We start from the raw sequence: 912,350 nt of genomic DNA on the forward strand, positions 1-912,350 counted from the left end.
TTTCAATGTACTTGACTTTTTTTTTTTTTACCTTACAAAATAGTAGATTGGATTTTCTAGTTCTGTTTAACCCAAGCTCTGGTCAGCATTCAGCAGAACCCTTAATGTCTGCTGTGGTTGGCAGCGGGCCAGGCCAAAGGGGAGTGACAGGGACACCATGCAGATTAAGGGGGCCTGGTGATGTGAAAGGAGAGCCCCTGGGCCAAATCCTGGGTAAAGAGCGTAAGCCAGACCTGCCCTGGGGATTATGGTAGGAAGGTCACAGAAAAGCCACCAGTTCCTCTCCCCTTATATATGTCCTACCTTGCCCTATAAGTTTGCGGTGGCCTCCTCTTGGTCCTACCCTTGGACTGAGAGTTGCTTTGGTCAATGGGATGTTAGCAAATATGGCTCAAAAAGATGCTGGAACGGGGCCTGTCCACTCATGCTTCGGCAGTTGCCCTGAGGAGAACATCCCCAGACCAGCCTCTTGAGGGTGAGTCAGAGCTGAATGGTCTCTGACGCCCAGGCTGAGGCCAGCCGCTATCCGCCACCAGCTGGTCCCCAGATACCTGCGCTGGCCTCGCCGCGATCAGCAGTGACCTAGCTAACCCCTAGCTGACCTTAGACTTGTGAGCCATAAATGAAAGAATAGGCGGTTGGTTGGACGGAAGGGAAGCTGGAGGCAAAGGCGGTGACAAACAGGTGACACGTTAGAAGCCCGAGGGCACAACTTCCCGACTTCTTGGCGTTTCACATCCTGGCCTGACTGCTTCCAGCTCCCCAGGGCTGACAGACCAGGAGCCACAGGGGCAGGGCAGGGCTCTCCTCTTCAACGTGGCCCCCAGGGTAACCCGTAGCTTCCTCAGAACGTATTTACATTGTGGCTTCACCACCCCACACCCGCCCGAGGGGGAAGGTGGCCTTGACAGTTCCTGCGAGCACCTTGTAGGGCCCAAAACGCCCCCTCCCGACCGGTGGGAGGACTCCCTCAGATGATTGGAAACAACCTCGGGTTGGAGACCGCCCTGGCTGTGACCCATGACCTCTGCAAACATAAGAAGAAAAGACCCCCTGGTCCCGGTGCAGTGGCCACGCTCTCCCAGCTGCTTTGTGTCTGGCAGCTTCCTTCCGACTGTCTTTGTTTGAGCCTGGATCCTCACGTAAGTCTTTCATGGGGAATCCAAGCACCCGAGCCTCCGCTGACACAGCACAGACTCTCCCACCCACAACACGAACATGTACGGTTATGGTTTTGTGGTTGTTTGTCACCCAGGAAATGCTCATTGACACAGCCTCTACCCCTCCACCCCAGTGTTTCTACCTGGTTCCCAAACTTAGTGGCCGTGGTGATTGGGGCAACTAATTGGGAGCTTATCGAGGATGCTAATTAGTGGTCCTGGAATTATTTATTTACTTATTTATTTATTTTTAATGTTTACTTTTGAGAGAGAGAGAGACAGAGTGTGAGCGGGCAAAGGGTAGAGAGAGAGGGAGACCCAGAATCCGAAGCAGGCTCCAGGCTGCATGCTGTCAGCACAGAGCCCGACGTGGGGCTGGAACTCGCAAACTGCGAGATCGTGACCTGAGCCAAAGTTGGCCCCTTAACCAACTGAGCCACCCACGTGCCCCTTGGAATTTATAATTTAGACAGGATGGTTCCCAGGGGACCAATGGAGAGTTGACCACACTACTATTCTCAATTTCTGTTTACTTTTTAAAAATTTAATTAATTAATTAGAGCATGAGCAGGAGAGGGGCAGAGAGGAAAAGGAACAGAGGATCCGAAGTGGGGTCTGCACTGACCGCAGCAAGCCCACGGTGGGGCTCGAATTCACCAACCACGGGATCACTACCTGAGCGGAAGTCAGACGCTCAACAGACTGAGCCACCCAGGCGCCCCTCAATTTCTGTTTCTATCAGGTGACTGAGAAAGATTCTTTCTCCTCATCCCCAAGACTCTTCTTCCCTTTCTAATTTGCCGAAACGAAGAAACAAACTCAGGAGCCCCAGGGGAGGCGGGCGTTTGTGTTGCTTCATGTGAGGACCACCGTGTATCCGTGTCCCCAGATCTTTCCCGCTGGCTTGTGTCTCAGAAAGCCTGTCCACTCCTTTAAGGGAAAGCACAGTTCTCAACAAGAACAAAAAAGGATTACAGCGCTAGAGTGCTCACCGAAAGGCGGCTCATTGGGTCATCAATCCTGCCACATGGGTTGGAATCAAGTCTGCGGTTAGAAACATAATCCCGAGGGTCGTCTGGGTGGCTCCATCGGTTAAGCGTCTGACTTCAGATCAGGTCCTGATCTCATGTCCATGAGTTCGAGCCTCCGCGTCGGGATCTGTGCTGACAACTCAGAGCCTGGATCCTGCTTCTGATTCTGTCTCTGTCTCTCTCTCTCTCTCTCTCCCTCTCCCTCAAAAATAAACATTAAAAAAAAAAAAAAAAAACGATTTCAATAAACAGCAAAGGAGGATTCCATGAATAAAATCAGCAGTCTCAAAGTCCTATTTCCCTGCCTCTCACCCTGTATAGCTCCCACATGTGGCTGCCCCGTTCTCACCTCCCTCTTTTCAGACTCTCCCCTCCTTCCTGTCCATGCCTTCCACCTCTCCTTCCTCCTTCGGATATGTTCCTTTCCCAGGGACTCCGGTCCTTTCCAAGGTGAACCAAATGGTCTTGGTTCTGTCTCTCCCTAATACCCTTATTATGCACACCGGAGTCTAGGGAATAAGCCATAGAGTCTAGTGTAGAAGCCGTAGAGGTGGGCAGAACTTTGTGTCCCTGATGCTGCTGCCTGCTCATCACCCAGAGAGTGCTGGGGTGTGGGATTTGCTGAATACAGAAGTGCCCCACGTGTAAGGAAGCGCACAGGAGGCACAAAAGAACAGAGTCACAGAGTCACGTGGAGACCGTCATAGCCAAGTGGCTAGTGTCGAGGAGGGAATCTTACAATCCAGCAAAACGTGTCAAAGAGCAGACGTCAATCCTGTTGATTCCAAGTGATGAAGCAACATGAGGAGTGAAGGAGCGTATTTTCACCTCCGTGAGGTTTTCCTGGAACTAGGTGGGCACAAGAGGGCAGGTGGGCCATTCATTGTCGCTCTTTTTACGGTGGGTGTGAGAAGAACACGGGCCCTTGACTGTAATCTGGGGTGTTGGGTATTTCATGCTCTAACAAGTGAATGAATACAGCTATGGAAGGAAGCATGCAAGGTGCAGCTAGACGTTTCTGGAAATGACTTCCACTGTTGCAATATCGTCTTCATTTTCACACACAGGAAAAAAGTTGAGAAAGTGTTTAAAGATAATTAGATTCCAGGAAAGCCGATTAGGCAAGCACTAATTCTATTGTAAGAGGAAGATAATGGACAGATTTTTATGACAAAGTAGGGGGTGGGGGAAATCACAGCAGAGGAAATGCCATAAATGCTTTTGCTTTCTTGAAGGCCAGCCCGCCCCACTGTCTCAGGCCTCCACAGGGAGGTGGGGGGTTTTCCTGGTAAAGTCGACATCCCAGAATAGAGTCAGGACAGATTTATCTCTCTTGTCTAAAGAATGTCTGTAAGTTACTGAAATGCTGCCTCTAAAAGGTTGAATAATCTGATTTCTGCTTTGGGTACATTTCCCAATTCATTCCAGTCCATTTCTAGCAATCCCCTGTTTACATTCTCCGTGATCTTTGTACATTTTTTAAAGTTGTGGAATCCTAATTGTTCCCTCATTTTCTGGAGGAAAAGTGTTCTCTTCCTTCTCTCTTCTTCTGGCAGGAAAAAACAGAATGAACACTGAACAAACTTTTAACCATAAAGGCATTTTCTGAGATGATTATGAAATATATGAAAGACTGAGACAGTTCTTTGAAGAGTCTAGGTTTTCAAATAAAATCTTTACATAAAAATTTCATTTTTAAAAAAGATTTAAATAAAAATGAAGTGCTACAAAGCTTAGAACAGATGTCAGAAGTTTAAAAAACATTCTTAATTATCAAGTCTTACGTTGCCAATCAATCAGTTAACATACTAGATCGATAGCATTAGGACTAGAACAGACTTAAAGGTCATCAAAGAAAGCATCTCGTTTTTTCTTAGGACATACTCATCACTGTGTAATATGAAAATATTCCACATTACAGATGCAGCATTGACTTAATCACATCCTTACCATTAATATTTTTGTTACTAGATGTTATCTGTTATAATTAACACTACAGGGACTATCCTTTAATATTAATTTTTGACCAAATCTCTGACCACTTCTAAGGTTTAGATTTTTAAAAATCAGTTTCTGTGCTAGTATTTGTCTATTCCACAATTTCCTTTTGGATTTACTTTTTCTTTGGCTCTCAGATACATCCTTCCCTGGCTTCGGTAAGAATTGATGGGGGACAGTGGTAAAGACTTCTTAATGGTTGCATATCAGAAATGTTATTTGACTGCAATTTGGAATGATAGTTTAGCTAGGTAACGTATTTTAGCTTGATGGTTTATTTCCCCTCATTCCTTCGAAATGCTCCGTTGTCTTTTGGCATGTAGTGTTGCCGACAAACATCCACTGACAATCTAATTATCAGTGTTTAATAGATATTTCCCTCATTTTTCTTGATGGCTTTTGAGATTTTTTTTTTTTGAGATTTTTCTCCACTTTTATTTTTGACAGTTCTGACGGCAGTTGTCTGGTAGGACGTTATTACATTTAGCCTTCAGTGTATGGGGGTGGGGGTTGGAATTGTTATAGACATATGCTGTGGACTCTGATTACAGCCCCATCTTTCCAAACTTCTTTTTCACTTTCGTTATACCTCAGTATGTCTCCATGTGGCTTTCTGTGAGTTATCTGCCTTTTTCCAACTGTGACTGGCCAAACGTTATTTCTTGCACAGATACTGTTCAATGATCATACATTTTATTTTCAGGTTTTTAGTGGGTTCTTACTTATATCCACCAGCTTCCATTTTGTTTCTGCTTTTCTTTTTTTAATAATTGATAGTTCTTTTTAAAAGGGTGTTCTTATTTCTTTACTATATAAATTTGTTTGAATAGCTGATGTGTTCATATGGTTCAAAATTCAAAAGAAACAAAGTATATTCAGTGAAGCCTCCTTCCCACCCCATCCGTAGCCACCTGGTTGCTTTTCCTTGAGGCAAATGAATTACAAATTTCCTTCCAGAAATGAGCCACACATCTTTAAGCAGATACAAACATACTTATTTTAGAGCTATTTTCAGGTGGCCCTATTATTTTTATTTTATTATTTTATTCCCTAAGTGTTGATTTTTATCGTAGTCCATTTGGGCTATTTAAAAACAATGTTTTTTCAATGTTCATTTATTTTTCAGAGACAGAGAGAGTCAGAGCATGAGCAGTGGAGGGCAGAGAGATAGGGAGACACAGAATCTGAAGCAGGCTCCAGGCTCTGAGCTGTCAGCACAGAGCCTGACGTGGGGCTTGAACCCACAAACCAGGGGGCTCATGACCTGAGCCAAAGTCGGATGCTTAACCCACTGAGCCACTCAGACGGCCCTGGGCTGCTTTAACAAAAAATACCATAGGCTTGGTGGCTTATAAACAACAGAAATTTATTTCTCACAGTTCTGGAGATTGGAAGATCGGGTTTCCAGAATGATCACACTCTGGTGAGGGCCCTCTTCAGGGTTGCAGCTGTCAGCTTGTCTTTGTGTTCTCATGTGGTGGAGCCAGAGAGAGAGAGAGAGAGAGACGAAGGAGGAGAAAGAAGAGGAGAAGGGGGGGGGGGGAGGAGGAGGAGGAGGAAGAAGAAGGAAGAAGGAGGAGGGAGGGGGAGGGGAGAAGGAGGGGGAGGAGGGAGAAGAAGGAAGGAGGCGCAGGGGGAGGAGAGGAAGCAGCAAGTTCTCTTGTGACTTTTATTAGGGCACCGATCCTATTTAAGCCCTAAATACCACATTTAATTCTACTGACCTCCCAAAGGTCACGCTGGGGGCGGTAGGGTTTTCATATACGAATTGATGGGGGACACAAACATTCAGTCCATAATAATCTTGTAACAGTCTCTCTTGGCACTCGTTTTGCTGGTGAATTTTGGAATTAAAGTTTGCAGGCTTATGTGTGTAAGACCACCCTCCCGTCCCCCAGCCTCTCTGTTTCTCCGTCTTTCTGTCTGTCTCAGTTCAGACTTCCCCTTCTCCATCGGCTTTGTGCCTGCATCAGACTGGCCATAGCTCAGAATGGTTACATGGGTGGCCCGTGACCCCTTTCCTCTGAAAATACTGGGGATCGAAAGCTGCATGATGGGGCAGTGGGCGGCCTGGCACAGGTCCAGGCTGTGAAGTTGGGTCTCCTTCCTCCAAGCTCCCTAGATACGAGCCACCCATAAGCCTTGGGCCCGAAACACCTTGCAGCCTACCGGCCTCTTTTTACGGGCTGGAAAGTCCTTCCCCGTCCTGGACAGAAAGGTTTTATCTGCCAGATCGTGATTGCTTGTTTGATAGTTGGAAACGCGTATTGTCCTAAAAGCCTCATAGACATACCCATGGCTCTAAGTATCGTCACCCAAATAAAACAAACATACGCTATTGCTTTTGGGAAAACTTTCAGGACTTCGACAAATAAGCAACCAACAAGCAGAAGTAAAGCTGATGAGGCTGATAGTACAGCCTCTGAAGCCATATTTATGCCAAGTCTTGACTGGGTGTGGTCGGAAAAGCTGTTACTTGTGTGACGATTTAGTCCATTCAAGCTGCTGGGGTTTATAGGATTTGGGGACGCATTGATCAGATATTGCAATATCAGGAGATAAAGTGAAGCGCAATCAGTTGTACTGAAATTTTACAAAAATGAATGATTGAAATCGATCACTCAACTGTTTGAAGCTTTACTATATAGCAAATTTGATTACCTTTTTTTCCTTTAGTATCGTATGGTAGACACAATATACCAAGAGAATATATCAAGCACTGCCTCACCCCCAACTGTGGCTCTAGGAGACTGGGCAGAGGGGTGTGAAAAGGAAAGGTCAGATGAGAAAATGTGTAGAGATTCTCAGACCACCACCACCACCACCAGTTGTCAACAGCAACAGTCTTGCCCACGGCTAAGATTCTAGATACACCGAGGATCATCGGACCAGCCCTCGATATCGGTCATTTCATAATCCATTTGGGAAAAAAGAAGAGCCATAAATAAAACACTGCCTAGAGGCAGAGGTGTCAAACGAGTGGTGCAGTAACTGGGATCCTAATTCAGGAGAGGGAGTGGGGTCTGAGGGTCTGACCAATTGAAGATTTCATTCATTCTTAGTGGTTTCCCCCTAGCTTTATTAGGATGTAATTGGCATATAACATTGTGTAAGTTTAAGGTGGTATAAGCTGTTGATCCGATACGCTTGTGTGTTGCCAAATGATCACCACCGTATTCACTAACACCTCCATCCCGTAATTACCATTTGAGACCTGCTCTCAGCAACTTTCAAGTATATAATACAATATCTCTAACTCCGTCACATGCTGTACTCTAGATCCCCAGACTTACTCATCTTATAACTGGACGTTTGTGCTCTTCGACTGACCTCTCCCCATTTCCCTCACCCCTCAGCCTCAGCCCCTGTCAACCATGATTCTGCTCTCTGGTTCTGTGAGTTCAGCTTTTGTAGATTCCACGTGCAAGTGAGATCGTACAATATTTGTCTTTCTGACTTATTTCACTTAGCAGAATGCCCTCAAGCTCCATCCATGTTGTCCCAAGCGGCAAGATTTCCTTCTTTCTCGTAGCTGAATAATTTTTCATCACACATATATAGATACACACACACACACACACACACACACACACACACACACTATTGGGTATTGTGATTAATGCTGCAAAGAGCATGGGAGTGCATATACCTCTTTGATACCCTGATTTCATTTCCTGTGGATATATATACACAGAAGCAGATGACAGTTCTGTGTTTAATTCCGAGAACCCTCCATACTGTTTTCCATAGTAGTCATACCTATTCGCGTTCCCAACAGTGCATGCAGAAAGGTTTTATCTGCCAGATTTTCCACATCCTCACCAACACTTATCTTATCTTTTTGGTAATGACCATTCTAACAGGTGTGAGGTGATACCAGAGTGTAGTCTTGATTTGCGTTTCCCTGACGATGAGTGATGTTGAGCATCTTTTCATGTGTCTGTTAGCCATCCGGATGTCTTCTTTGGAAAAATGTCTGTTCAGGTCTTCTGCCCATTTTTTTTTTTAACCAGACTGCTGTTTTTTGCTATTGAGTTTTATGAGTTCCTTATATAGTCTGGATGTTAGCCCCTTATCAGCCAAGTGGTCTGCAGATATTTTCTCTCTTTCCGTACATCGCTGTGCATTTCGCTACTTGCTTGCTCTGTTATTGCAGAAGCTTTGTGGTTTGATGTAGTCCCACTTACTGATTTTTGCTTTCATTGCTTGGCTTTTGATATCATATCCAAAAGAAGAGTTGCCAAGAGCAATGGCATGGAGCTTTTTCCTTGTTGTTTTTGTCTTCCCAGTTTTATGGTTTCAGGTCTTATGTGTAAGTCTATAGTTCATTTCAAATCAATTTTTGTGAGTGTTGTAAGATCAGGATCTGATTTCATGCCAGTGTGTGTCCCTATCCAGTTTCCCAAACACCATTGTTGAAGAGACAATCTTATCCTCATTGAATATTTTTAGTTCCCTTGTCAAATGTTAGTTGACTGTGTATGTAAAGGTTTATTGCCAGGCTTTCTGTTCTGTTCCACTAATCTTTGTGTCTGTTTTTATGCCAGTTCCACACTGTTTTGATTACTGTAGCTTTGTAGCATAGCTTGAAATCAGGAAGTGTGATGCTTCTGGCTTTGTTCTTTCTCAGCTAATTGCTTTAGCTATTTAGGGTCTTGTGTGGTTCCATAGGACTTTTAGCACTGTTTTTGGTATTTCAATGAAAAATGCCATTGGAATTTTGATAAGGATTGCATTGATTCTGTACATTTCCTTGGGTAATATGGACATTTTAACAATATTAATTCTTCTAATGCATGAACACTGAATATCTTTCCATTTATTTGTGTCTTCTTCAATTTCTTGTATCAGTCTTACACTTTTCAGTGTACAGATCTTTCACCTCTTTGGTTAAATTTTTATTCCTAAGTGTTTCATTGTTTTTGACTCTGTGGTAAATGAGATTCTTTTATTTATTTCTTTTTCAGATATTTCGTTGTTAGCGTATAGAAACACAACTGATTTCCACATATTGATTTTGTATCCTGCAACTTTACTGACTTCGTTTTCAGTTCTAACACTTTTGGGGTGGGTGTTTAGGATTCTCTGTCTATAAGAGCTTGTCATCTAGAGACAATTTTACTTCTTCATTTTTGATTTGGAATGAATGAACAAACATCTTGGGAAAGGAGCACAGCCCTCAGGGGCACTGTCTACCATAGCTTTCCCCCTCTCATTAAATCCAGATAGCATGGCTCTGAGAAGAGACCTCTGCCCTTTTGGCAGCCCCTTCTCAGCACCCCATTCCCATTGATTTCCCAACAGAGGTCTAAGGCCATTTATCTTCCTTGGCCATTGCTATGGACTGAATTTTTGTGTTCCTCCAAAATTCGTATATTAAACTTAATCCCCAAGGTGTTGGTATATGGAGGTGGGGCCTTTGGCAGGAGATTAAGTCCTAGGGCAGAGCCCCCGTGAATGGGATTAGTGCCCTTATAAAAGTGACCCCAGAGAACTCCCTCACCCCCTCCACCATGCGAGGACACAGTGAAAAGAGAGCCATCTATGAATCAGGAAGTGGGCCAGACATCAAATCTGCTGGGGCCTTGGTCCTGGATTTCCCATCCTGTAGTACTGTCAGAAATCAATGTTTTTTGTTTAAATCACCCAGTCTATGGTACTTTTGTTATAGTAACCCAAACACATTCAGACAGCCATCCACCAACGAACCCATCAGTACCTACATTACAGTATATGAGACCCTAACTTTAATAGAAGGTTTTTGAGTGAACTCATCCCTTGAGTGGAATAAACGCACCATCTTTCCAGAGATCTCCACCAGCCCTTTCTTTAGATGTTTGGAAAGGTCTTTACCAGCTTCAGGTTACGACTGAGCAGGAAGCCTGGGAGATTCTGGTAGATTCTTAGCCATATGCTGTGACTAAAAGCTTGTTGGTGTTCAGGGTGAGTAGCTGCCCTCAGTGGATCTGAAAAAATAACACTTAAAAGAATAGACTTGGAGCGATGTCCTACCAGTGGCTGCGGTGGATCCCACAGTGAGACCCAACCTATGGGGAGGGGCCAAGGTGCATGAAATCGGCCGTAATTAACTCCCTGACTCCCCGCTTCCGGGATGCTTGAGCCCGGACAGGTTGCTTACCTTCTATCTGCCTCAGTTTCTTCATCTCTAAGATTGGTATCATGATTATACCTACCTCCCAGGATTTTGGTAAGGAGTAAATTACTTAAAGTATGGAACAAACACCCAGAAGAACTTGGCACATAGAAAGCACTTGGTGGTAGTTGTTGATATTATCTATATGTTTGAGGGAAGGGATACCTGAGGGGGAGGAACCAGGTTAGGGCCGGGGCCTGCCATTGAGGGGAACCCCGAGACCGATGGAATTTCTTGGGTTATGAATGGCTCGGAATACACCATTCTACGCTACAATTTTTCTGAATTACTTAGAGCATTAAACTTGAAGTTCCTCTACGATCTGGCATGAGGTAGGGATGTTTTAGAGAATAAAGTGGGGCCTGCCTCACGTGAGGCTCTCCATACCTGCCCCAGGTGAAGCAGCCCCCTCTCATGGGGAGTGTGTCAGAGCCCCAGGAGTGAAGGATCAGGGGCCCGAGGGGGGCCCTGCAACCTGCAGAGGGGCCCAGACCCTCAGGGGCATAGAGCGGGACTTGGGGATCAAAGATTCTCTGGAGGGCACTGTTGGAAGGGGAAGGGACGGGGTGGGGAACAGAGGCTTGCATTACCTGGGAACATTTTCTCCAGATTTCTGTCTTCTCCCTTCTGCCCACGTAAGATTTCAGAGCACTTAAGAGCAAAAGCTGGCCCAGGTGCAGTGTTCTGGTCTTCTCCACGCAATGAATAAAAAGTGATCACTGGCCACTCCTACGTTCGTGCAAACTCAGCCGCCAGGGCATCCGAGGACTATGGAAGGAAGCTGGCAGAGACTCCACTGGGATCCCGCCCTTCTCTCTCTTCCTCACCACACCCACCCCAAGTTAGAGACGTGACCGGTCTGTCGGACCATCCGGTCCAGCATTTCGAAGGTCACAACGCCAACACAATGACCCGTGCATCTTTGTTTCCAGCTACAGGTTTATTTCCACGACAGAACTGATTTGTAGAAAATCACAGGACCAACACAGACGCCACTCACCACTCAGAAAGCCCACAGGGGGAGCACAGGTATCGGATGGACTCCGCCTCCCCTGAGCCCCTGGGGCCTGAGGGAGGCCACGCAGGAGCGGATTCAGCAGGTGGTTAGCTGACTCTCTGGGGGGACAGGAAAGCCCAGGTTGGGGGGGCGGGAATAACACAGACACTGCAGGGGGTTCTCAGTGAGGCAGGAGAACACCATGGCCTTAGAAAGAAGGCCCTAGGACCCCCCCTCTTGCCCTAAAACACCACACCATTTGTTACAAAGCTTGCCCCGGTGTCCCCAACAGCAAAGCACAGATACAATTTTCCCAGCAGGAGCTCAGCAACATCCTAAGAGCAAAAGACAAAGCATTCGGGGCTTATGGGTTGATTTTCAGCCCAAGACACAAGGCGAGCTCGGACTTCTGAATTTTTCCATCCTTGTTCACATCACAGTGGCGCAGAAGAATCTCCCGGAACTTATCGAGGTCCGCTCCACTGATGCTGGGCTGAGGACAGCAAAGGGAGCCTGTCAGGAGAGGGGCTGACGGTGGCCCCACCCTTGAATGCCGCCCCCTCCCCGCCCCATGCTCACTATGCTCAGGGGACAGCCTGCCTTCTAGGGAGGCTCCGTGCAGACAGGCCGTGGGGGTGGTCCCATCTCGTAGGCCCACCGAGTGTTGTCAAGGGTCCCGCCAACACGTTTACCTCCCAGCATGGCTATTTGGGCGAGGGAACCAGCCCCACATCACTTCTCTACGGCTCTAGGGAGAGCCTGCCTATTTAGGCCATGACAAAGATATTTTGCCTTGGAGCAGACAGTTGTCACCACGGATGCTGTCTTGCCGCATGATGAGAGAAGACACATTTCACTATCTCCCCGTGGGAGGATTTTGTGCCTCTGATTTTAAAAAGGGTTATAACAAACGAAAGACTGACTAAAACAGGATGCCACCGAGCTGCGGACATAGGATTTATTCCAAGGCGTATTTGGGGGCTAAGAAAACACTGTGATACGCACCAGACAGGAAAATAATTTCAAACTCAAAAGGCCCGCATGGGGCTCCCGGGTGGCTCAGTCAGTTGGGCGGCCGACTTCGGCTCAGGTCATGATCTCACAGTTCGTGGGTTCGAGCCCCGCGTCAGGCTCCGTGCTGACAGCTCAGAGCCTGGAGCCCGCTTTGGATTCTGTGTCTCCCTCTCTCTCTGCCCCTCCCCTGCTCGAGCTCTGTCTCTCAAAAATAAATAAACATTAAAAAAAAAAAAAAAAAGGCTGATATGGAACACATTGTCAACACGTTCTCCTTGTCGGGGCTCACTCGGGATACTTCCCTGGGTGTCTGTGACAGGCAGGTAGAGGTGTGGCCCAGGAGATGGCCTAGAAGTCCTGAAAACAGCAAGCTACACTCCGTGGCTCCATACTGGGAGCTCCTTTCTTATGCAAAGTGGGGACTTTTTGGTTTTTGGCATCCTCAACCTCTCCTGCCCCAGGATCCTCTTAGCAAATTCCCATGCTTAGAAAAGACTTGGGCGGTAGTCATTCACACATTAGCATGAATTAATCTCCAACTAGTGGCCCTCTGCCCCAGGATCCTTTTAGCAAATTCCCATGCTTAGAAAAAAGTTGGGTGTGGGGCGCCTGGGTGGCTCAGTTGGTCAAGCAGCCAACTCTTGGTTTCGGCTCAGGTCACGATCCCATAGTTCATGAGTTCGGCTCTGTGCTGACAGTGCAGAATCTGCTTGGGAATCTCTCTCTCCCTCTCTCTTCCTCTCTCTCTGCCCACTCCCACTCATGCGCCATCTCTCTCAAAATAAATTTACAAAAAAAAGAGAGAGAGAGAAAAGACTCGGGTGGTAGTCATTCACACATTAGCATGAATTAATTTGCCAATGTATTTACCTCATTCAAGCTATTCTAAGCTCTCTTTTACTAATTTGTTTACTGCAAAAGGAATTATTTCCTTAAAGGGAGTGGAAATATTTTGTGAGGGTGTGAATGTGTGTTTGGGGGTGAGGGTATGAATGTGGGTGTAGGTAAGGGAAGTTTCTTTCGACCTTTTGAGTTATGCTTTTGTTTTTTCTTTTTTTTTTTTTTTTGTTAATTTATTTATTTTGAGAGAGAGAGCACACAAGCAGGGGAGGGACAGAGAGAGAGGGAGAGAGAGAGAGAATCCCAAGCAGGCTTAGTGCGGAGCTCTGTGCTCCTTGGGGCTTGATCTCAAGACTGTGAGGTCATGACCTGAGCTGAAATCGAGTCACTTAACCCACTGAGCCACCCAGGCACCCTTTGAGTTACGCTTTTAATGTTTGACAACTCACTAGGAGTCAGGAGACCCAGATGCCACTGTTCAAAAATGTTTGGATCATGGAAGACAAATCACCGGAAGTCACCGGGGGCCTCAGCTTGAATAATAAGTCACCAGTATAAGCACACACGGGGTCTGGGTCTAACGGTTCTACACAGAATGATTCTAACCTTCAGAACAACCCTATGAGGTTGTATTTACTATCAACTTTAAAAAAAAAATTTTTTTTAACATTTATTTATTTTTGAGAGACAGAGACAGAGCGTGGGCAGGGGAGGGGCAGAGAGAGAAGGAGACACAGAATCCGAAGCAGGCTCCAGGCTCTGAGCGGTCAGCACGGAGCCCGACGTGGGGCTCGAACCCATACACTGTGAGATCATGACCTGAGCCAAAGCCGGACTGAGCCACCCAGGTGCCCCTACTATCAACTTCTAATTTACAGATGAGAAAACTAAAGCACAGAGAGGTTAACTAACCTTCCCACCGCCACACAGCGGGTACATGTCCGAACCAGATACGAACTCGGGCAGGCGGTCCCGGAGCTCATCTCTTTACCACACACCCTGCCGCAGCCTCCGTGTAAAAATGCATTGTTTTAGTTTCTTACCCACCTCCTGGGAAAGTGTGCAAGTGGATCTGGAGTATTTGGCTGAACAATGCTTATCGGTCCCCCTTGAATCCTGGGCCCTAGGGGAACCTTTAGGGCTGGATCTGTCTCCTCGTGCCTGCCCGTGATAAGTGCTCCATTACAGCCGTGGAATCCGTGAGGGACTGTCTGCACACGCCGTCTTCCTGTTCCCGCGTGTGCCCTCCCTTCCCTGTACGCCCCGGGTCTCCTGAAGCAGTGAAAGGGGAGGCCCGAACCCTGTCTTCCCCGGTCCCCACGCTGGAGTCAGCATCAGGACGCCAGGCCCGGCCTGCGCCCCTTATGGCCCCTAACAGAATTATGGCTTTGATCGTGGCAAGTGCTTACTGGAAACCGCTTATGATAGTGCTTCCGATCGGAATATTTCATTAGCAAGCGCCTCACTCTCCAACCGTGCAGTGATAACGTGTTCCCTGTCGCCACTCTGTTTGTCGGCCGTGCTGCTGTCTGAAAACACCGAGGCGACGGGTAGAGGCCAAGGCCTCACCGCCTAAGACCTCGGCCAGGCCCTTGCCAGCCAGGCTCGGATTGTCTGGAAGAGGTCAGGGTAATAAAGGCCACCTCCAGCACCAGTCCTGTCCCACGTGTCTTCGAATTATCACCCGCCATTGCATGTTTTACGATGGAAAGGGGGGACTGGTTGGTGTCCTTTCAGGGTCATTTTGCAGGCAGCCAGAGGTGCCCCGTCCGACAGTGTGAAGTCCCCTGGAGGGCGGCGATCACAGGGGACCGCGCTGTGACGGGAGGAGCTTAGGAAGCACATCACCGGGTCCCACAGCCCCAACACTGGTTGTTGGGGATGACAGTGCCTTTCCCTTGCCTCCTGTTGTCTTTTCTTAGAAGTCTGTCACTCGGGATGGCAGCACGTTAAGTCACTAACATCCCAGTGAGAAAAATACATACATATTCCTGCCTGCCCTCTTCCTTGATAGAAAGCCTGGCTCAAAATGAAGCCATTGGCTTTCTGGTGGGGTGGGGAGAAAGGACCCGAAGAAGGGAATGGGTGAACGCACACGGCTCTTTCTAAAATGTGACAGTAGGGGGCGCCTGGGGGGCTCAGTCAGTTAAGCATCAGACTTCAGCTCAGGTCATGATCTCACGGTTTGTGCTTTCGAGCCCCGCATCGGGTCTGTGCTGACAGCTTCAGATTCTGGAAGCTGACAGCTTCAGAGCCTGCTTCAGATTCTGTGCCTCCCTCTTTCTCTGCCCCTCCCCTGCTCGCACTCTGTCTCTGTCTCTTTCTCAAAAATAAACAAACATTAAACAAATTAATTAATTAATTAATTAATGTGACCGTGAGTGCCACCAGTTTTAAAGTATGCAAATCCCTCGATTCCACGCCTGAGATAAAGCCTAAAACCCAGACAAGATGCACCTACCAAAATACTAAGTTTTACTTTGAGTCACAAACAGGGTAAACAGTCTAAATTCCTAAGAGGAGCCCCATGTTGGGTGTAGACATTACTTAAAAAAAAATCAAATGAAATATTTAAAAAATAAAAAAATAATAAATTACTAGTAAAAGAGGAATGTGTAGGTAAGTTCTATCTAACCACAGGTAAAATCTTCTACAGACACTAAAACAGTGACTGTAAATGAGAAATGCTTATCCGTGGAGCTCAACCCATGCAGAATATACCCAGAAATGAAGTCTGTTAATGGAAGGTCTACTCAAGTGTACAGATCATGCTTCTGTCTTTTCTCTACTTTCAGATTTCTCTCTGTATCATTTTTATCATTTAAAAAATGAAAAGAAATGAGAACATGTGTGCTACGGGCTAATAGCTCTTTGGAGGGGCATATATTAGATTCAATCTCTTGGGTTAAGTATTGTCCTCCCCTTGCTAATCATCTTGTCAACAACAGAGAAAAGCAGAAGCAGTGTCTAGCAGGATAAAGAAGGAACTTTGGGGACCCCAGGGCAGGACCTCTCCTCCCCTTCAGGCAGACCTCCTGGTCACCTCTGGCATCCCTGTATGTTTGGCTTCTAACGTTACCATTCACACTTCTACTCCTTGGTATAAGCTGAGCGTCTTGAATGTCTTGCCTTTCTACTTTCTAGCTTAAGGTATAGATTCTCCCGTTGATTTTCATGCCATGCTGAGGGACCTACAGACTCTTCAGAAATCTTGTGCAGAAATTATTGGGTCATATCCCCCAGGACCTTGCCGTCTCATCATACTGACAGAGGACAGCCCTGAGCGCCATTTTCCAGAGGTCAGGGAAAGTGGTGTTCTGGTAACCAGATAGTCTTGTTAATACAAATTCAATATATGTATCATACGTGGTTGAAAGAAAACAAGAATGAGAGGCTATGCAATAAGCTTACGTCAGGGTCATTATCGCAAACATCAACGATCCTGACCAAGACTCTACACATAGAACCTGAGCCAGCTCAAGACCTCCATGGCGTGCTCGGATAGTTGCTTTTAAAACAAATTCCAGATATTGTTTGTTTGCTTGTCCTGTGGTCCTTGATGAGAAATATCAGATTTATCCAAAGATTCTCCCTTGACAACATACTTCAAATTATACGGTGAATAGTTTTTAAGCAACGCAGAAGTTCTACTGGGAAAGACCCAATATAGATATGTACCTCAGTTATCTGGCTTCAGAGGAGAACTTTAATAATTAACTACTTTGTCCCCACTTTTTAGCTCAACAAATCAGCCCTTGTCAACTGCTTTTGTACTACTGACCATGGTCTCACTCAGTCCTTGAAAACCCACTCTCTTAACTTGGCTGGTACTTATACAAGAGGAACCGTTTTGTTGCACCAGAAATAGAAGGGCAAGGACAAGAGTGATGGGGATCCTCTGGTTTCCCATGGAGGCGATTCGAATCTATCAATGAGTGAGGCAAATGCATGTTTTGGGATGGTCTACGATTTTCCCCTTCTCTTTGATTTTCTCTGGAAAAACGTCTTCCCTACTCTGTTGCTAGGTTAGGTTTTACTTCTGTGTCTCCCAGTAACCTTTGGAAGTCATTGCCAAACGCCGTGCCAATCACAAGGGTCTGTAGGCATGTGAAGCCCCTGAACTGTGCACTTAGGTGGCCTGGCTTCACTGCTCAGAGGAGGCCATGTAGCTGAGAAGCAGGCTCAGCACCCGTGCATCTATCAAAAGCAAATTAAAACCGCGGTTTGGCAAAGCCTACTGCCGTGCGACTTTAATGTCCCATAGATAATTGCTCAGTTTCTATTACAGGAATCATTCTGGCATTAAAGAGGTAATAAGTACAGTGGGATTTTTCTTTAGCAATCAATGTAAAAGGCACTACCACACCAATACCCATGCACCATTTGGCTGGGCAGGTGCCCGTGGAATCTCCCAGCGGGGCCAGCACGCGAAGGGAGTGTGGAAGAGGCAAGGGGCAGCGGGATGGGGACATCAAGACTCAGGAGGTCAACAACACACCTCTGTCATCCTGATTAGAGATCAGAAAAAGATCTCATTCACTCCTGCTCCCTCACAGTACGTGGACTTCCTGGAGGTTTACGCAAAAATTGGTAAATTTTTAGGAAATTTTCTGCTGTGAAACTCCACAGTTTTAATCAGGTTTTTAAACAGGTCTGGGAATCCAAAACCAGTTAACAATTGCTTCCATCTGGACCAATCGGGGCAGAAACACTGTGTCCTGTATTAACCTCAAAATATCTCTAAGGCTAGGAGAGTGTGAAATTCGGTGGCTACAGGGTCCCATAGAAGAGCTGCAAAGTATCTGCTTAACTAGATCAGGCAGCCAGTCAAATACAGTTCACAGGGATCTCAACGGAGATTGCTTGTTTTAAACAGTCTACACTATATAAAACAGCTTTGTGATGTAGATTATAATCTAAATCCTATCCGTCTGAACCAGGACAATGTCTTGATAGATAAGTAGCCAAAATTTTAGGCTGGGCGTTAGAACAGCCCTGGGAAGATGGGGTGGGGGTGGGGGAGGGGAGGAATCCCAAATATGGGATTTATTTCATGAAATTAAATTAAAAGGTTTTAGGTATTCTAACAACCAAGTCCAGGGGAAAAAGCCCTTCTGTAATAAAGCGTAAAGCCATAATGTATACACTGGCACCGTGTTTCCATGGTGAAATAGATGGCTTTTTAGTGATGTTATTAACAAGAAACTTCTATGGGGGTTTTACTTCATTGAAGCTACAGATGATCTTAAGAGAGAAAGGGAGACTTGTCAGGTCTCACAGAAGCTCAGAGTTGATAAATAGACTATGTCCCTAGACCTTCTCTGTAGCATTAATCGTCAGCCCCACTGATGCTCAAAAATAAACAGTGGAATCCATCAGAATGGCAACCCCAACCCACGATGGATCTCTACGGCCTCGTGAAATCACCTGGACCAGCTCCATCATGTCTTTGACAAACCCGTCCACTTCCGGGCCTTCCAGAGCTCCAGTTTTACTCTGAAAGATAAAAGATCCAATCAATCCAATATCATTTACTTAAGTCCAAAAGCTAAAGAATAAATTAGGCGAATCGTCCAGATCAGTATTCTTTTGTGACTGCAAATAGGTTCAGAAATGGCACATTCCAGGTAGTTTCTCTGTGCAGGATGTGAAATGTTCCACAGAGATTAAAAGAATGAATTGTAGGGGCACCTGGGCGGCTCTGTCAGTTAAGTATCCGACACTTGATTTGGGCTCAGGTCACGATCTCGTGGTCGTGAGTTCGAGCCCCCCATCAGGTGCTTGGGATTCTCTCTCTCTCCCACTCTTTCCTCCCTCACTTCCCCCTGCTTGCCCTCTCTCTCTCGCGCGTGCAGGATAAATAAATAAACTTTAAAAAAATAATTAATTGTCAGTAACTACCCCCACATAAACAAATGGGAAGCAGTAGTTTTGAGGTCCTTGGCTCTTACAAATAGCATTAACGTGATATATACTCACTTCATATGCTTCCCAAATATTAAGCTTCAGTTCGGACTAAATTTTCACATCATACCCATCTTGATAGGCTGAAATATTTTTTATTTTGCTTTATAATTTAGCGAGGGCTTGATGATTATTAAAATGTAGATTTTATTTTTTTATTTTTATTTTTGTAACCTATTTTAGAGAGAGGGTGAGCACGTGAGTTGGGGAGAGGGGCAGAGGAAGAGAGAGAATCTCAAGTAGGCTCTATGTTCAGTGTGGAGCCTGACGTTGGGCTCAATCCCATGACCGAGAGATCAGGACCTGAGCCAAAATCAAGAGACGCTCAACTGACCGAGCCACCCAGGCACCCCCAAAATATATATTTTAAATCAAGAATGACTAGACTAAAATTATTTGGTCTGTACGTAAACTCTTAGTTTTTCTACTCACTATATAAAAAGGTCTATGAAGTATAATACATACTAAAATATTTCCATTTCTTCTCTAAAGTCCCAGTTATGACAACCCATCCATTCTTTTCAAGTTTGCTTCACCTTGAACCTTTAGCATATCATTTAAAAAATCTATTCCCTTAGTGTATTTGCCAAATACAAACATAATACTAGCTACCTGCCAGGCACCCTTCTAAGAGCTTTACAAATGTGAAATCACTGAATCCTTGTAACAATCCCGTGGAGTAGGCAGTATTATTATCCTCGTCACCCTAACTTTACAGAAAAGGGCAACGAGGCACGGGGTGGGTGGGGAGGGGCAAGGAAACTACCCAAGGTCACGTGGCTAACAAACCATGGTTCACACCCAGCTGATGGTCACAGAGCCTATACCCTTAAACACCCGGCTGCACTGCCTCTTCTGGGTGATGCTCCCTCCTGCTCAGAATGTGACACACAGATGTCCAGTCTGCTTAGTTTCAGGACGGCGTCTCCTTTGACTTTGCCTAACGTTCTCATTTCTCTTCCTTCTTGCATTACCCTACCTTGTCAAGAAATGTGATCTCTTTGTCACACTTTGTGCTTTAGAATTATTATTTATTTCTTCTCTAAAGAAGGACTGCAGAATCAATCCTACAAGAGAAGTAGCGATTATGTCAACCAGGGCTCGCTTTGCCTGTACTTCTTTGGGTTAAATGTGGTTTTGAACTTGATTCTTTATGTTTCACTCTCGAGCATGCTATTCCAGATGGAGATTAAAGAAGGAGAAGCCTTCTCCCAGTTTGGATCCAAAGAGGGAAAAAAAGTGATTTTATTCTCTTCTCAACCATAAATACTCCTTTTGTCCATTTTAATGTAGTTTTCAGAAGTTTGCATAGAGAAGCTGAGGGGTGACATACATGTAGGACTGCTATTCGTCATATAAGTTCAAGGTCTGATGGGTAGGATGGGTGGGTAGGACAGACAGGATGACCCCATATAGGGCCAGACAGGCTTGCTACCTCAAAAGGGCCAGCACAACACAAAGGGGCACACTTACAACGTCATAGTGGGCAAAGATTTTCTCAAAGTCCCTCTTTCTTTCCTCAGTGGAACAAGCCTGTGTGTGGAGAAAACGGTGTGTTAGTCCGGCAACAGGAAGCTTCCATTGGACAATTCTTCCGGGGTCATAGGCAACTTCTATAAACTTTGAGTCAATGACCCCTTAATCCCTTGATTTCAACAGTAAGCCTTTTTTGTCTCTAGATAACTTAAAGTAAGACAAACAGAGGCCTTCCTTTCTTCCCTCCCTCTCACATGGACGACACAAGCCCACCCAGAAACATGTCACTACTTACATCCATTTTAAATTGGAGAAGGAAGTTTTCCTGAAGAGCCAGAATCCTAAATGGAAAAGAAAAAAAGAAATTAGTCCGCGTGAAAATCTGTCCGCTCTCAGTTACAAGCAAATCCATAACTCTGGGATGAGGAAAGGGCAGGCAATTTCCAGATTATTCTGCAGAATAGGGGAGGTGCTTGAAAAACAAGAATTTATACGTTATAAAAACAAATTAAAAAATTCACTGGGAGAGACGTTCACAGGGATTAGTAGTCGCCAGAGAGAGATTTTTGAGAAGGCATCTTGGTGGACAATGGCAGAGTAAGTGCTTAGGAAGACTCCCTCCTCCATAACCACAATGAGAAAACTGCTCGCCCTCTCCCCCCAAAAAAAGTCAAAATACCTTTTTCACAATTCTAGATGTTAAAGTCTTGTAGAAATCTGAGGAGTGTTTATCTTGGAAAAATGGCTAAATCTCGGTAAGAACAGTGGATTTTGTGCATTTTCACTTCCTTCAGCCCTCCACCCTTCTCCACTCCACTGTAAATGAAGAGCCCACAGTCCCAGGGAAAAAGAGCATTCTAGCAGCAGCTAATGCGAGCAGAATGGAGTTGGGGCTCTTTCAAAGCCCAGTTTCCAAAGAATTACCAGTATGTGACTTCTCCGATGTTCTCGAAAAGACCCCACTTGCAAGATGCACTTATTTGACCTGATTTTGAACTCACCCAGTGAAAAAGCCTTTTACCTGGGAGGATTTGTCAAAAGCAGTGAATTAGAAGCAATTGTTTGAGGTCAGAGCTGACGGCAGTGGTAGACAAGAGTCTGGGTAAACAACAGGCTAACTAAAAGATTAAAAGGAAAAGCTGGAGGAATGAGATGTCTATAGGGTCTTCTACAAATTCTGACATATTTCTGGGAATCTAGAGAGCTTCACACATGCATGGGGCCACATCTATGCCCAGGACTGGGTGTCTGTGCAGGAAAGACCAGAGAAGGCCCTAAGCTCTCGCCTGTGGCTTATCGTCAGGCTGTATGCAAGCAGGAAGTGAAGGCTAAGGCAGAGTTGTAAGCTGCCTGGTTGAGTGTAGATGTGCCCCAACCTGTACACAGGGACCCTCAAAAAACAGTGGGAGACATCTAAGGAATCTTTGTGCAATCGTGAGCTAGCCAAGCAGAGACTTAAGTGTCTACACATAACAAAGACACAGATTTTACAGGATTCGTTCAAAAAAGTCACTGGACAAAAAGGACAATTAACAACAATAAATGTGACCCATAAGAAATACTAAAGGGAATTCTTCAAGCTGAAGTGAAAAGAAACCAGACAGTCGCTTGAATCCACATGAAGAAAGAAAGAACCTCAGTCAGACATGAAAGGCCACATATTGTATGATTCCATGTATATGAAATGCTCAGAATAAGCAAATCCATAGAAACAAAGTAGGTTACCGGGGGTTGGCAGGTGAGGGGAGGAGAGTGTGATTCCTGGTCTGGGGTATTTTTCTGGATTTATGCTGCATTCAAAAATCATGCATTCACCGTACAGGGAAAGGTAGAAACAAAGTATCTTACAACAATTTGGAAAATATTGCTCTTCTGGATGCTCAGGGGAGAGAGAATTAATTTGAGCCAAGTAGAGGCTAGAATATTCTGGAACTCTCTAAGGAATCGTGTTCTCATCTGTTGGTTGGCACCAAGCGGCCTAAGTTATGTTGCCAGTCAGAGGACATATACTTGAGAGGTGCTTGTATGTAGAGTAACAGCGGTGCCTTCTAGGGCTGGGAGTAGAGAGAAGAGTCCCGCGTATAAATTAAAGGACCTTGTTATTACAGGGGGCCCACCTGGGTAATCCAGAATAACCCCCGTAAGGTCTGTTAGTCAGCAACTTTAATTCTGTCTGCAACCGTGGTTCATCCTTGCCACGTCACATCAAACGTTCACTGGTTCTGGGAGTTCGGACACAGACGTCTGTATTTTGCCTACCCCGGTTGTCGCTGTCGAGTCCCTTATCAAATTGGTTTTGAAACAATGCAGTAACTGTTTTGTTGCTTCGCATCTCCGTTCGGCACTACTTTGGTCCTTCCTTCAGTCCACAGCTACCCATCGAATCCTCCTCTATACGTAGCACCGGGCCACGAGAGCAGCTATTCAAGGGACGAAGGCGTACTTCCTGCCTCCTGGGTAGGACCATAGGAGGGGACGGTTGGCTCGCTGCAGGGGAGGGCTCTGGTTATGATCGTGACAGAGGGACTCTGACCTCCACAGTGGGAGGTCAGGGATGCCAGATGCCCTGCATTGCATGGAAAATCCCACAGAAGGGTGAATCAGCCCATATCTCACCTGACTTGGGAATGTCCAGGGAGCATTCATGTGTGTACCAATCCTGCTTATAATTATGTTTGAACCTAGAGCGGAATTACTATTTATGTGAAAATCCAGACTATTTTTCTCAAGGCATGCATAGTTTACTAACTGTGTAAATGATCCAGATAGCATACTGAGTCAGGTAAATTGAGGGCTGACTACACTTTGTCCCATCTGGAACTCTATCAGGACTTATTTATTATTTATGTCATTGTATTAGCAGCAACTGAGTTCCTGACGCACGAGTTGCCAAAAGGTCGTACTTGTATCCGTCAACATCTGAACTGACATATTCTTGCTACTTCTACACCAAAAGGTATAAGCAACCACCACTCTGTCATGCCTGCCCTGTGGTTGTATCTCCCCACCTACACTTGAAATATACCTTATTTTATTTTAGGTGTTTCACCTTATTTCCCCTTTCTGTGTTATAGTGTACGCATTATATTGTTTTAGCATTTCGGGCCGAGGTAGTTAATATTTTCTGCGGATTTTATTTCGGGAGTAAACAGTATCATAACCAATAGGGTAGAGAGCAGCTTTAGAGTAGTGGCACACTCCAGCCTCCAGAGGGCGCTCAGGGCTCCTAGACTCGCCACCTCTGAGACCTGCATTGAGAAAAGTGGGTGGGTGCTTTTGGTGAAGGGAACAATGAAATTAAAAGCTCTTGTTTTCACCCAGATTGTCATGTTTGGGGTCTTCCGGTTAGGATTCCGGTTAGCAGCTCTCAGAGTAGCTAGACTGACCTCCACTTGAGAGGAAGCCTTGCCTCCCTTGGCCAAGATAGCTTCAAGGAGTAAGGGGGACGCCGGGGATAAAGCCAAGGCCGCAGGGCTGAGATCCCTCAGTCCTCAGCCTTTGGGAGAGGCTCTGGTCTGGCTGGTATCTCCATGCCTCTTCTCCACAAAAGTGGCCAAAATTAGGATAACGATTCTGGGGAAAGGAGCCGAGGAGGACACAAAGGCTGTCTCACAGCTCCTACGAGGCCCGGAATAGAAGACCGTATAGAGTTTTGGGCTCGGTGTCCTGGTCATGACTAAGAAGAAATCCTTCCCAGTGCGTTCCCTTTTGCAGACCCCCTGCAAGAACTAACAGATGGACTGGCCAAGAGAGGCGGTAGCTGGTACAGGGTTTTGTCATTCTGAACTCAAGTTAATATCTGCTTGTGACCTTGCCAAGTTAACTCTGTCATTGAAATCACCCTCAGCCCTTGGACTTCCTCTCTCCCAGCCATACATGCTTCTGCCTTGAAGCCTATGACTGCTAAACCCTCTATCATTGTCCAGTCTACAACTCCATCCACCACCCCCCACCCCCACCCCGAGGCACCTGGTATCATAACTGCTCCTTCATCCGGGTTATATCCATGTGTTCTGGATCCAATGATTTCAACTCTGTCCATCTATTCAAAATATTTTTTTTTTTCGTTCTGTGGACAACCATAGCTTGTTTTGGGGTCGGTTAGCCTTGAGACAACATGCTGACATGCCCATCATGTACAACCCCGGACTTACAGATAGCAATTCTCAGGTACTGGGCTGCTTCTGCTGGCCCCTCCTCCTCTGCTCTGGTCTTCAGGTGCTGGGTGCCCGTGGAGGCTGCACCCACGCTGGAAAGCCGGCCAGCACAGCTGGAGTGTGGTTCAGCTGTCCTCTGTCCTGAGCTAACTTCTCAGCCTTCCCAGAGCCAGTGAATGGGGTCCCAGATGTATTTTTTCATGGAGTCCTCATGTGGGACCAGGAAGGCAAGGCTGGCCCATGACCCATCAATAAAATTTGATGAAAACCTTGTGTATTGTGCATTTGGGTGGGGGGAAGAGGTTTTATTATCCTTTTTTTAAATTTATTTTTGAGAGAGAGAGAGCTCATGTGCGCAAGCAGGGGAGGGGCAGGGAGAGAGGGAGACAGAATCCCAAGCAGGCTCCGCACTGTCAGCTCAGAGCCCGACGTGGGACTTGAACTCATGCACCGTAAGATCGTGATTTGAGCCAATATCAAGAGTTAGCTACTTAACCAACTGAGCCACCCAGGAGCCCCAAGAGCTTTTATTACCTTCACAAAGGGATCTATTACCCCAGAAGATTCAGAACCACTGCTGCTTACTTGGTAAGATGAGACTCTTCTTCAGGGTTTCAGGCAGGACCTGACCTCTGCCTTTCAGAGAGAAGTATGCATCATCACGAACCCTAGGAAGGTGTTTCCGAGTCTGACTCCATTCCTGTGCCACTCACCTTGCCAAGTCATTAAGATCCAACCGGCCATCCTTGTTTTTGTCAAAGATCTTCATCTGGAAGGCAGAAGGGGAAAAGATTGTATGAAGTACTTGTAACAGGAATCCATTCTGGAAGTTCCCGAAGCACTTTGATATCTTGCCCTTCTGGGCCCACAGCTGTCTAAACTGGCCACGGCCGTCTCACAGAGTACTCCCTACAGAGGACAGAGGAGATACCATTTTTCCACTGAAGGCAGAAGTAGTTGAGGATGTGATCTAGGGGAAAGTCTGCCTGTCCAGGCTTCCAGGATTGTAGGAAGGAAGAGAGGGAGAGGGAGAGGTAGAGACAGGACAGTCAAGTGCACAGATGTGTGACCAGATGTGCTGGAAGGGGGATCCTGGAGGGAGGAGGGCACCAGCTAAGGAAGGACAACACTGAGTGGAGAGAGTTGCTGTGGGTTGGCTTTCCAGAGATGCTCTGAACACCCAAGTGTTTGGATGCTGGGTTGAGATCCAGTGGACTGTGATGGGATGAGATGATGCTGGATCAGAGGGTGGGGAAGACCCCAGAGCCATGGGCTGATAAGAGGATGTACGTTAGGGAGATATTTAGCATGTCTGACTCCGTGTGGCTTCTGTTTCCCTCACTGCTGTGACCTGTCGCTGAGAGAAAACCTCTCTGCTCAGCCCTGCAGGTTACAGCTAAGATGTGCAAAAACCACGCTTTACCCAAAACCCACTTCACCCAAGGGGAGAAGGAAGTACGTAAATAATAACGCTATGTTTAAGATTTATGGGAATGCCATGACCAGATTCCTGTACACAAAGGTCAAGTGACCAAGGACAGAACAGTTTCACAACCTTCCTTGGACCCTTGTGGGCTTCTGAATGCCTACAGGCATCCATCACCTCTTGACTCCAACCTCCTCCCCTTCTCCCTCTTCCTAACATAAAGGAAGCTCACATTTCATGCTGAGAGGAGATGTGCTTTGAGACAACAGCCGCCATCTTGCCTCTCGACTTACTGGTCTGTCCTGTAGCAAGAACATGTGGACTTTGATACAGATGTGGCAGAGGATTAATGGCCCACATCCAGCAAGAGGTAAAGGATGGCTGCTGGACTAGCCTGTACTTCCCAATGGGCTAGCCAAAGCTAAGAGAACGGACTATGAGTTCACCACACACTTCCACTGTGAATACCAGCAAGGTAGCAGCAACCAAGTGGCCAAGAGGCCCCAGTCCGAGGACCAGAGGAGTCAGAGAGCCTTGTGCCCAGGGACCTCGGCTCCTCCCCTCCCCCACTTGGGCCCAAAGCCATTCTTTTTAACCTGATGCCATTTTTGCAGAAGAGTCCGGGTTGGATGAAGGTGACTAAGAAATCTGAGAGGCTCAGCTTTTCCTTTTGTAGAAAAGACTTAACATGATCCAAAGAGGATCCTATTTAAATCATAGGATCAGATGAGGTTTTAAACAAGATAGGATTAAAAGTTAAAATCAAGAAGATCGGATTAGGTTAATCAAGATGGAGGAGAGACATTTCACTGCATATTTGAGTCCTAGTGTGAGTGAACTTTGTGACTTCGCCACATTTAGCACAGCAGCTCTAAATGTATTTGTAAGAAGAGGCTATACACGGGGAGAGATGGGGTGAAGAAATCTGAGAGTATATGTAACCGATTTTTGCATTAAAAAACATATCAGTCCATCCTTCCTCCCTCCCTAAATCCAGTTTAGTTTTAATATTTGAAATGAATTTGAAAACCCATTTCTCTAAAACTTTAGCACCAAAAGTGTATGTTGCAGAACCTATTAAAATGCAGGTTATATTTTTATACATTTGGATATATTACACGTCCCTTTGTGTCCCTTAAGCATAAATTCTCTATCCCGTAAAAGTCTGACGGCAATACACTTGGCTAAAGACTGAGCCATGATTTTCCATGACACCACCATTACGAGACGTTCTATTAATAGAGAGCTAGATTATGTTGAGCTTGAAGCAAGTAGTAACTCACCTTGAAAGATGTGGGCCCATCTCCATAGCTGTACAAATTACTCAAAGGGGGAAAATACCTACCTTTTGCTCAAAACTGGCTTGAGGAACAACTGACCACCAATGTGGTAAATTATGCTTCTACCCATCAGAAAATTGGCCACGTGGTTCACCTGAGAAGTTCCGAGAAGTGGTCTGAGTCAGAGCTATGAATTGAGGGCCATCACCATTAGCTCGTATTTCAAACCACGAGGCTGGTTGAGGTCACCAGCAGAGGGAGGGTGGGCACAGAAGCGAAGAACTCTCGAGACTGGGTCCAGACATGTTTCACATCAGCGTGGATCAGAGAGCTGAGTGCCTACACCACAGGAGGAAGCCAGCTACTTGGATCCAATCCCGAAGGACAGGAGCCGGGACCAGGGTAGAGGATGGCACAAGTTTAACCTCATGTCTCTTTGTCTGCCATCGTCTGCAGATTTTAATCTGCAGGTTTACAATAGCTCAAGCTCCATGCTCTAATTAGGTATGTGAGCTTAACATCTCCCACATGTATTCACTTACATTTTTAAAAGCTCAATATTATCTAATGCTATTCTATTCAGACAGCGAGTCTTTCCTCCCGCCAGGTATTGGCAGAACCTCTCAATTAGATGTCATAATTGGATTTTGTTAATAGGTTGTTTCCTCCCTTGTCCAGAACGTTAATTAGGAGTTAGAATAAGATTAGGTCTGCAGACCTCAACTTTTCTCCTGTGATCGGGTGCTCTGCCGTGACTCATTCATTGTTCAGGCTTCAGACAGCTTTCAAAGGTGCCAGCCCTCGTGTGGCTCCATTTGAATTCATTTAGCAGGTTATAAATGAAGGAAGGCATTTAATGCCAAACCTTGGAACCAAATCTGTCATGCAGGGCTGCTCCGACTATATCTGTCGCTCAATAAAAAGCCATTACAGCGGCAGTAAGGTGATTTCACACTAGGTGGATCACTCAGGGCTAAGGTTCTAAAATCTCTTCTGAGAATATTGAATTTCTGAAAGTTAGTTCACCCACAGATCACTAGGGAAATGTAAAAAGTCTAAAAAAAAAAACAAAAACACTACAGTCCAGTTCCCAAGTCTGTTCATTGGAAAAGTGTAAGTTGCCTCTATAATTTCAGGAAGGAACATGAAATAGATTGGCCATAATCTCATTACGCTCATTCTAGTCTTCTGGTCAGAGTAGGTCTTTGGGTGAAAACTCTTACCTGGTTCCTCAACACTTACCTATCACCTCAGGGCAGAAAGAACCAGTGAGGGGCCACTCAGAGTTTGATTGATCACGAGCCTATCTTCACGGGACAGTTTGGATCGAAAAATGAGTGCTTAACCACAGCACAACCGGAAGAACCACAAGTTTTTGGCAATGAGACAGACACAGGATAACAGCGCAGTCTTGGTCAATGGACGGTCCTCCACCCAGAGACTCACAAGTTGGGTGAGACCCCTCCGATCCTCCTCAGCTGCTGTACAGGATTCCATGCTTCCAGGGCTGAGCTCGGAGCCATCAAAAACTGCACGTTGCCAGATTTTCTGCCTGCCTTGGGTTTTGTCAAACTGAAAGCCAAAGGCTGTGTGTGAAGAGAATCGCTCTGGGCGGGCAGCGTGGCCGGGCTGATGGGTGATGTGCATGGTCTCTTCAGCCAAGTGTTGGCGTTCCGAGCCATCCACGTGTTTCCTGCAGGCCCGGTCCCCTCCCTGACAGTGGGTTGTTTGAATGAGCCGACCCTGGGGCTCTCTGCGGTCACAGGCCACTCTCCTCCCTGGCTCCCTGCATCGGCTTATCTGCAGTCTCTTTCCCAGAGCAACTTTGTAGAACCCTTTCCTGTTCCCGTGGTCTCTCGTTAATTTGCTTCCTATTTTGTGTTTAATAAGATGTCAGCTCTTAGGATCCTTTCTGGACTTCAGGAGGAGAAAGATCCATTTTCCTAGGTAACGAATTCTGGTGCCACTTGATAGCATGAGCTCCCGCATTATCTTATCTTTAAAAATATTAAGAGAATCCTAATCTCTTCACGTGGCTTTGTCCTCACCTTGATCGTCTCTTCCTTCAGGAATTGTCCTCGCTTCTTGATCTCTCCATAGAGTTCACTCTTCCCCTTTTGAAAGTTTTCTTTTTAATGACTTAGTATTTAAACTTCTGGACGTGGGTACTGTGGTGGAAAATACGGGCTTCGGAGGTAGATGTGGGTAGGCATTTCCACCCCGCTGCATCCCGACTGTATTTGACCTGTTAAAGTCTGTAACCCTCAGTTTCTTCATTTATAAAATGAGAGGCAAAACATACTTATTTTATATGGTTGCTGTGAGAATCAAATGTTTGCCAAGCGCTTTGCACGGAGCTCGGCACAGAGCGGACGCGCAGTTATTACAATTAAAGCACCCAGTACGCGAGTAAATGCTGGCCGTGTCGCGGTGAAAATAAAGTGCCACGTGCACTCAGCTGAGACGGCATCTTGAAACAACTCAGCTTGAACTCTGTCCATCTACCTTTTCTTGTCCTGCCTTTGCTGAAGGTCTAGAACGGTGGCTTCATTGTAACCTACCTTATTTTCGAAAAGTCAGGAGAACCGGATCTCGAGATGGTCGATGGTCGATGGCAGTGACGTGCGCAGTGGGGATGAAAGGGAGCGGCCAGAGTGAATTTTTGCTTTTTTCCCTCCTCTACCAATTTTTCCCTCATCAGAAGACTCCAGAAGGTCAGGGACCATATCTTTCTTGGTAAGTTCTCCCTGAATGAACTCACATCTTCATTTCAACCAGTTAACCGGTCATATTCTGACCTGGAAGAGGGGCATGAAGAAGGTGCCGGCTCTGGTGACAGAGGGGGTGCTGTGGGTCACTTTGAGACCCCACTCCTCAGCCCAGAAAAAGCATGTCAGATTCAACTTCAGGAAGTTAGGGGTGTGAACTCGGAGTCCACTGGGACACATCCCGGGCCTGCCTTACTCGGATTGTCTTTTTCTATTTGCATTTCTCTTCCTCCACACCCTCCGCTCTCACCCCCCACTCCTGCCTTCCTGCCCCTCCTACCTCTCGTCATCAGCATGGGGCTCCAGCCGCCCTGTTGGGTCTGCCCCTGGGCTCAGCACAGCCCATACCCTGCCTGGCGGGGACCCCTGTGGATGAGTCTCTGGGACGAAGGACCCCAGGGAGAGCCCTAAGGGATCAAGCCCAGTACTCCCGAGCACTCCTTCTGGCTCTGTCCTAGAGGGTCTGGTGTACAAAGAGGAAGAAATCAAAGGAGAGTTCCAGGACACCAAACATAGCTTGAGGAAGGGCGGATCTGTGCGATGGGCCATCTACGAGGCTCCCCGAGGGGGAGCATGAGCCTTACTGGAGGTGGAGGCTCTCAAGGAGGGTCCCCAGAGCAAACCTTGCTTTTGTTGTCCTCGTTTCTTCTGAGCTGGCTGTTAGGTAACGACTCCAAATTCAGTGCTGACAATGGGCACGGAGTAGCCTACCGTGTGCCAGGCCCTGCCGCCTGCCCTTGCCCTAGAGGAGTCACTGGCTAGTAAAGAACAAGTGGTGAACAAGTGATGTCCGTGCTGCCCTTGACTCCAGCTGACTCATCGGCAATCCTGTTGATTTCCCCTTCACAATGCTTCTCATCTCCTGTGCTGCCCCACCCCCTCCCAGCTGCCACCCTCTCTCACCCAGATGGCAGTGGTGGCCTCTTCACAGGTCTTCCTGATTCCCTCCTTGCCCCTCTGGTGGCTCTCTATCTCACTCATCGTCACACGTTCTCACAATGGCTAAGAAGCCCCACGGGGTCTGGCCTCCGTTAAGTCTCGCCCTTGAATTCTGTGCTCCAGCCACACTCGTGTCTCCCTGTCCTTGAAGGCCGCAGGCAGGCTACTGCCCCAGGGTCTCTGTGCTTTGCTGTACCCTCGGTCCTTCCTCAAGCCTCACCTTCTCTAAGGGTGAAAATTACACTCCCCAGCCCCCGATCCTAGCTACCTTGCTGGCATGGCCATCCTTCGCCCTGTTCTACTTTTTCATCTTTCCCATGACACTCGTTACCCCTGTCATGCGATATCATTTATTATTTATTATGTTTATGGTTATTGTCAGTCTCTCCTTTGTCTGGTTCGCTCGCTGCTGGATCCCCAGTGACTCGAGGAGTGCCAGGGGCATGGCAGATATTTAGTGGATATTTGCGGCCTGGGTTAAATGGGTGACCGATGTGAAGACAATGATATGGGACCCCCAGGGGAGAGGCACCTGCATCCACTACAGAAGAAGGTTATGGAAGGTTTTCTAGGCCAAGATGATGTCTCACTGAATCCTGAAGGACAAGCAAGAACCGGGAGAATAAAAGTAGGGAAGAGAATTGAGCCATGTTACGTGAGAACGTAGCCGTTTAGTATTGTAGTTGGAGGCGGAGGGCCTCGGATTCAAAGGCAATCAAAGAAATATTAGAAACATCCTGGCGATTCTAAGTGAGAGTATTTCATCTTGTAGTGCATGTTTTGGAAGTTAATAAAATCAAGGTTACAAACAACCGGTGCTGACGCTGGGTTGGATCAAGGATGGAAAGTGCTCATCTGGAAACCTAACCTGCTTGTTATTCTCAGGCAGTTACGGTGACCTCCCCCTTTCCATGGTATTTACCGTGCTGGCAGGTGCTGCTGGAAATCAGGTGGGAAGAAACCTCGAGATTTCCCTGCGGCCGGGAAACTGCTTCCTGCTTCTAGATTTCCCACTTTGCTCTTTCGTGCTGAGTGTGTACTCACTCAGGATCTCGAACACCATATGTCTGTTATTAAAAGAGGTCCAACATACCAAGAAGCCGAATTATTTCCTTGATTGAGATCCTGGCCTGGGGTTTGATTCTGCCCTTGGCATCAGCTTCACTTCTGCCTAGGCCATTTACAAGCCATCACGGTCAAGAGCGCCCTTCTCCTTCCCTCCTCCCCAGGGCAGGCGCCTGGGTCTGGGGGTCATCGTCAGACAGGGTGCAGAGTAAGAGGCTGGAAACCAAGAGAGCTTAGCTTCCAGTTTAACTGATGCCTTTGGCCGGGTAACTCAACCTCTCCCGGTCACCTGATCTTCAAAGCAAGTTTAAGAATTCAACTTGGTGGTGACGCGGTCACTTAGCCTTTCTAAGCCTTTAGCATCAGATATACAAAATGGCATGAACAATGCCAACCCTGCAGAGATGGCATCAGAAATAATACCGTATTTATTTATACCAGAAATAATACCAAATCAGCTCGAGGCCTCCAGAGGGCAACCTAGTGGCACACATTTTACGAGAATTCACCGACTCTTCTCGGTGGTACGTGCTCCCGACTGCTCACCAGGAAGCCCAGTAACGTGAATCTGTGCTGGAAGTCTTCCTGTGCGTAACAATCCTATGAGCAAGTAAGCCTTCACCAGCAATTTCTTGGCTTCTTGATTGAGAAAACGACAGCGTCCGATTGGCCTGAAGCACTTGTCTGGGGGAAGGAAGGGGGGTGGGGGGCGGACACGAACGGCAGGGAAGTCAGACTGTTGATTGGTGGCTGGAGAAATGCATCGTGTTAGATGAGGATGCGTTTGCCAGAGGCAGCTCTCCCATGCCATCATTTTTCACCGAAATGATCTCAGGGTCATTCTGGTCGCGGACGCCTAATGACAACAAGGACCACAACAGCTGCCACAGTAAGAGCTAACAGGTACGGACACCTATTATGTCCCAGACGCTCTGCAAAGTGCTTCGGAGACATCGGCTCGCTCTGCCCTCACAGCAGGTAGGTACCATTAACCCCCATTTTACGGATGAACTAGTAAGATGGACAGGTTGACAGTCTCCCAAGGTCGCAGCTTATAAGTGGGAGACGCGGGACGCACGTCTCCCATCTGTCCGACTCTCAGCTGCCCTCGATCAACATGCCACGTGAATAGACTCGTGGCAAGAAGTGGCTTCCCCCGTGCCTGGGACTGATTGTCCATGTTTACCCGTTTCTGTGTGACTTCGAGTGGCTTCGAGGTTATTGGCCTGGTGCCTGGTAACCGATGTTCACTGCACTTTCCGGGTCTCCCCAGGGACAGGTGAACACCTTTCCTCTCAAATACACGCGGTCCTGTCCTCAGAGAGAGGCTAGAACAGCTCAGCTTCAGCCGACGTTTCCCAGACTTGAGGTTTCTCTTGTACTCATTCAGTCTGCAGGTGCTCCCGGGTACCGACTCTGGGCCCCGGGGAGGCATCAGGGGGGCTGCCCTCGTGAGATCACACTGCCCAGCTACTTACCATGGTGCCGGTGTATTCGTCCAGCTTAGCCTCAGGGACGGCCTTTTTGTGGTGGCGGAAGAGGTCTCGGAGGAAGTTCTGTGACATCGAGAGAAGAGTCACATCTTATATGGGGAGCAAATAAACCACAAAGATCTCGGGACGCCTTATTTTAGGCATTGTGGGTTTTTTTTTTTATTTTTAAGAGAAAACAAACTGCTTTTAGGAAGCAATAAATCCAAGAATGGAGGGCTCTCGCTGTTTAAACGGAGCTCACAGGGGCACCGGAGTGGCTCAGTCGGGTGAGCGTCCAACTCTTGATTTTGGCTTGGGTCATGATCTCATGGTTTGTGAACTCCAGTCCCACATCAGGCTCTGTACTGACAGCGAAGCCTGCTTGGCATTCTTGGTCTCTCTCTCTCTCTCTCTCTCTCTTTTATTCCCCTTCCCCTGCTCACTGTCTCTCAAAATAAATAAATAAAAACTTTAAAATAAAGGGAGCTCACAGAATTCAGAGGATGGCTCCAGGCATGGAAAAAGTGTCAAAAATTCCTTAATTATGTCTCTTTCCCAGAGAGAGCGATGTTATTTGCATGTCCTAAACTTTTTAAATACAAATACTTTTTTTTTTTTCAGTAACAAATTCAAACGCATGCTTCTCGGGCCCATAGAAATTAAATTCATGGTCCATACATCATGGTCCATACATCAAGATGAGCAAGGCCACCTCCACCCAGCGAGGGTCCTCACACTTACCCGCAGCTCAACAGCTGATATAAAGCCACTGCTGTCAGCATCATATTTGCGCCAAATCTGAAATACACAAAAGCCGTACGTCCATTTACTGGTCCAGTGACCGTGTAAGCAAGCACAAACCCAGAGAGGTCGTGGAGGACTGAAACCAGAGTCTGTCCCTGGTACATCTGGTGACTGACAATTTAGCCTGCAGCGTTATCAGGAAATTGCACACAAAGTCAACAAGAGACAAATCCTGGGGCCCAGGAGGTAGTCAAACCGAGGCACCTGCATAGAACTAAAAGCCCCAGTAGCAGTAAGCTTAACAAAAGGGTGAACCCCTCCCAAATACACTGCTGCCAGAAGGCCATAAAGAAGCTTGGCTGGGTGGCCTTGGCTCTGGGTAAAGGGAATGAAACATCTCGGCTGATTCCCAGTGACAACACTTTCATTGCTTTAAGGGTAGCATTCATCCAGCCGAAGATACAGTCGCTACACTGGAAGATGGGCTGAACATTCTCAGACACTGAACCGCTTTCTTTACTGCGTGGGGTGGTTTGGGCCGCTTCTGATTATTCCATGTGTGAGCGTCACAGGTTGGCAAGTTTTCTAAGTCCTATGCAGAATGGAAAAGGAGCACTAAGTTGTTTCTAATCGACAAGATCTCCTGTAGATGTAGAGTGGGTCAGCTGACTAACCGACTGCAGGGACCTTAATTCTCGACACCAGTCCACCAGCCCGGCCTGAGCACCCCACGGGGACAGTCGGGATACCGAGGGGTCGCGGGAAGGTTGGGAAGCGTCACGCCTTGCGGTCCCTGATGGCAACACGTCTGCCTGAATTCAGCCAGACTTACAAAATCAACTCGCTAAATGTAAATTATATTCTGACTTTACCAAATATACCAAAACGGAGAATGAGAATTTCAAATCATGAACAACGCCGTTTTACATGCTTTTTTTCCCATGTTATTCCATCCAGTTTTATAATTTTACTACAACTGAGCCATTGGAGGGCTAAAGATTTTTTTGTGATCACGTGCATGCCTGTCTTTAAAGAATGAAAGCAAAACGAGGAGATTTCTGGGCAAACAAAACAGAGTTTTTGCCAACAGACTTTGCATGAAGGATATACTCCAGGAAGGAGGAACACAAAGAAGGAGAATCTGAGTCACAGACAGGAATGGTGCACAAAGACGCTGGGAAACAAATCTTCACTGCGTCACGTTTGTAAGAATTAAGGAAAGCAAGACGGAACTGATACCCTGGGCAGTCATGGCACAGGAGCTCCGAGCAGTGTGTCCGGGTTAAAGGGTTTTCAGGTCTTGGGGCTCAGGGAGAACATAAATGCATTAACTTAGAATTTTTAAAAATATATAGGATACTAATAGGTTATAACAAACTTAATTAAAATAATCAAGAGTTGGGGCGCCTGGGTGGCTCAGTCAGTTAAGCATCCGACTGCGGCTCAGGTCATGATCCCGTGGTTCGTGGGTTCGAGCCCCGCGTCGGGCTCTGTGCTGACAGCTCGGAACCTGGAGCCTGCTTCCAATTCTGCATCTCTCCATCTCTTGGCCCCTCCCCTGCTCGTGCTCTGTGTCTCTGTGTCTCTCAATAAATAAACGTTAAAAAAAAATAAAAAATAATAATCAAGAGTCTGAAGTGATATCTATATCCATATCTCTATCTATCTATTTTTTTAATTGGGTAGAGGAAGGAAAACTTCTTTGTTAGAAACAGTTGACAAGCTAGGAGGGGGGAGGCAGATGGTAAAAGAAAAACTAAAAGAGGACAGTGCTGTTGTGCTATTTCCTTTTTCCCATTCCTTGACATTATTCGGTACAACGCACGCCCTAACATTTTAATACTGTTTTTCTGATTATAAGAGTAAATCAGATTCACTGTACAAACTTAACGAACTACAAGAAGAAGACAAGTATAATCTCCGAAATTACTTACCCCAGAGATGGTCCCTTAGGATTTTTGTGTGTTTCCTTTCCATCATATTTCTATGATACACCTGACAAGACTAACTTGGAGGCCGTATACTTGGGCCATCTATTGATTATTTTCATTTAAAATGTTCTTTGAAGCACTTTTAAGCACAATTAAAATTTCGAAAATGCCACTTAAAATAATTTGTAAATAATTATGATTCTGTGCACAACTGGAAAATATAAAAGTGCAAAGAACATGAAAATCATTTGAAATCTTAATTGCTTAAGAGCAATCAGTATCTATATTGTGTGTATTTCCCTATGGTCTAATTTACGTATGTGTTAGGATGAACGATTTTTAAAATAATGTTAAGATCATAACGCATGTACGATTTTGGTCCTTAACGTTATAATATATTTCCTCCGAATATGAACATTTCTGATTATACCCTTCAGATAGATGCTTGGAGCAGTAGAAGTTTATTAAGTCAGAGGGTAAAGATATTTTTAACTTTGGGTAATGACATTTTAAAGGATCCTGGGGCGCCCGGGTGACTCAGTCGGTTAAGCATCCAGCTCTTGGTTTTGGCTCATGATTTCACAGTTCATGAGTTCGAATCCCACATCGGGCTCTCTGCTGTCGGCACCGAGCCTGCTTTGGATCTTCTGTCCTCCTCTTTCACAGTATTATACCTTCAAAACTAGGATTAATTGCCAACATTTGAAAACAAGTAGTTTCACACAGAGTCTACATGGCCAGAGGGCATTCGTATAAGGCAGCCATTCTCTGGAGCTGCCCGGGGGAGGCACCTGATCTCTGGGCTCCCCGGTCCCCAGCAAACCCCCGTTACCTTCCTCTGTGTGCACCTGCCTGGATGTTGTCTAGGCCTCCCCTAGCCCAGGCTGAAGGACTGTGTCTGCTCGGGAGCAGTCTGGTTCCCACGGAGCACACGGGGGCACACGGGGACTTGGGGCCAAAACTGTGGCTTGTCACCAAGGGCTTCTTTTGCTCGATCTTGTCCTCCATGGGCAGCTCTCCCTTGGGGACTGGGGAGATGTGGTGGCCACCACAGTAGGTGGCTGGGGCCCTGGTCTCTTCTCAACCCTCATCAACCATAGAGATACAGTCAAACGCTTACCTGCATAAATTCCACGCTGCTGTCCAAGGGGGTTTCCTGACGAAAGAGCAGAAGGAAGTTTTCATCCTCAGACAAGAACATAGTGGCAAGCTACAGAAATGGAGAGACATAGCAGTCGGTGACACTGGCCAGTGCCCCCTGGGAAAAAGCCACGGTGGGCCCTGTTATAGGGCAGAAGGGCTTGGGTTCCTCAAGAGTGAGAGCTCAGATTGCAGTTCTGTGCCCTGGATTGCCATGTTTGATTCACTGATTCTTTCAAACAGTATTGCACCCGTACTGGGAATGAAACACTGTGGCTATCTGCCTTCTGCAAGCTTCCGATCCAGGATAATAATCCTAATTTTAATAATAAATTTGTCAGTGTTTACTATGTCCCAGGCACTATCTTACGCCTCTCTCGTATTAAAATAATTTCACTCTGTAATAGAAAAGAAAATTAAACTAGCAAATAATTCTCATGTGTGCCATGAATTATTCTAAATTCTTACGTCTGCTTATTCACTGAAACCTAACAACGACCTATAGAGTAGACAACACACCATTATTATTTGTTAGTTAAAGCAACTGGAACTTGCTTTAGCTATGTGGTGACTAAGCAGTGGCACCAGGACTATGGCCATACTTTTAACCTTTCTGCTGTGCTGGCGAGATGCTACATATACGTTCACTTCTGTGCCACAGTTACAGGCAGGAGTGTTGAGAGTTGGCTAATTTATTCTTTTATGTTACTAGTTTATTAGTGTCTCTATGATGTTGCAATACTTGGACCACGATGGTAAATTCGGTCATCCAACTTTGCATTTGAGCTCCAGCTCTACTGATTTACGTCACGTCTCCCACGAGTAGAGGTGACATTTTCGTCTCCTGTGTGATTGTTACTCTTACATCAGCACGTAGGCATGTTCGGCTGGCCTCGTCTGTCACCCGCGGTCTAGCAGTGTTATTGTCTTCTCTCTGAGCTGTCCGCCGTAAACAATGGCCATTCCTCCCATCACCGGGCGCTTCTCTCAGCATCTGGTGCACTGCCAGAGAGTGAGCCCAGATGGATGCTGTTGGTGGCTGTAGGTGTGATGAGCCCACACTCCTGCGCACATTCTCTAGTTGGATGAAGGTCTGCTCGTGGACACGGTGTGGGCATAATAACGATCGGATTCTGAATATCCTATGTTGAGTAGCTCGTCCATGGCAGGCACTGGAAAATGTGCTTTTCATTTAGTATCTCATTAAATTCTCACACCAGTCCTTCTGGGGGGCATAAATGCCCCCTTACTATGGGAGCGGGACAGCGCCGTGTGTCAGTGATAACAGACCCTGATTCCTTCTCCATCGCTCGCCTGTTATTTGCTACGGCACAATTTAATTGATATCTCTGTGCCTCAATTTCTTCATTTGTAAAATGGGATAATAATGTTTTCATGCTAGTGTTTATGTCAAGACTGAAAGTAAAACGAGGCACCATTAATAAGCTGTTCAGTAAAATTCCTGGTACATATGAAACATTCAATACATGGTAACTGCCGTGTTGATGAAGATGATAAAACGGAGGTGCAGGGAGCAGTGAATTGGCCAAGGTCTCACATTCACGGTGTGGACCTGGCCCTTTCCCTGCCCCACCCCTCGGGCCCCCGGCCGAGGCTCCAAGGTCAACTGGATATGGCAACTGGTCTTTAGGACTGAGTTCTTTTTCACACGGGGTACCATAGGCCAAGGAACCGAATTAAAATGTAATTCGCTGGTCCTCAGTCTCTAGAACCCAGTCTGTCTTTAGCTTTGACTGGAGGGCACAGAGGAGCCCTGGACAAATCCGGTGTACAGATCATCTCCCCAAACCTGGCTGCGGCTCGGTTGGGACTTCTTCCCCATCTTAACTGTGCCAGAATACCTAACATGTACCAGGTGCGCTGATTTTTATGTCTCACCACCTGTGACTGGAGTCAGTGACCTAGTCAGGGGCACGGCACAGGTCGGGGAGACGCTGTTCCTCCTTAAGCTCACAGACGGCAGGTTAGGGACCTCGGACCGTTGAACTGGGTACCATCGGCTTGTCTACAAACAGCCCCTCAGTTATGTCATTTGCAGGACTCCATGACTAAATGGTTGGCGTAAGCTATTCCCAAGTTCCCAAGTGCTTCGAGAAGGCCTGCCTGTTGTTAGCAGGGGTTAACCGTGTTTCATCTATTCATTGTTAAGTTAGTACATATTTGTTGAGCACCACGAATGTTACCCTCTGTTCTGTGGGCTGGGGAATGCAACAGTGGACATGTAGTCACGAATACTTTGGTATTTCTAGCGTGAGGCCTGCACTTCCTTCTTTGACGGATACGCAGGTACGTTTCCATCCATTATACTACAAATACTCGTTATATATATAATTTTGCCTTGTAGGGAAAATTTTGGAAACGACTATGTTCATACATCTGGATTTAGTTTATTGCTTTTCTGAAAAGGCTGCATCCTGGTGAACACATCTACTTTTTGTAAGGAGGCGTTGTCTTGCCCTATTATCATAACCTTCTGAAGCAAAACAGTCCTGTTTTCATGAATAATACCGTCTGTCCAAGTATGGCGACATCGAGACTCGCTCTACAGGTTTCCGGTAATCTGTGTCGCAGGCAATTTTGACTATAAAATAAATACCTTAGTTTTAAGTAGCTCATTTTTAGGTACAGACTGATAACTATATAGCATGAACCCATCGAGTGATATCTTTAAGTGGGGTTACACTTAAACCAGTGCCACTAATTGGCCACGTAATGCACATGAAATAGGGGTAATGTCCCACTCCTATCTCCTTGCACTATTGTGGGGGATAAGGTATCAACATATGTGTGGAAATCCTTTCTAAACTCTAAACCTTTTTGTAACTGGAAGGAAAAACAATGAGGTTAAAGAGACACTGAGGTTAAAGAGACACTACCCGAGGCACTGCGTGCTTAACACCTTGCTTTTGTAGACTCAGTAAATGTGGGCTGAACTGCAGACAGCTGCTGTCTGTTTTGCTTTTAACGATCTTCAGGGATAGATCTTTCCAGCCTCCGCTGGCCGATACGGAAGTTTAAACTCATTTATTGTCGCTAAAGTTTTCCTTATACCAAGGTTGAATTTGAACAGCGCATTGCAAAGAGACAAATATTGGATCAGCTAACTGAAAGGCCTCCAGCATATCAATTCCCCAGTTATCAAGTAAGCATAAATATTGATTGACCTAACTAAAACGATGGAACTATTTGTTGCTAAGCGGATGAGAAAGGAGAGGTGATTACTTCAAAATACCGTGTAGGCCACCTGCCTTGTAGAGAGTTCTGATTTCCCAACCAGATGTAAGATTTGCATTATCTTTCAGAGAAAACGGTAGCTCTAAAAAGGCTAACGGTACCTCTTTCATTGGTACGCGACCAGCTCTAGAGACGTCCTGGGGAGCCATAATTCTCTGTTTCAGTCTCCGCACATTTTCTTCTACCACCGCTGCCTATAATAGGCCAGACAGAACCACATTAAAGCCACTGGGATTCCAAAAACGTAGCTGGGGTATCAAATATTCAGAGCAGATAGCCTGATAATCATGTTACTCTAACCTGGGAAGCAGGTCACTTAGCCATTTAGAGCAAGCCTACCGTGTTGAACAGGGGGAAGAGTGCCAGAGATTTCTTGAGCAAACCATCACTGATCGGCACCCTGACAAGGTGAAACCTACAGCAGGTGAATTCCTAAAACATGAATGAAGGGACGCTGAGAGACTAGAGTATTAAAGTATGGTTTCGAACATCATTAAATGTTTTGTTGTGACAAAAGACTGTATAATAACATACTTTCTTTCCCAAGAACTTTCTTCCCAAGAACTCAGAGATTTTGTTCTATTTTTTTTTCTATTCTTTTTTCTTTTTTTTGAGTAAGAGAGAGACCACACATGAATAGTAGGGGAGGGGCAGAGAGAGAGGGAGAGAGAGAATCCCAAGCAGACTCCATGCCGTCAGTGCAGAGTTGAGGCGGGGCTTGATCTCGCAAACCATGAGATCATGACCCGAGCTGAGATCAAGAGTCAGAAGCCCAACTGAGCCACCCAGGTGCCCCAATTTTGTTCTGTTTCTTTTTTAAAGGTATTTTTTAAAGTTTATTTATTTATTTTGAGAAAGAGAGTGTATGCACGTGCGTGAGTGGGGGAGGGGCAGAGAGAGAGAATCCCAAGCAGGCTCTGTGCTGTCAGCGCAGAGCCCGATGTGGGGCTTGATCTCACGAACCATGAGATCATTACCTAAGACAAAATCAAACGTTAGACATTTAACCAGCAGAGCTACCCACGCACCCCTATTCTATTTCTAAGTGAAAAGCCTGGCCCTTCTAGGTTGCCAGTTTGACATAGCTCATTCCCTTCCTCTTCTCCTTGGATTTGTTGAGGAAAAGGTCATTAGAAGGGAGGAAAAGTAATAAAGTGTTGAATACCAAAGATGCCACATCTCCTTTCACGTACAACTTTTTCTACACACTAACTTGTTCCTCATCGGTGGACTGCAGGATTGGTACAAAGAAATATGACATATATAATCAACAATGGAGAACGAATTCTGATGCGGGAGTTGAGAAGCAGAACCACTCCCCAGCAGTGCCTGATTCCAAGACTGCAGACTCCATCAGCCGTGCTAAATTCATTCTCCTCAGTGCTGTCCCTAATACTCTCCCTGCCAGTCAACCCCCTCATCAGTGGGTCCACTACATATAGAGGGATCAGCATCTTTAGTCTTGGCACCTTGGATCGTGTGCGTGTGAGTTTGTGTGTGTGGGTCGTGTACGTGCAATCACACAGAAAAGAAACTGATGATCACTCAACAAGGTGGGTCTTCACTCTGGGTTTCAGGTGACTTTCTAGATTAAGAGATCTGTAGGATGGCAGTGATTTCTGTAGCTCTCAAATACAGTATCTGCGGAATGAATAAATGATTCTTTATGATGGACTGGGCCTTCCCAAAGGAAGTTAACTAACATGGGCCATGTTGGTGGAAAATTAAATTTCAAAATAAACAAATGTGAAGCCAAAGAAGCTGTAGCCAGATTCTCTGTGCTGCCTTTAGTTTGAAGCCACAGAACCTTGACTTCTGTCCTTCCAGACCTCCCACCCCAGAGCCCATGCCTAGTCGTTGGACCCAACACACCAGGACCTAGGGACTGCTTCCGTTCCCCATCAGCACCCCCTGCCCTCCTTCTGTGAGACTCCGGGCCCCCGCAGGGTACTCGTCATCCCTGAAGCATTGAGGGAGACCCGGGATGTGCCACAGTCTGGACGGGAAGGATGTGCACACGGCCCCAGACAATGATGTTCTGCAGGGCACTGGCTGTATCCAGACCTAGTTCAGAGGCCGGTTCTGCGCATGTGAAGAGAAAAGGCAGAGAGCTGAGGGCAGGGGTGAGTAACAGAAACAGCGGCAAAAACGGCTGATGGTCCCATTAAGTCTGTCCCCTCAGAGGCTCTGAGAACCAGGTAATTACACACAGGCTGCCCGCTCTCCAAGGTTGACTACCAGGCACCTTACTGTCAGAAACCTTAAGATTCCTCTTTCCGCGATCTCTGTGCCCTGCTAATGAGGGAAGAAAATAGAGCTATTCAGGCCTTCGAAGAACCGCTTGCACCCCTAAACCCCAGGCCAAGGGGCTGCCCAACGGTGGAGTCTTCCCTGCGGCTGGTTCCATAGGCACTGGGGCATCACTGATGAAAAGTAAGGGTCACAAGTGGTGATTGTTGCTCAGTTTAAAGGGCTTCCACTTGGGAAGTCCTGTCCTCTTCTTAAAGACATGTGTAGGGGCTGCTCATTTCTCAGCAGGGAAAAACACCCCAGAATTAGGAATAGTTTCCTTAATCACAGTTGTCCAGGTAGCGTGGAGGGTGCAGCGCAGGCCTCTATAACCCTACGCCCCAGGGTAACGCCTCAGCATTTTGAAACAGGATAATGGCCGGCGACGACATCTGGATAACAGCTGGCACCAAAGGCCCCTCCCCAGCCAAGTGCTGAGAAGAGGTGGCCGGGGCCACTGCCAGAGCCTGATGCTACTAGAACCCTCCTTCTGACGGGCAGTTGCTGTTCCTGGAGGGACAGAGGCTAGAAGAGATACAAACCGACTTGGGGTGATTTAAAACTACGAGATCTTAGGCAGACCCCGAATGTACCGAAATGCCTAGGGGGTGGAACTTGGGGTCTACATCTTAACAAATACAGAGAATTCTGAAGCGTGCCCCAGTTTTACCTCCACTACCCTAAGGATTCCGCAGCCTTCCAACCCCTTTGCCTCCGGCCTCAGGAAGGCCTACACTGAGCACAGGGGCACAGGATGCTGGTGACTCATTTGTCTCCTTTCCTGGGGGGACTGGACCTGCCCCGGTGTGAGAGGCTGAGTCCACAGGCTGGCTCTGAGGGAGGGTGAGGAAAGAACCGCCCCTCTGCTGTGTCACTAGAGGCAACAGTGCCTCCGACATTAGCCAAAGCCCCAGAAGGAGATGGCTCATGGGATGGCTTGCGGTGCCCTTGGCTTAGGGCAGACCTTGTGCTCTGTAGCCCCACCCCCACCTCATGACTGAAGAGAGGACAGTTCCAGTTTCAGCCCTGACAGCAACTTTTCTCCCCCTGTCCTATCAACCACTAAAGCAAGGAGCTTCTGAAAAGGTGGGAAGTTCCAAGTCTCTGGGAATTTGGGTTTTTTGACCGTCCAGTGTATTCTAAGATGTTGAAAGGCTCTGCCTTCATCTATTTGTTTTCCTCGAATACTCCTGTCATGCGTGACACAACAGCGCCTGACTCATAGGCTCTGGGATGCCACGAGCCTTCGCATTTACAGCAGTAAGTAGGAGCAAGGCAGACACAGAGAGAGAGACCGAGAGAGGGAGACAGAGTGAGGTAAGGGAAGGAAGGAGAAGAAAGGAGAAGAGAAACTGATAGAAGACAAGAAATGAGAGGCAAAAAAGATGAGACCGCTAAGAAAGGGAAAGGAAAAGAAAGGGAGAGGAGGGACAAGAGAGCTCTGAGAAACAGACTGGAGGTAGAAGGGAAACAAGGAGGCAGGAGAGACAGTGAGACATGGAGAGACACGTAGGACATAGAGAAGAGAGACAGAGAGGTCAGAGAGAAAGTCAAGAGATGATGGAAGACGGGGGCCAGGTATCAGAATAAGAAACAGAAATGGGCAGAAAAATGAGACAGATGCACACAAAAAGAAAGGATAGGAGAGGCAGAGAGAAGTCCATATATTCAAAGAGACAGAGACAAGGTCTGCGTGGCTGTCGGAGGCAGATGGCAGCCTCTTTTGTTCTGAGCTGCTGCCCACCCCCCCCCAACCCCTACGCACCCTCCTCCCCAAGCCCTTCTTGATGTACAGGGAGTCTGTTCCCCTCATTGGGTTCCTCCATGAAAGCGCAAGGCACTTTATTCTTCCGTCTAAACAGTTATATCTGAGCATAAGTGAGCTTCACAATTCATTTTAAATGCTCCTGTCTCCAGAGCTATTCCTCTTACCTGGCATCTCCTGATGGAGTTTTACTGGGCTCTCCCCCACCTAGGCTGGTGTGGCTCGGTGTGAGTTTTTCCTCTGCTTTAGTAGAGGGATCTTTAAAAGTTAATCTCCATCTCTCAAGGCCAGATTTACCATCAGGGTAAATGATGGACTCGATAGATTTGTTTACATTTATTATACCTGGGCTCTGGGCATATTGATTATTTTCTGGTTGGTTATTCCCCAAGAAATCTATACCTATATGAAAAGATTTTTCTATAAGAAAAATCATTTCTGTTAAAATGAACAAGGGAAAGTGATTTTAAGTGGTTGTTTGCAGTTTGCTATCAAAGGAGTATCAAATGCACTAAACACACAGAACCTCAAAGCTCTTAACCTCTCTTCCACCTTTTTGAACAAAGTGAGCTGCCTTATCTCCAAGTTGAAATCCATTAGCAGAGACATAACCAAGGAAACGTTCAAAACAGAGGTGTTCGAATTTATAGTTAAGGTCTCTGAGCGGATGACAGATGTTACACTGAAAGTCAGTGACCAGCACACCCAATGCTCCAGTTGTACCTTTTATAAAACCTGCCTCAATTCCTCCATGTTGCTAGGAGATGGAGAAAATCACACGCAGGCAAAGAAGAAAAGAGGTCAGATGGGATTAATGGGCTCAAATCGACATAAGACTTGGATGCTCCTTGCATGTTGCGAAAGGCACATAAATTAATGCTTAGTGGCACAAGTACTTACATCAGTACCCAGTGTCGTCAAGACGTGGTGAAAGAAAGCATCAAGCTCCTTCTCTTCTATGTATCCTTTCTCTAAATGCAACAAGAGATGCACAAATGGTGGTCACTTCCACAAAATACCACGTGACATTTAGGATTTACCTAAATTGTCTTTAATCTCACACTCTGTAAAATCCCCATGGATACGTTCTTCACTGTTCCAACAACTAAGTGCCAATATCTGACGTCTAGAAGTCATGGATTTGAAAAGTAAACGCACATTCAGGAGCTAATGCTCTGTGCTGGGTTTGTAGGAACATTTCGAAAAGGAGAGCTATTAAATACATACATTTGAATCCACAGATAAACATGAGTTTTAGAAGAAAAGTCCAACCCAAGGATTTGGAAGCTTGGAAAAGTTTAACAGATGTAATTATCAAATCTTGGTTTGCAGAGTCAAAACACATGTTAGGCATTTTCTTTAGGGTTGTTTGAATTATTAATAAAGACAAATCACACATTTAAGAGTTCCATTTTCTTTTCAGGTAGTTCTTTTGCGGGGTGGGTGTGGGTAGTGTCTTTTTGGAAGTTGGTAAAATTCATCCTCCCTTTGAAGAGCACAATAAGGGAGGGCAGACTTCAGATAGCTGCATGTCAGTCTCAAGCCTCAAATACATGTAATGATCTTTGTCATTATACATGACATATCATTTTAGATATACACACACAGGGGGGGGCAAACCTGAGCTTCAGACACACACACACACACACACACACACACACACACACACACCACACACACAGATTGGGAAGGGGACCGAGTCCCTCCCTCCACCCTGAACTTCACACACACACACACACACACACACACACACACACACACAGATTGGGAAGGGGCCGAGTCCAGAACTTACACAGACATCCAGATCTGTAATTCCAGTATACCTAACATCTGTGAGGCTTGAACAATGCTGGAAGACAACTTCCCCTGCGAGGAAAAATGTGTGGGAAGGGGAAACTCTGGGTCCTTTCAGAGGGGCTGGAGCCACGTCTACACCTGCGTGTGCAGATGGCTTGTTCGACTCACCATCTCCGTCAAAGCGCTGCCAGACCTGCCAGAAGCCCGCGGCATCCAAGCGTCCCTGAAGCTGTTCGCGGGCGCTGTCCATGGTGCTGACGCGAGGCTTGGGCACCTGCCGCCGAGGAACACCGGGTGATAGCCGCTCCTTCCTGACTCCCGCGCCTGAGCGGGTGCTCTCCGGTTTGCTTTGAATACCTGTCTTCCGGGCGGTTGCGAGGGCGGCTGGCGACGAGGGCGCCTTCGTGTCGCTACAGTCCCTAAGCCCCGACTGTGGAGCCCGCCCCACTGCTGGCGCGTTGGTCCCCGCCCCGCCCCGCGCGTAGTTCCAGGCACCCTAAGAGGGCCCTTGTCTGCCTCCGCTGGGGGACAGGAGAGAAGGGCGCTGTCCTGGGGGCGTGCACGGCTAACTGCCTTTGCCTTTAACTTATTTGCCAAACTCAGAGAAAACAATCCCCGTACATTTGACTTAGCATCCAAACTTGTGCCTTGAAGGGTTTTCTAGAGAGAGCTCCCAAAATTAGTGTTGGAAGAGGTGTCTGTGTTAAGACTCTTTGGACCTGGTAACTTAGGAACATAGTGTGTGGGGAGGGTGGGGATGAGGTGCAGAGGGGTGATGGTGTAGTGGTAGGAAATTACCAGAAAGCAAGGAGACTGACAGCAATGATTGATGCCGGAGTGTTTAGGGCACGCTCATTGTTGTGCTAGAATGCACTATAAGGATTTGCTACTAAACGGAGATTCTGCAAGGAACCATGGTTTGAAGCAGGATATGAGGATGTTGGGGAAGTCTAAACCATGCCGTGCTCTGCCGGGAAAGAGAGTCAGGGAAGGCACGGTGGCCATCTGCAGAGGTTTTAGGTAGAAGACTTAGATGATTATGTTCGGCTCCTACGTCTCTCAGTAAAACCAAATGACAAATCATTCGGAGGAACACAGAGCTCTAAGGATCAGAACTGTTCAAAACCTGACGGGTTGCTTTGTGACGTAGTGAACTGACGGGCGCTGATGGCTTCCGACCATGGGCTTTGAACCATTTGTTGAGGAAAGGAGCTCAGGTATTAAAAGAGTTAGACAAGAGTTATGACAACTCACCCTGATATTAGCACTCGAGTTCAGTTTTGAAAAGCACATATATGTAAGCCATCTAAACTACAGTAGGAAAAAGAACATGATGCTCCTGGATGGATAGTACTGAGTTAGGATTCCACCTCCATCATTTGTTGGCTTTGTGACCTGGGCTGTTACTTTTCATCTCTCTGAGATGCTCTTTGTTCCTCTATAAAATGAGGATTATAATATCTGCTTTGGGGTGTTGCTGTGAGGGTCAGAGTCGCTCATAGGAATATACAATATATTATAACTGCTATAGTCTTATTAGAGACTAAGAGGTGACTATCTTATTTTTTTTTAATGGTTGGGGGAGACACCTGGGTGGCTCAGTCGGTTGGTTAAACGTCCGGCTTTTGGTTTTGGCTCAGGTCATGATCTCACGGTTCATGGGTTCAAGCCCCAAGTTGGCCTCTGTGCTGACGGTGCAAAGCCTGCTTGGAATTCTTTCTTTCTCTGCCCCTCCCCTGTTCTCTCTCTCTCTCTCTCTCTCTCTCTCTCTCAAAATAAACAAACTTTAAAAAATAAAGAAAGAAAATGGTTTGGAGAAAAAGGAAAATAAGAAACTGTCACAGCCAAGGGGAGCCTAAGAAGAGATCATAATTAACCACAATATTGTATCCTGGATACGATCCTGGGACAGAAAAAAAAAAGGACGTTAAGCAAAAACTAAGAAAATTTGAACAAATATGGATGTTAGTTAATAATAATGAAAAAAATAGTTTAGAAGCAAACACTCTGGGTTTAGGGTCCAGCCTTGCCTCTTACTAGCTGTGACATTGGGCAAGTTACCCAAAAGAAACCTCACTTTCTTTGCTTGTAAAATGAGGATAGTTGAAGCATTTGCCTTGTTGTCCTAAAGGTAAAATGAAAAAAATGAATACATATAAATATCTTACCACAGTAAACACTCCATGCAGTTAGATACTAAAATGATAAAACCCCATACATACACATTTAGATGATGCTGAAATAAATGTCAGGATTTTTAGTAATGTGGCTTAGGTTAAAAGAGGAAGAGCAATATCATCACTCCTGGGGAAAGTGTTGGGCACAAATATCGGAGAACGTAGCAGGAAGAGACGGCAGGGGCTCAGTAGTTATCATCAGTGGTCCTGGGTAGTTATGGATACAGTGTCCAGACACCTGGGTGGCTCACTCGGTGAAGCATCCGACTTCAGCTCAGGTCATGATCTCACAGTTCATGAGTTCAAGTCCTGCGTCAGGCTCTGTGCCAACAGCTCAGAGCCTGGAGCATGCTTCAGATTCTGTGTCTTCCTCTCTCTCTGCCTCTCCCCTTTTTGTGTGCTCTCTCTCTCTCTCAAAAATAAACGTAAAAAAATATTTTTAAATTATCAGTGGTTCACACAATTTAAATTAAAATCTCTGTGAAAGAGGCTACATTAATCCATAAGTTATTTTATTTCGGGTTATAACTTATTTTGGGTCAATTCTAGCTACTTTGTATTTGCTTTACTCTGAGTTTTCTGCTTGGACAGTGAGGGTCTCAGGTAAATCACCCTTGGTTTTTCCACCACAGATCTCTTCCTCCATCTCTAGGTGGGGGAACCTCTGAGGTGAGACAGTCTTATAGATGATGTCTGCTGATCCAGTATTTCTTTCTTTTTTTAAATATGAAATTTATTGTCAGATTGGTTTCCATACAACACCCAGTGCTTATCCCAACAGATGCCCTCCTCAATACCCATCACCTACCCTCCCCTCCCTCCCACCCCCCATCAACCCTCAGTTTGTTCTCAGTTTTTAAGAGTCTCTTATGGTTTGCCTCCTTCCCTCTCTAACTTTTTTTCCCTTCCCCTCCCCCATGGTCTTCTGTTAAGTTTCTCAGGATCTACGTAAGAGTGAAAACATATAGTATCTGTCTTTCTCTGTATGGCTTATTTCACTTAGCATCACACTCTCCAGTTCCATCCATGTTGCTACAAAGGGCCATATTTCATTCTTTCTCATTGCCACGTAGTACTCCATTGTGTATATAAACCACAATTTCTTTATCCATACATCAGTTGATGGACATTTAGGCTTTTTCCATAATTTGGCTATTATTGAGAGTGCTGCTATAAACATTGGGGTACAAGTGCCCCTATACATCAGCACTCTTGTATCCCTTGGATAAATTCCTAGCAGTGCTATTGTTGGGTCATAGGATAGATCTGTTTTTAATTTTCTGAGGAACCTTCACACTGTTTTCCAGAGTGGCTGTGCCAGTTCGCATTCCCACCAACAGTGCAAGAGGGTTCCTGTTCCTCCACATCCTCTCAAGCATTTATAGTCTCCTGATTTGTTCATTTTAGCCACTCTGGTGTGAGGTGGTATCTGTGTGTGGTTTTGATTTGTATTTCCCTGATGAGGAGCGATGTTGAGCATCTTTTCATGTGCCTGTTGGCCATCTGGATGTCTTCTTTAGAGAAGTGTCTATTCATGCCTTCTGCCCATTTCTTCACTGGATTATTTGTTTTTCGGGTGTGGAGTTTGGTGAGTTCTTTATAGATTTTGGATACTAGCCCTTTGTCCGATATGTCATTTGCAAATATCTTTTCCCATTCCATCAGTTGCCTTTTAGTTTTGTTGATGGTTTCCTTTACAGTGCAGAAGCTTTTTATCTTCATGAGGTTCCAATAGTTCATTTTTGCTTTTAATTCCCTTGCCTTTGGAGACGAGTCAAGTGAGAAATTGCTGCGGCTGAGGTCAGAGAGGTTTTTTTCCTGCTTTCTCCTCTAGGGTTTTGATGGCTTCCTGTCTCACATTCAGGTCCTTCATCCATTTTGAGTTTATTTTTGTGAATGGTGTAAGAGAGTGGTCTAGTCTCATTCTTCTGCATGTTGCTGTCCAGTTCTCCCAGCACCATTTGTTAAAGAGACTGTCTTTTTTCCATTGGATATTCTTTCCTGCTTTGTCAAAGATTAGTTGGCCATACTTTTGTGGGTACAATTGTGGAGTCTCTGTTCTATTCCATTGGTCTCTGTGTCTGTTTTTGTGCCAATACCATGCTCTCTTGATGATTACAGCTTTGTAATAGAGGCTAAAGTCTTCGATTGTGATGCCTCCCACTTTGGTCTTCTTCTTCAAAATTACTTTGGCTAATCGGGGCCTTTTGTGGTTCCATATGAATTTTAGGATTGCTTGTTCTAGCTTCAAGAAGAATGCTGGTGCAGTTTTGATTGGGATTGCATTGAATGTGTAGATAGCTTTGGGTAGTATTGACATTTTAACAATATTTATTCTTCCAATCCATGAGCATAGAATGTTTTTCCATTTCTTTATATCTTCTTCAATTTCCTTCATAACCTTTCTATAGTTTTCAGCATACAGATCTTTTACATCTTTGGTTAGATTTATTCCCGGGCATTTTATGATTCTTGATGCAATTGTGAATGGGATCAGTTTCTTTATTTGTCTTTCTGTTGCTTCATTATTAGTGTATAAGAATGCAACTGATTTCTGTACATTAATTTTGCATCCTGCAACCTTTCTGAATTCATGTATCAGTTCTAGCAGACTTTTGGTGGAGTCTATCAGGTTTTCCATGTATAATATCATGTCATCTGCAAAAAGTGAAAACTTGACTTCATCTTTGCCAGTTTTGATGCCTTTGGTTTCCTTCTGTTGTCTGATTGCTGATGCTAGAAGTTCCAACACTATGTTAAACAACAGCGGTGAGAGTGGACATCCCTATCGTGTTCCTGATCTTGGGGGGAAAGCTCTCAGTTTTTCCCCATTGAGGATGATATTAGCTGTGGGATTTTCATAAATGGCTTTTATGATGTTTAAGTATATTCCTTCTATCCTGACTTTCTCAAGGGTTTTTATTAAGAAAGGATGCTGAATTTTGTCAAATGCTTTTTCTGCATCAATTGACAGGATCATATGGTTATCTTTTTTTTTTATTAATATGATGTATCACATTGATTGATTTTGCAAGTATTGAACCAGCCCTGCAGCCCGGGAATGAATCCCACTTGATCATGGTGAATAATTTTTTTTATATGCTGTTGAATTTGATTTGGTAGTATCTTGTTGAGAATTTTTGCATCCATATTCATCATATTGGCCTGTAGTTCTCTTTTTTTGCTGGGTCTCTGTCTGGTTTGGGAATCAAAGTAATGCTGCTTCATAGAATGAGTCTGGAAGTTTTCCTTCCCTTTCTATTTTTTGGAACAGCTTGAGAAGGATAGGTATGAACTCTGCTTTAAATGTCTGGTACAATTCCCCAGGGAAGCCATCTGGTCCTGGACTCTTATTTGTTGGGAGATTTTTGATATTTTTGATAACTGATTCAATTTCTTAGCTGGTTATGGGTCTGTTCAAATTTTCTATTTCTTCCTGTTTGGGTTTTGGAAGCGTGTGGGTGCTTAGGAATTTGTCCATTTCTTCCAGGTTGTCCAGTTTGTTGGCATATAATTTTTCATAGTATTCCCTGATAATTGCTTGTATTTCTGAGGGATTGGTTGTAATGATTCCATTTTACATTTATGGTTTTATCTATTTGGGTCCTCTCCCTTTTCTTTTTGAGAAGCCTGGCTAGAGGTTTATCAATTTTATTTTTTCAAAAAACCAACTCTTGGTTTCATTGATCTGCTCTACAGTTTTTTTTAGATTCTATATTGTTTATTTCTGCTCTGATCTTTATTATTTCTCTTCTTCTTCTGGGTTTGGGGTGTTTTTGCTGTTCTGCTTCTATTTCCTTTAGGTGTGCTGTGAGATTTTGAATTTGGGATTTTTCTTGTTTCTTGAGATAGGCCTGTATCGCAATGTATTTTCCTTTCAGGACTGCCTTTGCTGCATCCCAAAGCGTTTGGATTGTATTTTCATTTTCATTTGTTTCCATATATTTTTAAATTTCTTCTCCAATTGCCTGGTTGACCCATTCATTCTTTAGTAGGGTGTGCTTTAACCTCCATGCTTTTGGAGGTTTTCCAGACTTTTTCCTGTGGTTGATTTCAAGCTTCATAGCATTGTGGTCTGAAAGTGTGTATGGTATGATCTCAATTCTTTTATACTTATAAAGGGCTGTTTTGTGACCCAGTATGTGATCTATCTTAGAGAATGTTCCATGTACACTTGAGAAGAAAGTATATTCTGTTGCTTTGGGATGCAGAGTTCTAAATATATCTGTCAAGTCCATCTGATCCAATGTATCATTCAGGACCCTTGTTTCTTTATTGATCTTGTGTCTAGATGATCTATCCATTGTTGTAAGTGGAGTATTAAAGTCCCCTGCAATTACCAAATTCTTATCAACAAGGTTGCTTATGTTTGTGATTAATTGTTTTATATATTTGGGGGCTCTCGTATTCAATGCATAGACATTTATAATTGTTAGCTCTTCCTGATGGATAGACCCCGTAATTATTATGTAATGCCCTTCTTCATCCCTTGTTACAGCCTTTAACTTAAAGTCTAGTTTGTCTGATATAAGTATGGCTACTCCAGCTTTCTTTTGACTTCCAGTAGCATGATAGATAGGATGGAGAACTATCCCCTCACTTTCAATCTGAAGGTGTCCTCAGGTCTAAAATGAGTCTCTTGTAGACAGCAAATAGATGGGTCTTGTTTTTTTTTATCCATTCTGATACCCTATGTCTTTTGGTTGGAGCATTTAGTCCATTTACGTTAGGTGTTATTATTGAAAGATATGGGTTTAGAGTCATTGTGATGTCTGTAGGTTTCATGCTTGTAGTGATGTCTCTGGTACTTTGTGGTCCTTGCAACATTTCACTCACAGAGTCCCCTTTAGGATCTCTTCTAGGGCTGGTTTAGTGGTGATGAATTCCTTCAGTTTTTGTTTGTTTGGGAAAACCTTTATCTCTCCTTCTATTCTGAATGACAGACTTGCTGGATAAAGGATTCTTGGCTACATGTTTTTTTTGTTCATCACATTGAAAATTTCTTGCCATGCCTTTCTAGCCTGCCAAGTTTCAGTAGATAGGTCTGCTACTACCCTTATGTGTCTACCTTTGTATGTTAGGGACTGTTTATCCCTGGCTGCTTTCAGAATTCTCTCTTTATCCTTGTATTTTGCCAGTTTCACTATGATATGTTGTGCAGATCAATGCAAGTTACATCTGAAGGGAATTTTCTGTGCCTCCTGGATTTCGGTGTTTGTTTCCTTCCCCAGATCAGGGAAGTTCTCAGCTATGATTTGTTCAAGTACACCTTTGGCCAGCCCCTTTCTCTCTCTATTCTTCTTCTGGAATTCCTATGATAAGGTTATTGTTCTGTTTGATTGCATCGCTTAGTTCTCTAATTCTCCCCTCATACTCCTGGATTTTTTTATCTTTCTTTTTCTCAGCTTCCTCTTTTTCCATAATTTTATCTTCTAATTCACCTATTCTTGCCTCTGCCTCTTCAGTCTGTGCTATGGCCACCTCCATTTTATTTTGCACCTCATTTACAGCATTTTTTAGCTCCTCCTGACTGTTTCTCAGTCCCTTGATCTCTGTAGTAATAGATTCTCTGCTGTCCTCTATACTTTTTTCAAGCCCAGTGATTAATTTTATGACTATTATTCTAAATTCTTGTTTCGTTATGTTACTTAGTTTTTGATCAATTCTCTAGCTGTCGCTACTTCCTGGAGTTTCTTTTGAGGAGAATTCTTCCATTTCGTCATTTTGGATAGTCCCTGGAGTGGCGAGGCACTTACCCTGTGCTGTCCGGAGTAACTTGTGTTGGTGGGTGGGGCCACAGTCAGACCCAGTGTCTGTCTCCAGCCCACCGCTGGGGCCACAGTCAGACTGGTGTGTACCTCCTCTTCCCCTCTCCCAGGGGCAGGACTCACTGTGGAGTGGTGTGGCCTCTGTCTGGGCTACTTGCACACTGCCAGGCTTGTGGTGCTGCCTCGATGGGATCTGGCGTTTTAGCCAGGGTGGATCCGCAAGGTGCACAGGCGTGGGAGGGGTAGGCTCAGCTCACTTTGCCATCAGTGGTCCCCTGTGGGAGGGGCCCTGCAGCACTGGGAGGGAGGCAGGCAGACCCATTGGAGGGATGGATTCACAGAAGCACAGCGTTGGGTGTTTGCCCGGTGCAAGCAAGTTCACTGACAGGAACTGGTTCCCTTTGGGATTTTGGCTGGGGGATGGGTGAGGGAGATGGCGCTGGCGAGAACCTTTGTTCCGCACCGAGCTGAGCTCTGTCCTCTGGGGCTCAACAACTCTCCCTCCTGTTGTCCTCTTGCGCTCCCCGCTCTCCGAGCAGAGCTGTTGACTTTTAACATTCTAGATGTTAAGTCACACTGGCTGTCAGAACACACTCCTCCAGGCCCCTCCACTTTTGCAAGCCAGACTCGGGGATTCCACCTTGCCAGGCGGGCTGCCCCTCCACTGCCCTGGCTCCCTCCTACCAGTCCGTGTAGTGCGCACGGCCTCTCCACCCTTCCTACCCTCTTCCGTGGGCCTCTTGTCTACACTCGGCTCCGGAGAGTCCGTTCTGCTAGTCTTCTGGCGGTTTTCTCTGATCCAGTATTCTCAAATACTTTCTCAATGGCTCTCTTCCTTCCTTGTCAAGAGTTGGGATGGTCCCCCCCAACCCTGCCCAAGGAAATCTCTGTTTGAGAGAATGCAAGTTATGTGAATATTATCTACCTAGCATTCATGACAGAAAATGAAAAGTTATCATTTGGAAATTACAACTCTCACCGAGTGCCACATGCCAGGCTCCTGGAAATTGTTTCTATAGAGTTCCATTTGGTCTCCAGTTCTGAGAACAGCAGTCCTTGTAGCTGTATTTCTTTCCTCCTTCCTTTAGGTGTGAAAATCCTTAAAGATTAAAAAACTTTAACAATTGTAATAGTTTGCATTATTATGCTTGCTGTAGAAAGTTTTAAAATAGAATTATAAATAGCAAAATGAAAACCACCCATGAGTCTCCCTCTTCCCCATTCCAGAGATAAACATCATTCACATCATTAGTGAATATCCTTCTAATTTTCCCTATGTGTAGAACATAGGACAGTAGAACAATGTGTTTTTCATTACAGAATTGGGTCATCCTATATGCATGCTTTTGTAACTTGCCCTTATGTTCTGAGCACTGTGTGTGTGTGTGTGTGTGTGAGAGAGAGAGAGAGAGAGGGAGGGATAGATCAGGCTTCAAAATCAAGATTTCTGTGTATGCAGCAAAGCCCATCATAGAGACTTACCATAATTATTTAACAACCTTACATTAGACCTTATTACTTCTGGCATTTGCCTTATTTTCCCCTTTTCCACTATTTATCAGAAAACAAGATCAGTCACCAAGTTGGTGAATTCACACAGATTACTCTTCCTGACTGATTTTGACACTATATCCAAAATTTAAAAAAAAATTTTTTTTAATGTTTATATTTGAGAGAGAGAGAGAACAAGCAGAGGAGGGGCAGAGAGAGAAGGAGACACAGAATCCAAAGCAGGCTCCAGGCTCTCAGCTGTCAGCACAGAGCCCAATGTGGGGCTGGAACCCATGAACCACAAGATCATGACCTGAGCTGAAGTTGGACGCTTAACCAACTGAACCACCCAGGCGCCCCCGCACTGATAATATTTTTAAAGCTCCCCTAGGAATTAAATTAGGACCACTGACTATCCCTTTGTCTATTATATATTTTGGTCATTTTATGATTTGGATATGGCTCCTCTGAAGGACAATATGAAAAAGGAAAAAACTTCTTAGAATTCATACTTATAAGTCGCTCTGGTAAGTTTTAACTGGTGGCTGAGACTAAGGTTTGTGTGCATTGTTCTTTTTTATCCCTGCTGATTTCACTTTTTCCTTGCAGTCATTTCCTGCTTTTCTCATCAGCATAGCTAATTGATGGTTAGTTGTACAAGAAACATCGGTGGCCTATAATTTGAAGCATTGCTAATGAACCCTGACGCATGCATTCAACTCTGAGTTAGAATCTCTGCATCTTTTTATAAACTCAAAGTGAAATTTCTCGCTGGAAATATAAACAGGGCCTTCTTTAGCATTATCTTCTGATATTTATTGAACATTCAAACGTGGCGAGCCTCTCACAGACTCTATAGTAAACCTTAGGATTTAAAGAGATTGCTTTGATTTAGTGACAGCTCCAAAGGGCAAAGGAAAGAAACAGGCACGAGGGCCATTTTAAGGGTGACGGAGTGTTAAAAACCTGGATTGTGGCAGTGCCTTACCACCACATACATGTAATAAATGTCATCAAAGTCTACACTTGAGGTAGGTGACTTTTAGTTGATTAGACCACAGTACAGCTGTTTAAGAAGTCATTCTAGAAGTGGACTTGGCTCCAGTCTATAAATATTTGTTGACCACCCACCAAATGCCAGGGACTGAGCAAGACTTCCAAGGGCAGCCTGGGATAGTGGCCGGAGGCGGGGGGTCGGCCCCAAACCGAAGCAGGCAACGTGAAGTTCGGGACCCGGGAAGCAGGAGCTCGAGGAGGAGTACCCGAGAGAAATACACATGGAGTGTGGGACGTACTCACTGATGAATTCTCGGCAGAAACATGAATTCTTGCAATTTAATAGCATGTGTGGTCAGTGATTTTTTTTTTTTTGCTTATAAATGGCATGTATACAAGTGAACTTTCATATAATAAAGCATAAGATCCAAGTTAATTATTTGAAACCATAAACCTTTCTGTGATGACACGGTGATGATTGAAACTCTTCTTTGTCCTTCTGGGTCCCTTAGAACTCACTTTCAGCTCGGGCTGCTTGTTGCCAGCTGTTTCTCTTGTCACCACTGCAAAAGCCACGCCCTCTGTTCCATCTACGGCCCCCTTCGAGGGTGACACTGAGCGCCCCGGAATCTGCCTTGGCGCTCACCCAAGGGAAAGCTGGCAGTGGGGGGTATAGCCTGTCTCTCCATCCGAACCGTGACCTCTCCATGAGGGTCTGTTGCTAGGTAACAAACCACTCCCAAACGCAGAGAACAGTGGTCATGGACTTGCGTAGAGTTCTGCAGTTTGGCCTTGGGCTTGGCAAAGGAGCTTCACTGCTGCTTCCATCGACATCACCAGAATGGTCCAAAGAAGGGCGTCCCTTACGTGGCTGCCACTTGGTGCTGTCTGGTGGCCAGGAGCTCAGCTGGGGCTCTCTATGGGGAAGCTTCAAGTCCTCCTCCATGCCGCTCACTTGGGGTTGTCACAGCACAGAAGCTAGGTTCCAAGAGGGAGCGGCCTAAGAAACGAAGACAGCAGCCACATGTCTCTGAAAGCCCGGCCTCAGAAGTTATGCCCTGTCACTATTGCCACATTCTGTGTCAAAGCCGGTGTGGACCTTGCCTGCCAAACGAGGCCTTGTAAAACTTTAGACGCCACCTCTAATCCTCTGCGATGCTCTTTCTGACTCTCGAAAAAAAGCTTGTTCTTTTAAAAATAAGTTCCTGCTTTTGTCTTGTGGATTCTCTTTGTTTTTAAATATTTACATGTGTCCGCCGTCCTAAAATCCCCACCGGACTCCTTCATTACCACGGGCGGTGAGTTTTCTCGTTGTTCTGTAATTTTTGCCTGGGAGCTCATCTCCGGGGAATCCCGTGCAGGCCGCAGGTTGGCGGAGGCAGTCCTAAGGGATTTACAGCCTGGCCTCTCTCAGCCACTCGCAGCTTCTTTTCAGATTTACAATCGGACCTGAACGCTGCAGTGAGTAATTTGAAAAGTTAACGATGACGTCTTCTCAGGTTGGAAGAAGGTCACTCCATTAGGATGAGGAAAACGGTGACGAACTATTTTGTTAAATAATGTTGCAGGGGCGCCTGGGGGGGCTCAGTCGGTTATGCGACTGACCCTTGATTTCGGCTCAGGTCACAGTCTCACAGTCGTGAGATCAAGCCCTGCATCAGGCTCTGTGCTCACTGTGGAGCCTGCTTGGAATTCTCTCCCTCCCTCTCTCTCCCCCTCTCTCTGTCTTCTCTGCCCCTCCCTTACTCTTTCTGTCTCTCTCAAAAATAAATACAATTAAACATTGCAAACAAATAATGTTGCAGCCCCTGTCTGTGATAAAAGTGGCAGACATTTTTCCCAGCTTGCCATTTATCTTTTGACTGTCCTCATGGTCATACATGACACACACATGTTTTTATGTTATTAAGAGTTGGAGTGGTCAGAATTGTCTTTCGTGTCTTCCGGTTCGCTGAGAAAGGGCGATTTTAATCATCCCGATTATTCTCATCGGGGGCTTGGCTATCACACCCCCCGCCAGTTAGATTCTACATAACTTCGTGATTTTGTTACTTCTTCCTCTTTTGTTCTGCCACGGCTGTTCCTATACTGCCTGACGTAAATCAGAGTTATGCATTTCCCAAGTAGAGGCTCCATGAACACATACCTTTTCTTCCAGAAAGGAACCAAATCAGGAGACCAGGGATGCCGCTCTCCAGAAGGGCACTTCAGCGGACTGACGATACACCCACGTTCCCTTCAGTTGCTTCCTGCAGGTTCCTCACCAGATGACAGCAAAGGGGGGGCCGTGGGAGGGAGGGAGCCTGTGCTAGAAGTCCCCCTAGGGCTCCTGCTGTGCCCCTGGGGAAGGGACATGGTCTGCCTTGTCTGGGATTTAGGCTAGAGGACAAATGTGGTCTTTTTCACGCAGATGTAGACCAGCACAGCTCATCGGGATCAGAGGATCGAGTTAGAAGCCATAGGTCCAGAGAAACAAGCACCTTTCATTGCCTTTCGCTGTGCTCTGAGCTCAACCCCTTCTGGGATTCATCAAGGGGCGGCAACGTATGCCGGGGACCTTAATGGGTCTGTAGTCTTGCAGCCACAAGGTAGGCCCTCTGGCCGGCTTGGGATTCACTCACTCCTGTCTCTGAGCACAGTTTGCTCTGTTCTGAATGCAGATGGCCCTCCAGCCCCCTCACGGTGGTCCCCCTCGTCTCTCTGACCTTCTCTTTCAGGAGCCAGAAAACTTGGTAAAGGACAGTAAATATTTTAGGCTTTCTGGACCCACAGATCTCTGTTGCAGCCACGGCGCGTCGCAGACGGTGGGCAACAGTGTGCCGACCCCTTTCCTAAATTATTTGGAGAAAGAATCTGACGGGTTCTGTGGGTCAGAGGTTCACTCCTGATCCAGTCCTTCAGGAAAGAGGATTTAGAGTTTGCCCATTGGATGCCTAAGGCTTGGAGGAGAGAGGGACTTTTCTAGCAGAGTAGTGCAATTTTGTTATCTGGGACCGGGGGCAGAGGGAGTCTGCAGGTCTGTCTTCCAGACGTCAGTACGACTAGGGATGAGGAAAATCTCTGAAATGCTGGGCATGCTGGGCCCATATTAAACTCCACAGGAAAACTGAGCGGTCCCACTTCTGAAATGCCCGGATCCCCACGACAGGGGCCCAGACCCAGGCTTTCATGTGTCCTCAGATGGGGACGGGACCACTGCACCCCTCCACGGACCTGCCAGGCTGCAGCGAGGCTCTGAGCCCCTTCCTGGTTCGCGCCTCCAGCTGTGCAGCCTCAGGGACAAGGTCTCTGTTGTGGGAGCGGTGTCTTGTTTTCATGTGTCACACCTTCCGGTGTCCCCTCCCGACTGAGCCTGGTGCTCCCTGGGTGGCCTCACGTGGCACATGGTGTGTCCCCTCCTGCGAGTGACCAACTATCTTCTCAGTGGCGGGCATCTCCTAATCTGTAGACCTCTTCATGCCTGAACAAGCATAAAACCTACCATTCGGCCCTAAAAAAGAATGAAATGTTGCCGTTTGCCACAACACGAATGGACTCTGAAGGCATTACGCTAAGTGAAATGTCAAAGACAAATACCGCATGGTCTCACTTTTGTGTGGAACCCAAGAAACAAACACAAAAACCAACCAACAGAACCCAACGCCCAAGCTCTCGATCCCCGCGGTTACCCCCGTGGCTGAGGACACCCCTCCAGCGGGGAACCCACATGCCATTCAGGTCTAGATTCTCTGCAGGGACTCAACGTCTAGGAGCTCAAGGCGCTCCTTCCGGCAGGGCTGTTTCTGCGTCCGGGCCCCTCGGACCACACAGAAACCACTTAGAGGGTCAACCTTCCTTTCAGAGCTTCTGTCTGGGAAGGACATGGCTCCTTCCCTCTTACCTTCAGAAACGAAGGTTAAAAACAGGCTTTCCTTTTCAAAAGTCCTCACGATCACGGCGCGTCAAGGGAGGTGCAGCGTTGGGCCCGATCCCAGAGTGCCGGGCTGGGCCTGGATACATAGACAGGTGCACGGTCTACGTGGGCATACAGGGTAGGTGACAGCCTCTTTGAGTTAAAGCTAACACCAGCTGCCACTAGACAGTGTGGACGCGTTGCCCCGGTTCTGTTCGATCTTGCCTCCATCCGACAGCGGTGTGGACAGAGCCCTTGGAGAACACACATCTCACCACTGTGGATTTGGAGAAACCTCTGACTGGGGAGAGCGTCTAATTCACGAGAAATTTTCAGCTGTGGCTTGGAGACTTAATCCATGTGTAAATTGTCCTTACAGGGGAAGCTCCAAATTCAAGGTGGGGCGCATCTGACCCCAGACTCAGAAATCCTGAGATGCAATTCGTCAGTCCCAGATGCTCTGTTCTGCATTGTGGACCTGGGCCATGTCGGTGACGGTGGCCGACCGTGACCCACATTCCGGACCCGCGCACCTCCCTGGCTCCAGGCCGATGTTGCCTGATGCTCAGAAGCAAACTGGCTGCTCTCCCACGTCCCTGTGTGAGGCACGCAAGCGTAGATCTCAGCTCATGAGAATTACGGCACCAGGCAGGTGAGAGTTACGGGTCGTGCGGTGACTCTGTCCTGCTCTCGGCTCAGTGTGAGTTGAGAGCCAGGGGGCTGGGATGTTCACATAGAGCAGCTCGGGGAGCAGACAGCTTGCCTGGCGCCTGGCCCACCCTGGGAGGAGGCAAAGAGCTAGGCGGGCCGCCTCACGATGCGCTTTTTTAAAAAAATTTATTTTTTGAATTTATTGCCAAGTTGGCTAACATACAGGGTGTCCAGTGTGCCCTTGTCAAAACACGCTTTTATAGTTCTGCTTCATCCAGTCCACCCGCGGGAGAGACCAACGAAAAACCAAAACACAAGAAGAAGAAAAGTACATCCCTTGTTTTCAACCTTCCCCGTGCCTCTGTCCTCCCTGCCCTGGTTTCCAGCAGTTTGGCCACGGAGCTGGGCTCCGGGCTAAGGAAGTTCAAGTCAGGAGGGGAGCGTGTCAGGGCAGGACACTGAACGTGGCAGTGGTAACAGTGAGGGCCCGACCCCTCCGCGAGTCCCTTAGCACCTCACGAAGAGGGGGAAAGGAGGGTCAGGCCCACGGTCCGCGGCCGCGTCTGCCTGGTCTGCCAGCCTGCTCCCCGGACAGGCCGTCCAGGGCATCGGCCACCGTTCCTGCTCCGGGGGAAAAGCAGAGAGGGACAGAACGAGCACACCACGCGGTCTCTGCACGGCAGGGCCACACTCGGGCGCCGCTTTCAGTCTAGCAAGCGGAAGCCGTGAAGCAAAGAATCGTCTCGAGGCCATCTCAGTTTAGCATTTTCACACGGGACTGGAGCCAGGCACAGCTTCTCCGATGAAAAGTCGGGGCTCTCCTGCCCTCTGAGAGTAATTCCGTTGTAATTTTTCACTTTGCACAAGAAAATGGATCATTTGTTTTCCCTTCGCGTTTGCACGGTTATTTTCTCTGGGAAGACTGTTTTGCAAACGGCGAGTTAAAACGATGGTCAACGCAAGCCAGCGCACAAGGAGGGGGGAATGAGGCGGCAGGGGCCTGAGCTCAGCTTTCCTCCTGCCCGCACTCCTCCCGTCCTCCTAAACCAGGTGTGACGCTTCTCTTCCTGAACGGTCAGCAGCCAGTTTTTAGTTGCAACTGAACTTCTCTGCGACACCTGACGCCAGCCTGACCGTTGCTGGCCAGTGCCATGTGCCAAGTACATCCCAACTGACCGACGTTAAACTAAGGGAAAGCAACATTGGAAGGTCGGCCTGCAGGGTCCAGCCACACCCTGTGAGCAAGCAGCCGTGGTTCCTGGATTATCCAGCCCCTGCTTGGTGTACCTGGGGTGGGCCGGGAACCAGCCGCATCCTCGGTTCCGGGCTGGCACGTGACCCCAACAGGAACGTCGTCACTGTCGTTTAGCTTTATGGGAAGATTCCAGACCCTTCCTGGTAGTCCGCTTCTCTCTCAGTCTTGGGATTTTCTGGGAGTCCAGAGGACTCTCTGGGACAGGGAGCTCCTGATCTGCTCCCTTGCGGTCCCAGCACCTGGCTTCACTGGTCCCCGAACGTGTGCACCTGACGGGGACCCAGAATCGAGGTGCGGGTCCTAGACGACCTGAGACGTCAGTCTGCTCTCCGCCCCCAAGGCATCTTTCTTTTAGGGACGTGTGATAAATGGCAGACCGTTTGTGTCCCACCCCCCCAAATTGTTATGGCAAAGCCCCAACCCCCAACGCGGTGGTACGTAGAGGTGAGGCATCCGGGAGCTGATTAGGTCATAAGGGCCGCGCCCTCATGAACGGGATCCCTGCCCTTCAGAGAGTCACCAGAGACCTCCCTTGTCCCTTCCACTGTGTGAGGACACAGCAAAAAGCCATTTACAAACCAGGAGGCAGGACATCGCCAGACACCGAATCTGCCAGCCCCTTGATCTTGGACTTTGGGCCTCCAGGGCTGTGAGAAAATGTTGAAGCACCATCCTCCCCCACCCCCCCCCCCCCCCCCACAACAAGTCTATGGTGCTTTTGTTACAGCAGCGTTCAGGGACTAAGACAGAAATCCTATCTTCATATGTATTCGTGAACATATTCACAAAACAAACACCAAAGCCCACGTGCCCTGAGGGAAATGCACTGGCCTTCAGCTCAGCAGATACCCCGTGTTCCTGAACTTGGTTAAGGGACCCAGGATGCGGAGAGTGTGGGGGCTCGGTTTCTCCAGGAAGCAGAGGCCGAGGTGGGACTAGACCGTGGGGATTTTTGTGCCGGGGAAGCGTCTGTGGGGGACGCGTGCGTGGGAGCAGCGGGTGAGGCCGGCACCCACAGACCAGGCTGCTGGCGACCACCCGGGGAAGGCGAGGGAGAGGCGGCCTGGATGGAAGGGGCTTCTGCTGCTCTCAGCCCCGGTCAGGCCAAGGGAAGGCTGCCCAGCAGAGGCCGGGGGCGAGGGTGTCACGGTTCTGGCACGAGGGCCGTGCTGGGCCCGCAGGGGTAGCAGGTGCAGGCAGCCAGACCCCCACGGCGCTTTCCCTTGAAGGGGCATCTCAACGGGTACGTCCTGATCGTCAGCACGAGGGGAAATGGAGTCTCGCTCAGCCGCTCGCCTCCCTGGGCCACAGGGCTTATCGGTATACACTCCACGTCTTACAGTATTGCTCGAAAACACGCACTGGCTCCTGCCACATACCGTCGAGTTCCAACTCCAAGGCCAGTGACCGTGCGGCCTTCTCCCGATGCAAGAATCCAGAGAGAGATCTCAGGTGGGGTCCTCACCACATGCTGCTCCAGGTGAAAGGGACCTTGCTCGCTCGGAGATGAGCACGTTCTGCCGTCTCCCCACTGACGCCTATGGCCTGACGTGGGTCACATCACACATTTATGGGGGACGCTACTACGAACCAGACCAAGTCCCTGTACTTGCGAAGGTATCGCTTCAAGGCCCTGCACGAACGTCCCCTCCTCTGAGGCCTCAGCGTCACAGACAGAACTAATGCCCCCCTCCCACTGCAATCCGCTGACCACGAACGCAGGCTCTATCGTGCCGCGTATGGTGTTAACTCACCGAGTCCCGTCTCTGCCCGCGTGTTTCTCCAGCTTACGCATCCAGCAGAGGCGTCTGTTCCGATGGGCGTGTATGGCATTATGACATTTATGTGGAAGGAACAATCTGTGTCTTCATAGACTCTCACGCAATGGCAACAAACCACTCAGTCCACATTTACTGGCACTCCGTCTGTGTAGCGGTGTGTGTGTGTGTGTGTGTGTGCATGTGTGTGTGTGTGCACGTGTGTGTGGTGGGGAAGAGTCATGTCACACACGCCCCGACTCCTATAATTCTTCTTTCCGTCAACCGCACTGCTTGTGAATTCCAAACACCATTCACGCTTGCACCCCTTTTAGGGCCCTTGATCTGAGGGAACGGGGAATGCATCAAACTCACAGACTTTTGATTAATTTCCTCTTCTTCGCAAACGTGAGAGCGGACAATGGATTAGCGAGTTACATCTATTTTGAATATAACAGGTTTGATTATCTGGGGTCTGTGATCATTCTGGATTTTAGAAACACGAAGTTCATGACCACGAGCCGATCCTACATTTACGAAAGAACCAGAGAAGGCCAAAATTCCACTTGTAAAATCATTTTATTGGTATAAATATACATATGAATAAAATACCTCAGCCTGTAATGTAAGTGAATATTTGTGAAATGTCTTAAAAAGAGTAGTGTTTTGATTTTTTTTACAGGTGTCAAAGTATTCTTAAAATCATACATTAAAAGCTAATATGCAGACAGAAATTATAGGCCTTCAAAAAACATGAATATTCATAAAACCTCATTCCGATCAACTATGTACATGAATCCGGGCACATGGTAAGATCAGCCGTGGGCCTCTTTCACCCTGTTCTTAACTGGGCTCCTGGATGCTATCGCAAAGGTCACCGACCAAATTTACGTGGACAGTTCCACATCAGGAAGGAAGAAGTTCCCCAGGGGAGAACGTAAAAACCATAGCCAAGATCTAATATATATAATTTATACAAATTATTCATTAGTGTGCTCTGTTAATATACTTACAATGTGCAATTGCATACATCAAGAATAAATTGCTCTCTCGAGTCAAGTGCAGATCTGACACGGGTCCATGCAGCGGTACCCCACCGTCAGCCGATGGTGATACTCGTGTGAGGACGTGTCCAGGTACTTGGATTACCTCCCAAAACTCCTCTCGCGGGGCACACTGTCGCTGCCTCCGAGAAATTCCAGTAGGGCCCATGGAATAATTGCTGGCTTTCACTAAAGGCATATGGAGAAATGCTTCGGAATCAAATGCCGAGGGTCGGGAGAAGACGAAACAAATGTACTTTGATTACCAAAAAACCCAAATGGGTCCGTTTCTGTTTTCAAAAGGCAAGTAAAGAAAAGAAGGGAAAGGAAAAGAGCACCGAGAGAAGAACTCAGGAGGAAGCGTTGCCCTTGACTGCTCTCTAACGGCTAACAAAGCACCCCTGCACTGAGACTTGTGCACCGGGGACCTTTACACAAAAATAAACTCTCTCTCCGCTTCTTCCCCAGAGTCGCTAGATTTGCCGCCTTGGTGGCCGTCTCTACTGGAGGACCACGGCTTCTGTTCTGGATACTCCTGGGCCTGCTGGCCCCAGCTTCTCCTTGAAACTGGAATGGAAAGGGGAAGATGTCATTACGGTTGGTAGGGTACAATCAACGGCCTGACCGATAGTGGGGGGAGATGCAGGGGCCCCGAGGGGCGGGAGGAACTTGCTCAGAAACGACTTACCAGCTACGTTTAGAGACTCGAGGCAGAAATGAGAAACAAACCAACGAAAACAGAAGCAAATCATAATGAGAAAACACAAAAACAGGCCATGAGAGGGCAAAGCTCTCACGGCCGTGGTTGAGATCTGGGGGTGCTACGGACAGGGGAACTGATGGGGGGCCCTCCGACCCCTCACGCACAGCCGCCCCTCGTGCGGCCAAGGCAACAGGACAGACAGAGCCTGGCAGAGGCGCCGCTGGACAGATGTCTCACCTGATGCCTTCTGCCACCATCTAGACCTGGCTTTCTCTGCTCTGGGGCCACGACACAAGGAAGGACCCAGCAAACCTCAGTTCCTCGCGCTAGGAAGTGAACGGTTCAAAGCCTTGTGAGAACAAATGAATACTGCCTCGGATGCGGTCAGTCCTCTTGGAACCAGCCTCCAGGTGACAGAACTGTCATCATGGGTGCCCGCTCTGATCCCATAGAAATATGAAGGACCCCCCTGCGACTTCGCACAGCCCTGATGGGAGGGGTGGAGAATTACTGGGCTGGAGCCTTTGTTACGTGTCCCGTCGGGCATGCGTGCTTCAGGACTGATACACCTCACAACGCCCCGGCGGGGAGGTCTTGTAAAACGTGGAATTTGGATTTAAACGAGACCTCTCCCTGCAGAGTGCATGTTCTTGACAACTAGATCAGAGCTTCGCGGGTACCGTACCTCAGGGCGATTAAGGCTTATTACATATTAATCACCAAATCTTTTGTACACATACCACTTAAGCCAAAAATACCAAGCCCCACACTTTGTGTGGCTTGAAAGCAGACAAAAGCTACCTCGTCACTCAGAAGTTCAAATGATCCAACCAGGAACACAGGCCTGGAAAGCGACAGGATCCCGCTGATGCTTCTAATGACCTTGACTTTGGCAATTATGCTAAAAACTCCTCTGGCCAGGAACTGGCTATTCAAATGCTTAATCCATTAAAGAGCGGTTCAGGAAGTAAAAGCTCCTGAAACCTGATAGTTAAAATGCAAACATAATAAAGTATTTCTCTTGCCAATCTGGTTGTGGGGCCAGATTCTGATCTCTAGACAATAAAAATTTAAATGTAGTTAATTACATTAAATGGAAACCATCCATCCTTCTCAAGAGGATAAACTTCTCAAATCTCATCGTAAAAATAAGTAATTTTTTAAAAGCCTGACCTCTTTTTGCCTAACGCCATGGAGCAAATTCTCAGATGGAAGGGAAAAGCAAAAAATATTACAACTGATTTTATTTTTTCGCTTGAGTCGTGTAAAAAAATAATAAACGTCCTTTGAAAGTTGTCAACCAATCAGGTTTGGGGGCAAAGGTAAATAATTTTCTAAAAATGGCTTGTTCTTTAACACAAAATCCATTTGAGAGTAATCCACAAAGAACTCTCTAAGTTTTCAGCTTCTGCATGTGCTACAACCAGGAGGAAGGACAGCAGATTTCTCATCATCTCCAAGCCACTTTGCAATAATCTGACCTCAAAGTAGAGCACTGCTAGTGAAATCTTGCTAGAAAAATTTATTCATTCCCTTTTAAAACCAACATGAGCTGTTCCTGTGTATCAAGTGACTCAAAAACAAATTTCCGACGCTACAGGTTCAGAAGAAGAACCCAAAATGGTGACATACTGCTTATTTCACTTCAGAGCAACCACGTTGGCTCTAATTCTTAGATTCAAAAGCTTTCCATTCCGCCAGTATTTTAGCTTCCTCAAAATCCCAGGGCCTCATTCATGGTCTGTGAAATCAGAGTACTCTCTAAAAATGGACACATTCATGCCATCCAAAATGTTTACGTCGCAGGTAAAAAACAAAAGCACCCTGGATGGACCCAGGTCGCTGGAGCGCAGCTAACTGAAATTCAGAGAGATCTCCCATAGCGGTCTTCCTGCAGAAAGCAGACCGTCCTTCAATCTGCATCGTTAACAAGTTAACAGACTGGTTTCTGGGTCGGTGACATACACCCAATACGAGTCACGAAGGCACAAATTTTAATGCGTCCAACATAGTCACTGAGAGGAATAATATGGCCTTTCTAGAGGCCCCACAAAGCAGTTCACTAAGGCACTGACGCTATTTAAAAATTCACTGATTAAACTCTTGTGGATGTGAGCGGGATCCCGAGACTAGTCCCAGGCTGGCCTTTCCTTAGCGTTACAAGGAGGTGCGTGAGTGGACAGGAGACCGAGGCAGGTGAGATCAGGGACCTAAAATCACACCAGTGGCCAATGCACTCGCTCTCCCAGCCTCCCACCTTCTCATTAGTCCAGATCGCTGGTAGGAACAACTTTGTAGGGGGAATGTTCTTTGTTAAGTTAGTTTTCCAGTCCTTAGGCAGCATCTATTCGACTGCATATAATTAGGATGCTAATTACAATTATATTGAAGTAGGTTTGGTCAAGCTCCCACTGACGAATAGTCCCAATAAGATTATGTCTGCTTGAAACTTAAAACTCTAGAAGTTATTCTAAAATATAAGATTCAGGGGGCGCCTGTGTGGCTCAGTTGGTTCAGCATCCGACTCTTGATTTCTGCTCAGGTCACGATCTCACAGTTTGTGGATTTGAGCTCCATGTCAGGCTCTGTGTTGACTGCACAGAGCCTGCTTGGGATTCTCTCTCTTCCTCTCTCTCTGCCCCTCCCCTGCTGGTACGCTCTTTCTCTCTCAAAATAAACAAACAAACATTTACAAAATAAATAAGTGGAATATAAAATTCAGGCTTTTTACTAATTCAGATGAACCTTCTCCTGAGCAGCCTGACTTCATGCTTGACTTTATACAGGATAAAGAAAGTCAGGTTGCCTTACTACACGTCCTCAATGCAAGAATTCACACCGTTAACGTGCTGGGGCGTCTCTGTGTGTCTGTAGACGTGTTTGGTGCCATCCCACAAACCATTAAAATGATAAAAAAAAAAAGTGCTTAAGTCAACAGGCTATTCAACATAAACACTGTGTGTATACTCACATCCCGTCTACGGTGGCAATGATTGGTGCAGGAAGGATTAAACGTGAAATCTGTCATTCTGGAAGATGATTTGACTTTGCATATATACATGAAAAAATATATACATGTATCATATACACACAGACACACGTGCTAATTTTAAAGCTTCCGAAATGTGCACATGAATTCGGAATTAGAGATGCATTTGAAAATTTGAGCTCTTCTCCATTTTAAGTCCCACCGACATCCATCTTTCCCACGAGGAAAACGTGAGGACCTTAAAAATAATATTCGGTAGCCAGCCCTGATGTTTTTATACTTGCTGGCAGGAGCCAAAACTGCTGACCAATGGTTAAATTTCTTTTGAAGAACTCATACCGGGGTAGCAGAATCCAGATCTGGTGAAAAAAAGTAGGATACAGCACTGGCTGACAGACCGTAAGCCACAGCCAGATATTTTGCTGGTTATAGGCTGGATTATGGAAGAAGCAAGTGACATATAAAAGACATCTCAGAGTAAGATGGCCCGAACAAACAGGGTACATCATAATATATACAAAGCCAAACCAACTATTTTCTTCAAGAAAACAGGACATACTCTAATGAAAACATCACAGCTTATAATTAAATGCAAGACGGGAAAGGACACGAGATTCAGAAGTTACAGATATTTCCAGTAAAAGAAAGCAAGCATTTTACCTGTCCAGTCAATACTAAAATAGCCACACAATTAAAACAACAACCAGGATAAAAATATGCAGCATGCTTTGAGAACAACAGCTTCTGTTTGTCACACGGATACACGATTTAGGAAAATAAGAAAGCTGTTTTAGCTTACACGAAGCCGCTCCTGAAAGATTTAAAGGGAAGTACACAGCACGGGCTAACAGAATTGCTCTGCTAAATGCCGTTTGTTAACCAGGAACTATTCAGAAAGCAGACTGCTTTGGAATTCTCAAGGATGAAGACAGGCAGGTGGGGGAATCGGCACTAACAAAACAGTATTAAAATATGTGACATAAAATTACTTTAATTGAAGCTCCTGTAAAAACTACTTTTTTGGTTCCTGTTGCTATTTCTAGAAATCAGGGCAGAAAAGCAAACACAAGATGGTCCTGTTTAATTCCATCACACTGATACAGCCCATCGGAGGGAGTAAGTCCAAGAGGTCGTGGAAAAATCTGAGCCAGGCACAGAACTTCTTGCCTTCCTACGATCTGGCTTATTCCTGTGGCCAACCTTTTTGTCCTATCTCAAAGCCTTCCTGCAGGACTGGTGCGGTCCTGGGGGTGGTCTCCTTGTGTGTTACATGAAGTGCTTTCAGTGGCTTCTGGGAAGAAGGAACACTGTGCTCCATCAAGGTGCTTTGTTAAGTAACCAAGTGATAGAAGTCGACCGACACGATAGTTCAAATGTAAATCTCCCAAATCTAGAAACATCTATGTGACCTTCTCAAAAGGGGCAATATAGAGATAGGGCTTCTGATTTAATACGCTCTACAAATAACCCGGCCTCTCTTCAGAAAACAAATGTCTTAGGTGTTCGTTTATGTGACTTTTCTGTCACTTGAAGATAACAGGTTTTTCTAAAAATGTCAGAGAAAATCTCTTAGGAGACTTATTGTAAGCACGTGTCTGTAAACGAGTCTACCACGCAGGAAATCCGGGTGCGTGTGTTCCAACCAAACTTTATTTACAAAACCCACAGTGGGTCATCGCGTTCGTTTGTTTCTTACAGGGTCAAACATAGGATTCCTCGGTAGTGTCCGTGACATCACTGGTATTTATTGATTTTAAATTTTTAATTGAAGTCTGGTTGCCATATAACATTACGTTTGTTTCAGGGAGTCCTTTAAAAAAGTGAAAGACCAAGTCAGTTGTTTTTTCTCGGGCAGGCGCTACCTGGCCCAACCAGAATGTTCATCTGTGATCTATAGACTTCACTCTGTGCTGTGGGGCGTGTCCTTAACCCCACCAGCTCCACCCCGTTAGCTAGCAAGGTGGGAGGGGGGTGGGGCCAGATCGACAGGCAGGTCAGAGTGCACAACTCATCCAACGGTACCGGCCAAGAAAGCTGGCCCCAAGTGTTGCTCGAGGGAGACAGCAGATGCCTTCTGGCTGCTGTTTTGGTTTGTAAACCTCTGTCCGGGAAAGTCCTCAAAGACAACAGTTCCCACCGGAGGCGCCGTAATGCAGCCGGTTGTGAAGCCGTAAGGTGGGTCTCGTAGGAGGTGTGTTATACATAACAAGGTGCGGAAGTTTCAGAATGCTTTATCCTTTTGCAAGAAAGAGAAGTTATTCCTATAATCGGGTCACTTCCATTAACTTGCCGTGTGGGGCGCTTTCTCAGAAGGCCGTGACGGGCACGGAGTTGCAGCTAGAATTCTGGGCCACATACTTCATCCTTGGGAGCCTAAATACACTCATGTGTCAACCCCCGACAGAGGTTTACCGGAAGAAAAGTGCCCTGTTTCAAGGGAAAAAGGACTTTAAAGCCATCTCACATATCAGAATATTCTACCTCTTTTTTTTTTCCTTTTATGATACTAAGACTTCCTTTCAAAGATTTTCAAGTCAGATTTATAAAGAAAGTTATTAACCAGCAAGATCAGAAGTGCGGAGTCACAGGAAAGACATTTCCTCTCTGAATCAGCGAGGCTTGCTCTAACATTTCCCACTGGAGTTCAAAGCCAATTTGAAATTAACAGTTTGAAATTGACAAAGCCTTTTTTGTCTCCTGGGACTGTCTTCACCTGAACGGAACACGACAGAACTCACCACCGTGTCTCATGGAAGGCAGGTGGCAAAAAGCAACAGCCGTAAAATAGAATCAACTGTCCTTAGAGGTTGAGACTGTTAATTGGTACTTTTCCTTTCTCACTGAAGGGTCATAAAAAGTCCAATGAAAGGTGGCGGGCATTTCACTGATCCTTTCCTAAAACAGCGTCAGGTAAGGTGTTAGGCCAATACCTTCTAAAGGCAGAAACTGTACTCTAAGAATTTCTTCCCCAATCCCAATTACAGTCGAACAGAAGAGTATAGCGAGACCAAGAGAATGGGAGGCATGACCCACATGTAAACCCACATGATCACGAAAACTGGAGAGGAAAAATCACCCCACTCCAGAGTAACTCGATCCTCCTTGGTTGAGTTTGAAAGTTTAGATTTTGAAGTCGATACTTTTTGCCCCAAAGGGAAGGACCATCCTGTTGCCATTTAGAAAACCAACATGGGTTGTAGGAATAATCCCCGAGCCAGTCCCGGGATAGAAGTTACTCAATTAAAGCTTGTTTTTGTTAGTGCCAATTCATAAGCTTTGGGTCAGTGAAGGGATGATAAGCGAAGGCTCTAACCATTTGTTGGCTGTGACTTCCTGTGCCCAACTGCCTTCACCTCCTCTTCTGCAATCGTGGAGTACAGTTTTGAAGATCTTTTCCCTCCACTGGAAGGCTTGCCAGTGTCATGATCTGAATGTCTTTTGTAATAATCTCCTCTTTGCACTACTGAGGAAAAGGGATTCATTTTACCCTTTACATTAGCAAATACATCGATGTGTTGACATTAATATTAAAGACTGTTAAGAATTAAATATCCGAGAACCCGCCCCACTTAGGCTTTCGGGAACCTACAGCATTGGTCCCGCACACACCATCATCTACAGAATTCAACAGCCAACATTATGGAAATGTGGTGCAAAATGAGGTGAGCTCCGAGTCTGCCCCAAAAAGGTGCTAACAAAAGGCCCCCGCGGTATCACTTTGATTCCAGGATGGATTAACGAAAATCACATTCACTATGGAATAATCCAGAAGAATCAGAGCCATTTACCTGTTTCAGAAATGAGTTGGGCACGCTAGTCCAAAGGGAGGCACAGAACAAGGAAATGAAGTAACCAGCATGAATAACGTACAAGAAAATAGGAAGGAGCACATCAGGAACGTTTTCTAAAGAAAAAGACAGGGCTCACAAGTGGCTGTCATCCCCGGGCCGGCGCTGCCGATGAGCTAATAAACTGAAGTCAGAGTCTTAGCACCTTGGACATTTACAGGCTGTTCTCAGACGGCATGTATATTTCAACTCCATTTCAATACCAAGTGACACCACCAGGATGATCTCTGTGCTTAACTTACTGTGGATCCCAGGGGCAAGCTCTACAGTCCCCACCTAGAAAGATGGGGGCACGAATCATCCATGGTGTTTGCTCTCAAGGGGGAACGAGGAAAGGAGTCACACATCTACCCCAGAGCTCGGAAATGTCTGAGGAGCAACTTAGTTTCTCAGGAAAGAACACAGGACTTTTCCAAAGCAGCTAAGGGTATGCCAGTGGCGTCCACTCTTCACCCTCCGTGGCACCCCTTCGTACTCAGGGGGCTGGTGGGTTACTCGAGCCCTTGTTTGTAATCATATAGGCGTCTAGAAAACATCGCTTTTCATAGACGTTAAGGAATCTTCAAAACCTCCTTGTAAGTAAAGACACAAAGTCAGCAGTTGCAGAAAGAAGGGGAAATGAAGGCAGAGTGGGGGAGGGGCTGGCTCAAGTCGGTCTGACTCGGAGGTTCCTTTTTCTACACCAAGACTCGCGGAGGCTGTGGCTCTAACGCCAGACCCTCTATTTACTCATTCCGTGTAAAGTAACTGTAGGCGCTAGCTACCTTTCATGGCTTTGCTACTCAGTTTGACATGAGTGGTTTATCAGCTTTGGTCAAATCCCTACCTCCTTTTATTTATAGCTAATAGGTGAGGGAAGCTTGTACCCACCAAATGAATCTGCAGGATGGAGACGAGAAAGCAGGCAGTGTTATCTTTTTGTTGCTAATCATTTATTTTTATTATTCTCCTAAGTCACAAAGATAGTAGTCAGAAGTATTCTCCATTAACTTCAACACAAGACTGCCATTAATAAAACAGGCCAGTGGAGGAAGATGTCAAAGCCAGAAAGGTCAAGGAATTCTAAAAGCATCAAACATCTAAAATAAAACAAAGGCAGCCTCAAACCATAATGAGAGCCATCTGGTCATGGGTAATGACTCGTGGGGCTCCGGAATTTCTTCATCAGCAGGGCTTAGAGATGGCAATTATACTTTATGGAGGGTAGAACCCAAAAGTCAACAGTGTATTTAACAGAGCGTGGGAGGTGGGTGACAGAAATGCAGGGGTGCTGAGGCCACCCTCCACTCATAACTCTTGATCTGATTCTGGGAGATGGGCACCCACGTCCCAGGATTATCTTGCTCTGGTCCCAGCAGATTAAGAGGAGCAAAGCTGGCCCAATGATGCCCTGAAAGCGTCCAGGCAGGTGCCTGGGGAATAAGGCATGTCTGACTTCATGACTAAGCGAGTGTAATGAGCTACAAGTCTCCCCCCCAACCCCCCCAGCCTGAGGGGGCTGCTTATGAAGCACAGTGATGGTAATTCACAACCGGGGGAAGAGTTCTGGGAAATAATGAGACCTAGAAGCCTGTAAGCGGCACCCAATGAGTCACAATATATTTAAGGCACTCCGTACCTGCTGGGAGCCAGTTCAGGAGCGCCTAGTGATTACAAAGAAGGTAAACCTTGGGTTGGGATGTCTGCTAAGCGTTCATTCTGTGTATACGGTCCTCTGTGAAGATCCAATGTCATCGATAAGGTTGAATCAAGCTTCTGAACTAGGAAACTGCTCTGGCCCCAAAAGTTTAGTCCAAGGAATGCTGATTTAAACTCTAGGATACTCGTCAAGACCAGGGTTAATTCCCTTCTCTTGAAAGGACTCTCCTTGGAGAAAGCTAACAGAGAGAAAACATTTCTTACCTTCCTGGGAAAGTGTCCTGGGACTGGGCTGGGGGCTAATCTGCCCATCTCTCTCCTTGTCCGAAGGAACTTTTTTCAGGACAGGTGGGAGAAGAGCAATTTTCGACGAGCCAGGGCTGGATGGGGAGTCCGGGATGTCCTCTAGGGAGACACAAACACATGAGTCAAGCAGTTGCACAAGCTGGATTCCTAAAACATAAGCCAGGTTAATCTTGAAATACGAACGGCCAATCGCTTTTAAAAAGTATCCTAGAATTTTTCTGGCCAAGACGGAATGTCATGTCTCTGCAAGTAACAGCTATATACAGTAGGGAGAAAAATAACTGAAATTTATAAAAGGTTACAATCTCTAAAACTCACAGACAGATGTGAATTTATGTCGCTGACACGGAATTTCGGTGAGCTGATATTTGAAAAGGACACTGCCAGTAAGTCAATGTTCCTTTGCCTCAGACACAGAGGCTGTCTGATTTTCTTAAAATACGTGATATTTATAACCCACTGCCTTTACCTGTTGTCCAGTACAGTGGTCACGTCACACGTACACACGTGGACACGTAGGAACACGGGCACACGTACCTATATACCCATACTGAGGCCACTAAGAATAACCTGGAATCAATGGGCTTTTTTTTTATTTAAAAAAAACTTCTTTTTCTTAATGTTTTTATTTATTTTTGAGACAGAGAAAGACAGAGCATGAGCAGGGAAGGGGCAGAGAGAGAGGGAGACACAGAATCGGAAGCAGGCTCCAGGCTCTGAGCCATCAGCACAGAGCCCGATGCGGGACCGAACTCACAGACCGTGAGATCATGACCTGAGCTGAAGTTGGACGCTCAACCGACTAAGCCACCCAGGCGCCCCTCAATTGGCTTTTAGAACCAGAAGGACGTTGGTGACCACTGTACAAATGAAGAGATTAAATGACCCGCTGAGGGAAAATGACAAAACTTCTAGGGTTAGAACTCTAGTCTCTTAATTCTAAAAGCTACTTCACTCTCTCTGAAAGGATTTACTGAACTGCGTCCTTTTCTCCGCCCTATTGCCTGCAAGGTTATTTGAGCTTGGTGTGTGTAAGTGTGCATGCACGCGCGTGTGTGTGTGTGTACAAAGGGTTCTCTTCAGCCTTCGCCTTCCAATTCAACTCTCCTCCCTGCGTCACTATACACACATGCTGTCACCTAACACCGCGGAAGACCTCTCCCTGCTTGGGGCGGTCTCTCAGAGCCGAGGAAGGGAAAGGAGGTGGCGTATTTGAAAATGCCTGAATTCTCAAGCGCTACGAAAACAAACGAGTGTGTCAACATAATTCTCGACAGACTAAGTGCCGAGAAATGAACGGACACATTTAACAAATAGAAAACAGAAGCTCCTTGCAACAGAGTATTGGGAATCCGGCTGGTTTTGCATTTGGAATTGGCCGCTGGGGAGCTAAAGTACAAACGAGATCAGGTTCGTTTTAGAACTGTTTCCTTACCGCAGACGAGGGATACACCTTGCTGATGTTTTATTTTATGCCTTCCCTCTCCCCACTCTATCATGAAGGTATTTTGTGTTGCACCAAGAAATTTTTTGTTCCCTATCGTAACTTTGGTCTGCAAAGAGGTTTGAGCAGAATGAGGCAGTCTTAAGTGATCTGCTTCAAGGGTCGGCTGCTGGGGGGTGACCGCAGGGTGTCTCTCTGTGGCTGCTCTTTGGAGACTGTGCACCGGGTTTCTTGAGGGACCAATGGGCTGTGAAGACCAGAGGGCATTAACCAGCTGGCCGCTTGGTGAATGAGAGGCATGTTTGTGGGAAAATGGGAAAGACCCACAAGCGGAATGAGTTTGGATGCCTGTGACCTTATCTTTTCTCATTCTACCCAATCCTCTGCATGTTGGCGAAGGACTACGATGAGGCGTACGTCTTACTTTCTAGTGTGCACGCCCGTGGGAGTGGTCACCCCTACAGCTAGGGGTCCTAGGGTCCGGCTGCCGCTCACCAGCCATGTGGCATGACAAACTTGAGTGTCCCTGGGCCTCACACTCCACATCTGTGGAACGGAGCTGTGGTGAGGACATTAGGAGTTTATCCACATAAAGCACTTAGCACACGGCCTGGCACAGAGTTAAGATTAGCAGAGATGGGGCGCCTGGGCGGCTTGGCCGGTGAAGCGGCTGACTCTTGATTTCAGCTCAGGTCACGATCTCACGGTTCGTGAGTTCGAGCCCTCCATTGGGCTCTGCGCTGACAGTCCAGAGCCTGCTTGGGATTCTCTCTCTGCCCTGTTTGCACTCTCTCTCAAAATAAAAAATAAACATTTTTTAAAAAAGCATTAGCCGTGATGATGATGGGCATAATCTGACTGTATATCTCTACCTTATTTGCCTAATCATTATGGGGGAAAAAAGTGAAGATGTGATATGGGGTTCAATATATTATCCACTCTATTTTTGCAAATGTTTAAAAATTTTTTTTAAATGGACTGTTGGAGAAAAACAAAGAAAAAAAAAATCGTACAGGGAAGAACTAATACAGGAGAGAATAAGGCAGAGGCCCATCCATTTCTAATATTTTTAAGCTTCTTCTATCATTAGGTTTTCTAAACCGAGAGTCAGCAAGCTTTTTCTGTAAAGGGCCAAACCTAAGTATTTCAGGGTCTGCAGGCCAACGGCCTCTGTCACAACTACTCAACTCTGCCATTTAAGTGCAAAAGCTAATACAAACGGCATGGCTGTGTGCCGGTGACATTTTATTGACAAAAACAGGCCCGTGGTCTGCCAAGCCCTGTTCTAAACCCTCAATATTTCACAGAATCTGGGGCAAAAGGAGAGGAACTTACGCTTCCTTATTTGTGTAGACCCTGGAGACGGATCTCAGAAAGCTCAATCAAGCGATTGGGTCAACACAAGACTGTTTCCTCTTGTGGCCCTCCCACCTGCCACCTGTATGCAGGGGCAGTCTCAGAAACTCTTCAGCCTTTGCCCCTTTGGAAGCCCTTCCCGCGGACCCCCTGCGCCCACGTTTGCCAGTAGCCCCTGGAACCATCTGTGAGTCCCGATCCAGCACCCTCCAGAGGCCAGCCGGGCACGGGGCCACTCGCTGCCCCGTAAAACCCTTACCAGGCCGCGAGGCGGCTCTTGGTTTCTGCGGGATGGTGGGGCGTGCCGCCAGGCTGGGTTTGGGGGCCTGCGGCAGGGGCTTCGGGCTGGTGGGCGTGTTGGACGAGCTCCGGGGCCTGGAACCCGCGTCCACTTTGGGCTCCGCTTTGGCGTTCTTTTCTGGTGTTCCCAAACCGAAGCGGTTCTCCGGAACACCTGGGTGCGGCTTAGGCACTAAAATAAAAACAGGTACAGAGAGCACACTTTACGAGCAAAATCAGAGGCAGAAGAAGCTGATCACTGGGAGCGAGGAGGGGTCCTGCGCTCGACTGCCACGCCCACTTCTCACGTCTCCTCGCAGGTATTTCAGAACAGAACATGTTGTTCTAGCATGCTCTTCGAGTCCCCTCACGCTGGCAGAAGACGACAATGCTTTGCAGGAAAGCAGTGCACTTGGTGGTACCCTTCCCATCACTCCTGACCACCCCCCAGATGCAAGCCTAAGTTCAAGTGTGTCCACGTCCCTACTAACGTCCAGAGGGGACGCGGTGCTCAGTGCACTAGATCTTTCTCAGGTCTGGCACGAGGTAGATACAGGTATGACCGCCTGTAGGTGCCTCGGTTCTGGACAAGCATCAGCAGGTAGGGGTCTGGCTGCAAGCCCTCAGTGACGAGGGCTACGCGACATCCATCACCTCGCATTTAGCGAGAACCGTGACGATGTCACCTCATCTCGCACCCCTGCCCTGTTGCTGCCTGAAGCGTCTAGACCACAGGCGGAAACAAGCTGGTTAAATAACGAGCTACATTCCAGCTCTCACGGCATAAAGATTCTGGGGCTCAACCCAGGAATCTCAAACAGCAAAGTGAGGTTCCTGACACGCAATTTGTAAGTTACTCTCCGTTTCCACCAGAGGAGCCTTATGATTTTGCTACACCTTCCAAGGATATTGGTGCAGAAAGGAAAGAACGTGAGAACCTATTCTCACGCCCCGTTTTGATTTTTCTCCGGCGAATGACGTGAGGCTCCTGGAACCGGAAGCTGAGCGCCTTTCCTGACGGGGTGACGGCAATCGCCGGACTTACCTGCCCCACCTGCATCCAACCGCTCTGTGCTGCCCAGGCCGGAAGAATCCTGAGACGCTGCATCATTCCCAAGCTTCTAGAAAAGTCAAGCACACGGCCCCCCAAAAGTGCATTTTTGTTTAAAATGTAAGAAAAAGAACAAAGCAGATAATAAACGACAACAAATAGCGGCCCCTTTACCACTGTCACATCGACCGTGTCCGGCCTGTCGCCCTGAGGGCCTCCTCCTAGGACACAGTTCTGAGGAGTAAGTTATTTTTCTGGGTTTGCAGTCAGGCCTCCGGGGTCCCAAGTGTGGCCAGTTCCCATGGGTAACAGGTGTGTGGGTTCCGGGAAAGCCAGTGGGCTTGGTGATGTCTCCTGTTTCCTGTGGGTTTTTTGTGGAACACCTACGTGTTCTCTGCAGCCCGATGCTCCCAGCAATGGGGCACAGATACTCTGTAAGGTGACAGGACCCTCTCCAAGCTGGGTTCCAACAATCAAGTGTTAAAAGCAGCGGAAACCTTTTCACTCCGACGTACAAAACAGGTGAAAAGGGGCCCAACACGGGCAGGGTCTTCCTTGTCACGGAGCCAGAACCACAGGGACACAGACCGACAGTTCAGGAGGCAGCGGAGGGACAGGCCGGAATTAATTTTAAAAAAACCCAAGAACTTCGGGCAAAGGGGTTTGTGACGGCAAAGGTGGGGAAGGTTGTCTCAGCCGGAGCTGTGACTTGTGAGGCTGGGAATCAGCCTCGTGTGGTGCAGAAAGTCCCCCTGAGACCGAGGCATTTAGACACAAAAAGTCCCATGTAAAGAAAAGTCTAGTGTTTGCTACCAAGAATCCTACTGACAACGATAATCTGCCTCTCCTGTCTAAAAACACAAATAAGGTGGGCGGGTGGAAGGGGGGCAGGGCGGGGTGGGGGGCTGAGGATTCCCAGGGCGGCCTGACCTTGGACTGCCCCTTCCTGCTCCACTCACGTGCCCGACAAGCCTGGAGAGCAGGTGTCTGCCGGGTTTGGCACCTCTACGGAAAAGTGATCCTGAGCACAGGAAGCCCCGTGCCAGGGCTGCAGGAGAGCCCTGGACGTGTCTGCAAGGTGAACACTAGCCGAGAAGTCCCCCGCCTGGACCAGCAAGGGCGCCTGAGCCTTTGAACGGAGCGGTCAGGAGGCGGGGCTTAACCAGTCCCAAAAGCCTAGTGCCTCTCCTCGAATCTTATAGCCTCTGAAAGGCGCGTCTGTCTGGGCTCAAAAATAAGAAGGCGGGCTATTTAAAGTGGCCAGGACGGAGGACACATTGAAGGAGACACCGCCTCTCAGGCCATGAGTGCCCAGCGCCCCGCGTGCCTAGAGTTAAAATATAATTCTAGGGGGTGTGCCGGGGTGGCTCAGTCGGTTAAGCGTCCCATTTCAGCTCGGGTCACGATCTCGTGGTTCGTGAGTTCAAACCCGTGTTGGGCTTTGCGCTGACAGCTCGGAGCCTGGAGCCTGCTTCGGATTCTGTGTCTCCCTCTCTCTGCCCCTCCCCTGCTCATGCTCTTTCTGTCTCTCTTCTCTCTCTCTCTCAAAAGTAAACATTAAAAAAATGAAAAAGATAAAATATAATCCTAGGGGTGGCTCTTACTGTTTCCTTCCCGGCTTTCTCAGGTAGTCAACAAATAGCAAAAATGACTGCATGGAACAAGGAGGAAATACAGAGCAGACAGCTGACCAGGCGGCCCCAGGAGAAAGCGCGTGGCCTCTAAGCAGACACCGCTTGGTACTCTGCTTTGCTAATGAACGAGAAGTGCGCTCTCCTCATTTTCAGGTTCTTTCTCTTTAAATACATGCATTAAATGTGAACAGTGTCAAGAAAATTATTCAAGAGAAGAGTGAGGACACCATACTTTTTTTTTTTTTTAATCAACCGTCTATTGACCACTGGCGTTTATGCTGCTGACTTCCTCAAGAACACAGTCATGGAATTTTAGGGGAGAATATTCTTACACTCATGTTCGCAACACTTCTTTATTATCATTCTGAGAGAATATGCCTGACTGGTTTGAACTGTAAGTACAGCCATACCTCATCTTATTGCGCTTTGCAGATACTGTTCCGGTTTTTGCAGATTTAAGGTTTGTGGTGTCACCGCACGTACAAGTCTCTCGGCACCGCTGTTCCAACAGCACTTGCTCACTTCGTGTCCCTGTGCCGCGTTTTTTTTTTTTTTTTACGATATGCCAAACTCTTCCGTTGTTGTTATATCTGCCGTGGCGACGTGTGCTCAGTGATGCCGCTCTTGTAACTGTCTGCGGTGCCGTGAGCTGCGTCCACGTAAGGCAGTGAACTTAACTGATAAACGTACGTGTTCTGACCGTTCCACCGACCGGCCGTCCCCCTGTCTCTCCCCCGTTCCTCAGGTCTCCTTAGTCCCCGAGACACAACGATATTGAAATCAGGCCACTCGATAGTCCTACGACGGCCTCTAAGCGTTCAAGGGGAGGAAGAGCGGGGCATCTCACTTTAAACCGAAAGCTAGACGTGATTAAGCTCAGCGAGAAAGGCACGTTGAGAGCCAGGGCAGGCCGAAAGCTAGGCCTCTTGTGCCAAACAGCTGCCAAGTTGTGAATGCAAAGAAGTGAAAAATGTAACCCCAGGGGTGCCTGGGGAGCTCAGGGAGTTAAGCGTCTGACTCTTTTGGTTTCGGCTCAGGTCATGATCTCAATGGTTCGTGGGTTCGAGCCCTGCACTGGGTTCGGCGCTAACAGCAGAGAGTCTGCTTGGGATTCTCTCTCTGCCCCTTCCCCTGCTTTCTCAAAATAAATAAGTAAACTTGAAAAAAAAAAAGGTTAACTCCAGTGAACACACGAATGATAAATCAAACAGCCTTATTGCTGATAAGGAGAGGGTTTGAGTGGTCAGCATAGAAGATCAAACCAGCCCCAACATTCCCTTAAGCCAAAGCCTCATCCAGGGCAAGCCCCTGACTCTCTTCAGTTCTATGAAGGCTGAGAGGGATGAGGCAGCCGCAGAAGCAAAGCCTGAAGCCAATCGCGGTCGGATCATGAGGTCGAAGGAGCCGTCTCCACAACAGAAAAGTGCAGAATGAAGCAGCACGTGCCGACGTGGGAGCTGCAGCGAGTTCTCCAGAAGATCCAGCTGAGAGAGTTAGTGAAGGCGGTTACACCAGAAAACAGATGATCGGTGTAGACCAACAGCCTTCTTCTGGAAGATGCTGCCATGTGGGACTTCTGTGGCTGGAGAGGAGACGTCCATGTCCGGCTTCAAAGCTTCAAAGGACAGGCTGACTCTTGTCAGGGGCCGGTGCGGCTGCTGACTTGAAGTTGACGCCAATGTTACCATTCCAAAAATCCTAAGGCCGTAAGATTGAGGCTGGCCCTACTCTGCCTGTGCTCTAGAAATGAACAACAGAGCCGGGATGACGGTGCGCCTGTTTACGACGTGGTTTCCTGAACACTTTAGGTCCCCTGTTGAGACCTTCTGCTCAGGAAAAAAAGATTGCTTTCCAAACGGCACTGCTCATTGACAATGAGCCTGGTCACCCAAGAGCCCCGGTGGAGACGCTGTTTTCATGCCTGCCGACACAACACCCATTCTCTGTAGCCCACGGATCAAGGCGTGATTTCAACTTTCACGCCTGATTCACGGGAAGAGGTCGAAACATCAACGCGAACGGGACTCTGGAAGCAGTGGCTTCCAACCCTCAGGGACGACTCTGAGGGCCCATCATGACCCCAGCGGGGGAGGTCAGTGCGGGTGTGGTAGAAAGAGCTAGAGAGCTGTGGAGTTAGAGGTGGCGCCTGAAGACGGGACTGAACGGCTGCCGTCTCGTGATCAGACGGACACAGTTGTTGCTTCTGACGGAGGAGCAAAGGAAGTGGCTTGCTGAGCTGGAATCTACTCCCAGTGAACGTGCGGTCAGGACGGTTGAAGTGACAACAGGTTTAGAATAGGACATCGACTTGGTCGCTAAAGCAGCGGCCGGGTTTGAGAGGGCTGACTTCAATTTGAAAGCAGTTGTACTGCCGGTAAGATGTTATCAAACAGCATCGCCTGCCACAGACAGATCATTTGTGAAAGGGAGAGTCCATCGATGTGGCAAACCTGACTGTTGTCCTATTTTACGAAATCGCCACCCTGATCCGCCAGCAGCCCTCAGCATGGAGGCAAGACCCCGCACCAGCAAGCTTGGATGACGGTCGGCATGTTTTATCAATAGGCTATTTTAAAATGAAGACGTGTCCGTTGTGATTTTAGACATAACTCTAGTACACGCCGCATAGCCTACAGTATCGTGTAAACATAACCTTCTATGTACTGGGAAACCCAAAACCTCACTTGACTCGCTTTACTGCGATATTCGCTTCATCGTGTCGGTCCGGAACCGAACCCTCGATATCCCTGGGGTCCACTGTATGAAGGATTCTTATTATTGGTGGTGTTTAAAAAGACACTAGATGGCGCTACGAGGTCATTACTATAAGCCTCCAACAACTAAGACTTCTAAAACCATAGGAATTTTGTCGCTCTGAGTCAATTTATGCATCAAATCCAAAGCACATGGAAAAAACCCTCTAGCATCTCCCCATCTTTCTACCAAAAAGCAGCTGTTCATCAATGAAAAACAGTGATAAAATAAACAGCTCGTTAGTGAAAACAGCATGTTCATCGTTGTAAGGAAATTCTATGAAACAGATTGCAATTTAAACATTTCCTTGGGCGTCTGACTTGCCAAAGATGCGGTCACAGAATTCTGACTAGTGCCTGCCTTGCTGAATTAGCAGAATGCAGTCCCATGGTCCCCTCTGCAGCCCTCTCCACCTTCTGTAAGGGGCAGTGAGCGAGGTGGGAGAGATCCATCACTAGGAAACGGCGGGATAACCACAGTGCCGGTGGAGGGCTATGGTGAACAGGTGTAAGATCCCGTGCGATGCAGGATTTAATGAAAACAAAAAATCAGTCAAGTAATATAAAACGGCCTCCGCACTCTGGTACATAATACAGTTGGAAGAACTTTCTAAAACTCAGTGGTTCGTTGGGGCGAACTGTTTCATTCTGACACTTCAAGGAAAACAGATGTGCGATTTTCCTTTCTTGGGGAAACCCAGTTACATCAAAGAAAGAGCTCGGGATAATGCACAAAACCCAGAACCCGGGTTCACGTGGGCATGTGCATCTCCGTGACCACAATAAACCTGCAATCTTTCCAGTAGCTGCAGGAGAAAAGAGAGAGAAGAGGGGAAGAAAAAAACCCACAATGTATATTTTAAGTAAATGATGCTCTGAGCCAGAGTTTGGGGGGTCCTGGCCATTTTTAAACGATCAAGTTTTTCTCCAGAGCAAACGGCAACATATCTCAATGGTCAAGTACCCAATCAAAACTAACAGAATACGTTGCCTTTCTTTTCTTCTGGCTTGCAAATCTGGAGTACAGCGGGGAATTTTAGGCTTGGAAAAGGGAACGAATCATGAAAAAAACTGAAAAGCAGATCTACCTTTATATAATTAGAATCTGGTTTCAGTATTTAAAACTTTTTTTTTTTTTTTTTTTTTTTTTTTTTTTGAGAGAAAGAAACACAGTGTGAGTTGGGGAGGGGCAGAGAGAGAGGGAGACACAGATTCCAAAGCAGGCTCCGGGCTCCGGGCCGTCAGCACAGAGCCCGACGTGGGTCTCGAACCCGGGACCGGCGAGATCATGACCTAGGCTGAAGTTGAACACTTAATGACAGCCACCCAAGTGCCCTAGATGCTTTTTTTATTTTTAAGTAGTCTCTACACCTGACATGGGGCTTGAACTCACAACCCTGAGATCAGGAGTTGCACGTTCGGCCGACTGAGCCAGTCAGGCACCACCCCCGGTTTCAGTCTTTTTATCTGCTTCTGTCAGTTCTACTCTGGTCACCCTGGGGTCTCTGTCTGGACTCAACAGACTCCGTCTTCTCCCCAGATTTGAGCATTTTCCCGGAACAGGGGTCCATGCTTCTGACTTGCACAGGAAGCACCTCGGCAGGGGGAGGAAAGGCCGCAGACTCTCGGCCAAGGACTTCCCTCCAAGCACTGTGGCCTCAGGAGAGACGGCCCCTGTCCCCGAGGGGAGCACGGCCATGCCTCGGCGCCCTGTGCTCTTTTGGAAAAAGCCTTTTGTTCTGGGATCTGTATGCAACCGGACAGGCTAGTTCTGCACCCCCCTCGCCCATAAACGCCGAGTGGGGCACCACCCCGGAGACGCCCCCGCGGAAGGAACGCGCCCTCACCTTCTGCGCCCAGGCGGCTCTCCTCTCCTGTTTGGCCTTCATCTCCGCCAGCAGACCGCTGCCCATCACCTGCACCCCGTACCTCCGCCCGGCCTGTGGGCTGCCCTTGCTGTCACTCCGGTCCGCCTTCCCCACGTCTTCCCCTGGACTTTCCTCGACGGGGTCGGGTGTTTTCATCTCCTCCAGCCGCTCGGAACTGCCATTGTGCTCCGCTGGCTTCGCGTCCTTCCTGGGTGTGTCCGAGGCCGGACTCCGGATGGCCCCTTTGGGCGACGAGGGCTCGTCCGTCATCAGGACCGTCGGGGGCCGCTCCGTTTTGGACCGGGATTTGATTAAATTGAGAAAGCCGCTTTTCCGAGAATCTCGCTTTTTCTTTTCGTCTCCTCCTTCGCCAAGCTCATGGGACTCGGAGCCTCTTGCCGATCGCCTGCGGTTCAAAAGAACAAATCCTGTGGGTTCTGCTGTAATTACAGTTCTAGCAAGAATCCGTCAAGACACAAATATGGAGCTTGCGGCCTATAGGGCGACCATCATGAAGCATTTCAAAATTTTCATTTGAGTCACTGCCCTTGGTAAACAGAAGTGTGGAATGTTATCATCTTGGGTCACAGGGGAGGGGACTGAGGTTCCACCAAAGAAGAAGGTGTAGGTGGTGGGATTATTAGCAGAATGAGGTCTTCCAGCACGAGCAGGGGAGGGGCAGAGAGAGAGGGAGACACGATCTGAAGTAGGTTCCAGGCTCTGAGCTGTCAGCACAGAGCTCGACGCGGGGCTTGAACTCATGAACTGTGAGATCATGACCTGAGCCAAAGTCGGATGCTCAACCAGCTGAGTCACCCAGGTGCCCCTAGGTATTTCTGTATTTAAATGCTCTGCTCACTTGCCTATTTATTCTACTTGTAAGAACTTTCAGAAGCTGGCTCCTCAAAGACTGAGGTGGGCAACAGCCTTATTTAATTTGACTGATGCCAGAAAGGTCAAGATTCCCCCCAGAAGCACCCGAAATCCTTGCACAATCACTAGATAACACTTGAGATCCCACCCTCAGTGCTCCACCCAAAGATGCGGGTCCTTTCTTAAATGGAATACCACCAAAAGAGGTTAAGAGAGACCGTGAGCTTTGGGAGAGAGTTGTAACCAAGAGAACATTCAGCACCGGGGGACTGGATGGGAAAAGAGTGAGTGAGATGGGCCAACGGGGAGGTCTCACTGCCGCCTTTCGCTTACAGCTGGCAGACCCAATCCCCCTTAGCTCCTCTGAGTCCCCAGCGATCACAGCCAAAGGTTTAAAGAAAAGAAAAAGAAAAAAAAAAAAAAAAAAGGCAAAAGCCCCAGAGGGGAGGAAAGGCAAAACCAACAAACTTTGGAAGCCAAGAGAGTTGTGAGTGACAAGGGACGTAAGAGACTTGGGGCAGCTGACCTCTGGAGCAACGAGAGGGGTGACGAGAGGTGGAGGGTTTGCGCGGGGCTCCAAGCACCTCTGGGAACAGAAGGAAGGGGAGGCCCCGGAGAGGGAGAGACACAGAAGCCCGCTCGCCAAACCCTCAGACCCTCCCCCCACACCAGAGACCAGAAGGGCCCCTTGGCGCCCAAGTTTCCCCGCCGGGGAGGGTGAGGGACGGACAGCAGGACGGCTGAAGAACGCGTGCTGTCGTGAGAACACGAGGCTCGGGTAGAGGGTGGCGGACCGTGGCACCCAAGACCTGTATCTCTGGCACACGGATCACTTCAGGCTGATTAAGAAATAGCAGATGCTGCAGAGGCTCTGAAAACTGAGTAGAAGTTGCCCTTTCAGAAGAAGCATTTATACTTATGGGAGAAATCTCCCTTGTCAGGGTGTCTCCTCTCGGGAGCAGGCAGAGGGGGAGAGCCGCATCTCTAGAAACTTCCCAGTGGAGAAGGTATAGACTTCAGCGTATACAACAGCCTCACCCTGTTCACAGGCCTCTTCCTGGTGAGCTCCAAAACCCGTTCCCCAGCCCCCATCCCAACGTTTTTTCTTTGGTCTTTAACTGAAAATGGTATTTAACGTGGCGGCTTGGGCCATTCTGGAGAGCTACTCAGTTTTTCTGGGTCGGTCTCTCCCATGTGGATAGGAGGTATACATGTTTTTGAAATTCTTTCCTTTTTTTAGGGGTGGGGAGAGGGACACAGAGAGAGAGAATCCCAAGCTAGGCATGGAGCCTGACACAGGGCTCAATCTCGATCCCATGACCCTGGGATCATGACCTGAGCTGAAATCAAGATTCAAACGCTCAAATGACTGAACCACACAGGCGCCCCATGTTCTTGAACTTCCGTTAGGTTTTTCTTCTGTTCATCTGTCTTGTATTACAGGTCTCAGCCTAGCTAGGCCTATCTCAGCCAAGAACCGAGAAGGGTATAGAGAAAATTATTTTTCCTCCCATACAATCCCAGGAAAGCCTGCATATTGGGACAGTGATACTCTCAGCTCCTTTCTCTCATTCTGGATCCTAGAATGGGGTGGCCAGGTTCATAGCCTCCAGGCAGAAGATCAAATTTCCTAACAAGCCCAAGAGAAAAGACCTGAAGATTCTGATAATCAGGGAGACTCCCGTCCAGCAAAATGGCCCAAGACGGGTACCCTACATTGAAGTCCCCCAGTAGACAGGCTCTACTTGTTGCCAGATGAACTGGGGAGACCCTGGACCCTTGACCCAGCCTGTCCCAAAGATGTCACCGAATGCTCCTGCTCTCCTCATGAGAAAGAATTCAAGGGCAGACACAACACAGCAGATGAGTGACACAAGCAGGAAAGTTTATTGGAGCCAAAGTACACTCTCGAGGGGCGCCTGGCTGGCTGTCGGTAGAGTGTGCAACTCTTGATCTCGGGGTTGTGAGTTCGAGCCCCACATTGGGTGTAGAGATTACTTAAAAATAAAATCTTTAAAAAAACAAAACAAAGCAAGTACGCTCTCAAAACGTGAGAGTAGGTGAGCTCAAGTGAGAGAGGTGTGCACTGGGGTTTGGGACTCTATCTTTTAACTGCAGTTGATAACAAGAGAGTAGAATATTCACTAATTGCAAGGGGTAGCAGGGTTTTGTGCCTTTTCTTCCTTATTTGGTAAGCGCTTCCTGTCATGCCGGCTGCCATGTTGGGCCCCTCCTGTGTGAGGGGGCTTCTCAGGGACAGCCGCCCTCCAGGCGTCCTCTTAGACCCTAACTGCCTCCAACACACTCACCAACTTCCAAGCTCACTAGTGCCCTATCTTATTTCAAATGAAAGAGAAAAAAGTTGCTGTGCTCATCAAACAAGCATAACAGAAAAATGTGATAGCAGAGGTATAAAACTCAAGACTGGAAGATACAGCTGAGGAAATTTTTCAGACAGTGAGGAAAAGCGGGGCAGGGAATAGAAAGAATGAGAAAATGAGAGAGAAGAGGGAACACAAAAAACTAGTGGATTAATAGAAGAAATGCATAATTTGAATCATGGATGTTTTAAGAAAAAGGATACAGAGAAAAAAGGAAGAAATCATGAAAAAAAAAAAAAAGTCAAGAAAAATTCCAGAACCAAAGGACATGAATTTCCAGATTAAAATGGTTCATTGGTGCCTAGCAAATGCGTCAAAACAAAACGAAAAAACCCTACCCAGGGCCAAACATCATACATTTCTGGGAACAAAGAAAAAATCCCAAATGCTTCCACAAAAGAGTAAAAAGAAAAATAAGTCACACAGAATCAGGGCTCGTGATGACACTGGATCTGGAGGAGGCAGGCTGCCTCGAGATGGGCCACCTTGGCATGAAGATTATTTTGAGTTAAAAAGCCATTAAAACCCAACAGATTCAGGAAAAGCGCTTTGGGTCCCCCCTCAACTGCCTAGAAGAAGTTAGATAGGGGACCTGCTCCCGGAAAAGAGCGGTCACCACGGACAAGTACACTACTATGAATGAGGGGTGGCTGATGGGGAGGGAAGGCCACTGAGTGGCCCAGCAGACATTTGTTTACCAAACATTTACTCTTCCTGAGAACTGCCTTCCTTCCCTTTGAAGTCCCAGATCCCTGCTCCTTCTTGGTTCAGAATGACATACGTGCCTCCCGTTGCCTGCCTGTCTTCAGAATTTCGTGTCTGTGCGGATTCCCTGTACATACTGGACTCTCTCCTGTCAATCTTTCTCATGTCAATTTGATTCTTAGTCCATCTAGAAGGAGCCTGAAGGGGACAGGGTTTTCTTGCTCCCCGGAAAGGCAGATTCTTGGAGCAACACTAGAAGCCAGGAGGCAATGGGGCCAGGGTGTCAAGATTCTAAGGTGAAATGGATTCCAATCTAGAATTCTATACAGAGTCACAGTGTTAACCAACATGGAGGACTTTGAGGAGTCTCAGAAACTCCCCTCCCAAGCCCCCCTTCTCAGGAGGAACGCGGAGGCGGCCAGGCACCAAAATGAGGGAGCGAAAGAAAGAAGGAGGAGACACAGGGCAGGGAGGGCAGCAGGAAGACAGCAGGGGAATGGCCCCTCGTGCCACATGGAGTCGGTCAGGCAGCGGGGAAGGGCTGGAGGGGAGATTTATACCTTTCTTGGAGATGCGTGGGATAGGGCAGTGACAGCAACAGGGAAGACCAAGCAAATGCAAAGGGGATAATTATTCACCGCAGGGAAAATAAAAAGCCGTAAAGGAGAGGAAACACGACGATGGTGTAACTCAGCCATGAATATTTACATGGTCACGATGAAGTGAACACACTGATCTAACCAACAATTATGATAAACCACATAAGATGGGAGACGAAAAGAGCGTGTGTGGTGGGCAGAAGGGTCACAGTGTGTCAGAGATAAATTATCCTGTACGGTGAGAAGTTAACAGTCATACTTACTATCTAAAACTGAAAAACAGGAAACAGCAAAAAATGTTATTGAAGAATATGGAAGCAAAAATAAAAAAGAAACAGCTAAAGGCATAGGAATTGATTGCCTCTGGGGAATAAGGAGTGGGGAAAGAAACAATGGAGGTGTGTGTGTGTGTGTGTGTGTGTGTGTCTTTTGGTAAAAAGCCTTGTACAACATCTGGCATCTTAAACTATGAGCATTTATAACTCTGATTTCCAAACTTTGTTCATACAGCTTACAGATTTACCTATGCCTAGCCCTTTACGTATCAAATTGACAGACATAAAACGAAATGAAATGAAAAACATAAATAAAAACTTCTAGTAGATTCCATCACTATTTGGTGAAAACTGATGTCTAATTCTGTTTGCGTACTAGAACATACTCCCAGAGCAGAATCTTTGTAGAGAGTGGATTGTGCACCGTGTAAAATCTGCCCCAACTTTCATTCAAAGCCTGTTACAGAAGGCATCCTACAGACACAGGGAATCACACGGAAGCAGGTATAACACAAATGGTTCAGATCAAACTTGCATAAACCTCTCCACTGATGACATATCAACTTCTGAACTTTAGGAGGAGGGTCTGCGGTTTGCAGAGATACAGGCCAAGACGGTCCAAATTCATTCAACCAGCTGTGTACAGACCACAGACTGTCAGACGCTGATGTTATCACAAACAGTAAGACCTAGGTGTTGCTTCTGAAGAGAGCAGCATTCTAGGGGGAAAAAAGACTGGAAAGCACGTCATGAAAAGGGACTTTCCAGTTGGCTCTGTTTATGTTGGTCTCACTTGAATCTTTTACATTGAAAATACATCTGTCCATTCCTCACACTGTAAAAAAATTTAAAGCCGAAGAAACGCTCAAAGGGTGACGTGTGCTCTAGCAGAAAAAAAAAAAAAAAAAAAAGCGGGGGAACCTGGGTGGCTCAGTCGCTTGAGCGTCAGGTCATGATCTCACGGTTCGTGGGTTCAGGCCCCATGTCGGGCTCTGTGCTGACAGCTCAGAGCCTGGAGCCTGAATCGGATTCTGTGTCTCCCTCTCTCTCTGCCCCTCCCCCGCTCATGCTCTGTCTCTCTCTCTGTCAAAAATAAATAAACATTAAAAAAAATTCTAGAAAAAAAAAGCTTTGGGTCAGCAGGAGAGAAAGAACAATTAATCTAGGGGGTGGGAGAGGAGCCATCGTGAGACAGCTTCAAAGACTGAGTGATATTTGAGCTGGTTCTTGAAGAATGGGGGCACAGCACCCTTCCTAGCATGTCAGGCTTCAAGGCCAGTGTCCAAGAAGACAAATAATTGGGCCCTGAAGCTTAGAACGTGCAGTTAAGTTATACTGTTACAGATTTAAAAACTTCACTTCTTTCCAACTCACCACCCTGCTGAAGCAAGATAAGGCACGTCCGTCTACAGAAGGGACCAGCTTCTTCCCTACCTGTGCCCAGCTGGCCCACCCTCGGTTTATCAGGATGGTTTCAATTCATTCCTGGATCTGAGACCTCAAGGTGGAGAACACTTCACAGACACAAATGCGTGTTAAGAGCGTATCTGGGGACAGATCTGCATTTCAGTCGGGGATTAAATAACTGGCTACAAATGATGCTGAACGCCTAGAATGTCCCGGGTTAAATGACTGTTAATAAAAGTTCAGAGAAGAATTGTCTTTTAAGGAAACGCGACTCAGGAATAAGAAAATGAAGAAACATCTCGGAAGCTGCCCCTGACGCCTCTTCGCTATTTCTGTTGTCATTCTGATGCTACTGAGGCCGTGCCATTTAGCAATGCTACGGGGCCCCCCACGGACCTCAAATGATGAACAAGGAGACTTTAGAAATAAGTAATGTCAGCTGTCAAAGTTCGCCACCCTGCCATGAAGGGGTCGTGACAGTGATAAAGCCCTAAACAGATACCTTGCTATGTTCTGTGCTCTATTTTGGAACAGCACAATGGTTCGCAAACTGAAGCATGCCTCAGTGTGCCCTGGGGGCTTAATAAAGTACAGACTGCCTGGTCCCACGTCCAGAGTTTCTGATTCAGTGGGTCTAGGGCAGTGGCTTCGGAATTTGCATTTTCAGTAAGTTCCCAGTTGACAGTGAGGATTGCTGGTCTGGAGATCACATTTTGCAAACCATGCGAAGAGCAAATCCCATGTAATGTATATAAATAAAACAAACAAACCTTGGAACAGTAAGTTGAGTTGCAACTTAAGAACTTACAGGTGAATCCAACAGTATTATTAGTGACAGGACCCCGAACTCACTTGGAATCCAGCTTGGTCACCTTCTTGGTGAAAAATTCATCCACACCTTCGTCCACTCTCCCCATGAGGCCGTTCTGTTCCCCGTCTTGGGAGACTATGCTGGAAGCGCAGACCTGCAGACCAAACGGGTGAAATGGCAATTTACGGTCAACGCCACTCGGCAAACATGACCGTCGCGTTCGAGGCACCGCGACAGGGACCCCGGGAAGGACAGGACTGGCTGAGCAGGGCCCTCACGTGCTACGGGAATGCAAATCGCGTGTACAACTGTCGCAAGGGCAGGAGGCAACAAAAGTGAGGAATGCACCAGGACCGCAGAGCCTGGTGCGGGGTTGACGCTGGTGGGCGCGTCAGAGGCGGTGGCCGGGAACAGCCCAGCTTCCTACAGGCGGAGAGAGCATTGCAGGTGATCTGAGGGAAAAGGGAATGCACGGAAAAAAGGCGACAGGTGCTAGGGTCTGACTGGAGATGACCCCAGGGGCCGGGGGCCAGCGGAGTGTGGGTGGGTTCGGCTGCTAAGCACAAACCCTGGCAGACGCGAACAGTGGCCACTCGGGTCCCCTCCCCTGCTTCCTTGCTTTCTTGCGGGAAGAAGCCTGACTCTGAGGAGTGAGTACTTATTTGTAGAAGCCGAACCCCATAACTGTATCGCCTGTGACTGGTAGGCATGGTGTAGGATATGATGCTGGTGAGACAGAAGGGAAATCTGCCAGGGGCTCGGGAGCATGGTTTGCTGCAGACAGAGTGTATTTTTTCTGCCTGGTTATACGTGGGAGGACCTGACGTGTGAGCTGCAGCGGCCACCTGGGGCTCGAGGGGGTACAAGCCTGAGGACAAAAGCCAACATGTGGAGGACGACCGAGCAGATGGCAGAAAACATCCAGGTGCTGGAGCTTTGCTGCTGAATAAGCCAGTCCTTGATCCTGAGACTTCTGGGTTTCTTGTTGAGAAAATCAGGATTTCTCATTGTTGAAGCCACTTTAGTCGCATATCGTTATCTCTAGCTGAACGAATGCTTTCCAACTAATGATACAAGGACCAATGGTGAGCAGCCTTGAATCTCGCACGAAAGAGTGTGGAATTCACTCCGTAGGCGATAGGGACCCCACAGAAGCGTGGCACGGCCCAACCTGTATTTTGCTTAGATAATTCTAGAGCAGCATGAAGTTGGAGAAGCCAGGGACTGTAAGTAGGGAAATCTGATTTTTTTTTTTAACATTTATTCATTTTTTGAGAGACAGAGACTGAGTGAGAACGCACAGGGGGAGACAGGGAGACACAGAACCCGAAGGAGACTCCAAGCTCTGAACTGTCAGCACAGAGCCCGACGCGGGGCTCGAACCCATGAACCGTGAGATCACGACCTGAGCCGAAGTCGGACGCTTAACCGACCGAGCCCCCCGGACACCTCTGTAAGTAGGGGAATCTGTTCAGGAACACAAAAGAGAGATTCCTGTAATAGTCTAGTCTAGTCTGGAGGAGGTGAGGAGCAAATTAAGGCCTGGAGAAACGAGAGTACCAAGAAAGGAGCTGCCTCAGATGATGTCGAAGTTTCTAGGCTGGGTGAATGGGAGCATGATTCTAGGGAACATAGGTCAAAAGGCCAGATTTGGGGAAGACGATGATGCGTGCAATTTCTGACAAGCATTTGAGGTGCTGTGGGAAACCCAGGGTCAGGGGTCCAGGAGACACTTCAAAGCTTGGGTCTCAGGAGAGGAAATCACTTACCAAGTTAGCAACTGTCTTTGAATGGAAATCTCGCAGTGAGCTCAGCAATATGTCTGATTTGCGTCTGCAATGGTGTATTAGGTTAATATTTTATACCTAGCGGTTGTAGGCCCTTGAGAAAGAGGGCTTGTCTTGCCCATTCCTTTGGGCACAAGGGCAAATTCTCCTGTGGCTGGGCTATCTGGTCTGGAGGTCTTGCCACAGAGTGGTGGGGAAGTGGCTTTCTGTAATCCTGGTGTGCAAATGTGAAGTTGCCTCTAGGGGAACTTGGCTGAGGTCTGCAAAGACCTCTGTGTGCGCTGTTTAAAGAAACAACCGATCATTTGCTTTAGGCAGTTATATCCATTTCACTCGCTGGGAAATCCCCATTATGAATGTGAGCCGTGTGTTTGAGCTCATGTTTGCCAACCGCTGAACATGAGCAGATGATAGATACGGGATAAAGGACGCGGTGAATAAAAACAATTCTATTTCTCCTCGGGATGGTGCTTTGTATTGGTGCAAGGCTTTCCCGTGTCTTCTAACGGAGCAAACGATCAGCCGAGTTGTAGAATTCAGCTATGGCCAGAGAGCTCACCAGTAACTTCTACCACAAAAGGGAAAGCAGCACCGAACTGGCTCAGGGTTAGCACTTTTCCTCTTGTAAAACAGTGGAGAGCGGGCTCTCCACAGTAAAAATGGTTCCCTGTGTTTGTACAATGCTTCACGGTTTACACGTGTCTTGCACCGTACGACTTCATTTTCATTTGTACCTTCTGCACTGAAAAGGAAAGACAGTTTTACCGTAGTATTTGGTTAGTCACAGCAAACAGGGGGCTCAGAGGGCGAGGGGGACCCACGCAGGTCACCTGAATGATGGATGGGAAGGGCAGGAGCCCAGGACGTACGGTCCTAACCCGGGCCTTCGGTCCAGGGCGCCCACGCTTCCCCTCCGAGGCTTCCTCTCAAATTCCCTTTCCCATTCTGAGAAAAAAAAAATTACTTTCTACTAGCATCAATTTCTCCTCTAAGCCCTTTCCTTGCTTCCTGCTTTGACATGGAATTCACGGCTGGCACAGCAAGTTCTCTGGGGTCAGGGAGGAAGGACATCGATGGGTTTCAGTCATGGAGGTCCACGGGCCCAACAAGCAGCTCTGCTCTCCTGCAGGACGAGCGCTTTCAGGGCCGGGTGGACCACAGAGGTGATCCCCCAGGCCGACCGGGTCACGTTAGACACGAAGACACTGCGAGCAGAGAGGTTATGGGAAGTCCGGGATCACCGGGAGACCTTCCAGGGGATGTGGTTTAAAATGCATCGGTTAAGATAGGAAGTGGCGATGTCGGCAGGTTGTACGAAGAGCGGCACAAAAACCGAACGCAAAAACGAAATACGGTTTGTCAAAACGGTTCGAGGTCAAACACACACGCCGTTTCAGCTCAATTTCGAGCAAAAGGAAAGGAAAGGGACATACAGACATCAGAAGTTCTCCGAATCCCATTTGACTTTGGTCTTTCTATCAAGGAGAATATATTTCAGACTAAAAAGTGTGGCACGGGGACGCCTGGGTGGCTCAGTCGGTTAAGCGTCCAACTCTTGACTTTGGCTCAGGTCACGGTCTTCATGGTCTGTGAGTTCGAGCCCCGCATTGGGCTCCGTGCTGACAGTGCTGAGCCTGCTTGGATTCTCTTTCTCCTCTCTCTCTCTGCCCCTCCCTGCCTCTGTTTCTCAAAATAAATAAACTGAAAAAAATTTCTTTTTCATTTAAAAAATTAAATAAAAAAAATAAGTAAAAAGCGTCGTGCAGTTACTGGGAAAGGGGAGCAGAAGCCCCCTCCCCAGCCAGTCGGAACAGATTGCATCTGTACTCACAGAAAGGCTTCTGCAAACAGAACAGGGCATTGGAATGGCTGCTTAGAGGATAAGCCGGTGATTATGAGCACTAATGACAATTCAGACCACCCTCCGCCAGGATTATGAAGATGAACGTGACAGGGAGACACCGTGGGTGGTGCACCTGGCTTCTGACAGGAGCTGTCAGACCTCTAGTAATGTCTCTACAGGCCGCACGGAGAGAGATGGGCAGAAAGGAAGGACAATTAGTGTATTATTAGTAACTCTGAACACACACACACACAGACCGCTAATTAGCGAGCTGAACAGTCCTGGAATCTTACATGCATACATTAGGCAGTAAGAAACAGGCAGCAGTGAGAGCTAAGCGGTCAGATCAGGAAATAAGGGACCCAAAAGACGTAAAATGAAGCAACTATAATAAGAATCTAAGGCAAAAATTAATGAACTTAAGAGGACTAATAAAACTAAAAGATAATTCTCCAAAAAAAGACTAATAAAAGAGCGAGCCTCACAAAATTAGGAGAGAAGCATGAAAATATATCAGAAATGAAAAAAAAACATGGGGCACAGAAACACGATACAGGAGAGATTAAAAAGTTATAAGAATTCTATACACAACTAAATGAACGATTAGACTAAGTGGCCAAAATCCTAGAAAAATATGAATGGCCAAAATGGTCTCAAAGAGAATTAGGTAATCTGATTAGATCTATAATGAAAGGCATCAAATCCTTACGAAAGGAATTCTGCACAGAAGTATCACCTGCGCACACACAACGCATCGGGCCCAGATGGCTCCCCAGGAGAGGAACAGAAAATCTCTGCTGTGTACAAACTGTCCCAGAGAATAGGAAAGGAGAACTTCTGAACTAATTTTATGAAGATGGTATAATTCTGAAACCCAAAGCAGGTGGACGGTCTAGACGAGAATAAGAAAACTATAGATCTCTCTTCTTTACGCACATAGATTAAAAAATCCCAATAAAATATGGTAAACAAAGCCCAGCAGTATATTAAAACAAAGCAAGAATATACACCTGAAACGAATATAACACTGTATGTTAATTATACTAGGATTAAACAAAAAAGCAAGAGTATCATGATTATTAAGAATGATATACAACATTAGAAAGGTGGGTCAGTGCAATTCACCACGACTGCAAAACAAAAGAGAAAAATAAATGATCAATTTCCAGAACTACTGAAGAAAAAGCCAGTCAAATTAAACTACTATTCATTGAAAACAAATGTAGCAAACTAGGAAGGAAACTTTCTCAACTGATTAAATAACCACAGAAATGGCTACATGCGCCTACCCAGTTTGTATGCTCTCCTCTACTCAGTATCAAAACCCGTCCGAGTGAAACACATTCTCTTCCCAGATGTTCTTGCACCTGAGGCTCGAAATACGGCTCATTACATGCCTGAGAGTAAAACCAATACCAGTCACTGAGGTGGTTACAGCTATTAAAAAACTCACTCTCCCACGTTTACTCAACACAGTACTGAAAGTCCTGGCCACAGCAATTGGACAACAAAAAGAAATAAAAGGCATCCAAATTGGTAAGGAAGAAATACAGCTTTCACTAGACATGATACTATACATAGAAAAATTGCTAAAGATTCCACCAAACAATTATTAGAACTGATAAATGAATTCAGTAAGGTTGCAGGATACCAAATCAATATACAGAAATCTACTGCATTTCCATACGCTAATAATAATGCAGCAGAAAGAGAAATTAAAAAAAAAAAAACAATCCCAGGGCGCCTGGGTGGCTCAGTCGGCTAAGCGGCCAACTTCGGCTCAGGTCATGATCTCGTAGTTTGTGAGTTCAAGCCCCAGGTCGGGCTCTGTGCTGACAGCTCAGAGCCCAGAGCCTGCTTTGGATTCTGTGTCTCCCTCTCTCTCTCTCCCCCTCCCCTGCCCATGCTCTGTCTCTCTCAAAAATAATTAAACATTAAAAAAATTGAAATAAGAATCCCATGTACCAATGCATCAAAAAGAGTAAAACATCTAGTGATAAACTTAACCACGATGGTGAAACATCCTTACTCAAAAGACTATAGAACACAGAGGAAAAAACTTAAAATGAGAACACAAATGGAAAGAAGGTCCATGCTCATGGATTGGAAAAACAAATATTGTAGGATGTCCATACTATTCAAAGCAATCTACAGATTTAATGCATTCCCTATGAAAATACCAACAGCATTTTTCTAAAAACTAGAACAAATACTAAAATTTGTATGGATTGCAAAAGACCCCAAATAGCCACAGCACTCCTGAAAAAGAACAAAACTGGAGGTATCACCACCCCAGATTTCAAGACATATGACAAAAGTATAATAATCAAAACAGTATGGTCCTGGCACAAAAACAGACACACAGATCAACGGAACAGAACAGAGAGCCCAGAAATAAACCCACAATTATACGGTCAATTAATCCTCAACAAAGGAGGCAAGAATATGCAGTGAGAAAAAGACAGTCTCTTCAACAAATTGTGTTGGGACAACAGGACAGCAACATGCAAAAGAATGAAACGGGACCAGTTTCTCACATCATATACAAAAGTAAACTCGAAATGGATTAAGGACCTAAATGTGAGGCTTGAAATCATAAAAATTCTAGGAGAGAACAGACAATAATTTTATGACCATCGGCCAGAGCAACAATTTCCTAGATATGTCTTCTGAGGTAAAGGAAACAAAAGCAAAAATAAAACTCTTGGGACTACATCAAAATAAAAAACTTCTGTAGGCAAAGGAAACAATCAACAAAATTTAGAAACAACCTACTGAATGGGAGAAAATATTTGCAAATGACATATCCCGTATAGGGTTAGTGACAAAGATATATAAAGAACATCTACAACTCAACACACAAACACACACACACACACACACACACACACACACCCCAAATAATCCAGAACACACGAACAGACACTTCTCCAGAGAAGACATCCAGGTGGCCAACAGACACATGACTACATGCTCAACATCACTCATCATCAGGGGAATGCAAAACAAAACCACAATGGGGTATCGCCTCACACCTGTCAAATCAAACTCAAAAAACAACGAGTGTTGGTGAGGATGTGAATAAAAAGGAACCCTCATGTGCTGCTGGTGGGAATGCAAACTGGTGCAGTCGCCGTGGAGAACAGTATGGAGGTTCCTCAAAAAACTAAAAAAAGAATTACCACATAATCCAGTAATTTCACTACTGGGTAGTCACCCAAAGAAGACGGAAACCCTAATTCAGAAAGCTATCGCACCCTTGTGTTTACTGCAGCCTTATTCACAACAGCCAAATGACGGAAGCAGCCCAAGTGTCCACCTATAAATGAGTGTATAAAGAAGATATGGCATACATAAGGTATGGAACATTGCTCAGTCATTGAAAAGAATGTAATCTTGCCAAATCTTGCCAGAGACATGGATGGAGCTCGAGTGTATTATGCTGGTGAAATAAGTCAGAGAAAGACAAATACCATATGACTTCACCCGTATGTGGAATATAACAGACAGGAAAAAAAAGAGACAAACCAAAAAACCAATTCTTAACTACGGAGAATACACCGATGGTTCCCAGAGGGAGGCAGGGGGGAGGAATGGGGGAAATAAATGAAGGGAATTAAGAGCACACTTACCACCCACCCCAATTAGCACTGATTAATGCACAGAATTGCCGAATCGCTATACTGTATACCTGAAACTAATGGAACGCTGTATGTTAACTATACTAGAATTATTATTTTTTGTGTGACTACAATCTGCGGATGAATAAATAGAAGTATAGTAGTTAGAAGGACGGAGGCGATATAGCCAGATCCTGCTAAAGTACTCTCTTTTGTTTCGGGTGCCGCCCTGCAGCTTATTCAGAAAAGAGTAACAAAGAACCGTAAAAACAGATTGCAGGAAGTGTCAGAGGAGGACCATCAAAAGAGCTGAGGAAATTTAGATCAGTGAAGGAAAGAGCTAGTAATCACACAGACATCTGGAAGTGTGCTGAGTAAAGGAGACTTAAATGACATGAGCCACACGAGACGACAGGAACGAGATGGCTAGGTTACTATCAGTAAGAGAGATTTTAGCAACACGTACAAACTAATGCTAACACCTGGAACGTTCAGCAAACGGCTGCTCCTGAGAGAGGTCACTACAGACAGAACGGTCGACTACGGACGGCTGTGCGTAGAGATTAAGTACTTGATGAGGGACCGGACAAGACGACATTGAAATTCCTTCCAGCCTTGTGGTACCGTCATTCGAAGCACGTGGGAGATGACGGCTTACTGGGATTTGGTCGCTTTTAATTAGAGTTGGCTAGCTTCGTCCCTGGGCTGAGCAGTGTGGGGCCGCGCCAGAAACGGGGCCGGCTAACGCTGAGGTGTCAGGTAGAGCAAAGCCACTGCATGATGTACGGTAATAACTCAGAGGATGACCACAGGCAGGTCGGTTACTTGCCCTGGGCGTCCCACTCCCTTGAACCAGGAGTAGATCGTCCGTAGAGTTCCTTCCAGTGGAGACGCGGCTAGTTAGCGGCCCGCGCAGCTAGAACCTGGCTTCTGAATCTCATTCTGCTGTGCAGATTTTTTTTAACACGCTTATTTTTGAGAGAGTGAGCGAGAGAGCAGGGGAGGGGCAGAGGGGGAGGGAGAGAGAGGATCCAAAGCAGGCTCTGTGCTGAGAGCAGCGAGCCCGACGCGGGGCTCAAACCCACCCGCCGCGAGATCATGACTTGAGCCAAAGTCAGACGCTTAACCCCTGAGCCACCCAGGCGCCCCTCAACGGTTTTTCCTTTAGGGGATGCTTTTCCCCTGTGGGGGTGCCAGGCGAGGGCAGCAGAGGCGGTAGCTAACGGGCAGTGGATGGGTACGAAGCCCGGGCGAGCACGCTGGCACCGGCCCGTTGGGCGTCATGGTCAGATTCTCAGGCTCCCGAGGGGCAGCGACCCGGCCAAGCTCTGGCTAACGGTATCACTGTCAGACCGGCCTATCGAACCTCCTGGTGTGAACCTGAGTGCCTCCTGTCATCCTCCAGCTGAGCGGACAGGACTCCAAGGACCAAAGACGAGGTAGAACCGTAAACGAAAGCAGCCTGGGTCCCCGAACGACCTCTGTGGGGTCCCCCGGCCAGACATGCGCACGTTGGACTATGATGTAAGCAAGAAGCACATTCTAAAATACCAGGGACTTGTCCTAATATCCACCCCCACTACCCTTCCCTCTCCCACCTGTCGTGCCCTTCCACAGGTACGCGGGCACACCCTGGTGCTTGGAAAATGGCATCGCCACTCTTCGTTTACCCACGTGAAGCTCCCAGTCCCGAGGCAGACTTTCTAAAAGTCATTTCGACTAGGGGCGTAATTTTTGAACGTGAATTTTTATAAAATAGTTCGCTTGCTCCTTAATGAAATCATTAAAAAATTCACCAAAGTAGAGTAGCTAAGGGTGATATGCATCCATTTCTAGGGACATTCTTCTCTTCTCCTCCACTATAGTGTCAGGGAAGGGGAATAGGAGACAAAGGGGAAAGCAAATATTAATATAGTAAAGAGAGTTAATATTAATAAAACGGGAATACTAGCTCCGAGGAACAATATTTACATTTAATAAAGGACTGTATACTTTTATTCCATTTTTTCTCATGACAGCTCAATAATGTGGGCAGGATTTTATTATTTTTTAATGTGTATTTATTTGAGTGTGAGCAGGGAAGGGGAGAGAGGAGGAGAGAGAGAGAGAAAAAGAGAGAGAGAATATGAATCCCAAGCAGACTCCACACTGCCAGCCCAGACCCCGATGTGGGGCTCGAACCCATGAGCCATGAGATTATGACCTGAGCCGAAATCAAGAGTTGGGCACTGAACTGACCGAGCCCCCCAGGCGCCCCAGTGCTGGTATTTTAGAAGCAAGCTTAGAAAGATCCCATGTCCAGACACACATTGCCAGGGAAAGAGAGAACCTGCCAGAGCTCCAGCTCACGTCTGTCTCTCACAACTACACTCTGAGATTCAAGTCTACAGACGAAGCAGCCACAGTGTAATGTTGAAGTGTTCTTACATACACATTAATGAAATGAAAAAAAAGAAGAAACTGGTATATTTTATCTCGTCATTAAAATCAGTTGGGGTTTTTTTTGGTTTGTTTTTAGAGAGGTTCAGTAAAGACTTAAAAGGTACAGGTAAAATGTCTAGATCAATTCTTCCTAAGATGTCTGGTAGTTTAGAAGCACTGTAGTTTGACCGAAGATTGAACTTTTACTTATTTTTTTAAAAATAGTTGTCTACTCTTCATATCTATGTAGATATTTATTTGTATATTTTTGGCACAGGAACCAAAGTTATGACACAGTAATCCAAGTTTGGCCCTGCAGAAACGGACACGTTGGCATTTAACTTAGCCTTGTGGGCTATCAGAGTGCATATGTGGCCTTTGTCCTGGTTCCTGACACAGAGTTTCCAAAATCCTTGCCATCTCCTGAGTGACAGAGCTAATGGCGGCATCTTTTGATACTTAGAGCAAGCCCTTTCCAACCGTTTCTGAGTTTACGATAAAAAGCTTGGGGGCCCCTAGGCAGCTTCAGGATAAGGGCTGGTTGTCAGAGAAACCAGCCACATAACAGGACAGCTGGAACTTCCAGCCCGATCCCTGACCCCGGGGAGGGATGAGGGCCTGGTGACGGAGCTGGTCACCAACGACCAACGATTTCATCGTGCCCAAGCCTACTTAACGGAACCTCCACGAACACCCCCAGGTGATGAGGTTGGCAGAGCCCCCGGGACACACGGAGGTGTGTGTGGGGGTGACCTGCCCAGAGAGGGGCTTCTCTCACCTCAGCCTACACATCTCACCCCTGTGGCTGTCCTTGAGCTGCGTCCTTTACAATCAACCGGTAGTAGTCAGTAAAGTGTCTTCTTGAATTCTTCTAGCAAATTATCATACCTGGGGAGCAGCGTGTGGGACCCTCTCTAGAATTTACAGTCAGCTGCTCAGAAGTACAGATGACATGCTGGGACTGGTGTCTCAGGTGGGGGTGCCCCTGAGCCCCTAACCTGTGGGGTCCAGCTTAACTCCAGGTAATGCCAGAGCTGAACTGTAGGATACTCGGTGTCCAGAGTCGAAGAATTAGTTGGGGAAGGGGGTGCCGGGTGGGGGAGCCCACACATTTGGTGTCAGAAATGCTAAAAGTAAAAAGAAAAGGAAAGCCACACCTTGGTTCTGAGCATTCTGATACTTAGGAAGGCTCGTAGGGGCATCCGAGGTCAAGGGCAAGCGCTAGAAAGTTAAAACAGACTTAGGACGGACGGAGTCTCCTCGGTCCCAGCAAAAGCAAACCAAGCAGCAACAGAAGTGACCGTCGCTATGGAACGCTAGTGAGGAAGACAAACCGTCAGCCCCTCATCCTCACGTCTCAGCCTCGAGACACGGAAGATACTTTGAAAACCGCAAACGCTGTGGCATCCGAGGTTCGTCCAGTTTCGCTGCGAGCCCAAAGGGAAGCGAGCCGCGCCAGTTTCTCACCTGCCAGACCTCTGGGAAGAAGCCAGATGGCCTCGGAGCCACGGCCACGGCCCTCCGCTTCAGGACACAGCCCGGGTCCCGGCAGGGCTCCCAGGATGGGGCAGCCCAAGCCCACGTGGCCCGGCCCCGCCGTGGCCGAAGCTAAACCCTCCGTGGCGTATGCCTGGTGCGTCCGTCCACGAGGACCCTATCTCAGCCGTCTTCCCTCCCCTTCTTGGTTTTTAAATACGTCCACAATATTCTCTTTCTGTGGGTCACTGACTTCATCAAGGAAACGCTTCCGCCGCAATTTTGCATACAAGTTACGCTGCTAATGACTCTCTATGCAGAGAGAGCCACAGAGGGGCTGTTTATTCAGTGACCACCTCGAATCCAGAGTCGGGGAGGTCATCTTTTCCCCTATCTAAAAAAGCCTCATTTAAAAAAAGTTCGGGGCGCCTGGGTGGTTCAGTCGGTTAAGCGTCGGACTTCGACTCAGGTCATGACCTCACGGTTCATGGGTTCGAGCCCCGCGTCGGGCTCCGTGCTGACAGCTCAGAGCCTGTGGAGCCTGCTTCGGATTCTGTGTCTCCCTCTCTCTCTGCCCTCCCCCACTTGCACTCTGTCTCCCTCTCAAAGATAAACAAACACTTAAGAAATTAAAAAAAAAAAAAAGATTTATAAAAGTGTATTCTTCTAAGAATATGTAACAGTGGACTAAAAAGTTAAAGTCAAGTAAATCAGAAAACAAAGCACTAAAGCTGTTTCCTTGTTTTTTTTGGAAACCATGTCATGCTTTTCAGATTCAAATGAGAAATTAACCAACACAACAAGCCTGAGCAGGGCTGAATAAATGATTGACCACGCACATAATTATTGTGACCTTTACCCATCTACGCCTCCAGTCATCCACAAGGCATCCTCTAAGTACCGCTGACCCTCCACCCTATTCTGAAACCATACTCACCACTGAGCATAAATCCAAGGGTAAAAAACTACCTGCCTTCCTACATGAGGCTTAGAGACAAGGAGGAGAGAGTGCTTCGAAAACACTATGACAAGAGCTATAAAGGCAGCTATAACAGTTACGAACAGCAGGCACTGGAAGAGCCATGGCCTCCATGGCAGGTTGTTCAGGCGGGGCACTGTGCACATCCGGTCTGTGAGAATGGCCTCCCCTGGAGTCCTCCAAGCACAGCCTTATGGGAGCACAGACGTAGAGACCGAGAGGGCTTCCTGGCACACTGAGGCAAGTGGAGATCTGAAAGATGAGTGGTTGTCAGCCCAGGAGGTGTGTGGGGCAGGGAGGGGAAGTGACGAGGAAAAGGCTACAGCTCTGGAGGACTGAGACACTGGGTGGGAAGCAGCAAAGGCAGGGATGACAAGGAGGAAGGTAGAGGAGGTCTGGGTTGGGACCGGGACCTGGGGTCTCATGAGGATCATATCCTGACTCGTCACCTGTGATGCGCCATGGCGGTCAGGGATGTGAGTGGAAGGCGGGTTCACAGGGAGAGACGCGCCCAGTTTTCAACGGCCTGAGCCCGAGGTGCTCTGGGACGCTGATGTTGAGGAGGCAGGTGACTATTTGACTCTAGAGCAGACAGGGCAGCGTCAGCCACGGACTGTAACCCCGGGTTCTGCCCACACGGCCCAGGCAGCAAGTAACACAGTCCAAGGCGTCACCGGAATGGGGAGGGGGGTTGAAAAGGAAGCCCGTGGCGACACCAAGCCCACGGGAAGTGGTTTCGGGAAGGATGCAGTTTTCTTTGTCAAGTAACCACTGAGACCCGGCGGAAGGGGATTAGGTCAGCGGAGACAGGGCGGCCGCAGAGGCGGGTGGGGACACGGCAGAGATTCCGGGGGACCGCAGGGGAAGGGAGATGGGGACAGAGACCCCGGGGCCAACCTTGGAAAGGAGAGGGGAGACGTGCGCCCGGGAGGGGCACGGGGTAAGCTACGTGAAGGCCGCACGGCACAAACCGTCCCACCCTGTCCCGCAGGGGACACGGGGTGTGGTCTCCGCGCTGCCCCGGGAACCCCGCTTCGCCACCAGGGCTGGGCAGGTGAGCGGGGAGGAGGCAGGCGCGGCCGGGGTGGGGGGGGCAGAGGTGGGCACCCTCGAGTCAGTCACACACCAGTTCTTCGGCGCCTCCTTGCCCCCCCCCCCGTCCACATCAGACGTCGCAGGCTGCTGGACGGAGCCCACTGGGCTCCCGCACGGGACCGCGACTTTTCTAAGGATTTCTTCCAAGGGCCACTCCGCTCCGAGGCCCTGGGCGCTCGACCGCATGATCTTTTCCCCAACCGCCGAGCACCCGGCGGAGACACGGGCTTGGAGGTCGTGCGGGGGGTCCGTCCCCCGCGCTCCCCCTGGGTCGGGAGGGGTGGGGGGTGGGGGGCCCGGTCCACCTACCGCCGCCTGGGTGGGCTGCTGCTTCTTATTCCGCTTCGGCCTTAACTTGGTGAAGTGTTCCAGCTTCTTCCCTTCTTCAGAAGGCAGCTCGGAGATGAGCCCCGAGCTCCGCTTCTCCTGCCGGGCGGGCGGGAGGGGCGGGTCTTCGATGTGGATGGGCACCTCCTCCAGAGCTTTGTCGAGGTCAAACTCCATCTCTGAAACGAAGCAGAGCCCCGGGCCCAAGCTGAGTGCCTCCAGATGGGCTGCGGAATTCCTAAAGGTCACGTCAGGCCCCTCACCCAGTCGCACACGCACGCGTTCACAAACCACACGACTGCCCTTCTGAGCGCTGGCTCCCACAGAGCATCCCCGGGAAACGGCCCCGAAGCGGCCCGAGGTCCCCGCTGAGGGTGTTTCACGGACACAGAAATAACTCACCGAAGGCCCTGGAAACAGGCCGCAGCATCCGGCTATGGATACTCTTCCGTTTGGATTTGGGCGTCATCTAGCAACGAAATAAAGGAAGCCCTTAGGCGTCCACGCAAAACTCGCCTTCCAAACTTCAGTTAACGGTTCAGGAGGGGCGGGGCTGAGGGAGCATCTGGGATCAAATGTTTAAACTCAGTATCTGTTTCGCCTCTTTCCAGGATGGCTGGTCACATCTGATGGCCTCCCTGCGGAGACCCAGCCCCCACGTTTCCAAAGGGTGACGATGTTCTCGACTCGTACGGCCCCTTCTGCCTCCTCTCCCTTCCCCGCCCCCAGCTTTCATCGCTTACACTGTATTTACATGGCAGAAAGGAACAGTGAATGATACAGAATGTAATTCCCAGCTGCACCTGACGATACTAAAATGGATATAAAGGGGCGCCTGGGTGGCTCAGTCGGTTAAGCATCCGACTTCGGCTCAGATCATGATCTCACGGTCCGTGAGTTCGAGCCCCGCGTCGGGCTCTGTGCTGACAGCTCACAGCCTGGAGCCTATTTCAGATTCTATGTCTTCCTCTCTCTCTGACCCTCCCCCGTTCATGCTGTCTCTCCCTGTCTCAAAAATAAATAAACATTAAAAAAAAATGGATATAAAAAATACGATTAAAGGATGGTAAAACATCAGCCGCTACAAGCGGACAGTGCAATTATTCACTGCTCGTGACCACGGTCGCAACTCTTGTCACCGGACTCTTTGTCACCTCGGTATTTCAAGTAACTGTCCCATCTCCCACTTCTGCCACCAAGATTCTGACCCTTAGATTATGGGCAAAGACTAACTAGGAAACGGTTGCCATAGTTTCCAAGTCTGTATCTGCTGTCGCTTCTCGTTGAGTCTTTCAAATATGGGACCAACACCCGAACCACCAGAACTTAAGCCTTGGTGCCGACTGCTGATTACATAAAGCCAAGCCCAAGGAAGGTGCTAGCTTCTCCCTCAACAGGACCACAGTGAAAGTAAGAGGAGGCCTCTGTCATCCCCTCTCAAATCTGAAGGAAGAAACTGACTCACAGAGATGACAAAGGCCACCATTCAAAGTGTCATTAGGAACAGCACCAGGGACAGATCCTCACGAGGCTGGCCCAGCATCCCTTATAACCACACCCTTTGCCATTGCTATACCGATGAATGGATGTGAGGGACGTTTTAATCGGTTTGATCCTGGAGACCAGCCTTTGTGTGAAGTAAGAGATAACAGAACTTACTTTGTAGTCTTTTTAATAGGCCGTCATCTAAGGCTCTCCCCAAAAACAGCCACAAGGGTGAGAAACTCTCTTTGGTTCAAAGAATGAACTGGCTCATATTGACCTCTGAAACAAACAACTTCACAGTTCTAACAATTTTATGCCGGCTTTAATAACAATATCCTTCTGCCAGTATTTATTATTGGGAGAAAAGGGAGAGAAGAGATGAGCAATTATATTCAAAGCCAGACAGGTCGGCCTGAAATACACTGGGAAAACTTGCCAATTTGGTTCTTTCTAGGTCAAAGGCAGACAGTCTCAGGAATATCTACCTGTAAAGCAAGCGTCAATCCGAGGCAGCTGGAAAGGGAGCCAGCTTCCGGGTTGCTCTCCCCCGAAACTGACCTTGACCTCGCGGTTGACTGAAGCAGAGAGCGGCCTGACTGGTCTATTCATAAGGGAAACCTCTAAGAATAAATAATCCTCAGGAGAACCCAACTACCAAAATATCTGCTATGTTTCACGAAAAATGTCTTTAGTACTCCCTCCACTTTGCATACAACCGTGACAGGTAAAGGGATCGAGCAGCAGCTTGGGACTAATTTCCGGCCAATTCATTTGGACAGCCACAAATAAAATGCTTGGAATGGCGATGTCGTCCAACGTTTTTTTCCTGCGACTCTTGATTTTACAGAAAAAATGTTCATGGGCAAAAAGAATCTGGCTCAAGTCTCCCTCTTTAACCTTTAGAACAGATACCAAATGTGTGTAACACATACGACCATGATGACATTTCAAGTATATTACAATTCTGAATAGCTGAAAAGGAATGACCACAGAGCTATATGTAAAAGAATACAGATGATCTATAACATTTATACATAATATAAAAGACAGGTAGAGAGAGACCCATTTACACACTGACGCCTACCTGTAAATCGGTCATTCAGCTCGAGCTAACTATACAGACACTGAGGGGTTCATACGGCAACCATCCGGGTTCTCCATAGCTGCCATCCACCAAATGGGACCTACTTTTCTCTTCTTGGTTTGACTTTCTAATGCCTCAAAGCTTTCCTTCATCTCACATGCTCTTTACAGCTGCATTTCAAACGCAACTCTTTCACTCTGACACATCTGTGAAGTCTGCCACGTTCACGCGGGGACGAGGGGCTTTTGCGACAATAGTCAGGGCTCGAAATCAGGCGAGTTTCGACCGCTGGTGTTGAGAATGCAACCCAATTTTAAACACTGAGCCACTGCTGACGGATGAACTGTTTCATGATTTCTTTCTCGTGGTTTACGTATAACGACGAAGAGGGAAAAAAGAAACAGCGGATTTTATGTCTCTCTTATTTTTCGTTCTTTTCTTTAGAATTTTTTCTTCATTAACAGTTTTATAGAAAAAGAAAACTCTTTAGTAGCTCAGTCCTATGATCCCACTACATACACATCGTGAGCAAGAGGGAACATAAGAATGAGCTATGCTTAGGCACCCAAGGATACATTTAAGAACAAATATTCTATGTTTTTCCAGAAATCTCGTCTATATGCTCTCTTAGTCTTCCCCTTCTCACACCTGCTGGTTAGAGGACTTGTACCCTAGAAAAGAGATCTAGCTTTACCTTGTCTTTAGAACTGTTAACGCTCCTGTATCCAAATGACAAGGGTTAATTTTCTCGGACTGTTTGGCCTTCGTTTCCTGCCCTGGACATTTGTCGATGCGTAAATATTTGCTGGGAGGAGAAATCACGAAGTGCCTCTCAGATGAAAGGGGGGATGTCAGCAACAGAAGAAAGGGAGATATACTGACCAAATGGACTCTTCATGAAGCAACTCGTGGCCAGCACTGTCTACTATTTAAGCCTAGATGAAATTACTTTATCTTTAAAGATGCATTTTGCGAGTCCTAAGTACTTTTCACTATTCACGTACTCAGGAAACATGGGGCACAGGGTGTTGAAGTCTTTAAAACGTAACTTTAGAAGGAGAGCCCTAAACACAAGACTCCTTCCACATCCTGACATCCCAAACCATCACTAGACGCCCACCTTGGCAGACAGTGTGAACGAAACCATGGCCACTATTCCTATTCTACAGGAATCTAAAGGGAGCACAGTGTTACCGCTCCGAAACCTTACTCCTTTGATCCAGTTCCTATGATGGAATTCAAACTCCTCTCATGTAGCCCAAGGGGTATGTCAATTTTACCACCAGTTAAGGACTAAGGTTGGAGCCTGACAAACACAGCCAGTTTTTCCTGCTAAACTCACTCTTAACCTATACTTCCTAGACACACTGATTTTTTTCTAAAATGAGAGTTCCATTGTTTCTCTCACCACAAAAATAGGATGGAGAAGTTTCCTTGTTCGTTTTACCGAGTTTGTGCAAAGGATAAACAACAACATTCTCATGTCAAGCTCGAGAATGCCTAATTTCTTTTCCCCGAGGTTAAAACAAACAAGGAACAAAATAAAACCCGGTTGGTTAGGGGCACCTGGGTGGCTCAGTCGGTTGAGCATCTGACTTTGGCTCAGGTCATGATCTCACAGTTCGTGAGTTCTATAGAGCCCCGTGTTTGGCTCTGTGCTGACAGCTCAGAGCCTGGAGCCTGCTTTGGATTCTGTGTCTCCCTCGCTCTCTCTACCCCTCTTTGCTCACGCTCTCTCTCTCTCTCTCTCTCGCAAAAATAAACATTAAGAAAATTACATTTAAAAAAAAAACGGTTGGTTAAAAAAAAAGTTGGGAAACAGATTAGGAAAATTCTCCTAATCCAAGAAGGAAATCATGATGCCAAATTTCTACAACCCTGGGAAACAAGAATCAGGAAAAAAAAAAAAAAATCAAAAAACCCCAAACAAAACCTGAACGTTTAAGGAATCATGTCTTTTTTTTTTTTTTTTTTTTTTTTAAACAGGAATGGAAAAGGCCGTTTTCCCCTCTTGAAAGTTGGTGCCCTCTTCATCAACACTCTGCTTGCTTTCAGGCACAGCCAGGATACTTTAAATTCAGCGCCTGTTTTCTAGCTGAAGCACCTTGTAAAATGCAATCTTGCCTCTAAATTGCTGCCTGTTTCATGCAGGATCCGCAGCCGGGGGACGACACTCGGTCTCCTGGGAGACCAGCCAGGCAGCACAAGCAGATGGAACACGAGACTGTAAACGAGCCCAGCCAGAAACTGCAGAGCCACCCAAATACTTACACTTGTACAGCAGAGAGTCTCCATGCAGCACAAAGGAAGGAAAAAAATATGAATGGGAGAGAGATAAAGCATTACATGAACAGCACTACAAGAAAAGGGGAGGGAGAGACACGGCTCACAGACAGACAGAAAAGCTCCATCAAAAGCCTTCATAGCAAAGGAAAAAGGCAAGAAGGAGGCCAAGGTATAATTGGCGGAAGGCATCCAACCCAGCTCTTTATAAGCAGAAGCACAATCGTAGCTCGAAAACGGCGGGAACTCCTAGAGATGTCACCTCTTTTGTTAGGTGCGTGCAGAATGCCATCTATAAACCGCAGAAGGTCCTGGCCTCATTGGGGGAATGGAGACGTCACCAGCTCCAAAGGCACGTGGCGGACACAACACTGGATGGACACTGGAAAGCCCCATGCAGGTTTTGGTTCTTGGGCCAAAAGGCGACTCCCAGCAATAAAATGGGGACAGCGTATCTCCAGGCACGTATAGGCATCCCTTCCGGGAGCTTTTACGTCATTCTGTACTTTGGGATGAAGTAGCTTTGAATCCATTCTCTCTCCCCATCAGTCACCAAATCTTTTCAGGAAAAGAGCTGATGCCAGATTCTAGAACAGTTACCTACCCACAGTGTTACCAATGTTGATGATACCTTATGGCTTATATTTCACACTAAATCTCTGATTAAATAATTTTTTTTAAACCTCATAGATCATCAACAGTTATTAGGTCATCTTAATACTCTGAAAATTCATAATAGTTTTTTAAAACATAACAACAAAAAAAGTTCAGTCGTAGAAGGTCAGGCTTTGTGAAAGCAAAGTTTTGGAGGGTTGGGGAGGGGGGAGGGGGAGGTCCTTTCCAAATTTCTTGAAAACACATCCTGAGGCAGCCTACCTAATCCATTTTCTAGCAAGTTTTCTAGCATTTTCTAGCATTTTCTTTCAAGTTCCTTATTTTTTGTGTGCCAATTTTTCTCAATACACAACAGGATAAAGTAATGGGGGTGGCTCAATTTGAGAACGTAGGTAGTCTGGGTCTGTTCAGAAAAAAGCTGACACATCAGTCAAAGGCATTCCCCATCACCATCACCACCATCACCGCCACCACCATCATCATCATCATTGTATATCTGCTTATCAGAAAGGCTGCCATCAGCAACGTGCCAAAAATTCTCAGTCTCCAGACTAACTTCATACTTTATTAGGTAATTTTCTTCAAATAGATCTCATTTGAGGACTCATTAAATTAGATTGAAAACAGCCTTGCAGAATGAAAGGCAAAAAAGTAAAAATACATTTTCAAATATTCTGGAATTGCCTGAAATAACGACTCTGGTCCCCCGCAGCCCCCCTCCCCCGCCTTTAACACACATCCCTTAGAAAGCTTCCTTAAAGAGATAACTAGGGATACATACAGAAGTGAGTTACAGCCAATGGTTACGTCTCATGAATAATTTTAGACTTCCCTTCTTTTCGTGAAGGGTTAATTCAACAAGACAAGTGCGCTGCCCCAATTATCCACCTGAAGACCATTAGAAGTGAAGGTGAGGAAACTTTCAATTGGTTCAACCCCTAAAACGACAGGCAGGCCAAAAAAACCTTCCTATCACGAGGGAAACATGCAACAGACAACTCAATTTTTCAGTGGAACAAAGACCATCAGTTCATTCCTCTACTCCCCCTGCACACTTTTTGGAACTTGGCTAACTATATTGACTCAACATCTCCCATTACGACAAGAGAAGGTCCAGCGAGTGAAAATGGGTCATCCTCCCTCGAAAGTATGCTCACACCAAGGCTTCGGTATCCAAGAACTGAGCTCAAATCCTGAGTCTGCCGCTTAGGGGGTTGTGGAGGTTGGCCAATGTTTCTGTAACGTCAGACTAGTCTTCCAGTTTGTAAAACAACCTGCTGTATTAAATAAGACAAAGCGAATATATGAAACGCTCAGCACAGAGCCCGACACGTAGTGCCATTCCGTGGCCTCACAGTGCTTCTATAACTCGTAGCGATTAGAGACATTAGAAATACTATCACTTTTCCATTTTCCTATGCCCACGACGAAGACTGGGGGTGGTGAGGACGCACGCGTAGGTAACAGACTTCTGCCGAGCTGGGAACAATCTAAAAGTCTATCAAGCAGGGACACTGATGACGAAAATGAATATAGTTAAAATGAGGGAATAGCAGCTAAAAGGGGAAAAAAGCAAGAAGCATGAACAAGTCTCAAAAGATGGTATCGAAGGAAAGATGCGAGTTTCAGGAAGATACTTACGGCCTGATGCCATTTATGTAAATCGTAAACCATAAAATAAAACCGTATGTTGCTTGTGGGTACATGGATGTTTGAACATACAAAATAAACAGGAAGCGTCCAAACTCAGGACAGTGGTGCCTCTGACGAAGGCGGGAGGAGGGAGAGACTGTCGGTAGGGGTCAAATGCGGCTACAACTTTATCGGGGACGTTTTTATATTACTTAAAATTCAACAAAGGTTTCCTGAGCACCCACTGTGTACCAGGCACTCTTAAGAAAGGATGGGCAGAGCAGTAAATAAGGAATCGGTCTCCGGGCTCCCAGAGTTTATATGCTGGTGTCAAAAAACTACACTGGCAAAAGGAAGGTGCTAATGTGTTCAAAGCTATCTGTTCAGGTTGTTGGGGACGTGAGAGTTTGGCATTTTGGGGGGTACTTTTCTGCAATTTCTTAGGAGTTCTTCAAAAAGCTGATTTAGGAACATATCAAAAGTCACTGATCACTTGGTGTTTATGGATTATCTGAACTTATTTGGCAGACGCCCTAACAGAGGCTCGTCTGGGTGGCCAGATACAACCACCGTGGCCACCTCCTACAGGGACAATGACAAAGGGACCGAGCCCATCATAATACTTTGAAGGCGGGAACTGATCTACTATGACACATGTCTAGAAACTTGAAAGATTCTTAAAACAGCTCGAGTTGTTTTGCACATGCGAGTGTTTTAATAAGCGTTATGACTGCTCTACCGGGTTTCGATTTCTGCGATCTCGACGTTCAGGAGCCCCCAAAAGCCACATTAAAACAAAAACTTGCCACCACGTCTACCTTCTTCATTTTCTTTTACCATGAAACTCACACATGAGGGATTAAAAAAAATTAACATGAGCCTTGATGGGGTTTACTCTATTTATAAAAAAATACACAAATGTTTCTGGCAGTCATTTTAGTATTTCCTCCAAACGGCAGCACAGAGATGGGGACTTGATGCTCAGGAACTGGCCTGAAGAAAACAAACCATTTAGTCAGAAAAATAAGGAAATGAGGGGGTTTACGTCCAAGCACAGCAATTCAGGCCCATCTGTCCAAAGACCACAGAGGGGACTTTGGCCGCCACCTTGTCAGCCCCCAACACGTCTACAAGGATTTCAACTACAGAAAGTCACGTGGTCAAGTATATTTATTTCTTAAAAGAAGTTTAGACCAGGAACAGGAGGGGCTCCGGCAGAAATAAACCCTGTTTACAAGTTAAATCTGGCTCATGTTTCTTTCTGGTGTCCCCTCCCCACCCTGTGTCCCCAGCATCCCCAGGGGAGACAAGGTGAACATCTTTGGATGGAAAGGATAAGCCGGGATCCGTTTTTGTTCACCTCTAGAGAACGTGACACACAGTGGGCATTCAGTAACTATTTGGTCAATGAATGACGGAACTGAACCCCTGCGTGAACCCAGTACCCCTCCCCTACAACTTAAGATTTTTACAGACTAGGTGCAAAGACGAGAGAGAAGGAAGTAATCTATTATAAAGAAGAGTCTTGAAATTTGATAATCTTTCATGAAAAAATTTCCTGCCTGAATACCTTCTCCTACGTAACCACACATGACGGTCACACCTACCAGCAATTCCATAGTGTCCCATGTATGCACGATGGCCCGTATGCAGATTGTATGTATGCAGATGCCCGCCCCCCACCTGCCTGGGGCGCCCCTGCCCTGCTGGATGCAGTATCTAGGGAAGAACTCACCACGATGTGTGCTTAGGTCTCCTCAGTGTGTCTTCGTACCCCGTCCTCCTCTCCCTGCCGCCAATCCTGCCTTTCTTACCCATGATTCTCTCTCGAGGAATTCAGGCCAATTGTTTCACAGACTTCCCCACATTCTCCACTTGCCTGAAGGCTTCCTGGGAAACTGATTACGGTCGGCCACTTCCAGCCTGAATGCCACATGGGTGATGTGGTGAACTAATGGCTCAACCACTGCTGGTGGCACCCAGGTCAGCTCGTTCTGCTCTTTGTCACCTAAATTTGGCCACTTCGTGAGGAGAGGACCTCCCAACCTCTCCATTAAAAGGGTACCTTTGTCCTGGGTGATTAATAAGTCTATGGGGTGATACTTTTGTTTCATGTGGATGACCCCATTTTCAAACCACCATCAACAATCCTTAACTGACTGAATGAACACAGCGAGGACTCCAAAACTGTACTCTCCTACTGCCATCATCATTCCTACATTTGCAAGGTGTCGTTTCCCTGCAAAGACCAACTATTCCTTTAAAAAGTCCTTTGTATCCTCCCCTTTCATTTTCTTAGTACTACTGCAGACTTGTGCATGTTTGAAAATTAATTCTATGTGTCATAAGCTATGACTCTCAGTATTCTTTTTGGTGCTTGGGGTGTTCCAAGGGGGGCCATTTCAATCTGGATTTTGTAGCCTTGGAAATGATCCCATTGGATTTGGAGCCGGTCTTTGCTTTGTGATACAAGATACCCTAGGCTCACCTTGTGCTTTTTGGTGTATTTTTAAAGCGGATATGGGTAATCCCTGTTTAATGAACAAGGTTACAAAAATTAAATATTTTCTACCAGATTTTCAGCTGAGTCAATGGCCAAGGGGAGACAAACTTTAGTCATTCTTAGATGACTTATGCCCCCAAATATCTAAATAAATAGTAGTCTCGCATTTGTGGTTTAAAAAGTAATTTTTATGCATTTCCATTTTTAAGAGGTTGAGATGGTGTAGATCTCAATGAGAAAAAAAGAGATGCTTAAACCTTTCTATACTGATGGTTTAGACAGTAACAGTGTTTAAACTCTAGGGAGAGCGGGGGTATATGAGCCATAGTCCTGAGAGATCTGTAATAAATCTGTGTGCAAAGGGGGAAACAATATGCAGGGGTTTAGTGAGGCGCTATTTCCTAGTGAACACAACATTAAATCCAGCCATCGACACCACACTTACTAACTTTGATATCCAGAGTCTCATTTCATATTAAAGTTAAAATGGCATCACGGTGTTAAAACAAAAGCATTCAGGGAGCAGCACTGGTGAGAGGCTATTGTGAAAATCACAGTACAGGACTCTTTATACGTTTACATGGTTTGTTTCCTTGTTTTCAAGACCTGCACGGTTGTTCTTTTTGTTTTGTTTTATTTTTGTGGTTTTTTTTTTTTTTTGATGTGAGAAAATTAAAAATCCTTATCTTCCTAACTTGGTCGTGACTTCTCCAGGAAACGGTCAATGGCTCACTTTTCATTCATTCTAACTCATCCTGCAACTGATGCCAAGGTGAAGTTTCATATTTGAATGTTTTCTTTAAAAAACAGCTAATAATGTAATACCTTTTTGTTAAGAGCCATCCAAAGAATGCAAGCACTTGGTACTAATTTCAAGCAAGTACCTGACCCTAAGAGCTGGTGTCAGTGCGGCTGGGCCAAGAAGCACGATGCTTATTCACACAAGCACCCACTACGTGCCCCTTGTAGCATTATTATAAAAAAGAAGAGTACTTTATTGCACTATTAAGCACAATGTTATTCTAATCGTCATGAAAAGTTGAGTAACATGTTAACTTTTTTAACTGTAAAAGAATGAATAAATAATGAGGGAAAACCCCACCAAGTATTACACTTGAGAGAGCTATTTAAGTCTGGATCTTTGGAAAATCCATGTAAAAATGGAAGGTAAGAAGGACGTGGTCAGGGGATTTGAATACTCGCCTTTGGAATGGACATTATGGTTCAGTGACATCAAAATGAATAATTAAAATTGGCCTTGGGGCGCCTGGGTGGCTCGGTTGGTTAAGCGTCCGACTTCAGCTCAGGTCATGATCTCGCGGTCCGTGAGTTTGAGCCCCGCATCGGGCTCTGTGCTGACCGCTCAGAGCCTGGAGCCTGTTTCGGATTCTGTGTCTCCCTCTCTCTCTGACCCTCCCCCATTCATGCTCTGTCTCTCTCTGTCTCAAAAATAAATAAGCGTTAAAAAAATTTTTTTTAATTGGCCAAAAAAGCTGAATGTAACACATCTACTCTGTCCACAGAATATTAACTCTACGAAGATGACAAAAACCAACAGTTAATACCACCACCATCCCCACCACCAAAAACCACATTAAATTCTGTAACAATTTACTGGTTAAAAAAACTTGAGTCAAGTCAGCTTCAGGGGTGCTAATTCAAAGGAATCGGTGATGGTTGGAGGGCCTGGTGCCTTAGGATTCTAGCTCGAGGCCTGCAGTGATCCATCAGCAATCAGGAGATCTGGTTCTTACTGGATCTCGTGGATCTCCAAGCTCTTCTAAGACTGAGTCTTAAAACTCCTTGTCCTAACTCTTCAAACCTCAAGCAGAACTTCAAGTAAAGATGGCTTACCAGCAAACTCTGTAAAAACCTGACCTAGCTCAGAAACCAAGGTCTTTGTCATGTTCAACTCTGTTTGATTAACCTCCCTTCTGAATGGATTCTGCAGTGAGATTCTCAAAAGAGAATGGATTCTCAAGACCTCTCTCTCTCTAAATTACAGATCGATTCGTTTGGTAGTTATCGGCTTGCAACTTTTGATCACCATTATTAACACACTCTGCTTCCTCTATGAGGAGATCTGTCAGAAGGAAATACTGTTTGCCACTTGGGATTTTTTATTGGCTTTGCCTGCATTTTAAAAGTGAATTGAGTATTTGCAACGCAAACTATGGTGAACGGTTAGATAAACTGTCTATCAAACACGCATCTTATATGCCGCTCGTGCTGTATTATAAACAAAGATGACTGGCTTTCGAAAGCACACGGGTACAGTCTATGCCTGTTGTCCTGACTTAATGTTAACTGTAAAGCAAACCTACATGAATGCCTTTCATTAACATTCTCCAACATTTCAGGGTTCAGTATCAAATAACTGCATACAGGTGGCCAATTTATTCAGTTTCCCTGGGGAGCAGAGGCCACCTAGTGTACGACTAGAAGCATCTCTGAGGTTTTGCTATGGCCATGAGAGAGGATGCTCTCAAGCCTTTTCTCGGAAAGACCTTTGGCCAGGCTGCATTGATCTGTAATTTAGAGAGAGAGAGGTCTTGAGAATCCATTCTCTTTTGAGAATCTCACTGCAGAATCCATTCAGAAGGGAGGTTAATCAAACAGAGTTGAACACGACAAAGACCTTGGTTTCTGAGCTAGACCAGGTTTTTACAGAGTTCGGCATTTGGGGATTTCAATGGAGTACTTGCTCAAGGGCTGAAATAGGTCTGAAGCTGCTTCCAGAGGAAAACTCTGGCTTGGCGGCAGATGTCGACCCTATCACTCAGCTCTGCTTGGGCGACCCTCTGTGTGAGCAAGAGAAATGGTCACAAAGCTCAATTCTGATCATCCGATGTTGTCTGAAGCTTGCAGCCATAGCTCCCGAGGCGAAGGCTCCACCCTTTACCCAGCAAGCAGAACAGCTCGGCGGGCAAGCCTCGCTGGGGACTGATCCTCAACTTTGCTAGAACTTTCTTATGTGTTTTTTTTGTACCCCCCTTAACTCTGTTCACTCACTTTACCTTTGGATTTCTATTTTACTAACTACTAAACGTGGCACCGAAAGTAGTTTCTGAAGGAAGGCAGAACATTTATAAATCCAAGAAGCAAATATACGTATCAGGGCACACATTCTAAAGTAAAACATATAGAAGAAATGCAATGCTATCTGGAGCATGGAAGTAATTTTATTGCGTCTAGTTTTCAAGCGTGATTTTCAGCAGAAATATCAATAGGATCGTCGTCAAAAAATTACCAACGGCCAAAGCTAAAAACCATTTGCTTTAAATTTTCATCTTGCTAAGGAATAGACTTGCAAGAGACGTTTGACTCCAGCCCTGGCAGATGGGAAATCCTTAAATACCAAATTCCAGCAGCGACGGTCTCCTCTGGGGCACGTTTGGGAAACCAAGAATTTGGAAAGGCCCACTTTACTCTGAATTTCCACACGAGAGCTGAAGAATGAAGACGCACTCTAGTATGCCCCCACTATCCCTCCCGTATCCCAGATTCACATCTAAACACCGAGGCCTTCAAGTGCAGCCTCCGTTCACTTAGATGGTCCAAAGCACCAGGCAGAGCTCTGCACTGGTGTCCTTTCCTCAGTCCACCGACAGGAAGAACGAAATCCTGTGAGGACAGAAATGCCAGTCATGGAGACACTGCCCACCAAGCTGCTGGTGTGAAACCCTTGTGCATGGGCTCTTCCTCACCCCAACCTCTCTAGCCTCACCTGCCAGTGACCTGGGCCAGCCCGAAGACCAGGGATCCAGCAGAGAGGGCACGGACTTGGGAATCAATGCTCAGAAGAAAAATTGGATAATGCGGTGGAGGGGCTGGAGGGCTTCCTAGGCTAAGAGGGTCAAGGAAAATGTCTAAGAAACAGGCGGTTGGGTTGAGACCTGGACGGTGGGAAGAAAGTAGCTGTGGGAAGATGTGGTGAGGGGTGTTCCAATCGAACAGCAGCTGAGACGGGAAGCCAGGCGAGTTCTAGAGAAAAGCAGTAAGGACCACACTGGCTGGAGGGAAGTGAACAAAGGGGGAGAGAGCAGAACCAGGTGGAGAGAGAGAGAGGCAGGGGTCTTGCAGACCATGAGGAAACTATATCTATTCTGGGTGCAGTGGGAAACCATCAGAGGGTGTCACCTAAGACACCAGAAAGGTCCTGGGAGGAGGGGCAGGGGCTGGCGGGTAAGGTTGATGTCTCGCATCAGGACGAGGCACGCATGGGGTGGGGGTGGGGGGTGCGAAGGCTCTGTTTTGGACTCACTGAGACATCAGATGGCAAGTAAGAGGTTGAACACACAAGCCTATACAGTTCAGGGTAAAATGAGATACATGTCATGAACGTAGGAAGGAAAGGGGTCAGAGCCGGGGATCCTGTAAGCATGTCTACACCGCAGCTGCGCACGTGGGCCACCAGCTCACCTGGCTGCTGAGCCCAGTCACATCCACAGTCCCAACTGGACAGCTCAGTCGGGGCCTTGCTGGCACCTCAACTCAGCACATCCACTTCTGTCAAGACCTGCCGTTCTCACGTATTCCCCAGCTTCAGAGACTCCTTGCTACCTTAAAAATAAATTGGGGCGCCCAGGTGGCTCAGTCGGTTGAGCGTCCGACTTCAGCTCAGGTCACGATCCCCCAGTCTGTGAGATCAAGCCCCGTGTCCGGCTCTCTGCTGTCAGCGCGGAGCCCGCTTTGGATCTTCCGTTCCCCTCTATCCCTCCCCTGCCCCCACTTGTGCTCTCTCTCTCAAAAGTAAAATATATTTAAAAAATTTTTTTAGAGAAAGAAAAAAATATATGTAAACAAGCCATCCCTTCGCAGGACCCACAAGACTCTGTGATGAGGGCTCCAGCCTCCTCAGCCCCTACCCCTTGTCCCCACTATACCCAAACACTACATAGGTCCTCAGTCTACGACGTTCTGTCCCCGCTCTGAACCTGTGTGCTGCTCTCTCTGCTAAATTTACTTGCTCACTTTCCTCCCAGTCAGCTTCTCTCTCAGATGCCATCTCTCTCCGTAGCAACAGTTCCGAGGGCCTACGTGCCAGGCGTGATGCTCAGAACCTTCCTCCGGGACGCCTTCCTTGGCAACACCCCTCCCCCGGGCTGGGCTGGGCCCCCCTTCTCTGCACCTTCCACAGCAAGTTGCACGCTCCGTCAATGCCCCCTCCCACCATACCTAATATTTCACTGCATTAATGCACAGCCACCTCAAGCCAAAAACGAGCTGAGACCCATTTAGAACGGCAAGATGCAGGGGGGAAAAAACAGAGTGAATCAGGACTAAGAAGAAAATAATAAAGCTCGATTGAAGGCTGAAAACAACCAACTATATTTCTTCAGCCCCCGAACCCTTTTTTTTTTTAGGTCAAGTGTACATGGAGCTCTGAGGCCCTCAACCAGAGTTAGGCATAAGCCACGGAGCACCTGATGGTGTTCCTGAGACCCACAGCACACCCCGGTGGTGTTCCAGAGACCCACAGCAAATCAGCGGCTCAGGATTTTCACGATCCTTGATAAAGACCTGCATTTTCTTCTGCACGTACGTACTCGTCACGAAGGCATCTGGGGATGAGGTGAACAGGGACCTCGACGTGTACGGGGGACACGTCCAACACGCATGTGGTAACAAGGTTTACCGGGCTAGTTACGAAGGTGGCCCTTGTGACACAGTACAGAAGCACGCGTCAGGAAGAACCATTGTACAGAGGCCCACAACAGAGGAAGGAAGGGGGCGAGCCTGTTTGGTGGAGACCCTCCAGGGCACCGTATCTTCTCCCACCCGTGCATCTCTGACCCTCGGCGTGCAGGGAGGCAAGGCTAGGTCAGGGCGTTCGCGCCGGGGGCGCGTTGAAACAGCGGACAGCGAGGCTTCTGTACATGAATGCTGCTCCAACTTCTTTGTGAGCCATCTTTTCTTTTCTTGTTAAGTTTTATTTATGTATTTTTAGTAATCTCTGCACCCTACATGAGGCATGAACTCACGACCCCGCGATCAAGAGTCACGTGATCTTTGGACTGAGCCAGCCAGGCGCCCCAGACTGTGACCCGCTTTATATATTGAAATGTATTTTATGTCACGAGCTGACGTATGGGTCCACGTGTGTGTAACTGAAACACGCACTTGGTGCGATCTGACACTTTGCCTTCATTCTTTATACTTCATTTCTGAGGAGCTTTCTTTTTTTTTAACTCCTGGTCAAATCATTACATTGATTTCATGAGTCAGTCGGTCGCAAGATGCACTCGGTACTGATTCAAGTCTTTCCAGATGGCCTCGTTTCTGTGGCAGGCTCCCATCCTTCCGCACCCAAGCAAACGCGTGTGGGGTTTACAGCGGGGGTGGCTCTGAGATGGCCGGAACCAGCTCGGCCACTTTGGCCTTTCAGGGTAGCAAACATGCGGGGGACAGATTGGTTCCTTCACCTTCCGAGCCGAGAATACCATACACAACGGAGGAACGATAAGTGTTTTTTGAATGACTGGGTGGCCCTCTAGTCTACATGTTTAGTTCAGGCACTCATCACTACCTAAGACTTCATCGATGAGAAATACTTCCATCTCCTCCCTGGGCACTTCTGGCACCAGCCACCTTGTTCTAGCATTTTCCTGCCCTCCATTCCTGGGTTGGCAAGCCCCCTTTAAGGACTGCTCACCTTCTTCTTCTTTGCACAGACACACACACACACACACACACACACACACACACACACAGACACACAGAGTATCTGAAGACACTGTTTTCTACGAATCGAATGTTGTTTCCTTCATCCTGCAGGGATTTGGTCTTTGTTTTCCACTGGCAAGCAGTGATCGTTTGGAGCTTTCCGACAGGAGAGACGTTGTTGAAACAAACGTCCACACTCACTGTGTACTCTGCAAACATGAGATTTCTAAGGGCTTCAAAGTGGGACCGATCCTAGAGCAATTATTTTATCTAATACCGGTTCTACTGTACTATCCCCAGGAGCTCCTAAATCTGTGATTGCTTGTAAGGGACTTAACTAGTTAGGACTTTACTTAAAAAAATGTCCTGTTTAAGGGAAGTATAAATTCACATCTCTATCATCCACAAACACACACAAACATGTGAACAATGCAAGGTTTTTGTTTGTCTCATCAATCCGCAGGCTATCAGAGTCATTTGCTTAATTTCACTCATGAGGGAAACCGAAATTATCTTTTCTAATCATCACCGCACGTCAGAGTTAAGCTCGTAAGAATCATCGTATCCACTCTGCAAGTCAGATGCCCAGCAAGTGGATGCTGATTTTGGAATGCCCTGACTCGTCACAACTAGTTAATGTTCTAAGCCGTTTTATGGGGGGGATTCATTAAGTCCTCCCCATTTTTTCCCCCAGGAGTTCGGTTCATCCTGGGAGCTGTGGGGCTTTTCTCTTAGCTACAGGGAGAAGTAGGGGGTCCTCGTCGTCCCAGGAATGGCCGTAGACAGGAGGGGTGTCACAGGGATTTCCCACGGGTCTCCTTTGTCTCTTGGGGGTTCCTGAGGGTGGTCGGTGTTGTGTGTTGGGCTTTTTAAAAAAGGTGTATGGGGGGCGCCTGGGTGGCTCAGTCGGTTAAGCGTCCGACTTCGGCTCAGGTCACGATCTCGCGGTCGGTGGGTTCGAGCCCCGCATCCGGCTCTGTGCTGACAGCTCAGAGCCTGGAGCCTGTTTCAGATTCTGTGTCTCCCTCTCTCTGACCCTCCCCCGTTCATGCTCTGTCTCTCTCTGTCTCAAAAATAAATAAACGTTAAAAAAAATTTTAAAAAGGTGTATGGGGCAGATCTCTAGGAAGCTTCCTGGGATACGGCCTCTGCAAATAGTATTCCTACCAGTTAAAAATGAAAAGATTAAGAGATCCCTGTGGATGCCCAGGGAGCAGTGACCTCTCTGGGGATTTGCGGGGTGCCTCTGGCATTTCCACAAAGGCCCACCACACAAATTACTAGACACTCTGAGGAACCTTCAACACCCATTCTGGCTGAGCTATGCAGGCTGTACTTAGTTCTGCAAGCCACAATTTGGAAATCAAGAGGTTTTCGTAGGTTGCATTCTAGTGATTAAAAGGTTAAATCTCCACTTTCCAAAGCGATATCATTAAGAAAATGACATTACAGAATACATAAAATTATAAGAGGAAACTGACAACTAGCACTTGAACAACTTCCTGCACATACTTAACATGAGCGCAACTAATTTAAATGAGATAGGGACTCGGTAACCTGCCTTTGGCAGTAAGAGATGACTTCCAACTAATAACTGCTGGTACTTGACGGTGAGGTGATCTGCTTTTAAAAAGTAGTATTTTGACCAAGACAAATGGATCTTTGCTACATTTTAATCCGCATTTAAAAGCTTAAAAATCGTATGTTAGAATTCAAGGCTGAATTTGTTAAGGGAAGATAATGTGTTTTGTCATTGAAAAAAAGGATTCACAAGATGTACTCCATAATAATTCAAGCCTTTTAAAACTCTTTTCCTAGGAAATAGCAGTCAGGAGATGAACTGCTCCCCTGCATGAGTATCTTTTGATTTAAAACTGGTATGACGCTGATTAGAATAATTGAAAGAATTATATACAATTAGTGAGCGAGTTACGCCAAGGAGCAGACACTGGCTCTCTACCCACTTGGCACACTATCCTGAACCCTGAGCTTCCACGGTTTTTATAAAGGTAGCAGACTATAGACAGGGACAGATCTTGAGAAATAACTGATCAATAGAATGCGAACTACATCCTTCAATATCCCAAAGGCCGATGACAAAGTGAAATGGAAAGAGACAGCTGGGAATAGGGATTTCCTAGGAGCACCTGATTGCAGGGAAAAAACAGATGGTCTATGGACACTAAAGAGGCTAAATAAATACACATTTCAGCATGACATGGAAGCCGTGTGCACAGGGATGATAAGCATCTAGGAAAGCTAATTAATCACTGTCACCAACAAAATAAAGCATGGAAAGGCAAGGGATATTCCAGGTAAGTCCAAAGTGGGCAGACTCATTTCCAACAATTGACTGTATCAGCTTTTTCTTTTAACGTTTATTTATTTTTGAGAGGCACAGAGAGACAGAGAGCAAGCTGGGGAGGGGCAGAGAGAGAGGGAGACACAGAGTCGGAAGCAGGCTCCAGGCTCCGAGCTGTCGGCACAGAGCCTGACGCGGGGCTCGAACTCATGAACCGAGAGATCATGGCCTGAGCCCAAGCCAGACGCTTAACCGACTGAGCCACCCAGGTACCTCTTGACACAGCTGTTTTCATTAATGGTTAAAAACTGTACAGGGTGCCTGGGTGGCTCAGTCGCTTAAGCATCTGGCTTGGGCTCAGGCCATGATCCTTCCGTTCGTGAGTTCGAGCCCCACGTCGGGCTCTGTGCCGACAGCTCGGAGCCTGGAGCCTGCTTCCGACTCTGTGTCTCCCTCTCTCTCTGCCCCTCCCCTGCTTGCTGTCTCTCAAAAATAAAAAAACATTAAAAAAAAAATTAAAAGAGGGGCGCCTGGGTGGCTCAGTCGGTTAAGCGTCCGACTTCGGCTCAGGTCATGATCTCACAGCTCGTGACTTTGAGCCCCGTGCTGGGCTCTGTGCTGACAGCTTGGAGCCTGGAGCCTGCTTCGGATTCTGTGTCTCCCTCTCTCTCTCTCTGCCCCTCCCGTACTCACACTTTGTCTCTCTCTCTCTCTCTCTCTCTCAAAAATAAACATTAAAAAATTTTAAAAGAAAAACTGTAAGCTTACATTATGGTCATACAGCACACGTCTTTCATTTGTGTTTTTTTCTGTTCACATACTAATTTAATCTGGAGTTAGTAAGCAGATATTTTACATCAAGCAATCTCACTTAGGATTTGATTTTGGATATAAGACATATACCGTATATGACATCCATATACCGATTCTAGTAGACTGGTTAAACACGCAGACTATGATACCCAAATCTGCCTTTGGGTGGCCTCAGGTAACTTGGACAAGGTGCTTAACTCTTCCGTGCCTCAGTTTCCCCACTTGTTAAACACAAGCTATTCATGATATTTATCATTCACAGCTTGCTGTGAGGACCAAACTAGTTACTATTCACAGAGAGCTTAGAATAATAGCACCTAGCACATTTTAAGTACGACATACACCTGAGTGTTAAACAAATGAAGACGATGACTTTTTAAGCCATCTGATTTTGTCTGAAGTAAAGCAACATCAGATCCCTGGGGCTATGAGAGTGGACACCGGCTGGAAAAAGTCAGCAGGTTATTCTAGTAATTCTTGTTCCACCCGGGCCCTCCCCATCCCCCATGACACCCGTGACTTGAACGAGATCACTTACTACTTTCTTTCTAGCTAAAAGAAAAAGAAAAAAAAGATGAGTATTTGATTGAACACGGTTTTCTAACTCTGCCCTTTTATTTAAAGAAAACTGCCTTTTCCTTCAACAACTGCTAAGTTAAGGCTGATTAGCAGGTCTCAGGCATTCCCCCAGCAGCCAAGGGGCCTCTCAATCCATTCACTCACCCTTATTTCAACCCTCACTTAGTCAAAGAGTAAGTTGAAGAAATCAATCATTTACATTATCGTTTCCATCTCCAAAAAGGCAATCCTTCAACTAATATAAATTTCTACCTCTAATTTATGGTGCTAAACCTTCCCTAGTGGGATTATAACTAGTGATTCTTTAAAGAGACGTAAGCACTGAAATGGAACTGACTCCTGGACCAGGGAGAAATGGAAGAAAACAGGATGATAAGATATCTGGAGATGGGGTTTGACAAAAAGAGATGCCCAGATTTTCGACTAAGTTTTGTTAAAGAAATGTTCAAAAATAGATTTAGCAGATGTCACGAGCATCACAGGCCAAAATATGCCAGGATCCTGAATCTGGAAGTAGAATCTCTCTAAGTAGAAGGTCGGTGAGTCGTCCAAGTCACTTTGGAATGTCCTAGGGAAAGTGTCCCCGGGTGCTGGGCTATCAACAGACATTTTAGGCGATAGTAAAGTGCCACTCGACAGCACAGCCCTCCAGCTCTGCGTGTGGCACAGATTCCACCCGCCAGGGGCTGACGATCCCACGTGGGAAACGCTGTAGGCAGACACGGATGCACTCGTCCTTCTGGGAACTTTCCACACCACGGTTAACCCCATGTCCTATCTTCCTGGATCGTGTAAGCCAGAAATGCTGCCAAGGCACAGGCCCAGGCTCATTTAGAAAACCAAAACCTGGGTGCCTGGGAAGCTCAGTCGGTTGAGCATCCGACTTCAGCTCAGGTCATGATCTCAGGGTTTGTGAGTTCGAGCCCCACCTCGGGCTCTGTGCTGAGAGCTCGGAGCCTGGAGCCCGCTTCGGATTCTGGGTCTCCCTCTCTCTCTGCCCCTCCCCTGCTCACATGCTGTCTCTCTCAAAAAATAAACATTAAAAAAAAAAAAAAAAAAAAAAAAAAGAACACCAAAACCAAGTAAAGTTCTCTCCCTTGGAAATTCGTACTTGAAACCTTTTAAAATGGCACCACATGAGGACCACAACGTGAATGTTTGGAAATGGATGTCAGTGAGAAAATGATTTGCCGCTCTGATTACGACAGGTGGCATGGCAGGTAATTTTCAAAGGTGAAACGAATCCTCTTTTGCTTGTAAATTAGCCCTGGATTTGTGCCACGGGCTTAGGGTAAAGAGCCCAAAAGCTCAGAAAATTGACTTTCTTTAGGAGAGGGATCCCGGCGGTAGAGGAGCAGCGTGTACTGCTATCCGTGGCTTTGAATCGAGGGTGAGGGTGAGGCTGTGCGTATCGAGACACTCGTTGCAGCACAAATGTGATGTGCACCTTCTCCACACACGTTCTCTCTCATTAAACCACCAGCGAACTCAGCCCGGGTTTCCCGCTACTTGACAAGTCATTAGCTCAGTTAAAACAATGATTAAACGCATTAGTCGGAGCAGGGAAAAAATGCCATTTTCACGACTTAAAAAAATTCTGCCCACGTATTTGCCTTTTTATAGAAAGCTCCATCCTGCATTTCTGTCACACGCTCAACACCGAACGCCCGGCTCCGTCCCACGATTCAACAGGGGCTCACGTCAGCAACGGCCCTCAATGCTTGCTGGCGGTGGGAACCAGGAGGAGACCACCCTTCCAACTGGGGTCATCCTCGGACGAGGTTCTGCGAGACCTCCACCTACTCCTGCTTCCTGTGTGTCACGGCAACAGGAACGGTTTTTGTAAAACAGAAGCCACTCCGTGCCGGGTACGCCTGCGGTGTGGTTTGCCCTTTCGTCCCGATGGTGGTCTTGCATGTCTGTTTTAAAATATAATCGGCATCTGCATCTTTAAAAGAGGGTATGTCGGGCTCCTGGGTGGCTCTGTCGGTTGAGCGTCTGACTTCGGCTCAGGTCATGATCTCTCGGCTTGTGGGTTTGAGCCCCGCATCAGGCTCTGTGCTGATGGCTCAGAGCCTGAAGCCTGCTTTAGATTCTCTCTCTCCCTCTCTCCCTCTCTCTCTCTCTCTGCCACTCCCCTGCTCATGCTGTCTCTGCCTCTCTCAAAAATAAATAAACTTTGGGGCGCCTGCGTGGCTCAGTCGGTTGAGCGTCCGACTTTGGCTTGGGTCACGATCTCTCGGCTTGCGGGTTTGAGCCCCGCATCGGGCTCTGTGCTGATGGCTCAGAATCTGGAGCCTGCTTTGGATTCTGTGTCTCCCTCTCTCTCTGCCCCTCCCCTGCTCATGCTCTGTCTCTGTCTCCCTCAAAAATAAATAAACACTGGGGCACCTGGGTGGCTCAGTCGGTTAAGCATCCGACTTTGGCTCAGGTCATGATCTCGCGGTCTGTGGGTTCAGGCCTCGCGTCGGGCTCTGTGCTGACAGCTCAGAGCCTGGAGCCTGTTTCCGATTCTGTGTCTCCCTCTTTCTCTGACCCTCCCCTGTTCATGCTCTCTCTCTCTCTCTCTCTCTGTCTCAAAAATAAATAAACGTTAAAAAAAAATTTTTTTTTAAATAAACATTAAAAAAAAAACCCAAAATTAAAAAAGGTACAAACTTCTAGTCATCAGATAAACAAGTCCTAGGAATGGAATATACCTAATACACTGTAATACCATAATATACTGTAAGTACTGTTAATACCCACTGCACATTTGAAAATTGCTAAGAGTACCTGGTAACAGTTATCACAGGGAACAAAAAATGTATAACCACAGGGGCACCTGGGTGGCTGAGACAGGTAAGCGACTGACTCCTGATTCCAGTTCAGGTCACGATCTCACAGTCATGGGATCGGGCCCCGCATCGAGCCCCACATCAAGCCCTGTGTCAGGCTCTGTGCTGTCAGCTTGGAACCTTCTTGGGATTGTCTCTCTCTCTCTCTCTCTTTCTGCCCCTCCCCGGCACTCACTCGCACAGTCTCTCTCAAAAATAAATAAGCTAAAAAAAATTCATAAATGTTGTGATGGAAGTTAACTGAACTTCTTGTGGCCACAATTTTACAACATATACATGTGTTCAATCATCATGTTGTACACCCCCAAAAGTAAAACAATGTCGGGACGCCTGGCAGTCTCAGTACAGCACGCGACCCTTGATCTCAGGGGTCATGAGTTCGAGCCTCACATCGGGTGCAGAGTTACTTTAAAACTAAGTAAGTGAACAACACTAAAACAGTGTTACATGTCAATTACATCTCAATAAAAAATAAATTGAAAGAAAGATTCTTCTCCTCTACTCTTATCCCACCCCCTTTACTTAAGGAGACCCAAACCCCCTTTTTCTTTCTTTCCCATGACAAAACCAAATCAATCAACCAAAAACAAAGTTTATACAATGAAACAGTAGCTAAGCCCGTCTTTCTTAGCCAACACGCCTTCATCCTAAACCACTTATCAGTGCAACCAAATATATCTTACTAGCTAATGTTTTCTTTACTCCTTCCCAACCCAGACAGGACCAAATAATTCTGGCAGGAAATGTGATATGTAGAGATAATTTTGAATTTTGAATTCAAATCTATTTCCTATTACAAAGTTATTTTCTTTTAGGGTTAGCCTAAGAGCTTTCTGGAATAATTACCCAATGTAAACTTCCATTGCCTATGCAAACAAAATAAAAAATACTTACTAGAGATACATTTTGCAATATACTAGCCAAGCAACTTTTTAAAAACCCGATAATGCCCTCGACATAGACCAAATACACTTACAAACACTTACATAGCAAATTATTCGTCATCTATAGTTATACTAGAATGCTATTTGGAATCTGGATTCTATTTTAGGCTTTCTTCGCTAGCCTTCCTGTACACGATAGGGTTTCACCTGGAGGATACTCAACTATTTTACTCATCGGCTTTAACAGATAACAATGGTCTATAAATAAGGAACTACTTAAAGCATTATATTTTCCCCTGGGCTAGAAAAATAATAGCGGCCATGTCAGATCCTTGGTTCTAGAAGCCAGAAACAACTATCATTCCTGACAATCGTTGAATACAAAAAATTACTAGAGTTATCAGCTGATGCAGAAACCTTTGGGCAGAGAGGTAGCCCGGGTACTCCCAGGAGCATTCTCTCAGATTACAAGGAATTCCTACAAAATGAATTATTTTAGTGAAACATAAAAATATTGAATACAGAGGCACATACAACTGTTTTTATGCTAAAGTAGGAAGCAACTGAACTAATAATACACATTTTAAAATAATGACATAGAAACTTAAGTAAAACTGTCCTCAGAGGAAAAAACAGTATCAACAGGCTGAACACTCTGGTTATGTGGCCAGACGGACACCACACACGAGGTTCTGGAAGTGAAGAAGGAATCAAGACCTACGGCTACGTATACACCGTGTGCACAATCCACCTTCTAAAGCACATGGGCTCAACGGAATTAAACAGAATAGAAACTAAATAGGAAGTGCAAATTTAAGAGTATACCCCCCCAAATTATGCACATTAAAACCAGGAAGAAGCAACAGAGAAAAAAAAAAGTCTAGGACCAAGAAAGAACTATCATCCTACTATTTTGTTTTGGAAACAGTCCTCCCCGCTTTTTTTCATGGCATTTATTTAAAAATGTTTTCCTGTCACAAATGAGCTTCCAAAGTTAAATAGTCAACTTCTCCTAAGTAACTTAGGAATTTTTCCACTGTGGCTAGAGGGACAGATCCAAGATTTATGCTCACTGAGACTTCTACAACTTTTTCTTGAAAGGGGTACGGATGCCGTACTCTTTAAGGAAAGTTGTAAGAAACAAAATACAAGCAAAGGGAAAAAAAAGAGAGAGAGAAAGACACACACACAAACCAAGAAACAGACTCTTAACTACAGAGAACAAACTAATGGTGACCGGTGGGGAGGTGGGTAGGGGATGGGTGACACAGGGGATGGGGATTAAGGAGGGCACTTGCTGTGATGAGCAGCGGGTGTTATACGTAAGTGCTAAATCACTAAATTCTACTCCTGAAACTAGTATTGCACGGCATGTTAACTATACTCGAATATAAAACAGAATAGAATAGGCCAGAATAGAACAGAACAGAATAGAACAGAACAGAATAAAATAGAATAGAACAGAATAGAATAGAACAGAATAGAACAGAACAGAATAGAACAGAATAAAATAGAATAGAACAGAACAGAACAGAAAACAACAGAACAGAATAGAACAGAACAGAACAGAAAACAACAGAATAGAATAGAATAGAACAGAAAACAATAGAATAGAATAGAATAGAACAGAATAAAACAGAATAGAACAGAACATAACAGAAAACAATAGAATAGAATAGAACAGAAAACAATAGAATAGAATAGAACAGAATAAAACAGAATAGAACAGAATAGAACAGAATATAACAGAACAGAACAGAAAACAACAGAACAGAATAGAACAGAACAGAACAGAAAACAATAGAATAGAACAGAATAGAATAGAATAGAACAGAAAACAATAGAATAGAATAGAATAGAATAGAACAGAATGAAACAGAATAGAACAGAATAGAACAGAACAGAAAACAATAGAATAGAATAGAATAGAATAGAACAGAAAACAATAGAATAGAATAGAATAGAACAGAATGAAACAGAATAGAACAGAATAGAACAGAACAGAAAACAACAGAATAGAATAGAATAGAACAGAATAGAACAGAATAGAATAGAACAGAATATAACAGAACAGAACAGAAAACAACAGAACAGAATAGAACAGAACAGAAAACAATAGAATAGAACAGAATAGAATAGAATAGAACAGAAAACAATAGAATAGAATAGAATAGAATAGAATAGAATAGAATAGAATAGAATAGAATACCAAAGTAAGGTACAGGGCCTCAGCGGGGCCCGAAGCTTCAGCCTTACGGACTGCATTAACAGTCTCCGTGAGCAACAAGTTTCCGAAAGGATGGCTTCCGGGAGGGAGTTTTACTGGGTCTGGTTTGCAAAGGTGGGAGTTTTCCAACCGTCGGATTGGTGGCGAGAGCCCAGTGGCGGTGGGATGACGGCATCACCCAAGGGTGCGTCTTACCATACAAGCATCCAGATCTTCCAAATGATCCATGTCTGTGAGCTCCTCCACCGTGAGGACGGAGCGTTTGGCTGGCTTCTCCTCGGCCGGCTCAATCTCTGAGGACTCCGGCTGGGGAGGGGTCTTGCCCCGTCTGCTGAAATGGTCGGCCTAAGAGAGTCAGGACGGGTACGGAGAGGGAAAAGCACAGAGGCAAGGGGAGAGCAGGTGAGCCGAATCCTGGAAGATACCGTCCACAAGGCGGCGCAGTGACTGTGCTTAATCCACTCACACCTGAATGACTTACCTCTTACTATCTTTCTTTGGAGGGTGAACGGTTTGAGGCAAGAGATACCAAAGCTGCCTTAATAAATGAGAATACGTAGTCGAGAAGAAAAAAAGGCGTGTCCTTTTTATAAACTTTATTTCATATTTCCTCTGAAATAATTTCTTGCTCTAGTCAGTGTTTTAAAAGTATCTAATGAGGGGAAACAAAATGATTCCAACCTTCACTATTTTTAAAGGCTGAGAGGAAGGAAATTGCTGACAAAACTAATTGCTGGTGGCTTTTTTCACGTAATGAATACCGTATCAGATAGGATTTACTAATTTCCCATGTTATGCTTTAAGTAACCCTAAAAAATCTAATGGTAAGAGGCAGAATAAACCGGGCTGAAACTAATGAACTCTAGGGTTGAGCTGGTTCATCACCAGCAACTTTGATTCAATTCTTTTGAAATGACGAGAACCACGGGGCGCCTGGGTGGCTCAGCCGGTGAAGCATCCAACTTCCGCTCAGGTCAGGATCTCACGGTTTGGGAGTTCGAGCCCCGCGTCGGGCTCTGTGCTGACAGCTCAGCCTGGAGCCTGCTTCGAATTCTGTGTCTCCCTCTCTCTCTGCCCCTCCCCTGCTCGTGCTCTTTCTCTCTCAAAGATAAATAAACATAAAAAAAAAATTTTTTTTGAAACGTTGAGGACCAGTTGACAATACGACAGAAGCTCTGGGTATACTCTAAACTTCAATTGGAGAAAGTATTAAGTACTTGGAATGCCTTTGAAAACAAAATTTCATCTTTTAGATACGATTTCTTTCACACAGCAGTTAAGCTCTCTTCTTATAATCTAAATTAGCAGAGTATTAAAATACAGCTCAATACAAAAGAACACCCACACAACTCTTTTTTTAACTGTGAAAAGCAAATGTCAATATTTTCCGAGTAAATGCTTCAAAGGAAGACAAATTCAAAAAAAAAAAGTGAAAAATTCCACCTTTCAGTGTGGGTGCTCGCATACGGTCATGTTGACACAATATCAAGTGGGCATTTCGAGACCGTCCCTGCAGCCGTGGGTTATAAACTGTTTCTGTAAAGGACGCTCCATGGATTTTTTTTTTGCTTTTGCTTATTTAAGAAAGAAAAAGTCTCGGGGTGTCTGGGTGGCTCAGCTGGTTAAGTGACCGCCTCTTGATTTGGGCTCAGGTCACGATCTCACTGTTTGTGGGGTCGGGCCCCGTGTTGGGCTCTGTGCTGAGAGAGCCCAGCCTACTTGGGATTCTCTCCCTCCCTCTCCCTCTTTCTCTGCCCATTCCTACTGCATGCACACTCTCTTTCTCTCTCTCTCTCAAAATAAATAAACTTAAAAAAAAAAAAGAAAGAAAGAAAAAGTCTGGTTTGGGAGCTCTAAACAATAACTGTGCCATAAACTAGAAACTAGTGTTTCCTAAATTCTCTGTGGTGATGAACCAGTTTTTTGTATTTCCAATTTGCCACAAACCAGTTTACTGATAAAAAACAATAAAAATAAAACAATGGGGCGTCTGGGTGGTTCAGTTAAGCATCTGACTTCAACTCAGGTCACGATCTCACGGCTCGTGAGTTCGAGCCCCGCGTCGGGCTCTGTGCTGACAGCTCGGAGCCTGGGGCCTGCTTCAGATTCTGTGTCTCCCTCTCTCTCTGTCCCCCCTCCACTCGTGTTGTCTCACTCTCTCAAAAATAAATAAACATTAAAAGAAAATTAAAAAACAATAACACACTGGAAAAATAACATGTTTGCGTATTATGGCCATTTCAAATTGCTCTAGAAGTTTCTCCGTGTTTCCTCGTGGTTGAACCTCGTCAGGGACTGGTGCCCATTGGTTGGTGGGCCAGCTCTAGTCCACATCACCGCTGGAGATGTCTGTTCTACCTTTCATTTTTAGAGGACAGCCTCATGCCTTTTTCTGAAATGAGTTTTTCAAAATATTCACATCGTCTGCCTTGCGGAGAAGCAGCGGTTACCGTTGCCGTTCCTGTGGCGTTCTCTGGTGTCACCAACAATTCAATGCCCTAAGACTGGGTGTCTCCAGCCTGCACAGTTAACCTGAAACGCTTCACTGGGGAAATGTCAGAACTCACTTCAGAGATCCGCACCGCATCACGTTGCTATTGTGTTTGAGACACAAGATATAACAGTAACAGAACCTTCCTCTGTGCCTCAGAGGACTTCCTAAAGTTCAAAACACCTGAAGGTGCCGATCTATTTTTTATACGCACCGATATTGGAAGTAAAGTCTTCCACCTTGGTAAAACCAGTCTCTAGATAAAGAAAATTGATTTCTTTACCTCAGTTATATCCAAGAGGCCTGGCTGGACGCTCAGCGGCTATCAATCCCTAGAATGTGTCCATTTCACTCTTGCCTTTCTTTGGTCTCCAAACATTTCATTTCCCTAGCCTCATGTTCTCAAGAATATTCCATTGTCAAATTATCATAGCAGAGACCAACAAAATAAGCACATAAAGATGAAATAATCTAAAATATCTTCAGATCCCAGTCTCCGCGTTATTTCCTAACAAAACCCTTGACCTGCATTATAAGTGGATGAGAAAATTTCTGGATACCATCACTTCTGCTTCTCTCCCTGCCATGCCTTCTGGAGAAATTCTAGCATGCTCTAGAATGTCCGGAAGAAACGTAGGAGCAAAGGTAGGGTCTTGGCCCACAGGGCTGCGAAGGAGTAAAACGTAGAAAGGAAGCCATATCCCCAAACTGGAGCCTGCCCTGCATCATGGCAGACGACAACGGAAGTCCCACTCAAGACGTCCATGGCACTCACCAGTTTATGATGGCAGTGTGAGAGCGCATCCAGAATTTCGTCCACAATCCGATCAGACAGGAAGGAGGCCACTGTCAACTTCACTTCACTGTGTGGACATCAAAAGCACATGGTAGCATTTTCATCCATGCGAGGGGAAAACATCACCCACCCCGACGCTCTGTTGGTAAGGTCAACTGTGATTCTGTTTCCGTCTTTGGAAACGGGATATAAGGAGGTGTGAACGGGGCCAAGGATTCCCAAAAATAAGCCTTAAACACTGCCATAAACACACAGGTAACAGACTTTCTTTACCAATTTCAACCTGCCTCTGTAATTTCAAAACTCAAGATTTAGTGGGAGAAATGGAAAACATCTGGATCAAGACAAACTTAATGGGAACCATGTGCCATGTGGAAGGAACAATTCATCCATTGACATAAATGCAAACAAACCCGGGCTGGAGTAAATTAAGAAAGTCTGATTGTTGAACTCTGGTTATTACTTTATTTATTTTTTTCCTCTTTGAGATCTTTATTTTATTTTATTTTATTTTATTTTATTTTATTTTATTTTATTTTATTTACTTATTTTATTTTATTTAAATTCACATCAGTTAACATCCGGTGTAGTATTGGTTTCAGGAGTAGAACCTGGGGATTCCTCACTTACATATAACACCGAGTGCTCATCCCAACAGGTGCCCCCCTCAATGCCCATCCCCCCGTTAGCCCATCCCCGCCCCCCTCCAGCAACCCTCAGTTTGTTATCTGTGTTTAAGAGTCTCTTATGGTTTGCCTCCCTCTCTGTTTCTACCTGAATTTTGTTATTACTTTAATATGCATTTCCCCCACCTTGAAAAAAAACTTTTTGCCAACCAAATGGGACCACATTGAACTGCTTTTGCCTTCAAACTATTATAAACTCACTGTTCTCTTGCCTTTGATGAACAGAAGTTACCATAATGTTCAGTTTTAGTGTCTCTTGCCTGACCTTACGCAGGAGTCCAGACAACAGAAAGTAACACACTAGTTAATTTTGGAGTTTTCACTAATAAATCGGCCACCAAGCTGTCAGTCGGATAGCTGGTATTTTAGTCAGAATTTTACCTATGTGGTATTCCCAAGAATTCAAACTCCATTCGTGTGTCTTCAGTCTGACTAGTCCTACCTAAATGCACATACGCACAAATGTACATAAATGCACAATACATTTCAAGATGAATGTGCTAAAGAGATACATACCCACACTCCCACATCGACTCATGTGTTCCGTCTGCTCTTGAAGTCAAGAATTGTAAAGTTTTGACAGCAGGGAAAGGAGTTATCAAAATAAAATTATTTAATCACAAAGCTAAGTTTGAAAGTATATTTGTGTAACAGGGAAAAACCTTTCTAACCTAAAGGCAGTAATTGGCATTGGGAGTTTTCTGCCAAGGAAGATTTCGGATGGCAGGGTGGGAAAATGGAGGCACTAACTCTCTGATGCCTCCATTAAAAATTTTCCTAGGCTGAAGATAAAAGGACGTTTCATTAATTCCTGTCTCCGAAACAAGGTCCCAGTAGCTACTTGGTTTATCTAATACTTTATTATTCCCCAGAGGCATCCACTGACAAAATTCACCTGGGTCTCATTAAAAATACAGATTACTGGGTCCCACCCAAACCTCTGGGGGAGGAGCTGGGGGGCTGGGAATCTCATTATAACAAGCATTTCCTCTCCTTTTTTCAGCCATGTTTGGAAAATTTACTCCCTCATAAAACTATAGAATCAGTAGTCTATTTCTCAGGTTCTCTCCGCCCCACCCTGAACTGGGGAGGGGTGGTTTATCTGTCTCAAGTTGTAGCACCAAAAATGATCCTTTAAATACAATGCACTTAAAAAAAAAAAAAGTCTCAGGATGGTTCTATCATTTTGTTACTGGATATTACACTTCCTTATTGAACTTCCAAACTGCAAACTTTGTAGGGGGAATGATTCCACTTAAGCCCCATTGCACAGATGTACCTGAATGTCTACACAGGTGTGGATGTGCAATTTTCATCCCACCAGTGCTCAGGGCGATACGTTATAAAAAGCCAGGCAGGGACTTAATGAACACAGAGGCGAGTCACTGATGTAAAGCGTTCTATACTGCTGTTCACTTTTCAGAATCTGCCCCTTTTCAAAAGAAGTGACCATATTTGACAGAATTTGGTGCAATAAAGGCATCAGAGTATGGTCCAATGGCAGTTCAACCCATTATGACGGAAGAATGGCGGCCAATACATTTTTTCCTTCTTTGTACATAAGGGGCCTCAACAAAAATCCCAAAACTCTAGGTTCAAGAAATATGAAAGCATACCTCGTAAGGGCTAGCTAGAGTTGATAAAATCACTAATCTGCGGGGTCCTGTAAATCCTCTTCATGTCTTTTCATTTCTCAGTTCCTTCAAACTGTATCATTCAGCTGAGTCGGCACCAGAATCTTTTATTTTTAGAAACCCCAACACACACACGGCTGCGTCTGAGACCCGAGACTGTCCCATTACTGCAAAAATCCTCAACCCTCAAAGTCCCAAGATCGAGCTTCAGTATCTAGATTGTGTAACATTTTTGGCTTCTTTTAATTCTTTTTCTCAAAGGCTGCCATTCAGTTACGCATCATTCGCTATGTGTTGACACAACTCCTAATTCTTCAGAGGAGAGCTGGGGTTTTTTACAGTTTTTTAAATTTAAAATTTTTTTTTTGGCTACATCTAAATACTCTTATCAATAAGAAACGGTTAAAATGGAAAAAATGGGGAAGTTCAAATATTTCTGAACCTGGACTTGGTTTCTAGTCCACTGATTCCCCAACTGAGACGAAATGAGAACTCGTGGAGTATCACTCGGACTGGGAACCACCTGAGTTTCTACGTGGAAACTGAGGAAACTGTTGGTGATCCCACCCTCTCGGTATTTGTATTTTGGCCTGTTTTCCAAATGTGACGAAGCACAGATCCAGGTAAACACTCCAGGACAGCGTTAGCCCATACACAGTATCACAGACCCAGCAAAAGAACACAGAAGGAAAATACGGTAAGGGCACGGTGGGCCTGCCTATTTATAGGTTGTGTCTTGGCTCAGAATAGGACAGTGGCAGGAAGCCAACTTCAAGTTAGTGCTTTCTAAAGGTGGAAGATAAGCTTCAGAGGCAGCAAAAAAGGGATTACAGACAGGTACCCCCTGTTAAAAATAAAACCCGTAAAAAGAGCAGTTAGCTGTATGCTCTTTAGTAATGCACGCGTTCTTGTGGAAATGTGTAAACCTATGCATTTATGCACAGCTCTATTTATATACAGTCGGCGCCTATCAGACATGCCTCACGCGTTATATACGGAGACAGCCAACAGTAACGGTCTTCGCGGCTGCTCCCACGGCATTCACAGAAACCACAGAACCTCGGTTTATTAACATCGTAAACCTACCTAATTTTGTTAAGGATGTCAATTCCAGACTGTTCCAACAGGACATTTTTAACAAAGGTACGTGGGATGGAGATCTTTTCAGTGCTGGCATGAATCAAGTCTTGTCGGATGTGGGCTTTCTTCATCACGTTGGGACACAGATCCTCGGCAGCGTCGACCATGGACTCGAGCAGCACCTGCAGAGTGGCACGAGCGCAGGGGAGAGGTGATGGCGGGGCACAGGACGCACCTGCCATAAGCCTGAAAGGTGGTTATAGCATGACGCTGAGCCCTTGGACGGCGGGGCCCAAGAGGGAGCGCAGAGCACGGTTAAGGATTCTGAGCCGCCCTGGGGTGACCTGTGACCGTTGATGAGCACTGATCTCAGGTAATCACTTTAAATACCCGGCAGGCCGGCATCGGAAGTGGCTGGCTGTGCCAGGTGCACTTACCGCCAGGCATTCGTGAAAAGATGTCAAAGGACACACGTCGAGCCTTTACTCGCCACCTTACCACACCAGCTAGTTCCCCCTGCTGCCAGAAAATAAAGCAACAGATGCCCTTTGAAACTATATCGAACTTGACCTCTTGCGTGATTTTGTAAATCACAGAAACCCCAAATCAGGGCGAACCATTCAAGAGCTCTATCAAAACATCAGTAGCAAAAAAAAAAAAAAAAAAAAAAAAGAATTCTACAGATTTATTCTTTTAAAAGAAAAGTTTTAGTGCTGAGTCGAACTGTAATTGTTACAACAACAAGAAACAACATGGATGACGGACACAAACATTTACGGGGCACTTTACAAACAACACTCAAAACATGCTTAAGGAGCACTCTAGAGTTTGTCAAATCTTTCTCCACATTTGACACTGGGTGGCGATGGGGGGCGGGGCAGGGGTTCACACGATCACCATTTTGTAGTTGAAGAATGTGAGCTAGAGAAAGTTAAATAACTTGCCTGACATGGACGAGACGGCTTGTAGTGTGTGAAAATGGCACCAGTATTCGTGTCAGACCTAAATCTGAACTGTAGCTGAGTGATAGCGGGCTGTTACGGCTTTCCTAATTTTACTTTGCTCGTGTATAAAATGGCAAATAAAAAAGTCCTTGCCTCCCAGGATCATTGAAGATAAAAGGACATTACACACGTAAAGTACGTAGTATAATGCCCAGTGTGCAGTGAAAGTTTCGTCAGGGTGCCTGGATGGCTCAGTCGGTTGAGCTCAGGTCACGATCTTGTGGTCTGTGAGTTCGAGCCCCACATTGGGCTCTGTGCTGACAGCTCAGAGCCTAGAGCCTGCTTCGGATTCCATGTCTCCCTCTCTCTCTGCCCCTCCCCTGCTCACACTCTGTCTCTGTCTCTCTCAAAAATAAATATTAAAAAAAGTTTTTTAAAAAGTTAGTCTATCACAGACCATATTATGAATCTGTTTCCACAGATACTACTTTTAACGATAAGATCTGGAAGCCAGCGTGATGCCATTACTATTCTGGTGTGAACAAGGACAAAGTGGCATTATCCTGGACAGATGGGTACAGGCTCTGTCCGCTCACATATTCACATCCAAGCCCAATCCCACTAGTGACATCTCTCGTTCTGCTGCTGGCTGGGAAGTAGAACGGCAGGATCTTGTGAAACACAGAGAGGGGGGGGAAAGGCAGCCACCTGAGAAGTTTCCAAAAGCAACTCCTATTTTGACAGCACTCTACCCCTATTATAACTCTAATTACTGGTTTTGCACATTACTCTAAGAAAGCTACAAGCAATGCAAATAAGATCGTGTAAAACAGATTATTTTCCTCGTTGGCATGAAAAGAAACACACTCCGGTCCAGACTGCATAGCAGTCCAGCCTTTCCGATAAGAATCTATACTCCTCCACATTCAGCTTAGTTCAAGCATTACCTCTTTGAGGTGACCTTCTTGATCTTACTGTCTCTATGGCCTTTACACCCCAAGCTGTGTTTCATGACATTCTTTGGTAACACCTAGCATCTGGTGGGGATCTCAGAAATTAAATGCGTCATAAAATGGTCAAGAATGCAGTACCTTTTAGCCACTTGGGTGTGAAAGAACCCCTTTGAGAATCTGATGAACACTCAACTCAGAATAGTATAAAATTTTGCATGTAACTTTAGAAGTTCATGGAGAATTAGAGGCACCAGACTCCAGACGTACAACTTGCACCTGACGGCAACCGCGAACTCCTACCCTTTATCGTCAGGACCTAGCACACCTCTTGGGACATCTCTAAAAACATAAAAAAAGTGTTACAAGCCCAGGGACTCACCGAATGTGGGTACTGAACAGTACATCTTTTCTCGGCTAGTCTTCTCTCTCTCTGTTGCATTGGTTTGTCTACCTCTGCTCACTGTCCTAATTATGATACATCCTAATATATTGTTAAGCAAGACTACCAACCATCTTGCTCTTCGTAAGCATCTGAGCTATTTCGAGCACTGCTTTTCCATATACTCAGAATTAGCTTTGTCAAGGTCTGTTAAAAATCTGTTGGAATTTTCACTGAATTGTGTCCAATAATAGATGAGTTTTGGAAAAACTGGCATCATGGGATCCCGTCTCTTCTACTCAGAAACACGACACACATTTTACTGATTTAGACTTTCTTTTAATGGTTATTCATTTTTTTTAAGATTTTTTTAATGTTTATTTTAGAGACAAAGAGAGCACGCACAAGATGTGGAGGGGCGGAGAGAGACAGGGACAGAGGATCCAAAGTGGGCTCTGCACTGACTGCAAATGGCAATATCTCATTCCTTTTTTGTTGTTGAGTAATATTCCACTGTGTGTGTGTGTGTGTGTGTGTGTGTGTGTGTCCGTCCATTCATCTACTGTTGGACAATGGGCTACTTCCGTATCTCGGCTATCGTACATAATGCTGCAATAAACATACAGGCGGATACATCTTTTCGAATTTGTGTTTCTGTTTTCTTTGGGTAAATACTCAGTATTGGAATTATTGGATCATATGGTAATTCCATTTTTCATTTTTGAGGAGCCTGCATACTGTTTCCCACAGTGGCTGTCCCAGTTTGCATTCTCCACATCCTCACCAATACATACTTCTGGTCTTCTTGATTTTAGCCACTGTGTCAGGATATCTCCTTGTAGGTTTGATTTGCATTTCCCTGATGATTAGTGATGTTGAACATCTTTTCATGTGTCTGTTGGCCATTTGTCTGCCTTCTTTGAAAAAATGTCTATTCAGGTCCTTTGCCTATTTTAATTGGATTATTTGGGGGGTTTTTTTGGTATTGGTATTGACTTGTAGACAAGTTCCTTACATATTTTGAATAGTCACCCCTTATCAGCTATATTATTTAAAAATATCTTTTCTTATTCAGTAAACTGCCTTTTTGTTTTGTTGGTGGTTTCCTTTGCTGTGCAAAACCTTTTTATTTTGGTGTAAACCCCAGAATTTAATTTTGGTTTTGTTTTTCTTGCCTGAGGAAACCTATTTAGAAAAATGTTTCTTTGGCTGATCAAAGAAATTACTGCCTATGCTTCCTTGTAAGAGTTTTATGGTTTCAGGTCTCACATTTAGGTCTTTAATCACATTTTCAGTTGATTTTTTATGGTGTAATCAAATGGTCCGGTTTCATTCTTCTGCATGAAGCTCTCCAGTTTTCTCAGCACTATTTGTGGAAGAGACTGCTTCCCTGTTGTATATTCTTGCCTCCACTGTGGTAGATTAATTGACCATACAAGCTTGGGTTCACTTCTGAGCTCTCTATCCGGTTCCACTGATCTGTGTGTCTATTTTTGTGTCGGTACCATACTGTTTTCATCACTACAAATCTGTAATATATCTTGAAATCTGGAATTGTAATACCCCTGGCTTTGTTCTTCTTTCTGAAGGCTGCTTTGGCTGTCTGGGGTCTTTTGAGGTTCCATACAAATTTTAGTATTATTTGGTCTAGCTCTGTGAAAAATATAGTTGGCATTTTTGTGGGGACTGCATTAAATTTGTAAGTTGCTTTGGGTAGTATGGACATGTTAACAATATTGATTCTTCTAATCCATGAGCATGGGATATCTTTCCATTTGTCCGTGTCATCCAATATTCTCTACTATTACTTTTTAAAATTACTTGATCAATTACTGGTAGTCGTATTCAGAGTTTTCTACCGCAATGAATTTGTTGATTTCTTTTCGTAATTGTGTCCACTTGTTCTTATATACACGAAGCCCTAGGACGAGACGCATACACATTTGAAATTATGTGTTTCTGGGAAACTGGGTCATCCAATGACCTATTTTATTTCCAGTGAGGCCTCTTCTATTGTATCACTAGGTTTGGGTGGGAGCATTCCCCTGGTGTGGAGCTGAACCTTGTACTGCAGAATGGTTAGGTTCATTGTCACCTGGCTAAGCCAGTGGCTCTGAGAACCCCAAATAATCTCAAACACTTCCTAATGACCTTCTAGGCAGGCAGTGAAACCCCTGGTTTAGTGTCTCGGCTTCAGTTGTTATATGAGAAATCGTAACATGGATATTTTACTTCCTGTCTGAAGCAGCACTGACCAATGGACCTTCCTGAGATGATCAGTGCCGTCCAATAAGGGAGCCACTAGTCACGCATGGCTATGGAGCATTTCAAACATGGCGAGTGCAACTGAGAAACTGAATTCTAAGTTTTTAAAAGTTAATGTTAAATTAAGTTTAAATGACATGTGGGTAACAGATAATACACTGGAGAATGTAGGTCTAGCACTGATGTCCTAAACCTTTTCCCGAATAAAACTAGGATGTTAGATTGCTCTTCCTCATTCCCTATTGACTTAAATACTGGGTTCCGATATTTTATTTATATGTACTCCTAATTTCACAGCACAGACTAGGTATTCTACGATAAACTATACACTGTTGTTTATAGTCAATGTTTGTCTTTACCCACATCTGGTATTTTCCCTTATTATTCTTCCTTGCATCTCAGACCCTCTCTCTTTGGAAATTTCTCCTTTGCCCCAAAGTATATTCTTTAGATGTTTATTTAGTGTAGTCTAGTTACAGTAAGCTATTTCAGTTTTTGTTTCGATGCAAATGCTTTCATTTCATCCTTATTCTTAAAAATTAGGTGTGTTGGGTATAGAATTCTTGGTTTACACTATGTGTTCTGTATGTTCTCTCGGGAGCATGAAGATATTCTTTCATCATCTTTGGCTTCCACTGACTACTGATTTGAGAGCCGTCTTATCAGTCCTAATACTGGTCTTTTTAAAGCAAAGACGGCTTTGCCCTCCCTGTGGCTCCTTGCAATATCTTTTCTTTGCTCTCAATGTTTTTCACTTTTCGTTATGTGATTGTAGACGCGGATTTGCTCTTATCTGACATGGGTTATCGCTGGACTCCATGAACTGAAAGACTCTGGTCTTTCAACAATCCCTGAAATTCTCAGCTACCACCTCTTCAGTTGTTCCTTTTACTGTTCTCTCTTCCCTTCTGGAGATATAAATTAGATATAAACTTCCTCACTCCTTACAGTCTCCATTTTGTTAGGCCATGTTACGCTACCTTCAGACAATTTGCAGTAAGTGACCCTGTATTTGAAATGTGATAATCAGATTTTACTTTGCATGTATCTCCCCAATGACAGTTATGAGGGTCTCTTATTTCTTAACTGTAAAAACAACTAACACTACTCTGAAATCCTGCACAGTATTTGTAAAATAAATTGGGTGAATAGCCTTAACATGGCGGCTACACTCCCATATTCTTGCAGTGGGCCAAAGACTTGCTGTAATTCACTACCAGCCAATACAATGTCCACACTAAAGGGCCCTGAAATCTTTCTTTTGCTTTAGAAAATAAGTATAGGGAAATAAGAAAACTCAGAGAACTCTTTTAGCCAAATGGAGTTAATACCTGCGAAAATGCCATCGACACCCCTCAGGCCTCATTTCCTTCATAAATCTGAAATTTACCAGTGATGTATTTCACAGGTTACACTGGGAGTGAATAAGAATTTCCAAAGCCAAAACAAGCACTCTGAAATTTAAGACCAGAAGGGAAAAATGAAGGTTTCTTTTATGTTAAAACATTCAAATCCCGTTTATCCATCCACTATTACTGCTCTTACTCTGGGAATCAATGTTAGGATCAAAAAAAGGGAAAACAGGAGGAGAGTTGTCCTTTTAAAATACCTAAAACAGCCTAGTCCAGAGAAAATAGCACCTCGTTTCAAAGAGATTTCTCCAAACTTAATGGCTTTCTTCTCTTCAGGAAGTCTGCTAAGAAGGCGGCTCACCTGGACATTTCTTTTGCTTTTCTTAAAGGATATTTTTTTGAAAGATGGCTCGGAGAGCTAGTGGAACTTATTCTTACCCAATGTTCAAAATGTCTACCGTTGGCCCTGGTGTAGGACAACGCTTAGACACAGGGACACCGCTGACCTGCTTAGAGCACGGAGCTAGGAGCAAGCCCGGGGCACAACCCCAGCCCTACTTGTCCCATTATTTGAAAATTCACTGCAATAAAAACTTAATTCTACAAAACCATCCATCCATATTAGCTTTTGCTAGTGCAACACATGAATTTGAAAGAGTTTGGCAGATAGAGAAAGGACTTCTTTTAAAAACAAAGTTGATATTAGTAGCGAAATAAAGAAGGACCACTGTAGTTTAGTAAAAAAGTTAATATGGATTCGAATAAGACACATTTTTCCGACATAATTTTAAGAAAATCAAGACACTGAAAGGCTGTATAAATAGACAAATGGGGATTTTTTAAAAATAGTGAAACGATGTCCATTTGTCAGTAAACTAGAAGGAAACAGAGAGGAAGTAAACTGCCTGCAGTCTATTGAAAGTAGTCTACTGTACACAGTTAAAAGGAAACTCATGAGCAACTTTTAAGTCAGAGGTCGCGATTGAAGATTTGCTCTGATTCATGCCAGACGTTCCCAAAGGGAAAGGAACTTGCAAGGGGACTGAAGAGTGAAGAAAACAAGCAAGTGGGGAATATCAAACACGGGCCACTGAGGAGCTGGGACCTCGGGGACCCGAGAGCAGAGAAAGGCATTCTCTGGCACACGCAAATAAGAAAGCCGTGATGGAGGCCCCCAGTGGGACTGGCCAGCATCAGAAGATGCGGGAAACGTCTATTTACAAAAAAATAGTTTGGGTCCTAAATATATTGCCATTTTTTTCAGGCTTTTAAAAATTCAAAAGCTTTCTACTTCAGACCTCTGCCTTCTACTCCCTCCCAAGAACGAGAGGTGAGTCCATGGCAACCGCTCAGTGCACAGAGAAGGAAATGAGACAGAGGCAAGGCAGACGGCTTGTGGTTTCCACCAGCTGAGACAAACACAGTCAGCAGCTGTTCGACAAGGAAGGTCCTGTTGCCGTGTCTGACTTGGATTTAGATGCCAGCCAATTTTTGGCACGTAAGGAGTTCTCGCACATACATTAAAGGGAAAAATTAGACAGTAGATACAAATATTCAATGTATAAAAGAAATACAAATGGCTAATAAAATTATTTGACTTATACTGCCTACTAAAAAGAATCCAAGGGACAGGGGTGCCTGGGCGGCTCAGTCGGCCAAGCGTCGACTCTTGATCTCGGTTCAGGTCACGGTCTCACGGTTTGTGAGTTCGAGCCCCACGTCGGGCTCTCTGCTGATGGCACAGAGCCTGCTTGGGATTCTCTCACTCCCTCTCTCTCTCTGCCCCTCCCCTGATCGTTCTCCCTCAAAATAAATAAACATTTAAAAAAAATCCAAAGGACAAAATGAACTTTTTGTAACCCTTTATATTGACGAATATTAAAAGATTACTACACAAATACTGAAAGAGGGTGCAGCAAATGCAAGCAGTTGCACATCAAGGTATAAAAGACCACTGGACCTACGAGTGGGTCAGCTATCGGCATTGACCCTAACTGGACTCATCAGAAATTAGACAATAAACAGGCTGGCTGCGAGATAACAGAAAATACGTACTGGTCTCTGGCCCCAGTTCCTGGCACAGAGCTCCGAAAACCCTTGTAATTTCCTGGATACCAGGAGCGTCTTTTGTTCTAATGGGGTGACGCTGGGTGGGCTTCTGAATGGTTCCGGATGAGGGCTGGTCATTGGAAAAGACCGAACCACGATTAGGAGGTAGGAGTTTTCAGCCCTGCTACACCTTCTCTTGAGAAGGGAGCATAAAAAATCCAAAAAGTACAGGGCGCCTGGATGGCTCAGTCGGTTAAGCATCTGACTCTTGGTCTTGGCTCCGGTCATGATCTCACAACTTGCGAGTTCGAGCCTTGCGTCGGGTTCTGCGCTGACAGCGCGGAGCTTGCTTGGGATTCTCTCTTTCCCTCTCTCTCTGCTCTCTCTGGCTCACGTAGTCTCTCTCTCAAAATAAATTTTAAAAACTTTAAAAAATTTCCAGAAAGTACACGTTCAGAGAACTTCCAGACTGGTGAGCACGTGGAGGCACGGGGTGGGGGGGGGGGGGTGGCTCTGTGACAAGGTGTGGCAGGTTTGTGCCTCCCCACGGACCTGCCCTGGGCCTGTCTTTCATCTGAGTGTTCATCTGTACCGTTCATCACATCCTTGAATAGACTGGTAGACGTGTTTCCTTGACTTCTGTGAGTCGCTCTAGCAAATTAACCCCACCTGAGGGGGGTGATGGGGGAACCTCTGATTTAATTATAGCCAATCGGTCAGAAGCACAGGTGACAACCTAGACTTCCTGTTGGCATCTGAATTAGGGGTGAGGAACAGTCTTGTGAGACTGAACTCCTAACCTGTGGGGTCTGAACCTTCTCTGGGTAGACAGAGTCAGAACTGAGTTAAGTTGTAGGGCACTCAGTTGGTGTCACAGAGAATTGCTTGGTGGGGGGAAATTCCCACACATCTGGCGACCAGAAGTGTCAGGAGTGAAGCTTTCGGTGTGAAAGTGAAGGACAGACAGGGGGACAGAGGTTTCTGAATGCACTGGTACATCCATGTCATGAGATACTGTGTCGCCATTAAAATGATGGCGATCATTCACTTTCCTTGAATTGTATTCATGACCTGGTACCGAATATAAAAAGTATTCTAGCATAATCATGTAGATGTAAAATTGTGCGCAGAGACACGGAGTGTTTGGAAAATTCACTAAAACATGAAGAAGGACGCCACTCTGGGATCTCAAGTGGTTTTTACTTTCATTTCTTTTACACTTATTAGTACTGTTTCAACGTTTCACAGACTGAGCTTCCTTTCTTAAGTAAGAAATAAATAAACAACAAAGATAGCATCCTTACATATCTTATCCTTCGTGGAGGACAAAACATTAGCTAACAAATGATCTGGCAGGACTCTACCAACCAGCTAGTGGTCCTTTTTCCGCCCCTTTGTCTTTATTCAGAATGGATTCAAAATAACCACGTTAAAAAAATTAAATAAAGGCAATACACAAACAAGAGCCTCTCTACGTCATACGCACAGGGAGACAACAGAGGCTTAAACTCCTAAATAATCCACATTTTCTTCCTCATTAAGTTAATTTACAAGCATAGTAATTAGCCTGTTGTGAAATTATTACTGAGTCCCACATCAAATCCCTATGAACCATAGCAATTTTGTTCTCAGAAGAAACCAAATAATTATAGAAATGCAGACACGGTTTTTTAAGGCATCCTTGAGCAGGCAGGTTAGAAATGATGAAAACTTTTTGAAGGTAACATTTCTCTGTGTAGCTGTTTTTTGAAGCTACCTTAAGAAAAATCTAGTCTTGGGGCACCTGGGTGACTCAGTCGGTTAGGCGTCCGACTTCGGCTCACGTCATGATCTCACAGTTTGTGAGTTTGAGCCCCGCGTCGGGCTCTGTGCTGACGGCTCGGAGCCTGGAGCCTGCTTCGGATTCTGTGTCTCCCTCTCTCTCTGCCCCTCCCCTGCTTGTGCTCTCGCTCTCTCTCTCTCTTTCTCTCTCTCTCAAAAATTAAAAAAAAAAACAAAACACTAAAAAAAACTGTAAAAAGAAAAAAGAAAAATCTAGTCTTTGGTTACTCTACTCCCTTACATTTCAGAGGCTTTTTTCAGCTGGGGAGCCTGGGGACAAGTCTCTGCCACTTTGGGTGCCTTGTGACTTCATCTAAATCCCTATCTTTGTCTTTTAAGCTTCTTATAAGGACTGTTACCTCCTCGCCTAGCGGGAGTCTCCAAAGCAGCAGCACGTAGGCACTGTAAACAGAGCTCCCATCCTCCTTCCTGTTCTCTAAATCAAATGTAGTCACACAAGTTATTTTTTCCCTAAAGCAGTCTTCTCTTTCTGCCTCGTACGTAGAAATCCATCGTTCCCTTATCAGTGGTGATGGTAAAGTACATTTAGAGGTTTACCACCAAAAATAAAATGGCATTCTCTAGGTTTCACTTGATCTCATGATGTAAGAAGTTATTCCAAAACTTAGAAACGAAGCTAGAAAAGCACAGCATTCGCTCTCTACCACATGCACGTGTGGGCAGGTGCACGCGCACACACACGGACACACAGGTCTAGAAAACGTCAGTAGCTATGGCATGAAATACATAGCGAGGTCACAACGATTTCATTTTCCAAAATAACAGAAACCACAAACCTTTAGTTGTTCATCTACGACTCTCGTGACTTCTCCAGCCATTGATTCCAGGGTCTCTTGAATTGGACCGGATAACGAGCCACTGGCCCCCGCCCAAGATGCACCACCAACGTGGTATAAGTTTGGTAACAACTGTAATAAAAGTACAAATCACCTCTCTGTAATTAAATAAGCACCAAAGTCACTGCAGAGTTAGTAAAAAAGGATGAAGAAATATTATTAGAGATTATGTATTCTTGATCAAAGGCTCTTTAATACAGATTTAGAAACAGGGGTCCAGCTTTGAGACCATAACCGTACGTTAGCTCTGTGCCCCTTGATGTCCTCATCTGGGGTACGAATGCCCAAGGACTTCCTACTCCTAACACTCCGTGATCGTGTGAGTCCAAGAGCAGAGCCAGGACAGGGCTCCAGGTTTTCTGACCCCATTAGTCAAGTCACACTTGGGGAACCAAATTCTACTTAGAAAGAAGCTTTCTTTAAGGTGCCAGAGGGGAGTTTCACGCCATCAGCTTGGAAGCAGAATGACTGAAGAAGGAGTTGTTCCTCATTTAAACGACAACCCTACCTCCCATTTATTCAGGGCTTGATTGCACTTTTTATCCTACTCAACTTTTTATTCTGTGTGTCGATGGCCGGTGATTCGGGTGAATCACAGAGAGGAAGCAAAGCTGAACTCCGTTCACTCTGCCCCTTGTTAATAACCTCGAAATCGGGTAGAAAGATTAACAAAAGGTGGAACTGTTTTCTAAAATGGAAATTAAAACAAACTTTTTTATTACACAAGTTTCTCACGTAGCCTGACGTGCTACTCACCGTTTTAGAATTCTTGGCATCACGCATGAGCCTTTCTGCTGATTTTAAATCTTCCTGGACGGCGTCTCCCGCACAGTTTCGTAACGAGTTGAGATGGTCCTGTACTTTCACACATATTCTGTCAATCATCTGTTCCATGCGGTCAAAATGGCAGCCGGCACCCAAGTCAGCACAGCCGGTGTTACGACGGAAGGAAACACAGAACGAATGAGCGGAACATTCGAGGAGGCAGCCTCCAGCCACTTATTTATTTATCTGTTCACATAAGGAGGCTTTGGCAACATTAACGCCGGTACCACATCTCAGGGACTGGAGTCCCTTTTCCTGCCTTAGGAAATGCAACACGTAGAACAAAAGTGCATCCTTCTGGATGATTCAGAATGTCACGGGTACTCGGTGACATTTAGCTAGGCAGTAACTCTCCTTCATTAACTTTTATTGAGTACCCTCTGTGTCAGACATAGTGCTAGGTACTTAGGAAACAGAGAAACAGAGTGTGCAATTTGGAGACGGCTGAAATGACTGCAAAACGGTGCCCAGGGCCAGCTGGTCTCCATGTTACAGAATCACAACATCACTGGAAATGAACATTTTTAAAGCTAATTCAATTCTATCAGGTACTTTTCCATATAAATTAAAAGGCACCCCTCCCCCGAAAAAGCCAAGTTGAGGGTTTATCATATTAACATAGGCGACGATGATGTTTAGTTTCTATTCCATTGAAGCCCCTCTCCCAGGTTAACTGCATCTGAGCTATTTTCAGTTACTCCATGGACTTCAACGTGAAACCCATAGGGAGGTGATAGATCACTAGTGCGGACAAAAAATACTACAGAAGGGCAAGGTTATGTCCGTTCGTATTTGTATTTATAGAGAAAGCATGAAGAGAGCTAAGAATCCTAAAGAAAGAGATAAACAGCGTGGTCTGCAAAGTTCCTTCAGCATTTTGATCAGAACTGCAGGCTATTTCGTGTCCTTACAAAAGAATTAATTCTCCCAGAGACCGAACATATCCAGAGTCTCATCCCATCTGATAATTCATTTGGCAGAGGTGACAATCTAGCATTATTTTTATTTAAATTCCTGCTTGCTCTATTTTCAATGATCTCCTGTAACAACTATAGGAAGCCAACGTCGGCTCTCCTTCCCCCATAAATTCTGCCATAATAAAAACTTCACTGCGCTGCTCAGAAGACTTAAGGTCTGATTACATCTCGCCCGCCTTCCTCTTCTAGAAAGTCAGGTTCGTGACATCTACCCCATCTTCCTTTCTGGTGTATTACGAAGACAACCAGTAAAATAACACCACTCAAAGCAGCTACTCCCTTGACAAAGGGTCACTAATGTCAACATTAATGTACATTAAGAAGAGCTCCCATTACTATACAACGTACCGAGGTTACAGAAGGGAGGTATCTGGAACTCCCCACAGGAAAAAGCGGTTCTATGAATAATGCTTCTAACTAAAATCTAAGCTGCAGGCAGCGATATCTTCACCTTCTGCATTTTCACGATGCCCTGCAGAGAACTAACTATATATTTTTCAAAATCTTCTTAATTGATGTAAATTCTAACTCTTCCAACTGTTGTATTGATCTGTGCTTCCCGAGGCAAAGAAGGTCATCTATAATTCATATCTTCCCGAGAAGGAATACTTAATTTCACAAGACAAACCACATACTAAAAACGGAAGTGATATATGTCTGAGGCCACCCAAGACTAATTCAAGAGGCATGTGGATGAGGCACTACAAAGGTGGTCGTCCTTACTAATCAGGAGACCAGAGAAACTTCTGGAAGGTATGCCACCAGGCAGTCGCCAAGGAGACAAGTTTCCAGTGAACCCAACACACCACGGTCTTTAGGCGGAACTTTAAAAATTACGTCCAAAAGAAACATGAAAAGTTAGTTCCATTCAAATAAGACACAAAACCTCACAAGACTCAAAGAGTCCTCTGAACACATCCGCGCTAAGGTTTAGAACAAACAGCCCAACAGATCGCGTCCAGATGCTTTACAACCAAAGAGCTCAAGGCCCAGAAAAGTTAGCCTACAGAAGATGACACAGAATGATTACATGGAGAGCAAACTTAGAATCAAGGATTTTGACTACCAGTTCAAATTCAAGTGCCTAAGGTACACAAATGTGAAAAAGAATAGAGACTAGAAGCTGAAAAACGATCATCCCTTGGGTTGGCCCATCAAAGGCCTCATAGTGGATGGCGGCACCGAGGCTCTTATCTTAACCACCCCAGTGCTCCTCTCTTCTCAAGCAGCCGGGGAAAGCTGTGGACCACCGCCATTTGAGAAGCTCACTTCCTTCTCAGGAAATGGATTCCGTCATTCGTGGACACGGTCTCCTTTGAGTCCCAATCCGCCTTCCCGTGTCCTTCCTACAGGCCCCGTGCCTTGCCCTGGAGAACACCCTGAACGATCATCACACACTCTCTTCCACGGGACTGTCATGCATATGTTTCAACACAGCTATCTTTTCTTCCCTAATTCTGGTTGTCTTCGGGCTTCACGTTCCTGGTTCCTCCTGCCATTCTACTACGGTGACAGTTTTACAGTCCCCAACCCTCTGCCCATGCCCGGCCCCTTGTCTGAATTTTCGCTTCCATTTACACACTCATGAAATACACATGCTCAGTGTGTGTATTTCCTTACTATAGAAAGTATTCTTTAATGTAGCACAAGTCACCTTGGCTCGTCTGGCAGCTGAATCATACCATGAACTCATATTTCTGGTAACTATTCAGGCTTTTTCAGATATATTGGGCTGTAGAACCCAAGTTCAGGACTTAGAACTATTAGTAATAAATGCTATCTTTGACTGCTCTCCACCTGTTACAAGTGTTCTCAGTTCTAGCAAATACTGTGTCTGCAGAAAATTCTATCCCCCTCCACGTTAATTTCTTTATTCACTTTAAGAGAAATATACTGAACACCTAAAACAGAAAGAGATTCAGTCCTGAATGAGATGCGTCTTTTGCCAGCAAGCAGCTTAAAAGTCTGGAAGTGGAAAAATATTCACAAGTAACAAGACATAAAGGGCTACGTACAAGGGCACCCACATTCTGTTCACTGCCCAGAAGTTTCACTTCCTACAGTAGTGCCTGCCACGTGACAGACCGTAAACACGTATTCAGTGAACGGAGGAAGGATACAAAGTTGTGCAAGGTTGGAGCCAAGGGAGGGATCACGTCTAGTTGAGGTTGAAGGTGGCTTTTCAACTGGGTCCCGAAAGATGTGCCCAGATTGAGAAAGCAGAAAGGAATTCTAAGCAAAAGACAAAACATAAGCAACGGCACACCCAGATACCTGTTTCCTGCTTAGGAACAGAGGCACTCTACTGGGAGAGATGAGACTAGCAAGTTGATGGGCAAGATAGTGCGAGACTCAGGCACGGGCTAAGGAGACCGAACACAGTGTACAAGGCAGGGGGCATCTGTCCCCTCCTCCTCCCACAACTGTGAACGTGTAAAAATCCTCACCCGTAACACTCTTCGGGACTCAGCTTCCCTGCCTGAGGCACAGGACATGGGCTGTAGACCGCAGAGGGTGGACGCACCAGTTCTCACAGTACTTGCAAAAGAAGAGGCAGGCGTGAGCCGATAAAATACCCAAGAGCCGCCAATGGAATTGGAAAGGAAAGAACAGCTGGGCAGACACGTGGGCACAGCGACCACTGGGTCGGTTCGTCAAAGGAGACAGCCAAGATGACCCCAAGGGTGGTATCCTCAGTGACTGGTGATGCCACTGAGATAAATGATAAAATCAAGAGTTCCAAGGGACAAGTTTCATCTCAGTGACCCTGTATCTCAGAGATGCCGCTCAAGTGGATGAAAAGATATGACTTTCTGGAAAGAAACAGGGAGACACCCAGGAGTCCTCCACAGATGAGAGCATTGAAACGGTAAGAGTGGATGAAAGAGCTAAAGGAAATGAGCACTAAGGACAAAACGTAGACAAAGGACTGCATTTGGAAGATGAAAGGGTAAAGAGTCTTGTAGAAAGGAGACAGATAAGAACCAAGAGAGGCAGAAAGATACGCAAAACAGCACGCTGTCAATGAACCGGGCGGCAAGTCTTAGGAAAGATGAGGCAGCCAACAGTGACGACGATCATCGTGACAGTAAGAATAACGGCAGCAAAATACGTGAACGGTTCACTGCTGGGGAGCCAAGTACTTCGCAAGCTTTATCTCAGTGAATACTCTCACCACCTTCAGAATGGTCTCCCCATTTCACAGATGAAGAAAGCAAGGGTTAAACAGGTTTAAGTACCTAACATCAGTTCACACCCACAGGGAAAGCAGACACTGTCCTTAAATCCGGGTGGTCTACACTATCCTGCCTCCTCTCGACAACGGATGAAGAGGGAGAAAAAGCTCGGGGACTCGGTGACCGAGACCCCTGAGAGGGTCATTTCAGTACACAGATGGGGACACATGTGGAAAGGTTACAAAGGGACATAGTAGGAAAGGAGTCCAGAAAGGGAGTATAAAAACCGTACAGGAGAGGCCGGAAGAGGCTGTTTTGAGTAAATGGCTGTAGGCGATAGAACTGCCCTCCCCGCTTTTTTCCAACGGTCAGAAAACTTTAAGGGTGAGAAGAGCTGAGTTTTGGCAATCTACCGGTAATTCTGGGCCTGTTTTTATAAATAAAGTTTTATTGGAAGAGCCACCGCATTCACGGTCGTCCTGCTCCCCCACGGCAGAGTTGAGTAGACGCAGGGAGACCTTCCAGGCTGCAAGGCCGAAAATATTAACTATTTGATTTCTTTTTTTTACAGAAAAGGTCTGCTGAGTCCTGATGAAGAGAGTTTATGAGGAGGAAAAGAAGAGATTGCAAGCGGAGGTGGGGTGAGATGTCGTAGGGGTCTTTCCTAAACAAAGAAAGACCATAGCAGTTATGAGATGCCATGGTTTCATGACAACATTTTAATCCCTTCCGTGTCACCCGGGAATGATGACTGGCCACGCGGCCGGCAGGGACATTCATCGCAGAGGGTCTATTCTTTCTGTATTCAGACTTCTGGAAACTTGGAGAAGAAGTTTCAACAGGAAGGAGGTAAATCTCTCCTCAAGTGACCGAAACGATGATCATGTCTCAAAATGTGCTAATCATAATGTCCTCAGAAATCCCCAGAGAGAAAAGGTGGCAATATACCTACAACATAATGACTCAAATAATTCAGACCGATGCCACGCACACAGAATTAAACATCTGCATGACGCCTCCCGTGTACAATTTCCTCTAGGTTGAGAAGACGAAACTTACTTTTAAGAATCAGCATTAAAGGCTGCTGCAGTCATTTTTTCAGATGGGCAAAATCCCCTGTGAATGACGGGGAGGTCGGAAGGATATTGTAGTAAGGAAAGCCTGCGTTAAGACAGCTCATAAAGGAACCCAAGGCAAAGGTTCAACATAAGATTTTAGTGCTCTCGTCGCTTTTAATATTCACCACTAAAACCAGGAAGGAACGGTAAACCATAAAGTACTAAGCTAATATTAGTCCCTTGCAGGAAAAAAAAATTAGATTTTTAAGGCATGGGTAAAGGCAAATTATTGTTTCCTTTCTCAAAACTCCACCAGTATTCATAATCACTATTTTTCTTTTTTTTCAACACGCATCACTTTACTTTTTCTTATACCAAGAATGTAGGTTTACTGTAAAGGTTTCAAAGAACACTGTGATGTAAGACAATAAAACTCACCTAATCACACTCCCTGAGAACACATGAACATTCTGAGAACACATGAACATTCTGGTGAACACGCTTTCATAGACCTCTAAGCAGACCTAAGCAATCTTCCCTATAATTCTACCTACTTGGAATATTAGACACGATGCTTTTATTATGGACACTTTGCTTTCATTCTCTTTTAAGAGAAAGCAACAGCAAAAAATTAAAATGACAGCTGCTCTCTCTAAAAATAAATAAACTTTTTTAAAAATTAAAAAAAAAAAAGACGGGCGCCTGGGTGACTCTGTCGGTTAACCATCCAACTCTTGGTTTCGGCTCAGGTCATGATCTCACAGTTTCATGAGTTCAAGCCCCGTGCCGGGCTCTGCATTGACGTCACGGAGCCTGCTTGGGATTCTGTGCCTCTGACTCTCTGTCTGCCCCTCTCCCCACTTGCACTGTCTCTGTCTCTCTCAAAATAAATAAACTTAAAAAATTTTTTTTAAATGACATTTGCACAAGGTAAGAAAATAGTGCAAACCATTAAAAAATGGTCTCAAACAACCAACTTTGCCTGTCAGCCCCTCTCACCCGCCCAGACACTTTTGGAAACCTGCTGCTTCTTAAACTCTTCTGGTGGCTTCCATTTTTAATTTAAATAGTAGACTTACATTGGTATTTTCCTAATTATTTTATTTAAACTCCAATAGAGTTAACTCTATTTGTATTTTTGATTTAAGAAGGACAGATGGGGCAGCTGGGTGGCTCGGTCGGGTAAGCGTCCGACTTCAGTTCAGGTCATGATCTCACAGGCTGTGGGTTTGAGACCCACGTCGGGCTCTGTGCTGACAGCTCAGAGCCTGGAGCCTGCTTCGGATTCTGTGTCTCCCCCTCTCTCTGCCCCTCCCCAACTCATGCTCTGTCTCCCTCTCTCCCAAAAACAAACATCAAAAAAAATTAAAACAACAAAAAGAATGATAGAAAAGAGGCTGATTCCATGAAATAAAAACTAAAATTTCAGCCTACCTACATTCCAACCCAACTTTCTCTCTCTCCAATTCCCAATTTTAGTTAGTATCAGTACTTTTACATTAAGATTCACAACAGTCACATTTCTTTTTTTTTTAATTAATGTCTATTTATTTTTGAGAGAGAGAGACACAGAGTGCAAGCCCCGACGCTGGGCTCGAGCCCAGAAACCACAAGATCGTGACTAGAGCTGACGTCGGACGCTCAACCAACCGAGCCACCCGGGCGCCCCCAGCATTCACATTTCTTAATGGAACAATGCTTAGGCTTTCCCTTCTTGTCTGGGTTGATGTTAAAATTTTGAACCCGCTAAAATGCACTTACAGAATTATGGAATCATGGAATACAAAGAGAAAGAAATGTAATCCTGTCTTTTAACCCTGCAGCTCCAAGTGGATTGTCCAAAGTGGCAATTTTGCAAAGCTTTCCCTCAGCTTTTGTGACTTTAGGGCTTTCATTTCTGCTGCAGTTTCTTCCTTATACTTCATCTTGTGCACTCTGATTTTTATTGTTATGCTGGAGAATTTCCTCAACGAACTTTTTTGTTTGTTTTTTTTTGCATAGGGAATACTGGGGGTAAAATTTCCGAGTCCGTGTCCAAATACATTTTAATTCTGTCCTCATAGCTATTCGACAGAATGGCTAGGTGTAGAGTTCATGGTCCAAAATAAATCCCCCTCTGAACTTTGATGACATCACCTCATTTGCTTCTAGTAATTGGGATGGACACTAAGAAATGGTTCTAGTTCCCTTGTAAGACAGCCTTTTGATTCTCTCTGGCACCTGTTGTTTGTTTTTTTTTTTTATGTATTTATTTTGAGAGAGAGAGAGACAGACAGACAGACAGAGCAGGCGAGTGGGGAAGGGGCAGAGAGAGAGGGAGAGACAGAATCCCAAGAGGAAATCCAAAATACACTTTACCGACAAAAGGCACAAAATCATCAGCGATTAAAAGTGCATTTCTAGCATTGGAATCAGCCTACATTTTCCTCCCTCTGTATATTCCCCTAAACTCCACTTCAGTTTCTTGTCATTTTCAGAAACCAGCTCTCATTGTCCCACTGGGGATGACTCCAGCGACAGAAATCCTGTGCCCCCCGCTGAATGTCTGTCACGGGCGAGTAGGAGAAACCGGTGTCCTCTTACCTGCTGCGTGGTGCTGGTGACAATGCCCTGCTGCAGGCGGTAGGCCTGCTCTTGAAGGTATTTCCTGGTCTCGTGATTCCGGAGCAGATAGTTTTCTATCTGAAAATCAAGCACACGCACCTCTCAAGAACACGTGTGGACTCGGCAGACAGAGAAGTTACAAGCGAAACAGCCCAGGTGCTGAACTTGAAACCAAAGCACGGATTCCCAATGCCGCCTGTGCCTTGACCCCAGACACAACCCAGGACACGGGAAACTGGCTGTGCATTCTCGGTGTCTGAGTTCGAAATGTAACTTGCAGGGAATGGGAGTGTTTTCACGTGACTCGGTAGCCGACGGAGATCGGCAAGGGTTTCGGCGCTCACACGGTTCGAGGCCCCGTCCCTGCTTTCTCGCACACAATCACGGTCTCTCCCTCACGAGTCTTTAACCACTCAACCGTTCCAAAGCTACAGAAATAACCCCACGGTGTGTGGATGGTACCCACTGAACCTCTCAGCCTTTATGTGGCAGAACCTGCCAGCACTGAGAAAACTATTTTCAGGGAAGAAAAGGAGAAAATAGGCACAAGTTTGAAGGATACAGGCTGGCACAACTCAAAGACATACACCGGTTTCATCAGTCCATGGGGTTTTCATATGATCTCAAAAAAGGGACTGATTTTAGCACAAGTTGAGAAAATAAGAAAATGAATTTCCACAGAAAAGAAGAACGCTTGAAGCCGCTTGACCATCTGTGTTTTTATACACAATCTCCTATTAAAAATTCAAACGTACAAACGATAACTAGACTGAAATGAAGTGTTTAAGAACAACACGCAAAGCTGAACAAGAACTGCAGGGACTGAGGGACACCTCTGAAGATGTCTGTAAAGAATGATGTGAGATGGGTAATCGCACCATCTGGTTTTTTTTTCACAGTTGTTGTTTTCGTGTGTTTTTAATAACAACACTTAGCCATTTGGCTTTTAATTTGTCACTGTAGTTCCCTGGTTAAGAACTTGTAACAACTGTGAGGCTCTCAGTATTATTACACTTTCATTTTAATTTTCCATATGCTTAAATGACTACTACTTAATACCAATTAGGGACAATTAAAATACAGACTATAATTACCATCACCCCTGGAAACCATAAAGCAGAAGAAAATGTACCTTTCTACTAAACATAAATGAAGGAATTAAAAAAACGAAAAGATCCCTGAAATGAAACATCATTAAAGTGACACATTAAGACCATGACATTTTATTACATTAATTTTCTCTTGCTGCTTCCCAAAGAGTCATCTCTTTCCAAGGTGACATGATCATCGATGGCAAATGTTTCTGCTAAAAAACAAGATTCTTGGCTGAAGTATGACAGGCACACACGTTGCCACCCAGCTTTGGACGCTTTTGCTTTGTTATTTGTTCTTTTTATGTGGCCTCGTGAAGCACTGGCCGGGGGCCGGTTGTGGGAACAGCTTGTTTATTTAGGACGCTCAGCTCACGCACAAGCCGTGCACCCAAGGCTGTCCCATGTGTTTCCAGGGCCTTCCCTAGGGCCACCAAGGGTGCTGCACAGACTAAGCTCAAAGGGAATTTTGTTTTAGAAAAAAATAATATTCAAAGCTCATTTCCAAAAGCCAGTACAAGGAGAAGGAAGAGTAACACTGTTTCAGTCACTTTAATATCAACCACACACACATCACCACTGAGAGTATTCACCATCTTGGATTAGCAGGGCAAACCTTCCTTCCCTGCGACGTTCCAGACCGAGGACAGAGAACCCGCCTCCCAGAGGCTGAGGACAGAGGGCCTGACTGAGGTCAAGTGCGGGGGGCGGGGGGTAGGGTCCAAAGTGTCATTATCGTGTTTGCCAGTCCCCTGGGCAGCAGTGACCCGGAAGACCGTCTACAGCCTACTGATGCCTCATCTCACTGCTGAAAACAGCTGAAAATAGCAGTGACACAAAAGGCAAAAAGACCTGTATTCAATGTAGCAATCTTACAGTAAAACAAAAAACAAAAAACAAAAAACCCAAACCCAACTTCGAAAGATTGAGTTCCAGGATCACAATGTTGTTCTTTAGCAGAGTAAAATTAAAGAGCATATTTCTTCTAGGGGACAGACTTCTGTTAAAATGAAAACTTGAATATATAAGAGTATAGTAAGCATTATAGGGGAAAAAAATGAGAAATACAGATTTGTCTTTAAAGAAAACACACAATTGTTTATTTTTTTAGTGTTTATTTTTGAGAGAGACAGAGAGAACACGCGTGCACAAGCGGGGGAGGGGCAGGAGGGGGAGACAGAGGATCTGAAGGGGGCTCTGTGCTGACAGCAGCGAGCCCGATGTGAGGCTCGAATTCATGAACTGTGAGATCATTACCCAAACCACAGCCGGATGCTCATCCGTCTGAGCCACCGAGGCGCCCCAAAGTCCACTTTCTTCTTGTTTGCATGATGTCTGACCCAAGTCTGATATAACGTTGATCCTTATTTCTCAATACGTGAGGTGTTTTTCTACTCTATCTGGCTTCTTTCAAGATTGTCTCTTTGTCTGTGGTTTCTTTGCAGTTTAAACGTGACATGCCCATAAGTAGATTTTTTTGGTATTTATCCTCCTTGGTGTTCTCTGAGATTCCTTGATCTGTGGTTTGGTGTCGATCACTGATGTTGGAAAATTCTCGGCCATTATTACTTCCATGATTTCTTCTGTTCCCTTGTCTTCTTCTTCCTCTGGCAGTCCCCTTCTACGGATGTAACTGTCCCATAGTTCGGGAATATTCTGTTCTGGTGTTTCCCCCCATTCCTTTTTTCTCTCTGCTTTTCAGTTTCGCCAAGTTTCTACATATCTGCAGGCTCCATGATTCTTTCCTTAGCTGTGTCCTGTCCACTAATGACCTCGTAGAAGGCATTTCTCATTTCTGTTACAGTGGTTTTGATCTCTAGTTATTTCCCATTCGTTTTTTTCTTAGAGTCTCTATCTCTCTGCCTACTCTTTCCATTACAGCCGTCAACATGCTAGTCAGTTATTTTCAATGCTCTGATTATTCCAAAATCTGTGTATATTGACACTGGTTCTGATGTTTGCTTTGCCTCTTCATCATACTGTGTTTCTTCTTGCCTTTTACCATGTCTTGTAATTTTCTTTTTGGCAAAAACTGGATACGATGTATGTGGTAATAGGCACTGAGACAATCAGACTTTTAATGTGCTATTTGATGTTCTTCTGGCTAGAAGCTGGGCTGTGCTCAATGCCTGCTGTAGCTGTATGTGCAAGAGACTTAATTTCCTCCCATGTCCTTGTTTCTATCTCCCTAGTTGTCTGGGGATTTCCCTAGAGACCCCTTCTTAAACAGAGTGCCTCACAGCTTTGCTCAGTTGTAATCCACTCTGTCACTATACCTGATGTGGTGGTAAGGTGTTAGGGAGGGGAATCATTCTGTAATCCTATGATTAAATTTAGGGTTTCTTTTAGTGGGCCCGAGTCCCTGGGCTGGGACCTGCCAAAATGTTTCTTGGCCATGTTTTTTTCTTCCCTTATGTGAAACGGGAAGGCTAGAGGGGCTGGGCGTACCTAACTGTCTTCCACTAGGGCAGGTAAGCGTAAGCCTTTGTGACAGACAACGGCACCCTCCGGGGGGGATTTCAAAATGGTTAACCTGCCCCCTTCTCCCTGCCAGAAACAGGAGGGGATTTCTCTCCTGTGATAACCTGGTGGGGCTCCTAGCGGTGAAGCCCGTGAGAGGTTCAGGGCCTAAGACTGGGCCCCTAGGAGTTGTGAACCTCTCAACCGGTCTATACTGGGCCTCCAGCAATCCCTCAGCTGCTGTTTAAGCATTCCTCTGAGTTCCTGGCTCTGTCACCTTCGGCCCCTGGTGAGCTGCCCTCGGCTGGGAGTCACAGACATCGTCTGTATTCCCATCCATCCGGCTTCTGGGGTGACCGTTCACTTTGCAGCTCGATTCTCTGAGGGATCGAACGAGTGCCCGATCTCCTGTCTGCTCAGCTTTTCTTCTTGTTGTGAAGGCACAAGTGAAGAGTGCCAAGCTCCCGGCCTGCCGGGTCTCAGGCCGGAAACCTGGTGTCTCCAGGACGGGCCTTTTGTTACAAGCTGCCGACATCTTCTGGGAAAATACAAAGACAGCTACCATTTCGAAGTTGCCCTGTGGTTTATAAAGTGCTTTTTCACATACACTACCTGGCTCGGTCCCCGTCGGCACCACAGGCAAATTATTTGGTCGTCCTGCCTTTCGGTTTTCTTATGTGCAAAATGGGGCTACAGCAAACCCATCTCATGGACTTATTTTATACTTTACCGGTGTTAATTTATGGAGAGCATTTATAACAGTGTCAGACACGCAGCATGAACTGTATGTTAAATGTCAGCTAAACATAGTTCCTGTCTAGCTGTATGTTTTATACAGATGAAGAAACCAAAGTTCAGAAACATTAAGTAACTTAAGGAAGTCACAAAACTGAAAAGAATTTGATTGAGTCAGAGCTTCTGAACACGACTCTTGGATGATTTCTGTGGCCGCATCACAGCTTTCCCTGCCCCCACCCCCTACCTTATTCTCTTTTATTCAACAGAGTCTAAGGAGCAACCAACACGCATGCCAGGCACTGCGCTAGCTGCTGAAAAATCTAAAAAGATGAAAAATATAGAAGCTCTGCCTTCAACGAGTTCATGGTCACCGAGAAGGAAAAAAAAAAAAACCACGGAGGCCGGTAACTTACGTGACGGCACAAGGCCAGGGACAGAGACAAGCACGGGAAATTCTGAGGAACCCCCCACACGGAGGAGGAAGAGGCTCTGAGAAGTGCTCCCGATGAGCGGACACCGGCCTTCAATCTCGACAGACAGGCACAGCAGTGGGGAAGCATGCGGGTCATTGAGATCAGAGCAGTGATTCTGAGATTTGCAGCCACGAGGAGAGCTTGTAAAAATGCAGGCTGGGGAGTCCCACCCTCGTTTCTGAGACCCACGAGTCTGTACCTCTAACAAGTTCCCTGAAGCAGAGCAAAGCGAAGAGGCAGGGCTGGTAAGAAATGAAGGTGGCAGAGGACAGGAGGCAGATCGCGGGCAGAACTGTATGCCAATTCAAGGAGAGCAGGCTTTATTCTAAAAGCCACTGGGGAGGGCTGGGCTGGAGACGTTGGTCTGTTCCCATGTGTCGTGAGTAAGGTGGCTTTCCTTGACCGAAAGCGGAGGTAACGATCCTGCTGAGAAACGATGAGGCCTGAACACATGCATCCATAACAGGAAGAGAGAGGAACAGAGCTAATCAAGAGACTGATGCTACAGAATCTGTCAATATGATGATCGTGCGTGTTTACGGCAGACGCAGGAAAGAAAAGGCAAGCTTGGGAGGCTGGACGGTCCCACCCACCATGAGGACAGAGAGGGAGGAAAAAGATTTCAAAGAGTCCCATCTACCACCACAATACAGGCTTCTACAGATGGGACATCCTGGAGTATATCTAAACATCGAGAAAGGTGACCATAACCACAGAAAGAGAAGGATGGGGATACGGCACAGCAAGAGAGTGACCCGCAGGGCAAGTTCCCCATGCAGGCAGAGACGGCGGGGTCACGGGCACCAGGGACGGCTGGACTTGGAAGGCGGAGATGCCCATCGTCCTCCGGGGTTGCCAGAAAGGAGCCGGGAATGTGTGTGGAATCAGAGACGTTTATAAACGAAGATGGTAAAAAGAGATCTCATTCGTATCCTACGTTCTTAATAAGGAGGGAAGGCTCCAGCAGCTGAGGATAAAGGTTGCACTAGCTGACATTCAGTTCCACACGTTCTCTGAGGACGCACAAGTTCTCTGTGCATAAGCTCCGGCCTGCTGATGCGGTAGGAATGTCAGTCCACTTACATTTCATGACCAATTTTCGTCTTACGTCATTCCTCCCTCAGTCATGCATTACGCCGGTTACGGCCGCAAGAACACAAGCTAATGTGAAAAAAGCTTTGTGAAACACAAAGTACCGTTCATATGTTCAGAATCATTACTACCAACTCCATTCAAATGCGAATTTATTACAATTAAGCCATCAAACCTCCAGTACCTTTTGCAGAGCCTCTTCTGTTTTCTCAGGGTTTGTTTTTAGGGCTTGAGACGCATCATACATGGGAATTGGCATAAATCTCAACGTGTAGTTCCTAGAAAAAGGAGAAAGTCACGTTTATTTAGAAATAACATCCTGCCACCTTAATTCAGCACTCCTTTTTAAAACCCAGAGACAGTTGCCAGAGTGTCTTAGAAAATTCTAAGCTCACAGACTATCTCAGGGCCCCTGATTACAGGTCAGGCTTCTGTGCGCGGTTCCATGGGCAACCTCGTCGGCTGGCACCGTTTTTATAAAACGCATGAATGCCAGGCATCTGGTTTTGTTGGTTTCAAAACCTGATTTTCAGCCTGGCACTGCAAAGATGGACCGAGAGGAAGGCCAGGAAATAAGTCTGCCAGCAATGTGCCACGTGGGTTTTCGTCACGAACGGCTCTGAACGTACCCGGATCACTGCAGTGACGTGTGACGGCCAGACCCAAACCGACGGAGGAAAAATTCAAAACGAAACCAAAGCATCTGTTTGCAAAGCAAGGACATTAGCAGCCACAAAAATAGTCTGATTGGGCTCTGGGCCCCTTTAAACAAGAGCAGCGGCTGTCCTTAGAAAAGCTGCTTCGCAGGACCTCCCACCCGGCTCCACCCCCCTCCCCGACCTCTGCAGGTCCGGGGGGTCTGGTTCACACACGGCCACGGCCACCGGGCTCTCGACTCCAAATGAAACCGCTGGTGGAAAATTGTGTCCACATATTATCCCCCCGCTGCTGACCAGCCGGAGAGGGACAGGAGTGCAAGACAGAGTCGTCGTCGTGTGAGCAAACAACACGGACCTCTGAGTCTGCACCCTGACCCTTGGCCCTGACGCCCCTACAAGCTGCTCTGTGTACCCACTCCCAGACCACCAGCTGGCCCTGGAGAGGCCTCCTCTCTCCCACCCCAAACCCGCCTACCCACTTCTGTTACAGGACACTCAGGTAGAACGACCTTTGGGGTCACGTGGTGACAAGCGGGGTGTTCTCCCGGAGCACTGGGACTGCACAGTCACAACTGCCTTGTCCCAGGTCTCGAAACACAATGTGATTCCCGCGGATGTTCAGATGACTAACTAACATACTAACATAAGGTAGCAATCATGAAGAATAGAGAAAATAAGCAACGATCTTACTAACAGCAGTCATCTATATGGCTTTATCTGATCGAAAAGATGTGCTTCAGTCCAACTTAGGATGGCTTAACGTAAAAGAACCAGCAAAGAAAAAGGCTGTTACTGGGGTGCCTGGGTGGCCCCCAGGTCGGATAAGCATCCGACTCTTGATTTCAGCTCTGGTCATGATCTCACGCTTTGCTGGGATCAAGCCCCATGTTGGACTTGATCTCATGCTTTGTGAGATCAAGCCCCATGTTGGGCTCTGTGCTGGCAGTGTGGAGCCTGCTTGGGATTCTCTCTCTCTCTCTCTCTCTCTCTCTCTGCCTCCCCTGGTCTCTCTCTCAAAATAAATAAATAAACTAAAAAAAAAAGAAATTATTAAAAAAAAAAAAAGGCTATTATTTCTATTACTTCAATTTTTACCTTAACTTTAACAAGACTGTTTTTTGTTTAAGAGGAGCTAGCCAAAAGAAACGAAGAGACAATGCATCTTTTTTGCAGCCTTGAAGATTTTCCTTTCCCTCATCCAGCCGCGATTATGCTCCAGAGCCCGGGTACTTTATTTAGACCAAATGTGATATGGAGGCACTCGCATCCTGGACCACAGCGGACGTACCGGACTGTGATCCAGGGAGCCCTTGCCTCATCTGGAGACGCTGAGTGCTGGGCGTGCGTGCTTCTGGCTTCTCACAAACACCAGCGTGGGCTGGCAGTCTCCCGCGGGCCGCAACCATGTTGTTAGCACCCAAATGTGGCTATTTGTAAATACACGTTTCCATGTGAAGGTTTTGCGGTGCAACAGGAGTAATTGTAGGTGGTTCTGCAGTCCCGGAGGGCTCCCGGGAGCCGTGGGACAAGCTGTCTCGTCCGGATTTAGGGACGCTGTGGGGGCGGCAATTCTGACCTCCGGGCGAAATCGGATCTAGACCCTGGGATCTAGAACTGGAAGGCACGCAGGGCTAACTGACTCTGCCTTCCCCACTTTCCACAGAAGAATCAATCAGAAAGGTGCAATGCTCTGCTCAGGACTGGCTCGTTGATGACAGAGCCACCGACTGACTGGACGGCTCTTCACCCCAGGCCCAGGGTTTTATCCATGACACCATGCTGGCCGTGAGAGCCCCACCTAGGAGGCCTCCTGCACGAAGGGAAATGTGGGGAAAAAACACGAATAATGCGGACCCCCGCCTCTTCCCCAGGGGACTGGCTTCTATGGTACTAGCTCCTTATTTCCACACCCGCGTTTTGTCACCTCTCATTTTTAATGCTGTAAATCCGCTTTGATCATGTCTGCTTTCAGAATATAATATGAGGGCTGAAGAGCTTGGGAAGAACCAGATTTCTAGAATTTCTTCCAGCCATCTTTGTATTATTGCCTCATTTCATTTACCGGGAAAGCAACCTTGACAATTAATAATAATTGCAGACTTTAGTTACTACAGTAATAAAGCCTTTTACAGTAATGAGACAAATGAGCCTGCCATTCCCCAATTTCATTTAAAAAAAATTTTTTTATTAATTTTTTTTAATGTTTATTTCTTTTCAAATAAAACAGAGACAGAGACAGAGAAACAGAGCGAGAGTGGAGGAGGGGCAGAAAGAGGGGAGACACAGAATCCGAAGCAGGCTCCAGGCTCTGAGCTGTCCGCACAGAGCCCGACGTGGGGCTCGAGCTCACGAACCACGAGATAATGACCTGAGCCGGACGCTCAACCAACTGAGACATCCAGGCGCCCCACCCCAATTTCATTTTTATTTTCTGGACCTTAGCTTTTTTTCTCTTCACTGGATTCAGAGTTGTCATAATGGGCAAGAAAAAAAAAAAAAGCAAAACCCGATGGAAATAGAACGTGAAACCACAAAAGAACACAAGCTGACTGTCCTGTGGCCCTTCCACTGTGAAATCGTTTAATCCTCACGATGGTGCGTCTCTGGCCTCATTAAACACATGAAGAAATTCGCACCGGAAGAAAGTCCACGTTTTCCCAGCTCTCGTGGCTGGTTAGGAATTTGGCTAAACTCAGACCTGGACCTTCCCATTCCCAGTCCAGTGTTACTTTTATCACACCACGGCAAAAGCAAACAAACGAACAAACACCACTGGCTCCTTTGTGTTTTTCCAGAAAGAAGGCCTGATTAACACTTACTTTTCCATGGCAACAGCTATATCCTGAAAGCCTTGTGCGGTGATGTTGTTCTTGTCCCATATCACGGTCCTGTTTGAAAACCAAATCCCAGAAATGACCGGACATTTAGGCACGGAGGAAATAATTCTGCAGTGAAGATGAATACTTAAAGACAACACTAACTCGGTATCTTAGCACAATAAGCAAGGAATAACATCCAACTTAGTTGTAAGCAGAGCACGGATGAGCATTTCTTCCATTACGCATTACGTTCTTAACTCATTTGCTGCTCACGTAGCATGAGAAAAAACCATGCTTGAAAGCAACAGCATACTCATTAACGTACCATTAGGTTGCCTGATGCTTTGTAACCAGAAAACTCTACAGAACCTGATTTCTTGGACACTCTCCCCATATTCTGCAAGTTGTAATATTCTCGTATTCACATCCTGAGCTGCTTATAAAAGATGTTCAGGAGTCCCTTGTCCAAAACAAAGAATTTCAGGTACTGAGACTTTTTTCCATTCTAAACGACTAGGAGGAATCCTGTCATATTGGTCTTATGTTTTCATCATGGCCCTGACGTCCCAAGCACCGGGCTCATGCTGCCGGTAAAGCCTCCGTTTCTACAAATAGGAGGTTGTTTACTTTTCAGACACAAAATCTATTTTGGAAGAGAAGTGCCATTTTACTTCCAGAATGTGAATACTTCAGAGGTATTTTGGTGTCTGTCAATTCCCCTGACACGTGAAACAGCGTTTAGTCGTCTGATCCAAGAATCACACCTCTAACTGCTTCCCTTCCTGATCCCCAATGGCCTTCTTTACACACACCCTGACCTTCAGGGAAAGTGCTGCAGTATTTGGCTTCTGGCTTCAGTGCAGACAGAAGGTTCAGGAGAGCAAGGGAAGCGTCCAGAAACATCAAGAAAGAGCCCCTGAAGCACGCTGCGAATGAACTCTTCCTTAACCAGACTGCCGGGTTAGGTAGCAGTTGGATCTCTCTGCAGGACGGATGGCACCGTGGTCCTTAATAAAGTGGTTACCACGCAGCCAGTCCTTAAGAAGAGCCACACTTGGGAAACACTCCAAGTGGAGGAAAACCACTAAACAGAATCGTTAGCACCCATCATGAACTTGCCTTTGAACCGACAAACCTCCTGCGTCCCTTGGCTTTTAAGCCTCTATATGGGCAGCGGTGGGCAGGGGGAGGCAGCGTGTTGGGCTCACAGCCAAGTACAGGGAAGCCCCTCATGTGGTTCCTTCGGTCTCTCTAGCTCCGCTCACTGGCACCGGCTGCAAAGCCCTCCCGTACCGCTCCGCCGTGCGCACACAACAGTCTACCCCGACGTGAAAGAGGACACGGTACCATTTCTCTTCAGGTCAGGTTTCAGGTCACGGTGGAAATCTTTAAGACGACAGTTTGTGGGACTCACCGTGTCTAAAGTGGGGACACTCCTCCCTCTACACTAGGACAAAAAGACTTGACATCATTACTCCTCCTTCCCAGTTGGCCCGATGGGAAACTCAGCCCCCACTGGGACACAGTCAGCTCTCCAATGCTTGAGGGCCAGAATCTTCTCCAGGGCCATCTAGGGCCCTCCAGAGGGCAAGCCTCCGTACCCGGGGCCGGGTACCAGACCCGCGTACCTGAGCTTGGTGTTGATCTGCAGCGCCTTGGCCAGCATCTTTGCTCCCATGTCCCCCATTCCGTTCCCGCTGATGTCCACCTTGGTCAGGGAGGTGTTGCTTCCCAGGGCATTGATGATGATGGTGACCTCGGTCTTGAGTTTCGAGTCGGCCAGGGACAAGGACTGCAGAGGCTGCGAGGGAACAACAGGCGGGGCTCACGCGGTCTCGTGGAGGCAGCCACCGTGTGCAGTGACCCCTTTCACGGAGAGCCCCCGGGGAAGGTGCCCAACACGCACACTCCAAGTGTCTCCTGTTGAAACTTCTGGCTACAAGACACTGACGGATGGGCCCCCGACGGTTCGAGATAAAATGGACCTTTGCAGTCAAACGTGGAGGGCTCGTGTTTCAGAGCTGGACAGTGGCCACTGCTCTCCTAAGGGAAGCGTGCGGAGATACCCAGAGTGGCCAGCTCTTTTGAAGCGCGGGATGGGACGAAGCAAATAAAAATAGTACGAGAAGAGTTCTGAGCTTCTGTACGGCTACGTTATCCCTTTTTACCCATTTTATTTTTATGTAAGGTGAAATGACATCTTAAAATGCTAGCAGAGGACAAATGCAAAATAAAAACCAGCCAAGATTATTAATAGCTGACATTTACCGAACGTGCACTATCCTTAACTACTGTCCCAGGATCCTCCCAGCAACCCAGCACTTACGGGTTCGATATTCCGTACTGTTATCCCCATTTCCCAAATGAGACACAGAAAGGTTGAGTGACTCAACCGAGGCCGCACAGTTAGAAAGTAGCTGGACGAGGGCTGGGTGGCTCAATCAACTTCCGCTCAGGTCGTGATCTCGCGGTTCGTGAGTTCGAGCCCCGCGTTGGGCTCCGTGCCGACGGCTCGGAGCCCGCAGCCTGCTTCAGATTCTGTGCCTCCCCCGCTCTCTCCCCTCTCCCACTGGTGCTCTCTCAAAAATAAATAAACATTAAAAAAAAAAAAAAAAAGCTGAACAGAACCAGAAAGTCTGGTTCCACACTTGTGCTCTGAGCTCCTACACAATGTTGCCCCTCGTGGCTTATCTTTTCGATGATCATCCTTAGCTTTATGAGTACCAGTCAGAAGACACAGAAGTTTTTTAAAACAGAGAAGAAGTCAAACATCTGCAAGTTTTTATTAGCATAAGCTGTATGGTGAATCCAAACTAGCCCACTCAATGTCCATTTAAGCTGAAGACTGAAAGCCACGTGGTCCAGAGGCAGGCCAAACCAATGAAGAGGGCTCCCTGCCGAGTTCCCTTTTCTTGTTTATGGTACCTCCCTAGCCACGTAGGCATCTGAATTTGCAAGCCCTGAATTCAGCCATGACTGAAAGAATAAAGTGGTGGAAATTCCAGGGCTTGAACCAATGTGGCCCTGAGAGCCAGAACTCGGACTTCCCTGGGGGACGTGGATGTCTTCCGGGTTGCTTAAGGCAGTCTACCCAGGCCCAGCCGTACTAAACAGTTCTAGGAGCTTACTCCGTTAAGTCTGACATTACGGGAAGGTGGGATACCGGGAACAGCTTCCAGGGTCACCCACGTTCCACCGTGGCCCATGCGAGCGGCGTTCTCAAGATGCGCCCGGTGGTCCGTGTGACCCGCACACACAGCGTGGCCACTCCACCACTGGCCACTGACTTGTTCACGGTGCATCTGTCTCAAGGCTGCAGGAAGCGGGGCGACGGTACCGAGGGTTTCGAGACTCAGACATCCACAAAGTGGCATTATGCGTTTGACTCCAGTTTTACTAAGTGACCGTAGTTATTGTCCTCATTGTCCAAATTTGACCATGTTTTCTAAACTTACTAGAGCCATGGTAAAATCAAAAGGTAACGTAGTAATTTGATGCATTTTTTTTTTTAACTTGAATACAATTTTTTAAAGTTAATGGCATGGTAAGTGCTAAGGCAATTAAAACCTGAAAGCCTGCATGTGTTAGACTCGGGCAGGTTTCGCGAGGTTGTTTTGGTTTTCCTGAGATCTTACGCTCAAGGAAATGGAAAAAACTGAACCAAAATGCTTCAGACTCGGGAAACTTAATGTTTTAAATGAAAACAAATGCAGTGTTCCTTTAATAAAAAGCTGTAATCGCATCTCTCATCATTTCAATGGTGTCTATGCGACTACCACAAAAATGATATATTGCGGCTTCTTCCTAATACTGGAAAGTTGCCAAGTCTTCGAGCTAGCAAGCACCAATTCCAGGACTGTATTCAAACTCTAATACACCCCAGTTAGCACTTAAAAATAATGGGCAGAGTCATTAATACGAACAGAACAGCCTGAATTGTGTGCGTATTTATAAGGTCATCCCTTACCTGATCTATTGCACTTGCGTGTAACGTGACTATTTTCTTGTTTCTTTTCATAGCCGAACACGCTTCATCTGAGAATCTGTCTCCTCGCAGCCCGCACTCCCAGGGGAAGCCCGTTCGCTTCGGCCGGTTACGGCACGAGTTGGCGTGGAATACTTCAAAACAAGCTCCCCTGTCGTCGGGGCCCCTCAGCGTTACTGTCCCGGGGCTCTGGGCTCAGTCACCTGACACCCACTGTCTCTAGCCGAGGCGACACTGGAGCCCACGGGCGTCTAGGTTTTCTAGCCAAACGTAACACGCAACACAGGGTGAACAGAGTGTTCCCTGGGCTGTCGGAGAACAGGCTGTAGGAGCCCAAGGTCATAACGTAGGAAGCAAGAGATAACTGCACAATTATCTTAAAAACTAAAATAATGCGCCAGGCATCGGTGGAAGTTTTAGAGTCCTAAGACTCAGCTCCTAATCGTCCCGAACTGTGCACATTACCGATTCAGGAGAAAAAATCAGAAGGTGGTTGCCTTTTGAAAAAGCCACCCACGCTTCAATGACACCAACATAAGGAGCCTTCCACTGTATATTATTAGCGGCCCACTTCTCAGACTCGTAACCTGACGGGATCCACACCGACACGGCAAACTTTACCGCCGGCAAACATGTTCTGAGGGGTGTTTTAAATATCAAGATTGTTTTTAAGGGAGAGACTTCGGAAATAACAGAAACGAAAGAGCCTCATGTGATAAGCAAAAACACGAAATTTTAAGACATGTTTTTCAAAAAATAGAAATTTTCCTAAAACATGTGCTAAGAAACAAGTATTTGGGGATGAATATTAAATGTGATTCTGCAGAATTCGCTTCCTCAATCTTTTAAAACTGGGCCAACACTAGGAAATCAGAAACTCAAAGCAGGGTGGTAGAAAGTCAAATGGAATCACGTGAAACTAACTGCATAAATTCTGATTTATGCCCCTAATTTTAATAGCCCCGTATAAAAGTGACACAATATGGAGTCTGTTAGCAAATGAGGACAAAGAAAAGTGCTCAAAATCGTTAAATAATAATGAGTTTCATTTCCAGCCCTTAGGTTGGAAATCATATCCACACAATAAAGGGGCAGGACCACAGAATTTTCTCCCACCCTCCAGCTTAGAGCCAGGCAGAGAGGGAGAAAAGTTCCAGGCTTCATTTCTCCTGGCCCCTCAGCTTTTTCTCACAAAGTCAGCATCCAGTCATAAAAGAACTTGCTACTACCGTGTATGCATTCAAAAGGGAATATGACACTTTTTAAAAATGTGTCATATCTCACATGATTCACATAGGAAATCACTCTCACGACCTACAAGTAGCTATCACAAAACATGAATAATGTGAGTCTTCACTGTAGGAATACAAATCGATTTGGATTTTAGGAACCATGAAAAGCTGGCTGGTGGCCAAATAGGACTAAAATAAGACATGGACCAAATCTTAAAGAGCATCAGTAAAATATAAGGTACAAAACTTAAGACACACTGGTTTAAGTTAAAGGAATTCATAGTAGAGTGTTTTTTGCTTTGTCCATATACTGTCTTTTTTTTTTTTCTTTTTTCTAATACATTTTAAAAGGCAGCAAAAATTTAAAATTAAATTTCTTGGGCACCTGGATGGCTCAGTCATTTAAGTGTCCGACTTTGGTTCAGGTCACGATCTCACGGTTCGTGGGTTCGAGCCCCGCGTCGGGCTCTGCGCTGACAGCTCACAGCCTGGAGCCTGCTTCAGATTCTGTGTCTCCCTCTCTCTCTGCCCCTCCCCCACTCGTGCTCTGTCTCTCTCTCTCTCAAAAATAAAATAAAACACTAGAAAATTAAAATTACATTTCTTTCCTCTGAACCAAGTCTTGGCCAGGAACAGCCAAAGGGAATAAAAAGATAAGAAGGACCACTAGAGCTCTCGAAGCAATTTAAGACGGGCAACAACTTTCTTAGTCTCTTGTAACTCTACATAATTACTAGACGAAATTCAAATTAGCAGTATGATGTTTCCCAGCATGATATAAGGTCATAGAGTCCACTAGATTGAAGAAATTCATGCTCGCAGGTTAGTGCATTAACCAAAGTGAGGAAGGAGTAAGTCTTATTAAAAGAGAGGCTTAGGAGTCAATTTATACTTCCTTTAATCTTTTAGTTACAATCTTCCTTTAATTAGTAATGAGGTCAAGTGAAGAGTAAGCGATTCTAAGTACATTCTCTAACTATACTAAAGCACATGTATTTATTTCATTAAAAAACAGAAACTGTGCATAGAGATAAAATCATCTGAAAGTATAGCAGCGTTAACCCCGTCGACGTAATTAGGAAGCGTGGTGACAAACAAAAGATTTTCGGCAGAAGGTCTTTAAAATACTACTCACCGATTCTTCGTCTTGAATCATCTGTACTAAGTTGTCCAACACAGGTGTCAGATTTCTAAAGAGTTTAAAGATACGGACAGTAGAATCAAATAACAAGCTTTCAGGAGGCTGATTGTCTTCATCATTGTCATATAAAAAAAATCAAAGTTCTTACTTGGATTTCATATTATTAAAATTTTTGCCTAACGCCAGGTGCTGTATTGATCTGTTTTTACCGAGCCACACTATTAAGGTGGAGAGGTCAGATTCTAAACCTGGAAAGAATGAGAGTAAGCAGAGAATCAAAACACGTGTGTATAAATAAATTCTCAGCTGGAACACAATTGAGCAAAGGTGACTTTGGGTCACTTGGGTGACTTTCTCTACCGTCCCGAGGGCCCCGGGATTCTAGTTTTTTATTTTCAAAGGAACGTTCTGCTCCCTTTTCGTGTCCTATTATTTCACAGGGATCAACTCGCTCTCTGCTAAGACTTACCTAAATCTCTTATACAGTCAGTGGCTAAGTCAAGGCAGGCAAGGAATGGGAAAGCGGAAGCCTCCTCTCTGCCCATGATTTTCTAAAAGAAGACCCAACATCCTGTTCGCTGGGAGGTAACTACTGCTGTCTATGCAAATTTAATAGGTTCAAACTCACACGCTACTATAACTGGCAGAAATGAAGCTAAATAAACAAGTTCCTGAGTAAATAAACAAGGACTCAATTTTATTATCACCGTGAATGCAAAAGGTTGGATCAAGATCATCATCAATGTTCTGATGACAATTTTTTTTTAATTGTTTTATTACATGCCTGGCATTTTTGGCCGTGGTATCAACTCACGAAGACTTTGGCACAGATTTCTTCCATAGTAAATTTTGTTAGATTTAAAAGCCCTATTAATTAGTCAAGAAGTAAAATAACACGTTTGTCAAGGCGTTGTCTAGGTTGGGCTTTCTCTTTTCCCTTTACTAACTTGCTTCAAACGATATTTCCACGTCTTTTCTGGTTTCCAGCTTACCATTATCGGAGATGTCTAAGCTGGTGATATTGTGGATTTCGGCGATGCAGCCTTCTAGCACTTGTGCACCTGCAGACCTCAGCTGGAGAAACACAAACCAAACACAAGGTCAAGTAGTCACCAACTCGAGGCGTAACCCCCAAAATGAATGAGTGAATGAATGAATGAAGATATGGTCTCAAACTTAGTGCCAAAGAAAAAGTGAAAGCTTCTCAACTCCAGAAGAGCTATCAACAATGGGTAAAGAGCCAATCACTGATTGTTGCTAAGGTTTCCCACATGACATAAATCTGGAAATCACTAGAAAAAGAAAGAGAAAGACGGAGACCATACTCTCTGTCAACCCACAGGAATTTTCTTCATTTCTGACATTTGGAAACCTAACTGATCCTTCTTGTACCTGAGAAACAGTTACGGTTTTGTCTGATTGTTCCAGATTTCAGGGCATAACTCCACCAAGCAGCAGCAAAACCACCAAAGGAGACAATGAAGAACACCTCTTGTTGACTGTCAACTACTTCAGGAAGGACCCATCCCCAGTCACCCAACACAAAGGGTGTGAGGTCTACCACAAAGTAAACAGCTGACAGGGATTACAAAACGATTTGCATAAACTCTTTGAGCCATAGAAGAAAAACACGTTAGATTAATTTAAAATATTACTATGGTTGGCTTACAGCAAAATTAATTTCCTTTCCTATCATTACCTAATTTATTTTAAAGAGAAAGGCAACCTATAAAACTCAATTTGCATCTTTTCGACAAAACCAAAAGCCTGTTTCTAGAGGTCAGAGTATCTTTTGTGTTCCATTCAGCAACTATTTGAGTTCCTACTACCTTGTAAAGGATGCAGATTTCCCGAGCTGTGGCCCCTCTGCTCGGCAAACTTACTATTTAATAAGGGAAAGAAGCTATCCTTTATTGGGAACCTACTATATACCAAGGGAACAGGGTGGTTTCTCTCTTGATGTAAGAAAATTAAAATTTATCTAAACTTCTATACCATAATGCAAAAATGCTACTCGTTCAGGTTTAGAGGTAAGAATTGAGAGAATCCTTTCTTCACTATTTTAGATGCAGTAGTCTTACGGTACCCGGAACCAAACCCTGGCCAATTTTCCCGGCTACCTGGGTGTCAAACAGAGCTTTGCACGGACTTCGGGGATCGCCTCTTCATTCACAAGTATTTCGGTCGAGGTGTTTAAATTCAGCCTTCCCTGCCTTCTGCAGTGACAGCAGATTACTCTGGGGGGCCTGACGTGAACTGCAAAGGGGAGCGTCACAGACAGGCAGACCTCCCCAGGAGGCTGGTCTACACACTCCGGGGAGACAAACACCAACCAAGTCCACAGCTGAGGGCCTTAGAACCCAGAGTGTAGAGCAAGTGCCAAGGGTCAGCAGGCCCATTTCACTACCCCCGGCTGCATTCCTAGGTGCTCTCGAGCTTCCCCAACTGCCCCGAGCCCATTTTTAGCACATCAGCTCTATGCTGACCCCAGCAGCCTGCTACGACTCAAAGTGTGGTCCCCGGACCGGTGGGAGTCTGCAAAGTTCTTGCCACTGGTCTTAGGCAAAGTGCGGGCAGAAACTGACAACAAATATTTTAGGAACCTTAGTAATAAGAATTTTAGGCCTGTTGCATCAACTGGTAAAACTTGAGGGCTTGTATTTTTTTGTCTTGTCACGTGTCTCTTTTCGACATTAAATTTTTACGACATTGCTGCAAAAGTATCGGTTTCTGATTTTACGACATTGTTGCAAAAGTATCGGTTTCTGATAGCACGGAAACGTAAAAACCACCACCACCAGGAAGCTCTCCACCACGACGAGTTTTGAGAAGCACCACTCCAGATCACAGCGTGTTCATGCTCGAAGAAGTGAATGTATATTCAGACTGCGTCAAAGTTAAAGCAAAAAAGTACCTCAGGCCAACACTTCAAAGAAACATAATTTCATTTTCAGAGCATGAAAAAATTATGCTTTTGAGAAGATAAACATAAGTGCCTAAGTCTGCACAGTTTTATTATTTGCTGTTAGTGACGTCTCTGTTGAGAAGTAAAATTTCTACAAGAAAATCTCTGCTGGTTATTATTATAAAGTATGGTAAAAATATTCCATTTACGGGTCTGGAAAATATAGGTGACACTTAAGTGCTCAATTCTGTTTACTTCTGGAACTTGACTGATAATGTTTGTAGCATACACCCGTAAAACATTTTCCAATAGTTCAAGAACAATCAAATATATCACCCGACCCTAATTTATTGATCGATGAAGTACTTACACAGTGGCCAAGCTAAGGAAAGCCCAAGGAGAAAAAAATAAAAACATGTTATCAGCAGTTAGCACAACAGAGAAGCTGAAGCCTCTATGGACACACAATGTAAAGAAGCAAAAGAGAAAAACACTTCCAACTAAATTCTCCCAAAACAAAGATCAAAAATTTAACTAAGAGTATAACTGATCTTCAGTTACCAAAAACATTTGATCGAATTCATAGGTTATTAGACGCCTAAAACTCCCCCAAAGCGAAAGCTTTCCCAAAACAGTAAAAGCTTTTCCATTACTGTAAATGAAAATCCTTTTAAATGAATTTGCATAATCAGAGGCTGTGTCTGCATGTGTGCACGTAAAACTCGTTTTTAAATTACCCTCATTCGGATCCCACACACTAGCGTTATTTAAAAGAAAGCAAGATCAAAGAGGAGTAAATGGGACTGAATCACGGAATACTTTTGGAAATGTTAAAAATAAACTCAGGCTTCTTTCAAGAGAGAAGTGCCCTCTCACTCAAGGAAGGTGAACATTTCAGATATTACTCTAAGTAAACAGTTCTATCTGATACCCAAACAACCATAAACGGGCATAATCGAGGACAACTGAAATCTGGAGAGAACTTTGAATAATTCATTGCCCTTCCTCAAGATCGCTTGCCATTTAAAAAGATGCAGCAAATATTACAGATTTAAATATAAAATAACCCCTCCCCGAAATTACCACTTTTTCTTCTACAGGGGGGTCTCAATGTGTCAATTAAAAAAATAATTTTTAGCCTGGGAAATCTTCTCTCGTAAAACTGCGTAGCATAGGTTTTCTCCGAGGACAAAAAGTGGTTTGACAAGATCGGGTTCGAAATGTCCTCTCTGCTAAGCGGGGTTGGATGCCAAAAGGCAATGTAGAACCTAAAGAAGATACATCTAAATAGTCATTTCCAAGGTGCAAACAGTTGCGTGTTTCATATATGCTTCCTGCCCTGAGACACTTTCTGCTTTGCAGCCCGCACCCCACCCGATAGGAAACGGATCCGCGCGGGGGGTGGGGGTGGGGGTGGGGTGCAGGGATTGCCACACGCACAGCAAACCTGCCTGTCACCTCCAAGCTGGGTGAACCGCTATCAGCTTGGATGCCCTTGCCTCCAAAGTGTCTATTCCCTTGCGGCTGTTAGGATTACAATGTTAGGATCTGGTGCGTGTTTCTCGAACGCATCCTCAAAGCATCTTGCCAGGAATTGTGGGATAACGTGCAGGAAAGTTTCTCCTTGGAAGAGCTAGTTCTACGCCGAGCCCTACGACTAATTCGCAGCCATCGTAATCAGCCTTCGCGTCTCCTCTGAAGTCTCGGACACTGGTCTCTCTCACTCGGAAGGAGATGAAGCTTCCAGGATTCAGGGCCAGCACTCACCCTTTCTTCTGAAGCAGGGCGATGAGGCAGTCGGATTTCTCAACGCAGGCCAGAAAGACAGACCGGCTTTCAGGGAGACAGGTACGTGGGGAGAATACGTACGGAAACCAGTTTCACCGCTGCCATGTAAAGCGGTTCTGAAACACCTCTTTCGGAACCGACCTTGCGTGCAATGGAACACATTTCTTTGAACATCCACACGGATGCTGAATCCTCACCCGTGGAGAGTGAGTGAATGGGGGTCAGCCGCAGGCCGTCCAGAGGCAAGTCGGGCTGTCGAGGGGGACACGGTTTTGTGTCAGAAATCGGGTGTGACTAGAAATTGATGAGACTAAACCCTTCTCGAAAGCTTTGAGACAGCTTTGAAGGCGACTCCAAAAAAGGTTTCAGGAAAGACAGAATATTTATAAAGCTTCTAAGTAAAACCTCTTAGAAAGGCAATACTGACCCATGCTGTAAATTCTGGCATGCAAAATAAGGCTTTGCTATAGTAATCCCCTTCCTCCCCAGATAATGGCTCACGGCCGGGCCAGGCACTGTGCCAAATACTGTCCCTGTCCCCCAAACTATTATAATCTCCATCCCACAGGTGAGAGACAAAGGCTGAATGAAAGAAGGCAAGACCAGCGGCTGAGCCAGATATCAAAGGGGACCTTCTTGAGTCCAAAGTACCCACCCTTTGTTTTGACCCTCTTTTGCCTTCCCTAACTACTTGGATTCCCTCTCTGATAGAAAAAGATGACTCCTTTTTGGTACTGATAAGACCAAATGGACTGATAACATAATTCGAGAGTAACGCCTGAAGAAACACAGATTTTTTTTTTTTTTCTGTAGGTTGAGAAGTTATCTGTAAATGAAAGGTTAATTTCAGTACTTATTAGCTTAGCCCCCACCAAGCAAAAGGTTACAGCCTCAACGTTTGGATTTAAGTCTCCAAATGACCACGTTTGTGTCGAAGGAAAGCAACTCCGTAATTTCTAAGTACCTGCGTGCTACTTTTATTTTTAACAGCAGTAAGTAGAAATCGCCTCTCTCGTTCGAACCGATGACTGTGAAACACCTCCTTCAGGGAAATACAGAAACACTGTAGGAACCACAAGGACAACCCACGGGGAAAGGAGAGCACGAACAGGGAAGGAACCCGCAGGGGTAAAATCAAAACTCACTTGCTTAAGCGGAAGCTATTCTAAGCTTTCTGTGTAGACACTTTTAAAAAACGACCCAAGTGTAGTCGACACACAGTGTTTTATACTCGTTTCAGGTATACAACATAATGGTTCTACAACTATGTGAAATGCTCACAATAGTAAGTGTGGTCGCCATCTGATACCATACAACGTTATTACGGTATCACGGACTATATTCCCTTTTCATCTGCGGAGACACTTTAAAAAAATTTTTTTAACATTTATTTTTGAGAGAGAGAGACAGAGAGACAGAGAATGAGTGGGGGAGGGGCAGAGAGAGAGGGAGACACAGAATCCGAAGCGGGCTCCAGGCTCTGAGCTGTCAGCACAGAGCCTGACTCGGGGCTCGAACTCACGAACTGTGAGATCATGACCTGAGCCGAAGTGGGACACTTAACCGACAGAGCCACCCAGGCGCCCCGTCTGTGTAGACACTTTTAATTCTGACTTCAAAGTTCCTCTCCTCTCTCCTCCCAATAAACTCAGCCACCATCTTACATGATGGTCATTTATTTTTCTGTAACACCCATACAAACATCACTTAAAAATTCATCAGTGCAAAGTAGCTGTTTCACAATAAAATTATTTACTTGTAAATATACAACGACTTCAAGGTATTTGATATTTGTTCTTTGCTTCCGTGGCTTGGGAAGGCGGTAGCATTAGAGGCATCATCAGGGGATGATGAATTTGTTCAGTGCCCACATCAGAAACCGTCCAGTATTACAGCTCAGACAGGTCTATCAGCCCCTCATCTTGAGTGAGTCATCTCTGTGGAAATGACTTCCAAGACGGCATGGTGCTAGAAGTTTCACTGCTCACCACCACAGGTGGAGAATTTATCTGATCATAAGGGAATGTTAAGTGCTGGATTCTTGCATGATTTTGACTGGCATGCTAACTAACAGAAAAGGGGTCTGTGTCACTGGCTAGAGAGGGCATGAACAGAAAACAGATACACATGTGTCATTTTTTTTAAGTTTATTCATTTATTTTGAGAGAGAAGAAGAGCACGCACAAGTTGGGGAGAGGCAGAGAGAAAGAGAGAGAGAGAGAGAGAGAGAGAGAGAGAGAGAGAGAGAGAGAGAGAATCCCAAGCAGGCTCAACACTGTCAGCACAGAGCCCGATGTGATGCACGAACTCACAAACATGGTCTGAAGTGCATAATTTTAAACTTCCAAGTTGGTGAAAAACTTTTTCTGAGAGCACTACATAAACCCTGAAGTACTAAATAATTAAAGGGTAGCAATGAATGCCAAACTGCCAAGCCTTCTACGCAGATAATACCATAACCCCTAACGCCTTTACAGGACAGATTTACTGGACCACGGAGAGGAGTAAGGTGAAATATCGTTAGATTTGGACACCTGTCTGTAAGAAGAAAAATGTGATAAGACACCTTAATTTAGAAAAATAATTTTGTGCTTCACCAACTTCCACGAGCAGCACTATAACATGTGACTTTATCAAAATGGCCACCAGGACTGTGATTCAAGGATTAAGACAGTGGGAGATCGTGGTACCAGGGTAGTTTTAAGGGCTCCCATCTCAGCACTGCTGCTGTTATCATATAATCCGTAAACGAGTGGCCAAAATGAAGTTGTAATTGTCATCACCATAATGGCCAGCCCTACCATCAGAGAGCAATCACTTGATCTGGATTCCTGGCTTAATAAGAGGAAACTTATAAAGGGAAAAGTCTACAAGCCATTTGGTAGAACCATTTAAAATCGCCAAGAGTCTGCCATTTTTGACCTACAAAAATGTTGACTTTACATGGTTCACCAAATACAACCGTCTTTGAAAGTTATTCCCAGTGGGATTATGATGGAGTTTACAGAACGAGCCACAGAGCAAGGTGTGTTCTTTGGGCATATGGTACCGAACAACTTACTTGAGAAGAAGATGTCTAATCATACATAATGCTCTAATAATTACCTATGTAATTAACAAGAATCGGGCAGGCATACTTTCATTATGATTCTGCCATTAGTAAACTGGATTATTTCGGCTTCTTTAGACCTCAGTTTCTTCATCCTTTTTTTTTTTTTAATTTTTTTTTAATGTTTTTTATTTATTTTTGAGACAGAGAGAGACAGAGCATGAACAGGGGAAGGGCAGAGAGAGAGGGAGACACAGAACCGGAAGCAGGCTCCAGGCTCCGAGCCATCAGCCCAGAGCCCGACGCGGGGCTCGAACTCACGGACTGCGAGATCGTGACCTGAGCCGAAGTCGGACGCTTAACCGACTGAGCCACCCAGACGCCCCAGTTTCTTCATCCTTCAGTATGGGAACCAGATGATCATTTATGTCCATTCCAGTTTTGATCAGATAATTAAATGGAAGATGGTATATTGATAGCAATCACTGTATTTCATCAGGATAGTAAAACGTTTGGGTCATTGCTAATTTAGTAGTGTGAGCTAACAGAGCAATTAAGGTGACACCCACTGGCTTTTTTTGTCTTTTGATAGCGTAGCCCTACCTATCTCTGTTCTTCTCCACCCCCCCCGCCATACAAAAATTTTTATTACTGCCACATCCCTTAAGAAAGTACTGGTGAACAATGAATTCATACCACCAGACTTGGTTTCTATTATATAGTCTGTCTTTATAAATATAAGAACACCGATTTACACATTAAAATTTGACGATGCAGGTTTTTAGGGGTTTTGTGGGTTTTGTTTGTTTTTTCTGGCTTTTCTTTTTTCCCCAAACAAAATGACTAGTAAATTGCACACAGTCGGTGTCCGCACCAGCTCAGAATTAGAAAAAAAAAATCCTGCACTAACAATTTTCCTGGTATCATTTCATCCTTGCCAGTTTCTAGAATTTTCAGAGAGGTACAACATGCTCTGCAACATTCAGCGTTGGCTTGGCACCTGGCATTTTGTTAGGAGCTGAGGGAAACACAAAATGAACAGGACGCAGGAGTATCCTCGGGAAGTGACAGCCTCGCTGGGAGAGCATGCGCGCGCTAACTGAACAGTTATGCAGGACGCCATATGGGTCAGCGTCCAAAGGCACGTCGCCATCATTAAACAGCAGACGATCAGAAGAGAACAAGATCACGAAGGGCTGAAGCATTCAGGGGAGAAATTCGAAAGACAGATAAACGACGAGCGCAAACAACCCACGTATGTCCCAGATGCCCCAGGAAGCACTTTGCAAAGGGCTCCTTTGAACCCCATAACAAGCCACCGGAAGAGGCACTGATGTTTGTCTCCATTTTGCGGATGCAGACACTGAGGTTTCACGCTATCATCTAACTCATCCGGGACCGCAGGGCTAGTAAAGGCCAAACTCCGATCGAACCCCAGGAGCCTGATGCAGGCATAAAGGAGACTGGATTTGAGCTAGATCCTCGGAGAGGGAGGCCTCGGGGAAGAAGAGGCACACGGCACGCCAGAAGGAGAGAACAGTGGGCCCAGAACAGGAACGAAGGGACCCCACCTCCAGCCCAGACAAGAAGCAACCAAGTCTGATGTGCTGGGTCAAGTTGGGCCCCAAAGGGACCACACAGTTTGTACCTGGGCGTTTTCTTACTGATCTCCGCACAAACTAAGAGTCTCAAGACTGAAAACGCTCAGGCACTCTCTAAAATGTAAAGGCTTTTAGTCGCAATTCGTCTTTGTGTTCTTTGATAGGAAGTGTTTGGAACTGCTGTAATAAAGGTCCTGTTTTAAGTCAAGATATTAAGAAATAAAAATAACACGACAGCCGTTCTCTTGGACGCTCTCTGAGTACAAGTTACATTACACGCGTCTGTCCCTTGCAAGGGATGTCGTATGTTACATTTTTCATAACGGTAAAGCTAGTTTATGGCTTTTGTTTTTTTTTTTTTTTTGTTTGTTTTTTTTTAATTTTTTTTTTTCAACGTTTTTTTATTTATTTTTGGGACAGAGAGAGACAGAGCATGAACGGGGGAGGGGCAGAGAGAGAGGGAGACACAGAATCGGAAACAGGCTCCAGGCTCCGAGCCATCAGCCCAGAGCCTGACGCGGAGCTCGAACTCACGGACCGCGAGATCGTGACCTGGCTGAAGTCGGACGCTTAACCGACTGCGCCACCCAGGCGCCCCTAGTTTATGGCTTTTGTATCTCAAGGCTTCGTCATAAAATACTGAAGCAACTGGCACTAATAATAAGTAAAAAACAAACAAAAGACAACCGAGTCGTTAAAAACACACTTGAACGCTTTCTGAATGGTGTTCCGTGGCTGTTTGTAAATAAAACTTGCAAAATACAAAACATCAGAAACATCTAGAACGTGTGTTTCTCTGCTTCACTTACACCTTCAGGAATCACAGTATCGCACTTTCTCCGGGAAAAAGACAAAGCCAATTTTGAGGCCATTATAATCTCTTCCAGTGCACAGTCTAAATGGGCTCTTACCTCACAGTTGCTGAGATCAAGGGAGACCCCCTTCAAGTTATGATTGGAAGCCAGGCCCAACAACAGTGCTCTGAGGGGAGAAAACACGAAAACACACGTTAGACGCGAGTTAGACACAGTTTGCACCAAAATATGTACACGTGTCGAATAAGAGAAGAAGGGACACGTTTCTGAGTTACAGGCCAAGCACCAAGCACCGAGCACCATCTCAGTTTTGAAAAGGCCGACTGTTGGGGCGCCTGGGTGGCTCAGTCGGTTGAGCGTCTGGCTTCGGCTCAGGTCATGATCTCGCAGTTTGTGGGTTCGAGCCCCGCGTCGGGTTCCGTGCTGACAGCTCAGAGCCTGGAGCCTGTTTCGGATTCTGTGTCTCCCTCTCTCTGACCCTCCCCCACTCATGCTCTGTCTCTCTCTGTCTCAGAAATAAATAAACATTAAAAAAATTAAAAAAAAAAAAAAGGCCGACTGCACGTCTGACTCCCAAGCCCAGGGAGGAAACGATGCTGTAACATTCCTCCTTGTGACGCGGTGCGGGCCCATTACGAATACGAGTCCGGCAGGCCCACCATCCCTATGCACGTACACCCACGGTACACCTAACTGCACACTGAAGTTAAACTGTGTTCATCACAGATCAATTCCCACCTGCATCTGCTTGAGCACACCTTTAATATTGTTTAGAAAATTATTAGGCAATTGTCAGTAGAGTAGGAAAGCATCTGCTGATTTGTCCCTAAGGGAGAGGTTATGAGGGAGTTAAGCTCCACGGTATCCAGGGTGGGAAATTACCATCTGTAGAGAGGGGTTTTATTTTAAGCACCTACAGCAGGAGGTGAGACGAGCACTGGACATGAGGCACAGGTCTGGAGAGAGCCCAGGATCCTGCCTGTCTGTCCGGCTACTACTAGCTGCTCTCGGGGCAAACCACAAGGGCGCTGTGAAAAGGGATTTATCTGTCTGCACGCTCAGGAGGCCGGACGAATCACGCAGATCTCGTCTCTAAGAGAATGCACCGGCCCTACTCTCACAAGTCAGTCCTGTAACATCGAACAGCCTCCCTCCAACAGGCCTGATGCAAAAACTTCCCACATGCACACACATCCCTAAGTCGCACTGAAGGGACACAGGGCCTCAACCTGGCCCTGGGGGACACACAGGTGAGCCCCAGAGGCCTCTCACTCTCCAGCAAGGGAAACGGGCATGTGGGCACATCACTGTAAGAGGCAGACAGGAGAAAGCGACAGGGGGTGGGACCAAGACATTTGCTCGGCAGGCATATCCACCTGTTCTCAATGTTCCCAGGAAAAGGACCTCCACCCGGTATGCTCCAAAAATACCCTGGGGCACGAGCCAGGTGGGAAGGCACCTCTTTCACCCCAGCCTCTGCGATCCCCTCTCTGGTGACCCTCTGGCCTCATCCACTGAGCAATGCTACCGCAGTGCATGGAACCCACCGGTTCGGCAGCTTCTGGTGAGAACAACCCATCAGGAAGGAGGCTGGAGGGGAGCACCTTTCTTCTCCTCTCCTGATGCCAGTTGACCAGCCCCTCGTTCTAAACACGGGCCGACGAGAGGACGAGAGGGGCTGGGCAGATATCTGCACGCATGTTCCTGGTCGATTATTAAATAGCCTCTCTTTCCCTAAAAAGTGCCTTCCCCTCTTTTCTTCTTGGGGGTGGTATTGAGCAGCTGAAGGCACTTGGGACCTAGAACCACATGGCCCGTCCAGAGGTCCCGCCTCTGTACTGACAGTGGGGTGGCTTTAAGGACATCACAGGTCCCTCCCTGTCCTCTCCTGTCTCAGGTGCTCATCAGCAAAATGGGAGTGTCAGCCTATTACCAAAGAGGTCCCTTTGAGTTCTACCGTTTACGAAGTTTCCAGAACCTAGCCACGTATTTGAACACCATGGTTTTACAATGCTTAGGCGGAAGGGAGATTCTTCCTACTTTTCCCGTCTGTAGATTAAGGCCGAGGAACCAATGATGCGCTTTAAGATACTTAACTACAGTACAGAAGGCCCGTGATGAGGAAGGACATAACGGCTCCCGAGACTGGTAAATACAAACCAGCAACAGCAACCGCCCTCAGTTGAACAAAACGAAACTCAACAACGAACGGCAAAGCCCAGCACGCACTGGGGAAAACCCTACAGCGGGAAGTGTGATTACTTTTAACCCAGGGATGGAAAAACCGCCTTCACCGTTACCGTCTTCAATCCTCCATCGTTAGTGCAACACTGGCTAAGACAGGAATTTGTATTTGACCTCACCCGCCCGGGAGATGAGGTGCTAGTTATGAGTTCTCAGGGGCACACATAATGGGTTTATTAGAAGTCCACAGTCGGGGAGATGGGAGAAGGGCACGATGTGATGCGGGGCGAAGAAGGGCACAGACACACGGGGACCAGGGGGAAGAAAGCGCAAGCGCGAGCGGCAAACAGGAACTCGGGCCTCGCTCTGAGCGAGGAGCGTGCTTGGGGTGCACGTGAACCTCGCTATTCTGAAGATTTTAGCAAACGCGAGGAAGGGCGCCCCCACGTTCCTTATCGAAGGCCCCAAGTGCTTCACCGTGGCTGACCAGTCTGAGAGCGAGGGCGCAACTAGGACATAAGCAGTCCTCTTCTGGGTGTCGCTTCTGAAGAACCCCCAAATGGTGGGACCCGCCTGCAGAACACTGTTCTGTCCCAACTGGGAGGGCTTCTCTCAGAAAACGGTGCGTCCCTGTAGCATAGCCTCTTAGGGCTGCTGACCCCCGGTCCTTCAACACACCAGGGTCTCCGTCCCCCCGCTCCTGGCACAGTGGACCGAGACGGGGACAGGAACGTACGGAGCCGGTGGCAACAGGGGGCTCTGCGATGCGCCTCCCAGAACCCCCTCTGCGGTCACTTCTCAGGGGTGGCCTTGACTGAAGACAAGTGCCTCACCCGGGGCCACATCTCCTTCCAGACGTGGACTACCCCAAGGGCTGGTCAACACGGGAACAGAAAGGCCCGGCCTGTGTTTCCTACGTGCTATGTTCCATCCCCAAGTCGGCTCCTCTGGAAACCCGACCTGCGACCGTGACTTTGGGCAAATTACTGAGCTTCCTGGGCCTCTGCTTCCTCAGCAGCAAACCAGGAATCGGAACACGGTCTCCCAAGTGCCATCGACACTGCAGGTGCCGGCCCACATTCAAGCAGCCGGTTCAGGGTCTAGTTCAGGGTCACGCTCTGCAAGCTCTCTGCCATCCCGCCCCCTCACAGGGAACCCCGAACACCTCGGTTCTATCTTTCCCAGTGTCAGCATCCCATTAAATGTACGTACAGAATTTTGCCTACAGAATCTTCAGCCACGAAGCCTTTTCCCTCACACGGAAATTTTCAGTAGTAAAACACAGAGTGGACGAGGCTACCGACAGAACACGATTAAATGCTCACATAAATAACAACAGGTCACAAGATTTAACAATTACAAATTAACGTTGAAGTATAATATTTAGAAGTCTCTACAACAAACGGTATAGGAAATCCATGGCTGTGGTGTGGAATGTTCTATAAAATCAATTACACTAATCAAGAAAGAGCTACTCTGTACTTCACAGGGATCAAGAACACGGAAAGAACGAGAATACTGTGCACCTGTCACCAAAACGGTTTTGAATAAGCGGTTCTCCAGTTGGTATACTGCGGGCAAGGATCACGACCGGATTCACTTTCTACCCAGTGCCCTCCTTGCATCTGGGACACTGAATGCTCCATAAATAGCAGTGGAATGAATATGTAACTGAGTGTGAGTAAAGTATAACGGTTCCCCCTTTAGAATATTGATCGTGCTAGTTTTGTTAATATCCACACAAAGAGCCTCATCGTGAGACTTTTTTAGCTTACGTTTATGGACCTCTAATATATTAATTCAATGTGGAAAAAAAAAAAAAGGCCTGCCATACTGTCGGTTTTTTGTCTTTGCACTTGCCTGGATCTACTGTTCTTAGGGGCATCCCTTGTTTGAGTCTTAAGGTGCCATGTGAGATGCCACAACCAGGACTCTCACACCTCTCAAAAAGAAAAAGAAAAAGGGCACCTTACGACTTAGATAAAGATTAATTTGCTAGTAAGATGAAGAGCAGACATCAATCGTAACATTTCATACAAATGACAGGGGAAGAATTAAATGCTCATTGACACGCCGGCTGGGGAAAGGAGAAATCTGTGCGTGCACTTGAGCGTACGTGACAAAGTACGTACTCGTAACTACTTGAAAATATGTTCTTTAGGCTCAAAGAGAATTTGATTTCATAGCCCTTTTCATTAATTGCTGGCAATGCAGAACAGAGATTTCAAGGATGTCAAATTAGCCTCGAGCCTTATTTTACCTCAAGAGTTTAACTTCACCACCAGGCCCCCCACGAGGGTATTACCCATAACCTAAGATGGCCGCTAAGTAAAAACATGAAACAGCCTATACCGACCTGGGTAATTCAGGAACCACAGCACCTAAAACCTGACTCTGTTGCATACACACTGTGTATAGAGATTACTATGGTTAGTTGAGATATGTAGAATAAATATTAACTGAAACACATATATACACACATGAATATACATCAAACGGGCCCAACAGAGGTTAATATAAAGGCAATGGTACCTGGGAACACAACTTGCAAGAAAGTCACTGACAACTGCCAAGGTCACAAACCAAAGGAAGATTTTTTTTTTTTTTAACGTTTATTTATTTTTGAGACAGGGAGAGACAGAGCATGAACACGGGAGGGTCAGAGAGAGGGAGACACAGAATCTGAAGCAGGTTCCAGGCTCTGAGCTGTCAGCACAGAGCCCGACACGGGGCTCGAACTCACGGACTGCGAGATCATGACCTGAGCTGAAGTCAGCCGCTTAACTGACTGAGCCACCCAGGCGCCCCAGACTTTTTTTTTCATAGAAGATGCAAATAATATCAACAGTGCACGATGTAGGCAAAAAGAATGTAATTTCTTTTTGTGCCCCGAAGTGAAAAAGGGATTTTCATCTGCCTTGTCTGTCTTAGGATTTTGTGTCTTCTTCCCTTCCCTCAAGCACATTCATAATAACAAACAACTTGAAACGCTATGGGATGGGGGAAAAAAAGAGAGAGAGAGAGAGAGGAAAACAAACCACGAGAGATGCTTAACTATAGGGAACAAAGTGAGGGTTGGTGGAGGGAGGCGGGTGGGGGATGGGCTGGATGGGCACCTGTGATGAGCACTGGGTGTTGTAGGTAAGGATGACTCACTGAATTCTACTCCTGAACCCAATACTGCATGGTATGCCCACTGACTAGGATTTAAATAAAAACCTGAAAAGGAAAAAAAAAAAACCCAAAAGCCAAAAACCAAGAAGAGCTGTGGAAAACATGAACTAAGCACTCACTTTAAGGGCTCAGGAGACAGTTTGGTGCCGGAAAGGTTCAGCTGCATCAGAGACAAGGAGCTACTAAAAAACTGCTTGAAGGAGGGGGGCACTTCTTTTCCTTTCCTGAAAAACAAAACGGGAGGGTCACAGGAGCAGGGATGCTTCCGGCCCGGTAGCCCGCTTCCGGCTTGGCAAAATTCCCCGTTGGTTATTCGGACTCTGTGAAATAACCTGGGAATCCATTATATTTTCGGGAGAAAATCAAAGGTAAGAAGAAACAAAATGTCTCAAAGCCAAACAAAGCCAACCCCATCAAAGGAGTGATGTCAGAGAAGCTAAGACACTTCATAAAGTCCTTAAAGCTACCGCTATATTCTTTGTAGCCAATGGGCTCATTGTGTTTTACCCACAGATCTCCACTTGTACAAATTCGAACACATTCATCTGGGGATGGCTATACTCGTTGTTCATACTTGCTTCCAAGTTCATTGTTGAGAAGTACCTTCTAGAAGAGTTTATACTGTGGACGCCTGGGTGGCTCAGTCGGTTAAGCGTTTGACTTCGGCTCGGGTCATGACCTCACGGTTTGTGAGTTCGAGCCCCGCATCGGGCTCTGTGCTGACCACTCAGAGCCTGGAGCCTGCTTCGGATTCTGTGCCTCTGTCGCTCTCTGCCCCTCCCCGGCTCACACTCTTTTCTTTCTCTCTCTCTCAAAAATAAATATTAAAAAAAATTTTAAAGAGTTTGTACTCTATTAAGGGACAGTGCCCGTCCACATAAGAGCAGCAGTTATCAGACAGTTCTCACAGGCAGACTGGGGTCACCGAGAACATCAGACTACCGTGAGAAAAGATACAAAGACTTGCACTTTTAAGGCTCATATTCATAGATGATGGTTTAAGGTCACCTTCCTTCACGCACAACCAACACGCATCCTTCATCCCTCCATTTCCACCTCGCTACAACCTTCTCTGAGAGGAAGGCAGTCCTAGGTGACAGCGATGGAGGTACAAACCCATACCGGTGAGAAAAGACAGCTCTGGAGAGGTTGAGCACAGCTAAATATTGAAGGCATCCTCGGAGAAGAGCTGTACAGACCTGAAAAAGAAAGAAGGCACTCTTAGTTCCAAGTATTTCTAGATCTAGGGGAATATTTTGTCAGAGACAAAGCCCTCCGTATCCCGCCCAAACGGCTGTTCTGAGACCGCCAGAGCAATATCAAAAAATATTACCATGTCCAGGGAACATTCGGTATTGGATAAATCCAGGTGAGCAATGGCATTTGGCTGGGCCAAAAAATTGTACATGGACTTGAAAGAAAAAAACAACAAAAAAAAAACCACATTAGGATCTGGAAACACACACACACAGTCAATATTTTAAAATGAAGTTGCCCAAATCCTCCCGTATTCATTCTCTACTCTTCCCAAGAGGATTAGCAGAATTTAATGTCATTCCATTGCCTTCCCCAAGAGCAGTGTTGCCAAGAATATTTAAAATAAAATTGTGTTTGGGGCGCCTGGGTGGCTCAGTCGGTTGGGTGGCCGACTTCGGCTCTGGTCCTGATCTCACAGCTCGTGAGTTCGAGCCCTGTGTCGGGCTCTGTGCTGACAGCTCGGAGCCTGGGGCCTGCTTCCCATTCTGCGTCTCCCTCTCTCTCTGTCCCTCCCCTGCTCACGCTCTGTCTCTCTCTCTCTCCAAAGTGAATAAACACAAAAAAACGCACTTTTTTTAAAATAAAATTACGTTTGAGTTTAAAAAAAAAAAAAAGGCCAAAGGAACTCTTGGCCACCAGCCCCCTTTTTGTTACACATGACTTAGTTTTCCTGATTAACTCCATTTTCATCATTTTGGAGCGATGCTAATTAATTTTAACTGCTGAGATTAAAACATCACCTGCATAGCACTCGCCCTATCAAAATGCTAATCACTTTTGAAAGTGTTTAAAGGTCCACCAACTTCAGTTTGCACCCTAAGATGGTCTCAGGCTGTTCTCTCTTCTGTCCAACACCGTGAGTTTTCTATCCTTAGTTACTTCCAAAATCTAACAAGAAAGGGTCTGACGGCACTATTCGCTTAGGTTCAATCTCACATAGAGCTAAGACACGTCAGCTTTCAAGGGGTCACAGTGCCTAAAGTCTCTCCTTAATCCCGTGCAAGACCATCAAACAAGTTTAAGAGCCCTGTTCTTCTCTAATCACCCTGTGTTGAGTAGAAACTGCCAGAGTCCACAGTAACCAACCAAGTGCAAGCTCCCAACACCAGGCAAATAGCTAACGGTCCCGTGCCTCACTGGATGACACCAGGTCCTTGCAAAAACAAACAAGCTTACGCTGAGATGCCCTCGTCCTTAGCAAAGACTCTCAGTGCAGCAGCTTGGCTATATGATGCCTGAGAAAACTCCTCTCTACCAAGGAACTCAGAAAAGCAAGTGATTAGCCTGTAAGTACTTTCACTAGACACACACACACACACACACACACACACACACACACACACACACACAGCAGACTGCATTATGAGAAGTTCCGATTCAGAAAAATAATTTGCTCTCGCTTCCCTAAAGATCTCTGCTTCTCTCAGGCTCTGCCTGTGGTTTTACTCCCGGCCACCAGCTGGGGGAGCTCTAATCACCCTCCGTTGGTGACAAGACCCTACTTGGCCAACACTAAGAGACAGGTCCTGCTAGGCTGCTGGCCCTGAAGGCTCGGGGTTGGGTAAGCCCCTCCCTGCACCTGCTGCAGGGATCCCAGAACATCAGCCTGTCTAGGGCTGAGGCCCACTCACCCAGGCCTCATCATTCTACTTCTTCCCCAGAGGCAAGCTGGGGGACAAGACCCACTCCTGGCCAGAGAAAAAGTCCTGAGCTACTTTGCTCTCTTGAGTGACTACTAATGCCCCTATGTTAGCAGAGTCTTACATTTAATCTTCAGGCTCTCTTTTATTGCTCTCTCTAGTCCTCTACTTTGTCACTGTAATGTGTTAGTGGTTCCACACTGGACTCCTTGTTTCATCTTGGGAAGGAGCACATTTACGAATCATCACTGAAGGTGACAACTAAAATGGGGCAACGCGTGGAAAAAGTCGTGGCCCCTCAGGGGAGGCGACTGAGTGGCTCAGCTGGTTAAGCGTCTGGCTTCAGCTCTGGTCATGATCTCACGGTCCATGAGTTCAAGCCCCCGCGCTGGGCTCGCTGCTGTCAGCCCAGAACCTGCCTCGGACCCTCTGTCCCCGTCTCTCTCTGTCCCTCCCCGGCTCACACTCTCAAAAATAAACAAACATTAAAAAAAAAAAAAGTCACAGCATCCCAGGAAAAAGAATTGCTTAAAATGATTTCGAGTATCAGGCAGAGGGGAAAAAATCCTACAAAATGGACAGTGGCAATCTTCCTTGCCTTACAGGGAAAGCCACACATGAGACACGTAAGAAGGCACGCTCCTTAAAGAGTGGCCCCAATTTATTGTCAACTCTCCACTCACCCTACTATGTTTGTGGAATATAGGAGAGGACTTTATGCCCATATCCTCCTCCAACTAACTATTAAAAAACTCACCTGTCTCAACAGTATTATCTAATGACAAAATCATTCAGTTTACATTTCCAACCTCTCTTATCAACTTTCATAGGCGCAATAATGGTTCAAAGGAAGAGAAAAGAGGTCCGTCAGAAAAAGTATATCCAAAAAGAATTCGTAGTTCAGCAACATTAAGTGAAGGGGGTAAAAATACCTATGCGTTAGACTACATTTAATTAAGGAAGGCTCTGGAATTTTTCTCTAAAACAGCTCGTAAGCTCATAACTAAATGATGTGAAAGTGTTATAAGGGGAGATGAGGAAAGCCACGTTTGGAAATTATTCCAGGCTTATGGAATACAGCGTCTTTGAACCTGCCCGTGGGGAAGGAAAACGTACCGAGAGGTCATCTCCGCGGAGGACGTTCCCTGAGAGGTCGAGATGGGTAAGGGTGGTGGCGGTCAACGGGTTGGCACTGAGGAACTGAGAAAGGCTATTCACCCCTGCAACATGGAGAAGATCCAGGCTCAATATCCATTCCAGGGGACACAATGAGGTTTGGGAGTTTCCATACATGACCCGGCAGCCACATCAAATGGCAGGACTGAGGTTACCCACAAGTACCGTCCCCAAAAGGTAGGAGTATCTTCTTTTGACATCCCCTCAGAAAGAACAGGTTATTCACAGACACAGCCCTCCCACTGAGTAGGGGAAAGAGACAGAATTGGCTTCGTTCAGCTCTTCTTCTGATGTGGACGGGAAGGATTTGACTTTGAAGTCTTAATATGATGCACACAAGTCTGACTGGTCATTTCTATCTTTCTCTTAATTCTGCTAGGTGTTCCTGACTTAGCGCACAGGATTTAAGCGAGGTGGGTACATATTTCACCACTTCAGCCTATTTAAAGTACTTAGAAGCTGGGAGGGAGGAACCAAGATGGCGGAACAGCATGGAAGTTTTTTGTGTGTCTCATATCCACGAAATACGGCCAGACTAACACTAAACCACCCTACACTCCTAGAAAACTGACTGGAGGATCAACACAACAGTCTGCACAACCTGAACCACAGAATTCAGCAGGTACGCGGCACGGAGAAGTGACCGTGGGGAGAGAGACGGCGCAGGAAGGGAGGTGCTTTTGTGAGTGGAGAGAGGATGGAGACTGGGAGAGGGAGAATACGGGAAAAGCACCCCTCCCCAAAAGCCGCTGGAGAGGACGTGGAAAATTGGAAACAGCTGCAGGGACTAAACTAAAGTACTTAGAAGCTAATACTGGATGTAGATCACTGGTCTACCTAATATATCGTATACGTACTCAGGGCAAAATTCAGAGGGCAATGAATTTTTACAAAGAGCGAAAAAAATGATCTGTATACAACGTAGGAAAGAAGCGGAAAGAAAAATGGATAATTAACACTCCATACACTGTTTACACATGAAACGTAAATGGCTCAAGTCAAAGTCAACTGAGCTGAACCGAACGGGTATTACCAACCTCCAAAAACAAAGAATAAATACACAAGGAGGGCAAGAATGTTCCGTGAGGACACGGCCACGTTCTTTTCTGTGTGGGTAACAGTCATGGCCTGTTGGTCAAGGCCTTGCAGTAGGCAGCTCTTCATCAGGCCGCTTCTCTCCAAGAGGGAAGAGAGGCTCTGGGAGGTTCCCACTGCATACAGAATGGGGGCGCAGACAGTCTGGTGGCTCACTGGGCTTCAAAGAGGTCAACACACACATCAGCACCGATGCTCATTCTCAAGGTAACGGGGACATGGGATACGGCAAAACTCCCCACGTTTCTACAGTTCACGGTTCCAATCTATATATCTTGGAAATATGGCTATTTCTAAATTGGATGCACATTTGTAACTCTTTTTCCAGTAACATTCTCCTTGAAAACCCCAGCCTGTCTCAACCACCCTACAGGGAGACAGGGAAGGGGGTGTTGGTCCACCTCACACAGAGTCTTCCTCAGGAGAAAGGACGAGGGTGGGGCCTCCCAACGACAGCCAGAACTGGTCACAGCGGCAGGCTGCAGCCAGGCGCTCCAAGAAAGAAGCAGAGGGTTCCAAATACAGCCCCAGCCCGGAGCAGTCCTCTGCTCTAACTTTAGAATGCCTGGTGTATCGTACTGATGAAGGGGTTATTATCTTCTCTTTTAGGTAAGACCAGGTAGTTACAAGAACCCACCGCAGGACGTGCCTGATAAAGGCGAGTGAGCCACTTCTCAAGGGTGAGGATGCACTTGGGTACGCAGAGGGAGAAGACGCAGAGGTGTGGAGGGAAAACATCCCAGTTAAGTCCTGGGGGCGGGGGAGAAATTCTTGGCTGTCAATTCAAGATTTATTTAGCACTCGTAAAACGTTTATAACTGCTGGGGATTGGGAAATAAACATAAATAAGATCCATTCATCACTCTCAAAAACTTCCAAAGACCATCAAGAAGGAAAAGGAATAAATTCCAGCATGAAACATCAGACTACACAAGAAATACTGCTTCACTGCCACAGAACTTTATCGAAAGCCTACTGCCGACCAGGCATGGGCTCCGGAGGCCCAGGGGGTCCTATCTTACCCTCTAGAAGCCAGCGCGGTGGGAGACACAGTCAAGTAATCACAATCCGGGGAGGTCAGTACCGTCAAAGAGGTTAAGAAACAGGTGCAGGGCAGTGAAGAAGCTGGAGATTTGATTAATTACGCGAGATAAAAGGAACTGGTAATGGACTCTAGAAGGTGAATTTCTGAAGGTAACGCCCACGATTCTTTAAGTGACCAACTTCCTTCAGTCTGCGCTATCCCGCAGCGTTAGCGTGCCTTGCAACGGCGTAACCTGGAGAATACCAGACTCTCTCTCGTCAACAAAACCATGTGTAAAACCGCTTCCTTAGGGAGGTGATACCAAAACTTGAGAAATAAATTCCGAAATCAGAAGGTCAAATTAGTCTCGACAGCAAAACGCTCCTTGATGAGCGCGGGCGCTTGGCAGCGGGCCAACATCTGAACGGAATCAGGAGAGAATTACGTCCTCCGCTCGGCTTCGTGCTCCCGAAACAGAACGAAGGGCTTCCTCTCCCACCCTAAGCACACTAAGAGCAGGAAATTACAAAAATATAGGATGGAAACAATCAGGGCTCTTACAGCCCAAACTAAACACAGATTTACACGCCGTTCTCGATTCTGGCCATCTAGTGATCGTGACCGTTCTTTGTATTTATTATTGGAGTGTTTACAGCTGGAAAAAAGGTGGTACCAGATGGCCCTGCCTTGACATAATCTGGCAACCAGCAGGACATTTACTAGAAATCCAGAAAACTCTCATTGAGCTAACATCTGAGGAAGAGAAAGGGTATTTGGAGACAGTGGGGATGTCATGGGGAGATTTAAAAAAAAAAAAATCTGTCTTGAATTACGGAGCCATGAACATAAATGTTTTCATAGAATTAAAATACAAACGTTAGTCAATTTCAGCAAAAGATTAAAACTGCAATGGAATCTGAGTTATTGTGAATCTGCAAACCTTTCAGATACAATGGGAAAAGTCTGCAAGAATAATGAAATCCTTTTAAGAAATCCATTAAAAACAAAATCCCCAGTATTTCAAGATATCCATCTTAGGAAGGGCAGCGTAAAATCATTTGGGCCAGAGTATCATTAAACAATATTAATTCTCAAAACACGCATTTTATTGCAGAGAAGAGAGAAACATGGTGTGGTGACCTTTACTTGTGAAGGAAGGTCACCCACAAGGAAGAGGACGGGGCCCCACCCACTCTCACGACGCCTGAGACACAGGAACACAGTGAGTGGTGGCATGGAGGCACCCCAGACCCCACACTTGTCCTTGGGACGATAAATGATCTCCACATCCCCCTATCTGGTTCACAGTAATGGACACATACATTAAAATAAATAAATTCAAGTTGTTTTTTAAGAGTACCTCTATTCTAAAAAAAGAGACCACACAGCATGATGATTATAGTTAATACCGTACTGTGTACTTGAAAGCTGCTAAGAGTAGAATCTTAAAAGTTCCCATCACCTGGGGAAAAAAAAAATACAACTATGTGTGTTGACAGACGTTAGCTCGACTTACTACGGTGATTGTTTCTTCACAATAAATACAGATATCAAATCATTACGTTGGACGCCAGAAACTAGTATCATGTTATATGTCAATTATACCTCAACAAAAAATAAATAAATTTTAAAAAGTTATGGGGCATCTGGGTGGCTTAGTCATGTAAATGGCCGACTCTGGATTTTGGCTCAGGTCACGATCTCACAGTTTACTGGGTTTGAGCCCTGCGTCGGGCTTTGCACACTGACCTCACAGAGGCTGCTTGGGATCCTCCCTCTCTCTCTGCCCCTCGCCTGCTCTCTCTCTCTCTCTCTCAAAATAAATAAATAAACTTTAAAAAAAATTTTTAAGTGACACCTATGGACACATGATGAATGATTAATACTTTTAACATGTAGGGAATTCACATAAATTAAGAAAAAAGGTTAATGCGGCAAACAGAGGCAACGATGGATGGAAACTAGCAACTTCCTTCAAAAGAAAGACACATGACTAAGATATGGGGGTGGGTTAAGGGGGGGAGAGAATACACCTAAGCACTAAGAGAAGAAAGTAAAATTAAAGTATCAAAACACTTTGGCCGATATGATTGACAAACAACGAAGGAGAACAGCATCGAGTGGCGGTGGGAACGTGGAGATTGGTACAAATAACTCAGAGGACAGCTTGACAATAAACATCAAAAGAAAGCTTTACAAAAATGCACACCCTTTTTGAGCCAGCAGTTCTATGTAATTTCTCCTAAATAAGAAAGTAACAAATGATCGATAATAACACAGGGAAGTCACGTGAGCACCGTGTGCATTACTGAAGAATTAGAAACCACGTAAACGTATGGTCACAGATCATTTATGTAAAGTAGGGAACGTCTTCCACGCACTGGAACGGCATGGAGCCCCCGAGAGTAATCATGGGTTTGCGGTCATAGCGGATCACAATACACTCCTGGGTGGGAAGAAAAGTTTATGAAATGGTAAGTGCAGTGGAATACCATACGCGCACATGCGTCTGCACGTAGGCACAGAGATAAACTACGTACAGACAGAACAGTATAGAAGCATGGGCGCCGAGCTGTCAATAGTGACAGTCTCGTCATGGTTTGGTGATGGCATTGCGAGGAATTGTGACCTTTTTATTCATGCTTTGCGGTATCTTCTAAGTCTCTGCCGTAAACTGACAGTGCGTTGATGATCATCAGAAGGTTTCTACGAAACGGATTAGAAGCAGAGAGTGGTAACATCGTGGGCCCGCACTCTGCTTGATGATCTCTGGACAGCTTCAGGCATCGGCACAGGAAACAGGGACTCCTGGAAAAATGTTCCCCTTTGAAAAGTCACCTTGGCGCCTAAATCTAAATGTCTGCACGTGAAATCACGGGGCTTGCACAAACCACCCCAATTTGAAATCATTCTTAGAGTAACTGTGTGGTCAGCATGGGTATGACATCACCAAGGGACCACTGCGCTCTACCCGTGACATATTCGGTAAGAACCCGCAATGGCCCAGCGCCAGGGACACGGCAACGCATGAGGCAAAGCCCTGACCTTCCAGAAGCTCCGGGCTAGGACACAATCAACACACCGTGGGAAACATGCTAAAACAGGAATTTGCCAAGGGCTATGGGACAGAGAGGGAGGAGAATCTGACTGCGTGGGGTGTGACTGAGAGAAGGCTTCAAGGAGAAAGTGAGACACAAGCTCAATCTTGAGCGGGAGCAGGAATTCACCAGCTCTGTGGGTGCGGACACCGGGGTTGAAAGCACGTGACAACATGTGACACAGCAAGATGCTGCGGATGATGCCGATGATGGTGGTACAGGCCCCTGTGCCCTCTGTATGTGTATTAACTTACTTGGTGTCCCCGCCTCTGATGAGGTAGCTACGCTTAATTCCATCTCACAAAAGACGTAAGTGAGGAACCAGGCCCTTCGAAGACCTGTTCGTGTTAAGTGAAAAAATCAGGCCCCCCAGGCCCCCTGCTTGAGAACTGACACTCAGGCCCTCCGCATACTGCCCTCGAAAGACAGTGATACGTTCAAGAAACGCCAAGTTTTTTGGGGCGCCTGGGTGGCTCAGTCGGTTAAGCGTCCAGCTTCGGCTCAGGTCATGATCGCACGGTTCGTGAGTTCGAGCCCCGTGTCGGGCTCTGTCCTATCCCTGTGGAACCCACTTCGGATCCCCTGTCCCATTCTCTCTGCCCCTCCCCTGCTCATGCTCTCTCTCTCTCAACAATAAACATTAAAAAATATATATGTTAAAAAAAAAGAAATGGCACATTGTTCAATTCAAGAAACTGTCATTAAACACGACCGTGGCCCAGGCACTGTGCCAGGCGCCGGAGACATGGAGATAAGAGGGGACAGGGTAGCCCCTTTCTAGGAGGGGAACACAGCATTTATATAGTAATGTCGGATGCAGAAGTAATAACGCGATCAATCGTGTGTTGTAGAAGTAACACAAAGGAAAGAGCAATTCTACTGAGGTCACGGGAATAGGGATACGTCTCAGAAGAGACAGTCACAAATGAGTGTTTTATTAAAAAAAAAAAAAAAAAAAAAAAGCTGAAGCTCTCCAAGAATTTAAGGTGATGTGTGAGAGAATAGAAAATACACATATATTGGTCTCTGCCCCATTCCTGGCACAGAGCCCCCTAAACCCTTGGAATTTCCTAAGTCATAAGAGCACCGGGGACATCTTTTGTTCTAATGGGGTGACCCTGGGTGGGATCCTGGACGGGGCTGGTCCCCACAGTGACCAAACCATGATTAGAAGCTTGAAATTTTTAAGTTCCTCCACCTCCCACCTCCAGGAAGAGCGCTGGAGACAGAGTTAGTCATTGATCACGTCAGTTCGAGGAAGCCTCCCTACAATGTCGACAGCACAGGTTCTGGGGACTTTCCAGGCTGGCGAACACATCCACACCAGGAGGGGGGAGCACCCCAGCTCCACAGACGCTCCTGGCTCAGGACCCTGTCAGACCTCGCCCAGTGTATCTCCTCACCGGGTTGCTCCTCTGTGTCCTTCATCATATCCTCTAAGAGACGAGTAAACATGAGTGCTTCCCTGAGTTCTGTGAGCCGCTCTAGCCAAGGAGTCAACCCCAAGGTGAGGTCTTTGGAACTTCCAGTAACCTAGGCTCGCAAATGGCGTCTGGAGGGGAATGGGAGCAATCTTGTGGGACTGAGCCCTTAATGTGCGGGCTCTGATGCAACCTCTGGGTAGATAGTGTCAGAACGCAGTTAAATTGTGGGTCCCCCAGCTGGTGTCACAGAGAATCGCTTGGTGTGACTGAAAACCTCCACGCATCTGGTGACCAGAAGCGTCAGAAGGGAAGTGCTTGGTGCGAGTGGTCAAGGAGGCAAACGGGAAAGAGAGATACGAGATACGAAGGAGGGCAAAGGCAGGTTTCCCTGTATAGGAAGAGAGAGAGACTTTGCAAGCAGAAGACAAAGCAGGTACAAAGGCACAACGCCTGCAGCAGTATTTCGAGTATTACAGGGGTGCTAATGTGGAAACGTTAAGAGAACGGGCAGGATTTGCTGAGCAACTGGATCCCCGAGAGGACGGTAAGTGGGGTCAGAAGAGAACCCGGCAAAGGAAAGGCAATTTCCAGAGCAGGGGAGAGGGGGTAGAGTTACAGTGTGACTGGGCGGAGACCATCCATCTGACAGCAGGTTTTTAAGGGGGCGGGGGCAGGGGAAGCAGAGGGGAAGGCTGAAGTTCTCCCAAGGATGAATCGAGAAAACACAACCAGCCGCCTCTGGGAATGTGAGGCCGGAGGCAGCCCAGGAAGCAGCACTCCCTGGCTGAAAGTGAAGAAGTTATAAAGACCGTATTTCAAAATGATTCTCTACTCTGAAAGCATTTCGCCTTAGACAATGAGCACTCCAATTACACAATTTCTTTATCTTGTAACAGAGAACTGCGATACCTATGCGGGTACATAACTGAGTAAGAGTTCTAACTTTGGAAAGGTAGCATGGTGTAGCAGAAATATCACAGACATACAACAAATAAGATATACTGTACCTTTAGGTGACAATGAGGTTTTAGATAAATTTAAATGCTTTAATCCCTTTGGGAGTTTGGCAAATTGAATACTTAAAGAGGATACACCTGAGAAAGGAAAAAAAAAGATTATTAACATTTTCAAGTTCTCAGAATTGCACTCGTTTTATAAGGACTAAAAATTAACCTAAACTTGATTCCAATTTAAGTGGAATCATTCTTTCTAACATCAGACTTTATTTTCCAATTATCTACTATCACACATCCTTTTTTTTTTTCATCCTACCGAAAGGATAGGAAAAAAGGAAGACCGTTTAATTAAGCATAACAATATCAAAACTTTACCATTAGAGATGTGTTTCTTTGAACTGAAGTGTTACCCTCTTCTCTATAGTCCTATTTCAAATGCAAATACTCAGGAAGAGTGATATAATTGCTTCTTTTTAACCTGTGTCTTAATGAGTTGATCACTCCTCTGGGTGAGCACATGCGTGCTACTTAATTATTGTCAAGAAAATGGTATAATGTTAACTATTCAGATAACAGCTTCACTTTTAGCACACGGATTCCAATACTTAATTAGCTTCTAGCTAACAACCGCAGACAAAGCATCTGAGTGTGTTTATCTTCTTAAAGGTGGGCTTTGTAACTTGAAAATTCACAGTATTAAAAACCAGATAGCCTCTAAATTGAAAGACCAGACCGGGAAATGGTGAACGCTAGTTCATCCATTCAAGGATTGCAATGACGACAGACTTTCCCTGGGAGGAGTAAGTGATACGTGACTCTATGTCCTTCCTATAGATCTTTCAACCAACTTCCTGCTACATGTGAGTTATCACCTTCCCAGGGGCATGTCCCTGGGAAGGTTCCTGAAACAATATTAACCATACGGTCTCCTAGACTAATTCTCAAATTCCATGCGCTGATAAGGAAATACCAGGCTCGTGGCTGCCCTATTATATAACCCCAAATTCTCTACACATTTTATCAAAGTTTATCAAGAAATAACTACTGTAGAAATAATCTAAAGGTCATGCAGCTTGACTAAGCGTCTAGACAGGTGTCTCGCCAAGGATGGTGGGAGTTCTGAGAGCCCGAATTTACCTCCCCATAGCATTTCCCAAATAAGTTTGAAAATCACTGGATTGGGGTGCCTGGGTGGCTCAGTCAGTTAAGCGGCCGACTTCGGCTCAGGTCATGATCTCTCGCTCCGTGAGTTCGAGCCCCGCGTCGGGGTCTGTGCTGATGGCTCAGAGCCTGGAGCCTGTTTCAGATTCTGTGTCTCCCTCTCTCTGACCCTCCCCCGTTCATGCTCTGTCTCGGTCTCAAAAATAAATAAACATTAAAAAAAAAATTAAAAAAAAAAGAAAATCACTGGATTAAATTATGTCAAACAGGTCTTTTTTTTTAATGTGAATATTTTTAGAGATTTGAATATGCTAATTCATATTGTTAATTACAAAGAGGGAGCAGGCTATTTAGTTGACACTTTCTTGTAAAAGAATGTATCACTTATAAGTTAACTGGGATAGAGGGAAAAGGGAATCATTTTATTATTTTTTTAAAGTTTGAGCGAGACAAAAACAGCATGAGCAGGGGAGGGGCAGAGAGGGAGAAAGACAGAGAATCCCAAGCAAGTTCCACACTGTCAGTGAGCCAAAAGCAAGAGTCTGACACTTAACCAACTGAGCCACCCAAGTGCCCCACGGGAGTCACTTTAAAAGTGTAATTAATCCAAAGGAAGAAAAGGAGAAAAAAATAACAAAGATAAAAAGGGGAAAAAAGAAAACAGACATATTATAGATTGCCATACAGAAAAATCAATAATTACAATCAATGTAAATGTACTAAATACGCAAAACAAGCAAAAAATTGATTATCTAAATAAAAATATCAGATGCTTTTTTAAAAAAAATTGTTTTAATGTTTATTTTTGAGAGAGAGAAAGACAGAGAGAGAGAGAGAGAGAGTGCAAGCAGGGGAGGGGCAGAGAGAGAGGGAGACACAGAAACCGAAGCAGGCTCTAGGCTCTGAGCTGTCAGCACAGAGCCCGACGCAGGGCTTGAACTCATGAACCATGAGATCATGACCTGAGCCAAAGTCGGACACTTAACCGACTGAGCAACCCAGGCACCGCTCAGATGCCTTCAAGAAACAGAAATACAGTACGTGTATTCAGAAGTGAACCTAGAAGCATATAAAATGATATATGCTGCAAATGCTAACCAAAAGAAAACTAGTATATCTGCAATAATAAAAGGCAAATTAGATTTGAAGAGGCATAGACACAATTGAAACATTTCACTAATAAAGAAGATGTAATAATTTCAAATCTGTACGGTCTGAAGAACACAGTCTCAAAACGTATAAAGTAAATCTAATGGTAACAACAGGAGAATACATAATCATAAACACGCATATATGTGTGTGTGTGCCATACCTCACAACAACGGGAGAGTTTTAAACACATCTCTGTAGATGATAAAATGGACACAAAAAGGGTTTATAAAGACACAGATGGTGTCGAGAACACAATCAAAAAAGACGTATATTTAAAACACTGCACCTAACAACGGTAGGATACATTTCTTCAAAGTCCACGTGGAGCCTTTATTTACCAAAAGTGACAATATCCTGAGCTCAACAAATAATACAGAGGATGTTCCTTAACTACTGTGAAATCACAAAGCATATTCTCCAAGTGCTACCACTATTGGGAATTAACATAGGAATTACAGCAAAAAGATAATTAGAAAAATCCCCAAATAATTAGACCTTAAGCAATATATTTCCAAATAACAAACGAGCGTCCCCCCCCAAAAAAGATTTCCAAATTCTTTTCCAAAAATGGAAATCTTAAAAATATTTTGATTTAAAATTTTTAAAACTATGATATCAACATTTTAGGGATACAATTAAAGCCATGCTTAGAGTAAAACTTATACTCCTAAATACTTATGTTAATAATAATAATAATAATAATAATAAAGCTGGAAACTAATTATCTAAGTATCCCTCTCAAGATATTTGGATTAAAAAAAAGCAAACTAATCCCCATTTCATCCCCAAAAACAGGACAAAAAAGGGTAGGAAAGGGAAGAAATCTATTAAATAGAAAGCAGACATAAAATAAGTGAATTTAACAAATCCTGTTCTTCAAAAAAAACCAATAACATTAATAAGCCCCATCAAGACTGGTTTAAAAAAAAAAAAAGGAGAAAGAGAAGGATCAAACCATCAAACTGAGAAATGGAAAAAAGAAAAAAAATACCAGTAGAGATTCTACAGACATTGCAAATATAACTAAAGGATGTTAAATTTTTTCTGTAGGTCAAAAATGTATTGTTTTAGAAGAAATGGACAAATTTGTCACGAAAAAAACAATTTACCAAAACTTACATAAGGCGAAATACTCTCAATACTCTTTATCGATTCAAAAAAATAAATGCATGATTAAAAACCTCTCCATAGGGGCGCCTGGGTGGCTCAGTCGGTTAAGCGGCCGACTTCGGCTCAGGTCATGATCTCGTGATCCGTGAGTTCCAGCCCCACGTCAGGCTCTGTGCTGACAGCTCAGAGCCTGGAGCCTGCTTCGGATTCTGTGTCTCCCTCTCTCTCTGACCCTCCCCCGTTCATGCTCTGTCTCTGTCTCAAAAATAAATAAACATTAAAAAAAAAAATTTAAAAAAAAATTTAAAAACCTCTCCACAAAGAAAAGCAAAAGTTGCCAAATATAAAAAAAATGTATATTATATAATGCTATATTTATGAAGTTCAAGAAGAAATAAAGCGAACCTATCCTATCATAACAGAAGTCAGAATCAGAGCCATCTTTTCCGGGTGGTAGAGGGCAAAACACCAGGGAAGCTTGTGAAGCACGAGTAACGTTCCACGTCTCATTCTTGGTAGTGGTTCCTGCAGAGTGCTCACTTTGTAAAAACTCATTAAGATGTAAACTTGTGATCTGTGGACTTCTGTGAACGTACGTTAGGCGTCAGTGAAAAAATTTACTTCAAAATTTAGGCATGGAAGGTAAGAAGGGAGGAGAAAACGTAGATGACCACGGGTATGGCAATGTCTCTTTAGATACGACCCCAACGGCACATTCCATGAAAGACCTAACTGACAAGCTAGACTTCGTTAAAATTAAGAAGTTCTGTCCTGCAAAAGGCAATGCCAAGAGAATGAGAAGGCAAGCCACAGAATGGGAGCAAATGTTTGCAAGGACCGTTATCCAAAATACACAGAGCTCTCAAAAGTCAACAATGATAAACAAACCACTTACAAATGCGCCAGAGACCCGAACGGAACCCTCACCAAAGAAGTTACAGAAATGGCAAATAAGCATATGAAGAGACGCTCCACACGCTAAGTCATCAAGGAAATGCAGAGTAAAGTAACAATGAGATACCACTACCCAACTATTAGAACGGATTAAAATCCTTAGAGGCTCATCGACTGTCACAACTGTGCCACTCTGACGGGACGCTGATAACTAGGGAAGCTATGCATGTGCAGCCAGCGGGGGGGGGGGGGGGGGGGGGGGTGGTGGAGGGGCGCAGGAAGGATATGGGAAATCTCTGTACCTTCCTCTCAATTCTGCTGAGAACCTAAAACTGCTCTAAAAACAAAAAATCTTTTTGAAAAATTAGGTATGGAATCCGGAAAGATACCAGATACTCACTTTTAAATTATGATAAGACTTATCACTGCCCTACCCATGACCAATTCTCTTATATACTTTTGTAAGCAGGTGCTACCCAGCAAAGCATATGCTAGGACAATGGTTTAAAAAGAAAACAACCCAAACCCATATCCCATGTCTTCAAATTAGGCTGAAAAATATGTTAGATCAATGTTAAAACCTACCATTCAGCTTCCAATTTGCGGTGCTCAGGTTGACTTTTGAGTTGTTTTCCTTTGCTGAGAAAATGACCATTTTCTACATTTTCACTAATTTCTTTTGTGTCAGACATGCCTGCTACATCACAGAAAACCACACATGCATGTAACTAGACACAAGGCCGGAATAGAGCAATTATTTTACACCACTGGTGACACCACCCATGTGTTCATTCCTTAATCAACAACTATCTTCCAAAAAGGAAAGAAGAAAAAAAGGAGTAAACAGCCCAGCCATATCTTTCTCTGGAAATTGAACGACCACACCGTAAGTAACGGAAGTAATAAAAAGTGAAGCTCCTGAATTAGAATAAAGGTGAGTAAAAGTCATGCTTGATAATTTACTTAAAAGAAAAAAGCAGGACGAGAAACCTGGGTGGCTCAGTCGGTTAAGCGTCCGACTTTGCCCCGTGTCGGGCTCTGTGCTGACAGCTCGGAGCTGGAGCCTGCTCTGGATTCTGTGTCTCTGTCTCTCTCTCTCTGCCCCTCCCCAGCTCACACTCTGTCTTTCTCAAGAATAAATAAAACATCAAAAAAAATTTTTTTTTAATTTTTTTAATTAAAAAAAAAAGAAAAGAAAGCAGGAAAAAGGTGAATAGGAAAACAAGTGGACTAACGATGCAGAAACAGGACAGTCTGTTTCAAGTAGTTTTTATCAAATTTCAGACTAAGCTACCAGCTTCTTTCTTTCTCGACAAAATATTTTGTTTTAATGTGCTAGGCATCCGTAAGTCATAAATATGTTACATCTCTTCTTTAAAGAAATGCCCTTGCTAACTGCAAACGGAATAAAAGGTATAAATGGGGTCAGTACTGTTCATTTTTGTTTAAATACAAGAATGAAATTGAGTTTTTATTGCAGGAGAACTGACATACATACAACACACAACATCCTATCGGTCCCGGGTATACATCATAGAGATTCAATACTTTTACCGATCTTTGAGAAAAGGTAACAACAGATTATCACACGAAGGATCCTCTTTCTTCCCGGCAGGCTTCAGAAACAGTCTCGGCAACATGAATAAAATGAGGGTGGCTGGCGGCCAAAATCTCAAGAAAAACAAAAAAATTAACCTGCCTGGTACTTTTCTGAAGCCGCTTATTCAACAGTGCCAGGGAACAAACTGATCATCGAGAAAACATTTCCCCACAAACAAAGGAGAGAAAAGACGTTTCAATTTTTGGCCAGAACTATTCCATCCTCTCCCCAAAATAAAGCAAAACACAGCGTTCAGAGCTGTGAATTAAAACAGAATTTATCTCTAAAAGCTTTTTATTTGGAGACTTCATGAAATGGATTGCCCTTCTTGTGATTTTTTTTTTTTTAAGCACGTGTCAAATTTAGAAAGAAAAACGGTCTAATTTTTATGGATTACCCTTCTCGTGACTTTTTTTTAAGTGTGTGTCAGATTTAGAAGGAAAAACGGTCTAATTTTTACTTCTCCTTTCCAAACAAAACTATTTTGGCTTCCTCCGCTTCAAAATATGTATGCCTAATAAAAAAAGTAATTATGAAATGTTCAGTGTTATCATCTGCCATCTGATGTTATTAACTTACAAAGACAGGAAATTAAATGTGACGCGACACATTTAACCTATTAATCACGCATGAATTTAAAAACCTATGACAAGGCCATACAGAATTCTAACACTTGGATATCCTAGAATCCGAAGGGTGCACCTGGTAGACGAAAAGGTTGAAGGAGGTCCTTGTTAAATGAAAACACCAATAGGAGCAGTTTAACAAAATCCCCCACGTGGAGTTCTAGCAAAGGATATGGATAAACAGAAGACCTCGTTCTTGTCTGTCAGAAAGCATGTAGATTTGAACGCTGGAGACCAGAAACACTAAGATAAGTGAATAAGCAAAATACAGGCCAACATTTCCATTTCAAAAATAAGGCGGAGGAAAAGAAAAGTTCAAGAACTAGGAATACAGGAAGAAAAGACCAGTGGGAAAAATGGAGTCAGTGTACTGAACTTTCGAACACCCGAAAATCCAAAGGTGGGCGGTGTTTAAAACCTTGCTTCACCTTGTGTAACCTTAAAAATATCAACTAAATATGGCTGACATCACGAATCTCAAGAAAAGTCCCTTCTGCTGGGTAGGTGTTGCACACAAACCTGATATCTTGAAATATTAGCGTGATTCAGAAAATTTACTGCCATGCTATGGAATAAGCCAATGTTTTCCAAGAAGCACACATAAAATTCTTTCCTTCCGCTTCCCAGGGAAATCACCTGGACGGCCACATCAGAAAATCACCATCACGGGATTAGAGACTGACTGGCCGCTTGCTCGGCTGATATTCTGGAAATCCTAGACCAGAGCCTCGCCGACTAGTATCAGGTATGACTCCACGAGCTTTGTCCAAACCATGTAAACACAAGATTTCCTCATTTATAAAAAGAGGCTAATAATATTTGTACGATTTTACTCCACGAGGCTATTTTATGAATCAAAGGAGGCAGGGAGGGCAAACATTTATTGAGTGCCCAGTATGTAACAGGCCATCCTTCTCCCTTTGTGTGGATTATCTCACTTAATCCTGAGAACACCTTTAAGTGGTAGGTACTGTTAATATTTTCAAGATGAAGACACTAAAGATATGTGTATCATGACGAGCACTAAGGGACAGAATTCCTGAATCACTATACTGTGCCCCTGAAACTAACAGAACACTGTACGTTAGCTATACTAGAATTAAAATTTCAAAAAAATAAAACAAAGACGAGGAACCTGAGACACGGCAGTTAAGTAACTTGTCCAAGGAAACTCGGCTAGGAAGTGGCAAAGCCCAGAAATGAACCCATGTATTTTGATTCCAGAACCCACTGGTACACACTGAGAGATATGCAAGATGGAAAGCACCAAAAAATAGAAGCGGCGATTCTAGAATCTGTATGCGAAAGATCAAACCAGGGCCACCACCAGATGGTCAGAGAGGGGGGAAAAAAAATCTGGGTACTTCAGGTCAACATTTCCAAAAGAAAAACATTCTGAGACAGGATTCAAGATCATCTTTAAACAAAATAATCCAATTTAGAACAAAGTGAGGGGAGGAAAGGGATAGACATTCCTGACGAGGCGGAGACCATAAAAACGAGGGTTGCTGGGAGGGACAAGCAGGAAGAACAGAACACGGAGTCTGTAACAACTAAGGAAGTCAGGCGTGTGGAATGAGCCAAGAGAGGAGAGCTGCATTCTCCAAAACTACTCAACTTTGATCCAAAGAGTAATGTCAGATCCAAAGGGTTAGTCACGAGGAAATGACCCAGGACACCGTGGCTCAGACGCTGGGTCAGCCCCGGGACTTATCAGGCAAAGTTGATCAAGTTGAGCCGGGGCACAGATTCTTCAGCCTTTTCTACCATGACTCACATAAAGGAACAGATCTGACATCTCAAGGAAGGAACCTCATACAAAAATAAACACACACACATGTAGTAGAAAACTAAAACAGAAGTTTCTCCGGACGAATGCACTCTGATATTTTCTATTCTGTTCTAGTCCTTCCTCTTCTTTTTTTCAAACGCAGGTCATGAGCTATCGGGTTGATTTCATGGCCTGCTAGCGGGTCTTGACCTCCAGTCTGCAAACACACCGGGACAGAAGGTCAAGAGCAAAGCTGGGGAACCGCCCCGACCCTGCATCCACAGTAAGAGCTCGTACACGTGCGTGTGGTCTGCTCACTGCTGTGTGTGTCCTCCACACAGAGAGACAGCACGGGACCCAGCACCCAAAAAGCAATGCACATACACACACACACCCCAGCTTACTGATTCATACCCTACCCTCCTCCGCCACAAGCCCCTTAACAAGAGAAGTCCGTCTGTCCTTCATACATAAGTATGACCCAAGGAGACTGAGCAGTAAATAACAGGAATTTGTAGCATCCACATTCATATCACAAAGCGAAGAGCCGAACTTTCTGAGAGTTTCCAAATGAGTCCCGGAGTGGATGGCCCAGGTACCAAATCAAATTCCATTTGGTGTTAAAATTCCTCAGACTTCTGGGCCGCTAAACTGTCTTTTCTTTGTGTTTCCTTGGTCTCTTGTATACACTACACACTCCAATTATAAATTCCTCCCCCCCCCCACGCTTTTTATTGTTTTCGAACATAAAATACCATCACTGAACAGCTCAGAAACAAAAAAGCCGGAAATATTTTGCCTGGACGGAAGCTCGTATAAATATTTGACACTTAGTTGGATTCCTGGTGGGATTTCCATCCGTGAGCAGAAAAACTACCCATCATCTTCAGATACTTAGCCTGAATAAAGAGAAAAGTACACGGAATTTGTGTTCAGGAGGCTCCGCCCCCAGAGTGGAGGCAGGAAATATAGATGCTGGCCGTTGTCCAAGAACACTGGCAAGTACATCAGTGAATGAATCTAGAACGGGCCAAAACAAGGGACGTCTCAGCTTGAGAGAACATTCTCAAGAGTGTCAAAAACTGAGCCTACGTGAGCAGAAACCATGCTGGCGAGTCAGTACGTGTGCACAAAGTTGAGGGGAACATCCTTGGAATGACGTGTGACTTGAGCTCCTGTGAATGAACCGCAGGTAGATGGAAAGACCCAGAAATCAGGGCTCAGAGGTAGGAATGTGGCGGACAGAAGCCCAGAAACATCATCTTTGAGCGTGTGGTCTGGTAGAAAAGAAGTCTCTGCGAACATGGCCACGATTTTTCAAAGCAACTGAAAAACTGCAGAAGAGAATTAAGATGAAATGAAATCAAATGCAATTTAAAGGAAGGGCTAATCGACAGAGGTTGTCCAAGGTCTTCAGAGGACAAGGGGCAGGGACGAGAAGGAAGCAGGTGGAGGAGAAGTGTCCGCGTGTAATTAGGATGTGCCACAATGACTGAGCGCTACCGGAAAAGTTGAAACCGAAGACGGGGGTCCGATGGGTAAAATCGTAGCTGAGGGGTAAGCCGTCCAGGAGGGTTCGCGGCAGCAAAGGAGACCCTGGGCCTCCCTGGCATTCTTCCTCCGAAGCCCGCAGCTCACTGTATGTGGTCTTTTGGGTCCGGCTCCTTTCACCCGACGTAAGGTTTCTGAGGTTCAACCACACGGGAGCAGGAATCAGCCCCTCACCCGCCTCCACCGCTGGGCCGCGTGCCACGGTCCAGACGCCCACGATGTGTCCACCTGCTTGTCCACGGCGGGCACGAGGGCGGCCTCCACCGTTGGGCTCGCACGGGGAACGTGGCGACAAGCGCTCCCGAGTCTGGGCGTGAACACGGGCTCCGTCTCTCTTCGGTGAGATCCAGGAGGGGAGTTGCCGGGTCATGTGGCCAATCTGTGTTTAGCGGTTTAAGAGACCGTCCGACCAGCGTGCCAAGGGGCTGCACCGTTTTACGTTCCCGCCCGTAAAGCGGGTTCTCCCGTTTCCCACGTCCTCTCCAACCCCCACTCTCATCAGAGTCCTTCTACTGGTTATGAAGTGCGGTCTCACTGTGGTTTGAACTGCATTTCCCCGGCACTAAGGGGTGTCCCTTCCCGGCCGACTGCGCTGTGGATTCACATCCTTAAGGACCTGCCCCCCGTCAACAACCTCCCTCCACTGACTTCCTCTTATCCCTGGATAAATATGGTTGGGTCCCACCCTCTCAAAAGCCAAACCAAAACAGCCATAACGGTCTATAAACGGTAACCGACACGTAAATTTACATCCACGTTTCCATTTCGTCATATTCATCATTTTCTAGCATTTCACTAACAGAGACAACATCTGTTTCTTCCTAAAGAAATTCCTATGCCCCAAAGAAACCCCTACTCCAGGGATACGCATCCATTATTTTCAGCTGTGGTTTACTCCATGAGGATGATTTCCATGTGATCTCGTTTTCTAATTCAGCCTCAAACTGCCTTTAGACGGACTACTTTAAATGCTAGGAAGTTACTCTTTATTTTTGGCTTGAATACCACATGAGTGGGTGTCCTTTTCAAGGAAGAACGATGTCTATATCGGGACCACAGGGCAGAATTGAGTGTCTAGATCCGTACTGTCAGCTCCGTTTAATAATTAATCCTCATCAAATATATAACATTACAAGATGAAAGGCTTTCATTCAGCAATGCTGGAAAACATTTGCAGCAGCTAATGAAAACAAAATACTCCCTCTAGAGATAAAGCTAATTCTTTTTAAACCCCACCCACCAATGTTCTCCTGCTGAGAATTCAAATACTTAAGTTTCACATTCTAAACCTGCCAAGTCTTCCCTCTGCCCACACAAACACTTCTAAAGAAGGCCAGTCCTTCATTTTCTTCCTGTCCTCACATTCAAGCCTGGTTAAATATTCAAAGATGTTTGTGGTAGACAGGATAGTAAGATGGTCCTCAAGATTCCTGTCCCCTGCTATGCATGCCCTGTACAATTTCCTCCAGTGTGTGGGGCAGACTAATGATATGACTGGGCCACTGATCAGTTGACTTTGAATTCATCGGAAGGGAGACTGTCCTGGGTGGGCCTGACCCAAGCAGGTGCTCCATGTACATTTTTTTTTTTGTACATTTTTTTATTTTTGAAAGACAGAGAGAGAGCACGAGTAGGGGAGGGACAGAGCGAAGGAGACACAGAATCGTAAGCAGGCTCCAGGCTCTGAGCCGTCAGCACAGAGCCTGATGCGGGGCTCGAACCCACAAACCGTGAGATCATGACCTGAGCCGAAGTCGGACGCCCAACCGACTGAGCCACCCAGACGCCCCTCAGATGCTCTGTTTAAAAGAAAGGCAGGCATCAAAGACATGTGCTCCCTACTGCCTCGAGCGCAAAGCAAACTGGCATGTTTTAAGAGAAGGCGTCGTGTAGCAAGGTTCCGGGTGCTGGGAGCGGTCCCCAATGAGAGCTAGCAAAAAAACAGTGACCTCTGTCCTCCCAACCCAAGAACGTTAATTCTGCCAACAACCAGTAAGCTTGGGCCCGTAAGGTCACGATCACAGCCGCACCTGACCACTTGATCTCAGCCTGTGATGCTGAGTGGACAGCCCAGCACACCTCTGCCCAGACTAGAACCCAAGGAAACTGTCAGGTAATACATCCGTGTCATTTTAAGCTGCCATGTTGCTGGCAATTTGTTATGTAGCCACAAAAAACTAATACAACAGTTTAAAAACAATAGCCTCCTTTCTGTCTGTGTCCCTTCAAAAGAAGTTAATCAGATAGTGGATTTTAGCACCAGTATCTTCATCAAAGGGTAGAGAAAATCTAGAAGCCGAACAAAGCCATCAGTAGAATCTGTTATGTAATTACAGCTGAGCTTGACCGCGTTCTTACGGTGTGGCTATTCAAACTCCCTAATTCTCTTACAATTCTGGCATCAGTGATCACAGGAATGCTACAGTACCTCGGTCTTCCAGCGGGTTGCCAGCAAGGTTAACTGTGTGGAGTCCTGAGTTGGGATTATGGGCTAAAGCGCTGGCCAGTTTTTGTGCAAAATCTCTGCAAGGAAACAAAACAGTTAGCTTACATAACACAAAATGTAAACCTGCTCAAATAAAACACTTAAAAGCTAGAAAAGTTAGAGTGAAATCTAAGAAAAGGAAATCCTTCTTTGCAATATTAACCTATAGACCATCTATGTGTTAACACCCGATCTATGTTACACAGGTCTATATTCCTCAATAGCGTATCTATAAAGCCATGGCCAAAATCTGGTTCATTCTGATTAGCCACAACCTCCTTCAAGAGCAAAAAGAAAAGAGGTAACTGCCCCCTTTAAAGACACATTCCAGGATGCTATGAATAGGACTACTCAGAGTCCCTTCATAACTTAAAAAAAAATCCTGAATTGGACCTACATTCCACGAAAGTTGCAACAGGCTATTCACTAGACCTTAATTCTCATTTCATGTAATGCTCACAATGCAAAACTGACTGCCCTGATTATTGAGTTGAAAGGCTACAGTTGCTAACACTATGTTGTAACAAAAATCAAAATCACTATTTTAGGTACGTCGTACTCAAAGTAACACACTAAGTGCCGTGAATATGAAACCTTCAGCCCTCCTCACTGAGGAGCAGTGGAGTCTTTGTTCTAGCTGATTCGAACTTCACATAAGCAGGCGTACTGACTAGTGAACCCCCACCTACTACTGAACAAGGCAAGTACGAATTTGGAAAGAGAGAGAAATGGCTAAAACACATCAAAGCAAAGCCATAAAATTATATTAAAGGTGTTACATAAAATTATACCACGAGTGATACTCATAAAAGCTGACACGTAGCATCCGTAACAGGAAAGATACTTTTCTAAGGACTTTACATGTATTAATTCATTTATCGTCACAACCGTAATTCTGTAAGGTAGACGCTATTGTTTTCTCCGTCTTAAAGATGAAGAAACTGAGGCAGAGAAGTGAGGCAATTCGCCCAAGGCCACGAGGCACCTGGCTCAGGGTCCCTCCTCTCACCCACCACACCGGGCTCCCTCCAGCGACACAACAATAAAAGAGGTTATAAAACCCTTGACCTTCGTGATGATGGGGAACACAGGGATGTGTTTGTTTGTTTGTTTGTTTGTTTGTTTTTAGAAGGGAAAGCACTACACTGTATATGTGAGCGGCCCAACCTTTTTTTAAAATCCAAGTATTAATTTTAAGGAAACAGCAGAAAGATTTTAAGCAATATACTCACATATTCTGGAAGATACTCACGTTCTAAGTCCAGCGTTTTCCAACACCAATTCTTCCAGCCGATTGGACCTACTCACCACCCTCAGTATCTGTTCACAGACATCAGTGGACTGAAACAGAAAGCATTCTTTGACCACGTCACGAAATCTAAGGGCAACCTCACTTTGCTGTGACACACCCACACAGATGCCAAGTTCTAATTAAATGAGCCATTTATTCGTGCGCCCGTTCACGCAACAAAACCTGACTGACCGTCTATTCCCACGCACCGTCACGTTCGAGGTCCAGGGGATTCAATGATATAAAGGACAAAAAGTTGCCGCCTTTCAGAGTGTACCATCCGGCAGGGCAATCAGACAAGAACACAGACAATTACGACAGACTAATTAAAAGGCCACTTGAGGGGCCCCTGGGTGGCTCAGTCGGTTGAGCGTCCCGACTTCGTCTCCGGTCACGATCTCCGGTTTGTGAGTTCGAGCCCCACGTCGGGCTCTGTGCTGACAGCTCGCTGGGAGCCTGGAGTCTGCTTCGGATTCTGTGTCTCCCTCTCTCTCTGCTCCCCCCCCCCCATGCCTGCTCGCTCTCTCTCTCTCTCTCGCAAAAAAAATAAATAAATGAACATTTAAAAATTTTTTTAAATAAAATAAAAGGTCATTTTAGTTGTGCTGGGGCCACTCAGAGGCGCATCCCAATTTTGGGACAACCAAAAGTAATTCCCAAAGAAAGTGATCTCCAGAAAGGATAACAAAAGACTATGTGGTGGCCATGATGGTAACAATATGATGTTCCCTTTACTGAGCTCTTGTCTTGTGCCAGGCCCTGAGCTAACCCTTTATGTGTGTGTCATTATAAAACTGTTAAGTCTCGTTATTCCCTTTTTACAGATAAGAAAGTTAAGGTTTAAAGGCATCATGTCCTTTAAAAGGGTGGCTGAATGAGCACTTGATAAACGTTTACTATTACGATGTTCCCACTAGCATTCTCTAAAATAAAGGGGGACACAACCCAATGAGAGTTTAGTAAATACTCCCTCGTGTAAATAAACATTAGATTTTTTAAAATTATGTAGTTGTGTTATGTATTTCTGTCAAAATATTTTAAGCGCTCAGATATAATATTAAATGAAATGCGGAATTATTATGAAATGTCTAATAAAGATCACAACCACTGAAACGGCTAATGTAAGCAGCACAGGGCTTGAAGGTGTCATGAAAAAATGAAAAGTTGTGTCCTGGCTGCAGAATTGTACCACATTTTTTTTCTTTTAAATTTTCACATGCTAATGTTTTTATATTTGTTTACGTTTAAGGCAGCTCCTGACTTTAAAATTATTTATACATTAAAAAGTCATTTTAAAATCTCCTTACAAGTTAGGGTCTATTTAAATCCCTTATGATGAAAGGAAGGAAGGAAGGAAGGAAGGAAGGAAGGAAGGAAGGAAGGAAGGAAGGAAGAAAAAGAAAAAGAGAAAAAGGAAGGGAGGGAGGGGGAGAGAGAGAAAGAGAGAGGGAGGGAGGGACTGAGGAAAGGAGTGGGAGGGAGGAAGGAGGGAGGGAGGGAAGGAGGCAGTTCTATGTGCTGTGGCATACTATAATCAAAGCAGTTTCTTTACCTCAAATATCACACAAATTTACAATTCTTTGATTTATCAGATCATATACATCCAAATGGATTAAGCATCACTAGAACAGTCTGAAATATAACAAAACTCACTAGTGAGCACCCTTTAGAAAACCCCACTTGGAAACACGCAAGTCCCACAGCATCTGAGGCATTTATAATTCTTCTGTGGTGTTTGAATCCATTGTGTCTACAATGTTACTTTCACATGGTCCCCGAGTTACTGATGTGTCCCACAGATTGACAAAGGAAGAGGAAAATTAATTCCCATTGACCGAATGCCTGCAATGTACATTATGCTGACGGTGGTGATTTTCAAAACGGTGGCCCCCCCGATCAGTGTAATTCTGTATCTTACAATATACAACCAGGTGAACAGATCTTACTTTGTGTTGGCATGATAAAAAGTGATTGCTTCGACAATGTTTTTGCAGGAATTATCCTAATTTCCAAAAACAATCTATGGTACCATTACCTTTCCAGGGCGACCTCACGAAGCATCCAGAAAAGCAATTTCCCAAAGCAGAGCTTTCATTTACCCATTGGGTATAATTACTGTAATAAAAATTTATTACAGAAAATGTACAAAAAGTATGCCCAACTTTTCTTTAGAATGCCAGTAGGGGAGAGGCATAACAAGTCATTTACGTCTACGTTAATTTTGTTACTTTTTACTAAGTGCCAAGTACGTGAAAAGAATTGTTTTCTATACTAAGAATATATGGGATGAAGTTTTTAAAGCGATACGCACATACACCCAAACCTAGATGGCAAGTAACATGTGACCATACTGCAGTGCTCTCCAGACGTCAACTGTCTGTTCAACCCTATGTTCACCGGTTTAGGGAGACAAAATTCTTAACAAATTAAGACAATGCCTCTCCAAGAGCTTGCATTTAGTTAAAACTCGAAAGTATACAGTAAGGGGCGCCTGGGTGGCTCAGTTAAGCGTCTGACTCTTGATTTCAGCCTAGGTCATGATCTCACAGTGGTGGGATCGAGCCCCACGTGGGGCTCCATGCTGAGCACAGAGCCTGCTGAAGATTCTCTCTTTCTCTCCCTCTCTCTCTTTCAAAAAAAAAAGAAAGGTATATAATAAAAACTAGGGCAATTGCTGTCGGGAACAATGGAACTAATGAGACATAAAAGGCATATGGAATTTTTATATCTAAAAGGAACTACGTACAACTGGCCCAACCACGCCATCTTTAAAAGATTTTAAAAGACCCCATGATGCTCGCCGACTTGCCTAAATTACAAAATCGGGCCTTGAGCAAGACCGCCAATCTACTGCGGTTTTAATCAGTGGAGAATGAGACAGAAACTTGGTCCTAATCGCAAATTTGGCGTATTAAAAAAAAAAATCCCTCCATCCTCCTGTTTAACTTAGGGAGAGGGATTACTACTGGAGTCATAAGATGAGCAGAAAGCGAATGTGACGTGTTTCTCTTGTGGTGCCCTGGCATAAGGGGCTTTTAGTGACCCAGGAGCAATCTTAACAACCCGGAGAATGTATACAACTTGAGAGAAAGTCACTCTTTTTTCCCAAGCATTTCCCGTTTTAAAAAGCCCAGGGGTTGGGGCGCCTGGATGTCTCAGTCGGTTGAGCGTCCGGCTCAGGTCATGATCTCGTAGTTCATGAGTTCGAGCCCCACGTCGGGCTCTGTGCTAACAGCTCAGAGCCTGGAGCCTGCTTTGGATTCTGTGTCTCCCTCTCTCTCTGCCCCTCCTCCACTCATGCTCTGTCTCTCTCTCAAAAATAAAAAAAAATTAAAAAATTAAAAAGAAATAAAATAAAAAGTCCAGAGGTGCTTGGGTGGTTCAGTGGGGTAAGCGTCCAGCTTCGGCTCAGGTCACGATCTTACGGTTCGTGAGGTCGAGCCCCACATCGGGCTCTGTGCTGGCGGTGTGGAGCCTGCTTGGTATTCTAGCTCTCTCCTCTCTCTCTGCCCCTTCTCCACTCACGCTTTCTCTCTTTCTCACAAAATAAATAAATAAACTTAAAAAAAAAAAAAGTCCAAAGAAAGTGGAATACTGTCGTCTCCTCCAATAAGCCACATATTAGAAAATGTTCTGAGACTGCATATCGCAAGACCCATCATAGGGGCAAGTGTCCGTTCTTTTTAACTTCGGGTGAAAAATCATGAAGAATTGCCATTCCTTTTGAAGACGGAAGGCTGATATCCCCAAGACCACTTTTCGTTTTAAAATACCGAATGTTAAAAATATACACATGTGTGTTTTTGCGCTTCAATCTTCATTAACGGAAAAGCCGTAAAGGGCAGCCCTCGCCTCCCTTCGCCATCCTTCCTTTCACCCCAGCACACCGGGGAGAAATCGTGACAGAAGGGCAGCACCACTGACCGGGACACATCCCTGTAACAGCGGGCTGGGACGATTTCCCAAAGTGGGTCTGCATCACCTCCTCAGAGCTCTCCTGTGCCCCATTCACCAACTTACAGGAATGTTTTCATGAGCCAGGTGAACTGACTCGGTAGAGAAGCATTGCTCTCACTGATCCCACAATCCCTGAACTAATCCGCTTCTCATTTCCCGATCGGCTCCCCTCACCGGTCTGTCACCGCCGCTGGCTCGGTCCTACGAATGGTCCCCATCCCAGCAAGCAGCAAGCAAGGAGAGGCTTCTGTCCCCCAGATCTGCCCTCCATCACGGCCTCTGGTCTGTTTCCCTGGGAGTTCAGCTGCCCCCCCCGCCCCCACCATCGCTAGCTCCATCACCACTGACCTCAGAATCTCCCCCTATTTAGCTGATACAGTTTCCAGAATTCACAGCCCCACACTCGTTCATTTCTCAGCCTCTTCGCTAGTCTGTGACAGCAGTAACAACAGTTAACAGTTTAAAAATGCCTGCAACAGGTCAGGTACTGTGTTCACATCTCTGTCCACGTTATTTACTCCTCTGAATAATCTGCAAATTAGCTACACACGTATGGCTACGCCCATTCATTCGTGGTCCAACCTAATTTGACATCTGTTCATTAAATCAATTTTTATGGGATAGCTATTAGGAGCCATATACTCTGATAAGCTCTGGATAGAGACGAATGAGACACGAGGTCCAAATAACTCTCAATAATAGGTACGCAGGAAGCTGAGGCCCTGGAACGTCCAGTGACTTAGCTAAGGTCACATGGCCTTGTCATGAGTCAGAATCTGAGACCCAGGTTTGTTTCTCAGCCCACACTCTTTCTATACCACGCCGGCTCTCCATGGACCCCAAATGAGTTCAGCCCAAGCTCGTGCTAATAATGCCTTTCAGCCCCTCACTCCCCAGGAAATTCAGAGAACAAGCAGCCTGTCCACCAGCAAATCTCAACCCTCCACTTTCTACAGATCCACGTCTCAATCAAAATCCTACCTCTTCACTATGAAAATCTTAAGCCCCCAGTTTCCACGCTCCCTGAAGGCCAGAGGCTTGAAGGTAAGAGTCACCGATAAAACACCCTGTACATGACTTCCTGTCCTAAAATGAAGTAGCAGAAAGCTAACCGGTGGATAAGCCTCTGTCCATACGGCTGCTTTGAACGTGCAGACAATCCCCAACAGGGCGTCTTTTTCCACTGGTAAAAGAGACCAAAAATATGGCTCCCACATACCTTCCGAAAACCAACACTGCCCTTTGATTTCGTTTCCCTTACATATAAATCTGCCCCAGAGCTCATCCAGAAAATTAATGTTAACGACCATAACTCAACCAGACCAACTCAACCTGGTAACATTTCCCCAAATTCTTAGGAAGGGAGGCTTCGTGGAGACGGAAGGCAGGATAGAAACGTAAAATCTGCCGTCGGCAGCTGTGCAGACGTAACTTTGTTTTTGCCGACAGAATGAGTGTGTGTGCTGAAGGCTACGCTAAATTGTGTCTTTCTGTTCATTATCTAAAATTGCCTGAAGCAGCTGGAAACGTGAGGAGGTACTTCTCCGGAGCATCTCACACGACAAACTGGGGGCAGCGGCATGCAGAGCATTCACGGGAAAAATATCTGCTCAAGAAAGAAGCATGTGCGCAGCTCTCCAGATCAGTAGGAAAACAAACGTGTTTCTGAAAACGATCGGGCTTTTGAAACTCAGCGCAGCTAAGCGACCTTTGCAAGAGCTCCACTTTCTTACCAGTTTCAGATCCTTGGAAGACAACTTCGTGAACCACTGGTTGTACTCCAGAGCAGCAATGATGGGTATCAGGTCCCTGGAGGCAGAAATAACAAGACACGTGAAAGCACTTTTAGGACAGCCATATTGGCACTGGATTTTCAACCTGTGACATCCAAGTTTACTTGTTCGTTTCTATCATTCACAAGCACAGCCTCCAGCTGCAACGACTTCCACTGCTAGACAACGGTTAAAGTCTCCAGGACAGATCTTCACGTCTGTAAGCAGAATTCCTAAAGGCTGGCGTCAAATCACTTCGAGGGACTTTGATGGCTGTATCCGCAGGAAAAGAGACCTGTAGTAGCGTGTGCTCGGAGACCTTCCTTGCTCTAAGAGAAACTGTACGTCTAGTTCTCTGTTAGCAAGTCTCTACCTTTAACCATCAAGAATGTCATATACAGTTCACCTCTGACCAGTATGGCTTCGAACTGCATGGATTTATTTAATTAAAAAAATACAGTATTCTAAAGGTATCTTCTCTTCTTCATGACTTCCTTAATAACATTTTCTTTCCTCTAGCTTACTTTATGGTAAGAACATATAATACATACACGAAAATATGTGTTAAATACTTAGGTTATTGGTAGGGCTGTCGGTCAACACTAAACTATTAGTGCTTAAGCTCTGGGGGAGTCGAAAGCTTGGGATTTTCTACTGCGTGGGAGAATCGGTGCCCCAGCCCCCACTCTCCCACCACTGTTAAGAGTCAACTGAACTCTCCCGGTGAGTTTATAATTCAAGCAAGGACACTGTCTAGCCTTGTAGATAATAAGTGACCCTGATGGATCCCCGATGCTTAGCAAGCATCCTACAACCATTTGGAACTTTCCCGTAGTTCCTGATGCTGATGACACACATGAGACAGCCCAGGTGCATTTTTGTCTCATGCTTCCCACAAACTCTTCAGCCACTGAAGGAACTATGTGCTTCAGAGAGCCACCTGCATCGTGTTTTTCCAGCTTGCTCTCTGCTACAACATGAGCCCCTAACTCACGCACAAGCCAAGAAGCAGACAATTTGCCACTCATCAAACACACCATACAATTTCACGGTCCGCAGCATCTTTCAGTGCTGTGTTCACCTAGGAAAATCCCTGCACCCTTCGACGCATATATCACACACCTCCTGTCTGGGTTCCCCTGGGCCACCCCAGCCAGCACGCTGTCCGAATCTCTATTTAGCATTAATTTTATTCTGCCTCTGTATTCAACATTTGTTGCCCACCACCCCCAGGCTGTAAGTTCTTTGAAAACCAACTCTCTCCCTTCCAGTTTCAGCCAGACCATAATCAGTTTCATCCTCCTGGCGTGACACATGGCAAACACTCAAACTGTTGCTGAAACGGAAAAGAAAGGCAGAAGGTGGAGAGAGTGGCAAAATCCACATTATTTCATAGCCTCTGCATACCGGGCCCTGTGGCAGGCACACTACTCAGACTATCTCATTTAACCACACGTCTGGCTTCGTCAGACATGCTTTAAAAAGGAGGGGCGCCTGGGTAGGGCTCAGTCAGTTGAACATCTGACTTCCACTGAGGTCGTGATCGCACAGTTCATGGGTTTGAGCCTCACGTCGGGCTCTGTGCTGACAGTTAGGAGCCTGGAGCCTGCTTTGGATTCTGGGTCTCCCCCTCTCTCTCTGCCCCTCCTGAGCTTGCTTGCTTGCTCTCTCTCTCTCTCTCTCTAATTAAAAAAAAATAAATAATAAAGGAGAAACAAGTCCCTGCAGGTAGGCGAGAGAAACAATGCAAAACAAAACAAAGCAAAACAAAACTCTCAGTCACGTGGTTCCATGTGCCATCTGTCCAACGGAAGAGCCTCTTTATCAATTTTTGCTTAAGTTTCAGATTTAAAACCATGAACAGCAACCCTTCCCACAGGTCTTCACTCCCGTCCCTGCTCCCCACGGACCGCGTGCCAGAGTCAACGCCATTTGCTCCCCCTGCGATCTGGGGACAGTCGCTTCTCTGAGGGCAAATGCCGGCTTATCACACACTTGGTTCAGGGGTTCTCCCTGTACTTCTCCATTCAGGAGCCACGGCGGCTCCTCCTCATCTTATTTCCTTGTGTGGATTTAATGTCAAGCAGGGATGACACTTTAGAACCTCTTTATTGTGTGTGCTAGTCTGTCACTTGATTTGAAGGACAGCTGGCTTTTGTCATAACGAAGTCGTTTTCAGGAACCGAAGAGCACATCATTTATAGAAGCAGGTTTTATATTGTCACAGGGGGCAGGACAGCATCAGCTCTAAAACGACATGCAAAAATCCTGAAAAGGCAGATTGAAGTCCACAAGCAAAGGGAGAAGAATCCAGGCAGAGGAAATGGTCGACAGAGCAAGGTACGGCTTAGCCAGAGATTTTAGATCCGACACCAAAAGCATGATCCACAAAAGGAAAAATTGATAAATTGGACTTCACCTGGTAAAGTGGAAAAATCGGTTTTTCCTTGGCAAATATTTGCACATCACGTTTCTAACGAAGAACTTGATATCAGAATGTATAAAGAAGTTAATGATAAGAAACAACCGAGTTTTTAAAAATAAGCAAAAGAGGCGAGCCTGGGGGGCTCAGTCGGTTAAGCGTCCGACTTCAGCTCAGGTTATGATCTCACGGTTCTGTGGGTTCGAGCCCCGCGTCGGGCTCTGTGCTGATGGCTCGGAGCCTGGAGTCTGTTTCAGATTCTGTGTCTCCCTCTCTCTGCCCCTCCCCCACTCATGCTCTGTCTCTGACTCTCAAAAATAATAATAATTTTAAAGAGTTAAAAATAAGCAAAAGATCTAAACAGATACTTCACCAAAGAAGATATATCAATGGCAAAGACGTACATAAAAAGATGTCTGAAATTATTAACCATTAAAGAAATGCAATTTAAAGCCAAAACAAGATGCCACTCCAAACTTAGTGAATTGCTAAGTTTGAAAACGAAAAATTGCCAAGCGACTGGAACCTCATACGTTGCTGATGGGAATCCGACTGGCATACTCGGTGTGGAAAACAGTCTGACAGTGTCTATGATATTCAATACACGCTGACCGTAAGAGCCAGCAACCTCAATCCTAGGTACTCAACCAAGAGAAGTAAAAACGTGTACTTCCACAAAAACTTATATGTTACTGTTTATAACGGCTGTATCCATAATGGTCAGACACTGGAGACAACATGGGTATCTTCCACCGATGCGGGGGGACTTCCAAGGCGAGGTAAGAAAAGGCAATAATATGGCGTCTGCTTACTTCCTTCTCCTGATAGGCTCACCCATGGAATCCAGCCGCCCTGCTCTGAGAAAGGCCAGGCCACGTGGAAGTGTCCCAGCAGACAGCCAGCATCAACTACCAGACCCGTGAATAAGGAAGCCTTCAAGACAGTTCCAGACCCAGCCCATATCTGACTGTAACAGCTGGAAAGAGCCCAAGCAAAAACCACCTAGCGGAGCCTAATCAAGCCCAGAGCTGTGACAGACAATTAACAAGGGACGGCTCTTGCTGTAGTCCATTAAGTTTGGAATGGTTCGTATATAGCAACAGATAACCAGAACACTTAGTATCTAGAAATAAGGCTTGAAAGCGAAGGGAACGGGACTGTTGACAGGGTGACCATTACAAAGCTTTTAAGCAGAGAAATGTTTCAGGAAGTTAACAATTTCAGCAATGTCGTCAGGATGTATCAGAGGAAGGTAACAATTTTCATTATGCAGGCAAGACGTACTGGAGAGAAGAGAGAAGCCTGAGGCAGAAAGCAGGTACAGAGGCTAGCTAGAACAAGAGCCAAGGCAAAATAATATTTTTTTCCGAAATTGATTAAAGACTTAATACAACCCCAGGGGCACCTGGGTGGCTCAGTCGGTTGAGCGTCTGACTTCGGCTCAGGTCATGATCTCACGTTCGTGGGTTCGAGCCCCGCATCAGGCTCTGTGCTGACAGCTCAGAGCCTGGAGCCCGCTTCAGACTCTGTGTCTCCCTCTCTCTCTGCCCCTCCCCCGCTCATGCTTTGTCTCACTCTGTTTCTCAAAAATAAATAAATGTAAAAAAAATATTTTTTTTAATTAAAAAAAAAAAAAAAGACTTAATACAACCCCAAATGAAACATGCACACTTTTGTAACGCAACTACAAAGAAACACAAGGACTGTTAGAATAATTGTTCCATCAGGTAAGGTAGGAGTGCAGGGGGAACCGTGATTGAAAATTGACTTATTAAAGTCTTCTTCGAAGAGGCAATAGACTGTTTCTCGACCTCAATGGCGGACACAATGGTTGACTTTACCATTATTTGCATTCTGGTACACGGAACGGCAAACTTCTCTCTAAGTAAACAACTGTAAGAATGGCCTTAACAGCATTACTCAACCTAGTCATTAAGCTAACCCAAATATCCAATTAACCGTAGAATGGATAACTTGTAGAATGGTCACACATCAGAATACAAAACGGAAACAAAAGTAAATAAACTATAGCTACATACAACACTATGTAAAGCCTCGATTTCTCAGGTCCAAAGCTTCTCTCAACCTGCCAGGACCGTGCACAGAATGGGGAGCTTCAAGTCTGAGAAGCAAGCATCCAGGAACCACTTCAGCAAACACAGAGAAGTCAAGGTCTGAACTGAGTGACACTCGGGATTCCTAGAGTCTGTCACTCTCAGAACATCTAAGCAGTCGCGCCAGCCAAACAGAGGCCAAGGCTCCAGGAGACTCGGTCTACATATGACAATCTATCACCAATAATGATCAAAACTGGTGCATCTCACCTCCACAGAAAAATACACAAGACAAGATGTAAATAATTTCATTCCCAAGAGTTCATTTTCCTGGATGGTTTTCTCAGAACACAGTAATAAGCGATCAGATAAGCAAACAGGATAACTCCTGATTCACGCGGGCCTCCCTCCCAACCCCTGTGCCGGTAACACCTCACTGCCGAGAGCTCCCTGGACCTTCCCCGGTGGGGTCTGTGCCAGTCAGAACCAACCCCTTCCTCGTGTTTTCACTAAGGCACCCCGGGGGTTACACTACATGATGTAGAAAGGTTTCCAAACACCAATGCTTGTCATCTCAACTGATTTTCTCATGGTGACAGCTTTTTACTATCAGTCCATGGCACGGATTCTGCCTCCCAATGTGTTTTGCCTTGATCTCCTAAGACACTCTTAACTACCACTTGACTCTGATCTGAAAAGTAAAGTCACCCTTGAAGAGTTACAGCAGTTTAGGTAATGCCCCCCTGAGTCTTGGTAACATGGGAACATAATATTCTCTTGTCATTTCCACAGGACATTTCTACTGCTTCCTGAAAATGGGAACAAAGACATCTTAAGACTCCAAACCCTGAGAAGGAAGATCCAATGTTAATACCCTTTAGAGTCACATAGCAGAATCTTTTCCTACACTCTGCTGAAGACAGAGGAGACAATTAACATTCTCTAACCTTTTCCCTGCTATAAATGTATTACACGTAGAGTTGTTCATTGCTGTGGTGGTTGTTAATCCAGCCGTGGGCTGGGGTTTGTAATACAAATTGAGATCATTAGTTCTCATCTCAGTTGGCAGCTCTGAATGATCCAAACCTTCCCTTAAAACTCAAATGTACCTAGGGGCGCCTAGGTGGCTCAGTCGGTTGAGTGTCCGACTTCGGCTCGGGTCATGATTTCACTGTTTGTGGGTTCGAGCCCCTGTCGGGCTCTGTGCTGACAGCTCAGAGCCTGGAGCTGCTTGGGATTCTGTGTCTCCCTGTCCCTCCGCCCCTCCCCTGCTCACACTCTGTTTCTCTTTCAAAAATAAAGAATTTAAAAAAAAAGGCAAAACACAAACATACCGAGTTTTTCACTTATTTCCAGAAAAGAAAAAACATGCCATGATAAAACTGAAAATAAGGGCAGCATCACAGAAAAGATCATGAACTGGGATGAGTTAAGATGGTGGAATAGTAAGGGTACCCTGGGCTTGTCCCTAAAACACAGCTAGATCAGCATCAAACCATTTTGAACACGTAGGAAATCAATCTGAAGATTAACAGAACAATCTGCATAATCTCAGGGACAGAATGTGGCAGCTTCTCTGAACAAGGACACCAAAACACACCTCAGATCTAGCTTCCTTACCTAATTTCTTTAATTGTTAATTTTTTGATTTCATTCTATTATTATAGCTGTTGTTTTTTCTTCCTCCAAAATGACAAGAGGGTGGAATTTACCTCAAAAGAAAGAAGAGGAAATAAATGAAGGCCAGGGATTTAATGAATGCAGATATGAGTAAGATGCCTGAACTAGATTTTAAAACAAGGATTATAAGGATACTAGCTGGGCTTGAAAAAAGCATAGAAGACACCAGAGAATCCCTTTCTGCAGAGATAAAAGAACTAAAATCTAGTCAGGCCAAAATTAAAAATGCTATAACCAAGTTTCAAACCCAAATGAAGGCCATAAAAACAAGGGTGGATGAGGCAGAAGAGTGAATCAATGATATCTAGAAGATGAAATTATGGAAAATAATGAAGCTGAAAAGAAGAAGGAAACAAAGGTAACAGATCACAAAGGCAAACTTAGGGAACTCAGTGATTGATTAAAACATAATAACATTCGTATCATAGGGGTTCCAGAAGATGAAGAGAGAGAGAAGGGGGCAGAAGGTTTATGTGAGCAAATTATAGCTGAAAACTCCCCTTATCTAGGGAGGACACAGACATCAAAATCCAAGAAGCACAGAGAACTCCCATTAAATTCACCAAAAGCCAGCCATCGCCAAGACATATCATAGTCAAATTCACGAAACACACAGAAAAGGGAAGAATTCTGAAAGTGGCAAGGGGGAAAAGAAGTCCCTAACCTACAAGGGAAGACAGATCAGGTTCACAGCAGATCTGTCCACAGACACTTGGCAGGCCAGAAAGGGATGGCAGGATATATTCAATGTGCTGAATCGGAAAAACATGCAGCCAAGAATACTCTATCCAGCAAGATTGTCATTCAAAACAGAAGGAGAGATAGTTTCCCAGGCAAAGAAAAAAACTGAAGGTGTTTGTGACCACTAAACCAGCCCTACATGAAATTTTAAGGGAGACTCTTTGAGTGCAAAGAAAAAGGAAAAAAAAAAAAAAAAAAAAAAAGACCAAAAGCAACAAAGACTAGAAAGGACCAGAGAGTATCACCAGAAACACCAACTCTAAGGCAAAACAATGGCACTGAATTCATATCTTTTACAATAATCACTCTGAATACAAATGGACTAAATGCTCCAATCAAAAGACACAGGGTATCAAAATGGATAAAAACACAAGATCCATCTATATGCTGCCTACAAGAGATTCATTTTAGATCTAAAGACACCTGCAAATTGAAAGTGAGAGGATAGAGAACTGTCTATCATGCTAATGGACACCAAAAGAAAGCCAGAGTAGCCAAATTGTATCAGACAAACTAGACTTTGAAACAAACGCTATCGGGGCACCTGGGTGGCTCAGTCAGTTAAGTGTCCACCTTCAGCTCAGGTCATGATCTCACAGTTCATGAGTTCAAGGTCGACACTGGGCACGCTGCCGTAAGCACAGAGCCCACTTCGGATCCTCTGTCCCCCTCTCTCTCTGCCCCTCCCCCCCACGCTCGCTCGCGCGCACTCTCTGTCAAATAAACATTAAAACAAAGACTGTAACAAGAGATGAAGAAGGGCATTATATCATAATTAAGAAGTCTGTCGATCAAGAATATCTAACAATTGTAAATATATATGCCCCCAATACGGAACCACTCAAATATAAAAGGAGGCGGATAGGGGATGGGCTAGATGGTGATGGGTATTAAGGAGGGCACTTGTTGGGATGAGCACTGGGTATTTACTGTAAGTGATGATCACCGAAGTCTACCCCTGAAACCAATATTGCACTGCATGTTAACTAACTAAAATTTAAAGAAAAGGAATGAAAAGAAAATAAAAGAGAAAAGAGAAAAAAGAAAAAAGAAAAGATCATGAACTAGCCTCTGGAAATGCAAAATTTTCTGTAATGTAGGGATTTTGTGTGTCTCTTTTCCTTTCAATTAAGAAAACTGGCCACTTTATATGATTGTTCATTTTAAAAGGAGTCTTTTTAAAGTCATCAAGAATCTTCAAACTACTCTACGGTGAACCCAGGGAGGTACACCCGTAGGATTTTAGATCGAAGACTCCAAACCCTTCCCATCACATTCAACCAGCCACTTATTTGGAAAGCCAACAATCACATGTTTCCTGAAGCAATTCCTCAAATAATGAGAGCACTCTTGTTGTTTTGGGTATTAAAAATAAACTGCTAATAGTGGGGGAGGGGGCTATTTCAAAAAGTTAAAATGCAAAAACAAACAAGTTGGCAAGTGATTCAGGGTCTAAGTCACTTGCCTTAGTCACAGAGCCCATCTGACCCAGACCGGAAACCACGCGTACGGAATTGTTCACAGACATTTTGAAAAGGAAAACAGAAGCCAGCGCTGCTCTTCATACCTGATTTCACACTCCAAACAGCATTTCTTCCTTTTGAAATGAGAGCGAGAATAAAGAGAGACAGCCTAGATTAGGAAAGAATTACACCAATGCCCTCGGGACAACCTTGACAAACATTAACCCACACGCAAAACTCTTCTGGAAGCATCAGGCTCAAGATTGTCACTCTGATGAGTAAGAAATATGAAAACACAAACACACGAGTCTGAAGGGAATGAGCTGCCAGCTGGGCTCTCATGAGCCAGGTTTAAACTCAATGATGCATGTCATTGAGCCTTTAGAGGATTGACGAGATTAGCTCGTCTTGCAAATCTACCAGGAGCAAGAAAAAAAAAAAAATCGATGTATCCAAAGCGGTATATTCTCTTCGCCTCGGCACCACTCCCCCTCCACCCCATCATTCCCACCCCTGCAAATTACAGCGTAATTACACTTTTTAACATGTCGGCTCACAGACCTTGGAGAGGTCCCGTGAGAAATGTGCAGCAAAGCCTTTTCCAGCTATGACTCTTTTTGGCCCATCGGTACCTAAAGCAGCGCATGCTTCAAGAATATACTTAAATAAAATTTTGGAAGCTATAGAGAACAAGTCGGTGGGCATTTTTCCAAGTACAATGCTTCCTAACTGCTCTTCTCCAGGGAGGAAGTGGATGGCTCTAGCATGCACACGGTCATCCCCATCCGCGAATGCTTACCCCTCATTCAGTTCTGATACAGCCTTTTAGCTAGTCAGTTTTCCGTGACAGCATTCAAGTTGCTCGCGATCTACCTTGAAGCTCCGGGACAGACCCTCAAGACTGAAGGGAGGTGGCTGAAGACGCACACGCGTGGAGGCAGTCCCCAGGGAAGACAAAAGAGCACACTGGAGGCTTCATAAGCGGCCTCAGGACGACGTCCACGTTTCCCCATTTCTCAGTTCCTGAGGCCGTGTGCTATAAGGGTCACGGTGTCCTAACAATGGGTATGTCTCTGCAGGAGAGCAGATCCCGGGCAAATGAGAGGGGAGAGGACATTAGGAGGGTGTGTCTGATGAGAACGATGACGGGGGCACTTCCCAGTCCCTAGACCTGCAAACTCTCAATCTATATTCTCTTCGATGAGAATTATCGATGGGGAGCACACGCGTGCAGACTGTTTCCTCCATGCCTGTGCTCCACGTGAGAAAAGCCGCCCAAACCACGTGTAGCCTCCCTGTTCTCAGACCTGCAACATTAACACCAATGCCCCACGCATGACCCAAACCTCCCGATTTGGATAAGCTGAAAAAAACGGTCGTTACAAACCCCTAGATGCAAAAGATGCCGGCCTGGGGTGAGTGAACTGAAAGAAACACACAGAATTGATAGAAATCCGGAGAGGATTCAGCCATGGATTGGAGCAGGTAACAAAGAGCAAAATCGGGTTAAGAACGTGAATAGTCTAACGACCGCCAACCTGCCTATGGGGGAGAGTATTTGAGTAGTCCAGGAAGCCTTTAAAAAAGAATCCCCTCACCCTCCCAGGGTTCTGGTCTGTTTCCCTAGAGCAGCTCAGTTGCCCTTGAACATCCTTTATTCTGTGGCACTGGTTTGACGCTACAGCATCACGTCGTACAGCCTGAACAAGACAGACACAACCCGGCCCTCACAGAACTTCCATCCCAGGACCACTAATGAGTTTAGAGACCCTAGAGGCTCTTAAGAAAGGAAGTGTCTAAGTATGGGGACTACAGACAAGGAAGAATGGAATGAAAAAATAAAGCTTTGAATGGTGGCCAATTGGGAATTATGTTCCAACAGAGCTTCTGGGAGCCAACTGCCACCATGGGAAAATTCACCAACGCGTATGAGAATTACTGCCCCGTTTGCTAACAAACTCCAGCTCAACTGGGGCCCGTCGACCTCTCCTCTTGATCCTCCAATGCGTCTCATTCCTCCCTTCTTTTCTCCACAATTCATACCCAAACGAGAAAGTAACATTTTTGTAAAACCTCTCAAATTCAGACAATGACCCCTATCCCCCTCAAACTGGGCCACTCTGGATCCTTCCAAACTACTGTGCCGCTTAAGTACAGACTGTCCCTTCACGGACAAGCGTGCTCAAGATTCTAACATACAGAAATGTCCATCCAGTGTACTCCGTTCTAATTTGATTGGCAAAATATTATTAATACAGGCTATCTAAAAGCACTGACCGTAAGTAGCCTCTTTATATGGAAGCTGGCACTAATCGTAATAGTAAGAATCATGGGGGGAAAATTAAATCCTCAACAACGAGGGGATATACTGAAGATTAGGGCAAAAGAGTTCTGGAAAAAGTCCAAGTATTTAGGCATTAGTAGGAAAGGGGACGTCTATAGCAATGACCCCTGCTGTTATTAAGCCCACTGCAATAAAAAAAACAAAAAAAAAAAAAAATTGAAAAAAAAGAAAAAAAATTGAGAACTAATTTTTTAGTAGTTACTACATGCAAAATACAGCAATAGTAATATGTTGTATATTATAAAACAAAGATTGAAATTTTTTTTTTTAACGTTTATTTATTTTTGAGACAGAGAGAGACAGAGCATGAACAGGGGAGGAGCAGAGAGAGAGGGAGACACAGAATCTGAAACAGGCTCCAGGCTCCGAGCTGTTAGCACAGAGCCCGACGCGGGGCTCGAACCCACGGACCGTGAGATCATGACCTGAGCCGAAGTCGGACGCTTAACCGACCAAGCCACCCAGGCGCCCCGAAGATTGAAATTTTAAAATGAGTCAGCAATAAGCATAAATAGAAGCTCTAATTTTTTTTTGTAGCTCATCTTGCCTTTTTCTTTGGGGAGATACAGCCCGCAGAGCGTATGTTTGTAAATAAAGTTTTATTGGAACACTCCAATCGCACGTTGTCTAGAGTGCGAACGTTCAATCGCACGTTGTCTAGAGTTGCTTTTGAGCTGCCACGGTGGCTGCCTGCCCCATAAAGCCTAAAATATTTACTATCTGGCCCTTGACAGGAAAAGTTTTCCGCCTTCTGATCTCAGTAATGACAAAAGTGCTTCTAGCCCTTTACCAAGTAGGAAAAGTAAATGATCATGAATGCAGTGTTTACTGACAAAATGAAAATTCTCCAGCTAAGGAATCAGGAAAAACTCTGTTTGTGGGGAAATTCTAAGTTTCGACAAGGTTCCTCAATGGTGGACAGCATTCCACGTATTTCTATGTATGTCAAGTAACTGTATTTAGCAGCTTCCCTAGATATGGTTTCCCTCTGTGGCCAGATTAATCACCAAATTGATTAATCACCAAATTGAGCACAGTGGATATGCTGGAAAACAGCACTGACATTACACATAGCCTGTTAATGGTGTAAAGACTGTTGAAGGTGTGACAGAGGAAGCCAGAACAACACCTCAAGCCGCCATACACGGTGTCTTCACTCCAAGTATGGTCCATGGACCCCTGGGGAACCCCGGGACTCCCTCAAGGGCCTCACAAGTTCAAAACTACTTTCATAATAACACTGAAACAAATTGTCCTTTACGCCGTGTAGACGTCTGCACGGATGGTATAAAAATGACAGCAGGGAAAACCACCGGCGCCTTAGCAGGAATCAACACGGCCATGCCAGGCCTGGACGCCGGTCACTGTGTTCGTTACCGCCACACATGCGGTTTCTTCCAACAAATGCCCATGTCATTTAAGAACGCCCTTGGGGCGCCCCGGGTGGCGCAGTCAGCCGTCCGACTCTTGATCTGGGCTCGGGTCACCATCTCACGGGTTCGTGAGTTCGAGCCCCGTGTCAGGCTCTGCACTGATGGCACGGAGCCTGCCTGGATTCTGTCTCTCTCCCTTTCTGCACCTCCCCTGCACATGCACTCTAGCTCTCTAAAAATAAATGAATAAACTTAAAAAAAGAAAAAGCTGGGGGCGCCTGGGTGGCTCAGTCAGTTAAGCCTCCGATTCTTGCTTTCAGCTCAGGTCATGATCTCAAGGTTGGGGAGTTCAAGTCCCACGCTGGGCTCTGCACGAACAGTGTGGAGCCTGCTTGGGATTCTCTCTCCCTCCCTCTCTCCGCCCCTCCCTCCCTCATGCTGTCTTTCTTTGTCAAAAAAAAAAAAGGAAAGACAGAAAGAAAAGAAAGAAAGAAAGAAAGAAAGAAAGAAAGAAAGAAAGAAAGAAAGAAAGAAAGAAAGAGGAATGCCCTTGATGAAGTAGAAAATACTTCTTTTATTAAATCTCAGCCCTCGAGTACCTGCCTGTGCGACAAAACAGAAACAGGCACAAAATGCTTCCTCTTTATACAAAGGGCTCATCTTCTCAATGCAAAGTATCTTTGTGATAGAGTTCTAAGCAGAACTCGCTCTCTCATGGAACACCATGAAAAAAATGACAAAGTACAGTCAATTCAGACTTGGGATTTAGCAGATGTTTTCTCTACAGCGTAAAAAGTTGTTAGCCCGTCACTTCGAGGAACTTTTTTCCAACAGTAAAGTTATAACTTTAAAAAAAAAAAAAAAAAAAAACACTCGAATCTGGGGAAACTTTTATCGGCCACTAGGAGACTGACAGTTTTGCCACGCTTAAAAAGACTTTTTTGAGAGGATCAGCGGTGTTAACACATGTCCTCTTTTCTCCCTATTGTACAACAGCAAAATATCTGCACACTATTATGCATAACCCAGTGAACCAGTATTTTCTAAATGAACGATGCAGAATGCTTGCTACAAAACCATCCGGGGGTAAGATTAGTTCAAAGTACAAGATGGACCAAATGGATTTGCTTTTTAAGTTTATTTATTTTTGAGAGAGAGAGAGAGCGCACACACTCAAGCGGGGGAGGGGCAGGGAGAGAGGGGGAGAGAAGAGTCTCGACGTGGGGCTCAACCTCACAAACGGTGAGATCATGACCTGAGCCGAAATCAAGAGCCAGGCGCTCAACCGACTGAGTCACCCAAGGGCCCCAGTGGGATTTAAAGTAAAATAAAAAAAAGTTCGTTGATACGGTTTCCGACTCCACACAGCAACTGAACTTTGGAAAACCATCGCTTTACTAGTCATGGTGGAGTATGAAAGAGGAGTATCCACAGTCATGTGACAAGGCTATTAACAACGCTGCCTTTTCCAAGTACGCATCTGCTTAAGCCTGGATGTTCTAAATGTACTTCGGTCAATGCCACGCATCACGAGAGCGTGAACAGGAGCGGACACGGGAACCCAGCTGCCTTCTGTGAAGTCAGAAGTTACAGGGATCAGCACACAGGTGAAGGGAAGCCACTCTTCCGGCGGACTTAGGTTTGTCTCGGAAAATGGTTATTGTTCACGACAACGGTACCTACGTTAGCATGTAATGGGTTTATTAACATGTTTAAAGGCATTAGTAAGTGTTTAATTTTAGTTTCGGCTTCTAATACGGTGAGTCCCAAAAGATATAACCCACGTAACCCAAAAGCTCAATCACTGCCAAGACCTGTAAAGGGTTCCGGGGGCCGCACACATTGAGCCCTAATGCTGCAGGGCGACCCAGTCCTCTTACTCTACGTACAATTTCCTGCTGCGTTTATTGGAGAAAAACCTGCAGACTAAGATTCTTCCTTGTTTCTCAGTTCACTTTTTCACAAGCTACGCAGGACAGACACCCAGGGAAGCCGGAGCGGGAGTACGACGTCCCCTCGTGTGCAGGAAGAGGGGGAACGGCTCCAGGCGGGAGAAAACCACCCTGCTCCACAAGCAGGAAGCAAATCCACGCTTGAGAACCAGGGGCTTCAGGCACTTGGCTTCGGCCACGAGCACAGACCAGGCCTCGCCGCCCTCTGCAGCCCCCAGCGCCGCAGAGAGGGCTCCCGTCCGTGTTCTCTGCTCCGTTCCGTTGGCTAGGACTCTTCGGGAACCCTGTACAGCTCTGGATTTTCCCGCCAGGTAGGTGGGAAAATAATTTGAAATGGCATTTTTCAGGCCACGACGCCGTATTCCAGCTGTGCGCGTAGCGCGAAAGGTAGGGCCGGATGCCAGGATTCTCTCTCTCGATGCCAGAGAGGACGGACTGACTGGGCTGAGGTTCACGGCGGTGGGACTAGCGTCTGCTGCTTAAAATAAGCAGCGTTTCCAGGGAGGAGGCTGGGATACCCAGCAAAGACGCAGGGGCACCACCCAACGCTGCCTAACCCTGAACGAAGCTTCTTCCCTGGGGCCTGACCCCGCTAGCCACGGCCCTAAACATATGAACGTCAAGATCTTAAAACTTGCAGGTTTCTCAAAAAACGTGTAACGGGATTCACAGCCGTGTTATTGTTATCGCAAGGCAGATAACGGCAAACCCGTTCCCACCACCGTGTGCGCATCTATACCCTAGCAGCGAATCCCCAACTCATAAAGAAATTGTAAACCAAAAGTCATTTCTTAGGATTACAGCATAAAATTGCCTCCTAGAAAAAATGTTCTAAGGCAATTAGGCAAAATAATACTATATTACATAGTATTATATACACAGGGCAGATGATTAAATAGACTTTCGTAAGCCACTATAAGAACCTCAGAATTATATTATTTCCATAGTTCCTAACTATGAACTCTGGATTTCAAGTACACACAGGCACCTCCATCCCAAATGAACACATCTGAGACTATTACTTGAAAGGCAAAATTCAGAGAGTCTTAGATTCTCCAGATTCCCCTTATAACGGGATTTCCTGGAGATCGCCTGTGTCTATAAGCACCAGCCGAGAAGTATGGTTCCAGAAGCAAAAATCAGTTGCAAACGGAAGGAAAGAAAGCAGTGGCTTACCTGTGGTCAAGATGGCTGAAGTCTTGCAAATTCAATTCCCTGGTGTCCTGTGTCAGATAAATTGTATCCACATCCTGTTTAAATATAATTAAATCATGTAAATAGTCCACACAGATGATCAGGAAAGAGGGATGCAGAGAGAGAATTAGACAATGATACAGACAGATTTTCAAATACTGGAATATTCTCCAGGCGGCGGGGGGCGCACACACAAGCCTGCACACAAACACACTTACCCACTGTACTTCTTCTCTGTATGAAAATCCAAGCCAGTCACACACACAGGCGTACATCTGAGAAAATCCACCTGAAACACACACAACAGAAACACACAACAGAAACGTGACAGGTTTTTGGCTAAATGATTTTTAAGTTAAAGTTTAAAAGTTTAAATATGGCCGATGTTGACAATGCTGATTATTTCTTTCTGTCTGGGAAAACGGCAAAGATTCTCCCCCTTGTTCTATAGTAAGTACACAGCAGGACGCAATACGGCTTAAATACAGGACTTTTATCCACCAGTCTAAAGTCTGTGCAGTGGTAATTACACCTTAAAACTAATTGTACCTTTACAGAAGCATACTAGGAATAGACGTAACTTCCTGGCACGGGGACATCCATGCGGCCATTTATAATTTGGTTTTAAAATGCATGCTCACCGCAGGGCCCCTGCTCGGCCACGGTCTGGCTGTCCCACAGAGCCTGGAGACTGGCCAGTCGCTCAGAGGGCTCCATGGAGACTTTTTTCATGATTCTCCTGCAAGATCAAAATAACAATAAATTTCAAAAATCGAGTGGTTGGCACCGCACGTAGAAATCTGTTTTGTGGTACGCCTTTTTTTAGACCAAAGATGGCTGCCACTTTGATTTCGGTAAACGTAAATTCCACTTTCTGAGCATCAAGAAGCTGGAAACCTCAGAAACTTAATCGCCTTTCTTTAGCCCCCTTTTATAGGCCCAAGGAATTATCCAGGGATGTGGACAGTCTCTATGTTATTTCGTTGTTTCGTGACAGTAGATTGCACTAGAATAATTAGAAGGCAGCGTGTTCTACTTGATGAATTATTAGCTTATGTGTATGCTAAATTTGAATCACGAGCTTTCAAAAACTTAAAACACACATCTCTTCCTCTGTGCTTCCATAGTACCCCTTACAAACGTCCGCCAAGAAAGAGTATATCATGTCGGAAGAAGTGTTCCTTTTACTGTGGTTCAGAGCCCGGCCGACCACTTCCAAATTTCACTATTCACAGATCTGGCGAAGTAAGAGGACCTACCCCGTGGGGTAATCGCGAGAAAGAAAGAAATTAATACCTGTGAAGTTATCAAAACAACCCGCGTGGCCTGGTGAAGTCTCGATAAACATTAGCCGATGCTCTCAGAGTTATCACATACTAATCGTTTCAATTTTTTTTTTAACATTTATTCACTTTTGAGAGACAGAGACAGAACACGAGCAGGGTAGGGGCAGAGCAAAGGAGACACAGAATCCGAGGCAGGCTCCGGGCTCTGAGCTGTCAGCACAGAGCCCGACATGGGGCTCAAACCCACAAACCGCGAGATCATGACCTGAGCCGAAGTCGAATGCTTAACCAACTGAGCCACCCAGGCGCCCCTCACGTAGTAATCATTTAATGGGTAATTTATGAATCCATTAACTCACCCCCGAATTTTTATTAAATGTCTACAGCATGGCAAGACCAGCTGTCAGATACTAGATACACAACCATGAACAAAACCGACACCATCCCTGCCCTCCAAATGGACAGCCTATCGTGAGAAGCAGACAAACAGGAGGTATAAAAGGAGAAGTAGAGGGTATAGTGGGGCGGGGGGTGCAGAAAAAGGGCACTTAACTTCTCCTCTGGTGGGGGGAGGGCAGCGGAGCGTGGGGAATGTGGACGGTGCTCTCCAGTCCCTACCACGTCTATGCTAAAACCTGAAGAGGAATAAAGACGTCATCGGGGCGGGGGTGGGGGGAGGAGATGGGGAACCAGGAGCTGGGGAGACCGCTCCAGACGAAGGGACAGCAAGTTCACGGCCGTGAGAAGGCTCGTGCTCACCACCAGAAATGGCACACGGTTCAAAGCGGGCCAGCAAACACCGCGTGATGGGGAGGGGGTAACGGAAGAGTCTGGGGAGCTCGCAGGAACCAGGTCGCGGACAGCCTTCGAGGTCCGATTACGGGGTTTGGATTTTATTCGTAGGGCACGGAGGAGCCACGAAAAGCCTGAACAGGGTGCACCGGCTGGTGAGAAGGGCGCCGTCCACAAAATCTGCAGGGCGGGGGTCGGGGCAAACTTTGGACCCAGATAAAGAACTTGAGAGATTAAATAGAAAAGCCCAGCGAGAGTGAAGGTCATGAGCTTCTGCAGGCAGCAGGTGGACCAGCCGTGAGACTTCCTCGGGCTCCCGCCCGCCACAGCCCAGACGTGTGCAGGAAGGGGCAGCGGGCACGCTGTGGGGCTGCTGGCTTTCCAAGCAGGTGGCCAGATGGACTTGAGGGTACTGCTGGGGTGACGGACACTGTGGGCTGGGCGCTCAGGAGAGGGAGGGGAAGATCCAAGGGATCTACGGCCCAGAGGCCCTGAAAAAGTTCGAGCGCTGGTCCTTCCGAGGGAGAGAGGGCCGAACGGCCGTGGTCACAGCGAGACGAGTGAATTGTGACTTGACCCCGGCACACGCTGTTCCAGGAGCTGACGAGGTCTTGGGTGTGGCCCTCGAGAGTCAAGTGGGGAGGAGGGGAGGAGGTCACAGGCTGTGAGGAAGGGTATTGGGTCAGAAGCACCGGGATCAAGGTAGGACTTGGGTGCGAAATGGTGTAAATAAAGACGCTAAGTTATACTGAACATATTTTAATCTTTCTTTAATGACTTAAAAGCACTTCTGCCACATATAATGTTCTCAGTCATCGTGACGGATCTCAATCACCTCGTAGAGTATTGGAGGAAAATAGTTGTCTCCATTTTCCCACGGGATGGATTCCAGAGAAAATGTGCTACCTCCTGGCAAGTTGCCCTGTTCTACTCCTAGAGAAACCCTGCGATACACAACAAAGCATTTAAACACCCTGAACGTTCTGCTTGCCCTGAAAACATTCCCACACATCCTTGCGGTTTTTACGACTGAAGCATAATCAGGTATAACCAACTAGGCCAAACATCATTAATTCCTTCAAATTCTTGTGTAAATGCACGAGGTCTGCGAGTGCAGCATGATTTTTCTCAATCTCACCTGAAAACACCTATGATTAAATCCCATCATCTTAAAACTCCTGAACTGGGGTAGGTAACTGTGGGTTTAACAAGACATTCGCAAACGGACGTGATATTACAGAATCTTCCAGATCTTACAGAATGATTCATCTCGGTTCCATACCATCATCGGGCATTTTAGTGGCATTGTTTTCTGGCGACCAGACAGCAAAACCAGATATTACGCAAAGCAACAGCAGACCTGTCAGAAACAGCCCCCAGCGTTTACACGGCTCGGTTAAGTGAACCTTGGACACATCAAACTAGACATAGGTCTGACTTCATCTGAGATCACATCTGACTTCTAGAATTCTTGCTTCACTTCAGCAGGACTGTGGGGCATGCTGTTTCAATGACACACAGGACGAAGTTAAGCTAGTCAAAAGCAGGAAGAAAATAGGGTAAAAAAATCTTTGGCAGGAAGCTGGTAGGATCAAGAATAGGAAGGTGGCAGTCTAGGATTAGAGGGAGAAACAGATGACTTCTCATGGCAGATTCAGAAACTAAAGCCTCAATTTTATTCCAAAAACAACACTGGACATTCCTGCTCAGGGGGTAAGGGCAAGTCAACTGGAAAATGAGAAGCAGTGGCTAGCAGTAGACGTCTGTGTGCAGAGGCTGCCCCTTGACCTTCAAAACCACTCTTTGACGGGATCAGTCTGAGGTTTTCTAAGCAGCCCCGCTCTGTGACACTTCTCTTTCTTTTGCAAGGAACTGCAAAGCACTTCGATTTCAGGAACCGAAGACGTCTCATGAAACAGGTGCATTGACTTGCATAAGAGATAAAGTTCTAAGGAGTAAACTTCCAGGAGATGGCCAGTGTCTACGTGCTCTAACTCAATGCACAGAAACAATGAGAGGGGACCCCCCCTCAATGGCCCATATTGTTTTTCCCTGTAGTTCAACGGCAGCAAAGAGCCCATGTGCGTGCACCACAGGACACAGCTCACACCTACACACACAGGGAGAGGGGGTGTGTTGTACAGACAGACCAACAGACAGAAAGGATTTGCTGGCAGGATAAGTGCCGCGATAGGTAAACCAAAATCCTAGCAGACGCACAAAGCCTGCCTCTCGCTTGCAGGCGGGACTGTGGAGCTGGACCAAGTACGTGTGCATCACAGGCGTTTACCTTACACAAGCCTCAGAAGGACAGTAAACGTCACCAGCACGCCAGCTCTCTGTGCGAATCTCATGCCTCAATTGTCGACACGAAAAAAATCCGTAAACTCTTTCACTCCACCGAATTGATCTATTTAAAATTCAGTTCCAAAGCCTCTCCCACTCGAGGGCGGTAGTCACCAGCACCGTGCACGTTTCCCTGACCCAAACCACATCCCAACCAAATACTGCGTCTGCTTTAGAAAAATGAACGGGCTACACAGCACCCTTCTTTTGTTTGCACATCAACTCCTATTCTGCCACTTTTCTTCACGAGAACCTCACCTTTGCATACTTTAATTGGCTTTGACTTCAGAAACAGATCTGCGGTATCTTTTTTTTTTTTTTAATTTTTTTTTTGGTAATGTTTATTTTTGAGACAGAGAGCATGAACAGGGGAGGGGCAGAGAGAGAGGGAGACACAGAATCTGAAACAGGCTCCAGGCTCTGAGCTGTCGGCACAGAGCCCGACGTGGGGCTGGAACCCACGAACTGTGAGATCATGACCTGAGCCAAAGTCAGATGCTTAACCAACTGAGCCACCCAGGTGCCCCTGCGGTATCTTTTTTATTACGGTAGCAAAGAACCTTTGTCTTAATATGCTGCTACTCAGCCAACTTTCCCGAATGTGTCACATACAGGACGGAATAGTCAAGTATTCCGTAAGTTATTCCCAGGAAAAACAATCCTGTCAGGAGGTTACTGTTCAGGGCGCCCAGGTGGCTAAGTCGGTTAAGCAACCAGCTCTTGACTTCGGCTCAGGTCATGCGTGATCTCACGGTTTATGGGTTCGAGCCCTGTGTTGGGACGTGCACTGACGGTGCAGAGCCTGCTTGAGACTCTCTCTCCCTCTCTCTCTCTCAAAAAATAAAATCATAAACTTCGAAGATATTCCCTACAAACATTGCCAATTTCCTTTCTGATGGGGCGGGCTTTTTTCCGACGCTGCTGGGTACCCGAGTGCACTGAAGTCTGTGCCACAGCTACAACTCCTGTAGCATCACGGAAGCAGTTTACACGGGCTAATTGAATCCTCATCTCCATTCACAGCATGATTCCCCTTTTACAGATGAGGACACCGAGGCACTGAGAAGGGAGTTAACTTGCCAGAGTCTTACCCCCCTGAAGCATCCCACCAAGCTGACACCTTCCAATTCCTACCTCAAGGCTCTCTCCACACACGCTTCTAAAGCAGCCCAAAGGGGTGCGTAACTCCCATCTTATCCTAACATTCAAAAGCCTTCCATGGCTCCCTAGTGCCCATCCCGGAGGCTTGTCCTCTGGCCCCCTCCTCACAGTGACATCTGCAGGCTCCCAATTCCAGCTACGCCAGGCAGGTGGCTATCCTCCCAGGGGCACCTGCTCCCCTCGGCCTCCAGCCTCTGCCATCTCCCCACAGAAGTCCGGTCAGCACACCCTCGACAACCACCCCCCCCAAACAAGGAGGAGAGCAAATACACATCCTACGTTATTTCGCTGGCATCCCAAGTCAAATGTGACTTCTCTTTCTCGGAAACCTGAGGGTTTTCTCTCTCTCCTAGAACAATTGGAGGAACTTGCCTACACCACCTCTGAACTACAAACTCTTGGAGAACAGGGCACGGTTCACTCATGCATGTGTGCCCGCTCGAGGAAGTGCTTTAGTGAACACTTTCTAGATGAATTCTTCCATGTCCTGATGACTTAATTTAACAATTCAAAAACAAAAAACAAAAAACAAAAAACTAGCATGGTTTTGGAGAATAGCCAAGGTTCTCAATATTAGAAAAGCCGAAGGCCATAACACAAAACAGCTTCCTGAAGAGAAATGCCATTATGGACACCTCTGGGAAAACAGATTAAACGACACTTAGGCTGCAAATATTTCCCTAGCTTTCCCTCACCGTCACGGTCTCAGGGGCCAGGCCCGAGTGAGAGTGGTCACAAAACGATGCTAATGGCAATCTGATTTTTAAATTTAACTTAAATTTTCTTCTTGAATCTTTAACTTTTGTCCATATTTTGAAATAGCCTTTCCTGGGGCGCCTGGGTGGCTCAGTCGGTTGAGCGTCCGACTTTAGCTCAGGTCACGATCTTGCGGTCCGTGAGTTTGAGCCCCGCGTCAGGCTCTGGGCTGATGGCCCAGAGCCTGGAGCCTGCTTCCGATTCTGTGTCTCCCTCTCTCTCTCTGCCCCTCCCCTGTTCATGCTCTGTCTCTCTCTGTCTCAAAAACAAATAAATGTTAAAAAAAAAAAGTTTAAAAAAAAAGAAATAGCCTTTCCTTATCTTTAAGTTTATTTATTCATTTTGAGAGAGGGGCAGAAAAAGAGGGAGAGAGACTCCCAAGCAGGCTACCTGCTGTCAGTGCAGAGCCTGATGCGGGGCTCAAACTCACAAACCATGAGATCATGACCTGAGCCGAAATCAAGAGTCAGACACTTAACCAACTGAGCCACCCAGGTGCCCCGAAACTTTCCTTATTTAATGAGAGGACGGAAACATCTTTTTGTAAGAAAAGGAGAGAGGAAGAGATAAATATATATGTACAGAGGGGAGGTGAAGAGAGGATACTGGGGTGAATATTAATTTTAATTGAAATTCTTCATTTTTTTCCTACCTGTGTTTTCTTGACTATACACAAGAGGGCTGATTATTTGTAGATAATTTATATATTGTTTTTATATATTTGATTCTGACCATGGATGTAATTTTCAAAATTTGTATTTGGGTAAAACCAGAAACTCAGATCTTTACAGACACAGCTTCATGCGTACAGTTGAACTTGGGCTGTGCAAGAACTAATTATCTGAACTGAGGGCAGTCCTGGCTGTTTGTGCTCCAGACCCTCCAGGTTCCTGACATCTGCTCATCAGATATTTTATTGTCCATCCGTCTCTACCACAGGCGCCCTGAGCAAGTAAGGAGAGGAGGGCTGGGGACCCAAGGTCCCCACCACAGACTCAGGTAATACATCTGATGAGACAAATGACTCAAATAAGGTTGAGGATCCCATATACGGTTCCTTTCTGAAGTTTTTACTCTAATTCCAGTTATTAACATACCGCGTGATATCAAATACAGTTTCATATTCTTCAACTTATTGTTGAGTGGGATGTATGACATTTACTAGGGACATATTTTGTTTTGCATGTTCTCTGTTATTTACGTAAAGGAAATGTTTCCTTTACTGACCACTTTAACTAAAGCACGCGACAGATGCACCAGAAAGGGTATGATGACCTACCTCTCCACCCTCGCTAGTCAATAACCAGCACCCACGTAATTAGCCATTTCCCCTGCCAAAACCGTGCCATGCGATGTAAGCAAAGGAGCTTCAAGATTAAAGGCCGAATGTGCAAGTCACGAAATATTACAGGTTTAATTCTCACGCCCTAACCGTGCATGGTGGGTACGAAAGCAAAACAAAAGCCAAGTACATTCACATTATTTATTTTCTGCCAAGTCAAGTTCTAAATTATAATCCGTGCCTTCTTCCACACTGGTGGCTTCATCTAAATTCCCTCTGCCTTCCTGCCCTCCTCTCTAAACCCTCTCCCTGCTTCTCGGGGTGGGGGGGGCGCTCCGCACAGCCAGCCTGCATCCAGCCACCTCCCACATATGCCCAGCCACCCTCTGTCTCCTCTAGATCAGACGCCTTTTCTTGCAGCTCCTCACGTAGGTTCTCAAGAACTGCTATGTTAGCGAGAGCAGACGTGGGTGGAAAGATGCACTCTCCCCCGTGTCGGTTCACAGAGGTGAGCATATGGGCCCTTCCCGGCTCTTCTTCTTGCACTTGTCCTCGTTCTGAAGATGCTCTCTCTTCTAGGTGCACACGCCTCTCTGGCCGATCTCAGAAAAGTCACGCGTGCAAGACTGTCTATGCTCACGCCTCCCACGTCCGCTACGTCTCCAGACCCGGACCTTTCCTCCAAGCTCCGACCCCACGTACATAACCACCCATCTGATATCCCCACCTACACGTCCTAGACCTCAAGCTTAGCATATGCTTACAGCAGAGCGGTTGGGGTGTTTTCCCCCCAAAATAAAACTTGCCCCCGCACCTACCCTGGGCCCTCTCCACCTCACTGAAAAGGAGCACTGGTCACTGAGTCCTTAATCCAGAAACCCTAGAGCCGTCCTCGGTCCTCTCTTTCCTCACTGCCGTCACCCACACACCAAATCTATCAGCCACTCCTGTGCCCACAATAAATCTTCCGTGTCCCATCCTCTATCCTTACCTCCAACGTCACTGCCCTACCCCTGGCCGCGGCCACCCTTCCCCTGGGTCACCGCCGGTGTCCCAACCTGCTCTTCTCCTTCCCACGCCATTCTGTCTCCAGCGGCACAATTTTCATAAACTACAAAGGGAACCGTGCCCCATCCCTTCATGCATGCGACACTGGCTTCCTCATGAGCTGCCGCTAAACTGCAGACTCTTTACTCTCTCCATAAAATGACCAGCGCCTACGTTTCCAGCCTGATCTCATACACCAGTCTCCATCCCTCCCGTCTGCACCCTCCTCTTCCACACCCTCCAGCCACAGCGCATCTCTCAGCGACGCCAATCCCGGTCCAGGCAGGTGCCGCGGCAGGAGCAGAGGCCGGAGAAGGAAACATTCCCCGCCCTCTTCGGACTCCTTCTTCTCCATGACGGTCTGTTCAAAGCATCATGGCCACAGGGAGGCCCTTGCAGACAGAATTTTATTCTTTGTGTTAGCCCTGCAGGGAGGATCAGTTGCAAGCATTCAGTCAAATTTATACTTACTTACTTCATTTATTTATTTCCCTTTCTCGGGGGGTCTGCTTCCCAGTGGAAATTCCATGTGGGTCGTGCACCCCAACACTTAGCACCCTGCCGTCGGTAGTAGAAACTCAACACTCACCGAGGGATGAGTGTGTAAAGAAACAATTATAACACAGCGAGACAGGTGCTAGTCTGGGAAGTGATCGCAAAGTTCTATGGAAACGGAAAGAAACTCTTTCGAGATCTGGGCTACGTCTTTTGCAGCGGAAGCTTGTCTGGAAGAGCAGCCTGAAGGAAAGCACTGAGAACACAAGAGGAGGATGTGCTCAGGCGCAGGTGGATCACGGGGCCAGACGGCAGTGGGCTGCTAGGCCAGGCTCACAGCACAGACGCTACTGGGGTATAGAAGCGTAACTCTGGGGACGGTGCGGAAGGAAGACAAGGAAGACAAGGAAGAGGACTGGAGACGGAGACGCTATAGCTAGGACGATGTCACCCTGGCAAGCGAGACCCTCTGGACTCAGGCAGTGGGCATGAGAAGACAGGCAAAGGCCCAGACCAGAAACTCCGCATGAAAAGGGTTTGGCAAGTAATGAGACGCGCAAGTTAGGGACAAATGACTTTTTAAATGACGAGGCCGCTGGGGCGCCCGGGTGGCTCAGCCGGTTAAGCGTCCGACTTCGGCTCAGGTCATGATCTCACAGTTTGTGAGTTCGAGCCTCTGTCCCGACAGCTCAGAGCCTGGAGCCTGCTTTGGATTCCGTGTGTGTGTGTGTGTGTGTGTGTGTGTGTGTGTGTGTGTGTGTGTGTCTGCCCCTCCCCCGATCTCTCTCTCTCTCTCAAAAATAAAACATTAAAAAAAATTGAATGGTGAGGCCACTAACTGAGATTCACTACCAAATACAGGCAGGTTTTCAGGAAGAAACTTGCTAAGTCTATGGGCTGCACCATGTGTGACGTCCTTGGGGACATCCTTGGGCCTTGGGCGGCTGGGGGACAGAAGGGAAGATGAGGGTGAGGTGGAGGTCATGGATTTAGAAACTAACACGCATGTGGTGACGGCCTCTCTGGAAATGGGGCGCATCATTGAATCGTTGCCCGAACCTTTCAAGAAGTTGTTAAATGGCAGCGAAAAGTGAAAACGCTTTTCTTCTACGATGTTCTCTGGGAAGGAAAAATGGAAGAATCAAAAGCGAAAATAAAACTGCTAATTCCCTCAAAATTCCTAGGATATTAGGCAAATAAAACTGCGTTTTACAGAAAGCAGAGATTCTAAACATTGCTCGCAGGGTCAAACCAGCCCTTGCTAAATAAACAAGGCTGTGCTTGACCACGTCCTTCTTTCGCCGGGGCTCGTGGGGACGGAGAGCGAGGGCGTTCTCAGGAAGCTCGCGTACAAAGCCCCATGACCGAGTGCAGCTGAGGGGAAAGGGGCTGTAGTGACTGCCAACGCACGATCGCCCCCAGAGAGTTCTCTGGGGGCCTGAAGGATGTTTCGCTTCTGGGTATTTCCCGGTCACCACTACTCACGGCTCCTCACTGCATCCCACACCCCTGCCCGCCCGCGCCTCTCCTGCACACACACAAGTGTGTGGCTGGACACCTGCAACAGCCTGGCTTTAACAGACCTCCTACACGGAAATTCCAGCCTGGCAGGAGTCGAGGGACAGCCCCCCGCTCACCACCTCCGTTCCCTCGACGATCGGCCAGCCAGAGAGTCAGAGGAAGGCAAGGAGTCGGACAGGAGGAGGCCCCGGGTGAACAGCCAGAAGCACAGGGCCGGGTCCCCCAGGCCTGGGGGACCGAGGAAACGAGACAGTCCAGCGCAGAGCCGTCAGAAGAACCCAGCGGGTGTCGGAAAGTCAGAGGCAGACAGGAAGCCCCTGTCTCTCCCGAGCCACCTGCAGGCGCCCAAAAGGCTTGAAAGACACAAGGCTCGGTTCTCCTGCGTCGCGTCAATTTACAAGCAGAGCACCTGGGAGCGCGTCCCGTGAAGGGCAAGTCCCCGAAATTTCCCTCCCGCTCCCCGCCAGCAAGGTGCCCAGCGAACCATCCTAGACCTGTCCCCACGAGGCCTTCCGGCCTGCGCACAGAGCAAGCACCGGGAGGGGTATTTTCCAGAACTTCTGAACCAGCTCTTCCAACTGGAAGGCATCTTCATTATGGGTTATCACTTTAGGGAGCTTTCTGGCACAAGGATCCTTCTGCCTTTTTTTTTTTAATGTTTTTATTTATTTTTGAGACCGCGAGAGGCAGAGCATGAGCAGGAGAGGGGCAGAGAGAGAGGGAGACATAGAATCTGAAACAGGCTCCAGGCTCCGAGCTGTCAGCACAGAGCCCGACGTGGGGCTCGAACCCACGGACCGTGAGATCATGACCTGAGCCGAAGCCGGACGCTCAACCGACTGAGCCACCCAGGCGCCCCTCTGCCTTTTGACCTCAGCCGTTCCAACCTCCCTTCCAACACCCCACACGCTCCCTCAGGACAGACTCTGTCACCCGGGCGCATAGCCCCGATGAAAAGCGCGTGAACAAAGAAGCGTGAGGCTGTGCAGAGACGCAAGCACATCACTAACTTCCCTGACGTGGGCTTCCGGAAACTGAGAGGAAAATGAAAAAGAGGCTAATTTTTGTTTCTTTTCTTTCTTAAGTTTTGTCTTACTGATCAGGCAAAAAAAATAATAAGTTAATTAATAAAACAAGGAAAATGAAGGCTCTCACACTCTTCGTTAATACTAGACTCGAGGCCTTTCTGCGAAGCACTCAGCAGCCCACCCCAACCGTTGGGGTAAATCTCACTGACCCCGTTGGGGTAAATCTCAAGTTCTACGAGACAGGTTTCTGCTTTAGCCTCAGGAGCAGAGGTTAAAGGGTGGCCACACCCTCTGTCACCCAAGCTCTTGAAAGTAGGGAACCTTGGAGAACCTCAGACACAAAACACAGCGGCTTGAGTTAGCATCATGTCCGCCATTTAACGGTGAAGAGAAGAGGGAGGCTGAGGGGAGGCCCCGAGGGCAGGGGCGACAGGGAGCCCCGCTGTCATTCCCGGCTCAGACAGGAGGTCCTCGCTCTCCCCGCCCCCCTCCACCCCACCCCTCCCGGCCCCGGGGAACTCACACTGGAGAGAGGCCAGGAAATATCCTCCGCAGGCAGGTGCCGATGTGAGCCAACACTTCGCTCACGTCGTCGGGCGATGCCATCCTCATGGAGATGCTGTGCTTGTCAGTCTCCACGACCATCTGCAAGAAGCGGGCGGACGCTGCTTAACACCGAGTCCCAGGCCGCGAGTCTGTAGCTTTAAACCAGATAAACCGCGTATTCCCACCGACACGTACCCACGAGGTACCAGCCTCTTCGGAAGCGCTTCCCTAAAATAACACCCTCAGTGAAGACCCAAGGAAGTGCCTGGGTAGACGGTGGAAAGGTCCAGAAACATCCAGAAACTGAAGCACGTGTTTCTAAAGGCGAAACTACAGATGCAAACAGACCCCCGCCCCACACGCACACACACGAGGGAGACGGGCCATTCGCACTCACACACAACTTCTCCTAAGTTTCCCAAGGTTTTGTCTTGAGACGCAGCCTTCCAAAGTCTGCTCCATCCCTACCGCCCAGTGTAAGGAGGTATGCCTCCGCCAGTGAGCAGGTGAGGGCAAGCTGATCGTTACCTTTTTCTTTTTAAACATTTTTTAAAATTAGACCCCTTCCGAGATGTTTAAATGAAATGCTAAAACCTTTTGCCTGGTAGCGAAAGAAAAATCAAACGCTTGGGAACATTTCAACTTTTCTTTTTTTGTTTTTTAATTTTTTTTAACATTTAATTATTTTTGAGACAGAGAGAGACAGAGCAGGAGCAGGGGAGGGGCAGAGAGAGGGAGACACAGAATCCAAAACAGGTTCCAGGCTCTGAGCCGTCAGCACGGAGCCCGACGCGGGGCTCAAACCCACAAACTGTGAGATCATGACCTGAGCCAAAGTCGGACGCTTAACCGACTGAGCCACCCAGGCATCCCAAACATTTCAACTTTTCTAAGAAGAGAGAATGTTGGAAAGGATTATGTGACGGGAACAAGGTAATCATGTTCGGGGTGAGGCAAAGAATCATTCCAGTGAACTGCTGGGAGATGTCCAAAGCTTACACCAAAAATGTTGACGCTGAGGTCATACAGCTAGGTAAATAAATATAAATCAACCTGAAAACATGGGCAGGTCGCAAAGGGCAACAGGTTGTTTATGGACATATTTCAGATAAAAAGAATCAACTTCAATCACTTTTTAAAAAATACCATTATCTTGGATCTCAAAAAAACATTCATGTTAAACGCAATCCCTTTGGATCAAAATACCCTCACATATTTACTTCCTGCTGGTACTTACCTTGTGCAAAAATACGATGAGGGAACACTACACTTAATGTGCAACTAGCCCATGAGATTAACAAAGCAGTTTTTAGATTTGTTTGGGGCTGTCCTAAAATTAACTAAATTAAAAGTAATCACGTGGGGGCACGTGGATGACTCAGCCGGTTGAGCGTCCAACTATTGATTTCGGCTCAGGTCAAGGTGAGATCGAGCCCCGCGTTTTGAGCGGGAGAAAGAGAGCATGAGTGGGGGAGGGACAGAGAGAGAGAAAGAGAGAATCCCAAGCAGCCTCTGCGCTCTCGCACAGAGCCCGATGCGGAGCTCGAACCCATGAACCGTAAGATCGTGACCTGAGCCGAAACCAGGAGTCAGATGCTTAACCAACTGAGCCACCCAGGCATCCCAAATAAATAAGCTTTTAAAAAAATAAAGGAAAAGTAGTGCAATTTATGTGTCCAAATGCTGAGACCAAAGAGAAAGACTTAAGTGACCTCAGACCTTCAAATGTCACTTTTCCACAAGCACCCCAGAGGAATCTGTCAATACGTACCGCCTCCGTGGCAGTGAGTTGGCTCCCCACATAAAAAAACAAACAAACCAACCTTTTTTATCCTAATTTTCATGCATCGGTCTTCTAGAAGGTGACCCAAGGAAGATTTCTCCCCAAAAGGGCGGCCAGCTTTGCTATCCCTGCCGGGTCCTTATTGTTCAGCCCCAGGACACCTCAAGGAAGCATCTGAAGCAAACCGCCTTGTGCAGTTAGGCTCAGATGTCCCACGTGCACGTATCTGTGCGTACGCGTGGTTTACAAAGCCAGACACCCTGGGACGCAGCCACGGGGTCCACGCTCTGCAGCCCACCCCCAACACCCCACCACCGTGGGTAATGAGATTTTCCACGACAAGGCGTTTCTGCTTTCTTCCCATCTAGTGCAGCCATTCAGTGCACAGTTCGGGGGTGAGCAATCAGTAATTAGCGTCTTCTAACTCCGCTTACTCTTAATGCCTAATCATCCTTAATTGCACGGGACTGAACAGAATGACAGGGAAGAAAAGAAGGTGACAGGTCTGGAGGGGAAGAAAGGAGGCTTTCACATCCACCCCGATATAAAAGCTGTGCACGGCCCTGCGTAATAGGTCGCCACCTTTGGATCACGTAAAGACTGACACAGAGGGACAGAGGTGATGCTAACACAGCCAATCGTTTCACCAGGACAAAGGACTCCCTTTCAAATACCTCTGTCCCTCCGATTTCGGCTGCAGAAAAAAAAAAAAAAATCAAGCCTTTGAAACAGTTCTGGCTTAGATACCCAGCAGGACATAATCCACGACCTCCAATGCATGTTTAAGATAATAATGTAACTGCTAATATCTTACTTGGGAGAGTTTCCAACCCCACCCACCTCCTTTTTTAAGTAGAACAACCTGGATATATCTGAAGCACTTTTTTTTTTTTGAGGGAGGGAGAGAGAGAAAGAGAGAGAGAGAGAGAGAGAGAGAGAGAAAGCGCACAGGGGAGGGGCAGAGAGAGAGGGGCACAGAGGATCTGAAGCAGGCTCCACACTGGCAGCACAGAGCCTGATACGGGGCTCGAACTCATGAATTGCAAGATCATGACCTGAGCCAAAGCCAGAAGCTTAACTGACTGTGCCACCCAGATGCCCCGACCTTAAGCACTTTTTCATAAAAGCCAGCAACGCGTCTGTGACGAGTTCTTCGTTCTTCTAACAGAAACAGCCATGAGTGGTTTGCCAACATCATCCTATGACACAGCAAACAATTAACTTTACAATTTTTAAAAAATCCTAAGTGTTTCAGTCGTACAACAACTAGTCCCCAAATTCCATACCTATGAAGCTACCTAACTGCGGGTCTCAGTGTATTGACCACGAACAGAAAACAGAATTTCAACAAAACTTAAACACAGAGAAAGTGCTCCGACAACGAGATGGGGAAAACGGGATAAAAGTCTCGCATATTCTCGCAAAGGCCAGGAAAAGAACAGCAAATGTCACATTTCAGTCCCCCAGTAACACGTACTCCCCCTGTGACACGCGCTCTGCCTCACTCACACACGATGAAATGTGAACGTCCGGGCATTTAATCTGAATTGACAAACTATAACTAAATAATGATAAAAAGCTAACCAATCCCAAAGAACGTTAAAAAGAACGGAAAAAAAAAAAAGAGAAAAAAGAAAAGCTCATCCTAACCCAGGGTACGGTGTGAGTGCCACATCCAGTTGTAAAACCTACGGTTTTACATTACAGAGCACTAGAGAAACCAGACGTTGAGGTTCCTGAGGTGACACGGGGTACATCTTTCATCCTCTGCGACACAAGGCAATCAAATGTCCACCCCTGATACCGAGTCCCAATAGTCGTGTGTGTGTGTGTGTGTGCGCGCGCGCGTGTGTGTGTGCGCGCGTGTGTGTGCGTGTGTGTGCATAAGCGTGTGCATAAGTGTGTGCATGTGTGTGCATAAGCGTGTGCATGTGTGTGCATAAGCGTGTGCATAAGTGTGTGCATGTGTGCATAAGTGTGTGTGCATGTGTGCATAAGCGTGTGCATAAGTGTGTGAATGCACGCGTATGTGTGCATGTGTATGTTAAGTGTGTGCGTATGTGTATACGTGCATAAGTGTGTGCGGGTGCACTGCATAAGCGTGTGCACACGTGTGTGCATGCACAAGTGTGTGAGTACGCATGTGCGCGTGTGAGTATACATGTGGGCGCATGTGCGTGCACATGGATACGGGTGTGTGTGTGCATATGCGTGCATGCATGTGTACACAGAGGAGCGTGACAGGGAGAGAGGTAATGCTGGAGGCATCAGTATTTACGTCTCAACAGAACCACAGAAATTTCCGAAAGCTGAGATTCTGAGGACCGGCAAGCATCATGAGCCCCTCGGTTCCGCTATGCCGTCGTCTGCAAGGCCCACACAGAACGGGAGCTAGGTGGCAGGGCTCCTCCGCTGGCACTCGCAGTGACGACGGCTCCACGGGCCCAAGGTGACCACCGTCTACCCCGTGCCTCTTTGAATGCCAGACACACTGGAGGGAAGCGACTTCCTGCGTCCCCAGGCCAGACCAGTGCCGGCAGCTGCACAGGGAAATCGGCCTTGCTGTATCCACATCCTTTCTCATAATTAAGTCCCACAGGCACATCATACTCTGAATATGACCTTGGCATTAACATTTCAGTTAATGCCCTTCTGCTCCCATCAGAACCCCGACACCATAAACATAAACATCCCTGAATTAGGAACGTCAGGAAGGCCCTGCTTATGTCATCATTCGTGAGCAATCGTTCACTCCTGCATATGGCTGCCATTTGGGCAAACATATGGTGCTGTAATTCTTCTTCCCAACTCCAGTTTCTAGAGAATGCTAAACACACAGGATAACACACTGCTCTCAGATGAACCATGGAAAAGTTCCAAGGATTTGTATGTAATCTCGATCAACGTAAAGTGACAATTCTGACCATTTTTTCTAGGAGTTGTTGTCAATAACTACACACACATGCGTGGGCGCACGCAAACACGCATGCATTTTCTTTATAGTTTTAAAAACTAAAGCAAAAAGTAGAACGAAGGAAACAATAAAGATCAGAGTAGGCATCGATGAAATAGGAAACAAACTCAATAGAGAAAATCAACAAAACCAAAAGCAAGTTCTTTGAGAAGATCTATAGAATTGATAAACCTCTAGCCAAGGAGCCAGGGAGCCAGGGGTCAGAAGGGAGGGGAGGAGAATCAAACGGTCAACAGGAACGATATTCCACGATATTCCACGGATACTGACAGCATAACAAAGGGATACTACGAACAGACAACGGAGATGAAATGGATACATTTCTTAGAAAAGTCAAACCACCACAGCTCCCTTAAGAAGAAAACATATGAATGCATCTATATCTATTAAAGAAACAGAATTTGTAGTTAAAAAAACTTCCCCAAGGAAAAAACTCCAGGCTCGGATAACATCACTAGTACTTTCAGCCAAACATTTAAAGAGTTGGTTATTCTCAATTTTTCTAAAAGTCCAAAGAGAAGGGACTAGTTCTGAGTCCATGATCACTCTAATACAGAAAGCAGACAAAAACTTGGTTTTAAAAAGAGAAAACTACAGTCACTGTCATTAACATAGATGCAAAGATTCCTTGCAAAATTTTAATAAATAGAACCCATCAAAATACAAAATGGATAATACATCATAAGCAAGTAGGGTTAATCCCAGGAATGAAAGGTTGAATGAATATCCGGAAAATCAATCAATATAATTCACCACATAAACAAACTAAAAAGAAAAAGAAAAACACAATCATAGAGAAAAAAACATTTTTTTTTTTGACAAAACACAAAACTAATTTCTGATAAAAACCCTCGGCCACCTTGGGGTCACCTGGGTGGCTCGGTTAAGCCATCCGACTTCAGCCGGAGTCATGATCTCGCAGTCCGTGGGTTTGAGCCCCTCGTCGGGCTCCGTGATGACAGCTCGGAGCCTGGAGTCTGCTTCTGATTCTGTGCCTCCCTCTCTCTGTCCCTCCTCCACACACTCTGCGTCTGTCTGTCTCTCTCTCAAAAATAAATAAACATTTAAAAAAACTTGAAAAAAAAAGGAAAAAGAAAGTCTCAGCCACCTTGGAACAGAAGAGAAACTTCTCAACCAGAAAAAGGGCATCTATGAAAAACCTACAGCTAACATCACACTTAGTGGAAGAAGGACGCTTTCCCTCCAAGGTTGGGAAGAGAACAAGGATGTCTGTTCTCAGCACTTGTGCTCAGCACTGATCTGGAGGTATCAGCGGGGCCAGTTAGCAGGGGCCGAGATTTTATTTTACCCCACCTGGAACCCAGTAAGTTAGCCTGCTGCTATTTGGTGAACGTCAGCAGGAGACAGGAGACCTCTGGGTGAGACAGAAGCGACTTTCTTATTCACGGCATAGCACACGGCGTGAGTCCCACATGCGCACAGATTCTCCCTGACCCCAAAGCCCCACAGGGCGACACAGAGGGCTCAGGGAGATGCCCGCACACACACAGCGATGCTTACAGGGAAGGAACCTCTGAACTTGGGTAACCTACGCTTCTCAGAGTGAACGGTAAGCGAGCCTGCTGTTTGTCCATAAGGGAAACATGCCACCATGTCACACGGGTGCTTGCAGGGGACACAATCCTGAGATGCAGCCCGGGTGGAGAGCAAGTCACAGCAACGAATCCCCGGCATACCCAGCGAGACAGGCAGGAGCACAAGAGACCCACAAGGAAGGCCTCCCAACAGCAGTAAGGCAAGAAAAAGAAAGAAAAGGCATCGATACTGCAAGAGGAAGAAGCGAAATTGTCTTTATTCTCAAACAACACCATCATCTATGGGGAAAATGATCAAACCCATTTTTAAGAGCTACAAGAATGGAGGTGCCTGGGTGGCTCAGTCGGTTAAGCATCCGACTCTTGATCTCAGCTCAGGTCTTGATCTCAGGGACGTGAGTCCAAAGCCCCACACTGGGCTCTGTGCTGGGCATAGAGCCTACTTAAAAAAAACCCAAAGCTACTAGAGCCAACAGGTGAGTGCAAAAAGGTGGCAGGACAGAAGATCGTGGTATGTCAATACACTGGCAAGAAGCAATTAGGAATCAGAATTTAAAACAATACTATTTATAATAGCATCAAAAAATACAAAATACTTGCGAATAAATCTGACAAAAGATGTGTAAGACCTGTAACACTGAAATCTATGTAAAACACTGTTGATGGAAATCAAAGATGACCTAAATACGTGTAGAAATACATAGTTTTCTTGGGTCAGGGACTCCGTACTGTTAAGATGTCAATTCTCCCAAACTTGATTATAATATCAATCAAAATCTCAGCAGCCTTTTCTGTAGAAAGTGAGCTGAGTCTCAAATTCACAGGGAATTGCAAAGGACCCAGAATCACTACACAACTTTGATAAAGAAGAACCATCTTGGAGGACTGACACCCTCTGAGCGAGTCTTACTATAGAGCTATAGTAATCAAGACCGTGTGGCAGTGGCACAAAGACAGACCAACAGACCAGAGGGGTGGGATTCAGAGTCCAGAAACAGACCAACACTTACATGAACAACAAAAGTGAAAGCCAGTTCAGTGCAGAAATAACGATCTTTCAGACAAGCGAATATCCTACAGGTAGGATGAAAGAAAGGAAAGAAGGAAGGAAGGAAGGAAGGAAGGAAGGAAGGAAGGGAGGAAGGGAGGAAGGGAGGAAGGAAAGAAAGAAGGAATGAATGAGAAAGAAAGAAAGAAAGAAAGAAAGAAAGAAAGAAAGAAAGAGAAAGAGCAAGAAGGAAAGAAAGAAAAAGAAGGAAGGGAGGAAGGAAGGAAGGGAGGGAGGAAGGGAGGAAGGAAGGAAGGAAGGAAGGAAGGAAGGAAGGAGAAAGAAAGGAAGGAAGGAGAAAGAAAGGAAGGAAGGAGAAAGAAAGAAAGAGAAAAAAAGAAAAAGAAAGCAAGAAGGAAAGAAAGAAAAGAAGAAAGGAAAGAAAGAAAGAAAGAAAGAAAGAAAGAAAGAAAGAAAGAGAAAAAGAAAGAAAAAAGAGAAAGAAAGCAAGAAGGAAAGAAAGAAAAGAAAGGAAAGAAAGAAAGAGAAAAAAAGAAAAAGAAAGCAAGAAGGAAGGAAGGAAGGAAGGAAGGAAAGAAAGAAAGAGAAAAAAAGAAAGAAAGAGGAAGAAAGAAAGGTCGGTCTATATGTTGCTTTATATACAGAAACTATCTCAAAGTGGACCATAGACCTAAATGTATAACATAAAGCTATAACACTTCCAAAAAACATGGAACATTCTGTGACCTCGGTTTGAGCAAAGACTTATTCAATGACACCAGCACAATCCATAAAAGAGAATACTGGCAAATTGGGCATCATCAAAATTTAAAACTTGTGCCCTTTGAAAAGTACTGCAAAGAAAATGAAACGCCAGGGCTCAGACTAAGAAAAAATATGTATAAATCAGGTATCTGATAAGGGATGTGTATTCAGAATGCAGAAAAGGAATCTTCATCAGAAAACAAACAACTCAATTTTAAAAGACGGCCAAACATTTAAACGGACACTGGGACAGGAAGACGGATGATGGGCAAACGGGCAGATCAAAAGATGTTCAGTATCTGTAGGCGTTAGAAAAACGTAAGTTAAAACTACGATCCGAAAGCACCACGTACTTTCCGGAATGGCGAAAATGAAACACACGGACCGTGCCAGGGCCAGGAGGGGGTGGAGGGGCTGGAAGTCCCACGCTCTGTCGGTGACACTGTCAAATGGCGCAGCCACCTTGGGAAACAGTTCAGCAGCTTCTTAGAAAGGGAAACAGGCACCCAGCCTCCAGTTCGGCCGCCCCGTTCCTAAGTACCTACCCGGGGGGAAGGAAAAGCCTACGCCCAATCAGAGCTGTACGCATAGAGGTTCACGGCAGCTTGACTTGGCCAACGACGTCAACAACCCAACTGTCCCTCACCGGGAGAACGGGGACAGGGCCGCAATACAGCCACACGATGGAACACACTGCAACAATACGAAGGAAGTACGGAGGCACGCAACAAAGTATAATCCATCCCCAAATAATTATACAGGCAGAGAGAAGGTGGTCAATGAAGAGTACACACACTAGGATGCCATTCAGACAAAGTGTTAGAAAATGCGAACTCTTCTCCGGCGGCAAGGGGCAGGTGCCCGCAGACAGGTGGGGGGCGGGGGGCAGGAGTGAGTGTTTATGGGGGGAGGGTACGAGGAGCCCGCGGGGTGAGGACTAAGTCGGCTGTCTTGATTGTGGTTAACGGGTTCCTGGGTACGCATATGTCAGAACTTACCAAATCGTACACTTCAGTTCCCTGCTTATTACTTATTATAGCTCGACAAAGCTGTTTTTAAAAACCTACATTTTATTAGGACCCCAAGAATTCCTAGATCGCTATATTCCCAGAAAGACCTCAGACAGTGCCATATAAGAGCTGTGGGATTTTAACACTAAACCGTGTCGTACAGAATCTCTAAGAACAGTACTCTGACGTTTCCACTGTCAGCTCACATAAAAGCTAATTAGTTCTTCTCAGACCGAGTTACGGAGAAAGCGTTTTCCTTACCAGAACAAAATCCCAGACCCTCCCCACACGGCCCCCTGTGCGATCAATCGTTCAGAAACTTCCATTTTCCCCCGTCTTGTTTTTCTACGTCATCTCAAGAGAATCTCAACACCGGAACCAAAACAGGGGGTTCCCGGTTTCGGGAACTCGAGACAGGTCACCGCCGTGCAGTCACGGCGACCAGGGAGCCGTTGTGGCACTCACCTGAGCGGGCCTGCCGCAGCTGACACCATGAATCTCCAAGTAGCTGAAGGTTAACTCGAGCTGCAATTGAAATAAAGACCCGTAATGAATGAGGGGTGCAAAACCTGTAATTCAAGGTACAAATGCTCCAATTAGAAAGTCCAAAAACAAAACAAGGCACTGGACATCTTGTGAAGGCAGGCTGGTTTCAGATCTCCATTTATGAATTAAGACATGACCTTGGGGCACCTGGGTGGCTCAATGAGCGAAGCGTCCGACTCTCGGTTTCAGCTCAGGTCATGATCTCACGGCTCATGGGATCAAGCCCCACGTCGGGCTCTGTGCTGACAGCACAGAGCCTGCTTGGGATTCTTTTTCTCTCTTTCTATCCCCGCCTTCCCTCACTCGTGGTCTCTCTCTCTCTCTCTTACTCTCTCAAAATAAATAAACTTAAAAAAAAAAACAAACAAACAAAAGATATGACCTTGATTTATCCTAATTCAGAATAAGTATTGGTCACTTTACTGAAAGGCTGAAAGGAAGGTCCAAGTCTGACTTTTTAAATTTCATCCAGGGACAAAGTCAAGGGGAAGTTCTCACACTTGCACTCCAGCATTTCTTCACTGGGAAATGAATGTATAAAGCGAGCCATCTAAACATACACTTTTCTCCTAGTTCAAAATTTTGCTTCAGAAAGTCCCATCGAGATAAAGACAACGTTGGTTTTCTTTTCCCTCTAAACCCTTTCCCCTCTGGGTTATACTCCCTCTACCGTCTCTCATAGAAATTCATATTTTGAGCGGACTTAGAAAAACACAGTATGTAGGAATTTTAAACCACGGTTCAATGAAACACACAGAGTTGAGTCAAAATCTACGTCTCTCTGTGCGCAGATAAACAATGATTTATTTCCTTCCCAAGTAACAGGTGACCCTTTCTCTCTTCTCCTGTAACCAGCATTTCTTTTTTCTTCAATATATCTCCAGTCCCACATTTTTCCTATTTTTCCTGGACAACAGGAAAAATCTCTCCCCCCCGTTTTGCAGCCTTCCATCTGACTACGGCAGTCGCACGGCACCCGATGACAGGACTGCATTAGATCCGTTTGCTTGACCTCTTCCCCTTAAAACCAGAAATGCCAGGGGGGGAAGCATCCGCCCATAACCAAGCCCACAAGACCCTGAGTTCTGCCCCCTGGTGCCGTACCATACCTTATTGCATCTGGCAGGATGAACCTGAGAACACAGAACCCCTGAATCTCCCGTTAAATGTCTTGACGTACGGTGTTGAGGACCAGAGGTAGAAAAGGTATTCTTTCATTATTCACTCAGTCAACCAACAGACGTGAATGGAAGACCTGCTATGTGCCAGGATTGGAACTGGAAAGAGGAACGAGACATTTCTCTTGTCCTCCAAGAGTCAAATGTGGCATTGGAGGCACATTTGAAACATTCTATTCAGAGGGCACCTGGGTGGCTCAGTCAGTTGAGCATCCAAGTCAATTTCGGCTCAGGTCATCATCTCGCGGTTCGTGAGATCGAGCCCTGAGTTGGGCTCTGTGCTGACAGCATGGAGCCTGCTTAAGATTCTCTCTCCCTCTCTCTCTCTGTTGCACGTGTGCACCTACATTTCCCCTCCCTAAAATACCTACATACACACATTCTATTCGAGTACAAGTCTTCTTACCTATAATTATCAGGATCGATACTTGGTTGGGTTTTGAAAAGTCATTTCAAGCAGGGAATGATTTTCTAAAAAGTACACACACCTACCTTCAGTTATTTCAAATTAAAACTTATAAACATCGTCTCATTTCCTAGCCTTCGATACAACATTCAAGTTTCTTCCTGGGGTAAAGCCCACTGGCTGGTGCTATAATGGCATTTCCTCTGGGGGCCACACCCTTAAATGTAGGGTACCCAACGTCCACTTCAAGTCTCAGTCAGTTAAGCGTCCAACTTGGGCTCAGGTCATGACCTCACAATTCATGGGTTCGAGCCCCACGCCTGGCTCTGTGCTGACAGTGCAGAGCCCGCTTCAGATTCTTTCTCCCTCTCTCTCTGCCCTCCCCGACTCACACTTTCTCTCCCTTCCAAAATAAGAGAGTAAATAATTAAAAAATAAAAAAATAAATTAAACTAAATTAAATTAAATTAAATTAAATTTTAAAATGGCGAGAGAACTTGAAGACACTGGCAAAGCAATCTGAAGGCATACATTTGCTGAATTGTTATCTGCTCCCCATCACCCCAGCCTTTAACCATTGTCTGGTCCTTACCAAGACCCTAATTTTTTTTTTTTTTTAATAATTCACCTTTATCAATACTCAGTATTTCACAGATGCTCTCTCCTTTTGCAGCCTTTTTCATTACTATGTGAAACATCTTTAATTAAATAAACTTACTATGGTAACCCTAAGCAAGAATAGGTTTAGAAGCAAACCACCTTGGCTCGGTGGGAGCCTGGCACCCTGGCATCTCCTGGCACCCTGGCGTCTCCTCCAGCTGGAGGGAGCAGGTGTGAACAGGTGCACTCCCTCACAAGCCAGCAGACATAAAGTGCAGCTGGCCTCGGTCGGCACCACCTGGGATGGCCCGGGCAGCTTTGATCAGCTCGGCCGAGTGAGGTCAATTGAGATGTTCCCGCCGCCCCCAAAGGACTGTCACCCGGAGAAGCTACATGTCAGGGAGCCAGGAAAGCATGGAGATGGTTCCGCGAAGCCCGGAGGAATGACTTCAAGGGTGTCAAGCAAAGAAGGGGTAAAACGGGGACTCCCGGCCAAAGAAAAAGGATTTGCAACGGCACGGAGGCACGCGAAGAGCGAGGACAAGGCGGAAACAACAAGGAGAGCCTGTAGGGTCCCCAATCCCTATGTGAGGACAAGCTGCGTCCAGGATTCGGCAAGCGTCCCGCCAACGACACCTAACAGTGAGGACGCCGTGTCTAGGACGTACTGGGAGACGCAACAAGGCTCAGATCACTGTCTCCAAGCTGGTCCTCACAGCGTAACAGTGCCTCACCTCGCCCACCCCACCCAGCCCACCCCGCACAGTGTGAGGAATGGCACCCAGCAGCGGGCGGGAGGAGCCGGGACGCGTGTGAGACAGAACCACACAGGTTAGCCCCTGGGTAGACAGGAGGAAGGAGTTGGCATGGCCTATCAGCAGCCTCCACCACTCACCTCCCCCAGCCCCAGAGCAAGTCCCCTCCCACAGCCAATAAGCAAACGTACAAGTGATCACGTGACCACGCGACTGCCCTGCAGGACCGCCCCCCACTCCATGGGCAGCAGCTCAAGCCACGCCCACACACCTTTCCCGCCTGTTGCCTTCTCCCCTGCTCCCCAAAGCCCTCTCCTAAACAGCCTGGCTCCCCAAAGCCCTCCCCCAAATACCCCGGCTCCCCAAAGCCCTCCTCCCCACACCCTGCTCCCCAAAGCCCTCCTCCAACTACCCCCACTCCCCAAAGCATAGCCCCTACGCCCCCGCTCCCCAAAGCCCTCCTCCAACCACCCCCACTCCCCAAAGCACCCCACTCCACACCCCTCTCCCCATAGCACTTCTCCTAGCACCCCTGCTTCCCAAAGCACTCCCCCCCAAACCCCTATACCCCAAAACAGCCCCCACAGCCCTGCCCCCCAAAGCACTGTGCTCTTCCGTACCGCTAAGCACTGACCAGGAGACCCCTTCATCTGCCTGGTTCACGTGGGGCAATCCTTCAACCCAGCTTCTCTGAGGGTCTGTCCGTGATCTGACAATGACCCAACTCCCATCCCCGAAAGCAGAGCTGGGGCTATCTCGGGTGATAGCAAAGTTTTATTTCTTCATTGAGGTACCTGCTTTGTGATTCATTTCTATTTTGTCCACTTGACTGCTTATGTGGTACATTTCACAGAAAGACAAAAGAAAACAAATGTCTGATCGGCCCCCAGAGAGAAGAGATCTATGTCATAACCAGTACCTATTATGCAGCACTGTTCTGAATGTAATTATTTCCCCAGAAAGTTAATGTCACTGACATAGGTTTTGCTTCTCAGCCCAGGCCACTTCCTGGGGCACCAGAAACCAGCCTTGTCTAAGGGGGAGTCCTCAACACACATCACTTTGGACGAAAAACTGCTTTTCTGTATTTGCGATGCGGACAATATCAGACAAAGTTGTGTCCACTGAAGAGGGAGTGTGTGTGTGTGTGTGTGTGTGTGTGTTGGAGGAGATGCATCGCCACTTACCTTGGTGGGGATTCGTGCCGTCACGAGGAAGGCTCGGCATGACGTAAGCACCTGCAGAATAGGAAGACAGCATCAGTATAAGTACCACCAAGTGGGACTGATGGGTTTGGGCTTTACCCACAGGACAGAATGGCACAGGAGCCTCGAGAGGCCACGGGGCTGGGTTCCTGGCCTGTAAGAAGAATCGGTGAATCAGGACAGCCTCCTGGCCACGTAGAACTCGTTTTCCTCAAGAGTCACCGCGTGAAGGTCCACACTGAACAAATCACTTGTGAAATCTCAAGATGAGCAGTCCAATCAACAGCCCAAGGGACCAAGAGATTACTTCTGCTGAGTGAGCGCGACAGGTCTCTGGGATGTTAACACACAGAGACCCTGCATACAGTCGTGAGCCCCGCCCCCCCCCCCCATATCAGCAGCAGACTGAATGAAGAAGCCTAGGGCTCTGTGACACCTTCCTCACCACCGCCACCCACATTTGCCCGCTTCCACTCCCTGTGCACGAGCGGAGAACATTCACACAGTGCACAGACAGCGTATCAGGGGATGCTTCCAAGGTGTCCCCAGCTGTGTTTCTCAGCTGGGCCTCCCCCAGTCCTCGAGAGAACATTTATGGAGGTTTCGATTCCAATACTCCACTAAGAACATCTATGCAGTCCACAGGGCCCCACATGCTTCTAGGACCCCTCTTAGCCAGCAGGAGCCCTTGTGAATACAAAGAGGTTGGAAATGGTTTGAACTCATCCCCGGAGCAGGGATCCCAGTCCACAACCGCCAAGGTCAGAATATGGTGCCACTCTGCAGCTTGGAGGCCTGGGCAGGCCCCAGGGCCTTTGCACTGAAGAAAGGAGTCTCCAGTACTTAAGTTCTGATGGGAGGACTGGCTTCTTCATTTCTCAAAGAACTTCCTCATCGCTAAATTTATTATTTACAACACAGCCCACACATTTCTCTCTTCCAGGGGTTCTTGTAGGAGCAATCCCCGGTCTCTTCGAGAATCTTCGGCCCACAAAATTCTCTGCACAGGGCCAGATCACAGAGCTCACGTGCCAGAAAGGACTCAGCATCACCTGGTCAATGACCGGAAACCCCGCTGCTTACCACCATCTCCGCTTCCAATCTGAGAGCAGGTTCCACAGAAACTCGTCTTTGCTGGGTTCACGCCAGAGCTGGAGACGGAAGCTGGAGCTCCGGACCCCCCGTCGAGAATCTTTTCAGACGAGCAAGAAGCTCAACGGCACAAGCCCCAGACAGCAACATGCAACCTTTTCAGTATTTCGATAAACGTATCAAGCTCCGTGAACGTTCCTTCCAACAGACGTTGGTCCCACGACACCCAGGATCACGTTAGAAGGACAGGAGCAACCACGGCCAATACTGCCGGGTACGCTGTTCTAACAGGCTTGTGCGCCCCATCTCCTTGAGTCCTCTCAGCACCCTAAGAGCTAGCCTGGACACCGTTATCACCCCCATTGTAAGAAGAGGAGACTAAGACGCACAGAGATGATGGAACTCGCCCGGGTGACCCAGCAAGCGGGTGGCCGAGCTGAGACTCGAACCTAGCACGCTCTGGGTCCAGAGACCGGGCTGCTAATTCCTTACGCGGACTCTCGAAACTCCAGGACCCAGTTCCAGGTGGTCCTCACCCATGCAAACACGGAGGAGCCACAGAGCTTTAAAGTCGGAAGGAAGCAGAGAGGTAAGAGCGCCATCAACAGGATGAGGGATGTTGGAGGTGCTGAGGAAAAGAGCCAGTCCCTACTGGTCTGCCTGCCTGTCCGTGCGTCTGTCTTCTAGGTGCCTCCCTGATCCCGTCTGTGCAGCTCTCAGTCTGTCTGCGTCCCTCCCCTCCCCTCACTCCTCGCTCCGCTGTGGCTGCCACTGTCCCCAGCACACTCCCCTCCCCCCTTTCTCACCCTCTCCTCCTCCTCCAGCACCCGCCCCTGCCTCAGCTCCGCCCTCACTTCCCGGGGCTTCCCAGATGCTAATCTGCTAATCGGTGAGCCTGCAATTTATTCAAGCCTACTGCCAAGCAGCAGACGCCAACCACGGAAGGAACACCGCATTCTGGAAGGATAGTTCATCTGTAACACAGTCACAGAGAAACTTGCACAGAACGCGAATAAAGGTGACAAGGCACCTTTGACATGGCGAAACAAGGAACGCATGGGTAATTACAAGGCCCCCTGTGGGGATCTAATTCAGAAGTCTCAGAGACCGGTCTCCCACAAGCATCCCAACCACTGATGTGAGCACGAGGTGCGGGCCGGCCTTCCGCCCTTCTGTAAGTGGTGTACTTTGGGGACTAAAGTCTCCCACAAGCGGCCAAGGTATCACATGACCTGCCTGCCCTCTCCTGACCAGCCCCTTCCGGATCAGTCAGCACAGGGCGCTTCTAGGGGCCACTGGGAGAGTATTAACTGGGTCACTACTTTGTAAGTTTATTTATTTATTTTGAGAGAGAGAGAGAAAGCACGCATGGGGAAGGGGCAGAGAGAGAGGGTCCCAAGCAGGCTCCACGCTGTCAGTGCAGAGCCCAACATGGGGCTTGAACCCACAAACCATGAGATCATGACCTGAGCCGAAATCAAGAGTCGGATGCTCAACCGACGGAGCCACCCGGGTGCCCCGGGGTCAGTACATTTCTTTAAAAGAGAGGGAAAGAAACTCAGAATGTTCGTGTGCATCCACCTTTTGAATGACGAGCAATCAATCTCTTGGCCACAGGTAGACATACGAGGTTTTCACGATCACTTCTGCCTCCCCTCAGGCAAAAACCCCGTTCGCGATCTGCGGTCCTATGTGCCAACTCGCCTTCTTGAAAAATAGTTTCTGAGTACGCAGCGTCCTCCGGAATTTGGACACAGCCCAAAAGAATTTGTTTGAAAAGAGACGCATCCACGTGGGAGCCCAGGCTTTGAAGGAAGCAGCTTTGTGCCGCCTGGTCCCCATTTCTGGTGGTCACCTAGGGTCTCCGGAGGCATGAGGACCCGTCTTAGAAAGTTTGGGAAGGGAGGGGATGGAGTGGGTGAAATCCTCCAAAGCTGACCCAGCCTTTCCCGAGACTATGCCCACTTGTAAGCACAAGAGTGTAGCAGTCATTTGAAACAAGAGTGAAAAACTACACGCACTGCTCCTCCCAGAATCGTGCCTCTTGCTCCGTTGGTGCAAACTGGGCCAGTAAATGGGGCTACGCTCATGCTGGAATCCCCAAAGAACTCAGTCTCCTAGCTTTCCTACTTGGCTCCAAGAGGGTCCTGGGGTGTGCGGCCTTGGAGGTCTTACGGGCACACATACGGCTTCTAGCAGCTGAGGGGCGATCACACAGGAAAACCCCCCTTCGATTTATCCTATAATAAGCACCACCTCGGTGCTGAGGTCACCAGCATCTTGTTCGCAGGGTGACCAAAATCTTCCCATTTGCCCAAGACGTTTCTGGGCTTAAGCACGGACAATCCCAGGGTCCCAGAAACCCAGGACTCCTGCTCACCCTCCTTGCAGGGGTTTGGAATCAGGAAGGCGGATTTAAAGTCTGGCTACACCACTCACTAGCTGCCTAACCCTGACAGAGTCAGTCGAATGCCCGATGCCTCAGTTTCCCCCTCTGTAAAACAAGAAGAATATTCCTCTGCAGGACAAATACTGTCGTTTTAAAGTAAGATACAAGTGTAGATAAAGCCCGAGCCCAGCACCGAGGAGGTCTCAGTCAAATACCAGCTCTTCTATCGTTATAGCGGGTGGGAACACGTCTTCAATTTAGGTGCCCAAATTAGGACGAAGTAATCACACTTACTGATTTTCAAATGATAGCTTCTGGCATCAGAAGGAGCCCACCAGGGTTCCAAGACGTCATCTAGGCTGAAATTTTCAGTTCAGTATATTTTCTTGCAAAAAAAAAAAAAAAAAAAGCGAGGGGGTGGGGGGATCCGAAGAAGCATTTGTGCTTCACCAAGGAACCTCAGTCACTAAGGGCAAGCTATTACCCCTGCCCCCCTCCTCCGGGAGGCCCATTCTTCCACAGAGGTCTTAGCATGCAAACCACATTTTCAACCTCCATAATGCATTTCCTCTCCCTTTCATTGAAATGCAGGCAGCAGCCTGGTTCCCTCTGAGGCTTCTGGGTTCAACTTTTAACTTCAACATTTCACTTGGAAACACTTATAAAACTCCTCCCCACCGCGGAGACTCACAGCTTAGCAGAGAAGCCTAAATTTTCTTATGGAAATGATAATGAGGTCGACTACAGAACCCTCTCACTGCTTGCAATGCACGCTTATTAAAAACTGAAATAAATACCCGTTTCATCCTCTTTAATAACTCCATTTGCCTACAGCCTACCGCTGCACAGGCAATCCATAAACCCATCCCTCCTCAATCCACTCTCTCGTGCAGATTACCAAGAATGCCCCTCCTTTAAGATTGGGCTCCACATGGCAAACATTCAAAAACTGGTCTCGCACCCCCAGAGTACTCTCTAATTTGCAAGCAAATGAAATGATGAAGGCCATTTAATACATTTACCCTCTTCCAGAGGCTCCAAGTGAATCACAGACAAGACCTCATTCATCCAAGATACACACTTCAGGGAGAAAGAGGGGCAGGTGGCAAGGACCATCATCACCACTGTGGAGGTGCTGAGAGTCTTGTGAAAGACCGCCCAGAAAGTTGAGCTAAAATAAAAAGTCTCTCCCGGCCCCGAGCCTCTTAACGTCCACTGTGCACAGCCATGGGGCCCGTCACCCTCCCCGGCCAAAGCAAGAGGACACTTCACCCAAAAGGAATACAAACAATACATCCTTTTCATGCAACTTCTGGCCCCAAATCCCTTATAAAACTGGATCGCCATACTTTCCAGTATCTGTCTCTCTCTGTCATTAATAGATGTTCCCTGACAAGGCAGTAGAGTCTAGTACGGGATCTGAAAACTACAGCCTGTGGGCCAAATCCAGCACCCTACCCATTTTTATGAATAAAGCTTTATTGGGACACAGCCACACCATTTGTTTAACGTATTGTCTCTGGCTGCTTTCACGCTACAAAGGCAGAGCTGAATAGAAGCAACAGAGATTTTTACGGCACACAACACCTAAAATACTTACTATCTGATCCTATACGGAAAACGTTTGCCAACCCCTGGCCTCGCGGTTTAACGGAGAAACTCTGGGGCCGGGTTGTGTGCATTTCAGTCCAAGCTTCACTGCTTACTATCTGTGTGACTTAGGCAAATGACTTAACCTTCTCCGTGGCTCAGTTTCCTCTTCTGTAAAATGGGGGCAGCGATCGTACCGCCACCCACGAAGCCGTTGAGGGTTAAACGGGCTCATCATTTAGCGCTCAGAGGAGTACTGGCAGATGTAAGAGCTACGATAGCATGTTATTATTTGTATGTTGACATTATGATGACACTACAAATGCCCATGACAGTATTAAACTAAGACAGTTACCCACACTTAGCCTGGATTTAGCTCAACTAGCCAAGCGACTAACAGAACGAGTCGCGATCTTCGCGGACGTAAACGTACCCGAACTGAGAACAAGGGCATTGGAACAGGTCCCCGTGTCACCTTCCTATCTCGGGGTCCGTGACTGAGGCCCCTGCTCCAGGACCCCGCTCCTCTTGGGTCTGTGTAGACGACTGGGAATGCCAAGTCCCCACTAAATGTTTGCAAAGAAGAATGAATTCCTTCTTGGGGCCCTACTCCCTGGAATGACAGATGTTCCATCAACAGGGGAGCAAGGCTTTTGTTCTCTAACACCTGGGCAAACCCATTTCTTTGTCACCTGGTTATTTGTGCCATTGTGCAGAAATGGAGTGTTTTCACACAGCTCGTCAGACAATCGCTTCCTTCCCTCTGCCGCCCCACGACCGCAAGCTGTAGGGCATTATCAAAGCATGAAAGAAAACAGAGTTAATGCTTCCCCACAGATGAACGTGTGGCTGCTTCAAAACATCAATTCTCCTTAATGTCACTCCCTATCACATCTTCTTCTCAAAGCGCCAGCTGACACAAATCTCTGGAATGGGCCACACTGATTCTATGAGGACACATTTTTCAAGGCAGAATGATCCCCTAGAAAAGGGGCCACCTCCTCGGCTATGAGTAAGAGTCTGATACCCCTCAGGGTGCCGGGGGGCTCGTGTCAGGCCCTGGGGTGTGGAGGGTTCCTGCCCAGAGCTCTCGGCCCCCGGTGGGCGGTGAACTGGGGGCTCCCAGGTCTGCCTGTGGCATGTGCACTTAGGAAGGGATCAGCCACCGGTGTCCTCGCTATGTTCTAGATGAACTCACCAATGGTAAAGACACAGTCGTGCGAGGAGCACAGAAAACATGCCAGGTGGAGGTAAAGCTCATACGAACCCAATGAATTCACAAAACTTCTCCTGCTTCCCCAGTACAGGCCCAGCCAGCCTCTCCTTGACCATGAGAGTCACTAGAACCCAAGTGTAGCTACAAGTCACAGAGCTACAAGAGTCCTGGGGAAGGATGCATCCAATTCCTTTATTTTACAAAAGGGGAAGCAGACCAGGAAGGGTTAAATGGCTGAATGATCGATCAGCATCCAGGAGAGTTCCTCTGTGTTCCAAGTGACAGAACGTTAAGCACAAATATAGTTTTTAACGGACAGCTCTCATAATCCTCCCCCCCCAAAAAAAAAACCTCCCCAAAAATACAGTAAAGCAAGAAAACACTCAGAGCTCAAGAGGGACAGAAAGCAGACGGTCCCTCTGGCTGCCCTTACCGGGTGGATGGACTTTTCTTCCATGCGTGACCCCTCTCAAAATTCAAACCCCAGGGATGGGGACCTCCCAGGCATGGCATCCAACAGAGACCACAAAGAGTCGCTTGAAAGAAAAGACCAGTGACAAAGAGTGCTGGATCCAGAGGCAGTGAGCCCGGGTGTGAATTCCCGCTAGACCTCTTCCTACCAGCTTCCTACCTGACCGTCGGCAGGTTACTTACCTCTCTCTGCCCCTCCTCTGCGCACGCTTTCTCTCTCTCTCAAAATAAATAAACATTAACAAAAAATTAAGACCTAAGAGGCAGGCGCAAAGTTGGTAGAGACGAAGCCAAGCCCAGCTGTCCTGCCAGGAAGAGCCAAGCCCAGATGGGCATCCCCTGGGCTCAGCTTCCTTCACAACACCTCACACTCCAGGAAGCAGAGCCAGCCCAGGGGAGAGCACCCCCAGGGTAACTGCAGCCTCCCAGGGAATTAGAAGAGAATTTGCATTCCTGCATGGAAACCTGATACAGAGGAGGAATGGACTTGGGACCCGGGCCACTGTGAATTCACTTGAACGCTCTCCCACTTACTAATTACCAGTCCCTCCGAACCTTATTCTTCTAACCTGGAAAATGGGTAGAGCACCGCGCCTGCAGGAGAGTCGTGAGGCCTCCAAAGTAGTTGTGAAACGCCAGCACTCTCTTAGACACGCTTAACCTCCTTCACACCTGAGGCCAACGCCTGGCCCAAACTCTCCACGCCCCCTTCCTGCACGCCTGTCCTCGGGGGTCACTCACGCACCCATTTGCTTCAGGGCACTGGGCTCCGGAGAGGCAGCGCCCACGTGGAGTCCGCACTCCAGGCGCCCAGAACAGCTCGCGGAGAGTAAGCGTTAGCGAGCCTCGCCGTCACGTGTCCTGAGTGACTCAGGTGGCCCTCTCGTTCCTTGACCTTCCGGTCTGCTCAGTCACTTCCAGGCCATGGTACCCATTGCCTAAAGCCGTGCCACCTCTGGATTTCTAATTCGGGCCGCCCTCTAGAATGACAACCTGCCAGCTTCTCCTCAAAGTGCGACCCGCGGGGCCCAGGGCCTGGCATCACACGGGAGCTTGTTCAAAGGCAGAGACTGAGGTCCCGTCCCACGCTCGCTGCATCGCATCTGCATTTACTAAGATTCCCCGGGTGACTTCGGGGCACATCACAGCTCGCCAAGCACCCATATCTCTCCCCCCACCCAGCTACCCCACTGGGTTCCTAACCCCGGCCTGCGGGGCCCCTGAGCATCCCACAGCCTCTCTTCCCATCAGCCCCGGCCCCTTGACCCCACCGAAACCGCACTGAAACCTTGTGCCACCGCCCACACCTTCCTGGTGCCTTCATTCCGCCCACAGACAGAGACCTCAACTCTGGATGAACCCCCCGGCGGCTGGTCCCGCCACCCAGTCCGCACGCTGACCCCACTTCCTGCAGCTGTGGACACGCTGTGCCTCCGGCTCCACTGCGAAAACAGAACTGATCAGACGGCGTCGCCGAGGACATCCCACTGCAAACCTACACGCCGGCACCTGCCCGCCCTCCTCCTCGGCCTCCGAAGAGCCGGAAGGAAAGCCCCATCCCTCCACCGGGGCTCCCGACGACCCCCCACCGACCTGTGCTGGGACCTGCCCGTGCCTAACATCCACGGACAGGGCGCCCGGCTGGCTCAGTCTGCTAGGCCTCCAACTTCGGCTCAGGTCACCATCTCGCGGTTCGTGGGTTCGAGCCCCGCGTGGGGCTCTGGGCTGACAGCTCAGAGCCTGGAGCCTGCCTCGGATTCTGGGTCTCCCTCTCTCTCTGCCCCTCCCCTGCTCGTGCTCTGTCTCTCCGTCTCTCAAAAATAAATGAACGTTAAAAAAACTTTAAAGCCCACAGACAGAAGTATGTAGAGCGAGAAGGAGACCGTGGACCCTACACCCCTCGGCTAACTCCCTCCCTCTGCTGAGCCCAACTTCTCAGTCAAGGGTCTGCACCCGATGTCTTCCTCTTCCGGCCCCCAAGTCCCCTCTGCTGTTCAAACTGGGCTTCTGTCCCCAGAGCCCCGCGGGAACTGCTCCTGCTGAGGTCCCGAAACCTGTCTGTGACACCAGTCTGCAGCGACACCCAGCATATGGTCTCCAGCATATGCTCACTAGATTACTCCTCAGCACGGGCACAGCCTGATGCCTGGGCTTCTCTTTACCCCTCTCAGGTCACGGCCAGCTGTGTGCCCGCTCCCGCTGCCTGCCTCCCATGGTCTCCCACGACCACGCTCATCCCCGGCCGCGTCACACCCGGACCTCTCTGGGGTCAGATCTACCCATCCCGCCCCACCTGGATGCCCCTCCGACCGGAGAGCTCAGCACATCCTCCCCTACACTTGTGGTCTTCCTTCCAGGATCTGCTCCCCGTCCGGCAGTCTGCACGCAGGGGTGCGCCCGGCCAGCCACAGTTCCCCAGCCGGAGCCCCCGGCATCGCCGCCTTTCGTCCCTACTCATCCTTCGCCCAGTTCAATGCCGTCCAAACGTCCCGTAACCCGTTCACTTCTGTCCATCTCCGCCGCGCGGACTCTGCTCAGGCCGCCAGCATCGTGCTCCTGTTCCAGGAGCGCCGGCCTCCTAACACTCTCGCCCCAGCCACTGCCTGTGTCGGGTCCCGGATGCTCAGGGACCCACGTGTTACCGTATCCCCTCTCTGGGTGGCCCTGCAGGAAGACGCTGGTCCCTGCCTCCACCTGGGCGTCACCTGACTGCCTCTGCTCCCCATCTAGCCACGCTGGCCTTCCGCTGGCCTCCCGAGGGGGCGGTCCCACCACCCCCCCTGCTCCAGATGCTCCTGCCCCGACCCCCTCCTTTCTCTACCTCCACCTTGTTCGCACCTACTCACCCTTCGGATCCCAACCCTTTAAAGGACTTCCCGAAGGAAGTTCATTCTACCCTCAGAAAGGTCTCCCTGTCACATGCTCTCACAGTGGTGCCACATTCCCTACCAACACCTGTCACAGCTTTAATTATTGCTCAGATTACACACTCTTGGGGCACCCGGGTGGCTCAGTCGGTTGGGCGTCCGACTTCGGCTCAGGTCACGATCTTATACTTCCTGGGTTCGAGCCCAGCGTCGGGCTCTGTGCTGACGGCTCAGAGCCTAGAACTTGCTTCAGATTCCTCATCTCCCTCTCTCTCTGCCCTTCCCCTGCTCGCACGCTGTCTCTCCCTGTCTCAAAAATAAATAAATGTTAAAAAAAAAATTCAAATTACACACTCTCACCAGCCCCACCAGACTGTGAGGGGCCTGGGAGCAGGGACCACATCTGTCCTATTCACAGCCACATTTCCCAGTGCCTGGCGCAAAGCAGGGGTTCAAGTATCTGCTGAGTAATGACGGCAGGAAGCACAGCCCTCCCCCACCCCCTCTCCGGATGGGAAAATTCAGGAGTTTAGGAGGCAAAAGGCTGCTGCTACAGTCTATAAAACTGGTTCTAAAAATTCACGTCTGCCTCTTTATTCCTGCGCCCGGTCACGTAACTGACACATCCTTCCCATTGAACCGTCATATCCTGGAAGGAAAGTACCTGAAAACCTGTTGTCTGCATTTCACCTCGACCCATTTCAAACACATCTGCTAGTTCATTCCCAACTTACCTGTCAAAACAAAGACAAGCAAGAAGAGAGAAGCTCGCAGTGGAACAGTTTAGAAGCGCCGACATCCTGCCTCCCGCCTACTGTGTTCAAAGAACTTCTTCACTCACTAATTCGCCGCAGACAGTGGGTTCCAGATCTGATAACCACCCCCTCCCCCCGGCAGGCGGGGAGTGTCAGCACCTCCAGCAACGGAGGCAGGGTAAGCAAAATCCGCTTTCATAAATGACTTCAGCTCTCCCATGGCTTTCTGGATCTTGAGTCTGCCCTTGATCGGATGCCAACAAGGCAACAGAGTTCGAGCCACTAAACCAAACAATTTAGAAAGAGTGGGTCGGGGGACTGTTGAGGCAGACTTTATACAAAACACACAAGTAACCTCATGTTATTATTTTAGTGACAATTAATAGAAAATTTAAACATAAGGGAACCTATCTTCTAAAGCAAAGGCATAGAGGGGCGCCTGGGTGGCTCAGTCGGTTAAGCGACTAACTTCGGCTCAGGTCACGATGTCGCAGTCTGTGAGTTCAAGCCCCACGTTGGGCTCTGTGCTGACAGCTCAGAGCCTGGAGCCTGCTTCAGATTCTGTGTCTCCCTCTCTCTCACTCCCACTCACGCTCTCTCTCTCTCAAAAATAAATAAAAAATTTTAAAATTAAAAAAAAAAATAATAGAGGCACCTGGGTGGCTCAGTTGGTTCAGTGTCCAACTCTTGATTTCAGCTCAGGTCATGATCTCACAGATCGTGACTTCGAGCCCCTCGACAGGCTCTGTGCTGACTATATGGAACCTGCTTGAGATTCTCTCTCTCTCTCTCTCTCTCTCTCTCTCTTTCTCTGTCTCTGTCTCAAAATAAATAAACATTAAAAAAAAAAACCCAAGGCATAATCAAAGGTCAAGTCAAAGAGAGGAAACTTTTTCCTTCTTTAAATAAAAAAAAAATAGCTTGTTTTTCTTTCTTGAAATTTCAGATCAAATGAGATTTGCTTTTGGAGAAGTGCAGGCTCAGCAGACACAGAGGCATCACCCATCTATGAAAGAACCCCACGCAGCATTTTGCCAAACGGCTCAGAGTTTCAGGATAAAGCGAAACCCCGGGGACGGAGCCTTTCCAGCCAAAATCAGCTTTGGCACAAAAGCAGGAAGTGAGAAGTCCACGTGCTCAGGCACAAACACCTGCCACCCGGCCACCACTTCCACAGCAAGCCCAGGCTCTGTGAGCAGCGCCGCGGCCCCCGGGCCTCGGGGAGGACGAGCAAACCGTAAGTGCCCCCCAGCCTCACTGCTCCCGGCCACTCCCGAGCTCTCCCCCGTCCCCCCTGTGCCAGGAACAGGTAGGGCGCCCCAGTCTGGCATCACCACTTGGCGGCGTGGGGAAGGGCCTCCCCGTCTTATTTCCAAAACTCATCAACTCCCCCCCACCCTCAAGGCAGCAAACCACGGTCAAGGCCCACGCACGTGGCCCCTGCCACCTTAGAACAGACACAGAGCAGCGGCAGCCCGGCCCCCAAAGCCAGGGCGTCCTCTTCCGCCTCGTGCCGGGGGGCTGGCGTGCCCGCACAGGGCTGGCTGCTCTGCGGACGGGCCCGCCACCGTCCCAGTCCCTCGTCCTCCCCCTTCCCCCAGTGGTCCACGTCCGGCCCCCGGGGCCCCGGTTCAAACGCCCCCCGTGCGGCCCCTCAAGAGCGGGAAGGAGGGGGACTGATGCACTTTTAGAGCAAGCCGGAAAGCAGAGCCTGAAACCAGAGTAAGCCCAGGGAGGAAGGGGTGAGGCAGGCTCACGCTGCAAGATGCGTGTTTGGGTTTCTGTTGCGAAACGAATTTCCATTATGTTAGCACTCCTCGCTTCCAGAAAACAGATTTCTCTTGTAAATGCACCACCCGATCCCATTCTGTGTGTGTGTGTGTGTGTTTGTGTGTGTAGCATTTACCATGATTATCGTTAACTACTGGAGTATTTTTTTCACTCATTCCTGAAACAATTGTCGAGTGCCTACCTTGTACGAGATGCCAAGATCAAAAAGGCAGAAAGCCCTGCCTTCAGGCAGCTTCTATTGCACTGAGAGGGAGCAGACTATACAGAAATAAATGTGTAAAACATAGGGACAGAACGCCAGATGACGATAAGCATCATGGAGAAAAAGACAGGAAAGGGAACAGAGATTGCCGTGTGGGGACTGGGGAGTGGGGGTGGCAGGTGGCATTTGTAAACAGTTTGGTGACACCTCCTTCTGAAGTGACAGAGAATAGGTCTAGAGGAAGTGAAGCGATGAGCCACATTGTTGTCTCCCGCAAGAGTGGTCCAGGCACGGGGCGCCTGGGTGGCTCAGTCGGTTAAGCATCCGACTTTGGCTCAGGTCATGATCTCGTGGTTCGTGGGTTCGAGCCCCGCGTCGGGCTCTGTGCTGACCGCTCAAACGCTGGAGCCTGCTTCGGATTCTGTGTCTCCTCCTCTCTCTGCCCCTCCCCTGCTCATGCTCTGTCTCTGTCTCTCAATTATAAACGTTAAAAAAATTTTAAAACAAATTTGGGTGAGGGGCGCCTGGGTGGCTCAGCTGGCTGAGCGTCCGACTTTGGCTCAGGTCATGATCTCACGGTCCGTGAGTTTGAGCCCCGCATCGGGCTCTGTGCTGACAGCTCAGGGCCTGGAGCCTGCTTTGGATTCTGTGTCTCCCTCTCTCTCTGCCCCTCCCCTGCTCATTCTCTCTCAAAATTAAATAAATATTTTAAAAATTTAAAAAAAAAACAAAAAGAGTAGTCCAGGCAGAGGAAACAGCAAAAGCAAAGGCCCTGAGGCGAGAATATGCCTACGGGAGAAGAAGGATAAAGAGCCCACTGTGCCCTGCAGAGAGTAAGCATGCGTGAGGTCAGAGGGGTAACAAGGAGGGGTGAGGGGCCACGAGAGCTGAGAGGCCTTGCAGGCCACCACCACATGTTATCTTTTACTTGGAATAGAAACCACTGGAGGGTTTGGAGCACAAGACCAACATGACCAGACACTGAAAGTGAGCTCTCTGACTTCTATGTCGAGAAGAGACGGGGAAGCGAGTAAGAGGGCCAGAGGGGAGGCAGGAAACCCGGTCAGGATGCGACTGCAGGAAATCACGAGGGATGATCGTGGTTGGGACCACCACTCCCTGGGAGTGGTGGCTGACAAGTGGCTGGATTCTGAACATCCTTTGATGGTAGAGCCCAAGTGGACTTGTGGATAAGTGAAATTGGAATATAAGGGGTTAGTTACTTTGCTAAAGGTAAGAGTTCGGTTTATACCCATGAAATAATTACATAACAACTCGGGGCGGTCCATGACGAAGTGACTACTAGATTGGTCCAGGTAATACGTTACCTAGTAAAGAAAAAAATATTTACGGAAGACGTGCAACTGGGGAGCCAAGAACTGGTTCCAGGATTTTCCAAGTAGAGAAACGAATCCATGATGTTTTGGAGTGAGCTGTGCCTTCTTCAATAATTTCAAGCGTACAGTTAAAATGGAATAACATTAAGCCAAAGATTCTATTTGAATTCTAAAACACAGCTTCGGGAAGGAGGAGGATGGGGATGTTTTTCTGCCATTGCTCACGGCTTCTCTAAGATAGCTCACGCTGTCTCATAGAACCTTCTAGAAATGCTTTACATGTGGCCTCTCCAACACAGTAACCACGTGTGGCTGCTAAGCACTTAAAATGTGACTAATGTGACTGAGTCACTGAAATTTTATGCAATTCTCATTAATTTTAAATAAAATAGCTACTTGTGGCTAGTGGCCATACGGATTAGCTACATCGCTGAAGAAAAAAAAAATCACTCTACATCCATAAACTATACGTTACACTTTTTCCCTTGTGATTAAATTAAAAGGATATGTACAACTCCGATTTGTAAGATCGTACTTTTCATTATGCCCCAGAGCGAGCGTCTACTTCTACTTCTGCACATATTTGAAAACAAACAGTGAACGGCTTGCTCTTCACAGTTTCCAAACATAATTTCTTAGTTTTTGTTTGCAATTCTTTAATATCTTCTAGGCCATCACTCTGTCAATGACATTCAAAATGAGATCTCCCCCCCCCCCCCCGCCCCGAAGCATATTCAATGCGGGCATTTCAAAGGCCACAGAAAAATAAAGACAGGACGTTCTTATTATAACTGAACTACTACTCTCCCGCCCTCGGATCGAGGCACTTGACGGCATCCGTCAGCCCATTCTTCCTCCCAAGATCACAGTGGGGAGGGAAGGGGCTGCTGTGAGTTAACACCATTTTTCAGATGACGAAATCAAGGCAGAGAGAGATTAACGGCAGTCCTAAATTTTACAGTGTAAATCTTTTTTTTTTTAAGTTTTTATTTATTTATCTTGAGAGTGGGGGGAAGGGAGAGAGAGAGAGCGAGAGAGAAGATCCATCCCAAGCAGGCTCCATACTGTCTGCACGGAACCCGATGGGGGGCTTGAACGCATGACAGTGAGATCACGACCTGAGCTGAAATCAAGACTCAGATGCTTCCCTGAGCCGCCCAGGAGCCCCTTACAGTGTATCTTTATAGGTTGGTTGGGAAAGGAGACCAAGAATTGGGAAGACATATAACAGGGAAAGCAGTTGGGGGAGGGAAAGAAAACAAAACAAAAAAAAAACTAGACACAAATCCTTCGTTCCCAAATCCTAGTTGAGCTGGCAGAACCGTTCTGGAAAATGCCGTCTACACGAGCACAGTACTGCTCTTGGAGCCGTGTCTCAGACCTTCCACGTGCCCCAACAAGGCCCCCCGAGGTCTGGCCAGAGCCTGGCCCCCCATCTGGACGGTGACAGCCACGCACCGGCTAGGCTGGGGCTCGATGAGCGAGGTGGCCCCCGCGCATGTGAGGGGGTTCCCTTATCCGCCAGCAAACAGACCCAAATGACAGGGCCACATTCCTGACTAATCTCCTCAGCCAACAGCTGGAGAATGAGCTCTCAGTTAATCTTGCTTTTGAAACACTCACGCTAACCCCCAGTGATACCACTAAACTGCAGGGCCCAGGAGATTAACATGGCAATTCAATCAGTTTAGAGCTGACCTTCGAAGCTGTCAGTGAAATTCCTTCATTTTGAGAATGAGGAAACGAAGTCCCAGGAACACTGATACTTTCAAAAGAACGCAATTCTGTTCATTTTCCAAGCCAGCAAGCCTGAGTGCCCGCGTTACCCAAAACTGACCGATGGTGCCGTGTCTCTTTACCTTTTAACTACGGTGTGTTTCTAGAAACTATAGGATTAGAGAATCACTGACTTTATATATACGTGTATGTGTGTGCATATACGTGAAATACTGCATGACGAACCATAGGACGCTGTTATATTTATGGAACACAATTATATATATACATTACACATATAATTTAATACAGTGTAATTTCCCCCATAGGAAGGACATTAAAATCCGTGACGACATCCCTCAACACTATTAAATCAGAGCTGAGGCCCAACAACATAAAAGCAAAGATAAAAACCAACATGAGCCGTTAAGATAATTTAAAATTGAGTACGTGTCGGTTCCTGTGAACGAGGCAAAAATATACCAATTATATTTGGGGCCAAGAGTATAGTCGCTATTTGGGAAATGTATAAAATGAGAACCGTATCATCAATTGTGGAATTCATGCTTCTTGCAAATTTAGAAGGGCTTCCTAAGGATGGCTCAGTCAGCGTGGTCTTTGAAAACGCATTCTGGGCAAGTCTGAGCTGCTGGGCTCTGTTAGTGAGCAGGCACATTTAACCACTGCCCAACCTGAGCGATAACTCAACATGCCATACACAGGCGGGGGCATTTTACACGCCGCCTGAGGACGACGACGATGCAGTTTTCTTTTTTCTCTTTCATGTTTATTTATTTTTGAGAGAGAGTGAGAGAGCGCGCACGCACACGGGAGGGGCAGAGAGAGAGGGAGAGACAGAATCTCAAGCAGCTTCTGTGCTATCAGCAAAGAGCCTGATGCGGGGCTCGAACTCACGAACCGAGAGATCGAGACCTGAGCCCAAGTCAAGAGTCGGACGCTCAACTGACTGAGACCCCCAGGCGCCAGCTGCGTGGGGATTTTAAGGGACAGACAGAGAGGAAGAGAGGAACGGAAACGGGAGCTGCAGGGACGTTCCGCGGACGTTGTGCAAGCCGACCACTGTCGCAGACGTAACGGAGGGCCGAAGGTGCGGTGCTTCTCAGGACGCCCCCGCCGCGGGCTAACCGGGTCTTGGGCAAATCACCTGGTCCCCACCCCCGCCCTGGCCTCCCCTCCCCGGCTGTAAGTGGACACAGAGCTGTATCTAGTCCTAACAAGTGTGGAGATTTAACGAGAGGATGTGGGTGAAAAAGCTCCTTGGCACGGAGCCCAGCCGACGACGACAATGTCGCACACTGGCTGGCTGATGACAGTAAGGGTCACGGTTCAAACGGGAGCAGTGGCTGTCTCAAAGGCAGGACTAAATATTGAATTCCCTTGTCCCACCAATAAATCAACTGAAATCAGAAGTGAAACATCCTCCAGGCAGAATGGGATGTTCGAGCTCTCGAACAAAGTGCATGAAGGACCCTCCCAGAACAGGGTCCGTCCAGACCACCTCTTCACGGTTCGTTAGTACCATTCTCAAATTTCGAAAGTTAACAGAATGTGCGTTCTCTACTCATTGGAAGCCAGCTCCTTAGGCCGCCCGAATGTTCGAGGGCTGGTTCGATACCTGAGTCGGTACCTGTGACATGACTACAAACCTCTGCCCGTCTACAGTGCTTTCCAGGAACCTGACTCACACCCCGTCAACACACACACACACACACACACACACACACACACCGTCCCCCCTCAGAAGGCCCCTGGGGTCCCCTATCGGCCTCCCTGGCCAGAGGGACTCTGCAGCAGACCGACACCCACACTCCAGCAGACGGGAAGCCGGGACCGTTCGTGAGCAGGTACACTCGGAACGAATACCCAGCCGGGAGACCCAGGCCCTTCTCCAGCCTCGAGCGCCGGCCTCGCGTCCTGAGCTGTTCAAAGAACTATCAGAGGCATGCCTTCTCTCCACACGCCCCTTCCCAGTCCTCCTCCTCTGATACGCTGCCTGTGAGGAGGGAAGCGAGGCAGGGACACATTTCTGAAGTCCGCCATCAGCCAGGAACGGGGAGGCACGTACCTTACCGCGCTCGAGCCGGTGACAAAGGTACCATCGCGCTCAGGCTGCAGGTGAGGAAACCAAGACCTACTTGCCCCGACGACCCGGACCGGAGTGGGACTCTGAACCCGCATCCCTCCGTTTCTAAACCCACGTGCCCGCCAGCAGCCAACGGGGCGAGCCTCCCACGGCCGACCCCTCCAGCCACCACCCCAGACCAAGCTGCGGGGCTCACGCCACCGATCACCTGATTTGTTCCTCAAAGTCTCCTCATGTCGAGCAACAATTTGTACGCGCCTCCAAGGGCCTGTCCGCGTCATGTTTCCCTCAGCGCACTGTCCGGCGGGAAAGAGAGACAACTGCCTGGTGTAAATCTTCCCTCTCGTCACCAGGATGCAGCAAGCCCGGGTCCTCCGCTTGTGATCGACACAGAAAGGGGCCCCGGCAACATGGAGCTTTCAGTAAGAAGCCTCTGTCCACGAAGCAACAGCCTAGTCAGTAATTAAAAGACGCACCGGTCTATCATCCCAAGCACTTCACCTGAACTCAAATCAAAGGCCCGGCTGATACTTCCTATGTGAGGAGATCTTGGGGGGGGAGGAGAGAAATCACCTTAACACATAAGCCGACCATTTCACTATTTGTGAGTTTTCGTGACGAAAGATGCTCCTTTGCCACTGGGTCATCAAAGCAGCACATACCGTGGCTGGGAATTCTAAGCACAAACAAATGAATCACCCCTACTTGAGAACTCGCGGAGGTCCTGATTATGAGTATCGCTGGCTCTTGCCATTGGAGACACAAAGTCCCACGCGTATCAGAATAAGATCGGGGGCGCCTGGGGGGATCAGTCGGTTGGGTGTCCGACTTCGGCTCAGGTCACGATCTCGCGGTTCACAAGTTCGAGCCCCGCGTCGGGCTGTGTGCTGACAGCTCAGAGCCTGGAGCCTGCTTCAGATTCTGTGTCTCCCTCTCTCTCTGCCCCTCCCCTGCTCACGCTCTGTCTCCCTCTCTCTCTCTCTCAAAAATAAACATTAAAAAAATTTTTTTAAAGAGTATCATTGTTTTGTTCGTTGATTTGTACACAGTTCTTCCTCCAGAGACTCCCCTCTTGCAGTAACCCAGCATTTGGAGACGGGACCTCTTTTCTGACCGCTTACAAAATATACCTCCCCACCCCCATTCTTCTATCATCCAAGTGTCCGCTAAACGACAGCAGCAGGAAATAAACCTGAACCCAGCACAGGAATCTGGATGGCTTGGGTCAATGGCGGCAGACGGAGCGTGGGAGGTTAGCAGTTACAGCAAGGGGGGCGCGTTGAGCGTGGTCTGGGGCAGACGAGGAGTTTGAGGAGGCAGAGGGCGAGCGATGGAATCGGCAGTGGTCACCGCCAACCACAGAAAGGGTGGTTTCCACGCGCGCTTTCGCCACTGGCTGTCACGGAGGCACCGGCCATCGCGGTGCACGTGGAGAGGTCATTTCTCGGCGGGCTGTGCTTTTGCGTCAAGTGCACAGCGTGGTGGTATTTGCTGGGCTGCTCAGGGAGTTGCTGAGCGAAGGGCGGAAGGACGAAGGACGTCTGGGTTAAGGGCGGCTGCACGGCTGGCTTTTCTGGAGCCTCCCTTCCCTAGGCACTCTCTCTCTTTTCCACCAAAAGCGTTCTCAGGCCTAACCTCACTCGGCTGTGGTCCTCCCGGAGGGGCCCTGAAATGTGCATCTTAGCTTTAGGCGCCTCAGACTAGGCACACGTACCGGCTTCAAACCCACACACCCACGCGGGAGCACGACACAGAAACGCGTCCACACCCTCCCAGGGAGACGCGCTACGTGGCTGGGCACGTGGCCCTCCATCGAGGTCATATTTTGTACTTTTTGCTGGTAAACCGCGACAAAAATGTTGAAAAAGTTTAAAAAGGAAAAAATACTGAAAGAACAACGTATTTTTCGTTTTAATGATACGATGCCTTGGGAGATGGAATGAGACACATTTGGCCCTAAATCACCTAAGAACTACCATTAATCAGAATGCATTTTATGGTTGGGGCGCCTGGGTGGTTCAGTCAGTTAAGCATCCAACTCTTGGCTTCAGCTCGTCCTGATCTCACAGTCGTGGGATCGAGCCCCACGTCACGTTCCTCAGAGAGCGTGGAGCCTGCTGCAGATTCTCTCTCTCCCTCTCTCCTACTCATGCTCTTTCTCTCTCTCAATTGCTCTATCAAAAAAAAAAATTAAAAAGAATTTTTCTTATTTTTTTTAATGTTTTATTTATTTTTGAGGGAGGGGCAGAGAGAGAGGAAGACACAGAATCCGAAACAGGCTCCAGGCTCCGAGCCATCAGCACAGAGCCCGATGCGGGGCTCGAACTCACCAACCGCAAGATCATGACCTGGGACAAAGTCAGACGCTTTGTCTGAGTCACCCGGGAGCCCCATTAAAAAGAATTTTTTAAAAAAGAATATATTTTGTGGTTACAGTAAATAATCCTCAATACCTTTCCCCCAAACTACTTGCTGCTAAGGCAAAAGGAAATAAATCGGCAAATGATAAGACGCTCGCTCCCAAAGAGTTGATGTTTGTTTGCCAGAGTCACTTAGCTTGTCACAAACGCCCTAAAAAAGCAACTGTTTTCTGCAGCAAAATTAGGTACGTAATATCACTTTTCTTCACGGAAACTCTTCATTTCTAACTATTCCAGTAAAACCATTTATATTATAGCATCAGTTCGTGAGAGGAGATCCGCAGAAACCCAGCTCTGGGCACACTGGCTGCCACAGTAGCGGCTTCAGTCAAACGCGGAGGTTATGTTTCGTACGCACAAGCGGTCCCTCGGCATCTCCTTTCTATTAGTTCTACAGTCTAAAAAAAAAAAAAAACAAAAAACAAAAACGAAAAACCTCACCTAACCAGAGTGATTACCAGTTCTCTGACTTTGCCCCTCACCAGCTGTGGGATACCGAGCAGATCTTTTCCGCTCTGTGCCTCAGTTTCCTCTTCTGTAAGGTGGAGATTCATCACGGCACCGGGCGCCTAGCATCGTTACAAACGTTAACTGAGTTAGCAGCGCAGCACTTGGTGCAGAACAGTGTGCCATCACCACAACCATCAGGCCTCTTTCTCTGTGAATACAAGTTCATAACGCTGAATCGATGAGGAAGGGTCATGGTCTTTACAGAAATCTCTCTCACCTTTGTGTTCACACATTTTAAACTTTACACAAATCCTGTAAGAAACCTACTCCAAACACCACTCCCACGGCAGCAATTCAAAGGCAAGAGCAGGGGCGCCTGGGTGGCTCAGTCGGTTGAGCTTCTGACTTCGGCTCAGGTCATGATCTCACGGTCGGTGAGTTCAAGCCCCGCGTCGGGCTCTGTGCTGACGGCTCAGAGCCTGGAGCCTGCTTCGGATTCTGCGTCTCCCTCTATCTCTGACCCTCCCCTGTTCATGCTCTGTTTGTCTCTGTCTCGAAAATATATAAACATTAAAAAAATAAATAAAGAAAAAACAAAGGCAAGAGCAGACTCAAAGATGTGCTGAGGGTCGCACAGTTGACAGGTGTCGTCACGGGGAGTTAAATATGGCTCTACTGCATTGTTCTCACTGCTGGGAACGTGATTTTTTTGTTGCATTCACTACATCCAAATTCTACCCCAATATAGTGATGGTAAAGAGAAGCTTTACTGCTATTAAAATTATGTAATATTTTCTGATTACAGAAGTCATAAATACATCTTTATTACAGACAACCCTATTACTTCTTTCCAAAGACACTAAGTCAATAGATTTCCTACATGTGGATAAGAGTAGACTTTTTTTTTTTCCGCTCAAGAGAGACTTGAGATTTTCCAAATGTATCTAGCCAAGACCTCCATTCAGATGGACAGTGGAATTTCCCAACACAGCTCTGAGCCCTGCCCCGGAGTCAGTCCAACAGAAGCAAACAGAGCGGTGAGAGGATTGCAAAATAGGTCCCATAAGGAAGGGTTGAAGGAACCAGGTCTCCCTAGCACATAGGTGAGAAGACACAGACTGACAGGAGAAGGCTTCAGATATTCACAAGGCTGCACATGTCAGAGGGGGCAAGCTTTTTCTGTGAGCTAACGAGGACCCATGTGTCAAAATCAAAGGCAAGAACCTTTTGGCTTGAAACAAAGAAAACCCCAGATGGATCAGAAGCTGTGGGAAGAAGTGAACTCATTAATGAAGAAGCTCTCTCAAAATCAACAGCCTTGCCGAGAATATTGTACACGTGTGTGCAGAATTGAACTAGGTACCTTCAAAAGTCCCGTCCAACTCCTCTACCTGGGATCCCAGATCCCCACGCAGACCCACGTGACGGGCACACCGGGGTTCGCAAGGTACAGCACGCGTGGCAAACTACCGCCACACCGCACGCGATGTCCCCGCGCATTCACGCAAAACCGCTTAACACGAATCACAAATATTTGTAAAACTAGGATTACGTACTAAGAAATAACTTCTAACTCTAGTTACTGAGTCTCTCCCAGAGACTTTGGGAGAAGGATGTGGATACTCCAAGGACGAACGTGTTAGTTGAAGCTGTGATGCCCGAAATTGAAGGACTACGTGGGCTAGGAAAAAAAAAAAAAATGGGGCAACGAGTCCAAACAGCGGATTCTGCACTGACTGGCTGTGTGGCCTGGGGCATGTCACTGCATCTCTCCAGAGGTCAGCGTCTGAACTTGCAGTGTTATTCAACATGTAGCCACTAGCCACGTGTGCCTTCTCGAGCCTTTGCGATGTGGCTTTAAATATAATTTGTAATTTTATCTCATTATCATTAATGTATTGAATTTAAAGAGCCACGTGTGGCTACTGGCTATCCTACCGAACAGGAAAACTCTAATGGTTCCTAAAAAGACCGGGAAGAGTCAAATTCCAGACCAACTTCAACCCATCGTCTTGTGTGAGAGCTCCATGCCTCGTGGACAGCTGTGCGAGAAGGGAAGCGAGGAGATCTGAGGTCCCACAAGGGAAGGTCCCCTGGGCTGCGGCCAGCTCTTGCCTATCCGGTCCCTCGTCACTCCGACAACCTGGGACGGACAGCACAGTGGTCCTTTGTCCTTTAATGTCCAGAGCTGGGCTCTGCACTCAGGCATGGCAGTGTCATCATCAAAGGTCTCCGGAAAGATGGCCTGGGAAGTATAGCGCCCTATGGGCAACACCCCTAATGTGAAGCCAGTTAGGGAATTATTAGTGGCCAACAGTGAACACTTGGTGAACAATCCTGAAACACAGTGTTCCCTGCAGAGAACAGCTACCTATAAAGGAATTAAAACATCTCTTATAAAGTATACCATCAGATTTATGTCAGGTCTATGCGTTTACTTCAAATCCAATTACACCACCCCAAAATCTCTTTCACAAGTTGGAAAACACGCAAATAATGAAAGCCAGAACACGTGACTTGAAAGAACAATTTTTTTTCATGTTTATTTATTTTTGAGAGAGACCGAGTGTGAGCTGGGGAGGGGCAGAGAGACAGGCAGGCTCCAGGCTCCGAGCCGTCAGCACAGAGGCAGACGCGGGGCTTGAACCCACAAGCCTTGAGGTCATGACCGGAGCCGAAGTCAGACGCTTAACCAACTGAGCCAGCCAGGCGTCCCTAGAAAACGTGACTTTTGAAAGAGTCATCCGGGTTGTTTCTTTTATAAATGTAAAGAGCCTAGAAAAACTCCCTTTTAAAAAAGCTGCCAAAGTTAATAACAGGCATATGCTGGAGATTTACAAGAAACCGGGAGACGAACCTACTAACGTGCCCTGACGGTATCTATCATTACAGAAGGAGACTTCAAGATGACAAATGTAGCAAGGCCAGTAAGCCTAATCATAATGACCAGTTTAGGGAAAAGTTCATAGCAGAGCTAGGGAATTACTATTTTTGCAGTGCTCCCCTTCTGCAATATTTTTAAGCCCGTTTTGTTGAAAGGAGGCACTGGCCACCGGAAAAATCTTACAAATCTGTTTATAACAACCGCGTGGAAAGCTGGCTAGTCTCACGGAGGAGCTCTCCCTGTGCAGAAAACTCAGACGTTTGCCTGCTCGCCGATTCCCAGTCCCCCAGCTGCATTCCGCTGATAATGCACCACCTCTCATAACGAGCACCAGTCCTGCGTCCTGAGAACAAGGCAGACGAAAGCGTCACCGCTGCTGCCCACGCCGGCGCTGGCTTGCCTTTCCCTGCTTAATTGGCTCTGATCACCGGGCAGACACTGAACTCACTGCCTTTTTCCCTTCACCTGCTGACTCAAGTATTCCCAGCACCGTGATTCATGTTTCAGAGCGTCTAGAATAAAAAAGACTGATATTCACCTCCAGCAACGACTCCATTCTAGACTTCAAAGAAAAGTGATCGAGGGCCTCCCGGCTGACCTCGGTCTCCAGCAGCTAACACTTTTTAAAGACTCGAGAATGATGGGAAGTTACGAAAACCATGTGATGGACAGCAGCACAGCTCTTAAACATTTAAGGGAAGACCGAAGGGCAGATGCCTTTCCTGTCGGCCTACAGATCCTATCTTACCTCCGGCTGCAGTGACAAATACCACGGAGTGGGTGGCTTCAACAACAAACACGTATTTCTCAAAATTCCGGAGGCTGGGATGTCCAAGGTCAAGGTGCTGGCCAAATCAGTTCCTGACAAGGGCCCTTCCGCCTGGCTTGCGGAGGGACGCCTTCTCGCCCCCTCTCACACAGCAAAGGGGGAGAGCAAGCTAGCTCTCCGGGCTCTTCTTAGAAGGGCACTGATCCCATCACGAAATGGTTGCCGATGGCTGGATTGTCAACACAGCCTGTGGGGTTGCCCAGCAGTGGAAGGAACAAGAACCCAGCAATAAGCAGGAGAGGCTGAATTCCCATCTAGCTAGTTGTGGCCACGTGGGTAGCAATGCCTGCCATCAGTAAGCAGAGTATCCCCATCTAAAGGTGATAAAATAACACCATTATCTGGACCCAGTACCTCGGAAAGCGACAGCGTTAATATAAATGAAGCCGTCAGCCCTATCACGGGACTTGAGCTGTGTTGCCGGGGACAGACGACACCAGAAGAAACACTGGCCTTTCTTTTTTAAATTAAAAAAAAAACCTTTTTTTTCAATATTTAGTTCTGAGAGAGAGACACACGGAGTGTGAGCAGGGGAGGGGCAGAGTGAGAGGAAGTCACGGAATCCGAATCTGAGCTGTCAGCACAGAGCCTGATGCAGGGCTCGAACTCACCAACCGTGAGATCACGACCCGAGCCGAAGTCAGACGCTCAACTGACTGAGCCACCCAGGTGCCCCAGAAACACTGGCCCTTCAATCCTGTGCTGCCTCAACTCTTCTGGAGGTTTAGAGAACACTGCCAAATACAAAGAACGTTTACCAGCTCAGGGACATCAGTAAGGCTCCAGGACACAACCTAAGCGTGATGCTGCAATCACGACTCAGGGAGGGCTCGGGGCCCCACACACCTGCGACTTGTTCCACCTGCCTATCAGCTCAACACTCTGCCTTCTCTCTTTCTTCGGAGCCGCTTCACTCACAGTTCCCGCTGTTTCCTTTTCATTCTTCCAAGAGACAACCAGGATGGCGGAGTCCATTTGTCAACTCCTAGCCAGAGGCAAGGCAGTCATGACCCACCAGGAAAGGCTTCCACAGTCCCATCTGGTGATTAGTCTCCCTTTCATACAATACATATGTTGACAGCTTTCCCCCCAGGCCTCATTCTTGTACTAAAAATATTTTAATTGTAATTATAAAGTCATCACCATCCACAGGCAGAGCTGTCTCGTTTTGATGAGAAGTCACGGCAGCCCAGAAGCACGGACTTTGGGTTCTATCCCTCACCCACATCTAGAGCTCTGGATCTCGTCGGCTGAATCTCATGCATGGCTTGCTGAATTGAACACCATGCCCCCAAGTAGGAATTCTAAATTCTGCATTCTCAAATCCAAAAGTGGTTATAAAAATCATAGCTTGAAAAGCTGCTGAATTGCGGAATATATATTGCTATTCGAGAGCTTATATATCCCCTATTTAAGGAAGTTGAGACCCCTTAGAAAATTCTAAGAGGACAATTTACATTAATGTTTCATTTATCTCGAAACAGAGACGGGAACACAGTGCTCGATAGACTGAGCTATCTACTTGGTCATAGACTTTTATGCCTCTGCACAGCCTCTTCACAATGATTACTTTGGGGACTGAGGGAAAAAGAGTCACAGCCCCAAAGCTGTATTTGCCTATTCCCTAGTTCATACCAAGCATTTCTCGAACTTAAGTCTACAACTATAAACATTTAACTTTCCTAGAATCTAAGCATTTAAAACTTGCTAGTCTGCCCATTAAATGTGTTGCCAGTGAAGTTAAAAGGGGCTGTAATATTGGGTCATCTAGTCTATCATGTTGTACTGTCTTGTATTATCCAAACATTGTATTGGCCACTATTACCGTGATGCTCACCTGTTGTTAGTTTCATGCAAAACTAGATCACTAATAAGGGCCAGTATTTACGTAACGCTTACTACGTGTAGGGACCTTAAGCTTTGCTTTTATTAAGTCATAAGATCTTCATAATAACCCTAATATGATGATGGGGACACTTAGTACCTCTCCAGGGCCCCGGTGACTTTCCCTTACTATTTATTTATTTATTTATTTTATGTTTACTGATTTGTCTCGAGAGAGAGTGAGAGAGCACGAGAGCGCATGGGGGAGGGGGCAGAGAGAGAATCCCAAGCAGGCTCCATGCTGTCAGCGCAAAGCCCAAGCCAGGGCGTGAACCCAAAAACCATGAGATGATGATCTGAGACAAAATCAGGAGTCAGTCATCTAACTGACTGAGCCACCCAGGTGCCCCATTATTTGAAGGTCCTACTTTTAAAACTATACCAGCAAAGATCAAGTAAACACACATACCAATTGTAAATAACAAAATAAGTTCCATGTCTTTATGTCAGACCAGGGCAACTTCTTTGGTACTGCCAGTAATTACCGTGATTGGTAAAATAATTAAGTGTATTCGCTATTGGGCTATTAGCCTACACCAGATTTCCAAGGTTAATCTCATCCAGCAGGTACATTCGGACATTGAGTTACCCACGCTTAGGAGAAAATCACAAGTATGGGCTAGAACAAGCCCACAATTTGTAACCCAATTTCAACAATGAAATATTAATTTCATCCTCTTCTTTACCAAATCTGCTAAGAAATTCAGTCAGCCTGAAGTTTCACTCCCTCTCTCTCTGGGTCAGGCACCCGCCGGGCCCCACTCTCACCCTTCAGGCTTTGCCCGCAAACTGTGCAGTGGGACGATCAGCCTTCACTTCGTAAAAACAAACAGTCCAAACTTCTGTATCTTAAAAACGAAAGGTAGATGGGAAGTCCACGATGCTCCATATTAAGGGAGCTTAATATGCTTCCATATTAAGTTCTTTTAATGTTTATGTATTTTCAAGAGAGCGAGAGAGAGCATACAGGAGCAGGGGAGGGGCAGAGAGAGAGGGAGAGAGAGTATCCTAAGCAGGCTCCACGCTGAAAGCAGCAAGCCCAGCGCGGGGCTCGAACTCACAAACTGGGAGATCACGACCTGAGCTGAGGTCCGACGCTTAACCGACTGAGCCACCCAGGTGCCCCAACACAATAAATAAGTTCTAAAAATCCATAAGCCAGGGTGCCTGGGTGGCTCAGTCGATTAAGCTCAGGTCACGATCTCCTGGTTCGCGAGTTCGAGCCCCTCACTGGGCTTGCTGCTGTCAGTGCAGGGTCGGCTTGGGATCTCTGTCTCCCTCTCTCTCTGGCCCTCCACCACTCAGGCTGTCCCTGTCCCTCTCAAAAACAAATAAATAAACTTGAAAAAAAATACATAACCCACAGTTTTCTATTTTAGGACTTTCATTCCAAGGTAATCAGGACACAAAAAGTTAAGAGAGGGAGGATGCCAAGGTTATCTTGTTGAAGAGAAAATACCGCAGTGCTGACAACAAAACAGACTTGAATGCGGACTGCATCCCACCCGGTACACAGGGACCCCATCAGTGTCACCAGATGCAGATGACACTCTTCTCTATGAACTGTGACGTATTTGCAGAAGTCACTCGCACCTTTGGAATTTATTTTTCTTTTTCATTTCCGAAATACTTCAGATAGGCGTGATGCCATTCCTGTGCGCCTGTGCAGGTTTAAAACCTTATGCAGACACTTCTTGGTGCTTCAAATACTGTAAGTCAAGCCCATCTTACTACCACCAGCTGCCTCTTCAAGACCCCAAAGGGACAAACTAGAATTTCCCTTCTCTTTCAAAACAAGCTGCTACTTCAGAAGAAACAAGGAAAAATAAAAAGGCCTTTCCTCTGTATTTTTTACAGAGGAATATACAAATATATAAATGACTGCTATTTATATAACTTTATATTCATTCCCTCCTCACATGCTCAGCACTCCCAACTGTGATTGTAAAAACGTACCTTTTTCTCAAATTTTCGTCCCTCATCTCAACCCAAAGTACTTCCTCTCACCCCAGGAAACTACCAGAGCAGTTCTTCTGGCAATTTTTTTTATAATTATGCGGAGAAAAAGAAGGTGAAAGCCCCCCTCTCCCAAAGGTTTCTGCATACCACCTGAGCCCAAATCTTTCCCATCTCCTCTCTCCCTCCCTTCCTCCCTCCCTCTCCCTACCACCTTGCATTTGGCTAATAGAAGGACCGATCCCTCCAAAGCCCCACTTTCCCATGGCATTCTTCTACTTAGGGATCAACTTCCTATCTCTGCTATGTCCCATCCCAGGAAATGTCAGTCTGGCTTCCAAGGTCCCCCCTCTGTCAGAGTCCCCGCCCCGCCATCTGGGCTGGGAGAGCTCGCATCCCACACCCATTCACACTATCCAGCTTCCTCCTCCAGGAATGGCCTCCCTCTAGGCTACTCAACATTTCCACCCAATCTGCAAGGGCCTAGTGGCTCTGGTCCAGAGAGCACCACTCTGGGAGCACTGTAGACACACAAGAATCCTGGATACCTGTGTTTCAATACTTCTAGAAAAGCATCCTCTGCAGTCTGGTGGGGCTGGCCCATAATTTGGTAGGGAGAACTTAGTAAAAATTCAAAAAGTGAATTAGGGTGACTAAGTAAAAACTACAAAGGGCAGGAAAACACATAACTTTTTGAATCATCAAGACTGAGATTTTTGGCAACTGAGTTACTAAAATAAATATTTTCGCCACTTGTAAATTCCTCAAGCAGGCTTTCTCCAACAATACACAAATCAAAAGAAACAAAAATACTCAAGTCCCAAATGCACATGAAGCAGACAGAGGAAAGATAAGCGGAGCCCCCAAAAGGCCCTTTTGGAATACAGGTTCCTTGGGACCGTGGGCCACATACGTGCTGTGGTCCAAGGCATGAGCCAACATTTGGCAACAATGAGTGCACAGTCTAGACTGTGGCTTCCAAGAGGAAAGGTGTGTGCCTAAGTTATTTGTGAATTTCCAATGACTTGCACAGTGCCTGACACAAGAAAAACATTTAATAAATGGTTACTTAATAAAGATAGGCTTGTTTTGAACCTTAGATCCTAGCTTTAAAAAAAAAAAAAAAAGCAAACCCTATAAATGATATTTAAGGCTTATTTATAAACTCAATATGAAACATGAAATTTAATTCAAACAACAGAAGAAAAACCTTTTTTAAGCTTTTGGTGGAGCTAATTATCTGGAAATGTTGTCATTTATCTACTTTTAAATGTCTCCTTACCGTCCCAATCTAACAAAATCTGTTTCCTTTAGAGTAGGGGTTAGCAGACTACTTCAGAGAGCCAAATCTGGCCCACCATCTATTTTCACAAATAAAATTTGTTTATTGCAAAACAGCCACATGCATCTATTATCTATATCTGCTTTCACACCACAAAGGCAGAATTGAGTATTTATGACAGAGAACTGACCCAGAAGCCTAAAATAATGGCTCTCTGGCCCTTTTACGGAGAGTTTGCTGACCCCTGCTTTAGAGCATCAGGTAACACCGAATAGCCAATAAAGCGTGTTTTATAAAATAACTCAGATGATTCATTGACCTCAAGTTACTCACAAGTTAATTGAATACACTTTTTTACTTTTTGCTCATTATGGTTTTATTGACATCCTCAAAGCCAAAATCTACCAAAGACATGCCTCAAAAACTAATGGAAGTCAGATCATAAGGAATAGGGTTTCTTGCCACCTCGTGTATGTCACGATATCCTTAAAGCATGTCAGGGCCCTTAAAGATCAGAATAAATCCCATACAGTGAAGAAAAGAAAAAAAAGTTAAAAAGAAGTTAAAAAGACACCAAAGCTATACAGATTGACCCAGGGAAGGCGGCCACACACAGCATCGTCATCTCGCCACAGACTGAGTCCGCGTGGTTTTTAACAAAAGGAGGTCTGAGAGACATGAATGAAATAGAACAAACCCTGGCAGACAGAGCAAGGGAACCTTCTGGGTCACTCACCCAGACCCAAGGGCGATCAGAGAGAAGTGCCCTTTAGGAAATACAGCAAGCCCAGCCCTACACGAAGGAGGCCGGACTGAAGAAAATACAAAGAGACGAGGCCCTTCCCCGTGATGAGTACCCATCACACCAGAAGGTCCACTCCACCCAGCTTAGGTAACTGGAAAGCAGCAAAACCCTGGAGCCCCCTGCACCCTCACAGCCTCCTCATTCTCAGGGCAAACGTCCCTCCTGCCAGCTGGGAGGTCTCCCCTTCCTCTGAAAGAAGCTGGTTTACTCCTACCGGCTCTATCGTCAGCATTCTTCCATCTACCCAAATTCCACCTGTCCTTCATGGTCACAGCCAAAATCCCGACCTCGGCGACCACTGCACCATCCACAAAGACCACCAGGTGGCCCACACCCTCGGAGCTGGCACGGGGGCCCCCGTGTTACATGATGTCTCCGTCAAGTGTCTCCCGTCCACATCACAGCGAGGCAACATCCCCTCTCTCCTTCCTAAATCCGTGCGTGCGTCCCACAGCCCCGGCGGGACCGTAAGCTTCTAGAAGGCAGCTATATGTTTTTCCAATACAGAAGCCAATGATGACGCTACCAGCAAGTGGCATTTAGCCGGTCAGGCCCCGTCCTCAATGCTTTGTAGTCATGATCTGATTTCATTCTCAACATAAGCCTGTGGGTGGCTGGGCATGATCGGCATTCTCCAGTGCTACATACGAGTGAAGAAGCTGAGACCAAACGAGTTACATTTGCTGGAGGCAAAAAGGCTAGCAGGTGGCTGCGCCAGGATTCCGGCTGGAGCCCGCCTAGTCCCCGGCGAATGCCCTGAAGCTGTATCCTAACGCTCACCCAGGAGCTACTCGATGAGACTTTATCGAAGAGCGCCAGATGCCAAACTCTGGTTCAACTGCTGGCGGGCCCTTCAGTCTTTCTGCTTCCTCCCTCAGGGCAGCCCGCAGGACGGCAGGCCCAGGAGGCCGGCCAATCTAGTGTCCCTTCACCCCACAAACACAGAGACTGCACAAGTCCGTCAACGGTGCAGAGAACAACACAGTCTTGCTTTCCGCTCCGCCGGGCCAGCGGATTGTACAGTTCCCAATTACTTTCCGTGCTTCCTTTTAAGAGCCAGGCCATCCGTGTCGCCCTGTGTGACGACGAAACTCATCATCAGGCTACCGACACATCCTCAACAAGAAACACATGGCGACGGAAGAGTAGGGCAGTTCCACTCTCACAGACGTGTGCAAGAAGGACTTTTCCAGAACCTCGGAGCTCCGGTCAATGGGGACACGCCTCTTTCCCTCCGCCCTCCCACCCTCATAGAGACAAAGGATTAGGGAAAACAGAGGCGCCCAGGTTCCCGTGCAGAAATGGGAGCTGCACACTTAGAAAAGCATGAAGAAGGTCCCCTACTGAGCTGGCTTCAAATGTCTAATCGCATGCATGATGTAATGGCATGCATACGTGCTCTACCCCTGGTTTCTAATGAGGTTGGCAGGGAGACAGAAACTTGGCACTTTATTCTTCGTGTGATGTGCTTGTTTTTATGCTTACTGTAACAGCTTGCCGGGGGAGCACTGCAGAGAGAGTCTGACAGGCTTTAAAAGACGTGACGAGGAAGAACCGCTCCCCGTGGATGTTACGCACGTGGAAAAAGGCCAGGACCAGAAACTCCGTTAGGAAGAAGGGTTATCCAAGGTAAGCGGCGCCCTCCGTAAGGGGGAACCCTTGACGGCAGCCTTCCCGCCTTCGGAGTAAGATTGCGAGCTTGAACACCGGGGAGGTGGATGGGACAGGGGGGAGCCACAGCTATGGGATCTATCTGAAAGCAGCTTTCAGCTTCCTTGCAAAAGTTTCCCCAGCCAGGGGAAGGATGCACGCCTAACAAACAAAGCGAGTGCTTCGGAGTCCCAGGCGAGAAAAATTCTCCCGATGAAAGAAACTTCGGTGAATCTCAGGCCCAGACCCTGGGAGGGCGGGACGTCAGCAGCTTATTTGAGAACGTGCCGCCTCCAAGCACAGCAGTGAGGAAGCAGTGAGAGGCGGCAGATGGGAAGGGGTGAGGGTGGGGACAGAAGCGCCACCCAGGCAGCTGTGGTGTCATAAACACGTAGCAGCCGATGGTGTAGACACGGGAGTCTCGAGCATCTGATTAACCGAGAAGCAGCTGTGGTCATTTGTGAACTAACTTTAAAAAAAGATCCATCGCTTCTCGGCCTTTTGGCTGAGATCGAGTGTAAAAACAGATCCCAATACAGCATTATATTCAACTGTTGGGTAGGCTGCGACAACAGTCAATGGGCTAGGGAGGCCACCGGAGCGGAGACGCTCAGCCTTGGCCTGCTGGCGTGGGAGCACAGGGCCACGCTAGAGGCAGAACCGGATTATAATGAGGCCCTACCTGAGACTTCCAAGAAACATTCCCTACAACCGGGTCCAAGACAGATCCACCCAATATTTAAGTCCGGCCTTAACGAAGGCCTGTATAGACCCAGACTTAGTAATTTGAGTCTAAGAAGAGACTCCTAAAACTCCCAATGAACTTGTTTGCTTGAACTCTCCCATTACAGCCCAAATAGAAAGGATATGCCGTCTAATCACGTGGGCTTTTCAACTCAGCCCAAATATGTGGCAGATAAGGACCAGACGAAATTTCCCTTGCTAGCATCACATAAAGGAATCCCTCCGACCAGAATCGCTTCATTATAATTCCTTCCTGTCAACCGATAATTGTACCATTCTACACAACATATATCATTCTGCGTCCGGTGTCCTGTAAGATTCTCAAGAAGTCATGGCTGCTTTGTCTCCCTAAATTGAGGGCCCACCTTTGGTCTCATTTGAAAACATTGATCTGTATGTAGCTGGTGCTTATGAAGAGGTGTTGGCTGTCTGTTCAATGAGTGCTAAGTGTAATGTAACCCAAACGGCTTTGGAATTCTGTCTCAGCCTCCTCTCTGCAGCCGCCTACTTTTTCTAGGGCAGGGTAATGGAAATTAGTTCAAGAAACGGAAAAAGTGTGATTTCAGTAACTCCACTGAGCTGGTTTCCCTCGGGAAAAGGACAGCTAAACTGACTATTGCCAGAAAATAAACAAGTGCTGTGTGCCCTCTATTAGTCATTTAAATTTAGTAATACCTTCGCGGACAAACAGAAGGTGCTCGGTCAGCTCCGGGGAGCACCAGCATACAAATGACCCAACTGTGTCTCAACTGCCTTCACACTTGTACTCAGAATTCTCTTTACGGCTCAGCTGACATGGGAAAGTCTGAATCCAGTACAGACGGGGGTCTAGGGGTGTCTGTGGACAATGAGGGAAAGTGTGAGTTCTCTAGAAGACATGTGTTCACACTTGGGGGCCTTCTCAAAATACACGTTCCTTGCTTGGTGCACGACGTTCTCCCTGAACTCTTTCCTTTACACGCTTTATCTTCCTGGCTTTTGTAACTCACCTAAGACCGCTAACGAGGTGCCCACGCAGCCGCCTTACCAATATCGGGGAGTCCAGCGGGCATTGAGGGGAGAAGGGGTGCTAGTCCTTCCCTGGGAGCCACAGCCGCAGCCCCCCCACCCTCCACACCACTCCCAAACCACCACATCTGTCCCCAGGACACCGGACCCTCACCTGGCCTGGGGGCTCCCATCCCAACCCCGTGACGTCATACAGGCAACACTGCATTTTTTTCGACCAGGGTATATATTACCTAAAGTATCCCTAGAGCGAGAGTTCTTTCTTTTTCCACCCCCAGCCCTAACAGAAATAGCTCAGAAAAGAAAAACTGAAACCAAACGTTTATGGACACATCACAGAATCTCCCTCCACCAAGGAAACCAAGGTCTACAGTGCTAGACCACAGCTCTTAAATCAAAGCATTGGTACAAGCTTCCCGAATGGATGAGGGAAACCAATTTTCACAGTAGCAGCGAACATGCAAAAATAGCGTTCTTGCAAAATTGAAGAATGTAGCCCGGCCCACACGCGCTAGAATACTAATGTGAGTAATTACACAGGTGGTTATGCAGACGCGGAATTCGTGCTTCAATCTGGCAGAAGGCTAAACATTTCCAGGATAGTTTGCGAGGTTCGATTACCGCGACCTGCTGGCTAATTTCCTTTATCTCTGAAAGAACTCCCCCCAAGTCAATCACTGTCCAAGGGGAAAGTCACTTCTAGAAACGTGTTCTACACAGGCAAGAATAAAGTACATTTACAATCCAGTGCCTCGACATTTGTAAGTCAGGAGCTGACCTGTCCAGCCGTGATTATTCTGTTGTGTCCTATAACTTCATTCGAACAAATCTTTCCTCTTCCAAACACTCATTTATTTGAAAAATCTCCATTATCCAACATGTGCCAAGCCCTAGTCTGACATGCTGAGGCTACAGCAGTTAACTACATAGGCAACAGTCCTTGCTCTAAGGAGGGTTACATTCTACCAAGGGGAAAACAATGCAGGATCACATAAGTAAGACACAGGGCACGGCAGATGCCAATCAGAGTGTGATGGAGGAAAATAAAGCAAGTAAAGAGAATGGGGTAGGGGGGTACAATTTTTAAAATATCAGGGAAAACTACAGGGAAAAGGTAACATTGCACAAACTACTTAGGAAGGTGAGGGAATGAGCCATGCCAGATGGACATCTTGGCAAAGGGGAACAGCGACCTAGTTCAAAGATCCTGAGAGAGAGAGGCAAGTCTGGGGGGTGGGGGTGGGGGGGTGCTGTGATCAACAAAAACCAACATTCTGCTAACTGCTTCATAAACTTGCTAAAAACTGCATCCCACGCAGAGATATGAAAAGACTTCATTCTGGCATTCGAGTTTTCTCTCAACTGACATCTGATGCTCCTGTGAGTCAGAGACATGCGTGTTTTGCCTTCCCGCCATCCCTGCGTGCACTGACAGCTCCTTGTTTGCATGGAGTCAAGTCCCAAGGGCCAAGGGCTCCAGGAGTATGTTTAGCCCCCTGCCCCCGAGTCAGAGATGCCCATATATGGATTCAAGACCCAGTGTACAGAAAGCTCTACCTTTACCCATCCCCCATAAACCATTCTCGCCATCGGTGTTCACGTCAGCTCCAGAAAAGGCTCAAAAGAGAGCTGAAAGGAAAAAATACCCAGCCTCTGCAACTTTTTTTAAAGTAATAGTGTGATCCAACCTTCTCCCTTAAAAGTTACAATTTTTTCAAAAAGGAAAATGCAAACAAGCCCTTATTTTTGAACATGGGAAGAGAAAAAGGAAAGCCGTGCATGTAAACAGAGTGTGAATCCCTAGAACCCAGAGGAAGGTCAGGCCAGAGTGAAAAGTGGCAAGGACCTCTCTGGTCCACTATGTGCAGCCTGGATGTGCTCCCTTTCCCTTCAAAAGCTTCACTTCCTCGTTTACAAAAGAGAGTGCATAATCCCTATGGTGTAAAATTGTTGCAAAGACTAGAAACAGCAGACTAAAAGTGGCCAGGCTGTAAAAAGGTCAATTTTAAAAGGTTACTCCCGGGTGACTCCATTTATAGAACATGCTTGAAATGGCAAAATTAGACAGATGGAGAACAGATTAGTGCTTGTGAGGAGCGGGGGGCAGGGGACTGGGAGAGCGCTGGCTATGACTGTAACAGAGTACCGGGAAGGGTCCTTGTTCTGTACCTTGACTATGGTGGCAGTCACGTGTGATAAAACCCACATAGCAGGCTCATACATACGCACGTGCGCGCGCACACGCACACACACACACACACACACACACACACACACACACAGGAGTACACGTAAAGCCTATGACATTTACGTAAGGCTGATCATTGTATCAATGTTCATTTCTTGACTTCATAGTATAATACTATCATGCAGCACTGGTTATCAATGGAGAAAACAGCGTCAAGGGATCTATAATTATCTAAATAAGTGTTTTTTAAAGCTCATCACTTTTTTAAAAAGTGCCCTGCTCTATAAGTGGCCTATTGGACAAGTAATGGTCTTACCTATAAACCAGAACTGTGAATCCCTACTTCTGGCTTTAGATTAGAGAGGAGACATTGAGCGCAGTGCCTGAGTCAGGACACTCCGTGGAGGGTGGGGGGGTGCTGCGGGGGGCAGGGCAATGCTGGCTATCACCGCCATCGTCTTTGGACCCCAGCCCCTCAAAACCTCACCGATATCCACGCAAAATACAAATACTCTTTATATAACCAATGGAGAAACTTACAGGAATGCATTTACCACAATAGGCAAAGAACGGTTATTCTGTCTCTGAATAACAAACACATATACAATATATACGTAAGAGTCCTATGGAAAGAGACAGAAGAATACTTTCGTGATCTAAAGCAGCATGTTCCAAAGTGTTACCCAAGAAACACTAGTCCCCGAGATGCTCCCCCCCGCAAAAGAAAAACTCAATCAGTCAATCCATCATCCATGGTCAAATAAATTTGGTAAATGCAGCATACAATGTCTCCCTCTGAAGTTTCAGTTAAAAAGAAAATCCCTATCCGACTTCATTTAATCTGTTTTTCCCCAAATTTACTTGTTCACAAAATCATTTTTATTATACCCACTGGCGTCCTGAGAAACACTCCCAAGATCTAGGATTTCAAGTGTCATTCTACATCGTTCGGCTACTCAATTTCTTCAGCCATCACGTACTTTGGGAGAGACACGGATGGTTTCTCTCCAGCCTGTGCAGTGTGGTCTTACTGTGCACAGCTGGACTTCAGTAAACGTTTGCTGAATTTGATTCAACGCAAGCACGCTTCCAGGATGACAAGTCCGGGGACGGGAGAAGCGATCACTCCTGGTTTCTTTGAAACACCTCACTTAGTTGAGAACACAAAAGTGCTCCTTTTCTGGAAGGCTCTGGAAGTTTCTCCAACTTTCAGACGCCAAGGATTTCCACTATGCCAGTGTCTCTTCCCGAGGGGCAGCCACTCACAGCTGAAACGGCGGTTTACGTCGTGAGCTGATAAGACATAAGCTTATGGGAATAGGCTCATGACCGAAAAGATCATGACTCAAAACTACAGACCTTGAAATTCCTTTAGCAGGAACACACAGTGTTTCATACCAAAAATAAGGAAAGGGCTCTAATTATACTTTCCTGGAAGAGGTAATGAGTTAAAAGTCTTACCATTGCAGGGGTTGGGGGGTGGGGGGAGGTGGTGCCTGGGTGGCTCAGTCAGTTGAGCTTTTGAGTCTGGATTTCAGCTCAGGTCATGATCCCAGGGTCGTGGGACTGAGCCCAGCGTTGGTTCCCCACTGAACACGGAGCCTGCTTAGGATTCTCCCTCTCTCCCTCTGCCCCTCTCCCCTGCTCTCACTCTTGCTCTGTCAAAAGTCATATCATGAAGATGACTTAAGCTTGAATTTATATAAACGAATTTCAAATGTCAGCGTTTGCTGAGCTCAGGCTTGGATGGGGGAGGGGACAAAGGGGAAATTCTGCATCCTAGGAAGGAACGGACCAAGAAACAGAAACAAGGGGAGGGAGAACTTATCCACCATCAAGCTTCCCTTAATCCACATTTGACCAGAGCCAAAACCCCTGCTTTACAAGAACACATTTCCATTGACAGGAGTAACCCCACACTCCAACTTGCAGAACGATGAACTGGAAAACTGAGAAGAAATTAATCACAACAATTTTAAGACAATGAAATTAATCTGAATAATCAATAAGGGGAAAAAAACATTAGGGATTTTTTTAAAGCTCACAACGTATTTGAAGAATAGACACTGCAAAATTAGCTCATTTCCATCCATCTCCTCTGTAAAGATGTAGAGAGAAGCGTTTATCATGAACCCCTGACATACTGAAAACAATGTCTCAATCACTAAAGGATAATAAAGCAAACGCACCGAGTGTTCCGCTTGGAAGGCACAATCATGCATTTTGGGAACCTTTCCAACTTGTCTGAAAACGAAAGGGCTTCAGATAAAACCTCAGTGTAACCCAAGCGTTCCAGTCCTTCAAGGTCACTATATAAAACTGAGCGATGGCTTAGATTCTCCATTTCCATCAATCAAGCTAATATTGCATGAATATGCCTGGCAGACTGATCCATTCTCAGTTAAGACTGGGTCTAATCCTAACACTTCAAGTGAACTCCGATGCCCACGGACAGACATCAGTCCGTCCCTCCGCTCTGTGTTCTCGGTGGCCCTCTCCTGCGGTGTCACAGGACCGGATCTGTCCTCGCGGCCACAATAATGGGAGCACCTTGTGCCCTGGCTGTCCCAGCCTTCTCTCGTTGGCCCAAAAAATAAGATGGAGGAAAAAATTAACTATTTTGCGAAAAAAAATATTTTTTTCTGGCAACTGAGCTGAATTTGACACAACAACAAAAACGTGCCTACGGTTCAGCAGAGATCCCAGCGAGCTTCCAGAACTTGGGGGCCCCCCCAGACTGAACAAGTCAGAGAAAAGAAAGTCAACAGAAAAATTCTAAACATGAGCCAAATAACAAAACCCCCTCATGGTCTATGAAAGTTTTCCTACAAGAAACTCAGTATCTTTTATATTCTCACTCCTTGCTGCCAGATGTTTTGTTCCCTATTTCAAAGGGAGAGAGCTAGTCGGTCTCTTTCCTTCCCTCCCACCCTCCCTCTGCACACAGGAAACAGGGACTTGCCTAAATTCCTTTTCACACTCATGGAAGAGGGGAAAGCTTAGGTACTCTGATTCCTAACCCAATGTCCTATTAATAGAATTTTAAATACTGTGCCATTTTTAAAACAACCAAAGTGGAAGACAGTGAACAATGACTCCTTTGTGGCACTCCGGTCCCCTCACCCCTCAGGGAGGCTGATGCTGTCTTACCTAGAGGGCCCCGTTGGACACGGAAGTACCTGCAAAGTGACAGACCCCGCCTGACTGCAGGGAAAAAAAAATCTCTTTTTCAGTCCTTCAACATGCCTAATTAGGTCAATAAAGCCATGCTCAAAAACAAGTTAAACTTTTTCACTTAAAAAAAAAATAGAGCGGTGTTTTAAACCATTCGGCCGGCTTGGCCAACCCTTTCATTTACACGGTGGGAAAATGCCAAGCAACTGGCCCAAATACCCCCAGGGGGAAAGGCAGAGTCAGGGCCTCAGAAAGGAGGGGAGAGCAAAGCCTTGGGCTGGCTTCCCGGGCCCCTCCCTGTGCCCAGCAGGGCGCACAGGCAAGGATCCCCTCCCGGGGCTGCTTCTCTGCGGCAGGAGGAGCGGCAGGAGGAGGGGAGGGAAGGCAACCCCAGGATCAGGGAGAAATGCATTAGTATGCCACCGGAGCCCAAAGCCAGTGGGATGGTCAGAGCTCCTGCTCTCAAATTCCAGACCCGAACCCACACGCCCGAAGGTCCGGGCTGAGCTGACAGGCTGAGCTCGGTCTCGCTCGGCTGATCAGCATGTTTCTGTTGATCGCCAGGCTGCCTGATGGCTGAGGCCTCCCCTGTCCTGCCACGTGGTGGTGAAACCCCAGCTCTCGGCACCTTAAAGGCTTTGAGCACCGGCCCCGAGTGGTGTCAACACAGATCACAGAGCCCACGTCCTTCAGGCTTCCCCTTGTTGGCCTGCACGGGAGGGTCCCAGCCACAGCAGCATTCGCAGACTGCAGCCCCGCAGGAGCGAGCCAGGAGGGAGCCCTCTCTCTGTGACACCCAGTTAAGCCGGAGACCAAGGTGGCCAACCCTCACCCTGGCAGAAAGGGACAAACCAAGATCCCAATCATAAGTGCACGCACGGCACAGAACAAATCATACGGGGCATGATTATACGTTCACATTTAGTTTCCAAACTGGGTGCCGCACACACTAATCCTGGCAAAGATGATATAACAAAACTGTCCTCTTAAGAGAGTTCCACAGCACAGTGCCTGTCCACATGAACTGCATGTGACTGACACGTGATCGCGGTTCCCATCGGTGGGGCCCCTCCTTGCACTAGAGCTTATATACTATATTCCGCGGTTTTGCAACGCATTTCCTGGCATTATCTCTCAGAAATACACGGTGCACGCCGCCAATGGTTTGCTAGGGGACCAGCCTTGAACAAGCTATCGATTCCCGTATAATCATCGAGTGACTACACTACCTTAGAGATAAATCACATCCTAACCTTATAGGGTCTATGGCAGGCTTTGTAAATATTTTAATGTCGCAGCGTCATAGGTAATATGCTGATTCATTAATTTCCTAATTTTTACTCTTATTTATGTATATAGTATGTGCTCTAACCCCTAGAAAATAGAAAACCTATGTGTTTTTTACACATTCACAACGAAGTAACACGTCTTCTACGTTCATGTTCTTACTTTGTTTCTGTCTATCCAATATGACCAAAAATGCAAGTATCAGGGGCACCTGGGTGGCTCAGTCGGTTGGGCGTCCGACTTCGGCTCAGGTCATATCTCGCGGTTTGTGGGTTCGAGCCCCACATCGGGCTCTGGTGCTGACGGCCCGGAGCCTGGAGCCTGCCTCGAATTCTGTGTCTACCTCTCTCTCTGCCCCTCCCCTGCTCGCGCTAGGTCTCTCTATCAAGAATAAATAAACATTAAAAAAGGTTTAAAAAAAAAATGAAAGTATCAGATAACTACAGTGCTTCACCCAAAAATGAAACCCATCAAAAAATGACAGTCATTATAATACCGTTTGTTGATGTGTTTTAAGGCCACAGGCAAAACACAACCTAAGCTGTGCTCACAATTTAGTTCAGAAATAGTTCATTCACCTACCTATCGGATTAGCTAAGTTTTCTTCAATTGATATTAATTTTTATTGACAAAAGTGGTTTTTTATTTTTTTTTTTAATTTTTTTTCAACGTTTTTTATTTATTTTTGGGACAGAGAGAGACAGAGCATGAACGGGGGAGGGGCAGAGAGAGAGGGAGACACAGAATCGGAAACAGGCTCCAGGCTCCGAGCCATCAGCCCAGAGCCTGACGCGGGGCTCGAACTCACGGACCGCGAGATCGTGACCTGGCTGAAGACGGACGCTTAACCGACTGCGCCACCCAGGCGCCCCAAAAGTGGTTTTTTAAATGCATGTAAGACACATCTCTAACACTCCTTATATGGACAAAATCAGTGACTAGGACAAGTCAGTCCAAGTGTTGGGGCTGAAAAGCTTACAATCAATTCAGTTTAACTGAAAAAAAAAATTCATCCTGAATTGGTATATACCTCATAAAGTGTACGATTTCCAAGTCTGAGATGATCACACCTAGAAATCTGAAGTGTCCATAACCTTCCACCAAAAGCAACGTGCCCATTATCCTACATCAGCCCATCTGTAGCAAGCCAAGTTCAAATATTTGAAATGTTACTTCTATTACCACCTACTTGTTAGAAAGTCAATCCAAACTTAAGGAAGTACTTGGAGCTTCTATTTCATTAACCACATAATTACAGGTTGTTTACCCCGAGCTGGGGGAACCCACCCCTGCTCAGGATGAATAGGAAACAGAAGCTTCTTCTCCAGGCTTATGAAACATTAAATAATTAGAATAGTAACACCACAAACGTCTATGTTCTTTTAGAAGGCCGTGAGCTCGGCGGTACCTATTTGTGAACTTGAAATCTCAAAAGCACTTTCTCAACTGTAAAAAAGAAACAGACCCTGACAATATCCCCTCAACTAGGAAATCCCAATTATCCAATTCGATTTCGTTTATTCTAGAGGTTAGTCCTCCTGGGGAAAAGTCATCCGGTAACTGACTTTCCTCCACTCTTAATGGGCTGCTTGAGCCTCTGCGGTATGAAGACACAGCCTCCACCCCAGTCCGATAAAAAATCCCACTAAAACATTCCAAAGGGAGGCGCAAACCCACCTGCACAGGTGAGAGCTGGAAGTAAAGAAAAGCCTGCAAAGGGTCCCTGGAAAGAAGTCAGTCTTTCCCACCATGGTTGACTACAGCCTGCACGATCAGCATCGTTCTAAAGAAAGGTCAGCTGGACATACCACAGATTGCCAGGGTGCCTGCCTGGTAAACACAACTTAATGACTAATTCATGAATTCAAGAAACCACATAAAGTCTGGTAGCAGAAAGTCCGATTAACGCAAAATGAAACAACACCCGACACCTGTGATTCAGCCCCAGCAAGACAAGGAGGTGGCTGTCCGGCGATGCTGGGGATCAAGGGAGCCACCATATGGGATATTTGGGAGGGAGAAGCGCCAGGAAAAACAACCTTGCACGTCTTTCCATGTAGGACCTTGTATTAAACTGAGAGTCTTTTCAGCTCAGTTTCTGGGGAGGTTTATATCCCACCAACTGAGAGGACCGCTGCCCCCGCGCCCAGCACACCCTCCCTTTAAACCAAATCTCTGGCTTTTCAAACCCCAGGTCTACTCAGACTCCCAGCTGGTGGGCTTGTCAAAACTAGGACTGCTTGCACTCACTCACTGAATGGCTGGCCCAGAAGTCTTACAGGGGGACGTCTGACCAAAAGAGCCTCTTTCCTGTCCCAGAAGCCTCAGGAGAAGCATTCTGTAGGAGGGAGCAAGCATCAGGGCAAACAGGAAACAGTGTCTCAATCTACCCCACCAGGAAAGATAGTCCGCAAACAAAAAAAGAAGTTCTAGAAACTTCTAGAAGAAGTTCTAGAGACCTATTGTGCAACAATGTGAATATACTTACCATTGGACTATACCGTTAAAAATGGTTAGCATGGTAAATTATATGTTTTTACTATAATTTTTTAAAAATAATAAAAAAAAGGCTATTCAGCCGATGCAGCATCCAACACCGCACAGAAAGCCAAGGAGAAAAAGACAAGTCAAGATGGCAGCAGGCATCTACTCAGAAAGGTTTTGAGGTGCTTACTTACTCGCTGATTGGACAGAAAACAAAGGTCGTGAAGAGGAAGGCAGTTCTCCTGGCACCTTGTCCGTAAGACGAACAACAGGAGAGGCGCATTCAAGCCATTGACAGTTCCTTCCTTGGCCCATCTATGTGGTCCTAACATCATAAGCATCTAGGACATCAGCGCTGATTCTGACGTCTACATAGGAGGCTAAAGGGCTCAGGGCCCTAGAGGTGACATCCTCGTACTGAGAGTTTTGCCACTGGGACTCTGGCTCTGAAGAGGGTATCAGGGTCCAGATCTACACCCCTCCAGAATATTGGTAGGAGGGTGCCTGTCAAGCAGACTTGCCAACCTGATCAAGGTGGCTTCCCGCGGAAATCGATGAAAACGTCGGAGAGTCGGCTGAGGCAAATGCCAGCCGAGCATAAAACTAGGTCCATGAGTAGAAACGTCAGGGGTCAGATTTCAAAGTAAGGGAGAGCTTTAAAATGACTGAAAATCTGCAACAGTATTAGACTCTCCTCCCTAGGCAGTGAATGTCGTCTCTGAAAATGTTGCAGTAGAAGCTTTTGATTAGCTGAGATGCTGGGTTTGTTAGGTCCTTCCTAAATCAAGCTTCTGGGGTACGTGAGTTGGGAATGGGTCTGGCTACAAGCAAGAGAAAACCCAATCACTTCTTATGTTTTTATTCCACCGTCCGTAGCGTGTTGACTTTTATCTTCACGTGTGTTACCTTCTGGCCACAAGATAGACACCCTACCTCCCAGCTGAAGCCCATGGCGAAGGCAAAAAAATCTGAAAATGGGAAGGGACGGCTCCTGAATCAGAAAGACACGACCTTCTCAGAAAGCCTCAGTGTACTTTCCCTTTTATTTAATTGGCCAGAATGTATCACACGGACATCTCTGGGCCAGGGTTTCTCAGCCTCAGCCCTAGTGAGAGTGCGGCCAGATCATTCTTAGTTGTAGAGTGCCGTCCCGTGACTTACAGGACGTTTACCAGCAGCCCTGGCCTCTACCCCACAGATGCCAACGGCACCCCACCCGCAGCAGTGATGATCGAAAACGTCTCTAGACACTGCCGAATGCATCGTGGAGAACAGAATCACCCCTGGTTAAGAACCACTCGTAAACTAACCTCCACTCCATAGGATAAGACAAGGAGGGTGGTGAATGGGGTAGTCAGCCAACCAAGGGTTTCTGTCCCTAATGCTTTATACCTATTTCTTCAATGTTTTCAGATGAGCTGCCTTGCTACCGTGCCAAGTATTTTGAAAAATTTGAGAGAAACATACAAAATGCTTCCACATTAAAAGTACTGACAGGAGCGCCTGGGCGGCTCAGTTGGTTAAGCGTCCGACTCTTGGTTTCATTTCAGATCGTGATCTCGCACAGTTCATAGGATCGAGCCTCGCACTGTCAGTTCCGTGCAGAACCTGCTTGGGATTCTCTCTCTCTCTCCCTCTCTCTCTGCCCCTGGCCTGCTTGCACGCACTCCCCCCTCTCAAAATAAATAAATAAACTTAGAGAAAAAAAAAAAACAAGTACTGACAAAGTTTGAGAAATCGAGATTGAGGCACAGGAAACAATCAGGAAAAAATACACAGTAAAGGGCTAAACCGTAGAGGCAGGCGAGACATCTTTCAGTTGGCTCAGATCAGGAGAGAGAAAAGCCCACAGGAGAGTGGCCTGGAGTCCTTAATGAAAATGTCACTTCAGAGGCAGAACCTGCATCTGAAGACTAGAAATGCGTTGACAAGTGGCTGGTGGAGAGGAAAACAAGAGCAGGGCTCACAAAGGGAGCACGTTAACAGTTCAGGAGCTACTCTCCGACAGACCCAGGTTCTTACAGCTTCTATAGCTGAGGATCAAAGAGAACAAATTAACTACAAGAGTATCTAGCACATGTTAAGCATTCAACTGTTAGTTTTCATTATTATTGTGTTTATTATAAAGTTATAATACAATATATCACTTAGCATAAGAAGCACACCTCAGGAAGAGAGGCCACCTGTGGTAAATCAGAGGGTTCCTCTTATCCTGAGCAGAACAACTAGGGCACGTACTTGGGGGGCAAAGTCAGGCTCCTGATGGCCGTGAGATAGAGGCTGGCTGAGACCCAGGCAGGGCAGTGGACGAGAACCACTACAAAAGCTGGGATCCCTGGGGGATTTCTAGCAAACTTCGTGGCCAGTGGCTGTGGTCAGGTTAGTCATAAGGCTTTCCATGTTATAAAGGAGTTTTAGCTTGCAAAGCATTTCTGAGTAATCTGCATGTAACAAGCCTGTCCACAGCCACTAGTGATCTTCTCGAGCGACAAGGGTTCTATTAACCATTTGAAAAGTCACCGCCAAGCCAAGTCAAACTGCGGAAAGATGGGGGAGGTGCAAAACTTGCCTTCTAGTTGTAACACAGGGGACACGGATGTCAGCTACAGAATAATTCATACAGGATCTCTGACAGATTTAGGGGGAAAATAGATCAGCCTTAACACACGCAATTACACACACACACACACACACACACACACACACACACACACACACTTCCAATCTACGCATTCTTATCTGCAGGGTGGCCCCCAATGGGTCTTGCGATTCCCAAACTCCTAGCTTCTGGGTTGTGATTCCTTTATGACCAAAGGCAAAGGAAGAAAAACACATTAAACTAATTCTTCCCAGAAGCCTGTCTTCACTCAGGGTTTCGCCAGCAGCTAACTTGTACACATGCTCCCAAGGGTTACGTACATGAATCAGCTACGGAGTTTAGTAAGTTTCATAAGGCATATGTAATGGTTTGAAGACATTACACGTATGTGAAAACACGTGGCCACATATAGAAACATATCTCTATATCTACAGAGATATAGATACAGCTCACAAAGCACCCCTGTGTGTGCCTGAAAACCACAAAGGGAAGGGCGAGGTCACTCGCAGGTCAGCGTTTCCCAGTGCACGGTGCGGGGAACTGTACCGGTCCTCACCCCGCCAGCGCCCGCTGCCTGAGATCATTTCTGCAGAATCACACAGACGACGTCACACTGTCTCCATGACACAGGCTTCCAGCGCCTGTAAACACTCAAGGTGTCGAGCACTTTCCGAAACGGCACATCTGTCATTTCATCCGCTGCTGGGCTTTACCAATTATTGAGCGTCAACAACAGAAAAGGCTAATGTGTTTAGAATAAGAATCCATGTCACGTATTCACAAGCAGTGAACAAGAAAAAGCCCATTTATAAAAGGTATTCTAGTAGAAGAAACATCGTGTCACAAAGCAAAAAGGTGCCTTTTTGTGATATTTTGGGGCAGTCTTACTCTTAGCACGCAGAGGCGGTAAGTGAGATTTTCCCCTCCTACCAGGAATAATTAAAATTAAACACCATTTACTGTATCGATAGTGTGTTCTCAAATAGAACACGGGACATTTTACATGGTATTTTCCCCAACCTTCACGCAGTAGCACAGACTGTCCCTATGTCACAGGGCAGGGCTCTGAGGCTCAGGGAGGAAAATTAATTGACTCAAAGTCCAGCCCTGGAGCCTGAATTACAGCGCCCCACCACTAAAACAACTAACCGAGAAAGCAATTTTGTATCCATCTAAACGCACCGAACACACAGCACAATACTATATATACATTAACGAAGCATAAATTTTATCACAGCCAAGAGTTGTAAAGACAAGTCCCCATTCACAGTCTGTCCACATTTGTTCTCTGTAGTCTACTCGGGCCAGACCTGGAAAACAGGCCGCATGCCCTTTCCGTCTAGAGCCTCTCCGTCCAACAGAAACAAAGTGTGACCTGTGTGTGTAAGTTTGAGTTTTCTCGCGGCCCCATTTTTTAAAAGTTAAAAAAGAAAGATGAAAGCTATTTTTTTTTTTTTTTTTTTTTTTTAGTGTTTATTTTTGAGAGAGACAGAGGACGAGCAGGGGAGGGGCAGAGAGAGAAGGAGACACGGAATCCGAAGCGGGCTCCAGGCTCTGGGCCCGACACGGGGCTCGAACTCACAAACCGCGAGATCATGTCCTGAGCCAAAGTCGCTCAACCGACTGAGCCCCCCACGCGCCCTTGGAAGCAATTTTAATAAGTTATTTAACCAAATATCTCATACTGGATATTAGGTTATATATCCAAATATTATTAGCACTCAAGCCTGTAATCGGCACGAAAACTATTAGTGAGACATTTAAGATTCTTTGGTAGCAAGCCTCTGAAACCCAGCGTGGATGTTACGCTTGGAACACACAACAGCTCTCACCAGCGCATTTCAAGAGCTCAGCAGCTGTTTACGACTGGCGGCTACCATACCGGCCACACACATCTAGACCGTTAGCGCCCCGCACACGTACAACAGCCCTTTAATAACCTGTCCCGTGTTCCTGCACTGATCCGAAAAGGGAATGCTCTCCTTGTGCCTAGACTTACAGACTCCTGGGGTGAGATCACAGGAATCCCAATCTGGAAGCGCCCTCCGCGATCCACCCTGTGACTTCCACTTAACCCTTTAAATACAGTGCTTTGAGCCGTGTTCAAACACAAATGGTCCCCCAAAGGAGCTGCACGCTGGGCTCCACCTGTCCCTGCCCCTGAGGTCACACGGAAGGGACAGACCGTGCGGCCAGCAGGTGAGGACGGGGCACAGAGGACCAAATGAGATGGTGGGCTTTCGGCACCCCCTACCCTCCGATCCCGTCACAAGCCCTGGTCCCAGAGACCCTTGTCCTCAATCATCTAGAGGTGTCATTTCAGGGCCCCCTGATTTCCCACCTGACAACCTAAGGCAGCACTGCAAACTCAAATGCCCCCAGGGACCGGCCCCACAAATGGGCCTGGGGGGCCAGAGGAGCCCGTGCGGGCCCAAGGGGACAGGCTTGTCCCAGCCCAGCCCAGGAGACCGTGCCAGGTGGGACAGCGGCCCCAGTATTGCCAGATTATCGGATTTCTCAAGAGTTGCAAATCTGGCTTGTCGGGTTAATCACCTGACTTTTAAGTGCTGGCCGCCCCTACTACTGTAGGGAAGCATGGACATTTGCGCGGGCAGTCGCTGCAGAGCAGACGCTATCTGGGGGACTGTGCCGCACCCCGGCATTCGTGGGGCACAGTAAAGCCACAGGAAGACAAGGAGGGGACGAGAGTTGGGGGGCTTCTCCCGCACCTTCTGTCTGCCCCGCGGAGGAGGCTACTCACGCCATGCCGTGGGAGTCCTCCCCGAGACAGAGGACAAGGAGGGCGGAGACGAGGCAGGCTGGCCGCAGCAACATTCTAGAAAGTGCGTGGTGTGACAGGAACGGGAAGACACTTGCCCACAGAGAAGGGACAGCACCTCCTGGGGCCCCGTGATCGTCCCAGGCGGTGAGCAGACCTGGGGCAGCAGGGCCTAGCAATTTCTTTAAAAAGGAGCCCAAGGTATAGATTTTTCTGGAACATCTAATTGTTACACTTTGAGAGCCAACTCAAATCCCATTTCTAACACGGTGTAGGCCAAACTCAGCCTCCAGGGTCACCCCGCTGTGGCCCCCAGAGCAGAACATCTCCAGAGTCCCACCGACAGCCCCGACAGCCCAGCGCCTTTCAACCCGCCGACGCTCACGATGTCACTACAGCATTAACTTAACCCCTTTTCTCCATCCACGACAGCTTTGAAAGAGGTGCTGTTGATTACATGGAGACTAGGAGACAAATGGCCATATGACACATGGTACCCTGGACTGGATCTTGGATTTCAAAAAAGGACAGCAGGGAAAAAACTAGTAAAAATCCAAATAAAGTCTGGTCTCATCAACAGTATTGTATCAATGCTAATGTCTTCATTTTGGTAAATTTAGCACAATTAAGTAAGCTGTTAACACTGGGGACAGCTGGGAAAGGGTATGTGAGAATGCTCTGAGGGACCTTGGCCTCGCTTCCACAAACCCAAAATAATTGCCAAGTAAGATGTTTAAAAAAAAAATCATTGAACTGTACCCCCCCAAAAAATGTTAATTTTATAGTATGTGAATTTCTAAAATTAAATTTTTTAAAGGCTTTATTTGTAAGTAATCTCTACACCCAACGTGGGGCTTGAACACACAGCCCTGAGGTCAAGAGTCACATGCTCCACCGAGGGAGCCAGCCAGGCGCCCCGTGACATGTTCTTTAAAACTTGCCCCGAATCTTCACACTGGTACACTGGGTGACCAAGAAAAACCAGAAGAGACTCTGTCCTTTGCTTTATAGTTTATGTGCAATAAAGCAGTCGGGCACAGAATCAATGGACTTTTAATAAAATATCAAATGACTGAATTTAGGTAATTATGATTAATTCGGCTTGCATAGGGAAAGTCGCCAAACACTCCATAGCTTTTTGGATTTAGAATATAAATTAGCTCACAACTGGACGACTGGGGACACGATTCCCCAAACAAAAGAGGCAGAACTGAAGCAATAAATACAAACGCTCTGGCACAGAATGACACAATCTGTACAACAATAGACAGATATCAGCACCCCTTAGAAATGAGAATATTAACGTAAGTAACGTACGGTCTATTCGAAGCGCCCAGCACCAACGATAGCACATCAGGGTCCAACACCCCTATATCATCACGTTTCAATTAGTCCCTCCAAATCTTGTTTTTGCTCTTGGAATAAGGTGGGAAACGTCTAAATAAATAAACTGACACCATTCCGAATGCAGGTGGAGAGCATTGTGCCATGAATGGAGGCAATTCCCTTAAACGAAACAGCATTAAAACCCGTACGCACTCCTTTCTATTTGCACTGTGTCTGCCTTTCCTATTGTTACGGTCTTAAATCAGTTTGACGTATATAGTAAATATACCTAATAGAAAACAGGAAATAAAATAATTTGCTTCATTAGTACTTTGTGGCAAACAGACTCACGATAACTTTAGGCCAAAAGAATGCCCAGAGCAAGAAAGGATCATTCTTCTCCTTAACAAATATTTATGAGGCTCTCCCATGAAGCAACCTATGCTCGGGTCCTGGGCATAAGCAGTGAGCAGGAGGGAGACCTCTGAGCTCTGGGAACTTACACCCCGGCAGGAGGGAGAAGACACAAGGAATGAGATAAGCAGACAGTCCGTTAGATGACGCTAAACGCTAAGGAATAATCGAGTCGAAAGAGGAGGTGGCAAGGAGGGGTGTTCCCCGTGAAGATGGGGGGGATCAGTGGAGCCCACCCAAAGAGGTGACATTTGAGGAAAGACCCGGAGGAAGTGAGGGAGCCAGCCAGGCGGTGTTACGGCTGGAAACGAGACGAGTTCCAGGCGGAAGGAACCGCAGATGCCTAAGGGTGGAGACGGCAGCCACCTAGACTGTCTGGAGAAAGAACAAGGAGGAAAGTGGAGGAAGCAAGTAAGAAGGGGGGGGGGCGTGAAGTCACAAGGTAACGGAGGGTGAGATCACACACCACATTGCGAGTCAGAAGAAGGACTTGGCTTGGAGTCTGAATGAGACGGGGAAGGGGGTGACCAGGCTGGAAGATGATGGCAGCCTGGACCAAGGCTATAGAGGACAGGTGACAGGAAATGGATTCTGACCCCAAGGAAAGTAGCGCCTATAGGATTTGCTAACAGGGTGTGAGAAGAAGGCAACTTAACGACGACTCAGGAAGTGGGAGAAGGGAATGATGCTAACAAAGACAGATGGGGTGCATGGGTGGCTCAGTCAGTTAAGCACCCAGCTCTCGGTTCCGGCTCGGGTCATGATCTCCCGGTTCATGAGTTCGAGCCCTGTGTCGGGTTCTGCACTGGCAGTGTGGGGTCTGCTTGGGATTCCTTCTCCCCCTCTCTCTCAAAATACATAAACGTTTAAAAAAATTTTTAAAAAGGGGCACCTGGGTGGCTCACTCAGGTAAGCATCTGACTTCGGCTCAGGTCATGACCTCGCGGTTTGTCAGCCGCCCCACATCAGGCTTTCTGCTGTCAGTGCAGAGCCCGGTTCGGATCTTCTGTCTCTCTCTCTCTATACCTTCCCTGCTCGTGCTCTCTCTAGTTCAAAAATAAATAAAAATTTTTTAAAAATTAAAAAAAAAAAGAACGAGTGTGGAGGCTAGCAGATTGGAGATAAAAGGACAATAAGGATTTCCCTTTTGAATATGTTATGGTTGGCTTTTTTGTTTGTTTTTGGTTGGTTGGTTGGTTTTGTTGTTATTTTAAATTCAAGCAGTTGATTCTTACTTCCGGTATTCCCGAATTTACAATCAAAGAACTGACAGGATACAGTCTCAAGATCCATTCGGAAAAGGCATCATCGGCTCTTGGTTTTGCCACTGACCTGCCTTTTCCAAAGCCCATCCCACCCCACACCCTACACCGCTCTCCCCTTCCCCACAAAATCATGAGGACTCTTCGGCAATATTAAATTTTGATTACGATCAGGTAATTATCCAGGCAATTTTGGCCCCAGACTGCCTTCCTTGCCTCTAGAAGCTCCTTTACACCCATACCTCCTTGTGCAACCCCCGGAAGCAGTCTTCTACAAAGGGTCCCCTAGAAACAACCGCCCAGGGAAACAGACACTTGAGCAGCCTCGAGGGAGACCGCAGGCAGGTTATGTTTGAAATGCCTATTAGACACATCAACTAGAGATGTCTAGCAAGCAGTCAGGTGCAGGAGTCTGGAATTTACGGGAGCGATCCAGCCAAGAGATATAAAGGAAGATGTCTTCGTCACACAGAGAGAGTTCGCAGTCTGAGCAGAGATAGAGAAGAGCGACAAGCACCCTCAGGCACTCCACTCGTGTGTGGGGAGATGAGAAACCAGCAGAGCGGACCGAGAAAGACCAGCCAGAGAGGGAAAAGGAAAACCAGGAGGGGTGTGCCCATGCAGTACAGTGGAGAATCTATTTCGAGGAGGAGAAAACGTAACGTGTTAAACGTTGCCAGCAGGTGAAGAGAAGATGGGGCCCCTGACCGTGGGCTGTGGCAGGGAAATGTCACTGAGCAGAGACAGCAGAGGCTGAGCAAGGGTAAACGCCCCACTGTCACAGGTCCAGCACAGAACAGGAGGGGAGGTCTTAGCCATAACGAATACGGACAACTCACCCAAACCTGCTGCTGCGCGAGGCAGAAAAGAAATTGGCTGGTGGCTGGCTGGAGGGGAAATCAGAGTTCAGAGAGGATGTTCTCATTTAATAGGAAAAATAATAACTTGTATGCCGGTGGGAATTCAGGAAGGAAAACGGATACGGGAAGAGAGGGGCAATTCTGCGTGACAACGTCCTTGAGGAGGTAGATGGAGACAGAGGCGGGGTGCCGCGTGCAAGGAGCTGGGAGCTCGGGCACAGACGTGGGTGGGCAGCTGGTGCACCGGCAGGAGCACGTGGACGTTCTCTTCTGATTGCTCCTGTTTTGTTAGTGAAGAAGGAAGTGGCTGAAAGCAAGGAGGCCATGGGCATCTGGAGACCCGGTACAAAGTGTGCAACATTTGTGCAAGAGCACAGGGGGATGAGTGGATGGCAGAAACAGGGACTGCTGGGCAGCGTCAAGGGTCGACTGGGGATTTAGGATCATTAACTTGGTGAGATGATCGGTTTGGTGGCGGTGGCTTTGTGCCGGCACAACAGGCTACAGGGGCGCAAGCACCCAGCAGCTGGAGAGAGACGGTTTTCACCGGAAGTGTGCGCGGGTCAGGGGTGAGAGGGACAAGGATGCACAGTGCAGTAGTGACTCGAGAGGCTGATCCTGGCACTCCAGCTGGGGAGGACGGGAGTCAGGAGCCGGGGAAAAGGGTGCCGCGTTCAGTGACCCAAGGATCCTGGTGGTGCGTGCAGGCGTGACGTTGAAGGGACTGCAGGGCAAGCCCACAGAGGATGCAGTGATGCGAGCAGGATGCCCCGGGTGAGCTGTGGAGGCAGCGAGGTCACCAGTGACCGCATCGAACCAGACTTGGTGGCTGAGAGCAGCGGGAGACAAGTTCACGGGAGGGGAAACCAATCAGCCTGAATGCTGGCATCCTGGAGACCAGGGATGTGAACCAGAAACAGGAGGCTTCAACAAGCCAGGGGAGGGACTCTGTGGAGGAGGGGACGACAGCCACAGGGGGTCAGGGGGCCACGCAGGAGACCCCAGACTCAGAGCACAGGCTCTCGGGAGGAAGGGGACTGGTAGGGACACCGCATGGAGGGCACGACCCCGCCCCCAACCGCAGCCACAAGATAGGATTGCTGCTTCTCTCCAAAAAGGCAAGAAGGGGCAGGGGACACTCACAGACGGTTCAGGAAGCAGAGAATTTCTCTGACAACTAACTGTATGGGCTCCATGAGTTCCAGGGGGAGGGGCAGGGACAGCACTGGAAGTGGCCCGTGAGGACTGGGACACAGGCATGACAGATGCCTTGGGAGTCCAGGCTGCCTACGGTGACTGGCACAGGCAGGAGGAACAGGTGTGGTGACACCAGGCCTCGAGGGCAAGGCAGACAGTGCTGAACAGGCTGGCAGCGTGGACCTGTCCCAGGTGAGCCCTGCCGGGGAAGCGGCGGGCGCTGAGGAGGTGCAAACCTCCCCCTCGCTCCTGCACCAGCAAGACAGGTCTTGTAAACTTGGCCTCTTCAAAAAAAAAAAAAAAAAAAAAAAAAAAAAAAAAAAAAGCAGAAACACGGACTTGATCTATTCCTTGCAACTACCCAGCATGGATGCGTTCCGTCCAAGATAAACGCAAAGCCTCCAGAGACCACAATTCTGAGCTTTTGTCAATTACAATTCAGAATATTCCAAATTTCCTCCAGGGCTGGAGAAGGAGCACGACAGCACGGGAGCCTTCGCGGCGACACACAGGCCACTGGGGGCTGCAAACGCTCTAAGTTACGGAAACACCCCGCCAAGGGCACCGGGCCGGGAGCACAATCCTAGAGGACATCAGGAGGAGGGGGAAGAGCGCTCGGCACCTGACGGCTCGAGAAGATTTCTTAGAAGGGAGCTGCGTGCGCTTGTTTTACGTCTGGAAAATAAGATTAGACACATCGTTACATCATATTTCCTGACAGGATTATTAGAGTACGGTTACCACGGCAACCGGCGGCCGCACGCCCCGCAGCTGGAGGAGGAGGAAAGTTAGAAGGCATCTTCCTCAAGAAGAATAGAGCCCACGATTTCCCTCCGAGCTGGAGAGGGTTGCTAAGGGCTCTGCTGGAGGATCCCACACCCACAGGCCGCAGCAGATGCAAAGCCTTCACGTCCAGAGACACCAGAACGAAAAACACCCCTGTAAAATTTCACATCATCGCAAGGGAAAGAGGAGGCAAAAATGCCACTGCTTCGTGTTGCGTTGAGAGACGCTGGGAAAGTTATCCGTTTGGTGGCGGTGGCTTTGTGCCGGCACAACGGGCTACAGGGGCGCAAGCACCGAGCAGCTGGAGAGAGACGGTTTTCACCGGAAGTGTGCACGGGTACCGACGGTCAGTACGGTAACGACAGATGTCCACACTAATCACACAGCCTCGGTACTTCCTAGACACCCGGTCCTCACAACAACCTCACCGTGTCTTCGGGGGGGCACTCAACACAGCCACCGAGAGCTGCGGCGCACAGGGCAGAGGCGGGACGTGGACCTGGGTGAGCCTCAGCCCTGATCTGCCTCCTGGAGGCACTGGCCAGCACACGTGGGCCGCGGTCAGACGGGCGCCCAGCCGAGCGGCCCCGCTTGCCTCTGTCCACCACACAGCGGACCGCACGTGGGAATCCCACTCTCCCCTCTTCCCTGAACTTGAGTCTCCTCATCCGCAGAGAAGGTTCAATGACCTCTTCACAGATGGAAAAAGCCAAGGGCCAAAGAAGTCTCTGGTCTGGTCTCCTACACAGCAGGTTGCGTTCTTAGAAACAGGTTGGAGGAAACCTTGATGGCCTGCTCACCCCCTGGGTGTGCGCCCCAGCTGCGGGGTCCAGGGACCAAAGCCCCACCCATATCCCCGAGCTCCTCCAAATGCGGGTCCTTCACTAAGCAGCAAGAAAACTTAAACGTCAGAGAATTAAACTCTGTCCCCATTTAACATCCTTTCTTGGACTCTAGTTTTATAGTACGGGCTCACTTAGAACAAGTCTGGAAACACGGTGCGCTCTGAATGTTTAAAGAAATATTTAAAGATATACTAAGCTCTTTTAAACAGAGCTCCCCCACTTGGTCCACACCCAAGGCACGCACCTGTCCCCGCCCCACCTTCCCAGCATTATTTCTCTTCCGGGCGCTTCTCCCAAGACCATGAAGATGGTGGAACCCTACATCTATCCAAGTGTTCCTGGGGCCCCCGGAAGGAATTCCATTAGGCGACGGACCTTCAATTCATTTAGAAAAACCAGATCTTCCTTAACGCTTCTCCAACATACGTTTAATGTTCTGGGTTTTTTAACGTGTATGTAAGAGACAGCCAGCTCTTGAGAGCTCACGCTCTGGCGCTCTCCACACCTTCCATCTTGGCCATTCGGACGTAGCGACTTCCCTTCCTTCTGGCTCGGAACACTTCCGTTTGCTTATCTGTGGAGTGGTAATAATGGCACCCATCACATAAAGTTATAGTGAGGTCACACAAGAGGGCTGAGAACAGAGCCCGACACAAGAGTAGGTAACTGGGAACCACGATTACCGCCGCGTCCCCGGACTGTCCACCCTCTGTCTTCGGTGCGATTCCTTCCAAGTCCTAAGTCTCTGGCAAAGTGCCACACTGCCGTGCTCCTTCCTTTGGGTACCTTCCCTTTGTCTTCCGTGGTGGAATCCTTCACGAATGTATGGTCAGAACTAAAGTATCTGAGAATTTCCTCACTTCCCTGACTTCTGGACTCGAATGTCACCTAGCAATTCTTATTCAGCATCCTCAGAGCTTCCTGGACAGTCTTCTCCAGCATGCACTGTCTTAGCTTGATTCGAACGACCCACCATCCTGCTCCCAGGAGGTGCCTCAATCTCTCCCCCTAGTAAACGGTCCACGGTCTTCGGCTGATGCATCCAGACTTTGACCGTTGCGATCAATGTCCCCCCGTGGCCAACGGCATATGTTTTAAAAGACAGATGGCCGGGGTCTGAGGTTCAACCTGATCTCCTAGAACACAGTTACACTAATTGGCCTATGTGGGAATTAAACCCCTGGTCTTTGGCCTCTTTAAAGATCACACCCTAAATGAATGAGCCAATACTCTTGGCCTCCAGCCAAAAGCAATCCATTCTAATGGATTGTTCTCCGTTATCTGTGAAGTCCTCCAAGAGGAGGATTTGCCAGGTAATGCGTATTCTATACTCAAAATGTTGTGACATACACACCAGTTCAGAAATCGCGATCGTTTCAAAAGACATTAAGCGACACGCTAAACACTTAAGATTTTAATGGAAATGGACTTTAGAAGGAAACAGAAACTCCGCTCCGTCACCGTTCGGCTCGTGAAATAAATGACAGTCCTGAAGGTCTGCCCACCTGGGTTGACTGGGCAGCGTCGGCCTCCAATCCTCAAATTTCCATTTTGGTTCTAGTTCGAAAACGGTCTCTGACTAGGATCGGGACAAAATGGGCAGGATGCTAGAACCCCGGAAGGTGGGAAGGAGAGTCCGAGGTCACTTCTTCCTTCACGAAATCACCATCGCTTCCGCTGTTTACTGGTCACCCGCCAGGAGATGCCCGTGCTGGGAGTGCTCTCCACACCTGGCCTTTATAAAAACCCCCAGGGCGGAAGTTATCGAGGCAGGACACGCACGAGGTCCAAAGTCGTTCCACGCCCACAATGCCTGCCCTCCGCCTACACCGGCCCCCCTGCCCCTGGCCACCTACCTCCCAGCCCAGGACAGACCTAGCTCCGGGGACAAGGAAAAGCTCCATTTGGTGGTTCTGCCGGCATTGGACACCACCGTCACAGAGGCCACAAACCTGCTGCCGGGAGGTGCCCTTCCACTCGAGGAAGAAGATCTGAAAACTGAAAGACCCCCTACTGCACGTCCACCACTCGAGGCAGAGTGCTGGCAACTGGACAGACTCCAGGACAAAACGCAAAGGGAGCCCAGAAAGGGAAGAGGCAGGATTCATCAAAGGGAAAGGGTTTCCCTCCCCTCCGCTACATGAAGAGAATCACCGCGCGGCAGGGAAGACTCTCGTTGGCCCCCCCCACAAATCCCACCGAAGGGCAGGAGAGGGAGGTGAAGGTGGGGAAAACCTAGCCCCACCCTCAGAAGCCAGCTAGAAGCCGGCTAGTCACAGGCTCCAGACTTCCCAAGAGGGTTCAGATGCATGAGGAGGGGAAAACAGGGTCCCCTCCCTGAGCCCAGCCAGGCTCACGCCCTCGTGCGTGGGGACGCGGGACCCCCTCCTAGGACACAAGTAGCAGTTTCTTGATGCTCACCTCCATCGGTCTGCTGTGCTAGTTTTAGTCTATTTTACATTGTTGAGGGAATACACGAAAACTTGGCTGGGGGGGGTGGGAATCACAAAAGATGACTTCTACGGTTTGGTGGGTTTTTTTGCATTCATGGAATAGACAAATTCAACCAAAACTCATATACCCTTTTAGGGACCCTCCACGGGAGGGTCAAGGCTGGTGGAGACTCCAGTTCTGAAAGAATGGGATCATTCTTGAATTTTCAGCCTCTAACGCTTAGGTGCTGATTCTTTTCGTTTTAAGTAACTTTCAGAAGACAAAAATAGCACAACCCAAGAAGCAAACTAAGTGTGAAATCCTTTCATAACAGAGCAACTCATTCATCAAAACAGCTGTTAAAACCCAGTCAATGGCCCACTTATGGGAAAAGTGCTAAATACAAAGGTTTCATTAGAAAGAAAGTTTCTGAACTGGTCCCCTAAAATAAGCAATTTCTACTCGCTCAGAGGCAATGACATAATGGCAGAACTGCTGCCATTAAGTACAGGCTCCCCTAATAAACCCAGGCGACAAACAGAGAAGGACCATCTTTTTTTCAGTAAAACTAATACATAAAGACACGAGCAAAGTCAGTGGAAGACGCGGTCCACACGCTCTTCCATCAGACGCACGGAAAATGAGACTCATCTGACGGGTAACCGTGCAAGAGAGAGTCTATCGTGGAACAAAATTCTGGGGACAGACCTTAGCCATGCAGTCGCAGCAAAGAGAAACGCTCTCCTGCCACATTAACATTGCTGAGCGTGGCTACGGGATCCTTCTTTACATTCTAAGGCCTTGTGGGTCAAGAAGTGTCTTCTGAGTATCTTCACGGAGTCAAAATATTAGTCACTAAATGCGAGTTTTCAAAAACTCTTCACTCCATCGTGTCCACTCTGGCCAAACAACACTCTTTGTTACAAGAACGTTCTCTAGGATTTCACTTCGGCGGGTAACAAAAGCATCATTCACGGTGTCGTCCCCATTCCCGGCTGGCCTCATTCAGTTCATTCGAAGCCAGCACGGCCACCACCACCCCTCACGCCACGCTTTCTCTATGGCACCTTTCAGAGAAGAACTCCATACAGTTCAGATGTCAATGATGCCATTGTGGCCGCGGGAGCTTCAGAGGATGTGGGCTGGCTATACCATTGTAGGATTAGACAATGAACTCGACATCCCATTCGTCAGAGCTGGTCTGGAGCTCAGCTTCCTTCCAACCTCCTTACAGTAGAGGTGAGATCATCAAGGTCAGAAGAAACGTACCCAACTACTGTAACACGAATAAATGTGAAAATAAAGACACTAAGTCTCTCAGCTCGTCAGTGTCATCTGGGCTTTAAATAGTTCTTGAGAAATGACACCGAGCGCAAATATATCGGAGCAGGTCCCGGAAACTGAACCACCAACGCGTGAACTTTGAACAGAGGCAGGGTTGACCCGCACCCAGACATTCATTAACTCAGCAGTGGTGATGTATGATGAGGAAGCGGAGAAACGTATTTGGATTATCTCCATACATCCTTCTTAAGCACAGCGTTGATAAGCATGTGACTCCTTAAGCCTGACATCATAATGCAGCGTAATGACTGCTGGTTCAAGGAAGCACTTCACTTATTACAACAGACGTATCATTTATTTAAACATGGTGTTTTAATGCTTATTTTGAGACTGAGCACACACAGGTGTGCGTGCACAAGGGAAGGGGCAGAGCGGGGGGGAGAGGATCCCAAGCAGGCTCCACGCTCAGTGCAGAGCCCGACACAGGGCTCGATCCCACGACCCTGGGATAGTGACCTGAGCCGAAACCAAGAGTCGGATGCTCAACCGACCGAGGCACCCAGACACCCCTAAACATGGTGTTTTTACATCTGATCCACACACTGTCTTTTACTTTTTTTTTTTTAATTTTTTTCTTAATGTTTTTATTTATTTTTGAGACAGAGAGAGACAGAGCATGTGCAGGGAAGGGGCAGAGAGAGAGGGAGACACAGAATCGGAAGCAGGCTCCAGGCTCTGAGCCATCAGCACAGAGCCCGATGCAGGGCTCGAACTCACAGACTGTGAGATCATGACCTGAGCCGAAGTCAGATGCTCAACCAGCTGAGCCACCCAGGCGCCCCCACACACTGTCTTTTAAAGGACAGCCATGCCCAAGCCGTAATTGCCCCTGAAAGAGCAGAATTTTAATTTTTTTTTTAACGTTTATTTATTTTTGAGAGAGAGAGAGACAGAGCATGAACGGGGGAGGGGCAGAGAGAGAGGGAGACACAGAATCCGAAGCAGGCTCCAGGCTCTGAGCCGTCAGCCCAGAGCCCGACGCGGGGCTCGAACCCACGGACCGCGAGATCGTGACCTGAGCCGAAGTCGGACGCTTAACCGACGGAGCCACCCAGGTGCCCCTGAAAGAGCAGAATTTTAAAATGAAATTCTGAATGGCTCCTGAGTTTGAAATGGGAGATAAATATTAGTTTATATCTCTACTTTGTTCCTAAAAGGGCATCTCTACAATGGTGAAGATAAATCCTTTTCTGTAACGGGGCAGGGCATAACCCGACAAACACCGAGTACTCCGTGTTTACTGGTTATTTCAGTTCGCTCATTTATGGAAGCAGTACTGAGTGCCTACAGTATACAATACACTCTGAAAGGAGCTTGAGAATATAGAAACGGAGTTGGACTAGTTTTTTAATCCTTAATAAAAACTACTAAGATTCAAAATATAAATAATAATTAATAGGACTCACAGGCCCTCTCATGACTGACTTACCTGTGTTCACTCATTTCATCCTTACAGTAACCCTAGAAGATAAATTAATTCCATTTTATAGAGCTGAGGCACAGAGAGGTTAAGCGACTTGTCCAAAGTCACACAGCACCGAGCTGGTAGAGCAGGGGTCTGAAGGCCGGCAGATCACAGCCCACACCCTTCACTATCATGTGATATTTAGCTGTTCACAGGCTGGGGGGAGGGTGGTAAGGAGAGCCTGTGTCTGGAAGGGCTTCCTAAAGAAACGCAAGGAGCGGAGTCCAGAAGGATGAACTGGACGAACGGGGCAGAGCGGGGTATTCCAGTCATCGGTAGGGCACGACCTGGGAACAGGCTGGCTTGAAACCTCTTATCCCCCACCGAGCAGGTAGTTCCTAAATCTGGACCACAGGATGCGTGCAACACGGGGCAGGAAATGCGGCCGGAAAGGGGGGCAGAGGCCAGAAACCACCACCGGGGAGCTGGCGGGGGGCTGGGGGGGGGGGGAGGGCGTCCATGAAGGGTTTTTCCTCCCGGGAAGGCGGAGAGTGGAAGGAGGGGTGATGCGGCAAGCAAGGAGGCAAGCTGGGCAGTGATTATCACAACTCCGGAGAGGGTGTATCCGGACCCGGCTGGTGGCGTGGTCACGTGACTGTGATTACATGGGACCCACGACTACAGCAACAGCAGAACGGGGCATCCGCCAGTAACACGTCTTCATACGAAAGGTGTGCATTTTCCACACGGAACGACGTTCATGGCCCGCAGGTGACGCGGAAACCTGGGCATGATAAGTAAAAATACAGATGCCAGCAAAGGAGAGAGAAAGTGCGTGTGGCACGGCCCCCTGGAGCGCGGCTTTCACGGCCACCGTGCCACTCGACGGCAGGTGACCCGGGAGAGCCCACGTGGCCACTCGCGTGCTCAGTTCTTCATCAGGCTAGAAGTGAACTGTAAGTCTCCTTGCCAGATAACCGTCTGAATACCATTTCTCAGCGGGGGGCGTGTCAGAATCCGTAAAATGCTCCTTTCTCTCCTTTCTTCATTTATCTCAAACAGTTGTTCACAACCAAGCAAACTTCAGAAAAACATTACAAAGATCAAGAAGCAGCAACACCACACTCTTGCAAAACACATCTTTTTTTAAATAGGCATTGCATCAAAATGGAGATTCTTGGTTTAAACATTACTTATAGTTTTTTTAACGTTTAGTTTTGAGAGAGAGAGAGAGAGAACACATGAGCAGGGGAGGGGCAGAGAAAGAGGGAGACACAGAACCTGAAGCAGGCTCCAGGCTCTGAGCCATCAGCACAGAGCCCGACGCGGGGCTCGAACTCACGGACCGCGAGATCATGACCTGAGCCGAAGTCGGACGCCCAACCGACTGAGCCACCCAGGCGCCCCTCAAAATGGAAATTCTTTTTTTTTTAATTTATTTTTTAATATATGAAATTTACTGTCAAATTGGTTTCCATACAACACCCAGTGCTCATCCCAAAAGGTGCCCTCCTCAATACCCATCACCCACCCTCCCCTCCCTCCCACCCCCCATCAACCCTCAGTTTGTTCTCAGTTTTTAACAGTCTCTTATGTTTTGGCTCTCTCCCACTCTAACCTCTTTTTTTTTTTTTTTCCTTCCCCTCCCCCATGGGTTTCCGTTAAGTTTCTCAGGATCCACATAAGAGTGAAACCATATGGTATCTGTCTTTCTCTGTATGGCTTATTTCACTTAGCATCACACTCTCCAGTTCCATCCACGTTGCTACAAAGGGCCGTATTTCATTCTTTCTCATTGCCACGTAGTACTCCATTGTGTATATAAACCACAATTTCTTTATCCATTCATCAGTTGATGGACATTTAGGCTCTTTCCATCATTTGGCTATTGTTGAGAGTGCTGCTATAAACATTGGGGTACAAGTGCCCCTATGCATCAGTACTCCTGTATCCCTTGGATAAATTCCTAGCAGTGCTATTGCTGGGTCATAGGGTAGGTCTATTTTTAATTTTCTGAGGAACCTCCACACTGCTTTCCAGAGCGGCTGCACCAATTTGCATTCCCACCAACAGTGCAAGAGGGTTCCCGTTTCTCCACATCCTCTCCAGCATCTATAGTCTCCTGATTTCTTCATTTTGGCCACTCTGACTGGCGTCAAAATGGAAATTCTTAATGACACTTTCCAGAACACAGAATCTTCAGAGACCTCGTATCATTTTCATAATTTAACACATCCCTATAATTTAAAGCCCGAAACCCAGACTGATTATCAATGTCGTATCTTATAAGGAAATCACGTCAACAGAACAGCATGTTTTCCGGTGCTCTCACGGGTTAACTGCCCACCTCTAGCGGATGCCTCAGCAACAAAAGAACCAGAATGACAAGCTGCAACACAAAATACAGTTTAGAACAGAAACACGCATACGGACCAATGCATGTGATTACAGAGAGACAGGCCTTCCCATGTGTCAAAGAAAGAAAGAAGCATAAACCCACACAGGGACAGTGAAATGCACGGAAAAGACACAGGCACCCGAGTTTATGATCTTCCGGACCAGCTCTCGTTTGTGTGACTCTAGGAAGTATCTTCACCTCCGCGGAACCTGGTTTCCTCGTTTGCAAAGACGGGATACTTATAGGTGTCCCGTCTCTTTTACTAAATCCACATGCACATAAATTTGGGAAATACCGGATACTAGTCCTCGTCCTGAAGAGGCACAAAGCATGTTCACCATTAAAGGTTCTGACAAGTTCTGCTGTCAAGAACTTCTCTTTCTTTCTACTTGTTTGGCCAAACAAGCCTTTTCCATTTAACACCTCGGAACCTTGGCGTTCCAAGGGGCAGGTGGCAGGGAAGCGAGCTGTCCACGGCCGCCTCATCTCTGCCTTTCTGGGCGAGGGCACTGTTTTCTCCCGTCCACAGCAGCTTCCTCCACGCAGCAGGCCTCGTGGCACAGGAAGCTTTGGGCCACCATCCGAAAGAGACGGCCTCTCTCTCTCCAGGGCAGTATTTCCAATAAAGGACCCCTGCTTGGGTCGAACGTCCACCCCCCCGGGGTAATCACTGTGGTCGAGGGACTGGGGCTCAGCGCCCAGCAGGCACAGAACCGTCAGGCTCCAGTGAGCAAGACAGATCCCCTAAAAGGGAGCGGTGTGTACACATGTGTGTGGGGGAGACAGACAGAGAGGAGGAGGGGAGAATCTCTCCTGAGCACCAGCCCACCTAAAGGTCACCTCCTCCTGGACGTCCAGCGGGCACTTCCACGAACAAGTCCAGCAGGGTTTCTGCTCCCACCCCCTCCCCAACCCGGTCCACCACGTGGCCTCCCACCCACCCCCAAAGCCGGGGGGCACCTCTGACTGCACCCAGCCTTCTGCCACCTCCCTGCCTCCCGCGGGACAAGTACATCTACCCACTGGCATCTTGGCCCCCCCCGGCCCCGCCCCCCACCGAGGCCTCAGCCTCCACACAGGACAACCACTCAATAAATATTCGAGAACAGACAGATCGATCAGGAAAAGGCTGCTGGGCCGGGCAGACACCACCAGCAGATGCCCCCGTTCAGCGGCTACCCAGAATCCTGCCATGATTAGGACCGAAAATGTTGGTGCTGGGGCTCCTGGTGACAAAGGCAAAACACAAACACAGGATGATTTTCATTGGTTGTTTTTAAAAGGACACATGTAGGTTTTTTAAATGAGAACAGCTCGGGGTTTTTTTTTCCCTGGCACTAAATGCTAACAGCAATTTGGGCATATGAGCTATTCCTGCCACAAACGCTCAGGGGTCCTTACGTACAAAAACTCAGGGGTCCCTATGTAAAACGCAGTAAGAAAATGAACCGGTAATTCCTCTAACGTGGCCACGTCCTTCGCACGAGGCTTCTCGCATCAACATGAAAATTTAAAGTAGTGAAGAAGTGCTTCTTCGGGGGAGGGGGACAGCCAGGTGGCCGTGTAGGGGCCTAACGACAAGAAGGGGCAGGGGGACACGGGGGACGCAGGCTGTGAGGCCCAGTGGGAAGCACACAGCTGCAGGGCCGGACAGAAGAGTGTGCTTGGCCTCGGGCCTCCCCGGATTAGCCCTGGGGACCTGCTGAAGGATGTGAGGCAGGAATGACACACGGGATCTGAGCTCAGACAACCAACCCCTCCAGGAGCTGTGCAGACAGTGGGTCCGAGCGGGGCCGCAGCCCACGGGGCTGGTTAGCAGGCCGCTCAAGTCTTCCTGGAGAGCGAGGACGACAGCCTGAAGGGCACCGCTGCGCCTGCTGCTGAGAGGCTGCCCGGGGAACACGCGATCCCTACCCAGAATATTCCGTGGGGGGCCGTTCCTCACCCACTGCCGAGAGCCCTGCCTACAGCCCAGAACACCGGACCCCTTGCATGAAAAGCAGCTGCAAAGAGCTGCCGTGACGGCAGGAGGGTGGCGGGGCCCAGCTACCCCGTCGCCGAGGGGGAGGGACAGCACTGCTCCATGCCTTGGGGTCCTCCGCTGCCCGATCCTCCCCGGAAGTCTGCTTTCTTGTTGAGTGATTTCCCACAGAAACGACGTGATAACCAAACAAACTTCTCGAGCAAATTTATCTCGGCAAAACGTGATTCACTTCCGCAAGAGTTTTAGCAAAATTACAAGTTCCCTCCCCTCAAAAACACAAAAACAAAACAAAACTCAAAACCTAAAATATAATCTAAGAGCTCGGCAAAACGATACAGCCGACGGGCCCCGCTCAGTCTCCGCAGGTCTATGGGGCGCGCCTGGGCCAGGCCTCGAAGTGGCACAGGGCCAGCGCCTGTGGGGAGGGTCTCACCCGCGGTGGCAGGGAAATCGCGGCCCAGGCCGTTCCAGGTCCCCCTCCCCGCTTCTGCAAACCAAAAAGGACTTTTCGACCCGGTGCCAACTTCCTCCCTGGCACCCCTGCCGTCCTGGACTCCAGTGTCCACACTGCGGTCAAACGTAAATCTTGCCTACGCTCCCCGGGCTCCCCGGGCATCAGCATAGCCCTCGCTGATGCAGAAACTCCATCCCCCCCACTGCACTTCACGCCACGAATTCGTCCCCACTTGTTCCTGCCTGGCCACCGGCGGCTCGGCCTTCAAGGCTCCACGAGGCATCACCCTCCTGGGGGCGCCTCCCTGCAACCCAGGATTAAGGCCGAGGGCCAGGCTGTGATGGCAGCCCCATCACGTGACCCTGAGACGCTCTGTGAGCGTCGGGCACCTTCCGTCTTCCTCACACCCCAGCAGCAGCACGGGCTGGACGCATCTCCCACGTTCCATCAGCAGCTCGGAACTAACTGCAGAACGAAACTCTCTGCTTCTCCTCTGCCGCTGACCTGCCCCAGGACCTCGACGTGCACGAATGGGTTATTTTTGCCATCACGTCCCCACGCTCAAAAGCATCACATGCTCCTCACGAGTCTGTCATTAAGCAACTCCTACCGATGACCGTCTGCTTCGATTAATATTAAACGAATGATGGGGCGCATGGGTGGCTCAGTCAGGTAAGCGTCCGACTTCAGTTCAGGTCATGATCTCACGGTCCGCGGGTTCCAGCCCCGCACTGGGCTCTGTGCTGATGGCTCAGAGCCTGGAGCCTGCTTCACATTCTGTGTCTTCCTCTCTCTGTCCCTCTCCCGCTTTCTCACTCCCTCTCTCTCTCTCTCTCTCTCTCTCAAAAAATGAGTAAACATTAAAAAAAGAATATTCAAAATAATAATAATAATAATAATAATAATAATGAATGAGCGCCAGACTAGAGACTGAAACTTCCCAAATATCTCTGACAGCCTGAACGGCCTGAACAACTCTGGGGTACAGACATCCCTGTTTCTCGTCTCGGTGTTTTCCTCAGCCCCGTCTTCCAACACACACATACAATCGCTGAGACACTTTCAGTACCTTTGAAGAATTCTGTCTGAAACAAGAAGGAATCTGCACTTCAGGCACGGCTGAAGAGGTAATCCAATCTCTCGCTCGACTTCTCTAGAAGATCCCTTCTGTGTTCCATTTCCCCTTCCTCACCTCCGAACACCAGCAATGCCTCTCAGGAGAGAAGACGACTTCCCTCATCTCTGCTTCTGTGAGGAAAACACAAGCTTCTAAATGTGTCATGTCCTGGCCATTTAGGTCAACAGAGGCCACGGAGTAAAGGGCAAAGCAGGCTAGACAGAAGACCAAGAACCTAGAGGACACCAAAAATGGCGGCCAACGCTGAGCCTCAGGGGCAGTTAGCACTAAGGTGGCTTCACCTCCCCTGAAAAGCCGTTCCTGGCTCTTCCGGCTCATTCGGCACAAACGTAGGCCTAACGCGCCAACATCTAAGTCTCCAAGAGAGGCTGGAGTCGAGACTTGGGACGGAAATATCCGAATCTGGAAATGTTGGCAACCGACCGTCATTGTTCTAAACACTGTATACTGAAACCACATTAGAACAGACTGCAAGCCACTCGCCTGTGACATCTGCTTTAGGTCCAAGCCACCCATTGTCGTCTCAAACGGCCCAACGGTTCTTTCGAACTTGTGTCTTCTTCCACAGGACAGAAAGGTCTTTTGTGACTGGAAGTTGACATGAGCCTCCTAAGGCTGGCACCAACTGTAGCGCCCAAGACTCGAGGCCCGTGCTCAACAACAGCTGGGGAAGTGTCCTGGAACTCACAGCTCTGTCGGGGTCATCAATCCGGGAGCCTTCTTTCCTCATCAGTGTCATCACCTCAGCCACCGTCTCCACAGGGACCGGGTGAAGGCAGATGGGGTCCCTGAGGCAGCGCTCCAAAGGCCCACACAAGCTAAGGAACCCGACAGAAAAGTGGAGAAGACGGGGTGGCAGGTGACTCAGAGACACACAGCTTCTACGGGAAAGAAACACGTCTGCCAGGTGCACAGGGGAAAGAGGTAAATAAATTAAATATGCAGATGAGGACAGAAATGACATCAAATAGAGAGGAAGCCTTCAATGGCAAGCCCGAAGGGGCTTTTCTGTAAGACTCACCGCACTATCTAGAAAACCCACAGCTCAGTCCTGAGGGACCACGCCCCACGCCGGGCATCTGAAGAGCCCCTTCTGTTTAGTGCAATTCTTGTCCATAGAACTAAATTTACGTGCCTTGTGGTGGTTCGGTCCCCTTCAAAGTCTCTCATTAGTTCTTTTTTTTTTTTTTTTTTAATGTTTACTTATTTTTGAGACAGAGAGAGAGAGAGAGAGAAAGCAAGCGAGCATGAGCGGGGGAGGGGCAGAGAGAAAGGGAGACACAGAATCCAAAAAGCAGGTTCCAGGCTCCGAGCGGTCAGCACAGAGCCCGACGCAGGGCTCGAACTCACGAACTGTGAGATCATGACCTGAGCCGAAGTCGGACGCTTAACCGAAGGAGCCACCCAGGCGCCCCTTGTTAGTTCTTTATCCCTTTCATACGCCTCTGACTTATCCGGATGCCGTTCTGTGAGCCCCGTCCCCACAAATCCAGCCCCACGCAAGTCCACCCCGTGGCCGGGGCACAGAACAAAGTCTCACTTTACAGATTTGGGTTTAAACGGGAGTTTTCTTTATTGGCTCATTCCCTTACCTACAAATGGGGAAACACCACCTCCCTCAGAGTGGGGACAAGATGAAATAAACGTAAAGACCCAAGCTCAAGGGTCCAAACATAAATGGTGCTCCAACGGGCACTCCTGCCCCCGAGCCCCCGTCACCCGCACAAGCCCCACCACTTTACAGCCTGGGACCCCAAACGTCAAGAGCAGAAAATTCTCAAGTCCTGACCATACCACACAGAAGCTCAAAGAGATACACACGTTCTAAATCTTTTTCTTCTTCATACTCATGGACGTGAATTTGCTGAGTGACAGATGACAAAATGTGGGACTCAAAAGCACAACATGAGACACCCAGTAACCCGTATCAACAGCCGGTAATAATTTTTACCGCAGCCTGTTATGTTAGTTGCCAGGACGTTTTCTTTCCAAATCGTAGAAGTGGTTTTAAATATAGTAATAAAAGAAAATATGACCGGCTGTGAAAGCCTGTCTGCTGCTCCTTTCCAGGACTACAAGATGCTCATTCAGAGTTTCTTTGTGTACACCCAGAGGCCGCCAGAGGGGAACCAGGGGAGCCAGAGGAAAACCCTGGTTGGAAAGTCAGTAAACGGAAATCCCCGGAGCCAATCAACTTGATGCTGGAACTTTTAGTTCCATTTCACTGAAGACCCAAATCGAATGCTCGTTAAGGCTTTCTGTGCTCCAAGCCCTGGCTTCATTGCAGGGAACCCAGAACTGTAAACACAGTTGGCCGCTTGACCCCCAAAATATCCCTGGTTCTCTCTTCCCACCAGGCTGCTCTCCCTGCTCCCTGCCCCTTTGCTGCCTCATGCTCCTCTGAATGCCTTCCTCCCGGCTTGGTCGTTTGTCGCTCTCTCTCTCTTTCTCCCCACTGCGTGGGACCCCACCTATTCCAACAGCTTTATGTACTTCCTGTATTCTGGGGCAAGTACGGAGTCTTTCCTGAAACTAAACCTTTCTCCTGGGCTGTGCGTTCACGTTGCCATTAGCAACAGCTCAGCATCTGCACGGGACCCTGACATTGCAAAGGCATCTCAAACCCAGTGCATCCAAAAGTTATGTCGTTGCCCCGCACTGCTCTCCTCCTGCATTCTCTACACCATCGGGTTTTCCGTGAGTCAGGTCATCGGGAGGGCTTACTACAACACAGACTGCCGGGCCCCAGCCCCAGAGTTTCTGAAACAGCAGCCCCAGGGCTGAGAAGGTGCGTCACTAACCAGTGCAGGGGTGACCCAGAGCCGCCGATCCTGAGACCTCACTCTGAAAACCCCTGCCCTACACCAAGCCCTTCTCTCTCACGTCCGTTGCACAGCAACACCTAATTACAGGCTCTCCCGAGGCCACATTTCCCTCTAACTAATTCTCTCCTGAAGAAGACTTGGCAGTCATTTTATTTAAGCCTATTGGGTTATGTTACTTCTCCACTTAAAAATAAAACCCAAACTCCTTAGTTCCTGCAATGTATGTGGTCCAGCATGACATCTCCGATCCACCATGCTCTGGCCTCATTGTCCTTTGAGCTCCCCCAAAGGACAGTGTCCTCAGGGCCTTGGCACATTCTGTCCCATCTGCTTAGAAGCCCCTTCCCTGCACCCTTCACTTTTCCTTCAGGCCTCATCTTAAAAGTCAACATCACAAAAACATCTCATCTGACTACCCCACATAGACCCCTCACCCCACTCCAAGTTCCCTACCATTATACCCTTCTCGAGAATTTCTAGCTTTGCCACAATTGGTGCGTATATGTGGGTACACATTTGCTCTGTGTCCCTCACCGCCTAGAAGGCTAGACCAGCCGAGTACGTCCTACTTGTCCCATCCCAGCACGGTGTCTGTGACACAGCACCGTTTCCGTTTGTATAAACGGATGGACAAACGAATGAATAAATATGAACCTGGCAACAGAAGCATTCAGTGGCTTCACATTTCTAGCTCACAGAAACAAACTTCCCAAATTAGTTGAATCAGTCTATTTAAGATAAGTAAATTATTTTCCAAACGAGTCAAAACAATACCATATGAGAGCGGTGGGGGGGGGGGTGGAAATGCTGCTGAACACAAATCATTTCCACAAAAACAAACCCACAGCAGAACCCTGAAATCTGGAAGCGGATTGTCTTTTCCAGTACTTTTTTTTTTTAAGATAATTAAATATCAGCTTTCCCACCAGATGACACTTCTACAAATACTTCCAGATTAAACAGCTCATGGTATATGACAATATGTCAACACCCTCTCACAGAACATATATTCCTGCCTCACACAATGGCAAATATTCAAGTTCCAACTAATTTTCCCCCACAGGGATGTTGGAAACCTCATCCCGGGGCTCGGCTCAGGGGACTGGTCTGCACAGAGACTCAGCAATAAATCAAACAAATTAACACAGCGCTCAGAGGAACCTGTACCTCCCGCCCCCAAAATAGTGTCCGCCCTTCTCTGATCCCTGAGAAAGGAACTGCTCTGTGCTGGCTCATTAAGCAAATATTTACTGAGCAAGGAATAAGTAAAATAGAACATGCTGGGCGTTTGCAGCGATATTCTATCATCACAGAGCTGCTAGTATATTTCTCCTAAAAATTCAGCCCGTTATCACTTTTCCTGCTGAAAACTCCCCAGGACCTCCCAGAGGCCTTCCAGAAAAACTCCATGTTCTTTGGTCTGGCCCATGAGACCCTATTATCTGCTTTTCCCGGCTGCTGCTTTGGCTTCCGACTACATTTCTTGCCACCCCTCACATTCCTGCCTCCTGCGACTCTGTAACCAGACCTGTTTGCCCTCCGTCGAAGCCCCCTTCCCCAGCAAACCCAGCCCCGACCATCTCATCCTTAACTAACTAGTTCTAGACTGTCCTCTAGAATTTTCACTCAGTGTAGGGGCGCCTGGGTGGCTCAGTCGGTTGAGCATCCGACTTCGGCTCAGGTCATGATCTCACGGTTCGTGGGTTCGAGCCCCGCGTCGGGCTCTGTGCTGACACCTTGGAGCCTGGAGCCTGCTTCCGATTCTGTGTCTCCCTTGCTCTCTGCCCCTTCCCTGCTCGTGCTCTGACTGTCTCTCTCACAAAAATAAATAAACATTAAAAAACTTAAAAAAGAAAAAAAGAAGAAGAAGTAATGTGGCCACAAAAGGCCTAAGAGTCCAACACGTACCCGGAGGAGACCACTGGACACGCTGTGTGCCTACAAGGCACCGTATGGCCTGGCCGCGGTCCAGCCCTCCCCTCCGCGGCCTCCTCGGGGCTCACGTGGGCTTCTGCCCTTGATCGGGCCAAGCGCACGTCACTTCACGGCCTACAGGCACACTTGCGCCCCGGCCGGGCAGACTGCACCCTCACTTCAGGGGCTCCCCCAGACATCCTCTACCCTGCTGGCTAGCGCACCTACACCAGCATCCGCAACCCCCTCCCGGGTCTGACGGCTACTAGGGTCCTCACCTGTGTGGGAGCAGTGGGTCACTGGCCATCGCCCCCTCTGGAGTCCAGGGTTTGGGAACGCGTGCTGCTTGCTGCCATATTCCCAACGCCTAGAACGTCCTTTGTCCCAGGAAGCACTAAACTACAGAACACGAGCAACCAGGACCCTTGACGCTCAGGACCGCTGTGCCTACTTACACGTTCTGCAGAAACCGGCCTCCACTTCTCGACGCCAGGAACTTACTTTCTTCTGACCACGGCGTTTACGATCCAAGAGAGCGCTGTTCCCAGTGGACGTACGTGTTTGAGCCAAAATGACGTTTTGCATCCTGAAGAATCAGACTCCTCAACGTAAATAGTACCTCGCGTCAGGAATGCTAGGACGCTGGCCAGGGTGTCCCCCGCCCCACGGTGACCAAATTCTCCACGCTGCCCAGCATGGGGTTCACTTCTCGCTGTGGCCGCTGCAGACGAAAGCGTCCCCACGGCCGGGCCCCGTGCAGGGCCTTAGAAGGCCTGACTACCAGGACTCGCGATTCCCTGGCTTATCCGAGCCACCGGGGCCCAAACTGCTCACTCGAAGCCTTGCAAAGCCAGCCTGATAGTCGTGTCTTTTGTCCCGTTCTTCTGTTCCTTCCTTTCCTTCTGCCAAGACAGTTTCTGCATCCGGTCTCTGCTCTTCCTGGTCCGGGCTTCAAAACCAAAATGCCCAAAATCCTGAGCCATCCTCTGACCTCTTGAAATGTGACCACTAACGGGAGTGGGACAGCTGAGAGGAAAAAACCGACGCGGTACTCAGGGGGAAATGTTAAGATCCACGCGACAGGCCCAATCCCCCAGGTTTCACGCAGCAACGTGAGATGAGCCGTCAGTAACACCAGAACGAGTCCCACTCTCAGAAACCTCCTCAACCATCTACAAAGCCCTAAAGGGCAGCTTCGACTGAGATGGCCGACCGACTTCAGTGCACGTTTCTCTAGCCATCCTTCCCCCTCGTCACGGAGAACGTTTTCTTTCTTTTTTTTTTTTTAATTATTTTTTTTAACGTTTATTTATTTTTGGGACAGAGACAGAGCATGAACGGGGGAGGGTCAGAGAAAGAGGGAGACACAGAATCTGAAACAGGCTCCAGGCTCTGAGCTGTCAGCACAGAGCCTGACGCAGGGCTTGAACTCACGGACCGTGAGTTTGAATTTGGACCTGAGCCAAAGTCGGACGCTCAACCTACTGAGCCACCCAGGCGCCCCGAGAACGTTTTCTTTCTACCGATGCTTTTCCAAATGCCAGTCCAGGTCAGATGCCCAGGTGGCAGTCGTTTTTGATCCCCTCCACCCGGCCGATTTCCACGTCTCTGCTTCCCACCGGTTGGAATTCAAGAGCCACCTAGCCAGCGGGCTACAGGGAGAGAGTCCTTCCGGACACAGTTGGAATCGCTTGGAATGTCGACAGGTGACCAAAGGGACAGAAGGAAAGGGTGCCCCGGGGACTGATCCAGCCACCACAATTTCAGCCCTCCCCGGGGTCTCCTCCCTGGGTACACGTGGACCACGGGTCATTGTGTCGTCTCCAAAACGGAACGGAGCGACCCGGCCAGACACACTGGCCTTGGAAGGTGTGCGAGGCTGATCTGTGGCAAGACAGATCCTGGCTTTAAGCTCAGCAGACAGGCCTTGAGAACCTTCTCCACGTGGATGAGGAGGGCAGAGACGGGAAAACGGGGCCTGCGGGACACCGACAAATCACCCGAGCTTAACGGAAACTCTTTAGAGAGCTTCAGTCTAAGCTTCTCCACCAGGTGACTCCAAATGTAGCTGGAGCAAGGAATGTGCCCCTACAGCAAGCAGGTGGTTATGTTGTGGAGACTGGGTCAGCAAAGCAGAGGGTGTGAGATCACGGAAAACGGAAGATTGCGACCACCAAGGGCACCAAAGGGAGCACCTGGGTGGGGCTGAGGAAGGAGTTAAAGGAGACTGAAGGCAGCTTCATTGTACTTCTGGCGTTTTCCTGTGTTCGTTTTCAGGGAGAGAATAAGCTGATTGTCTCTTTCCTCTGCTGGTAACTGAAACGGAAGTGCCCTCTGGTAGCAGAAGCAGAGGGAAGCCCGTCCCTCGAGTGCTCACCACAGGACGCCGGACCGTATGGCGTGCTGAGTGCAGGGTGCGACGGCTCCCACCTCTGGGACGTCCACAGGCCTGGGGACCAACCCAGCTCGCCCGGGAATCCCCTTCCCCTGAGACCGGGTGGCAGGACCACTCACCGCCGCCAACCCCTTTCGTGGAAACGGCTACTTTCTGGAGAAGAAACACCCCTCCGTACGCGCCGACCTGAGGCCGGCGTTGCAAGTAAAACAAGTAACAGGAGCTTCTCGGTGCCCGTGGAAGCCACCGGACGTGGCATGCCCGTGGAATGGGCACGTGGATGCCCGTGGCAGCATCGGTTTTACTCCAATAACCGCACCGGCCAAACCCGAAAAAGACTGTCTATCTCGCGCTTCTTCCTCACGGGCTCTTGCTGCTCTGGAATATACCCGACATTTACAAAAGTCACATAGAGACGGTAAAAGCACTTCGACTCCTAATGACATACAACCCACCCCCAGCAGGCCGGGAGGATGAGAATCGCGCGTAGCATCGCTGACACGCACACGTCCGTGCGGCCTGAGCGGGGTGCGTGTGTGCAGTCCCGAGGGCTTTACCCACCAGCCTATCTGCTTCTGTCTTCCAAGTTAACCACAAGAAACAGTATCAAACACTTAAACTTCTTTTCCAACGATGTAACACGACACAACGTAACCTAATACAGCGCTCTGTCGAGGACCCCGTTATCCCCATTTTTACAAGGCATTTTGGTTTCTATTTGGAAAATCACTTCAACCTTTCCCATTTGCGTAAAGCGTTACAGGAGGCACGGTCCCTGGGGCTTCGGCGACAGCACGCGTCTCCGTTCATTCGCTCATTCGTTCGAATGCCACCTTGCGCCCCTCCCCCGGTCTGCCCTGTTTTGTATCCAGCCTGACTCAGACCCTCTCGAGGTGCTCTGCCCATTCTGCGTGCCCACGCAGTACCCGTGTCTCGCCACCAGAGCACCTAGGTGACCTGTCTGTCCTGCGGGCCTGGGAACAAATGAGCACAAACACCTTTTAAAAGCCTTGTGTGGCCACAAAATCTCCTCAGTACCTGCAACCCAGGGGGCGGGGGCCCAATAAAAGTTGAAAGCAGGTTTGATGACCACATTTTGAGTGACCAACTGCTCCATAATACGTCATGACGTGCCGTAAATCCTCGGACAGCCTCGGAGAGGTTCAATTCTAGACCCCACAGGAAAGACGGGCACTGGCCAGGCCACCAGTCTGCGTAGTCGGTGCTGGGCGTGGGCAGAGGCAGGCAGGTGCAGTGATCAGGAAGGTCTAGATGGTCTGTAAGGTTCCTCCCTTTCCTGAGGGTCCTGAAAAGGGAGTACCCACCCCCCACACTGCATGCCAGGGCCCAATCCACCACTTTGCCCACGAATGCCTAACAGTCTCGGGCAGGAACGTTACCCCAAACAGCCGACTGGCGTGCAGGAAGAGATCACCCACTCCATGGCTTTGTTTCATTTCTGAACAAGACCTAGACAAACTATGCAATTTTGGGGGTTGGGGGGGGGAATCATATATTATATATAAAAAGCCTAAAAACAGTTCCCGGCAATTTTGATACATAAAAAGCTTAGAAACAGTTCCTGGCAATCGGCGAACACTTGGTACTCGCTGGCTACTAACATTATGTGTTTTCTATCTAGCGGGAACAAAGTAAACCGTGACATCTCGTGACAGTTATTCTCCCTGTCCTCTGAAGCGTCCGCTGTTTCGTTATTCAGGAGCAGGTGCAAATGAATCGATCTGAGAAATCACAGCCCTAAAACAAACACAGAACACCCTCCTCTGTAAGTTTAAGGCAATGCCTTTGCTTATAAGGTCGATGTGGCAAATCCACCCCGCTAGAAATCACCCAGGGGTGCCCACCCCGCCTCCAAAAATCTACCTGTAACCAGGGAGAGGGGTTGGCAGGAGGGAGAATATGTTCCCATTTAACCTAATCCGAGCACTTTTTCTCTTTAGAAACAATGATGTAAGTGTATAGAAACAATATCATATTCCAGGTACATTTTGGGTCTTTATTTATTTATTTAGAAACAAAGAGCAGGCCAGGGGCAGAGAGAGACAGAGAGAGAGAGAATCCCAAGCAGGCTCTGCACTGACAGCGTAAAGCCCGACACGGGGCTCTAACTCATGAATCGTGAGATCACGACCCGAGCTGAGATCAAGAGTCAGATGCTTCAGCTGCTGAGCCACCCAGGCGCCCCTCACTTTGGGTCTTTGAAGCAGGATGGCCTGTGCTCACCACCCGAGCCTCACTGATTAATCTTCTTACACGAGTGTTTGAACATAACATGTATGGGGGGGTTTGCTGCTAGACAAGCAGGAATCAACTGACCTGCTCTCAGAGAGCCTTAGCAATGAGACTCAATAGTTCTCAAACGTGTAACGGTGTTGTCTCCCTCAAGGAAACATTTTGCAGGGGCGCCTGGGTGGCTCAGTCAGTTAAGCGTCCGACTTCGGCTCACAGTTCGTGAGTTCGAGCCCCGCGTCGAGCTCTCTGCTGACAGCTCGGAGCCCAGAGCCTGCTTCGGGGTCTGTGTCTGCCTCTCTCTCTGCCTCTCCCCTGCTCTCTCTCTCAAAAAATAAATAAACATTAAAGAAAAAGAAGAAAACATTTTGCACAGATTCCAGTTCTTCAGGGGTTATGTCCTCCCATGGAAATCTAACGAAAGGTATGGGCCCCAGGAAGATGAATACGAAATGAAGTCTTGCAAGCACTTTCCAGAACGTTAATGGGCCCTGGAGTAGGAAAGTCAGCGCAGATACAACCTAAAGGCACCCGCAGGTTGCCAAGGGACCACCGTCCTCCCTTAATGGAGCTCTCCCATTTGGCTCCATTCATTTTAAGGAACTCTAGCTCTTTGAAATTAGCATAACGTTTAGCATCAATGAGCACAGATTAGAAGTACGCATGTTACCATACACAACAAAACCTTACCTAAATTTTCAGGCTCAGGTTTTTCTTTTCTTTTTTTTTAAACGTTTATTTCTTTTTGAGAGAGACAGAGACAGAGTGCAAGCGGGGAAAGGACAGAGAGAGAGGGAGACACAGAATCGGAAGCAGGCTCCAGGCTCTGAGCCGTCAGCACAGAGCCCCACGAGGGGCTCGAACTCAGGAACCGCGAGATCACCACCTGAGCTGAAGTCAGACTGAGCCGCCCAGGCGCCCCAGGCTCAGTTTTTAAGGCCAGAATTCTAAAAAGTCATTTTATTCCTCGCAAATATTCACAGAAGTCACAACAAGAAGCCCAGGACAGGCTGCAAAGCAGAGGCCACCTCTGATGAATAAATCAGAAGGATACATAATTAATCTAATTAGTTTACTCGCCCTGTAAACCAAGGCTTCCGGTTCCGCCCTGTAAACCAAGGATACAGGTGTCCTAGAGCAGGACCCTTTCAAAGGAGCCTGCGGTCTGCCCTGCTTCAAGCACAGCAACCCCTTCCCATTTGACTTACCCCCTGTGACAGCATCATGCGGCCTCGTGAGGAAAGAGCTAATGGGAATCAAGGAGTCCAACCTCAGAGGAACACAATTTTCAAATTTGGGTATTCACCGAGGAAGCCTTTCCTAAGTGTGGGTGTGACCAGACCGCACTTCAAGTCAAAAGAAAAAGCATTTCAACCTCCCCTGTGAGGGCACCGGTGTCCCTCTTGGGCACCTCACAAACCCGGGTAAACAACAGCCTTCGGGGGACAGGAGGGTGTTCTGGGCCATCGGGCTGGGCTGACATCCGGGCACCACAGGACTGCCATCTGCTATAACCTCCACCTGCCTAACTGAACTCCCAGAAGCTTCCCCACAGGAGAGGGGACACGGCCCCCCACGCAGAACACCCTGGGCGACTGCCTCGGAGACACTGCCTGATGCTTCGTGTGCAACACTTACCTGCGGGTCGGATTAGTCATATTAGAAAAGGGGGCTCCCAAGGAATGAGACAGGTGTGGCTCAGGAAGTCACCCCATCCCACTGCCAAGTGCTGGAGGACCGGAGGTCTGGGGCAGAAAAAGGGAACAGACAAGGCTAGGTAGGTGCCCTCTGCAGCCACTTTTCACTTCCACAGGACTTATGACAAGAAGGATTAAAAAACAACAAAAACAAAACTTCGGTTGGCCCAAGACTTCGTTTATCAGTTTCCCCTAAGGACATCACGATCTGGAGAGGCTCTTCTCAAGGCAAAGGCAAAGCCTGATAAACACAGGCACACAAACTGTTCCCTTCTCCTTACTCTCTGCACCTAAGGATGGCCCAGATCAGTCTGTGTCCCCGGAAGGTCTCAGCCATCTCCCCTCCCCCAACTCCCAATCTCACTGCAGATGCAGAAGCCTGAGACCACCCACGCGGCCACCCAAGCGACAGCCCCCACCCCGCTTCCCTTCCAACCCATGCAACTGCCTGAGGTCCTCCCAGGCGACCCCTCTCCCTGCCCAGAGCCACACAGCCCCCTCAGTTCACACAGAACAAAATCAGAGAGTCCGACACAGACCCAGCCCAGAGTGCGGCATTCGGGACACAGGGTAGCCAGGTGAAGTTAGGGAGCCCGAGACATAACCCGCTAGGCTCCCAGGCTTTCATCTGTTTCGTGTAGTTGCTCTGAGTAGATGTTTATTCCCTCGCTACTCCCAGAAGGAATGAGACGACTTCAAGTAAAATGCTGATTCTAAAAAACAAACTCAGTTATTAAGACAAGAATTAAAATACAGGAGGAAAAGACAGAAGGAGAATCAGAAGCCCCAATAAGTACAGGGGTGCTCCCAGTACAGAGTAAACGCAGGGGCTTCTGGAAGACCAGACTGTGAGTTATGGCCCCTTTATTATCATTATCTCATAAAAGGAAGTATGTAGAAAAAAAGTTCCTGATAAACTCTGAGAGGAACTTGCCCTAGGGGCAACATGCATCAGAGAATAAGACGGTCAGTGTCCTCAAAGACAGATTTTAGTTTTTATTTTTTTTTTTTAACAAAACCAAAATCCGTCTTGTTACCATGTGAACTTAGAGTTTCACTATCAGGACCATAATGCTGCTATTTCAATTTCAGGGTGTAGTGAGGGGCCTGGCAGCATTAGCACCCCCTGGGACTGGCTGGAAAGGCAAATTCTTGGACCCCGTTTTCAGTTATTACATTGTGGAAACAGTCGTCAAGCCTCTCCCCTCCACTCAACTTTCTGATGAAAAACTAAGGACTGGGGGCGCCTGGGTGGCTCAGTCGGTCGACCATCTGACTTCAGCTCAGGTCAGGATCTCATAGTTCGTGATTTTGAGCCCTGCATCAGGCTCTGTGCTGATGGCTCAGAGCCTGGAACCTGCTTCGGATTCTGTGTCTCACTCTCTCTCTGCCCCTCCCCCACTGTGCTCTGTGTCTCTCTCTCTCTCTCTCTCTCTCAAAAATAAAAACACATTAAAAAAAAAAAAAACACCTAAGGACCTACTGATAAATGTGACCTCAGGAAAGGAGTAACCTAACTGGATTCGAGGATAGCAGCACAAAGATTCACGAAAGACCATTCAGAACTGAGCCCTTGCGGGACCCGGGGGACAGGTGTGCACCAGGCCGGAGGACAAGGAGGGCCACACCTCCTGACCAGTCCTCCTGGCCCTGCGCAAAGCCACGCCAGGCAGCGGGCACTCCCTGCGAGTGTCACTGTTTGCCTGTCATCCCTTACTAATTAATTAAGGCTGCTTTCAATGCTATCTTCCTTCCATCATAAGCTCTCCACTTACGTCAAGAAATACGTCTCAACCCAATGTCCGCCACAAATCTCACTGGTCCCGGGCGACAAGGACACTGGAGGCTTCCGGCCAAGACAGTCTTAACAGTTAGCCCTACACGGAAAGGAAAGACAACAGAGCCGACTCACGGGGTCTCCTCAGTGCTCCTTGCTCACCATACCTGTGCACCTTGCTACGAACGCGGGCTCCATCCAGGGCTCTGCCCTGGGCTCCCAGGGGCCGCCGCTGGCCCGGGGACCACAACTGGAGTAGCAAGGGCTAGACATAGAGTCTGTTCCTTTGAATTCTGTTGTATCCTATGACCAGCACAGTGACGGGGAAATACACGTTACAATAATAAAGGACGACAGAACTCCGAATGCTGATTCAGGTCCCAGCGATCCCAGCGTATGGGAAGGGCTACCTTCCTTCCTGTGTCAGAGGTGGGAGACGAAGGATGCATTTTGCCACAGCAGCAGGCATGACCAGCGATGGAATGAAATAATCTGCTTAAGGAAGACAGAGAGTGGAGGATGGGGGAAGAGAGGTAAGGCAGCAGGTAGAACTGAGGACGCTGTGTGCAGTCGTGGCCCGCTCAGGCTGCAGGCTGGCTCTGGCCGCCACGGGGCGGGTCACCAGGGAGCCCTCGGGGTGCGTGGCGGAGAGGCCAACAGCGTGCAAACTGCTGTGGCCACACGGGGGATGTTCAGAACTCAAGAGCGCCGATCAATCTCACGCGGTGAGCTGTGAACCACAAGAGGGAGGTATCGCACCCCCCCCCCCCGCCCCCCGAACAAAGGATCAAGGCTGAGGCTGCAACCAGCGTGCAGGGAAAACCTCACGACCTCACTGGGTTCCTAGGACCAGACCGAGCAGACTAGAAAACTCTCCTTCAGGCATGGAAAGCGAGCACTGTCCTCAGAGTCTGCGACACATGGGGCTCGTCCACCTTCTGTCTCCACCGCGGGCCTGGGAGACCATCTAAAGTCCTTGGTTTTTCCACCGGCGGGTCGGAGATAATCACGGAGCCCACCTCAGTCACCGAGAGGACTAAAGTAGCCACTGCACAGAGCAGTGGGACACAGGGAGCCTTTAATGAATGGGAGGTGCTTCCAGTTGGCTTTCTTCTCCATTCAACAGAGCAGTGATGCCCGCTACCTCTGAAGACCCTTCCCTCCAGGGGCGCCTGGTGGCTCAGTCTGTTGGGCGTCTGATTTCGGCTCGGGTCATGATCTCAGGGTCCGTGGGTTCGAGTCCCGCGTCGGGCTCTGTGCTGACAGCTCGGAGCCTGGAGCCCGCTTCGGATTCTGCGTCTCCCTCTCTGCCCCTCCCCTGGTCATGCTCTGTCTCTCTCTGTCTCAAAAATAAATAAACACTAAAAAAAAAAAAATTGAAGACCCTTCCCTCCAAACACTCTATGATTCAGTGGTACTTTTCAGTCCCGTCCAAGACGTTGCTGCTATTTTCCCGACTCTAAAGCAAACCAGTTCACAGAGCAAAACCTTAAATACATAGGCAAAAAATCTAACTGCCATAAAAATAAAAGCTATTTGGGGATATTTATATATAGTGCATCTGTCTGTAGCACAGCCGGTCCCTGCAGTAAAGCCAAGTATGTGCTTAACTGTCAGTAAATAGCTAAAAGAAGAATGGAGCAGTTTCCACGAAGGAAATGGCTGGATATACCAGGAAAACAGCACGGATAGATCAGAGATGCTGACAGAGAGGGACAGCAAAAATTAGGTTGACTGTAATAGTGAACATATATGCTCACATTAAATTCGTACAGAAGCTGGCTTTAAAACCAGGCAGAAAAAGGGGCACCTGGGTGGCTCAGTGGGTTAAGCGTGCAACTCTTGACTTTGGCTCAGGTCATGATCTCATGGTTCGTGGAACTGAGCCCCATGTCGGGTTCCATGTTGCCGGTATGGAGCCTGCTTAGGATTCTCTCTCTCTCTCTCTCTGTCTCTCTGCCCCTCCACCGCTCATGCTCATGCTCACTTGCTCTCTCTCTCTCTCAAAATAAATAAATGAAAGAAACATTAAAAAAAAAAAAATAAGGGGCACCTGGGTGGCTCAGTTATTTAAGCATCCAACTTCAGCTCGGGTCATGATCTCAGTCCGTGGGTTTCAGCCCTGCGTGGGGCTCTGTGCTGACGGCTCAGAGCCTGGAACCTGCTTCAGATTCTGTGTCTCCATCTCTCTCTGCCCCTCCCCTTCACATGTTCTGTCTCTCTCAAAAATAAATATAGAACAAATTTTATAAATGAATAAATAAATTAATTAATTAATTAATTAAATCAGGCAGAAAAAGACCTAATGCTTTAGCTTCCCTCTAAGATCTGTTACAGCCTTTGACCTGGAATAGTCTTCCCTACGTTCCAATGTCTGAACCACTGTAAATGGGAAAAGATCGGGTGGAAAGAAACCACAGAATAACTGAACACGTGATTTTTACATCTCACCGGACCCAAAGCTTCAGGATCTCTTCCCCTCCAACTTTCGCTGGGACTTATTTGAGCAAAATTCAGTCCATGTTTTACAACCTTCGGTTCCTGACGCCCGCTCCGAGGGGTGAAAGGAATCGTTGAAAAGAAGTCAGAGTAGGACTGGCCAACCTCCAAATCAGGGAGTCCCAAAACACATTTATTTGAAAGTTCAAAGCCTCTATTAAAAAAAAAAAATGCGCACACACACACACGCGCACACACACACACACACACACACACACTACTCTGGTTTCTCCCAAATAACCTTCAAAAGACAGAAGTGCTTTCCCTGGGTGAAGATCTAAAGATCTGAGAAATGCCAACACTGTTGGGGAGCACAAGCAGCTCTTTGTCCTGACCCTTCATGGGGCCACTAACGAGCTGGAGGTGGGCCCGTGGGCAGAGAGCCCTGCCCCTCGTGGGCAGGCTGCGACACTCTCCTTCCCAGCCCCTGTGGTTCCAGCCCTCTCCCATCCAGGCAGGCCTCAGGCCGAGTGCCCACACCCCCGCACCCTGTGTCCACTGCACCTGCAGCCGTGGACCCCCCTACACTGCACACTGGCACTAAAAATAGAAAATGATCAGAGAAGCCACTTGACCCGGCAAAGAAGCCAGTCTGTGGGAGCCAGGCCCGTGGGCCAGCCGGGCAGGGGAGGCGGCCGTCCCGTCCCTGGGGAAGACATCCCGGTCCCAAAACAGCGCTGGCACAGGAAGGGCGGTGGAGGGGAGGAAAAGGACCCTTCTCTCCCTCCCGGCAAAGTTTGAGATCGCTCACTTTGCAAATCTGAGCACAGTTTGTTTTCCTCTGAAATTAATCATCCCCACGCCTTGCAAGAGAGAACTTTGATCATTAATTGAAAAAGAAAAATGTTTCCCCAAAACTTGTGGGAGGCAAGGCCAGCTCACACACGGAGCTCTGGCAGGCCGGTCTGGGAGGAGGGTTTCTCTGCGTTCATCACACGCTGCGATCCTGCGATCCGCTGAAGGAAGCAGGCGCAAGTAAATGAAAACCTTCATAAAAGCCCTTGCAACTCAAAAGGAAATCAGGGTTTCTTCTCCCCTCCGCTCCTTCCCCTCCCCTGGCCTTCTCTTACTGAGTCACGCAAGGGCAATTTCAGAGGTGGGACACTGCAGGGAATTGCTAGCTATTTGCTCAAATGATGCAAATCTCCTTCCAGCCCAACATTTCCAACAACTGTCTTCAGTAATTTCTTAGAGAAGACAAAAGTAATTTGCAAAAGGGGGGTGGGGATGGGAATCACGAATGCTACCCCAATAATAAGACTATCCCCCTGGAAAAAAAGACCTAAACTCCAAACAGAATGTTTCCATATCAGGGGCGCCTGGGTGGTTCAGTCAGTGAAGCATCTGACTTCAGCGCAGGTCGGGTCACGATGACCTGGTTCGTGAACTCGAGCCCCGCAGCGGGCTCTGTGCCGACAGCTCAGAGCCTGGAGCCTGCTTCTGATTCTGTGTCTCCCTCTCTCTCCGCCCCTGCCCTACTTGTGCGCTCTCTCTAAAATTAACAAACATTTTTTAAAAATTTAAAAAAAAAAGAAAGTTTCCATATCAGAATATTAATGTCCCGAGCAAGAAAGCATCCTCCGTTAAAGAGGCTTATCACACCTTTGAGGGGCAAAAACACATGTTAGGAATTAAAATTTAAATTCCAGATTTATTACGGGTGTGGCCATCAATGTACATTCTTACATTCATGAAGTTTTGTCTTTTTAAACGCTTATGTTTTGCAATCATCTTGGCTGTTTTCCCAGGAGGAAAAAAAAAATGGACAGAATGAGGAGAAGGAGGCCTAAAATCTGGAAGTCAGGCTTGGTATCCTAACCACTGAAAAACTGGCTCTCAGGCCCTTGTCTTGGGGGACAGATATCCTTGTACTAAAGCAGTCTAACAACATTTCAACACTTTTTTTTTTTTTTTTTACAAACAGGAAGTGAGCCCTTGGTGAGGCAGCTATAGGGGCGCTGTAAATCTTCGGTGCTATAAAACTGGTTTGGGCACACCCGAAAGGAAAGGGGGTGGGAGGAGGTGTGGACAGGATGGGGCACAGAGAAGGGTTTTTACCCTTCACCTTGACAAGACTCGTCTTCAGAGTCTGTAACTTAGAATGTATTTAATCACTTGGGGGTAGATTTTAAGTTCTCTGGGGCATGGCCGGTTCTCGTCATGTCCTCCCACAAGACACAGCACATGCACAGCCAGACAACACAACACACACACAACGGACGTTCACACTCCTCCCGCCGACCCAGAGGAAAATAACGCGCCTGTAGTCTGACGGGCAGCGAAGGTCTCCTGGAAGAAAAGCCGCGACTGGGAAGCGAGGGGAGGGTGGGACAGTGGTGTCTTCAGAATCACCTTGGAGAAACTTTCCAAACAACACATGCCCTGCCCTCTGAAATTATGAGGAACCCACAGGGGTCTGGCTGCCTTCCCTCCTCCCCTCTCCCCAACCCCAGCCCAGAATCACTGCCTAAGGGTGCCATCGTTTCTGGTGGGTGTGAGTCTCACATCCTTCGTGTGCCTTTGGGGGGCGTGGTGGCTAATGGTTTACAGCCTCACCATAGAAACCTGGCACCTTCTTTGGGATGAGGGGAGGGACCCGACTGCGACAGGTGGGGGGTGCAGCTGGGGTTTAACCGCTTTCATAGACCTTCACTGAAAGCCCTTCTTCTCGGCTCCAGACCTATTGCCCTGGCTACAGGTCCCGGGCCTGTCTGGGGTTCCGTGGTGCTAACTGACTCACTTCTCACTGGCACTGCTCTTTGAGACCCCAGAGGCCCCCCCGCCTCTGCTCAGCCAAGTTAGCGACCCTCCTTCCAGAAAACCTGGGGATGCTCTTACCTGCTGGGGTCCCCCTCCTACTCTCCTATCTTTGCAGGGCCTGTATCTTCTGTATCCCTTTATTTTCTCATTTTAGAGGTGTTTCGGAAGGACCAGGATGTGCACTGGATTTTACCAGGAGTCACTGTGATTGCTTCTCTCCCTGCAGGTCCCCCCTGCCAGATTCTCCAGTCCCAAAAGACAGGGATCCTACAAACCGTGTTTCCTCACAAAACCTAGCACAGTCCCGTCATGAATACTTGTTGAGTGCATGAGTAATTTTAAAGCATAAAGATCACAGATCCTTAAGCTTTTAAAGAACCTTCACACCTCTAGGTTACCCTCTTTTCTAGCCGTTTCCCTGCCTGTTCTAGTGACAGTGTACGTAAACCACCAGATGACTAATCCGATCCCCCTTTCGAAAATCCTTAGGGTGGAGGCTTTCTTACTTTTCTGCCTGCAACCTACAGAGTCCAGAATACATTTTACACTGAAGTCACTCTAGGTTCACATGGAGCTAACAAAAATAAACTTCCCACGACGCAGAATGCGTACACGTTTTCCCAGATCGACTATTCTATTTTCGGTCGGGTCTTAAAAATGATGCACTAGACCGATTTCACAGCCGACTCGTGGGTCACGGCCTCCCGTCTGAAGACGCTGTTATTCATCCTTTCAAGTCTCAGCCTGGACACCGTGTCCTCAGGGGAAGGCTCCCCGCCTCCCTAAGTCAGCGTTGCCCCTTCTCCCCTATGCTCCCATGATACCCAGCTCTTCTGCTTTAACCTGTGGGACGACAGCCTCGGTCCGTGGGGCCGGCAGGAGACCCAGCAGATCTGAGACCAGTGAACATGTATGTCCACGTAAAATATGCACACACGGGGCGCCTGGGTGGCTCAGTCAGTTGAGCGTCTGACCCTCGATTTTGGCTCAGGGTCATGGGATGGAACCCCACACTGGGCTCTACCCTGAACGCAGAGAATCCTGGAGCCTGCTTCAGATTCTCTCTCTCTGCCCCTCTCCCTTGCTCACACGCTCTTTCTCTCTCTCAAAAAAAAAAAAAAAAAAAAGTACACACACATGTTCACAGTGACAGGACTCACGACAGCCAAAAGGCAGAAACGACTCCCATGTCCACCGATGGATGACTGGACACACAAAACGTGGCACATCCACACGGTGGAATACTATCCAGCCACGGAAAGGAATGGTGTGCTGATGCACGTTTCGACACAAATGAACCCTGCAAACACGTGAAACCAAATAAGCCAGATGCGAAAGGTCCTGCAGAATTCCTTTTATATGAAAATACCCAGAATAGGTCAATCCACAGAGACAGAAAAGTAGATCGCCGATCGCCAGGAGCTGAGGAGGATGGGAGGTTTGGGGGTGTCATGGCGCGGTGGGGGGGGACGAAGAATAAGCAGTTGATCGTGGCGATAGATGCACCCGTCCGCCAATAACCACGGAGTTGTGCACTGCCGGTGAGTGTACTGCATGCTCACGTGAAACAGATCTCTAACGAAATGGTTTAAAAAAGAGGACTCCAGGGGCGCCTGGGTGGCGCAGTCGGTTAAGCGTCCGACTTCAGCCAGGTCACGATCTCACGGTCCGTGAGTTCGAGCCCCACGTCAGGCTCTGGGCGGATGGCTCAGAGCCTGGAGCCTGTTTCCGATTCTGTGTCTCCCTCTCTCTCTGTCCCTCCCCCGTTCATGCTCTGTCTCTCTCTGTCCCAAAAATAAATAAACGTTGAAAGAAAAAAAAATAAAATAAAATAAAATAAAATAAAAAAAGAGGACTCCAGGGGCGCCTGGCTGGCTCGGCCGGTGGAGCGTATGACTCTTGATCTCGGGGTTGTAAGTTCAAGCCCCATGTTGGGTGTAGAGATCACTTAAAAATAAAATCTTTACAAAAATAAATAATAAAAAAATGGAATCTAGTCATGAGCACTGGGGATTGTATGTAAGCGATGAATCCTCCCGAAGCCAAGAGCCCCCTGTACGTTAGCCGACTTGACGATAAATTACACGTAATTTAAAAAAAGGAGGAACCTAGGCCTGGGAATTGGCCCCCGTTGCACACGCAGGAGTAAAATCTGCCTCGGTCTCCCTTTACCCCCTTGCTTCTAGCACAAGACCGGGGTGTGACAGAGGGAAGGCTCCACGTGCATTTGTTGAATTGATAATGGACTCCACGACCGTGATCGGACGGGCTCTCTCAGTGAGGGAGCCGCTTCCTTCCCGAGGCAGCGGGAGGCCAACCGCTCCGAGAAGGACACGGGCCTCATTCCTGTTAACTGACCTCCACTTTCACTTACAAGACAATCCAAAGTCCAACATCCTTTACGATTGACTATAAACGAAAGGGGTGTTCCTGAGAGAGAAAAACATTTTCTCCTGTTCCAATGTTCCCACAAGAAAAAGGTGTGCAACAGTCTGTCGCACAGAACCTCCCACGAAATCCTGCTGATAAAAGCGTTCTCGGTTAAAAATATTTTTTAAAAAATTTTTTAAAAGGCAAGGGGGTGCAGCGCCTGGGTGGCTCGGTCAGATAAGCGTCTGACTTCGGCTCAGGTCGTGATCTCAGGGCTTGTGAGTTCAAGCCCCGCGTCAGGCTCTGTGCCGACAGCTCAGAGGCTGGAGCCCGCTTCGGATTCTGTGTCTCCCTCTCTCTCTGCCCCTCCCCTGGTCGTGCTCTGTCTCTCAAAAATAAATAAACATTAAAAAATAAAAAAATATATATAACAAGCATTCTCGGGCTCAGGGAGAGAAGGGGGCTGTGGGGCACCGGCCGCTCAGAGGCACTGGCAGTCCCCCGTGACCTCGACCTGCCTGTTTCAGTGAACCCTGAAGGTACACGTGCAGCTCAGCCATGGACAACGGCTAACGGCCAGAAGAGATCTGGGATAAAGGCTCAGGGAAACTAAAACTCACAAAAGCAGTGCCCTGGTCTTTCGTTAATAAAAATAAAAGTTTTACGTTAGCGTTAAATAACGTAGCTTGATCCACACGCAGCCATTTTTCTCAGCCTGAGCATAGCTGGACGGCTACCTCATTTCAGGTCTTATCAGGGTCTGTTTAAGCGCCCACGTCCACGGCCACACCTGCCAGGACACCGCCAGCTTGCTGTAAATAAGAAGTGGGCAACCACATTCAGACCCAAGAGGTGAACCTTCTGGTTGTCTATTAAAACTAAAACCAATAATCACAAAAACCCACATTTCACCCCGCTCCCCAGAGCCCCCCAAAAAGGCTTCAAACTTCAGATTTAGATGCCTCTAGAGTGGCCAAAGGAAACGCAGTCTCTAAACAAAATAACATGATAGAGGACTACCCCCCAATGGTATTTTCTCTCCACACTAGTCTGGCCCTCCGTGGGAGCTGTTCCCCAGTATCTAAATACTTTTCTGTTTGACCATCTTCTTCTTTAACATTTATTATTATTTTTTTCTTTTTTAATATGATTTACTGTCACATTGGCTAACACACAGTGTGTAAAAAATGTGCTCTCCAGGGGCGCCTGGGTGGCTCAGTTGGTTGGGCGTCCGACGTCGGCTCAGGTCATGATCTCGCGGTCCGTGAGTTCGAGCCCCGCGTCGGGCTCTGTGCTGACAGCTCGGAGCCTGGAGCCTGATTCAGATTCTGTGTCTCCCTCTCTCTCTGACCCTTCCCCGTTCATGCTCTGTCTCTCTCTGTCTCAAGGATAAATAAACGTTTAAAAAAAAAAATGTGCTCTCGGTTTTGGGGGTAGATTCCCGCAGTTCATCGCTTACATATAACACCCAGTGCTCATCCCAACAAGTGCCCTCCTCAGTGCCCCTCACCCATTTATTTTTCACAGCAGGAATACTTCCCACTCGGCAACCAAGCGAACCTGACAAATAATATCAGATCTTAACTTTGGTACAACAAAACCCGGAAATAATTCGAATGTATTTCTCGTAAACCGATCTTTTTTACAGTGACGGTTTAGAATATGCTGCACCTCTAACCAAGGTATCCACCAACAACGATTGCTGTATAAAGTTCAAAAAAGATGGCCATAGACGGAAAAGATGCAGATCGGGTCAGGGAATGTCTAATGAAGGGAGGAACACGGGTCCCCAGTCAAGGAAGACGAATAATAAATCCCATGACACGATCAAAGTGCTAACGAATACACTCTCAAATACACTCAAGTACAAACACTTGAGAACTCTTCTTACCAGCACAGGTATGACTGTCCAGTGTTTTAACGGCCAGGACACTACAGACAACAGCTTGGTGTCTCCTCAAGAAGTTAAATATAAAACTACCAGCAATCTCCGCGGGGTATATATCCCCAAAGAACTGAAAACAGAGACTAGTAGGTCAGTGTTCACAGCACGACAGCCAAAACGTGGAAATAACCGAGTATCCAACGACTAATGAATGGACAACCAAAATGTGGTATATCCACGCAATGGAACAGTACTCAGAAAAAGGGAAAAAGTCCAATACAGTTTACGATGGGGACGAACCTTGAAAAAATTGTTACGAAATAAACCAGACACTGAAGGGAAAATACTGTACGATTCTACCTGTCGGAGCTACCTAAACCAGGCAAGTTTGGGGACACAGAAAGCAGAATGGTGGTTTCCAGGGCAGAGGGAAGGGAGGGATGGGGAGTTACTGCTTAGTATGTTCAGAATGTCTGTTTGGGATGATGAGAAAGTTCTAGAAATGGGCAGTGGTGTTGGCGGCACTGTGAATATACTTCACACTGAACTGTCCAATGAAAATGGTTGTTTTAGGTCACGTGTATTGGAGCATAATTTTTTCCTTTTTAATGTTTATTCATCTTTGAGAGACAGAGACAGAGCATGAGCAGGGGAAGGGGCAGAGAGGGAGACACAGAATGGGAAGCAGGCTCCAGGCTCTGAGCCGTCAGCACAGGGCCCGCCGCGGGGCTCGGACCCACGGACCGCGAGATCACGACCCGAGCCGAAGTCAGGCGCTCAACCGACTGAGCCACCCGGGCGCCCCTGAGCATAATTCTTTTTAAGTAAAAAAGAAAAAACTGAATGGCTGGGCAGACAGCTAACAGCTCAGTGAGCATGATGGCATCGGGGCAGAGACAGGCACCAGCCTCCCTCCTGACGGTCCTGCAGCAGACAGTCCTGGGTCCTTAACCTACACAATGGCTCAGTATTCACAAAGGATGGCAACGACTTTCCACGTTCCCCTGAGAGAAACACTGTATTCCTTTATTCTGCACACTATCAGCCAAGGGCCAGGCACTACCTACAGAAAACAACTTCGGAATAAAAAACTATCCACGGCCTCCACTGGATACAACTCACTAAGCAAATTGAGAGGTCCAAAGCTGAGCCTAAGAGCAACAATTCTTACAGCGGCAGCCAGGTCCTAGAAACAAGAGTCACTGCTCCTCAACTGCCACTTGCCTCAACCACTCAACAAAATTCAAGTCCGTGAAGACAACGCTAATACTCAGGGGAAGCTCCCCGATCCACCTGAGGTTGGGAGGGAGGACCCAGTGAATTATCTCACCTTTGGAAATGCGAAGAAACGAGACTCTCCAACTATCCCTGGTTGAACTGGCTGGGCCCTACGCGCCTGGCGGCTCAGGTGGTTAGCTGTCTGACTTGACTCGGTCGCGATCTCATGGTTCACGAGTTCGCGCCCCACATCACATCGGGCTCTGTCAAAGTACGTGAATACACTTAGGGGCCCCTGGAGGGGAGCCTGCTTCGGATTCTGCGTCTCCTTCTCTCTCTGCCCCTTCCCTGCTCACGCTCTCTCTTTTTCTCTTTCTCTCTCTCTCAAAAATAAACATTAAAAATAAATTAAATAAGGGGCGCCTGGGTGGCTCAGTCGGTTGAGCATCCCGACTTTGGCTCAGGTCGTGATCTCACGGTTTGTGAGTTCGAGCCCCGCGGCGGGCTCTGTGCTGATGGCTCGGAGCCTGGAGCCTGCTTCGGATTCTGTGTCTCCCTCTCTCTCTGCCCTTCCCCTACTCACAGTGTCTCTCTCTCTCTCTCAAAAATAAATAAACATTAAAATTTAAAAGAAAGAGAGGAAGGAAGGAAGGAAGGAAGGAAGGAAAAAGAAAAGAAAAGAAAGTACAGAACAGTTCTGCTTCCCACCAGCTCTCACAACACTCTGTAAGGAGCTCCTACCATCCCCACATCAAAAACTGAAAGAACAGAGCTGTGGGGGGAGCACTAACCCTCAGGTGTCCTGATTCCCAATTTTTCAAAAACAAAACGGCTGTCTGCAGGCCCGTGCACCCTTCCCCATCTAGACAGACAGACGATGTCCTTTGTTTTCTGCCACGAGGGCAGCACGCAGAGAACTCTGCTCACGGTAAGATTCGGAAGTGTTAAGATGTGTCAAAATCTACCCCTGAAAAACCTGTTTCAAAAAGCCTCTCACGTCTCTACTGGAACTCAAAGCAGCAAACCCACCAGAGGCCGAAGGGCCCGCCTTCCCAGTGTGCTTTTAACCTCATCAAAGCCACGGAGCGCATTCACTGCTGAAACACAGAGCCAATCCCCACAGTCCCTGCGAGACTCCCTGGTTCTCGGCAACCGCCGTGTCCCAAGTTCGTAACAGCAAAGTAGTGATGTTTAGTACGCTCTAACATAAATTACTTGACATATAAGCAGTGAAAACAGCATCCTGGGACCTTAGATCAAGGGATACACTTTCCTACTTAAATGTCCTCTGGGGCATCCTAGTCAAGAGGTCGAGCCACCTACACCTGAACTTGTCCAGCTCCGAGGAACTCAGTCCCGTCCTCTGCACTGCACACGCATCAGCATATTTATTACTGCACCACTCTTGGCAGCTGGGGAGATTTTCTGAGTTTCAAGACACCCTCTGTCCCCGGTAGATTTTCTCCATTGCTCTCAGTTCAGGAACCTACACAATAAATCTACATTCTGTCCTCTTCTCCCATCCGTGCGGGCGGCTCAGCCCTGAGGAGAAGGCAGCCGCCTAATACAAACTGCACACGATCCGGGAGACTCATGTATTTAAGGAACCTTTCCTTGCCCCATGTCGCAATGCTCTTCTTAAAGCACAGTGTTCTGAAATTACCCTAAACATTTTTTTTTATGTTTTATTTATTCTTGAGAGAGAGAGAGAGCAAGAGCTCGAGTGGGAAAGGGACAGAGAGAGAACGGGCAGAGGATGTGAAGCAGGCTCCAAGCCGTCAGCACAGTGTGCCATTTGGGGCTCGAACCCACGAACCGTGAGATGATGACCTGAGCCTAAGTCAGATGCTCAACCGACTGAGCCACCCAGGCGCCCCCCCCCCAAACACTTCTAAGAAGCAGACTGAATGTCTTCTCAAACCAAGCCCAATGGAGGAGATCCCTGGCGAAAGGGCTTCTTCCTTGACTTCACTCCACTCAATTCCCAGGCCACTGCTTCCTTCAAAACACAGCTCCTGGCCAGGGACACAACAACTATTTGGTAAATGAAACATCTCCATAGTCTCCCTAAAGGGAGGAGGGATCACTGTGTCTCTTCGTGACGTATTTTTTGTTCCAACTGGCTAATCTATAAAGCGTCAGAAGCAGACGCAACGATAGTCTTAAAGGGATACGTGAATTCTAGTAACAGTTCCTTTGCGTCAAAGAAAAAAAAAAAACTGGAATAGATAAGTTGTCGCCTTCTCCCTGAGTTCCACAGGACACTCGTGCCCTATGAAACGTGCAATGTATATTAAGTAAGAATGCCAAAGGTTCCGAGAAAGGAGAAATGGAGAAACACGCTCAAGTTTGGGAAGTGCAGAGTCCAAGTTCCCAGGCAGGGTCACTTCCCTCCCAGCACAGCTCTTCCTACCCATGCTATGGGCTGTTCCTCAGTGTGAGAAACAGAGGCCCAGAGCTACACAAGATGTCTTCTGGTTTATGTGACAAAACGGATGACTAGTGGGGCCGACCCGAAACCAGGCGTTTTCTTGGGCTATTTCCGACAACCGTCGGTGAAAATTTAGGTGACGGCTTCGCTTGTTTAAAAGTAAGAAAATCACGCATTAGAATTTTATCACACAAAAGAAACGACGTGTCACCTCTGAGAGCCTAAGGAATCTCTCCATTGAACCGTCAAGAACAACTCTCACGATGGAAAGGAGGATTATCTTCCCCCGGGAAGGGAAGAGCCGGCAGCCAGTTGAACGTTGGAAGGGCACGCCGTCTCTGTGCCACGGACGCGACGAAACCAAGCCTAGGCCGCCAGCAGAGGACTCGCTCTCTCCGAAATGGCGTGCAGAAGCACAAAGAAGAAAAGCAAGTCATCTGCACAAGGGCTCGCCCACGCCGCCCAGCACCACAGGGTGGGATTTGCAGCAGCTTTTCTCCTTGAGCGTCCCGGGGGCCCCGGGTCAGGCACCCGTTGAGCAGGAGCTCAAACGAAGTAGTCAGGGAGCGTCTACTGGCTTTCTCCACGGCTCTCATCACCGACCAGAGCACAGAGCCCAATTCAAGTATGCGTAGCTGCCCACGCCACTGTCACCGGTCCCCGCGCCCTGCAGGACGCTGAATTAGAGACGGGCGATGTCAGACAAGGCCGCTGAACAAAGGGACCCTGAGAAGACCGGTTCGGGCTTGAGATCTGTACTCCGGGCCTGGCCTGTCTATTAGGCAAATATACCCACAACCCACGAGAAGATCACTAGGGGGTGGGGCTGCGTGACACAGAGAGACAACAAGGAAGCGGTCCTGGGCTCTCGAGCAGCGTTCAGTGTCCCCGAGGATACTAGTTTGGTAAGAGGAGAATCCTGATTATGCGGAGTCGGGCCCCAGATCTTTTCAACTGGACTTGAAGACGAGCAGTGGCCTCAATTCCCGGAATCTGACCCCCATGTGAGCAACCGGAAACAGAACCTTCGTCTCTGCTCATTCCTCCTCTGGACTCATTTGTGGGACAGAATCCAGTGAATGAGCTTGAGGATACTTGCATTCTGGTCCAGGTTTTAATGGGAAAGACAGGGAGCGAGGCAGGGATGAGCAGAATAATAAGAGAGGGACTAACCAACCGAGCAGGGCCTGGCCACTAATTCGAGCTGCAAAGACATTTCTTTACGTCCACTGAACTTTTAGAAAACGATTCACAAGGCTGATTTCAACACTCGACTGCCTGTATTTCCAATGATTTTTTTTTTAAGGCTCTAACTCTCCCTCAAAAGAGAAAGCACTGAGAGTCCTTAAGCAGGAAACGTTAAGAGGAAATGGTATGAAAGTGAAACCAATGGATCATTGGTCTGATTGAAGGAAGTGGACCCAGGTCCAAGGTTTTCTGAAACACGCCCTGCGCAGGTTTCTTCGGGGCAAGTTTCCTGCAGCGTTGACTCGGACGACACGTGAGGCTCTCACGAAGAGACTGTGTTCAAGCAACGAGGCAGGGCTGCCCCGAAGCTTCTGCACAGCCAGGCCGGGAGTCCCCGCCTGACACAAGAAGCAAGCCAGGCACCTGCCTGCACAACCCACTCAGCCCTCCAACAGAAGGTCTCTACTGCTGGCCTCCCGCAGGCGACAAAAAGTAGACATATACCGAGGATGTCTCAGTTCCCGATGGTCTAACATGAGGGTATTTAGAGAAGGAAGACAGGAAACCCTATCCGCAGCTGCCCAGTAGGGTCTCGTAGAAAACGAAAAACTACTGTTCCTAGCTATGTCAGTTTCAAGAGTTCAATGCACTCAACTTCAGGCTCGCTCTTTCCAAAGCAGCCATCTCAGGCTCCGTCACCCTCGTCCCGCTCTCTCTCTTCTCACCACACACAACTGGCTCATTAACAGCCAGGGATTCTGTTATACAAGGGCTTTTACTGCCTCGTGCCTTACGCTCTCTTCTCCCTCCTCTGTCTTTGTCTGTCTGTCTGCCTCTCTCTCTCTCTTTCTCTCTCTCTCTCTCTCCTCCAACAAGAAGAATTTCTGTCCAATACAGATCAGCCCTGTCGGGTGGACACACCTGCGAGGCACAGGCTGACGGCTGACTACAGACGCTGGCCTTGGGGGTCAGGCACAACCACCCCTCATTCGATCGGCTGCGGCCAAGGTGCGGGGCTTCCTGTGCCAAGCACAGGGCTGCTGAGGAAAGGAAACCCTCAAAAGGAAACCGGAGGCATGGCAGGGTCTCAGAGGCAGCCGACACCTCGCACCTAAGTGCCTCGTCTGAGTCGTTTCCCTAAGCAGACTCTAAAATTCTGTGTACGATAGGTTATGATGATTTCTCGCGAAGACTTATTCCATAGGTCTCTACCTGGGGCTTAGGAATCTAATCCAGTGTTTCTCAAGTTTCGTCCGGATCAAAATCATCCTAAGGGCTTGGGAAAACAGACTGTTGGGCTGCACTCCCAGGGTGTGCGATTCAATAGCTTTGGACGGGACCCCCGGGAGTTTGCACCTCTAACAAGTTCCCAGGTGATGCTACAATGTGCAGTTCTTGGAGCCACCCACTGAAAACCACCTAGTAGGTGTCTTAAGACAAACTTCCACTCGGTGCAACCTGTTATTTTGTTTTACGCATATTTAAGTATGGGGGCGCCTGGGTGGCTCAGCCAGTTAAGCGTGCAACTTCGGCCCACGTCATTGTCTTGCGGTTCGGGGGTTCAAGCCCCGCGTCCGGCTCTCTGCTGTCGGCACAGAGCCCACTTTGGATCCTCTGTCTCTCTCTCTCTCTCTTTCTCTCTCAAAAAAAAAACAAACGTTAAAAGACTGTACAGATTTAAACATCTAAATACTTAAAAAAAAATGTTTTTTAATGCTTATGGGTTTGTAGGTAAGTCAATCATAATTATATTATACGACCGTACGTTTTCTGACTCTGATATAGCTCTATAAACTAAGTAAGACTAGGGACTGATCGAAACCAGTGGGTCTCAACTCGGTGGCAATGCTGATGCCCAGAGAACATCTGACAATGTCTGAAGACATTCTAATTGTCCTAACTGGGAGAAGGAGGTGATGCCTCCAGCAGCTAGTGGCTAGAGGCCAGGGACGCTGCTCAACACCTGTGATGCACAGGCAGCCCCCTTGAACATGGAACTACTTGGTCTCGAACATCTAGTGCTGAGGCTGATTCGCCCCAGCACAGGGGTCGCCTGTGCCCCAGCACAGGTGGCTGAGGAGGTAAGAATCCCGCAGGGCCCGGAGATTCTGAAACCAGCATGCCCAGAGATGCTCTAAGGTGGAAAAGCAGAGCCGCTCAAGCCAAGGAGTCCAAATAACACCCCTTGCCATAAAACAAAGAGCAATCCTGACTGGCACCCAGGAGGAAGCAATCTGAGTCAGGCACCGAGAACAGGCGGGAGTGCCCCAAGCGGGCCGACAAAGCCCTATGCGGACGAGCGAGAGCCAACCACTGACGTTTGCGAGCTGTTGTCCTGTTTGCAACCTGACTCACGTGGAAGAGAAAAAAGGGCTGAAGCCCATTTCTGAACACATCCAGGTTTGCAGCAAAAAGAAGGGGAGAAAAGAAACCCACAGAAAAGGCACACAACTGCCTTCAGAGACATGTTCCTTAAACCCTTTCTTAGAGGAAAAAAGTCTCAAAAAACGGTGCACCTTCCTTAAGAGCAGCAGAGTGAAAAACTCCTAAACCCGTTTCTGTAGAGACACCAATACCGGCTTAAAACAGCTCTGAGCAGAGGAAACATCAAGACAAGTATCTTGCACAGGACCAGGAGAAGATACAGAGTAGAGATCCTTCTTTTAGAGTATTTACATAAAATCTAGCAGAGCGGGGCGCCTGGGTGGCCCAGTAGGTTAAGTGTCTGACTCCGGCTCAGGTCATGATCTCACAGTTCGTGAGTTCGAGCCCCGTGCTGATGGCTCAGAACCTGGAGCCCGCTTCGGATTCTGTGTCTCCCTCTCTCTCTGTCCCTGCCCTGCTCGCACTTCTGTCTCTCTCTCTCTCAAAAATAAATAATAAAAACATTAAAAAAAAAAAGCCACCCCTGGAGTTAAGGCTAAGTACACCGCAAGCATGCCTCTCCAGAACATCAAAAAGCAGAGCCCTCCTCTGATGGACAGAGAGGCTGGCTAGTCCCAGAGAGCCAGACAGAAAGGGACTGAGCACAGAAGGCTTCCTGCACTCACGTCAGATATAAAGACGGATGTCACCTTCAGTAAACCTCTGCAGCGAGAACAATGCCTCAGAAACTCTAGGTGACAAGGTGCTCGTGGCCTCTCCTTTGGGCTGGCCCACCCTCTCCCACCCGGCCACACTGAAGACATGGGACATGAGAGGGTGCCTCAGCAAACTGCTGAAAAGAAAACGGCTGCCAGCGGCTCCCGGTCCGGTCACACACGATGGCCTGTGAGGGGACAGACGCTCTGGGAAGGAGCGGGCCGCCCCAGAGTGGAAGCATCCACACGAGCCGGGTCACCGTCCGCAGCCAGTGTGGGTTTTCGGCCGCACCAGCCATGCCTGGGAGGCAGTGAGCAGAAAGCTGCCCGGCTGCAGCCCTTCTGCTACCCCGAGGCTGCGGGCGAAGAAGGGGAACGGGGCCCCCAGGACCGAAAAGGGAAGCTGCTGGCCGCCCCCGGAGCCAAACCCAGCTGTCCCAGAGGCAGCAGGAAAGCAGGCACCGGGGGCTCCTCTCCGGGTCTCAGTTCCTTCTCTTCCCGTGGGATAAGTCTTGTCTGGTTGCCAGCGACGAGCAATCTAGAACCAATGGAGTCAGGAAATCAAAAACACCACCGCTGGGCCTCACCAAGCAGCCGGGGCCTCCACTGGCCGCGCCCTGAGCTCACCCGCAACAAGACGACCGCCGGGCCGGAGGGCAGAGGGCAGGCCTCAGGGGGTGGGCGTCAATCAGGTGCATAAAGATGTCCTACAGGCGCCCGCATTGCTCCCGAAATCTCCACAATGGCCTGGCGTCGGGCGCTCGTGCTCCCGTCTGCTAAGAACGCAGCCCTGAAGGTGGAGGGGGTCTTGCGTGCCTGCTCTCTACGGGGTTCCCCGGGGAACCTCAGGGTGCCACAAGCAAAGTGGAAGCCGGCGAGCAGCTATGAAAGGAGACACATGCAGGCTGAACCTTGAGGGGCTGAGAGGCTCCTGGGGGGAGCTCACAGGGCCTTACCCGGATGGGCCCCGGCTGGGGGGGGGGGGGCGCGGGGGTCAGGAGAGGGGTGACGAAGCAGGGAAGGGAAGTGGAACAGAAGGGAAGACCCCTCTGAAGCCACAGACGGAGCAGCGAACGGCCGTGCAACTCAAGAGAGTCCGTGTGAGCTCCGCAGGTGACGTAAATAAACTGCCTTCACCGCCGTCGGGGAGAAGAAGCGATGTGTCCTCTCGTTTCGATACTAGAAGAATCCTCTAAGACACAGGACCAGCTGTACGTGCCCATTAGCCTGGGACTCCTCTCATCTGCGCTTGGTCTCGTGAACGTGCCTGGGCCTTATCACTCGCAGATCTGCAGAACCACCATTCATAAAGAGCATTCGGGGACCCGAGGTAAGAAAGTCCCATGACTGGGACAAAGATCAAAGGTCTAAATCCTGCAGTCCGGCCTCACACGAGCTCGGGTCCAGCTCGGGAAAAGACTGCGGCTGATTCAGCAGAAGCCGGCACGGGGACAGTCCAGGGCCGTGATTCTGGCTGGGAACCACACTCACCCCAGTGAGCACGGCATAAGGTTCGGGACCGTGGAACCGCACTGTGTCACACCCCGGCCACTAGGGTAACGGCGTATGCCATCTGCGCTTCAGTAAAAACGTTTGTAAAAACCTAAAGGAGGGGCGCCTGGCTGGCTCAGTCGGCGAAGCATCCGACTTTAGCTCAGGTCACGATCTCGCGGTCCGTGGGTTCGAGCCCCGTGCCAGGCTCCGTGCCGCAGCAGCTCGGAGCCTGGAGCCTGCTTTGGAGTCTGTGTCTCCCTCTCTGACCCTCCCCTGCTTGTCCTCTGTCTCTCTCAAAACATAAACATTAAAAAAAAATTTTTTTAACAAAAACCAAAAATATAAAGCTAAAGGAAAAAAAAAAAAAAAAGCTGTGACCCTGGAAACCCATTTGCAGGCACCAGAAAAGACAAGAACCACAGGACCCCAGGCCTGCAAATATACCACAGAAGACAACGCATCCCACGGGTGGACCTGAAAGGGCCTTAAATTGACAAACAAATAATTAAATAATTAAATTAAATTAAAAGTTTGCCCCAGGAGCTGGAGTCCAAGGGGCACTGGCCTAAGAAATACAAGAACTTGAACAAAGAGAAGGAGCCAGGCTGCTAAATAGATTTTTTTTTTGAAGACAACAAAATTGATGCGGTAGGGGAATTACTCTCCATTGAGACTTCCTGAATAACAATCAGGTGAGAAACGCATCCTTTAAAAAGCCTGTCAGGCGGCAGTTTCACTTCCAGGAATTCATCCAAGAGAAATAAATATGGGGATGTACTCATTTATAAGGCAAAATATTGGAAGCAACCTAAATATCTCACAAAAAGTGCCAGATAAATGACAGCCGTTAATGAAGTGCCATGTAGAAGTCCAAAACGTAGATATGTGTTATTCAATATATACGCTATACATATACAGTATTAATACGTATGTAATATATCACGCTATTGTCATGGAAAACTTTGACCTTAAATACTAAATTTTTTAAGTACAGTACAAAATAGTATTCATAATTCCACTTTTAAAATGTCATACACTTCTATGTACATTAGTGTAGAAAAATACAGAAGAATACTTAACTATTTTTCCAATGGTCCCTATTATTTTTTTAATATTTATTTTTGAAAGAGAGAGAGAGCACAGTGAGGAAGGGGCAGAGAGAGAGAGGGAAGCAGAGGACAGGCGCTGCACTGAGAGCAGAGAGTCTGATACAGGGCTCAAACCGTGAGATCAGGACCTGAGCCAAAGTTGATGCTTAACCAACTGAGGCACCCAGGTGCCCCCTCAGGGGTCACTGCTGAATTGATCGCCTAGATGAGAGTTTTACTTTCCCATGTAACATCTTAGTAATACAAATAACACAGACGCTTTCAAAATTAAAAACAACAAAAAAAGAGAAATCGTTTTCAGCGCCCCAGCAATGCGTAGCCAGTGTTCTCCACTCGTCACACTGCGGTACCTGGATGTTTCCCACATGGCCTGGAGGGACAATTCTGTGATGACACTCTACATCCTCCCTTCAAGAGGCGCAATCCACAGGAGCCCACTGTTGAAGGCTCTGAGACATGCTGTTTAATTCAGCTTCAGAGTGTGCCAAACTCTGGTGCTCCCCAAACACCAACCAGTTCAATCGCCAAACGTCGACAGTTCAATCGCCAAACACTGACCAGTTCAATCCCCAAACACTGACCAGTTCAATCTCCAAACGTCTACAGTTCAACCGCCAAACATCGATGGTTCAACCACCAAACATCGACAGTTCGATCGCCAAACGTCGACGGTTCAATCGCCAAACATCAACGGTTCAATAGCCAAACGTCGACGGTTCAATCGCCAAACACCGACGGTTCAATCGCCAAACGTCGACGGTTCAACCGCCAAACACCGACAGTTCAATCACCAAACGTCGACAGTTCAATCGCCAAACGTCAACAACTCAATCCCCAAACACCAACAGCTCAATCGCCAAACATAGTTCAATCGCCAAACGCCGACGGTTCAATCGCCAAACACCGACGGTTCAATCCGCAAACACCAACCAGTTCAATCTCCAAACGTCTACAGTTCAACCGCCAAACACCAACAGTTTAATCGCCAAACGTCGACGGTTCAATCGCCAAAGGTCGATGGTTCAATCGCCAAACGCCGATGGTTCAATCGCCAAACACCAACGGTTCAATCGCCAAACATCAACGGTTCAATCCCCAAACGTCGACGGTTCAATCGCCAAATGTCGATGGTTCAATCACCAAAGGTCGACGGTTCAATCCCCAAACATCGACAGTTCAATCACCAAACGTCAACAGCTCAATCCCCAAACACCAACAGTTCTATCGCCAAAGGTCTACAGTTCAATCGCCAAACGTTGACGGTTCAATTGCCAAAGGTCGACGGTTCAATCCCCAAACATCGACAGTTCAATCGCCAAACGTCAACAGCTCAATCCCCAAACACCAACAGTTCTATCGCCAAAGGTCTACAGTTTAATCGCCAAACGCCGACGGTTCAATCGCTAAACACCGACCAGTTCAATCCCCGAACATCTACAGTTCAATCCCCGAACGTCTACAGTTCAAAAGGCTCATGGACTAAGAAGAATGACTCCAAAACAGGTGAGCAGGTCTGGGACCGTTGTGAAAGCAGCATCCTCCTCCAGGCAGACTGCAGGAAGGGAGCATAGTTAGCCTGAGGGCTGAAAGATGACGACTGCCTTCAAATGCCTGAACAGCACTGAGGCAAGGAGGGGGTTCTGTGAGGTCCCAGCAGACCCGGCAGGAACAGACACAGACAAGTTACGGAGCAGATTCCAGCCCAAACTAACAAAGGGCTTTCTGGGGACTCTCATTTTTCCCGTCTCTGGAAGTACTGAAGCACAAAGTGGACACCTGGCTTGTGTACGGACACCCAGGGATGTCACAGAAGAAACTTCTCACAGGCTAGGGCCCGTGGTTAGACGGCCACTAAGAGTCCTCCAAGCCCAAGACCCCCTGGGCAGCGATCAAGGACGCCAAGATCCAAGCAGACTTCCCCAGAGTCGGCTGGGGTCGGGTCCTCCGGACCTGCTGGCATTTGGAAGACCAGGAAGACCACTAACCCCACTCGATCCCCACAATGTCTCCTGAGACCCCCAAGGCCCAGGAATCAGCAGGCAAAGACACATTTGCCTCCTTAGCGGGACTAAGCACGTTCATCGCTAGCTCTCGCCACAGGCTGGAAATGCTCCAAGTACAGTTCAGGAGACGCGTCCACCCCGCCCCAACCTCTCAGAGGACCTGCCCTACACCCACCATAGCTAAAGAGAACAAGACACCTGCATGCCCAGATTCACCAAGACATAATGTTTTCGAGAGAGAAAAACTCTCTCCCAAAAAACAAGTACGAGGAACAGGACTCAGTGGGTGAAAGTGAACAGACTATTCACACACACACACACACACACACACACACACACACCCCAGAAGCATCCTTCTTTTCCCGCCTTTACCTCTCTTTTCTCAAAGACTTGGGGGACGTGATCTATTGAGAGAGAGAGAGAGAGAGAGAGAAATAGGGCAGAGTAACAGATCCAGACAATATGCCCCACATAGAGCAGCCCAAATTCTTACACTCTCTTCAAAGACAACAAGCATTTTAGAAAGGGAGGATGATGGGGGTGGGGCGGTGGAATCTTCTGCCCTTCGCCACATTCTATAAAGTTGCATTTCTCAATCTGTTTTAACAACAGACACTAACAGTGTTTCCAATGAAACGAAACGGTGTTACGGGAACTCTTCACTGAAGGCTTTGTTTTCTCTGGAACTCTGAAAAACAGGGTTCTCCCTATTCATTCCATATTTTGTACAGATCTCCTGGCTCCTGCATTTCCACAATGCCCCTTTCACGCGGCTCACATACACCCCTGCCTCCCCGCGCCCCGGGGTGTGCCTGAGCGCCCAGCTCCCAGGGTGGTGAAATCCCAGAGGCTGGAAAAGAGTGTCTTTTTAAGAACAAAGTTCCCGCACGCCTGGTATACATTCGAGGGCTCCTGCCCCAGGTCACCGGACTCTCCTCTCCTAACTTCAGAAGGAACTGGGGCAGCGGCAGAGGAGACCGGAGAACGTGGAAGCGGCTCGGGTAACAGGTTCACACTGGCCAGAGCTGGCTTCTGGAAACACATGCCCAGAGCCAGCGCCTGCCTCCGACCCCCGGGGCCCCGAGACGAGTGGGGGGCCGCCTCCAGCTTTGAGCGGGGGGCATTCGGAAGCACTGCAATGCGGGTTTACTCTGAAGGTCCCAGAACTTCGGCCAGGCCCCCTGGCAACAACGCGTGCCCTCCGATACCCCCTCCTGAAGGTGGTTTCGGTGTGCCCGCTGCTTTCTACGGCTCGAGTTCCTCGGGTCGTGTAACTTCACCCAGGTGCTCTGAAAATTACCCACGCGCTGAACGGTAAGCGATCCTGAAAAGTCGACACTCCTCGTGGTGCCACAGGGACCGGCGTTCAAATTCCCCCAACAAACGGGCACAGAGCCTCCTGCGAGGGGGGCACGCCAGAGGCCTGGCACAACGGCTGTCCCCGGCAGGGCTCCTCGGAAGCCGCCGCGGTCTACAGACCTCGGACGTGAACTCCGTCCCTCCGTCTGTTTTAACTACTGGAATAAGGCACAAGCACGGGCCCCGAAGCGTCAGGCCAAGTTCAGCCTGTTAGAGATCAATGCTGAGGTACGCTGTGCGGTCAGCATACACCGCGTTCCAGAAGAACAAAGCTTCTCCTGCTGTCTCCCTCGGAAAGCACCCTGAGACCGTGGCTGTGGCTGTTTTAGACACCGTGACAGCTGTCCCACTTAGCTGGTGAATGCGGAGTCCCTCTGAAATGTGCAGCCAGAACAGAATCCAATCTCCCCTTCTATTTCTAATTTACGTTCATCAAAACCACTCCCCGAGATCGCTGATCGGGTTTATGCTATTTCGGACTGAACTACGAACCAGCAAAAAAAAAAAAAAAAAAAAAAAAAAAAAAAATACTCCTAAGGTGTCTCGACTTTACAAGCTCTTTGGAAAATTACATGTTTTGAAAAGGTGCCACTGGTTTAAAAAAGAAAAGTCTGGACACCATCGGCCGAGGCTGCTGTCGCCTAAAAGTAGCCGCAAAACACAAATTCCAGAGTGGATGTTTGAGAAGTGACCGTGCCACAGACCGTGCTGAATCAAGTCAGCCGTTAGAGACTGGGGAGTGAGGGAAAGAGTACACGGTCTGGCCGTGCAAAATGGACACGGCCTAGTCTCAAGGAACATTGCTTCCCGTATCAGAGAATACCTGACATTGAAAAGAATTAACGTGGGCCGGACGCTTACAAAATTTTCAGGGGAGAGCGAGGCCCCCTTTGAAAGTATTTTTAAAAGAAACAGGTAGCAGTCGAGGATGTTTTGAGTTACTGAAAGACAGCCTGCCAGCAAAATATCTTAGGGGTACACGTTACCCAAAAGAACATCCTCACGCTTTTCAACATGCTCAAGGTTAACGCAGGCTTATTCCAAGCAAGCCTAACTAAGATGCTCAGAAGTTATACAGAAAAAGTCAAAAAGAAAATATATTCAAGAGATTCCGGGTTGACTCTTCAAAAGAACGTAAGAGAACGAGGGATGAATTGTTCCAGAGGGAACAGGTGACATACGGGGAAGCTGACATTTGCAGACACGCTTTTTCCCGCCTGCCCCGCTTCTTCCGGCCCGTGTGGTGAGGGTTGTGGAAGAACAGTGGGCTGGCAGAGGTGACAGAATTCCAAAACGAAACAGAAAAGGCAAGGCTGAGACCAGCGGTGAACCTTCCACACGCTTCAGAGTCACCACCAGGGAGATGGGAGACCACCTTCCTCTTCCGAGGCAAGTGGCATCAGGGACGTGGACGGAAAGAGGTCACCAAGGACCCTGCTTCCTCCTGACAATGTTTTTCTTTCAACCATCAGCCCTGAAGGGAAAGAAAAGAAAAGAAGAGAAAAGAAAGGAAAAGAGAAAAAAAGAAAAGAAAGGAGAAGAGAAAAAGATGAGAGGAAAAAGGAGAGGGAGGGGAGGGGAGGGGAGGGGAGGGGAGAGGCTGAGGCAATACCAAATGCTGTCAAAGACTTGGGGCCGCTGGCTCACTGACTCTTCGCTGACAGGACTCCACAGTGTCCCACAGCCACTGGGACAACAGCTGACAGCTTCTTGTAAAATTAAGCAGGCAATGCCAGTATGAGCCTGCACTTGTGCTCCCTGGCATTTACCGGGGACACATGAAGACTTGTGTTCACACGGAAGTCTGTAACCCAGTGTTTACCTCCATTTTATTCCCCAAATAACAACCCCAAAACAGAAAATAACCCCCAGGTCCTTCAACAGGTGAGGGGACATCCATAGCATGGAACAGTCCCTGGAGGGGGGGGGGGGGGCGCGGGGAGGCACAGTGGCTATGCTGTTCAACAACCTTGGTAAATGTCTAGGGAATTATCCAAAGTGGAAAAAAAAAAAAAACAAACAAGAATAAAACAACCCCCAAAAGGCATATACCACACGATTACGTATGTATAATATTTTCGAAGTAACAAAATTATAAAAACGGAGAACGCCTTAGCGGCTACCAGGGCCACAGAAGTGCATACACGGGTGTGGCTCTGAAAGGCAATATGAGGGATCCCTGAGGTGACAGCAATGTTCTGCCCTTTGCAGCATCAATGGCAATATCCTGAATGTGATGTCGCAGCTATAATTCTGCAACAGACGACAAACTGGATGAAGGGTACCAGGGACCTGACTTCTGACAACTGTTAAAATCTACAACCATCTACAATCAATGAAAAGTTTAATTTAAAATGCATAAATTGGGGCGCCTGGGTGGCTCCGTCGGTTAAGTGTCCGACTTAGGCTCAGGTCACGATCTCACGGTTCTCGAGTTCGAGCCCCGTGTCAGGCTCTGTGCTGACAGCTCGGAGCCTGGAGCCTGCTTCGGATTCTGTGTCTCCCTCCCTCTCTGCCCCTCCCCCACTCACGCTCTGTCTTCCTCTCTCTCTCTCTCTCTCTCTCTCTCTCTCTAAAATAAACACTCAATTGGGGCGCCTGGGTGGCTCAGTTGGTTAAGCGGCCGACTTCAGCTCAGGTCATGATCTCACAGTCCGTGAGTTCGAGCCCCGCATCGGGCTCTGTGCTGACAGCTCAGAGCCTGGAGCCTGTTTCAGATTCTGTGTCTCCCTCTCTCTGACCCTCCCCCGTTCATGCTCTGTCTCTCTCTGTCTCAAAAATAAACAAACGTTAAAAAAAAAATGTTTTTTAAATAAATAAATAAAATAAACACTCAAAAATTTTAAATAAACAAATAAAAATTAAAACTACACAAATTAAAACACATTTTTAAAAGTCCAGGTATTGCAAAAATCGGGTGAAGATTCAATTAGCAAATGAGAAAATGAAATAACAGCGTAAGACAGAATGACTTCCTAATGGCATGTCCTACAGACAAGAGAGAAAGGTATTAATTACGGCAACAGATGACACGTGCCAGCATGTGGCCTTCAGGGGACCTGCCCACCATGTAAAAAGTACGGGGCGTGAGGACCTGACCGCAGACAGCACTCCTCAGGATGGACAGCCCGTTCCTCTGACTGCCCAAGAGGCACCAGCTTGGACTGGTTTCCTAACCTGTGGTCCGTAGGCTCTCTGGCCCGTGGTCCGTAGGGCCTCTGGCCCTGTTTGGTAGGGCCTCTGGCCCGTGGTTAGTAGGCTCTCTGGCCCGTGTTCGGAAGGGTCTCTGGCCCGTGGTCCGTAGGGCCTCTGGCCTGTGGTCGGTAGGGCCTCTGGCCCGTGGTTAGTAGGCTCTCTGGCCCGTGTTCGGTAGGGTCTCTGGCCCGTGGTCCGTAGGGCCTCTGCCCGTGGTCGGTAGGGCCTCTGGCCCGTGTTCGGTAGGGTCTCTGGCCCGAGGTCCGTAGGGCCTCTGGCCCTGTTCGGTAGGGTCTCTGGCCCGTGGTCGGTAGGGCCTCTGGCCCTGTTTGGTAGGGCCTCTGGCCCGTGGTTAGTAGGCTCTCTGGCCCGTGTTCGATAGGGTCTCTGGCCCGTGGTCGGTAGGCTCTCTGGCCAAAGAAGTCTGAGAAAGACCACACACTTCATCTCTTTCTCAGGCCTCTACGGCACCCACTGATGTATCAGTGGCTCTGGTAGCCGTGCAGGAAAGACACTGGTTTGTCCTTAACGCCCCAACTGCCAAGCGCATCTGACCACCAAGCGCCCTTCCTCCTGCACTCCCAACACTTCTGCTTCCACGTGAGCAGAGCCTGCTCAGCAATCTGGGATCTGGTCAGCACTCCATCCTGCTGGAAAGGGGACACAGACCAGAAACAACTCTCCCGGGCCTCCCGGCGAACAGGGAACACAACCTCTCAACAAAGGCAGTGGACACGCGGGCACCAGAAGGGGTGGCATCGTCCGGGCCACCGAGAAGACAATGTAGCACCCCTTGGCTCCACTCCTTTGATCCCTGGTCGGGTGTGTATCACGTGCTGGGCATGGCACCAAGCAGCACTGGGACATATCCTGGTTAATCTTCAAAGCAGCCATTTACAAACAGATACTGTGAGAACACCTGTTTCATGGGAGAAAGGAACTGAGCTTAACAACGTTATAAAGTGGCTGGGCTGCCGTCTGAACCAGGTGTGACTCCAGGGGCCAGGTCCTTATCCACTGAGCCCTATGCCTCCCTGGAGACAGGAGGATAAAGTTCAGGTACAGGTCATTAGAAACAGGTGGTGAGAAGAGACCTACTTAAGCGGTCCGGCTTTACCTGATATCCCCATCTCAAGGGAAGGAGTCAACTCACTGCCTGGCCGCTCTCCACCCCGTACGTGCTCCAGCCGCACTTTGGATGCTTCTCTGGCACGTAAACACCTCCGGCTTCCAGGCATCGTTCTGTCCCCTTTGTCCAGAACGTGTCTCTACTCTCCTCCCTTGGCAACTCCTACTCAGACATCAAGAGTCGGCTTAGGCTTCCACACCTTCTAGTCCGAGTCTGGGGTCCCTCTGATGTGCCGTGACAGTCCCCCATCCCGGTCATCCCGCTCCTAGCTCAAAGCACTGCCCACTGACACATTTACCTCCCCAGCTGGACGGTGAGGCCTGGCTACGTGAAGTCCGGTACATACAATGCGTCTGGCATACCGACGTGCTCGGTAAGTCAGGAAATTACGTGCAACTCAGCCCGTCCACCAGATAAACGCAAGAGTCCCGATCTTTCTGACCATTGGGCGAAAGGGTGCAATCATTCAACAAGCCAGAAGATGTTTTCTGTTTATTTTGATAATAATGGTGAAGCAGACAGGCTTTGAGGGAGGCGGATCTGGGTTCAAACCGCGGCTCTGTCGTTAACTAGCCGCACGATCCGAAGCCGCGTACGGAGCCTCTACGAATGTGAAGGGAGATGTAAGGAGTGCCCACCTCTCGGGGCTGCGACGGCTGATGCACCATGAAATGTTCAGCAGAGAGCCCAGCACCTGGTCAGTGTTCGGTGAATAGCAGCCATCACGACCGTGAGAAGAAAGATCAAGATAAACCTTCTCCAGAAAACAAGCTACAGAGAGCATAAAGTCTCCAAGGGTAAAAAGAGGGAACTAAGGAACGTAGAACGTAGAACTCCCAGCCTTGAGGAAGGACACTAAGAACAAGAAACAAAACTCGAGATACATTGAAGCTACGAAGCCAACTCACTGGTTACCGATGTTAGCGGACTGACCGCCAGACAAAAGTCAGAAATGAAAACGATAAAGAGATTCCCCCCAGTGTTTTCGTGTACGTAACTGAATTTCTCTAAATTCAGACACTCCAAAGTCAACCACGTCAAGGTCTGTCGCTGACCATCTTGCTCAAACTTGAATATTTCCATTAAGATTGTCAGACTCTATTTCTATTAATAATTCCTGCCCATGCATGTAAGGAACAGCTAAAACAAGTCTATACCAAGCTACCAGAAAGTATTTAACTTCCTGACTTGGGGAGATAAATGCTTACAAAGACGTGTAATTTGGCTAGAATCTTAACCAGCTTATGTTAAGATCGGGGGGGGGGGGGTCTCCACATCAGGTACTTAATCATAACTGCTTGTAAAGGTCCCAATCTTGTCATACTGGACACTTAAATTTGTCTTTGAAATTTTCACTTTGTAGATCTCCCTCACGGCGTGCACTCGTTCTCAACATGAACGGTATCCACACCCAATAATGCCAGACCTTTGTAGCAAGGACCACTGGACGACTACCCCTCAAATCCTATAAAGGGGGATCCGTCTTGTAAAGATGTACTTTAAACGTATAAAACAACAAAGAGCAGAAACAAAATTTCTTCTCTCCACACTCCCACCCCGCAAAGTACCACTATCCTACGACATCAGATAAAATACACTCTGAGAAAATGTACTCTTTTACTCTTGTTTTTAAAGGATTTTCTTCAGTTTCTTTACATAAGCAATCTCTACACCCAACGTGGGGCTTGAACTCATGACCCCAAGGTCAAAAGCCCCATGCTCTACCACCTGAGCCAGCCAGGCGCCCCCAAAAATTACTCTTTATTAAAGCAAAATAAGTCAGAATAACGGCCCCAATCATTTCTGCTATGGGTAACTCTAATTATGCAGGTTACATGAACACACTGGGTACCAGGGCCAAAGCCACTCAATCAAGTTTTCCCCCTTCAGTTTCTCTGCCATCCCAACTCATACACGTAGCCCACAGAGAAAGAGTAGTCATCCATCAAGAGCATAATCCTTCCATCTACAGGGAAGGTAGTTAGATATTCGAGAAGATTCTCAAGACAGATGTTATCAGAAAGACACTTCACGTTCTTTCTGTGGCAACTTCAACTAATGAAACAGAATATTAAAAGTATTCTCTTTCCAATGACACATGGTTGGGATTTGTTTTAAGATACTCCAAGAGGTGTGGGGGGAACTGTGGTCGATAAACAAGACGGGGCTGGAGAATTTCCTACGATAAAAAGAGAAACAGAATATTCTCTCCGACAAAAACACAAACAACATGTATTCCCCCAAGGCTAAATCAAGGTTCCCCACAGTCTCAACCTAGAAGCCACTAGAATACCACAAAGGGCTCTTCGCTTCTCTAAAGGTACAGCCCAGTCACTGACAATGACCTCCCCACTCTGACCAGCACACGGTCCAATCCCCGGGTCCCCGGCAGCAACCCCACACGCTGGGGGGACCCCAAGTTCAGTCTCAGTGCTGGCGGATACTGCCTGCCACAAGCAGCTCCCTTCGAAATACCAAACATCCATGTGAAATGACAGGTGTTTTCTTTCCAGTAACAGTGACTCACACGTCACATCTGAGAACACTTACGTAGTTCAACTAACATGACACAAATTTTTTAAACGCTTCCCTAAGTCCTCACAAATAAAATCACGCAATCTGCCACAGCAAGGATAACTTTAAATAAGCTTCAGTTCACATCAAACTGAGTAACTGGAAAACAGGCTGTAGATGACCTCAACGTGGGTGACTGTGATAATTTTAACAAATACAATTGTCAACACTGCAATCTCGAAACTGTAAATGCCCTACCGTTCACTTTCAATGGCCAGATATTCCAATTAACCCAAGACAAAATGGCCCTCAGAACTTTCGAACTAAATGTGAATCACAGCACTTGAGTTGCCTGGAAATTAAGCAATCAAAACAATGAAGAGGAAAAACACTTTCACTTCCAAACGTTTTAAGAAACGAGAATACTTACCAGCACTTTGTTTTCAACTCTGTCTCCCTTAACTTCCAACTTGACTTTCTTCTTCACTGCAATTTTTATCTTTCTGCCAATAACGTCCTTTATGCTTTCTGAAAGGAGAGAATCGTTCCGTTACAGTCTTTTATTGGTAAGAAAAAAAAGGCACTGGGGAGGAGAGAGCATTCGAAGGAGTATTTTTGTTTGTTCTTATTGTTGTTGTTGTTCAGCTTATTGTAACAAGGCTGATAGCTATCAGTCACCACGTATTTAATGAACACCTGCTATGTGCTTCATACTGGGTGCTCAGATGCTGAGCAAAGAGGATGAACTGAGAGAGGAGGGGAGACTTCAAAATGGGCACGGTGGCAGGAAGGTCTTCCTGGGACTCCAGGGAGTACTCCAAATGGAACAGGTGCCAAATCACACTCGTTCTCTTCCCCCACCCCTCCTCTGGCCACTGATGAAGCTAGAAATCTCTTAGCAACCCGACTGTCCATCCCTATCGTCTCCATGTTGCACGCCCTTAGGATTTTGTAGGTATTATTCCCTTTCCTGAGATGCCCTTTCCCTCCTCTCCCGGTTAGTGTACCTCAAAATATAGCAACCTCCTAGTCTATACTCCCATAGCTCTGTGTTCTACAGTATAATCGTATAGGCTTATTCATATATTCAATCCAAAATATATGTCCACAGGAATAGCTCCCGCGTGCCAAATGTTCTGTAGATGCAGGGATAGAGAGGGCCCTGCCTTCCACAGGTGCTTAGAGTCTAGAGGCCGCAGACAGACGCCTCTAGAAAAATCTGCACTTGCTATCATGAGATCACAGACAAGGAGGTTCATGAAGGTTTCAGGGAGAAGGGGACTCCTGAGCTGAATCTTGAAAGAGTAGGAAAGACACCACTGGTCTAAAGCAGGGTGTCCAGGGGCGCCTGGATGGTGCAGTCGGTTAAGCATCCGACTCTGGATCTCAGCTCGAGTCATGATCTCACAGTTCGTGGATTCGAGCCCCGCGTCAGGCTCTGTGCTGACAGCTCAGAGCCCGCAGCCTGCCTCGAGTTCTGGGTCTCCCTCTCTCTCTCTGCTCCTCCCCGGCTTGTGTGCGTGCACTCTCTCTCTCTCTCTCTCTCTCTCAAAAAATAAATAAAAACGTTAAAAAAAAGAATTTAAAAAAATGCAATGTATAATTCACCGAGGTGCAGTAAGAACACAGAAGTTTTATTTATCTTTGCAATGTTTCAGTTTATGTTTTTAAATTATACATGCTGGGGGTGCCTGGGTGGCTCACTCGGGTAAGCGTCGGACTCTTGGTTTTGACTCAGGTCATGATCTGCAGTTTCATGAGTTAAAGGCCCAAGTCGGGCTCTGCACTGGCAGCAAGGACCTGACTAGGATTCTCTCCTGCACTCTCTGCCCCTCCCCCACTCATGCTATCTCTCTCTCTCTCTCTCTCTCAAAATAAATAAACTTTAAATTATACATGCTAAATGAAGTATGTATGTAGCTTAATAAATACGTGTTTATGAAGGGGTAATCAAATATCCTTATTGGAAACCCACCACAAAAGTTTAGAGCCACCAAGTTAGATAGGAGCAAAGAAGGGGACCAGTTGCCTGGGTGGCTCAGTCGGTTGAGCATCTGACTTTGACTCAGGTCATGATCTTGAGGTTCATGGGTTCAAGCCCCATATCAGGCTCTCTGCTGTCTGTGCAGAGCCCATCTCGGGTCCTCTGTCCCCCCTGTCTCTGCCCCTCCCTGGCTTGCACTCTCTCAAAAATAAATAAATCTTTTTTTTAATTATTTTTTTTTTTAAAAAAGAGCAAAAAAGAGGAGGGAGGAGCTGTGCCCACAGCAAGAAGGGCAGGAAACAAGGGAAAATGCAGCTTGTTCAGGGACTGACAAGGAGGAGCTGGGATGTTAGGGAGGAAAGGGGACAAGTGGGGAACCTCTCTGCCCTGGGAGCTCTCCAGCCAGCTCTGGGTATGATCAGACTTCTTCCCCCCCCCCCCACCCCCCCACAAGAGGCCTGTGGGAGAGGAGTGTCAGAAATGGACTTCAGAACAGAAGGAGACTGGAAAGTTAGATTCCAAAAGGTCAGAAGCAACCACCTCGGAGAGGCACCACGGCCGAGGACAGTCTTCTCATCCTCGTCAGCGTTTAAATTTTTTTATAACAAGCCCGTATTTCTTTCATAATCAGAGAGATACACAGTACATTTTTTAAACACCTTCGGGGATTAGCTTAAGGGAATAAGCTGAGGTTTTCACACAGTTGCCATTTTGATTCGATGGCAACGGAAGTCTCAGCACTTGCAATGAGAGGAAAGCAGTGCTTCTTCCTAGGAATTTCCCCCATCCCAGACGAATCGGGCCGTATACAGGCCCAGAAAAATCATACTGGGCATGTCACAAAAGTATGTGTCACTTGGTTGAAAGACATGTGAGCTGGGCAAGACTCAATAAGCACACATTCCATTTCTAGATAAGGATTAAATCAACTTTTAAAACATACCAAAGGATTTATTTTGAGAACCATCAACATAAACCAGGTATCTTATTTCCATCCCTTCCTCTCTCTCTCTCTCTCTCTCTCTCTCTCTCTCTCTCTCTAAGTAACTACCTAACCTTTTCATTACCAGGCTCAAGGACAACTAACTCACAAATCCACCAACGTCTTTAGCTGCCCTGGTCCCCTGGCCAAGGAGGCCAGCCCTCCCCCAAACTTTCTCAGGACCTCTGCAGGCATCTTCAGAGACTGTGGGCATTGGTTTTCTCCTCCCAGAAGGGTACTGGGAAGATCTCAGCCTCCCAGAACCGGATGGGCCACTCGCTCCAGCAAAGGCAGCTGATGCTTTATCTCAGGAGCCGACTCCACAGGGTTGGGGAGACAGGAGAGGCCAGAGTGGGGGAAGGGCCCGGTAACTTCAGGTCCTAAGTTTGGGTAAAAAATTACGTTTGCGTTTTGAGGTTTGTTTGGTTTTTTTTTTTCTAATTCAACAAAAGCAGAAGCATCCATACAAACCTAGCAACAGCTCCTTCACATCAAGTTTCACCTGCTGAGTTAAGTGAGCAATGGAAAAGCACAGAAACTCCTCCGAAGCATTCCGGCTAAAAGGAGTCACAGAGGGGCGAGTTTCTCAAGTGCACATGAACAGGCAGGCACAACTTCCTCCTGCTGTCAGCACCCGTTAAACAGCATCCTTCCCTGCAGTGCGCCAAGGATCCTACAGTCAGGAGCACAGGCCACAGGGGCTCAAAACGCGCAGACACACATACCTGGTTAAAACACAACACGCTACACACACACACACACACACACACACACACACACACGCTTAAACGGTGGGTTTTCAAAAACACTCTGTCTCACCTCAGTTTAGTTCTGCCATTTTAACCCTCCACATAATTAAGTTAAACCCCAAGAGGTGGAACCCAGCCCAAAGCCCCCCCACCCCCTCGCCGATCAAAAAAAAAAAAAAAAAAAAAAACACTCAAGGGACCCAAACAATAGGTCACCTTGCACAGGGCACTACACACAGGTTCCCAGGGCTCCGGGATGGGCAGAATCGGTAGGTTAACTATTATGAAAATAAGCTGGAGTCATTAACCCTCAGTTTCCCGGCCCGTGTTTGCGTCAGTCCTGTAACCCCTTCGCCGCCGCTGGGCTGGGCGAAGCCACGCCTCGCCGGGCTCGGGGCGCACCCCAGAGCAGCGCCCCCTCCCCGCGTGTGCGTGTGGCGGGGGGTGGGGGGGTGCTCCAGTGGGGGGTGCCCGGCAGGTGCGGGAGGTGACCCCGCCGTGCGCTCGCCCCCCGCCCCCCGTGCTGGCCGTTCCCGGACTTCCCCGAGTTTGGGGCAGTGGGCTGGTGGCCGTCAGGGGTGCTCCTCGCTTCCAGGACTCCCCAGCCCGCGCGGCCCGCCCCCGCCGCGCTTCCGCCGACCTCGACCCCCACCCCCACCGGCCGCGGCTGGGGAGGCGCCCCGGGGCTCCGGGGGCCCCCGCCGCTGCCCACGGCCGCCCTCCCCGGACTCGGCTTCCCGGGCGGCGAGACGCGAGCAAAGTTGCCGGCGCCCCGCCCGGCACGGCGGCGACCTGAGGGGGCGCCGCGACTTCGCGGGACCCGCGGGCCGGCGGCGGAGGTGAGGGGCGCGCGGCGGCCGGCGGCCGGCGGCCGCGCCGCTCTTACCTGTCAGCTCCCCGGGGACCTCGGCGCTCTCGTCGGTCATGGTGGCCCTCCGGGCGCGGGGGCAGAGCCGGTCCCACGCCGATCCGCGGCCCCCCGCCCTCCCCGAGCCCCTCAATTTTTAGAGGCGGATGCAGCCTGCACCCGGGGGAGGCGAGAGAGCGAGGGCGGAGATACAATTTGGCCGCGCCCCCCGCCCCTCCAGAAAGAGAGAGAGAGAGAGACAGAGTTGCAAATCCGAGGTGGGTCCGCCGCTACATGACGCCCCCCCGCAGCTGCCGGCGGCGGAACGGAGACCCGCGGGCTTCGGGGCGGGCGCGCGGCTCCGGCTGCGGCTGCGGCTGCGGCTCCCGGCGCCGCTCCTGCCGCTCGGCCCCGCGCCGCACCTACGGCCCTAGGTGAAGGCGGAAGGCGTGCGGAGGGGGTGGGCGGAGCGGCGCCGCGGCGGGGCCGGGGTTTCCTCGGCTCCCGCCGGGCTGGGCGGGGGCGGCTCCGGCCCTCCCCCTGCTCCCCCTCCTCCTGCTGCTCCTCCCCCGGCGCCTCTCCCTCCTCCTGCGGCCGCACCTCCTCCGTCCCCCTCCCGCTCCTGCTCCTCCCCCTCCTCCTGCTCCTCCTCCTTTGCTCCTCCTGCTCCTGCGCCGCCTCCTCCTACCGCTCCTGCTCTTCGCCCTCCTCCTGCTCCTCCTGCTCCTGCTCCTCCCGCCTCTCCTCCACCGCCTCCGCCGGCGCTCCTCCTCACCTCGCGAGAGCCGGCCTCCGCACGCGTCCCGGGCCGGCCTCCTGCGCGGAGCGCCCGGGGGAGGAGGCCGCTGCGCGGGGCTGCGGGGCTGCGGGGCCGCGGGGCCGCGGGGCCGCGGGGCCGCGGGGCTGCGGGCGGGCGCCCCTCCCTGCGGCCTCCCTCCCCGACCGCCCCGGCCCTGCGTCTGGAGAGGGGGCGACGGAGCGGGGGGGAGCGCGGGCCCGGGAGCCATCTGCTGGCTGCGCGGAAGGCGAGCCGGGGGTGCCTGGGCCCCCGGGTCCCCTGTCCCCACCTCCCGGCGGGCTCCGGAGAACGCGAGACTGCGGGTGCGCGCAGATTCCGCAGAGCCGTCTGCGCGGACAGCTTGCTCTCTGGGCCCCCTTTGCGCACTTTCCCTTCCCAGCCCTCCCTGAGCCCCGCTGTCGGTTCTTCGGCGTGATTAATTTTCTATTTCTGGTGAGCAGGAGCTAGACGAAACCTGGAAGCGCTAACCATATGGGGAGAAGACACGTGTGTGTGTGTGTGTGTGTGTGTGTGTGTGTGTGTGTGTGTGTGTGTGTGTGAGAGAGAGAGAGAGAGAGAGAGAGCGAGAGAGAGCGCTCGGCGGGCGCCCCGTAGCGCCGTCGGCAATCTCAGCACCCTGGAATCCAGGGGGGCGCTTTGGAAAAAGCCTTTCACCTGCTGCGGAACCTCCTTTCACCCTGGGCAGAGTCGCCAAAGCCCGAGTGAGGCTGCGTTGAGCTGTGATCCTACCTGACCCCTCCGACCTCTCGGGGCTCCACCCCCAGAGAGACCACTTTGGGGCCAGGAACGTTCTTGAGCCCCTCCGTTGCCGCTTTCTTTCCTGGCAGCTGGGAATGCCTGTGTCAAATCAGGCTCTGTTTTTAAAGGTCAGAGAGAGGAGGGGGAGGAAGGGGAACCCCCTAGCCTTAAATCCTGCTGTGGACCTTGGGTCCGCGAGAGTAATCTTCGGCCTCTCAGCCTGGCATCACCGTGAAGGCATTTCCCAGGGCGGTCTTCGCCACGTTTCTTAGCCTCTGTCCTCCCCAAGCTGACTCTGTCCAAGGCTACTTGCTTTCCCCTTCCCCTTAAGGTTATCTGATTTGTACCTACGTTCTCGATTCCAGCCCAATGTGTACCTTCCTTGTGACGATTTTCAGGGTTTTTCAGAGCACTGTGATCCCTCCATTCAAAACCACTAGAACATATTACCCGAAACACTTTTGTAAGCCCAGCCATACGGTGCCTTCGTTCATGGCTTGTGTATTTGTCCAGACTTGTGCTTTCACTCTTGGATTGTTCCCCGAGCTTGGGTTTGTCTGTCCAACTAGACTGTGGGCAGTTTGAGGGCAGGACTTCATCTCAGACCTTTAGACCTCCTTAACACGTTTGTGCAAAATAAGTGTTTTGTGCAAAATTGGTTTTAAAGCTTGTGGCCTCACGCTCGTTGATGTTTGTCTCAAAAGTTGGAACTTGCTTTAAGTTAGACATTGCCTTTATGCAGTATCTTTTTTATGTAATAAATGTAAATTAACATCTCAAAACTATCTTCCATTCAACTGTGTGTGCTCAAGAGGATTTTTCTGGCAGGCACCAATGGAGCTTCAGAAATAGCCCTGAAGGTTCCAAACCAGGTGGTAACTTGTGAAAATAAAGACAAAAGATTCTCCTCCCCCGCCGGGGCCTGGGGTGGTGGAAAGAATAAAAGAAAGGCTGTATCACAGTCCTCCAATTCCGCGTTCCTCAGCATCTTGTAAAGAAAGCTGGGATTTCAGGAAAAGAATCAGGTTTTGTTTTTTGTTTTTGTTTTTGTTTTTTCACTGCAGAAGGGTGTCGATTGGCTCCCACGTCTTTAAAGGCATGAATTCAAATGAATCTCTTCTCTCGCTACTCAGAAATGACTGGCTGATTTTGGAGATCATTTACTTCTTAGGTATAAAACTCAAATATGTGTCAGAATAGCAAGCGGAGAACTCCAAGGAGCCTGGTTTATAATGCTGCGTAAGCCGGCGAGCAGCAAATGTCCCCTGCCAGCTTAGAGAATGCATGTCTGATTCTGGAGTGGGTGCCTGTTGACCAAACTCTACCCGCCCCTCCGATGCTGCAAACTCAGCAAAACTGTCCTTTGACTTCTGTTCATCCCCGCCTATACCCTCTCGATTAAGAGAAGGTTGCTGGAGCGGTGATGGGGAGGGGGACAGGCTAAATGGGTGACGGGCATTAAGGAGGGCACTTGCTGGGAGGTGCCTGGGTGGCTCAGTCAGTTGAGTGTCTGCCTCTTGGTTTTGGCTCAGGTCATGATCTCGCGGTTCATGAGATCGAGCCCCGAGTCAGGCTCTGTGCTGACAGTGTGGAGCCTGCTTGGGATTCTGTCTCTCTCTCTCCCTCTCTCTCTGCCCCCCCCCCCCCCCCGCTCATGCTATCTCTCTCTCTCTCTCAAAATAAATAAATAAACTTTTAAAAAGTATCTGTAAATGATAGGCTTGAAGAAACAATCCTAGGGGGTGTTGGCAGGGCGGGGTGGAGAACTAAATAGGGCTACAGATGAAACAAGTGTGCATTTGTACTGATTTTTGTTGCATCTGGGTAACGGGTACAGGGGAGCTCATTGCTCTCACTTTTATGTATGCTTGAAATTTTAATAATGATCCCAGCAAATCCTTCACAGGTAAGACTGAGCAAGCAAGAAGGAAAAAGCAACTCAGCCATTAATTCAGAAAATACCTCTTTAGCGTGCCATAGTCAGAGCTCACAGGTACACAGTGGTTTTCCATATTCAGAACACCTGATCGCTTCCGTGGACCTACTATTGCCTGGATTCAAAGAAGCACTTTTGCTCATTTTAATGTTCGTGAAATCCGAATGCATTTTATAATTGGTGTAGACAGTGAACATCGCGCTTCTCACACACACACACCCCCACCCACCCAACACAAGCACAAAATCTGCTCTGGAATCCATGGTGCGTCTAACAACTGATGACCTCCGACAGGTTAGAAACTGTAATGACTGTGTCTTTATCGCAACGAGGAAATAAGTTCAGGTTTGTGGGGTGACTTGCTCGAGGTCACAGAGCTTGTAAGAGTCAAAGGTCGAACCTAGAATTTGAGATTTGCAGGCCAGGGTTGGTTTCACTCCACCACTTGACCAGGCTCTTGGTCTGTGTGCCGTTGGCAGTTCACAGATAGTCAGGGCTTGTCCCCACCCGCCCACAAGGTGCCCGCTTTCCAGGAGGAAGGTTACGGTGACCTTTGATTGCCCTGCAAGGAGTCTGGTGCCAGCCACATAGCAGGTCTGAATTCATTGACTCTAATAGAATTGAACAATTTTAGAAAATACTAAAAATAAATGCAAAACGTGTTAAGTGCCAGATGATGGGTCCAGTAAAGTGCCATAGAAATTCATAGAGGTGAGGGTGGGGGAGGAGAGCCCTACAGGGAGGAGAGGAGCCTCGGCAAATTCAACAAATGTGAGTTGAGCACTTTCTGTTTGTCAGAGGATATAATAGTGAATTATGTGGGTGCTTCGTGGAACCCTCATGAAGCAGTCTGTATTCCCCTGGCCACTTGGATCAGTGGATGGATCCAGGTCAGTGAGGGAAGCGACTTCACTGTGTGATATCAAGGGCAGGGATCGGTAGGAACATCTCAGAAAATGGCTAGCGGAGAGCCAGGGAAGTAGCAACCAGCAGACAGAACTAGCCGGAGACCAGAAAGCGAGAAGACGTGATAAAATAATATTTCAAGCAAGGGGCGAGGGGGAACAGTGTCCTGTGCTGTGAACAGTCCAGTGTGATAAGGGATAACGCGTATTACCTGCATTTAGCAGTAAGGGAAGAATTGTTTTCTTTGGAGAGATCGATTTCAGTAAACTAATGAGGGAAGAAGATCAATGACGGCGGGCTGAAGAATGAGTAAGAATCGGTAAAGAAGGGGTAGTAAGCAGGATGCAGGGAACTCCAGAACTGGGGTAGCCAGAAGGCTAGAGAGAGGACTTTCTGTGGAACACAAGAGAATTTAACTCTTGTGTTTATAGACTGCTGCTTCTTCCCAGCGCCTTGGAAGAGAAGCAAACCAAACAAACAAACATGGGTCCTTAATGTAAACTGTGGACTTTGGTTAATCATACGGTATCGATATTGGCTCGTCCGTTGTAGCAAATGTACCAAACTAATGTGAGATGTTAACAGTAGGGGAAATTACGTGGGTGGAGAGTGAGGGGGTGTGAGAGAATAGAAAATGTGTAAGTTGGTCTCTCCCCCCAGTTCCTGGCACTAAACTCCTAGAACTCCAGCGATCTCCTAGAGTGATAAGTGATAAGAAGCCAGGAGAATCTATTGTTCTACTATTTGGTCTTTGACCCTGTCCGTCAGGCAGAGCTCCTAAAACCCTCATAAATTCCTAAGTGATAAGAACGCCAGGAGCATCTATTGTTCTAATGAGGCGACTCTGGGCAGGTTCCTGGTGGCTCCTTGATGGGGCCGATCACCTGAAAGACAGCCATGCTTAGAAGCCTGGACTTTCCAGCCTCACCCCAACCCCATCCTCCAGAGAAGGAAGAGGGGCTGGAAAGGGAGTTAATCATTGATCATACTTACGTGAGGAAGCCTCCATAAAATCCCACTAGTATGGAGTTTGGAACATACCCACACCAGGAGGGGGACGCGCCCCAACTCCACGGAGACAGAAGGTCCTGTTCCCTGGAGCCTCCCAGACCCCACCCCGTGTATCTCTTCACCTGTATGTGCACCTGTGTCCTTTATCACACCCTTTAATAAACTAGTGAATGTAAGTGTTTCTGTGAGAGCTCTGTGAGATGCTCTGGCAAATTCATTGAACACGAGAAGGGGATCATGGGAATCTCTGATTTGTAGCCAAACTGGACAGCAGTCATAGGTAACGTGGGAACCTACTAGTGATTGGCATCCGAAGTGGGACGGGAATCGTCTTAAGGGACTGAGCCCTTAACCTGTGGGATCCAAACGATCTCCAGGTAGACAGGTCAGAATTGAATTACGTCGTAGGACACCCAGGAATTGCTTGCTGTAGGGAGAATCCTATGCATTCGGTGACCGGTGGTGTCAGAAATGAAATGTCCCTGTAAAAATAAGAAAGACCCAGTAGAGAAGAACCGGGTTTTTCCCTTGCACAAAAAGAGGAAAGCCATTTTTTTTTCCTTCACAGGGAGTATATGGGAACTCTGTACTTTCTAGTCAGTTTTTCTGCAAATCTAAAACCGCTCTTAAAAATAGTCTCTGAATTTACGTAAAAATGCATAAAACCCCAAGGACAAAGAAATAAGAGTTGGTAGCAAATAAGAACATTCAACATTTTGCAAAGTGGGGAAGCCAATGGGGGAATGGTAACTGACTTAACAGACCAAAGAAAGATAAATTCTAAACCAGCAGAGAGAAAGCAAATAAAAAGCAAGGTAATATCTATAGCAGACCCCGAGAAAAATCTCAGGAACCAGAAACAAATTATGTGTGCATGCAGAAACTGCAGAATGAGAAAGCAAGAAAAACCAGGAGGGTTGATACTCAACACTCAGATTCCCTCCTCCAAACTCACACAGCAGGTCAACTACCACCCCCACCAACCCCTCCAGCTGCCCAAGACTGGAGGCTCACTCTTTGGAGAGTGAAACAAAAGGATTGTCTTGGGGTGTCTGGGTGGCTCAGTTGGTTGAGCGTCCAACTCTTGGTTTCCGCTCAGGTCATGATTTCATGGTCGGTGGGTTCGAGCCCCATGTTTCGCTTCACCCTGATGGTGTAGAGCCTGCTTGGGATTCTCCCTCTCCCTCTCCCTCTCTCTCCCTCTCAAAATAAATAAGTAAACTTAAAAAAAAAAAAAAGAACTGAGTCTTGGGACAGTGGAGGGTAAAAGTGAGAAGTCATACCATACTGAAAAGAGGGAAACTTACAGAAAATCTACTTCCTAAGTCTAGCAGCAGCAAGGCTTATAATTTCAGACAGAAGATTGGAGAATTCGTCGCCTACGTTATTGACGATCTTTAAAAGAAACCGCCGTGCATTACTGATACATGGGGATTTGCCAATGAAAAAGTCGGGTTCCCATCCATCACCCTAAATTGAGCACCATCAGCCCTGCTCGTCCATGCAGAGCTTCAGATCAGTTTTGTCACGCTTCATTGTTGACTATGGACACCCAAGGAACACTGATATGTGGGGAAAGCCCCTACCATAAAGGCAAGAGACCCCAACAAACGAAGGGTGCGTGGACAAGAGAAAACTTAAGGATCTATAGTGAAGGAAGTTTTGCGTCTGGTCGGCGTGGAAAAACAAGGATTGGTCCTTCCTTCTCATCAAAAACTAGAACATTGTACAAAATATAAGAAACGACTATTTTTCAGATATCGGGCATCAGATAGGACAGGCGTGAAATCCTAGAAAGAAACAAAGAAAGAGACCTCTATGATTGCCCGTTATCTGCCTGGGAATAACTGGATGGCAGGTGCAAAGAGGGGGATCCTGTGCAGAGTCTGGCGAAGATGAAGTTTAGAGAGCCAGAGGCAGCGGATGTTGGAAGGTAGAAGTCTAAGGAGGGGGAGGTTGGATTGAAGAAGGCTCCAGAAATCCACAGAGGGGATCCCTCAAGACTTGGCTGAGCCCTAGGTCAGACTCACATCCGGTGAAGCTCTACAAGGCCAGGTGATAGACAATGGGGGTGTTCAAACCCAGCTTCCCCTAGGCCTCACACAACACAAAGTGGTATTTGAGCTCTCAGACCAGCTAAAATGGGGGAGCTGAGTGTTCTCATCCCAGACATTCAGTGAAGACTTTAAGAGGCTATTAGAAAAAAAAAAAAAAAGGAAGCCCAGAGTAAGTAGAAGGAAGGAAATCACACAGATTGGAGCAGAAATCATTGAAATCGAAAATGGACAAATAATTTTTAAAAGTTGATAAAACCTAATCACCATAGATATGGTAGTTAAAACCGTATTAGATACCACCACGTCCACTAGAATGGCTAAAATAAAAAGGCTTAGGGGCGGCTGAGGGCTCAGTCCGTTAAGCATCCAACTTCAGCTCGGGCCACGATCTCACGGTTTGTGAGTTCGAGCCCCGTGTCAGGCTCTGTGCTGACAGCTCGGAGCTTGGAGCCTGCTTCAGATTCTGTCTCTCTCTCTCTCTCTCTCTCTCTCTCTCTGCCCCTCCCCTGCTTACACTCTGTCTCTCTCTCAAAATAAATAAATAAATAAACACTAAAAAAAAAAAAGGCAGACAATACTGTTAGTGAAGATACAAAGTAACTAAACGCTGATAGGTTGTTGGTAGGAATGTAAAATTATACAATTACTTTGGAAAATACTTGGGCAGTTTCTTACAAAGCTAACCATATGCTGGATATACAACCCTGCAACTCCTCTACGTTCACCTAAGTTGAAATGAAGATATATGTCCACGCAAACACTTACCCAAGAATGTTTATAGCAGGGGCGCCTGGGTGTCTCGGTCAGTTAAGCGTCTGACTCTTGATCTCAGCTCAGGTGTTGACCTCAGGGTCATGAGTTCAAGCCCCTGGCGGGCTGTGCACTGGGCGTGAAGCCTACTTTAACAAAAAAGAATGTTCTTCTTACAAAAAGAAAGCTGTTTGTAGCAGCTTTATTCATAACAGCCCCAAACTGAAATAAGACAAAAGGTATACAACGGAATAGACAAATGTAGGTATTCACACAGAGGAAGAGTGCTCAGAATAGGAAGCAGTGAGCTCATGTTACGTGCAGCAAGGGAAGAATGGATCTCAAAAGCGTTAGGCTGAGCAGCGTAATTACAACACGAACACATAAGAGTAGAGGCTGACCGACGCCGTTCATGTAAGACTCTGGGAAAGGCAAAACTGATCTACGGCGACAAAAAGCAGATCGGCTGCTCCCTGGGGCCTGGGGCTGGCAGGTGTTTGGAAAGAAGCACAGAGAACAATTTGTACTGATGAGAGTGTTCAATACCTCGACTGTGGCTGAAGGAACAGAGTGTATGTACTTGTCAAACTTCATTGAACCGCACGCCTAAAACGGATGCACGTTACTGTGGGGAGTTTATGGCACGATAAGGTTGGTTTTAAAAATCTATAATTATACCATCAGACAGATAAAAAAACAAACAAACAATTATTGCATCCGTGAAAACTAAAGAATCCCTGGGGATTCTATCTTAGAAATCAGAGAAGACAGAAGAACTCTCAGAGTTTTAAAATATATTATTAGGAATTTTCATTTCTAGAGACTCTTGAGAAGAATCTGATTCCAAGCACACTCAGGATGTTGACAGAATTTAATTCTTTCTAGGACCAAGGTCTCCATTTCTGGGGAAATAGCTGTCAGCCGTACCTCATTCTCAGCTCCTAGAGGCTGTTCTCATTTCTTAGCACATGGCCCCCTCCATTTCAGGGCCAGCAAAAGTCTCTCTTGCATCAAATCCCTTTCATGTTTCAAGTCCTTTAAGAGTTCACCCAGTTAGGTCAGGCCCACCAAGTACAGTCTCCCTTTCTTAAAGTCAACTATGCTGTGTAACATAACCCAATCGTGGTAGTGATGTGGCATCGGATTCACGGGTGGTTCCACACACCGCAGGAGGGAGTAGACGAGGCAGGGGTCATTGGGGCTGATGCTAGAATTCTGCTACCCTAATAAAGTGGGCATAAAACTTAGAGAAAAATAATTAAGAGGGAATTTCAGCAAATTATTGTGTCGTGGTTGCTGACAAAAACACTTGTTTTTGTTTTATTTTGTTTTGCTTTGCTTTGCTTTACTGAACTTCAGGGTATGTGTGTGTGTGTGTGTGTTTAGCATAATGATACATCACAAAATCAAGTAAGGATACCAAACTTTTTATTAATGAATGTAAGTAGTTTTCACACTCTTTTTCTTTTTGACTAATATCTATGCACTCAGGATTAACCTTTATTTTGCTTATCACATCTGGAACCTGACACTGGAAACCGTTTCAAGAAGGGGCCTTGACATGGGGTGCCTGGGTGGCTCAGTTGGTTAGGCGTCCGACTTCAGCTCAGGTCATGATCCCGCGGTCTGTGAGTTCGAGCCCGGCATCGGGCTCTGTGCGGACAGCTCAGATCCTGGAGCCTGTTTCAGATTCTGTGTCTCTGGTTCTCTCTGCCCCTCCCCTGCTCATACTCTGTCTCTGTCAAAAATAAATAAACATTAGGGGCGCCTGGGTGGCTCAGTCAGTTAAGGGTCCGACTTCAGCTCAGGTCATGATCTCGTGGTCTGTGAGTTCGAGCCCCTAGTCGGGCTCTGGGCTGATGGCTCAGAGCCTGGAGCCTGCTTCCGATTCTGTGTCTCCCTCTCTCTCTGTCCCTCCCCCGTTCATGCTCTGTCTCTCTCTGTCTCAAAAATAAATAAATGTTAAAAAAAAATTATAAAAAAATAAACATTAAAAAAAATTAAAAAAAAAAAAAGAAGGGGCCTTGACCCGGGAGTTAGGCATAAGTTAAGTCAAAAGAGAAGATAGCAGTTCATGAAATTTTTTCAAATTCTCTAATTTAAGACTCTACCGACCAAGATGTCCTTCAGGACATGAACGGATACATAAAGTGTGGTCCATCCGCACAATGGAAGGTTATTCAGGGCTAAAAAGAAGTGAGCCCTCAAACCGTGAAAAGACGTGGAGGGACCTTAAATGCATATTGCTAAGTGAAAAGGGCCAATTTGAAAAGGTGACATTGACATACTGTATGATTTCAATTCTGTAACATTCTGGAAGAGGCAAAACTGTGGAGAGGGTAAAAGGATGGGTGGCTTCCAGGGACCGGAGGGGCGCGGGGAGTGGCCAGGTGGAGCACAGAGGATTTTTAGGCCAATAAAACCACTCTGTGGGGTAGTAGAATGGGAGGTACGTGTCACTGCACGTTTGTGCAAACCCTTAGAATGTGCAACACCAAGTGTGACCCCTGAGGTACACTGGGGACTTTGAGTGCCAGTGAGGTGCCAGTGAGCGTGGGTTCATCAAACGTAGCCAAGGTCTCGCCCCGGGCGCAGGATGCTGATAACCGGAGAGGTCGTGCGCGTGTGAGGGCTCGGAGCGTGTAGGAAACCCCTGTACCTTCCACGCGATTTTGCCGTGAACCAAAAACTGCCGTGAAAAGTCAAGACCGCCTCGGAAACGTCTGGTCATCTGAGACGTAAGAACAGCGACGACGCCTGCCATCCGATCCGCCGAGCCCTTGACATTCGTCAGGACGCTGCTCACCTCCGTCTTCTATTTCTCCCTCGTCCAGTCTCAGCACATGAACGTTTAGCAAAGTGAGAACAGGGCGGCTCAGCTGCTCGTCGGTTCAGTTCGGGGCTCTCCCCGGAGGGTAGGGCTCCTTGTGACACGCCGCTGTCTGTTACCAGAGAAAAGCGTGGATGTTCCGGAATGCCAACGGAAACCCGGTTGGCATCTCTAACTGAACTCTTGAGACTGCGCTGAAATCATCTACGCCCCGAAGCACCTTAGTCATTCCCGAATAAATGAATGTATTCAATAAATACCTATATTTGCACATCTAGATTATCTTTAGAAGTAGCTGTTTCCCGGAAGCTGGGCTGTGTGAGCCATGCCGGAAGGCCTATAAAAGGATCCTCGACCTGCTCACCCCTCAACCCCACCTCCGTTCCCCAGTTTTGCCTCTCCATGTCTTTTCTAGAAGCAAGCTAAGCTGACCCTGAGGCTTTTCAATCTGAATTCTGGAGCATTATAACTGAGGCATCCTGGAGGTCTGCTTTCTGCTGCAAACAATAAGCTTGTTAAAAACTGTTCCCATCTACTGGCCCCGCACCTCCCTTGGCTATCGAGCTAGGAACTCTATCCGCAAGCCAACGGCTCCTCTGCTGGGGAGGAAATCCACAGATAATTCACCCTGACTTTGAGCTAGTACAACCGGGAAGTCACCAGACAACCAAGATATTCTAACCATGGGAAAACCAGCAATTTGAAACCCCGCCCAATGTCCTGCTCTCTTTCCAATGATTACCATGAGCTTGTATTGCGTCCCATGTTACATTTCACTTATGTACATCTCCTTCTTTTCTTTCAATACTGTCACTGCTCTGGAAGAAATACTACTTTGGGCCATCCGATTTTATTCCTACTTTGCTCAGGGGACATGCTGTCAGGTACCCTGAGAACAGTATCAACCCTACGGAAACCAACATTCCAGAGACCTTCCTTGACGTTGAGCACTTGAAGTGCCTTTCCTCCTTTAATGCTCCAGACAATTTAAGAAGCAGGTGTTTTATGATCTCCATGATTCGGACAGGGGAACTTCGCTCCGGAGGGGCGGAACAGCTGTCCCGAGGTCACACAGTAACACCAGAGTAGCGTTGTTGTTGTTGGTTTTAATATAATTTATTGTGAAGTTGGCCAACATACAGTGAATATACAGTGTGCTCTTGGCTTGAGGAATAGATTCCCACGATTCGTCGCTTCCGGACGACGCCCGGTGCTCATCCCAACAAGTGCCCTCCTCAATACCCATCACCCATTTTCCCCTCTCCCCTGCCCCCATCAACCCTCAGTTTGTTCTCCGTATTCGAGAGTCTGTTACGGTTTGTCTCCCTCTCTGTTTGAAACTGTTTTGGTTTTTTTTTTTTCCCTTCCCTTCCCCCACGGTCTTCTGTTAAGTTTCTCAGATTCCACATAGGAGTGAAAACATGATATCTGTCTTTCTGCGACTGACTCATTTCACTTAGCATGATACCCTCCAGAGTAGTTCTGATCGTAGATTCACTTGGATTTTTTCCTGTATCCGTTATGCTGCTTACGAAGTGGTTACTACTGCCACCTGCTGGTGGAAAGCGGAGGCAACCGGCTCTTGATCTGGTTACACCACGCTTTGGAGCGATTTTAGGGCCGTGTGTCGAGCTGGCGTCTGGAGCGGAGCTGGACACAGAGTAGGCGCTCAGAAGTTGTGAAATGCGTGAATGGAAGATCCCAGGGGAATTTTTGGTGGTACGAGCTCCCAAGCAGTTCTCTAACTCTCGCAAAGAACCGACTCCAGAAATATTACGGAGGATACCTCTACACAAGGCGATATGTTTCTGGCACACATTTCACATTTCGTTGCTTTAGCCCGGTTGAGAAGCTGAGACTCACCCCGGTGTTTACATCCACCTCTGTCATTTGCACTGTATCGGTTTCAGAAAGAATCTTAGTTTCAGAGGTGCCTGGGTGGCTCTGTCGCTTAAGTGTCTGACTTGGGATTTTGGCTCGGGTCATGATCTCACGGTTTGTGGGATCGAGCCCCACGTCAGGCTCTGTGCTGACAGCGTGGAGCCTGCTCGGGATTCTCTCTCTCCCTCTCTCTCTATTCCTCTTCCACTCGCTTGCGTGTTCCCTCTCTTTTCCAAAAATAAACTTTAAAATTCTTTTTATGTTTATTTATTTTTGAGAGAAAGAGACAGAGTGTGAGCAGGGGAGGGGCAGAGAGAGAGGGAGACACAGAATCCGAAGCAGGTCCCAGGCTCTGAGCTGTCAGCACAGAGCCTGACACGGAGCTCGAACTCACGAGCCGGGAGATCGTGATCCGGGCCGAAGTCAGACGCTTAACCGACTGAGCCACCCAGGCGCCCCCAAAATAAATAAACTTTAAAGAAAGAATCTCAGTTTTAGAACCCGAAGGACCTGAGAAATCCTGGCTAGTGTTTCCCAAGTCCTATTTCAAAAGAGGGCGATAAAACAGTGTCTCGTGGACAAATAAGTTTCAGAAAACAACGCAATAAATAAAGTTCCACCGGTTTCTTCACGATGGAGCTCGTCAGAGCATCGAACACGCGGCCGTGCATTAGGGGGTGTTGGAGGATGTGGCATTTCCCAACGTTCTCTGACCCCACAATTCCTTTTCGGTGAGCCCCTATCAGCACCTCCAAGAGCGCTTGTGTTTCGTGGAACTCAGCTTGGAAAGCTCCAGTATCCCCAACTACAGCAGAGCATAACGCGCCCAATATCATTCAGCTGGCTATTGGCAGAGCTAAACTTCTCACTTCCAGTGTTCTTTTCACAATATCATGCCTGTTCTATTTAATTTCTCCATATGGAAAACAAACGCTCGTGCTACCTTGCGCAGAACCCTCCAGTTATAAAAGGGACGTGAGCCAACGTTGAGTGAGGGCTAGTCTGCCCTCGTACCCCGCCCCCCACCCCCGCTCCCATCCCTGCTCTGAATGCCCTAAGCAGACAGCTGTTGTATCTCACAGCATGATTTAATAACTGGGCATTTTTGTTTAAACAACTGCCTCTGTTGGATTGACCGGCGAGAGTCTGCCCTGAGAGACACATCTTGCTGATTTTCTTTTCTTTTTTTTTTTTTTTTTTAAGCAGACTCCAGCTGGGGCTTGAACTCAAGGCCCGAGTGTTCTACTGACTGAGCCAGGCAGGTGCCCCAACATCTTGCCGATTTTCTATGTGTCGGCCACACTGGCCCTTTTTCATCTTCTAGAAGTTTCAAATTCTAGAAAGTTACTCTCCATATACGCTGTATTCCTTTTGACTCCTCCCCTTCACCCCCCCTGCCCTGACTTCAAGTGCATAGAATTAAGTCAATGATAACCTTTGGCTGGTGATATGTTATCATCATTGGTCCACTCACAGCATCCTTTACTTTTTTTTTTTTTAATTTTTTAATGTTTATTTATTTTTGAGAGACAAAGCGCATGAGTAGGGGAGGGGTAGAGAGAGAGAGAGGGAGACACGGAATTCAAAGCAGGCTCCAGGCTCCAAGCTGTCAGCACAGAGCCCGCCCGACGCGGGGCTCAGACCCACGAACTGTTAGGTCATGACCTGAGTCAAAGTCGGACGCTTAACCCACTGAGCCACCCAGGTGCCCCGGTAAGATCTTTCTATTCTGCTTGGTCAGAAATAGAGGATTACTCAGCATCCTGGGAGGTGTTCAGCTTCCTTGTAACTGTTCTCACTAGGATTCATTCACATGATTACATACAGTTTGTATTAATTCACTGTGTGATGTTCTTTACATGATTTTTCTTGAGATATTATTATTATCATTTATTTTAGAGAGACAGCACAAGCACGAGTAGGAGAGAACGGCAGAGGGAGAGAGGGACAGAATGGGAGAGACAGAATCTCAAGCAGGCTCCACACTCAGTGCGGAGCCCGACATGGGGCTCGAGCCCACAACCCTGGGATCACGACCTGCGCTGAAATCAAGAGTCAGACGATCCACTGACTGAGCCATCCAGGCGCCCCCTTGCCATAGTATCATTATCACTCATTGTAGAGAAAGACAAACTGAGGTGCAGAGAGATAAAGGAAATAATTCAAGATCAGGATTTCCATCTGCTTCTGTGTCTGTCATTATACCATGTGAGCTCTGGGCCCCATCAGGCAAGTTGTCCCACACCTCGTGCTGTGGGATACTTGCCTGGTGCCAAGAACAGGATGCATCTCCGTAAATGACGTCACTAAAGGTAAAAGTGGACAAAGGCACAAAAAAAGAAAAAAGAAAGAAAGAAAGAAAGAAAGAAAGAGAGAAAGAATGAATTTGAAAGCAAAGAAAACCCGATTGGGAATTAGTCAGGAACGTACTATTGACTTGAGAGTCAGTGGGTATGTTCTAGGCCTTACCCTGTTGATAACTAGTGATGTTACTTTTAGACAATGTTTCCTCCACGTGTCCTCAGTGACCCCTCAAAAACCCTGCTGAGTTTGCCTCGGCAGAATTTTACGGGAAGTTCACAACACTTCCCCGAGGTCTGAGTCTCAATTTCCCCATCTTGTTGAAACCTAAAATAAGTCTCGATTGATGATGACATGTCACATTGTAGGTTTGGGACGCCGTGATAATCTATGAGATAATCCAAATAATACATGCAAAAATTTGTTAAACATGACAATACTTCGAGTGCCATATTACTCACAATTTATTAATATAAACCCAAAAGATCACCACTAGTTTTCTACCTTAAAAAACAAAAAACAGGACACTTCTCTATTTAATTCAAGTCTTCAGGATTAATTTCCTTTTTTTTTTTTTTTTTTTAACAATGTGGGGCTTGAACTCATGACTCTGAGATCATGACCTGAGCTGAGATCAAGAGTCAGAGGCTTAACCGACTAAGCCACCCAGGTGCCCCACGATTAATTTACTTCTTTAAAAAAATTTTTTTAAACGTTTATTTATTTTTGAGAGAGAGAGAGATAGAATGTGAGTGGCGGAAGGGCAGAGAGAGAGAGGGAGACACAGAATCTGAAACAGGCTCCAGGCTCTGAGCTGTCAGCACAGAGCCCGACGTGGGACTTGAACCCATGAACCACGAGATCATGACCTGAGCCAAAGTCGGATGCTTCACCGACTGAGCCACCCAGGCACCCCCAATTAGTTTACTTCTAAGAAGGAAACAAGAAAGTCTTCCCAATATCATACTGGGGATTTTGGTAGAGGGCTCAAGCACGGGGGCAGACAGGAGACCCCAAAGCCATTCCCTCCACGTGGGGTACGCTCGCAGCCCCAGTCCACCAAGACCGAGGGATGTAGTCCATAAATGTCAAGGCTGGTGGAGTTTGGCGATTTCACCCAGGTTGTTTAAGTTTTTGGTTAGGTTAAAATAACCTCTTGAAGGTTTCATTTTCTTCTGAAAAATGTCCGCATTTCCTAAACGAGACCTGGGTGGATTCCACTTTTCCCTCTTGTGTTGTCCAGCTCTAGCACAATCGTAAGGTCACGTAAATGACACCTCCGAGCAGATAGAGACATTGCCAGGAACCTCGTTGTTCATTTACAGATGCTCCGGGCCTTGGACATCCCACGTTTAGGAAAGGCAGCGCCGTCTGTGGGAAAAGCACAAATCATTTAAAGCAACAAAGAGAAAAAGCTAGAAAAAGAGCCAATGAAACGTCAAGACCAGCGTAAGAAGTTTGTTACTGATGTGAACAAGGGATCTACAACGAGACCAGCGTTCACTGCAGGGCTCCCTGTCCCCTTTTTACGTGTCCAGCACACTGGCATAAACAGAAAAGGCAGCTCTCAATCAGACTGGGTCTCCCTGAAGGCCCCGGCACATCCCCGGGCCTTGCCTGGCTGCCCCGAGGGCCGAGGGGCGTCAAGATGTCAACACACCTGATATGTATTCACTGTGTGGCACTTGAGACGCTCTAGGCTGAAGGTTCCTGTAATTTGACACATGCTGTTCAAGAAAGGAATGCGGTAAGGAATCCACACCTTCCATGACCGCAGAGATTTAGAGTCAGCAGTTGCTGAGATGTTTACGATCGGGGGCTGGCTCACAGTGAAGCTGAACAAGCATATGTCCTCGACAACCAATTTGTACAGCCATCATTGTATTACTAAAGTCTTGGATATGCACACACTAATGTACACACACAACCACACGCGCATTTTACGTCATTAGAGCACTTCAGAATTTACATCAGGGAGCGCTTTGGGGGTTAAAAAAAACCAACACCACCAAAATTCATGATCACATTTCAAAAATGCATCCTCATTAGGGTCCTTATGCACTTTTACAAATAAATACCAAGAAGTGAGGTTCTTGTTTTATTGTGGTTGACAAAAGGTACGCACCTAGTGAGTGAAAGGGCTAGTCCCCAAACCCCGGTTCTTAACTATGCAATATTAGTACGCGTGTTAAGGTCGAGGCAAACGTCTTCAACCATCCTGGTAGGTAAGTTTTTTGAACTAAAGAGACGTCCCTGGACAACAGAATGGGTTCCAAAAGAATACGACCTTGGATGTTTGATTTATTTGTTTATGTTGCCCAAATGCAGCTCAAGTTTCCAGAACGTGAAAGGAAAGTGGGAACTTGGTGACGTTCCAGAAGACAGCCATGAAGAGTTGATTTCTTTTAATCACATAAGGAAAGCTGAATAACACCTGTTTACTCAGCTCGGAACTGAGAAGGGCCCTCAAAGACAAGTACGGCCACGGCCCTGGTCTAATCCTATGTGGGACTTTTTTTGTACTTTCAGTTTTAAAATGATGAGTTCCAGAAGGAGTCCAGATAACAATCACAGAATTTTAGAAATTAAAGCACACATCCATCGGATCCCTGCATAACCAGCCAGTGGTCCAACAAGTATTGGGTTAAACATATCTGTATTTATAGTTTAAACCTCCTGTTCCACACACACCTGCATGCAACCTCTAGGGAAAACAAGGACTGAAAAAAAAGCCTAATGTGGAATTCTAGTGCTCTTGGCCAAAATAACAGAGGATGGAAATTATAATTTTTACAGGAGAGCAGGAGAAACTATACTTATGCCACAGCATGAGAATTGCAGTTTGGATTTAAGGAAGATTTTACTGACCCTTAAGTTTATGACTTCACTGGAGCAAGAAATAGGAGAAGATACTTCCTTTCTTTCTCTGAAGGCCATATTTTGCATATTTTACTTATCAAATATGACCACAACATAAAATATTTGGGATACAGAAAATGTTTTTAAGGTAATTTTACAATGCTATATTTCTAACAAAGCCACTGTCATCATTTTGAGTGTATCTTTGGTTTCTCTTTTTGAAATATGTGCACTGATCACATGTGCTATGGATTTGTATGTGCTATAACCCAATAAAACTTCATATTTTACAATTTTTGTTTCTTTGACACTCTCCAAGAATTTTTCTAGATGCTATGGATTTTATAGTCGTTCCTTTTTTTTTTCAATTTTTTTGTAACTTTTATTTATTTTTGAGACAGACAGAGCACAAGTGGGGAAGGGGCAGAAAGAGAGAGAGGGAGACACAGAATCCGAAGCAGGTTCCGGGCTCTGAGCTGTCAGCACAGAGCCCAACATGGGGCTTGAACCCACGAACCGCAAGATCATGATCTGAGCTGAAGTCGGATGCTTAGCCGACTGAGCCACCCCCGTGCCCCTATAGTCATTCTTGAAATCAACATTCCATAGAAGAGCTATACTATACTTCTTTAAACGTTGTGGTATTGACACTTCTCATTTTTCTTCCAGTATGTACCATGCTGCAATTGACATGTTTTCGTGCATATAGCTTTTGTTCAGATTTGGACAAGTTTCTCGGGATAAAATTCTAGAAGTTGGATCAGAGGCTAGGAACTTTTTTGTGGCTTCCCAGATTGCTTTCCAGAAAGGCATCATTTTTGCGGCTGTCAGCAGTGCCCAAGAATGCCAGCTTTACTGAAGACCATTGGCATCATAGCTTTCCACATTTTTGTTAAATCAATACGCAGTGACTAGTCCCTCGCTCCTGGCTTTGGTTTTCAGCCACCGGACAACACAGTAATTAGCAAGGTATCTAATTTGCCACTTGATCAGTTCACTGCATGGGATGTTTGGCAAACTACTTAAAGCGATCTTCTGAACAGGTGATGACTCCCCTTTGGAATGTTGGTCCATCATTCCATTATTTCAGCGCAGAAGCCTGTCTTTTCCAAATGCCAGTCTATAGTTTAAATTTTGTAGCTTGGTTTAAACACTGTTTCTATTTTAAATGCTTGAAATTGAAGAGGACCAAATTTGGGTGAGAGGTATTCATAGGTGAGAATATTTAGGAGGAATTTGGTTCTAAATATGCCCAACTGCATCCAAACCTTCGCACATAATTAGCAAGCTTTATAACCGGTGGAAATGACCCCAGCCTTGCAAGAAATCAGTTTGTGCTGGTGAGTGACTTCCAGCTACAAAAAGGCACAAGAATCACTTTTTTTCAATCAAAAGAGGAGAACCAAAGTATTTCTTCTTCCTGCCCTCAAACATACAGCACCGATCAGTTCAATTCAACTCACGGTTATGTAGCACTTACTGAATTCATGGTGTCTACTCTGATCTACAAAGGCGACGGAGGTGAATCAAGCATGATCTTTCCCTCAAGTCACACACAGCTTTATGTTATAGATCAGTGAGCATTTTTCATTTGACAGATATTTCAGAAATTACTTCCAAGACTGCAAAATAACATGTTGCATCTGGAAGACTATCAGACTCAGAGGCAGCTTGCTCTAAGGCATACTTGTCTTGGATCCCTTCCAAGACAGCATCAAACATTTTTTTTTTATGGTAGCCTCATCTAGGAATGGGCCCCCAGCATAGTCCTATAAGGTAGCCTGGGCCCCAGGTGTTTACAAATCAAAAATCAATAGGCTTTCTTAAATGCCTCTTTGTCTTACCAGAGGGGATGCTTTCAAACGTTGCTTTACAGTGTGTATTGATTTGAATGGTTCAGAGCTCTATGTTTTTACGGGATATTGGAAATTACTTTGCTCGAACTACAAAATGTAACAGCCACTGCCAGGTTTTCTGAACAGAGTGTATCGATAGCCAATTGATACTGATAAACACCTGTCTAACCATCCACCCCAATTACGCCTGGCTGAAAGGCTGGTTAGCCACGCACACTGGCGATTACCCATCACTAGAGTTTAGGCGTACGTGATCTCTATCAAAGACCGGGCATTGTCTTCTGGTGAGCATGGAGTCTTCTGGAGGAGCGTGTAATATCCAGAGAGAATCACCATCTTGATAATACTACCTGGCAGGCAGGAGTGTGTTGGGAACAAAGGTAATGGTAATCATATGTGGGCGTGCACTGACATTCATCAAGTGCCTCCCCTATATTAAGCCCTGGGTCAATCACTTGATATGTATTCAGTCTTGAAATTTTCCTAAGAAGCACAGGGAAGAGTTGTTTTTTTTTTTAACTTGTTTTATTTTTTATTTTTTTAAATTTACATCCAAATTAGTTAGCATCTAGTGCAACAATGATTTCAGGAGTAGATTCCTTAGTGCCCCTTCCCCATTTAGCCCATCCCCCCTCCCATAACCCCTCCAGCAACCCTCAGTTTGTTCTCCGTATTTATGAGTCTCTTCTGTTTTGTCCCCCTCCCTGTTTTTATATTATTTTTGTTTCCCTTCCCTTGTGTTCATCTGTTTTGTCTCTTAAAGTCCTCATATGAGTGAAGTCGTATGATTTTTGTCTTTCTCTGGGTGACTAATTTCACTTAGCATAATACCCTCCAGTTCCATCCACATAGTTGCAAATGGGAAGATTTCATTCTTTTTGATTGCCGAGTAACACTCCATTGTGTGTGTGTGTGTGTGTGTGTGTGTGTGTATATATATATATATATATATATATATATATATATATATATACCACATCTTAATCCGTTCATCCATCGATGGACATTTGGGCTCTTTCCATGCTTTGGCTATTGTTGCTAGTGCTGCTATAAACATGGGGGTGCATGTGTCCCTTCGAAACAGCACACCTGTATCCGTGGATAAATGCCTAGTAGTGCAATTCCTGGGTCGTAGGGTAGTTCTATTTTTAGTTTTTTGAGGAACCTCCATACTGTTTTCCAGAGTGGCTGCACCAGCTTGCATTCCCACCAACAATGCAAAAGAGATCCTCTCTCTCTGTGTCCTCGCCAACATCTGTTGTTGCCTGAGTTGTTAATGTTAGCCATTCTGACCGGTGTGAGGTGGTATCTCATTGTGGTTTTGATTTGTATTTCCCTGATAATGAGTGATGTTGAGCATTTTTTCACATGTCGGTTGGCCATCTGGATGTCTTCTTTGGAGAAGTTTCTATTCCTGTCTTTAGCCCATTTCTTCACTGGATTATTTGATTTTTGGGTGTTGAGTTTGCTAAGTTCTTTGTAGATTTTGGATACTAACCCTTTGTCTGATATGTCATTTGCAAATATCTTCTCCCATTCTGTCGGTTGCCTCTTAGTTTTGCTGATTGTTTTCTTCGCTGTGCAGAAGCCTTTAATTTTGATGAGGTCCCAGTAGTTCATTTTTGCTTTTGTTTCCCTTGCCTCCAGAGATGTGTTGAGAAGGAAGTTGCTGCGGCCAAAGTCAGAGCTTGGATCTTTTTTTTTTTTTTTTTTTGCCTGCTTTCTCCTCGAGGAGTTTGATGGCTTCCTGTCTTACGTTTAGGTCTTTCATCCATTTTGAGTTCATTTTTGTGTCTGGTGTAAGAAAGTGGTCCAGGTTCATTCCTCTGCATGTCACTGTCCACTTTTCCCAGCACCACTTGTGGAAGAGACCGTCTTTATTCCATTGTATATTCTTTCCTGCTTTGTCAAAGATGAGTTGGCCATACGTTTGCGGGTCCATTTCTGGGTTCTCTATTCTGTTCCATTGCTCTGAGTGTCTGTTCTTATGCCACCACCATTCTGTCTTGATGATTACAGCTTTGTAGTATAGCTTGAAGTCTAGGATTGTAATGCCTCCTGCTTTGGTTTTCTTTTTCAAGATCGCTTTGGCTATTCGGGGTCTTTTCTGGTTCCACACAAATTTTAGGATTATTTGTTATAGCTCTGTGAAGAATGCTGGTGTTATTTTGATAGGGATTGAATTGAATATATAGATTGCTTTGGGTAGTATCGACATTTTAACAATATTTGTCCTTCCTATCCAGGAGCATGGAATCTTTTTCCATTTTTTGGTGTCTTCTTCCATTTCTTTCATAAGCTTTCTATAGTTCTCAATGTATAGATTTTTCACCTCTTTGGTTAGATTTATTCCTAGGTATTTTATGGTTTTTTGTGCAACTGTAAATGGGATCGATTCCTTGATTTCTCTTTCTGTCACTTCATTGTTGGTGTATAGGAATGCAACCAATTTCTGTGCATTGATTTTATATCCTGCAACCTTGCTGAATTCATGAATCAATTCTAGCAGTTTTTTGGTGGCATCTTTTGGGTTTTCCATATAGAGTATCATGTCATCTGCGAAGAGTGAAAGTTTGACCTCCTCGTGGCCACTTTGGATGCCTTTTATTTCTTTGTGTTGTCTGATTGCAGAGGCTAAGACTGCCAATACTATGTTGAATAACAGTGGCGAGAGTGGACATCCCTGTCTTGTTCCTGACCTTAGGGGGAAAGCTCTCAGTTTTTCCCCATTGAGGATGATGTTAGGGTTGGGTCGTTTATATATGGCTTTTATGATCTCGAGGTATGATCCTTCTGTCCCTACTTTCTTGAGGGTTTTCATCAAGAAAGGGTGCTGTATTTTGTCAAATGCTTTCTCTGCATCTATTGAGAGGATCATGTGGTTCTTGTCCTTTCTTTTAGTGATGTGATGAATCACGTTAATTGTTTTCTGGATATTGAACCAGCCCTGCATCCCAGGAATAAATCCCACTTGGTGGTGGTGAATAACTTTTTGAATGTATTGTTGGATCCGGTTGGCTAATATCTTGTTGAGAATTTTTGCATCCGTGTCCATCAGGGAAATTGGTCTATAGTTCTCCTTTTTAGTGGGGTCTCTGTCTGGTTTTGGAATCAAGGTAATGCTGGCTTCATAGAAACAGTTTGGAAGTTTCCCTTCCATTTCTATTTTTTGGAACAGCTTCAAGAGAATAGGTGTTAACTCTTCCTTAAATGTTTGTAGAATTCCCCTGGAAAGCCATCTGGCCCTGGACTCTTGTTTTTTGGCAGATTTTTGATTACTAAATTGATTTCCTTACTGGTTATGGGTCTGTTCAAATTTTCTATTTCTTCCTGTTTCAGTTTTCGTAGTGTATATGTTTCTAGGAATTTGTCCATTTCTTCCAGATTGCCCATTTTATTGGCATATAATTGCTCATAATATTCTCTTATTAGTGTTTTTATTTCTGCTGTGTTGGTTGTGATCTCTCCTCTTTCATTCTTGATTTTAATTATTTGGGTCCTTTTCTTTTTCTTTTTGATCAAACTGGCTAGTGGTTTATCAATTTTGTTAATTCTTTCAAAGAACCAGCTTCTGGTTTCATTGATCTGTTCTACTGTTTTTTTGGTTTCGATAGCATTAATTTCTGCACCAATCTTTGTTGTTTCTGGTCTTCTGCTAGTTTTGGGTCTTATTTGCTGTTCTTTTTCCAGCTGTTTAAGACATAAGGTTAGGTTGTGTATCTGAGATCTTTCTTCCTTCTTTAGGAAGGCCTGGATTGCTATATACTTTCCTCTTATGACTACCTTTGCTACATCCCAGAGGTTTGGGGTTGTGGTGTTATTATTTTCATTGACTTCCATATACTTTTTAATTTCCTCTTTAACTTCTTGGTTAGCCCATTCATTCTTTAGTAGGATTTTCTTTACTCTCCAAGTATTTGTTACCTTTGCACATTTTTTCTTGTGGTTGATTTCGAGTTTCATAGCATTGTGGTCTGAAAATAGGCACAGTATGATCTCGATCTTTTTGTACTTATTTAGGGCTAATTTGTGTCCCCATATATAGTCTATTCTGGAGAATGTTCCATGTGCCCTGGAGAAGAATGTATATTCTGCTGCTTTAGGATGAGATGTTCTGAATATATCTGTTAAGTCCATCGGGTCCAATGTGTCATGCAAAGCCATTGTTTCCTTGTTGATTTTTTGATTAGATGATCTGTCCCTTGCTGTGAGTGGGGTGTTAAAGTCTCCTACTACTATGGTATTACTATCGATGAGTTTCTTTATATTTGTGATTAATTGATTTATATATTTGGGTGCCGCCACATTTGGCACATAAATGTTTAAAATTGTTAGGTCTTCTTGGTGGATAGACCCCTTGATTATGATAGAATTCCCTTCTGCATCTCTGATACAGTCTTTATTTTAAAGTCTAGATTGTCTGATATAAGTATGGCTACTCTGACTTTCTTTTGTTGACCATTAGCATGGTAGATGGTTCTCCATCCCCTTATTTTCAATCTGAAGGTGTCTTTAGGTCTAAAGTGGGTCTCTTGTTCTTAAAAACTGGGAACAAACTGAGGGTTGATGGGGGGTGGGTGGAAGGGGAGGGTGGGTGATGGGTATTGAGGAGGGCACCTTTTGGGATGAATACTGGGTGTTGTATGGAAACCAATTTGACAATAAATTTCATATATTGAAAAAATAAATAAATAAAGTGGGTCTCTTGTAAACAGCATATAGATGGATCTTGTTTTCTTATCCATTCTGTTACCCTATGTCTTTTGATTGGAGTATTGAGTCCATTGATGTTTAGAGTGAGTACTGAAAGATATGAACTTATTGCCATTATGATGCTTGTAGAGTTGGAGTTTCCGGTGGTGTTCTCTGGTTCTTGCTAATCTTTGTTGGTTTTGATTATATATATACATATATAATTTTTTCTTGTGGTTGATCAATTGATCTATATCTATATATATATATTGATCAATATATATAAATATAAATTATATATAAATATATAAAATATATTTAAATATATATAAATATACAAATGTATATGATATATAATATAATTATATATTAATATATAAATACATATGATATATATAAATATAAATTTATAAATATATATTATATATAGTATACATAAATATATATAAACATATAAATATAAATATAAATTTATAAATATATTATATTATATATAATATAAATTTATAAATATATAAATATATAAATGTATAAAAATATATAAATATATATTGATCAATCTATATATATATATAGATCAATTGATCAACCACAAGAAAAAATTATATATATATTTATATATATGTTTTATATATATTTATATATATTGATCAATCTATATATATAAATATATCTATTGATTAATCTATATATATAGATATATATATTGATTAACCTATATATATATATATATATAAATTTTTTTTCATCTTTTCTCCCCTCAGAGAGTCCCCCTTAAAATTTCTTGCAGGGCTCATTTAGTGGTCACTAACTCCTTTAGTTTTTGTTTGTCTGGGAAACTTTTTATCTCTCCTTCCATTCTGAACGACAGCCTTGCTGGATAAAGAATTCTTGGCTGCATATTTTTCTGATTCAGCACACTGAATATATCCCGCGACTCCTTTCTGGCCTGCCAAGTTTCTGTGGATAGGTCTTCTGCAAACCTGATCTGTCTTCCCTTGTAGGTTAGGGACTTTTTTCCCTTGCTGTTTTCATGATTCCCTCCTTGCCTGAATATTTTGTGAATTTCACTATGATACGCCTTGTTGATGGTCGGTTTTTGTTGAATCTAATGGGGGTCCTCTGTGCTTCCTGGATTTTGATGTCTGTGTCTTACCCCAGGTTAGGAAAGTTTTCTGCTGTGATTTGCTCACATAACCCTTCTACCCCTATTTCTCTCTCTTCCTCTTCTGGGACCCCTATGATTGTGATGTTGTGCCTTTTTAATGAGTCACTGATTTCTCCAGTTCTTAAATCGTGTTCTTTTGCCCTAATCTCCCTCTTTTTTTCTGCTTCATTATTCTCTATAAGTTTGTCCTCTATATCGCTGATTCTCTGTTCTGCCTCATCCATCCTTGCCGCTGCTGCATCCATTTGTGATTGCAGCTCAGTTATAGCATTTTAAATTTCATTCTGGCTATTTTTTACTTCTTTTATCTCTGTAGAAAGGGATTCTAATCTATTTTTGACTCCAGCTAGTATTCTTATTATCGTGAATCTAAATTCTGGTTCAGACATCTTGCTTGTATCTGTGTTGGTTAAATCCCTGGCTGTCGTTTCTTTGTGCTCTTTCTTTTGGAGTGAATTCCCTCATTTTGTCATTTTGAAGGGAGAAAAGGAATTAATGAAGTAGAAAAATTAAAATAAAAAAATAAAATTAAAAAAATATTAAAATTAAAAAATTTAAAAAACACTCACACATGCAAAATCTAATAAATGATGCTAGATCCTAGGGGTGTTTTGGTCTGGGTGTTGAAAGTGGTTTGAGAGATGAGAGAAAAAAAAGGGGGAGGGAAGGAAATCATTTGGGAATTGGAAAAAATGAAAACACTGAAGTACACTAAAATGACATGATGGGAGTAAAATAGAATTTGAAAAAAATTACACAAGAGTAAAGAATATAGTAGAAAAAATTAAAGAAAAATATTTTTATAAAAGTTAAAAATAAAAATGAATTTTTTTCTATTTCTGTATTGAAGAAAAGGAAAAAAGAGAAAAAAAAGAAATAGGTTGAAAATTTGAAAAAGTGAATACACTGTAGCAAACTAAAATGATGCAAGTAAAACAGAATTTGAAAAAATTTACATAAACGCAAAAACTATAGTAAAAAAATTAACGAAAAATATTTTAAAAGAAATTGAAAGTAAAAATGAAGTTTTTCACTTTCTTCATTCAAGAAAAAGAAAAGAAACTAAAAAGGGAAAAAAGAAAAAGAAAAAAGAAAACAAGGAAATCATTTGAAAATTTGAAAAGGTGAATACACTGAAGTAGACTAAAATAGAATGGTGGAAGTAAGATAGAATCTGAAAAAATTTACACAAAAGTAAAAAATACAGTAAAAAATTTAAAGAAAAATATTTTTAATAAAAATTGAAAATGAAAATGAATTTCTTCTCTTTCTGTATTCAAGAAAAAGAATAGTGTAAAAGAGAAAAAAAAAAAGAAAGAAAGAAAATTGAGTAGATGGACCTGCTGACAGATTGAAATAGGACTGAAATTATTTCCTTTTCCTCTAGAAGTCAGACTATGTAGTACTTTATGGTCCATAAACTAAGTAGGCGGTGAGACTTGCGTTCTTGAAGAGAGAGGTTGGCCCAGTTGGGCGGGGCTCAGTGTAATGGCTCCACTCTCCACTAGATGGCGCTGCTAGCCTACTAGGGTGGAGTGTTGTCATGCTCGTAGGTGTGTATGCGCATGCGCGGGAGCGGTCAAAATGGCACCGCCCAGCCACCCAGTCTGTTCTCCCGGATCAGCAATCGCGCACCCGTCCTCTGTCCTCAGCTCTCGTCCACTCCCCGCTTTTTCACTCTCCGTGACCAGGCCCCGGGCAGCACCTCTCTCCCGAGTTTTGTCTAAGATGTGGCTGTTTTCCCCGGCCCCTTACTTCCGAAGGACTGCGGCTTTGACCCGATCCACCCCCTGTGGGAGGGTCTCACCGAGCAATGGCGGAATGTCGGCTGCACCCAGGAACGCCCGCTGGACCCTACTGCTGCCGGTGCCCCGAGACTGCAGCTAGGTGCCTGCCCGTCCCAGAAAAAGTTCACAAGACAGTGTAGCAGCAGCGTTTTAGGGATTATGGAAAACCACAACACACATCTGGCACCCGGCTTCACCCCCAAAGACCTTGTTCCGGTAGCAGCGAATGTGGCCGTTCTCTGGGGTCTGCTGGGACCAAGTGGCCTCACAGCCTCTACCAAATGTCCTTCCAGCAGTGGAACCACTTTTCCCTGTGTGGCCTCAGAACCTCCTGGACCCCACTCTGCTCCCGGGGATTCGCCCTTCCCACCAGAGCACCGCCAGGTATGGAGCTGCGGAGTTGCAGACTTTGCGCTCCCTTTGTTTACAGTCTTAATGGAATTTAAACCCTTCTCCTTTTCCCCTTTTTAGTTTAGTCCCTGCGGCCGTTTCCAATTTTCCCCTTTCTCTCCAGCTGCTTTTGGGGAGGGGGGCTTTTCCCGTATTCTCCCCCCGCCACCAGTCCCGTCCTCTCTCCACCTGCAAAGGTGGCTCCCCGTCCACCGCCAGCTTCTCCCTCCCCAAGTTCACCTCTCCGCGCCACATACCTGCTGAATTCTGTGGTTCAGATCGTGCAGATTGTTGTGCAAATCCTCCAATCAGTTTTCTAGGTGTGCGGGATGGTTTAGGGTTGGTCTGGCTGTACTTCATGGACGGGAGACACACAAAAAAACTTCCATGCTGTTCCGCCATCTTGGTTCCTCCCCTGCAGGGGAAGAGTTTTATCCCAACTTTGAAACTGTAGAAACTAAGGCTCAGAAAAATTAAACAATGATATCAAGCTCACATAACCAGTAAATAGTGTCAGCATTCGAACCCAGAACAACCCGACACCAGAGCCAATGTGGTCTCTTCCATACCATCCTGTTCAAGGAAAGATGCTTGCAAGACACGTGTTCAATGGGGTCAGAGGGAAGGCCAGCTGGGGGGAAAGAGCCATCTCGAGCATTTGGGACTGTTTGAACAAGTCAACCAGCCCTGTATTTGAGGTTATTTGGGCTTTGTGGACACTCTTCCTAAGTTATTTGGAGTTCCCAATCATTCAATACAGCAAAGCAGCAAATGTGGTGAATTGTAATTGTATTTGGTTTTGTCCAAGGGGAACTTGAAGCAAGTGATGAACAAAGTTAGGAAGACGTTAAAATGGTCTTATTTTAAACTTAAAACTTTTCCTTCAATCTAAGAAAAATATTACCGAAACCTAGATGTACAGTAGGAGCACTAAAACGTACTGGAAAAGAGGGTGGGGTCACTTATTAAAAAACTGGACTGACATATTGTTTTAAATGATGAGTTTACTTATTAGAGCTGATGCATCTAAATTCTCTCTCTTGCCTGACTCTCTCTGGCTCCTGTAACTTTGGCCGCTTAGATGGCTCTTCTCTCTGTTGTGGATTATCTACTGCTGGCGGCTGTCAAATCATGCGAGTGGACAGCAAAATTAGTGGGCGTTCGACACACAGTGACAAGGTCAAGACAACTCTTCTAAAAGCTATTTGTGTAACTTCACACAAGTAAAGAATCTGTGGTCATCCAAGGGCAAGCCACAGGAGGTGGGGCTTGGGTGGAAGAAATAGTATCTAAAAAGCTTCGAGTACAACCTGTGACTCTTTTTTTATTTTTTTTATTTTTAATGTTTATTTATTCTTGAGAGAAAGAGAGCGTGAAGGGGAGAGAGCCAGAGAGAGAGAGGGAGACACGGAATTGGAATCGAGCCTGTGACTCTTAATCTCAAGGTTCAAGCCCCAACGTGGGCGTGGAGCCTACTTAAAATTAAAAAACAAACATTAAAGGGGCGCCTGGGTGGCTCAGTCGGTTAAGCCTCCAACTTCGGCTCAGGTCACGATCTCACGGTCCGTGAGTTCGAGCCCCACGTCGGGCTCTGGGCTGATGGCTCAGAGCGTGGAGCCTGCTTCCGATTCTGTGTCTCCCTCTCTCTCTGCCCCTCCCCCATTCATGCTCTTTAGGTCTCAAAAATAAATAAACATTTAAAAAAACAAACAAACAAAAACATCAAAAAGCTTTGAAAAGGTGTCAGTTCTCCACAAGAGTGAAAAAGAAAAACAAGGGGCGCCTGGGTGGCTCAGTCAGTTAAGCCCCTGACTATTGATTTTGGCTCAGGTCATGATCCCAGGGCTGGGCAGAGCTCTGCATCGGACTCCGTGCTGAGCCTGGAGCCTGCTTGGGATTCTCTGTCTCTCACTCCCTAAAAATAAGAAAAAAAGAAAAGCGAGAAAGATTAAGAACTATTAGAGACACAAAGGACAATTACCCTGTGCCCACCTACCTTCTTTCCTCACCACAGAAGGTGAGCTTAGGACTGGGGCAGTGCTTTGGCTCCTACAGTTTTATCGGCAATCACCTCACCTCTCTGGGGGGGCCATCTCCCCACCTGTAAAAGAAAGACGATGACCTATGAACCCTGCAGGGCAGGTAATGGGATTGAATAGGATAAAAGATAAAGCACAGCCAGCTGCCCCTGCAGCTCCCTCCCTCCTGCTCCTCAAGCATCAGGACACCACGTGTTTCCTGTCCCCGTTCCCTTGCTGAGTTGATGTAAGGTCAAGTTTCATCTCAAACCTCTCCTCCCTTCCTTTGGTTTTTCCCTCCTCTCTTCCTCCTTCCCCCTTTCTTCCTTCCTTCCTTCCTTCCTTCCTATGTATATTGCTTTTCTAAAGTTATATTCATTCCTGTACACTTGAAAACATCCATGTTTATTGCAGACAACACAGGTAAGCAAAAAGAATATAAAATCTCCCATAATCCACATCACGGGGGATCTACTGTGCGTGTGCGTGCCTGTGAGATAATGCAAGAGTACACCAGTGTGTGTGTGTGTGTGTGTGTGTGCGCGTGCGCGTGTATTTCTAAACCAGTGGTTCTTAACCTTGACTGTAGTGAGAATCACCTGGGGAGCTTTTGAAGTAAAAGCCTGGGATTCCCCACCCAGAGTTTCTGATTTAGTGGAAATGAGGTCGGAGGTGGGGTTTGATCATTGGAGTTTTAAAATCTCCCCAGGTGAGAGGCACCTGGGTGGCTCAGTCGGTTAAGCGGTACACTTCAGCTCTGGTCTTGTTCCTGGGTTAGAGCCGCTGTGGGCTCTCTACTGTCAGCATTGAACCCGTGTGGGATCCTCTGTCTCTCTCTCTCTCTCTCTCTCCCCATTCTGCTGCTTGCACGCACACTCTCAAAAATGAACATTAAGAAAATAAATTAAATAAATAAAATCTCCCCAGGTGATCCTGCTGTGCAAGCAGTATCTGTTCCAGTTTCCTTTTCTGTACTTCCACAATATATTTTACGAAAATAGCTCATAGAGGCACCTGGGTGGCTCAGTTGGTTAAGTGTCTGAGTTCAGCTCAGGTCACGATCTTGTGGTCCGTGAGTTTGAGCTCCATGTCGGGCTCTGTGCTGGCAGCTCGGAACCTGGAGTCTGCTTCGGATTCTGTGTCTCCTTCTCTCTCTGCTCCTCCCTCACTCACACTCTGTCTCTCTCAGAAATAAACATTAAAAAAAATTTAAGATGAAACATAAGCTCATACAGTAATGTTTCCCCTTCATAAACTGTGAAGATCTTCCTGTGTGTAAATAAATACACAATTTCTAGAGAGATTACTGTACCTCTGACGAAGATTTGGAAAAGGATGATAAACTGTCTGTGATTCCTGTGCTAGGCTTGGTCACTTAAAATGTTTTTCTGCTCCCAGGACTAGGGTCCACAGTTCTTTTATTCACCCATGACTGCCTGGCCAGCCAGGAACTCTCACTTCAAGTGGCATCTCTTAGGCCTCTACTAATCATTTTAAATGATGGAATATTATTTATGTTCAGATTTATTTAACCCAGTAACCTAAAGGATATAAATTACTTTCTATTCTGGTTTACATAAATTATAACTTAACAACTCTAAATGTATTCCCATATGCTGAAAAATAATTCTTTAAAATGAATGCCTATAAGTCAATTGCTAAGATATATATTTATTATATACATAATATATAATCATATACATTATATATAATGAAATCAGTTGATAAGCAAGACAGCATCTGATTAGTTTTAGTCGAAGGGTTTTTTTTTTTTTTGCAGGTTCTTAATTGCTAGTAAGTCTGTTTGAATGTTTCCATGTGTTTATTGCATATCTATTTTTTCCTTCATAAATTGCCTATTCGTGATTTTTGCCCATTTTCGATCTGGCTTATCATTTTCTTACTGACTTTAAAAGTATTTCTTCAAGGCAATTGGGTATGGTACAGCTGAGATAGTATAACAAAAAGTTTCCAAAATAAAATGGCTTAAAGAAAACAAGTTCTTTTTTCCCTCACATGAGAGTTATGAGGTGAGCACTCCAAGTTAGTGGGATGGCTGGGTTGCACGTGATCATTCAGGGACCTGGGTTCCTTCCATCTTGTTGCTCAGCCATTTCATACATTGCTGTCCTTGTCTGCGTGGCTAAATTGGATGTAGGAATACCTGTGCTCAGGCTCTCAGACAGAGGGAAGAAGCATGGGGTATACTGTCTACAAAGTTTTAAGGCCAAGAGGCATACATGACAATTGTTACTTATTTTCAACTCAATGAGAACTTAGACACAGCCATATCACACCTAGGTGCAAAGGAGGCTTGACTGTGTTCTCCAGCTATGTAGCTTTTTCTCCAACTATGACTCTCTTTTGTGGGACAGATGGATAATGGGCTCATGTGGACAGCTTGTAATCTCTACAGCAATGGGTTAATTTTCACTTGTAAGTCACTCACTGTCTTTGAGAAATCTTCCATAACTTATCTACCCTATCAAAGGAATTAATTATTCCTTTCTCTATGCTATTTTACCATCTGCCTATCATAATTATAGAACAGATTTCTCTTAATGAATTATGTATTTCCCACTAGAATGGTGAGCTCCTCGTGAGACCATGTCTCCAAGTCTTATTCATTCATTTTCCCCAACTACCTTCTAGCAAAGTGTCTGGTATATATTAAGTGTTCAATGAATGTCTTTGAATGGATAAAGAAATCAGGAAAAAAATAGACTGCCTTTTATTTAAAGCACTTAATAACTTAAAAGTGCTTCACATAAATAGTATTTCGCTTGATCCATATAAGAACCCAAAGAAGTAGCCATTATTATCCCTAAAGGATATTAAGTGAATTTTCCATGGTCAAATAGCTAGTAAGGTAGAATTCTAAGACCACTTCTTGGAGCTACCACACAAAATACCAGTTGGGCTAAGAGGTTGCACACAAGAGCTCTTCCACTTTTGAAGAGAATAACATAGGTTATGTCAGCACAATTCTCCCATGCAACAATCAGAAAAACTGGACAAATTACATCAGCACATTTTTTAGTCACCAGAGACGTCTAAGAGCAATGCAGACCAGGTGACCAGAATTCCGGAGAAGGAGGAGCCCTCCTGGAATAAGCTGATGATCACTTTCTGTTTTCTTCCTTAAGGCATTTGCTGAATCTAGGCAGGGAGTGTGGACCAGGCTTAGCCTATGCAGTGGGGCTCTGCTGGAAGAAAGAGAAACAAGTGAAGTTTTGTGCATGGCTGGCATGGCAGATTGGAAATTTGAGGAGCTACAAACATGGCTGGTTTGGGCATGAGACATTTCTTGAGTTCTGGGCTATGTAAAGGAATCTGAGAGGCTGGATTCAGAAAAGCAGAATAAAATCTAAAATTCTGCATTGCTCAGGAGGCAAACCCTAGCCAGAAGGAAGGAGTCTGCCTTAGATATAGAGCTGGTCTCCCCCTTAAGGCATCTGCCACATTTGAATGTACAGAGAGGAGGCTAATAGCTCAGTATCTTCAAAGAGCAGAACAGAATGCACTCTCTTGGAGCTAACGAAGACTGCTAGGTTCACAATTAAAAGGCTTGGAGGACCATGCCTAAGAAACAAAGATGAACCAGAGAAGATTTAGTTTAGTGAAAGCACTATCTAACCCAGCCCAATCTCTGGTTGGACTGAGGTAATCAGTCTCACACTATCTACTGAAGAAGATGGAAACTCTTCAGAGGAAGGTGTCATTTGGAGCCTCTATACACATCATCCAGAATACAATAAATTTACTAGACATGTGAAAAGGCAGAAGAATGTGACTTCAAATCAAGAGAAAAACAAACACGCATAAGTCTCATGTTGGAGTTAGCAGACATTGATTTTTTCAACCACAATTAGTGTGTTAAAAATGGATGAAAATGGATAAAAAGAATAAAAAGTTGAAGAATAAAAATAGAAGAGAACTGAAATTTATAATAGAGGAATCAAATGGACATTCTATAAGAGAAGAAAATAATATACAAAATTAAGAACTTGGGGCACCTGAGTGGCTCAGTCGGTTGAGTGTTAGACTCTTGATTTTGGCTCAGGTCATGATACCAGGGTTGTGGGATCAAGCCCTGTGTTGGAGTTCAGCATGGAACCTGACTGAGATCCATTCTCTCTCTCTCTCTCTCTCTCTCTCTCTCTCTCTCTCTCTCTCTGTCCTTCTCCCCTACTCACTCACACACTCTCTCTGATAACTTTTTTTAATTAAAAAAAAATAACTCATTGGATGGGTTTACCAGCTATATCACGCATGCCTGGAGGAGACACAGAGAACATAGGGAAAAAGTAGGCAGAGACTGCTTTAGGTGTATATAATAACATCATTACCTAGTAACCATGTAAACATTGCAGCACATCTAGTTCTTATAATAGGACCAAGAGTCACTGCAATGCTATAGAGGTAAGTAATGATTTAATAAAACATGTACAGTGTTAACTGTTTCCTTGAAACATTAAATGTAACTGGACTGAACACTCCAATCAAAAGGTAGAGATTGTGAGACTGGATAAAAAAAATCAAGAACCAATTGTAAATTGCCTACAAAAGATGCACTTTAAATGCAAAGAGGTACTAGAGATTAGTACAATGTACTAATAAAAATATACTAATAAAATGTACTAATCATACTAATAAAAATGTCAGTACATGAGCAAAATATAGCAATTATACATATATATGTGCCTAATAACAGAGCTTCAAAATACATGAAGCAAAAATCTGATGGAACTAAAAGCAGAAATAGACAAATCCACAATCAATGTTAGAGAGGTAAATATATCTCCCCCAGTAACTGATAGAACAACTAAGCAAAACAATAGTAATGATAAATGAAACTAAAATATGTGGGTATATTAGGGTTCTCCAGAGAAACAGAACCAATGGTGTGTGTGTGTGTGTGTGTGTGTGTGTGTGTGTGTATAATCCATTTTCATCCATTTTTAACATATATTTATATATATCTCATATGCAAACTGGAGAACCAGGAAAGTTGGTGACATTCAGGCTGAGTCAAAGGCCTGAGAACCAGGGAAGCCAATTATATAAAGGCCAAGGGGGGGTCTAAAGGCCCAACAATTGGGTGCATTAGTGGGGGTCAATGGTGTAAGTCCTGTCCACATCTGAAGGTCTGAAATCCGAAGTGTTCATATCTGAGGACAGGGCAAGATGGATGTCCCACCTCAAACAAAGAGGAGATGTCCTTTACCTTTTGTTCTATTCAGGCTTTCAACAAATTGGATGATATGCCAACTTGCATTGGTGAAGACAATCTTTACTCAGTCTACCAATTCAAATGCTGATCTTTTGCAGAAACACCCTCACAGACACACCCAGAAATAATGTTTTACCGTCCACCTGGGGATTCCTTACCCTAATTAGCTTGTCACGTGAGATTAACCATGTGACTAACCCAGCTGTCTGCTCTCCAGGAGACAGCTTCTCTCTCCACACTTCCTCTCCATCTCTTCTTTAACAGACATTGATCTAGAGAAGAACATTCTAGAGAAGAACATCCTTCCTCTAGAAGGCATTATTCCTGAAGAAGGCCAGAACCATGTGGCTTTCTCCATACTTCCCAAGGCCTAACCACTTCTGAGATTCTGTATCAGTTAAGACACTTCCAAATGCAAGTAACAGAAAGTTTAATTTAAACTGTGTTACCCAACAAAGGGAATTTTTTTCCAGGTGTGGATTAATCCGGGTTGAATTTCTCTTTAATTTTCCATTTTCCCTTCTTTGTGTGTTGGATTGATTCATTCTGAGGTTAGCATCCTCTGTGGTGGCAAAGTAACAGTAACAGTTCTACCCTACTATTCCATTACCACGCAGGAAGAAAAAGAAACGTGTTCCAGGAGGGCCACCAAAAGTCCTGAAATCCATTGTTGGCCTGGACCATAGGCCCAGCTCTGACCTCAGCTCTGACCAATGCAAAAAGATGTCTTCTTTAGTCCAATGCATGTCATGAGTTCCATTTCTGAGGTGGGAGAGTTGGGGGTAGGATAGCAGTGGGTCTCCAAATGGAAGTGGGGTAGAGATATCAGGGGTCAACCCACAGGTAACCATTACACTGCTCAGCATAGATACACACACACACACACACACACACACACACACACACCCCAGCAGGAACAAAAGCTTAATCAAGCCAGTGAACATAAATCATTTACACAGTATGTTAGAGCTATAAACTCATATAGAAAACAAGAATTTTGTTAAACTATAAAACTATATAGTTCAGTGAACCAGAGAGGATACATAGTGTGTAACATTGTGATGATTTTCCTTTCATCTTTCTGCAGAAGGTTTTGTGTTAAAAACACAAAAAAGCACTGTTTTTCCTTTGCGCTTTAAAGCCTAAGCATTTGAGAATTTTCTTGTACTCTCAAGCATAATCATATTAGAACAGATTGGAAACCAAGACTTTAAAATTTCTGTTATTGCTCTAAGAATGTTCCATGCTTATGACTGTCTAAGCATTACTGAAATTGGCCTTGCCCCGCTTTGTCTCCTGCATTTCTAGACTAACGTTAATGTAAAACCACTGCCATAATTATGACCATGGAGGGCTGGCAGACACCCTCTGGGACGATAAAAGGAAAATTGAAGCACAAAGAAAACGTGTGGTAAAGAGGACAGGGCTTGGTTGAGCAGTGGGTGATAGTTCTCCTAGTTAGAGCTCATTGAAGACACAAGTTGGATTTGCTGAGCTGAAACCTACCCAGAGGGTCATCTGGTCAGTCTCTGACGTTCAGGTGACGGCATACAAAACATTATTCGAGACCAAGCTTTCATTGTATTCTGCGTAGCACTTTTTTTTTTTTTTTTTTGCTTTTAAAAAATTGATCAAACAGTAGGGAAAAGAAAAGCCCAATTAATACTTAATTCACAGCTTATTGTATTTTGTGGTTCTGAAACATTTTTGAGAAGATTTTAAAATTCCAAATCCCTTCCAGAGAGAAGGCACATAATCCAAAATAAATATTTCACTGTTAGCTCTGCCAGTGAGATATGAGGCAATAATTTCTTTATTACCACAAAAGCCAAGGGAAGTTCTTGGAACAGGATCAAACTAGCAATCCTGCTTTTTTAAGATGATTGGGAGATAGTTCGTTCTTTGATTTTCCCAGGGATTATTAGGCACACAGTCCAAGCAATATGCTAAATAGTGTATCAGTTGTGTTTATAAACAACTGTCGGGGCACCTGGGTGGCTCACTCAGTTAAGTGACTGACTTCAGCTCAGGTCATGATCTCACAGTTCATGAGTTCGAACCCCGTGTCAGGCTTTGTGCTGACAGCTCAGATCCTGGAAGCTGCTTCGGATTCCGTGTCTCCCTCTTTCTCTGCCCCCACCCCTGCCCCTACTCACACTCTCTCTTTCCTTCAAAAATAAATAAACACCCCCAAAATTTTTTTTGTATTTTATTCATTTTTGAGAGACACAGAGAGAGAGACAGAGCACAAGTCGGGGACGGGCAGGGAGAGAGGGAGATACAGATTCCAAAGCAGGCTCCAGGCTCCAAGCTGTCACCACAGAGCCCCACACGGGGCTCGAACCCACGAACCGTGAGATCATGACCTGAGCCAAAGTCATTTGCCCAACTGACTGAGCCACGCAGGCACCCCCACCAAAAAAATTTTTTTAAACAACTGTCACGTACTTCAGGAAAGTATATTACTCCTTTTTGCATATCCTATTGATTTACATATTTATGGGGAGCCTGAGTGGCTCGGTCAGTTAAGCGTCTGACTTCAGCTCAGGTCATGATCTCATAGTCCAGTGAATTTGAGCCCCGCATCAGGCTCTGTGCTGACAGCTCGAAGCCTGGAGCCTGCTTCGGATTCTGTGTCTCCCTCTTTCTCTGCCCCTCCCCTGCTCATGCTCTGTCTCTCTCTGTCTCAAAAATAAATAAAAAAATAAAAAATAATTTTTAATAAGATCTCATTTTTAAAAACAAGCAAACAATATGATCTAAAGAAAGCATACCAAAATATTGAATTAAATCTGAGAGCTGAGTATCTGTGGTTGTTCATTTTTCTTTTGTGCTCTATTGTATTTCTTTCTTTTTTTTTTTTTTTAAAGTTTATTTTGAGAGAGACAGAGCACAATCAGGGGAGGGGTCCCAAGCAGGCTCCATGCTGTCAGCAAAGAACCTGATGCAGGACTCAAACTCACAGATCTGTGAGATCATGACCTGAGCCAAAATCAAGAGTCAGATGCTTAACCAACTGAGCTACCCAGGCGCCACCCCCCCCATTATATTTTCTTTTAAGTTTATTTATTTATTTTGAGAGAGAGAGAGAGAGAGAGCTCACATGAGTGGGGGAAGGGCAGAGAGAGAGAGGGAGAGAGAGAATCCTAAGCAGGCTCTGCACTGCCAGCACAGAGCCTGAAGCAGGGCTCGAACTCATGAAGCATGAGATCATGCCCTGAGCCAAAATCAAGAGTTAGATGATTAATCGACTGAGTCACCCAGGCGCCCCTACTATATTTTTCTATAGTGAATATAGGTCACTTTGATAGCCAGAGGAAAACCTCTTAACTAGTATTTTTAATGCTGTATCTCCTAGTTTAAGTTAGTATATGTTAAAATATTCACAGGTTCCCTGCATTTTGGGGAACCGCATATCTTGCTTGGTCTATGTATATGCTGGGCAACCACAGCCAGAACTATTATATCCATTATCCTGAAATGGTTGCAGGTTTTGACACTGCATTTTGAATTCTTCTTTCTGATATCTTTCCACCTGACTAATGCCTTCCATATTTCAGTGGTGCTTTGAGACTGTTTATGTTTTTTTCTATTAGAGATGCTGTTGCCTCACACTGCAATTCACTCGGGAGAAGGAATACTTTCTACCCAAATGCTCCACGATATTACAGGCCTTTTTGGCGAGATTCGTCCATCTTTACTCGGATTTGAACTCTCAGGTCATTTTAGGATATGATATTGAAAAAAGCACTTTAGATACCAAACATAGTGTTGACTTCAATAAACAGAGAAGATCTCTTTTTACAAAGCCACGTATCATTGAAAATGAATATTCTGGTTCACAGTGACCCTCCCGATGAAGGCCTCCTCTTGCAAATTGGGAGTATATCCTTGTACACCAAGAGCAAGCACCCTCTTGCAAGGCGCTCACCTGACTCCACTATAGGTAGACAGCATGAAATAGTGAAGAGCCTTTGAGGCTGTCCTAAAAAGCTATAAATCAGGTCTGCTTATGCTCCAAGTTGTCTCAAAGATATTTTAATTGATTCATGCCTACCTGCTTGCCCGACTTCCTGAATGCAGTCCAAAGTCATGTCGAAGTGCAGGATGAGGTAGGCCTCTGTGCAGGGGTGGAGGGAGCAAAGCATCCCTGTCTAGGTGATGGGGTCCGCAGCAACCCAGTGCGGAACATTGGAGCTGACTTAGAGGAAGGAAAACACCTGCATGGGGGTCGGTGGCAGTGGGCTCGTGTAGGGTTTTGGAACCCAAGTGGGTTTAGGAGTTTGCCGTGTCACGTGACATCGGGGGATTGTAGCGGCAGCACCAATGGGAGATTAATAGTGTATCGGGTGGTTGGTGGTGATGAGCCAACAAGTCAATATATTGAGGACAACGGGAGCCAAGTTTCTCACTGTGGGAGAAGGGAGTTATCAACATGAAAAAGGAAAAAACTGGAACAAATCTGTGCTGTGGGTGGGATTGGAGTTAGTGTCGACACAAGGTTTTCAAAATATATTTGAGCATATAGATATAGAAATAGACGTCAACATGCATCCGTGTAACATGTAGATACATGCGTATATTCCTTAGCTTTGTGTACTGATGGGGCCTAGAAGCAGCCGCAACATCCCAACAGCCATGAGCACACCTAGTGCCCACATTTGGTATTTAAATACCACTCTTCACTAAAATGAACCAGGGCTTTATACAGAAATGGTTGACTCCACAGCTGGGGAAGGGAAAGTACAAGATGATCCCGGGACATCTTGCGCCAGGAAGTAAGGAAATGCTCCAAGAATTGTGGGAACGTATCAAAAAGGACACTAGAGTTAGTTTAAATGGAGCTTTTACTGGTGAAATCTGGGACAATTTGATCTTCAAAATAAATGAAAGTAACAAATTGTAACTCATTGCATAAACTAGCAATCCTTGAGTCTACACTGCTATAAATAAATAAATAAATAAATAAATAAATTTTTTAGATTATTTTGTTTTACAGAATTCCAAATAATAAACAGAAGGAATGTTAGAATTTGAAAAGCACTATTTGGCAACCACGGACGTAATAATGAATTGAGCCAAGAAACATCAATGAATGCTAAAACTAGGAGGTAAAAAATTGGATACTTACATAGCCTCAAGGTATTTTCCTATAAAATATTTGGGCTTCTGCCCATTATATGTCAGGGTATTCCTTGCGTGCAAGTCAATAAGGAAAAGTCAGGCATCACCAAAGACACCGGTCTTGAAAATCCCAGTCTCGGCCTCTATATTCTACCACTGAGAGTGAATTGCTGGGGTACACCGTGGCTAACAATGAAAGTGTACCTGAATGTCACCAACGATTGCTACTCAGTCCCAGGGTTTATGGTCATAGCATGAGCACTGGTAATTCCCATTGTTTTAGTCTATTTGGGTTCCTGTAACAAGAATACCATAATCTGAGTCGCTTATTAAAAATAGAAATTTATTTCTCAGAGTTCTGGAGTCTGGGAAGTCCAGGATCAAGGCCCTGGCAGATTGGGTGTCTGATGAGAGCCTAATTCCTCCTAGACAACTGCCTTTCTCTATCTCTTCACGTGGTGGGAGGGGGGAGGGAGTTCTGTGGGCTCAGTCTCACAAGAGTACTATTCCCATGCATGAGGGCTCTACCCTCATGACCTATGCCCCCCCCAAAGGCCTAACCTCCTGACACCATCGCACAGGACATCAGGTTTCAACAGATAAATTTTGGTGGGCCACAAATATTCAATCCATAGCATTCATTAAGGGACCACGTACTAACCAAGTAAAAGTATATTCCAGATCTTAGAGCCTTTGCCTCACCTAAGAAGTTCCAGGTATCTGGGCTGGTTCTTCAGTATGAAACAGCAGTTCACAGGCATCTTATAAAAAAGGAATCTCCACAAGGTTAAAACCAGCCTTCAAGGGAGACGCCATGAGATTCTAAAGCAGCGCAGGCCGATAGAAACATAACGCAGGCCTAAATCCGAGGAGCAAGTGTAATAAATAGGAAGCTTCCCGGTAGCCACACTAAAAAAGTAAAAAGAAATAGGTGAAATTAACATTAATAATGTGTTTTGTTTAACCCAATATATCCCAAAGATCATCGTTTCAACATGCATTCAATATAAAAACCATTAATGAAATATTTATATTCCTTGTTTACACCGTATTAAGTACTCAGAAGCTGGTGCTGTTTTACACTTAGAGCGCATCTCAACTTGGACCGGCGACATTTCAAGTGCTCAATAGCCACGTGTGGCTACCTTCTTGGACGGCATAGTCCCAGGGTCTTCCGGCCCTGTTCACGGTGGCGAAGCGGTTCTTGGCACCTCTCTTGTGGGTAGAGTCAGGCCATTTCTTGTGCATTCACGTGATTTTTTTCCTACACTCTGCTGGCTGATAGCAGACTTCCCTAGTGGTCTTTCTTAAGCTCCTTTCCGCCGGGATCGTCTCCCTAAGGGCTTCAGGGACACATTCACTGGCGTTCCCTTACCTTAAGGGAAGCCACCAGAAACATTCTCTAATACTGAGGGAAAGTGGTGATGGCCCATCCTGGTGGGTTAGTGCAACCGCTCTGCCGGTCAGATTTTGGCGACCACGAGATTAACCAAAATAACTTGGTTGAGCAGCGGTAGCAAAATAAAAAAGAATTCCATGATAGGAAAAACAAGACACAGAAGAGAGCATCATGCAAGAGAGAGCTTGTTAGTTTCCAAAACACAGCTGGGTTCCAGAGAAGGGCTTCTCGACCCCCTGAGATTATAAGCAATTGCATTTACATGCACGTTGGGGGAGACAGATACTCACAGGGGTGCATTAACCACAGAAGGCTGAGAATCGTGTTTTGTGAGGATATAGTGTCACTAGATAGAGATTTAGAGTGAGCACTGTCACTTATTCAAAGCCAGGAGGGAGCTTCGGGCTTCTAAATCCTACCTGCCACTTTCCAGGGAGAAAATCGAGACACAGAGATATTGAGTTACTTGGCCAAGCAAGGATTTTCACCAGCTACTTATTGGCTAAAATATAGAACTACAATATTTGGGGACTCTGGATGATCTCTAAGACTCAAGGGAAATGAGTCTTAGAGACTCATGGGAAAATGAGGAGCCCTGAGCCACAGAAAAGCCCACTTGAAAGATTACTGAAATCTCTGATTATCTCAAATGGGTGTGATCTTTCCTTCTTTGCTCTTCTGGTACACCTGACTCGTATCACATATACACCACTATACTAATGACATTACAAGGCTTTCTCAGCCATGAAGAAAACTCAAAGAGTTGCTCAACTTTGGCACTATTGACATTTTGGGCTGCATGCCTCCTGTTGGATTTTCCTCGTTGGGCCGTCCTGTGCATTGTAGGGCATTTAACAGCATCCCATGGCCTCTACCCACTAGAGGCCTGTGGTGGCATTCCCTGTTCCCACCTGCGGTTGTGACATCCAACATTGCCTCCAGATGCTGCAAAATGACCCCAGCTTAGAATCACTGCCTCCTAATGAAGGCATCGTAACATCTGTCGTAATTCTACACTGAGTGTAGTTTAGGTAGGAGCCATGCATTGACCGCTTGAGGCAAGCCGAGCGCTTCATATATCGGATAAATAAAAGGTCAGCTTTGGCGGTCCTGGATTCGGCAGGCCACATCCAGGGGTTCCGAATAAACAATGGGTTAACAGTTTTGAAAGGAGAACGTAAAAAGGAAACGTTTCATTCCTTTTTTTTTTTTTTTGGAGCCCCTGAGTTCTGAATCGGGAACAAGTTAAGCCTTTTATTAATTTTTTTGAGCAGCAAAATATAGGTTGTCAGCTTCTCCAGCACAAGAAAGAAGAATACAATTCGAATCTTACCCAAATGAAGTTTTTGTCTGGCTTCACACAATGCGCTCCATTCAGAGTTCTTCACAAAGAGAACACTTCCCCGGCTTCCCTCACATTCTTTTAACTGGGAGTTTTCAAAGGGCCCAACGCTCAGTGTAAAAAATTTTTTAATTGTCCCTCCCAATAGTTACCTCTGCAAATAAGCATGGTGGCCCACAATTTCAATGCTCCGAAAAAAACTGTGCCTTTATGAAGTATTCCAAGTAAAGTTGATAAGCCCCCACCCCCCCAATTTTTTGCTCTTTCTCACCCCTACCGCAGTGCCTGGTAGGAGTCTCAACCAGCTACATATGCAAAAAATAGGAAATACATTTCAAGCCAAATCTTAGAGGTAGGCAAATTAATTCCACACCATTCAATATTATGGTCTTAACTAGATGGAATTAGGGGTGGGGCTGCGGGTTGGCAGGGACAGGAGGAAGCAGCCTGCGTGGCTTGGGTGGGTTGTCGAAAAAGATTAAGTAGAGGTTGCAAATGAAAAATGTCACCCCGGCAGGAAGGGAAAGCTGCTGCTGAGACACCATCCTAAGGGATGCGGAAATGAGACAATCTCCAAGTCATGGAAGCTGAGATTCTGCTAGAGAGGCTGGGGCTTGAAGGAAGGTAGGGTCTGAGATATACCCACCTGTGCTCCCCCCAACACCAAATCCCCACCCCCCCAGGCTCCAGCAGGTGGTTTTCTTGTGCTTATTTACTTTTAATGAGCTTTATTTTAAAATAATTCCAGATTTAAAATTGCAAAAAGAAAAGAGTTTGCATATACCTCTCACCCATTTCCCTCACTGGTAACCTCCTACATCACCGTGGAGTATTTGTCAAAACTAAGAAACTGACATCGATATATTATTTTTTAACATTCAACACATTTGCTTGGGGAGTCAGCTGGTGTGCAGGCTAGTGGTTCCATCACAGACACAGGAAAGGCCAATCTTTAATTTCCACATAATAATTAGGCGTTCCTGTTACATCCGTTCTAAAAAACAAACCCCAGAGCGAGACATATCCTCCAGTATTTGAAGTATTCCTTCCGTCCCCAGACATCTTCAGGTATAAATCTGTAGGGGTGCTTGGGGTCCCGGAGGGAGTTCCAATCCTGCAGGACGGTGGGGTGGATGGTGAGTGATCAGGACAATTTGTGTAGCATTCTGCCTGTGGAGTCCCTTGGGGGCGGGGGTTAAAATCTGAAGAATGGAGCTCTTGGGGCCTCCATCTGGCCATCTGGTGGTGGAGGCCCTTTTTCCCACCTAGTTGAGAAAATCCACGTCTGGCTCAAGAGCGTAGGCATCATGTGGTCCTCAAAGGTCAGTTCTGGAGCTCTTAGACCCCACAGGGGCAGGATCCAGGACAGAGGCTCCTGCCCCACCCATTTTAGAAAGGTCAGAAGTCTTGGATCTTTCATAGAGGGGATGTCCTCGTTTACTTGTTTTGAAATGTAAGCTCTGCCCGTGGTCGACCGTCTCACAACCATCTGGGGAAGGTGCTGACAGGCAGATCCCTAAACCCAGATTCAGTGGCTCTGGAATGGGTCTTAAAGATTTGTGTTTCTAACAAGCACCCCAGATGGTTCTGATTCAAGTAGCCTGTGCTTGTGTGGGTCTATGCTGTTCAACTGGTCTGCCCATTCTAAGCACTAGAATCTGAGATGCTGACAGCTGAAGGTGTCATTTTTATAGCATTCCCCAGAAGGGCTCCTTAATTCAGGATTTTATGAATTTTATTTTATTGTCACGCGCTGCCAGTAACTGAACACACAAGGAGGTACAATTTGCTCCACACTCATCTGAAGCATGAATGTATATATCACAAACTATACACACCCCTCTTCCAGTGATTAGTGCCCACTCACTGTATGTGGCCCAGGGAATTGCTCTGCTCTGGCTCCCAGATTCCTGTTGGTTGTCCAGGATCTGTGTTGGCTACTTATTCTCTCACATACAGCAGATGCGTCTGTCCTAGAATGATGACGCGGTCTTTGGGATTTCTAATAACAACTGTACATGTGATCTACGTCCTCGTGTGTTCAGGCTTTCCAAAGCCACTCTCAGGACGCGGGGATCTAGGCGCCCACATTCTGAATAACAAGCACTTGTACAAATTCCCCAGGAATATACTTTCCATTCTCACCTCATGTGGCTGCACCCAGCTTCTCCTGGGCTCCCTTTCTGGATAAATAGAAAAGATGGACTCTATTCTAAGGGGCCTAAGCAACACATACAGCAAGCTTTAATTTCCACTTAACAAGTGTTTTTGAACTTATGAACATTTCTCTAAGTGAATTGTAGGTCACGCCATGTGTGTTCTGTCTTCTAAAGTCTTCCTACAATGACTTTTATCCAGATGCATTTTGTCTATAGATTAGCTTCCTCTGATACTGATTTCCTTAAGTTCCGAAACACAATTTAAATGTCAACAACCACTAGCTCAATCGCCGACTGACTTTTCTTGTGTTTCCTGTGCAATATACAGGCTCAGCTGGGTGAGTGTCATCCAGTCTTCCAGTTATTCTTAATATGCTGGCCTGTGGACACTGAGGACCTTAAACATGCTTCAAGTCACATCAATCTGACATTTGATGTTTCTCATGTTCTCACTTTTCAAACGCCATGTAATTGTGCATTTAGAATGTGATTTTATTTATTTTTCTTTAAATGTTTTATTTATTTTTGAGAGAGCGTGAGTGGGGGACAGGCAGAGAGAGAGAGAGAGAGAGAGAGAGAGAGAGAGAGAGAAAGATCCCAAGCGGGTTCTGTGCTGACAACAGCGAGCCCGACGTGGGGCTAGAACTCACCAATCCTGAAATCATGACCTGGGGCGAAGTCAGATGTTTAACCTAATGAGCCACCCAGGAGCCCCTAGAATCGGATTTTAGACACCAGCTATTATAGCCCATTCTATCTGGTAAATCCCAGGAATTTCTTTTTCTATTTGGCTACCTCTTCCTTCACTCCAGAGCTTGGCGGGCCCAGGTGTCTAACGACCACGGTTGGGGGGGCGGGGGGGTGGGGGGGGGAGGGTGTTGGCTTTGCCATCAGCTCCGGTCTCTGCACGAGCTCAGGGGCCTGCGGGATTTGCCATCTCGATCACTGGCCAGGGCGCTCCTGCCTGGAACAGTATCAAGATATTTTGCTTTTATTTTCACATTTATCTGGGGATGAAGCAACTGCTTCCTTCATTATTACGGCTTTCTCCGGGCCAGTTCGTCCCTCTTCCGGTGGCCAGGCCCCCTCCTCACGCCCCCAAAGAGGCGCCTTAGGACATAAGGTCCCTTTCCCGAGGACTTGAACCTACGCGGCAAGAGCCACGTGCCCGGGTCGGCTCTCAGGTGCACGGCTCCCGCCGCCTCCCAGGCGCGCCCTCTCCGGAGAGCCATCTCTGTCCCCCCACCCACCCCCACCTGCCCCTACTCCCCGCCCGCATCCCACGCGGGACCCCGAGCTCCTGGGTCCGCTCTCCTGCGGCGCCCGGCCTCCGCTCGGCTCGACCCGGGGTCCTCAGGCCCATCGCTCCCGCCGCGCGAGAATCCCAGTGAACCTCGCGAGACCGTCTTCCAGCCGCAGCCTGGGAACTCGGGTGAGCCAGAGAAGTCCTCGCCGAGGCGGACCTGGGAAAGGAGCCTCCGGAAAACTCGGTCGCACGAGGCACACTATTTTAAGGCAGTATTTAAAGGATCATAAGTAATGCAGAAGTCCATGATGAACAAAGCACCGGAAGCTCCAATAAAGACAGGCCGTGTGTTGCATGACTTCGCGTCGTTGTGCAAGAGGGACGGCGGGTGCCGATCAGCCGGGGGGTCCTGGCCTCACGGAGCAGGTGGGTGCTTGAGGGGTGACCGTGGCGTGTGAACGGATGGGGCAGTGCTGGGCTCACGTATGGCCGTATTTTAAAACTGTAGCGCTTTTATTAATTCCTGCCAATGGGTCAGGATACCGGAGGGTACGTTAGGCGTGTCTTAGGGGCGCACATTTTCCCTTCAGCCCCAGGCCCCGGCAGGGCGCTGCTCAGCAGTGTCCACCCACCACGAAAAGAGGTTTCTGTATTATCCTCAGAGCAGGGCTGGGCCCTGATGTGCATGATTAAGGCCTCTCCGTGCCCCCCTCCTCCTGAAAATAGAAGAGCTGCGTCCCTCCCGAAGTGACGTCTGCCAGCCGATGGTAGTAAGCATAGATCACAGGCAGCTTTTTACAATCACAAAATCACATCCTCACAAAATACACCGCACTACCGATTATTTGTGAATCGGGTCTCTGCTCTGCATTCTTTGCAGGAAGAGGTGGGGTTTTCTGCAAGCCTCCGGTCCTGTGGTGGAAAAAGCTATCTAGATCGAGGTGCAGAAGTCGTTAAAATTTTTCGCGCCTACCTGACTTGCCATCATGGGTGGTTAATGTTAATAATTCCTTGCTCATGTCTGTGCAGTCTACACTTTTCCATGCACTATCTCATTAAATCTTTACCCCAAAATCTGGACTCTTAGAAGTCTCTTTGTGCAACCAATGAAACTGAGCCTCAGGACCGTTATGTGACTTCCGTACTGGCATACGCTTGGGAGCCGTCACTTAAGGATCTAGTAAGTGCAAATATACTAGCAATCTGTTTACAGATTGTACGTTTTGCTCAGTGTATCAGTCTTTCATTTGAACGAAATCCATGCCCCAATTCATAACTATGTCCCTCCTTCCAGGAGGGGCAGTATCCAAATTATTTTTTACTTAAGGATATAACATTTCTTAGTAACTAATTCAGTGATTGACCACTGAGGGGGAAAATCTTTATATATATTTATTTATATATATATATATATATATATATATATATATATATATTTTTTTTTTTTTTTTTTTTAACGTTTATTTGTTTTTGAGACAGAGAGAGACAGAACATGAACAGGGGAGGGTCAGAGAGAGGGAGACACAGAATCTGAAACAGGCTCCAGGCTCTGAGCTGTCAGCAGAGAGCCTGACACGGGGCTCGAACTCACGAACTGTGAGATGGTGACCTGAGCTGAAGTCGGATGTTTAACCAGCTGAGCCACCCAGGCACCCCGAGGGGGAAAATCTTAATAGCATATATTAATTTAATAAGAAAATCTGATAATCAAATTAATTAAACAAGGGAATAAATGCCAAAGTTTGGTATATGGAATTGAAACCTTTTTTTAAAATATAATTTATTGTTAAGTTGGCTAACATACAGTGTATACAGTGTGCTCTTGGTTTTGGGGGTAGATTCCCGTGATTCATCGCTCACATACAACACGCAGTGCTCATCCCAACAAGTGCCCTCCTCAATGCCCATCACCCATTTTCCCCTCTCCCCTGCACCCCACCCCCATCAACCCTCAGTTTGTTCTCTGTATTTAAGAGTCTCTTATGGTTTGCCTCCCTCCCTCTCTGTTTGTAACTATTTTTTCCCCTTCCCTTCCCCCATGGTCTTCTGTTAAGTTTCTCAAGATCCACATAAGAGTGAAAACATATGGTATCTTTCTCTGACTTATTTCAGCATAACACCCTCCAGTTCCATCCACCTTGCTGCAAATGGCAGGATTTCATTCTTTCCCATTGCCAAGTAGTATTCCATTGTATATATAAGCCACATCTTCTTTATCCATTCATCAGTTGATGGACATTTAAGCTCTTCCCATAATTTGGCTATTGTTGAAAGCGCTGCTATAAACACTGGGATACATGTGCCCCTACAAATCCGCACTCTTGTATCCTTTGGAAAAATTCCTAGTAGTGCTATTGCTGGGTTGTAGAGTAATTCTATTTTTAATTTTTTGAGGAGCCTCTACACTGTTTTCCAGAGAGGCTGCACCAGTTTGCATTCCCACCAACAGTGCAAGAGGGTTCCCGTTTCCACATCCTCACCAGCATCTATAATCTTTTGACTTGTTCATTTTAGCCACTCTGACTGGTGTGAGGTGGTATCTGAGTGTGGTTTTGATTTGTATTTCCCTGACGAGGAGTGATATTGAGCAATGTTTCATGTGTCTGTTGCCCATCTGGATGTCCTTTTTGGAAAAGTGTCTATTCATGTCTTCTGCCCATTTCTTCACCGGATTAGTTGTTTTTCGGGTGTGGGGTTTCGTGAGTTCTTTATAGATTTTGCATACTAGCCCTTTGTCTGATATGTCATTTGCAAATATCTTTTCCCATTCCGTTGGTTGCCTTTTAGTTTTGTTGATTGTTTCCTTTGCAGTGCAGAAGCTTTTTATCTTCATGAGGTCCCAATAGTTCATTTTTGCTTTTAATTCCCTTGCCTTTGGAGACGTGTCGAGCAAGAAATTACTGTGGCTGAGGTCAAAGAGGTTGTTGCCTGTTTTCTCCTCTAGGGTTTTGATGGTTTCCTGTCTCACATCGAGGTCTTTCATCCATTTCAAGTTTATTTTTATGTCTGGTGTAAGAAAGTGGTTCAGTTTCATTCTTCTGCACGTTGGTATCCAGTTCCCCCAGCACCATTCACTAAAGAGACTGTATTTTTTCCATTGGATATTCTTTCCTGCTTTGTCAAAGATTAGTTGGCCATGCTTTTGTGGGTCCAGTTCTGGGTTCTCTATTCTATTCCATTGGTCCATGTCTGTTTTTGTGCCAATATAGTACTGTCCTGATGATTACAGCTTTGTAGTAGAGGCTAAAGTCTGGGATTGTGATGCCTCCCACTTTTTCTTTTTCAACATTACTTTGGCTATTTGGGGTCTTTTGTGGTTCCATGCAAATTTTAGGATTGTTTGGTCTAGCTTTGAGAAGAATATGGCATTGAAACTTGAATTCTCTTACCTGGGTCCTTGACTGATGAGTGTGTGTGTGTGTGTGTGTGTGTGTGTGTGTGTGTCTAAGACAATGCTGCCCAGTAGAATTTTATGCAGTGATGGAAATGCTGTATGTTTGTACTTCCCAATGACGTGGCTGCATGTGACTACTGAGCTCTTGAAGGGTGGCTGGTATAACTGGGGAACTGAAATTTTCATTTTATTTAATTTTAATGAATTTACGTTTAAATTTATGGCCACTGTGTTGGACATCATGGGACTACAGAACAAGTGTGTCAATGTTGTAGATCAGTTCTTCTGGCGGTTCCTCTGATTTATCTTCTTTCTTTCTCCTGCCAGCATTGCTTTATTTTTAAAATTTGACTATTTCTTTATTGAAGTAGAATAGACATGCAATATCCTATTTAGTTTCAAGTGTGCATGATACACGATTCAATATTTTTATACATTGCGAATGACCCCCATGGTAAGTCTAGTCACCATAGAAAGTTATTACAATGTTGACTGTATTTCCTACACCGTACATTACAAGTCCGTGGATTATTTATTTTAAAACTGGAAGTGTGAACTTATTAATCCCCTTCACATATTTCACCTTTACCCGTTTTTACGTCTGTACTCCTTTATCCTCCCCTCCTCTGGTAAACAACAATTTGTTTCCCATATCTATGCGTCTGCTTTGTTTTGTTTTGTTTTTAAGATTCTACATGTAATTGAAATCTTATGTTATTTGTCTTCCTTTGTCTGACGTATTTTACTTAACACGATACCCTCTAGGTCCATCTATGTTGTCACAAATGGCAAGATTTCATTCTTTGTTATGACTGAGGAATATTCCATTGGGTGAGTGTGTGTGTGTGTGTGTGTGTGTGTGTGTGCGCGCGCACCACATCTTCTTTGTCCATTCAACTATGGATGGCCACTTAGGATGCCTCCATACGTTGGCTATTGTAAATAATGCTGCTGTAAACATAAAGGGGCATATATTTCTTTGGATTAGTCTTTTTGGTTTTTTTTAGCTCTATACCCAGACATGGAGTTGCTGGACTGTATGGAAGTTCTGTTTTTAATTTTTGGAAGAACCTCCATGCGGTTTTCAGAGTGGCTGCAATAATTTACATTCCCACCAACAGTGCACCAGGGTTCCCTTTTCTCCACATCCTGATCAACGCTTAATTATTTTGTCTTCTTGATAATAGCCAATCTGACCCATGTGAAGTGATATCTTGTGCTTTTGATTTGCATTTCCCTGATGATTAGTGATGCTGAGCACTTTTTCATGTGCCTGTTGGCCATCTGTATATCTTGTTTGGGAAAAAAAAAATGTCTTTTCAAGTCTTCTGTCCATGTTTAATCAAATTGTTTGGTTTTTTGATATCAAATTGTGTAAGTTCTTTATATATTTTGGATCTAACCCCTCATTGGATGTATGATTTGCAAATATCTTGTCAGCATCAGCAAGTTGCCTTTTCAATTTGTTGATGGTTTCCTTTGCTGTGCAAGAGCTTTTTAGTTTGATGTAGCCTCATTTGTTTATTTTAGCTTTTTGTTGCCCTTGCTTTGGGAGACTGGGCCAAAAAAATACTACTAAGACTAACGTCCTATGTTTTCTTCTAGGAGTTTTATGGTTCCAGGTCTTATATTTAAGTCTGTAACACACTTTGGGGGCACTAGGGTGGCTCAGTCAGTTGAGTGTCCAACTCTTGATTTCTACTCAGGTCATGATCCCAGGGTTGTGGAATTGAGCCCAGTGTCCCGCTCAGTGCTGAGTGTGGACCCTGCTTAAAATTCTCCCTCCCCCACTGCCCCTCTCTCCTACTCACTTGCTCTCTCAAATAAATACATAAAAAACAAATAAGTAAAACAATACACTTTGAGTTTATTTTTGTGTATGGTGTAAGAAAGTCGATATAATGTATATCGTATACAATATATACATTGTATATTTGTGCGATTTATTTTTATTTTTTTAAGTTTATTTATTTCTTTTGAGAGAGAAAGTGAGGGAGAGCAAAAGGGGCAGAGAGAGAGAGAGAGAGAGAGAGAGAGAGAGAGGATCCCAAGCAGGCTCCACACTGTCAGCGCAGAGCCTGTTGCAGGGTCTAAACCCACGAACTGTGAGATCACGACCTGAGCCAAAATCAGGAGTCAGACGCTTAACTGGCTGAGCCACCGAGGGGCCCCTAATAGAAGGGACCATAGTTCCTTAACATGAAGAAAGAATGGGAAGCACTGTCTACATAAATTCTGCTTGGTGTGTGTTATGCAGCCATTTATCACAACCCATCTGGATCTGTGAAATATGAGTGGCGTTCTTTTTATTAGCTGTGCTAGTCTTCATTGTCAAAAAGCATTCGGATTATGTTTGCATGACATTCTAATGGGAAAATCAGTCAGCATTAGATGAACATCAGCAATAAAACACAACAGAGCCTTCCACTATTCTATTTACCCGGTTTGTTGGACCAGATTTTCCTCCCTTTTAGGCATATGACCCTTCTTTGGAAAGGCTTGTCCTCACTCAGATGTCACTCGCGTGACTCTGCTAGAGTTTCACTGTAATTCTACCGGTCCTATTTTAGAATTCAGGGTAAAAAAGTTTCATTCTGGAATATATTCAAGAAAATGAATCATGTTTCTTATTTTAATAAGAATAAGAAATTTTGTGCAATCCAGCAACTCTGCTTCTGGGTATTTATCCAAAGAAAACAAGAACACTAATGTGAAGAAATACATGCACCCATATGTTTATCGCAGCATTGTTTAAAATATCCAAGATACAGAAGCAGCCCGAGTGCCCACTGATAGACGTATGGATATGGTATATATATATGTGTGTGTGTGTATATATATCTATATCTATATCTATATATCTATATCTATATATCTATATCATATATATATATAATCCACATATATGTGTATATATATATACACACAAATATATATATATATATATTACTCAGCCATAAAAAAATGGAATCTTGCCATTTATGATAACATGTATAAGCCTAGAGGGTATGCAAACTAAGTCACATGGAAGAATTAATATTATTAAAATATGCATACTACCCCAAGCCATCTATGGATTCAAACCCTCATCAAAATACCAAAGGCATTTTTCACAGAACCAGAACAAAGAATCCTAAAATTTGTAGGGAACCATGAAAGACCCCAAAGAGCCAAAGCAACCTTGAGAAAGAACAAAGCTGGAGGTATCACACTCCCTGATACCAAACTCTACCAGAAAAGCTCTAGTGATCAAAACAACATGGCCCTGGCCCCAGAACAGACACATAGATCGGTGGAGTGGAACGCAGAGCCCAGGAATAAACCCTCACTTATGTGATCAGTGAGTTTATGACAAAGGAGGCAAGGGTATACAAGGGGGGAAAGACCGTCTTTTCAATAAGCGGTGCTGGGACAACTGGACAGCTACCGCGTGGAGAACAAAAGTGGACCACTTTCTTACACCGCACACCAAAATCAACTCAGAGTGGGTTAAAGACTTGAGTGTAAGACCTGAAATGATAAAACTCCAGGAAAAGACACCAGGAACGTTACCGATGGTGCCTCATGTGGAAGGGACGTCCTGTACACTGAGGACGGACAGTGCTCTCCATGAGGTTGTTCCCTCTGACCTCGGTGAGAGTCGTTGGCCGATGGGAGAAGGCACTGAAGCCGCCACCACGAGTGTAGACCATACTTTCAAGAAGGAGAACACGAGAAGGAGCTACAAAGGGCTGAAGAGGCTTTTGTTGAGGATGGGAGACACCTGCCTCTCAGACACGCAGGTGAACTTGGTCCAAAGCCACGTGAGGGGCTCCCTGCGCTGATTTCAAGTGACTTCCTGAGAACTTACTCGCGCATGCTTCTGTCCACTGGCACGTCCACACCTGGGTCTCAGGCTCATGTCACCTCGGCGCGACTCTCAGCCCTTTCACCGGTTTCTACACGAACGCACACGCTCGTGTTAATAGTAAGCCATTTTGTCACAGGTGGCAGAAGTGAAGAAACTTTAGGGTCTGAAAGTGCTCCTGGCGAGGGCTCACCCTGCAAACCACGTTGCCCTCTGTCACCCGTTGGCTCCCGTTCACTCTCCCCAGGTCCCTCCTGCTTTCCTTAGAGGGAGGAACTCCTTTCAGTACTTTCCTTGTCCAGAGCTGAGGCACCTCCCACAGGCCCCTGCAAGGTGTCACCTTCAACCTCTACAGGCTTCTCAGTTTTTCTGACAGTCATTACAGGAACTGCCATGCCACTTGCTAAGAGAATTCAATTTTTCTCCGGGTGGTTTCGCTGGCAACCTGGGGATTAAGGGTTTATAGAGATACGGAGATGGCTTCCTCAGGCGGAGTGCTGGGAGAGACTCGGGGCGGACCAGAGGATGGCTGTCTCAGTCCCTCCCACCGGTGGGGCAGGAGGTAAGCATGGGCGAGAAGGAAGAGAAGACCGGACGGCAGTGTATTTGTGGGGGGCGGGCGGGGTTCACGGACTCAGTGTCCTCTCTGCGGGTGGGGTGGGATCAGTGGCGGGGACAGAGCTGAGGGGATGGGATTCCAGGCCAAGGCAGAGGGAGGGGAGAGGAAGAGTGAAAGGGGCGGGAGGACGGAGTGAGACACACAGACCTCCTGGAAGGGGCAAAGGCTCGACAGGCTAAGCAGAGGATCCTTTGGAGATGAAAGGTGATGCATTTGTGCGACAGCACTAAGTGCCGTGGCTGTGCTTTCCTCCGGCGAGGCCGTCTCAGCTACAGCAGGTGCAGGACTGATCCGGGGACAGGGTGCTGCGGAGCGGAGGTTGGGGGGGGGGGGTGGTGACAGGCCGTCCTAGGGATTTATCTGCAGTCCTGGGAACGGTGGGCAGATCAGTGCTGGAGCCTCCCCCGCAGCGCAGGGTCGCCTTTGGCCAACATTCTGCTCACTGTGGACCCTGTTACCTTGGTGATAAGAACATTTGTAGCAATTTTACTTAAGCACCTTGGGCAATTTTTCAAATTTGTGGTGGCCCCTTCATTTCTTCTGACTCTTGCTATGCTCTCTTTCCCCTACGTTGGCTGAAAATGGGTGATCTTTGAGGACTTTGTTATCTCCTCAAACGTTACTTCCTCCTCATTCTCCAGTTTGCTCCTTTCCTGGTTTGCTTTTTCCTACAACGTGGCTCGGGGCTGACACCCGGTGGCCTGTTAGTGAAGAGCCCCCAGAGATGCTGGCTTTTCTTCGGCTCAGTCCCTGGACGCTTGCTTGGCGAGGACGAGGGAGGCAGAAACTAGTGCTTGGGGCACTCAGGCCAGCAGGGCGGCCCCTGGGGAACCCAGGGGACCCACAGAAAATAGGAAAGCCCAGACCTCAGAAATAGACGTGCTTCTTTGAGAGCTATTTACTCAGAAGCTATACTAAACTGGGAATTAAAACAGATCAAGATTTTGAAGAAAAAGAAACAAAAGAGAGGAAAGAAAAGTCCTCTAGATTGGGGAGAATTAAGCAAAAGAGAATCTGAATGCAAAGACTTTTGGGGAAGATGTGGGCTTTTGGATAAATCTCCCCCCCTCCCCCCAGCAAATATGTATTGAGGATTTATTATAGTGGCTTATTAAATAGTCTTGCTTCCATGGAGAATGTAAGTGTGAAAGAATTTTATTTTTTCCCCATCATGGCTTCTGGTCACCCTCTGTCAAAATACCCCTTTCTTGATCCTTGATGAAATCTTGGACATATTTAGTAACTCTTGGTTCCTAAAGGTCCATTTGGTTTAAAACTTCAGTAGTACCATGCGGCGCCTGGGTGGCTCAGTCAGTTGAGTGTCTGACTTCGGCTCAGGTCATGATCTCATGGTTCATGAGTTCGAGCCCCATGTCGGGCTCTGTGCTGACAGCTCAGAGCCTAGAGCCTGCTTCAGATTCTGTGATTCCCTCTCTCTGCGCCTCCCCGACTCTCACTCTCTCTGTCTCAAAAAATAAATAGATGTTAAAAAATATTGGAACAAAACTTCAATCATACCCAATTCAACTCTCAAATATTACCACACTCTCTTCCACTCTATGCACGTGGTCATAAAGGAAGTCTTCACTTCAAAGAAGTCATCATTTTTAAAATGGAGATATAATTGACATACAATATATTAGTTTTAGGTGTACAACATAACTTGATATATTTGATATATGAATTGCCGGGGGGCAAGAATTCCTGTCCCCTTCCAGGTCCTTCTAGCTGGACTAAGAATCCCATTGACATGAGACCGATTAACGGGAGAAAATAAAACTTAATAGTGTGCATGTGGGGAATCCACGCACGTAAAATCCAGACAGCCCAGCAAAACCAGGTAGCAATGTCATCCCGAACTAGAGAGAAGGGGGTAAGGGTGTGGGAGTTTGAAGAGAAGGGATGCACTTCACAGGGCAGGTGTTTGGTAATTAGACATTTGCCCTGCCGTACAGACAGGTCATCCAGATAAAATTTATCCCTGCTAATTACTCTTATTCTGGGAAAGACCCCCAGTTTAGATTCTTATGTAGTGAAGGGAGGAGCCAAAGTTTCTCTTGAGCCCGCGGGGTCTCAGTTGCCTTCAGCTCAAAATAATCTTCATGCCTAAGTGCTGCATCGTGGAGCCTGCCCTCGGCTCCAATAGCATACGTTGCAAGATGATTATCACAATAAGTTTAGCTAATATCCATCACGCATGTAATTTTCATATCTTTTTCCCTTGGATGAGAACTTTTAGGATTCACTCCCTTAACAACTTTCAAATAGACAGCAGAGTATTGTTAAATATAGTCACCACGCCATACAATACATCTCCAGGACTAATTTATACTGTAGCAAAGAAGTCGTAATTTGTAGGAATCGAAGTTAGATACACCATATTATCTGACCGTATTGCAATAATCACATCAGAAATAAGTGGTAAAAGCGCCGACAAGAATCTGAATGTTTGGAAACTTACAAATACCTTCCCCCATAGTTGTGGGTTCGAGGGTAACCACAGTGGAAATGACAGAATGTATACCTGAAGGGCTGCAAAGGTTCTGCTGATCTGAACTTGTGAGATTAAGTCAAAGGAACATTCATAAATTTATATACATTTTTTAAAAATAACAAAATCTGGAAGTAAAGAAACAAAGGTTTTCACTCCTGAAGCTATTGAAAGATGAAAGGGTAAACTTAGAGTAGAAGGAAAAGAGGTGCCCCGCTGGTGCAGTTGACGAAGCCTGTGACTCTTGATCTCGGAGTTGTGAGTTCAAGCCCCACCTGGGGATGGAGGTTACTCAAAAATAAAATTATAGGGGCGCCTGGGTAGCTCAGTTGATTAAGCATCAGACTCTTAGTTTCGGTTCAGGTCGTGATCTCATGGTTGGTGAGTTTGAGCCCCACGTTGGGCTGTCTGCTGTCAGTGTGGAGCCTGCTTTGGATCCTCTGTCTTCCTCTCTCTCTGTCCCTCCCCTGCTCTCTCTCTCTCAAAAATAAATAAAAGTACAAAAACCTTTAAAAATAAAATTCTAAAAAAAATAACAAAATTTGAAAAAAGAAAGAAGTAATAAAGAGTAGAAAATAAATAATTAGAAAACCAAACAATAAAGATGATCAAAAATTGAATATTTTCTTTGTAGACAGAAAATGATAAAATAAGCCATTTCCTAATAAGATGAGTAAAGGAGAGAGGCCCAAATAAACAATATTAGGGATGAAAAATGGGTGTAACTACAAATACAGTCACACTTGCAAAACCATGAGGCCACTGTCCCATCATTTTGTCAATAAATCTGAAAACTTGCACAAAAGGCAGTGTCATTTAGAAAAATATAAAACGAATCCATTTTAATCAGTTTAAGATTAATGTTAAACTAATTCAAGAAGAATGAGACAACCTGGAAAGAACTACAGTTGATATTTAAACTTCCTTCTTCCGTAAGCCGTTCTGTGTTTTCTTTTATTCTCAGCTGTGACCTCAGCTTGCCCGGATCCTTCACCGGACAGGGTGACCCCAACCTTTATTTTGGAAGGTTTCCATCCTCAGCAACCTTGCCTTTCCTTGTTGGATGCAGTTTTTCCACCAACCTTTCTGCTGATGGCAGCTGAACAATGGTTGCATTTAACAGCCAAGTTTTTATCTGTTGCACAAACTTAAAAATATATCCAAGGTTCTGTTCAATTATCAGCACAAAGGTCTTCATAGAGGTAAAAATTCTTCTGAAAATACTTATGGAAGTTAAGTGCTACTGTCTTCATATTTATGTAAATAATAAGAAATAATTAGGAAAAAATTATCCTTCGCCTTCCAAAAATCTTTGTCATTCCAAGGCATATAATGTTAAAATCTACTGCAGCACCTGGGTAGCTCAGTTGGTTAAGCACCTGACATCAGCTCAGGTCATGATCTCACAGCTCATGAGTTCGAGCCCCACGTCGGGCTCTGTGCCGCCAGCTTGGAGCCTGGAGCCTGCTTCGGATTCTGTCTCCCTCCCTCGCTGCCCCTCCCCCACTCTCACTCTGAGTCTCTCCTTCTCAAAAATAAGCATTAAAAATTTTTTAGGAGACATTAGACTCTGTAGTACTTAACTTTCCAGTAATTACTTACCTTTCACCTTGTATTACCTGAATAAAGCAGGTGAAAAGTACAGTTATAACACACCAGAAACGATCAAAACGACTGGATTTAGGAAATAACGTATTTGTGGGCAGAAAAGATGTCATTCATTTAATTTAATGAGAAAAATGGCACACTTTATAAAAACGACAAATCCCACACTGTTGTAGGCTAAAAAAGTTGTGAGGTACTTAGAGTAACAGTGAAGGAGAATCTCAGAAGCACTGAGATTTTCATTGTATCAAAACTATTTATTGTAACACCTGTCATAAAAACAGAGCTAAAAAACACAGGGCAATAGTTTTCATTTTTTAGTTTTGTGTTTGATTTACTAGTAACAGTCCAGAAATGCAAATCCTATGTGTTTCATTTTTAATTAATTAATTAATTATTATTTTTTTATTTGTTGTCAAATTGGTTTCCGTACAACATCCAGTGCTCATCCCAACAGGTGCCTCCTCAATGCCCATCACCCACCCACTCCTCCCTCCCACCCCCCATCAACCCTCAGTCTGTTCTCAGTTTTTAAGAGTCTCTTATGCTTTGGCTCTCTCCCTCTCTAACCTCTTTTTTTTTTCCTTCCCCTCTGCCATGGGTTTCCGTTAAGTTTCTCAGGATCCACGTAAGAGTGAAAACATATGGTATCTGTCTTTCTCTGTATGGCTTATTTCACTTAGCATCACACTCTCCAGTTCCATCCACGTTGCTACAAAGGGCCATATTTCATTCTTTCTCATTGCCACATAGTATTCCATTGTGTATATAAACCACAATTTCTTTATCCATTCATCAGTTGATGGACATTTAGGCTCTTTCCATAATTTGGCTATTGTTGAGAGTGCTGCTATAAACATTGGGGTACAAGTGCCCCTATGCATCAGTACTCCTGTATCCCTTGGGTAAATTCCTAGCAGTGCTATTGCTGGGTCATAGGGTAGGTCTATTTTTAATTATTTGAGGAACCTCCACACTGTTTTCCAGAGTGGCTGCACCAGTTTGCATTCCCACCAACAGTGCAAGAGGGTTCTCTTTCTCCATATCCTCTCCAACATCTATAGTCTCCTGATTTGTTCATTTTGGCCACTCTGACTGACGTGAGGTGATATCTGAGTGTGGTTTTGATTTGTATTTCCCTGATGATGAGTGACGTTGAGCATCTTTTCATGTGCCTGTTGGCCATCCGGATGTCTTCTTTAGAGAAGTGTCTATTCATGTTTTCTGCCCATTTCTTCACTGGGTTATTTGTTTTTCGGGTGTGGAGTTTGGTGCGTTCTTTATAGATTTTGGATACTAGCCCTTTGTCCGATATGTCATTTGCAAATATTTTTTCCCATTCTGCTGGTTGCCTTTTAGTTTTGTTGGTTGTTTCCTTTGCTGTGCAGAAGCTTTTTATCTTCATAAGGTCCCAGTAGTTCATTTTTGCTTTTAATTCCCTTGCCTTTGGGGATGTGTCAAGTAAGAAATTGCTATGACTGAGGTCAGAGAGGTCTTTTCCTGCTTTCTCCTCTAGGGTTTTGATGGTTTCCTGTCTCACATTCAGGTCCTTTATCCATTTTGAGTTTATTTTTGTGAATGGTGTGAGAAAGTGGTCTAGTTTCAACCTTCTGCATGTTGCTGTCCAGTTCTCCCAGCACCATTTGTTAAGGAGACTGTCTTTTTTCCATTGGATGTTCTTTCCTGCTTTGTCAAAGATTAGTTGGCCATACGTTTGTGGGTCTAGTTCTGGGGTTTCTATTCTATTCCATTGGTCTATGTGTCTGTTTTTGTGCCAATACCATGCTGTCTTGATGATTACAGCTTTGTAGTCGAGGCTAAAGTCTGGGATTGTGATGCCTCCTGCTTTGGTCTTCTTCAAAATTACTTTGGCTATTCGGGGCTTTTTGTGGTTCCATATGAATTTTAGGATTGCTTATTCTAGCTTTGAAAAGAATGATGGTGCAGTTTTGATTGGGATTGCATTAAATGTGTAGATAGCTTTGGGTAGTATTGACATTTTGACAATATTTATTCTTCCAGCCCATGAGCACGGAATGTTTTTCCATTTCTTTATATCTTCTTCAATTTCCTTCATAAGCTTTCTATAGTTTTCAGCATACAGATCTTTTACATCTTTGGTTAGATTTATCCCTAGGTATTTTATGCTTCTTGGTGCAATTGTGAATGGGATCAGTTTCTTTATTTGTCTTTCTGTTGCTTCATTATTAGTGTATAAGAATGCAACTGATTTCTGTACATTGATTTTGTATCCTGCAACTTTGCTAAATTCATGTATCAGTTCTAGCAGACTTTTGGTGGAGTCTGTTGGATTTTCCATGTATAATATCATGTTATCTGCAAAAAGTGAAAGCTTAACTTCCTCTTTGCCAATTTTGATGCCTTTGATTTCCTTTTGTTGTCTGATTGCTGATGCTAGAACTTCCAACACTATGTTAAATAACAGCGGTGAGAGTGGACATCCCTGTCGTGTTCCTGATCTCAGGGAAAAAGCTCTCAGTTTTTCCCCATTGAGGATGATGTTAGCTGTGGGCTTTTCATAAATGGCTTTTATGATGTTTAAGTATGTTCCTTCTATCACGACTTTCTCGAGGGTTTTTATTGAGAAAGGTTGCTGAATTTTGTCAAATGCCTTTTCTGCATCGATTGACAGGATCATATGGTTCTTATCTTTTCTTTTATTAATGTGATGTATCACATTAATTGATTTGCGAATGTTGAACCAGCCCTGCATCCCAGGAATGAATCCCACTTGATCATGGTGTATAATTCTTTTTATATGCTGTTGAATTCGATTTCCTAGTATCTTATTGAGAATTTTTGCATCCATATTCATCAGGGATATTGGCCTGTAGTTCTCTTTTTTTACTGGGTCTCTGTCTGGTTTAGGAATCAAAGTAATACTGGCTTCATAGAATGAGTCTGGACGTTTTCCTTCCCTTTCTATTTTTTGGAATAGCTTGAGAAGGATAGGTATTATCTCTGCTTTAAATGTCTGGTAGAACTCCCCTGGGAAGCCATCTGGTCCTGGACTCTTATTTGTTGGGGGATTTTTGATAACTGATTCAATTTCTTTGCTGGTTATGGGTCTGTTCAAGCTTTCTATTTCCTCCTGATTGAGTTTTGGAAGTATGTGGGTGTTTAGGAATTTGTCCATTTCTTCCAGGTTGTCCAGTTTGTTGGCATATAATTTTTCATAGTATTCCCTGATAATGGCTTGTATCTCTGAGGGATTGGTTGTAATAATTCCATTTTCATTCATGATTTTATCTATTTGGGTCATCTCCCTTTTCTTTTTGAGAAGCCTGGCTAGAAGTTTATCAATTTTGTTTATTTTTTCAAAAAACCAACTCTTGGTTTCATTGATCTGCTCTACAGTTTTTTTAGATTCTATATTGTTTATTTCTGCTCTGATCTTTATTATTTCTCTTCTTCGCTGTGTTTAAGCTGTCTTTGCTATTCTGATTCTATTTCCTTTAGGTGTGCTGTTAGATTTTGTATTTGGGATTTTTCTTGTTTCTTGAGATAGGCCTGGATTGCAATGTATTTTCTTCTCAGGACTGCCTTTGCTGCATCGCAAAGCGTTTGGATTGTTGTATTTTCATTTTCGTTTGTTTCCATATATTTTTTTAATTTCTTCTGTAATTGCCTGGTTGACCCACTCATTCTTTAGTAGGGTGTTCTTTAACCTCCGTGGTTTTGGAGGTTTTGCAGACTTTTTCCTGTGGTTGATTTCAAGCTTCACAGCATTGTGGTCTGAAAGTATGCATGGTATGATTTCAATTCTTGTGTATTTATGAAGGGCTGTTTTGTGACCCAGTATGTGATCTATCTTGGAGAATGTTCCATGTGCACTCAAGAAGAAAGTATATTCTGTTGCTTTTGGATGGAGAGTTCTAAATATGTCTGTCAAGTCCATCTGATCCACTGTATCATTCAGGGCCCTTGTTTCTTTATTGACCGTGTGTCTAGATGATCTCTCCATTTCTGTAGATGGGGTGTTAAAGTCCCCTGCAATTACCACATTCTTATCAGTAAGGTTGCTTATGTTTGTGAGTAATTGTTTTATATATTTGGGGGCTCCCATATTCGGCGCATAGACATTTATAATTGTTAGCTCTTCCTGATGGATAGACCCTGTGATTATTATATAATGCTCTTCTTCATCTCTTGTTACAGCCTTTAATTTTAAAGTCTAGTTTGTCTGATATAAGTATGGCTACTCCAGCTTTCTTTTGACTTCCAGTGGCATGATAAATAGTTCTCCATCCCCTCACTCTCAATCTGAAGGTGCCTTCAGGTCTAAAATGAGTCTCTTGTAGACAGCAAATAGATGGGTCTTGTTTTTTTATCCATTCTGATACCCTATGTGTTTTGGTTGGTGCATTTAGTCCATTTACGTTCAGTGTTATTATAGAAAGATATGGGTTTAGAGTCATTGTGATGTCTGTAGGTTTCATGCTTGTAGCAATGTCTCTGGTACTTTGTCTCACAGGATCCCCCTTAGGATCTCTTGCAGGGCTGGTTTAGTGGTGACAAATTCCTTCAGTTTTTGTTTGTTTGGGACGACCTTTATCTCTCCTTCTGTTCTAAATGACAGACTTGCTGGATAAAGGATTCTCGGCTGCATATTTTTTTCTGTTCATCACATTGAAGATCTCCTGCCATTCCTTTCTGGCCTGCCAAGTTTCAGTAGAGAGATCGGTCACGAGTCTCATAGGTCTCCCTCTATATGTTAGAGCACGTTTATCCCTAGCTGCTTTCAGAAGTTTCTTTTTATCCTTGTATTTTGCTGGTTTCACTGTGATATGTCATGCAGAAGATCGATTCAAGTTACGTCTGAAGGGAGTTCTCTGTGCCTCTTGGATTTCAATGCCTTTTTCCTTCCTCAGCTCAGGGAAGTTCTCAGCTATTATTTCTTCAAGTACACCTTCAGCACCTTTCCCTCTCTCTTCCTCCTCTGGGATACCAGTTATGTGTAGATTATTTCTCTTTAGTGCATCACTTAGTTCTCTAATTTTCCCCTCATACTCCTAGATTTTTTTTATCTCTCTTTTTCTCAGCTTCCTCTTTTTCCATAATTTTATCTTCTAGTTCACCTATTCTCTCCTCTGCCTCTTCAATTGGAGCCGTGGTCATCTCCATTTTATTTTGCAGTTCATTTATAGCATTTTTTAGCTCCTCCTGACTGTCCCTTAGTCCCTTGGTCTCTGTAGCAATAGATTCTCTGCTGTCCTCTATACTGTTTTCAAGCCCAGCGATTAATTTTATGACTATTATTCTAAATGGACTTTCTGTTATATTGTTTAAATCCTTTTTGATCAGTTCGTTAGCTGTCGTTATTTCCTGGAGATTCTTTTGAGGGGAATTCTTCCATTTCGTCATTTTGGATAGTCCCTGGAGTAGTGCCCAACTGAGAGGCACTTCCCCTGTGCTGTCTTGAATACCTTGCATTGGTGGGCAGGGCCGCAGTCCGACCTGATGTCTGCCCTCAGCCCACTGCTGGGGCCACAGTCAGACTGGTGTGTGCCTTCTCTTCCCCCCTCCTAGGGGCAGGATTCACTGTGGAGTGGCGTGGCCCGTCTGGGCTACTTGCACACTGCCAGGCTTGTGGTGCTGGAGATCTGGCGTGTTAGCTGGGGTGGATCGGCAAGGTGCACAGGGGCAGGAGGGGCCGGCTCAGCTCGCTTTTCCTTCAGAGATCCACTTCGGGAGGGGCCCTGTGGCAGCGGGAGGGAGTCAGACCCGCCGCCACAGGGATGGATCCGCAGAAGCACAGCGTTGGGTGTTTGTGCGGAGCAAGCAAGTTCCCTGGCAGGAACCAGTTCCCTTTGGGATTTTGGCTGGGGGATGGGCGAGGGAGATGGCGCTGGTGAGCGCCTTTGTTCCCTGCCAAGCTGCGCTCTGTCATCCAGGGCTCCACAACTCTCCCTCCCGTTGTCCTCCAGCCCTCCCACTCTCTGAGCAGAGCTGTTAACTTATAACCTTCCGTATGTTAAGTCCCACTGGCTGTCAGAACCCACGCAGTCCGGCCCCTCCGCTTTTGCCAGCCAGACTCGGGGGCTCTGCTTGGCCAGCGGGCCGCCCCTCGGCCCGGCTCCCTCCCGCCAGTCCGTGGAGCGTGCACCGCCTCGCCACCCTTCCTACCCTCTTCCGTGGGCCTCTCGTCTGCGCTTGGCTCTGGAGACTCCGTTCTGCTGGTTTTCTGGGTTACTTAGGCAGAGGTGGGTGGAATCTAAGTGACCAGCAGGATGCGGTGAGCCCAGCATCCTCCTATGCTTCCATCTTCCCCTAAATTCTCTCTATGTGTTTCATTTTTATTCCAATATGATAAATTTAAATTGGGAAAATTCTGTCTTATCAAAAAAAGCATCTGAAATGCTCATTTCTGCTCTCAAATATTTCCTATAAAGTGGTGCTCAAAGTAAGGTGAAATGTATATTACTATTTGTGGTGGCACAATTTCTATTTTCTTGCTGATGTATGCCTATTTCAATTTTATTTTTTAAATTGTCTTCTTGGGCGTTTGGGCAGCTCAGTCAGTTAAGCGTCCAACTCTCGGTTTGGGCCCAGGGCATGATCTCGCGGTTTGTGAGTTCGAGCCCCACACCTCTCTCTCTCTACCCCTCCCCTGCTCGTGCTCCCTCTCTCTCAAAGTCAATAATAAACTTAAAAAAATTGTCTTCTAAGATCAAAAGTTACAATTTGGTGTAGAATAACAGTACAAACAACGTGCCTTCAGACTCCATTTGAACTGGCTGGCATCAGACATCCCCCAGCTTTCTCCCTCTGCAGTCTTACCTTAAGCAGCATGCAAAACCAAGGTGAAAATCAGGTGTGGAGTTAGAGACATTCACTGGATGCCATTCATTTTCTTTTTTTTTACTAAAGATTTCACACCCAACATGGGGCTCAGACTCACAACCGCTGAGATCAAGAGTCACATGCTCTACCAACTGAGTCAGCGGGGGCCATTGGATGTCATTCTGCGAAAGGTCCGGTTTCTGATGGGTGACGAGAAGGCAGCGGGTTGCGATAGTCTGAGCATTATGTATGCTGTGTAATTCGGCTGTGTATGTTCCATTGAAAACTCTTCTCTTCTGAAACTTGCTTTACAGCATCTGTGAGCCTGGAGCTGGGTTTCTGCCTGGCACTGATACAGTGATGCACCCCCCCACCGTGGGGCATGCCTGAGAACTTACATTCGGCTGTGCATTTCCTCATCTTGTTAGTTTTCAGAAACTTTCAGAAGCAACTGACCACATCTTGTAAGTTATAAGTCAGGTGTCGAGAGGTCTCAAAACTTCCTCCGGCAAAGTCCAGCTGAATAACTCCATGCTGGGGTAGAGGGCAGGAGCCTACACTCAGATCCGTAGGGGACCTCTGAAAAGAACTCACACGGTGGTAGGTCTTGCTGCGGACAAGTGAAAAGGCACGGCTGGGTCAGAATTGCGATCTGCAAGCCTCCGGGGAGCCTGCACAAGCCTCACCTTCCGACTCCTTTCTGGCTGCCCTACCTCGTGCTTCTGTTATCACTGCACCTGCCGCTGTGGTGGGTTGTAACCAGCTCGAGTTGAGGACCAGAGATTGTCACTGCTGGTGACCTGAAATCATGAAGGTACACTCAGAAAAAGAATCTGGGACATAAGTCAGGATTTCATCTGTTGTGCCAACAGGTAAAATCCTCATCGGAAGTCAGATCTGAAAAATTCTCATTCTGCTGCATTTGTTGAATAGTTCCAAAATCAATGTCTAAGTGTTTCCTAGTCCTGTATAAGCCACTACTGATGTTATTTGGAAAGAACCTTGAATAGTATTCAGAAAGCATCACATTTATTTCCTGAGATAACCAGTGGACTCACTGGTGTCTTGGGTCACCATCATTTCCTAATTGTCACAGTATTATCTTGCCGATGACTGCCTTTGTGCGTAGATTTTTCTAAAAAGCTTCTTTCCGAGGCTGCGGTATTTGAAACAGGGTAGAGAAACTCACACTCTTTTTGTTGCATCATAGAGCTCAGAAGGAGACCAGGATTAAGGGATCCTTATTTAAAGTTAATTTGGCAGCGGATTTTTTTTCCAGTTGTGCTGCTTTTAGTCCTTATTAGTACAAGATCGTCTATGGCTGGGGAAGGACGTACGTCACACAACACAGCTGCTCCAGTGGTCGGCATGAAAGGGGACTTCCATTTTGTCTTTGTAAATGCTCTGTTCCTTCTTCGTTTGGGAGAGGTCTCGAGTACGGTGAGAATTATCTAGCCTGCCATGTTTAAGAACTAAGAGTGCATTCGATCAAGCCCAGGTCTGTTGCGTTTCCTTGGTGAGAAGCCCGTGAGCCATCCTGCCCCTGTCTTCAGGTTCAATTGTCTGCATGTGGTCCTTGACCCAACAAAGCAGCCCGGTCCTGCCACGCACAATTCCGAACATTCTTTTTCCTTTGACACCCTAGACCAATAGGTGTAAAGTCCAGTTTGTGGTTAGGTCTCAAGATGCATTTCTTGGGTTCAGATTTCAAGTACGAAATGGAGGTTGGAGTATGGCTGGCGTAACTGCTGAATCGAAGCAGCAGTTGAATGAAGGTAGAGTAGAGATCCCCCTTTCCCTTTCTCATTGTTCAGGGTAATACACCTGATGTGTATTTAACCTCTCTTGGAAATCGGTGCTGGGAATCTGGAAGAATCATCCAGCAGATTCCTTAATTGGCAGATGAACCACATGCCCATAAAAGAAGAGTTTGTAAGGGAAGCCGGTGCGGGTTAGGACAGATTCTTGGGGGGGGGGGGGCGGGCGGAGGCCATCAACTCCATCAATTTTTTAGGGAGGTGGTGCCCAGGCAGAGTTTCAGTGCCCCTGCGGCTGATGCTGAAGATCAGCTGTGCCTCCATTAAGGTGAAGTTCATATCCCCTCTCACGTATAACACCTGAAACGGAAACCCTAGGGAATCTTCCACAGGCGGGGAAGCGGGAAAGACCAACACGTCTACAGCGACAACCAATACAAAGCCATCCGGAGCCTGAACTGTGACTTCCCTTATGCCTTTCTGGCTTCTCTGAGTTTTCCTCCGTGGCTGCTGTGCATCTCTGTTAGCTGAGGAGGATTTTAAGGCAACACCCAAAAACCTCTTCCCAGGTAGGTGATCCTGAGCCTATAAACTGCCAGTTTGTCCTGCCTTATGAATAAGATCTTGTGGAAGAGGTGCCAGGCTATCCGACTGGGGCGACTCTGTACGAGGCGAGTGTCTCCGTCGCTTGGAAAGGTTCAATCTGATTCCTCTAGCTGGATGTGGTTGCCTGTGTTTCCCGTGTGAATTTCTGTGGCAGGGGTGGGGGGCAGGTGGTGGTGGGGCCTGGGCTGCCCCAGCCCTGCCCCCAGGGCTCTCCCCATGGAGCTTTGATGCCGCTAGCGTTGCGTCTGTGGGCAGGTCCCTGACCCTGGAGGGGATGGGAAGGGTGGTCCCGGGCAGGCTCTGTAGGGCCTTCCCAAGCCACCCCACACCTTCCATCAGCTGCGAGTACTGGGCTTGGAGGAGTGAAGAAGCGCCCAGGGAATCCCCTGGGTTTCTGACCTGGATTTCGCTGGCCCCCTGGCCACCACCCACATGGTATCAGGATCCGTCACCCCGGCCACAGAGCACTCCCCTTCCGTGACCTTTTTTCAGGGGCGGGAGGAACCCAAAAGGTCAAGTGCTTGCTTCAGATTCCAATTAAAAGGAGTCATTGTTCTTGGCATTGAGACCCCCAAACCTACATGGCTCAGAGCTGTGAGGATGGGAAGCAAATGTCTCGCAGCTGAGTTGTTAGAGGTAAGAATGTTGTGGGAGAAACAGCCCCGTGTATCCATTACTATGTATCTGATAGACTCTTTCGTGTTCTCAACTGGCACCATTCATAGCTGCATTTTTAGTAAGCCTGTTACCTTGACCTTGCAAGGCTTGTCACCGTGACCTGTTTTCCAGACATCTTTGAGTTACCTGGTAAAACCAGTGGATTCTGTGGGCAAGAGTCCACTGTGCTGCTTCTTTTTTTTTCCACCGTGGAATGAACAGATGAGGAGCAGTGCTGTGCGGAATGGTATGCTGGTGGGTAAGGGTTTCCGCATTTTCACAGCTGATGGTGCTGGCCACTACAAGTTCTGGAAGGAAAATCTAACCCATATTGAGAATAGTGTCTGTTGTGACGAGGACAGATCACTTGCGTTTGTAAGACGGAAGGGGTCCAGTATAATCCGTCTGGTGGGTGGCTTCTCCCTGGGAAATGGTGCAGTATTGGAGAGTCGGTGTTGGTCTCAGCTATTGGCAAATTAGACATCCGGTAATGGTGGTAGTCAGTGTTGGAGAAGAGAAACCCGTGTCGTTGACCCCATCATGGGCCCTCTTTGTCTGGGAGAAGAGGCTAACGCAAGGAACGTTATCTTGTCCATCTACAGTGCTTGCCCACTGGTGAGCATTTGCCTGGGGTACAAATAGCCACATTTTGTGCCTCTTTGACAAGAGCCATTCACAGCCCTCCTTGACCGGAAGCATTCCTGCCAGTCAGAAACAACCCAAGCATGCCTTCTATCACCCCTCAGTCAACCCTGTAGAGAGAATTTAAGCAGTGAGACTTTAAAAAGAAATAGGAAGTGTCGGCCACAGTAACAGATTGCTTGATCTCACAGGACTTTCTCAGAACCCTCATGAAATGCATCTTAGAACTATCTAGGGGGTGGGGGAAGGGGCACGGAGGAAGCACTTATTCAATGACCTCTGTTCTGCACCCTTCAAGGATTTCCTCCGGAGCGTTGACTCTGCCACACGTTGGGTTTGTGTGTGTGATGTGAGTGCTTTTGAGCAAATTCCCAGGGCGGGGAAAATTCCTAGTCACAGGGAGGTGCCGTCGGGTTGTATCTGCGTGAAAATGGGCAAAGAGGTCAGAAGTGGTGAATTTATAGGATGTGTGCGAATTGGGAAGAGAACTGATTGCCTAATTTGCACACATATGATTATGTAGAAAATCCCTGGGAAATTACAGAAAAGTAATAGAATCAGTAAGAGACTTCAATAGCATTTCTGGATAGATCAATGTACAAAAATCTGGTGTTTTTATATAACAATTAGAGAAGGTGTTCACTGCAAAATCAGTCTCTGTGGCAGGGGAATCCATTGCACTGATTCGCCCACATCTGGACTATCTGAACCAATCAAGAAGGCAAGAGGGATGGGACTATTCTGATTGGCTGAGGGGGCTGTCAGTTGTATCAAACCCTTTAGCTGTTGTCCAGGGTAACAGGTGGAATGAATGTCGGGAGACGGTGATTATGTACATCAGTATGAATTGTTTTTTACACATGCATTTGGGACCATGCTGTATGTCAAGCTAAACTATGTTTACATATATTTTGCAAGAGTAGCCTTATTTATATTAACAAAAAATCTTGACGCAAGCCAAATACTCAACAAGAGGGGAATAGCAAAATGGGATATTATATAGCTACTAATAAAGACAAATTATAGCCTGAAGTTTCCACAGCTTGGAAATACCTGGGAGTGAAGCAGATGGTAAGAAGTCATGTTTATACGGTGCTTTTTTCTATCTAATTCAAAGCCATCTCTAGTTATGTCTTTCCTGATGCAGAGATCGTGAACTTTGGGCAAGAACAAGGTGTTCTCGGAAACACTATTCAACACTGCACAGTCAGGTCTAACAACAACTTCATCATTCCCCTTCACGGTTTTCAGATTTCCAACACGATGAATGTGCTTGCGAAGGGCTTTTTTTTTTGTATTTTTGGTAAGTCCTATTGTATTCATCCTCCTAGTCCTATTCTGTTTCCTCCAAAAGAGCATTAGAATACATCAGAATCGGCAGACTAGACTGGTAAGCAGCCTCAATGAGGTGAAATAAGAGTGGAAGAAAGTCGTGTGCCGATGATGTGGGGAAGGAGTTAATTCGGTAACATTCAAGGTCCCGTTCTTGACCTCCTCTCTCCCCTCCCTTCAGTCCCTGGTAAGCACTAGTCCACCTTCTTTATGGACTTGCTTCTTCTAGAAGCCTCTTAAAAATGGAACCACACAATGTTTGTCTTCTTGTGTCTGGCATATTTCACTTTGCATAAAATTTTCAAGGTCCATCCATGTTCAGAATTCAAGGTTGAGCGTGTATTGGAATTTCATATCTTTTTAAAGGCTGCATAGTATTCCATTACATGGGTATACCCCATTTTGTTTACCCATTGATTCATTGTTAAATATTTGGGTTGTTTCTTCCTTTTGGGCATTGTGAGTAATGCTGCTGTGAACATTGGTATATAAATAGTTGTTTGGGTCCCTGCTTTCAGTTCTTTTGGATAGATGTCTTTGGACGAGAAGCAGAATTGCTGGGTCATGTGGGGATTCTATGTTTAAGTTTTGAGGAACCACAATACTATCTTCCATATTAGTTGCACCATTTTATATTTCCAGCAGCAATACATAATGACTGCAATTTCTCACATCTTCCCAACATTTGTTATTTCTGGTGGGGTTTTGTGTGTGTGTGTGTGGGGGGGGGGGCTTTTGCATTTCCCTAATGATGAGTGATGATATGTGGTCTTCCGTGGGAGGTTTCTTTCAGTCAACAAGTGGAATCTGGGGACTCATCCACATTGTTAAACACATTAGTGGTTCCTCCCTTCTTGCAGCTGGGTGGTTTTCTACTGTGTGAATGCGGACCGTTCAACTATTCCCTTAGATTCTCATGGATGCCATCTGAGCTACTTCCTGTTTGAGGCTCTCATGAACAAAGATAAAGATAGAATGAGCAGTTTTATATGTTCTTTTCTGTGGATCTGTGCTTTCGTTTCTCTTGGATAAATATCCAGGAGGAGAATTGCTGGTTTATAGTGTGAGCATCTGTTTAGTTTTATAAGAAACTGCCAGACCTTTTAGAGAGTGGCAATGGATTTCACTCCCGCCAGTAATGTAGGAGAACTGTGGTGGATCTATATCTTTGCCAGCATTTGGTGTTAGAGTCTTTAAATGTAACCATTTTGATGAGTTGTAGTGGCATCTTAGTGTGATTTTAATTTGTGTTTCTCTGTGACCGTGATCATTAATCCCTGATGATCAATGATATTGAACATCTTTTCGTGTGTTTATTTCCCATTGATAAATCTTCCTTTGTAAAACATGTGTTCTAATATTTTGCCTGTTAATTAATTGGATTGTTTGACCTTTTATTGAGTTGTAGGAATTCTTCATCTATTCTAATTATCAGTCCTATGTAAAATCTTAGTTTTTTTTTTTTGTTTTTTGTTTTTTTAATTTTTTTAACGTTTATTTATTTTTGGGACAGAGAGAGACAGAGCATGAACGGGGGAGGGTCAGAGAGAGAGGGAGACACAGAATCTGGAACAGGCTCCAGGCTCTGAGCGGTCAGCACAGAGCCCGACGCGGGGCTCAAACTCACGGACCACGAGATCATGACCTGAGCCGAAGTCGGATGCTTAACTGACTGAGCCACCCAGGCGCCCCTATAAAATCTTAGTTTTGAGAATATCTTCTCTTGGTCTGTCATTTGTCTATTAATTTTTTAATACTGTCTTTTGATGGACAGAGTTTTAAATTCTGGTGAGGTCTAATTTATCAATTTTTCTTTTATAGCTATGGCTTCCTTTGTCATTTCCAAGAAACATTTCTTTGCTCCCAAGCCACAAATGTATTGTTTTGTTTTCCTGGATAAGCTTTATAGTTTTATTCTTTATGCTTAGACCTATGGTCTACTTCGTATTAGCGTTTGTGCAAATGTGGGGTAAAGGTCAATGTTTCTTTTTCTTTCCATATGGATGTTCAGTTATTCTGGCACCATTTATGGGAAAGACTTTTCCCATTGGACTGCCTTGGAAATTTTGTTGTTGAAAATCAGTTCATCGATATAAGTATGGCCTTGCGTCTAAGCTCTGCTTCATCAGTGTGTTCTTATGCTTGCACATTGTTTTGATCCCATGCTTTATAGTAAATCATGGAGACACCTAGTACTAGCCCTCCAAGCTTTGTTCTTTTTTCAGTTATTTGGCTATTTTAAGTCCTTTTCATTTACATGTAAAGTTTGGGATCAACTTGTGAGTTTTCCTGAAAGAACCCACTAGGATTATGATTGGGATTACACTGGATCCAAATTTGGGGGAGAATTGACACCTTAACAATATGGAGTCTTCCTTTTATATGAACAGGTAGGTTTCTCTATTTATGTAGGTCTTTTTAATTGCTCTCAGTAATATTTTTGAGTTTTTTGATGTTGAGGTCTTGCATATCTTTTGTTAAATTTGTCCCCAAGCATTTCATTTTTTTAAAAAAAGTTTATTTATTTATTTTGAGAGAGAGAGAGAGAGAGAGAGAGAGAGAGAGAGAGAGAGCACAAGCAGGGGAGGGGCAGGGAAAGAGGGAGAGAGAGAATCCCAAGCAGGCTTTGACTGTCAGTGCAGAGTCTGATGCGGGGCTCGGACTCACAAACTGCAAGATCATGACCTGAGTTGAAACCAAGAGCCAGGCACTTAACCTACCAGGTCACCCAGGTGCCATGCAAGCATTTCATTTTTTGATGCTATTGACAATGGAATTTAAAAAACGTATTTCAAATTGTTTGCAACTGGTATGTAAAAATACAATTGCTTCTTATGTATTGACCTTGTAGCTTACAGTTTTGCTAAATTCGTTTATTCTAGTAGTTGTTTTGCAGATGACTTAGGATTTTTTCACATTGATGATTGTGTCATTTGCAAATAGGAATAGTTTTATACATTCCTTCCTGATTCTTATGTTTCTATTTGTTTTTCTTACTTAATTGCACAAGGGCCTCCAATACAACATTGAATAGAAGCAGAGAGTAGACAGTCTTGCCATTTTGGTATCTTAGTGGAAAACATTTACTACTTCATCTTTAAGTATGATGTTAACTGTAGGTATTTTGCAGATGCCTTTCTTGAATTGAAGAAGGTCCTTTCTAATCCTAACTTGCTGAAATTTTATCATGAATAATATTGAATTTTGTCAAATGCTTTTTTTTGCATCTACTAAAATGATCATATGATTTTTCTCCTTAATTCAGTTGACACAGTAAATTACATTGTTTGATTTTCAAATATCCTTGGGTAAACTCCAGTTGGTCATGACGTACTATCTTCTTACAAATTGATCGATTCGACTTGCTAAAATGCTAAGAGCTTTCTTTCATCTATTTTCTAGCAATTTTATGTTATTTTTATTTAAAAATTTATTTTATTTTTGAGAGAGAGAGACAGAGACAGAGTGTGAGCGGGGGAGGGGCAGAAGGAGAGGGAGACACAGAATCCGAAACAGGCTCCAGGCTCTGAGCCATCAGCACAGAGCCCGATGCGGGGCTCGAACTCACAAGCCATGAGATCGTGAACTGAGCCGAAGTCTGATGCTTAATCAACTGAGCTACCCAGGCACCCCATCTAGCAATTTGATTTTAAAATTCAAAAGCAGTGTATGTTTGTTGAAAAAAATAGAATAAAATACAATCCTCAACCAATACTGAAAGCATGTGAAGTAAAAAATGGAAGTTGCTTCTTTCTGACCACTCACCCTCTTGCAAGATGTAACCATAATTAAGAATTAGGTGTGTATCCTTCCCCACTTTTTTCTATGCATGTACAAATACATTACATGTAGTTTATTTATTTATTTTTTTAATGTTTATTTACTTTTGAGACAGAGACAGAGCATGAACGGGGGAGGGTCAGAGAGAGAGGGAGACACAGAATCTGAAACAGGCTCCAGGCTCTGAGCTGTCGGCACAGAACCTGATGCGGGGCTGGAACCCATGAACCGTGAGATCATGACCTGAGCCGAAGTCGGACGCTCAACCGACTGAGCCACCCGGGCGCCCCTACGTGTAGTTTAAATTCTGTTTTTTTTCACCTCACGCTTCCTCATGACATTAAATATTCTCTAAAACCATGGTTGTTGTTTTTAAATCAAACTATGGAGTAGTGTTATAGAGCATTGGTTATATTTTAATTTATCTATTTTCATATTGTCTGATAAACAGGTTGCATATATTACTTTATGTGGAATGAAAGAGAACCCTTATAATGATGTACGGCAGGATTATCATGGAGATATCTACCAGCTTCTGAAAAGGCTGCCCAGATTAGGTGGCTGGGCTTGAACTGAGTTCTGATGATAAGAGAGTGCCGAGTTTCTTCATTAAGAAAGGAAGGGAGAAAGGGAGGGAGGAAGACAGGAAAAGGAAAGAAAGACAGGTAGAAGAGGGAGGGAGGGAAGGAGGTGGGAAGGAAGAGAGAAAGGAAGAAGAGGAAGAAGGAAATGGTCATCCACACCATGCTCGTATCTGGTTGACATATACTATGTTCTGGTCCATTTTCCAATCCAGTGGTAAAACACTTAAAAAAAGAATCTCTTCCCAATATAGTTCATTCTTTCCTTGCAACATTTTTCTCATTATTTGACTTCAACTCTTTTCTCCTTGTTTGACTTTTATTATTTTTAGCTGACGAAAAGCCAAACAACTCACTGCAAACTTGCCACGAGGTAATGGGAGGAGCCACGGGGAGCAGCATTCCAAATGTCTTATGGCGAGTTGATTACATGTCACGTCTATGTTTCTCCTCTGCTTGGCCCTTGGATGATGAGAAACATACACAGACATGTGTGCTGTCACATCTCCAGCTCCTCTTGTGGATTCAATTGCGGTGTGTCCTCTAAAGTCTCACCAAACACACTTGGCAGGGGACTGTTGCCTCGTTTGGCCTTTCTCCTTTGAATGGCCTACAGCAGAATATTTCCATTTCCTAAATTCTTCACTCGTATGCCACTATCTTACTACTGAGTGGTATTTAAGAATGAAAGATTGGGGGCGCACCTGGGTGGCTCAATTGGTTAAGCGTCCGACTCTTGATTTCAGGTCAGGTCATGATCTCATGGTTCATGAGTTCGAGCCCCATGTTGGGCTCTGCGCTGACGGTGCAGAGCCTGCTTGGGATTCTCTCTCTCCTCTCTCTCTGTCCCTCTCCTGCTCATTATCAAATCATCTAGGTAAAAGTGATTTACGCGTTCACAAGTGGTGGATGCCTTATGTGAATAAGTGCCCCTCATGAGTAATGACGGCTGTCACTGAGCCACGTCCCAGATACGTGGTAGGTCTCACACTGAGCGCTTTATTGACGCGATCTCATTGTAGTCTCACAATCCCGTTCTTCACATTTCAGAGACGAGGAGCGTAAGTAGGTCACCTAGCAGCACACGGAGGCATCTTCAACGTCCTACTGTATGCCTCCCCCTATTTATCGAGTGTGCGGTGTCAGATGTGATGATGTCACTTGGATGGTCTCCAAATAGAAGAATGTCTGTGATTACTTAGGTGCCCCCCCATTGGTTTAGCTACAGCCTAAATGTAACTTGTGTGTAGGACTTACTGCGTGCACACTCACACCACCTCACTGAATCCCAGCAGCACTGCGCTGACCAGAGCAGAGGTTAACCTCACTTGATTCGTAGCGAGGCCGTGCCTCTCACAGGGGCGGACGGTCCCCACCACGTGCCACGTGTCCATCTTTCCATCTTTTCTTAACTGGGTGTTGGGTCTCTTCCTATGTGCTTGCTGACCTATAGTGTGTCTCGGGGAATGGAAATGAGCCGTCAATCACTCTTCTTAAATATCTAACCGTCCCAGAGCAGAATTCTCTTGTCAGCCATCCTTCAAAGGATCATGGGTGTATTTTTGGCGGTATTTCTCCCACACTGATGGTTCTCATCCCTGGGGGCCATCTTAACCTTCTACGGTTGCCGTAACGGATGACCACAACCATAGGACAACGCATGTACTACTTGGCAGTTTTGTAGGCTAGAGTCCAGCGTGGGTCTCCCTGGAATAAAATCAAGGCGTGGGCAGGGCCGCGTTCCTTGCCAGAGGCTCTGGGGGAGAGTCTGTTCCCTTGCGTCTTGTAGCTCTAGGGGCTGCCCACATCTCTTGATCGGTGGCTCCTTCCTCATCATCACATCAGCAGCAGCAGTGGGGGGGTGCCTCTTACGTGGGGTCAGTCTGACCTGCCTCCTGCCTCCCTCTTCCACCTTTATGGACCCCATGACTCCGCTGTGCCCAACTGGACAGTCTAGGATAATCTCTCTATCTTAAGGTCAGCTGATTAGCAATTTCATCTGCAAGCTGATTCTCCCTTGCCACCCAACCTAATGCATTAATAGTTTCCAGGGGTCGGAACGTAAATATCCGTGGGGGCCATCGTTCTACCAAATGAGCCTACCACCAGGGCTCATTTATGTCTCAAATGAAGGATGGCATCCATTTGCATAAGTCATCGGAGTGACGTTACTCTGTGGTCTGCAGATCTGTTTCCACCATGGGAAAGGGGAGCGTTGCCCGTTGGCTTTCAGTTAAGTGGGCGGGGGCATGCTCGCTTGCTCTCTCTCGCGCCCTCTCTCTCTCTCTCTCTCGCGCGCACACACACACACACACACACACACACACACACGATCACACATCCACTCACTCACACTGCTCCTTAAGGAAAGGAGCAAGGACATGAGCTAGGGTACTCCCTGCTGGCCAAAGGAAGGGGGGCTTTGCTTTGCAGAGGCCCTGGGGAGTCATTGTGTTGGGCACGGCTGCTGTTCCTTTTTGTTTCCTCTGTGTTGGTTGAGAAAGTCCTGAGATAATTCAGGCTTCCCTCCCACTGTGTCCGCGGCCCCTCACTTCCTTTTCACATTTAATATATAGTGGCTCCCCTTTGCACGCAAAATAAATTTCAAACGCCCACGCATGGCCAACCAGGTTGTTCATAATATCGTTCCTGCCCTCTTTTAAAACCTCAATGGGTTATAATTTCCAGATTGAGTTAGATACCAAATCGAATACCCAGGATGAGGTAGAGACATCAGTCAAGGGATTTAGTTGCAAAAGCAATAAATGCAGACCTACTTTAGTTCGTGCAAGCAAATAAGGACATTTGTTAAAGGCTACCCAAGGGTCAAAATCCTAGAGGATGAGGGTCCAGGACCAGAACTGTATAGTACTGAATGCTTCAGTGCCTGGACAGAGACCTGGACAAGGGATATAACTGCCAGGTGGGCCAGAGCTGCCTCTGCACCCTGAAAGCCTCCCCATGACCCTTTCCAGAAAGTTCTTCTTGGCACCTCCTATTTTTGTGATTCTCCTGAACTGATGAATGCCCTGAGTACTGCTAACGGACAGGGTCCAGGTCCCATATTTTACCCCAGCCACACCAAGGAGGTTGGAAAGTGGCTTTCTGTCTTCTGTACTGGGAAGGCAGGGACTCAACTAGGGTGAAATTCCCCAAATATCCAGGGTGTTAAAAAGTTGGCAGAAATGTTTGCTGTAGTCGGTAGTCAATACGGAGTGCCTCTTTTCCCCAGAGAAAATAACATATTAGAATGGGCACATGCATAAACATCCATAAGCAGAAACCACTCTATCACCTGTGAAATCCCCTGTGAGGCTATGTGATGAACACTTTCAAACATACACTCCGCTTCACCTCAATCAACCTCCTGGCTGATCCTGTGTGGGCTGTGCTTGTATTTGTTTCTTCAACTCCCTCCTCAGTTCTTTCGAAGCAAATCTCACACACTAAGTCTTTCCATTCATAAATATTTTGGCATGTATCTCTAAGAGATGAGAATTACTTGTGAATTTTTGATTGTGGGGAAGCAACATGGCAGAGCCACATGTCCAATTTTTGCCTGAGTTCTCAGAGTCTCCTTTAGCAAAACCAGCATTTCTCTAGCAGAGATACTGAAATAGATGACTCACATTCCTCAGGAGCCTATGAGCCATTCATTCACTCATCTGTTCACCCATTCAGCCAAAGGCTAGTAAGTAGTAGTGACTTTTCCCACACTGGGCTTGACACAGAGGTGAATAAAAACAAAGTCATTGCTTTTGTGGAGCTTTAAGAGAGCAGAGAAAGGCCTGAGGTATAAAAGAACAAAGCTGATGTGAACTAATAGTCCAAAAATGATGAAGAGACATCATAAGGCAGTAGGCAGGGTATCACAAAATGAATCAAGAAAACAGTAGACAAAATCCTCTGTTTTTATGAAAGATTTTTGCTATGCCGTCTCACAGTCACTCGTGGGTAGAAATTACATACCCATTTAAGGTAATTGAGTATCTTTGTGGATTATTCAATCCGAGCACAGAAATTTGAAAAAAATTTTAAAACAGAGAAAGAGAACACTGCCCAACCTATTTGCTACAATTTCCACGCAGGGGAAATCATAAGATGGCAGAAGCCCCCCAGTGTATTGTTTATTTGTATGCAAATTTTGTATGTTGCTCTGAGTTGTATCATTCCATGGGGGTATGCTTGTGGGTGTGCAATCGCACTGATTTCCAAACCCAAAGAGGGAAGATGTCTGACTCATGGCTATAACAAGTTGGTGTGGCTCTGGGGAGAGAAATACAAGCTTTCAGGTTTATAAGTAAAACATGTAAAAATAGTCCCAGGGGTGCCTGGGTGGCTCAGTCGGTTGAGCATCTGACTCTTGATTTTTGGCTCAAGTCCTGATCCCAGGGTCGTGGGATTTGGCCTTGCGTTGGGCTCTGCGCTAAGTGTGGAGCCTGCTTGGGATTCTCTCTCTTCCTCTGTCCCTCCCCGCCCTGCTCGCGTGCACATGCTCTTTCTCTTTCTCTCTCTCTCTCTCAAAAAAAAAAAAAATTAAAAAAAAAAGTAGTCCCGGAACTAAGCTGAATTTTACAATTTTTATTCAGATTTTGTAAGTGCAACAAGTGATGTTCAAACCCTCCACTTCTATCATTTTCAGTAGAGATTGAATTGCCAACAGTGAAAGAAATCCATGCAGACGAGATAAGTCGGTCTAGTGTTTTGGACGATCCTCAAATTGCTGAACTGTGCCTCTGAACATAGCATGACATACATCAGAGGGCATATCCTAACCCAACACTGTCCAAGGTATCTTGAGTGCGGATGCTTGGATGTACAGAGCGCAACATTTTACATAAAAAGAAAGGGCAAAAGTTATGCCCCCCTAAGCAAAGTTTGCCCAAGTTTCCCATTGTTCGGACAAGCATAGCAAGTCAGGCGGGAATGAATGGCCAGTCCCTCCGAGTGATCAGGCCCTTGGCCAGGTTCTTCCTTAAACGAGTCATCTGATTTGGAAATTACTATCAAAGACAAGACCGTGGGAGTGACCAAGGAGCTCAAAATCAAATCTGGATTTTAAAGACCTTAGACCAACGCATCAAAACCCTTCCTGACACCGGGCATTTGAATGTGACCTGCTGGAGTGCCAGCGAAAACCGGGCTGTTTCGTGCTGGCCCTACGCTTTCTTGGAAGATGCTGTGACAAGTGAAGGAAGGGACAGGAAGGGCGGTGCCTTTGTCCACGGAGAGGGGATGTCAAACGGCCGTCTGGCCTGAAGTGTGACACTTCAGTGTGACTGCTGTGCACTGTATACCCGGGGCTCTGGAAGGAAACCGTCATTTCCGGGAAAGAGATACAATTCACTGGCTCCACCCTCTTCACCATGAAAACAGACTGGAAGCTGCTGATATTATTTTATTTTATTTATTTATTTTTAATTAATGAATTTTTTTTTTTTAATTTTTTTTTTTCAACGTTTTTTATTTATTTTTGGGACAGAGAAAGACAGAGCATGAACGGGGGAGGGGCAGAGAGAGAGGGAGACACAGAATCGGAAACAGGCTCCAGGCTCCGAGCCATCAGCCCAGAGCCTGACGCGGGGCTCGAACTCACAGACCGCGAGATCGTGACCTGGCTGAAGTCGGACGCTTAACCGACTGTGCCACCCAGGCGCCCCTAATTAATGAATTTTTTTATAGATAGCACGTGTGCACAGGGGAGGGGCGGAGTGAGAGAATCCCAAGCAGGCTCTGCACTGTCGGCGCAGAGCCCGATGCAGAGCTCGAACTCACGGAGCGTGAGATCATGACCTGCTCTGAAATCAGGAGTTGGGTGCTGAACGGACTGAGCTATCTAGGCGGCCCAAATTTTATGTTTGTTGTACACCTGACTCCTGTTTCCTGGCTGGGTCGGAAAGAGTTAACCTAGCAGGAATGAACTGTATCCTCTGACAGGCCTGCTTAGGAGGGAGGTCGGCCCTGGGCTAGCAACTGGGAGCCTAGATTTGGGGAGGGTGCCCACTCACTGTGCTTAAGCCTTTTGTGCAGACAGTATCCTTTATCCTGAATGCCTGCTTTTCTTCCGTGAGTCTGGAATCTGGGTGTATGCCAAACGGCTTATTCTTTCAGATTTCTTTAGGCAAACGTGGATCCCACTACTCGTATTGTTCCTGTTCGTGCACAAATATATCTTGGCATTTGGTATTTTGTATCACATATAGAGCAACCTCATTGTTTTAAAGAGTGGCTTGGGGGCACCTGGGTGATTCGGTCAGTCAGGCGTCCAACTCTCGGTTTTGGCTCAGGTCGTGATTTCACGGTCCGTGGGGTTGAGTCCCACATCCGGCGTCAAGCCTGCTTGGGATTCTCTTTCTCCCTCTCTCTCTGCTTCTCCCTGTCTCGCTCTCTCTGCCTCTCTCTGCCTCTCTCTCAAGAAACAAAACAAGAAAAAAAATTAAAAAGTGGCTCGGTTTCCCATTGTTCGGACGTAACGTGTCCTGCTGAGCCAAGCCCTGACCGATGGACATCTGGCTTGGTTCTAAATTGAAGTTATCCTAACAAGGCCGCCATAAGTAAACTCTACATTTTAAAGAACAGTTGCTGATTTCTCCACCTCTTTAGGAGAAGTACTAAAAGCACTTTGTTTTTAAAGGCCTAGTTAATTCCTCTTAGCTGACTTCAAGATAGGCCTACTTAACCTGGAGATGTGGGCTGAGAGACCCTGAGTCATGTCACACGTGCAGACGAGGGCAGCTTCCGGGCCCAGACAAGTGTGGACTACCAGCCAGCCAGAATCTAATTTCTAAAAAAAAATATTGAAACGAAAAAGCTGTGTCCCAACAAAATCGAGAGTGTGAAAGTGTGGGCATTTGTATGTGTCTCCTTAAAAATTTGGCTGTAATGTCTGAACCCAGGTTTGGATCCTGATTTGATCCAGAATATACATAAGACAACTGGGGGAATTTGACTGCTGACTGGATATTTGGCAATATTAAGGCAGTTTTACTAAATGTGTTAGATTCGGTGATGGTGTTGTAGTTATATTTACTAGAACCCTTATATTTTAGAGATACATAGTGAAATATGAGAAGATGAAATCACGATGCCTGGGGTTGGCTTTAGAATCCCTGATCAGTGGGGAGGATGGTGTGTGTGAGCTTGAGTGTGTGGGTGTGTCAGGGTGTGTGTGAGTGTGGGTATGCAGGTGGGGCGGGTGTGAAGGGGTGTGTGAGTGTGCGCAAGAGTTTGTGTGAAGGTGTGAGGGTGTGTGTGACTGTCGTTGTGCATGATGGGGGTGGGTGTGAGGGGGTGTTAAGCGTGTGTAACAGTTTGTATGAGGGTGTGAGGGTGTGTGTGAATGCATGCGTGTGTGTGAGGGTAGGTACGGGTGTGAGAGTGTATGAGGGGGTGTGAGTGTATATGAGTGTGTATAAAAGTGTGAGAGTGTGTGACTTTGTGAGGGTATGAGGGTGTGCATGGCTGTGTGAGAGTGTGAGGGGTGGGTGTGAGTGTGTATGAGGGTGCGCTGGTGGGGGTAGAGACGAGTTGTTGAGATTGGGTCACGGAAGTTGACTCTATTGTTGTCTGCAGCATTGCCCGGGCGGACACGATTTTGTATTTTGCATATCGTGTATGTTATGTGAATAAGCACGTTACCTTAGTAAGTCGAAAGTTAGGCTTTGATGACTGGCTATTCCTGGTGGGGTGGAGAGAACTTGAAGAGAACGCAGGGGTGGGAAGAAGACCCAGCTCCAGGTCGGCTGATTTTAATAAAAGAATTTTCCTCCTGGCCTTCATCCAGGGGTGAGGGGTTTTTTGTTGTTGTTCAAGTCGCTGACTCATGGGAGGAGACGAAACCAAAACCAGACACTTTAATTTGATTTAAAAGTTTTTTTTTAATAAGCAAAAAGCATTGACTTTAAACGTCCAAGAAAGACATCACAAAATTTGAATCGGTAAGTGGGTGTGATGATCATAATAATGAGTGAGAAAGAAACATGCCCAAATCAATGTTGCAAAGCATGATAAATAAAGTGGTGTCAAAAGTGATGTTAGAGTTGAGAGAGAAGTTAATGCAATCAGTGGGGGGTGGGGGGGGGCTGGGGGGGTGAGAGGCAGTGTGGGACGATGGTTTGTGGAAGCCAGTAGACCTCGATCCAGATCCACCTGTGCTGTGTCTGGCTGTGACCTTGCACTCTGACCTCTTGCTGTACAAACTGGATCCACTGACTGAGTTACAGACCTCTCCATGTACTGATCAAAGCAGCGCGTTTATGGTTACCATATTTTCTAGCACTGTGTTTGCATGTTCACGCATTCATTTCTCAAAGAAATAAGAAGTAATATCTTTGAGTAAAAAAAAAAAAACCCAAACAAACCCCTTTTTTGGCTGACCAGCATTCATTCCCTCTTCCTGACAACTCTGCCAATTTTGAATGCAGTAAAACCGTGCTTTGTGAGCATAATTCGTCCCAGAAACGTGCTCGTAATCCAAAGCACTTGTATCTCAAAGTGAATTTTCCCATAAGAAATAATGGCGGGGCACTTGGGTGGTTCAGTGGGTTAAGCATCCGACTTTGGCTCAAGTCACGATCTCACGGTTTGTGAGTTCAAGCCCCGCATGGGCTCTGTGCAGACGCGCGGAACCTTCTTGAGATTCTCCCTCTTTCTCTGCCCCTCCCCTGCTCACAGTCTGTTTCTCTCTAGATAAGTAAATAAACTTAAAAAAAAGGGTGGGGGGACTCAGATGATTTGTTCCACAACCCAAAAATATTCATATAAAAATGATTACAATGCTGTAATATACTGTAAAATAGTAAAACGCAAAATATAAAGAAAAGTAAACAAATTAACCTGAACTTACCTTTGAAAACCTTCGTGGCAGATGTGAGGGAGACAAGAGAGAGGAGGGTTATTGTGTAGGACGACTTTCACTATGCTAACAGGATCACTGCCATCTGTTGGCTCAATGGAATCTTTCTCTGCATGGGGGCCATTGTATACGCTCTCATGGATGTTGACTACAGCACAGTATTAATAAACTCTCATCATAGACGGTATTTAATGTAACTGGCAATAAGGCAGTGGAGGAAAGGGTCTATATCCACCGGCAGCCTGATCTAGAATGAAGCAAAGCGTTCCTAAGCTCACTCTTTCTGGAAAAGCAAAAGACTGTCCATAGGTGCTTGGAAGTGACAAAAAATACACTAGTGCCTATTGTGAGCGCCTTCCAACATTCTGAAAAGTCACTGATCTCTGTCAAACACCACGGCCTGAGACCAAGCTTCCAAGCACGGGAGAGGATCACCCACAACCCCCGAGAGAGAGAGAGAGAGAGAGAGAGAGAGAGAGAGAGAGAGAGAGAGACAAGAGACAGAGAGAGAGAACCATTGGCTCCGTTGTGATCAGGTGATGTTCGGCTTCATGTATGACTTGTAATGCAAGACATCGCTCGTTTATCAAGTTAAAGTGTATTAGAAAAGTTTGCTTGTCTTGCGGAACACTCAGAACAAGTTACTGGCGGTCCAAGGTTCTACTGTACTTGGCTCTGTTTCACGTAGTGTGGGTGGGAGAGGAAATCCAGTGGGCTGCCTTTCACTCCAGAAGCTTCCTCCCGGGACCTGGGCGGAGCAAGCTCTCTGAGGTTCTGACAAGTGGCTGATCCCAACGGCAACATCCCAGACAAAGCCGTGCCTGCCAGGAATGCGGTCCGATCCGATCCGTTAGCTCCTGATCCCAGCTCCCACTGGGAAATCAGTGCTGCCGATTTCCCAGGCTGCTTCTCCTAGGTGCCTCCCGGTTTACAGAGAGCCAGCTGTTTCCTCGTGTGTTGGAGGTAACCAGGGTCGGGTGTTCCCCGTTAGCAAGCAGAAACCCTCATGGTCTGGTCCACCGTGTGGCCAGTTAAGGGCTCCCAAGAAAGAAGCCAGCGGCCAGAAAGAGAGACAGAAAGCGCTGTAAGCGAGCCCCTGTTCCAGGAGCAGGATGGGCTTACCTGAGCCAAGGTCAGCTGGGAGTTAGATGCCGACATCCTGGGGAGACAGAGGAAGAAAGGCCTAGTTTTTACACCCAACCATTCCCCGCCCCCCACAACGGCCGCATCCACCTCTGTCACCTTATTGGCCTTCCTGCCGGGGCCTCTGCTTCAGGTCCTACCCTTTCCATTCAAAGGCTCTGAACTGTGGGAGGTCAATCTGCAACTTGTTCATTGTGTGCTTCCCCATCTACTAAGCAGAGGCCTCCTATCTCCCAACCAACCTGCCACCCGTGCCCGCCCCGCCCGCCCGATGCCCTTCGCCGACAGGGAGGGACGGGCTCTCCTTCCTTTGGGTCCTGGGGACACACACATCAGCCCTTACCTCAGCCCTGATTGTCTCCACTGGACAATGATCTCAGGCTCAAATGCTCGGGTCAGGAGGAACTGAAACAGAAATTAAGACCTGGCATATTTTCATGGCATTGCTCTTTTTAAACTAGTGAATACTCTGTAAGGCACTGATTCTTTTATAGGAATATACATGGACTTAACCATCCAAGCAAATCTGAACCTGTTCAAGTCATGACCCCAGCGGCTATGGAGCGATTCTAATTATGCTGCCATTTCTCCTCATAGTTCTGAAACTCATTTTTGGTAGTTTCTTTCAGCCTCTAAAGCCTGATTTTTCTCACTCACTGAATATATTCTGAGTACCTAGCATGCTACAGATTTTGAGTCAGGGACCAGTGAAGAAGGGGTTATGATTCTCAAACTCCTGGCCTCAGAAAGGACACAGATGGACAATTAGAAGAAGAGATCCGGATAATCCAATCTTAAGTAATCAAGTGTGTTTAGGACTGTTTATAGTTTGCAAATATTTCTTACACCATCCAAACGCTGTGAGCAAATTGGCATCTTTTCAGAGTAGTCGTATCTCTAGCACCCTGACTGTGGCTTCCAGACACGCTCTCAACAAAAGAAACCAAGGCTTTTTTAGGAAAAATAGCTGATTGGGAGTCTGGAGCAGGAAAGTGCAATGTGAATGTGGAATGTGTTGTCCTAGAAGAGGCAAGGAACTCTCAAATGCCATTGGGATCATCGCAAAATGACTCGCGAAGGCCAATATGAAGAGATTCCCACTGGCCAAATGGGTCAATTTGAGCATTAGTAAGAATAGTAACTGGAAAAAAGAAGGATTGTTATTGGAGATGGTGGCTACACTCATCACGGTATTTTGTGATGTATGTAATCGCCAGACCACTATGTTGTACCCTTGAAACAAATATAAAATTTGTTGTCAACTATACTTCCGTTTAAAAAAAAAAGAATGGTAATTGATTGGATTCAAAGTCATCAAATATGTGTAACTCACTGAGTTCAAAATGACACTAAAAAAAAAATTGGAGGCTAGGGGAAAATGATGCCACCACCCCCCCTTTCCTTGATAAACTGCACAACTGAGTAAGTGGTACAGAAAGGGAAATTTAACTTACGAAAGGATTCCAATTAATGCATGAAACGGGAATGGTAGAATCAGTCCATCTTGCAAGCCCCTAATGAAATAATGGGTCATAGTGTTGAGCATCAGTGGTTTTAAACATCACAAACAAGAGAGAAAGTCTGACTTTTCTGTAGGGTGAAAATCTTTCATCAATTAATATAGGACAGCATGTCTCAAAGCAGGTTATGCTAAATATTGTCTATTAAATATCCTGCCAAAAAACTATTTTGATCTTAAGTAAGTTTGGGGAATGTGGAACACCCTATCCCTTCCTTCTTGATGATTCATCATGTACATTAGTATATTAAATTCTTATAAAAATTAGTATATTAAATTCCTTTAAAAAATATGAAGAGAAGAACACTAATGCTCGACATCACAGTCCTCCTGATAGAAGAAACTAAACATTACAAGCAAAGCTCTTGTAAAAGAGATTGAATCTGAATCTGAACAAGCCTCTAAAGACATCTAAAGGAAGTAAGTGCAAGGGACATATTCAATCATACCACAGGGATGCGATCTGCAAAATCCAGACAGTGAAAAATTTGGAGGGTCAAGCCACTTGGTTTCTTCTACCAATAAATTGTTAAGGGGAAAAAGAGAGACTGAAGGGAGTCTATTCATGGAGAGACCTTAAAGTTCTAGCAACCAGTCGTAAGGTGGGAAGCTTGTTTAGATGGTGAACTTTTTAATGCTAACTAAACCTCCATTTATGACAGGAGACAAGTAAAAATTGGAATACTGGATATTTAATAATAAGTAATGTTTTGGATGTGATACTGGCATATGGCTTCATCTAAAAAAAGGCCATTCCTTACAGAGATGCAGAGGTAAACGCAAGTGTGTGATGTAAGGGATTTGCTTCCAAATAGTGGACGGAGGGAAGCGGATGGGAGTCTGGATGGAGCGTGGGTTGGCTGTGGGTTGATGGTTGTTGGGCTGAGTGATGGGTGTATGGGATGCCATTATATTGTTTTATTTACTTTGGTGTGTGTTTGAGTTTCTACATAGTAGAAAATTAAAAAAATTTTTTTTTAATGTTTATTTATTTTTGAGAGAGAGAGACAGAGCATGATTGGGGGAGGGGCAGAGAGAGAGGGAGACCTAGAAGCAGGCTCCAGACTCTGAGCTGTCCGCACAGAGCCCGATGTGGGGCTCGAACTCACGAACCGTGAGATCATGACCTGAGTCGAAGTCGGATGCTCAACCGACTGAGCCACCCAGGCACCCCTCTGTAGTAGAAAACTTAAAAAAAGAGAGTGGCTATAATTTTCAGTTGGCTATGTACGTCAAACTGATAAGGGGGTAGATCAAATTAAGTCTGTTTCTCATAAGAGAAATACCACACTGCCATCAGTGACTGCCCCTGGGGGTTAGGGTGATAGGGATAAAGCATGCTTACGTGCTCCTGTAGACTTTTCCTTTTATGATGAATATGTATGTGCTTTTATAATATAGAAATCTTCAAGAAAAGATTTTTTTCCCTTTGTGTCTAATAACCTTGCTCGCGTGATCACAAACACCAAATTTCTTTCCTTTTTTTTGTACTTTTTATATATTTTTAAATGTTTACTTATTATTGAGAGACAGAGGCAGAGTATGAGCATGGGAGGGGCAGAGAGAGAGGGAGTCACAGAATCCGAAGCAGGCTCCAGGCTCTGAGCTGTCAGCACAGAGCCCGACATGGGGCCTGAACCCACAAACCGCGAGATCATGACCTGAGCTGAAGTCAGATACTCAACCAACTGAGCCACCCAGGCGCCCCACAAATACCCAATTTCTTAAGGTAATGAAAGGATTTTTGCAATTAGGGTTCCTAAATTGAAGAGTATTACATGTTTTGACATCTAAAATTCTGAGGGTTTTTTTGTTTTTAAAGTCTCATGATCTACTGAGTCATACACACAGTAATATAGGTCATGCTGATTAGACATAAATCAATTTTGGAAAATGGATTTGGAGTCAAGGACTAGAGCCGGAGACGCCCCACCCACTCCAAGGCTCTGTAATTTAGTCAGCTGTATGGCCAGACCCAACGGGGATCTGGGACACTGTATAAAATACTTAAGAAAAATGTGATCACGTTGCTTACTCTTTCTTGAGTGTCTAAGACATTCCATTTTTTTTGCTCATAGAAGTCAGGGTAGAAAGCACACGAAGTAATTTATGATAAGTTTTTAATAAGAGGTCCTCTTTGTTTTGGGGACCTGTGTCTTGAAATATTTTACCCCAGCAAGGAGGGGATTTATTCAGTTTACCTGAGGTCAGAGACAGTATGGTGTGATGGTAAATGTTTTAGCTTCTTAAATTTTTTTAAACATTTATTATTGAGAGACAGAGACAGAGCATGAGCATGGGAAGGACAGAGAGCGGGGAGACACAGAATCCGAAGCAGGCTCCAGGCTCCGAGCTGTCAGCACAGAGCCCGACGCGGGGCTCGAACTCACAAACCGCGAGATCATGACCTGAGCCGAAGTCGGACACCTAACCGACTGAGCCACCCAGGCGCCCCTAAATGTTTTAGTTTCTATGTGCCACAAACCACATAGCAAACATTTGTAGGGCAACCACTAGGTTTGCTGGGAGGTGGTATAGAGATAATTATGGCCATAACAACCATTTACTCAACAAATGTGATGTGTGACTATGTAGAGTGAGCATTATTATTTTGCTCACAGATGTGTAAAGTGAAACTCAGACATGAAGCTCATTTACTGCGTAAGGGAAGGAGGCAGATTTGAACCAGCTCTCTTCCCCACCCGCCGCCCCCCCAGTTCTAAACCTTGGGATCTTAACCATCATGATGGAGGCACAGTGGAAAGATGGACAGTCATGTTAATGCATAAAGAATGACCTCACTCTTAGCAACAGTGGCTGTGTCATATGCTCTGTGTCTCACTTTTCTCATCTGTAAAGCAAACCTACTAACACCTGCTACCTAGAGTTGCTTTTAGGATTACATGATAAAATACATGTAAACTGTAAGAACACACCTGGCTTATCAAAAGTCCTCAATACATGTTATCTTTTCAAATATAATTGATAGGCAGGGGTTGATAAGTTGGTGGATTATGGCGTGGTTTCTCGGGGGAGCAGGTGCCCCATGATGACACAAGCCATAGGCTTATGTCTGGTTGCAGTGGTTGTGCGACCGAAAGATAGAAATGACACAGTGGTTCGTTCAGATGGGTTGCATGGGGATAGACGGGTGGGGACGGAAGGGTGGGCTGGGGTGGGAGAGGGTAGGAAGACTGCTAACAGGGTCTCTGCACACCTCCCCGTGCCCAGGGGAGAGGAAATAGTCAACGCGGGAGATTACACGTGTGTGTGTTTCAAGAAAGACGTTTCCAGGAGCAGCTGTGGTTGACGGTCATCGTGTGGCCGGGTCTGGCCTGGTTTTAAGAACATCCCAGGGTGAGTGTGGAAGGGCTCAAAAGTGGGCTCTGCCCGGGGCAAGGACAGTTGCGCAGGGGGCCGGGGGTGCAGCAGGGGCCTGGGCCTCCCAGCAGCCTCCTGGCCGCACCACGGGCAGGTGCACGGCTTCCCTAGCAAGGGCCCCCAAAGAACAAAACAGAACAAAACAAAAAGCAACCAAAAAAATCAAACCACTGAACGGAAGATCATTTAATTAAAACAGGTGTGTTTTTAGAGCTGTTCGCATTAAATATAATACTTTTATTCTACTTAGGTTTCCTAAAAGTCAAATAAGCTCGTGTTATCCCTGTCATAGAATTTGTCAGCCGGGAAGAGAACTTAGAGATGATGGTCAGCTATTTAGCGTCTCATGAAATTTTCATGACTGATCTAAACATAATGATGAAGAGCAAGTGAATTAATGAAGTAAGATAAAAGTTTATAATTGAACTTTTCAATAATATTTATGTCTACTTAGTTTCCCCAATTTTTTTTTGGAGGGGTAGGTAACTTAAAACCTTTGTTTTGCTCATTTAAATAAAGTGACAGATAGTCATTTTAGATCTAATGACAGATAGTCATTAGATCTTTCCAAATAAGATAAAATACAGAAACATTAATTAATAGCCATAGATTTATCTGCTTTTGACTTCCTCTTAGAAACGAAAGATTTGGGAATCTGTTAGTAAATAGGTTCTGTGCCATGATGAGAAATTTGCTATGAGGAGTCATATGTTTTTTAAAAATATTCAGCGTATTCATATATTTGCCATCTAAAGAACACTGGTATGGGACGCCTGGGTGGCTCAGTCAGTTAAGCATCCGACTTCAGCTCAGGTCATGATCTCACGGTCCATGAGTTCGAGCCCCACATTGGGCTTTGTGCTGACAGCTCAGAGCCTGGAGCCTGCTTCGGATTCTGTGTCTCCCTCTCTCTCTGCCTCTCCCCCTCTTGCGTGCTGTCTCTCCCCAAAATGAATAAACATTAAAAAAATTTGTTTTAAAAACCTTCTGATATTTTTGACAAGCTTCCCCCAATTGAAATTCTAAATGAAGTCTGTTTGACTAATGAGACTCATTTACTTGGTATGTTCAATTACAAGGGAAGTATTGTCATTAGTGATAATAAACTTTCTTAGGCTATATTGTTAGGAGGGAATGTTACTAATATAACTATTCCAGAAATTATATGAAGTTCCTAAAGTTTTGATATGTCCCGGCATAATGTTATCACTTGTAATTCTACTTACGGAACTGTTGTGTGTCGCAGAAATAACCAAATTTCCTTTGTCAATTGCATTGTAATAAACTCTCATCAGATCTTTAGCCATAGCCAGGTTTTAGTCTTTTGTCATTTACAGCTGTTATTTTACTTTGATGCTCTTACAAATGTATTTCATCTTAAGGGGATTCATGGAGAGGACTTTTGACAAATGCAGGTTTCTGACACCCTTAAGGTTATAAAATTAAACTGGGTAAGAGTTTCTGGGCCTGGAGGGAAGACTGGATTCCAACAGAATAAGCATTAATGATATGGGGCTGAATGAATTGAGGAAGGTGATTATAGTTTTTATGACCCTTATTTGAAACATTCTGTTCCCTAATGTTTGTTCTTCCAGATTTAAGAAAACTTTTTCTCTTAAAGTATCTATGGCTTTTAGAAATTTGGTAAAATGGGGGTGCCTGGGTGGCTCAGTCAGTTAAGCGTCTGATTGTTGATTTCAGTTCAGGTCATGATCTCACGGTCTCTGGAATCAAGCCCTGCGTCAGACTCTGCGTTGACAATGCAGAGCCTGCTTGGGATTCCCTGTCTCCCTCTCTCTCCGCCCTTCCCCTACTTGCACAGGCACCTGAGTTCTCTCTCTCTCTCTCTCTCTCTCTCTCTCTCTCTCTCTCTCTCTCTCTCTCTCTCTCAAAATAAACGTTAAAAAATTTTTTTAACATATCTTTATAAATAAATATGAAACATATTTTTCTCCCTGGTTCCTCCAGAATGGGGAAACTCTCAGTGAGTACTTATATTTTCATGCAAATTGGAGTTATTTGCATAAGCTTCTCCTCCTAACAGGATAGGATTGGAAACAAGGTTATACCAGCAAGGCTTTGACTGGAAGGTTATATTTGAGAAGACATCCATAGACTCAGACACCAACAGACAGATTTAAGGAACTAGGGTTGACTTGATGGGGCCAATAAAGCCCCTTTGAAAAAAAAATCAGCCCTGTCCCCTAATTTACAGGGTTCCCAGCAGCCTTACCAGGGGAGCAAGGAAGGTCACTTCCTGGCAGGCCCAGGAAACTCAGGATCTTTGGGGGACGTTGAGAAGAGAGGAGGAAGTAACCCAGATCTGTGGGTATTTCAGGCAAATCTGTTGGCAAGAATCTGGCTTGGCTTCTGGCCTTGAGAGGCTATTAAAAGTTCAATCTAGAGATTCTTTATGAAAAGTTCCAGTAAGGCAGATTTTAAAGAGTCTATGTGGTCAACGCCTATTCTTGCTGTCCTTATGTAAATAATTAGGCCAAGTTTGGCTAAAACTGGACTTATTTTACAAACAAATTCATCTTACTTTAGTTCTCCTTGCTGGAGACCAGGGTGATTTTAGAGAAAAAAAGCATTGTTTCTGTAACACAGTGTTGTGGATGTTAGCTTCTAGTTCTGACGGTCTCTGAGTGTTTGCTGTTTGCCTATAAAACTGGGCTGGATCCCGAATTCTTCTGGTTTCCTCGAATATCTGACTGTGATTCTCCAAACAAAGGTTTCTCATTTTCATCTCTTGGAATCACCGGGAACCGAAACTGCCTTTTTTCCCCCTGAAAAGCCCTGCAAACTGAGGCTGGATGACTTGACATAAACCTCAGAGAAATGGCCACAACAGCGCTCGTTGAGACACAGGATCCCCAGAGACCTTCAAACTGGAGACCAGGAAACCCCATCAGATTGTCACTGCCGGCCCTCACTCCATCAGAGGTGCCTTGAGCCTGGCTGGCGCCTAGAAACTCCACTCGGCCGGAAGCAGCAATTGTTACGACAAACATTGCTCATAAAATTTCACCGACAGAGCATATGAGGACAGGAAACGTAATTATCTAGCAGGAATCATGTCGCTTGATAGCACCGATCAGTAATCAATAAGATAGTCACCATCGGTTCAACTGGTCAGCACTAAATTAGCAGGGTTTTTTCCCCTCTCTTCTTTATCTCAATCTTGTAATTACCTCTTCCTTCTTTCTCATAAAAACTCTTGGCTTTCCCTGCACAAGTGGGTCGCTTTTCTGGTTATTCTGGAATCTGTGCTCTCCCCCGAATTGCAGTCCTGGGACCCCAAATAAAGACCTGTGTTCCTTTTCAGTTTTGTCTCCTTTCTCAGTTGACAAACTCTTAACTACCTCAAACTCTCCAGCCCCTCGGTGATTTCCTCAACTGGGAGAGACTTCTGGAAGCATGTGTCTTCCTCACTCTGAGGCCTGGAAACTCCAAACACTAAACTGGGGGCAGTCATTCTGCTCACCTCATTTGTTTACTTGTTTCTTTCTTTTTTCCTTTCTTTCTTTTTTAATGTTTTATTTATTTTTCAGAGAACACGAGTGGGGGAGGGGCAGAAAGACAGAGGGAGCCAGAGGATCTGAAGTGGGCGGTGCACTGAGGGGCTCGAACCCATGAACTGTGAGATCATGACCTGTGCTAAAGTCGGATGTTTAACCGACTGGGCCACCCAGGCGCCCCTGTTCACTTGTCGCTTGGAGATCTTTGGTTTTTGTTATCTCATTTGTCTGAGCACTGTTCTTTCATTTATTTCATTCCCGCCCCCCTTTTTTTGGGTTGTTTCAACAGAGGGGGTAGATCTTGTCCCTCCTTCTCCATCTTGGCGAGAAGTAGAAATACAGGAGTCATTTTTGGTGCTTTTGTTTCCTACTTTTTTTCGGTTTTAATTTACATGTCCTCATCTAGTGATGATTCGGGGCACTTTTTCACGTGCTCATTGGCGTGTGTTTATCTCTTTGATGAAACGTTCAAAACTTTTGCCTTTGTAAAAAATTGGGTTGTCCACCTTTTTGTGCTTGAGTTACAGGAATTCTTGCCTTGTGTATTTGTGGGCAGGAGTTTTCCATCAGATGTGTGATTTGCAAATCTTTTCTCCCCGTCCTTAGTATGCCTGTTCATTTTCTCGACGATGTCTTTTGTTAAGCAGAAGTTTAACAAAATTTTGGTGCCGCCTAGTTTCTTAATGTCTTTTTTAGGGTAATGCTTTCTGTATCAATTTTAAGAAATCCTGTATACCTCCGAGTCATGCGTTTGCTCTTCACGCTTTCCTCCAAAAGCTTTATAGTTTTGTGCTTAAGTTTATCTCAGATTAATTGTTGTGTATCGTGCGATGTAGAGATTAATTTCTTTCCCATATGAACATCCAGTTGTTCTAGCACCATTGTTGAAAAGCAACAAAGGGCTTCTGTTCTTTGTTTCGTTTTCATTGTTCCATCTTAAAAATATTTTTCTTTTTTATTCATTTAAAAAAATTGTAATTCCAGCATAGTTAACATACAGTGTTATATTGGTTTCAGAAGTACAATGTAGTGATTCAACAATTCGTGTATTACCCGGTGCACATCATGGTCAGGAGATGCTTAATCCCCATCCACCATTTCACCCATCCCCCCACCCACCTCCCCTCTGGTGACTGTCAGCTTATTCTATTTAGTTAAGAGTTTGGTTTTTGGTCTTTTTTTTTTTTTTTTCCTTTGTTCATTTATTTTGCTCCTTAAATGCCACGTATGAATGAAATCATATGGTATTTGCCTTTCGTTGCCTGGCTTATTTAGCTTAGCATAATATACCCTAGCTTCGTCCACGTCGTGGCCAATGGCAGGATTTCATTCTTTCCTGTGGCTGAATAATACTGCCTTGTGCATATATCCACACCTTTATTCATTCATCAGTCAGTGGACACTTGGGCTGCTTCCATAGTTTGGCTATTGTAGATAATGCCGCTAGAAACAGAGGGCTGCATGTATCCCACTGAATGACTGTTTTCGTATTCTTTGGGTGATTGCCCAGTAGTGTGATTACTGGGTTACAGGGTTGTCCTACTTTCAACTTTAACTTTTTGAGGAACCTCCACTCTGTTGTACAGAGTGACTGCACCAGTTTGCATTCCCACCAACAGTGCCTGAGGGTTCCTTTTTATCCACATCCTTGCCAACACTGGTTGTTTTCTGAGGGCTTGATTTTAGCCATTCTGACAGGGGTGAGGTGGTATCTCATCATGGTTTATGTTTTCGAACGGGTTGTATTCTACCGCAATCTAATTTTTCAATCCTTTGCCAATACCGCATTATCTTCGTTCTGTAGTTTTATAATAAGCTTTGAAGTCAGGTAGTCGAAGTCTTCCAACTTTCTTCTTTTTCAAGATTTCTTTGGCTGTTTAGGTCCTTTGTATTTCCATACGAGTCCCAGAATAAACTTGTCAATTTCTCCACAAAACTTCTAGTGAGATTGATTGGTGGAAATGCACTGAATCTGTTGCGTCAAGAAATCAACGTGGGGAGAAATGACATGTTAACAACAGAGACTTCCGACCCGGGATATTTTAGGGTTGCTATTTATGCAGGGTTTTGATTGATATTATATAATTGAATTTTGATGGGATATACTGGAGTTGATACTCTTCTAGTATTTTATCCATTTCATCTACATATTTATGTTTATTGGCACAAAGATTTTAGTACTCTTATTTTATTTTAATGTCTGCAGGACTACAGTACAGTCTCTTCTTCCTGACAGTGGTGACTCACGGGCTTTCTCTTTATTTTTTCCTTGGCCAGTAATATCACTAGAGGTATTTTTATTTTGTTTTGGCCTTTTCAAAGAACTACCTTTTGAATAGATGATTTTGAATAGGTCTCTATTGTATGTTTTCTTTTTTATAAAATCCCACTCTTTCTTATTTCCTTTTTCTTTATTTTATTTTGCCGTTCTTTTCTAAGTACAGTACTTGGAATTAATATTTGGCTCATTAAATTTCAGATTTCCTCCTTTTCTAATGTCTGTGTTTCCCTCTAAATACTGCTTCAAAAGAATCCCTCAAGTTTGATATGTATGTTTTCGTTAGTATTTAGTTTTAATTTCTGATTTGATTTATTTTTGACCCAATATATTATATTAATATATGTTGCTTAATTTTCAATGATGAATTTTAGTAGTTACCATTTTGTTTTTGATTCTGAGTTTAGTTTTATTGTGATATATACAATCTTGTATCTCTACATTATTCCTTTGAAATTTGAGATTAAGCTTATGTATGAACAGTTATTGTAACTGTTACATATGTGCAGGAAAAAAAAAACAGGTATATTCTGCAGTTGTTGAATGGTATGTTGTGATTCCTGTATCTCTCTCTCTCTCTCTCTTTTTTTTTTTTTTTTTTGGTTATTTCAAACAGGAAGGTAAATTTGGTCCCTGTTATTGGAACTTGGCCAGAAGTAGAAATACATGAGTCATTCTTAATGCTTTTGCTTCCTACTCATTTTTTTGTTTTTAATTTCTATCTCTCTGCTGACTAATGATAACGTTGGGCACTTTTTCATGCGTTCATTGGCCATTTGTGTGCGTGTAAAAAAATCTCCGATAGGTCAGGTTTGGTAACTGTGATATTCAAACCCTCTTCATCCTTACTAATTTATCTGCTTTTGACATATCCCAACATGCATTGGTACCTTTGGGGGCTACCGTTTCCCTGACAATGGCTCAAGTCAGTCTGGAAGCAGGACACATCTCGCTACAACATTCTCTCTCTCTCTCTAAGGGAGGGTACTGCCCTTTCCGGGGCAGAGTGGGGCCAGTGGAGGGCAGGCACGGGTAAGGGGGTGGGGGCGCGCGCAGGGGCGCAGGGTGAGGGGAGCAAGGGAGCAAGGGGAGAAGGGTATGTGGGGACGGGGCGGGGCACAGGGTGCTGGGGGAGGCAGGAGGCCAAAACAGCGCGGCGCCCTTCCCAGGCGCGTGGGGCGCTCGACTCCAGGACTGGCGGGCCTCGGAGGGGGTGACGAGGGGGTGCCGGGCGGGCTCCCAGCTGCCTCCAGGCCGCCCACAGTGTGAGCCACGGTGGGAAGATTGGAGGGGGGGGGGGCGGCGAGCCTTATCCCCAGGAAATGGGACGCGGAGGAAGCTTCTCGAGTTCGAGTTGTCCCTGCTCACCCCCAGGGCAGGTGACTCCCCTTCCCACGTGGTTCCCCGCCCGGCTCCTCCGGTGGATGCTCCTTTGGGTTCCCTTGACTCTGGCGCCTCTCCCTGGAGCCCCTCCGTCCGCAGCCTCCCTCCTGCAGCCCTGCGTCCCCCGGTGGAGTCCGGAGACCTCCCTGGGCCTCCGGAAACCCTCCCCGAGTCCCCAGGAGTCCCCACAGGTGAGCCGGCATCACTTGTTGGCGTGCCTGCTGCGCCTGCGCCCTCCGGACGAATTAAAATACATTTTTATCTGCTTCTTCAATCAGTTACTGAGAGTATTTAAAAATCTGGGGTTTTGAATTCGCCTGTGACTCCTTATAGTTTTGGCAGTATATCCTGAGGCTCTTAGTGCATGTAAATTTAAAAGTATGGTTTCTGACTAATTGGTCCTCTTATCTTTATGAAATGACTCACTTTGGCAATATTTGTTGCTTAGCACATGCTTTATTGCTTATACGGCTATGTCAGTGTTCTCTTGGTTAGAGTTTGAGATCTCCTTTATACAGACATTACGTGGGCATAAGTATACAAAGACATATTTCAAGCCTCAGGCACAGAGAATGGAACTAACTGTAAGATTATGGAATTTCTGAATTTCTCATGCTGTGAGCTGCTGATGCTTTGGAACTTTGCCTGCACAAATTACCATTAGCTGAGCTAGAAGTGGAGCCTTCCAGACGGGATCAGCATTTGCTTTTTCCAGGTTTATGGGAGCTACTCAACTAAATGTTTGGCAAGAGGTTTGTCCAGTGCCCCTCGCTAGTGTGAATTCAGGCTGAAAACACTCATGGTGGCCAGGTTGTCCTTTTTTTCTCCCATCCACTTAACACTAAGATTTGAACTAATAGATTTTCCTGTCTCCTGGAACTGGGCTTGGGATGGGAGGAGTGGGGGATTGAGGAGAAAGCAGTTTATTTCTACATTCATTCTTTTTTTAATGTAATTTTTTAATGTGTATTTTTAAATTAAAAAAAATTTTTTTTAACGTTTATTTTTTTGAGAGAGAGCATGAGTGGGGAAGGGGCAGAGAGAGAGGGAGACACAGAATTGGAAGCAGGCTCTGGGCTGTGAGATCATGACCTGCTGAGCCACCCAGGTGCCCCTACATTCATTGTTAAATTGATTGTTTCACCCACTGGGATCACTTTTGGGGGGAAGATCCCAATTAGACTCACCAACTTGACAGGCTCTTTGGGCTGTGTCTCTGGAGCCATTGGAGCCCATGAATGCAAACCTCTATGTGTTCCCTCCCCCACCCTGCCTCCTTATTTGGGGGAAATGGCTGGCTACAGTCTTGTCTGCAATCAGTGTCTGATTTGAGAATTCCTTACATCCATGACAGCTCATTGACTCTCTTAAGATGGTCAGATTTTTAGTTGTTTTTAACAAGAGGATTCATTCAGGTGGTTAGCCCGTCACCTTACTGGAAACAGAATCTAAATTTAGTACATGGTACCTCAAACTCTGTTAGGCTCCTTATTTATGCTTTTGTCTCTCACGTAATTATATATGTCCATACGTGACAATTGAGAGTATTTGTTTTAAATTCCATGGGAAGAAATTGGGAAGGTGATCAGCTTTAGTGATTAAGTATGTGCTGACCATTTCAGCGATGTTCCTGGCTTGGGTCAGTTTTTAAAGAGGCTGCCAGAAAGTGTTGACGATGATACCACAAGCCACTTACATCTGCTGGTTTGAAACTGCCCAGGAAACTTTACATTTTTTATTTTTAGCTTTTACTTCCCTTCGGTTTATATTTCCGTTGTTGTAGCCTTCTTCCAATGCCAAAACCGCACGAGCAAGCTATGGGAGGTTGGCAGTTGCCCTGCCCCCACGAGATATGTCTATCTGGAGCCTCCAAATGTGACCTAATATAGGAAGAGGACCTTTTGGATATTATTAGGGATTTTTTTTAAGTTTATTTATTTATTTTGAGAGAGAGAGCATGAGTGGAGAAGGAACAGAGAGAGAGAGAGATAGGGAGAGAATCCCAAGGAGGCTCTGCTCTGTCAGAGTGGAGCCCAACATGGGGCTCGAACTCACAAACCTTGACATTATGACCTTAGCTGATACCGAGTTGGATGCTTAACCCATGGAGCCACCCAGACGCCCTGATATAATTAAGGATCTTAAGAGGAGATCACCCTGGATTATGTAGGTAGACCCTAATCCAATAGCAGGTGCCTTTACAGCAAGAGGAAAAGACAAAGGCAGAGCCACAGGAAAAGACACAGAGGAGAGACACGGAACGAAGGTGACCACAGAGCAGGAGCCCGAGGTGATGCATCTGCAGAAGCTAGGAGAAAGGCATGTACGCTCCTTCACACTCCCAGCAGGAAGCAGCTCTGCAGGCACCTTGATTTCAGACTCCTGGCCTCTAGAACCATGAGGGATTACATTTCTGTAATTTTAAACCACCCGGTTAAACTTGAACTTGTTTGGGCAGCTCTGGGAAACTAACAACTGGTACTCACACTCTCTCTGCTTCAATGAGATTGAAAGCCTAGTTTCCCATCAATTGTGATCAAGGTCAGGGACCAGAATGGAACTTCTCTGGAGCCACTCTCAACTTCAGCAGTTTCCTGCTTGTGTTCTTTCTCCAATCAAGTGTTTCCAGGAGTTTCCTGTTAGTGTACATGCTCAAAGCTTTTAAAAGTATAACGCCCTTCCTATTACTGTTACTTTTTTTTCTGTTACCTTTTTAAAAATTTTATTTTAGAGACAGCATGCACACCCATGTGTGGGGGCGGGCAGAGAGAGAGAGAGAGAGAGAGAGAGAGAAGGAGAGAGAATCCCAAGCAGGCTCCCCCGCTTGGGATTGGGCAGAGCCCAATGCAGGGCGTGAACCCATGAATGGTGAGATCATGACCTGAGCTCATGACATGAGCTGAAGCCGGACGCTTAACCCACTGAGCCACCCAGGCACCCGCTATTACCATTACTTTTGACCATGCCTCACGTCTGGGCTTGGCTCTTGCCATCATCCCCCTCTTCACCCTCATCTATGGTAGTATTTTTAATGTTTGACCCTCTCTCCCGTCCCCTCCTTCACACCTCCCCCCGCCTCCTCCAAACACATTGAAAAAATCTCTCTGAAACATCTAGTGTGTCTCTGAACTTGACAGAAAAGTCATTTTTATCCAGTGAAGTCCGACAATACAACAGTTGCTAGGATTTGTCGTCGCAGCAGCGCTGTGAGGTGGGCATTGTCGTCACCATTTTATTTAAAAGGACAGTGTTCCTCCATTTAGAATCAAAGAACTAGAACCAGAAGGAGCCTTGGAGCTGCTAGCCTGTTTTATTAATTTATTAAACAGTGCTGAGTAGCTATGATGTCCTAGATTCTAGATTCTAAGCTGCTCTGGGGATTCCAATGTAATTGATCTATTCTGAGCCTCACCGGCTGGCAAATGACTATATATCACTATCTGCATGTAGTGCAATTTTGGAGCATTAAGAAGTTTGATGCTGGGGTGCCTGGGTGGCTCAGTCAGTTAAGCATCTGACCTGATTTCGGCTCGGGTCATGATCATGATCTCACAGTTCATGGTATCGAGCCCCATGTTGGGCTCTGTGCCGACAGCATGGAGCCTATTTGGGATTCTCTCTCTCCCTCTCTCTCTGCCCCTCCCCTACTCACGTTCTCTCTCTCTTTCTCTCTCTCTCTCTCAAAATAAATAAATAAACTAAAAAAAAAGATTAAAAGAAACTTGATGTTAATTTTAAACCAAGGTAATTATAAGTAGGCATTTTTTTACACACTCCAAAACAACGTCAATGGACAAAACTATGTTGTAGAACCCTATTGATATTGGCACTTATAAATCTACTTTATTCATAACTGTTGTATAGTATTTCATAGAAGAATATGCCAAAATTTACTTATTCCTCCATTGGTATTTCCAGTATTTTGTTGCAATAGACATCTCTTTGTACCCGTGCTAAAGTATTGCTTTAAAAACAAACTTAAACTGAAATAGAAGTAGAGTTGCTCAGCCAGAGGATAGTTATATTGTGATTTGATAGACACTCAAATTTCCCTGCCGAGCTACTGTTTTATACTCCTGTGTTTGTTATGAGCATACACCTCTCCCAGGGGGCCCACCAACACTGAATACTACTCATCTTTAAAATTCTGCCAGGGGCACCTGGGTGGCTCAGTTGGTTAAGCGTCTGCCTTAGGCTCAGGTCATGATCTCACGGTTCGTGGGTTCAAGCCCCGCATTGGGCTCTGTGCTACCAGCGCGGAGCCTGGACCTGCTTCAGATTCTGTGTCTCCCTCTCTCTCTGCCTCTCTCTCTCTCTCTCTCTCTCTCTCTCTCTCTCTCTCAAAAATGAATAAACATTAAAAAAGTTTTTTTTTTTTAAATTCTGCCAACGTGAAGGGTGCAAGTGACCATCTTGTTTTGATGGGAGGAGGGCAGAAGAGAAGGTTAGGGAAGATTCTCACTGTGTTCCCTTTGTGTCTGATGGGAGACACGTCTGACGGGACTGGGCTCCTCTCTCCTTCTGCCAGGCTGAGCTGGCCTGAGCTAGTCTGCAGAGGGGCAGCAGGGCTTTCGGTGGATGTTAACGTTCTGGATATGCAGAGGCTCTTCTGGATTGTTCCAGGGTGCTCTGTCTGCAACCTTTGACCTTCAGTGTAGATTGGGCCCTCCGTATGCATTTTCCCTACTCTTCTCTCTGGGCCCAGAGATGCCACCTTCTACTTCTCGTGACCTAGAGAACCTAAGTGTTCCATAGGCCAACGTAAGCGTGTAGCAGCCTAAATGTGTAATGTGGTGTGAGATCAGGTCCTTTTTTTGTGTGCACCCAGATTACCGTAAGAGGCTGGCCATGCTCTACTGGACTTTGGCCTTGGTGCAGATGGACCATCGATGGCTGGCCCATGCTGGGAGATGAGAGTTTGGGGAACTCTACGTGCTCTCTTACTTTTCTCTAATAGACCGTGTGCCACACTGTGTTAATACCGTTGGTGCTAGGGCTGTATGTCGGTGACCGACCCTTTAAGCGTCACAATATGCTTTGTCATGCTCTCATTTTATACTAACGGAAACTTAATTTAAGCATGACTTGAGCGATTTTTTTTTCAGCGATAAAAACAACCATTCATTATGTCCACAGAGTCTGTGGGTCAGGCATTCTCAGACAGGGCACGCCAGGGACAGCTTGTGTCTGCTCCGTGCTGTCTGGAGCCTCACCGGACGGCTGGAGCAGCTGGGGATAGAATCTTTGGAAAGCTTGCTCCCTCACACGCCTGGGAATGATGGCGGCTTAGCCCTTGGCTGGACTTGCCAGACGCCTCCACGGGGTTCTTTCATTTGTCCCAGCTTCCTCATAAATGGGGACTGGCTTCTGAGGACAGGCCCAAAAGAGAGAAGGCCAGGTGGTGTCTTAGACCAAGCTTCAGAAGCCACGTAGCATCTGTTGTCTGGGGCAGTCGCAGGCTCCCGCCCAGATACAAGGGGAGGAGCATGGATGCCACACACCTCCGTGGGAGGAAGGTCAGTCACGCTGTGAGAACAGCCTGTGGGAAGCTGTGGCCGTCTTTGGAAAATACCATCCGCCACTTTCCCTAGGCCCTATGAATGCATTCTCTTCGTTTCCAGACTGGAAGACATTTGGCCAGATATCTCCCACCAGAAAAATGTAACTGAAGATCAAAACTGCCAGAATCATAGAGGGTAACACATTTGTCTCTGCAAACGAGTCTGGTTCTAGGGACTCTTCAGTTACATACCCTTTGTTTATTGTAGCTTCCCCGGAAGGAAATATGCTATGCAAAATCGTTTCCCTTATATTTATCACGACCTTCGAAACTGCCGACCCAAAATTGGCCCCCCCAAAAGTTAGTATGTTCTTCTTAATGTCTTCTCAGTCCTTGGGAAGATCAGTAGGAAGGTGAGTGGCTAGAAATGCCTTTACTGCATCATAGGCTAGAACCTCTGGATGTATAACCAGGACACAAAACCTGGCCATTTGAACAGGAGACCCACATTCCTGGCCGGTGGCACCTTACGTCTTTGAAACTAAAAAAAATCCTGCTTCCCCGTGTTACATAATTGAGTTCTAGTCTCGTTAAGTTCTCGGTAGTTTGGAAACTAGAAATGGAACAGGCCTCATAAGGAAAGAAGGTAATGGCCAGAGCCACAGTCCTTTTTTTTTTTTTTTTTTAATTTTTTTCTTAACATTTATTTATTTTTGAGAGACAGAGCATGAATGGGGGAGAAGCAGAGAGAGAAGGAGACACAGAATCCGAAGCAGGCTCCAGGCTTTGAGCTGTCAGCACAGAGCCCAGCACGGGGCTCGAACCCACGAACCATGAGGTCATGACCTGAGCCGAAGTCCGATGCTTTAACTGACTGGGCCACCCAGGCACCCCACCAGAGCCACAGTCTTGAAGGCACAAATGAGGAGGGTGGTGGGTGGCCAAAAAGTTCTCAGGCCTGAGAAACGCTTTTCTCATTCAGATGCTAGATGGTTCCTCGTCTTATGCATCAGATCAGGGTGTCAGTTCAAGAAACTGTTCCTGAATTCGAATGGGAAACCAAGAGAACTCGCCTTTCCCTGCTGCTTCTTGGGGCAGAATGTAGTTCTACAACTTAATTAAAATTCTTCCCCTGCCCCCTTCCTCAGTCCATAGAAAGCAGGGCCGGTCTGTACCGTGACCTTCCTGTCAGCCCCTGCCGAGAACACACGAGAGTGGGGCCCATCCTAGCCTGACCGTGGCCACCAAGACCGGCATCCTGCACAGTGCATTCGACGTCACCACCACTGTCTGCTTCCTGAACTCTTTCATCATCCCAAGCAGAGACTGTACCCATTAAGCAGGGACTGCCCGTTTCTCTGTCCCTCCAGTCCTGGTAGCTGTCCTACATACTGTCTCAATTTGCCTATTCTGAGTATCTCCCAGAAGTGGAATTCTACGGTATGTGTTCTTTTGTGTCAGCTTTATTTCACTCAGCACACTATTTTCCTGTTATATCCATGTTGTAGCACCTATCAGAATGTCTTTCTATTATTTGGCCAAATAATATTCCATTGTGTATATAGACACCACATTTTGTTATCAGCTCCTCTGTTGATGGCCACCTGGGTCATTTCCACCTTCTGACTCTTGTGAATAACGCTGCACTGGACGTTGATGTACGAGTATCCGTTTGAGTCCCTCCTTGCTTTAAATTCTTTTGGATGTATACACAGGAATGGAATTGCCAGATCATCCTGAGTGATTTTTTTGGAAACACAGAAGTTTCCAAAATATTCTATGACAGCAGGGAGACTGATTTTCTCAGGGCTTAGAAGGGACAAAAGGGCACTAGGTTACGTAATGCCTCAGGACAGAATATTATGTCAAGGCGTTATTCAAAGTTCTTCAGCGACTACTATTATTATATCCTAAGCCTTTGAGCAGTGTAAGTGGAAAGGGGAAGGTGTTATTGGGGTCAGCAGCACCTAAAGACTTTGTTTTATTCAGGATATTCTCTTTAGTGGATCAGGATTAGAGACTAGAGGAGAATAAGAGTTTCTGGAAAACCATTTCTTCGGGCCATGGTTTGGAGAAGGCTTATAAGTTCCATAAAATTAGAGTTTATGGAATCAAGAAGAGGAAAGCATTCAGTTCCACTGGCATAGACATCTGGTTTTTATTACCCAATTTGCTGCTAACAGGACATTAACCTTAGGGAAGTGACTTAAACTCTTAGGGCCTCTGCTTCCTGTATTCCACAACATGGATGGAGGAGGGGTTGGAGGACAGGGTGGGAGGCTTGGGCTGGATAATGTCGGGTCCGTTTCTGCTCTATACATCTATGATTTTAAAAAGCTTGATTACTTTCTTATCCAGATCAAATTTTTATTTTTAGAAAGCCTTGATCCCTAGGTCCTGGCCACGTTGATTTATGACATGAGCTCATTGTAACTACCTCATCACAGAAGCTACTGTTTGTTTCTATCATGCCTTTACTCAACTGAAAATGTGCGACGTGAATTTAAGATAACAAATATTTCCTCAGAGTATGAACCATATCATGGGCAGAGTTATTGGATACTGTCACACCCTAGATCTTGTATTTGGTACTGTAAAACTTTAGAATAACAGTGGTTCTCTTAAAAGCCATTATGCTCTCTTAACTACTTTCCATAAACACACCTGCCCTTTACAAACATCTCGCCCTTTCTATGAACCCACCATCTGGTTTCGACTACATTTCCTCTAGAAATCATAGTAGTATAGTTTGGGAAAAGGCCTGACCTGCGATGACTGCGTAGTTGTTTTTATAGCATCTAGTGCATTTCTCATTCATGCGTGCATTCATTCAAAAATATGCCCCATGCTAGGTGTTGGGGATACAGCAGGAAACAAGACAGCCTCCCTCCCCCATTTAGGTTAATGTTCAAACGTGAAGACAGGCAGTGAATAAGTAATAACGGGTGTGCTGGATGTTAAGCTGGAGAAATGAAAAGTTCTCCGTGCCACGGAAGCTTATAGTGGGATCGAACCAAAACTTTGGGTATCAAAGATTTCCAGGTGAAGTGGCATTTCAAGTGAAATCTGAGGAGTGGGAGGGAGTTAGCCAGGCAAAGATGGGGAGGGGGAATGTTGAAGTAGGGGGAACAACTGAAGTGCACAGGTCCACAGAACAGCAGGAAAACTAAGAGTGTCACGCTGGCCAGACCGGGGTGAGCAGTGGGAGATAAGGGCAGGAGAGGGAGGCACACGCCAGGATGAGCATGATAGGCCACGCTAAGGATTTTGGACTTTATCCCCAAAGAAGTGGGGAATCATTGGGAGCTGCAAGCAGGGAAGAGATATGGTTACATCTGACATTTTTAAGACTCGTCTAGCTGTAACATACTGCATAGGTTGGAGGTGGGCTGGCAGGAGGAGAGTAGGAGGCTCTTCCTGAAGTTCACACGAGAAGGCCAGGGATGTGGCTGAGGCCCTGGGTCCCCCTGGAGGGACAGGCACGGTGTTTGGTAGGAGCTGGGGGGCTGCAGGTGGACCTAGGGTCAAGAAGGCTTCCACGGAGGCCACAGGAAAGAGTTTTCCAGAAGGGGGAGCGTTGTCCAGGGTGCCAGTGGAGCTGAGATGTCCAGTAAGTGGATGACTGAGAAGCATCGTTTGGATTTCACGATGTAGAAGATACTGCTGGTCTTAGAACATTCCTGGTGGAGGATGAGGGCAACACTCATCTCGAGTAGCTTGAGGGGTCAGTGGAAAGTAAGAAGAGAGGAGAGAGAGAGACAGAGGGACAGACAAAGAGTGATACTCTTCCGGAAGTAAAGAGAAAGGACCATTGCTGGGGGGGACAATAGTGAGTTTAGAAAGAATTATAGTTTTAAAAACTGGAGAGGCTTGCACACGTTTAAATGCCAAAGGGAAGGAGCTGGGTAGAGAGGAGAGACTGAAGAATTAGGAGAGAAAGGGACAATAGCCTGGGGCTCCTGAGACTATGCGCTGAAGAAGGAAGTCTAGAACCCAGGTGGAGGAATTGGTCACTTGGCACATTTCACGGGCATTTTCCAACAAGACGTCTGCCTTTCTCACTAGACCGTAAGCTCCTGTATCTTATTCGATTCTGTATCCCTAGCACTGAGGCTAAGACCTGACACGGAAAGTGCCCTGTGAGCATTTAACTGAACTCATGTGTCCTTGGTGCTGGAAGTCCTCCCTTGGGCAGAGAGACCAAATGCCTTGACATGTAGTGGGCTTCTGGCGTAGACTTTAAAAATGAGAGCTATGGGTGACAGAGTCGCCTGGCCAATGATTAGGCTGGTACCTTTGGTCATTTATACTTGATGGGAAGGTAGTGGCTGAAATCTGTCACGATGGAGATGGAGAGAAACACACGGTATGCAAGTCAAGAATGACTAGAGAAGTATTTCCCTCCCTCTTGGCTTTCTTCTTGGCCCAGAAAGGAAAAGGAACAATCCAACAGTCTCCACAGGAAAAGGAACAATGCTCCCACTTGGTGGGTCCATTTCTGTCGACGGGAGGCAGCTATTAGCACAGGCCTCAAACAGAACAAAAAGCTGGTTGCCAGCCTTTTTCCATCCAGTTGATCATAAATCTTATATAAATGTACAAATTAAACTAACTCAATGAAACAATTCCATTAGATTTTTTTTTTCCTTACTGGCAAAGGGCACCATTAATCTTGAGGAGCAAACATTGTTCCATATCTGTTTTGTTTTCCCCAAATCTCAAAATGCTTAAAGACTGACACTTATGCGTGAGATTCTTCCAGGAGGGAGGGAATGAGTTGGAAATGGCCTCTGGGGTTTGTAGGAAGGGAAGATTGAAGCCGGGTGAAGAGGATGTGTGTCGGTTCCAGAAGCAGACTGGTTAATACTTCCAAGAAAGGAACATGCTACGGAGGTGTTCGTTGAGCCAGTATTTATTAACCGTTGACCTTGTGCCTCTGGCCCAGGCTCTTTGCCAGACACAGGCAATGAAGAGAAGGCAGCAGAGTGCTGGCCTTTGGGAGCTCATCATTGCGCACCGTCCTAGAATGAATTCAGTGTCCACTAGAGCTGCTTAGGGAAAGAGTCTTCTAGGTTCTGGTAAATTGGGCACGCACACGAAGATCCACTTGTGGATGCATGGAAATAATGATTCTATTAGTCAGTGCAGTACCCTAGAAACCCCAGCGCAGGCTTCTTTGATAAAAGTCATATTACAGAGCATGACTGAAGAAGGCATGAGGCCCTCAATCCCCTGTCCTGGACCTCTGTTCGGGGACTGGTCATGTGCTGTTGTGCCTACAGAGATACGACCGGGCTTGCGGGGGAAATTCCGAGTCCAACCAGTAGCCTAAAAAAGAACCCAAGCCTTCCCCCTTCGCTACCCCCACTCCCGTGGCTCGACCCACTGAAGCACGTGACCCTGTGAATGTGTGCCTGGCCATTCAGATTTGTCTTTCTATTCCCGCATGCCCTGGAAACACAGGCAGAAGGGGGATAAGTGTTCTCCAAGCAGGGACAAAAAGCAAGGGATTCCAGACCTGCATGAGACCACAGGGGTTCCTGTGCTTGGGTTTTTTGAGATACCCCTGGAGCCTTCTCACAAACCCCTCTTTTTACTCGAGAAGGTTCTGATTCCCCGAAACAAATGAGCGAGGCGGACACAGTCTCTGAAAAGAGCAACGAGGGAAGGAAGCCTGGGGAACAGGAACATTTAAGGTCAGGCAGAGGGGAAAGGAGGAAACAAAACCAAAACAAAACGGAGCAAACGGCTCTGGAGGCCCGGGAATGAATGCATTCCATTCACCGATTTCTAGCAAGCAGAAAGTTTCAAGGAGAAGGTGGGCGGTCCTACTGAGTGTAACAGTGAGGCCAGTACGGTAAGGAAGGGCAGATGCTATCACACCTTCCTGGAGAAGCCAGAGGGCACTGGGGAGGGAGAGTCAGGAAGTGGAGAGGAGGAATAAGAGTAACAAGAAATGTGGCAGATGAAAGAGAGAGAGAGAGAGAGAGAGAGAGACAGAGAGAGAGAGAGAGAGAGGGAGGATAGTTGCCGGAAGAGGCCATCATCCGAGGGAGGTTTAGTAGGACAGTGTTGAGAGATCTAGAGAACTTTTCTCTAGGGTACAGTGTGGGTGAGAGTGGGCGGGATACAAACCTTCCCCTGGAGAAGGCTGGCACACTTCTTTGGGAGGTGCGGTGTTCTGTTACAGTGGTTTCTCCCCAGAGTTCGAGACAGAGAGGATGAGGGGACTGGGGAAGGGACTCTCAGGGGAGCACAGCTGACCCGTGTGCATTCTGAGTCAGGCAAGTCTGAAGAGATCTTCTTTTTATAGCCTCGCTTGAGTCACCACCAGGCTGTAGAATGCTCCCCCCCGCCCCCCCCCCCCACTTCTTTTGTCATCCCCCTAGCATTTTATTTGCAAATGAGAGGGCTGATATCAGCAGGTTTCTTTTCTGTGGCCAGGTGCTGTTTGGGGGACTTCTCTGGGCGGAGGGAGTACAGTGGGTAGGGGAGTGGTCTGGAAGCTTGTAGGATTTTTTTTTGGTCACTTGTAAGTGTCATCAGATTATCTGTAGTTTGTCTTTTTTCAGCATTCCTGCCCAACAATCATTAGATCCTTTAACTATGGAATCTGGTTTTTCTTCAGCTGGAAAAAAAAAAAGTTCTCTTTTTATTTCTTTGACTGTTCCTTTTCAATTTGGGTTTTTTTCCCCTTTGGAAGACAAATTCTTATTTATTCTCATATTTTCTTCCTGTTTATTTTGTGTTTCATAATTTCTCTCTCTTCTATGTTCTTTTTTCTTTTTTAATTTTTTTCTGAGCTGGTGGGGGGTGGGGGGAGGGGGATGAGACTCCTTAAATTGGTTTCCTAGTTCACAGATTCTAAATGTGGTTTTGGTATATCTTGCTACTTAAGGCCTCTTCTGACTATGCGTTGCTGTGGCACTCACGGTTCTGTTTCATACGGCTGTTCCCTCGCTGCTCCCTGTTCATACTTCCTTTTCCATCTCTGCAACATCTTCCTGCATGTCACTTTGTCCTTTGAGACTTAAACGTCTAACTCCCAATCCCATCCCCGATGGGAGCTTTAATGCCCCTCCTAGGTTTTTTTTTGTTTCTTTTTGATTCCAGCAGGTTTTGTATAAATGGTCCCTTCAAGGTCCAATTTTCTTTGGCCAATCATCTCCTGACCTCACTCCTCCTTATAGCCAGCCCATCCTGGCCCGGACAAAGGCCACATCTTTCCCTGTGTTTCCCAAGCGCCATTCACCTTGTGTGGGGCTCTCTTTGCTGGAGGTGTAAGGAGGGGTGGTATCACTGCCCTCCAGAGAGCACACACTGTCCTTGAAAGTCCTTCCCCCTCCCCATCTTGGGAGCCTGCGTGCACCTGCTTCCCCAGGTGCCTTCCCCCCACCTCCTACTGGCTCGTGCTCATTCAAGAGCCCCCTTCTCCAGAATCCTAGTTTCTTTTTCTGTCAGCACTTAAACAGGCAGACAAGCCATCACCAGACCTGTTTTCTCCTCAAGAGAGTCTGGGCTCCCGCTATTAAAATGACAATGTTTATAACTCAGTGCACTAATGAGAAAGGTGTTTTTTTAAGTTCTGCCTTGTGTACTCAGTCCATCTTGGGGAGAGAGATCTTCTTATTTCCAATTCCCAATTTCCTCCACATATGTAGTGGTCCATATACCCCCTTTGATTTCTCTTAGGTTTCTCAGTGCTGGCATGCAATGCGGGTTCCCACGGCAATTGTGCCAGTTTCTTCTGGCAGTTTCCTGCCTCCTTTCCTTAAGTGAGGCTTGTGTGGGATGTATGCAACATGTAACACATGTACAGCCACCAGCAATAACGTACAGACCCCAGAGAGTGTGGCTCACCATTAGCCAGGAGTAAATAACAGACTCGTTGTCATTCTCCTTTGTCTACCTGATTTAGACTCACTTTTGTGACGCATCTGGTCCCCATACCATACTCTTGGGTGCTGGTCCCCTTACGCTGTCCGTATGCTTGTGTTAGGGCTGGTCAACCAATCACAAAGGTTTATAGCTGCTTAGCATGCAACTGGCCATGTCCAGTTGACTAATTACACACTGAAAAACACTGCGAAAATGGTGCAAAAAGCCTGTGATATCACCACACAACTCTTACACTTGCTGTTGTGAGTGCAAATTGGTAGAGTCTCTTTGGACAATTGTTTGAACCTGTCAAAGTTGGATGTTTATATACCATTTGACTCAGAAATGCCATCCCTGGGTATATTGCCAACAGAAATGAGCACTTATGTCCACCAAAAGTTATGTGCAAGAATATTCATAGCATGTTTAGTCATAATAGGCAAAAACAAGGAACAGACCAAATAGCTAACAATAGTAGGATAAAGAAAATGTAGCATATTTACACAGTGGAATACTAGGCAGCAATGAAAAGGAACACCCCACTGCTGTGTATAATACAGATAAATGTCAGGGCACCTGGGTGGCTCAGTTGGTTGAGTGGCCGACTTCGGCTCAGGTCACGATCTTGCTGCTCGAAGGCTTGTGAGTTCGAGCCCCACGTTGGGCTCTCTGCTGACAGCTCAGAGCCTGGAGCCTGCTTTGGATTCTGTGTCTCCCTCTCTCTCTGCCCCTCCCCTGCTCACGCTCTGTCTCTCTCTCCCCAAAATAAATAAACATTAAAAAAAATTTAGAAACAAATAATAATATGGATAAATGTCATAATGGTGGGAGAAAGAGCCCAGGTATGTAACTGTACGATTCCATTTATATGAAATTCAAGAGTAGGCATAACTAACCTGTAGTGATAGAGGTCAGAAGAGTGGTTGGTATTGGAGTGGGTATTGGCAGGGCAGGAGTTTGCTGGGGAACTACAAATGTTCTGTACTTTGATGTGGGAGGCATTTGCATAGGTGTATATCTATGTAAGAGATCATAGGGGCACCTGGATGGCTCAGTCGGTTAAGCATCCGACTCTTGATCTCGGCTCAGATCTTGATCTCAGGGTTATGAGTTCAAGTCCCATGTTGGGCTCTGCACTGGGTGTGAAGCGTACTTGAATTAAAAAAATCACAAAGCTGTACATTCAAGATTAGTGCACCTTACTATATGTTATACTTGAGTTTTTAAAAAGTATGATGCAATATGTTGTAACACTAGGGAAGGAAGAATTGAGAGACTTTCTCGATTTGGGAAGGAGAAGAACACTTTCAGGGGCCAGGGGTTACCTCAAATTGCCTTATGTAGAAATCCTTCCTTTATCCTATTAACAGACATGTCTCCTCCTAGAACAGTTGAAGCTGATTTGCTACTCCACTGATGATTTGCCATTGAGTTGGTCCCTCCACACCATCATAAGCATCCTTGGGGATACAAGTCCTTTGTCACACTTCCTGTGCTCCAGAAGCTTACAGTCTTACTAGCAGAAATAACATATTTAGAGAATTTAGTATTATTCCTTTTTCCTCAAGTACAATTTGTGAGGTGCAGAATTCTCCAGGAATTCAGGAGAAAGAAAAGTCAGTTAGAAAAGGCGGTGAGTGAGGAACACCTGGCTGGCTCATTCGGTTAAGTGTCCAACGCTTGGTTTCCGCTCAGGTGGTGATCTCACGGTCCGTGGGTTCGAGCCCCGCACCGGGCTCTGCGCTGACAGTGCGGAGCCTGCTTGGGATTTTGTCTTCTCTCTCTCTCTCTCTGCCCCTCCCCTGTGCGCATGATCTCTCTCTCTCTCAAAAATCAGTAAAATTTAAAAGGAAAAAAAATGGAGTGATTTCAATGAAGGAGGAAGAACTTGAGGGTTTTTAACCTGATGGGAAAACTGTCTGATAGTCTTTTATTGTTTACTTTCTTGTCCTTGTTTGACGGACCGCCGAAGACCTGCCAGCAAGTGCCGGGATAGTGACCAGCCGAGAGACAGCGAATTTGTCACATAGGGGAAATCAACCGTGGAGAAGATCCCAGACTTGCCAGGAGATCTGGGTTTGGACCCTGAGCTGGCACCGGCCTGGGCTCCAGGGACTGGGAAGACAGAATCGCAGTCAGAGGGGTGTAGGAATCAGGGACGACCTGGGGCCAGAGCTAAACTCTACACCTCGATGGAAAATAGTCTGCAGATACCCTTTGTTCGCTAGGAAAGCAGTTATTGTTAGTGCATTAAATACGGGGTATATGTGTGTAGGTGACGAGCTGACTCGAAGAGGCAGAATTAACAGAGAGTTAATTCCTCCTTGGTACTTTCTCCTCTGTCACCTCATTCATGTGCCTGCGCGCGCGCGCACACACACACACACACACACACACACACACATATACACACACACACACACACGCACATTGTCACACACCCACACATCTCTACCCCCCTGCATGTACCCACCACCCCCCCACACACCCATAACACTCCCTACCCCCACACCCACACACACCCATACACACCCCAAGCTCTGGTGCTGGCAGGGAATTAGAAGGTTATCTAAAATCACCCTCCACTTGCCAGGCTGTAATGGGTGGAGCCATGTGGGTGAGTGAAGGTTAGCAGGTATCTGAAGACAACAGAAACTCACATCAGCTGGCTGAATGTCTGTGCCTCCACAAGTCCCCTCACCCCCTGTGCTCTCATAATTGCTTTTGAAAAGGTTTTCTGGCTTCAAAGAAATCAAATCAAATTCGTTACCACGCAAATTGAAATTTACAGGCTGGAGTCATCCTAGAAGTTGTAAACATCATTTAAAAGAAGATTTCAGTCTCCTTCTGTTTCTGCTTTCTCTAAGGAGCTGTTTTGTGCTGTTTGACCCCTTCCTACCTGGAATGGAACAAAGGTATGGTTTCTAGTTTGCTTTTTTTTTTTCTTCCTACCGAATTTGGGATTGATATGTTTGCTAACTTGTATTTACTGCTTCCAATGAAAAGGTACAAGGAATTGAAAGCTCTTGGTGGAGGATAGGGAGGATCTCGTGAAGCTAAGATGATTTGGGGATATATGTCCCATTTTAGGAGCATGGGAGTCACAACTCAGTCAGTTATTTGGGTTCTGAGCTTGCCTCCTGCACACCCTGGCTGTCCTGAAATCCTCCCTGCCAGAGCTCTCTCTCTCCCATGCCATGTCCACTGTGCCCAGCCCTTCACTCGTGACCTCTTCTTTTCTGCAGGTTTTCATTACTATTGTCTCTGGCTACCAGCAGATCTTCTTGATTTTGGAACTTGCTTCTGTGTATACATTGCCTCCTGCTTTGCTTAGGGCTCAAAAAGCTTTAGGGCCATGAGAAAGACTAAAGGGTCAGGGCTGAAGGAGCCATGGGGGTTCAAGCCCTGAAGGGCTTGGAGTTGAGGGGTGCTCTGGACTGAGAGGTTCCCTGAATTCTTGGTTCAGAAGTGCAGTCAGCCTTAACGTTCTTACAGTAAGATGCTGACTCCATCGAGAGATAGGTAAGATTTTGAGGGCTGGGTTGGAGCTTACTCACCATTCGCAAATTGTTTCTGGGGGGGGAAGGTCACGTGCAGTACAAATAAATTTGTAGACTGCTGCCTAGTCATGTTGGGGATACTGTCTGTAGGACATTTCATTTTAAACATGTCAGTGTACCATTTGGGTACATGCCTAGTTCTCAAGCAAACATGCAGCTGTTCTAAAGATATTCTAGGAATGCTCCCACGTTTAAATCCCAGGTTCGTGTAAAAGGTTTTGTAAGAATCACTGTGGTGGGCCGTTAGGTGCAATATTCATTTCTTCTTTCAGTAAATATTAATTGGGATCCTCGTGTGTGCTAGGTTCTTGGAGGTGCAGCAGCAAACTTACACACACACGGTTCCTTCCCTGTGTGGTTTTCAGTTTTTTAGGGGGTACAGGTAATTGATCAGTCTCATAATTAAACATGCGATTATAGGTTTAGTATCTCACATGAAAGAAAGGAACACGGTGCTGTGAGACTGTTATAGCAGGAGTTGACCTTCTCTGGAGACTCAGGGAAGGTTTCCCAGTGGAGATGATTGAGGGTAGGAGAGTAAAATACGTGAGAAGGGATCAAAGCAATATATTCTGGGTACAGGGTTGTACTTTGAGGAAATGAAAAAAGGCCAGGTGTTGTTAGGAGAAACAGCTTAGATAAAAACGAGCTGGAGGAAGTGATTAGGGGTCACTGTGGTCCAGGCCATATTAGGTCTTCTGGAAACAATGGCAGGAGATTGACGGATATTTGAGAGGCAAGAGAAGGACTGGCAGGATGAGATTATCTTAAAATGTCCATCTTAAATGTTATTCTGGCCATAGTGGAAAGAATGACTTAGTGATGGCAGGGTGATCGGTTAGGGAGTCTGACAGTGGTCCAGAAGGGAGATAATGGTAGTTTGGGTGAGGTGGGAGAGGAGGATGGTCGTGAAAATGCACTTTCTGGGTAAAATGGATGGACTTGAATTGAATATGTGATAGCGAGAGGAAAGGGGGTGTCCGCTAACAGGGTCATGGCGGACGTATGAAGGTTTGGGAGGGTGAGATGTGCCAAGTTGAATTTTGGACATGCTAAGTTTCAGGTGTGCTTAAGATATTCTGAAGGATATGTCCAAAAGGCAGTTCGTTTACAGCAATGGCTTTGTGGCTCCAGTGTGTGTGTGTGTGTGTGTGTGTGTGTGTGTGTGTGTGTGTGTATCTGTGTGTGTGTGTGTGTGTGTGTTTGAGTTTGAGTCATGAGTGTTCTGGGGCCATGGGTATGGATGAGATCCCTTAGGAAGAAGTGTCAAAAGAAGAAAATGTAGAACAGAGCCTTGAGTAACTACAACATTTAATGACCGGGTAGCGGAAGGATGAGTCAACAGCGGAAACAGAAAGTATGAGCAGAAATGTAGGATAGAAACCAGTGAGCTGTTAGGTGTATAGAAACAGCAATCCCCAAAAGCATGGTGGACTCTGAGGGTGAGGAGAAAAACAAGTAGCTGGAGACTATGTGGGGCTGAGACTTTTTTTTCCCTTTAATGAGAGAGATCTCGACAGTTTAAAAGTCAATCTAATGCCGTATGATTCCATTTATATGGCACTTGCAAAATGGCATTAAGGGTAGAGAACAAATAAATCAGTGGTTGCCAGAGGATAGGCACAGTGGGGGCGCCATATAAAGGGGAGTTCCTTGGGAGTTCACCGAGCAAGGTCCTTGGTGACAATGGAAGAGTTATGTTATCTTGATTGAGTGGTAGCTATCCACGTCTATACATGGACTAAAATCTCATAGAACACACACACACCCGCCCACCCACACACACACCCACACATGTGCATGAAAATGGGTGAAAATGGTGCATGTATAACGTGACTGTGGGATAAAGTGTGTACCCGACAGTGTTGTAGCAACGTCAGTTTCCTGGTTTGGGTGTTATAACACGGTAGTAACAGTCATCTAAAATGTCACTAGTAGAAGTTAGTTGAAGGAGACACAGGACCTGTGACTATTTTTGCAAATTTCTGTGAGTCCGTTTCAAAAATAGACCCAACCCAGGTCTATTTTATTTTTTTTAAATTTGTTTACGTTATTTTATTATTTTATTTTATTTTGAGAGAGAGAGAGAGACAGAGCATGAGCGGGGGAGGGGCAGAGAGAGAGGGAGACACAGAATCCGAAGCAGGCTCCAGGCTCCGAGCTGTCAGCCCAGAGCCCGACACGGGGCTCGAACTCACGAACCACGAGATCATGACCTGAGCCAGAGCCGGATGCCCAACCGACTGAGCCACCCAGATGCCCCTATTTTATTTTTATTTTAAGCTTTATTTCCAAAGGAAAAGTTGTAACACGTCGGTGACAGAGAAAGATAGGAAATTGACAGTGGAAAGATGTCCTGGAAGAATGTCTTTTTCTCTTTTTCTTTAGTATTTTGTCCTCTAGGTGAGGCTCAATTATTACTCTCATCATTATTACTCATGCATCACACACAGGAAGCACTTATCATTAAAATATAACTCAAATGGGGTGGCTGGCTGGCTCGGTTGGTTAGAGCATGTGACTCTTGATCTCATGGTCATGACTTTGAGCCCCGTGTTGGGCTTAGAGATCACTTAAAAGAAACACAATTAGAAAAAACTTTGGGCTTCCTGGGATGGCTCAGTCAATTAAGCATCTGACTCTTGATTTCAGCTCAGGTCATGATCTGACAGTTTTTGGGATCGAGCCTCGAGTTAGAGACTGTGACCGACAGTGTGGAGCCTGCTTGGGATTCTCTCTCTCCCCCTCTTTGTCTGCCTCTCTCCCATTTACTTTCTCTCTCTCACAAAGATAAATAAATATACTTAAAAATTTTTTAAAAATAACTCAAACCCCCTCCAGTTCTTGTCCCTAGAAGACAATCCGGAGACAGCTTGGGGAACTAAGGCAAATGCATTGGTGTTTGACCTTGTGCATTGATTTTACCTGGTGTCAGAGGTGGTCTGCCCCCTCCTGGAAGGGCGGGCTTTATTTACAGTTACATTTCAGAGTAAGTGAGGAGTGCATATGCTTTGAAAAGCCTTCTTTATGTATGCATGTATTTTTCTTTCCAAGTTTTTATTTAAATTCTGGTTAGTTAACATACAATGCAAGATTGGTTTCAGGAGTAGAATCCTGTGATTCATCACTTACATATAACACCCAGTGCTCATCCCAACAAGTGCCCTCCTTAATGCCCATCACCCCTTTAATCCACTCCCCCCACCGCACCCCCATCAACGCTCGGTTTGTTCTGTATTTAAGAGTCTCTCATGGTTTGTTTCCCCTCTCTAACCGCCCCCCCATATGTTCGTCTGTCTTGTTTCTTAAATTCCACATACGAATGAAATCATATGGTATTTGTCTTTCTCTGACTGACTTATTTTGTTGAAAAGCCGTATTTAAGATACGAATTTCCCCGCTATTTTTGTTGTGCGTTATAAGGTGTATACAGAGAAGTTCATAAAACATAAAGTTTAACACCTATAAATACCAGTTTAACCCAAGTCAGTAACTGTAGCAATACCTATTAGCATGCCAGAAGTCTCTTATGTGCCCCCTTTCCCTTTTTTGAAAATAGCTTTTTTGACATAGGATTTAAATGCTATAAAATTGATCTAAGTGTCTCAGTCAATAGTCTTTGGTGTATTTACAGAGATATGCAGCTATCGTCACAATGATTTTAGACTCTTTCTGTCACCCCAGAAAGAAACCTCATGCCCATCCCTGGTCATTCCGTATTCCCCAGCCACGTCTCCACTCTCACCCTTGGCAGCCACTACTCTCCTTTCTGTTTCTATAGATCTGCCAACTCTGGGCATTTTATATAAATGAGATTCTACAATATGTGGCATTTTATGGCTTCCTTCACTTAGCTCGGTATTTGGAGGTTCATCTATGTTGTAGCTCGCACTGGTACATCCTTCCTTTTTATTGTCAAATAGTATTCTGTCGTGCAGACATGCGTGTTATGTTCACCCACGAATCAATTGATGGCCATTCAGGTTGTTTTCATAATAGCCAAATGAACATTCGTGTACAAATTCTTGTGTGGACATATGTTTCCAGTGCTTTGGGGTAGAGACCTAGGAGTGGAATTGCTCAATCATACAGAAACTCTGCGTTTAACACATTGAGAACCTGCCAAATTGTTTCCAGAAGTCCCACCAGCAAGTGCATGTTGGTTCCCATTTGTCAACATCCTCACCAAAGCCTGCTATTATTTGTATTTATTATAATAGCCATTCTAATGGATGTGAAGTGCTATCTCATTGTGGTTTTGATTTGAGTCTCTCTCTCAACTAATGATATTAAGCTCCTATTCATGTGTGTTACTGACCGTTCATGTATCTTTTTTGGAGAAATGTGTATTCAAATCCTTTGTTTTTTAGTTGGGTTATTTGCTTTGTTAGTGAGTTTTAAGAGTTTTTTTATACATTCTTGATACGAAATTTTTATCAGGTATTCAATTTGCAAACATTTGCGTGTTGTCTTTTCACTTTCCTGATGGTATCATTTGAAGTGTGAGAGTTTTTTATTTTAATGGCCAAATTTATCAAGTTTGTCTTTTTTCTTTTGTACTTTAGAGAGAGAGAGAGAGAGAACTTGCATGCTGTTGCGAGCAGGGGAGGGGCAGAGGGAGAGAGAGAGAATCGTAAGCAGGTGCCACACTCAGTGCAGAGTCTAACTTAGGGCTTATTCCCACAACCCTGCGATCATGAGCTGAGCTGAAATCAAGCATTGGATGCTCAACTGACTAAGGCACTCAGGCACCCCAATTTTGCCTTTTTTTTCACTTGGTGTGGTATCTAAGAAATCATTGCCTGATCTAAAGTCACAAAGATTTATTACTTTTTTAAAGTGTAAGTGAGCCCAAGATGGCCCTGTTACATTCTTCTCTAGGCAATTTATTTTTATTTAATTTTTTAGTGTTTTTAAAAACATTTTTAAATGTCTGTTTATTTTTGAGAGAGACAGAGTACAGTGGGAGAGGGACAGAGAGAGAGGGAGACACAGAATCCGAAGCAGGCTCCAGGCTCCGAGCTGTCAGCCCGGAGCCTGACACGGGGCTCGAACTCGTGAACCGCGATACCATGACATGAGCTGAAGTCGGACGTTTAACCGACTGAGCCACCCAGGCACCACGGTTGTTTATTTTTCAAGAGCAAGCAGAGACCCATTAGCTGAAAAGCTGGTGGTGCTAAACTCAAATTCTTGTACACTCAGTGGTTTTAAGCATCGCCCAAATGAGCAGAATTGAGTCCTGTAAAGACTGCTTTGCCTACCTTGTGAAGCTGACAACGTTTGTTAGCCGTAGACAGAACAAGCCGCGGTGCTGTAAAGATCCCAAGCTCGGTGACCCTTTGAACTCTCTGGCACAAGTGCTCTACTGTGTGGCCAAGCTGACACCACGTAGACACATCGGCCTCTCTCCTTTGGAATTTCCCCTGCTCTTCTCCCCTGAGGTCGGTGGCCCTGCTGAACAATGGACAGTCCCTGGCATGGTGTGATAAGCCTCTCCCTCAACCTACCCTCTGTGTCTCCCACACAAGGCATGCGCACATTACTGCCATCTTGTGTCTGTATCGTGTCTTTTTCTTTCATCAGCCCTCCAGTCCTCCAACTCACTCCCTACAGTTGGCTTCTAAAAGTTGTATAGTTTCAACCAGTAATTTTTAGGTCTGTGATTCACTTTGAGTTGCTTTTTTTATGTGGTGTGGGACAGGGGTACGGTTTCATCCTTTCGGACGTGGCTATTCAGTTGTCCCGCCAGCATTTTGTTAAAAATACTATCCTTTCAACTCTTACGATCTTGGTGCCTTTGTTGAAAATCAGCTGGTCACACACACACACACACACACACACACACACACACGCAGATTTATTTCTGGACTCTCAGTTCTTTTCCATTGGTATCTGTGTCTATCCTTATGTCAGCACCACACTGTCTCGATGGCTGTAGATTTGCAGTAAATTTGAAATTGGGAAATGTGTGTCCTCCTACTTGGTTCTTTTAAAAATTGCTTTGACTATTCTGGGTCTTTTGCAATTCCATGAAGATTTTAGAATCAGCTCGTCAGTTTCTGAGTTTTGGATAGGGGTTGCATGAAACCTGTAGATCAATTTAGGGGGAATTTCCATCTTAACATTTTAAGTATTCTGATCCATTAACATGGGATGTCTTTCTCTTTATTTAGAGCTTTATTTTCCTTCAACGTGTTGTAGTTTTTGGCGTACAAGTCTTGCACTCCTTTTGTTGAATTTATTCCTAGGTGTTTTCTTCTTTTTGATGGTATTCTGAATGGAATTATTTTTATAATTTCTTCTTTGGTTTGTTGCTAGCATATAGAAATGCAATTGACTTTTGTTATTATTCTTGTATCTGTACCTTCGCTGAACTTGTCTGTTAACTCTTGGAACTTTTTAGTAAATCTCTTTGGATTTTCAATTAGAAGGTCATGTTTTCTGCACATAGTTTTACTTTTCCTTTCCAATTTTGATGGCTTGTATGTCTTTATTTAGCTTAATTTGCCTGAGTAGAGCCTCCAGTATAGTGTTGAACAGAAGTGGTAAGAAAAGACATCCTTGTCTTATTCCTGATCTTAGGGGAAAGCAACCAGTCTTTCATCAAGTATAATGTTAGCTGTGGGTTTTCTGCAGATTAGATTGAAGACATTCCCATCTGTTCTTAGTTTTTTGTTTTTGATTTGTTTTAATTATCAAGACATGTTGGATTTTTGTCAAATGCTCTTTGTGTAACTTTTGAGATGACCATGTGGTTTTTATCTCTTTATCAATATGGTATATAGTATATTAATTGATTTTTAATGTTAAATCAATCTTGTATTCCTATGATAAATCCCAGTTGGTGTGTAACTGTTTATGAAGGATTGATATTAGTTTTTCTCGAAATATTCAGTAGAATTCATCAATGAAGCCATCTGGGCTTTCCTTGTGGAAGTATTGATTGTAATTACTAATTCAATCTCTTTACCTGTCACAGGCTTATTCAGGTTTTCTGTTTCTTCATGAATCACTTTTGGCAATTCATGTTCCTCCAGGAATTGGTCCACATCACCTCTGTTACCGTATTTGTTGGCTTGTAGTTGTTTAAAGTATCACCTTACAATCCTCTTAATATGTGTAGGATTGATGATAATGTCTCTTTTTTCATTCCTGATTCTTGTGACAGATGTTTTCTCTCTTTCTCTCGGTCCATCTGCCTAAAGGTTTGTCAATTTGATGATCTTTTCAAAGAGCCATCTTTTGGAATCTTTTCTTTTGGAATCTTTTGAAATTTGAAATTTGGAATCCAAATTTCTTTTGGAATCTTTTGATTCCTCTAGTGTTTTGTGTTCTGCTTCATTGAGTTTCTAATGTAATGGTTATTCTTTTCTTTCTTCTCTTTGCCTTGGGTTTAGCTTGCTCTCCTTTTTCTGGATCTAGAGTTGAGGGTTTTGGTTATTGATTTATGATTTCCTCTTTTCTAAAGAATAAATTTCCCTTTATGTCCTGTTTTAGCTGCAGAGCATGTCTTCTTTCTGATTTTAGTTCTCTCCCCACCAAAGGCATGGAGTACTCTACTTCTCAAATATCTTTCTCACTTTCCTAAACAGTATACTTTAGTTGCCTATTTGGGAATGTTAATTTTTAAAAATATTTTTAATTTGAGAGAGAGCACATGAGTGGGGTAGAGGGCAGGGAGAGAGACACAGACAGACAGACTCTTAAGTGGGCTCCATGCTCAGCACGGAACCTGACGTGGGGCTTGATCTCAAGACCCTGGGATGGTGACCTGAGCTGGAATCAAGAGTCAGATGCTCAACGGCTGAGCCATCTAGGTGCCTCTGTCTGGGAATGTTATTTGAATGAAGTCACATTGTATATATTTGCATACACGTGTGTGTGTGTGTGTGTGTGTGTGTGTGTGTGTGTGTGTGTGTGTGTTGTCCCTTAATATACTGGTATTATGTTTTTACAAGTAGTCTTACTTGGTTCATTTGCACTTGGTCTTATTTTCCATGGCATGATATTGTACCATTATAATTTATTTACGTAATACATACATGTGTAATTAACATTTTATTTTTGACGAACATTTGGGTTTCCATTTTGAAGCAATTATGAATACTGTGATGTACATCCTTGTACATGTATCTTGGAGAATATATGCACACATTTCTCTAATGTTGAGACTTAATTAGAAGTAGGACCGGTAAGTCACAATGTGTGTGTATTTTCTATTTCATTAGCAAATGCCGCTGTTTTCCAGTGTGACCGAACCATTAGTAATATGAGAGTTTCCATTACTGCCCATAAACACTTGGTATTTTCAGTTGTTTTAATTTTAGTCATTCTGGTGGGTGTAGTGGTATGTTAGTGTAGTTTTAATTTTCATTTCCCCAATTGCTAGGTTGAGCCTTCTTTTTGTGTTTATTGACCATCCGAATATTCTCTTTTGTGAAGTGTTGTTGAAACCTTTGTCCATTTTTCTTGTATATTGCAGTCTTTTTATTACTGATCTCTAGAAGTTCTTATATATTCTGCAAAGAAAGCCTTTGTTATAAGGGTATTACATATATCCCATTTGATGGTTTGTCTTTTCATTATTTATGGTGCCTTTGGACAAGCATGTTCTGTGTTTTAAATTTTTTTAAGTTTATTTATTTATTTTGAGAGAGACAGAGACAGCATGAGTGGTGGAGGTGTAAAGAGAGAAGGGGAGAGAGAGAGAATCCCAAGCCGGCTCTGCACTGTCAGCGCGGAGCCTGACACGAGGCTCAAACTCACGAACCATGAGATCATGACCTGAGCCAAGATCAAGAGTTGGACGCCTGACCGACTGAGCCACCCACACGCCCCTAATTTTTAATATAGTATAAAATAACACTAATTTTTTTTTTGGGTGGTGCCTTTTGTGTTTTGTTGAAAAAAATCCACACTACCCCAAGATCATGAAAATTTTTTCCTATGTTATCTTTCAAAAAACTTGATTGCTTGCCTTTTTTTTAAGATTTTATTTTTAAGTAATCTCTCAACCCAACATGGGGCTCGAACTCAACCTGGAAATCAAGAGTCACATGCTGTACTGACTGAGCCAGCCAGGTGCCCCCTCCTATTTTTTTTTAAAGACACACTTACATTTATTCAGCACCATGATCAGACTCTTACACTTAACAATCGACAGCATGGGTGCAAAAAAAAAAAAAAAGCCTACATTAACACCCTTTGTGGGAATATTTTGCCCTTTCCACTGAACAGAAACTATAATAACCTGTTGTACAATTAGTCACAAATACAGTCCATGAAGTTTTTGCTCTTACACGTGAGTGTTGTTTAAAACATGTCTTTGGTGTTTTTTTTTAAGTTTTAATTTAAATTCCAGTTGGCTAACATACAGTATAATGTTAGTTTCAGGTGTACAATACAGTGACTCAACTATTCCATTCAACATCTGGTGCTCATCGCAACAAGTGCCCTCCATAGTCCCCATCACCTATGTCCTCCCTCCCCCCTGCCCGCCTCCCCTCTGGTCACCGTCCGTGTGTTCTTTATGCTTAAGAGTCTGTTTCTTGGTTTGTCTCTTTTTTAACTTAGGCTTGTTTATTTCGTTTCTTAAATTCCACACATGAGTGAAATCATATGCTATTTGTCTTTCTCTGAGTAACTCATTTTGCTTTAGCATAATGACACGGATAGAGCTAAAATATACCTCAGTATCAGCTAGGTCCTGCCACCACTGTGTGGCCAAGTTCACAAATCTGTTGTAATCTGTAGCTTCCCTGTCACTTCTCTGGCTCTCCTCTCCCACTAAGCTTTGTTTCCAGTTGAACGGTGTGGAATCAAGTCGTTAGTCTAAACAAAATAGTAAGAATCAAGGCTACAATCTGCAAAACTAGAAGGCAACCGACAGAATGGGAGAAGATACTTGCAAACAACATATCAGATAAAGGGTTAGTATCCAAAATCTACAAAGGACTTAGCAAACTCAACACCCAAAATACAAATAATCCAGTGAAGAAATGGGCAAAAGACATGAATAGACACTTCTCCAAAGAAGACGTCCAGATGTTCAACCGACACATGAAAAAATGCTCGACATCACTCATCATCAGGGAAATACAAATCAAAACCACAATGAGATACCACCTCACACCTGTCAAGATGGCTAACATTAACAAATCAGACAACAACAGATGTTGGCGAGGATGTGGAGAAAGAGGATCCCTTTTGCATTGTTGGTGGGAATGCAAGCTGGTGCAGCCACTCTGGAAAAGAGTATGGAGGTTCCTCAAAAAACTAAAAATAGAACTACCCTACGACCCAGGAATTGCACTACTAGGCATTTATCCACAGGATACAGGTGTGCTGTTTCAAAGGGACACATGCACCCCCATGTTTATGGCAGCACTAGCAACAATAGCCAAAGCATGGAAAGAGCCCAAATGTCCATCGATGGATGAATGGGTAAAGAAGATGTGGTATATATATACAATGGAGTATTACTCAGCAATCATAAAGAATGAAATCTTGCCATTTGCAACTACGTGGATGGAACTGGAGGGTATTATGCTAAGCAAAATTAGTCAGAGAAAGACAAAAATCATATGACTTCACTCCTATGAGGACTTTAAGAGACAAAACAGATGAACATAAGGGAAGGGAAACAAAAATAATATAAAAACGCGGGGGGGGGGAACAGAAGAGACTCATAAATATGGAGAACAAACTGAGGGTTACGGGAGGGATCGTGGGAGGGGGGATGGGCTAAATGGGTAAGGAGCATTATGAAATCTCCTGAAATCATTGCTTCACTATATGCTAACTAATTTGGATATAAATTTTAAAAACTAAAAAATAAAGTTAAAAAAGGCTACAATCCAATAGAAAATTTTGTTTCCTACAAATTTTACTGACCTGCATACTAATATCAACAATTTTACTGCAATTATCATGTTAATCATGTTGCACTGCTCAGCTATTTTAAGGTTACTGGGTTCATTATCCATTGCAAAAATGAACTCAAAACATAAGAAAGTGTTTACTTACATTGTTTGCCTTTTAAATACATCTTTAATCTGCCTGGAATTGATTTTTGTCTATACTATAGGCAGAAGGCCAATTTATATTTACAGTATGGCTCCAAATTATCCCAGTAACACATATGGAAAAGTTTGTCCTTCCCCTACTGATTTACAATGTCATTTTTTTTTTTGTTTTTAGGTTTTATTTATTTTTGAGAGAGAGAGCAAGCAGGGGAGGAGCAGGGAGAGAAAATCCCAAGCAGTGCAGAGCCCAACGTGGGGCTCAAACTCATGAACCCATGAGATCATGACCTGAGCCGAAATCAAGAGTCAGATGCTTAACTGACTGAGCCACCCAGGCACCTATACAATGTCACTTTTCAAGTGTTATTGTATGTGTTTGTTTGTTTCCAGCCCTCTATCCTTTTACTGATGTATTTTTTCTGTCACTGAGTCAACACCACACTGTCTTAATAATTATAACTTTGCGGGCCACCTGGGTGGCTCTGTCCATTGAGCATCCGACCTTGGCTCAGGTCATGATCTCACAGTTTCTGAGTTGGAACCCCACATCAGGCTCACTGCTGTCAGCTCAGAGTCTGCTTCAGATCCTCTGTCCCCCTCTCTCTCTGCCCCTCCCCCGCTCATGCTGTCTCTCTAAAAAAATAATAACAATAATTATAACTTTGCAATAAGTCTAGATATTTGTTAGGACAAATCTTCCCTTATCTTATTCCTCTTCAAGAATATTTTATCTCTTTTTGGCCTTTTGTAGTTCCAAATAAATTTTAGAATACATTTTTTGATGTAAACAAAACAAAACAAACACAAACTCCCTCCGAAAGAACATTGAGAATTTGATTTGGATTGTATTATGTCTATGAATTAATTTGGAGTGCATTGACATCTTTATAATATTCAGCTTCTGACCAGGGAACAAAATATTAACTCTCTTGTAGATCTACTTAATGTCTCTCAATAGAGTTCTATAATGTTCTCCATAGATAATCACCACATCTTTGGTTAGATTTATTCCTAGATATTTCGTATGTTATGTAATTGTAAGTTTTTATCTTTACAAAATTTCAATAGTCTTTTTTTTTTTTTTTTTTGCTGGTATGGGAATAAATGCCTTTTCTTAAAAGTTTATTATTTTGAGGGTAGGGAGGGCATAGACAGAGAGAGAGAGAGAGAGAGAGAGAGAGAGAGAGAGAGGAAGAGCGAGAATCCTAAGCTGGCTCTGAGCTGTTAGCACAGAGCCCCACTCAAGTCTCAATCCCACGAACCATGAGATCAAGACCTGAGCTGAAGTCAAGAGCCGGACACTCAACTGACTGAGCCCCCGTGCCCCGAGAATAAATGACTTTTAAAATGATTGATTAGGTATCCAGCAATTCTGTTTAACTTTCATAGATTCTTATAATTTATCTGTGTGTTCTCTTGAATGTTTTATATATACAATGTACCTTCAAAGAATGAAAGCATTTTCTCTCTTTTTTTTTTTTTTGCAGCTGTTATATTTTTTTTATTTCCTTTTCTTGCCTCAGTGTCCTAGGGAGGTCCTTCAGTACAGTGTTGAGTAGAAGTGTAATTGGAGGCCTCTTCATCTTATTTCCAGTACCAAAGAAAAGTGTTCAGTGTTTCACCATTATGGATATTTGCTGTAGGTTTTGTTTTGGTTTGTTTTGGCTGGTTTGGTTTACATACTCTTTCTCAGCTAAGAGAGATAATTTTTCCTATTTTGCTATGAGTTTTTGTTATGAATGGATGAAATTTTCTTACACTGTTGTGTCTATTGAGGTGATGATATGATTTTTCTCACTGATTCTCTCTTGGTGGAGAGTTATCTTAATTTTCTTAATGTTAAATTGACTTTGCATTTCTGGAATGAAGACTAGTTGATTATGATGTTTTATCTTTTTTATATATTGCTGGTTTGGGTTTGTGAATATTTTTATTAGGATTTTTCCATCCATGTTCATTAGTAAAATTGGCCTATAAATAATCTTTCTCAGGGTGTTTGGGTGGCTCAGTTGGTTGAGCAACAGACTTCAGCCCAGGTCATGATGTCATGGTTTGTGGGTTCAAGCCCCACGTTGGGCTTTGCACTGACAGTGCAGAGCCTGTTTCTGATTCCCTGTCTTCCTCTCTCTCTGCTTCTCCTCCACTCGCACTCTCTTTCTCAAAAATAAATAAACATTTTTTTAAAATCTTTTAAAAAATGCCTGGGTGGCTCATTTGGTTAAATGTCAGAATTTGCCTCAGGTCATGATCTCACAGCTCATGAGTTCGAGCTCTGCATCAGGCTCTGTGCTGACAGCTCAAGAGCCTGGAGCCTGCTTCAGGTTCCGTGTCTCCCTATCTCTCTCTGCCCCTTCTCTGCTCACACTCTGTCTGTCTCTCTCAAAAACAACTAAACATTAAATTTTTTTTTAATGAAAAAAAACTTCAATCTTTCTCATACCGTCCCAAAGATTAAGGTAGCCTCAGGGTGGGCTCCTGAGTGACTCAGTCAGTAGAGCATGCAACTCTTGATCTTGGGGTTGTGAGTTTGAGACCCACATTGGGTGTAGAGATTACTTCAAAAAGAAAGATTAAAGTAGCCTTACACAATGAGTTGGGGGAATGGATTATTCCATTTCAGTTATCTGAAAATTTTTTGTAAGTTTAAAATGATTTCTCCATTGACTTTAGTAGAACTTGTGTGAAGCCATCTGGGCCTGGAGTTTTCCTTGTGAGAAGAGTTTAGACCACCAACCATTATCTTTGGTGGTTGAAGAGTATTCAGGTTTGCTATTTCTTCTTAAATTCTTCTGATGTATTTTTCTAGGAATTCATCCATGTCATCTGAATTTTCAGAATATTGAAATAAAGTTAATAATGTCCACTTAATGTATTTTTTATGCTTGTAGAATCTGTAATTCTTCTTCAATCCTAATCTTGGCATTTGTATTTTTCTCTTATTTTTCTGACAAATTACACTAGAAATTTGTCAGTTCTATTAGTCTTATCAAAGAAATACCTTTGTTAAGGGAGGGGCCAAGATGGCGGAGCAGCATGGAAGTTTTTTTTGCCTGTCTCATGCCTGAAATGCAGCTAGATCAACAATAAACCATTCTGCACATCTAGAAAACTGATGTGAGGATCAACACAACAATCTGCACAACCTGAACCACAGAACTCGGCAGGTACACAGCGCGGAGAGGTGAACTGGGGGAGAGAGAAGCCGCGGAGGGCAGGGAGCTGTGTTTGCTTGTGGAGACAGGACGGAGACAGGACGAGAGTATGGGAAAACAATCCCCCCAAAATCAGCTGGAGAGAAAAGAAAGAGTGGAAACACCGGCAAAGGACTGCACACAAAAGGAAGAAAGGAGAGGGTTTAACTTCCATTAAGACTATAAACCAGGGGAGCACAGAGTCTGAAACTCTGCAGCTTGTTACCTGGTGGTGCTCTGGTGGGAATCCCCAGGAGGAGAGTGGGATCCAGGGGGTCCTTGGGACACATGAGGAGAGGCAGTTCACTGCTGGGAGGACATTGGGTAGAGGCTGTGTGGCCTCTCCCCACAGACAAAGGTCCCAGTGGACCCTGGAGAACAACGGCATTCGCTGGTGCTGGAACAAGGTCATTAAGTGTGAAGCCTGGTGCCAGATGTGTGTTGTGATTTTCCATAATCCCTGAAAGGCTGTTGCTATATGATTGCATGAACTTTTTCTGGGGTGGCTGGTACCTGGCCATGGTCTCTGGGCATCGGTAGAGGCACGGTCGTGTGAACATTCCTGGGGACGGGCCAGCACCTGGCCATTGCTCAGTGAAACCCACCCCCCCCGCCCTGAGAGGGTCTAAGCAGGTCAAAGCTACACAGCCCTCAGAAGTGAAGGGTTTGGAAATATAGACCCATTTGAGATAAAAGTCGGGAGGGAGGTGCTGCCTGGCAGGCTGACAGCTTGGTCACAAACAGTGTAGAAGCTGGGAGTGACGGAAGCTGGAGACAAAGGAGGGATGCTTGATTGCCAGTTGGGGAAAGCACAGAGTTCTGAAACTGGAGACTGGGTAGCTGGGTGATGCCATTCTCACCCCTCCTGCACGTGCACGAACACACCTACATGCACCGCCAACAATCCATCCAAGTAAGCTAAGCAGTGCCATCTAGTGGAGAATGGAGCTGTTACACCAAGCACTGTCCAGCTGGGTCAATTGTGCTTTAGAGGAACACCACAAGTCTGTCTGCCTGCTTCGTTTACGGACTATAAGGGGCTTCATAGCTTGACTTCTAGGGGAAACCGATGTAATTTCAATTGTATTTCATTCTGTTCATTGGTCCATCTATTCAATTTTTTTCTTTTTCTGTTCTGATTCTTGAATATAGAAAGAGAAAAAATTTATTTTTATTTTTCATTTGTATAAAAAAGATTTTTTATTTTTTACTATATTTCTTACTTTTTTGTAAATTTTTAAAATTCTATTTTACTTTCATCATTTCGGTTTATTCTATTTTATTGTATTGATTTCTAAAATTTTCAGACATTTGCCTTTTTTTGTCTTTTTTTTCTTTTCTTCCCTTTTTTCCTCTATTCTATCAAGCTTCTTTCAACAACAAGACCACAACACACCTAGGATCTAGCATTATTTATTTGGATTTTTTGTCTTGTTTTTAATTTTTAATTTTATTTATTTATTTTTATTTTATGAATTCTTTTTCTCCCATCAAAATGGTGAAACAAAGGAATTCATCCCCAAAGAAAGATCAGGAAGAGATGACAGCCGGGGACTTAACCAACACAGATACAAGCAAGATGTCTGAACCAGCATTTAGAATCATGATAATAAGATTACTAGCTGGGGTTGAAAAAAACATAGAATCCCTTTCTGCAGAGATAAAAGAAGTAAAATCTAGTCAGGACGAAATTAAAAATGCGATAACTGAGATGCAATCTCAAATTGATGCCACGGCAGCAAGGATGGATGATGCAGAGCAGTGAATCAGCGATATAGAGGACAAACTTATGGAGGACAATGAAGCAGAAAAAAGAGGGAAACTAAGGCAAAAGAGCACGATATAGGAATTAGAGAACTCAGTGATTCATTAAAAAGGAATAACATCCAAATCATAGGGGTCCCAGAAGATGAAGCAAGAGAAAAAGGGGTAGAAGGTTTATGAGAGCAAATCATACCAGAAAACTTTCCTAACCTGGGGAAAGACACAGACATCAAAATCCAGGAAGCACAGAGAACTCCCATTAGATTTAACAAAAACTGACCATCAACAAGGCATATCATAGTCAACTTCACAAAACTCAGGAAAGAATTGTGAAAGCAGCAAGGGAAAAAAAAGTCCTTAACCTATAAGGGAAGACAGATCAGGTTTGCAGCAGACCTACCCACAGAAACTTGGCAGGCCAGAAAGGAGTGGCAGGATATATTCAATGTGCTGAATCGGAAAAATATGCAGCCAAGAATTCTTTATCTAGCAAGGCTTCATTCAAAATAGGAGGAGAGATAAAAAGTTTCCCCCAAACTAAAGGAGTTTGTGACCACTAAACTAGCCCTGCAAGAAATTTTAAGGCAGTTTCTCTGAGGGGAGAAAAGATGAAACAAAAAAAAAAAGACCAAAAGCGACAAAGACTAGAAGGGACCAGAGGACACCACCAGAAACTCCAACTCTACAGGCAACATAATGGCAATAAATTCATATCTTTAAGTACTCACTCTAAATGTCAACATACTAAATGCTCCAATGAAAAGACAGAAGGTAACATAATGGATAAGAAAACAAGATCCGTCTATATGCTGTTTACAAGACACCAAACTCATTCTACAAGGCCAACATTACCTTGATTCCAAAACCAAAGACCCCACTAGAAAGGAAAACTCTAGACCATTTTCCCTGATGAACATGGATGCAGAAATCCTCAACAAGATACTAGTCAACCAGATCCAACAATATGATGAAAGAATAATTCACCACAACCAAGTGGGATTTATGCCTGGGATGCATGGCTGGTTAAACATCCCCAAAACAATCAATGTGATACATCACGTCAATAAAAGAAAGGACAAGAACCACATGATCCTCTCAATAGATGCAGAGAAAGCATTTGACAAAATATAGCATCCTTTCTTGATAAAAACCATCAAGAAAGTAGGGAAAGAAGTATTATTCCTCAAGATCATAAAAGCCATGTATGAAAGACCCACCACTAATATCATCCTCAATGGGAAAAACTGAGAGCTTTCCTAAGGTCAGGAACATGACAGGGATGTCCACTCTTGCCACTGTTATTCAACATAGTATCGGAAGTCCTAGCCTCAGCAATCAGACAACACAAAGGAAAAAAAGACATCCAAATCGGCCAGGAGTAAGTCAAACTTTCACTCTTCACAGACGACATGGTACTCTATGTGGAAAACCCAAAAGATTCCACCAAAAACACCTGTTAGAACTGATCCATGAATTCAGCAAAGTTGTAGGATATAAAACCAACACACAGAAATTGGATGCATTCCTATACACCAAGTGTATACCATAGTATACCATAGTATAGCTTATGAAAGAAATTGAAGAAGACACGAAAAGTGGAAAAATATTCCATGCTCATGGATTGGAAGAACAAATATTGTTAAAATGTCGATACTACCCAAAGTAATCTTGTATACTCAATGCAATCCCTATCAAGATAACACCAGCATTCTTCACAGAACTAGAAAAAAACAATCCCAAAATTTGTATGAAACCACAAAAGACCCTGAAAAGCCAAAGCAACCCTGAAAAAGAAAACCAAAGGTAGAGGCATCACGATCCTGGACTTCAAGATGTATTACAAAGCTGTAATCATCAAGACAATATGGTACTGGCACAAAAACAGACACTCAGATCAGTGGAACAGAATAGAGAAGCCAAAAATGGACCCACAAGTGTATGGCCAACTAATCTTGGACAAAGCAGGAAAGAATATCCAATGAAATAGACAGTCTCTTCAGCAAATGGTGCTGGGAAAACTGGATAGTGACATACAGAAAAATGAACCTGGACCACTTTCTTACATCATACACAAAAATAAACTCAAAATGGATGAAAGACCTAAATGTAAGACAGGAAGCCATCAAAATCCTAGAGGAGAAAGCAGGCAAAAACTTCTTTGACCTTGGCCACAGCAACTTTTTTCTCAACCTGTCTCTGGAGGCAAGGGAAACAAAAGCAAAAATGAACTATTGGGACCTCATCAAAATAAAATGCTTCTGCACAGCAAAGGAAACAATCAGCAAAACTGAAAGGCAACCGATGGAATGGGAGAAGATATTTGCAAACGACATGTCAGATACAGGGTTAGTATCCAAAATCTATAAAGAACTTATCAAAGTCAACACCCAAAAGACAAATAATCCAGTGAAGAAATGGGCAAATGACATAGACACTTCTCCAAAGAAGACATCCAGATGGCCAACTGACACATAGAAAGATGCTCAACGTCACTCATCATCAGGGAAATAGAAGTCCAAACCACAACGAGATACCCCCTCATAACTGTGAGAATGGCTAGAATTAACAACTCAGGCAACAACAAATGTTGGCAAGGATGTGGAGAAAGGGGAACTCTTTTGCACTGTCGGTGGGAATGCAAACTGGTGCAGCCATTCTGGGAAACAGTATGGAGGTTCTTCAAAAATTATAAATAGAACTACCCTATGACCCAGCAATTGCACTACTCAGTATTTATCCAGGGGATACAGGTGTGCTGTTTCAAAGAGGCACATGCACCCCAATGTTTATAGCAACACTGTTGCTAATAGCCAAAGTATGGAAAGAGCCCAGATGTCCATCAATGGATGAATGGAAAAAGATGTGGTGTGTGTATATATATATGTGTGTGTGTGTATGTGTGTGTGTATATATATATGTGTGTGTATATATATGTATATCTGTATGTACATATGTGTATATATATATATACATACATATATATGTATATGTATATATACATACATATATATGTGTATATATATATACATACATATATATGTATGTATATATATATATATAAAATGGAGTATTATCATCGATGGAAAAGAATAAAATCTTGCCACTTGCAACTATGTGGATGGAACTAGAGGGTATTATGCTAAGCGAAATCAGTCAGAGAAAGATAAGTATATGACTTCACTCATATGAGGAATTTAAGATACGAAACAGATGAGCATAGGGAAGGGAAGCAAATATAATATAAAAATGGAGGGAGACAAAACATAAGAGACTCTTAAATATAGAGAACAAACTGAGGGTTGCTGGAGGGATTGTGGGAGGGGGGATGGGCTAAATGGGGAAGGGGTATTAAGGAAGACACTTGCTGGGATGAGCACTGGGTGTTCTACATAGGGGATGAATCACTGGAATCTACTCCTGAAGTCATTATTGCACTTTATGCTAACCAACTTGGATGTAAATTTAATTAATTAATTAAGTTAAAACAAAAAACAAAAGACAAAAAAAATACCTTTGTCTTTGTTGATCCTATATAATACATGGAAGGTTTCTATTTTATTAATATTTGTTCTTCTATTCTTTCTACTTTCTTGGATTATTTGATTGTTCTTTAATGGTCTTGGATGCTTAGCTCATTATTTTCAGCCTTTTTAAAATATTCATATCTCGGGCTAAATACTTTTCTCTAAGCACTGCCTTCTTTCCTGCTGCACATTTTGATATGTCAATTCTCATCATATTCAACATAAAATATTATTTAATTTCCATTATTATTTATTTTTTACCTAAATATATAAATTGTATACATTTTTTTTTGATTTCTAACTTAATTGCATTGTCAGATAACATGTACTGTATGATTTCAGTTCCTTGAAACTTGGTAAGATTTGCTTTATGGCTCAATATACATGGTCAAATTTTGTAAATGTGTTTGTGTGCTCTTGAAAAGATGTGCCTTCTGTGGTTGTTGGGCAAATGGTTTTTTATATATGGTTATACATATATGGTGCAGTTTGTTAAATGTGTGGTTTGCATCTTTGATGTTATTTTGTATTATCATTTACTATTTTATCATTACTCTCTTGTAAAAACAAACATTTATTTTTTTAATGTTTGTTTATTTTGAGAGAATGAGACCATGATTGGGGCAGTGGCAGAGAGAGAGAGAGAGAGGAAGACAGAATTCCAAGCAATCTCCACGCTGTCAGCACAGAGCCCAATGTGGGGTTTGAACTCATGATCCGAGGCAATGTTGAGATTTGGATGCTTAACCAACGGAGCCACCCAGGTGTCCCCAAAGCCATTTGTTTTTGTAAAAATACTCTCCTCAAGGGTTTAGGTTGATGATTGGTGAGATTCTGATTAAATAAGACTTAGAAAACCATAAAGTTCTGTGTGAATGTAGAATATGCCCTGATATCCCCATGGAGGACCTCATGTTTTTTTGAAGGTTATATAATGGTAAGAGTAGGAACAGTGGCTCTGTGTAATAGATCAAACCGTCTGAAACTGCCATTTTTGCAAAAACCGTTGACTCTTGGCAATGTCCTGTCATTCAACAAAACACTTTGAAGATAGAAAATGTCCCGTACAATTGCCATAATAACAATGCCTTTTACGTGTTTAGTGGATTAAATGAGTATTTTATTCTCTCCCCAAAGCACCAGGCTTTGGCACCAGGAAAAAAGAAAACTATGACTCGTTGTGACCAGAAGAAGCAGCCTGCTTCGTATGACATTCTTCTTGGGACTTCTCTCCTGTCCCTCACGGTTTCCACCTTCCTCGCCCTGCTTCCCGCTTTCTGTCTATGTCTGCTTTGTTTTCCTATCACTGCTGTAAGTAGCTCACGCTTCTCCTTTTTCTTTAGATCAGCAAACATTGCCTGGCAGTGTGCTAAGCACTTCTTTGAAAATTTGTGGTAAAATACGTATAACACAAACTATACCATCTGAACTATGTCAGCATACAGTTGGGTGGCATTAAGCACACTCACGTTGCCGTGCACCAATCGCTGCCACCCATCTCCAGAACTCTCTTCATCCTGCAAAGTTGAAACCGTACCATTAAATGGTATTGCCCCATTCTGTCTCCCCCCAGCCCCAGCAGACTGTTCTTCTGTCCGCGTCTACGGATTTGACTACTCTTGGTCCTTCCTGTAAACGCCATCAGGCAGCACTGAGTGCTCGTCTCTTATTTCATTTAATCCTCCCAATAAACCAGCGGAGAAGGATTATCCTTAAAAAACCTGTTTTAACTGAAGTATAGCTGACACACAGTGGTACATTAGTTTCAGGTGACCAGCATGGTGATTCAACGTCTCTGTACGTTATGCCGTGCTCACCACAAGTGTAGCCGCCACCTGTCGCCACACAAGTCTCCTACACTGCCATTTGTCTTTTAGTCCTGGGACTTACTCATGCCATAACTGGAAGCCTGTATCTCCCCTTCCCTCTCACCCATTTTGCCCACCGCCTTCCCAACCTCTTTTCTCTGGCAGCCCTCAGTTTGTTCTCTGTATTTATGGGTCTATTTCTGCTTTCGATTGTTTTGTTTTTTAGATTCCAAGTGAAATCATATTGTGTTTGTCTTTCTTTATTTTACTTAGCATAATACCCTCTAGGTCCTTCCATGTCGTCACATATGGCAAGAGCTCCTTCTTTTTTATGGCTGAGTAATATTCCATTGTGTGTGTGTGTGTGTGTGTGTGTGTGTGTGTGTGTGTGTGTGTGTGCGCGCGCGCGCGCACACACGCACACCACATCTTCTTTATCCATTCATCTATCAGTGGACACTTTGGGTGCTTTCCTATCTGGCTATTGTAAATAAAGCAGTAATAAACAGGGGTGCATGCGTCTTGAAAAGTAGTATTTTCATTTTCTTTGGGTAATTCTACCCATTAGTAGAATTCCTGGATTGTGCGGTATTTCTATTTTTAATTTTCTGTTTTCTAGAGTGTCTGCACCAGTTTACATTCCCACCAAAAGGGCACGAGTGTTCCTTTTTTCGTCCACATCCTCCCCCACACTTGTTATTTCATTTTTTTTCTTTTTAAATTTCTATTTCAATTCTAGTTAGTTAGCATACAGTACAATATTGGTTTCAGGAGTAGAATTCAGTGGTTCAACACTTACGTACAATGCCCAGTGCTCATCACAACAACTGCCCTCCTTGATCCCCAACCCCCACCTAGCCCATTCCCTCCCGCCCCCCCCCCCACCCTCCCTCTGTCAACCCTCAGTTTGTTCTGTATCGTTAAGAGTCTCTTAGGATTTGTTTCCCTCTCTCTTTTTTCTACCCCCCCCCCCCTCATATGTTCATCTGTTTTGTTTCTTAAATTCCACATATGAGTGAACTCATATGGTATTTGTCTTTCTCTGACTGGTGTATTTCACTCAGCATAATATGCTCTAGCTCCACCCACATCGTTGCAAATGGCAACACTTGTTATTACTCGTCTTTTTGATATTAACAATTGTGACAGGTGTAAGGGGATAGGTCACTGTGGTTTTCATTCACTTTTCCCTGGTGATTGGTGATGTTGAGCATCTTTTCATGTATCTTTTGGCCATCTGTACATCTTCTTTGGAAAAATGTCTATGCAAGTTCTCTTCCCATTTTCAAATTAGACTGGAGGTTTTTTGAGTGTTGAGTTGTAGAAGTTCTTTATATTTTGGACACTAACCGCTTGTTGGGTATATCATTTGCAAATATCTTCCTCTATTTTGTAGGTTGCCTTTCCATTTTGTTGACGGTTTCCTTGGCTGGGCAAAAGCTTATTTTACTGTAGTCCCAATAGCTTCTTTTTGCTTTAGTTCCTTTTGCCTGAAGAGACATATCTAGAAAAATGTTGCTAAGGCCAATATCAAAGAGATCACTGCCTGTGTTTTCTTCTTGGTCACTCTTCTATTTTGAATGTCCTTTATTCTTTGCCTCATTGCTCTGGCCGTACTTTAAAACATAAAATTTTATATGTTTTTCGTTCTATAATAAATTAACTATTACAAATTTTAAAATGAGGTAACTTAATATTTATTTTTAAATATACTTTGTTTGGAAATTTACAATTACAATTTACAGAAACATTGAGAGGCTAGCAGATAGTTTTCTTAAGTATCACACCCAGTTTTCCCCCATTACTAACATTTACGCTAACATGAGATATTTGTTGCAGTTAATGAACCACTGTTGATACATTATTGTTAACCAAAGTTCCTAGTTTATTTGCGTCTCCTGGGTTTTACCTAATGTCTTTTTCTGTCCCAGGGTCACATCTCAGATACCACCACATTGTATTTAGTCATCATGTCTTCCTGGGCATTTCTTGGCTGGGACAGTTTCTCAGCCTTTCCTTGTTTTTGATGATCTTGATAATTTTAAGGAGTACTGCTGATCAAATATTTTGTAGACACCTCTCTGTTGGAGTTTGTCTGATGCTTTTCTCAAGACTGGACTAGGGTTATGGGTTTTGGGTTGGAAGATTACAGAGGTAAAGTGCCATTTCATTACATCACCTCAAGGTTACCTAACAACATAATTTATCACTGTTGATATTGACCTTGAGCTCCTGAATGAGGTCATGTTTGTCCCATTTCTCATTGTGAAGTTGTTCTCTCCTTCCTTCCCATGATGCACTCTTTGAAAGGAAGTCACTATGTGTGGCCCATATTTAAGGGGTCAGAATTTATGTCCCCTTCCTTGAGTCAGGCTGAGTATACATATAAATTCTTTGAAATTATTCTGCAAGGAGATTTGTCTCTTTCCCCCCATATTTGATTGGTCATTTATTTATACCAGTATGGTCTCATGGATATGTATTTTACACTCTGAGTTATAATTTAGTACCACTTTGTTTTTTTCCAGTATGTTCTAGCTTTGGCCACTGGGAGGTCTTTCAGTTTTCACCTTTGTCTCTTTGACATAACCCGGTCAGGATAGTTGTTTGGGGTGTTTTGTTTTGTTTTGTTTTGTTTTGTTTTGGTGTGTGTGTGTGTGTGTGTGTGTGTGTGTGTGTGCGTGCATGCATGTGCCCTTTCTTATTTTCCGGCACTACAGGATGCCCCAGGCTTACCTTGTGTATTTCCTTTCCTAGTCCTAGAATCAGCCATTTCTCTCTAAGGAGCCCTGGTTTCTTTTGTTGAGGATGATACAAGACACCCAGATCTGGCTGCCAGTGTTCTTGTTGCCATGGGATATTGTTGCTTCTTGTTCCTCTCAGCTGACTGAGCTGGGACATAAATGTGTGGTCCTGATTAGTATATACACACATCTCCATCAATGTTTCCACATGTATCCATTTGTATCTACATCAAACTAAACACGAGTTCATAGATGTCTCCAGCTCTGATCCATTGCCACCCCAGCCCTTCTAGCCTCTTTCCCTTGCTTATCTGTAGAGTCCCTATCCAGCAAGGATAAACCCGGCTCCTGCCGTTGCCATCCATTTATTTAATTGTGCAGTTACAACACCACACGTGTATAGAAGTGTCACAATTGGTAAACACACCCCTCTGCAAGACAGCATTGTCAACTAGAGTATAACAGTTACGTGCACTTCCTTTTGCCTTTAGTCTTACAGACTCCATTCATTTCCATAGGTTATTAGCCAGCACCTTTCCCCTCGCCCACTTCAGGTTGTTTCATACCTTTGTAATACATTCTCTTGTCAGCCTACATTCTTTCCTGGGATCCCTCAATCTTCTAAACCTTTTTTTTTTTTTTAATTTGCCTGTGTTGAGGCTCACTCTGTTCTACAGAGTGCTGTGGGTTTTGACAAATGTGTAATGTCATATCCACCATGGCAGTATCCTACAGACTAGTTTTGCCACCCTAAAAATTTCCTGTGCCTCATCTATTTAACCCTCCCTCCACTCCTGAACCTCTGGTCATCACTGATCTTTCTACTGTCTCTGTAGTTTTGCCTTTTCCAGAATGCCATGTAAGTAGAATCATAGTATTTCATCTAATCAGACTGGATTGATTACTCACTTAATAATACATATTTAAGGTTCACCCATGTCTTTTTTTTTTGGATTGATAGCTAATTTCTTTTATTTAAAAAATATTTTTAACGTTAATTTATTATTGAGAGACAGAGAGAGAGAGAGACAGAGCATGAGCATGGGAGGGGCAGAGAGAGGGGCAGACACAGAATCAGAAGCTCTGAGCTGTCAGCACAGAGCCTGAAGCGGGTCTCAAACCCACGAACCGCAAGATCATGACCTGAGCTGAAGTCGGACGCTTAACTGACTGAGCCGCCCAGGCGCCCCTTTTTTTATTTTACGTAGACTTTATATTTTAGAGATGCTTTAGGTTGATGGCAACATCGTGCAGAAATGACCTAGAATTGCCACATATATCCTTGCTCCATACATGCGCAGCCTCCCTCGTTATGAACAAACTACACCACATTGTTACAGTTGATGAGCCGGCATCATTATCACCCTAAGTCTATAGTTTATGTTAGTGTTCATTCTTAGTGGTGTTCTGTCAGCTTGTGTACATTCTATGGGTTTTGATAAATACATAATGACAAGTGTCCAAGTGTCTGCCATTGTAGCATACACAATAATTTCATTCACTTCTGTGCTCTCTGCCTCTTCATTTGTCCTTTACCCCCAACCCCTGGGATCCACTCACTGTGTCTTTAGTTTTGCCTTTTTCTAGGATGTCATATAGTTGGAATTAGACCGTATATAGCCATTTCATATGGCTTCTTGCATTTAGTCACAGACATTTAAGTTTTCCCTATGTCTTCGTGACTTCCTAGCGCATTTGTTTTTTAACACTGAGGAATATTCCATTGTCTGGATGGACCACAGTTTATTTGTCCACCCACCTACTGAAGCATCTCTTGGTTGCTTCCAGATTTTGACAGTTGTGAATAAAGCTTCTATAAACATCCGTGTGCAAGATTTTGTGTGGCCATAAGTTTTCAACTCCCGTGGGTAATAAACACCAAGGAGCATAGTTGCTGGATTGTATATTGTAAGAGTATGTTTAGTTTTGTGAAAAACCACCAAACTGCTGTGGCTGTACCATTTCGCATTCCTACCAGCAATGGATGGGAGTTCCTGTTACTCCACGTCCTTGTCAGCATCTGGTGTTGTCAGTGTTCTGGATTTGGGCCATTGCAATAGGTGTGTGGTGATACCCATTGTCATTTTAATTGGCAATTCCCTAATGATATTTGATGTTGAGTGTCTTTTCGTATGATCATTTGCCACCAGTATGTTTTCTGTGAGGTGTGTGTTCAGATCTTTGGCCCATTTTTTGATCAGGCTGTATGTTTTCACATTGTTAAGTTTAAGAGTTCTTTGTATATTTTAGATGATCGTCTTCTACTGGATATATATTTTGCAAGTATTTTCTCCCTGTCTGTGGCTTGTATTCTCATTCTCTTGATAGTGTCTTTTGCAGAATTGAAGATTTTACTTTTAATGAAGCCCAGCTTATCAATAATTCTTTCATGTGTGAAGTCTTGTGTTATATCTAAAAAGTCACCACCAAACCCAAAGTCATCTAGATTTTCTTCTGTGTAATCTTCCAAGAGTTTAATAGTCTTGCATTTTGCATTGAGGTATATGAGCCATTTTGGATTGACTTTTGTAAAAAGTGTACGGCCTAGGTTTATCCTTTTGGATGTGGATGTCCAATTGTTCCTGCACCATCTGTTGAAAAGACTCTTTTTTTCGTTGCATGGCCTTTGCTCCTTTGTCAAAGATCAGTTGACTGTATTTGAGTAAGTCTATTTCTGGGCTCTACTCTGTTTCATTGACCTATTTGTCTATCATGTGCAAGTCTCCTCTGTCTTGATTTATAGATTTTTGTAGCTTTGTAGTAAGTGTTGAAGTCTGGTAGTTTAAATCTTCTGACTTCATTTTTCTCCTTCAATATTACATTGGCTATTCTGGGCCTTTTGCCTCTTCATCTAAATTTTAGGATCAGTTTGTTGATATCCACAAAATAGCATGAAAGGACCCTGATGGAAATTGTGTTGATTCTGTAGATCAAGCTGAAAAGAATTAACATCTTGACAATATTGTGTTCCTTCCTATCCATGAACATGGAATCTTCCATTTATTTAATTCTTTGATTTTTTTAAATCAGAGTTTTATAGTTTTCCTAATGTAGATCTGATATATATTTTGTTAGATTTATACTTGAGTATTTCATTTTTTTAGGTGTTAATGTAAATGGTATTGTATTTTTTATCTCAAAGTCTCCTTGTTTATTGTTGATAGATAGGAAAGTGATTGACTTTTGTATATTAACCTTGGATCCTGCAACCTTGCTATAATTGCTTGTTAGTTTCAACATTTTGTTCTTGATTCTGAGATTTTCGCCAGAGACAACCACATCGTCTGCAAAGATGGTTTTATTTTTTCTTTTTCAATCTGTATATCCTTATGTCCTTTTTTTATTGTCTTATGTAGTACTTCCAGTACAGTGTTGAAAAGAAGTAGTGAGAGGGAACATTTTCGCTTTGTTCCTGATCTTAGCAGGAAAGCTTCTAGTTTCTCACCATTAAGTCTGATGTTAGCTTTTGAGTTTCTTTTGGAGATGTTCTTTATTAAGTTCAGAAAGTTCTCCTCCATTCCTAGTTTATGGAGTTGTTACCATGCATGGGTGCTAGGTTTTGTCAAATGCTTCTTCTGTATCTATTCATATGATTATGTTATTTTTCTTCTTTAGGTGGTTGATGTGGTCGATTACATTAATTGATTTTTAAATGTTGAACCAGCTTTGCATTATGTGGAATACATCCTACCTCTTTGTGGTGTATAATTATTTTTACTTATCACTGGGTTCAATTTCCTATTATTTTACTAAAGATATTTGTATCTATGTTCATGGGAGGTATTGGTCTATAATATTCTTGGAATGTCTTTGTCTGGTTTTGATATTAGTGTAATGGTGGCCTCATAGAATGAATTAGGAAGTATTCCCTCTGCTTCTACATTCTGGGTGAGATTGTAGAGAATTGGCATAATTTTTTCCTTAAATGTTTGGTAGATTTCACCAGTAAACTCTGCCAAACCTAATGCTCTTTTGTTTTGGAAGGTTATTTGTTGTTGACTCAATCTATTTAATAGACATCAGCTTATGCAGATTGTCTGTTTTTCTTGTGTGAGTTTTGGCAAGTTGTTTTTCAAGGAATTGGTCTATTTCATCTAGCTTATCAAATTTGTGAGCATAGAACAGTTCATAGTAATCCTTTATTTTCCTTTAAATGTCCACAGGATCTGTAGTGTTGTCCCCTTTTCCATTTCTGAAAGAAGTAATTTGTGTTTTATCTCTTTTCTTAGTTAACCTGGCTAAAAACTTATTGACTTGATTTATCCACTCAAAGAAGCAGCTTTTGGTGCACCTGGTGGCTCAGTCAGTTAAGCGTCTGGCTTCAGTTCAGGTCATGACCTCACCATTTGTGAGTTTGAGTCCCATGTCAGGCTCTGTGCTGACAGCTCAGAGCCTGAAGCCTGCTTCAGATTCTGTGTCTCCCTCTATCTCTGCTCCTTCTCCTTCCCCTTTCTTTTTTATTGCCTAATTGCTGTGGCTAGGACTTCCAATACTATGTTGAATAAAAGTTGCAAAAGTGGGAATACCTGTCTTTTTTCTGATATTAAAGGAAAATCCGTCAAATTTTTACCATTGAATATGATGCTAGCTATGATTTGTCATATATGGCCTTCATTCTGTTGACGTACATTGTTTCTATACCCATTTTATTGAGAATTTTTATCATAAATGGATATTGAATTTGTCAAACGCTTTTTCTGCTTCTACTGAAATGATCACATGATTTTTATCCTTTGTTTTGTTAATATTGTATATCACATTGATTGATTTGTGGATATTGAACCACTCTTATGTCATTGGAATAAATCCCACTTGACCATGGTGTAGGATCCTTTTAATTTGTTGTTGACTTTGGTTCGCTATTATTTTGTTGAAGATTTTTGCATCTCTTCTCATCAGGGATATTGGCCTATAATTTTCTTTTTTTGTAGTGTCTTTAGATATCAGGGTAATGCTGGTCTTGTGGAATGACTTTGGAAGCATTTTCTCCTCTTCAATTTTTTGGAATAGTTTGAAAAGTGTAGGTGTTAACTCCTTTTTAAATGTTGGGTAGAATTCACGGTCTTGTCCTGACTTTTGTTTGTTGGGTTTTTTTTTGTATTATTACTGATTAAATTTCATTACTAGTAATCAATCTTTTCAGATTTTCTATTTCTTCCTGATTCAGTCTTGGAAGATTGTATGTATTTATCCATTTCTTCTAGGTTGTCTAATTCTTTTAATATAATTTATTGTCAAATTGGTTTCCATACAACACCCAGTGCTCATCCCAACAAGTGCCCTCCTCAATGCCCATCACACATTTTCCCCTCTTCCCCCTCTCCGTCATCTCCCCCCACATCAACCCTCAGTTTGTTCTCTGAATTTAAGAGTCTCTTGTGGTTTGCCACCCTCCCTCTCTGTTTGTAACCCTTTTTTCCCCTTTCCCTTCCCCCATGGTCTTCTGTTAAGCTTCTCAAGATCCACATATGACTGAAAACATATGGTACCTGTCTTTCTCTGACTGACTTATTTCACTTAGCATAATACCCTCCAGTTCCATCCACATCGCTGCAAATGACAGGATTTCATTCTTTCTCATTGCCAAGTAGTATCCCATTGTATATATAAATCCATTTGTATATATATATATCTCCACTTGTTAATTGATGGACAGTTAGTCTCTTTCCATAATTTGGCTATTGTTGAAAGCACTGTTATAAACATTGGAGTACATGTGCCTCTATGCATAAGCACTCCTGTATCCTTTGTATAAATTCCTAGCAGTGCTATTGCTGGGTCACAGGGTAGTTCTATTTTTAATTTCTTGAGGAACCCCCACACTTTTTCTAGAGCAGCTGCACCAGTTTGCATTCCCACCAATAGTGCAAGAGGGTTCCTGTTTCTCCACATCCTCACCAGCATCTATAGTCTCTTGATTTGTTCATTTTAGCCACTCTGACTGGCGTGAGGTGGTTTCTCATTGTGGCTTTGATTTGTATTTCCCTGATGATGAGTGATGTTGAGCATCGTTTCGTGTGTCTGTTGGCCATCTGGATGTCTTCTTTGGAAAAAGGTCTATTCATGTCTTCTGCCCGTTTCTTCACTGGATTATTTATTTTTTGGGTGTGGAGTTTGGTGACTTCTTCATAGATTTTCGATACTAGCCCTTATCAGATATGTCATTTCCAAATATCTTTTCCCATTCCATCGGTTGCCTTTTAGTTTTGTTGATTGTTTCCTTTGCAGTGCAGAAGCTTTTTATCTTCTGCACTGCAGAATGAGGTCCCAATAGCTCATTTTTGCTTTTAATTCTCTTGCCTTTGGAGATGTGTCAAGTAAGAAATTGCTGCAGCTGAGGTCAAACAGGTTGTTGCCTGTTTTCTCCTCTAGGGTTTTGATGGTTTCCTGTCTCATATTCAGGTCTTTCATCCATTTTGAGTTTACTTTTGTGTATGGTGTAAGAAAGTGGTCTAGTCTAGGTTGTCTAATTTAATGGCATACAATTGTTTGTAGTAGTCTCTTACGATCCTTTGTATTTCTGTGGTATCCATTGTAACTTCTCTCTTTTATTTTGATTTTATTTGGGCTTCCTCCCTTTTTTTCTTGATGAATGTGGCTAAAGATTTATCAATTCTGTTGACCTTTCAAAGAACTAGCTCTTAGTTTCATTGATTCTTTCTTTCTTTCTTTCTTTCTTTCTTTCTTTCTTTCTTTTTCTATTTCATTGATTTCCATTGTGATCTTTATTCTTTCCTCCTACTAACTTTAGGCTTTCCTCTTTTTTTAGTTCCTTTAGTTCCTGTGAACTTTCATTGTTTATTTGTTACTTTCCTTGTTTCTTGAGGTGGGCCTGAATCACTATAACTTCTCTTTTGGAACTGCTTTTGCTGAATCATACAGATTTTGGAACATTGTGTTTTCATTTTAATTCATTTCAAGGTACTTTCATTTCTTCTTTGATTTCTTAATTAATCAGTTGTTGAGTTTCCAAGTGTCTGTGTTTTCTTCCAGTTTTCCTCTTGTAATTGATTTCTAGTTTCATACTGTTGTGGTCAGAAAAGATGCCTGCTATGATTTCAGTCTTCTTAAATTTATTGAGGCTTGTTTTGTGGCTTAACATGTGACCTATCCTGGAGAATGTTCCATGTGCACTTGAGAAGAATGTGTATTTTCTGTTTTCGGATAGAATATTCTGTATATATCTCTTAAGCACCTCTAGTCTAAAGTGTCATTTAAGGGGCACCTGAGTCGCACAGTCTTTATGCCTCCAGCTCTTAATTTCAACTCAGGTCATGATCTCATGGTTCGTGAGTTCGAGCCAAGTGTCAGGCTCCACACTGACAGTGTAGAGCCTGCTTGGGGTTCTCTCTTTCCCTCTCTCTCTGCCCTTCCCCCACTCACACATATGCTCTCTCTCATGCTCCCTCTCTCTCCCTGACTCAAAATAAATAAGTAAACTTAAAAAAGATAAAATGTCATTTAAAACCAATGTTTTCTCATTAATTTTGTACCTGGATGATCTATCCATTGACGTAAGGTGGGATGTTAAAGTCCCCTACCGTTGTATTACTGTCAGTTTCTCCTTTTGTGTCTCTTAACATTTGCTTTTTATATTTAGGTTCTTCTATGTTGGGTGCATAGATATTTAGAAGTGTCAATACTTCTTGTTTAACTGGTCCCTTTATCATTATGTAATGCCCTTCTTCATCTCCCGGTACAGCCTTTGTTTTAAAGTCTGTTTTGTGTGAAAGCCTAAGAACCCAGGTGTTCAGAAAAGATTTTCACACTGGTATTTCTGGCTAGTGATATCTTCTTCCACTTACCTGCTGAAGCACATGTGTCTATTTCTTTCTGGCAAAACCAACAAAAATTTTAGCTGCAGTCTGCCTGATATTACCATAGCACCTCAACATCAAGGGCGGGGATTCCGATTTCTGAATTATTAGTTGACCTACCACATTAAGACAAATTAGCAGATCAGCAATAGCGTGCTAACCTGACTGTGCATCAAGATACTCTGCGGCTTATGGGAAAGTATTTTTAAAATGTAACTGGTGGAGACAAATCATATGACAGTGGCTTTCAGAGGAGACTGTCTGAAGCTGTACCTGACTTGACAGCTGACAGAACATCACAGCCCAGAAAGCCATGCATGGAGATTTATCCTGAGGGAGAAAGGGGTTCATCTTGGCAGATGACCTAAAGCAGTTCCTGTGTGAAACATTACCAAGTGTTGAAGGGCTCTATGCTCTTGTTGGGTCAGATAGAGATGCAGTGCCTGTTACTAAAGTGGCCAGTGACGGGGCGCCTGGGGGCTCAGTCGGTTGGGCGTCCGACTTCAGCTCAGGTCGTGATCTCGCGGTTCGCGGGTTCAAACGTCGCATTGGGCTCTGTGCTGACAGCTCGGAGCCTGGAGCCTGCCTCAGATTCTGTGTGTGTGTGTGTGTGTGTGTGTGTGTGTGTGTGTGTGTGTGTATGTGTGTGTGTGTCTCTCTCTGCCCCTCCTCTGCTCACATGTGTTCTCTTTCTCTCTGTCTCTCAAAAATAAACAAACATTAAAAAAATTTTTTTTCAAGTGGCCAGTGACAGTGCTCTGGAGCATGCTTTCAGACCTGGCTTCTTAACTACTTTTTCCTTTGCAAACAGAGGAAGAGAAAAAACTTGGACTTTCAAAAAAACAAAACTGTCATTTGTTACTATAACACCTACCAAGTGGTTCGATACATTCGTTTACCTTTGGGGGTGAGTTTCATAGCCAGCAGCAGTGCCAATCAATACAGGAGTAATTATTAGACTGGAAAAGAAACTTACTCCATTATTTGAGGAATTGAGACAAGTTGTGGAAGTTTCTTTATCTGGCAGTGGCTTTGATTTACATCTTATTTTCATTATAACAGATACAATATCAATCCAGCAACCTTTAGACCACAACAAATACTTGTGTCCATGTACTCAAGAAAGGGCCCCTTTGTCTACCTTACGCTAAAGAAAGAGCCTATAGATATAGTTCACGGACAGATTGTTATCTTTTCTTGTGTAGGGTCTTTTCGTATTTAGTGAGATCTGGGGATGCCTCAGAAGCGCTTCAGTAAGTACATCCCAGTTCCCGTGGACTTGGTCTAGTCACCAAGTACCTATGAGATTCTATTCAGTGGGTCAGAATCAAAATGGTACTTTGATCCACTTGTACCATTAAATGCTCCCTGTTACATGCCCAGGCCTGCAGAATGAAGCAGACCCTTTTTATTGTGAATAATGATGAGAACATGTTTTTTTAGGTTTTCTTTCTTTGCTTTGGGTGTGAGGAAGATAGAATGGCTCAGTAAAAGTGGTAAAATCAGTCCCGTCACTGACTTTTGTCTGTGTACGTTCTGTTGTGGCACAGATGAATATTGCTAATTGGTTTGATTCTTCTCAGAGTGCTGCTCTTTAATGGCAATGAAAGTGCTGGCTGATGGTTTTGTTCTCCACTCTGCTTTCTGTAAGCGATCAGTGTTTTAATGTTTGCGTGTTCTTCATGAAATTTAGAGGTGATTCCTTATTGAATTCTGTTTCCACCTTTGATATGTATGGAAACACAGTAGTGCAGCCATTTCTTTTCATACGTGAGTATAAATAAAACAGAATTGTTTGAAGTAAAAAAATAATAAAATGTAATAGGCAGAAAATTACACTGTGCTTAATGACTGATTTTTATTTTTAAACCGTTAGTCCCTTAAGGTCACATCTGTCAAGTGTGTGTTCACATATTTACTTAAGTCAATGATTGCTTTACTTTAACCACCTTTTGTTATTATTATTGTTAATCTTTATTTATTTTTGAGGGAGAGAGAGACAGAGTGCAAGCAGGGGAGGGGCAGACAGAGAGGAAGACACAGAATCCGAAGCAGGCTCCAGGCTCCGAGCTGTCAACACAGAGCCCGACGCGGGGCTCGAACCCACAAACCGCGAGATCGTGACCTGAGCCAAAGTCGGACGCTTCACCGACTGAGCCACCCAGGCGACCCTATTATTATTATTTTTATTTTTTTAAGTTTATTTATTTGTTTTGAGCGAGAAAGCATGAGTGGGGCGGGGCAGAGAAAGAGGAGAGAACCTCAAGCAGGCTCTGTGCTGTCAGTGAAGAGCCTGTCATGGGGCTCGATCTCACAAATCGTGAGATCATGACCTGAGCCAAAATCAAGACTCAGATGCTTAACGGACTGAGCCACCCAGGCACCCCATCTTTTGTTATTTTTTGAAGGAAGCTAGCTAGCTTTAGTGGTTTGCCCTATGTGCACTTTTCTTTTTGCTCTAAATATGCCATTGGACTTGTGTGTGTGCGTGTGCGTGCGTGTGTGTGTGACGAGTTTGCAAAATTCACCATGACTTGAAGTGCAATGACAGATCTAGATGTTCATTTACCATGCCGTGTGACTTTTCCCAAAGGATCTGAACTTTATTTCCTTACACCAGCTTGAAACCTGTTGTTTTAAATCTTTGAATCACTGTGTCCTATCATGTTCACATGGTGTGACATAGGTACTTACTCATGGGCCAGGAGAGCACCTTCAGTTTTGGACAACTACTCTAATGACGTTCTTAGGAAGAATGGAAGGTGCCAGGGGTAATAATGGCCAGTCAATAATCATACCACGGACTTCAAATACTATAGCTGTCGATGGATTTGCTCTGTAATCACGTGTAGAACTTCGTGTGGGTGTCTTCAACCCTTTCTCTTCCACTAGCAACCCGAATAACACCTGACCTTTTGGTTGGCTAGAGCGAGTGGCTGGCTACCTTTCTTTCTTGCTGCGGTGTGATTGGCTGAACCGTCTTTTATTAAAAGTTGAAATGTAGATTGAAATCACATGAAAAATCACCTTTGGTTATAAACCTCCAACATTTTGATCCTCCATCCATGTTTTTGTCACATGAGGGGTAAAAAGCACCTCGCAATGCCAAAATTGGACAGTACTTATGTTCCCAAGTAGCGTCCTCATCTTCTGGGTAGAAATTACATTGTGCTAGGAATATGCAGAAAAATGGACCTCAGAAGTGGATTTCCCGCTCATCTGTTAAGTCCTTAACTATAGTTTTGTTTTGTTTTGTTTTGTTTTTAACGTTTTTATTTTTGAGACAGAGAGAGACAGAGCGTGAACAGGGGAGGGGCAGAGAGAGAGGGAGACACAGAATCCGAAACAGGCTCCAGGCTCTGAGCAGTCAGCACAGAGCCCGACGCGGGGCTCGAACTCACGGACCGTGAGATCATGACCTGAGCCGCAGTCGGACGCTTAACCGACCAAGCCACCTAGGCGCCCCTCCTTAACTACAGTTTTAACAAGCATGACATTGCTAAGTATACGACATGTACATCATTTCAAAAAAATACTGCCATGACTATCTTTTATGCATATTTTAGCTTCAAATTTTGAAGCATCTTTTTTTTTCTTTCCTTTCCCCTTCTTCTCATTTTGCTTCATTTTCATTATTGATATTAAACAGTGTTATCTTTGCAAGCATATATCAAAGGTTGTTCTGGAGCATTTATTGCCTTTCTGGAAACGTTCGTAAGAAATGTTCTTTAAATGGGAACCCTCTTGCACTCTTGGTGGGGATGCAAACTGGAGAACAGTATGGAGGTTCGTCAAAAACTAAAAATGGAATTACCCTACAATCCAGCAATTGCACTACTAGGTATTTACCTAAAGGATACAGAAATGCAGATTCAAAGCGGGTACATGCTCCCCAATGTTTATAGCAGTGCTATCAACAATAGCTCACCTATGGAGAGAACCCAAATATCCATCGACTGATAAATGGACAAAGAAGATATAGATACAGATACACACACACATATCTCCATACATACACACACACACTGAAATATTACTCGGCAATGAAAAAGAATGAAATCTTGCCATTTGCAATGGCATGGTTGGAGCTAGAATGTACCATGCTAAGTGAAATAAGTCAGTCAGAGAAAGACGAATACCATATGATTTCTTCACTCATATGTGGAATTTAAGAAACAAAACAGATGAACATATGGGAAGTGGGGGGAAGAGGAGAGAGGGGAACAAACCACAAGAGACTCTAACAATGGAGAACAAACTGAGGGATGATGGAGGGAGGTGGGTGGGTGATGGGTACTAAGGAGGGCACTTGTTGGAATGAGCACTGGGTGTTGTATGTAAGTGATGAACCACTGAAGTCTACTCCTGAAACTGATATTGCACTGTATGTTAACTAACTAAAATTTAAATTCAAAAAAGAAAGAAATGTTCTTTGGAGTAGAAAGGTAGACTTGAGTTTCTGTACTTCAATAAGAGCTCTTTGTTCCTGAGGGCAGGGCGGGGGGGGGGGGTGAATTTTACTTTCATCTCAATGTATTAAAAATCCACAACTGAAATACATCTTATTTCAAAGATCAGCAATTTTAAAATTTCAGATAGTACTTTCTCAGGAGTACGTGCTACTCAAAATAGTAAGAGAATAACAAAATATGTAGACCTACTGTGGAATCAGAGTCTATGTGCTTGAACAGATGTGTGAATCTTAAATATCTCAAAGGAAAAGAAAAGTGTTCTAAAATGCTGTTGCTTTTTTGAAAAGCACTAAAGGTTAGACCAAGACAGGCAGTTTTGTTCTAACGGACAATTAGGTTAATTGTAAAGATAAGGAATGCATTATGGGTCGAAATCAAATATTCCTGTCACATATATTTTGTTCCTGGCTTACTGGCTTTATTTTCAAAATTGAAGTTTGTAGTTTCCTTTTATTGGTATTCTTGCATATACTGTTCATTCAATAAATGAGTTATGACTTTCAAAAATAGTCTATTATGTCTTATATAAATATGGCCACCCCTACTTTTCTTTCTCATTTTCATGGAATATCTTTTTTCTATGCTTTTACTTTCAGTCTTTGTGTGTCTAAAATCTGAAATGAACCTTTTGTAGGCAGCATATAGGTGGGGGTTTTTTGTTTGTTTTTTTTGAGAGAGAGAGAGAGAGCGCATAGGGGAGAGAGGCAGAGAGAGAGAGAGAGAGAGAGAGACAGAGAGAGACAGAGAGACAGAGAGAGAATCTTATAGCAACAACGTGGAGCTTGATCCCATGACCCTGGGATCATGACCTGAGCAGAAACCAAGAGTCGGAGGCTCAGCCAACTGAGCCACCCAGGAGCCCCAGGATGGTCTTGTTTTTTTAATCCGTTCAGCCACACTCTGTATTTTGACTGGGGCATTTAATCCATTTACATTTAAGTATCAATAGGTATGTATTTGTTGCCATTTTGTTCATTGTTTTCTGGCTGTTTTGTAGTTCTTCTGTATTTCTCCTTCTCTTGCTCCCTTCCCATGTGATTTGATGACTTTATTTAGTGTTATACTTGGATTCCTCTCTTACTACCTTTCGTGTATCTATTTTTAGGTTTTTGGTTTGTGGTTACCATGAGGTTTGTGTATGGTAACCCATGTATGTAGCCGTCTATTTTTAGTTTCTTATATTCCTTTTTTTTTAGGTTGAGGTTCTCGCTGTGTTCGCCCATTCTTCTCCCAAGTTTTGTAAGCACATTTATGACCATTACTTTGAATTCTTTGTTGGATAGATTGTCTATCTCCATTTTGTTTAGTTCTTACTCAGAAGTTTTGTCTTACTCTTTTGTTGGGAGCACAATCCTCTGTCTCCTCATTTTGCCTAACTCTCTCTGTTGGTCTCTACGTATGAGGTAGTCCAGCTTTGGCTCCCACTTTTGCGGGCACGGCTTTAAGTAGGCGATGTCCTGTGGGGCCCATGCGTGCAGTGTCCCCTGACAGCGGAGACCGGGGCTTTAGTGGCACCCCAGATGGGCTACTCACGCTCCCCTGTTGTTGGAGGGTCGTGACTTGTCTGGGTGTGCCTGTGGCTGGCCGTGAACCTGGCCAGGACCGCGGCTGGTGGGAAGGGCTGGTTTCCAGCCCAGCGGACTGCCAGGCCCAGGGAGGGTTGCTGTGGGTGTGCTGGTGGGTGGTGCTGTTGTACTGTTGGCTCGAGGTCTGCCAAGGTGCAGGGCCGCGTGGTCCCCTCAGCACGGTGTCACCAGCCCAGAGGGAGGATTGCAGAACAGAACCCGCCAGGGGTGGGGTCAGCATGGCAGAACGAGGGCAAAAACTGCCGCCGTCTGTGTGTGTCGGTCCCCAGCGAGAGGCCCAGCTGCCTCCCGCGTCTCTGGCAGGTGCTCCAAGGTTACTAAGCGGGTGTCCTTCACCTGTGGCACGTGCACTTTTAAATCGGATGTGAGCCCTTTCAGAGTGTTCCCCTCCCTACAGTTTTGTCGTTGTCCTGGATGTATTGCCCGTGAGCGTTTAAAGCCAGGCGTTCAGGGGGCTCATGTCTCCTGTGCAGGATCGGGACAGTGCCAATCTGGAGCTTGAATCTCTTACTCCTCAGGGAAACTCCCAAACCTGAGCCACCCCAGATCTCCGCCTCTTTTGCCTCATCTCAGTGCCGATGGAGGCTGTGTCCTCCCAGTCCCCAGGCCCCCTTCGGAGGGAATTCTTCCATATACAGGTGCGGATTTGTTGTGTCCACAGGAGGAGGTGAGCTCCGGACGTGCGTCTGCCACCACCTCCAACCCTCGACCATCACGTGTTTTCTTTTGCCTTCTGTGCCACCGTGACCTCGCACAGAACTGATAAACACAGACATAGCTGGTTCAGCCTGCTTTACACGGTGCACGGAAAGCCTTCGAATCCAACACAGAACTTTGGCTAAGTGAGTCATTCAATGAAGTAAAACAACAGATTTCGAGGGGTTCTCTCTCTTTTTTTTTCTTTTTTTACTTTTAGGCCAATTATTCTGGGAACTGTGGCCGTGTTTACTGGGCTTAGTGTCATATTGGGACTCCTAAGAACAAAGTTGAAAGAAATGCATGAGGCATAGAATGGATTCCATCCTATCAAATACATTTAAAAAACAGTTTGGGAAATATTGAAATCTGTTGCGCACAGACTTACTAGCCATTTGGGACAGAAGTGACGGCCGGAACCTTCTTGGAAGAAGAGAATTATACTGGATTAGACTCAATTACGGAGCTCTGCCTCGTCAGCTCAGACTTGAAGTAGATTTCCTTTCTTGTCACTATCTTGGTGTGATTTTTAAAATGATTTTTGGGGTCGCCTGGGTGGCTCAGTCGGTTAAGTGTCCGACCGGCTCAGGTCACGATCTCGCGGTATGTGAGTTCGAGCCCCGCGTCGGGCTCTGTGCTGACAGCTCAGAGCCTGGAGCCTGTTTCAGATTCTGTGTCTTCCTCTCTCTCTGACCCTCCCCCATTCATGCTCTGTCTCTCTCTGTCTCAAAAATAAATAAACGTTAAAAAAAAATTTTAAATGATTTTTGGCTCTTAAAAACTGAGAGCAAACTGAGGGTTGATGGGGGGAGGGTGGGTGATGGGTATTGAGGAGGGCACCTGTTGGGATGAGCACTGGGTGTTGTATAGAAACCAATTTGACAATAAATTTCATGTTTAAAAAAATAAAATGATTTTTATTTCCCATTTTAAGAAATTTTCAGGACTTCTAAACTGAAAGTGAAAATGCCACGAATGTAGTTGAGCTACACCCATTCTAAGTCAACACATGGAGAGAATTTTGACCACGTTGGCTTTGGAAGGGGATGTAAAGTTAAGCGACATGCACCCAGATCGCATCCCGGGCAGATCCATGCAATGTGTGCCAAAAGATCTCTTGAAACGTCTCTTGGCAAAAATTGTAACCTGTTAGGCTTCAGAGTTGCATCATAAAGACTGTTTCTTCAGCAACTGAGGTCTAGAAAGTGTAACCTCTGTGGTTTCCTTAAAATAATACACAAGATCAACTGTTTCCTTTGCTGCTGGAGTGTTATTTTTATATATATATATTCGTACAAATTATTCAGACGGAGGTTCTGTGGGAAAGTTAACTCACAAAGTAGCTAGCTGGTAGAGATACACCGCGTGACAGGCCGTCTGCTCGGCGACGGGGAGGGAGAATGTTTGGAAAAGCGTCCATATGTAAACAAACGGGGCACTGTGCCGGGTGTAAGGTTCTCATGTTCTGCAGAATGGTAGTGCGCATTAGCACGTGTAGGCTGGTCCCGGGGGTGGCTTTGGAGGCTTGACCCAGGCTGGGGTAGGACGACTGAGTTATATTTGAGCCTGGAGGGTGGTAAACATGACTAGTGGTGAAAGTTGAACCGTGCTTGTGAGCCAAAGGATCAGATCTAAACGCAGAAGTGTGCAGGTGGGAGCGGGCAGGGTGGGCGCCTGGAGCCCAATAGGATCCTGCGTCTGAAGCAAAACGGCAGAGGAAGTGGTGCAACGGAATCAGTAGTGAGCCGCGTGCATATGCATCCTCTGTCTCATACTTTGTGGGAGCAAACGAGCCACCGAAGCTGAACGAGCCACCGCCGTCCTTTCAGAATTCCCAGGGAGAGGCAGCTGCGGACCATGGGCAGGCAAGTGACAGGGGCATTGGTTCGGGGGGAACCCGAGACCAACACTGAGCAAGCAGAGCGTGCATTTCCAGGGGAGCGGCCAAGCCTGGGTCCTGCGAGGGAGGGGCCTGAGCCTGTCGCGGTGAGAAGAGGCTTTGAGCCGCGAGTTTCAAAAGATTCTCTCCTAAGTCTTAACGTTAGTAACCTTTCCTCCCCCAAACGTCTGCCTTTTCGTAGCATTGAACAGACAACGGAGGTCTTGTTGTGTCTGTCACCCGGAGAAGCTGCTGACCTGAAGGAAGGAATCAATTTCTTGAGAAATAAGAAGACCGGCAAAGATTTCATCCTGTACAAGAGTAAGAATCGCGTGAGGGCGTGCAAGAACATGTGCAAGCATCAAGGAGGCCTGTTCATAAAAGACATCGAGGATTTAGACGGAAGGTACCGAGGGTTCTTTGCCTTCTCACGGGCGGCCCCCCTCCCGGTGAGACTTGGGCAGGGAGGGGTGTGCTCACTGAGAAATTTTGAACAACTCCGTCAGCAGATTACGTCCCCGAGCAAGTTCATAATCTTCACGTGTGCTCACTTAGGCCCTCTCTCCGATCTCGAGAGTTTATGATCTCTACTTAGGTTTCCTCTCTCTCAGGGGAACTCTCCGACTCCTCTCTGGCTTGGTAACAGCTTCCAGTCCTTGTGCGAGGGAGTGTTTGGGCGCGTGTTTGCCTGGAAGTGTGTGTGTTGGTCGGTGGGCTTTTCCAGACCCCGCCTGAGAGCGGACAGAATCCCCCTTCTCTCCCGGCCAGGCTCGTTGTAACTAATAAACAAAAAAGACGGCGTCCCAACTCTCCCTGCCTGGAACTGTGACTCTTCTGGGCCCTTCCCAGAAGAACTCACGCTGGTGTTCCCGGCCCTGCGATGAAAGCTTCACCTTGAACTTGCGCCTCCCAGGCACGGGAGCGGTGCCAGAAGAGGGTGGTTTTGTTTTGTCTCCTGTGGCTGCCGGAGAGCTAACAGCCCGTGCCTGGTGGAGCCAGGGGGAGTTCTGAGCGGGGGCAAAGTGTTATCAGCCAGCTTCTCGGCTCCAGCAGTGCCTGAGAGAGAGACCCGCCTTCAAGCTCTGCTCCAGCCCAACCTGCCCTGTGTGGTTTTCCCATAGTGGGCGTTCTGCTTCCACCGTGCTGTCAGTCCTCTTTATCAGGTCATTTGTGACCAGCGTGCTCAGAGCGAGCTGGGCGGCTGTTGAGAAGCTCCCTCGGTGACCGGGCGCAAGACCACCGCCAGGGGTGGGGCTGGGATGTTCTCGCGCTTGCAGATGCATTTGCTTGTGAACGGTTAGTTTCAGGGCCCAGCCTACATACTATTAGACTTTTACATCTTAGAAAGACCACCGTCGGACCTGTGGCTTGATGGGCTCCTCCGATAAAGTCGCCAGCTTGGGAAAATTAAAATACAGGGCACCCTCTTAAATTTGCCTTGCAGATAGACAACGGGTACATTTTTAGTACAAACACGTCCGAGTACTGCACGGAACGTACTTTCACGGACAGCTGTGCCCTGGAGAACCTCTTGATAATTTGCTGACAGCCCAATCTTGACTCCCTGCCCTTTGCCCACGGGGTGCAGTTAGGAGGCCCTGAGACAGGGGTGGTCCTGTCCCGAGTGGACTTTTGACAGCGCTCACGGCTGTCCGGGTCCTCTGATGGTTCGGAGACTTGCTTGTCTTCTCTTCGGGTCTCTGCTGATCCCTTTCACTCGGTGCCCACCTAACCAGTCGTTTAAGGAAGTGTTGCGGCTTGGTGGTTGAGGGCACGGTCTTTCCCGTGGCCCGATTCAGAAGCCCCACCGCTTAGCAGCTCAGTGACCTGGACCAGTTTCTTAGCCCGTCTGGGCCTCCGTTCTCCCCTCCCAGTTCCGCCCCTGTCCTGTCGACGGGTCTCCTCCACACGGGGAGCCAGAATCTCTCACCGTTACTCCCAGACACAGCTCCCCGAGCATTTCTTTGCTGAAACCGAATCCCCGGAGTAACTTCTGCACTGCCCTCCCTCACCCTCCTCTCCCCATCTGGCCGCCCCGTTCAGGTTCTCCTCCAGCCATTCCCCCCGAAGACTCTCTTTCGTCCAGGATCCGGTCAAGAACGATGACCTGCCTCTCCTCCCCTCCCCACTGCAGCCATTTTCTCTTCTTCAGCCACAACCCAGGTCAGCAACTCCTTGAAGCTGTGCTTCTCGGATCTCAAGTCCAACGGTTTCTCACAATCTCTCCTGCATGTGAAGCTGTTGTTGCCTTCTGCCCGCCCACCTCCGCGTGAGGATTTATGTTCCTTCTCCGATGGCCCAGGATGCTGAGGAGCTAATTTGGAACGTTTTCTCTTAGTTTTCAGAGAGCTGTTGTTGGCTACTTGCTGATGATTAAAGGAGATGGCACAAAAGAGTCCTCTGTAAACCAAAGTGTGGAGCATGCTTTATGCCTTCTTCGTAGAAAAGAATATTTTAAAAGTCTAGATATAACGAAGCTTGAAAAAAAAAATCAGCAGAGTTCCCTTATATGTCAAAAACGTATTTTTAGGGGCCCCCAGGTGGCTCAGTCGGTTGAGTGTCTGACTTCGGCTCAAGTCATGTTCTCACGGTTCGTGGGTTCGGGCCCCGCATCGGGCTCTGTGCTGACAGCTCGGAGCCTGGAGCCTGCTTCGGATTCTGTGTCTCCCTCTCTCTCTGCCCCTCCCCCACTCATTCTCTCTCTCTCTCTCTCTCTCTCTCTCTCTCTCTCTCAAAAATAAATAAACATTAAAAAATGTAAAAAAACTCATAAAACACATTTTTAGTTTACAACCTCTCATGTTTCTGGTCTGAGACATACTTGGTTTTGTTTTTAAATTCTTTAACTGTCCAAGGAAAAGACTTCGCTGCAAACACTAGCAAAATAAAGAAGAAAAAGTTGAACTGTTTGTGTCCCATCCCCAACCCCCACACGCCTTTCAACGCTCCGGTAAGAATGGAAAGAAAAAATCAGTACACATCCTGTTTTTGTTACAGTCTGATTCTCCTTCGGGAGTAGGGCTACCAAAGTGAGCAAATGAAAGTACAGAAATCTTAGTTAAATTTGAATTACAGATCAACAAAAGATTCTCAGCATATCTCAAATACTGTGTGAGATGTAGATACATTTTTTAAATGTTCTCTATTTATCTGATATTCGTATTAACTGGGGGCATTGTTCTCTCTGGCAACCAGGCCCTGAAATTTTGAGCTATAAGGAAATCCTTCCTCTTCGAAACATGAACACTTTAGCTGAAGTTTGGTTTGGTACACTGTGGCAGAGGTCGAGTGTTGTCGATCAGAAACATATATTTATTTTAAGTAGGCTGTACGCCCAACATGGGGCTTGAACTTAAGACCCTGAGATCAAGAGTCACATGCTTTACTGACTGAGCCAGCCAGGGGCCCCAAAAACATATATTTAGCAGTACGTTCTTTCCTTGTGTTGGCTCCCATTTGGATCTTCTCCAGCGAACCATCCCTGAAGACCACTTTATTCTCTTGGTTCTGTTGATCTGTCTAGACACGTGTCGTCTTAGGACATGGAACGTAACGTCACTATTCATTTATTCATTTATTTTTTTTAGCTTCATTTTTTTAAAATCACCTACTGAGGATGGTTACATATTTCCTTGGGTACTGAGTATTCATCTATTAGTGATTTTCCTTTTATATAGTTGGCGCTCAAGCCCCTCATTTAATTTGATCGCCAAGCAATGCACTTAAACTTAGTGAGATTAATTTTAATTTCACCATTTCGCAAACCTAAGTACAGTGTCTTTTCCACGTAGGTCTGTCAGATGCACAAAGCACAACTGGAGGTTGGATGTGAGCACCATGAAATACGTCAATCCCCCAGGCAGCTTCTGTCAAGACGAACTAGGTAAATGCCATCAGTGATGAGAAATATATTCTGCTGTGATCGTTACTGGCGTCCTTTTTTGTCAGCTTGTGTCTCTACTCTCACTTGAAGCTTTGGTGAGACGGGTGAGAGAGCGCCAGGTCCAACGAGAGGACATTTCCACGAGGTGGTGCCTAGGACAAGACTGTGACCAGCTAGGGTCGGGGGTGGGGGGCTATGACAGGTCTTTTGGAGGCCGTGTTTGTGAAGATACGCAAGATAGATGTTCGTGCACATGACACTCCGAACGATGATGATGAAACCTCACCTTTTGGGCTGGGAAAGAAAGTACTTCAAACCCCACAGCCCTTTCTGGCACCGATAAGAGGCTGCAGTGTGTGCGACTCTCAGTACACCCCCCTTCTACTTTCTGCTTCCCCTTCTGGAGCAGAAGGGCTTGTCTAAATATGAGTCACAAGGGCTTCAGTGGACTCATAAATGCGTTTCTGTTCTAACTTACTAACGCTGGGTTTTAACAGTAGAAACGTTACATGTTAGATAGGCTGTTTCAGAATGACTGCTGCGGGAATAACGTATAGTTGTGATCGGGTGGGGAGATCACAGAAAGCTTCATGCTCTCTCCTGTGTCATCAGTTTTGGCCTTGCCTGTTAGCCCCCCGTGCGCGCATGCTCACACATGCACACGCACACGCACACACACACACACACACACACACACAGAGTCTGGCACCTGTTAGCTCCCCATGTGTGCATGCTCACACACACACGCACAGACACACACGCAGTCTGGTGTTCATACAGACCCTTCCTAGACCTTCATCGCCTGCTTAAATTATGCCCCCATTCCTCTGAACCCTAAAACAAGGAACCCCCTTGAAGCGGGTGTCCACACTTGCTGTCTGCCCCTCCCCTTCCCACTGTGGTGGAGCTGCGGCCCCACCACGGCATGGACACGGCTCCTATCTAGGTCACCAGCCCCTTCCATGTTGCTCAATTCACTGGTCCCTTTTGTTGTCACGGTACCCAAAGCCAGCGGCATATAGCCCGGTGGCACAGTCCTTTCCCTCCTATCTGGGGAGCAGCGGTTTCTGCATTCTTTCCTATGTGCTACCTTACAGCTCTGTGGGTCACAGGGGCAGCACACGTCTCAGCGGCTAACACTATAGTGTCAGCAGAGCTGTGTCCCTTTCTGGAAGCTCTGGGGAAGGATCCATGTCCTTGCCTTTTCTAGCTTCTAGAGGCCCTCTTTGTCCGTCATCAGAGCCTTGCATCTCTGTGGCTTGTTTCTTTTTTTTTTTTTTTTTTTTAATTTTTTTTTTTTAATTTTTTTTTTAACGTTTATTTATTTTGGGGACAGAGAGAGACAGAGCATGAACGGGGGAGGGGCAGAGAGAGAGGGAGACACAGAATTGGAAGCAGGCTCCAGGCTCTGAGCCATCAGCCCAGAGCCTGACGCGGGGCTCGAACTTATGGACCGCGAGATTGTGACCTGAGCTGAAGTCGGACGCTTAAACGAATGAGCCACCCAGGCGCCCCTGGCTTATTTCTATAGTCACATCTCCCTCTGACTCTTCTGCCTCCTGCTTACAGGTTTTAGGATCCTTGGGATATATTGGGCACACCCAGATAATTCAGGATATTCTCCCTAGTTTAGGGTCAGCTGATTAGCAACCTTAATTTTGTTGGCAACTTTAATTCCCTTTTGCCATAGAAAACCTAATTTACCCATCGTTCCTGGGCATTAGAATGTGGACATGTTTGGAGGCCATAGTGCTGTCCTGTCCTTGTCCAGGTTGTCAGCTCCCACCTAGAATCCTTAGTTCTACAACCTTCCAAGTCTCATCTGCTGTACTATCCCTTAAGGAGGAGGAGGAGGAGTCAGAAGAGGCTTCCAAGGGGGCCTCTGAGGAAACCACCCAGAAAGGGGGCATTTTGAAGAAATACTGGAGGACCCAAGAATATCTGCCAAGAAAACCGAGAAATCAAACATAGAAGAAAGTACCACATCAAACAAACAAACAAATAAAAACTAAAATTCTGTTGCTTAAGAGGGGATAGCATGCATTGAAATCGTTAAAGAGCCTATTCTGAACCCAGACACCTGTCACCACTATAAAATGTCTTCAAGGCTTAAACAAAAACAAAAATCAAAACACTCTCCTGATTTTTATTCCGACCACACTAACTACTTTTCTCAGGCTTCTCTGCTGACTCATCCCCGGCCAGACTTTTGAATGTTGGAACGCCCTGGGACTGGGCTTACATCTCCCTACCTATAAGCTTCCCCTAAGGGATCCCATCTAACCCCGTCTTTACTCGGATGAGTCCAAGATCGTTCCCTCCAGATTTGAGCTCCTCCCTGAGCTGGCCACCTGCCCATCCGTATTTCCACACGGACCTGAGGTCGGGATCCCAAGCCAGCACAGCCAGGATAGCACTCTCCATGCCCGCCTCCCGCACAGCCTTCCCCATCTCCGTAAATAACGCCACACCAGCCCAGTTGAACAAAGCCTGGAAGTCGCTCTTGACTTTCCTGTTTCCGTAAACTCCCACATCCAGACCGTTAATCGGTTGCTTCTATGCCAGAGCATCTCAGAACCTCTGTACACCGTGTCCCTCTGAGCGCAAGTCTGTGCCCTCTGCCGTGTGGGCGGCCGCTCTGCTTCCTTGCTTGCCTTCTGCTGTCTGTCCATTCTGCTTACAGCACCCAGCCTGATGTCGTAAATATCCAGGTCGATTCACTTCGCTCCCCTGCTCAAAACTCTCCAGACAGCTTCCTCTCACACTTAAGAATGTGAACACCTTTGACCCAGCGATTTCACACCCAAGGCTGTATCCTCAGATACACTGATGTGTAATGTGTATCTTAATCACTGATGTGTTGAAAGCTATGGCTATAAGAATGTTCATTTACAGTACTTACAAAAAAAATTGGAAACAACTTAAACATTAGCAACAATTCTAGTATATCTAAGAGTGATACGAGTGAAAAACTGAAAGAATAGTACTGATTATAAAGCAAAATAGGGGGTGCGTGGGTGGCTCAGTCAATTGAGTGTCTGATTCAGTTTCAGCTCAGGTGGTGATCCCAGGGATCATGTGGGATCGAGCCCTGCGTCAGGCTCGACACTGAGGGTGGAGCTTGCTTGGGAGTCTGTCTCTGTCTCTCTCTCAATTAAAAAAAAAATTTAATTTCTTGAAATTAAAATTCTTTTAAATTTTTTGAAATTAAAAATTTTTTTAATTTTTTAAAATAAAAAGATTTAATTTTTTAAAATTAAAAAATTTTTAAATATTTTTTTATAAAGCTGAGTAAAGGTCATCAACATTACATATAGTAGGACCCAATTATGAAAAAGGACCATGTACCTAAGCGCATGCCGGCAGTATGGGTGGGGGCTGACTTACCACTGGTTACCTGTGGAGGGAGCTGAGCTGGGGGGCTTCCCACATGTGCCTCCAGACTGGGGGCTTTGAGTATGCTACCTCTATATCCTTTTTAGGCTCAGATGACTGTGACCCTAGCAGATAACATAGAATATCGGGGCCACTCTTGCTCATGTGTCTTAACGAGACCAACTCCAAATCACTTTTGAAAGAGTCTGACCTATATGGCCAGGTTCCCCCACGAGCAGAGGGGTCACTGACTAGGGTACGTACTTCTTTCCATTCACCGCCAACCGGACAGGATGTTGTTCTGGGCAGAGTTGCTGATTGCTTTGACTGGAAATGTTTCCTCCCGTGCCCCTCGAAGGGACGTCTGCACCCCTAACTTCTTTTGCCAGTAAACTCCCCACTCGTGTGTTGACCTGGCCCAGGAGGCCTGCAGATCGCTGTTATCAGGAACTGGTTACAAGTGCTGTACAAATACGGTGAGGTGAATTTGGCAGAAAACTGATAAACAAAAGTTTGCGCCTAATAAAGCGTTTGCCTAAGTGAAAGACCGGTAGACCGTTGCCCCTCGTGAGTCCGTAACCCACAAATCTAGAGCCGCTTAGGGTCTTATTCCAAACCTCTAACTCTTTTGGACAAGACCTGTGGAGAGACAGGATAGCAAAATGGTTAAGGGTGGAGGCAGTGGGGCCTGACAGCCTGGGTTCAGATCCTGACGCGCAAACACACAATTAAGTGACTTTGGGCGTATTTTCCATCTCTTGTGCTTTAGTTCCCTCAAATGGAGATGGTATCAGTGGTAGCTGCTTTCCCGGGTTGTTGTAAGGATTTTCAGGGTGAACATCTGTTAGATTCCCTCGGTACACGGGGCCTAATGATTTATCTGTACACGTATATCTGGGGTAATCTGCACGTGTCCCGCAGCCGGGGACCACAGGAGCAGGGAGGAGGGATTTCCCAGCAGCGGGAAGTTGGGTCCACTGGAAAACAGAACGATGATCTAGGAATTAACATGAGGGCTGATGTTCGCTGCCCGGCGGCCGGCAGGGTAGTGGAGGACTGGAGGCAGCGAGCCCCAGGCGGGTTCAGCCTTTGCTCAAAGGGACGAGACTGTGCGAGAATGGAAAGAGTGTTGACTGAGCCCACTCTTGGGCCCAGGGCTACCAGGGCAGTAGTGACATACGTCCTATGTATGCATTCCTGCTTGATAGATTTGGGTTGTTCCCACTTTTGGCCATGATGAAGGATGCTGCTCTGAACATTGCTGTACACATCTTTGTGTGGACATGTTTTCAGTTCTCTCGTTTATGCTTTGGAAAACAATGGCTGGGTCCTATGCTAACTCTGTGTTTGACTTTTTGAGAAAATGCTGAACTGTTTTCCAAAGCGCCGTGCCGTTCTGCGTTCCCGCCAGTGACATAGGAGGACTTTGATTTCTCCACATCCTCGCCAATACTTGCCATTGTCCATATTTTTTATTATAGCCATCCTAGTGGGTATGAAATGGTATTTCATTGTGATTTCGATTTGCATTTCCCTGATAACTAATGATGCTGAGCATCTTGTTATGTGTTCATTGGCCATTTTATATTTATATTATTTATATTTAAATCTTCTTTGGAGGAATCTATTCAGATCTGTTGCCCATTTGTAAATTGGGTTTTTGTCCTTTGATTATTAAGATATTAGGATGCTTTGTGTATTAGAGGTACAAGTCTCTTATCAGATAAATGATTTGCAATTATTTTTTGCCATATGTATATAATATATTTTTGTTTTGAGACAGAGAGAGTGAGCAGGGGAGAGGGACAGAGGGGGAGAGAGAGAGAGAGAGAGAAAGAGAGAGAATCTCCATGCTCAATGTGGAACCCGACACGGGACTTGATCCCACAACCCTGGGATCATGACCTGAGCCAAAATCAAGAGTCAGATGCTCAACTGACTGAGCCACCTGGGCGCCCCTGAAACACAAAATTTTTAATTTTGTTTAAAGTTTATTTATATATTTTGAGAGAGACAGAGACAGCGTGAGCAGCGGAAGGGCAGAGAGAGCAAGAGCGAGAGCGAGAGCGAGAGCGAGAGAGAGAGAGAGAGAGAGAGAGAGAATCCCAGGCAGGCTCCTCACCATCAGTGCAGAGCCTGATGCAGGACTCAAACTCATGAAACAGTGAGATCGTGACCAGAGCCAAAACTGAGAGGTAAACGCTTAATTCATTGAGAAGATCATATGGTTTTCCCCCTATGTTCTATTAATGTAGTGTATTATACTGATTGATTTTCAAATATTAAACCAGCCTTACATCTTTTGAATATTGAACCAGCCTAACATAAACCCCACTTGGTCATGGTTTTAATTCTTTTTTATGTTACTAAATTGGATTTGCTAATATATTTTTAAGGATTTTCAAGTCTATATTCATGAGGAATATTGGTCTGTATTTTGTGTGTGTGTGTGTGTGTGTGTGTGTGTGATATCTTTGGTTTTGGTATCAGGGTAATATTTCTCTCATAGGATGAGCTGGGAAGTGTTCCCTTCTCTTTATTGGAAGAGTTTGTGAATTATTGGTGTTGCCGCTTCTTAGACATTTGGTCAAATTCACCAAGGAGGCCATCTGGGCCTGAGCTGATCTTTGTGGGAATTTTTTTGATTACTGACCCAATTTTGTTGTTTGTTATGAGTCTCCTTAGATATTTTATTTTTTCCTGACCTGGTTTTGTTATTTGTGTCTTTCTGAAAATTTCTCCATTTTATCTGGGTTATCTAATTTGTTGATATAAAATGTTCATAGTCTTCCTTTTTGTTTTATTTCTGTAAGATCAGTCTCCTTTTTCATGCCTGGTTTTAGTAATTTGAGTCTTCTCTCTTCTTTCTTGGTCAGTCTAGCTAAAGGTTTGTAAATTTTGTTAATTATTTTAAAGAGCTAACTTTTGTTTTCATTGATTTTTCTCTTGGTTTCCTCTTTTCAATTTCACTTGTTTTGGCTCTAATTTTTTTTATTATTGCCTTCCTTCTGCTTGCTTTGGGTTTAGTTTGTTCTTCTTTTTTTAGTTTTTTAAGGTAAAAGGTCTTTCTCGTTTTTTACTATACGCTTGGACAGGTATAAATTTCCTTTTATGTACTGTTTTAGCTACGTTATGTTTTTGGTGCGTTATGTTTTTGTTTTTATTTATCTCAAAGTATTTTCTAATTTTTCTTGTGATTTCTTCCTTAAACCATTTATAAGTTTGTTGTTTGATTTCTACATATTTGGGAATTTCCCACCTTTCTTCCTTCATTTCATTGTAGTCAGAGAACATGCTCTGTGTGACTTTGATCCTTTTAAACTTATTGAAAGTTGTTTTATGGCCTAACATGTGGTCTATCCTAGAGAATATTCCACATGTAGTTGAGTTTTAGTTGGGCGGGGGTGTTCTGTATACGTCTGTTAGGTCTCGTAGGTTTGTAGTGCTGTTCAGGTGTTTGGTCTGTTGATCGTCTATCTCATCGTCCTATCTTCCAGTAATCTCTTTAGGCATACTTTTTTTTTTTTTTAAATCTTTATTTATTTTTGAGAGAGAGACAGAGTGCAAGAGGGGGAGGAACAGAGAGAGAGAGGGAGACACAGAATCCAAAACAGGCTCCAGGCTCCGAGCTGTCAGCACAGAGCCCAATGTGGGGCTTGAACTCACGAACTATGAGATCATGACCTGAGCTGAATACGGCTGCTCAACCGACTGAACCACCCAGGTGCCCCTAGGCATGCTTTTATAAAGAATTGTAATCATTCTGTATATTATTTTGTGTATTGTTCTTTTATTAATACTATGATTATTTAATAACTATGATTAGTTATCTTATGTCAGATTCTATACATACGTAATTTGAAAGCATGTTTACATCAAATATTAACTTATGTTCATTTATTTAGCCATTTCTCCATTGTTGGGATTTAGGCTGTTCATAGATTTACTTTTTGCCATTTAAATAAAACTATGGGCACAAAAACAGACACGCATGTCCATAGAACAGAAGAGGAAATTCAGAAACGAACCCACAACTAGATGGTCAACTAATCTTCAACAAGGCAGGAAAGAATACCCAATGGGAAAAGGACAGTGTCTTCAACAGGTGGTGTTGGGAAAAGCGGGCAGCAACATGGAAAAGAATGAAACTGGACCACTTACACCAGACACAAAAATAAATTTAAAATGGATTAAAGACCTTCATGTGAGACCTAAAATCATAAAAACCCTTGAAGAGAACACAGACAGTAGCCTTTTTGACATCAGCTATAGTAACATTTTTCAAATAGATGTGTCTCCTGAGGCAAGAGAAACAAAAGCAAAAATAAACTATTGGGACCACATCAAAATTAAAAGCTTCTGCACAGGAAAGGAAATAATCAACAAAATTAAAAGGCAGCCTATGGAATGGGAGACGGTATTATATACTACATACTTTTAATTTTGTTGCTAGTATATATATATATATATATATATATATATATATATATATACACACACACACATATATAACATACATATACATATATATATATACATATATAGTATATAATACCGTCTCCCATTCCATAGGCTGCCTTTTAATTTTGTTGATTATTTCCTTTCCTGTGCAGAAGCTTTTAATTTATAGTATATATATACATATAACTCAACACCCCAAAAACAAATAATCCAATTAAAAATGGGCAGAAGACATGAGCAGACATTTCTCCAAAGAAGACATACAATGGTCAACAGACACATGAAAAGATGCTCATCAACCCTTATCATCAGGGAAATGCAAATCAAAACTGCAATAAGGTATCATCGCACACCTGTCAGAAAGGCTAAAGTGAAAGATACAAGAAGCAACAGGTGTGGGAGAGGATGTGGAGAAAAAGGAACTCTTGTGCACTGTTGGTGGGAATACAAACTGGTGCAGCCTCCCCGGAGAACAGTATGGAGGGTCTTCAAAAAGTTAAAAATAGGGGCGCCTGGGTGGCGCAGTCGGTTAAGCGTCCGACTTCAGCCAGGTCACGATCTCACGGTCCGTGAGTTCGAGCCCCGCGTCAGGCTCTGGGCTGATGGCTCGGAGCCTGGAGCCTGTTTCCGAGTCTGTGTCTCCCCTCTCTCTCTGCCCCTCCCCCGTTCATGCTCTGTCTCTCTCTGTCCCAAAAATAAATAAAAAAACGTTGAAAAAAAATTAAAAAAAAAAACAAAAAGTTAAAAATAGAAGTATTCTATGATCCAGCAGTCACACTCCTGGGTATCTACCGAAAGAATACAAAAACACTGATCCAAAGGGATACATACACCCCTGTGTTTATAGCGGCATTATTGACAGTAGCCAAATAAGGAAGCAGCCCAAGTGTCCACCGATTGATGAATGAATAAAGAAGAGGTAGCATATATCTGCATACATGAATATTATTTAGCATAAAGAGAATGAAGTCTTTCCATTTACAACACCGTGGATGCAGCTAGAGAGTATAATGCTAAGCAAAATAAGTCAGCCAGAGAAAGACAAATACCATATGATTTTACTCATATGTGGCATTTAAGAAACAAGAGAAATGAGCAAAGGGGAAGAAATAAGAGAGAAAGAGAGAAACAAATCAAGAAACAGACTTAATTATAGAGAACCAACTGATGGTTGCCAGAAGGGAGGTGGGTGGGAGGAAGGGGTGAAACAGGTGATGGGGATTAAGGAGGGCACTTGTGATGAGCGCTGGGTGATCCATGACAGTGTTGAATCACTATATTATACACCTGAAACTAATATGATGCTGTATGTTAACTGGAATTAAAATAAAAACTTAAAAAACACAAATAGACAAAATTATAAATAAAACTATGATGTTTGTGCTTCAGAGCACCTTCTTGTATTTAGAGTCATTTCCATAAGATAGTTGAATTATTGACTGGCAAAAGGGTCTGGCTAACATTCATATATGTATATATACATATTTACCTGTGTCTAAGATCTCATACACCTCAGCATAAAGATAGGCTTTACATAGCCTAATAGCCTAAATGAAAAAGATAACATTATAAAAGTGACAGAAGAAATGTGGTGCCCTAGAGATTTTTGGCACTTTCTGACTCTTCAAACAACACTTCAAAAGTGTGTCTTAAAGGGAAAAAAATTGGGGAATCTGATTTTATCCACTGAAATGTTAAATATTTCTGCTGAATGAAGGACCCCATGGACAAAGTTAAAAGACATATAACAATTTGGGAGATTATTTTGCAATATTTATAACCAATAAGGGAATATTATCAAGCAAAGAGGAGGAAATTGACAAAGACAAAGATAGAAAACCCAATACAAAGTGAAGAAAGGATATGAACTAGCATTTTACAGAAGAAGAATTCCCAGTAAGGCTACTAAGCATGTGAAGATTTACTCAAACTCATTATCAGAAAGCTACAAAATAAAGCAATGAGGTGTTACTTTACATCTTTTGACTGTTAAAAAGTTAAAACCAAGATGACGTCAAAGGTCAGAGACACAGGGAGGTAGAAATCCATACATTGGGGGGCGTGTGGCTGGTGTAGCCATTCTGGAGAGTAATGTGACTCTGATTAGCCCATGGAGGTTTCTGAATACACTACCAGCCATCAATCCCATTCTTATTTCTATAAGGAAATCTCATTGTGTGAGAGTCTAGGGGTCAACCATCTGGAAAGGGAATTGCTAAAATGTGGTGGACCATGGAATATCAAACTGCAATTAGAAAAGTGGACTAGTTGTACACGTGGCAACATGAATGAATCCTAAAAACATGGTGCTGAGTGAGAAAGAGACTGGAGACCCAATGCCATTTATATAAATTAAGGATGCATACAAACAATAGAATGAACTTTCGCTTCAATGCTCAAATAGTGGCCTGTAGAAAAGGAAAGGGCAATGAGAGTGGGAAATAGAGAAACAGGGAATAAATAAATAAGAGCGGAGCTTTATCTAGACCAAATATAATGAATGTATCAGGAAATAAAAAGTATGATTAACACGTTTCTCTTCACTTGAGATCCTGACTAATGAATGGGTCCATCCTCTTTCCATCCATTCTTTAATATGCGTCGCACGTCCATCAACTTTTTGGAATGGACCAGTTTTTGTTCCTGCCAACCAGATGCCTTTTCTCCTCATACCTGAACAGCTCAGGGTTTTCTTAGTCTTTCTGACTTTTCTCATTGGAGGCAAAAGTAGCATCATTGTCTTAAATTGCATTTGTCTCTCAGATACGGTATTTTCCAAATGTGTTTGCTAATTTTCTTTGGTGTTAGAACTTGTTCATTCCACACTTCTGTCTATTCAGATTTTCCACCGGAATTGTTCCCATTGCTGTTAAACTTTACAGCCCTCCCTCTGATACTCTATCATACTTTCTCACCACTTGATTGCTTTCCTCTGTGTCTTTAATCGATTGGAATACTTAGCTAACCAATTGTCACAACACCCTTTGTTAGATAACCCTCTGTCTCCCTCCAGTTTATGATCCTTCCTTTTAAATATATTAAACACTTAATTAAGAGCCTCTTCTTGGCTGTTCTTATGTCAATGATTTAATTATTATACTTTTCTAATATGTTTTTGTTTTAATTCTTCATTATTCTTCCTTTTAAAAAGATTTTAGTGAATTCCATTTGTTTGTTCTTCTGGAGAAGTATTAAGTTATAACCCAAGTGACCTAGTTTTTATCAGTTTGTGGAGTCAGAAAGAGGATACCACCGCCCCACTGATAGATGAGGGGGTTGGCAGGTGTGGACATCTTCTTTCGGAGCCCATATGCAATCTGTCTTTGTGCAAGAGGCAGAGAGACCCTTACAGCACTTGCTTTGGGATCATAGTTAAGGGTTGTAGACTTTTAGTTTCTTCTGTTTCTCTTGGGGGGAAACATTCTGAAGGAGAATCCTTCAGAGTGGGTATCAATGCGGTTTTCTGAGAGACTCTCATAATACTGTGGTATTTTCTACCTGATATTTGCTAATACGTTTTGTTTGTCCAGTGCTGAGCTCTCGTTTTAACTCTTCATTCCTTGAAGGTACATTAATTATCATGATAATACTGTTATTCATAAGATGCCTTCTCTGTGCCAGGCATAATGCTAGACACATTGGGACCTATGATCTCATTTAATCCCCACAACTGTATGACGGGTGTATCGCATTTGTATTATACAGATCAGGAAGGAAGCCTACCATACTGACAATAAGCAGCAGAGTCAGGATTCCACCATTCTCTTTATTTCATGACACCATCTTCCAGCAATCACATAACCTGGAAATAATAATAAGATGTACCTTTATTATACCACGCACATTTTCATGAACATAGTATAATCATAATGGTGCTCTCAGGCATCCTTTGTGCATTCCTGATTTTATTAAGAAAGCCAGTTGTCTTTCACTATTAAATAAATTGATTATTATTAAGATATTAATAGTCTTTCATTAAATTCTTAAGCAGTATTTTAAAGGTATGAAAATAATAGAGTGGACACCCATGTATTTTAAAGGTATGAAAATAATAGAGTGGACACCCATGTGCCCAACATCCAGCATAAGACCCAGAACATTACCAACAGAAGACCTGTATATACCTTTCCTTGGTCAGATCACATGTACCCCCATCCCCCAGAGGCAATCACTCCTCTGAATTTGGGGTTTCAGCATAGCTGATTTTTTTATGTTTATTTATTTATTTGGACAGAGATAAAGAGTGTGGAAGCAGGGGAGGGGCAGAGAGAGAGGGAAAGAGAGAATCCCAAGCAGGTTCCATGCTGTCGGTGCAGAGACCGACGTGGAGCTTGATCCCACAAGATCCCATGATCCCGTGAGATCATAACCCGAGCCATAATCATAAGTCAGATGCTTAACTGACTGAGCCACCCAGGCACCCCTCAATGTAGCCGTTTTTAATTATTGTATTAGTTAGACTCACAAAAGGAAAACCAGTGCCATCCCCAAATTAGGATAATTTGATGAGAGTGTATTCACAAAGGACTTTCTTTGTAAGTTGTGGATGTGGGAGAGACACAGAGAAAGTGGAGTAACCTAGCATTGATAGCAACCAAGTTATCCGTCTTTAGGCCCAAAGGGATGAGGAAGGGAGCAGTTTCCAGAATCTGGAAGAGGAGAGAGTCATAAAGGATTGACTGGCAAGAGAGGAGCAGCGACCTCTGTCAATGCCCAGAGCTATGTCTGTGGCCACTCATAATTGCAACGGGGGCATGGGAAAACATGATTTTTAGATAGGCATAGCATCACTCCTAAGGAAAATTAGGATGCTAATAGGAAGAAGGAGGGAACAGATTTTGTGCAGACCACCAACCATGTCTGCAACAAAATCACCTTACTGGGAAGGAGCCAGAGGAATAAAAAACCCAACCTCACTGAGTCCTGTCACTGTCTCATCCTGGGGCTTGGCAGTGGCCAAACTCATCTGGAAGGCGAGTGATCCAAATAAGTCAGCTTCCTGAGGTGGAGAGCAGGTGGATGAGGGAGAAGAAAGGTAGAGAAGAGGAGTCTATAAGGATGAACGGAAGCCATCTGGTGCATTCATGTTTCTGGTTTCTAAAGTGCTCTTTTAAAAATGAAGAAGCAGCACAGGTGCCTGGGTGGCTCAGTCCGTTGAGCGTCTGACTCTTGATGTCGGCTCAGGTCATGATCTCACAGTCGTGAGTTCAAGCCCCGCACTGTGCTCCGCACTGATGGTGCAGAGCCTGCTTGGGATTCTCTATCTCCCTCTCCCTCTGCCCCCCCCCCCCCACTCATTCTCTCTCCCTCTCTCCCTCAAAATAAAAATAAAAATAAAAATGAAGAAATAGTAAATTTTATCTTTGGCTTATCTTGAGATAATTCTATATTTCAGGTTCCCAATTTGAGGTGCCACGTCTGGGCAGGAGCAGTGCCTAGGTTGAGAGAAAGTTGTGTAGCCTCAAGAGAGTCTTGGGAGACATGCGATTAAGATCATTAACTAAACAGTTTACTCAACAGGTATTTAAGGAATGCCTGTCAGTGATCAATGTGAGTCAGGCATTGTTCCTGGCACGCTACTGATATCGCAGAGAACAAACTCCAGCTCTCGTGGAGTCAGTAATCTTGTAGGGGAGGCAGGCCAGAAGCAAACAAGATAAGAGTATGTGCAGTGACGCCAAGGGGTAGGAAGAAAAATAATGAGAGGTAGGGGGTTGGATAGTGCTCTTTGAGATAGAGTGGTCAGAAAGGCTTCTCTGATAAGGTGACGGGTGAGCCCCAACGAAGCCAGGTGTGGGCAGTGCTGATACTGGGAGAGCCTTCCAGGGAGACCATCTACACAAGACATCAGTCTGTCAGGGGCAGGGAGGGAGACTACCAGTACCTGGCCATGAGGATAAAGCCATGAGTGAGAAAAACAGACTTTGGGGAGGTAATTCTTTAGGTTTCCAACTTCCTTTTTATTATGGTCACTCGGGATGACCTTGAAAATTGAAGTTGGACAGCATGTCTAAGTCTTTGTTCACACCCCTGAGGAAAATCCTAAAATGCATCCTTTTTCATTTTATGGGTAATTTTTGCCTCAGTTTTTTCCATAAGCAGGTGTCTTAAAGTGAGTGTAATTAATATTCATTTGGAAGGTGTGGAAAAGATTTTTTTTTTCTGTATACTTTGAAGAAAGTGGGGAAAATGCTTGACTTTGAGGAGAGAGCAGTGTCACCATTTCCACAGGGACCGCATTGGTCTAGGACCTCATTTGCTTTCATTTAGCAATTAATATACTTGCTACCATTTGTTGGGATGCCTCCGTCCTTGGAGGCAGCTAGGGTTGACAAGGAAAACACTGAAGAATGGAGTAGTCAAGTGAACTTGCTCGAGGTCACCCAGCTATGAAGCTAACAAGTGGGGAGAGTGAGGGTTCCAACCAAACAAGGCCATCTGTCTTCGGAGACCATGCCCGTCAGCAGTTTGCCACTGGCCTCCGAGACCACGGTGAGGGCCCTCAGATATAGTCCTCCCTTCCTCCGGTGGATTCTCCCCATGTGTCTCACAGTGTGGCCTCTCTAAAATTGAGTTCTGATATTAATACTCCCTTGCCATAGCGGTTAGGTATTGCTTTCAGCTGTTGTAACAGAAAACCCAAGTCAGAGTGGCCTGGTCACACCGGGGGTTGTTTTCCTTATTCCGCAAGAAGCTGGAAAGCAGACAGTCCTGGGTATCATGGCCGTTTCAGAAGTTTGTCAAGGAGCTAAGTTCCTTCTGTCTTCCTACTCTGCCATCCTTAGGATCTGGCTCTTTCCCTCAGCATCCCAAGATGGCTCCTGTTCCCTCAGGTGAAGCAACCACTTTCCAAACAAGAGAAGGGAAAGATGAAGGGCAACTAGCGTGCTTCCTTTGACTTTGTCCCTCTTTGTCAGGAAAATCAAAGTGTTTCCGGAAGCCCACTTGGGGACTTCTACTCACATCGCACTGGCCAGAGCTATAGACAGCGTACGTAGCACTATGTCAATGGCCACTCATAATTGCAAGGGGCCCTGGGAAATCATGATCTTTAGATGGGCATATCACCACTCCTAAAAAAAAAAAAAATTAGGATGCCAACAGTAAGAAAGAAGGGTGTAGGTCACCGGTAGAGTGTGCCACAATGGCTTAAAATTCGTCATTGACCTCTCATTGCTGCCACATAATAAAATCCAGATTCCTCCTTAGCATGCTGTCTAGGGTCCTCGATGATGTACCCTGGCCTTCCTGTCCATCCTGCCTGCCTCAGACACTGTGTTCCTGGGGCATAAACCACCAGTCCCTTTGTGAATATCAAGCTCACCCCTCCTCCACACCTTTGTGTGTGCTGTTCAGTCACCCCTTTTCCTTCACATAATCCTATTTCTTTTGTCTACACCAAGTACCCAATCTCTCAAGTCTAGCTGGAGCACGATTTCCTATTTGAAATCTGCTTTGAGTCTTAACAACCAGATTAGGTCCTCCCTCTTGCACATTCCCATGGCACCTTGAACTCATCTGTATCATTCATTCATTTAATTGTAATGAAGTTGTTTGTGTGCATTTCTGTGACTCAACTGAGGTCTCATGAGTCCCTTAAATGCAATACGAACGAGGCAATGAATTGGCGTTGTCTGTCTCCAGCCCTTGTCTGGGCAGATATTGTTTGACACAAATGACTGTTGTGTCTTGTTTTGATTTCCCTTTGATGTTTGGTACTCTGTGTACCCGGGCCACGCATTTCTATTTGAGCGATTGTTTTGTACAGTCGTGTTTGTTGTGAATACGTGTCTCTTCCCTTTTGGTTCCAGTTGTTGAAATGGATGAAGAAAATGGACTTTTACTTCTAGAACTGAATCCTCCCAATCCCTGGGATTCAGAACCCAGATCTCCTGAACATTTGGCATTTGGAGAAGTGCAGGTAAGGAAACATTAAAATTGTTATGTTCTTAAGAACAAAAATAAAACTAAGATGTCCATTTATGTGTGTGTGTGTATTATATATGTATATATATACACATATATATAATAAAACTAAAATATATAAATATGTATATATATCTATATATACATATTTATATATTTTAGTTTATTTATATATTTTAGTATATTTAGTATATATATATATATATATATATATATATATATATATATTTACATCCTATATTACCTCGAATATTCTGAGGGAGCTATTTAGGACATGAAATAAAGTTCTTCTGAACTCTTGAGCAAATGTTTTTAGGAACCTCCACAACTTGGTAGGAATCGCAAGGAAATATATTCAGAAAAAAACCCAACGAAACAACAACAACAAAAATCCATGAGCGAACGAAGTTCCAAAGGAGAGTCATGCCAAACTATTGGAGAAAGTTCGGAAGTTACCTCTGATGCCAGATTGCTGTCGGATAAGATGGCCAGCTGCATATTTTTGTATTTTTCCCTTTTACGAACCTTCCTGTGTACTCTCCTAGCTTTAAAAGAGAGTTTCCTCCAGAGGAAACACTTTGACAGTTTGGGAGAGGTAATCAAACATTTGTTTTTCTGGAATATTTGGGAAGCGTGTACTTATTTGAGGGAAAGGGAAACCTGTCGAGAGTAGGCCCAGTAAAATGGAATGTGATCGCTTGCCTCCCCTCCCACCCCGCGCTGGCTTTCCACACCTTCTCTCTGCTTCTGGGTGTGCTTCCTATTTGCCGTGGATGTGCCGGACCGTGGGAAAGGACTGAGGAATTGAGCTGGAATCTTCCAGTCAATGCCTGTTTCTCTGTCATTGTTTGTAGCTGTTCTCAGAAGACCTCGACATCTTGAGTGTGGTAGCAGGTGATTTAGAAGAGGAATTCTTGCAAGCCACATGGCAAGCCACCCACCCAACCTCACCGGAATCATTCATTCCTGTACCTCTCCACAGCCACTCTGGCATGTAAATCCCCAAGTGTCTGTCGCATCACCTCTAACTGCCTTTCCTTGTAAATTGTGCCCTGAAGGACTCGGCACAGAGGGCAGTCTGCGGCGCTGATGATAAGTGAGCACTTAGGAGCTAATTTAAATAGCGTAAAACTAGGTAGGTCAGTTGCTTTGCCACCTAAAACCAACCGGGAGAGTTTCTATTCTAACGAAGCAGCGACCGGTCACTGCGAGCTATATTCCATCTGAAGCCTCTTGCTGAGTCTCCCTTGGGTCCTCTGTCCTGTTCACGCTCGGGACAGGGTTCTCCGGCCAAGGGGTGTCGGCCAAGCGGCACAGACCTTTCGGCTCCCTGTTGCTGGCCGGGAAGGATTCCACCACCTGAATCTCACTGTCTTCCAACAGATCACGTACCTCACCCACGCCTGCATGGACCTCAAGCTGGGAGACAAGAGGATGGTGTTTGACCCCTGGTTAACGGGTCCTGCGTTCGCCCGAGGCTGGTGGCTGCTGCACGAGCCTCCGTCTGATTGGCTGGAGAGGCTGTGCCAGGCAGACCTGATTTACATCAGTCACATGCACTCAGACCACCTGAGGTAATGAAGGGAGCGAGTGCGGCGGTAAAGGCCTAGCGCGGTTTCAGGTGCTTTTGCAATTTTGGAGGTAGGTGCAGCTGGGATGAGAAAAAGCGGACTCGGGTCAGGTGAATGCCGACATTGGCGTGGCCTGATTTTAGCAGCGCGTGCACACTTCATACTGCCGGGAGTGAGGAAGGCGCCGTGGTGGGGAGGGGAGGGGAGGGGAGGGGAGGGGAGGGGAGGGGAGGGGAGGGGAGGGGAGGGGGGCGCTGACAACCCTCTCTGCTTCTCACTTCCCCCTCTCGGGCCACTTGGTAGAAGTCTGCATCGAAGGATCACCAAAGCTGACTTCCTTTTTCAGTTCAACATTTATAGCAGGAATCGGCACACACTTTCTGTACGGGCCAGAGTGTCGATGGTTTCGGCTGTACGAGCCGTGTGGTCCCGGTCGCATCTGCTCACCTCTGTGGCTGTGGCTGTGGTTCCAATGAAATCCCATTCATAGACAAGGACATGCGAATATCATGCAGTTTTCATGTGTCACAAAGCATCATTGTCCTTGGGATGATCCCTTCGGCTATTTTCAAAAGGTCAAAACCATTCTTAGCTTGCGGGAACAGGTTGCTGCAGTTGGCCACCTCCTGATTTGTAGCGCCCCGATAACCCCGAGCTCCCGGCTTTTTGCCCCCGAGTCAACCCGATCCAACACTTCATTGAAACCAGAGCAGCATCACACTGAAAATGGGAACTGAAACTCCCCTCCCCCAGGAAATCAAAAAGGAAGAGAATTGTCGCTTATAAGGCCACACACATTTGCAAACGAACCATTTAGGAAAGAGGGAAGGACATGGTCCCAATCTCTTGGTTAATTACAGGGTCATTTTTGTTCTTCCTTGTTTTGAAGTTTGTATCACTGCTGCTGGGTCGCCCATCTAAACACGCAGCAGTGCCCACAATGTTATAAAATGAAGCAACTTCAGCCTTTTTTCTCCTGCGAACCTCCGTGACAAAGTTCACGTGCAGGACACGCTTTGGTAGAAACGTCCATGGTTAGGGACGATATGTTGTTTGCTGGTTGACCGGCCCCTGGATTTTCTACTCTAAGACATGAATATGCGCTCAGTTATTTATTTAGTTCTTTCAGGAAATGCTTTATAAATGTAATTAACTGGCTGAATAACAAGTTACCTGCCGGTCACTTACGAACTGGTGACAACCCAGTATGCGGGTGCGGTGATGAAAAATCTCCGTGTCCACTGCATGGCGCCTTTGTCCCACACCATGTGCGGAAGCTGCGACCGCACACCTCCGAGTTTCTGAGAGCCCTGGGTTCACGCACCCTGTAACTGCCGTGCTGCGTGCGAGTTCTTTTGTGTGGCCTCTCCAGAAAGAGCAGGGTTACCTACATGAGGTGATGGCTGCCCAGTGCCCATTCCAAGGCGCACTTGGCCTTCCTAAAACCTGGTTGGCGGTTTATTCAGGGTGTGGAGCACACGGAATTTGAGGGAGGGGAGAAGTTTTCATGTCATGTCGTCCAGCTGTGCCCCAACCACAGTCCTAAAAAGCAATTTAGTTTTCATTTCAGGGGCTTGTGTAGGTGAACTTGTCAGGCGTTATGACACCAGTTCTCATCTAGAGTGTCACAGCATGTATGGCCATGAGGTCTACTGCAGGCAGGTGATCGCCGAAGAGTTACTGAAGCTCGTCGGGGTCACTCCGCGAAGGCTGGTTCCTTGATAACCCCTTCCATTTTGACTCTCGCCTAGTCAGCTCATAATTTTTTTTTAATGTTCATTTATTTCTGAGACAGAGAGAGACAGAGCACGAGCCGGGGAGGGGCAGAGAGAGAGGGAGACACAGAATCCGAAGCAGGCTCCAGGCTCCGAGCCGTCAGCACAGAGTCCGATGCGGGGCTCGAACTCAAAAACCGTGAGATCGTGACCTGAGCTGAAGTCGGTCGCTCAATCGACTGAGCCACCCAGGCGCCCCTCGCCTAGTCAACTCATAAACATGGGGGCCGTTTTCTCCCATTTTTTGTCTCACCTTTACTTGCTGAATAAAATCTCCTGATGTCTATCAATATAGTGTCATTAGGAATATGGCACTAGGTCAGATACCTGTGGGTTTTTTCTACACTATCCAGTTATGTTTTCCAGGTTAAATTTTAGGTGAGGAAGTCACTTCCAGATTAAAGAAACAATGACTTATTTTGTCTGTACATACCGTTCCGTAAATATAATTTTTATTTGAGCTAAAAACAGAAACAAGGGGAAAAGGCCAGTGCACTTTAGAGAGTAGTCTTTAGTCAAAGAAATGTGATTTCACTGTGTAAAGGTAGGGAGTATTGTAATAGATCATATTATTAATGGATGCCACTAAAAATTGTGAACAATCAAAAAAAATCAGAAAACAATAAAACATCCATTTTAGACTAATTTGTCCTAACCCCCAAAGTCCTTTAAAATAGAAGATTTGGGTGCTGAACCCAAAGATTGAAGGCACAAAGAATCTTTCACTTTTCAAATCCTTTGTTTTTAAGGAAGAAAATTTTCTGATTTCCCCCACCCACGGATTCTGCTTTTTTGACTATCTTTTAACACAGTGCTGGAACTTAAATATTAGTACAGTTATGCAGATTTTGCTTCTGCTTTTCCTGTGATTAAATAACCTATTTCCCCTGACATTGTACTCTGTACAAGGGTAATTAAAAAAAAAAAAATTTTTTGGTATTTGTTTTTGAGAGAGAGAGCACAAGTTGGAGAGGGGCAGAGAGAGAAGGAGACACAGAATCCGAAGCAGGCTCCAGGCTCCAAGCTGTCAGCATGGAGCCCAACGGGACTCGAACTCAGGAACTGTGAGATCATGGCCTGAGCCAAAGTCGGACGCTTAATCGACTGAGCCACCCAGGCACCCCCGTACAAGGGTGATTCTTAAACCAGACAGTACATTCATTAGAGTCTCGGATTGCCTTCCATTAGAGGAAGAGCTAGGCCTAGAATCTGAAAATGTGAACTTGAATACCAGTTTGCTGTTTCTTAGTTGAGTATGTCTGGCTGTGTTTCCTCGCTTATCAAAGCAAACGAAAAATTCAGAGGGTTTTTGGTAAGCATTAAACTACCATGTGAAAGTGCCTGACACCGTGTTTGACATGTAGATACCTTGCCACTTATTTGTTTATTATTCGTGTTTCTGCCACACCCCACAGAATTTTTTTTAATATAATGATTGCTCAGTAAATGAAACTTGACTTAATCTATGTAGGTGTTCGAAAGCTACTTGGACGGTTCGTGGTGCACTGAGTCGGGATTACCACCAATGTTGAATGTCGTTTTCCTCTACTCTAAATTTGACTCTCTTGTCCAACTGGAAACGGACTCCCTGTGAGGACAAAGAACTTGTTCTATATACTGAGGTGTGGCTAACAACCTTTGAAAGTTGAAAAACTGCCCCAGGGTCTCCTTGTCTTGTGGCCCAGGCCTTTCTCTTACTGGGAGCTGCCACGTGGGGAATGAGAAAAAAAAGAAAATCACAGAGGTCTTCCCCTACCAGCAACCTCTTCAGCATGACTTTTTCCACCTTCTACCTTCAGTTAGAACTACCCACAGCATTCATGTAGCAGATAGAATTTGCCCGCCTGGTTGATACACGTGCCATGGGGTATGGTCTGTTCTGACCAGGAAAATGGAATCTTGTAGGAAATGACCCTCACCTTTATACTCAGCTTTGAGGGAAAAAAGCCCTTCTTTTGGACTCTGATGAGAGTCTGTGTTTTCAATTTCTTTTTAAAAAAATTTTTTTAAAATGTTTATTTCTGAGAGACAGAGACAGAGCATGAGCAGGGGAAAGGCAGAGATAAAGGAAGACACAGAATCGGAAGCAGGCTCCAGGCTCTGAGGTGTCAGCACAGAGCCCGACATGAGGCTCGAACTCACGAACCGTGAGATCATGACCTGAGCTGAAGTCAGGAGCTTAACCGACCGAGCCACCCAGGCGCCCCTCAGTTTCTTCTTGATCAACATGTTGGTATAAGGAGTAAACTCTCTCTTCTACTAGGTGATCTTGTTCTGTCACCTTTCAACCTTTCCATCCTTCTGATCCTAGTTACCCCACACTGAAGGAGCTGGCTGGGAGAAGACCGGATATTCCCATTTATGTTGGAAACACGGAAAGACCTGTATTTTGGAATCTGAATCAGAGCGGTGTCCAGTTGACCAATATCAATATAGTGCCATTCGGAATATGGCAGCAGGTCAGATATCTGCGTTTTTTTCTATACTTCCCGGTTATGCTTTCTGGGTTGAATTTGAGGTGAGGAGGTCACTTGAAGATTAAAGAAACAATAGCCGATTTTTGTCTGTGCATAGCGTTCTGTAAATACCACCTTTATTTGAGCTAAGACATTTTTCCCCCCTTTACCAATGGTGTAACTCCATAGTACAGGATAATAATCTAGTTTTGGACGAAGGAGATTTCTTTCCAGAGGAGGTGACAGCTTTCTCGAATACTGAATTAGAAGCCAAACTGGCATACACAGTTGTTGCTTTTATTGTTAAATTCCAGGTAGACAAAAATCTTCGATTCATGATCTTGATGGATGGCGTTCATCCTGAGATGGACACTTGCATTATTGTGGAGTATAAAGGTACTTTCTTGCCCTCATCAATAACGAAAGAGAAAAATGCTCCTGGAAGGACGAGTGATAACCATCTTCTGCTATCTTCATTTCCCATGGAATAAAATGTATTCTGTCCTTGCCTTAGAACAGTGTGCTATCGCTCAGATAATCTTTCCAAAGAACGTATTACCAGTAATGTTGTCTATGTAGTGAGAGGTGCAAAGCTTTTTCAGAAGGCAACAGATATTCTGTATATTGCATATAGTAATTTCTTCAAACTGCCTTTATTGAATGTCTTACGTTTTGAGATTTTAATTCCAGTGCAGTTAATATACAGTGTTTTATTAGCTTCAGGCGCAGAATTTAGTGATTCAACACTTCCATACATCACCCTATACTCAACACAGGTGCGCTCCTTAATTCCCATCACCCATTTCACCCATCCTCCCACCCATCTCCCCTCTGGTAACCAGGTTTGTTCTCTGTAGTTAAGAGTCTGTTTCTTGGTTTCTCTCTCTCTCTCTTCTCCTTTGCTCATTTGTTCTGTTTCTTAAATTCCACGTATGAGTTAAGTCATATGGTATTTGTCTTTCTCTGATTGACTTATTTTGCCTAGCATTATACTCTCTAGCTCCATCCATCATTGCAAATGGCAAGATTTCATTCTTTTTTTATGGCTGAATAATATTCCACTGTATGTTACACATTCATGAGTCGATGGACATTTGGGCTGCTTCCATAGTTTGGCTATTGCAGATAATGCTGCAATAAACATAGGGGTGCATGTATCCCTTTGAATTAGTGTCTTTTTGTATTTTGGGGGTACATACCCAGTAGTGCTGTTACTGGATAATAAAGTAATTCTATTTTTAGCTTTTTAAGGAGCCCTTGTACTGTTTTTCACAATGGCTACACTAGTTTGCATTCCCACCAACAGCACAGGAGGGTTCCCCTTTCTCCAAATCCTCGCCAACACTTATGGTTTCGTGTGTAAGTGTGTGTGTGTGTGTGTGTGTGTGTGTGTGTGTGTGTTTAAGTTTATTCATTTATATAAACTTACATGTTATAAGTTTATAATCTCTCCACTTGGCATGGGGCTTGAACTCGTAACACCAAGATCATGAGCCACATGCTTCTCCAACTGAGCCAGCCAGGCACCCCTCTTGTGTTTTTTATTTTAGCCATTCTGATAAATGTCTTATTATCTGTTGAAATATTATCATGTAATCTAATCATGCACTTCTGCCTTTCATGTGGGAAGATGGCTTTACTGCCCTAACAATCATTGAATGGAATTTGTGGAAGGTTGAAATTTCTGTTGATCCCGTCACGCTTCCTCTGCATTCTTTGGGCTCAACGTCTAGAGATAATTGACTGAGGAAGTAATCTGTCTGTGATCCTGGAGTGAAATCAAGCTAATTGTCCTCATGGGACATCCAGAACCCACCAAATAAAATCAAATAGGATGAATTTATTCGCTTGAAACTTAAAAACAAAAATGCTGTTGAAGATTTTAGGTTTTCAAATCTTCCTCACCTTTTTCCTTGGATAGAAGTAATTCTTCTCTGATCAGATGAGTCACATTAAACAGACATACATGGGAGACTTCGTTGGCTTGGGAATTCAAACTGTATGATGTTCAAGATTTCACCCTGAAAACCCATCCCACTTTATTTTTCCACAGGTCATAAGATACTTAACACAGTGGACTGCACCAGACCCAATGGGGGAAGGTTGCCTGAGAAGGTTGCTCTAATGATGAGTGATTTTGCTGGAGGAGCATCAGGCTTTCCAATGACTTTCAGTGGTGGAAAATTTACCGGTAATATTTTACATCAGAGCGATGCCAAAGAGAGGCATGGTGCTTTGTTAAATGCTGTGAGAATAAACACAAAGATAATTAAGATATGGTTAAACTCCCCACAAGAAGTTTACAGTCTTACTGGGAAACCAGACTTGCAAAGCACAGACAGACAAACTAACGTTTCCAGCTCGAAATATGATGATGGAGCATGAAAGAAACATTAAGGCTATTAGGGTACATCTGAGGAATAGTCAAGAAAAAAAATCATTTGCATCATTTTGATTCATGGTGTAGACCATAGAGCCGAGCAGGAAAGGTCCAACATTGGTGATCCAGACTTCAATGTTCTTGGAAGGTAGTTCAGAGCAGAGTGTGTGCCACTTGACGTAGGCGTGTCCCCTAGGCCCCACGGAACGCTCATACACGGGAGGAGTGCCGTCACTACAGGTGACGCTGCGGGGGTTAGGGAGCAGGGGCCATGGGGAGACGTCGGTCAAAGGTCCACACTTCCAGTTATAAGAGGAGTGAATTCTGAGGATGTAGCGTGCGGCGTGGTGATGATAGTTAACAGTGTTGTTTTATACACTGAAGAGTTGCTGGGAGAAAAGGTCCCAAAGGTTTTCACCGAACACACAAAATGGTAATTATGTGAGGTGATGGAGGTGTTAACTAACCTCCTTGTGATCATCATTTTGCAATACAGACGCGTATCAGATCCTCACGTTGCATACCTTAAACGTCTACAATGTTATATGTCAACTCTGTCTCAAACCTAGGGGGAGAAAAGCGTAGGGTCCAAGGCAAGGCCTCTTCTGCTCTGAGTCTAGGGGTGGTACTGGGTTGGGATGGGAGAAAGTGTGTAAGTGGTATCCTCAATGCTGACGCTGTAAGTGTGCAATATATGTCTACTTAGTAAATTAACGTTTGGTACATGATCTCTAGCAATGCGGCAGAAATATTACTTGCAGTCTGAAGCAAGCTTCTGTTCGGTTCCTTCCTTTCTTCTATAGGTCTGTATTCATTGCCCACCAGGGTGCAAAACCGCGTGAGAGAGGAAGGTGCCTGTCTTAGGGAGTTAACTGGGGAGGCAAAATATGCCCATTAAAGGTTAGCTAGAATGATCCCATTCCCGTGTGAACATGTGTATGTGTATGTGAATGAATACATGCACCCATTTCTAAAAAGGTCTGGAGTATACGAGTGCTGGTACGGCTGGGTTCTGGGTAACTCATTTCTCTGTGTCCTTATCTGTGTTTATCAAATTCAGTAGTGATAACAATAGGAACAACTCCCTGATGCGGTGCCCTGCATGCTCTGGCCCTGCCTGATTCCCCCGCTTCCTTTCCTGCCTGTCTCCCGTTGCTTGCTATAGATCAGTCCACACCGACCTGTCATTCATTCCCCAGTCTCGATACACCAAGTGCGTTCCTGCCCTGGGCCTTTGTATTTGCCCTTTCGACCCTCTGGAGTTCTTTTGCCCCTGATCACGTGGTCAGCGCCTTCTATGTCTGTGTCTGGGTTTTATGACTCCAATGTCACCTTTGCCAACGGCTCTGTCTGACGATGCCCCTCTACCCCAGCCACTCTGCCCCTTGTCCTGGTTTACTTTCTTCCTAGCTCATCGCCCTTTGAAATGACCTTATTTATGTCCTTGTTCATTATTTGCTTCTCTCACTAGAATAAATACTCCATGAGAGCAGGGGCCTGCTTTATCTTTTCACCACTGGACTCTCAGCACCTAGAACTGTCTGGCACGCAGTAGGTTCTCATTAAAAAAATTGGATGGGTGAGTGAGCGAGTGAACAGAGAAACAACCTGTGGGGTAGGGGTGACGACCCACTCGCAGAAGAGGGAATAGACTTAATGCACCTGGGGGAGCTGCGTTTTCATCCTCAGTCTTAACTGACTCCAGCATTCATGCTGTCAACCGCTGTGCACCTGCCGGAGTATGAGGGACACACGCTGCTTTTATAATCTACCAAAATGATAAAGTCATGTCCATGTTAGAAAAGGGTTAACGCGTACAGGAATTACAGCACCCTTAGAATGCGCATGCACACAAAGGACAGCCATGCGTGCTGCCCTTTGTCTTCAGCTAGGGTCCCAGTGAGTTGCCATAGACAAGGAGAGAGTTCAGTGTCTTTGGCCGGTTTGGTAACATTTTCCTAGTAATAAATTGAAATTTTCAAAGTAAAGCGTTTGGGGGCAGAGAGCACTTTTCAGTCATGACACAGAGCTTTGTTCTGTTCCGTGTTAGTCTATCAATTTTATCTCCGGAAATAGTTACCAGAACTTCTGTTTTTCTGTGATTTCTGAACTGGGGAGATTCTAACCCAAGCCCTGTCATTGCAGAGGAATGGAAAGCCCAATTCATTAAAGCAGAGAGGAAGAAGCTCTTGAACTACAAGGCCCGGCTGGTGAAGGACCTACAACCCCGAATCTATTGCCCCTTTGCTGGGTATTTTGTGGAATCTCACCCATCAGACAAGTATGGCTGGACGTTTGGTACCACATTTTTATGCCTAAGTTAATGTATGCTGGATGAGTTGTTTAGCTGGGAATCAACACGGAATGGGAATGAGTGAGGAGAAGCAGTCTAGAACTTGCTTCATAGGCTGCCTGAGAACACAGAGCATGAATAAAAGCCGTGCTTGGCAGCTAGAATCCATTCAGAGAGATTGTCTCTGAAAGGATCCTGGAAAGGGTGAAGGCGACGGCTGTGGGCTGAGTACATGCCAGGAACTAACCTAGGACTTTTAGCCACGCCATTCGAATCCATCTTCCCAGGGATGCTGTGGGGTCGGTACTATTACACCATTTTTGCGATAGGGAATCCAACTCAGAGAGGCATGGGACTTGCACAGCCGGGCTGTTGGAAACGCTGGAGTTGAGAAGTGAACTCTGGCGCGCCTGGTGCCAAAGCTGTCTTCTCTTCACCACGCGGCGGCCCAGAGTAGACAATCGTGTCCCCATCACATTGAAGCTCCCTTCTCATTCTGGGGTATGCGAAATGGTTGGCGACTATAACTCTTGGTCTGGTTTTTCAATTGTGTTTTTGGAGGTTGGTGGAGTTTCTTTGAGAATGTTATTTAAATGTTGTTTTTAATGTTAAATGTTAAAATGTTATTTAAATGTCTTCAGTTTAACGGTGCAAGAATGATAGTCATTCGTGTCAGTACTGGGTCTTGCGCAAAATTCACTTGTTATAGTCACTTTGATACCAGGTCATCTTTGAAAGAGTCAGCAGCTGACTTTTAATAAACTTTCTCTCAAATAGGAATATCTATCCCAGGGGGCTTTCAGATTTAAGGAACATTGTTTTTCGTGCGTCTTAACCACTGTCTTTAGATCGGATTGTCCTTCCTGGGGACTTGACTACTACCAGATGCCTGAGCTGGAGAAATGCTTTTTCTTTTCTCTCAAAACATAGACCCTTTGATAAGAAGGAAACGTCCAGAATTTCCTATGAATTCCTAAAAGTTCAACTAAACATTTGCAAGATCATTAATGTCCTTTGAGACATCGATTGGAGCTGCTAGGGCTGAGTTGTCCAATATAGTAACTACCCGCCACGCGTGGCTATGAGCACTTTTAAAGTGGCCTTAGTGCAGTTGAGGATTACAGAAGTTGGCGTCGGTGGATCGACTGGGTTGGAATTATGTTTTCCATGCACCGATACGGTGTTGTAATGTGTTTTGTTGACTATGTTACGTAGAGAGCTCGTTTCACAGCGGTAGTTGTGTTCATTGTACTTGGAAATTCGATTGAACTAGTTACTATGTTAAAATATATTTAACGTATTTTTCTAGCTTAAGGAAAAGATCTTAAGGAAAATAGGGACACATTTGAACACAAGTTCAAGCCTCACGTTGAGCGTGAAGCCTACTTAAAAAAAAAGTGCAAATTTTTCCTGAAAGAAAAAGAATGCTTACCAAACGTTCAGGAATCATAGAAAGAATCTGGCATCGTGACTAACATTTCTCTGATATTATACTGCATACGAACAAGCTACATTTAAAGCTCCAGGGAGAGGAAACATGTATTTGTGACTTAGTCATACAGGTTGAATGTTATATTGAAATTGAATCTTTTTCTAATACAATTCAATAATGATTTTACACATTTTCTAACATGAATCAATATGCAGAAGACGTTATTTGTAATTGGCAGGAGTATATAAACTGCAAAAATTACAAACCAGATTTGAACAATGCTTTGTTACTGTTTATAATTTGCCACTGCTTTTCAACTTATGCATTGCCCTCTTTGAATTCAGTGTCAATACTAATGAGTTTACCCAAGAGTTACTGAATTTACTAAACTTGGGCAGTAAACTTGGGTAGTTTGAAAACAAATCCATTTTGCTTCAAAGTCAAATCAGTTCTTCCCAAGAAAGATGAAGCAGTTTTATCAACGTACAGGTGAGTACTACATGAAAAAATATTTTTGGTGCTTGATTCACTTACTGAAAAACTTTTAAGCATGTTTGGAATAACTTGAACAAGTGAATCTACTCTTTCAACTGTAAGTATTATGAAATTTAAATGTTGATAAAGTTTCTTGATGAAAAGTTAGTATTTGAATTGAGATGTACTCTGATCAAGATGTGTCCCATTGAGAAGTACTGTAATTACTGTGGCTAGAGAAATACTGTTTATTTTTTCAGTCCTCAATTGTGTTTTCTATAAGGAAGGTCCATGTACTTGAAATGTTACTGTGCTTCCCCACTAAGCAGCTATATCAGTTACATTTTTAAACTTAAAAAGAAACCCAGATGTACTTTTTTCCCTAAGAACTTCTTACTTTGAAGGAGCATAGCCCTTATTAGAAACCTTTTGGAATTGCTGGATAAGCCTAGATATAAATTCAAAGAATGTGTTCATGTATAAACATACACACCTTTTAAAAATGCGTATGTCAAAAGCAATCTTATCACAAGAAACAGCGCCAAAGTAGGAATGAAATTTTGGAGCCTTTGGTAACACAGGAGACATGCCCATCTATTAACCCTATTGATGCATGTTTAATCTGAGGGACAGAGGATAGACATGAGTTGAATTAACGGAGGTAGACAGCAAATGAAGGACTTAGGGAACCAGAGAAGGGTTGTCGGTGTCGAGTGAAACTTACACAGAACCAAGGGAATGAGCATCTCCAATACTGCTGGCAGTTGATGGCCCTCAGAAACTCCCCTCAGGTTTTCCCTAAATTCTTTAGTTTTCTAAAGAAAATAGAGTTATCAGTAGATGACTCTGTCTCACACTCAATCTTGGTATAGAGCTACATGGCCATCAGTTAATGTAACCAAAACAAACTTTCCAGTGCCTGCTATGGTAGACATAGCACAGAGATTTCACTTGAATGGCGCTAAGATTCAATGTAGTTACGAACCAGGATAGCCATCAGAACACACACCAGTTAATGCTGGATCAGGTCCTGAAGGCTCCGCTCCCACAAGCTTTAATCTTCTAATTGATGGAACTGAGAGAGAGAGCCAGGAGGTCTCAGGGTAGCAAAGGAGACACTCAGGAACTCAGAGAAGCAGCTTTTAACCGGCTGACACAGAACTACGTCAACAGTTTCACAACCGCTATGCCTGCCAGCTAAAGGTTATCTGTTCCTTAAGGTAATGGAGAAAGGAGTGGGGAAGAGAACCCGCTGTCATCCACAGCTGTCACGCCACATGGAAATAGCTGAGGACTGAGAGACTGGACTGTGGTAATGCTTTTGCCATATTGTCACATAGCTCACTGTCTTGGACAACGGTGGACCTAGGTTCAGAGATACAAAGAGAAAGCATTTCTAAGTCCAAGAGAGTCTGTTGAAGAAGATTAAAACAGGTGATTCTATTGCTTACATATTCTTAGTTACAGTATCACCTCAGCAACAATATTTGCCACATGACACCGTGGAAAGTTGTGAAAGCCAGGCCAGCGATGAAGTATTGTAGAAGCTTCAGTTAAAAAAGAAGAAGGAGAAGAACAGAGCATTTCCTTATTTGGCTTAAATAAACATGTTTCATGTCAAAGCTTGTGGCCTGAATGCAGATAAATGGCATCCTTTCAGCTGATCTTGTAGTCTAAGGTGTGACCACAGAAGGGGACCCAGACAAGGTAATGGACGTTTTAAGTGTCTTAATCTTTAAGCTAAATTTGAGAAGGAAAGACTTTTCCTGATGGCACCCACAAAGGCATCCCTACCTGAGAAGTTAAGAATGGAGTTTCCCTCCAGACTTAGGTTGGATCAGAAGGGGAAGGAGATGGTCTGTACCTGTGGAAAAACAGAAGTTCAGGCAGAGAAAAATAATGCTTTAAACATAGAGGAAAATTCAAGTAACTGTGGGTTCCTAATCATAAACCACAGAAACCAGCAGGTAGTAGAAAAGCATTTTTTTTAAATCTTTTTTTTTTTAGAAAAGCATTTTTAAGGTGCTTAAAGAAAAGAACTGTCAACCCAGACTATATCCAGTGAAAATACCCTTCAGAAATGAAGGTAAAATAAAGACATTTTCAGATGATCCAAAATGAAGACAATTCATTACCGGCAGACCTACTTTAAAAGAAATGCTAAAGAGGGGCACCTGGGTGGCTCAGTCGGTTGAGCGTCCGACTTTGGCTCAAGTCATGATCTCCAAGTTCCTGGGTTTGAGCCCCACATGGGGCTCTGTGCTGACAGCTCAGAGCCTGGAGCCTGCTTCGGATTCTGTGTCTCCCACTCTGTCTGTCCCTCTCCTGCTCACACTATCTATCTCTCTCTATGAAAAAATGAATAAACATGAAAAGAAAATGCTACAGAAAGTTCTTTAGAGGAAAGGAAGATGGTACTAAAGAGAAACTTGGAATTTCAAGGATGAGAGAGAGAGCTACAGAAATGGTAATAACTGTCTACGCATTAAGACATTTTTTCCTAAGTTCTTTAAAAAAATGTTAAACAGTTGAAAGCAACAATTATAACATGGTCTGATGGGATTTTCAATGTATGCAGGTGTGATACGTAAGACAACATTAACATAAAGGGCCCTGTGTAGTGGAAAGTTTTTGACATTCTACCATAAGTGCTACAACATTTTTAAGTAGACTGGAAAGTTAAGTATGTTAATTGCAATCCCCAGAGCAGCAACTATAAAAATCACACAGGGGCTCCTGGGTGGCTCAGTCAGTTGAGCATCCAACTTCGGCTCAGGTCATGATCTCACAGTTTGTGAGTTGGAGCCCCATGTCAGGCTCTGTGCTGACAGCTCAGAGCCTGGAGTCTGCTTCGGATTCTGTGTCCCCCTCTCTCTCTCTCTCTGCCCCTTCCTCGCTCATGCTGTCTCTCAAGAATAAATAAAACATTTAAAAAATTTTTAAGTCATACAAAGAAATGTCATCAAAAACTCAATGGGATCCACAAATTCAGTTAAGCTGCAGGATACAAAATGAACATACAAAATCAGGGTTTTTGTATACTAATGACAAATTATCTGAAAAAGACATTAAACAATAATATCAATAGCACTGAAAATAATAAAATATTTAAGAGTAAATTTAGGCAAGGAGGTGAAAGATCTCTACACTGAAAATATAACACGTTGATGAAAGAAATCAAAGAAGATACAAATAAATGGAAAGATAATCTGTGTTCATGGATTGGAGGAATTAATATTGTCAAAGTGTCCATACTACCCAGTGTCATCCCTATCAAGATTCCACAGGCATTTTTTACAGACATAGAAAAAATAATCCTAATATTTGTATGGACCCACAAAAGACCCCAAATATCCAAAGCAGCCCTTAAAAAGAAGAACAAAGCAAGAGACATCATACTTCCTGATTCCAAGCTATATTATAAAGCTACAGTAATCAAAACAGTATGGTATTGGCATTAAAAACAGACACATAGGCCAGTGGAACAGAATCAAGACCTGAGAAATAAACATTTTGACAAGGGAGCTAAGAATATTCACTGGGGAAAAGACACTTCATTAAACGGTCCTGGTAAAATTGGATAGTCACATGTAAAAGAATGAAACCAGACCCCTGTGTGACACCATTCACAAAAATTAATTCAAAATATATTAAAGAGTTACATGTAAGACCTGAGACCATAAAACTCCTAGAAGAAAACATAGGCAGTAACCTCCTTGACATGGGGCTCGGAGATGATTTTTGGATTTGACAACAAAAGCAAGGACAACAAAAACAAAAATAAACAAATGGGACTATATTTAAAAAGCTTTTGCACAGCAAAGGAAGTCATAAGCAAAATTAAAAGGCAACCTATGGAACAGGAGAAAGTATTTGCAAACCATAGATTTCATAAGGGGATAATACCCAAAATATATAAAGAAGTCCTACAACTCAACAGCAGAAAAGAATCCAATTTCAAAACAAGTAAGGGACCTGAATAGACATTTTTCCAAAGAAGACATTCAGATGGGCAACAGGTATGTGAAAAGGTGCTCAATATCACTAGTCATCAGGGAAATGCAAATCAAAACCACAATGAAATATTACTGCACACCTATCAGAATGACTATTATCAGAACCACAAAAAAATAAGTGTTGGAGAGGATGTGGAGAAAGAACCCTTATGCACTGTTAATAGAATGTAAATTAATGCAGCCACCATGGAAAACAGTATGGAGGTTCCTTAAAAAAAATAAAAAATAGAAAGACTGTATGATCTAGCAATTCCACGTCTGGGTATTTATTTAAAGAAAATGAAAGCACTAACTTGAAAAGAAATGCACCTCCAATTTCATTGCAGCATTATTTATAATAGCCCAAACCAAACAGGAGGTAGCCTAAGTGTCCAACAGTGGTTGAATGGGTAAAGAAAATGTGGTATTATGGAATACCAATAGAATATTATGCAGCCATACGAAAGATGGAAAACTTGCTATTTGTTACAACATTGGATGAACCTTGAGGACGTTATGTTAAGTGAAATCAGTCAGACAGAAAAAGATAAATACCATATTATCTTATATGTCAAATCTAAAAAAAAAAAAGTCCGCCCAAACCCAAACCCTATAAAAAGACTTCAGAGTTGCAGTTACTAGAGAGACGCAGGGGTTGGGGTTGGAGAATGTGACAGAGATGGTCAGAGGTGCAAATTTCCAGTTATAAGTAAGTCACGAGGATGTAATCTTTAACACAACTATAGTTAACACTGCTGTACAGAATGCTCGAAAGTTCCTAAGACAGTAAACCCTACAAGTTCTCATCACAAGGAAAAAAACTTTTTCATGTATTTTCTGTATCTATATGAGAAGGTGGAGGTTAGCTAAACTTCTTGTGGTAGAGAAATAAACATGGGAAGATCAAGGACAAAATTTTAAAATATTCTTAAGTATAGTTCTTTCTTATTTATGTATGTATGTATGTATGTATTTATGTATTTATGTATGTATGTATTTATTTATTTATTTAGAGACAGAGAGGGAGGGAGGGAGGGAGGGGAAGAGAGAGAGAGGGAGAGAGAGAATCCCAATCAGGCTCCGTGCTGTCAGTGCAAAGCTGGGCGTGGGCCTCCATCTCATAAACTGTGAGATCGTGACCCGAGCTGAAACCAAGGGTCGGGATGCTTAACTGACAGAGCCACCCAGGTGCCCCTAAGTACGTTTCTATAGTGCCAATCACTAATCCTAATTATTAAATGCAATATTTTTAAGCATCTTACCCTTGGGGATACTTCATCTGTCAATAGAACCATCTTGCATTAAGAACAGTGCAATATGATGATGACAGCTTTTATATTATCGCAAACATGTGCTAACTTAGAAAAGTTTTTAGAAAGCACCAACTTCAGAATTCAGTTTACAAATATAGTTTAATGGATATTTAAATGAATATGTTAGTTTAAATGTCAAATGATATGTCAAATGCCTTCTCTGTGTCTACTGAGATGATTATATTCTAGTCTATTAATGATTGGCTTTCATATGTTAAACCAATATTGCATTCCTGGTGGAAGCCCTTCTTGGTAATGATGCAGTATAATTTGGGGGGGGTGGTAAACTATATATAATGAAATTTGCCATTTACACCATTTTTAAATGTGCAGTTCAGTGGCATTAATTACATTCACAGTGTTATGCAACCATCACTACTATTTCTAAAACTTGTTTTTTCATCTCAAACAGAAACCCCACCCATCAAGCAGTAACTCTCTCTTTACCCTTCCCTCCATTTCTGATAAAATCTAATCTACTTTTTGTCTCTGTGAATTTGCCTATTGTGGATATTTCTTATAAGAAAAATTATAAAATATTTGTCTTTTTTGTCTAGCTTATTTCACTTTGCATAATGGCTTTAAAGTTCTTCCCAGTTGTATGAGAATTTCATTCTTTTTTATGGTTGAATAATATTCTGTTGTGTGGATACACCACATTTTGTTTATCCATTCTTCTGTTGGACAAGTGAGTTGTGTCCAACTTTTGACTATTGTGAATAATGATTCAACGAACAGTGGTATACAAGTATCTGAGTTCCTATTTTCAATGGGATATATACCTAGGACTGAAATTGCTGGATCCTATGGTAATTCTATGTTTAACTTTAAAGAACCTACCAAACTGGGGATGCCTGGTGTCTAGTTGGTTAAGCGTCCCACTCTTGATTTCAGCTCAGGTCATGATCTCATGGTTGGTGGGATTGAGCCCCACATTAGGCTCTGCGCCATCAGTGGAGCCTGCTTGGGATTCTCTCTCCATCTCTGCCCCTCCCCTCCTTTCTCAAAATAATAAACTTAAGCCAAAAAAGAAAGTCCCAAACTATTTTCCACAGTGGTTGCAACATTTCATGTTCTCACCAGCAAGGTGCAAGGGTTCCAGTTTCTCCACTTGCCAACACTTAGTTCCATTTTTTGGATTATATCTATTCTAGCAGTTGTAAAATGGTAACTCATTGTAGCTTTGTGTTGCATTTCCCTAATGACTAGTGCTTATTATTTGATCATTTTTCATGTGCTTATTAACTATTTCTATATTTTCTTTGCATAAACATCTATTCAAGTTCTTTGCTCATTTTTTAATGTTTATTTCTGAGAGAGAGAGAGAGAGAGAGAGAGAGAGAGAGAGAGAGAGAGAGAGAGAAAGCAAGTGTGAGTGGGGGAGGGGCAGAGAAAGGGAGACACAGAATCTGAAGCAGGCTCCAGGCTCTGAGTTGTCAGCACAAAGCCCGACCTGGGGCTCAAACTTCTGAACTGCGAGATCATGACCTGAGCCAAAGTCAGAAGCTTAACCAACTGAGCCAGCCAGGCACCCCTTTGCTATGGGGAATAAGCTTAGGAATTCCTTGAGCCTGCACTGATGGGTTAATAGGCATAAAGAATTACAAAGCCATAGGATGCTCACACCCAAGCCTGGGTAAACAAGACTAGGCCCCCAACATAGAGTAGAGGAGGGCAAAGGCCCCCAGAATGGAGAGGGGGGCAAAGGCCCCCATACAAAGGTATATGAGGTAAGCAAGATTAGGTATTCAGGGTGAAAGCACCCCCCAATTTAGTGCTGTAGCAGAAAGCTGCTTTCAGAGGAGGAAAGGACCAAATTCGGTAAACAAGTAAATAGGACTATAGACTGCTGCACTGCCGGTGAAGCTGCCCAGATCAGAGATGATTAACAAAGGAAAAGGTGCCTTGTTAACCCTGAGGTCATGTGTCCTATCTGTCTCATCCCCTAGGCTAGCTAAGATAAACAGAGGTGGTGTCTCATGTCCCCTGTAAGCAACCTTCTACCCAGCCACCTGGTGCCAGGATTTTGTTTTGTATTAACCCAAACCCCTAAACCCTGAATATCTTCAAGACCCCCTTTCCCTCATGCCCATGAGTTAATGTTCACAGTTTCATTGTCTGTTTGTGCACGTCCATCACCATGTTTGTAAGCCTTCTGATCCTAATAAAAATGGGACAAGGACCCTTATTTGGGGCTCTTGGTTTTTCCTGGACATTAGCCATCTCTCACATTTTAATCCTGTGTCTGCTTTCTTGCTAGACAAGAAAGAACTTTAGACTTAGAGTCTATGACATTTTGCTCATTTTTAAATTGGGCTATCATGATTGAACTGTAGGAGCGTTTAAATATTATATGGGTATTAATCCCTTATCAGGTGTGTTATTTGCAGATATTTTCTTCCACTCTCTACAGACTCTGTTTTCACTTTCTTGATAATAACCTTTGATGTACAAAAGTTCTTCATCAATATGAAATCAAATCTATTGATTTTTCTTTCATTGCTTATGCTTTTGGTGTCATATCTAAGAATACATTGCCAAATCCAAGGTCACAGAAATTTATTCGTATGTTTTATTTGAAAAGTTTGATGGTTTTTAGCCTTTATATTTAGGTTGTTAATCAATTTTGAGTCAATTTTTGTATATGGTGTGAGGTAAGGGTCTGAATTAATCTTTTTTGCCTGTGGAAATCCAGTTGTCTCTGGACAGTTCTCTCTGTGTTGAAAGATATGGGCACCCTTGTCAAAAATCAGTTACCCATAGATGTATTCGATGTTCATTTCTGGACTCTTAATTCTATTATATTGGTCTATATGTCTATTTTTAAGCCAGTGTCACACTGTTTTGATTATTCTAGCTTTGTAGCAAGGTGTTGGTCCTCCAACTTTGTCTTTTCCAAAATTGTTTCAGGTATTCAGGGACCCTTGTATTTCCACATGAATTTGAGAATCAGTTCCATTCCAGTCAACTATCCCATTTCTGTAAAAAAAAGGATTGTTTTGAGGAGTATTGATATCTTAAAAATAATAACTCTTCAAATCTGTGAATATAGGAGGTCTTTTACTGAGTTCTTCTTAATTTCTTTCATCAGTGTTTTGTAGTTTTCAGTGTACAAATCTTTTACCCCTTTGATTAATTTATTCCCAGGTATTTTATTCTTTGGGATGTTATTGTAAATGGAATTGTTTTCTTAATTTCCTTTTTTGGTTGTTCTTTGCTGGTTTACAGAAGCATAACTGATTTTTGTTTGTTGACCTTATACCTTGCAACTTAAAAAAATTTTTTTTATTGTTTATTTATTTTTGAGAGAGAGAGAGACAGAGAGAGCACAAATTGGGGGAGGGCAGAGAGAGAGAAGGAGACACAGAATCCGAAGCAGGCTCCAGGCTCTGAGCTGTCAGCACAGAGTCTGACACAGGGCTCAAACCCACAAGCTGTGAGATCATGACCTGAGCCTAAGTCGGTTGCTCAACCAACTGAGCCACCCAGGTGCCCTTACCTTGCAACTTTACTAAATTTTCTTATTAATTTTATTAGCTTTCTTGTGTATTCTTTGGTTTTCTATATATAGGGTCATGTCATTTGCAAATAAAGTTTTACTTCTTTTTTTTCCAGTTAGACGTCTTTTATTTCTTTTCCTTGACTAATTTCTTTCACTAGAACTTACAATACTATTTTTAATAGCAGTAGTAAAAGCAAGCATCCTTGTCTTGTTCCTGTTCTTAGGGGGAAAGCTTTCATTCTTTCACCATTAAGCATGTTGTTAGCTATAGGTTTTTCATAAATACCATTTATCGTGTTGAGGTTTGCTTTTATTCCTAGTTTCCTGAGTGTTTTTTATCACGAAAGGGTAGTGAATTTTGTAAAATCCGTTTTCTGCATTGATTGAGATGATTATGTGCTTTTTTCCTTTATTCTACTAATGTGGTGAAATACCCTTACTGATTGCCTTATGTTGAACCGCCCTTGCATTTCTGTGATAAATCCTACCTGGTCATGGGGTATAATCAACTTAGTATGCTGTTGGATATTGTTTGCTGGTATTTTGTTGAGGACTTTTGCATCTGTGTTCATAAGGGTATCAGTCTGTAATTTTCTTTTGTTGTAACATCTTTAAAAACTTTTTTTAGGGGCGCCTGGGTGGCGCAGTCGGTTAAGCGTCCGACTTCAGCCAGGTCACGATCTCGCGGTCCGTGAGTTCGAGCCCCGCGTCAGGCTCTGGGCTGATGGCTCGGAGCCTGGAGCCTGTTTCCGATTCTGTGTCTCCCTCTCTCTCTGCCCCTCCCCCGTTCATGCTCTGTCTCTCTCTGTCCCAAAAATAAATTAAAAACGTTGAAAAAAAAAAAACAAAAAAAAAAAAAAAAAAAAAAAAACTTTTTTTATTTTTGAAAAAGTTGACATATTAGTTTCAGGTGTACAACATAGTGATTTGATAATTCTATACATCACTCACTGCTCACCAAGATAAATGTAGTTACCATCTGTCACCATAAAACATTATTATGATATTAGTGACTATAGTGCCTATGCTATACTTCTCATCTGCATGACTTACTTATTTTACAGCTGGAAGTTTAATCCCGTCACCTACCTGCCTTTGGTATCAGGGTAATACTGACCTCATAGAATGAATTAGGAAGTGTTTCTTTCTATGTTTAGGGGAGAGTTCGAGAATGAGGATGTTTCCTATTTTCTTCTTGAGTTGGTTTAAACACTGTGTGTGTTCCTAGGAATTTTCCCATTTCACCTAAGTTATTTGATTTGTTGGTGTTCAATTGTTCGTAGTGTTATCTTATAGTTCTTTCTGTAAGGTCAGTAGTAGTGTTTCTCTTTATGATTTTAGTTATCTGTGCCTTCTTTTATTCTTTGTCTAATAAAGATTTGTCAATTTTTTTGATTTTTTCAAAGAGCCAACTTTTGGTTTCATTGATTCTCTCTGCTGGTCTTCTTTTTTAATACAGATGTTAGAGCTATCAATTTTCCTCTGGGCACAGCCTTTACTACATTTCATGGGTTTTGTATTTTGTATTTTTGTTTTCATTTTATCACTAAGTATTTTCTCATTTACCTTGTAATTTTGTGATTTATCGGTTGAGTGTGTTGTTATAGTCCCTATTTAATTATCTCTCAATCAATCTGTAGGTTCAGTGCAGTACCCATCAAAATCCTGACAGAATTTTTTGTCCATACAGACAAGCTAACTATAAAATTTATAAGGAAAAGCAAAGGAACTAGAACAGCCAAAACAGTTTTGAAAAAGAATAAATTTGGAGGGCTCACGCTCCCCACTTTTAAGACTTGCTGTAAAGCCACAGTAATCAAGATGGCATGAGACTGATGAAGGGATAAACACATGGATCAGTGGAGCAGAGAAGAGAGTCCAGAAATAGATCCACACAAATATAACCGTTGATTTTTGACAAAGGTGCAAAAACAATTCAACAGAAAAGAGAGAGTTTTTCGGTAAATATTAATAGAGCAGTTGGACATTGACATGCAAACAATGAATCTCGATTAAGACCCCACATTGTATACCAAAACAATAAGTCAAAGGATATCGTAGACCTAAATGTAAATGTAAAACTATACAACTTTTAGAGGAAAAGGCAGGAGAAAATCTTCATGACCATGAGTTAGGCAAAGACTTCTTATATATAACACCAAAAACAATCCATAGAGAAAAGTTTAATATTTTGGACTTCATCAAAATTAAAAAATCTTTCTCTGTGAAAGATACGCTAAAGACCGTGAGTAAATATTTGCAAATCAAATATCTGACTAACAACGTGTATCCAGAATCTATAATGAACTCTCAGAAATCAATGTCAGGAAACAATAATCCGTGGACGCAACATTTGAACGGATACTTCATCAAAGAAGATATATAGAAGCAAATCAGCATAAGAAATGATGTGCTCGTATCATTAGCCATTAGGAAACACAGGTTAAAACCACAGTGAAATAACAAACTTTTGAAAATTGACAGTAGCCAGTTATGGTAAGGATGCAGAGCAACGGGGCTTTCACAGATGGCTGTTGGGAAGTCCAACTGGCCCAGCCTTCTGGAAAACGGTTTGGCTGTTTCTTTCAACATGCATTTATCACATGACCCAGAAATTCCATTCCTGGGTATTTGGCCTAAAAAAAAATTAAACCTTTATTCACACCCAAACTGTACCCAGATATTAACAGCAGCTCTATTCATGATTACGAAGTCGACTCAAATATCATTCGCAGGTGAATGGCTCAACAGACCACGATGTCTACATCACGGAATACACTGCGAAGTAAAGACTGATAACACACAACAACGTGAATGACTCTCAAAAGCGTCATGCTAAGTGGAGAAAGTGGGCCTCAAAAGCTGACATCTTGGATGATTCTGTTGCTAAGGCACCCTGGAAAAGGCGGAACCGTAGGGGTGGAGAACAGATCAGCGGTTGCCAGGGGTTGGACTAGGGGGGAGCGTTTGACTGAAACGGGGCAACCCGAGAGAGTTTCGAGGGGTGATAGGACCGCTCTGTACACCGATTGCGGTGGTGGTTGCTCACATCTGTACGTGTGTTAAAATTCACAGAGCCATTCTCAAAAAGTAAAAATACTGAATGTAAATTGATTTTTTTTAATTAAAAAAACAAAGCGAATAGTTATTCCCAACCCCTTCAGCCGTGGTAGTTAAAACTCACGTATTTGTTTGAGTCATGTTTGTGATACAGTCAGGTTGCACATTGTTTTTAACGTTTATTTATTTTTGAGACAGAGAGAGACAGAGCATGAACAGGGGAGGGGCAGAGAGAGAGGGAGACACGGAATCGGAAACAGGCTCCGGGCTCTGAGCGGTCAGCCCAGAGCCCGACGCGGGGCTCGAACTCACGGACCGTGAGATCACGACCTGAGCCGAAGTCGGACGCTTAACTGACTGAGCCACCCAGGCGCCCCCAGGTTGCACGTTTTATGGCACCCATAACCCCTTGGAAAAACAATATATATAACTTATCCATGTTGTCGTATTGGAAGCACAGTTTTATTTTAAATGCTACTACCTTATAGATTAATTTTGCTTTTATAAGATTCTGTAATTATATATAAAACTTATTTTATCCTTAGTACATGCAGTGACTCAGCCTCTCACTGCAATATTGTTTTCATGAGCAACTACGAGCACCGTCTGCTTTGTGACGAGCCTCTTTGTCCTCCCTACCGGGAGCATTCTGTGAACAAAAGACAGACGTGTGCAGACAGGCAATGCGTGTGTCATTGTACCAGTTTGCTGGATATTACAGAATTATAAATTTATTGTAAATCTGTTGGATAATAAAGAAACCAGTCCTCAAGATGAGTTTTCCTAACAGTAATCCCGTAGGGACCAGCCGTGATTTCTCCTCCGTTACAGGCAGCACAGCACCATAGAAGAAATCATGCACGTGGAATGTAGGTCTTCCCTGTATCATTAGTTACAAGCAATCATTTGACTTTTCTAGGCTTCATTTGTGTCATCATTAAAACATGACTGTTCTCACTTGAACATTCCGTGTTCTCGGAGGAACTATCGGCACATGTTTAATCACATCCTATTTGCTGTGTTTAATACATCCTATCGCAGATGTGCTTCCATTCTTCCCACCTTCTTGTGGAATTATATAGCGACCCCATATCTTCCTGATCTTTCTGTAAAGACTGACCTAAGATTAAAAAGTCATTTCCTTTGATCAGTACTGTTCATTATGCACTCATTTATCATTTACTGAGCAGCACTGGTCTAGGTACTGAAAAAGCAGAGATAAATGATCGTGTTCTGAGCGATCATCTCCTGGAAGAGAAAAACCATCATGATACAGCACGAAAAGCGTAGGACACCTGTGTGTTTAGGAGGCAGTGGGGGTCAGAAAATGAGTACCGGGTGAGACGGTGAGGGTCAGTTTCGAAGTAGGAGTAGACACTGACCGGAAAAGACAGTAAGACGCTGAGATGACAGAGCTCAGTATAGGGGACTAAGGAAGCTACGTGAGGCGTGGTGGGAGAAACCAGGAAGCCACACAGTGAACAGCCTTGTGTCTTCCATAGCAAGTGGCTTGGATTTTTATCTTGAAGGCATGAGGAGCCCAATAAAAGAGTCTGATGAGGAATAGCGATGTGATCAGAGGGGGAGTTAGGTCATGTGTCTGTGCGGTGGGAAGGGAAAGGCCAATACTGATCCTAGAGACCAGTTTGAGAACCATGACAATAATCTAGGCGGGGATGGTGAGTGACAGTAGGGAGTGAGAAGGGAATTCAGATTCCAGAGACGTTAAGGAGACTGAATTCCAAGAACGTGGAGAAGAACCGGATGTCGTGCATACTTGATTACAGGACACTTGGCTACTTAAAATGCTGCCTTTTAAAGTAATGGCAAGCCACTCTTCTCTGTGTGAGTAATGGACAAATGTTGCTCTCAGCGCTCGCGGTACCCCTCAGAGGGCAGCACCTCGGTATTGATTTTGTTATTATTGTAGAGAGGGAGACAGGCAAGCATCAGGAAGTGACAGAATTTTGTGAGCACCACACATTGTGTTTTAGGAAGAGTAATCTGACAGTATCGTGGTTTGGAGACGAGATGGGAGGCAGAGAGACCAGGCAGTGAACCATCTTGAGACCAGAGGTCGTAAGAGAAGACAGAATGGTGGCAACTGCTTCGAAGTGAGTTCTACCCTGCTGGAGGTTCATTAATGCCAGTGGGAAGGGAAAAGCTACTCGCATCTGTGGGTGGAGTGACGTCTTCACTCACATCTGCCGAATGGATTCCAGGGTCATGAGGTGATGTAAGTCCCCTGGTGCTGTAGAAATCCAGGTGCTTACATATGTTTTGTATTTGTCTGACGAAAATTCTGTATCCAGCCTAGGTGAGCGGGTTGTAGCTCAAGGAGGTTAAATTCCCTTTAATAGAAACGTCCGTCTATATAACCCGTGTCAGGTGAAACACAGGGACAAATCCTTTTTCTCTGGATCGCCCCTTCTCTGCCCCAGCCCCACCACCACCTTCCCATATGACCCTGAAATGGCGATTTCCAGAAAGATTGTGGCTTGGAATTAAATTTGGGAGATGGTCGGCTCGGCTCGGTAGCACAGTGAGAAGCTAGGTGTCAGGAAGGGCTATGACTGAAGGCACGTGTGCTCTGCCACCGAGGTTCATTTCTCAGGAGGCTGGAAAGTCCAACACCAAGTTGCAGACTCAGTGTCGAGTGAGGGCTGGCTTCCTGGTTCGCAGATGGCCGTCTTCTCGCGCATAACCGCACATGACGAGTGGTGACTTTTCAGACTTGGATCCAAAACTGGGGGAGGAGCTCCTTCCTGTGGCCTCCTGGCTGTGCGATGTGGTGGACAGCCGGGTGGGCGCTGCCATCCAGGGGGGTGACCTCGGGCAAGTCACCTGGCCTTTCAAAACCTTAGTCCCCTTCTCTCTACAATGAGAGCATGAATGGTAGCTGTCTCATTAGAGCTGTGAAGGTAAAGTCGACTAGCTCATGGTCAGTGCTTAGTATTATTCCTATCGAATAATATTTCGTCATCTGTACGTTTAGTTAATATCAAATACAAGCGTGTGCTATTCCCACCTGTTAAAAATAGTCGGTCTTTTTACATCCAATCACCATGTGATTATACTTAAAGACAAAGTAGAAGTACAACTTCTTGGGCTGATAATTCTTCCCTAATTAGGGACGTTAGGCCAAGTATAGTCTTTATTTTTCCATGCGGTAAGTTATTGGTTAAGTGGGAATGAAGAGACAAAAAAATTCTAGCATCGTGCTACTCAGACTGTGCATCTGAGAATTAATTGTCTTCTTACATAAGCACGCTCTTATTTTCACAGGTATATTAAGGAAACAAACATCAAAAATGACCCAAATGAACTCAACAATCTTATCAAGAAAAACTCTGATGTGGTAACGTGGACCCCACGGCCTGGAGCCACTCTCGATCTGAGTCGGATGCTAAAGGACCCGACAGACAGGTTTGGTTTGAGTCTTTATAGAGTCTTAAGGATGGTTTACGAATGTTTTTCAATTTTATGAGAAAATAAAGGGCATACCTGTGGCCTTTTGACAGGTCCTCGTTTGTAGGAATATTAAGTCTTTGTTGACTGGCATGCTGAGATTCTCATGGAATCAGATCCACACGTCACCTTTAGAAACGGAAGTCTTACTGTTTAAATAAACCATTAAGTATCTTTCAGATCTAAGGGGGAGAAGATTGAGTTTTCCCGTAGGTTTCTCATGCGACGTAACAAATACTCAAATGTTTTCCTCATCCCAGAACCTTATTTGAGGATGAAGGGTGAGGGTGTTTTATTCCTATCAGGGACCATTGATAGGCTCAAAAAGAAGTTGCCTTAAAGAAGTAAAAAGCAACGGACACGAGAGCTGGTTTTCATATCAGCATAAACATTACCCCACCGCCTGTCCCACGCAGAGCACATCTGAGCAAGTAGCCTCGCATCGGGGGTGCAATTCGAGAAAAGTTAACATCGATGTCGCAGACCTATGTTTTTATAAACACTTGTCTTGAGCCAAATGAAACCATAAGTTCCTCACCCTAATTTAGAAACTGACGGGGTGAGTTAGAGAGCGAATCACACAGTTAACCAAAAGGTCACACCTGCTCCCGGCCTCACCCCTGCCAAGGCAGGGGTTAGCGATTCTGACCCTTTGCTGACTTCCTGTGTGAAACCGGTTGTTGAAGCCAGTCCTTTCTCCTCCATAAACCCCCCATAACTCCATCACTTGCCCCTAGCCTTTTCTGCCATGGCCTTCATTCAGCTTCTCATAATTTTTAACCTCGATTCCCACGGTGGCCCCTGACTTGTCTTGCCTGTGTCTGTGTTCTCTATACCAGCCAGTTCCAATCTGCTGGTCAAAATCCACGGTGGCTTTTGGTGGGTCGTAAAAATCAATGACATTCATTACAACCTGCATTTCTGAAAAATGAAATCGAACAGAATAGAATACACCCGAGTACCTTGCCTATAATAAAGGGAATGATTATTTCAGGAAACTTTCGTGTCAGAGGTGCCCTTGGTGGACCCCCAGGGTCCTGATATAATGATTCAATGTTAATTCTTACAGGGACCGTAGGCAAAAGGTGTATAAGCCCCCACTCCACATTGCTGCCAGAGTAAACTTTTCAAAATGCAAAACCTTCCTGTTCCTTCTGGCTTCAGATTCTTTAAGATCTCCCCAGTGTTTCTAGCATAAAAGCAGTTTTTATTATCCAGATCAAGAGTAAGAGAAGTTTTTACATCGCTGCCAGAGTAAACTTTTCAAAATACAAAACCGTTCCTGTTCCTTCCTGCTTCAGATTCTTTAAGATCCCCCCCAGTGCTTCTAGGATAAAAGCAGTTTTTACTCTCCAGATCAAGGATAAGAGAAGTTGTTAATTATTCCGGTATCAGAGGGCATTCGAGAGCCTTTGTCATTTGGCGTTTGCTGAGCTCCGTATCTTCCGGGTCCTGTCCTCCGGGCGCATCCTGGAGCAGGAATTCACAAACAGAATAACCTTGAGGAACTTGGGTAAATGCAGTTCCCTGAGCCCCACCCCCCGGGGCTCTGGATCCGAGGTAGAGCCTGGGGATGTGCATTTGTATCACTGCATCTTACCAAACATTCTGGGTGACAAGAGCATAGCGCTGTTGGGTTCTCAGTAATGACACGGAGTGTGAGGGACGTGGAAGGCTAAGTGCTTCACTCTGCCTGGTGAGGGGAGGAGGGGGTGGGAGAACAGGAAGTGTGGTCAAGAAAAACTCAATCTGAAATCTCTGGCATTTGAGCTAGGTCTCAGAGGGGAAGGGATTACCAGTAGAGTAATTAAGAGGGAGCGAATAAGAGGGATGGAGAGAGGGAAGGAGAGATTCCAGATTCCAGAGGGAATGGCGTGTGCTGGCGAAGGGAGGGGTCGATGGTGTTGCGAGTTTGATGGGCTCAGACACTTTGAACCGGTGAGCAAGTGTATGTCATTCATTCAGAAACGATTTATTGAGCTCCTTTGGTATGCCTGCCTAGGTACTACTAGGTACAGGGACACAGCCGTGAAAATGTCCTTCCCTCATGAAGCAGGAATGCCAGACGCCACGTGTGGGGGCCGGGGTCACAAAGGCCTCGTGAAACCACGCAGGGAGCTTGCCTGGGAGTAACTAGCGCTTGAGAAAGTTACTCAGCAAAGCAGGCACATCACTGCGTTATGTCCTGGAGAAACCATTTCAGCCTGCAGAGGAGCGTGAACTGGGGAAGAGGCTACAGGGAGAATAGCTCCAGTCGAGAAGGCAGCTGGGGGGCCTGAGATGAGTGCGGCTTTAAGCCGAGACCCGGCAAGGAGTTGCAGAAGTAGCTCTGAGATTGACTTCCAAGGTAGAAGCTTTGGGATTCTGTTAAGTAATTTCTCACCGAAGCTAGCGCGTCTGTAGCTTTGGGAGAATGATGGACCAAAGCATCGTGTTGAGAAGTGGTACGTACAGACCTACAGTGACTTGCCAGGTATTTAGTAGACAGGTGCCTGTTTCCCTCCTTGGATTTCCCTTGCCCCCATCACATCCCGTTCCATTTCTAGGATTCAGGGTTCCGTGTTTCACGCGGTGATTCCCTCTCCGCACTGGATGGACAGAGCTCTGGGGAGGTCAGAGAACTCGGTTATCCAGATTGCTGACCAGGTTTCAGAATAAAATTGCCCATCTGTCCGTCTCAGCTGTGGTTTGATCAGTACAGTAGGAGGACCATGTGTCAGAGGCCCCAAATTCTGGCTGTTTCTCGAAGCTAGGCTAAACTCGCTGAGACGCTCAACAGAGACTTGTTGAGCCCCGTCTAAGTGCCAGTCATGCTGCTGCTTCCCCCACACTTCCATTCCGCGGAGGCTGGGGGCGGGACTGTGAGCAGACATCCGCAACATAAATATGACATTATATTCAACATTTCCATCGTTTAGCTACTTGAATCAAAAGGGCCCAGATCAGTGGTTTTCCAACCTTTTTTTTTCCCCCCAGACATGGACTTTGACCTTGAAATGTATTCTGACTTGGAAACCCACCACACTGGCCGATTCACAGGAGCTCGGTGCAGGCTGGGGTTCAGGCCCCACCCCTCACACATCTCCTGAGGAACTCATGTGGGACGTTTCCGAATCATCCAGGCATTCTGACGGCTACTGTCTGGTTGACTGTTGATCTCACTTTTGCCTTCCTTGTTTATGGCTTCTCTCACCTTCGTGCCCTTCTTTCTCCCTGTGGAATCCCCCCTTTGTACACGCACGCTCTGACTAGGTGCCTCCTCGCAGCCACCTTGCGGGGCGGTCAGGCCCTGCGGCCATCGGTGATTTCCTTCAGGCGGCCACTTTCCACCTGGATAGGCAGAGGCATCCGAAAGTGTCACACGTACTCAGCCACCTCGGGTAATGTGCCTTCTGGACACGCAACAGATGTCTGGGGCCGTCGCTCAAGTGTGTGCAGGAGGGAGCCTCCCCAGAAGTATGGCACTCTTGGGGCACCTGGGTGGCTCAGTCGGTTAAGCGTCCGACTTCAGCTCAGGTCATGATCTCGTGGTTTGTGAGTTCGAGCCCCGCGTCGGGCTCCGTGCCGACAGCTCGGAGCCTGGAGCCTGTTCCGGATTCTGTCTCCCTTTCTCTCTGCCCCGCCCCTGCTCACACTCTGTCTCTGTCTCCCTCAAAAGTAAACATTAAAAAATAAATAAATAAAAGAAGTAACAGCGCTCTAGGCATTCCCGTAAACCTTCACGACCCTTCCGGCTCCTCCAGGACCAATCTCTTTATGGGACATGTATGTGGCCACACAGCTTCCATAGACTGAGCTCTCCTACAAGGACTGAAGAGGGAATCCAATGATGGTTTTTTTTTTTTAATTTTTAATGTAATTTATGATTTTTTTTTAATATTTAGGGAAAAGTTACAAAAGATGTGGAGTTTTCCCATAGTCCCGTCCCCAGACTTGCCCTAACGTTAACGTCCCGCATAACCATAATATAGTCATCAGTGCCAGGGGCTTCACATTGTCACAATACAACTAACTGTCACCTCTGTGTCTTTAAGCAAGGGCATCATAGAGCCTCCAGAGGGGACCAAGATCTACAAGGATTCCTGGGACTTCGAACCCTATTTGAACATCTTGAATGCTGCTGTAGGAGATGATATATTTCTTCACTCATCCTGGATAAAAGAATACTTCACTTGGGCGGGATTTAAGGATTACAACCTGGTGGTCAGGGTATGCCATAAGTGTTGTCTGTCTTTGCTCTTGTATTATGGAACTAGAGGAAACCCCCTGAGCATTCCAGTTTATTTCTCAATAAGCCTGCCTTAAGCGCCAAATGTAGGGCATGTTCCCTCAGGTCCAGCTCACTTTTGCTTTGGGAGCATTCTTGTCCCATGATTGTTGTTGTGGGTTTTGTGGGTGTTCTGTTTTGTTTAGCATTGGCAGAAACAGCTCTTTACGCTGTGGGGCTGGAAGGTGCTACCCACCTGACTTGTAGCCGGGTGACATAGAAACAGGTGCCTCCTATCGGCAGCTGTGGTAAGAATCAGATTGCACAAACCATGAGGTTTAAGCACAAGGTTAAGTGCTAGATCTAGGCTGGAGGTCTGACACTTATATTCGCTGCAGCACGTACATACAGGGCTCACAAGCCAAGCGGTTCGGGTTATAACCTGGCCACCGAAGCTAAAAGTGTCTCCAAAAGCAAAGTAAATACTAACAGGTAGGAGGTGCAAGAGAAAGAGGGAGCCGCAGTGGGCCAGGAGTACTGCAGAGGCTGGAGTAACCAGCCACTCACATGTGTATTTTATCCGGCTTCTGTTTAGTGTGCAAAGTTTAGGGACAGCGCATCAGGCAATAGACAGCATTCGCTCTTAGAGACAAGGACTGGGGCCCCTCAGAGTGAGGACTATTCCTAGGTTTACCTTTCAACCCCTGAACGGTAATACCAGGCAATTCTTGCCGTTCTTAAAGGCAATGATGCCTAAAACCTGGCCTGGGGGTCCGTGCCAGTCTATGACAATGATTTCTCCGGTCAGTGGTGAGTAGGTTTGAGTATGCTTACGAGTACGGTTACAAAGTTGTCAGCTTTCTTTTCTCGGGATGAATGGTCATTATTCCAAGATTAGATCCTCTCTGTTTTTGAGGTGTCAAAGCATTCTTCCCTTAATGAAATAAAAGTAGATGTAAGACTTTTTTTAAGTCCTCACTGGGAAATAAAATGCGGTTGACTCTTGAGTGACACTTATAAGCAGACTTTTTAACAATTGAGGACTGTAAATATACCGTATATATGTAAATTCTATGAATTTCTTTTTTTCAATGTAGTGTGTACTGATTTGGAGAGAGACAGCAGGGGAGAGGCAGAGAGAGGGAGAGAAAGAGAGGATCCCAAGCAGGCTCCACGCTGTTAGCACAGAGCCTGATGTAGGGCTCAAACTCACGAACCACGAGATCATGACCTGAGCCAGAACCAAGAGTCAGACGTTTAAATGACTGAGCCACCCAGGTGCCCCTCTTAGGATCCTCTTAATAACACTTTTTCTCTAGCTTACTCTATTGTAAGAATGCAGTATACAATACATATTACATAAAAAACATGTGTTTATGTTTTATGTTATCGGTAAGGCTTCTAGTCAACATGCTATTATATTGTGGGGGAGTCAAGTTATACATGGCGTTTCAGGTGCACAGGAGTGGGAGCAGGAAGGGGTCTGTGCCCCCAACCCTTTGTGTCATCCAAAGGCACTACATCAATGTTTATATTAGCTCCCGAATATTTTTCAGGAAATTGTCTTTGAAGTCCAGAGACCTGGAGAGCATTGGTCTAAATGATTACTTTCAGTGGGACAATCAGTATGAAAAAGAGAAAATATTTGGAATTTTCCATGAAGCTATGGCTGTTTAGCTGCTATTTAATGATGAGAAACATTGCACATTTTATTTCTTCCTTTGCCTACAAACTTATCATGGCGTTTGCTGTCTCATTACTAACAATACTCAAGATGATGATAATCTTCTCTGTAAATTTGATTGAAGTTAGTGATGTGAAGAAGCTTGCTTGTGTAGAAGGCTAGGATTTGAATGTTATCAGTTCGAGAGAGAGAGATTGAGGGAGGGAATATACGAACTCCAATTCATTGCCATCATTTAAGGATGTTTGGGTCTTACACAGTCTAGGATTTTTAGAAGACTTTGACCACCAGACTTATATGCTTCTTGCCTTTACCATGTTGTCATTTGCACAGATGATTGAAACAGATGAGGACTTCAGCCCTTTTCCTGGAGGATATGACTATTTGGTTGACTTTCTAGACTTATCCTTTCCAAAAGAAAGACCAAGCCGGGAACACCCGTATGAGGAAGTAAGCAGCAAATTGCTCCTTCCTGTCTACCTTTCTTCCTTCCTTTCTAAATCCACTTTTTATTTTAGAGTCGTTTTAGATTTACGGAAAAGCTTGGGAGGATGGCACAGAAGATCGTTAGCACCTTCCTTTACTGTGGTAGTTGTCACAACTAATGAGGCAGTGTTGAAACATAATTATTAACTGAAGTCCATACTTGCTGCTTTTTGAGTCCATTGCAAAGATTGGCTCCTCTACGTGCTTACTGCCCAAACCCGACCCGCTTAAGCTATCATCAGACCCGCAAGCCTCGAGACCTCTGCCTCCTTCCCCCCAGTGGACCCAGTGGGCATCCCTACAAAAGGAATTAAGTCAACATAAATCAACACATCTTTGATTGAGCTCCAGTTTGGAGCAAATCCCTGACCTGTGGCGCCATAATGGAAAGGAAGAGCTATTGCTTTGGAGACCGCTTCAAGCTTAGGACTGGTGCCCCCTCCCTGCTGATTATAGGCTTTGAGTAAGTGATTTAACCTGTCCAAGCCTTGGTTTTTTCTTTCCATGGGACGTATTCCCACTCTACCACTTTGTGGTAGTCACATAACTAATAATATACAGGAGCATGCACTGTAATTTTAAATTCTATGTGAATGTAAACATAACGACCATTCGGGAAATTAGGAGGATATACGGTCTGCCCTTGAACTTGTTACTTGTGCCATATAAACGCACGCTACTTTAATTGTAGTGGTTTAAACGTACCTTTGGATAACAGATGTGTTCTTAAACGCCTTTTTAATAATTTGATTTGTATTTTAAGGTTTAGTAAAGTACTTGCTATTGAAGAGAATCCTAGGTCGAAACTTCAGTACAACCAATGACTTACTGCCTGCTTTCTGGCTTTTAAAAAAAACTGGGTTTTCACATAGAGGAGAACCCTGTGTTGAAGCACCCATTTTAAGCAAAATGGATCTATTACATTTATTGCTTTATTTAACAAACGCATAGCTCTAAGCACTTTATAAACATTAAGTCATTTATTCGGCAACAACCTATGGACAGAGATCACTATATCCCCCACTTCTGGATGAGGGTAACGCCATACCGGCGGTCAGGAACTTGCCCGCAGGCTGTCCAGCTGGCAAGCGGTGGGGCACAGGGCTGACCTCCGCTGTCTGGCTCTAGAGTCTAGCTAGACTCTAGGCTCTAGACTTCAGCCACTATGTTGCTCCCCAGATTCTGAATTTACAAAATCTGTACATTGAGGTATCTGTTCGCCTTCAAGGAGATACATCTTCAGACTTTTCTGATTAACAAGTTCATGTAAAATATTTAACGGAAAGTCGCTTTTTCACATCTGCTGGGTAAAGCAAGCAAGCAACCGCTTGCTGCAGATTCAAATGCACCGGGAAGTGCATCATCATCGTGCCTGGTGCTCTGTGATGTGGCTCTCGGTGCTTTTATCTGCCAGGATCTTAGGGAGATTTTCTCATGCTGAGGTTTGCTTATGCCTACCCTTGGAAGCGCTCCTAGAGTCCTCTCATGCTGCCCGTTTCTGTTTTTGTTTTTGTTTTTGTTTTTCTTTTAAACCATTAATTGCCTTTCAAGCTCATAAGTATATCTTCTGTCTCACCAGCTCTCCGTGTCTCCTAGATGCATGGCCACTGCAGTCCACCTCCTCCTGCTCCAATCTGGATGAGCTCCTCTGGGTCTCTACAGATCTGTCACCCTGCGACGTCCCTTACCTGCCTCCAGACCCCGGCCAGGTCCCAACCTTCTTTGCTTCTACACTTTCTGCTTAAGTCACTGCCACAGAAGGGATGCGTGGGAGCTGAGCTTTACATAGTTTCCTGCCTCGCGTCGCAAGGCAGTTTAGCCGAGCGCACGACGCCGGTTAGCAGGTCACCTTGCGTGGACGTGGAGGGCGTTGCTCCTTTGGCCTCTCCCCGTGTGCCCCGCTGCTTACCGCAGGCTGATCTTTCTTCCTTTGTACGTGACTTTCGAGAAGTAAGGGATTCATCTGTATTTACCAGTGACAAGACCTTTCCCCAGCTGGTGTAGGGCTCTCTGTGTCTGTATAGGACTTGTCATTGGCAGGCTTTACATGCTATCGTGCTCACCGCTGGCTCAAGGCAGGTTGGAAACAGGAGAGCAGGGTGGGGACTATCACGTGGAAGGGGGCAGCGCCTGATGAGCCCCAGCTGCTCGGAATATTCCAGAGAACTCGGAAGCCTGGATTTTTATGTGAAATACCCAGATTAACGAATGAGCAGAAAACTAACTCAGTTTTTTAAAAAGGGACCGTGGGCTCTATGACCCGCCAGCTAGGCTGTTTGGTCTGGGGTCACCAGTTTAAGTTATGGGGGTGAGCAGCTAGCTGTTAGGTCGGGGGTCCCCTAAGTTCCAAAGTGTAGAGCTCCTGGCTTTGGGACATCACGAGGAAACCACCCCCTTGGGCTCCCGCCAGAATCCATTCCATTTACTCAGAGAACTGTCTGAAGGTATTCAGTGAGAACAGCACGTAGGGCCATAGGAACAGGTCAGCGGTTGCATGTACGTCATGCTGTGTGTCCTCACGTCGCCCTTGGAACCCACCTCTGCCCCCTGCACGTCTGGACGCCCCTCCCCACGCGCTCTGGGACTCCACAGACTCTGTCTTTGGTTGCCCCTCATCAGCCTACGTTCCAGATTGAAGTTAGGTGAAATCTCTTGCTGGTCAACGACTCCCTTTGTTTCCTGTTCCGTGACAGCTGATACCTGTATACGTGTGTTGTGAACACGTTGGTTGGGCCTGAGAGTGCACAGAACACAGGTGGTTTATTGCGTGTGACCGGTCCATCTTTTCAAACTGACGTCCTTTCTCCATTCCTGTGACTCCACCCCTGGGTTTTTTTCGCTTCCCGACTATTCTCCTGCATTCTTCCAGGGTCTCTCTTTCTCCAGGCATCACTTAAAGTTCTTGTTTCCCCCCCGGGGTTCTGTGTTCAAATCACTCTTCCTCCCGCGCCTCTTCCTGGGCGATCTCATCTGCTGGTACCGCATCTCCGCTAATGAGTCCAAAATCTGTATGTCCTGCCCCACAACACGCTCGGGCTTGAGATTCTTTCCAGTCAGCGGCCCGCCCGATATCGCCACCCCATCTCCAAATTCTCATCACCTCCTTTTCAACCTGTTCAAATTCCAGCTCATCCTCTTCCTTCTCTAGAACCGCTCTTTTCTTCTTTTCTGGATTTTTGGCAGCATTGACCCCCGACGATGAGCCACGCTTGACACGGTGACCCTTTCCCTCACCCCCAAAGCTCATCAGTCACCAGGACCTTCCCACCTGTACCCCAAATCCTTCTCAGTTGTGTCCCCCGGTCTTCTGTGTGCTCTTCTCCAGATTGAAAGGTTAGAAAGGCCATCTCCTTGCCCGGTGTGAGGAACGAGACCTCAGTCTTACGAGGGGCAGGCTCATCCCGGCCCAACTGCAGTCACGTTTCTAAATCTTCTGGCGGAGGAACAGAGCCGCTGAGCTGTGTCCGCGCTCACAGCGGATGTCATCTTTTTGGAGGGAAGGTGCAGGCGAGACAAGTAAACCAGGGTGTCCATCTCATCACCCTACGTCACGTAATGGCGTGTCATTTCCGGAAGTTGGCGTCTAGTGGCTTCCGTGTGCTGTTTCCCAGGGACAAATCCGACGTCCGATACCGAGAAAGCTCCTGGTGACCTTTAGCGCTGGTGCGGCTGCCGTGTCGAAGCCACCGCGGATCTTTGCACACTTCTTTTTATAAATGATATCAGTTTTTTCTCCCAACAGTCCTGTAAGAGAGGAAACTGAGGCTGAGCCAGGTTAAGGTCACCTGAGTAGTAAGCCCTCGGCTGACACTCCAAACCATCTCTGCTTGTCTGCTAATCCTGAACTCCTCTGACGCCTCCCCCGAGCCTCCGTGTCGGGAGTTGAGATTCTCGAAAGGGAAGGGCCTGACCCCCTACCTGAGGTGGTCTTGCTGTGAGGCAGGCCCGAAACCCGCAGACGGCCGGAGACCCGGACGCTCGGCTGTGCCGCAGAATGTTCCGGCGGGAGACTGGAACGCGCCACTTTGAGAATAACACTGTAGCGCCCACTTGTGCGGAAAGCTTACCGTGCAGCGGGAGTCCTGGATGTGCATCGACTCAGTTAATCTCACAGCCACCCTCGGAGGAAGGTTCCGTCATCTGCGTTCTGTAGATGAGGAGACTGAGGCACAGAGCGGTTGCTGACTCCACACGCTGGAACGTGGATTTCGAGCCAGCGATGTGACTGTGCCACGAGGCTCGCTTCCCCAGCTCCAGATCCCTTTCCCGTTTTCCTTCCCTCACTTCTTGCCGAGCTCAGGTCCCTTCTCTCCAACCAACCCCCCACCCCCACCCCGGCCTGTGACATCTACTGTAGTCGGCGTTTCTCCCTGACTGCCCGGGTCCCTGCCGTCCCAGACAGCTGCTTCTCCCAGGGACATGAGGGGTCGGTACTCGGTGCTGGCTGGGTCACCCCTGCTCTTCGTTCCATGTCTGTTTCAGATTCGGAGCCGGGTTGACGTCATCAGACACGTGGTAAAGAACGGTCTTCTCTGGGACGACTTGTATATAGGATTCCAAACCCGGCTGCAACGGAGTCCTGACATATACCATCACCTGTAAGTTGGAAAGTGCCTGGCACATGTGAGGCCACCGTGGAGGACGCCGCGGATATATAAGCAGAGTCAGGGACTGACTGTGCCCCCATATTCTGGTGGATGTGTGAGATTCCACCATTAGAGCTTCATTCCTTTGTTAACCTGTAAAAAGCAAATCTGATTACAAAAGTAATATTTTAAAGAGTCATTTATACCTTCACACGGATGTGTTTCAGTTCCTTTCTGGAACTGAACCACATTTCCTTGGTACAAGAAATGAAAGGACATTATGAGAGGGAAGGAGGGGGTTTGCCAAGACAAGAATGAGGGGCAGTGTTTACGTGACAAAGTCATGGTCATTGAAGACAGACCTTTCCCACATCACGTTTTGGCCTGTGCTCAACTCCAGCGTGCATTTGGAGAGCGGTTTGGTTAGGGGGGATGGCCCACTGAGTGTCTGCCCGCCCTCCACTTCAAAAACCATGTAAGTCTCCCGTTACACAACTGTACATCTTTAAGATTGTACTTGAAATATTTGAGCTGAGACGTCAGAAAGGCCCGTTGGCCATATTTACATTTGCCAAAGAATCACCAAGAGGGAGAATCGTTTCTTATCATTACCACTTATCATTACCAGAAAAGTGCAGGAATTTCACTGTAAGTAAGCAAAATGTACCATCTGCCTCGGCCTTGAGCCCGCAGCACAGGTGTGTCTCTCTTTTACCGATTTCCTTTTGAACGTTTTAAAATTATTTTTAGAAAATGTAAAGAATGGTGAAGCATGCGAAGTAAAAAGTAAATAACACCACCCCACCCATCCCGCAAAACCCTGTTTCCTGCCTCTCCCCCCGCCCACTCACCAGAGCTCTCTCGGTAACTCTCTTCAAGTTCAATGCGTATCAGTCATCCCAGGCCTGTTTCTGTCAACATTTCTCTGGTATTTTGTCCCATACAGTTGGAGGGAAAAGTTTGTTGTTGCATTATTTTTTAAATATAATCTGAGTACGAAAGATCGGTAGCTTGCATTTTTTTTTTACTCATCAGTGTTATCTTTGGCATCCCTCGTGTTGAGACACACACAGATCAGCCTCAATTTTTTATCTAAAGATTTTAGTTTTACGTAATCTCTACACCCAAGGTGGGGCTCAGACTCATGACCCCGAGATCAAGAGTCACGTGCTCCACCGACCGAGCCGGCCGGGAGTCCCGAACCTCAAACTTTTTAATGGCTGTAAAACATGTTTGACTTTTGTTCATTTTGAACAGAACATATGCCTGACTTCTTGTTCTGGAAACACAGGAATGAAGCCACTTTTGGGGAGATTCAAGAGGTTATTTTCGTAAGAAAATAGTTTCCTCTTGTAGGATATTGGTGCTAAAGACTATTTTGTTCTGTTGTTTGGTAATGAGGGCATAAATGTAAGAGGATCCCCTAATGAATCATGGGAAACAGTCACAGCCCAGTTTATCTTTGTCTCTCTTCAAATGGGATTTATGAGTTTATTGAACATTTTACTGGTTGTAAAGATAATATATCTCCACTGTAGAAGGTTTGAGGAAAGGTATTTAAAAATTCAAAAAAGAGTTAAAACCACAAATGTCTCCACCCCTCAGAGAGAGCTGTTTATAGCTGGTTAATCTTTCCTTTTCATTTATAAGCACCTACACATGCGCTTTCTGTAAACATCCAGTAATATTGTATGTACTTTTAAAAATGTTTATTTCTATTAGAGAGAGAGCACGTGAGAGAAAGGGGGAGGGGCCGGGAGGCCGGGAGAGAGAATCCCAAGTAGGCTCACGCTGTCAGTGCAGAGCCCGATATGGGACTTGAACTCACGGACTGTAAGATCATGACCTGAGCAGAAATCAAGAGTCGGACGCTTAACCGACTGAGCCCCCCAGGCGCCCCTAATATCATGTGTCCCTTTGTACCTACGTGTTTACTGAACAATCTTTGATCTACCTGTAAGTTGTTTCTAACTTTTCGCTGTTGGATGATGTGGCGGGTTAACATGTCGGTGTCTCTTGTCAGGGTGGTTTCCTCAGGACACGTTCCCACGAGCGGAGCTGCACGATCCGGCGAGCACACAGTGCATAGGCTTTGGGCACACTCTGCCCACTTGTTGAGGGAAGCCAGTTTATCTCCCCAGGTACACGTAGGAGAGGACCCAGTTACCTGGACCCTCACTAGTACCGGGTTCTAATCCTTTTGTGTACAGAATACTAATCTATATTTTCACATACGAGAATTCCTTAAAGCAAGGCCCGCCACGATAAGATAAAAATAAGACACAGTTGTCCTGGTTTAAGGGTCCGCATTCAACACACTGAAAATGCCAGGCACCGAAACAGTACAGAAGCCCCATCTCTTAGGGGAGGGCTCAGTACCAGGTACCAAACAGATCTTGGCCAAGCAGCCGTCATGGAAATTTCCAAAACGTATTTCCGCGCTTTATCTCCTATACAGGTTTTGGAACCATTTTCAAATAAAACTCCCTCTCACGCCACCCAACTGGAGGTCCTTCCTGATGCACTGTGGGTAGAGCAGACCTGAGCTTTCCAGGTGAGGCATGCCGTAAGTCTGGGAGATACCCTTGTCGTAAACCCTGTCACTCTCTCTCGGGCGTCCAAATTAGGCAGGCACCATACCTGTCAGAAAAGCTGACTTTCAGGGGAGTGAGAAGAGCTAACATTACAAGAAGAACATTCAAGTTTAGAGATAAAGAAAGAAAATGAGCAGTGGGTACATCCAGTCCAAGTCCGTAGAGTGTTTGGTCTGGTTGACGTGAACATACGGCCAGCTAAAAAACAAGACGGAAATTATCCCAGGAGGGCAGTGAGTGTTCAGAGCTAAATCCTGAACACAGAGCAGCAGGAGAAACCAAAGGGAGGAAAACTGAAAAACAGAGTATGATGGAAAATATCACCTCCCCATTTGCAATAGTCCTCTCCCTTTTTCAAGCCGATAGAGATCAGTTTGTCTGGTTCAAATCAGATTTGACATTTCTTCCTACCGCTTGGGATGGGATCTTATTAACTGAATTAAAAATTATGTTTCCTCACACTTACTGTTAGAAAGATCACATAATATTATTACAAAGATAGTAAATTCTTTGCCTCGTGCATTTATTTATATATTTATCCCACCAACACTGTCTCATCACATTGTATGGCAATAACCTGTTTTCTGCTCAGTAGACTCTGATTTTCTTACTAGTAAACTCTCTTGCTTTTGTATCCCTAGTGCTTAGCGCTGTGCCCCATGCACATACGATTTTAGTCATGGTATGCATTCAAGGAGGGAAGGAACGGTGAGTTTCTGTCTCCCACTCTCAGCACGACTTGTCTCTTAAACTGGGCTTCAGTGTCCTTACCAGTAAAATTAAGGATCGAAATAAAACAGTTTTTTTTCAGTTGTTAAGTTCTTTGTTCCCTATTCTAGCCCTTTGCTCCATACCCCAGTCCAGCACGAGGCATCGGGCTAGGTCTTCTAAATTAGGATTATAAACCAAAAGGGAGGCCAAGGGAATTCACATATTACTGGATTATAAGGTAGACTAAATAAGCACTATGTTTGTGTTACAAACTAAGTGTTGGGAGTACTGAGGAGGGAGAGATTACATCTGACTTTTTGAAATGACCAGGAAGAACATTATGGAGCAGGTAGTATTTGGGGACCGTGGAGAGGCGAGGTGGTGTTCAGAGAGTGGCTCGAAGTTTGGGTAAAGTGCTTAATGAAGCTAAAACAGAGGGGAGGGATGGTGGAAAGAATATTCCAGACAGAAAGAGTGGCTGAAGTGAAAAGGGAGAAAAATGCAAGGTGGACTGGAGCCTCGAAGAGTCCTCCTGGGACAACAGAATAAGGGAAGTGGAGAAGAGGCACGAGTGGCCCTGAGGGAGCAGGGTCAGGGGGCCTCCGTGAAGGTGCTGAGCGCGTTTAGTAGTTAGGCCAGGAGGCATGGAAGGTGAGGAGGTAATGGACAGAGAAAGCACAGAGTTCACAGTGTCGGAGCCAGAGCGGTTCTGAAAGATGGACAGGGACGCTTCTGTGTAAGTGGGTGAACGAAATGGAGTAGTGATGAAGCTGCAGAGTCAGGAGGCCAGCGTGTGCATTTTCAAGTTGCCGCGTGAGGAAGGCAATAAAGTATGGCGGTCAGCACCTCAGACTTGGAATCTGACTTCTCAAGTTAAAATCTGAGCTTTGTCACCTACTGGATGACCTTGGGCAAATTGGCGAACCTCCCTATGTCTCAGGTTTTCATCTGTAAAGTAGACATAACGATAGGACCCGCTCACAGGGTTGTGTCACGGGTAAGTCACCGCTGAGTGAGTGAGTAGCGTGTGATAAGTGGACAACAAATGTTAACTTTGTCGGCCTGATGAAATAGACAGGAGAGTCCTGTGACCTACAGTCAGCCACATGGTGAATCTGTAAAAAGTCGGGAGAAGAACCGTATAGTTCAGTTCACAATCCAGTTTTAGACTCCTGCTGACCTTTGAAGCATCAAAGACTATGTAACTTGGACTAAAGAACAAGACAAAAAATCTGTCCCAATGCAACAAAAAATGAAAAAGTATTAAAGTGAGATTTACCCTTAATGTCTTTAATTCACAGAGATGCCAAACAACATAGAAAATTCAAGAATTTACTGATGCTACGTCTTGAACACAGGAAGCTTATACCAAAGGGACTTATGCCTTATTGAAATCAACAATGGATAATTACATGTTGCATTTGTGAGCCGTTCACATATGTTTGTGGATCACTACATAGCCAGATAATTTAGATTCCATACACAATTCTCTATAAAAGAGGTGATGAACCCTACAGGAACAGATTGTCTATGGGAAACCAATCGTAACAGGAGGAGATGTGAATCTGAGGGTTGAAGAAATAGAACAGGAGGAGACAGAATTCCCTCGAGGACCACGAGGAAACCGGAAGGGGGTGAGGAAACAAAAGCTGGGTTAGAAAAAGAGAAGAAGGAAGAGAAATGGATAAACGAGTGACTGTAAGAAGAAAGCAGGAAGGAGAAAAACTTAAAATAGTATTCTGAAAGAAGAATCTAACAATAGGCATTTTGTTCCTTAATAGATTGATTTCCCAAACAGGGTCCGTTAAGAGAGTCAGGTAAGAGGACTTGTGGGCTCTTTTGAAAAAGCATTGTTGAAATGCATGCATTTGCCAAAACAAGGCTGCAGAGGCTGCCCTGAAAGGAACACTTTCGTTGGGACTGAAATTATCTCGATTCCGGGGCAACATTAGTCATTTCTTGCAGCTTATAAATTCTAACAAATGGAAAGATCTTTGGTTAATAAAAAAAAAAAAAAAAAAAATGAACACTAGCTAGTAATGAGTTTTGTAGACAAAAATCTTTCAAAATCAATGGAAAAGTCAACAACAAGCATCCATACCTTGAAAAAGTTGGGAAATCCTCTTCCCTCCGTACGAAAAACATCGTTTCAGTGGTTAAGATAGGCAACTAATTTATCTAGTTTCTGCTACCGTCTGTAATTTTGGGTGATATTTGCATGATTAAGGCACAGCCATGCACATGTATCCCTAGGAAATGTGATTGTTAACAAGGTTGCTATTTGACGTGTTGATGTTGCTAATACAGCACACACACACGCACACACGCACACACACACCTCTCATCGACTGAACTTCAATGTTGATTTTCTGATTTTCTGAGTGTACATACTACCTCTTTAATTCTGAAGATACAAGAATCCAGTGGTGAATTTACCTCCTTAAATATCTGAATTCACACTTCGTAACGGAAAGGTTGATCTATTTCTCGTGACGATTAATACCAATGATGTTTCATTTTTCTGGTTCGCCTCACACATTATGCATGTAATTCAGGAATTGTATTTTGTGATTTACACTGTGTGGTAAACTATTCAATCATTACTGAAAAATAAATGTAATATGTATCGATCACACGTATGTTAAAATGTATATGATGAGCAAAGAGAAGATCATTTTAAAATGTGGACTCATTTTCTCGCCATTAAGCCCATCTTTACTTTCATGCTAACTTTCCGGTGATATCCTTCTGATTCCCTCTCTCCAACAATTCTTTCATATCACCGGGACCGCCAGGGCATCGACCCTGCATGCCCTCACTTTGTTCCTTACTCCTCTTAGATGGTTCTTTTCTACCTGTGTCCGCATCACCCTCTTCTTTCTTGTTCTCTACCCCACATCACCTGCCCTCTTTCCCTCTCTCGTATCTCATTTCCATGACTCAAACCAAAAACTGTGAAATCATCCTGTGTGCCTTGCTCTGACATCCACTGCAGCAGCAAATCCCGTTACCTCCGCCTTCAAAATATACCCGGAGCCTATCCACTTCCTACCACCTGCACTGCTATCAAAATCCGGAGACAGAGGAAACTCATGGAAATAATCTTGGCGTCGGGGGCTGATTTTCCTCCTGCCATGGATAGGCATCTGCCAATTCCAAAAGCCAAAACCCCGAATGCCTTGAAAATCACTCACACTCAAGGGGTGCCGGGAAAGCTGCTCATGGGGAGGTGGCTTGCAGACTGCACAGACCTACCATAAAGCCACGGTACAGAGTGTCCAGGAAGCTGCCATATTCATCTCACACTTTGGGAGCTCCACAGTAGAGCAACTAACATGTAAGAGCCAGAACGGAAACCACTTTCTTCATTAGTGCCCCCCCTCCAGTGCCCTCCTCAAACAAAGCTTAACTTTGAACTAGGTAGCCAGGGGGAAATATTTATTCTCGCATTGCAGGCAACGAAGAGGAGATTTGGAGCTGAGAGGCAGTAAGTTGATAATTAAAACACACACTTGATAACAAATTTGTATTGTAATCGCCAGGGTAACCAGTGAAGGAATAGTAAAAGAAGGTGTAACCACAAAAGTAACACAGGGAAGATGAAATGATTTAAAAATATTAACCTGCGAAGGAAGCCAACAAAAGAGAAAATAATAGAACAGATAGGATGAATAGAAAGCAAACACCCAGATGGGAGAGTATATCAATATTTGCATTAAATATAAATGGACTAAATGCTCTCATTAAAAGAGACAGGAACAGACTGGATTTCAAAAGATGCTTTTTGGGGTGGGAGATGGGCAAAATGGATGAAGTACAAGTACAAGATGGGGGTGAGAAGTACAAGCTTTCAGTTATGGAATGACTAATCACAGGGATGAAAGGTATAGCATAGGGAATATAGTCAGTGGTATTGTAACAGCATTGTATGGTGACAGATGGTAGCTATACGTGGGGTGAACATAGCATAATGTGTAAATCTGTCAAATCACTTAAGTTGTACACCTGAGACTCAGATTTTGTGTCAGCTATTCTTCAGTTAAAAAAAAAACCTCTTTGGCTGCTTATGAGACACATTTTTAAAAGATAAGCATACTGAAAGCATGAAAGAAAAAAAATGGGGGAATGTATACTATGAAAACACTAATAAATGATGGTACAGCTATCCTAATGTCCGATAAAGTGGAACACTCCGTAATGATAAAAAGGGTTTTTTTTAAATTCCAGTATAATTAAATACAGTGTTATATTGGTTTAAGGTGTACACTATAGTCATTCGATAATTCCATATATCACTCGGTGCTCATCACAATAAGTATATTCTTAATCCCCATCACCTACTTCACCCATCCCCTGCTCCCCCACCCCTCTGGGAACCATCTGTTTGTTTGCTGTAGTTAAGAGCCTGTTTGTTGATTTGTCTCCTGTTTTCTTTGTTCGTTTGTTTTGTTTCTTATATTCCACATATGAGTGAAATCATATATTTATCTTGTTCTGGCTGACTTATTTCACTTAGCATTATACTCTCCAGATCCATCCATGTTGGTGCAAAAGGCAAGGTTTCATCCTTTTTTTATAGCTGAATAATATTACGTGCGTGTGTTTTTGTGTGTGTGTGTGTGTGTGTGTGTGTGTATGTGTGTGTGTATCCATTCATTAGTCAGTGGACACTTAGGCTGGCTCCATACTTTGGCTATTGTAGATAATGCTGCTATAAACATAGGGGTGCATATATCTTTGCAGATTAGTGTTTTTATATTCTTTGAGTAAATACCCAGTAGTGGGATTACTGGATCATAGGGTAATTCTATTTTTAATTTCTTGAGGAACTTCCATATTGTTGTCCACAGTGGCTGCACAGTTTGCATTCCCACCAACAGAGCATGAGGTTTCCTTTGGTTCTACATCCTCACCAACACTTGTTTCTTGTGTTTTTGATTTGAGCCGTTGTGACAGGTGGGAGGTGATATCTCACTGTGGTTTTGATTTGCATTTCCCTGATGATGAGGGATGTTGTGCATCTTTTCATGTGTCTGTTGGCCATCTGGACGTCTCCTGCCCATTTTTCAATTGGATTGTTTGGGTTTTTTGTGTGTCTGTTGAGTTGCATAGATTCTCTATATGTTTTGGATACTAACCCTTAATCCGCTATGCCATTTAAAAATATCTTCTCCCATTCAGTAGGCTGTTTTTTAATTTTGTTGATTGTTTCCTTTGCTGTGCGGAAGATTTTTATTTTGACGAAGTCCCAATATTTTATTTTTGATTCCCCACCCCCTTGCCTCAGGAGTCATAGCTATGAAAAAGTTGCTATAGCTGATGTCAACGAAATTACTGCCTGTGCTCTCTCCTGGGATTTTTATGGTTTCAGGTCTCACATTTAGGTCTTTAATCCATTTTGAGTTTATTTTTGTGTATGGTTTAAGAAAGTGGTCCAATTGTATTGTTTTGCATGTAGCTGACCAGTTTTCCCAACACCATTTGTTGAAGAGACTGTCTTTTTTCCATTGTATATTCTTGCCTCCTTTGTCAAAGATTAATGGGCCATATAACGATGGGTTTATTTTGGGCTCTCTGTCTTGTTTCACTGATCTGTGCGTCTGTTTTTGTGTCAGTACCATGCTGTTTTGATTACTATAGCTTTGTACTATATCTTGAAATCTGGGATTGTGACACTCCTCACTTTGTTTTTCTTTACAAGATTGCTTTGGCTATTTGGGGTCTTTTGTGATTCTATACAAATTTTAGATTGTTCTAGTTCTATGAAAAATGCTGTTGGTATTTTGATAAGGATTGAATTAAATCTGTAGGTTGCTTTGGGTGGTATAGACATTTTAACAATATTTGTTTTTCCAGTCCATGAGCATGGAATATCTTTCTGTTTATGTTGTCTTCAATTTCTTTCATCAATGGTTTGTAGCTTTCACCTCCTTGGTTAAGTTGAATCTTAGATATTTTATTATTTTTGGTGCAATTGTAAATGGGACTGTTTTCTTAATTCCTCTTTCTGCTACTTTGTTATTTAGTATGTAGAAATGCAATGGATTTCTGTCTATTGACTTTTTATCCTGCAACCTTACTGAATTTATTTATCACTTCTAGTAGCTTCCTGGTGGAGTCTTGGGGGTTTTCTATATATAGTATCATGTCATCTACAAATAGTGAAAGTTTTATTTCTTCCTCACCAGTTTGGATACCTTTTATTCCTTTCCTTTGTCTGATTGCTGTGGCTAGAATTTCCAATACTATGTTGAATAAAAGTGGGGAGAGTGGACATCATCATCTTATGCCTGATTTTAGGGGAAAAGTTCTCAGTTTTTCACCATTGAGTATGATGTTGTCTGTGGGTTTTTTTATATATGGTCTTTATTATGTTGCTGTACGTTCCTCTAAACCTAATTTGTTGAGGGTTTTCATCATGAATGGATGTTGTACTTTGTCAAGTGCTTTTTCTGCAACATCTGAAATTTTCAAATGGCTTTTATCAATGTCATGCATTGATTTGTGAATGTTGAACCACTCTTGCATCTCAGGAATAAATTCCACTTCATTGTGGTACATGATTTTTTTTAATGTATTGTTGGGTGCTGGCCTCATAGAATGAATTTGAAAGCTTTCCTTCCTCTTCTATTTTTTGGAATAGTTTCAGAAGAGTAGGTGTTAACTCTTCTATAAATGCTTGGTGAAATTCGCCTGTGAAGCCGTCTGGTCCTGGACTTTTGTTTATTGGCAGCTTTTTGATTACTGACTCAATTTCTTTGCTGGTAATCGACCTGTTCAAATTTCCTCTCTCTTTCTGATTCAGTTTTGGGTGGTTATAGGTTCCAGGAATTTTACTCATTTCTTCTAGGTGGTCCAGTTTGTTGGCATATAAGTTTTCATAATATTCTTTTACAATCCTTTTTTTCCCCTGTAGTGTTGGTTTCTTCTGTTTCATTTCTGATTTTATTTGACTCCTCTCTGTTATTTTGATGAGTCTGGCTAAGGGTTTATCAATTTTGTTGATCTTTTCAAAGAACCAGCTCCTGGTCTTATTGATCTGATCTATTGTTTTTTTAGTTTCTGTTTTGCTTATTTCTGTCTAATCTTTATTATTTACTTCTTTCTACTGGTTTTGGGTTTTGTTTGTTCTTCTTTTCTAGCTCCTTTAGGTGTAAGGCTAGGTTGTTTAATTGAGATTTTTCTTCTTGAGGTAGGCCTGTATTTCTATTAACTTCCCTGTTAAAACAGCTTTTGCTGCATCCCAAAGATTTGGGACCGTTGTGTTTTCATTTTCATTTGTCTCCATATATTTTTTATTTCCTCTTTGATTTCCTTAAAATTTTTAAAAAATGTTTATTTATTTTGAGAGGAAAGGGAAGGAGAAAGAAGGGAGGGAGGGGGGGGGGCACAGAGACAGAGAGAGAATCCCAAGCAGGCTCTGTGCAGCCAATGCGGGGCTCCATCTCACGAACTGTGAGATCATGACCTGAACCAAAGTCAAGAGTTGGACATTTAAACAACTGACCCACCCAGCTGCCCCTCCTCTTTGATTTCTTAACTGACCCATTTCTTGTGTAGTAGCATGTTATTTAACCTCCATGTATTTGTGTTCCTCCCAGATTTTTTGTTGTGGTTGACTTCTAGTTTCATAGTCGGAAAAGATACATGGTATTACTTCAACTTTTTGAGTGTGTTGAGACTTGTTTTGTGGCCTAATATGTGATCTATTCTGGAGAATGTTCCGTGTGCACTGAAAAAGAATATTCTGCTGTTTTAGGATGGAATACTTTGATTTTTTTTACTGTTAGATCCATCTGGTCCAGTGTATCATTCAAAGCCGCTGCTTTCCTTGTTGATTTTTTGTTTGGATGATCTGTCCATTAATGTAAATGGGGTGTTAAAGTCCCCTACTATTATTTTATTACTATGGATTACTTCCTTTATGTTTGTTATTAGTTGCTTTATGTATTTGGGTGCTCCCATGTTGGGTGAATTAATATTTACCATTGTTATATCTTCTTATCGGATTGGTTCCCTTTGTAATCATAAAGTGTCTTTCTTTGTCTCTTTGTTATAGTCACTGCTTTAAAGTCTACTTCGTCTGATACAAATATTGCTACTCTGGCTTTCTTTTGACATATGTTAGGTTGGTAAATGTTTCTCCATCCCCTGACTTTCAATCTGCAGGTATCTTTAGTTCTGAATGAGTCTCTTGCAGGCAGCATAAAGATGGATCTTGATTTTTTTTTTTATCCATTCTGTCATCTTATGTCTTTTGATTGGATCATTTAGTCCATTTACATTCAAAGTAATTATTGAGAGGTATGTGCTTAATTGCCATTTTGTTACTTATAGTATGGTTAATCTTATAGTTCTTCTCTGTCCCTTTCTTCTCTTGCTTTCTTCTCTTGGATGCTAGCTTTCTTTAGTGATTATACTTGGATTCCCTTTTCTCTTTATTTTTTTGTATATCTGTTACCGAATTTTGGTTTTTTATTACCATTAAGTTTATATATAACATCTTCTGCGTATAGCAGTCTGTATTAAGTCGATGGTCGCTCAAGTTTTTACCCATTCTAAAGCACTAAATTTTTACTCCTCTCCCCTCCACGTTTTGGCTATATAGTGTCATACTTTACATCCTTTTATTTTGTGAACGCCTTGACTAATTTTTATAGATATACTTATTTTTATTGCTTTTGTGCTTCCTACTTATTCCCACTTATGGTCTTTCCTTTCCATTGAAAGAGTCCCTTTTAACATTTCTTGTAAGGCTGGCTTAGTGGTGATGACTTCCTGTAACTTGTTTTTCTGAGAAACTCTTTGTCTCCTTGTATTCTCAATAATAGCCTTGCTGGATAGAGAATTCTTGGCTGCAGATTTTTTCTTTCCTTTTAGTATTTTGAATATATCATTCTATTAACTTCTGGCCTGCGAAATTTCTGCTGAAATATCAGCTGATAGCTTTATGGGGTTTCCTTTGTATGTATCGGATTTCTTTTCTCTTGCTGCTTTTTAAAATGTTTCTTTATCACTACTTTTTGTCATTTTAATTACTGTGACTTGGTGTGGACCTCCTACGGTTGGTTTTGTTAGGGGCTCTCTGTGCCTCCTGGATCTGGATTTCTGTTTCCCTCCCCAGATTTGGAAAGTTTTCAGCTATTATTTCTTCAAATACATCTTCTTCCCCCAGCCCTTTTTTTTCCTCTTCTGCTTCCAAGATCGCAATAATGTGACTGTCATTCTCCTTGCTGATGGTGTTGCATTCCCTTAATCTATTTTCATTTTTTCATGATTTTTCTCTCTCTCCTGTTCAGCTTGATTGCTTTCAGTTACTCTGCCCTCCAGTTCACTGGTCCATTCTTCTGCCCCCCCTACTCTACTGTTTATTCTCTCTGGTGTATTTTTATTTTAATCATGGAGTTCTCCATCCCTGATTATTGGTTCTTTTTCATGTGTTCTGTGTCTTTCTTGAAAGTCTCGCTGAGTCTCTCCACTCTTTCTCGAGTCCAGTGAGTCTCTTTATGACCGTTACTTAAAATTCTCTGTCAGGCATGTTACTTACCTCCATTTCATTTAGCTCTCTTACTGAGATGTGGGACATATTCCTTTGTCTCCTCATTTTGTCTCCCTGTCTGTGTCTCTTCCTATGTGTTAGGAAAGTAAGCTACGTCTCCTGCTCCTGAAGGCCGTGGCCTTGTAAATAGCAGGTCCTGTGCGCCTGCCGTGTAATGTCCCCCATTCTCCAGAACCTGGCGCTTCAGCAATGTCTCCTGTGTGTTGCACGTGCCCTGCAGTTGTGGCCGGGCTGTGTTTGCATTTAGTCCAGTTGGCTGTAATGTCTCCCTCTGCCTGATTGTGGGCAGTGTTTGATCCCTGTGTCGTTAGCGGGCCAGTCTGGGGCCGATTTGGGCTTGAATTGAGTCAGATCAGGCATTTGTCAGAGATGCAGTAGAAGAAAATGTTGGGGGGATTTCCTTTGTGTTGTCCCCTGAGAACCTTTGATTGGTGGGTGGGGCCTGCAGTTAGACCAGATGTCAGCCACAGTGTGACTGCCGTAGGTGGTTATCTTCCCCTCGCCTTGGGGCTGGGGTCAGTTTGGTGTGACACTGGGCCCTATCAGGGGTGCCCGCACACTGCCGGGTTGTGGCTCTGCTTTGGATGGTGGATGGACTTCTCCTGAGGGTGGGGCCACAGGATAACTGGGACCAGGGACGCAGTGCCATCAAGGCCAGTGCCAGTCTGCCGTAGGGGATTTGCAACTAGCCGGAAGACTCCTGCTGAGACCAAGATGAGTGGGATTTGAGCAGGGGCGGGGAGGGCACACTGTTTGCAAGCTGGGTGGAGACTGTTCCCACTTCCTTGGTTCTCGCAGGTGTCTGTGTATCTTGGCCGGGGGTCAGGGGAGGGAAACCACACCTGCCAGCTCTTTTGCTCTTGGAGAAGTCTCCCGACAACCCCTGCCCTTCCAGCACCCACTCTGAGATTAGTGAACGAATCCCCTCCCATACACCCCAGGCATTTTTCAAACTGCTGCTTCTGTGCTGCATCTTAGCGGGGCTGTTTTTTGCGCTGTTGCTTTAAGGGCAGAGACTCAGTTTCCCAACCTCCTCTGGCTCACCTGGAGCCGAGCCCACTGATTTTTAAAGTTCCAGGTGTTAAGCCCCGCTGATTGTAAGAACCCACAGAGTTAGGCCTTCTGGTCTTCAAACCCAAACATTATGGGGATTTGTCTTCCTAATGCAGGTCCCTTGTGTTTTGGGTGCCTGGCGTGGGATCTGCTCCTCTCTCCTCTCCCTCTGCACCTGCAGCATCCCCTCCCAGGATCAGATGACCAGACCCAGGGGTCAGTTTGACTCCTGATCCAGTCTCCACCCTTCCTGCCCTTTTCGATGTGGCCTCTTCTTCTCTACATTTACCCATGGAGACTCCGTTCTGCCAGGATTCAGGCCATTTTCTGGGTCATTTGCACTGATGTGGGTGTTATCTAGTCGTACCTGTGAACCGAAGTGAGCGTAGGATCCTCCTCCTCCGCCATCTTCCCCGGAAGTCTCCACAAGGATAGAAGTTTTAGTTAACCAGGAATACATAAAAATCTAAATTTGTATGTATATCATGGCATAGCCTCAAAATGTATAAAGCAAAGAATGGCATAACTAAATGAAGAAACAAAGTCAAATCATAGTGAGGTATCTGAAAATGCCTCCAGTAAATGATGAACCGACCAGACACACACACGCAAACTCAGTGAATACACAGACGATTTGAATAATACAATTAAATACAAAGTCCTCGTTGACATCTAGAGAAACGTGCCCCCAACACCTGCCCAATACCCATTCTTTCCAAGAAGACACAGGTCTTTTACACAAAATGATGATACCCTAAGCTGTAAGGCAAAGCTCTGAAGATTTCAAAGATTTAAATCGTGTGGTGTGTTCTCATTTGACAGCACGACTGAGATAAAAATCAGCAAGATAATTATGAGGTCACCATGTGTTTTGAAATTAAGAAATAACTTCTAACGTACTGCTCTACGTTGAGTGTTCAAGTAGAAATGGAAATGTGGGAAAACTTTTCCATGCAGGCAGCTCACCGGCAGACCCACGGCGCGTCCCAGCGTCCACCGGCCTAGTAGACTCGCCAAGGACACGTTGAGAAAGGGCAACTCATCCTGTTCCATCGATCGACTTAATCTCGTTCTGCACCAGTGTCTCGCTGTTCTCATTGTTTTCATTTGAAAGCAGGCGGGGTGAATCCTCTCTTACTGCTCTCTTTCATCCACATTATCAATGGGACATTCCCGCACATCTTCTTTTCAGAACTTTAAGTCGGTTTCTCATGCTCTAGCTTGTTTTTGAAAAACACGTTGTACTGGACAAATTATCGTTAGCAACTTTAGTCACATCTGGTGGGGATTAGAGAGATTCGAAGCAGGGAAATGGTGCGGTGAGGCCGGGCCTAATGGAGGGGCAGGCGTAGAAGGAAAGGGACGGGGTGACGCTGAGATGTCCTGATGGGAAGACTTCACAGTTCAAATGCTCAAGGAGTTTTGAAGACCATTAAGTAACTGAAGTTATTTTCTTTGGTGAGCCAGCTGCCCAAGGCAGGATACCCCCAGCCTTTTGCGTACTGCCACGGCGTAAGTAGCTGACCCACAAAGAAAGGCAAGACTTAGTATTCCCGAACTATGGTTTTTCCTCTCTCTGCGATGTTTTATTTTTTTGGTATCTAAATCATGTTTTTTGTCTGTTAGAGGAAATGAAATCAATCTATTGATTTTCCTTGTATACAAGCAAATGAGTAGGGTCATCTGCAGAATTATCATTTTAAAAATTAGAAGAAAGTGGGGTGCCTGAGCAGTTGGGCATTGGACTTCAGCTCAGGTCACGATCTCACGGTTTGTGAGTTCGAGCCCTGCATCGGGCTCTGTGCTGACAGCTCACAGCCTGGAGCCTGCTTCGGATTCTGTGTCTCCCTCTCTCTCTCCCTCCCCTACCCGTGCTCTGTCTCTCTCTCTCTCAAAACTAAATAAAAACGTTTTTTAAAAAATCAAAAATGAGAAGAAACAAGGATCAATTGTGAAATAGTGAAGTAAATTAGAGTAGATCACATTAAATAGCGGTTAAAAATGAGATAAATATAGTAAAATGATTTCAAAGAAACAAAACTATTTTCTTTAAACAAGTATGTCAGAATCTATATCCAAATAGTTTTTCTCCTGTAATTCCTTTGGCAAATATGAACATTTAAAAAAAAATTTGTTTAAGTTTATTTAGTTTTGAGACAGAGGGACCACGAGCAGGGGAGGGGCAGAGAGAGAAGAGAGAGCCGTAATCTAAAGCAGGCTCTGAACCTTCGGCACAGAGTGCAATGCGGGGCTCGAACTCAGCAACTGTGAGGTCGTGGCCTGAGCCCAAACGAAGAGTTGGACGCTTAACCGACTGAGCCACCCAGGTGCCCCAGGTAAGCATTTTTTAAAAACGAAACTGAAAAGGGGCACCTGGGTGGCTCAGTCGGTTGCGTGGCCCACTTCAGCTCAGATCATGATCTCATGGTTTCTGAGTTTGAGCCCCACATCCGGCTCTTCTGCTGTCAGCACAGAGCCCACTTCGGACCTTCTGTCCCCCCCCCCCCCACCTCTCTCTGCCCCGCCCCTGCTTGCTCTCTCTCTCTCAAAAATAAATAGGCATTAAAAACAAACAAACAAAAAAACAACCCACAATGAGATAGATTTACATTTATTGATCCAGAAAGACCTAGAGTGCATATTGTTAAAAGAACCGAGTTTCAAGAAATACAAAATTATCACTTTCATGTTAAAATAATGCCACATATAATGCGCGTGCGCGAGCGCGTGCCTCTGAGGAAGAAGACAGAGAGCTGACACCGTCTGATTAATGGGGAGCAGACAAGCCAGGAGCAGCCACATGGTGGCGTCCTCCACCTGCTACTGAACACGCTTCCGTATAACTTAAATATGTTAAGACCGGAAAGCTTCCCTGTATCGGTTACGTAATTAGGAAAACAGAAACGTGAGCATGCGTTACGTAACAGCCTCGTTAGAGTCACCTGCCCCCGAACTCCGCTTTCTTTTCCGGTTTTCTGCAATCTTCCTGTGTCTATCTCCTAGTCCACATCTTCGTGGGGGTGGGTTTCACATACTGCCACCTGTCAAAGTAATCCCCGTGCCTCCGTAATATTCCATATTCTGAATGGACCATGACTTGACCTCTATTCTTCTTCTACTGCGGAACAGTGACTGGCCTTCGGGAGACTGTCGTCCGCACAACTTTTCTCACGGTCTTGAATTCTTGGGACAGAACTCTTGAAGTTGGATCGCTGAAAGGAAGCGGATGAACAGTTGCGCTTTGGGTAGCATGTTCTCCAGGTTCCAGTGAAAGTACAAGTGTGACGGGTGGACAGTCTCCCACGCTCGGCTTGCGCGTGCACACCCCACGGAGCTGCGTAGTGTTGTTGCCTCTGCAGACACTTGGCACTCCTTGCTTGCAGACCGTAGTCCTCTATTATTTCTCTTCTGAAAACTCCTTCAATACCTTCAGGGTAATCCTATTTTCTAAAAACCAGCAACGACACAAATCTTAAAAACATGCACTACTTTTATGTATTCCAAAACATTAACCTAACAGAAGAAAGAAGACTGAATTCTGCCTCCCGTTATGCTTATACATTATTTCAGCAGCTGAAAATCAAAGCTAGTTCACCCGGTAAAGTAGGTGACCTAGATTGCCAGGACACGTCTTTTCCCCTGCGGACTCAGCAAATCTATTTTGATTTGGATGCAGAAAACGTGCCTTGAATAGTTTCCGTTTTTCTGAGTCGGTGCCCATCCTGCCCGGGTCCAGGGAACAGGCGGACTAAGTGCGTCCGGAAGCCGCAGGGAGCGATGCCGTCGGTAGGTGGCGGAAGAGGACCACATCCCAGCCCACCACGCGTTTCCCCCACCCCTCCCCCTCGGCCACCTCGTGTGGGCGGGGACCTCCGAGGACCCCGAGCAGCCGCTCTCACGCCTTCGGGAGTCCGCCTCCTCTGGCGTCTCCAGGAACCGAGGGGTCTCATCTGCATCCTCAGTGGTCCCTCGCCGAGGCCGGGCGGGCTTCCCCTCCCAGGCCTGAGCCCCCCTTCTCCCAGCGCCTCGCGCTGCAGGTCTGGCACGCTTCCCCCCTCCCAGCGCTCGGGGAATTTAGGAAACTACGGGGCAGGAGGCTAGAACTTCAAGTTCTGGGCCAGACATGCCTTTTCCCTGTTTGGGAGGAAAAACACCTAAAACATTAAATCCTTTACAAGGAGACTTGTGAAGTGCACACAATTCCTATTCGGTCTTCCTTGCTTTCACATCAAGAAGAAAACCTAATATATATGAATATATATTAATATAATATATAATATTAAATAATAATAATATATATGTAAATATAATTAATAATAATATATCATATTAAAATTTATATATATTATAGGTATATGTACATATAATATAAATACATATATACATATATATAAAATATATATATACAGAGACACACACACACATATATATACACACATATATACATATACACACATATGTATATGTGGGAGAAAAAGAAAAATTTTAAACCCTCATCCCTGGCTCACCCTCCCTTTAGGGGACCCCTTTCTACCCATAGAAACTGAGCCCAGGACCATGCCTGCTCCCAGGCAGTACATTCCCTTCAGCCTGGAATATTTACTCGAGTAATTCCTCAGGGGTCTCAGGCTATCAGCCCCAGGCTTCACTGCACCAAGACCTACAGACCCCTGGCCGACCCTGGTGGGGGGCGGGTGGGAGGGGTCCTGTCGGCTTTGGCTCAAGGCCTCCCAGTGCCCGGGCAGGCGTGGGCACTCTTAGGGTGGTTCTGCTGGAGACAAATCGTCCTCCAGGGAAACGTGCCATAACAGCCGAATCAGTAAACAAATCTTTACTTTCCGAGAAAACCATCTCAGATTTTAAGAAGGAAGGGAGGTTTTCTTCACTTGCCAAACGGTGGGGTTCACAGTTCTCTTACTGTTCAGAAGAACGTCACCTCTTGTCTTCGACATCATCACCGAGCACCCCCATCCCACCCTTCCTTTTGCCGCATGCATCTTTGAGCTGACCCAGAGTAAGAATGGTCTTCACGTCTGAGGCGTTTCCCTCTCGGTGAACACTCCCTTCAGGAACACAGAAACTAGGCTCCCTTAACTCGGAAATATCATCTCGTAGGCATTAGATTCTTCGGTTCCTCCCCAGCCTCAGTCTATGGGAGGAGGAGAAGGTGGGAGCTTTTTTTCTCCGGTTTCCGCGACAAACCACGATGGGAGGGCTGTGCCGCTCCGTGTAACCACAGACATCACACAACCGAGGGCGTGGTTCGGGTGTGAACACCCATGTGTTACTAGCAGTCTGATGCTCACAGAAGGGGGGGCCCCACCCAAGAATCCAGCCACAGGACTAAAGAAGGGGATTTGTCCTTTTTTGAGGCCCAGATCGACCCAATCTGGACCCACGAAGACTTTGTCTCCATTAAAAGAGCATTTATAGGACTGGCCATTTCAGTGGCTGTAATTGACTCACGCAAATGGGACCCAGTCACAGCGGTAAAAACTTTCATTTCTCCCTTTTGCATGAAACAACCGTGAGACTAGGGTTAATTTGCCTCCACGAAATAGGTCAGGCAAATTCTTACAAGGCCGGGCAATGAAGCAGTGTTTCCGGGGGCCTCAGGCCAATAGCTCTCTGGAAAAAAATGGAAATATCAGGGGCCTCGACAGGCCAGGAACATTCTAGTGCCCTCTGGGTAGACAGACATTATTAAGCACGCAGTTCAACTAGATATCTGGAACAACCAGACCGTTTCTGACAGTGAGTCTCAGCGGCCCCGACCGCACCAGCTGTCCAGTGCAGCTCTGGGGAACTTGGAGTGGATCCTGAAAATGGCACATGCCTGATAATCATGATTACTGGTATCGGGTCGTCCCTGTACTCTTTTTACCAAGTGTGGAGGAAGCCAGATAGGCTATTCTTTGGTGACATCACCCAAGGAAAATGGCCCCGTGTTCCTGGCCTAAAAGAGAACCATTTGGAATTTACTCTTTCCATCAGAAGAACGAAATACTAAAATTCATTCTCTTCTCCCATCGTGACCCGGGGCAGAAAAGAACGACTGGATGATTAAGGAGGAAGAGCAGTGCTCCAAAACCGGACGAGTAAACGGAATACTACTCGGCAATGAGAAGGAATGAAACCCTGCCATTTGCAGCAACGTGGATGGAACAGGAGGGTATTAAGCTGAGTGAAATAAGTCAGAGAAAGACCGATACCGTATGTTCTCGCTCGTATGTGGATCTTGAGAAACTCGACAGAAGCCCATGGGGGAGGGGAAGGGGAAAAATAGTTACAAACAGAGAGGGAGGGAGGCAAACCATAAGAGACTCCTAAATACAGAGAACAAACTGAGGGGCGGCGGGGGGGTGGGAGGGAGGGGAAAGTGGGTGATGGGCATCGAGGAGGGCACCTGTTGGGATGAGCACTGGCTGTTGTATGGAAGCGATGAACCGCAGGAACCTACCCCCAAAACCAAGAGCACACTTTACACACTGTATGTTAGCCAATGTGGCAATAAATTATATATCTATATGACATGTATATCATATATATATAACAATATATATAACAATAAATTATATATAACTATATACATAACAATAAATTACAAATATATATATATAAACAAAATATATATAAGAAAACAAAACAAAACAAAATTGGACAAGTAAAGGAAGAAATCCTTCCAGGGATCAAACCTCATCCTAGGCTGACAGTTTGCAAAGCTCATTAAAGACAGCAAGAACTCCTTGGGCATGTAATTGCAGAGCACTCTGAACTCACAGGGCTGTACCACAAGGAAGAATTTTCTCTGAGGAGTCTTTAGGTGGTTGTGGCGTTTATCCAGACTGAGCCCCCGGTAAGAGTCACGGTGGACACAGAGGAGGCAGGAACTGGATAGCTGGAGAGCGGCAGAAACCCACCTCAGCAGGGTTCGTTCTCATCACCACACTCAGCGCAAGGTTTTTCATCAGTGTAGACTGGAAACGAATGAGCGTATCCGAAATTCCCAGCACCATTCGCCATTTGTCGTAGGTCATGCTCAAAGTCACTGCGAGAAACCTGTGTCCAGCCCTTGTTCCCGAGCGTGGAGTCCGCCGTTCTCGACTCCCACGCTGGTTTTCAGAGGCTTGTGAGTTGTGAATCCTTGGGTGGTGGCGGAAGAAAGGGCTCCGTCGGGGGCATCTGTCTCACCCTTGAGAGGGGGCCTCTGGATCCCAGCGCGGGGCAGGTCGGGTGTGGGAGCAGCAGCTGGCTTTTCCTGGTTTCCTTCCAGACTGCTCTGCGTCCCTTTCCCCCTATTTCCTCCGCACGCCTCCCTCCAGGCCCCTTCTAGCTTCCGCTGAGCTTTTTCTTTCTCTGCATCTGTCCGGACCCCAAGCATCCTCACCGCTGACCCGCTGGGCGCCTCCGGCCTGCACCTGTCTCTCGCCTCGCCTCTGACTCCTCCCCCACCTACCCCGTGCAACAGAGCACCTGCCGGAGAGCCAATCATATTATGGCACTTAGTCTGGTCTTCTCTGTCTGCGAGCTCTGCCAGGTTGGGGACTCTATATTTCTATGGTCACACGGCCTCATACGGTGACATTTCAATTCATGCTTATCAGTAACAACAGTTAGCATGCGACTCTACCAAGTGTCAGGTGCTCTGTTAGGCACACAACATACATCGCTTCCTAAAAGATAACAAGCCAGGTTTCGTTATCCCTGTTTTACCAACGAGGAAGCCAAGGCCCCCAAAGCCAGTTAACTAACTTGCCCAAGGTCACACCATCTGTTTGGATCGAGAAGCTTGAACTTGCCTCTTCCTGCCTATGGAGACCCTTCACCCCTCGGGTGCTGCTTCACTGGTCCACGGACCGGACGCCTGTGGACTCTGTCCGTAGCTGAGCGCTTCTCCTGAACCTTCCACCTCAGCAGGCCTCGGGGGTCGAGGGAGGTGGTTCAAATGACCTAATGGGGCCTCAGGACCTTTGCGAGGTTTGATGGCAGGCGTGTAGAGTGAGCCTGTACCCCCCATAAACGTGTCCTTCGCGATGCTAAAGGCTTTTCTGGAGGCAGGTGAGCAGCTGCGTGGGACTGGAGTGATGCCTGGGAATGTGTTCCCACCACGCGAGCCTCCTTCTGGGAGGAACTGGGACGGATGATTGGGCAACTCTTCTCTCTCTCCACACCTGCCTTCTCCCCACAGAGGATACCTTTTGGTTTTCTTTTTTCTTTCTTTCTTTCTTTCTTTCTTTCTTTCTTTCTTTCTTTCTCTCTTTCTTCTTCTTCTTCTTCTTCTTCTTCTTCTTCTTCTTCTTCTTCTTCTCTCTCTCTCTCTCTCTCTCTCTTTTGATAACTGTCTGGGTCTAAGGATGCATGTAGACATTTCCTTTTCCCAGCTGCAGCAAGAACCGTGTGGATGTTTGAGATTCTTGGGGTTCTCAGAGACGGGTCATGTCAACAATGCCGTCCTCTTAGGGTATCAAGGAGTATTAAAGGTTTTTATTCAGAGGATCGTCCTGCCATATGGTGAGGGAGAAATACGATCCGTATTAGTGCCTTCCAAATTCCAAATGTAAGATAACAATACGTTGAATGCCGAATTATCATCATTCAGGACGAACGGTTTATCCAGGGCTTCTGTCGGCTCTCAGTCAATATGCTAAGTTTTTAATAAGTGTTGTCTTATTTAATCACCCAAACCAACCCCCATATGACAAGTATTTATTAATTGCACAAGCTGGAGTAAGTTACGTAGCCTCATGGGCCTCAGTGCCCCCCGTCTGCAAGATGGACATAATAATAATGCCTGCCCCGGGAGGTTGAGATGCCAGAATTAAGTAATCCACATAAAGGGCTTAGCCCAGTGCCTGAGACAAAGTAAATGCTCGGGCATTCTGTGCTCTGGTCCCCATTTTACAGATCAGGAATCTGAGCCTCAGAGGAACTTGCCTGAGTTCGCAGAGCAAGATCCAAACCCAAGGCTCAAAGGGGAACCCTCTAACCACCTGGCGCGGCCACCGTGCCTGTCGGTGCTCGTTGTCGTTAGCTCGATTTGATAATTAATCATTTACACTGCATCTTCTGTCCCTCATCTCCACTGTGTCTGGAGATGAACTCAATTGGTTAGAGCCCAGGGCTGCAAAGATCGAGGCCGGTTGATACCTCCCTCGCCGGCCACCCTGCAACGCTTTATTTTCGAGAGAGACAGAGTATGAGCAGTGGGGGGGGCAGAGAGGGAGGCACAGAATCCAAAGCAGGCTCCGGGCTCCGAGCTAGCGGCAAAGAGCCTGATGCGGGGCTCGAACGCACGAACGGGCGAGGCCATGACCTGAGCCCCAGTCAGACGCTAACCGCGAACCGACTGAGCCACCCAGGCGCCCCTTCGTGGGTAATAATTCAAGTGCCCTGTCACTCTCAAACGGTGTTGGTTGAGACGATCGGTTATGTGGTCGCCCTCCCGGGAGTGGTACCATCTTCAGCAAAGAGGCAGCATGTTCTCATAATCTTCCGGCTCCTTGCCCCTGTGCACAGACCGTCAGCAGCCACGACTTGCACGCCTGGGCGTCCTCCCTACCCCAAATCGCCGATTGCTTTAGGCTTCACCCCTCCCTGCTTCCCCAGTACTTCCGGCTTCGGATTCTTGGTGGCGGCCTGGGGTTTAAGGACGTCGGCTCTGGGGGTCTCTCTCCTGGGCCCACCGCTCACTGGCTGGCAAATCACTTCCCCTTTCTCCAAGCCCTTCCTCATCTGCAGAGGAAACAGGAGACCCTCTGGCGAGGTGGTTACGACGTGGGGCTCAGGAGACCTCAGCCGCCTGGCGGTCGCAGTGGTGAAAAAGAGATGACGGGGTAGTCCCGCTCATCAGACAGGAGTCCCTGGTTTTATCACAGGTGTCCCTGCCAGGCACCAACATGCCACACGAGGCATGATGAAGGATCCTGGGATTCGGAGGCAGAAAATCCCGGCAGAGTATTTCATTCCTGGTAAACAAGGCTGAAGGCCGAGCTTACAAGGCGAGGGACGCCCGTGGGTATGACTTGTGAGCTGCGGTACCGGCCGCCTGCCCCATACCCATCAAGCTCTCTGGAATCCAACTGCCGCTCTTCACGGGGCCTGGACGTTTGCTCAGCTTCTAAGAAGAGACCACTAGAGTCTCGGGGAATCTGGGTTGCCCCCTAGCGCCTCGGGGAGCCCTGATGCAGGGTCCCCCGCCCCAGCCTGGTTTCCCAGCACGGTGACCCTTGCTCCGGACTTGTCTTTCAATTTCTGCTGTGCCTCATGTTTCAGGGACCCGCTCGCTGCCTGTCATTACCCTGGAGGTATGAAAGTCGAGCAGAAGTGCGGCAAAAAGGTTTTAGCTTTATCTTCCCATGACCCATTTTCTCCGCTCTTGGTAAGAGCACTTCCGTTTTCTTTGCTGAACCACTCGCTCCCACTCTTTGGGTGGGGCTGACCCCTCAACTCCAGCGACTGGTACGCGACTGAGGTCAGAGCCACGGCGATTGGTTCACGGAGACCACATGACTCCACTTGAGCCAGTGAGAAGCAGTCCTGAGATTTTTGCCGGGCTGATGGGGGAGGGGCACTCCCTCCTTTAGGGTTACTAGCACCGTAGGGGGTTACTGGAGGCTGTCTTTGCCACCTAAAAAACAAAGCAAGCACAGACAAAAACCAAAGCTGGCAGAGGTCAGAAGATAGATTTATGATGACATTGTTTGGGCACCTGATCTAGCTGTGTTTGAACCCCTTCAAACCTAATTCCTGAGCCAAATAAATTCTCTTTTATGCGCATGCCATTTAAAAAAATTTTAATGTTTGTTTTGAAAGAGAGACAGACAGACAGAATGGGAGTGGAGGAGGGGCAGAGAGAGAGAGAGAGGGAGACACAGAATCTGAAGCAGGATCCAGGCTCCGAGCTGCCAACACAGAGCCTGACACGGAGCTCGAACTCACGAACTGTGAGATCATGACCTGAGCCAGAGTCAAACACCCAACCGACTGAGCCCCCTGGGGCGCCCCAATGTGCACGCTATTTTTTGAATTAAGCTCTTGTTGCAACCCAGAGAGTCCTGGTTACTATAACAGGGAAATGTGTCCTCTCTCTTGAAAGGCTTGCATTTTTAACAATAGACATGTCTTCAGCCCCAAAACTGGATGGAGCCCTCGGACGCGGGTCTGGGCACGAGAGACTGGCTCAGAGCCCACCCCACCCGTGACGGTCGTGCCTGCCTGGCGCTGAGGCCAGCCCGGCTCCAAGGACTGACCCGTCGGCCCAACAGAGCCCCCTGGCTGTCGAGGCGGGACCCCTCCCTGCGAGCACGTTTCTCGTGGAAGGCCACACGGATGGCCCGCCCTTAAAACCAGCGGCAGCGGCCTGCACAGTAGGGACGGGGAGTGCTCCCACGTGAGCGTCAGCTGGGGTGTCAGCCTGTCTAGAACCACCGTCTCTCACCCTCCCTCCGTCTCCCGGTCCCCGCTTCAGACAGGCAGCCGCACTTGGCAGCAAGAGCCTGTTTTTCTGAAAGTTAAAACTGCCCTTTCAGCTTCGAGTGCTGGGTTGGGTGGGGGGCAACAGACAAGATCAGGTCACATACCAGACCAACCTTCTCTTTTCTTTCCTTTTTTTTTTTTTTTTTTTTTAAGACGAGTGGCTGTCCTTGTTTTCTTTGAAAGAAGAGCACTTTCTGAAGGCAGAGAGATGGGGCTCCCTCTCGGTGGGTGGGACCCAGGGAAGAATTACAAGGATGAGAAACAGAATCCAATCCCAGAGGACTGAAAGAATCTTCTTCACAGGGACAGCAGTTACATTCATTAATGGCTCATGACCGAGTTCAGGCTCGTTTTTGGATCCGTGGGATTGTCTTACTTTTTTATTATTTTAAAAATTTTTTGAATGTTTCTTTTTGAGAGAGAGAGAGAGAGCACGAGCAGGGGAGGGGCAGAGAGAGAGAGACGGAGACACAGAATCCGAAGCAGGCTCCAGGCTCTGAGCTGTCAGCACAGAACCTGACGCGGGGCTCAAACTCACAAACCGTGAGATCAGAACCTGACCCAAAGTCCAGCGCTTAACAGACTGAGCCACCCAGGGGACCTGTGTCCCCAACCAGGGCAAGGATGCTGGGCTTTCAGACTCTCTTACCAGCAGTCGGAGTCTCTGGTTGTGGATGGCTCTGCCGGGAAACTCCCAGGCTTTCCGCACTTGTGAGCAGAATGACTGTAGATCAAGGGCAATTGTGAGCCAAAGCACAAAGCGGGGAAAGGAGGGAAACCCACACACAGATGTGGTTAAAGGACACGCTGTATCTGGGGTGGGCCCAAGACTGCTCATGAAAGGCTTATCACGAAAGACCACAAAATGCAGGGCTGCTGGGCTCACCCCTTTGGGGAAGATTAACCAGCCATAAAGACGCCCCTTCTTTCTACCGCCTCTGCTTCCACCCTGACTCCCGCGTGCACACAATTCAACCTTCCACAGCTGAGTTCATTCGCCTCCCTGACCGCAGCCCATCAAGAAGCTTCTTTCTGCTTTCTGCTGAGATTGCGGTTTGGAGACCTGAGGGAATCACATTCAGTCCGGCTGTTGGCCCGGATTGGGGTGGTGCGGACTTACCAGTGGGGTCGCCATCGTGGGGTGGCCGAGCTTGGACGCAGGCCCAGTGAAGCAGAGGAAACCGATCCACGGGGAGAAAGAGACGCGTCCGACCAGATTAATAGCTAATAAATATTAACTGCTGGCTGCCCACCAGGTACTGTTTTCACAAGGATGAGCTCATCCGGTCCTCAGCGCAACCCGGAGGAGTAGGCGCGAAAGCTGTTCCCATCCAAGGTCGAGGGCGCTCATGTCTCAAGTGGCTTAGCCAGGGTCAGGCAGCTTCCAGGGGTGCAGTCAGGATTCAGTCTTCGGGATTCAGTCCTCCGGAGCCATGGGCTGCCCACAGAGCCAGGAGGGCACCCCAGCACCCAGAAGCCCGGATTAGACTTTGTGGTAAGTCAAGGTCAGACAGAGTCTGATTCACTGCCATCCGGGTTCTCGGTGGTGGTCCTCTCCCTCACACACCTGCCTGAAACGTTTGTCCTACCATCTTTTTTTTTTTAAAGTTTTTCTATTTTTGAGAGAGAGAGAACACACACATGAGCAGGGGAGAGCCCGAGAGAGAGTAAGAGGGAAGATCCCAAGAATCCCATGCTGTCAGTGCAGAGCCTGGCGTGGGGCTCGACCTCAAACAGTGAGATCATGACCTGAGCCGAAATCACGAGTCAGGCACTTAACCCACCGAACTACCTAGACACCCCTGTCCTAGCATCTTATAATACCTTCCCCTTGCTTTAAAAGAACCACACTCGGGTTGTGTTTACAGTGAATTGCTATGTTTGCAACAAGGAGACCCTTGGAAGGACACTTGCTCTTGATGAAAGGAGAGAGGAACCAAAGTTTGTTTCCAGCTCTTTCCAACTCCAAAAGTTCCCTTTCCTGGCCTCATGCCTCAGATTGGCTGTGCACAGGCATCTCACCCAGGTTGGACTCTTGGGTGCGATAAAGGAAATTTTCGACTTTTCATGTTGGTGGGTCCTGCTCCTGGGCTCCCAGGGAAGCTATACTTTGACATTTATCAAGGTCGGAATGACTCGGCAAGACCTCAAAGCCGGGGCTCTATTTCTGCCCGGAGCACACTTGTACATCTGCTTCGTTAAAAAAAAATAAATAACCAAAACAGAGCATTCCAAACATAAAGATAAGAAAACAAACCTCCCTGGTTCCCATAAGATTAGAGTCCTACAGCTCTGCACACACTAAAAACACTAAGATAAAGTCTGTAACTTTCTGGAATGTCTTTCGTCATGATGATTTGTAACTCTTTATGTAAAACAAACAAACATATATAACCCGGCACCAAAAGTTCCTTCCCTACAACGGTCTCTCTTTTTGTAAAGACTGTGTATCCCGGGCAGTTGTCTTAACTTGGGGTCAAAGAAAAAACTCTTTTCCTTTCTCTTTAAAATTAAAAAAAAAAAAAAAAAAAGGTCTGTTCAACTTGCGGCGACAGGTGTCAGAACAGGCTGTGCCTGGGTGATGAGACAGTAGTGGCTGGATGGCCTCTACTGTCCTCACTACAGCCTTAACTTTGTCACCTCTGAGTTGGAAAGTAAAAGTCCCCCTCGGAGAGAAAACCCCCCAGGGGACGAGCCCTTTCAGGTGGACGTGGGACAAGGGAGAGACCATGAGGAACCCCAAACTCTAGGAATTGTCAAAGAAATCATGCTTTGTGTTGTGGATTCAGGCAGAGTGGCTTTATTTTCTTTCTCCACCTGTAAGAGGGGCCAGTGGATGCCCTCTCTGTCCAACAAGAGAACCTGAGAGATATACATAGTGGAAGAGAACATAGCATAAGGCTGCTAACCTCGTTTATGGTTTAAGTAAGAAGATTCTGTCTCCTATAATAGTCACGTTCTACAGCCAATGCAACAAATGTAATTTCCTATCACCAGCACACATTACAGCCTTTATGGAGGATTCAACAAAATTTTATTTTAAACTATATATAGTAAAGGGAAGTTGTAAGAAATAGAATACATACATATTTAAACTCGAGCAAGATCTTAATTCCTTCTTTCTAGCCACATTGATTATCCTACTCCTTAAATGTAATACATACCTACTATAATATAGAGAGGCATATATAGTGAAAATGTATACTAGAACGTAAACATTCTGAATCTCCTTTATCTTGGCGGAGCAAGAAATTTTCAAGAGAACATTCCCATTCTTCAAGAACTTCCATCAACAATCATTCAACCCTCGACGTCAGAGACAAACGTAGCTTATACTTCTAAAAACTAAGTGTAAAGAAATATGTCTAAAATTTCGGATTTCCAGAGTTAAACTTACAACGTCAACACCTTAGCAGAAGGCACCTTACGCATGACGGTATGGTTGTAAAACCAAAGAAGAAAGACATGTTTCTGTCAATCGCCTTAACCACAGATGGCGAAAGTCTGGCACAACTGTAATTCTTCTCTCTCCGGGGCCATAACGGTGGCCTCAATCCAGCAGAGTGGGTGTTCTCACTGAGCCTGGACGAGGCCTCAGAATTCCTTCCAATACAGCAACTCCAGGAGGCCGCTGTGAAGCGGTTGGTAATGGCATCCAAATTACCATCTCTGTCTGTGGTATTTGGGTTGCAAACTACAGAATCCTCTGGCTAATTTATGCAAAAGGAGCTTTAGGAATGGTTACCGACAGCTCATAATATCATTGCAAGGACTCAGGGTACACTGTCTAAACTTCCGGGGCCGCCTAAGGCCCCGGAAGCACCATGCCTCTGCCATGATCAGGAAGCTTCTGGGTCGACCCGCTTGCCAGACAGTCCGTTCTCCTGACACAAGGCCAACAACTGCTTTTGCCCATTCGCTCCTTTGAGACTCACATCGGTGCACCTGCCTGATGGATGTAAGTCACCAGAGGAGCTCTAGAGGCAGGTGAGTGTGCCCCACGCTGGCACCTGCCCGCCACCGTGGCGCAGGAAGGCACCTGGAAGAGGGAACGATCGTAGTTCTGCTTCGCCATCTCAAGATGAACCTATGGCAGCAGATGTAGGAAGAAGGCACAGGGTGAGGAGCTAGAACAGTAAGATACAGAAATTGGAGTTTGGCAGTATTCATCCAATGTCGTCCCGGGGAGAAGGGGCCCAGCTGTCCAGTCCTCTCCACGCGTAAACCCAAAAAGAGGAGAGAGAGACTCTGCTCAGTCAGCCATCCCAGTTCACCCAGGACCGGGGGTTCCGCGGACGTGAGGTTTGCGGTGCCGAAACCGGCAAAGCCTCTGGCAACCCAGGATGAACTGGTTGTCCCAACTCGATGACGCTAACCTTTGCCATCAACCAACTAACCCCTTCGGCGTAGACTTTACTCTCACCCAGCGAATTTCTGGTTATAATCAGACTCTCCAGGGTTGTAGGAGATAATGCCCCCAAATCATTTGGCGTGACGTCTGGCACGTACCGAGCCCTCAGTAAATGCTTACATCTTTTAGATTTTCAACGTTTGTTTCACTTTTAAATATGTCGGCCAGGTAACCCAAAGTGTTTCAGCAAGTGTTTCTTCTGCCTTGTATGTTAACGGCTTTCCTTTCTGATTTCTAGTTTTCTGTTGAGGTTTTGCTTGGTATGACACAGTTCCCAGAGACGGTCTTCCCTGGGTGCCTTCTCAGCCCCTGGACCTCAACCCCACAGCTTGGGACAAGATGACTCCACAAAGGCCCTTGCCCACCCTCTCTGAGACGCCAAGGGGCAGCTTCTGGGCTCTCGAGACCACCTTATTTGGCGTCCCTGCGGGGCCACACCCTGCGGCATCCATGGGCATCTCTGATTCTTCTTCGTCCAGGTAGCGTGGTGAAGAGAGGAGGCGTGAGACCCACGGACTCCTGAGGACAAGGCGAGACACCCCAGTGATGAGGGAGGCCCTGGATGAATAACAAGTCCCCTTCCTTCTGGACTAGGAGGGTCTGTCCTCCCCCCGCCCCCCGTGGGGCCTCCCGCCACCCCATCAGGCTGCTCTCCCTGCCCCAGACCTCCCCTCCTTCCAGGGCTCCCTGGCGTTTACCTCCCACTCCCCCCACCCCCCTCCGCCAGCCTTTGTGCACATGAGTCTTGGGCCCGCGAGGCCTTTTTTCTCATTCCTCTCCCCGCCTTGACATCCCCCAGTCTTTCAGGGCGTAGCTCGGATGCCGCCGCCTCCCCAAACCTGCCCGGGATGCCCCCTTCCTGTTGGAATCATTTCTTTATCATCTGGGCTCCCAAATGGCTCCACGGGGCCTGCTCCAACACCCACCGCGTTGGATCCGGTAATGGAGTTATTTGTGAATCGGTCCTCATTCCCCCCCGGGACTTTAGGTTCTCCGGAGCAAACCCACGTATTGTTCATCTTTATATGGCCAGTGCCGACAACATCTAAAAAATCTGAATCGGATTAACCTAGTGAAGTCAACACCTCCGGGCTGCTTGGACAACCTCCCTCAAGCAGGTGCCCAGATTCTTGTGGGTCCAGGACCCTCGGCGGAGACATCAAGGAGAGACCATCCCTCACTGTGTTCCTTATCTCGCTCCACTCTCTTCCCTTTCCGTCCTAAAAATGTATAAAAATATACGTGCCCCCAGTCAGATGAGTATCCCTCTGGGAACCACACGCGTGAAACCTTTGGGAAGCTCTGGTTTCATAGCACCATTAAAAAATTTTTTTTATGTTTTTATTTTATTTTTGAGAGAGAGAGAGAGAGAGAGAGAGAGAGAGAGCGCACGCATGAGCAAGGGCGGGGCAGAGAGAGAGGGAGACGCAGAATCTGAAGCAGGCTCCAGGCTCCGAGGTGTCAGCACAGAGCCTGACAGGGGGCTCAGACCCACGAGCTGTGAGATCATGGCCTGAGCTGAAGTCCAATGCCCAAGCGACTGAGCCACCCAGGCGCCCCATCATAGCACCATTTTAAAATGCAGTTCTTGGTGAGCTCTTTATAGAGTTTGGATACTAGCCCTTTGTCTGATATGTCATTTGCAAATATCTTTTCCCATTCCGTTGGTTGCCTTTTAGTTTTGTTGGTTGTTTCCTTTGCTGAGCAGAAGCTTTTTGTCTTCATAAGGTCCCAGTAGTTCATTTTTGCTTTTAATTCCCTTGCCTTTGGGGATGTGTCGAGTAAGAGATTGCTACGGCCGAGGTCAGAGAGGTCTTTTCCTGCTTTCTCCTCTAGGGTTTTCATGGTTTCCTGTCTCACATTCAGGTCCTTTATCCATTTTGAGTTTATTTTTGTGAATGGTGTGAGAAAGTGGTCTAGTTTCAACCTTCTGCATGTTGCTGTCCAGTTCTCCCAGCACCATTTGTTAAAGAGACTGTCTTTTTTCCATTGGATGTTCTTTCCTGCTTTGTCAAAGATGAGCTGGCCATACGTTTGTGGGTCTAGTTCTGGGGTTTCTATTCTATTCCATTGGTCTATGTGTCTGTTTTTGTGCCAATACCATGCTGTCTTGATGATTACAGCTTTGTAGTCGAGGCTAAAGTCTGGGATTGTGATGCCTCCTGCTTTGGTCTTCTTCTTCAAAATTACTTTGGCTATTCGGGGCCTTTTGTGGTTCCATATGAATTTTAGAATTGCACTGTTGGTGGGAATGCAAATTGGTGCAGCCGCTCTGGAAAGCAGTGTGGAGGTTCCTCAGAAAATTAAAAATAGACCTACCCTATGACCCAGCAATAGCACTGCTAGGACTTTACCCAAGGGATACAGGAGTACTGATGCATACGGGCACTTGTACCCCAATGTTTATAGCAGCACTCTCAACAATAGCCAAATGATGGAAAGAGCCTAAATGTCCATCAACTGATGAATGGATAAAGAAATTGTGGTCTATATACACAATGGAGTACTACGTGGCAATGAGAAAGAATGAAATATGGCCCTTTGTAGCAACGTGGATGGAACTGGAGAGTGTGATGCTAAGTGAAATAAGCCATACAGAGAAAGACAGATACCATATGGTTTCACTCTTATGTGGATCCTGAGAAACTTAACAGAAACCCATGGGGGAGGGGAAGGAAAAAAAAAAGGGTTAGAGTGGAAGACAGCCAAAGCATAAGAGACTCTTAAAAACTGAGAACAAACTGAGGGTTGATGGGGGGTGGGAGGGAGGGGAAGGTGGGTTATGGGTATTGAGGAGGGCACCTTTTGGGATGAGCACTGGGCGTTGTATGGAAACCAATTTGATAATAAATTTCATATATTGGAAAAAAATAAATAAATAAAATGCAGTTCTTGCGATGCTGTTTGCTCACACATAAAACATAATGTTCAAAACATTGCCGACAATGCATGCATTTCACACGCAAGAAGTCAGGCTTGTGATGGCTTGTGAACGTGGAAGGAACAATGGGGTATTAAGATTGCCTCAGGAACTAACTGGTTTGGTGCCACTGAGGAGACATTTCTAAGTCTCTGCTCCCCCTCCCGTGATGTGAAGGGGTCGGGCAGTGATCCCCGAGTTCTCTGCAGCTCCGAAGTTCTGGGAGGTTCTGATTCTTCATTTTTACTTTGGGGTAAACAGAAGAGAAGCGGGGTGCCTGGGTGGCTCAATCGGTTGAGCGGCCAACTTCGGCTGAGGTCATGATCTCACGGTTTGGGAGTTCGAGTCCCACATCAGGCTCTGTGCTGACAGCTCAGAGCATGGAGCCTGCTTCGGATTCTGTGTCTCCCTCACTCTCTCTGCCCCTCCCCACTCATGCTCTGTCTCTCTCTCTCTCTCAAAAATAAATAAACATTAAAAAATTGAGATTACTGTAGCTACTTATTAATAAGAACATGGGGGAGATTAAACAAAAGCATATATCTACTCAAAGCATGCAACACAAAGCCTATTTCTTGGTAAGCACTCCGTCAATGTGGGTTGATAGCCAGCCAGAAAGCCACAGCCGGGACCTGGCTCCCGCTCCCTTCCCGGTTCCAGGGAATAAGCTGAGCCCTATGTCCTTTTTAATGTGTGTTTGTGGCAGGAGAGAAATAAATACCGTGCTGTGCTGTTCTTTCCTCCTGGTGTTTGATAAGCTTTTATTTAAAAATAATACCAAGTTTTCCTTAGTGGTTGGCTTTACAAGTAGCACTATGTGCCTTAGCTCAGTGGTTTCCATTCTCCACTGAGGCCTTGAAAGTCTGTTTCTCCCCAGGACTGTTTTAAAGTAGAAATAAACCCGCTGGTGGGCTTTCTCCTGAACCTAGCATCTAGTCTCCATCTATTGAAAATGAGTTGAAGCGAGAATGAAGAAAGGATCTCATAATTATGCCCTTTTTTTTTTTTCATGTTCTTTTAAACATATTGCTCCTGGCAGAGTCTGTTTGGCCATGAAATCCTGCAACCGATGAAAGTTTAATAGCAGCACGAGCCTAGAGGAGAGTCAGAAATTGAGATTCGACCCGTAGCGCAAAGGAGAATGTCCCCTGGGAGGGTGACACTCTCCACAGACACTTATTCCCACCGTTTACAAGTGTGTGCTCAGTGAAAGAAAAGGGAAAGCTTGAGGAGTCAGAAAGGGGAACCATTCGGTATGAGCCGTGGGCCCACAGCACGGCCAACGTGACCGGAACGAACTGGCAAGAATGATGGAAAGTCCTCTGCTTCTGGCTCCGCCCCCCCTCCCACCAGTCTCTCCGTGATTATCAGGAATCAACTGGTATGATTTGTATTTCAATGCACAAGAGAAGAGGAAATGCAAACTTTTCAACTGCCTCTCATTTTAGACCTAACTGTACTTTCCGCCCCCCTGGCCCGCTGTTCTCCCTCATCTGCTGTTGTAAATTATGTGCATCAGAAAAGCAGTGACTCAGGCAGCACAGGCCTGAGGAAATGTGTGGCCTCAGGAGGAGGAAAGAAGATCTGATACCGACTGCAAAAAAAAAAAAAGAAAAAAAAAAGTGCTTCATTTTGTATCACATACTGTAGGTTCAAGTTCATTGTGGGCACAGACTTTGAAGAGCCAATGGTGAACCAAGATGGCGGAAGGGAGCATCCTCTCTGGAGCTTCCTCTCCTCTCTCGTTTGCCTGGTTGGCGGCCACCTGATCTGATTTACCGTTAGTGGCAGGAAGAGTGTTGCAGCGAATGATCGTGGAGGTCAAGGGCAGACAAGACTGTGAGAACGTCCTTTCCCAGGCTTCCTGGTTTTCTCGTCCTGCGTTCGTCATTCTAGGGGATTGTGTCCCCTTGCAACAGCCAATAAAACCTTCTCAGTGGCTACCTTACATAGGTTTTTGTGCAAATCTTGTTCTCCACCCTCCACCCTGCTTTGGAAAACGAAGCTCGAGATACAGACCCACCAGGGCCCAGCGGTGGTTGTGTAGACCAGCCAAGCCACCCCGACCCTCGTTAACCAAGTCACTATGTTTGGTGTAAAGGGCCCTGGGGTGGTGATCCCCCAGGCTCACAGAGACCCCTGGATGTAGATTCGAGGACAACCAGCTGCCCCCAGAGGCCCCTGGAATCAAGGAACAGATCGTCCCCCTAGGGCCTCCAGGAGGAACCCAGCCCCGCGTTCCGCCTGGTGAGACCCATTCCAGACTTGGACCTCCCCAACTGTAAGATATTGGTGCCCTTTTAAATTTGTGGTGATAAATTAAAGCAGCAATAGGAAACTAATACTCCAGATTCTTGACATAATATACCCCGGCTCCCGCCCCCCCCCCACCCCGCGCCCCATTTTGCAGCTAAGGAAACAAAGGCCCAGGGAATTTGCCCCCTTTTGTGAAATCACATTGCTAATTAACAGTAGACGCTGACAACCAGGAGCAATGCTTTTATGCTGAGCACAATCTAAGTCCTTTGCGTGTATCGACTCATGACGTCAGCATAACCCGAAGGCAGCGGCTGTCATTCTTCTCCCCACTTTACAGATGAAGAAACTGAGGCACAGTGATGTTCAAGGCACAAAGCTAGCCAGCAGGCTACCGAAGTTTGCACCCAGACATTTTGGAAGGTACTCTATGCCCCGCCGGGCCCAGAGCCACTGAGCTCCCCGGGAGCGGTCCAATGTGCTGCCACCCCTAGAGTTACTTTATCTCACTGCGTCTTTACAACCCTGGGGAGGTCTGTGGGTCATTTCCTCTCTGGGAGTAAGCCGTGCCCATGCCACAGCTCTGGCTGGGGGCCGCTCCAGCCCTCCCGACTCCGATCTCTCCACAGTCACCTGTCCCCCCAGCTTGTGGCCCGCGAGAGACACCGAAGAGATGCCAGGGACCCTGCCTTCAGCCAGCCGGTGGATTCTCTTGGGCTCAGTCCGGGCACCTGAGTGTCACTTTTCCCGATCCCGGCCTCACGGCAAGGCTGTTCCTAAGGCCTTGACCACTGACGGTAGGCTGTGTGCGGCAACGTGACAGGGCGTCCGGAAGGGCAATCAGGGAGAGCTTCCCTCCCGGGCGAGGCTCTGCCACGTCTGCGTGAGGGCTGTTCCAGAAAGCCATCTGTTTGGAGGGGCCGCACCTGCGGGCCCCGCGTGAGGCTGCGTTTTTATCACCCACACAGTGTATTTCCTTACACTGTGTCTTCATTCAGGGTGGTCTGAGGAGGGGCTACGGAGATCGGGGAGGCCGACTGTCCCAGCCACTCCTTCATGCCACCAGTTTCCCATGCGCACCGCGGCACGCGGCAGCTCGGGGAAAGGACTATACTTCCTGCCACCAAGAAGCTGCCTCCCTTTCGGACACGCGCGTTAAAACAAACCAGCGAACGGAGAAGAGCTCTAACGGATGAGGGCCGTCTGGCCACGAGCCAGAGGACCGTGAGGGGCACAGGTGCACGGGGGCTGGCCCCGTCAATGTGGGTTCAGGAATGCTTCACAGGAAAACAAGATTTCCGGGGGGGGGGGGGGTGGAGTACAGGGAGAGACACGGGCGGGAAGGTTCGAGCAGGCAGGGAGCCAGCAGCTTAACTGGAGCAAAGGGCTCCCGGGGGCACAAAGAAGTCCTCACGTCGGTTATCACGGGACCGTGCATCCATTCACCAACTATGTGCTGTTCATCCGCCCTGTGCCTGGTGCCAGAGACCCAACAGTAAATAAATCAGTGCCCCAAGGTGTGAGGGCCCCGGGCCACCCCCCCCCCCCCAGCTCCGCAATCCTGCCTGCAGAGCGGGAGCCCGTCCTTCCCGCGGACCCGCCACCTGCCCTCCCCCAGCCAGCGCCCGGCTGCTGTGCTGTGACGCGGGGCGGACACAGGAGCTCCTCTAGAATAAATTACCGCCCCATCATCTTCATGCATAAAACATGGCACAGGAGGCCGGGAGAGGCTCGGCCCCGCGGCCCGGCAGCCGCCTTCGGGCCAGCGGGGAGCGAAGGGAAGGAAAGGAAAAAGCAAGTTAGAAGATAAAGAAGTCAACGGAAGCCTCAGATACAAAAAAGAGAAGACGGTTTGTGTTTGGGGTGCTTTTTTTTTTTCTTTGATACAAGTGGACTTGGCTTCCGTATCCCCCGGCGCCCTTTTGCTCCCTGCCATGAGAAGGTTGTAGAAGGCTCAGGCCGGGACCATGGTGCTACCTTCACGATTACACTGGGTCAGAAGCAGGCCATGGAGGGACAGGATCCGGAGAAGGCAGCTCAACCGTGAGTGTCCCAAGGGTGTGGCCTGCGCCCCTCCTCTGTGCTGGCCTCCCCTCCGCACCCCTCCCTGCCCCCTCCTCGTCCAGGGCACCCTCTCGCCGAGACCTTAGTCGTCCCCCTCCCCTCCTTCCCCCTTCCTTCCTGTAGCTGCCTCCTAATTAGAGGTAACAAAATATGCCTTGTTTCAAGTAGCAGGTGAGAGAGGGCCTCTCTCTTTATTTCTGCATCTAGATGGAAACTACAAATGAGTATTGACACCAGTCAAGGGGTTGTGTGAATCGGAACTTTCGTTTTCTACAGGGGGGGCCAGGCGCCAGATGTCCGCTCAAACGGGCAGGTAGCTAGAGCGGGTGAGACTCGGGTGAGTCACATTTCCGTTAAAGGACCAGTCGTGTGTTTCCTAAATTTTCAGACTCTCACTGAGGTTCCCCTTGAGTTGACAGAAACGCTAACCAAAAGGGAGAGTTCAGTGTTGAAGTAATCTGAGAAAGAAAGAGCGTTCCTAATATATGCCGGGACCATCACCCCCCAATAAGTACCATACTGGTGTGTGTCTGTTGCCAGGGAGGGTCATTTAACCCCACGTGTCAGCAAGTTCAAATCGAGGGGCTAGGCTGCTGAGGTACGTGAGTGGGTCAAGGGCCGTTTCCACAGCGCTCGTGTTTGTCATGAGAAAAACAACGGTAAAGCCATGATGACGAGCTTCAGTGACTTCCGGCCTCGGCCTGAAGAGGCAACAGGGAACGGTAGAGACTGTGGTAAATGGGGAACACGCGTGCCCCCCATAAGAGGGCACCATATTGTCGTCACGTTGTTTTCATGAGGAACGAACGGAGGCCCACGTGGCCAGGTTTCCTGACTTTTCCAGAAAACAAAAACACGCTACTTTCTCAGTCCAAGCCCTCAAGTCTAAACACGAGCCGTGAACTCTTTAAATACTCACCAGCGGACAGTAGGCCGTGACACGGAGTGTGACCACTGTGGACCCCCGGGCCCTGGTTTAAGGGCTGGGTGTTGCTCTCGCTAAAGGCCCATCACACGGTGCTGTTTCAGCCTCATTAGATGTTGGCGAGACTTTCTCACGTGTTAGGAGCCCCCGGTGAGGACGGTTGAATTAAGAGGAATGAGGGGTTTGGGAGGATAAATAGCAAACGGTGACGATGTGTTAGCGTGGGGGGCCCAGCTGGGCTGCTTGGGTTTCAAATAGCACCCCACGTGCAAGGAACTGCACGCAGCAGAATCTTGAATATAAAGGAACAGCCGTTAGCAACTTTCTTACTCCTCTGCGTCTTGCACCTGAACCTCTCAAGTTCGGACTCTGGCTTTGGCGAGCCTTCGTTCTGTGTCCGTGGGGGAAAGAGCTGTGGTCCCGCCGATTTCGGACAAGACCTCCGGTGTGGGGCGTGTCGCTGAGAAAGGGTCGAGTATGATCTGTGCTGTTGCATAGCGATGGGGTGGGGGTGGGGCAGCCTGCCCTCCACCGGCAAGAACTTGGGAGGAGGACCGGTTTCATGACAGCGATCGTACTTCAATTATGGGACTAACGCCTGGACTTTGGGAGAAGGTTTCTGCGTGGTTTTAATACGAAACAATGAGGTGTTAACAAATGCTTAATCCAGGTTTGACATTAAGCAGGCTGGTCCCGACCTCTTTGGCATAAGCGTCTGAGGAAGGTGGGGGTGGGTTTCTGACATTCCTGCAGAGTGGTCAAGAGGCCCGCCGTGTTAGAGAGTCAGTGTGACTCAGAATCAGCAGCGGATCAAGTGACTTTGCCTGGGGTGGACTTTGCCAACTCATGGAACACCTGTGCATGTTTGAAGGCCGAGGAGTAGAGGCCATGGAAAGGGGAAAAGAGTGAGGACGCTGAAGCGAGAACAATGGAGAAGTTTCTCACTGCAAACACCAGCCTACAAGCCTGGCCCTAGACATTGTTTTGCAGTTGCTAAACTCGGTCTTTGATAACTTTTTCTGTCCCCTTTCTCTGAGGCTTTTCTTACAGGTCAGCATCCCCTCTGACTCAGACACCCAAGAGTAACCCTCGGGGTGATTCTGTTACTGAGAAAAAATAAGTTAATAACCTTTTCCCCCAAATTCACAAAGGGACCTTGAATGGCAATAGGAGATACACATGCCACCACTGTGCACTTCCGTGCCCATGCAGGCATTGCTAATCAACTCTGCACCCCCTGTGCCCATGCAGGCATTGCTAATCAACCACCATCCTCCTCACCCAGGGAAGCCAGGCCCAGTCTTGGAATCCTTTCCAACCCAGTACTATTTCGCATCAATTAGACCTGCCTCAACAGCAAAAACCTGTATTTGTATTCTGTTGCTTTGTAGCTAGTTACCACAAGCTTATTGTCTTCAAACAATACCCATTTATTACCTCACGGTTTCCATCGGTCGGGAGACTAGGCATGAATCAGCTGGGTCTACTCAGGGTCAGCCAATGCTGTGGTCGGTGTGTCAGCCATAACTGCTGAACCCTCTGAGGCTCAGAGTCTCCTTCCAAACTCAACGGTTGTTGGCAGAATTTAGTTCCTTGTGGTAGGACTGAGGCCCTCAGCAAGAAAAGGCTACCCACAGGGCCCTCTCTCCACCATGGCAGTTCTGTTTTCTTAAGGTCAACTAGAGAGTATCTGGTACTGCGTGTAATCTCTCCTGCAAAGAGTTCTCCCGATTAGGCCAGGCCCACCCAGGACAATCTCCTTTTGATTAGCTCAAAATCAGGGATCAGGGATCTTAATTACATCTGTAAAATCCTTCTTTGCCCATATAACCTAGTCATGGAAGTAAAATCTCATCATATTCCAGGTCTTTCCCGCACTGGAGATCAGGGAATCACACAGAGCATGTGTGCCAGGGTCAGGAGTCAGGGGCCATCTTAGAATTATGCTTACCACAGAACCTGTCATCCTTGGGGTAGAAGATGGATTCTGAGCTACTGGAAAGCTTTGTTTTTCTTCTTCTTATGAAAATTTTCAACGATACAGAGAAGTAGAGAAAATAATATCACGAATCCCGTACACCCATCACCTAAACTTAATCGTTACCATGTTGCCATATTCGCTTTATCTACTTCCTGCCAAAGTATTTTAAAGTAAATTGCAGACATTACGACAGGCCTATAACTCCGCAAAATGCCCGGCACCTAGAATACTCAGTAAAGGCTTGAGTTCAAGCAAAATTGTATTCTTATTAAAGCAATGACTCCCGAAGGCCACCTTCCCTTACTACCCCTGGCTGCTGCTTTTCACTCCCGGTGTCTGTAATGAGATGTTTACGGTCTGTAGTAGGGTGGCGTGCCACGTAATGGTACCAAGGTATGAGAGTTACAACATGTTACCCTTCACAGAGATGTTTGGATTAAAATTTTTTTTAGATTTTTTTTTTAAATCTTTATTTTATTTTTGAGAGAGAGACCGAGTGTGAGCAGGGGAGGAGCAGAGAGAGAGAGAGAGAGAGAGAGGGAGACACAGAACCCGAAGCAGACTCCGGGCTCCGAGCTGTCAGCACAGAGCCCGATGTGGGGCTCGAACCCACAAACCGTGAGATCGTGACCTGAGCCGAAGTCGGACGCTCAACCGACTGAGCCACCCAGATGCCCCTAAAAAAATTTTTTTTTAATGTTTATTCATTTTTGAGACAGAGCACGAGCTGGGGAGGGGCAGAGAGAGGGAGACACAGAATCCGAAGCAGGCTCCAGGCTCCGAGCTGTCAGCACAGAGCCTGACTCCGGGCTCGAACCCACGAACCGCGGGATCGTGACCTGAGCCAAAGTCAGAAACCCACCCGACTGAGCCGCCCAGGTGCCCCTGGGATATTTGCATTTTACGAGGGGCCACCAGAGAAAGGCCCAAATCCACGATGGTGGGCAGGCTGAAGAGGGCCTCTTCTGACACCCCAGAAACCCTACCAGGCTGCCTACCTGAGACCCCCAGGTAAGGGGGGGTGTGACCAATAGCTCAATGGACACCTGGACTTTCTGAACGAGGACAGCAGCGTCTGGGCTGGCCATGAGCCTGCCTTTCCTTTACTCTGCCACAGTTAGGGGACACTGAGGGACGGGACCCCTGGCAAGGGTAACGCTCTGACAGCAGGGAGACTTCTTAGCTACTGGCCTGTGGGGGGGGTCCCTGTACCTCCCTGGTGCCCACCTCCTTGACCGTAACATGGCTGTTACGATGACACCAGCCTCACGGTGCTATTGGGGAGGTTAAAAGACATGACTTGTGTCCCCTCCTTGCACCGTGCCTGATACATGGCCGTGGTGGCTGCTGGCATCTGAGAGGACACAAGTGGTGACAGTGACGTGGGGGACAGTGCAGCGGGGCCACCAGTGCTTTTGGGCGGTTGGGGGGGTAAATGTCGCATTGGGGAAGGTGGCCCTTCTTCCTGAGCCTTGGCGTCACCCGCCCGCACGTCCAGCCCTGGGCACCACCGCAGGCGGGAGGGTCCAGCCGCGCCCAGGAAAACCACTCTGGCCTCTGGGGGTGCGACAACTCCTTTCTTCTGGAAAACCCGGCGTTCTCCCCAACGGTGGATCCCCAGGCCGTTCTCCGTACCAGTAAAAACATCCAGATGACACAGCCCGAGGACGTCTTGTTCGTGTCCTCCAGAGGTTTTGCCTCCCCGTCTGGTGGAACTTTGATGGACAAGGCCACAGAATGGCACCCTCGCGGACCCCAGTGACAGCTCCCTGGGTCCCTGGGAAGACAGCAGTGACAAAGCTGATACACGGTTGAGATTAGGGATGCTGCTCAGAGATACCACTGGCGACTTCCTTCCCAGGGGTAACGTGACTCGGCTGTCAGGTCTGCTCCTCTGCCCGTTCTCCTGGCTCAGTGGGTGGCGTTCTTCTTTGTGACGGGGCGGCTGGGGGCCTGCGGGCAGCGGGGAGACTTCTGGACCGTGTCTGGGAGCGCGGGCGAGATTTCGAAGGAGGGCTCTCCCGTCCGTGGCTGTCCTGGACGTGCAGTTCCACGCAAGGAGGTAAGAACACCTTGCGGCTCCTCCTCACCCCGCGTGGCTTTGGGGAGCACTCTGGTCCCTAGAAAGCTCTCGGAGTCTCTTCTAAATAACAGGTGGCTCCAATGGAGCTCAGGCCGAGGGCCGAGGCCCCGGGCAGGTCCCGGGGAGCCAGAGAGGCCTACGGAAGGTGCGCGGGGCGCCTTTCCCGGCGGCCTCTGTCCCCACGGGGCCACCACTGCGCAGATGGCCCCTGCCTGCCCGAGAGCCAGCGTCAGCTTACAGAGCAGGCCCGCTTACTATCGGCTTTCGGCACTGGCTCCCTGCTTGCTGGCCGGGCTGGGCCTGGACACTCTCACGTTTCCCTGCGCCCCCTCCCCTGGGAGTCTGGCCTGGGGAAGCCCCGAGCTGGCTTCTCAGCGCACAGACACTCGAACATCCCAGAGGAGCAGAAGCCACGTTGCTGCCTCGTACCCGCCAGGCTGCTGCCCTGATGCCATCGGAATCGCCCTGAGTGTCTGTTCCTTCCGGCAGTGCTACCGCTGCGGGCCGGGCCTCTCTGGTCCATCTCCCCACCCGAGAATCCTTGTGGTGGTGTCTGTTTGCTGTAAAGCCGTAAGCTAAAAGATTTGGGAGCCGGTAAATGAGGGGGCGCCCCAAGTATAAAAACCGAAGAAAGATGCCTTTTAGAACATTCCCTGCAATCCCTAAGTTACACATTCTTCTAGGCTCCATTTTATCCACCTGCTAAAATTGTCCATTAACAGCCTCAGCTCAGACAACAGGCAGGCTGCCCCCCACTGCCCCCCCCAGGTCCGAGTCTCCCCCCAGTCCCACATCTTGTTTACCCCACAGTCCTGCCAGTTCCAGAGGATTCAGCTGTATCTTGTTTAGGGACCCTCCCATTCCCACTGATGTAAGAGTCCTTTATATACCTTCAAACGTGGCGTTACCTATTTTCTCATGGTCCAGAAGAGTAATTGCTTCTCTAGAAGGCTCACCCTTCTTCTGCCTTAATGACTGAGTCTGGGAGTGCCATTGCCAAATGCCCCATTCCAGCTCCTACTGTCAAGGAAAAAAAGGACGGGAAACCCGAGAAAGGGAGATACTTTGAATAATTCAAGGGGGTTCTGTTGGTTGAAAAAGTGCTCTCTTTGTATGTACATTGATCTGGACAGATATTTTAGCTGTGTTCAGCCAAGGGCGGACAAAAGAGAGGGTGTGGAGGGAAAAGGGAAGGAGAAGAAGAAGAAACACTACTACAATGAACACAAATTTGAAAGAAAGAAAAGAAAGAAAGAAAGGCAGAAAACTGCAGAGGGATTAGAGAACTCAGGGCTTGGTGACAGATCCCAAAGCCTTTTATTCTCAGATTGGTTGTTTGTAGACAGATAAAAAGAGCCCAAAAGTTACTCACTAGAATAACAACTTGGTCTCTGCTTAAAAGCAGAAAATTAGCAAAAGAGCACATTTTCTGGGTAACGTGAAGCTAGTGTATTAAGTTGGGGGTGGGGGCAGGGGGAGGAGGGTTCCAGGAGATGAAAACCATCTTGAAATATGTGAGCCAAACATCACCCACTTTGTGCGTGCCGGGTTTTCCTCAGAAACAGCAAGATCGGAAATTGTTTAAGTCCATATGAAGGTGTGTGCGTGTGTGCGTGTGTGTGTGTGTGCATGTACACACACACCAGTTGTCAAGGCTGTGAAGACCACGAGCTTGGGCAGTAACGCTAGAAAACAAACATCTTCATTCCGTTTTGAGCTGATACAAAACCATCACGTCTCTGTGGTGCAAGAATCAAGCAATATACAAACACATAAGGGGGGGGGGGGAAGTCATCTAGAACCCCCCCCCCCAGCCCACGACCATACAGCATAGTGTTCTCATTTCTTGGACTAAAACATACTAAACATATTGTTTTCTCGGATCTGTTCTGCAATTTGCTCGTCTCATGTAGCCACCTAACTTGCATACCTTTCTGTGTCCATCAGCAGCCTTGAATTCCTTTAGACGGGGTTCATACGGCCAAATAAATGCACACGAAGGTTTGCAGGGTTCGGGCAGTTTGAGTATATCTAATCTGATTCACTCAAATACACACACATATACACACACACAAAGACCATAATTGTAAAAAGGGATTGTATTGGATGTGGACTGGAGCGTGCACTTAACTATTCACCTCGCCTGGAGTCTGGGACTCTGTAGCTTTGCCACACTGCCCCCACTGTCCCCACATGGTAATGTAGGGTGGAACTAGTCCCCACATGCTCCCGGAAGAGTGAATCTTTGGAACCCCCCGCCAAAATGAATGCCGACTGGGAAACAAGACCATTCCCTGTCCCCTTGTGGCCTGGTCCCATGACGCCCAGTTTCCAAGGCACCAGAGGTGTTCTCGTGCTTGTGAGTGGGTGATTTGACACTTGTCCCCGTCACAAAATGGAGAGAGGCATCTAGGGCTGGAGTCCGTGCACTGCATAGCCGGGCAAGATCCAGAAAAAACAGGGTCTGGGATATTTGCTGACTCTGAATTTCTGCCGCCCAAAGTTTCTTTCCCCGAGGACTTGTTATCCATAGAGTCAAATTAATCCAATCCTTCAATTTCCGAGCAAGTGACACAAAGCCTAGAGGATTCACTTGCTAACGTTGTGTGAAAGGAAAACAAGTAAACACATGTAGAGGAGCCTGCAAAGAACCTCGAGAGACTCCCCCTCTGGACAAGGGGAAGCTTTACTTCTATCAGCATGGCTTCAAAGGATCAGAAAACATGCTCTTTTGAGCCCATCAGAGGCCATGGCATGGAAGGGATTTTGTGGGCTTGCAAGCCCCCTCTAAATGGTACCAATCGTGAAGGATATGTGTTAGGTGTGTTCTTTAAATGTGTTCCAAGATTTCATTGGCAACAATTTTCACATACAGAAAAGTTGAAAGAATTGTAGTGGGAGCATCTATATACAACTACCCCCTGGATTCTGCCACTGAGTTTCGCTGGACTCGCTTTATCTCCTATCGAGCCGTCCATCCATTCCCCTATACATCCATCAATACATCTTATTTTTTTCATGACTGACTCTTCACTTCAACATCTGTGTCACCCATTCTTGGTCAATGGTTCTTTAAAAACATTTCCTTTTGGTCAAATCCATTGAGGCATAATTTGCAGAGTGTCTTTTTATAGAGCGTACTTTTACTTCTTGGTATATAGTCCCATCGGTGTTGACAACATCTGGGGCTGTACAGCCACCTCAACAAGCAAGATCTAGACGTTCCACCCCCCAACCTTCCCTCCTGCTCCTTTGTTGTCGAGCCCCTCCCTAGACCTTGTCAGCCGGCGATCTGCTTCCTGCCTTATGGTTTTGCCTTTTCCAGAATAGTTTATAAATGGACTCCTCCAGTCTGTAGTCGTTTGAGTCTGGCTTCTTTCACTTAGCTTAACAGGTTTGAGGTTCCCCCATGTTGTCGCGTGAATGTTTGTCCTTCGTTACAGAGTAGTATCCCATTATTGGGCGTATTTGTATAGGGTAGGATCATTTGCAGGTGACAAGGTCCCTAGGCAAAAAGCATGGGCACGGGTGCCTGGGTGGCTCCGTCGGTTAAGTGTCTGACTCTTGATTTCAGCTCAGGTCATGATCTCGTGGTTCACGGGTGTGAGCCCGGCATCCGGCTTTGTGCTAACAGCACAGCATGGAGCTTTCTTGGGATTCTCTCTCTCCTCTCTCTCTGCCCCTCCCTGCACACACATACACTCTCTCTCTAAGAATGAATAAATAAACTTTAAAACACATAGGTAGACAGTCCCCAAGGGCTACATGGTCTACATGGGTAGACATCAGTGTGGACAACGCCCAAGATCTCAATGGTCTTCATATACCTGTTCCCCTCTCAGGGGAAGCTCTAAGCAAATCAGGGACAATGAACCCCTCTGGAGTCCCACGACGCCTCATCTACACTCTGGGAACATCAGTGGGACCTTCTCGGGTACTATATTCAATCAGTAGGAAATGATTACAGTTCAGAATGTGTCACACAAGTTGTCAACGCTACATTCTTTTTTCTATGACACTGTATGTGGCTGTAGAAGCTGTATATCGCTTTGCCCAGGGTGAGACCCAGAATCAGACCGACATTGGAGAGCAGAGGCCGGGGCATGGCCGTCCTGGCCCCGGAGAGTAAGAGACAGTAACAGGGACCCCAGGAGTCCTACTGGGGTCCAGGAGCTTTCTGGCTGCCCTGTTACCCCTCTCCATTTTTTCTCCCTAATTTGAGTTAAAATGTTGTGTTTTGCATCAAGAGCAAATAAATCCTGCGCCCAGAAGGAAAAGAGTGAAGGAATGTCTTGAGTTCTCAAGGAAATCATGTAGGTTAGCTTTCAGATTTCATCCAGCTTTTATTTTTTTTTTTTAATGTTTGTTTATTTTTGAAAGAGAGAGATGGAGCATGAGCACGAGCACGAGCACGGGAGGGGCAGAGAGAGAGGGAGACACAGAATCGGAAGCAGGCTCCAGGCTCTCAGCTGTCAGCATAGAGCCCGATGCGGGGCTCGAACCCACGAACCGTAAGATCATGACCTGAGCTGTAGTTGGACAGTTAACAGACTGAGCCACCCAGGCGCCCCTAATTCAGCTTTTAAAAGACTAGCCCAGACATAGTTATAATTCCCCCAAAGGACAACAACTCGATTTCCTTCTAAATAGAAGTTAAATCACATTGGATCAAAGTTGAATTTAACCTCACAGTTAAAACAAACCTGCTTGGTTTTGTAAGATGAGAAACCCAGTCCTCAGGTGAGACTACAGATTCTCTTCGCCTTCAGCGGCATTTCTGTGTCATCTGTGATGTGGGGGCCCATGACGTCCCCACCACGGCCGTGGGACTCGTTTCCAGGTCTCCCCTCGGGTCATCTGCGAGAAGCCGCTCAGAGCACGTAGCCTGTCAGTGTCCAGCCATCCTTTCCCGCCCTGGGGCTCTTGGGCACCGGCTTTTCTCAGTGCTCCCTTCCAGTGCTCTGCACCTCGGGTCACCCCAGTGCCTCCGGCGTTTGCCCCCTCGGCCTGGGACACAGCCCAGCTCTCAGCACCTCGCCTCGCCTCCTCCCACACCAGACCAAACCCACTGCTCTCCGCAGCCTCCTGACGCTGGCGTGGCCCAGGGGACGGGTCCCAGTGTGTCAACCTCATAGCAATGACTCAAATCTCACACTTCTGTGGGTCCAGGTGCTTCCCCCTGCATCCTCCCGCTGCCGACTCCCAGCTACCCTGTCAGCTAGAAAGATCTGTATTACGCCCTTTCGCTCGCGTGGGGACGAAGGCTCAGAGAGAAGGGAACACAAGGCGACACCGCTCCCTCCTCCGGAAGGGACCCGCGCCGGGCACCAAGCCAGCTGCTGCGTGAGTCACTTTCACTGACGCTCAGTCCGGCCCCGTTTCTGCCTGTTCCGGAAATTCACCTTACCGTGTCTCCCCACGTCTCAAGGTCTGGGCCCAGAAGAAATGCACGCAGCTGCGGGTGTCCCCCAGAGGCCGACTCCGGAACCCCACTGTCTGACCGCAGAGGAAGGGACGTGCGGTATCCCCTGCGAACCGCGTCTCCAGAGCTGTGCCAGAGGCTCGGGAATCTGAGAGATGCAAGGAAAACACTAACAGAATGCTCACATCGTGATGGAACGTCTACCCTGAGTCCCCGTTTCTTTTCTATGCCAGACAAGGGTGGTCGGGACCACTGAGACCGCAACCGGACCACCCGGGACCCCTGCGCCCCCTCCAGAACTGGGAGAAGTCAGGCCGGCTCCGTTCACCCTCCGCGACCAGGGCTGCCTCCTCCAGGGTGCCAGTCCTGCTTGGCTATCTGTTGACCCCTGAAAGTCGCCTCTCCCTACTTGTTCAGTCGGTTCCCGTCCTGCTGGTGGCTTCTGACACTGTGTTTCCCCACATCTGTGCAGAGGCTGAGCGGAAGGGAGGAATAGGGCGGGTGAGGGCAACTCCCATGGCCCCAGGATGCGGTGGCCCACCCCGGGGGCCCCTTTCCTCCCCAGCACAGAGTCGCAGACTCCCCTGGGGCTCGCCAGAGGATGCCTCCCTCCAGACCCACCGGGGCCTCCCAACTCCAGCCGCTCGTGGGTCACCGTGTGTAAGAGGCCGTCCCCAAACCGGTGACCCCCTCCCTGGGCTGCGCACACCTCCGGTTCTGTGCCCCGCAGGGCTCGTGCAGCGCCAGCACCCGGTAAGCCACCCCTCCCATCAAGGTCGCCCCCCACACTTTCCCTTCTGACCTTGGGGAGGCTTCGGGCTTCCCCGAGGAGCTCCAACCCTTCCCCCGGCGGCAGCCGGCCGCTCCCCCCGGTGACACTGTGCGCTTTAGCCTCTGCGGGCTCACCTGCCAAGCGGGCGGGCGGCATCCCCCCCCTCGCTGGGGTCCCGATCGCTCGGGACGACGGTGCGTGTGAAAATGTTTCGTCAGCTTGCACAACCATACAACGCGCATTAGGGCGTACCTTTACAGTTTTATTCTTTATGGTAAACACAGTTTATTATAAAAATACATATAACTTATCAAGAAGCTCTTAAAGGGCTTCCTCTTGTTTAATATACCTCCCGACGTCCCCCCATTTGCTGTCTTTAAAATTGTCATAGTCTTGCATTGAAGACCACTGTGACCTCCGCTATACCGCGAAGGTCACCGGTTCAAAGACATCGCAGGGGAATTCATGTTCTAAAGCCATACCACCGGTTTCTTTTGCCAGTATACATTCATTTTGTTCCCTTTTTAAAAAATTTTTTTCACGTTTATTCCTTTTTTTGATAGACACATTTTTTTGATAGTGAGTGGGGGAGGGGCAGAGAGAGAGAGAGGGAGACACAGAATCTGAAACAGGCTCCGGGCTCCGAGGTGTCAGCACAGAGCCCGACGTGGGGCTCGAACTCACCAACCGAGAGATCATGACCTGAGCCGAAGTCGGACCCTCCACCGACGGAGCCACCCAGGCACCCGTTTTTTGTTCACTTGTAAAAATGTACAGAAAACAGAAAGAAAATAGACGGTAACTCAAAACAGGCTAACGAGGACTGACTTGTAGAAATTCTCAGGCTCTTTACTTTTGAGGAAGAACAAGGACTTATGACGGTTCGTGTCCCCACTGTTTACGTGCTGACCTCCCAAAGTGTTTTTAGAAGACTGATCTGTTCCTTCCGCCCTTCGGTCTCTCATGTTTCCTCTGTTAGACAAAGATGCTCTTCAGCCTACGTAATGTTGAGCATAAATCTGAATTCGCGAGGCCTCACGTAATAAAACTCGGCTCTCCTTTATGCGTGTGGCAAAATGCACACTAATATAAACACCTAATAAAACCCACGCTATCAGCCAAACACAACAAATGGAGGCAATTTCCCTCTTCTGCACACGAAAGCCCTGATTAATCCCGCACCCTCCTGGGTAGCATCTAGAGGCTTTTCGCCTTTCGTTTTACCTGTAAATAGCATTCATGTATAAAACTGTCTTTCTGAACACCATGCTTTCAAAAATGACTCGTCTGTGATTCAAAATCCAACAATCTCTGGAGCTTTTAATCTCACGCAATTTTTTTTTTTTCAGTTTTCTTCTGTTCACGAATGTACTTACAATTTGCTTTGAGGTACCAAGGGTTAAATAAAGCATAAACAAAACATCCCTCAGGGTCATAAAGAAGCTTACGACACATTCCTTTCTTCCACTCAAGCCCTCGTATTATATTAGTTTCCAGAGTCTTCCCCTCTAGGAACAGTCAGCTTCCGACTCTCCCTGAACAGTAACTCACTAGAGGGACTCAGTGAGGAGAATGATTGCTCCCCAAAGTCCACAGTGTTTCCAAAGCCACGTTGGAACATTCATATTCATCACATCACAGGAAATAGGTTTTTTTTTTTAAAGCCTTGAGCACATTATCTTTAGTTAATTTGTATGGTCTTCTCCATTCCAGCATCCCATTTTTATTTTGATCAATTATATTCTCAAAAGAGTTTTTTTTTTTTTTTAAGGTGCTATCCTCAGAAATTCAGTTTAAATTAAAACAAAAACTGTTTACGTTTCCTTTGTTTTAAGGCACAACGATTGCTGGGGGGTTGGGGGAGGGGTGGAGGGACAGAAGGAACTTCCTCACCTGTTCCTGTCATTTAAAAAAATTGTAAATCCAGTATAGTGAACATACAGTGCTACATTAGTTTCCGGTGTGCACTATAGTGATTCGACAAGCCCGTACATTGTTCGGTGCTCATCATGATCAATGTACTTAATCCCCATCACCTATTTCCCCCATCCCCCACCCACCTCCCTTCTGGTAGCCATCAGTGTGTTCTCTATAGTTAAGAGCCTGGTTTTTTTTTTTTTTTTTTTTTTTTTTTTTGGTTTGTCTCTCTTTGTTTTTTTTTTCCTTTGTTCATTTGTTTTCTTTCCTAAACTCCACATACGAATGGGATCACATGGTATTTGTCTTTCTCTGACTTGTCTCACTTAGCATTATGCTCTGTAGATCCCTCCATGTTGCTGCAAATGGCAAGATTTCATCCTTTGTTTTATGGCTAATATCTCTTGTATATATCACTTCTTGATCCATTTATCTGTTGATGGACACTTGGGCTGCTTCCCTAATTTGGCTATTATAAATAATGCTGCAAGAAACATAGGGGTGCACATATCCTTTTGAGCTATTGTTTTCCTATTCTTTGGGTAAATACTGAGTAGCGCCATTACTGGATAATACGGTAATTCTATTTTTATTTGTGGTGGAACCTCCATACTGTTTACCACAGTGACTGCACTAGTTTGCATTCCCACCAACAGTGCGTGAGGGCTCCTTTTTCTCCACATCCTCGCCAACACTTGCTCTTTCTTGTGGTTTTTTTTTTTTTTTTATTTTAGCCCTTGTGACAGGTGTGAGGTGGTATCTCATTGTGGTTTTGATTTGCATTTCCCTGATGATGAGCGATGTTGAGCATCTTCCCATGTGTCTGTTGGCCATCTCTGTGTCTTCTTTGGAGAATGTTTGTTCATGCCTTCTGCCCACTTTTTAACTGGATTATTTGCTTTTCTGGTGTCGAGCTGTATAAGTTCTTTTTACATTTTGGGTACTAACCCTTTATCAGATATGTCCCTTGCAAATATCTTCTCTCACTCAATGGGTTGTCTTTGTTGTTGTTGTTGTTGATTGTTTTCTTTGCTGTGCAGAAGCTTTTTTAATTTGACACTTTTGTCTTCTCCGGTCTCAGGACACGTATCTAGTAAAATGCTGCTACATTCGATGTCAGAGAAGTTACATTGACATAAGTGGGGTGTTACAGTCTCCTACTGTTACTGTATCAGTATCAATTATTTCCTTTATGTTTGTTATTAGTTGCTTTATGTATTTGGGGCTTCCGTGTGGGGTGCATTAATATTTACAATCGTTATTTCTTCTTGATGGATTGTCCCCTTTATTAATATATAGTGCCCTTCTTGGTTTCTTGTTACGGTCATCGTTTTAGAGCCCATTTTGTCCCATCTAAGTATTCCTACCCAGCTTTCTTTCCACTTCTGATTGCATGATGAAATCTTTTCCATCCCTTTGCTGTCATATCTGCAAGTGTCTTTAGGTCTGAAATAAGTCTCTTGTGGTCTTGTTCTTGTAGGCAGCATATATATGGGTCTTGTGCTTTTTTTTTATCCATTAAGTCACCCTATATCTTTGATTGGAGTGTTCAGTCCATTTTCAAAGTAATTTTTGATAGGTATATACTTATTACCATTTTGTTCCTTGTTTTGGGGTTGTTTTTTTAGTTCCGTGTTTCTTGCTTCTCTCGTGGGTGATGGGTTTCTTCAGTGATATACCTGGATTCCCTTTTGTCTTTATTTTTTGCATATCTGTTACTGGCTTTTAATTTTTGGTTCCCATTAGGTTTGTATTTAACATCTGACGCATCTATCAGTCTGCATTAAGTTGATGGTTGCTTAAGTTTGAACCCATTCTTTTCTCCTCTCCCCCACGTTTTAGGGATATGGTGTCATAATTTACATCCTTTTATGTTGTGTGTTATTTGAATGATTTTTAAAGACATACTTAATTTTACTGCCTTTGTGTTTCCTACTGTTTTTACTCCCATTTATGGCCTTTCCTTTCCACTCAAAGAGTCCCCTTTAACATTTCTTTTAAGGCTGGCTTAGTGGCGATGAATTCCTTTAACTTCTGTTCATCTGAGAAACTCTTTATCTCTCCTGTTCTGAATGATAACCTTGCTGGATAGAGTTTTCTTGGATGCAGATTTTTTTCCTTTCAGCCCCTTAAATATATTACACCATGTCCTCTGGTCTGCAAAGTTATTGGTGAAAAATCAGCAGATGGCTTTGTGGGCTTTTCCTTGTAGGTAATGGTTTCCTTTTCTCTTGCTGCTTTTTAAATTCTCTCTTTGTCACTACTTTTTGCCATTTTAATTTCTATGTGTCTTGATGTGGACCTTCTTGGGCTGATTTTGTTTGGGGCTCCCTGTGCCTCCTGGATCTGGGTTTCTGTTTCCTTCCCCCAGATTAGTGTATTTTTGTCATCAGTTATTGAGTTTTTTATCCCTGATTGGTTCTTTTTCATGTTTTCTATCTCTTTATCGATGGTCTCACTGAGGTCCTCCACTCTTTTCTCAAGTACATTGAGTATTTTTATGACTGCTGCTTTCCATTCTCTATTGGGCATATTTCTCCATTTTGTTTAGCTCTCTTGCTGTGATTTTGCCCTGTTCTTTCATATGGAACATATTCCTCTGTCTCCTCATTTTGACTAGCTCTCTGTGTCTGTTCCTATGTGTTAGGAAAGTCAGCTATGTCTCCTGCTCTTGAAGGCAGTGGCCTTGTGAAGAATAGGTCCTGTGCGCCTATGGTACACAGTCCCCTGTTCTCCAGAACCTGGCGCTTCAGCAGTGTCTCCTGTGTGTGTTGGGTGCACCCAACTGTTGTGACTGAGCCACATTTTCCCTCAGTCCAGTTGTCTGCGATAGCTCTCTTTGCCTTCTGTGAACAAGGTTTGGTCCCTGTGTTATTAGCAGGTCGGTCTGAGGCTGCCTTGGCCTTGAGCTAAATCAGAGCAGACAGTTGGCAGAGATGTAGTAACACTGAACTGCAGGCTGCTTTCCCTTTGTTTTCCCCTGAGAATCTTTCACTGGTGGGCAGGGTCAGCAGGCAGAACAGATGTCTGCCTCAGCCCCCTACTGGGACCACAGTCAAACTGATGTACGTGCTTATCTTCCCCTCTTCGTGGGGCTAGAGTCACGTTGGAGTGGTGCTGGCCCCCTGTTGGGGATGCTTGCACACTATAGGCTTGTGGTATTGCTTTGGATGGGCTCCAGCCAAGGACATATTAGAGAGGGAAGGTCTTCAGGAGAAGTGGGGGAGGGGACATGGTTCTAGCAAAGTTTTGCATGTCTAATCTGTGAAGGGACCTGGAACCACTTTAGAGGCTGCAGTGGGTGAATTCACAGAAGCAAGGAAAGGCATGCTATTGGAAAGCCAGACAGAGAATGTTCCTGCTGTGCTGGTTCCCTAAGGGGCCCTTGTTTCTCAGGGAGCAGGGGAAAAAAAATGGTACCCACTGTCTTTTTTGTTCTTGGAGAGGTCTCCCAAAGATCCATGTCCTTTAGGGGTGTCTGGGTGGTTCAGTCAGTTTGGTGCCCGACATCGGTCAGGTCATGATCTCGCAGTTTGTGGGTTTGAGTCCCGCATCAGACTCTGTGCTGACAGCTCAGAGCCTGGAGCCTGCTTCGGATTCTGTGTCTCCCTCTCTCTCTGCCTCTCCCCCACTCATGCTCGCTCTCTCTCTGTCTCTCTCTCTGTGTCTCTCTCTCAATAATAAATAAACAATAAGAAAATATTATTTAAAAAAAAAAAAGATCCCTGCCCCTTTAGCACATATTCTGAGATTAGTAAATAAATCTCCCTCCCAAATAACCCAAGCATTTTTCAAATCGCTGCCTCTATGCTGTATCTCAGTGGTTTGTTTGTCAAGCTGTCCTTTTAATGGCAGGGACTCAGTTTCCTTTTGCATTCCTGCCTCTCCCAGAGCCCAGCTTGCTGATTTTTGAAGTTCCAGGTATTAAGCCCTACTGATGGTAAGAACACCCCAAATTTGGCCTCTCTGTTTTTCACAGCCAAAAGTTATGGGAACTCCTTTTCCCTGTGCAGGTTCCCTGTGCCTGGAGTGCCTGGTGTGAGGGTCTATTTCTCTCCCCTCTCGATGGTCGCAGCATCCCTCCCTCTCGTGGACAGTATGTTTAGCTCTCAACCAATCTCCACCCTTCCTACCCTCTTCAATGTGGTCTCTTCTCTACATTTAGCTATCGAGAGTCTGTTCTGCCAGTCTTTGGGTTGCTTCTCAATTATTTACACTAATGTGGGTATCATCCAGTTGTATCCATGGGACAAGATAAACTTAGGATCTTCCTACTCTACCATTCCTCAGAAGTTTGTTCCTGTCGTTTTTAAATGCCATGCTGCTTTTACATTTCTAACCCTTAACAAGTCTCGTTGTCATGATACCCAGCGTTTCCCCAGCTCTGGCCTCCCAGAGCACTGTTGTTCAGTAGATACTCCCTGTATAAATCCAAGGTATTATTTCCAAGTAGCAGAAAATTCAAAAAAAATACCAGGCACTTACTTGAATTTCTTTGTCTAGAAGGACCCTAGAGTAATAAGTAGAAGCTTTTAAATAACCTTTTTCCATCTCTGCCTACACCTTAAATCAGATTATTTGAGCTCCCACCAGCCACGTGAACACTGGGACCTGCAGGTGGGAATGGGCATGAGGCAGAGAGGGCTTCCCCTTAGAGTTAGATGAATAGGCAGACATCTCTACTCATCACCTCTGTCCTCCCTACACCCACCCTCCTCCCCGTCTTCTCTGTCTTTCCCATTTTATCATGCCTAACTACTCACCTAACTGGGAGATTTAACCCAGAGTCACCAACCTGGCCTCCAAGAATGTTGTGAGGCAGAAATAATAGCAACTTCATTTTTCAAATAAGTAGCTAGAAACATAGAAAACCACTTTTCGTGCCATCAAAGGATATTGTGGTAGGAAGGATATGCATGGATTATAATGAGCATAGAGAAGAACTGAAGACAAGACGTTGGCAAGATCTAGAAACATCAGCTGTTGCTCATCCCAATGCCCTTTTAACTCTACGGGGTCCTCCCGCAGGGGAGGTGGCTCTAGAGAATGCTCTGGGGGGTACAGGCAAGGGCCCTCCTTCCTCTCTGCTCAGTCGTCAGTGAGGCTACTCCAGGACACAGGCCTGGAGACCTTCAGCCATTCTTTCTCCAACTGCTCTGAAAAGTGAGTCTGCTGGGTAGTGACATCCATATTTTTAAAATTAATTTATGCTCTACTTGGATTTTCTCTTTTTCCTGTCCCCAACTGTTTTTGACAATTAGTAAATAAATCTCTGAAACTTAGAAATCTCATTTTGGCAGGTTGAAGGTATAATATTAGTTATATGTGTTATATTAAAAAGAAACGTATTGCCTTTCAGTTGTAGGTGATTGAACACACCATGGTGTATCTATGGTTTGTAGATGATTAAACAAACCATGGCATATATATGGCAATAAAAAAGAGTGGAATGGATACATGCATTTGGATTATGCTCAGATGCATTATTCTAAGTGAAAGAAGCCAGCCTCAAAGGGCTACATACTGTGTGATTCAATTTACATGGAGTTCTGGGAAAGACAAAACTGTAAGGATAGAAGACAAATCATTGGCCACCAAGGGTTGGATAGAGAGGTTGACTACCAAGAGGTCTGAGGGGATCTTTTTTTTGGATGGAAGTCTTCTATATCTTGATTGTCATGGGGGTCACACTATTGTCTGCATTTGTCAGAACTCATAGAACAGTACGCTGTAAGGGGTAATTGTACCCTGTGTAAATTATACCCCCCCCCCAAGAGAAATGTATCTAATTTCATCAAATTATGGGTCCATTTCTACACAGGTCCCCTTGCCACAAACCTTCATTATAAACCAATTCTTTGATTCAAGGAATTAAGGAATAAAGGACTTTCATATAATAGAATAGATTTCAATATGGTCCCTTACCAACTCGTATTACAAACAAAATCCTCAGCCATAGTCTTCCCACATTTGCTACCACTTTCCTCCCGTAATTGCCCCCACATGATCCCTCTTGCCAGGCAGGACTGGTCTCCCCCTGCCTCAAACACTCAGAGCTCACTCCTCCCTCTGTGCCTTTTCCCTGTTGTTGCCCTGTCCAGAAGGGCTTTCCTTTTCGCTCTCTTCTTCCTCTACCTGAGCTCATTTCCAGCATCAGTAAATACCCAGGAAGTGTGCGTCCTATGTGCAAAGGAGACCATAAACTAGATCGGAATCTTTTCCCCAAAGAGCTGATAAGCTAAGTCATATAGATCCAGGAAATAGAATTTATGCCAACATATTAGAAGTGTTTTGACAGAATTATTTGTGAATTGTATATTCTTTCAGCTCATCGGGGTTATCTATTTTTTTTATGTTGAATACTTATTACACTGGTAATAAGAAGGGAAAGCAGAAATTAAGGACTTAATAAGTGGTTTGGACCAGAGATTGTCAGACTTTTGAAAGTGACAACTAGACATTAGGATGTCAAAAATCAGAAATTGTCACTATCAAAAAAGAAATTGGTGGGAGGAGATGGCCTGTGGAATCCATTACAAACGGCAGACACATCTATGTTAATCTGCATTGGTGCTCCTCATTCACAGTAAGAATCAAGCTGAAATATCAGATTGGCTCATTGGAGAGCACAGGGAAATTGACTCTCGGAGAAGTGTAATTAATTGCAATGAGCAGATCCTAGGAGGGGAAATATAACAGACCTCACCACGCCTGTCCTGTGTTTCGTGTAAGCTACAGCTCAGTTCTGTTTTCATTCTTTAACCAAGTCACAACCATCTTTTGGTTAAGGGGAAAAAAATGTTTTCCTTCTTGCACAATTTGCACTAGTACAAAAGGAGACATTTACATTGGTTTGTCATTCAGAGCATAACAAATCCATTTGACTCACAACAAATTTCAATACGAGCTGCTTTTTAATAAGATCTAATGTGATACATATCATTGGAGGTTACTTATAAAATGAAGTACAAAGGATACATAAAAATATTCTATTATACCATCATCTAGGTACAACTATTGTTAACATTTTGAAGTATGTCTTCCTAGTCTTTAGTTTATATACATATTTATATATAATAACTGGGGTCATATTATGTATAAGATTTTGGTAGTCTTTCAGTTATTATTATATCATAAAAAAACGTACCCCTGATAGTAAAAATTTTTCAAAAATTGGATTTTTAATATGGTATATGTAGTATTTCATCACACAAATGTAACAAAGCCTATTGACATCTCTTTCTAATCGTTCACTAGAATTAATACCTTTGTATAATTTTTGTCCACATCTCTGATTATTTTCATAGAAAAGATTTATTTAAGTGTGATACAAGGGTATAAACATTTTTGAGCCTCCTGGCGCATGTTGTTAAATTGCCCTCCTTGAAAGTAATAAATTTACACTAACAGTGTAAGAGTTTGCCTGTTTTCTCGACAACTGTACCACCTGTTAGAGTATTTGTGTTAGAAATCTGCACAGTGGTCAAAGGTGGGATAATTTGAGCACCGAAAGAAAAATGCCCACTCATGGTTGAAATACATCAAGTATATAACAGTCTGAATTCACAATGAAACACAGAAAATATCATTGTCACCTTATGATCTTCAAAATATACTTTAAAGAAATCACACATCTGTCCTTTCTTCCCTGCACAAACTGTATTTCAGACTAACTAAAAAGATGATGTGGGAATCGTAGCTATAAATGTGAAAGGAAAAGAAAAATTGATAAAATCATCATTCTTTTTTTTTTAATTTTTTTAATTTACATCCACATTAGTTAGCATATAGTGCAACGATGATTTCAGGAGTAGATTCCTTAATGCCCCTTACCCGTTTAGCCCATCCGCCCCCCACTCCCTCCAGTAACCCTCTGTTTGTTCTCCATATTTAAGAGTCTCTCATGTTTTGTCCCCCTCCCTGTTTTTATGTTATTTTTGCTTCCCTTCCCTTATGTTCATCTGGTCTGTGTCTTAAAGACCTTATATGAGTGAAGTCATAGGTTTGTCTTTCTCTGACTAATTTCACTTAGCATAATACTCTTCAGTTCCATCCACATAGTTGCAAATGGCAAGATTTCATTCTTTTTGATTGCCGAGCAATACTCCATTGTATGTATGTATGTATATATATATATATATATATATATATATATATATATACCACATCCTCTTTATCCATTCAGCCATCAATGGACATTTGGGCTCTTTCCATACTTTGGCTATTGATAGTGCTGCCATAAACATTGGGGTGCATGTGTCCCTTCGAAACAGCATACCTGTATCCCTTGCATAAATACCTAGTAGTGCAATTGCTGGGTCATAGGGTAGTTCTATTTTTAGTTTTTTGAGGAACCTCCATACTGCTTTTCAGAGTGGCTGCACCAGCTTGCATTCCCACCAACAATGCAAAAGAGATCCTCTTTCTCCGCATCCTCGCCAATATCTGTTGTTGCCTGAGTTGTTAATGTTTGCCATTCTGACAGGTGTCAGGTGGTATCTCATTGTGTTTTTAATTTGTATTTCCCTCATGATGAGTGATGTTGAGCATTTTTTCATGTGTCGGTTGGCCATCTGGATGTCTTCTTTGGAGAAGTGTCTATTCCTGTCTTTTGCCCATTTCTTCACTGGATTATTTGTTTTTCGGGTGTTGAGTTTGATAAGTTCTTTATAGATTTTGGATACTAACCCTTTATCTGATACGTTGTTTGCAAGTATCTTCTCCCATTCCGTCGATTGCCTTTTAGTTTTGCTGATTGTTTCCTTTGCTGTGAAGAAGCTGATGAGATCATCATTCTGTAGTCCTCATGAAATCATGGGTAGAGACAATGATCATTAGTAGATGTCCAAACTCTCAATGAGAAATTGTTGGGGACCTTTATAATGGAGGGATCCAAATGACATCACGTGAGCTCATCCATCAGTCTTAACATCACTACGAATGGTACAAGTGACATGTGTACCTCGGGATTTGACAGAGAGGAAGCAGACAGCATCACTTGTGAGCAGTCCTACTGAAAACATTGAACTGGAATCTAATCAAGATTTTATCTAATCTAGATCTTCCTATTAGTTTATAGGAAATATAAGAAATAGAAAAACAATGGGGCGCCTGGGTGGCGCAGTCGGTTAAGCGTCTGACTTCAGCCAGGTCACGATCTCACAGTCCGTAAGTTCGAGCCCCGCGTCAGGCTCTGGGCTGATGGCTCAGAGCCTGGAGCCTGTTTCAGATTCTGTGTCTCCCTCTCTCTCTGACCCTCCCCCATTCATGCTGTCTCTCCCTGTCTCAAAAATAAATAAACGTTAAAAAAAAAAATTAAAAAAAAAAAAAAGAAATAGAAAAACAAGTTAATCAACCACCTGAAGAAGTAATCAGCCCAAATCAGAATGTGGAAAGTTCTATAGGATAAATTTTCAACAAATAAATAGTATTTGTCGACGGAAATACTGGGGGAGAGCAGTGTGATCAACTGATGTTGAAAAGTTCTGTGTGGATGAATCTGTGCTTTTAAAAAATGAAGAAATAACAGAGTAAGAAAGTCTTATTTGTTACATCATGGAAAGCCGATATCATACAACGAATATCCTATACAAACTCTCTTTTTTGGTGGTAGATTATTCTGGGTATTACTGGGTTTTCTTTGGCCAGAATTTTAAATGTTTTCCCTATGTTTCTGATTTTCTGAGAATATATATCAGTTTGCAAATTTTATATAAAGCATTAATAAGAAGACTTCTGAGTTAGTCAAGATGACATCACTGTATTTGAAATTGCAAAAGGTCAATTCAAGCAGTTTGGGTAGTAACCACCAGGTGGCGCCACTTTCTAGTTTTTGGTTTTTTTCTGACCCCAACATCAAACATCTCTTCTGACTTCAACAGAAAGAAATAAGGATATAACACACTATTCACTCATGTATCTTTTCTATAAAACCATAGCTCCCAACTGAGTAATTTTGTACAATGATCAAACTTTAACATTTATTGACAAATCTAAATCCACTCACGGGCCCTTGTCACTAAACACAACTGTTTCTAAGGACTGTCCAACCAAACTTTTTTCTCAAGAACATGTAGTTCTTTTCTCACCTTTGAGATTTCCCCAGGATCTATATACATCTGAAAACATTGCTTCATACTATACAATAATGAAATTATGTTTCTTTCTTCCGTATGGTGAGCTTCTTGGAGACAAATATGATTTTATTCCTCTATGTAACCTATGGTTGGCAACATTTGGTTCACGGTAGCTCAGCATGCGTACACAGAGAGACCGCAGAATCAGGAAGGGTATGAAGTGCCTCCCCGACTCTACGTGTTGTAAATCTGAGTTCCTCCTGCCATGACTATCTTTCTTGCCAAGATGAGACATTTTTCCATTTCTCCACATAATAGAGCCTCAGGACAAATCAATTACGGGTGTCCTCTATACAATAGTCTGCAGAGGAAAAGCAGGCAGTAAACATCACCACATTCTTCTGTCTGCACGTTGGTTTTTTTTCAGCACCAATAAGTCTTTATATATTCATTTCATTTTTTCAGAGAAAAAAGGAGAGGGGGGAGAGAGTTGGCATGTATTCTGAAGTGACAAAAGGGGAAAGGAAGTGGCCAGTAGGGCAAAATTAACCATTTAAGAAACATCCTCCAGTAATGGGGCCTCCACACCCCACATTCAGAAATTAGGGGGAGAGAAAGGGATCCGGGAATAAACAGATATGCTCTCCTGTCCATCCCTCCCCGTAAATCCAAGATTTCAGAAAAAGCTTGGGTTTCTAAGAGTAAACATGGTTTCACATTCATTTGCCCTTCCTTGAACGATTTTGTGGCTACTTTGACATAAGTTCCTTGCAACCACTTAAAAATCCCTGGATGACATACATTCATCTTCCTTTTCTTCTCGGTCTCCCATCCCCACTTTCTATGTGGAAAGCCCTGCCACCCCTCTGCCCGGTCTAGCCCGGATCAGAGATTAAATGGGTTTGGCCACCCAAATAGAGTAGCACGCATGTTTTGTGTGGATGGCCACAAGAAATGGTGCTTAACCAGGAGAATTGGGAATGATGGATGGAGTGGTTCTAGGTTCTACACAAACAGTTCAGGGGTGTGGAGTCCCAAGAATTAAATGTGTGTGCGTGCGGATTGGGGATGAGAGGTGTACCTTGATTTTTGAAGTTTTAGTTTCTTTCTACTCTTTAGTTTTTCTGGCAGCACTCTTTTAACTCACTGCATCATCCCCTTTCTTTTAAAATGTTCAAAAATGTTCAAAAAAATGTTCAAAAATGTTCAAAAAAATGTTCAAAACCAGTTGTGTCTCCATCATGGTAGCATTTTGTTAAAGGCTCTTTAATTCTATAAGCAATTTTAGAATATCAGTAGATGGAATACAACAGTTTTTTTAGGATTTTTTTTTTTAGAGAGCGAGCGAGCAGGGGAGGGGCAGAGAGAGGAAGAGAATCCCAGGCAGGCTCCACACTCAGCACAAAGCCCGACATGGGGCTCCAACTAACAAACCGGGAGATCGTGACCTGAGCCAAAATCCAGAGTCAGATGCTTAACCCACCAAGCCACCCAGGAGCCCCTATGTTAAACCAGAATTATAGGGTAGCTTTCTCACCTAGTCCAGGAAAACCAGTCATTTTCTTGGGTGTTCACTTATTATTACATGCTTCTCATGGCCGCAGTCAGAAGAATGCCCCCGAAGAAGTCTGCTCTGGTCCCTGGAACTGTAAGTTAGGTTCCATGGCAAAGGGGAATTAAGGCCACAGAGAGAATTAATGACGCTTATCAAGTAATCTCAACATACGGAAATTAGGGCCCCTGGCTGGCTCAACCCATGGGGTGTGCATGCGACTCTTGATCTTGGTTGGGGTCCTGGATTCAGGCCCTATGTTGGGCGTGGAGGCTACTTAGAAAAAAAAATAGGCAAACTATTCTGGATTATCTGCTTGTGCCCAGTGTAATCGCAAGGGTCCTTATAAAAGGGAGGCTGGATAATCGAAGAGAAAAGTTCAAGATGCTGCTTGGCTGGCTTTGAAGACAGAGGATGGGGCCACAAGCCCAGGAATGCAAGTGGCCTCTCGAAACTAAAAAGTCAGGGGAAAAGATCTCCCTTTAGAGCTTCCGGAAGGAAGGTGGCCCTGCTGACTCCTTGATTTGAGGATTTCTGACCTTCACAACAAACGTGTTCTTGTTTAAGCCACTAAATTTGTGGTAATTTGTTACAGCAGCCACAGGAAACTGATGCAGTCACCAAAGACTTCTATCCATTCCCATGGCTTCTCTGGGTGACATTATGCAATTACTTATGGGGGTCTGTGCATCCCACTTCTGACAACCCTAATTATGTATGGCTTTTAAGCAGAACTGTGTAGTTTAAGTATTCTAATAACCAAAAGAGGAATCTCAACTCCCAAAAGAACCATCCCCCTCACGAGGAGCTCTGAACACTCCCCAGTCATTTCCCTTCTTCTTCGGAAGCGAGTCCAGACGAGATTGTGCCAATGCGCATGCTCTCTCTGTCTTGGCTCCCCCCCATTGTGCCAATGCGCATGCTCTCTCTGTCTTAGCTCCCACATTGTGCCAATGCGCATGCTCCCTCTGTCTTGGCTCCCCCCATTGTGCCAATGCGCATGCTCTCTCTGTCTTGGCCCCCACATTTCCATCCATCCCTAGCCCGGGCTCGTTTTCCTGGGCTCCCACACCGCAGCCACCGCTCTCCGGGGTTAGGACACGAGAGCGGCAAATCACAGCCCCCAGGAGTTTACCATCTGCTTCCTGTTCAGCGTCAGGACCCAAGTAGAGAACAAGTGAGAAGTAAACGCGAGGACGCTGGCATGGGGTGGTAGGCATGGCCAGGGGAGACCAGCAGACCGGAAGAGGAGGACCTGACTTAATTCTGGAAGAAGGGACTTCTTCGTCTGAACGCCTACCAAAAAGAAGAGAAGCAGAAAAGCATGAGCAAATGTGTGCAAGACCGGGAACCCCAAGCCTTCGAGCAGGCAGCTTAAGCGAATGGGCAGTCTGGGCGGGGAGGCATTGGAGAATTGGGGGGGGGGGGGGCGCTGTAGCAAACTGCAGAACAAAAGCCTAAGAGGCACTTAAAAAAATCTTTTTAATGTCTATTATGTATTTTTAAGAGAGAGACAGACAGAACATGAGCAGAGGAAGGCAGAGAGAGAGGGAGACACAGAATCCGAAGCGGGCTCCAGGCTCCGAGCTGTCAGCACCGAGCCCCACGCGGGGCTCGAACTCACGAACAATGAGATCGCGACCTGAGCCGAAACTGGACACTTAACCGACTGAGCCACCCAGGTGCCCCAAGCCTAATAGGCATTTATGTCGTTTCTTTTAACACTGTGTCAGCCCCTCCATCCCTCCTCCCTCCCCAAAATGTTTGCCACCTGACTGGACACCAGTGTGAAATCTCTGGGGGGAAAAAAGCTAATTTCTTTAAGCTTCTTTAGCCTCTAGGCTGTTGATCGACCGTGTCTAAGCGCAATACCTAGCAGGGATTATAATCCCCTCCGTACAGGGAAGGGATCCTTACCCTAGGTTTTTTTTTTCCCGGGGATGGTTTTTTAAAGACGACCCAGAATAAAAATCGGAATCGGTAAAAAATGTTTTTCTAAGTTCCAAGGTAACAGAAGCAAAACTAAAAGGAGACAGTTTGACATTTTAAAGTCAGCGCTTATTTGACGAATGTTCATAATTACAGGAAGGAAAGAAGTAATGAAACAGTTGAGGAAACTTCATCACCGTCAGTGGAACTTTTGTGAGCCGTGGGCTGTTGTTTGTGAGGTACACTCCGTCACCGGGTCGTTAAATGTTCCTGGATTCGTGACTATTTGTCCTTCAACGGATCAAACCCTCTCTTTTCCTTTTCTTCTCCTTTCCTGTTAGGTGTCTCAGCCACAATTAAGTCATGCTGTGGAATGCTTACTGCCGTAAATGTCATGCAAATTGAACATAAAGCTAATTTTACTTCTCATGAATAGAGCTCCTGTGGGTTTCCTTCGAGACTAATGGGGGGGGGGGTACATTTCATCCTTGTTCTCCACTTGAAATCACTGAAGTTTACCTTCAGGGGTCCAGCTTCCCCTCGGTCTAAATTTTCCACCCCTCTGGGCTTAATTCCTACAGCTCCAGTGCATCGTTGAAGCCCTCGCCTCGGGAAGTATTGAGTGAATAGCTATTTATTATTTTTAGCACTCCATTTCCAAGAGAAGGCTTTCAAGCCACGATTCACCTCTCTTTCCGTAGGCCTGTGAAAGGCCACCCCCTGCCTCAGTACATAAGAGCGCCCCACACAACCTCCATGGAAAGCTAGGGAAATTTCTTTCCGGGAGGACTAAGCGAAGGAGGCCCTTCCTTCTCCTCCCCAGTTACTATCATACTGTTTGCCATCAATTAGTAACCAGGCTTCGAAAAGGAAAGGAGGGTTTGGTAAACGTGACTGACGTCCTGAAGTCTACACAGAGCGGGGGGGGGGGGGGGGGGGGGGGGGGGGGGGGGGGGGAGATCTGCGAATGTTCCCCTGGGTCACATCTAGGCCATAAAGAGGGCCGCGTGCCCCCCCCCCCAGCCCCTTGGAAGGACGGAAAACACCACGTGATTAGGCTGCACGGAGGACGCATCCCTTCATTCCACATGCCCTCATGTGGGGAAGGTTTCCTTACTTTGTGCTCATTGCAGAAGCTGACGCGTCAATGATGTGTATGTCTGTTGCCATGACGACCCAGCAGCAGCCGGCCTGGGCTTTTTCACCCCGTACAAATGTGCTCTTGAAGAGATGCTTGTCAGAATCTGCCAGACTGTTTTCCCTCCTGGACTCGCACAAAAGGTTTAGAAGGTTCCTGACCGACCGCACTTAGCGCAGACGCAGGCTGAAATTTCACATTTGGCTAAAGCGGGCGCACGATGTATCTCAAAAGCTCTGATCCCCTGCTGAAGTAATGGTGTCCCTGCCCGTCACTGCGAGGGCCTGTGGGGGCAACTCTGTATAATTAAAGAGAAGGGCCGAGCACAAATGCAGGAAAAGGGAATCTCGATGATTACCGGAACGGAGGCTTCTGTTGACTTTTAATGGGACTCATAACTATCTCTGCATTTAATAAGGGGTCATTGTTGCTGCCTGTGTTTTTATTCCTAGTTTGGCTTGTCAAATCCGTATGTAGGTGCTGTACCAAGGGGGGGGGGACCCCACAGTGCAAGCCAAGGGCATGATCACGCAGGCCCTTCTCCACCCACTTGCTGGGCCCTGTTTCTCCTCATGCCTAGTGACCAAAAGAATTCAACTCCGAGAGTTCTGTGCCAAATGACACAGTTTTCAATTATCTAGGGATGCATTCACTAAATTCAGGGGCTCTTGGAGTCCTTCCTTTCTCCTCCTCAGCCTTCCCGCTATCTGCCAAGTCTCATGGAGACAGCAAATAAAGGCAGCCAAACACAAGTGAATTCAAAACGTAGTGGCAGCTCTCGAGAGGGTTTTATCGGGAAGATGGGGAACCGGTAAAATGAGTCGTGGGGATCGCTGTGGTTTGTGCCAACCCTGTCTTCAGAATCCTGAGTAATCTCTAGTAGGTTCTACGTATAGATAACATTGTGAGTTATCGCACGATTCCATTAAGGTAGCTCGGAAAGTGAACCAAATAGCAGGGGGTGGGGGTTATTGCTTGTTGGAGGTTTTTGTGTATGGGTTTTTTTTTTGTTGTTTTTTGTTTTTTGGGGTTTTTTTTGGTAAATCTTTTTATCTCTAAAGACACAGGGATGCCTGGGTGGCTCAGTCGGTTAAACGTCCGACTTCAGCTCAGGTCATGATCTCATTCATGGTTTGTGAGTTCAAGCCCTGCACTGGGCCATCAGCTGTCAGGATAGAGATCCTCTGTCCCTCTCTCTTTGCCCCTCCCTGGCTTGTGCTCTGCTCGCTCTCTCGCTTTCACTCACTCTCGCTCTCTCTCAAAAATAATAAACATGTAAAAAAATAAAAATAAGAACACGAGTGCTCTTGAGTCCCTTACAAAAGGCTACAGGAAATTTCAAAGCATCACACTTACACTGGATCCTGGTTATGAGTTACAAGTTGTAGGCTAAACGTGCAGTCAGAGTTGGTCGCCGATGTCTGACAGTCTTCGAGCAAACAGTTCAAGCCTCAGGATCTCAGTTCTGTTAGGTGTAAAATGAGGCAGTCAGACCCCAGTAGTTCGGAGAGCCACTCCAGGTCGAAAATTCTGTTTCCCTCTGGGAATTCTGGGAAAACGAAGCCCCAAACATGCTGATACGCTTTAATGAATGAGAGTTTAAAAGAAAATGCTAGGGCTGGTCATGAGAGAGAAGCATCCAAACAAAATCAACGCTGAAGCCCCTTCCAGCCCCGTGCGTTAGTCCTGCCCCCTCGAGGCAGCTGTAGCTCTGTCTTCCCGTCTAACCCATGCCCCCCAGCTTTGTTTTTTTATTAAGAAGCTAACAAAAAAAAACTGCATGTTTTCTGGCTCGAATTATTAACTTACTTAAATGCAGGGTGGCCACCTGGTGTAGGAGGGATTGTAACATGGGGTAGGCGGTCAAACCGCATGAACTCCCAGGCCATTTCAACGCACCCTTTCTGACTTCACATCTTGATGTCCATTGTACAAACGAGCCAGTGCAGGGCCTGGAACCTAGGTCACACATTTGTGGCCTCTGGTGGGAACTCAGCCCACAAATGCTCTGTTTAAAAAAGGCATTTTAAAAAGGAAGACTTTACATTTAAGAAGCCCAGCCTGGGTGGCTCAGTCGGTTAAGCGTCCAACTTTGGCTGAGGTGATCTCATGGTCTGTGAGTTCGAGCCCTGCATCTGGCTCGTGCTGACAGCTCAGAGCCTGGAGCCGGCTTCAGATTCAATGTTTTTCTCTCTCTCTCTCTCTGCCCCTCCTCAACTTGTGTGTGCCACGCTGTCTGTCTCTCTCTCTCTCTCTCAAAAATAAGTAAACATTTAAAATTTTCGTTAAAAAATGAAGACTTTACATTTAAAACATCCAGATTTCCAGCTTCTGTTATCCCAGGTCACAGTCCCCCTGCTGCTGCTGTGGCTGCTGGGTGTAAGGAGGGCTCCCCTGCCCCCACCCACTGGATCCTGTTCCCCTCCCCACCCTGCCTTGCCACCAAGTGAGTTGATTTGCTGGCTAGTCAGGGACCACCCACCTTCTCCGGACCACCATTGAAGTATCAGTGTTCCAGGAAAAACTCACTGAGCTATCAGAGAAGATGACCCAGAAGATCCACATCAAAGACCAAATCAAAGGCTAGAGCTTTCTGTTGGGGATCCGTATGCATTTAATGATTTTTTAAAGAGAGAGAGGGAAAAGCCATCTGAACAGAGATGACAGATATTCAGTAGGTGGGATGCTATTCTTGTGTGTTCTCACGAACTCCTCATGCTGCCAGATCGCGATCTGCAGACGCTTACCTCTGAAACAAATCGGGGAGGGGGCGGGGAATGGAAGGTCTCTAGTGATTGCAGTGGGGGTGGTACTTAATCAGCTCACCCTCTGCTGACAACAGAGTAAGTGGTGCTCCGGGGTCTCCCCCTCCATGGAAGCAGGGATCTTGTGAGTTCTGGTTGTTTTTTTTCTTTTAAGTTCCATGAGGCATAATTCACATCCCATCGCATTTGCCCTTTTAAAGCAGACAATTCCACAATTTTTAGCATGTTCAGAAAGTTGTTCAGCCATCACTGCTACCTGACTGCAGAATATTTGCATCACCCCCAGAAGAAGCCCCTTTCCCCATCAGCAAACACGCCCCATTTCTGCCTCTTCCTTCCCGAGCTCTGGGCAACCACTACTCTGCTTTGTATCTCTATGGATGTGCATATCCCGAGCAGTTCGTATCAGTGGAATCACATAATGTACAACCTTTGATGTCTGACTTCTTTCACTTAGCATAATGTTTTCAAGGTTCATTCATGTAGCAAGTATCATTACCTCCTTTTTATGGCCAAGTAATGGTCCACTGTATGGATATATTACATTATGTCTATCCATTTTTTAGTTTGTGGGCATCGGAGTTGTTTCTGTATTTTGACTATTATGGAAGATCCTTCTGATGAACATTCATGTTCAAGTGCTTACGTGGGCATCTGTTTTCATTTATTTTGGGTATATACCTCGGAGAAGAATTACTGGATCATCTGGTAATTCTGTATTTCACTTTTTGAGGAACTGTGAAATCATTTTCCCCAGTGGCTGTACCAGTTTACATTCCCAGCAGCAGCGCAGGAGGGTTGCAACTTCACATCCTCACCTCCACTCCTCGTTGTCTGTCCCTTTCAGCTTAGCCATCCGAGTGGGTGCAAACTAGTATCCCCTTGTGGTTTTGATTTGCATTTCCCTAACAACAAATGACTCCGGGCATCTTTTCATGTCTGTGTTAGCCATCTGGATATCTTCTTTGGAGAAATGTCTATTCAAACTTATACCCCATTTTTAAAAATCGGGTTACGTATCTTGTTATTGTAAGTTGTAAGAGATCTCTTTATATTCTGGACACAAATCCTGTGTCAAACATACGATTTGCAAATATCCGTTCTCATTTTGTAGGGTCATGTCCTTTGCTTAACAACGTCCTTTGAAGCCCAAAACGTTTTCACTCTGATGAAGCTCGATTTATCTACTTTTTCTCTTGTCATTTTGTGACTTCAGTGTCTTATCTAAGAAACCAGTACCTGACCACTATCCCAGATCACAAAGAATTACTCCCATGTTTTCTTCTAGGAGTTTTATACTTTTCGTTTTAACATTTAGGCCAATAGTCCATGTTGAGTTGATTTGTGTATATGGTGTGAGGCAGAGACATGCAGTCTGGTTCTCATAGTTAAGAACTTGTTTCATGTGACTTGTGCTCCAGCATGAGCTTTATGAAGGAACACAAAACATGCAGATCCTATCCTAGGGAACAAAGCTTTGCTTGGATTCTCCATGAGACAGAGAATAAGACCGTGCAGCTTACCTCATGCATCATAGTGCATGGTGATGCATGCATCATACCTCACGCATCATAGAACACAGAGTTCTTTGATAAACATTTATCTTGCGGAGGAGCAGATTAAAATGTGGCTCTGTGGGTATGTAATACATACATTCAAGGGCTCAGATAAAAGATCCAAAGTAATGGCGGCATCAATGTGCGGAGTCTGGGCCATCCTTGTCTCATCCCCAGTGTTTCACCCAGAGACTCAAAGACTGAATCCTGGGAAATGGAAACTGCTCCTCTCCAAGAGATCCTTTGACCCCTAAATCGGTGTGTGTAAACATGTACATGTGTGTATACATGTGTACATGTGTGTATATGTGGGAGGGTTGTATGTATACATATATACAGTTATGTGTCTACACTCAATTTGTAACACAAAAAATTGTGTGGCCACATTTCCACTAGCATTTCCATCCAACTTTGGATGGCCAAAGGCCATGCTCCCTTAGCTTGTCAATAGCTTGGAGACAATTGAGAGGGCTCCTTAGGAATGATAGTTCTTCCTTCATTCTGCTTTTCTTTTTTTTTTCTTTAAAAAAAATTTTTTTTTAATGTTTGCTTATTTTTGAGAGAGACAGAGACAGAATGTGAGTGGGTTAGGGACAGAGAGAGGGGGAGACACAGAATTTGAAGCAGGATCCAGGCTCTGAGCTGTCAGCACAGAGCCCGACGCCGGGCTCAAACTCACGAGCTGTGAGATCGTGACCTGAGCCGAAGTCGGTCGCTCAACCAACTGACCCACCCAGGCGCCCCTCTTTATTCTGCTTTTCTCCCACAAAACAATCATGGAGAATTTCTGGATTCTCCCTACTCTTTCAATATTCCTTGTTCTCTCCTAAGTTACACAAACTTTATGGGGGAGATTGAGAACTTCACCACCATTTAAAACACAATTTCTTTGGGCAACTCTATCATGCATTCTCAACAACTGATTTACAAACTTTGGAATTCAAGCTATTCATAACCTAGAAGCTCTCTAGGTGGTAACTACGTTTATGGTTTCTTACTCTCCCTTTAATTTCATAGTTTTGAACAAATTTCAATCAAAGTTAAAATTGGGGAACTATTTCGTGGGCCTTGGAATCTGGCAGAAGTGAATGTTCCTGGGACAATCTGGCCTTCAGAGTCTTCAGATGACTCCTAAGAGATTCCTTCTGTTTAACCAACCAGATGAGCACCTCAGGCTGGAGGGTCGACGACTGAGTCACTGGGAGAGGGCAAGTGAATTCAGAGAAACCATGAATCACAGTCAAAGCTCTCAGGCAAAGAGGCCGGCGGGAGAGCACGCTGCATTGTGTCTGACCCGTCTCGCGGAAGCGGGTCTGGTCTTGTTTTCGACACTGGCCCCAGGAAGCTACGCTTCCTGCGGTGGATGGCGAGCCTTCTCCTGGCGGCCAGCTCCGTGGGGGCTTTCCAAGGAAGGGCAGGGCGCCCCGGCAGGACCCCGGACACTCATCAGAGCCCCATCCGCTGCCTTCCCGGAGGTGAGGCGGAAGGAAGCGTGGGCCACAGCCGTCCTGATCCACCCTCCAGGAGCCACACGAGCTCTAGCGCGTTATTGAACCACGTTGTCCACATCACGGGGAGGTCACAACTGCCCCACGGCCGAGAGCGGCGCCCCTCCATCCTGGCTGTGGGGCCATGCACCGAAAGGTTGGGTTTCTTACATGCAGACGCCTGAGTGATTGCAGCCGTGTGTCTGGGGCTGGGACCTGGGAAACGGCATTTCTGGAAAGGACCTGAACTTGATAGCCACGGTGGTGGAGGAGAGCATCAGATGAGCTCTGACGCCTCGAAGTCACCGCACAACTTAAAAGTGGAGTTGTGAAAGGTGTAAACTGCCCCTCGTGGGGGGTCTACTGTGTGGAAGGGTCTCCCGGAGGAGGCCTGGGGGAGGAGAACCTGATCCTGGCCCCGGCGGGGTCCTGGACCAGCGGCTCACTACATAGTGAGGGATGTGTGTCCTCTGCATCCCCTAACCGTGTATTATAACTGCAGCCTGAGTCACACTGGGCTTGACCCGCACTCCTGTCACTGCCACGGTGCTGATGCCTCTATGCTTGTCAGCTCTCCGTGCACCCAGTGTCCCGAAGGTCCTGGGGACAAGGCCACGTCTCACCTACCCCGGTATCCCACTTGGAACACAGCACCCTTTGCTGGACGTGAAAAAAGTGCAGGTGCATCCTCAGGAGGAAGGGAGGGAGGCTGGGCTCTGCCCAGAAGCAGTGGCCGTGGCTTGGTGAGGAGTGACCTGCCACTACAGAGGATGACGTAGGACTTCCACAAAGAAGGAAGTGTGAGGGGGCAGGGGAGAGGGTGACTCGGGGAGAGGGTGACTCAGGAAGAGTATGCGCAAAGGTCCTGGGGCTCTGATAGCGGAAGCAGTCCCAGTGGTGGGGCCAGGGCACACGGGGTGAGGGAGGGAGGTCGAGGAGGCCCTGAAAGACACACAAAGCGGCAGGACACATGCTGTCCTGCTGGCGGGCAGGGAGGTCCCGGGTGTCTGGGGGTGGGGCTGTTGCAGGAGGGGCTGGGCGGTGTGGGTGGCCTGGGGAGACGGAGGCAGGGAGGCCGAGGGGGCACAGGCGCGGCAGAGGTGGGACCTGGGCCAGGTGTGTGGAGGGGCCTCCGCGGGGGCGGCAGGCAGCCCGGCTACCCCGCAGGCGGTGGCGCCGGGAGCGCAATGCAGCCTTGGTGTCCCCCCCAGGGCCCCCTCCACACCGCTGCTGCCGGGAGGTGCCCTTTGTTTCTGGGGAAGAGCGGCGGCCTCTGCAAGGCTTTCCTGGTCACCCTCAGACTTGGCATCTGGCTGCTTTCAGTCACGAAATCGGCTCCATGCAGCAATTCGAGGGTCCAGGCCCCCGGACTAGAACCGCGGAGGAGAAGGGGCGGCGGCAGGCGGATCCCTCTCCCGGCTGCGCTCAGGGTCCCCGCCTCCCTCGCGGCACCTGCCGCTCCCTCCCCCCACCCCGCCTCCCCCCAGCTCCACTGCCGGTCCCCGGCCACGTTTCCACTCCGCCGTGCCCTCCAGGTGACCCGAGGGACACAGGACCCCCACCCTCCCCCTGTCCTGAGGGACCCACTTGGATCCGAGGGGACCCCTGATGCCTTGGCCTCCAGATCCCTTCTGGAGTCTTCTCTCGTCCCTGGATTTCGGGACCCCGGGGGTGTCTCCCTTTCCCAGTGCGGTGGGACTTCATCCTCTGCCAGCCTCAGCCTCTGCAGGGCCAGGCCAAGCACTAGTGGCCCACATGTCCCCACAGCAGGAAGCACGTTGCCACCCTCCCCAGCCCTGCTCTTGAAGCCTCTCGGCCAGGCTTGTGGGAGAGGAGACCCACAAACGCCACCGGCTCCCCCGGAGCCACCACCTTGCAGGTCTCCTCGCCCAACCCCTCTGCTCCTGGACCCATTCCCATCACCTGGATCCTTGAAACCAACATCAGAGGCCACTTTATGTGGCAGCCTGTCTCCCACTCTCCTTGGTATTGGAAATCTCCGTGCTCATCTCCTCTGGCCCTCATAACAGATCACCACAAACTCAGAGGCTCAGAATGACATAACTGTATTATCTTGCACCAGTGGAGGTCAGAAGTCCGAAGTGGATCTCACGGGGCTAAAATCAAAGGCTACATCCTTCTGGGGGCGGAGGGGAGGGGGTAGGTAGGGAGCCTGCGTCCCTGTCTTCAGCTTATAGAGCCTCCTGGGTTCATGGCTTCATCAGTCCAAACTCTGCTTCTGCCCTCGCTCGTCCCTCCCCGATTGATATCTCTGACAAAGGCCCCTGGGATGGCGTTGGGCCCACCAGGAGAATCCAGAGGGGTCTCCCGTCCCAGAATCCTCGGTCACACCTACAGAGTCCTTTTCTCCATGTGAGTCAACATCTCCATAGATTCTGGGGATTAGGACACGGCCGCGGTTGGTCTGGAGGGGCCCGTTATTCAGCCTGTCACACTTGTCCCGGCAGCTCGACAGAAAACGGGGTGGAAACAGTCCAGTTTGACGTTCCTAAGGAGCTGTTTCCAACGTTTCCAGCTTCGGCTGCCTGAAGCAACGGCACCAAAGGCGACAGGAAACAGGTGGCGGGCAGATTGGGGGTGGGGACAGGCAGTGACATAATGAGCCTCCATGCTGCCATGTGATATCTGAGGCCCCTCCCAAAGACCCAACCGTGTGGAAAGGTCTCCAAGGCAGCGGGAGGAAGGGATCTGGAGCCCTGGAGAAGAGCTTGGGCCTAGATGTACATTTGCGAAGTCATGGAGACACAGGTCGTAGTTGAAGGAGATGGGAGTGGGCAGGGAGGGGCGATGGATACAAGTGTGTGGGGAAGAGAAATAAGGTAACAAAGCAGAGGGTGTTTGGGGAAGCAAAAAGAGAAGGAAATAACGAGGATACAAATAATTGCTTTGGAGATACAGCGCAATTTTATTGGACCATTATCTTGTTTCTTATGTGTCCGCGGGGACCCGCTCACTCCGTGCTGGCATTTGTCAGTGTGTCCTCTGCCCAGTCTGTCACATCAGGATTTGTTGTGGTGTCGAGTACCCACGATGCACCAGGCGCTGTGTCAGCACTGAGCTCGCAAAAACAAATCGGCCGGTCCTCTGGGCTCAGTGGTGCCACCGGTGGGGAAGACAGGTGTCAAGAGATAAGCGAGGTCCTCTGGGGTGCAGATTGTGACTCGGGTAGACCCTGAGGGCCAGGTTTCCATCCGCATGGGGCATCCTCTGTTCACGGTGCTTTGCAGTTAATAGCCTCTTATCTACTGAACATTTTGAGGGATGCCCTGGGTGGTGACTGACTCTTCATTTTGGCTCAGGTCATGATCTCGTGGTTTGTGAGATCGAGTCCCGCGTCGGGCTCCGTGCTGACAGTGTGGAGCCCGTGTGGGATTCTCACTCTCCCCCTCTCTCTGCCCCCTGCCCCTCCTGTGCCCGCTCTCTCTTTCTCTCTTTCTCAAAAATAAGTAAAACAAACTTTAAAAAAACTAAAAAAAAAAAAAAAAGGAAACTTTAAGATACTGGCCACTTTCCTCAGCGGTGTTAGGAAGATATTTTTTCAAAAAAGGTTCACGTCTGCATAGCCAACACAGAGTCGACACTTGGGTGGAAGGAAGCAGATGATGGCCCCAGGCCTTTGGCTCTGAAAAACTCTACCCAGCTTCTGGATGACAAGGGGGCTGGCATGGAGAGCCACGCGGTTTCTGTTCCAGGGCCGCTGGACTCAGGGCAGCGGTCCTCCCAGAATCTGAGTTCCAGACCCTCCAGGCTCTCAGCCTGGGAAAAATTTGTTTGTTTTTCCCCAAAGCAAAATGCCGTGTAGCGGCCAAAACGAGGAGCTGCTTCCTCTTTCTCAGCCCAGCTCTTCAGATGGCTGTGTTGGATGCAGTCACTCTATCTGACTTCCTGCTCCAAAGCCTCCCTTCTTGTTACTGTGCTTCTCAGAAATCTCGAAGCTCTCCTAGGTGTTATCAGAAACTGTTGCAAGGCCGCTCAGGGTACAGTCTGTCCTCTACAGAGCTACCTCCCAGCTCAGTGACTCACCTGCCCTTGGAAACCATGGGGTGAGATGTGCAAGCGGGAACAGAGAGTCCCAGGGCATCTGTCACTGGATTTGTGATGCCGGGGATTAAATGAACAAGAAGTAGACAGAAATTAGAATGTGTGGGGGCGAGACAGTAGGAGAGGTTTGAAAGGGAGATGAAACGTTAAGGCCAACAGACAAATACAATTTGTTCCTCAGAGAAAAATTAGTAATTATTTGTTGAAGATCCACCTTCTCCCTTGGGCCACAAGCATCATGAGAACCATGAGGGGTTATTGCACGCCTGCACATTGTTTTAACCCCAGTGAAGTGCTGGCTGGTTCACAATAGGTGCTCAGTAAATGTTTATTGAATGAACGAATGAAGGGAGAACAGACATAAGAGCATCAGGAAATAATCCATTTAAAAGTATATATTGGCAGGGGTGCCTGGGTGGCTCAGTCAGTTGAGCATCCAGCTTCAGCTCAGGTCATGATCTTGCAGTTCATGAGTTTGAGCCCTGCATTGGGCTCTGTACTGATGGCTCAGAGCCTGGAGCCTGCTTCTGATTCTCCCTCTCTCTCTGCCCCTCCACTGGTGTGTGTGTGTCTCTCTCCCTCAAAAAAAAAAATAAATAAAAACATTTTTAAAAAAGTATATATTGGTAGGGGTGCCTGGGTGGCTCACTCAGTTCAGCGTCCAGCTTCAGCTCAGATCACGATCTTGTGGCTCATGAGTTCGAGCCCTGCATTGGGCTCTGTACTGATGGCTCAGAGCCTGGAGCCTGCTTCTGATTCTTCCCCTCTCTCTGCCCCTCCACTGGTCGGTCTCTCTCTCTCTCTCTCTCTCTCTCCCTCTCTCTCTCTCTCTCCCTCTCTCTCTCTCTCTCCCTCTCTCTCTCTCAAAAATAAATAAAAACATTTTTTAAAAAGTATATATTGATGGGGCACCTGGGTGGCTCAGTCAGTTGAGCATCCAACTCTTGATTTCAGCTCAGGTCATGATCCCAGGGTCTTGGAATCGAGCCTTGTATCAGGCTCCACGCTGGGCATGGAGCCTGCTTGGGATTCTCCCTCTCTCCCTCTCCTTCTCCCCCTCCCCTCATTCGCACACATGCTCTCTCTTCTCTCTCCCTCAAAAAAGTATATATTGGTATATGAAAGAATAAATAAAAACAGGATTTATGTATGTTAACTGTGTTTATCTCTGGTTACAGAGATTAGAAATTACTCCTACTCCACTTGTCCCTTTTATGATTTTCTGTGATATCCTCATTTTTCCATAATTAGCTCTCATTCTTGTTTAATATAAATACCCTCAAGTAAAGATTCAAAAATTTAAAATCCAGAAGGCAGCATATAAAGCTTACAGCAGTTTTGTGTTGGGCGTGGAATTACAGAGTTTCATTTTGTTCATTTTCTAAATGTTCTATTGCTTTTATCAACTGAAAACTGTTTTAATGAGTAACAAGTATCTTAGTCTGTTCACATTTGCTCTCTCAAAATACCACAGACTGGGTGGTTTATAAACAACAGACGCTCCTTTCTGACAGTTCTGGGAAGTTCACGATCAAGGCGCTGTTGTCTGCTGAAGACCCACTTCCTCGTTTATAGGTGGTATCCTTCTTGCTGTGTCTTCACGTGTAAAAATGGATGGGGGATCCCCCTTGAGGTCTTTTTTGCAACGCCACTAATCTCCCAAGCACCTCCCAAAGGCCCACCTCCAAATAAATACCATCACTTTGTGGGGGAGGAGGGTTAGGATTTCAGCATATGACTTTAGAGAGACACAGAGTTTTAGCGCCAAGTTAGTGAGTCACCATGATAGGAGACCTACACTCTCTAGGGGCTGGGTTCGCAGAGTTCGTGAACCATAAAGAAAAGATCACACTGAAGAGGAGAAGCAGGTGACATGCTCAGCAATGGCATATTTTTCTTTTGGTGAAAAAAAATGTCCACAGAGATTTTATTATTTTTTTTAAATTTTTTTTAACGTTTACTTTTGAGACAGAGACAGAGCATGAACGGGGGAGGGTGAGAGAGAGAAGGAGGGAGACACAGAATCTGAAACAGGCTCCAGGCTCTGAGCTGTCAGCACAGAGCCCGACGTGGGTCTCGAACTCACGAGCCATGAGATCATGACCTGAGCCGAAGTCGGACGCTCAACCACTGAGCCATGCAGGCGCCCCAGAGATTTTATTTTTCAAATCCCTCTTATGAGAGGCTATGTTCTGCTTCTCTGTTCATGGTTAAGAATACTTTTTTCATTGACTAAGAGACATCTAGATTTCCTGTGCTTGTTTTAAGTGAAAAATTAGAAACCCTAGTCATTTGGGGGATATTTTGCGAATGAACGTGTAGGAAAAAGAGCACAAAATCACGTTGTATAAATTCTTGGAGACCTGTGCAAGTGGGTGGCCCGTGACACAAAGGTAAAGGGGAAGGGGAGCTTTGTCTAATAAGTTGCTGTGTAGTCTGGTACAGGATTGCCTTGAGCTACATCTGGTGTGATGGCAGGAGAACCTGGCCCGAGTCTAGGGATGACCCAGACAGCTTTCGCCTTCAGAGATGAGAATCCAGGGCTTTTTTCCAACCTCTGGTGACCAGACAGTGTGACAGAGCTCCTACAGGTGTAGACGTTCTGGTTCCTGTTGGCTCCACCAAATGGGGAAATAAACAGAGGAATTCTCTTGGTGCAAAGCTATCAGCAATGGCTTGCAGGCGTAAGAGTACACTAAGGAATACCATGATGTTGGGTTTAATGGAGTGGGTGATACAGGTGTGTTTGTGTGTGTGTGTGTATGTGTGTGTGCGTGCACATGCGTGTGTGTAGGCTGTTTGAATGTATTTGGGGGAACGAGCTTATTTTTGGCGATTTGAATGGCAGTTATGCCAACCCGAAGGGGGAAATTAAAATGTGAGAATTCTAAAGCACGTAAGGAAAAAAACTGGAAAAGTTTTTGTCTCCCTTTAAAGGTAGAAGATTAACACACACACACACACGCACACACACACACACACACACACACACCAGGTGCCAGCCAAACACAAAATTGGCATGGCTTCTCTCCAAAAACAACCCATGCAAAGTCTAAAACAGCATCCCTCGGTTTTCTGCCTCCACTCGCCCCAGGGTGGGTAATAGACCCTCAGGGGCCCCTGGCATAATGGGATCTGTGGTCATCCTGCTATGCAGGGACCAGGCACTTTCCCTCATCCTGATGGGACCACTGTCAAATCAGCACTGCCTGCCGTCACTCATCTTCCTTCTTGGCGGGAGAAAACCTGGAGGAGGGCGGGTGGAGACAAGCCCAGCGTGCGCGGTCGGCCACAGAAGATCTGCTGCTGTCCCCTCCAGCCCGAACAGAACAGCAGGGGCACGCTGGCTGGGGGGGGGGGAGGGTGCAGGCAGATACGATGAAATAGAAGGACGCTGTGCTCGCCTCCGATTGGCTGGTGCTTGGTCGCTCGGCTTTGTCTACACCCTGCCTGTGCTCACCAGCTAGTCGATGCTTTTTCGGCTCCCTTGTTCAACAACCAGACCCTGCCAGAGCTTCCTTTTTAATTTCCAGCTTTCCTTTCTTTCTTTTGGGACTGGATATCACTGTGGCTTTATCTGGCGCGTTGGTGGCTCTTCTGTGATATTCAGAAACTGTAAGTCCTGGGCAGCTGAGACAGCGAACACATCACTGCTCCGACTTCTGTTAGCGTGCTGCTCTGCAGCTACTCCTTTTCAGTGGGTGCTGCTCCCCGTCCCAAGAAGGGCGCTATTTCGTGCCTGGGGCTTACAAAATACAACTACAGCTGTGTCTCTTTGTTCCCTATCCTCACAGACAAAAGAACACGCAACTGCACTGAGGTCAGATCGATCAGGATATTTGTAGCATGTGAACTCAGAAGTGAATTCTGAACTTGGATTCACTTCTTATTTGAACACATAAGCACCTGCACTTCACGCTTACCTGTTGGAAACACCTGCGGCTGGAGAAAGACTGCTTTCGACTGCAGGTGTAAAAAAGTCAGACTCAGAATAACCAGTAACATTACCTTTAAAGGCGATGAGAGTAACTGGGGTGTGTTGATTCTGAGACAGAGTTTTGCCAACCAACGTGGAGGAAGAGTTAAATAAAAACAAACCTTGAGGGGCACCTGGGTGGCTCAGTCGGTTAAGCGACCGACTTCAGCTCAGGTCATGATCTCGCAGTTTGTGGGTTCGAGCCCCACGTCGGACTCTGTGCTGACAGCTCAGAGCCTGGAGCCTGCTTTGGATTCTGTGTCTCCTTCTCTCTCTGCCCGTCCCCCACTTGTGCTGTCTCTCTCTATCAAAAATAAATAAACATAAAAAAAAATTAAACCTTGAAACCCCTCTTACCCAAAGATACTCTTAAAGTCTGAAATCAAAATACATTCCGTGGATTTCCTTCAGTTGCTGGATGATAGGTATTGTATTTTACAAATACATGTTCTGGGAAAAATTCTTAAGCCACTTTTTTTTCTTTAAAAAATTTTTTAATGTTTATTTATTTTTGAGAGACAGACAGAGTGCAAGCAGGGGAGGGGCAGATGGGGGGGGACACAGAATCCGAAGCAGGTTCCAGGCTCCGAGCTGTCAGCACAGAGCCCGACGCGGGGCTCGAACTAACAAACCGTGAGATCATGACCTGAGCTGAAGTCGGACGTTAAGCCACTGTTGTAATTGAATTTTTTTGAGCCAAAGGTGGTCTGGCTGAGAGGGCGATAAGCCACATATCTGATTTCAGGGTGAATGGGATTGATGAATTAGTTAATTTGGGATTACTCCTTGGCTTTGACGATGCTCAGTCATTTCTCTCCGTGACATCGCCTGCCTCAGGCAGCCGGGTGTGGTTCCCGTGACCGCCATCACTTCCACACGAGCTGTACCCGATTGCTCTTGTGCTGGGCACAGTCAGGTGTCACTCTGGCCAAGGGGTTGTGTGCCAAAAACTGAATGTGATCCAGAAAGGAGAAAACTGCCATCCGTCTAAAAGATTTGATTCTCTTTAAAGGGTGCTGTTGCTTCGGCAGTTTCTTCCGGTACTTGTAAGGGGAAAGCGTGAAATATGTGTTGTGTTTCCTACGGAGAAGTGCAGGAAATCAAAAAGCTTCATTCTCTGAGAGCTCCCTGAATGGATGAGGAGATACTGGTGACTGCAAGCCCATCTTATACCGAGAGCGCTTTAACGGACCAGTACCTGCCGACATTATTACAACTATTCAAGACGTGGGGCGCCTGGGTGGCTCAGTAGGTTGAGCTTCTGACTTCGGCTCGGGTCGTGATCTCATGGTGCGTGAGTTCGAGCCCCGCATGGGGCTCTGTGCTGACAGCTCAGAGCCTGGAGCCTACTTCGGATTCTGTGTCTCCCTCTCTCTCTGCCCCTCCCCTGATCTCTCTCTGTCTCTCTCTCAAACACAAATAAACACTAAAACAATTTCAAAAAACTGAGGTCGGCTGCCCCTTCCCCGAACATATCCTATTGGTTCTCCCCCCCAGAAATGGCGAGTCGTGCCTGATGGAGATCTAGAAAGTGTGCTCTTTGTGTCTTTAACTTACGGGTCTGTGTCTGGAGAAAGCACTTCCGTGAGGGTGTTCAAGGGCTTGGCCGCTGGTGTGGGAGGGCCGCCGAGCAGGAGGGGGAAACAAAGTCAGCAGGGGATTTGAGCACAGGCACGCAGTTCCCTGGTGATGCCCTGCCATGCACTCTCCCGCGGGGGGACTCAGACGACCTCCCAGAGTGGATGAGAAAAGACCTCACGGAAAGACAGACGTTGGGGGCACTTAAATTACACACAGTGCAGGCCGGCACGGCTGTCATTTAGTTTCAGGGAAGAAGTGTGGTGTTCATCCTAGTTTACAAGCCCCTCCTGTTCGAGCCAGGTATTCCTTTGCTCATTTATCCATTTAGTAAAGGGCTAACCGAGCACTGACTCGGTGCCAGGTGCCGGGCTCGGCTCGGGGTGAGGGGGGGCTCCACGAGCATCCAAGGGGCAGTCCAGGAGGGGGGAGAGAGAGGCGAGTGGGCGAGATTAGAGGGCACATCCCTCCGAGGAGCTGGGAATGAGTCACACGTGGGCTGCGCAGACAGGAGGGACAGCTGGCCGCGTCCTGGAGCCTTGGGGGCCAGGAAAGAGTTTCTGGAGGAAGCGACGGCTGATCGAGAGCGAAGTGGAAGCAGAAGTTGGCCAGGCTGAAGGACTGCGGCAAGGATGTCTCGGCAGCAGAAGCCAGCGGTACAAGGCCTGGAGCGGAGCCAGACCACAAGGACAGGGATGCACACGTGGCCAAGGATGGCCAGAGCCGGGGGGGTGGGGGGCAGGGCGGGGGGAGGCACCCCTGGAGCTGGCCAAATCTCCGTCCCCGTCACCCGCGTCGCTGTCCCCCAGCTCCCCTGCTCGGCCCCCTCTGGATCTCTGGGACGGAACAGGAGAGTGGGACACCCCAAGTCACAACCACAACCACGCACGGCTGCACTGGAGCCCGAGGCAGAAGGAAACATGTCACCCGTGTATACCTTTCCCAGAAGTGTCCTCCCAAGTCCAACCGAGTGGAAGAAGGGACTACAGGCTTTTACAGTCAAAACACAGGAGTACCTATCAAGTCCTTCCCTGCCCCGTCTGGCTGCACAGCCGTCAACGCCCATAACACGGTGGGGCAGGGCCCAACCTGGGCTGATGAAGGCTCTCATCACATAATAACACCGGGCCATAAGATCAGATAGCCACGGACAGCCCGTTTCTATCTTGTTCATCGGCGGGAGGGGAGGGGTGTTGTTTTATTTTTTCTTTTTTGTTTTTTTTTTGCCCATGATTTAATCTATAGATGAACCCAGAAAGAGAAGTAGGAGTCAGGTAGCACAACGTATTCTGAAAAATGCTAAGGACTTTGGACGTTGTCCTTGGGGCCGTGGGAAAACAACAAAAGGCTTTAAGGGAGTGAAAGGATGCGATTTTTTGGCGTAGAAAATCTCACTCCAGCTGCAGGATAGATCTTGGATGTTCCATCTGCCGTAAAAACATCTGGGCTGATACAAACACGTCAACTTGATTCACAAAAACCATGCAAATGAGAAACACATTTGTAAATATGTGTTGACTGGTACGTATGTCCAACAGTGAACACACGCTTGTGCACAACTTTTCAAAAACACACTCCTGTGTTTGTGTACGTGAGCGCGTGTTTTGTTGAGATTCCCAAAGAATTACTGGAGCAAGTTGGGGAACATACTACAGAATATAAATTGCAGAGAAAATAGTTTTCTATCCAAAATATAAGAGGGCAAAGAGGGGTGCCTGGGTGGCTCGGTAGGTTAAGCGTCCGACTTTGGCTCAGGTCATGATCTCACAGCTTGTGAGTCCGAGCCCCGCGTCGGGCTCTGTGCTGACAGCTCGGAGCCTGGAGCCTGCTTCGGATTCTGTGTCTCCCCCTCTCTCTGCCCCTCCCCTGCTCGTGCTCTGTCTCTCGGTAATAAATAAACGTTAAAAAAAAAATAATGAAAGCAACAGAGGAAGTTATAACAGAAAAATTAAGGGAGAGAAATTAAGGCTACTTTCCACCTGAAAATCTTGGTCTCCTGCCACCTTCTTCACCTGAAATACTTTTGCTCTCCTAAGAATTTCGCCAAAGGATCCACTCTTTCTTTCCTCTCCAGACGTGTTGGGAGCCCTGAAAACCGAATGTCCATGAAAATCACCCGGAGGACCTAAAACTGAGTTTGGGATGCAGTAGGTCTGGGACAGGTCCCCAGAATAGAGATTTCCATCAAGCTCCCAAGTGACATGATGCTGCTGGGGACCCGGGGACTCACTTTGAGAACCACTACTCGAGCCTGGTGCTTCTTCTCAAGCTTTATTGTGCACACGGATCCCCTACATGTCTTAGCCAAAGGCAGCACCTACATCAAAATCAGCGTTTCTCACCAGGGGCTGATTTTACTCCCAGGGGCCTTCGGATCCCCTCTGGAAATAGCTTTTGGTTGTTATAAATGGTGGTGATGGGGTGTTGACATCTAGAGGGTACAGGGCAGAGATGCTTCTAAATATCCTGCAGGGCCCCCCACGAAGAATTGTCTAACCCAAAATGCCACTGTTGTGAAACCTTGATCTACACCATACGATTTAGACACCCTCTTAGACCTCACAATTGTGATGACAGCAGTCTCTTCGGGCAAGTGCAATGTCTAATAGAGAATCTGGGGCTCCCCTCCCTGGGAAGCAGGCACCACCTTCCACCACACCCCACCCTGCCTCCAAATGCTGGTCACATAGCACACTGGAAAAGCTTTTTAAAAATTTTTTTTAATGTTTATTTTTGAGACAGAGAGAGACAGAGCATGAACGGGGGGGGGGGGGGGGGGGGGCGGGGTCAGAGAGAGAGGGAGACACAGAATCTGAAACAGGCTCCAGGCTCTGAGCTGTCAGCACAGAGCCTGACGCGGGGCTCGAACTCACAAACCGTGAGATCGTGACCTGAGCTGAAGTCGGAAGCTTACCTGACTGAGCCACCCAGGGGTCCCTGGAAAAGCTTTTTTAAATTAACGTCTCAAATGGTGTAAAGGAGTCGTTCTCAGCTCAAAGCTGGACAGTAGAATCACCTGGGGAGTCTTGAAATCACACAAGCCTGTGTCCCACCAGCAGAGGTTCTGATTTACCTGCTCTGTGTGCTGGTGTGCTTGGTGGGAGTTTTGTAAGCCCCGAGAGTTGTTGGTTCATGGTTTTTTGTTGTGGTGGTCATTTTAAAATTCAACTAGTTAGCATACAGTGTAGTCTGGCTTCAGGAGGAGAACCCAGTGTTCATCCCAGCAAGTGTCCTCCTTAATGCCCATCACCCATCTAGCCCATCCCCCCCCACCCATCCCCCTCCAGCAGCCCTCAGTTTGTTCTCTGTATTTAAGAGTCTCTTATGGTCTGTCTCCCTCTCTATTTTTATCTTATTTTTCCTTCCCTTCCCCTACGATCATGTTTTGTATTTTAAATTCCACGTATGTGTGAAGTCATATGATATTTATCTTTCTCTGGCTGACTTATTTTGCTTAGCATAATGCCCTCCAGTTCTATCCACGCTGTTGCAAATGACAAGATTTCATTCTTTTTCATCACTGAGTAGTGTTCCATTGTGTATATAAGCCACATTTTCTTTATCCATTCATCAGTTGGTGGACATTTAGGCTCTTTCCATACTTTAGCTATTGTCAATAGTGCTGCTATAAATATTGGGGTACATGTGCCCCTTCAAAACAGCACACCTGTATCCCTTGGCTAAGTGCCTAGTAGTGCAATTGCTGGGTCATAGGGTAGTTCTATTTTTAATTTTTCGAGGAACCCCCACACCGTTTCCCAGAGTGGCTGCACCAGTTTGCGTTCCCACCAGCAGTGCAAAAGAGTTCCCCTTTCTCCACATCGTCGCCAACATCTGTTGTTTCCTGAGTTGTTAATTTTAGCCACTCTGGCAGGTGTGAGGTGATAGCTCATCATGGTTTTGACTTGCATTTCCTGGTTTTGACTTGCATTTCCCTGATGATGAGTGATGTCGATAAGCTCCGAAAGTCAATCCGGGTGTAGCCAGGGTCGAGAACCACTGGCATCCCACCTTGCTGGGGACCCAGCAATTGACAGTACGGGAATGGGAAGAGACATGTGTAGCCTCTTGACCATGTGTATGGTTGCAGCTGAAGAAAGCCTTCCATCCGGAGACGAGTTAGGCCCGTGAGACATCCCTCACGTAGCAAACATTCATTGGATGATACGTGTGAGTTGTGTATTATGCGATGGGCTAAGAACAGAAAGTTAAAGAAGTTTGAGGGCTCTGCCTTGCAGGGACCACCCAGTGCATGCAGACATCCCCAGTGTACAAGACGATAGGGCTGGAGCAGAAGGACAGGCAAAGTGTCAGTGTCGCACCGGGGAAGTATCACAAGGAAAGAAGTGGTTTGCTCTCCCCAGGGGGGGCCCTGGGGAGTTGGGGCAAGGGTTCCCAGAGAAGGCAACTTCTGAGCTGGGTGTGGAAAGTGAACGGTGCTGTTTGAAAATGTCAGGCATATGGGCACGGTTGGGCCATCTGGTATTAAAGGAAGCAGATACATTGGTGGCAAAGAGAGGAGAGTAGCGCAGAGCTGGGGAGTCAGTGCGGCCAGTTCACAAAAGACCTTGCACTCTGGGGTTTGGGCTGTACAGGCAAGAGGGAGCCAGTGATGGTTTTTAGGCCAAGATGTGAGGTGAGGTTAGCTCACCGTGATCACGCACGACCTCGTCACATGGTCCACGAGCGGACTGAGCAGGGGAGCCTTGGGTGTCGTGCTACATGTGGCCAGAGCCCCTGGGTTTTGCAATATCGTAGCTCCCGGACTCTCGGCCTCAGGCTTGCTTAGTGCAGAGTCTAGTGGATGATGAGCTTGACAAAGGGCCAAATTGGCCCTTCGGGACTGGTGGTTCCCTGGACCGGGCCAGGCTGGCTCAAGCCCCGCCCCCCATGGCCACCTGCCTACTCCCCGCCCACCCCAATGCCGTCACTCCAGATGGGCTCTCGGGGGGACCGTTCTCCTCTTTCCTCAGGGACCCACTCAGAGAATTCATTCCCTCCTCAGCAGACTGTTCCTGAGGCCTCCGGTCTCCTCCGCAGCCACAGTCAACATCAGGGAAGGTCTCTGTGGACTCACAGGCATCCCCTTTACAGGGCAGACCCACAGCAGAGTCGAGAGGCCTACTAAGCCTGGGGTCCTGCTCTCCAGCACAGACCCTCCTAATAAACAGAAGGTGATGCACAGAGGGGAGCAAACACCCTGCATATGCACAGACAGCTCTGGCCTAGTTCCCAGGCCTCCCACACAAATCACTAATCTCTTCCTATTAAAACTGAGACATTAACTACAGCAAGCTTGGAGTAGCATCTTATCTATACAAAGCAGGCCAAAGAATAATGGTAGTCCTCACTGCTGACGAAATTGTGGTGAAATGAGTGTATTCATATACTGTTGGAGGCATGGTACATTTATATAATCCTTCAGAAAAGCAGTTTTGCAAAACAATTTAAGAGCCATCAAGATATTCACAGCCTTTAACACAGTACTGATAAAAAAAAAAAATCAAGGCTAAATGCACAAAAGGTGCTTGTTGAAGCATTAGCTATAATATCAAATGACTAAGAACAACCTAAATCCTCAGTAATAAAATAGCTTAAATTACGACATATCAACTAAACTGAACATGGTGACCTGTGACAGAGAATAATTAAGAAATTAAGTATACACAGAATGCTTTGATCAATGAGGATTATATTCAGCTGCAAGTAACAGACGAGCTTAACACAATGGCTCAAATAGCATTCACTTTTCTTAGAAATCAAGAAATCCAGTTTTATCGTTGGTTCAAGGCCAACATCTCTGTGAGTCTCCAGAGCTTTCCTCTTAGTGATAAGATGGCTGCCAAAGTTCCAGCCATCATGTCTATGATCAATACAGGAAGAAGGGATAAGAGAATTCCCTTTAATGAGGAAAATGAGAATGTTCCCAGAAGCACCCCATAACAGGCATTCCTTATGTCTTTTCGGCCAAAACCGGCTCACAGATCACCCCCTCTGTGATGCTGTAGGGGAAAATGGGGAACGGGATGGCCACAACTGGTTTACCACCATCTGGGACTGAGCACACTGCCACACAGGAGGCAAGATAAGAGTTCTATTAACAAGAAAGAAGGGGGAAATGGGCATTTAGGGGGAAAGTGACAGTCGTCCTCAAAATCAAATGATGTGAACCCTTTGATGACAACTGTGTGAAACTATGTGTGCATTCAAGCAAGGGTTGGCCAAAAAGAAAGATGCAAGAGAAAAAGTATATTCGTGTATAGGATTACGCATGTTTTTCCTAAGTGTTCTGTAATACTGTTCATGTAATTTCTAAAGGAAGCAATGTCTTTTAGCATCAAAGACACAAAGAAAATTACTCCAGAAGAACAGTGGCTTTCTTGGTTCGTGGCCACCTTCACCATAAGCTGGGTTTAGCTCTCAAAACTCGTGAAGGATTCCTTACCAGCTGGTTTATTCTCTTCAAACTGAAAACAGTGATATGTTCTGATCACATCTGCCCTCCAGATCCCCTTTTTGCCACTGTGCCACATTAACGTCAAACCCTCCATATTCGCAAACTTTCTCTTCTCATTGAGCAAGATGGCGGTCATGCCCTTGGCTGAGCATCTGTCTTGTTCCTGCATGTCAGAAGCGTGTGAGAGAGGACGCCAGTCGGATTACTACAGATGAAGCAAGTCCCTGAAAGTGGTGTGGGCAGGAGCTGGCTGGTCTCAGGCCAGGAGTTTTGCAGGGAAATTCTTGCTTTGGTTGAGGTACTGACTAAGTGGCTGCTAGGATTTCTTCCAATGCGTCGTCCTCATTTGTACAAGCTAAAGTTGCTGTTACTTGTCTAAATAGAAATTCCAGATGGTTCATCTCCCTCCAATATCTAAGAATTGTTACAGAAATCAATCTGACAACTTCTAGTCCCATTAACCAGTTTGAGTAGTAGTTTGCCAAGTCTGTGGGCACCTGCAGGGCCCTGGTGCCTGCAGCCCTCCCATCACCCCAGCAACAGCCGGGTATACGCTGTGCCTTCAATTCCCACCCAGCAAAACTTCCCTACTTCTATCCTTTAAACTTCCCTACTTCTATCTTTGAGAGTCCTGCCTTCTCGCTACTGTGATAACAACGAACGTGTGCTTCATTGCCTCCCCCATTTTGGGCGCCCTGCCCAACCTGTGTGCGTTCAAACAGCCCCCTGTCTTCCAGGGACGCAACGGTGGGAAGCTCAGCTTTACTGTGTGAGGAAGTGAGCAGGAGCATTATTGCTTCTTAATCATCTGACTTCTCCCCCGTCCAAACTGTCCTTCTTCTGAAATTGTGACATTGCGTGCATAAATCCAGATCTCAGGCATCTCCTGAGGAATTGGAAGATCTGCCCACCTTGGCCGGCATTTCTCCCGGCGGCGGGTAGAGACTGGCCTCGTTAGCCAGAATAAAGCTTCCTTTCCAGAAAGGGCACGGTTTCCACCTTTATCCATGAAAGCCAAGGAGTTCATTGCCATACATCACCTTCTATCTTCCTGCTTCTCTCATTTACCTTCCTTTCCCGGCTCCTGAAGGTGGGTATTTGAGTTTGCAATCCTGCTTTAAAGATTGCAGACAAGGAGCACTTTGCATGGTTGTCCAGGACCCTGGAAACGACCCAGCGAGCGGAAACCGTGCAATGTGGTCGTCATGATCAATAGGAAAACGATGATTGTTCCATAAACTTTAAAAATGTTTATCAAAACATGAAAAACTCTTCCAGCGCCAGTTATATACAAGGAAGTGGCGGGAAATGTAACACTAATGTTTATTCAGTACACTGGAGTTTAAACATCCGAAACGTCGAGGAGGAAAGTGTTTGATTTCTTTGTAAAAACTCCTCAGAAGTAGTTTAAACTGTGCCGACCATCATAATTGACCACGTGCAGTAAGCATCTTTTCTTTTTAACTTTTTTAATGTTTATTTTTGAGAGAGACAGAGCGCAAGCAGGGGAGGGGCAGAGAGAGAGAAGGAGACACAGAATCCGAAGCTGAGCCCGACGCGGGGCTTGAACCCACGAACCGTGAGATCGTGTCCTGAGCCGAAGTCGGCCGCTTAATCGACTGAGCCACCCAGGCGCCCCCATCTTTTCTACGACCTGGCGAAGTGTCATGATCCTTTCTAAGGGTGGGTCAGCTTCCAAAATTTTATCCTTTGTGCCTTCCGCATCGTGAAACGTATCCGACAGGTTTTGTAACGGGAAGTTTTGACAGGTCAGTGAGTCTGCCTTCGTGTAGTTCCTCTGGCTACGGCTCCCTTAGTTAGACCGTCACCCCCACGGGCAGTTAGGACTTCTGTAACTCACCCTGCGCTCAGCTGGATGCCACATTCCCTCTAACCGCTTTCTGTTTCTTCCCTGCATTTTCATCTTTGCGGACCAGTTCTCTCTTTCAGTGGCCCATTTTTGTAACACGTCGCATGGTTTGTCACCAGGAGATAAGGAAGGCCACAAAGCCACACGCTTTGCTGTCTGTGCTCCGGTGGTCTGACATCACTGGTCACTGATCCTAAATGCACATGGGTCATTTTCGTAAGTGATTTGTGGGTGGAGCTAGAAATGAAGTTTGTTTGTACTTAACACGATCACTTACAGTTAACATACCCCGGCAACCGGGTAGTTGAGGGACTGGTGTTTCTTAACTAGATCATGAAAACTGAAGTCACTGTGAATCAGAACCGTGCAAAGCGAGAACAACCTGTAACCTGTCTTTTGTGTGACAAGACAAAGTATGAAAGCTTCTTAAGACCTAATATTTCGAATGGACTTTAAAAGTCACCCAGGGCTTTCCGGCCTCCAAAGGAGCGTCCCCTTGTAGAGCATCCGATCTCGTGACCGTTCGCAGAGTCCTTGAGAAAACAAAAAATTATCACAGATTCTTTGCAAAAACCTGCTATGGCATTAGTACACCACTCTGACCACCAGGTGGAGTGCTAGGCTCCCAGTCTTGCCCCCCATGGCCTTGAACTTTCGAATAGTTATGGTAGATACAAAAAGGACTCAGCCCATATGGTGAACTCTGTCTATGGAATCCTCTCTTATCCCAGAAATCAGGCACAGGAAGAGGGTCACGGCTTCCCTGGGGCAGCCTGGAGCGAGCAGATTACGCTCCCACCCTTTGACCTGCCGTCTCCAGGACGCTATTTTTTTTTCCTTGACCCTTTGAGCTGAACTTTGGTTATGGGCCTGGGGGATAAGGAAGACACTTAGTCAGTTTGGATGGACACCCAGCCTGAGCAGAAGGACCTCTCATGGCTCCAAATGGCCCAGCACACCGGGAGCCCATAGTAAGGCCTCATGGTGAATTTCATGGGCCCAAATTCACAGGCGGGATTCCATGGATGGCCCTTAAACATGTATATAGATTTCCCTTGGGAGCGTAACAGGGACTTGATCATAACAGTTAGCTGGCCAAGGTTTCCAGAATCCTGGATCTCATCTATCTGGTAGGAAATCACCTTGGTGCAGTATATACCTCCTAGTGCATGACCAGGCAACCGTCCCAGAGGTCACACAATACAAAGGCTCACAGATTAAATTAAAATGCTTACATCACATAGGCTATCAAGTCAATTTAAAATACAGAGCATGGGGTGCCTGGGTGGATCAGCCAGTTGAGCATCTGACTCTTGATTTTGGCTCAGGTCATGGTCCCAGTGTTGTGGGATCAAGCCCCACGTCAGGTTCCACACTTAGCACGGAGCCTGCTTAAGATTCTCTCTCTCTCTCTCTCTCTCTCTCTCTCTCTCTCTCCCTCTCCCTCTCCCTCTCCCTCTCCCTCTCTCTCTCTCTCTCCCTCTCTCTCTCCCTCTCTCTCTCCCTCTCTCCCCCCCCTCTCCCTCTCTCTCCCTCTCCCTCTCTCCCTCTCCCTCTCTCTCCCTCTCCCTCTCTCCCTCTCCCTCTCCCTCTCTCCCTCTCCCTCTCTCTCCCTCTCCCTCTCTCCCTCTCCCTCTCTCCCTCTCCCTCTCTCCCTCTCCCTCTCTCCCTCTCCCTCTCTCCCTCTCTCCCCCCTTTACCCCTGTCTCCTGCTTGTGTGTTCTCTCTCTTAAATAAGATAAAATAAAATAAAATAAAATAAAATAGAATAGAATAAAATAAAATAGAATGCAAGAAGCAAGTGGGAAGCGATCTCATAAGGTAACACAAAACAAGGTGCGGATGGGGTAAAAGAACCATAGCACTTGAATCCTAAAGTTTAAAACTCCCCTGTCCTGTCTTTCCTCTGTTTCTGCCACATTAGCCTTCACCACTGATGCTCTGATTGGTCACAACGGCAACTGAGCCTTGCACAGGGCGGTCCACAGGCAGAAGTTTCCCAGATGTGATGATACGTACTTTTCCGACAGATAGAGGCATAAGGACAAGTATGCCCGGCCACAGCTGTAGCTCGTTGATTAGCCTATCAGCCTATTGAACAACCATGGACTTTATTTCTATTTCTTGGAGAGAGAATGTGATAGGCCACGAGGGGTGATAGATACCAACCCACGAGGGGTTGGCCAAATTAAGGCCTTCTGGACACGGAGCGTTCCTGCATAGTTTGTATATCCTGAGTACTTGGGTTCTCTTGTACAGTTAGCATTTCATAATGTCTCACGTATAGTATTTCATGAACATTAGGATGGCGTGTTCATTCTTTTCTATCTACGTGTAACATACACGTGCTCTGCTTCCCGACTGCTTAGGTTCACTTAGCACGTGTTACGAGTTTCATCCGTCCCATATGGTGTTTTCTTTCTCCAGAATGACAATGTTCTCAACAATGCAACAATTACGCACTACCCGTCACCCCCAGAATACTCAGTTCTCTCCCTCTGACACGCCAGACAGAGAAGGTAAAACTATAAACCATCATTATCATAGTAAACAATATGGAAACAGCAAACAACGCACCCGTGTGAACGTGAGCCCGCTCAGCCCAGCCTTTTCCGAAGCCCCAGCCAGGGCTGTGACTTGCGTCAGCTTCCCTAGACCATGAGGCCACCCGAAGCTCCAGGCATCCAGGTCGCATCGCTTTGCCACCTGCTCTACTGTCCTTGCAACGTCCACGCTCCTATTTTGGTCTTGACTTCTCTTTTGTGCATCCTCATCAGAAGCGCTGTTTGTGATGTTTTTCCAATATCTATCTACTGCAGCTGATTAGCTTCTTGTCTTCTGACAGGTCCAGGAGCTAAGACTTTTATCTTTTGAGTGCACTGAAACATAGTCTAGAAACATGTCACAATATAACTGTATGCATCATTTACTTTTACATAAGCCAGCCCTCTCACTGTGAGAAAATGTCCAAAAATCAGGACTGCGGGACTGAACACTTTATTTCTGATGCTGCACTTGGCCTGTTTTATTTACACCGATACAATAAGAGATATTGAGTAATGAACCCTATGCAAATAGCTGCATCACAACAAAAAGAAACTTAGTAAATACAATTGCAGAGTGTTTATTTATTTTTAATTTTGTTAATGTTTATTTTTGAGAGAGAGAGAGAGTGAGAGTACAAGCAGGGGAGGGGCAGAGAGAGAGGGAGACACAGAATCCGAAGCAGGCTCCAGGCTCCGAGCTGTCAGCACAGAGCCCAACCTGCCGCTCGAACTCACGGACCATGCGAGATCATGACCTGAGCCGAAGTCGGATGCTTAACCGACGGAGCCACCCAGGCACCCCTGCAGAGTATTTACATGTGATTCTGACTAGTATGACTAATCAATAGACGACATCTTTTCTGCAAAATCACTGTTCTTTGAGGTTTTTCGGAAAATGTACCAGAAGAGTTTTTATAAAATAAGTTTTTGAAATCTGAGGGGAAATTTGAAACAAGATACCGATTGAAAGTGTGTTCAGTGTTCAACAGAGAGATAAAGTGAGATTAAGAGGCAATTCACAAGGCAACATGAACCACGATCAAATCTGTTCTTTCAGTCCCAGCTAATTCGTTCTTGTTTTGTTGGTCTCGGGTTAAGCTCTGCTCTTTGGGGCCTGCCTCTGGACGGAAAGAGTCCTGAAAATCCCGACCCAGCCCTCGGGTAGAACCTGACGGGCGTTAGGTACCATCTGTTATTGAGTCTTTGATGGTTCTTCAAAAACATTCAACTTCAGAGCTGTGGTTTGTAGCAAGGGGCTTTAGACGAGCGTGAGGAGGAAGACAGGAGCCATCTGTTGATGACAAGACAGCTTAGGCCTGGTTATTTTATTATATTTATTACTCAACATGATCGGTATGGGTCAGGTACTATGAATAGGGAGGCCAGTGACAAACGTCCAGTGGCCTTCTGATTCTCCCTGGAAGGTTCGTGCTGTGCCTACCCCCGGTGACCACGGGATCTGCGCCTGGGGACAAAGTCGTTTGGTCCCAGTCCTTACGTCGTGAACATTGCACACCCCGAGACCGTAACTAGACTGTGCCTGTGACCCTCCATAAGCATTTCAATGTACTCCATCTTGTTCCCCGTGCGTCTCGTTGTGCTCTCTACACGATTCAATCCAATATGTGATTTGCGCTTCTAAACTCGGCCTGTGAGCCTCTCTGCTCCGTGACCTGTGGGATCATTTGTCCTGTCTATCCTGGGAACTTTCCTCTGTGCCGAGGTGATCTCCCACACGACACCACCCGTTAGTTGCTTTGCCATTAAACCTCTTTCTACCCTGGCCTCAGCTGACAGGATGCCATGCACTCCACGTCACGCATCTGTTGGCCCGCTGAGGACGCTGAGGCCAGCTGGCAGGCCAGTCCCATAGCTGGTGAGGAGCAGGGTAGGACCTGGTCCTCTGACGTCAGTGTCTCCACCACTGCTACCCTGGCCGGGCCCGCAGCCTGCCTCCTGCTCAGCCATCCCGGAGAGTCAGGTATTCAACACTTAAGGCTCATCCTAGTCTAGAAAATTCTCCTGTATTCTGGGTGGAAAGTTGGTTCTTTGTGGCTTTTATCCGCTGATCCTGCTTCCGTGCTATGAACGAACTCAAAGAAGTCTTCGCACGGCTAAAGAAATTAATCGTCCGTCCTCCCTTCCAGACCGCACACACCTAGCAGTATCCACTGGTCCTCATAGGACAGTGCTGTTCAGACTCTTGGCCATCTTGGGTTGATGATAAAACGTGATGCCCACTGCTGAGCAGAGTGGTCCAGATGAGGTCAGACAAGCACAGAGCACACAGTAGGACAGATGCATCTCACGAGCAGAATACTTTTATTGCCACACAGCGTTATTTCAGTTTTCTGGCAGCTGTAACATATTGTTGGCCTTCACTGGGGTCAACTGACCTTAGCACTATTTCCCAAATGGTTGTGTCACGAAACACTGGTCTACCAGGCATAATCAGGGTGCCTTAAAAAAAAAGCGTTCGGTGCTCAAGCAGGTATGTGAGATTCTAATTGAAAGTTCAACCCGTTTCTTCACTGATGAGTCCGCCAAGAGGCGCTACGACGTAGTGATGAAGAACATGGGCACCGGCTCAGGTCACAGTTCTGACAGCTGTGCGACTTTGGGCAGGTTACTTAACCACTCTGTGCGTCAGTGTCTCCATCCGCAGACTGGGACAGTAAAACAGCACTGGCTACACAGGGTCGTCAGGAGGGCTAAAGAGCAAATATACAGGAAGGTCTCACCACGATGCCCAGTATGTAATAAGTCCTTGCAAAACATGAATTATGCAACGCACCGTGTGAACCTCCTGAAAGAGAATCCTGTAGAAGAGGGTTTGTTTGGACTGGGTTTCCCGTCATCTTGATCACGTTGAACGATGAAGACTTTTTCCAGCCTCTGTCCACGCTTGATATCTGGAACTTGAATGCAGGACTTCATAATCTGTGGCTGATGTATGTTGCCCTGTTTTTAGTACATTATTCCAGCCTCTCTGCAGCCCCCGAGTGTGGGCTCTGTCAGTGATTCCGTGAACTACCATTGCAAACGATGCAAAATACAATAGAAGTTTCCCAGGGTGACTTCCCACTATGAGCAAGACTAGTTTGCAGACAGTTATCTGCAGTTACCCTCTGCGTCAGCCCAGACATCGCTTTATCCGGGACCTATGGATGCTTATAGGATTTGTGTGGGTTTTTTTTTTTTTTAGATTACAACTTTTTTTGAAATTTTATTTAAATCCAAGTTAATTAACACATAGCGTAATAATGGTTTCAGGAGTAGAACCTAGTGATTCATCACGTACATAGAACACCCAGCACTCCTTCCAAAGAGCGCCCGCCTTAGTGCCCATCACCCATTAAACCCATCCCCCCACCCACGTCCCCTCCGGCAACCCTCAGTTCTCTGCATTTAAGAGTCTCTTATGGTTTGCCTCCCTCTCTGTTTTTATCTGATTTCTCCTTCCCTTTCCCTATGTTCATCTGTTTTGTTTCTTAAATTCCACATAGGAGTGAAATCATATGATATTTGTCTTTCTCTGACTCATTTCTCTTAGCGTAAATTCTAGTTCAAAGCACATTGTTGCAAATGGCACGATTTCATTCTTTTTGACCACTAAGTAACAGTCCATTGTATATACAAGCCACATCTTCTTTATCCATTCGTCACTCGATGGACATTTGGGCTCTCGCTGTACTTTGACTACTGTAGACGGCGCTGCTGTAAACATTCGGGTATAGGATCCACGTCGACCAGCCGCTGGTCCCAGAATTCCCTACTTCTTATTCCTAACTCATCTGGAATGGGAAGTGTGCGTGGCAGAGGCGGGGGTGGACGGGATACAGAGTCATCTGGTCACCTCATGCGATGAAGAAGTGGAGGTTCAAGGGCCGGCTTGGCTGTCCTGAGTGACTGCCTACATTCTCAGGCTTGTCATCCAGTCTGGTTGGGTTTCCTGGGACAATGTGCTCCTGAGAGATTCGGGGCCAGTCAGCAACTTGTTATTGTCAAGTGATTCTGCTCACTTACAGCCTTCTCTTTCATTTTAGTGGGTTTTTGTTGTTGGTTTTCTTGGCTTGTTTGTTGTTGTTGTTGTTTCCATCACTTCGCTCTACCTCTTGCCTTTCACGACCCAGGTTACCTCCAACTGCTGTGTTGGTCATTTGCTGGCAATGTTGGGAGAGAGCAAGCTTTTGAATTGCAAGCAGTGACTGACCCCTTTGCTCCCAGCAAAGTTTGCTTTCTTTCCTCTTAAACCAGCACAGCCAAGTTTACTGAAACAAAGACGGGCGCGTCCCCAGGCTGGAGGTCCCTGCAGAAGATACAGAGGGAATGATAACGGTCCCCAGAGTGCAATTTCCTTGTGGATTTCAGTCAATGTGCCACTTTCAACTGGGAAAAGTGAAGGTCCCTCCCAGCATGGAATTGTTCACAGCAGAGAGGATGGGTGGCATCCCGTGTGCTGTGCACGAGAGCGTTTTCGGGGGGGTGGGGAGGGGAGCACGCTGACCGCATTCACTGCACTTGGAGTTGTGCTCGTTGAGTTGATGGGATTGGCTGGCAGAGCGGCTGCAGGGGTCCCCACCCGGTCCCCAGTGCCAGCGTCCATAGCTGCCGTGGGATGTGTGTGCACACTACCAGTGCTACTCCCACAGGGTGCCAGGACCCAGGGGATGCCCAGACACCTGTTACTGCCAATCAGTGTCTGAGCTAAGACCTTAGGGCGGATTTCATTTCCTAAATCACGGGTGAGTTCATGTAAGTAATAACAGTAACTGAAGCTTGTATTTGAGCGTTCGCGAAAGGCCAAGTGCTTTAAACCTATTCTCTCTCTTACAATAACTCTTAAAGACGGAGACTATTATAAAAGCATTCAAGTTTTATACGTTAGAAAATTGTAAGTAATTTGTCCAGTATGTAGGATTAGGCCCAGCTGTACGCGTTAGAAAACAGGGAGACTTAAACAAAATGTGTACCAGTGGATTTCTTTTTTCTCTTTCCTGTATTAATAGGCCAGAAATAAATAATGCAGGGCTGCTGTGGTGCTCCAAGGTGTCAAGATGTGGGACTCTGTCCATGTGGTCACCCATTTTTGTTCCCATGTGTTTTTTTCCTCAGGGTCCATGAGGGCCGCTCACACTCCAGCCTTCACATCCTCATTCCAGCCAGCAGAAAGGGGGAAGGCCAGAGAAGTGTGTGTCCCACCCTTTAAAGACACTTCTCCAAAGTCACACATAATGTTTCTGCTTGTATTCCATTGGCTAGAACTTAATCATGGCCACACCTGCCTGCAAAAAGGGTCAGCAAAATATATCTGTTCCAGACAGCCATGTGCTCGGCTAAGACTCGGGGATTCTAATATTAAGGAACAAGGGGGGGAATGGGTGTTGGGGAACAGCTAGCTGTCTTTGCTGCAATGAGAACCCAAGTCAGTCGGCTTCCAAAGCTTATATGCGTATTTTAGCGTTCCTGACAATCTGGCCTCCAAGCAGAAAAATTTGGGAGAAATTTCACGAGGTCCCCAGACCCCAAGAAGGAACAGTACGGTGGAACTGCGAAGCTGTATTTCCAGAACCACATCATCCTTTCAAACCACTTTACTGAAGTATAATCGACTAACTGATGTACAATAAGCCACGCATATTCGAGATGTACAATTTGACAAGTTTGACATACACACGCGCCCATGCGAACATTACTGTGATCGAGAGAGTGAACATTTCCTTCTTCCTCAACACTTTCCATGTGCCCCTTGTAATGCATTCCTCCTGCCTCTCTTTGACCCCCTCCCCCAGGGATCATTGATCTGTTTTCTACGGCTATTGATTATTTGTGTTTTCTAGAGTTCCGCATAAACACGATAAAACATACCGTGTTTTGATGTGGCTTCCGTCACTCAGCATAATTATTTCGAGATGAATCCATGTTGTTTTAGGTAAGGACCCATAGTCTGTTCCTTTTTACCTCTCTCTCTCTCTCTCTTAATCTGTAGCACGTCTTTTCCTTCTCTTAACAGAGTCTCTCAAAAAGCACAAGTTTTAGGGGCACCCGGGTAGCTCAGTCGGTTCTCAGTTCAGGTCATGATCTCAGGGTTCGTGAGTTCGAGCCCCGCGTCCGGCTCTGTGCCGACAGCTCAGAGCCCGGAGCCTGCTTGGGATGCTGTGTCTCCCTCTCTCTCTGCCCCTCCCCTGCTCACGCTCTGTCCTCTGTCTCTCAAAAATGAAGAAACGTTAAAAAATTAAAAAGAGAAGTTTTTCATTTCGATGAAGTGCAAGTGAACAATTTTCAGCAATGCAGTAACTACTTTCAAATGGACGTATTTCACACGGAAGCCCTTATCAGGACCGTCTGACAAACGAATACATTGTGCCCATTTTATATGCAGAGAAAACACAGGAACACCAGCCAAGTACTATATGTGCTTCCCAGGAAATGACACAGTGAGCAAGTCACTGAGATCAAATGTTCTCCTTTAATGTCTAAAAACATTTAGATACTAAGAGACTTTTTTGAGTCTAGAAATAAATATTTAGTGCCTGAATAAGTGATAATCCCACCTGGCCCAGGAAAGGGGGGTTAGCAAAGCACAGCACTAGTTGAGAATGAATCTTACCAGGGCAAGAGGAACAAGGCAAACTGAGTCACTTCGAACTAAAACAGAAAACTTCACTGAATTAGTATGGTTCGAATGGGCAATGTTAGTCACAGAACTACTGAATAATTCATTCTGCATCAAGAGACAGCGAAACTAAAAGAATCTGGATCTTGGAATAGGAACAGTCGTTATTACCCATTTTATTTAATTTCATTTCACTTTATTTATTTATTTCTGTCCAAAGCCGATAATTACTAACAGTCTTTGGAAAATGGGTTTTGTGGAGAAATGCTTTTGGTTTTCGTTTCCTATACTTTAGAATTATATGGATTTTTTTTTTTTTACCACAGATATGTTTTCCTTTTGTTCCTAAAAGAAAGGAAGAGGAAATCTTTTGAAAAAGTCAAAGATTTTGCTAAGACATTATTAACCTTTGAGAGGTTGATACTGAGGCAAACACTCTGGACTGGGTTTTTTTAATCAGTTCCTTCCTCAGAAGTCAAATAGTGTGGAGGGATGCCTGGGTGGCTCAGTTGGTTGAGCATCCGACTTCAGCTCAGGTCATGATCTCACGGTTCGTGAGTTCGAGCCCCGTGTTAGGCTCTGTGCTGACAGCTCGGACCCTGAAGCCTGCTTTGGATTCTGTGGCTCTCTCTTCCTGCTCCTCCCCCACTTGTGCTCTCCCTGTCTCCCAAAAATAAATATTTTGTTAAAAAAAATAGTGGAGGCCCAGCCTCAGGGGCCATGTCTGGAGCAAACTCAGTTTCGGTAATGCCAAGGGCCAGAGTAAGCCCTGTCTTCTCTGTGCTACTTTGGGCTTAGAGAATACTAATTAGCATTCATGGAGCACTTAGCAAGTGCTAGAAGGCCTTCTGAGCATTTCACAAGTATTACCTCACTGGATCCTCTCCACAACCCCGGGAGGTGGTGCTGCTGTACCCTGTGTTTTACAGATGGCAAAGCTGTGGCACAGAGAGGTCAAGTGACTTGCCCAAGGTCACACAGTTAGCAAACGGTGGAAGCAGGGCTGAGACTCCAGGCAATATGGCTGCGCGAGGTACTCCGGCATCATCCCCTTAGGCCAAACATCTGGGGCTGCAGGTGACATGAGACGCAGCGAGCGCTGAGGGCTGGCCAGGAGGACGCGGGCCTACTCAGCACAGATTCATGCACCATGGCTGCAGCCAGAGGAAGCGAGGGAGGGCCCTGTTGCTGGCAGAGCGCCAGGACATGTTCCCTAGAGGGAGAGAGAGGGAGAGAGAAAGCCCTTCCTTCCCTCATGTTTCATCCTTCCTCTTTGAATCTCATCCCCTTCCTTCCGAAATTCACAACTCCTTCTGCTTTGGCGGAGGAAAAAGTTGCAGGGCAAGCAAGGATTTATGCTGTTTTCACCGTAGAACCCGGTGCGGCTCCACGGGGAAGGGGAACCCGGGGAAATATTTGTTGGGGTTGATAAGTGCTTTCCACTTACTCGTGAGGCAACCCTGGTCTCACAGGACGCAGAAAGCAGCCGTGGAAAGTCTTATCCAAAGATAAAAGGCTTTATAACCCTGTTGGTTTTCATCCAAACTCTACACCCTTTTGTTCAAACGGAGGAGAGCAAAAGCAGTGGCGAATAGAAAAGAATTTCAAGTATCTGAGACCCACCCCTGTTTTTGTATCTCACGCAGAGGTGCAGAAAGTTATCCCACAGAGAAGCAAAGCAGAGGAATTCGAGATAGAAGCCTGGGACAATGAATGAATGTGCTCATTCAGGGACCAGAGAAAGGATGCTTTCCCTCTCTGCGGGCCCTGTCCAGCTTCACCCTGCTTCTCCCGATCCAGACTGAGGTGCCTTCTCCCCCTAGAGCCCAGCCTCAGCAGGGTAGGGGGGGGAGGGCAGAGAGGCTGGCTGAAGGGCTGCAGCGAGGCTCAGCGCCTCCCTCCTTGACTCCACGGCACTCCTGCCCGTATCCCACTCGCACCTGTGAATCGACAGTGCCCCTGTCCACGTGGAGAGCTACGCGCCCCCGTCTCTCTTCACTCGCCCTTCACCTTCCGCGCGTGAGGGGACAACTGCCTCCTCACTCTCAAGCCATTGTTGCTCCTGTGACCCTAACAAGAAAAGAAGGAAACCCACGGCGTAGCCGTTGTCTTCACAGGGGGGAAAAGTACACGACTCTATTTTTCAAAATCCATTTGGGTAAAAATGCACATCTTTGTAAAATGTCACGTTGTTGGGTCACATTTACGACGACCAGGCATCCTGATTTTGCTCGCTGGTGGTGGCATGTAAAAGGCATGCGGATGCCCGGCTACCTCGGGCACACCCATCCCCGCTATAAGAGCCTCAACCCAAATGGTTCCAGTAGATAAACGAGGAAATGCTCTCCTTGCTTCGTGAATTTCTGAATCTGGGCCAAGCTGCCGAGAGAGTAATTCAAAGTAGTTCCTGGTGTCTGTCGAGATCCCAGCAGCTTCTCAGCAGCTCCAGGATTAACAAGGCTGAGACTGCGGAAAAGCGAGAGATTTGGACTGCATTAAACATTCAAGGCCACGGAGCCTGTCTGGGATGGACCTCCCTGATGCATCCTGGCAGGAAGGCTCTACCTGGGGGCGTGGCTGCTCACAGGCTCTCTCTTGCCCACCTGCACTGCTGCCTCCAGGATTTGGTGGTCGGAAACGTCACTGGCCAACCAGCAGCAGTCATAAAATTGACTGCCACTTATGCGGTTCTTACCATGTGCCAGACATCTAACCTCATTTAATTTCTACGAGGGACGTAATTCTGTTCCCACCTTGCGAATGGAGTGTGGACAAGACACTTGTGAGTGGCTGAGCAGAAGTTTGAACCCAGATCTGCCGGTTTTAAAACCCGTGCTTTTAATCACCGCGATACACTACCAACTTGCCTTCAGTACTCAGACCAGGCTTGTAACTTTCCAAATCAAAACTAGTCACATGGAGGACAGATGTCATATGGAGGACAGATGGGTCATCCCTTTGCCTCTGGTCCCAATACGATGCGGAGGAAGTCTTGAGAACTGGCCTTTCCCTTTCCCAGAAAAGCGGAACTAGAGGCTTTGCATCAACCTAAAATGTCGTTGTTGTTGTTTTTTTAAACACCAGATAGTGGGTTATGGAAAGAAGAGTAAGATCCCACTCACGTTAATCTCATCAGGATCTTTTTCAAATGGGAAGCTCCCTGTGCCCAGAGAGAAAACACATTTTTACCTGGGTATGCGCAAGGTAGTGTGACTTAGACAGCGTATGGTCCTCCCAGGGACAGGAGATTTACCGTAGGACTTTTATTTTTTTATTTTAAATTTTTTTTAACGTTTATTTATTTTTGAGACAGAGATAGAGCATGAACGGGGGAGGGGCAGAGAGAGAGGGAGACACAGAATCGGAAGCAGGCTCCAGGCTCTGAGCCGTCAGCCCAGAGCCCGACGCGGGGCTCAAACTCACGGACCGTGAGATCGTGACCTGAGCTGAAGTCGGACGCTTAACCGACTGAGCCACCCAAGTGCCCCTTTTTTTTTTTTTTTAATTTTTTTTAACGTTTTTTTATTTTTGAGACCGAGAGAGACAGAGCATGAACGGGGGAGGGGCAGAGAGAAAGGGAGACACAGAATCGGAAGCAGGCTCCAGGCTCTGAGCCATCAGCCCAGAGCCCGATGAGGACTTTTAAAAACAGGGAGAAGAATGTCACGTTAGGGCTAAGAAACCAGAAAAGTAAATAAGTAAATAAAATCTACAGCTTTGCAAATAACTCGCCCGTCATTGAAGGTTCCTCCCATGGTTTGGGGGTCACCCAGATATAGACCCAGGGGGAATGGGCAGAGTGGGGTTCTCTGTGACCATAATTGAGATACACCCCTCTGAAAGAGGAAAACCAAGCCCATTGTTTCTAATTGTTCCATAAAGAGCAACAGAAAGTGTTGAGAGGTCAATTATAGAAGGGAATTGGGGATGGGAAGGATTCGTTCGCCAAGTAGAGGAAACCGTCTTCCTGCTTTATCCAAAAATGTGTGAATCTCAACAGGGTGCATCTAGAAGGTGAGGCTTGTGTCAGCTACGTTCTGTCAACGTCCATCCTGGGGCCTTTTCTCATCTGCCCCGAGCTCTCACTTTGCTGTGAAATTCTCCCACCAAAAGAAATACTGTTGAACATTTCTTGGAAATGTAACGCGTCACCTTATTCAATTCTCTCTTGCCACAACCCTATGAGGAAGGTACCGATGTTTGCCCTGTTTTGCCAGTGACAACACTGAGGGACAGAGTGATTACCTAGCCGGCCCAACTCCTGGAGCTCCGTGGAATCTAGGATTCGAGCCCAGACTCTTTGACCATAGAGTACATGCCTCCAGCCATCATTCACCGCACAGCGTTAGTGACAAAACACGGATCAAACTTACTCCTGAATAAAAAAAAATCTCTGAACGTGGGATTTCAGACCCTGCTTTCCGGTATGAGATGACACCAGAGGCTGAGGAGGGAAGGAGGATTTTTTCGGGCCATTTTGGTTGAACCAATTGGCTTTTTCTATGAGTATAGTTGACACACAATGTCACATTAGCTTTAGGTGTACAACTCAGGGATTTGACGAGTTTATCCATTATGCTGTGTTCAGTGCGCTTGTGGCTACTATCCTGTCACCTCACTGTTATGCTCTGCTTTTTATTCCCGTGACTTACCCATTCCGTTACTGGACACCTGTGTCTCCCTCTCCCCTTCTCCCGATGTGTCCATCCCTCCCTTCCCTCCTCTCCGGCAACCATCTGTTCTCTGTATTTATAGTTCTGATTCTGCTTTGTTTTATTGATTTTTTTTTAGATTCCATTTATAAGTGGAATTATACGGTATTTCTCTTTCTCAGACTGACTTATTTCACTTAACATAATACCTGCTGGGTCCATCCATATTGTCTCATATGGCACAGTCTCATCCATTTTTATGGCTGTGTAATACTCGTGTGTGTGTGTGTGTGTGTGTGTGTGTGTGTGTGTGTGTGATATTTTCCTTATCCATTTATCTCTTGATGGATACATAGGTTGCTTTGATATCTTGGCTATTGTAAATAATGCTGCAATAAACATAGGAATGCATATATCTTTTTGAATTATTATATTCATTTTCTTTGCGTAAATTTTACCCAATAGTGGAATTATTGGATCATAGGGCATTTCTATGTTTAATTTTTTGAGGAAACTTCATAGTGTTTTAACAGTGGTTGCACCAATTTATATTCCTACCAACAGTGCACAAGAGTTCCTTTTTTGTTTAAAGTTTATTTCTTTTGAGGGAGAGAACCAGGGAGGGGCCGAGAGAGAGGGAGAGAGAGAAATTCCAAGCAGTCTCTGCACTCTGCGCTGAGCCCACGCAGGGTTTGATCTCCCGAACCATGAAATCATGACCTGAGCTGAAACCAAGAGTCAGCTGCTTAACCAGCTGAGTCACCCAGACACCCAACACAGGTCCCTTTCTGTCCACATCCTCACCAACACTTGTTATGTCTTATCATTTTGATTTTAGCCATTCTGACAAGTGAAAGGTGATATCTCATTGTGGTTTTGATTTGTATTTCCCTGATGATTAGTGATGTTGAGCATCTTTTCATGTGTCTGTTAGCCATCTAGATATCTTCTTGGAAAAATGTCTATTCAGGTCCTCTGCTCATTTCTTAATTGGATTATTTTTTTGATGTGGAATTGTGTAAGTTCTTTATACATTTTGGATATTAACTCCCTTTTGGATATATCATTTGCAAATATCTTCTCCATTCGACAGGTTGTCTTTTTGTTTTGTTGGCGGTGTCCTTTGCCATGCAAAAGCTTCTTATGTTGGTGTAGCCCCGATAATTTATTTTTGCCTTTGATTCCCTTACCTTAGGAGACATGTCTTAAAAAATGTTGCTATGGCTGATATTAGAGAAATTACTGCCAGTGCCCTCTTCTAGGATTCTTATGGTTTCAGGTCTCACATTTAATTCTTTAGTCCATTTGGAGTTTATTTTTGTCTCCGGTGTTAGAAAGTGACCCAGCCTCATTCTTTTACATGTAGCTGTCCAGTTTTCCCAACACCATTTATTCAAGAGACCATCTTTTCCCCATTGTATATTCTTGCCTTCTTTGCCATAGATTAATTGACCATATAGTTGTGAGTTCATTTTGGGGGTCTCTATTCTGACCCATTGACCTCTGTGTCTCTTTTTGTGCCAGTACCCTGCTGTTTTAATTACTACACCTTTGTTGTGTATCTTGTAATCTGGAATTGTGATAATCCCAGCTTTGTTCTTTCTCAAGATTGCTTTGGCTATCCGGGTTCCATACCAATTTTAATATTATGCTAGTTTTCTGAAAAGTGTTGTTGGTGTTTTAATAGGAATTGCATTGGGTCTGTAGATGGCGTTGGGTAATAAGGACATTTCAACAAAACTTTTTTTCCATCCCATGAACACGAAATACCTTTCCATTTGTGTCATCTTCAATTTCTTCCATCAGTGTTTTCTAGTTTTCAGAGTCTTTCAGAGTCTTTCACATCTTTGGTTAAGTTTATTCCTAGGACTCTTTTTGGTGTAATTGTAAATGGTGTTCTTTAAAAATTTCTCTTTCTACTACTTCATTATTCGCGTATAAAAATGCCACTTGGGGCGCCTGGGTGGCTCAGTCGGTTAAGCGTCCGACTTCAGCTCAGGTCACAATCTCGCGGTCCGCGAGTTCGAGCCCCGCGTCGGGCTCTGGGCTGATGGCTCAGAGCCTGGAGCTTGCTTCTGATTCTGTGTCTCCCTCTCTCTCTGCCCCTCCCCCGTTCATGCTGTGTCTCTCTCTGTCTCAAAAATAAATAAACGTTAAAAAAAAATTTTTTTTTTTTAAAATGCCACTTATCTCCGGGTATTATTAATTTTGTATTCTGTCACTTTACTGAATTCATTTATTACTTCTAGTAGCTTTTTTGGTGGATTTTCTAGGATTTTCTATGTATAGTATCATGTTGTCTACAAACAGTGACAGCTTACTTCTCTTTACCAATACGGATGCCTCTTAACTTCTTTTTCTTCTCTGATTGCTATGGCCGGGACTTCCAGTACTATGTTGAATAAAAGTTGTGAGAGTGGACATCCTTGTCTTATTCCTGACCTGAGAGGGAGAGCTCCGAGCTTTTCCTCGTTGAGGCTGATGTTAGCTGTGGGTTTTTCATATATCAATTGGCTTCTATCTTCAGAGATCTCTGGTATAAATAAGACTATGTTTCCCAACCAGTCATTTAAAGTGTCGCATATTTATATGTTCTTATGATGTATGTGCATGTGTGTATGAATAAAAGTGGTAGTTTCAGTGAATTGTGTAAGTTTAAAATTTGAAATTACCTCCTGTTGGAAATGAAGAAAATTGGGCTCAGATAAGTTACGGGATGTGCCCAAAACCAGCCAGGTGGCAACTTTTAGTTTAACAAAATAGTTTTTTTTTTTTAATTTTTTAACGTTTTATTTATTTTTGAGACAGAGAGAGAGACAGAGAATGAATGGGGGAGGGTCAGAGAGAGAGGGAGACACAGAATCTGAAACAGGCTCCAGGCTCTGAGCAGTCAGCACAAAGCCCGACGCGGGGCTCGAACTCACGGACCGTGAGATCATGACCTGAGCTGAAGTCGGCCGCTTAACCGACTGAGCCACCCAGGCGCCCCAACAAAATAGTTTTGAAACTGCAGTATACTGGCCTGGAAAATGGAGCTATATAGAAGGGGAAAGACTCATTCACACTAGAGTCATATTTGGGCAATACAGTTGTTTTGAACACGTTTTTTTTCCCCCTTAAAAGCATTTTCTTACTTATCCTGAGATATCAGATCCTCACTCTTGGAGTTGCAGAGAAGCTCCAGTTCTCAAGCTTGCCAAGCTGAGCCCTGATTTTCCTTCCCAGGTTCATTCCAGAATAAGCAGGCAGCCCTGATCACCCTTAGCTTACCCACTTGTCTGCCGAGTTTTGACCGACCTTAGGCTGGTTACCCAAAACCCACTGTTGATTAAACAGCTTTAGATTATAAATTGGGGTGAGCAGGAAAGCTTTGTATGCAGTTGAAGAAACCATTCTAATGTTTTTTGAGACTTTAGTCTCAAAACATTTACACGCTGATTAATTAGGCTTTCTAGATGTTTCTAGAATCCACCAAAAAATCAGGTCAGCCTTTCAGCAGGAGCAATAGCTACCCTCCCACTGCTGACGTGCCAGAGGCTGGACCTCACTATTACCTCCCATCATGAAGTTTTTTGTCAAAACGAGAAGATATTTGTTAATATGATTCACCCTGACTTTTCTTATATTTGAACAATAAAATGTGAAACTACTGGGGTGCCTGGGTGGCCCAGTCGATGGAGCATCCAACTTCAGCTCAGGTTATGATCTTGCAGTTCATGAGTTCGAACCCCACATCCTGCTCTGCGCTGACAGCTCAGAGCCTGGAGCCCGCTTCACTTCCTCCGCCTCCCTGTCTCTCTGCCCCTCCCCCACTCGTGCACGAGCACGCGCACACGTGCGCTCACTCTGTCTCTCAAAAATAAACATTTTTTAAATATGAAAGTACTATGCTTTTGGGGGGAGGCATAAATATTTGGTCTCAATTTCCTCTAACATTCTAGATAGACCTTGCTCTTAAAAAGAATTAGTGGTTTGCTTCATGTTCTAAATGTCTTTGTTTAAATTAACATTTATCTTTATTATGATTAAAAAGAAATATAAAAAAAGTGGAATCCATGTTCATTGTAGACTGTAGACCTTTTAGAATGTTCAGAGTAGTTTCAAGCAAAAAATAGAAACCATTGGTAATCCTATCAGGCTTTGGTGTATTTTTTCCCCTATGTATGGGTTATTAACCAGAAAATTTGTTTCATACTATACACACAGTGGGTTTTTTTCTTCTTTCTTTATATTATAAGCATTTTCTAGTATAATTTAGTCTTCTTCAAAAACACAATTTAAATGGTTGCACAGTATTTTAAAGTATGGATATGTCATAACATCTGTAACCATTTCCTTATTGTTAGACATTCAATCTTTTAACGTATGATCAATTCTCCCTCCAAAAAGTCTGGACCAACCACCCTTCCACTGGTGTCTTTAGTTGTTAATGAGTTTGATGCATTTCTCAGTTTATTCTTCACCTACACTTCTTTTGCACCCTGTGTTTTTAACCCATTTTTTAACTGTTCTGTTCATCTTTTTCTTTTTAATTTATATTTATTCATTTTACGTGAAAGAGTTCTTTGTTAAAGGTTGTTTCCCATTCTCTTTGACACATGCCATAAATATTTCTAAATTCTTTATGTTTAGTTGGACTATTACGGGTGTAGGGGAGGACTTTTTCTTCTCTTTCAGGTTCCTTGGCCTAGTAATTAAATTGAATACGATAGATTCGCGAGAGAAAAACAAACAATCTCATACCTGTGTACGGAGGCTGATAGAAATAGGAGACTCTACGAAGTGACCAAAGCGGGCAGCTATTATGCCTCTTAAACAAAGGGATGACAAATTTGTAAAGAACTGACCAGATACAGAAGTTTGAGTGCGGGGTAGTAAGTTAGTAAGCAACAAGATTTGTTTACACAGCCTTTTTGGCCCCGAATTCCCCATCTCTGGTGACAAGACTGTTTCTCTACCTCCTGGTCCAGGGAGGGTGCCTTTCACATGGGACATTTATTTCCTGCTCTCAGAGGGACAAAGAGGGTCAGAGTGTCCTTCCTGTGCCAGCTATTTCTGAAGCGTCTTGAACTTAAAATAATCAATACGCCAAATGAGTATCTTTTGGGCTGCTGTATTCTGCTCCCCCTCACAGTCAGAGGTTAATATTTTGGTAGAATTTTCAAGGGAGTGTGTGTGTGTGTGTGTGTGTGTGTGTGTGTGTAGTGTGTATGCATATATGGGGGTGATATATACAACAGCTTTATTGAGCTATAATTCATACACCACATAATTCCCCAATTTAAAGTATACAATTCAGATCTCATGGTTTCGTGGGTTCAAGCCCCACACTGGGCTCTGTGCTGACAACGCGGAGCCTGCTTGGGATTCTCTCTCTCCCTCTCTCTCTGCCCCTCCCCCACTCACACTATCTCTGTCTCTCTCAAAATAAACAAACATAAAAAAATTAAAAGATACAATTTGATGGCTTTTAGTATATTCAGAGTCGTACGACCATTTTAGCACAATCAGGGTTACAATATTTTCATCATTCCCCAAAAACACCTCGTACCCGTTAACAGTCGCTATGTATTTTACCCTTCTCTCCAGCCCCTGGCAACCCTTTGTCTACTTAATGTCTCTATAGATTGGATTATGTCTGGACATTTCATATTGATAGAATCCTGTAATATGTAGTCTTTTGTGCCTGGCTTCCTTCACTTCGCATACTGTTGTGAAGGCTTTAGCATGTGCCCTGTATGCATTTCACTGTCAAGTAATCTTGCCTTGTGTGAATAGACCACAACTTACTTGTCCATTCCACAATCTGTGGGCCTTTGAGTTGTTTCCATTTTCTGGCCGTTATACATAATGCTGCCGTGAACATTCTGGTACAAGTTTTTGTGTGGACATAGGTTTTTATTTTTCCAGTTTTGTTTCAATTCCAGATGGTTAACACACCGTATTATATTAGTTTCAGGTATACAATATAGTAATTTAACACTTCTGTACATCACCCTGTGCTCGCTTGTGTTTTTATTTATCTTGAGTATATACCTAGGAATCGAATTGGTGGATCAGATGGGAACTTTCGAGGGGTGCCAAGCTGTTTTTTGCAAAGCTCGTGCAGCATTTTACATTCCCACCAGCAGCGGATGCGGGGTCCAATTTCTTCACATCCTACCCAACACTTGTCATTTTCTGTGTGTGTGATGTGGCCATCCTAGTGGGGATGGAGTGGTATCTCATTGTAGTTTTGATTTCCATTTCCCAGATGAATGATGATGTTGAGCATCCTTTCATGTGCTAATTGGCTATTTAAATATCTTATTTGAGGAAATGTCTACTCAGATCAAATGACTGTATTTTGACAGATGCCTCCTTCTCTCCTCCTTCTTTCCTCCCTCCCTTCCTATCTTCCTTCCTCTCCTTCCATTACTTATTCACAAATTTGTGCCTTCAGACAGTCAAAGAGCTGAAATGTGCCTGTGTCCCCCAGCAGATGAACAAGCCTGCATCCAGCTTGGGTACTGGCCCAGGATTCACATTAACATATGTTTTCTATAAAGCGATTTTATTCCTGTCTCCACCCACAAAATAAAGTCGTTACTCAGCATTTCATAACTTATTAGGAAAACATAGTTTTCAAGGTTGAAGGGGCATTTAAAACTCACCCAGCCTAAGTACCCATGAGTTCTTCCTGTCATCTACCCTGCCAAATCATGCCCACATCCAATGACAGGGAATTTATTACTTCCTGAGGCAGTTCATTGTACTGCTGGACAAAGAACTTTGTTCCTGGACCGTTCTTTGTTAGCCTGAGCTTAAATCTACTTCATTGAAGCTTCCACATCCCAGTTCCACCCCTGAGTTATTACAAAATCCCGGAGGCCCACCCACATATGTGAAATCCTCTATCCTATGTCTTTGAGATTTCTCTTCTTTGAGGTAAACATCATGATTTATCCAACTGTCCCTCAAGAATTGTGGATCCTGAATGGGGGCTTCACCAACCTTCTGTGAACGGTCCGACTCTCTTATTTCCCTGACCCAGCACAACTCCCAGGCAGGCCAGGAGCAAGTCTGATGGACATTTTCTAAACTATGCAGTTTGCGATTGCATTTGTGCCCTTTGGCTATTGTTGCTGACTCTCCTGTGGGTTGCCTGTCACTCGGGGTTTCCTCGTCAACTAAAATGCCTACTTTTTCTTTCATACCTGAACTGCTAATGAACCCCATCTCTGCATTTCTGCATGTCTTGGTAGGATTCAAATATAGAATTTTTATCTTTACCCTGATACATGCCATCTTGCTGAATTTGGTTCCATCAAAGATAATTAATGATAATAATAATAATAAGAAGAAGAAGAAGAATATGTCAAAAGCTCTACGTTCATTATTATTTCATTTTGAATCTTACAAACACTCCGTGAGGTGGGTACCATTACCATCCTCATTTTAGAATGGAAGGACCGAGGGGGCGCCTGGGTGGCTCAGTTGGTTAAGCGCCCAACTTCAGCTCAGGTCATGATCTCCCCATTTGTGGGTTCGAGCCCCATGTCGGGCTCTGTGCTGACAGCTCAGAGCCTGGAGCCTGCTTCGGATTCTGTGCCTCCCTCTCTCTCTCTGTGCCTCCCCTGCTCATCCTCTGTCTGTCTCTCTCTCAAAAATAAATAAACATTAAAAAAATTTTAAAGGAATGGGAGGACCGAGATGGCACAGTTAATTAACTTTCTCTGAGTCACACCCACGTTTGCTGACTTCAAAGGCCAAGTTCTCAGGAAGTCCACCATATTACTCCCCGTGGCTTTGGAGCCCAGTGCCCCGGGCCAGCGGGGCTGCTGCCTTCCTGCCTTCGGATCAGCAAATCTGGCAAGAGTGGGCTCCGTGATTCCACTCTAGCTCAGGGTACGCAAGCTTCCGTAGCTGCTTCGGGACATGAAGGGTACCCTCTCCGGTGTCCCCCGAGCCTTCAGTCAGGGCAGCACCGGTTTCCGCTTTTGTACACTGGGCTCTCTCTTCACAATGCATACAGAGCAAAATAATGCTCCCAACAATAAATTTGCAAAATATGCATTCTGAACTAGGGGTTAAAAATTTTGAAAGGGCCAGTGATAGAAGAGAGCCACAGCCACCTGCCACTTCCTGCCAGGTAGGCATTCAGGTGGTCACAGCAGCTCAGTCATCCCTGTGTCGGCACGGGTGTCTCCATCTCGTCCATGGGGAGATCCCGAAAGTGCGTGTCAATGACCCAGATGCCACCTGTCCCCCCGATCTCCCTGATCTGGGTCTCCCTGGCAAATAAAGCAGTGATGTCAGCCTGGCCTCTGTGTGAGCCCATGTCATGGCGATGGCCAGTGTCCCCTCCAAATGGAAGGAGTCTGTGCTGAACCTGTTTTCAAATGTGGCGAGTGCCCCCCTCACTAATGGTCTTTGTTTCCTCCTCTAAGTCTCTACGGGTCATCCCTTTAACAGCCCGTTTTCGTATTTTGTTCGCCAACTGCCAGACCGATAGCACCAGCCCTGCCAGAGCTGGCCCTGACCGTGCTCCAGGCACCGTTCCGGCACTTTGCAAGGAAAGCCCATCTAGGGTGGTCACACTAGCACAATGAGGTGAATACTGTTATCACCCCCATTTTCAGATGGGGAAACCGAGGCTTTGAGAACCTCAGCAACGTGCCCAAGATCACAGTTAGTTGACAGCAATGCCAGGACTCGAACCCGGGCCATCTGACCCCAAAGGACAAGCTCCTAGCCACTCCACAGCAACGCCATAAACTCCATTAGTACAGTACAGTACTTCCTGCCTTCAGAATCGCCTCCCTCCTCCCTGCCCCTCTGTTTCTTAAATAGGCACCCACAGTGTCTCACCAGCCTCTTTTCCAGTCTCAGGACACTGGGATGTCACTCCTCTGGACCACGGAGAGCGTCTCCGGACATTGCCAAGTGCCCTTGCTGTTTGCCCCAGCTGAGAACTGCTCTCGGCACAGCGGAAAGCACAGGGCTTTGTTCCAGACGGAGCTTCCAATCCACGGGACCTCTGGCTGGGCTGGGTGTGGATGCTGCTTGCCCTCATCAGAGACCCACACCATCAGGAGCAGATGCTAAAAATGCCCCAGAGATGCCCCACCAGGCGGAAGGGGCCTCAAAATCCTTGTCAGATACACGCGAGGCACTTGAAGCCTGCCTTTGAGGCCGAGGGATCACGATGCGACGGCAGAAGCTCACTGCACACGGCCGGATTGGGGTCTTGCACCTGAGATGAACGGCCCAGGGTCTAGGGTCTAGGGACCTGGGCTCTCCTCCCACCCACTTAATCCCTAAAGCCCACAACTTCTCTGAAGCCACAGCCTCCTCACTCATAAAAAGAAAACCGTGAAAATACCTACCACACGGGGCTACCTGTCCAGAGGATTAAACTAAGTCGTGCATTAATCTCACAGGAAAACAGCTACTATTTTCTTTATATTCATCCAGTCACTTCGGCCCTAACGGAAGCTTTACGGCAGTTAGCAGCGGGCCCGGTTGTACGTTGTGAACGGACTTGTAAGAGGTGGGCGCACGGGACGCCTCAGGAAGCCAGCGACCCTGGGACCGGGGGACCCCCTGCCCTGTCCCCAGCCGAGGGATCCCGGTCACCCTCCCCAGGTCCCGGTTCCTCGTCAGCAGAATGACGAGGCTGGAGCTGATGGTCTCCAAAGTCCTCCTTCCTTCTACCGGGTTCTGTGCGTGGAGGCCGCGGACGGCGGGTCTTTGTCCTCTGTTCTGCGCTTGGACGCCAGCTCACCCCGCCTTCTCCCCCCGCATCCTTCTCGCTTCTTGTTTGCCACTTCCACACTCCCCCACGCTGCCTCCTTCCTTCCACTTCACGATCCCGAAGTCTGTGGAGAGGAGCCGGTGTTCCTGCAGCCCGCTCCTTCCCGAGCCAGAGCTCTGAGACTCCATGACGAGGAGCCTGGCGTAGACTCGACAGGCTCCCGTCAAAGCCTCCCCTAAAGACCGACTAGCTCCCCTAATTAAGCACAGCTTCCCGATGGGGAGACACTCCTTTGGCCAGCAACTTGAATCAGTCTGTAGACCCAGGAGGAAGGAAGGCATTCCTGCTCCCCTCCAGTCCAGCTCCGGGAGGGAGAGTTGGGGGCGTTAGAGTAAGGGGTGGCTAGAAAGGAGGAGCATCCCACCGTTGCACACCTCCCTGCGTCCCCTTGATGATGTCACAGGGAAACTAATATCTATGGAGTTCTTATCGTGTGCCAGGCACTCTGCCTGTTTAATCCTCTTGCGGGATAATGACATAGTATATATTTAATTAGATACAACTTCTCTTCCATGGCCAAGTCCGGGGGAAACCAGGTACAGCGCAGTGGCTGCATTAAGCTCATTACTCGACCCCGTCTTTCCCTGGCTGCGTAATGTGGGTTCACCCGCCACGGCTGTACCCTGGATCTCTCTTCGTCCTTCTTCCCATTTAGACAGAAATAAACACAGGGATGAGCTTCCCACATAACGTGACTTCATCGTGTGTAATTGTTGGAATGAAAACTTCCCGGTTGCATATCTCACAATGCCAATGATTACAGTGATTCAATCAATCGAGACCAATTTCATAATCATCGACTGTATAATTTCCCAACTCGGCAGGGCCCCAACACGTGGCATCCCAGCTGTCTGATCCAGGGATCAAAAACACAGTGTTAAAGCATTTGGGGCTAGGATTAGGTAATTTTGTAAACTTAATACCATATTAATAAGGATGATGTGTCTGTCGCAGTAAAACTCCGTGCAAATCTGGTTTGTGAGTTCCCCAGTGCTGACTTACTTCAGCAGCTCAAATATGAAAAATACTCTCGTTGCCCCCAAGAAATTGCCCCGCTGAATATTGTATTCTCAGAAAGAATCGGTCAAGTACATGTATACTTTAATTACATTGTTATTAGTATTGTTTTTGTTATATAAAGAGCTTCACAGGATGCATTAGCTCAGAGCCTGCAGAGAGCTTCGTGGCAGTCTGTCCAAATGATTTTATGGGCTGACTGATGCCCCCGGGCCCCAGGTTGAGATCTTGACATCACATTTAAAGTCAAAGAAAGCCTCAGGTGGAAAGCATGGTTTCATAGCTTCTGCTGCTTCTCTGTAGCTAAAGAGAAGAAACTGGACCAGAGCCAAAGGAGGAAAGAGTAAGATTGCAAAACCCCTTGGATGCTTTCCACTGAATCCCACTGTTTCTCTACGGGAGGCAAACTGTTTCCTGCCAGTTCATTTTGCACACGGTTCGAGGGACCCTGTTCGTTCCATTGTCATAATCAGAGACCCTACAGATTCTAGGGTTTGAAGCCCTTGTGAGACACAGGAAAATTAATTTATGCAGAGTTGTGTCTACCACGTGATACATAATTTTTGGAAGATCCGATTGGGGCAGGGACTGGGCACATGGAGGTGCTTCTGCAGGAAGCTGTCAAAGTTTCCCTTCTAGAAAGTTACAGTAGCATTTGCCTTGTAAAAAGTCACGAGCTGCAAATTCGTTTTTGCGTGTTTTGCTTTCTTTTTTAAAAAGCATGGATCTGCAGGTGATTTGTAGAAGCGCCCACCATCTTAATTGGACCAAGTGACCGAAAAGCTCCTCCCGCTATGTTAGGCAGAATCGCGGCCCCCAAACATGGTCATGTCCTAACCCACCAAACCTGTGAATGTGTTTCGTTGTATGGTCAGGGGGGATTAAAATTGCAGATAGAATTAAGGATGTCAATCAGCTGACCCTGAGATGGAGAGATTATCCTGGAATATCCTATTAGACACACTGCTGGCTCGGAGGACAGAAGAAGCCCGTAAGCCAAGGGACATAGGCGGCCTCTAGAAGCTGGAGGAGGCAAGAGAACTGATTGTCCCCTAGAGCCCCCCCAAGGGATGTGGCCCTGCTGACAGCTCGCTCTGAGCCTGGTGAGATCCAGTTCAGACTTCTGACCTCTGGAACTGTAAGCTTATAAATTGGCATTGTTTTCAGCTACTAAATTTGTGACAATTTGTTACAGCAGCCACAGGAAACTAATACACACTTTCCCTCAATAGGAAGCTCACCGGTGTGGCAGCTGCCCTCCCTCCTCTGTAAGACCGCCCTCTCTTCCCCTTCCTCTACACAAGGGCTTCGGGCTTTCCGGGCTCTTTAATAGAAACATTTACCAAAAGAAGATTTCTTATTCCCTAGAACTGTTTAGCACTGTCCTACTGATAGCTGTTTCCTAAATAGTAAACTTAAATATACCTAGTTGGATAAGTAACTATCGTTCTCTCATTAATGTTACCACCTTTCAAAAAAAAAAATTAGGTTTGTTTTGTTCATTTTCACCTTTTGTTTCATTTTAATATTTTTTTATTGGTTTTAAAGAATTTAAGTTTATTTACTTATTTTGAGAGGGGACCCATGAGTGGGGGAGGGGCAGAAAGAGAGGGAGAGAGAGAATCCCAAGCAGCTCAGAACCCGATGCGAGGCTCCATCTCACAAACCCATGAGATCATGACCCGAGCCGAAATCTGGAGTCAGATGCTTAACTGACTGAGCCACCCAGGTGCCCCTATTTTTTTAATTAATTAAAAAAATTGACACATAAAAGGAAAGTTAAATCTCATTTTCCATAATCTCATGATTGAAAAAAGCATCTAAGGTAAAAATATATTCACACAGCAGACAAAACCCAGGACCTTCCCAAGATTTAACAGATCTCCCCACCCCACCCCCCCCCCACACACACACATGCACACACATGCGCACACACACACACACACACACCCAACTCCACCCCGTACAAAGCTGGTATCCCAAAGGATTCACTCTCAGTATAAAAGTGAATTGGAAAAAAACCAGCTCCCTCACCCTATCACCACACCCACACCCACCCCTTCTGGGAAGACCAGGAATTATGTCAAACCTTGGAACCTATGGGAAGAAAGAAAGAAATGAGAATTTAGAACCAGAAGCTGGTTGTACTAAGGGTTGGCAGGAAAAATTCATAGCACCTGGAGGTACTGAACTACCTCAAGCCAAGAATTTAATTTAGAAGAGTCCAAGCTGATTGTGGCTCTAGGTACCTGGCAGAAACAATGTTCTGAAGGGAACCCACCTTTTTCCAGAGCCTCGAGGAAGCTCCAGAAATAAAATCCCAAGAAAAACCAGTAGCTCAAGCAAGAGAACAATAGGGCAAAAGCTCTCAACCCTTAAAAATAATAAAATAAAAACATTAAAAATTAGCAAACATTTGAACAGAAACGTCACCAAAGAAGAGTTACATTTGGCAAACAAACACATAAAAAGTTGTTCAACATCACTTGTCCTTAGGAAAAACACAAGACTAAGATAAATTGTCACTATACATGTATTAGAACAGCTAAAATAAAAACTGACGATGGCAAATGTTGGTGAAGATATAGAGAAACTGGATATTTCATATATTGCCAGTGGCAATATAAAATTGTACAGCCACTCTGGAAATTATTTTGACATTTCCTTAAACACATACTTGCCATAAGACCCACTCCTCAGCATTTACTCCATGGAAATTAAAATTTATGTCCACACAAAACCTGGAGACAAATATTCATAACAGCTGTATTTGTAGTAGCCAAGAACTGGAAACAACCTACTGATGTCTCTCCTAGGTGAATGGTTAAACCATGGCTCATCCAACCGTGGTACTAGTTGGCAATAAAAATGAAGGAAATATTGGGGCTCCTTGGGTGGCACAGTCGGTTAAGTGTTTGACTTTGGCTCAGGTCATGATCTCACAGTTCATGGGTTCGAGCCCCACATTGGGCTCTGTGCTGAACACTTGCTCAGAGCCTGGAGCCTGCTTCAGATTCTGTGTCTCCTCTTTCTTCCCCTCCCCCACTCATGCTCTGTCTCGCTCTCTCAAAAATAAATAAATGTAAAAAAAAAAGTTTTTTTTAACGAAGGAAGTATTGATGCATATAGGACTTGACGGATCTCAAGGCAACGTGTTCAGTGGAAAAAAACAATCACCAAAGGACGCACACTGTGGGTCTATTGAGATAACATTCTCAACTGTTGTAAAACATTTTATGCCACATTAGTGGCTGCCGGGGATTAGGAATAGTGACAGGCAGGTGAGGGAGGTCTGTGTGGCTATAAAGAGGCAAAGACACCTTTGTGGGGATGCAACAGTGTTGTGGTTTGAGTGTAGCAGTCGGGACAGGAATCTACACATCCGATGAAACAACGTAGAATTATACACGTAGCGCACCAATGTCGATTTCCTGACGGGGCTACTGTGCTATTGTCAACGCAAAGTGTAAGCATTGGGGGAAATTGAGAGAAGGGTACATAGGACCTCTCTGTACTGTTTTCTGCAACTCCCTGGGAATCTATAATCATTTCCAAATAAAAATTGAGAAGAAGAAAACATAAGGTGTGAGAATTTTCCACAACAGATGGGTATTTTACCCAAGAAGGTAAATGAATCCCAAGGAAGTTGAGTACACAGAGACATCCCCGTGCATTCACAAACACACACACATACACCTTTTTGAAAACAGAAAATGGGACCGTGCTGTACAAAACTCTTCCGCAGCTGGCTTCTTTTCCTTCCGATGCAAATTCCATCAGAGCCATTTTTATCCTTTGTCTTCCCAGCAAAATGCCTCACACGTGAGCACGTACACATTGCTGCGTCTCATAAATGGCTACCTAGTATCCTGTCTTGCTTTACATTTGTTCTTGGGATTCTTGAGATTTGAGACGATACTGAAATTTTTATGAAAAGAATGAGCAATGTCTTTTCCTCACGTTGCTGAGCGTAGCACATGTGCTAATTATTGACCGTGTGGTAGGTTTGGACAGTGAGGTGAAGAACCCTGAGCCATCTCTGCCGAAGTCTCCATACCAACCAAACAAAAGAGGATTAGACGGTCCTGCCCCAGCGGGATTTAGAGCTCAAATTCTCTCCCACCTGGTCTCAATCAGAACGAAAATATTTTGAGTCCTTCTTCCATTTCCAGATCACTGAATCGCACTTGAATCCTCAAGCAGATACAGCTCGTGACTTTCTAATCTCTCTCTTGAAGATGGGCACATCTACATCATTCTTTACATTGAGAGCTTTTCAGAGCGCTAACGTGGCCAGATTTCGATCACCTTTTTCCATAAGCCAATCTGCGATCTCCTGTTGTAGCTATAAAGTGCCCTTTTTCTTTTGTTTTCCTTTTTTTTTTTTTTAATTTAATTTATTGTCAAATCGGCTAACATACAGTGCACAGGGTGCTCTTGGTTTTGGGGGGTAGATTCCCGTGATTCGTCGCTTACGTACCACACCCAGTGCTCATCCCAACAAGTTAAGGTGTCCTTTTTCTTAAAGAATAAGCAGCTGCAGGCTCAACACCAACTGCAGAAAACAAGCATGAGGTTTCTTTTCTCCCAGCTCTCCAGGCAACACATAGTCCTCTGGAAAACAAATATAAAGCTGGACCGTGAAAGGAGGGCACGAAGCTTTGAAATCAGCTACCTCCCTTTAATGATAAGTATACCTCCCAGTGGGATGGATTAATTAGTTAGTGATTGTCGAGTCCTTTAAGAACCACGGCGCTGGTATTAATCCTGGGCCAGACTAGTGTGTTCGACGTTGTTACTGAGCCGAGTGTTCGTCCGTTAGGATCGTCTGTCAGTTCTGTCCTTGATCCAGGCTTATCATCCCCTTCTGATGAGACGCGTTCCCCCCCTTACCTCTAAGCTGTCTCCTCCTCCTCTACCCACAATTTATGTCATAAGGAAAAAAAATTGGTTCTTTTTTTTTTTTAATTTATCTCTCCTGCAAGGCTTTCAATGGCCACATGGAACCTATAATTTTAAATCCAAACAGCTTGTTCAAGCAGCAGAGTAGTAAATGAAAAGCATTCCAGTTGCGAGATGTTCTTATTTTCCTCGCTCTAGCGCAGAAGGTCATCACCAGAGCTACCCAGCACATGTCTCCCCCACCCCCCCCCCACACCCTGCACCAAACCCTCCCTTTCAAAGGCAAGTTCGCACAGTGGTTCAAAGCACGGCTTCTGGTGCCAGACCCGCCAGAGTGCATATCCTGCCTCTGCTTCCAAGGTGCTTAGCCTCTCTGGAACACACTTTACAAGAAAAGTACCTGCCTCACGGGGTTACTCTGTGGATTAAATGAATTCATATTTAAAAAGGGCTTAGGGTGGGGCACCTGGGTGGTTCAGTGGGTTGAGCATCCAACTTCGGCTCAGGTCACGGACTCGTGGTTCATGAGTTCAAGCCCCACGTCGGGCTCTGTGCCGACAGCTCAGAGCCTAGAGCCTGCTTTGGATTCTGTGTCTCCCTCTCTCTCTGCCCCTCCCCTGCTCGCACGCTCTCTCTCAAAAATAAGTAAATATTTTTAAAAAAAATTTTTTTTAAGGGCTTAGGGATACCTGAATAGCTCAGTCAGTTAAGCAGTTAAGCACGTCTGACTTCAACTTCAGCTCAGGTCATGATCTCACGTTTCGTGGGCTCAAGCCCCATGTCAGGCTCCGTGCTGACAGCATGGAGCCTGCTTGGGATTCTCTCTCTCTGTCCCTACCCTGCTCACATTCTCTCTCTCTCTTTCTCAAAATAATTAAATAAGATTAAAAAGTTTTAAAAAAAAACAATATAGGGGTGCCTGGGTGGCTCAGTTGGTTAAGCCTATGACTTCAGAGACATGAGTTCGAGCCCCGCGTCGGGCTCTGTGCTGACAGCTCGAAGCCTGGAGGCTGCTTCGGATTCTGTGTCTCCCTCTCTCTCTGCCCCTCCCCCACTCACACTGTATCTCTCTCAAAAATAAATATTTAAAAAAATGTTTTAAAGAGGGCTTAGAACACAGCCTATGCCCTACAGTGAGCATGCTATAAACTGGACTTTCCCTACCACTGTATCCTCAGTGTCTATGGCAACACCCCTCACACAGATAGGGAAACTGAGGCGGGCAGAGGTTAAGTGACTGGCCCCAGAGCACACCAATCACGAGAGTCTGAGCTGGAAGTCCAGTCTGCGTGGCTGGCGTCTGAGCCTGTCCACCACGTCCCTGGCTCTTCACACAACAGGGACTCAAATGTTGCTCGAATTGTTCACTAAAATATCCTAACCATTCTAAATCCGGGCCCTTTTCACACACTGTACCCCTGGCCTGGAAAATTCTCCTCTCCAACAAGTACCGCCCCCCCCCCGTTTCTTATCAGTTCAAAGTGTCCCAAAATGTTCTTTTCCTCTTCTGAATTTTTATGGCACTTTAATTGCCCATAAAACTCACTGGCACTGACCACATCCTGTCTTGCATTGTCACTTATCTTTTTTAATGCGCCTGTTTCTCCAGCAAGACTGTAAATCCGCTGAGGATGGGCCCTGTTGGCCTTATGGTTCTTTGTGTCCCTGGCGGGGACTGGGATGGCGCCTCGCCCAGAGCAGAAGCCCCTTAAATGTGCGTTGATTGAGAAATGAGCACAAAAGCAGCTAGAAATGGACAGAGTGTCCCCTTATTCTCGCCGCTGCCCCGTTTGCGGGCGTTAGCACACCCTGCCCTCGCTCACGACTGTGCAGAGGAAGAGGTGATGAGCTCGTTTCACGCACCTGCCATATCTTCCCTTGTTCCACACCTGTTTCTTACTGCGGGGGGGGGGGCATCTGGAAACAACTGGAAACTCAAAGAAACCTAGATGGGCATCTCTTCCCCCCCGCCCCCCACCCCGAACCTGGAACCAATTGTGACTTAGACTCAGGGCTGGGCTGAAGAAAACCAAAACATCACCTATATTACAGGAAACGCAGACACGCTTCCAATATAGGTACAGGCCAGGGTGGATATGGGTCTTGCATCTGTTAGTCAAGTGATAGGCTAATCTTGACCCTTCAGAAGTAGGCAGACTCACCCACCCAGTCAAAAGCAGCACGGGGGCAACCGCTGACCTCCCCGTGGCACGCTTAGCTCAACTTAGCGTGTGAAAGAACACAGAACGTGCAGGCAGCTGGCTCCAGAGAGAGGGCGGGGCTGGTTGGAGCATGCTCAGAGCCATCTTTCTGGTACACCCATCCGTCGAGTCACTCTTCATCCACTGAGGAGGCTGAGGGAGAGAGTGATGAGGACGGGAGAATTTCTCTAACGTGTGGAAACGTACAATCAAGAGATTCCCCCCCACACGACAGCCTCTGTCTTCATCAGTTGGGTTTGGCCGTTACATTCATGGTCGACCAGGAGTGAGGCCTCCCTCTCAGGGAGAAAGGTCAACAGTCTATGAGAGCAATGTATCCCACTATCGTGACACCATTCTCTCCATTACCAACCACTGTTCCCGAGTGGATCCTCCTAGGACCTGTCATGGGAAGCCTAGGTTTTGCTCTGGAATTAATCAGAACAGTACATTTATTAAGTTAACCCAAGGCCACCAGTGATGGGTTGAATTTTGTCCCCTTAAAAAGGTATGTCGAGGGGCACCTGGGTGGCTCTGTCGGTTAAGCATCTGGCTCTTGATTTCAGCTCGGGCCACGATCTCACAATTCGTGAGATCAAGCCCCATGTCAGGCCCTGTGCTGACAGCACAGAGCCTGCTTGGGATTCCTCTCCTCTCTGTGCCCTGCCCCACTCATGCACGTGTGCAGGTACACGCTCTCTCTTAAAATAAATAAATAAACATTAAAAAACAAAAAGATATGTTGAAGTCCTAACACAAAGTACCTCAGATTGTGACCGTATTTGGAAATAAGGTTATCATAAATATGACTAGCAAATTTAAAATGAGGCCATAAAAGAGTAGGGTGGGCGTATAATGCAATATGGCTGGCATCCTTGTAAGAGGACGCAGACAGGCAGAGACCAGAGTGATGTGTCTACAGGACAAGGCACACCAAAGATGACAGCAGTCACCAGAAGCGAGCAAGTGACAAGGAACAGATTCTCCCTCAGAGTCCTCGGCGGGAAGCAACACTGCTAACCCCTCGGTTTTAAACTTCCAACCCCTAACACCATGAGAAAATAAGATTCTGTTGTTTAAAGCCACCAGTTGTGGTCCTCTGTTCACGGCAGCCCCAGGAAATGAGTACCCCACCCAATGCCCAAGACCGAAAGTTTGCTCTTCCTCAACCCACATTATGGGCAGATGCATTCTCAGTGTGTCTCATCAAGCCTCAGAGAAAAATGCTTCATTAAGACACTGGTTCCCCTCCACGGGAATAATCATTTCAATAGCTAATTTCTGAGAAATCCTGAATTTCTTCTTTCCAAGGGCTTATGCTTCCCTCCCCCCTAGGTATTAAAAAGAAGAATTCAATGAATTAGGAAAATCATTAAGAAAAAGATATGTGGCAGAAAGACAGAGGTGTGTGAGCTGGCTCTCAGAAAAGTTGGTTTCAGCTTCCATTTTCCATTTAGGGAGACCTTCGTGCGTGCTGTGGAAATAAATCTAACGGGTGTCGATATTGTGCTAAATTAATTTTGAACTTTGTCAGCACCCATCCACCCTTACGCCCTTTTCGGTCAAGGTATATATGCAAATTCTGTTTTGCTCACTTCAGCACGTGTTAGCACACCACCCTTAACAACCACGGTTCTTTGAGCTCTTTAGCTTTTTCCCGTAGAACATAGTTTGCTTATCCATCCTCTAGCTTTTCGGGCATTGAAATAGTTTTCCACCTTTGCCTATGATAAGTAATACATCTTTGTAGTTTTTCCTTCTTTTAGAATATTTCCTTCGGTTATTTTCCAAAAGATGTTACTGGGTGGAAATGTTAACAGTATGTTTCGTATCATCATGCCTCTCTTAGACTTAGGAGGTTGGGACTCCTGGGTGGCCCAGTTGGTTCAGCGTCTGACTCTTGATCTCAGCTCAGGTCTTCATCTCACGTTGTGAGTTCAAACCCTGTGTTGGGCTCTGTGCTGGGTGTGGAGCCTACTTAAAAAAAAAGACTCAGGCATTTGACCATACCACAATGTTATCAGAAGGATTTAAGTTTGTTTTTTTTTTATGATTATTTTTTGAGAAAGAGACAGAATATGAGCAGGGGAGGGGCAGAGAGAGACAGAGACACAGGATCTGAAGCAGGCTTCAGGCTCCGAGCTATCAGCACAGAGCCCGACGTGGGGCTCGAACTCACAGACCACAAGATCATGACCTGAGCCGAAGTCAGAAGCGTAACCGACTGAGCCATCCCAGCACCCAATGATTTAAATATTTTTAAAGTCTCATTTGGCAGATGTATAATACCAAACATCACGCGTTTCTTCATAAGCCTTGAAAACATTTTTAAAATTGGCATTATAGGGGTCCCTGCCTGGCTCAGTCAGTACAGCATGTGACTCTTGATCTAGAGGTCATGAGTTCAAGCCCCACCTTGGGCATAGAGATTACTTAAAATTAAAAAAAAAATTAATTTGGCATTATAACCAAATAACTCATGCAACTAAACTACATTTGTTTCCTGCCTCAGGGGAAGAGTAACTTCTCCCACGTATCTGAGTGCTTGGGAAAATTGTTAACTATTTTTATGGGCCTTTCACTTTACTTATACAGCTAAAATTCACCAGATAGTTGTGCTGTCACAAACTCTAAATCAGTGGGGCTCGAGAGGAGACTGGCTGTTTCAACAATGAGCCAAAGAAAAAGGGATGATATAATCTGGTGTCAGAAAAGATCCCCAGCTAAATTCAACTCAAGCAAAACTTACTGCACCTTCCATTAAAAAAAAAGAAAGAAAAAGATCATGGATTTAGTTTTCTTCTTTTTTCTTCCTTTGTTTCTTTCTTAGTTTTCTTTTTGGAGGGGGTGGCTAATTTTGGGGAAAAGGAAGATATAAGGAGCAAATTTTAACTTATGCATGCTAAGACAATTCAGTGGGGAAATTTTCCAACAGATGGTTCTGGGACAACTGGTTATCCATATCAAAAGAATAAATCTGAAACTCTTCTTTACACCATATGCAAAAATTAACTCAAAATGGGTTATAGCCTAAATGTAAGACCTGAAACTATAAAATTTCGAGCAGGAAACAGAGGAGCAAATCCTAACTTTAGGTTAGGCAATGGTTTCTTATAAAGCATAAGTAACAAAAAAAATAACAAGTAAACAAATTGAATTTTATCAATTTTAAATATTGTGTATCATAGGACATCATTAAGAAAGCACAGCCCATGGAAGGGGAGAAAATATTTGCAAATCAATATAGTCAAGGGGCTTGTATCCACAATATATAAAGAACCCTTACAAAGATAAATAACCCAATTTAAAAATGAGCAAAGAATTTGCAGAGACATTTACCCACAGAAGATCTACAAATGGCCAAAAAACACATGAAAAATTGTTCAACATCATTAGTGCTTAGAGAAATGCAAACCAAGACTACCCAAAGATACCACATCACACCCACTAGGATGGCTAAAGTAAAACAGACAGACAGTAACAAGTGTTAAAGAGAATGTGGAAACATTAAAACCCTCACACATCACTGATGGGAAGGTAAAATGGCGTGGTGGCTTTGGAAGACACGTGCCCGTGTAAAAGTTTGTACATGAGTGTTCATGGACGCATATGCTTAATAGCCAAAGAGCGGAAGCAACCCAAATGATCATTAACTGATGAATATATAAACAAAATGTGGTATATCCATACAATGGAATGTTCTTCACCCATTGAAAGGAATGAAGTTCTGTTGCAAGCTTTAACAAGGGTGGACCTTGAAAACATTATGCTAAGTGAAAAGCAAACCACAAAAGACTGTATATTATAACGTCCTTTATGTCATATGTCCAGAATAGGCAAGTCCGAGAGACAGAAAGCAGATGAATGACTGCCTGGGCTGAGGTGAGGATGGGAACCTGGAATAGGGAGTGACTACTAATGGGTACAGAGTTTCTTTCGGAGGTATTGAATATGTTCTAAAATTAGATTGTGGTAATGACTATACAACGCTGAATATACTAAAAACCACTGAACCACCCACTTCAAGTGGGTGAATATTATGGTATAGGAAATATACCTCAGTAAAGTTTCAAAAAAAATTTTATTTAATCATGCCTTATCCTACCACCAGAAATGATACTCTTAACACCCGCCATATTTACAAACTTTGCAGCCCTCCTTCAGTGAGGGTTTGGTGAGTGCTAAAGGGGGACGTCATGGGAATGTAACGATTAGACCATAGGCAAGTTATCTTTTCTTCTCTGCATATTAAGTCTAGACTATTTATTACCCTGATTTTCATCGCAGCCATAGTTGGTAACAGGGAGACATACTGGTTGAGGCAAGAGCCAGGTTATAATCACTGACTCCCCTCCTTTTGACCCATCCAACCAAATTCCTTCAAGGGAGCACCTGAGGCCACTTGTTCCTCACCATCCCCTTGCTACTGCTCTGAAGGCAACATCATTTCTCACCCAGATTGTTGGAACGGCCCCTCTAACACTTTGCCCCGCCCACACCCTTGTCCCCTTGATACCCATCTCCCATGTGGCAGACAGAGTAATCTCTCTCCTGTTTAAATCCCCTCAGAGTCTCCTCCAACATTTAAACTACAGTCAAAATTCCTTCAAGAGACTCACAAGACAATGGGCTCCTACCGACCCTTCCAAGTCTAGGACTTCTCACCTCCCGGCCACCCTACCCCACCCTCCTTCCCAGTGACACTTCTCCCTTTCTTTCAGCTCCTAGGAAATAACATTCTTTCTCTCTTTTCTAGAACTTTGTACCACTGCCCTCTCCAGCTTAAATATTCTTACCCCCAATTCCCTTCACCAGCCTACTCCTTCTCATTCTTCAGGAATCATTTGGACGCCACTCCTGGCAAAAGTCTTTCCTGAGCCTCATGGCCCCATCAAGAACCCTGTAGTTCCCCCATGATATACAACATCTATTGCATTAAATGGGAATTGCCTAATAGTTTTCCCCAGCTCCCCATTTATCCACTAAGAGACTTTGGGCAAGTTACTTAATGTCTCTATGCTTCATTTTCTCACATGAAACATAGAGATAAAAATAGTACCTACCTGAAAGACTTGCTACAAGGATTAAATGAGATAATATTTGTAAGTCACTAAAAACAGTGCCCAGCACATTGTAAGTGTGACATTCAAGCGTTTTGTAAAAGTGTCATATCTAGCTACACGCTGTAAGCCCCAGGAGAAAGTTTTTAAAATTTTATGCACTGTTGCAACCCCTATAAATTTCCTAAGTGAACAAGTACATCAATTAACCCAGAAAATGTATAATTAGCTCAGAGCTAGCTCATATTTTCAAGATCCAGGGGAGATAGTGGATAATAAATGAAGCAGCTTTCCAAAGAAGGCAAGAAAAGAGAGAAGCAAAAACAAAGGCACCCTTTTAAATTAGTGAAGAAAGGGTAGGTAATTCAATAAGTAAAACTTGGATCATTGGCTAACCATATGGAAAAAGCTGAAGTGAGAATCCATTCACAGCACAAAAATAATTCCATATACAACTATTAACTGGAAAAGAAAATCTTAAAAGAACCACAAGAAAGCAAACCCCAATATTTGAGGTGTGGTAGATCATTATAAGCATGGCACAGAGAGTGGTATTTATCAACATGGAAAGATGTTCTCTATAAGTTGAGAGCTCTATAGGTGTTAGCAACCAACCTCTGGAGGCAGACTGCCTTCGTCCATATCCCAGTTCTGCTGTTTGCTGTTATGCAACTTTGGGCACGTTTCTTAGCTTCTCTGGGCCTCAGTCTCCTCATCTGGAAAATGGAGGTTATCTTCGTAATAGCAACCACATAAGGTGTTATGAGGATTAAATGAGGTAATATTTGTATATCAAAAATGACATAGAATGATATCTGGGTGAGCCTATTTTTATAAGGCAGTTTTTATATAAGATTATGTCAGCTGGTTATGAGTCTATTTTTGTAAGATAGATTTAAATAAAGTTATGTGGGGCGCCTGGGTGGCTCAGTCGGTTAAGTGTCCAACTTCAGCTCAGGTCATGATCTCACGGTTTGTGAGTTTGAGCCCCGTGTTGGGCTCTGTGCTGACAGCTCAGAGCCTGGAGCCTGTTTCTGATTCTGTCTCCTTCTCTCTCTGCCCCTCCCCCATTTGTGCTGTCTATTAAATTTTTTTTTTTCAACGTTTTTTATTTATTTTTGGGACAGAGAGAGACAGAGCATGAACGGGGGAGGGGCAGAGAGAGAGGGAGACACAGAATCGGAAACAGGCTCCAGGCTCCGAGCCATCAGCCCAGAGCCTGACGCGGGGCTCGAACTCACAGACCGCGAGATCGTGACCTGGCTGAAGTCGGACGCCCAACCGACTGCGCCACCCAGGCGCCCCTGTGCTGTCTATTAAAAATAAATAAATATAAAAATGTAAAAAATAAATCAAAATTTTAAATAAAATTTGTTAGCTGGTCATATCTCAGAGATGGGATTACAGATATCTAGGTTTTTCTTCCTTTTAATTAAATCTTCTAATTATTGTACAAATTATTGTACAAATCTTCTAATTATTGTACACTGCTTTTAAAATAAGAAACCCACAGAAGTGATTTTTTTAATCTCTATTTATTTTTGAGGGAGAGAGAGATACAGAACACAAGCTAGGGAGGAACAGAGAGAGAGGGAGACACAGAATCCAGTGTAGGCTCCAGGATCCTAGCTGTCAGCACAGAGCCTGACATGGGGCTTGAACTCACAAACTACGAGATCATGACCTGAGCCAAAGTCAGATGCTTAACCGACTGAGCTACCCAGGTGCCCCAGATTTTTAACTTTCAAAAATTATTTTAAAGTCTCATTGTTGAAGAATATTTTCCATCACGTAAAAAATATTCATGATTTATTATCAGAGGAAAAGGAGACTCATGAAATAGCATATACAGAATAATTTCTTTGTGTAAAGAATACTTAATGTACAGATACATACAATCATGCATGGAAAAAAACCAGGAATTTATAATGGTAGCACTGAGTGTCTTTTTTGTTTCAATTACATGTGACTTTTATTTTCTCCCTCATGTGCTGTCTTATATTTCTGAATTTTTCAATATGGATGTGATTACCTGTGAAGACAGAAAAAAAAAACCTGTGATTTCCTCTTTTTTTCTTTTCTTTTTTTTTCTTTTTTTTTTTTTTTAAGAAACAGCATTCACTTGGTCAGGGTAAAAGGTAGATTTTCATTTAAAACAGAGGGAAGAAAAGTTAGGTACAGATTTAGAGGTAGAAGGGAAGGAAGTGTTGGGGAGGATGAATTTCCTCTGCCCTTTGGGGTCCCTCTAGCTGGAGTAAGAATCAAATTGACATGAGACAGATTAATAGGAAGAAGTCAAATTCAATAGTGTATGTACATGTGGGGAATCCACACAGACAATGAAATTCCAAGGGCAGTCAGGCAATATGAGGCTTAGATGAACTGAAGAGAGGGGTAGGGGTCTGAGGATACCAAGGGGAGAAAGACCATTAGGAGGAAGGTGAAGGGAAGTGTTTGGAAAACACAGGTGCCCTGTTATGTAGAGAAGTTTCTTAGGCAAAGAGGAGTCTTTGTTAATAGCTCTTGTCCTGGTACAAGCAGGCAGTTGAGGGGAGATAAAGAGTTTTTCCTGAATCTTCTGGGTTTGGATTACTTTTAACTCAAAATGATGTTCATGTCAAAGTGGCCCATCTTGGGTTAGCCTGCCTTTGGCCCCTACAGAAGTAAAAAATCATATATGATGGTCTGTATTTTCTCTGAAGTGGGAGGTAAGCAGCAGAGAGGATGGTTTAAGTTGTGAAATAGTTTTAGGGAATGAAAAGTGGCTGAGAAAGGTTAAAAACAAATGCCTGAGCCTGCCTGAGGGGCTACTTTGTTGAAAAACCTAATTTAACATTATGAGCTATGAGCCTTCTGCCCCCACCCCATGCTCAGAAGTATAGGTCAGGAGGCAGATTAACCCAAGGCTGATGAGAAGGTACAAAGGAAATACATCACGTGTAGCAGAAGGTCTAGAGGTTAAACACCAAAATATTAACAGTAGGCATTTCTCGCTGTTGGAATTACAGTTGGATTTTTCTGTTTCCTTCTTTAAACTTACTTGCTTTTTTTTACAATTGGCAGATATGATTTATTGGTTAATTTTTTGACAAGAAATAGATGAAATTATTAAACCATGCAAGCAAATCTATAAAAGCTAATCCTCCTTCCACATTTATCGTCTAGCTCAGATCTCAGGTGTCGGCACCGAAAACAAAAGCAAAAAAGCAAACACATTACCATCTGGCGATAAACACTTGTTAAGATTTTGGCTAACATCTTTTTCTCTAAGCACACACACGTATACATGGCAGATTCTATCCCCTATGACCTGCTCTGCAAATCAGAATACAAATGGCCATAACTCTTAATTCTTTTATTTTTGCTATTTGCTCAAGTCTGCATATGTCACAGTTGGAGGACCTCCCTTAAATTCTTGCCAGCCACCAAACTATCTAAATATCTCAGGGGTTTTCTCATGCCAAAGGGTATACGTTTTGCTATTGATTCCAGGAATCGTGGAACTTGGAAAATGTCATTAATCCAATGTATGCCGTTCATCTCGTTGCCACGAGAAGTCAATGTTGAAGCCCAGACATGCACAGTTCCACAGGTGTGATTCTGTGCACTGAGGGGTCCCTGTTCCCCCCAGCCCTCCCCTGCCCTGCTGGGGTGTCCAGGGTTAAGCTCCTAAGTTGCAGTTTTCCCTTCGGCAGTCAACACCCTGCCAAAGATGACAGTTGTCCCAGGATGTTTGAGTCTAAGGACGCTGACTGAGAGAGAAACTATTATTGACCTGGAAAGAGCCACCTGCTGTGCTCAAACCAACTTTGCTCTGTGTTCTTTGGTGCTGGCATAGAGTCCAAGTAACTACCCTCTCCTAAAGGTGGTTTTATTTCAGGGGATCTCACGGTACGTCCCCAGTAATTCTATGCCCAGCATTTTCCCCAACTGAAGGAGTACTACTCACTTTCATATGTATATGTTCTCACTTTCTAGATAAAACACTTTCATAAAGCAGATATCATACGTTATTTCTCTCCGTCCAGTGGTATGCTAGAGCCAACTCATTTTTGCTCATAAGAGCCAACTGTTAAATTTTCATAAAGGTCGTGAGCTGTTAAGACAGCCATTATTTGAAGTTAAATTACATAAATGTATAATTAAATAAATTATATTGACAGCAAACTTAATACTACTCAAAACTTATCACTTCCTAATGACCAATTTAACCATTATCTGTGTACTTGAGGTTCTTGGCATCCATTTTAGCTGTATGTTGGAAACACCATATAATTGAGTGCTTCTGATGATCTCTTCCCCACTTTGTGTTCAATGACATGATGTTGGTGGCTTGAGATCAGCCGGGGTATGGGTATTTGCACTATGAAAGTCAGCAAACACTGGTGGTTTAACCTTTACTGGCTTGGCACTGATGTCTATATTCTCAGCAGCTAGAATGACAGGGTGCCCAATAAATGGCAAATGGATGGAAGGATGGATGAATGGATGGATGGAAGGAAGGATGGATGGATGGATGGATGATGGGAAATAATGGAGGAGGGGAGAGTGGTAGAGGTTTGGAAACAGGAATAATAGCCAAGAGGATGTTGGCTAGGTGGAGTGTTTAGTATTCTGCCTTTACCTTACAGAACCTACCCAGCCAACAACCTCACTTGTTCTATTTCCTTCTTTCGTAGGTTTCTCACGTTGTGTTCTTACACATTGTGCAAAAGAGTGCAACATAGTACAGAAAATGTGGTCACCCTATTTCTGAATTGTGTATTGCTTCATCACATTTCAAAAGAGGCATACATTTTGTATTCTGGTTCATTCCACTGGAGACAGTGGTGTAGCAATGCCCACTGCAGAATACAGGAAGCCCCCCAGTTACCATTCACTACATACTGCCACTGGCTCCAGAGGAAGGTAAGCAAGGGTGGGGTCCTTCTGTAGCAAGGTTTTCTTTACCACAAGTTCCGTTCCCAGATACCATCTTATCCCAGTAAGCATAAAGAAAGGGGAACTAAAAATTACTACTAAAGCTGCCTGGGTTCTGTGGACTAGGGCTCAGTGAAAATCATCCAAGAAGCAAGGTCTGAACTCTTTCTCGCCCAATCTTCATAATATCCCCTACTGTGAAATTTCCCTTATACCGGTTTTAAATGTCTCTCTTAAGGGTCTCTTATATAGCTTTCTTTTAGTGCATTAAAAAGTGGAGGCAAGGGGTACCTGGGTGGCTCAGTTGGATAAGCCTCCGACTCTTGATTTTGGCTCAGGTCATGATCTCACCATTCTTGAGTTTGAGCCCTGCATCAGGCTCTGTGCTGCCAGCACGGAGCCTGCTTGGGATTCTCTTTCCCCGCCCCCATCTCAAAAATAAATAAATAAACTTAAAAAATAATAAAAATAAATTTAGAAAAGGAGAGAAATCAGGAAAAAGAACTAGGAGCAGACAAACCTGGGACAAAGTGGTGGAAAAACATTTATTATTGTTATAAACACCTTGCTTTGGAATCCCTCACTAAACAGCTTTCAAGGGGATCCTTTGAAGGAAGCCTTATCTATGTCAATAAATCAGAAGCCCTCCAGTAGTCATCAGATAACATGAGGCAGAGACACCTATTCAACTGTGAAACCCACGAATTAGCTGATTGCTTTACATGAGAAAACATCTATTTGTCCCTCTTGCTCCAGGGCCTGGGGTCACCTACTTGGAAGAGACCTGAAAAGCACTCTGAGGTCCTGTGTGATAACGGTTCCTCCCCCCACCCAGGAACCAGAGCTGGGATAAAGGTCACAGTGGAGCAAAGGGGTGGGTGTTCCCAACCTCCTACCACCCCAGGACCTGGCGACCACCCAGCTTTCCCGGGTTCCACTCCCCCATTTCTGTGCTGATAGGAATCTCCTACAGCCTCCACTCCCCGAACAGATGAGAGGTCACGGCCGGGGCTCAGTCACTCATTCATTTAGAAAATGTCTCTGGAGCGCTGGTTCCCATCAGGCCTCAAACAAATATGCGAAGATGGTACTTGACCTTTGCCTCCTGGGAGCTCCGTGTTGAGTAGGACCGGCTGACTGAAGACTGAGAAAATATGGCCTAGATCCTATGGCTTCGAGTCGTATGGCTGGACCGTGTTCTGGGCGACTGCCGAGCTCACAGAGAATGAGAGACCCGAGAAATCAGGCCCAGCGCTGCGAACCCTCCTGGCCCAGCCTTGTCCCCTTTGCCCATTGGATATCTGCACCGTGGCGTTTTGTTTTTGTTTTTACACGAATACATTTTCTTTTCATTTATACGGAGCCCTGCGGTGGTCCGTAGGAGCACTTGCCTGGCAATCTGGACTGGCCCGCTCTTGGGGAGCGTTTGGCTTGCTGCAGCCACTCAGCCACGTCACAAATGTCCCTCCCCCTCTTCCTCCCTAATCAAGAAAGTGAGGACGGTCACCCTGACCTTCCTTACCTCGGAAGGAACTCAGAAGACCAGGTGACATCCATTCCCAAATTTCTTAGGAGAAATGTGCCCTTGCTGGGCTGAACGTTGTCATCGTAAAGTAAACCAGGAGATCCTAGACGTGAGCCATGGCTAACGCAGGGCCCCGATTTTCCTGGGGCTGGGGGGGGGGGGAGGGAGGGAGGAAGAGAAGAGAAAGAATCTTGCTTTTCAGACATGTATCGCCAACCCCCTCCCCTCGCGGAGTTATCTGGGTGAGACAGGAACTGGTACAGAATTATTATGATCGGGTAATATCTAGGATCATAATAGTTACTATGTTTGCAAAAGCTTTTTGTTTAGGAAGTGTCCAGTGAGAGGAGTGCTGTTCCAGAGCCTGGCGCTCTGCTCGGCACCCCGTTCCCCACCAGCACCGGGGACATTTCTCCTCTTCTACAATTAACAGCCAAACCACTGGGTGTGGCCGGCAGCTGGCTGAGTGGGTTTTACATGAAGCCACACTTAGGCTAAGGAGTGAGGACAGAGCCCACCCGCCCCTTCCCCTCCCGCCTCCCTCCATCTGATCCACACACTGCATTTGCCGCCTCCCCTTTTGTGTACTTTGCTAATACAACTCTTCATGAAATTTTGCAAGAAAATAATTCACCTGTCATTCCAACACCTCTCCCACAGCTACCCCTTCTGCGGGGTGGGCCGGGGTACCCCACGGCTTTCCCTGAAGGAAGAGGCAAAAATCCTACCCCCCTGAATTCTTGCTACCCAGCGTCCGGTGTCTGGGGGCCTCTCTTTCCCCTCGGGGTGGTTAGCAAAACCCCCGCCCCGTCCCCACCTCAGGTTTCCATGATAGGAGAAGACAGGAAGTTGACCTTTTAGGTTGCACCTGCCTTCTGCCTTCATTTACCCCTGGCCCGTGTTCTCCACATTGGCTTGTTTATTCACTGGCAGAGATGAGAGCCCCCCAGACAGCTGGCCTGAGCCACCCATCCCATAAGACGTGACCCTCGAGGTGTCCTCAGAAGCACCGAGACCCTTCAAGGCAGAGAAACAGGCTTGCGCCTCCCTTGCCCCCTACAGCTTAACACTGAACTTGTAAGGATTCGGGTTTGCAACACTCGGGTGCCTCTGGCTAAGAGAACAAGCCTCCAAAATCTGCAGCAGAAACAACTTTTAAAGCCTTCAACCTCATGACGGTTACATGAGGTTTGAGTTTTGTTGTTTTTTTTTTTTAATTTTTTTAATGTTTGTTTTTGAGAGACAGACACAGAGTGTGAGCGGGGGAGGGGGAGGGAGAGGAGACACAGAATCCAAAGCAGGCCCCTGGCTCCCAGCTGTCAGCACAGAGCCCGAGGTGAGGCTCGAACCCATGAGCCACGAGATCATGACCTGAGCTGAAGTCGGAGGCTTTAACCAACTGAGCCACCCTAGGCGCCCCTGAGTTTTGTTTTTTGACACTTTTTTTTTTTTTTTTTTGGAGGCCTGGCTGCTTTCTGCTCACCTCCACCTCAAGCTGCAGGGCTTTGTTTTTCTGGCTTGTTTCCCTCCTCCCCTGACCCCACCACACTCCCCGGCCTACACCCTTGTTTATAAGTCTCGGTTCTCTGGTTCAGCTCTGTTTGCGGTCTCAGAGAGGATGGGTGGAACTGAGCAGCCTGCTCTCACAGAAGAGTTCTAGGAAAGGGAAAGAAAGGTCTTGCTTTGAGGAGGATGTTTGTAGGATGGCCTGACACGGGTGTGGAGGTGAAACAAACCGTAGATTGTTTTTTCACACTCTCAGCTGACAGAAATCAGATGACAGGGACCAGACGGAGCATGACAGGGAAGGGGAACCCCGGCCTGCAGGTCAAGACCCAGGGGTGATAACAAAGCTTCTCCGCGGGCAACCTGAGCTCACACCTGAGGGCGGAAATTGTTTTTGGAAGTTGCAAACTGACTAATAACTACAAGCTCCCGGGCACAATTGCCTGAGAGAGGAGGAGGCTGAGCCCTCCTCCAGGCTACATGCACCTGCGGGCGTTGCATTTAAGTGTTTTTTAATGTTTATTTATTTTTGAGAGAGACAGAGACAGAGACAGAGTGTGAGTGGGGGAGGGGCAGAGAGAGAAGGAGACACAGAATCCGAACCAGGCTCCAGGCTCTGAGCTGTCAGCACAAAGCCGGACGTGGGGTTCGAACTCATGAACTGTGAGATCGTGACCTGAGCAGAAGTTTAGATGCTTAACCGACTCAGCCGTCCAGGTGCCCCGCGAAGGCTGAAATTTCAAATCCAAGAGTATCTCTGCGTATTCTCCCATGGAACTTTAAAACAAAAACAAAACAAACAGCAACCCTTCCCCCCTCAAAACACCCAGATGCAATCTGGACGTATTTTCCTTCCAAAAAAGAAATATTCTGCCCCCCCATGCTTTCTTTTCTTGTCTCCTTCTGTTAGCGAGCCCTTGTGCTCAACTATAGACCCCACCAGTTAAAACCAGAGGCAAGACTCTTAACTCATACTCTAACTAAAACCCATCGTGTTTATTTCTTCTCACACCTTCTCGAGGCATTGCTGAAGATATTTTGCAATGACCAGGACAACCAACCGGGCCAGACCAGAATAGCCCTGATAGCAACAGAATGCCTAGAAGACCACACCCCACGTGTCCCCTTCCCTGCCCATGATCGTACGCTGAACACATATGGACCCCCACCCATGACTCCGTGCTCTGTGCCTGCTCTTGGGCACGTACCCCCGGCCCCACATACATACGCACACAACCTTGCCCTATAAAACTCTAGGCGTCCATCTTGCAAGCAGAGAGGTTGGTTATGAAGGCTTGAGCCTGTCATCTCCCTTGGCTGCTGCCACCTGAAATCTCTCCCATTCTCCTTTCCTGGTCCTCATCTCTTGAATGATTGGCTTCTCTTGCCAACAAGTTTATCTGAGTTTGTTCTGCAACAGAGTTAGCAAACCCAGCCAGGAGCTGTTCTTTTGATTGGTCCAGGACTCGTGGGGATTCCCGGGGAGGGAGCTGTTGGCCAGGGCAGGGCACCAAGGCTCACCCGCTCGTTACCTGAGTTAGTGGCTGTGATAGATGGATTGGTAACATGTCCTCCTTCTTTTTTTCCTTCCGTCCTTCCTCTTTTTTTTTTTTTTTCTGGAATGTAGTCATTGTAAGATCTCTTTACCCAAATTATTTTTCTGTCCTCTCTGAAATCAGAAGTCACTGAGATGTGTATATTAAAGAGAAGCCACGGTGGGAAGAGTTTTCAAAAACATTTGGTCAAAATCAGAACATAACAAATCCCAATTTCAGACCCTTGTTTCTGTTGCTGTCTCTACAAAGAAGACATTTTGAGGCTAAGAGGAAACAGGTCAGGAGGTAAAGGGGGTCACAACCCAGAGTTAGTCCATGGAAAGGGACGGATCTACCAGGCTTTCCCTCTGTAATGCCCGGCCACCATGGGCCCCCGGCCGCCATATGCTTTTTCAGGGTCACTGATCCTGATGCCTGGCCTACAGGGCTTGCTGAGGTCCTGCGCCATTTAATGTGGAGTCTGTACCAGTGGTCTTTAACCGTCTAGGTTTTTGAAAACCAACATAAATTTTGAAAAATTATGTACCCTTGCATATCTAAAATTATTATCATAAGTTTTACAAGTTACAAAGAGTGTAATATATAATACAAATATGTATATCTCCATCATCCACATAAAAAAACTAAATGATCATATTCTTTGAGGTTTGGAAATGTTTTACATTTTTCCTTTTTCCTTCTGGATTCGTATTTTTATTCCATTCCTCCACCTCGAGAGAATTTTATCCTAATCGTGAAGGCAACTTCTCAGATACATTGTCAAAGTTTCATTTTATACTTGTCACAAGAGAATCATTCCTGAGAGAGCTACCATAACTATTCTGTAACTATTAAGACATTTAGAAGAAGAAACAAAAGATATTCAGCTGGTCATTAATATATTAGACTCTGCTTTTTAACAATTTCTAGCGTAAGGTCATTAGGTTCACTCTAAGACTGTAAGTTAGACAAATAGGATCAATCAGTATTTCAGATGGACTCATTTCTTTAAAATCTATCAGAAAATTGATGACGTATTTTATTAGAAATGCTAGACGCATCCCAGAAGGTGATGCTGATCCCACCACACCACAAGGTTTTACTTCAGCCCAAGTGTGGGACAATTGCCTTTCTTACAATGTAATGTATTTTTATACTCGGAAGTCTTGTTCTGTCATTCTATCACAATTCTCTGTTAGAAGAAAATATGCATATGTATGTAGCATTTTCCTGTGACTAAGTGGTTTTCAGCATTAAAATTTTTGTCTGGATAGAATCATTGCATTCACTAGTACAAATTGATCATAACAATATATATGTGTGTGTGTATACACATACACATATACACACACATATATGTGTGTGTATATATATATGTATATATGTGTGTGTGTATATATATGTATATATATGTGTGTATATGTATATATGTGTGTATATATACATGTACACATGTATATATACACACATACATACATTCTTGATGGTAACGTTTCAAGTGACTGCCTCATGTCCATTCATTTCAACCTCAAAGATTCCCTTTAGCAGGTCTTATGAGGCAGGTCTATACTATACTTCTTGTATAAGTGAAATTCCTTAGCTTTTGTATATCTGGAAACATACCCATTTTTCCTTCATCCCTGAAGGACAGTTTTTCCAGATATAGAATTCTTGGTTGATATTTTGTTGTCGTTTCAGAACTTTAAATATTTTATCTGTTTTCTGCCCTCTGTGGTTTCTAATGAGAAACTCACCTGTTGGCCTTTTAGAGGCTCCCTCGTATGTGGTGAGTCATGTGTTTCTGCTTTCAGACTGTCCCTTGATTCTGGCTTTTGACAGTTTGATGATGTGTTTAAGTGTGATATCTTTAACCTTATGTATGTGGAGTTTGCGGAGTTTTTTCAAGGTATAGATTAATGCTTCGCATCACATCTGGGAACTTTCTGGCCAGTACTTTTTCAAATATTCTTTCTGCTTCTTTTTCTCTCTTCTTCGGAGGGCCCTGTTATATATACATTGGTATGCTCGGTGGTATCCCAAGTTCTATGAGGCTCCGATCATTTCTCCTTACTCTTTTTTTCCTTTCTGTTATTCTGTTGATCTCCTTCAAGTTTGCCGATTATTTTTTCTACCTGGTCAAATCTGATGTTGAGCGTCTCCAGTGAATTTTTCATTTCAGTTACACTATACGTTTCATCTCCAGGATTTCTATTTGGTTCTTTATTTTGTAATTTCTGACTTTCTTTTTAAACCCATTTATTTTTTTAAGTGTTTATTTTACAGAGAGAGAGTGTGTGTGTGCATGTGAGCAGGGAAGGGGCAGGGAGAGGGGGGGACAGAAGATCCAAAGCGGACTCTCTATTGATAGCAGAGAGCCCCATGTGGGGCTTGAGCCCATGAACTTGAGATCAAGACCTTAGTTGAAATCAGATGCTTAACCGACTGAGCCACCCAGGTGCACCTTAAACCCATTTCTAATAGCCCTCACCCTCCACTCTGGTAACCAGTATGTTCTCTGTATCTATGCTCTTTGTTTGTTTGTTTGTTTGTTTAGATTCCACATATAAGAGAGATCATGTGATTTTCATCTTTCTCAGTCTGACTTATTTCACTTCGCATGATGCCCTCAAGGTCCATCTATGTTGTCACAAATGGCAATATTTCATTCTTTTTCATGACTAATATTACATGATAGGTAGGTAGGTAGATAGGTAGACAGACAGACACAAAGATTTCCTACAATTTCTTTATCTATTAATCCACTGATGAACACTTGGTTTCCATATCTCGGCTATTGTGAATAATGCTACAATGAACGTGGGGGTTTATATATCTTTTCAAGTTAGTATTTTTTATTTCTTCTGGTAGTTTTAACCTTCTTGTTGATATTCTACATTGTTGAGACATTGTTCTTACATTTAGTTTCCTTTCATTCTTTGAACATATTCTAAATAGATAACTTAAAGTCTTTGTCCCAGTAAGACCAACATCTAGGCTTCTTCAGGGGCAGTTTTTATTGACTGGTTGTGTTTTATCTTGTTTTCTGTGTGTGGGCCATAATTTCTTCTTCACACATCTCAAAACTGCTGAAAACTGGACAGTTGAAATAATACATGTGGGAAGTGTGGAAATCAGATTCTCCCACCTCCCTAGGGCTTTTGTTGTTGCTGTTTAGTGATTTTTCTGGACTTGCTCTGTAAAGCCTACGATCTCTGTCACGCGCAGCCACTGAGATCTCTGCTTAGTCACATAGTGGTCAGCTGATGTTGGACAGAGATATCTTAAATGCTTGGAACTAAGTCTTAGTTTTTGCCAAGGGGCTCCATGTATAAGCTGGGACATACCTTCCACATTTAGGTACTTTACAACTCTGCCTTATCCTTTACTTCCTGCTTCCACAGAGCCTCAAGATTAGGCAGTGGTGAGAATTCATAGCCCAATCAGGCATCTTCTGTAAGCATGTGCACAGCCCGGGGCATGCACACAGCCGTAAACGTGTTTGGCCTTCTAGCTTCTCAGAAATATGTCAGAACTTTCCAAAGCCCCCTAAGACCATTTTTCCCCTGGCTTTTCCCTTTTTTTTTTTTTTTAAGTTTATTTATTTATTTTGAGAGAGAGAGACCATGAGCAAAGGAGGGGCAGAGAGAGAGGGTGAGAGAGAATCCCAAGCAGGCTCCATGCTGTCAGCACAGAGCCCGATGTGGGGCTCGATCTCACGAACTGTGAGATCATGACCTGAGCTGAGATCAAGACTCAGACGCTTTTCCCACTGAGCCACCCAGGTGCCCCCCAGCTTTTCCTATTTAAGATTTTGGTTTACCGATTACCCCCTACTGTTCTTACCACCACCTCAGGCAGCTTCGTTGCTTAGCAGTGGCCTCTGATTGTTTTCAACAAGCAGGTCTAGCTAGTGGAAAGGTGTTCACATTGGGCAACTCTGAGTCAGGTTAAATAAAGACAGCTTTGTCAATGGGGTCAAGACGGGTCAAATCATGACATTTCTGGGATTGGGGCCTTGAAGAAACTCCAGCCCCATTCTCCAACCACTCCGATGACTGCCAGTCTGTTTTCACTGTGATTGCAGACTCTTGGTTTTCAAGGCTACCACAGAGCTGGGGACGAGGTGGGAATAGCACAAGTTAAAATGCCACAAAACTCATTGTTCTTATGAAAATTTCATTGTTTTTCTTGACTAAATGTTCCAGAGTCCCGAAATAGCTGACAATCAGCAATTTTTCTGGTGTTCCTTTTTTGCTTTCAGTGAAGAGAGGGTTTTTTTGAATTCTGAAGGTCCTTACCCCACCACATTTTTCTCTCAGACCTTTCTTAATCATGTACCAAAAATCTCATAGTGACTTACCATCAAAAATCGTGCTTATTAATCTACCCGTAACAACTCAACGAGGTCCTCTTTCAATTTTCTGGAAATTGCTGGAAAAACTGTGACCTGCCAAAGGACTGAGTACCCATCATTTAGTGTCATTCATGTTTTCAACAACAATATTTCATATTCTCCCTGGAGTTGGCAACCGGTGATTTACACACCACAGGGCAACCTCTTGTCATAAAATTTAGGATGGTGAGAGGTGTACCTTGCTTTCAAAGTTCGGAAAGTCACGCTTCCTCATCTGGCCTCCCTTCTGTGGACAGAAATGCCCTTCTGGGTCTGGAGTCACAGTCTGGGAGGGAGTATTACAGCCTCCCTTAAAAGCCCCCTAAATTTCCCACATGCGCAAAGGACTGGTTCTCTCCGCCCTCTCAGAGTTTCTTTTCCTGACCACTTGTGCAGCTTTCCACGGCTCCCACACCAAGAAAGTGGTCCTGAGGTTAGAAAGGGGGAGGAGGGCACACTGCACAGTGATCTCTGGTTACTCTTCTAAAGTGGGTGGCAGAGCCCCAGAGAGGGATTCCCATCTCAATTCGTGTCACCACAACCCTGGGAGGTAAATGTTATTATCCAGTGGAGTCAAAAGTTTTCTATGCTGGAGAGCCTTCGGGATTATATTCTGGTTGAGCCGGAGGGTACAGGCCAGGGACCGAGTCTTACAGTCATGTTTGTATAGTTGGCACAAAGTATTGATGAAGATTGTGTTTTCACTGGGGGCAGCTTGAGGAGAGAGGGCTGAACTCCAGATTACTGTTCCATTTCACAGAGTCAGATTCAATAACTTCAGTCAGAGGGCTGGTAGTAGTAGCAAAGCCAGGATTGAAACTCAGTTCTGTCAGATCCCAGACCCAGTGCCCTTCATGCCATTTTTAAAAGTCACTAGCCGCAGACTAACCACTCCCGGGAATCATACCCAAAGCCCAAGGCTATACGCGCACAAGCCGTAGTCTGTGTGAGTCTGGCCACAGAGAGTGCTTTTGCTGGGCTCTCCTCCCTCCTTCCAGACAGGAGTGAGCAGATGCCTTCACCGGGCAGTTATCCTCACTGTCTTCAGTCCTACGGAAGAGGACCATCCAGGGCTTTGGTCAGCCTGTTCTGGAGGCTTCCCCAGCACCCCCCACAAGTGACCCCGAGTGTGCTCCTTCGGCCAAGAGATACACCCAAAACCGGGGAGTGCGTGGTGGAAGGCTCCAGAGCATCTGGGCTGTCATCCCATGAGGTGGGCACCTCCTCTTGGCAACGTGAAAACATGGGTATCGTTAGAAACTGTGTTCCTTTAGTCTCAGCTCCTTGGTCACGGCCCTGTGCGGTTAGATGCATTTCATGTGCATTTTTACAGGCAGGTGTACCCAAAGATAAGATGATTTCTGGCTCTGTGGTTTTCTTCACCTTTTTCTTTCTTGATTCCAGCCCTTCCGCAGTTTCAATTCCTCTCTCCTACTTTGTTCTCCTTTCTGTTTCTGAAAGGAGAACATTCTACCCCTAATTATTTCAGATTCTTTCCCCTGCTCTGCAGTTTTTGTATCTGAACATCAAAAACATGTTCTAGAGAGACTGGGAAACTCTCCAGAAGTAGGTACAGAGAAAAGACTGTGATACTCATTCTCTATTGGAAGGAAAGCTCGCGTTGGATGGTGCCATTTTCCCACCAGTATGGCTTCTGCCTTAAAGCGCTTCTTCACAGGTGGAAGTGTCTTTTTCACAAGAGCAAGCCCTGAAAAAATGTTTAAAATTAATAGATAGAGGTGCCTGGGTGGCTCAGTTGGTTAAGTGTCCGACTTAAGCTCAAGTCATGATCTCGCGGTTCGTGAATTTGAGCCCCATCTTCAAGCTCTGTGCTGACAGTTCAGAGCCTGGAGCTTGCTTGGAATTTCTCTCTCTCCCTCTCTCCCTCTCTCCCTCTCTCCCACTCTCCTTCTCTCCCTCTCTCCCTCTCCCTCTCCCTCTCCCTCCCCTGCTCATGTGCACGCACATGTGCTCTCTCTCTCTCTCTCAAATAAACATTAAAAAAATTGTTTAATAAGTAAACAGCTGATTATTATATAAACCAAATTCTCATGCCACAAAATAATAGTACAGTACAACCTTGGTTTGCAAGTGTAATTCGTTCCACAAACACACTTGTGATCTAAAGCACTTGTATATCCAAGCAAATTTCAAGAACCATTGGGTCAGTTGTGATCATACGATGCCTTGCATTATGTACAACTCGTATTGCAAGACATTGCTCGTTTATCAAGTTAAAAATTTATCAGAAATGTTTGCTCGTCTTGTGGAACACTCGCAGAATAAGTTACTCTCAATCCAAGGTTTTACTGTATTGTGTTGGTTTCCACATGCTCAGCGTAACACATGCACAGTCACTTATACATTTACTTAAATGTTTCCCACCGTGCCAGACAGAGAGTAGGCATTCGTGACTATTTTTCAAATGGATGGGTGGATGAATGACTCAGTGAAGGGAAGGATCGATGGATGACCACAGGTGAGTAAAGTTCCTCAAAGCACGGACAAGGACTTGCATGTCTTTGAACTTCGAACACCCCGTATAGCACAAAGGGGGCACCAACTGTTTAGAGTCGTAAAAAAAAAAAAAAAAAGCTTTGCCAAGTTCCTGCACTTTTGACCTTGACGAGGTTCCATTGTTACACATGACCCAGATTGTCACAAACAGTCTTTGCACGAAATAGTTGCTTCGTACCGGCTCATGCTTACTTTTGTTCTCTACCCCAAATGCATTGATCAGAGCTGTTTGCCTCTGACACTGAAAGCAAGGTCCTTCGGTTATTGTTCCAGACTCACCTCTTACTATCTAGTCAAACGACTCCCTGCAACCTACACCCTGTAAACTCTCCCTCCCTGACTGCCTAGCTGTGAGCACTGAGATTCTCTAGCCTTAGTCTTTCTATTCTAGTACGGATTTGAAGAGGCTCAGAATAGGCCACCCAAAAATATGCCACGTTGGTATTAGGATTATTTTTAGCTGATGGCAGTTGAGAAACAGCAGACACAGGAGAACTCTCTGCCCTCTCCCTTCCTGCCTAAATACAGGGCACACATCCCTCTTTGCAAAGGTCTGGTCTCTTCCATAAGAGAGAGAAGGACTCTTCATCACTGAAGACCACTTTTATCACCGGAGACAATGAAGAGTGTGCATGACAAATGTTACTAAACAACCCTTATCGATCACACATTTCCTGGTCACCCTCCCCCAACTTACCACCCTTAGGAGCCCAAACCTTCCCTTTTTCCTTTGTCTTGTCACTGACCCACAACTTACTGCTCCTTGTTAAAATGATATATAGACCAAGCGTTACCACTTCTCTGGGATTTTCACTCCTTTTCCATGAAGCTCCTGTGCACATAGAAATGTTAATAAAATTTGTACTCTTTCTACTGCTAATATGTCTTTCATCAGTTTAATTCACAGGTCCCAGTTTAAGACCTAAAAGGATACGGGAAAGGGGTTTTTTTTCTCCCCTGTAGATTCTAGGGTGACTTCCCAAGTAAGAATTTTTGCCCTCGTATTCAGTTCACATTAGAGCTTTCCGCCTTTCACTTCATCATTATTACTCATTTTTAAAATGCTTGTCGATCAATGACTTTCTTCCTGGTAATACCCTAGGAGACTGGAGATACAAAGTTTACGAAGACATAGGTTTTGTCTTGAGGAGGGAAGGGCAGGGGTGACATAGGCACGTAAATAAATGGGTGGACCAAGGGATCAGGGCAAGCATTTCCACCTGGAGATATCAGGGAAGGCTTCATGGAGGTGGTAGCCCTTAGATCAAGCTCTGAAAGGTGAATGGATGTGTCCCAAGTTGGGAGGGCAAACAGGAGGAGGGGAGCCACATAAGGGAAGGTCTGGAGCGTCTCCCGTTGGGGAGCTGTGGGTGGCTCAGCCGTCCCTTATGTTTTACACAGATGAGAGACTATGTTACATGGCGAGTGAGGGTGAGACGAGGGCTTGGGTTAGAACTCAGCTCCACCACAGGATGCATGACCTTGGGTGGGTTGCTTTACTTCTGGGGCCTTACAGTAAAATGAAGATAATACCAATTTCACAGAGTTGCTGTGAGAATTCAGTGAATCAATGGACTTAGAACTGTGGCTGGCACCAGAGCAGTGTTAGCTGTTACATGGTTTTTCCTTTTGCCCATTTTTTGGCATTTACGTAAATAGAATCATACTATTTAAGTTCTTATGGGGTTTTCCCGTCAACATTGTGTTTTTGAAATCTATCTGTATTGATGTTTGCCCCTGTAGTTCATTAGTTTTCCAGCTGAGCTAATACATCACACGTGTGTGCATTATCTCTCTAAGAGCAAGGACCATGTTTTCTATATTCCTTGGTTTCAAGGTGTTCTTGGTGGCATCTGTGGTTTGTTCTTTGAGACTAGTAGCTGTTTTTAGAGTATCTAAATTGGAGAAGACAAAACTGAGGGGAACTTACCAAGGGCTGTTGAGATTTCATACCGAGCACGGTGACCATTCATTCTCTACCCCCACTGAGGCTTCTGCCAGAGAAGTGGCTCTAAGCTGCCCCGTGAGAGATCTGAGCTGGATAATTATGATTGGATGTGAATGGTGGGCCACGTACTGTGCCAGCTCCTTTACATGAACTAACCTATTTAATCCTCAGAACAAGCCAAATGAGGAAGTGTATTAGGTTGTTAAGGCTGCCATCACAAAGGACCCCAAACTGGGTGCCTTAAATAACCAGAATTTGTTGTCTCACGGTTCTAGAGGCTAGAAGTCTTAGGTCAAGGTGTCCACAGGGCCGGTTCCTTCTGAGGGGGGCAAGGGGAATCTGTCCCATGCTCTTTCATAGCTTCTGGTGGTTTGCTAGCCATCTTTGGTAATCCTTGGCTTTTAAATCCCTGCCTTCGTCGGGGCGCCTGGGTGGCTCAGTTGGTTAAGCGTCCTACTTCGGCTCAGGTCACGATCTCGCGGTATGTGAGTTCGAGCCCCGCATCGGGCTCTGTGCTGACTGCTCAGAGCCTGGAGCCCGTTTCAGATTCTGTGTCTCCCTCTCTCTCTGACCCTCCCCCGTTCATGCTCTGTCTCTCTCTGTCTCAAAAATAAATAAATGTTAAAAAAAAAAAAAAATCCCTGCCTTCGTCTTCACGTGGTGTCCTCTCTGTGTGCCTGTTTCTGTGCAAATCCCCCTTTTTCATAAGGACGATTCATATTGGAATTAAGGCCCCACCCTATTGAAGTATGACCTCCCCTTAACCAATTACATCTGCAATGACCCTAGTTCCAAACAAGGTCACATTCTGAGGTCCTGGGGTTAGGGCTTCAACATATGAATTTCCGGAGGGTCCGGGGGACACAATTAAGCCCATCACCAGATGTTATTTTCTCCATTTCTACATGAGCAAATAGGCCTAGGAGATCATGCTCATGTGGAATGACTGGGGGTCCCTAGTGTGGTAACCCCAAGAGCTAATGGGAGGCTGTGGTAACCCAGATCATCCTCAAAGCTGTTTAGATCAGAGGTAACGGAGTGAGCTCTGGAGCTGGTCACATCTGCCCCTCACCAGCTACGTGCTCTTCAGAAAGTTACTTAAGCTCTCAGAGTCCCACGGCTTCATCTGTAAAATGAACTAACGGCATCCCCCTCACAGGGCTGTGAAGGGTAAAGGGCATGGAGACGATGGGTAAGAAACGTAGTAACGTTCAAAACTGATAGCCCGCCCTTCCTCCCAGCTAGTCCGAACCCAGATCTCCTGCAATTGGGCCCATTTTGCCTGTGTGTGGGAAAAAAACAAGTACCCTAAATTCACCCTCCTAATAAGCCATAAGTGTGTGTTACAGCACTGTTGACTGTAAACGCGTTGTTGTGCAGCAGATCTGGAACTTCTCCATTTTGCGGGACTGAACTCTATACCCATCAAACCTCCCGTTTCCTCCAGCCCCGGGCCTTGGCAACCACCCTTCTTTCCATTTCTGTGAATTTGACTACTTGGGGAATCACGCAGTATCTGTCTTTTTGTGATTGGCTTTTTTCACATAGCATCACGTCCTCGAGGTTCATACAAGGTGGTCGCATGTGACAGGACTTCTTTCTTTTGTTAGGTTGAGTAATATTCATATATGTGAGATACACGAAGATATGTGATATTATATATATATGAATATATATACATATGTCACTTCCTCTATTCATTCGTCTGTGAGTGAGCGTTTCGCTTGCTTCCACATCTTGACTATTGTGAATAATGCTGTAGCAACATGGCAGAGCAAGGATCCGTTCAAGATCCTGTTTTCGATTCTTCTGGGCATATACCCAGAATTGGGATGGATGGATCATATGGTAGTTCCGTTTTTAATTGTTTGAAGAATCTCCATACTGTGTCCCATAGTGGCTGCAGCATCTTACAATTCAGGCCTGTTTTTTATTAATTTAATTTAGGTTAATTCAGTACAACCCTTGACCAGAAAAGTCATTTGAGTGGGAATCTGGGTGGGGGATGATGGCAGAAGGGCCAGAAAGGAGGGAAATGAAGGAGAGACAGAGAAGGCATCATCTCCGGCTGTCTGCCCTTCGGGATTTTTTTCTTTTTTTTCTTTTTTAATTTTTTTTTAATTTTTTTTAACGTTTATTTATTTCTGAGACAGAGAGAGACAGAGCATGAACGGGGGAGGGGCAGAGAGAGAGGGAGACACAGAATCCGAAGCAGGCTCCAGACTCCGAGCTGTCAGCACAGAGCCCGACATGGGGCACGAACCCACAAACCATGAGATCATGACCTGAGCGGAAGGCAGGCAGGGGATTGACTGAGCACCACCCCTCCAGGCGCCCCTCCCCTCCGTGTCTCTCACGTGGGGAAGGGGCACTCTTGGCACTGGGGCTGGAAGTTCCTCCTCTGGAGCCACCGTCCCACGCGTTGCAGGAAGAGTACCAAGACATTAAATACCAGTAAGACCCGCAGTCATCGTGCACCCCCAAACATTCACATAGTTCCAGAACCTCCCCTCAGGACGGCCCCAGCCCTGGTTGAGGGCGATGGAAGGTTCCAGCAGCCCCCGAGCTGTGTGCTCTCTCTGGGAACCCCTCAGCAACCAGACGGCCGCAGGGGCGTCAGTAGCCCTTCCTCACTGACCCTCCGTGAGCTGGGATGCAACGCAGAGGTACTCGGATGGGGAGCTGGAAGCCACCAGCGGAGGGAGGGAGGGGGGCAAGGACAAAAGCTGGGAGGAAATGTGCTGTGTTTGGCCTAACCTGCATTTCCCTCCAGTGAGACACCTGATAGTCCCTCATGTGAGCCAGGGGGAGCGCCTTTGGAGCTGAGGACTTGTGCCCCAGCCCCCCTGCGTTGTCCTGAACTTACCTTTAGCTCATTGTAACGTGAAGATCTCCTTCTGTGGGCGGGGTTTTCTGCCACTTTTTCAACATGCCAAGTGTGCACCAGCATGTTGACACGTTAGGCTTGTACAACTGAGCCCTAGCACCTAGGTAATCGAATATGCCTAAGTTCCTTAACACACGTGCCGGCTCCCGCCCCAGCCCCCGCTGAGGAAGCGTCCCCCCACTCACCCCAGGGGGAGTCAGGGTTTTGAGAGCTACCCCTCTCTCTCCTCACTTGTAACAAAGAATAGTAAGTTCTTTGTTTTCAACGTTTCCTCAGGTTGTGTTTGATTTAATGCACCCCAATTGGCAAACCCCTTGAGTTTGGTTATACTTCCTCGTGGCTGGACTCTTCCAGCCCTAATTCACACGCTCTCTGCTGGGAGAAGCTGGTGTCCTTTCAAAGGGGCAGTGAATAGAGGAGGAGACAGGTTCTTAGCTTGCAGCGGGCACCAGCAGTCTCTTCAAAAGCACTCAGTAACTCAGTGAAAAACCAGCACACATCTACGAGCATGGCCAAAACCTAGACCACTGTCAATACCAAATGCTGATGAGGATGTGAAACCACAGGACATTCCTTCATCGCTGGTGGGAGGATAAAATGGCACAGCCCCTTGGGAAGACAGTCTGGAGGCTCCCTGCAAAACTTAACATATTCTTACCCTACAGCCCAGCAACTGCGTTTCTGGGTCTTTACTCAGTGGGGTTGGAAACTTGTGTCCAGGCAAATGCCTGCACAGGGGTGTTCATAGCAGTTTTATTTGTAATTGCCAAAACCGGAAGCAACAGAGGTGTCCTTCAGTGGGTGAATGGGTAGAGAAACTGTGGCACATACAGACCGTGGAATATTATTCGGTGTTAAAAAGAAATGACCTATTAGGAAGACATCCAGATGGCCAACCGACACATGAAAAAATGCTCAACATCACTCATCATCAGGGAAATACAAATCAAAAGCACCATAAGAGACCACCTCGCACCTCTCAGAATGGCTAACGTTAACAACTCAGGCAACAACAGATGTTGTTGAGGACACAGAGAGAGAGGATCTCTTTTGCATTGTTGGTGGGAATGCAAACTGGTGCAGCCGCTCTGGAAAACAGTCTGGAGGTTCCTCAAAAAACTAGAAACAGAACTACCCTACGACCCAGCAATTGCACTACTAGGCATTTATCCACGGGATACAGGTGTGCTGTTTCGAGGGGACACATGCACCCCCATGTTTATAGCAGCACTAGCAACAATAGCCAAAGTATGGAAAGAGCCCAAATGTCCATCGATGGATGAATGGATAAAGAAGATGTGGTATATATATACAATGGAGTATTACTCGGCAATCAAAAAGAATGAAATCTTGCCATTTGCAACTACGTGGATGGAACTGGAGGGTATTATGCTAAGTGAAATTAGTCAAAGAAAGACAAAAGTCATAGGACTTCACTCATATGAGGACTTTAAGAGACAAAACAGATGAACACAAGAGAAGGGAAACAAAAATAATATAAAAACAGGGAGAGGGACAAAACAGATGAGACTCATAAATATGGAGAACAAACTGAGGGTTGCTGGAGGGGTTGTGGGAGGGGGGATGGGCTAAATGGGTAATGGACCATTAAGGAATCTACTCCTGAAATCATTGTTGCACTAGATGCTACCTAATTTGGATGTAAATTTTTTAAAATAAAAAATAAAATTAAAAAAAAAAAAAAGAAATGACCTACCAAGCCATGAAAAGACATAGAAGAAATTTAAATGCATATCACTAAGCGAAAGACGCCAGTCTGAGAAGTCTCTATTCTGTGTAAGTCCAACTATATGACATTCTGGAAAAGGCAGAGCTTGGGAGACAGTATTTTAAGATTAGTGGTTGCCAGGAGGTAGGTGGGAGGGATGCCTGAACAGGCAGAGCGCAGAGGATTTGGGGGGCAGCGAAACTACTTTGGATGATACTCTAATGGCGGATACATGTCGTTAAACATTTGTCAAAATCCACAGACTATACAATACCAAGAGTGAACCCGAAGGTAAACTCCGAACTCTGAGTGATCATGACGTGTCCGTGTAGATGCACCAGTCGTAACAAATGTGCCTCTCTGACGGTGGATGCTGGGGATGACGGTGGGGGGTGGCAGTAGGGGAGGGTGTGGATGTGGGGGGAGCAGGGTGCATATGGGAAAACCGTTACTGCCTCTCGATTATGCTGTGAAACTAAAGCTGCTCTAAAAAAATAAAGTCTATCAAAAATATATTCTTGGGGCGCCTGGGGGGCTCGGTCAGTTGAGCGACTGACTCTTGGTTTCGGCTCAGGTCAGGATCTCACAGTTCATGGGATCGAACCCCGGGTTGGGCTGTGCGCTGACAGTGCTGGGCCTGCTTGGGATCCTCTCCCTCCCTCGCTCTCTGCCCCTCCCCCACTCGTGCTCTCTGCCTCTCTCTCAAAATAAATAAACTTTAAAATGTTATTTATTTATTTATTTGTTTTAAAACCCTACTCAGGAAATAAAGTTGCCGGAAGTAAACACTGGGGGCTACCAACTCCTCACCATTATCTCTGTTTGCATTTTCTGGGCTTCTGACCATCTGTGAGGTCTGGCAACACGATGGAGAGCTCTGGGAACCCCCCCCCCCCACTATGAAATCGCAGTATCACTCAGGTTGGTGTTTGAATAGCCATGGAGAACGTAGCACACTTTGGGGGGTTCCATATGGCGATGCCAGCCCCCGCCCCCACACTCTTGTGAAAGCGCACTGGTTACTCCTGCCTCTGGGAGGAGCTGCCCTTTTGAGTCACATTTTCTTCTTTCTTCTTTAGCGATCAAGTCTGAAGACCCAGGCTGGGTAAATAGGGTGAAATGGAAGCCATTCGACCCAAACTAGTTCTCTGTTGCTTGACCATAGATTGAATTGAGCCGCTAAGAGCCCAGATGTGTGCTGAGCTGGGCTGGAACATTACAGAGTTTCTCAGCCCCAAAGGCAAGAGGTTTGCAAAAAGGAAAAAGGCAACTTCTTCGGAGTGAAACCGAGGCTGCGTCCCTGCAGGTGCCTCTTTGGTGCAGCGCGGCGGCTTTTGCTTTCAGATAAATTGTCACTGAAGCAAAACCGAGATATGAGAAACGTGAACCCCGTCTCTTTCAACACGACCCATTGTGTTCAAATTCATAAGTACGAAAGTTGAAAGCTCACCTTCCTCCTTAAGAAAATATGAAAGTTCTCGCTCTGAAGGAATTCATTGCACTCGGCCTTTAAGTTCTATCTGTGTTCAGACCCAACCGGATCTGCAGCCCCCTTCCAAAAGAAGTTCTTTCTTCTGGGGGGGGGGGGCTGGGGGGGGTGAGAATTACCCCACCTGGAATGCAGGCTTGGAAAGGCTCAGGGAGCCTATTCATATGAATGAAGCTGCTTTCGGAGGGCAGATGCGGAAGCTGCCTTCCCTGAGGGCTTCTGCAACCCTCAGAGAGGAAATTGCCCCTGCGCACTGTGGCGGTGGGAACGGTCGTGGCTGCACACCTGCCGTCACCCGCGGACTGCCGCCGTCTCCAAGATGCAGTATCTGGACCCCGAGGAGCTCCCGGGCGAGGAAGAGGATGACATTTTTGGTGAAGGTAAACGTCTTTCTGGCAGGCACCATTCCGGTCTACTTTGCTTCGCTTTGGAACTTTTGCCCAGCTTGGGTACTTTGAAAGCATCCTGGTGGTTGTGGATATCATCTGGGCACCAATGAATACCAGGCAAAGCAGGAGATGAGGGAGTTGAATGGTTCCTCCAAATATCTTGTTTTGGGAAGTCATGACTAGATAAAGGTTTAGTTTAGGGAGGAAGGTAGTACTAGATTATGTCTCTTGTCCCTCTTCTGTGCTAACACCTTAAGGCACAGCTGTCATGGTGCTTTGCACCCAGGAGAGCTGCTAAGGTAGCAGCTGGACAAGTGGACCAGGGATGGTTGTCCGTGGTACCATATTGCTTTGACCTGCGCTCGCTGCCTCTCCCCCTTCTCCCTTTCCCCTTGGATCATTTTCTCTTCCTCAGACACATTTGGCACCCCAGGTGTCCATGCCCTCTTCCTCTTCTTCCAGGCTGGGATGCTAGCTTCTAATACCCACTGGTACCATATGGGTCTCCCCTCTTACTTCATGGCTCTTCCACGAGCAGACCTGTGCGGTGGGGGTTTGGCTGTAAGGGTTGTGATTTTCATTAGCTAATCTAGTAACCTACAGGTGTCTTGATCAAGTGCTACCAATGATATGGGCCATAGGTGAGAGCTTTTCTAGAATTTGAAATGGTCGAAATAAATGGTAATGTGGACTCGGGGACACTCTGAGTGTTTCAGTGTATCTTTCTGTTATTTTTCTCTGGCCTCAGAAATATTTAAAATCCTGATGGGAATTGCATCATAACTGAAATCGGGTTTAAGAATACCAGCTCAAGCTTCGTTGGTGCTTGCCAAACTCAGTCCGTTGCTTTAGTTTGATGACAGCTATTTAGAGCCACTTGAACTTTGGCCTCAGATATTTACTCCCATCAGGACTTATAAAAAGGCTTACAACTAGGAAAATAAACCTAGACTGGACAATCTGGTCATTTTTCACCCAGCCCCCAAAACGCCCAGGCCACATTTCCTTCCCAGAAAGGGAGGCTTTTGCGGGTAACTGTGGTGCTAATGAGCGCCATCTATAGTCCAATGCGCCGCACTACAGTTTATGTGTGGCCCCCACCCCCAAGGAGGGCTGAGATGTCAGTACAGCAGGGCTCGGTGACCTGTAGGAGCTCTCCCATGAATATGCAGGGTTATTAAGGTGAGTACTTCAGCCTCGACAAGCATGGTGAAGAGTCAGGTTGGGAGTCAGACAGGATTCAGATTGAAATTCTCATTTGCCATGAACTACTTTTGTGGTTTACGCGAGTCCTTTAACTTGCTACACCAAACCTCAGTTTCCTCAGTGGTAAAATGGCACAGTACCAGCTACTGGGTTGTAGACCATCTTCAAAATAGGTTCATAATGTTTGCATTGCACTTCACCCGTGATATGCTTTATACTTTCTGGGCTCAATTTCTCACCTAACTTCATCTCCAAAGATGAGAGAAAGAATGCTTCTAAGTCCAACATCCGGTGTTATTTTTATTCAGTACTCCAAGCTATGGCTCATGTTGGCCAGTTTATGCGAGCGTTTGTCTGGCGGGTGACTCATTTAAGCAAGTTCTGTTGGGAGTGACAGTCAACAGGGGGCCCAGCTGTTTAGTTAAACCGCCTGGCTTCTGCCACTTGAATCACTCTGTGACTTTGAGCAGGTTACTTCATTGCTCTGTGCCTCAGTTCACTCACTGATAAAATGGAGTACAGGGGCACCTGGGGGGCTCAGTCAGTTAAGCGTCCGACTTCAGCTCAGGTCATGATCTCAACGGTTCGTGGGTTTGAGCTCCACGTCAGGCTCTGTGCTGACAGCTCAGAGCCTGGAGCCTGCTTCGGATTCCGTGTTTCCCTCTCTCTCTGCCTCTCCCCCGCTCATACTCTGTCTGTCCGTCTCTGTCTCTCTCTCTCTCTCTCTCTCTCTCTCAAAAAATAAAAATAAAAAAATTTTTTAGTGGAGTACAAACCTCACAGCCAGTTACAGGGAAGTGCTTGGAATAGCGTCCACAACATAGTAAGTACTCAGTAAATACTCGTTCCTACTATGTAGTCACAAAAATGGGTTTATAGAGAGGCTACAAGGTGATGTAGAACAGTTTTTGTACATGTTGGGTCAGCCTAGGACTTATTTATAGAACTCAGCTTATACAAAGTAGGGAGAGAGCCCAGATGTCCATCAACTGATGGACAGATAAAGAAGATGTGATAGCCACCTATGGTGGAATACTACTTGGCCATCAAAAAGGACGAAATCCTACCATTTGCAACAATGTGGGTGGAACTAGAATGTATTACGCTAAGCAAAATACATCAGTCAGAGAAAGACAAATACATGATTTCACTCACATGTGGAATTTAAGAAACAAAACAGATGAACATAGGGAAAGGGAAGGAAAAGTAAGATAAAAACGGGGAGACAAACCATAAGAGACTCTTACATACAGAGAGCAAACTGAGGGTTTCTGGTGGGAGGTGGGGGATGGGCTAGAAGGGTGACGGGCATTGAGGAGGGCACTTGTTGGGATGAGCACTGGGTGCTGTATGGAAGTGATGGCTCACTAAATTCTCCTCCTGAAATCAGTATTACACTACGTGTTAACTAACTTGGATTTAAATTTGAAAAAAAGAACTTCAGCCTATAAGCAAGTTTTCAGAGGTTATGATATGGTGAAAACACATCAGGCAGGTTGCTAGGAGCTCGCCTGGAGCTCTGCCCCTGCCGTCACAGGCGTGTGGGGTCCTGGACATCATTTCATCTCTTTGAGTCTTACCTTTCATCTAAAACAAGAGGGCCGATGACACATCCTGTAAGATTTCGGTTTTAAAAATTCCAGCATTCTATCGCTCAATCTTCTCTGCACAGCGGCATACATCTACCTAGAAGAATTCATGTTTGCTCTGTTTCACCCAAGCTTTTGGCTCATTTAGCCTGCCTACGAAAGCAGAAAGCTTTCGGTACAATGAGTTTTCTCTAACATAACGGAAGGAAAATGCCCAGGAGCTCGTTACTAAGGCAACCATATTTCCTTGCAATGGACACATGTTTAAAGAACCCTTTCCCCCTAAAGGGACACAAATTTAGAATTTAGGTCCACTTGCTTAAAAGTATATATAAATCCATTTCGATTTATGGACCTGGGCAAAAAAAAAAAAAAAAAAAATGAGTCATGCTCACAATATTTTTTTAACTGCCTTTCTGAAATCCTGTTTGCTTCAGCTATTGTTTTCTGTGGTTAAAGAAGATGTTAAGGTTCACAGAAGTGAGAAGCATTGGTGTATAATTCTGTTCTGTTCTAGGGGAGAGTTGCAAATGGTTAGTGAGAGAGAGAAGCAGTAATCTACCTACCCTCCAGAAACCCCAATATTTCTATATTTACTCCTCTCTCTCTCTCTCTCTGTCTCTCTCTCTCTCTCTCTCTCTCACTCACACACACACACACACACACACACACACACACACACACAATGCCTCAGGTTGGCTTTCCAAATAACCCCAACACCATCCTGCCTTTTAGAAAATGGTTACTACCAGGTAGACTTTGTTCTTTTTTGGGGGGAAATGATTGATTTGATTACCAAGGTATTGAAAAATCAGTCAGTGGAATCAGATGCTCTTTTCCCGTCATTATTTCGAACTTATCAAATTAAAGGGTTTTCATCTGTTTTGTCACTGTGCCTTCTTGACAATTAGGCTGGTGTATGTTAGTAGAACCTAGCTGGATGGATAATAATAGTCATGATAACTCTAACAATTATGGCGGTGATAATAGTAATAACAGAAAAAAAGAAAAAAGCCTCATGCACAATGGAGGCCCTTGGCCAGCTTTCAGGAACAGAACGGAATTCGCGTGTGGGAGGAAACAGTTCCCCAGGTGGTGGTCAGTGGCTGGTTCAGCAGCCGAAATTATTCCTTGGCCCAAGTTAAAGCTGTAGCTGCCGTTTTCCTCAGAACCACAAGTCACTGCCCTGTTTTCAGCCCTGCTCAATAATCTGCCGTCAAGTGCAATGGATAGAATAATAACACACCACGGGGTCTCAGTTACGCGTGCAAAATATTTCTCAGGCTCCTTTTTCCCAGGACACTCACATGCCTCATAAGATCTTGCTTCTAGAAAGACCGTAGGGAACGGCAAAGCTTTTGCCAGACCGTCGAATGTTCTTCGGAGCTGGTACAAGGCAGCATAGCATGAGAAAATTTCCCATCCTGGATCACTGTGTCTAAGAAAGCTCTCAACCTTCCCAAAGGAGGGGACCCCTCCCAGGTGCAGATGAGCTGACAGAAGAGAGAGCACTCATTTTTTTTTTAAATTTCTTCTAGAGAGCTTGAGCAGGGGAGGGGCAGGGAGGGGCAGAGAGAGAGGAGGACAGAGGATCCGAAGCAGGCTGTGCATGGTCAGCACAGAGCCCGATGCGGGGCTCGAACTCATGAACCCGGAGATCACGACCTGAGCCAAAGTCAGTCACTTGACTGACTGAGTCACCCAGGCACCCCTAGCTGTCTGTTGCTCTTAAGCAGACCAGCAGATATTTAAGAAGCAATACCACTCACTTTGAACCAAACCTCTCTCATTTCCCCAAGCCAAGTCAATTAGCACATTTTCCCTTTCAAAAGGCATTGCAGCTTAGAGAGAGCAAGAAAACTGCAAAAGATTTATCGAAGAAAAAGAAAACAAGAACTATAAGTAGAGTGGAGCGGATGCTGATTCTCTGTCTTTACTGCTTACGAAGCCAAGGTAGATACTTCTTAATAGGTCGGCAATAACAGTCTTTTCTAATCTGGCATATTTGGAAGTTGTTTACTGAATCACATGTGCCCTTTCTAAGATTAAGAGAAAGAAGAAAGGAAGAAGAGATTCAATTCCCAATACGTACAAAAGCAATGAACCCTAAAAGTTCAGTCTGGTGAAGTCATGCCCTCTGTGGAAAAAGTCTTAAGAGATGGAACATAAAAATACGAACATAAAGATAGAACGTAAAGATATGCGTCTCGGCCGGGAGGAGGCGGAGCTTTTTGTCTGGTTATGCCACATTTTACGTTGTATAAATATAATTACTAATCAGCTATGTTGGACCTTCCTCTGAGAGTCCATACCTGGGGTCCTTACGTGGGATTAGAAAGCGGCCAAGAAGAGGTTGCCCTAGTTTCCAGAGTCGAAAACAGCCGGTCACTCTTGGCTGTCGTGATTTTCCAAGTCGGCTTGGGTCAGGTCCCCCTCCTCACGGTCCTGGATAAATGCTTCTCTTGGGAAGTCGTTTTTCCTACGTTGTCACCACCGGCTCCGGAGCCGACACAGACCTCCCCGTGGTAACTCATGCCTCTGTGACCTATGTCTTGGATTATTGCAAAACATTCCCTTCCCATAGATGTCTAGGAAGCTTTCTTTGGTGCCAAATGGATGGTGTCATTTCAGGGACAAACGAAAATAGCACCTCGCACGAAAGCTATGCAGGCTGTTTTAACCACAGGTCCACCCCCCCCCCCACCCTTGATTTATGGTCTCGAGTGACCTCAGAGTGACCTATTTAGATCAGGCCAAAGCCAAAGGGGCCCAATGGCACAAATAAAGCATTTTAAATGTTTATCTAATATCTTTATGAGGCAGCCAGCCAAGTCTTTTTAGGAATGGTATAAGATATGCTCACGTATATCTTTTATAGGACATGAGAGCGAAACGTTATGAGCATACCCGTTGTCTGTGTAGCCAAAAAAAAAAAAAATGCTTTGAAGCAAAGAAATGTGTAGTTATTATGGCCAAAACAGTGAAATAAATTGGTAGTATTACCCTCCCCCCTTGATAGAAGTCACTTGACTTACTCAAGTCAACATGTTCACTAGAGATGTGGTTTCTCCAGTTAACTATTCCTCACGTGTTTTATTGTGCTCAGTGAGTGTCCGCTCATTCAACTTCTCATTTATTTTTGGACGGCTACATTTTGCCTATTGATTGTTTGCCAGGCAGCTGTGATGTCGAACAAAGACGTTTATGATTCAGTGGATTTCAGAAGAGGTTTTACAGAAGGAAGAGGTATTCGCTGAGTCAAATTGCAATGACTATCTCAGCTACCAGGACAGAGAAGAGTTAGAGAGGAAGGGGGAAAAAAAAATAGTGACCGGTCTCAGCAAGCAAGTAAAATGGAGAAAAGAAAATGAAACCAAACGCGCAGGTGCCGGTGGGATGTTGACCTATTCAGTACGTTCCAGGCCGTACTGGGGGCTGGTTTCTGGGGAGGCTGAAACGTGAGTGTACCTGGCTGCGTGTGAGGGTGATGATTCGACAGCATGTGTCCAACCTGGAGTGAAGGAGGCATCTGGTGAGAATCTGAAGTGTTCGATCCTTGTTGGCAGATACACCAGGTTATTTAAGCTGAAAAAACCCCTTTGTGCTGTGTAGACAGAACGTATCTCATCAAGCATCTAGAACTTCCCTTCCAGGAAAAAGAACAATCTACTTGATCAAGTTTAGATATTTTTAAGAGAAAGATTTTGACCCATGCCGGGACAGCAAAGGGCGGGAATAAAGGTCAGTTTTACTATGGAGGGCAAATTAATAACTTATATCAGTATCTCTCACACGTGGACTTTCCACATCTTACACTTTTTCGTGATTTACCTCGCTGAGCAAATGCTTCAGGCGGAAGACACTTAAAGGTCAATGATGGATTCAAAGTAAGAATCGCGGGCCTTGAAATATAAAAGTGAGAAAAATGTAAACTTTCGGAGGCATGAGATGTCTGTTTTCCCAATTGAGGGAGGAAAAAAAAAAAAAGAACCCTGTCAACTTTGTAAAGATTTTCAGTAATAGATAACCTAGCAGACAGAGAAGACATCTTGAGGGTGTTTTATCTTCTGCTGTATTAGGAGTTGTAACCCTAGGAAATGAACATTTCTAAATAGAAGAAAGAACAAGATGCCGTCTTCTCGAAAGCGATGAGATTATGGTGCCATCTTCTCATTGCAGTGTTTTCCTTCTTAGTCTTTGTATCATTGGGGTTAAAAGTTTAAATATGTATACTTTACAACTCAAACAGCAACAGGGGAAAACCAGCTGGGCCCTTCTCCCTCTTGACTTCATTCTAAACCATCCATTCAGTATTAAGATGTAATGAGCTAAGAAACAGGAAGAAAGTAACTTGACTTTTAGATCACAGTTTGAGTCAGCTGGCTGAGCAGTTGAATTTAATTTTTTTCTCTATAAATTGGCATTCAGGAAACTCTGAGAAAGAGAAAATATGAAAATATTTTCCGTGGTGGGATTTTTCTTCCTATCTGTAACAGCACAGTGAACTGATAGATGGTATTTGAAGAAAAGTATGTCCGAGAATCAAATATGCAGACGTGATTTGTGGAAGGCACTTTTAACCACTTTCAGATAAATTATATGACTGAAATATTAGGAAAAACACACCTTTCTCCTTCAGCTTCTGGTGGATATAGTGAGGGGTACCAGGGATGTCTTTGGAGTGGGACATGTTCAGCTCCCTTTTAATCTCCATTGGTATCCCTAAAAACTGAAACTTAAGTTCAAATTCTAAGTCTTAATAAAAAGCACGATGAAAAATCTTTTTCAGAAAACATGTCTATTTTGAAGGATCTAAACTCCGTGTGTAAAACTGTATGCTTGCCCTGCAAACAGCTTCTAAGAGCAGAGGGCCAAACCCCTTTTCTGGCCATATTGCTATATTAAGTACTTTGCTTAGAATTTGAAGCCACCATTATTTTTAAATCTTTGGTTATTACTATTCAGACTTCAAAACCGAGGGCAGGTAGCATAGTAGAAAGAGTAAAATTTTTGGACTCAAGAGATCTATTTCAATTTACTAGTAGTTTGACTTTAGGAAAGTTACCTAACCGTTCAGAAGCTTCGTTTACCTTCTTCCACATGGGGATGATGATAATAATGGTGATAAGGATGATGTTGGGGTGATGATGGTGATGGTGATAGTGACGGTCATGGTGACGGTCATGATGATGATGATGGTCATCATGATGGTGATGATGATGGTGGTGGTGATGACCGTGGCAGCCACGGTGGTGGTCTCGGTGATGATGATGCTGGTAATCGTCACCTCCGGGGAAAATTGCTGTGAAGTTAAAGGAGATAATGTATGAGGTAATGGAAACCATTAAGGGCTTACTATGTAAATGTCAGTTATTATCGAACTGAGGCCCCAGCCTCCCAGGTCTGTGCAATTCCCTTCTTCTCCTACTGCCTGTGATCAACAAAGACACAAGCTGATGAGAGCAGAGTTATTTAGACAGTGCATTTCAAATGCTTTCCTGGGAATACAAAGGTGCGTCTGGCTCATGAATTAACAAGCCTGGCTGCTTTCTGATCTCCACTGTGTAACCAAAGCAGAACTCAGAATAACCCCATCATTTGGCACAGAATAAGTATGTGACTTCCTACCCATTTTGTTTATTGTTAGCCAGTCTGGTCTCCCTCTGAAAATTCTTTAAGTATTGAAGAGTAATATACGCTACGGCAGTTTTCTTGTGGAGAGAGTCCCCTTGCCTTGGCCAGGAATTCTGGACATCAGAAATCATGTCTCTACCAGTATTTATAGTAATATACAGTCTCTATTTCCCGGATAAATATTTACTTGCAGTAAACATAGCACACTGTCTCCCCCATCTCAGTAATCTTAGAAAGGCTAGGCTCTCTTTATTTGTTAAAACATTTCTAATTTAAGGATAACATCCATTGGAATTTGAATTACATACATGTTACAATATTTCAGGATAGCAATTAAATGAAGCTTCTACAACATCCCTTCTAGTGGCGTTTTGTTTGGTTCTTATTTCCATTGCTTTTTAAAATAGTTTCTTTCTTTTTTCTTTCTTTCTTTTTTTTTTTTTTGAGAGAGAGTGTGTGTGTGTGTGTATGTGTGTGTGTGTGTGTATACACCCAAGAAGGGGAGGGACAGAGAGAGAGAATCCTAAGCAGGCTCCATGCTGTCAGCACAGAGCCCAATGTGGGGCTCGAAACTACAAAACCAAGAGATTGTGACCCGAGCCAAAACCAAGCGTCAGACACTTAACTGACTGAGCCACCTAGGCGCCCCTAAAATATTTTCAATGATAAAACCTCCTGGAAGAAACTGTGGTGATCTCTTTGTGTATATTTTTTTTATAAATACGTGAATGTGCACACACATGCACAGGAGAACAAATGTTAGCTCGGTTGCTCAATAATCATTCTACACGGGTTAGAGAACAATTAATACGACCAACCTGCTGTGAACTCATCAACAAATATTGATTGAGCACCACTCACTGAAAGTTATGACCAGTGCACATAACTGATCCTTGAGGGCAGAAACTGTACCCGCTGTGGCAGGGTAGACTAGTGATGGGTCAACTCAAATCCTCCCCACTCCTGGAGAGACAGATGATGGTGGGTCACGAGCATCATCATTTGTGTGAGAAAAGCAACACATTCTGTTATTTACAACACAGGCTACAGTGAAGAGGAGAGGACAAAGCCCCGTGCATCTTCCTAACACTCATGATACTTCAGAAAGACAGGTGCTTACGCCTTTACAACCTACTAGGCAACGCTGAGAACCGCACGCAGTGAGTCAGTGGCCCTCCACCCCATCTTGACCTACTCAGAAGTCAAGTCAACCAAACTACAGCCTGCAGGCCACTCCCAGCCCGCTGCCTGTTTCTGCGCACAGCCTCCAAGAAAAGAATGGTTTTTACAGAAGAACATTTGCAATTGAGTTGATGATGGGGAACACTAAACACTGAACTCCAATTAGGTGAAATGTTATCCCAAAGAAGAAGAATTCCATTCTTCTCCTAAGCAGACCAGTATTGCGAAACAAAAAAAGTACTCAATTATTACATTTTAAATTTTGTCGATAAAAATATGTGATAATTTTGTTTTCTCTCATTATGTGGAGGTATCTACATAATTTCCTTGTTTTTACCTCTTGACTCACAAAGCCTAAAATATTTGCTGTATGGCTCTTCATAGAAAAAGCCAATGTTACCAAAATTCCAAATCATGTTGCCTCTTGAGGTCATTGATTTCTTAACTGTGTCTCCCACCAGCTCTTCCCCTTTTCACATGTGCTGGGAAGGTCTTAGCATTTTTAAACCCCCATTTAAGAGGAGCTCTATTCCCCTTTTATTGCTTTAAATATTCTTTTTAAGAGAATATATGTCAGCATATGACACTGCTCTGTAACACCAACTGGAAGGATGATGAAAAATCTGTGGTCCAAGGCAAAGTCACAGACAGGGTGCCCTGGTTGGGGAGGCCAGAGAAGGCAATACCACTCAAGCAGGAAACGCAGTGGAACTAGGGACATGTTCTCCCAGCCCATTGTTGAATGAGGTGAAAGAAAGTAGCACACAGGGGGTGTCCAGGGTCCTTTCCACTTATTTTTTTTAATATTTACTTTTGAGAGAGGGACAGAGTGCAAGTGGGGGAGGGGCAGAGAGAGGGAGACACAAAATCTGAAGCAGGCTCTGGGCTCCGAGCCATCAGCACAGAGCCCGACACGGGGCTCAAACTCACCAACCGTGAGATCGTGACCTGAGCAAAAGTCAGACGCTTAACGGACTGAGCCACCCAGGCGCCCCGGGTCCTTTCCACCTATATACCTCTGCATCACTTCAAGGGATTTTTCTCCCCATTTGACTCTTTGGGTTCACATGTGTCCAAGGTCTGGAACCCTTGGGAACTCCTGGTAAGGAACGACTGATGTGTGAGCATGACTCCAGTCCTATTCTCAGCTCTTCCCCCCACATCACCGCCAGTCTCCCAGTTCATCATGGGTAGAATCACTCAAAGAAATCACAAGTGGAAATACATTACCTTGGCATGAGAAGATTACATGGGATTAGCAGAGCTTTGATCATCCCAAAACAGTGCTGGCTCTTGTCCACGGCCTTTTGTCTGTAATGCAGACCAGTGTGTGTCCACTTAGCCTGCATGTCAATTGGAGGACAAGGAAGCCTTTTCAAAATGGGCATGAAGGAGTGAGGGAAAAGCACCACCCCACACACTTATGCACATTTAGTGGGACCACTCGGCTCCTGGTTGCTAAGCATGAGAAGCAGCAGGAATATTTAGCTCTACTGGGCAGCGTTGAGTAGTTCTAACTTGCTGGAAGGGAAAATATCTTGTTGTTAAAAGCAGTCAAGGAGCCATTGTCCGCTGTTGGTGAGAACGTAAAATGGTGCAGCCTCTATGGAACACAGTATGGCAGCTCCTCAAAAAATGACAATTACCATATGATCCAGAAATTCCACTTCTGGGTACATCTCCAAAAGAGTTGAAAGCAGGGTCTTGAAGAGATATTTGCACACTCAAGTTCATAGCAGCATTATTCACGATAGTCAAAAGGTGCAAGCCACCCAAATGTCCGTTGACGGCTGAATGGGCAAACAAAATGTGGTCTATATGCAATGGAATATTATTCAGTCATAAAAAAGGAGGAGATTCCAAAATAGGCTGTAACATAGATGACCCTGAGGTCATTAGCTAGGTGAAAGAAGCCAGTTACAAAAATAAAATAACACTGCACCAAATACTGTATGAGTCCACTTATATGATCTAAAATAGTCAAATTTCTGGAAACAGAAAATGCAAGGGTGGTAGCCAAGGGTAGGGAAGGGGGGATCGAGGGTTGTTTAAGGGTAGAGTTTCAGTTTTGCAGGATGAAGAGAGCTCTGGAGAAGGGTGGTAGAAAGCGTGAATGTATTCCATATTACTGAGCTGTACCCTTAATTATTAAGATGGTTAGTCTTCTGTGTATTTTACCACATGTATATATCTCCACATTGTTTTAAAAAAGAGTTAGGAATAGCTACACTAAAACAAACAAACAAGACAGCGAAGTACCGGGTGGTTCCTGAAAGTCTGCAGAACAGTTGCCTTTTCTTGAATCGCATAAATTTAACATAGGGACGGAAGTTCCGTGAGAGACAGAAGTGGTTCCGGGGAGCAGATTCTGACCACGGCTGGGCGTACCTGATACGATCCTAGAAAGACTGTGTTCTTCGAAACAAATGTGTAAGAGTCAGGTATGGGAATTCTTTCCACCAATTTCTGCCTGGTTGGGAATCAGTTTTTAGAATCTCTGCGTAAATATATTTTGAGATGAGCACTTCCTGAGGAAGCTCTTGAAAGGAGTCGCAATCATCAGAAGAGGCAGTCCCCCTCAGGAGGTTATGAACCATGGAGGCATATAAGATTCACTTTTTTGGCTGTTTAGAGAAAACGTATTGAATGTCTACCATGAGCTAGGTTCAATTCTTGTCGGCTCCCGGGCCAGCAGTGAAACATAACAAAGCCCAGCCCTCATGAAGTTGTATTGTAGTGAAAGGCGGCCAGACGCTAGACAAGCAAGTAAAGATAGGATGTGTCAGAGGAGAGAAGCGTTATGAAGAAAAATTGAGTGCCGGCTGAGAAGGATAGAACATGGTGGTCAGGGAGGCCTTTGCTGACAAAGACCCGGAGGCTTGATGAACTGTAGGTCTGTCCCGCACTTCTGGGGCAGAGTGTTCTAGGAGGAGCCAGGGGCCGGCGTGGCTGCAGCACAACGTGCATGAGCAGAGAGCAGCGAAGATGAGATCCAGGGGTGGCCGGTGGGGGGTGGAGGGGGGCGTCCAGCCCTTGTAAAGTCCTCCAGGCCGTTGTAAGGGTCTGAGGTTTTGCTCTGTGGGGATGGAAGGCTTTAGAGGGTGTTGAGCAAAGTGCCATAATCTGATTTGCGTTTCAAAAGGATCATTCTGACTTGTCTTGAAAATAAAGGTGGGGGCTTGGAGGGCAAAGGCAGGGAGGCCACTTGGGAGACTTGAGATATTCCAGAAGAGAGCTGATGGGGCCCTTCCCAGGCCTGACACTAATTCTGTAGGTGAGGGGCGGGGGGGAGTTGCCGAGGACAACTCCAAGGCTTTGGCCCAAGCATCTGGAAGGATCACGGGGCTCTCTACTCAGAGGAGGAAGGCTGCCGGAGGAGGGGGCTTGGAGGTGCGGAAGAGCAGGCCATGGCCGGGGATCGGGAGCCCGGTTCGGGACAGTGACGTTCATGGTGTATAGATAGTGGCTGACTTGACGAAGTCCCACTCCAAGGCCCCAGGATAGTGGGCACTCAGGAAACATCTGTGGCACCGTTGACGATAGAGCGGCATATGCATAACTGAAAGTTACTCCCAGACACATCTCTAGCTTAAGAGGATCCTATACAGGCTGTTCCATAAAACCAGGCGTTCAAGAATGCAATACGAGGTGTTTACAAACACGAAAGGGAGATTAAAAGGCAGATCAGAGGGGAAGGGCTGGGTGATCAGGGCAGACTTCTCGCAGGTGCGTATTTGAAGGCGAGAGCTTGATGCCCTTGCGAAGCTGACAGTCGTGGAGGCGCGTCCAAACGTGGCCCCTGACATTGGGTGCTACGCTTACCAAGTGAAACGCTTGCATTTCTCTCCGTCTTGCTCCGAGGCTACACATGCATAGAACCTCTGCCGGAGGAGACCTGAAGAGATTTCCAGTCTATCTTCCTAATAGAAGGCAGACGAGGGGTCAATCCCACTGCTAAACTCTCTTCTTTCCCTTCCCCAAGGAGATTTATCAGCTTTTCTCAGTTACACATCCATTTCTCAGTCAAGAGCTAGCAACCAGCGCAATCGCTTTTATTTTAAGTCAAACCCCCCAAGCTACATGTTCAACCGCTTCTCTTTGTTCTAATCCTGGGGGGAAATGTTCTTCCTCCTGTAAGATAATCTGTGGTATCCTCAAAAACCATTAAAGGAACGCATCAACACATGAGCAACTCTCCAAACACTCAAATAGCCGGTCAAATATTTGGACTCCAGCAGGCACTTGAGCTGAATGGCACATCTATGCCAACAAGAGGGCAAGTGTATTCTGAGCAGCAAAGAGGCCCAAATGTCTGTGAATTCGGACCTGAAACGCAGGGGCACGCAGCCACAGCTGTCGACCTTGAATTCTCACCCGGGGCTGAGAGGCACTCCTCGGACAGGCCTGTGCACGTACATTCACGCTTGTAAAACCTGCCGGTGCCCAGCGGTTACGTCCTCCTTCTGACTCGGCCACCGTCTTGGGCGCAAAGAACAAACACGAGCACGTGTTCACATTGCTTTTCCCCAAGGAGCCCCTTGAGGCTCACGGAGAAAGTGTCAGCGCAGGAAGAGGCTGAACAAAGCCTTCCACCCCCACCCCGCACCCCGGGCACCCCAGCCTGCCTGCAGATAGCTGTTTCAGCCTCTTCGCGCTGCCGCTAATGAACGTCACCAGGACTCGATGAAAGATATGTAACGGCGGGGGGGTTGCTTGGAGAAGCCACTTTCTCTGGAGATTTGCTTAAACCTAAGCGCTCGGATTTGCTGCCATCGCCGCGAAATCTTCGCCTCCAGCAGCCTGAGTGTGAATGACCTATTTTGAACGTGGCAGCCAATTACACTTTGGTGGCGTGAATAATTTATTCGGTTCAAGAGCACTGTCAACGGAGGGACATTGCAGCAGCCTTGCTGCCTGGCTAATTATGGAGGGGGACAGCGCCCTGTCCTGGCGTCACAGCCCCCATCCACAGCCGCTGGAGCCGTGGATTGAGTGTGAGCAAAGAAGGGAAGCGGGGACACGGGGCCAGGCCGGGCTCCTGCTGCCAAAGAAGGTTCTATGGGTTGAGCCAGCTGTGCCTGGGGAGTCGGATTTCCACTCTCACCTCTGCAAGATGAAACCGGGTGGGGGGTGGGGGACGATCCTGATTTTGGGTAAAATGTGCATTGGGGTGGGGGGCGTAGGCTGTGAAACAATGACGTAGGAAGGACAGAGGCGTGGACCCGGAAGCTAGCAAGGGTGGCGAATGGTTTCCAGGCCTGGAGGAAGGAACACAGGCCTTTCCGCCCGGCAGTTGGGAGCCCACGAGCGGGGTCTAGAGCACCTGCCTGGTCCTGGGGGTTTTCTCCTGCGTCCCCCGCTGTCCCACATGCTGCAGCTCGCTCTACCAGCGCTCCAGGAGTGGTGACCGCTCGCTTCAGCTCACAGGGACCTGGTTCAGACCGAACTGGACTCCCAAGTAACGTCCGTGACGATGGTGAGGCTTTACAGAGCGCTCGATAATGTGGCTTCCCGGCCTGTGCTGCCTCCTGAAGTCCCCTCCTGACGTTAACAGTCTCGCTCTTCGAATCAGGGAGGGACTGACGTCTGGGAAGGTGTTTTGCATAACAGGGGCGGTAGGAAGGAAAGGGATTGAACGGGGTCTTGTGCAACAGTGGCTCTGGCCTAAAATGGAAAGGGACGTGACAACAACTAAACGAGTGATCTGCAGAAGGAAGAATTTGAGGGGTGCCTGGGTGGGTCAGTTGGTTAAGCGGCTGACTCCTGTTTTGGGCTTAGGTCATCATCTCCTGGTTTGTGGGTTCCAGCCCCGTCTCTGTCAATGCAGAGCCTGTTTGGGATTCTCTCTCTCCCTCTCTCTCTGCTCCTCCCCGCTCGCTCTCTCTCTCTCTCTCTCTCTGCCTCAAAATAAATAATATTTTAAAAAAGAAGAATTTTTAAATATGAATACAAGCAGATTTTACATTTTTTTCAATCATCAACAGGCAACTGTTTACAATAGGTAAATCAATAAATCACCTTGGAGAACCTTAAGGACAAACCTCTTCTTTTATGGCTTCCCTGCTAATGAGGAAAAGGGGGCAGATTTCCTCTAAAGTGAGTCCATTTAGAACCCTCAAGAAAGCTCCCGTATCAAATGCCTAGCATTATGTCTACACATATGTGCTGACGGTTTCCAATCACTTCTGCAGCCATTTTTAAATTATTTTATAGTTTAACATCTTTGTGCAATAACATTTAGTGAATTAAACGTATGCTGTTTACCTTCCGCGTTAAAGTATTTGCGGCTCTAGGAATTTGCAAAGTTAACATTCTGCCAAAATGTTGGTCAGGGTAGATCAGAGCTTCTCAATATGCGGTCTGAGGACCCCTGATGTTTCCCAACACTCTTTCATAAGCTCCCTGAGGTCCTCCGTAATTTTTTTTTTAAGTAGGCTCCACACCCAACGTGGGGCTTGAACTCATGTCCCTGAGAGATCAAGAGTCAGATGCTTTACCTACTGAGCCAGCCAGGCACCACTCTCAATAATTTTGTTAAACGTAAAGGGATTTGGCCTAGATTATGTTATGTGTACACACACACACACACACACACGTGTGTGTGTGTGATATATATATATATATATATACACATACATACATATACATATATGTATATATCTCACATATACATACATATTATGTAAAATATAAAATGACTTGTCTAGCTTATGTTATTGTGTAATAGGTCCTGAGACCAAAAAATTGGTAACTGCTGGTCCAAATGGTATTATAACGGGGGCGTCTGGGTGGCTCAGTCAGTTAAGCATCTGACTTTGGCTCCGTTCATGATCTCATGTTCATGGGTTCGAGCCCCACATCCTGCTATGTGCTGACAGCCTGGAGCCTGCTTCAGTTCTCTGTCTCTGTCTCCACCCCTCCCTCACTCATGCTCTATCTCTGTCTCCCTCTCAAAAATGAAATAAACATTAAAAAAATTTTTTTAATCCAAATGATATTACAGCAGAGAATTACGTCCGCTGTAACATAATGTCTGAGCATCTAATCTCAAGTTTCTGGATAGAAGGAGATTGTTGGCTACATTTAGGGCACATTTTGTTTCTTGCCGGGAAACATTCTGCTCACTACCTCCTACCCACATCGCCTTCCAGGTCACCTGGTGTGGAAGCTAGAGGCAGGGGTGGAGGTGGGTGGAGGGTCGCGATCAGATGCCCAAGTGCATAGGCCTGATTTCAGCACCCCTGAGACATTCATTCCTGGGACGCACTCAAACGCTAAGGACGTTGGCCAAACACGTTTCCCATTGTGCAAGCAGATACGTGTGACAATGGTGAGGAAATCACAGCCTGAGACGTCTGCTCCCTTGAGAACCTTATCATCAGTTCCAGACACAGGCAAAGGAAAATGGGGTCTTGCTCTCCGCAGTTCAGAAAGCAGTCAGCAGGACCCGGCTGTCATCTGTCGAGCTAAAGCGTGCTTCTGTAGGTATAGTTCTGGCATCAATCAATGCGGGCATATTATGCTCTTTTCCGGGGGAAACGGTGACGAAAGCCAGCAGGGCCCATGCTATGCTGTCATTCCGCGGTCGGTGTTTACTGACTGTCCTCTACACCCGTTAATACAAAGCTTCCACTACTGAAAGCAGCATGGTTCCCGACATCAAGGGACATAGGCACTAATGAGGAGAAGTGGACCAAAGATCTGTAACGGAAAGAAATTATGTGACTGGGTCTGTGCTCACGGGACACCGTACTTCCAGGAGAATGCAGGGACAGCATGGCGGGCCAGGGAAGGCTCCATGAAGGAGGCGGTGTGTGAACAGGGCTTCATAGGGGAGGCAGGATTTCTAGAGACAAACATCAAAGGTCAGAGAAAAAGCGATGGGTGATTCTCAGCAGAGAATTTCCAGGCAGTGGGAAATTCGAGCAAAAACTGTGGCAGCATAAAATGTCAAATGTCAGAGCCGAAAGGACACTTGGCAAACCCTTCATTCGACAGGTGAGGACACTGAGATTTCAAAGGTCAAGATCTGCCCTGAGCTTTCTGTTGGCAGAACCAAAATAGAACCTAAGCGTCACCAAGTGCGAGACTCTCTACAGGGCTGTTCCTTGGACACAGAGCATAGCTGGAAGAGCCAAACTCAAGGCCAGCAGTGCCCGAAGGGTGGTAGGGTGTATTGAAGAAGCTTCTAGAACCACACTATAGTGCCAAGTGCACTGGGCACCTGCTTGGGTCTTATCCAGAACAGTGCCTTCTGAGACAACGGCACCAGAGTTGTCCGTGCGCCTGTTAAAATGACTAAATTGGAGGGGCTCCTGGGTGGTTCAGTCGGTTAAATATCTGACTTTGGCTCAGGTCATGCATGATCTCACGGCTCATGAGTTTGAGCCCCACAGAGCTTAGAGCCTGCTTCAAATTCTGTCTCTCTCTCTCTCTCTCTCTCTCTCTCTGCCCCTCCCCCGTGCCTGCTCCTTCTCTCAGTCTCTCAAAAATAAATAAACGTTAAAAAAAATTTTCTTAATGACTAAATTGGAACGGGAGAGAGGGTAACTCGAAAATCTGCACTTTAAACTCCTCCCCACAGTGCTTCTCATGCACTTCCTAAGTTAGCAAATGAAAAACAAAAAGGAATAGAGAAAGATTGATCAGAGCAGCAAATGAAGAATTCAGCAGATGTGAGCAAGGCAGGGGGTAAGAGAGTTACAGTATAAGGAAGGGGTTCAAGAATCTTAGGGCTGGCAGCCTTCCAAGCCGTGATCTGGCCATGCACTTGGGTGGTCGGATGCCTATGGAGGAAGGTCAGAAGAGTAGAGAAGGAATTCCAAAATCAGGATGTTAGATCTGCTGTCCACATGGATACTAAGCACCACAGTTACGAAGAGAGTTTACATCTCACGTGTATCTGGCTACCCCCTGGACCAAGAGGAGAAGCCAGAATGCACTAGCATCATGGGCAGAAGGAATATAGAGGAGTGTAAATGGAGAGGGGTCACTAGATGTCACGGAATCTCCGACACCTTCCATCAGTGTCGCTTCGTGGCCCCAGCGGGTCTCCGGGCGTGCTCCGAGTTCTGTATTAAATATCTGAATCGCTAAGTCCGGAAAATAAGTTGGTTGCCTTTTAGATGCTCCTCTGCTTTCCCCAAGGAACTGTGTGTTTACGAGGATGGACTGATGGCAGAAAGAACCCCCAGGCTGGCTGGGCCAATGCCGTTCCCCAACCCAAACCTGGCTTGAACCAATGCCCATGAGGGAAAAGCGGGATAAAATTCAGTGATTGAAAGAGACCCCTGTCAGTACTGCTGAAGTTCAAACGCCCTGTTTTATGGAACCAGAAATAATCGCTGTTCCCATAGCATCCGTACTCCTTCCTCTCTCATAACACCCACCCCAGTTATTTACAGTGTCCTCATGCCCCGCTCCACGAGATGGGTTACCTTCGTGTCCCCCTCCGTGTCTCCTGCCCTTAGTTGAAACAACAGCTCTCTCCGGTACCTTGGGGTGTTTTCAGTTAGGACTGACATCAGTGGAGGGGAGGAGGGTGTCTGTGTCAAACTCTTTCTCCCCTAGGAGAACCATGTCTCTCCACTGGCAGGAAAGAGTGATGTAAAGTCCCACAACTAGCAGAGTTTTCTCTAATATCCCCACCCCCAGTGCCGGACCAGCTCTGGGAGTCGCTGTGTCCCTGGACGAACTTACAAGGGCTCAACCAAGGAGTCTCCGAATGCTCGCATCAGTGACGTCTCGCAATAGAAGCATCCTGGTTAGGCTATCATAGGGATCTCTGGAAGAAGGAGGCGGTGTTCTAACAGAGAGAGTGGGGAGACAGGGGAAATAACCACCCAGGAATGAACCCTGGAGTGACCACAGCAGGGGCAGTGATTGGAGAGGGAGCGTGAAGGTGGCTGGACTACGCACCGGGAGACCTTGGTCCTGGTGCGGACTCGATCTGGTTATGCGCCCTTGGGCTCTGGGATTCGCACTACACACTCCACTAAGGATTGTGTCCTGCTTGCGTAGACCTGTGCTGCCCAGTCCCTCCGTGCCTCTCCCAGTCCCCTGGCCTCTAGCTCTGAATGTGCCCACCCCTGCCCCCACCCGCACACCCGAGCCCCAGCAACCTACCCAAGCCCAAAGGGGGAAACCGGGGTGGGGAGTAGAATGTCCTAGAGCACACAGAGCGCCAAATGTGTATCACCTCTGACTGTGAGTAACAGCCCCACCTTTGTGACAGCCACCATGTTACTTTCTAACCTGTCAGAGCATCAGCGTTCTTATCTTTCAAATGGGGACATAATAGAAAAAGGGATTGTTGTCGGCTCAAGTGAGACAATGCCGATCCTTCTTTTCATCCTCCGCCCGCTCCCCCCCCACCCCCATAAAATTTGTGTGACGTCTACAACCGCCCCGTGCCTCATCAGGAAGGCAGGGAGTTGGGAAGGGGGGTGTCGTGGACTGAACATTTGTGTTCCCCCAGATTCCCGTGTTGAAGCCCTCGCTCCCAGTCTGGCTGTATTTGGAGTAAGGAAGTAGTTGAAGGGAAATAAGGTCGTGAGGGTGGAGCCCGATGCACGAGGACGAGCGTCCTCGTGCGGGAGACACCAGACAGCTCACTGCTGTCTCTGCACACGCACTGAGGAGAGACGGTGTGCGGACGGAGGGAGAAGATGGCCTTCGGCAAGCGGGGAAGGGAGTCCTCCCCAGAAACCACATCAGCCAGAACCTTGATCTTGGACTTCCAGCCCCCAGCGCTGTGGGGAAATAAACGTCTGTCCTTTAAGCTCCCCAGTCCGTGGGATTTTGTTACGGCAGCCGGAGCGGACGAGTATGGGGGGGAGATGAGAAGTCTACTATCCCCAAGGGTGGATATTTGCCCCCCACCGCACAGCCCTATCAGCACCAAGGCTAACGTGCAATAGCTCTTTACCCCTTTCTCCCCAAATTCCTACTGCACCTCTGTGCTCCTCTCCAGGTGTTCTTGTCCGGAGTGAGGTAAATGCAGAAATGTCTGGAAGCATCAGACTCTAGTCTGATGTAGCAAATAGCTACAACCCAAGGTACAAGGGGCACTGCATGTCCAGAGATGCTAAGATCTAAGATGTTGTGACAGTTCTGTGGTGAGGACAGCAGGAAAGGGGGACAAGGGACTCCGGAAAAGCAGAAACAGACTGGACTGTTTTAAACTGGATCTTGATGAGTATCCCATATGGGGACAGGGGAAAAGATTACAAAGATGGATAGAGGCTGCCGGGGAGGGCGGGGTTCACAAGGGAAATAAAAGGACCCACCAAGAAGAAGGAGTGCTCCAGAATGGGAGGAAGGTACCGAGCTCTTGCCCTGTGCTGGGTTACGGCACCTAAGACAGAAATGCTCTCCGTCCATATGATCTCACGGGCCTGGGAAAGAGAGACAAGAAACGAGCAAAAAGGCAAATCAGACCATTACAATTTATAATTAGTGCTAAAAAAAAAAAGAGGATTTTGAAAAAGAATAAGTGGAGGGAAGGATATACTTAGAGACGTGGGCGGGCAAGGAAGACCTCTCTGAGCAGTGGCTCGGGCTTGTTTACTGAACTGAAAGAAAGCCCTTGTGGCTGGAGCTTAGTAAGGGGGTGGGGGGGACCCCAGGCCGCAAGGACTTGGGAGCATTTGTATGCAGTTGGGATTTACCCTACGAAATGGGGAATACAGGGTTTTAAGCAGGAGAGTGACCACAACATATTCATATTTTAATAGACTGCTCTTTCTGTATTGGTCATCTGCTGCCGTATAACAAATTGTCACAAACATCGCTGTTTAAAACACCACCTTGGGCAAGTCACATTAACGCTCTTGAATCTTGGTTTTCCCATCCATGAAGTGAGTGTAATAATGCCTACTGCAGAATTATAGTCAGGAATAAATGATACTGTGAAGTACCCATTCCGAAGCCAAGGATAGAAGAAGCCCGTCAATGAACTGGAGTGTTCGACATAGCAAGGACTGGCTCAAGTCAACCAACTTCCCGAGGGACTTTCCTATTGACCAGAATACCAATATTGAGGGGCGCCCAGGGGGCTCAGCCAGATAAGTATCCGACTTTGGGTTTCAGCTCAGGTCGCGATCCAACGGTTCGTGAGTTCAAGCCCTGTGTCGGGCTCTGTGCTGACAGCATACAACCTCCTTGGGATTCTCTCTCCTTCTCTCTGTGCCCTGCCCTGGCTCTCTTTCTCTGAAGATAAATAAATAAACTTAAAAAAAAGGGGGGCGCCTGAGTGGCTCAATCAGTTGAGTGTCTGACTTTGGCTCGGGTCATGATCTCACGGTTCGTGAGTTTGAGCCCCGCATCCGGCTCTGTGCTGACAGCTCGGAGCCTGGAGCCTGCTTCAGATTCCGTGTCTCCCTCTGTCTGCCCCTCCCCTGCTCGCGCTCTGTCTCTCGCATTGTCTCTAAATAAACATTTTTTTAAAAGATTTTTAATAAAAAATTTAAAAAGAAAAGAATACCACTATTGAAAACATACAAAGACTAGCTGGCCACACAGACTGGAACGTTCCTGTCATGTGGTGCACACGTTTTCTCCTCTGAAGGAGCGCCCGCGTGGGAAGACTGAGTGCTGTCAGAAACTATTTTGTTAAGTCAAAAGAAGGGCAAAGAGAGGTGGTGTCTTGAAAAACCAAAGGCTCAGACGTCAAGGCACTCACTGCCTTTCCCGGTCTAAAGCAGAGACATGGTGACCAGTGCTTGCCCTTGGGTGGCCTTTCTAGGCATCCGGCACCCTTTGCTTCTATTGTATCCTTCGGTGGGTTGTGATTAGTTGATCAGGCTGTGTTTTTGGCTGTTCCTACTCCGGGCCTGGGAATATGCAGTCTCCTTACCACAACTGGATATAGGTGTTCTGGTGTTGACACAGTCTTCTGGAATGTTCCCTTTTGCTCATTGTCTAAGCTCATGGATTCCTTTTTTTTTTTTTTTTAATTTTTAAATGTTTATTTATTTTTGAGAGACAGACTGAGCAAGAACATGCAGGGGGAGAGAGAGACACACAGAATCCGAAGCAGGCTCCAGGCTCTGAGCGGTCAGCCCAGAGCCCCAGGCGGGGCTCGAACCCACAGACCCAGAGATCGTGACCTGAGCCGAAGTGGGAAGCTGAACCAACTGAGCCACCCAGGCGCCACAAAGCTCATCCATTCGTACGAGCTCCCTCACAAAGTTACCGAATCCCAAGCTGGGGCTGGCGGTGCTGTTCTGTTTCAAGTATCCTAAAGCCACAGTTTGTACAGGACGGTGGCTTTACGGATGAGGAAACTGAAGCACAGCAGACGTTCCCTGTTTAAGCAGGTGGCAGAGACCTCATCTCTGGGGCCTTAGAGGCTCCCGGTCTCCTAGAGTTCCCACTCCAAAATGGGAATGTGTTTCCCAAAGGTCAAATCCAGCAAAACAAAATAAAAACCGTTTCTCCCCACCACTACAGGATCTGTCTACCCAAACAAGCCTAGGGCAGTGCCCACTCAAGGCCGACCTCCCCGGGGGGCTTTCCAACACAACTCTTACCTTGAGCAACCAACTTCACCCCACCCCCAACCACACACACGCACGCACACACACACACACACACACACACCGCCGCTGCCGCCCCACACCCCACCCCCGCGCGTTTTCCAGGCACAGCCTCTCTCCCAAATCCCCAAAGGTGAGCTGGAGGGGTCTTCGCTCGCCTCGGCCTCCCCTGCCCTCTCGCCCCCGTGCACTTTGCAGCCGGCTGGCTCCCCCGCGCGCCCGCCATCGGCTGCAGGCGGGTAGCAAAGCGCAGCCCGGCGGAGTCGGCCCGAGCGACTGTCGAGCAGCTGTCTCCCCCGGCCCCCTCCCCGCTCCGCCGACGCCGCCTGGCCCGCGGCCGCGCCTCCCCTGCGCCGGCTCCCCGCCCCCCCCTCCCCTCCGCCCGCGCGCTCGGCTCCGCCAGCGTCGCGCACCCCTCGCCGCAGCTGCCGGGAGCGGACGCGGGAGGGCGGCTGGGGTCTGCGCGCAGGGTCCCCGCGGCTCCCCGCGGCCCTTTGTCCCCGCACCCCCGCGGGGCGAGCGCGGCTCGGGGCGTCGCGTTGGCCGGAGGCTCTTACACACGCCCGAGAGCCCCCGGTCCCCCGGTCATGACAAGGAGCCTCCGTCTTTAGGTATGTGCACCTCTCGCGGGTTCTTTCCGGCTGCTGGGTCCGCCTGCAGCCCGGCTGAGGTCCGTGCGCCCGGGAGGGTCCGCTCGTCGGCTGCCCGCAGGGGAGGGGCGCGAAGTTGCCGAGCGGACAGGGGCACGCGCACCCCTGCAGGCGGAGCCGAGGGGCGCCCGGGGGGAGCGGAGGACTGGCCGCGGGGACGGTGAGGAGCCCGCGGCAGTGCCCCGGGTCCCGGGGCGTTCCTGGAGCGGGGTGGGGGGGGGGGCGCACGGCCGGACGAGCGGGGGGCGGGGGAGAGGCTCCCGGGGGTGCGGGCGCGGACGCCCTCGGGCGGGTCCCGCGGCCCGCTGTCACCCAGCGACTTCCGGCGCTCTGAGTCCCGCTCGGGGCTGGGATCTCGGTGTCCAGCGTCTGAACTTGTCCCGAGGCTGCCGGGGTTGAGCTCGGCTATGACCCAGCCTCCTCCCCGCGTGTCTGAAATCCCCTTGCCCGGGTGGGGAGGGCGCGGGTGGGCGAGGTGACAAACGGGAGAAGAGGCGAGCGCGGCGGGCGACCTGTGTCTGCAAAGATGGGGGGAAGGGCGATGCACCTGAGGACCCGGAGCGCCCTGCAAGTTCCCGTGGCCTGGGAGGGGTTAGAAGAGCAAGTGCAACTCTGTTACCGGCGACACTGTAGCCTCCTGTCCCCTCCCCAGGGGGTAGGGAGCAGAGAGAGAAGAGCTCACGTGTAAGGGAGCGGGCGCTGCCTGAAATTGCGCAGGCGGAAGCCACCCAGATGTTACGGTGCCAGAAGCGCCCGGTGCGAGTCCCCAGTGCGAAGGGGCAGCTCCCCGGGGGGCGGAGAGCAGGTGGAAAACCCAGAGAGCCGGGCGATGGAGGCGGGGGGAGGGTCTCAGAGAAGGCATTGGCGGCCTCGAAGGTTCTCGTCCCAGAGATACCCACGTGTTGCTCGAGTGACCGAGCGGAAACGTCGAAGCTTTTGATTGGGGGCGGGGGACCGTCAGGACAGTGTGAGAAATCACGTCGGGCTGCCTTTCCTCCTGCCGCCACCTCTTACACGCTCAGATCCGTGTCCTTGGTTGAAGTTCTAGGACTGCGACTGACCCTTGCCCCCATTGCCAAAGACACTGCACTTGGCCCTCTCTGCGGGGCTGGGGCTGGGCTTCTTGTGCCAGCATTCGCCCCTGTGTTACCTGGTTGACACACGGTCATTCCTTCCTTTTTGTTTTCTGCCAGGTTTCTCTGGCTCTGAGAATGTTCCTCCTCTCCTTTCCACCCCCACCCCAGTATTGGCTTATCTGCCTGCTTCCTCTTGCTCCCCTAGTCTTGTTGGACCAGACTCTTGAGCTCCCCGGCTACCAACCACCAACCACCGGCTTCCCCCATTGTTTCCATCTATCTGTTTTAGCGGCTGTCACAAGCAGGTGGCGTCACTGTGAACTCTAAGAACCAGCATGGCCAGGCTATTCTCCAGTGGTTACTTAGGAAGCAGCCAGTAACCATTCCCCTTCTGTAGGAGCAAATTGCAGGGGTGGGTCCAGCCAGGGTAACAGCAGCTAGGGAAAAGGGCCTCCCCCCTCTTCACCACCACCTCCCAGCCCAGCCCTCAAGGTCAAGCCTCCGGTGCCTGGCCTGCCCTTCACTTCAGATCCTGCCAAGCTAGGGCTCTTCCCCCAGAAGGTAAAACACGTGTCTGTCCAAACATCTGAAAACCTGAACGTTGGAGAATGTGTTTAGTAAACACAAGCTGTGTGTGTGGCTTTTCCAAAAAGACCCCCAATCAGTATTGCTTCTGTCTCTGACACTCCAACATGACATTTTGCTCTGAATATCTTACCGTTAGGATAAATATAAAGAAATACTAAGCTAGAGCAGGGAAAAACCGAAAGCATGCGCTGAGGACTCTCATGACACTCTGAGTACCCAGACACAGATTCCAGAAATGGCTCTCCTTCCTTTTGTGGACTGCGAAGTAAAATTATTTCCAGCAGAAAAGGGACCTATCCCCTTTCACAAGTGACCTAGAGAAGCCAAGGGGGCCTGGAGGGAGCTCTTTATTTATATCTATACATGGGGGTAGCTAAACTCACATAAAAATCCCACTCTTTAGCATTGAAGTCCGTTGGCTTGGGGTCCCGCCCGTGACTGCCGGTGTCTTGCCCTGAATCTGAGGTCACTAAGTGGAAACATCCCTACTATGGCAAAACCCCTGCCCAGCTGTGATACCAACCACTCGCCGACTTCCAAATGCACCCCAGTCACCTCTCTGTTATATTTTGGTCTAATTCACGGATTATTGGCTCATCCCTCAGTGTCAAGAGACTAGAACACAGACAAAGGCAGTTATGCACAGTGAGCGGAACAGCCTGCACGATTTATAGTAAGTGGTTGCAGGAAGCAAACAATGGTCCCTTGGGCCGAAGGGTTTGCAAACCAGTGTTGTCTTTTACTGTTCACTGCATTCAGCGGGTTGGAGGGGGGGGCGGGGGGAATAAAAAAGCTGTTTTGTTTTCATTCTGGAAAGAAGTAAGAAGTCTAAAACCAGTTTCTTTTCTTGGGAGGAAGCGGTGTAGAAGTGAAAGTCCGTGTGATTTAACACGATGGGTGCTCCTTGGGGCAACAGATTTGACTTTCCATCTGAGCTTCCTCTGCACTGGTGGCCTGTGCAGGGCCTCGTGCTTCTGAACAGCTTCTTTACCAAGGTTATTTTCATCTGCCAAGCCGAACTCCAGGAGCTGGAGGAGATGGACAGCTTGTGTTTGTGGCCATTCAACCAGAAAAGAATACCAGCTGAAAACAGACAATGAAACAAGGGAATCGGGGGTGGGGGTGGGGAGAGGAGGTACGGAGAGACCAGCCACACATAATTGGCTCCCCAAAGGCAAATCTGGATGCAGAATGGTGTCATAAAGCAGTTGTCACGTAAACACCCCACAGTGTGATTATTGGAAAGATCTGTTCAGAAAGGAAAACGATGGTGTGCCTTTCCCCGTTCCCTGGAGGGAACCCGCCTCTGGCTTTTCATTTCTCCCCACTTGTGAAATCATATCCTTATCGTTTCTTGAGACAGCTTTCTCCCCCTGAAAATGAAAACCTCACCATTGTGTACACGGAAGCCTTCGAGTTCCCACTAAGCGGAATCACTCAACACGCTTATCTTCGGTGAATTCATATGGAAACACCCACACGCCCGCTTCCCTCTCTGGATCTCCTCTCCGAGGCCACCAAGTTCCTCTCTGGGTCAATGGCGTGAATGGCCAGGAGTTGTTGTTGCTGTTTTCTTTGGTCACAGTACACTCATCACTTCCGTTGGAAATGTTCCCTAAAAATCATAGATGTTTTCCTTAGAGTTTCGCAGGTTCTCTAGAAAAGATCATTTGACGCATGGCCCAATGCTGGGTTGCCCTCCCTCATTGGAAACGCTGGACACCATCAGGAAAAGAAGCCACGGCAATTTATTTTATTGTGCATTGTTTAGGTGACACTGAATATTTTCACATGTTCATTACACTACTTAAAAAGGAAATTAGATTTTTTTTAACAGTGAAAGCAGAGGAGGGGCAATGTGTCTGTCGTGTTCCGCGAGACCAAAACACGCTCTCTGCTAGAGCAAGGAGGGGGGAGTCTTAGACAAAGGAATATTTTTCACACTGTTCAGCATTCTAAAATATAATAGAGTGATTAACAGTCATGTTCATTTCCTGAGTGGATTTGAAGTCCAAGCCCGCAGTGTTACGTCGTAATGTAGGGGAGTGCTAAATTTTTTTTTGATTTAAGCACCTGTTTACTGAGCAACTGTTCTGGGCTCTGGCCGAAGCTAGAGTTTGCATTCAGTATAAAAGTGTAAGATACTGATTGTTGGTAGGTTCCAGGGGGTGCACAGTCTGGAAGAGAAGTAGGAAGAACCCAGTCGTGTTGAGCAGTGTGCCGTCCACACGTCTTGGTTTGCCCCGTCCGCATCTTGTGACGCAGCAGCATAATTATTCCTAGCACCCTCTTTCGCTCAGAAGTGTTCCAGTTTGGACAATAAGTTACACGGTCATCCTAGAAATAAGGGCTATGAGGTCAGGGGAGGAGAAGAAGGCTGTGATGGGAGCAGCCGGTGGAGATTTCGTTCCCGAGCCTGGTGTAGGCATACAGACAAATGGGATGGAAACGGAAAGACTGTGAGCTCCCTGAGGACCCAGAGGCTCTGTTTCCCTTGTTCCTGTGCCCTCGGGGCTTTGCATGCGTGGGGAGCAAATGGCAGGCATCAAATACTAACCAACTGCCCGTGACCCAGATTGAAGATCCGCACTGAAGGTAGTAAGAAAGCTCGGGACGGTGCGGAGGCATGCCTGGCAGAGGAGGTCAGATGGGAATAATTATGAAACAGGGCTATTAATAAGGCCAAGAAATGCTGAAACAAAGCCGGCGCTGAGCATTCCAAAAAGCAGCCTGCGCGCAGAAAGCCAGTGTGGTGTCACTCCTTCTCGTTTCTGTCGTTTCTCTTTTGAATTGAATGCCACTGGCCTTCACCTCTAGCCTGGAGGTGATCTCTTCCTTCTCAAGCAAATTGTCCAGGAAGGAACTGAAGGAACAATGACCCCATTCTCTTCGAGCTTCTTTCCTTCTGTCCTTGTCCTCTAGGAGGAGTTTCGGAAGGGAGGCAAGGGCAGGAGCCTGCTGCGGGGTGGGGAGGGCACCTTATAAACACAACAGCAGCACACACGAACACCAGGGGCACGTGCTTTTTCCCTTCTCCGAACTGGAGGGATAAATTCAAAGTTTCGTGGAGCTAGTGCCGTTCCCAAGAGGTTATTCCCAGTGGAGCTTGTGAGTTCCCCACTTTTTGCTACATACGAAGGCCTGGAGTGACGTGGCCTTGGCCTTAACTGCGCCGGTTACCTTCTGATTAACGTGACACACAGTAGGTGCCCTGCTGTATGCGGAGGTTCAAGGTTAACTCCTGTACACGAAGGCTGCAGGCCAACTGCCAGCTGCTAACCCTTGAGCAGCAATGCCTTACCTTTAGCTTAGAAGGTTACTGGCAGCATTTGAGGCCACTTTGGGATGATTCCTACCTTCCCAAGTGCTAAGCCGATTTCGTGTTGTCTTGGTGATGCCTCATCCTCAGAAATAAGCAGAGCTCAGAAAAGAGAGAGGGCGACGCACACAAGGTTCTAGAACTGAGACCACGCGTCTGGGTTCAGATGCAGACAACAGGATCCACTCGGCAGAAAGGATATAAAATAACATGCCTTCCGGAGCTGCTGGGTCACACGCCAAGCCACCCGGTAACGTTGGGTCACTAATGGAGCCCCTGCCTGATCCATCATCAAGAAGCTTCCCGCCCATTGGAGAAGCCACCAGCTCCCGAATGAGGCTGCCACAGCCATGGTCCAGAAAACAGCCAGTTGGGAAGGCAGCACGGCAAAGCCAGACGGTCCAGGAGGGTGGTCACCAGTAGTTACCATAGAGGAGGAGAAGTACAGCACAGTCGGCAAAATAAGCTCCCCGCCCCAAAGATATCCACATCCTGCTCCCCAGAACCTGTGAATGTGTTACTTCACGTGGCAAAAGGCACTTTGCAGCTGTAATTGGGTCCAGCACCTTGAGATTACCTTGGATTCTCCAGGTGGGCCCAGTCCCATTACATGGGTCTCTAAAAGAGGAGCTGTGGTCACATGACTATGGAGGCAGGATGAGAGAGATTCAACATGGCGATGAGATTCAACATGGCGATAAGAGAGATGAAGCCGGGGGCCACGGAGAAGGAGTGTAGGTGGTCTCTAGAAGCCAGAAGACGCAAGGAAATGGATAATCCCCTGGCGCCTCCCGAAGGGCACACCGTGTGCTGAAACCTTGATCTTAGCCAGCAGGACCCATGTCAGACTTCTGACCTCTGAAACTATAAAAGAATAAATGTGTGTCGTCTTAAGCCACTAAACGTGTGCTGATTTGTTACATCAGCCACAGGAAACATACCTGCAGCGTCCCCATCACTACTGCCTTCGAATCTCGTGCAAGTGCACCCGGGGGAAGCCCCCTTGCATCACGTGTGGGATCCGAGTTGCAGGGGGTTCTGGGAAATGCGCCTTTGTGCTTCGCAGCTTCAGTCGGGAGGCATCTGACTCAAAGGCTGGAGTGATGTCGAGTGCCAGTCATGTATATTCAGTGCAGCTGCTGTGGGAAGTCACGGGGAGCTCGGGGGGGGGGGGGCACAGCACTCCTTACCGTCCTGCTCTGAGGGACTGTGGCATGAGGCAGAACAGAAGTGGATGCCTGAGATTTTTAGGAAGCTTGACAAATGTTATTAAGCCATTAAAGCATGGGGGGAGGGGAGGGAAAGGCACCAGAATAGTTGCCCGTTTGCCATACTAGAAGTTACTATCTGATTTGTCATGTATCGTTGGCAGGGTGGCATTAAGGAGAGATTGTGCGTAAGTGTCTCAGTGTTAGGGGTAAATATCGACGTTCTGTAGCTTAACTCTTAACTGTATACGGTCAGTCTGTAGGGCACATTATACGTTCCAAAGGGTCTTCAACCGTATCTCCACCCAACACGCCCTTCCTACGTTGGTCCAAACAGTCAGATGCAGAAAATGAAAACCGTCTCGTGTTAGTCCTGTCACATTTCTTCAATCGGAGGAGATAACACGAGAGTTGTCGGTAGAAGCATATCTAAATCTAAAGCCGCCTTCTCCTGTAGGAGATCAGCCTAAGAAACTCATTCTTAAAATGTATACACATTTTAGCCAAACGTTTTGGTTTGTTTGCGCGGGACTGGTAGCCCTGAGGGTTTTCAAACTGCCGAAGCCAGCAGGTAAATGAGCAAGAATCCAAATAAGTTCTTTTTAAAATTTTTTTCTGATGTTTGTTTATGTTTGAGACAGAGGGAGACAGAGCATGAGTGGGGGAGGGGCAGGGAGAGAGGGAGGCACAGAATCCGAAGCAGGTGCCAGGTTCCGAGCTGTCAGCACAGAGCCCAGGGGGTTCGAACCCACGCGGGGGCTCGAACCCACGAACCATGAGATCATGACCTGAGCCGAAGTCAGACGCTCAGTCGACTGAGCCACCTAGGCGCCCCCAAATAAGTTCTTTTTAAAGCAGAGCTGCCTCGATGTGGCCAGTAGAGGTGCTGGGGGGAGCGTCCTCAAATTGGGGAACGACCTCTGAGGAGGTGGACAAGACCTGGAACAGTAGCTGGTGGGCCCCGGGGACCTGGTCCCCAAGGTACGGTCCGCCACGCTGGAGGCCCTGCTCCCCACAGGCTGCCTTCTCTTTTTCTCTTTTTCTCTTGTTCTTGCTTCCTAACCACTTCTTTTCTGCACACGCCTCCTTCCCTGATACCTAAAGTTTACCGTTCCTGAAGTCCAAGTTCAAGACGCCCTTGATGCTAGAATATGATAATACGTTTATCTGAGTGGTACCGTCATATGTTCTGTGGATGTTTGCAATTTTCAGCAGCTTTCATCATCGTGTCCCACTTAAACCCCAGCCCCCTGTGATGTAGCGGGACTCCCAGTAATGCTCCTGGCCCCCCACACTGGGACACAAAACTTCAGGATGAAACAGCTTGTCCAAGATGACAGTGTGCGTGTGCAGAAGGGGCTGGGTCAGCACTGAGTGTTCCCACACCCTCATGGGGGTCTGTCCGCCCCAGGATGTCCACTCAACTAGCCTCTGTAGCAAAATCGGTGTTAAGCTGGAGAGAGGGAGAGGTGATTTGTTCTGCCTGCCCGCCGCCTTCAGTCACCGAAAGGTGGCCTATTTGAAACCAAATTCACTGGGAGCCCAAAGTCTGATTATTGTCTCTCGTTACCTGGCCAGTGCTCTCAGTCTGATACTTTATTTTGCAAGTGGAAACCTGCCCCCTGTAATGACATCAGAAAGGTCAGGAACTGCTCTCGTTTCAGGCTCCCATGACATTTCGAAAAAAGTTTGACCTTTGAATTTTGTCATAATGGTCTTTGGCCTAAAATAGGATAGAAATGACATGTGCTGTTTCTTTTTCAAGGGTTTGTTATTTTGTTTGTTTTCTTTTTTCAAAAGATCCTCAGTGTGTGTTTCTTCACAATAAGATATTTTCCAGATGCAATTTTTTTTTTTTTTTTGGCTCTGATCACTGCAAAATGGCTCTTTCCCCCTGATGGAAGAAAATAGCCAAAGCAAGAGACGAAGGGTCTGCATCAACTCAAGATGCTTCCATATGTGCGAATATATGGTTATCGACCTAGAGGTACTGAAAATGTGTAGTTTTTCACTTAAGGAACTAGTTTCATCCTTTAAAATCCAAGGGGTGGGGGGTGGGAAATAGACCCAGGTAGACCTTGAGCACATAGATTCTACACGTGGCAAAAAGGACCTTCCCTCCATCATCTCCCTGTAGGTAAATCACGTGATCCTGAATGTGGTACAGAGGCCAGGCCTTCCTGGGCACCGGAGTGTCTGAAGTCATGGCAATTTTTTTTAATGTTTGTTATTCTTGAGAGAGAGAGAGAGAGAGAGCACACACAAGCAGGGGAGAGGCAGAGAGAGAGGAGGACAGAGGATCAGAAGACAGCAGAGAGCCCGACGCGGGGCTCAAACATGAGAACCGTGAGATCATGACCTAAGCTGAAGTTGGCCGCTCAACCAATTGAGCCACCCAGGTGCCCCACGATTTTTTAAAATCAATGCAAATCTTGACTTACAGATGCGTGTACATGTATGTGATACTGCGTGTTGACAGAAAGCCCCCCTTAGGTTGTGAAACAATCTAAAGAAAAACATTTTATATAATAGTCATCTTAATAAGAATAGCTACCACCTAGTAGCATTTTCAGTGTGCCCGGCACATGGATTAATTCCCTGAGTCCTCATAATAAACTGAGGTCATTCCCATTATCATCTCCGGTGTATAGATGAGAGAAATAAGGCCCAGCAAGACTAGTGTGAGCAGAGCACTGTTTTCAACCTGGGCCGTCTGGCTTCCGAGTCTGGGCTGTGGCTGTGGATGTAAATACACAAAGACCCCCAAGTTCAGAGTTCCCACAGAAATTAACCGCCGGTTAGCAGCACCCTCGGGAAGCCGGCTGAACTGCACTCCGGTTACCCGATCGCTTAGAGCAGCAACTCAGTAACTCAGAGTCCGTCCAGGCGGTCTGCAGGCCAAGGTTCTCAGCTGACATCCAGGCACTAATGAGACTCCTCGCCATTCGGCTGTAATCGCCGAGAAGCTGTTTCACATTAGGCAGCCGTGGCGTTCACGATTCCAGCGAGGTAAGCGGTGCGTCTGCATAGATGCTCTGCTGGAGAAATGAAACAGACACCATTCTGAGTGATCAGTACATCTTGGTAGATTACACCGTTGTCAGTGAGGAGGCTCCTTTCTCATGGCGCAAGACCGACCCTCGCGATGCCTCAGAGATCTGAACCGCTCTGAGGGGGAGGGAAAGAGAAAAAGCAGAGAAAAAAGGAATCATTCGTCCCCTTTCATAAAGACTATTGTCTAATCCATACCCACGGGTAAAGCGTCCCCGATCACTTTTGTCTTAGTTACTGAATGTAGGAAAACAGCATTATTGTTAATTCATGCAGTTTTAATTTATGCGGACGAGAATTATATGGGGTAATTACCTGCAGTCGAAGAAAAATGAATCGTGTCAGGTCTGCTTAATCCTTGCACGATTTGCCGCTCTCTCTCTCTCTCTTTCTCTCTCTAGGAGAAAAGATTTAAAGCAGTAACCACAGTGTGTGATATGCCAACTTGCGTTGCTTTGTTAAACGGGGGATATTTTTTTTTCCCTTCGATTTGCATCCCAAATAGAGTCCTCAGATTTGGACTGACTGGATTTGAATGATTCCCAGAACAATAGCTTTAATTTACTGACTTAACTCCCAGTTCATCTTTTCCAGAAGTGCCCATTTTTCAAATCAGTGCAACGGAAGTTATCTTGACGGGCCCTGAGTATAATTTCTTTTGTGGGAATAATTCAGGGGGAATGATGATGATTTCCTTTGTCAGCATTGATGGGGGATTTATAGCCAGGATCGCTAGCTTCCACACTGCCTCTGAACCCCTGGGATCCAGTGGCTTCCAAAAACTAAAACAAAGCATCTGGACAAATTGTGAGGCATTGACTAGACATGGATGGAAATATCCTCATGACTTTTGTCGAGCAATAGACGGCTTAAACTCGTATAGAATCGTTCAGAGAAGAACAGGACTTGATAAACGTCTGCTTGAAAAATTATACTCTATGACTTTTGCAAAAATTTGAGACAGGCTACAATAACGTGCAGTTTAAAAACTGAAGAAGTACCAAAAGGAGGAGCCAGACGTCAGTATTCTGAGTGAATGTTCACGTCCAACTGAGCCGCAGGCTTTGCTCCGAATTCCTTGACGCCAGGCAAAAGGCGGTCCGCGGTAGATGATCACTGAAGTTACTGCTATCAGAACAACGGACATACAAAGCACAGCGGTCCCCCAGAGGGCGGATTCCCTTGTGGGAACCGATATAGGTAGAGGAGGTTAAACTGAGCTAGGTAAACCAACGAACCAACGCCTTGCGGTGAAATTCAAAAGGCGACACCTCGTGTGTTGAACTTCACTACTGTTTTCTCATTCCTCCCCTGCGTTCCACTAAAGATCCCAAGGAGCAACCTAAGGACGCTTCATGAAGAGAAAAAGAACATGTATACTTGGCCTTCAGTTGGTATTGTTTGGAAAACAGTGACCCTGCTTTTCTAGGGCAGAGTTACATGCCCTAATCAGATCTTGTCTTCAGGGGCAGTTGAGCACGACTCGCCGCTTGGCCCTGCACCCCTCACGGGGGAGCCCGGCTCAGACGACCGAGTTGCAAGTCCATAATAATCTTGTTACTGTGTCAGAATTTCCCACTTGAGATTTGGGGCTCTAGCAAGACCAACCTGATTCTCAAAATAAATCAGAGCATAAGAACATAAAACTTTCATTTTTAGGTAAGGCGGCTGGTGTCTTTATTCTTGACTTTGATGAGGATGGCAATGACGGTGATGATCGTGACAGCCGTCAGTTTCACCTGAGTACACACATCGTGCCTGGCATTTTGCTTTACAGGTCTGGCGTCCCTTAATCCTCACAAGGACTTTAAGAGATAGGTGTAATGATCCCCATTTTACAGAAGAGGAAACCAAACAGAGGTCATTGTCCCAAGGAGGAGATGCACACCAGTTGTGTGACTATAGACTGGTTCTGTAACCACATACCACACAACTTGATGTGTCTTTGTGTGCCCGTGTGTGTTCAAGCTTCTGGATCCTGCCGCTTCCTTCTTCTTACTTGCCGCTTCTCTCTACCCCTCACAAAGACAACGGCTATGGCCTTCCCTAAGATCCTGTAAGACTTGAGACCCTCTGTCAAGCTTGAACTTCGATGGCATGAAATTGCTTGAGTCCACTCTCTGGAAATGCAGAATACTTGCAACCACAGCGTTTACGTGTCTGCTGCTTTGCTGGGACAAATGCTCTCGTGTAAACTGTTTTCCTTGACTCCAGAAGTACTAACGGAAACATAACTGTAAATTTAATACTGCGCTCTCTTGCTGCGAATATTAATTATGGCACGCAGCGTAATCCGGAATCCAGCTCTGGACGGTGGCAGCGGGCTGGGATGTGGTGACTGGCTGGGTCTAGCCACCTGACCACACTGTTGTCCTCTCTCCTCTTCACCCGAATACCCCAGGCTGAACAGTTGGAGGGCGTCTGCTCGTGGGCTGGAACGCCCGCATTGCTAACAAAAACAATAGAGCCATCCTGCCGAATGATGTGTTTTTGGTGCACAGAAAAATTCTATCCCTCCATGGGATCAAAATGCATTCTTATGTGAATTTGTGTCATTTTTGAAAGACGTCACTTAGTTCACATTCTGAATTGTGCTCATCCCCTTCAATTGTACTCAACACCCACACTCAGTGTTCTCTGTACTTTCGATTCCAAAGTCTGCGAAGAGGGTTGAGAAACATACAGTGTGGATGACATCCTTCAAAAAGGAAAATGTTCAGAGTGGCTGATTGCCTGGATGGTGTTGACTAAAACGCCAGCAAATCATACCACGGAAATTTAACTTTTAAAACTGCCTGCTCAGGGGGTAAAATATCCGAGGGTCCTGCACCATATTTAATACCAAATGCATTTTTTAAAAGATTTTATTTTTAAGTAGTCTCCCTCCCCAACGCCCCAAGTAGGGCGCGAACTCACAACCCTGAGATCAGGAGTCCCATGCTTTGTCAACTGAGCCAGCCAGGCGCTCACCACCCCCCACCCTCACCAACTACATGTTTTAAATAGGAAAATCAAGTTTTTGTCCCCTTCTGCATATATTCCGTAGTCTCTCACTAGCTCAGTTTACTAATTCAACTTTCAAGAGACTAGAGAATGCACAGGACTTACAAACGAGTGCCTAGGTAAATTATGAAACTCACGCAATCAACTCCTGAGAAGTTCTTCTCCTCTGGGAGGTGCACAAGGGAGTCTCAACCTAGATCTTATTAAACTAAAAATGACTTGATAATACATTCTCATCCCTGTAACGATAAAAATAGCAAATGCTTATTCACTGTTCTAAGCATTTGACATTCATTAACCTCTTTAATATTCACAGCAACCTATGAGCTCTGTCCTTTCTTCATCCCCTTTTTACAGATGAGGTCACTGAGGTCAAGCAACGTGTCAAAGCTGCACTTACAAAGCGGTGCTGCTGGTCACAAACCCAGGTCGGCTGAGTTCTTTAGTCCCAACAGCCCAGAAGTAGAAGGCTTTACTTTTAAGTCTTCACGACAACGGCAAAGTTTTGCTAAGTCCTACGATTCCCAGAACCATTCTCCCTTTCTTTTTTTTTCTTTTTTTTTTTTTTTTTGCCATTAAATAAAGATACAATCGTGCTGTTTCTCCAGTGAAGACTTACAGTGCCTTTTTCAAATATTTTGTGTAGTAGAATTGGAATTAGATGACTGGAGACCCATGCATGACTTAATTTTTTGGATATTAAAAGAATGGAAAGGGACGCCTGGGTGGCTCAGTTGGTTAAGCATCTGACTTCGGCTCAGGTCACAATCTCATAGTTCATGAGTTCGAGCCCCGCGTCGGGCTCTGTGCTGATAGCTCAGAGCCTGGAGCCTGCTTCAGATTCTGTGTCTCCCTCTCTCTTTGCCCCTCCCCGGCTCATGCCATCTCTCTCTCTCTCTCTCTCTCCCCCTCCCTCCCTCCCTCTCTCCCTTCCCCCCTCTCTCCCCTCCTCTGTCTCTCTCTCTCTCAAAAATAAAATAAACACTAAAAAAATCTTTTTAAAAAAAGAATGGAAAGGAGATGTGATCAGTGATTGCTGCATACCGTGTGCAGAGAAAATTTAAACCCTGGGAAGATTTTTTTTTTAAGGTAACTATCCCCAGGCCCCACCCCAGATAAACTAAATTGAAATCTCTGGAGAGAATGACAGTTTTAAAAAGCTCTCCAGGCTAAAAAAAAAGAAGAAGAAGAAGAAGAAGAAGAAGAAGAAGAAGAAAATAAAAGTTCTCCAGGTGACTCTAATTGCAGCCAAGTTTGGGAACTTCTAGGTTAGATGTTACAGTATATTAGGCTTTTTCTAGAGGTTATTGATAGTTATGTTGATAGGAAGTTACAGGAGCTGGGAGGGAGGTTAAATATTTATTTCAGCGTAGCAGATGTTTTCAAATAAACACAATGACTGAGTTCCTAAGGGTGGTCGTGATTTCCTGGACTTAACCACAAGAGTATAAGATCCAGAGAGGGCATCTCCCTTGAGTAGCAAAGATTGCTCATTTATTTTTGTTGAGTCTAACATGCTGTCATTATCATTGTGTTGTTAACCCATAATGAGCACCTCATTGTAGGAATGGTTGGCTATAGAATAAGAAAATACAAGGCAAGGGGGTCATAGACAAGTATTAGCCATTCTTCCTGAGCCATCTGAGTACTTGATTAGTACTGTGGGGCCTTCTGAACACTGATGACCCTCTGCTCCAGGGCGATGGAAAGTCATATTAAGAAACACGCAAAGAGGGGCGCCTGGGTGGCTCAGTCGGTTAAGCGTCTGACTTCAGCTCAGGTCATGATCTCGCGGTCTGCGAGTTCGAGCCCCACGTCGGGCTCTGGGCTGATGGCTCAGAGCCTGGAGCCTGCTTCCGATTCTGTGTCTCCCTCTCTCTCTGCCCCTCCCCCATTCATGCTGTGTCTCTGTCTCAAAAATAAATGTTAAAAAAATTTTTTTTTTTAAAAAAGAAACACGCAAAGAGGGCGCCTGGGTGGCTCAGTTGATTAAGCATCTGACTCTTGATTTCGGCTCAGGTCCTAATCTCACAGTTTGTGGGATCGAGCCCTGCATCAGGCTCTGTGTTGACAGTGTGGATCCTGCTTGATATATTCTCTCTCGCTCTCTTTCTGCCCCTCCCCTGCACAAGCACACTTGTTCTCCCTCTCCCTCTCCCTCTCCCTCTCCCTCTCCCTCTCCCTCTCCCTCTCCCTCTCCTTCTCCCTCTCCCTCTCCCTCTCCCTCTCCCTCAAAATAAATAAACATTTAAAAAAAGAGAACCAGCCAAAGAAAACTAGTAGAGGAATTCTGCCTTCTCCGCTGAAGGAAATGGAGATGGGTAGACACAAGACACATCTGGGAGGGAGAAAGTCGGATTCTAGTTCCAGAATGGAACAGTTGCATACAGGTAGGTTTCCTTACCTGGACGACTGGGATCGTGATAACTGTCATGCCTGATAGGGTCACTATCAGGATACGGAGGAGGTGTCAGAGCATTTGGAAAAGAGGAATCTGCAAACATAAAACGTAATCGTCCATCTCCTCTCCAAGGCCCTTTGGCGATACTGGAGGCACACACAGCTGCGGAGCCACCAGACGAGGGACCGTTCTGTTTTTATTTCCAAAGGGTCACTTTTGCTAAAGTCTTCTCAGTTTAGCGCCTGCCACTAAGTTCTTTGGAAAGAGGCTCCACATGCTGGAGAAACTCTCTGTCGATTGGCTTGAAGGCCTGCCTTCCCTGCACGGAGATTATTTCATGTTTTTGTTTTGGCGTGGCTCTTCTTACCCAGTCCCATGCTCCGGTTTGCTTGAAGCACGCATTCGTTTCTGCCCGTTCTGCCGCCTGCTCTAAGGGAAAAGCCCCGGAGTGCTCCCACAAGCTTCTCCCCATGAGCCAGAGGACAGAGGCAAAATCTGAGGCTCCCCGACCACACAACTCCCCTTTCTGCGAGCCTGTTCCTTGCCTGAGAGACATGGTCCCAGTTTGGAGTTCTCGTGTCTACCCAGAGGTTGGCCTGAGTGGAGTGGAAAATTAGGTGGATTTGGAACCGGAAGCCAGTTGATTTCACCTTCATTGTGGTCAAATTATAGACTTCTTGTTTGCTTTGAAGTAGGATACAGTAGACCCATGAAATTAACAGGCCAAACAAAATCTCCTTTTCTTTCTAGAGAAAACAGACACATCTCCCTTCTCAATGACCTCACCTTGATCTGCACCCGGATCTGAAGAACACAGGGGTTATCCCGCGTTGCAGCCACCTTGCACTCATCATTCTTTCACGCACTGTGTCCTAGAATGCTCCAGAAAGGGGGCAAAGGTTAAGAATCACTGTCTCTGAAGTCATCTTTGCCTGCTTTATGCGAGATCAGAGCCCTGATACCCACATGCTACTTGGGATTGACTCATTTTTTTCAGCACTGGGCTAGTAGACACCCAATTATTAAAATTATTAAAATATTCAATAAATAGACTTAATAGAGCAAATGGTATAACAAATTCCTGAATACCCATCACCAGTTGCAGCAACTATTAAGAATTTTCCACACCTGCTACTGGGGCACCTGGGTGGCTCAGTCGGTTGAGCGTCCCACTCTTGATTTCAGCTCAGGTCGTAATCCCAAGCTCCAGCCCCGTGGGATCCAGCCCCATGGCTCAGCGTGGAGCCTGCCTAAGATTCTCTCTCTCTCCCTCTGTCCCTCTCCTCTGCTCTCCTCGATCTCTCTTTCTGCTCTCTAACATAAAATTTAATTTAAAAAAGGAATTTTCCACACCTGCTTCCTCTCTCCCTTTTGTTATTATGGTTGAAGCATTTTAAAGCAAATCTAGACCTGAGGTCATTTCACTCCTACACCCTTTGGTGTGCATCTCAAAAGTATGGACATTTCCTCACATAATCCTAATTCCATTTCACACCAAAATAATTAGCAATATTTCTTATTAACATCTACTTCCTATTAAAATGTGCCAAGTGTCTCAAAAATGACCTTTTCCCACTTGGTTCGTCATCATGGTCAAAATAGGATCCACACATTGCATCTGGTTGGTATGTCTCTTGAGTCTCTTACTGTCCTTCCCCCTCTCTTTTTTCCCTTGAAGAAATGATTTGATCAGTAAGGAGTCTGAGGTCCTGTGAAGTGGTCCCAGGGAAATCTGTTCCCTGTTCAATGTCTCCCAGTCTGTCCGAAGAATCATCAGCTCTCACTCTGTTTATAACCTCGCCCAAGCTGATGGGATGGGGCGGAGGGAGACAGTGGGAAAGGACCAAAGAAAATGAATGACAACCACTTTCTCACCAGTGAACCAGAGAAAAAATTTAAAAGGGCCAAAGGAAGGCCAAGCATTGCAGAGTAAGACCTGAGTCCAGAAAAATAAAAGTAGTTCTTCACGCAGTTCTGGTGTGACCCAGAGAATGGAGGGAAATGTGTGAGCCATCATAGGGAAGGTCTAGCAGAGAACAGGGTTTTAGGCTGGTGAGAGTGAGACGGTGGAGAGATGCATTAGGGGAGACGGGTGATGTTGGGAAAAGTCTTCCAACCCCTCCTTTTCCTGCTGTAAAAGTGGATCTGGGGGCACCTGGGTGGCTCAGTCGGTCAGGCATCTGACTCTTGATTTTGGCTCAGGTCATGATCTCATGGTTCATGAGATCAAGCCCCGTGTCAGGCTCTGTGCTAACAGTGTGGAGCCTGCTTGGGATTATCTCTCTCTTTCTCTCTGCCCCTCCCCTACTTGCACACACACACTCTCTCTCTCTCCCTCAAAATAAATAAATAAACTTAAAAAAAAACAGATCTGACCCCCTCTAGGTAAACTGGCTCAGGACAATGAATGGGCAAAAGGGATCATTGACAGCCAAGAGTGGAAGTTACCTTACTAAGAGAGCCCAGTGTGGTTGCACGCGTTATGTGGGCTACCTGAGAGGGGAAGCATCCTGGTGGTGCCTTTTGGGCTCAGAATCCAAGTAATGTGGCACTTTACACGTGTACAAATAAGCCTTCATGTATTCTTTTGTCCTTGGTGTTAGAAACTTACCACGTGTTGAAAGATGCAGTCCTTTGGTGTGGGTCGTTCCTTGGGAGAAAGAAGCCATAAACATTTGTTCTTTCTTTGCATGAAATTGTACTTTAAGCTAAGGATTAGATGGGCTTTTTGCTTTATTGCCGTTTTTACAGCTTCAAATCCTTTGGACAAAGCAAGGGATAGTACGAAATTATAGACCACTCTTGGTGTGTCATAAAAAGGAATGTAATTCTTCTGCTCTGTTGATAATCTAGCTATACCTAACTGCTTTGCATTCTGATTACAAATTATTTTTTTTTTTTTGGCAACCAAAAATAACTCAGCAGATGTTATCCACATGGCCACCTTCTTGGTATGCAGCAGTGAGGACCAGTAATGAAACGACTATCCTTATTATAGCTGTTTAATTTGCCAAAATTACCATGCAGAGAACATGTGTCCGGGCCTCTGAAAAGCCCCTCGACTTTGAAGCTGCTGGCAGAAGATAGCTCGTTCATACCAGCCTTTTTCTGCTAGAATCCCAGAGTAACTTTTTGACACTGAGTTCTTCCAAAACGAATCCATTGGTGTCGTTTACTTCCTCTGTACTTTGCTTAGTAATAATTCACGTGCCTTCGTGTAAAACACCACTGATTTAGGGAGACCAAGGTGAAATGATCAGAGAACTGTACATCAGGGCAGGGAGAATTCAACATGACAGATCAGTTTCTCCCTATTAAAACATAATGACTGGAAAATGTCAATATCCAGCTAGCTCATTTCCTTAGCCAAAACATTTTTCTATTTGTAGGCTGCTTAAAAAAAAAAAAAAAAATTACAAAGTCTAACAAACGCGTCTACGCTTTCCCCAGACTGTAGTGTGAACCCAGCAGGTCACTGATGCATGTAACAGGTTCACTCCAATACCAGTGTCCCTTGATCAATTGTTAATTTTCATAGCAAATCCATGCTATGAGAAGTCCTTCTGGAAACTTACACTTGCATAAACGAAGCGCTCCAAGAGCTAACAGCAAGCAACTGTAGGTTGATCAGAACTCATCATCATTTACAGACTTGGAACAGCGGCGTGACGCCAAGAGCCTGAAATATGCAAGGTCGCGAAAGAATGTCTTGTTTGTGGCTGCAACTACGAACAGAGACTGTAAATAATAATGCGTATCTGCCCACGTAAATTCTTTATGCTTCCCATCTCTGGATGAGCCCGCATTACTTGTTTTGGTAGAAAAAAAGCCAAGTTAGGGACCCCGGGGGCCAACGCTGAGAAGGAGCCCAAGTGTTCTAACCGCATCTCTTCGTGCCTCTTAAAGCCCCCAGGAGCAGCGCTGCGTACCCTCAGGTGTTTTTCACGTCTATAATGAGATGCCTGAATGCGAAGCATTTGAAGTGCTGCTTTTAAAAGTGTTGTCATAACAACAGGAATAAAACGACGAATGTGACTGAGTTTGAAAGAACTGCCTTAGTTTTAAGTCCATTGTGTTCCCTTAGCATTGTGAGGGAGGGCTTCGCTGTAACCTCCTGGCTCGGATGAAGGCCGTGATCATGTGATATGACCATAATGGAGTCCGTGCTTTTAGCTGTATTTGCCGTCACTTAACCGTCAGTCAATTCAGTTTACTTGTGTGGATGGCCAAAAAAAAAAAAAAAAAAAGATGACTTGACCAGACGAAACATGTCTTATTAGTTTGATTATGTATCTGAAAAGCTTAAAGGTAATGCGGCCCTTCGGGGCCCCTGGCTGGCTCAGTTGGTGGAGCGTGCGACTCTTGAACTCAGGGTTGTAAGTTCGAGCCCCACGTTGGGTGTTGAGATTACTCAAAAAGAAAAAAAGATAACTTATCCTTTTTCTGGGATGAAACGTATCACGTAGCTTGATTATAAGGCACTGTTCCTTTTTCTGCGTCTCATGCTCGTTCGTAAAGACCGGTGTTCTCCACACGCGCTGGGCAAGAGAACAAGCACATTGTGCAAAACTAGGCTTCCCAGCACACTACTGGGGACCCTCTCCTAGAACTTAATGTCGTTGTTGTTTTCTCTGTTTAGGATTTCCAAAGATGTAGCTCGGTTCTAGTGAACCAATAAAAAATATGAGCTCACAAAAATGATAATTTTAGGAGAGTCAAATAGCATCAGAAGATGTCAGTATCACTTTGATGCGTTTTCGAAGTAGAGAAACAACACTCACCATTAGCTGGAAATGAGTTGCCAAGCTCTTGGGATACACAGGCCACATGGGAGAAAGCCTGGAGGAGGTGATTGTGCTGCTAGGCACGGGGCCGTTTTCTTCTATGTGCGAGCGTTGTTTTTGAATCTGGCGATCAGAAAGTGAGGGTTTGCGGTGGGTGTATGTTTCTCTCAGCAGGATCAGCCAAGCTGTCTCTGGGGACAGCTTTCCCAAGAGATTGTTCCCTTTTGATGTGCATGGGTTTTAAATATATGTATAACTGTACTGTGATTGCTAACAGCTTCAACCTTCACTGAAATACAAAATGCTCCTTCCTTCCAACCAGGACACCGTTGGTCCTGTTCTGCCATGTCGTGTGCACCAAATGAAGGTCTAGGACTATTCTAGACTTTGCATTTTGCGATGAGTTATGAAAACATTAGTTAAAATCCACCCAACCCCTCTTGAGATTTAAGCTGGTTTTACGTCCTGAGTCACTTCTCCTCCAATTATCATAAGGCCAGCTGCCACTCGCTGCATTTTATTTAATCTGCCAGAATAGAGGAAGAAACAGAGTTTTCGTTTTCCTCAGGCGGAACCGGCGTCAGTCACCTGAGAGCTACTGCAACTGACTGTCCCGGTGAATAGACATGCGATTAACATTTCTTCTCTACTCTTCAGATGAGTCAGCCAGACCCTTAAAATAGCTTTCCCGTGCTCTGCTGTGATTGCTTTGAGGGGTGATAAAAGAGCGAAAAAGAAGGAAGCAGTCGTGTCAAATTACTTCGTTCCTATATGTCTCTTCCCTTGTAAAACGCATATGGCTTTCTAAATAATACATGCCACTTGATTGATAAAAGTCAGAGGCATCTTCAAAGCGCAGGCTCTGGTTGACAGGTAGACATTAGCTCACACCAGCCTTTTACATACATTGTCTCACTTCCTCCCTGCAACAGCCTAAGTGACTTAGCTACTACTGTCTTCATTGTATTGAGAAAAATTAGAGCGTAGAGAGGACCAGTGGACTTGGGTGAAACCTGGATCAGCCTGGCACCAGGGCTCTGCTCTTCTCGCCTACCCTGTGCCAAGAGTCAACAAAGCTGGTGCAGATAGACGGAGCCTCCCCTCGGAAGTTTGTAGCTCGGTTGAAGAGATGAGATGTTCGAGAAAACAGTCATCAAACAAGTTGGGTCGAGTCTGTGACTTCCCGCCAGTGATGCAGAGTTTTGGTGCAGAGGGAAGAGCCTCTGGGTGAACTGCTCGGAAAACGCTGTGAAGGACAGTTGGCTTTGGTGTCAATGAAAGGAATGGGTTCAATGTGGGCACCCGGGGGGGCTCAGCTGGTTAAGCGGCCGACTTCGGCTCAGGTCCTGATCTCGCGGTTCGTGAGTTCGAGCCCCGCGTCGGGCTCTGTGCTGACCGCTCGGAGCCTGGAGCCTGCTTTGGATTCTGAGTCTCCCTCTCTCCCTGCCCCTCCCCCACTGATACTGTCTCTCTCTCTCTCTCTCTCTCTCTCTCTCTCTCTCTCTCTCAAAAATAAACATTAAAAAAAATTTTAAGGAATTAATGGATTAAATCCCTTAAATAAGAATCCATGAGTCCCTCCTGACTATCCTGACAATCATGGAATAAGCAAACAAACAAATAAAAAGATTAAGGAAAGCTCTTTCTTACAGTAGAAAAAACAAAGTTATTAAGTTCAAAGAGGACCATTTTGCCACCATCATAGTAATAATTGATTTGGGCAAGAGCCATCAATGGATGCTAAAACTCCTGGGTCAGAGTAACAAGATATTGGCATAGCCTCCAAGTACCTCCTTACCAACCACTTATCAATTACAAAGGCAAAAATAGTAACTTTCCGGGGGAGAAACTGCCCAACAACACCTCAACCGAGTGATCAATGTTAACATCACCAGTAATGGGACCAAGAGAGTCCTCGTGCCGTCTGATGCGATGCCTTAAGAAGGACAACAGTACCACTTATGTGATGTCACTGCCCGAAATGCAGAGCCTGAACCTAATTATGAGAAAATGTCGGACAAACCCAAACGAAGGAACATTCTGGGACACAGCTGGTCTGTACTCTCTGAAGATGCCAATGTCATGAAAGACAAAGGTCAAGCAAGGAACCCTCCCAGATTAAAGGAGGCTAAAGACACATGACAAGAGAGACAGGGCATGGTCCTGGACCGGCTCCTGGCATGAGGGTAGGGGTGCTAGGCAGTACATTATGGGGACAGTTGGTGGAATTTGAATGAGATCTGCACATTAGATAATAGTATTGTGTACATGTTTAATTTCCTGATATTGATCACTACACTGTTGTTCTGGCAGTGAATGTCTGTGTTCTCAGGAAATACACATTGACCTATTTCAAAGTAAATTTGCATCATACTGGCCGATTGCTCAATGGGGTGGAGCAAATATATGCATAAATATGTATATGCAAATTTCCCCAAAATGATTTAGGAAATAATGTGTATGTGTGTGTATAGGGGGAGGAGGACATAAAATGTGGCAGACGTCAAAAAATAGTGAATCTGGGGGCGCCTGGGTGGCTCAGTTGGTTAAGCGTCCGACTTCAGCTCAGGTCGTGATCTCACGGTTTGTGGGTTCAAGCCCCACGTCAGGCTCTGTGCTGACAGTTCAGAGCCTGGAGGCTGCTTCGGATTCTGTGTCTCCCTCTCTCTCTGCCCCTCCCCTGCTCATGCTCTGTCTCTCTCTGTCTCAAAAATAAATAAAAAACATTAACAAATTTTTTTTAAAATAGTGAATCTGGGTAAAGGATATAGGAGAGCTTTCTGTACTTTTCTTACAACTCTTCTGTAAGCTTTAAATTATTTCATTTTTTAAATTTTTTTTTAATGTTTTTATTTATTTTTGAAGGAGAGAGAGACCGAGTGTGAGCAGGGGAGGAGCAGAGAGAGAGGGAGACATAGAATTTGAAGCAGGCTCCAGGCTCTGAGCTGTCAGCACAGAGCCCAATGCGGGGCTCAAACTCACAAACTGTGAGATCATGACCTGAGCCGAAGTCGGACGTTTAGCCGACTGAGCCACCAGGCGCCCCAGCTTTAAATTATTTCAGAATCCCGTGTGTGTTTTTTTTTTAGTTGACTTTTGAACTAGGCTTCGAAAGCACTCATGTGTTTAGTCCTTATCAGTATTTAAAGTAGTGTGGCTTTTAATGATCTAAAACTTGCTATCTTCAGAAAAATGTGATTTTCCAGCTTTGCTCGCTTTTGCCTATCTGGCTCACTCCCATTCTCTAAGTAGCCGGTTTTATCTTCTTTATGAAACTTCCTGGTGGCCACTGTCTCATTGATCTTCTCTATTGGGAGAAGTTTGTAGCTTGGTTGAAGAGACGAGATATTCAGGAAAACAGTTATAATACAAGTAGGTTCCTGCATCCGTGAGTTCCCACCCATGATGCTCTATGTTTGACGTTATTACCAAAAGCTAGTCTTGTTTAGCACCTGCTACATCCCAGGCATTATATATGCTCTCTCATTTGCCCCTCATAAAGATCTTCCAAGTGTTTATCCTTTATATAAATGAGGGGACTGGGATTCAGAGAAGTAACTTGCAGCGGTTCAAATGGCTGTAAGCTGAACCACGCAAACTGAGCCCAGACCCCTGACATCTCTGCTCGGCACTTTTCTGGAGCCCTGAGAAGCAGGTGCTGCCCTTGGTGTTTCTTACATCACAAATTGTCTCCCATCTGCTTATGTACAGTCATATTCTCTTCTCCAATTAAATTACTGAAGCTGTTTAAATCAGAGACCTGTTCCGGTTCTCTTTGGATCTTGGACAACGTGCAGAATCCTGCCAGTGTTGAGCGTATCACATACACTTAATTATGTGCCGATGGATGGAGTCTTAGAAACCATGGAAAGAAAACCATCAATATTGGTTTACAGCGATTCTGAAGATGAATTGCTTTCTTTTTCTCCCAAGTTAATTGAACCTAAGTCTTTATTATCGCAATCTCTGTGTTTCTGTAGCATTTCACCTTTTAGAAAGCACTCTGCGACCAAGACCCCATACCTCAGGGGTTAGCACACTGGTCTTGTAGAAAGCCCTCTTTTATCTTATGTATGTTTTTAGGCTGATGTCCTGCCATCTGCAGGGACGATGAGAAGTCAGGTTAGAAGATCTCCCAGAAGGGGCACCTGGCTGGCTCTTGGAAGAGCATGTGACTCTTGATCTTGGGGTCATGAGTTTTGAGCCCTGTTGGGTGTAGGTAGAGATTACTTAAATAAAAACTTTGAAAAAGTAGAACTTAAAAAAAAATGTCCAAGTAGCCTTGTAATGGTAAGATTGAATGATGCATTGATCTCAGTTGAACCTTATAATGCTTAACTGTTACTATGGGAAGGAAATACCACTCTCGTTCCACAGACACCAGAATGGAGACCCAGCAGGTTCGGCACTTGCCCAAGACGCCATGTTGGTTCTGCCGTCTCTTGCTCACGAGTGAGTCTATGGCGCATTGTTCGCTAGATTGTTTTTAATCCATCCGGGTTACTTGTCTTAGTGTCGTGTGTCATGCGTGCATTTATTATTCGGTTAATGTTGACAACTAAGAAGTAAATATTAGCATTGACTTGATTTATTTTAAAGCACTGCATAAAAAAAATAGCCAATGACTTAAATATATCTACTTTTTTTTTAAAGATCAGTCAACTTCTGTAATAGGCACCTTGCAACCATATAATAAGCAGACGCCTATTTTTAGGATTCATCTTAAATCATCATTTAGCATAGCAGGCTATTTACATCTGGCCCACATGCCTCTTTCAGACAACTGAATTATACTTCTGCTCTTGACCAAGATGGTGGGGGGAGCATAAACAGGATGGCAATGTTAAGAAGCAGAGGAAAGGAACACAAATCAGCCTTGCAGAAGTGACTCAGAAAGTGCAGGGGTGGGGGAGCTGCGAGCGGCATCTCACATGGCCTCGGGATTGGATCACAAAAGCGTCAACTCTCAGCCGGTTGTTCGTCGATTCCGCTTTTCCCTTTCAAGTCCTGATTCCCTGGCACTTCCTCTTGCAGAAGGAGTGGGGACTTTTTCTAAAACTTGACAGTGATTTTTTTAAGAGCTTTATTGACGTAGAACTCACATACCGTAGCATTTAGTCACCCGAGTGTATAGCATGGGCCTTAGGAGATGTGTGCGGTTGTCCGACCGTGACCACAGCACAGTGTTGGCACACTCCCAAGGCCCCCCAGAGGTCTCTCCTGCCCCTGTGGCTGCTGCCATCCTGGCACCAGGCAAACACTTGAATTGATTCTAGCATTTGTTACTTTTACCAGCGCATCACCCAGCAACCTGCCTCCAGACCTGCTATAGTCATCATCCTGTCCCAGAGGATTGGTCTCGCCTAACTTCCGGAGAGGACGTAGCTTTGAAACTGTGGCAACAGTTGGCTTTTAAGTAGACACTCTCCCCTCATGAGAAATGCCTCGGTGAGAGCCGAAATATCCTTACCATGGTCACTCAGAAATCACAGATGTCTTATATTTTCTATCAGCAGTGGGAGTCTTCCAGATTTACCTGTATGTGTTCTTAATTAGATTTGGTTACATAAAAAGAGGAAAATGCTGTAAAAACCCTTCTCTTCAGGGGCGCCTGGGTGGCTCGGTTGGTTTAAGCGTCCCACTTCGGTTCAGGTCACGATCGCATAGTTGAGTTCGAGCCCCCACATCGGGCTCCCTGCTGTCAGCACAGAGCTCACTTTGGATTCTCTCTCTCTCTCTCTCTCTCTCTCTCTCTCTCTGCCCCTTGCACACTTGTGTGCTCTCTGCCTCTCAAGAATAAATACGCATTTAAAAAAAAAACTAGCTTTCTCTTCAAGGGTTAGGGCGATGATGTCCAGCCATTTTGTCATGTTTTAATTTCACGATGTTTGGGTCCTACAAGCCAAGCGTGGACTAATGCTAATTAGTCTCCCATTTCCCCAAGAGAACCCTGGGTTCACCATCAGAGGGGTTCGCTTTGCCTTTGGCCACATCTTAAAATCAGAAATAAAAAGCATATATCACACAGACTGGTTCTATTTCCACTGATTATCCAAAGGAACATATGGAATACGGGGCAGACTTAAGTACCCTTTTTATTGTTATTTATTTTTTTAATGTTTATTTATTTTTGAGACAGAGAGAGACAAAGTGTGAGCAGGGAAAGGGCAGAGAGAGAGAGGGAGACACAGAATCCAAAGCAGGATCCAGGCTCCGAGCTGTCAGCACAGAGCCCGACGTGGGGCTTGAACTCACAAATCGCAAGATCATGACTGAGCCGAAGTCAGACACTTAACTGTCTGAGCCACCCAGATGCCCCTTAAGTACCCTTTTTGAAGATAGTTTATGAAGAAAGCTGATTTATAACCCTTTCGACAGAGCCCTATAAAAAGAACCTGATAAAAATAAGCAGGTTGCAAAATTTAGCATGCATTATGTTCAGAATCATTGTGTTTTTTAAGTTTATTTCTTTGGGGGGGGGGGGAGCAGAGAGAAGAGAGAGAGAATCCCAAGCAGGCTCCACACTGTCAGTGGGGCTCGAACTCACAAACCATGAGATCATGACCCAAGCTGAAGTGGAGAGTCAGAAGCTCAACCCACTGAACCCCCCGGGCACCCCAATAATTCCCATTTCCTTGAACGAATCTCGGTAGATTTAGCTCTAACAATCTGATTCACATTCCTTCTAGCTGACAGTTTGTCCAGTTACTTTCAGGTTGCTCCATGCCTCGGGCCCCCCTCCCTGACCCGGTCGGTGTGGAGACTGTGGCCGGGCAGGTGTTGCAAGGAGGTCAGCCTGCAGCTGGGCTCTCCGGATCCTTACCTTAGCGCACTCGACCTCACGGGTCCCCTAGAGGAACGGTTCAGATTTGGGAGGAGAGGCTTGCAACTCGGGCTCATCAAAGTCACAAGAAAGCATAAGCCAGAATACAGGGTAATAAAGATACAATGGGAGACAGACCCATCGCCAGGACCGAACTTTTCCAAAGTTTTTCTTCCCCTTTTACCACTTCTGCTGGTGCAGCTACCACACGCCGCAGTGTAGACCCTGCTGCACGCGGGCCTGCTGTGTGATAAAAGCTCGTATTGCCCACCCTGCAAGCAACTGTCCAGGGTTGATTTTTATATCACTCATTCATGTATTCTTAAGAGTCAGCTTATCGCTTCGTTCTCCAGCTAGCCGGCTGTTTCCCCCTCTGAATTACACTCATACTGTGGTCGAAATAGGGCAGGAGACCCGGCGGCGTGAGCGGGGACCTCTTCATCCCCTGGTTTCTTTTTATCTGCCTCCGCCCCCACCCCAGACCCTGCCACCTCCAGGCTCTGTGCTCTTCTCCACGACCTGCCTGCCGATTTGATCAGCTGCCTTCCCAGGACTTTCCACCGGGGGCGGTGGCTCACAGCGCCCACCGAGGGCCAGTGTACCTGTATCCCCGTGTTATGACGTGTAAAATCTGATACTCGCTTTAATTGCAAAAGCCCCTGGTCCGTGTTTGGTCGGATCCTGTCACTGTGCCACAGAGAAGGAAGCTGCATTTTTCAAAGAGTCGAGAAGAGAAGCAGCTGTGGCTTTCTGGCTGCTTTTCCAAGAGGCTCAGCTCAGAACGGCAGGGCCTGTTCGAGGCAAGGTGCTTGGGATTCTTTCCAGAGGCATCCCATGCTTCCCGTGGAGTGAGGAATGGCAGGGCAGGGACAGCTGCCTGGAACACCAGCCGGGTGTCCTGGGACAAAGCAGAGTGAGGACCAGACCCGCACTTGACCGTTTGCCCCAGAATGGAAACTGGCCCGGGATTGGTCAGGTACAGAGGAACTCTGGTGTTGGCATCTTTCAGAAGACTGGGCGACGAGTCCAAACGTTTTTCGGAGCCCCAGCAGTTTTAAGTAGCAGCACCCAAAGAAGAGTTGGTTGTTTTCCGAGGAGTTTCTTGGTTACTAGGCATGGTATCTGAAGAGCGTTGGCCTCACGTGCTGGGTGCCCCACGTGCTGAGTACCCCCCCACACACACACAAGTTTTGCAGATGAAATAAAGACGTTGGCACAAAGCTCAGGACTCGTAAGGATGTCACCGGGGGAATCTGAACTGTTCTGGTGTAATGAGAATTTGTGAAACCTGACACATCGCTTCTTAGAAGTCAGATTTCTCCTTTGCAAGACTTCTACACAACAATATAAGTATATATGTTGCCCAGCACGTATCACATATGTTCCTTTTTTGTCCTTTTTTGAATGTCTATTTGTTTTTGAGGGAGAGAGAGAGACAGAGCACGAGCAGGGGAGGGGCAGACAGAGGATCTGAAGCAGGCTCCGAGCTGACAGCAGAGAACCAGACGTGGGGCTCAAACTCATGAACCGTGAGGTCATGACCTGAGCTGAGGTCAGATGCTCAACCGACTGAGCCGCCCAGATGCCCCCCGGGCCTATTGTTTTCTAACTGCCACGTAGTATTCTATCCCAGGGTTTTGCCGTGATGCATTATCGACTGTTGCTGTAAAAACTGGCATTTGTTTCCGTTTTTCCCCTGTTCCACTGCCTGTCATCAACATCCCTGTAAATGCCCCTTTGTGAACTTGAGTCTTTCTCTACAGGACATACTGAAGAGTAGATAGGACATGTTGAAGGATACCAATGTTTAACCTTTTATTTTATTTATGTATTTATTTATTCGAGGAGAGAGAGAGAGCACACATGTGAGGGTGAGCAGAGGGGAGGGGCAGAGGGTGGGAGAGAATCTTAAGCAGGATTCGTGCTCAGCACGGAGCCCAGTGTGGGGCTCGATCCCACGACCCTGAGACCATGACCGACCCGAAATCAAGAGCCAGACGCTCAACTGACGGAGCCACCGAGGCGCCCCAAATGTTTTACTTTTTAAACAGATCTTCCAAATCGTCCTCCAAACTTGGGAGGATAAACCCAGCTTTAACCCCCTATCCCTACCAGCATCCCAGCATCGATACTCCAGTTCTACGTGGCCTTTTTTTTCTTTTTTTAAGTTCAAGCGTTCAGGCCAAAGGAGCATGTAAAAGGAAAATGTAAATGACTCGGGTGGGGATGACTGGTTTTAAGTCCTCAGAGCCCTGAAAGGGACCGGTGCAGTTTGGGGGGTGGTTTTGCTAGAAGCTGGAAAGACTGCATCCGTGGGACTTCTTAGGGAGCCAGGGAGGAGCCTGCAGACTTTGAGAGCACAGAGGCAGAAGTGGGGTCATCAAAAAGGAGGCAACAGAGCCTTTCGGGTAAATGTGCCAGTGCGGAGAAGCTGAGGCGGCCGGAAGGCTGGTAGCAAAGAACTTGCCTCCTTCTGAGTTGCGGGACGGGGTGGTCACGTGGCCCGAATGCCTCCTCCTCTGTCTCCCCGGTCCCAACCTACCCCTTTCGCCAACAGCCAGACTTTGTGGGGGGGGGGCTGTGCACTTGTGCTCTACGACTCCCCTTGGGCGGCTTGTCAGCCTTCGGGACAGCTGACCCACAGGATAGAGATCTCGGCCTAAACCAGCTCTCGGCCAAATTCTTGCCTGATAATGATCATTCCTCAGACCAGCAAGCACGTTCCTACTGATCGTCCATTCAACATGTAGCTTCCGAGGGTTTTACCCATCCCAAAGCACTTTACGGTCGTAGAATCCTGGACAGGCGTGTGTCTTATTCTCAAGACCCTTATCTGTTGCTGAACGGAGGGAAAAGGTGAATTATTCTACCATCCGGTTCATGGGTTTAATTCATTTAACCAGACATTTAAACTTTGCAAAGAGAAGCCTATTTAAGACCGAACGGTATACGTTAAAAGTTGGAGTTGAGAAGATTATTCTAACTGAAGTTTTAAAATTTCAACCAACTTGGCATCATTTTTTTTTCTTGTCTTTGCTGAGCCTAAGAATCAGTTGAGGACCTTTGCAAAACCCCAGTACCCACGTGGCCTTCCGCATTAATTAAATTGAACGCCTGGCCACAGGATCCCGATGCCCCTAGTGGAAACTACCGATCGAATGGATAAGAGAAAACAAATCTTTGTGGCTTAAAAAAATGATCATGCCATTAAAATATTTCAAATGCTTTAATTCTTTCCCCATGATCGAAGATTCCCGTAATTGCAACAACAGATCTACTGAGCAATAATTTATAAAGTGAGATACAGTACTAATAAAATTCCCCAAATTTAGACCTTAAGGTGATTATAAAACTGTCGAGTACAGAAATAACGCAAACTAGGGGCGCCTGGGTGGCGCAGTCGGTTAAGCGTCCGACTTCAGCCAGGTCACGATCTCGCGGTCTGGGGGTTCGAGCCCCGCGTCAGGCTCTGGGCTGATGGCTCGGAGCCTGGAGCCTGTTTCCGATTCTGTGTCTCCCTCTCTCTCTGCCCCTCCCCCGTTCATGCTCTGTCTCTCTCTGTCCCAAAAATAAATAAAAAAAAAAGTTGAAAAAAAAAAAAAAAAAAGAAATAACGCAAACTAAAGTGTCTTCTTCCTTTTTTTTTAAGTATTCATTTATTTTTTGAGAGAGAGAGAGCAGGGGAGGGGCGGGGAGAGGGGGGCAGAGCACCCGAAGCGGGCTCTGCACCGACAGCAGTGAGCCTGACCGGGGTTCCATCTCCCGAACCTTGAGATCCGGACCTGAGCCGAAGTCGGACACTTAACCGACCGAGCCACCCAGGCGCCGCGACGATAGTGTCTTCTTGATACTCAGGACAGGTTGGCGTGTACACACAAAGATGGCAGAGGCGTGCTGTATGAGCCTGAGACGCGGACGACCTCTTAGGAAGCAGCAGAGAGCACCTAGAAGGACCTCGTTGAGTCTTGCGTTTCTCCCTGCCATCGGTGCGTGAGGTAGTACCTTCACTGCACGCACGCGCGCGCACACACACATCATCACTTCTTTGATTTGATTTTTTTAATGTTTATTTTTGGGAGAGAGAGAAAGAGAGACAGAGCACCGGAAGGCGAGGGGCAGAGAGAGAGGGAGACACAGAGTCCGGAGCGGGCTCCAGGCTCCGAGCTGCCGGCACCGAGCCTGACGCGGGGCTCGAACCCATGAACCGTGAGATCATGACCTGAGCCGAAGTCGGATGCTCAAGCAACTACGCCACCCAGGTGCCCCTCCATCGTCACTTTTAAAATGCTAAAGAACGCCAGCAAAACTTAACCTCCCACTCCCACCCCTGCCCCCTCCCCCCATAGCTGGCATGGAACTGGTAGGGCTGTGGTCCCATCCAGCAAGCCTGGTGCCTGTTGTAAAGCCTGTTGCCGGGTGAGTCAACACCCGGGCTCTGCAAGAATCCCTGTACACCCCAGAGCTGCTTTCTTCTAGAGAGGGAGGGAGGGGGTAGGGACCGAATGAGGGGATTTAGAAACCAGCCAAGGCATGGGGGGGGGGGGGGGCAGTCCGAGTATGCCCTGGCGAAGTGACTCTGCCATCCCATCTGAAAAGTTCCGCTGCTGTGCCTTTTAGCTTTTCTTGCTTGCTTGCTGGGTCTTTAAAGGACAGTTACTGGTGCTGTTCAAACAGGCCAGGCCGGTGTCTGCTCACTCTGGAAGCCCTCAGTCCTCCCAGAGGCTGCCTCCCCATTCTCCTGGAGCCTGTTCCTCTCCGGAGTGAGGTTCCCTGCTAAGACAATGGTATCTGCTTCCACTCTGCCTGACCTAGGCGGGTAGAATTACCTAACAGCTCAGGCCAGTCCTTTGGGGGAACTAACCTCAGGCTTGTGTCCGCCAGAGTTGTGTTTTGACAATGCCTCTTAGTCATTGGCGTGGTGAGTCTTGACAAAAGCCGAGCGAGAGACTGAAATAGGGGGCGTGCTTTCTGCTGTATTTCCCCCTCCCTTTCCTCCCGCTCCTCCTGTATTCTCATTTAATAACCTACATTATCCCCACTTTTGTGAATGCTCTCTTTACCCGTCTTGTTTTGCAAGGCCACAACAGTGGCGAGATCGTATCTTTCAAAATATACTTAAGGGTAGAAAGGAGAACAAGCTTAAGTAAATTCATCTCTCAAGAAACCTCGTGTTTTCAGCCATCTGACTTCTAAATGTAGAATCCTACCCTGAGACCTGACTGTGTTTTGAATGGGATGCGGGGCCTGGCCGAAACGTTGACTTGGCCTGTTTGTGTGTTTCTGCTGTTGAATGGAGGTAAACGTTCCGAAGGTTTCGTGTATCTGAGCCTGTCTAAAAAAAAAAAAAAAAAAAAAAAAAAAACCCAGAAAAGAAACCTAAAATGACTGATAATTGTGTGCAATTTTCATTTATTTCTGTCTCAGTAGGTGGGTATCTTTTTCTTCTTCACCCGCGAGCTGAATCCTTTGGCTGGAAAGGAACGAGCCCTAGGAAACAAGACTTACAAACATCTAATGGTCTCATGACTCACCTCACCTCACCTTTGTCATTGTTGACAAGCTTAGTGTTTTTTCTGCCTGGACCTGCCTGTAATTTGCCATAATCTTTCCACTGTCTTACAGGACTACCAGCCAGACTCCCAGAAATCATGTTGGTAGGGTCCCAGTCCTTCTCACCTGGGGGACCCAATGGGATCATCAGAAGCCAGTCCTTTGCGGGGTTCAGCGGCCTTCAGGAGAGGCGATCCAGGCAAGTCGTGTGCGGGTCTCTTCCGGGACGCAGCGCGAGAAGGACGTGAGCTCATGCCCTGGAGAGGCTCTGTGAGCACGCAGCCTTGTCAAAACACACACACACGTGCTATTTGAATCTCTTTCATGAAACAGACGTAATGCACCAAAAATTAAGGACCGTGGTTTCTTTTCTGTCATTTCAAATTCCTGCTGCAAAGCAGATGGCTGAGGATCTTGGACAAGCCAGCGGTATCTGTGCATAGCTTTCCCCACCCTCCCACTCCACGCCCCATGCAGCACATTCCCCACGGCATCCAGATTTGGGAGACTGCGTTGGGTATAAAGTTACGCAGCTGGTAAAGACAGCATCTGCACATCAACTCTGGGAAGCAGATGTCATTCGGATACGGGCTTGGGAAGTTAGTCTTCCGCTTTCTCTGGAATCTCCCTTCATCTACGCCAGGACTTGGGGGAACACATGGGTAATGAAATAGGTAACATGGAGTAGGTCTGTCGTCGGTTTTTCTGACACAGCAGAGGTCTTATAGGCTCTCGGGCCCTTGTGCTCTGACCTGTCACATCCCCTTTGGTGTGCACGGTTGCGGCAGAGGAAAAGGCACGGGGCAGGCACCTGCCACACTCGGAGGTCACGGCTTTCCTGTTGACAGTGGGGTCAGTGAGGTTCTGGCCTCTTGGTCTCCTAATCGGATCAGTAGTTTGGGTCTAAGCTATCAGGTGTCCACCTTCCCACCGCACTCCCTGCCACTAATGTGACGCTAAGTTTTATGTTCTACCTAAAGATAATTTAATCCATCAAAATCAAGCTGAAAACAAGCTATTAGCCCAGCTACATGGACTTTTCTTTTTTTTTTTTTTTAATTTTTTTAATGTTTATTTATTTTTGAGAGAGAGAGAGAGAGAGACAGAGTGCAAGCCGGGAAAGGGCAGAAAGAGAGAGAGGGAGACACAGAATCCGAAGCAGGCTCCAGGCTCCGAGCTGTCAGCACAGAGCCCGACGCGGGGCTCGAACCCACGAACTGTGAGATCATGACCTGAGCCGAAGTCAGATGCCCAACTGACTGAGCCACCCATGCGCCCCTGGACTTTTCTTTAATGCTGTCTGGAGTTAGCCACATGTTGTGCTTTTACCTTTATCTAAAAACTGTTCAGGGGCACCCGGGGGGCTCAGGCTGTTGAGCATCCGACTCTTGATCTTGGCTCAGGTCATGATCTCATGGTTCATGGGATCGAGCCTCGATTTGGGCTCTGCACTGACAGCATGGAACCTGCTTGGGATTCTCTGTCTCCCTCTCTCTCTGCCCCTCTTGCACACTTACTCTCTCTCTCTCTCTCAACAAACATTTAAAAACCAAAACTGTTCATTCACATCCTAGACGAATTTAGTAGACGCTCGTGCCCAAGGTTACGTAGCACACGTGTTTTTCCATTGGATTATATCCTTCTGCTTCCTCACTTCCTCGGAAGTGTTTGTCCTTGGCTTTCCATAAGGTGTCAGTGGTGTGGCATGTTTCCACGCAGAGCACCGTACCTGACGGGCTAGCCAGGTAGCCTGTCCAGTTCAGGGCAATAAATCTGATAGTACATCTGCTGATAAACTAAACACAGGATGGCTCAGGTTGTGCATATATAAGGAACCGATACCTTCCCCGAAAGACACTAATACAAACACAAGATGATGAAAAAGACATGTCTTTGCTCAAGTCCTTTTGGATGCTGAGACTCACAATTTCTTTTTTCTCTGCGTAGATGTAACTCCTTTATCGAAAATCCCTCCGCTCTCAAGAAGCCTCAGGCCAAACTGAAGAAAATGCACAATTTAGGACACAAAAACAATAACCCTCCCAAAGAGCCTCAGCCTAAGAGGGTAGAAGAGGTCGTCAGAGCCTTGAAAAATGGACTTGAGTAAGAACATTGAACCAACAATACCCTAGAACGTTTCTCCTTTCTAAAGTCCTGGGGGAGGTGGGGGCACACAGCAAAGTCTTAGGAGATCATTTCAAAATGTCTATTTCTGTAGTGATATTTCATTCTTGCACCGCAACCGAGGAAGCCTTAAATGAGTCCCAAACATGTGAAATATGTTGGGTTTCCACATCATATCCATGACATTGAAGGAGATCTGAACTAGTGATGTGTTTAACTCAGCCTTGAATTGGAGTTCACTTAATTAAACAATGGGGGACAGACTTCTCCATTTTAGTGATTGCTGAGGAAGAGTTCTGAAACCTTCCCAAGTTGTTGTATTATGTCATATTGTGTCGTATATATTATATATATATATTTATTATTATTATTATTATTATTTTCCCAGAATAAAATTTCCCTAGAGTGCAGGGTGCCCTATAGAGTCAGTGTTGTATTTAACTACATAGAATTCTGGGAACCTGGACCCAGGACAGACTCCATAGGTGTTTTGCCCCTTCTCTCCCCATTGGTTTTTCTTTTTGGACTTTCAGCCTCACAGGGTTCTCCTCTTTAACCATCTGGATAGTACCAGAAGCAACTGCTGGAGCTTTCCAAAAGTTGAGATATTGGGAAACACACAGCTTCTCTCCCACCGACTTTGCCCTCTGCAGAGCAGGAACCAGATTCTCAATCCCCTTCAGGAGGACAGGGTCAGCACCAGCACCAGATGTCACTCGCCAGGCACAGAGCTCACAGTGGTGTTTCCTGTTGTTTTTTGCAGCGAGTATCTGGAGGTTCACCAGACGGAGTTGGACAAGTTGACAGCTCAGTTAAAAGATATGAGAAGGAACTCTCGCCTGGTAGGTGTCGTTCAACCAGTAGGATGTTAACACAGTATTCCTTTTTATGGCTAAGTGTCCTTTTCTTTTTGTCCTGGATGGAAATGGGGAGATGGAGAAGGGTACGAGGACAAGGAAGAACCTTTAAGAAAAGCAGGTCATGGGGCGCCTGGGTGGCTCAGTTGCTTAAGTGTCCGACTCTTGGTTTCGGCTCAGATCACGATCTCAGTTTGTGGGTTTGAGCCCCACATTGAGCTCTGTGCTGACAGTGCAGAGCCTGCTTGGAATTCCTCTCTCTCCCTCCTTCTCTGCCCCTCCCTTGCTCTTTCTCTCCCTCAAAATATATAAATAAAACATTATAAAAAATAAAAATAGAAATATCTTTAAAAAAAATCAGATCCAAGGGGCAAAGTACTTACTATCCGCTTCCTGATGCGTATTTGTGAAGGAGGTTATATTTCTTCTTAATGCTTTATTCTTGATATTTTTCAGTATTTTCCAAATATGTTTATGCAGGTAGACTTTATAATCAAGAAAAAATACTGGGGCACGTGGGTGGCTCAGCCGGTTAAGCATCCGACTTCAGCTCAGGTCATGATCTCACTGTTCGTGAGTTCGAGCCCCACGGGGACTCTGTGCTAACAGCTCAGAACCTGCTTGGGATTCTCTCTCCCTCTCTCTCTGCCCCTCACCTGCTCATACTCTCTCTCCAAAATAAATAAACATTTAAAAGATATTTTAAAAAAAAGAAAAAATACTAAACAACAGCCACAACCCCCTCTGCCCCTCCTCCCAGTAATATAAGGAAATGCAAAATTGGGGTTGTCCTAACATATTGTTAGTGCAGAATTTGGAACCCAGAACCACTAAGAAAATAGTACAGTTCAGTAACGTCAACGAGGGAAAGGAAGGAGGCTCCAGCGGTGCCTGTTATGAGAAGCTGGAGGGGCCCCGATCCACTTTAGTTATATGTCCTCCTGCTCAAGATGTTTGTAGATGTCCTCTAATCCAATGAATCTGTGAAGACTTGTCTGCTTGCAGAGGGGCCTCTAATCTATACACTACTTTATTTTATTTTTAATGTTGATTTATTTTTGAGAGAGAAAGAAAGAGACAGAGCGTGAGCGGCGGAGGGTCAGAGAGAGAGGGAGACACAGAATCCGAAGCGGGCTCCAGGCTCCGAGCTGTCAGCACACGGCCCGAAGCTGACCTCGAACTCACAAACCGTGAGATCGTGACCTGAGCCAAAGTTGGATGCTTTAACCGACTGAGCCACCCAGGCACCCCTGTATACACTATTTTAAATGATTTTGTTCAGGGGCACCTGGGTGGCTCATTGGGTTAAGATCTGACTTTTGGTTTTGGCTCAGGTCACGATCTTGGGTTCGTGAGTTCAGGCCCCGCATCAGGCTCCACTCTGACAGTGTGGAGCCTGCTTGGGATTCTCTCTCTCTCCCTCTCTCTCTGACCCTCCCTTGCTTGCACTGTCTCTCTCTGTCTCTCTCTCTCAAAATAAATGAAATAAGCTTTAAAAAACAATTTAGTTCCGTTCTAAATGATCTTACACCAGAATGTCTCGAGGCTTCGGAAAGCCCAGGAAAAGTCTCCATATACTAGAGGGTCCAGCTGTGCGTGAACAGCCGCTCTCTTCTTCTGTTTTAGGAGATTTGCTAAAAAGTGTAGTGGTGTCCTTTTTTGAAGGCTTAGAGGTTAAAAGCTTTGTCGAAGCTAAGGATTTTATACCCTGGTGATGTTAGAGTATGAACTGCCCCATCTCTGTGGGGAGTGGCTCCTCATGGAATGGGCTTCTATGCCCTTGGCCATCCCCAATGGCAACAAATGTGTCTCCTTGGAGAACAATGGTGAATGGATGGAGGGGCTTCTGCCAGGACCTAGTGTCCCATAAAACCCCTCCCGAAGGGGCTGTGGGAATGGTGTACTGATTATGCTGTGATATTATGAGCACACAGGAAATGAACTTGCTTAAAAAAACATTTTGTGAAAAGCATATCACCGCCCTCCAGAACACCTCTTAAACACCAGTTTTATCTGTTTAAACAGGAAGGCAAGTATTCTTTTAACACATATATCACTGCCGCATTTTCTGTTAACTTTTTTCTTTATTTTTTTTTAATTTTTTAAATTTTTTTCATTTTTTTAATATTTTTATTATTTTTTATTTATTTTATTTTATTTTTTTATTTTTTTTATTTTTAACGTTTTTTATTTATTTTTGAGACAGAGAGAGACAGAGCATGAATGGGAGAGGGGCAGAGAGAGAGGGAGACACAGAATCGGAAGCAGGCTCCAGGCTCTGAGCCATCAGCCCAGAGCCCGACACGAGGCTCGAACTCACGGACCGCGAGATCGTGACCTGAGCTGAAGTCGGACGCCCAACCGACTGAGCCACCCAGGCGCCCCTTCTTTATTTAAAAGTTAACATGGGGGCACTTGGGTGGCTCAGTCGGTTAAGCATCCGACTTCGGCTCAGGTCATGGTCTCACAGTTCATGGGTTTGAGCCCCACATCGGGCTCTGTGCTGACAGCTCAGAGCCTGGAGCCTGTTTCAAATTCTGTGTCTCCCTCTTTCTCACTCTCTCTCGCTCTCTCTTGCTCTCTCTGCCCCTCCCCTGTTCATGCTCTGTCTCTATCAAAAAAATAAACATTAAAAAAATGAAAGGTTAACATAAATTTATGTGTTCCTCAATATGTAAGAGAGGAGAGCTAAAAGCAAGTGAAACCCTTAAAGCTCCCAGCATGCAGAGAGATTGGGGTGGAATTCTGGAGACACGGAGTATAAGTAAATATTGGCTCTTAAAAGTACTCTTACCGCTATTTGAAATAACCCAGTAGAACTTGGCAGGTTTGATCATCATTTCGCTGGTAATGCAGAAATGCAGACTAAACCCCTCTGTTCATATCAGTAACAATTTTGAGGAGAATAACTTTTAATCCCAACACTCCTTTTTTTTTTTTTATTTTAGGGTGTCCTGTATGACCTAGACAAGGTAAGTTATCATTCTGTGCCGAGAGTTGCTGGAAAATAAGCACTGAATCTTTGAATAGAGGTCAGTGATGTCCTCTTAGGCATAACAAGACCTCAGAGAACTGAGGATTTTTCTAAGCCTAGAAAAAGTCATGCTTTTCTCTAATGAGGGGGTACCATCATGTAGCTCCAATGCCGTCTTTAAGGTCACTTCCATAAAAGTGCCACCTGGTTGGAGGGTTCTCGGTGTGCTGATGAGTTTTAGGACTTCCCAGGTATTTAAGCACCTTACCTGTGCCCCTTCTAAATATGGACTATACTGTCTCATCAAGCCAAAGACGTCCTTGATTGGAAAATACACTGGTATTTTATATGCACCTAAGAGGGAAAAAAGTGATTCCAGTTAAATCCTGGCACCATTTTTTTTCTTTTCACTTAAAATTTGTATTGTATGCCTCAGGACAAAGCCCTTCGAGCTTTCTTTTCGTTGTAGATTTTGTTTTTGTTTCTTTCAATATGCTGCTGTCCCCTTCCCATGCCTTTCTGTAGATGCAGAGAAAGTTTTAATGCTGAATCATGGTATGATGGTTTTTTTGAAGACATTTTAAAGGGTAATTAAATTGAATGCGTGTAATAACAGTATTTATAACTCAAACGAAGGGATGACACATAGAACCACTGTGATTATCTGTGAGTGTGCACCGGCAGTAGGGATTGTAAAATGCACCCCCGTTTCAGAGACACTAAAAGGCAGGGGGGTGAGTTCATCTTAGAGGTGATAGAATGGAGGGATTGAGGTCTAGCCCAACATGATACCGTCCTGCCAGAGGCCCAGTGAGTTCCATTTGATTGGCTTCCCTCGATGTTCCACACAACGATTCCAGTAACCAGCTCGAGTTCATCTGTTGGAATATTTATTCCATGTTTCAGAAAATACTTCCCGAATTGTTCATAGAGAGTCTCTGAAATAGCCAAGATTGGAAGAAAGGGGGGAGGGTTCGCATTTTCTGGTACTTCTGAGTAGGAGAGCGGGGAGAAGATATTCCTGCCAGTCTAGATGGGTTAAACTGTAAATGGCTGCATTTTTTTTCAAACTTCTTCTTTTATTTCCAGCAAATTAAAACGATTGAAAGATACATGAGACGCCTGGAGTTTCACATCAGTAAGGTAATGGAAGTTCCTGTTGTCTTGCTTCTGTGTTTCCGTTCTCAGTCACTAATCACTACGCCTTGGGCCTAAGCGTGGCGTCTAGTCCGTGGACAATTTCTTACCTAATTGACTCCTAGCAGTTAAGTCTTCCAACAGGCAGTAAAGATGGAGACAAACAAGACTTAGGAGCCTGACAGTCCGGCATAGTACCGACCCTACTCAGTTCAACAGACATTAAGTGCTTCCCGTGAGGCACCCACAGTGCCTCCTGCTGGGCTTTTAGTCTCCACGTAGTCTTGGTAAAGACTGAACCAAACGGACCTAGGAGAAACTTCACGCTTGCGAAACTTGACCTCTGGGCACGCATACAACTCGGTACCCCAGAAACTTCTTCGTGAAGGCCGTAGAAGTACTTACGGACGCTTCCATGTACCTCTCTAACTCTGTCGAGCGCCCAGTTCCTTCTGCCCTTCCTCGCATGACCTCTTCATCTTCGTCGCCCGCATAGATGGGGGCCATTTTGCCAGGCTCCCTGACACCCAGCCCTGAACCCTACAGATACTTCACTGATGGTCCAGCCAGCCTTGTGTGGGGTGGGACTTTGTCACCCCTTGTTCTGAGCACTTAAGAGAGTTACCGGGACAGCCTGGAAATATTTCCCTTTGGGAGCCGCTAAATCACACCAGTGGCTATTCCTGTCTGCATCCCCGCGCGGCAGCCTCTCTTCCAAGCACGGAGACTGGACGCTTCAGCCGATCTCTGTGCTAGGAGTCAGAAGCCCTGGACTCCAGGCGTGTACTCTCTGGCCTCTGTCACCTACGTGGACCTGAGTGTTCCACTCTGTGAAATGGGGCTGGGAGGTGCACGTGTTCGATCTAAATGACCCTAAGAGTTCCTTCATTTTAAAATTCTGTGATGATTTATGCGCACGTAAGCACGTGTATCTATAACTGCCTTTGTGCGTTCCCACTCTGACAAATCCCTTTTCCCTCCGCAAATCTGAAACCGCTCCAATTTCTGTTAATAAATAAAACAATGACATCCATCAGAAGGTATCCGTGTGGCCGGCAAGTGTTGGCAGATTGAAACCCAGCAAGAAGGCACAACCCTGCATTAGGTAGGAGTGAATTTATCCATCTTGTATCCATCGTTGTTAAACACAACAATCCCGGCGGCTGTTAAAGGTTGGTAGCGGTCTGTTTGCAACACCTATATACAGCATGCCTCACAAATTATAGTCAACCGAGTGAGTCAGTCCGTTTATTTGATGAGAGCCGCTGCTGACTTAGAGTCGAGACAGATGCTTGCCTACAGACGGGCCCGGTTCCGCTCAGGTGAGTACGTGGTAACCCTTTATCCTAAAGGTGAACTCCATTTGGCTAGGATAGGTTGATATTGAAATGAAAATGAAGAATTAACTTATCTGTAAATGCAAAGTAGTGGACTACATCATCAGGGCTAAACCAGCACCCCGCCAGCAGCTTCCTTGTAGATGGGATTACAGACTCGGAGTTTTTGGCAAACCCGGCCACAGTGGGGGGAAAGGTTGAAGGCGCAGGCTTCCAGGGGATTACCTGGGTACAACCGCCTGACCTGCGCTGGAAGAGGTATCAGCTCTTGCGTTTCTAAGAGTTTCGTGGGGACCTCCCGCGTCAGAACGATCTGCAGCGTTTATTTAAAACTTCAGATGCCCAGCCCAGCCCTAACCTCCTGAATCAGCATGTCAGAGTGGGGCCTGGCCATCAGCATGGTAATGAGCTCACCAAGTAAGGCTGAGTTTAACTTTTAAGTATGGGAACCACCTTCTGTGCCGGTCACCAGCCCAACGATTTTATCGGCACATCACCACCCCTGAGTCTTAGGTCTCCCCCTTAATCAGGCACGAATCCATCGGCCCCAAAGATGAAAGGCTGCTTCCCGGAGTCTGGCAATTGCTCTCAGCAGAGTGCAGTGAACTGTTGAAGAGCGACAGAGAATCCTGTAACCAGAGAATAATTTGCAATCTCTTAACGTTCATCTTCTAAGCTGAGTGTGATGACGTCTAATGTAGAGACCGCAACTGGGGAAAACCACGCCACTGGCGGGTCCTACTGATGCTTTTTAGCGAGCGCCCCAAAACTCGCCTTCAGAACCAAAGAGGAATCTTCAGCTCCAAAACCCATGACATTTACCTCGACCGTCTTCTGGCTCTGTAGCTTTTTGAAGCAGTGAAGTTCGTGCAGAAAGGAAAACAAGTTGTCCGAGGCAGGCTTCCTGGTCTCATGGATTTCCTTTGCTTCTGCTCACTCCTGGTGCTAGTGTCCTTTTAATCTGCCTGCAAGCTGTTGTAGTTAACTGGGTAGCGTGTGGATAATGGAGGAGAGTCCAAGCCTGTGCACCTACACGTGACCAGCAATAACGAGGTTCTCTCAGTGTAGGCACACTTGGAGATGGCCTGTGCTGTGGGGGCTGCCCTCTCCTGCTCAGGATGTTGAGTATCCATGGCCTCTATACCTACCAGATAGCAGTAGCACCTCTCAGCTGTGCCACGGGAAAAAAAACGGCCCCAGCTTTTGCCAAATGTCCCCTGGGTGTCAAAACAGCCTTGGGTTGATTGAACATCACTGCCTTAGAGGCATCAAGTGATTATCAGGCTTATAGAATGAGTATGGTTGATAGTCATTTGCAGAAGGTTTATTATCATCTAGAGGCATAGGTGTAGAGGTGTAGGAGGAAAATGCTCACGTCTATTGTGAGGCTCTTTATTGAAAATGATTTTTGTAAAATCTTGGCTCAATTTTTTTTAAATTTTTTTAATGTTTATTTATTTTTGAGAGACAGAGAGAGATAGAGCATGAGTGGGGGAGGGTCAGAGAGAGAGGGAGACGCAGAATCGGAAGCAGGCTCCAGGTTCTGAGCTGTCAGCACAGAGCGCGATGTGGGGCTCAAACCCAAGGACCGCAAGATCATGACCTGAGCCGAAGTCGGACGCTTAAGCGACTGAGCCACCCAGGCACCCCTCAATTTCTTTTTTTTTTAATTGATAAATTTACATGTGTGGATATCACCTTGTGACAGTCCTCTTAAAATAAAGTGATAATAGCCTCGTATAAACGCTTCCAGCGTTTTTTTGCTTATGAAGAAGACTCCTGCCTTCGTTATCCAGTACGCATCTCACACAGCCACCGGTGTTCAGCTCATTTCCATTTTGTGCCATTTGAAAAGACAGCTCAGATTAAAATCTGCTTCAAAATGGAAAATGGATCCCAGTGGCTAAAACAAAAACGATTGGTCTCTGTCTGAAAGGATGACGCTTCTGCCAAGAGTCCCCTTGTTGAGGTCGGAAACGTAAATACCTTAAGCACGTAGCCATGGCCTATGTAACTTCTTCCAAGTGAGATGAAATGTTTACATCCCTTGTGTGCCCTCTTGTGATTCTGACAGGTGGACGAACTCTACGAAGCTTACTGTATCCAAAGACGCCTCCAAGACGGTGCCAGCAAAATGAAGCAAGCCTTCGCAGCCTCCCCGGCCAGTAGAGCTGCCCGGGAGAGTCTGTCCGAGATCAGTCGCAGCTACAGGGAGTACACGGAGGTACGCGCAGGTCTTCTCAGCAGCTTGAGTCCCCCCCAGGCCCCCCACCCCGGGATTGTCAGAATCGCTGGTCACCGCCAGCAACAAGGGGAGCGGCAGCCTCTGGCCCCATGCTACTCTTCAGGGAGATGTTTTACTGTTGGCCTCTCTCGCGTTGGTTTGAGGCTGTCCGTGGAATTATTTAAGATGACTGCTGGGTAGTTTGCCCAGTTGTATTTTTGTTCAGAGTCTTCATTAGACCCCGCAGCCTTTATTGGCTTTTCTCAGTCCCCGAACATCGTCTGTCAGACACCCATTTCCTAGTGCCTTGGAACATGCTTGCTCACAAGCTTGTAAAACCCTAAGACTGTAGATTCTACGAAGCCATTCGCTCTTGTGTGCTCGTGCTGCCTTGTACTCTTTGCACACGTAGGCTGCAAACGCTTGTCGGAAATTTCAGTGAATGCTCAAGTCAGCCGCGATGCCCTGGTTTTTGACATTTAAGTGCGCTTCCAAATTTTCTAGCGTGTGGTCGAATCTGGCTTTATTCCTGGAAGTCGAACAGACCCGGTGGGTAAGATGGCTTCCCTGGATGTTGGGTATCGCTAAGCCTCCTGCCCAGGATTATTTTATTGTAAGGAAGTTCCCTTCTATCTTAAAGGAGGCAAGATAAAGAACCCTGAGCAGAAGTGTGCTCTCCTGGCTTCTGTCTCTGAGGCTCAAACATATGACACAGGGAGATCTTCAGTCCTCCTGGGGTCACCTGATACCAAGTGTCTTTGATGAAAGCTGAATTATTAAAGCAGCTTGTCTCACTAGCCCGTGAGTCTGCTCACCGATCGAATTCCATGAATGAAGTCATCAGCCCCATGAGGGTCTGCTGGACAGTTCCCAGAGCGGAGCGTCTGTCACAGCCCTGCGGCGGGAGGGACCTCACGGGTCACTTTGTATGGCCATTCAAGCTGTGCCTCTGGTCGGAACCGTTAGTCCCTTTCCGTGGTCTGAAATGGGCTTCTTTACCCATGTTCCCCTTTCAGAACAACGCTTTTTAAATGCATGAAATAAAATACAAAGAATCCAGGAATTCAAAAGAAACCAATTATCCTGAAACAGATATTTCAATATTAGCCATCCAGTTGTCAAAATACCTTAAAAAGCAAAATATTTTGATTATCATGCTATGCTTTGGTTCTGCCGCTTTATTAGCACATCAACGTTAAGTTATAAGATCTAGCAGTGTCTCTACTTGTTTGAAGTTATAAGATTTTAAAGCAGCAAAAAGTATAAATGATTTTTCAAGGTACCTAGAACAAATGATGTGACCAGGAACATGCCTGTGATTTCTGTCCGTGTCAGAGTCACAGGTACTGGTCATACTGCTGGGGCTTCCTTTCTACATTTGTGACACTTCAACACGATAAGTTTCAATTAGAGGTTGGGAAACAGCGGAGGGTTTCTTTTCCTCGTCCAAGTTGGTGAACCCAGGGGTTGAGGATCTCTGGCTTAGAAGTAGCCCAGCCCTGGTTCATGAGACCACCTTTCTCCGTATTCATGACATCAAAAGAGCAGTTATAGAGGTCATTCAGAGTCCACGAGCAGATAACGGACCGGCAGGAGCTTCCTGTCCTGGAACATTTGCTAGCCGTTTTGGAAGCACCTGCCCTTGGTCAAGTGCCAAAACATGGCATCACAGTCTGCTCGCAAATTCAAAGATGTAGATTACAATTTCAGCAAGAGGGACTTCTGCCTTAGAGAAGAAAGTGTCGGATTTCTGCAGGGCCCTACCTCACTTGACATCAGGTGGGTTTGTGTCTTCCCAGAACTGCAAAGCCAGGATTTGATAGCAAAGAATGTTTAGGGCAAGAAGGCTCTGGATGCTTCCGCAGGTGCAGCCATGTTCATCAGTCGCTGCACAGGTGAGATGGAAGCAAATCCTGTCCACAGAGGTCTTCAGCCGCTAGACTAGCTGGCCCCAAGGTTTTTTTGAGGACACTGGTGCCAATCCTGGCTTGCATGATAACATCACTGGCCTTTTTGGAGAGTGTGACGTGTTCTTTCACAGAAACGCACGATGCTCTAAGAAAAGAGGTTTATAATACCGAGGGTTTGCTTTCAAAGCTTTCGAGCAGCACAGAGCTCAGACTTCAGGAAGTTTCCCCCAGGTTTGCGAAGCTGTTTCAGGCACTAAGAGCTTACAAGGGGAAAGACAATGCCATTCTCTTTGCGTCCCATTCAGGCACCAGTTCAGAAGAGTGATCTTTTGGGGCAGAACAAAGGAACAAGTAGGAGAAGCAGTTGCCTTACAGATCAGTCCTGAAGTCCTCAGCAAACAAAATGTAAAGGGAGCCATCCCTGTCAGCACCCTGGGCTGGCCCTCCCCACCCCCACCCTCCCTCCCATCATGGAGGCTGACTGCTGAGGGGGAAGCCTGCAGGTGCCCCCGCCTGGTGGAGGGGGCGGGCATGGGCACCGCTGCTTCCTGCAGCCGAGGTGGTCTCCGGAGCTTAAGCTGGTCGACCTGCAGAGGGGCCCCGTGGGGAGAGCCCCCCCGCCAGGGTGCTTTTCCTTTTCTGATCTCCAGTGGCTCTGTTTGGGTCATCAGATACTGAGGAGGCAGGGTGGGGGCAATGACGGGTCTAACCACACGCTGAGATAGTGTCCCTTCTTCTGCCTTCAGTGTCCCCTCAACTCCAGAGTCAGCAGAGGACTCTCGTCACACCCAGGAATCACTTCCGGGCACCTCAGGAGCCCCGCGTCACTCATAGAGCACAGTGCTATTTTTGGCCCCCCCCCTTTTCATTAAGAAAAATTCCCAATCGACAGAACAGTCAAGACTAGCGTAATAAACACCATCTACCTTTACGGAGGTTGACCAGTTGGTAACAGTTTGCCCCGTTTGCTTTCCTTCTCTCACATAGGCCCAATTTTTTCTTTTTCTTTTCTTTTTTTTTTCTTGTTGAGTCATTTGACAGTCAGTAGTAGACATTATGACACTTTACAGTAAGTATTTCAGCGCCGATCCCATAATGGCAACCCGTGTAATCTGTGTATCCCTTGCACAAACACACAGCATTGTCACAAGTAAGAAAATTAATCCACTCAACAGAGTTATCAAAGAGCGTGTGCATTTTCAGACGTCCCCTATTTGGTCCAGTAATGTCTTTTCTGTCTTAGTTTATTGTCCTTCAAATCAGGATGCAATGAAAGTCAACAGGTCGCATCTGGTTGTTATGTCTCTTTAGCCTCTTTTGTCTAGAACTTCTTCCCCCCACCCCCCAACATTGACCTTACATAGAATCCCGGCCAGTTCTTCCAGCATGTCATGTTCTAGATTTGTCTGTCCATGGCATAATTTGATGACATAACTGATGTGCCATCTGAAGGCAACACAGCAAGGCTTCTGTTGCAGTAGGTCCCGGAGTCAGCAACGTAACGGCCTTGATCTTCTCCATTTAGGAGAAGACTGCTTTCCTGCTTATCTAGCATCCCAGTCCTCGTTGTTGCGCATGGAAATAATTGAACTTGTTCTGGGCTCTGAATTTCCCGTGCACCATTTTGTCGAGCAGGCTTCTCCGGCAGTGCTGGAGACTTCCAGGAGTCTCCTGGAATCCAAGCACTAGTTACTTGTTTGCAGCCGAGAGAACGTCGTGCGGCTTGAGCTGTTGTGGGAGAGAAGCCTAGGTCTGATGCCACTCTTTTGTACTGTCCACAGAACATGTGTGCCATTGAAGCAGAGCTGGAGAATCTGCTGGGGGAGTTCTCCATCAAGATGAAAGGTACTCGGGGCGCCTGGGGGGCTCAGTCAGTTACGTGTCTGACTCTTGATCTCAACTCAGGTCATGATCTCACGGTTCATGGGTTCGAGTCCCGTGTCAGGCTCAGTGCTGATAGCAGAGATTGCTTGGGATTCTGTGTCTCCCTCTCTCTCTGCCCCTCCCCTGGTCACGCTCTGTCTGTCTCTCTCTCTCTCTCTCTCTCTCTCTCTCAAAATAAATAAATAAACTAAAAAAAAAAGATGAAAGGTATTTTTCCCCCACAGAGAGTCAGGAGCCATCTCCACAGACAGAGCTCACACTATTTTTATTTTTCTTGCAAAGGCACTGTGCCGCCACCTTTACCCCTCCGCATTTATGTTAATGTATTGATGTTCCAGAACCTTCTGGTCCTAAGACTTGCCTGCATCCTTGAATCTTTATTATGGCAGAATCTCAGACATACACAAAAGTGAAGAGAATTTACAGCGAGCCCCATATCACCTAGATTTAATAATTAGTAAGATTTTGCCACATTTGCTTCATTTGGTTTTTTCCTTTGATGATGTATAGCCCAGATATGAGTCTGCCTGTATATATTTCAATATGCATCCCTTAAAGAATAGGGACATCTTGGGGTGCCTTGGTGGCTCGGTCGGTTAAGCATCCGACTTGAGCTCAGGTCATGATCTCATGGTCCGTGAGTTCGAGCCCCATGTTGGGCTCTGTGCCGACAGCTCAGCGCCTGGAGCCTGCTTCCGATTCTGTGTCTCCCTCTCTCTCTGCTCCTCCCCCACTCATGCTCTGTCTCTCTCTGTCTCTCAAAAATAAATAAAAACGTAAAAAAAATTTTTTTTAAAAAAGAATAGGGACATCTTCTCCCATAACCACAATGCCTAGTATTATCATGTCTAATGAAACGAACATGCCTTTGTTATTAATCTGTTCCCTGATCCAAGTTTCCCAGTTGTCTCAAAAATGCTTTGTATGGTTGGTATGTTGCCATCGGGATCCACATGAGGTCCAGGCATCGTAAGTGGTCATTCGGTGTCTCTCTTAGGCTTGCTATCACCTAACACAGACCCTTCCCATTTTCTTCCTACCGTCGACTTGGCATAGAAACCGTTGTATAGAGTATCCCACACCTCGATTTGTCTTCTGGCTTCTCTGTGGGGTCATTTCAGTTACTCCTTTGCACTCATGTTTTCTGTAAACTACCCACCGGTTACTTCCTTTTATTCATCTCTAGTGTTAAACCCACAGAGGTCTCTGCGTTTTCCTCTTTTTCCCAGTGCGTCTGTGGTGTTTGCTCTGGAAAGTTCCAACCTAGAAGCATGATGGGGTTATATTTGTAGCGCGGCATCTTCAGAACAAACAAGGCGTGCCCGCTGTAGCAGATGGAGCATCGCCCGGGCCTCGCCGGCAGGGCTCTCAGATCAGCAGCGGCAAATCCGTTGAGTCTTGAGTTTGGGCCCATTGACTGCAGCCTCGAGGGCTGGGCGCAGGCGGTTCCGGTCCTCGGGTTTCGTCGGCAGCCTGATCCCTGGCTTGTTGCTAATGGGAACTTAATCACCCTCTTGCCTACTTTTTGCAGTGAAGGGAGTAGAGAAGGGGTACTTTTTCAAGTGTTCAACAGGAGACTTTCGTTTTGGAATCTGTCATTTAAGTCTGCAGGGCACTGTTTGTGTCCAACACCAGGCCCCCCCGTGACAGCACGAGAGCCGCTCTGCATGTTTATCGCTAGAGTAACAGTGACCTTGACCTTCAGTGTCTGCAACGGCTGCATTCTTCTCTTGGGCAGGCCTGAGAGTGAACTGGTTTGGGATTTGGTGTTAAACCTCAACACCGGCGGTACCACCGAGGTGGGGCATCCGTGCCCTTTCAGTTTTCCGTTTCTTGTCTTCATGTTGGCTCCTCACGAGAGTCAGAGGTTCCAGAACCGCTCAGGCCCTGCCCCAGACCCAGCAAGTCGGTGGGGGGGGGGGGGGGTGGCAAGATTTTTTAAGACTCTCAGGATGGTTTCAGCAGCAGCCTGATTCTGGAAGACAGTTGCCCTGAATCAGTGTTTAGCAGCAAGCACTTCCCTCTCCTTTCCCTCGATGCTCGGTCACCATCTGTGCAGACTAGTCTGTCTCTCGCTGAGAGAAACTCGGGCAGCACATCTTCCCGCTGTTCCTACTGGGGGTCCCAGGTTTCCCCTATTTCTGGTGCTCACGGCTCTCCAGGGCACCCATCATTGGTGAGGTGATAACTCCCCCCATTTTATTGGCAGGAAGTGGGCATTCAGTGACTTGTCCTAGTACTCGCTAAGTTGGAGTCAAACTTGACACTGAATTCCAGGCCTCTCCCAGTCCCATGCTCAGTCCCATATGAGGAGGACTGCAGTTTAAGAGAGCAAAGCAGACGCTATAAACTGTGGCTCAGAGCATGGCCTTTCACTTCCCTAATCTGACATGAAAACTCAGAAACTACAACTAGGAAGCCTTTCAAGGGTAACACCGGCACGGAAATCTTCCTTTCTTTTGATAAAGGGAAGCGTCCTCACACTGCCGAGAAGTCTTATGTCTTTACCATCAGCTACTTTCTTATCTGTTATTCCTTCTGGTAAAACATAACTACCCCAACAAACATATTGACATAAACTGAGGATATTTCATAATATTTTCAGACCTGGTAACCCGACTTCCTCCTGCCACACCCTTCCACACTTCCCTTTTTGCCCCACCCAACGTGAAGAAAACAACCATTTTGGGTGTGTGTGTGTGTGTGTGGCAGTGGGGGTGTGGCTGGATCGATGATAAAAACAACTGATCAAACACTTAGGGAGCCCCTGCTTTTGGCCACGCCCTACACTGCCTCCCGATGCGTGGCCCCAGGTGTGAGTTCCACACATCCACTGGAGAAGATGGAGGTGTGAGCCAGAGGTATGAGCCAGCGTGTTCTCATTCAGTGGAACGAATCACCTGCTGGACCAGTGGGGAGGCTGGATTATCTCAGAAGCCTGGGAAGGCGGGGGGAGAAGGGTGCCACTCACCTGTCTTGGGGGACGGAAGCAGGGAGGAAGGAGGAAGGCTCCCCAGTGTCACCTCTGAACACGAATGAGAGGGACTGCTCTGGGCACGTGAACAGCAAGGCAATGGCGTTCACCAAAGAGGGAAAAGCATGTGGAAAATGACAGGTGGGCCGGCAGGGCTGAGCCGCTTCCCGGAAGAAGAGTTACGGACGTGCGTTGGGACTGGATCTTAAAGCACCTTGAATGTCAGGTTGAAGAGGGCGCGTCTTGTTAACCAGGACGGTGACGAAAAGACGTGGGCTCTTGGGGAACAGTAGCTCCCGCAGCGATTGTTCCAGTGACCCTCCAGGGGGTGTGTGTCCCCACGCCTACACCTGCCCGTCCAGCTTGCAGGGCGGGTCAGGCCTCAGCAGAGGGGAGAACTCCCTGTGAGCTAGTAAATCTGCATTATTTATACCTGGTCAATAAATCAGGAAGGCCTGTAGCAGAGCTCCTGGCTGGCCAGCTGCTTGGCTCTTCGCCTCGGAGTAGAAAGTGTGACTTCCTTAGCTTCGTAACTACTCCACCAGGTGCTAAACTTTGTTCACAGTGTCATGAATACCCGGCCACCCTTTTCCCTGTGTATATGCGTCAACACGTGTGATCTTTTTTATCTCTGGAGCGGAAGATCATCATAGAACTAGAAAACGTGGGGAGCATTGTTCTGGCAGATAAGTCTCTGAGCAAAGGAAGGAAAGGTGAGCGGCTGCCTAGTCTAGTGTCTGGGCCTTCCAAATGGGGTGCAGAAGCCCGTTCAATCCGTAGTAGGTTTTACAGTAAAACAGCCAAAGGTAGCGGAGGATGCACCATAGAAATAAAAGTCCCCTACCCCCACCCATCCCTGGATGCTAGCCCCCAGTGGTCCTTAGAGAGGCCGAAATGAAAGCTTTCTAGACCGTGCAACGGTAATCACAAAACCACTGAGAAAGCATAAAGATTTCCCCAACTGTGAAAATCCCAGCAAGCCCCCAGCCGGGCCTCAGAGACCTCAGGCTGTAACTACAATTGGCCTGCTGTTGGTTTTAATTCTGCAGCCAGTACGGTGATTGGCTTACGGGAGCAGAGGGCGGGACCTGGTTTTTGCCTGCCTGTTGCCAATTGGCTACATTATGGTTGTAATCAGGGTCTCAGTGTGATAGCGCCACAAGCGATTTCAAGAAATTTTGCTTTAATAACATGGGCTCATAAGCTCAAAAACATCAGTACCAAGTACCTTTCTCCCATTAGACAAGTTCTTCAGATATGAAATTCCCGGTAATTTTGAAAAGGGGAAAAAAAAACCTTCAAAGGATTTTTCCCTTTACATACCTTGTCAGTTTTGGGGTTTTTGTTTTTTAACCAGGCTTCTGGTGTATTTGCACAGGTAAGCCTGCAGCGGATGAAACCTGCACTAATTTGCACAGGTTTTAAAGGGCACTTTGGATTTTCTTAGAATCAGCACATCTGCCCTATCCTGATTTGTAAAAACCAGTCAATTGTGCTTTTTTTCCCCTAAGTATTAAAAAAAAAAAAAAAAAAAAGACTAATCCTCCAGAAAATGACTAGGGAAAATTGACTTTTTAAATTCTGCTCTTATTTCAGTAAATCTTTTTAAAGTGGCTTGTAATGTTCTAGTTATTGGCAAAGTCCTAAGTGGCCTGGCTCGGTGGGGAAGGAGGCAGAAGGAGGTGGTGAGTTGCTGCCATCTACTGACAGACAGTGGTAACAGCGGGTGCTTTTTTTAAGCCTAAATGGACCTTCCCTATCCTCTTGACTGTGGCCGTGCCTCTTGCACCCGGGAGAGGCGGTCATTCATTCCAGTCTCACAGCTTAACGGGGCCATTCAAAGAAGGCAAGATCCACTGTGTGATACCATCGCGGTCATCTTTACACGGGTAAAACCATACTTACCCTCACATAAAATCAATTAGGAACTCAAAGGTCGTAAACAGCAGCTAGAGGAGACTGGGCCACCAAGGGGTCCGTTGGCCGTATGGACGCCCTGTGTGCGAAGGCAGCTGCGAGTCCCAGGGCCGCTCTCATACCAGCCATTCAAAATTATCTCCTCTCCGGCTGCCTCTACGAAAAGAGCAGGATTGTTCTCGAATCAGTTTTAAATTTTTTAAATGGTACCTTCTAATTTTTTTTAACATTGGCAAATATACCCAAAATTTTTAAGTCATAATGTCATCCCTCTATCCAGTGCTGACCTTTGTAAAAATTGTCATGAATATCCAAACAGCCTGTTCTCCGCATATATGCTGCCCGCCAACCAACATACGTGATCTTTTTTATGTCTTTTTTCTTATAAACACATGATATTTGAAAAAAAATCCAATAAAAATCACTACTGAATGCCAAACGTTTAATTTTCCTCTTAATCCCACCTTACCAGAGACCATTATTTTTAATATTTATATTAATTATTGTAACATAATTCATACATAATAATTAATAATAGCTTGTTAAAGATAGCTAAACATTTGTACTGAATTTTTTTTAATTGAAGTATAGTTGACACTCAATATTATATTAGTTTCAGGTGTGCAACGTAGTGATTCCACAGGTTTATGTGTTCTGCTGTGTCCACCGTGACTGTAGGTACCGTTCTTCCCTATACAGCACTGTTACAATACCATTGACTATATTCCCTACGCTGTGCTTTATATCCCCATGACTTATTCCATAACTGGAAGCTTGTACCTCCCACTCTCCCCTTCACCCACTTGGCCCATCCCCCCACCTGCCTCCCCTCTGGAACCCATCAGTTTGTTCTCTGTAGTTATGGGTCTGCTTCTGCTTCTCGTTTATTTTGTTGGTTTTGTTTTTAGATTCCACATATAAATGGAATCATACGGTATTTGTCTTCCTCAGCCTGACCGATTTCACTTAGCCTCATGCCCTCCAGGTCCATCCATGTTGTCACAAATGGCAAGATCTCGTCCTTTTTTTATGGCTCTGTAGTATTCCATTGTGTGTAAGCATTTGTAGTGAATTCTGGACTGGAGGGTTTTTTTCATAAAATTATATTGGTGCTTTTCATTAGAAAATGAGAAAATAAAATTGCCCATTCTTATTAAATTTGTTTCATTCCTTCATTAAAACTGTGTCTTCGGGTCCCTATTAGGGTAAGGGACTTTGCTTTGTGGTTGGCATGGAAGCAGAGCCAGGATTACTGATAAGCCCCTATTGATGAGTTTAGTCCCTACATTTATTGAGCACGTGTGATGTGCGTCTCTCCCTCCCCACGACTATATTTGTGCTTGACACGCAGTAGGCGTTCCGGAAATATTGATGCGTGAATACAGGCCACTCCCTTTGCCCAGAAGTGCCCGCTTACCCATGCCCTCATTTGCCTGTGGTGAAATTCTGTTGTTCAAATACTACCTTCCTCCAAGAAACTAGCCTGCATTAAATGAGATAGAGTTTCTTGTTGAATTACGCCTAAGTAACACATTCTTACAAAAATTCAAAATATAGAAAAACATCTCCTTTTACTACCTCTCCATTGCTGTCCCCCTGTCTGATGTGCGTCGATTTGCTACCTTTTCATATAGATAACATCTTTTAAATGAACCATGTATGGCACATGCTCAATAGATAGTATGACCTGGGGCACCTGGGTGGCTCAGTCGGGTGACCTTCCAACTCCTGGTTTTGGCTCAGGTCATGATCTCACGATTTGTAGGAGTTCAAGCCCCACATCGGGCTCTGCACTGATGGCACAAAGCCTACTTGGGATTCTGTCTCTCCTCTCTGCCTGCCCCTCCCCTGCTTGTGCGCTCACGCTCTCTCTCTCTCTCTCTCTCTCTCTCTCTCTCAAAATAAATAAATAAACTATAAATAAATAATGAATGAATGAATGAATGAATAGTATGACCCCATTCCTGAATATATAATCATTACTATGCATTAGGCACGTACTATGGACCAGAGGCCATCGATTGTCTTTACAAATAGCTCTCTGAGGTGGAGATTGTGACCTCCCCACCCTTTTAGAGGTGATGAAATTGGAGTTGATACCTAGAGTAGGCTCTCTGGTAAATAAAACAGAAGTCACCTTCTGCTTTAACCCCTCTTACTGCCTCGGGTCCTTGTCTGTTTCATCCCTGTGGACTTTAATCACATTTTATTCTACTTTCTGGGTATCGGTGACCTCTCTCTTAATTTCCAGATCATTACCCCAATGCACAGATCCCCCCCCACGGAGTCTCAATGAATATCTACAGAAAGAAAGAGACTGATTAAATTCAGGGTCCCTGAGATGTCCCACGACAGTGGCCTGACATGATTTGTTCTTGCTGCTACATCAGAGATGGGGCTGGATCTCAAGTTGAGCAGATCCAGCCGGGGGAGGACGTGCTGATGGCATGATCGAAGGGAAGCCCCCTCTCCACATGGGGAGAGTGGGTTGTTGTCATCTGGTTGGTTGTTTTCGTTTTCTTAATTACTGCCTTTGTATAGATGATAATCTATAACACACTAGATGGTGCATTATGCCGTCTAGTTGTCCTTATCGTAATTATCTCTCTATTATTATGCTGGGTAGATAGGAATAGGAAAACACAGGAATGAGTGAACTGGGGAGAGGCAAGGGGGACAGACTAAGCCCATGGAATCTTTACCCAAGTGAGAGGCACTTATCAGAAATCACCAATCTTTGGGACAGAAGGAAAAACAAGACAGCAGTTTATTTTCATGGGAATATTTTGGGTAAATAAATGAATGTATCTTTCTGATCCTAATTCTCCAGTCCTGGAAGCTGGGTGGACTTCTAATTGGCCAAAGGTTCATAGGGTTCTAGTCCCTGTCGAGCAGCCTTCTTTGCCCCAGAAAGCACCATCTTTGGTTAACCCGGCCAGGAATGTTCTCTGCAGCGGTGATAGATGGGATTCTCAGCTGTCCCCTCATCCCCTCGGGTGGTCCCTCAAAACTATTCCATGAGCTTTCTGGTTTATTAACGTTCCAGTGTAGGTTTGTGAAAGGGAGTCTATGCCGCACCTCATGTCTCTGTTGCATGCTTACAGGTCTGGCTGGTTTTGCTCGCCTCTGTCCTGGAGATCAGTATGAAGTAAGTATCGTGTCCATCTGCGTGCTGGAATTGGGGATTTGAGGGACAGGAGTCAGCTGCCATTATTTGGTTTCTTACATTGCCCTTTTTTTTTCCTTTTACATTTGTTTATTTGGGGGGAAAATGAAGCCCCAGTGAGAACGTTTGGAGGTGAAGACCCCCACATACTCTTCATCCAGACACCAATTTTTTTTTAATATGAAATTTATTATCAAATTGGTTTCCATACAACACCCAGTGCTCATCCCAACAGGTGCCCTCCTCCATACCCCTCACCCACCCTCCCCTCCCTCCCACCCCCATCAACCCTCAGTTTGTTCTCAGTTTTTAAGAGTCTCTTATGGTTTGGCTCTCTCCCTCTCTAACTTTTTTTTCCCCTTCCCCTCCCCCATGGGTTTCCGTTAAGTTTCTCAGGATCCACATAAGAGTGAAAACATATGGTATCTGTCTTTCTCTGTATGACTTGTTTCACTTAGCATATCACTCTCCAGTTCCATCCACGTTGCTACAAAAGGCCATATTTCATTCTTTCTCATTGCCAAGTAGTATTGTATTGTGTATATAAACCACAACTTCTTTATCCATTCTTCAGTTGATGGACATTTAGGCTCTTTCCATAATTTGGCTATTGTTGAGAGTGCTGCTATAAACATTGGGGTACAAGTGCCCCTATGCATCAGTACTCCTGTATCCCTTGGGTAAATTCCTAGCAGTGCTATTGCTGGGTCATAGGGTAGATCTATTTTTGCAGACACCAATTTTTAACATAATGTCACATTTGCCTTATTATTACTACTATGATCGTTATTTTGCTGAACCGTTTTAGACCAAAGCACAGGCATAGTGACCTTTTGCCCCATAATTATTTTCCCCAAAATGGAAGAACATGCATTCCTATCAGGATCGTGCAACTCTCAACGCAGCTAACTTAACATTGGCATTTGCCATACGGTCCATATTCGTATTTTCCCCAGTCCCAATGTTGTACTTGAAAGCAGCCTTTTCTCCTGATGCAAGAGCCAGTCCGGGATCATGAGTGCTCGTAAATATCACGGACTAAAGAACACTAGTATCTAGACCTTTGTTTATAAAGATACACTCCAGAAAGTAAAAAAGGCTTTTCTCTTTTCCCCTCTTTAAAAGAGAACTTCCCTAATTGAATCATCTAACTGTCTTCTCCAAAACCCTCTATGATCATCCTTGGGGCGGGTGTGAGGGAAGGGTATCTTCCCCTAAACGGTAAAGCTGTCTGAGCAAAGAGAGTGGAGACCCTATCCCTGGGGTCTGTCGGATTTCAAAATCTTTGTCCAGTTCTGCCTCCCTCATCCAGGAGGAGGAGGAGGTCTTTTTTCGTGCTTCTGGCTGCTGAGTAGATTTTAGCTGATGGTTTCTCCTCCCGCTCACGGAGCTGGGGGGTCCAACGGCTAATGTACTGAAGCATTGTATTCTCCCAGGAGAAGGATCTGGTCACCGTGACCATGGTAACAAGGAGATACGGGTTGACCTTTTACAAAGAGGGCCCCCCACCCCCTCTGCCTGGCGGAGCAGACCTTGCTCCCTCTTAAAAGCCTCTTCCCCACTCACCATCTGCCCCTCCGCCCAGACCCCAGGGAATTGGAAAGACCCACAAGAAGGGGGTGGGCGAGGAGGACGGAAGAGGGGGGAGCAGCAGCTGATTTATTCCCTTGCCGTGTATCTCGGAGTGTGGGTGGCAAGTCGGGCGAGGCCCCTGGAACCCGAGGTTTGGTGTCTTCTCCCCAGATTTTCATGAAGTACGGCCGACAGAGGTGGAAACTGAAAGGCAGAATAGAAGCCAACGGCAAGCAGAGCTGGGATGGAGAGGAGGTCGTGTTCCTGCCCCTGATCGTCGGATTCATTTCCATCAAGGTTCAGTATCGTCATTGTCATATCCTGGTGCACGGATGGGTGACCCCGTCAGTGGGGACCTTTGTTCGTGACTTCCGCCCGCGGCCCCTCCGCCTTGCAGACTCCCCTCTGCACCCCGAGTCTGCCGTGAAGACCGCGGCTCTCGCCCAGAGCGGGCCAAGCAGAACAGGGGAAAGCGTCCCTGCCATTTGTCCAGCACCCCCCTCCCCTGCCCCCCGACGTAAGGCCGTCCCTGTCCCTCTCTCACCAGGTCACGGAACTCAAAGGGCTCGCCACTCACCTCCTGGTCGGCAGTGTGACCTGCGAGACCAAAGAGCTGTTTGCCGCCCGACCTCAGGTGGTGGCGGTTGACATCAATGACCTTGGCACCATCAAACTGAGCCTGGAGATCAGCTGGTAGTAAGTGGTCCTTTTCAGTTTTGCCACGTCACAAATACGTGCTGCAGACCAGTGCTGTTCAGAGGGTGGCACGGGGACCATCAGCATCCCCAGGGGGGCTTGTCACAGAAGGAGACTCTCGGTTTCCACCGAGACCTGTGTCAGAACCTCGCGGGCCCGAGGCTCTGCTCGGCCGGCTCAGCAGGTGACGTTTGCACATTGTCAGCTCCATAAGCTGGAGAAGCCTCTGTCTTACCAGTCTGCCCCTCTCCTACTTCCTGCTTGAAAATTGTTTATTCTGCTGCCTTCCCTCCTTCTCAACCTTTCAATGTATATAAAGAAACATAGCTCTGGGGCGCCTGGGTGGCTCACATCATGATTTCGCAGTTCACGCGTTCGAGCCCCGCGTCGGGCTCTGTGCTGACAGCTCAGAGCCTGGAGCCTGCTTCGGGATTCTGTGTCTCCCTCTCTCTCTCTCTGCCCCTCTCCCACTCGTGCTCTGCCTCTCTCTGTCTCTGAAAAATAAGTAAACATTAAAAAATTAAAAAAAAAACATAAATACAGCTCTTAAGCTAATTTGGAAGAAAAATAACTGTCCAAAGGAGATATTTCACCCTTGGAAAAAATCCCGATTCTCTCTATAATGTCTTCATTGCCTGTCCGTCTTTATCTCATGTGCCGTATGCTGCTCTGGGAAACTTCTCGGCATCTTTCACACTCTACTGAAATAGAAAATTGCCAGAGAGCAAGAGATACCTTTTGTCAGAGCAGTGAACTTAAAGGTGGTTTTCTGAAGTCACCTCATGAGAAAGGTCGTAAGCCATTAAACACTGGTTGCCCACGACATTTGACACTGTGCCCCTGGTATATTTCCATGCAAGCATGACGTGCGGGGCACCGATATTCAGGGTCCTCTTCCCGACATAGAGGGTGAGGTATGGAAGCAGCACGGACCCTGTTGTCTTGTCCATGAACCCCTGTGGGCACCTTTTGCCCGGCCTCCCTCCACGTCAGCTGTAGTCATCGGTGTGGCAAAGGCAAGATCGTTTGTCTTGCCGGATGAACCAGATGGCATGATGATAAACAGGGTGACGGTGGACAGACTGTCCCGCACGCAACAGGCTCTGTGTTGACAGAAACGAACAGGAGTCTACGTTCATTTTCTTTAGAACAATCACGTTACTCTCCTGTAGTGCCAACATAAAGCTCAAAGAATCTTTACAGACTGACATCTTGTACTGGACAAGCATTAATACGTTTCCATGTCTAACATTAACCAAGAAATAGATTTATCTAATGGCTGGGTGTATAGGTGAATTGCACTTAATGCCATGATGATAACCTTGGCCCCTGGAGGGGTCTGGACTCAGTCTTCTCCACTTTGTTTTATCTTGGTTTATCGCCCGCCCGGCCAGCCCAGTTCCCACTTTTTTGAGTTTACTTTAGTATAATGAGGTGTCTTCTCGGCCTGCAGTCCAGGGGTTAGAGGCGACCTAACAAACGTGCGTTCACGGGGACCTGTTGTGTTGCAGCCCCTTTGACGTGGAGGACATGGCCCCGTCCTCGGGCGCCGGGAGCAAGGCCGCAGCCCTGCAGAGGAGAATGTCCATGTACAGCCAGGGGACCCCGGAGACGCCCACCCTGAAGGACCACTCCTTTTTCGTAAGTTCACGGTGATCTGGGGAGGAGGCGCGTTGAACCCGAGGTGGGGCTGGCACCCAGTATGTGAAACGCTTGACACGGCATTAGGGGTTCTCGGTAACTCCTGATAATGCTCCAAGATGCCCTTGGCCATCTGCACACGGCGGTGGTAGACCGCCCCCTGCCGTCTTTCCTCTCCCCTCACCCCCCCTTTACTGATCGCACTGATAACACGCAGACTTTTCTGAAGACTCTCTGAGCTCAGCCTTTTAGAGTGAGGGGGTCCACAGCGGCCTCCTAGTTCTAATCAGAAACGCGGGCTCGAAAGCTAACGAGACACGGGAACCAATGCTTTCCGCTAACTGCGCGTCTTGCTTTGACTTCCCAAGCGGTGGCTGCGCCCTCCAGCAGACAAGCCGCGGCGGCTGTCTGTCTTGAGTGCCTGGCAGGACACTTTCTTGGCCAAGCTGCACTGCAGCCGCTCCCTCAGTGACCTGCCCTCCCTCCGGCTGAGACCCAAGGCCGGGCTAGAGTTTTATGTGAGTGCGGGTGGCCTGCCCGCTGGGAAGTGCTTGCCGTGGGGGCTGGTGGCACGTGTGCTGTGGTCTGTCCGTTTTTCCCGCTTCTCTGTCGCGCTCGCGGGGCGACGGTTACAGCCGTCCTGTCCCTGGGGCGGGAAATTGGGTCACGCATGCGCCTCTGTCCGCCAGGTGGTTGTCCCTGTCTTTGGCGAGCCCCGCTTTTGTGCTGTGGTTTTTCTCCGCTGGGGCAAAGATATCCATGGTAACAAGATCTTCATCTTTTAAAAATACAATTACACTTGCGGTCAAAGACGTTCCTTCCCGAGTCCAACTAGTCTATCACCGGTAACAGTCTCTAGGCCTTTCGGCATTCAGATGCACTTAGCATTTGAGTAACCTCAAAAACTGGCATTCGAGGAGGTCAAAAGGATGCGTACCAATTTTATGAGAGCCTTTTTTATTTAAAGAGGTTCTTAGCCTTGGTTTATGGTAGTGTTTGTTAATTTTTGCTGCCTTAGCAAAAGAAACTCTTTCATTTGTAGCCAGGAATGCAACAGGTGACCTACATTGTATGTGGTAGACGTTAGGTCACAAGAGAGGACACACGTACACACACACACGTACGCGTGTACGTGGAATATTCTGCTCTTTACGAACATATAGAAGTCATCCTTGGGGGCGGGGGGGAGTCATCTTTGAATGTCCAGAAAGGAAAGGACTAAAAAGTTTTCTGGTTAATGATCATAACAATTGCATCTAATTCGTTGAATTACAAATCCCAGGTGACAAGGACCAGACTAAAGTAGTGGAGTTTCCGAGGAAAACGGAAAGATCGTGTAAGGAAAATGTGCCTGAACACATGGACCCAAAAACGACATAGCAGATACAATTGTATACGTAACCACGGATATCACGTGTATATCCATGTTCGCCTGCTTTAAGTTGTGGAGGGAGTTGGTAGAGATCTTAATAGCATAATTTAAACAAGAGTTTGATGGCTTCCTATAGCCTTTTGGATAAAGGCAGACGCCTCAGAGCGGCTCTTCCTCAGCCCGGCTTTCCACGCCTGCCATTGACCGCTCTTCGTCCTCTGCCTGAGCCCCTTGACCTCCCCACCGCTCTCCAACCCCACCACACCCTTCGCGAGCTGCCATATTTGCGCACACAGCGTTCCTTCTCGAATGCACTCCCTCCTCCTCGCCTCCGCCCCCCCAGGGCTGAGCTCTGGGACCCCCTGTTCCCCAGGCGGCAGCCATCCCCGTGCGGGGGTCCTGCCTTGTTGTGTCACGCCTCAGTTATCGCACACGCGCTCGTACTGTCGTGTGCCCGTTTACAGGCTCCCCTTGGCACACCGGGAGTCCCCTTGAGCAGAGCACCTCGGCTTCGTCTAACTCAACCTTGGCCACTCGTGTAGGTGCGCGTTGGGTTTGGGAACATGAGGCCCGAGAGAAACGGCTGGTGAGGACTTCGGAATTTCCGCAAGAATCCTGATGGAGCAACCCCCTGCCTCAGCCAGTGCCTCCCTCGTCCCCCAGTGCGGCCAGGGCCCCGGGGGTTCTGTGAGATGCCTGAGGGATCCCCTCGGAGGAAGTCCAGGGGGTAGCCCTTTTCCAATCCTACCAGAAGCTCCCCCTTTGTCTCTCCTAGAGGGGTAAGGTGCGGGGCGGGGGGGGCAGACGGAGGGCAGAGGACACCGAAGGAGACAAGCCCCAGAGCCCACGGGGCCCACCTGCTGCTTCGCGGCTCCTGGGGGGGTTCCCAGAACTCCGCCCACTCCCGCCCCTGCACCCCCAGGACCCTGAGCAGCACGCTCGGGGACCATGCACGGAAGAAAACGTTCTTTAGAGGCAAAACTGAGCTGCAGAGGTTCCTGGAGTGCCCCAGTGACACAGCTCACCCTGTGGTTAACCAGATGAGAATAGGAAGTTTGGGTTGAACTGACTGCACGTGCTGGGATCTGGCGGCCCCAGCCCAGCAGCGAGGGGACCAGAGACACGGCTGGGGAGGACAGGGGCTCCCTTTCCGTCCGCTCCCATTTCACTGGCTGGAACGTTTTGTTTCCCAGAACTATGATGGTAATTCCTTGCTTTATATGGAATGAGGCATGAGCGTGGTACTTACCATTTACCTAGAATATCAAATCCAGAACCCAGGAGAAATTATCCATTTTGAAAGAGCTGGTCTCAAATACCCAGAAAACTTTTTCCACGGAGCAGCATTTGGTACCGAGACCCTGCACGGACCGCAACGTGGGGAAAACTGACTTAGAAATCATTTTAATGCCCGCATAAAGGAATTATCTTGGTTACCTGGATATTTGGAACCTCTCCCCCTTCTGAGCTCTGCTTCATGGATCACAGAGTGTACTTGACCCAGCCCGGGTGGGCTCGACAAGAGGACTCGCTGTTTCTAGACACAGCTCTGGCTGTGCAATCGCGGGAGATGTTCAAGTTTATTAGTCTCCCGTTTTTACAGAAGCTATGCCAGTGTATTTCTGGCCTCGGTTATTTGTGGCATGGTTACCAAATTAATAGAACATTTTCAAGGGCTTGGATTTGTGGGTAGAGATTCTTTTAAAATAATCTATGAGAATTGAAGCAGAACAAAGCATCCCGTCTTTTGAGTGAAATAGCATGAATGTTGTCAAGTCTTTTAAGATAAATGCCTCCCCCCCAAAATTGGTAGCATTATTCATAAGTACAGCTGCCAAATATTGTGAGATCCTGCGTTTTAGGAAACAGGCTCGCTTGTCTCCCCTCCCCCACCCTTTTCTTTTGAAAATGTTAAACCCAAGAATAGCATAATGAACTTTCACCTAGATTCAACACCAGAAGTCCTTTCTAAGAGCTTTGTTTTCTCTTGCCACACAACACAACCACACACACACACAACCACACACAACCCCCCCCACACACACACACATACAACCACACACAAGTCACACATACACACAACCACGCACACACACAACCACACACACATACAACCACACGCAAATCACACATACACACAACCACACACACATACAACCACACACGTACAGCCACACACAAAACCACACACACATACAACCACACACACGCACATACAACCACACACACACAACCACACACACATACAACCACACGCAAATCACACATACACACAACCACACACACATACAACCACACACGTACAGCCACACACAAAACCACACACACATACAACCACACACAAGTCACACACACAACCATGCACACGCAATACACCCACACACAACCACACACACACACAACCACACACAACCACACACACACACAACCACACACGCACAACCACACATGCACAACCACACACACACACAACCACACGCAAATCACACATACACACAACCACACACATACAACCACACACAAGTCACACACACAACCACACACACGCACATACAACCACACACACACAACCACACACACACACAACCACACACACAACCACACACATACAGCCACATACAAATACACAACCCCACACACACACACAACCACACAACCACACACAAATACACAACCACACACACACAACCACACGTATACAATCACACACACAACCATACACATACACACAACCACACACACATACACACACTACCACACATACACATACACATACAACCACACATAACCACACACACACAAACCACAAACATACACACATACTACCACACACACAACCACACACACACGCACAACCACACACACAACCACACACACATAAAACCACACACAAGTCACACATACACACAACCACGCACACGCACATACAACCAAACATACGCAACCACACATACACACAACCACACACACTACAACCACACACATACCACCACACACACAACCACGTACACATACAACCACACACATACAGCCACATACAAATACACAACCACACACACACAGCCACACACACAAACCACACACACATGCAACCACACACAAATACACAACCACACATATATAACCACACACATACACACAACCACACACATATTCACACACTGCCACACACACACATATACACATACAACCACACATAACCACACACAACACAAACCACAAACATGCACACATACTACCACACACACGCACAACCACACTCACAACCACACACACACACAACCACACACACACACCACACACACACCACACGCAAATCACACATACACACAACCACACACACATACAACCACACACGTACAGCCACATACAAATACACAACCACACACACACAAACCACACATACACAACCACACACACACACACACCCCACACGCAAATCACACATGCACACAACCACACACACATACAACCACACACATACAGCCACATACAAATACACAACCACACACACACAAACCACACATACACAACCACACACACACCACACACACACACACCACACGCAAATCACACATACACACAACCACACACACACACAACCACATACAAATACACAACCACACACACACAAACCACACAACCACACACACACACAACCACACACATACCACCACACACACAACCACACACACAGCCACACACATACAGCCACATACAAATACACACCCACACACACACAGCCGCACACACAAACCACACACACATACAACCACACACAAATACACAACCACACATATATAACCACACACATACACACAACCACACACACATTCACACACTGCCACACACACACATATACACATACAACCACACATAACCACATACAACACAAACCACAAACATACACACATACTACCACACACACAACCACACACACACGCACAACCACACACACACACACACACGCACAATCAACAAATGAAACATTAATATCATGAAAGTGCCGGTTGTTTATTTTAATGATCTCGTATCTTGTCTGCACACAAACCACACCAAGCATATAATTTGTATTTAAAAATAATGGTGTCAGGGCTCCCGGGGGCTCAGTCGGTTCAGCGTCTGACTCAGGTCACGCTCTCACACACGGTTCACGAGTTCGAGCCCCGCGTCGGGCTCTGTGCCGACAGCTCAGAGCCTGGAGCCTGCTTCGGATTCTGTCTCCCTCTCTCTCTGCCCCTCCCCTGCTCACTCCCTGACTCTTTCTCTCAAAAATAAAGAAACATTAAAAATTTTTTAAATAATAACGAGACGCCTTTTATCCACAGTCTAATCTACCCGATGACGTCTTTGAAAACGGCAAGGCCGCTGAGGAGAAAACGCCACTGTCTCTCAGCTTCGGTGACCTGCCCAACGAGGACTGCGCCCTCACCCCGGACGCAGCGGGCTCTCTCTCCGGCGCGGGTGCGGCAAACCCCGAAATCACCATCACCCCCGCAGAGCTGAGCCCCAGCGGCCCGTCCTCCCACAACGAGGGCACGGAAGACTCCGGCTCAGCATCTTCCAGAAACTCCTCGCGAGAGGGCCGGGAGGCCAAGCCGCCCCCGGAGGAGCCCCCAGCCGGGCCCAGGAGCCCCCCGGAGCGCCGAGCGGCGGCAGGTGCCGGGCCGGAGCGCCTGTTCCTGGAGAAGGAGGTGGCCGAGGCGCTCCTGCGGGAGTCCGACGAGGCGTCCGAGCTCAAGCCGGTCGAACTGGACGCTTTTGAAGGAAACCTCACGAAGCAGCTGGTGAAGAGGCTGACCTCGGCCGAGGCGCCCGCGGCCGCGGACAGGCTGCTCTCCGAGGGCTCGGTCAGCGGAGAATCCGAAGGCTGTCGATCCTTCCTGGACGGAAGCTTGGAGGATGCCTTCAGCGGGCTTTTCCTTGCGCTGGAGCCCCACAAGGAGCAGTATAAGGAGTTTCAGGATCTGAACCAAGAAGTCAAGCATTTGGATGATATTCTAAAAGTAAGTACCGTTTCAGGGAAACCAGACTAGGTTTGGAGAGAGGCGTCTGAGGCCAGCTTCTGCGCAAAGTTGCGTATCTATCTTTCCCTGACCGATAGATAACCATCCTTTGGCGCTGACCTTTCCACCCCGGTAGCACGGGTTAAGTTTCGTTTTTCCTCACAACAGATCGACGTACCTAAGACGATCAGGAGTTAAATTAAACAGCTCTGAGGAGTGGCTGAGCCCCTTCGGTCCCAGAGTTAGTCACTGTAAACCCATGTGATGTGATGTGATGTGATGTGAAACGGAGGCATTTTGATGATCATAATGTCACTGGGATGCTACTGGATAGGATCCCTTCCTGACTGATCAAGACTTAGGCAGGGGTGGAGCCATGGGTCTCTCCCCTCCGCACCCCCCCTCCCCCGCCACAGGCCTCCCCGCCAGCCCCAGGCACTGCCTCCAAAGAGTCCCTTCTCCAGACTCGTCCCAACCAGTGAGTCGGAATCTGAGATAGATCCAGCACCAATCGTCATCTGCTGTGTTCTAGAAGCCAGGGACCCCCAAGTCCGCCAGAGATGTCCTTCTCAACCCTGTTCCTGATCAGACAGCTCAGTGTGGACGTGGTGGGAGCGGAGAGCAAGAGGGATGATCTCCGCACAGGCGGGGGTTCCTAATGATGGGATCATTGTTGCTACACCGGAATGTATGTTTCTACCGGGCATACAGATTAAACTTTTGAAAACACGGCACAAGAAGACAGGACCTGATTTTGTCCCGAATCCCACACCACTTCTGTGTCTTTTGCTACTCTAAGGTTGCCACACAGGAAAGAAATCGGGTCCTTTTCCAGGAAACAGCAATTCTTTGGTGACCTGTGCTGTAAAATAGGCTTGAAAATAAGGTGCCAGTGGAGAGCCGAGATTCCACCCACAGAAGGCTGTTGTGTCCCTTGGAATGACTGTTTTTGAGATGTGGTCTTCTCAGTGGCCTGTGGGAAGTACATTTCCACACATTTCCAAGGCTTCTCTGACTCTCTTAGCCTTCTCAGTCGTGCTCCCCTAGCTTGGAGGGGGATTTGTCCCCAGGGCAGATGAGACTTCAATCCCAACTCTGCAGATCGTCTAGTGCCCATGACAGACTAATTCAGTTGTTGGTATAGCCTCTGAGAGGATGCTCTGAATCTGCCTTTTGTAAAACATAAAAGTGCCAGTTCAGGACCCGTGTGTTCATGCTGCTTGCCTAGTACTCCAGTGAAAACATCTTCTAACTCCCCAACAAGCTCTTATCTGCATAGGTGACCAGCTTTGCTTAGTGGGCGAAAGGTGTTCAATTTAAAGACAACTGACCCCACCTCTCGCAGATGCCTTCGAGAAAGCAAGTGGAGATACCAGTTCCCATTTCCAGACATCTGGATTGCTGAGAAGTATCTGGGCCCACCAGGAAACACTAAGCACCCCATCTGTTAGTCTTATAAAAACCTGGGGGTCACAGATTTCTTTCCAGAGTGTTATTTCAATCTGCTGTTGTTCCAGAACGGTCCTGCCTCTAAAATCCTTTACTGTCCCTCCCTTCGTTATGATCGATATGTAAACGCATCCATACCGTGCCAGGTCAAGTTCAGCAGATAGCTCCTTAAGAACGAAGACCCTAGAGGTGGGTTGAGTCTGGACCGGCTCCTTCTATCTGTCTGAGACTGAAAACAGCATTCGAGTTGAGGGCTGGGGCAAATGGCTTTAGATCCAGCCAGAATTAAAGCGTCAGCTGGACAAAGCTTTCTCTTTTCTCCCCCCCTTCACATTCCTAGGATGCTAAAGCCTCTTGAGGATCAGAAACTAAATGATGCTGCCCCTGGGACGGAGATCACTGAGGGTGAAGGAAACAACTCTGATTTAAAAGACCGAAAGGCGGTTTCCCCCGTGCTTTTGTGCCATCTTGACAATCAGAGACAGCTCTCTGCGAGGCGCTGCCTGCCTTGTGTTGCGAAGTCAGCGAGGAGAGCCCGAGAGGGTGGACATGTAGTTCTTCTGACTCACAAGACTTGTCCCGTTCAGTCCACCCCAGCGTCCGTCCTCTTGAATATTTGGAAGGACTTCTTTCCATCTCTGTGCCCGTAGCAACTGGCGTTACGCTGTTTGTCTTGCTTCTGTCTGTGTCTAGCAATACAGAATTCCCCAGGCCCTAGGATGGGTTTGCCCACAGTATCCCAGGGCCCAGTCACGGAAGTGACGGGATTTGTTCCGGAGAGGAAGCAGGGACCCTTCTTGCCGGGCCTGTACCCTTCCTTTTCTCCTCAGCGCTCAAAGAAAATGATATGCCGTGAATGTAAAATTAATATTGAAGTCCACTTGCCTAGGGAGTATGAGTTAAGTCTGAGTTTGAGTAGTTTTCTCTTCCTGGGGTTGGGTTTTTTTTTTAAATCCTTTAGAACAGGTTCCTTGGGCAGTCAGCTCCTGTCTCGGGACTGCACACGTTACAGATTGGTTACTATTTGGCACGGACTCCGTGACTCTCTAGATTTGTCTGCTGGTTGTATTTTCTTTGGAGTTGAGCTCTAGGCAGAGGGGTACGGCAGTTCCGTTTCCCAAGGCTTTCTGGGCTGTAATGTTTTCTCAACTTTTTATTCTAAACTTTCAAGCAGAAGTAGGGGTGCCTGGGTTGCTCAGTTGGTTGAGCGTCCGACTTCAGCTCAGGTCATGATCTCGCAGTCTGTGAGTTCGAGCCCCGCATCGGGCTCTGTGCTGACAGCTCAGAGCCTGGAGCCTGCTTCAGATTCTGGGTCTCCCTCTCTCTCTGCCCCTTCCCTGCTCATGCTCTGTCTCTCTCTGTCTCGAAAATAAATAAAAACATTAAATTTTTTTAAATAAAAAATTTCTTAAAAAACTTTCAAGCAGAAGTAGAGAGAACCCTGTAACAGCTCCCAGTGCGCCCATCCCCCAGCTTCCACGATGTCAGCTCACGGCCAGTCTTGTTCCGTCTGTTCTCCTCCCCGCTTATTTCCCTCCAGATCATTTTGGAACAAATCCCAGATCCTGTGTCACTTAATCCATCGTTGTAGTTTTTTTTTTTTTTTTAATGCGAAGATTTTAAATGCATTTTTTTTTAAATGCCAACACCAACAAAAAATAAAAGCTTGGAAAAAAAGAAAGTGTCGCATCTCAGATCGAGTGTTGCCTGTTGTGTTTCTGCTTCTGGATATGTTGACCTTCTCCCCGATGCCTTCTGCCTTTGCAGTGTAAGCCAGCCGGAAACCGCAGCCGGTCTTCCAGTTTAAGTCTTACAGTCGAAAGTGCTTTAGAAAGCTTTGATTTCCTGAACACCTCTGATTTTGACGAGGAGGAGGATGGTGATGAGGTTTGTACTGTTGGAGGAGGCACGGACTCGGTATTTTCAGACACTGAGACGGAGAAAAATAGGTAAGTGTGAAGTCAGCGTCCGCTTACCTCTCTTCTGAACAGTGGTTCTTTGTTAGTCTCAGACGGGACCCGTGCACATCTCCAGGAAGAGAAAACTCCCTACATGAATGACCAACTGGCTTTCAATTCCCTCTTATTGGCAAGGGCCATTTTTAAATGTTGTTCACCTCTCTTGTGTTGTCGAAGGGAAAATGAATCACCTTTCTTCGCTGTAAATAACGGGGAAACTTTTGTATGGGCATGTGTCTTGTGCACACCGATACCTTGGAGGCTCCGGGGGTCGACAACTTGCCCCCAGTGCAATGAATTCCAAATTAACTAAGCGTGCTATGTGTCTGGAGAACTCTTACTGGATGATCCACCTGTACCTGGTTCTCCTCTCTTTGCGTGTCTTATTTCTTATCTCTTCATTTTGTTGTGCTCTGCTTTGTCCACCCCTGTATCTCTTGCTCCCTTTGGCAAAGTTGCTGTACGTTAACCTCATCCGTGCACACGTCAATGCCAGGTTTAAGTCCAGGCACATAATTGCCTCAGAATGTAACAGGGATGACCAATAACTGATAACGATTTCTTCTGCTTCTGCAGCCCAGCAGGTGGAGAATGAGGCCTTCTCGGGGGAGGGAAGGGAAGAGGAAGGGGGATTGTTGTCACCTTCTCCATCAGCCTTCCGTGTGCGGCCACACCTTGTCTTTGGCACTAGCGTCTGGGGTCCATTTTGTAACTTGAACGAAGCAAACCAAGCACAGTGGAATATGCTCACCTTCACTACACACACACACACTCACACAGTTTCCCAAAGGAAAGGGCAGATTTTCACCATCTTGACTTTTGCCGTGTTATGTAAACAGGTTTTCAAGTTATGCCATCACAAACCTCTCTGTGGGTGATGTTATGTCAGTGTTTTGGGGTTTTCTTGTTCCTGGAGGCTTTCTTCTTCCCAAACCAGGAAGAGAAAAAGTGAGAACTAGAATTTATGCTTTGAGCAAACTGAGGACACGGCAAACAAAAGTTACTAAATGAATACAATGTTTAAGCGATGCCCCTGCATTCTATGCTGAGATTTCTCCAACTTGATCGAATTTGTGAAATGCTGCAAAACCAAAAATCTGTCTCCTCGTTACATAATATGTCAGAGTCAGACATCAGTCTAAGCTTCGTTCTTCTGGCTCTCAGAAGCATTTTAACAACAAAAACCTCGTAGATTTGGTACATTTTATAGAACATTGCTATTAAATTGACTGAATCGATCAACTTTAGTATATGTCCTCAGTGGTATTAGGGAAAATTGTGAAAATTGTGTGTTTTATTTTTTTTTTATTTTATTTTTTTGAGTTTATTTATTTTGAGAGAGACAGAGATAGCACAAGTTGGGGAAGGGCAGAGAGAGAGAGAGAGAGAGAGAGAGAGAGAGAATCCCAAGCAGGTTCCGTGTTGCCAGCACAGAGCCCCATGCGGGGCTTGAACTCACGAAACTGAGATCATGACCTGAGCCAAAACCAAGAGTCGGACGCTTAACCAACTGAGCCCCCCAGGCACCCCCATGTGTGAGTATTAAATATGTGTTGATGGCCGGGATGCAGGCACAGTGCTTTCCCCTGGAGGCAGGTGTGCAGTGGAGTAAAGCGTCCAGTGCCTCTTAGCTCAGGTTCACGATCTCTTTAAATCATGGAGGCTGGAGGCCAGGAACCCAGAAGCCAGCAGCTGCCCGGTCGCTGTCTAGCCATGTGAACAGGACCCCACGGGGGACACCTCTGCCCGTCAGTCCTCCCAGTGTGAAATGAGACAGCTCTTCCCTCTTTCCCACACAGATTAATTTTAAGAACAAAATTGGATCATAGAGGCAACATATTTATTTGTAAACGTAAGTGCCCATCATGATCCCAGGTTTAGACAGTTCACCAGCAGGGAGTAAACTATGAGAGGCAGAACCAAGCTCTGCCTTGGAAGAGTCAAATAAACGCCTTTTAGCCTTTGTCTGGGGTAGAACATCATGCCTCCTGTTGGCAGTTTTCCTTTTTCCTTCTCTTCTAGTAGCAATTGATCTGAGGCCAAAAAAAAAAAAAAAAAAAAAAAAAACCTTGACATTATTTCTTAATGGAATTGCTCTTGGGAAACCACAACTATAGAGGACAATTTAATCCCAGGATATTTGGCAAAGCGCCCCATCCCCAAAGCAAGAAAGTGTAACAGGTGCACCATGAGAGCAGATTCCTTGGTGAGCCTGCTTTACAAATGGTTCACTGCTGGGGGCAGCTGGGTGGCTCAGTCTGTTAAGCGTCCGACTTCAGCACAGGTCATGATCTCACAGTTCATGGGTTCAAGACCCACGTCAGGCTCTGTGCTGACAGCTCGGAGCCTGGAGCCTGCTTCGGATTCTGTGTCTCCCTCTCTCTCTGGCCCTTCCCCACTTGTGCTCTCTCTCGCTCTCACTCTCGCTCTCTCTCTCTCAAAAATAAATACACATTAAAATTTTTTAAACATTGATTCACTGTGCTTGAGAAGCAAATTCTGGAAGCAGTTTCTTTGTGTGATCTTTTAATACGGCACATTGGTGACTGGGCTGAATCAAGAAGTAGCTTTTGAAAGGTCTCTCGGTTTTCCAAGGTAGGCTAGCGACAGCCTCTTTGCGGTAGGTGCTACTTGGGGCCTTCTGGGAGCTTCGTAGGGTTGACCTGGGGTTTCCCCGCTGAAAGAAACCGCTAACGTTGCGCTCACCTTCCTGCTTCAGCCCTTACAGGTCGGTACACCCAGAGGCCAGGGGGCACCTGAGCGAGGCGCTGACAGAAGACACAGGAGTCGGGACCAGTGTGGCCGGAAGTCCCCTCCCCCTGACCACAGGAAATGAGAGCCTGGACATCACCATTGTCAGGCACCTTCAGTATTGCACCCAACTCGTTCAGGTGGGCTCAGCGACTATGTTTGTTTTAGACCCCAGGCTCTTTATGCACCAAGAATGTGTGCTGCCTTTTTTCAGTTTTGCCAGAGAAATGAACATTCAGGAATATGAGAACAAGCCTGCTTCGCTTTGGGCCGACTCGAAAGTTCTGATGGCCCTGGCCATCCTCCCTGAACCCTGGGTTTTCTATCTTGAAACCTAGCTCTCCGCACTCGAACATGCAATAGGTTAGCTCTTGATTTCAAATCATTTGCCAAAAGAGAAGAGTAACGTGACTAAGGGGAAAAAAATTGCATTGTGCCATCTACAAACGGGTGGACTTCGAAAGCCAGTGTTACAGGGCACACGGTAGTGTGAATATTGTCACTCCACCTGGACGGCTAAAGGCGAAATGGTGCAGGATATAAGCACGGTTTCCCAGATCTTGAATAAGTACGTATTAGCAGCGAGAAAGAATAGTTCCAGAGGCCATTATCGTTGCCAGGTAGGCGCTCGTTCTGGGACGCCATGGGACTTGTTTTTCTTCTCATTTCAGGCTACTTACCTGTTAAGATTTTGCAACAGTGAAGAGATATTTTGAAATTCTTTGGTTGCAGGAAGTGCGTTAGCTCCCCTGAACAAAGTGCTCCCCACCTCCTGCCCCAAGCATCTCCTTAAATACTTCCTCCTCGCCTGGTTGCTTGTCTTCCCCAGCCTGTTTGCATGTGTGGGGAACAGGATGAGAATGTGAAAGCAAATGTGTAATGGTCTTCAGGGGGATTGGCCAGACAGGAAGGGTGCAAAACTTAAATAAATAAATAAATAGTCAATCAATCAATCATGCTCCTAAGAGCATGGGACCAAGTGGCAGACAAGAGGCAGGGTAAGGAGGAGGGGGGTCCCAGAGAGGCCAGAAGTGGGTTAGTGTGCTTTTTCCATAATGCACTTGTGATGAGATGGAGAATATACTTTTCCTCCGTGAACAAACAACCCCAGAGTCACCTCAGACACTGTGGGAAACTGGTTGGCAATTATGACTCTTACCGCTAGGTTGGCCAACATCCCAGTTGATCTCTTCTGTTGACTGTTGAATTTGCCAGCCAATTACTGGCAACCAATCTGGCAGAAGGTCCAGTGGTTTTTTTCTGACCAAAATGGGAAAGGGTTGTTGTTTGCTTATAACTATTCTCTATCCAACCACTTGAATAAGATGGTTTTCACAACTCTTCGTCCTTGCTGAGCCTGATTCTGTGCTGAGCACACTACCTGTTGGCACTGTAGAGGTAAAGTCATTATCTTGTGAGACATAAGAGAATTCTCTTCCATGAAGGAATGAATGTTTTCTCTCAAAGACTAATTGACAAGCAATATTCAGTGCAATGCAGTTCGTGAGTTTGAGCCCTACATCAGGCTCTGTGCTGACAGTGCACAGATCCTGTTCGGGATTCTCTCTCTCTCTCTCTCTCTCTCTCTCTCTCTGCCCCTCCCCTGTGCACTGTCTCTCAAAAAATAAATAAACTAAAAAAAATTTAAAAATATTCAGTGCAGCGTTCTTCCCGATACTCAGACCAGACCATGGTCATGACAAGTCAGCCCCACTGTGGGGAAAATCAGCATCAAAAAAACAGAAGAGGCACACGTACAGAGATGTAAAGGATTAAGGATTAGAAACGTAATTTCTAACTCACACCCACTGCCGCATCGGTGAGTTTACATCTTCATTCGGAATGTAATTGCAAAGAGAAAAAAACAGGCATCCCATGTGGACCATATGTTATGCCTGAAGTCAGTTCACTTCTACTTGTATCTACATATGTGAAAGGCATCAGCACATAATTGCCACACTAGGCTCGGAGATTGGAAATCATATGTGCATAGAATCTACATGGTTTAGACAGGGGAGGATGGCAGTACAGGTCAGCTCCCTGCATCCATACCCACCAGGTGACTGGACAGGTCTCTGAGGCACACAGAAAGGTCTAGAACCTTCAGGCAACAAGTGACTTCTGTCCTCTCTCATGCCCTTTACTCTTGTGACCTGCACTCAAATGAAATCAGTTACTATTTATGTGGCCTTGGGCATGCTACCGGACCTCTCTGTGCCTCAGTTTCCCCAGCAATAAAATGGAACATCAACAGTACCCACCTCCTAGGGTGGTGGTGAGCAATGACATGAGCTAATACATGGGCTCAGACCAGTGCCTGGTACATAATCAGCACTCATTAATTAGAATGAGAAAGCCTTGATTATAATCATGATTATTATACCACACATTCTTCATTTCCAGCTTGAAAACAAGAAAAGAAATCCGTGCTGGGAAAAATTACTACTTGGGAAAGCAATCTTTTTTTATCTGTGTTAGCACACAGATAAGCAGCCTGAATATGCCTTCGAAGTTTCAAAGAGGATTTACAGAGCCTCAACTTGATAATAACCTTGTGGCTCTATCAGTGAAAAAATCCCAGAATCCATACAGGCACGGAAAAAGTTGAGAGGCAACAAAAACACGTGTGATTTCGTCGGGTGTTGTAACTGGCACAGAACGAGGAACGTTCTCACACCGGCACAGAGCACCGTGCAGGTGTATTTAGCGTGACGGCCGTGTGGGGAAGGACGGGGTTGGGTCGGGAAACCTCCGCTGACGACAGTGGGCGTGATTGACACGGCGGCTTCGTTTGTTTCATCAGCAAATTGTTTTCTCGAGCAAAACCCCATTTGTGGCGAGCAACCTCTTGGAGAAGCTTTCTCGGCAAGTCCAGGTGATGGAGAAACTGTCGGCCGTCAGCGATGAGAACATAGGGAACATCAGTTCTGTCATTGAAGGTAAGCACGTGTGTGCCACGCCCCCAGCCTCTCCCTTGCTCCGTGGGGCCGGCAGGAAGGCATAACAGTGGAGGCATGGCCAGTGTCCAGTGCCCACCAGCGTGGACTGGTGCCATCTCGTTAACACTGCGCCTCAGCCTTCGGAGTCGAACCAGCAGAACACGGTTTTTTCCGTGGGGCCAGCCCCCCACCTCCGGAAGTCAGACACCCGTGTCTAAGCAGAACCAGCGTGCGCCTCGCAGGCAGTCTCACGGACTTTTTCTGCCAGCGCGGTTCCATTTGGGGGACAGGCGACCGGGACCGTGCTTGTGCCGTGTTGCTGGTGAAGACACAGCTCCCACAGCAGCTGACTGGCAAAGGCAGGACACTCCCCAGCTGTCCTTGGAAAAGGTAGAAATACGCTGGCAGGCTCTCAGGAAAGTCCCCGGTTCCAAGAGGGTTAGGTGGAGAACTTGACGTGGGGAAGCTGCCTTTGAACTTGGCGTGGTCTGGCCACGGCGCTCTTTATAAAGACAGGAGTTTTCGTCTTTGTTCACAGCACACATCCCGTGGAGATAGTGGGGTGCCAGACTCTTCTCTGGGTCGCTCAGACCCAGCCTAGAAGAGACCTCCCTGTAGGTTCCCGTTTTAGATTTGTGCCTCCCGCATCCAGTCCTCCTGGGAGCCGGTGACCTCGGCAGGTGTCTGAGAGGCGTAAAAGGGGACAGGAAGCCGAGGACGCAAGTGACTCGCGTCCTCCCGGCTCCCAGGCACCTCCTCATGGTCCCAACCGCATGAGGTCACGACCTCACGGTCACTGACCGTGTGCTGCCTACACGGTGCTCTTCGCCATTTCAGCCGGAGAGGCCCCCCGCCCCAGGCGGGTGTCACACTCCCCCAGCCCACCCCCTGATGTGTTACGGCCCCTTCAGAAACATCTCCTGAGGGGTGACTCTCTGATCCTGTAGCCGGGTTTGCAGGAAAGTTACGGCGGGGGGAGATGGTGAGAGCATCTTCCGAGAGGAGGGCTGCTGGGTTTTCTCTCACCGAAAGCAAACAGCTTTGCCTTTGCTGTGTTTTCTTTGCCGCCCGGGCTAGATGAGCTCCCGGTCATAAGTTCCTTGCCCTTTAGAAAATCTGCCAACTACAGAGGAATCTCGTAGTTCCAGTTAAAAAACAGTCTTGAGGGGTGCCTGGGTGGCGCAGTTGCTCGAGCAGCCGACTCCAGCTCAAGTCATGATCTCACGGTTCGTGGGTTCGAGCCCCGCGTCGGGCTCCGGGCTGACAGCTCGGAGCCTGGAGCCTGCTTCGGATTCTGTGTCTCCCTCTCTCTCTGACCCTCCCCCACTCATGCTCTGTCTCTCTCTTTCTCAAAAATAAATAAACATTAAAAAAATAATTTTAAGCCACAGTCTTTAGGGGATGCCTGGCTGGCTCATTCGGTGGAACAAGGAGACTATGGTTCTCCGGGTCATGAGTTCAAGCCCCACGTTGGGTGTGGAACCTACTTAAAAAAAAAATTTAGAGGCGCCTGAGTGGCTCAGTCCGTTAAGCATCCAACTCTTGATCTCACAGTTCACGGGATTGAGCCCCGTGTCAGGCTCTGTGCTGACAGTGCAGAGCCTGCTTGGGATCCTCTCTCTCTCTCTTCCCCTCCACCCCCACTGTATCTCAAAATCAGTAAATATTTTTTTTATGTAAAAACCATAGTCTTGGGGCTCCTGGGTGGCTCAGTTGGTTAAGCATCTGACTTTGGCTCAGGTTATGATCTCACAGTTCATGGGTTCGAGCCCCGCATCAGGCTGTCTGTTGTCAACACACAGCCTGCTTTGGATCCTCTGTCCCCACCTCTCTCTCTGCCCCTCCACTGCTCTCTCTCTCTTTCTCTCAAATTAAAAAAAAAAAAAAAAATTTAAAAAAACTTTTAAAAACCACCATCTTTAAAAAAGGTGGGGGAGGGGCCAGTGATGCCTGCCCCACCCCCACACAGGCACATCTCTTCATCTGCTTCGTTCCAACTGTGTGTTGGGGGTGGGGGTTGCTCTTCTTTTCCAGCCATCCCAGAATTTCACAAAAAGCTGTCTTTGCTGTCATTCTGGACGAGGTGCTGCAGCCCGGTGGGGGTCTACCACAGCTCGGCTGACAGAGTGATGAAGCAGCTGGAAGCCAGCTTTGCCAGAACCGTCAACAGAGAATATCCAGGACTCGCAGACCCAGGTACAGGGCAGGGGCGGGGAGGAAGGGGTCCGCCGTTTGGTTTGAGAGCGAGCACTGGCGGGCTGCCCCTCACCGTTTCCCCAGCAGCTAGCCCTGGAGAAAAGGCTGACTCTCCGGAGAAGACGTCATCTGTCCATCATCTACTCTAAGAAAAGAAAGAGCACGAACGCGTTCCAACTCAGAATCTCAGCGGTGATTTTTAAAAGCACTGTGCGTCCGTGTTGCTGTTTAGGTGGCTGTATATGTTTTTCATTAAGATGTTACCAACAGGAGCGTGTCCCATGGTGGAACCACTTGGGAAACAGTTTGGCAATTTCTACTAAAGCTAAATATACCTACCCTATGATCCAGCCATTCCGCTCCTAAATATGTCAAGGGAGATAGATGCTTATAGTCACAAAAAAGGTTCATAGCACCTTTCTTCACAAGAACTGAAAATCAGAAACAACTCAAATGCCCACCAACAAGAAAATAAATGTGTTGTGTATGTGTGTGTGTGTATAATGTGTATGTATATAATATTGTATATAGGTATATATTGTGTATTTATAGCATCAGTCATACAATAGGCTATTACACAGCAATTTTTAAGAAGAATAAACTGGAAGCAACAATGTAGGTGAATCCCACAAATATTTTATTGAGTAAAAGGAACCAGATACAAATAGTATATACTGTATAATCCCATTTATATGATGTTCAAGAACAGGTAAAGCTGAGTCCTAGTGATAGAAGTCAGATTATTAGTTACCTGTGGTGGGGGTGGGGGGATCTACAGACTGAGATGGGGGCATGAGTCAACCAGGTGGGGTGCCAGCAGTGTTCTGTTCTTGACCCAACGCAGTTACACAGGTATGTATACGTACGTCCAGTAATCGTCCAGCTATTCACTGAGGACTAGCTCGTCTCGCGTACTGTGCTCTGCCGGACCCCACGGTACAAAGACAGACAGGTGGACGAATGAGTGCTCGTGGCACTTCAAAGCCTCTTTGTGTTTCTCCTTCCAAACAGTGTTTCAAACCCTGGTGTCCCAAATCCTGGACCAGGCTGAGCCTCTGCTCCCCTCCAGCCTCTCTTCGGAGGTCATCACCGTTTTCCAGTATTACGGTTACTTCACCAGCCACGGTGTGAGCGACCTAGAGAGCTACTTGAACCAGCTGGCCAAGCAAGGTGGGACGTGTTCTTTCGTTGCACCGTGTGGTGGCTCCATGTGGAGTGAGCTCTGGTCTTTTCAGTCATAGTTTTTAGGGCTGGTAACCATTTCTTCCCCCAAGTCAACAGCTGGGATGAGATCAGCCTTTTCAACGACTTCTGGACCCCTAACAGTAGTGAGCCTCTTGGCAATGAACCAGGGGTGTACCGAGAGCATCCTGATCACCCAGCAAGGATACGACATTGACCAGAAGCTGATTTAATGATGTAATTTCTTCACGAATGTATTTGCCGTTTGTGGGATCGAGCCTACAGGCAGTACTGTGTTACGTTGCCCTTTGTGGAGGCACTTTCATAACAGTCCGCAATGGGATTCACGAGAAGGCAGATGGGGCGACATGTTGGTCAGGAAAGGAGATGGAAAACCACGTCTCGGGCTGTGTCTCCGGGGAGGGTGCAGAACGGGCACCAGCACAGCGGGGTGGCCTGAAGTTCACGATTGCCTTGCTTCTCGCGTGGTGTCACATGCCGAAAATAAAATAAGCAGCTGCAATGAGAGGAAACCTCTTTGGGGGCGGAGCCAGGCACGAGGGGCTGGGTCCTGGCTCCCCAGTCTGTGCTCTGTAAATCCACCCAGACTTCACCGCTGCCGGTGAAAGGGGGTGGGATTGCAGCGTGTTCTTTAGGAGTAGACGGGTTGGCTCAGCACCAGACTTAGCCCTTCCCTCCAGAACGCTGAACCCTGCACTGACAGGTCCGTCACAGAGCTCACATCCCAGTGAGAAGACGCACTTTCTCCCCCCGACCCGGTGCCTAAGCCAGCCCGAACACAGGAGAGTCAACGTAGCCCTCATGATGAGTAAATGCTGGTCCAGAGTTCTAGAAGGAGAACCAAGGCGGGAGACCACAGGATCTCACTTGAGGATAGTCTTCCTATCTTCTCTAAGTTTGTCACTGTCTCTAAAGCAGTTTTCTGAGTAAATTTCTCTACTGTTCAAATGACATCAATAGCAGCTGACATCCCTGAGCCTCCCCCCGACGGTCCCGGGGGAAGGCGTACCTACTTACCAGTAGGAGTGGAGGAGGACCGTGGAGAAACCCTAACCCTGTACATGTCTTTTTTGTTTTCTTCTTCCTTTAAATAAGAAAAAGGCCCTCATTATTTAAAAAAAAAAAAAAGACTAGAAAACAAAAAAGTACACCTAAAAATATTCAAATCACCTACTATCTTACTTTTAAAATTTAATGTATTTTTAGTTGGATATGCATGGATTTGACATTTCAAAGCTGTGATGACCTATTATAAAGCATTCAGTCCTAGCTTTTATTTGGTATTATATCCCATGTTATCCTTTGAAAGTTTTTTCAGTTTTGGAGTATCCCTGCATTTGGGTGCATGCGAATATAGTTGATGATTGTTGAACAGTTAGGTTGTTTTCCATGATTTGTTTGTTCCATTGTTATACATAATACTGTCTCGAGACCTTATGCTGTGGCATTTATTTAAAAAGCAGTGAAATGACCACAACATCCCCAGCAGCAGAAATAGGAAATTAAAGCAAAAAAAAAAAAAAATCTCAAAAATTCACTAACGTGTCCATTGAATAGTGGATGCTGTCTACTGATGGATCGTGAATTTTAGGTTATCGTTTCCCATCTGTACTGACCAGATACACTCTTATCCTAATGTTTCGGTGACAGATGCCTGCACCGGGTACTTTATGAGGGATCAGAATACATTCCTTGGTCATGGAACATCATCAGTTTGTCCAAATGGGACTCAGAATTTTATTTTTTATCGTATCATCTCCATATTCCAGCCAACCAGCTGGACTTCTCCATCGGGGCCCAGGTGCCCGAGTGCAGACAGAGAGAACATCAAGCTGGGGTCACTCGGGGCCAGGGGATTGCCAGACGGGTATGGCTAAAAGATCGGCAACAGAGTTGGCTCTCATTGGGAAGATTTTATTTGTAGTAAACTACAAGTTGTAGTTCCTTCGCTGTATATTTTTACATTTGACTATTTAATTCATCTGGAAGTTATTTTAGTGGCCGTACAAGAGAGATCTGCCTTCGCTACTCCCTATTAAGGTTTGCCATTTGCCATAATAGAGTTACTAGAATCATGCCCTTTTCTCACTAACTGAAAACATCACCTTCATCATATGCTGACTTTGCGTACGTGGGTTTGTTATTACACGTATACTTGAGTCGTATAAAAAAAGTGAGTGTGTTACCTTACAATCGGAAAGTGAACTCTGCTTTCTTTTCACTTGCTAGTGTCCTTGATTCAGACCCTGCAGTCGCTGAGAGATGAGAAACTGCTCCAGGCCATGAGTGACCTTGCACCGGGCAGCCTCTCAGCCCAGCAGGAAGTACTCGGGACCCTGGCTGTGCTGCTGACTGGAGATGACCAGGAAGCCCGTGAGGCTGTGATGCTGTACTTGACTGCAGCCTCCAGAAACCAGCACTTCAGGGAAAAGGTAAAGCCCCAAACCACGGACATCAAGCCAGAAGCTTCTTTAATTTTCTATCATTTACTATTAATGTTTTGCAATGTTTCTTATAAAAAAATAACTTTCTTCTGCCTATTAGTAATACATACCCTGTAACACAATTTAAACTACAAAATATACTGTAAATATTTTAGTGCCCATAAGTCCAGCCCCCAGAGAAAACTGTTAGGGATTTGGTGTACATTCCTTCTAATGTTCTTCTACGCATATGCTAACGTCTATAATTATTTTTTTCTTTTTTGTTAATATTTATTTATTTTTGAGAGAGAGACAGAGTGCAAGCAGGGGAGGGGCAGAGAGAGAGGGAGACACAGAATCCGAAACAGGCTCCATACTCCGAGCTGTCAGCACAGAGCCCAACGCGGGGCTCAAACTCACGGAGTGCAAGATCATGACCTCAGCCAAAGTGGGACGCTTAACCGACTGAGCCACCCAGGCGCCCCTATAATTATTTTTTTTCTTAAATGAGATCACACTGTTCTGTTGCATAACTGAGTTTTTAAATGTAATAGATCATGGTTATTTTCCTTGTTAGAACATGTTGATCTACTTCATTCTATTTGAGGGGTGAATGTGCATCTCAGGGTATGGATACTCTATAATTTATTTTCTTGTTCCGTACTGATGGGCCTTTGTGGAGATCCCAACTCTGAAAAATATCATGATGAGCATACAGGCACACACAGTTTGTGGCTTGGCATCGGTCATCAAACCATTGAGTCAAAGAACAAGAATATTTTTAATTTCAAAAGCCATCACTCCTTTTTGCCAGGGGAGAGGAGGTTGACCCCTCCGTGGCTTTAATTCAGTACCAGCCGGGTGTAACAGGCATTGGCAATTCAAGCATGCAGGGGCCCCGTACAGACAGCGGCTCGGTCCCCTTTATAATCTGAACAGTTGTTCTAAAAATCAGCTCATGCCCACCCTCAGATCAGCTCAGTAAAATCAAAGTTGGCCCCTTCTTGTCCTGGGAAAGGTCAAATGTTGACAGCTGAGAAGAGCTTAACTTCTCTGAGGTGTCAGCTAAGCTGGGGAATGGTGGGATGTTTGTGTCTCCACAAGACCTTCCATTCTAAGGTCATCTGGGCCCAAGAGCAGGGACTTCATGTTCTTCTTTCCTACAAAGCTCCAGTCTTTTACTGGGATTTGCTCAACAGGCTGTTCTATGGGCCAATCATCCTCACTCTACTGAAGAGAGAGGAGGAAAATTAAAGGCGTGTGACCGCTGCTGGTAGCAGCCTATACAGACACAGTCTTCTGTGCGTGGGATCATGGTGCCCTTTGGTCGTGACAAGTGCCCTTTGGTCATGACAAGGACCCATGGTCTAGCGTCTCCTTAGATAAAGGCAGCCTGGGGCACCTGGGTGTCTCAGTCGGTTGGGCATCCAACTCTTGATTTCGGCTCAGGTCATGATCTCACAGTCCATAGGATGGAGCCCCCCATCAGACTCTGTGCTAACGGCATGGACCCTGTGTGGGATTCTCTCCTCTCTCTGCCCCTCCCCCACTTGCTCTCTCAGTTTTACAATAAATAGATAAACATCAGAAATTAAAAAACAACACAGAAAACAGTAGCAACCACAGCAGTTACAACACAGCCCTTCTTTGGCTCTTCTGTATGCGCCTTCTACTTTTAGGGCACATGCCACTGGCCACATGCTCTCTCTTTATTCCAGTTCAGCTCTCATTGTTATGCCCTTGGATTCGTTTTCCACGAAAGAGTGTCCCCTTGCAGATGGCTTAGACGACACACTAGTTAAGAAGCTAGAAACTTAGGTACCACCTAGAAATGTTGGACCCACCGTGCCCAAACCTTGAGTTCTTTCCATTTTTTCTTGTATGAAATAGCAAACGTTGGCACATTAATTCTGTACTCACATGTGAAGGGCTAAAGCAAATATAAAAATACCTAGGTGAGAGCTGGTGTTTCTATAAATCTTGAACCTTTGAAAACCCGTAGCTACTGAAACTAAAAGTTGTAGGTTGGTTCACTTTTGATGCTTTTTGCTCCCCCACCCCAAACAAGTAGAAGATGTCCATCCTTTCTAGTTGTACCGTTGTGTTGGGATGTTGTTTCTCCAATCATCTGGGACTTGCCAGAGGAGATGCTCGCTGTCCTGTTCAGTGTCAGGGACTTCTTGCTTAACAGCACAGCTTCTCTTGGCTTCTTAGAACTCCTACCAATTGTGGGGCACCTGGGTGGCTCAGTCGGTTAAACGTCCGACTTCAGTTCCGGTCACGATCTCACGGTTTGTGGGTTTGAGCCCCACGTCAGGCTCTGCGCTGACAGCTCGGAGCCTGGAGCCTGCTTTGGATTCTGTGTCTCCCTTTCTCTCTGCCCCTCCCCTGCTTGTGCTCTCTCTCTCTCTCTCTCTCTCTCATAAATAAATATTAAAAAAAATAACTCTTATCGATCCAAATGTCACAGCAGCCACCTCTTCTTGGGCCACTGCTCAAACCCAAGTGAGCAAGATGCTGCTTACGTGTCCTGTGAGATGGTATATCTCTGCAAGGCACAGAGAAGTGCCACATGCTTTCTCAGGCCGGGGAACAGCGCCCAGTTCCCACTCAAGCCAGCAGAATTACGGGCTTCATGCTCACAGGGACAGTGTGGTCCAGAAGTCCCATCTACAGATCCTGTTTCTGGGGCACCTGGGTGGCTCAGCTGGTTAAGCGTTCGACTCTTGGCTTGCGCCCAGGTCATGATCTCACGGTTCATGGATTGAGCCCCACGTTAGGCTCTGTGCTGGTGGTACAGAGCCTGCTTAGGATTCTCTCTCTCTCTCTCTCTCTCTCTCTCTCCCTCCCCCTGTCTCTCCTCCTCCCCCGCTCATATAGGCACACTCTCTCTCAAAATAAATAGATAAATAAACATTCAAAAAACAAAACAGGGGCACCTCGGTGGCTCAGTCGGCTGAGCATCCGACTTTGGCTCAGGTCATGATCTCACGGTTTGTGGGTTCAAGCCCCGCGTCACGCTCTGTGCTGACAGCTCAGAGCCTGGAGCCTGTTTCGGATTCTGTGTCTCCCTCTCTCTGACCCTCCCCTGTTCATGCTCTGTCTCTCTCTGTCTCAAAAATAAATAAACATTAAAAAAAATTTAAGGGTGGGGCTGTTGTCCAGCACTGAGAAAGTAGGCTGTGTCTCATCACAACTGGGAGGGACCACCACAGTGCTAGGTGCCATCCCATGAGCAAACACATCAGCAGGTGTTTGGTTACACTTTCAAGCTCTTTCATCCAGGCACGATGGTGGCACCAGAGTTGATGGGTGCTCACTCAGCGCAGGGTATCATTCTAGATGCTGTAAGAAATCAAATAAGATTAAAAAACAAAAAAAAAAAAACAAGATCTTCATCTTTTAGGGAGCTTCAACAGAAATGGAGTCACTGTTGTATCTCCTATAAACAAATACATGAATACGCAGATGTATATAAGAATAACAGTAACACTACAGCTCTATTTATCGAGGCCTTACTTCATGCTAAGACCGGATTTCAGTCCTTGACATGTGTCACCATGTGGAAGAATCAGAAAGGCCTGTGAGTGGCTTTTGATTCTACTCACTTTGCAGATTGACAGACTACGGCACAGGAAGTTAAGTAAAATGCCAGAAGCACGCATGAGCAAGTTGAGAGAGTAGAAATAGATATAAACACAGGCGTACATATGTGTACATACGTAACGATAATTAGGTCAACGTAAGTCATAGGAAATCAGAAAGACAGTAGAGAAACGGTCACATAGTGGTTGGTGACGCAGGGCCTGGGTCTTAAGCCAGCTTAAAAGATAATTGGGCGGGGGGCAGCGCCTGGGTGGCTCAGTCTGTTAAGCGTCCAACTCTTAATTTTGGCTGAAATCTAACCCGTCCTTCCCGGTCCAGGTCGAGTATCATTTTCGTGCACCGTGTCCTGGCACTTTGGAAGGTGGCTTTCTTCCACGCGATTCACTTAGCGTCTCGCAGCTTCTGTGGAGACACATTCCTTCCCTACAGACCCTTCTGCAATCTTAGCACTTGCGCTAGACCTCAGGGGCTCTTGAATGCTGGAAACATAACTTTGGACCTTCCAGCTTCATAGTCCACAGAGTCTGTGACCTGATAGAGTAATGGATTGAATTCAGAGACAGTTCTTTTAGTAAACATGAATTGTTATGGATTTTTTTTTTTTTTTTTTTTTTTTTGTGCTCTGAAGGTCATATGAAATGTCTCGTTTTATCTATAGTTTAGGTCCGGGAGTAAAAGTGATGCCTCTGAAACTGCAAACACATCAAAATGTCCTCACGAGGTCCCTCCCTCTCTTCCAGGCCTTGCTGTATTACTGTGAGGCACTGACAAAGGCAAACCCCCAGCTCCAGAAGGCAGCCTGCCTGGCCCTGAAAAGCTTGCAGGTAAGATCCAGTCTCCGAGGCCCCGGCAGTTCAGCTCTGAGCAAGTCTAGGCCAAGTGCACCCAACAGCTTTCTTCCCATACTTGGGGGCACCTGTCTTACCTCCTTCACGGTGGGAACTGTGTATTCATTTGGGGGTCTTTTCTTAAAACTTTATTTTAATGTTTATTTATTTCTGAGAGAGAAACAGAGAGTAAGCGGGGGAGGGGCAGAGAGCAAGGGAGACACAGAATCCGAAGCGGGTTCCAGGCTCTGAGCTGTCACCACAGGGCCCGATGCGGGGCTCGAACCTACGAAGGGAACCAACTACAAGATCATGACCTGAGCCAAGGTCAGATGCTTAATCGATTGAGCCACCCAAGCGCCCTGGGGGTCTTTTCTTTAAATAGTAGCTAAATGTGACTTTGTTTCCTTAGGGTTGATCATTTTCCAAATGAAATAATTATGTGTTTCAGCAGCCCGCAGCCCAGAAATGGATAGCTTACCCCAAAAAAAGAGTTGATAGGATGATTTCACCAATTTTTCTTGTGTACAAGAAAGAACAGGGACAAATAAAATTTGTAAGGAAATACTGAAATTCAATGTGCTGATAAATTCCCAGATGCTTCCTCATGATCTATCTGCTTTAACAAGCAGCTCACCCTTCCTTTTTTTAAAAATTTTTTTAATGTTTATTCATTTTTGAGAGACAGAGAGCAATGGGGGAGGGGCAGAGAGAGACACAGAGGATCTGAAGCAGGCTCCTTGTTAAAAGTGGAGAGCCCAATGGGGATCTCGAACCCACAAACCCCAAGACCACAACCCAAGCTGAAGTTGGACATCCAACTGACTGAGCCACCCAGGCACCCCAGCAGCTCACCCATTTTAAGTGTGTCAGGGGGACATGTCACTGAGCAGTGACAGGGCTAAAATGTAAATGAAACAAAGGCTGAGAATTCCCAATATTAGAGACTTTGCCTTTCAGGGTGCCCAGCTGGCTCAGTCAGAGGGGTGTGCAACTTGGAGTCATGAGTTTGAGTCCCAGGTTGACCGTAGAGATTACTTAAGGAAATTAAAAGGAAGGAAGGAAGGAAGGAAGGAAGGAAGGAAGGAAGGAAGGAGAGAGAAAGAAAGAAAGAAAGAAAGAAAGAAAGAAAGAAAGAAAGAAAAGAAAGTTTGCCTTTCAGTAGGAAAGATTTAATGTTCAACCTACCTTAAATCATCAAAAATAAGACTAGTCACTTTTCAGAAAAAGATAAAGTCACACCTTCAAACTTGCTAAAATCTTGGATGGCCGCATGGGACAAGGGGCGGGACCTGTAGCCGGATGGGCATGAAGAGAGGGGTTAATACTCTCAAAAGAAGTCTCATGACCTGTGCAGAAAAACAGCTCTGGGAAATATAGCCTTCCTTGTCACGTGCTGAAAAATACCTTATGTGGCCAAGAGAGCCCACAGTGACTGCTGTTTATTTGAGTGGCCTCCTGGTGCCCGTGACATCTCAGAGACGATGGCTGTGACACAGAGCTAATGGAAACAAAGTCACCAGGGTACAGTGAACTGTGTCCGCTTCTGTGGATTTGCACAGTGTGAACGTGACAGTAAAAGCAACAGTTTTAACTCCAGCAGATCTCAAGTCTGAGAGCCCCGATTCCTCCACTGTTCTCTTTTCTTCCAGAAAATACGATCCTTTGTGCTGGACAAAACACCTCTTTTTAAACCATCCCCAGCCTCCCAGCTCCTGAAAGGGGCTCTGGGCAGCACGGTGTGAAAAACAGTGTGGACACGGGGGTTTCATCCACCCAAACCAATCAACTCTAGCTAACCTGTCAGGGAAAACATCATCATCATCATTATCATTATTATCATTATTTTATTTTTATCGTTACTATTATTAGTAGTACTTAGTTAATGCTAGCAAGCAGAGAGCCACATTTTTCTGTTACCAAACTGGACCCAAATGAGAGATCGAGATCCTCAAACCAAGAGGCCCTCGAAGTTCGGGCCCCTCATCTGTTTCTCTGGGCTAAGAGCCTGTGGTCTGCCCGTGCTGCTCACTGCCACTGACCCCTCTGTCACCGGCACCAGGGCTCTCTGCGCCTGGCTTCCTTCCAGAAGGAGAATCGCCATCTCGCAATCTGGTCCCTCAGCTCGTCAGAACCTCAGCGGAAGCATCTGGGTCTGGCCGCAGGCGTGCCCCACGCCGTGGTGTCCGTGGAAACGCGGTCCTAGGCCCTCCTCTGCCTGCACGCGTCCTCTCCCGGGGGTGTCTGTCATCTTCCCCGGGCCAATGACGCCCCCCGCCCCGGTTTCCAGGCCGGCTCTTCCCTCGCTGGCACGTGCTCCGCTGGCTGCGGGGCGTCCCTGCTGGGAAGTCACCTCCGACCGGCACCCAGCTCGCCCACCTCAGTGGGGGGTGCAGCTCGTCCGTGCCCCTCCCCCACCTCATCCTCACCCCCGACGGCGCCGCCCCGCGGACCCCCCGCCCGGCAGCCCGCTCTGCCCACCCCGATTGGAGCCGCCTTCCGTGTGCGCTTTCTGCGGCGGCGAGGCTGCTCTCACTACAGCACGAGTCCCGGGCCCCGGGTAGCTCCGTGGGTCAAGGGTGAGACTCGTGATCTCAGCTCCGGTCGTGATCTCACGGTTCGTGAGTTCAAGCCCCACGTCGGGCTCCGCGCTGATGGCGCGGAGCCCGCTTGGGATTCTCGCTCTCTCTCTCTCTGCCCCTCCCCTGCTCGCTCTCTAGCTCTCTCAAAATCAATAAATAAAAGCAAAACAAAACACCCCACAAATCCTGCTTCTAAAGCTCTTATGTGGCTCTCCACGATGCTAAGGATGAAGTTCAAAGCACTTAATGTGGCTCGTAAGGCCCCTCCTTGATTGGGGTCCTGGTAGGAGGTGCTCCCCTCGCCTGGAATGTATTTCCTGCCCCACACCGCCCAACACATGCACACGTGCACGCACGTACACACACACACACACACACACACACACACACACACCTACCACTTGCCTGAATGTGGCTAATTGCCCGAAGACACCGCTTCCTCTGTGAAGACTCTCCAGGTCAGACCAGATGACGTTTCCCAGCTCTGTTCTGCCCGAGCACCGTGTCCCGGCCTGTCATTGTCCCACCGTCTGTCTTTCCGCCGGACCGGAAACCCTGGGGGGTCAGGACCGAGCCCCGCTCGCTGCCTGGCCGACTGCCCGGTCCCTGGGGCGCTGATACGTGTGGGATGGACAGACACGAGGGTTCCGACCACCTGCTCTGGCTGTCCTCCCATTGGGCACACAAGCCAAACACAGAGTCCTTAGCTGAGCACTGGGTTGGAACCAGTGAGGCGCGTGGGAAAGAGCTCGGGGAAGGGGATCCTGTTCTGGAAGGACAGGCTGGCCACTCCGCTTCCAAACGCGCGTTGTTGGAGCTCCTGCGGGTGCGCGGCCCAGGCGCCATCCCGGGAGACGAATCCGGTGCATCTTGGAGGGACGGCGCGGAATGTGTTCCTTTAAAAGAGCCCCTAAGGAGCCGGACGCTCAGCGGGCCCAGGGAACCCTGGGCAAGACAGTACTGCCCCTGTGGCCCCGCCGTGGGTGTCGCAGCACTAACGGCTCTCTCCTCGCAGGCCACCGAAAGCATTAAGATGCTGGTGACTTTGTGTCAGTGCGACACCGAGGAAATCAGAAACGTGGCCTCGGAGACCCTCTTGTCTCTCGGTGAGTTTCGCTTACACCTTGTTTCCTTCTGGTGCTCTCCAAGGGAGCTGGGCCCAGACGGTTCGTGGGGGCCGTGGGAGCACCTTCCCCCCCGGGGGCCCTGCTCACACTCATGCTCACACATGGGACGTCACACACATGGGACATCACACTCGCACAGGGGACGTCACACGCGTGCTCACATGGCATACGTCACACACAGGGGAGGTCACACTCACACAAGGTACATCGCGCACTTGCACAGGGCACGTTACACACACACAAGGTAGGTCACAATCACACACACACACTGTGAGGAACTGGTGGCTTCCCATCTCCGTCCAATGCCCGGTTCTCACCGCCTGGAGCTGGGGGAGGGCCGCTCTCGGGAGCCCCGCCAGGCCGATCAGCCTGCGCTGTTTGGAGGCCAGGACGTAGACTCGAACCTAAAGCAGAGGCAGTAGTCAGGGATCCAGGGGGGCTGGCGAGCTTGGGCTGGGACTCCGGGGGCCGCGGTTGGCTGAGGCGGCAGGCACGGCGGGCACACTAGTCCCCTCCTCACCCTGCCTCGCACGTTAGCCTCTGGTTGCCCCGCTGACCTGTGCCCAGCTGAGTCCTGACACCGGAGCAAAGAAGTGTGGTTCTTGAATGCTGGAATAGCCAGATAAACCCCCCTCCCCACTTCACCTTGTAAAGGCACCTGCCTACCAGGTTTCACGCCTTTGTTCTTTCGGGGGAGTGCAGGGGGCAGAGAGAGGCTGTTCTAACCTGCATAAAAGATAGAGACAGTTGTTATTTTACTACTGCAACCGCTCTTAATGTGCAAAAACTATGCTTCTAAAAGTCCTCAAATATAATCCGGCTAATAATACTAGTTGGAAAGAAGCCACCCTGGTTTGGCTATAGTCGCATAATAACGTAAGGCAGAACCTCGTGGCATTTATAATCACCGTGCAAATCACATTCGTTGTTGTAGGTGTTCTTTCTTACAGTTACTGGTTTAATGACACTTCCTTCTGCTAACGAATACATCATTTGATCCACAGAAATCCAAGCCAGCACATGTTTGTTTGAAGGATAAAACAGTTATTCCTTGAGTCACCCGGGTGGCTCAGTCAGTTAAGCATCCCCCCTTCAGCTCAGGTCATGATCTCAGGTTCTTGAGTTCGAGCCCCACGTGGGGCTCTGTGCTGACAGCTCAGAGCCTGGAGCCTGCTTCGAGTTCTGTGTCTCCTCCTCTCTCTGCCCCTCCCTTGCTCATGCTCTGTCTCTGTCTCTCAATAATAAACGTTAAAAAAATTTTAAAACAAATTTGGGTGAGGGGGCACCTGGGTGGCTCAGCTGGCTGAGCCTCCGACTTTGGCTCAGGTCATGATCTCGCGGTTCGTGGGTTTGAGCCCCACATCAGGCTCAGTGCTGACAGCTCAGGGCCTGGAGCCTGCTTCAGATTCTGTGTCTCCCTCTCTCTCTCTGCCCCTCCCCTCCCCTTTTCTCTCTCTCAAAAATAAAATTAAAAACATAAAAAAAATTTTTTTAAAAAACAGTGATTCCTTATGGCTGCTTTAGGCATACAACTTTAATTCCCTAAACACATGCCCAGGGTATTATTAGTTTGAACCTCTTTTATCCCATAGTGTTCTGGGCTAACACTGAAGGCAAGCCAAGTGTTTGCACAGCTCAGCGACACTTCCTTATCCAGTGTGACCCAGAGAAGCCTGTCCCCGCCAGATGTGCCCCAGGAGTCACTTCAGCGGCACAAACAGCATCTCCAGGAGCGAGGGTCACACCTGCTTCACCTGCGGGGCTCCCCCGGTCCCCATGCCCCCCTCATACCACCAGCTCACGTTCCCAACACTAGTTGGCACTTTGGAATCACTAAGGAGGCTCTCAAATACACTCATGCCCGGGGTTCTACTCCCGAAGGTTCTGATTTCAGTGGGCTGGGGTGTGCCTGGGTGCTGGGACGGTTCAAAGCCCCCCAGGTGATTCTAAGATGTAACCGATGCTTGAACCCGATGTTATGAATCTCCTTTGACCTTAATACACAAACACTGGTGTGTTTTTAACTCACCCAGATGACCGAGTTGGTAATTGTGTCTGGTAGGTCCCCCTGTGATTTGGGGGCCGGTCTCTTTGTCCTAGACAGCTGCTGTGGAATTAGTGGCTTCTGTAAGTGAGGAACTGAAGGTTAACTGTATTTAATTTTGAGTCATTACTGTTCACATGTAAATCGCCACCTGAGGCCGCTGCCCACTGCTGTCTGCGTAGCTGTGGCCACCTAGCCGTCCGGCTGGGCCTCAGACCGGTTGAAAGCACACTGCCCCATGTGCCAAAGCTCAGGCCCTTTCTCCTCCAACACCTGCCTGCTTCCCAGGGCTGTTGACAGACCAGAGGAGGGGCCAACGCAGATCAACGCCCACGGAAAACAACGTTAGAGTAAGAGGCCCCGGCATCCCAGCTCTGGTTGTGTCTCTGCAGTGATGTGGGGTTACACCCGTAGAGGATTCGCTCTGTGCCGGGCACTGTTTTGAGGGACCTGCATGAGTTAGCGCATTTAATCTTCCGAAGGACTCCACGAGGGAGAAGGGCAGTTAGTCCCATTTTGCAGAAGGGCCCATTGAGGCATAACTCACTTATGGGCACCCAGACCCGGTAGGGCACCGCGATGGAATCCTGACCCACCTACACTCTGCGGGCCTCTGGGGAAGGACTGCACACCTCTAAACTGGGATACAGCCATGCACACGCTAGGAACGGGCCGGGTATTCACTGGGTTCTAAATAGCGTTAGTTACCCAAGCCATTCAGGCTGTGTGCCATGGTATGAATGTGCCTAACTCTGTCTCTCTCTACCCCCGCCTCCCCGCCCCGCTGTCATCACCTGGAAAGGTGCTGTGTTTAATGTTTTATATGTCAGGGTTTTGTGCAAATATTTTGTCTCAAAAAAGGATTCCACTCCAAAGCAATAAAAAAGTAAAAATTACTGAATTAGGGGAAAAAATAGCATTTGCCTCAGAAAAGTCAACAAGGCATGACAAAACAATCTGCAGAAATCTCTAAAATTTGGTGGCCTTTGTCTAGAGGAGTTCGCTAAGTTCTTATAAGTGCAGGTGACTCCTTCCTTTGGTATGTGATGTATTACCGAAAAAATTAAATATACCCCTCTAAAACACAAACTTTAGTTGATCGAGAGGCTTCTGTTTCCAGAGACTACGATATATTATAAAATCCACCATTACACTGCTTTTCAAAAACTCACATCAATGTATTTCTAGCGTTTCATGAATCTTTTTTTACTTTTTTTGTTAATGAACTTCTTTTTTATTTTTAATGTTTATTATTTTTGAGAGAGAGACAGAATGTGAGCTGGGGAGGGGCAGAGAGAGGGAGACACAGAATCTAAAGCAGGCTCCAGGCTCTGAGCTGTCAGCACAGAGCCCGACACAGGGCTCGAACCCATGAACTATGAGATCATGACCTGAGCCCAAGTGGGAAGCTTAACCGACTGAGCCACGAGGTGTCCCTCTTAATGAACTTCTGATTGACCACAACTCATTATTCCCAGCTTTGTCTCTCTTGTATTAAATACGTGAAAACCTGCTTCTTATCACTACTTCTCTGTGATTGTTTTCCCCATTTCCTAATCATTGTTTTAAATAGGAAAAAATAGAATGGAATGTTCAGATAACTTGCAAATACCTGTTGGCTGTTCGAGATGGTTCTACCGGCAGACGTGACCTAGTTACTAGCTGGTAGATGGCATCACCACATGTGTCCAAGGCCAAGGGTAATTTTTTTTAGCTAGAGTTTTTTTAGCTAAAGTCTAGCTAAATTTGACTTTTATAAAAGACCCTTTAGATATGTCAATGTATAATGTAAAAAAGTAAAAGCTATATCAAAGTTCAATGCCTTGAAGTCAAGGACCAGCCATTCTGAAATCTCTAACACACTTATAATCCATATGGTTTCTCAGGAAGAAATCTATGTGTGAAATCATTGCCATTAAATGCCCCTAGGAGTTCAACTGTTCCACACCCTGACGTTATTTTAGTCTCTGGCATTAACTCAAAAGTACTTGGTTGTTCTACAAAGGAAAAAAGAGACAAACCAAAAAGCCGACTCTTAACTACAGAGAACACACTGATGGTTACCAGAGGGGAGGTGGATGGTGGATGGGTGAAATAGGTGAGGGAGATTAAGAGTACACTTATCTTGATGAGCACTGGGTAATGTATAGAATTGTTGGATCATTGTATTGTACATCCGAAACCAAAACATACAACACTGTATGTTCACTACACTGGAATTCTTTTCTTTAATCTTTATTTATTTTTGAGAGACAGAGCACGAGCGGGGAAGGGGCAGAGAGAGGGAGACACAGAATCTGAAGCAGGCTCCAGGCTCCGAGCTGTCAGCACAGAGCCCGACGCGGGGCTCGAACCCACAAACTGTGAGATCATGACCTGAGCCGAAGTGGGACGCCCGACCCACTGAGCCACCCAGGCGCCCCTGGAATTTTTTTTTTTTTTTTTTGAGTATAAAAAAAAAAGTTCTTGGCTCTTCTAAACAGTACCTAGGAAACCACATAATTAAGAATTACAGAAGATGACTTTCCTTACTAAAGTTAACATTAGCAAATATAGCAATCCATTCCCAAACAACTGGTTTCAATTCGTTATCCTGAGTGATGAATAAGAAGGTTAAACTGGTGTTTATTTTTGATGTTCTGCGCGCAGGAGAAGATGGGCGGCTGGCGTACGAACAGCTGGACAAATTTCCTCGAGACCGTGTTAACGCTGGAGGGCGTCATGGGGCTGAAGTTGCCACGGCCTTTTAATGAGCTCTGCCCAACAGCCATCTTAATAAATGGCCCTGTTCATCAAGATGGTGCTGGGATTTAGCGGGTGTGTTTAAACCTTGAAGAGTTCTGCTGAGGTTGTCTGGAAATTTAACACGTCATAGATAGAAGTCAAAGTCGAGCGTCATAGTACCTATCTACTTTTCCTTTGGCCGATAGAATAGGGCCAATATGACTCCGTAGATGACGGTGTCGATTGCGTCTGACGATACTTGGTAAAAGAATCCATCTTATCTCATATGTATGGAATTTTAAAACAGCCATCTTTGTACTTTTTTGGAAGTTCTTCTCTAAGCCTAAAATCGTCACATGATACTTTGATGACTGTCGCACGCCTTGCGGTGTCTCCCCGTCGTGTCCTGAGGGTTGAGGGGCCCCACCAGCTACCTAATTTTACCTTAAATGCAAAGCACAAAAAAGAATTTCTTCGAATAACAGTTTGCCCGCAGAACTCGGTAAAATGACACATTGTAAGAGTTTAAATTTTTTTTTAACTTCATTTTTTTTCCAAGCCTCCATTACTTCTTTTGTTTCTTTTCTCCATCCTGACCGTTCCCAAAGCATGTTTCTGTGATGGATAAAAGACAGGTTGATGTCTAAGATGATACCCGTACTCCTTAAAAAAAGACATTCGAAGTTGAAGCTTTTTTGAACACGAGCCATTTTTTTTTTTTGATGATACTTTTACAACAGAGGTATTTTGCTGCTAAGACAAATCAAAACAAAAACTCATGGAATCAGAAAGCTGTGATGCTCTTTGGGGTCGTAGAACTGGGCACTTGGAGGAATCTTAATGGGGCGGGAGCAGAAGGAGATTCACAAGTGGTCCTTGCTTCTACAGGAATTACCATGAGATTAGGAGGAAGAATGTCCCGAGGGACGAGGCACGAGGGACAGTTACTGCCCCAGAGAAATCACTCGTCACTGGGTGGGAGCTCTTGGCCAAATAGTTAAAACAACAGCTCCCCTCACTGTTTCTGTATCAGGGGAGCAATTCCACTAAATAAAGTACAAGACCACTAGATAGCTCGTACTAACTAACTTTCCTTCCTCTTAAGAGTATACACGGTGGGATATGCCAAGATATCAAAATAAAATGTGTGAGTGTGATTTAAACCGTGGAATATCAACTGTATTCTGGATGTGTTCGTATCAAATATTTAGGTGTCGTTTTAAATATTTACATTTTAGCAAGACCTTTAAGAACAACTCTTAATCCATTTTAAAGTAAGAATTGTTTGCCAGACTTCCTGGCGAATAGTTCTTTCAACTGTGAAGTTATAATGTGTATATATATTTGTATATTTATAAATATTATATATATGCATATATCCTTCATTTTAAAGGTACATTGTACAGTCTGTAGTTTAGCATGTATAGTCTGTAGCCTATAGTCTCTGTTAGATGGTTGATTCTTTTTGTAGAAAGTCAAATCACAAATGTTACAGAGTTTTTTGTTAGTTTTGTTTTCGTTTTCTAATTTTTTGAATATTGCATGAGTAATTACGTACTTTTGTATTCATTTCTGCATTTTATTTTCACTCAGAGGGGGTGCCTTTAGTCTCGTGGCATTTGTATCCATCACTCTTTCGATCATGTAAGTTAAAATAAAAATTATTTTTGAATTGTTACTCTTATGCACAGAGTCTGCTCTGTTTTTCACATGCCGTTCTTAACCTGGCGTTTCTACAGCACAGGGCGCCTCATTTCGCAACTTGAATTTCTCATCTTGAAATTCCTTCACTTGTAAATGAAGATAATAATGTTTACTTCTCAATGTGTTGTAAAGCTAATTGGAGGAAAAGAGCTGTGTTTCAGAATTGTGGTATCTGTGAGCAGAGACCACGAGCCCCTTGAGGATGCTAAGAGCCTTCATTTGTGTGTTCCCAGCCCACACCCCACCCGTGTCATCACAGAGGAGCCCCCAGCATTCAGCTGGGAGAGTATTCACCCACTGATGCTATTAAATACCAGTGATTCCTTTGAGTCAGCAGGAAAAATTTTCTCCTACAAGGAAGGTTTATTGCTATACTGTTTAACTGAATTGTCTTCCTTAACTTTTCAAGATGGTAAAGGAAAACCGTAAACCCCAACTCGGCAGAAAACACCAGCCCTTCTTACTGTATTCGAAAAGAAAATTAGTCAAATAGAAAGAGAAATATTTTTATCCCTGAAATTTTCCTGGAGATAATATCTCTTATTAATATTCTCTTGATTTTGAGAAATTCTAAGTATGCTTTGTGTGAGAAACGAATTGTTTGCTACAAACCTGATCTCTAACTTCTCATTTATTCAACAAGTTTTGTGTGTTTGTTTACTTGCATACTTACTATGAATAAGGTATATACTGGGGACTGTTCTTTTTTTTTTTAATTTTTTTAATGTTTATTTATTTTTGAGCAAGAGAGAGAGACAGAGCACGAGTCGGGGAGGGGTAGAGAGAGAGGGAGACACAGAATTTGAATCAGGGTCCAGGCTCTGAGCTGTCAGCACAGAGCCCAACGCGGGGCTCAAACCCATGAATGGTGAGACCATGACCTGAGCCGAAGTCAGCCATTTAACCGACTGAGCCACCCAGGCGCCCCCTGGGGACTGTTCTTGACACTGCAGATACAGCGGTGAAGAGAAAACAAAAAAAAAAATCTCTGCCCTCACAGGGCTCATATTCTGGTGAAGGAAAGACAGGGAAGGCGATCATAATTGCACAAGGTTGGGGAAGGGAGAGGTGACATGGCAAAGGTCACAAGTTTGAAGAGGGTGTTCGAGGAAGGCCTAATAGAAAATTACATTTGAGCAACGACTTGAGGAACTGAGGGGTGAACCACGTGAATATCCCCAGGAAGAAGAGGTAACAATAAGTCCAATGGCCTTAAAGAGGAGCCATGCTTGGGGTTTTAGATTTTACTAGCAGGCACAGTTTATTTTTAATCTTTTTTCTAATAGATTTTAAAAAGTAAAAATAATAGGGGAAGTTAACTTTAATAATACATTTTGGGGGGCGTCTAGGTGACTCCGTCGGTTAAGCAACCAACTCTTGATTTCGGCTCAGGTCAGGATCTCACGGTTGGTGAGTTTGAGCCCCTGCACTGGGCTCCACACCGATGATGCAGTCTGCTTGAGATTCTCTCTCTCTCTCCCTTTCTCTCTGCCCCTTCCCCTATGACATCATGACCTGAGCCAAAATCAAGAGTTGGACACTTAACTGAGCCACCCAGGCACCTTCATTCTTTTTATTTTTTTCTCATACTAAGTCTTCGAAATCCAGTATGTAGTTTATACTTACAGCACAGCTCAATTCAGATTAGTCACATTCACGTGCTCCAAAGCTACATGTGGCTGCCGTGCTGGCCAACACATGTCCACGATTCCCAGTTGTCCCACTAATAATCCTTTATAGCCTTCACATGCATATGCACGTGCTCGCATACCCACATGCACAGGTGCTCACATACTCGCATGCACACGCGTATGGATACAGGGTTCCAACCATGGATTACATGTTTAGTTGTCATGTCTCTTTAAGGCTCTTCTCACAGCAGTAGTCACTCCCCCTTTCCTTGAGCTTCCGTATCTTGATATATTTGAAGAGTATAGGCAGGTACACTTTGTAGAAGGCAAGAGAAGAACTGTAGGGTAGTCTCCTTGAGTGGGACAAGTCATGAAATGTACTGTAGGAATGGAGAGGGACCCGCCGTCCAAATTTCTACGTTGACAGTAGAGCCTTGTCGATAAGTTGGAAATGAGATGCGAGACCAATAAAAGCCAAGGATAAATCCAAAAATTTCAACCTGAACTGCTGGAAGGATCGGGGTGCCCTCTTCCGAGACAGAGAACCTGAGCAGCAGCTGGCTTAGACAGGAAATGCACGAATTCTGATTTGGACATGTTATATTTGAGAAGCCACGTAGACATCCAAATGGATGGCTGTCAAGTTGGTGACTGAATGTGTTTGGAGTCCAGGTGAGAAATCTAGTTAAGAATACAAAACTGGGGAGGGGGGCGCCTGGCTGCCTCAGTTGGTGGGAGCGTGTGACTCTTAATCTCAGGGCTGTGAGTTCAAGCCCCATGTTGGGTGTAGAGATTACTCAAAAAATAAAATGTTAAATATGAGACGCCTGGGTGACTCAGTCGGTTGAGCATCTGACTCTCGATCTCGGCTCAGGTCATGATCTAATGTTCATGAGTTTGAGCCCCACCTCGGGCCCTGAGCTGACAGCATGGAGCCTGCTTGGAATTCACTCTCCCTCTCTCACTGCCCCTACCCTATTCATTCTCTCTCTCTCTCTCAAAATAAATAAATAAAATTTTTTAAATGAAATATTAAAATATATTTGTGTGTGTGTGACGGAACAGTCTTGGAACACCCCAATATTTGGAGGTCATAGAGAGAAGAGGAACCAGCAAAGGAAAACGAAGGGTGGCAAGCAAGAGAAAAATCAAGTGTGACATCTTAGAAGCTATTCGCTAGGTGAATTGAGTGTTTCAAGGAAAAAGGAGTATCCAATGCTGAGGACTGAGAATTGGACTCAGCAGAATGAAGGTCATCGGTGAGCCTGAAGATTCATGGGTTTGAAATCCATCTTTGGAGTACATCCAAGAGACAGTGGAAGAATATTTGAAACACTAAGTATGGCAACTCTTTGAAAAGTTTTTGGCGCCTGGGTGGCTCAGTCGGTTGAGCATCTGACTTCAGCTCAGGTCATGATCTCACAGTTCATGGGTTCGAGCCCTGTGTCAGGCTCTGTGCTGATGGCTCAGAGCCTGGAGCCTGCTTCGGATTCTGTGTCTCCCTCTCTCTCTGTCCCTCCCCTGGTCACGCTCTGTCTCTCTCTCAAAAATAAACATTTAAAAAAGAAAAGTTTTTGTATAAACAGGAACAGAGCAATAACTTGGCAGAGGGGTTCTATGAGGTCAAGAGAGTGTTTTATTTTTTTGAGAACAAGTACAGCCTGCTTGTTGATGTGAAAAGGATCCAGTCAACATGGAAAACTTAGTTAAGGCAAGAGAAGAACTGTAGGGCAATCTCCTTGAGTGGGACAAGTCACGAAATGTCCTGCAGGAATGGAGAGGGGTCCATAACAACAGGACAGTTGGAGTATATGTGCACGGATGGAGATAGGTGGACGCAATGAAGGCAACCATGCCTTCCACTGACTGCTTCTATTTTCTCAGCAAAATAGGGCCAACATAGGAAATCCATGATGTGGAGGAAAACTCTGATTCCGTGACAAATAAGCAGAATAGCCACAATGCTATGAAAGGAAATTCAGGATGTGTTGGAATAAGCCACGTAGAACAGGCAAGTTCCCGTAGATCCTGTGCAAGCAAAGGGACAAGGGCGGGAACACTCCTGGCGTATGTGAGGAGAAGCCAGTGTGGTCGACGCTGAGATTCCGTGCACCAGAGGCGTATAAGTGAACTTGATTTGACTGAAATTGTAGAAGGCCTTCGATGGCGGCCTGAAGAATTTAGGCCTCCATTGCTTGCCCCTGATTTGTGTATTCCATTCTCCAGTGTCGCTAAGAGATGCATTCCAGAGTTCTAGACTGTTGACTTCAACTGCCACAACACAAGGATAACTGAAGCACCACTGGCCTTTTTCATACGATGTCTAAGGCACATACTTATGTGCAATTTTCAACTCAGATCTACCAGTATTTTGTGGGGCTGTATCAGCGCCTCCAGAAGTTCTGGAATGTCACTGTTAGGCGCTTTTTCATTAAGAAGAAGGAAGAAGATATCCCTTCGGTTGAGAGTATTTTTCACAAAGAAAAATTCGTGGTGCTTGGTCGTGTATTGAAGAATCAATCTCTAGCCATTGAGAAGAGGGCTCAGGCTGCATATAGAATCGGACTGTTGGCCTTCACAGGTACGGACTTATTTTTTATTTATTTTATTTATTTTTAATGTTTATTCATTTTTGAGAGAGAGACAGAGCGTGAGCAGGGGAGGGGCAGAGAGAGAGGGAGACACAGAATCTGAAGCAGGCTCCAGGCTCTGAGCCGTCAGCACAAGGGGCTCGAACTCACGAGCCACGAGATCATGACCTGAGGCACTGAGCCACCCAGGAGCCCCATGCTGGTACTGATTTAACCAGCTGTGCTAATGTAGGTCTTTCAAAATCTTCTGCTTGTTATAATGCTGTAAGTTAGTGATTTTCATAGCTCTGATCTTAAAATTCCAATAACATTTCCTTTGCCTAAATTTTTAGTTTTTTGTCTTTGTACCACCAAAGATATTTACTAATCATTTTCTCCTTAAGGATCTCATGTTTTAAAATAATGTGTCCATCCACTAGATTCTACTCCTGAAATCATTATTGCACTATATGCTAACTTAGATGTAAATTTAAAAATTAATTAATTAATTAATTTTAATTTAAAAAAGAATGTCCATCAAATAAACTACTCAGTAAGAACTTTCCCACTTTTATTAAAAACAACTATACTGAAATTGCCTATCAAAGTTCTCATTATTATTTAAAAAATAAAATATCTAAACCGACTTGATATAATTCCAACTTAGTGATATGATTCCAACACAGAGTAATACCAGTTGATATTTTATTTTTATTTTATTAATGTTTATTTGTATTAGAGAGAGAAAGCAGGAGAGAGGTTGGGGGGCCGGGGGGGGCGGAGACACAGAATCTGAAGCAGGCTCCAGGCTCTGAGCTGTCAGCACAGACAGAGCCTGACGCAGGGCTCGAACCCACAAACTGTGAGATCACGACCTGAGCCGAAGTCGGACGCTTAACCGACTGAGCCACCCAGGCACCCCATTTTTTATCTTGCAAAAATGCATTACACAGAAACTACCTTAGAAAAATCATTAAAAGCCTAAGGCTGTTAAAACACCTATCAGGAAGGCACTTGGGGCATCAGTGAAAAGCAACCGTGAATGTATATTTGGCCAGAAAATTACGTGGTAAACTGCTCAAACACACACCACTCTAATGATTATCAGGTTTAAACTCAACTCCACTTTTTTTGTTCCAATAAATTTCAGGATATGCAGTGAAATTTTATACATAATCTTCAACAACACGTCTCTTGATTAGAAGCTCTGGTAGCTATAAGTATCATAGATGACTGATCTCTTTTTTAATGGGTTGCCTAGATGTAATTTGATAGACTAAATTTTTCAAAGAATGGCGTCCGTGAGAGAAAACATTTACCGTTTTCAGGAACCAAGGGGTCCTAGGTGCCAGGATGGGTGAGAACCAGTGGCACAGAGCTAGAAAGAAGCTGGAGGACTCCCATGTGAAGGAAGGATAAATGGCGCCCACCACTTGAGAAAGTTCCCTGTAGAGCTCTGTTCACCATTTGGGGGAAGAGCTGGGTGGTTATAAAAGAGTCAGAATTCTTTAACTTGATGGTATGTAACCTCAGTCTTAGTTACACTTGTAGAAGGCAGGGAAAGAGCCTATGCCCAGGCTTCAGCTAAAGCTTTAACATTGGCTAGAACATCCTTGGGTCCACGGGACTGTGGTAGTGCCACTAAGAGAAATCCAAGCCAGGTCAAAACCCCAGTGGCTAGAATCTGGCCAAGTATGCCAGCTACTCCTCACCTCCTGAGTAGTCTTCGTCCAGTGTTTTCTTGGCCAGTACCTTCTTAGGGTTTGAGATTTGAACTCGGGCAGTCTGGGGTTCCGGTATACGAGGAAAGTAGAGCCCGGGTTCAGGTGGGGTCAGTCTGGGAACCAGGTTGGGTTCCCAAGCAAGAGCAATCTTATAAGGTCACGTTGGTTCCAGATCTGCAAGAGTCAGGCTGAGAAATGAGACATCAGAGAGAACAGGACAGCAAGGGACGGCTCATGAAAAACCTCTCTTACGAGTTACACCCTGGCTTTGCAGAGCAGTGTTTTGGTTTTCTGTTTTGTCTGCTCTGTTCATCTTGAAGTACTGAGTCCTGACACCTACTCAAGTAGGTGCTTGAATAAAGGAGCCAGGGAGGAGACTTTGACAGGCGGGGAACTTCCAGTCCCTTTCGTGTTTTGTGCTTATCAACATACTTTTTCCTGTTCACAGCAGCACACCAGGAGGGGGTGGGGGGAAGGAAAAGGAAAATTCAGAGCATCCAAAGTGTCAGGATACAGCAAAAGGAATATGGACACATCAGCACTCAAATGTCACCAGCTCCTAGATACGCCAAATACTTCTGAAATGCAAATACTTATTTTCCAGGAGGACCCACGGCTGGGAAATACGCCACTGAGCACATCAAAGAAGTGGCCAGTTTGTTGCAAAATCACCAGCTGGCACCGAAAGTAAAGATTCTGCTGCTCCAGAGTATAGCCTGCTGGTGTTACTTAAATCCTACCAGCCAGAGGAAAGCCAAGAATTTCAAGTTTATCCCTATCCTCGTGAGGATTTTTGAGTACAGAGTCGATTCTGTCATCAAAACTGAAATCAACAAACACCTCCTTGTTAAATTTTGGGCTTGCTACGTTCTCTCTGTCATGACCTGCAATAATGTGTCCTGCATGAAGGAGCTTAGAGACTTAGGTAATCTGAAATATCATTTGCAAATACTGGCGGCTGAGAATTGGTCTGGGTGGCCTGAGAATTTTGCAGAGGTGCTATATTTCCTCATTGGTTTTCACAGGAATTAATTTCTCTAAGGGCAGCTACCGTTGCATTAACCCGGAAAACTGAAATAAACAATAACAAGTCGAGATAGTACCCTAAAGTGTTTTTTTCTTTTAGGCAGTTGAAAAATTCTCTATCAACCATCACGGTGACCGAAATAACCAGACGTATGAAAAGCACCGCTGTTTAAGATGACCTCATAAAGGGACACCTGGGTGGCTCAGTCAGTTGAGTGTCCGACTCTTGGTTTCAGCTCAGGTCACGATCTCACATTTCATGAGTTTGAGCCCCACATCGAGCTCTAAGCTGACAGCACGGAGCCTGCTTGGGATTCTCTCTCTCTCCCTGTCTCTCTGTCCCTCCCCCGCTTGTGCTATCTCTGTCTCTCTCAAAATAAATAAATAAACTTTAAAAAAATTTTTTTAAATAAAAATAAAATGACCTCATAAAATGTAGGTTCATAAAACGGGGATTCAGTGAACGATGCATTACCTATACAACTGTTAGGAGCAATGGTGTGTTTGGGGGGGGGGTCATCAGATGACATTAAGCCAAGGCACCTAGAAATGCCGAACCCTAACCTCGCCCACAGCCACCTCTCGTAATGGACACTACCCCACCTGTGCCCTTTTAGCCCTATCTCAGTGCTGATCTTCTCATCATCCAGCTGCCACGACTTTATCTGAGAGGGTTTTCTGGCCACCAAAGCATGATCCCTTCGCACGTGAGGCCAGCTGAAAGTTCGGGGCAATTAACACTCAATAAAACCTCAACTCAACTCCACCGGTACAACTCTGGATGGAGCCGGGGTGCCGCGTGTTCAGACGTCTAGAGACAGCCTGAAGGTAGGCTCTTGGGTTTTCCTACAATGATGTACACAATCCCTGTATTATCGGTTAGAGAATAAGTAGCAGAAAGCCTGCACTTGACTTCTGTGCTACGCAGTCTCATTAAAAGCTTTAGTGCAAAAAGCAGTATTTATTGCAAGTGCCTAAAGGCACATTGACAGTTGCCTTAAGTTGCAGCCAGTGGATGTTGAATTTTTCACCTTTTTCACAAACTGGCTTTGACTGAGCTGTGCTTCAATGTGACGGTAAAATGGTAATGCAGTTCTGTGATCCCTGCTTGTATTTCTTATAGGAGGGCTGATCACATCACGCGGATTCATAGGGATCTTGGCACAAGTGTTCTCAGGTGTTAAACCAGAGAAAGCTGTGTTCTGCTGAGCAACTGTGTATTCTCATCCTCTGTGAATTTTGTGAATGCAGACTTTCTCAAACCAGAATCCCATTTATGGTGGTAGATTAAGGGTTGAAAATTGGAAGTCCCATTTAGAGACTGGGTCATGGTCAGAAATTACTTTTTGTTAATGCTTTTTATTTTATTATTTTTTTGAAGTTTATTTTAAGAGAGAGAGAGAGAGAAAGAGAACCAGCAGGAAAGGGGCAAAAGGGAGACAGAGGATCCAAAGTGGGCTCTGTGCTGACAGCACGGGGCTCAAACTCCCAAACTGTGAGATCGTGACCTGAGCTGAAGTCGGACGCTTAACTGACTGAGCCACCCAGGTGCCCCTGTTAATGCTCTTTAAAATTAAATTTTAATAGTAATGTCCAAGTAATACACAAACATAATTTAAAAAGTCAAATAATGCGGGGTGTCTGGGTGGCTCACTCAGTTGAGTGCCTGACTTTGGCTCAGGTCATGATCTCACGGTTCGTGAGTTCGAGCCCTGCATCCGGCTCTGTGCTGACAGCTAAGAGCCTGGAGTTTGCTTAGGATTCTGTGTCTCCCTCTCTCTCTGCCCCTCCTCAGCTTATGTGCCCTCTCTCAAATATAAACATTTTAAAAAAAATTTAAGTCAAATAATACAATGACTCAGACTGAGAAATAGCAGTCCCTTAACCCCTTCCTGATTCGCACTCCCAGAGACGACCATTTGAGGTTTTTTGTCTGTTTCTTCTGGTTTTTATTATTATTATTGTTTTATTATTATGACTATCCTAGTTCTAAATAGTTCACATAAGGGCACCTGGGTGGCTCAGTCGGTTGAGCGTCCAACTTCGGCCCAGGTCATGATCTCACGGTCCGTGGGTTCAAGCCCCGCATCGGGCTCTGTGCTGACAGCTCAGAGCCTGGAGCCTGTTTCAGATTCTGTGTCTCCCTCTCTCTCTGACCCTCCCCTGTTCATGCTCTGTCTCTCTCTGTCTCAAAAATAAATAAACATTAAAAAATAAGTAGTTCACATATATTGCTAATTCTTTTTTCCCCCCAATTTTAGGTAATTTTCTTTTTACTTCTTACTATGACTGACAAGGTCTTAAGGTTCTAACCCTGTTCCTTGCTGGGGTTTCCCCTTCGTCTCTCAATATAATTGTGCCACAATTGTCCATTAAAACAAGAGGAGTACTTCAGCGTTTTTCATGGCTAAGTAGTATGTGTAGTATCGTTTCCTTCCTCATACAACTGTTTTCCCTGGAGTTTGATTCCCTTGTTGTGTTGCTTAGTTTCATTCACGGATTTCCATTCTCCATAACTGTTCAGCCACCCAATACTTACACGCTGAGTAATTGTTTCCTCTTGAAGACAGACCCCCACCCCCATCCTAGATGCCACCATGCTATTGTTCCCATTTGGGCCTCCCACCTGGCTAGCAAAGATTTTAGGATTTCCCTTCACCACCAGGGATCCCCTCTATCCCTCCCATGTTGGGGGATCCCACATACTATTGAGGGATCCCACATACTTTTGCTTTCCTTTTTCTGGTTCACTCCCACACCTGAATTTGGAGCGGGTTTTCCACTAGTTTCCTCAGAAAGAATGAAGAGGAGGTTAATTTTTGGAGATCTGCCATTTCCGACGATACGTTTATTTTTCTGGAGGGATCATTTGACTTCAGCCAGCCTCTGACCCTGGAGGAGCAGCAGAGGACCTCAAACTCCTCACTCCTCAGAAGAGAAGAGCCAGGCTCTGTTTTTCCCAAAGCCTATAGTCAGTGAGGTCACTCACCTCTGCTGAAACCAGGAGTGTTACAGGACTGGAGTTTCCCACTCCTGGAAGAAAACCTCAGATTTAGATTTTCTTTTTAATGTTTATTCACTTTTTGAGAGACCGAGTACAAGCAGGGGAGGGGCAGAGAGAGAGGGAGACACAGAATCCGAAGCAGGCTCCAGGCTCTGAGCTGTCAGCACAGAGACCAACGCGGGGCTCAAACTCACAAACCACAAAATCAGGCCCTGAGCTGAAGTTGGACATTTAACTGACTGAGCCACGCGGGTGCCCGAAAACACCAGATTTAGAAAAGTAGCAGGTTCCCTGCTGGAAAGAATACTTTCCAGAGATATTCTATCTGTATACAAGGAAATGTACATATATCCCTTTTCTTAGTCTTGTTTTAACATATAGTAGCATTTTATTTGCAGCAATTTTTTTCTGGTATTCACCTTTTTAAAAATTGAAGTATAATTAACATATAATACTAGATTAACTTCAGGTGTACAATGTAATGATTCAACAATTCTATACATTACTCAGTGCTCATCGCGACAAGTGGTTTTTTTTGTTTTGTTTTGTTTATTTTGAGACAGAGTGTGAATGAGCATGAGCGGGGGAGGGGCAGAGAGAGAGGGAAAGAAAGAATCCCAAGCAGGCTCCACACTGTCCGCACAGAGCCTGATGCGGGGCTCAAATCACTAACCATGAGATCATGACCTGAGCTGAAATCAGGAGTCGGACACTTAACCAACTGAGCCACCCCGGTGTCCCATGATAAGTGTACTCTTAATCCCCTTTATCTATTTCACTTATCACCCCCCACACGCCATCTTTCCTCTGGCAACCACCAGTTTGTTCTCTGTATTTAAGAGTCTGTTTTGAGTTTGTCTCTTTTTTTCTGTTTCTTGAATTCCACATGAGTGAAATCATCTGGTATTTGTCCTTCTCTGACTTCTTTCACTTAGCGTAATACCCTCCAGGTCCATCCATGCTGTTTGTTGCCCATGTCAAGAGTTCCTGCTTTTGTATGGCTGAGTAATATTCCATTGTCTATATACCTACATCATCTATATCTCACGTCTTTATCCACTCATCTATTCTGCACATCTATAATCTATATGCCATCTATCCCACACTTCCTTTATCCATTCATCTATCTATGGACACTTGGGCTGCTTCCGTATCTTGGCTGTTGTAAATAATGCTGCAATAAAGAGAGGGTGTATTTATCTTTTCAAATTAGTGTTTTCATTTCCTTTGGGTAATCATCTAGCAATGGGATTACTGGATCATATGGTTAATTGCAACTTGTAACTTTTTGAGGAGCCTCCATACTGCTTTCCCATGGTATCTGTACCAATTTACATTTCTGCCGACAGTGCACAAAGGTTCCTTTTTCTCCACATCCTTGCCAACGCTTGTTATTTCTTGTGTTTTTTTATCTAAGTCATTCTGACAAGTGTAAAGTGATGTCTCATGGTGGTTTTAATTTGCATTTCTCTGGTGATGAGTGATGTTGAGCATCTTTTCATGTGTCTGTTGGTCATTTGTAGGTCTTCTCTGGATAAATGTCTATTCAGGTCCCCTGCCCATTTTTTAGTTGGATTATGTGTGTGTGTGTGTGTGTGTGTGTGTGTGTGTGTGTTGAGTTACAGAAGTTCTTTATATATTTTAAATATTAACCCTTTATTGGATATGTCATTTGCAAATATCTTCTCCCATTCAGGAGGGTGCCTTTTTGTTTTGCTGGTTTCCCTCACTGTGCAGAAGCTTTTTAGTTTGGTTTAGTCCCAACAAAGTAATTTTGTTTTTGTTTCCTTTGCCTCAGGAGACCTATCTAGAAAAGTGTTTTTATGACTGATGTAGAAGAACACATAGCCAGCGATTTCTTTAACAATTTTTATGGCTTCAGGTCTCACATTTAAGTCTATAACCCATTTTGAGTTTATTTTTGTGTATGGTGTAAGAAAGTGGTCCCGTTTCATTCTTTTCCATGCTGCTGTCCACTTTTCCCAGCACCATTTATAGAAGAGATGGTATTTTCCCCTTGTACGTTCTTGCCTCATCATAAATTGACCAGAAAAGTGTGGGTTTATTTCTGAGATCTCTAGCCTGTTCTACTCGCCCATATGTCCATCTTTGTGCCAGTGCCATACTGTCTTGATTACTACACCTTTGTTGTGCATCTTGTGATCTGGGATGGTGATACCTCCAGTTTTGTTCTTCTTTCTCAAGATAGTTTTGGCGATACGTGGTCTTTTGTGCTTCCATACAAATTCTAGGATTATTAGTTCTAGTTCTGTGAAAGATGGTGTTGTATCTGCCAATACTTTATCTTGGTCTAGGTTCTATACCTTAAAGAATAGATCATTAAGTAGATCTATTAAATAGATAAGATAGAACAAATAGAATAAATAGAATAGATAAATAAATAGATCATTAAATGATCTTAAATATAGATCATTTCACATGTGTGGGAACATATCTGTGGAATAGATTTCTAGAAATGGGATTGCTTAGCAATACTCATATTTTTGTTTAAGTTTCCTTCTGTGCCCTGTTTTGTCACTTTTCCTTCATCCTCCCTGGCTATTAACTGACTCATCAGTGTGAGATTATGTCTGTTATAGATTACTGTCATTTTTAATGGGGTCTAGGGAGACAGAGTAGCTAAATGGCTGGGTTTGACTCACATGCTTAACCGGAAACTGCTAAGGCCCCTCTTCTGACAATGCTTAGAGAACTTTTGGTTAACATTTTATCTATGGAAACGTAGCTTATGAGGCTTCTGTTGTTGTATTCAGATTCCTCTTTGGACTCTAGCACACGTGGAAGTTGAAGGTGGTAAAATAAAAGGCTGAAGCGGGCCTTGAGACATTCATATGCTAAGCTTGGAATTTAAAACTGGTTTACCAAAGTGTTAACACTCAGTTACTTTACTTTCCTTGGTTGCTCCTTACAACTGCATCTCTCCCCAACATTTGAGTTCTCCTAGAAGCGAACTCCAGTTAAGAATTTGAATGCAGGGACCGTATTTGCAAGATTGACCTAAGGAACTAAGAACAGGGTTGGGGAGAAAGCCGATAGAAGGTGTGTTATCAAAAAGTTACTATCTAGGTAAAAGGGAACTTGTGATCCTACTGAGGGACTGCTCTAGTAAATACACAGCACACACCTCAGTTATCCTGCCCAGAGGCCCCAGGAGCTCAGACACACCAGCTCCTATCCTTCTTGGGCGAAAGATAATGACCTCATTAGCTAAAACCTAAAATTCGACTGAGGTATCTTGGAAGAGGCAGGGTGGGCACAGGGTGGTTTTTCTAAACAAAGTCTCAAGGGCCCTAAGGCTGCGTAGTGACATGTGTGGTGCTCTGGCTCGTTAGAATCAATTTTTCTTCTGATGACATTTCATTTCTTTTGAGGGGATATCTCATCCACGGTGTAGTCTTAAGAGACCGTCAACCCAGCCATCTTGCCCTTCCGAGGAGCAGTGACATAAGCCGGGCTATGCCAATCTTGCCATCTCAGGAAAGGGGAGAAAATCAAACAGCACTAAGACAACGTCGATTAGCACCTGCTTCGGGGTCCCCAGTGCCACTCTGACTTCTGCTTCCTCAGGACCATTGTAGTCTTCTGATGAATCCCATTTTTGTTCATGGCAGACAGGATTAGTTTCTCTGTTTTACAAAGAACTCCAAGAAAGGCAAGAAGAGACACGTTCAGAAATTTTTTAGAATAGCTTTTCTACATACATCTTAGTAACATTTCACTTTCTTCACAGACCTTCTCACCACGCCACCCCCGCGACCATACCCACTGTTTTTAAACTTGTACCAGTGTATAGAAAAGCAATTAATGTAGGGATATTTTAAAATCTGGCCACTTAATTTGTTTCTGGTTGCTCTTGTTTCTTATGTAAATGAGTTCTTTTTCCTTCCCATAATTAGCTTTATTTGGTTTGATTGCACCAGACTGAGACCGCGAAAAGAATTTGTAATAATTGTGGTCCATTCTTCTCTAGTTCATGACCTTACAAGTTTCTAAAGCTTTGCCTTTAACCATTCACCATGTGATGCTAGGCATAGGAAGATAGTTTTATCAAGTTGCAATTTCTTCTTTTCCAAGCTTAATCGTATCCGTGCTGTTATTTATTAGGATTATGGGCTTCCTCCCACCTTCAATGTTCAGAATTTCAAGCGTGCACTAAAACTAGAACAATCTTGCATTCCTGGGATAAACCCCAAGTTGGTCATCATGTTTTATCTTCCAGGATACAACTGGATTAGATTTACCATTTTATTTAGGATTTTTCCATCTGTATTCCCCCTCCAACCCTTTATGGGCCATCCTGGTTAGTTTTCGTATGTAATACTAACTGTATAGAATATATTGACAAATTAGTTCAGTCTAATCCAGGCTTCCCACATTAACGGTTTTCCAACAGATTCTTAACCTATTGATATCCTTACAGAAGCTCTCCCGAATTTTTTTAAGCCAACGTCAAAGAAGTTACTCTAACTTGCCAGATGTGATGGACCTCTGACTCTATCTTCAAGGCATTTCACTGAGGTGTTCTGACTTTAGATACCTAATTGAAAATCAGACCTGGGGCGCCTGGGTGGCTCAGTTAAGTGTCCAACTTCGGCTCAGATCATGATCTCACAGTTTGTGAGTTCAAGCCCTGCGTTGGGCTCTGTGCTGACAGCCTGGAGCCTGCTTCAGATTCTGTGTCTCCCTCTCTCTCTCTGTCCCTCCCCCACTCACACCCCCTCTCGCTCTCAAAAATAAACACTAAGAAAAAAAGAAAAGGAAAATCAGACTCACCTAAAAGTAATTCTTCCAAATTCTCTGTCAACTAGTTCCCAAATGCTAGGCTTAAAAATCTATCACCCCAAGTTTCCTCTTGAAATCTCTCAAAACCACTTCAAGGTCCTTAGGCAATGATTTGCTTTCTATCAAGATTCTGGTTGTATTTAAATGGAAGCATACAGCAGGTACTCTTACCTTGTTTCTTTCACTCAACGTCATGGAGATCTGTCCATGTTGTTTATGCGTACAGTGACTTTTTGTTTTGAGACAAAGCATGCATGAGTTGGGGAGGGGCAGAGAGAGGAGAATCCCAAGCAGGCTCCACACTGTCAGCGTGAAGCCCTACATGGGGCTCAAACCCACAAACTGAGATCATGACCTGCGCTGAAAATCAAGAGTCGGATGCTTAACTGAGTGAACCACCCAGGTGCCCCTCTAGTTTTTAATTCCATCTTTGGGCTAATGGCCCATCCCTAAAACAGAGCTGCACTAACACAGTAGCCATCGGCCTCATGCAGCCATTTAAAAACAAATGCAGTTCCTCACTCCCACTAGCCCCATCTCAAGTCCTCAACAGCCACATATGGCTAACTGGTCATCACACTGGACAGCAAAGATATTTCTAACATCTCAGAAAGTTTCCTGGACAGTGTTGCTGTAGATTAATCATCTTTTTTTTTTTTTTTTTTTTTTTAAGTTTATCGCTCTCAAAAATAGAGTGCAAACAGGGAAGGGGCAGAGAGAGAGGGAAGCATAGAATCTGAAGCAGGCTCCAGGCTCTGAGTTGACAGCACAGAGCCAGATGCGGGGCTCAAACTCACAAACCGGGAGATCATAACCTGAGCCAAAGTCGGATGCTGAACCAACTGAGCCACCCAGGAGCCCCAATAACCACTTCCATTCTTAAAGCATTTAGTTAAGACACTGTAGTAAAGGTTTTAATCCTCAAATAACACTGAGGCAGACTTCATCTCAACATAGGAGATAAGAACATTAGGTGAGCCTGGGTGGCTGTCAGTTGAGCGTCTGACTTTGGCTCAGGTGGTGATGTCAGTTTGTGAGATCGAGCCCCGCATCAGGCCCTGTGCTGACAGCTCAGAGCCTGGAACCTGCTTCAGAGTCTCCCTCTCTCTCTGCCCCTCCCCTGCTCATGCTCTGTTTCTCTCTCTCAAAAATAAACATTAAAAATTAAAAAAAAAAATCAAGTTTTATATGGAGAAATAACTTGCCACAGTCATTTAAGGCTTGACCGTGCTCTTTATTGCCAGTCTACACGAAGGTATGTGTATGCTTCTCACAGAACACATTCTATCCCAGTGCTATATACTTTATAAACAATTCCCTTTGTCCTTTTCTTCATTCAAAACACCTATGGGAAATTTCTAACTTAATCTCTTACTCTCTTATTCCTCAATATATACTCCATACTATCCCATATGTGAAATGTGTGAAGAGAAAGTTTCAGAACTTTTACCTTTTGTCCCCCTGCATCTCTTAAGTGCAATTTCACCTGCCTTCCAACCCCCAAAAGATGGTCACGATCATCACCATTTTAAGCTTCTGAGAAGAGTCTGATTATGCCAGGCAGTTGAGCCTTTACCTGGCTGATCTGATCTATGTGGGGAGCTTTTGATACTAAAGTCTCCTACTCAATGATCAAAAGTACCCAGTAAGAACATCTGGAAACCAACAGTCCCTACAATGAGCTTGAGGTACAACCAAATTTGGGAGTAAAAACCTCAACTATCTCAGTATTAAGAGGGACAAATTCATTTTCTCCTTGTTTCCTCCAAGATAGCAGAGGAACAGAAAACATAAAAACCACAAAAATGGACACATTTTCTATACAGACGGCTTATACTTCATTCTTCCAAGGTACACACGACACTCAACATGAGACTGAAGTTTATTTATCATATACACAAGTGGTGTCTGACATCTGAGAAAATGCTATTTACATAAAACATCGTAGATTAAAAATACATAGTATTTGTATTTTAATACAACAGGGTCCCAGGATTCAAACAAGGAACTTTGATTCCAACTTTGCATTATACATTTGTCTGTTCTGCTACAAAGAACTATAGTGGAGGCAAACTTTGGCAGTATATTTCTCGAGAGTCAAATATTAGAGAATTTCACACATGTGGTTTTGCATCTGTAGAGGAAGATACAACTTCTTCAGCACATGTACCGATTTCTGAATCTTCCACTTCAGAGTCCTCACCAGTTTCCTCTTCAGAATCAAATTCCTGACTATTTGGTGATTCGAAGTTATCCAGAGGTCCATCATGCAGTCTCTTTTAAAAGGATAAACGAACAATTTATTGTAAATACTTAAAAGCCCAAGTCAAGTCCACTAGCAGTATGCTGATATAATTTACCCTCAATGTTCTAATGAGGTCCTTTTCATAATGCTTCCCCATTAAAGTCACCTACAATCAATCAAATGTTATATCAAAACTTCTACTATGCTAAACCATATTTCAGTAAAGTCGCAGTACTTAATATTTGCTCATTTTTTTTCAAGTTTATTTTTTTTTTTTGAGAGAGAGAGAGAGAGAGAGAGAGAGCGCGCGCACGTGAGTGAGCAAGTAGAGGCAGAGAGACAGGGAGAGAGAATCCCAAGCAGGCTCCACACTGTCAGCAGAGCCCAACAAGGGGTTCAAATTCACAAACCAGAAGATCATGACCTAAGCCAAAATCAAGTCAGATGTTTAACTGACTGAGCCACCCCAGGTGCCCCAAATTGGCCCTTTTTTTTTTTTTTTTTTTTTTTTTAAAGCACTGGCATGCTTTCACAGTGTAACTCCAATCACTTCTCAAGCTACTTATGGTGAAGGACCAGGTTTTTAAATTTCCAGTCTGCTGTGAACCAATGGCAGTTAAGAAAGCTATTACAAAAAAAGAGTGAGCTATTTCAGTACTTCCAAATGAAAACTTAAAACATTAATTCTGTCATGGCTTTAAAATGTAAGCAATTCGGTACAAGAAAAGCTTTTATTTCAGAAACTTTCTTCCTACCAGCAAGATGATTTTTTGCAAACACAAGTAAGTTTGAGACCTATTTTTTTTTTTTTAATGTTTATTTTTGAGACAGAGAGAGAGAGCGAGCTAGAGCAAGCAAGGGAGCACGAGCGAGCATGAGCAGGGGAGGGGCAGAGAGAGGGAGACACAGAATCAGAAGCAGGCTCCCGGCTCTGGGCTGTCAGCACACAGCCTGATGCGGGGTGTCAGCCCACAAGCTGTGAGATCGTGACCTGAGCCAAAGTCAAATGCTTAACCAACTGAGCCACCCAGGCTCCCCAAGACCTTTTTTTAGCTCAAGACTGTAAAATAACAATTATCAACCTAAGTCTTTTTTTTTTTTTTTTTTAAGTAACCTCTACACCCAATGAAGGGCTTGAACTCATGACCCCAAGATCAAGAGTCATGTATGCTCTACCGACAGCCAGCCAGGTGCCCTGCAGGCTAATTCTTATAAACACATTAGTTTCTTCCAAATTGAAAAGTCAGATACGACCACCAAACTCATTTAGTGCACCAATTAACAGTTTTATATATGACTGGAATGTCACACTGGCATTAAAGTTAAATTAAAACCAGTTTAAAACTTTGAACTGTAAAATAGAAAAATTTTCCATAAATTTTTCACATGTAAATAAATCTCTTTATATTTCTACAAGAAAATAGCTGTTCTGTTGCTTCATGAGAATTATCTGCAATCACTGGGCTCTTATTATGGGCAAGGACTTCTCTGAACTTTCATCATTGTTAACTCATTATTTTCACACCAAGCATATAGCACCCACTATTGTCCCATTTTACAAATGAGGAAAATGAAGGCCCGACAAGATAAATAACTTACCTGATTTAACAAACTTTATTGTGCGAGGCAGGGAGCTAAGACTCACATCCAGGAAATCGGGTTCCAGAGCCCAAACCCTTACTGATTACACTACTGCGTCCCATTGTAACAGATGATTCTGCATCAGGAGAACATTGAAATACCTACCTCGATTACCTCTGCCATATACTGTACGTGTTCTGCTACTTCCGCCAATTCTTTATTTTCCTTTTTCAGGCGGGCAATTTCATTGTCCTTCTCTTCAATCTCTTTATGAAGCTATACGATATAAGTAGAGTTCAGTATTCCATACACCTGCCATGCTACAAACCCAGACCATACGCCTCCAAGTATATATCCGATAGACACACGTAGCATGAAAGCTGCTAACACACCACCGCCTTCAGCTCTCGGTACAGGAAGCTGCTTTTGTATCACAATTCTGACGCATAAATCCTTTCCAATTAAACCTTTCTTAGGCCAACATCAAAGCTAATTTATATCGCTCTAACCAAACATGTGAAGTAATAGAAGGAAAATCCTCCTGGAATGTTAAAAACTGCCACAAATTCTATTTGGTACATACTTTCTCATTTTCCTTAAGTGCTTCATAGAGAGCCTTCCTCCGTTTCTCTGCCACTTCTTTCCAATATTGAGAGGATGGGTTTTCTAAAATAAATGAATGTTTTACATATAGACCTTGAAGACAAGGTTACATGCTGCTATAAAAAAACACTACTTTTTTCTACTAAACAAATCCTTCCACAAGATTTATAAAGCATCACTAGGTTCCTTTTGATCTCCACTGCCATTCAACAATTAGTAGATCCAACCGGCTCCCTCTCTTTGCCGTGTTTCTGCTGGCTCCCCTCATTTTCTGACATACTCAAATCCCTTTCTTCAAATCCATTCTCTACACACTTTTCTTCTGAAAAGACGATTTCCAAGTTTTATAACCCTTAATTAATCACTACCATCCACATCTGGATCTTACCAAACAGTAAGGCCGGCCCAAGCTTACAGTGTATGTGTATTTACAACCATAAGAAATTTTAAATTACCAAAACATTTGAGTAAAATACCTAATTGTGTCTCCAGGTTAAGAGGTTGTGTGCAGAATTCATAACTGTACAACAAATATTTACCTTTATTAAGAAATTTAAGATAAAAGTTATACATATTTTCATACCTGCAATCATAAGATCAAATGCTTCCTGAGTAACTCCACTAAAATCTTTATTTTCACTATGTTCTGGGACAATAACAACTCCAGCGCTGGAATTCTTAGATGTTAACTGGTCGTTCCAATGTTTCCTTTTGGACAAGTCTTTAACCAACTATAATGAAAATACGTACATCAATCTCATTTATTTTGATTTAGTGAATGAAAGTTGGGCGGTTTTGTCAGTATGTATTAAAAATAGAGTGCTCATCTTTTTTATATCTTTGGATCTTTTAAAAAATCATACATTTTAAAACTCTACGAAAATGTATAGTTATTTTAGAAACCTTATTTGCAGCAACTAGATTAGGCTTGGGTCTAAGGCTTAGCTGAAATCATGTTTATTGTTTAAATAACGGGAGTGCCACAGAAAGGTTATTTTCAACCTTGCAAAAGTCTAGAAGCCCTCATCAGTGATTCTATCCTGATAGATAAAATCTAACATTTTATTCCCAAAACGTCAAACATTACTCCTGTTGGCTACTCAGAACTTACTACACCATCCCAGTCCTACTAATTATTCATACCAATTCTAAACTCAACCATCACTACACAAATCACTGCTGTGAGAAACATGCAATTGTTACTCTGGTTTCAATGATTTAGACATCTCTGTAAAGGCAGGCTCATCAGAACCCCATTCCAGCCCAGCAACACATACCTCATTTTCTCTTCCAACGAGAGCTCCAGCTGCAGAAGGCTGAATCATCTTCAGAGTCCTTCTTGGGACAGGACTATTCTAGAAGTCAACATAATTTATTATCTGGTTACTGAGTTGTTATATGGGTTGTTGCTCTTTTATTCCTGCTATGATTTAGGAAAAAAGAAACACTAAGAACACTAGTATTTGTTCTGCTATATAATTTTATTGTTTTTTCTTTCTAATGCTTATTTTTGAGAGAAAGACAGAGTGTGAGCAGGGGGAGGGGCAGAGACACAGAACCCAAAGCAGGCTCCAGGCTCTGAGCTGTCAGCACAGAGCCCGACGCGGGGCTCGAACTCACCAACAGTGAGATCATGACCTGAGCTGAAGTGAAGTCAGACGCTTAACCGACTGAGTCACCCAGGCACCCCTGTTCTTCTATATAATTTTATAATGTTGCATATGAGCAACACATTGGTTTATTCAACTAGCAAACGTGTTATCTCCCTAAAATTATAATAAAGTTTGAAAAAATCCTAAGAATGGCTCATATTACCCAAACACGAGTTTGCTACACGAGGAGTTTGCTACACGAGTAGCATTCCTCCTTCCATTTCAATATATGCTGTTATTACAGTCATTTTGTCAACTAATCACATCTAGTTAGAACAAAAATATAACAAAATTTCTAAGCTCTAATACTTCAAACCGTATGTGATGAATTCCAGTACAACGGGAGTACTTGTATTCCCTCTTAAAAAGATCTGCCACAAAGATGTCTTAGCATTTACCGTAGAAACCCACAGAAGAGGGAAATTGAGGAAAAAGATTAATTATTTACACCGCAAAATACTTCTTTCCCTAAACAAAAGGATTCATCTCAGACTTCCGTTAAATAGTGAACATTTCCTAACACACTTGTATGTATTTACCAAAGGAATGTAATTTTTTTTTAAATGTTCATTTTTTTGAAAGACTGGGGGGGGGAAGGGGCAGAGAGAGAGGGAGACACAGGATGGGGAGCGGGCTGAAACTGAAACTCCCACACCATGAGATCACGACCTGAGCCAAAGTCAGAGGCTCAACTGACTGAGCCACCCACGCACCCCAGGAATATAATTTTCAAGAACGTACTTTACACAAAACCAAATACACCTGTAAGAGGACCTGACTGCAGAAGCAGTTTTGCTTCAAGCCTGCTCATCCGGAGACGGCCAAAATGGCAGTGCTGGAGGCGCCAGGGTACTGTAAAACGCCCATGCTCCAGTTTTGAAAAAAATATACCCTTCCTTAAAATATGTGAATAGATTCCCACAGATTTCCTGACCTGAAAGCCCTGTTTTCGCAAAAAATCATTAGTTATACTGCCACCATGGGTTAGCAAACAAAGGTGCACACTCGAACAAGGGCTGCAAGAACATGACACCAAAGCAGCGTGAGAAAGTTACCGATTCCATACTGCAGTTCACATGGCAAGAGCTCGCCTTTCCCACGGTAAACTTTCTACCGCTGATCATTATCTCACTGTTTAACCGAAGAACAAATGCCAACCACTCTGAGAACAAATATTACACCAACACTGCAGATGTCATTTTATAGATTAGTCACCGGCCCCCAGACAAACAGAAGAAAACCTAACTTGGGATCCTTAAGAATGGGAGGTGTTAATTTATTTAAATGCTTGCTACTTATAATGGCCAAAGAAGCCAGATAAATCACTGTCAGAAAAAAAATGAGTTTTCAAGATTAACTTTTATACATGTAAGCTTTAAGCATCCAGCCCCAAAAATGTAATATTGCTATTGTCATTTTCTTTATACAGATTATACACTGGAATAACAGATTCTTTAGAGCCAAAATATTCTTATACATTAATGGGCCATAATGTTTTTATAAATCAATTTAAGACTCTGTGAACCCTTCTCTCTCTCTCCCTCAAAAAGAAAAAACACACACACAAAAGCACTACTCACAGGGAATTTTGCATACAACTGGTAAGAAATCCATGAGCAACCATAATTCACTCTTACAGATCTATTTTTATTTAAAAAAAATTTAACGTTTTATTTTTTTTAAGAGACAGGGACAGAGCTTGAGCAGAGGAGGGACAGAGAGAGAGGGAGACACAGAATCCGAAGCAGGCTCCAGGCTCTGAGCTGTCAGCACAGAGCCAGACGTGGGGCTCAAACCCATGAACCATGAGGTCATGACCTAAGCCGAAGTCGGATGCTCAACCACTGAGCCACCCTGGCACCCTTTACAGATCTAGTTTTAGTCTAATTTTCTTGTTTTACATAGATGTAAACAGAGGCTGCAATGTTAAATAATTTACCCAAGGGGTGCCTGAGTGGCTCAGTCGGTTAAGCAAACGACTTCCGCTCAGGTCATGATCTCATGGTTCATGAGTTCGAGCCCCAAGTCGAGCTCTGTGCTGACAGCTCAGAGCCTGGAGCCCATTTCAGATTGCGTCTCTGCCTGCCCCTCCACCGCTTGCACTCTGTCTCTCGCATTGCCTCAAAAACAGACATTAAAAAAGTAAATAAATTCACCCAAGGTCACAGTTTTCGAGGCCGAATCAGAACCAACCAGAACTCTAATCCTTTTATATCCGAGATAGTTTTACTCTAGCTAGTAAACATTAGATTCCTCCTTAAATAGAAGGATCTGCTGAAATCTGGGATTTGCCTCAAAATAATTAGGTGACTCAAGGAGTGAATGAGGATGTAGATGAAACAAGACTGGCAATATCCTGGTAATTGTCAATTGAGAGTATTATACTACTGACTCTTGAGTATTTAAAAATTTTTATACAAATTATCAATGCACGGTATTAAGAAAAACAATGTAAGGACACAAAAGCAAGGTCAACCACCTATTAACAAGCATCTGCTATCCCTTATGAAAAGCTTTTATTTACTCTATTTAATTTGAATCTGCAAACTGATAGATTTCCCGAAGATGTCTCATTCTCAGGAATCCTCAGCAGCTAAGTTGTGCAGCAGAACCTAGTGAAGTTGTAAATTCATTTAGAACCTTAAAAGCAAAGTCAGTCAAAATTACAAATTCAAAATTAAACTCTGTTCTTATTATTATAGAATAAATATTTGGGATAAGATTTCCAGTGACACTATTATACAGGGATTCAAAAAGTGTAGCAAAACAAGCAGGTTAGATGGTAAGGAGTATAATGTACTCTGAAAACACGTACGATATAATGCAAGATGTGTCTCTGTGCTCAAAGACACAAAGGATTTTAATAAAAATCATTTCAGAAAACGTAGGAGTGGAAAGAAAGCAACACAATCTTACAGAAAATCCTAAAGAAGCTACTAAAAAACTATTAAATCTAATACACAATTTCAGCAAGGCTGCAGGACACATCAAATTCAAAATATAAAAATCACCTGTTTTCTATACACTAGCAATGAGCACACAGAAAATTTAATGCAAGAAACAATTCTATCTACAATAGCATTAATAAAATACTTAGGCAAAAAATTAAACAAAAGGAGCATAAAACTCAATACTCTGAAAATTACAAAACAGTATTGAAAGAAATTTAAAGATAACCTCAATAAATGGAAAAAACATAGCACATTCATGGATCATAAAACTTACTTTTCCCCATAATTAATTTTTTCAAGGTTCTCTGTTGTTACCTGTCCTCTGGCTAAAAAAGTTCGATACTTCAAAGTTTATAGAAATTACAGCCAGGTTAAATTTTGTTAAATTATGTCAAACTAGGAGTGCCTGGGTGGTGCCTGTTAAGCGTCCCCAACTTTTGATTTCGGCTTGGTCATGATCTCATGGTTTTGTGAGTCCGAGTCACATGTCAGGCTCTGCACTGACTGTGCTTGGGATTCTCTCTTTCTGTCTCTGCCCCTCCCCTGCTGGTGCTCTCTGTCTCTCTCAAGATAAACAAACTTAAAAAAATTTTTTTAAACTTATGTCAAACTACTTCTAACCACATGCTTTCTAAAACAAAAGTGATCCTATCACATACCTTTATGTTCTCTTTGATTTCTTCATGTTTCTGCTTCATATTGGGATTCATGATACACCTGGTGAAGCAAAAAAGATTAGTAATTCATAAGCAGAAAATGGTTTGCACCTGAAGGTGGAGTGCAGATTTTTGTTGTTGAAAATACTTAACGACCATAGAAATCCTACCACTGTATGGTGGAACTATCTCATCTCACGGTACCCAAACTCAGCCCTATCGATGACCAAAGTGTCTAAAGTTAGTGACTCTTAGTATCTGTATTATACACACAAATAATTCTGGTTGGAAACATCTTGTTACAACAGGAAAATTATGTATTCTAAACAGTTTTACAAAACACTATTCTGTCTTGGATTAAATACAGAAAAGAGCTGAGAAATGGTCACCAAGAGAAGCAAATACGGTCACCAGGTACTTGGGTATGCTCAGGTCCATCCTTAAGAAGAGCATTCTAGGGGCCCCCGGATGGCTCAGTGGGTTAAGCACCCAACTCTTGGTTTTGGCTCAGGTCAGGATCTTATGGTTTTGTGCCGCCACCACAGAGCCTGTTTGGGATTCTCTCTCTCCCCCTCCCCTAACTCGCTCTGTCTCGGGTCTCTCTCAAAAGAAACAAACTTTAAAAAAAAAGAATAGCATTCTAACTTTGCTGTTTCAAAGGCAGCTTTAAGCTGTAATAAAATTGGCTCTGGTAACCAGCAGTTAGTAATGATTTAATATCCAATCAAATGAGATTATATAATTACATCTGTAGGGAATGTTTAACCACCACCGTGAACTGAGTGAGACATTGAGGGAAGAAAGAGGGAGAAGATAAAGGGATTACGCAATGTGGTTAACCAGACCACAGGGCCAGAACTCACTCCAAATCCAACCTTCGAAGGTCCTGGATAGGTCTATACCTGCCAAATAGATCTCCCCGATACATGTCTATACCAGCCAAATACATCTCCCTGACTTCTGTGGTGTGTGCCTTTACTCAGTGCAGTGGCTTTCCAACTTTGACAATGACACACCTCCTGTGCCCCAGCACACACACAATCCCCAACTGTATGATGCTATTTTCTATCCTATTTCAGGTTGAGCCAATGCGGGCGGGGACCCACTACCCTGAGCAATGTTTATTTTCAAAGTGCGGGTCGCAGCCTGGGATCCCTGAATCATTCACTAGGTCGTGAACATTGTTTAGAACAGGACAGAAGAGACGAGAAGATATCAGAGTGCACAGCGTGTGAGGTCCTAAGTACTGCCTCCTGAAACGTCTAATGTCCTTGTTTGGCTCCTAAACTGCGATGTAAAATGCGCTTCAGTAAGAGTCAGGGTTAAAACAGGTGAGGGTCACTGACCAAGTGCAATCTTTTGCGTCTTTATCAAACTGTGGTCAGCACCCTGCACCCTTACCTCTCCGGCGTGGGAAACGCTGACTGACCCGAGACACCAGGGTTACCAAACCGGGATCGCAGGGTCCAGAGACCTCCCCCCGGGAGCCCAGGCTGCGGACCCCTCGGATCCCGGCCAGGGAGCCGCAGAGGGTGGGGGTTCCGCCTGGCCCGACAGCCGGGCACGCGCAAGTCGGATCTCTCACGGCACCGGGTGCCCAACGGCGCCGCAACCAAGAGCCCTAAAGGAAGCCGGGGACCCGCAACTCGGCGGCCTGACCCGGAGCTCCCGCCGCGGCGCACGCGTCCGGGACGCGCCCGCCAACCAATAGGGAGCGCGGACGGCGGAGCGCGCCAAAACCGACCCAGCCAATGGGGCAGCCCCTCGCCCGCCGGCCCTGCCTCCCCCGCCACGGCCCCCGCAACGCCCGGGTCGCAGCCACCCTGACCCCCCGCCGCCGCCCGGCAGCCGTCGGGGAGCGGCCCCCGCGTACCCACTTCCCTCACACTTACCGGATGGGAGCGCCCAAGCCCCGTGGCAGACGCGGGAGGCCGTGGCAGGAACACCTCGCACGGAGCTCGCAGCCGCTGGAGTGGCTGGCGCCCGCCCCCGGCAAGGCTTGCGAACTCCGCCCGGCTGGCGCGATGGTCACGTGACCCGTTGACGCGAGACGAATCCAGCGAATCGCCTCCCGCCTCCGCCCGGGCGGCCCCACCCTTTCCCGCGCCTGCGCGGTGGGAGTAGCGCGGATTGGGGTGGGGACGCTCGGAGGTCTTTGCTCCCGCCAGGTCGCTGCCTTCCGACCTCCGTTCGGAAGCCCCTTGGGCGTGGAATGCGGTCTTCTTTGTGCCCTGTGCGCGGGAGGAAGAAGCTCTCCCCGGTAGACGGAAAACACCGGGAGAACAAGCTCTCCTATAGGTAGTGCACGACTCACCTGTCGGCACAGCCCTGGTTCCTGCACTCCTAATGGTGTGGAGGGCTCCCGTGTTGTGGTGCGGTGGGGGCCGCGGACCTGCAGCCCCTCACCCTCCCGGGGTCGGTCCAGGCGGGGGAACACGTCACTGCAGTTTTAGGGGGCAGGGACACCTTAGCAACACCTCTAGCTTTGTTTTCTCATTAATCTGCAAAATTCTCAGCCTGCTTGTGGACACATTTGGGTTCGCCAAATTCTGTCTTTTGTTTACGTCTGCGGTACTACGAGTCTGTTTTCCCATTTAACTTTCCAGGGGATTAGCATTCTCAGGGAATATCACCAGCCACGCACAGAGCCGCCTTCGGGAAGCGCTTTCTCACCTGCGTGCCCACGTGCCCCCCTGCCTGTCTCACCAATGTCTTTTTGACCGAGCTCACAAGGTACAAAGCAGTCATGTGGTCCTGGCTTTGTTGGTTAGAAATAAGGCTAAATTCATAAAGGAAACGGTCCATTGATTGGAAAACAGACTGGATTTCCAAAGTGAGAATTCTGATGACCAGTACCAAGTACAAACATGGTGTCATTTTTTTGTTTATTTATTTAGAGAGAAAGAGAATCCCAAGCAGGCTTCCAGAGCCTGATGCAGGGCTGGAACCCACAAACCATGAAACTATGACCTGAGCTGAAATCAAGAGGCAGATAGATGCTCAACCGACGGAGCCACCCAGGCGACCCAGCATGGCATCATTTGACTGAAACACCAGCCAGTCAAAATAGTAGTTCTGGCTACCAGTTTCTTGACTCAGACACGTGATGAAAAGGGATCACTGGAAAGACTCAAAATGGGTAAGTATATATTCAAAAGTATATAAAAAGTAATGTTCAGGTAGCCTGTATTACGTAGGGTGTAAAGCAAAGTTCGTGCTGTTCCTTAACAGACTTAAAAAGCTGGAAAAGAAATCTCTTCCACATGAAAATGGTAAGCAAACCAGAGAGGCAGAATCTAGAGGTCACCAAAGTTAAAAACCTAAGGAGCAGTAAGAGAATTGGTGATTTTCCAGTAGTATCATGAAGCTCACTTCCCCAAATGTAATCTATAGTTGCTAATAGTATTGTTTAGTTTTGAAATGGTGTAGGGAGACTTTTACTGTATACGTTCAGTATTGCTTTTTTTCAATTCAACATACCAAAGGAGATGATGCCTATTTTAGGAAAAAATCGTGAAGTTCCCAGAATCTGAAGCAACCATTTTACCAGCTTAGGTTAGATCCTTTCTGCTTTGCCTGCTAAATGAAAACTAGTTTATGTGACTAACTCACATCTGTACCTGTGCTATCTAGTTGGGTGGCCACTAGTCATACACTTGAAATGTATCTAGTCGTCATCGAAATGTTATAATGTAAAATATATGCTGGATGTCAAAGATTTAGTACTAAAGAATGTAAGCCATTTCCATATTTTTTTTGTATTGATTACCTGTGGAAATGATACTTTGGACATATTAAGTTAAATGCATGTATTGTTAAAATTCATTTCACTGGTTTCTTTTTTACTTTTTAAATTTAAGAAAATGTTTCTTCTTGAGAGAGAAAGAGAAAAAAAAGAGCATGCCCATATGCAGAGGAGGGGTGGGGTGAGGCGGGAGCAGAGGATCCAGAGCGGGCTCTGCGCTGACAGCAGAGAGCCCAGTGTGGGGCTCGAACTCATGAACCGTGAGATCATGACCTGAGCCGAAGTCGGACACTGAATCGACTGAGCCTCCTGGCACCCCCCTTTTTCACTTATTAGAATATGGCTACCTGAAAACAATGTAATTACGGATGTGGCTCATGTTATATTTCAGTGAGATGCGGCCGCTCTAAAATAACATATGCCATCCCGCTGAATCCTCTTAGTAGCCCTGTCACGTAGATGCTTTCCACTCCCTTCTTCACAAGACGGAGAGGCTAAGTTACATGCCAACCTCTCAGACCTGTAGGCAGTGACAGACTGAGACTTCAGACCTTCTGACTGAAAGTCCACATGTAGAAAGAGAGGTTCTGAAAATACTCCTCTCTCCAGAGACAGAAGATCCTCCAGCCCCTAAGCTACTGAGAATGTCTGCAAAATGTATGCTTTCATACTGTTTCTGAGGACGCACTCAGAGAAAACGAATTTGTAGAGATCTGGACAAAAGTTACAAGTGGTTGCCGTTTAATCAGAATTTTTCTATAGGCATCCAAATATACTGTAGTTTTATCTGCAGTAAGGAAACCTTGGGTATTGATAGGATTAATTTTATGCAGTAATAATGGCTCCTGTAAAATCCATCAGTTTATTGCAGTGTTACATTATACAACTTTAAACAAAATCATGGATATTTTTCTGTGATCTCTCTCTTAGCCACTTCTAGCTAAGCACAAACTCCATTGCTGTGCATTATAGAGCTGTTTGTTTGTATCTTGCCCAAGAACATTTATAATCAGATTGTGAAAAGAGAAGAAAGAAAGAAACACAGTAATGTACTGTAATAGAAAAACAAAACCAAGTCATTTAACATGGAATAATGACAGATTAAAATGCTAATGAAAATCCAGAGGACCAACTGAGATGGCATGTACCTTTTTACAATGTATCATTTATTAAGGCTAAGCTAAATTCCCAAGTTGTTTTTTTTTTTAAAGTTTACTTTTGTTTTGAGAGGGACAGAGATAGCACAAGTGGTGGAGGGGCAGAGAGAGAGAGGAGAGACAGCATCCCAAGCAGGCTCCGTGCTGCCAGCCCAGAACCTATAGAGCCCGCAGAGCCTGATGCCGGGCTGGAACTCACGACAAGTGAGATCACAACTCTAGCCGAAACCAAGAGTCACATGCTTTACTGACTAAGCCACCCGGGCATCCAAGGTTTTTAGCCAGAGTTCAGACATTGTCTACTATATGATAATTTTTATTTTTCTGAAAACTGCCCTGGGGTAACAAATAGCAATTCATTGCATTCTCTTCAAAAAGCGCTGAATCATATTCAAATAGTAGTTGAATTTACATTTTAGGTTACCTGAGACATGCACAAAGGTGAAAAACAAAGCAGGAAAAAAGTCCAGATTCAAACAATGTATCGGAATTAGGGGTTTTATTATTTTTTATTTTTCTAAATAGGCTCTACGCCCAGTGTGGGGCTTGAATTAGGGGTTTTATTATTTTTTATTTTTCTAAATAGGCTCTACGCCCAGTGTGGGGCTTGAATTCCTGACCTTGAGATCAAGAGTAGCACGTTCTACCAACTGAGCTAGCCATGCGCCCTGGGGTTTTTATTTTTAAGGTAATATTTTAATAATCAATGATATGAGACATATATTAATGTTAATGATACATCAGCTTTAAGGTAAAAGGCAGTAAACAGGCGGTTAGAAGGTACCAAGTAAATGAAAAATAAAACACATAGTGACTACAATCCATGCTGAACATAAACCTTGTTGTTAAGCCATTATATGTAATTTTTTGTTTTCATTGTATTTGTATTTTATTTTTAATTTTTTATTTATTTTTCTTAAAGTGTATTTTATAAAGTTCATTTTATTTCAGTAATTGCTGCACCCAGTGTGAGGCTCAAACACAGACCCTGAGATCAAGGGTTGAATCTGTTCCTACTGAGCCAGCCAGGCGCCCCAGTGTATTTGTATTTTAAAGAAATGTTTACGATTTTTTTTAAATGTTTATTTATTTGAGAGAGACAGACAGAGTGTGAGCAGGGGAGGGGCAGAGAGAGAGGGAGACACAGAATCCAAAGCAGGCTCCAGGCTCCAAGCTGTCAGCACAGAGCCTGACATGGGGCTCAAACCCACAAACCCCAAGATCATGACCTAAGTTGAAGTTGGACACTTAACCCACTGAGCCACCCAGGCGCCCCTCAAGGAATGTTTTAATTTTCACTTTTCAGAACAGCGAGTATTGGTCCTAAAGAGTTAATTATTTACACAAGACAAAGCTGAGTCTGCTAGTTGTCATCTGTATAAAGAAACTGCTGAAATTTTACAGTGGGTGGTCACTGTTCCTTTTTCAAAACGAGCATTCCAGGCAAAAATTTTCTGCTTAATTTCTCTGTCCTCTGATATTTATTTATATGTTATTTTTTTTAACCCAGACCATCTCTGAAAGGATTTGGGCATGGAGAAAGCTTTCACAAAATTCCCAGTGCTAATTTTACAAAAGTTAACTTGTTGAGTCAGTTTATATGGTGAGAATGAATGGCTGGCTACATAAGGGAGGACAGGTGTTATTAGATATTTGTTCAAGAGAAACAAAACCAATAGGGTAGATAAGATAGAAGGAGTCTGCCCACGTGATTATGTCAGCTGGCATGTCCAAAGTCTGCAGAGGCAACATCCCACTTTGGATCTGAAGGCCTGAACCTGCTGTAGAGCCAGGAAGAGCCCATGTCTCAGTTGAAGGGCCCATGTCTCAGTTGAAGGACCATCAGTGGGGAGAATTCTCTCTTCCTGGGGGAGATTGGAGGGATGGGGGTGCGGAATCAGACTTTCACTTGATGGATGAGGTGCACTCATTTTACAGAAGACAATTTGCTTTACTCAATTTACTTATTTAAATGTTATTCTCATCCCAAAATGCCCTCATAGAAACACCCAGAATAATGTTAGACCAAATATCTGGGCACCCCATGGCCCAGTCAGGTTGACTTGAAATTAGCCATCATAGTGGGAAAGGAAGTCTTGCCTGGACCTTGCCCAGGATATGCTTGGATTCCCTTGGAAGGGGAAGGCCTAGAAGTACACTACCACCCATGCTCAGCTGATGGGTTAAGAGGGACATCTTGTGTGAAGGAGAGAGAAAATTAGTCTTATGTCTCATTAGTTTAAAGGGAACCAAAAATTGTTAAGTGTTATGTTTAGATGAAGGATTGCAGGGGTTTGCAAATGGCAGACATTGGTTCCCTGTGAGCGCTGTTGAAGGGGCATCTTTCCCAAGCCTGTCCCCTTGGCTTGGAGATGGCCATCTTCTCTGTACTCCTCTTCCCATGCTCCTCCTCCCGCATGTGTCTCTGTGTCCATTTTGTAAGGACCTCAGTCAAACTGGATTAGGATCTGCTACAGACTGAATGTTTGTGTCCCTCCAAAATTTTGAAACCTAATCCCCGATACGGTAGTATTTGAAGGTGGAGACCTTTGGGCAGTAATCATAAATGGAATTAGTGCCCTTAGGAAAGAGACCCCAGAGAACTCCCTCACTCCTTCCGCCCTGTAAGGACACAGTGAGAAGGTGGCACCAAGAAGCAGGCCTTCACCGGACGTGATCTGCAGGCACCTTAACCCATGCTTCCCGGCCTCTGTGAGAAATATTGTTTACTGTTCAAGTCACCCAGTCTGTGGTATTTTTGCCATAACAGTCCAAACTGGATACCACCTTATCATTTAAAAAAATTTTAAATTTGTTTAAATGTGTATTTATTTGGGGGTGGGGGGGAAGCAGGGAAGGGGCAGAGAAAGAGGGAGACACAGAATCCAAAGCAGGCTCCAGGCTCCGAGCTGTCAGCACAGAGCCTGACGTGCGTCTTGAACCCACAGACCACGAGATCGTGACCTGAGCCGAAGTTGGACACCCAACCGACTGAGCCACCCAGGTGCCCCCACCCTCTCATTTTAACTTGATTACCTCTGTAAAGACCCTGTCTTCAAATAAGGTCACATTGTGAGGTACAGGGAGTTAGGACTTCAGCCTGTGGATTTGGGGAGGAAGGAAGGGGACACAATTCAAACCATAACTGAAAGCTTCTCAGCTTTCCCGTTCTGCCCTCCTCAGCTGCTTGCACCTCACCTCAGAGTGGGAGCAGCCGGCATACACTCCTGGGCTGATCAGACAGGTACCTAAGCCATCCTGCTAGTTGTGTGACCTTTCCTTCTTATGGTCATTTCATTTCAACTTTTTTGTATTAAGAGCAGAGCTAGGCAGTTCCTGCATTTTAAAAGGGCTCCCGTGTGACTCTTGATCTCAGGATCGTGAGTTTGAGCTCCATGTTGGGAATAGAATTACTTAAAAAAAAAAAAAAGTTTAAAAGGGCACTCAAGGAGAAAAACCTTTTTTTTTCCTACTTTCTTTTTTTCTTTTTTAACTTGTTTTATTTTTAATTTTTTTTTTTTAATTTACATCCAAATTAGTTTATAGTGCAACAATGATTTCAGGAGTAGATTCCTTAGTGCCCCTGACCCATGTAGCCCACCCCCCCCTCCCACAACCCCTCCAGTAACCCTCAGTTTATTCTCCATATTTATGAGTCTCTTCTGTTTTGTCCCCCTCCCAGTTTTTATATTATTTTTGTTTCCCTTCCCTTATGTTCATCTGTTTTGTTTCTTAAAGTCCTCATATGAGTGAAGTCATATGATTTTTTGTCTTTCTCTAATTTCACTTAGCGTAATACCCTCCAGTTCCATCCACCTAGTTGCAAATGGCAAGATTTCATTCTTTTTGATTGCCGAGTAAGACTCCATTGTATATATACATATATATATATACACCACATCTTAATCCATTCATCCATCGATGGACATTTGGGGCTCTTTCCATACTTTGGCTATTGTTGCTAGTGCTGCTATAAACATGGGGGTGCATGTGTCCCTTCTAAACAGCACACCTGTATCCCTTGAATAAATGCCTAATAGTGCAATTGCTGGGTTGTAGAGTAGTTCTGTTTTTAGTTTTTTGAGGAACCTCCATGCTGCTTTCCAGAGTGACTGCACAAGCTTGCATTCCCAGGAAAAAACCTTTTCTTTGGAAATCTGTTCATCTTAAAAAAAAGAAGAAAAAAAGAAAATCTGTTCATCTTGTTCCTAATGAAAATAATACATTTTTAAGCTTATTTTTTAACGATCTCTGTACCCAGTGTGGAGCTCAAACTCATGATCCTGAGATCACAAGTCCCATGCCCTTCCAACTGAGCCAGTCAGGGGCCCCAAAAAGAATAATTTTTGAGTGATTTCTGATATATGAAGCCCAGAATTTAAGATTTTGATATTATACATCACCAATCTCAGGAAGTTCTGTCCTCTCTGGTAATATGTTTATTAACACACAACATGTGTTCCAGTAACAAATTCGTTAGAAAATTTTTGGTAAATGTAAAAATAATACAGGATATACAGGATTATATTCTTGGACATTAGGAAACAGCGGGAGGATCATGAAAGATGAATGAAAATATTAGCATATATAAAAAAAACAATAAAAATCTTGAGATAGAGGAACAGTTTAAGACTAGTTGAAAGGGGGGCGCCTGGGTGGCGCAGTCGGTTAAGCGTCCGACTTCAGCCAGGTCACGATCTCGCGGTCTGTGAGTTCGAGCCCCGCGTCAGGCTCTGGGCTGATGGCTCGGAGCCTGGAGCCTGTTTCCGATTCTGTGTCTCCCTCTCTCTCTGCCCCTCCCCCGTTCATGCTCTGTCTCTCTCTGTCCCAAAAGTAAAAAATAATAAATAAATAAATAAATAAATAAATAAATAAATAAATAAAAAGACTAGTTGAAAGGGGGGTGCCTGGGTGGCTCAGTTGGTTGAGTGTCTGACTTCTGATTCTGCTCAGGTCACGATCCCAGGATTGTGGGATCACCCCCCGCGTTGGCTCTGTGCTGGGCGTGGATCCTGGGTTCTCTTTCTCCCACTGTCTCTCAGCTACATGCATGTGCTCTCCCCAGCTGCACGCATGTGCTCTCTCCTCTCTCTAAAAATTAATTAACTTATTTATTTAATTAATTATTTAATTTATTTATTAATTAATAAAATAAAAAAGATTAGCTGAAAGGAAAGTGGTCAGACTTGGGTTCAGGAAAGGGAAGGAGGCCTTCTGTGCACATGGCTTCCCAGTCCAGGAGGAAGCTTGGTCAATTAACCATGTTACATTTTCCGGTCTCAGTAGCTCTTGGGAATAGGTTTCCAGCAGCCAGTAAGAGAACAATTCTAATCCACCTCTTGGGAGAAATTATATCTCTTATTATAAGTTTCAGTTTAGCAGAATATCTCAGGTTATATATCTCATAAAAGTGGTTAGCTTAGGAAAAAGGGGGATGTCCCTGGGATGGGAAGGGAAGAAACCATGGGGACAACTCTGGGGAGACTGTCTCTCCAGGATCCTGCTGTTCATGTGATGCAGCTTCAGTGACCGTCTCTGTGTCCCTGTGAGGGCTCCTTCTGGTATTCACAAATATAACAAGATCACTAAAGATCACCACACTTAAAGGTTGGAGGTGAAATGGCCACAAAAGAGCTTAGAATGGACCTTCTAATTGAGCCAGGGAAATGTTCTTTAGTCACTGACCACTAAGCCTGTCAGTTACTTCTTGTCTGCGAAGTAGGATGAAAACAGAGATGCTTCTCAGGAAAATGAGACTAGGTGACCAGCACAGAAAGTGAGACACAGTATTGAGTGATTCCAGGGTATTGGAAAACGCAAGCTCTAAAGAGTAGTTGAGGCCAAGGAGGCTTTTCAAGGGTCAAGAAAATGTTCTTGACTGTGGTGGTGGTTACAAGACTGTCTATAATTAACCAAAACTCATAAACTGTACACTTAAAATAGGTGAATTCTGAATGTAAATTATATTGCAATAAAGCTAGAAAAAAAAAACTAAGGTAATACAGGCAGGACCCCAGGAGAGACCGCCGGGGTGCTGAGATTACAGATAGAACCCCCTCCTTCCTAGAAGGTTAGAGCCCCTTGTCAGCCACCCTATGTGCTACAGCAAGTGACAAACCAGAGGAAACAGCTTAGCTAAGGAAACCTCAGGTGGCCCAGAGCCTGAGAAAAGCCAACAAAGATAGCATCAGAGCTCTTGAAGCCAAGGGAAGGCATCCTTAAAGCTATTTTATTTTATTTTATTTTATTTTATTTTATTTTATTTTATTTTATTTTATTTTCTTATGTTATTTTTAAAGGCATATAATTTTAATCCTATCTTAACATTTGTGTCTATAAAATATTTTATAAAACGTGTCTTCACTTCAGCCCGATGCGGGGCTCAAACTCAAGAACTTCGAGATCATGACCTGAGCTGAAGCCGATGCTCAACCAACTGAGCTACCCAGGTGCCCCCGAATAACTTGTTTTAAATCAGATTGTGCTTCCAGTGTCCCTAGAGTGGAGTTTATCACAGTATTTCATACCCAAGAGACCAGGTCCAAATTGCTCAGAGGCTGCCAGGAAGTTAGAGGTCCTTATCCTGGGGCTCCTGGGGGGCTGTCGGTTAAGTGTCCAACTCTTGATCTCAGCTCAGGTCATGGTCTCACAGTTTATGAGTTCTAGCCCTGCACTGATGGTGCGGAGCCTGCTTGGGATTCTGTCTCTCCTTCTGTCTGTTCCTCCCCAGCTTGTGTGTGTGTGTGCTCTCTCTCTCTCCCTCATATAAATAAATAAACTTAAAAAAACTTTTCAAGAACTAAGAAATCTGAACACTATATATTTTACGACATTAAGATATTAAGGTATACCTTAATATATATAAGACATACCTAACGTTAAGATATTAAGTATAATAGTATTGTGGTTTTTATCATAATGGTTTTTATTTGTAAATGGTATTTATAGATTAATGGTATCTGAACACTATATATTTTACGATGTTAAGATATTAAGGTATACCTTAATATATATAAGATATACCTAATGTTAAGATATTAGGTATAATAGTATTGTGGTTTTTATCATAATGGTTTTTATTTGTAAATGGTATTTATAGATTAATGGTATCTGAACACTATATATTTTACGATGTTAAGATATTAAGGTATACCTTAATATATATAAGATATACCTAATGTTAAGATATTAGGTATAATGGTATTGTGGTTTTTATCATAATGGTTTTTATTTGTAAATGGTATTTATAGATTAATGTATGTCTGATATTTGCTTTGACATAATCAATGTAGGAAGGAGAGGTAAAGATCTAAATCAGGCTTTTTTTTTCTTTTTTTGACATTTATTTCTGAGAGAGAGAGACAGAGCACGAGCAGGGGAAGGGTGGAGCAAGGCAGACAGAGAATCCGAAGCAGGCTCCAGGCTCCGAGCTGTCAGCACAGAGCCCCACGCGGGGCTCAAATGCAAGAACTGCAAGACCATGAGCTGAGCCGAAGTCACACGCTTAACCTGCTGAGCAACCCAGGTGCCCCTTAAATCAGGCTTTCTTCACATGGATGCTACTGACATTTGGGGCCAGATAACTCTTTGTCGTGGGGGCTGTCCTGTGTAGCATCTCTGGTCTCTACCCTCTAGCTGCCAGGAGCTGTCCTCAGTTGTGAGGAGCAAAAGTGCAGACATTGAGGGGCACCTCGCTGGCTCAGTGGGTGGAGCATGTGACTCAGTCTTGCGGTTGTGAGTTCAAGCCCCACAATGGGTGTGGAGATTACTTAAAAAATCTTACCAAAAAGATGCAGACATTGACAAATATCCCTCTGGGGAAAGTCACCCATAGTTGAGAGCCACTGGTATAAATAAAACAGTATTGGCCTTGTGTTGGTAACTGCCAAGGTTAGCATATATGAATACATGAGAATTTATTCTTCTGTCACCTCTGGTTGTTTTTTTTTAATTTATTCATATTTTGAGAGACAGAGACAGTGTGAGTGGGGAAGAGGCGGAGAGAGGGAGACACAGAATCCGAAGCAGGCTCCAGGCTCTGAGCTTGTTAGCACAGAGCCCAATGTGGAGTTTGAACTCATGAGCTGCAAGATCATGACCTGAGCCTGACTGAACCGCCTAGGAGCCCTAGTCCCCTCTGTTTTTATATGTGTTTGAAACTCTAAATAATAAATTTTTTAAAAATAGTAACTTAAAAGTGATTAAATGAGGAGTGAGGAGGTGGAAATATTGGAAAATATTTGGCCATAAAAACCTTGGCAACCACGAACTTTTACACCATTTTTTGACAAACCATTCTATGTAGTAAAAGTGTAAGCACAGCTAAGAGATGTGAGCTAGTGAAATATATTACCAATGGAGGTCCACAATTTATTACTCCAGTGATGTTAAAAACTATAAGTATAACATATATGTTTCTATATAGTTAGCTGCCTAGGTCCACTCTTGGTGCAGAAGCAAAAGACAGAGGATGATATGGATGGTGGCCTGTGGGCTGTATGGGGGCCTTTAGGTCTGTTTTGTTTAGCCTACATAGTAGTGGTCTACACATTGTCTTAAAAAACTGAATTTATTGTCAACATTTTAAAAATCAGATGATTTCCATAAGCAGAGACAGAGGACAAATGACAAGCTAAGAGAAAATGTATGCAGTGTATTTCACAGATAAAGGCCTCATTTCCCTATTTCATAAAAAGCTGTAAAAACATTGAAGGGGAAAAAGCCACCAACTCAATGGGAAAATGGGCAAAAGACAGGAACAGAGAGTTCAAGGAAGAAGATATAAAAATGGTTCTTATATGTATGAAACAACACTCAACTTCACTTATAATCAGAGATAGGCAAATTAGAGCACTGAGAAACTATTCTCACCTTGCAGATTAGCAAATAGCCAAAAGCTTGACAAGTGTACTTCTGGTAAGCAGAATTCTAAAACACTCCCCCCACTAATATCTGATCTCTGGAGTTATTCCCTGCAATAAGTTATAGTAAATGAAAAAAAGGCAGTTGGATTTTATGAATGTAATTAAGGTCCCAGTGAGTTGGTTTTAAATTAATCAGAAGGGATATTATCCTGGTGGCCCTGACTTACCAGTAGGGTGCCCTTCAACAGAGGACTTAGACCTTCCTGACGGCAGAGACCTTCTCCTCCTGGCCTTGAAGAAGTGAGCCACGATGAGTTTTACAGCCCCAGAGAAGTGAATTCTGCCAACAACCTGAATGAGCTCATAGTAAGAGTCTTCCCCAGCGGAGCCTCCAGATGAGAGCACAGCCTGACCAACACCTCATTTACAGCCTTGTAAACAGACCCCGGGCACAGGGCCCAGCTCGCAGACTGCTGACACACAGAAACTATGAGACGATGAATGTTTGATCTTAAGCTATTAAGAGCGTGATGACACAATACTAATAGAACATTCTAGGTGAGACTGGAAGAAACAAGCTCTCTCGCACATGGCTAATGCGAGTGCAGAAGGTCAAAGCCCCGTGGAAGTTGGCTCTACGTGCCGGTGCATTTCTACAGTGTCTATATGCATGCTGACTTTGGACCTAGTAATTCCACTTTTGGGGATTTACTCTGAAGGTATGCCATTGTAAATTTAAAATAGCTTGTGTTTAGCCCTTCTACATCATTATTTATAATGCCAAGGTGTCAGAAACAAGCTAAATTGCATATCCATAGGAGGTGGGTAGAATAAATTATGGTTTATCTATATACAGTGTAGTACTATGAAGCCCAGAAAGAATTAGGGAGATCTCTGAAATGGAGAATTCCAGGGTGCCTGGGTGCCTGGATGGCTCAGTCAGTTAAGCATCCGACTTTTGGTTTCGGCTCAGGTCATGATGTCACGGTTAATGAGTTCGAGCCCCACATCAGGCTCTGTGCTGACAGTGTAGAGCCTACTTGGGATTCTTGTCTCTCCCGTCCCTCTCACTGCCCTCCCCTGCTTGTGTTCTCTCTTTCTCTTTCTCTCTCTCTCTCTCTCTCTCTCTCAAAACAAATTTAAAAACTTAAAAAAAAAGAAGATTTGAAATAGAGAATTCCCAGGATATATCATTAAATTCAGAGTAGAATGAGAGAGTATATATAGCATGCTGCCTTTAGTGAAGAAAGCAATGAGAATCTGTGTCTGTACCTATATTTTCATAAAAAAGAAACAGGCTGAAACAGAAAGTACTGAAAATGGAAAATGGTTACTTAATGGGAGTGGGGAATGGGATAGGAGTGAGGCTTTTGAGTGAATCCTTTTTTACTTTTGAACTATGTGAATGTTTCACAAATGCAGTAAAGAAAAATTGTATTAATGATACAGATTTTGAAGTATTTAGGGTTTATTCTGAAATGCTTCAAAAACAAAATACATGCATGGATATGGGGATATTTAGATGGATGTGGTAAAGCAAATATAGTAAAAGGCTAATGGTAGAATCCAGGTAGTGGGTGTATAGATGTTCACTGTAAAACTTTTTAGCCTTAACTGTTTGAAAATTTTATAATAACATTGGAAAAAATTAAATGAAAATACATGAACAAAAGCAAACCCTAAGCAATCCTGTGTATTAAGTTGGTAATGTAACCACACAGAGAAAAGAACTAAGTCAAATACATTTTGAACAGAGTATCTTGTACACTCTTAGTGGAAGGTATTTTAAGGACAAAAAGCTTCAAAGAAATCTTGAAAACCTTTCCTTATTAGAAATTTCCATTAACTTCATGATAAGCAGTCAGTCAAATCCCCTAGGTTACAATAAATACCAGGCCAACAGAATTCTTCCTGAAATAGCCTGTTTAGATTCAGTTTCAGAATGTTAATAACGTTATTCACAATAATTTACCAAGTATTCATGGCATACAGTTCCAGGAAGAATGTTTTATTACCCACTAGGTGGCAATACTATTCTAACTAAAAGCAGAACTTGAATTTGAAAGACTCCTGCATCTGACAAGCTGTATACTATATTGGTTTTCTCACCTTTTGAGCAAACTGTACTTTCAGTAATATCTCTGCAAACTAGTGTTCTTCAGAATTTTAGTGACAAAGAAAAATAGATCCTATTTCCAAATTCAGAATCACTGCATTGGTAGGGACCTCCAGAATAGCCCTCCTACTCTATCATCTTTCCTCTGCCCAAGAAATAGGACATTTCTCAAAGTTCTGTTCCAACGATTAGCATAAAGTCAAGCGGTTCATTCATTCATTTTTCCATTTATTCTTCGAAGAGCAAACAGTTTCTGGGCAATTACCATCCACCAGGCATTGCACTGGGTGTCGTGGATGTGACGGTGCATGCAGGCACAGCCCCACTGCTCTCGATGAGCTTAGTGTCTATTTCCCTGGCAAGATGGGAGAGTTGGCAGGCTCCTGGTTCTGCTCTTCGCAGCTCAAGCAGAGGAAAGATCTTACAACCGAAAGAAAGGGAGGCACCAGTGAGGAAGAATAGACAAGTAATCGTTAGAAGGAGTAGGTGGAGGGTGCTGTGAGGCACACAGGACAGCACGAGCCCAGCCAGTCTTAAGAGTAGTCAGGGAAGACATCCCAGGTGAAGTGGCATTTTAAACTAAGACCTAAAGATGAGTTGAAGCTAGACAGGCAGAGCAGGGAGAAGGGAAGGACTATGTAGGTTCAAAAGTTGGAGGGGAGAAATAGCATCTTATTCTCACCTGTATCCCCAACACAGTGTCTAGCTCATAGTCGACTTAGATTAAACACCACCCTCACTCTAAATGCTGTCACACAGTGTGACCTTAGACTTCTCCACTTCTTTGATCTAGGTGTCCTCACTCTGACGGTGAGTGAGATCGCTCGGGGACACTGTGGAGCTGGAGATAAGAGGGCTCAGGATCTAAGGCTGAGGACCTCTGATAGGAAAGAGACAGGCAGAGAAAAGAGAGTTAGCAAGGAAGGCTGGGAAGCAGCAGCCCAAGCGGCAGAAGGGACCAGGCGAGCCTGGCATCTTGGAGGCGAGCAGTTTAAGAGCTAAGCATTGATTAATTGTCAAAAGTCAAGTGATTTAAGAAACAGCTGGGGCACCTGGCTGGCTCGGTCTGTGGAGTGTGCAACTTTTGATCTCAGGGTTGTGGGTTCGAGGCCCACTTTGGGTGTAGATACTACTTAAAAAAAATAAATGAAATAAAATATTTAAAAAATAATAAGAGGGGCGCCTGGTGGCTCAGTCGGATAAGTGTCCGACTTTGGCTCAGGTCATGATCTCACGGTTCATGAGTTCGAGCCCCACGTCGGGCTCTGTGCTGACAGCTCAGGGCCTGGAGTCTGCTTCAGATTCTCTGTCTCCCTCTGTCTGCCCCTCCCCCACTCATGCTCTGTCTCTCAAAAATAATTCAAACAAAATTTTTTTTAAATAATAAATACTCAAAAGTGAGCATTAATTGATTGATAAGTTGCTTTTAGACTGGGTAAGAGAAGGTTCTGTGACCAGGTGAGTGCAGTGGTCACACCGCTGTGGGTTGATGATAGAGTCTAGCAGGTGAACCCGTCAAGCCAGCAAGTACAGGAAACTAAAGGGGTCTGGCAGGGGATGGAAGACAAGGTGGGAAAGTGCTTGAGCACATTCAAATGCTGCTAGAAGGAGCCAGGAGGGGGCTCGGGAAAAACAGCCTTCGAAGCCAGTGTGGCTGCTGGGAAGGCTGGAGAGCCTGGGGACTAACGCAGTGGTCTGGAGGAGGGGTGCCCAGGGGTGTTCTGAGCTCATTAAACACCCAGAGGGGATTTCTAAAAGACCTTTTTTGGAGGAATTTTGAGTTAGCAGCAGAAAGAGTGGTGCATTTGTTACCATTCCTGAGTATACTTTGACACATCTTTATCATCCAAAGTCCAAAGTTTGTTTACCTTACAGTTTACTCCTGGTTACAGGTTTGCACCAATGTGTTTGCACAAATGTGTCCTGACATGTCTACATCATGTGATGCAGCATATTCTCACTGCCCTGAAAACCTCTGTGCTGTACCTGCTCATCCCGCCCTTTCCCCAGACCCTGGCAACCACTGATCCTTTTTTTTTTTTAATTTGTTTATTTATTTTGAGAGAGAGAGAGAGCAAACGCATGATTGGGGGAGGGGCAGAGTGAGGGAGAGAGAATCCCAAGCAGGCTCCGCACTGTCAGCACAGAGCCTGACGCGGGGCTCAATCTCACGAACCGTGAGATCATGACCTGAGCCGAAATCAAGAGTTGATGCTTAACTGACTGAGGTGCCCCAGCAACCCCTGTCTCCAGTTTTCCCTTTTCCAGTTTTGCCACGACGTATAGTTGGATTTAAATAGTATGTAACCGGGGCGCCTGGGTGGCTCTGTCGGTTAAGCATCCGACTTCAGCTCAGGTCATGATCTCACAGTCTGTGAGTTCGAGCCCCACGTCGGGCTCTGTGCTGACAGCTCAGAGCCTGGAGCCTGCTTCGGATTCTGTGTCTCCCTCTCTCTCTGACCCTCCCCCATTCATGCTCTGTCTCAAAAATAAATAAACATTAAAAATAAATAAGTAAACAGTATGTAACCTTTTCAGACTGGCTTCTTTCACTAACATGCTTTTAAGGTTCACTGCATGTCTCTTTATGACTCTTCTCAGTCCTGAATAATATTCCATTGTCTGGATGTACCAGGTCGTTTAGAGTGGATCATTTTTGGCAAACATTATTTTCAGGAATCATGAAACAAATAGTAAAATGACCACAAAGTAAATGCAGAGAGTGAAATTTTTTTGTTTTGAAATTTGGACATATGTGAGTAAAAAAAAAAAAAACTTTTTCTGATTAAAAAAAAATTAAAGTGCACAAAAAGGGGGCAAACAATGCATTAATACTTTTGTATTAGATGTAAGATACAGTTTAGGGAAAATTGCTAAATCGTACCACTGATTGGATATAATCTTGAGTCACTCTCCATTTTTAGACAATTAAAAAAAAGGAAATGTCAACTTTTAAAGATTTTACTCAAATTCAGTAAAATGTTTCAAGTATGAACTAGAATTTGTCCTTACCACACAAACATATCCTACTTCTCCATTTGCTGTGTTTGACAGTTTTGAACTTTAAACACATAAACATTCCGGGGAGGAGGGGTGGGTCACAAAATATAATGACAGAATGGAAGTAACTCGCGTTCTATTTCTCCATCTATAATCACTGTGCTGTCATTTTTTTTTCCAATCTAGTTTTAATGTTTGTTTATTTTGAGAGAGAGAGAGAGAACGAGCAGGGGAGGGGCAGAGAGAGAGACACACACACACAGGATCCGAAGCAGGCTCCAGGCTCTGAGTTGTCAGCACAGAGCCGAACGCGGGGCTGTAACTCAAGAAGCGGGAGATCGTGACCTGAGCTGAAGTCGGATGTTCAACCAACCAACCAAGCCACGCAGGCACCCCTCAATCTAGTGTTTAAAAGCAAAGATATAGTCCCCCAGGAACCGGAGACAGGAATCGTATCCAAAATGAACTATAGTGATTCCATGGGATCTATACTCTCCAAGCCACTGTGTGTGGCTGAGGCTGTGTTTGCTGGACGCCAGCCCTACACCCGGGAGGTCTCTGAACCACCTGCATGGAGAGCACAATGTTTATTAAAGGAACAATACAAAGTGCGCATTTCAAGTTTACACATATGTTAAGAGAGCCCAACGATAACTGCTAAGTTGTTTAGAACTGGCCAGCAAAAGATTGTTTTCAGGAAGGAGTATTTTATCTGACATTGTTTGGAATTTTCAGCCCATGGTGATGGTTAGAAGACCAGCAATGCAGTTTGTTTTCATTTATTTTTTGTTTGTTATTACTGTTTTTTTATTTTAGAGAGAGAGAGAGCAGGGAAGAGGGGTGAGAGAGAGAGAGAGAAAGCATCCCGAGTAGTCTCCACACCCAGCACAGAGCCGGACAAAGGGCTCAATGTCACCACCCTGCGATCACGACCTGAGTTGAAATCTAGAGTCAGATGCTCACCCAACTGATCCACCCAGGTGCGCCTACACAGTTTGTTTTTAAATCACTACGCACGCAGCCCTGGTGCCTGTGCCTGGGTTGACTGCCCCACCGCGTCCCCCTAGGTCAGCCGCGAAGATGTGCTTCCCGGTGGCAGAAGGAAAGGCCGAAATGAAGCTTAGCAAGGGCAGGTTTGCTGCTGAGGCAGGGGTGGCAGGGGCAAGACCCCCTTAGAGATAGGCAAACCGAGGCAGGGCTGCAGCTGTGGTGGGCGGTGCATTTATTAAGGCTCCCATACGTTGCAAGAAAGACACACATGGAATTACATTGCAGGGAGGTGCGGGGCCCGGGAATGGTGTAGGAGCCCCCGCTGCGGCTGACCAGTCACTCTGGTACAAAAAAGGAGGCAAGTGATGCATTAATAGGCAACAGGCCTCTGAGAACTGAATGGAGAACGTGAGTTTTTATTTTAAGTTCTCTCTACCCGCCAACGTGGGGCTCGAACTCACAACCCTGAGATCAAGAGTCACATGTCCCACTGACTGAAACAGCCAGGCGTCCCCAACAACCTGAGTTTTTGAGGTTCTTCTGAGCACAACCCAAGCATTTGCAGGCACTGGAAGACAGTGCCTGATGGGTGGGTCTGCCTGTCTTCCCCAGAACAGGCATCCCCACTGGGAAGAGAGCCACCGTACCCTCCTCTTTGAGGGGAGGCTCTCCCCTGCCCTGGCCGCCTTGCAGCCATTCCCCAGGTAGCAGGGTTGGTGTCTGGCAGATAGCACAAACCCCAAATGTTTTACATAGAAAGCTTCTATTGGGGATTACTCTCCTCAGAAGGTCCTGTGGGCCAAGATCTAATCGCCCGGTGGAATGCTCTTAGGCTCAGTAGAAACAGAAGAAACAGCTGCTGTGCAGAAAGAACAGAAAGGAAACAGAGGACTCAGGACCCACTGGTGGCTAGAGACCACTTTGGCTGAAGCTCAGAGTAACTTCTGTTGACTTCAGTGGGGGCAGGAAGGCAGATTGTTAACTGTTGTCTATATCCAGGGCTGGGAAACTTTCTTCTGGAAGGGGCCAGGTAATAAGTATTTTAGTCTTTCTTTACTGCATACTGTTTTTACCCCCCTCTTAAAACAATACAAACCATGGGGCTCCTGAGTGGCTCAGCTGGTTAAGCATCCAACTTCGGCTCAGGTCATGATCTCACGGTTTGTGAGTTCAAGCCCCACGTCAGGCTCTGGGCTGCCAGCTCAGAGCCTGGAACCTGCTTCAGACTCTGTTTCTCCCTCTGTGTGCCCCTCCGCTGCTTGCACTCCGTCTCTCACATGGTCTCAAAAAAAAAAACATTAAAAAATAAATAAACAAACAAACAATACAAACCATTCTCAGTTCTCAAGCAGGAGAAAAACTGGCCATGGGCCGGATGTGGCCTGAAGACCATGTTTTGCTGACTTTAGATAGTTGACCCATTCTTAAACTGAAGAGAAATCACAGGGAGGCAGTCTATCAGAGATAGAGCGAAGTGACTCTACCATCCCAAGAAAGGAGCCTTTCTTGCAAAAGACTTGATAAATAATTTGGAACCGGGTGCATGTAAGAGTCACTTTGTTCCTACTGGAGTGAAAAGAGAAGAGTGTTGTGGTGAGAGAGCTAGGGTACTACTGATGGGCGGCCACTGCCCTCGACGGAAAGCAGAAGTAGGGGAAGTTACAGGGTCTGCCCCGAGTTCCAGGTTTGCTGATGCAACTTTTTTCCGTGTGGGGGATTTATGGGGTAGATATGAAATAGATTTGTGGAAAATGGACTGAAAAAGGACTTCAATGAAAAGAAGCATAGTCTATCCCCAGCTATGTTTATTTTGGATGTAAGTCTCCAAAGTGTGTAAGAAAACGGGAAAACCCAGCTCCAGACAAAACTGTCCATATCTGTGATAGTGGGAAAGGGAAGGGGACGTTCTCAGGAGCTCAGGACTTTAAAAGGTATATACAAAAGATAAAAGGGGGCTACCTCCCTCGGAACGAACGCAATATCAGCCAAAACCGACACACGGTGTTCGGAAACCTAGAACAAGCAGAGTTACATCCTCCCCCTTAGAAGCCGAAGGCTTGGTGACAAGAGGCGCTGGGATTGGGTGCACTCAACTATCAGGGCTGGGTCAGCACTGGCTGCGTAACTTGGGGGCTCCAGTGTAGGATGAAATGTGAGAGTCTCGGTGCTAAAAACAACAACAATAACGACAAAAGTTGCTAATAATTTCAAGATTCTAAGAGCAGGATAAAAACCAAGCTCAGGGCTGCTCTGAGCAAACCATTCAGGTAGGTGCACACTCATGAGACAGTTCTTGCCGGAGGACGCAGGACTGTTGAACCCTCCCTGTCTAACCCGCCCTGCTTCCTTTAAGGTTCTCAAAGGGAGACGTCAAATACAGTGTATGGGACCCGCTAGCAGGTTCCCCTTCGTTTTGCGGTGGGTTCCTGTAGCCGCCTTTGTGGCTCTCTGGTGCACTGGGCTGCAGGACACAACTGAGGCCCAGCACCCAGATCTTTCTGCCAAGCAGGAACCGAGAATGCCTGAGGGTTTAAAGTGTGAATGGAGAAGAGAAAAACAGCAAATGTCTGGCCTGCCTAGAGGGCAGCAGATAAGCCAGGAGAAGTAGAAGAGTGCCCTGTGGTGACCTCTCCCACAGGCAGACACCCCAGTCCCTGTCCCAGATGTTCTTCTAAGAAGGCAACTGGATGGAGGGGACTAAAGGCAGACTTTCTCCAGCTCCCCCGGCGCCCCTCACCGATGAGAGGAAAGGGGCTTTTAAAAGTATATTTGGACTTAAAAAGAAACAGGAGAGCAGTATTCTCCGCTGCTTTGATGGAATTTGATGGCATAAATGCCAAGAGATCCCAATAAGCAAGGAAAACAGCCGATTATTTTTCTTCACCTCCTTCGTAAAGCGATGGTTATGGTCATCTGAGAAGTTTTAACAAAGGGAAGAAGAGTGTCTAAGAGAGTCAGGTAATAATGCGGGTGTTTAAAATGAATCCAAGTGTCTAGAACTGTACAAAATAGGATAATGTAGGAAATTGCACGTGTGCTCTGAGTCTTTGTAATTAGTCTTTGAGTAATCCTAGGACACAGGAGAAACCAAACAACTGGGCAAAGAAAAAAAAATCACAAATTTTGGGGGGAAGAAGTAGAAAGAAAGTTTAATCCTCAAAATCGGGACTAGTAAATTTGAAATTTAAATTGTTGGTAAAATTGCGAGCAAACAGCACTAGAGAGTCGAGTGTAAGAATGAGATAGTAATAGAAGCCCACACGTGTTGTGTAAACAAGTGCTTTCAATCCAGACTCTCTTACAAAAGGGGGTGGGGATGGGAGTACAGTTATAGTGGTAAGTCAATGGAACAAAAGCAGTAATTCCAGCAAGATGATGAACAAGACCTAGCGTGTTGTCCTTGGGGACAAGATGAAGAAATGGTGACAGGTGAATCCGCAGCCTAAACCGTACACGCCGTGCGGATGAGTTAATGTGTCAGAGTCCGCTTGTCCAGGGGGTGTCTCGTAGGGTCTGTCCGTCGCTGCCCCGTTGAGGAGCTTTGTCAGTAACCTACATGTTGGCACAGAAGGTGTACTTACCAGGTTTAAAGATCGTCCGAAAACTAGAAGGGACACATAGTGCCTTCGCTACAGGTTCATGTCTATGTAGGCTGGAATCTCAATTCCAAACCAGCAGGTTGACATTTTTAACTAGAATACACGTGAAGAGAATTTTTAGCTTTAAAAAAACAAAAACAAAAAAAAAAAAAACAAGATTTTTGGGGGCGCCTGGGTGGCTCAGTTAGTTGGTTAAGCATCAGATTTGATTTTGGCTTAGGTCGTGATCCCGGGTCACAAGATCAAGCCCCCCGTCGGGTTCGGTACTGAGCATGGAGCCTGCTTGGGATTCTCTCCCTCTCTCTCCCTCTGCCCCCCCACCTCATGCTCACATGCTCTCTCTCAATAAGTTAAAAAAAAAAAAAAAAGGATTTTTGTTGGGGCGCTTGGCTGGCTGAGTCAGTGGTGCACGCAACTCTTGAGCTCAGGGTTGTGATTTCAAGTCCCACGTTGGATCCAAAGATTACTTAAAAATAAGATCTTAAAAAAGAATTATATTAAAAAATGAGAGTGTTAGTACTACTCACTTAATAGAGTTCTTTTGAACATTCAGAGATCGTACTTACAAAACATTTAGATCAGTGCTCTATAAATGTTACCTGTTCTTGTTCAGTTCTGGGCATTTTGTGTATGTTGGCATATGTATATGTATGACCTTTTATCACATATGTTTATTGAAAAATTATACATGTATTAAAATATTAAAACAGGACCTTTCATTTTTCTGTACAAATGGGCACAATGTTCTGTACTTTGGCTTTTTTCCCGCCACAGACTGTGTATCTTGGAGATCTTTCCATATAAGCACATGTAGATCTCCATTCTTCTTTTTTTTTTTTTTTTAAAGAAACACATTTTCTGGGGTGCCTGGGTGGCTCAGTTGGTTAAGCATGCGACTTCAGGTCAGGTCATGATCTCACAGTCTGTGAGTTTAAGCCCTGCGTCAGGCTCTGTGCTGACAGCTCGGAGCCTGGAACCTGCTTCAGATTCTGTGTCTCCCTCTCTCTCTGCCCCTTCCCTGCTCATGCTCTGTCTCTCTCTGTCTCAAAAATAAATAATAAAAACATTTAAAAAAATTTTTTTAGTAAAGAAAACACATTTTTAAAAAATATTTATTTATTTTTGACTGGTTTGGGGGAGAGACAGAGAGAGAGAGACAATTAGAGAATCTCAAGCAGGCTCTGAACTGTCAGCGCAGAGCCTGATGTGGGGGCTCGAACTCACAAACCATAAGATCATGACCTGAGCCGAAGTCGGATGCTTACCCGACTGAGCCACCCAGGCGCCCTACTCCATTCTTTTTTAAGCTGCGTAGTATTTCATTGTGTAGATGTACCATAATGTGTTTGCCTTGTCTGTCATTTAGGTTGTATTCAGTCTTTTGTTTTTACGGACGATGCTGCCATGGATTTCCTTAGAACTCCAACACTGGAGTCAGAGTGACCGCGTTTGGGTCCCAGTATTGCCACATGCTAACTCTGTGGTCCCGGCTTAGCCTTACTCCACTTTAATTTCCTTAAGTGTAAAATGTCAGTACTAATCGTGCAGAACTCAGAGGGGTTCTTGTGAGGATTAAATGTAAAATGCCTTGCTTGGTCCCTCATACCTAACAAGTAAGCTCTCAACAAATACAAAATACTCCTATTTTTTATTTTCCAACTTTATTTACATTTGAGTTTTTCTGTAGGGTGAATTCTTAGGGGTCAGATTGTGAGATCCTAAGGTGTACATCTAAAGCGGGTAGCCAGTGTTAACTTGTCTCCACATCGGGTAGTCATGTTTGCCCCTCTAGGTGACCAGACACTACCTTCCTGCACTCTTGTGCCCTTGGGGGCTGACCTCTGTAAAACCGTATCAGATCACATCTCTACCCACCAACTCCCAGTCAGCTTCCCTGTGAGAAACACGGGCAGCAAGACGGGGTGGGAGGTAGGAGCCCCGGGCCTCTGGGTGGCCGTGGCTACACCCCTTTTCCAGAAGCCACTTGGGTGGCTCCTCCCTCCTCCTTATCCACTCCCTTCACGGTTCAGTGAGAGCCCCCTCCCCCTGCTGGATGTGCCTGGTGGCTGCCACTTCCTGTGGCGGCTTGTCCCTGGGCGCTTCACCAACCCTTGTAGGCCTCCTCGGCCCTGGGCACGTCTATAAATAATCCTCTTATCAGACTTCCTTCAGTAAACCCTGTTAGCATGCCATCTGGCTGGTACACCAACCAATTTACATGCCCGCCGATAAGCTAGGAGAATACTTGTTTGACAATACTTGTTTTGGCAATACTCTCGTGTCAAATATTTTTTGGGATTTTCCCTAAAATTGTCCCCTAACTTGTTTATTTTTTCTGAGCACCAGTGCTGTCATTCATCTTTTATTACAGACAATGTTTACTGTTGAACTTCAATTTCTTTCTTTTTTTAAAAATTTTTTTAACATCTATTCATTTTTGAGAGACAGAGACAGAGCATGAGCAGGGGAGGGGCAGAGAGAGAGAGGGAGACACAGAATCTGAAGCAGGCTCCAGGCTCTGAGCTGTCAGCACAGAGCCCGACGCGGGGCTTGAACTCATGAACCCTGAGATCATGACCTGAGCCAAAGTCGGATGCTTAACTGACGGAGCCACGCAAGTGCCCTTCTTTCTTTTCTTTTCTTTTCTGTTCTTTTTTTTTTTTTTTTTTAAAGATTTTATTTTTTTAAGTAATGTCTATACCCAACGTGGGGCTTGAACTCAGGACCTGAGATCAGGAGTCACATGCTCCACCAACCGAGCCAGCCGGGCACCCCTGAATTTCAATTTCTTAAAGGCCTTTGCATAAGTGTTGTCTTACTATACTTCAGACTGCTGTAGCAAAATAGAGTGGGCAGCTTATAAAGAGTAGAAATGGATTTCTCACAGACCTGCTGTGTGGGAAGCCCAAGATCGAGGGGCAGGCAGAGTCGGCCTCTGGTGAGAATCTGCTTCTTAACTCATGCTCATCCTCTCATGATTGGAAGGGGCAAGGGAGCTCTCTGGGGCCCTTTGTGGGGTTTTTTTTTTCAAGTTTATTCACTTATTTTGACAGAGAGCACAAGTGGGATAGAGGCACAGAGAGAGAGAGAGAGAGAGAGAGAGAGAGAGAGAGAGAGAGGAGAGAGAATCCCAAGCAGGCTCCGCACTGTCAGCACACAGAGCCCAGTGTGGGGCTCGAACTCACAAACCTCAAGATGACCTGAGCTGAGATCAAGAGTCCGATGCTTAACGGACTGAACCACCTGTGGTTTTTTGTTTTGTTTTGTTTTGTTTTTCAATAAGCTGGGGTGCCTGGTTGGCTCAGTCAGAAGATCATGTGACTCTTGATCTCAGGGTCGTGAGTTCAGGTCCCATGTTGGGTATAGAGATTACTTAAATAAACTTTACCAAAAAAAGTACACATGTATTTTTAAAAAGTAAGTTCTACGCCCAACATGGGGCTCCAACTCATGACCCTGAGAGTCACATGCTGTACCAGCTGAGCCAGCCAGGCTGTCTGGGGTCCTTTTATAAGGGCGCTAATGCCATTCATAAGGGCTCTACCTCATAACCTAATCACCTCCCAAAGGTCTCACCTCCACATAACATCACTTTGGGAGTATGTGTCAACATATGAATGGGGGGGGGGGCGGGATGCAAACATTCAGTCCGTAGCAAATGTAGATATTTATTTCTTCAGTATTGTATTAGTTCAATCTTTACAAGGCCAATTAAGAGTATAAAAAAATTTAGGGGAGGGGAGCCTAGGTGGCTCAGTCGATTGAGCGTCCGACTTCGGCTCAGGTCATGATCTCGCACTCCGGGAGTTTGAGCTCCGCGCCCGGCTCTGTGCAGACAGCTCAGAGCCTGGAGCCTGTTTCCAATTCTGTGTCTCCCTCTCTCTCTGCCCCTCCCTTGCTCCTTCTCTGTCTCTCTCACTCTCAAAAATGAATAAATGTTAAAAAATTAAAAAAAAAATTTAGGGGCACCTGGATGGCTCAGTCGGTGAAGCATCCGACTCTTTTTTTTTTTTTAATAAAATTTTTTTTAATGTTGGGGCGCCTGGGTGGCTCAGTCGGTTAAGCGTCTGACTTCGGCTCAGGTCGTGATCTCGCAGCCCGTGAGTTCGAGCCTCACGTCAGGCTCTGTGCTGACAGCTCAGAGCCTGGAGCCTGTTTCAGATTTTGTGTCTCCCTCTCTCGCTGACCCTCCCCCGTTCATGCTCTGTTTCTCTCTGTCTCAAAAATATTTTTTTATTTTTTTATAAAAAATAAAATATAAAATATTATTTATATTTTAGAGAGAGAGTGAGCAAGCAATGGAGTGGCAGAGAGAGAGGGAGACAGAATCCAAAGCAGGCTCCAGGCTCTGAGCTGTCAGCACAGAGCCCGACACGGGGCTCGAGCCCATGAGCTGTGAGATCATGACCTGAGCCAAAGTCGGAAGCTTAACTGACTGAGCCACCCAGGCGCCCCAAGCATCCAACTCTTAATTTTGGCACAGGTCATGATCTCACGGTTTATGGGATCAAGCCCCACATAAGCCTGCTTGGGACTCTGTCTCTCACTGCCCCTCCCCCACGAGCATGTGCATTCTCCCTCAAAAATAAATAAAATAAGAAAATTCAACCAAAATTATATTAAGAATTATTGAAAACTTCATACTCCAGAATACAGGCTATTAAGGAACCACCATAACTTTTGTTAGGTGTGATGATGACTGTTGGTGCGTTACAAAAATGTCTCTCTAGATTTACCCTAAAATGTTCCGGAAGAATGTTCTCTCCTATCAGCACAGAGCCTGCTTCGGATCCTCTGTCTCCTTCTCTGTCTGCCCTTACCCGCTTGTGTGTGTGTGCGGGCTCTCTCTCTCAAAAATAAAAAATAAACATAAAATAAAATGAAATACTTCAGAAGAAGAAAAAACAGAGTGAGGGGAATACATGGAACAAGCCTGGGAGATGTTGGTAATTGTTGAAAGTGGATGATGAGTAGGAGGTATTTCACCACACACATATTCTTTTCTATGCCCGTTCATTACCTCCACTGTTGTGTTTACTTGAAAAGTTCAAGATAAAAAAAAAAACAACAACAAAACCAATGGCAACAACGAACAAAAAGACAACTAAAAAATACAAGTAGGGAGAGGGTGACTAGCAAGATGCACCGGGGAGGCCCTCTCGCCTGCCCCAGCCTGGCCCCCAGCACCCGCCAGGTCACTCCTGCCCAGCCCAGCCCAGCCACGAGCAGGCGCTCCTCGTCTTCAAGCACAGGAAGCAGTGGCTGTGCACGTTCTGCCTGCCCTGCCGTGAAGACCCACAACAGCAAACCATCAGGGAGATTTTCCGGTTGCCACGCAAGGAAGATGAAAATGTTTGCAGTTTCCTAGAAGGAGGATCATTACTTAGAGGCTCTAACAAACTGACGTATGGACGTTACACACAGCCTTCTGTTTTGTCTTCCATGTGGATTCTTCGGAGAGTGAAGTTGGCATTTGAAATGTGATTTGGTATTCTTGGAGACATTAGACAAGTATTTTTGAAAGTGTCTGAACCGGATTTAATTCTCCCTGTAGACAAGGTCGATGGTATGCTTGCAGAAACAGGGATGCAGGGAACGGTATTGGAGACCAACGTGAATGAGATTGTTCCCTTCATTGATGCACAAAAACACCCGAAGACAACCCTGACGAGGCGGGCATCGCTGGAGCTCCAACCTGTGCTGTATCAGCTGTAAAGAATGTGAGTCTTCCTGCAATCCCAAGAAATACTGACATTGATAGCAACGTGTAAACGTGGCAAGGCTGCCTTCTTTTCGGTAAATGATTCGCAAGGCTAAAAAAACAAAATTGGGCTCTTCCCGGGTAAAATCCAGAGGGAAACGGCATTTAATGTTACATGCAGTTGCTCACCACAAATAGGGGAGAGTCTTGGATTTAAGTCAAAGTACTGTATAGAAGTTGTATAACATTGACAAGTCCCTGCGTGATGTTTTTGTCTCTCCTAATCTGCATTCCTGCGTCCGCTGAAGGCCTGTCTCTACATACCGGCTGCTACGGTATTCAAAAAGCATCTTACATATTCTTTAATTACGTACAACCCAAATGTTGGTGTTTTGAATGGATTACAAGCGCAGCATTCTTTAATTCCTTCTACTATTTGTCATGGTGGTTATTTAAAGAACCAAGTATATGTTTCATGAAAACAGTATGACCTTTTTCTCTTGGCTTAAATAAGCGCCAAAGTAACTGGGGGGAAAAAAATTCAAGTGGAACAGTTTCAGTTGGGCCGTACCTCTCTGTGATCTACATTCCCTTAGGTATGACAACGAACATTTAAGCATAACTTTTCAATTTCATTTATTTATTTAAGTAGGCTCTGCACCCAATGTAGGGCTTGAACTCACGACCCCAAGATCAAGAGTCGCACACTCACTGAGCCAGGCAGGTGCTCTTAACCATAACTTTTCCATTGTGATTTTATGTTCACATCATATTTGGATATCCCCCGATATATTTTTTTTTACATTTATTCATTTTTCAGAGACAGAGCACAAGCAGGGGAAGGGCAGAGAGAGAGAGAGGGAGACACAGAATCTGAAGCAGGATCCAGGCTCCAAGTTGTCAGCACAGAGCCCGACGTGGGGCTCGAACTCACAAACCGCAAGATCGTGACCTGAGCCGAAGTCGGAAGCTTAATCCACTGAGCCACCCAGGCGCCCCACCCCCAATATTTTTAAAAGAAAAACTTCAAACATACATGCAGATTTCTCACATCCTTTTTTTTGAAAAATTTCGTGTATCTGTGCAGATCGACAGAACAATAGTATGAAAGTCTGTGTGCCCACTATCTAGATTCAACAACTTGAAAGTATTCATGACCCTTTTGCTCCTTCTGTTGCTCCCTCCTCCTCCTGAGTTTTTCAGTGTCCCTGCTCAGAACCCCCCAACAGCTCCCCTTTCTGCTTGGCCCTTGAATGTGGTTGTTCTAAAACGGCTCCAGCTCTGTCCTTTATCTTGACTTAAGAACTAAAACGTTGTGTCCCTTGTTAAAGGCCTGTCAGTCATCAGAAGATGGAGAGAAATTGCTCGGTGTAGGAGAGCCCATGAGAATGTCTGCTTCCTGAACTACTTCCTGCTCCTTCCTTTTGATCTTCCCAGTTGCAGATCTTCTGGCCTTTGCATGTTTACTGTAAACTATACCCTGAAGCTATTCCCAGGAAGGCATGCAGGGGACAGATTTGGTGGAGATTCACGCAGACTAAATACCGTCTTTCTGGGGCGCCTGGGTGGCTCAGTCGGCTGACCATCCGGCTTTGGCTCAGATAGCGAGTTCAAGCCCCTCATTGGGCTTTGCGCTGACAGCGCTGAGCCAGGTTCGGATCCTCTGTTCCCCTCTCTCTGCCCCTCCCCTGCTTGCGCTCTTATCTCTCAAAAATAAATAAACATTTAAAAAATATGTCATCTTTCTCAGTTATAAAATTGTGGGATGTCACTATCCCCCCCTCCCCCATCCCCACAGATAATTTAAAAGTTGACGATCACACACCCCATTAACAGGTTAAATACGCACAGTACACATTGATTTCTGGTCTCAAGGCTTCACAGACCCTGGAAAAGACTGCATCTAACCCTTTTAGTGTCCAAAGGGGAAAGGGAAAATTTGTTCAACTAACTCTAACTGCCTGTATTACTTGAATGAGAGGTGAGTGTTGCCTTCAGAAGTTCCTTGCTGTTGAGGTACAGTCTCAGTTATGCTGAGAAGGAAGCCGGAGCTGAGGTGAAGTGGACCTTGAGACTGGGAGAGAAAAAGCAGTATATGGTGCTGACGGGTCGGATAAGGAACAGGGAAGGAAGCTCCCTGAGTCCTTTAGTGCGTGGTGGGGCTTTTTTATTGCTTAAATCAACACAATGCAGAAAATTAACTAGCATATAAGAGGATCCTTAATAAGCAGTATGTGTTTATTATTGGAAAAGATAAGTTTAAAGAAAAGGAACTAGCTTAAAGCAAGACAGTTTCCTTTTTAATTTTGTTATTTCCCAAATATGGTTGCCCTGTGGCGGCTACTGATTTAATAGAAGTAAAACAGCTGATGTTAATAGAAGTCACAGATGGGTTTTGGTCTTGGTTGGCTTTTTAAAGCAAAATGGTTGCCCTTTTTATTTTCTATTCCATACTACATATTGAACAGTGTCAAATATCTAGCTAAAGGATCCCATGTGGAACTCTTTAATAAGAAAATAGTATTGACGGGGCTTCTTATGAATTAAAATGATTAAGAGGAAAGAATAGTTAAAAAGATATATATCCCGTGATTATATAACATACTTTTATTTTAACGAAAGACTAATTATTAATCTCTTATTATAAAACGGTAGCGGAGTTGTAATAATTTACTCTGATTTCATTATCAAAAGTCTAGCACGGGCGCAGTCCGAAAGAAGCCTAGAGTTTAGCTAATGTATCGTACCAACGTCGGTTCCTTACTTTGGCAGCCATACTACAGTAATGTGCGATGTTAACGCTGGGGAACCTGGATGACAATTATGTGGGAACTCTCTGTATTATCTTTGTTACATTTTGTAAATATAAAAGTATTCTAAAATAAGTTTATGAAGAAAAAACAAAGCCTAACATACGATGTTGAGTATAGCAATGGATGTATGGATAACGATCTGCTCAGTATTACCCCAGTGACGACTATAATCATGAAAATTACACATGAATAAATCTTGTAAATTAAAAATGTGACATTTTTCAAGAAAGTTCCATGTGAAAATATTCAGCTCAGGTTATCAATTCTAAATTAACAATCAATAAAGCACAATCAGACTAAGAACAGTTCTTTAATGTGTTGGGTACTTAGGACACCTAGAAATACTCTTTCTTGAGGCTAAAATA

The 912,350-nt window shown here is 46.0% G+C and overlaps 6 protein-coding genes, 2 long non-coding RNA genes, 1 other non-coding gene and 2 pseudogenes across 34 annotated transcripts; 7 read left to right on the plus strand and 4 right to left on the minus strand.

Annotated features, from left to right (window-relative positions):
* Positions 1 to 11,704: 11,704 nt before the first annotated feature.
* Positions 11,705 to 46,912, minus strand: SCGN (secretagogin, EF-hand calcium binding protein). Its single transcript, XM_042985569.1, has 11 exons — positions 46,831 to 46,912; positions 45,762 to 45,836; positions 40,913 to 41,001; positions 37,537 to 37,626; positions 34,483 to 34,539; positions 33,748 to 33,825; positions 25,505 to 25,560; positions 20,930 to 20,975; positions 20,632 to 20,691; positions 18,622 to 18,690; positions 11,705 to 11,833 (listed from the first exon to the last, which is right to left on the minus strand). The coding sequence occupies exons 1-11, from the start codon at positions 46,910 to 46,912 to the stop codon at positions 11,705 to 11,707; spliced, it is 831 nt and encodes a 276-aa protein (XP_042841503.1).
* Positions 46,913 to 65,209: 18,297 nt separating this feature from the next.
* On the minus strand, positions 65,210 to 375,319 carry CARMIL1 (capping protein regulator and myosin 1 linker 1). Of its 11 annotated transcripts, none has more exons than XM_042985573.1 (39): positions 375,005 to 375,319; positions 370,834 to 370,931; positions 261,495 to 261,545; positions 257,288 to 257,347; positions 247,724 to 247,845; positions 236,128 to 236,225; positions 235,705 to 235,775; positions 235,469 to 235,542; positions 220,225 to 220,300; positions 214,496 to 214,584; positions 213,187 to 213,281; positions 200,945 to 201,031; positions 193,237 to 193,340; positions 190,557 to 190,634; positions 190,346 to 190,422; positions 189,343 to 189,447; positions 183,962 to 184,031; positions 174,700 to 174,781; positions 173,856 to 173,955; positions 173,702 to 173,756; positions 168,978 to 169,150; positions 167,350 to 167,418; positions 164,056 to 164,149; positions 157,997 to 158,095; positions 150,134 to 150,262; positions 149,318 to 149,449; positions 138,764 to 138,939; positions 135,337 to 135,424; positions 132,266 to 132,415; positions 106,563 to 106,629; positions 106,143 to 106,339; positions 92,654 to 92,766; positions 85,541 to 85,967; positions 79,301 to 79,376; positions 78,236 to 78,448; positions 75,135 to 75,275; positions 73,173 to 73,288; positions 72,698 to 72,844; positions 71,771 to 71,811 (listed from the first exon to the last, which is right to left on the minus strand). In XM_042985573.1, the coding sequence occupies exons 1-38, from the start codon at positions 375,042 to 375,044 to the stop codon at positions 72,734 to 72,736; spliced, it is 4,203 nt and encodes a 1,400-aa protein (XP_042841507.1). In that variant the 5' UTR covers positions 375,045 to 375,319; the 3' UTR covers positions 71,771 to 71,811; positions 72,698 to 72,733. The 11 variants fall into 11 exon arrangements, with proteins under 11 accessions (XP_042841516.1, XP_042841509.1, XP_042841511.1 ...); XM_042985574.1 differs by lacking the exon at positions 71,771 to 71,811 and adding an exon at positions 72,025 to 72,279; XM_042985582.1 differs by lacking the exons at positions 71,771 to 71,811; positions 72,698 to 72,844 and adding an exon at positions 65,210 to 66,259.
* Positions 260,284 to 594,744, plus strand: LOC102967256 (cytidine monophosphate-N-acetylneuraminic acid hydroxylase). Of its 8 annotated transcripts, XM_042985584.1 has the most exons (19): positions 260,284 to 260,383; positions 261,618 to 263,193; positions 272,839 to 273,129; positions 293,046 to 293,181; positions 487,884 to 487,931; positions 529,287 to 529,490; positions 532,876 to 532,967; positions 548,615 to 548,724; positions 550,113 to 550,303; positions 554,387 to 554,534; positions 554,846 to 554,927; positions 556,585 to 556,722; positions 559,057 to 559,192; positions 576,266 to 576,406; positions 580,483 to 580,657; positions 582,673 to 582,789; positions 587,308 to 587,423; positions 589,870 to 589,965; positions 592,018 to 594,742. In XM_042985584.1, the coding sequence occupies exons 4-18, from the start codon at positions 293,120 to 293,122 to the stop codon at positions 589,943 to 589,945; spliced, it is 1,836 nt and encodes a 611-aa protein (XP_042841518.1). In that variant the 5' UTR covers positions 260,284 to 260,383; positions 261,618 to 263,193; positions 272,839 to 273,129; positions 293,046 to 293,119; the 3' UTR covers positions 589,946 to 589,965; positions 592,018 to 594,742. The 8 variants fall into 8 exon arrangements, with proteins under 8 accessions (XP_042841518.1, XP_015395938.2, XP_042841520.1 ...); XM_015540452.2 differs by lacking the exons at positions 260,284 to 260,383; positions 261,618 to 263,193; positions 272,839 to 273,129; positions 293,046 to 293,181 and adding an exon at positions 482,889 to 482,995; XM_042985587.1 differs by lacking the exons at positions 260,284 to 260,383; positions 261,618 to 263,193; positions 272,839 to 273,129; positions 293,046 to 293,181; positions 487,884 to 487,931 and adding exons at positions 531,423 to 531,496; positions 531,940 to 532,034 and having other exon boundaries at positions 529,419 to 529,490; positions 592,018 to 594,744.
* On the plus strand, positions 372,431 to 372,515 carry TRNAQ-UUG. Its single transcript has one exon. It is a non-coding gene; the product is annotated as a tRNA-Gln (tRNA).
* LOC122238534 lies at positions 501,094 to 502,640 on the plus strand. Its single transcript, XR_006217458.1, has 3 exons — positions 501,094 to 501,242; positions 502,274 to 502,367; positions 502,565 to 502,640. It is a non-coding gene; the product is annotated as an uncharacterized LOC122238534 (long non-coding RNA).
* On the plus strand, positions 512,017 to 521,602 carry LOC122238328 (annotated as a pseudogene).
* A 29,365-nt stretch (positions 594,745 to 624,109) lies between the features above and the next one.
* On the plus strand, positions 624,110 to 855,534 carry RIPOR2 (RHO family interacting cell polarization regulator 2). Of its 8 annotated transcripts, none has more exons than XM_042985592.1 (22): positions 624,112 to 624,433; positions 793,303 to 793,429; positions 795,178 to 795,333; positions 796,118 to 796,196; positions 799,160 to 799,183; positions 800,275 to 800,328; positions 803,734 to 803,883; positions 807,575 to 807,638; positions 815,673 to 815,716; positions 817,478 to 817,603; positions 817,854 to 818,002; positions 819,514 to 819,643; positions 825,344 to 826,021; positions 829,238 to 829,419; positions 832,148 to 832,319; positions 834,983 to 835,118; positions 837,153 to 837,314; positions 838,326 to 838,484; positions 840,747 to 840,949; positions 845,287 to 845,370; positions 848,971 to 849,061; positions 853,776 to 855,534. In XM_042985592.1, exons 1-22 carry the CDS (start codon positions 624,358 to 624,360, stop codon positions 853,874 to 853,876), a joined length of 3,147 nt encoding a protein of 1,048 aa, XP_042841526.1. In that variant the 5' UTR covers positions 624,112 to 624,357; the 3' UTR covers positions 853,877 to 855,534. The 8 variants fall into 8 exon arrangements, 7 of the variants coding, with proteins under 7 accessions (XP_042841531.1, XP_042841526.1, XP_042841527.1 ...); XM_042985593.1 differs by lacking the exon at positions 624,112 to 624,433 and adding an exon at positions 737,377 to 737,619; XM_042985596.1 differs by lacking the exon at positions 624,112 to 624,433 and adding an exon at positions 820,012 to 820,161.
* LOC122238537 lies at positions 634,545 to 636,198 on the minus strand. Its single transcript, XR_006217461.1, has 2 exons — positions 635,275 to 636,198; positions 634,545 to 635,013 (listed from the first exon to the last, which is right to left on the minus strand). It is a non-coding gene; the product is annotated as an uncharacterized LOC122238537 (long non-coding RNA).
* Positions 855,535 to 859,299: 3,765 nt separating the features above from the next.
* On the plus strand, positions 859,300 to 862,574 carry ARMH2 (armadillo like helical domain containing 2). Its single transcript, XM_007074423.3, has 2 exons — positions 859,300 to 859,766; positions 862,084 to 862,574. The coding sequence occupies exons 1-2, from the start codon at positions 859,505 to 859,507 to the stop codon at positions 862,509 to 862,511; spliced, it is 690 nt and encodes a 229-aa protein (XP_007074485.2). The 5' UTR covers positions 859,300 to 859,504; the 3' UTR covers positions 862,512 to 862,574.
* A 9,602-nt stretch (positions 862,575 to 872,176) lies between these two features.
* GMNN (geminin DNA replication inhibitor) lies at positions 872,177 to 881,980 on the minus strand. Of its 2 annotated transcripts, none has more exons than XM_042985598.1 (7): positions 881,893 to 881,980; positions 880,004 to 880,061; positions 876,019 to 876,096; positions 875,325 to 875,472; positions 874,722 to 874,804; positions 874,304 to 874,414; positions 872,177 to 872,588 (listed from the first exon to the last, which is right to left on the minus strand). In XM_042985598.1, the coding sequence occupies exons 2-7, from the start codon at positions 880,052 to 880,054 to the stop codon at positions 872,427 to 872,429; spliced, it is 633 nt and encodes a 210-aa protein (XP_042841532.1). In that variant the 5' UTR covers positions 880,055 to 880,061; positions 881,893 to 881,980; the 3' UTR covers positions 872,177 to 872,426. The 2 variants fall into 2 exon arrangements, with proteins under 2 accessions (XP_042841532.1, XP_007074484.1); XM_007074422.3 differs by lacking the exon at positions 881,893 to 881,980 and adding an exon at positions 881,402 to 881,679.
* A 26,413-nt stretch (positions 881,981 to 908,393) lies between these two features.
* Positions 908,394 to 909,992, plus strand: LOC102964662 (annotated as a pseudogene).
* Positions 909,993 to 912,350: the final 2,358 nt, after the last annotated feature.

Source organism: Panthera tigris, chromosome B2 (assembly GCF_018350195.1).
Source record: "Panthera tigris isolate Pti1 chromosome B2, P.tigris_Pti1_mat1.1, whole genome shotgun sequence".
Taxonomy (NCBI): domain Eukaryota; kingdom Metazoa; phylum Chordata; class Mammalia; order Carnivora; family Felidae; genus Panthera; species Panthera tigris.

Bases quoted from the DNA above. Each gene is read 5' to 3' on its own strand.
- SCGN (XM_042985569.1), bottom strand. From the start codon at position 46,912: ATGGACAGCGCCCGCGAACAGCTTCAGGGACGCTTGGATGCCGCGGGC. The intron at 37,627-40,912 runs GTACCGTTAGCC...CCATTTCTGTAG, and splicing joins GTCGCGTACCAATGAAAGAG to CTTGCCACTATGTTCTTGTC. The intron at 11,834-18,621 runs GTGATTTCACGA...TGCTGTCCTCAG, and splicing joins ACATGATGGAGCTGGTCCAG to CCCAGCATCAGTGGAGCGGA.
- CARMIL1 (XM_042985582.1), bottom strand. From the start codon at position 375,044: ATGACCGACGAGAGCGCCGAGGTCCCCGGGGAGCTGACAG. The intron at 190,635-193,236 runs GTACGTTTTCCT...TTTTCTTTCAAG, and splicing joins TCCGCGGAGATGACCTCTCG to TCCATGTACAATTTTTTGGC. The intron at 85,968-92,653 runs GTGAGTTCGGGG...TTTGAACCGCAG, and splicing joins GTGACCAAGCTGGATTCCAA to GCGATCGGCAAGAGGCTCCG.
- LOC102967256 (XM_015540452.2), top strand. From the start codon at position 482,904: ATGAATGCATTCCATTCACCGATTTCTAGCAAGCAGAAAGTTTCAAGG. The intron at 482,996-487,883 runs GTAAGGAAGGGC...GCTTTCTCTAAG, and splicing joins GTAACAGTGAGGCCAGTACG to GAGCTGTTTTGTGCTGTTTG. The intron at 559,193-576,265 runs GTATGGCTGGAC...TTATTTTCACAG, and splicing joins GAATCTCACCCATCAGACAA to GTATATTAAGGAAACAAACA.
- RIPOR2 (XM_042985596.1), top strand. From the start codon at position 793,329: ATGTTGGTAGGGTCCCAGTCCTTCTCACCTGGGGGACCCAATGGGATC. The intron at 799,184-800,274 runs GTAAGTTATCAT...TTTTATTTCCAG, and splicing joins TCCTGTATGACCTAGACAAG to CAAATTAAAACGATTGAAAG. The intron at 837,315-838,325 runs GTACAGGGCAGG...CCTTCCAAACAG, and splicing joins TCCAGGACTCGCAGACCCAG to TGTTTCAAACCCTGGTGTCC.
- ARMH2 (XM_007074423.3), top strand. From the start codon at position 859,505: ATGTCTAAGGCACATACTTATGTGCAATTTTCAACTCAGATCTACCAG. The intron at 859,767-862,083 runs GTACGGACTTAT...CTTATTTTCCAG, and splicing joins CGGACTGTTGGCCTTCACAG to GAGGACCCACGGCTGGGAAA.
- GMNN (XM_042985598.1), bottom strand. From the start codon at position 880,054: ATGAATCCCAATATGAAGCAGAAACATGAAGAAATCAAAGAGAACATA. The intron at 875,473-876,018 runs GTATGTGTTGCT...TTTTCATTATAG, and splicing joins TCGTTGGAAGAGAAAATGAG to TTGGTTAAAGACTTGTCCAA. The intron at 874,805-875,324 runs GTATGAAAATAT...CATTTATTTTAG, and splicing joins ATTTGATCTTATGATTGCAG to AAAACCCATCCTCTCAATAT.